Source organism: Schistocerca serialis, chromosome 9, assembly GCF_023864345.2.
Source record: "Schistocerca serialis cubense isolate TAMUIC-IGC-003099 chromosome 9, iqSchSeri2.2, whole genome shotgun sequence".
Classification (NCBI taxonomy): domain Eukaryota; kingdom Metazoa; phylum Arthropoda; class Insecta; order Orthoptera; family Acrididae; genus Schistocerca; species Schistocerca serialis.
The window spans coordinates 347,068,327-348,221,759 of NC_064646.1; the positions used below are offsets into that span (position 1 = coordinate 347,068,327).

A 1,153,433-nucleotide genomic window follows, 5' to 3' on the forward strand; every position below is an offset into this window, starting at 1 on the left:
TGGCACTTTCATTAAATCTAAAAATCTGTTTTAGCTTCTTATTTGTAAAACAGACAATTTGAAATTTACAAATATCAGGACATATATCTTCGTAAATCCAAACAATACTTTTAATGTAATAACTTATACACTTTATATAGCCGTGACACGCGATTGTTTCTCACCATATCATTGGATACGTACAATTTTAAATCAACCTGACTTGCACTTTTATCATTTTCACGTTGATTCTCCACACCATACTGTGAGTTATATGCTATACCTGTACTTCCGTTATACACATACCTTCTTTATCGACTTCTGTTATGTACAATGTTAATATGTCTTTCATACATATGACATTTATCAGAACCATTTCAAAATTATCCACTATAGACGACGAAATCGGTAGCGGATTCAGTAAAGTTCTCAACGGTAACTAGAGCGGATTTTTCATTAATAAACCAAGAAATGGTTAAGGGCAGAAAGTGATTCACACCAACTTCCACTGTAGGGTACACAATGAGGTTGTTATGATAGCAGGAAAAAGTACATTATTCTCTCTGCGAGCCAGAATTTTGCTGACCTCTCTGCAAGAAATACTTCTAGTAACTTTTTAATAAAATATAAACATTGGAATCATAGTTTTCACGAAAATATCTCAACTGACTATATTTTCATACATAACAGAGGTAATACACCGTAAGGGATGAATTGTCTCCCTTAAACTAGCAAGTCCAAAAGAAGTTTGCATTTGAATATATAAAGCTGTTTGTAGCTAAACTGACTAGTTTTGTCTTCGTCTGATAATGTCTGTGGCTCCTTGCTCACAGAGAATTCTTAAATAGATGTGTAATGGGTGTAATTGTCAGCCATAGGTTACGAAGACGGCCGGATATCGCTACGCACAGTTCACAAATATACCCCCACATTTTTCCCAGATTATTTGTTTAATATGCTTGGTAATAGTCGCGATTGTCTAATAGATTTCTTACTATGGTTTTTAAACTGTTACCCATGTGATTTACATTTACATACATACTCTGAAAACCACTTAAGTGCCTAACAGAGTCTACTTCCCATTGTAACAGTTATTAGGGCTTCTTCCCTTTACATTCACCACGGCCTATGGAGCGACGGAAGAATCAATTGTTAAATGCTTCTTTGCTGTAATTGTTAAATGCTTCTTTGCTGTAATTAATCTGATCTTGGCCTCAAGATCGTTATGGGAATGATACGTAGTGACTTGTGGTGTATTGCTACGATCACCACTTAAAGCTGATTTTTGAAACTTTGTAGGTTCTCTTTTTGACGCTATTCTTTTGTAGTAAAGCATATTAACGATTTTTAATTATACTTCATTCCTGCCGCAGTACAGATAACCTTAGTATAACACTTTAGATATCACTTCACTTTATTTCCAAATCCATAATTCTGCCTCAAGAACTGAACGTGTTGCAACTGGCTCATTGTAAATGATGAATGATATAAGCAGTGGGATGTTACGATCCATATTATTGTGTATTAAATCAAACATACCTCGCGTTCATTTCTGCTTGCAAACATGACAAAAATAATTATTTTTACTATTTTTTTAGATTGCTTTATTACACTTACTTATTATTCTCACCCAATAATTTCCTTGTTTAATATATCTGCACAATCATGAGCCTACGGAAGACTCCTGTCATCCCACTATTTCTCCGCCTGCTTTTCACAAATGCTCAAATTTAAAATTGTTTTCAAATTTTTATAGTTCGTAAAACTTGCTTAAAACCTTATCACAGAACAATAAAGTCAGCCAAAGTAGATATTCCCTTCACGAATATAGACATGTGTGACTAGGCATAGAGAAGATTCTACTTCGTCAAATACCCCTTGACCAATACCTGCTGTTACTTCTAATGCTGTTGACAACGCAATAGAAATTGCTTGAAACGTATTCCTTAATGTATATTTTTACACTTAACTGTAATTAAGTAAATAGTTACTTAGCACAATTTATAGATGTTATATTGATTTATTATCTTCTCTTTCTATTGACAGTCTGCAGATTATTCTTGGCTGCAAGAACTCTGTAACGGTACTGCCAAAAGCTATTGTGACTGTGTTGCATAAAATCTAAAAACTAAAATAAAATAATTATTATAACTACTCGCAAATTGTTTTCTCTACCGTCCGCACAATCACTGGTCTCTTCTCTTATTTGTCTTCAACTCTGACAATCCAATGAATAGGATTGCAGCGTCTCTGGACCATTACGTCATACAGCCTTCACCTCAAAATCATTTCCAACCAGACTTTGGAACGATTCACCTCGAAATCTCCAAGAAACTTCATTCCTTTGCAACTCCAACCCATGTGTCATTATTCACCTTCTATCACAATGTAAGTATGTCATTAACATACTTGTTTACAGCTCACTCCATTCACCCTCCACCGATACCCCTGCCAAGTACGTCCCATCCCACACTCTTCTCTTCAGAGTCATTTTGGAAAAATCCGCTCTTCATACTTATTTATTGCTATCACTGTCAGTTCATTTATATTCTTTGTCAATAACATCTCCAGTTTCTGATGCTGTTAAACAAGGTTTCAAAAGTGCTAAAATAATTAATGTAATTCTTATTCTTAACGTCTGCTATTATTAATGTTATTACTATTATTATTCAGTATATTTATTTGTGTTGGTGAACAAAATTTTCCTCATAATAATATCGGAGATGTAGACGTAACTGTGTCACAATTATGCAATGAAACTGTGTTCCTTGGTATACAATGTTAAGTAATAGCTTTTCATCTCTGTCTTCGTCCGATGTAAGGCAGGTTCTGAAGACCCTAAACTGCTTGGATGATGTAAAGCAATAAATAAATATCACCAGTAGGCCGCTTAGTTAACGTATTGTTTTAATCATCACAAATTACATAACAGATTATTAATTTTTTTTAAAAAATATGTTGTCTATATCTGCACTCTGACGAATGTTATGCATAGGGAATGCCTGAGACAACACGGAGTAGATACTGAAATTTCGTGTGCATATCAAATATGTTGAGCTGGAAGTGGTATGTTTCAGAGTAGGATCAACTGAGTCAAAAGATTCCTTGAATTGCAAAACACATTTCTCCATATCGTTTCCCCTGAGGCTGTGCAATAGGACAGCGGATTTGACACTCTAATAGAAATAGCCTCACAGAAATATTTCAGCTCTGTGCGCGTCGTCGGCCACGAAGGTGCTTTCATTAAATTTAACAAACCTGAAGTAAATTAAATAAACATGGATAAACTGCACTATTTTGTATATTCCAAAACACTTGATATTATATAGGCTACATATCGCAAACAGGCAAGAAAAGTGACACAAGTAAAAAACCGGCAATTCTCAGTTTTTTTACTTGAGAATACTTGTGAAGTGCCCCAACCTGCACGAAAAACTGCAAATCTCGCAATCTGTTCACTTCAGGAAAGATGTGCCAGTTTTGTTGTACGCTACTTCATGATTCACCACGGCGAGAACAGTGTTGTTTCAGCGTTGCTACTGACAGGTGTGGATGGCCATTCAAAAAGAGCGATATATTCTGAGTTGTGAAACTTTTCATGTATAGGGTACGGTGAATGTAATTCTTAATATAGTTGATTATATCTATGTCAATACAGTGTATGTATCTTACAATATATATCTGAAGGAACATACACTAAAAAAAATGGAAATTTCTTTCTCGGTGAAAAGTATTCCTACATTATATAAGCCCATTTACGACTCTATGTTTTCGTAAATTGTGTTCCTTAAATTGTACCTAATTGTTGTCCCTTGTTAAATTGTATTAATTTCAATAAATTATAATGCTGAGTTTTGTATTTAGCTACTGAAATTTCAACTTAAGTGTTAATTTTAAGTGATGGAAGCTCGAATGTCGTATTTATATATATATACTACTGGCCATTAAAATTGCTACACCAAGAAGAAATGCAGATGATAAAGGGGTATTCATTCGACAAACATATTATATTAGAACTGACATGTGATTACATTTTAAAGCAATTGGGGTGCATAAATCCTGAGAAATCAGTACCCAGAACAACCACCGCTGGCCGTAATAACGGCCTTGATACGCCTGGGCAGTGAGTCAAACAGAGCTTGGATGGCGTGTACAGTTAAACAAGATACCACAGTTCATCAAGAGTAGTGACTGGCTTATTGTGATGAGCCAGTTGCTCGGCCACCATTCACCAGACTTTTCAATTGGTGAGAGATCTGGAGAATGTGCTGGTCAGGGTAGCAGTCGAACATTTTCTGTATGCAGAAAGGCCCGTACAGGATCTGGATTCATCATTCGTGCACCCGGGTTCGGTGTTGAATACTCCATCGCAGGCGCTCCTGTCTGTGATGCAGCGTCAAGGGTAACGGCAGCCGTGGTCTCCAAGCTGATAGTCAATGCTGGTGCATACGTCGTCGAACTGTTCGTGCAGATGGTTGTTTTCTTGCAAACGTCCCCATCTGTTGACTCAGGAACCGAGACGTGGCTGCACGATCCGTTACAGCCATGCGGATAAGATGGCTGTCATCTCGACTGATAGTGATACGAGGCCGTTGGGAGCCAGCACGGCGTTCCGTATTACCCTCCTGAACCCACCGATTCCATATTCTGCTAACAGTCACAGGATCTCGACCAACGCGAGCAGCAATGTCGCGATACGATAAATCGCAATCGCGATAGGCTACAATCCGACCTTTATCAAAGTCGGAAACGTGATGGTACGTATTTCCCCTCCTTACACGAGGCATCACAACAACGTTTCACCAGGCAACGCCGGTCAACTGCTGTTTGTGTACGAGAAATCTGTGGGATACTTTTCTCATGTCAGCACGTTGTAGGTGTCGCCACCGGCGCCAACCTTGTGTGAATGCTCTGAAAAGCTAATCATTTGCATATCACAGCATCTTCTTCCTGTCGGTTAAATTTCGCGTCTGTAGCACGTCATCATCGTGGTGCAGCAATTTTAATGGCCAGTAGTGTATATGGGGTGGAAAAGTGATAAAAGTATCACATGAACGGCCGCAACAAAAAAACATTTTAGAAAATGAAGAGAAGTTAAACAACTCAAGGAATTAATAATTACCTAAGAACACTTCACATTGAACTAGATATATTGACTATAATGGAATACAGACTGTAATGGAATTTAGCAGCAAAATTACTTGCTTGAAATTTATAGGAAGTTTACAGTATTTAAATCCCGAAGTTTTATTCAATTCCTTAAGTCTATTTTTCTCAAATATTGCATTTTTAAACTGTGTCACTGTTCTTGCTGGAATGCGATATGATATGATGTTTTTTGAAAACAAGTCGTTGAAAGAAACGATAATTATAAATATTATGAAAATGTGATTTTTGCTTTGTTTCTCGAAGTCCGTTTTAACAGAAAGTCTGTAGGTGGCAACGGTACAAATTTAGACAGTTTTTCGACATTTATCGATCAGATCCCGTATGGCAAGGCATTTAAAACATTATACAGTCTGTTTCCTTATATTGATCATGAACTTACGGATTCCTTCGTCTGCTGACGCTTATCTCTGGCAAGAGATTTACTGTACTGCAAGCGTCTAGTGATATTCAATAGATGTCTTCTGACCTCATTATTTGCGATTGATACGCATGCTGGAAATAATATACAGAAATAGGACGCACTGGTGGTCACGGAACCACAGTAGGATGTGGTTCAGGCATTCCTCAGACACGATTATGGATATACTGCCACCTTGCATAATGATCACTAACACGATCTGGGGACTACAGAGAGGCCGATGGCACCAAAAATATACGAAACTGGTGAAGCGCCGGAAGTTCAAAATGTTCCATCAAAATTGTCCTGGGCTCCGCTATTCCAAAGAGAATGATGGTAAGACGCCACTCATTCAGCGGTAAGCACATGTGGTCGTGCACACGTATCACAGACTGGCGCATATTTAACCACGTACAGAAAGAAGCTACCGGAGCCGAAGATCAAATACTTAAAAATAAGTGTAACATGCAGAAACGTTCTAGCTCACGCATACAAACGCCTAATAGGACGTTTCGGCGTTGCCTCCTTTCCCACATCCTTTCGTCTAACGCGTGTGGACAATTTCAGAGTTTTTGCAACAAAAACGATATAGATACGTCGAGTAACGCTAAAATAGTGCTATTTATACTAGACTATATGAACGAAGAAGATCGGAAGAAAGTTTACTTTTGTTTAAAAAGTTCACTTTGTCATCTTTTGATGATGATTTTCTATTTGGCCTCTCTTGTCTTATGCATGCACTTTTATCTGTATTACCATACACGTGCACACACAGGGTGAGGTAAATAAAAGTGGCCCAGGCGAGTGGATACGATTTGAGGTGAATGTACACACATAATCACAGCCAGTGACCAGCGCACCACGTGACCATCACACAACGGTTCATGCCATAGTGCGGGCTGTGTCAGTGTGAGTGAAGCAGTGCAAAGTGACCGAGGGTACTCAATGGAGCAGCAGGTATTCGTTGTGGAAAATTAAGTAACAAAAAATTCGTAGTAACCGTGTGGCCAGTTGTTTGCTCTGACGTTTAATGGTGTCAAAGTCCCAGCAAAGAGTTCCATGCAGCGCAAAGTTCGAAAATGGTGTCACAGGATCTGTGTTGAAAAAGTCAAAAAAACATTCCGAAATGTGCCCGCACACCAGAAAATATGGCTGCAGTTCACCAGAAAATGCTTCATAGTCCTATCAAATCAGTCCGACGTCTGTCGCAAGGGATCAGCTTATCACGTCGATCATGCGAACGAATACTCCACCTGGACCTGCAAATGCGTCCCTACTGAATGTCTGTTGCTCGTGCACTGAAAGCAGCAGATGCTCCTCAGCGCCTCCAGTTTTATGAATGGCTATTCACTGAGATAACAATGAATTTCTTGGACATGGATCTAGTCTTTATGTCTGATGAAGGCTGGTTTCACCTGACTGGTTATGCCAGCTCACAGAATCACAGGATCTTTCTTGGCAGCGCAGAATCCGCATAATTTCCACGAGACACCATTGCATAGTTTGAATGTTGGGGTTTGGTGTGCAGTGTATCCACGCCGCGATATTGGTCCCATTTTCTTTCATCAGACGCTGACTCCGGTTTGTCACATTGCCAACATTTTGAAACTATTTGTGGTAGCACTAACGGAAAAGGAAAAGACCTACAGTAGTTCCAACAATAGGGATCAACTCCCCTTACAGCCAGCCTTGCAGCACATTTGCACAGTATTCACGTCTGACAGAGATGTTAGCAGAGGTCAGTCTGATGGCGGCCCTAGCTGGCCACCGTGATCACCTGTGTGGGGAGCCCTCAAGTCTGTGTATCACAGCAGTCCTCATAGTCTTCAAGGACTGCCGCAGAATATTTCGGATGGGACTCCATCAACTCCAACAATCTAGCTTCGATCCGCCTTCTGCAGCTTGCTGGCCACGGCCCAAAAGTGCTAAGAGATGAATAGTGGTCACTTTCGACATCTGCTATACTCAGGCTAGTGTTGCATTTCCCTTCCCCCGCTATGTTTTTGTGTACCGTGGAACTCTGTTCTCCGAGTCGCTTTTATTTGCCCCGCCCTGTGTTAGGTCTGAACGTGTTAACACTCTTGAGCAGATACAGGGCATTTTTAGTCAGCATGTCGGTTGGTTCTGAGGATGATGGGGTGGATGCTACCCTATATTGGACCGAGGATTAATCATTTGACCGAAAAATCGCTAAAAAACGTCTTGAAACGTAATAGCACCCATTATTTAGGACCAAACAGAGGCCACCCTTGCATCTGCAAATCTGCCCTTGATCACTCGAACAGTAATACTGAGTAAAATACACTCCTGGAAATTGAAATAAGAACACCGTGAATTCATTGTCCCAGGAAGGGGAAACTTTATTGACACATTCCTGGGGTCAGATACAACACATGATCACACTGACAGAACCACAGGCACATAGACACAGGCAACAGAGCATGCACAATGTCGGCACTAGTACAGTGTATATCCACCTTTCGCAGCAATGCAGGCTGCTATTCTCCCATGGAGACGATCGTAGAGATGCTGGATGTAGTCCTGTGGAACGGCTTGCCATGCCATTTCCACCTGGCGCCTCAGTTGGACCAGCGTTCGTGCTGGACGTGCAGACCGCGTGAGACACGCTTCATCCAGTCCCAAACATGCTCAATGGGGGACAGATCCGGAGATCTTGCTGGCCAGGGTAGTTGACTTACACCTTCTAGAGCACGTTGGGTGGCACGGCTTACATGCGGACGTGCATTGTCCTGTTGGAACAGCAAGTTCCCTTGCCGGTCTAGGAATGGTAGAACGATGGGTTCGATGACGGTTTGGGTGTACCGTGCACTATTCAGTGTCCCCTCGACGATCACCAGTGGTGTACGGCCAGTGTAGGAGATCGCTCCCCACACCACGATGCCGGGTGTTGGCCCTGTGTGCCTCAGTCGTATGCAGTCCTGATTGTGACGCTCACCTGCACGGCGCCAAACACGCATACGACCATCATTGGCACCAAGGCAGAAGCGACTCTCATCGCTGAAGACGACACGTCTCCATTCGTCCCTCCATTCACGCCTGTCGCGACACCACTGGAGGCGGGCTGCACGATGTTGGGGCGTGAGCGGAAGACGGCCTAACGGTGTGCGGGACCGTAGCCCAGCTTCATGGAGACGGTTGCGAATGGTCCTCGCCGATACCCCAGGAGCAACAGTGTCCCTAATTTGCTGGGAAGTGGCGGTGCGGTCCCCTACGGCACTGCGTAGAATCCTACGGTCTTGGCGTGCATCCGTGCGTCGCTGCGGTCCGGTCCCAGGTCGACGGGCACGTGCACCTTCCACCGACCACTGGCGACAACATCGATGTACTGTGGAGACCTCACGCCCCACGTGTTGAGCAATTCGGAGGTACGTCCACCCGGCCTCCCGCATGCCCACTATACGCCCTCGCTCAAAGTCCGTCAACTGCACATACGGTTCACGTCCACGCTGTCGCGGCATGCTACCAGTGTTAAAGACTGCGATGGAGCTCCGTATGCCACGGCAAACTGGCTGACACTGACGGCGGCGGTGCACAAATACTGCGCAGCTAGCGCCATTCGACGGCCAACACCGCGGTTCCTAGTGTGTCCGCTGTGCCGTGCGTGTGATCATTGCTTGTACAGCCCTCTCGCAGTGTCCGGAGCAAGTATGGTGGGTCTGACACACCGGTGTCAATGTGTTCTTTTTTCCATTTCCAGGAGTGTATTTCATTCAGCACGAGAAGAATGTTCACTTTCAAGGTTACCTGTGTCATACGGGCAACAAGGTGCAGACAGAAGCTGTTATAAGTGAGTTCCGGGGACAAGGCGTACAACGCCCTACCCGTTGATCTAATGCTTCCTTACGACAGTGTCAGTAGCCATCGCATTTAAACAAAAACAGTCGTTCGTAATTTAAAGGGCAATTTTACGAAAGGTCTTCTGATCGTACACGCAATGCCTCTGTGTAAAGCATCAGAGTTCTGAGAGATACTGACGACTATCAAAACTTTATTTCCAGCCTGAAGACCACCTCCAGTTCCCATACCGTAAGGTGTGTAATAGTTCTTCTAAATATGTGAAAGGGTGAAGCAATTTTAACAGTCAAAAAAAAAATTTTTTTTACAGTAATCTGCATTTACGAAGCTACGTGACATAGACAGTCCTTTTGATTTCGAACGACCCAGTTTCAAAACAGTTCTTTCAACAACCGACGGTTGGTCGTTCGGTCGGTCGTCTCAGTAGACGACGTGTATCTGGTCTTTCCACCGTCTCTGTGTTCTTAGCGTTCATGTCTACTCGCAATTCGTCTTGTTGCTGTATAATGACTGTTTTAGAACTGTTTGACTTGTTTGTGGAACTGTCTTTTGCGGTTCCGTGTACATCTAGTCAGATTGTGAAAGGGGAGTTTGGTCTTAATCCTGTCTGCATACTAGGATTTGGTGCAGCCAACTTGTGTAATAAATGCTTATCATTTGTCGATGTTAAATTTTATTCTATCGTAGTATTGGTTATCGCATCTCAGGTCGATTTTGCGAGTGTGCTGGTCGGCGCTCAAGCTGTCCCTCGTTTGAGTTAACATCCTCTTAAGTGAGCATAACTCTTGGCTGTCTATCTCACCGCTTACGCAGCTGTAGGAACTTTTCTCAGATCGATCCTTGGAGCACTGTCTGTGGATCACTCCTTTTTTTTATTTGGTCTGATTATGTCAGTTGTGTAAAAATAGTATTTTGTTTAAATTATTCCTATTTCTTGTGGCTTTCAGCCAACAAATAATTTGAATTCTTCTTAATAAGGTCTTCAATTGGCAGTGTAGCTTGTGTTACAGTCAATTTTTATATAAAGATTGTTTAAAAAATTATTTTGATATTTTTGACGTGTAATTGTCTTCCTCATTTGTGATTCAGGCTTTCAGCCATTACTTCTTCTGAAGTATTGCTTGTGGCCTTCAGCCGAAAAATAATTTTCAATTCCCTCTTAACAAGGCCTTCAGCAGTCAGTGTAGCTTGTGTTGCAGTCATTTTTTTAAAATTATTGGGTTTAAAAAATTATTTCCTTAAATAAAGTGTATGTGTTTACTGTGCAACCAGCGGTAACTGAAGTCCCACGTCTCACACTCTACGTGCACTTCACACGGCAATATGTTCCCACTTAAAAAATATCGTTAGTGGACTGGATCGTCTGAAAATCCCTGTCCAACAACAGTGTTGGAAACAAGGTTTTCTCTGTTCTTACGAAACGCAGTTCAACATTTTCGTTGGCTTATGTACTATAGAGAGAATATGCTACAAGCATAGCAAACACGTTCAGCACCTAATTGCAATCATTCAGTCTATACGTTCCGTTTACACCCACAAGTTCAGAATAATGACAGTACTGCTAGCGCATTTTACCCGTTTTACAGAAAATTATTTCAATGAAACCTGTTGCAAAATCACAGACAACTGTTATGCAAATATCACGGTCGTGATTCTTAATGAAATCCAAAAAATCAAAAACTTGCTCTACATCGCTTAATGGACACACTACCCGTTATTTAGGAAGGAAATTGGCAATATCGTGTGAAGTCACTCAGCAAAAGTACTGCCCTGACATGACTGGTGCCAAGTTTCCGATTAGCTTGCCGTTCAGCCGCGAAGTTCACAAATTCGACTGCTTCTTCTGTTAATTTCTATGCACAGGATAAAGCTTAAGCAGAATACTAGAAATTTCGTGATTATGCTTAGAACACGATTTTGTACTCAAGAGCTTATCTTCACACATCAAAAAAACTTTTCCATCACCCCGGTTCCCAGGACCCATGAAGACTGACTGTCGATATTGTATCAGAGACACAGTCAATTTGACTGTTCAGAGATCTCACTAAACCCGCCCGAAGGTATAAACAACCATGCATGAGCAGCGCCCATTAGAAGGAGGGAGTTCTACAGCCGATCATTTCCAGTAATTTCACCAGGAAGGAGGAACACGGCTCGTGTTGTCTGTAGTTCAACCATGCCTAGACCGTCAGTACCACGGTTCGATCGCGTCCGCATTGTTACTTTGTGCCAGGAAGAGCTCACAATAAGGGAAGTGTCCAGGCGTCTTGGAGTGAACCAAAGCGATGTTGTTCGGACATGGACGAGATACAGAGAGACAGGAACTGTGGATGACATGCCTCACTCATGCCGCCCAAGGTTTACTACAGCAGTGGATTACCGCTACCTAAGGATTATAGCTCGGAGGAACTCTGATAGCAACGCTACCATGTTGAATAATGCTTTTCATGCAGCCACAGGACGTCCTGTTACAACTCAAACTGTGTGCAATAGGCAGAGTGTTGCCGAACAACATTCCGAATGGACCGCTCAGGATTGGCATCACGTTCTCTTCGCCGGTGAGTGTCGCATACGCCTTCAACCAGACAATCGTCGGAGACGTGTTTGGAGGCAACCCGGTCAGGCTGAACGCCTTAGACACACTGTCCAGCGAGGGCAGCAGGGTGGAGGTTGCCTGCTGTTTTGGGGTGGCATTACGTGGGGCCGACGTACGTCGCTGTTGGTCATGGAAGGCGCCGTAACGGCTGTACGATTCGTGAATACCATCCTCCGATCGATAGTGCAATCATGTCGGCAGCATATTGGCGAGACATTCGTCTTCATGGATGACAATTCGCTCCCCCATCGTGAGCTGCTTGTGAATGACTTCCTCCAGGATAACGACATCGCTCGACTAGAGTCGCCAGCATGTTCTCCAGACATGAACCCTATCGAACATGCCTGCGTTAGATTAAAAAGGGCTATTTATGGACAACATGACCCACCAACCACTCTGAGGATATACGCCGAATCGCCTTTGATGGGTGGGACAATCTCGACCAACAGTGCCTTGATGAACTTGTGGATAGTATGCCACAACGAATGCATCAATGCAAGAAGTCGTGCCACTGGGCATTAGAGGTTCTGGTGTATACGGTAGTCTGGACCACCACCTCTGTATGGTGGTACAACATGCAATGAGGGGTTTTCACGAGCTATAAAAAGGGCGGAAATGATGTTTATGTTGATTATCCCAATTTTCTGTACAGGTTCTGGAACTCTCGGTACCGAGGTGATGCAGACTTTGTTTGGTGTGTGTATGTCTTGGTCGTATGAAATCACAATCCATCTTTCACAATGGGGTCAATAAGAATGCTTCTTAAGCTTTTGCCACTCGGTCGAGATCTTATACCGTGCTTATACTTCAAAATAATTTTTGAATACGCTAGACGATCATTAGTTTCCACATACTTAATACTCAACTACAAAAGATGAAAAGTTCTTTTTTTTTTAAATTAATGCTTCATCACGCAAATCAGAGTTAGAGTTGAACGTACAACTTCAGGAAACGGAAAAGAGGTTTTCGTCAGATTCGTCTGCACCGGTTTCCAGCGCAGAGAGCTAGATGAAGATTTTATGGGTTTACCTACAACAGTAAGCTGAAAAACTCTAAATGCTGTATGAATGGGAGTACCGTCAAGCAAAGCATAATAATCAAAATCAAAAGAAAGAAAAGAAACAGCTCAACACAAACCACTACCTTAGCCAAGCGAAGCAAGCAGAATCATAAGGCAGTAAACACCAACGCCTGATGAAGTCCGGAGGAAAAACGTTGACTTTTCTTCACCCAGAAAGTGCAACTGAGTAGAAATAACGATGTAGTGTTAGTAACAATCGAGTGGAAATAGCAATACAGCTTTGTTTCCGCTGAGTGGAAACAACAGTGTGGCACTATTACCACTTGAGTGGAAATATCGAAGTGCTGCTATTGCCACTCGAATGGCAATATGCGGTCGTGTTCTCGCTTCCCGAGCACGGGGTCCCGGGTTCGATTCCCGGCGGGATCATGGATTTTCACCTGCCTCGAGATGACTGGGTGTTTGTGTTGTCCTCAATATTTCATCATCATTCAGGCAATTGGAGAGATTGGACTGAGCGAAGGTTGGGAATTTGTACGGGCGCTGATAACCGCGCAGTTGAGCGCCCTACAAACCAAACATCATCAGCGAATGGCAATATCCACAGCGGCGCAATAGCTCCACTGTTTCGCACTTCAGTGGAGCCTCCATTGTAAACTATAGGATTCGTCCAGTGGTATTTGTCGCAGTGAGGAGAGCTCTTGTGAAGAACGAAAACTAGTCTTGCACTAATATACCATGGCGAATAACTTTTTGAAAGTGGGACGAGTGTCGTTAATTTTTCGTCAGGCTACATCTTGTGTGCTACGAAATTTGTAACAGCTCCCGTTCTTTCTGAAGGACGCGATGCCTTATTGGATTGCAGGTTGTCCGCCTGCTTAGCTGAGGTTAACGTGCTTGCCTACCATGCAACTGGCCCGGGTTCGATTCCCGGTTAGTTTGGAAATTTTCTCCGCTCGTGGACTCGGTGTTGTGTTGTCCTGTTGTCGACTGAAATAAGATTTGGACTCGGCGGCCGAACTTCCCAGCCAACGTAGCCACACGACCATTTCGTTTTTGCAGGCTGGTGACGTATTCATAATCGACATTTATACAATGTCCCGACTGTACTGGGAGGAACGTAGACGTGCTAAAAAGTGGAATACGCAGTAAGCCTAGGATTGAGTCACAATAATATTTATTACATTGTTCACTGTGAGTCAGCTTTCGCTTTTCGAGACACCTTCAGACCACCTAATACACATACTAAAAATCATTCAACAGCCTAGAGCATATAAAATATTTCTTTATTGAGGACAACCGGTTTCGACAGAGTTAGCTGTCCTCTTTAGGTCTTAAAATTCTTATTGCTGTGAAACGTACTCATTTTACGCTGAACCACACGGAGGCTTGCGAAGTGTTGATGTAGATGAAGATGTAGAATATGGAAGTACTGGGAAATGTAAACTTAAACATTGTGAGAGACAAAGATTGAAAGAAGCTGAATATGCGCGGATACAGCAAGGAACCATGTCGCCAAATCGAATCAGTTTTCATATTTAAAATAATTTAGCAACAGAACTAGTTTCCTCGACTGTAAAGTTGTTCGAAGGTAGTATAAGTGGTTTAAAAGATAATGGAACAACCAGTTAAGTGCGATACTACAATGAAAAGTCACAAAATTACTGCCAAAGAGTTATACATTTATTAATTAAAATTTCGTTCAAACGAATTACATAAACAGAGAGAGAGAACGTTTAAAAAAGCTATCAGTGTTTGTGGCGAAAATGTCTTTTAGCAGCCGGACTATTTAATACAAATTACTTAACTGTCGTAGTCTGGCGTGGTTCCATGTCTGCGAACTGCATATCGCAATGTGGTGGGGCATCCATAATCCGTACTGTAAACTTAGGTACACTTTTGGCAGTTAACAGATCAAGAAACGCAAAAATTCTCGCAATTCTCTTATGGCAGGCAACTAATGTGCTTGGCACGAGTAACAAAATTGTGTGCCAAAGTCATCAAACATTAAATTCCACGTTTAAACACTTTTACATTACATTTTCACTTGGTGCTCTGTGTATCATATTAAACAGGAAATCAGTTTGCTTAATACGTCGTCTTATTTCGCAGTCTGCATGAGGTATACCACAAACCAAGTCAGCTGCGACTTGCAAATAGTAAACAGAGCGCAAAATACATACAAGTGTTTGAACTACAGTTCGTTACACCACGAAAAAGCAGTTCACTTGAATGTTACTTTTAGTTTACGTGCTATGTATGAAGTTGTATACATCAATACAATTGCGAATTCTGAAAGCAACCAAAATACCAAAATATAAAACATTTATCAGCGTCCAATTCACAGTTGACTTTCATTGCAGGAAATAATTCGTTTGAAGAACGTCTTTTAATTCACAGTACGTGGAATTCTACGTAACATTCAAACGCTGAAGTAATATCAACCAGTGTACCAAGTACAAGTAATGGAACCTGTGCATGAAACACATGCGAAAGCATAAGTCGTTGTTCACAGCAACACTGATAACAGATTCCTTAAACGTCTTTCATACTGTACGTGGCACTCCGAATTATCAGTTCATCAGGAACTTGTAAAATAATAACCAAAGCACAAGTCCCGTGTAGGCTTCCAAACCACATTTTGTTGTATGTAATCTGCAGACTTTCGTGGCCGTTGTCACTCAAGTTAAAATCTTCTGGGTTATTAGGCCGCATCATGTTTCTTCTAAAATGTTCAACGCTTCGATCCCTCTGCTGGGATCTTCCTCAGGATCTTTTGGTGTCCACTACTGCTAGAACACTGTCAAAGACGAGTGTCGCGTTCACTTATAAAGGAGGAGTTTTCTGGCGTTCGTGCTGGCGTAGAGATTGTATTGGTTAAAATTCATATGGCTACCATTGGTGGGCCATAGTCATAGGCTAATGCAGAAGAACGGGCGTTGGTAGCTCATCTCCTGTGGATACCATTGGCTGTCATCGTCATTGGACAGAAAGGCTCTATTCCACACATGCTGGAGAAGGGGTATTGGCTGGAATGCCTGGTACCGCCATTGGTTGGTCGTCATCAGTGGCTAGATTCGAACGGACAGAGCAAGACAGAGGGAATGCTTACCCAAAATATTATTGTCCTCCGAGGTGACTTGCAGCGCGTTGTTTACACCGCAGCCGCGTATTTACTTCCTTGATGGCGCGGAGCCACGATGCCGGAAGCCTATAGCCGTCCTCTCTATTGAAATTAGATGCATTCTTAGACATTTCAACCGCTTTCAGACCTCTCTTCTATAAATGTTTGTTTCTTTAGCCAGTACACGTGCGTTATTAAAATCGATGTCAGAGCCACAGTTCTCGTGATGTTCCGCTACTGCCGATTTTACACCTTGTTTTAGCCGCATGTGCCGTTCGTGTTCCTTAATTCCTTTTTTAACAGTTCATCCCGTTTCGCCTATATACACTTTGCCGCAGCCACATGACACTTGATAGACGTCTGCATTGTGTAGGTAATAGGTGCATCCGTTTTCCGTCGGAAAAAGTCTTTTATTTTGTTTTGACTAAAGAAAGATGTCTGAAAACCATTTTTCTTTAAAATTCTGCTTATGCTGTCAGTGACCCCAGAAACGAACGGTAACCTGACGGAGTGAGAAGGCGGTTCCTCGTCATTTTTATTAGCGGTATAAATATTCCGTCTAAAAGCCCTGTCGATTGAATAACTATCATACCCATTTGCTTTCACTGTCCTCTTTAAAAAATTCAACTCCGATTCTAAGTTGTCGTCATCGCTGATACGGAAGGCACGTGAAGACAGAGTGTTGAGTACTGCTTGCTTCTGAGCTGGGTGGTGTTGCGAAACGGCATCTAAATACCTGTTTGTGTTGGTCGGCTTTCTGTACACTCTGTTACCTAGAGTGTTATCAGATCTTCTGTATACCAGCACATCTAGGAACGGGAGACCGACCTCACTCTCAACCTCCAAGGTGAATTTTATTTTGGGGTGAATTCCATTTAAGAAATTGTGGAACGCATGAAGTTCTTCTTCGCCGTGTGGCCATATAACAAATGTATCGTCCACGTAGCGGAGCTAGCAAGAAGGCTTCAAAGGAGCACTACTTAATGCGTGTTGCTCGAAGTGTTCCATAAAAACGTCAGCTGCGATTGGAGAAATGGGTGAACCCATAGCAAGGCCGTCAGCCTGTTCATAGAATTCACCATTTGTATTTAAAATAGCTCGAACGAAGACATAGTTCAATTAAGTTACAAACATCTGGAGCAACATTGTCTCTTATGATCCCCATTGTATCTAGTACTGGGACGTTAGTAAATAACGATGTCTCATCAAAGCTAACAAGAATGTCACCTGCAGATATCCTCAGTGTGCGTATAATTTCTAATAAATGTTTCGAATCTTTTATAAAAGTATTTGTTTTACCAACTAGATGTCACAGTTTGCCAGATAAATGAAGTGCATCGCCGAAAACAGTCCAGTTTTCTTTGCTCTCCAGGTCTGTTCATAAGATTACACACAATAATTTTCCCGAGGGCATGCAGCTTTACTGTATGGTTAAATGATGATGGCGTCCTCTTGGATAACATATTCCGGAGGTAAAATATTCCCCCATTCGGATCTCCGGGCGGGGACTACTCAGGAGGACGTCGTTATCAGGAGAAATTAAAACTGGCGTTCTGCGGATCGGAGCGTGGAATGTCAGATCCCTCAATCGAGCAGGTAGGTTAGAAAATTTAAAAAGGGAAATGGATAGGTTAAGGTTAGATATAGTGGGAATTAGTGAAGTTCGGCGGCAGGAGGAACACGACTTTTGGTCAGGCAAATACAGGGTTATAAATACAAGATAAAATAGGGGTAATGCAGGAGTCGGTTTAATAATCAATAAAAAAATAGGAGGGAGGGTAAACTACTACAAACAGTATAGTGAACGCCTTATTGTGGCCAAGATAGACATGAAGTCCACGCCTACAACAGTAGTACAAGTTCATATGCCAACTAGCTCTGCAGATGACGAAGAAATTGAAGAAATGTATGATGAAATAAAAGAAATTATTCAGATAGTGAAGGGAGACAAAAATTTAATGGTCATGGATGACTGGAATTCGGTAGTAGGAAAAGGGAGAGAAGGAAACGTAGTAGGTGAATATGGATTGGGGCTAAGAAATGAAAGAGGAAGCCGCCTAATAGAATTTTGCACAGAGAACAATTTAATCATAGCTAACACTTGGTTCAAGAATCATAAAAGAAGGTTGTACACATGGAAGAAGCCTGGAGATACTAGAAGGTATCAGATAGATTATATAATGGTAAGACAGAGATTTAGGAACCAGGTTTTAAATTGTAAGACATTTCCAGGGGCAGATGTGGACTCTGACCACAATCTATTGGTTATGAAATGTAGATTAAAACTGAAGAAACTACAAACGGGAGGGAATTTAAGGAGATGGGGCCTGGATAAACTGACTAAACTAGAGGTTGTACAGAGTTTCAGAGAGAGCATAATGGAACAATTGACAGGAATGGGGGAAAGAAATACAGTAGAAGAAGAATGGGTAGCTTTGAGAGATGAAGTAGTGAAGGCAGCAGAGGATCAAGTAGGTAAAAAGTCGAGGGCTAGTACAAATCCTTGGGTAACAGAAGAAATATTGAATTTAATTTATGAATGGAGAAAATATAAAAATGCAGTAAATGAAGCAGGCAAAGAGGAGTACAAACGTCTCAAAAATGAGATCGACAGGAAGTGCAAAATGGCTAAGCAGGGATGGCTAGAGGACAAATGTAAGGATGTAGAGGCTTATCTCACTAGGGGAAAGATAGATACTGCCTACAGGAAAATTAAAGAGACCTTTGCAGAAAAGGGAACCACCTGTATAAATATCAAGAGCTCAGATGGAAACCCAGTTCTAAGCAAAGAAGGGAAAGCAGAAAGGTGGAAGGAGTATATAGAGGGTCTATCAAGGGCGACGTACTTGAGGACAATATTATGGAAATGGAAGAGGATGTAGATGAAGATGAAATGGGAGATAAGAAACTGTGTGAAGAGTTCAGCAGAACACTGAAAGACCTCAGCCGAAACAAGGCCCCGGGTGTAGACAACATTCCATTATAACTACTGACAGCCTTTGGAGAGCCAGTCCTGACGAAACTCTACCATCTGGTGAGAAAGATGTAGGAGACAGGCGAAATACCCTCAGACTTCAAGAAGAATATAATAATTCCAATCCCAAAGAAAGCAGGGGATGACATATATGAAAATTACCGAACTATCAGTTCAATAACTCACGGGTGCAAAATACTAACGCAAATTCTTTACAGACGAATGGAAAAACTGACAGAAGCCGACCTCGGGGAAGATCAGTTTGGATTTCGTAGGAATGTTGGAACACGTGAGGCAATACTGACCCTACGACTTATCTTAGAAGCTAGATTAAGGAAAGGCAAACCTACGTTTCTAGCATTTGTAGACTTAGAGATAGCTTTTGACAATGTTGCCTGGAATACTCTCTTTCAAATTCTGAAGGTGGCAGGGGTAAAATACAGGGAGCGAAAGGCTATTTACAATTTGTACAGAAACCAGATGGCAGTTATAAGAGTAGAGGGGCATGAAAGGGAAGCAGTGGTTGAGAAGGGAGTGAGACAGGGTTGTAGCCTCTCCCCGATGTTATTCAATCTGTATATTGAGCAAGCAGTGAAGGAAACAAAAGAAAAATTGGGAGTAGGTATTAAAATCCATGGAGAAGAAATAAAAACTTTGAGGTTCGCCGATGACATTGTAATTCTGTCAGAGACAGCAAAGGACTTGGAAGAGCAGTTGAACGGAATGGATAGTGTCTTGAAAGGAGGATATAAGATGAACATTAACAAAAGCAAAACAAGGATAATGGAATGTAGTCGAATTCAGTCGGGTGATGCTGAGGGAATTAGATTAGGAAATGGAACACTTAAAGTAGTAAAGGAGTTTTGCTATTTGGGGAGCAAAATAACTGATGATGGTCGAAGTAGAGAGGATATAAAATGTAGACTGGCAATGGCAAGGAAAGCATTTCTGAAGAAGAGAGATTTGTCAACATCGAGTATAGATTTAAGCGTCAGGAAGTCGTTTCTGAAAGTATTTGTATGGAGCGTAGCCATGTATGGAAGTGAAACATGGACGATAACTAGTTTGGACAAGAAGAGAATAGAAGCTTTCGAAATGTAGTGCTACAGAAGAATGCTGAAGATTACATGGGTAGATCACGTAACTAATGAGGAGGTATTGAATAGGATTGGAGAGAAGAGTATTTTGTGGCACTACTTGATTAGAAGAAGGGATCGGTTGGTAGGACATGTTCTGAGGCATCAAGGGATCACCAATTTAGTATTGGAGGGAAGTGTGGAGGGTAAAAATCGTAGAGGGAGACCAAGAGATGAATACACTAAACAGATTCAGAAGGATGTAGGATGCAGTAGGTACTGGGAGATGAAGAAGTTTGCACAGGATAGAGTAGCATGGAGAGCTGCATCAAACCAGTCTCAGGACTGAAGACAACAACAACAATTCAAGAAAGTTTTGCTTATGACAAAACATAAACACACTACTGTACACTTCTCATTCCGTATTTCACAGCAAAAGGTTCTATTTAAGGTTTCCCAGTGGTTTTCCAAAATGACGTTTGGTGAACCCGATATGGTTCTACCATGGCAAGTACCAATCCATTGGTTCTCTAACTGAGCTGGTGCCACATTTCTAATAATTCTACCAACCTTTATTCCTACCCATCGATATGCACATCAGCTTCGACATATTGCTGTAATCCAAATGCTTCCAACATGTCTCATACAGTTTTCCCACAGTCCATATCTGACACCGACATGACTACTCTGCGATTCACAGTCAAGTGTTTGGGAGATGATTCACTGATCCACTTCCAGACTTTTTTCAACTGTTTCACTCTTACTTGGTAGAAAAAACAGCTCACTTGCGACGCCTGAGTTCTCTTATTCTATTACGATGGTCATTTTTCCCTCTGTGTGTGGACCCAACTAAGTTCAAAAATGTGTGCGAAATCTTATGTGACTTAATTGCTAAGGTCATCAGTCCCTAAGCTTACACACTACTTAACCTAAGTTATCCTAAGGACAAACACACACACCAATGCCCGAGGGAGGACTCGAACCTCCGCCGGGACCAGCCGCACAGTCCATGACTGCAGCGTCTAAGGCCGCTCGGCTAATGCCGCGCTGCCCCAACTAAGTACTTCCGCATTCGTAGGAAAAATTTTGTGATTGACATTTCGTGGAACGGTCACACCGGAACGAAAAACGTCTGTTTCACTAATTGACAATCCAACAAGCGTATCATTTCCCTGATACTCTCGCCATTATTTCGCGATAATACGAAACGACCTACCCTTACAAGAACTTTTTCGGTGTCGTCCATCAATCTTATCTGTTAGGGATCTAATACTGGGCAGAAGACTCCTGAAGAGGACGGAGAATAGTAGTGTAAGCAGGCTCTCTAAAAGATTTGTCAAACTATGACTTTCTGAAAGGAGCACCGTTGTAATAGAACACACACACTCTGGAAACATAATTAAAAGGTCTGTGTTCCTCACCTGCGATAATACGTTTACGTTGTACACAATTACACAATACACTGTCATCTCTTTAATAATATACTACAAAAGAGAGTAAAATGAATGTGCCTAGGCACTGCTAGGTCCACTGCTGCGACAAATGTAGAATATTCATGAGTTGTAATCATAGAGCGTAGCTTTTACAGTGGAACGAGAACTTTCGGTGGAATCGCAGACTCACTATTTACATTATTTACATCCGAAATTTCTTCCAGCAGCTATAGTCGCAGGTTCGAATCCTGCCTCGGGCATGGGTGTGTGTGATGTCCTTAGTTAGGTTTAAGTAGTTCTAAGTCTAAAGGTCTGATGACCTCAGATGCTAAGTCTCACAGTGCTTAGAGCCCTTTGAACCATTTGAACCAGCATCAATATCCGTCAGTTTGCCACCTAACTTACCTCAGCTTATACAGATTAAAATGTAACGTAACCAGACATGAAGCTGTCATTAACTTCATTTTTTGTGCCTTTATTACGGAACATTTCGCTATAGGAAAGTAGATACCACTTTTGTAAACTGAAATTCGTGGGTAATAAATGCACAGAGGCAGGTACGTTATAGACCACCGATTTTGTAGCTACGTCGGCGCATTATCGGGAGGCAAGTGCCCTGTAACATAAATGTATGCTCACATTAAACGTGAAGTGGTAATCTGCACCAACTTTTGTATCCATTTCCAGTTATACCAGAACTGCAGATTCATCCTATTCCATTCGTGTGTGGAGTTCAGGACGAATAGGTGCTAAATGCCTCGGTGCGACTATACAACATACATTGCTGTCGCTACAGGTGCGATGCGTAGGAAATGTAGCACATGCCCTGATTATTCGTTTTAAACTGGTTCTAGACACTTTGCACTTTTGCAGTGTGAAATAGGAAGTTCAAATGGTTCAAATGGCTCTCAGCACTATGGGACTTAACATCTGAGGTCATCAGTCCCCTAGAACCTAGAACTACTTAAACCTAACTAACCTAAGGACATCACACACATTCATGCCCTAGGCAGGATTCGAACCTGCGACCGTGGTAGTGGCGCAGTTCCGGACTGAAGCGCCTAGAACAGCTCGGCCACCGCGGCCGGCCTAATAGCAAGTAACTGCAGGAATAAAATTATGTTAGAAACCGACTGAGGTGTCGAGTGGGGAGTGCCTTCCGGCTACGTAGCGGTGTCGTAACCAAATGCATGAAGTGGCCTCAAGTGCAACTAATTTCATCAGATTATGCGGGAGCAGAACACTCTCCTGTAATGAGAATAAATGTAGTAACTTTACCTAGAGATGTCGCAAGAACGCGTTTCAGGATGCAAACTTAGCATAAAGGTATGTTCTGAAACCCTGTAGTTAAACAGTAGAGGAGCCGAGGGCGCTGACAGGCTCAGAAAAGGAGAGCACATTCGGTCAGCAGTGTACGGGCAGATCACATCATAGTCTGCCATAAAATCTCCACCCTCCACAAGCTCATTCTCAGAGTGGGGCCATTCCATTTCCATCAAGGATACCGATGGAAAACCTATTAAGATGCGGGATGCTATGGTGACTTTAACAGGTGTCTACAAACTGCCGCCAACTATTGTGAATGCAAGTTTGGCAGTGGAGGGCATTTCGGACTGTCCTTTGTGCTACTGTCGGATCTTCGGCCTTCACACCATCTCGACAACAGATTACAGGCGTATGCAGTACTCTGGGAACGAGCCTATGTCCAGCTTGACCCATCGAGAGCACTGAGGCTCCAACAAGTCCAGAGCCACACTGGATTGCCGAAGCCCACCACCCTCCTATGGGCTGTGGCACTGACCAAAGACAACTCACAGATAGTTCCTCGCCGGGCACTGACGTGCAACCACTTCCTTTAACAAGGTAAAGAGTCAAATGCTTTTCGGAAGTCAAGAGATATTGCATCTTCATGATTGCCTTAATTAATGGGTCTCAGAAAGTCATTTGAGAAATTAAATTGTTGACTTTCACATGTTGAATGTTTTCGGATTACATGGTGCCCTTAATTACGCCATTGCAATGAACAAGAGAGCTGAGAGAAAAACATATGCGGCGTTATAAATATCCTGACTCTTGGATCGTCACACTCCCCGTAAATTTGTGCAAATCAAAGATCGAAAGATACCTTCACGAGGCAACGCCCAATTTCTGTGTCCTAATAAATACAAACAGGACTGCTGCTCTGTCCGACGTTCTTGATACGGAAGTAATATTGTGCTCTAACTACCATTCTTTTCCCTTTGACTGTCTGTGAGCTAAACAGTCCCCCAAAGTGTGCTCCAGTCTCACTGTGTATAAAACAATTAAAACTATACTCATTTCAATTCACGCTAAACTGTGATGTTACAATCACATCGCTGATTGACTAACAATAAAGCTTTGTTGAAGAGTCAAGAAAGTAATGATGAAAACCACTACGCATTTTTGTAAGAATAATTTTTCCCTCAATGGCGGAAAGTGCGGTGTTTTGAACTCCCTGCCAGATTAAATCTGTCTGACAGAACACAGTTCCCCAGTATATACCAAGTAGTTATAATTAAAGTGCAGCTACTCACAGAGTGTGAAGCGTAATTATCGCATGGCTGCGAAACTTGGTAGATATTCAACTGCGTTAACACGGAACCGATTTATTCCGGATAAAAAATTAGTCCAATTTTGGTCACCAGGTGTAAAACTGGCGCTGTACAGCATCTCGTCGACGTCTCCATTGCTTATGCTGAACAAATTGTATAAGCGACGGTTAATAATATCAAAATTACGCCTTTCACTTGTTTGACGTTTTCTGTCCAATGGGTCAAATGGCTCTGAGCACTATGGGACTTAACATCTGAGGTCATCAGTCCCGTAGAACAGACTACTTAAAACCAACTAACCTAAGTACATCACACACATCCATGCCCGAGGCAGGATTCGAACCTGCGACCGTAGCGGTCTGAAGCGCCTAGAACCGCTGGGCCACTCCGGCCGGCTTTTCTGTCCACGTCCCGTTCTTAATCCTTTAGATACACCACATTTCTATACGTCTTCCTTGCATAGACAGCGCCAGATTTGTACCTGGTTGCCGAAATTGAGACTAATTTTTTTTCAGCGTAAATAGGTTCCGTGATGGCACATTAGAATATCTTCCAAGTTTAACCGCAATAGCTGCACTTTAATTACAATCACCTGCCACATGCAAGTAGTCTTCTGTGATAACACTTACCTGGCTAGCTATAACTGCCCTGCGACTGAAGGCCACGGTAGTTCAGCGTAAGACAGAACCCGACAGCCGCCGGTGTGGCTTTTGCTTTTTATTGTTTGTCATTTTCCTCCTGAAGCGTCATGGAAATTGCCGGTGGTACTCGCTACCTGTGTAATTTCCGACATATTCCGACACAATGTATGTATAAGCCACATTACCAATTGTATGTTATGTTAAGATATTCGTTACTTACGTAACTACTGAAGTTGTATTGTTCTCTTTTTACATAACTGTCTATTATGGGAAGAATGTGTGACATCTTTGAGGTCGGGTTGCGCTGTTGACTATCTGGTCACAATCTGAAACGTATCCAAGGCCATCCTCATTCAGAATAGCGACCACATACGGTCCCTGAAAACTATAATCCTTAATTGAATACCGACATCGTAAATGTTATAACTTTATTACTTTAATGAACAGCGAAAAACAAGGGACAAAATGCTCTCGTGCGGGAACAGAGGGAGCTTACAAAAATTAGAACAGTCAAGCGAAGATGTTGTTAACTCGTCTGTCACGGAGACACAAAGTTATTACACATTTTCATTTAGGCTACTTGTCAACTATTTACGTCGCCACAAGACTTTTGTCTTAATTTGTATCTTCATGCTAATGGAATTGGCTTGGAGTCCAAATTTGTCAAATAAGCGCTTTCATTTTAATACACGTAGCTTATAACGTCAATAAATGTTTATTGAAGACTATGTCATAAATAGTTGCTCTACATTGGCAATTACGGTATTTTGTGGAGGAGATGAAAATTAATGTCTTCGGAAGAACAAATTATAATTTTTTGTATCTGTTGGAAACTGGAAAGGTGTTTCATAGGTCGTGCGGCTAAAAGTTAGTGGATTACTTATATATTTGAAGACAACTTGAAAAAGAACACAAATTTGATTCATTCACATTCGTCATGACTATTCAACGTATCCCATTAACTTTTTCTTCGCTTACTGTACAAAGTCCCAGCTCTCCGAGAATGGAAATTTATATTATCAATTAATGAATAATTTTGGTGGACAGCAGAGAAGCTACGACTCTGACGAGCTTGTTTGCTGTCTGGATCGTTATGTGGTCTTCAACAATGTGAGCTCCAAGTTCACTATGCAGCAAACTACTGGCCATTAAAATTGCTACACCACGAAGATGACGTGCTACAGACGCGAAATGTAACCGACAGGAAACAGTTGCTGTGATATGCAAATGATTAGCTTTTCAGAGCATTCACACAAGCTTGGCGCCGGTGGCGACACCTACAGCGTGCTGACATGAGGAAAGTTTCCAACCGATTTCTCATACACGAACAGCAGTTGAACAGCGTTGCCTGGTGAAACGTTGTTGTGATGCCTCGTGTAAGGAGGAGAAATGCGTACCATCACGTTTCCGACTTTGATAAAAGTCGGATTGTGGCCTATCGCGGTTGCGGTTTATCGTATCGCGACATTGCTGCTCGCGTTGGTCGACATCCAATAACTGTTAGCAGAGTATGGAATCGGTGGGCTCAGGAGGGTAATACGGAACGCCGTGCTGTCTCCCAACGGCCTCGTATCACTAGTAGTCGAGATAACAGGCATCTTATCCGCATGGCAATAACGGATTGTGCAGCCACGTCTCGATCCCTGAGTCAGCAGTTGGGGACGTTTGCAAGACAACAACCATCTGCACGAACAGTTCGACGACGTTTGCAGCAGCACGGACTATCAGCTCGGAGACCATGGCTGCGGTTACCCTTGACGCTGCATCACAGACAGGAACGCCTGCGATGGTGTACTCAACGACGAACCTGGGTGCACGAATGTCGAAACGTCATTTTTTCAGATGAATCCAGGTTCTGTTTACATCATGATGGTCGCATCCGTGTTTGGTGACATCGCGATGAACGCACATTGGACTTGTGTATTCGTCATCGCCATACTGGCGTATCACCCGGCGCGATGGTATGGGGTGGCATTGGTTACACGTCTCGGTCACCTCTTGTTCGCATTGACGGCACTTTGAACAGTGGATGTTACATTTCATGTGTGTTACGACTCGTGGTTCTACCCTTCATTCGATCCCTACGAGACACTACATTTCAGTAGGATAATGCAGGACCGCATGTTGCAGGTCCTGTACGGGCCTTTCTGGATACAGAAAATGTTCGACTGCTGCCCTGGCCAGCACATTGTCCAGATCTTTCACCAATTGAAAACGTCTGGTCAATGGTGGCTGAGCAACTGGCTCGTCACAATACGGCAGTCACTACTCTTGATGAACTGTGGTATCGTGTAGAAGCTGCATGGGCAGCTGTACCTGTACACGCCATCCAAGCTCTGTTTGACTCAATGCCCACGCGTACCAAGGCCGTTGTTACGGCCAGACGTGGTTGTTCTGGATACTGATTTCTCAGGATCTATGCACCCAAATTGCGTGAAAATGTAATGTAAAGGATGAGCCAGACAATAGGAGATTTTACTTTATTATATGAGCCTCCAACCAGTAACTTCATTTTTCCATTGCGGCCAAGCCACGGCCGGCAGCGTTAGCTGCCTGTAAATTCTTTCGTCCCACGGTTTAGTAACAGGAAGTCAGCACCGATGAAGGGCACCTTGTTCACGCGCCTCTCTCATGTGCTGACGAGGTAACGCCGCCCCAGGCGTCGCTTAGCAGGCAACGCTCTGGAAAGTTCCATGCCGCCCGCACGGTTTGCTCGGTCCTGACCAATCAGGGTGGAGGAAGCCGCGTGGTGCGTCGAATATACCCGGCCGCCCGTCGCCGGGCCCGCTCTCTTGTATTCTTGCTCACCCGCGAGTCGCATGCGCGCCCTGTAGCTTTGAACATCCCCCGCTTCTCCCGGTGCTGCGGCACTGTGGACTTAGTTTAGGCAGACAACCACTTTCGGTAGCTTCGCGAACAATGTTCGCCAAATTGTAAGCTCTGGCTCACCCTCACCTCCCTAGGCCTATGTAGCCCCTTTCATCATGCTTTAGCCAATAAATGGCCTTTCTCTAAAAATTATACTATTATTCCATAACGCCCACCGCCTGCCCATACCCGCCATCCTGTACAACTGGTGTCAGAAGTGGGATTACGCGTGACATAAAGCTAGATGAGCTGTTACAGTGGGTCCTGTTTAAAATTACATTATGCATTAGTAAGTTGGTTCGTAACCAAGTTCCTATGAAATCCATTTTAGCCCAAACATAATTGTTATAAAAACATGAAAATATAAAAGTGAAGTACACAAATATCATATTAAATTTACTGCATATTCCATATCGGTAAACAAAGAAAGTTAAGTGCCTCTTTGGGCTGACCCTCTACGTGTAATAACATTCACATTTTGAGAAGAATTTTCTCGTCACTCAATATATTTGCTGCACGCCGTTAAGTGAGACTGACGAAGAAAAGTGACACCAGTTTGGTGCAGGTGGGACATAGATTGTGTCGTAGGATGTCAACGCTGTTGCTAACAAGAGGAGAAAAACAAAACTCGACAAGAATCTAGAGATTTCCATAGTGGGAACAGAAAGTGTAAGGATTTGAATTAGAGAAGACTGAACTGAGCGTAATTTCTGGAGGACTTTCCTTTTATGAAGGTATAGTGCACGGCGCATCGTTGACACGACGTTATCGCCTACTTAACTGTGTACATGACAATGCTGCGACTCCAAGATAGCTACTTCATACTCCTTCTTCTTCTTCAAACTCGACTTCTCTCACCTAAAACAAAACTTTACTGCGCGACAAAATTCACCGTATTCATCCTCTCAACATCTTGCGACTAACTTTACTTTGCGACCAAATTCGCCGTCTTCATCCTCTCAACATTTTGCGACTAAACTCGCCGACTCTGTAACTCCGTAGTGCTGGCCTCCACGGGCCCAGCTGGTTGCTTAAAACTCCGTCTATCCTTGCTTGTATCGCAGTGTCCTGGGACGCGTCATACAGTTAAATGCTACTACTTCAATAGTCGGTATTCCTTCGGAAAATACAATGGGGAAACAAAGAAGGCTCAAGGTTTTGAAGAGAGATTTCCGCTTACTGGCGTTTAGCTGCGGGCTAGACGCGGTTCGCGTCTGACGTTGCCTGATCAGCTGTCGTCAGAGAGCACGGAACACTGTTCTCGTGAACTCTTCTTCAAGATGGAAGATCAAAGTCTGGGCTGAATAGTTTTGTGTCTGTTGAAAGTTGACAGATCAAAGTGGGTAGAACGGACTATGCCGCGAAACGGAAAAGTGAAGGAACGACACAGACAGCTAAGGGACCGCGCGGGTGCCAGCCGCGTCACGTAAGATACGTGCCCTTGCGGGTGGTGCATGACTCTTCATGTATTGTTCAGTTGATAGTAGAAATTGGTTAGGATGGACTATGCCGCGAAGATGAAAAGTGAAGAAACGGCATGTAATCATTTTGTCTTGTCATTTAACGTCTCCAGTAATGTTATCGTAGCAGTCGAGAATTAAAACCACAAACATTCTTTAATCATGGAATTAAGGGGAAAGTTGTCCTTGTCAAAAGAACACGTAGAGAAAGAATCAGTTAATCTTGTATATTTCAAAGGGATTCACATTTCACTTGTTAATTTAGTGAATAGTGCACGAACACAGGTATTAAAGCTTTACCATAAAAACATGATACTAATACGCCTTCGTAACTGCCAGTAGATCAGTGACTACATGCAGCCGTCTGCCTGTACTTTGAAAGACGCCCTATTACATGTATGTTTTGCTAAATGATCACACAACGATAATAAAAAGAATAAATACGTCCAAGTTAAACAACAAATAGGCTACTCTAAAGTTAAAGGAGTCTTCCTGAAGTGCTATTTTATTGTTTTCATGATGCGATGTTGAACAGACAACGAGGTAAGTTTTTTGGTACCACGTATTTCTGTATATTAAATGCCACGGAAGGAATGCGTAAATACCTCCACTGTGGTCTACAGCTGTTCACATGCGCCGAGTCCCGCCACTCCCTATCAGCTGGCGACGCGGCCCCCTTCCCTCCCCACCCACCGGCCTGCCGAGAGAGCGGCCATTGCAGTTCCCCCTTCCCCACCCACCGCCTCTGTCCTTGGTGCGTGCAGCATCTGCACCTCTCCCCTCGCCCCTCCTCACCGCCCAACCATCGCCCTGCAGGCCACGTGCCTCAGCCACGCTACACATTCCTACATTCGTACGTTGCAGTTTAAACAGCAAACCTAAAGGGATGGTTATAAAAATAAAATCTCCAGCTTAATATTGCCCTACAGATTTTATTAGTCTTATCTAAAGACGGGAATCTATGTGTATTGTTTATTTGAATTTTCAGTATGGAACAAAAATCGTGAGAGAGAACTTTTCCTGGTACGCATTGTCTAAACCATCAGGATTAGTAAATGTTGGAATTTCAGATCGATCTCCGGCTATGTTGTATCACCACCACGGTTAATAAACGGATCTATATGGCGTCAAGAAAGCCGGCACTTGCCGCTATATCTGTCCTGTAAACGACCGCTGTGTGGGGAACGCGTTAGCCAAGGAGTTGGGTTTGGAATGCCATTGCAAAATATAGTTTATATAGAAGCCTAACACCTGCCATTTACCTAAATTTTGAATAACGGAGTGTTTAAGTAAAATAGTTGTAACCCGATAGTTTTGTGACCTCTAGCGATTGAAGTTATTAGAGTCCCTTAGAAAAGAACATTCTCCATGCATAACTGTCGTGAACAACATAGGATAACTCTGGAAGGAAAATTTTGTGACTGTACCGAGAGATAAACTCCATGCGTAGCAAGAGGACGGACCCAGCATGAACGCCAGTTATGCTGCCGAGCCAGTGAAACCGGACGCAGCCGTACTGTCAGCTGTGCTGTCAGCAACTTACAATCTCACGAGCGCGACGCGTGTCGCACCTTAGCACCTCAAGCTGCACTGAATCTCAACACAGAAATTCTTAACCATGATATAACGAACCCTATGAATAACTTTATGCACATTTTCAATAGTCAGGAACTTACTTTGCTCCCTACACACTTTTTATATGACAAATGAACTCTAATTTTATTAAAAACCAAAGCACCGACAGGTAAGTCATATCGACGTCTTCGAGATGCAACCAGCTTCGTCGAGCTGCCAATATTGATTATATGGAAGCAGGTAAGTGAGAGAATGAACAAAAAAGGAACAACAAATACTCACCGGAACTATTGGTTGGGTGACTGATGATCGTCAATATTTGCAAATACAAATCAACACAGGAAACGGTTTATCACACGTTTAATAATTATTGGTCTGTTCATTGAAGGAGACATAAAATCATTTTTCATCAGAATCTTGCTAAAGGAAGTATTAACGTGACATTACACTATTCCACAGCATTACACACAACATTGCCATTACTTAATGACAGTTTTCTTGTGGGTAGAAGTACCAAAGATCAGTTGGTATGGAGATGCAAACGAGAGCATAAAGGAATACCAAGGGATACTTACACTCATTTTGCTACGAAATGTAACTGGAGGATTAGGAAGTTTTGTTTGAAAGAAATAATATTTTAAACTTTTGCTTTTGTTGCGGTTTTGCCATGTCTTGTATCACTATGACGAGTTGCCAATTACTTATGTCAAATTACTTATGTCTAATTACTTGAAGTCCATGGATTATCTTATTGTTGTTCATTTTGACTGTTTTATTACTACCTATTTAGAGAATTTTGCTAAAGTTTTGCCAGCACCAGTAATTTAATATTTGTATCAACCTAGTGTTTCCATGTGTCGCTGTGTTACTATATTGATGAGGATAATCATTTTGTAGGATTTCAAGTATGCTAGAGTAAGTTCCCGAGTACTGCCAATTATTTGTTCAATAATAATGATGTCTTAGGTAATAAATTGTTTTAGAAGAGTAGTTTAGGATGTAACCATGCGTTATTTTGATTTGTATTTGAATGTTTATCTGGATGGACATACCACATGCGCCACCCGCAAGGGCACGTACCTTACGTGACGCGGCTGGCACCCGCGCGGTCCCTTAGCTGTCTGTGTCGTTTCTTCACTTTTCCGTTCCGCGACATAGTCTGTTCTACCCACTTTCATCTTTCCACTATCAACAGAACGTGGTGCGTCGAACATACCCGGCCGCCCGTCGCCGGGCTCGCTCTCTTGTATTCTCGCTCACCCGCGAGTCGGATGCGCGCCCTGTAGCTTTGAACATCCCCCGCTTCTCCCGGTGCTGCGGCACTGTGGACTTAGTTTTGGCAGACAACCACTTTCGGTAGCTTCGCGAACAATGTTCGCCAAATTGTAAGCTCTGGCTCACCCTCACCTCCATAGGCCTATGTAGCCCCTTTCATCATGCTTTAGCCAATAAATGGCCTTTCTCTAAAAATTACCCTATTATTCCACAACGCCCACCGCCTGCCCATACCCGCCATCCTGTACAACTGGTGTCAGAAGTGGGATTGAGTTCCCGTAGTGACTTTGTCGCTACACTAAATTTTTCCCGGCGAAACGCCGTACACTTCGCGCATGGAATGCGCCAACCGGCCGCCACGTTTGCTGCACGTGGGCCGTGGCTGCGCCAGTGAACACGGACAGGGCGCGCGCTGCAGCGGGGCAGCCCACGCTAGTCAGCCACGTGAGCCGCACGCCGCCGCGCTGCCCTCTGCCCGCTGCCTGAGTTTGAGGGGCCGGCGCTGCGCTGCGCGACCGGCCGGGCCGCCGTCATCCGCCGCCGTCATCCGCCACGCCGCCGCCGCCCGCCGCTGTCACCGACGTGCCAGGGGCTGCCGCCATCGCCGACCGGCCGAGCCAGCGCCGTCCGCCGCCAACACATTCGCCGCCGCCCGAGGGTCCGGACGCCGCCGCCGCCGTCGCTGCCGTTGCCGCCCGCCGACCGCCGCCGCCGCAGCCACTGCACCACGCCGTCGCCGCCACCACTGCGTCGCACCGCCTCCATCGCCATGTAAGTCGCCGCGATGCTTACAACTATAGTTTCGACGATCTTCCGCCGCTGGATTGAGAATCTTTGTGGCCGTCCTTTTTTTGTAACGATCATTACTTTTTTCTGGTCACTAGCGTCCCATAAAATTGTAAACATGCCGATGGGAACACGAGCGACGGAACGGGGTACCCCCGTAGAGGCACCTGTCTCGCAAGACCCGCTCGAGGCCATAAATGCACAAATGCGCCAGTTATTCGCACAAAATCAGGAGCTACTTGAGCAAAACCGCGTCTTGAAACAGACGCTGGAAGCTAGTGCGCGAACTTCCATACCTGTGGCTAGCTCCACCCCTGTAACAAATGCTCAAACAGAGGCAACTAACACTAATTCTGTCTCTAATACAAACGCCACAATTTCTGCTAACATGGCGACTGTAAGCAATTTTCCTGCGGCTGATTTCATCCCCACGTTTTCTGGGAAGTCCCACGAAAATGTGGCTATGTTTTTACAAAATATTCGTGATGTGGGTCACACGTGTGCCTGGCCGGATGATCTATTGGTCAATGTAGCCAGACTCAAGTTGACAGGGGAAGCCCGAATGTTCATAGAAACGGTGGACGAATTGCGTGACACGCACGAATTTGAAGTATTGGCCCGCGGATTGACTACGCGCTATTCCGATACCAGAGGTACCGCATATTACAGAGATCAATTATCAACCCTTAGGCAGAAGCCTAATGAGGATTTTGATGCCTTTGCAGATCGCATACGAGCAGTGTCTTGTCGTACCTACAAGCTAGGTGAAAATGCCAGTGAAAACAGAATTTTGCGCTCAGAAGCCGAAGCGCGTGCAATTGATGCATTTGTTCGCGGTATTGACCCCCGCATCGGAGGAGAAGTCAAAGCTGCCTCCCCCACTTCTCTGTTTGAAGCTGTTCGTTTGGCAATGCTACGCGAAGAGGTGTTGCGTTTTTGCGCTGCCGCCCCGCGCCCATCGGACCCAGTACCGGTCCCAGCAAAAGAAGTATTTTGTCAGCGTTGTGGGAAGCCCAACCATACGGAAATGCGCTGTCGCGCGCCGTATTGCACTATTTGCCAGACAGTAGGTCATGCTAATAATGTTTGCTCCACAAAGTCACCATTTTCAAATCAGATGCGCGGCCACCGCCGCAACGCGGGGTCGAATCACGGAAACGCTTGGGGGGCAGGTTCCGCCACCCACCCGCGCCCCCGACAAAAATAATACACCCGGTTAGGACCGAAAAATGTAAAGAGGTGGAACACGTTAGTCTATTTGGCGTACTCGGGAACAAATCAGTTAGAATTTTAGTTGATACTGGTGCTCAAGTTAGTGTACTGTTTGTGGAGAAAAATGATCGAAGGGCGTTACAACCACCCCGGTACCATATCAGTGGCCTTGGAGAGGAAGTAATTGTCCCTGCAGGTTCGTGTGTAGTGAATCTGCAAATAGACGAGGGTAAATACAGTCAGAGGATGGAAGTAGTAAGGCTAAAGAAGGGTGAATTTGACATCATACTAGGGAATGACTTCCTGCACCGTTATCAGGGGATAGTGGATTATCGAACGCGAACTGTGCAGTTCGGCGAAGCAATTCACCGATTTGGCACTGCGCACCTCCGTCAGACGCGAGGGAGCTGCGAAAGGCGCCGTCCACAGTCTCCCATAAAACCGCAGATGTGGGCGATAAAAACCACTGACCCTGTGAGGATAAAAGGCGGAAGTGGAAAGATTCTCTGGATAGATGTCAAAAATCAAGAACGCCCCAAGACAGACATTCTCGTTGACCCGCTCACCCAGAATGATGTTTTAGATCGTCAGTCAGTACATATAAAGAGAAGTATCTCGCCGACCGGAGAGGAGACAGAAGGGTTTTGCGATACCAGTAAGTATAGATAATTTTGGTGTAGAAGATGTTGTGATACCGAAGGGTACTATTGTTGCCAGTGGACAGGAAATTTTTGAGGAAATAAGAGGAGCTGAGAAGCAGCGAGATAAAGATGAGAAAGGAAGGAGAAGAAAGAAATCTTCAGTTAGAAAAGTGCGATATGTCGCGTCGACGTTAAAGAGTCAGTTATCAGAGAAGTTAGGTCATTTAAACAGTGAGGAGAAAAGGATGTTGCAGCCAGTATTAGAGGAATTTTCGTGGTTATTTGAAGAGAGGCAGTTTCTACCGGATACGGATTTGGTTCAGCACGAAATTCCGACCGGAGAAGCTCGGCCTATTACGCCAGTAGTTCCACCCAAAAAAGCAAGAAAGAAGGTAATACAACCGCCTAGACAGCAACGTAGATATGCTCTAAGGTCAAACCCCTATGATTTGCGTTCCTGAAAGTAGGTCTGGAATGGTATGTAAACAGTTGGAAAAGTCCTGCATGCAGCAAGAGAATTAATTGACGGAAAACACCGTAGTTACTATACATTTAATTAAATTGTGCATGTTAGATATAAGTAGACATAAGAATTGGCAACTGTTGGTAACTGGTAATAGAATTTATGACGTCACATGTTAATGGAAGTGACTGAAGTTATGTAATTATTTTGTTTGTCATCGGTGAATAAACCATATCGATTACGCATATCTATTTCCCTTTGGGGAGAGTGTAAAATACAGACAGCGCAGTGAACAGCTTCATCGCTCACTCTCGCTCTTACACCTGGCGCATGCTTCCTGCGCCGCGCACGTGCGCACTGCGTGCGCACGTAGCCGCCTAGGCTTCGCTTCTCAGCTGCCACGTGCAGCTCTGACGCGGTGCTGCCCTTGGAAGTTATCTGCCGCGCGCCTTTCTGACGCAGCGCGAGATTCGGCCTTGCAGCCAGCTGCCACTCTGACGTAGGTTCCGCGCAGATCTTCCGCAAATGGTTTCTGCTGGAACACCACTTATAACCTTTTATGCCTCTACGGCTTACTCACTTTGTATTCGCGCCACTTATGTTTTTTATACCTGTAAGCCTATTCATGATTCCTCTGTCAGCTAACTTGCCAGCTTTATCTAATAAATCAAATGATCACCTATCGTCAATTGATGACTTGCTAAAACATGAAAAAGGACAAATTTCTTACGTTCGTCTGTTGGCACTTAAATGAATGGTAAACAGCCACAAACTAAACTCAACAATAAAGAGAAAACAAGAACCTATCAGGCATGTGCCCTCCCTTAGTTTTAAGAGTGCAATTCTAATATCAACTAATGTGGAAAAACTAGTGTAGTGTAGTGAAGTGTTCCCTAAGTGATAACGTCCTTCTCAACTGTGTTTAATGTGTGGACCTCCCCTCATACCCTCCCTGCGCTGAGTTCCAGTGCACGGACCTCCGCCTGCACGCTGCCCGCTGAGGACAACACAACGCAACACCGCCTCGAGCCACTCGCCCCCGCAGTGACTCATCAGTGGTGATATGTTTATATTTTCAACTTATTTAAATAAAAGCAAAAAAAAGACATTTTTACTTCCACTTAGCAACAAGAACACTTGACATGTTTACCTAACTCACACTGTATGTTTTGTTCTAATTTTGTGATGATTTTATGATGTTTTGATGTTTTACGATGTTCTGTTGTTTTATGATGATTCTTGTATACACACAATATTGTTGACATGTGTAAGTCCCCTTGCGACCCTTAGGAGGTCTTTAGAGCCTCTATATCCTCCCATAGATTAAGACCCCTGCCGTCTTCCGTGAGAGCCAATGTTCACTTTCTTTTGCAAGATAAATTTGTTTACGTAAAAATAATAATTACATTGAGCGAATTTACGCACGTTCTCCGCTCCCACGGAAGGGGGAGGAATGTAAAGGATGAGCCAGACAATATGAGATTTTACTTTATTATACACTCCTGGAAATTGAAATAAGAACACCGTGAATTCATTGTCCCAGGAAGGGGAAACTTTATTGACACATTCCTGGGGTCAGATACATCACATGATCACACTGACAGAACCACAGGCACATAGACACAGGCAACAGAGCATGCACAATGTCGGCACTAGTACAGTGTATATCCACCTTTCGCAGCAATGCAGGCTGCTATTCTCCCATGGAGACGATCGTAGAGATGCTGGATGTAGTCCTGTGGAACGGCTAGCCATGCCATTTCCACCTGGCGCCTCAGTTGGACCAGCGTTCGTGCTGGACGTGCAGACCGCGTGAGACGACGCTTCATCCAGTCCCAAACATGCTCAATAGGGGACAGATCCGGAGATCTTGCTGGCCAGGGTAGTTGACTTACACCTTCTAGAGCACGTTGGGTGGCACGGGATACATGCGGACGTGCATTGTCCTTTTGGAACAGCAAGTTCCCTTGCCGGTCTAGGAATGGTAGAACGATGGGTTCGATGATGGTTTGGATCGACCGTGCACTATTCAGTGTCCCCTCGACGATCACCAGTGGTGTACGGCCAGTGTAGGAGATCGCTCCCCACACCATGATGCCGGGTGTCGGCCCTGTGTGCCTCGGTCGTATGCAGTCCTGATTGTGGCGCTCACCTGCACGGCGCCAAACACGCATACGACCATCATTGGCACCAAGGCAGAAGCGACTCTCATTGCTGAAGACGATACGTCTCCATTCGTCCCCCCATTCACGCCTGTCGCGACACCACTGGAGGTGGGCTGCACGATGTTGGGGCGTGAGCGGAAGACGGCCTAACGGTGTGCGGGACCGTAGCCCAGCTTCATGGAGACGGTTGCGAATGGTCCTCGCCGATACCCCAGGAGCAACAGTGTCCCTAATTTGCTGGGAGGTGGCGGTGCGGTCCCCTACGGCACTGCGTAGGATCCTACGGTCTTGGCGTGCATCCGTGCGTCGCTGCGGTCCGGTCCCAGGTCGACGGGCACGTGCACCTTCCGCCGACCACTGGCGACAACATCGATGTACTGTGGAGACCTCACGCCCCACGTGTTGAGCAATTCGGCGGTACGTCCACCCGGCCTCCCGCATGCCCACTATACGCCCTCGCTCAAAGTCCGTCAACTGCACATACGGCTCACGTCCACGCTGTCGCGGCATGCTACCAGTGTTAAAGACTGCGATGGAGCTCCGTATGCCACGGCAAACTGGCTGACACTGACGGCGGCGGTGCACAAATGCTGCGCAGCTAGCGCCATTCGACGGCCAACACCGCAGTTCCTGGTGTGTCCGCTGTGCCGTGCGTGTGATCATTGCTTGTACAGCCCTCTCACAGTGTCCGGAGCAAATATGGTGGGTCTGACACACCGGTGTCAATGTGTTCTTTTTTCCATTTCCAGGAGTGTATGAGCCTCCAACCAGTAACTTCATTTTTCCATTACGGCCAAGCCACGGCCGGCAGCGTTAGCTGCCTGTAAATTCTTTCGTCCCACGGTTTAGTAACAGGAAGTCAGCACCGATGAAGGGCACCTTGTTCACGCGCCTCTCTCATGTGCTGACGAGGTAACGCCGCCCCAGGCGTCGCTTAGCAGGCAACGCTCTGGAAAGTTCCATGCCGCCCGCACGGTTTGCTCGGTCCTGACCAATCACGGTGGAGGAAGCCGCGTGGTGCGTCGAATATACCCGGCTGCCCGTCGCCGGGCCCGCTCTCTTGTATTCTTGCTCACCCGCGAGTCGCATGCGCGCACTGTAGCTTTGAACATCCCCCGCTTCTCCCGGTGCTGCGGCACTGTGGACTTAGTTTTGGCAGACAACCACTTTCGGTAGCTTCGCGAACAATGTTCGCCAAATTGTAAGCTCTGGCTCACCCTCACCTCCCTAGGCCTATGTAGCCCCCTTTCATCATGCTTTAGCCAATAAATGGCCTTTCTCTAAAAATTACACTATTATTCCATAACGCCCACCGCCTGCCCATACCCGCCATCCTGTACAGTAATCACATGTCAATTATAGTATAATATATTTGTCAAATGAATACCCGTTTATCATCTGCATTTCTTCTTGGTGTAACAATTTTAATGGCCAGGAGTGTAGTTTAAGTAGTGCGTATGTCTAGGGACCGATGACCTCAGCAGTTTGGTCCCTTAGGAATTCACACACATGTGAACATTTAGTTCTACCAACTTTCCATGCCGGCCGTTGTTTCCGAGCGTTTCTAGGCGCTTCAGTCTGGAACCGCGCCACCGCTACGGTCGCAGGTTCGAATCCTGCCTCGGGCATGGATGTGTGTGATGTCCTTACGTTAGTTCGGTTTAACTAGTACTAAGTTCTAGGGGACTGATGACCTTAGCTTTTAAGTCCCATGGTGCTCAGAGCCATTTGAACCAGCCAACTTTCCATTACGTCACCGACTCCGTCTTTTCCTTTTTCTTGAAATCTAGTAGACAACTTATTTTATCGTCGATCATCATCCTTTTGGCGAAACATCACGCCGCTCTTCATTTGGTTTTCATTACAGTCGTAATTACGAATTCCGCTCTGCCATGTTGCCTCATCGAACGTTTTCGTTTCCCCCAATACATCTCTTCAGATATCGCTAAGCCATCCTCTATTCTTGGATGGTTTTTCCGGTAAAATGTATGTCTCTTACTCACAAGTCATGACTGCTGATAAACATATTGTAAACTTCCATTTTCAAACACACTGGAAGTTTCGGAAATATCATAACTTTTGTAGATACCTAGTCTACTCGTCAGAACTTACGAGTCTGAAGTATAGAGTGTGGCAACGATGATAACGAATGCAGCGAAACGAGTGAATTTACAGCTTGATCCACAACGTGCGGTGGCCAACACCGACTAATTATGGTATTAATATAAATAAGTCGAACCCTCAGACTTTTAACTGTTCTATGGTTTAGTAAAGAAGTCTGCAATGAACGTGAGAGTTTTTGACTGAATCTTAAGTACGTGAAAGGAATACACTAATTAAAAAATTGAAATGATAAATCATGGACCTTGCCGTTGGCGGTGAGGTTTGTGTGTCTCAGCGATACAGATAGCCGTACCATAGCTGCAACCACAATGGAGAGGTAACTGTTGAGAGGCCAAACAACGTGTGGTTCCTGGAGAGGGGCAGCAGCCATTTCAGTAGTTACAGGGGTAACAGTCTGGATGTTTGACTGATCTGGCCTTTCAACATCAACCAAAGCAGCATTTCTGTGCTGGTACTGCGAACGGCTGAAAGCAAGGGGAAACTACAGCCGCAACTTTTCCCGAGAGCATACGGCTTTACTGTACGATTAAATGATGATGGCGTCCTCTTGGACAAAATACTCCGTAGGTAAAATTGTCCAAATTCGGATGTCTGGTCGGGGACTACTCTGAAGGCCGTCGTTATCAAGAGAAAGAAAACTGGCGTTCTATGGATCGGAGCGTGGAATGTCATATCGCTTAATCGGACAGGTAGGTTAGAAAATTTTTAAAGGGCAGTGGATAAGTTAACGTTAGATATAGTCGGAATTGGTGAAGTTCGGTGGCAGGAGGAACAAGACTTCTGGTCAGGTGAATATAGGGATATAAATACAAAATCAAATAGAGGTAATGCAGGAGTAGGTTTAATAATGAATAAAAAAAATAGGAGCGCGGGTAAGCTACTATGAACAGCATAGTGAGCACATTATTGTATCCAAGATAGACAGGAAGCCCACGCCTACCACAGTAGTACAAGTTTATATGCCAGCTAGCGCCGCAGATGATGAAGAGATTGAAGAAATGTATGATGCGATAGAAGAAATTGCTCAGATAGTTAAGGGAGACGAAAATTTAATAGTCATGGAGGACTGGATTTCTGTAATAGGAACGGAAGAGTAGGAAAAGTAGTAGGTGAATAAGGGCTGGGTATAAAGAATAAAAAAGGAATCCACCTGGTAGAATTTTGCACAGAGCGTAACTTAATCACAGTTAACACTTGGTTTAAGAATCATGAAAGAACATTGTATACGTGGAAGAGGCCTGGAGACATGAAAAGATTTCAAATAGATTATGTAATGGTAAGACAGAGATTTAGAAACCAAGTTTTTAACTGTAAGACATTTCCAAGGGCAGATATGGACTCTGACCACAATTTATTGGTTATGAACTGTAGATTAGGACTGAAGAAACTACAAAAAGGTAGGAATTTAAGGAGATGGGACCTGGATAAACTGATAGAACCAGAGGCTGTAGGGAGTTTCAGAGGAAGCGTTAGGGAACGATTGACAAGAACAGGGGAAAGGAATACCGTAGAGTACAGAACATTAAGTAGACGTCAGCGTTTTCAGCGTCTGAGGTCTACTGACTGTTCTAGACATGGTCAACTTCAGCTGATGGTGCTTGTCTGAAGATGGCCTCAGACTAGGCCGAAACCGGTTATTTTAAATAAAATAACTATTGCGATCCAAACTCTTTTTCACTGATAATAGCTTAAAAGATTTCTATTCACGAAGAATGTTACCAAAAATTTTGATCGACAGTGTTCCTTGGAAGAGGATGTAAATTTGATTTCTACACCTATAATTCTACTGACAGGCTATAAACTTGGGATCATAATCGATATTTTAATTTTGTGGTTACTTCAGGGTGAAAAATGGACACCATCTGAAAGTGATGGGAAATCATCAACTTGTGACTTTTCGTTCACCCTCTCACCGCGCCTGTTTCCTTCAAGTGCGCCATCTTTGCTAGAGACAGTGAGACCAGTTTCTGCCACAGTCTCAACGCCCTATCGATCGAGATCTCCCTACTCCTTCACGTTCATCAGAATTTTTCAGACCACATACGAAGTTGGAAATAATAGCAATATAAAACCGCTTATTTCAGTTTATTTTGATCGGTGTTAACCCTCGAATTAAACTGAAGACAAGAAATACCGATTTACCAGAAAACCAGTTCTTCCAGTGATACCCACCATCCTTAATCAGAGCTCGCACGAAAGATTTAAGTCACCAATGTATTGACTTGTTACTACTGTGGGCCGCAAACCCATCAACTTAATTACGTAAAGCTCGCAAGAAGGGTAAAAAAAGAATTACATAAATATTTCTCATCATTTGTTTCACAAAGATTTAATTTTTTAATAAACATATTTTTCTTCTGACTGGTTTGGTGGGACGCACCACGAATTCCTCTTCTGTGTCAACCTCTTCGTTTTAGAGTAACACTTGCAACCTATATGCTCCATTATTTGCTGGATATATTTCTACCTCTATCTTCCTCTAATACCATGGAAGTTATTCCCTTATGTCTTAACTGATGCCTTACCATCTTGTCCCTTCTGTCGGTCAGCGTTTTCCACACATTCCTTTGTTCACCGATTCTCCTATGGACCACCTCATTCCTTATCAGTCCACCTAATTTTCAACATTCTTCTGTAGCACCGCATCTCCAATGCTTCGAGTCTCTTCTTTTCCGATTTCCCACACTGTTTCACTACCATGCAACGTTGTGCTCCAAATGTGCATTATCAGAAATTTCTTCCTGAGACTGACAGCCTATGTTTGAAATTACACTCCTGGAAATTGAAATAAGAACACCGTGAATTCATTGTCCCAGGAAGGGGAAACTTTATTGACACATTCCTGGGGTCAGATACATCACATGATCACACTGACAGAACCACAGGCACATAGACACAGGCAACAGAGCATGCACAATGTCGGCACTAGTACAGTGTATATCCACCTTTCGCAGCAATGCAGGCTGCTATTCTCCCATGGAGACGATCGTAGAGATGCTGGATGTAGTCCTGTGGAACGGCTTGCCATGCCATTTCCACCTGGCGCCTCAGTTGGACCAGCGTTCGTGCTGGACGTGCAGACCGCGTGAGACGACGCTTCATCCAGTCCCAAACATGCTCAATGGGGGACAGATCCGGAGATCTTGCTGGCCAGGGTAGTTGACTTACACCTTCTAGAGCACGTTGGGTGGCACGGGATACATGCGGACGTGCATTGTCCTGTTGGAACAGCAAGTTCCCTTGCCGGTCTAGGAATGGTAGAACGATGGGTTCGATGACGGTTTGGATGTACCGTGCACTATTCAGTGTCCCCTCGACGATCACCAGTGGTGTACGGCCAGTGTAGGAGATCGCTCCCCACACCATGATGCCGGGTGTTGGCCCTGTGTGCCTCGGTCGTATGCAGTCCTGATTGTGGCGCTCACCTGCACGGCGCCAAACACGCATACGACCATCATTGGCACCAAGGCAGAAGCGACTCTCATCGCTGAAGACGACACGTCTCCATTCGTCCCTCCATTCACGCCTGTCGCGACACCACTGGAGGAGGGCTGCACGATGTTGGGGCGTGAGCGGAAGACGGCCTAACGGTGTGTGAGACCGTAGCCCAGCTTCATGGAGACGGTTGCGAATGGTCCTCGCCGATACCCCAGGAGCAACAGTGTCCCTAATTTGCTGGGAAGTGGCGGTGCGGTCCCCTACGGCACTGCGTACGGTCTTGGCGTGCATCCGTGCGTCGCTGCGGTCCGGTTCCAGGTCGACGGGCACGTGCACCTTCCGCAGACCACTGGCGACAACATCGATGTACTGTGGAGACCTCACGCCCCACGTGTTGAGCAATTCGGCGGTACGTCCACCCGGCCTCCCGCATGCCCACTATACGCCCTCGCTCAAAGTCCGTCAACTGCACATACGGTTCACATCCACGCTGTCGCGGCATGCTACCAGTGTTAAAGACTGCGATGGAGCTCCGTATGCCACGGCAAACTGGCTGACACTGACGGCGGCTTTGCACAAATGCTGCGCAGCTAGCGCCATTCGACGGCCAACACCGCGGTTCCTGGTGTGTCCGCTGTGCCGTGCGTGTGATCATTGCTTGTACAGCCCTCTCGCAGTGTCCGGAGCAAGTATGGTGGGTCTGACACACCGGTGTCAATGTGTTCTTTTTTCCATTTCCAGGAGTGTAGTTGACTTATCTTGGCTAGGTGTTCCCTGTTGCCAGTGCTATTCTGCTGTGATGTCCTACTTGGTTCATCTGTCATGGGTTATTTTGCTGCCTAGGTAGCAGAATTCCTTAACTTCATCTACTCCGTGATCACCAGTCCCGATGTTTAGTTTCACACTGTTCTCACTTCTGCGACTTTTCATTCCTTTCGTCTTTCTTCGATTTACTCTCAGTCCATATTTTTTACTCATTGGACTGTTCATTCCCTTCACCAGAGCCCGTAATTCTTCTTCACTTTCACTCAAGATAGCAATGTCATCAGCGAATCGTGTCATTGGTATCCGTTTACTTTGAATTTTAATTCCAGTCTTGAACCTTTATTTTATTTCCGTTGTTGCTCCATCGATGTATAAAATGAACAGTAGGGGTGAAAGCATCGTTGTCTTACACCTTTAATTCGAAAACCTCGCTCTTCGTCTCCCACTCTTATTAATCACTCTTGGTTCTTGTACATTTTGCGCCGTTTTACATTGTCCAACGCTTTTTCCAGGTCGACAAATTCTGTGAAGGTGTCTTGATTTTTCTTTAGTCTTGCTTCCATTTCTTCAGTCTTGTTTCCATTATCAACTGCAATATCAGAATTGCCTCTCTTGTGCCTTTATCTTTTCTACAGCCAAATTGATACTTCCTGCTCTGTTTTCCATTCTTTTATATATTACTCTTGTCAGCATCTTTAAGGTGACTTTGCGATAATTCTCGCACACTCCACAATGTATTCTCAAGAGAACAGATTTCTACAAGGAACCGCCCTCTCATTTTCGGTAAGGAACGAAAGATAAGTAAAAAGCTAACGGAACGAAGGGCGAGGAATGGACCACAATCAGATCAATAAGGGGCGACATCTAGCTAGCGGCCGGAGATGCGTGCATCTCCTATTTAAGTGTTTGTTTTAATCGCGAGCTTTTCGATGCTGATGCTGAGTAAGTGCTGAAGGAGAGCAAACAGCTAAAGTAATCAGCCTCCTATTCACCTCCCAGGGCAGAAACAGTGTACCCAGTCCGCCTGTGTGTAGAATAAATTCTGTGTGCATGTGTGCGAAAGTGTTCGAAATGTTTGCAAATCTTGTACCTAGGGCGGAACGTGGGAAGAAGACCGGTATTCACCTAGTGGAATGTGGGAAACCGCATAAAATGCGCATCCAGGCTGGCCGGCACACTTAGTCTTTAACTATCTGGATGGATCCGATCTGGGGCCGGTATAACCCCCGCCCCCCTCCTCCCTCTCATACATGCTCGCGCGTTAATACGCGCCGCTACACGGGCGAGTATGACATTCAAGAACGAAACGGTAGAGAAACACGCTGAAGGTGGTTCGATGAACATTCTGCCAACCACGTATGTTTCAGCTACAGAGTATTTATGTAGGTGTAGATGTTCAGTAATAACGCTGTCAGGAAGACTATGGAATACTGATGTACAGGGAAGATGCTGCGAAATTCGTAGTGCAAACAATTCACCATGTCACTTCTTTAACAAATATGCTAAAATAAATTGGCAGTGATTTCGTTTTAAGGAAATAATCTGACTTCCACATCACCTGTTCGAAAGAAACCATGAGAAGGCCAAGGCAATAAGTCTCACGCAGACCTCGGAATACGGCAGTACGAGAACAATGTGTGAGTCCCAGCGTTAATGCGTTCCGAGTGTTTGTGGGCACCACACTTGAACTTAACGAATGCAGCTGTCTTCAAACAGATGACAAGCTTTGAACGGCGTGTTCACTTCCTTCCGCGATTATCGAACAATAGAGAGAGACAAAGTCACTTTGCACATTCAATTAGTTAGGGTGCAGTGCAAGACGACGGCGTATTAACTTGCTGTAGACCAGGTTTTGTCATTTAGGAGGTAAATCTCCTGTTATCCTTCTGTCATATGACCCGGCAATAATTTTATGTTTTCATTACTAATTTCAACATAATGTCTGGTGCCTGTAAATTTATGTATTTTATTCTATTCATAACTACATACAATGAAACCCTGGATTGCTGAAGATATTATTTGTGTTTTTTAGAGTTGAAACTGTTACATTGAATCATAATGACTCTATTGCTTTTAGTATTTATTTGTATACTTCTTTCGTGGAGTTTCATGTTCCACTATATCCAGATCCATGTGCATACAAGAGCACACAATAATGGAGGTCACTACTTGCTTTTGCAACAATAGACACTATGTTGTTGGATATGAAAACGTTGGAAAGTAAGAAGCTAATTACGTCCAACTGACTGTTGAAGGAAGAGGTTATACTTTCAGCTCTTCCAGTAAACAGTGATGTATTTTCATCATGGGAAAATATCTCCTAACTGATAGAAGCAATAGACAATGCATTTGATAAAGGGGTCATTATTCAAGAAGAAAACCATACTAGTGAAGAAAGCATTCATCATACATTAGAAGCAGAAGACTGTGCTTCAGACAATGAGGTTAGTAGTGACAATTTGCAAACTGTAGAAATAATTCAGTCGAAAGACAAAAACACTATGATTGGGCATCCAGTGGAAACAAAATGAAATGAATGAGGTTAGTAGTGACAATTTGCAAACTGTAGAAATAGTTCAGTCGAAAGGCAAAAACACTATGATTGGGCACATGGCCGGCCTTAGCCATCCAGGTGCCCCGGGAGAGTCGTCCAGTTGGCGCCCTTTATTGTATAAATAGCGAACCTGGCAGTGCTTTGCAACACGGTATTTGACTGTTTTCTAGAAATCGTCTTAAGTGGTTAATGGCGTCATCTTATGATCATAACATGGTTTTTTCCATCGTAAATTTGAGTATTTTATTTTTTTAAATGGAAATGAAATCCAAATAATCTGAAAGCCCGCTAAGACGCTCCATGTGAGTCTTGTGTAGCCTGTGACGTCAGTCCAGCATGCTGCTGTCGCTGCCGTAACAGTCAGTATAGCAGTGATATATTGTTTGGGCATTCACGTTTTGGGAAATTGTCTAAAAATATTGCGTAGTACTGCACTGTACATCTACAACAACTCCAGAAAATTGTTTTTGCGTGTTCCAAACAAAGAAAAGATGCGTAAAATGTGGTTGAAACAGCCTCGTATATCCCAAATATTTCTTTTCTTTTCTGAAGCACCCCTGTACTAAACGGAACAAAACAAAACAAAAATTATTCAAATTGGTCAAGCCATTTCTTTGTTTTGGTGAGACTAACACACAGCAATTGATTTTTATATATAAGAGGTAATATGTATAACGAAAAAACACTAATTTTGAATTGGGTACCATATTTTTATTGAATTTAATATAACTGTAAGCCAAAAACCTATATTTTCTGTCAGTCATCTGAACACAAAACATATTACGCCTAATGAAAAACAATTATAAACGACTAAAATTTTACTTTTCTCGCTTTTCTGTCGGCAAAGTCTCTGATCAGATTAGAAAAGTCCAGGTTTTCTGCAACTTCATTTCCAATGGACAGTGAGGCCAAACTGGTCAGTCTTGTTTGAGACATTGTAGACCGCAGGTACGTCTTTATCAACTTCAGTTTGGAAAAACTGCGTTCGCCGCTTGCGACAGTCACTGGTAATGTTAGCAAAATACGTAACGTTATCCAGATGTTGGGATATAACTCTTGAAGATTATGCTTATTTATGAAGTTTAAGGCTTCAATAGGCGTTGCCTGGCTGTCTTCGAGATAGTGTTGCAGGCTTAAAATTTCGTCGCACAGCAAATTTCCATCAATATCTGACTTCATGTTGACAGTTAACTTTTCTTGTAATTTAGAACAGCATTGTATTAGTTCTTCTTTATTTTGATTTTTTTAATGTCAAACAAGAAACTCCACGTCGCAGAAAATTCTTGCATCTGTTCAAATATTTCTTTCATGGATATGTGCACGGTGTCCAACAGTGCATTGAAAAACTCTACTTTAAACTTTTTTTTGGGTCAGTTATTTGATCATCAACAGCCTCTTCACCCGGCCTGCGTTTAATACGTCTTAATAGCATTTGTGGTTTAAATAATGGCTGCGTATCAAGATCCGAAGCCAGTTCAGTTGCTGTTACAATAGCTTGTTCGAAACCTGTTTGTCTATATTTTTCCAAATAAGAGCAACATTTGTCAAGGATTCCCATAAACTCGACAAAGTTGATTGTGGGTGACTGACTTGCTTTACTCACAACGTTAATTTGAAACAGAACATCATACCATGTCACGAGAGAAACAATGAAGCTGAAGTCTTTTAATTGTCCTCCTAGTGTTGTCGCTTCGTGTGACACCGCAGCATCGCTTTGTTCAGTATCATCGGCCAAGGAAACCAAATCGTCATGCATTTCGCATAATTGATAACGAACCGCTTTGACGCTATCAATTCGAGCTTCCCAGCGTGTGTCACTTACATTTTTCAGGGTGTATATCTTCAAATGGTCGGTCAAAATTTTCCATCTATTTACCGATCCAGCAAATAGATTAAACATTTTTTGTAACATTCCGAACAGTGTCACGGATTTTACTGATGATTTTGCCGCATCACACAATACCAAATTATAACTATGGCATCCACATGGCACAAAAAAAGCTAGTGGATTTAACTTCTTAATTCTGTTCTGGACGCCTTTATTTTTCCCCTTCATGTTCGCGCCGTTATCGTAGCCCTGTCCTCTGCAGTCATTAATGTTTAAGTCAAGATCACTCAATGTTTTTAAAATGATTTCTGTGAGGCCTTCACCGGTTGTATCATCTATTTGCAGAAATGAGATGAAATGTTCTTTTACACTTACGCCATCCTCTGTTTTGTCGGCGCATCTTAAAGTTATCGAAAGTTGTTCTTTGTGGCTTATATCTGGAGTACAGTCAGCTATGATTGCATAATACTTTGAACCCTTTATGCGGGATACGATTGTAGACATAACGTGTGATGCCATGAGTTCTATTAATTCATTTTGTATATTTTTGCCGCAATAATGGTCAGCCAAATCACCATTCAATGCCAGTCTGACGTGCTCTTCCATGATTGGATCAAACTTTGCCAATAACTGTACAAGACCTAAGGATTTTCCATTATTTGGGGTAAATAATTTATCTGATAACCTTCTGAATGCCATATTATTTTCAGCCAAATACAAAGTAATGTGCATCAATCTTTGAAGCACATTGCTCCATCGTAAACTTTCTTTAGAAATTAGCTTTTGTTCTTCCTTGTCAATAGTTAATCCAGCTTTAAACCTGATTTCAGCTTCAGTCCATTAAGTAAATGCTTTTTTGTGGTTAGGACTATTTTCATGCAGTTTCAGAGCTTCACTTAAATGTTTCCAATTTCTGAAACCCACAGTGGTAGTCAAATTAGTAGTTGACTTTAAATCAAACAGTCGACAACAAAAGCAAAAGACACTGTCGTTTGATGCAGAATAAACTAGCCACCGTCGTCTGATAGTTTTCTTGTGTAATGAGTTGAAGAGAAATGACGCCCATTTTCATCTTTTGGAAAGTTATTTAGACATACTTGTGAGGGTCCACATATTATAATGCGATCTATATCTCTAGCATTAAGTACTTTTGGCCACGTACCTACATCAGAAACATTGTATTCTTTTATTGCAAGAACGTTGATACTTTCATCGACCACAGATGTCATGTGTTGATTTTGACTTGGAGAAATATCAGAGGATTCATGCAAAGATGTACTGCGCTGGTCAATTTGATCACCTTCAATAGTGATTGTATATTTTTTGTGTATAATTGTTCACAGTCTGAAGAAATATTTGCTGATACATGGACTTTTGATTCAATATCTGAAGTATTTGCCTTAGAATTTCCTTTAAGGTACTTATAAATATTCATGTGCTTTGTAGTTTCTTCAAGAACTTTTTCTTTTTCAGCTTTTCTTTTCCGATTTTCTGAACCAGAAAGCTTTTTTTTAATCATTTCCTTCTCTTCTGGCATGATTTAATAATTAGACAAATTATTGCTTGGACACTGCTCTATTTCGCGACCACAATATTCGATCTATAACAAATAAAGAAAAAACCTGAACTGAAAGATAAAAATGTTTTTCGCACCTACCACAAAATTAAAATGTTGACACAGTCACGACACTCGTTTCACTCACAATTATTCAGCCACGAAAACATGACCGCTGCCTCCGACTCTTACTGACAATTACTGACATGCGGGTGCCAATCGTAGTGCTGCCAACATATGCAGTCTAACAAACATTGTGTGGTGCTGTATTATTTCAGTAAGTTAGGGGAGAGTTCTCTATGAATGCAGTGCACGCATTGCATGATCTATTAATTAAAGTACATGAGTCATTAAGTCATAAATATTCGATATAAATACGTTCGTATTAATTAAATCATAATGTAATGTATATTTCACAGTGTATTTTCTTTTATTTGGAGCGACCGGTAGTTTCTGTTGTAAACGAGAGATGGTGCGGCTGCATGGGCTCTTCCTTGTTGCAGTTCTTGAAACAAATAAGAGAGGCGCTTTGGTAGAGCACGTGCTAGCCCGCGTCAAACATGGATGGTTGCAGACAATACGAAGATTGCATTCAGCATGATTTCTCTTCTGCTACCCCGAATTCATCGCGCATTCGTGAGATTAGCGACGTATGTTGAATGAGACTGAATAATATTTTAGTTTCGCGAAATGGGTGATTGTAAATTGTAATTTTTCTTTTTACATGCGTTTAGTACGTGGCGCCCCACCCTAAAGCCGGCGCTGATTGGGCATCAAGTGGAAACAAAATGAAATGAGCATGTGGTCCAACCAGATATACTACGTGCAGTGTAAATGATATCAAATCTGCTTAGGAGTCAATTTGAGCTGTTTGTTGATGACGCTATCGTTTACTAAACTCATCAGAAGATAGAAAAAAATTGCAAAACGATTTGCCGCGCTAGGTAACCGCGCGGTCTTAGGCGCCTTGCCTCGGTTCGTGCGGCTACCCCCGTCGGAGATTCGAGTCCTCCCACGGGCATGGATGTGTGTGTTGTCCTTAGCGTAAGTTAGTTTAAGTTAGATTAAGTAGTGTGTAAGCCTAGGGATCGATGACCTCAGCAGTTTGGTGTCCCATAGGAACCTACCACTACCACAAAACGAACTAGAAGAGATACCTGAATGGTGCGAGACTTGAGAATTGATACTAAATAATGAAAAGTGTGAAGTAATTCATATGAGTGCTAAAAGGAATCCGTTAAGCATCGGTTACACGATAAATCAGTCAAATATAAAGACTCTAAATTCAACTAAATACCTAGGAGTTACAATTACGTAAGACTGAAATTGGAAAGATCACATAGAAAATGTTGTGGGAACGACAAACCAAAGACGGCGTTTCATTGGCAAAACACTTATAAAATTTAACAGATCTACTGAAAAGACTGCCTTACGCGAACAGCGGGTGAAAGTACTTGTAAAATTGTAGAACGCTGGAGTAAATGTTATTGTTAATGAGAGGTCACTCTCCATTCAAACTATGTATTCCAAGAAAACACGCCACGTATGGAATAAAGATACGGACACTGTACAACAATACTAATTCGTATGCTCTGAAAACATAAACTACATAACAAAACCACCTGACGTAGCACGTGAGAAAAACGATAGTTTGCTTGTTGTCATGGACCTGACATATGAGCTAAGATGACAGAATGACGCCTAAGTTATCATGCGAAGACGGCCACAGTTCAGAATCCTGTTACCCAGAAGATACTATGGTGGATTCCTACAATGTAAACAAAAATAAGAACGTCGTGCTGACGATCACAATGCGAAATAATAATGAAATAACAAAGGAAATAACATGCCAAAAATGATATTAGGCTACAATACCAGGCTCCAACAACTTATTGCCACATACAAGTGCAAGAGGAAAACCAATCATTGGCCTGCAATTGTATTTTACAACATGCTTGACACTGTTGCCTACAATGCTTTTGTACCGTAAAAAGAAATCAATCCAGAGTGGAAAAGGAATTTTCTTCACAAAATAACAATATCTTCGACATATTAGGAAGACTTCTTATTACTTCGTACATTGAAGCCAGGAGGAAACGGTTCCCACGAAATTCAATATCCGTTGCAAATGCGGGAAAGACATAAATACTGGATCCGCCTGTATCAGGATCTACACCAAGCTGTAACAGCTCCAAGCAAATTTACAACTGCGCCAGATGTAAATGTTGTCCTTTAGTTGTGACGACATTGCTATTGTGTGTTCAGATTCTGGGAAATATATTTGTAAAAGTCATGATGCATGTTACTGCACAAGACGTAAAAAGTAATGTGTTCTCAGTGTAGTGTTCTGTGTCCAAAGCTACCATGTCCCCTATTATTTACATGTATTTCGATGAACGATTTGCACTGAACAAACACGTTATGCGCTAGACGTATAACCCTTTCCACTCTGGCCCGCACAATCGTGCGGGTTCGATTATAAATTTTTCGTGTTTTAGCTACATCGCGTTTCTGCGTCACTCCAGACTGCAGCGATGGTGCGAGCTCCGACCTTCCGTTTGGCAGCTGTTTTATTTCATGCTGTGACCACCAGAGTGCAACAGATCATTTAAAACTTTAACGACAAGACAAAGCCATGCGTTACCGAGATAAATGCATTCTGTTTTACTACATTTCATTAGATTAAGGAAATTCCTGCATCATTTTAGACTGAGAATCTTTCACTTAAGTTGTGTAAGGTGTCTAGACACTTTCATGAAGTGCGACTTGCGTTTTATACATGTTTGAATTTTGAGTGGCACGATAATGCTGGTGACTTCTTGAATAAACTATCACTATGCGATTTTTTCAGTATTTTTACCTGATTCTACACGTAATAATGTATGGTAATTGGTAAATATCAGACAACGTTTTAAGAAATTTTCTATCAGGGTGAAAAGGAATAAAGAAACTCCCATGCAAAAACGCACGCATGCAAGCAGACACATAAACACACACGCACCTCTTTCTCTCTTTCTCTCTCTCTTTCTCTCTCTCTCACACACATACACACACACACACACACACACACACACACACACACACACACACAGACAGACGCACACATACGCACAGTTTGTATTCTGAATAGTGTTCGGTGTTCAAAACTAACCTATTCATTATCACTTCCTTGTATTTTGTTCAATGTTTTGTGCTGAAAAGAGGCTTGTGCATTGTTACATTTTTGCATTTTTATCAATAATTTACAACCAGGATATGTTGTGATTTATTTATATTTTGATATTCTTTGTTGAAAATAAATTTATCCAATATTTTTGTTATATTTTGAACCATGCAATAAAGAAAATAATACAATGATATTTACTTATATTTTTACGAAGTTTAACAGAGAATTATCTACGTTTCATTGCTTGAATTATAATTAGTACCAATATTACATTACATAATAATTCTTTACTTGCGTCAAACAAGAATTAAATCATATTAAATTTCATACAATGATATTTCCTTAACGCATCCTCCTATAATTTTGTGCATTGGGTCATTATGATCCGATGTACCAAAACTGTATACTACACACATCAAAAAAGGTTTTGCATCATATGAAGATAGACGTTGACTGTGGATATTTTATCACAGATACAATCCCTTTGACTGTTCAGAGCCGGCCGAAGTGGCCATGCGGTTCTAGTCGCCGCAGTCTGGAGCCGCGAGACCGCTACGGTCGCAGGTTCGAATCCTGTCTCGGGTATGGAAGTGTGTGATGTCCTTAGGTTAGTTAGGTTTAAGTAGTTCTAAGTTCTAGGGGACTAATGACCTCAGAAGTTGAGTCCCATAGTGCTCAGAGCCATTTGAACCATTTTTGACTGTTCAGAGATGTCACTAAACCCGCCCAAAGATGGAAACAACCATGCATGAGAAGCGCCTATTAGACGGAGGGGTCTGACAGCTGATCAGTTCCAGTCATTCCACCAGGAAGGAGGTACACGGCTAGTGTTGTCTGTAATTCAACCATGCCTAGACGGTCAATAGGCGGGTTTGATCGCGCCCGCATTGTGCCAGGAAGCGCACGACCTCTACGCTCGCAGGTTCGAATCCTGCCTCGGGCATGGATGTGTGTGATGTCCTTAGGTTAGTTAGGTTTAAGTAGTTCTAAGTTCTAGGGGACTGATGACCTCAGAAGTTGAGTCACATAGTGCTCAGAGCCATTTCAACCTTTTTTTTTTTTGTGCCAGGAATGGCTCTCAACAAGGGAAGTGTCCAGGCGTCTCAGAGTGAACCAAATCGATGTTGTTCGGACATGGAGGAGGTGCCGAGAGACAGGAACTGTCGATGACATGCCTCGCTCAGGCCGACCAAGGGGTACTACTGCAGTGGATGACCGCTACCTACAGATTATGGCTCGGAGGTACCCTGACAGCAACGCCACCATGTTGAATAATGCATTTTGTGCAGCCACTGGACGTCGTGTTACGACACAAATTGTGCCCATGATGCACAACTTCACTCCCGACGTCCATGGTAGGTCCAGCTTTGCAAAGACGACAACATGCAGCGCGGTGCAGATGGGCCCAACAACATGCCGAATGGACCGCTCAGGATTGGCAGCACGTTCTCTTGCATATGCTTTCAACCAGACAATCGTCGGAGACGTGTTTGGAGGCAACCACGTCAGGCTGAACGCCTTAGGCACACTGTCCAGCGAGTGCAGCAAGATGGAGATTCCCTGATGTTTTGGGGTGGCATTATGTAGAGCCGACGCACACCGCTGGTGGTAATGAAAGGCTCCGTAATGGCTGTATGATACGTGAATGCCATCATCCGACCGATAGTGAAACCATATCGGCAGCATATCTGCGAGGCATTCGTCTACATGGACGTCCCTATCGTGCACATCTTGTGAATGACTTCCTTCAGGATAACGACATCGCTCGACTAGAGTGGCCAGCATGTTGTTCAAACATGAACACTATCGAACATGCCTGGGATAGATTGAAAAGGACTGTTTATGGACGACATGACCCACCAACAACTCTGAGGCATTTACGCCGAATCGCCGTGGAGGAGTGGGACAATCCGGACCAACAGTGCCTTGATGAACTTGTGGATATTATGCCACGACGAATATAGGCATGCATCAATGAAAGAGGGCGTGCTTCTGGGTATTGGAGTTACCGGTGTGTACAGCAATCTGGACTACCACCTCTGAACGTCTCGCTGTACGGTGGTACAACGTGCAATGTGTGGTTTCCATGACCAGTAAAAAGGGCGGAAAAGATGTTTATGTCGATCTCTATTCAAATTTTCAGTACAGGTTCCGGAACTCTCGGAACCGAAGTTATGTAAAACTTTTTTGATGTATGTCTATATCATGTGCCACGTGAGCTGTCGAGATTCAACGTTTTCGTGTACACTCTTTAAGACAGAGGTACTTTCCTGGCATTTATAGATATTTCATTAACATGTTTACAGTGTATGCTTGCTTATTTCCTAATTCATAACAAGATTTTGCAGGGCGCATATGTCAGTGAAACTTTGTAGTGCTTGTTTCTAACACTAGCTTGTTTCACGTGCGGTATGGACATTTTATTCTATTTTCCATATAAATTAACTCGAAGGTTGATGTAAGTACTATAGGTTTAGTTATTTGAGCAATTTTGAAAGTTTGTTTACTTCTGGCTTCCTGTATTGAATAATTACCATTGTTCAGCTTTATTAATCTGTTAGTTGTTTGAACTGTGTGTAAATTTATTCGAATTTGTTGTATAAGGCAAAAGTTATAAATTTGTAAAAATTGTGATAATATTAATAAATGTGCGATGTGTTAATTCAACTGTAATTCAATGCCTCGTTTCCATCCTTTCTTCTCCTACGACCCCAGTAAATGCTACACCAACTGCGACATCAATAGTTATCTCTCACATTATCAACGAGTATAGTGAGAATCTCTTGCAGCAGCAGCGTTTTAATGCGGATTGGTGTTATAAATTCATTTTTACTTTCCAACTTTGCTTTTCAGGATAGGGAGGACAAGTATAATGGCATGTGTAACTTCATTATTCTCACTGAAAGACGTACAGTCACTATTGATGAGTTATGGCTATATTTCGTTAAACCAATTATGCTTGGGAGCTGATGTTACCAAAATTCGATTTCCCTATCTGCTGACTTTGCCAACCGTTGTCTGCTAAATTTCATTGCAATTAATGTCCTCTATCAGGTACCAGATATTTTCATGGGATTTTTTTTTCTTTTTCTTTTGCACGTGAAACTTTATAATTAATTTTGTATTTACGTAAGTCACGTTTTTGATTTCATAGACTGTAACTCCTATCTCAATCAGTGGCTTAGAATCAAAATACGTGAATACCTCCACTCAGGAAACAGCGCTCAGGCCCAAAATTCATTTATAGCGTTAATCAGTCCATTGCATAACTTTCAATTAAGTCCGTCGCGTAACGTTTAATTAAGCACTTAACCCTGAGGAGAAATATCTCTAGTTCCAGAAATTTACGAAATAGATCGCGACAACAGTCAGCTCAGGCGAGGTTTCGCAACTGAAATAAATTGTCCGTATTGAGTTTAGCAGCAACAAGAAAACCGCCAGTTTGACCAAAAACTCCCATTTAAATTACAATCACTGCGATCGTTGGATTCCAGCACACAATGAATACACGGACAGTAGAGGAAAATTGTAGGAAACCACGTAAGTAAAAACGTCATGTGTGTAGCAAAAATTACCAGTCTGTAAATTCAAATGACAAAGTCCAGCTGTAGTTAGCATACAGTACCTTTCACACGCAGTGGGTCTCATGCACTGCTTAATACTGCAGTCTGGAGTCCGAATAAAGAGGGTAAGAGACTACGATCAAGAGTCAATTACGCGAGCAGGTGTCACCTACACTTTGGCATCAGTGATCAGCCAGTCTTCAATGAGGTAGGTCAACAAATGTGTGTGTCAACTGTCATGTCCGCGCGTCGCTGACAAGAATGACGTGCATCAACTCCTACGAGTGTCCGCTGAACCAAAGTATAGGACATTCACATCGTAGTGGAGCAGGCATGCAGGTATGGGCCGTTTATGATCATTCCCATGGACCTCAAACGTCTGCAACTAATGTTCACGCACATCGCTGTGAAAACGTGTTGATGCAGAATCATGCTAGAACCACATCTGTTGTCTTCGCTGGCATGGTACATCCTCCAGCAACCACGCAATACGTTGCTGACAATAGCTGCTGACTAACGATATTTTCATTACAGAGATTGTGAGCGGTGTTGTTTGACAAGTCGCGGATGCTGAGTTTGAAAATTAAATACTTCTTTTAGTTACCAGGCTAAGTATTTCTAATGGCATACTACCTTCTACCTATCGAAATCGGTGGAAACACTGCATATTATTTTGTGATGTAACTGAAATATCTTGCAGATGTAATTGTTGATAAATAATGGAAGTAGGTACAAGGAGCTACCACACATGACCTTCAGTTTGGAAACTTATCTCCAGAAAATGAAGGCTGTATGGCAGTATGGTCAATGAGTCATGCTTGAACACACAACTGCATTTTTTGTTTGTTGCCACTTGCATCTCAGCATTGAGAGTTCGGACAGTTGCTGAAAGTGGCTGTCTTTCCTAGAGGTTTGTGCTTTGTGTTTTACGTTTTCTCTGAAGAAGAAATGCTTTGTAAGTAGAACAAGATTCTTTTGTATCTAGAGAGTTAAATCTGAAACAGCCAATCTGAAACATAATCTTGTTGGAAATATGTGCTACGAACTTTATTTCGAGTATAAGCGTAGCGTTCAGGACGAGAATTGGGACACCAACATTATATTCGTCGTCATGCATTGCTGGCAGGCTGGTTAAAAGAATTTCATGCCCTTTGATGCCCCTTGTTTTGAGGAGTGATGAATATCCGATACCTGTTCCTCCTGGGAACGTGAAAATGAGTAATGTCAAATACCTCAAAGAAAACGCAGAACAAAACAAACGAGATGTGCATGTCAACTCTACGTTTCGAGGCCACGGTGATTTAAATTTGTCGAACCGACAGGCGAAGCCCTTTATTTTCTTAGTAAAAGCATGGTTCTTGTTGCCAATGCGGAAGTGATTGTTTACTGTGAGTGATGCACCGTTTCCTTCTTAATATTTCTGCAAGAAGGAAAACGATTTTTGTAATGGTACCGCATTCCCCGTGATGACCCTTCGCCCCAGTTTCAGTATAAAGGAGTGGCGCTCGCTCATGAATTCCAGGAAAGTTTATCTCAAATTTTTCCAAGGATCAATGAAGCAAAAATTGATGAAGGAATATTTGTACGATCGCCTTAGAAGCGTCTGTAAGAAATCTTTAGTTAAGCATTGTGCACAGAACTATCGCGATATTCTACAAAAACTGCTATGATCATATCACCTTATGGGATGCAACATGTCATTAAAACTACAGTTCTAAAATGATCATTTGGAGTTTCACCTTGTAAAACCTGGCGCCACTACTGACAAATATGGATAACGGTTCCATCAGGGCGCTTCTGCAAGGGAGAGGCAAAGGAAGCACCACAACGTAGTCGTATTACGGTTTGTTCTTACGAAGCAACGTCCATGAGGAAACATCTCGCAGGGAGTACGGATTGAAACATTTGTAGCTATGACTGTTTACATTTCATTACTCGTACGGTATTTATTTCTTTTATTAAGTTGGTGCTGTCAGATTTTTTATTGTTTGTATTTGGAATCCTTATTGTGAGGGCATGTCACATTGCAAGATACATATAATATATACATAAGATGAAATGAGCATTTACAAAAACTATTTTTACATAGGTGCGGAGGCTGGTACAAAAATTTTTAAATAATATCTGCATTTACGAGGGAATTATCTCTCACAAACACTGCATAATGTTCTTATTACCTATCCAAAGTGTGTCATAAAGTGAGGACATATAACACGTTGGTTATCTGTCCTTTGGATGGTAACGTGAAGATTGGTTGCCCCATTCATGACGTTTACGAGAATACGATATCACCTGGCACTAGATTTCGTCCACTCCATTCTCTCATCTTCATCATCATCGTCTTCATCCAACACAAACATAAGACTGTAGGTACAACGAAAAGACTGTGAGACATTGATCTTTTGGCCAAAACCTTCTTCTGACCGGAAACACACAGACATTCACACAAGCTAGCAACTGAGCACAGTTATGGCTTGAGCGGCGGAAGATAAGTCATAAGTGTGTTGGGTGTCTTTGCTTGTGTGAATGTCTGTATTTCCATTCTGAAGAAAGGTTAGACCAAAAGTTCAGTGAGTAGCAGTCTTTGCGTTGTACCTGACTGCAGCTCAACATGTCACTTTTACGTTGAGTAGCAATCTATCCTTTTCTTGACATTGTTGAATTTCCAAGCAGGACTCGGCACTGTTTAAATTTACACTCTACAAATACACATACTACACAATTCTCACATATCCTTAAGGTATGGGTCCAACGTATATGCAGGCAGTTAAGATATAACAGCAACAATGTCGAATGTTTATGATTCTTTTAAAAAGACCACATGCTGATACATTAATTGAATACAGCGCTGACGCTCTCTTTCTCAAGATGAAGATTTACTTCATTCCACACATGCTGATTACTGAAATCCGCAAATTCACCTCTTTTGAGGACTGTGTTGAATGTAAACATAGGACCTGCACCATACATTTGCAATATCCATTGAATGAGCTGTAATCTGCCACTGTGGTCTTGTGGCTACCAACTATCTAGATTACTTTGTTTACCTTTGTGACCTACAGCAATGATGTTGACCTAGATTCTGATCAACTTTGGTTCCATCATGTGACTCAGGTCGTTGACCACTTAATGATGACATCACGAGACACACTACCTTAGCTGTGAGGTCATCAATCCCCATCTCATTTCCCCCTTCCCTCCCTGTCTCATCTCGTTCCCCCTTCCCCCCAGCCAATCACAGCATAATTAAAAAATGGAACAACCAATCAAAATCTAAGACGGTGGCACTAGTCCATTTGTGCTAATACGAAAATCAAAGAAGGAAAATATGCCCCATTCTGCCCTTGCGCCCCACCCCCCTCTCCAGCCAATCACAATACAGTAATAAAATACGCATAAAAATAGAAATTCATGTAAACTGGTAAAGATATTTGCCACCCCTACACGCACACGTATTTTTTAAAATTTTTATGGCTTGTTTAAAAGTACACAGTTATAATGCAGTGTTTCACTTAGTATCAAAAAATTATCTCCCTGCAACTAACACCACCAGCTGTTGTCACCCTCAGTAGCTGACATCCTCAGCAGGTGAGATCGACCACATTAGCTGACACCCATGCACTGTATGCTTAAATGTTTGCACCACGTTGAGAAAAAGTATAAATATTCGTTCTAAACACATACACAAGCACACACAGAGCAGAGATATGGATTACTTCATGTATGTATGAAATGAGGCATGCTGTGCTTTTGAGTACCTAGTTTCAACTACATTTAAAGGTCATCCAACTACCAACTTACAGCTATTTTGCAATAACAACATGCAAGACACACAACACAAAAATTGAATTCACATAGGAATTTTAGCAGGGTAGCAAAAACGAAAACAAATATTGTAAAAAATCTTTATTGAAATTTTCAAATACATTTAGATACAGAGAACAATCATTTCCTCATTTTTGTTCTCTGTAGTTTTAATAACACCCAGCTTACTTTTTAACTTATAATTTGAATGTTCATCTGAATCATCTAATTCATTCCCCGGCCTATAATTTGACAAAAGCACAAAAGGTATGTTCTGATTTCTAATACATATCTAATTTCTTTCATATAAACTATTTGTTTGATGGATTTAACAATTAATTCCCTTGCTTCTTGCAATTCTTCTAGCCGAAATAATTCATGGATTCTAAGTTTCTGTTTTATTCCTGGCATTACACTTTTGTTAATACATTCCACATCATCTTGGATGTATGTTACAGATTCATCTCCTCCACATTCTTGAGCACTTTTCTGTATAGGACTTTAACTTAATAATAATGAGCAAATGGGTGCTCATTAAAAATAGTTATTGTATTGGTTTTAAACTCTGCAAATGGCTTTTCTGTTGCTACATGCACAATTTCCAGTCCTCCACACTTAGATGTAATTTAAATGTCCTTTTTAAGCAGATCAAGAAGAGAATGAAAGTTTATAAACCGAATTTTCGTATATTCTCTAATGTAGTAGACTTCTTTGGATCAATTAATTTCTGAGAATCCTGCAATACATGGCCACTTTCTGTTGGCATTTGCAGTGAATGCTGATATTTTTTATTCTCCAATAGTCTTCAGATTTTTCCAAATGCTATGGTTAAAGCAATATGTAGGACTTGCTTGCGTCTCTTCAATGGCTTCTTCATTTTGCAGTTGTAGTTTACATTCTTCCACTATAGTAGTTTTTTACGTTATATACTCTAGTTTTCGTTTTTTGACTTCATTCTCTGCTACTTCCTGGTTTCTTTTGCACATGAATAACACATTAATTGCACTTAAAGATCTTTAATAGGAAATGGGTTGTGTCTGTGTAACACATTTAATATTTATTGTAAGATTCGTGGAATGAAATTATTTGTAGGAACTAGTCCTAATTTGGCTATGTTTAATTTGGTGAAAATGTGGACAACAGTGTCCTGGATTGAGAAAAATATGTTTCCACACACTTCTGTATGACAGTTGTTGAAGTCTGTCAGTTTTGACATAATTTACAGGTAATTAATTAAAACTATAGGCTGGTAGAACAAACTTTATGTTAGTTTCTGTTTTGATTGTATGGAAGGTCTAATCACAGACTATTCAACTTTTGTCTATTCTTCAACCCCAAGTACATAAACTGCTGAACACTGTTAAACAACCGTTCTGTAAGTTTTCCAATAATTTACATCACACAGATGCAATTGGCACAGAAAAGGAAGGAGCACATTGTAAATACCGTTTGTTGGCATTTCATACACTTGAACAATTTTCCACAAGGTCAGACACACCATACATCTCAAGTTATGGTTCAGCTTCCAGTATGGTAGCACCATGTTCTTTAGCAAACCAAGATGTAAAAGTTTCTGATAGATAAATATTAAGGCCCTTTATAAAATCAGAATCATTGCTAACAACATCTTTGTTCACTTCTAGGCTTATAATTCAACATACTAATTTGTTATATACCTGTATAAATGAAACTCATCTACATTAGCAGTCAATCCTAAATGTCTTATCTTTCCCTACAATAGATATAGAATCAAAATTTATTTGTAAGATGTGCCTACTACATTTCAGTAGCAAGGAAATATTAGATAACCACATTTCAAATTGTTTAGTTAACAAACCATTAAAAGTAGAAATACCAAAAAAAAATCATATATAAATTTTCAAAATTTTTGATTTACACAAAATTTTCCTTTGTTATTTATGCCAATTTGGAGAGTTTCTTATTTAAGATGGATAATTGTCAGCTAGATCCGGAAAACTCGTATGCATAGAAATAACAAGTATATTAATGGACATTATAAAGATCAAGATGTTTATCATGGACCAAATTGCCGTAAGAACTTAACTGAATGTATAAATGAAGAAGTTGACAAAATTGGAGAATTTATTCTGAAATTGAAGTTATGCAACCATTAGCACCCAAAGAAGAATCAAGGAAAGCAAAATCTAAAGTTTGCACATTGTGTAGATGTTATTATACAGCAAACAATAAAAAAGTATATCAGTCCACAATGTAATAATTGTAATTTACAACTACAGTGTCCCAGTTCTGTACCTATTTATTTACATAATTTATCAGATATATTCTCATTTATTTGTGAGAGAACTTGGTTATGATAAAGAAGAACTAGACTTAATACCAAATACTGAAGGAAAATATATCAGTTTTGGTAAGAAAAAAGAAAATCTGAGGATGAGATTTATTGACACATTTAGGTTTATGACTTATTCATTTGGCAAACTTTCATCAGATTTGAAGAGAGATGAAATGAAAAACATTAGAAAGTTTTTCTCAGGATTTATTCAATCCAATGATCAGAAAATGTGTTTATCTATACGGTTACATAGATTCTTGGAAGAAATTTCAAAAGGCACAGTTACCAGCAAAACAAGAATTTAACACTAAACTGAGTGTTGTGAAATAACAAATGAAGATTATAAACATGCAAAAATAGTTTGGGAAAAATTTAAAAATAAAGATCTTGGTGAACATCATGATCTGTATCTTAAAATTGGTGTGCCATAATTGGCTGATGTCTTTAAAAATTGTATAAAAACTTGTATAGAAGCTTATGGTTTAGATCCATCTACGTATTTCACAGGATGCAATGTTCAAAATAACAAAACAACTACTAGAATCACTACATGATTACAATATGATTCCTATAGCTGAAAAAGGAATATGAGGAGTAATATCACGTTACTGTAAAAGACATATCAAGGCAAATAGTAAATATATGAAAGATTTTGATGATAAAAATATGTCAAATTATCTAGTATATTTAGACACAAACAGTCTATTCAGCTATGCTATGAGTCGGTATTTACGGTTTGGGGGATCTGAATGGGATGAACCACAAAATAAGCAAAAATTCTGGCACTTCCCAAGTTGGTTACATTTTTGAAGTTAATTTAAGGTACCCAAAAGAACTACATGCTTTATATAAAGATTTACATTTTGCCCCCAAAAATAGAATTGTACCTGGAACTAAAGAAAGTAAGTTAATGACCTCTTTGAATCACAAATATAATTATATAGTTCACTATAAAAATCTGAAACAGTATTTATCTCTTGGAATAACGCTAACTAAAAAACATATAGTTTTACAATTTAAGCAATATGGTTGAAAAAGTATATAGACTTATGCAGAAATGAGGATGAAATTGAAGAATGATTTTGAAAAGGATTTTGTCAAATTGATGAATAATTCCGTGTTTTGCAAGAGAATGGAAAATATAAGAAACAGATTGGATATAAAATTAGTGTCAGTGGAAAAAAGTGTGATAAACTGGTAGGAAACCAAACATTAAAAGGAGAACAGTATTTAATGAAAATCTAGTTGCCATCCATGTGAACAAGACAAAATACACATTTAATAGACCTATCTACATTGGTATGGGTGTACCTGATTTATCAAAAGAAGTGATGTATGATTTTCACTATGGAATAATGAAACTGAAATATGGAGAAAATACTGAGTCGTGTTATCAAGATATAGACAGTTATATATACAATACACAAACCAAATATTTCAATGGAGACATGAAATTTATTATTTTGATATGAGTGATTACCCAACAGATAATATTTTCGATATTCCTCAAGTAAGCAAGGAAGTTTAAGATAAAATGAAACATGAATCTTATGGGAAAAAAAGGGAAGAGCTCTGTGGTGTAAGAGCATAAATGTATGGTTATAAAGTTGGTGACAAGGAAGAGAAAAGATCTAAAGGAGTTAAAAATGTGTTCTTAAAAAACGAATTAACCTAGATGATTATAGAGCTTGTTTGTTTAACAACAGAGAACAGTACAGAACTATGAATTTAAGATGAAGTTCACATATGGAATTATACAGTTGAGGTATACAGGGAAGCATTGGGTCCTCATTATAATGAAAGATATGTTCTGGAAAATCGGATACCATATAGACAGCATCTTATGTGGTCTGAATAGTTTTCTATTTCTTTTAATGTAAACATAAAATCATCACTAAATGCTTTACTCCAGTGGAATAAATAGGTTATCTCTGTTTTCTAATTTAGGTTGTTTGATTATTGAGTGAGAAACTTTTGAAACTGATCTATAAGCTTTAATATACCTTTTTAATATTTTTGGTAAATTATTTATTGGTATGAAACTTCCTGGCAGATTAAAACTGTGTGCCCGACCGAGACTCGAACTCGGGACCTTTATTGGTAAATTATAATTCGCTATTCCTTTATGGCCAGAAAAGAAGGGAATCTGTGTTTTCCATTTCTTCCCATATTTCGATGTCACTTTCCCCATAACTATCAAATCTCCCTTTGTATTTTTCCTCTGCATAAACTCTTTGATAGATGAATACTCTGTGTTCATTACTTCCCAAATGATCTATAATTAAAGATGGTTGAAAATATTCTCTACAACTGATACATTCAACTTGCTTCTCTCTTGGTTTGTTATTTCTCTCAATAAAAATGTCAAATTTAAATTCGTCCGATGCATTACTCATATTTACATAAAGATTAAAAGAATCTTATTATTTTTCAGGTCTCAAGCCTCAGACTGGTAATTGTTGACAGACGAGGCCTAAAAATACTGGTAATGCATTTCACAGAATCGAATTTTTTATTGGTTTATTATTTCTCTCAACAAAAATGTCAAATTTAAATTCATCCCACACATTACTCGTATTTATAAAGATTAAAAGAATATTATTAGTTTTCAGGTCTCAAGCCTCAGACTGGTAACTGTTGGCAGAAGAGACCCAAAAACAAAGATAATGAATTTCACAATATCCAATTTTTGATTTAATTGATTACCACTGTTTACCTCATTTTCTTCTTGGGTGCACCAAGGTGTTTGTGTTTCTTTGATTTAAAAACTTAAAATTTCAGTAAGCTGAATGCAAAAATAATGAATGGAGTAAAATCCATGCACCGATGTGGCTTGGTTTTTTTGTTTAAAAATCTAGAGTTTCTGTTTGTGTATGTTTTTATAAATAGAAATATCGATTTTTGCAAACTTACACAATAACCCCTTTTGATTATTACTCACATTTGTTCATCCCTGGCCCGACCTATCGTCAGTGCCTCATACCAGTAGTAATAAATACTCAGTCTTGCAAGCCTTTGTGTTCAATTTTTATGTTACAGTACGTCAGCTACGAGGCCGAGCCTGCGACGTGCTTCTACTGTTTGCCAAGATTACATCACCTCTGAGGCTTCTACTTCAGAGGTTTACCATATTCTTACACTTTGTGCACTTTGTGCTGCCGACCTTTCAACCACAGATGAGAAGAGTTGAAGACATCTACCTACGGCTCGCTGAGCTGAACTGAAGGTGCTTGACAGACTGTACACCTGCTGCAATATTTAGGACGGATGATGACTGCTGCTACTGCCCCAATTGCAGCATGAAGGCAGCCATCAATATCCTTTGGTGGAAGGGCTATGCTGTGGACCATCTTCTCCACATGCAGAGCAGCTGAGAGGTTACCCAAGCACAATCCCATTGACGTTGAACGAGAATGCTCTGCCAATTCGCAGTTTTCGTCTTGGTCAGCTTCGCCTGCCGGATCGGCTATGCTGTTTGCCCCTGAGGCCTGCCACCGGAACGTGAGATACGCTCTGACGGCGACGTCCGCCAGAGTTCACTAAGACAGCATCAGCAACTTCAAGGCTCTGATGCAGCACTGCTGCCAGCCTGTACACCGACACAGAAGAGACTCTACTGTTGTAATAGTCAATGAGCAAATTCTTGATCCCTTTATGATATATCATTAGCGAACGCGCCTACTATCCTGCTCCACCACACACCACAAGAGATCTCAGCCCAGGCCACTACTGAGTCCCTCTCAGCTCCATGCTTACTTGCTTTAGAGCAGAGTTAACCAAGGGCTGACCATGACGCCACAGAACTTGCACAAAGACCTCTTTTGCATATTCAGATCTGCCGCTTAAAACCGTATTTTTCATTTGTAGGCAGGCTACTTGTAGCTCCTCCAGTTACCAATACACGATATTCTTTGTTTAAATTCTTACACTTGTTTCCCAAGTTTTCTGTTACATAACTATAACAAGCACTCAGTTTCGTGAACCTAGTGACCTTGTACTCTGCATCTATTTTTTCGTGAAGCTGCTGGCCTACACATGTCCAATGACTAATACCTACTAGGAGAACTCTTATTTTCCTGGAACTTCCTGGCAGATTAAAACTGTGTGCCGGACCGACACTCGAACTCGGGACCTTTACCTTTCGCGGGCAAGTGCTCTGCCGTCTGAGCTACCCATGCACGACACACGACCCGTCCTCACAGCTTTACTTCTGCCTGTATCTCGTCTCCTACCTTTCAAACTTAGGCAAAGGTCCCGAGTGCGAGTCTCGCTCCGGCACCCAGTTTCAATCTGCTGAGAAGTTTCAGTGTATACTCCACTGCAGAGTGAAAATCTCATTCTTCTTTTCCTGTTCTTGGAATTACCAGTGAGTTTCCTAAAAATGTTAGACTGCACCATACATGCCTTTACATCTGTATCAGGCGCCCACTTCTCTAAATCTGCCAGCAAGCGAAATATATTGCTTAGTTGAATTTGGAATTTACTAACAATATTTTGCACTGTCTGCCCTTTGCATACCACTTTTCTCCTAATACCCCTTACCGTTTCTCCACTTCAAGTGTCACATCATAATTCACACTTTATAACTATGGCTGAAGAGCCTCCTGTTCCTTTATTTCCCAGTCTATCTGGTCTAATCAACAATTCCAAAGTAGAACCTCATTGACCACTCCATTCTCTTTCCCACTCCAATCCTACCAGTGAAACCATAACCTACAACTTTTGCAAAACACTCCCCATTTAACTAACCTGCAGCATCATTCATAATTATCACACATAGCTAATCTATTTTATAAAGCAATAACCTTAGATACAATGGAAGGAAAACAGTAGTTGTAATAGTTGTGCATCACAGCAAGCCTAGAGTTACTTCAACAGGAGCCCAAGTCGATTCTGCATCAGAAATAAAATATTAGTTAGCTTCAGTGAAACACTTTAATAGCTATTACTTCACTTCAATGCAGTTCCTGTCCACTTGAATGACAATATATATTTATTACTGGCATAGAGCTCAAGGATAACTGGAACAGTACTGAATGACAGTTACATATCATGGTACATCTGACAGGCAACTATAGCACTGTATTGTGTATAATCTCCTACTTCAAATAGCAGTGGAGATACAGGCAAAACCTGTTTTTCATCCCCTGGCCTATAGGCTGCCCTGCACAACAGGCATGTTTTGTGGGGACAGTATTAGCCTGCCAAAGCAACCAGCCTTACAGACCAGCCTACATTTACAGAAAAGAGACAGTTGTCTAGGTCTCAACATGTTGGCTGGCCTACATAAAAGGCATGTTGTGTTAGAATAATATCAGCCTGCTTTATCAACTTGATTTGCGTGGCGGCCTGTACATCAGGAGTAAATGGACGATTTTTAAGCTCCTGATTTGTAGCCAGTGCTGCATGACAGGTGTGTTGTGGGAGTCGTATGGGACTGGTTTAACGAACTGAACTGCAAGGGCTATGTATGCCAATGAGTGTGGCTGGAGACAGGTTGAGATGGATAGAGGGGGGTATGGACACTGCAAGGGAGAGAAGGACATGGACAGAGGAAGGGGAGGAGGAGGAGACGCATGAGGTAGGTGGAAGGTGCACAGAGGGGTAGAGGGCAGGTCGAAAAGGAAGGGGAGAAGAAAAAACAGATGGGGAGCAGGATATGCTCAGAGGCAGGGGGAAGGAAGATATGGTCAGAGACAGGGGGTGGGGAAATGGACAAGGAGAAAGGGAGGAGGAGACGACGATCCAGAGAGAATGGCGAGGATGAGCGAGGCAGATGGAAGTGGAAGGACGAGCTGGGCAAAATGTGGGAGGGAGAGGTGGACACAGAGAGTGGAAGGGTGAGATGTGTTCAGTAAATTCGTAGAACACATACATGGACAAAGCCAGCCATAGGGAAAGGCTTGTTTAACTATAAATCTTGGTACACTGGAGCACTGCACCCTAACGTAAGTACTCCTGCAGTGGTGACGGCGTTTGAATATCTTGAGGTTGTGTCTTCGCTGACGTCTCTCATTCATGGCTGCATCTGGCAGTAAAGTCTTTAGCTTGTGGTTCTGTCATGAGGTAGCAACTGTAACCTGGGTCCAAACTCTCCAGACGACGCAACAGGAATGGAATAGAAATTTATGTTACTCTTTTCGTAAAAATTTCGTTCGTAAAATTAAACCTAAAATTATGAATTTAGCCACTAGAAAACACATACTATTTACAGCGTTTTACATTACTTAACACTTCATTAAAAGTTCAGTAATGTAAAAACACATATTTATAACAAGATACGCTTAAAATTGATTATAATCTCTGATTTACATAATAATTCGTGGCAGCGCAATTTACGATGTCGCGGACGCAGTGTTTGAGGACAGGAGCGTCATAGACAGCACGCAGACTGATGCTGTGTTTTCCGGAAGGCATTCGTTACTTTGTTGTACAGTAAGCAAAATTTGTGCTTACAGAACTGTAGGACCGGAGATTTGATTGCATTCTGGACTTTCTAGCAGACATAACGCACTGTTCTTAAAGGAAAAAATGTGATATTTAAGGTAATTTGACGAATACCCCAAGGAAGTGTGGTAGGGGCATTATTGTTTACAATATATGTGGACGATCTAGTGGATTTTGTAGACGATACAGTTCGATCGATGATGGTTGCACAGACCGGCAGTTGATCCTGAATGTACACACATATGCGCAAAAATAAACGAAGATATTTGCTATTAATTGGTTAGATTACTGGCGAAAAATGACTGGAAATATTGGAATCACTGGAGCAATCTAAAGTGGGATCACCACATAAAACAAATTGAAGAAAAGACAAGTGTGCCGGCCGCGGTGGCCGAGCGGTTCTAGGCACTTCGGTCCAGAACCGCGCGACTGCTAAGGTCGCTGGTTCGAATCCTGCCTTGGGCATGGATGTGTGTGATGTCCTTAGGTTAGTTAGGTTTAAGTAGTTCTAAGTTCTAGGGGACTGATGACCTCAGATGTTAAATCCCATAGTGCTCAGAGCCATTTTTTGAAAGACAAGTGTTGCACTGAAACTCACTGGAACAGTCTTAAGGAAATGTTATTCAGCCACGAAAGAAGTGGCTCACAAGGCGCTTGTTCGCCCTGTTCTTGTGTAGTTTATATCACTATGGGGCCCTTAACAGGCGTATTGACAGAAGCGATACGGAAGATCCAGAGAAGAGCGATGTATTCCGCCATGTGATTGTTTGGCCGTAACGCTGTTTTCGCGAAATGGACACAACTATAAATCTCATACGGGGGGTCACCGACAGTCTTTCTTCTCAAGCACCATCCGTGAAGGGTGGAAAATGTAGTGGTACTCCCCGCCATAAGCTGTAAAGTGGCTTCCAGGGTATAGATGTAGCTGTAGCAGCACGGTATGAGGTGACGTCGCTTTGCACCATCATTAAGGAACTGTGCGCATATTCTTTCTTGGTAGGCCCTTGTTTTAGCAGTACAGAAAAGTGATTTAGCTGAACAGAGAAAAGGCGAGAAAAGGGTGCGCAGCTGCATTGTAAGCACAGTTGATGACCATACTGAGCTGAGAGCAACATTCACTAAATTTAAGTTTCTGTAGAATACGTGATACATACTGTCCAGTTTTTTGAGGAAGTATAACCGTTTAAAAACAGTTGTGCACTGCAAGGAAGTTATTCAGCCCTTGATAAAGATGCAACGAAAAACGCATGAACTGGATATATTGGTAGGCTTAGTTACAGGAAACGAATATGAATCACATTTCCTGTACAAGAAAGAAGATAAATTGCAGCGAATATAAATCACGTTTCCCATACTAGAAAGAAGGTAAATTGCAGTATTATTAATTAGTGGATTTAGTAATGATTGTGATTATGCAATTCTGAATTAATTCTCTCTGATACGATGCAAGATGTTAACGCTAGAAGAAATCCTTACTAAGTACTAAGGACGACAACTAATAGCAGACACTGTTGAAAATGAGAGTGTATTGTATCATAGAGAAAAACTTCAGTTTCGAAAGAAATTAATTTCATTTTACATGATATCTCTTTAATTGGTGTCAGTGAAATTCACCTGATACGGCAGCAGATGACAATCGATAAATTATGTCGGAAAACGCACGTAATCCTATATCAGCGTTATCGAAGCCTCTTCGCTACAAGCGCCCACTTAAAAACAGGGTCCGAGTTTCTCATGACGCGCATGTTCAGTGACATTGGAATATAAGTTACTTGTTTCAACGTCCTACTGGGAAAGTACGAATCCACCGAGCCTCATCATTATTTTCTAATTCTATGCAGAGAGGACGTATAATCACCATAACGTATTTTTAGTGCGTTTCCATTGTTAGTGCGTTTTCCTCATTGATCTTGAATCATCTGCTAAGAAACTGTGTTGTTAATATCGCTCTCACGCTCTTTACATTTCCTGCTTCTGAGTATTTCAACGTTAAATATGTCATTGTGCATTAGACCGAAATACAGTTGTTAGACACAGAACTGTGTACAAGGAGGAGAATGTTTTGTTCGAACAATTCACGTCTATTGCAACGCCTTTAGGCTAACGAATAAACGTGTACATCTACATCTACATCTACATGAATACTCTGCAAATCACATTGAAGTGCGTGGCAAAGGGTTCATAGAAACCACCTTCACAATTCTCTATTATTCTCGTATAGAGAATATCCTTCCCGAGGCAGGATTCGAACCTGCGACCGCATTGGTCGCGCGGTTCCACTCTGATGCGCCTAGAACCGCTCTGCCACACTGGCCGGCTTTCTCTGTTCAGCAAAATCACTTTTATCCCGTGAGATAAAAGAAATTATTCAGGTAGTGAAGGGAGACGAAAATTTAATAGTCATGGGTGACTGGAATTCGAGAGTAGCAAAAAGGGAGAGAAGGAAACATAGTGGGTGAATATGAATTTGGGGAGAGAAATAAAAGAAGAAGCCGTCTGGTAGAATTTTCCACAGAGCATAACTTAATCATAGCTAACACTTGGTTCAAGAATAATAATAGAAGGTTGTATACATGGAAGAATCCTGGAGATACTAGAAGGTATCAGATAGATTATATAATGGTAAGACAGAGATTTAGGAACCAGGTTTTAAATTGTAAGACATTTCCAGGGGCAGATGTGGACTCTGACCACAATCTATTGGTTGTGAAATGTAGATTAAAACTGAAGAAACTGCAAACGGGAGGGAATTTAAGGAGATGGGACCTGGATAAACTGACTAAACTAGAGGTTGTACAGAGTTTCAGAGAGAGCTTAAGGGAACAATTGACAGGAATGGGGGAAAGAAATACAGTAGAAGAAGAATGGGTAGCTTTGAGAGATGAAGTAGTGAAGGCAGCAGAGGATCAAGTAGGTAAAAAGTCGAGGGCTAGTAGAAATCCTTGGGTAACAGAAGAAATATTGAATTTAATTTATGAATGGAGAAAATATAAAAATGCAGTAAATCAAGCAGGCAAAGAGGAGTACAAACTTCTCAAAAATGAGATCGACAGGAAGTGCAAAATGGCTAAGCAGGGATGGCTAGAGGAAAAATGTAAGGATGTGGAGGCTTATCTCACTAGGGGTAAGATAGATACTGCCTACAGGAAAATTAAAGAGACCTTTGGAGAAAAGAGAACCACATGTATGAATATCAAGAGCTCAGATGGCAACCCAGTTCTAAGCAAAGAAGGGAAAACCAAAAGGGTGGAAGGAGTATATAGAGAGTCTATACAAGGGCGATATACTTGAGGACAATATTATGGAAATGGAAGAGGATGTAGATGAAGATGAAATAGGAGATACGATACTGCGTGAAGAGTTTGACAGAGCACTGAGAGACCTGAGTCGAAACAAGGCCCCAGGAGTAGACAACATTCCATTGGAACTACTGACGGCCTTGGGAGAGCCAGTCCTGACAAAACTCTACCATCTGGTGAGAAAGATGTATGAGACAGGCGAAATACCCTCAGACTTCAAGAAGAATATAATAATTCCAATCCCAAAGAAAGCAGGTGTTGACAGATGTGAAAATTACCGAACTATCAGTTTAATAAGTCACAGCTGCAAAATACTAACGCGAATTCTTTACAGACGAATGAAATAACTGGTAGAAGCCGACCTCGGGGAAGATCAGTTTGGATTCCGCAGAAATGTTGGAACACGTGAGGTAATACTGACCCTACGACTTATCTTAGAAATTAGATTAAGGAAAGGCAAACCTACATTTCCAGCATTTGTAGACTTAGAGAAAGCTTTTGACAATATTGACTGGAAAACTCTCTTTCAAATTCTAAAGGTGGCAGGGGTAAAATACAGGGAGCGATAGGCTATTTACAATTTGTACAAAAACCAGATGGCACTTATAAGAGTCGAGGGGCATGAAAGGGAAGCAGCGGTTGGGAAGGGACGGAGACAGGGTTGTAACCTGACCCCGATGTTATTCAATCTGTATATTGAGCAAGCAGTAAAGGAAACAAAAGAAAAATTTGGAGTAGGTATTAAGTCCATGGAGAAGAAATAAAAACGTTGAGGTTCGCCGATGACATTGTAATTCTGTCAGAGACGGCAAAGGACTTGGAAAGGCAGTTGAACGGAATGGACAGAGTCTTCCAAAGAGGATATAAGATGAACATCAACAAAAGCAAAACAAGGATAATGGAATGTAGTCGAATTAAGCCGGGTGATGCTGAGGGAATTAGATTAGGAAATGAGACACTTAAAGTAGTAAAGGAGATTTGCTATTTGAGGAGCAAAATAACTGATGATGGTCGAAGTAGAGAGGATATAAAATGTAGACTGGCAATGGCAAGGAAAGCGTTTCTGATGAAGAGAAATTTGTTAACATCGAGTATAGATTTAAGTGTCAGGAAGTCGTTTCTGAAAGTATTTTTATCGAGTGCAGCCATGTATGGAATTGAAACATGGACGATAAATAGTTTGGACAGGAAGAGAATAGAAGCTTTAGAAATGTGGTGCTACAGAGGAATGCTGAAGATCATATGGGTAGATCACATAACTAATGAGGAGGTATTGTATAGAATTGGGGAGAAGAGGAGTTTGTGGCACAACTTGACAAGAAGAAGGGACCGGTTGGTAGTACATGTTCTGAGGCATCAAGGGATCACAAATTTAGCATTGGAGGGCAGCGTGGAGGGTAAAAGTCGTAGAGGGAGACCAAGAGATGAATACACTAAGGAGATTCGGAAAGATGTAGGTTGCAGTAAGTACTGGGAGATGAAGAAGCTTTCACAGGATAGAGTAGCATGGAGAGCTGCATTAAACCAGTCTCAGGACTGAAGACAACAACAACAACAACTCGTATAGCGCGCGGAAAGAATGAACACACATATCTTTCCGTACGAGCTCTGATTTCCCTTATTTTATCGTGGTGATCGTTCCTCCCTATGCAAGTCGGTGTCAACAAAATAGTTTCGCATTCGGAGGAGAACGTTGGTGATTGGAATTTCGTAAGAAGATTCCGTCGCAACGAAAAAAGCCTTTCTTTTAATGATGTCCATCCCAAATCCTGTATCATTTCGCTATAATACAAAACGTGCTGCCTTTCTTTGAACTTTGTAGAAGTACACAGTCAGTCCTGTCTGGTAAGGATCCCACACCGCGCAACAGTATTCTAAAAGAGTACGGACAAGCGTAGTGTAGCCAGTCTCCTTAGAGGTCTGTTACATTTTCTAAGTGTCCTGCAAATGAAACGGTCTTTGGTTAGCCTTCCCCAGAACATTTTCTATGTGGTCCTTCCAATTTAAATTGTTCGTAATTGTAATACCTAGGTAGTTAACTGACTTTACGGCTTCTAGATTAGACTGATTCATCGTGTAACCGAAGTTTAACGCGTTCCTTTTAGCACTCACGTGGATGACCTCATACTTCTCGTTATTTAAGGTCAACTGACACTTTTCGCACCATTCCGATATGTCTTCTAAATTTTCTGCAGTTTGTTTTGATCATCTGCAAACAACCGAAGACGTCTGCTGAAATTGTCTCCCAAATCGTTTATATACATAAGGAACAGCAAAGGGCCTATAACACTACCTTGGGGATCTCCAGAAATCACTTCTGTTTTACTCGATGCCTTTCCGTCAATTACAACGAACTGTGACCTATCTGACAGGAAATCACAAAATGGTTCAAATGGCTCTGAGCACTACGGGACTTAACTTCTGAGGTCATTAGTCCCCTAGAACTTAAAACTACTTAAACCTAACTAAGGACATCACACACATCCATGCCCGAGGCAGGATTCGAACCTGCGACCCTAGCGGTCTCGCGGTTCCAGACTGTAGCGCCTAGAACCACGCGGCCACTCTGGCCGGAACAGAAAATCACAGATCCCGTCACATAACTGAGACGATATTCCATAAGCACGCAGTTTCACTACGAGCTGCTTGTGTGGTACAGTGTCAAAAGCCTCCCGAAAATCCAGAAATACGGAATCGATCTGAAATCCTTTGTCAATAGCACTCAGCACTTCATGTGATTAAAGAGCTAGTTGTGTTTCACAGGAACGATGTTTTCTAAACCCATGTTGACTGTGTGTCAATAGGCCGTTTTCTTCGAGGTAATTCATTATGTTCGAACACAACATATGTTGTAAAATCCTGCTGAATATCGACGTTAACGATATGGGCTAGTAATTTAGTGGATTACTCCTACTACCTTTCTTGAATATTTGTGTGACCTGTGCAACTTTTCCAGTCTTTGGGTACGGATCTTTCGTCGAGGTAATGGTTGTATATGATTGTTAAGTATGGAGCCAATGCATCAGCATACTCCGAAAGGAACCTAATTGGTATACAGTCTGGACCTGAAGACTTGCTTTTATGAAATGATTTCAGTTGCTTCACTACTCCGAGAAATTTTGCTTCTACGTTAGTCATGTTGGCAGCTGTTCTCGATTCGAATTCTGGAATATTTACTTCATCTTCTTTTGTGAAGGTATTTCGGAAGGCTGTGTTTAGTAACTCTGCTTTGGCAGCACGGTCTTCGATAGTATCTCCATTGATATCGCGCAGAGAAGGCATTGATTGTTTCTTGCCGCTAACATACTTCACATACGACCAGAATCGCTTTGGATTTTCTGACAGGTTTCGAGACAAAGTTTCGTTGTGGAAACTGTTATAAGCACCTCGCATTGAAGTCCGTGCTAAATTTCGAGCATCTGTAAAAGATCGCCTATCTTGGGGATTTTGCGTCTGTTTGAATTTGGCATGTTTGTTTCGTTGTTTCTGCAACAGTGTTCTATTCGGTTTGCGTACCAAGGAGGACCAACTCCGTCGTTTGTTAATATATTTGGTATCAATCTCTCAATTGCTGCTGATATATTTCTTTGAATTTAAGCCACACCTGGACTACACTTATATTGTTAATTTGGAATGAGTGGAGATTGTCTCTCAGGAAGGCGTCAAGTGATTTTTTATTTGCTTTTTTCAATAGGTATATTTTTCGCTTATTTTTCGAGGATTTGGGGACACAATGTTCAGTCTTGCTACGACAGCCCTGTATTCACTAATCCCTGAATCGGTTTTGATGCTCGTTATTAACTCAGGATTATTTGTTGCTAAGAGGTCAAGTGTGTTTTCACAACCGTTTACTATTCGCGTGGGCTCATGAACTAATTGCTCGAGATAATTTTCAGTCAATGCGTTTAGCACAATTTTGGATGATATTTTATGCGTACCTCCGGAATTAAAGATGTATTTTCGCCAACATATCGAGGGTAAATTAAAGTCACCACCAACTATTATCGTATGATTCGGGTACGTGTTTGAAATCAAACTCAAGTTTTCTTTGAACCTTTCAGCAACTGTATCATATGAATTGGGAGGTAGGGAAAAGGATCCAATTAATATTCTATTCCGGTTGCCAATAGTGACCTCTGCCCATACTCTCACAGGAAGTATCTACTTCAATTTCGCGACAAGTTAAACTACTTCTGACAGCAACAAACACGCCTCCGCCAACCGTGTTTAGCCTATCCTTTCGGAACACCGTTAGGTTCTTCGCAAAAATTTCGGCTGAGTTTATATCCGGCTTCAGCCAGCTTTCAGTGCCTATAACGATTTGAGCATCAGTGCTTTCTATTAGCGCTTGGAGCTCTGGTACTTTCCCAACACAGCTACGACAATTTACAACTGTTATACCATGGTTCCTGTATCTACGTTCTTCCTGTGTCCAGCCTGCACCCTTTGTGTCTGAAGCCCTTCTTGTGTTTTCCTGAGACCCTCTAACCTAAAAAACTGCCCAGTCCACGCCACACAGCCCCTGCTACCCGTGTACCCGCCTCCTGTGTATCGTGGAAACCTGGCCTACTCAGCGGAACTCGAAACCCAACCACCCTGTGGCGCAAGTCGAGGAATCTGCAGCCTACACGGTCGCAGAACCGTCTGAGCCTCTGATTCAGACCCTCCACTCGGCTCTGTACCAGACCTCCGCAATTGGTCCTGTCGACTATGCTGCAAATGGTCAGTTCTGCTTTCATCTTGCAAGCAAGACTGGCAGCCTTTACCACTTCTGTTAGCTTAGCCGCTCGAAACCAGAGAAAATCTCTTCTGATCCAAACAGACACAAATCATTTGTACCGACGTGAGCCACCACCTGCAGTTGGCTGCGCCCTGTGTAAATAATAATAACCATGTTTACAGTCCCACGTTGTTCTAATACTTGCGCTACTATCGTAACGTAACAGACGAACTCTATTCCGAAAACAGCTTCTTCTAAAAAGCGGTATTTGCCTCTTGTTTGTGAATTGCTACCTGTCACCACATAGCACAAAAAGCAAGTCGACTATTTTGAATCCAGTAACAGCATTTGATCCGTTCATCCAAGAGAATATTCTGTTTTCCTCTTTTGACAAGTGAATAATTTATTTCGAATCAAACAATTTCTATATCAAAAGTAATGTCGTTTACAGCTGTTAAATAGAGCGAAGCGCAGATAAAAGTAGTCCTTTTAAGTATAAATGAAATGCAGCGAAATTACAAAAACGAAGAGCTGAAATGGACTTACCATTTACTTACAATGAACAATAAACTTATAGAAGATGTTGAACGTGACCCCCTGTAACATCAGTATACGGCTGTGAACGTCTTAGCATATTCAGATAAACTCGGCGTGAAATTCAGATATCGATGGCGGCAGCTTCACGGCTGACGTTGTCTTTGAGTTCCTGTATTGTGTGTGGATTTGTTTCATAGACCTTGCTCTTCCTCAAGTGTCCCTACAGGAAAAAAAATCACATGCTTTTAGATCCGGCGAACGTGGTGGCCGTAAGTGTTTGCCGACAATTCGTTCCTCAGTGAAGACACCATGGACCACTTGCAGGGTACCTTAGACGTGTGGCATATTGCCCGACATATTGCTGGAATGGGCAGTAATGTCTTTCAATATTCAGTGAGCTGAGCACAAAATCTATCAAAAATTTCCGTATATGAAACAGTTTCGAGGGAAGGGTCAAAGAAACATCAGTCCAAAAATGCGTGTTCCTGTTAAACAGTAGCAAACGCCGATTTTTTTCATATGAAGTGATGTTAGGGTCCTCCGCTACCCAGTACCTTGTGTTCTCTGAATTCAGATGGCCGAGAAGATGAAACCATGCTTCACCACTCATCCACTCATTATGTAATGGAAAGGATCTAACAAACCATCGGTGATGTCTTTCAAAAGTCATGAGCCGTTATCTAAACGTTTCTATCATAATCTCGTATTTGTTGCACAACCGTCACTCGATATGATTTCAGATTGACTTTTCAATATCCACTGGCAACTCCTCGTACTTACACGCGCCTGTTGGGCCAATTTACGTATAGACTTCTTTGGGCTCTGAATATTTCTTCAGCTAACGTCTGCAATAACTTCTGGTGTGCGAACTGAAGGAATTATTTGTCGTTTTACGTTTTGCATAGATCCGTCGGTGCGTCAGTGTTTATACAGACTGTGTATTACTCTCTTTGCTGGTAGTCCTCGATTCGGATACTCGGCGGCGAAAATTTCGCGAATTTCCTTTAGCCAACCTGTTTTCACAAATGCTTTCACAATTTTTATTTCTTTCTTGTATCGGGTGTGGTGTCACCGCCAGACACCACACTTGCTAGGTGGTAGCCTTTAAATCGGCCGCGGTCCATTAGTATACGCCGGACCCGCGTGTCGCCACTGTCAGTGATTGCAGACCGAGCGCCGCCACACGGCAGGTCTAGAGAGACTTACTAGCATTCGCCCCAGTTGTACAGCCGACTTAGCCAGAGATGGATCACTGACAACTACGCTCTCATTTGCCGAGACGATAGTTCGCATAGCCTTCAGCTACGTCATTTGCTACGACCTAGTAAGGCGCCATAGCATTTGATATTATTTTATATTGTGGTTGTAACATGTACCGCCAAGAGAGATGTTCTACAATTGTGGATTAAAGTTAAGTATTATATCAACTACGTACTTTATTTGCTACTATTAATTCCCTTAACTGTTCAGACCTCACGCCAATCTGCGTGAGCTTAACGCGTGCCTTTCGGCTTCCTCTCATTGTGACTTGGCTGTCTTGCCAAGTCACAACATCGGGAAACTCATTTTGCAGTCTGCAAAGACAAACGTCTAACTTCCATTGTTGCAGCTGTTTACTCTATTTCAGATGTCGAGATATTGCATTCACATTCAAAGGGGAAGTTAGTTACTTCAAACTGTGCCACCCTGTATATTTACAAACCAGTCGAGCGATTTTTTTTACTGCTGTGTTAAATAAAGCGCAAAGAAGTATCTGCTCGAAAGTCCCTGAAGAACACTATGGTAGTTACCCAGGTCTTCCACTGCCCAGTAACCGGGCTCTCATTCATGCTGTGGTAGGAAATGATGGTGTGTCCGTTTCTTATATGACGAAGTGGTGCTTTTCCGATAAATAGTGCTCTGAACAAATACCCTGCTCCACATTTTCTTTTCATTTGACTTCCAGAGTTAAAACTCAGCTTATTCACCTAAAACATATTTATGAATGTAGTGTACATAATTGTACAGAGAAAATACACAGAAGCGTATTTACAGAATTGAGACATGAAAATGTCATTTTTCTCTTTACAGAATAAATTTTTAGCAAATAGTATGACAGTAAGTTAGACAAATCAGAATATTGATACCACTGAAACCAAAGATTTTTCCCTATACTCTTAAGAAAATTAGCACTCCGTTTATAAAGGCAAGTGTCTTTAGTGTTCACAAGAGAAGAGGCTGGTTCATGAAGGGGTGACCCATGCGCACCACAGTTCGATCATGAGTCAAGTTTGAGACAGCGAAACAAGATGTAGCTTTCATCAGGTTCTGACTGAGAATCATACTCAAATGCAAGGAAATAATAAATATTGATACTATACAGGGTGTTGTGAAATTCTCAGTACAGACTTCAAGGGGGTGGAGAGGGGAGTGAATACATAATATTTTGAATGGGAACCCATGTGCGGAAACATCATCCAACGACACTACACAGCGTCAAAGTTACAGGCGCCGGCACCTGTAAATGAATGTATACAAGATGAAACTTCCTGGCAGATCAAAACTGTGTGCCGGACCGAGACTCGAACTCGAGACCTTTGCCTATCGCGGGCAAGTGCTCTACCCAAGCACGACTCACGCCCCGTGCTCACAGCTTTACTTCTACCAGTACCTCGCCTCGCCTCCTACCTTCCAAACTTTACAGAAGCTCTCCTGCGAACCTTGCAGAACTAGCACTACAGAACTAGCACTCCTGAAAGAAAGGATATTGCGGAGACATGGCTTCGCCACAGCCTGGGGGATGTTTTCAGAATGAGATTTTCACTCTGCAGCGGAGTGTGCGCTGATATGAAACTTCCTGGCAGATCAAAACTGTGTGCCAGACCGAGACTCGAACTCGGGACCTTTGCCTAGGCGAGGTGAGGTACTGGTAGAAGTAAAGCTGTGAGGACGGGGCGTGAGTCGTGCTTGGGTAGCTCAGTTGGTAGAGCACTTGCCCGCGAAAGGCAAAGGTCCCGAGTTCGAGTCTCGGTCCGGCACACAGTTTTGATCTGCCAGGAAGTTTCATATCAGCGCACACTCCGCTGCAAAGTGAAAATCTCATTCTGGAAACATCCCCCATGCTGTGGCTAAGCCATGTCGCCGCAATATCCTTTCTTTCAGGAGTGCTAGTTCTGCAAGGTTCGCAGGAGAGCTTCTGTAAAGTTTGGAAGGTAGGAGGCGAGGTACTGGTAGAAGTAAAGCTGTGAGGACGGCGCGTGAGTCGTGCTTGGGTAGCTCATTTGGTAGAGCACTTGCCCGCGATAGGCAAAGGTCCCGAGTTCGAGTCTCGATCCGGCACACAGTTTTGATCTGCCAGGAAGTTTAGCCGGCCGAAGTGGCCGTGCGGTTAAAGGCGCTGCAGTCTGGAACCGCAAGGCCGCTACGGTCGCAGGTTCGAATCCTGCCTCGGGCATGGATGTTTGTGATGTCCTTAGGTTAGTTAGGTTTAACTAGTTCTAAGTTCTAGGGGACTAATGACCTCAGCAGTTGAGTCCCATAGTGCTCAGAGCCATTTGAACCATTTTGCCAGGAAGTTTCATATCAGCGCACACTCCGCTGCAGAGTGAAAATCTCATTCTGTATACAAGATGTTCATTTTAACCGAAGACATTGAAATATCTCTAAAACAATACCACGGATCGAAAAAAGCTATAATTCCAATACGTTTGTGTCGCCTGGCGCACAGGCTATACCACATTATACCCACCACCCTACCCCAGGCGAGGGTGGCGGGGATAACTTCTTCAATGGGAGCCACGTTTTTTTATCGCAGATTACGATACTACGGCAAAATTGAGGTATTTTCTTTGTTCCGCCACAGATAGCGCTGTAATCTGTGGAATAGAAATGGGTACACAATGGTAATTTACGACTTGCTACTTAATTGCCCTTCAATGTCCATGTTGCGAGTGTATGTCTGGCCAATATTTCAGAAATCTTAATTGAAAATCCCATTCGCAGCGTTGTACTCCTCCGAATTATCGAACAGGGGCTATTCGATGTGTGGCCATGTAGCGAACTACGACATATCATAACAAGCAGTACACTGCAACCGGAGCACATATATCCTGCAGATGTAGAACAGATAGCGACTCTAAATATTACAATACTTGCGCAGTGTATTGCCTGTCACTTAGGGAACAAACGTTCAAGTGAACGATGAATGTTGCAACCACAGAAGAAAAAAATTAAGTGAACCTTATTTACGGAGAATGTAGGAGAAATGTTGAGGCTGCTGTTACCTTGTATGCCGAGCGTTTTCCTGGGAATACTAGCTTTCGTTTGTTCTTTTACAAGGTTGTGAACGCTTTCATGTCCGATGGCAGCGTGCAGATCGGAAAAAAGAAACGATGCAAACGTATTACAGAAGAAACTGATGAAACAGGTGTACTAGCGGCAGTGCACCACAACCCACAGATACACAACCGGCAGTTACATCGTGATTTCGGTTGTGTCCGTAGATAGTATTGTCACAATACTGCATCGTCCTAATTATCATCCATACTACGTGTCACTGCATTAAGAACTTCATGGCGCTGATTTCCATAACCGGGTAATGTTTTGTGAATGGGCAAGTCAACAAACGCAAACGACCTTACCTTCTTTGCTGAGGCACTATTTTCCGATGAGTCTACGTTCACAATCCATGGTAGCACTAACAGGCACTACTGGAGTGTAGACAATCACCACTGATTACGGCAAGTTGAACATCAGTGTCCTTGGTCCGTTAACGTATGGTGTGGCGCCACGGAAAACAACCTCATTATCCGCAATTTATGGACGTCACGTTGAATGGAACGTTTTTGGCACAGGAACTACCGGTAATACTACAGGGTGTTGCCCTGGACGTTCCACAACATATGTGTTTTCAATATGACGCTTGCCCAGCACATTACGCAATTGAAGCACGGGAGATATTAAACCGTGTTTAGACTAATTGTGCATTGCAGACTGAAGGTGGTGAATTCATTGCCCATCGAGGCGAATCAGTTGCATGAAGGCGTGGTGTCTGTTCTTTCGGACATGTCTGAAAGAACAGATACCATACATTCATATAATAAGATGGTCGCCACCTATCTACTTATATAACTCAGACTACTTGGCAACAACAGCTAAAACTTCGTAATTACAGGAGTAACTGCAAGCATCAATATGCAGCTCGTAGATCCCATTGAAACCCAATGAGACTTTAATTCTTGGACAGTACAAGGCATGTTGTTATCTCGAGGACATATTACCACTCTCTTCTAAGTACCAGTTTTGAACCCCATAGCATAGGTCAAATTCTGTCTAAAACTATGCATGGTGTGTTGTATGTGTTATGCATTTTAATAATAATTAGTACTTTATTAGTATCTTGAGTCATATCCATTTATTCATAGGACACCTGCTCAATCTGTTATATTTCATGAGAACTGCAAAAATTTTTGATTGCTTCAACCCTAAAGGAGCGACTCAGAGCGCCATACCAATATACGCACCAAAACAGGAATAGCAGCACCCCATGATGTACTGCCTCATGTAAAAGACAAAAAGGAATTTATGCCCAAGTGACTACAGCACGAAGTTTCCCAACACTTAACAATCATAACAATGCAGGCAGAGTCAATAACGTTGCGTGCAAGTTTTAACAATAGCTTATTAAGAGGGCGATTCAGAAAGTGGGGAAAGTTTTGGCATTTTAAAAAAATAAGTATAAGAAATACATTTTATTACATACATCTGAAAGAGCGACTGACATACTACTTTTCCACATAGTCATCAAACACATTGAGGCACTTATCGTAACGGTGGGCAAGCTTTGAAAGAACTTTGTCGTAAAATTCTGCCGCCTGATACTTCAGCCAGTGAGTCACGCCCGACTGGATTTCCACGTCGTCATCAAAGCGCTGCGTTTGCAAGCCAGTTCTTCATCTTGGGAAACAAGTGGAAGTAAGTGGAAGTCGTTTGGTGCAAGATCGGGGCTGTAGAGCGGGTGAGGGAAAATTTCCTATTTGAATGAATTAAAGAGTTCATCAGTGTGGTTTGCCGTGTGAGATCGGACGTTGTCGTGCAAAAACAAAATTTTGGACGTCAGCTTTCCTTGGCCTGCTCCACGTTCGAGAAAATCAATAAGCACCACATCTTGCCTATCCCAAAACACTGTCGTCATCAACTTCCTTGCTGACAAGGTTTACAAACATTTTCTTGGTTTTTGGGGGGACGCTGTACGCCCCTACTCCATGGACTGTAATTTTGTCTCGCAATTGACGTGTTTCACACAAGTCTCGTCACCCGTTACGATTCTATCCAGCAATGAATCACCATGTTTGTGGTAAGCCTCCAGAAATGTCCCCATTTGCTGTTCTTTGTGGTGCTCTGTAAGTATTTTGGGGATCCATCGTGCACAAAATTTGTTGTAGCCTAGCTTTTGAGTCACAGTTTCAAACAACGAAGTCCGTGAAACTAGTGGAAAAGAAAGCGAAAGCTTGTGAAGCGATGATTTTCACGAATCGTTTCATTAACTTTAGCGACAAGATCCTCAGTCACAGTGTTCGGGCGTCCACTCTTCTCTTCATCATGAACGTTGGTTCGGCCATTTTTAACCTAATGCGCCATTTCCGGGCGGAACATTCATTCATTACGTAGCTTCCGTAACTTCGTACAGTTCACGATAAATTTCTGTAGGTTTTAGGTTTTTTACCAACAAAAACCGCGTCACAGACTGCATCTCCCAACTGGCGGGATTTTCTATTGCAGCGCACGTTTCAAATTCGGATATCGAAAAAACCAGACGCGCAGAGACGTTCACGCTGTCACGGATGGATGTCGATTGAGCTGCCAAGTACGCCCATACCAAAATATACACGATCGGCGCGCGCCTAGCGACGTCAGATGGAAACGTTCCCTACTTTCTGAATAGCCCTTAGTTTTGTCGACGCGGACGCTCCGCCGAAAATTTGTCGCATAATTTATCTTTGAACTAAGGCGAATCAAAACTACGGAAATTTTAATAGATTTTAAAATTCTTTCCGAATGCAGACTTCAAGGCCCGAGAAGAGGACACATCGGAAAAAATCCTGGCGTTTGGGAGCCCTACAATTAACTATTGTGTAGAGGACCAATTCGTGCAACAGATCTAGCTATAGCATCCATATCCTAAAAAAATAATGGAAAATTTCGTGTCATAAGATACTCTTCATTAAACCTCATATTAGAGTTCCTGCTCCAATAAAGTGCGAAACACAGTTGTATTTTCTCGATTGCCACAAGGTGATGTGTGATATTTCTAGACACCTCTACGAAGCTAAGGCATTGTTTCGAGATGTTTGGCTATATCATAGAGTTTATTCAGAAACCGCCTACGATTTTAGAACTTCCAGTATTTATACGATCATCTCACTATATCTGGAATCCGATAAACATATGACTACTGAAGCGCTTTCCTATTGAATTTACTACAGTAAAAACACTCAGATATTTTAAATGAAAAGTTAACCAGTAAGTCACGGCAAGAACAAAATATGATTATTAAAGCATTGATTATAATGCAACACCGTGACGAACGAGAGAAACGTCCAAAGACGGCAAACGTGATACAAAATCATATATAAATGGATTGCATGATTGCTGTTCAAAGACGCATTCACGTAATATTTCAGGTTGCAGTCTATTGATTTTGTTGAGGCATAATATGTCAGACCAATGGACCGTCTGACGGCGTCATTGTTCGAATGCAATTGATCGATCAACAAACACGATTCTTACGTGACAACCATACGCAAGAAACTAAAAGAAGTGACCGTCAAATTAAATTCAGGGAGGTTCTGCTTAGTGATACAGTATAAATAATGAAGAAACGTAATGTATTCTGTCGTTATACCCTAGAACAAATCGTCACCAATCCTCTCTTTACGGCACCTGAAAAAATTCAAAAATTCGTAGAAAGTTATGGTTATTAATGTGAGAAACAAACAAGTCTAATATTTTGAATTAATTCCACATACACAATTATAACAGGACCTTTTTAAGTCAAAATTACGATACACAGAAATATCAATGCTTACGTTACAACTGCCAGACGATACACAACATGTGTATCGCCTAAACATAGCAAGAATAATTAAAGAAAGCTTTTTCGCTTGTTTTTTAATAAGATTACCTAGATTTTCGTCGTTTCAGCAATTTTGTCTCTCTTGTGAGGTCTGTGGCCCAAAATATATCCTTTGATACTAAAGAAAAAGTATTTCATACACAGAATGAAACGAAAATTCACATTTATTACAGAATCAACACATTATTATCGGTGTAGAATTATTATATGATTTATACTTTCACACAACTTCGTGGGAGGCTGCATACAAATATATCGAGGATAATTTATGTATTGCTATAATATCTGCGCTCTTAGTTTTGTATACATTCAGTGTCATATGGTTGTCCTATGTGATGTGAGTCCAATTCTGATATTGGCCGGGAATAACTCTTACGTTTTATAAGCAGCTCCTTAGGTAGATAAACGAATCGAAGTCAGGCATTTGCTTTACACATGACTGAATGTCACTGATCATCATTCGATTTATCCTCCAGCATTGTCCGTTTCAAGTACTTTTATGACTTTTGGGTATTTTACGACTACCACAACCATTGTTATCTCTGATACCTTTGCCTGTTAGTCACCAGCTGTTCTTTTATCACTGGTTGCATCTACCTCTAACCACCAACAGCAGTCGACCTTCCTCAGTCCACCATGTCAATAGTTTTCTACACTCACCTGTACTCCATTCCTGCAACCAAATTTCTTGCCACATCTGTTATCCCTCTACTGAAGTTTTCCAGCTACCCCCTTAGCGGGGAGGTTCTGCAGTGTAACACTACATATCTCCACAGTCTTCAAGTTCAACAGCTATTTGCTCGACGTTTTCTGCTGTCAACGGAATATACAAATACGCTCATTAAAGAATCTAATACTCTAATTATTCATTTTACAAACATTCCTTAACAAATATTCGCTTTTTTCCACTATGCCACTTGTATAGCTGATCGGTTTTTCTCTTTACTTTAACTTCAGCCTACCGACAGAGAAATGTTACACACCGACCAGCAGAACGACCTCATACTTACAAAGACAAGTCATTCTTGTGCAAAACTCATACGTACAAGCCCAGTGTGACAGCACGTAGATACACTAGGAAAAATTTTAATCGGGGCAAGCCCGGGAGAGTTGGACCACTTTTTCTTTTTTTTTCTGATTTATGGCAGCATGTTTGTATAGAGCGTCATATGAACTTACGTACAGTACATTATTGAGACAGTGACACTTTTAAAACACAAAAGATGTCATAAAATGAAAATATAAATATGTAGTTCATCTCACCCACACCTGAGTATGGGTGAGGTCGACCATTCTACTGGGAGACATGGTCCATATAAAAACAGCTCTATACGAAGAAAAGAGTCAATTAGAATTACATATTTTACTTGGAATATGTTGCAATGAATACAGAACTATGTTATTAAATATCTCATTAGTTTCTTATAAATGTTGACTGAGCATTCGTTTTTGTAATGAATCCTTTGTTTTGTTCAGCCATTTGCCTGTCGTTCACTCACCATAGATATTACACTTGTTAGCAAATGTTGAATGACGATCATGTGACCATCTTGAACAGAAAATACACCCAAAACAAAATTGACATTTTTATTAGTTTCTTAATACACTTCACCACGCCCTACGCATTCATCTTCATCCAATTCAACAGAGTTATTTTCATATTCTTCTATAATGTCTGCATCTGAAGTTTTGCAGTATTTTTTTTATTCTGCAGCCTTTTTGTCTCTTTACTGGTATGTCACTTTAGTGATTTTTTGTGGCTTTCTTTTGTTTCCTTTCTGTTCTTATCCCTCTTTTTCTTTACAGTTTCAGTATCTTCAGCAGAGTTTAACCCTTTGGATACAGTTGCTGCTTTCCTCTTCCAATTCATGGTTTTATAAATAGAAGAAATGGGTGCTATTTCTCTCTAAGTTTAGTATTTTTTTGGCTTAGGAGTAGTCAGTTTTGAGGTGATAATCTTGTCAGTTTTAAGTTTAGTGGTTGAGGTGTCCAAAGTTCTGTCCATGAAGGAATTTGACTTAAGCAGGTAATTTTGCTCTTTTGATACTATCTTTTGGTGAGCTCTGAAGCCGTTAGTTGGCGTTTGTGTGAGATGCTGCCGTTTGTTGGCACTGTCCTATCTGTGCAAATAAGCCTAATTTGGGACTACGCCCATCTTCAGTGGTATTATTCCACGTGCCTTGTAGCTAAATTTAACACTGCTCACTCTATCCCACATTAAAACTAGCGGTCCGTCTCCCCCAAATAACACCGATGCATCTCTCCCGATTGTCTGACAACCTCGACTTGCCTTGCACGTAGCAAACTCAGCGGCCTACATCGTTCTCAAGCTGGTAAAAACAAAACTGCATCAGTATTGCGCAAAATAAGCCTTAATACTGAAATTATGAAGCTACACGATAAAACTTTTTGGCTTACCAGAAAAGAGTATGAGATTTTTCTCCAAAAGTGAAAAGAAAATGATAGAAAGACTAGTGCTCACATTACCGTGTCCATGACATCAAGTATTCAGATGCTTAGCCAGACGAGAAGAAAATGCCATCAGTGCTCCATCGCTCTGAACATACATGTGAAACATGAGTTTTGCTGTTATTTGAGTTAATTGCTACGTTAGGTGGTTTGGTCGAACCCAATATTATGCCTCCAGCACGCGCTGCAGAGACCTTTCATTGTCGTTGTCTGTGACAGAAGTGGCAAGTTCACAAAAGCAGAGCAAACAAGTTTTGTGAGAATATATAGTACGTAACTGAATTGTGCTAAGAATGTGATAACACTGTCTCACGTTTGACTTCATGCAACATCTTCCACTACCGAAATTTCCAATGCATTATATCTATTTACGTCAACTATGGACCAAGCGCTTTTATATCAACAACTTAAGGACCAAAATAGTCTGAGTTATTTTTTATCATGAAGTGGAACAAAGAAAGGAGCTAATGAAGTTTGTAGCATGTTGTTTAAATAAGTAAATCTTTCTTGATCTCGTTAAGCAAATAATCCTTACTTCTTTTTGGTCCTTTGTCCTGGACAAAAATGAAAACACATGATGATTTGATTTTGTCTTTTATAACTGATTTCAACAAGATAATGCAGAATTTTCTCATAAAAAACTTTCCTTGCTTCCGAGTGTACCAGAGCTAGGTTCGATAAAGAAAAACGCAGCGGGATGGAAAGGTGTGCATGTTTGACAATGGTAAACGTGGCCTCGCTACACCATTCTGGTGCAGTAGTCACGCACCAAAAGCTACAGTAACCATAGTATCGTGATCTTTGCCACGAACTCTTCCATTCCGCTGTGATTCAACTACTTAAAAAAAAATCCGAGTTTGTGCTTCGGTAGCAAATAAGAGAATTCCGCATGACACGAAGCTATTAATACTTTGTAAAGCTGACTCTATAGGGAATGCATGTGTTAACATATATTGTTTCAATCAAATGTATATCTTTTACACAAGTATTACCTGTACTTCTGTAGTCTACAGATACGTTAACCTCAATATGTTAATTGTGTACAAACGCAGTTTTACAGGTAAATCCCCTTCATGAATGGTGAAATACACAAACCTGCGTATTTTAAAATTGTCTGTGTTCGATTATAGCCTTTCGAGATGGAACACTGCGACTTTCAGTCCAGCGTTCTTAGCCACAATCTGGCCTTTCCCTAGAAGCAACGCAAGGTCATGGTGATAAGTTTCAAATTTGCGGCAGGCAAGTGTTACAGTCTTATCTAATCTTTCCGCTGGTAAGCACTTCTATTGTTTGTCAACAACTTCTTGCACTTTGTGAAAGGTGCAGACGTACGTGATGAAGCGAGTATGTTCTATACGGGAATACTTTGATTTTTGCCTCTAGCCAGCCCTGTAACTATTAAAAGGCCCACCAATGCAGTTCAGAACCTGTAAGAGATTTCCTTCCACTTGGTGTATAACATATGAAGACATGCAGATAGAAGAGGCTGACAGTGTTAAATTTTTTGGAGTACAACACGAGAATAAATTCAGTTGGGAACGCCATGACACAGAATTACTGAAGCGCGTAAGGAAGTCTGTATTTGTAATGCGAATTATGTCAGATGTAGGACTCAACCTGGTCCAAAACGGGATCCAACATTCAGGGACACACATTTTCAATAAATTACCAGCAGTCATTAAAACTTGGTTTCAGATAAAGCACAGTTTAGAATTTGAAAGTTTTTCTTTTTTTTTTTTACTCTATAGATGAATATCTGAACTGGGACTGTTAGACGAATTTAAGTAAAAATAACTGTTAGTTTCGACAACACTTGGTAGCAACAGCTAAGATTAGGTATTTTGTGTGTCATAAATTTATTAAAAGTGCATAATTTTACTGTAAATATTAGCAGTTCCAGTTTACTGTAACTAATTCACATATCTCGACAATCTCTTGGCAAATGTTCAGGAGTATTATATTCAAATGTACTATGTTCTTTATGTTATACTTTGTGACATGTTCCACATCAACGAGAATCATCTCATTTTCCGGTCTACGGAATGAAAACTGGAGCTAATCTAATATAACGGAAGTTCAGTGTATTTTCTTATTCCCATTTTAAATGAAAAGCATTTTTTTAGTTTATCCAACATCGTCATGCACCAAGGAACAAATATTGTACATAAATTAAAAAGAGTTGCAATCGAGAAAATCTTGTCAAACCTGCATTTAATAATCTATCCGTTACCTTCTTATTCTATTACATGCCAACTATCAGTGAGTTAAATAAAATTAAGTAGGACTACGCACATGAAAAAAGTTCAGAGAGTTCCGGAAACTGTACAGAAAATTGGAATAGAGATCAACATAAACATCATTTCCGCCCTTTTTATTGCTCATGAAAACCACACATTGCATGCTCTACCACCCTACAGCGAGACCTTCAGAGTCGGTACCTCTAATACCCGGTAGCACGTCCTCTTTCATTGAAGCATACTTGTATACGTCGTGGCATACTATCCACAAGTTCATAAAGGCACTCAACGGTGATTCGGCGTAGATCCCTCAGAGTGGTTGGTGGGTCAGGTCGTCCGTAAACAGCCCTTTTCAATCTATCCCAGGCATGTTCGATAGAGTTCATGTCAACTTGCTGGCCACTCTAGTCGAGCGATGTCGTTATCCTGAAGGAAGTCATTCACAATATGTGCACGATGGGGGCCGGATTGTCGTCCATGAAGACGAATGCCTCGCCAATATGCTACTGATATGGCCGCACTATTGGTCGGAGGGTGGCATTCACGTATCGTACAGCCATTACGGCGGCTTCCATGGCCACCAGCGGCATATGCCGGCCCCACATAATGCCAACCCAAAACAGCAGGGAACCTCCACCTTGCTGCACTCGCTGGAAAGTGTGTCTAAGGCGTTCAGCCTGACCAGGTTGCCTTCAAACACGTCTCCAACGATTCTCTCGATGAAGGCATATGCGACACTCATCGGTGAAGAGAACGTGATGGCAATCCTGAGCGGTCCGTTCGGCACGTTGTTGGGCCCATCTGTACCGCACTGCTTGGTGTCATGGTTGCAAAGATGGACTTTGCCATGGACGTCGTTAGTGAAGATGCGCATCATGCAGCCTATTGCGCACAGTTTGAGTCCTAACACGACGTCCTGTGGCTGCCCGAAAAGCATTATTCAACATGGTGGCGTTGCTGTCAGGGTTCCTCCGTGCCATAATCCGTAGGTAGCGGTCATCCGCTTTCAGTAGTAACCCTTAGGCGGCCTGAGTGAGCCATGTCATGGACAGTTCCTGCCTCTCTGTATCCCCTCCATGTGCGAACAACATCCCTTTGGTTCACTCCGAGACGCCTGGGCACTTCCCTTGTTGAGAGCCCTTCCTGATACAGAATAACAGTGCGGACGCCATCGAACCGCAGTATTGACCGTCTAGGCATAGTTGAACTACAGACAACACGAGCCATGTACTTCCTTCCTTGTGGAATAACTGGAACTGATCGGCTGTCGGGCTCCTCCGTGTAATAGGCGTTGCTCGTGCATGGCTGTTTCCATCTTTAGGCAGATTTAGTGACATCTCTGAACAGTCAAAGGGACTGTGTCTGTGACAAAATATTCACAGTTAACGTCTATCTTTAGGAGTTCTGGGAACTGGGGTGATGCAAAACAATTTTTGATATTATTAAAAAACAGTTACAAGTTGATTGCGTTTTGACATAGAAACTATTCGAAAGATTTCCGTTTTCAAGAAACGTAAAATTATTAAGACATCAGAGAAGCTCAGTACATTTGCAAATAACAAATATTCCATGGTAAAAGACTTTCTTCCTGTTAAAGGTACAAAATGCCGCATGACTGATGAAGTATTGCCTAAGTGTCCAAATGTTATGTAACTAGTTTTAAAAATGCATAGAATTTCATTCACCACTAAATTCTGTTACTGTAGAATTAACAATGTCTTTCAAGTAGTTTTAATATATGACACATATCTTAAATATGTAGAAATAAAAATCTTTACAAACGCAGCACAAAACACCTTACGTCTCACAACAACAAACAAAGTAGAAAATGGTGGAGACTGCTTATGGCTATCCCTAGAGCACATTGCTTCAAGTAATTCTAAAATTGTTCACTAAACTGAAACACCTCCCAGGTAACTGTCCTCAGGGCACGATACTGTAACCTACATCCAGAGCGCTACAGTTTCTTATTTTTTCATATTTCACGAGTGCATATGAATGGTGTGGCCTGCAAAGTACTGCATATCGGTACCATCTTTTATGCGCTGTGAGTATGCAAATGTGTCCATCGCTACCTCGAAATCAACACTCCAGTGTTGACCTCATTGCCAGGCAAACTATAATACAACTGCTCTATTAATGTGTGTGAGTGTGTTAATTGAAATTATACCGTTTATGTGAACAATAGTTCCATTTTTGTACTATTTAATATGAGCTTAAGAGGAAATATTAGTGAAACAGTGTGCAGCAGCCAATATTTGTTCTTGAGGCAGCCAATATTTGTTCTTGAGATCTGAATTTTATAGTTTTTATATTCAGCCAGTGTCATAATGTGCTCTGCTTTACCTGCAATATGGTTATCAGCTCATTCTTGTTGGTGATTTATGGAAAGTGTTTAAATGAAAGAAAGAGTCATTCGCTCTGAGTTTTAAATAACTGTCTTCGCTTTCTATGTTAGAATCAACAAATTTATACGAAACTAGTACCAATTTCACAATACAAATTAAACGTGTTTGACATTTTGTCAAACAAAACATTTTCCACTATTTTATTTGCAATACGAGCGTCAATCTTGCGCAGTCAGCATTGCAACGCAAATGTTACTTTTATCAATATTTTTGTGCACAGTCTCACATCGTATGTCATCCATCCCTTGACAGCTGTCTTCTGACCCATACACTGTCACTGCTGAGGCTTAGCTCACGCCGATTGGGTCCAATTGTGTTTTATGCTGTAGTCACATGAATGCCTACAGAATTTGATACCAACAAAGCAATGAAACAAGCTCCACAGACATGACCATGACAGAAGCGAACAATTGTTTCCCTTTATGGTACTCTTATAATCACATCTGCAAATAAGTGGGCATTGAGTCCAATGGCGAATTTAATTCTTAATTTACTTATAAGAATTTTAATTGTTTGTACATTAATGAGAATGGGATGTGACATTCGAAGTCACCAAGTGTGTGGTATCCTTACATACCTTCCCCATAAAACAATAGCAAATTTTTCTTAAAATTCTTTATCAGTATTTATAGTAATTCAGCTTTTAGAGCAAAGGAAATCCTCTGCTGGAACTTCACATAACATGATAAAAGAACACGGAGACTGAATCAAATTACTTGAAAAAATATGTGATTAATACTGTACATTTCCCTAACTCAACCAAGAAAGATTCTAGGGAACCTAACTGTCCTACCTGAACACTTGGTTGACGTTACAGATAATGTCTTTAGCACTGCAAATACAAAAATACTACATCTAAAACTGACTAAATTAAAAATCAATACAAATAATACGAAAATTTAATAAAAATACAAGCATTTAGAGAAGCTTCATGAAAATGCTGTTGACTGATGAAATGTTGGCCTCTTTTGAATTATCCACCCCAGTGCTAATCTTGTTGTTGCCAGGAAGTACTTTGGTCACTTCTCATTCATTACTTGCATGATCATGGGATATGCTTATGTAACTATTACATGTAAAGCAACAAACAAAGGAAATGGAATTGCTAAAAACCTAAGTTTACAAAGTTGATTATGTACAACTCACAATTATTATAAAGATTCAAATTAAACATACACCTATAAAATACACAAAATAGATATTCTTCATGAAAATAAGTCCCACAAAATATCCATATGTCCTAGAATTACGACCAATACAATAAAATTCCCACCACAGTACCAAAACCTATATGTAATGTTCATAAAAGATGTACATATTGTGATCACAGCTCTCTATTCTTAGATAACTGTGTCTATAAACCATGGTCATCGTCTTCTTTAATAAGAGGAACCATTTTAAATTATTCATAAATGTAATGACATTTGAAATGTGGTATTTTCGCTAGATCTTCCTGCTATATAGTGTTTACAATTTCACAATACATGAATACAGAATACCTCCTAGTTGTAAAAGACGTCTAAATATACTCAAGACCTTCTTATATTTATTTCTCTGTTTCCCAGAAAGATAATGAGTTCTCACTAAAACCTTTTATTTCACAAAGAATGTCTTCAGCCTTGTATTCAAATTTTCTCCTTTTTTTTTTTTTTTTTTTTTTAATTCGCTGCTTCCTGTGCATTTCGACTGTGATATCCTCTATATAATGCTTCCTTAACGGTTGTGAATCGGGAAATCTTACTGTATCGCTGATAATGTCAAAAGGTTCCATATTAAAGAGAACTTAAATCTGTTGATGCAAGTAGTATGTTACTTAAACACTTCCAGAAGAAGCATATCTGGAATCCCAAGCATTGGGACATCGATGGCAATATATATAGCACATTTTCCCAATTCTCTTACCACTCATCAAAAAAATGTTTCAAATGGATCTGAGCACTATGGGACTTAACTTCTGAGGTCATCACAGTCTCCTAGAACTTAGAACTACTTAAACCTAACTAACCTAAGGACATCACACACATCCATGCGCGAGGCATGATTCGAACCTTTGACCGTAGCGCTCGCGCGGTTCCAGACTGTAGCGCCCAGAACCGCTCGGCCACCCCAGCTGGCCCACTCATCCCATCAGATTTTATGCAAGATGTTACAGAGTAGTATAAATGGGCTTCACGCCTAACTAAGCCCCCTCACGGTTCTTTCGTGAGTCTGTGCATAGCACACATGGGGCCCCAAGCTATTGCAGCCAATTCTTCCTTCCTTGGCTGCATTTCCTTTACCCTGCCCTCCCTCCCTATCCTCGCCCCTTCCCTTTTGCCCCCTCCTTCCCCAATCTCGGTTTTCTGATTTATGTCGACCTGGCTGTCCACCTGGTTTCCTGTATTGGTTGCATTTTGTTTCCTTTTGCCTGTTCTTCCATCCTTTTTGCCGTTTGGGTCCCCACTTTAGGTTTGATTTGTACTTCAAAATTTCCTGTTTTTAGTGTGAGCCATTTGGAGAATAACTCCGTCCCTAGCATCTACGCTGTGGATTCCTCTGCCCCTTTCCTTCTCCTCTCCTTTCCTTGCTGTAGCCCCCTTCGACCATGTTAGATCACCAGCACGTGTAGCCAGTCCATGTTGTGGGACTGTTATGTACCCATATGTCTGAGCCCCCTGACAACACAGGGATCACAGTACTGTTACCTGTTCCCTCCCCGTGTATGCCTAGGAGTGGTTGCTTATCTTCTTGGAGCATCTGAACTCCCAGCAATGGCTGCCTTGCCAGACACCTCTAGCTGTGGGTGGTAAAAGGGCAGATGCTTGGTGCATGAAGAGTATGAAGCTGCAAAAATCTGGTCATTGTCAAATGTCCATCTCTTCGAAAGGTGAAGGATTACTGAATGCTTCTGCGTATGACCTGGCAACCTTCCCTTCCCTGGCTACACCATGGGAGGAGGGCCAGGCTCGACATCTAGGGATGGAACTCTTTCCCTGTTACCTCGTCTGTACTAGGATGGATGGGGGCACTCCACCGCCAGAAAGCCATTGTTTTTCGTGGAAAATACTGAGAGTTTGGTAAAGTAAGATGCAGTTGGGCTCCCTGTTGATCAAAGCTTCTTCTGCCGCCCAAACCACATCTCTTCATACCTGTGATCATCTTGGCAATGTCCCAGTGTCTATTACTCCTCACCAATCTCTGAATATGGTATAGGGAGTGATTTTTCATAGGGACTTCATCCTGCAAACTGATGAGGAACTCCAGGCTAATCTGGAGTGACATGGTGTTCTTTTTGTTCAATGTGTGCAGAAGGGTCGCAAAGACAATTGCACCGATACTGGCGCTTTCATTCTGGCTTTTGAGGGAGGTACCTTCCCAGAGAAGGTCAAGGTTATGTGCTATAGATGTGCTGTGAAGGCGTGCAGTGCTTTCGGTGCTTGTGGTTTGGGCATCTCTTCCCATTGCACGGCGGACCCTCTGTCTGGAGACTGTGGACATCCACTCCATGAGGGAAGCCCCTGTGTTCCGCCACCTGTGTGTGTCAATTGTGGTGACCGCCACTCCCCTCGCTCGCCAGATTGCCCAGCTTACAAGAGAAAAGAAGATCGAAGAATAGTAGTCCCTAGAACTCCTGTCCTAAACTGAGGCTCGCCAAAAGTATGAGAGACTCTACCCAGTGTCACTATCTTCAAATTTTGTCTCTGTTATTCATTTCCTCCTCCTACCTCTTCCTTATCCCAGCCCCATCCGCCGCTCCCCTCCCCCTCCCATGCAGTTCCCTCGACCTCCTGCCCAGGAGCCACTCCCCCTCAACATCCCTTCTGCCTCCTGAGACCCCTCTCCACGGCGTCTCTCAGGCTGGAAGACTCCTACCATGACTCAGCCATGAGACTCGTCTGGTCTCTTTCGGTTCCAGATCTTGCAGACGCCTGTACTCCTTCTGTACCCTGCCCTCGTCCCCCTTTGAAGGAGAATAAGCAACATAAATCCCTAAGACAAGGCAGCCCCAGATGTGCCATCTGCAACTTGTTGGTGACGACTACTGACTGAGTTACATAATCTCCTCTCGGCTTCTTTATATCGCTCTTGTAGGTCACCATATTATCATCCAGTGGAGTTGCAGTGGATACTATCGTCACCTACCGGAAATGCAACGTCTTGTTTTCTCCTATTCTGCATTCTGTCTCGTTCTTCAAGAAATGCATTTCTGTGATGATCACTCTCCAGTCGCATTCGGGAGGATGACGGTTCAATTCTGTGTCCAACCATCCTGTTTTAGGTATTTCCATGATTTCCCTAAATCGCTTCAGGCAAATGACAGGATGGTTCCTTTGACAGGGCACAGCCGACTTCCTTCCCCATCCTTCCCTAATCCAATGAGACTGATCGGGTGTTCAGTCGGAACTGTGCCAGCCCTGGGATAGTATCTGGTTGGCTTTGCACTTTGGTTCGCTCCAATGTCAGTAGTGACTGGATCCCCCTACGTACCAACTTGGAAGCAATAGTGGTTAAAGTGCAAACGACTCTGGCAATCACCATTTGCAATGTGTGCCTCCCTTCCCTCCACGCAGACCACTTCCTTACACTGAACTGTCTACATTAATCCAGCTACTCCCGCACCTGTTTCTCCTCCCTGAGGCTTCAATGTCCACCACCCACTGTGCGGGGTGTCATTTCAATGGGTAGGGGTCTCCTAGTTGACCAACTTACCATGGACCTCGATTTGTGTCTCCTCAAAAATGTTTCCCCTACACTTTAGTGCTGCTCATGGCACCTTCTCTGCTATGATCTCATGATCTCCTCCCCTGCCCTTGTGGCTTCCCATCCTATGATGACTTTTGTGACAGTGACAACTTTGGTGTTTCTATCGTTCCCCTGCTGCCACCAGACTTACAGACCCCCACATTGGACATTTTGCAGGACCAATTAGCCTTTATATGCATCGACTGCACACTTTGACACTTACCTCGCGAATTCCATTAATGCAGTCGTACAAGGCGTCTCTGCCACTATTCACCATGCTGCTGGAACTGCTGTCCCCCTATCCATAGGTCCCCCTCGTCGTCGACCATTACCGTGGTGGACCAAGTATGTCGCCGTCACTATCCAGGCCCGCCAATGGGCGCTGCAGCTATTTAAGGTACACTCTTCACAGACCAACCTCCTCGCTTTTAAACGTCTCCGTGCTAAGGGTCGTTACCTCATGAAGCACAGTGAAAAGGAATGCTGGGAGCGCTATGTTTCCTCCCCTGGGGACATATGCCTCTTCACCAGAGGTTTGGTCCAAGCCATAGCCTTCTGGGCTGCCACCGACAATCAACTGACCAGAATCTTAACCTTCAAGGTGCTCTGTGCACTGATCCATTGGTCCCCACGGACCACCTCACGACACACTTTGCGATATCATCGGCGTCCTGTTCCTATCCTACTACCTTTCTCTGGCAGAAATCCAGAGTTGAACATCCTCTGTGCAGTCCAGACTTGGCCCCATTCCATTTTCATCTGTTTCCAAAACTTAAAGAACAACTTTAACGACTTCACTTTGATAGTTGTGAAGCGGTGCAAGCAGAGGTGAGGTAGTGACTCCGTCAACAAAGCCAAGCATTCCACGGTGACAGAATCAACAAATTCGTCTCCCGTTGGAAGGTCCCTAGACTTACACACTACTTAAACCAACTTAAATTAACTTATGCTAAGAACAACACACACAACCATGCCCGAGGGAGGACTCGAACCTCCGGCGGGAGGGGCCGCGCAGTCCCTGACATGACGCTTCAAACCGGATTATGTTTAGAAATAAATTAATTATAATGACGTAGAATGTTAATAACGTTTGTTTTATTTGAACAGCCTTTACAGTTTTCACAAAAAAACATTCGGAGGCATTACCTTTCAGGACGATCTCGTGAATGTCGTGTGATTTGCACAATTTCTCTGACTTGCGATTGTTTGTTTGACTTTATTGATGTTCAGCGTTGAGAAGTTTCATTTTACAGGAGAACATTTACATCTCTTTTTGGAACAGTTACACGTTCCGTGGAAGTTGTAATTTTTAGCGATGGCGATAATCTCAATTTCTCTCTACCCTGACATTACAAAGGACTTATTTTCTGTCAATATATAGATTATCGGGGGATTTAAGGTAAGGCTCCTATTTTGTTGCACTTGAGCTACGTCGATGACGGCAACTTAATACATCCATGTTCGTGTAGTCCATTGGTGGACTAGAGAGCAATCACCTAGGATAAGATAGAGCCACATAATAGTAGATTCGCCATAGAATCAGTAAAATGCTGCGACTGAACAAAACAAGATAAACTCTCACGTACAAGTACTTCATGTTCGACCTTATCTAAAGCATATTGACGTCTTTGTTTTTATTCTTATAGTATAAAATTTTCAGAAGTGCTCAGAGCTGCATGAACGTCTGTGATCATTCTGACGTTGCGTTAATTAACTTATTGTTGAAAACCAGAATCTTCCAAATAGGACAAAGTGTATGTACCTGTTTGTTGGTTCGATCGTGACAAGACGCAAAGCTTCCACTGATTTTTGCAGCCCTAGTGATACTATAGCATTCTGCATACAGCGTTTGTCAGCTGAAGACAATAGTGGAAAGGAAACTCAACGTCGGGAGAGAAGTGTTGCCTCTATTAAGAATACTGGTACGAAAGTGACTGCGGAGGTACATATAAATCTGGAGAATCAGTCTCAGTTGAAGCTGTCCTACTAAAACTGCGATCAATGTACTCGTAAAGTTCTTGTCACCTAACAAGCTGAATTCAGAGTAAATGTTTGAGTGGCTCAGGGCGTCACAAAATGTGACTACCTACTAACTAAAACATGTCGTATGGTGCGTAAGACATTCCTGCATGTAATTCAGACCGACATGGATCCATTAGTTTATCGGTGAGGACTCGTCCAGCATAACTGAATTCAGAAAATAAAGATATTGTTTTGTAGTTCTCAAAAAAATTAGGTTCCTGAGGCGATATTTTTTCTTCTCGGTGTATCTTGTGGTTCATCTGGTAGTAGTAGATTAGTGTGCTGAATATGTTTAGTATAGTGCTGTTATTCTACAGATGATCGTTGGCGACAATGCAAATTATAGTCGACACCAATCGAGTTGGCGCAGTGGGTGGCACAGTGGACTCGCATTCGGGATGACGATGGTTCAAACCCGCGTCCGACCATCCTGATTTAGGTTTTCCGTGCTTTCCTTAAATCGCTTCTGACAAATGCCAGGATGCTTCTTTCGAAAGGGCATGGCCGAATTCCTTCCCCATCCTTCCCTAATCCGATGGGACCAATGACGTCACTCTTTTGCCGGCCGGTGTGGCCGAGCGGTTCTAGGAGCTTTAGTATGGAACCGTACGACCACCACATCTGATGACCTCAGATGTTAAGACCCATAGTGTTCAGAGCCATTTGAACCTCGCTCCCCTCCCCCGAATCAACCAACCTCTGTAGTCCAAATTTACTCTACTTGACGTGCTGTGAAAATGATGGTTTTCATAACATTCCCAAAAGGAAACATCTCACTAATAACAGCGTATTACGTCCCCATTCCCACAATTCTCTGGAACCAACTTTATCTGAGAAGTCCGGGAACGAAGATGTCGATAAAATAGAAAGGCATTGTACAGCACTACTTAGACCAGTATGTGCCGAGAAATGTTGTGAGCAGTGGTTCAATAGCCGTACTAGACATTTGCTACGAAGGTAAGAATGCTTCATCAGAAATATTGGAAGCAAGTCGAAGCCCCTGTTGCAAAAAATAGCTGGACTAAGTCAGCATTAGTGTAACGAGAGCAATGCAAGCTTTAAATGAATTCGAAAGCAAAATTTTACCTTCTGATCTGTCTAGAGATCGGAAGAAGTTTCGATCTTACGCAAAGATACTAATCAGATCAAAAACTTCTACATAACTGCTCAGCAATCATACTGACATCCAAACGTAAGATGACAGAGAGAGGGCCGACATACTGAATTGTTTCACTATGTAATACATTGCCTCCTTTTAAACATTCCACATACGTCGAAATGTCAAATATTGGATCATGCAACAGAAAGTTAACTTAAGTCGATAAATTGCGGAAATTAAATCGCATCAGATGAGAAACATGTGATATTCTACACTGATTATGTGGAAAAACCTGCTCCCCTTCTTTGCAGTAGTTTTTCTTAGGTTGCTGCTGTAACGAAAAACACGTAGCTATTGCAACAAGCGCAGGTCTTTCCCATTATCAAGCAGGCTCTTCAAGCAAATGCCGGAACCCTGGTTCGACTTTCTTCGCTCGGGCGCTGGGTGCTCGTGTTGTCATGATCGTTTCTTCTCATCTTCATCGATGCGCAGTCGCCGAAATGCCATCAAATAGAAATACTAGCATCAGACGACGGAACAACTCCAAACATGGCTCTTGGCCAATAATGCCACACGATAGTTTCATTTCTCTAAATAATAGACCTGTATCACTGATGTCAGCCTGTTGAAGAATTACTGAACATGTTTCATGATCAAGCATTATAACGCTACCTGTTAACTCCTGATTCTTTAAAGAATCGGAATCTTACATAAAAAAATAGCATAAAACTTCTGATTACTTTACAAATGAGTTAATGTACTAATTGTTTTAGGCTAATCATGTAAGCGAGAAAAAGTTTAGAAAAGGTCTGAAATTATATTTAATTTTTTTAATGAGATTTTCACTATGCTCTGAGCTACCCAAGCACGACTCACGCCCCGTCCTCACAGCTTTACTTCTGCCAGTACCTCGTCTCCTACGCTCCAAATTTGCCTGCGAAAGGCAAAGGTCCCGAGTTCGAGTCTCGGTCCGGCGCACAGTTTTAATCTGCCAGGAAGTTTCATATCAGCGCACACTCCGCTACAGAGTGAAAATCTCGTTCTGGAAACATCCCCCAGGCTGTGGCTAAGCCATGTTTCCGCTAGTTGTTCAAGGTTCGCAGAAGAGCTTCTGTAAAATTTGGAAGGTAGGAGACGAGGTACTGGCAGAAGTAAAGCTGTGAGGAGGGGGCGTGAGTCGTACTTGGGTAGCTCAGATGGTGGAGCACTTACCTGCGAAAGGCAAAGGTCCCGAGTTCGAGACTCAGTCCGGCACATAATTTTTTTTTCTTTATTGTAATTTCATTCCCCTGCCCCATATGGGCTGGCAGTTGCACAGTCCACCACTCTTCAGGCAATTGGCTTTACAAAAATACAAAAGGGTGATTACATAAAAGGGGACATTAAAAATACGGTAAATGGAGATGATGGGAGTTAAAATATAGACTAAGATCGGGACATGCACTGGGGGACAGTCAAAAAGTTAAAAGAACACAGCTGGCAAATCAAAGTGCACTTAGCCGGCCGCGGTGGTCTAACGGTTCTGGCGCTGCAGTCCGGAACCACTGGACTGCTACGGTCGCAGGTTCGAATCCTGCCTCGGGTATGGGTGTGTGTGATGTCCTTAGGTTAGTTAGGTTTAAGTCGTTCTAAGTTCTAGGGGACTTATGACCTAAGATGTTGAGTCCCATAGTGCTCAGAGCCATTTGAACCATTTGAAAGTGCACTTAAAAACCACTGGAGGCAAACACAATTTAAAAGTCGGCCACAGGAAAAAATCACACAGAGCAAGACACGAAAAAAAAACTGTAAACGAGGGAGAACTCATGAAGAATAAAAAACTGCTGTTAGGGACATGCCAAGGGACTGGAGGCTGAAGAGGAGGGAAAAAGAGAGGATGAAGATTTGGTGGGGGGGGGGGGGCAAGAGGAGGGCGGGTAGGAGGAAGAGGAAAAACAGGGGCAGGAGGCGCACCAGGAAGCTGGAGATGGGCAGGGTGGGAGGGAGTGCAAAGACACTGAAGGGGAGCATGGGCGAGAGGGGGTGTAGGAGGGGAAAGCCGCTCAGGCGAAAGGAGGGGAGGGGGAGGAGAGGGAGCCCTGAGGAGGAGGCAGGAGGAAGGTGGGGTTAGAGTTGGTATGAGGGGTAGACATCAGGGCGAAGCTCGTCATCCGAGAGGGGTAGGTGTTGCAAGTTGCATTGGGAAAGAGATGGAGGGTGTGTAGATGGAGAGACGGCGGGACACAACGCTAAAGGTGCGGTAGCAGGCTGGGGGTGAAGAGAAAGGGGGACACCAGAGGAGGAGGGAGGTTTTTAGAAAACGTTAATTTTTTCATACATCTCAATGTTTATGACGTTATATCTTTCAAACTACACTTCCAGAAAAAATAGAAATGTACACATGGAGACACGATGTCTCTTTTGATCCGAGGCTGTGCGCATAATGGTTTGAAAGATGTCCGCCAACAGATAGTGCAGTGGCACAGCTAACAGAGCGGCATCTGTGTCTATCCTTTAATAGGGAATGCTCACAGCCAGAAGGCTAAGTTGGTGCAGACGTGTGAAGCAGGCAGGGAACCATGCCACGGAGAAGCAATTGTGCTTTCTACAGACGACTGAAAGAGGTCAAATTGTGGCCTTTCGGAGAATTACCACAAGTAGGACGTGCTGCGTCAGCTGTGCAACGATGCTGGTATCAGTTCAAAAAAATGGTTCAAATGGCTCTGAGCACTATGGGACTTAACTTCTGAGGTCATCAGTCCCAAAGAACTTAGCCTAACTAACCTAAGGACATCACACACATCCATGCCCGAGGCAGGATTCGAACCTGCGACCGTAGCGGTCGCGCGGTTCCAGACTGTAGCGACTAGAACCGCTCGGCCACAACGGCCGGCAAACCATAAAACAGCCTGAAACTGGGCTACGAAAGCGACCTAAGTCACAGCGAATGCGTGTCGCGTGCGGTTCTGAAATATACTCACTGCCTCTTAATGCCATCGACTTAGTCGTTCACTTAAAAATCATAAAATTGATGTTTGTGTACATTTTACGTCACAGTTTTGTGAATTTCAACAGTGAAATGCTCGGCAACGCCTATGTAAGACAATAAGTGTCTGGTGCAGTTGATAAATCGGTTACTGCTGGTACAATAGCAGGTTATCAAGATTTAAGTTGGTTTTAACGTGGTGTTATTGTCGGCGCACTAGCGATGGGACATAGTATCTCCGAGGTAGTGATGATTTTAGAGACGACAATTTCATGAGTGTATCGTCAAAATCAGGAATCCGGTAAAACATCAACTCTCAGACATCGCTGCGGCCGACCTCATGAATCCATGAACCCTGCATATCAGCAGGAGACTGTTCGAAGAATGGAACCGACGACGCCTGAAGAGAATCGTTCAACGCGATAGAAGTCCAACCCTTCTGCAAACTGCTGCAGACTTCAATGCTGGGCCATCAACAAGTGTCAGCGTGCGAGCCATTCAACGGAACATCATCGATATGGGCTTTCGGAGCCTAAGGCCCACTCGAGTACCCTTGATGACTGCACGTCACAAAACTTTACGCCTCATCTGGGCCCGTCGACACCGACATTGGACTGTTTATGAGAGGAAGCATGTTGCCTGGTCGGGCGAGTGTCGTTTCAAATTGTATCGAACGGGTGGACGTGTACTGGTATGGAGACAACCTCATGAATTCATGGAATCTGCATGTCAGCAGGGTACTGTTCAAGCTGGTCGAGGTTCTGTAATGGTGTGCGGCGCGTGCAGTTGGAGTTACACCTGATACGCCTAGATACGACTCTGACAGGTGACAGGTACGAAAGCACCCTGTCCGATCATCTCCATCCATTCATGTCCATTGCGCATTCTGACGGACAATACCAGCAGGACAATGCGACACCCCACACGTCTAGAATTGCTACAGAGTGGCTCCTGGAACACGCTTCTGAGTTTAGACATTTCCGTTGCCCACCAATCTCCCACAATGAACAATACTGCGCATATCTGAGATGCCTTGCAACATGCAATTCGAAGCGATCTTCACCCCCTCGTTCTCTTTAGGATTTGTGAACACTGCTTTAGACATTAGTCGAGTCTATGCCAAGTCGTGTTGCAGCACTTCAGCGTGCTCGCGGGGTCCTACACGATATTAGGCAGGTGTACCAGTTTCTTTGGCTCTCCATTGTAGTTTCCGTATTATAACGTGTTAAACAGGGAAATTTAATTATAACCACATGGTATACTGCTCGTAATATGTGAAGTCTAAACGTAGCACAGAGCTTGTTAAGTTGTTGACCGATTTACTTCATACTTTTACACGATATTCCAATAAACATTTGGATAAACAAGCAATAATCTTGAAAAGTGCTTGAATAATTTACTTCAAATTTATACACCATTTTCTAACAAAAAATCGTACCGGCATATGCTATTTATTTTTTCAAACAACAGTTTTTCGGTTTTCTGTTAATGTCGACTGCGAGAAACGAAATGCAGATCTGTGAAAATATTTGGTTTCGCAATTTTTTTCACAATCAGTTTTAACTGTGATACCAGGGCATTTAAACCGTCAATGTTTCTCTCAAGCATTTTCTTCTTCTGTATACATATTCAAATAATGTGCTTCTTTCCTCGCAATGGTTGTATCAGAAAATAGGAAATTAGTTTTTTTGGCTTATTGGCGTATGACTAGTATTCTACTATGGCATCTGAATTAACCGAAACGTTCGCAAATTAAAACTGTGCAAAATACTGTCACTGAGACCACTACCCTCATAAACACAGCAACTTGAGGGGTCTCTTACATATCCCGTATACTAATGATACCAACGATTTTCCCACTCATTTTAAGCGATGACAACACCCAGCTAAGGTTTCCATAAACAAGGCTCCGCTATAGAGTGAGTGTGGAAGAGGGGATGGACAGACAGGGGGAAAGAGAAAACGGACTCGGAGAGGAGGAAGGAGGACATCAGGACGTATATCCAATTCCCATACATATTTATCAATTGCGAAGCACAGCCGTATTTGCTAGCTATTTGCATTTCTACCGATGGTGCATGCGTACAAAGTTACATTGAGATGTATCTTCTGGATGCTTCATTTTTTTGTAATGCAATGTGACTGTTGAGTGGCTGCAAATGAGATGCGAAGTGCACAGAAATAGGGGTAAGATGTAATAACTGTTGCTTAGCTAGGCGGTTCATATAGAGGAAAAGATGCAGGGAAGGGAATCGTGAATGGGAAGGGTCTATCTACATAAATGATCTTTTGGATAGGGTGGATAGCAATGTGCGGCTGTTTGCTGATGATGCTGTGGTGTACGGGAAGGTGTCGTCGAGTGACTGTAGGAGGATACAAGATGACTTGGACAGGATTTGTGATTGGTGTAAAGAATGGCAGCTAACTCTAAACAGAGATAAATATAAATTAATGCAGATGAATAGGAAAAAGAATCCTGTAATGTTTGAATACTCCATTAGTAGTGTAGCGTTTGACACAGTCACGTCGATTAAATATTTGGGCGTAACATTGCAGAGAAATATGAAGTGGGACAACCATGTAATGGCAGTTGTGGGGAAGGTGGATAGTCGCTTCGGTTCATTGGTAGAATTTTGGGAAGATGTGGTTCATCTGTAAATGAGACCGCTTATAAAACACTAATACGACCTATTCTTGAGTACTGCTCGAGCGTTTGGGATCCCTATCAGGTCGGATTGAGGGAGGACATAGAAGCAATTCAGAGGCGGGCTGCTAGATTTGTTACTGGTAGGTTTGATCATCACGAGAGTGTTACGGAAATGCTTCAGGAATTCGGGTGGGAGTCTCTAGAGGAAAGGAGGCGTTCTTTTCGTGAATCGCTACTGAGGAAATTAAGAGAACCAGCGTTTGAGGCTGACTGCAGTACAATTTTACTGCCGCCAACTTACATTTCGCGGAAAGACCACAAAGATAAGAGAGATTAGGACTCGTACAGAGGCATATAGGCAGTCATTTTTCCGTCGTTCTGTTTGGGAGTGGAACAGGGAGAGAAGATGCTAGTTGTGGTACGAGGTACCCTCCTCTACGCACCGTATGGTGGATTGCGGAGTATGTATGTAGACGTAGATGTAGATATAGGGTCTCCTAAGGTGTGGTGGCAGAGGGGGCTGAGAAACTTTTCACGTTGTCAATCCTTGGAAAGTGTTGCCACAAAGAGTAATGCATGCAACTGTTCAGGTAACTGTTTCAAACATTTATTGACCCATTAGGTGCTTGGAAATACCCGACATCCTGGAAAAGTAAATCGTCCTTCATTCAGTCTTCTAGGTCAACACAAACCATTACGGAGGATTGGGTAAAGATACTGTAGAAGCAGATTAACTGGTCACAAAGTTGGTGATAAGTATAATGTACAGCAGAATGTCTGCTTGCCTTTAGAGAGAAAGAGCATCAGAGGGGCCATTCTGACGTTGCGCTTGATAAAGGGACGAACACTTAAGAAAATCAAGACATCTTCATATGATCTGTCGACGTAAAAAAGCTTTCTAGAAAGTAAAGTGGTGGAAGATTCTCGAAGTTTTCAGGAGAACAGTTATAAGATATAGGAAAACATAGTTAATATGCCATATGCATAAGAATCAGCAAGGAACAATAAGAACGGAAGACAAAGCACTAAGTGCTCGGATGGAAAAGAGTGCAAGACGGGCTTGCAGCTTTTCTCGCTTTTCTTTAAACTATCAATCAGCCTCTACACAAAAACAATCAAAATGAGATTTCGACCTTTTTTCAAATCTGTACGTTGCGTACGATTAAGGCGCCTTATTTCCTAATCCGTACCCCCTATAGCCTAAATCGCACTTTGGATAAGAAGTTAGTGACGACATAATAAATCCATGGCATAATGTAACAAGCATCACTTACACGTAATGGAATTACACATAGGAAAGAAAATATAAATTCTTAAGAAATTGAATTGCTTAAATTGCCTTATCGAAGACTTGTTGGTTTGAACACAGGTACCACAAAAATATTCCTCAATTTTAATTTCCACGCCAGCGCATAGGTCATGAACCCCAACTTTAACATTTAACAAGCTGAATCATGTTTTCTTCTGGTTGTTCCTTACACAGTTGACACGAACAATTCACTATGTTCTTTTTTTTATTCTTGTTCAAGTTTTCATTTATCTGTCACATTTTTTAGATTCTTTCATAGGTTTTTTTTCATTTTTTTTTTTTTTTGCCTTTCCTTGGCTTCTATTTCTTTTTTGTAAGAACTTGATGTTAATTCCACTGTTGGTTTAGGTCGTTTCGTATTTTTCTCGATAACTGTTGTTATCCACAGGATGGTAGATAAAGTGTTCAAGCAAGATTTTATTTGTTGACTGTTCATTTCGGTAACTGTAGCAGTATTTTTTTCTGGTCCATATTCTTGAGAAATTGTAGAAGGTCTAGACAAATCACTGACTGGTTTTGCAACATTGGCGGCCGTCCAGGTTCTCGTGTTATTGCTTTCGTTCCATCAGCCGATTCTTGTTCTGGCGATCAATAATATGTACAGTAGTAGCTACAAAGTCCTTTTCTTTGTTATTTCCGTCGTCTGGCCACAAGCCTTTTCCAATAAAAACGTTTAGTGCTATGTTTACACAACGTGATCTGGTATATGCATTACCCCGGAGTTTTGTAATGTTAGCTTGTTTCATGACACTGGCAAGATGTGAAGGTAGCCACGGAGACGTCATTCCACTGTAGCTGTTTTGCAGTGTTTTAAAGAACGATCTCCCCAGTCACTGTAGACGTTGAGTCCTATGGGAAGGAACTGATAGTATGATTATACCATAACCACGCGCCAGCTGAACTGCCTCTAAATTTTTTATTATGTTTGCTGTATCCAACTGGTAAAAGCTACTTGTTTCTGGTCCCTGTTTTCTTTTTTTGTACATTTTATAAAATGTTCGAACCACCAAACAAACAGTTCTAATGTTATCAACACATTTGCCGAGCATCCAAATGCTGTATTTGGTGAAGCTCCCGTTTCTAAGACATCACTCATTCTGCTGCGCTTATATATTAACGTCGGGGGTAGGTATTCGCCTACCACTTCATTACACATATACTTGTCGTTGTTATATATTTAGTCAGCAGTCAACTTACGTTCGTCTAGTATTTCCTCATATTTATCAAAAAACTCATTAACACGCTTTTTATTAAAGCATTTGCTTCACGCCATCGACATTTCTTCGGGAACTTTCAATGACGAAATGGCAAGATCTGTCATAAACCCGTAATAAGATATTTTGCCTGCTATATTTTTTTCGTTATGGAAGCGATGCAGTAGATGATATTTCTCAGTAAGTTCGCAGGAAGTTTCCGTAGTTCAGTAATAGTTGCTCCGAAGAAAATGGACTCTATATGCTGTGTCGATTCATCTTCCATCTCCGCTGTCATATTATTAGGTCTTCCAACTTTTGATGTTTTATTTAAACCCCTCGAATGACGACGCAGTGAACTTTTTGGTATATTATGTCTTCTATCCCCCCCCCATGAACCATGGACCTTGCCGTTGGTGGGGAGGCTTGCGTGCCTCAGCGATACAGATAGCCGTACCGTAGGTGCAACCACAACGGAGGGGTATCTGTTGAGAGGCCAGACAAACGTGTGGTTCCTGAAGAGGGGCAGCAGCCTTTTCAGTAGTTGCAAGGGCAACAGTCTGGATGATTGACTGATCTGGCCTTGTAACAATAACCAAAACGGCATTGCCGTGCCGGTACTGCGAACGGCTGAAAACAAGGGGAAACTACAGCCGTAATTTTTCCCGAGGGCATGCAGCTTTACTGTATGATTACATGATGATGGCGTCCTCTTGGGTAAAATATTCCGGAGGTAAAATAGTCCCCCATTCGGATCTCCGGGCGGGGACTACTCAAGAGGATGTCGTTATCAGGAGAAAGAAAACTGGCGTTCTACGGATCGGAGCGTGGAATGTCAGATCCCTTAATCGGGCAGGTAGGTTAGAAAATTTAAAAAGGGAAATGGATAGGTTGAAGTTAGATATAGTGGGAATTAGTGAAGTTCGGTGGCAGGAGGAACAAGACTTCTGGTCAGGTGACTACAGGGTTATAAACACAAAATCAAATAGGGGTAATGCAGGAGTAGGTTTAATAATGAATAGGAAAATAGGAATGCGGGTAAGCTACTACAAACAGCATAGTGAACGCATTATTGTGGCCAAGATAGATACGAAGCCCACACCTACTACAGTAGTACAAGTTTATATGCCAACTAGCTCTGCAGATGACGAAGAAATTGAAGAAATATATGATGAAATAAAAGAAATTATTCAGATTGTGAAGGGAGACGAAAATTTAATAGTCATGGGTGACTGGAATTCGAGTGTAGGAAAAGGGAGAGAAGGAAACATAGTAGGTGAATATGGATTGGGGGATAGAAATGAAAGAGGAAGCCGCCTGGTAGAATTTTGCACAGAGCACAACATAATCATAACCAACACTTGGTTTAAGAATCATGAAAGAAGGTTGTATACATGGAAGAACCCTGGAGATACTAAAAGGTATCAGATAGATTATATAATGGTAAGACAGAGATTTAGGAACCAGGTTTTAAATTGTAAGACATTTCCAGGGGCAGATGTGGACTCTGACCACAATCTATTGGTTATGACCTGTAGATTAAAACTGAAGAAACTGCAAAAAGGTGGGAATTTAAGGAGATGGGACCTGGATAAACTAAAAGAACCAGAGGTTGTACAGAGATTCAGGGAGAGCATAAGGGAGCAATTGACAGGAATGGGGGAAAGAAATACAGTAGAAGAAGAATGGGTAGCTTTGAGGGATGAAGTAGTGAAGGCAGCAGAGGATCAAGTAGGTAAAAAGACGAGGGCTAGTAGAAATCCTTGGGTAACAGAAGAAATATTGAATTTAATTGATGAAAGGAGAAAATATAAAAATGCAGTAAGTGAAACAGGCAAAAAGGAATACAAACGTCTCAAAAATGAGATCGACAGGAAGTGCAAAATGGCTAAGCAGGGATGGCAAGAGGACAAATGTAAGGATGTAGAGGCCTATCTCACTAGGGGTAAGATAGATACTGCCTACAGGAAAATTAAAGAGGCCTTTGGAGAGAAGAGAACGACTTGTATGAATATCAAGAGCTCAGATGGAAACCCAGTTCTAAGCAAAGAAGGGAAAGCAGAAAGGTGGAAGGAGTATATAGAGGGTCTATACAAGGGCGATGTACTTGAGGACAATATTATGGAAATGGAAGAGGATGTAGATGAAGATGAAATGGGAGATATGATACTGCGTGAAGAGTTTGACAGAGCACTGAAAGACCTGAGTCGAAACAAGGCCCCCGGAGTAGACAATATTCCATTGGAACTACTGATGGCCGTGGGAGAGCCAGTCCTGACAAAACTCTACCATCTGGTGAGGAAGATGTATGAGACAGGCGAAATACCCTCAGACTTCAAGAAGAATATAATAATTCCAATCCCAAAGAAAGCAGGTATTGACAGATGTGAAAATTACCGAACTATCAGCTTAATAAGTCACAGCTGCAAAATACTAACACGAATTCTTTACAGACGAATGGAAAAACTAGTAGAAGCCAACCTCGGGGAAGATCAGTTTGGATTCCGTAGAAACACTGGAACACGTGAGGCAATACTGACCTTACGACTTATCTTAGAAGAAAGATTAAGGAAAGGCAAACCTACGTTTCTAGCATTTGTAGACTTAGAGAAAGCTTTTGACAATGTTGACTGGAATACTCTCTTTCAAATTCTAAAGGTGGCAGGGGTAAAATACAGGGAGCGAAAGGCTATTTACAATTTGTACAGAAACCAGATGGCAGTTATAAGAGTCGAGGGACATGAAAGGGAAGCAGTGGTTGGGAAGGGAGTAAGACAGGGTTGTAGCCTCTCCCCGATGTTGTTCAATCTGTATATTGAGCAAGCAGTAAAGGAAACAAAAGAAAAATTCGGAGTAGGTATTAAAATTTATGGAGAAGAAATAAAAACTTTGAGCTTTGCAGATGACATTGTAATTCTGTCAGAGACAGCAAAGGACTTGGAAGAGCAGTTGAATGGAATGGACAGTGTCTTGAAAGGAGGATATAAGATGAACATCAACAAAAGCAAAACAAGGATAATGGAATGTAGTCTAATTAAATCGGGTGATGCTGAGGGAATTAGATTAGGAAATGAGGCACTTAAAGTAGTAAAGGAGTTTTGCTATTTGGGGAGCAAAATAACTGATGATGGTCGAAGTAGAGAGGATATAAAATGTAGGCTGGCAATGGCAAGGAAAGCGTTTCTGAAGAAGAGAAATTTGTTAACATCCAGTATTGATTTAAGTGTCAGGAAGTCATTTCTGAAAGTATTTGTATGGAGTGTAGCCATGTATGGAAGTGAAACATGGACGATAAATAGTTTGGACAAGAAGAGAATAGAAGCTTTCGAAATGTGGTGCTACAGAGGAATGCTGAAGATTAGATGGGTAGATCACATAACTAATGAGGAAGTATTGAATAGGATTGGGGAGAAGAGAAGTTTGTGGCGCAACTTGACCAGAAGAAGGGATCGGTTGGTAGGACATGTTCTGAGGCATCAAGGGATCACCAATTTAGTATTGGAGGGCAGCGTGGAGGGTAAAAATCGTAGAGGGAGACCAAGAGATGAATACACTAAGCAGATTCAGAAGGATGTAGGTTGCAGTAGGTACTGGGAGATGAAAAAGCTTGCACAGGATAGAGTAGCATGGAGAGCTGCATCAAACCAGTCTCAGGACTGAAGACCACAACAACAACAACATGTCTTCTATATGCTTCATTATATCCAATTTCATCATTCTGATGTTTCAGTATAGCTTCATCTACATCCTCCTACTTCCATCTATTGTAAGCTCTCTTCGACATATCGATTAGCAGAAACAATTTTTAGTTGGTAATTTCCATCAACTCCTAACTTGAACGGTGTTATGCATCAGCTGATCGAGTGCCAAAACTTGATTTCAAGATACTAAAGAAAACGCGAAAGTGTTAACATAAATTCAGCATCTACACCAGATCTAGTTTTTTAAGCAGTAAAATAATGAAACTGAAATGCATTTACACGCCCATGTCTTACAATCATATAAAATGCAGTGAAACTCTGAGTTTATATAGGTATAAGTAACATATTTTAATGAGTTTGTAGATGTAAATGTGTTTTATTAACCTATGAACACAGGTACTAAGATTTATTCTAAACATTTAAATACCTTCTTTGAATTCATCAATCTTTATACCTATTACAACATTACGAAACTATAGCAGACATTTAATTTAATCAACATCAAGCTACTTCTTAAGATGTTATAAATAGCTCAATAATAAAATTATAATAAAAGCTCTTACATCTTACAAAGTCTTTAGACATTGAAACTTTAGACTTGCATAAATGAAAAAGAAAAATTTCTTATTCTGATTTTATACTATCAACGATAAAAATCAAGTTCCGGGCAGTCAAAGGCATGAATATCATCCTCGAAATCAGGATGGCTAAAGAGTTTGCAGTAAAAATCTTGTGCATGATCTGGAATGAGGTCCAATAGGGATGGAATGTCTTTAAGCTTAGCTTCGGAAATTGGTTTCCAGTTGGACATAGAGATGTTAAAAGGGTATGAAAATTAATTTTGTCCCGCGTTTGAAGGGGTCGACCAGTTGATTTCTTCCTAATGTCATCTACAGACGGTTCACCTTTAATTTAGTTTTTAACAATGTATTGAAAGGGTTTCTCTCACCTTCTACCAGTGAATTTTCTTGTTGTTGAAGTTGGTTTTGCAAATTACTCTCTTATTTTCTATATTTGACGTACTCTTGAAATCTACAGTTTTCACTCTATGAACTATAAGAAGACGCATTTACATGACATTCATGTAATCGTCTGCAGTTTGACAGCGCGTTCTATGTCTCTGAAATCAAAAGGAAGGGAACAATGTACAGGCATAAAAGACCTCTGCCTTATTTCCTGCAATGCAGGATTCTGATCTAACACTGATTTTAGTAATAGAACCATCTTAACGTTTCTATTGTGTCAGCACATGAATCAGACTACAAAATTACTTGTTTTGCTGTCGATATCTGTTCCATTAAAAGTTTTAATAAACAGGATGCTACTTCCTGTGCTCCACATTTTACCTTACCTTCTAACCAGAATATTATGAATACCTAAGTTATACAGCCAGAAATAGAGCTTGTAAAACACAACGTTCTTAGGAATTCTTGGAAGAGCCCATGTTTCTTCAAGCTCAAAAGAAAGAACTTCTACATTCTCATCTTTTCTCTGAAAATATGCGGAGATTTCGGATCCTGAACAGCCTCCGCTATATTACAATGAGTGTTTTTGTTGATCTTATCTACCTATAAATCGTCACAATTTTTTATCAGAATCTCATATGTGAAACAATTATGACATGTCTCTTTCTTAACCTTCTTTCTGTGTAAATTAAACTTTAACAAGAAATTCTTCTTGTAATATTCCAGTGTTACAGCATCTGAGTATTCTTCTTTGTACAAGCTGTACCTGGCAGTAAGAGCTATTTCTCGAGCGAGGGCAAGATAAGGAATGAGGAGGTTCTCCGCAGAATCGACGAAACAAGAAGGAGATACAATATGATACGAGGTGTGTGAAGAGGTCAGGGAATTACTTCTAGGGTACTAAAGGGAGCTGCAGAGGCTTAAAACAGGCAACTAAACACGTTGGGTGTAGACAGGAGATCAAGGCGCAGTAGCGGCCGCATGAAACTAGTCAGATGATCCCCTCGCCCGCCCACTGGCAAAGACAGTAGCCACAGAAAGGGCACTGCCAAGAACTGATATCTTACAACTAGACCAAAGGAAGGACAGGTTGATAGGACCCATTGCGAGACATCAACGAATAGTTAATCTGGTAATGGAGAGAAGCGTGGCGCGTAAAAATTTTAGGGAGGGACCAAGTAAGCAGATCCAAGTGGATATAGAGTGCAGCAGTTAAACAGAGGTCAATAGATGTGCACGAAATACCCTACCGAGGAGAGATACGTGTTCTGCACTGCGCAACAGAATTGAAGAATCACTTTTTCGAACCTCTTAACTGTCTTTCATTGCGACACGTAACTTTGAAACTCGTACCAAAGCACCCTCGGACCCGATGACGCTTGAAACAGTGAAAAACGAATCACACGAAAATAAGACAGGGTTCATGTAATGTGTAAAGTAGGTTAACGATATCACATTGGTACCCGATTTTTCCACAATCCTCCCCAACGCTGCTGTGGTCGTGTCACACGATGCAAAGGTCATCACAGTCCCATTGTTTTGACAGCTCTGCGGTGCCCATCGTTTAATCACGCAGGTTTCTTATTGGTAGCAGAGAAAAACATTTCAGACGTACCTCCGTTCACAATCGACACGAAAAGTCCTCAGGAGGCGGCGTGAAGATCGTCGATGAAATCATTCCTCTCCTTGAGACGTTGATTCCCACACATTTCGCGTCTTGGAAACGATAGTTTACAATACGACGTGCAACGGGAATCTTCACATTGGTGCTACTGACATCTCCCTGACGATTCAACCCTACTCTAAGGACATCGTGGGCTAGCAATCTCGTTGAATGTGAGCTCAACCCTTTGGAATGCAGTGCGACCACAATCGCTGCTCTCGTTGACAGGTTGGAATTAGAGACCGTTCAAAACCATTCTACGAAATTTGAACGAGATTCTAAACAGCAAAGGATTCCTATACTTTTTCATTGCTCCTGTTTCAAACCCTCTTGTAGCCCGGTCACGGAGGGGTGCGACATGGGCACATGTGTGAATAAAGCGGCAAAGGATCCTTCTAAAGCCCTTGCTGTTCGGCAATAACTTCGGTTGCACCCGCCCACATTTATTGGTTTCGAACGGTTCCCCGCGGTTCCACCCTGTAGACCAGAGCAAACATTGCAATCGCACTGCACTCCAAGCTGTGCGATCACATTCAATGCGACTGTTAGCCCACGATGTCTTTAGAGAAGGGCTGAAGTGTCACGGAGGGAAGCATCAAAGAGTGTCAAAAACCTCCTCCTATTGCACATCGTATTGAAAATTGTCGTCTTTGACGGCGAAATGCGTGGGAATCAACGTTCCAATGAAAGCGGTGGTTACATTGATGCCCTTTATGCCACACCCTGAGACCATTTCGCGACGATTGCGAGCGGTGGCACGGGTGGTAAAATTTGGTGGCAATGTGACTTCATTAACCCATTTTACAAGTAGCATGAACTTTTGAGCTCTTACATTTTTCTCGTATATATCGACATCCTGCTTTTGTAGCGTCGTCGAGACCGTGGGTGATGTAGCAGGGTCCACACTTTTGTACCGTTATTGAGGAAAGTTTTAGGCTTTGAGTCAAATTTCAGGTTTATGAATTGGAGCGCGAAACAATTACGGAGTTTCGAAAAAGTGATCCTTTAATTCTGTTGGGCAGTGTAGTAATAGGACAGACTCCTGCAATACTATACACGTTTTTCTAGTACAGATCTTCGTATAATATTCTGGCTTTGCAATCTAACATTATTTCTTATTTCCAGTAGCGACTCAGCCGTTCGTAGTGATGAAATGTTTCTGTTTTTCATAATGTTATCACTGCCACACCGCAGTCGATTTCCGACATCGATCGTATCAGTCTGATGCAAGAGGTCAATCATTTGCATCTTACCAGATGTCGGTAGGCTGCAGTGCTATATCTGTTTTGAGACGAGAACTAATCAGTACACGTTTTGTTTACTTGGTTATCTACAACGGAGGCTGTAATTGCATCATACGAAATTCGTTTTTCCTTGTCAACGGAAGTTTTCACGAGTGGAAGATAATCTTTTATCGCAGTTTGAGTGACAAACCAAAGTGCTGGTGCTCTGAAATAACTTCTTTTGCCAGGGTTATAGGCTGTGTCTTTTGTTTTTCACGATCTGCGCAGTACATTGCTGACGGAATAAAAATTGGAATCTAGAATAGAAAATGTCAACTCACTGTGCTCATCTTTGTTACAAAGCTGATTTAATGTGTGGGTACATTAAACCAGGACAAAATGAATGTTTTTATGAGAATGACTTGCTGTTCTACATTTCAGAACAGAGGTAGTACGAGAAGTCTTTAAAACGGAAGTTGGTCTTGTCGTCTCACGCTATGACCTTTGCGCAACAAAAATGGCGCATTGTCAGATGAGAGTAAATGTCGTTAGTGTCTCGCAAACACAGTTCTGCTGCAGAACGGATAACAGTGCATCACAGCGCGAGGATGAGATGACGCACAACTGGAAACGTAGGGGGGGGGGGGGGGTCTTGTACCTTTGAACACTTTTCAGATTTCCACCTCTGGCGAGTCCTGTAGTAGGCGTTTCGTATATTTCCTTATTCCATTTTTAAATGACGGAAGCCATTCTTTATGTGCTGCAGCCTTTTTCTGAAGTTACAAAAACTGTTCCGGAAAATAAAGGTTTTTCCAAGTGTAATTACTTGACCCGAGGTACAACATGGTCATGTACCTAGGAACAAATATTCCATTGAAATTAAAAACCGTTGCAGTCGAAAAAAATTTGGTCAATAATGTATTTAGTCACATATCAGTTACGTTATTTCACTACTAGACACCAAAAATCGGTAAGTGAAATCAAATTAAGCGGAAGTATTATCAGAAACCAGTTACAAGTTAATTACATTATGAAACTGAAGCTATTGGAAACTAACATAGGGCTTAAATGTTCATAACTCTAAATATTTACAAATGCTGCACAAAACACAGTCTCACATCTAACAACAATAAAAACTGTATAAAAACGCGAGAACTGCTTGTGGCCGATTCCTTCAAGTGATTCTAAAATCACTCACTGGACTGAAGTACGGAAGAAGAAAAGACATGTTTCCCTAGGTGTTCTATCCTCTAAGTACAACATTCTACCCTATTCCATAGTTGAAGAACCCGGACAGTGCGATTGTTGTTGGCAACACGTTTAAATTGTATATATATTCACCGTGAAATGATAACAGCATGTGGACCAAATGCAATGTCGCATCCAGCGTCGTGAAATGGTGCCAACAATTTGACTAAGGTCGCACAGAAAAATAGTTCAAATGGCTCTAAGCACTATGGGGCTTAATATCTGAGGTCATCAGTCCCCTAGACTTAGAACTGCTTAAAGCTAACTAACCTAAGGACATCACACACAGCCATGCCCGAGGCAGGATTCAAACCTGCGACCGTAGCAGCAGCGCGGTTCCGGACTGAAGCGCCTAGAACCGCTCGGCCACAAAGGCCGGTCGCACAGAAATAAGTCCAGATGTTGGACCATGCGATGACCACCTTTTAAGCAGGATAAAAGAATATTTGGGAAAATAGATGTTGTAATGACAAAGGCGTTCATACAGTAGTACGCGAATGCATCCGTGGCAAATTAGCGGGTTTCTGTCGTCAAGGAATTGAGCGATTGGTAGAACGCTTTGACTGTTTCTTGCAGATAACTGTGTTGAAAAATAGTGTCTTATATCTGTGTAGTGCTACATTTGTTATGCGATCGTCTCTGACAAAGTTGCCATGTACGGCAATTAAATTCCAATAAAGTAACTAGTCCAGAACTTCTAAGTGAACCTCTAGGTAGAAACGACAATACAAATACGATTAAAGTTGTCAATGATTGCCTGAACGAAATAATGATAGGTAAGCCACTTCCGAAGCGCCACAGAATCTCTTCCAGTCCGAGCTACACCATCCACACACTGCCGGTTGAAAGCTTCACATGGCCTTCTGTGCACTCAGTAGCTTGCACCTTTTGAAAAGAATCGTGTCACTTCAAGTCGCACTACAAGCGTCCAGTCACCTAGTGTTCAGTTTCTGTGTTGTTTGGCTCATTCCAAAAGTGTGGTGTCGTGTACCGGTGTGACAGAAAGCCTGACTCTCAAACTCCGTATCATACAGTCCCTTCGCAATGCTCACCTGTGAACTGGTTTGAAATGGAGCTGCAATCAGTGACAACAGAAATTCTTGCCTGATTTGATTGACAAGAAGTGGCACTCGTCTCGGCTCACTGCCTTTTATTGTTATGACCACTGTTCCTATGCCCTGTCACAGGGATGTGAATGGTAGACCTATCCTTGTAGACACCTTCGACAGTTCGCATGGAACAGCAATAAATAGAACAACTGCATTCACGGTATGGCCATGGTCACGTCCAGAAACAATAGCTTCTTTCTGCCACTGACATTTCTCTACGTCAGCCTCTTTACTCTGTTGATACAAGTGGCAGGTGTGTACACACCACATCACTGCCATTAGTTACATCAACAGTGGAGAGTCACTTGACCACTTTGTGCAAGATCTACATCTACAGCACATCAAACGAACTTAGCCGTGGTGTTAGCTTTTTTTATTAACCTTGTGATGAGTACTCTTACTCATATGCTTTTGATCGACAGATATATCTTCGGTGGTTGTGACTAGGTGGCAGGCGGAACATGGGAGACATAGAGGCGCGCATGCACGGATAGTGCTCTCTGGTGACAGTGTTCTCAGAGCAGTGCTCTGGTCTGCAAGCAGGTTGAGCGCCGAGTTCTCGGAAAGAGTAATCAGCGGTGTTTCCGCGTCTGTCCTAGTGCAGGAGGCCGGTGCATTGCAGCTGAAAGTCGTCAGTATGCAACAGGGCTCCGTCTCCCGTCAAGAGTCGTGGCTCTTCGAGAGGGTTCGTTAGTGAGGGGCATAGCGGACAATCTCTACAATGGTGTGTCTTGAGAGAAGACATTGCCAGGGCAGCAAGGCAGTTGGGCCTTGTATTAAAAGTTGTGTTCCATCTCGCTGCGGTTCCTACTATGGTATTTGGCCAGCGTACGTTCAGCGTACTATATCGCAGTTAGAATGATGAGCATCTGATTATGTTTATCCTTTACAGATATTTTAGAACCGTGACTATATATTGAATGTAAGTTCTAAGGTATACAAAACTGCAACCAGCCACTTCTTTGAACAATTATATTTTGGTCCATGAACCGGTTTTCGAACCTTTTCAGGTTCATCTTCAGATGGTTTCAGGAAGTTACATCACTATTGCTATCATAATGCTGGGTGCTGGCTCTATGACAAAAAGATGGAACACACTTTAATGTATCGCCATGACTATAGCTTATCTGTCCATATGGATGTAAATCTAGTTTTTTACTTACTGCGGCAGTATAGGCGGCTTTTTTCGGTTAGTGTCCATCTGTCTGGCTCCATTTTTATGTCCAGTCGTTATATCACTACACACACTCCCACACAAACTATATTAATTTACACTCTAACAGCGAGACTTTTCCAGCATCCAGCATGCGCTTTAGAACTGTTGCTTGTAACAAAGATCTTTATAGAAAGATATGGCATAGAGATGTAATTTGTTCTTCTTTACATGTATTAAAGTCGATATAAGGGCAAATATTTTAATCAGACTGGCGGTAACATGAGAGCACAAAATAAAATAAATAAATAAATTACTACAAGAACAAACTTCAGGTGAACTGATATCTTATTTCCTTTTGTATATTACGTATAATACAGGCAGTTTATAGCAATTTTATACCATTTTTTTAATTTTTTGATCATGATTGGCATTAACATGAATACCCAGGAGTCAATGATACATTGTATCTGCAGTGAGATGCAGCTTTCTGTATGACTAGGACCTTTATATTTAAATTTAAATTAATAACAAACCTTCAGATGAACTGTTGTCTTATTTCTGTTGTTATGTTAACATGATGTGGGGTATTAGCAAGAGTAGATTCTGTTTATTTTAGCTAAAGATATATGTATAAATTTTATAGTGATTGCAATGGACAAAATCCGTTTGCATGGCTGTACATTTTATATTTATAAAACCATGAACAAAAGTTCTTTAACTGTTCACTTATTTTTATTCTTAGATTAAAGTGATCTGGAATATTGGTACAGGCAGCTTCTGTTTGTTCCAGCTAGAAGTAATAAGTATAAAAGTACTGATTTATGTTAACAGTAGAGGGCTTTAACATTTAGAAATATAGTAGATGTTTTATTCTGTGGTAGGATATTACATTGACACCACTGTAGTTGGGGTGTAAGGAGAGGGAGTGGGGATGTCGTTGGGGGGGGGGGGGGGGAGGCAGTGTAGGGTTCATTGAGTGGTTACTTGTTTTGAACTAGTAGATCTTCAAAGTTCTGAAGGAAAAATTTGTTTCCCAGTTCAATTTGATCATTGAGCAAGTAGTCAGGTGCTGTAATTGTGTAGATAAAATATTTCAATTGCTTCAAGAAGGTCAAGTATTGTGACTTTGTTGGCAAAAAGGAGTATTTGAAGATTCTGTTCTATGTTGTTTGCAGAATGATTGTGTTGGGCAAGATGTGAGGCAAGCTGGACTTATTCAGGTTGTTAAGACGGAGTGCATCTATGGGTCCTTTAAATCTTGTTGTGAAGCTTCTACCAGTTTGTCCAGTGTAGAAGCTTGGACATGAGTTGCAAATGAGGTTGTACACACCTGACTTTTGATACTGTCGTATAGTGGTTTTGGTGCTGTGTATGATTTTATTTTGTATTTTGTTGTTGGTGAAGAAACTTATTTTTATGTTGTGTGTCTTGAAGAGGTTGGCAATTTGGTGAGAGATCTTCCCTAGGAAAGGCAGGCTTCTAAATGTGGTCTTCTTGTTTGTGGGTGGTTGTTCAGCAGTTGGTTGATTTAATTTTGCTGTGTTGGATTAGTTTATCTATTATTACAGGGTTGTACCCATTGCTGGAGGCAATTGATTTAATAATTTCTGTTTCTTTTTGTCTATCACTTGTGTCCATTGGGATTTTAAGCATGTGATTAACCATTGTTCTGAAGAATGCTTTTTTATGTTGGTCTGGACGGCAAGAGGATTTGTGTATGGGAACATTGGTGGTTGTTGGCTTTCTGAAAATTTGAAATTTATGCATTTGATTTTTATTTGAGATTGTTAGAGCAAGATAGTTAATGCCTTCCGGTGTTTCACGTTCTACTGTGAATTAAATTTTATTGTGTATTTTATTAAGTTCTTTGGCTAGATTGTCTATTTCTTCTGTTGTTCCATTGAACAGAGTGAGAGTGTCATCAACATAGTGTTTGTAATAAAGCAGCTTATCGTTTAGTTGGGTATGGGATATAAAAAAGTTGTTTTCAAGGTTATTGATATATATGTCTGCTAGCAAGCCGGCAAGACTACTACCCATTGCCAGTCCATCTTCCTGAATGTAAAATTTGTTGTTCAACAGAAAGTAGTTGTGTGATAGTATAAGCTCCAGGATCTCCATGAGTTCACAGATTTCAGCTCTACACATTGTGCCATGTTTGAGTAAGTTATTTCTTATTAAGCTGTTTCCTTGATAGGTACATTTGTATATAGGTTGACTATGTCAAGAAATGCAAATTTAGCTGTGGCTCTGGATGGGGATATCTTTTATACTATTGATGAGCTCATAATTGTTCTTGATGGACAAGTTATTTTCAAATACATTTGCCTTGCGGATAATATCATTAAGTTTCTTGGTGATTTTATGGCTTAGGCTATTGATGGAGTTCACAATGGGATGTATCGGACATTCTGGTTTGTGGATCTTAAGCTGTAGTCGCTGTTTTGGTGCTGATGGGTTCATTACTATACAGTGCTTTGCTCCTAATGGTGTCAACAAGAAGTTGCAGTTTTTAAGCAACTTTTTAATTTTATCATTGAATTTGGGAGTAGGGTCATATTCTATTTCCTTTATGTTATTGTTTCTGAAGAATTCACACGTTCTGCTAATATAGTCTGATTCATATATGACAACAGCTGTGTTGCCTTTGTCTGCTCTAACAAAGAGGGCATTCTCAGTTGAAAGTTACTTGTTTATGCCACATAATGTCCTACGTTCAGTATTCATCTTATTGTACATCTTGTTCTGGTGAATGCTTCTCATAATGATGTTGTTTTCCTTATGAGCTACAGGATTTTGTTCATTGTGTTTTAGTTTAGCTGCTGTGCATGCAATTTTTGTGCTAACTATTAGGTCTTTAATGTTGCTTTTATTTAGTGAGGGGTAATGTTGTGCTTAAGGCCTTTGTTTAACAGCTTTAATTCATTACTACTGTAGCATATTTCTGCAGTATTTATCACTTTATCAAAATAACTTATGTTCTATTTGGGAAGAGATACTGGGGGACTTCTTTAAAATTAGAGCGTTTATCTTTTTCTCGTGGCTATGTGAGATGAGAATACGTTCCTTTTTTATATATACATTGACATAGTCAATGCCTCATTATGTTGTTTTAAGAACTTACCCGGCTTGCTCCAGGCAGTCTACCAAGCTATATCATCCTGGTTTCCAGTGTATTGTATTCTGGTTTACTACGAGCTTGGTGAGAGTGCAGGGTAATATAAGCCATATTTAGAATAAAATGTAATATCAGTATGTATTCCCTGACTTTACACTAAGAAATCTTTGTCATTTATGAAGAGTTTCTGTGTAATTCTGACCCGAGTGACAGGCAACTGCTGTTTCTGTTCAGTTATAGTAATGGCTAAATAATATCTCTTGATTCTGGCCTGTAAATTTCCTGAGCCATTAGAAAATTCTTTCAAGCAAAGTGCTTTAACACTAGATCACTAAACCCTCGTAACATTTATAGTTGGTACCGATTCTCAGTTCCCGCCAATCTGTTATGTCAGTATAGTGTGTAAAACAGTGTATTCCATACTTATTTTTTGTGTGATATACAAGTGGAGAGTTTATGATTGTAATTAACTAATGCATAAACTGCAAATTATGACTTCCTTTGAATAAAATATGGAGCAGCAAAATATATGACGGTTTAGTAAGAATGTAACAGTAGCTTCCTTTAATGTTCTAGGATTAAAGTTAGTAGCTCATTCAGCTGTCGCCGTTGTGTGGTAATTTAAAAATTAATTTCAAATTTTAAGTACTTTTCGCTGTTGAAGTTTGGAAGGTTTCCTTTATCGTATGTGTACATTAACTGTATTTGAATCACTTATTTGTAAAAGGACATAAGGTATAAAAGTAATGTTTTGGGTAATGAGAAAAAAACTTAGTAAATCTTTTCCGTTCTTAGGGAGCCACACTTTACATTCTTTAGATGATTTTTCCATATATGTAGGCTGGTTTAAAGGTAAGGTTTCGTACCTGAACAATGCTGTATATTTGCAAAGTACCGAGAAGAACTGCTTATGGACCACTGGAGGAGAGGTCTATGAAAGTCTTTACTCTCATCTTGTATGTTTTTCATGGTTTTCGGTAAGTCCATAATTTTATCATGATTTATAGGCAGTTCTTCGTCATAATACGCTCCTACATTTTAAATTACACATGAGACATTCATATGAAACTTGTGCCTTACCACAAAAGTGTGCTTTGTTAAACAGCTATAGGTTGTGAAGCAGTAACTATGCCTTTAGTGGGTTCGCTGTACTCATACTGCATGAAACTAGTGATGATCAAACCTAGTTTTTTTGGGGAGGGAGGGGGGGGGGCGTGTCGTGGGACGGCACTCTATTAAGATTCTTGTGATAAGGACAATCGGTTGTACAATTTCGGCCGCAATGTTTTGAAAGTTCCTATAGCCTCCGACGTAACCACGTGTACATTAAATTTATCAGTAATTGCAGCAGAACAGATGATTTCACTGTATTCTAACAGTAGATAATATCTACCTCTATTCCTGGGTATTTGCTTTACAAGACCAAAATCACAGTCACACGGTAAGAATGACTGACCGTGGATTAGAAAGTGATAAATAATTTTATCAAGTTCTTCACTGTCTACGTGGTCTAGTAAGAATCATTTCATGCATTGGTTCTCGTTTTTCCCACCACAGGGCCCACTAAAAACATAAAATTTTCTAATCTTTGGAGAAGCATTCTCATTCAAATATCTGAAAAGGAATGAACATTTTTCATTTGTGCCTTACTTCCCTTGGCCTTCATGGTAATGTAAATGGGAAAAAGATATCTGCCCTTAATAATACATCTCTTGAATAGGAATGTATGGCAAGGATATCTTGTGACGAGACACACAATGCTGTCATTGTTTTTAGATAGCTGTTCAATCTCTCACACACTACTGTAAAACATTTTAGCTTTACTTGCACGTGCTGCTAATTCAGCAGCTGCCATATGTTTCGCTGTTTCTGTTAACGTAGGTCTCTGTAATTTAACTTTGAGCTGTTCAGTACGGCAAGAAAAAGGAATAAAAGTGAGACAGTGTTAATACTTTCATCCTTCTTTACCTCCTCTGCATTACTGCAGATGACGTGTCACTGAGCACATTTGTACTGTGCATGCAGTACACGTGAGGTGCCTAGTTGTTTCCACTGCCTGTGTGGAATACATAAGTTCTTGTACACTTCACTAACCTGCTGTCTTCAGGATGATGATGTCCCCAGCGCAGAAAATAGCACGCAGGTCGTGGATTCTTTTTCTCGAGGCTGAAATTAACTTCGCAAGGAACTGCTGCTACGAATAAACTGTAACTTATTTGGGATGCCACTCGCGTTTTTATTGATATAGACACGATAAACTATTCTTGATCACAACGTATTAAACATATCTTTCCACAGTCATTATATCTGGCTAAAATAACATGAAATACATCCTGCCACAGACAACATGTCTGTCTACTGGAACTGTCAGAAGTGGAGAATAAAATTACATGTATCAAATACTGCTATTACAGACAATATGTCTGTACCTAGCGACGGTCGGAACTGTAGTAAATAAAATTGCATGAAACAAATACTGCTATAACAGACAACATGTCTGTCTACTGGAACGGTCAGAACTGGAGAGCCGGACTGCCCGAGACACTTCGCGCATCAAGCCAGCAAGGCGTGACCCGAACGCCACCGAAGTGCATCGGCAGTAATATCGTCAGTCTTTTGTTTTAGTAATACTTTGATTTTAATAATTTTGAAATGACTGATCGATAGCTGGCTTTTGAGAGATGTTTATTTAAAAAATGAAGTAATTTGGATGACAGGTTTGATTAATAATAGCAACTAAAGTTTAACGTTTTGGCACCCTACCGCCGAACACAGCAGCCAATCACAGAGCAGCAGCATCATGAAGGCGGTCTTTCTCACGGGAATGGTACCGAATCTAACATCTGTCACCGGTACCTCATCCCACATTGCGTCATCTCCATGCTTCTTGCATCTCCACTGCCCTGGGAATAGCTTTCTGGAGCCTAATATGATGGGTGAATAAGCCAGAAATATTACACATCCCCTTCGTTCGGAGATTTCCAAAAATTGGGGTGTTCTCGAAGACAACACTCAATTTTGGAAATATATGAAAAAATAGAACCAAATTTTGATAAAACTGTGAACCAATAGGTAATCTCTCAAGAGCCAAGCTATCCCTACTTTTAAAAAATCAACTTGTATACAATAAGCTTGCTTTAACCAATCTGCCCTAAAATCATTATTAAAATTCCAAAATCTGAGAAGAAGGAAATGATGTGATGCCTGCCATAAATTCCAAAACAGTAACACTGTACACCGGTAATATTGTCAACATAAAGTTACATCTTCAGCTCCTAACACAATAATGTCAAGAATAAGTAAACATTTTACAAATAGTATTTCATCAAGTAATTACACAAAACATGTGAGAAATAAACGAATTTTCAAAGTAAATCGCATAGTTATCTGAAACACAAGAAAAAATCAGCTTATAGCTGTCTTTTAAATCTACCCAAAAAGATTATGAACTTATCTAAAAAACATTAACAGCACACAAGTGTTCACATTATTATTGGCTCATTGCCGTCCATTGAAACCCAAAAGAAATTACAGCATTACATAAATTGTATTAAAATAGAGACACCTTCTCGGTTCATTGCTGTCTTTTTCAAAATCACTATTCACACTTTCGAAAATAAATGACTGAAAATCACTCTTTTACGTACACTTTCACTATTACAGGAACAAATGCATGTGAGTCACAACAGCAACAGGGCCTTCCGTCGTCCATTAAGTGGTCTTGCAGTGCGTAGTTCATCTCAACTGGTGCTGGGTTTGACAAGTGACTGTCCATTCTCAGTCTCCAACTCCAGCATACAGGACCGGTACATTTCATGCAACAATACAAAATGCCTTACATTAGATGTCTAATAAAACTTAACTAATCCCTGAAATAAACTTTTGATTATACAATACAATGAATATGTACATGAATAGGCCTAAAAAGTAAACTCCATTCTGTTTGAATGCAGTACCACTGTTTATAAACAGTGACTGCTATCATATGGCTAGGGCGTTGCCCGCAGCGCATGATGGGTCGATGTCCATTCACATGTGACGTCCAGTACTCGTACCGTGACTCATTCATACAGACGCTAGCTGTTGCCGTACACTTTAACACTGACAGACAGCTTTGCGCCGTACAACTGTTTCTTTACGCAGACTTATATGACTGCACCTCCAGCTCATTCTCATATGTTATTTCTACATTTTTCAATATAGTATCATTTTAGATATTACGTAAACAGTTTTCTTAATCGTTAACAGGCACACAGTTGCGATTCGCAGATATTGAGAGAACACTTCAGAATAAATCTCTTAATGAAAATTTTGGCTGTCAGAAACTTTGCTCACTCAACAGTAAAAGTTACCATACCTTTCTCTTCTCGTGTAAGCGTTGTTACTATTTCTATAACCAGTGGAACTGTGCTAATGTGTTCATATGTGTACACTTCTGTAATCATTCCTGTGTCAAAAGCCATAGGTAAGTATTATGTGACTTCATGCAGGGGCTGTCTGAACTATTCATTGCTAGCATTGTAGTTTTTATACTTCTTATTATAAACCAGTGAGCAATTCTCCATATCTTATACAATGTGGCCTTATCTTTAAATCGTAATTGTATTGTGTCTGTGTCCCTCGAGATGTTCGTGCTGATGTTGTGTCTTACTCATGTCAATAACAATACGTCTATTCTCTCGTACTTCATAACCAGTTGGTGGAACCACTTCGCAAATAAATACCTCCTTAATAATTGGCCGACTCACACGTCGCCTTGTACCTCCACTTCCTCATATTTCATCAATAATGGGCAGACTTACACGTCGCAAAATAATTCTCATCTCCTCACTTCTTCATTTACAGTTGACCGACTTACCTGTCGCCTAATGATATTTCTCCACAACATAAACCTCTTTGGCAGGACCATCCCTTGCCTATAAATACATACTCTCGTGCCTCAGTGGAAATTGCGTCGCTGGCAATTCATACTTAAGAATATAATATATTTATGTCCACAAAACTTAACACAACTTTTGCACTAATAATCTCCTGACATCGTTTCCTGCCACCAAATCTCATTCTTTCGTCATTTTCACTTACCTCGTTTAGCGTCGTCCTCTTCTTCAGCAACTGCCAGCTTAGGTCTGTAATAAGAGCCTATATTTCACTCATTTGTTACTTTTTCCAGATTTTTCAAACATAATGCGTGATGTGTAGTACTTACTAGTTCTTAAAATTCAAAAATAAATCGATCCACTGTATACTTTGTGATAGATGTAATGTCATTAAAAGCTTATACTGATGTTTCTTAAGGCAATGTAATACTGTGTTCTCTAGCTTGTGTATCTGTGATGCTATACTTTGGTGTTATAAAACTCGCTGTTCACATATTTCCCGTCAATTCCTGTTTTTCGCCCGTGCAATGCAGATGTTTATACTGCTGGGTTACTATGCTGTCATTAATTATGTTTGTTGTCACAAATCGGGTAAAAAATTGTCATAGTCGTGGATAGAGAAGAATGTAAAGATGACAGAATATAACTCAGAATGAAAGAAGAGGAAGAACGAACAGCATGAAAGGAAATGAAGTAATGCTGTTAGTTAACTCGGGTACCTGGTAGTCGTCATCTACCTAGCAATGCAAAAAACGCTATTGCCCCCTGAGGATTACTAATGTTCATAGTATTTTTTGATGTCTACGATATTGTAGAGTCCTTTGCTTACTCCCGTTTTTATGTTAACTACTTCCACAGCATTGGGGTGTGGTATCCTAATTATTTTGTATGGCCCATCATACAATTCACGAAACTTCTTAATTTCTGAATTTATCTTAGAAGACCTGTTTCTTGCCTTGAGCAATACCAATTCGTCAATTTGATACTTCCTTCTCTTAACCTGCTCGTTGTATTTACTCTTTTATCAGCTTTCTCTTTAATCCTGCTTAAAGCTAAGTCCCTTTTTTCATTAATTGGGAAATCATCTCTCGGTGGAAAACTTACCTGTTGTTCAATAATACTGGGTACTTCTTCACCTGTCAATAGTTCTTGTGGAGGTATTTCTGTGGTAGAGTAAGGCAACTCATTTATAACTCTCTCGAACTCTTCCACATAATCTACTCACATGTGATGCTTTTTAGAACAGTATGCCGTAAACAGTCTGTTTATTTCCCTCATCATCCGCTCACTCATATTTGACTGGGGATGGTATTTGGATATGTAAATAGGCTTCATGTCGAGATCACGCAACATATTTTTCCAACACTCTGATGTAAATTGTGAGCCATTATCACTAATTATCCTCTCTGGTTTTCCCACCTTTATTACATAATCGTTCCTGATTTTGTCTGAGACTAACTTACCTGTTGCTCTTCTTAGTGCATACAGTCTTACGTGTTTTGACAACATATCCAACACAACAAATATTTATAACCTCCTTTTGAGGTGAGGAGGGGACCATACAGATCGACACACATTTTTTCTAAGACCTTGATAGGGATCATACTATGCATCTCTGCTTTGTTACTAGAATTTGGTGCTTTAGTTTTCTGACACACACTGCAGGATCTAAGAATTTTGTACACCCTTTTTTCTAAGTTATTAAAGTAACAACTTTCCTTCATTTTGTCAACACATTTCGTAGCGCCAAAATGAGCATACGTAAAATGCATAAACCAAACAAGCCTCTCAATCTCATGCTCTGGCCAATAGATTTTCCACTGTTGTTTCTGTGGATCAGCCCTATACTATAATATTCCCTTGTGTATGGTATAGCATTTCCTCACTTTGTCACTAGTTTTCCTACTGCATTCAGCTTTGATCATTTTTATTATGTCATCTCGATTCTGTTCCCTTCTCAAATTTTTCAGTATATCCTTTATTTTTTCTTCATGTTTACTTTGGTTAGGTACAGTATGGAAACCTCTTTCTGCCCTGAATCATTGAAACTGCATTATCCATACCCAATGGCAATCTGGATAATGCATCCGCTACAGCGTTATTTTCCTCAGTTAGGTATTCTATTGAGAAATCATACTCTTGCAGCGCTAAAGCCCATCGTGTTAGCCGGTTATGACTTAGCCTACAGTCCATCAGAAATGACAATGCCTTATGGTCTGTGAACACTTCAACCTTCCTTCCCAAGACATAATATCTGAATTTCTTAAATTACCATACCACAGCGTGCGCCTCTTTTCCGTTACAGAATACCTTCTTTCCCATTTATTCAGTACACGACTAGCAAATCCAGTAGACCTTCTTTCTATTGTGTCCCCGTTTTCTACAAATTGACAAAGATGAGCCCCGAGTCCATATTCTGAGCTGTCATTGAAAATACAAAAGGGTAAATTTAAATCAGGATGTGACAAAACAATAGCATTACATAACTCATCTTTGATAGCTTGAAATTCTTGCTCACACTCCTTTGTCCAAATCCATGTGGCATTTTACTTAGTTAATTCTAGCAGAGCCTTCGCATTAAGTGCTTGATTCTTCGCAAATTTGCGATAGAATCCGGTGAGACCGAAAAAGGCTTTCATTTGCTTCTTGTCCTTGGGTCTTGGAAAATTTCTGATGGCTTCTTTTTTTTCTGGTTTGATGTCTTCAGCAGATATTACATGCCCTAAAAATTTGATCACCCTCTTGCCGAATTCGGACTTATCCAGGTTTGCACTTTTATTGTTCCTCTCAAATTTCGGTAGAACCTGTTTTAAAAAGTCATTGTGTTCCTTCCAACTTTTTGCAGCAATCAAAATGTCATCAATGTACACCGTAATTTTGTCCAACAACTGCTCACCAAGAACCTTGTCTAACACACATATAAAAGCAGAAGTAGATATCTTCAAACCAAAAGGTAACACTCTAAATTGGTAGCTTCGTCCACCATAAACAAATGCAGTATATTTTCTACAATCCTCCACTAGAGGCACCTGCCAAAAGCAGGTGGGCATGTCAATGCTTGTTAATATCTTGACGACATAAAACTTCTGTACAAGGTCCTCTAGTACCTCAGGCCTATCCATCTGTGGTAAAATAACTTTATTTAGTGCTCTGAAATCTAATGTTATCCGCACCAATTTATCTTTCTTGGGGACAATGACGAGAGGGCTACAATAGTTACTTTAAGAGCGCTCAATAATCTTCCACTCTAACATTTTCTTCATTTCTTTATCTACTGCTTCCCTTTTTGCAAGTGGAATGGAATAAGGCTTAAATCTAAATAGATCATGCGGCGTCACCTTGAAACCATATTCGTAATCCTTCATGCACCCAGGTTTCTTTGAAAAGGCTTTTCTATCCTGCAACAATACATCTTCCAGCTCATTTGCCTCCATTTCATTTAACCCTTCAATATTTGCGAACCTTTCGCGCATTCTGACCTCAATATCTACCTCATCATTTGATGTTACTCCCACAAACAAACATATGCTCTCTTCTGGTTCTATATTCGAATACATCTGTTCCCTTATAATTTGCAGTCTAGCAACATTAGTTACTTTGTGTGGCCTTATTTCCCTCGAACTTAAATTCTTGTTCCTCTTCTTCTTTTTTTTCCTCATCACACCTTTTGCAAAATCTAGCATTACTCTATTAGCAATTAACCAATCTGTTCCCAAAATTAAATTGACACAGAGCCCGGGAACAACCATTGCACTCACCGAAAACTTCCTGCCTTGCATGGTAAACCCTAATAAAATTTGCTTCTTTATAACTTTACTTCTAGACCCACACGCTGTAACTACTTTGACCCCTTGAACTGATAACTCTGGGACATCAGTATTTTTCTTTATCGTTTCATACAAATAACTTGAGACAGCACTGATCTCACTACCAGAATCTAAAATTGCAACTGTTTTCATGCTCTGAATTTCAATTCCTTTAGCTAGTTGGTAAATCTCCTTTATTTCCCGCCTATCTTCGTCCATGAGTGCATTTTTTATCTCATCCCTTTCGTCATAGCCCAAGAACGTTACTAGTGGTCCGTTACATTCAGCCGTTCGCGACTGGATCAGGTCCGAACCACCCACTAGTTTTCCGGCTCCTTCTCATTCCTGTCTCTTTCAGGAGCACGATCCCTTCCATTGTTATGATATTCTCTATTTCTACCATAATATCCTCCTCTGTTCATACCTCTCTGAAAATCCCCTCTCCCTCTTCTTGAAGGACTGCGACTGTAACGAGGCGGCCTATTTTCCTCTCGGTCGCGACGCTCGTCGCTTCTGTTTGTGACCCTGCTTCGTCTTGACTCACGATCATTACGGCGGTCTGCACGCCACCTGTTCCTTCTCCAGCCTTCCTGCACTTGCTTGTTGCCTGACAACGCATCTAACTGCTCGAGGACTTGCAGTAGGTTATTGACATCGCTTTTTTTTACATTGATTAACTTCTCTTGTACAGGTTCAGTTAAGTGTTGATTCTTTTCCCAATAGTGTTGAAAAAACTCTTTGTACCTGTTACAACCACTACTAGCTGAACTCCTTCCCTCAAAAACTTCACTCCTGACGCTATTTTGTGTGCTAGTAGACCAGTATTGATTTAAAAATGCTTGTACAAGTTCCTTGTATGTGGTACATGTGTTAATGACCCCGGTTCCCCATGATATTACGTCTCCCTGAAATCTACTTGCCACAGCTTTTATTTTTTGTTGTTCTGTTAGATTTTCAGGAAGTGTAACCTCGAACTGTTTAATAAAATCAACTGGATGTATGTTACCTCGACTACAGAAAGGATGGTAAACAATAGTGAGATTTGTTACATCACTAGCATGTACACGAACTCTGTCCTTACTTTTGTCAGGAAATTGCTTAATTGCTTGCTCAAATTCCTTCAATTTATCTTGAATCGCATCTGTGGTACCTTTACAATGATCACCTATTTGTGAAACCTTACGACTAAGTACCTGCTCCTCATCTTTGATGTTTTCTAACTCACTTAACAGCTGTTCATGTTTATCATTACATTCTTTAGCAGCCTTGCTTTGCTCGTTTATTACTTGGCTAAGATTACTACTTATTGTTTATATTACACAATCCTGAGCCCCCATATCATCATTCAGCTTTTTAATTTTACAATCAAACTTCTGATTTATCTCAGGCTTATATAATTCTAATTTCTTACCGCATTCTTTTGTTTCTCGATCTATTTTACTGGAACAAGCCTCAGTTTTAGTTTCAAGATTTGATACCTTTTGTTCTAAAGCCTTAAAATTGCTATTGATTTGAGTCATTACTGCATATGCTTTCCTGACATTACCTTTAGTTTCTCTTAACTAGGCTCTTGTCTCTTCTTTAGTGTCATTTTGCCCTTTATCTATTTTATCTATTTTTTCGTTAGTTTCTTTTAAAAGTAATAATAACATAGATAACGTATTTTGCTCCTTGCTGATTTCTACCTCCCCATTATCTACTGTTGGCAATGTTTCAGCTGAAGCAGTGCCATGACTTAATCTGTGTGACTCCACAGTTGGCTCATTTGCAATGGTGACGTCAGATTCAGTGTGTCTGACGTCATCATCCAAACCTACTACGTCGTTGTGGTCAGGAGCGACAGTGTCTACATTTTCAGTACGATCATTTAACACAGAATGAGCATTTTCCGAAACATTTTCAATTTCATTGTCTAAACTTTGCAAATTATCTTAATTACCTGATAGATCATCAACGATGTTATCTATTTGTAGGTTTTGTGGCTGATCTGAAGGATCATTGCCATCAATATCTACTTGTTCCCTTTCCCTACTTCTAAGAGGATATCTTTTTTCACTTCACACTTAATATAATTTACAAATTTTAGCCAAATATGTTTAAAGGGATCAATTTTAGACTTTGAAGTTACAGTATTACTCTACTGTCCGTTACAGAGATTAGCTATTTGCGCCAGAGTAACACTTGCTCTTCGATGCTATTCAGCGTGCTGCCGTCGAGAAGCTCCTTCTCTGCACTGGCTGCTGAAGCTGAAGTGTCGTACTGCTGTGCGGACTGCACCCTGAACACCCTGTTCAGCGGCTGCTACTGATCTCGCCCGCTGCTGGCTGCCGATACTCGCACCCGACGCGGAGAACTGCGGCCGCTGGCTCTGCCTCCCCGCGCTGCGTTGCGTCGCCTCGTAGCACGTCGAAACCTCGATGAAAATTAAACGTGATCCCATGGACCGCGCACAAGTATTTGATTTTCTGTCACTTGCACTTTAACACTTTCAGCATCTACTATACACGGACGTTATGTTCTCGTGAATGAAAAAAACTTGTCTGTGGCACCAAAAATCGAAGTTCAGCTAAAGTTCAAAAGAGTTCAAACACAGTTAAAAAATCATTTGAAACAGTTCCTACACATTTCTATTGTCACGTAGTAGCAGGACAGTCACTGTAGGTGTTATGAATTTTTCCAAGAATTTTTCACAGTTCACAGTCCTCCCTAATAATCAAGCCTCATATCTCCAATAGCTTCCTGGAGCCTAATATGATGGCTGAATAAGCCAGAAATATTACATCAGAAACATCTAAATACACTCCTGGAAATTGAAATAAGAACACCGTGAATTCATTGTCCCAGGAAGGGGAAACTTTATTGACACATTCCTGGGGTCAGATACATCACATGATCACACTGACAGACCCACAGGCACATAGACACAGGCAACAGAGCATACACAATGTCGGCACTAGTACAGTGTATATCCACCTTTCGCAGCAATGCAGGCTGCTATTCTCCCATGGAGACGATCGTAGAGATGCTGGATGTAGTCCTGTGGAACGGCTTGCCATGCCATTTCCACCTGGCGCCTCAGTTGGACCAGCGTTCGTGCTGGACGTGCAGACCGCGTGAGACGACGCTTCATCCAGTCCCAAATATGCTCAATGGGGGACAGATCCGGAGATCTTGCTGGCCAGGGTAGTTGACGTACACCTTCTAGAGCACGTTGGGTGGCACGGGATACATGCGGACGTGCATTGTCCTTTTGGAACAGCAAGTTCCCTTGCCGGTCTAGGAATGGTAGAACGATGGGTTCGATGACGGTTTGGATGTACCGTGCACTATTCTGTGTCCCCTCGACAATCACCAGTGGTGTACGGCCAGTGTAGGAGATCGCTCCCCACACCATGATGCCGGGTGTTGGCCCTGTGTGCCTCGGTCGTATGCAGTCCTGATTGTGGCGCTCACCTGCACGGCGCCAAACACGCATACGACCATCATTGGCACCAAGGCAGAAGCGACTCTCATCGCTGAAGACGACACGTCTCCATTCGTCCCTCCATTCACGCCTGTCGCGACACCACTGGAGGCGGGCTGCACGATGTTGGGGCGTGAGCGGAAGACGGCCTAACGGTGTGCGGGACCGTAGCCCAGCTTCATGGAGACGGTTGCGAATGGTCCTCGCCGATACCCCAGGAGCAACAGTGTCCCTAATTTGCTGGGAATTGGCGGTGCGGTCCCCTACGGCACTGCGTAGGATCCTACGGTCTTGGCGTGCATCCGTGCGTCGCTGCGGTCCGGTCCCAGGTCGACGGGCACGTGCACCTTCCGCCGACCACTGGCGACAACATCGATGTACTGTGGAGACCTCACGCCCCACGTGTTGAGCAATTCGGCGGTACGTCCACCCGGCCTCCCGCATGCCCACTATACGCCCTCGCTCAAAGTCCGTCAACTGCACATACGGTTCACGTCCACGCTGTCGCGGCATGCTACCAGTGTTAAAGACTGCGATGGAGCTCCGTATGCCACGGCAAACTGGCTGACACTGACGGCGGCGGTGCACAAATGCTGTGCAGCTAGCGCCATTCGACGGCCAACACCGCGGTTCCTGGTGTGTCCGCTGTGCCGTGCGTGTGATCATTGCTTGTACAGCCCTCTCGCAGTGTCCGGAGCAAGTATGGTGGGTCTGACACACCGGTGTCAATGTGTTCTTTTTTCCATTTCCAGGAGTGTATATTCTTGTGGTTCACTAAGACACAAATCAGAGCAATCTTCAAATGGAATGAATACTTCACCTGTGAATCCTGAAAATTTTCCTTGGAAAGCGGATATATCTTTGTAATATCTAGAGCTGAATGAAGATATTTAATTTTCCATGAAGCATAATGACTGGTGCTTGCGAGAAATGAATGTATGTGCTCTTTAATTTGTTTCACAACTTATGTTTGGATTGTGCTCCTGTTTTCTTGTTGACCCCGTCTGACCGTTGGTCATTGTCTCACCAATGACAAAGTCTGTAGTCTCCCCACCCTCTTTTCAGTCACAGTATACAACTGAAGAAACGCATTTTTGGGCCCTTTCAGCATGTGGTCTCCGTTCATTACATGGCACATGAAAGATGAACTGTTTTGCTCATTTATGGAGATAAGTCGGGTCACTTAATACATTACACAAATAAACGAAAAAAAGACCAAGCTTGTTTGTTCCATTCTAAGCATCAGATTTAGTTTGGTTCAAATGGCTCTGAGCACTATGGAACTCAACTGCGGTAGTCATAAGTCCCATAGAACTTAGAACTACTTAAACCTAACTAACCTAAGGATAGCACACAACACCCATCACGAGGCAGAGAAAATCCCTGGCACCGCCGGGAATCGAACCCGGGAACCCGGGCAGACTTAGTTTCTTTCATTACCAAATAATGTCTACAATCAAAGAAATGGTTTCCACCAATAACTCATTTTCTTCAAAAATTGGCTTATGTCCTTTGACAAATAAGCGATTCATCCTCGGTTGTATATATTTGGTGTGTTACAAATAACTATTTACTGTATTGCAAAAGCCTTGTAAACATAAGCATTAACGTGGAGGCCGTGGCATACGCTATAGTAAATACAGGTGGTTTGTTGTGACAACACTGCCACTGGGTCTCAACATTGTACATGGAAGCTAACATCACCGCGGGTTCTGTAAATTACCATCATAATCTGTGTTTTTTCCAAGAGTATTTATTTAAGTACTAGCTGACCCGACAGACTTCGTCCTGTCAAAAAGATTTGTAATATGGCAGTTTTTTTGCCTACGTATTTAAAAAAATTCTCCTGAACAGAACCGTCACCCTGGTGATAGTGCGTTGTGAATAAAAAATAATTAAATAAAACATATATAAGGATTTAAAAGTAAGTAATCGCTTTACTGTTAATCATGTGAATCATAATTATTATTATTATCATTGTAGTGCTTTGTGGTATACGATGTTTTTTGTTTGATTACCTGGCGCATAGATAAATAAATCTGATGGTTTTCCAACACGGGAACAGGCAACATACAATTGACCATGTGAGAAACATGGGTTTTCTAGATTAATACCACAAACACTTAATGATTGCCCCTGGGACTTGTTTATAGTCATAGCAAAAGCAAGCCGCACTGGAAACTGTAGTCGTTTAAACTCAAATGGCACATCAGTCGGAATCATTGGGATGCGCGGTATGAGAACATCTTCTCCTTTATACTTTCCTTTGAGTATAGTTGCTTCTATCACATTGTTTAGTAATTTTTTTATCGCTAACCGTGTACCGTTGCAAAGACGCGGTTGGTTGATATTTCGCAACATTATAACCACCGATCCAACCTTTAATTGAAGATTGTGAGGTGGCAATCCTGGCAAATCCAGCGAGTTTAAAAATTCCGGTGGATAGTTGACTACATCATCTTGATTAGTAGCCGAATCAACTGATTTATATATCCTCAATTCGCCTGTAACTTGTTCTTGAATTTTGAAATTTAATTCATTTACATCTACTTTTTTGCAGCCAGTATAGCTCGTTCGCTCAACCAATCATGGTTTCTGTAATTTTGAGAAACATCTGGAAACACCTTCTGAATAAGTTCATCTTTTGATCGAGTTAACTGACAAAAACTTTGAGGAAAGTTAATGCAGCCAGTCAACATGTCTATAGGAAATTTGCCATTACCAATGTCAATGAGTTGTTTAGAGAATATGTTTCCAGATTGGTCATTTCGCAACTCGACACGCATATTCTTGCTTAAATGAAGTACTTTGACATGTTTCCACAAATTGGAGGACTTTAGACATGCATTGAGTTCATCAGCTGGCGTTGATCGTGGAATCACTGGCAATGTTTGACGAAAATCTCCTGCTAATAAAATCATTGCACCACCAAATCGGTTATTATTGCTCCTTAGATCTTTTAAGGTTCTGTCTAAAGCCTCCAAAGATTTTTTATGTGCCATCGTGCATTCATCCCAAACAATCAATTTACATTGCTGCAAAACCTTTGCCATTGCAGAGTTCTTCGAAACGTTGCAGGTTGGAGTTTCATTGCTTTGCATATTTAATGGCAATTTTAGTGCTGAATGGGCTGTTCGACCACCTTCAAGCAAAGTTGCTGCGATTCCTGACGAAGCGAGTGCAAGTGCAATTTTATTTTGTGAGCGAATTGTTGCTAATATTAATGAAATCAAAAAAGTTTTTCCTGTACCACCAGGTGCATCTAAGAAGTAAATCCCTCCAGTTTCATCATTTGTTACTTTCATAAGAGTTTCAAATACATACTTCTGTTGTTCAGTTAACAGTGGAAGATTTGTTTGAATTAATTCTTTCAAAGCGTTGAGATCATACAGTTTTTCTCGATGCAACTCTTGGTTAAAAGCGTCATGCATTGGACGATTGGGCGCGGTCAGGCCTAATTGAATTAATAGTTTGTTTGACATTATCAAGCACATGTCCTCAATTGAAATCAATGCTTCATTGTAAATTTATTCACTGATTTGTATATTTGGATTTCCCATTCTATTCCGTATTTGATACAAAATATCATCACACATATAATCTTTGTACTTGATCCACAAATCAATTGGGTTTGATGGGAAGCATGTAGATATGATTATAGAAAACAATGTTCGTATTTGATGAGCGTGTGATGATATTACAGCATCATTGAGAGTTTGCTCCCAATGAGCGTCATTTTCAAGCAGTTGCAAACATTGACAGGCTTCTCTGTAGGATCCACACAATTCACCATGAACAGTTCGTAACTGTTGGAATGATGTTGGGCCACGTACATTGACTAATAGCAGTCGTAAATAAAAACATTCATCATTGCTTGGATGTACTGAATAAATCCGGCCAATCGCATCGGTGGAATATACATCTGTATATCCTGGAACTGGTTTTCCTTGTTTCCGTCGTATAAATCTCCTTGAGGATTGATTCCAGGTATAATATTTTGGCATTTCAGAATATAGCAATGTTTGTGCGAAATGATCGTTTTGGCATGTCTCAAAAAAACTGGTTAATGTAGTAGATGGTGGCTGAGCAGCTCTTTGTACTGCGTTCTGTGCTGTAAAATACACTCTTTGTCCATTTTCTAAATGCACAGCTAAGTGAACAACAGAAGGGTGTCTCTCATGAATAGGAAAAGAAAATATTCGCCAAACTGCTTCATTACTACTGACATAGCGGCCCATTTGGTATTGGGTAACTTCATCATTGGAATTCTCTGCACCAATTCCAATCACAGCCATATCACTCCCTTTGGTTACATATTTGCAAATGTATTTAATAGATTTCACTGAATGGCAAGATTCAACGTTGATGTGTGCTTTGAATGTCTTTGATAAAATGGGTGAATATGGAACAATCCAACGATTATCTATTTCAATATCTTGTTGATTTAATTTGACAATTGTTGATTTTCCATTGTCTGCTGTCGATCTGCGACGATACAATGGATAACCGTCATAACCAGTAATTGTTTCCGATATTAATGTCCGTGGATATCGTTTTGAACATTTACCATCCATCATACTCGGTGAATTTTGATTAAGAGTTCCACAGGGACCATGTATCATGTTTTTGATAACTACCTCATGCAATCCAGGATCTACTTGTACATTAGGGATTTCAGCTGATATCACTGCATCAACTTCATTTGGCCTTATCTTTTCAACCAACCAAATCAAAATGTGTGCATGTGGCAATCCTCGTTTCTGCCACTCCACAGAATACATCCAGCAGCGTGTCTCACCAAACACATTATGTTTTACGATGAAATCCATTAAAGATTTCAACTTTTGTCTAAAGACTCTGGCTGTAATATCATGACGATCAATGGGTGATTGCCCAGGGAATAACTCCTGCTTGATTTCTATCCATTGCGGATTGCATGTAAATGTGATGAACAAATCTGCTGTACCATAATGACGAACATACGACATGGCATCTTGAGCATATTCGTGCATATGCCGAGGGCTTCCGATGTATGTTGCTGGAAGAATAGACATCCGACCGACATTCTGTGCATTTCCATCAGTATTAATCGCATCTCGAAGGTGAATATACTCTTCAGATCGGAGTTTGGTTTGATTCAACCTGATGAATGTTAATCTCTCCGTTTCAATTTTTACATACATGTCAACAACATATTTGTGATATAATCGCCGACATTTCAATATGTGATTTTCTTCATTTTCCCGAATCATTAGGCGGTATGAATAATAGTTCATTGAACTGACTTTTTTGTTGGTTTCAGAACCTGTAAATAGATTTTCTTTTAATAACATTCAAATATAAAATTAAAATACATAATATAATGACTGAGATATTATCGCCATAGCTAAATTAATATTTTAGTTACCTGTAATGGGATTTATCATTTTTATTGAGAAATCGTAGCCATCTTCACCTTGCCAAAATATAATGGGATATTGCAGTGCATCATATGACCGGTGTGTTTCCTTTATACGTTGTAATTGATCATTCCGACGATGTAAAACAATATCACGGGATTCCAAGTTTTCTCCAACTACAACGATAGCAACTTCATCAATAGTTGGTGCATTAAAACGTCTTGTATGTTGACCTGCAGGTGTTTTATCAGCTCTGATTACAATTTTGTGATTATCGGATGGCATCAGATCCAGGGCAGTTTTAAACAATATAATCAATTGATTGTGTTGATGAAATAAAGATTGTAATTGTTCTACAATAGACCTCTTTACTAAATTGTTATGTGCACAACGCAGATCAATTTCTTGTGGTGAATTGCCCATAAAATAAATTTGCAGGAATTTGTTGTCGCTATCTGACACTGGTAACAGTGAACCTGCTCTGTGATATATTTGCCCTTGTATCTGTAAATAAAATAAAATATTATGGTGTGGTATAAATTAATGGATTGTCAGTGATCAAACTTAAATAATATTTGATCTTAAAAAGTATATATTTAGTTTGAACTAATATCTATCAAATATAAAATATAATAAAAGTGTCACTGAAACTGAATCACCATATAATATGATGACTAAGTGATATATAAGTGATTAAGAAATTGAAGATTAGTGACACATCTTAACTTTTGTGACAGAAAATTTTGTTCACTAAAATAATTATGAGTAACTGCTATAATACATACCTTGAAAGTTGGCATAAAATTTTCCCGAACTACATTTGTTGCCCCAAATGAAGTCATTTGAAAGCAATTGTTATATTGTTGGATATGTGTCAAAAAGTGTATAGAATCTGTTCCTATTCCTGAAACCAATGAGTACAATGGTTCTGGTGGTGGGTCCAATGGTATCAATTTCACTTTACCATTTGCGCAACACAATCCATTGGCTTCGTTTTTGTATTTTAATGCCTTACAGTGTGAGCAAACCGAGTTCATAGAACCAATAACAACACATTGGTAGTTACTGTAGTCAATTGACACATCGTAACTGAAAGCAGCTCGATTCAAACTTGCGCGATTATTAGTTGAATGTCGCGCTCGCGCTTCACGCGTTTGTGATATCCGAATTCTTTCACGTTCATTTCCGTCGTCACGTTCTTGTGCCGTACGATTAGATCGGTAATTAGCTTGGTTTGTAGCATTTCTGGTTCTTCTACCTAAATTGCTTCGTCTTATAGGAGGCATATCAAATATAAATTAGTTTTTCACTAATCACGAACTAAACAAACACTAACTAAGTAAACACTCTGCACAAAACACGAATTTGTTTCGTGTATCAGTTGACAAAAGCAAACTCAGTAGATTAGGTCACAGACAACTTTTTTTTTTTTTAAATTTTATATGACTTGAAGTCAAATCCTTTTAAGCCGTACGAATTGTAACGCGATTTTTGTTTGACTGATGTAATGACGTGGAAACTGATGCATTTTATCTCGCGTGCCGAAACTAATACAAAAGAAACGCGAGTTTCGGAACGCGACATTAAACTTCTCCAACTATGTATTCTGTGCTCCAACGCACACACTCACATTGATTTGATAGATATGATCTTTGACGTTAGGAACACACCTACATTGCTTAGACAACAGTGAGTGCTTGTAATTTAATATGAACTTTATACCATAGCAATAAAGCTCAAATTGACTACGTTTTAGTTACAAATCATTTGTATAGGAAAAAGAAAAGGGCTATTTTTAGGGTTTTTCCAGCAATAATTCTAATTTTTCTCGCCGTAAAAACCATCCTTGAACTTCAACGAACATTTTAAAAAAAGATTTGGCCAAATTGGTCGAGGCGTTGTTGAGTTATGCACTTACCAACACATTTTGCGATTCATTTTTATATTATAGATTGTAGGTTTATTCTTTTTAAATTTCGCGCATTATCATTTGCTGTAGAATGTAACTAAAACAACTTAAAGTTTTCAGTACTGATTTAATTTAATAATTCTTTTTGGTTGGAGTTATTTTTAATAAAATTCATTCTGATCGAGATTATTACTTTTTGTTCAGAGCGAAAGTGTTTTATTATAAAAGAAAATGTGAAATCATATCCACGATCTGAGATTTTAAATTTTGTAGGTAAATTTGTTTGAAGTATTATGGGTTTTATTAAAATCCAGCACCATACCACTCCGCCATCTAGCTCTCAACCGCTTGAGCAACCAGTATCCCCTTTTAAGGGGTTGACTAATATTTCGGTCAGTGAGGTTATCAAAATGGAATAAATGTGAACACCTATCAGTTGAAGCGCAGAAGGAGGGAATTACGTAATGGTCCAAAATGTGCTCTTATACTGCTATCTAGGAAGCCAAAGATCAAAGTTAAATTACTGAAAGCTAGAGTTTAAAATCCGACCGACACCCGAGATGGGGAACGATCAAGAAAAACATCAACATCCTTGTGGAAGGGAACCATCGTAGTATTTGCTTGAAATAATTTACGGAAACCACAGAATACTAAAAGATGTCGTGGAAGTTCTCTGTTTCAGTTACAGCGCTGTATTCACGAGCTGTGCCTGGAACAGATTGGAGATGACGAAGAAACTTTCGTCTTGTAAAAGGGTGTGCTGGCGTCAGATATTGCTAGAGAGTTGGTGAATATTGTTTTTTTACTGAACATTTGTCCCAGTTTAAAACCACTTTCAACCTCATAATAACTGGCGGGACTTTAATAATGCAACGTTGAACCATTCCGGCGTTGCAGGAGCTATCAGCCAAGCAATAACTTTAAAATTCTAAGAAAGACAGATTCACTTTCTGAATGAGTTGTGCTATAACGTAGCAGCTGACCTGGGTAGTCAACTTGCTGAATTATTAAATAGGATGAAATAAGTACCTACACTAGTATAAACGTAGACGTGAACACCACTCACTTTAAATTGACATCATTCCAGACCTCCCTCCCTCACTTAAGTCCGAGGACCGAGGAGGTATATGATATCGAAGGCGGCTTGTTCCACACCGAAGGCAGCGACGCTATGGAGGCGCTCTCTACACTAGTGACTGACCAATAACAGTTGAGAGGGACAGAGGAGTGGGGGTAAAGGAGGTGCCAGCTTCACGTATATTTCATTTGAGGTCAGATGACTTCTGGCAGGTCAGTGCATTCGTTCGCGCCTTTTGTTATGAGGCTGCTACAACAGAAAGATGTTTGCAGAACTCTGCAGGTACGTACACTGATCAGCCAGAATATTCTGGCCACCCATCTAACAGACGGTATGTCCACCTTTAGAGCGGATAACAGCGGCAACGCATCCTGGCGTGGTGGTAATGAGGTATATCAACAACACCTGTCGGCAGCTGAGGGTTTCAATTAATTATCATTTATTCTAGAGATGCTGCTTGGTCATCAATGGTATCTGTTCTTTCGAGAACAGTTACTATCTTCATAAATATAGCATTAAAATAACTGCTCAGGCAAAACCACACAAACTACACACGGTTGCGTGAAAACTCTTCCACAAACAACTGGTCACTGTGGGACAACAAGGACGAATCAGAAGTCGACACACATAGAGAACCTAGCAGTGGTCGGCGACCAAATAAACGTCGTCCGATGAGACGACCGACCGAACGACCAACCAAGGTCGTCCCAAGTCATGTGTATTGGCAATGGTCGGGGAAGCCATGGCTGTCCGGACCTCACTGCTGCTCCGTCCAAACTCAACTCCCGACACACGACGACCCAGAAATACTAGCGGTAGCTCCAAAGATAGTAAGACAGTGCTCTTATCGATAAGCGCTGCTGCTGCCACTCATGGGCAAGCAAGCCAGCCAATAAATCGAAGAAGAAACGGGTCGCCAATACCGCAAAGACAAGATGTCAAGTAATAAAAGGGACGAACGCGAGCCGCGCACGGCTCAGTGTTCTTCGAACCACTCTATCACACTCCTGGTGACATGGTGCATTATCTTTATTCAAAGAAATGTGGTCGTCATGAAGGCTGTACGTGGTCTGCAACCTGGGTACGATACGCCTTGGTAGTCATGGTGTCTTGCAAAAGCTGCACTGGACCCATGGATACCCACCTGAATGTTCCTCAGTACGTAATGGAGCTACTGCCAGCTTGTTTTCGTCCCACAGTACAGGTGTCAGCGAGTTGTTCCCCTGGAAGACGACGGGTTCGAGCCCTCCTATTGGGCTGATGAACAATTAATCGGAATTAATTAGACCATGCAGTGCTCTGCCACAAAGCCAATGTCCAGTGCTGATGGTCATGTGGCCATTTCAGTCATAGTTGTCGATGTTGTGGTTTCACCTTGGTTTCGCCACGTGTCCATCACAGCACTTCTCGAACACCCGACAAGCCGTGCAGTTTCCGAAATGCTCGTGCCGAGCATCCAGGCCATCACAATCAGCCCTCGGTTAAACCAGAATAGGTCGCACACCTTTCCCATCCTCCACACGGACCGCACGCTCACTCATTCAACATGCAACGTGCATGTGACTGCTAACAGTCATTCCTCTCCAGGTGACGCTGCTATCGCCTGGACCAATTTGTATCCATAGTGGGTCAGTGGCTATAACGTTCTGATGATCAGTGTAAGTGCTGTAGCGTGCTAGACTTTTTGGTGCACAACGTTCCTAGAGAGCTGAGTTACGCTGAGTTAGTTTATATTTTTTTAAATGTTGTCTTTATTGTAAATAGTGTTAACGTACGTTTATTTATTTTGCCTGCAGCTTACCGAGAGGAGAGGAGGGAGGACCAGCGTCTGGCCAGTAACGGTCGCGGAAAACCAACCAGCCAATGGCCATCCGACAAGAGAAAACGCCACTGGACCCATCTTTATAAGTTATATTTAATTATTCTATAGTGTTAAGCAAAAATAAATGTGTTATTATAAAAGACGAAACGCTGTGACATTGTAAATAGGTTAGTCTACGGTCATCTGCCAAACTCTGTTCTATCTGCCAAATTGTTAACAGTACTGAAAGTATTATATCTGTTTATGATAACGTTTTCTTACATTTTGCATTTGATTGTTTCTGAAGAATATAATACAGTTGACTCAAAAGTTTTTTATTGTATGGGACGAGGAAGAAGTTGTTGGAAAACTTAAAAATGCATTAGGAAAAAAATTGGGAGACTTTTAATGAACATATCTCATTTTGCAGCGATTAAAGTAGTTTTAGCCAAAGAAAAGAAATGAAGTCAAGCTATTCTTACCTATTTATTTATAAGTAGCCACAAGTAAAGTCTATAGCCAGTAATATAATTCATATGTCAAAATTCAGTAACAACACGGCACTTGGAGTATACGAAGGTTATTCGGCAAGTAAGGAACGATCGGTCGCGAAATAGAAACCACAGTAAAAATCCGATGAAGTTTTGCACAGGTGTGTTGGGCAGTGTCTCTAGTAGGGTCGTCGTTCGCGTTACGTAGTTCTTTTTAGTTCTGAGCACACAGGGAACACATAAAGACACCTAGAACAATAGCGTCTCCCGCCAAGTACGAGGGCCTGGTGTGAAATTTCTCCTGAAGCTATGTAGCCACCATTACATAAATGTCGTGCGTTTTCTTCTTCAAGACAATTTTCAGTCGCATTCTACAGGGGCAATGAAGATGCTACTGCATCGGTTTCAATTGGAAATGTTTGATTACCCACAATACACCCCGTAATTGTCTCCCTCTGAGTTTCATTCTGCTCACATGGACCGCAGACTATGAAGACAACATTTTGGCACAGACAACGAGCTGTAGGCCAGCGTAGAGAATTGGCGGAAAGCACTGTCGGCTGCCTTATATGATGAGGGTATTGGAAAGTTGGTACAACGCTACGACAAACGTATAAGTCGGATCGGCGGCTATGGAGATAAGTAGTTGGATGTTGTAGCTAATTGTTGCAAATAAAACAGTTTTGATTTTCACTGTGGTTTCCATTTCGCGACCTATCGTTCCTTACATTCCGAATAGCCTTCGTATGAACTATGGATTACCTTCGGGACAACAAAGTCCGCCACACACTGTAAGTTTTCATAGCTACAGAAAACTCAATATGAGAAAAAGACAAATTTTAACGAGAGAATGAGATGAAAATGTAACGATGTGTGGCAAGAATAGACCACAAATAGATATTTCAAAAGAGGCTCAGAAAAAGATTCCTCTAAATAGTGACCATGTCTAACAAATTATCGATAGCAATGACGATTTGCAGCCAGTCCCATCGTATTAACCCCCCTATTGCTAGTATGTTGCGGTGGGACATGGTGGCAACCTAGAACACAATCCTAGATGCTAAGCTGTGACAAATCAGTTGATTCAATAACAGCAGCAAGACGGTCTTCACAGTATCTCTTGCACGTTATGGCAAAGGTAAGTCAATCTCTATACTTAATATATTGCTCTTTCTCCAACAACTAGAGCTATGATTCACCGATTTGAACTCATATACTCTTTATCGTAGAGGTACATCGCACGTCAATTAGTCAGGAAGTTCTGTCTGACAAGTTTGCGTCAATCAAATCATCACTATGACAGAAAAACAAATGATGCAGAGAGAGGAGTTTCTCTTACGGTTTCATAACGCAGTGGACAGGCTTCCGGCGGCTTTAGAGACTCGTCAACTTTTGCCATGCTGTCATTGGCCACTAAGAACATTATGGACTAATTACTGTCACTGTATATTCTATAGCTACAAAAAGCTTTCAAAAATGGCTCTAAGCACTATGGGACTGAACTGCTGTGGTCATAAGTCCCCTAGAACTTAGAACTACTTAAACCTAACTAACCTAAGGACATCACACACACCCATGCCCGAGACAGAATTCGAACCTGCGACCGTAGCGGTCGTGCGGTTCCAGACTGGAGCGCCTTTAACCGCCAAAAAGCTTTCGTCTGCTCACATTTCGAGAACTTTCAAAATTCGAGAAATCACCTGACACGATTTAGTCGCCTGTCTTGTCACAAATTTTCCGACGGACTTTAGTGCAAGACAGTTTGATACTCCTCTCTTCCCCAACAACACAATTTCGTCAGGAAAAATAAACTGTCTTCTACTCCATTATTCGCGTCTCGCAGAACGATTAGAAGCCTAGCTACTGGACTACGCAAGACCTGTGATGATACGGTAGTGTTCTTCGGTGACTACCCAAAAGCAATATCATTCTGATTAGATAACGTTACTAGTATCTAATTATACAGCGATAAATGGCATTGCTTTCGAGACTGGAAAATTTTAATTCAAAAATTAATTATTTTGTTTTGGAGGTAGAAGCAATTAATATTCATTAATAGAAATGGATGTTGATACCTTTACGTACAGCCACAATACGGGTCTTATTTTTCATGTACATCTAGACTGCACAAACCACTTAAAGGTACGTGCTGGACGGTACTTGTGACATCGCTAGCACGTCTCGTCCATCCTCGTTTAACTAGCGAGGGCTACACGGGAAGAGCGTGTGCCGCACAAGATCGTAGAGCAACTCCCTAACGCTCTGCTGCTTACTAATCCAAGAGTTCCACACTGAAGAACAATAGTCAACCACCCATCGAACTAATTTCTGAGTCAGTCAACCTGTGGATGAATTAAATTTCCTTTAGGGTCTTTCGATAAATCTCAGTCCGCCGCTTGCTTTCCCTATAACTAGTTTTATGTGGCCATCCCAGTTCAGGTCACTACTAGACACAGGATGACAATTATTGAACTACATGAAAAGAAAACGTAAATCATTTACAAACTACGGTGTGCACACACCTTATTCAACATGTGACCGTCACTACAGATGTTTGGATTTCGGTTAAGACATGTTCGATACGCCTGCCATCAGTGGCGATGATATGGCGCAGACGAATAGCAAAATTCTGAATGATCAGCTGAAGTGTCGGAACGTCGATGCTGTCGATGACTCCTGAATGGCTGGTTTTTGCTCAGCAATGATTTTGGGGTTATTGCTGTACACCTTGTCTTTAATATACACTCCTGGAAATGGAAAAAAGAACACATTGACACCGGTGTGTCAGACCCACCATACTTGCTCCGGACACTGCGAGAGGGCTGTACAAGCAATGATCACACGCACGGCACAGCGGACACACCAGGAACCGCGGTGTCGGCCGTCGAATGGCGCTAGCTGCGCAGCATTTGTGCACCGCCGCCATCAGTGTCAGCCAGTTTGCCGTGGCATACGGAGCTCCATCGCAGTCTTTAACACTGGTAGCATGCCGCGACAGCGTGGACGTGAACCGTATGTGCAGTTGACGGACTTTGAGCGAGGGCGTATAGTGGGCATGCGGGAGGACAGGTGGACGTACCGCCGAATTGCTCAACACATGGGGCGTGAGGTCTCCACAGTACATCGATGTTGTCGCCAGTGGTCGGCGGAAGGTGCACGTGCCCGTCGACCTGGGACCGGACCGCAGCGACGCACGGATGCACGCCAAGACCGTAGGATCCTACACAGTGCCGTAGGGGACCGCACCGCCACTTCCCAGCAAATTAGGGACACTGTTGCTCCTGGGGTATCGGCGAGGACCATTCGCAACCGTCTCCATGAAGCTGGGCTACGGTCCCGCACACCGTTAGGCCGTCTTCCGCTCACGCCCCAACATCGTGCAGCCCGCCTCCAGTGGTGTCGCGACAGGCGTGAATGGAGGGACGAATGGAGACGTGTCGTCTTCAGCGATGAGAGTCGCTTCTGCCTTGGTGCCAATGATGGTCGTATGCGTGTTTGGCGCCGTGCAGGTGAGCGCCACAATCAGGACGGCATACGACCGAGGCACACAGGGCCAACACCCGGCATCATGGTGTGGGGAGCGATCTCCTACACTGGCCGTACACCACTGGTGATTGTCGAGGGGACACTGAATAGTGCACGGTACATCCAAACCGTCATCGAACCCATCGTTCTACCATTCCTAGACCGGCAAGGGAACTTGCTGTTCCAACAGGACAATGCACGTCCGCATGCATCCCGTGCCACCCAACGTGCTCTAGAAGGTGTATGTCAACTACCCTGGCCAGCAAGATCTCCGGATCTGTCCCCCATTGAGCATGTTTGGGACTGGATGAAGCGTCGTCTCACGCGGTCTGCACGTCCAGCACGAACGCTGGTCCAACTGTGGCGCCAGGTGGAAATGGCATGGCAAGCCGTTCCACAGGACTACATCCAGCATCTCTACGATCGTCTCCATGGGAGAATAGCAGCCTGCATTGCTGCGAAAGGTGGATATACACTGTACTAGTGCCGACATTGTGCATGCTCTGTTGCCTGTGTCTATGTGCCTGTGGTTCTGTCAGTGTGATCATGTGATGTATCTGACCCCAGGAATGTGTCAATAAAGTTTCCCCTTCCTGGGACAATGAATTCACGGTGTTCTTATTTCAATTTCCAGGAGTGTAGCACAAAAAAGAGTCGCATGTGTTGAGATCACGAGATTACGGCGGCCAATCGAGGTCCGTGTCCATGGACTCTGAGTATCTCGCAGCCAGAATGCAGTCCCCAAAGTACTCCTCCAGGATATCACCCTCCTGCGTCGATGGGGTAGAGCTCCGGCATCCATGAACCACATCTTGTAGAAATCAGGGTCACTTTGGATAACAGGGAGGATATCATCTTCCAAAACTTTCAGGTACCGTTCGGTAGTCATCGTGTCATCAAGGAATATCGCACCAATTATTGTGTTACTGAACATTGCACACTGTACAGTCACCCGTTGAGGGTGTAGAGACTTCTCGATCGCGATATGCAGATGCGCCAGTTTTGATTATTGACGAACCCATCCAAATGAAAGTGGGTTTCGCGTGTACATGCGCATACTAATTTCCATCATGCCCCACAGCCAACAATGCAGTTTCAACATCCTAAGTACTCCTCCAGGATATCACTCTCCTGCGTCGATGGGGTAGAGCTCCGGCCTCCATGACCACATCTTGTAGAAATCAGGGTCACTTTGGATAACAGGGAGGATATCATCTTCCAAAACTTTCAGGTACCGTTCGGTAGTCATCGTGTCATCAAGGAATATCGCACCAATTATTGTGTTACTGAACATTGCACACTGCACAGTCACCCGTTGAGGGTGTAGAGACTTCTCGATCGCGAAATGCAGATGCGCCAGTTTTGATTATTGACGAACCCATCCAAATGAAAGTGGGTTTCGCGTGTACATGCGCATACTAATTTCCATCATGCCCCACAGCCAACAATGCAGTTTCAACATCCTAAGTACTCCTCCAGGATATCACTCTCCTGCGTCGATGGGGTAGAGCTCCGGCATCCATGACCACATCTTGTAGAAATCAGGGTCACTTTGGATAACAGGGAGGATATCATCTTCCAAAACTTTCAGGTACCGTTCGGTAGTCATCGTGTCATCAAGGAATATCGCACCAATTATTGTGTTACTGAACATTGCACACTGCACAGTCACCCGTTGAGGGTGTAGAGACTTCTCGATCGCGAAATGCAGATGCGCCAGTTTTGATTATTGACGAACCCATCCAAATGAAAGTGGGTTTCGCGTGTACATGCGCATACTAATTTCCATCATGCCCCACAGCCAACAATGCAGTTTCAACATCCTAAGTACTCCTCCAGGATATCACTCTCCTGCGACGATGGGGTAGAGCTCCGGCATCCATGACCACATCTTGTAGAAATCAGGGTCACTTTGGATAACAGGGAGGATATCATCTTCCAAAACTTTCAGGTACCGTTCGGTAGTCATCGTGTCATCAAGGAATATCGCACCAATTATTGTGTTACTGAACATTGCACACTGCACAGTCACCCGTTGAGGGTGTAGAGACTTCTCGATCGCGAAATGCAGATGCGCCACATTTAATTATTGGCGAACCCATCCAAATGAAAGTGGGTTTCGCGTGTACATGCGCATACTAATTTCCATCATGCCCCACAGCCAACAATGCAGTTTCAACATCCTAACGCAAACCGTTCAGAAGTTATTACGATTTTATTTCATATAGCTCAATATGTGTCACCCTGCATTTTACCCACCAGTGATGTTATTGACGTTTCCCGTCAGCAGACAGACCCGTCATCCTGCATTTCGCTAATCTCATCTGGCGTTTAAACTTTCTTCTATGTACAGAAACAGCATCATCTGCAAGCAGCCTCACAAAGTTTCGGACTTTATCCACTAAATCAGTTATATATTTTGTAAACAGTAACGGCCACGTAACACTTCCCTGTGCTATCCTCGGAGCACCATTATCTCTAGATTTTCTGCTAGGAAGTCCTGAATCTAGCCCCCACATCTGATCTAGTACTCTTTAAGTTAGTATTTGGTTCAGTAAATGATGATGTTTGGTTTGTGGGGCGCTCAACTGCGCGGTTATTAGCGCCCGTACAAATGCCCACGCTTTGCTCAGTCAAAGCTCGCCACTTTCATGAATGAAGATGAAATGGTGAGGGCAACACAAACACCCACTCACCTAGAGGCAGGTGAAAATCCCTGACCCCACCGGGAATTGAATCCGGGACCCCGTGCACGGGAAAGGAGAACGCGACCGCGAAACCACGAGTTGCGGACGTTCAGTAAATGAAGGAGAAGTTCCATATCGAATGATTTCTAGAAGTCAATGGAATATTGATGCTGCATCAATCTACACTCAGATGTCAATGGTACTCTAGATTTCATGGAGGAACAGAGCGACCTCAGTTTACGAAATCCAAGGTGATCTTGAGATTTTAATTCATAAAAGAGACACAATACGTGAGCGTAAAACACTTTCCAAAATTTCATAGCTGGACCTCATCTATGAAGGTATACAATTACGTCCACCTGTCCGGTGAATGTTCTTCAAAATTTGGGAAAGTTATTCCTTCTTATAAACCTGGGACAATGACTAAGTAATGGAAATGAAACATCGCAGCCGTATTTTCGAAGTATTTATTATTCAACCGCTTACTTTCAACGCAACATTCGTGTCATCATTAGGTCCTGCTATTAACCAAATAAGTACTTCATCATTGTCTCATGTATGTTAGGATCCGTACAATAACTATGTGCCGTGGACCGATATTCATCAGGAGTGTATATTCCGAACGGGGGAATGAGCAGTGACTATGTGTTCGGAATATGCACACCTCATGAATAGCGGTCCTCGGCACATAGTTACTGTATGGGTCCTAACATATATGAGCCAATGATGAAGTACTTATTTGGTTAATAGTAGAACCTAAAGATGACGCAAATGTGGCGTTGAAAGTAAACGTCTGAATAATAGATACTATAACAACACGCCTTTAGTGTTCCATTTCTATTACACATTGAAAATGGCCTGTACTCTGTCTAGTCACTTGCTACCTTCAGTTGATCCAGCGAGCTGCCATAAACTGCTTCTAGAAAAGTTGCAAGTCTCGTCACTTAGTCGTGTACAATCAGTTGTTTGACATTTATTTGTATTGCATTAATTATATAACAAATTTGGTCTGGTCATTTGATGGCGCTGGTTATACACTTCGTCTCAGTTGCATAAACATCAAACTAACTCAACACATTTAGGCGCTGCATATAAATTGAGTACTGCCCCTACAGATTTAGCCTCTCTTTAACGTGCTTACTATCATTTGTCTTCTCTGCCATTAGTACTCTCTTCTTTGTACCTTCACTCATTCGATTTTTATTATTGGGGTGGGTTTAGACGACTACTGAGTGCTGCGTCAGACATATAGTTACTTCAGTGCGCACCACGAGTGATCACACGTTTGCTAATTTTACAACATTAGAGCACTTTGCATTTGAGCGCTACCAACCACACGTTGTAAAATAAAAAATTTTGTTTTGTAATTTAAACGGCGCAGTGTATGAAACAGTATTTTTGTGCCGTTCTTATCATGCCAGCAATTGCATAGTGTTTTTCAGAAGTAGCTTATCGGTATATCTTCCATGGGGTTATGTCTGATAGCCTACCCTAGGCTTTAGCCAAACGTATCGACCGTCAAATGTCATCACGCACCTTTATTTATCCCCGGTCTTTAAGCAGAAGGTACAGTCGCAACAACTAAATAATGACCTGTGTAGGGAAACAGAGTTCACCCTTTAATAACAGGACACTGTTCATCTCTGGAGATATTAAGTGAAACTCAACAATGAAAAGAGTCAGAAAAAATTTGTCTAAAAACCCAAAATAACGTGTTTAATGAAATCAGCAAAGGTATGGAAGCAAATTTTCTACAGTATACAGAGCGAAACAGACTAGACCACATGCTGGAAGTGCCCAAAAATGCGTTTCTTCAATTGTATACTGTGAAACTTCCTGACAAATTAAAACTGTGTGCCGGGCCGAGACTCGAACTCGGGACCTTTGCCTTTCGCGGGCAAGTTCTGTACCATCTGAGCTACCCAAGCACGACTCACGCCCCGTCCGCACAGCTTTACTTCCGCCAGTACCCCTTCTCCTACCTTACAAACTGCAGCACAACACGTCATTCCTCCCCCCCCCCCACCCCCACCCCCACCCCACCCATAAAAAAAGGGCTACTTAGCGCACGTCAGCGTAGCTCATTGATAGTACATTTATTGAAAGTCTTTAACAAGTGGAAACGTAACAGCGAATTTATCATTAAACAGTTTTATATCACTAATTTGTTTCGTTCCATCATTCATCTTTAGCCACTGAAATACCGTTCTTCTTAGTATATGCGTGACGAGCACCGCTTCACTGCTGTAATCAGTTTGCCCTGATCTATGAGAAGTAGAAAATTACGTGACAATATTCGCCTCGAACACAACAGCATAGATTCCGTAATCTCACTGTTATGCCTCATTAAGACATGCCTTGATGTCCCTAGACGTCTGTCTGAACAGTCTGTAGAGAAAATCCAGCTATATATTGGATACAGCGAAAATATAAGATGGCAGAGTATAAGTACTCGTGTTAAGTAAAAAATAGCACGCAATACAGGTCACTTCGTGTCTTCCAGTTATGTGAATATATCTGAATGTTGAGCGCATATTGAGCTACGGTAGGCCGAAGTGGCCGTGAGGTTCTAGGCGCTGCAGTCTGGAACCCCGAGACCGCTACGGTCGCAGGTTCGAATCCTGCCTCGGGCATGGATGTGTGTGATGTCCTTAGGTTGGTTAGGTTTAACTAGCTCTAAGTTCTAGGGGACTAATGACCTCAGAAGTTGAGTCCCATAGTGCTCAGAGCCATTTGAACCATTTTTGAGTTACGGTAAAAAACTGTGTAACTCGTAGGATCGGCGTAACAGTAGCAACACTAAACAAATATGATCATAAGTTTTAGTCCACAGTGGAGCACACAAAATATATTTCCAGTGCAAGGAAGATGTCATGTTTCAAAATAAATAATTTTAATGTTATTAAATTTATTGACAAATTATTTCCAACTCAAACAATAAAGACTGAATACTCACACATCTTATAAATATAAGAGAACCATATCAAACACGCAAATTTAACGAATTATGGCAGATGAGTTCATAAATGCGAGTTGCCTAACTGAAATAAATTATTCTTATAACGAGATACAAGAACTGTCTTTTTCGCTCCAGATGTATGTTATGATTAGATAACCTCCTAGAGTACTGTGTGCTGATTAATGATTATTATAAGTGGCCCATCTGCGAATCTTCCGATTACAATGTAAGTGACAAACGAAAGTTTTATCTGGAAACGCGTGTTAGTCTACATCAGCATTAGCGAGGCCACTTCAGCACAAGGAGACACTTCAAACTAACCCTCTTGGTGCTATGGACATCTCATCACACTCACAGCTAGTGACGTTTGAGGAAAGATGTTTCGCCATCTTACCGAGTAAGAAGAAATGCGTCTCGTTTTCTGACTGACACTAAGTTTTCTCCTAAGAAGAAGATCGATTCAGTTCTCTACTACGGGTGAAGATAGTTAGGCAATTTCGAAGACTTCACTGGATCTCAGTGATTATCTTGGTTGTCGATTACAATATATTCCTCGTTTCGAGTTTTTTAAGTATTCAGATGTTTTCCAAAGATTGCCGATATTCGATCAACTGGTTTTCCAGTTGTCGTTAAAGTTCTTGGACATATCAGACGATACTCACGCGTTGCTCTTCGACCGAATGGTAGTTCAAAGCGTCTCTCTTCTTCTCCACTTGATAAGTCGACATCGAAAGAAGTGTGGTTATGGAGCCCCTAATACAAGCAGTAATCAGCGAAAAAAATCACCTTATGATCATTGAAAACAACGGATGGAGAAGATGTGCGCTAGGATAATTTAGGAGAGACTCTAACTTCAAAGATCAGCAAGCCGTATCAAGTGATTTATCAGGGCGAAATTCTCTACACATATCTGCAAAGGGAAAAGATTGGAAAAACCGAATTTATAGCTTTGTATCTAGTGAGCTGCCTTCGAAAAGGTGCACCAGCAACCCACACTTCTTTCGAACCAATTGAGACTGGGCGCTATCATTTGGTGTTGTGTGTCGGTTCATTTTCGCTTGGCATTCTGGTTAGTTGTCCCGACTGAGTTCCTGGTTGGTTTTCACCAGTTTGGCATGTAGTGTTTCCTTAGAAGTCAGCATGTGGAGTACTTACATGGTGCAGTAGGGCAGAGCGGATGCTGCTGCGCTCATACATCCTTCCAGTTATTCGTCGAGGCCATGGATAGACGATTTCGTAATAGCTAATAAAAGTTGGCAATATCTGTGAAGAAAGGCAGTCATCAGAAAGTCGTTCGCTGGAATAACATTTCTTTTGACAGTGCGAAGAAGCATCTTCACAAATCAAAAGATGTGAAACGTGATTCTTTCCTAACTGTTCAAACACTGTTCAACACAGTAGTCTACACTAGCACGCCTCCTATCAACTTGTCCGCACACTATTAATGTAGTGCCACTTGTTCATTATAGATATTAATGCTGCATTTCACTGATTCCCATAAGAGTTTGAGCCCGATGTGGTGTGCGTCTGTACTGAAGGGATCGTTGGCTGTCTCGCCTTGATCAAAAGTATCCGGACACCGCCAAAAAATACGTTTTTCATAATAGGTGCATTGTGCTGCCCTTTACTGACAGATAATCCATATCAGCGGCATCAGTAGTCATTAGACATCGTGAGAGAGCAGAATGGGACCCTCCGCGTAACTTATGGGTTTCGAATGTGGTCAGGTGATTGGGTATCACTTGTGTCATACGTCTGTACGCGATATTTCCACACTCCTAAATATCCCTAGGTCCACTGTTTCCGATGTGATGGTGAAGTGGAAACGTGAGGGAACACGTGCAGCACAAAAGCGTACAGTCCGACCTCGTCTGTTGACTGACAGAGACTGCCGACAGTTGAAGAGGGTCGTAATGTGTAATAGGCAGACATCTATCCAGACCATTACACCGGAATTCCAAACTGTATCAGGGTCCACTGCAACTACTATGACAATTAGGCGGGAGGTGAGAAAGCTTGGATTCCATGGTCGAGCGGCTGCTCATAAGCCACACATCATACCGGTAACTGCCAAACGACGCCTATCTTGGTGTAAGGAGCGTAAACATTGGACGATTGAATAGTGGAAAAACTTTGTGTGGGGTAGCGAATCACGGTGTACCATGTGGCGATCCGATGGTAGGGTGTGGTGAACGTCATCTGCCAGCGTGTGTAGTACCAAAAGTAAAATTGAGAGGCGGTGGTGTTGTGGTCGTGTTTTTCATGGAGAGGGCTTGCACCCCTTGTTGTTTTGCGTGGCATTATGACAGCACAGGTCTACATTGACGTTTTAAGCACCTTCTTGCTTCCCACTGTTGAAGAACAATTCGGGGATGGTGATTGCATCTTTCAACACGATCAAGCACCTGTTCATAATGCACGGCCTGTGGCAGAGTGTTACACGACAAAAACATCCCTGTAATAGACTGATCTGAATCCTATAGAACAGCTTTGGGATGTTTCGGAACGCCGACTTCTCAACAGGCCTCACCGACCGACATCGATACCTCTCCTCAGTGCAGCACTCCGCGAAGAATGGGCTGCCATTCTCCAAGAAACCTTTCAGCATCTGATGAGCGTATGCCTGCGAGAGTGGAAGCTGTCATCAACGCTAAGGGATGGCCAACACCATATTGAATTCCAGCATATATATGTTTTATCATTGCATATATTGTTCTTTAGTTCCACGGCAAAGAGATGAAAAATCATTCCAGTCATTTTTTCATTATTTTCCCGGAGATCGTCTTTGCAGTGATTAATAACAGTTAGAAGAGTACCTACCCCTTGCCATTCTTCTTCATACGTCGTAAACAGCAATTTTACCATAGGTGTCCTCTACTATTGATAAGAATACATAGTGGTATTCTATTCAGGACAGTGGACCTGTCACCCAAAGCGTAAGCAGACCTATAGGCCACCGTCCCTATTCGCTGCTCCCCACTGCGACTTCTTAACACTGAACGGCACTACACGACTTACTTGGCAATATTCGAGCAGCCTTCGCTTTCAGTACAGGGCAAGCCGGCCGATCTGCCGCTGTGTTTAACACAGATCAGGCGAATTCGGGCCAGTTTGCCGTGCTCGATGTCACAATAGCCTCTCTGGCAGGTAGCGATGATTCCAGTGGTGTAAAGTACAGAAACGAGGAGGATACATCATTTTGTGAGTCGCTAAGTGTTGTTTCGAACATCTATCGTCAATTTTGATTGACACAGTTCTGTATTGATGTCTGACAGTGCCTAATGTCTTAATCTGATCAAAACTTCTGTAGAGCATGCAACAGTAAATAATGATTAGTGCTACTCTACTCATATTGATAATTGTAGAATTACGTCTACAGTCTGTTGTAAATACACTCCTGGAAATTGAAGTAAGAACACCGTGAATTCATTGTCCCAGGAAGGGGAAACTTTATTGACACATTCCTGGGGTCAGATACATCACATGATCACACTGACAGAACCACAGGCACATAGACACAGGCAACAGAGCATGCACAATGTCGGCACTAGTACAGTGTATATCCACCTTTCGCAGCAATGCAGGCTGCTATTCTCCAATGGAGACGATCGTAGAGATGCTGGATGTAGTCCTGTGGAACGGCTTGCCATCCATTTCCACCTGGCGCCTCAGTTGGACCAGCGTTCGTGCTGGACGTGCAGACCGCGTGAGACGACGCTTCATCCAGTCCCAAACATGCTCAATGGGGGACAGATCCGGAGATCTTGCTGGCCAGGGTAGTTGACTTACACCTTCTAGAGCACGTTGGGTGGCACGGGATACATGCGGACGTGCATTGTCCTGTTGGAACAGCAAGTTCCCTTGCCGGTCTAGGAATGGTAGAACGATGGGTTCGATGACGGTTTGGATGTACCATGCACTATTCAGTGTCCCCTCGACGATCACCAGTGGTGTACGGCCAGTGTAGGAGATCGCTCCCCACACCATGATGCCGGGTGTTGGCCCTGTGTGCCTCGGTCGTATGCAGTCCTGATTGTGGCGCTCACCTGCACGGCGCCAAACACGCATACGACCATCATTGGCACCAAGGCAGAAGCGACTCTCATCGCTGAAGACGACACGTCTCCATTCGTCCCTCCATTCACGCCTGTCGCGACACCACTGGAGGCGGGCTGCACGATGTTGGGGCGTGAGCGGAAGACGGCCTAACGGTGTGCGGGACCGTAGCCCAGCTTCATGGAGACGGTTGCGAATGGTCCTCGCCGATACCCCAGGAGCAACAGTGTCCCTAATTTGCTGGGAAGTGGCGGTGCGGTCCCCTACGGCACTGCGTAGGATCCTACGGTCTTGGCGTGCATCCGTGCGTCGCTGCGGTCCGGTCCCAGGTCGACGGGCACGTGCACCTTCCGCCGACCACTGGCGACAACATCGATGTACTGTGGAGACCTCACGCCCCACGTGTTGAGCAATTCGGCGGTACGTCCACCCGGCCTCCCGCATGCCCACTATACGCCCTCGCTCAAAGTCCGTCAACTGCACATACGGTTCACGTCCACGCTGTCGCGGCATGCTACCAGTGTTAAAGACTGCGATGGAGCTCCGTATGCCACGGCAAACTGGCTGACACTGACGGCGGCGGTGCACAAATGCTGCGCAGCTAGCGCCATTCGACGGCCAACACCGCGGTTCCTGGTGTGTCCGCTGTGCCGTGCGTGTGATCATTGCTTGTACAGCCCTCTCGCAGTGTCCGGAGCAAGTATGGTGGGTCTGACACACCGGTGTCAATATGTTCTTTTTTCCATTTCCAGGAGTGTACCTTGTTGCAGTGCAGAAAGATATATCAGGCAAATGAAATTTTTTTTAGATTTTCCCCATTCAGGCCAAGCCAAACCAAGACAGGCTCAAGTGCAGCTTCACAACCAGAATGCAAACAGGCAGGAGAGCCGATACTTTAATATCATGGCATACTATCGCGATCGTCGCTACACATCTCTCGATGGAAATGTCTGAATTGCCAATTCAGCAATGTGATCTCACTGTGAATTTAACATAAGCTCATTCTGACAGCACTGCAGTGTGCCGTAATAACACACTAATCTTACACAAGAGCGCCCGACAGCCTCCTGTTGTCACAGAATGCGCCAAGCTGAAGCGTTGAAAGCCACAATTCAGCACTGAGGAACGGTGAAGAACACTGATGAACCCCACAAACGAGGCCACGTTCGGTTATCCTCACCGAGACATAACGCCATCGCCTCTCACAGACAGCTACAAATACTCAGGCTCCCAAGCCCTTCTGTATTCCAGCTGCAGTGAGCCAGTTTCGATGTAGGACGGGTGCTGTGCTGACTGCCATTCACCGGGCGACTATGTTCGAGGTTGCAGGCAACCTGATATGCTGGACTCAGTCGTGTGAGCTGCCGAGTTCTCCACTTCTGATGTGAAGCCTCTTCTACCAACTCCCTTGGAGCCAAACTGATGTGACGAACTAGAGTCTTCCAGCACCAGTTCGCTGGGAGCCAAACGATGGTTTCTGACACACTAGCAGTGAACCAAATTGAACACGTGTTAGCTTTCTGCCTATAGCATCCAGCTGTGCGACGATGACGGTTCCTCAGTTTCGGGAGCATTGATGTTGAACAGAAAGGATCTGTACATCATCTGAAAGAACATATAATTTCTAAATATTGTCTTTATTTAACATCATAGAAATCTGCGAAATCCTTCCGCGATATGTACGAAACAGCAATCGGCCAATAATCACCCATCTACCCGCTTGGCTGCAGTTGGGACGTAACAGCATACCGAGAAAATTTGCTTATTACGAGGGCGTGAGGACATGCTGAATCGTAATGCCTCCGAAATTTGTTTGAGAAAACCCTTAAAACTTTTTAAATAAAACAAACGTTATTAACATTCCACATCTTTATTCTTCATCTCTGCATATTTATTTCTCGACATAGTCACCCAGGTGATGAACAAATTCCATTTCTCTCCTTGTACGATTCAAGATTTCTACGGTGATATGCTAAAAATGCATTGCGAATCTGTACGTTCACGTCCTGTAGGTCTCTAACCTTGCTTCACCACACCAGATCCCTTACAAAAGTCTGGTGGTGTGAGGTCAGGAGATTGTGGCAGCCGCTCACTTGCAGCATCTCGTTCAGTCCACCTATCCGGAAACCTTTTGTCTAGACACTGGTGGACATTTAAGTACCATTTAAGTATCCTGCTGGAATATGATTCAAATGGCTCTGAGCACAATGAGACTTAACATCTGAGATCATCAGTCCCCTAGAACTTAGAACTACTTAAACCTAACTAACCGAAGGACATCACACACATCCATGCCCGAGGCAGGATTCGAACCTGCGACCGTAGCAGTCGCGCGGTTCCGGACTGAAGCACCTAGAACCGCTCGGCCACCACGGCCGGCTAAAATATGACATCACGTTCTAGGTGTTCCAACTATGGCACAACAAACTCCTGTAACATGTCCAGGTGATTAACAAGAATGGATCAATGATGCAATCGTGCTTCAGTCCCCAACGAACAGTGACCTTGAGACTGCCTTTTTCCATTTCACGTTCTAACAACCCTACCACAACAAAGGTCAAAATTTAATAATGATTGTGGTGTTGCTCAATCTGCTAAATACTGAATTTTCGGGCAACAACATAGTTATTATGTGGCAGGTGTCATTAGATCACAGTTAATAAAGTCATTTCATGTAATAAAGAATAAACTAGGCACTCTTCTTTTCGTGTTCTAAAATCATGGCTCAATCGTCGAAAATCTAGGTGGTGGTGATTCCAAGCTCGGATGCAAAGAGGCCTAGGTTTTATCCTGCTATATTCAAAAGTTTTGTAGATGCGCTTCACAAACCATTCTTGAAGATTAAACCTTTCAAAGTTAGCACAATGGTGATGTAAAAAAAAAAATCAACACTCCGAATTTAAGTTACACTTCCTTTTAATTGCTGTTATTGCAATATCACGTAACACACAAAACATCACTTCACAATACAAAACATACTTGAAAACATCTTCCTCACTGTTAAAGTTTACATTTTATAAACTGGCTACAATATGCGTCTTTCCAACATGACGTCCAAGACTTGACTTTTTCAAGGTCCGACTCTCTAACAACTAACTAATAATCTCTTACGCGCCCAAAAATCAGAGGTACAAGTACGTCAAAGATCATAGTGACAAAAGAAAGAATACACATAAGAATAATATCATTGCAATATAAACATATCGATGTATCACAAATGAAATCAAATCTAAATGTTGTCTCAGAAATATGTCAACTACTTTACAGAAACACAGTAGAATATTGCTGGTATCGAGAGGTTGAGTTGAGGTGCCGTAATGGTTGCGTAATTCAAGTACCATTACAACGTGTAACCCGAGAATGCTGTGAACCCCACATATGAACGTTATGACGTTTCAATTTGCCAGATAGATAAAACGTTGCCCAATCAGCGAAATAAATATTTTCCAAAAAGTCATTGTTTTAGACAATCTTGCCTATCATATCTTCTGCGAACTGTTCGCGCTGAGATTTCTTCGTAGGTTTTAATGCCTGAAGGAGCTGCATCTTGTAGGGATATAGCCGTCGCCTCCTACGTTAGACATTGAGCACTGTTGAAAGTCTGAAGTTGTAAAGATAATTTATGGATGTATTCTGAAACTCTTCCGTTGATCCATGTTTGCATAAAAACAACAATATGGGGTTGTGGGCCTTCCTTGATGCAAAACACTTTTGTTTGATTTTCTTTCCTGAACTAGATTCAGCGAAAATATCTCGATCATCAGTGGGTTTTCTCTGTTCTAAAACATGCAAAATTAGTGTCGTTATAAACATTATAAAACGTTATTACATCTGAATTGTTTGGTCAAGACAAGAGATTGTGAGAATACTTTTATAAAATCTTATTTCTTTTAACAATGCATAGTTTCTATGCTCGTTGCCTTAGTAACCAACGAACGTGAGTACATAATAGATTACGTAGCAGCGTAGCGCACATCAAAATTACATCCACAATACCATCGCAATTCCCAATAGTATAACACTGATGTACCCAAGGTCACAATTCCATATTTGTTAATTACAGCCGCTGATACAGTTATAGATGACATGTAGTATGTCGAAGAAACGGCAAAAAAGAAATCCACAGAAAATGTGACGTATATCACTGAAACAAAAGTAAAAAACATACTGTGACTGAAAGTAAATGAGGTATTTAAAGCTATTCACACGAAACAGTATTTGGAAGAAAAGAGCACACAAGTCATTACGTTTTGTAACGTTTATTTTGGCGCTAATTCTGCGTGTTTTAGAATAAGTAAAACCCAAGGATGGCGATATTGTCACTGAAACTAGTTTCGAAAATAAAATACAAGTGTTTTGCATGAAGGCGGACCCATAATTCCATATTGATGTAGAATATTAATAACGTTTGTTTCATTTACAATAGTTTTCACAGAACAATCGGAGGCATTATTTTTAGCACGTCCTCGGACCAATTCCTTGTGAGATTTGAATTCAATATTTCATTTGTGATATGATCTGAATATTGATGGATCACGAAGCCCGGCGACAATATTCAACAAGTGCAACGTGGCACTATCTAGTGCCATAATACAAGGATAATAAAGTACACGAAATAAATCCAAAAGAAGTGAATCGATAAACAGTTATCTTGTAACTGAACACAAATTATTTTACAAGATCGCATGAGTACTCAAATCTAAAACGCCAAGTTGCAGACTCACATCAAAAAACTGGAACATCATGTACACATTTCACGGTTTTAAACAATGCAAAAATCAATTTTGTGCTTCAGGAGAAGGTAAAAAATTTGAATTTACGCCATGGCGAATTAAAAAGTAATGTACGGCGTTAAAAAAGGCATCGATTCAACTAAGTATGAGCAGCCTATTAGATTCCGTTTTAAACGGCCCCACTCTTTATTGTGCAGTAATCGTAGTCAAGCACTGTCAGAATAACTCACCACTTTGACTGAGTTTCACCACGGAGAGTAAATTGAAACAGTCACCCAACTCTTTATAGAATCTCAACAACAGCACGGACCTCCCCCAGACAGATGTAGAATTCTTTCCGAACACGATTCCATCAAATAGCATCCTATCAGAATCGGGAACAGAAAATAGACTAGAATGGCGAATACTCTTTCAAACAAGAATGGTCTTATGTGTTGGTCGAAAACGAAGTGACTCCCTAAAAATGTGAAACTGCTTCAGTGACTACGCAAAGAGATTACTGCAGAACTTATATCGATAAATCAAATTGCTTAGAGCAGACCCGCGTAAAGTAATAATCCAGTAAATGTGCAATATAATGGGAAGAAACGAAAGTGCCAACAGTACAGGAAACTTTCACATTCCTTACACGATAATTTCATTTCTTCTTCAGGAGTCTCCTGCCAAGTACAGTTTCAAAGTCTTCCAGTGATTTGATTTCTGTCTTTCCACTGATCAGATTTCGTACGCACTTTGTAATCACAGCTTATTATAAATCTTTTTCTGATCTCAAAATTCAATTAGTAGAAATTTCTTTTTTATAGGAAAACCCTTTAGCTTGCGCAATCCTCTCTCCTACGCCTTTCTTGCGTCATCCTCGTTTACCTATTGTACTTCCGAGGTAGCAAAGTGCGTCACCGTCTTCAAGAGCTACTTGAACAAGTTTAATATTTAACCATACAACGTGTCCTCCTGCTGCGTACACCGTTACCGTACTTGTTTTTCTTTCTCTTATCCATACCGTACTCGTCTGTTGGCATATGATGTACTTCATTAACGAATTCTTGTTCACTTTTGGTGATTACGGCACATCACAGCGAGTGTACTGTCCTGATTTCTTGCCTATAATCTTCGAGTACGTTAACTCAACAAGTGGTAAGTCTGGGAATCTGTTAGCCTATGCGCAGCTGTTCCCAATACAAGAACTGTACACTGCTTGCAACGTACTCTCCAATAAGCAGCTACCAACCAAACATTTTATGCCGCTATTGAAGGAGTGTAGAGCCAGAGCGAATATTGTTCTGCTCTTAGTCGCTCTAGCATTTCTTACCAGTTATTCTAGTTCGGTATTAGTCTCTTCAAAAGTCATTTTGAGAAAATGTCTTCGCAGTCCTTTAGTGCCCACTCTATCATTTATTCCTCTCTCAGCTGCTGACTCACAGTTCGGGTGAGCGTTGGCTATCGCAAGCCACTCCAATCCCTGTGGAAGCTTTCCCCAGATTACGCAGCGCGTCATCCTGACAACACCTCGTTACCGCACAGTGACGATATTTTGATTTGTCACGGGACCCGTGAGAATGGTTTCTACTCCACTTGTTATGAATCTCGTATCTGAAATAACACCAAATTAATGTAATGACACTGCATCCTTTGTTCAAGATAATTACAAAACCAAGAAGTATATAAGTCTCGTCACAAAACAGACAGAACACTATGGGCTTGCAGTAGCCTACAAACATCTTACAGTTGACGTCGTGAACTGTAAGTGTTCCACTACTTTACAAAACTTTAGTTCATAATGGCTGTTTTTTATGTCAATGGTTGGTGCGTTTCTATCTCTCACAATTTCTAAAAGACTCGTGAAGTGTTTCACATTCTAGTAAGTGAGATATTCTTTATGGATAAGTAAAGAACAGCAGTTATAAAAGTAAACCATAATCGTTATTTACGTCTGCTTCGGGGTAGTACCTTCGAGTTATTAAACCTGTTGGATTTATCAAATATATGTTTCTGTCACATGAGTCATAATGCTTTTACGCAGCGTTGTCAATGTTGAGGACAGGTTTACAAGCCACATAATGATAGTTCTCGCGTTTATTTGCCCTTACTATCTTCCGAATTGAGCGGGTGATATTTTTCCGATAGTCTGACGGTACGTCGCCTGGCTCACGAATTCTACTCCCAAACTGAGTAATCGTTTGGTTGCCACTTCCACAGAGATTTTCGAAATTTCGATGAGATATATTCTATCCGTCCTATCTTATAGCTACATCTACATGCATACTCCGAAAGCCACAGTACGGTGCGTGGCGAAGGGTACCTTGTACCACTTCCCTTTTCCACTTGCACACAGAGCGAGGGAAAAACGACCATCTATACGCCTCAGTATGAGCCTTAATTTCTAGTATCTTTTATAATTTGTCTCAATCCGAAATGTTTGTTGGCGTCAGTAGGATACTTCTGCAATCAGCTTCAAATGCCGGTTCTCTAAACTTTCTCAGTAGTGTTCTTCGAAATGAATATCTTCTTCCGTCCAGGGATCCCCAACTGAGCTCCCAAAGCTCATCCGTAACACTTGCACGCTGATCGAACGTACCACCAACAAATCTAGCATCTCGCCCCTGAACTGATTCAACGTGATCTTTCAATCCGACCTAGTACGGATCCCAAACACCCGAGCAGTATTCAAGGACAGGTCGCACTAGCTTTCTATATGCGGTCTCCTTTACAGATGAACAACACTTTCCTAAAATCCTCCCAACAAACCGAAGTCGACTATACGCCTTCTTTACTACAAATTTCACATTCCCGTTCCATTTCATATCACTTCGCAGTGTTACGCCCAGATACCTAAACGACGTTACTGTGTCAAGCAGGTCATAGTTAATGCTGTACCCGCACATTACGTGTTTATTTTTTCCACTCATACGCATTAATTTACAAAAATGGTTCCAACTGGCTCTAAGCACTATGGGACCTAACGTCTGAGGTCATCAGTCCCCTAGAACTTAGAACTACTTGAACCTAACTAACCTAAGGAGGCAGATTCGAACCTGCGACCGTAGCGGTCGCGCGGTTCCAGACTGAAGCGCCTAGAACCGCTCGGCCACACCGGCAGGCCATTAATTTACATTTTTCTACATTAAGAGCCAGCTGCCATTCATCACAGCAACTAGAAATTTTGTCTAGGTCATCCTTTACTGTCACTTATCTTTGACACCTTCCTATACACCACAACATCATGAGCAAACAATCGCAGATTGCTGCCCCTCTCTCTGCCAGATCATTTATGTATATAGGAAATAGCAACGGTCCTATCACACTCTCCTGAGGCACTCCTGATGTTACCCCTGTCTCCGATGAATTCTCGCTGTCGAGGACAACGTACAGGGTCATATTACTTCAGAAGTCTTCGAACCATTCACATATCTGGAAGTCTATTCCATATGCATGTACTTTCATTAACAGTCTGCAGTGAGGTGCCGTATCTAATGCTTTTCGGAAATCAGCTTGTTGCCCTTCATCCATAGTTCGCAGTACATTATGTACGTGAGAAAAGATCAAACTGGGTTTAGCACGAGCGATGCTTTCTAAATCCGTGCTGTTTCGTGGACATGAGCATATCGATCTCAAGGACATTTATTGCATTAGAACTCACAATATGCTCTAGAATTCTGCAGCAGACCGATGTTATGGTTACCTGTCCCTAATTTTGCTGGTCCGTTCTCTTACCGCTCTAATATAAAGGAGTCACCTTCGCGTTTTCCCAGTCGCTTGACACTTTCCGCTGGCCGAGAGATTGGCGATAAACGCAAACTAAGTAAGGGGCCCACTCTTCGTAAAAATGAATTGGGATTCCATTCTGATCTCAAATTTTCCACAGCCCTTTTAAATTCTAATACTGGATCCCCTATCTCTTCCAGATCGACTCCAATTTCTTCTGTCGCTTCATCAGACACCACCTCCCCCTCATAGAAGCCTTCGGTGTACTCCTTTCGCGTACCCGCTCTCTCCGCCTTTAACAGTAGAAACTCCATTGCACTTAATATTACCACCCTTGCTTTTAATTTCACCGTAGGTTGTTTTGACTTTTCTATGTGCTGAGTCAGTCCTCGCAACGATCTTTTTTTTTCATTCGTTTTCTTCACATTTTTTCCTGGAGCCATTTCGCATTGGCTGCCCTGTTTGTTTCTCTCTTAATTGATTTATATTGCTGTATTCCTGTTTTTTTATGGACATTTTTGTACGACCTTCTTTTGTCTAGCAACAGAATTATTTCTTCTGTTACCAAACGCTTCTTCGCAGTTACAATCCTTGTACCCATGTTTGTCTATTCTAGCCCTTTTTAGTGATGTCCACTCTTCTTCAACGGAACTGCCTACTCTGACATTCCTCACCCCAGTATCCACATCATTAGTGAACGAACGCATCACATTGTTACTCAGTACTTGCGTATGCTACTGCTCCCACACTGATTCTTCCGGACGATCCACTTCAACTTCAATCTACTCTTCATCATTACTAAATCGTGATCTGAATCTATATCTGTCCCTGGGAACGCCTTAAATTTCAAAATCTGATTTCTGAATCTTTGTATGGCCATGACGTAATCTAGCTGGAACCGTCCCGTGTTTCCTAGTCTTTTCCTAGTATACCTCCTCCTCTTGTGATTCCTGAACAGAGTATTCGCTATTACCACCTGAAATTACTCTTCTCCACTGTCATTCTTACTGTCAACTCATATTCTTTCATAAATCTTTCTTCTTTCCCTACAACCACCCTCCAATCCTACAAGATTATTAGATATCCATCTACGTTTACATACTGAATCACCAGATCAGTATCTTCATATACAATCTCTATCGACTACGACGTATATACCTGAATTATCGTAGTTGGCATTGGTTGTTTGTCGAATCTGATGAGAAGAACACTATCATTGTTCACAGCAGCTTACTCTCTGCCCCTATTTCCTATTCATTACTCTTTGCTGCTGTTGATATTACCCTATATTCGTCTGACCAGAAATCCTTGCCTTCTTTCTATTTCTCTTTACTAACCCCCACTATATCTAGACTGAGCCTTTACATTTCCCTTTTCCTATTACGTTTAACCTTCTAACATCCAATGCTGTGTCACGTAAAATGTTACTCCTTTGTTGGTTATTCCATCTTTTTCTCATGCTCACCTCCAACTTGGCAGAACCCTCCAGGAGATCCAGATGGGGGACTAATATGGGATGTTCGCCAATGGAGAGGTCATCGTGAGTGTAATTATGTAATATGAAGATCAGTGAATGTGTGATTGAGAGCTAACAGTAACAACTAGGTACTCTGGAGTTAGAAAGAAACGTGTTGCCAATTACCTTACTCGCTGGATGTTGTAAGGTGGTGTCTTGTAACAAAATGGGGCCCTGAAAGACTTACAAATGAATTTCGTTAGTATGACAACCAAGTGTACATTTCCAGTAGAACAAGGCATTGTACTGACACCTGTTATGTGCCTGACTGTTGGCAGAGACATCTGGGGAGGATGCGACTGCTGCTGGTGGTGGCGAGTGTGTGGCTGGTGGCCGCCGTGGGGCGGGCAGGGGCCAAGCCGCCCAACATCCTCTTCATCGTCGCCGACGACATGGTGAGTCGCCATGCACTGAAATCCTTGTTTGTTAAGTTTTCAAGAAGGACTGTAGGACAGATGTGCTCAACTATAGCTATAGCAGTACTTCACTGACATCAGTTGTTAGAATTATGAGACACGTTTTGTGGTAGCATTTTATGACCTCTTTGTATACTGAAAATCTCCAGTTGCTAGTGGCTTTATTAGATGGTGCAAACTGACCACATGCAAGGCAACGTTATGTTGTGTGACATGGAGTACAATGAACTCTGCTCATCATAATCACAATGCCATGACTATGGTCTTCAAAGTTAATAGTTCACTTTACCTTCAGCCAATCTGGGAACCAGGTAGGTCCAAAGCGGTCTGAGTCGTAAAGTTTACGATCTCACTTAATGCCAAGCAAAGTTCGAAAGGTTGTACTGGCAATGGAATAGAAAGTGGAAGTTTTCACTTAGTTTCGATCTCGCAAATTATTTGTCTCGTCTCTAGGTTTGAGTCGTATTACTGGCAAGCGTGATAAATCGATTGAATAATAAAGAGAAGTTATGGTTAAACTACCAACAACCACAACATCTGTAGTTGTAAAATTTAGAAGTAAATGGCTTTTCTACATTGAGTTTATACAGTTGCAGATAACAAACTGTTGAAAGGAAAGCAAATGTAACGTAAAACATAAAAACCAGGAAACAACAGCATGTGTTAATAAGGTGTACCTGTACATCTACAGAAATTCGTTTGTTCTTCAGATTTGTAAATACCCGCTTAAAGACTCAAATTTATATGTGTACGCATACTAAAGAACATTCCTCCTGCTTAGTACAAAGAAAATAGAAGCTCACGGACGACGCTGAAATTCCAGCGAAACGCCTCTAATTTACAGAAGGAAAGAAAAAAAATGGTGTTTTGCCCTCAAGGCAGACCCTCCCCCTCGAAAAGCAAAATTGTAAGTCATTTTTCACAGTGTTCAGTAAGAGGTAATCCTATAGCAGATAGTATCCTTGTAATTTGCTATGGCTAGTCACTTCTTTCCTCATTCGTGCTGGTCTATCTAAGCATTCCTTTCTTTTTTTAATCTGGATGCGAAATGTCATGAAATTCTGATTTGTCCATCGGCCTACATTCCTTAAATGGAAAATCCTGATCAGAATAAACTGGCGCTCTGAACTGACTGAAATCTGCTGCTGAGTAATATCTCCACCACAGTTCATGTGCTAGGCGCAGTCTCACGTCTGATCGCACAAAAAATCTGCATGTGTGAATACCTTAGCCATAAACTCTGTTTATTGTTCAATTGATTTACAAGCCTTGATAATAATACGCAATAGACCTAGGGGCGAAAAGAATAAACTGCGGGACGGAAACTAAGTGAAAAGGTCTTTAGTAATGAATAGAGAACATGAGGAAAAGAAATATTCTAAAGAAGATAGGAAAAATAGCACTCTACTCTGTGGTTTGAACACAGATCAATCCGAGCGTTACAGAGGTCAGTATCGGAACAGCCACAGAAACCGGAATCGGAACATTACGCTCGATTGGAAAGTAATATTGTTCATTTTGAATATTATTGGAAAAAAGTAGATGCTTCAGAGGAAAAAGAGCAGGAAGGTAATTTTTCATGAGAAAGTAGTCCACAACCTAAATACATTGCGTCAAATTTTAAAACAACGATGAAGGATAAAGGTTTGGAGGAAAATTATGTTATAAATTGAACGTGAACAATAGAAGGAAGTGGGAAAGAAGACGGTGATCCCATTTGAAGGGCGGTACTACGTAAGGTTTTAAAAATTTCATGTATCAGAATGTTTACATTTTCGGTACAGGAACTGAAATACGAAATGCTTGGAACGTCTTATGAAACTGAAGACTACCTTTGTTGGATACGCGATGTAACAGCCAAACAGGGAGGAAACAGAGATCTCTTCAGCTTATTCAAACATGTCACACCGAACAGTGGTAAACAGATATAATCAATGACAATTTGTCTTTATATTTCACGGCGCTTCCCTCAGCACCGCTGTATCTTTAATCCATTAATCCATCGTAATACGTGTGTAAAATAGTCCCAAATGATTAATAAGAAAATACGGTAGTCTCATTACAGACGTGTGCTCATGAGCTGAAGAATGCGTGTGACGTAGCAAAACGTGTTGCAGGGCTGGAACGACGTGAGCTTCCACGGCTCGGACCAGGTGCCCACGCCCAACATCGACGCCCTGGCGTACCACGGGGTGATCCTCAACGGCCACTACGTGCAGCCAGTCTGCACGCCGTCCAGGTCGGCCATCATGACTGGGAAGTACCCCGTCCGGCTGGGTGAGTCTGACGTCAGCGACGGTCCGTGCTTAGCACTGCACCAGCGCTTTCTCGTTATAGTGCCATGTGAGGAGATTATACACTGGAAACTCCACTAGTGTCTCTCAAACTTGATGTTTGTGTAAGTTCTCGTTCTGGTTCTCAACTTCTGATACCTCTCCTTCAATTGGAAGTGGGATTGTAACCTTCTTCCTTCCTACGACCTCGTCAGTAATTGATGCAGATGTGTTTTGAAGCCCCTTTCGTTTCCTCAGATAACTGCAGAGAGCAAATGCTGTTGCGTTATCAGCAGATGGATTGCTCCACAGGTTTTCCATCTACGTGTGTGCGCTGTGACATTAGACACATCGTGTTGTTGCAGGCATGCAGGGTCACGTGATCCTGGGGGACGAGGTGCACGCGCTGCCCGAGGGCAAGATCCTGCCGCAGTACCTCAAGGACCTGGGCTACGTCACCAGGGCCATCGGCAAGTGGCACCTGGGCCACTACTCCAAGGTCTACACGCCCACCTACCGCGGGTTCGACTCCCACCTCGGCTACTGGAACGCCGGCGTCGGATACTATGACTACATATTCGAGGACAGGGTAACCAGCCAGCTTCTTTTCTGCACTACAAGTCACCTCACAAAGTCGTATACTATAACGTTAGAGGCCCAAGCGCACATATCACTTAATCCCAATTGTTTCGAGATTGAATTATTAAAAAAAATGAGAGAGAGAGAAGTTAAGCTGATGGTTTTAACACTTTAGGGGTTTTACATAGCCTTCCACCACTTGAGTGCAACGCACGGAGCCTTCATAGAATCATGTGAAATAATTATAAAACTCCTTCTTTGAGATGTTGGTCAACTCACGCGTCACGTTGGCCTCAGTGTCGGTTATGTCGTCTAAGCGTTGTCCCTTCACGCGAATTTCGGCACTTTGTTGTTTTGTGGTAAGTAAGTATTGATAATCATTATTCGTGGCGATTTTTTTCCAGGAAAGGATAGTCCTTGTTTTGCATTTCAGGCAGGCATCCATGCATCGTTGTTTTTGTTTGAAAGGTGTGCTGGACAAACTCTGCACACACTTTCATCTTCTTCAAAGTATTGTGCAGAATGACTTGAACGCTGGATTTAGAGATGTTGCGATGTGAGACACAACAAAGTTGACGCACTACAGCAGCACGTCCACAGCTTAACTCTGTCGGCTCACAATTGACATGCCGAATACACGTCTGTTGTTTACAGTGTTCGGTTGAAGCTACCGCCGTAGTTCAGAATGAGATTTTCACTCTGCAGCGGAGTGTGCGCTGATACGAAACTTCCTGGCAGATTAAAACTGTGTGCCGGACCTAGACTCGAACTCGGGACCTTTGCCTTTCGCGGGCAAGTGCTCTACCATCTGAGCTACCCAAGCACGACTCACGCCCCGTTCTCACAGCTTTATTTCTGCCAGTACCTCGCCTCCTACATTCCAAACTTTACAGTAGCTCTCCACCGTAGTCCTCGAGCTGATGTCTTGTATACGCCAGGAATAAAGTCAGCCTCTTACCTTTCTTTAGAGACGGTGTATTCACTACCACAGCTTAACTACAGTCTCAGACCTTTCTCCTGTTGCGATAACGAGATACTTCTTGATGTCAGTCTGTACTCCGCACTGAACACTTCATCCGACAAATGTTATCAGGTACATACGTGCCTCGTTGGTTTCAGACTTAGGTAATATCTCCACATGGCGGTAAACAAAAAGTTCCACTTTCCTGTCATTGTCTCGGAATAGCCTCTGTTTGATATCCTGAATGGACAAACACCTGTGATGTTATTTCCCGTCCATAAGATGCAAAATGTTCTGCGTATTTTTAGTACATCAGCCAGGTGTGTAATGAATTTGGTGATTTTAGTATCTGAACTCGTCATTTCATAGCGGTCCCTTACATTATAAAGCAATATGAGCATTAGATTTACGTGTGTCATATTACGACGGTGTAGTCGATTACCCGTCGGTAATGGCTTCTTAACCAGAGGTATCTTTTTTCTCGATCATTAATTCATTTTTTGATAGGATTGTCACAAGAAGTATAGCAATTTCTTGTTATTGTGGAGAGTAACATGAGCTTGTTGAGTAAAACCACGTCGCACATGTGGTTGAGTGATATCCTTTCGGTAGATGGTTTCTTGTCTACCAACTGTCCTTGACACGCAGTGTATAAGACGCGGGGAACAACACGAGCTTCTCTGAGACAGTGTCCCATCGGTAGCTGAGTGCTGCGTTTTCCCCGGCAGGGTGCCCACGGGTACGACCTGCGCGAGAACCTGACGACGGCGTGGCAGTACAACGGCAAGTACGCGACGGACGTGTTCACCGAGGAGGCGGAGCGGCTGATCCGGGAGCACGACACGGAGCGGCCGCTGTTCCTCTACTTCGCGCACCTCGCCTGCCACCCCGGGGACCACTCGCAGCTCATCAACGCCCCGCAGGACCTCATCAACAGCTTCTCCTACATCTCGCACCCCGACCGTCGCATACTCGCAGGTGAGCCGTTTCGCAGCTCTGGTTACACTCTCTTACTGCTTTCCGTCCTATGAACACCTTCATCACCAGTGAGGTGTTGCTGGGATGGAACGATAAGTGTCCAGAGTGGTACTTCAGCGTCTTGTTCATAGCTTATGGTATTAATATGACTCAGATATTGTTATATACCACGGTCTGTAAATTATGGTATAATAAGTGGGAGTGTTCTTGTGTTGACAGCGGTGATGGCAAAGATGGACGAGTCTGTGGGGCGTGTGGTGACAGCCCTGCACGAGCGCGACATGCTCAACAACTCCATCATAGTGTTCGTCGCCGACAACGGGGCGGGCAGCGACGTCAACTGGGGCTCCAACTTCCCGTTCAGAGGCGTGAGTCGAGTTCTCCTACACTCTCATAAAGTCCGAATAGTGTTGCGTTATTTTGGACACATTTTCTTAATGAAATGTAGTCCCCATCATAGCCATCCTCCGTAGCTGAGATCGCTAACACACGCCTTTGTCCTGGAGCTTACTCTGAGGCAGGCTGGTTCGAATCCTCGCGGTGGACAACATTTCCACTGATCTTTTAGGTGCTATTCGAGAGAAAAAGGCTATTTTCCGGCACGAGGTTTCACACTCTGTCTCCTCTTTTCACCATAGTACAACATAAACATAACACTAGCTACATAAGCCAAGCTCTATATAGATCCAACTGTCTTGCAGCAGTGGTAATACCGGTTCCCGTCAGGTCACCGAAGTTAAGCGCTATCGGGCTTATATGGGTGACCATCCGGCCTTCCGAACGCTGTTGGCAAACGGGGTGCACTCAGCCCTTGTGAGGCAAACTGAGGAGCTACTTGATTGAGAAGTAGCGGCTCCGGTCTCGTAAACTGACAAAACGGCCGGGGGAGCAGTGTGCTGACCACATGCCCCTCCATATGCGCATCCAGTGACGCCTGTAGGCTGAGGATGACACGGCGGCCGGTCGGTTCTGTTGCGCCTCCATGACCTGTTCGGAAGGTGTTTAGATTCTTAGTTTAATCTCTATATAGCCACATGTGAAACACCTCTCGCATATACGTAAGGAAAGGTGCCAATGAATGAGTGTAGAGGAGGCTAAGCCGAACCAGTGGGATTTCAAAATCAACGTTATCATACACTTACGTTTTTACTACTCTGTAGCGTCAAGTGTCCTAATTACTACGTAGTAGTTGCATTCTTGGTTTTGGAAAGACCACAAAACTCTTACAGAGGGTATAGAAAGATGTCATTGCTCTCTTCCTACTGTTGGTGGTTCCTCTGGAAATATGCAACCCTGTCTATGTTGGTGGGACACGGTAGAAGAGGAATGGGAGAGCTGCAATATTTCACAACTGATTTATTAAACAGCAAAAATTACGAAAGGTAATTACAATATTCACATCAAATAGACATATTTGCTCGAACTTAGTTCAGCCTGTAAGCAAATCAGAATATGAGACTCAAATTTACAATCCCATTCAAAATGGTGAACTCTATTAAACTATAATTATTCGAAAATTATAATCTTATATTTTTTTTATAATTTTCAATGCGATAGGGTCCTCAGCTGCGATGAATTTTTTGAATGATTCCTTGAAGCCTTCAGTTTCCATTTTCTTTATTTCCTGTACGATTGTACAATTTTGGCCTTAGACCATTTTCAAGTATTTTATGGATGAGTTTTTGGTAACAGATTATGTCATCTACGTCTTTGCTCCTATGACATCATGTTATGCTCATAAATTAGTTCGAGGTGTCCACGCTATTTTAGTAGCACGCTACTTTCGACCAGTTGTTGCAAAGCTTACCAAAACTTCATCCATAAAATACTTGAAAATGGCGTAAGGCCGATACAATCGTACAAGAAATAAAGAAATTGGCAACTAAAGGCTTCAAGAAATCATTCAGAAAAAATTATCTTATATTGTTGAAAATAGTGGCTTAGTTCACTGTCTTAAAGTTAAAGATTTGCCTCAGTAACTAGTGCCCCTATTAATAATGTTTTTGATCACAATATAACCTTATATAAAAGGCCAGCTTTAGCAGCCGTTGGATTAGAGATATTACGAAAAAATATCGGCAAAGACACGAACAAAATTCATCCAACAGAATGAAACGCTACTCTCCACAGTAACTGGTGACTGTGGTGACTATGGAAATGACTTACGCAATGATATTACTCCAAACACCAAATGACCCTAAGAGGAAGTAACTGCCATGAGAGGAATACGATAAGATGTTCTATGACTGCTTCGCCAACACGTCGAGTTCCGGCACCAAATCCCTCAGTGTCCCTCGCACCAACAGAATGAAAGCTGAGGTGGACAGGCCGGCTCGCAGGTTGCCGTCCTGTCCAACTCTCAGGGAAGACTCTCCACAGGCGGAATGTACCTGTTTGCCTGAGCCAACGTGAGGACATCAGGGTCCTCTATATGGTCCAGCGGCCTAACTTGGCAACACAGCCGGGAAATCCACCTTGAACGAACCGTGCCGATCGCGCCTCAGTTGGTACTTCTGTAACCGTTCCCGTCGCCGGCATCTCCAGAAGGCCCCAAACACTCTCGTTGGATCTTCTGCTTCTGCAACCTTCTGGTGTTCCCAATTGAACTTTCCATATTAATCGCATTCGTATTGCCTCACCTGCCCCTTGAAAGATGCTGTGTTTCAAATAACATCTGATCACAGTTAGAGAACTGTTTCAAAAGTAATGTATTAAATTTCCTGGTCAACCTGTGTCTTTTCAGTGGTCAGGAAAGATTCGGCGATTCCGTAAGAATGATGGTGGCTCTTCCCAAGTTATGTATTCACTGTAAGCATACTTTTTCGAATGTATTTCTCAGCTATTGTTCTTCTACATAAATTTCTTTCAGAGGAAATGAGGAAAAGAGATTCAGTGAATTAAAAGTACATGTTATATTTCGTCACAGGGTGTTTCAATGTCTTTGCGGCAAACGTCTTTCTGATCAAGTTTCGTTAGAGAAAAAATGTTCACTGATACGACCCACCGACGCCAGCTGTCCGTTAGTATTCGCTGGCTCTATGAGGGCAAAGTTTCACCGAACTAGCAGAGCTTGTTTTCTTTTGTAGTATACTATCTACCCCAGTAAAGTGATAGATTTTCAACAAGAATACGTATGAGTCTCTATAAGCGGAGAACATTGTTTTAGAAGCGAATCAGGAACTTCAATTATACGCGTTCTATCGCCTGTCCCACGGAGCAGATGTCTGGTTGATAGGCAACACACACAGCATACCAGGGCCGCGAGGTGCCTATACCCTGATGCCTATCAAGTGCATAACCTGCCTTAAAAGTGCCTAGCGTAGCGGGGAAGCGTCAGCGAACATTTTGTCTCTAACAGAAGTTTCTCCCCATTGGCGTGATCTATCAGCCGTGACTCTGAAACACCCATTACATGCAATACAACAGTATCAGAAATACTCGCAGAAGCCTACAGCGCCATGGTCAACAAGTACAGAACAAATTTTGAAATACCAGAAGACTCCTTCTGAGAGGCACAATATATTACTTCCAACGATATAGTAACCGTGTAGTGTTCATCATAGGGAGACTGGAGGGAATCCCTTACATGCAAGGATATAAAACAGAGGTTCTTTCTCACAACACTCGAGAGCGTAATGCGGAAGGGGAACCATAGTGCACGTGTACGCACTTCATAGCTTCCTCCGTATACTTTGCGACGGTTTGCGGAGCAGTAATGTAGCTTCAGTACGTGCAGTACATATTCTATCTGTGTCTGCCTGAAGAGCTGTAGATTTGCTGTATTGTGAAACAATTGTTTTCCCTATGTGCTGTGTCCCGAAACGCTGCATTTAATTTCTTAGCTGTAGAACATTATACTCAATTTGTAATACGGTACGTGTCATGCTGTGACGTGTCGTGCTGTTTTGCTTGCAGATAAAGAACAGCCTGTGGGAGGGTGCGGTGCACGGCGTGGCTGCTGTATGGAGCCCGCTGCTGCAGAACACGTCCAGGGTGGACCACGAGCTGATGCATATATCGGACTGGCTGCCCACGCTGTACGCCGCAGCAGGTACGTCCAGGGGATGAACGTGAGGAGGTGATGGGGAGACGTATGTGTGCTCACTTGGGAGGGCACCCAGGGAAACGATCACATCTGGTGCCATTGTCAATACAATTTGCATGTAACGGCAGTATTTCCACACAGGTACGTCGAGAGCAGTGTGGAAGAGGGGCGGAGCTCGATTGTTAGGAGGGCTGGCCACCAGAGCGGTCACGAGAAACGTTGGTCAAACTACGCAGTCCCACCCTTGTTGTTGTTGTTGTTGTTGCTGTTGTTGTTGTCTTCACTTCGAAGTCTGGTTCGATACAGTTCCCTATGCTAGTTACTTCTGTACATGCCCCTTGAGCCCTACCACTAAAACCAACATCCACTTTAACATGCTTGTTGTATTCGTATCACGGTTCGATCTATAATTTTTACCCCACTCTTCCCTCCATACCAAACTGACAATTTATTAACGTCTCACAAGGACTCCCTTCAATGCCAGGTCGAAATTTCAATCTTCAATAAGGTTCGTTAAGTTGATGGTTGGTTTGAAATGTCATGATCTTACGTCTTTCAGTTCTGTAGCACTGTTATGCAACTATCCATTGGTTCCATTGATAATGATTATGTTTCACCAACTGCGACATAGTCGCGTATACAAACAGTGATCCAATATTGTCAAATGATTTTTATTCCAGCCTCTGATCGCAATATGAATTCTTTAGACGATGACCGGTTTCAATCAGTGATGACCATCTTCAGATCTTTTTCACACCATGTCCTTACGGCCTTATCAGTTTAGGACACGGTATAAAAAAGATCTGAAGATGGCCATTACGAACTGAAACCGGTCATCGTCTAAAGAATTCATATTGTGGTCAGACACTGGAATAAAAAAAATTGATGATGCTATTGTTTGGTTTGTGGGGCTCTCAACTGCGTGGTCATCAGCGCCCGTACTCATACCCAATCTGTACACAGTCCAATCGAGCTACATTCATGAATAGTGATGGAATGGTGAGGACAACACAAACACCCCGTCTTCGGGCAGAGAAAATCTCCAACCCGGCCGGTAATTGAACCCGAGACCCCGTGATCCAGATGTAACTAGACCACGAGCTGCGGACCCATTGGATCCATTGAAATCACTATAACCCACGTCGCGAGCGATTTGGTGAGCGTAACGCAGAAGGTCACTATCATACACATCCTGTAAATTGTATCGAGCATACTTGAAACACCAGTTTTGGTAATAAGTGTTCCTTGTCCTCTCTTGACAGTCCGTTGTTTTACTTACACACTACAATGGTGCACTGCTGCAAAATTATTCGACATCTAGTATCTTACTATGCAAAGAATGACCTTGCATGTACGTAATTATTTATAGTACCTTCTCCTTGAACAACAATTGTCCTTTCCTACGTTTCACTGGAGACGGGATTTGTGGCTTCCTGTCTTGTAAACTACATAGCTGTACACCTGTTTCTACATCGCTTTCACTTGTTAAGCACGTATCGTTGTCATTGTACTCCTCATGTACATTGTCCGAGCAGTCGAGCGTATACGACACCACGTACTTTCCACTGACTCATACAGCAGAAACGCTAATATTTCGTCTGTGCCATTTCTTTCTCACTCATCGAAATTCCTTGAGTTCCTGTTCGATGAAATATCAACTACGGTAACTGTTTTTGTAGCTATAATGCAATGTTTGCTTTGTTTATCATTGCTATTGTTCTGCCTGTATCAACTCCACTAGCAGTATAGCACTATTGTGAGTTACTCGTCGACTAAGTAGTTTAGCTACGCTCCGTAGTCTCATGCTGTGGTGCTGTGCTCGCCAGTGGATAATTGCTGTCCCGCCCCTGCTGCCATTGGCAACAAACATTGTGATTTCATGGTAGGCAATGTGTGGAGTGTCAAACGCCGTAAACATCTTTGGTCTTTTGCGATCCTGCACTCAAAGCGTTTCTTGTCAGATGGTAACCTGTCAACCGATTCCATCTTTTAGACAAATTGTGCCATATATATCTTATTCTCCCAGTTCGATTCAGCGCCGCTCATTAGTTGTTCGATCTCCCAATCTAATTTCGAGAATTCTTCTGTAGTTCCCCATTTGGACACCTCCTGTTCCCTTCTTGCCTTAACAATGTATCATCCATGTTTCACTTCGGTACGATGCTACACTTGACAGACAAATACCTCTCTTGTTCGGCCGGCATCAGTTATTTCGCTGCCCAATTGCCCAGATTAATCTGCTACTGTTAGTCTCCCATTTCCCAGCCTAATCCCCTAAGCACTGTATGATTCAATTCAGCCTCACTCAGTTACCCTTGATTTACTTTCTTTGACGTTCTTTTAACTTAGTACAGATTTTTCTGAAATGTGGTGCTTCAGAATAATGCTGAAGATTATATGCTAATAAATACGTACTAAATCAGTGAAGGAATGAAATTTGTGGCACAACTTGATTTAAAAAAGGGGTCGCTTTATAGGACACATTCTGAGGCGTCAAGAAACTGTCGATTTGCTAGTGAAAGGAAGGGGCGGGGGGACGGGAGGGGGGGGGGTTGAAAGTGGAGCGGGATATCAAGGCCTGAAAACAGTAAGCCGGTGCAAATGGATGTTGAATGTAGCAGTCATGTACAGATAGACAGGCTCGCACAGGAGAGATCAGGATGGAGAGCTGCATAAAACCAGTCTTAGAACAGAAGACCACAAACAGCTACTTAAAAGAACAACGTCTGTAACCAAAAACAAATGGTCCTTTGAGTTAAAGTGTGAATGTATCGTAGCAAACTCTTCATTCTGCATTAATATTGAAACGTCCTGAAATTTTATTTTCATTGTAGCTACATCCAGTACAGCTATTCTGGATATACACAAATTCTTCTAGATAAGCTTTATTGTGGTATGAGTGGGACAGTACACAAATGGTTTAATTCATACTTAACTGGAAAGTTGCAAAAGGTTGAAATTAACAGTACAGATAGTCTACAAAAACCAGCAGAGTCCTCTAACTGGGGAAGTATCAACAATGGTGTCCCACAGGGTTCAATCATGGGTCCTTATTGTTCTTAATATATATTAACGACTTGCCACTCTGTATTCACGAAGATGCAAAGTTAGTTCTTTTTGCTGATGATACAAGTATAGTAATCACACCCAAGAAGCAAAAATCAGCTGAGGAAATTGCAAATAATGTCTTTCAGAAAATTATTAAGTGGTTTTCTGCAAATGGACTCACTAAATTTTGAGAAAACACAGTTTATACAATTCTGTACAGTAAATGGCATAACACCATTGATAATTGTGGACTATGAACGGAAGCCTGTTGCTAAGGTAGAATACTCAAAATATCTGGGTGTGTGCATTGATGAGAAATTGAATTGGAAGAAACACATCAACGTTCTGCTGAAACGGTTACGTTCAGCTACTTATGCTATTAGGGTTATTGCAAATTTTGGTGATAAACGTATCAGTAAATTAGCCTACTATGCCTATTTTCATTCACTGCTTTCATATGGCATCATATTTTGGGGCAATTCGTCATTAAGAGAGAAAGTATTCATTGAACAAAAACGTGTAATCAGAATAATAGCTGGAGCCCACCCAAGATCACCTTGCAGACATTTATTTAAGGAACTCGGGGTATTCACAGTACCTTCACAATACATATATTCACTTATCAAATTTGTCATTAATAACTCATCCGAATTCAAAAATAACAGCAAAATGCATAGCGACAACACTAGAAGAAAGGATGAAATCCACTATTCTGGATTAAATCTCACTTTGGCGCAGAAAGGTGTGAATTATGCTGCCACAAAATCTTTGGTCATTTGCAAATAGTATAAAAAGTCTGACAGACCAACATTTAAAAGCAAATTAAAAGAATTTGTAAATCACTAATCCTTCTACTAATAGATGAATTCTTAGATATGAAGTAGTAACTGGAAAAAAGAAAATTAACTATTTTGTGTTAAGAAAACTTATGTTAAAGTGACACGTTCCACATCATTACGAAATGTCGTACTGAAACTTCCTGGCAGATTAAAACTGTGTGCCCGACCGAGACTCGAACTCGGGACCTTTGCCTTTCGCGGGCAAGTGCTCTACCATCTGAGCTACTGAAGCACGATTCACGCCCTGTTCTCACAGCTTTACTTCTGCCAGTATCTCGTCTCCTACCTTCCAAACTTTACAGACGCTCTCCTGCAAACCTTGCAGAACTAGCACTCCTGAAAGAAAGGATATAGCGGAGACATGGCTTAGCCACAGCCTGGGGGATGTTTCCAGAATGAAATTTTCACTCTGCAGCGGAGTGTGCGCTGATATGAAACTTCCTGGCAGATTAAAACTGTGTGCCCGACCGAGACTCGAACTCGGGACCTTTGACTTTCGCGGGCAAGTGCTCTACCATCTGACCTACCGAAGCACGACTCACGCCCGGTACTCACGGCTGTACTTCTGCCAGTATCTTGTCTCCTACCTTCCAAACTTTACAGAAGCTCTCCTGCGAACCTTGAAGAACTAGCACTCCTGAAAGAAAGGATATAGCGGAGACATGGCTTAGCCACAGCCTGGGGGATGTTTCCAGAATGAGATTTTCACTCTGCAGCGGAGTGTGCGTGTAGGAGACGAGATACCGGCAGAAGTAATGCTGTGAGTACCGGACGTGAGTTGTGCTTCGGTAGCTCAGATGGTAGAGCAGTTGCCCGCGAAAGGCATAGGTCCCGAGTTCGAGTCTCGGTCGGGCACACAGTTTTAATCTGCCAGGAAGTTTCATATCAGCGCACACTCCGCTGCAGAGTGAAAATCTCATTCTGGAAATGTCGTATTCATTATTTATGGAACAAGGATTAATGTATGTATGTATGTATGCACACATATGAAGCATAAAAGCAGGCCCATATTACTGCCGCTGACGGAGCTGCCTTTTCCAGGAGGTAATGCGTCAGACCTGCCGGACGACCTGGACGGCGTGAACATGTGGCCGCGGCTGGTCTCTGGAGAGCCCAGCCAGCGCACGGAGATACTCCTTAACTACGACGAGGTGGCCGAGAACGGCGCCGTCCGCGTCGGCGACTGGAAGCTCGTCAAAGGTCAGTAGCATCCCTGTCCGCGCTGGCGTTATCTGGAATACCACTCCACATGTAACAACAGTACTAACGGTGCAAAGGCACAGTAAGTAGACAAGTAGATATGCTGCGCGATCTGTGGGTCCAATGACCATAGAGACCAGAATAGATAACTCTGATGTGTCCATTAGAGATATAACTACTATGTGTTAAGAGCTAGTGATACTTTATTTCGTAGATCGAAGATTAGTTTATAACGAATTGTCTCGGGAACTAAATCCAGCGGTAAATCGGCAGGAACAAGAGGTTTCTAGAGGCAAGTAGTTCTTCAGGTATGTATATATTACTGATATTTTGCTGAAAGAGTTCTGCCATGAAAGATAAGAAAGCTCGTACAGCCAAAAGTCTGGAGAAGAATCGAAGGGGCACTGTAGGATTTAGCTCTAGAAAAGGCAATAGTGAATTCCAATTAATACCAGAAAAACGATTGACATAGGACAGAGAAACATCTATGACTTTCTTTAGCAGTTAGTTAACTGGCAGAGCATTGAGAAAGGGAAGTACGAAACATAGACTGAATAGTTTTTTGACGTTGGTATGGATCTGAAGCTATAGAATGCATACTGTAATGATGTAAGACAAAAACTTTAAGAGCGCAAGAAGCGAGAGTATATAAAGAAGTAATAGCGACGTGAGGTTGGCCAGTTGCATTTAGTGTATACACAATCTGGTCAAAAGTATTCGGACACCCCTTTGTAATGAGAATTTGACGTCACGACAGGCGGATCCTCCAGTATAAAAAGATATGGGCAGTATTGTGGTATCGATGGGTTCGCCAAGAGAGCTCAGAGACTTTGACCGTGGACTAGCCATTGAACATCTCCTGAGAAACAAATCCAATGGGGACATTTCAACCCTTCCAAAGCTGCCCAAGTTGACTTTTTGCAATGTGATCAGGATATGGAAACATCACCGAACAACCACAGGTAAACCAAGATCAGGTAAACCTCATGTACTGATGGAAAGGGACTTTTGTGCGGGCAGTTCATTTCCGTAGTAAGTCTTAAACGAAGTTTGAGGTGGTGCAAGGAACGACACCACTGGATATTGGACGACGAGTCATTCATAGAGATGGATCGTGCTATACCTGTAATAATCCAGTGGAAAGATTTGGATTTGGCTAATGCCTGGAGAACGTTTCATGCCGTCTAGTGCCAACAGTGAAATACAGAGAAGGTGATTGTATGATATAGAAAGTAAAATTCTATGTACCGACTTGACAGAAAATCCTAGGAAGTTCTGGTCTTACGTTAAATCAGCATATCCAGATAATGAAATTGAAACAGAGGATGACACTCGTAAACCTGAAATACTAAACATCTTTTTCCAAAGCTGTTTCACAGAGGAAGACCGCGCTGCAGTTCCTTCTCTAAGTCCTCGCACGAACGAAAAAATCGCTGACATAGAAATATGTGTCCAAGGAATAGAAAAGCAACTGAAATCACTCAACAGAGGAAATTCCGTTGGACCTGACGGAATACCAATTCGATTCTACGCAGAGTACGCGAAAGAACTTGCCCTCCTTCTAACAGACATGTACCGCAAGTCTCTAGAGGAACGGAAGGTTCCAAATGATTGGAAAAGAGCACAGGTAGTTCCAGTTTTCAAGAAGGGTCCTCGAGCAGATGCGTAAAACTATAGGCCTATATCTCTGACATCGATCTGTTATAGAATCTTAGAACATGTTTTTTGCTCGCGTAACATGTCATTTGTGGAAACGCAGAATCTACTCTGTAGAAATCAACATGGGTTCCGGAAACAGCGATCGTGTGAGACCCAACTCGCTTTATTTGTTCATGAGACCCAGAAAATATTAGATACAGGCTCCCAGGTAGATGCTATTTTCCTTGACTTCCGGAAGGCGTTCGATACAGTTCCGCACTGTCGCCTGATAAACAAAGTAAGAGCCTACGGAATATCAGACCAGCTGTGTGGCTGGATTGAAGAGTTTTTAGCAAACAGAACACAGCATGTTGTTCTCAATGGAGAGACGTCTACAGACGTTAAAGCAACCTCGGCCTTGCCACAGGGTAGTGTTATGAGACCATTGCTTTTCACAATATATATAAATGACCTAGTAGATAGTGTCGGAAGTTCCATGCAACTTTTCGCGGATGATGCTGTAGTATACAGAGAAGTTGCAGCAATAGAAAATTGAGGTGAAATGCAGGAAGATCTGCAGCGGATAGGCACTTGGTGCAGTGAGTGTCAACTGGCCCTTAACATAGACAAATGTAATGTGTTGCGAATACATAGAAAGGAGGATCCTTTATTATATGATAGCAGGACAAACACTGGTAGCAGTTACTTCTGTAAAATATCTGGGAGTATGCGTGCGGACGATTTGACGTGGAATGATCATATACAATTAATTGTTGGGAAGGCGGGTACCAGGTTGAGATTCATTGGGAGAGTCCTTGTAGTCCATCAGTGTGGGATCCTTACCAGGTCGGGTTGATAGAGGAGATAGAGAAGATCCAAAGAAGAGCGGCGCGTTTCGTCGCAGTGTTATATGGTAAGAGTGATAGCGTTACGGAGATGTTTTGCAAATTCAAGTGGCAGGCTATGCAAGAGAGGCGCTCTGCATCGCGGTGTAGCTTGCTGTCCAGGTTTCTAGAGGGTGCGTTTCTGGATGCGGTATCGAATATATTGCTTCCCGCTACTTATACCTCCCGTGGATATCAAGAATGTAAAATTAGAGAGATTCGAGAGCGCACTGAGGCTTTCCGGTAGTCGTCTTCCCGCGAACCATACGCGACTGAAACAAATGGTTCAAATGGCTCTGAGCACTATGCGACTTAACTTCTGAGGTCATCAGTCGCCTAGAACTTAGAACTAATTAAGCCTAACGAACCTAAGGACATCACACACACCCATGCCCGAGGCAGGATTCGAACCTGCGACCGTAGCGGTCCCTCGGTTGCAGACTGTAGCGCCTAGAACCGCATGGCCACTTCGGCCGGCACGCGACTGGAACAGGAAAAGAAGGTAATGACAGTGCCACATAAAGTGCCCTCCGCCACACATCGTTGGGTGGCTTGCGGAGTATAAATGTAGATGTAGATAAAGTGTCTTTCGTGGTTAGGGTGTGGCTCCCTTATTGCACTTAAGAAAACGGTAAATGGAGATGGATGTGAACACATTTTCCAGCATTGTGTGTTGTGAACAGTAGGGGACAGAGATGATAATTGATTGTATCAGCACGATATTGCGCACTGTCGTAAAGAAGTATCTGTGAGGCGTAGGCTGGTGAACAATAACATTCTTGAAATCCATTTGCATACTCAGAATCCCAACCTGAACCCAATGGAACAGCTTTAGACAGATTTAGATCACCTACTTCGCTCCAAACCCCAGAATCCAACATCATTACCTTCTCTGTTTTCCGCTCTGGAGGGAGAATGGGCTGCCATTCCTACAAAGACGTTCAGAAACCTCATTGAAGATGTCCCCAGCATAGTTCAAGCCGTCATAAATGTAGAGGTGGACACGCCCCGTATTAATATCCAGTAATATGTGGCAGGATACTTTTAATCAGATAATGTACGTAATACTGTAAGTAGTTTGGACAACGGCAGTAACAGCTGTGTTCGTGTGGCAGGTGTGCAGAACAACGATTATTACGCGGGGGCAAGTGGGGCTGAGGACCCGCTGTTCACGCCAGCCTACGACCCACAGGAGGTGCTGGCCAGCCCAGTGGGGCAGGCGCTCTCCAGCGTGGTCGGTGCTGCCCCGGAGGTGGAGGACGTGCTGCGGCTGCGCGCTGAGGCGACCGTGTCCTGCCCGGAGCGGCCCGCCCACGGGCTGTGCAACATCACGAGCAGCAGCGGCTGGTGCGTCTTCAACATCAGGCAGGACCCGTGCGAGGCAGGCGACGGCTCGCCCGCCGACATGCCGGAGGGCCTGGTGGACACTTTGCTGGAGCGGCTGGAGACGCTGTCGCAGCCGCTGATGCCGCAGCCGGGGGCCAACGTCACGCAGACCGCAGAGGCCGATCCCAAGCGCTGGAACAACACCTGGGTGCCCTGGGTCGACTGCCTCCAAGACGAAACGGATCCCATGTGCAACGTCATCACGTAGATACTTCTCACTCTCCCAACACCTATTTTGTACCAGTACTTTGATGTACCTAGTTGAAATACCAATAAAAGTGTGTCACATATCTTACTTCACGATTTTCTCTGAGTATCAATTCCAGTGGAAAACCAACAAAAGTTGCCTTCATTAAATAGAACAATATAGAGGAATCTTCGGTAGATATCACAGAGGGAAGCCAGCTCCAAAAGCCTATTTATGGTGGCAAAAGGTCAAATCTGTGGCTCAAGACGGTTACCTGACTATCTTCCTCACTTCACTAGACTGGAACCTCTCTATTCCCGAGGCACTGGGAGGGCTAGGGGTGATGGGCGACTAACCCCAGCCGCCTTTTACCACAGGGAGATCTCCAATAGTCATCTTGACAGCAGGCTGAGTGGACCTGAGGCCGTCCTAGAGGGGATGGAACGGGATAAATCCTCGACCTGGTATCTCCTGGGCTGGAGCCTAATGATCTACCTGCTAGACCGTGACGGCCATCGGTTTACGATGGCGTCCTCAAGAAAGCAATTCGTACAAGTAATTGCAGTAAACACATTGTCCAGTAGCATGCAACGTAAGACTAACTCAAAAATATGCCATCATAGATAAGTAACAGGTTTTCAACATTCAGAGTTATCCATCTTGATGTATGTAGAATAAATCCATTAGCTAGCTTGCAGCCGTAAACGAGGGAAACACATGATCTACAGGACTTCAACAAGTACAGAGAAGAGCATCATGAGAGTGATGAGGAATATGCCTTACCAATGTACAGGCTTCAAAGCCAACATCAAAGTACCTACTCCATATTGCCATCCCATTCTCAAGTGAATGAGAATCCTATATAACCTTCCAGACCTTCTATGAACTGTCTATGTCTGTTAGCTTCCACATGACTCCTAGTGACATAAAATTATATAGAGCATTTGTGAGCGAAGTGGAAGAAATGATTGCTAACAGTCCAGAACATTATATGGTTAGCCAGGTGAGAGACTAAGTCGCCCTCACTGGAGAAGAGTGAAAAACATAAAAGCGAATCTATAATGAAACCGCTATCTGACATTACGTGTGAAAGACTCTAAGACTAGTGCAACTTGTGGATATACATTAGTACTGATTATTGCTGCCGTTCATCAGATGGCCACGAGTCACTGTGGTATTGAAAGTGTAGCTGTGGTCGTGTAATATGTCTTGTTCAAAACCGAAGGGAATGTCTATAGTTGAGACCTATATTCGTCCACAGCCATTTGTATTAACACGTCAAGTGATCATAGTAGGAAAAATTCGGAACGTCAGTTACCAGCGAAGAGTAGCATACACGATTTACTGAAAAAATTGGCCAAGTGCGAGTAGGGTTCGCGCACTGAGTGTTCGGTACAAACTTAATCATGTATATAGATAGTTTATTTGCGCCTATAATCAAGAATCTGAAAGATTTTCCTCTTTTATAGACAATGGCAAAATATCGTCCCCGGGAATTCCAAGACCGTATCAAAATCTCTACCTCAGACTAGCCTGAAGATACACATAAAATCGAGCACGGGACTTCAGTTTACATATAAGATATAAAACATTTAATACAACATTTTATTTACTTACTAAAACATGATAACACATTTCATTTTAACATGCAGTAATATTTTTCTGTTATTCTTTTGATGGCGGATAAATGCGGTGTAAGTTCTGATGGTAAAATAATATTTTATATGATATAATTACAATTTTTTTCCTTTACTTGTACTGTGGAACCTTGCTTGTCGCCAAATTTCATGAATCTAGGTCAACGTTTAGTACCATATAGGTTTTGATGAATGAGTTTGCGAGTATCAGAATATGTGCCGTATCTTTTGCCGCCGTTTTGGATGTACTGACTTAGAAGCTAAATGTGTTACACCGCCAAGGGATCGTAGACCTTACCCTAAAAACTGTGTTCAACAGGTTAGGTTTAAAATATAAAACGAAATAGGCAATCTGCCTTTACAAATCCACAGACCACTGCCGGTAATGAAAAGAGACTTACCGGCAGCCCAAAAATATAAGCACACAAGTTATCCATCAACCAGGTGTTAAATACAGAGGGTTTCAGAAAACTGTAGACAATTTTTGATAGTTAATATCTTTGAAATTTTTCGAGGTAGCGCAGTCCATTGTTTTCTCAACAGGTCTCAGCGCGCGTTTTGCAGCAGATGACAGTGCATCAATGAATGATGTATGATTTTCATTTGAGCAACGCACAAGTGGTATTGGAAGTGCGAAATCATGATGGATGTACAACGGCAATGGCATAATGTGTACGAACTCAGCCACGAACACGTACAAAAGTACCGGCTGTTAATGGGTGGTGTGGTCTGCCATCGCGCTGTTTGATTGAGCCACTCCTCTTTGACGGTACTGTAATTGATGAGGTGTACCATTTGGGATAAATCTGAAGCCGACTGTTCAGGATGTGCATAAGGAAAGGTCTGGCGGACCAGAAAAATCAACAAGTCCAGCTTCCAGCGCCACTGTGGTGCAACATTTTACTCGGTCATCTCAAAAATGTATGGAGCAGGGTGCACGTGAAAGCTGGATCAGCCGACGAACCGTACAAAATATTCTGAAGGCTGCAAAGTTGAAAGTGTACATTCCAAGACCATGCGTGATATGAACGAGGACGACCCGGATCGACGGATAGAGTACTGTGGGTGGTCTGAAAGCATTCTTCGCGAGGATGAACGATTTGCATGGTTGGTTATCTGGTATGACAAGGCACAATTCAAACTGAACTGTACTGGGCTCCTAAAAATCCTCAGATTTTTGTGAACAAACATTTTAATCTACCGGGTGTTAATGGGTGGTGTGGTCTGCCATCGCGCTGTTTGATTGTGCCATTCTTCTTTGAAGGTACTGTAATTGATGAGGTGTATCACCATGTGCTGCAAACATCGATTTTACCTGCCATCCGAGAGGTGTGTGGAAGTGCAAGATTTTATCTACAACAAGACTGCATTCGCCCTCACTACCACAGAGGTGTCAGAGGCTACTTGGAACACAAAGTGGACAATGGAGAGCTGTTGAGTACTCACCACGGACTCCAGATCTTACATCTCTTGATTTCTACCTGTGGAGGACCTTGAAAAATGAAGTTTATCAGCAGAAGCCAGCTACACTGAACGAGCTACGGGAAACCATCGAGTCGTCCTGTGCGGCTGCCACACCAGCAACACTGACAGACGTAGTTCGGTCAACAGGTCAGCGGAATCGATGTTGTTAAGCATCCAATGGGGGTCACTTTGAACACAAAAAATAACCTTCCCAACGTGCGACAATTGTAACGGTATGTCATGTTCTTACATTAATATGAACTGTTAAATAGTGTCTACATTTTTCTGTACATATCTTGCCTAAAATTCTTCATGAATTAGAGCTGAAACCATGCCACGTTTCAACTGTGCAACAGCTGTAGCAGACTGCCTTCTGGAAAACATTGTTGGTGGACAGATAAACCTAATGTATTTGATATCAAACGAGGCATGATTTCATTCATCGGGCCATAGTGATTCGGGGAACGCAAGGAATTGGATTGTGGGGAATCCTCGCGAGATATTCGAAAATCCATTCCACGATAAAAAAGTTTGTGTTTTGTGTAGCAGTTTCCGGTAATCGTATAGCGACAACAATATTTTTAGCGGATTATCAACGCCGGAATGAACTTCATAATTTTTGAAGAACTGACAATGAAAATGCCGCGCAGAGTGGCCGCGCGGTTGGAGGCGCCATGTCACTAATCGTGCGGCCCCTCCCGCCGGAGGTTCTAGTCTTCCCTCGGGCATGGGTGTGTGTGTGTTGTTCTTAGCGTAAGCTAGTTTAAGTTGTGTCTAAGTCTAGGGACCGATGACCTTAGCAGTTTGGTCCCTTAGAAATTCACATACATTTTTGACAATGAAAAACAATAAAGCTTCTTCCAACAAAACGAAGCAATGTGCCAGACATCAAACATTTCACTTTTACAAATGAACGAAGAGTCGATAGTGGATAAGGGTTGTTATTTTGTCGTTTGGGGCGACTTAGACGAGAGAGTTAATGTATCTCATCCACACGATATTGATGAAGTGGAGGTGGATATCCAACGAGAAATCAACCGGCAAGAACGTTTTTCGTCAGACGACTCTCAATACGATCAGTCGAGCAAAAAAAGTGCATCGATCCCCACGGTGATGATTTTGAACATCTTTTATAAAAATAATGTTGAGCCGGTGCGGAGCTGTTTGGAGACAAGCTGCTGGGTTAACAAAACTCTATACAGGGTGTTACAAAAAGATACGGCCAAACTTTCAGGAAACATTCCTCACACACAAATAAAGAAAAGATGTTATGTGGACATGTGTCCGGAAACGCTTAATTTCCATGTTAGCGCTCATTTTAGTTTCGTCAGTATGTACTGTACTTCCTCGATTCACCGCCAGTTGGCCCAATTGAAGGAAGGTAATGTTGACTTCGGTGCTTGTGTTGACATGCGACTCATTGCTCTACAGTACTAGCATCAAGCACATCAGTACGTACCATCAACAGGTTAGTGTTCATCACGAACGTGATTTTGCAGTCAGTGCAATGTTTACAACTGCGGAGTTGGCAGACGCCCATTTGATGTATGGATTAGTACGGGGCAATAGCCGTGGCGCGGTACGTTTGTATCGAGACAGATTTCCAGAACGAAGGTGTCCCGACGGGAAGACGTTCGAAGCAATTGATCGGCGTCTTAGGGAGCACGGAACATTCCAACCTATGACTCGCGACTGGGGAAAACCTAGAACGACGAGGATACCTGCAATGGACGAGGCAATTCTTCGTGCAGTTGACGATAACCCTAAAGTCAGCGTGAGAGAAGTTGCTGCTGTACAAGGTAACGTTGACCACGTCACTGTATGGAGAGTGCTACGGGAGAACCAGTTGTTTCCGTACCATGTACAGCGTGTGCAGGCACAATCAGCAGCTGATTGGCCTCCACGGGTACACTTCTGCGAATGGTTCATCCAACACTGTGTCAATCCTCATTTCAGTGCAAATGTTCTCTTTACGGATGAGGCTTCATTCCAATGTGATCAAATTGTAAATTTTCACAATCAACATGTGTGGGCTGACGAGAATCCGCACGCAATTGTGCAATCACGTCATCAACACAGATTTTCTGTGAACGTTTGGTCAGGCACTGTCAGTGATGTCTTAATTGGGCCCCATGTTCTTCCACCTACGCTCAATGGAGCACGTTATCATGATTTCATACGGGATACTCTACCTGTGCTGCTAGAACATGTGCCTTTACAAGTACGACACAACATGTGGTTCATGCACGATGGAGCCCCTGCACATTTCAGTCGAAGTGTTCGTACGCTTCTCAACAACAGACTCGGTGACCGATGGATTGGTAGAGGCGGACCAATTCCATGGCCTCCACGCTCTCCTGACCTCAACCCTCTTGATTTTCATTTATGGGGGCATTTGAAAGCTAGTGTCTACGCAACCCTGGTACCAAATGTAGAGACTCTTCGTGTTCGTATTGTGGACGGCTGTGATACAATACGCCATTCTCCAGGGCTGCGTCAGCGCATCAGGGATTCCATACGACGGAGGGTGGATGCATGTATCCTCGCTAACGGAGGACATTTTGAACATTTCCTGTAACAAAGTGTTTGCAGTCACGTCGGTACGTTCTGTTTCTGTGTGTTTCCATTCCATGATTAATGTGATTTGAAGAGAAGTAATAAAATGAGCTCTAACAAGGAAAATAAGCTTTGCCGGACACATGTCCATATAACATATTTTCTTTCTTTGTGTCTGAGGAATGTTTCCTGAAAGTTTGGCCGTACCTTTTTGTAACACCCTGCATATCGTCTTTAAACAGTAACTTGTTGTCAGTGAGCGACTGTAAAATACGCAATTTAATAGTGAAATCACTCATGATTAGTAAATAAGGCAGTTAAACACAAAGGCTCACCACATCAACAAATATAGTTTTTAAAATGCATTGTTGCAAGATGACAATTTAAAAAAAAAAAAGCAAAGAACGCTGGACGTTTGCTAGAACAGATCAAAATCCCCTTTCTTTTCTTAACAAATAATTTCAAATACTAAGCAGATGCAACAAAAATTATTAATTTCCATATGTCCCTGCTCGTTAACGCACCATTACAGGCCCGGAACTTCAGTTGATCGAACAAATAATTACACTTAGTTAACGCAACAGACGGTCTACCACGGCGAAGCTATTTCAAGTAATTAAATTGCACATACATATTTCCTTAAGGAGTACTACGCCGCGCACTTAAAGGCCACCTTAAGCAGCACTGACCAATCTTAAGTGAACAAATTTCACAACTCAAAAAAAACTTTAAAAACATTAAGACACTTCCAGGACAACAGAATCAACTGCCGGCGACCATGCATGCAAGTTTTACAATGGGCGGCGGTGCTTTAGGAGGAGGAGGAGATTAGTGTTTAACGTCCCGTCGACAACGAGGTCATTAGAGACGGAGCGCAAGCTCGGATGAGGGAAGGATGGGGAAGGAAATCGGCCGTGCCCTTTCAAAGGAACCATCCCGGCATTTGCCTGAAGCGAGGTGCTTTAGGATCTACACGAATTTTGGTTATGAATAATTACCATAAAGGACTTTAAGCTAATTACCAAACATGCCTCCATGGGCAGGTAGACTATCAGGCTCGGTACCACAGTTATATAAACGGAATTTAGAATGAATCAGCTGTAGTAAATCGTAAGGTAAACTAATTATAATTAGATGTAAAAGTCCTCTGATTGTTATCACATACAACTGAAATATATAACCACAAACCAAGACAAAAACTTAATTACATGGTATTACAGGCAAACAAGGTGCCAGAGACAGGGATTCGTGTGGCGTTGTTCTGGATGTCTTGTCCGAAAATTACCTTGAGCACATAGAGAAACAACTCGTGAGGGTAACATCTTAGACCTCCCGGCAACAAACAGATCTGAGCTTTCTGAATCAGTTGACGTAGAGCAAGGTAACAGTAATCATAAATGACGGGTCCTACAAGGAATGTTAAGAACGGTAGGAAAATATATTTGTCAGCATGGGTGACAGGATACGAATTTCAGAATATCTCAACAATCAGTATTAAATATTCGGTGATGAGGACGAAGATGTGGAGATCAAATGGAAAAAATTCAAAGGCATCGTTCAACGTGCCCTAGACAAATATGTTCCGAGTAAGGTTTTAAGGGATGGGAAAGATCCACCATGGCTTAATAGCCGTATTAGAAAAGTGCTACGTAAACAAAGAGCACTATATCTCAGATTCAAGAGAAGTAAAAACCTAGCTGACACACAAAAGATGAACGAAGCGAAAATGAGCGTAAGGAGAGCAATGAGAGAAGCGTTCAATAGTTTTTTAAAGTAAGACGTTGTCAACCGTCCTGAGTAAGAACCCAAAGAGATTTTGGTCGTATGTAAAATCAGTAAGTGGGCCAAAATCATCTATTCATTCTCTCAGCGATCACACCGGCACCGAAACGGAAGATAACAGAGAGAAGGCCGAAATACTGCGAAACTCAGCTCGCTCTGTTCCTCTATGAGATCCACAGCGCAGTGGACAACGGCGCTCGGGTTGTTGCCTTGTTCCATGATTTCAGTAAGCCGTTTGAACCGTCCCGGTAATAAAGAAAATACGAGCTTACAGAGTATCGGAGCAGACTTGCGATTGTATTCAAGACTTTCCTGCCGATAGAATTCAACACGTCGCTCTTAACGGAACAAGATCGACAGATGTAAATTCAAAATCCGGAGTACCTGGAGTTGCTGTTTACAATACATATAAATGATCTAGAGAAAGCGTCGGACGCTCTTCAAGGCTATTCGCAGATGATGCAGTTGTCTATACCAAAGTAGCAACGCCAGAAGATAGTAAGAATCTGCAGAACAACCTGCATTGAACTGATTAATGGTGCAGTCTCTAGCAGTTGACCCTGAACGTAAATCAATGAAACATATTGCCCATATATACGAAAAGAAATCCACTACTGTATAGCTACACTATTGATGACAAAAAGCTGGAGACTCCGTCTGCCATAAAATATCCAGGCGTTACTATCCAGAGGGACCTTAAGTGGAGTGACCACATAAAACAGATAGTGGAAAAAGCAGATACCGGACTCAGATTCATCAGAAGAATCTTAAGGAAATGTAATTCATCCACGAAAGAAGAGGCTTATAAGGCGCTTGTCCGTCCATTCTTGAGTATTGCTCATCTATCTGGGAACCCTGTCAGGTTGGACTGATAGAAGAGATAGAGAGGATCAAACTAAGAACGGGGCCGTTTCGTCTTTTAGCTGGCGAGAGAGCGTTGCGGAGATGCTGAAGAAGCTCCACTGGCAGACGTTACAAGAGAGGCGTTGTGCATCATGGAGAAATTTACTATCGAAATTTCGGGACATCGTATTACTTCCCGCCACATATATCTCGTGTGTTGACCACGAGGAGAAAATTCTAGAAATTAAAGCCATTACAGAGGCTTTCCAACAATCATTTCTCCCACACACTATTCGCGAGCTGAACAGAGCTGGAGGGATCAGATAGTGGTGCCGAAAGTACTCTCCACCACACACCATTAGGTGACTTTCGGAGTACGATGAAGCAAGCAATGGCAGTAGCTCATCACATATACATAAAGAATTAGCAAAGTACAGCGTGCAGGAATGTCAAACAAACAAATCACAACATAATTATTACATAAGTGACTAATCTGTCAAACAAGTAGTAACAAGAGGGAGCTCACACCATGACTCCTGCGCTGTCCTTAAATCCGGAAGAGTAGGAAGCGGTGCAGATCTCTTCTGACCAGCACGTTGCAAGGCATACCAGATTCGCCCAATAATGTTCATGTCAGGGAAGTTAGGCGGCTAGCGGAAGTGTTTAGACAGAAGAGTGTTTCTGGAGTCACTCTGTAACAATTCTGGACGTGTGGGGTGTCGCATTTGAAACGTCCCCTTAGAAAAATTATTGAATTACTGTGATGATAAATCTCTTACATTATTTGATTTTCAAACAGCTGAGCAAAACTGAACGTACTCAGACGTTTCGCTCTTTATCTATTCTGATCAACACTAAACTGACACACAATATTTTTTAGCGCAACGCAACCTGACTTTCAATAGTCCCTACAAAAGAATGGCCCTGACTAACATTAACCTATACCTTTCACAAATCACTTACCTCACAAAAATCTTCGTTACTCGAACTACTGCAATACAGCGAGCGCCACTACTGCCAGCTAAATAAAAGATTCAAACTACGGAAGGCACTAACTACTGATAGGCGTAGTTAGCAAATGAAAGATTTTAATAGAGAACAAACAATGTATTTACCTTAATACTGTTGAAAAATCATAATATACATAGCAGTTCATGACATCCAGTCTTACAAATTTCAAAACTCCGCCATTTCTCTCCCCACATCCACCACTGCTGAAGGCTCACCTCCAATTGCGCAACGCTACGCGCTGTTCGCATCCAGCTGCCCAACACTACAATGGCAGACAACAATGCAAAATAGCCACAGACTGCACACAGCACAGCCGGTGATTTTCATACAGAGCGCTACGTGGCGTTACCAATAAGAATGCCTAAACAGCCTACTTACATAGTCCCCATGCTCCCCACAAAAAATTTTACAAATTGTTTTGAGCAGTGGCCAATACAGATATGAAAAAAATTTTCATAATTACAATAACAAAGAAATCAATTGCACACACTTATCGATACAATGTTGGTCAAAAACTAAAATTTTCTCACAGTCCATAAAGACAGTCCTGATCATTCGTCACAGTAAAATTGCAGTGTTTTTTTTTCTCAAAGTCTGAGCAGTAAAAGAGAATGCACACGGAAGTAGTGGATTTCAATGCAGTCTTGAAGAAGTAGTGTTGTCCTTCCAACGGAAAGACAGTGCTGACTCTTGACATGCAGACAGGTAATGGGCCACAACAGAGCAAACCCACCGCAGAGTCAGTCGAAGTTTTGAAGAATATTGGTAGGTAGGTCATCACACAGCAGACCCACTGTAGTCCTGGTAGAGATTACGGTATTGGTGGGCCACCAGAGGTGCAAATCCAGTGCAGTCCCTATAGAAATAATGGTATTGGCGGGCCATCAAAGGTGCAGACCCACTGTAGTCCTTGTAGAGACGGCCAGCAGCCATCTGTTGCAACTGTGCAGGTGCACAATCACCATCGAAGAGTCTTGCGGACAATATAGCAAGTCCATAAACCACCACTTGTGCACTCACAAATTTTTTGGAATTGTCCTTAGAACCAGCAATGCTGTTATCCAGTCCCTTGCTGAATTATTAACACACGTGCAAACACTATCAGTCCCTACTTCTCACATATTGTCCATATACTATGACCAACAGAAATGTGTGCAGTGAAATGTAACTTACAAGTTACTTAATTTGATGAACTGGTGTCAATTACAATTTTATAACATAAGAATACAATAACAAAGGTACAAAATACATCATTAAAGAACATAACAATACAGATAACATTTGTAGTAATACAGTCTTTACAAAAGAATAGAAATAAACATATACATCAGTGTTTCAGGAATTATGACATGAGTACATACATAACAGATCAGAATAAATTTCGAAAAATCAACTTCACACATGAGCATTAAAACAGAACAGAATAAATAATGTCTAAACATCTTTAGAAAGAAAATAACATATTATCAGAAAAATTCTACAACATAACTCTTATTAGCTAAACACATTAAGACAGGAAAAACACAAATTCACATAGTCTAATAACACACAAATACAGGACAGGGTTTGTTTTCAGTGTAACATTTGGTACTGCAGTCTAATCCAAAACTTCATCCTGTAGATCTTTCCTCTTATTTCAACATTTGCTTCAACCAAAAAAATCCTATCCAAGCATGCTTTCTGTATTATGTTCACATCCTCTTTCAAAAATAGTTTTTCTCCACTGTACACTACTTTTTTTTGGCCAAACCATTTTCTTATAGCTTCTCAATGCATTTCTTCCAATTCATCATGGTCAGTTTCTTATATAGTCTACCCCCTCTTAAGCTAACTTAAATCTACTAAGCTCAGATGCTAAACTAAGGGACGAGGCAATGCAGCAGCACAAAACAGTTAACACAAACAGCAATGACAAAAAAATTCAAATTGGCAAAGCAAGCAGCAATATTATAACTAATATAAGGCAATGACCACCAAACAAGAAAAATAAATCAGTAGTAAAACTGGCTTAACAGAGTAATGTAAAGTGAAATTTAGTAGCACTATGCCTGGCAAACAGCAGCATCAAATGCAATAACTTATATCTAAACATGACATAGCTCAAGCAGAAAAAAATATTACACTACACACAACAATGCAGACAAGGGAAATGTATATTCACATCGTAATGTCTATGTAATTAAAGTGGTGCACCACAAAAACTAATTCTACAAAAAATTACCAAGTACTTGAAAAGAAAATTATATATGCAGTTACTGTTATTAGTCCCTCCTTATTGTTCTTTCCATTCCAAGAGCTCCTTTTTCGAAGATTATTATTTAATAGATCTGTTGACAGAAAGTGTTCACATTAGCAAATGCATTTAATTTTATTTTATGAAACCAATGCTGCAAGACAGCTGGAAACCAGATATCAAATGAAATAAGCAACTATGTACAAAGTAAAGCATAATAACATCATTCAGTAGTCATGAGGCATTTCATAAGTTAGTAGAAATTCTCTCAATTCTCGTCGAAAGACGCTTGTTCTAATCAGGTGTGCAGATGTGCGAATATTTCCCATCAATTCATAAGCATAAGTAGCACAAAGTATGAGTAATCATATGTTTCCAAGTAATGAGCGTGTCGTATTTGCGATGCTTTCTACAAAGGAATGTCAATAGCAAGGATAATGGTCCCTTTTTTTCACCTGTGCCTCTGAAAGGCACACACTAATAGCTTTTTTCCAGGTGACTGTCACGCAGCTGTGTGCCCACAACTCATTACGTGAAGGTGGTCACTTAACTTTCTTACTGAAATATTTACGACACCAGTTTGCATTACAGTGACAGTCTCATATAAACAATTTCACAGGTCGAGAATTTGCATTGCAAATGTGTAGAAACAAAATCCTATGAATATAACCGTGTTCAAAAAGTTTTCGTCGCCATTGTGATACATTCGTGCATTTACACACATTTCATAACTCTTAAAGTACGATTCTTGGCTTCCAACATCCTTTTCCACAAATCAGAGTCCCTAACCACTTCTCATTATTCATATACGTATTCGTTGACACTTCTTCAATATTTCATCAAAATAAATACTTAGCATAATCAAATTCCTCATTTACGGTAGCATCATCTTATTGATCATAAACATACCTCAACAGCATAATACACATCGTCGTCGTAAAAATAACATCATAACACCTCAGTCAAATCTCAAAAACATCATAGCTTTCTGCAATAATGTCAAAACCTAAAAAAAATTCTCTGCTCATTTCTATAGTGTCATCTACCTCAAACGTACTTTAAAATCATGCTCCCTTACCAAATACATCACTCAAAGCTCTCATAGTATCACAATGGTTCCGAAAAAATATGAACAGTTCACAAAGTACAGACAAAATACAATTTCATAAGTGTGAAGTTACCCAACTGTGTAATTGCGTGAACATGTGTCACTGATGTAGTAAAAAAAATGTTTATCTCTCAGTTAAATGATCAGATAGCTGTGTAATTTGTGTGTTAGAGAAATATGGTACCAATGTGTAAAGTTGTATAAGCAAATACCATATTAGCTAGGGCTCCTTGCGCTTGCCAAACACATGGTACACAAGGTAAGCGTGTACCCCCCTGAGGATTAATGTAACTATAACCTCAGGTGTTACAGATTACAGCAATGGAGTGAAATGTATCATGGAAAAACTTTGTGTCATTGTAATTCAAAAATCTTTAATAGTAAATGTTTTAAGTACAAAATTAATCACTCAAATGCGTGTCCTGTAGCGCTAAATGTGCGTCTTGCTGTAAGATAATTCTGTGGAACTGTCGTAGTTATCGTCCTCTGTAAGCAAAGTTTTGCTGAATTCAATGTACTCACCTCCTCATAAACAAAAGTGAAATGCTTTGCTTATAGATATCTTAGTTATTACGCTTATTACCGTGATGAAGAAAGTGCTGTACTGTAACGTATTGTTGTGCTACGTAAGAGGTTGTCTCATTGTAGCTACACCACAAAAGTTACTACTAAAACATGTTTTACTTTCCAGAATAATACATAAAAACTGTGCAGATATAAAACAGATACACTGCAAAAACAACAATGTAAATTGTGTCACACATTAGTAGCGTCGTGATATAATCGTGTAGCTGTCAAAGAAACCAAATACTATCTTTAATCTCACAGAAAGTACTTCAAATAAAGAATGTCTTTTCAAGTAAACCAAAATGTTGCATTAAAGTCTCATTAGCAGTATATGTTCTAAGTACGTAAGCCCTATAGTCGTTACATAATCGTGCAACTAACAAGCAAGAATGTACACACACAATAACACTGTGACATCTGTTCACTATAACAATGCATTCGTAATTTCTGTTTAAATAAGTTCTCTTGGTTCTTGACTGGATATTTAACTTCAAACATTGTTGCATATTAACAGATTCTAAGTCTGACAAAGCATACTAGTAATGTAAAGTGAAAAATTTTACAGCAAAGACTTAGTTAAAAACCAGATTATCTCTCAATAAGCGGTTTTACATGTGAAGTGTGGTGCAATCCTTTACTCTTCATAGTTCTCAGAGTTTGAACTTGAATGTAATTATCATGCGGTATACGTCGGTAAAGAATACTGGAATTTTTCTCAAGGTTAGCGTCAATGTTATTTTTCCCTGAGCCAGCTGCCGCACGTGGCTGCCTGCGGTGCGAGTCATTGTCTATTGTGTCTTTGTTGGCGCGCGTCGTTATTGGGATTTGGAGACCTTACTTTTACAAATTCACCTTGCCGAGAGGGTCCTGCCCTGTTTGAAACCCGCCAGTTCTGATGAAATTCAGGTCTGTCGTTACGATTATATCGTCCGTCGTCATGTCGGTAGTTTCTGTAATAAATTTCTTGTCGATCACGTGGTGGAGAACTTCTCCCTGAGTCGTAACTGCGCGGAGGACCGTTGTGTCTAAAGTTATGGTATCTTCCTTGATAATAATTGTTTTGGTTCCCATATTGTCTGTTTCTATGGTGTTCTCTGTCACATTCATTACTATGGAAATGCGATCTTTCTCTGTAATTATTACTACTCTGACAACGGTTATCATACGAGTGGTGTCTGTTTTGGTCACGATTTGCGTTGTAAGAATAGCCTTGTCGTCTCCAGTTATTATTTCTGTCATCACGGAATTGTGACGGATGTGACCTGTAATTGTTGGGTTCCTGTTTTCGTGTTCCGCGATTGTCAGTGTCAATTTCCAATTCTTGTAAGAGTCCCTGAAAAGCTTCAATGTCGTCTTTGCAACGTCCTGCCAAAATAATATGTCATAAATGTTCAGGTAATTTGATTAAGCAAATGCGGATGAGTTCTGAGGGGCTGTATGGGTTTGTCAGGTACTGATTCTTGTGCAACATGTCTTCAAAATATTTCACAAGACTGGAAAATTTAGATTGTTCGAAATGTTTCATCATTATGATGCTATGTTTTACTCGGTCTTGTGTGGCTTGAGACCAATATGCTGAGGGGAAGGCATGGTAAAATTCTCCTTCACTATGGCAATCGTGAATGACTGATCGCATTCTTACAGCTGGTTCATTCTCTAAGTAGCCACACATAAATTCTAATCTGTGCTCTAATGACCAGTTGGGAGGAAAACAATGAGAGAATTGATGGAGCCATGTGTGTGGATGAATGTCGTTGCCTGAATTCTTAAATGTTTTGAATTTACGTGTAGTAATGAACAGTTTATAGTCAAAATCATTACGTTGGCGAGTCGCATGTCGGTCATTGTTACGTCGTTTCGGCGGTTCCATCTCAAAATTCGGTGTACCTTGCCAATTTCTTTCATAATTTCCGAAGTGTCCTGTGTTATTATTTTGTGGTTGTTCCGTATTTCTATGTCCCTCTTCCCGTGTTGGAGCACGAGTGTCCTCTGAAATACGTAATTCTTGTATTACCTGTGTCAGCTGATCTTGTACTTCCCGGATTTCTCTTTTGTGTGGTGTATTAATTTGATTCTGATTTTGTTTGAATTTCCTAATTTGTTTGTACTCTTCTGTGTCATTAAAGACTACCGGTCTTGCGTCATTCAGATTATCATCTACCTTCGTAGATAAATTATTTAGCTGATCCGAAAGTTCGACTACTTTCTCTGATAGTGAACTAATTTCCTCCATGTGTCTTTCTGAACCAATTTTTAGAGTATCTACTGTGTCCTTCAAGTTTTCCCGAGTTTTTGCAAGTTGCGTAACCGAATCGGTAGATGCAACTGAGTCAATTTTAGCTTGCAAGGTCTCATGATTTTCATGAACAATAGTTTGCAGTTCTTTTATGGCTGCTTCGTGATTCTGTAATGCATTTTCATGACGCGAAAAAATAGGTTGGAAATGCTCACAAATTTGTGTTTTTACGTCATTACAGACTTTTTGACATTTCGATTCAATGTTATGTAACTCAGTAGTTAAATCTTCACGTGTTTGTTCAATCGTGGTGTCTAACTTCCGAAGATTTTGTTCCATTGTGTCTAACTTTTGAAGCTTTTGCTATGTTTGTCTCTGATTTTGTTCCATTGTGTCTAACTTTTGAAGCTTTTGCTGTGTTTGTCTCTGATTTTTTTCCATTGTGTCTAACTTTTGAAGCTTTTGTCCCATTTGTTGCATTAATTGTAATAAAAATGCACTGGTGTCTGAAACATGTTCCTGAGTGCTTTTCGGCAGTGAATTTGCACCGGCAACATTCACATTTTGACAAGCGGAAAATGTATCTTGACTCATTTGATAAAACGGTGAGAACCCAAAACCTGAGTCTACAGTATTTGCAATATTGTGTTCTGTCATTCCCGATTCCTGAGGAGAGCTATTGCCGACCGATCGATCGATAATGCTTCCCTGTTCACTACCTGTTTCACTGTCTACACCATTGTTTGACGCCCGCTCCATTTCCCTACGCACAGTTAACAAATTACTACTTTGAATGTCTGTTAAATCATTACACAGTGGTGTTGGTAAGCTACGCTCGTCGTCACTATTGCAACTACAAAGGAGATTCTCTCTACAATTACGCGCTAGCAATAAAAAAAAGCTACACTAATTACACAAACTGCAAGAAAAAAATCAGAAGATTCCAGTGAGGTATCCTCGGCTAAGGGTCGACATATGAAACGTCCCCGTAGAAAAATTATTGAATTACTGTGCTGATAAATCTCTTACATTATTTGATTTTCAAACAGCTGAGCAAAACTGAACGTACTCAGACATTTCGCTCTTTATCTATTCTGATCAACACTAAACTGACACACAATATTTTTTAGCGCAACGCAATCTGACTTTCAATAGTCCCTACAAAAGAATGGCCCTGACTAACATTAACCTATACCTTTCACAATCACTTACCTCACAAAAATCTTCGTTACTCGAACTACTGCAATACAGCGAGCGCCACTACTGCCAGCTAAATAAAAGATTCAAACTACGGGAGGCACTAACTACTGATAGGCATAGTTAGCAAATGAAAGATTTTAATAGAGAACAAACAATGTATTTACCTTAATAGTGTTGAAAAATCATAATATACATAGCAGTTCATGGCATCCAGTCTTACAAATTTCAAAACTCCGCCACTTCTCTCCCCACATCCACCACTGCTGACGGCTCACCTCCAACTGCGCAACGCTACGCGCTGTTCGCATCCAGCTGCCCAACACTACAATGGCAGACAACAATGCAAACTAGCCACAGACTGCACACAACACAGCCAGTGATTTTCATACAGAGCGCTACCTGGCGTTACCAATAAGAAAACTTAAACAGCCTACTTACACATTGTCCTGCTGGAACTGCCCAATTCTGTCTGAATTCGCAGTAGACGTGAATAAATGCAGGTGATCAGACAGGATGCTTACGTATGTGTCACCTGTCAGAGAGGTATCTAGGCATATCAAGTATCCCGTATCACTCTAACTGCACACGCCCCACACCATTACAGAGTCTCCACTAGTTTGAATGTTCCGCTGCTGACATGCAGGGTCCACGGATTCATGAGGTTGTCTACCACCCGCTCAATACAATTTGAAAGGAGATTCGTCCGACCAGGCCACATGTTTCCAGTCATCAACTGCCCGACATCGGTGTTGACGGCCCAGGTGAGGCGTAAAGCTTTGTGTCGTGCAGTCATCAGGAGTACACGAGTGGGCCTTCGGCTCCGAAAGCCCATATGGATGATGTTTCGCTGAATGGTTCGCACGCTGACACATGTTGATGGCCCAATATCGAAATTTGCAGCAATTTGCGGAAGCACTGCACTTCTGTCGCGTTGAACGATTCTCTTCAGTCGTTGTTGGTCCCGTTTCTGCAGGCTGTTTTTCCGGCCTCACCGATGTTGGAGATTTGATGTTTTGCCGGATTCCCGATATTCACGGTACATCCGTGGAATCGTCGTAGGGGAAAATCCCCCCCACTTCATCGCTACCTCAGAGAAGCTGTGTGCCATCGCTAGTTCGCCTACTATGATACCACGTTCAAACCCATTTAAATCTTGTTAACCTGCCATTGTGGCAGCAGTAACCGATCTAACAAATGCACCAGCCACTTGTTGTCATATAGCCGTTGCCGACAGCAATGCCGTCTTCTGCTTGTTTACATATCTCTTTATTTGAATAAGCATGACTATAACAGTTTGTTTGGCGCTTCATTCTGTGTATTTTAATGAATATGTGGAATTTACGTCTAACAGAAACTTATGACAAGGTGCAGAAGCACTCAATGTGGAAAAAAAGTTGACTTGTCAGAGAAAGAGGGAAAATAGTAGGGTAAGATTAGCAGATGAGATGTAGAGAAGAAAACAGAAAATGAAGGGAATGAGGAAAGTATAGATAAGTTGCTATATGACAAAGATACTAACTACCCGTTGGGCAGAAAGAAAACACGAAAGATTACCGAGAGACAAGCTATGTCGATGATGAAAGATAAAGCTTGAATCTTTTCTTGAATGTGAAGAGGTCTTGGATAAGGCGCAGGTTATAGGCTAATTTGATCCGCAGGCGTAAGCTGAAATGCAGAAGGAGTTGGCGAAAAAAATTTAGAGTTATGCAAACGTACATCCAAGATATTGGACGGATCCGATCCTGGTATTGCATTTGTGTAATGATGGCAGATATTTAATACGTGAGTAGAGGTACTGAGAACGCCAGTGGCTAAGCAACAGATGGGGTAAACAGAGCGTGTGAAAACTCGCGGCCTATCCAGTCGTGTCCGACCTGAACGTCGGAAATAGTGATACAGTCAAACAGCTGGATGGTGCAGACATACCTTATGGCAGCATTCGTCGTTTGCTCGAATCTTATGGAATTTTCACTGTACAGATTCAACTGCCCCATCGATTTCGTTTTGTGTAACTCTCAATGTTATATCCGGCCTTCAAAAACCACGCACCAGTTTTTAATAATCTCTCGCTACCTACGCAGAAACTAGAAGTCCTACGGAGAAAAACGAATAGGGCATTTTTGTAGGAAATTTAACGTAGTTTTAGATGGAGGCCACGACTTTCCAGTTATTAAAAAAACCGTATAAAAGTGACCTTCAAAGACATTCTCATCGCCAACTCATCCCTACTAAGCCTGATTTCTACTATGTTGTTCGTGGCACTCCCTCCTACCACTGAACAAAAATATCCGACAACGTGAACTAACTCTGATATTCGACGTTTTTTGGTCTCTATTGGCTGGGCTATTTCGCCACCAGCATTTTCGGCTATTTCGTTAACATTATTAATTTAAAGGTGCCCGTTATGGTAAGGAAAGAAAACTGAATTTTGTAAGCGTTACGCTAAAACTAATTACGTTGACAATTCTATCCAAACTTCATCCTTACAATCACAGTAGTTTCGTAGTCAGAAGGCCTGGCTAATGCAACACTGTAACCGCCTTTTTTATGCTGTTAAAAGCCTGAAAATTGTTAGATAAAATTTACACAAACGTCAACTTTACAAAACTTCCTGGCAGATTAAAACTGTGTGCCGAACCGAGACTCGAACTCGGGACCTTTGCCTTTCGCGGGCAAGTGCTCTACCAACTGAGCTACTCAAGCAAGACTCACGACCCGTCCTCAAAGCTTTACTTCCGCCAGTACCTCGTCTCCTACCTTCCAAACTTTACAGAAGCTCTCCCGCGAACCATGCAAGACTAGCACTCCTGAAAGAAAGGATACTGCGGAGATACGGCTTAGCCACAGCCTAGGGGATGTTTCCAGAATGAGATTTTCACTCAGCAGCGGAGTGTGCGGTGATATGAAACTTCCTGGCAGATTAAAACTGTGTGCCGGACCGAGACTCGAACTCGGGACGTTTGCCTTTCGCGGGCAAGTGCTCTACCAACTGAGCTACCCAAGCAAGACTCGCGCCCCGTCCTCACAGCTTTACTTCCGCCAGTACCTGACGAGGTACTACCTTCCAAACTTTACAAAAGCTCTCCTGCGAACCATGCAAGACTAGCACTCCTGAAAGAAAGGAGACACGGCTTAGCCACAGCCTACCCACACAGTTTTAATCTGCCAGGAAGTTTCATATCAGCGGACACTCCGCTGCAGAGTGAAAATCTCATTCTGGTCAACTTTCCACTTTGTAAGTGGCGTAATAAGGCCAGTCAATGAAGACCCGAAAAGGCCGAATGCGAAAAGCAATTCATGCAGTCGCTAATTTTTGTACAGTGGTTGGAAGAAGTGCCATAAACAACATACTAGAAATCCTGACCGGTGGGGGCTGAATGTGGTGCGTGTGCGTTTGAAGATCACTTCTGCACACTTTTGTCAAATAAATCGAAAACAACGGCCTCTAAAAAAATGTATCTTAATTCAAAATGTAACAACATTAAATTTCCTACAAAAAGGTCTTGTTCACTTTTCCTGTAGGACTAAGACTTTGCGCGTAGCGAGAGGGAAAATACACTCCTGGAAATGGAAAAAAGAACACATTGACACCGGTGTGTCAGACCCACCATACTTGCTCCGGATACTGCGAGAGGGCTGTACAAGCAATGATCACACGCACGGCACAGCGGACACACCAGGAACCGCGGTGTTGGCCGTCGAATGGCGCTAGCTGCGCAGCATTTGTGCACCGCCGCCGTCAGTGGCAGCCAGTTTGCCGTGGCATACGGAGCTCCATCGCAGTCTTTAACACTGGTAGCATGCCGCGACAGCGTGGACGTGAACCGTATGTGCAGTTGACGGACTTTGAGCAAGGGCGTATAGTGGGCAGGCGGGAGGCCGGGTGGACGTACCGCCGAATTGCTCAACACGTGGGGCGTGAAGTCTCCACAGTACATCGATGTTGTCGCCAGTGGTCGGCGGAAGGTGCACGTGCCCGTCGACCTGGGACCGGACCGCAGCGACGCACGGATGCACGCCAAGACCGTAGGATCCTACGCAGTGCCGTAGGGGACCGCACCGCCACTTCCCAGCAAATTAGGGACACTGTTGCTCCTGGGGTATCGGCGAGGACCATTCGCAACCGTCTCCATGAAGCTGGGCTACGGTCCCGCACACCGTTAGGCCGTCTTCCGCTCACGGCCCAACATCGTGCAGCCCGCCTCCAGTGGTGTCGCGACAGGCGTGAATGGAGGGACGAATGGAGACGTGTCGTCTTCAGCGATGAGAGTCGCTTCTGCCTTGGTGCCAATGATGGTCGTATGCGTGTTTGGCGCCGTGCAGGTGAGCGCCACAATCAGGACTGCATACGACCGAGGCACACAGGGCCAACACCCGGCATCATGGTGTGGGGAGCGATCTCCTACACTGGCCGTACACCACTGGTGATCGTCGAGGGGACACTGAATAGTGCACGGTACATCCAAACCGTCATCGAACCCATCGTTCTACCATTCCTAGACCGGAAAGGGAACTTGCTGTTCCAACAGGACAATGCACGTCCGCATGTATCCCGTGCCACCCAACGTGCTCTAGAAGGTGTAAGTCAACTACCCTGGCCAGCAAGATCTCCGGATCTGTCCCCCATTGAGCATGTTTGGGACTGGATGAAGCGTCGTCTCACGCGGTCTGCACGTCCAGCACGAACGCTGGTCCAACTGAGGCGCCAGGTGGAAATGGCATGGCAAGCCGTTCCACAGGACTACATCCAGCATCTCTACGATCGTCTCCATGGGAGAATAGCAGCCTGCATTGCTGCGAAAGGTGAATATACACTGTACTAGTGCCGACATTGTGCATGCTCTGTTGCCTGTGTCTATGTGCCTGTGGTTCTGTCAGTGTGATCATGTGATGTATCTGACCCCAGGAATGTGTCAATAAAGTTTCCCCTTCCTGGGACAATGAATTCACGGTGTTCTTATTTCAATTTCCAGGAGTGTATGATAATCCCTCATGTGGTTTTTGAAGGCGAGTTATAACATTGCGGGCTGCATAAAATGACATTGGTAGGGGCAGCTAAACCAGTTTGTATGTGCCGCGTTGAACTACAACACATTTTAATACGTGTTTGGCAGTACTATAGACTCGACAAATTCTTGTTTCAATGGAGGTGGAAATATTTTTCTAAATTTTTAGACTGCTTATAACCAAGGGAAAGATTTGCTGACACTCGTAGTTACCGTACATGTGATTACAGATTGTCAATCTTTAACGTCCATTTACTATCCGAAATATGTACAGGACGAAATTTTGTGAGAAACATTTTTGTACTGTCAGTATGTGTGTTGCGATGTTCGAGTGCGTAGATTCCAATTTTGTCTACTAACTATTACTACTTTTCGTTAACTGCACGTCTTATTCGTAAGAAATTTGATTGTGAGAAACTTAAGAAAATTAATGAAAGTTCGAGTGTATAGTTGGCGTCGAATTTCCCAGACCAAACTGTCTGGTTTAGCGGCTTTGGCGATATTTGGGAAGTACTCACGATTTTCTGTAAAATCCTGTCCTGTAACATTAGTGTCTGCTTGTGTATCTAATTTTTCCATATAAGAATATCTAAGGTCGTTCAAGAACACTCGCCAACCGTTAGAAGCAGTATGGACATATCAGGTACTATTATAAGATGTGCGTAGGTATTATGAAGAGAACTTCGGAAAAAGGACAAGTTGACCGTAAAGACAACTGAAGAAGGCATGAAGTGGATACACAAGCTGTTGTGGGAGAGGCATTCCAGAGAGGAAACCACAAGCTTCCGTCTGATAAGACCCATGACCTTGCAAACAGGAGCTGATACTATGAGAGCACATACATACCAGCATAGACAAATGCGAAGCTTAATGTTACCTGGCTCTAGTTAAATGTAAAAAGGTAGTACACCTCTCTTGACGAAAGATCCGCACCTAAAGAGTAGAAAGTTGCATCGGTCACACACAGGAATAATCCACTAAATAGCAAGCCTATATCATTAACGTCAATAAGCAGCAGACTTTTGGAACATATATTGTGTTCGAACATTATGAATTACTTCGAAACGAACGACCTATTGACACACAGTCAATACAGATTTAGAACACATTCTCTTGAAACACAACTGGCTCTTTACAAACACGAAGTATTGAGTCCTACTGACAAGGGATTTCAAATTGATTCCGTATTTTTAGATTTCCAAAAGACTTTTGACATTGTACCACACAAGTGGCTTGCAGTAAAATTGCGTTCTTATGGAACATCATCTCAATTGTATGACAGGATTCGTGATTTCCTTTCAGAGGGTTCAAATGGCTCTGAGCACTATGGGACTTAACATCTGAGGTCATCAGTCCCCTAGAACTTAGAACTACTTAACTAACCTAAGGACATCACACACATCCATGCCCGAGGCAGGATTCGAACCTGCGACCGTAGCGGTCGCGCAGTTCCAGACTGAAGCGCCTAGAACCGCTCGGCCACACCGGCCGGCTCCTCTCAGAGGGGTCACTGTCCTTAGCAACAGACAGAAAGCCATCGCGTAAAGCAGAAGCGATTTCTGACTTTCCCCAAGACAGTGTTACAGGCCCTCTGCTGTTCCTTATATTTATAAACTATTTAGGAGACAATCTGAACAGCCGTCTTAGGTTGTTTGCAGATGATGTTGTCGTTTATCGTCTAGTAAACGCATCAGAAGATGGAAACAAGTCGCAAAACGGTTTAGAAAAGATGTCTGAATGTTGTGAATACTGTAAATTGCCCATAAATAATGAAAAGCGTGAGGTCATCCACATGAGTGCTGTAAGTAATCCGCTAAACTTCGGTTACACGGTAAATGACACTAATCTAAAAGCCGTAAATTCAACCAAGTACCTAGGAATTACAATTAGGAACAATTTAAATTCTAAAGAACACGTAGAAAATGTTGTGGACAAAGACTGCATTTTATTGGCAGAACACTTCGAAAAGTAAGAGAGACTGCTAACGAGACTGCCTGTATTGGAATTCTATTGCGCGGTCTGGTATCTTTACCAGACAGGATTAACGGAGTACACCGATAAAGTTCAAAGAAGAACAACACGTTTTGTATTATCGTGAAACAGGGGAGAGAGTGTCACGGACACGATACAGGATTTGGAATGGACACCATTAAAACAAAGGCGTTTTTCGTTGCGGCGGATTCTTCTCACGAAATTTCGATCACCAACTGTCTCCTACGAATGCGAAAATATTTGGCTGTCGCCGATCTACATAGGACGAAGCGATCATCGTAATAAGATAAATGGAATCAGAGCTCGCACGGAAGGATATAGATTTCTTCTGTGCGCTATTAGAGAGTGGAGTATTAGAGAATTATTGTGAAGATGGTTCGATGTACCCTGTGCCAGGCACTTAAGTGCGATTTGCAGAGTTTTCTAGTACATGTAAATGTAGGGATGTAATGTAGAAACGCCGGCCAAAAGAGGATTCGACACGATATTAGGGGGTATCACATGACTTTTGTCAGCTAAATGTAGTTCCGGCCGCAGGTCGCTAGAATTTGCTGAAGGGCCCCTTCGCCTTCCGAAGTAGCTATCCAGTACAGATTGCGTCGTTTGAGGGAAGTCTAGCTTGCAGGAGTTGCCCGTCACTTTTACAACACACAAAATGGTATTAGAAGTTAGTTTCATACTGATGTCACTGTCATCAGTTACTAAAATGCATACAAAATTCTAGTTTGATCGAGCAATGTGGAATAGAGAATATGTTGATTACAGTTTTCAGCCACAAAGACGCGTCAGTAAACTTAATAATGTTACCAAAGGCATAATAAACTAGAATTAACGGCGTTCAACGACTTTTCATAGCCTCAAGAGATATTCGAAAGTCTTAGAAGACATGCTACGAGCTTCTCTTACTTTTAATATAGATGCCCTTTTTCGTAATGTATTTCCACCAGTAAGGGCCTCAACTGGGTTTACTGATTGGTTTCTCTATTCCATCCACTGAAGTGACACTGAGCATCAACGTCACGGTACAAGACTATGACAACACAGCAGCAAGACTATCAAAAGATAAATATAGGAATGTTCCATAATAACGCAGTAAATTCAGTGCTTGTGCCATGTACTGTCATACACAAAATTATCCGAACAACCTGAATTGCGTTTCGCTTGATTTGTATGCAGCCCACATAGTGCAGCTGTCTTAAAGGTCCTCTAATTTCTTTCTAGTATAGTCTTTTGACTATACAAAATGGATACCACATGTCCAGGTTGTAAACCCTAGGATATGCGTCATTAGAGATGAGGTACTCTTTAACGCTTGTAAACTCAATTTTATTACAGTAAGAGACATTTCAAAATCACTACCACATTCATTAGAATTTGAGTTAACTGTCACATTAGTCATTCCAGCAATCTTTAGGCAAAATTAAATATTTTTATGAACAAGACATTGCGAGATAATACATGGACTCCTTACGTTCTACGACAACTCGAACTATTTTTCTTCTTTAAAAGATTTTCCTACACATATTAAACGTCGTTCCCCATACGAGTGGTTGGTCATGTACTGGATGTTGAACTAACCAGTTAAAAGCAACTTGATTAACAGAGGCAGAAGCTCTACGGAAACTTCGATATTCACATCGTATCACCAGTAATATCTCTGTACTCATAACTGAGCAATTATTCGTGCACATTTTTAAATTTTAACTGACATGATGAACTTATTTGTTCTGGATCTGGACGGAAACAAAGCACCTACAGCCATAGTAACCAGCCAAAATTTTCATGCCTGACCAAAATTCGATAACAGAAACATTCGTCATTGGTGACCAGGCATAAAGAGCATCGAATATCGAATTTTTCACCAGTATCAGTTAGCAAATTTAAACTTGAAAATTTTTGCGCTCTGCCTGTAATCCTGACAAGGTTATTATTTCCTTGTTAACTAACCGCAAAAAACTTTTAATATAATTTCAAGTAACAAAGTTTACACGTGTTTAAAACGAAGTGCCATGATGTAAAATTTTGTGACGAATTCGGGCTCAGCACGTAATCAGATAATTCACTAAGTAAAATCAGATGTTAGATAACGGATTTGTTCACCAGCTGCGAGATGTTTGAATTTGAAATGACGATACAATTCTTTTACTTGACCCGGAATCGAACCCGGACTTACCGCCGGTTATGTCCATGATTTGTTTGCTCACCAGTTGTGAAATGTGTGCATGTTTGATAAGAATTTACTGCACCTATTGCTATTGTTGACAACACACGAAGACACACTAGAAATGAAAATTATTTATCACTAGTACACCGGGTGCATACACTAGGGTTTGAAATGAAACCAAGAATATTTTTGGACAGGACCAGGATTCTAACCAACATACATGCCTTTCGTGGAGTCCTAGAGAAGACTGCAGTCTTGGGGAAAACAACGAAATGATCGAACTGCATCGCTCTGTATAGGTCAAATACCAAGAAAGAGGAGATCCGAATTCGAAACCCATTCCATCACCAAAATTTTCAACGTCTCAAGTTCAAATAAAATAAGAACTCTGCGACCTTAAATAATCATTGATTCATTAAATAAAATCAAGTTTGTACTGTCAGGAAGCTCACTGGCAACAGAGTATCTGTTCACCGCACCTCCCGCCTCTGGTACGTCCCAAACTAAACCGGCTCTGCCCCAGTTCCTAGCCAAGACAAACGATGTTTATAATGCGATAACAGAACTACTGTGCAACCTGATGTTCTTCACTTAGAGTTACAAGAGGTGAGAAAGGCCTGCTCGTGTGTGTTTAAAATACAGGTCCGAAGTGGAAATCGATTCAGACTACTCAGACTCTAAGATCAATCCGCCAGACCACATTATTATCCACATGCTATCTTCAACATTGTGTCGTAAGTTACGGTGCGCTTAGCTTCCAAATTAGACACGGTGAAAAAAACTAAGTTCTCCATTAACTGGTTAATTATCAACAGGCTTCTGACACGGAAATTACTCTAGTCTCTTGTCAGCAGGTTGTGAAGACGCTTTTAGGCATCATAGCCTCGATTCGAAACCATTTACAAATTTTCAAGATTTCAAGAAATTTCTAGACGGAGAAATACCATTGTAGAGTGTGAAGTTACCAAATATTTCGATTATTAACGCCATTATCGCTATTAACTTCTTCCATCTGCTGCTGCTCCACACGTGCTTCTAGGAAGCATTTAATGCTTCTTGGTCATTTTTAGTGGCAGTTGCCCCTCCAACAGGTAAATATTTACACGAAAGCGCCAAAGGAACTGGTATAGGCACTCGTATTCAAATACAGAGATATGTTAACAGGCAGAATACGGCGCTGCGGTCGGCAACGCAAATATAAAACAAGTATCTGCCGCAGTTCTCAGATCTGTTGCTGCTGCTACAGCGGAAGGCTATCAAAATTTAACTGAGTCTGAACGTGGTTTTGTAGTCGGCGCACGAGAGATGGGACGCAGCATCTCCGAGGCACCGATGAAGTAGGAAATTTCCGGTACGACCATTTCATCAGTGTACAGTGAATATCAGGAATCCGGTAGAACATCAAATCTCAGACATGGCTGCGGCCGGAAAAACATCTTGCAAGAACGGGACCAACGAAGACTGAAGAGAATCGTTCAACGTGCCGGAAATTGCTGCAGATATCAATGCTGGGCCATCAACGAGTGTCAGCGTGCGAATCAACGAAACATCATCGATATGGACTTTCGGATCCAAAGGCCCACTCGTGTACCCTTGATGGCTGCACGACACAAAGCCTTACGCCTCGCCTAGACCCGTTTACAACGAGATTGGACTGTTGATGACAGGAATCATGTTGCCTGGTCGGACGAGTCTCGGCTGAAACTGTATCGAGTGGATGGACGTGTACGGGTATGGAGACGACCTCATGAATCCAAAGTCCTTTCATGTCAGCAGGGGACAGTTCCAGCTGGTGGAGGCTCTATAATGGTGTGGGCGTGTGCAGCTGGAGTGGAACCGCTGATACGTCTAGATACGGCTCTGACAGGTGACACGTACGTAAGCATTCTGTCTGATGACCTGCATCCAGTCATATCCATTGTGCATTCCGACGGACTTTGGCAATTCCAACAACACAAAGCGACACCCCACATGTCCAGAATTGCTACAGTGTGGCTCCCGGAACCCACTACTGAGTTTTCCACTGACCACCAAACTCCCCAGGAATGAACATTATTGAACATATCTGGGATGCCCTGCAACTTGCTTTTTAGAAGAGATCCCCTCGTACTCTTACCGGTTTAAGGACAGCTCTGATGGGTTAATGGTGTCAATTCGCTCCAGCACTACTGCAGACTTAGTCGTGTCCATACCACGTCTTGTTGTGGCACTTCTGCGTGCTCGCGGGGGCCCTACACGGGATTAGGCACGTGTACCAGTTTCTTTGGCTCTTCAGCTCGAGTCTGCATCAAATGGTTGCGGCGTTCTGTGTCATCTGGACTTCAACAGGTAGCTATCTAGCTCCAGAATTAAATATTCACTTTGTAGCACAGTATGCGCTGATATCAAACTTCCTGACAGCTTAAAACTGTGTGCTGGACCGATCCTGGAACTCGTGAACTATGCCTTTCGCGGACAAGTGAACTACCTACTGAGATAGCCAAGCGCAACTCACAACTCGTCCTAAAGCTTTAATTCTGACAGTATCTCTTCTCCTCCCTTCCAAACTTCACAGAAGCTCTCGTGCGAAAGTTGCAGATATAGCATTCCTGGAAAAAAATGATATTTGGAGACATGACTTAGTCAAAGCCTGCAGCTGCAGAATGTAATTTCCACTCTGCAGCGAAATGTGCACCATTTCACATCAGGAATCCTCGATAACAGACATATTGGCTGAAGCGTCGTGCGACATTCGCACTCAAAGGCAACGTTCCGAAGACGGGAGCAGGATTACTACGTGCTCCAATCTAAAATAAAAAAGCTCAAACAGCTAACTATTAACGCATTTTTGTTTGATTTTTATTAGTTGGCTTATTGAGAATCTCAATGCAATAATCCTACTTGTGACTAGTTATGATATCTGTACATTATCTTCTTGAGAAAAATTAGTGGCTGACCCCTGAGGAAAGACATATACTTGATCAAAAGGCAGTGTGAAAAAGGTTGTTGTACATTATAAAACCTCCCCATAGGGGAGAATACCGCAACTGTAATTTTTTTGCCACCAACTTAGATACGTATTGGCCGTAGAGTAAGAAAAACGACGCCCGAAACTTTATCACGTGCTGATACAACGCGGTAACGTGCTCTACCGATTTCTCTAACAAAATTATAGAAGAGCTTGAACAGTCATCCCTTGAACGCTTATTGGTTCAAATGACTCTGAGCACTATGCGACTTAACTTCTGAGGTCATCAGTCGCCTAGAACTTAGAACTAATTAAACCTAACTAACCTAAGGACATCACACACATCCATGCCCGAGGCAGGATTCGAACCTGCGACGGTAGCGGTCACGCGGTTCCAGACTGAAGCGCCTAGAACCGCACGGCCACACCGGCCGGCTTGCACGCTTATTCTTCTGATCTTATGGGCGCAAATGTTTATCTTTCAAGCTCCTTATCGAAAAGCAGTCAAGAAAATTCCTCTCTGAATTAAATTTCACCTCAAACATAGTTTGAGAAAATCTTTAACTCAGGTCCAGTAGGTTTCTACAGGAGAAGAATCGGTAAACTACCTTAGCGCTGTCAGACTATTTTAGATAATGCAACAGGCTATACTGTTGACGATCAATTTCTGTCTCATGTTTACTGTTTTGTTCAATAAAATAAAGGACAATGCTGTTAAATTATGCACTTTACTATTCCAATGAAATTCAGATTAACGTGTTATCCTTTTCAAAAAAGTCTGTTTTAATGAAACATGCAGTGTCTGTAGCAGGAGTGTCCTATATCAGCACGAATTAGCATGCTATTTCTTATTCTGGACTTCGAAGCGGTCTTTATTTTCTTGTTACCTGTGTCAAGATGAAGTATTATGGAAATGTGACGTTTCCTGCATATAACGGCTAATAATATATGCTTTAGCGAGACTAGAACCGAAACACCCCCACTCACTTTACACATTACCTCATATTTATCAGAACTCTGCAGCAGTGTGTAGGCTAGGACATGTAAGTTCGCGAAGTAAAAGGAGAGATTGTAAGTAGGCTGTTTATGTTTTCTCTATGTAAGTAGGCTGTTTATGTTTTCTCTATGTAAGTAGGCTGTTTAGGTTTTTTATTGGTAACGCCACCTCTGTATGACAATCACTGGCTTTGCTGTGGGCAGTCTGTGGCTGCTTTGCATTGTTGTAATACTGCCATTGTAGTGTTGGGCAGCGGCAGCTGGATGTGAACAGCGCGTAGCGTTGCGCAGTTGGAGGTGAGCCGCCAGCGGTGGTGGATGTGGGGAGAGAGATGGCGGAGTTTTGTAATTTTTCATGAACTGCTATATTTATATATGATGATATCAAGGTAAATACATTGTTTGTTCTCTATTAATATCTTTCATTTGCTAACTATCCCTATCAGTAGTTAGTGCCTTCAGTAGTTTGAATCTTTTATTTAGCTGGCAGTAGTGACGCTCGCTGTATTGCAGTAGCTTGAGCAGCGAAGATTTTTGTGAGGTAAGTGATTTGTGAAAGGTATAGTTTAATGTTAGTCAGGGCCATTCTTTTGTAGGGAATTTTGAAAGTCAGATTGCGTTGCGCTAACAAAATATTCTGTGTCAGTTTAAGCACAGTCGTATATAAATTGTTCAAAGGGGACGTTTCATATGTCGACCCTTAGCCTAGGATACCTCACTGGAATCTTCTGATTTTTTGTTGTAGTTCGTGTAATTAGTGTAGATTTTGTTTATTGCTAGCGCGTAACTGTAGAGAGAATCTCCTTTGTAGTTGCAGTCTTTCATTGTTGTACAGTAAAACAGTTGTGGCATGCATGTAGATTTGCACCAAGTATTTCGCAGCTGCGCTGGCAATTAAGTAGACATTATTTCCATTGCTATGTTATTTTATTTTTGCTCTTCAAATTGTGTTTTTCTGTGTTGTCGTGTGAACTACTGTAACAATAATGGCGTGTGAAAAACATAATACTAGGCTCCAAAGTAAACTGAGAAATGACAGTGAAAATGAAAGCAGTGTGTTAGCGCCACCGAGTAATGAATTAACTGATGTTCAAAGTAGTAATTTGATAATTGTGCATAGGGAAACGGAGCGGGCGGCAAACAATGGCGTGGACAGTGAAACAATTAGTGAAGAGGGAAGCATTATCGATCGATCGGTCGGCAACAGCTCGCCTCAGGAATCCGAAATGATAGGACACAATTTTGCAAACACTGTAGATTCAGGTTTTGCGTCCTCACCGTTTTCTCAAATGAGTCAAGACACGTTTTCCGCTTGTCAAAATGTGAATGTTGCCGGTGCAAATTCACTGCCGAAAAGCACTGAGGAACATGTTTCAGACACCAGTGCATTGTTATTACAGTTAATGCAACAAATGGGACAAAGGCTACAAAAGTTAGACACAACGCTTGAACAAAATCAGAAACAAACACAGCAACAGTTACACACAATGGAACAAAATCAGAGACAAACACAGCAGAATCTTAAAAAGTTAGACACAGTGGAACAGAATCTTCAAAAGTTAGACTCATTGGAGCAAACTCTTGAACAAACACGTGAGGATTTAACTACTGAGTTACATCACATTGAATCGAAATGTCAAAAAGTCTGTAATGACGTAAAAACACAAATTTGTGAGCATTTCCAACCTATTTTTTCGCGTCATGAAAATGCATTACAGAATCATGAAGCAGCCATAAAAGAACTGCAAACTATTGTTCATGAAAATCACAACACCTTGCAAGCTAAAATTGACTCAGTTGCGTCTACCGATTCGGTTACGCAACTTGCAAAAACTCAGGAAAACTTAAAGGACACAGTAGATACTCTGAAACTTGGTTCAGAAAAACATACAGAGGAAATAATTTCACTATCGGATAAAGTAGCAGAACTTTCAGATCAGTTCACTAACTTATCTACAAAAGTAGATGATGATCTGAATAACACAACACCTGTAGCCTTCACTGACACTGAAGAGTATGTAGAAATTAGAAAATTCAAACAAAATCAAAATCAAATCAATACACAGTACAAAAGAGAAATCCGGGAAGTGCAAGATCAGTTGGCACAAGTAGTACAAGAATTACGTATTTCAGAGGATACTCGCGCCCCAATACGGGAAGAGGGACACAGAAATACGGAACAGCCACAAAATAATAACACAGGGCATTTCGGAAGTTATGAAAGAAATTGGCAATGTGCACCGAATTGTGAGATGGAACGGCCGACACGACCTAACAATGACCGATATGCGACTCGCCGACATGACGATTTTGACTATAAGCTGTTCATTACTACACGTAAATTCAAAACATTTAAGAATTATGGCAACGACATTCATCCACAAGCATGGCTCCATCAATTCTCTCATTGTTTTCCTCCCAACTGGTCGTTAGAACACAGATTAGAATTTATGTGCGGCTACTTAGAGAATGAACCAGCTGTAAGAATGCGATCGGTCATTCACGATTGCCACAGTGAGGGAGAATTTTACCATGCCTTCCTCTCAGCATATTGGTCTCAAGCCACACAAGACCGTGTAAAACATAGCATCATGATGATGAAACACTTTGAACAGTCTGAATTTTCCAGTCTTGTGAAATATTTTGAAGACATGTTGCACAAGAATCAGTACCTGACAAACCCATACAGCCCCTCAGAACTCATCCGCATTTGCTTAATCAAACTGCCTGAACATTTACGACATATTATTTTGGCAGGACGTTGCAAAGACGACATTGAAGCATTTCAGGGACTTTTACAAGAATTAGAAATTGACACTGACAATCGCGGAACGCGAAAGCAGGAACACAACAATTACAGGTCACATCCGTCGCAATTCCGCGATGAAAGAAGTAATAACTTGACACGACAAGGCTATTCTCACAACACAAATCGTGACCAAAACAGACACCACCCGTATGACAACCGTTGGCAGAGTAGTAATAACTACAGGGAAAGATCACCTCTCCGTGGTAATGACTATCACAGAGACAATAAGAGAAACAGACAATATGGGAACCAAAATAAATACTATCAAGGGAGACAGAATAACTTTAGACGCAACGGATCAGCGCGCAGTTACGATTCAAGGAGAAATTCTCCACCATGTGACCGACAAGAAAGAAACTATGGAATCTACCGACATGACGACAGACGATATGATCGTAACGACAGACCTGAATTGCATCAGAACTGGCGGGATTCAAACAGAGCAGGGCCCTCTCGTCACGGTGAATTTGTAGAAGTTAGGTCTCCAAACCCCAATAACAACGCGCGGCAACAAAGAGACAGACAATGACTCGCACAGCAGGCAGCCGCGTGCGCCAGCTGGCTCAGAGAAAAATAACATAGACGCTAACCTTGAGAAAAATTCCAGTATTCTTTACCGACGTATACCGCGTGACAATTGCATTCAAGTTCAAACTCTGAGTACTATGAAGAGTAAAGGTTTACACCAGATTTCACATATAAAACCGTTTATTGAAAGATAATCTGCTTTTTAACTTTGTCATTGCCATAAAACTTTTCACTTTACATTACTAGTATGCTTGTCAGACTTAGAATCTGTTAACATGCAACAATGTTTGAAGTTAAATATCCAGTCAAGAACCAAGAGAACTTATTGAAACAGAAATGACGAATGCATTGTTATAGTGAACAGACGTCACAGTGTTATTGTGTGTGTACATTCTTGCTTGTTAGTTGCACGATTATGGAACGACTATAAGGCTTACATACTTAGAACATTTACCAGTACTGCTAATGAGATTTTAATGCAACATTTTGGTTTACTTGAAAATATATTCTGGATTTAAAGTACTTTCAGTGAGATACCAGATGGCACAGTGGTTAGTTTATGTGACAGCTACACGATTTTATCACGACGCTACTAATGAGTGACAATTTACAATGTTGCTTTTGCGGTGTATCTGTTTTATATCTGCACAGTTTTTCTGAATTCTTCTGGAAATCAAAACATGTTTTATTAGTAACTTTTGTGGTATAGGTACAAGGAGACAGCCTTTTCCATAGCACAACAACACGTTACTGTACAGTACTTTCTTCATCACGCCAATAAGCATAATAACTACGATATCTAGACGCAAAGCATTTCATTTTTGTTTATCATGAGGTAAGTACATTGACTTCTGCAGAACTTAGCTTTCGGAGGAAAATAACTACGACACTTCCACAGAGATTATCTTACAACAAGATGCACATTTAGCGCTACAGGACACGCATTTCAGTGATTAATTTTGTACTTAAAACATTTATTTTTAAAGATTTTTGAATTACAAAGAAAGTTTTCCGTGATATATTTCATTCCATTGGTGTAATCTGTAACACCTGAGGGTATAATTACATTAATCCTCAGGGGGGTGCACGTTTACTTTGTGTACCATGTGTGTGGCAACCACAAGGAACCCTAGCTAATATGGTATTTGCTTATACAACTTTACACATCGGTACCATATTTCTCTAACACAAATTACACAGCTATCTGATCATTTAACTGAGAGACACAAACTTTTTTATTACGTCAGTGACACATGTTTACGTAATTACACCGTTGGATAACTTCACACTTACGAAATTGTATTTTGTCTGTACTGTGTGATCTGTTCATATTTTTTCGGAACCATTGTGATATTATGAGAGCTTTGAATGATATATTTGGTAAGGGAGCATGATTTTAAAGTACGTTTGAGGTAGATGACACTATTGAAATGAGCAGAGAATTTTTTTAGGTTTTGAAATTATTGCAGAAAGCTACGACGTTTTTGAGATTTGACTGAGGTGTTATGATGTTATTTTTACGACGACGATGTGTATTATGCTGTTGAGGTATGTTTATGATAAATAAGCTGATGCTATATGAGGAATCTGATTATGCTATGTAGCTATTATGATGAAATATTGAAGACGTGTTGATGAATATGAATATGTATATGTGTAATAAGGTAAGGAATAAGGAGTAGGGGTTAGGGACTCTGATTTATGAAAAGGTTGTTGGAAACCAAGAATCGTACTTTAAGAGTTATTAAATGTGTGTGTATATGCATGAATGTATTACAATGCAGACGAAAATTTTTTGGACACTGTTATATCAATAGCATTTTGTTTCTACAGATTTGCAACGCTCATTCTTGACCTGTGAAATATTTCTATGTGAGACTGTCACTGTAGCGGAAACTGCTGTCGTAAATATTTCCGTACGAAAGTTAAGTGACCACCTGCACGTAATGCGTTGTGGCGCCCAGCTGGGCCAGCCGCCCGGAGAAAAAGCCATTAGGTGGAGAAAAAAAAAAAAAAAGAGGCCATTAACCTCGCTTCTGACATTCCTTTGTAGAAAACATCGCAAATACGACACGCTAATAATAACTTGGAAACATTCTTACATCTGCAAACCTGATAATGACAAGTGTCTTTCTACGAGAGTTGAGTGCTACTGACTTACGAAATGCCACATGACTATTGAATGATATTTTTATGCTTTGCTTTTCATAGTTGCTTATTTCATTTGACATCTGTTTTCCAGCTGTGTTGCAGCATTGCTTTTATAAAATAAAATGCATTTGCTAATGTGAACACTTTCTGTCAACAGATCTATTAAATAATTATTTTATGATCCACATTCTTTAAAAAAAGGAGCACTTGGAAAGGAAAGAACAATAAGAAGGAACTATAACTGCATTCATAATTTTCTTTTCAAGTAATTGGTAACTTTTTGGTAGAATAACTTCTTGTGGTGCAAAGGAACTAGTAACTGCATTCATAATTTTCTTTTCAAGTAATTGGTAACTTTTTGGTAGAATAACTTCTTGTGGTGCACCACTTTAATTACATAGATATTAAGATGTGAATATACATTTCCCTTATCTGCATTGTTGTTTTTACTGTAATATTTTTTCTGCTTGAGCTATGTCATGTTTAGATATAAGCTGCTGTTTGCCAGGCATAGTGTTACTGAATTTGACTTTGTATTACTCTGTTAAGCTTTTCTTGTTGCTGCATATTGGCTCATATCAGTTGTAATTTATGCTGCTTGCTTTGCCTTTTGTATTTTTTATCATTGCTGTTTGTGTTGATTTGTTATGTGATGCTGCATTGCCTCGTCCCTTAGTTTAGCATCTGAGCTCAGTAGATTTAAGTTAGCTTAAGAGGGGGTAGACTATAGAAGAGAATGAGTTGCGATGAATGGGAAGAAATGCATTGAGAAAACAGGTTTAGGTAGGATTTTCTTGGAAATAAATGTTGAGGTAAGAAATGTATGAACATATAAATACAGAAAGCATGCTTAGATAGAATTTTTTTGGTGGAAACAAAGGATGAAATAAGAGGAAAGATATATGAAGTTTTGGATTGGACTGCAGTACCAAATGTTACACTGAAAACGAACCCTGTCCTTTCCCATTGGTGTTATCCCACTATGTGTTTGTGTACCCTTGTGTATTTGTTTTCTTCCTGTCTCTGTGTACTGTTTCATAGAACTTTTTTCTCTTCTAATACTAAGTTACATTCACTATGATGAGGAATACTGTTATCCTCGAATATAATTGGCATTAATAATATGTTATTTACTTTGTAAAGATGTTAGACATTATTAATTCTGTTCTGTTCAATGCTCATGTGTGAAGTTGATGTTTCAAAAGTTATTGTGATCCTTTATGTATGTACTCATGTCATAATTCCACTGATGTATATGTGTATTTCTATTCTTTTGTAAAGCCTGTGTTACTACAAATGTTATCTGTATTATTATGTTTTTAATGATGTATTTTGTACCTTTATTGTATTCTTATGTTATAAAATTGTCATTGTCACCAGTTCATGATATTATTAACTTGTTAGTTACATTTCACTGCACACGTTTCTGTTGGTCATAGTATATGGACAATATGTGAGAAGTTGGGACTGTTCGTGTTTGCACGTGTGTTACTAATTCAGCAAAGGACTGGATAACAGCATTGCTGGTTCTAAGGACAATTCCAAAAACTTTGTGAGTGCACAAGTGGTGGTTTATGGACTTGCTATGTTCTCCGCAAGACTCTTCGATGGTGAATGTGCACCTGCACAATCGCAACAGATGGCTGCTGGACATCTCTACAAGGACTACAGTGGGTCTGCACCTCTGGTGGCCCACCAATACCATTATCTCTACATGGACTACAGTGGGTCTACATCTTTGATGATCCATCAATACCATTATTTCTACAAGGACTGCAGAGGGTCTGCACCTCTGGTGGCCCACCAATACCGTAATCTCTACCAGGACTACAGTGGGTCTGCTCTGTGATGACCTACCTACCAATATTCTTCCAAACTACGACTGACTCTGCTGTGGGTTTGCTCTGTTGTGGCCCATTACCTGTATGCATGTCAAGAGTCAGCACTGTCTTTCCGTTGGAAGGACAACACTACTTCTTCAAGACTGCATGGAAATCCACTACTTCCGTGTGCATTTTTTTCTACTGCTCAGACTTTGAGAAAACCACTACTATTTTACCATAATGAATGATCAGGACTGTCTTTATGGACTGTGAAAAAATTTTAGCTTTTGACCAACATTGTTTCAATAAGTGTGTGCATTCTATATCTTTGTTACTGTAATTGTGAAAAATTTTTGTCAAATCTGTATTGGCCAGTGCCCAACACCATTTGTAAAAATTTTTGTGGGGAGCCTGGGGGCTATGTAAGTAGGCTGTTTATGTTTTCTCTATGTAAGTAGGCTGTTTATGTTTTCTCTATGTAAGTAGGCTGTTTAGGTTTTTTATTGGTAACGCCACCTCTGTATGACAATCACTGGCTGTGCTGTGGGCAGTCTGTGGCTGCTTTGCATTGTTGTAATACTGCCATTGTAGTGTTGGGCAGCGGCAGCTGGATGTGAACAGCGCGTAGCGTTGCGCAGTTGGAGGTGAGCCGCCAGCAGTGGTGGATGTGGGGAGAGAGATGGCGGAGTTTTGTAATTTTTCATGAACTGCTATATTTATATATGATGATATCAAGGTAAATACATTGTTTGTTCTCTATTAATATCTTTCATTTGCTAACTATCCCTATCAGTAGTTAGTGCCTTCAGTAGTTTGAATCTTTTATTTAGCTGGCAGTAGTGACGCTCGCTGTATTGCAGTAGCTTGAGCAGCGAAGATTTTTGTGAGGTAAGTGATTTGTGAAAGGTATAGTTTAATGTTAGTCAGGGCCATTCTTTTGTAGGGAATTTTGAAAGTCAGATGGCGTTGCGCTAACAAAATATTGTGTGTCAGTTTAAGCACAGTCGTATATAAATTGTTCAAAGGGGACGTTTCAAGATTAACTGCAGTTTCCACGTCGAATGACCTCCCTGGGCTCAAAAATACAAATTGATAATTTTATTTCAAGACTTGTGTGAAAATCACTCAGATTATTTGGTGCAAATGATCCGGTGTTTCAAATGAATTTTGTAAGCTAATTCTTTGTCATGCAGGAGCAGACTAGTCGGTCACAAGGTTGCCAAACATATCCTGCATTGTAGCCAAGATTCGGTTACACTTCTAGCAGGAAGAATACCAGCCTTGAGCGGTCTAGGAAGCGACTATATTTCGTGTGTCAAAGTTGTGGCAGCCGAACGCCGAAATAACATATTATATGTCAATAAGTCTTATTTGCATTTCTGTAACTGGGTTTAGGGACTACAGCCCCGAGTACAAACTAAACAACACAAATCATGAACTGCCATAATTATTTCTGTTTTTTCTGTCTTAAGGGTACTGAAATTCAAAAACTCATTGAAAGATACATTTCGCATTTTTAGAACATCTCCAGTAGCTATACTGTAAGCATTATGAGTAGGCAAACATATTTTTTATGGTAATAGACTCTGAAAATATTTTTCTTTAAATCGATGTCAGTGGCACTATCCATGAAAGACAAGCACACAAATGAAGAGACAACAACACAGCATCGATTTCAATACGTAACATCCACAGGGAGATTTCGTAAGCTACATAACATGAAGTTTCAAATCAAGAAAGGCTACTATGCAGAAAACCATAAGAAATGACAGAAAATGTCGGCTCAAAATTCCGTTGAAAATTTAACTACTGATTGCATGCTGCGCAGCTTCGATACCAGCTTCTACCAGCACGAAAGGAGAAGCAGTTGTCATCAGAAACAAGGAGCACAAAAAGCTTGAATAAAAATGCCATTCAGTTCATAAATACTGAAAGAAAGATAGGTGTCATCTATTTACGATGATTAAAATGTAAAAGCTGCTGATGCTTTGTCAATAAAAGCAAAAGGTCCTATGTTGAAGAGCTTTTCAAAGTGTAACATGTTTAAGACAGAGAGAATCCGAAATAACAGCAGGTTCACCAAGCTGAGCGTGATGCTGAGAGTCTATGCGTCGCTTGTGCAGAGTGTCATTAATTTAGCCCCTGACGTTTTAGTATTAACGATGCCTTTAGGCTACCACAACAGCCATATGAGAATTATCGAGTACTATTGCGGCGGCACAGCTCTAGAATTTGCAGAGACTATCCGTATGCTGCTGAATCACAGCGACAAACTACCACTACATTAGTTATACTCCATACTTAATTTCTGCCTGTAACTGGATTGCTCAACAGGGGGTGAATAGCGTCAATAGCTCTATCCCTCGCTCTACACACTATAAGCGACGGAGAAGCAGCTATGAATTAATTCATAACAATCAATGAAATGTGGCATACTCTATTAGTCATCTGATGTTTATGGAAAACTACTTTTTGACCTACACAGCACTGCAGTACAAGCTTAGGGGTTCTATATGAATCTGGTACTTAAATTTGCTGCGGTACTTATCAATTAAGGTAGGTCGCGAAATGGAAACCACAGTGAAAATCAAAACTGTTTTATTTGCAACAGTTAGCTACAACTTCCAGCTGCTTATCTCCGTAGTCGCCGATCCGACTCAGACGTTTTCCGTAGCGTTGTACCAGCTTTCCAATACCCTCGTTATAGAAGGCAGGCGCCAGTGCTTTCCGTCAGTTCTCTACGCTGGCCTACAGCTCGTTGTCTGTGCCAAAATGTTGTCTCCATAGCCAGCGGTTCAGGTGAGCAGAGATGAAACTCAGAGGGAGACAATTAGGGGCTGTATTGCGGGTAATCAAACATTTCCAACTGAAAACGATGCAGGAGCAGCTTCATTGGCCCTGCAGAATGCGGCTGAGAATTGTCTTGAAGAAGAAAGCGCACGACGGTTATGTAATGTTAGCTGCATAGCTTCAGGCGAAATTTCTCACCAGGCCCCCGTGCTTGGTGGGGGACACTACAGTTTTAGGTATCTTTATGTGCTCCCTGTGTGCTCAGAACTAAAAAGAACGACGTAACGCGATCGACGGGCGTACTAGAAACACTGCCCAACGCACCTGTGCTAAACTTCATCGGAGTTTCACTGTGGTTTTCATTTCACGACTGATCTTCAAAAAATGGTTCAAATGGCTCTGAGCACTATGGGACTCAACATCTTAGGTCATCAGTCCCCTAGAACTTAGAACTACTTAAACCTAACTAACCTAAGGACATCACACACGCCCATGCCCGAGGCAGGATTCGAACCTGCGACCGTAGCAGTCCCGCGGTTCCGGACTGCAGCGCCAGAACCGCTAGACCACCGCGGCCGGCTGACTGATCTTCCTTATTTTCCAAATAACCTTCGTACATACTGAGGCAGAGAAAAAGTTTAATTATGTGTCTTATTTTTAATTTGACGTATTGCAACGTATTTCAAGCATGATTTGCTTATCATCAGGCTCTTACGTACACAGAAAACTGTTACATTAAGATAAATTACGTTAATTTAACAACATAGAACTCTTTTATTCACTGTTCACTAGAGTATTTGCTGGAGGTTTGTCGGAAAGTGTATCAGTGGGTGGCCAGAGATCAACGTCCAGTGGTCTCTTCTGCTGGTGTGGAGCTGAGTTTCGTTGTAATTGACGCCATAGACTGTGTGGGAAACCCATAGTTTTACAGCAAAAATCGAATCGCTCTGAGCACTATGGGACTTAACATCTGAGGTCATCAGTCCCCTAGAACTTAGAACTACTTAAACCTAACTAACCAAAGGACATCACATACATCCATGCCCGAGGCACGATTCGAACCTGCGACCGTAGCAGTCGCGCGGTTCCAGACTGTAGCACCTAGAACCGCTCGGCCACTCCGGCCGAGTTTTACAGCAGTTATTGCGGTGCAGTGTTTTGCGATGCACTTTTTATATCATAAAGAGACAAGCGTTGCTTTATAGATTTTCTTCAACATAAAAGTCCATTACCTTCTAGTCATTTTCTCACAGTTCATGTACTGCTAAGGAACTAAGAATTCTCTCCCAGAATGGATTTCTGAATATGTTGTCGAACAGACATCAGTCGTCTCTATCACTGGACATAATGGCTGTGTGTATGTGTGCGCATATGTTTTTGTGTTCGCGTGTGTTTTGTGTATAAAAGAGAAGAAACAAATGAAATTGCATTCAGTATCTGTGTGCAGTAGTTTAATGCAACATCAAGTTTTAAAATCAATTTTTACTCTGTCTGTTTCCTGTACATTACATCAGTCAAAATATTTGAGGAAATATTTCGTCTGTAATATGCTTAGCATACACAGTTTGCTCTTGCGAGCGTGACTCGCTAAAAGCGCAGCGGCAAACACTGCACAAGTGTTTATGTTGGCTGACCGACACACACTGCGGTAGACGCTAAGACATAAACAGGAAGACACCATCGTGGCTCTGAATGTAGTGAGTCGAAATTATCTGTACGTTCTTCCAGTAGTCAAAGTGAAACTCTGTGAGCCGTGCATGGCTCATGTGCCCGCCATCGTGTATTTTTCAGCCTGTTTTTAACGTACTTCCACCTCACTACGTTAAATTACTACTGTCACTAAGTTGCTGTTTTGCTTGATCGTGAGCAGCGCTAGCAGCGCGTATCGATATATCCCCTCTAGTAGTATGGTTCAAATGGCTGGCCGGCCGGAGTGGCCGAGCGGTTCTAGGCGCTACAGTCTGGAACCGCGCGACCGCTACGGTCGCAGGTTCGAATCCTGCCTCGGGCATGGATGTGTGTGATGTCCTTAGGTTAGTTTGGTTTAAGTAGTTCTAAATTCTAGGGGACTGATGACCTCAGAAGTTAAGTCCTTTAGTGCTCAGAGCAATTTTTTATCAAATGGCTCTGAGCACTATGGGACTTAACTTCTGAGGTCATCAGTCCAATATAACTTAGAACTACTTAAACCTAACTAACCTAAGGACATCACACACATCCATGCCCGAGGCAGGATTCGAACCTGCGACCGTAGCGGTCTCGCGGCTCCAGACTGCAGCTCCTAGAACCGCACGGCCACTACGGCCGGCTGCTGAATGGAACGAAGAAAAAAATGGTTCAAATGGCTCTGAGCACTATGGGACTTAACTGCTGTGGTCATCAGTCCCCTAGAACTTAGAACTACTTAAACCTAACTAACCTAAGGACATCACACACATCCATGCCCGAGGCAGGATTCGAACCTGCGACCGTAGCGGTCACGCGGTTCCAGACTGAAGCGCCTAGAACCGCTCGGCCACCCCAGTCGGCCCTCTAGTAGTATTTTTCCTCTACTGCTATTACTTCCCGCTCGTTGTCTGTTGAAGGGAGTTGGTCACAGTTCGGATGGGAGTTCGTGTCAGGAGTTCGGATAGGGACTTGTGATCCATCAGTCAGTTGGAACGCGTGTGGAGCGCCGTCCGAACCTGCCAGTCGCGGAGTTGCAATGCGGCACTAGTGCAGTCGGGTTGGAGCAGCAGTGTGGTCTGCGTCGATATGGCTCGCCCGACCATTGCCGCCACGCATCACGTGAGCTGGGCCATGGTGTTGCTGGATCGTATGTCGGTCGCCCTGGCAGACGACGCGTTTTGGGCTCGCCGATCGTTTAGGAGCCGGCTGTGTACAATGTGGCGCTAGTGCAGTCGGGTTGGAGTAGCAGCGAGGCCTGCGTCGACATGGCTCGCCCGATCATTGCCGCCACGCATCACCTGAGCCGGGCCACGGTGTTGCTGGATCGTCGGTTGGTCGTCCGACCGGACGACGCGTTTTGGCTCGCCGATCGTCCATGAGTCGGCTGTGTGTGTGCGCGCGCGCATCGACTCCCGATTTGTCTTCGTGTGTGCTTAGTTAATGTTGGGTATCGTTCTGGTCTTCGTGCAAGCGTTTGTCAGGTTGTGTGTGTAGTTGGTGTGTTTTCCTTTGACAAGTTGTTTTAAATGTTGTCGGCATACCGGCTCTGAAAAGTCGGTCGTCTGATCGGGCGACGTGTAATTGGTTCTCTGAGCGCTTCTGGCCCCCTTCAATTATCATCTTGTGGAACTTGGGTCGGTCCTTTCCTGGTGCGGGGATGTCGTTTAGCCAGTGGGCGCGTGTCCTCTGCATGGTTGGGTCCGAGCCAGTATTTCCGCGTCGTGTGTCTGGAAGTGAGTGTGAGACGCACCAGCAGTGCAGTCGCGACGTAGCAGCAGTCGTGGACGGACCAGCAGGCAGTCGGTCGGTCTGTTGGTACGGACCAGGAAAGACATCTGCGTGCGTTGCAGTCGACTGCGTCCGCTGCCGGGCCCTGCGCAGTGTCACAATGTGTGTGGAGCTGCCTGATCGCTACGAGCTTCGTGGTTCACCGACCCAGGACGTCAAGGTTGAGTAGTAGTTTCAACTACCCAAGCCACGTTCATTCATGCTGTGGTGGTTCGTTTCGGTGGTTCGCTGTTGGGGAGATTTGGTGTTCGAATTCTCATGTACCGATTGGTGGCAAGCAAGTCGTTGTGTTGGTCGGTCCGTGGCTGTTCTCTGGTTGGGTTCCGACTGATCTAGTTGGGCTTACCACCTGCCTCGCCTAAGTGAACGAGGGCAGACCGACCCTCCTGGAGGCTTTCTGAGTGCCACCGGTGTTTAATCATCTGTTGTCAGCTACCTTAAATTTTAGGCTTATAGTTATTTGTTTTGTTTTCCTAAAATTTTGCAAAATTTATTTTTAGATTTATTTTTCAAGCTGAAACATTGCGGCCTACTGTCTTTAAAAGATTATGGTAATATATTTTGAAGTTTTGAAATTAATTGTGGCCCTCAGCCATTTATATTGCATTTTGCGTATGTTGTTTGCTGAAATTATTTTATTGCTATCTTAATTGGATTTTTGTCTTGTTGGAGGCTTTCAGCGGTGAAAGAGTTGCTAAATTACAATTAATGACAATTAGAAGCAGAAACTGACCTCAACCCTTCGCCCTTTCCACAATCATATTATCTGTTCTACCCAGCGGGTTTAGCGGACATTTCACTCTGTTCTCATACATGACGGAGCAAGTGGAACCAGTATCATTTTATTAGTCATGAAAAACTTAGCCAGTGATTGTATCCACTCGCATTTGACCCCAAGAAAAAGACAACTTTCTCACAAAGGAAGGTGACGTAAAATTTATTCAACACACAAAAAGAACTAAGGAGCTTTCCTGCACTTGATAGTAGGATAGCCGATCTCTGTGTATGTCTGCATTCATCACCGACAGCTGCCACAACCCTTTACAGAACTGACGCGGCAGGGAGCATCATTATCAGAGCATTTCAAACATCTTTCAATAAGTCGTCAGGAGATGGTCCGAAAGTCAAAGTACCGCCGCTTTCCGAGTCCTACTCAATCCATAATGGAATGTTACTTACGGTAGTTTCATGTTCCAGCAATTACACTTTGACAGTTCCCATGCGAAAATTCTGATGGCCGAAAGGACCGGTTTGTGTGTGAGACTAGCAGGCATTAATTAAGATCAAACTGCTACAACTCGAGGCGTACAGAAAATGGAAATTCACATTCAAAGGCGCTTTTCGCTTTTCTTGGCAAATCATCAGCAGAAATTATACTGTAATCATCGCGAGTAGATGATAGTAATAAGTGTGCGATTAGAACGGTATTGGCGCTCGGAGAATGTGGTGGTGGTGGTACACAATTTACCTGTTCTGAATGACGTTAATGATTGTGCATTGAATGTAACGCTGCCCACCTCAGTAAAGACGGCGTGTTGGCGTTGTCGCTTCTTATGAAAAACAACTCTGATTAAGCTCTACCTATATCATCTTGCTCCTCAAGCTAGCATACACTATGCACGTATGACTATGAACATCTCCCCCTGATATGCCGTCTCATGTTACCCTCAAGAACAAGCAAGTAATAGAACCAAAAACTCCTCACATTACAAAGGAAACACCTTTCAATCTGCTCAGTATAATATATGTAACAGCTATCTCATTAGCACCAAGGAGGCACAGAATTTATTCCTGCGGTAAATATTACTTAAATTCTACAAGAAGGTTATATACAGGAAAATTACAATGCTTCATCAGGTTACCTTCCACTGGGAAAGTTGGTGCACTCAGCGACTGTGGTATTATTTATAAATTATAGAGCACAGCGATCAGTCGTCCTTTTTTGTAGGACTTATTTGGCAAATCCAGATTTCGGCTAGTGCCTAGCCATTATCAATGCACTATTTTCTAGTCTCGACATATGTCAGTTCCCTGTTGTTCGGGAGTCAGTCACAGTTCTTTGAAAACTAGTCTTTGAATACTTGAGTAGTATTCAAAGAACTGTGACTGACGCCCGAACAACAGAGAACTGACATGTTTCGAGACTAAATAATAGTGCATTGATAATGGCTACGCACTAGCCGAAATCTGGATTTGCTAAATAAAACCTACAAAAAAGAGCGACAGATTGCTGCGCTATAGGATTATAAATTTATGAATTACTTTGGGCGAAAGCTGCTTCTATCTTCATTAATTGTTGTTATGCTTGCTAAGTTTAGGAACCAGGATTCTGTAGAACAATATCGTCCAAATCGGTGTCAGACTAAGCATTGCAGCAGTGTAACGTTACAGTACAGTTGCTCCAGAGTACCAATAAATCAAATAAACTTTGGGAAGCTTAAATCGTAAGTGAACAACTGACAGATAAAAAGTCTACCACACGATACTGCACCACAATAACTGCTGTAAAACTGTCTTATTTCCCACAAAGAGATACAGCTCCACACCAGCAGAGGGCACCACTGGACGTTGATTTCTGGCCACCCATTGACACCCCCTCTCCCAAATACTCCAGTAAGCACTCCAGCAGCGATCACTGAACAAAAATTTTCTATGTTAAGTTAGATTTATATTATTTATCTTCATGCAACGGTTTTCTGTATGCATAAGCGCTTGATGATAAGCAAAACATGCTTGAAAATGCCGGCCGTGGTGGCCGAGCGGTTCTAGGCGCTCAGTACGGAACCGCGCGACTGCTACGGTCGCAGGTTCGAATCCTGCCTCGGGCGTGGATGTGTGTGACGTCCTTAGGGTTAGTTCTAGGGGACTGATGACCACAGCTGTTAAGTCCTATAGTGCTCAGAGCCATTTGAACCATTTTTTTGCTTGAAATAAGTTGCAATATGTTAAAATAAACATAAAATCAACAATTACACTATTTCTCCCTGCCTTAGTACGTGCTACACCAATGACAGAATGTTCGCATTCCTGATTCCTCAGTGCTGTTTGCTACTAACGTTGTATAGCCAATAGGCCCATATCACCCTACACGTTGACGAGCTATTCAACATAAGAGCTTTTGCTGTTACTGACAAATCATTAACAGCGGTTACATTTTGATCATAGCAAATAGATGACACTTATCTTTCTTTCAGTATTTATGAACTGAATGGCATTTTTACTCAAGCGTTCTGTGTTCCTCGTTCCACTTTCTGATAACAACTGTTTCTCCCTTCGCGTTAGCAGGAGCTAGAATCGAAGTTGCGCAGCATGCAATCGTTGGTTTAACTTTCAAAGGAATTTTGAGGCCACATTTTCTATCGTTTCTTATGGTTTCCTGAAGGGAGACGAAAATTTAATAGTCATGGGTGACTGGAATTCGAGTGTAGGAAAAGGGAGAGAAGGAAACGTAGTAGGTGAATATGGATTAGGATTAAGAAATGAAAGAGGAAGCCGCCTGATAGAATTTTGCACAGAGCACAACTTAATCATAGCTAACACTTGGTTTAAGAATCATGATAGAAGGTTGTATACATGGAAGAACCCTGGAGATACTAAAAGGTATCAGATAGATTATATAATGGTAAGACAGAGCTTTAGGAACCAGGTTTTAAATTGTAAGACATTTCCAGGGGCAGATGTGGACTCCGAACACAATCTATTGGTTATGACCTGTAGATTAAAACTGAAGAAACTGCAAAAAGGTGGGAATTTAAGGAGATGGGACCTGGATAAACTGAAAGAACCAGAGGTTGTACAGAGTTTCAGGGAGAGCATAAGGGAACAATTGAAAGGAATGGGGGAAAGAAATACAGTAGAAGAAGAATGGGTAGCTCTGAGGGATGAAGTAGTGAAGACAGCAGACGATCAAGTAGGTAAAAAGAAGAAGGTTAGTAGAAATCCTTGGGTAACAGAAGAAATATTGAATTTAATTGATGAAAGGAGAAAATATAAAAATGCAGTAAATGAAGCAGGCAAAAAGGAATACAAACGTCTCAAAAATGAGATCGACAGGAAGTGCAAAATGGCTAAGCAGGGATGGCTAGAGGACAAATGTAAAGATGTAGAGGCTTCTCTCACTAGGGGTAAGATAGATACTGCCTACAGGAAAATTAAAGAGACCTTTGGAGATAAGAGAACCACATGTATGAACATCAAGAGCTCAGATGGAAACCCAGTTCTAAGCAAAGAAGGGAAAGCAGAAAGGTGGAAGGAGTATATAGAGGGTCTATACAAGGGCGATGCACTTGAGGACAATATTATGGAAATGGAAGAGGATGTAGATGAAGATGAAATGGGAGATACGATACTGCGTGAAGAGTTTGACAGAGCACTGAAGGACCTGAGTCGAAACAAGGCCCCCGGAGTAGACAACATTCCATTGGAACTACTGACGGCCTTGGGAGAGACAGTCCTGACAAAACTCTACCATCTGGTGAGCAAGATGTATGAAACAGGCGAAATACCCTCAGACTTCAAGAAGAATATAATAATTCCAATCCCAAAGAAAGCAGGTGTTGACAGATGTGAAAATTACCGAACTATCAGTTTAATAAGTCACAGCTGCAAAATACTAACCCGAATTCTTTACAGACGAATGGAAAAACTAGTAGAAGCCCACCTCGCGGAAGATCAGTTTGGATTCCGTAGAAATACTGGAACACGTGAGGCAATACTGACCTTATGACTTATCTTAGAAGAAAGATTAAGGAAAGGCAAACCTACGTTTCTAGCATTTGTAGACTTAGAGAAAGCTTTTGACAATGTTAACTGGAATACTCTCTTTCAAATTCTAAAGGTGGCAGGGGTAAAATACAGGGAGCGAAAGGCTATTTATAACTTGTACAGAAACCAGATGGCAGTTATAAGAGTTGAGGGCCATGAAAGGGAAGCAGTGGTTGGGAAGGGAATAAGACAGGGTTGTAGCCTCTCCCCGATGTTATTCAATCTCTATATTGAGCAAGCAGTAAAGGAAACAAAAGAAAAATTTGGAGTAGGTATTAAAATCCATGGAGAAGAAATAAAAACTTTGAGGTTCGCCGATGACATTGTAATTCTGTCAGAGACAGCAAAGGACTTGGAAGAGCAGTTGAACGGAATGGATGGTGTCTTGAAGGGAGGATATAAGATGAACATCAACAAAAGCAAAACGAGGATAATGGAATGTAGTCGAGTTAAGTCGGGTGATGCTGAGGGTATTAGATTAGGAAATGAGACACTTAAAGTAGTAAAGGAGTTTTGCTATTTGGGGAGCAAAATAACTGATGATGGACGAAGTAGAGAGCATATAAAATGTAGACTGGCAATGGTAAGGAAAGCGTTTCTGAAGAAGAGAAATTTGTTAACATCGAGTATAGATTTAAGTGTCAGGAAGTTATTTCTGAAAGTATTTGTATGGAGTGTAGCCATGTATGGAAGTGAAACATGGACGGTAAATAGTTTGGACAAGAAGAGAATAGAAGCTTTTGAAATGTGGTGCTACAGAAGAATGCTGAAGATTAGATGGGTAGATCACATAACTAATGAGGAAGTATTGAATAGGATTGGGGAGAAGAGAAGTTTGTGGCACAACTTGACCAGAAGAAGGGATCGGTTGGTAGGACATGTTCTGAGGCATCAAGGGATCACCAATTTAGTATTTGAGGGCAGCGTGGAGGGTAAAAATCATAGGGGGAGACCAAGAGATGAATACACCAAGCAGATTCAGAAGGATGTAGGTTGCAGTAGGTACTGGGAGACGAAGAAGCTTGCACAGGATAGAGTAGCATGGAGAGCTGCATCAAACCAGTCTCAGGACTGAAGACCACAACAACAACAACATGGTTTCCTGCATAGTAGCCTCTCTTGATTTGGAACTTCATGTCATCGTTGCTTACGAAGTCTCTCTGTGGATGTTACGTATCGTAGTTCTTTCATGGATAGTGCCACTTACATCGATTTAAAGCAAAATATTTTCTAAGTCTCTTATCATAAAAATATGTGTTGTCTACTCATAATGCTTACGGTGTAACTACTGGAGATGTTCTAAAAGTGTGAAACATGTTGGCGATGAGTTTCTTAGTTTCAGTTCGCTTAAGACAGGAAACACAAATAATCTGCATCTACATCGACACTCCGCAATCCACCGTATGGCGCGTGGCGGAGGGTACGTCGTACCATTACTGATCGTTTCGTTTCCTGTTCCACTAGCAAATAGAGCGAAGGAAAAACGATTGTCTATATGCCTACATATGTGCTCTAGTTTCTGGTATCTTATCTTCGTGGTCGTTATGAACGTTGTATGTTGGATGCAGCAGAATTGTTCTGTAGTTAGCTTCAAAGGCCGATTCTCTAAATTTTCTCAATAGTGTTTCACGAAAAGAATACCGGCTTCACTCTAGGGATTCCCATCTGGGTATCCAAAACATGTCCGTAATACTTGCGTGTTGTTCGATGTTGCCGATAATAAATATAGCAGCACGCTTGTGAACTGCTTCGATGTCTTCCTTTAATCCGACCTGGTAGGGATCCCGTGCACTTGAGCGGTACTCAAGGGTAGATTGCACCAATGTCCTACGCGCGGTCTCCTTTACAGATACAACATACTTTCTTAGAATTCTCCCAACAAACCGAAGACGACCATTCGCCTTTCCTATCACAATCCTCACATGCTCATTCCATTTCATATTGCTTTGCAACGTACGCCCAGATACTTACATGACTAACCGTGTCAAGCAGGACGCTACTAATGTTGTATCCGAACATTACGGGATTGTTTTTCCTATGCATTAACTTTCATTTTTCTTCATTTAGACCTAGCTGCCATTCATCACACCAACAAGAAATTTTGTTTAAGTCGTCTTGTATCCTCTTGCACTCACTCAACTGCAACACCTTACCCTACAACATAACATCATCAGCAAACAACCGCAGATTGCTGCCCACCCTGTGTGCCAAATTATTTATGTAGACAGGGAACAACAGCGATACTATTACACTTCCCCGGGGCACTCCTGGTGATACCCTTGTCTCTGACAACACACTGGATTCTATTACTTAAGACGCCTTCGAGAAACTCACATATCTGTGAACTTATTCCGTACCTCCGTTAACAGCCTGCAATGGGGCACCGCATGAGACGCTTCCGGGAATAGAAATATGGAACCTACCTGTCGCCCTACATCCACAGTTCGCACTATATCCCTTGAGCGATGCTTTCTAAAACCATGCTAATTCATGAACGTAAGCTTCTCGGTCTCAAGAAAATTTATTATAGTTGAACTGAGAATACGTTCAAGGATTCTGTAGCAAACCGATGTTAGGGATACTGGTCTGTAGTTTTGTGGGTCCGCTCTTTTGTCCTGCTTATACACAGGAATAAGCTGCGCTTTTTTCCAGTCGCGTGGAACTTTGCAATGGGCGAGAAATTCAAGCTAGGTAAGGCTCCAATGCCGCAGAGTACTGTTTGAAAAATCGAACTGGGATTCAATCTGTACCTGGTGACCTACTCTTTTTCAACTCCTTCAGTTGTTTCTCTAAGGCAGGGATGTTTATTACTATGTTGTTCATACGGAAGTCTGTCCAATGGTCAAATGATGGTATGCTTGTACGATTCCACTGCGTGAACGATTTCTTGAAGGTGAAATTTAAAACTTTGGCATTCGTTTTGCTATCTTCAGCTGGCACTCCGGACTGGCTAAGAAGTGACTGGATAGAAGCATTAGGCCCACTTAGCGATTTTACGTGTGACAATTAATGATTTGTGTTGTTTAGTTTGCAGTCGGCGCATCTGAGTATTATGACGACGCAATAATCCTTAAACCCAGTTACCGAAAGGCAAATGAAATTCATTGACGTATAATATTGTATTTCAGTGCTCCGCCGCCACGTCTTTGAGACACGAACAGTGCTCACTTCCTAGACCGCTCAAGGCTGATATTCTTCCTGCTGGAAGTGTAACCAAATCTTGGCAACGATGGAGGACATGTTTGGCAACCCTGTGACCTACAAGTTACTTCCTGGATGACAGAAGGAGCCTACTATAAAAAAAATTCATTTGATACACTCATGTCACATCCATTAAACAATCTGAGTGATTTTCACGTAAGGTATCAAATGAAGTTATCATTTTTGTGTTTTTGATTTCAGTGAAAGCATTCGACGTGAAAAGTGCAGTTAATCTGCCCTTTTCGTTGCGACCTTATATGTCCTAGCCAGCACCGTAGCAATAAGGGAGAGTAGAATGCTGCAGTATTCTGCTTGTGAGGTAACACGTTTGCCTGTAATGTGGGGGCTGCACTGTTTCCCAGTTTCTGTCTGACTAAATCGTACATTTTAGCGTTTCGTGACACAGTTATATGCGGTCAGACCTAAAATTAGTAAGGAAACTTTACTTATGAAACGCCATACTTCCACACTGCTTGCCGGCCGCGGTGGCCGAGCGGTTCTAGGCGCTTCAGTCAGGAACCGCGCGACTGCTACGGTCGCAGGTTCGAATCCTGCCTCGGGCATGGATGTGTCTGATGTCCTTAGGTTAGTTAGGTTTAAGTAGTTCTAAGTTCTAGGGGACTGATGACCTCAAATGTTAAGCCCCATAGTGCTCAGAGCCATTTGAACCATTTTTTAACCACACTGCTTCATCATGACACAGAACAACACATAAACACAAACCGTTTCGAAGTCCAGGATCAGTAACATCTTATCAATTCGTGCTGATACTGGCACACTCCTGTTACAGATACTTCATGTTTCATTACAGTAGACTTCAGTCATAAAGATGATATGTTAATCTGAATTTCATTTGAATTAGTTCAGAGCATATTTTAACGCGTTGTGCATTATTTTATTGAATAAAATAGTAAATATCAGAGCGAAATTAATCATCAACAGCATAATATCTAAAGTAGTCTGTCGATGCTCAGGTAATCAATGAGGAAACTTTATTTATGAAACGCCATATTTCCGAACTATTCCAAGCCCGTAGAAACCTATTGGATCTGAGTTAAATATGCCAGCAGATTCCAAAGAGGAATTTGCTGATTGGTTTTCGGTAAGGAGCTTGAGAGGTAAACATTTGAGGCCATAAAAAAATGTCGTGTGACTAGGGCCTCCCTTCGGGTAGACCCGCCGCCGCGTGCAAGTCTTTCGATATGACGCAACTTCGGCGACTTGCGCGTCGATGGGGACGAAATGATGCTGATTAGGACAAGGCAACAACCAGTCCCTGAGGGAGAGAAAAATCTCCGACCCAGCCGGGAATCGAACCCGTGTCCTTAGAACTAATATTCTGTCGCGTTGATCACTTTTTTTCTTTTTTTTCCTTTGTTGATCCTTGGGTTAACATCCGTTAAAGTTCGTTTGTTGATCCTTCCACTCAGTATTTTATTACAGAAACCAAACAACTCTCTGACCGAACACGCTGAGCTACCGTGCTGGCACCACTCAACTACCGGGGGCGGACATTTGAGGCCATGAGATCAGAAGAATAAGAACGTAAGGGATTACTTTTCAAGCTCCTCAGCAGTTTTGTTAATGAAATCGGCGGAGTGCGTGTTGCATTAACACGTGATTTGAAGTTTTGAATGGCGTTTTTCTTACACTACGACAATTATATGCCTAAGTTGTTGGAAAAAAACACCACCTGCGGTATTATCTCACCTGGGGAAGTTTTCTTAATATACAACATCCTTTTTCAGCACTAGGGGCAAAATAATATATTTACAGTGACCTTTGATCGAGTATATGTCTTTTGTCAGGGCTCAGACATTAATTTATCTTAAGAAATTAATATACAGACATCATAACAGTCATCAGTGGAAATATTGCATTAGAATCTTCAGTAAGCCCACTGATGTCGAGGAAACAAAAATTAGTTAATAGTCTCCTCTTCGACATTTTGTTTTAATTTAGAGCATATTGTACTACTTCTCCCGACTTCTGAATCTTGCTTTAGAACGTAAATGTCGGACGACTCTGAAACGGTCGCACTTCAGTCAATATGTCTATTGTCGAGACCGCCTGAATGTGCAAAATCATTCATGCCAGAACGCTCATTCTTGAAGCAAAAAACTCTTATTCTGACGTGTTTTACCCAAAAGCACTCACGCTACATACAAAACAAAGGTTCAGAGTTGTGTCTGCGTTCTTCACCCCTCTATTAAACCCATATGTCACAAATGTTAGACCTTTTTCCATTGCGACTATTTTTTGTCACACTTGAACAAGCTCATAAGTTTTAGACATGCAAAACTCACTACGCAACTGTGAGATAAATACGAGATCTTCAAATAAGAAAATTACTGTGGAACTTTTTGCTATTGCAGGTCGATTAGGAAATTAAATGAATGATATCTGAGGTTCAACAGGCTGATAACTTTAATGGAGTGGACTCAAACGCACGACTTTATGTTTAGAGAGCAAGAAGCTTACCACTTTTTTTATTATTATTATTATTATTATTATTATTATTATTATTTTTTTTTTTTACTATCGGGCCTCCTACCCCCACTCAAATCGTCCTTACGCTCTCCAATATTCTGCCTTCTCGGCTTTTCTTCATTGCCTTTAATGCCTTCTCTAGAACCGTAAAGTAAGAGGTCAATTTATTCACCCTCGAAATTGAAAATAAATACACAAATAAATTAATTTCCTTTTCTTAATAAATTATCCATTATCATTTAGACAAAATAAATAAACGCCTTCTTGGAAAAGTTTTTTTTCGTTGACTTTACTCTTCCGTGTTGTGGCTTCTGCCGAAATTAGAGATGTCCTAAGGTATTTTTGGAAATTTGTGGTAAGGTCTTATCAGACCAAACTGCTGAGGTCATCAGTCCCTAAGCTTACACACTACTTAATCTAACTTAAACTAACTTGCTAAGTACAACACACATACACACACACACACACACACACACACACACACACACACACACACATACACACTCACACACACACACACACATGCACCTAATAGCAACTCTCTTAACTGAAGTGTGCCAACAAAAATTACCTCTTTTTTACGGTAAAGTGTGAAGTAAAAGCTTTTGAACCAAAGCTTTGTATTTCAGACTGTTCTTTAGATTATGGTGTTCTGCCATTATTCACTGTAAATACTCATCCATACTAGCATTTTTGGTCGTAATTGCAAAATATGCGAACTAGCTTTCTGCAAGAGCAATTGCCACGTGAGTAACTTTGGCAGCACTGTGTCAAAATTTTATGACACTTGCGTTAGCAGTTATTAAGTTCTCACACTCTTCCACAAACGGCATCTTCAAAGCAAGCAGGTCTGATAAAACCTAGCAGAATACCTACTGTGTCACTTTCAGTGAGATTATGTTCTTTATAACCCCGTTTATGGAATTCAAAATCAGATGGACTGTCTGCATTTCCGTCGAAGAAGCACTGCGTCGCTTTCACTCGGTATATCATTTTGTTTTGCGTAGGAGAGGTGTGATATTACAGACCATATCATCCCTTTTCGTAAATACACCGTACGCGCTTGATAGAATAGCGTAGTGAACAAATGTAGAATTTCTGATCTGTAGGTAGGGGGTTTCGAATCCTGTCATTGCCATGAATTTTTGTTCGTAGTAAAAAATAGTAGTTCAGAAGAACAACGATAATTATTAAGTATTGATAATTTTTAAGTATTCAGAAGATTATAGGTGAGGATGAAGAGGAGTCAAACGCTCGACTTTATGACTATGCTGCCGGCTTTGCATCACTTTTTCTCTTTATGTATTGAGATATCTGCTTGCCATTAAGAGAAAATAATACCACCTAAGCTTTTGTCGGTATTGGCGTCCTTTCTGCTTCTACGTAAAGTGATCTCAAAATAATATGACGCTTTTTCTTGGCTTGAAAAAACTAAGTACCTTCTCTTCAGTGTCTTCATCCGTATGTAACCATAAAGTTAGCTTCTTGCATGTCTCAGTTTTTTTAATGAATGGTCGTAAAATAGCTAAATTCATGAGTCTACAGGACGACTGAAAAGAGTGTAATAGACAGCGTGGTTTGAACAGATTTTTTTTTAGAAAAAGTGAAGTAAGAAATACGGATTTTCCTTTTCTTCGGGGGAAAACAAAATGCACATTTGTCGTAAACAAAATTTTCTCGCTAACAACACAATAATTCAGTACCGTGTCTAGTTTGGGTCCGCTTCTACGACTGCATTTAGCCACCGGGGAGTGGAGCAACAAGTTTCCATATGAATCCGTTATTCTGTGACAGCTCATACCATGCGTCATGAACTGCCTCGGACAGCGCTGGCTTGCTTGTCGGTGCTGGTCTTCCACCCCTGATAATTCTCTCCATCGCTGGCCATACGTGCTCTATGGGACTAAGGTGAGAGTAAGATGAGCACCTTCCAACAGCTCAACTTCTCTGTTCATTTGAAATCAGTGTTTTACACAGTGCTCTGTGTGGACAGGAGAACGGTCTTCTTGGAAGATTAATCTGCCTCCTAAAACTCTCTGACGAACAGAAGACAACACTATGTTCTCCAGTATGTCGCAGTAGCAATGGGCAGAAACGGATGGGCCAGTTGCCACAGAACGTCACAACCATTACTGATATCCATTACCATACTGTGACAGCAGTTCGGCCACACCTTTCTCTCTGATGGAGATATTTTCTGTTGAGAGACACTCCTCTTGGTCGATGTACATGAACTGTAGTATTTGGTGCAGTAGGAAACACCTACTTGTCCGTAAATATAACTTGCTCCCAGCGCGAAAGCGGGTTTCCTTCTGTGCGACATTGCGAAGTTTAATCTGGCAGCCTTCTGTTGTTTTCTCAACATTTCCTTCACCGCCGATTTTCGTCCATACATTCCACGAATGTTCGACCAACTAACACTTAGCTGGAGGGTGTTTCTAATTTATGTGCTAACTGGAAACGATGTTCATCATTGCAGTGTATACTTGCCTTGATCGTCCGTGGTGCTCCGTGGACGTCCAGGACGAAGACACGATTGACGCGGTCCTCTTCCATAACCGTATTCAAACGTACGTGTATAGCAGATCTGCTATATCTTAATGCACGGACAATGGTGCTGATACAGTATCCATCTTCATAAGGACAATAATCCGGCCTTTATGAAATTTTTTGAGTTGTGACATTTCACAAATAAGAACCTACTGACAAGGCAGGAAACAACGAAGTGCGATTCAAGATGGAGAGCACTTCCTTCGCCGCAAATGTCAAATTCGTTCCTGATTACATAAAATTAGTTTCTTGTGAGTACTGTTTAGAGTATCGTGTAAATGCATTTTGTTTCTAAACTCCATACGTACTAATAATAATGACACCGTTTTCAGGGATTAAATTCACATTGTGGTGCAGGTCATGTTGTCCGGCTGCTTTATTTCACATATCACACCATAGAAGTCTGTATCATCGCTTCGTGCAAGTGGTAGGGTATTAGATTAGAAAAAGCAGTGAATCCGAAATCTCGTGTTATCGGGTTCGAACTCTGCCGCTTCTACAAATTCTGTTTCGTCGCAAATAAAGAATTGTTAGTTTAGGAGGCCAACGTCAATCGTGCCGTTCACAGTACTCTAAACATTTGTGTATATGACTTACAATGCCCGATGCAGGAAGTTTTCCCTATTATGAGTCCCTATTTTAATTACTCCTCAGTTTGAGGATGAACTCAGACTTCGGTTGTTAATCTTTTGTATTTTTAGCAATACCATACCTTAGATGTCAAACTCGGTTTCAACCAATAATTTTCATACAGGAATACAACATGTGATTCCCCTTACACAAACTATAATACAGTGCTATCAGACGGAAAGATTGACCTGGCTCAGATTGTACAGATTTTGCTTTTAAACTATCTCTTGCTACCTGGACCATCAGCTTCTCTTTTTTGGTAAATTTATGACCGTTACTGATAAATTCCAGCGCCTACGACAACGTTAAAAGACATCTTGTTAACAGCACTAAACAGCTATGTATGAAACAATTAATGGCCGCTTTTTACACATTTCGCCTGTTGGAAGGGAAAAACCTTTTGACCAGAAACCTAATCTCCCAGAAGGAAAGGAGGAACGAAATGAAACTCTCATGTTGGGAGCTCATGTGACTTTTATGTCAGTGATTACAAAATCAAGTGAAACCAACAATGAAGTTGGCAGTACGAGCACACTGCTAGTGTCAGTATGACGTTGCAGTAGCTGGGGCTCGAAATGAAACAGAGACAGGGATATACAGAACTGGAAGCCACGGCGCTATTAACTCTGCAATTCGCATGCATCGCTTGCTCACGAAATCACTGAGAGCCCAATAAGTCCACTGCGTATCTTCTGGTGATAAAAAGCTGTAACGAAGTCTTAGCTACATCAGCTTACTGAAACATGTGTCCCACAAGTTAGAATTTCTGGTTGACGACTAAGTTGGGGTGGTTGGTTTGTGGGGGTTGAAGGGACCAGACGACGACTAAGTGTAAGGCCTCTGAATCGGATATAAGTTTTGCAACGTTGAAATATTTTTCTATATTGTTGAAATGGTTACTACAGTTAAAGTAATTCCGCGAAAATGTGAACTTGGACCACGCAGAATGAGTTTATTGCAATGGAAAACAGTTGACCTTCTGCAATGTTTTCCTCCCTATTGTACTTGAAATAGGTGCCATCGTCCATGTCACCTGGAGAGAATGATAGTGACATTTGCTAGGCGACGCTAACGTTGTCTGGCTTTGAAAGTGGTCTTTACAGCCAATTTTGGAATTTTATAAGCGTCGTTGCTAAGCGCAAGTAAATGAGTAATTCAACGCAATTTTTGTTATGAAGTAACGTCTTCATCAGTTAATATTATTAATGTAATCTACGAATAATTGGAGATGTCCGTTATTAATTTGATGGGCATTTCCTAGACATGGAGAGAACTAAATAATTACTTGTTATGGTCCAGTTGCCACAGAACGCAGAAACCAACTGGTGCGAACTTGGTTTTTGGGCAGCCCCTTCTAAAAACGACCAAGAAGCATAAAACAATTCCTTCAGGTATGCATGTAGCAGCAGCAGTATGAATAATTTAATAGCGATAATGTCAGCAATAATGGAAGTAATTGGTAACTTCGTACTCTGTAATGGTATTTATCGATCTAAAAGATTCCCTGAAATAGTGAAAATTTCAAAATGGCTCCCAATCGAGGCTATGATGGCTAAAAGCCTCTTCACATGCCGCTGACATGAGACTAGAATAATTTCCTTATCAGAAGCCTGCTGATAATTAACCAGTTAATGGAGAACTGAATATTCTTCACCGTGTCTCACTTGTAAGCTAAGCACACAATATAATTATGAAGGTAATATTCGTGGGCTTCAGTGGTCTGGTCAACTGATCCTAGTCTTGCAGTTGCGAGATATTGATTCGATCCCCACTTCCTCCGGGTATTTAAAACACACGCGAACTGATCTCTCTCACCTCTGGTAATGCCAAGCGAAGAACAGCAGATTGGCGTATAGTTCAGAATCCGCATTATAAACATCATTTCTCTTCGCTAGCAACTGGGGCAAAACCGGTTTAGATTCGGCCATATTAGAGGCTCTGTTGCCAATGAACTTCTTTACACGAGAAACTTCATTTTATTTAATGAGCCAATGGTCACTAAAGGTTACAATGTTCTTATCTTATTTGAACTTGAGACGTAAAAAAAATTGGTTCTGGAATGGGTTTCGAATTCGGATCTCCTTCTTCGTGGTATATGACCCACACAGAACGATGTAGCACGATCATTTCGTTATTTTCGTCAAGACTACAAACTCTTCTAGGTCTCCACGAAAAGCACAAAGTATTCATGATTTCATTTGAGGCCCTAGCATATGCATCTTCTTCAGAAGGTTGTGAGCTCGGCAAGATCCATGAGCTATTTTATATTAACGTGACAAACCCTAATTCTAGGCTATATTTTATTTTTGACACATGGATCTATACCGACAATTGTAAAAACGGCGATGGTACATTAGTCCTTACTAAAGTAAAATTGTTACCTTCTGAAGAAGACAAATATATATTTGTCGAAACCTAGGTAAATAATTTCTTTATCCATTGCAACTGGTTTGCTGTTTATAATTTTATTACGTGAAACCGTTGCCGTTGTGCAGCTATGTTTAAAAAATGTTGAGGAATATCTCATCTCTAGTGACGCGTTTCCTAGTGTTTTCAACGTTGTGGTGTTGATTTGCATCTGGACTTATTACCTAAAAAGTACAGTGTTCTCTAGTTTGCTTTTGTGGTATAATTTTATGTAGTGAAAAGACAGTAATTGAAAGAGATCAGAGACAGTTACGTTATGTGAGCTACATGCAAATCAGGCGTAACACAATTCAGGTCAGTCGCTTACTTTAGGGTATGATAGTACGTTAATTCCAAATTTTACTGCGTAATTTGTCAGCACCATTAAAGGCTCACTTTTCCGAAACCCCGTAGTTATCTTCCTTTGTGACATACAAGTTTGAAATTTGACCCTCAGGGGCTTACCTACAACCATCCTATGAAATGGTGCAAAAGCATGGCACCCTCCGGTTCGACGAAGCTTCAAACAGCAATGTACCGATAGGTGAAAAAAAAAGGCCAGACCTCAGTTCATTTGGTGAGTAAGGTGGGTTAATGATGTCACATTTGGCACAAAATTTCAACACAGTTCTTCCCAGAGCCATCGTGGACGTTTCACATGATGAGAATTTCGTCGCACACCTTCCTACCCACGTTTCACCCCCTCTTTCGGCGCATCTGCGATGTAGGTTACATCCGCGGCGCCAAGCGTTTAAATCGCGCGGCTTTCTTATGTGTAGCAAGGAAAAGTTTTCAGATACACCACCTCTCATTATCGATCTGGGAATGCCTCAGAGGGTAGCATATAGAGCGTCAATGGAACCACCACTTCCTTGGGACGATTCATCCCTTCTCTAGGACATCGTGGGGTTGCAAACACGTCGAATGCAAGCGCACCTCTTTGGAGTGTAGCGTGACGCCAGTTTTTGCTCCGGCGTGCAGGATAGAACCACTAGGGATAGTGCAAAACCATTTAAAGAAATCTGAACGTGATCTGAGAAAGCAAAAGGTTTTCATGGATTCACTACGAGAAAAAGATAGCAACGTCACGGAACCAAATAAAAACAATATGGGATATAGTGAAAGAAGAGACTGCTAGAATCACAGTGTAGTTCTAGAAAGATCTGCTAATGATATTTTCATGGATATTAATAAATGGTTTACAGCCAACTCACTGACATTAAACTTCGAAAAGACTCACTATATGCAATTCAGAACCTGTAAGAGGTTTCCACCCAGCATATGCATAAAGTATGAAGAAGAGCAGATAGAAGAGGTTGACAGTCTTAAATTCCTGAGATTACAACTTGATAATAAATTCAGTTGGGAAGAGCACACCACAGAACTGCAGAAATGCCTTAACAAATCTGTATTTGCAATTCGAGTGTTAGAAGACATAGACTACATGAAAATGAAAAAGCTTGCATACTTTGCCTACTTTCATTCCATAATGTCATATGGCATAATATTTTGGGGTAACTCTTCAAGTCAAACAAAAGTTTCCAGAGTCCAAAAGCGTGTAATACGTATTATTTGTGGAGTAAATTCAAGGGCGACCTGCAGAAACTTCTTCAAAGAACTGGGTATACTAACTACTGCCTCTCAGTATATTTACTTCTTAATGAAATTTGTCGTAAATAATATATCTCTTTTTCCAACAAACAACTCAGTTCATACATACAATACCAGGAACAAAAATGATCTGCACAAGGACTTAAAAGCACTTACTTTAGTTCAAAAAGGGATCCACTACTCAGGAACACCCATCTTCAATAATTTGCCAGCAAACATAAAAAATTTACTTACAAATAAAGATCAATTTAAAAGGAGCCTGAAAGACTTACTAGTGGCCAACTCCTTCTACTCCATTGACGAATTTTTTAATAGAAACAAATGATGTATTGTATATATTCATACTATTAGTATTGTTCAAAAAATGGCTCTGAGCACTATGGGACTCAACTGCTGTGGTCATAAGTCCCCTAGAACTTAGAACTACTTAAACCTAACTAACCTAAGGACATCACACACATCCATGCCCGAGGCAGGATTCGAACCTGCGACCGTAGCGGTCGTGCGGTTCCAGACTGTAGCGCCTTTAACCGCTCGGCCACTCCGGCCGGCTTAGTATTGTTATTTCAGCTTTAAAAAAAAAAAAATTGACATCATCCACACCCACGAGGATCTCCTCAGTACGGATCTATGGAACGAAAAACTAATCTAATCTAACAGCCCTCCTGTAGAGTGATCACAGGGTGTAGACGCGAGGGGGGGAGGGGCGGCAGAGGGTGGACAGGGGAGGGGGGGTGGAAGATTCGACATTGACACATGCGTGAATGAGGCGGCAATTGGTTCCTCTAAGTATCCCGTTCCGCAACATCTTCGGTGCAATGACAGGCCGTCTCTGTACAGATAAATTTTTAAAGTTCCCAACAAAGGTTAGAGAGCGGCATCGAGGGTGTTTTATGGGGATCCTTTGCCGTTTCATTCACGCGTATGTCAATAGCACATGCCCGCTATCACGCCACAGAAGGGGACGGAGAAGGAGGACTGTAAAAAGATAAACACCTATATGAGTGCACAGACACCACGCATTCATATAATTGATACGCCTAGGTGGGCAATGGATCCTTTTTCAGTGTGGATGCACAAATAAGTTCGATCTCCTGTGGGAATCGCAGGGTAGCGAACACGGAGTCAACGGACACGGACTGCTGGATACTTGGCGCTCGGTGGTAATGTGGATCGGCCGTGAGGCGTGGCGAGATAGTCAGTGCAGTTGCGATAACGCTGTGTCCCGGATGGTGCAGTGGTTAACGCACCTGCCTCGTAAGCAGGCGATCCCGGTTTCGAATCTCAGTCCGATACACATTTATCCCGTTGCCGCTGATTCCGCATAATGTCCCGCTGCAGCTAACAGCAGTCATCCCCTTCGATTTACTTATGAGGATAAACACCTGCCATGCACACGACGTTCGCCTAAAAGGATCGGAAACTTCTCAGACAATGAAGCATCGTGGTGTTGCGTCTATCACAACAAGGACAGACGGCACGACAAATGCCATCAGAGGTCCACTGTGCCAGGGACCTGTTTTCTCCGTCGTGTCACGTATACGGAACTGGACCGGCGCGAATTTCTCCGCGCCCCGGCTGTGTAGGGCGGTGCAAGCCAACATGTCGGCCGTTCGCGCCACCGAAGCTCTGGGCAAATTCATGAGCCGGCCCTTAGCAGTCCATCAGTCAGCAGCGGGACCTACGACTTGCAGCGATATCCCGTGACGTACCTGTCGGCCAATTACGCCGAATACCCAACCCCCGTCGTTAAGGATTATCAGTTCCGTAGTCATCACGTGTCACTGCGTTTGTTCACTGTGCGGTCAGATGTACGCCTGTTAGTGTCTGAGAAGTTGTATTGTTTTATATTGAGAATAGTTTTTCCTTTATTATTAAATCTCTCTACTGTGGTCGTAATAAACACCTGACCCTTTTTTTCTGGTTGAGATGATGCGGCCCGCCACGAATTCCTCTACTGTGCCAACCTCTTTATCTCACAGTAGTACTTGCAACCTTCGTCTTCAATTATTTGCCCGATGTACTCCAATATCAGTCGTCCTCTAGAGTTTTTGCCTCCTCATGTCTTCACAGATTTTCTGTTATCCTGTCCATTCTCCTTATCAGTGTTTTCTATATATTCCTTTCCTCTCCGATTGTGCGTAGAACCTTCTCGTTCCTTACTTTCTCAGTCCATCTAATTTTCAACATTCGTCTGTAGCACCACACCTCAAATTCTTCGATTCCCTTCCCTTCCGGTTTTCCCACAGTCCACGTTTCATTACCATACAATGCTGTGCTCCAGATGTACACTCTCAGAAATTTCTTCCTCAAGGCCGATATTTGATATTAGTAGACTTCTCTTGGCCAGGAATGCCTTTTTCGCCATAGCTATTCTGCTTTTGATGTCCTCCTTGCTCCGTCCGTCGCTGGTTATTTTACTGCCTAGGTATCAGAATTCCTTAACCTCATCTACTTCGTGACCATCAATCCTGATGTTAAGTTTCTCGCTGTTCTCATTTCTACTGCTTCTCATTACCTTCGTCTTTCTTCGATTTACTCTCACTCCATACTGTGTAATCATTAGACTGTTCAGCAGATCATGTAATTCTTCTTCACTTTCACTCAGGATAGCAATGTCATCAGCGAATCGTAACATTGAACCCTTTCACCTTGAATTTTAATTCCACTCCTGAACTTTTCTGAACTTTTATTTCCATCTCGTCCGCTCCATTAGCTGAATGGTCAGCACGTTGGAATGCCATGCACGGGGGCCCGGGTTCGATTCCCGGCTGGGGTGGGAGAGTTTCTCCCCTCAGGGATTGGGTGTTGTGCTGTCCTCATCATCATTTCATCACCATTGTCGACAAGCAAGTCGCCAAATGTGGCGTTGCACTCAATAAGACTTGCACTTGGCGGCCGAACTTCCCTCCTGGGAGCTCCCGGCCATTGGCGCCACACGCTCATTTCCATTTCCATTATTGCTTCCTCGATGTATAGATTGAACAGTAAGGGCGAAACGCTACATCCTTGTCTTACACCCTTCGTTCTGGGTTGTCCGCCCACCAGAGCGGCCGAACGGTTCTAGTGCTGCAGTCTGGAACCGCGCGACCGCTACAGTCGCAGGTTCGAATCCTGCCTCGGGCATGGATGTGTGTGATATCCTTAGGTTAGTTAGGTTTAAGTAGTTCTAAGTTCTGGGGGGCTCACGACCTCAGAAGTTAAGTCCCATAGTGCTCAGACCCATTTGAACCATTTTTTGGGGATTGTAAAAAATTGTATATGACCCGTCTCTCCCTATAGCTTAACCCTCCTCTTTCAGAATTTTGATCATCTTGCACATTGTGTACAGGTCGACAAAGCCTATGAACGTGTCTTGATTTTTCATCAGTCTTGAGTCCATTATTAACCGCAACGTCAGAATTTCCTCTCTCATGCCTTTACTTTTACCAAAGCGAAACTGATCGTCATCTAGCGCATCCTCAATTTTCTTTTCCATTTTTCTGTTTATTATTCTTGTAAGCAACTTGGATGCATGAGCTGTTAAGCTGATTGTGCGATAATTTTCGCACTTGTCAGCTCTTGCCGTCTTCGGAATTGTGTGGATTATGCCTTTCCGAAAGTCAGGTGGTATGTGGCCAGACTCATACATTCTATACACACCAACGTGAATACTCGTTTTGTTGCCACTTCGCCCAACGATTTTAGAAATTGTGATGGAATGTTATCTCTCCCTTCTGCCTTATTTTATCTTGTCCTCCAAAGCTCTTTTAAATTCTGATTCTAATACTGGATCCCCTATTTCTTCTAAATCGACTCCTGTTTCTTCTTCTGTCACATCAGACAAATCTTCCCCCTCATAGAGACTTTCAATATATTTTTTCCACCTATCCGCTCTCTCCTCTGTATTTAACAGCGGAATTCCCGTTGCACTCTTAACGTTACTACCCTTGCTTTTAATGCCACCGAAGGTTGTTTGACTTTCCTGTATGCTGAGTCTGTCGTTCCGACAATCATTTCTTTTTCGATGTCTTAGCTTCCCTGCACTTCCTATTTATTTCATTCCTCAGCGACTTGTATTTCTGTATTCCTGAGTTCCCCGCAACATTTTTGGAATTCCTCCTTACATCAATCAATTTGCCTATGTCTTATTATTGCTTATTAAGCACCTCCCCGTGGGAGATAGAGCAACACCCTTGCAATCGTGCTACAGTCCAAAGTGGTGCGATCTTGTTAAATGGGGTTGCAGGCCTACGATGTCCGTAAAGAACGTTTAAATCGCCCAGGGAGTGTAACCAGTGTCAAAGATTGTGAAGAACGTCATCATGTTGCTGCTCATCGCACTACGAACTGTGGTATTCGACCGCGAAACGTGTGGGGAATCAATGCACCAAGGTAGGGGTGGTTTCACTGACGCCCTTTATGCCGCCATCTGAGGTCGTTTCGTATCGATGTTCAGCGGTGGTGTGTCTGAAGTGTTTTTTCCTTCGGCCACAAAGAAGAAAACAGCGTTATTTTAACTCTGGGCGTCACTGGTGTGACCTCCATCGCAAAGGCGTCGAAAGAAGCGGCGAAATGTGGTTGCTGTGTACAGATGCGGGCGGAGTTAGCGACTCTTCGCTCACAGCTCCAGGATGCGTTGGCTTCCGTCACACAGCTTGTGGCTGCTGCGAAGGGGCATCACTGTGAGGGGTCGGACGCAGGGATGCAACGGACGTCGAGCACATCCCACGTGTCCCCCGATCGGTCCACTGCTGTGGCTGCCCCGGGTACTGCCTGCACTGAGGTTGACCCCTCGCCCGTGGTTGAGTGGGAGATCATTCCAAAGTCTGGCAGGCAGTGAAAAACTTGAAGAGTACAGGGTGTAGCCAACTGCAGGTGGGGGCTCATGTCGGTACCAATGACGTGTTCCGCTCTGGATCGGAGGAGATTCTCTCTGGTATTGGGTGGTTAGCGGAAATGGTAAAGACTACCATTCTTGCTTGCGAGATTAAGGCGGAGGTCACCATCTGCAGCATCGTCGATAAAACTGACTGTGGTCCTTTGGTGCAGAGCCGAGTAGAGGGTCTGAATCAGAGACTTAGGCGGTTCTGTGATCGTGTAGGCTCAGGTTCCTTGACTGGCGCCATCGGGTGGTGAGTTTCCGGGTTCCGCTCAGTATGTCAGGGGTCCCCTACACACAGGAAGCGGCTACACGGGTAGCGAAGGCTAAGGGATTGTGTGGTTTTTTTAGGTTAGTGTCTCGGGAGCCACAGAAAGGGCGTCCGTCTACAAGACGACAGGTAAAACACAGTAAGTTAGTTGTAGAAACGGTCGGTATTGTAGTTGTAAATTATCGTAGCTGTGGTGGGAAAGAACCCGAGCTCCAACCCCTAATAGAAAGCACTGAACCTCAAATTGTTATAGGTACAGAAAGCTGGCTAAAGCCTAAAATAAGTTCAGGCGATTTTTTTTTTCAAATGATAGTGTTAAGAAAGGATAGATTAAATGCAGTTGGTGGAGGAGTATTTATTGCTGTTAGAAATAGTTTGCCTTGTGGGAGTTTCTACTTGACAATCGGACTAAACTATTAATTGGGTCGTTTTACCGACGCCCGACTCAGAAGATATAGCTGCTGAACAGTTCAAAGAAAACTTGAGTCTCATTTAAAATTGGTACACCACACATACAGTTATAGCCGGTGGTGACTTCAATCTACCCTCGATACGCTGGAAAAATTATACGTTTAAAGCCGGCGGCAGGCATAAAACGTCATCCGAAATGGTACTGAATGCTTTCTCAGAAAATTATTTTGAACAATTAGTTCATGAGCCCACTCGAAGCGTAAATGGTTGCGAAAGCATACTTGACCTCTTAGCAACAAATAATCCTGGGCAAAAACAGTGAGTATCGTGACGAATACAGGGATTAGCGATCAGAAAGTAGTTGCTGCTAGGCTGAATGCCATAACAGCAACAACCACCAAAAAGAAACGCAAAGTATATCTATTTAAGAAAGCTGATAAAAATGCTCTTAACGCCGTTTTAAGAGACAGTCTTCACTCCTTCCGATCTGGTCATGTAAGCATAGAAAAGTTGCGGAATGATTTCAGAGAGATAGTATCGACAGCAATTGAGAGATATATACCACATAAATTAATAAGTGATGGTACTGATCCCCTATGCTACACAATACTGGTCAGATCGCTGATGCAGAAGCAGTGAAAAAAGCATGCCAAATATAAAAGGAAGCTAAATCCACAAGGTTGGCAAAGTTTTAGAGAAGTTAGAAATATAGCGCGTACTTAAATGCGAGATGCTTTTAATAATTTCGATAACGAAACTCTGTCTCGAAATCTGGCAGAAAACCCAAAGAGATTCTGGTCATACATAAATCACACCAGTAGCAAGCCGCAATCAATACCTTCAAGGCGCGATAACAACGCTGAAGTAACTGATGACAGTGCTACTAAAGCTCAGTTATTAAACACAGTTTTCGGGAACACCTTCAACAAAAAAAAATGAGGTAAATATTCCTGAATTCCAGTCAAGAACAACTGCCAAGATGAGAAACATAGATATTCTCGGAGTAACGAAGCAGCTTAAATCACTTAATAAAGGCAAGGCTTCTGGTCCAGACTGTATACAAGTCAGGTTCCTCTCAGAGCATGCTGATACAATACTTCCATATTTAGCAATTATATACTACCGCTCGCTCACAGAAAAATGCGTACCTAAAGACTGGAAAATTGATCAAGTCACACCAGTACCCAAAAAGGGAAGCAGGAGTAATTACAGGCCTATATCACTAACTTCGTTTTGCAGTAGGGTTTTGGAACATATATTACACTCCTGGAAATTGAAATAAGAACACCGTGAATTCATTGTCCCAGGAAGGGGAAACTTTATTGACACATTCCTGGGGTCAGATACATCACATGATCACACTGACAGAACCACAGGCACATAGACACAGGCAACAGAGCATGCACAATGTCGGCACTAGTACAGTGTATATCCACCTTTCGCAGCAATGCAGGCTGCTATTCTCCCATGGAGACGATCGTAGAGATGCTGGATGTAGTCCTGTGGAACGGCTTGCCATGCCATTTCCACCTGGCGCCTCAGTTGGACCAGCGTTCGTGCTGGACGTGCAGACCGCGTGAGACGACGCTTCATCCAGTCCCAAACATGCTCAATGGGGGACAGATCCGGAGATCTTGCTGGCCAGGGTAGTTGACTTACACCTTCTAGAGCACGTTGGGTGGCACGGGATACATGCGGACGTGCATTGTCCTGTTGGAACAGCAAGTTCCCTTGCCGGTCTAGGAATGGTAGAACGATGGGTTCGATGACGGTTTGGATGTACCGTGTACTATTCAGTGTCCCCTCGACGATCACCAGTGGTGTACGGCCAGTGTAGGAGATCGCTCCCCACACCATGATGCCGGGTGTTGGCCCTGTGTGCCTCGGTCGTATGCAGTCTTGATTGTGGCGCTCACCTGTCGCGACACCACTGGCGGCGGGCTGCACGATGTTGGGGCGTGAGCGGAAGACGGCCTAACGGTGTGCGGGACCGTAGCCCAGCTTCATGGAGACGGTTGCGAATGGTCCTCGCCGATACCCCAGGAGCAACAGTGTCCCTAATTTGCTGGGAAGTGGCGGTGCGGTCCCCTACGGCACTGCGTAGGATCCTACGGTCTTGGCGTGCATCCGTGCGTCGCTGCGGTCCGGTCCCAGGTCGACGGGCACGTGCACCTTCCGCCGACCACTGGCGACAACATCGATGTGCTGTGGAGACCTCACGCCCCACGTGTTGAGCAATTTGGCGGTACGTCCACCCGGCCTCCCGCATGCCCACTATACGCCCTCGCTCAAAGTCCGTCAACTGCACATACGGTTCACGTCCACGCTGTCGCGGCATGCTACCAGTGTTAAAGACTGCGATGGAGCTCCGTATGCCACGGCAAACTGGCTGACACTGACGGCGGCGGTGCACAAATGCTGCGCAGCTAGCGCCATTCGACGGCCAACACCGCGGTTCCTGGTGTGTCCGCTGTGCCGTGCGTGTGATCATTGCTTGTACATCCCTCTCGCAGTGTCCGGAGCAAGTATGGTGGGTCTGACACACCGGTGTCAATGTGTTCTTTTTTCCATTTCCAGGAGTGTATATTCGAACATTTTGAAGTACCTCGAAGAAAACGATTTATTGACACATAGCACGGATTCAGAAAATATCGTTCTTGCGAAACACAACTAGCACTTTATACTCATGAAGTAACGAATGCTATCGACAGGGGATGTCAAATTGATTCCATATTTTTAGATTTCCAGAAGGCTTTCGACACTGTTCCTCACAAACGTCTTGTAACCAAACTGCGTGCCCAGTTGTGCGACTGGATTCGTGGTTTCCTGTCAGAAAGGTCACAGTTCGTAGTAATGGACGGAAAGTCACCGAGTGAAACAGAAGTAATATCCGGCGTTCCCCAAAGAAGTGTTATAGGGCCCTCTATTGTTCCTAATCTATATTAACGACATAGGAAACAGTCTCAGTAGCCGTCTTAGATTGTTTCCAGATGATGCTGTCATTCACTGTCTTGTAAAGTCGTCAGATGATCAAAACTACTTGCAAAATGATTTAAATAAGATATCTGTATTGTGCGAAAAGTGGCAATTGACAGTGAATAAAGAAAAGTGTGAAGTTATTCATATGAGTACTAAAAGAAATCAGCTAAATTTCGATTACACGATAAGTCACACAAATCTGGAGGCTGTAAATTCAACTAAATACTTAGGGTTTACAATTACAAATAACCTAAATTGGAACGATCACATAGATAATGTTGTGGGTAGAGCAAACCAAAGACTGCCCTTCATTGGCAGAACACTTAGAAGGTGCAACAGGTCTACTAAAGAGACTGCTTACACCACGCTTGTCCGCCCTATTCTGGAGTATTGCTGTGTGGTGTGGGAACCGCATCAGGTGAGCCTGGCTGATGACATCGAAAACGTACAAAGTAGGGCGGCTCGTTTTGTATTATCGCGAAATGGGGGAGATAGTTCCACAGACATGATACGTGAATTGGAGTGGCAATCATTAAAACAAAAGCGTTTTTCGTTGCGACGGGATCTTCACATGAAATTTCAATCACCAGTTTTCTCCTCCGATTGCGAAAAGATACGGTTAGCACCCACCTACATAGGGAGAAATGATCATCGCGATAAAATAAGAGAAATCAGAGCTCGCACAGAAAAATTTAAGTGCTCGTTTTTCCCGAGCGCAGTTCGAGAGTGAAACGGTAGAGAGACAGCTTGAAGGTGGTTCATTGAACCCTCTGCCAGGCACTTTATTGTGAATAGCAGAGTAATCATGTAGATGTAGAGAGAGAGGAAGAGGGGGGCGGGGGGCGATCTCCCGTCTTGTGACACGTCCACGGCGGCGTTGGGTAGATTTATGGTGAAATTAACCGGTGTGGCCGAGCGGTTCTAGGCGCTTCAGTCTGGAACCGCGCGACCGCTACGCTCGCAGGTTCGAATCCTGCCTCGGGCATGGATGTGTGTGATGTCCTTAGGTTAGTTAGGTTTAAGTAGTTCTAAGTTCTAGGGGACTGATGACCTCAGATGTTAAGTCCCATAGTGCTCAGAGCCATTTAACCGACCTTATACGTCACATGAACTTCTGAGATGTGGCCTTTTTTTCGCGTGGGCCGATACCTTGCTGTTTGAAGCGCGGCAGAAACCCGAGGGCGACGGCGCGTATATCCATTACAGATGAAGGTTGAAGCCATCTTTGAGCCAGATTCGAACTTCTGAGTCGTTACAGGGTTTCTAAAAAGTGTCTATTTCATTGTGTTGCACAGTGTATGTTGTAGTAGTAGTAGCAGAAATAGTACAACTTGTTGTTCACTTTAGTCTGATGACTGGTCTGATGCAGATCGTGTTAGTCTTCATAACTACTACAACCCACAACACCCATTTGGAGATGCCTTGCTCCTCCTCTGTAATTTTTACTGCTCTGCCCCTTTCCCCTCCCCCCCCCCCCCTCACCCCTTCCCTCCACCCTCCCCACCAGCTCTCCTCCCACATACAGCCCTCTACAACAAAATTTAGGATTCCTTGATGCCTCATGATGTCATATCAACTGATTCAGTATTTCTACATCTACATCTACATCTATACTCCGCGAGCCACCTTACGGTGTGTGGCGGAGGGTACTTATTGTACCACTATCTGATCCCCCCTTCCCTGTTCCATTCACGAATTGTGCGTGGGAAGAACGACTGCTTGTAAGTCTCCGTATTTGCTCTAATTTCTCGGATCTTTTCGTTGTGATCATTACGCGAGATATATGTGGGCGGTAGTAATATGTTGCCCATCTCTTCCCGGAATGTGCTCTCTCGTAATTTCGATAATAAACCTCTCCGTATTGCGTAACGCCTTTCTTGAAGTGTCCGCCACTGGAGCTTGTTCAGCATCTCCGTAACGCTCTCGCGCTGACTAAATGTCCCCATGACGAATCGCGCTGCTTTTCGCTGGATCATGTCTATCTCTTCTATTAATCCAACCTGGTAAGGGTCCCATACTGATGAGCAATACTCAAGAATCGGACGAACAAGCGTTTTGTAAGCTACTTCTTTCGTCGATGAGTCACATTTTCTTAGAATTCTTCCCATGAATCTCAACCTGGCGCCTGCTTTTCCCACTATTTGTTTTATGTGATCATTCCACTTCAGATCGCTCCGGATAGTAACTCCTAAGTATTTTACGGTCGTTACCGCTTCCAATGATTTACCACCTATGGCATAATCGTACTGGAATGGATTTCTGCCCCTATGTATGCGCATTATATTACATTTATCTACGTTTAGGGAAAGCTGCCAGCTGTCGCACCATGCATTAATCCTCTGCAGGTCCTCCTGGAGTACGTACGAGTCTTCTGATGTTGCTACTTTCTTGTAGACAACCGTGTCATCTGCAAATAGCCTCACGGAGCTACCGATGTTGTCAACTAAGTCATTTATGTATATTGTAAACAATAAAGGTCCTATCACGCTTCCCTGCGGTACTCCCGAAATTACCTCTACATCTGCAGATTTTGAACCGTTAAGAATGACATGTTGTGTTCTTTCTTCTAGGAAATCCTGAATCCAATCACAAACCTGGTCCGATATTCCGTAAGCTCGTATTTTTTTCACTAAACGTAAGTGCGGAACCGTATCAAATGCCTTCCTGAAGTCCAGGAATACGGCATCAATCTGCTCGCCAGTGTCTACGGCACTGTGAATTTCTTGGGCAAATAGGGCGAGCTGAGTTTCACATGATCTCTGTTTGCGGAATCCATGTTGGTTATGATGAAGGAGTCAGATTGTGTCAAAATGTTCTACCCCACTAATTTTCTATATTGTTCTATAGCACCATACTATCGGTCACGTATCTTACACTATCACATTAACATCTAGGCTACACTCCAGACACGTACCATCAGAAAAAACTTCCTGTCACTGATATACAGACTCGATGCTGACAAATTTCACTTTTTCAGAAATGATTTTTCTGCAATTCTCAATCTGGATGTCATATTCTCCCTACTTTGGCTGCAGCAGTTTATTTGCTACCCAAATAGCAAAATTCTTCAGCTTCCTTATCTAATTCACACAGTATTGCCTAATTTAATTCGACTGCATTCCATTACCCCCGTTTTACTTTTGTCGGTGTTCAACTTATAACCTCTTTTGAAGACACTATCCACTTCGTTCAACTAAAATTCGAACTCCTTAGCTGTCTGTAACAGATTACAGCCTCACTGGGAAACCTCAAAGATTTTACTTCTTCTCCCTGAACTTTAATTTCCTGTCCAAATCTCTACCTGTTTTGCTTTACTCCATGTACAGATTGAATAACATTGACGGGGCGCTAAAACTCGCTCCGTATTCTTCTCAAATACTTCTCCCTATCAAGACCTTCGACACATAATTGCATACCGCTTTCTACACAAGTTGTAGATGATGGATAACATTCTTTATTTTAGCCTAGCTACATTCATGGTTTCGTAATATCTGTTCCAGTCAGAATTGTCAAAAACTTTCTATAAATCTACAAGCGCTACAGGCGTGTGCTTGCCTTTCAGTTGTCTCTATCTTTTAAGATAAGTCGTAGGATTACTATTCGATGGTGTATTCCTACATTTCTCCGGAACCCACACTTGGTTTCCAAGAGTCTTTTAATTCTTCCCTTAATAATTCGTGTCAGTATTTGCGACCATGACTCATTAAACGGATGGTTGTGGTTTATTCATAACTGCAAACACCTGCCTTATTTCGAATTTTGATTGCTCCATACGCGTTGAATTCAGACAGTATTTGCTATATCATACATCTTACATGCCAGGTGAAATAATTTCTGATAGTCATGATTCTGAGTAGAACGTTTTAACATCTCCATGTGTTCAATAATGCATGTTGCAATGAACGGTGATTCCTATTTTCGCAGAGTTTCTCTTTAAAAAGTATGATGTTAATTTTTGCGTACTTAATATTTAGATGTCATCCTTACATTCATGCTGCCTCATACTCTTTGTTCCGATCCTTCTGATTCATAAATATTCATTTTCGTTTTTAGTGTCATCTTGACTCGATATTTTGGCCCCTCTGGTGTTTAGTTCATTTTATTTTATGATGATCATAATATACTTTGTCATGAAGTACATGATGTGCCCAGTATTAGTTCCTAGATTTCTTATCGCAAGCACCGTTTGTTTATGCTCTACCTTGCATTTTACATCGCTTGATAGGTTTTAAAAAGATTTAGTACTTCCTATGTATTTTATATATATATATATATATATTATTGAATGCTACTGAAATTGGCGCTCTGTTTCTTTTATTGAGCGATCTGTATTAGTTTATTTTTCATTTGGTGTATGACAAGGAACAAAGTCCACGTGAGGTTTCCAATCTTTGCTCCTTGGTTCCATGTGTTACTATTTATTTACTTAATCTAAGATGCATATACATGAGGAATATGTTGGTATCCTTATTTGTCCAATAAGGTGTGCCTCAAAATGAAAGTTGATTATATTTGCAGAATTTCTCTCCTTGATAGTATCACTACTTATCCATTTTGGCGAAATATACGGCGGATATAAAGACACGTGTTAGTATTAATAAATTGTTCTCCGCAATGGAATTATGCTGGCCCGACATTGATATTATAATTTCAAAATATTTATGGAATTTGTACTTTTATGGATTATTCTCCTGTAAAAAATGTCGAAGGTTGGTCTCCGTGCGTCTACACGTATCATTCAGGTGCTGATGACCTACCATATAAGGCATTTGTTAAGTCTGGCAGGCCAGACATTCCCCATTTTTTAATATTTCATGTAATTTGTGCTTATTTCATATATTACTTTAATGTACTGTATAAAATATTTTATTACGTCTGTTTGTATGCCCTTAAGTTATTACCTGATGTACCATACACAACTAAGTCTGGCACGCCAGCAATATACTCGATCTAGGCGTGCGAAACGGACGCGAACACAACTCACTAGGTGGACGTCATGTTAGGGCACTGGCGCTGCGTGTAGCAGAGTGGCGCAGTGGAAGCGTGCTGGGCCCATAACCCAGAGGTCCGTGGATCGAAACCACGCTCTGCTAATTTTTTTTTTTTTTCGTCGATCTCGATTATTAAGCATAGAGTGTGGGATGAAGTGCGTATTTATTGCGACTTTTATATTTGCTGTCGACAGTTCTGCAATATTTGGATGCATGTGTATCTTTGACAACATCGTAACAGGTGTTGTTAGTTGTCAAGCTGCGGTACTTGAAGTAATATTACAAATACATCACATGTAGTATTGAAAGTATTGAAACGTTTTTGATGTGTAATTCAATCCTAATGTAATTATGGATTACAATGGCTGGTTTTGTGCTTGTAAAGTAAAATAATATGATAATTATAATATTTAAGTAGGATTTTTGGACTGTAGTGTGGTATATTAATGTGAGTTGTCTAATGTATTATTTATGCAAGGCGAAGTATGTAGACAATGCAGTGCTCTTCCATGTTAGTTTTTGCAGGTGCTGGTAAATGACATATGGTCGAAATTAGTTAACCGCTGTATTTCAATAAACAATGTTCACGTTATACCTATACCGGATCATGTTCTCTTTTGTAAAGCACACCCATCAAAAAAAGTTTTGCATCACCTCGGTTCCGAGAGTTCCGGAATCTGTACAGAAAATTGGAGTAGAGATCAACATAAACATTTCCGCCCTTTTTATTGCTCATGTAAACCACACATTGCGTGTTGTACCACCATACAGCGAGACCTTCAGAGGTGGTGGTCCAGATTATTGTAGACACGGGTACCTCTAATACCCAGTAACACGTCCTCTTGCATTGATGCATACCTGTGTTTGTCGTGGCATACTATCCACATATCCATCAAGGCACTGTTGGTCCAGATTGACCCAATCCTCAGCGGCGATTCGGCGTAGATCCCTCAGAATGATTGGTGGGTCACGTCGTCCATAAACATCCCTTTTCAATCTATCCCAGGCATGTTCGATAGGGTTCATGTCTGGAGAACATGCTGGCTACTCTATGGGAGCGAAGTCGTTATCCTGAAGGAAGTCATTCACAAGATGTGCACGATGGGGGCGCAAATTGTCGTCCATGAAGACGAATGCCTCGCCAATATGCTGCCGGTATGGTTGCACTATAGGTCGGAAGGTATTGTGCAGCCGTTACGGGCCTTCCATGACCACCAGCGGCGTACGTCGGCCCACATAATGCCATCCCAAAACAGCAGGGAACCTCCACCTTGCTGCACACGCTGGACAGTGTGTCTAAGGCGTTCAGCCTGAACAGCCTTTCTCCGACGATTGTCTGGTTGAAGGCATATACGACACTCATCGGTGAAGAGAACGTGATGCCAATTCTGAGGGGCCCTTTCGTCATGTTGTTGGACCCATCTGTAACGCGCTGCATGATGTCGTGGTTACAAAGATGGACCTCGCCATGGACGTCGGAAGTGAAGTTGTGCACCATGCAGCCTATTGCGCACAGTTTTGAGTCGTACCACGACTTCCTGTGGCTGCACGAGTTCCTCCGAGCCATAATCCGTAGATAGCCGTCATCCACTGCAGTAGTAGACCTTGGACGGCCTGAGCGAAGCATCTCATCGACAGTTCCTGTCTCTCTGTATCTCCTCCATGTCCTAACAACATCGCTTTGGTTTATTCCGAGACGTCTGGACACTTGAGCGCCCTTCCTGGCACAAAGTAACAATGCGGGCATGATCAAGCCGCGGTATTGACCGTCTAGGCATGGTTGAACTACAGACAAGACGAGTCGTGTACCTCCTTCCTGGTGGAATGACTGGAACTGATCAGCTGTCGGGTCCCCTCCGTCTAATAGGCGCTGCTCATGCACGGTTGTTTACACCTTTGGGCGGGCTTAGTGACATCTCTAAACAGTCCAAGGGACTGTGTCTGTGATATGATATCCACAGTCAACGTCTACCTTCAGGAGTTCTGGGAACCGGGGTGGTGCAAAACTTTTTTTGATGTGTGTATTTAGAGGCTGTGGATCCGAACAGAAACAAAAAGTTTCGTCGTGGTTTGTTCTCCCACAGATATTAATAATTCTGATGGAGAGTAATAACGTGCTCCAACTGTCTTGTCCATATTAGGTCTTTACGAGGTCTTCTCACGGTCCCGTATCTCCCATATCATCTTCGCCTACTTTCTCTTGACTTCCCGTTCGTTTCCTTTGTATACCCCCTCTATATATTCTTTTCACCTTTGAGGCTTTCCTTCTTTTCTTCGAACTGGTTTGTCAGCTGAACTCTTATTACTTGTACAAGTGCTTCTCTTCTCTCCAAAGCACCTTTCAGTTCTTCTTTTGGCGGAATGTATCTTTCTGATAATCATGCATGCTTCTTCAACCTTTATTCGTCTGATTCCTATTTTTCCCGCTCCACTTTCTGTACGTTTATATTTTCTCCTTTCATCGATTACATTCAATAACTCACGTGTTATCCAAGGGTTTCCATTAAGTATCATCTCTTTGCTGAGTTGTTCCCCACCTGCCTTCATTATACCAGCTTTCCAACTACTCTGTCTTCTTTATTGACTTCTTTTCCTTTGCTTAGCTCAATATTTGCATAATGCTTCCTTAGAAACTCTTAACAAGCTGCGATTCCTTCAAACCATCCGTGTCTCATCCTCATAATTTATTATCACTCTACAGTTTCTACAGTTTTAACCTGCAGTTCATAGCCAATAAATTATGGTCAGAGGCTACGTCTGCTCCTGAAAATGTTTTACAGTTGAAAGTATGATTTCAAAATCTCTCTCTTACCATTAAATAATCAATCTTGAACGTTCGTATCTTCAGGCCTCTTCCATATACACAACATTCTTCCATGTTTCTTCAACGAAGTTTAGCAATGATTGGAATGTGCTCTATGCAAAATTCTAACACACGGTACCCTTTTCCTTCCTTTCCTCCTTCTTCTGCTATTTTTCCTTCTCTTTATTTTCCTATAACCGAATTTCAATCACTCAACACAATTAAGCATTCACCTCCCTTAACAATTTGAATGATTACTTTTATTTCATTATATATTCTTTATGTCTTCATCTGCAGAGCTAGTAGGCGTTTAAACTTGTACCACCAGGCTGGATGTGGACTTCCTGTCTTACCTATGAGATACCAATTCTATCGTGATGAACAAATTTTCGCTGTTACCTCCTGTTTTGGATTGAACTACGAGTCCTTCATCACTGCCACTTCTGATGTCTGCAGTTTCAATTCGATATTTCCAGTTTACAATTGTCAAATTCTTTTCAAATGTCCTATTTCGGGCTCTGTTTTTTTTTCTGCACCCACTTAAAGTCCATCTTTGGCCTTGCTGTGTGAGAGTAAAACGGATACAGGAATTAAAGGAGCACATACAGTGGAAGAAGTAAGTCTTCTTCGCGGTAGTAGCTGATATAAAGCCTAAGACGTTCGAGAAATTATACTTGTTCAAGGGTCTAGCCAGTAACAACAGTTTTACAGCTTTCTAGTTATTTTCGATAGGAAGCCAACATTTTCTTTCCTCACAGCACATGAAGGTTTCATTTTCCAGATGATTTGTATAAAATGAAGACACACTTGTACACTTTATGTTCATCATCCTGGATGATTGTCATCTCATAGGCGAGGAACGGTCAGTTAATGTAACATTTTCGGTTTACAGTAACTCTTGAAGGACTACCAGGCATCACTTGATGTATCCTAAACACACACAAAAAAATCCTCTGACCTTATGACGCATAGTTATATATGCAATAAAGAAAACCCAACACACGGCAGCTAAGTGCATCTAACGAAGCTTCAGGCTGAAATCTGAAACAAAACAAAAATGCGCTCAGTACGCAGTACTTAGGAGATACCTTCGAACTGCACGAAAAGGCGTACTGACATTGTGGTACAACACGTTTGTAGCACTGTCCATCATCTATATAAATATTACTGTTAGAAAGAAATTTTTAGTACAAAGCTAATCTCATACCATTTGTCTTCTGCTTCTCGTTTAAGATCTCATTTGTGCTGTAAGTCTCCATAGGAAATAAGAAGCGGGATTAAGATTTAAGAAGAATAGTGATGTCCATATCTACACAACTAGAGGAAAAACTGATCTTTATTACGCGTTATTAAAACTGTCAGTGGCTTAGGAAAGAATTCAATATCGAGCACCAAAAATTTTCATCATTTATCCAATTGCATTAAGCGTTTGACAGGTAGAAAAACAAGTTTTAAATCTAATCTAAAAGCGTCTCTCCTGGACGACTCTGACTATTCCATGGACGAATTTTTATTTCAAACTGGTAGCCTGAAAAAATCGTACTCTTGAAGTGTAGTTTCATGAACAGGACTACAAAGTTTAACCGCGCGGAGTGGATGCGCGGTTTGAGGCGTCATGTCACGGACTGCGCGGCTCCTCCCGCCGGAGATTCGAGTCCTCCCTTGCGCATGAGTGTGTGTGTTGTTCTTAGCATAAGTTAGTTTAAGTAGTGTGTAAGTCTAGGGACCGATGACCTAAGTAGTTTGGTCCATTAGGAATTCACACACATTTGAACATTTGAACTATAAAGTTATATGTCAATTAATGTTAATACTGATCATGTATACATGTCCTGCAAATAGATTCTTTCCACATCGTTTCAATGAAAGAATTGTTCAGTTGTTCAGAAATTCTATGGGACACGTAACTAACTAAGATTGTGATATTAAACATGACTTACTACAGTTATAATGAAAGTACAAAGGCAGTTTCTTTTAAAAAGATCCTACGAGATATCCTACACATAACATCGAAGGACTATCAAACAGATACAACGCGCGATCTATATCTACATTCACATCTAAGTTTAAAACGGCAAGCTATCTTTCGGAATGTGTCGCAGGCAGCGACGGCTGCCACCACTGCGTCACTTGCCCCTGTCTCTGTTTCATGCGGAAATAGTGTGTCGGAATAATCGCTGTAGGCAAGCGTCAAATTCAAATGGTTCAAATGGCTCTGAGCACTATGGAACTTAACATCTGTGTTCATCCGTCCCCTAGAAAAATGTAGCCACGGTACTTGATTGCTGGCGGCGGTGGTAAGGAAACCGGGCTCCGGACGACCTCGTGGCACTACCGAGGGTGAAGACCATTCAGCAGCAGTTGGCACCACAGTGAGACAACGAACTGTTACAAATCGGTTGCTTGAAGGACAGTTCTGAGCCAGACACCCTGTAGCGTGCACTGCGCTGACCCCATACACCGCAATTTGCGACTTCAGCGGTGTCAAGCGACTGCTCATTGAGGGCAACATGGCAACATGGTGGTCTGTTGTGTTTTCTGATGAAGGCTAGTCCTGCCTCTGTGGCAGTGATGACCGTGTGTTGGTTAGAAGAAGGCCAGTTGAGGGCATGCAGCCAACCTGTCCTCGTTCTAGACACACTGGACCCATACCTGGAGTTATGGTGAGGGATGCGATTTCTAGGGCAGCAGGAGCACTTTCGTGGTTATCTCGCGCATCATGACTGCGAAATTGGACGTGGTTTGGTGTTTCGGCAAGCTATCTTTCGGAATGTGTCGCAGGCAGCGACGGCTGCCACCACTGCGTCACTTGCCCCTGTCTCTGTTTCATGCGGAAATAGTGTGTCGGAATAATCGCTGTAGGCAAGCGTCAAATTCAAATGGTTCAAATGGCTCTGAGCACTATGGAACTTAACATCTGTGTTCATCCGTCCCCTAGAAAAATGTAGCCACGGTACTTGATTGCTGGCGGCGGTGGTAAGGAAACCGGGCTCCGGACGACCTCGTGGCACTACCGAGGGTGAAGACCATTCAGCAGCAGTTGGCACCACAGTGAGACAACGAACTGTTACAAATCGGTTGCTTGAAGGACAGTTCTGAGCCAGACACCCTGTAGCGTGCACTGCGCTGACCCCATACACCGCAATTTGCGACTTCAGCGGTGTCAAGCGACTGCTCATTGAGGGCAACATGGCAACATGGTGGTCTGTTGTGTTTTCTGATGAAGGCTAGTCCTGCCTCTGTGGCAGTGATGACCGTGTGTTGGTTAGAAGAAGGCCAGTTGAGGGCATGCAGCCAACCTGTCCTCGTTCTAGACACACTGGACCCATACCTGGAGTTATGGTGAGGGATGCGATTTCTAGGGCAGCAGGAGCACTTTCGTGGTTATCTCGCGCATCATGACTGCGAAATTGGACGTGGTTTGGTGTTTCGGCAAGCTATCTTTCGGAATGTGTCGCAGGCAGCGACGGCTGCCACCACTGCGTCACTTGCCCCTGTCTCTGTTTCATGCGGAAATAGTGTGTCGGAATAATCGCTGTAGGCAAGCGTCAAATTCAAATGGTTCAAATGGCTCTGAGCACTATGGAACTTAACATCTGTGTTCATCCGTCCCCTAGAAAAATGTAGCCACGGTACTTGATTGCTGGCGGCGGTGGTAAGGAAACCGGGCTCCGGACGACCTCGTGGCACTACCGAGGGTGAAGACCATTCAGCAGCAGTTGGCACCACAGTGAGACAACGAACTGTTACAAATCGGTTGCTTGAAGGACAGTTCTGAGCCAGACACCCTGTAGCGTGCACTGCGCTGACCCCATACACCGCAATTTGCGACTTCAGCGGTGTCAAGCGACTGCTCATTGAGGGCAACATGGCAACATGGTGGTCTGTTGTGTTTTCTGATGAAGGCTAGTCCTGCCTCTGTGGCAGTGATGACCGTGTGTTGGTTAGAAGAAGGCCAGTTGAGGGCATGCAGCCAACCTGTCCTCGTTCTAGACACACTGGACCCATACCTGGAGTTATGGTGAGGGATGCGATTTCTAGGGCAGCAGGAGCACTTTCGTGGTTATCTCGCGCATCATGACTGCGAAATTGGACGTGGTTTGGTGTTTCGATCTGTTGTGCTGTCTTTCACGAAGAGCATTGCATGGGATGTTTTACAAATTGATAACGCTAGCCCACATACCTGTTGTAATCCATCAAGCTGCACAGAGTGTCGATATGTTGCCTTGTCCTGCTCGATCACCAGATCTGTTGCCAGTCGAACAAATGTAGGAAATCATCGGACTACAGCTCCAACGTCGTCCGCAAACAGCATTAACCGTCCATGTACTGAGCGACCAAGTGCAACAGGCATGGAACGACATCCCACGAACTGACATCTAGCACTTGCAAAACGCAGCGCATGCGCGGTTGCACGCTTGTGTTCAACATGCTGGCGGGTACACCGGTTATTAACGTACCAGCATTTCACATTTGCGTTTACACAAACCCTTGAATATGCTACCTAGACCAATGTATTTCATATTTCATTATGCTGCACAGTATGAAGTTAAATTCTAACGATTTCAGCTTACATCACGTTGTGGTTGTCAGTTCTGAGCAACAGCTGTCCCTTTGTTCGCTTATATGCGGCTTCCTTGAATACTATCTCAGTATTGTCGTTAATGTTTCTACTCTGACCTTTCCTTTCCATCACAATGCTCTGGACCAAACTGGACTGAAATGAAGTAAAATATGCTACCATTCTTTGCTTGTAGGAAAGCGAGCGAGAAACAATTTCAGCGTTTCCCATTTCCAGTCTTCAGCTGGCAATATGGCTCTGAGCACTATGGGACTTAACATCTCAGGTCATCAGTCCCCTAGAACTTAGAACTACTTAAACCTAACTAACCTAAGGACATCACCCCCATCCATGCCCAAGCAGGATTCGAACCTGCGACCGTAGCAGTCGCGCGGTTCCAGACTGAAGCGCCTAGAACCGCATGGCCACCGCGGCTGATTGGCGATACTCAGCTTTTTCTCCCTACGCCAAGTTCCCTGTCGCGCTTGCAATGACCCAGGTGGCTATTATGTACTGTTAATAACTTCCATTTACTGCGTATTGGTCAAAGAGGTAAATTTATCGATCTTCAGATCCATAAATAATATTTTTCTTGAGACATTTCCAAAAATCTCACTCAGCTTGTTTCGAAACAACTGAAGAGATTCGAAGTAATGTATCTCTTCCTTCCTGCCTCCATGTCCTAGTAGAGGTCAGATGATAGTAACTGTTCTCGCTCTAAACTGTACGTTAATCATATGCATAGGCTGTGGATCAGCTCTTAATAAACCGGGCTATGTACCAAAACCTTTTATCATATATAACGATCAATGTGAATCAACTTCCTGGACAATTTTCTTCTAGTTTTTTTAAATCTTAACACTATCGCCACCAAAGTTCGACTGTATGTTATCCGCTACGAAGAACTCTTCTTCAATGATACGAGAGGTAAAACTTTAACTAATCCGTAGGTGTAGGCCGATGTCACCACAAGCAATAGGAACACAGACCCAGCAGATATCGATTAGACGTGGCAACTTTCCTACAGATACAAGCATTTGCCGCAAACAGCTCCTCACCGCTTTCGGCGTCAACCATAAAATCATTTATACGTGTGTAAACTGTAACGCCGATGTAGCACTCCGTGACGTAATTCCGAAATTATTTATGCGCCCCTCGATTTCGTCTGTGTTAAGAGCGGCGTGATGAGTTCTACTTGCTAGGGGAGAATGGAGCTTCTTCTGAGAGGCAGAAATAAAGCTTATTCAGACGCCTGACGTAAGATTCACAACGGCTTGCGGTTGCGTGACGCACATAAACAGGAAGCCGACATTTTCCGGGATGAAGTCTGATAAACAGCATCCCATCTCCAGCGAGATGAGGTACGAGATTCTGCAGCAGACTTTAGCTAATTCAGTTGCCGTTTAACGTCCGCGATGCAAGTTGCACGGTTCGTGCTGTGTGTACTGCCCCTTGCCTCTCTTGCTTCGAGCAGACAGGTCGCTCATATCGGGCTCCAACGGCAGAAGAGCATCGATTCCAATGATTTGGAAAATAGAGGAAGCGAGAGTGGGCGACTGAAAGATTACGGGTTTGACGCGGCAGGTGGTCTGGAGAAAACGCCTCGTGGAATTTTCGCAACAAATGGAGTGCAGGAACCGCTTCTGGCGAAAAGTGTCTACGATGGTGGCAAGGACTTCCGGAGACAGGTTGCATCTTCCGATGAGTCTATTGGTAGCGTCGTGGAGTTTCAAGAAGTATACAAAGAAGCCGAACGTAAGCCATTTTCACCACCGATTGGGAGGAATATCTTCTCCTTCGCCAAGCGTCGCTTGGAAGGTGACGCTGAGAGGACAGACGACGAGAGATCCTCAGGAAATAACATCGGAGCTACACCTGGAGAGCACGAACCACAGAGGGAGGACGCTAACTCCGCACACAAAGGTGACAACGGCAACGTCGATCACCCGTCTCCCAAGCAAGACGAAGACTCGTCAACTGGCGGAGGTCTCGTCCGGATCCGGCGTGGTGTCTTCTCCGTGCCGGGCCTGAAGACGATCCCGGAAGTGCTGGACATGGGCCGTGGCAGGTGCAGAAATCCGCACCGCCTGGGCCGCGGCCAGGTTTTCTGCCGCCCAGTGTGGTAGGCAGCTCTCATGTTTTTTAATGTCTCGCACTCGTGTATAGATCGCCTTCCCCTGAACGCCTTCCATTCCTTTGCCCTCCTCTCTGTCTGCCCGAAACAGTAATCCACTAACAGCCTCCCCCTCGCATATTCCTTACCCGAGCCCAAAATCTTGTCCCAGCGATACAAATAAAGTCAGTTCAAAATACTTCATACAAAATCGTATTTTTTCTACATTTAATAAATCTAGCCACGGATAGCTTAAAACCGCATGGGACCCTATTCAGCGAAACGTACTCATATTTTTAACTGTATTATTTTACATCAGTAAAACAGTTGAAAGAAACCTCGAATAAAGTGTTGTTTCATTTATTTCAAAAGTAACTAGCGTCGTGTACCTTGATTTTTGAATCATCATCTCAGTAACAAGTCAACACTTCTCTGACTGCTACATTATTAAAACTATCCTTCACAAATGACTTATTCTTCAGAAGCAAAATAAAAAATACATCAAGCAGATGTCATTTAAATACTATATATACATCGTCAGAAACAATACTTACAATACTTACAATATATATCGTCAGAAACAATACTTACAATTTTGGGTCTGCATAAGCTGCCAGTCTATTGGAGCTTATACTTCTACACAAATATACAATCAATCCATTCCTTACTCTTAAGATTCCTTATACATACGTTTGTTTCAGCAAAATAACCAGATTTTAACCTAAGCGTTTACTACTATCTTGCTTCATAAATTATACACCCACACTGGGAAAAACTACTTTTTTCTTGTTATTCACCCTAATATCGCTTTTATACTATTGACTACCAAAGAAGTCTTTAATAAAAACGTATTCTTACATCCTCAAAAGTTACTTACTGTTCACTGTATGCCTCCGAAGTGTTGTAATTATGAAACAGAATGATAATCTCTTTTCGAGTTTGCTATATATATAAGCAGCTCTATCTTGTAAATGAAACGATTTATTTTTCTTACTGTACATATGTTCAATCAAAGCCTTCTTTCTCTACTAATAAATAAGTATTATGCGAAATAGCTCTTCATATAATAAATATATTTCTTTTGTTTTTTAGAGTAGCGATAACTCGGTGATGTTATACTTTCCTAGTCAGAGATCACTCATTCTGACTCTTGATTATTCCTGGTAAAGAGATTCTTTCAAATCGTTTAAAAGATTCAAAACTAATTATTCTCCCTGCATTTACCAAACTCATTGAATTAGTTTTAATCTGACTGTGATTTCTTGGAGGTGAGTTGAGAATGAGGGTAAAAGGGGTTGTTAATAACTGACGTCATGGCTGCACTGCCGAACCAGTCTGTCGAGTTGAAAGTACTGGAATGTGTTCCAAGCAGTATGCGTTTGGACGGGCACGAGTGAGTAGAAAGAAGGGGGAGGAAGAGATGGAGAGTGAGTGCGAGGAGGACGAGATGGACAGACAGAGGGAGGAGGAGCAGCAGGAGGTGGACAGATGGGTGATGAGGAGGAGATGGATAGGCAAAATGGGGGAAAGGAGATGGATGATGGATAGATAGAGGAGGAAGGAGGAGATGAAGAGACAAAGGGGAGGAGTAGATGGATGGGGAAGAGAGGAGCAGATGGACACAGAGAGGGGTGTGTGGAGATGGACAGAGAGATGGGTGAGGAGGAAGTGGATAGAATGGGGAGAAAGGAGGAAGGAGGAGGTAAAGAGATGTAGGTGGAGGAGAAAATGTAGCCCGCATCTTGTGGTCGTGCGGTAGCGTTCTCGTTTCCCACGCCCGGGTTCTCAGGTTCCATTCCCGGCGGGGTCAGGCATTTTCTCTGCCTCGTGATGGCTGGGTGTTGTGTGATGTCCTTAGGTTAGTTAGGTTTAAGTAGTTCTAAGTTCTAGGGGACTGATGACCATAGATGTTAAGTCCCGTAGTGCTCAGAGCCATTTGAACCATTTTTTTGAGGAAATGGACAGGCAGGGAAGGAGCTGACGGACAGAGAGAGACAGAGAAAGACAGAGAGAGGTGTAGGAGATGAACAGAGAGATGGGTAGGGTGGAGATGGACAGAATGGGGGTAAAGGAGGTGGACAGATAGACGAGGAAAGAATGGGGAGGAGGAGAAGGACAGATAGGGGAGGAGAAGGTGGACAGACATGGGACGAGAGGGGTAAGGAGGAGAGCGACAGAGAAAGGGTGAGGAACAGAAAGAGGGGACAGGAGGAGCTGTGTGCAATACATGTGACATTTGCATACACAGGTGAAGCCACGGGTAAAAAGCCAGTTGATTTTAAGTTGTAACAGTTTTTGTCAATGCGTCACATTTTAGACCTGAACTGTAGACTTAAGGACAGAAAAAATTTTCGTATCACACTCCATAATTCAGCGTCACACAGTAAAACGTCGTGACATTTTAGCTGTGAAAGCCTGATTTGTGTAATCCTTAGTGCAGGAAGCTGAACACCTTACACTGCAACATTCAGTGCAACACAATGGATGGAATATTAAACATGCATGAAACCTGGAGGATAATCATACAGACTGTATACACACAATGTGCTGGAAGACGAAAATTAGTGATAGGGAAATAAAATAGGTTCCCAAAACCAGCACCAATTGTGAGATAGATTAGCACTAACCATATGTCTAACGAATAGATGCCAGGGTTTGACAGTACTCTGTTTGTTCAACTGTGCCGGCCGAAGTGGCCGTGCGGTTGAAGGCGCTGCAGTCTGGAACCGCAAGACCGCTACGGTCGCAGGTTCGAATCCTGCCTCGGGCATGGATGTTTGTGATGTCCTTAGGTTAGTTAGGTTTAACTAGTTCTAAGTTCTAGGGGACTAATGACCTCAGCAGTTGAATCCCATAGTGCTCAGAGCCATTTGAACCATTTGTTCAACTGTGTCGGTCTACGCCATTTGGTGGAAGGTTACGCCAACAAATTACTTTCAGGTGAACAAAAAATCACTGTCGTCAAAATGTGCCGTAGAGAATGGTCAAAATAATGCACAGTATAGAATAGTGGAAGAGAACATGTATATAACTCCATTTGGAAAAATGTTTGCAATACTTAAAAAGGGGGTTAATGACATAGCATGGCGTTGAGTGTGTTCTTGAAATGTTAGAAAATATGATTTCTTATGTAAATGATACTTACTTCTAGTGTTTGAAAAACTGAGCAGTGATGAGCAAATAAGCGTAAACAGTGTTATATTATCGACAAATAACTGCTAATGGTAAATTTTTGACCAAAAATGCACGCCGCACGCAGCATATGCAACAGGTACTGTACTTTATGGGTAAACCGCCATTGAATTGACTCTAGCCTTAAATAGAAACAGTATCGGTTACTCAGGGAGTGAAACCATTTAAACATCCTGAATCTCAAGACATTGTGGATACCAACGAGAAGTTTATTACCCAAAGGAGGTGGTCGCCTAAGCTGACGTTCACATTTGAAGGTAAACAGACGAGGTAAGCTCTCATTTTCACTAACTATCACATAAAATTACATGAGCCGTCAAGACCTAGATAGCTCACAAGATGCCGCGAAACATACGTCTAACGGAGATGCATGTTAGCAGCAAATCCTAACGCCTTAGTATTTTGGCAGTATGTTGCAAGCAAGACTACTTAAACAATTCGTGTTACAACTGCAACAGCATCTATATGAAGTTAAGTGAGTGACCTTAAATTTTTCAGATTTTTCAGTTACATTACTAACAAGTTTGTCGGACAGAACTATCTGCATGATAATTTAAAAGTTTTCCGAATTTTCCATCAGTCCGTCAGTGTAACATATTTTGCTTTTACTGCTATGATTACTTTATTATCAGTCGAATCACACTCTGTGCTGTAGCAGCATTAGACATCGCTGATCCATGTAGGAGCGTAATCTGGAAAGTTTCCCACCTAACAAAAAAGTAACGTATTTTTTCGTCAAATTTATATTTATTTTTCAGCATAATCTCCTTGTAAGTCTATACACTTCTCTCTTTATTCGTCCTAAGGCGAAGGTGATGCTCTCTTCATTCGACGATAATTTCTGTTCTCGAACTTTTACCAGAGGGAACAAAGAAAAGTCGCTTGGAGCTCGATCAGGTGAGTAAGGAGGATGGTTGCCCAGCTGAAACGGCAGTTCGTGGATTTTCGCCACGGCACCCGCTCAGGTGTGAGGCGTCACAGAATGAGCAATTGTGGCACCCAGCGCGCGGTCAGTTTTCTCATTCCTGAATTTACAATCAGTATGTGACAAACACATTCCTCAATTATGCTCATAACCTCTGCTATCTCCCTTGTCTAAATTCGACAGTCATCTAGCACAGTTTGGTGAACTTGAGCAAACGACTGTCAAACAAATCTGAGGGCCCTGAATGGCTGAATGTTTGATGAGTACCTCACTACGTAAGCCCAAACAAATACCCCAACTTTTATTGACAAGTGCTGCTGACAGGCAATTAGATTTAAGATTTGGTCGGCAGTCTGCAGCAATGTATTTCATGCCGCAAGTGTGCGAGCAACATAAAACAATTTTAGACCAGGTACGTTTTTATTTTTTGTTCATCATTGAGTGAAAAGCAAATTTCTCAAATTACTAGATTATTTTGCGTCTCCAGAGAGGTCCAATCGGGGCTGTAATTACAGTATGATAGTGAAACTTGGTAAACATTCTAATGCGTTAATGCGAAATCGATTTATAGTGGAGAAAAGTTAGTTGCGAACTTGGCCACCAGGTGCAAATCTAGTGCTGTGAATGCAAAAAGAACTATTTAAATGTTTCCATATGTAGTAGATCAGGAATGAGACGTAGGCAGAAAAGGTCAATCAAGTGAGAAAAGCCGGCCGGAGTGGCCGAGCGGTTCCAGGCGCTACAGTCTGGAACCGCGTTACCGCTACGGTCGCAGGTTCGAATCCGGCCAATGGATGTGTGTGTTGTCCTTAGGTTAGTTAGGTTTAAGTAGTTCTAAGTTCTAGGGGACTGATGACCTCAGCAGATAAGTCCCATAGTGCTCAGAGCCATTTGAACCATTTTTGAAGTGAGAAAAACACAATGTTAGAGTACAAATGTTCAAATGTGTGTGAATGTCTAAGGGACCAAACTGCTGAGTTCATCGGTCCCTAGAGTTATACACTATTTAAACTAACATAAACTAACTTATACTAAGAACAACACACACACCCATGCCCGAGGGAGGACTCGAACCTTCGGCAGGAGGGGCCGCGCGGCCGGTAGAGTACAAAGAGCAAGGTTCTTGTTACTGATGATATCAAGGACTTTGATAAAAGCCGTTACCGTTGCTAATTTGATGATTTCGTAGCCACTGAGCCAGTGTGATAAAACTAAGCTTAAAGAAGCTCAGATAGTTATCTACAGCAAAATCAGAGTGAGATATCGACTAAAGGCACACAAAGTGACTCGTCATGACCGGCAAGATGTTAAATTCCTTTAGAACAACGTTGCAATCGGAGTTTGTACGTGGACTGTTAGGAATGAGAAAGTTACTGGGAATAATAAGTTCCCTTCGATGCCAATATGCTGTGAAGATACAGCTGTACTACTCCAGCTGAATATGGATGAAAACTCGAGTGGTCTCTCGTAACATTTATCTTGCCAGTGGCTGTTTTCAGCCAGTACATGTACGTTTCGCAGCGTGATCCTACAAAATCTGCCGTTGGCCAGTCTCTTGCCTGCTTCTTGTTCGATAAATGTTAAACGAATTCTTGGGTGGGAATACGGAATTCTTAAATTTCTCCATATGGTACCACGTCACTTTACATTGACTGTAGGATGTGTGAAATATGAAAAGTATTTACATTCAAAGAAAATCGTTGCGGCTCGTTGAAGGGCCTTTGAACAAACTCGTTGTGGAAATGGCACCTACAGAGTTCGGAGGTCTATAATACAAGCAAACTTGTGTACACAGTTTCACGCAACGTGTTCGAACTACACTCCTGGAAATTGAAATAAGAACACCGTGAATTCATTGTCCCAGGAAGGGGAAACTTTATTGACACATCCCTGGGGTCAGATACATCACATGATCACACTGACAGAACCACAGGCACATAGACACAGGCAACAGAGCATGCACAATGTCGACACTAGTACAGTGTATATCCACCTTTCGCAGCAATGCAGGCTGCTATTCTCCCATGGAGATGATCGTAGAGATGCTGGATGTAGTCCTGTGGAACGGCTTGCCATGCCATTTCCACCTGGCGCCTCAGTTGGACCAGCGTTCGTGCTGGACGTGCAGACCGCGTGAGACGACGCTTCATCCAATCCCAAACATGCTCAATGGGGGACAGATCCGGGGATCTTGCTGGCCAGGGTAGTTGACTTACACCTTCTAGAGCACGTTGGGTGGCATGGGATACATGCGGACGTGCATTGTCCTGTTGGAACAGCAAGTTCCCTTGCCGGTCTAGGAATGGTAGAACGATGGGTTCGATGACGGTTTGGATGTACCGTGCACTATTCAGTGTCCCCTCGACGATCACCAGTGGTGTACGGCCAGTGTAGGAGATCGCTCCCCACACCATGATGCCGGGTGTTGGCCCTGTGTGCCTTGGTCGTATGCAGTCCTGATTGTGGCGCTCACCTGCACGGCGCCAAACACGCATACGACCATCATTGGCACCAAGGCAGAAGCGTCTCTCATCGCTGAAGACGACACGTCTCCATTGGTCCCTCCATTCACGCCTGTCGCGACACCACTGGAGGCGGGCTGCACGATGTTGGGGCGTGAGCGGAAGACGGCCTAACGGTGTGCGGGACCGTAGCCCAGCTTCATGGAGACGGTTGCGAATGGTCCTCGCCGATACCCCAGGAGCAACAGTGTCCCTAATTTGCTGGGAAGTGGCGGTGCGGTCCCCTACGGCACTGCGTAGGATCCTACGGTCTTGGCGTGCATCCGTGCGTCGCTGCGGTCCGGTCCCAGGTCGACGGGCACGTGCACCTTCCGCCGACCACTAGCGACAACATCGATGTACTGTGGAGACCTCACGCCCCACGTGTTGAGCAATTCGGCGGTACGTCCACCCGGCCTCCCGCATGCCCACTATACGCCCTCGCTCAAAGTCCGTCAACTGCACATACGGTTCACGTCCACGCTGTCGCGGCATGCTACCAGTGTTAAAGACTGCGATGGAGCTCCGTATGCCACGGCAAACTGGCTGACACTGACGGCGGCGGTGCACAAATGCTGCGCAGCTAGCGCCATTCGACGGCCAACACCGCGGTTCCTGGTGTGTCCGCTGTGCCGTGCGTGTGATCATTGCTTGTACAGCCCTCTCGCAGTGTCCGGAGCAAGTATGGTGGGTCTGACACACCGGTGTCAATGTGTTCTTTTTTCCATTTCCAGGAGTGTATCATCACATCCACAGCAACCAGTCACCATGAATATTGCTGACTTCTAGTAAATGAGTTTTCGTGCCCCAAGTCGCCCGTCGCCGTCGTAAATCAATGTAATATCTCGACGTTTACGATGATCTTCATATGCCACGGCAAAGACTGCTTTATCGACCAACTTAAAAAACGAATATTTTTCCAAATCATTTCTCGTTGTGCTACATTCTGAGGTGCTTAAGTCACTGTATCGCTTTAAAGATGATCTATGGTTGAAGACGATTTTGGTTAGCTACGTCCCCATACTTAGTGCTCAAGGTTTCTGTGATGTTGCAGTTACTTCTTATTATTTCATTAAGTTGTCATCACCCTGGAATGTTTCACTCCTGATAAATTAGACGTTGTAGAAATGCCATCCATAAAAAAGAGGTCAGGTCCGAATGCAACCCTGACAAGACACACATGGCGAAGGAGTACAGTGTTGTAATAACGTTCATTGGTGGGTATACCGTGTTCAAAGATGTGGAGGTCAGTACCCCAACGCAACACTGCCTCCCCACACCATACCACCTGGGCCATCAAAACGATCACATTCGATAACGTTCGTCAGTGCGTTATGTACCCTCATATGTTGAGAGATGGTAACACGTGATGTACCCAGAGCATTCGTGCGTCTTTTCAGTGCTTCACCGGCCCTGAATTCATTTTTATGGATGACAATGCTCGACTTCGTCGACTTGTGCTCGTGGCGGTGCTCTTGAAAGGAGAGGATACTCGGCAAATGGACGAGTCTACCCGTTCCCCCGACTTAAATCCCATCGATCTCGCGTAGGATGCGTTTTAGAGACTTATTGTAGCACCTTCATAGAAGACTTCATAACATTCAAATTTATATCCTATGTTAACAAACTCTGTCATTTTCAAAAATTCTTCACTTACTATTGTTAGTCTGCATTTTATATCCTCTTCAGTTTGACCATCATTAGTTATTCTAATCCCCTAACAGCAAAACTCATCTACTTCCAGTGTCTCATTTCCTAAGGAAATTCCTTAAGTATTCGATTACTTTTCATTGCTGTTGTTTAATTTTTCTTAATGTTCATCTTCTAACCTTTTCCCATGGCATTATCTACAGGGTGTTTCAAAAATGACCGGTATATTTGAAACGGCAATACAAACTAAACGAGCAGAGATAGAAATATGCTTGGGACAACAGTACATTTTCAGGCAGACAAACTTTCGAAATTACAGTAGTTACAATTGTCAACAACAGATGGCGCTGCGGTCTGGGAAACTCTATAGTATGATATTTTCCACATATCCACCATGCGTAGCAATAATATGGCGTAGTCTCTGAATGAAATTACCCGAAACCTTTGACAACGTGTCTAGCGGAATGGCTTCACATGCAGATGAGATGTACTGCTTCAGCTGTTCAATTGTTTCTGGATTCTGGCGGTACACCTGGTCTTTCAAATGTCCCCACAGAAAGAAGTCACAGGGGTTCATGTCTGGCGAATAGGGAGGCCAATCCACGCCGCCTCCTGTATGTTTCGGATAGCCCAAAGCAATCACACGATCATCGAAATATTCATTCAGGAAATTAAAGACGTCGGCCGTGCAATGTGGCCGGGCACCATCTTGCATAAACCACGAGGTGTTCGCAGTGTCGTCTAAGGCAGTTTGTACCGCCACAAATTCACGAAGAATGTCCAGATAGCGTGATGCAGTAATCGTTTCGGATCTGAAAAATGGGCCAATGATTCCTTTGGAAGAAATGGCGGCCCAGACCAGTACTTTTTGAGGATGCAGGGACGATGGGACTGCAACATGGGGCTTTTCGGTTCCCCATATGCGCCAGTTCTCTTTATTGACGAAGCCGTCCAGGTGAAAATAAGCTTCGTCAGTAAACCAAATGTTGCCCACATGCATATCGCCGTCATCAATCCTGTGCACTATATCGTTAGCGAACGTCTCTCGTGCAGCAATGGTAGCGGCGCTGAGGGGTTGCCGCGTTTGAATTTTGTATGGATAGAGGTGTAAACTCTGGCGCATGAGACGATACGTGGACGTTGGCGTCATTTGGACCGCAGCTGCAACACGGTGAACGGAAACCCGAGGCCGCTGTTGGATCACCTGCTGCAATAGCTGCGCGTTGCCCTCTGTGGTTGCCGTACGCGGTCGCCCTACCTTTCCAGCACGTTCATCCGTTACGTTCCCAGTCCGTTGAAATTTTTCAAACAGATCCTTTATTGTATCGCTTATCGGTCCTTTGGTTACATTAAACCTCCGTTGAAAACTTCGTCTTGTTGCAACAACACTGTGTTCTAGGCGGTGGAATTCCAACACCAGAAAAATCCTCTGTTCTAAGGAATAAACCATGTTGTCCACAGCACACTTGCACGTTGTGAACAGCACACGCTTACAGCAGAAAGACGACGTACAGAATGGCGCACCCACAGACTGCGTTGTCGTCTATATCTTTCACATCACTTGCAGCGCCATCTGTTGTTGAAAATTGTAACTACTGTAATTTAGAAAGTTTGTCCGCCTGAAAATGTACTGTTGTCCCAAGCATATTGCAACAAACGGTGTATTTCTATCGCTGCTCGTTTAGTTTTTATTGCCGTTTCAAATATACCGGTCATTTTTTAAACACCCTGTATGTTCTTGAATTGTTCTTTCAAATCCATTGTCATCCCTGAAGGGATTACATTGTCATCAGCAAACTTTAAACTTGTTATTAGTTTTCTCTTTCCACATTCCCCCTTGGTTTCCTTTACTGCCTGCTGAATGTACGAACTGGAAAACATCGGGAATAGCCTACAATCCGATCTCCTTCACTTCTGAACTGATAGTTTTTACAATATAGAGTGTATACATAGCAATACAAATCGAAAATAGCTAAAAGTGACACTAAATTTGTTATTCTTTAATATCCTACGGATCCGGGAGGTACGAAACAGTACATTAAAGGACGGTTTATTTGCGATTCTCTTCTAACACAGAGGAACTTAACGAAGTCTTTTTCCTTTAATAAGAAAAAGTTGCTAGTAAACAGCGATAGACCTGTCTTTTTGCAGAAAGACGTCGTATATCTATCCTGCAAAGCAGAGTTTTGTTCGCTACACTGTGAGCCAAATCAGTGAATGTGGAATCTAGGGAACTTATATGGAATGTAATACCTATATTATTTAACGCACTAAATAAGCCACCATACCAGTAGCTTAAGGGAAAACCGCACAGGTGTGATAACAATAAGTCATCAAAAGTAATAAAACTGTTTCCCAACACAGAAGAACACAATTGCACACTTGTTGCTAAAACTGAGCCGCAAACGGCAAGAATCTACAGCAGATTCGCATCTGAAGCAAAAGTAATTACACTTACAAAAATATTCGTATATTAGGAAATAAAGTGAAATGTAAAAAGTGGCGAATCATTAGACTCCACAAAAATTTTTAAGTATCAAGGAAAGTATATATGATAGAAACAAGAAACAACAGAAATATATTCTTCTCATGAATGAAATACGTGGTTATATTCTCTTGCTGTCAGAGGAGTAAGCTGAAAATACACACATCAAAATAAGTTTTGCATCACCTCGGTTCCGAGAGTTCCGGAACCTTTACAGAAAACTGGAAAAGAGATCAACATAAACATAATTTCCGCCCGTTTTATTACTCATGGAAACCTTACACTCCATGTTGTACCACCATACAGCGAGACCTTCAGAGGTACCTCTAATACCCAGTAGCACGTCATCTTGCATTGATGCATGGCTGTATTCGTCGTGTCATATTATCCACAAGTTTATCAAGGCACTGTTGGTCCAGATTGTCCCACTCCTCAACGGCGATTCGGCGTAGATCCGTCAGAGTGATTGGTGGGTCACGTGGTCCATAAACAGCCGTTTTCAATCTATTCCAGGCATGTTCGATAGTGTTTGGCCACGCTAGTCGAGCGATGTCGTTATCCTGATGGAAGTCATTCCCCAGATGTGCACGATGGGCGCGCGAGTGCCTCGCCAATATGCTGCCGATTTGGTTGCACTGTCGGTCGGAGGATGGCATTCACGTATCGTGCAGCTCTTACGACGCCTTTCATGACCACCGGCGGTGTACGTCGGCTCCACATAATGCCACCCCAAAACAGCAGGGAACCTCCACCTTGCTGCACTCGCTGGACAGTGTGTCTAAGGCGTTCAGCCTGACCGAGCTGCCTCCAAACAGGTCTCCGACGATTGTCTGGTTGAAGGCATATGCGACACTCATCGGTGGAGAGAACGTGATGCCAGTCCTGAGCGGTCCATTCGGCATGTTGTTGGGCCCATCTGTACCGCGCTGCATGGTGTCGTGGTTGCAAAGATGGGTGTCGGGAGTGAAGTTGTGCATGATGCGGCCTATTGCGCATAGTGTGAGCCGTAACACGATGTCGTGTGGCTACACGAAAGGCATTATTCAACATGGTGGCGTTGCTGTCAGGGTTCCTCCGAGCCATAATCCGTAGGTAGCGGTCATCCACTGCAGTAGTAGCCCTTTGGCGGCCTGTGCGAGGCATGTCACAGATAGTTCCTGTCTGTCTGTCTGTATCTCCTCCATGTCCGAACAACATCGCTTTGGTTCACTCCGAGATGCTTGGACAGTTCCCTTGCTGAGAGCCCTTCCTGGCACAAAGCAAAAACGCGGACGCGATTGAACCGCGTTATTGACCGTCTAGGCATGGTTGAGCTACAGACAACACGATCTGGATACCTCCTTCCTGGTGGAATGACTGGAACTGATCGGCTGTCGGATCCCCTCCGTCTAATAGGCGCTGTTCATGCATGGTTGTTTACATCTTTGGGTAGGTTTAGTAATATCTCTGATCAGTCAAAGGGAGTGTGTCTGTGGTACAATATCCAGAGTCAACGTTTATCTTCAGGGGTTCTGGGAACCAGGGTGACAAACTCTTTTTGATGTGTGTATATACGTATTCGAAGGTATTTCTGCGTGGATAAGTTGCCGCTTATGTCATTTTACATTTATTTCAAGATAATTCACGTCTCTTGGTAATTAACGCACAGAAAGCAAAAATATAACAACTATTTCGATAATTAAGTAGAAAATAATTAAGAAAACACATTATGCTTCTGACACATATGACTGTTCGCTTTCTCACAGCTTGGAGCGCTAGTGTCGCTAGAACTGTCAAACGGTAACAATTTACGCATCACAGTGTGTCGCGTAAATGTATGTATTTGGACTGGATTTGAAGTGAGTCATCAATCGATATCGTTATAGTCAAGATCAGATACACAAACTGGCTTTCTTTAATTTTCGAAGGCACAGAAGTTTGTGGAACAGGTGATAAACAAATAATTGAAATTTTGTCTCTATCTACTTCTGAGCCTGCAGAAAGTCCATCTGATTAGTTCACTGAAGTAATTCAAATTCGTTGTTGTGTACACCTCTGGAAAGGAAGTCTGATACGGTCAGGCCGGATTACCATACGTAACTGATTACCGGTGTTGTATGGTAAAAAAAAAATAAACAATAGAAAGATGGTCACGTGGAGCTGCTCGTGGCGGCCGTGACCACGAAACGCAAGAACAGACGTCGATTGATTAACAGTTTGAAGGGAGAGTGAGTGATTCCAGTGAAGGATCACGCTTTCGTCGCGTGGCCAGCGAACAACGGCTACAACGTGCAGTGTCCTGATGCTACCAGCCGGGCGACCGACGTCGCGAGTAACGAACAACAAGACGCAGAGTTCGTGTGGTAAAGTAGCAGCCGAGCGCTGTTGATAGAGAAATTTGGAATTCTGGGTAGCAGCAGCCGGGAAGGACCGCCACCGACTCGTCGCGTCCTGGTGATAACTCCCACGCATCACCAGCATCGAATAACACGTCCTGTTGGGCGCCTTCATCGACCTGACTTCTCTGGCAAAAGTCCTGCGCATCCTAACCAGGCAGTACAAACGAAGGACACTACAGCTACTGGCGGGCTGCAGTCTGCACCACTAGCCAGCACCAGTGGAAACTTACTCGGTGAGTGCAGTTCACATTGACAGACAATACGAGTGTCCAGTGATATGTCGGAGAAACAGACTTAACTTTGCCAGTGTGATAATGATAAAAAGATCCGAGTTTTAAATTAATAGTAGTCCCATCAGAGGACAGTATAATGCAGGGCCGGCCAGAAATTCTGCACGCGTGCGGTGCTCCTGCTCATGTGCAACTTCCGGGTCACAGCGTGCACGCCGCAGCCGTCAGCGTTCATGTAGTGCACGTTTCTACGCACAGATGTCGCTTTATCCACTTGCTGTGATACTCTGCACCGGCGCATTCTAGTGCTCTTACCACAGCTTGCAAGCCAACCGTGGGAAGGTATTTCGCATATTAAACATTTCAAATACTGTCACAGTCTACTCTGAGACGTCTGCTTTTATTGTAACAGTTTAACCCAGTGAGACAAGTGATACAGTTAACAACCGTGGGTTTTTATTAAGGCAGCTTGACTGACTGCACGTAAATACGCGTAACGTTTTTGATCTAGTATTCAAGAAAGAGAGCGCTTTGCGACTTCCAACGAACCTTAATCATGATTTCAAATAACATTAAACTAATGCAAGGTTTCCTATAACTAATTCTCGGTGCCCTCAGTTACACCCACATAATTTCTGTCTCACTGACCTCTGCACAGAATGATAACAACAAAATCAAATGGCTCTGAGCACTATGGGACTTAACTTCTTTGGTCATCAGTCCCCTAGAACTTAGAACTACTTAAACCTAACTAACCTAAGGACATCACACACATCCATGCCCGAGGCAGGATTCGAACCTGCGACCGTAGGGGTCGCGCGGTTCCAGACTGTAGCGCCTAGAACCGCATGGCCACTGCGGCCTGTCCACTGATAACAACAGACCTCTCGATGATCACCTGTTATTTCAATACCATTATTGCTATATCTTTCATCAGTTACGTCTGAAATCTGCATAATAACCGACAATTAGATGAATGTTATGTTTTATCGACTTTAGTTGAGCGTAGCCCTTCACCCATAAAAAAACCCTAAATGTAAGTATACATTGGAACAATCGGTTTAATGACCAACTTTCCTGATAATAATGCAACATGAAGCAGAATGAGGCAATAATGCATAGTTAGTAAACAATAATTTTTAATTATGAAAGGAATAAATCCAAACATGTTTATCACTGGTCATGAGAAATGATAATCGAGTTGACGTGTCGCATCCATTTTCTTAAGGACATTTAATTTTGCTTGTCGATCTGCACCGTTGAGTACACTGCACTCGTCTTTGTGATATGTATTGTAGTGTCTTTCAATTGAAAACTTACGCTGGCCGCCTATTATTCGGCGGCCCAGCAAGCATTGTAAGTTTTCACCAACGGCTACAAAAAAGATTTGCAGTTCCCAGTCATTTTTAAACGACTGAGAACATGGATCTCCCGTCCTTTGCTTTTTCACAGTAACTGCCATTTCTCAGTACTTCTCTGTTAACGATACGGTTACCAGGGGTAAACGAGACTGGGTATGATGCGCTCTTGCTTGTACTACATAAACAGAGAAGTGGAGCCGCCGCCGTTCATTTAGGACAGATGTCTAATAACAGATGTCGCTGTCGCACACGTGCGCACATGTGCAGCACTTCCGCACGTCTGCACACTGTGCAGCGTTTGGCCGGTCCTGGTATAGTGGATACGAAACAATGGCCTTTGTAGGGAAGAGTGATAAACTAGAAATTAGGCACATGAAATGCATTCGCAGTTGCGAATATGGACGACCATCAGCTGTAAATGGAATGACAACAGTAAAAATTTGTGCCTATCCGAGAGTCGAACACGAATTTCCCACTTATCGCGAGGGGTCGCCTTCTTTTTAAACAATATTTCTTGAAAACATTAATAAGTATGATGACTAACTGAAACCCTCAGCTGCCGACAGGTGTTGTTGATATACCTCGATGTGGACACCTGATAATGAGTGCCGATCACCTTCTTACATGGCAGACGCTCTATTCATCTTTTTTTTTTCTTTTTTTTACTCATTTTGTTCGATTTTTGTTCGTTGCATCTGCTCGGGGCGGACGTCGTAAAACATCCGTTGAAGTTCGTTGTTGATCGATTAACTCAGTTTTTTTTTTTTTTTTATTACAGAGGGAGCTAACCCTCTGACCGAACACGCTCAGCTACCGTGCCGGCTAAAAAGGTGAGCACTATGGAACTTAACTTCTAAGGTCATCGGTACCCTAGAACTTAGAACTACTTAAACTTAACTAACCTAAGGACATCACACACATCCATGCCCGAGGCAGGATTCGAACCTGCGACCGCAGCGGTCCCACAGTTCCGGATTGTAGCGCCTAGAACCGCTCGGCCACTCCGGCTGGCATCTGAGCCACCGAGGACACAGATGAATGGCGCGACTGCAGGGATTTATCCCTTGCACGCTTCCCGTGAGACTCACATTCCCAACTGTCCACAATTCTACATATGTAATGTACCTTATAGACATTTGCCCATCCATCAACAACACCGGTAGGCAGCTGATGGTTTCAGTTAGTCATCATTTATTCCAGAGAAAAGCTGCACGGTCATCAACAGTATTCAGTCTTCACATATATAATTAAAGGCTACCCAGTCATTGACCTTCGTCTGTGCGAATGCGCACAGGTTGCCCAAACTCTTACGGGAATCGCCAAAGCGTGCGCGAGTAATGGATGGATGGGCAAATGTCTATACGGTACATTACATATGTAGAATTGTGGACAGTTGGGAATGTGAGTCTCACGGGAAGCTTGCAAGGGATAAGTCCCTGCAGTCGCGCTATTCATCTGTGTCCTCGGTGGCTCAGATGGATAGAGCGGCTGCTATGTAAGCAGGAGATCCCGGGTTCGAGTCCCGCTCGGGGCACACATTTTCAGCTGTTCACATCGAGGTATATCAACAACACCTGTCGGCAGCTGAGGGTTTCAGTTAGTCATCATTTATTCCAGGTAAAAGCTGCACGGTCATCAACAGTATTCTGTTCTTTCGAGAACAGTTGCTGTCTTCATATATATAATTAATAAGTGTATTTCTTCGACATCACTTTTTTTCCAAAGCAGAAATCATATCCCTTTTTTTATTTATTTATATCGCATAGCATGCCCTCCAGGCGAAAAATGATGATGTGCAATTAGCATCAATAACAAACAAAACGAAAGTGGAATTAAAAACACCGCTGGCCGTGGTGGCCGAGTGGTTCTAGGCGCTTCAGTCCGGAAACGCGCGACTGCTAAGGTCGCACGTTCGAATCCTGCCTCGAGCATGGACGTATGTGATGTCCTTAGGTTATTTAGGTTTAAGTAGTTCTAAGTTCTAGGGGACTAGTGACCTCAGATGTTAAGTCCCATAGTGCTCAGAGCCATTTGAACATTTTTTTTTTTTTAATTTAAACACCCTCCTGGTAAAACAAACAAAATGGCATCCGCGCCCCGCCAACTTGTTGGTAGAAGCAGTCTGAATCCTATCAGATACGTTCCACGTCTTCACGAAGAATATTCCATTTTGTCGGTACACTGGACCGAGTCCTGGTATTACACACTCACACTGAAATCATCTTCTCATAGCCGGAGCGCCCCAACTGCAGGGGGGGGGGGGGGGAGTCGAAGAAGGCACCACCCAAAAAGTTGGCACAGTACTCAAGGTACCTCGGATGGTGCATGAGAAAAGTCGATCTTGAGGAATGTCCAAAAATCTAGAACACTCTTATCGTCTTCATGGAACAAATAAGAGATCGAAAGACCTTTTATCCAGTTCACCACGTTGGTCTTCGTACGTGGGAAATAAGTCTCATCTGGGAACATAAGTGCCTTCGGTGTAATGGCATGGGGAGCCGTACGTAGAAGAAGGGCAAGCATTTTCTGAATCAGCTGCCATACTTCTGCAGAAGATCCACACATCAGTCGATGATCGTATCAAGCGTGTGACAACGAGGGCAAAGCGGCGAATCTGCCATGTTAATGGCGTGTAGACGAAGTTGTGTCATGTATTTCCCATTAACAACCAAAAATGGAAATGAGCGTATGGCATCGTTAGCCAGGAGGCCCCATTTGGGGAAGTTCGGCCGGCAAGTGCAAGTCTTATTTCATTTGACGCCACATTGGGCGACTTGCGTGCCAGTGATTAGATTAGATTAGATTAGATTAGATTAATACTAGTTCCATGGATCATGAATACGATATTTCGTAATGATGTGGAACGAGTCAAATTTTCCAATACATGACATAATTAGGTTAATTTAACAACATACTTAATATAACAACTTAATTTTTTTTAATTTTTTTATTTTTTTAAATATTTTTTTCTTTTTTTTTCCTTAATTTATATCTAAAAATTCCTCTATGGAGTAGAAGGAGTTGTCATTCAGAAATTCTTTTAATTTCTTCTTAAATACTTGTTGGTTATCTGTCAGACTTTTGATACTATTTGGTAAGTGACCAAAGACTTTAGTGCCAGTATAATTCACCCCTTTCTGTGCCAAAGTTAGATTTAATCTTGAATAGTGAAGATCATCCTTTCTCCTAGTATTGTAGTTATGCACACTGCTATTACTTTTGAATTGGGTTTGGTTGTTAATAACAAATTTCATAAGAGAATATATATACTGAGAAGCTACTGTGAATATCCCTAGATCCTTAAATAAATGTCTGCAGGATGATCTTGGGTGGACTCCAGCTATTATTCTGATTACACGCTTTTGTGCAATAAATACCTTATTCCTCAGTGATGAATTACCCCAAAATATGATGCCATATGAAAGCAATGAGTGAAAATAGGCGTAGTAAGCTAATTTACTAAGATGTTTATCACCAAAATTTGCAATGACCCTTATTGCATAAGTAGCTGAACTCAAACGTTTCAGCAGATCATCAATGTGTTTCTTCCAATTTAATCTCTCATCAATGGACACACCTAAAAATTTGGAATATTCTACCTTAGCTATATGCTTCTGATTAAGGTCTATATTTATTAATGGCGTCATACCATTCACTGTACGGAACTGTATGTACTGTGTCTTATCAAAATTCAGTGAGAGTCCGTTTACAAGGAACCACTTAGTAATTTTCTGAAAGACAGTATTGACAATTTCATCAGTTAATTCTTGTTTGTCAGGCGTGATTACTATACTTGTATCATCAGCAAAGAGAACTAACTTTGCCTCTTCATGAATATAGAATGGCAAGTCATTAATATATAATAAGAACAACAAAGGACCCAAGACTGACCCTTGTGGAACCCCATTCTTGATAGTTCCCCAGTTTGAGGAATGTGCTGATCTTTGCATGTTACGAGAACTACTTATTTCAACTTTCTGCACTCTTCCAGTTAGGTATGAATTAAACCATTTGTGCACTGTCCCACTCATGCCACAATACTTGAGCTTGTGTAGCAGAATTTCATGATTTACACAATCAAAAGCCTTTGAGAGATCACAAAAAATCCCAATGGGTGGTGTTCGGTTATTCAGATCATTCAAAATTTGACTGGTGAAAGCATATATGGCATTTTCTGTTGAAAAACCTTTCTGGAAACCAAACTGACATTTTGTTAGTACTTCATTTTTACAGATATGTGAAGCTACTCTTGAATACATTACTTTCTCAAAAATTTTGGATAAAGCTGTTAGAAGGGAGATTGGACGGTAATTGTTGACATCAGATCTATCCCCCTTTTTATGCAAAGGTATAACAATAGCATATTTCAGTCTATCAGGGAAAATGCCCTGTTCCAGAGAGCTATTACACAGGTGGCTGAGAATCTTACTTATCTGTTGAGAACAAGCTTTTAGTATTTTGCTGGAAATGCCATCAATTCCATGTGAGTTTTTGCTTTTAAGCAAGTTTATTATTTTCCTAATTTCAGAGGGAGAAGTGGGTGAGATTTCAATTGTACCAAGTTGCATAGGTATGGCCTCTTCCATTAACAGCCTAGCATCTTCTAATGAACACCTGGATCCTACTATATCCACAACATTTAGAAAATGATTATTAAAAATATTTTCAACTTCTGACTTTTTGTTCGTAAAGTTTTCATTCAATTTGATGGTAATACTGTCTTCCTCTGCTCTTGGTTGACCTGTTTCTCTTTTAATAATATTCCAAATTGTTTTAATTTTATTATCAGAGTTGCTGATTTCAGACATGATACACATACTCCTGGATTTTTTAATAACTTTTCTTAATATAACACAGTAGTTTTTATAATTTTTGATAGTTTCCGGGTCACTACTCTTTCTTGCTGTCAGATACATTTCCCTTTTCCGGTTACAAGATATTTTTATACCCTTAGTAAGCCATGGTTTGTTACAAGGTTTCTTACGAGTATATTTAACTATTTTCTTGGGGAAGCAGTTTTCAAATGCATTTACAAAAATGTCATGAAATAAATTATATTTTAAATTGGCATCAGGTTCATGGTACACCTCATCCCAGTCTATCTGCTGTAGGCTTTCCCTGAAATTTGCAATTGTTAAATCGTTGACTGAACGTACTACTTTGGAGGACTGTTTAGTATTGATGAATGGAGCTATGTCATATATTGTAACTAGCTGTGCACCATGATCAGAAAGACCATTCTCAACAGGCTGAGCATTTATCTGGTTAAACTTATCTTGGTCTATAAAGAAGTTATCTATCAGTGAGCTGCTATCCTTTACCACCCGAGTAGGAAAATGAAGATGAAATGACGAGGATAATACAAAACCCAGTCCACGAGCGGAGAAAATCTCCAGCCCGGTCGGGAATCAAACCCGGGCCCGCTTGCATGGGAGGCAAGCATAGTACCACCCACCTAAACAGTCGCACATTAACAACGCGATACCAAGTCACATAAGGGTACGTGTCGAGGTGGACATGGTGCACAGAACGCCAAACCATGGTCCATGCGACAATAGGATGTCGGCTTTCCACAATATTCCGGGTATGATTTCTCATGATTAGGCGATAAATATCACGTGCCATAGGGTTCCTGGCATTGGGGAAGTCGGCATGGAAGCCATTTGGCTGTCCGAGAACGACTCACGGGCAGACCCAAACTTCCATATTTCGTCATCCACGTGCCACGTGCCCACATTCCGTTACACAGCTGATGGTAGTCCATACTCGCAATTGCGAATACATTTCATGCATTTCAGGACGGCTGTAGTCGCCACAGTGCCTGTTCCTTCGTACACGCATACATGTCCAACGGAACTTTACATCGTAATTCGGAATAACACAGGCACTGCAATATCGTAGAAATTGGACAGTACTAATAAACAGTTAATCATTTTAACTTGGCTACCTCGGGCTACTGTTTGTTCCCCAATTTGAAGAAATGGCTGGTGGGACAAAGATTTTATTCAAACGAGGAGGTGATTGCAGGAAATAACAGCTATTTTGCAGACTTGGACAATGCCGCGGTGTGTGAGTGGCATAAACAACGCGCTGCGAGTCACCTCAGCGGCCATTTTTTTTTTTTGGGTAAATAATCCCGCTCTCTTGCTCTGTCCGTTTTGAATCTAACCACTGACGATGACTAACCAATAGCGGAAGCAGGCATTTCAACCAATAACCCTTCTCCAGCATAAGTGTGGAATAGTCCTTTCTATCCAATTGACGATGGACCGCCAATGGTATTCACAGGAGATGTGCTGCCAACGCCCCTTCTTCTGCACCAGAGCGGGAATATTAGCCTATGACTATGGCCCACCAATGGTAGACATATGAATTTTAACCAATACTATCACTTCTCCAGCACGAACGCCAGAAAACTCCCCCTATATAAGTGGACGCGACACTCGTCTCTGACAGTGGTCTAGCAGTAGTGGACACCAAAAGATCCTGCGGAATATCCTAGCAGAGGGATCGAAACGTCGAACATTTTAGAAAAAACACGACGCGGGCTAATAACCCAGAAGAATTTAACTTCAATGCATATTATTTGGAAGGGATCAACAAATTAGAACAGCGTTAGACTAAGTGTATAAGTCTAAAAGGAGACTATGTCGAAAAATAAAGAAGGATTACCCCAACCACATAAGTAGTTTTTATTTTTGCACGGACTTTTCAAACGCCCCTCGTATTCCTACGCCGCCCGGGGCATTTAAGTGCATACAACATCTCACTCCAGGAAAGCTCGTCTTGAACTTCACTACCGCTGATACCGCAGGCATGCAAATGCTTAACGTCTAATATGTAACAAATTAACTCATTTGTAAAGTAATTAGCAGTATGGAACTGCTTTATTCATGAGAATTCAATTCTTTGAGGAATCGGGAGGTTTGCTTTTTGAGTAGATTACGACAGCATTTCAAATTTTTGAATTCAGTCAATAATTCAATACCGTAAATCAAATTTTTGGTGGCTGTCGAAGCCAACCTATAAATGAAATGATCGTATCGCATTGTTGGCCGGGAGGGCCCCATTTGGGGAAGTTCTGCCGCCGCATTGCAAGTCTTTTTAGGTGAGGCCACATCGGAGACTTGCGAGTCAATGATTTATTTATTTAACCTGATCAGATTTGGGCCATCATGCCCTCTCTTACATCGGACCAGTGTTCCACACATGTAGCATTTCACACATAAGAGTTACATCATGACAATAGTTTAAATAAGAAAATTAGATTATTCTTGTGATAATATGAATAAAGAGTAATGACTAAGACCTAATAAAGTAAATGCTGGCTGTATTTTTACATCCGGTGCTATACATACAAATTATGATAAAATCATTAATAATAACAGTAAAAAATCAAATAATAATGATAAACATGAGAAAAATTGGCACTAGTAATGAAGATTTGTGCTGATGTACGGTGTGTAAAGTAGATGTTTACTAGTATAGCGAGTTTTGGGGAAGGGAGATTTAAGGAGGGGGAAAGAGGGGAGTAATGAGGTGAAGTGCATTCATGTACAGAGGAAGACATTAATGTTGCTTAAGTAGATACGTCATTAACTGTTTTTTGAAGCCGGACATGTTTTTAAGTTCTCTAACATAACGAGGGAGGTTATTCCAGAGTCGGGTTCCCGCTACTGTAAAGGACTTGGAGAAGGTGACTGAGCGATGCAGTGGAACAGAGAGGATTTTATTATGATGGGAACGTGTGTTTCTGTCATGTTGTTCCGACATAAGCGTTAAGGACGAGGAGAGATATGAGGGACAGTGTACATTTATAAGGCAGTAGATGAGACAAAGTCTGCACACAGCCAGGACAATTTTGCATATGCTGGTGAAATGTGATCAAAAAGTCGAACGTCACAGATATATCGGACGCAGGCATTCATAACCAGTTCCAAACGTCGCGAATTTTCCTGAGAGAGGCCTTGTAGGATAATATCGCTGTAGTCAATGATTGGGAGTATGAGCGTTTGTAGTAGTTTCTTTTTCAGATCGAAAGGGAAGAGTTTTTTATATTTTTGTAGGATATGAAGGGATGCTGATGACAAAGGATGACAGCCAAAACAGTTGCAGGATAAAAATTTATTAAAATTCTTGAACAAGGTTTGGGTATATATAAATATACCTTCATCAGAAATAAAAAATTTTAAATTACATCATGCAATGGAGATTAATAAAACAATTGTGCCAAAGGCGTCGTCAATAATTAAGACATCTTCTCCATTTGTACAACATGACTATAGGCACAGGGTCAATGCGAACAGTGCCTGCCCTATAGTGATGTTGTACAAATGGAGAAGATGTCTTAATTACTGACGACGCCTTTGGCACAGTTGTTTTATTAATTTCCATTGCATGATGTAATTTTAGATTTTTTACTTCTGATGAAGGTATATTTATATATACCGAAACCTTGGTCAAGACTTTTAATAAATTTTTATCCTGCAACTATTTTTGTTGTCATCCTTTATCGTGAAGAATTTCAACAGTTGCTGTTTCAGTCATGTTTAAAATCTTGGGATGCTGATGCTTTTTTGCACACTGCAGTTACGTGCTCTGTCCAATTTAGATTTTCATCTATTATTACTCCTAAACTCTTTGCTGAGGGAGAGAAGTTAATATTTGTTCCATTTAGGATAAGAGATGGTACGGATTCCCGATGTTTTGGGCTAATGAGCTTAGAGTGACCAACAAGTACTACTTGGATTTTAGATGGGCTTAGTTTTTTGATAGTGCATCGAGGTCAGTATTGAAATTTTCAATAGCTTTCTTATGACTGCTTGGTTTCGCACTAACAAGGGGAGGCCGCCAATAGTGAAATTCAGATTCGATTCAAACTGCGCATAATAAAAGCTCATGGCCAGAGGTGTAATGTGGCAAAGCACCAAGATGCACTTCTCAGCCGTTGTCGAGAAAAATCGACAGTTAAAAGAAGCCGTTGCGGTGAAATACTCTCTACGATTAATAGTTTTCTACAGCGTCGTGGCAAGGCGGTAAGCGCTCGAGTTCGTATTCCGAAGGTCGCCGGATCGAATCTCGCGCCATGCAATTTTTTTTTATTATTTGTTTTTTTGTAATTCAAATGTATATACACACACACACACACACACACACACACACACACACACACACACACACACACACACACACCCGGCAATCAGTTGCAACAATTATGCATATAATAAGTTGTTGAAAGTCGTTTGTCGTGGAAAAATAAAACTTGAAATAAAACACAATATCACAAATAATATTCAAGTGGATACAATTTATTGATAAGTTCGGTATACACTCGCACATAATTAACAATTAGTGACCAGAATTAGCTGGAGTATCGCACGAACCAGAGTGATAGTTATCATAGAAACATGGAGAGCAGAAAACACCACGACATCGAGCACATCTGATAAACGATGCATTTTTACAAGAACAATTGTTTTCTAAATTATCTGTTCGGAAACGCACGTGATTGACATTCTGAAAAATTGCTCTATCGTTCGCCAGGTTTGATGCATACCACGCGTATCGTATCATATCGGCAAAAATCGGAGAAGACAATTGGTGGTGGACGATGGATTGAATTTATTTCGTGTGTGTGTATATACATTTGAATTACAAAAAAAAAACAAATAATAAAAAAACAAATAATAAAAAGAAGTTGCACGTCGCGAGATTCGATCCGGCGACCTTCGGATTACGAATCCGAGCGCTTACCACTGCGCCACGACGCTGTAGAAAACTAATAAGCGTAGAGAGTATTTCACCGAAACGGCTTCTTTTAACTGTCGATTTTCTCGACAACGGCTGAGAAGTGCATCTTGGTGCTTTGCCTCATTACACCTCTGGCCATGAGCTTTTATTATGCACAGTATGAATCGAATCTGAATTTCACAATTGGCGGCCTCCCCTTGTAAGATACAATTGAAGGTCATCAGCATACACATGATATTTGCAGTAGGTCAGAACCGATGACACATCATTGACATACAGAGAGAGAAGGACAGACAACACCCAGTCCCCTGCCGGGAATCGAACCTGGGATCCCTGCGTGGTAGGCGGTAAGCCGGCCTGGGTGGCCGAGGGGTTCTAGGCGCTCCAGTCTGGAACCAAAAGGCTCTGAGTACTATGGGACTTAACATCTGAGGTCATCAGTCCCCTAGAACTTAGAACTACTTAAACCTAACTAAGCTAAAGACATCACACAGATCCATGCCCGAGGCAGGATTCGAACCTGCGACCGTAGCGGTCGCGTCGTTCCAGACTGCCGGCCGGAGTGGCCGAGCGGTTCTAGGTGCTACAGTCTGGAACCGCAAGACCGCTACGGTCGCAGGTTCGAATCCTGCCTCGGGCATGGATGTGTGTGATGTCTTTAGCTTAGTTAGGTTTAAGTAGTTCTAAGTTCTAGGGGACTGATGACCTCCGATGTTAAGTCCCATAGTGCTCAGAGCCATTTGAACCATTTTTTTGGTAGGCGGTAATGGTACCGCTACCCTGCGGAGGCGGACCTGTAACTGGGGCTAGAAATTTAGTTACATGAATTGCCTTTACAAAATAAAATTACCTTTTTTTAATTAACACATTCATATCCTTCATTTACATTGTCCAATATGGAAAATAAGTATTTATTTAAAAAACACAAAGTAAGCCAGTCAACACAGCTCGACTTCAGTTTGAACTCAGTTTTAGACATTTAGTTACATGAATTGCCTTTAGAAAATTAAGTTACCTATTTTTAATTAACATATTCATATCCCTCATTTACATTGTCCAATATGCAAGATAAGTATTTATTTAAAAAAACACAAAGTAAGCCACTCAACACAGTTGGACTTGAGTTTGTACTCAGGAACGTGCCACGAAGGGCTGGAGAGCGGCAGCGGCACGCTAGACTCCAGTAGTGTCCCTGATCCAGGCCCTGGCGCTGGCGACGTTGCCGTAGACGGCGACCGGGCCGAGGCAACTGGAGTTCCCCCAGGAGACGACCCCCAGCTGCGTGCCGGCGTGCACGAGCGCGCTCCCCGAGTCGCCGTGGCAGACGGCGCGGCTGGGGTGTCCGGCGCACAGCATGCTGGCCGTCACGTGGTGGACTTGGCCCAGGCGCGCCTCGCACTCGGACCGGTCCAGCACCTCGAGGTCGGCGCTCTGCAGCTCCACCGCCGCCCCGCCGTCCTGGGTGGCGCCCCAGCCGGTGGCGGTGACGGGCAGCCCTGCCGGGGGGTCGTAGCCCTCAGCGGGCAGGACCACGGGCTGCACTGTGGGGCCCAGCGGGAAGGGCTCAGCAACCTGCACAACGTAAGCGTCGCACACATTTAAATCTGGTTGCTGAAAATGAGGGTCAGATTTGCGTGTACTTTCGTGTTTAACCTACCAACTCAGATACCGTAACTCTCCCAGCCTTATGTACACAATGATCAAAATCTAGGTATGCAATATACACCATTGTGACCGATTGATGTACCGTTTACTATTTGAAGTGAATACAATAGCTGGGCACAGCTGTTTCCCGACTGAATCAAGTCTCACCAACTGCGACATGGTCGCGTATACAACCAGTGATCCAATACTGTCAAATGTTTTTTTTTTTTTTATTTCAGTCTTTGATCACAATATGAATTCTTTAGACGATGACCGGTTTCAGTCCGTAAAGACCATCCTCAGATCTTTTATACACCATGTCCTAAAGTGATTGGGCCATAATGGCAATACTTATATGTTTTGACGATGCCATGATGGCCTAATCACTTCAGGTGTAAAAAAGATCTGAGGATGGTCATTACGGACTGAAAACGGTCATCGTCGAAAGAATTCATATTTTGATCAAAGACTGAAATAAAAAACATTTGAATCAAGTCTGATAATGACAAAAAAACGTAAGTGCTCATATGCTGTATGAAGGACAAGGTACGCGGCGTGTTTATTAAGTAAGTACCGTTTTGAAATCAAAAAAAGACGTTCTAAGATATCTCAATAATTTTTACATGAAAGCCTGTACCTTAATCTACGCACTGACGCCATTACAGTCTGATTCTTCCTTGTTTACGTTGTGTGCTGAGTGTTTAAGATGCCTCCGATAGTCGTGAGTCCCGCCGACTGCGAAGTACGGGCTGTTATAAGATTTCTTAGTGCTAAAGGCCCATAAAAGCGATCGCTATTCATCGTGAGATCTGTACAGTTTACGGAGAAAACATTATCAGTGATGGAATGCTACAAAAGTGGGTGAGAGCATTTAAAGATGGCCGCACAAATGTGCATGATGAACAACGGAGTGGGCGTCCTTCGGTCGTTAATCTACATCTACATTTATACTCCGCAAGCCACCCCACGGTGTGTCGCAGAGGGCACTTTACGTGCCACTGTCATTACCTCCCTTTCCTGTTCCACTCACGTATGGTTCACGGGAAGAACGACTGCCGGAAAGCCTCCGTGCGCGCTCGAAACTATAGAGACTGAAGCAGAAATATTCCACGATGTCCTACAACAAATTCCGCATGGTTTCAACCGAAATTGGCCGAGAAAAAGACGTGTTGCATTACTTATTGACCGCCCCTCGTAGATGGTATACCAATCGTGTAGCATTTTCTCCTTGTTAAGACTCCCAATGGCCTGCCTGAAGTCCACGTAGAGGTTATGAAGCTCAGTTTTACTATCTCATTTCCGTTCATGTACTTGCCTCAGACAAATATGATCTGTTGTTGACCAATAATTCCTGCATCCACACAGTTGTTCTCCCAATAAGTCTTCTGCATATGGAGCTGGCTTGTACGTAATGCTAGACAATTCCTTACACTGTACATTCAGTACAGGGTACTTCGGCAGTAATTAGAACGTCAAGTCTTGACCCTTTTCAAATTCTCACTTGATACCTTATCCGTAGTTGCGTGGCTTCGCTCCCTTCTCCCCATTTTTTTAGGCAGTACCTACAATACTTACTATAAGCTGGATTCTTCTGTCTTTGGATGTACAATATCTACATCTACATTTATACTCCGCAAGCCACCCAACGGTGTGTGGCGGAGGGCACTCTACGTGCCACTGTTGTTACCTCCCTTTCCTGTTCCACTCCCGTATGGTTCGCGGGAAGAACAACTGCCGCAAAGCCTCCGTGCGCGCTCGAATCTTTCTAATTCGTGATCTCCTCGGGACCTATAAGTAGGGGGAAGCAATATGATACCTCATCCAGAAACGCACCCTCTCGAAACATGAACAGCAAAATACACCGCGATGCAGAGCGTCTCTCTTGCAGAGTCTGCCACTTGCGTTTGCTAAACATCTCCGTAACGTTATCACGCTTACCAAATAACCCTGTGACGAAACGCGCCGTTCTTCTTGTTGTGACTTGGCAAGACAGCCAAGTCACTATGAGAGGAAGCCGAAAGGCACGCGCTTAAGGTCACGCAGGCTCGCGCGAGGTCTGGAACAGTTAAGGGAACTAATAGTAGCAAATAAAGTACGTAGTTGATGTAATACTTAACTTTAATCCATAAGTGGTGTACATCGGTCTGACGGTACAGGCATCACAAGTTAAATATCTATTGATAATGGCGCCTTGCTAGGTCGTAGCAAATGACGTAGCTGAAGGCTATGCTAACTATCGTCTCGGCAAATGAGAGCGTATTTGTCAGTGAACCTTTCCTAGCAAAGTCGGCTGTACAACTGGGGCGAGTGCTAGTAAGTCTCTCTACACCTGCCGTGTGGTGGCGCTCGGTCTGCAATCACTGACAGTGGCGACACGCGGGTCCGACGTATACTACCGGACCGCGGCCGATTTAAAGGCTACCACCTAGCAAGTGTGGTGTCTGGCGGTGACATCACACTTCTTGGGTCTTCTCTATCTCCTCTGTCAGCCCGACCTGGTACGGATCCCACACTGATGAGCAATACTCAAGTATAGGTCGAACGAATGTTTTTAAGCCACCTCCTTTGTTGATGGACTACATTTTCTCTCTCCCTACGAATCTCAACCTGCACCCGCCTTAACAACAATTGATTTTATATGATCATTCCACTTCAAATCGTTCCGTACGCATACTCCCAGATATTTTACAGAAGTAACTGCTACCAGTGTTTGTTCCGCTATCATATAATCATACAATAAAGGATCCTTCTCTCTATGTATTCGCAATACATTACATTTGTCTGTGTTAAGGGTGAGTTGCCACTCCCTGCACCAAGTGCCTATCCGCTGCAGATCTTGCTGCATTTCGCTGCAATTTTCTAATGCTGCAACTTCTCTGTATACTACAGCATCATCCGCGAAAAGCCGCATGGAACTTCCGACACTATCTACTAGGTCATATATTGTGAAAAGCAATGGTCCCATAACACTCCCCTGTGGTACGCCACAGGTTACTTTAACGTCTGTAGACGTCTCTCCATTGAGAATAACATGCTGTGTTCTGTTTGCTAAAAACTCTTCAATCGAGCCACACAGCTTGTCTGATATTCCGCAGGCTCTTACTTTGTTTATAAGGCGACAGTGCGGAACTGTATCGAACGCCTTCCGGAAGTCAAGGAAAATGGCATCTACCTGGGAGTCTGTATCTAATATTTTCTGGGTCTCATGAACAAATAAAGCGAGTTGGGTCTCACATGATCGCTGTTTCCGGAATCCATGTTGATTCCTACAGAGTAGATTCTGGGCTTCCACAAATGACATGATACGCGAGCAAAAAACATGTTCTAAAACTCTACAACAGAGATACAGGCCTATAGTTTTGAGCATCTGCTCGACGACCCTTCTTGAAAACTGGGACTACCTGTGCTCTTTTCCAATCATTTGGAACCTTCCGTTTACGTTGTGTACAGAGTGTTTAAGATGCCTCCGATAATCGTGAGTTCCGCCGACTGTGAAAAATGTTCAAATGTATGTGAAATCTTATGGGACTTAACTGCTAAGGTCATCAGTCCCTAAGCTTACACACTACTTAACCTAAATTATCCTGAGGACAAACACACACACCCATGCCCGAGGGAGAACTCGAACCTCCGCCGGGACCAGCCGCACAGTCCATGACTGCAGCGCCTCAGACCGCTCGGCTAATCCCGCGACGCCCGACTGTGAAGTACGGGCTATTACAAGATTCCTTAGTGCTAAAGGCCTATAAAACCGATCGATATTCGTCGTGCGATCTGTGCAGTTTATGGAGAAAACATTATGATTGACAGAATGGTAAGAAAGTGGGTAAGAGCATTTAAAGATGCCCACACAAATGTGCATGATGAACAACGGAGTGGGCGTCCTTCGGTCGTTAATGAAAGTTTAGTGCAGGAATGGGACAATAAGGTGAGAGAAGACAGGCGCTTTACGATTTCCTCCTTGCGGGATGACTTTCCTAATGTTTCTCGTTGGGTTTTGTATGGCATTGTGACCGAGCACTTGAATTACCGAAAATTGTGCGCACGTTGGGTACCGAAAATGATGACGGATGTGCACAAAACGAAACGTTTAGACAGTGCATTGACTTTCCTTGACCGGTACCACAACGACGGTGATGATTTCTTAAGCCAAATTGTTACGGGCTATGAAACATAGGTGGCCTACGTCACACCAGAACCAAAGCAACAGTCCATGGAAGTCGAGTAAGGGCACCGTTTTGCTGCAAGACAATGCCCGCCCACATTTGGCAAATCAGTCCAAAGATCTCATCACATCTTTCCGATGGGAAACTCTAGATCATCCTACGTACAGCCCCGATCTTGCTCCCAGTGACTACCATCTGTTCCTAAACTTGACGAAACACCTGGGCGGTCAGCGTCTTCAAGACGATGACGAGGTCAAAACAGTGGTGATGTAGTGGTCAACAAGTCAGGCGACAGACTTCTGTGAGGAGGGTATTCAAAAACTGGTACAACGTTATGACAAGTGTCTCAATATTGACGGAAATTATGTAGAAAAGTAGATTAAGGTACAGGCTTTCATGTAAAAATAAAATTATTGAGATATCTTGGCACGTCTTTTTTTAATTTCAAAACGGTACTTACTTAAAAAACACGCCTCGTACTTTGTCCTTCACACAGCATATGAGCACTTATGGTTTGTTTTTTTGTCATTATCAGGCTTGATTAAGTCGGGAAACAGCTGTGCCCAGCTATTGTATAGTAAACACTACATCAATCCGTCACATTGGTGTATATTGCATATCTAGATTTTGATCACTGTGTGGGCATCTTCAGTGCTAAAAAACACGTGAAGAACAATTTACAATAAGGTAATATGCATGCCAGTATATTTCCAGAAGGTGGTGCCCCACATCTCTTATATGTTTGAAAAATGTCGTATTACCGCTTTTAACTGCTGAGAAAATACTTCATTTACACAACCAGTTTCAGTCAAAAAAATAGTTCAAATGGCTCTGAGCACTATGGGACTCATTAACTTGAGCCACCATCTTACTCTGTTACTCGCTCCTGTGAACGGGAACGCGTTATGCAGATTTTGGTGCCTCTCGCGTCCATCTAGAAAAGATAACCTGAAGATGCCTAAATAAGGCAGAACGCGTGGTTGAAAAATAAAAAGAAAATTGCAACCAAGACTGTTTTTTAACAAATACTGTTAACCACTGGTTTGCTGTATGCCACATATGGATTGGAAGAATTACTATGGGACTTAACATCTGAGGTCATCAGTCCTCTACACTTAGAACTACTTCAACCTAACCAACCTAAGTACATCACACACATCATGCCCGAGGCAGGATTCGAACCTGCGACCGGACTGAAGCGCATAGAACCGCTCGCCCACAGCGGCCGGCTCCAGTTTCAGTCGTCTGATCGACATAAAATGATACGTGACAAACATTACAGGCTTAAACCGTCACTAATCTGTTAACTGATGTAAATGCTAACACCAACACACACATAACGGAATATCACATACTCACATGACAGTATTCACGGTATCATGTCAGGCGAAATATCAAATCATTATCGTTAGTTGATAAAACTGTGAATAACACTCTGGAAACTAAAGTACACCATAACACAGTGAAGTGACTCTTTAAAAAAAGCGCATACCATAAAGACGTAAATGGTTAACATTTGCACAGTTACCTATCATCATGCTTTAATATGCAGGGTGAATCAGGAAGATATACAAATATTTTAATATGTCATTCTACAAGTAAAACTAAAGAAAAAAGCTCATATAAACATAGGTCCGAAAATTTTTAGTTACGGAGTTACGGCTAATGAAAGATTTTGCCTGAAATTTAGCAACTTCGCTGTACGGGATTAAAGTAAAGCACAATTGCCGTAGTCTTACTTGCAGAATAACATATTAAAATATTTGCATATCTTCGTGAATCACTTTGTATATTATGTCGTCATAATACATATTATGGCATGATGGTATGTACTTTTTGTAATGAGCTATGCTAGGGAATGTACAAATTCGCGCTAAAACTGTAGTCGGCGTTAACGCTGTCAACAGATTCGTACTAAGCAGAGGCAAATGAACAGCTGATCATTGTTTAATGGTAGAGCCAATGATGATGATGGAGGTCTACGCACATTGATAATGACTAGAATCTCACGATTGCTAAGCTGTGTGTCGTCTGCGACGATAAATACATGTGACAGTCATAACAGATGTTCCATATGTTGCATCTAATAGCAATTTGCGCGTGTAACAGTCACAGATGCGGTGACAGAAAACAAAGTGCGTAGGAATAATGGTTTACATGTACTCGTAGGCACTAGTGTGAAACGAGGTATAGTCACATTCATGTGTGTACTGCCTCACTGCGCAGTAGCTTTTATGGGACACGTCGTACAGATACATACAATGCGAAATGTCTACATATATTATACTATAACAGAAATAACGCTGCAGTGGTAACACCGGTTTCCGTAAGATCACCGAAGGTCTGCGCTGTTGGGCTGGGCTAGCACTTGAATGGGTGACCATCCGGTCTGCCGAAAGCTGTTGGCTAGCGGGGTGCTCTCAGCGCTTGTGAGGCAAACTGGGGTGCTACTTGATTGAGAATTAGTGGCCCCGGTCTCGTAAACTGACATAGGGCAGGGAGAGCGGTGTGCTGACCACATGCCCCTCCATATCCGCATCAAGTGACGCCAGTGAGCTCAGGATGACGCGGCGGTCGGTCGGTAACGTTGGGCCTTCCAAAGCCTGGTCGGACGGAGGATAAGTAATATACTCAGTTTCATGGACAAATAGTTATATCAGCACCTCACATAAACACACTAAAGCGGCAGTTGCGTGCAATCTACGACCACATGAAGGTTGTAACAGATACGGAGACGTAAGTTGGCTGAAATCATGTTCCATGAAGTGATCAGCTAATTAAACTCACTAATTGTTCATATTATGACATATAAAAGCTCTTATGTAGACGGACATGACAACTGTTGGACATAATAAGCTTCTAAGCCCAACTATGTTTAACTTGTGAGGTTACTTGGCGTTACAGATACAGCAATTACTTTTATAGATGTAAAAAAAATAGCTGGATAATGTGTACAAGTCAGTCTCATTCTGCCAACGCCCTTGTCAAAGAGGGAGGAGGAGCGAACAGAGGTTAAGGACACTCTCTTGTCCTTTGTATGAGGAAACTGCCCCTAAATGCGGAAGAATCAGCAATGATCAACGGCATGAGGATGCAGAAGGCAACGGAAACCACTGCATTAAAGACATATAACATGTATCCACAGGAAACATGGCCTGTAACTGAAGAAGTGTCAAGATGATTTCTCCATTGGCAAAAGATTCCGAAATAGTCCGCCATTCGGATCTCTTGGAGGGGACTGCCAATGGGAAGGTTACCATGAGAAAAAGATTAATTAATCAACGAAGGACAACGTTCTACGAGTCGGGGAGTGGAATGTCAGACGTTTGAATGTGGTAGGGAAGCTAGAAAATGTAAAAAGGGAAATGAAAAGGCTCAATCTAGATATAGCAGGTGTCAGTGAAGTGAAATGGAAAGAAGTCAAGAATTTCTGGTCAGATGAGTGTAGAGTTATATCAACAGCAGCAGAATATGGTATAACGGGAGTAGGATTCCTTATGAATAGAAAGGTAAAACAAAGTGTGTGTTACAGTGAACAGTTCAGTGACAGAGTTGTTCTTATCAGAATCGATAGAAAACCAACACCGACAATGATAGGTCAGGTATACGTGCCGACAGCGTAAGCTGAAGATGAAGAGATAGATGAGATACATGAGGATATTGAAAGGATAATACAGTACATAAAGGGAGATGAAAATCTGATAGTCACGGGGGACCGGAACGCAGCTGTAGAGGAAGAAGAAAAGGTTACAGGAAAATATGGCCTTGGGACAAGGAATGAGAGGAGAAAGACTGGTTGAGTTCTGTAATAAATTTCAGCTGGTAATAGCGAATACTTTATTCAAGAATCTCTAGACCAGGTGATAAAAATCATATATTGGATTGTAAGGCGTACCCACGAGCAGATATAGACTCAGATCACAATATAGTAGTGATGACGAGGATGCTGAGATTAGTAACGAAGAATCAATATGCAAAGAAGTGAGATACGGAAGTACTAAGGGATGACGAGGCGTACTTCAAGTTCTCCAAAGCTATAGATACGGCGAATAGGAATAGCTCAGTTGGCAGTAGAGTTGAAGAGGAATGAACATCTCTAAAAAGGGCAATCACAGAGGTTGGAACGAAAAACATAGGGTAGAAAGAACGTAACTGCAAAGAAACCAAAGGTAATAGAAGAAAAACTTTAGTTGATCAATGAATGAAGGAAACACAAAAATGTTCAAGGAAATTCAAGAATACAGAAGCACAAGTGCCTGAGGAATGAAATAAATAGAAAGTGCAGGGAAGCTAAGACGAAACGGCTGCTTGAAAAATGTGAAGAAATCGAAAAAGACAAGAGTGTCGGAAGGACAATAGGAAAGTCAAAGCATATAGGAAAGTCAAAACTTCAGTGATATTAAAAGCAAGAGTGTCAGCAGAAAAAATTCAATGGGAATCCCACTGCTGAATGCAGAGAAGAGATGCGATAGTTGGAAAGGGTAAATTGAAGGCCTCAATGAGGGTAAGATTTGTCTGATGTGATACAAGAAGAAACAGAAGTCGATTTAGAAGTGATAGGAGACCCAGTACCAGAATCAGAATTTAAGAGAGCTTTGGAGCACTTAAGCTCAAATAAGGCAGAAGGGAGAGATAACATTCCATCAGAATTTCTAAAATCATTGGGGTAAGTGGCAACAAAACGACTCTTCACGTTGATGTGTAGAATGTATGAGTCTGGCGACATACCATCTGACTTTCGGAAAACTATCATCCATACAATTTCGAAGACTGCAAGAGCTGACAAGTGCGAGAATGATCGCACAACAGCTTAAGAGCTCATACATCCAAGTTGCTAAAAAGGTTAATATACAGAATAATGGAAAATAAAATTGAGGATGTGCTAGATGACGATCAGTTTGGCTTTAGAAAAGGTAAAGATACCCGAGAGGCAATTCTAAATTTGGGGCTCATAATGGAAGCAAGATTAAAGAAAAATCAAGACACTGTCATTGGATTTGTCGACCTGGAAAAAGCTTTCGACAATACAAAATGTTGCAAGATGTTCGAAACTCTGAGAGAAAAAGAGGTAAGCTATAGGGAGAGACAGGTAATATACAATATGTACAAGAGCCAAGAGGGAACAATAAGAATGGACGACTGATTACAAGGAGCGTTTGAAAAGTCCGTGCAGAAATAAAAACTACTTACGTGTTTGGGGTAAACCTTTTTTATTTTTCGACATAGTCTCCTTTTAGACTTATACACTTCGTCCAACGCTGTTCTAATTTGTTGATCCCTTCCGAATAATAGGAATTGTCAAAGTCTGCAAAATAGCTATTAGTTGCTGCAATCACCTCCTCGTTTGAATAAAATCTTTGTCCCGCCAGCCATTTCTTCAAATTGGGAAACAAATAGTAGTCCGAGGGAGCCAAGTCTGGAGAATAGGGTGGATGTGAAACGAGTTGGAATCCTATTTTGCGACCACAACTGCTGAGGTGTGTGCTGGTGAATTGTCGGGATGGAAAAGGACTTTTTTGCGGTCCAATCGCCGGCGTTCTCTTGCATCTCGGTTTTCAAACGGTCCAATAACGAGGAATAATATGCACTTGTAATAGTTTTACCCTTTCCCAGACAGTCGATGAGGATTATCCCTTGCGAATCCCAAAAGACAGTCGCCATAACCTTTCCGGCCGAAGGAATTGTCTCCGACGTTTTTGGTGCTGATTCTCCCTTGGTAACACATTGTTTAGTTTGTTGCTTCGTCTCAGTAGTATAGTTATGTAGCCATGTTTCATCCACAGTGACGAAACGACGCTTAATGTGCTGCGGATTCTTCCTGAACAGCTGCAAACCATCCTTGCAACACTTAACGCGGTTCCGTTTTTGGTCAAGAGTGAGCAATCGCGGAACCCATCTTGCGGATAGCTTTCTCGTGTCCAAATGTTTATGCAAAATATTATATACCCGTTCATTCGCGATGCCCACAGCACTAGCAATCTCACGCACTTCAACTCGTCTGTCATCCATCACCATATCATGGATTTCATTAATGATTTCTGGAGTCTTAACCTCCACAGGGCGTCCAGAACGTTCAGCATCAGTTGTGCCCATATTGCACACTTCGAAAATTTTGAAACCACTTATAAACTCTTTTAATTGAATGTGCAGAGTCTCCGGAATATTTATCACGCTTCTCTTTAGTCGCTTGAGGCGTTTTGCCTTTCATAAAGTAATGTTCAATCGTCACACGAAATCCTTTTTCGTCCATTTTTTGACATTCACTCGACTTCCTCGATTCACACGAATTCCTAACACCAAGAAATAGACCAATATGGCTGAAACTTGGTGTGCGTTCTTTCCAAAGACGCTACTAACTAAACATGACCTCGATACGCGCCAGTGGTGTAAGTACAATTATCTACAGCGATCTCCTTACACGTATGATGCATTGACAACATGTATTAACTTTATTTTTCCTTCACAATTCGTACGTTTTAACATTTTGTTTGTTTTTTATCCTTTTTAAAAACTTATACAGTATATATAAAACAAACGAGGTGGTTTCAACTAAAAGCAGTGAATAATGTTTTGCAGTTGTACATGGTGGTAACTGCGTAAAGTAGCCAGTGGCTAAAATACAAAGCATCTCGTTCATATACTTTATTAACTTAGGTATTATTTTTATGATCAACCGCAGGAGCCTCGTGATATAATACCTAGACACCAAAATAGTCTCTCGAGAGTAGATTGCCGGACTGGCCATGGAAGAGACCTTCAAAAGTATGTATGGTAATGAAATTCTACAGGATGAAGTTAATGATAACGGTCTGACAGTTGCCTACTTTGCTTCATTGAACAACGTCTGCCTTGAGCAGAGGACGTCGTCAAGGAGGCTCAGAAGAAGCGCACTGCTGTTCGCGGAAGCGCGTGCGACAAGATCCTGCCATATGTTTTGGCGACGAATGCGGTTTCCTCCTTAAAGGCAGCTGCCGCTAAGCCACCGCAAGTGCCTGGAATACAATGAGTGTGCGTGCCGAATTCGCCTCTCTGTACACAGGTCCACGACACGGCTGCACGCGGCCACCGTGAGAATATTCATTGTCTGACCCGCCACCGTCTGTAGGCGTGAAGGGCTCGACCAATGAGTCACACATGGTTAGCACCTAGCAGCCAGTACCAATCTGCTACATATTGTATGGATATTGTATGGATATGGTGTCTGTTCTTTCGAAGCATATCCAAGTATAGAGTTCTGGCAACACAAGCCATGACCCTCACATATATTCCCCGAACTCTTACGGGACTTGGTAATAATTTCTTCCACGAGTAATGAGTGTGTTGGTGTGGGACACTACGAATGTACAGTGTGGACATACAAGGTGAGAATGTGGGTCTCGCGGGAGGCGTGAGCGAGATAGTCCCTGCAGTCGCGCTATCCTCTGTGCCCTCGGTGGCTCAGGTGGATAGAGCGTCTGCTATGTAAGCAGGATTCGGGGTTCGAGTCCCGGTCGGGGCACACATTTTCACCTTTCCCCGTTGATATATATCAACGCCCGTTAGCAGCTGAAGGTATTAATATAATTCTAATTCCTACATTTTAATCCTGTAACCGCAGGTGATTTTCCGATTTTTACAACCAAAATCGTGGGACATTTCCATTCGATAATTAGAATAGTTGAAATGACAGAATTATGGAAATGTAACAAGAAAACAAAAAATTTACTTTATTGTTGAATTTCAATTTACATTTAACGTAAATAACGCAGGAAATGTGAAAATAGCTTCAACGTTATAAAAGCAGAATAAACTTATTGACAAAATTTCTGAGGGTTGTCTATCGTAAGGCAGTGCTCCACACGCAAGCTCGGAAATATGGATAAAAAACTGCTGCCAGAAGAAGGTGTCTGTGTAAGAATGTGAGTTATATTGGAAGACCCAAAAAAACGCGATTCCCGATGTTCCAGCGGCGAAAAGAGCAGCCTTCGATGTTCCAGATCAACACAAAATGATTTGACAGGAAAATAGCAGCACACGATGTTGCGGAGCAACAGAAAAGTATTCGACGGGAAAATCGCGACTTCCGACTTACAAAACTGAACTAAAGCTGCATCCGACGCGATTGTCGCTGTCCCTGCAAAGAACTGAACACATATGTCCGCGTCGCCCGCAGCTGGAGGCTCAGGATGCATTCAGTAAGACGAGAATAGGAAATTTCGGCGTGCATCCTCTACACTCACTTAAATAAAGGAAAATTCTTGCTGTCACTGTAACAGTGGCTGGGTGGCGTACCCTACATTTACAGTTTTTTAAAATGTCGACAGTTAGAGGGGAAGAATTTTGGCCACTTGTGACGCAGAAGCCGTTTGGGGCACTCGTGGTCCAGGAGACAGCAGGAGCAGCCTTTTTCTGCCGCCACTCAGCCGACTCTATCCGGTGCTGACTGGCGCCTTCTGGTGCATGTTTGTTGATTTTTGAGTAATTGTTGCGTTTTGCGTCAGCGCTATCCACTTTCTGGGCAGCTGATAGTTTGCAGGACTTGCTACTCAGCTTGAGTTACCCGATTTATTGTATTACTTTGTGGGTCTCGGATTCGTTAACTTTGAATTTGCGAGCCGTCCAGAGTAGGAAAGCTTATAGCGTTTCCCAAGCAGTCTACCACGTAGATGAGCGTCATATCACTGGTAGTGGAACATTCATGATTAAACTGAGCTTTAAAGAGCTTTATGATTAATTATTCTAGACAACTTCGCGATTGTTAAGTTGGAGTTATTTCTCAGTCAACGTCACGAGAGACTATGTTCATTAATAGTAACGGAAAAAAATCGCAACACCGAGAAGGAATTTTGCGACATAAATAAAAGTTGGTAGACGTGTTTCTACACCTGATGTCTACTAAAATTTCGCGCCAATCGCATAATAGTACGCTAATAGCGCCCTAAATAACGAAAACTGTGAGGTCATCCACATGAGTGCTAAAAGGAACTCGTTAAACTTCCGTTACACGATGACCAAAGACTGCGTTATATTGGCAGGACTCTTATAAAATGTAACAGACCTACTAAGCAGACTGCCTACACTATGCTTGTCCGTCCTCTTTTAGAATACTGCTCCGCGATGTGGGATCCTTACCAGATAGGACTGACGCAGTAGATCGAAAAAGTTCAAAGAAAGGCAGCACGTTTTGGATTATCGCGAAATATGGGAGAGAGTGTCACAGAAATGATTCAGGATTTGGGCTGAAAATCATTAAAAGAAAGGCGGTTTTCGTTGCGACGGAATCTTCTCACGAAATTCCAATCACCAACTTTCTCCTCCCAGTGCGAAAACATTTTGTTGACACCCACCTACATAGGGAGGAACGATCACCACGATAAAATAAGGGAAATCAGAGCTCGTACGAAAAGATGTAGGCGTTCATCCTTTCCGCACGCTATACGAGATTGGAACAATAGAGAATTGTGAAGGTGGTTCGATGAACCCTCTGCCAGGAACTTAAATGTGATTTGCAGAGTATCTATGTAGATGTAAATGTAGATATGAGGACGCAAATCAGGTTTGCTTTAAATAAACGCTGTAATGATTCCCTTTGATACCGGATGCGGTGAGACGATGTTAGTCAAGAATGCCTTTAACGCGACAAAAATAACATTATCAACACCTCACTGAGCTTCAACGGGGTCGTGTAATAGGGCTACAAGAAGCTGGATGATCCTTCTGCGACATTACAGAAAAACGTGAAAGGAATGTAGGAAATGTGCATCATTGCTGGCAGTGCTAGTCCCGAGAATGCACGGTCGCAAGAACATCGGGCTCCGAACGATGACGTGGCACTACCGAGTGGGAAGCCCGCCCGGTTAGCCGAGCCGTGTAACGCACGGCTTTCCGGATTGGGAAGGAGCGCCTGGACCCGGCACGAATCCGCCCGGCGGACTTGGGTCGAGGTCCGGTGAGCCGGCTTATATGTGGATGGTTTTTAGGCGGTTTTCCATCTGCCTCGGCGAATGCGGGCTGGTTTCCCTTGTTCCGCCTCAGCTACACTTTGTCGGCGATTGCTGCGCAAACGAGTTATCCAAGTACGCGTACATTACCATTACTCTACCACGCAAACATAGGGGTTACACTCGTCTGGTGTGAGACGTTTCCTGGGGGGGGTCCACCGGGGGCCGAACCGCACAATAACCCTGAAAGAGTGGTTCAGTGTGGGGCGGCGGAGGGGTGAAGTGGACTGTGGACTGCGGTAATCGTCCAGGAGTTGTGGACAGCGCCTCTCCGTCGTTTCTAGACCCACGTTTACCATACAATATAATACAATACCGAGAGGGAAGACCATCGTGTTCGGCGTGTGGCTCTGGCGTATCGTACTGCATTTGCAGCAGCAACATGAACAGCAGTTGCCATCATAGTGGCACAGTGCACTGTTACAAATTGGTTACTTCAAGAACTGCTCCGAGCCAGACGCCCTGCAACGAGCATTCCACAGACTACAAGCCACCACCATTTGCGACTTCAGTGGTGTCAAGCGAGAGCTCATTGGAGGGCAGGGTGGAGGTCTGTTTTTTTTTTTACTGATGAAAGCTGTTTCTGCCTCGTTGCCAGAGATGGCCGTGTGTTGGTTAGAAGTCGGCCAGTTGAGACCTGCAAACAACCTGTCTGCGTGCTAGACACATGTGACCTATATCTAGTCTGTGGAATGCTCGTTGCAGGGCGTCTGGCTCGGAGCAGTTCTTGAAGTAACCAATTTGTAACAGTGCACTGTGCCACTATGATGGCAACTGCTGTTCATGTTGCTGCTGCAAATGCAGTACGATACGCCAGAGCCACACGCCGAACACTATGGTCTTCCCTCTCGGTATTGTATTATATTGTATGGTAAACGTGGGATGCAATTTCGTATGACTGCAGGAGCACTCTTGTGGTTATTCCAAGCATCCTGACTACAAATCTGTAGTCATTCTGGGGATTCGACTTGTGTTGCCATTCATGAACAGCATTCCAGGGGGGTGTTTTCCAACAGGATAATACTCGCCCACATACCGCTGTTGTAATGCAGCATACACTACAGAGATTCGACACATTGCCTCGCTTTAATCGATCAACAGATCTGTTTCCAGTCGAGCATATACGGGACATCGTCAGAAGCCAACTCCAGCGTCATCCACAAACAGCAGCCGCGCGGGGTGGGGACTCGTGGTTTGAGGCGCCATGTCACGGATTGCGCAGCCCCTCCCGCCAAAGGTTCGAGTCCTCGAGTGTGTGTGTGTGTTGTTCTTAGCATTAATTAGTTTAAGTAGTGCGTAACTCTATGGGTCCATGACGTCAGCAGTTTGATCCATTAGGAATTCACCGAGCGAGGTGGCGCAGTGGTTAGACACTGGACTCGCATTCGGGAGGACGACGGTTCAATCCCGCGTCCGGCCATCCTGATTTAGGTTTTCCGTGATTTCCCTAAATCGCTCGAGGCACATGCCGGAATGGTTCCTTTCAAAGGGCACGGCCGATTTCCTTCCCCGTCCTTCCCTAATCCGATGAGACCTATGACCTCGCTGTCTGGTCTCCTTACCCCAAAACCAACCAACCATTAGGAATTCACATCCATTTGCATTTGCGTAAACAGCATTAAACGTCCCTGTATTCACCGACCAAGTGCAACAAGCATGGAACTCCCTCCCGCAAACTGAAGCCGACAGCGGTGGCCGAGCGGTTCTGGGTGTTTCAGTCCGGAACTACGCGACTGCTACGGTCGCGGGTTCAATTCCTGCCTCGGGCATGGATGTGTGTGAGGTCCCTAGGTTAGTTAGGTTTAAGTAGTTCTAAGTCCTAGGGGACAGATGACCTCAGATGTTGAGTCTCATAGTGCTCAGAGCCATTTGAACCGCGCACCTGCACAGCACAATGCATGCACATTTATACGCTTGCATTCAACTTTCTGGCGGTGACACCGGTTATTAATGTACGAGCATTTCGCATTTGCAATGGTTTATCTCGCGCTCAGTATTATGTCAGTGCTAATCACTGAAATATGTTACCTAGACACATGTATTACCGAAATTTGATTACTCTACATTTATTGTATTTTGGTGTTGCGATTTCTTTTGTCAGTGTAGTTGCGGTATTTTTTCTGTCATTTTCATGTAGTATACATCTACATCTACATTTATACTCCGCAAGCCACCCAGCGGTGTGTGGCGGAGGGCACTTTACGTGCCACTGTCATTACCTCCCTTTCCTGTTCCAGTCGCGTATGGTTCGCGGGAAGAACGACTGCCGGAAAGCCTCCGTGCGCGCTCGAATCTCTCTAATTTTACATTCGTGATCTCCTCTGGAAAAGGTGGGGGGAAGCAATATAGTCGATACCTCATCCAGAAACGCACCCTCTCGAAACCTGGACAGCAAGCTACACCGCGATGCAGAGCGCCTCTCTTGCAGAGTCTGCCACTCGAGTTTGCTAAACATCTCCGTAACGCCATCACGCTTACCAAATAACCCTGTGACGAAACGCGCCGCTCTTCTTTGGATTTTCTCTATCTCCTCTGTCAACCCGACCTGGTACGGATCCCACACTGATGAGCAATACTCTAGTAGAGCTCGAACGAGTGTTTTGTAAGCCACCTCCTGTGTTGATGGACTACATTTTCTAAGGACTCTCCCAATGAATCTCAACCTGGCACCCGCCTTACCAACAATTAATTTTTATATGATCATTCCACTTCAAATCGTTCCGCACGCATACTCCCAGATATTTTACTGAAGTAACTGCTACCAGTGTTTGTTCCGCTAGCAGATTTAAAGTAACAAAAAAAGGACTTACTAATTTCAGACTTGATTTGAATCTCAGAACTAAATGCCTGTCCTACAATTGATTGTAGTTCTGTGATACTTTAAAGTAACTGTAACCCCTGCATTCCTAATTTGCTTTCCTCAATGTGATGGTATTCGATTGGAAAGCAGGCCGCAACATTTTTGTTTAAATATTAAATGTGAAAATATTTTGAGGTGTGATTACGATTTATGGTTTAAAAGCATTGCACTGAGCTCATCTTAGAGGTGTTGAAGGCAGGGTAAAGAGAGAAGAAAGTAAAGATTGGCAGCACTGCTTATGTTCAACTGGTATTGAGAAGCTGGGCATCCGATATGTAAAATGTGCACAATTACACGGTGGCTAATTCAGAATCTGACTACTACATAGTAGGAACAAAGGTAAAGCAGAAGTTTGTCACGGGTACTGAGGGAAATAACATCGCAGTAAAGAAAGGTAACACAGAACAAATGACAGATCTACAGTTGGTGATTATCAGAGCATACCGAAACAGGAGCTACAAACAGAGGATGTTGGAAACCAAGAGAACAGTAGCACGAGAACAATAACAGAGGAAAATAAAAATACGTTTTTTATTACCTAAGAGTAGTGGTAATTTGGTTAAGAGGTCCTTCACAACTATGGGATATTTAAGGAATTTGGTTCTAGGTGTAGCAGATGCACTTGTTTGTTGTTTATTACCCAGCAACCTGTTTCGTATCCTGGACCATCTTCAGGTTGTAAAACATGATCAACTGAGTATAATGAAGAAGCTACCCATCACATGCAAAACGTGCCAAAAATCATATGTACATGGTCGCATGTTCTCACAATAGTTGTATAGCATATTTACAACGTTATGAGAACGTTGCGCCAGTAAAAATAATGACTTAATTTTATCGTTTTCATGCCCACTGCTCGTGGTCTTCTGACTAACATCAAGTCCACAATGCCCCCGGTTTGATTCCTGGCTGGATCGATTTTCTTCGCACGGGTCATGGATGTTTGCGTTGTCCTAGCCACTCCATCTCATCGCCAACACAAAGGCCGAACAACCCCATATGGGATCTTCTAGCCAATAATGCCATACTGCAATTTCATTTTCATAATTTTCATTTTTTGTAAGTGCTATGTGCCATGGTCGCATTGTAAGTATGGCTTTTGTGTGATGCTCAACTGATCATGTTTTATGTAGGCTGACGATGATCCAGTATAGACCGAAATCGGTTACTGAATAATTAACAAGAACAACTCTCAGCTGTTGTATACAGAATGAAATTCACAAATAAAACTGGTCATCTTGATATGTTGCTGTTAGGGATACTGTTCCAGTATCATTCGAAATTACTTTCGAAGGGTGCCAATGTGGACTGGTTGTTACAGCCTAACATTTCACGAAGGAGCGGCTGTTGGACGTGTTCGCTTCCTGTACACGTCGCAAAAGTTCTGTCTGTTCACCTAGCGTCCTGTAATAGCTGTGTCTCTCTCTCAGAAGATCTCGCACAGCCGTAGGTTCGCTGATTATACCAATTGTGGCTGTAACGACAATCGAAGATTCTCTAAATCTGCTGAATGAGTTCGCAATTTTTAGTGATGCCGGAATAGTTGCCGTGGTGCAATGTGAGCCACCATACTTCGTCATTATCGCAGTGCAATGACTACACATGAATTAAAAACGCGTTGTCACGCTATGTCCATGCCACAGCCACTGAGATGAAGTGACACCAGAAAGTTGATATCCAGGTGTTCTCCTTTCAGCCAATTAGAGGCCAGGAAAGCCTATGAGAGACGAGAAAACTTATCTCTCTGCTCTTTCACGTGTCACCTTCGCATTTTCTCCGTAATTTCACGTGTCAGCCACCTACCGAGCGTGTGATTACGCCGTATCACAAGGCAATATGCGTTGTTCAGTCGCGTTTAACCGATATATATAGACGGAAACTAACCCGAGAAACTGTACTAACAAAATTTCAAGAGCCGATTTTCAATGATGATTTTAGGAATTATACAATCCCGTACATACATGGACAGTGAAGACAAGATTAGGTGAATTGCAGCCTTCATAGAGGCATTTAAACAATAATTCTTCCAGCGTTCCGTATGTGCCTGGAGCTTTCAGACCAGTTTCCCGTGACATGCGGTGTAAAACAAGGCTGTCTTCTGGCTCCCACACTCTTCTCACTTTATTTCACAGCTGTTATGACAGATGCGACCAAAGCCTGCAGTGGTCAAATGGGTCTTGACTCGAGAACAGACAAAAGTGTCTTCAACATCTCTCGCCTCACAACAAAAAGTCACGTAAATAAAATATCTATCTTAGAAATTCTTTATGTACATGACGTATGTATGATGGCTAATTCTCCTGAATCTCTCCAAACACACATGAACCCGCTAAATGACTCCTGCAGAAGATTTTGTTTAGGCATAAGCATTACCAAGACGCAACTCCTTCAAGACCACGTAAGGGTTCCGATACAGACGACTGCAGTTTCATACTGGACAACAAACATTTGGAAAACGTGTCACACTTTAAATATCTAGGTAGCCAAATTAGAAGCGACAACAGCCTGACAACAGAAATTGCAGCTCGTATAGCCAATGCAGCCTCAGTTTTCGGCAAACTGAATCACATGGAAATCACATGATCTCAGACTACAAACTAAAATTGCGGTCTACAAAGCAATAATATTACCAACTTTGCTCTACGCCTCTGAAACCTGGTGCTGTTATAAAGCTGACATTAGGAAGCTAGACGCCTTTCGTCTTCTCTGTCTGAGACCAATTGTCCACATGAAATGGGAAGACCGTGTTCGAAACACGGAGATTTTGCACTGCGTGAAACTGCCTGGCTTTGAAGCTCTCTTAATGAAACACCAACTGAGATGGAGTGGACATATCATACGCATGGACGACAGTAGACTTCCAAAGCGGCGTTCTACTCAGAGCTCTCGTGCGGAAAGCGGCAGCATGGTGGCCAACACCTGCGATATAAAGACACCAACAAACGCCACCTCACAGCCTGTGGCATTCTGAGCAAACGTTGGGAGGAGCTTGCATTGCACCGATCAGAGTGGCGCTCAACAATACACAAGAGTGTGGAACAATTCGAGCGTATCTGCCTAAAGAACCTGGACGATAAACGAAAGCTCCGCATATCTAAGCCCAAGCCTAATTACATCTATACGTATAACTCAACTGGGCAACTGTATTGCACTTCGTGCAACCGTATCTTCAAAGAAAAGCTCGGTTTCGCAACCCACATTCGAGCCCACCACAATACGGATTAAACGACTGACGGAGTCGCTGTCGCCGGACGCGCCGAGGAGGACATCATGTTGTAAGGTGGTGTAGTCTCTTGACCTTCATTTCTTACATATTCCGTCCTCACAATCGTATTCTGCACATCAAGACACTTCATTTGAACCCAAAGTCGATAAGGTAGAGTCAATTTCGTATGAATTCATGTAAGCAATATGCAAATCTAATAAGTAAATCGCAAGTGTACACCGAGGTTGAGAAACTCGAGGCTGGTGTACACAACATGATGGCCACAGGTATTTTCGTTCAAAAGAGGAAACCAGCCCACTGGTAAGACTATCCCTTTAGAGGGCTGGGTCAACAACATACCTACTTTGGCCGAAGCGGCCGCCCAGAGAGAATACAGCTTTTGCAGACAGCTTTTGCCGGAGCGAAGGGATAACGACCCCCATGTTCGACTTAAAAGCAAATTCCGCTACATTGTGTGGGAGTACCCAGCAGACTGCGTAGTTACAGAGTTCTAACAGGAGGACAGTATACGCCTAATGGAGATGCTACAGATTTCCGTATTGATCGACTTAAACGAAACGTCATTCTCCTGTTTAAAAGAGCAAAACTGATTGGCGGAATATTTCTGATGCAAAGAGTTAGAGGAGTGAAGGAAGGAAGCGAATGATATACCCTTGCAACTTTTCCACAAAATGGGGCCGTTCCGTTGTCGCTCTTGGAATGGAAACACGTAACGAGAGCGAGTGCGCTCGTAAATGTACGCAAATAGTGAGGAACGAAGTCTCTCCTCAGTACTTCACTGGGAGAGCACCTCTGTCGTTAGCGAATCGGAGTGACACTCTATATTGAGTCGCTCTCGATTAAGCTTTGTTCACTGTGTTGGCCATCACACTTATTGTGCGGCAGTCGTCTCAGCTCACGTTATTGTGCGCTACAGTGTATGCGAGCCCCATCTGTCTATAACAGTACACTCCATTACATTTCTCACACGACAGCCTTGACCGTACCTAGAAAAGTTATTCAAGTTGTGTAGGCGGGGCTCTCAGCCATTCTGCTGAGTATATAACATTCTTAAAGAAAAGGGAGAAAAGAACCTTTGCATACTTTGTAAAATAATAGCATTCCTATCCATAAGAGGCAATCTACTGTTCCGAAAAGAGCCAGGAAATTTATTATTTTTTTTATATAAGAAAAAGTTTCATTTGATTACTCAGATTTTTTTACAATAAATAATATTTTTCGTTTGTTTAATGTTTTTCTTACACTAACTACCAATACTCCTGTACCCAAGTATCCCACTAGTTATGTAAGATTATAGAATATTTTTGTGTCTTTTCCTTACAGTGGACGACTCCAGAAGATATTTGTTGCTGAATGTTTTTCAAGCAGTTCTTGTTGGTACATTAGGAGCGTCTGTCTGACTTCTGTAGTAGTGTGAGGTGGAAATTGTTTCTTGCAGGAGCCAAAGAGTACTTGTTGGATCAATCCATTGTGCAACTTGACAGAATAAAAACCACAGACTCTCAGAATGGGACTGCAACGGAGAAAAGCCCTAATAACTGGCATAGTGGAACATACGCTCTGCCATGCACTTCACAATGGTTCCCAAAGTATAGATGTAACTCTTCTGCACTTTGATTATACTGGTGGTATTCAACACGCTTGAGATGGTCAGCTCCGGAAAAAATGTGGAAATGGAATGTGATTGTGAGAACGAAAGTCAAGATGGGATGTAGGCAGAGAGTTGATGGCGGCTTGTGGATTGGAGACAGGATTTGTCATGTGCCATTACGAAGATGCCCCGTCGACAATGAGTTCATTGGAGATGGAACACAAACTCGGATAGAGGAACTATACTGTACGAAATCGTCCGTATATTTTTCAAAGGAAAGATCACAGCATTCGCCTAAAATAGTTCAGGGAACGACAAGAAATCTATATTTGGATGGCCGGATATGGAGATTTGAAATGCCATCCTTCTAAATACGAGTTCAGTGTATTATTGCCTAGCCACTTCGCTCGGCGATTGGGCTAGACAAAATATGTACTTGATGCACGGATTGGCGATGCCGTGCTAGACAAGGTGAGAGTAAGACCAAAGAACGTTCTTTAGATGGAAGAAGGGGCAGTGGAAGTGGTATTGGGAATATGTAGAGGTAGCAGTTAGGGTTAGCTAGCGTAGTTTTTTGAAGCACATGGGGACGCAAAAGGAGGTGGATGTTTAGTATAATGATGGTTAGAAAACGAATTATGTCATCGGTAGTTGGTGTGACTCATAGGGAATTGTTTGGGGGGAATTATGTGTCGATAGTGCGGTTGCGGACGTTTAACTCAGTTTTCGGTGGGCCGGGGGGGGGGGGGGGGGGGAGGGGCGCAGGCTTCACCTGAAGTGCGTATCATATGCATCAAGTTTCGCCAAAGTTTGCCTGTTGGTTAACAGCCACTGGGGCTGCCGGACAGTGTAGGGACTGCTACAAGTTGTTTGGTGGCAAAACTGTTTCACGAGTCGACTTTCAGAAGATATTAACGTTATTAGTTGATTTTCGAGGTTAGGCTAAAGAGCGATGAAAAAGAGCGAAAGAGTTGTCATGGAAAAGAGCAGAAACTCGTGTTATCTACACGTATCACGGAGAATTATTCTCCCTGTTTAACATCCAAGAGTCCAGTGAAATCTGAAACTCGCACTGCAGCCTTAAAACCAGCCATGATTGCGTGAATGAGTGAGACATATTTACGAGGGGCTTTCAATAAATAATACAACACTTTTTTCTGAGAACTGGTTAGTTCTATTCAGGATTCCAATACTCCATATTATTTCTCACTCTTTTGGCTACAAAAGGGTGGCATAATCTCCGTTTAATGCGACAGCCTTATGCCACATTACTGGGTGGACCTGTAGGCGCACGTGTTACGCCACTCCACTGATCGACGTGTAAGCAACGTCTTGCTGCATCAGTAGCTTCCCCTTCATCTACGTACTGCTCTCCGCAAAGTGCATCCTTCATTGGGCCAAACAGATGGAAGTCGAAAGGTGCGAGATTCGGCCTGTAGTGTTGATGAGGAAGAACAGTTCAATGAAGTTTTGTAAGTTCATCTCGGGTGCGCACACTTGTGTAAGGCCTTACGTTATCATACAGAAGGAAAGAATGGCAGCTAACTCTAAATATAGATAAATGTAAATTAATGCAGATGAATAGGCAAAAGAATCCTGTAATGTTTGACTGTTGTTGTTGTTGTTGTTGTGGTCTTCAGTCCTGAGACTGGTTTGATGCAGCTCTCCATGCTACTCTATCCTGTGCAAGCTTTTTCATCTCCCAGTACCTACTGCAACCTACATCCTTCTGAATCTGCTTAGTGTATTCATCTCTTGGTCTCCCTCTACGATTTTTACCCTCCACGCTGCACTCCAATACTAAATTGGTGATCCCTTGATGCCTCAGAACATGTCCTACCAACCGATCCCTTCTTCTGGTCAAATTGTGCCACAAACTTCTCTTCTCCCCAATCCTATTCAATACTTCCTCATTAGTTATGTGATCTACCCATCTAATCTTCAGCATTCTTCTGTAGCACCACATTTCGAAAGCTTCTATTCTCTTCTTGTCCAAACTATTTATCGTCCATGTTTCACTTCCATACATGGCTACACTCCATACAAATACTTTCAGAAACGACTTCCTGACACTTAAATCAATACTGGATGTTAACAAATTTCTCTTCTTCAGAAACGCTTTCCTTGCCATTGCCAGCCTACGTTTTATATCCTCTCTACTTCGACCATCATCAGTTATTTTGCTCCCCAAATAGCAAAACTCCTTTACTACTTTAAGTGCCTCATTTCCTAATCTAATTCCCTCAGCATCACCCGACTTAATTAGACTACATTCCATTATCCTTGTTTTGCTTTTGTTGATGTTCATCTTATATCCTCCATTCAAGACACTGTCCATTCCATTCAACTGCTCTTCCAAGTCCTTTGCTGTCTCTGACAGAATTACAATGTCATCGGCGAACCTCAAAGTTTTTATTTCTTCTCCATGAATTTTAATACCTACTCCGAATTTTTCTTTTGTTTCCTTTACTGCTTGCTCAATATACAGATTGAACAACATCGGGGAGAGGCTACAACCCTGTCTTACTCCCTTCCCAACCACTGCTTCCCTTTCATGTCCCTCGACTCTTATAACTGCCATCTGGTTTCTGTACAAATTGTAAATAGCCTTTCGCTCCCTGTATTTTACCCCTGCCACCTTTAGAATTTGAAAGAGAGTATTCCAGTCAACATTGTCAAAAGCTTTCTCTAAGTCTACAAATGCTAGAAACGTAGGTTTGCCTTTCCTTAATCTTTCTTCTAAGATAAGTCGTAAGGTCAGTATTGCCTCACGTGTTCCAGTGTTTCTACGGAATCCAAACTGATCTTCCCCGAGGTTGGCTTCTACTAGTTTTTCCATTCGTCTGTAAAGAATTCGTGTTAGTATTTTGCAGCTGTGACTTATTAAACTGATAGTTCGGTAATTTTCACATCTGTCAACACCTGCTTTCTTTGGGATTGGAATTATTATATTCTTCTTGAAGTCTGAGGGTATTTCACCTGTCTCATACATCTTGCTCACCAGATGGTAGAGTTTTGTCAGGACTGGCTCTCCCACGGCCGTCAGTAGTTCCAATGGAACATTGTCTACTCCGGGGGCCTTGTTTCGACTCAGGTCTTTCAGTGCTCTGTCAAACTCTTCACGCAGTATCATATCTCCCATTTCATCTTCATCTACATCCTCTTCCATTTCCATAATATTGTCCTCAAGTACATCGCCCTTGTATAGACCCTCTATATACTCCTTCCACCTTTCTGCTTTCCCTTCTTTGCTTAGAACTGGGTTTCCATCTGAGCTCTTGATATTCATACAAGTCGTTCTCTTATCTCCAAAGGTCTCTTTAATTTTCCTGTAGGCGGTATCTATCTTACCTCTAGTGAGATAGGCCTCTACATCCTTACATTTGTCCTCTAGCCATCCCTGCTTAGCCATTTTGCACTTCCTGTCGATCTCATTTTTGAGACGTTTGTATTCCTTTTTGCCTGTTTCACTTACTGCATTTTTATATTTTCTCCTTTCATCAATTAAATTCAATATTTCTTCTGTTACCCAAGGATTTCTACTAGCCCTCGTCTTTTTACCTACTTGGTCCTCTGCTGCCTTCACTACTTCATCCCTCAAAGCTACCCATTCTTCTTCTACTGTATTTATTTCCCCCATTCCTGTCAATTGCTCCCTTATGCTCTCCCTGAATCTCTGTACAACCTCTGGTTCTTTTAGTTTATCCAGGTCCCAACTCCTTAAATTCCTACCTTTTTTGCAGTTTGACTACTCCATTAGTATTGTAGCGCTTGACACAGTCACGTCGATTAAATATTTGGGCGTAACATTGCAGAGCGATATGAAGTGGGACAAGCATGTAATGGCGGTTGGGGGGAAGGCGGATAGTCGTCTTCGGTTCATTGGTAGAATTTTGGGAATATGTGGTTCATCTGTAAAGGAGACCGCTTGTAAAACACTAATACGACCTATTCTTGAGTACTGCTCGAGCGTTTGGGATCCCTATCAGGTCGGATTGAGGGAGGACATAGAAGCAATTCAGAGGCGGGCTGCTAGATTTGTTACTGGTAGGTTTGATCATCACGCGAGTGTTACGAAAATGCTTCAGGAACTCGGGTGGGAGTCTCTAGAGGAAAGGAGGCGTTCTTTTCGTGAATCGCTACTGAGGAAATTTAGAGAACCATCATTTGAGGCTGACTGCAGTACAATTTTACTGCCGCCAACTTACATTTCGCGGAAAGACCACAAAGATAAGATAAGAGAGAATAGAGGCATGTAGGCAGTCATTTTTCCCTCGTTGTTTGGGAGTGGAACAGGGAGAGAAGATGCTAGTAGTGGTACGAGGTACCCTCCGCCACGCACCGTGTGGTGGATTGCGGAGTATGTATGTAGATGTAAATGTAGAGAAGTGCGCCTGCAGTTTTGTGGCCATGAACACGCTGAAGTCGATTATTCAGTTTCTTGAGGGTAGCACAATACATTTCTGAGTTGATCGTCACACCACGAGGGATGACATTAAACAGAATGACTTCTTCAGAGTCCCAGAAGACCATCATCGTGGCTTTACCGACTTATATTTCAACTTTTTATTGGGAGGAGAGGTGGCGTGGCGAGGAACTCCATTGATTGCCGTTTTGTTTCCGGTTCGAAGTAGTGAACCTGAATTTCATCGCCTTTGACGATCTTTGACAAAAATTGTCACGATCAATCTCGTAACGCGGAAGCAGTTCCTCGCAGATGGTCCTTCGTTGCTCTTCATGGTCTTCTGTTGGGCGGCGAGGAACTCAGCAGGAACACACTTTTGAGTATCCCAACTGGTGGACGAATGTGCCAGAACTACCAACTAGCCGTTTGGCTGTGATCCATCGATCATCTCCAATGAGAGTGTCCGCACGTTCCAACATTGCAGGAGTCACAGTTGCTTGCCGCCGGCTGGCAAGCGGGAGAGCGGATGGGTCATCGCGACCTTGTTGCGATGTTGACAGACGTCTCGCCCAGTGATTCCCCGTGCTTTTGTTCACTGCCAGGTCTCTGCAGATATTATACAAACGCCTATGAATATCTGCGATGCTCTGGTTTCCCGCCAAAAGAAACTCAGTGACAGCTCGCTGCTTGGAACACGCCTCCGCTATAGACGCCATTTTGAAGGCTACACATAGAACCTCGACCCATCGGAACTTTATGAAGCTATAGAGACTGAAGCAGAAATATTCCACGATGTCCTACAACAAATTCCACATTTTTTCAATCGAAATTGGCCGAGAAAAAGACATGTTGCATTACTTATTGACCGCCCCTCGTAGATGGTATACCAATCGTGTAGCATTTTCTCCTTGTTAAGACTCCCAATGGCCTGCCTGAAGTCCACGTAGAGGTTATGAAGCTAAGTTTTACTATCTCATTTCTGCTCGTGTATTTGCCTCAGGACAAATATGATCTGTTGTTGACCAATAATTCCTGAATCCACACAGTTGTTCTCCCAATAAGTCTTCTGCGTATAGAGCTGGCTTGTAGATAATACTAGACAATGCCTTACACAGTACATTCAGTGCAGGGTACTTCGGCAGTAATTAGAACGTCAAGTCTTGGCCCTTTTCAAATTCTCTCTTGATACCATGTCCGTAGTTGCGTGGCTTCGCTCCCTTCTCCCCATTTTTTAGGCAATACCTTCAATACTTACTTTAAGCTGGATCCTTCTGTCTTTGGATGTACAATATCTACATCTACATCTTCATTTACACTCCGCAAGCCACCCAACAGTGTGTGGCGGAGGGCACTTTACGTGCCACTGTCATTGCCTCCCTTTCCTGTTCCAGTCGCGTATGGTTCGCGGGAAGAACGACTGCCGGAAAGTCTCCGTGCGCGCTCGAATCTCTGTAATTTTACATTCGTGATCTCCTCGGCAGGTATAAGTGGGGGGAAGCAATATATTCGATACCTCATCCAGAAACGCACCCTCTCGAAACCTGGACAGCAAGCTACACCGCGATGCAGAGCGCCTCTCTTGCAGAGTCTGCCACTTGAGTTTGCTAAACATCTCCGTTACGCTATCACGCTTACCAAATAACCCTGTGACGAAACGCGCCGCTCTTCTTTAATCTTCTCTATCTCCTCTGTCAACCCGAATGTTGGACAGTAGCTGTACATTTATGGTGAGATCGTCTTCTGAATTCCAATAAATTACTCTTTCCATCTATTCAGGATGTCTTATTCATCTGTCAGCTAATTTTTCCCTTACACGCTATTATTTTAAGTCTAGGTTTCCTCAAAGTCTTTGATCCATCAATATTTCGGGTGCCATTATCAGAACAGCAGTATTAAGAGAGTTCCATTCTCTGTCTTCATGCAAAATCTGTGTAGGTTAAGATCAGAAATATAGCTGCTGTAAGGACATTCCAAAAAGGGAATTAAACACAATAAGGGAAACAAAAAGCGATAGTTAACAACATGGCGCCCAGGGGCCCCACTAATAGTTTTGACTTCCCTCACCCTTCCCACCATTCCATCCCTCTTAGTACTTAATCTTTTTCTTCTTCTTGCGGATTATCTATTGATGGCACCGCTTCTGTCCTCAGTCGCCTTCTGTCTTGACTTTCCTCAATATTCCTACACAGGCTGTTCTGAAAATCCCATTACCAACTTCTAGGACTGGTAGCGAATGCAGAATATTTTGAATAGGAACCCATGTCCGGAAACAAACCGATTCCGTTCTATGACGGTTTCAGTTCAGATGGGTAAAGCGTCCACGTCTGACATACCTCCTTCCACTCAAGCTAACTAATCCTGCATATTTGATCTTCCTACAAGACGTACTGGACCCGTTATTGAAAGCTGTGCACGAACTGACCTCTCAATTATGTCTCATAAATGTTGTATCGGATTCATGTCGGGCGATCTGGGTGGCCATATCGTTAGCCCGAATTGTCCAGAATGTTCTCCAAAAACGTCGATAACAAGTGTGGGCCGGTAACGTGTTTGGGAACATGAATTTCATGAATGACAGAATATCGTCTTCATGTAGCCGAACATAAAAATTTCCAATCAATGAACGGTTCATATGGACCAGAAGACCCAGTCTATTCCATGTTAACACAGTGCACACCATTATGGAGCCACCAGCAGCTTGCAAAGCGCCTTGTTGACAATCTGGGTCCAGCCAACCATCAACTGAAATCGGGACTCCTATGACCAAGCCACAATTTTCCCGTCGTCTAGAGTCCAACCGATACGGTCACGAGTCCAGGAGAGTCGCTGCAAGCAAAGGTACTAGCATCGGTGGTCTGCTGTCGCAGCCATTAACGCCAGATTCCACCATACCGTCCTGAAGGATACGTTCGTCGTACGTCCCACATTGATTTCTGCGGTTACTCCACGCGGCGTTGCTTGTCAGTTAGGACTGAAAAGTAGACGCAAAAGCCGCTGCTCTCGGTCCTAAAGTGAAGGCTATCGGCCACTTCGTTGTTCGCCGTGGGAGGCAATGCCTGAGATATTGTATTCTCGGCACACTCTTGACACTGTGGATCTCGGAATATTGAATTCCCTGGCACTTTCCGAGGTGGTATATCCGATGCAGTCTAGCTTCAACTACCATTGTGCTTTCAAAGTCTGTTAATACCCTTCGTACGGCCACAATCGGAAACCTTTTCACACGAATCATCTGAGTACAAACGACAGCTTCGCCAATGCCCTCTCCTTTTATACAGTGTTAATGCGGTGGGGTTGGGTTGTTTGGTGGGAAGAGACCAAACAGCGAGGTCATCGGTCTCATCGGATTAGGGAAGGAAGTCGGCCGTGCCCTTTCAAAGGAACCATGCTGGCATTTGCCTGGAGCGATTCAGGGAAATCACGGAAAACTTAAATCAGGATGGCCGGACGTGGAATTGAACCATCGTCTTCCAGAATGCGAGTGTGCTAACCACTGCGTCACCTCGCTCGGTATATATGCGATGCTATAGCCATTTGCATATGTGTATATTGCTATCGCATGACTTTTGCCACCTCAACGTAATGATGATGATGATGATGATGATGGTTATGATGATGTTTGGCTTGTGGTGCACTCAACTGCGCGGTCATCAGTGCCCGTACAAAGTCCCAGTTTTTACACAGTCCATTATCTTTTCACAATCCAATCTGGTCACTCTCACAAGTGATGATGATCATGAAATGATGAGGACAACACAAACATCCAGTTCCCGGGCAGACAAAATCCCCAACCAGGCCGGGAATCGAACCCGGGTCCCCGTGATCCTGAGGCAGCAATGCTAGCCCCTAAACCAAGAGCTGCGGACATCAGCCTAACGAACAGCGTTGTGTAATCGGTGTACTTTACTGGCCATTAAAATTGCTACACTACGAAGATGACGTGCTACAGACGCGAAATTTAACAGAAACGAAGAAGATGCTGTGATATGCAAATGATTAGCTTTTCAGAGCATTCACACAAGGTTGGCGCCGGTGGCGACATCTACAACGTGCTGACATGAGAAACGTTTCCAACCGATTTCTCATACACAAACAGCAGTTGACCGGCGTTGCCTCGTGAAACGTTGTTGTGATGCCTCGTGTAAGGAAGAGAAATGCGTACCATCGCGTTTCCGACTTTGATAAATGTCGGATTGTAGCCTATCGCGATTGCGGTTTATCGTACCGCGACATTGCTGCTCGCGTTGGTCGAGATCCAAAGACTGTTAGCAGAATATGGAACAGGCGGGCTCATGAGGCTAATAAGGAACGCCGTGCTGGATCCCAACGGCCTCGTATCACTAGCAGTCGAGATGACAGGCGTTTTATCCACATGGCTGTAACGGATCGTGCAGCCACGTCTCGATCCCTGAGTCAACAGATGGGGACGTCTGCAAGACAACAACCATCTGCACGAACAGTTCGACGACGTTTGCAGCAGCATGGACTATCAGCTCGGAGACCATGGCTGCGGTTACCCTTGATCCTGTATCACAGACAGGTGTACTCAACGACGAACCTGGGTGAACGAATGGCAAAACTTCATTTTTGCGGATGAATCCAGGTTCTGTTTACAGGATCATGATGATCGCATCCGTGTTTGGCGACGTCGTGGTGAACACACATTGGAAGCGTGTATTCGTCATCGCCATACTAGCGCATCACCTGGCGTGATGGTATGGGGTGCCATTGGTTGGTGTCTCGGTCACGTGTTGTTCCCATTAACGGCACTTTGAACAGTGGACGTTAGATTTGAGATTTGTTACGACCCGTGGCTCTACGCTTCATTCGATCCCTGCGTAACCCTAAGTTTCAGCAGAATAGTGCATGACCACATGTTGCAAGTCCTGTACGGGCCTTTCTGGATACAGAAAATGTTCGACTGCTGCCCTGGTTAGCACATTCTCCAGATCTCTCACCAACTGAAAACGTCTGGTCAATGGTGGCCGAACAACTGGCTCGTCACAATACGCCAGTCACTACTCTTGATGAACTGTGGTACCGTCTTGAAGCTGCATGGGCAGCTGTACCTGTACACGCCATCCAATCTCTGTTTGACTCAATGCCCAGGCGTATCAAGGCCGTTATTACGGCCAGAGGTGGTTGTTTTGGGTACTGATTTCTCAGGCTCTATGCACCCAAATTGCGTAAAAATGTAATGACATGTCAGTTCTAGTATAATATTTTTGTCCCATGAATACCCGTTGATCACCTGTATTTCTTCATGGTGTAGCAATTTTAATGGGCAGTAGTGTATTATGAAACAGCAGATGTAGTGGCCCACCTGTACAACGGCGATGTCGTATTCGGCAGAAATGATGCTGAACTCGTCGTGGATGACGGCCTGCGAGACGCTGAGGACGACCCCGCCGCTGCCCCGCGTGGACGTGCCCGCCCTCACGCTCATGTCGGCCACCTCGTGCCGGAAGACGCAGTGCGCGGCCGTGAGCGCCCAGCTGTCGCCGATGACGGAGGCGCCGCACCAGTGGTCGCCCGCCAGCTGCAGCGACACCATCCACGGGAAGTCGGCGATGCTGGCGTCGGTGCCGTTGATGATGCGTCCGTGGCCGCTGGCGGACCACGGCGCCCCGCCTGTGGGCGCCGCAAGCGCGCACGCCTGCAGGCAGAGCAAGGCAACCACACCGCGCAGCATGGCGACGACCGGTGAATCCAGCACGCTCCTGTCGGCGCGTGCTCTTATAACGCCGAAATGCAGAAAATGGAGCTGGCCTTCAACCTTGTTTCCTGTGCAGGAATCTGTCAATCGAGCTCGAACAATGGCCGCGAGGAGTTATCAGAGCTGATAATGACTGCTCTCATACACAGAAGCTTACAGATCACAAGATCGTATCTCCAAAAAACCGACCAACCTTAAAGTAGGTGGATGAAAACACAATGAAGTGTTCACTCTTATCTACTAGTCACTGAACCTTCTAATATCAAGGCGTACGTAACACTACGATAAGATAAATCAAAATATCATGAAGATAACTGATATTTTATTTACTGCAGCTCTCCTCTTTAATGTCAAGATATTAACGACTTCATTTATTTAGTAAATGACAACTTAATGAAGGCTTTAATCTTCCACTCCCCGTAAGTTCTCTTTAATGTCAAGGTATCAACTATTTTATAAACGGAAGTTTAATGATGATGGTGGGCAGTTAGGTGGTGGAGTGGTAAGGTTCTGGACGCAATTTAAATACCAATATATCTTCAACGTCAATTTATTTATTTATTTATTTTATTTTGCGTATGGCAATATAGCGACAATATTTTATATAAGTACAACAATATGTAAAAGAAATGTATAAAACAAAACAATGTGTAAATAGTACATGTGCAAAAAACAAGCAATAGCACAAAAGGATAAAGTACAAACACTCAAGACAAAATAACTACACGTTAAAAGCTTGGCAAACCTGGCTAGAAACTCATTCGTATATTTAAAGCTCAATATCTAGATTGCACAGCCATTCCAAAGCAGAGGGTTTCACATATATAACCACAGAGACAGGTCCGGCGTATTTTCTTAAGGGGCATTCCTCAATAATATGGCGGACGTTCTCTTCTGGCGCTCCACAGTCACAGGCTGGTGAGTCGCATAGATCCCGGGCAACGGACTGCAATAGCAGGACGGCAGAAAGTCTACACAAATGGCAGCCTATCATTGATCTCTCACGGCCGCACACAGCGACAAAACCAACGTCAATTTATTCACCATAAATAAATAATAACAACTACTACCGTTTGACAGAACCTCCACAGAGATCAATTAAGAAGGCCTAAAGTTTTAGTTACAGAGGAGTGAAATTTGAATGTTCAATTTAAAAACAAAATCTGTTAAAATTGCCTTTAAGTTTAAGTTCAGAATTACCCAACTTTTAAAACACATAAAATGAATATCATTGATTTAGCAGAACATATAGAATAATAACCTCCTTAAACGGCAAAATAAATTACAACAGTTACAGGCAGCAACTTTGAAAAGCAACGCCCTTCTCATAACGCACTACAGTTTCAACTATTCTAATGCTCAATACAGAAAACCTGTCCGCAACCTGAAACACCCCCGTTTAAATTCCTTTATTAGATTTTGCTTGTGATTTACCGAAGCCGCCAAACAGTTAATTATTATGATTATTGACCGTGTGCTTAATGGATGAAAGGCTACCGGTTTTTCTGCTGTGGTTTCGGGGGTATTTCAGTCAAGTGCGGCTGTTCTGAGACGGAATTGTTAATGACTGAAAGTTTGTCTATTATTAAAGACTATGAAGATTGCGATGTACAAACTGATATGTATTTTCTATAATAACACACAAATTCTGAGGCAGTTGCTACCTTTTCCTTACACGTTTAATTATTGTTATATCTTTTTATTGGTTGCTGATTTTAAGTACTTCGTCACACGTAATGATGATGGTTAACATTTACAACAATCCTCACCGCAATCCATGGTTTTTGCTGGCCGACGCGGTTGACGCTAAACACGTAATTCGGCACTTGTCACTTTTGGTTTCATATGACTCTCGAATCGGTATCGAAGAGGGTCCACCCCACAACGATCAGGGGGACGCGCTCATTTGTCACACTCCGCTGAATTTACCGTTTACTACTCACTCGACCACCATTCTTGCCCGTCTCTCCACCACCACTTGTCACTCAACACTCGCCTCACTGCCTCCTGCAGCGCTCGACAATCGACTCCTGTCTGCTATCGACCTGGGTATCGAATACTAGCATCTATATTCGTGGGTTCACGGATCCCTTACAAACACATCAAAATCTTTAAAGACAAGAGCAATACGTAATAGCTGCGTTAAATAGAACTAAACCTGACACCACTATGAGATCTAATTTTCTCATTAAAAGCTTCGAAAACTGCAATTGATTCGGCCAATATTGGATGTAGCCGCAAAATGATGGCTGCCAAGATAATTAGCTAACGGCCTCAACCTCTTAAGCTATGCTATGACAAAAAAAGTCAAGTTGTGCAACACACGAATACTCACAAAAGTGTGATACTTTGCTCATATACTCCAGTTGAAAAAAAAAGAAAAAAGGAGTCTATAGAACAAGCGATATACTGGTTTATATGGAGGGATGAAATCATTTAGGTTCCTCTCCACACCTCCACCCTCAGCTTAAATAAGGATGAACTGGGACTAAATGGCAGTATTCATCAATAGAACTAAGTGTGTAAGAGAAAAGTGACCACACTCGACAACTGTTGTAATGTTTCACAAATATCGCCCGACATCAGAGCTAGCGCCATTTAATATTATCAGAATCCCACACTCATTGAACTTTGACCGAAATTATTAACTCAATGAAACCTACGACCAACAGATCTCTTAAAACAAGAGAAAGTTCGTTACATGGTCATTGCTGTCAAAGAAATACCAATTCCTAATAAATGGGAGCTGCGACTACCACAAAACGACTGGAAAATCGTGTGGGAAAATTTATGAAAATAATACCAAAAAGCGGCAGATCGACTTGATACAAAATGATAAACCGGACATTAGCGACCAACTGCAAGCTTTACTCCATTCATTTAAAACCGTTATCCGCACGTGGAAATTGCAATTCGGAGGACACGATCGAACACCGTTTTGAGTGTCAGAAATTTGTCGCGATATTGCACACAGCAAGGGGCATGATTCGACTGATTAATAGAATGGACATACGCAATATATTGGTTTCTAACGAAATGATACCCATGTAATGTCCCCACAGAAAATACCCTCTACCACGCACCAATTAATCACTGTCAATCAAACCATCCACATTCATTCACTTTGTAAAAGTATCTGATCTGATTTTCTCGTTATATATGCGGCGACAGCTCGTCGACGCCAAAGTATTTTCTAGTACGTTTATTCTTTGAAATAACAGAGATGCATATATGCATTCTCCATGGTTGTTAGAGTGGTAACTAGGACAGCTTCTGGAGTATCTGTTGAGGGATTGACGTGTTTCTGAGAGATACATATTCTTCTTTTCTTCTCGCTAAAGCGAGCCAATTAACATTTGTGCCGCTAGCGGTTTGTTTGAAGAGAAAGAGACTGTAAACGGAAAATAATTAAGACGTGGAATCACCGGAGATCTGGACATGTATTGGAGATGGATTTAATACACGATTTCCTTCATAAATAAGGTTTGTGACTTTTTTGTTCTGGAGTGAATGAACGAATGAGTTTTTTCTGAACCATTTGATGATCACGTTGGCCCTGTAATTAGTGGGGAAGTTTCGGCTGTGTCGAAGAGAGCCTGCAATCACTGTCTGTGTTAAATCGTCCAAAAAGGCTTCGTACACATCTGGAATTCGCAATCTTTCGTAAAAGGAACAAATTGTCCACACGATTGATTCTCCCCACTGAATGCAGTGTTTAACAGCAATAATAAATGTAAAGATCTCTTACAGCAAGCCAGCCGCTGATTACCAAGACGAAGGACTCCACCAAAGATTCTATTTGGCTGATTTCACGTAATGAAATATTATATTAAAAACTGTACATAGATAAAGGAGACAAAGAGAGAGAGAGCGAATGAAAATAGAGATAATACTAATAATCCTCCATTAGTCTAACTTTTCGCCTGTCTTATCACGGATCAGCCAACAAATGGGAGGCCCTTACTTTACTGTATAGATTTATGTGTGAAGGTGAAGGGATCTTAAAGGCAACAGATACACGTCCATACAGACAAGACATTAGTTAGCGGCTAGCTGCATTCATCAGATGAAGAGACGGCAACTTATTATCCTCAACAATTAAGAAAAAAGTTAAACCAAAATGGAAATGATTTCCAAAATCAGAGCCATAGATCATAGTACATACAATTCATATCATTCTTAGATTTAAGTTAAGGGACAACTTACAGTATCTGGCATACTTCGGGGATGAATACGAGAAAGTAACTGATCATCCTAAATACAGACTTACGTACGCGAATTTTCTCAAGATTCCAATGTGTAAAGCTTACCATAATGTTTTGAGATGCAACCTAACACACACACAAAAAAGAAATATGATGTGAATTCTACAAACGTGTCATCTAAAAAATAACTCAATAGACAATTTCTTGCAGATTTCCGTGCAACAGACTGAAATGTGAATGTGTTATAATGCACACTGAAGCGCCAAAGAAACTGGTGAAGGCATCAGTATTCAAATACAGAGATGTAAGAGCAGACAGAACACTGCGCTGCGGTCGGCAACACCTACATAAGACAACTAGCGCACGGAGCAGTTGTTAGATCGGTTACTACTGCTACAATGAAAGGTTCTCAAGATTTAAGTGAGTTTGAACGTGGTATTATAGACGGCGCACGAGCGATGGAACACAGCATCTCTGAGGTAGCGATGAAGTGGGGATTTTCCAGTACGACCATTCCACGAGTGTACCGTCAATAGGAGGAATCCGGTAAAACATCAAATCTCCGACATCGCTGCGGCCGGGAGAAAGTCCTGCAAGATCAGGACCATCGACGATTAAAGAGAATCGTTCAACGTGACAGAAATGCAACCCTTCCGCAAATTGCTGCAGATTTCAATTCTGGCCATCAACAAATGTCAGCGTGCGAACCATGCAACGATACATCACCGATATGGGCTTTCGGAGCTGAAGGCCCACTCGTGTACCCTTGATGACTGCACTACACAAAGCTTTACACTTCGCCTGGGCCCGTCAACACCGATATTGGACTGTTGATGACTGCAAACATGTTGCCTGGCTGGATGAGTCTCGTTTCAAATTGTATCGAGAGGATACAATTGTCAGCAGGGCACTGTTGAAGATGGTGGAGCCTCTGTGATGGTGTGGGACGCGTGCAGTTGGTGTGATATGGGACCCCTGATACGTCTAGATACGACTCTGACAGGTGACCCGTAAGTAAGGATTCTGTCTGATCATCTGCATCCATTGATGTCCATTATGCATTCCGACGATCTTGGACAATTCCAGCAGGACAATGCTACACCCCACACGTCCAGAATTGTTACAGAGTGGCTCCTGGAACACGCTTCTGAGTTTAGACACTTCCGCCGGCAACCAAACTCCTCAGACACAGGCATTATCGAGCATATCTGGGACGCGTTGCACCTTGCTGTTGAGAAGAGATCTCCATCCCCTTGTACTCTTACAGATTTATCGACGGCCCTGCAGGATTCATGGTGTCAGTTCCCTCCAATACTACTTCAGACATTACGTGAGTCCATGCCATGTCGTGTTGCGGCAACTTTGGCTTTTCAATGTAGGCTATATAATTACTTTTAAAATGAGTTTGTTTTCTCTTGTTTTATGAAACTGTTAAATGTAAATAAATATCCTTGAAAAAAATACTGAATTGCATCTACATCTAAATCCACATCTACATGGTTACTCTGCAATTCACACTTAAGTGCCTGGCAGAAGGTTCATCGAACCATTTTCATACTACTTCTCTACTGTTCTCGAATGGCGCGTGGGAAAAAGGAACACCTAAATCTTCCGTTCGAGCTCTGATTTCTCTTGTTTTATTATGATCATCATTTCTCCCTACGTCGGTGGGTGTCAACAAAATACGCATTCGGAAGAGAAAGTTGGTGATTGAAATTTCGTAAATAGATTTCGCCGCAAAGGAAACCGCCTTTGTTTCAGTGACTGCCACCCCAACTCGCGTATCATATCAGTGACACTGTCACCCCTACTGCGTGATAACACGAAACGAGCTGCCCTTCTTTGCACTTTTTCGATGTCCTCCGTCAATCCTACCTGATAACGATCCCACACCGCACAGCGATATTCCAGCAGAGGATGGACAAGTGTAATGTAGGCTTTTTAGTGAGTTTGTCGCATCTTCTAAGTGTTCTGCCAACGAAGCGCAGTCTTTGTTTCACCATCCCCACAATACTATATATGTGGTCTTTCCAAATTAAGTTGCTCGTAATTGTAATTCCTAGGTATTTAGTCGAATTGACAGCCCTTAGATTTGTGCGATCTATCGTATAGCCAAAATGCATCGGATTTCTTTTATTACCCATGTGGATGACCTCGCACTTTTCTTAGTTTAGTGCCAATTGCCACTTTTCGCACGATACAGAAATTCTCTCTAGATCATTTTGTAATTGGAATTGATCGTCTGATGATTTTACTAGACTGTAAATTACAGCGCGATCTGCAAACAATCTAAGGGGGCTGCTCAGATTATTACTTAGGTCATTTATGTAAATCAGGAACAGCAGAGGACCTATGACACTAATTTGCGGAACGCCAGATATCACTTCTGTTCTACTCGATGATTTACCGCCTATTACTACGAACTGTGACCTCTCAGAGAAAAAAAATCACAAGAATTCAACAGTACTTTAATGCACAGAACTCATAATTCAGCTGCCTGCCAACAACACATTTCTTCTGAATTCCCCTATTCTATCTTACCACCCCAAATATAGAGCATTTTTCAAACATGCATTAAAATGGAAAGTCCTTAATTCAGATTTACAGGTAAACAAGACACAGATAGGTTCAATATATATAAATAGAAAAACAAATTGTAGCACTGGCCCAAGTGAACCACATAATTCCGAAAACAATTTAGCTCTATCAGGGAAGGCTCTTGGGCGTATTCAAGATACGGACGTGGAAAAATGATAAAAGACCTTTTAACAACTGAGCATTGCATCAGTATTAAAACTATTACGTTAAGAACCAAACTTCAGACAGGGAAACCATGGCAGTGGCAAGTACAGCAGGCCAGGTATGAATATCATGGTTTACAATAATGGGCAGTACTGGGTAAATTACGCCCGATTGCTACAAGATAGAAAACATGAGGAATGCCGTACTGAACCGGGAGGCCGTAACGTCTCAGAGGCTACGGTGGAACGGGAAGCGACGCGGACAGGTTGCGCCCGGTGAACCGGCGGATAACCAAAAATACCCCGGACCAGCGCCTCCAAACGCTACGAACAGCTCGTAAGGCCACAGCCGTAGGCAATTTTATAGTCGCTACACCAGTCGGAGAAGCAACAACTTCCAATACAAATCAGACTCAATTTCGATCTCAGTGGTCACTAACACACATGGCGGCCCACAAGAGCAGAGCAGACGGCATCAGAAAATGCACAGCACTCTTACACCCATAACAGCACCTATGCGTCCGTAATGCCGGGTAAATCAGCTGCGTCGACATTAGGCCCAGGTATTGCCGACAACACAACTCTAGCGACAACCGACCTCTTAGAGAACCGTGCGCTCATAAGCTCCGTGAACATTCCGCCATGTGTCACACGTGCCTCTTACCTGTCTCTCGCCCTGACTGCGACCCACTGACTCGGATGTGGTCAACAAGTCGGCCAAGCAACTACAACCAAAGACTCAACTAACAGGCTACCGAAGCGCTACCCGGCGACTAGACAGAGACGGATCGCGCCAGTAGGCAAAGATGTAAAAACAGAACGAGCGATATCTAAAAGGAATGCAGCAGTGGCTTTAGTCACATTCAAGTTACGTGTTAACAGTTTCCGCCAAGCAGGGAAACCATACTGCTCCCCTCGAACCTTGTCTTCTGCTGCAATAAGAGGCTCGAAATGGGGGGTAAATAGACCTTCTCGAACGTTTTGCCCAAGCTGCTAAGAAAACTGACAGGTCGATAGTTGGTAGCAAGCGTCAATACTTCCACGCCTTGGGGAGAGGGACCACCTTAGCAATCTTCCAAGTCGACGGAAAATCCTGTGTGAGAAGAGCCCTTATAAATTCTCACGAGGAGCACCAAGGGTTTAGGAGACAATGCTTCAGGCGTAGGTTGGCAATCTTCTCCACACCAGGCACGTTATTCCCATTCAGTTTTCTCGTAACAGCCCTTACTTCGCTGGGCGGCGTTATACGTGCTTGCAGATGGTCGTCCACCGTGATGATTCAATTGGCTCTGAGCACTATGGGACTTAACATCTATGGTCATCAGTCCCCTAGAACTTAGAACTACTTAAACCTAACTAACCTAAGGACATCACACACGTCCATGCCCGAGGCAGGATTCGAACCTGCGACCGTAGCAGTCGCGCGGCTCCGGACTGAGTGCCTAGAACCGCTTGACACCGCGGCCGGCCCACCGTGATGATCCTGTACACGTTCTTACCCCCCTAGGAGTGAGATCAGCCCGTAAATTCTTGACCCTGGTCTGTATAAGAAAGGAAGACATCATGTCCTCCCACGACTCCATACTCTGTTCCAAAATCATACGCCTGCCTGTCCACTCTATGTAACAGTCAGTGGTAAGCCGAGTTTCTCGTCCATTGCTACAGTTTGCATGACCAAGCTCTTCAAACAAAGGAGGTAGTGTATCGGAGGTCCGGTGGTCCTCCATTACAGTGAAAGAGGATAGCTTGTAAGCTTTCCGAATTTTGCGTGCGAGGTAATCCACAGCGTTATCGATTTGGGGCGGTGTGTGGCACCTCCGAAGCAGGAACAACATTGCTGTTCAACTAACGCTGGAATTGGGTCCTGTTAGTTTCCAGGTAGACATGGCGAGACTGACATCTGACATCTCTTTCGCGATAGCGTTGCCAGGACAGGGCTATAATCCGATGATAATTCGCTGACCGTCTCGAACCGAGGGTCCACACCAAGCCTGTAGGTGATGGCAATATCACCCAGAAGTTGGCGAAATATTGGTCGGCTCTATGGGACCCCAGACTTTCAAATCAATTCCTGTTCCAGTCTACATAGATCAAGGCCATTGGGGTTGGTGGTACGCGAGTGCGTTCTAGAGAACGCATGCTCACGCCGTCATACAACCGACTCGCATGTCGCTGCCCCCTAGCTTCTCAAAGACCATAACTCCACAGAGACAGTAATCGATAGCACCTGTACCACGGCTCACTTGATTTTGAACGTACCTCACTATTCTCCAGTTGAGAGCCAAGGTATTGAAAATGTTATTTACTTTATACTTCAGTTACAACAACATACCTCCGTAACCGAGGTCGCTAATGCACTCGGGTGCAGCAGCGGTCTACATTTCAGGTAGCGAAAACAAACGACATTAAAGTGGTAGTTTCAAAGGTTACATAGCCCGCCGGTTCTAGGCGCTTCAGTCTGGAACCGCACTACCGCTACGGTCGCAGGTTCGAATCCTGCCGGCCGCGGTGGTCTAGCGGTTCTGGCGCTGCAGTCCGGAACCACGGGACTGCTACGGTCGCAGGTTCGAATCCTGCCTCGGGCATGGGTGTGTGTGATGTCCTTAGGTTAGTTAGGTTTAAGTAGTTCTAAGTTCTAGGGGACTTATGACCTAAGATGTTGAGTCCTATAGTGCTCAGAGCCATTTTTGTTCGAATCCTGCCTCGGGCATGGATGTGTGTGATGTCCTTAGGTTAATTAGGTTTAAGTAGTTCTAAATTCTAGGGGACTGATGGCCTCAGATGTTAAGTCCCATAGTGCTCAGAGCCCTTTGAACCATTTGAAAGATGGCTTATTTCCTGCAACGTTCATTCCAGCTTTCTCTCGTAGCAAGTTTTAAGATAAATAAAAATTAGATCTGCAACAGGATGTGGTATTTGGCTGGGAACTGAGACTTTGTTTTGACAGCCTTACTCACATTTCAGACTACGTGTTGGGTACCTCTCTTGTTGATATTAATCGTAACACACTCGACCCAGTCACGTTAGTGTGACCACCTCCTAGGTTCGACGACAACTTGCAATAACCAGACGGCAGGTATCAACACTAGCAGTAGAAGGCATATAAAGCTTGTCGGGGCTGAAGGCGGCCTTTTCAAATGAATCACGCTTCATATTTCATCGGACAGTTGATCTTCGGTGTGAAACGTCTGAAAGCAAACATCCTGCAACAATAGTCGGAAGGAACCAGTCTGGTGCAAGAACGTCATGGTCTAGGGAATGTTTTTGTGGCATTCCGTGTGTGATCTCGTCATTCTGGAAGGCACAATGGGTTAACACAAGTATGATGTATCCTTGGGGATCATATTCAGCCTTGTGACAGGTGTCCACATTAATGCGACTGGGCAGAGTGTAGCGATAACTTACATGTGGCCGACAGATCACTTCCTTTCGAGAACAGTAGGCAACGTACCAGCACCTCTTCCCAGTTCTCTCCCAGTTTTTAACCCTAGCAGTACAAACACAGTAGGACGATTCAAAAGTACTCATCACTGTCATCCGTAATAAACCGCCAGCCGGAGTGGCCGTGCGGTTCTAGGCGCTACAGTCTGGAACCAGGCGACCGCTACGGCCGCAGGTTCGAATCCTGCCTCGGGCATGGATGTGTGTGATGTCCTTAGGTTAGTTAGGTTTAAATAGTTCTAAGTTGTAGGCGACTGATGACCTCAGAAGTTAAGTCCCATAGTGCTCACAGCCATTTAAACCATTTTTTTCGTAATACACGGATACGTCGGCGAGACAATTTAAAAAGTGAGTTACACATTACCATGTCACACTAAGTAACTTTTATTGAACGCTGCAATGCACTTCAAGGCGTGACAGATACAAGACATTATTTTTAAACACAATCATCACCAAGTCAGTGAAAACAAAGAGCGAGGGAGAAAACCGGTCGTTACGTTCTACCAAATGTTTAAATCTTCTTCGACGACAGAATTCCGCTTCTTGCTTACTGTGAAAGTCATCGTTGGGAAATTTCTTTGCACCCCTACCCCTCTCCCCCCCTCTCACCCTCCCCCCTCCCTCAAGTTGAGATGAATTGTGTGTGAATTCCTAAGGCTGCTGAAGTCATCGGTCCCTAGACATACACAGTACTTAAAATAACTTATGCTAAGAACAACACACACACCCATTCCCGAGGGAGGACTCGAACCTCCGGCGGGAGAGGCCGCGCAATCAGTGATATGGCGCCCCTAACTGCGCGACCACTCCGCGCGCTTCCCCCGCAGGAGTTCCTTCAGCTTGCCAAAAAGATCGACTGGACATCGAGGTCCGAGGTCGATGTTGATTGCCTTCCTTCCCCATCAGCGTTCACCCACGTTAGTCCGACCTTTGCCAAACTGCACTGCATTTGGTTCGTATGCCACCAGAATTTCACGTTGAATCTCGTTCGATTTCGATGTATGGCCCACAAGAATCTTACTGTCACGCGTACTTCAATTTTGAAGTACGTTTTCAATTGTGGCGCAATTTCACTCGCAAACTGCGATGCACATCTACATCTACATGATTACTCTGCAGCTCACAGTTCATCGATCAACCTCCAAGCTATTTCGCAACTGTACCAATCTCGAACGACGCACGGGAAAAAGGTGGGTGCCAACAAAATATTTTCGCGTTTGGAGGAGAAAGTCGGTAATTGAAATTTCATGAGAAGATATCGCCGCAATGATAAACGTCTTTGTTTTAACGATTGCCGCACCAAATAGCGTATAAGTGACACCCTTTCCTTCATTTCGTGATAATACAAAACGAGTTCCCTTTCTTTGAACTTTTTCGATGTCCTCCGTCAATCCTGTCTGATGCAGATCCCACACCACACAGTAATACTCCAGAAGAGGGCGGACAAACGTAGTGTAAGCAGTCTGTCTTCTAGACCTGCTTCATTTTTTAATTGTCTTTAGTTTGTTTTCCCCACAACTTTACCTATGTGGTCGTTCCAAATTAAGTTATTTCTTATTGAATTCCCTAAGTATTTAGTTGCATTTACAGCCTTTAGATTTGTGTGATTCATCGTATAACCGAAATTTAGAGGATTCCTTTTAGTACCTCATGCCGATGACTTCACACGTGCTGTCCACACCACCACGGAACTGTTTCTGCAGGAAACCAAGAACATGTACTCTGTCCTGACACTGCATCACTCTTGTTGTGCAATGGTCTTAGCGTGGGACGATGCGCGTAACGTACTTTCTGAAGTCGCTACGTATGTCTGCACTCCGAAAGTCATCTCAGGGTGTATGGCGGAGGATACTTCTGGAGATTCAATCATTTTCCCCTTTTTCTGTCCCATGCACGAACGGTTTTGGCAAAAACGACATTCTATCAGCGTCCGTCCGAAATCTTCTCTCTCTTCTTTCCCGTCATTGTGCTTTCACGTCATGTACATTGCTTGACAAAAAATGCGAAGGACTCAGAGAAGAGGGAGGAGTGGAAATGAAACTTCACTTCACAGGTTATGTCAACTTAGAAAGAACTTCGCAGTATGAGCTAATTATCAGTATGACGTGGCACTCCCTATCTTATCCTGACACAAGCTCGTCCACAACCGTCGTGAATGGTCCTTGATATCCCGAGTACTGGGATGATATTGACGTCCAAGCAGGTCTGTTGCGGTATGAGTTAAGCGAGAATATATAGTACATTGCCGAACAAGATACACTACTGGCCATTAAAATTGCTACACCAAGAGGAAATGCAGATGATAAACAGGTAGTCATTGGACAAATAAATTATACTAGAGCTGACATGTGATTATATTATCACGCAATTTGGGTGCATACATCCTGAGTAATCAGTACCCAGAACAACCACCTCTGGCCGTAATAACGGCCTTGATACGCCTGGGCATTGAGTCAAACAGAGCTTGGATGACGTGTACAGGTACAGCTGCCCATGCAGCTTCAACACGATACCACAGTTCATCAATAGTAGTGACTGGCGCATTGCGACGAGCCAGTTTCTCGGCCACCATTGACCAGACGTTTTCAATTGGTGAGAGATCTGGAGAATGTGCTGGCCAGGGCAGCAGTCGAACATTTTCTGTATTCAGAAAGCCGGCCGAAGTGGCCGAGAGTTTTTAGGCGCTACAGTCTGGAACCGCGCGACCGCTACGGTCGCAGGTTCGAATCCTGCCTCGGGCATGGATGTGTGTAATATCCTTAGGTTAGTTTGGTTTAAGTAGTTTTAAGTTCTAGGGGACTGATGACCTCAGAAGTTAAGTCCCATAGAGCTCAGAGCCATTTGAACAATTTTTTGTATCCAGAAAGGCCCGTACAAGACCTGCTACATGCGATCTTGCATTATCCTGCTGAAATGTAGGGTTTCGCAGGGATCGAATGAAGGGCAGAGGCACGGGTCGTAGCACATCTGAAATGTAACGTCCACTGTTCAAAGTGCCGTCAATGCGAACAAGAGGTGACCGAAACGTGTAACCAATGGCACCCCATACCATCACGCCGGATGATACGCCAGTATGTTGACGACGAATACACGCATCCAATGGGCGTTCACCGCGATATCGCCAAACACGGATGCGGCCAACCAAACCTGGATTCATCCGAAAAAATGACATTTTGCCATTCGTGCACCCAGGTTGGTCGTTGAGTACGTCATCGCAGGTGCTCCTCTCTGTGATGCAGCGTCAAGGGTAACCGCAGCCATGGTCTCAGAGCTGCTGCAAACGCCGTCGAACTGTTCGTGCAGATGGTTGTTGCCTTGCAAACGTCCCCATCTGTTGACTCAGGGATCGAGACATGGCTGCACGATCCGTTACAGCCATGCGGATAAGATCTCTGTCATCTCGAGTGCTAGTGATGCGAGGCCATTGGGATCCAACTCGGTGTTCCGTATTACCCACCCGAACCCACCGAGTCCATATTCTGCTAAGAGTCATTGGATCTCGATCAACGCGAGCGGCAATGTCGCGATACGATAGACCGCAATCGCGATGGGCTCCAATCTAACCTTTATCAAAGTCGGTAACGTGATGGTACGCATTTCTCCTCCTTACACGAGGCATCACACCTTCGCGTCTGTAGCACATGAATTTCGTTGTGATGCAATTTAGATAGCCAGTAATCGTGGGTGGAAGCGTGATGGTGCGTGTTTCTTCTCCTGACACGAGGCATCGCAGCGGCGTTTCGCCGGCCAATCCCAGTCAACTGCCATTTCGCGTTTGTAGCACACGAATTTTATTGTGATGCAATTTAAATTATTTTTTTTTTTTTTTTTTTTTTGTGATATGTTGCAATACAGCATCACCGGTCTATTGCGGTCTAACTGTGTTGGTGAGGCAGTAAATTTCCACAGGGCAGTGACTGGCGTCACTGCAATTCACTTTGGAGGTGTGGCGGTGGGACTTGTAGTCCCGTACCACCCTCTGACGGTGACAGTGCTACATGAGTCAAGCAGAAAAATTTAGCCTAACATGGGCGGGTATGATTGGAAAGTATTGGACGTAGAATGGGGGCTAGTCCCGCCAAAGGATGCGTCCGTGGTGGGCGTGCCAGACCTATCGTTAGCCATGGTCGGAATCCGTTTCCTCTAGGATGGTTAGGGGAACCGGATGTCGATGCCAGCGGCGTGGAAGTGTGGTCCCAACGTGGCGTAACCCATGGACAGTGTCCCGCAAGGCATCCACTTTCTCATAGAGCCGCCGCGCGTTGTTGCGTATGGTCGTCTTTAGGGGGACGATATCCGCTTCCTCGTGGAGAGTGACAATTCTCGTGAGTGGCGGGGCCTGCAGGCTCCACCTGAGCACCCTGTTCTGCAGGCGCTGCAACGTCCGCATCCTGGTGACACTAATCGTGGCCCATGCAGCAGATCCATACGTGAGGGCAGGCAGGATAACTGTTCGGTAAATGCGGAGCTTGGTATGCAGGTTAAGTTCCCTACTGCGAAAGAGCGGGTACAAAGCCCTGGTTAGCTTTTGCCCCTTGTTGGTGACATACTCCGCATGACAGTGGAAGAGCAACTTGTGGTCCATCTGGACCCCGAGATAGGTGGTTGTCGGGGACCAGGGCACCTGCACACCTGCAATCGAGATATTGCGGCGGAGGACTGGGCCCCGTTTCGTGAAGTAAACTGCCGTAGTTTTGACGGCATTGAGAGCTATTTTGTTTGTCCGGCACCAGGTGATAGTGGCGTCCACCTGTCGCTGGAGGCGGGCGACGACGGCGTCAGTAATGCGGCCAGTGGTGTATAGCGCTGTGTCGTCAGCGTATTGTGCAAGGTGGCACTCGGGGATGACCGGCATATCATTGACATAGATATTAAATAGGATGGGAGATAGCACCGATCCTTGCGGAGTGCCTGCCGACAACTGGCGAATGCCAGAACGCATTCCCCGTTGAGCCACTAGGAAAGTCCTACCACGGAGGAAGTCATCCACGATCTTGACATAAATATCCGGTATAGGGGTCTGTGTCAGCATCTTGTGTACGAGGTTGTCTTGCCAGATTTTATCGTAGGCGTTTTGCAAGTCCAAAAAAACGGCAGCTGTCGATTGGCAGTGTTGAAGCCTTTGCTGATGTGTTCAGTGATCCGTAGGACCTGAAGTTCAGCCGAGAGGTGCGAAGTGAATCCAAACTGTTCAGGACGGATCGTCCCAGCTGCTGCAAGAGGTTGGGAAAGTCGGTGAAGGATCACAGATTCAAAGACCTTCGCCATAGTGTTTAGGAGGCTGATGGGCCTGTTGTTGGTGGGGACTGTAGGGTCTTTGAACCTCTTGGGGATCGCAATCAGCTTGGCTTGTTTCCACTGAGGGGGGAAAAGGCCAGATGTGAGACAACAGTTTAAAATCTTTGTGAACAAGATGAGTGGTGTGCGGGGAAGGTGGCAAAGATGTTCATTTAAAATTCCGTCCAATCCAGGGGCCGACCGGCCACGTTTCCGTCGAAGGATGCGCTGAATTTCTGCCATGGACGTAAGAAGGGGAGCAGACTGGGGTGGGCAGTTGCGGAAAGCAGCAACAGCTGTCAGGACTTCATGTTCTTCCTGTAGTTCGTTCGGAGAAAGGTCCTGGACCAGAGGGCGGTTTTGGGCCTCGAACGCATCTGCCAGCGTTTCGACAATTTGCAGGGTATCATATGACAAGCCCGCTGCTGTGCAAATAGGATGGGCAGTCGCTGGCTTCGAACGCCGCAGGGTGCGAATTACAGCCCAGTCAGATTTTTGGTGGAGTAGGAAAGTGGACATCCTGTCCTCCCACTGTTCAGACCTCCATTCGGCGAGCCAGTGGCTGAATTCGCGTTGGAGGCGTCTCATTTGGCGTTTGTCCTGGGGGTCACGAAACTGCTTCCACTTCCGGCGGTAGCGGTTCTTTTGCACCTTCAGCTCTCGTAACAGAGGGGGCAAGTCGTCCAGGGATGTTAAATTTCGAGGTGGAGTGGAGGTGGAGAGTTTCACTGCTTTCTGTATTTTGGTGGTAAGGTAATCCACAGCACGGACTATATTGGCCGGTGTTGTCAAATCGAGGTCGTGTCGAGTGGTGTTATTAAGAACCCTGGTAAACTTATCCCAGTTGGTGAGGGTCGCAGTGGAACGAGCATCAAATGAAAGGGCAGCATTGGTGAGGTGCAATAGTACTGGCTCATGGTCAGAGGCCAATTCGTGGATAACTTCCAGCGAAAACTGAGCAGTGATGTTTTTGAAGATGGCCACATCCAGAACGTCTGGCTGGCAGTTAGTACGGACTGGGATATGGGTAGGTTCGTGGGGGCCATAGACTGATAGTGCTAAAGTATCCTCCAGGTCAAGGAGGAGCCGGCCTTTGGGGTTAGACACGCGAGAATGCCAAGCTGGGTGCTTGGCATTGAGATCTGCCCCAATGATAAGCCTGTCGAAGGATGACAATGTGCGGAGGTCTGCTTCCAGCAGTGGCTTGTTTGGGCTCAAATACGCTGCTGCAAAGGTAATGGCACCAAGGCGTGTGGAGATGGTAACTGCTGTGGCCTCTATGTGTTCCATTGGCTGGAGAATCTCTTGGGTATGGACAAGAGCTTTGTTGAGGAATACAGCTGTGCCTCCACCACGGCGGTCGAGGCGGTCAGAGCGGTAACACACCATATTGCGAAGGCGGAAATCGTCTGCCGGTTTGAGGTGTGTTTCTGTGACCAGTAACACATCCACACGATAGTCATGGAGGAAGGTGTTCAATTCCGTCTTCATACGTTTTATGCCATTGGCATTAAAAATGCAAGTGACAAGATCCTGAGGGGGCTGGTGGTGGTGTGGAGGTCCATTCGCCATTACAACAATATTTGACTAAGCCCCTCAACTAGGGCGATGACCTTGGAGAGCCCGTCCTCCGACTGACGGATTTTTTGTGCAGTGTCACGAATAACAGCCCGGATGTGGGGTTTCGTGAAAAAGGAGATGACCTGGAGGATTTCACGCATATCCGCCCGAAAGGACGCATCAGTCTCCACCACTGGGGCAGGGTCCCGGGTGGTCTGCTTGCCCCTACGGCGCGCAGGAACAGGTGTAGTGGTAGGCAGGGTGGGGGTAGGGGCAGGGGGCTGAGACAGAGCCACAGATGGACTGGAGGGAGCTGCAGCTGGCTCCTGTAGTTGGTGAGCAGTGGGAGCTGTCATGGAAGACAGACAATGAGGAGGAGACCGGGCTGCAGCAGCAAAGGATGTCATGGGAGCTAATCTGGGGTAATAACTACTAAAACACCAACGCCGAAATAGCGGATATCCCAACGCTGTTGTTGTTGTTGTTGTTGTTGTGGTCTTCAGTCCTGAGACTGGTTTGATGCAGCTCTCCATGCTACTCTATCCTGTGCAAGCTTTTTCATCTCCCAGTACCTACTGCAACCTACCTCCTTCTGAATCTGCTTAGTGTATTCATCTCTTGGTCTCCCTCTACGATTTTTACCCTCCACGCTGCCCTCCAATACTAAATTGGTGATCCCTTGATGCCTCAGAACATGTCCTACCAACCGATCCCTTCTTCTGGTCAAGTTGCGCCACAAACTTCTCTTCTCCCCAATCCTATTCAATACTTCCTCATTAGTTATGTGATCTACCCATCTAATCTTCAGCATTCTTCTGTAGCACCACATTTCGAAAGCTTCTATTCTCTTCTTGTCCAAACTATTTATCGTCCATGTTTCACTTCCATACATGGCTACACTCCATACAAATACTTTCAGAAATGACTTCCTGACACTTAAATCAATACTGGATGTTAACAAATTTCTCTTCTTCAGAAACGCTTTCCTTGCCATTGCCAGCCTACATTTTATATCCTCTCTACTTCGACCATCATCAGTTATTTTGCTCCCCAAATAGCAAAACTCCTTTACTACTTTAAGTGCCTCATTTCCTAATCTAATTCCCTCAGCATCACCCGACTTAATTAGACTTCATTCCATTATCCTTGTTTTGCTTTTGTTGATGTTCATCTTATATCCTCCTTTCAAGACACTGTCCATTCCATTCAACTGCTCTTCCAAGTCCTTTGCTGTCTCTGACAGAATTACAATGTCATCGGCGAACCTCAAAGTTTTTATTTCTTCTCCATGAATTTTAATACTTACTCCGAATTTTTCTTTTGTTTCCTTTACTGCTTGCTCAATATACAGATTGAACAACATCGGGGAGAGGCTACAACCCTGTCTTACTCTACTTCGACCATCATCAGTTATTTTGCTCCCCAAATAGCAAAACTCCTTTACTACTTTAAGTGCCTCATTTCCTAATCTAATTCCCTCAGCATCACCCGACTTAATTAGACTACATTCCATTATCCTTGTTTTGCTTTTGTTGATGTTCATCTTATATCCTCCTTTCAAGACACTGTCCATTCCATTCAACTGCTCTTCCAAGTCCTTTGCTGTCTCTGACAGAATTACAATGTCATCGGCGAACCTCAAAGTTTTTATTTCTTCTCCATGAATTTTAATACTTACTCCGAATTTTTCTTTTGTTTCCTTTACTGCTTGCTCAATATACAGATTGAACAACATCGGGGAGAGGCTACAACCCTGTCTTACTCCCTTCCCAACCACTGCTTCCCTTTCATGTCCCTCGACTCTTATAACTGCCATCTGGTTTCTGTACAAATTGTAAATAGCCTTTCGCTCCCTGTATTTTACCCCTGCCACCTTTGGAATTTGAAAGAGAGTATTCCAGTCAACATTGTCAAAAGCTTTCTCTAAGCGGTGCAAAAACTATAACGATACGACACGGTAAAGCACTCGTATAAGTAATAACACTTTCAGGGATCCAACCTGAAGCACGATATGCGCTGGTGCAATTTAAATGGCCAGTAGCGTATTATTTGAAGCTTATTCGTATGCAACTGACTGCGAGAAAGTAGCATTTTGGCTGACGCTCTCTTTATTCATTGAACTAAGAGAGCTTTGCTTCGATGTTAATTATTGTGAAAAAATATAGTCTAGCTTATGATCTTAATGAGTATGGACGAGTATTTTACAGCTTAAGAGAGAAGGCATTGTTGCGAGACAGCCATCTTTAATTGAACGTCATTTTCTGATTTTGTGCGAGAATAATAAACCAATGAACTTAATTTCTCGGCGGCATAAATAAGTTGTGCATTGCGTAAATTATTCTCCATCTTATGGTTTCACATTTTCAAATATTTGTACATGCTTAACACTACGAGACATTTCCTTACACTGAGCAAGCTCGAACCTGCAAACTCTATACGGCCATTAATTTAAAGACTTTTAAACAAATCCACTTCGACGGACAGGCTTCCATAGAAAGGAAATTGCACCGTAGTTAACGTAAGATTTCTACAGATTCAGCACGCAGTTCGACGACCGGCAGAGACATTGGATACAGCTTACAGTCAGCGTACAGCAGCAAATCTCTAGTCTACCATGCACAGTGCCCTGAACATAAACGTCGTCTAGTAAGATCTGTTTAGTTATTTATTCATTCCAAAGACCTATACTCTTTTCTTAGCGAGACTGAATACTAAAGAACTAATTCCTTGAATCAGTAATAATAATAATTATTATTAAATCAAAGCAGTAGTTAAATGATTAATAATAATAATAATGAAAGCAGTTCATCTAAGTTACTTTGTCTCTGAAAGGAAGGTTTCAACACAGATCTCCATACAATAACTGGCTTCAGGGTGAAATAACGACTTCTCTCATGAATCATTACATCTCAGTCAAATTAAAACAACTTACCTTTCACGTGAGAGGCAGTTACAGGTCCCACACATATTGTAGCTGGGACAGATCAGGGGATCTGGCCACAGGATTATCTCAATATCATGCAAGCAGTTGATAGATATGTGCCATGTATGGACGAGGATTGTCCTGCTGAAAAATGGCACCGCGATACTGCCATGCAGACGTGACGCATGAGGAGGCAGCATGTCCGTGATGTACCGTTGCTCCGTCAGAGTTCCCTCAGTCACTACCAGCCGTGACTTAAGGACTCTCCACACAAGACATCAAGAGTAACACCGCTGCGTCACTCCAACATGTTGGAAGAATGGGACCTCTACCCAGGCTGACACATTACTCGCCGACAGTGGTCATCTGTATCAGCGCAGAACTGCCATTCACAGTTGTACACTCATCAGCAAGCCACGATTCCCGGTAATGCAACCACTGAAAGCGCAGCCGCTTGTGAAGTTGCCAGCATCCTACGCATGGAACGGTAATTACCTAGTCCAGCTGTTATTAGTTTGTGGCCAATGATATGGGATGACGCAGAATGTTGCAGGGACTCCAGCACTTATTCTCGAATGACAGCACAGATGTGATGTGATGTGCTTGGTACACAATACGCCAGTCCTTGCTTCTAGTGGTCAGATGTGTTTGACCGGAAACTTGTCGACAGTCATGCCTGCCCTTTTGCTCCCACGCAGTCCAACATCAGGGCACTGTCACGTCCGAAAACCATACAAATCTGGATGTTGCACGATTCGACCCAGCAAGCCAAATGGAGATCCACTGTGAGTTCCCTTTGAAACTTTGTCTGTTGCTGTAATGCTGACTCACACGGGTATGTCTTTTACAGTTATCACTCGACACCTGACGCTGTTCACCCACCCTATATCCCTTAACACACTAAACACGAGCAACACTAATGCATGAGCCGTGGCGGCGGTGCTAGGGTGTTCGACTTGCATCGCTGATATCGATATTCGGATGTCCTGCTATCTTTGACTGCTCCCCCGGCGGGTTTTCCGGGTAAACGTGTGACGAGTGATGGCTCAAATGGTTCAAATGGCTCTGAGCACTGTGGGACTTAACATCTGTGGTCATCAGTCCCCTAGAACTTAGAACTACTTAAACCTAACTAACCTAAGGACATCACACACATCCATGCCAGAGGCAGGATTCGAACCTGCGACCGTAGCGGTCACGCGGTTCCAGACTCAAGCGCCTAGAACCGCACGGCCACACCGGCCGGCCTGTGACGAGTGAGTCTCCGGTCGGCGTTCAACGAGCCAGCTTGTGTTGAAAACAAACCGGCGTCCCTAACCGTGGTGCACGGGCCTCGCCGCGCTCGGCGCCCTTGTCTTTTGTCGCGCCGGATGTACGGTGCTGATCATTGGGCGCCTTGACGTCCAAAACTGCGGTGGGTTCGTCGTCTCACGCTGAACAGCTTCCCAGCTCGTAATTTGCAAGCTCCAAGTTACGTATGACTTTTATTCTGCGTTTAACTAAGAAGATTGTTGAAGCTTATTGTGGCATGGGTAGCTGCCGGAGATAATTCTGAACTTGGTTCCAGTGGCTATTTTAAGGAGGCTGATGTTCCTCATTCCGTTTTTAATCATCCATGGAGTGAGTGTTTTAAGTGGTTTTCGTGCAAATTTTAACTTGTTTTTGGACATATTGTCCGCTCTGGGACTGACTGCGGTTGTGTACGTGCCCACAGCCGTAGAGTTAATGGTTTAATCATTTGTCACGGCAGCATTTTGTATGTTTATATGATGTTGAAAGTGCCTTAAAGGCAACAGGAAGTGATCTCTAAGTTTTCGGCTAATTTACTTGGAGACGGGTAATGTGAGAGTATTGCTCCTTAAGAATTTTGGGGCGTGCTTATTATATATTCCAGTGTGGCTGTGATTTGACGCCGGCCGATGTGGCCGAGCGGTTCTAGGCGCTTTAGTCTGGTACCGCGCGACCGCTGTGGTTGCAGGTTCGCATGCTGACTCGGCCATGGATGTGTGTGATGTCCTTAGTTTAGTTCGGTGTAAGTACACTCCTGAAAATTGAAATAAGAACACCGTGAATTCATTGTCCCAGGAAGGGGAAACTTTATTGACACATTCCTGGGGTCAGATACATCACATGATCACACTGACAGAACCACAGGCACATAGGCACAGGCAACAGAGCATGCACAATGTCGGCACTAGTACAGTGTATATCCACCTTTCGCAGCAATGCAGGCTGCTATTCTCCCATGGAGACGATCGTAGAGATGCTGGATGTACTCCTGTGGAACGGCTTGCCATGCCATTTCCACCTGGCGCCTCAGTTGGACCAGCGTTCGTGCTGGACGTGCAGACCGCGTGAGACGACGCTTCATCCAGTCCCAAACATGCTCAATGGGGGACAGATCCGGAGATCTTGCTGGCCAGGGTAGTTGACTTACACCTTCTAGAGCACGTTGGGTGGCACGGGATACATGCGGACGTGCATTGTCCTGTTGGAACAGCAAGTTCCCTTGCCGGTCTAGGAATGGTAGAACGATGGGTTCGATGACGGTTTGGATGTACCGTGCGCAGTTCAGTGTCCCCTCGACGATCACCAGTGGTGTACGGCCAGTGTAGGAGATCGCTCCCCACACCATGATGCCGGGTGTTGGCCCTGTGTGCCTCGGTCGTATGCAGTCCTGATTGTGGCGCTCACCTGCACGGCGCCAAACACGCATACGACCATCATTGGCACCAAGGCAGAAGCGACTCTCATCGCTGAAGACGACACGTCTCCATTCGTCCCTCCATTCACGCCTGTCGCGACACCACTGGAGGCGGGCTGCACGATGTTGGGGCGTGAGCGGAAGACGGCCTAACGGTGTGCGGGACCGTAGCCCAGCTTCATGGAGACGGTTGCGAATGGTCCTCGCCGATACCCCAGGAGCAACAGTGTCAATAATTTGCTGGGAAGTGGCGGTGCGGTCCCCTACGGCACTGCGTAGGATCCTACGGTCTTGGCGTGCATCCGTGCGTCGCTGCGGTCCGGTCCCAGGTCGACGGGCACGTGCACCTTCCGCCGACCACTGGCGACAACATCGATGTACTGTGGAGACCTCACGCCCCACGTGTTGAGCAATTCGGCGGTACGTCCACCCGGCCTCCCGCATGCCCACTATACGCCCTCGCTCAAAGTCCGTCAACTGCACATACGGTTCACGTCCACGCTGTCGCGGCATGCTACCAGTGTTAAAGACTGCGATTGAGCTCCGTATGCCACGGCAAACTGGCTGACACTGACGGCGGCGGTGCACAAATGCTGCGCAGCTAGCGCCATTCGACGGCCAACACCGCGGTTCCTGGTGTGTCCGCTGTGCCGTGCGTGTGATCATTGCTTGTACAGCCCTCTCGCAGTGTCCGGAGCAAGTATGGTGGGTCTGACACACCGGTGTCAATGTGTTCTTTTTTCCATTTCCAGGAGTGTAGTTCTAAGTTCTAGGGGACTGATGACCTCCGATGTTAAATCCCATAGTGCTCAGAGCCATTTTTGTGATTTGAGTGTTTTCATTGTAATCTATTTGTACTGCAGGCCATTTGTTAAGACTGTTCGTTCCCTTGCGTCGGCGCGGTTATGGATTCTTGTCAGAACCGCTCATTGTGGGGCCTGTCGGATTATATATAAATATACACCGCCTGCTATGTGACCCTATGCACAAGCCGTGGGGAGGGAACGCTCATATTGCCTACCGGCCGTAGCGTTGTTGCTTCCAAACACTGCTGTGGGCCTTAACGCTGTTCTCTTAAGTGCAATTTTGGAATCATTCTGTGTCATTATGTCCGTTAAATGAGGCCACCTTGTTAATATTGGCGTTTCTGTAAGTCTTTTTATTGGTTGAGTTATTACTAGCCCATCTTATTTAACACTTGTGTTAATCATTTGTCTATCTTTAATGAACGTGCAACTTGTTATTATGCCTGTGTGCAAGTTTTGCGACCTTGGTTGGCCCACTTTGTATTTTTAGTATAAGCAAGTTTCACTGTGAACCTTTATGTGGGCACTTCAGTTTCATTAATTTTTAAGATCTCTTTGTTCATTATGACACTGTGGTATTACGTTGCTGTGTAACTTTGGTTGGAAGTCTATAGTGTTATTAGTCTCTTTAGACATGGTTAACCAAGAACGATTGTTTGTGATTGATTATTCATTGTCCCTACTATCAATAATTTTGGTACCGGACGCAAAATAATATGATTCTCACTCGTGTTTCTGTAATTCAATCAAAGTGAAGATTTGTATATTGCATCAGTAAGAGGGCAAATGTCCGAATTGAAGTTTATAATAAAGTCTGTTTTGAGTCAAATTAAAATTGTAAAACAATCACAAGCTTGTCCATCACCAGTGACCCGGACTTCCCATTTCCTTTAAATAACTGTGGTGAGATTTTATTTTTGATTTTCTAAAGAACTGGGTAGTACCACGGTTCAATGCACACTGGTGGCCATTCCACCTGTCACAGAGGACTGCACTTCTAATCAGTTACTCGTAATCCAATGGTATGTACTTGTACAAAGTCGCATTCTCATCCAACCACGTATTCTGGATGCTTCATTTTTTGCTAGGCAGCATGTATGGGGTGAAGTATAAGCATTACGGACAAAAAGTACCACTCAATCACAGGAGACATCATGTTACTACAGTGTAACATCGTCTCTAGTCTTTGTAATGGCCTTAGTTTGGTGAGGAAGAGAGTCCACAAGTTTCTTCAGATATACCGTATTTGACACACTGTAAACACTCATTGATGATTAGATCACACAGAACTACCAAACTAAGCTGACGTTAATTGCTATGTTTCATTTGTTGTTCCAGAATGTCCAAAAGTTTTCAGCGGGATTAAGATCGAGTGACTTAATTGGCTAGCAGAGTTGCTATAGGATGCCTCAGTGTCAAAGCGTGGAATGAATGCATGCAGCGATTGTGAAAACTTTGTTGCTATCTTGGAAGATATATGTGATTTCAGTCTTTCTCGGGGTATTCCACTGATGAATTCTTCTCGGACTGAAACTTCCTGACAGATTAAAACTGTGTGCCGGACCGAGACTCGAACTCGGGACCTTTGCCTTTCGCGGGCAAGTGCTCTACCAACTGAGCTACCCAAGCACGACTCACGCGCCGTCCTCACAAATTTACTTCTGCCAGTACCCCGCCTCCTACCTTCCAAACTTTACAGAAGCTCTCCTGCGAACCTTGCAGAACTAGCACTCCTGAAAGAAAGGATATTGCGGAGACATGGCTTAACCACAGCCTGGGGGATGTTTCTAGAATGAAATTTTCACTCTATAGCGGAGTGTGCGCTTATATGATACTTCCTGGCAGATTAAAACTGTGTGCCGGACCGAGACTCGAACTCGGGACCTTTGCCTTTCGCGGGCAAGTGCTCTACCAACTGAGCTACCCAAGCACGACTCACGTCCCGTCCTCACAAATTTACTTCTGCCAGTACCTCGCCTCCTACCTTCCAAACTTTACAGAAGCTCTCCTGCGAACCTTGCAGAACTGGCACTCCTGAAAGAAAGGATATTGCGGAGACATGGCTTAGCCACAGCCTGGGGGATGTTTCTAGAATGAAATTTTCACGCTATAGAGTGCTTCCCATTGGAACATTCTGAACAGGATACTGGGAGTAAAAGGCAGCCTGGGTGGCTGACTAGTAGGATAAGGATATCATGTAGAACAAAGTGGGAATTATATTAAAATGTTAGAAGTAGTCACAATCAAGTTACAGTAGTCCATTACAAACAGTATTGGAAGGTGCTTAAAAATGTTATTAGGAAGGCAAAGAATATGTGAGTACACAACCAGAATAGCTAAATCACAGGTTAAAATTAAAACCATATGGTAAATTGTGAAGGAAGTGTCTGGTCAGCAGCACAAGGTCGACGATATAAAGTCGGTTTCTGTTACTGATAAATCAGATATAAGCACAGTATTTAACAATCATTTTCTGAGCATTGCTGGTGAATTAAATAAAAATTTAGTTTCTACAGGGAATCATATAACTCTCTTACCAAATGCCTTTCTGAGACTGATGTCTGAAATACTCCTCTGTAATACTGATAAGGAGGAGATTGAGTAAATAATTAAACCACTGAAGACTAAGAGCTCTCATATAACTCTCTTACCAAATGCCTTTCTGAGACTGATGTCTGAAATACTCCTCTGTAATACTGATAAGGGGGAGATTGAGTAAATAATTAAACCACTGAAGACTAAGGGTTCTCATGGATTTGATGGAGTGCCTAGCAGAATATTAAATTACTGTGCTGCACATACTAGTACTGTACTTAGCCATATTCGTAATTTTTCCCTTAAGGAATGGTCAGTTTCCTGAACGATTCTCAGTAGTAAAGCCGCTTAATGAAAAGGGAGAAAGGGCTAATGCAGACAATTTTAGACCTATTTCTATGCCATCAATGTTTGCTAAAGTTATGGAAAAGTCTGTGTACATAAGGATAATTGATCATTTTATTTCAAATAATTTGATATCACACTTACAGTTCAGTTTTAGAAGCGTTCTAATAACTGAAAATGCTATATTATCTTTTCTCTGTGAGGTACTGGATGTATTAAACAAAAGGTTTCGAACGCTACACATCTTTTTTGATTTAGCTAAGGCGTTTGATTGTATTGATCACAAAATATGGCTCCAGAAGTTGTACCATTATCGAATAGAGGGAGTAGCTCACAATTGGTTTACCTCTTACTTTAACAACAGACAGCAAAAGGCCATTCTTCACAGTGTTGAGAATGGCTATGATGTGTGGTCTGAGTGGGCACAGCAAATAGGGGGTGCCCCAGGGATCAGTGCTAGGACCACTTCTGTTCCTTATTTATACGGGGTGGGCCATTGATAGTGGCCGGGCCAAATATATCACGAAATAAGCATCAAACGAAAAAACTACAAAGAACGAAACTTGTCTAGCTTGAAGGGGGAAACCAGATGGCGCTATGGTTGGCCTGCTAGATGGCGCTGCCATAGGTCATCCAAGTACGACATCATCCAAGTGTCCGGACCGTTCGCCGGATAGTTACGTTATTTAAGGAAACAGGAAGTGTTCAGCCACATGTGAAACGTCAACCACGACCTGCAACAAATGATGATGGCCAAGTAGGTGTTTTAGCTGCTGTTGCGGCTAATCCACATCAGTAGCATACAAATTGCGCTAGAATCTGGAATCTCAAAAATGTCGGTGTTGATTGAGAATGCTACATCAACATTGACTGCACCAGTACCATATTTCTATGCACCAGGAATTGCATGGCGACGACTTTGAATGTCGTGTAGTTCTGCCACTGGGCACAAGCGGAATTAAGGGACGATGACAGATTTTTTGTACGCGTTCTATTTAGAGACGAAGCGTCATTCACAAACAGCGGTAACGTAAACCAGCATAATATGCACTATTGGGCAACGGAGAATCCACGATGGCTGCAACAAGTGGAACATTAGCGACCTTGGCGGGTTCATGTATGGTGCAGCGTTATGGGAGGAAGGATAATTGGCCTCCATTTTGTCGATGGCAATCTAAATTGTGCAATGTATGCTGATTTCCTACGTAATGTTCTACCGATGTTACTACAAGATTTTTCACTGCATGACAGAATGGCAATGTACTTCCAACATAATGGATGTCTGGCACATAGCTCGCGTGTGGTTGAAGCGGTATTGAATAGCAAATTTCATGACAGGTGGATTGGTCGTCGAAGCACCATACCATGGCCCGCACGTTCACCGGATCTGACGTCCCCGCATTTCTTTCTGTGGGGAAAGTTGAAGGATATTTGCTATCATGATCCACCAACAACGCCTGACAATATGCGTCAGCGCATTGTCGATGCATGTGCGAACATTACGGAAGGCGAACTACTCGCTGTTGAGAGGAATGTCGTTACACGAACTGCCAAACGCATTGAGGTTGACGGACATAATTTTGAGCATTTATTGCATTAATGTGATATTTACAGGTAATCATGCTGTAATAGCATACGTTCTCAGAAATGGTAAGTTCACAAAGGTACATGTACCACATTGGAACAACCGAAATGAAATGTTCAAACGTACCTGCATTCTGTATTTTAATTTAAAAAACCTACCTGTTACCAACTGTTCGTCTAAAATTGTGAGCCATATGTTTGTGACTATTACAGCGCCATCTATTACAAAGCGAAGAAAGTGGTCCAACTAAAACATTCATATTTCTTTGCGTGCTACACGAATATGTATTAAGAAATGGGGGTTCCTATTTAGAAAAAACGCAGTTGATATCCGTTTGACCTATGGCAGCGCCATCTAGCGGGCCAACCATAGCGCCATCTGGTTTGCCTCTTCAAGCTAGACAAATTTCGTCCTTTGTAGTTTTTTCGTTTGACGCTTATTTCGTGAGATATTTGGCCCGGTCACGATCAATGGACCACCCTGTATAAATGATATGCGCTCTAGTATTACAGGTAACTCGAAAATATGTATGTTTGCTGATGGAACTAGTTTGGTAGTAAAGGATGTTGTGTGCAACACTGACTCTGTTTCAAATAATGCAATTCATGACATACGCTCATGGCTTGTAGAAAATAAACTAACGCTAAGTCACAGTGACACTCAGTTTTACAGTTTCTAACATACAATTCAATAAAACCTGACGTTTTAATTTCAGAGAATGGGCGTATGATTAGTGAAACTGTATAGTTGAAATTTCTAGGTGTTCAGCATACATTCAGGAAAGCATGCATTCAGGATCTTGTTCAAACACATAATGCTGCCATTTTTACTATTTGAATGGTATCTGAAGTAAGTGATCGTTCGATACGAAAATTAGTCTACTTTGCTTTTATTTTCATTCACTTATGACGTACGGTATAATATTTTGGAGTAACTCTTCCCATTCTCAAAGGATATGTTTGGCTCAGAAACGGGTGGTTCGGGAAGTGGTGTAAGTTCACGAACCTCTTGTCGACCTCTGTTTATTAGTCTGGATATTCTGGAATTGACCTCTCAATATATAATATATTCTTCACTTTCGCTTCTTGTTAGCAATATCAGCTTATTCTCAAGAATTAGCAGCTTTTTCTCACTTAATACTAGGTAGAAATCCAATCTGTATTTGGATCGTACTTCCTTGACTCTCGTGCAGAAAGTTGTAGTATATTTCTGCACCCATTTTCAATAAGCTACCACAAGAATTCAAAAATCTTAGCAGTAATCCACGTACTTTCAAATCTAAACTGAAGAATTTCCTCATGGGTCACGCCGCCTATTGTCTTAGACTACCTTGAAAAATTGAGCTGATTACTGTGTTATATTGATGACTGCATTTACATAAACTTACGGCATTCTTTTTTGGGGTACATAAACATTTTATTTTACCTATTATTACTTTTAAATTATAATTTTATGTACTGACACGTTCCATGACCTTGGAGATTTGCTCCTCAATTTGGTCCAACGGAACTAGATGTTTAAAATAAAATAGATAAATAAAGGTAGGCCTACGTTTATAATATCAAGCTAAGGTTTCCCCTAAAGTTCTCGGTTCCATATGGTGGTGTCTTGGCGTCGGTAGAAGAATATTACTGTAAACCTGTGCCCAACTTTGACACTGAGTCTTGCTCAAACAATCTATCATGCAGCTCTAATTTCTGTCTTGACTGCCTTTCGGTATTCGGGACAAATTCGACATATTCTCGCACACAAACATAAAACTTGAAGTTGCCATGCTACTGCTTCGCCATTCACCGCCGAGTGTCAGCCACGTATTGTTACATTCGCGGCTGGGGCGCCTGCTGCAGCGAGACTAGCGCTTGGACCTTCTGCACGGCTGTTGTTGAAACTTCAAGGATCGTAACGCCGCAGCTCAGCACGAGATAGATTCGCAGTTTGGAATTTCATGCAAACAGTCCTAACAGAACTGGGACACACGGCGTAGACAGATGGGAACAGGTGATATCTGGTCATAGGTTACAAGCAGAGTGTCACCATGAAGTGTCTAGCACAACTTAGAACAAGTTGCGAGTTGCTTGTAGACAACACAGACTTGCATGGTGCAGGACCAGAGACAACTGGAACATGGAGTGGCGTTCTGTGGTCTTCAGGGATGAGCATCATTCCTGTTCCTGGGCCTGAGATCGATTCCAACATGTTCACAGACGAACTGTTGAATGGTCACAGGAGGCATTGATTTTCGAGACACATATCTCTCCAACTCCTGGAATCATGTTGTAGGAAGTTAACCGATATAAAAGCGAGACTAATCCGGTAAGCGTTGGAGGAAGGTTGAATGCTCAGTAGTATGTGTAAAGGATGGTAAAACTTGTTGTTATACCCTTCATGGCCAAGGTAGCAAATGGCATATTGCACTAAGATAATGCAAGACCTCAAACTGCAGTTTATCCCACAAAAGTCTTGAAGAATGTACGGATGCTTGACTGTCCTCATGATCCCCTGATTTGCTAACCACGGAGCATGTCTTGGATGTGATGGGAAGACATACTTTCATACCAGCATCCATACAGTAATCTTCGTGAACTGACACAGAATGTGTTTCAAACGTGGGTAGGCAATCTTCGAAGTGACAGTTGGGGCCTGTGTATTTTCATATTACAACAGACACAAGAGCGTATTCATGCCTTTGATGGTCCCACATCATACTGATGCTAAAGATCGATATCAGTTATGAGTGGAATGAAAGTTTAATTATCTCCATAAAGATTGGTCAATATCGGACTAATGCTTCATGATGCAACAGTTTCTGCTCCCTAATAGAAAATGAAGGTGGTGTACTCGTCGCACAACGACGACCCAGCCATTCCCTGATGTCTTGATGAATGTTCTATCATTCAGGTGCTTCTTATCTTCAGTGTTCCCACATGTTAATTTCTTTGCCAGTTTTGCGGAGAACATTCCCATTTCATCAGTAAATCTAATCTTCAACATCCTTCTGTGGCACCACATCTCAAATGATTCGATTCTCTTCTCTTTCGGTTTTTCCAGTACATGATTCTGCAACAAATGCATATTCTCAAAAATTTCTTCAGTCAAACTCCGAGTAGCTCCACTGTTGCTATCTCAGCCATACTCAAAAGTGTTCAAACCACTTGTATTACTTATGAAAATCGGTAAGCTTTACCTAAGTTGCGTAAATTGAGGTCATGTTAAAAACATCTAAAATATAAGAATTTTTTTGCATCATATTCGAAAACGCAAAGATATTGACAACATTCGCGCAATTTACAGTATTTTCATCTCAAAAAATGAGCAAACACACACGCGTATTTCATTAAAAATGTTTACTTCAAATGGTATCTTATCTCATCAGTAAATTCCGTCTCAGATCTTCCGATTTTACTGGAAACTATGTAGCATCATTGTGGAATATGGGAACAAGTATAAAACATAAACAGTCAAAAACCAAAATTCACTTTTGCAATTTAATCAACGAATTAAAAATACATATCCTACAAGACTTCAAAATGCGAAATAAATCAACTGAATCTTCATGTGTGTGTTTCTCATTATCGTCAACACATGGTAGCAAAAAAATGCAATGTTAATGCCAAGTGTCACAGTGTCGAAATGAATCGCTCTCTCTCTCTCTCTCTCTCTCTCTCTCAAACACACACACACACAAATGTCTGTCAAAATGTACGCGAAAACACAACTGTGAATTCTCAAATTATGTCCCTTTGTTATTTCCATGGCTAAATAGTTGCAAAACATCTGTGGCCAAAAAATAACATGCTAAGCAGACAGTTGACATTCCATTTTTAACCCTGTACTTGGTGTAAGCCACAATGTGCACTCAAACATTTATACATCTACATTGTTCTACAAAGGAAATTATGCTTGGCAACTGTTGATATGTTAATTGAGTGCCTAAAATGTCTGCAAAAATACGTCAGCAAGACAAAAATGCAATGTTTACATTTAGTCTCTCTCTCTCTCTCTCTCTCTCTCTCTCTCTCTCACACACACACACACACACACACACACACAAATATCAATCAAAACTGATGCCTAAAATATGACTGTGGAGTCACAAATGAAAATGCCCCCATGCTATTTTCATGTCTAAATCGCTACAAAAACATGAACTTTGCTAAAATACCATGCTAAGTAGATAGATAGCTACTGATATTAGGCCTACGCGCAAAAAACCTAATTTCATGGAAGGCTGTGACATATACCATTCGGAAATATGGTGACAAGCTCTCTAACATGTTTTACCATAATAAATTACTAAATAACACCAAAATCTAATTTTAATCCTTCAAAATATGAGATGTAAAACATACAGCATAGCCAAAGACAAACTAATTGCCCAAGCGTCATTTTAGGAGACGAAGAAAGTGTTTTGATGAAATCATGGTTGCATTTTGTAATACGCAAGGAGACCTTCATAATGCCCGGAATGTGAATGTAGCTTGTCATATAGTCTTCTATACAACACTCTCAGCAGAATTTTAGCTGCATTGACCAAAGACAATGGTGGACAACATCCAACACACAGAGATGAAGATGCTTAGTGGTGGAAGCTAGGAACCCATCACTGCAGCTTTCAGAAATGAGAACATTTTCTGCTGGACTGTTCTTAAATAACAGAATGAATGGCCACCATCAAACTGTATTCCAGGCAGAGTTGAGCACTTAGTGGCCAGACACATTGTTGAACACAACATGCTTGATTTCAGTGGCTGATTTCCCTCTCCCACGGCTTCTCTCAATCATATAAATGTGAGCTGGAAATTGTCATTACAGCACATCCTTCTGAGGTGGATGCTCGGGTCAGTTACACCAAACAACACCTTGTTGTCAGGAGTTCATTTATTCAGCTCTTCACACAAGCAAGGATTACAAAGAACTGGATGGTGGAACTGCACAATGATAATGTTTAGCTTAGTTCAAAGACGATACTCAGATCAATACTGGTGTCGACCTCATCGGTGCCACATAGCCCCCCCCCCCTCCCGCAGTACGGAGTACTCTTGAGAGGCCGGTGGTGGGAGGGGGGGGGTGACTATGGTGTCAGCAGGGGTGGTCCACGGGAGCCGGACCACGGTCAGCTCGACAGCATCGTTGGGTAGCTGTGTGGGTAGATGTTGTGAAGGAAGATCCGGCCACCGAACCTGGAAGTCGCTGAAGCACGCCGGGCGTTGTACTGGGCATGCTGGTCGTGCAGCGACAGGTAGGCCGGCGGTTTGCAGGAGGAATGGAACGACGATGACGATGTTTCCGGAGGGCATGGCAAACACACGAAACATGTCCAGGTCGATGTTGGGCGAGAGGTGGACACATTTCACCAGGTGGCAGGGAATGACGGAGCTTGTGTCATGAGCACTGGATGAAGGGATGGTGGAACTGCACAAAGATAATGTTTAGCTTAGTTCAAAGACAATACTCAGATCGATACTGGTGTCTACCTCATCGGTGCCACACTTCAATCCCACAATGCATCTGGCTTCAATCTGTGCTATCCCATGTCCCATTCCCACCTCCACCCCCAACACTACAACCCTATGCCCCGCACTTCATTCAATCTACACTCACTGTCTCCTCTCCATATAATTATTTCTGCCCCTTCCACTAATTATCACCTTGCTCAGTAATGAATACAACAATTCACTTAGTCTAAGGAGGGACCTATTCTCATTCAGATGGCCATAATTCTGATTTCACTAGAAGTTTGGCCATCAAAGTAAAATAGTGTTTAGTCAACATGTCACCTTACATTATTTTACTCAGACAAGCACTGCAATAGGAAATTCTTAGTAGTGGTAGATCAGATTAAGGATGTCTGACATTGGAACTGACAAGGAGCTTTCTGTGAATGCCATGAGAATTGAAAATTTGTACCACACTGTGATTCAAACCCAGATTTTCTGCTTGCCTCACTCACTGGGTTACATGAGTATGCAACCAAGACTGACTATAACTTCAATTGTCACTGGAATTTTCACCTATGATTTCTGTATTCTTCATTAGTTACAACAAATTTAGTACACTGCAGGAAGTTTGACTGTTTCTCAATGATTTTTGTTAATATTCTTTCCTGTCTTTGCACATTTACTTATTTCTTCTCCCATCAATGCTTTCATTTCATTGGTTTTAACTCGGTTCTACTTGTTAAAAGCAGTCTGGCACAAATTTTCATTAGTGACAACATGTTGAATAGAATGACAATTAACAAAAAATAAAATGTTTGAGCTTAATGCCACTTTAACAACAAGCTCAATACAGATGAACAATGGGTTCATATTGAACAAAGATTGGGTAGGTTTCTGATCATTGACTTTTTGAAAGAACAATTCTGGCATTCATGAGATGTAATTGAAGTTGAACCTAGAAAATCTAAGTATGACATTATGGATAGAGATTTCAACTCTGTTCCTCCTAAATCCAAGTACAGTCTCCTAACTACCTTACATGGTACAAAGAACACTGTTGATGTAATTACACACTTGATTTCTACCTATCCCCAACATTCCCAGTTTTTACCAATGCAACTGTGTTTTAGTCACTGGGAGTACCCCTTTCACTTCTATTCGTTTCCACAGCCCCCATAAGAACATGAACATTCACAGTACATGATACTACACTGCAACAGCTCTAGTCACAGAATCACACTTACATGTGCACACTTGACGTACTATGCTGATGAAGTGTGTTAGTTAGCATACACATACATCAGTAAAAGAATATGTTACCAAATTACACAAACCTATGAAAATCGTAATATTCAGGCACTGACTGATAACTAGCCTCATTAATAGCAAATGCCATAAACATTAATTGGTGTGAGATATGAAGATAATGACTTTTTTAAATTCTTTTGCACGATTATTACTCAATGACTGTAAACTATGTTTTTTTTTTTTTTTTTAATTTCTGTTGAACAAATACTATATCACTGTTTGTATATTATCTCAGAAAAATACACCTAAAAAAAAAGGCCAAAAGTGAAAAACATAACCGGCCGAAGTGGCCGTGCGGTTCTAGGCACTGCAGTCTGGAACCGCGAGACCGCTACAGTCGCAGGTTTGAATCCTGCCTCGGGCATGGATGTGTGTGATGTCCTTAGGTTAGTTAGGTTTAACTAGTTCTAAGTTCTAGGGGACTAATGACCTTAGAAGTTGAGTCCCATAGTGCTCAGAGCCATTTGAACAATTTTTTTGAAAAACATAACATATGCCATTTTTGTTTTCTATTTCTGTTTTTACATCTAAATCTCCATCTGCATCCATAATCTGCAAACCACTGTGAAGTGCATTGCAACAGATACTTCCTACTGTAGGACATGTAATGTTTCTTTCCATTCCATTTTCATGTGGATGGTAGCAAGAATGACTCCTTAAATTCTTGTGTATGCTGTAATTAGTATAATCTAGTCCTCATGGTCCCATAGGGAATGGTATGTAGAGAGGTGCAGTGTATGTTTCGATGTGCCATTTGACTGTTGTTCTTGGAACTGTCCATGTTTGCTTTCCTGGGATAGTCTGTCTTTAGGTTGCTGTCAGTTAGAGTTTATTACCATTTCAGTCACACACGCCTATAAGTCAAGCAAACCTGTCGTCATCTGTACTGCCACTCATTACATACACACACTATCAACAATTATTCCTATTTGGTGTGGGTCCTACATACTTCAGCAATATTCTAGGAAAGATGGAATGAGAGTTTTGGAAGCAATCTTCTTTGTAGACTGACAGCATTTTCTGGAGTACCCTACCAATGAACTGAAGTCCGCCACCTATTTTACTGATGTGATTATTCTATTTCATATCCCTATAAATTGTTGCAACCAGGTATTTGTATATTTGACAGATTCTATTTGTAGCTCATGATACTGTAACCACACGACACTTGACTTTTGCTTTTTGTGAAATGCACACTTTTTATATTAACGAAGAATTAAAGCCACAGTAGTTGTCAATCCTTACACCATTTAGAAATCTTGTTGGGTACTGACTAAATGTATGAGCATCTTTTTTAAGGCATATCTTCATTCTAGATAACTGCACCATCTTGAAAGAGGCTGTATGGTCATTAAAACACAAATTAACAACAAAGGACCTTTTTTCTGCTTCCCTGAGGCATGACAGGTTATTTCTACATCTGTCAATCACTCAGCATCCAAGATAACATACATCACAAATGTCATTGGATATCTCATATAATAGACCTTTCATTAATAAGAGTTTATGTACTATTGTGCCAAATGTTTTTCAAAACAAAACAAAAATACTCTATGCACCAGATTGCCTTGATGCGTACATAGCTTTCAGGATACCTTCTGAGAAAAGCTAGAGTCGTGTTTTGCATTACTGATATTTTTGGAAAAAGCTGGTTGGCATGAAGGACATCATTCTGTTTTAATACATCTTACTATGTTTGAGCTCAGAATATATTCTAAGAAGGGAAACTCCCCCCTCGGATTTAGTGGTAAGAGGGCCAAGTGGACAGCCTGTCAACAACTGAACACAAATAAAGCATGGAGACGGGGAGAAGGTGTAATGAACTATGAAAACAAAAGCAAAATAGAAACAGTGAATGGTCCAAGGACAAGAAGTAAAATATAGTGCAGCCTGAAACAGCAATGGTGTCCTGGTAAAGTGGCACTGTGTTAAACTCCCAAGCATGCCAAGCAGGTAACCCATGTTCAAGCCTCCCTCATGCCCAGTATTATTATTATTATTATTATTATTATTATTATTTTCCACTGTTCGCTTATCTCAAATTTGTGTCTGAGTCATGGTGTAATGTCTGTTTGCAACAGGACGGTGTAACATAGGGACCTATAATGACAGTTGATTCTGCCCAACTAGTCTGTTAGCGGCCAAAAGGAAGTGGCTCATGAATGGGAACCACAAGTGTTTAATAACAAACAACTGAATCCTCCATCAAAAACCATGTCTGATGTGTCATACATGGCATTAGTGGCAGTACGTGTGTCATACGATAGGAATATCTTACTGACACACCTAATTTGTACGCATGGTGAGTCAGAAATGCCTCCTTGCCTGATTTAGGATTTTCCTATGAATGAGAATGTGATCACTCCCAAGGAAATGATGACAACATAGTAGTTTTGTCACATAAGCTGCAACAAATGAATGCAACAGTTCTGCAATCACACAGTCTCTCCGTGCTCTTTCAAAACATAAATTTTTAATGTTGCTTAAGTTGCGTTCCATTTTGGAAGTTTTGACTCTCGAATTCTTTTGTTGTAACATAGTCCATACCCATTTATTTGTTGTTTTCATTTCTGTGAGATGTCTGTGTGGTATCTTGCCTGTTCTCACTATTCATCATGTTTACTTGTGACAGTAACATATTCCTACCACATGACTCATATTTTATAGCAAATGTATAGTCTCGCAGCTGCCAAGACAACAGAAAGAGAACAAACATTTCAATGAGAGGATGGACAGTTCATAATGTTGTGAAAAACAAATAAATGGGAGGAGGGAGTTTTGAACACGGCTTTTCCGCTTTACAATCCAGCACCATGACCACTTAACACGACAATTAATCTTCGTTCGATACTGCACTTCTTACACTTGGACCATTCACTGTTCCTGTTCCCCCCCCCCCCCCCCCCCCCCACACACACACACAGTTCAGTACATTTTCTTCCTGTTTTCATGCTTCAGTTTTTAACAGGCTATCCACTGGGCCACCTTACCACTAAATCTGAGCGGAGTGTGATTGAGAGTTTCCGTTGTGAGATTATACAACAAATTGGTATTACATTATTGGACAACAGCTTTGTTGTCCACTTCTACCACTCTTCTTATATATGGGCATTACCTATGGGTGCAGTTCTTTGTTTGAGGAATATATAATATATTATGGTCGAAAGAAGGGCTCAGTTGCATCTTCTGTACAGAATTTGACAATGGTTACATCAGGTCCTGAGGTCTTGTTCAAGTTTATTGATTTCAGCTGCTTCTGAACACTACTGATGCTAATATCTGTAGCATTCGTCTCTACAGTGATATGAGAATTAAACTGGGCCAGTACTCCTGGATCCTTTGTAAAGGAATATTTTATGTACATTTTAGCATTCCTCTTTCTACTTTGCTACCCTCAATTTCAGGTCCTGTGTCACCCAAGCTCTAAGTTTGGTGCTTTTATATTTTACATTTCTTTGGGTTTTGTCAGAGATCTTTTAACAAGATTTTGCTACGGTAGTTGTTGAAGGTTCCATGCACTGCACTTTTGATGTTATAGATGTAGTGTTCAGTCAATTATTCTCTCCTGTTCTGAGCTAAAAGTTTGAAGTTTTTACTGAAATATGACACTGCTGCTGCTTTATCTAATTTACTGAACATAAAAATATTACTTCCTTTAGTTGACATTTGTACCTTGGAAATCATTGCTGCTGATACTGCCTCATGGTCACTGATTTCCATTATATTTAGTGTATTTTTGTCATAAGTTATCTTCTGAGAAAGCATTTAATATTGTTTCTAAAGATGTTTTCATGCTCAAAACTTACAAAACTGTAATTTTTTTTCCAGTCACTTATTAGAAGATTATACACCCTCCAAAGATGACAATAGGACTGGGAAACAAACGTACTACTGAGGTACCCTTTAAAATTTGTTGACATATGAAGTTTGTAGTTAATAAACTGAAAAAAATTTTCTCTATGGTAAACAAGCTGAGTAGAATTTTTCAATCAGCTTGTCAGTTTGTTTCTGCCCACATTTCATTCATTTTATACATGACCATCAGTATCTATTTTCAAAGTCAATTCGACAGTCTTATTTTGTGCTTTGTTTTACTCCATTATCATATAGGTTACTACACAATTGTGGAGTTACATGTTTTTAACAAACACACTCCAGTTTACTGCAGCCTTATCACTGCATCATGCAGTGCCACTGTATTGGCTATAGTGCATAAAAATAAACAAGTGATTGTGGTCAGTGCACATGTTTCAGTTTCTACATGTTAAAAAATATGAGGGCCGTTTTTCTTTCAACCTCTGATCGTCCATCTAAGCAAGTAAGGGGTAGGGAGGGGCCGGACCTGCGCATCATGCAATTGCGCAGCTCCCCCATCACAACCTCTGCCGTTTTCAGCTGCCATGTGTCAGTCATAGCCGAGCTACGTCCGTGTAAACATGGCTGCTAAGCTCGATGCTCCCGCCAAATGTGAGTTACGAAGTGTAATCCATTTTCTGCAAGCAGAAGGATGTAGTGCTGTGGAAATCCATCGCAGAATGAGCAACGTGTATGGTAATAATGTTATGAGTGATGGTAGTGTTCGGGAATGGTGTCGAAAATTTAAAGAAGGATGAACAGACGTCCATGATGAAGGTGGACAAGGTCACAAGTCTGTTGCCACTGTAGGCTTCGTTGAGCGTGTTGATCAGGCGGTGAGATGCAAACGAAGGTTTACAATTAGCGAACTGTCTGATGAATTTCCAGACATTTCAAGGTCTGCTTTGTACACAATTGTGACTCAAGACGTAGGTTATCGAAAATTGTGTGCATGTTGGATCCCAAAAATGCTGAGTACCGACCACAAAATGCAAAGGATGGCATCAGCATCATCGTTTCTCACACGTTATGCCAATGAGGGAAACGTTTTTTTGAAGTCGATTGTTACTGGCGATGAAACGTGGGTCCTCTATGACAATCCTGAAACAAAGGAACAATCAAAGCAGTGGATGCACACAGCTTCCCCAAGCAAGCCAAAAAAGTTTAAAACATTCACTGACGAAAAGAAAAACAATGGGCACTGTGTTTTGGGACCATAAAGGAGTGCTGCTGGTGGACTTTATGGAGCAAGCTACGACGATAACAAAGGAAGTTTATTGTGAAACTTTATGTCATCTCCGCAGAGCCATTCAAAACAAACACAGAGGAATGCTTTCATCTGGCATTGTTTTGATCCATGACAATGCCCGACCACACAGTGCCAACATGACAAAAGACCTCCTCAGAAAGTTTAAAAGGGAAGTTTTTGAACATCCACCGTACAGCCCGGACCTAGCACCAAGTGATTATCACCTGTTCCAAGAACTGACGTCATGGTTAGGTGGGCAGCACTTCGCTACTAATGAAGAACTTCATGATGCCATCACGACTTAGCTGTCCTCACTGGCGGCAACATCCTTCGAGGAAGGCATCGAAAAGCTTGTGTCACGGTATGACAAGTGCCTCAATCGTTTCGGCGATTATGTAGAAAAATAAGTTCAGAATTTACTGTACTTTTGGTGATAAAATTATTATTTTCTGTGCATTTTTCTTTTATTTACAGCCAATCGGAGGTTGAAAAAAAAAAAAAAAAAGAAAACAGCCCTTGTATGTAGTAAATATCAAGCGCTGCAGTAAAACATCATTTATAATTATAACTGAGGATCAGCTGCACTTCCTTAGTTTCTCCTGGTTTTTCACATGAAAAGTTCAGGTCTAAATCCGACCTCTATCCTGATTAAAACTGAGGTGTTATTGATAAAATAAGAAAGAAATAAGTTTAGTCTCTGTGACTGAAATTTTCAAAACAACAAGATAGCAACAAAACACAAATTTAAAGATACTGCGACACAAATGGGGTATTGAATAGGGAAATGTTAGCTCACACAGGTACGAGCTCTTAGCATGGAGTAAGGATCTATGTTTATGCCACTCGAGAGACCTAATAACTATATTCCATAGGAAGTTATAGTCGTATGACAGAAAGCATGCACCTGTAATGTTTTATGCAGGTTCCACTTCACTTGTGAAAAGCTAATGCAAAATGATCTCAGTATTTACAGGCTGTCAAATGAATTAGGAAGATTAGTAATGTGTTACAGCTAATTTTTCCTACAATTTCTTTAACATTATGGTCTTCATCTTCTACTTATTATTCTGTTTTCAAAAACCCACTGTTCCATCCAACTACCTCCCCTCCCTCCTCCCCCCCTCCCCCTCACACACACTCACACACACACACACACACACACACACACACACACACACACACACACACTTGCTTGTGTATCAGAGTTCAGACAAACATTTCATTTTTTCTTACATCTGTACATTTTTTCTTACATCTGTACATTTTTTCTTCCAGCAAAGAACAGATCAAAAGGTTAAGACTTTAACATCCCATTTATGATGTGACCATTACAGACAGGATCTAATAATGCACTGAAGAAGTATGTGGAGGGAAATCAACATTGATGTTTTTAAATCAGTCAACTTAGCAGTCGCTTTAAAATATGTTTCCAAAACCCAGAAATGATTATTTCTGCAAAAAGCATGGTCACTGCTTTAAACGAAACCCTGTGTCATCTGATCTGGCTCCACATTTGTTCTGGTTACAGCTGTTGGTAAACAGATGTTCTTCTGTGCCACATCTGACTGTCAATGAGTAGCATAATACCAGAGACTGTGCTGTAGAATCTAACTTTGTGTTAGTGCTGACGAAATTACCAATTTAAAAACAAATGTTGCATGACAAAATCCTGAATATGCCTACTTCATGTATAGCATTTACCATTGTATGTTTTTATAGTAACACTAATAATTATTATTACAATTTTGATAATACAAATACGCTTCTTGGGTTTTCTGCTGGATCGTATTGTGTAACTCACACAATATTTCATCGATGTAACTGCTCGACATCATCAGGTGGTGGTAGCTGCTGCTGTCACTGCTGCAGGGCACGACTGACGACAATCGCACAGCGGCCTCGGAATTTATCATGCTGAGTCCAGGTAATACGTGAGTGCAGGAAGACGCTCATAGTTGGAGGAAAGCGTCGCTCCTGGTGCTCCAAGCTCAGAGCCGCAGAAAGGCCATCCATGCATGCACTATGGGCAATGACTGTGCTGCTGGATGCTCCTCCGCTTAAAGTCTGAACTAAATCTCAGTTACGCATTGTGTCACTTGATGAATTGGAAGTTCTTGTTTTCCCTGTTGTATTTAATGGCAGCCAGTTCTGGATTCCAGGTAGTGCTTAGTTGAAAACCTGTATCCCTGTTGATAAGATTGTCCGCCAAACGGATATGTATGGCCTCCTTAACAACACAGTCCCAGAAAGATGACACTGGGGATAAAATTTTCATCTGTTCATAAAGCGTGCAATGTCCCGTGTCCAGGCAATGCTCCACTACTGCTGATTTATCAGGTTGCCCCAGTGTGTATGATGATGATGTTCAACACAACGTTCTTGCACAGTTTGGCATGTCTGTCCAATATAAGATTTTCTGTGTTGGCATGGGATGTTTTACATGCCACATCTTCTAAGGCCAAGGTTGTCTTTGACTGAGCACAAGAAATTCCTCAATTTTGCTCTTGGCTGAAAAACACATTTGATAACGTGCTTTTTGAGGATTCTTTCTATTTTTGAAGACATGCCACCAAAATAGGGCAAGAGCGCAGTTGTAGTGGGTGCCTCTGCATCTTCATTTACATCCCTGCTTCGAGTCTGCTTAGAACAGAATGCATGGTGTATCTGCCTGTCGGAATAGCCATTCTGATGCAGTACCGTTCTCAGGTGTTGTAGCTCACCAGGTAGACTGTCGGCATCTGAGACTATATGTGCTCTATGCACCAAACAGCGTAGGACACTACCACATTGCACAGGATGATGGCAATTTGTGGCCTGCAAATATAGCTCTGTATGAGTTGATTTGTGAGATGGACGCTTTGTCCCAGTATACCATCAGTTTTTCTTCTAAGATGTCCAGGAATGGTAAGATGCCATCCTTTTCCACTAAGATTTTAAACTGTATATTGGGACGGAGTGAGTTCTGATGCCGGAGAAACACAGGTAATGCCTCTATTCTGTGGGGCCACACCACAAATGTATCGTCTACACACTGCCAGACATAATAAGGTTTGAGACTTGCTGACCTCAAAATCTTCCATAAAAGAGTTGGCCACCATGAGAGACAGAGGACTTCCCATGGCGATACCGTCCACTTGTTCAAAATACTGGTCATTGAATAAGAAGTAAACTGAGGTAAGCACATGTTCAAATAATGCCACAATGTCTCTCTCAAACTGGCTGCTGATAAGCTCTAATGATTCCTACAGAGGTAATTGTGTAAATGAAGATATAACATCAAAACTAACCAAAATATCCAACACTTGTAGCTTAAGTGTCTTCAGGCATCCTATGAGTCCTCTGCTTATCAGCAGCCAGTTTGAGAGAGACATTGTGGCACTGTTTAAACATGTGCTTACCTCAACATATTTCATATTCAGTGACAACTATTTTGAACAAGTGGACAGTGTCATCATGGGAAGTCCTCTGTCTCTCATGGTGGCCAACTCTTTTATGGAAGACTTTGAGGAAAAAGCACTGTAGTAGGCAAGTCTCAAACCTTCTTGTTTCTCGCGGTATGTAAACAATACATTTGTGGTGTGGCCCCATGGAATAGAGATATTACCTGTTTTTCTCCAGCATCTGAACTCACTCCATCCCAATATACAGTTCAAAATCTTAGTAGAAAAGGATGGCATCTTAGCATTCCTGGATGTCTTAGTCAGAAGAAAAGCTGATGGTATACCCGGACACAGCGTCTATCATAAATCAACTCATACAGAGCTACATTTGCAGGCCACATATTGCCATCATCCTGTGCAATGCAGTAGTGTCCTACGCTGTTTGGTGCATAGAGCACATATAGTCTCAGATGCTGGCAGTCTACCTGGTGAGCTACAACACCTGAGAACGGTACTGCAACAGAATGGCTATTCCGACAGGCAGATACAACATGCATTCTGTTCTAAGCAGACTCGAAGCAGGGATGTAAATGAAGATGCAGAGGCACCCACTACAACTGCGCTCTTGCCCTATTTTGGTGGCATGTCTTCAAAAATATAAAGTATCCTCAAAAAGCACATTATCAAGTGTGTTTTTCAGCCAACAGCAAAATTGAGGAATTTCTTGTGCTCGGTCAAAGATGACCTTGGCCTTAGGAAATGTGGTGTGTGTAAAATCCCATGCCAATGTGGAAAATCTTATATTGGACAGGCATGCCGAACCGTGTAAGAACATTGTGTCAAACATCATCGTCATACATGCCTGGGGCAACCTCATAAATCAGCGGTAGCGGAGCATTGCCTGGACACGGGACATCCCATACTTTATGAACAGATGGAAATTTTATTCCCAGTGTCATCTTTCTCGGACTGTGTTGTTATGGAGGCCATACATATCTGTAAAGTGGACAATCTTATCAACAGGGATGCAGGTTTTCAACTAAGCACTCACCTGGAATCCAGAACTGGCTGCCATTAAATACAACAGGGAAAACAAGAACTTCTGATTCATCAAGTGATGCAATGCGCAACTGAGGTTTAGTTCAGACTTACTGCAGGAGCGTCCAGCAGCACAGTCATTACCCATAGCGCACGCACGGATGGCCTTTCTTCAACTCCGAGTAGGGGGCAGCAGGAGGGCCGCTTTCCTCAAACTACAAGTGTCTTCCCGTGTATGCATATTGCCTGCTCCCAACATGATACATTCTGACGCCACCACATGATTGTCATCAATCACGCCCTGAAGCAGTGACAGCAGCAGCTACCACCACCTAATGATGTCAAGCAGTTGCATCAATGAAATATTGTGCGAGTTACACAATACGATCCGACGGCAAACCCGAGAAGTGTATTTGCAACAGGACTGTCGGAAAAGCATGAAAAGTCACAATTTTGATAATAATAAAGAAAGTAATAAATACCAATCTCTGTATGAAGTTTTTATGTTTCAGCCATGACTTTTACAACACAAGGTAGTTTCTTTCTTATCTTCTCAAAGCATTGTTCCACAGAGTACATAAAGTACATAAATTACAAAATTGTTATATTTCCTCATGACTTAAATTAGCAGAAATTCAAAAGAAACAGATCAAAATTCAGTAACAAAAATAAACAACTTCAGGAAAAAAGATTTTTCCAACTAATATCAGTAATAATAATAGTAGTAGTAATACATTTGCTGGCAGCTCATATTAATGACAAGAATACAGTAATTATGTATGTAGGCCCCTAAGCATCTCACAAAACATTCAACCTTCATTGAAAATACATTCATATTTTAAAAGTTATTTTCTTTTCTACATGTAATAGTCAATTCTTGATACATTCTTAGACCGATGTTCCAGGAATGTAATTTTTGTTAATCTTCATTATTTACTGTCATACCAATGTTAAACTTCAAAACATTACAAAAAATTATTATTGCCTTCTATTTTGATAGTCTTGTATTTATGTTGTTATTTTACACATGAAAATACAAATGTTTTTTTCTGAAATAACCAGGTTAATTTTACATCGGTTTGAAGCTCCTTTCTTTTAATGCCTTATGGAAAAGGGCTTTAAGGAATATCAAATTTTGGCAAGAGAAAATTACAATAAATAATGTACAATTATTTCATACACATTCAACTGTAGGTGTAACACAATATAATCAGGTATAAGGTTTAATTCTTATAAAAAAATCACCGATGTGGAATATACTTTATATTATGGCTATTTACATCTCTTCATAGTGAAAGTATTTGGCAAATGAAAATTCAATGATACTGGACAATTTCAGTGTCAAAATACATCAGTCTCCAACAGTACAAGAGCGTACTTCCATCAATAAATCAATGGATCTAATAGTCCATGCATTCTTCCAGCACAGTAAGATTTCTATCACCATTTTCACAGCCCAAGCAATTTAGATCCACAGGGTCTAAAACAAACAAAGTTGTCTTGAGTTAATAAATTTGGCCACCAGTGACAGTAAAAGTAAAAATATTGTGATTGCCAGTTTAAATCAGCAAATTAAAATCATGAAAAAGAATTGGTCTTCATATCACAATCCTCCAAACAATGAAATGAGTGCTCTGGTGAAAGTAGATAACTGTTTAAGTTTTCCGAGTTTCACATCTTTTTCAAAAGTTGAGAATGTGAAGAGAGACATATTGGTGAGAATTAGGAAAGGACACACAAAATATAGTATTATGCAATCATACAGAAAGATAATAGTAACCAAAATTATGGCTGCAATACGGAAGGAAGCAAAGTATACAATACAAAAAAAATTAAAATGTGACATCAGTAAGGATGCTAAAATCAGATGAAAGATGACCATCCCCTGAAGCCTCATCTGTAGTCCCATTCACAGATGAACACTACATCCTCCATCTTGTCCAGAAATAAATATCCTCTGCCTCATCATCACATGGCTCACATACCCACTGAGAAGCCAGAAAATTGTGCCCACTTCATTACACAGTTCTACCTACAATTGAAACAACTGAACAACATTAGCTACTAGGGCTTTCTACCCCTCTGAACATGAAATTAGTTCACACACCCGAGCAAAGGTCTTTTCCAAAAAGTCTTAAGACTGAAGTCATTTTATTGTAGTGCAAGTGTTGTGAATTAATATTCTTCACAATACAAAGCTTCCTGCAGCAGTACATCATGGCAAGCATGTTTTCCATCTTTCATACATCCTCTGGAAGTGGGCAGCCACAAGGAACTTCAGGCTGCATTCTGGAGTTACTTGTACTGCTTAAACTGCCCTAAAATCATCTGAATTCTAGCAGATCTCATAGATGATATCCAAGGTCTCTATACTAGATTTAGTCAGTTCAACACAAAATTTGATGAAAATTCTAAGATTCTCTATTTGTCACCCAAAACAGAGAAGGCATTCAGATGGTGGAGAGCAGTGTATACAGCTTTCCTTCTCGTCCCATCCAGTAAGTCTCCTCTGACCCGGGGTTCAGGGTGACTTTTCTGAACTCTCCCCATTTCCTACACCTCACCAACTCTTTCCCTTCATAATTCTTCCTTCCACTTCAATGCTTCTGCCACAAGGAGGAGCCACTGGCTCTGGAAGCTAGCAGATTGCAATAGCTTTATATGTGCATTCTCCTGCTGCCACTTCAAGCGTAGATTATTTTATTTACATTTTGCATGCAGCTTAGGCAACATATGTGTTTTGGATTTTAAAAAGTCACATAATAAACAACATGGAAACATTTACTAATGTATGTTGTTGTTGACAGAAACTTACAGAAAAGAGGATATGGAAAAAGAAATTACAAGAGTCTGTGTCTCATTTAAGTCAACCCTGCACTTTGGCTGCCTGGCTACAAGACCAGTATGTGTCTTTCACAAATCATTGGAGTAAAGCAGATGACAAATGACTGACACTGCATCTCAACACATGTGAAAGTCCATAAGATTGTACAAGGTGTCTCCAGTGGACATTGACACAATGGTCAATGCTTTGAATTCGCATTTGAGAGAATGGGAACCAGAATTCCTGTCCGGTTAATGAGATTTGGGTTCCCCTAAACAGAATATTGCACTGATCCCTCTGAAAAGGCCATGACCAATTTTTCTCCCTATGCCTTGTCCATTCCCTGCTTGTGCCGTATCTTTAATGTCTACCCATTGGCACAACATTAAACCCCAATCCTATTTTCACTCTTTTTGTTAAATTACTAGAAATATCCTCTCCAAGTAGAGTTCCACTTCTGAATTCTACTTGTTCACATGGCTGGGAAGTACACTTCTCATCACGGCTGTGGGAGTGTGTGTCTGGGTGGTTATGCATGTCAATGTGTGTACTTTTGCGAGAAAACAGAGTAAGAGCTTAAAACCTGGTATGAATTTTCTGTTACATGTTTCTAGGCTCCACTTATCAGTCCATTATAGGTGAGTGGTTGCCTTACCCTTATTTTATGTATTGTTCCATTCTGGAATTTCCATCATTGTTCTACACTGAAGAAAGACTGCTTCATGAACTCTGAGGAAGAGAGAGTAAATACAATGAACAAGGTGTATACACTGACAAGGAAAAAAATGCTTGGATTTTTCTTGGATTCCCAGTTAAAAATGCACTTTTTCTGTGTTAAGTGAGAGGATACTTTCCCTCAGAACTGTGAGGCATACAAATCCTTTGAATGGTTAAGGTTTTGTACGTTGGTGTATAACTTCTTCCTGGCACTTTAGAAAAGGAAACTTAAGAGAAAAAAAAGAACAACACATTGTTGGAAGGATCTTTGATGTGCAGCAACATGTACACTGCATATTTTTGTATTATGAAAGTATAAATTTGAATTCCACCAAACACAGCACCTTAGGCTCTGAAGCATTGAAATCGATACTGTGATATGCTTTTGTGAGCCAATCATAGTTCATGTCACGTGATCTCACCGCCAGATGACAGCAGATATTCAGAGCATAGGACATGTGATGTAGTCAACCGTTAAGTAGCACAAGCACACAAATAGAAAATGTTAAGGTTTAAATTAATATACACAGAGTAGCTATAAGAAGAGACAAGCTTGCACATATACTACTGGTATTTCTTTGCATGTGTTACACGTTAAGATACATCACACCAATGTTCCAGTAAAATTTTAAATAATGTCATAAATGTCCAGTCTTCTGGGCACAAAATTCTTCTAAGAGGCTGGTCCTCAAAGTGTCAAGTTTTAAATGAGAGTCAAATGCTCTGTGATATAAGAAATTCATTGCCCATCTCACACGTAACATAATTCATCATGCGTAAAAGAAAATTTACTTTGAAAGTAAGGCTTTCCAAGCCACCCTTCACAATATTTTCTCATGACCTGTTAGAAATAAGTTTATTCAGCAGTTGCCAGAGAGCACCAGAAAACAGGTGTTATCACACATGCAGAGCTACGATGAGGCAGGAAGCCCATATGTTATACATATCCACAGAGAAACACTTAACAACATCAGAGGACACTGCAAGAGCATTGGAATTTCATAAATCATACTAAAACGCATAATTCAGATTAAAGTGCACATTTGTATGTTCAGATTCAGATTCATGACTTTTTAATTGACATAAAAATGTTAAAGATTATCATTATAAGAGTGATGCAGAACTCTCACTTGATGATTACTGATCTTGTATATTAAGCCCACTATTTATTTTATCAGCCCAATAAGGACTCACTACTTAACAGAGTACGTGAATAAGACACACTGCAAAAGGCACCTAGATAGCACTCCAAAACACTTTCACATGGCCTATCACATATTAACAGATGCATACTATTTCACTGTTACAGCACTGAGAATGCATCTGCTAGTTATGAAAAAAATATGATGAATGCTGGCATTATGTGTCCAGCATGGCGCCATGTAGATGCACAGACATGTGTGGATGAGGGTACGTGCACATGTGTTTTCTGTATGTATCTGTACTCTAGCTCAAGAAAGGATTATTCCCAAAGCTAACAAGTTTTCTTTCTTTTTTGTGTGAGCCTGTCCACGACTCAATGCTTTTGCTTTTCAGTGAGTATTCTCCTCCACTCCTAAAGTATAAACAATGGCATATCATATCACATAAATTTGAGTTTACCAAAATAGTGAGGGTACTGCGATGTGTCACTGGTAACTTAGCTAGGCAAGGATTAGATAATGAACTCCCAATGGTCTTGAAAGCATCACACTGGCACTCACTTGAAATGATTTCACAAAACTGCAAACAACCTAACATTTAGATATCCCTTTCTAGATATGACTAACAAAAAATGGTTCAAATGGCTCTGAGCACTATGGGACTTAATATCTATGGTCATCAGTCCCCTAGAACTTAGAACTACTTAAACCTAACTAACCTAAGGACATCACACAACACCCAGTCATCACGAGGCAGAGAAAATCCCTGACCCCGCCGGGAATCGAACCCGGGCGCGGGAAGCGAGAACACTACCGTGCGACCACGAGCTGCGGACTATGACTAACAATGTGGAACTTTGCTTACTAACTGATCACTGTGCACATGTGTGTTCTAGTGTAATTACCATCAACTGTAATCAACACTGATATCAATGAAAGATAAATTTCTAACCTATTAAACAGGAAATAAAAAATATTAAGTCTGCCCAAAGGTAGATGTTCCTTTAAGCCTACATATAATTCAGTAAAATATAACTTTATACTTACAAAGCTTAGTTGGGCTCTAGCTTCCAACAGCATCTCAAGCTGCGAAAATTGTGCAAGAAGCTGTCCAATTTTTCTGAATGTTTTCTCCACAGTGAGTCATCTCTTTATACAAAATTTCTTTTACTGACTTCCATTTGACATTAATTACTGGAGCTTTAGATGGTTCCTCAGATTCTAGTAATGCTTGAGAAGAATACATGTATTTTATAGCTTCTTAAATGGCACTTCAGCACTTTTTAATCACAATGTCAGCAGTGTTCCTTGATATAAAGAACATGTATTTCTATAAAAGAATGAGATCAATTGTATATTCAACCACAAATAAATAAGATGTGCTTAACATTTATGTTTTTCAATTACATTTGGCTTTCTCAAATATATGCAACACTATCAATTATACACTGTGCTAACAATAGTCTATATATAGTTTTTTTACACAACTCCTTTAATCGTCTCTGAAAATTTAAAGTAAATAACAGTTCTAATTCTTAACAGATATTTGTCTTTTAAATTCTATACATGTATACTAAACTTTATCACATGGTATCTGGATTAGGTGTAACATCTACTAACACCAAATAAGAGCTGAAAACATTTATCACAATTCCAGGAAAATGAAAATTAGCAAAGAAGGACCGACATCAAATACGCAGACATAAAAGGCATTTAAAACATTATTTGTACAATAAATAACACGAAACACAAAATCACTGTCATTATTAGATGTCTATTTACAGTGGCAAACTACAAGCTAATTTAGGAAATCATTCTCCTGATTTCAATTATGAAACTGCACTTGGATCACTGAGATTATATACATATTCAACTGATGTCAGTGGTCCAATGAAAAATGAAGAGTGGGGTAAATATTAACTGACCATCAGCTCAGACACTTAGGAACCTATGAGACTGTGTTATATATTAGACCAATGAGTATTCATACCCATTTACTTCTAAAAAAAAAATGCCCAGTCAACACCAAGATCTGCAAGTTTCTTACTCTCAGATTGCTCCTTACATACTGAAGTTCATGTGGCAAAGCTTATTTCACACTAAACCCAGTTTTAAGTCTTCTAAACACAGCTTAAAAACTACGCTTGCAAAACGACATCTAGAAAATAATGACTATTGTGCTGTACAAATAAGAAACACTCTTAAAGAGAGCTCACAACAGATTTGATTTTACTTAAACATAGACCAGTTTAAATTACTCTTGATAAAAATACAAAACAAAGGTTTGCTGTTATTTACATTCACACTCTAGATAAACACTTCCCTGTCTACAAAGAATATGGCAGTTGTATTGACAAGAGGTCACATATTATGTATTTTATATATCCTCTTCTTTCACAGAAAGCTGGGATCACCAATCATCTGCAAAAGATTGAAAAAGTCATTAATAATTGCATACTACATACGACATCACAGCATCATTATTAAAGTAAAATTTAAATAGATGGGAAACTACTAACACTTGTTCAGAGTTCTCAGTGTATACCAATGTTCAATTAATTTTGTATCTTGAAATATTATTTTACACCTGAGTATCAATATATAATATTCTCCGAATCTATGGAAAAGCCAAGTTGATTTGCCATGAAATCCATCACAGAATCTACCTCAAAAAAGCAAACATTGCATTCTTCATTGCTTGATACTCTATGGACATCTGTGGGGAATACTATCCTTAAATCAAAGAAACAAGCAACTGAGGAAATTCAGGAAAAGTAAAGTAATATTACTCAACGCAGAGATAATAACATAGCTGTGCCATACAAAAAGGCTCTTTTATATCAGCTAAATCATTGTGAAAAGGATAGGACATTACAGAACACTTTACAGGTAAATTATGAAGGAGAATGCATTTTCAGCAACATTAAAGGATAATTTTTTGAAAGATTTCATGATGCCTTCAGCTGCCATTCTCTTTATTTCATGTATAATTGTATAATTTTGGCCTTAGGCCATTTCCAAGTATCTAAAACCAAAGCATTATACATCAGAGACAGTTACACTTGTGATTTTGATGTAGGAACAGAGACATTAGTTACACTTGTGATTTTGATATAGGAACAAGTCATATCTGTAGATATACTAGGCACATTATAATTTACTTTATGGATGAGTTTTTAGTAGTAAATTATGCCATTATGTCGTTGTTCCTATGATTCCATGTTATGCTCATAAAATAAATCTGAGTTGTTTTATATTATTTTAGAAGCACGTTACTTTCGAGCAGTTGTTGCAAAGGTCTTTGATATAAGGAAGTTTATAATTATTTTACGGAAATTTGTTAATTAACCTGCATATGCTTTTGTTGTCAAATATATTTAACTATCATTCATCATTGGTGTAAATATGTCTGTAAGCAATTTCTTTAAAATAAATTGCAAAAATTTATTGTTTTATTGTGGTAGCATGTAATTTTCATTTTTGAATAGTTGGTACAAAGGTCTTATATATGAAAATTACAAGATGCTGCAAGTTTTCCATTATGGGACCTGGAAATAATTGTTATGTTCATGGCAAAAGGCCTTGGTTGATATGCTACAGATAATATAAAGAAACACGAAAAAAAAAAAAAAAAAAAAAGACACACTTGCAAATTATTACATTTTGAGAACCATAGATATCAATGTTAAATCCCACATTCTAACCTGTGAAATGTTTAAGGAAATGTTACAAATATATCAGAAGACTACAGACCAACAGAAGACTCAATACTGTACACGGAGAGTTCTATAACTTTGAATACAACAGAACTCTTGATACAATGTCCAATACTGATAAAGTGCAAACCATAGCATTCATTCATGTCGTACTGCCTGGCACAGAATATTGACGAAATAGCACTGATCTCAAAACTGCCTGACAAATACAAACTTTTGGAAGTGCTTGGGACTCATTAGTAAGGAGGAGTAAGCATTGGGAAACCTGAAATAAAGACTTCAAGAAGAAGAAAAAGATAAAATGAATAAAAATAAAGAAGAAATATGTTTTCCATTCAAAGCCACAGATTACAAGAAGAAAGGTCAAAATAAGAAAAACGATAAATCTGCGAAGTGCTTTGGATGTGGAAGTTCAGGTCACCATGCAAGCAACTGTAAAAAGAAGCATTGTTGTGACATGAACAAAATACAGTGTTCTACATGTGGAAAATATCATCTGGGAGAGTGTTGGGCAACAAACAAACTACCCCTATCTAAGTAAAAAAAAAAAAAAAAACCTTCAACTGAAAAATGTTACTAAAAAGGGGAACGTGAGAAGATGAAGAAATCATCAAAGACATTTTTTCTTTTAGAAGTATTTGTGACAGTAAAAGAAGAGAGTAAGACTCATAAAACAGATACAAAGTTTGTTGTTGACAGTGGAAGTAATGAGCACATGTCACAGAAAAGGAAAATTATATCAAATGTCAAGAGCTGCAAAGATACTATAAATTAAGATTGCAAATAGAAAGTTCATGTGTTTTAATCTTGCTGGTGAGTTTGTATCACGACAGCTGTTGTTTAAAAATGTGTCCCATCTCCATGAATTGTCAAAAATTTTGCTGCCAGCAAATGCCATTTCCGAAAAAGGGGGAGTGGCAATATTTGACAAGGAAAAGATGAAGATTGTGAAAGATGGAGAGGTTATTTTGGAGGGCAACAAATCAGAAAATGGACTGCACATACTGACATAAGAAGTGACCATAAAAATAACCACCAATGATACAAAAGAAGAAAACCATTCAGCAGCACAAAAAACTATGACGCCTGAATTTCAATTACCTGAAGAAAATATCAGAACTGTTAAAAGGTGTAGACAAAATTGTGTTGGAAGAGGACATGCCTTGTAAATGTGTGTCACGGCAAAGCAAGTAATAAAATAATTCAACACTGTGCATTGCAGAGAAACAAGCAAGATCTCTTGAGATTATTCACACTGATGAATGTGGTAAGGTAAACCCAACAACATATCTCAATGAAGGATATTTTTTAACGTGTCCATTATACACATTTCTTAAAAGTTTATCTTCTGCACACAAAAGATGAATTGGAAGACCACATCAGAAAAGATGTAAATGAGAGTTAAGCTCATTTCAATCTGAAGACATAAAAAATAAAATGTGACAGAGGAGGAGAGTACAGAAGCACTTACTTCAAAGAAAGGTGTAAAAAGAAAGGTATAATGATTGACTACATTATTAAATAATTTCCTCAACTCTATGGTAAGGAAGAAAGAATAAACCTTAATATCACAAATAAAGTAAGGGCCATATTGTTTGATTCAAAAATTTGAAACAAAATGTGGGGTTTTGCTGTTTTTCCTGCGGCTTATCTCATGAACAGAAGTTCTTCTACAGCTGTTGATGTGACTCCAGCTCACATGTGGTAGAGTAGAAGATCAAATTTGTAAAGACTGGATATTTTTGGATCTCTGGTGTTCACAAAATAACTTGGGTATTTAAAAGAACTGAGTGTAAGAGGTGAATGAGGTGTTCTTGTAGGATGGGTACGTCATATGGCGTCCTAAGATTGGAAAATTTTCTGAAGCAAGCGATGCTGAGTGTATTCACCAATATGAAGAGAAAAATGAGGAAACAAAAGAAGAAGAAACAAATGTAGCTGCAGAAATCCAAATTTTTGAAGAACATATGAAAGAAGAAAAGAACCACAAGAACAAAGAGAAAAACCAGGAGAAAGAAGAGGCCATGTGACCTCAGCAGCCAGAGACTGCGAGCATGTGAGTCTGAGTTGTGCTTGCGTAGATGTGTGTGCATGTTCTACATCCAATGAAGGCCTTGTTGGCTAAAAGCTCATTTTCTGACAGTCTTTTTGTTGTACCTATCTGTGACTCAGCATCTCCACTATATGGTGAGTATCAACTATCCTTTTTGCCCCTCCTTTTTCATAATATTGTTGGTAAGTCAAACTGCAACCATGGACAGTGTTTTGATATTTGAACTCACTACTGTTGAGTTTATGATGGAAAAAGAAGAGCAGGAATGAAAATCAGAATATCCAGAATGGATTACAGACCTCAGATATTTTGACGAGCACAGTTCAGTTTCCTATGCTCATGCTGGCCGTTTGCCATTCCAGTGGAAAGCACCTCTGAGCATATGCAGATGTAACTGACTGACCTGCAAGGGAATTCCCATTTTAATGGCAAGTTCTTTTACGTAAAAAGTGTCCATGACATCTCCATTGCTTTCCTCAGGTAGTTTTTCCAAAGTCTCCTTAATGAGGTTGCAAACGTGATACAATATTTTGATCAACAAATTTCTGTGAAAGACTTTATTTCAACTATGAAACTACGAGGGCTAATCAGAAAGTCTTTGCCCCTCCTTTTTAGCCAAATTATGGCTGTATATGTAAAGTCAATATATTCATTCCCAGCTTTGAATCCTTCTTGGTTTGTGCAAGCCTTATCAGCTGGTAACTCCACTGCATGGAACTGCTGTCAGTTGTTAAAGATGATGGTTGTGCTTCACGTATCCACAGCATTAGAGCAATGAAGTTTGATTCATTTTCTATGAAGCAAGGTATGAACACACTTTGAGATCTAAGGGAAATTCAGCCCACATATGGGGAAAACTGTCTGACTGAGAACTATGAGATCATGGTGTTGTAAGTTCGACACAGTCCGTAAAGTCTTCAATGACAATGATGGGTCCACGAGCTCGTGTTCGTCACTGACTGATGACAACACTTCAATTGTAAATGCAATGGTGACAGAAGATCAGCATGTGCACATCACGGACATTTCCTGGGAGTTCAGCATATCGTATGGGAGTGCTTACTTCATCGTTCATGGCCCTTAGGGTACCAGAAAGTTTCATCTCGGTGGGTGCCTCAGCTGTTGGATGACATGATGAAAGGCAAATGAATGATGTCTTCACTGAATCATCTGGAATGGTATTCCAAGGAAGGTGAAGATTTCCTGGACTGCACTGCTATTGATGATGAAACATGGATACTGCACTACATGCCAGAATCCAAGCAGCAGAGCACAGTATGTAAACATCTGGATTCACCTGTGACAAAGAAATTTCTATACGATGCCATCTTTTGGGAAAGTGATGTTAATAGCCTCCTGGTATAATTGTGGGCAACTCCAGCTGGGTTTCATACCACAAAATGCAACAATCAATGTTGACAGTTATCGTTCCACACTGTCATGTCTGAGAGCTGCTATCAGACGAAGGCACTGATGGATTCTCGATGTGGACAATGTGATTCTGCTCCACGAGAATGCGAGACAACATATGGCAATCAGAACTGCTGAAAATCTCTGAGCATTTCACTGGGAGATTCTGGACCACCCACCACACAGCCCAGACCTCGCCACTAGTAATTAATCATACTTTTGAGAAGTTCCTGGCAGGACAGTGATCCACAAGTAATGATGAACCCAAGACATAAGTCCAACAATGGTTTCATAGTCAGCTGGATAAATTTTACCACAGGGGCCCTCAAATTTAGTGCTGTGATGGAACAAATACGTAAACTAATGCGGGGACTATGTGAAAAAATAATGTAATGTACATGGAATAGGATGTGTATTTGCCATTACCTGCATGTACCTTACTTTGGCTCATAAAAAATAGGGGCAAAGACTTTCTGATTTGCCCTCATAAATGAGTCGTGATTACATGTCAACTTGAGTGTGAAAACCTGTGAAACTGTTCACATGTCAACAGTTTGTACTATATAAAAATCATGTATTCAATGCACCAAAAATAATTAAATAATATTGAAAATTTATTTTGTATGTGATCTATGTTGTTGAGAAATGTGGAATATAAAACCAAGTGGTATGCAGTGTGATTCCTCTGCCATTTAAAAGCATCACATTCACAGTTTCCCCGTCTTCCCCCTCCTCATGCTCAGACACTCTATCATGGCGTTAGGGTAGATGTGGATTAAAGCTGAGTGCTATGACACCTTTATCAGGTATTGCCCACAAGCTGAAATCCTGACTGCTCTTGATGCAAAAGAAAAGTCTTCGTGGGATTTCCAGAAGGATACAAGGCACCTGAGAAAATTAGCCTGCTCAAGAAGGCACTTTATGGTTTGAATTAAGTTTCTCTGAATAAGAAACTGAATTAGTTTCTTAAGAATGAAAAACCCATCCAACTGAAATCCAACTATTGTGCTTACAAATCAGATACTGAGAAGAAACTACACATTGACAATGGGTTTCTATTTGGAGAAGACATCTGTCAAACGCAAAAGTGGAGAAAATTTTTGACATTAGAGCTGATGAAGAACCGACAATTTATCTTGGCCTTGAGATAAAAAGAATGAAAGAAAGTACTTATATTCACCAAGAAAAATATGCTAAAGAAGTGATGAAAATGTATATAATAAATATTCAAAAACTATGACAACTCCAATTTCATGGCAAGGAAAAACTGAAGAAATCAGGACAGCAAAGTCAAATGTTCCATATTGTAAAGTGATAAGCAGTTTTTTGTATTTAGCATGTAAAACCAGATTAGACTTGGCATATATAGCAAACTATGAAAGCAGATCGATGAGTAATCCAAATCATTCAGATATCCAAAATCAGATGAGTACTTTAAGGTACCTAAATTCAGAGACAGGGGTTGAAATATGCACATTTCACAGGTGACAGGGAAGATAGAAAAAACACTACAAGTTACATATCTCTGAACAATAATGTTCCAATCACTTGGTGCTGCAAGAAACAGTGTGTTGTTGCACTATCTACTAGTGAAGCAGAATATGTATCTGCAGCACAAATGTCAAGAGATGAAAGTTCTGAAGTGTTTCATGGAACAACTACTGAATAAAAACAGGAAAATTACACTCTGTGTGGACAACCAATGCGCAACAGCAATGATGAAATATAGTCAAACGTCAAGAAGAAGTAAACACATTGATGTGAAGTATCATTTCAGCAGTGATGAACTAAATCACAGCTTGTTTAACTTACAATACTGCCAAACTTGAGAACAACTTGCTGATATTCTAACTAAATTTCTCCAGGGTAGTGCTGTTAAAAGACTGAAAGAAAAGTTGATGTTTAATTGAAATTAAAATCTTTTGTTTGCTTTTATTAATTCAGAGACTATGGGCAGAACTGTTTTGTGAAATATCATACACTTCTGTTTAAGGGAATGTGTTGGATTTACAAAGATCCTACTAAAGAAAACAATCTGTATGTATTAATGTAAGATCTCTGTTGGTTGCTATTTACAATAATGGATGAAGACTCATTTCTTTTTAGTCTTGTGGCTTTCTGTACTCTCTTAAAATAAAATAAGAATCTCCCCAGAATTTTCTGTGTTATCCTGAGTCATAGATTTCATAATGAGAAAAACTAAGGACAAATCCAACATGGGCATAAACTGGAATGAGTAATCTAGGCTTACCACATCTGTATTTTTCTGATAATACTGTCCTTCTGGTGGAAAATTAAAAAAATAATGATTACCAAGCTGGGTGGAATGGCCAGTTCTGTTGAGCCAAAAGTAAATGACTATAACTCAAACACAAAGTGCACAAAAGGTGGATATCTATTTACTCAAATTATAGCGGAACAGAAAGTACAAGATGCTAACTGATCTGCGTATCTCAGCAATATTATCTGTAATGGTGGGTATATAGAAGCCAATTTTAGCAGCAGAAATGAGTAAGCTTTCGCAGTCTTCCAATGAATATCATCCATATGGCTAATAAACTCTTCAAGTATGTCCACAAAACTCTGGTTGCACTCCTCCACCATCCTACCAATGGCCACAAACATATGTGGGGCCTCGAAAATGTCAGTAAATTCAACACACACAGTCTCAATGTTTTCCACCAATGTTGTTTGTTAATAATTTTGAAAGTCAGTTATTATAACCACATTTCATATGATGTAGTGCTGAGAATAAGTGGTCTATACAGCCTGCACAAAATCATTGCTGAAAGAATACTGAAGCTTGCTGGGCATGCTCACTACATGAAAGATGGAAGAATCTCCAAATAAGCATTGTTGTGGAAACCAACAGATGGATACAGAAGCAGAACACCACCTTGTAACATTGGAAATGAACTATTGCAAAAGATCTCCAATCCATGGACACAAAATGAGAGGAAGCTGAAAATGCAGCAGCTGATTGAGTTTGCAGGAGGAAACTTTTCATCTGATGTGCTACTTGGCATTAGAGGAACTAATTCTTAGTAAGCACTCAGTTACATGTTCAATTATTTGGCAAGTAACAACATAGTAAGATCGCAACAGTTGAGGTGAAATTAGGTCAAGGGCACTTCAGTCAAAGCTACTAAACAGTTGTGTTTGGTGCTTGTAAAACATGCTGATGGATGAGAACCGGGTGTAAAGATAAACTTAAACTTGCAACATTTCTCCAATAAATTATAATGGTACACAATTTAAAATACACCCTTAATTAAGCACAAAGAAGAGAACTATTCATATAGACTTATACAAGCATGACACTTACAGGTGGAATGTTGACAGCTACAAGTGAAAACAGTCTGAAACACAATCCTTAAATTCTGACACTAGAATTTCTGTTTTTAACAGAGGATTCATTTGGGGATGTCTTTGCTTACAACTACTTTAAAAACAGTATACGGTTATATAAAAGTATATGGTTATATAACTTTCCAGAGTTTCTTAACCACAAACCTCTTCGTCATTCCTAAAGTCCCTCAACATGCAAGCTAGCCTTTCACCTGCAGAAAGAACCACGAACGTCGTTTACAACTGTTTTGAAAACATCACCTCTGAATGACAAGATGAGCAGTATATGGTTGTATAAAAATAATCTCTTCCTGTTAACTTTCCAGAATTTCTTAACCTCAAACCTCATTGTCATTCCTCAAAACCCTCAACATGCAAGCTAACCTTACATTTGCAGAAAGAACCACAATCCACCTACTAAAACTGATCCCAACCTTATAATCCTACCTGCTGACACAGGCTCTACTAGTGTTGCTTGGAACCACAAGGATTACTTGGTGGAAGGATTTGTAGGTGTCAGATTCATTCACATCCAAACACTGCCACAGTGACCCCAGTCCAGAAATCCAACAGGATCTCCAGTCTCTCCTCAAATCCCTATGTCGATCCCAGAACCTCTCCCTGGATTACACCTCTCTCCTCAGATCTACAGTTCCCCACACTCCTATCTTCTACATGATTCCTAAAGTCCATAAACCCAACCACCTAGAGTGCCCCATTGTGGCCAGTTACTATGCCCATACCGAGAGAATCTCTGCTCTCATAGATCAACACCTTCAGCCTATTACCCACAACCTACCCTCCTATATAAAAGATACAAACCATTTCCTCCACAGACTCCCCACAGTTCCTGTTCCTTTACCACAAGATGCCCTGCTTGTCACTACTTACAACACCTCTCTTTACACTATCATCCCTAATGCCCATGGCCTTTGCCACTATCTAACACTACCTGTACCAACGCTCGATGGATTCCAAACCAACAACCTGCTTCCTGGTCACCATGGCCAACTATATCCTCAACCACAAATGAAGGTATCACCTACAAATAAACCCAGAGAGTGGCACTGGTTGGCCGCATGGCACCACCCTATGCCAGTCTCTCTGCAGGTCATCTAGAGGAATCCTTCCCATTCACTCAGAATTCCAAACTCTTCACCTGTTTCAGATTCACTGATGACATCTTTGTGGTCTGGGCCAAGGATGAGGACAGACAGATTATCCACTTTCCTCCAGAACCTCAAAACCCCATTTGCTTAACCTGGTCCTCCTCAACCCAACAAGCCACCTTATCCTTCCCACACCTCTCACAGTGATATTCCAGCACCCACCAAACCTACACAATATCCTTGTCCATCCCTATTCAACCACTGCTCCCAACCCCTTGCCTCATAGCTCAGATCCCTGTAATAGACCTCGATGTAAGACCTGTTCCATATACCCTCCCAACACCATCTACTCCGGTCCAGTCACAACTATCACCTATCACATCAACAGCAGGTCTACCTGTGAAACCAGTCCTGCGATCTACAAGCTATGCTGCAACTATTATTCTGCATTCCAAATGGGCATTGCCTCAAACAAGCTGCCTGTCTGCATGAATGGACACTGACAAACTGTGGCCAAGAAACAGCTCGACCATCCAGTTGTTGAGCACACTGCCCGGCACAATGTTCTTCATTTCAATGACTGCTTCACAACCTGTACCATCTGGATCCTTCTCATCACCAAACTGCCCAGGTGGGAACTATCCCTGCAATATAGGCTACATTCCTGTAACCCTCCTTGCCTCAATCTTCGTTAGTCACTGTACTTCACCCAGCTATCCCCTTCCTTGTTCCCACTCCAGCACTGCACAGCCTTCTATTCCACCAACACACCCACAGTCTTTTTACTTCTCTCCTTTTCCGCTCCTGCCCCTGTCTAACCTCCCGACTGCACCTAGCAACCCAAGCGCGTTACTGGCCACTCCCACAAGCAGCATTACACCCTCCCCACCCCAAACCCTGCTATCCCCCAACCCCCACCCCACCCCAGCCTCTTGCTTACTCCCATCATGCGTTGTTGCTCGTAGTCTGGCCTCAGCAGCCACAGACACTGGTCGTGTGTGTGTGTGTGTGTGTGTGTGTGTGTGTGTGTGTGTGTGTGTATGTGTGTGTGTAGTCTAATTCAGAAGAAGGTCTTTTGGCCAAAACCTTACTTGTTTAGCAGTCTGTGTGTTGTGCCTGTCTGTGACTCGGCATCTCTACTATGTGGTGAGTAGCAGTCTATCCCAGATTTTCCATCGCTTAGTTATATCATCAGTAGGGTTCAGCTAAACATGCGGTAAAAAATGACAAAATGTGTACTTATAATATGGGCTTAAAAATATAAAATATGGAAAAATTATGGAGACAAAAAACTACAATTTTCAAATAAACCACGCTTTATGACACCAAAAACAAACAATTTTATGCTTCTCCAGTTTCATGCGCTTTTTTTTAATTTCAAAATTAAAACTATTTCTGTTTGAACAGAAGAATTGTATTGACAAAGATCTTTGAAACTGCAGGATGTGACTGGAGCAAACTGAAATTTGGACAATTCTGGAACTGAGTATGGGACATGAAGTTCATCATCTATTCTTCCATACAGCATACTGTTAATTTTGTCAGCAGATTAAGACCTTTATTTTTCTCAAGTGCCTAGTTCAATTTTTCCTTTACCAACTCAGCAATGGATCCTTCTGCTTTGCTAATTTTCATTTTTATGCTTTCGATAATCTTTACATTATGTCCATTATAATTATCCGGGCTGTTATGCTGTTGTCGGTTGATGAATTCTGTGTCCATTCCCAACGTTTTGTCTCCGACTGCAGGAGACATCTTCAAGGGGGCCCGTAGCTCGATGGAAGGTCCAACACACTCACTGGCTCACTACTGACAGTAGTCATGGACATGACATTTCCGGCCGTGAAAATCTACATTTTAGTATCAATCTTTACATTGTCTTTCAATTATGTTCAAGGGTTTTCCAGTCCCTTAATATGATGCAACAAAAAACAATAATTGTTTTTTATGTGCACTAAATCACTCTGTAGAGTATCATTTTCAGAAAGTTCTTTCGTATTCAAAATACAAGCAGACTCATCTTCAAACTGAAAAATAATTGTTTTAATGTCACAGAAATCCTGAACATAGTATTCAACTTGTCAGCATTGGTTCTGGTGGCAAAATAATATCGGGATACACCTCTTTAAATTTCGAGAGCCTACTGGTAGCTTTCAAAAATATTTTCTTCATATTTGATATTAAACTATCAACTTCCTTTTTTTTTTTTTTTTTTTTTGCAATTTATCCTTATGCTTTCAGCTAATCTATTTCTTCTGCATTCCAAACACACTACATAGAGCATTTTAATGTATAAAACATTCAGGAATGCTGCAGCTTTAACCATATATGGAGCAGCATTGGTACAATGTTTGTTGGTTACATTTAGGAAGTTCTTCAAATGCCAACAGAAAGGATTTGCTTGATTTATCTTCAGATAGTCATCCAATTACTACAATGCTAATGCACCGCCTTGGGTGGCCATAGTCTCATTGATTGTGACCCATATAGGACCATCCTGAATTACGTCTTGAATCGACACCGTACAATCCTTGTAAATGCTGCCGACATAGTTTTTTTTAAATTAGATTCGTCAGGAATATGTTTGCCTGAATATCTCTCTAGGATGCTTTTTTAAAAAATGGGTTGTTTAATTTCCATACAGGTATATCTGCACATATAATGGCATAACACATATCTTTCGAGAAGGTAGAACTTTGGGACCCACTGGCTGTTGCATCATCAAAAAACTGTTGTTTGAATTGATTCTCTTTTTAATTTCTACCTGCGTTTTAAGGTAGATAGGCACTGTGATATTAAAAAAGTTGCTCAGTTGACACAATTTTTCACAAGTATTACAAAACAGTACTTTGCCGTCTGTACTCAAAGACTGCTTTGGAAATCTTCACTCTATTTTTGCAATTTCAAACACAATGGTTGCTTGTACATGAAAGAACATAGATGTCTAAAAAATACAATGATGCACAGCAGCAAACATCATTGTTATCAACAGTAAATGACATGGATGTGAAGTTATACATAAGGCTAGCAAAATACTTTTGGAGGTGTGCATCAGATGTTGCGCATTGACTGAAACACTCGAGTATAACAGTGAGGGAACATTTAATGCTGAAGCCTTATTGTGCACGTTGGTGGCATGAACTATCCAACCTGATTGTAAGGTCTAACTGGAGTTCCACATGAAAGATAATTGAATGACAAAACAGAAAATATGTAGAAACAGAAATCACGTAACATATCTATAACAAAAACAGCATATGAGGCACTGTCTCTAAACTTCTTAGTAAGCCCTTGTACTCTAGTTTCAACTGACAGGTTTCACAGATGTCAAAGAGTACCGACAACCTTAGTCATTGAAAGAAATTGTGTTTTAGCTGCCTTAATTTAATATCACATTCATTACTACAAACAAGTGTCACATTTTATAACAGTGTGTTTATAAATATGCTTTCATGAAATCTTATAACTTTGGTGAGACAGTTTCACTACAGGAGACGACTGGTAGGGAAGGGCATGTTCACAGCAGTGGAAAACCATGTCAAAAACTGTCCAAAAACATCATTTCTGTGCTTCGCTATCCTGAAGAGATTTTGCTTATTTCCCTCTTCCCACAACATTAACAGGGTTGTAGGCTATCTGAAAGACTAGGCTGCTTCAGATGGTGCGATTTGTGCTTTCGGCTCGTCCATTCCGAGACCAAGAATCTCACTTTGAAGTGTCATTTAACGAATTTTTTAATGCTATTACACTTTAAAAAGATCAGTTTTATATAATGTTGTGTTGAAAATATGGACTTTTGCAATTCTGATACAAAAATATGGAAAATGAAAGTTACATTTTCAGACTTCAAATGTCATGATTTATGTAAAAAACTACTAAAAGAGTGAAAATTATCAAAACAAAAAAATAATTAGTTATTTGCAAAATAATTTAAACAGATAGATATAAATTCTACTCATCAAGCGGTGGTGGCAGGAGAACACACAAAAATTGAAGCAAATGTCTCCGCCTTCTGTCAGAAGAGTTCAAGGGGACAGAAGAGTTCAAGGGGACAGAAGAGACCTGAGGGGAAAGGGATGGAAAGGTTTAGGTACAGTGCAGAGAAGTCAACCAGAACCCTGGGTCTGGGGAGATTTACCAAATGGGATGAGAAGGAAAGACTCCCTCTCATCCCATCCAGTAAGTCTCGTCTGACCCGGGGTTCACTGTACCCCTTTCCCTAAACCTCTGCATTGCTTTTCTTTCACCCCTCTTCCTTCCACTTTAACTCTCCTGTGAGAAGAAGGAGCCACTGGCTTCAAAAGCTTGTAAAAGTAAAAAAAAAAAATTGTGTGTGTTTTCTACTGCCACTGCTTGGTGAGTAAAGTTTTTATCCAAACATTTGCATTAAAATGAAAATATGTAGTTACATATTAATCTGGGCCATAATCATCAGCTAGACTAATTACCAGTAAACCCTATTCTTAAAGAATCAAACTCCAGCATATAAAACAGATTGAAACATCTGATCATTTTGCAAATGAGTTAACATGTTAAATATTTGACATAAAGCATGTAAGTGAGAAAAAGTTACAAAAGATTTGAAATTACATGTAGAGTTTACTGGAAGTTGCTAAATACTCCCATTCTCAAATACTGGATAAATAAAGTTTGGGTATTAGTGCGCTATCAGTTATGCTGCCTCAATACAAACAAGCAATTTCTAACTGTAACACTTGTCTTATTGTGTTAAACTATTAAGATAAGATTATAACTCTTAATGAGTAGATTATGAGGCCATTTTAAATTTTTAAATTAGGTCAATAATCATGCTAAATACTGAAAATCAGTTTCTGTTGCCCTTAGAAACCATTAGATCAGCAACCTGCAACTGGTATTGCATTCTGGGATAGTCACTCAGTAATAGCATGCTTTAATGTATGTCACTGTAATGGCATGTATTGTTTCAAGTAAATTCATATCTTGTTTGATGCAGACTGAAAAATGTATGAAATTTTTACTGTATCACACCTCAGAGGGGAGTTTCCTTACGCCACTGAAAGCCATTGTTCTTCGGTTGTTGCAAACGGCTTGCTGCTGTGGTATGTTTCCGCCCTGCTGCAGCATCCAGTCCATTCTTCACACCTGCCACAATTCGCAGGGCAGGATTTGTCACAATGCCATTTCGCCGTGGCTTCAGTAGTCCTCTGCAACAAATGTACACCACCTCCTTTTAAAATTTTACATTTGAAAACTGCATAATAAAACAATAATACAATACTGGACAATCACGGATGGAACGCAATGCCTATTAAACACACCTCATGTGTCACAGACATACAAGGTGGAGCATATCAAATATCAAAATTTATTCCAAGTGATAGCATTATTTAATTCTACCAATTTCACTAACATAATGTCATAAAGTTGTCAGTCTAACTTTAAGTGCAAAGGAACTTTCCTGTATAAGCTGATTTTGGACAAGATGATTCCTATGGGGGGGAAAAAAAGAACATATGATGTGGAGAAAACTGACCTTCACTTTGTTTTATCTATACTTAAATGAAAATGGTACATTCTACTGCCACAAAACTATTCACACAAAGTAGATAAATACTGTTCAAAGTTTTGTTTGTCTGTGGTTTAACTTCATTGTGGTCATTTCTTTCCACTCTTCCCTGTTTTCTTAAGTTTTCATGAGTGACTCTTCTTTATTGCTCAGTACAAGAAAATGTTTACTTACCTGGACTTTCTCCTTCCTTCCTGAAAGGAAAGTAGCTGAAGGCAGTTACATAACTACACAAAAAAACCAACTTCAAAGAAAAGAAAGAAACTTATCTTACTTACAACTGCCTTTCTTTATTGTTTTTCTCTTATTTTGTTGCCTGTACATTACTCATATTTTTTATTATTTCAGTAAAACATGCAATGAGGGCATTTAAGGAAACAAGAATGAATGAAGTGCCAATGGCTTGAGCAAGGAACCATTGTTGTTGTTGTTGTTGTGGTCTTCAGTCCTGAGACTGGTTTGATGCAGCTCTCCATGCTACTCTATCCTGTGCAAGCTTTTTCATCTCCCAGTACCTACTGCAACCTACATCCTTCTGAATCTGCTTAGTGTATTCATCTCTTGGTCTCCCTCTACGATTTTTACCCTCCACGCTCCCCTCCAATACTAAATTGGTGATCCCTTGATGCCTCAGAACATGTCCTACCAACCGATCCCTTCTTCTGGTCAAGTTGTGCCACAAACTTCTCTTCTCCCCAATCCTATTCAATACTTCCTCATTAGTTATGTGATCTACCCATCTAATCTTCAGCATTCTTCTGTAGCACCACATTTCGAAAGCTTCTATTCTCTTCTTGTCCAAACTATTTATCGTCCATGTTTCACTTCCATACATGGCTACACTCCATACGAATACTTTCAGAAATGACTTCCTGACACTTAAATCAATACTGGATGTTAACAAATTTCTCTTCTTCAGAAACGCTTTCCTTGCCATTGCCAGCCTACATTTTATATCCTCTCTACTTCGACCATCATCAGTTATTTTGCTCCCCAAATAGCAAAACTCCTTTACTACTTTAAGTGCCTCATTTCCTAATCTAATTCCCTCAGCATCACCTGACTTAATTAGACTACATTCCATTATCCTTGTTTTGCTTTTGTTGATGTTCATCTTATATCCTCCTTTCAAGACACTGTCCATTCCATTCAACTGCTCTTCCAAGTCCTTTGCTGTCTCTGACAGAATTACAATGTCATCGGCGAACCTCAAAGTTTTTATTTCTACTCCATGAATTTTAATACCTACTCCGAATTTTTCTTTTGTTTCCTTTACTGCTTGTTCAATATACAGATTGAACAACATCGGGGAGAGGCTACAACCCTGTCTTACTCCCTTCCCAACCACTGCTTCCCTTTCATGTCCCTCGACTCTTATAACTGCCATCTGGTTTCTGTACAAATTGTAAATAGCCTTTCGCTCCCTGTATTTTACCCCTGCCACCTTTAGAATTTGAAAGAGAGTATTCCAGTCAACATTGTCAAAAGCTTTCTCTAAGTCTACAAATGCTAGAAACGTAGGTTTGCCTTTCCTTAATCTTTCTTCTAAGATAAGTCGTAAGGTCAGTATTGCCTCACGTGTTCCCGTGTTTCTACGGAATCCAAACTGATCTTCCCCGAGGTTGGCTTCTACTAGTTTTTCCATTCGTCTGTAAAGAATTCGTGTTAGTATTTTGCAGCTGTGACTTATTAAGCTGATAGTTCGGTAATTTTCACATCTGTCAACACCTGCTTTCTTTGGGATTGGAATTATTATATTCTTCTTGAAGTCTGTGGGTATTTCGCCTGTTTCATACATCTTGCTCACCAGATGGTAGAGTTTTGTCAGGACTGGCTCTCCCATGGCCGTCAGTAGTTCCAATGGAATATTGTCTACTCCGGGGGCCTTGTTTCGACTCAGGTCTTTCAGTGCTCTGTCAAACTCTTCACGCAGTATCATATCTCCCATTTCATCTTCATCTACATCCTCTTCCATTTCCATAATATTGTCCTCAAGTACATTGCCCTTGTATAGACCCTCTATATACTCCTTCCACCTTTCTGCTTTCCCGTCTTTGCTTAGAACTGGATTTCCATCTGAGCTCTTGATATTCATACAAGTCGTTCTCTTATCTCCAAAGGTCTCTATAATTTTCCTGTAGGCGGTATCTATCTTACCCCTAGTGAGATAGGCCTCTACATCCTTACATTTGTCCTCTAGCCATCCCTGCTTAGCCATTTTGCACTTCCTGTCGATCTCATTTTTGAGCCATTTGTATTCCTTTTTGCCTGTTTCACTTACTGCATTTTTATATTTTCTCCTTTCATCAATTAAATTCAATATTTCTTCTGTTACCCAAGGATTTCTACTAGCCCTCGTCTTTTTACCTACTTGATCCACTGCTGCCTTCACTACTTCATCCCTCAAAGTTACCCATTCTTCTTCTACTGTATTTATTTCCCCCATTCATGTCAATTGCTCCCTTATGCTCTCCCTGAATCTCTGTACAACCTCTGGTTCTTTTAGTTTATCCAGGTCCCATCTCCTTAAATTCCCACCTTTTTGCAGTTTCTTCAGTTTTAATCTACAGGTCATAACCAATAGATTGTGGTCAGAGTCCACATCTGCCCCTGGAAATGTCTTACAATTTAAAACCTGGTTCCTAAATCTCTGTCTTACCATTATATAATCTATCTGATACCTTTTAGTATCTCCAGGATTCTTCCATGTATACAACCTTCTTTCATGATTCTTAAACCAAGTGTTAGTTATGATTATGTTGTGCTCTGTGCAAAATTCTACCAGGCGGCTTCCTCTTTAATTTCTGTCCCCCAATCCATATTCACCTACTATGTTTCCTTCTCTCCCTTTTCCTACACTCGAATTCCAGTCACCCATGACTATTAAATTTTCGTCTCCCTTCACAATCTGAATAATTTCTTTTATTTCATCATACATTTCTTCAATTTCTTCGTCATCTGCAGAGCTAGTTGGCATATAAACTTGTACTACTGTAGTAGGTGTGGGCTCCGTATCTATCTTGGCCACAATAATGCGTTCACTATGCTGTTTGTAGTAGCTTACCCGCATTCCTATTTTCCTATTCATTATTAAACCTACTCCTGCATTACCCCTATTTGATTTTGTGTTTATAAGCCTGTAGTCACCTGACCAGAAGTCTTGTTCCTCCTGCCACCGAACTTCACTAATTCCCACTATATCTAACTTCAACCTATCCATTTCCCTTTTTAAATTTTCTAACCTACCTGCCCGATTAAGGGATCTGACATTCCACGCTCCGATCCGTAGAACGCCGGTTTTCTTTCTCCTGATAACGACATTCTCTTGAGTAGTCCCCGCCCGGAGATCCGAATGGGGGACTATTTTACCTCCGGAATATTTTACCCAAGAGGACGCCATCATCATGTAATCATACAGTAAAGCTGCATGCCCTCGGGAAAAATTACGGCTGTAGTTTCCCCTTGCTTTCAGCCGTTCGCAGTACCAGCACAGCAAGGCCATTTTGGTTAATGTTACAAGGCCAGATCAGTCAATCATCCAGACTGTTGCCCTTGCAACTACTGAAAAGGCTGCTGCCCCTCTTCAGGAACCACACGTTTGTCTGGCCTCTCAACAGATACCCCTCCGTTGTGGTTGCACCTACGGTACGGCTATCTGTATTGCTGAGGCACGCAAGCCTCCCCACCAACGGCAAGGTCCATGGTTCATGGGGGGGAAGGAACCATTACACGGCTTAAATAAACCAAAATCACTATGATCTGATCAAGATTTTAGCCCCACCTATCATAACCAAAGAATACAGTAGTTTAACTTCAACTGCTAATAAAATGGAGTTGCTTTGCTTTCTTATGCAATAACAAGAATAAAATTTAGTTTTGCAACACATTCTTTAATGCAAATGGCAGTAAATAATTTATATTAATGAACATAGAGGTTGGACAAAATTATATGAATGCGTACTGAAGCATCCAAAACAATCTCTGAAGCATATTTAAATCCTGAATGGTGCTCAATGGAATTTTATAACCAAAAAAGCTGTCTCAGTTCAATGAGAGGTCTCATTAGATAGCAACAGTGTCTTTATAAATACAACGGCAGTGGCTTAATGATAAACAGATTGTGGACAGCAAAGGAGATGTTTTATTCCATTCTCGTATTTGTTGAACATACTTAGTGAATTTGAAGTTATACCACTGGCAATTTTATAGTCTACGAACAGGCATTCCATGCTAGAAACGGGGCTTGGATCACTGCACATGATCACATACAATGTTTTTTTTAAACCTTACAACATACAGACAAGCATTATTTGGTTATATTTTGACTAAAGTTCAGTCTTGATCACACTATTTATGTTTTAATGATATAGGTAACCAGTTTCGGTTCTTTTTACAAAACCATCATCAGACCCATGGCCCCCTTAGGATGGTAGGCGGAGCTCTCCTCGCTGCTATGCAGTTGACTGCGTAGCAGCGAGGAGAGCTCCGCCTACCATCCTAAGGGAGCCATGGGTCTGATGATGGTTTTGTAAAAAGAACCGAAACCGGTTACCTATATCATTAAAACATAAATAGTGTGATCAAGACTGAACTTTAGTCAAAATATAATAATTAATTGATCACTGTTTTCCAAAAATGTTTACCAAAATTGTACATTATTTGGTTGTCAAAATCTTTATAACAACTCCACTTCTTTCACAGTTGAAGGCAATCTGTGTAATGTGTTTGCAAGATGTCTGCCAATAGCAGCTACACCTCAAATGTTTAGTTTATCATTCCTGTTGAAAGACTCTTGTTAACCCTTGAGCTCTTTAAGTGTGTATTAAGCTCAGCAGATACTTTCACGGCAGTGGTCTTTTAGGTATCATAAATAATAATCTGATATATCTACCAGCATGTTTACTTTTTACTCTGTGATATCAGATGTATTACTGTATATGCAACCGATATTGTGGATGCAGCAATTAAGTGAATACTATCAGCTGAAGGATGAAATAGTAAGCAATGGACAATAAACATTATATGATAATTAGGGTCTTTAGCACTGGACTTGGCCAATTGCATTTTCTCAATTTTTAAAGTTTTTAAAGAGAGAAAGAGAGAGAGAGAGAGAGAGAGAGAGAGAGAGAGAGAGAGAGAGAGAAGTGGCCAGTTGCGAGTGAGATTTACATACTGAGGGCTCTGTACAAATTTAATTATGTATAATATAAATGGCCATATTTGATTGCATTGGCTTAGAAGCTTACATTTATTGTGCTCCTGAGAAACCTTAGTGTGTGGCATAAATTTCAGCTTGATACCTCTATCCATGCCTGAGATAAAGGTTTAACAGCTGGACGGACAGACAGACAGAGAACAAAGCGATCATATAACGCTTTAGTTTTAACAGACAGAGATACGGAACCCCAAAAAGTGTCTGAATGTGTGTGACTGTATGTGGATTGGTGAAAATGAGAAAAGAATATGGATGCAAGAGTAAAGCAAAAATAATATGATGACCAGGGGTGGATCCTCTTGAAGCTCTGTAATAGGTATTGTGGAACAAACCACCAAAATCTAAAAACAGACAATGTGGTATGTAGAAATAAAAATGATAAGAGGTGAGAGACAATGGAGGAAAGTCAAATAATGAAGATACACAGAGAAAACAGCATAATTGTGAAAGTAATGAAGTAGACAATATGGAAATTAGTAAGTGAGAAGTTAAATAAATCGTAATATAGAGGTTATTTACAATCAGATTTGTTTTCATACAAGAACTATAATTCACTTCTAAACCAGCACTGCCTAAATCTCTTACACTTTGCACAGGCTATCATTAGTGAATAGTTGCTAAAAGATTCTTGATCATTACTGACAAGTACCACCAAATCATCATTACGTGTCCAGCTTCTAGAACCAGTCTAACATATGTAGTCAAGACTGTGGAAGTTGTTATCATCTGACAGTTGGAGCAACACTAGCTACCCTAGCAGCAAGTAAGCTAGCCATAAGATTAATGCCTTTTAATTATATTTCTACCTAATTAACACAATGGTTGTTGTATTTTTTCATTCCATGCATTAGCAAATTTTCAAGAGACATGAACAATAATGAAATAATTGTAAAAGCAACTGAATCTCACTGATTCAGTTACGTAAGCTAGAAGTTACGGATGAAGAAATACTTTCGAATATGTGTATAACTGCAGCTTGCTACACTGAAAGCAAGAGGATGTAAACACACATTTCAGGCATGAGAAGCATATATTTCTGTTTTTGTCTGTTGTTTTTACAATAGGTATTTTCCATGATACGTAACAATTTTGTATGTAGTCTAATAATTCATACAGTCGTACACTTCCCCTGACTTTCTGACATCTTAACATTTTTGTAAATTTTGTTACTTTTGCTTCAAATGCACATGTGTGTAAGATTCTTGCCATTTGTGGCTCTGTTGTAGCAACAATGTGGAACTGGTTTCTTTGGTAGTTTGATACAGTGTTATTGCTTTTGACACACTATTACTACATCTGTGCAGTTTTCTCTTGAGTTACAGTCATGTTGACTTATTTGGTATGTTCAATAATATAGATATTGGATTCCAGTCAAGGTTCCTACATTCAACATTCACTGATTTGACTGGAAACTGAGTGAACAACATTTCACATTGTTGAGCAGATATACATCTTTCTGCAAAAGTTCAGGTCTTCTGCAGTTTACCATCCATTTTTTTCTGCAAAAGTTCAGGTCTTCTGCAGTTTACCATCCATTTTTTTCTTAAAAGAAAATGATGTTCTTCAGTAGATATCTGTAGGTTATAATTATAAGTAAACTGTCCTGTAATGTATGATTTCATATCTCCCGGGCAAGGGCGCAAATACTGCTTTTCCTTCTATATTCTCTGATGGCAATTTTAAATCTCCATTTCCTAGATAAATAACTTACATCACCCATTTCTCATTGCAAGCTTTCAGAATCTTTGTTTATAACCTCTTCTCCCTCAACAGTTTTACTAACTATTCTTTCTTCATCAATTACCACTTCCAGGTTTGGAGGATCGGGTCGTGAAGTGGAAAATCTTTATCATTCTTTTAGCAATTTAGATACTGGACCAACAACACTATAAAATTACTTACATTTTAGAAAAATTTTTCATCATTTTTGTCTGTCTTGCAAGAGTTAACTTTGTATCATCTTTCTTATGACACCGTAAATCAAAATGTCAACAAAAACTCATGTTTTACAGCCATAAAGTCATCAAACTGTGAACTTGTTCTTCCTCATTTTTGGACTCAGTAGGCACAGCACTAACAGTAGCACTCAAAATATGCCATGCTATCTATACTCCACTAAAACCTCTGTACACTGTAAATGCGAAAACATAAGGGTGAACTTATCGAAATATATTCTCTGTAATGTCATATACAATGGAATAACACATGTGAGGAGGATGTGAACAAACACTGAAGCACATTCTGCATCACATTCCATTGTTCTTGATTAGTGCCATGACTAAAAAAAAATTTTTAATGACAGCACTCTTATTTGAATGTACAGTATTTCACCACCAAATCCCACATTCTTCCGGGATAATTCTCACCTCCCCCCTCCAGTTTTTACTCTTGCTAACAGTCAGATATAAATTATAACTCCTTCATGAGCCCTAACATTACTTACTTAAAGCATGTCACTGACAAATAAAAACTGTTGTGTGAGAGAATGAAAGTGCACATACCACCCACTCATTCTCTTATGACCACCTGTTTTCAACACAATATTTTATGGAAAGAAATTCTCCACCAGAACAAGTATATACCATCTATAGTTAAGTTGTGGATACAGTGTTCTTGTGCACTCCATATCTACATTTACATTTGCACACTATAAAGCATAATATGGCACATGTCAGAAGACATTAATTGCATCACCATTCCAGTTTCAAAAACAGGTAGTGTGTGGGAAAAACAACTGTAGGTGATTTAACCAACAGTCACAATGAAAGGTTCACATATGAAGAAATAACAAGATTTTTACCTTACCTGTCTTGCACAACATCTAACTGGAGATTGTGAGAGTTTCTGTGACTAATGTTGACCTGACAAGCTTGTGGTAAATCGCAAAGCTCTTATTTAAATCTTTTCTAGTGTTTCCTTTAATCCAACTCTTTAGGATTCCCAGATGGGTGAAGAAATCCTAAGATTAGTCAGATGAGAAATTTTATAAGGGATTCACTTGATGGATGAACTAAACTTACGCAATCTTCAACTGAATCTTCATCAAGCAACTTAATTTTCTGAAGATGAATAACTCTACAGTTTTGATCTTTTTGTATGTTCCCAATTTTTCACCATTTCATGTATGTTTTATTAAATTTTCTTCATGGGGTAGCCACAGACAAGTTAGCTAACTAATCATCCACATGCCTTATTTCACATTTGCTATCTCTGCAAAAGAAAGAATTTATGTTCTCATATGGAAAAGAGTGATGGGGAGTATCTCAGCTATTAATTTCAGTTTTGTGTGTGAAGAATATTTATTACAGATTACTAGCAACCCAGTTTGGCTTTACACAGATGGTACTAAATATCTAAGACCAGACAATCTGACTGATGTAGCAGTAATTTCGTTTATGGGGTACTGCATAGAGGTATTGGGGAATAATGTTATGTACTGAATATCATCACTTTCATATAAACTTAAAAATTAATGCAGCACACACTACTTGGTGGCATACTGCAGCACATAAAGGCTTTAATGGACTGCCTGACTGCAACCCCCTAACAGTGTAAACTGTGTCTCTGTGGTCACTCATATGTTGGTGAGATGATCTGCCACAAGTATCAAAACCCTACAGCAGCTGCTCCACAGATGAGTAAGAATAATAATAATAATAATAATAATAATAATAATAATAATAATAATAATAATAATAATAATAACAATAATAACCCCTGTGGAGGCCCGGGAAAAGAATAGGCCTCCGGTATGTTCTGCCAGTCGTAAAAGGCGACGAAAAGAACAAACCACTAATAGGGCTAACCCCCCTTTTAGTGTGATTAGTTGGTTCAGGACAGAACTAAAGAAGCCTCGGACAAGCACCGTCATGGTCTGGGACGACGCTTGAACCCTATGCCTGCCCACAATGGTAACGACACTGCTAGCCAACTGGAAAATGATTTAAATCCAAATAGAGGTGTTTTGCAGGATATGCTCCCTGCAACCACCCTAGAAGGAAAACAAAGACAGAGGATGAGATGGTCAGATGAAGTTAATCGACACCTCATGTTCTGTTATTACCAAGCAACAAACCTAGGAACCAACACAACTGGATACAGATCACAAGTATACACAACATTTATTACCAGATACCCAGAATTAAAATTTTTAACAGAACAAAGACTAGCTGATCAGATCCGTGTAATAATAAAAAATAACAGGATACCCCAGTCAGAATTAGATAACATCAAACAACAAGTACAACAAATACTGGAACAAAATAATGTGCAATCAGAAGAAGAAGAAAATACAGTAATGGACTCAAACATCCCAGAGCAAACAAACAAAGAACAACACGCACCAATTAAACAATCAGAGGAAAACGAAATCTTAAGGCAGCCACCAGAACAAGCACAAATAGAACACAAAGTGACACAGATATTACATATAGAAGAAAAATTTCAGCTAACATATATAGAATACAAAGACACAAATACAGACATTAGACCATTCTTGCATAGACCACCAAATAACCCACAAGTCGAAACAACAATAAAAACTATCAACACAATCATACACAACAAAATAAATGAAAACACAACTATGGAAGAGTTACAACTACTGGTATATATAGGAGCACTCACTACACTAAATATACACACTAGGCAGAGATCAGAACCAACCAACACACAGAAGAAACCCACAAAACCAGCATGGCAACACAGGCTACAGATCAAAATAGAGAAACTGATAAAAGACATCGGACAGCTAACACAATTTATAAGAAATGAAATCTCGGAAAAAAAACGAAAAAGGTTAGGTAAAATCTCACAACAAGAAGCGACAGAGCAATTAGACGAAAAGAAGCAGAAATTACAAGCATTCGCCAAACGACTCAGAAGATACAAAAAAAGTGAAAATAGAAGGAAACAAAACCAAACATTCAACACAAACCAAAAGAAATTTTACCAGACAATAGATAACACACACATTGAAATAAACAATCCACCAAACATAACAGACATGGAACACTTCTGGAGCAACATATGGCCAAACCCAGTACAACATAACAGGCATGCACGGTGGATACAAGCAGAAACAGACACATACAAGATGATACCACAAATGCCTGAAGTGACAATTTTGCAACATGAAGTCACCCAAGCAATTAATTCTACTCACAATTGGAAAGCCCCTGGAAATGATAAAATAGCAAATTTCTGGTTAAAGAAGTTCACCTCAACACATTCACATCTAACTAAATTATTTAACAGTTACATTGCAGACCCATACACATTCCCTGATACACTTACACATGGAATAACTTATCTGAAACCTAAAGATCAAGCAGACACAGCGAACCCAGCTAAATATCGCCCCATAACATGCCTACCAACAATATACAAAATATTAACTTCAGTCATTAAACAGAAACTAGTGACACATACAACACAGAACAAAATTATAAATGAAGAACAAAAAGGCTGTTGCAAAGGAGCACGAGGATGTAAAGAGCAACTGATAATAGATGCAGAGGTGACATATCAAGCTAAAACTAAACAAAGGTCGCTACACTGCGCATACATCGATTACCAAAAAGCTTTTGATAGTGTACCCCACTCATGGTTACTACAAATATTGGAAATATATAAAGTAGATCCTAAATTGATACAGTTCCTAAACATAGTAATGAAAAACTGGAAAACCACACTTAATATCCAAACAAATTCAAATAATATCACATCACAGCCAATACAGATTAAGCGTGGAATATACCAAGGAGATTCATTAAGTCCTTTCTGGTTCTGCCTTGCTCTGAACCCACTATCCAACATGCTAAATAATACAAATTATGGTTACAATATTACTGGAACATACCCACACAAAATCACACATTTGCTATACATGGATGATCTAAAACTACTGGCAGCAACAAATCAACAACTCAACCAATTACTAAAGATAACAGAAGTATTTAGCAATGATATAAATATGGCTTTTGGAACAGACAAATGTAAGAAAAATAGCATAGTCAAGGGAAAACACACTAAACAAGAAGATTACATATTGGATAACCACAGCGACTGCATAGAAGCGATGGAAAAAACAGATGCCTATAAATATCTAGGATACAGACAAAAAATAGGAATAGATGATAGAAATATTAACGAAGAGCTAAAAGAAAAATATAGACAAAGACTAACAAAAATACTGAAAACAGAATCGACAGCAAGAAACAAGACAAAAGCTATAAATACCTATGCTATACCAATATTGACCTACTCATTTGGAGTAGTGAAATGGAGTAACACAGACCTAGAAGCACTCAATACACTTACACGATCACAATGCCACAAATATAGAATACATCACATACATTCAGCAACAGAAAGATTCACATTAAGCAGAAAGGAAGGAGGAAGGGGATTTATCGACATAAAAAACCTACATTATGGACAGGTAGACAATTTAAGAAAATTCTTTCTAGAACGAGCAGAAACTAGCAAAATACACAAAGCAATCACCCACATAAATACATCGGCTACACCACTACAATTTCATAACCACCTCTACAACCCTTTAGATCACATAACATCAACAGATACAAAGAAAGTAAATTGGAAAAAGAAAACACTACATGGCAAGCACCCGTATCATCTAACACAGCCACACATCGATCAAGACGCATCCAACACATGGCTAAGAAGAGGCAATATATACAGTGAGACAGAAGGATTCATGATTGCAATACAGGATCAAACAATAAACACCAGATATTACAGCAAGCATATTATTAAAGATCCCAATACCACAACAGATAAATGCAGACTTTGCAAACAACAAATAGAAACAGTAGATCACATCACAAGCGGATGTACAACACTAGCAAATACAGAATACCCCAGAAGACATGACAACGTCGCAAAAATAATACATCAACAGCTTGCCTTACAACATAAACTTTTAAAAACAACACGTTCCTACATACAAGTATACACCACAAAATGTACTGGAGAATGATGAATACAAATTATACTGGAACAGAACCATTATAACAGATAAAACAACGCCACATAACAAACCTGACATCATACTCACCAATAAAAAGAAGAAATTAACACAACTAATTGAAATATCCATACCCAATACAGCAAATATACAGAAGAAAACAGGAGAAAAAATTGAAAAATACATCCAACTGGCTGAGGAAGTCAAGGACATATGGCATCAGGATAAAGTTGACATCATACCAATTATACTTTCAACTACAGGAGTCATACCACGCAATATCCACCAGTACATCAATGCAATACAGCTACATCCAAACTTATATATACAACTTCAGAAATCCGTAATTATTGATACATGTTCAATTACCCGAAAGTTCCTAAACGCAATGTAACATATACCGTACAGTTAAAAGGAAGTGACGCTTGATCACTTTCATTCCGAACCAAACCTAAGGTCTGAGAAAGGAAAGACAATAATAATAATTTCATTTCCCTCAATGTCCCGATGCAAATCTTTCTAACTGGACATCACTTCACTGCTTTTTGTCTCCCCAATCAATTATTTAACTGGGAAAGGTGACCTACAGTTTAACATGGAAGCCAAACCACATTTCACATATGGCAATGTCCACATCATTGACAGGTGAATGCTATGTTCAAAGACTGAGTTTTCAGACAGACTCTAGACCACCAGGCCTGACTCAAATTCTCCTGGTGTCTGTACCACTGGCTGGTACCACAAGATGGCAATACATCCATTTTTTGCAGTGACAGTGGATTTTAATTAATCACAGTTCAGCCAATTTCCATGAAACATTTATAAATTATATACATTAACATTCCTCACCAATCAAACAATATATTAGTCAAAATCCTGAGATTAGCCCATACATACAAACAGAAGCGAACGGGAAACTTCAATTTATGAATACAAAGACTATTGCCTCTACCGAAACTATCTTCATTCATTTTGCTCTTTCTTTTTTAATTTAGTTGTCACATATTGTTTTCATCCTAAAGCACTTACACCTCAATCAAATCTGTAACAAAGTCCACTTGGTTCTCAACATTATCATACATTTCTGGACCTTACTGCAATTGGCACATTTATGTAAATAATTTTTTTCTTATTAATTTCTTGATAACTGTAGATATCGGCATTCCATACCTTTATTTGCATTATGTAAATTCTTATTTTTCTTACCCATCAATCGTTTATCCTGTCATTACATCCCATGCTTGTCAAATCACTTATGACCACTATGTAACACTGTGCAGTATAACACCATCTCCACTGATGAACAGGTCCTGGTAAATATTTTTTTTTATTTTTTTTTTATTTCATCTCATTTTCAGCAGAAATTGCGATTCAGTAACTAAACACATAATAAAAACTAGTGTTTCCTTTCAATGTTTGTTGTTTCATGTTTAAAGGAGTAATATGTATTTGATATTCTGATACTCATATTATGTTGCAATCACAGTATATCTCACAAATTTACTGGTTGTGGTTATCATACCCACATCATTACTCAAAACATAAATCTTATTGAAACAGTAAAAGCTATTTACTGTGATGACACATTTAATATATTTTTTATATATCTGGGAGATTAAATTTTTCATTAACAGATTTCCACCTTTTGTTATAAAACAAACATTTCCATTTGAAAATTGACAAACCTCAGGACTGAATTGGTAGGAACTATCTGTATCAAATGGGGGAGACGAAAATGTGTTTCGATAGGTATTTTACCTTTTTCTGTGTTTCAGCCAGACTTTTGCTGTTGCCTTCATAAGTGATGATCTTGTGCCTATCTTGACATGTTTTTGAAGCATCCCAGCATTCCATATTTTGTACCTGGCAATATTGAAAATGTACCTCAAATTAAACTTCCACCAACCGATATTGTATAGGAATTTTGACTGCTTATAAAAGCATTAGTGTGGTAAATTCATGTATGAAAACTGAATTAGTGCTTCAGCACTTTGTATAGGTAAAAGTAAAATTGTTCCCAATATAAGTATGATCATTACATTTCCTTAGTTATGTAACTTTTCTACTCAGAACTAGTACAAAAAAAAAAAAATTTTAAGAAAGGAAACCTAGGAAAAGTAGCACAAAAATAAGAGGGAACAATCTTCTCTTTACCTAAATACTCATTGGTTGAATGAAATCTGGTGCCTCATGGCAGCAAAGAATACATATATTTGTAAGTTTCAATGATGGATTATTTATATTTACAATTAGTAGAAATGACTTTTAGACTGGTGCAAGGTAATGGAGCCAACAGACAGTATTTTACTGCCTTTGAGACATATGTATGACTGGAATATTTTGAATTTTTATACAGAATATTTCCTTTTTATGTTTTATTCCTTTCCGTTCATTAAAAAATGACAAATCTCATCCAAACAGCTGTTTGATAACACCAGATCTTGACACTTCATATTTCATTCTGTCACCCTCTCCTCCTAAGCAGACGTGACCGAGCCAGATTGTAGCCTTTTCACCATAACGCAAAATCTACATGTTGTAAACTCCTTGTGAAGACAATCCAGTAAAAGAAATTTAAGTTATTAATAATGAAATAAAAGCGCATGCATGACGTGAAGGCCAATGTATCTTTTTCTGCTTCACTCCCTGAGCAACGGTTAAATTTATGACACTGTTTCATCCAGAGTGATAGCATCCTCATGTTTCTTATTTAGGGTCACTATAGTGTGGACCAGAACATTTTTCATAGCATAAATGCCTACCTAACTGGAGTATTATTAATGATGAATATTCCTCTTGATTTCAGACCTACAACAGATTGTGTAAGTTCCACTGTCAGTAGCCAGTTATTATCTAACAATATTTTTCATTCATTCATCATGCTCCATACAACCCATTAGGAAGGTGACTCTTCAAGGATGTAAAATGACTCAAGGTATTTATAAACAAAAGACAAGAAAATTTATACTTAAAACTGTTTTCCCCAAATATCTAGACTCCTGAAACTAAAACCTCTCAGAAACTACATCTGCAATTCTTAACATATTTACCTTCACTGCTTATTTATCAGCAAAGTCCAAGAGGCCTTCCACAGAGAGTAGCTGTGTATTAAAACTATCTTCATACTATACATATATTTCAGTTAATGTATTGAATATCAAATATTCAGTTGAATATTTGCCTCGAGTTTAATAGCTATGAAATAAAGTAATTACTATTCCCCAATACTACAGCAAGAAAAATAAAGCTGCAGCCTTAGCATGATACTGAAAAGTCCTGGATGGAATAGAAAGAATGAATATGATCTATCAACAAATAGTTACGATGCTGAGCAGTAGATGCACACAGACATGGTTGAGCTTGTGGCTAAGCTTTCTCAGGAATATCAGTCCCTTAGAAATCATACACAGAGGCACTTCAGCAGTCATTTTTCCCACACTCCATACACAAATGTAACTAGAAGTACAATGGTGTACACTCTACCATGCACTACACAATGGTTCAGAGCACAGATGCAGATGTAGATGGTACAGGTGCAGACGTAAATGTAGATGAAGACCTAACAAGCAAACAGAACACGCAGCACTGGAAAAATGCCACTGTTTGTTTATTAGCTCTGAGAAAGGGTACTGTCCAAAAGCTTAGCTATAAGTGTGGTGTCACCGCCAGACACCACACTTGCTAGGTGGTAGCTTAAATCGGCCGCGGTCCATTTAGTACATGTCGGACCCGCGTGTCGCCACTGTGTGATCGCAGACCGAGCGCCACCACAAGGCAGGTCTCGAGATACGGACTAGCACTCGCCCCAGTTGTACGACGATTTTGCTAGCGACTATACTGACGAAGCCTTTCTCTCATTTGCCGAGAGACAGTTAGATAGCCTTCAGCTAAGTCCATGGCTACGACCTAGCAAGGCGCCATTAGCCTTACATAGTTTGATAGTTATCGTATGAAATGTCTCATCAAGAACGATGTATATAACAAGGATTAAAAGTTAAGTATAATAGCAGCTACGTACTTTTCTTGCTACCATTTATTACGTATCCTGTTTCAGACCTTTCTCTAGCCTAAGTGAGATTACGCGTGCCTTTCGGCTACTTCAGTGTGGTGTAGCTGTCTTGTTACGCCACAACAGTTGGCGACGAGGCAACGGAAAGGGTCTTGTTCTTTCTAACTGCTTACATTTACTTGTGTCATGGCTTCGCCAAATGTACTGTCCGAATTTTATCGTTTGCAGAATCAGCAGACGCAGGCGTTATTGGATGCCCTTGGACAGCTCGTCCAGGGTCAACGTGCCATTCAAACCGATGCGGCAGCCGCCGCTTCATCGCTACCGCAGCCATAACATGCAGTTGCACCGCCGTTTCGCAGTTTTGACGCGGCGCTAGAATCCTGGACGGAATGGTCACGCCAGTTTGGATTTCATCTCGCCGCCTACAGAATTCAAGGTAACGAGCGGCAGCCTCATTTATTGGCGTGTGTAGGGGTGCAAACGTACCGTGTGATAGTGAAATTATTTCCCCTATGCGACATAGCAACACTGTCCTACGATGAAATTTTGTCGGCATTGGACGCCTATTTCAAAGAAACAGTTATGTTGTTGCAAAAAGGTATACGTTCTTCCGTACAAAACATACGGCCGGTCAAACTAATAGGGAGTGGGTTGCCACTTTGCAAGGCCTTACAAGGGATTGTGCTTTTGAGTGTGAATGTGGACTCCCTTATTCAGATACAATGGTACGTGATGCAATTGCACAGAACGTTTCTGATGTTCGTATATGGGAGCAAATTTTGAAACTAGTTAATCCCTCCTTTCAGCATGTGATAGACATATTGGATAGACAAGACACGCTTGACTTTGCTCAGGAATCATTTGAAACTTCGCCGGCCGTGTGTCACATTAACCGGCCCGCCGGGCGCACTGCGCGGCCCGGTAAACTGCCCTCGCGCACGTCCGCGCAGCTGCCGCCACGCTCTAAACCAGGTGTGCCGCGCCAGCGTACAACTGCAGTGAAATCATGCCCGCAGTGTGCTACTAGACATTCGCGTGACAATTGCCCGTCACGCCAAGGTATTTGCTTTTTCTGTCTTAAGAAAGGACATGTTCAAAGTGTTTGCCAGAAAAAGCTCCGATCCGACAATCATAATCATTCCAGGCCTTTTGCTTCGCACCGGAATCGAACCAAGAATACTCCGGCTCGTGAACCTTCGCCCATGGACATTCATGTAGTTAATTCCACTTCGTCCAGTGCCACTTTCTCTAACAGTGACTGTGTTCGTCCCACAAAAAGTGTGCGTCGACGTCGCTGGAAATCACGTCAATTAGCAAGTGATGCTGTGCCTGTGTCAGTTCAAATTGCACGAGACAGTCGCTCTTGTCGTCAGCAGGACAATAAACTTTTTGTAGATTTGGACTTTAATGGCAAGGTCATACCATTCCAGCTCGATACCGGAGCTGCAGTTTCATTGCTCAATCACGACACGTACAAACAACTGGGCAAACCTCCGTTGCGTGCCGCAACTGTTAAGCTCACTACATATTCAGGACAGCAGATCCCTGTGTTAGGACAGTGCACTCTTCTTGCAACATACAAGGGACAAACAAAACTTGTGTCATTTTACGTTCTTCGTTCTTCTACTGCAGTCAACTTGTTTGGTTTAGATTTATTTCAGTTGTTTAACATGTCTATATTAAATCAGGTCCTATCAGTGAATCAGACTGTGCCTTCAGACAGTGTTTTTCGTCTGTGTGAAGAATTTGCAGACATTTTTGCACCGGGCCTTGGTTGCGCTAAGAACTATGAAGCACATTAGGAACTGAAAGTCAACGCGCAACCGAAATTTTTCAGAGCGCGCAATGTTCCCCACGCATTACGTGATGAGGTCGCAAGAACATTACATGATTTAGAATCACAAGGTGTGAGTGAATGTGCGCAATGCCTCTTCCCTTTCAGCTCCGCTTCATCGCTTACGCCGTACAAGTGTTCCGTTCGTCTGGACGACGGCATGCGAACGCGCCTTTCGCCAGTTGAAATTGGCGTTGCTTTCAAATACTTGCCTTACGCCATTCGATCCCCAGAAACCCCTTTTGTTGATGGTAGATACATCGGATTTCGGGATCGGTGCTGTGCTTGCGCACAAAGATGGGTCGCATGATCGCCCTATTGCCTTTGCGTCCAAATTGCTCTCGTCTGCGCAAAGAAATTATTCGCAGATAGAGAAAGAAGCTTTGGCTCTCATATTTGGTGTTACTAAGTTTCATGATTTCTTGTATGGTCGTCACGTTACCATCATCACAGACCACAAACCTTTGACGTCGCTTTTTCATCCGAACAAGCCTGTACCTCCGCGTACAGCGCAGAAATTCATTCGCTGGTCTATTTTCCTCTCGCAGTACCATTACGATATCTTGTATCGGTCCACTGCTAAGCACGGCAACGCTGATGCGTTGTCCCGTTTGCCTGTTGCGGAGGATAAAACATTCGATTCTTCCGAACTTGCTTGCATGTTCTTTGATGCGGAAACCGATGAAGTGGTCGAATCGTTTCCGATTGATTTTCGTCGTGTAGCTACAGCCACAGCTGCTGACCCGGTCCTCGCTACGGTTTTGCGTTTTGTTGCTACGCAATAGCCTTTGTCAAAGTCTCGGATAGAGGATCCGTTGCTGATTTTTTGCTCACAAGGAGAGACTTTTTGTACGATGTGGTGTTTTGTTGTTGCGTTCTGATAATGATCAGTCCAGAGTCGTGGTCCCACATTCGTTAGTCCTCTGTCTTACGGCTTCTTCACCAAGGACATTGGGGTATAGTGCGAACGAAACAACTTGCTCGTCAGCACTGTACTTGGTTCGGAATCGATGCTGTGATTACGAATATGTGTTCTTCTTGCATTGCGTGTGCCGAACAACAATCCGCACCGCCGTGGAAAGTCTTTGCATGGCCAAAAGCCACTTCCCCTTGGCAACGCTTGCACATCGATTTTGCTGGTCCATTCTGGAATGCTAGATGGTTGGTTCTGGTAGATGCCTTCAGTAATTTTCCTTTTGTTGTCCGGATGTCTTCCACGACGTCCTCTGCCACCATCCAAGCGTTGTCTGCTATCTTTTGCATTGAAGGTCTTCTGCAGACTATTGTTTCTGACAATGGCCCACAATTCATGTCCGCGGAATTTCAGTCATTCTGCAAGGCCAATGGTATTCAACATCTGACATCCGCGCCGTTTTCGCCTCAGTCAAACGGTGCCGCTGAACGATTGGCCCGGACTTTCAAGTCACAGATGTTGAAGTTGAAAGAGTCACATTCTCGGGAGGACGCGTTGTTGCTCTTTTTGTCATCATATCGCTCTCAGCCCCGAGATGGTCGCTCGCCGGCTGAGTTGCTCCACGGTCGTCCTCATCGAACCTTGATGTCTCTGCTGCATCCGCCGCATCAGGTTCCAGTGCAGCGGCAGACTTCTGCTTTTGCTCCAGGCGACATTGTATTCTACCGCAACTCTCGCGGTTCACGGCGTTGGCTCGCAGGGTGCATTCTTCGCTGCCTTGGCCGCGCGATGTATTTGGTTTTGGGGGCCTCTGGTGAGGTGCGTCGGCATCTCAATCAGCTGCGCCTCTGTCGTCGCACGGGTTCTGCCGCTCCCCGTCTGCTTTCAGCGACGGTGCCGTCCGGTCAGCGCCCTGGGGACCCATCTACTGGCTCGCCTCATCCCCAGGTGTTACCGACGATGCCTTCCATATTGCCCCATGGCGACGCGCCGCCGCCTCCGCTGCCGCCGCCGCCGCCGCCTCCGCCGCCGCCGCCTGTCCTCCAGCCGGCGCCGCCCGCATTGGATGCTTCGCTGCAGCCACCAAGCGCCTCCCTGGGTCACGCGCTGCCGATCGCGTCCCGTGACCAGCTGTCCTCCGCCATGGAACTCTTGCCCGCTCCGGACCACATGATGTCATTGCGCGTCGGGTATCCCGACGCAATGGAGGTCAACCCTTCGGCCCCTCCTGTCTCATTACGGGCGCATACACTGCATGTTGAAGTGCACCCTGGACTAGGTTTTCAGGCGTTTCCTAGCTCCCCTCGGACCGAATGGCTGGGTGCGGGTGGCACAGCCTCGCCTGTTGTTAGGCTCCCCACCTCATCGCATACGTCAACATGGGGTCCTCCCCACGGCGGGCGGAAGCCTTATAACACGACCGTTCGCCGATTTGCGGGGGAGGAATGTGGTGTCACCGCCAGACACCACACTTGCTAGGTGGTAGCTTAAATCGGCCGCGGTCCATTTAGTACATGTCGGACCCGCGTGTCGCCACTGTGTGATCGCAGACCGAGCGCCACCACAAGGCAGGTCTCGAGATACGGACTAGCACTCGCCCCAGTTGTACGACGATTTTGCTAGCGACTACACTGACGAAGCCTTTCTCTCATTTGCCGAGAGACAGTTAGAATAGCCTTCAGCTAAGTCCATGGCTACGACCTAGCACGGCGCCATTAGCCTTACATAGTTTGATAGTTATCGTATGAAATGTCTCATCAAGAACGATGTATACAACAAGGATTAAAAGTTAAGTATAATAGCAGCTACGTACTTTTCTTGCTACCATTTATTACGTATCCTGTTTCAGACCTTTCTCTAGCCTAAGTGAGATTACGCGTGCCTTTCGGCTACTTCAGTGTGGCGTAGCTGTCTTGTTACGCCACAACAATAAGCTTAATCTACATTACGTGCCTGGTTACTGCTTTAAGCATCAACCTTATGGCAGGTGATTCTCTTTATTCTTCCAACAACTTCATAGAGTGTATTGGGAAGTTTGACTGAAAATGAATTATAATGACACTAAAAATACAATGAACACAACGAAAAGGAAAATAATATGAATATTAAGTTTTGAAACTAGCATATCAGAAGTCAAAGACAGAAACTGGCAGATAAATATAAGAGTGAAAAATGCATGGAAAGAATTTGGAAAAATGAACACGGTTTTTGAATTAAGTAATGTCTGAACTGGAGAATTTATAATAAAAATCAATTACCCAGTTTTGGCTTATGATAGTGGAACGGACTTTTAAAGCAAAAGACATTTAAAAAAGGATTGCTCAAAGAGCAATGGAATGAAGAAAGACAGTAAAACAATCAAACTGATCAGGAAACAGTCTGGAGTGGAAGACAATTATGATTATAATGGAGATGGATGAAACATGTAACCAGATGAACAGATGCTAAATGAAGGAAGAGAGGTGCCCAGATTAAAGGTGAATAGATGACATAGAAAAACATGCACAGTTGCACATAGCTGAAGATTCTAATGCATGGAAAAGTTTAGTGGAGGCCTCTTTACAAGAAATATTATATAGGGTGGTCAGAAAGTCTGAAAAGCCTGTAAGGATGTTGGACGGTAGGCTGTGCCGCGAAATAATTTTTAAGAAAAAAATTCAATATGTTCTGTCACCTCCGAGTTAATTATCACAGCTATTCAGGCTATTGTGTGTGAAAATTCAAGTGGCCTGCCAATTAACTCTAACTCAATAACGGTTCTCAAATCTTTTTCTTAAAAAATATTTCTCACCACAACCTATCCTGTAACACCCAAACTACCTTTTCAGATTGTTTCTGACAACACGTAAAGAAATAAAAAAATTCAAATGTGATTATCTGACATTTCCACACACCATGACCCTCAAACAACTGTAAATTACAAGTATTTCATTCTCTTTTAGTTAGCGTCTGTAAATTCATCTATTCACATCACAATAATTAAGCTCTTACTTTCCAAAGTATCTGAGTGTAAATCATTTGTGTACTAAAGATTAAGACAAATCAAACACAGTGTGTCCTCTGATCTTCATGACATAAAAATACTATGTATAATCATTTACTACATATAACTCTTTAACTGAAATTAACATTTTTAGAGGAGACCTGATGACTGACATTCAGTTGTTTTTCTAAATCAAGGTTCTGAGAAGGGTACAAATGATTTGAACTCCAACATGTCATTAAAAAATATATTTTAGTACTACAGTCTGGGCACGATTCAGTTACTATAAATGAAATATTAAAAATCAGCATATGTGGAATCAAAAACCCACAGTTAAACATAACCAAAAATATTTTAAAACATTGAATTAAACACTCATTAATAATAATGACATACACAAACTCTAAATACCTTGATAAAGTCAAATAGCTGCAAGGAAGAAAGTCCTTTAGCCATATAGCACTACAGAACTAATTACATTCAAAAAACTAGCTATACAGATCTGTACTGTAAAATGAATCATCCTTAAGTCCTCAAATTTTGCTCACTATTTGACTTTACAAACTGAAAATTTGACAAACAAAAGCAAATATGACTACTTGCTCCACCATTACATGCAACTTACCCGCCACCAGAGTTGGCATTTGTGTATTCAGATGCACCCTGAGATGACAGAAGACCAGGAGGCCCTCGACCCACAGCACTCGCACTGTTACCGAGAATTATCCTCATGTGTGTGTCACGTGCAAAGTGGGGGTCTGCCATTAGGGATGCGTTCCTATAAAAGGAAAGTGGTGTCAGTGTGTAGTGTATGGCAGAGTCTGAACTGTATATACAATCAAGAGTACATGTGAAACCAATGATCATGATGAAAAAGGCCACTTCAGATATATGATAAATCTTTATTTCTGGTGCAACTAGTTTCATAAAGCTGAAGCGGTCTTACTCATCATGGTTCAATTCTACAGAGGTGGACGACCACAGTACAAAATTTTCTGCAATGCTGATCAAACACTACACTGCTAAGTATCTGTAATTATAAAACACAGCATTATCTTTGAAACAACTGTGCTGTAATGATGTTGACATAGCTGAACACAATTTTAAAAAAGTTTTTAAATGCATGTCTATGTGTGTGTTATCAAGTAATTTCTCTCTCTCTCTCTCTCTCTCTCTCTCTCTCTCTCTCTCTCTCTCTCTCACACACACACACACACACACACACACACACACACACACACACACACACACACACAGAGAGAGAGAGAGAGAGAGAGAGAGAGAGAGAGAGAATCAGTGAGCTCACTCTGAATTGGACAGAGATCCCATTATTGCCAGACATGTTTTGCAAGAAATCTGAAAAATTCATCGTGTAGAGCAAAGACAACCAAATATAACAAATGCCACAATTCATTATGATGTACCCAAAAAGCTGCATTTCTAAAGTTAAACTTCAATGGCTTCACATTATTCCACAAATAACAACCAATGACAACTGGTTCCTATGCTTATGCTGCAGGGTTGTCAGATTGACTTACCTACATAGACAAGGCTAAATATCATGTTTTTGTAAAGTGAACACACATGGATCCAAAATTGGGACTGCATCATTATTCACTATGAACTCAGTAGCTGAAAAACGGATGGACGTTGACATTGTGGTAGGTTGATACTGTAAAGTTACAAAAGTGAAGATAAGGATGGTTGGTTGGTTGGTTTGTGGGATTAAAGGGACCAGACTGCGATGGTCATCGGTCCCGAAGATAAAGATGGGGCAGGAATTTCAACTAGGCTTTAGAAAGAAAAATCCTGACATTTGCCTACAAATAATGCAGGAAAACCTAAATCTGAATGGTGGAAAGCTATCCTTAGTTAGAAAACAAGAGGCACATGTTAGTCTTGCTACAGCCCATCAACAGTAGCCAACTCTCATGGAAGCACAACAACTACGTACCAAAGAAGCTACAGCTAGGAACAAGATCTTACTTATTTTGTAACACACTGTGCTGAAGTTTCAGTGATATGTTCTTGAATGGAGTTGTTGATGTGTATGACCAATATATCCTAACTTTATTTGATGGATATTCTACACATCATTTCTCTTGCAGAAAGGAGAATCTTTATTATCAGAGTTCTCACAAAACAGCAAAGAAACTTTTTAACTTATGGAGGGATCGGAGCTCACTGCAGCTTACAATACCACCATTTCATATTCATTAAATTTAGTGATCTGTAAATGACAATTCTGAAAGATCACACAATCACATACCTATATAAGATGACTGAGAAGGAAAAAACGAGTTTCAGAGTATCAATGGCCAACTACTTTTTTATAGACACTTGATTGACATTACATCACACGCCTAGAAATGTAAGGAATTAAGCCATTTTACAGGTATCACCAGGAACCATTTATTAATGTAACTGTCTCCCTTCCCATTATATCAACACAATTCCCTCTATTCAGGAGACATTTTCTGATAGCTGTAATATTTACAGGAGTCATTTTGTTGGGGCTTGACCACAATTATATATTTTTTCCTGAGACTGTCTGTTAAAGAATGAAGACATAGTCCCTCCTACATGTGGTGTTCATGTAGAGATGTACTAAAACTAATCTTTCCTCATCTAAATACATTCAGATTGGAATATTTATCATAAGAATAGGTTAGTTACCAATGCCGGCAGCATATTTACTGCTCTGGCAACAGAGTATTTAATGCTCTGAAGAATTCAGTAATATCTAGTGAGGTTATCACGGATCCCGAATGTCATTTAATCTGGGTGAAGTTAAGCATCAAAGATGGGTCAGAATGGTAATCACATGCTTTTATACACCTGTGTCTGGCTCTGTAGTGGTAGAGTGTTTCAGAGAGTACTTGCAGAATTTGGTAAATAAGTTTCCTGATCATGTTTTTGTAATAGGAGTGACTTCAACCTGCCAGGTATTGATTGGGAGAGTCAAGCTATCAAAGCTGGTACCAGAGCCAGAGGCAGGGATTCATGTAACATGATTTTTAATGTCTTGTCTGAAAGTTAACACAAGCAGGTAGTTAGAGAACCAATTGGTGAAGGTAACATCTTAGATCCCACAGTAATAAACAGATCTGGAAGATTCTTGAATCAGTTAATGTAGAGGAGGTATCTATGACTACCAGTGCTGCAAAGAATGTTAACAATGATAAGAAAATATTTTTACTTAGTAAGAGTGACAGCAAACAAATTGCAAGGTATATGAATAGACAAAATCAAACATTTCAGTACCAAGGATGAAAGTGTGGAGCACAAATAGAAAAAATACAAAAGCATCATTCAATATACCTTAGACAAATGTGTTGCGAGCAAGGTGTTAGGGGATGGGAAAGACCCACCATGGTTTATGAGCCATGTTACAAAACTGGTATGTAAACAAAGAGAGATTTGTCACAGATTCAAGAGAAATCAAAACCTAACTGCCAAACAAAAGCTCAACAAAGCAAAAATGATCCTAATGAGAGCAATGAAAGAAGCATTTAATGTCTTAGAGAGTAAAATATTGTTAAAAGGGAGAATGACAGCCACAAGGCTGAAATAATGAATTTGATCTTCCAAAATTATTTCACTGGAGGAGATCATTATATGGATCCACCATGCAACTATCATACAAATTTTGATATGGCAATATTGAAATTGGACATTAAAAAAAAAAAAAAAAAGTATTAGGTGGTACAAAATACTCTCTATTACAACTAATACATTTACCCCACTGGTGCTTCCACTGTTTGAAACATTTTGGTAGTCATCTTTAGAAATGGGTGACAGCTCCTCCATTGTTTTTTTTTCTTGACTTCTTAAATGTTAAACATTAAAACACTTTCTTAAATGTTGTCAAATTGGTGCCCTTTCATGCCCACTTTCACGCACTGAAATATGAAAAAGCCACACAGAGCCAGGTCAAGCAAATAAGGTGCATGGGGCAACAAAACCATGACATTTTTAGCCAAAAACTGGCTAACAGAGATGGCTGTTTGTGTACATGTGTAGTCATAGTGGAAGAACCAGTCTCCTGAGTGGAACCAGTCTCCTGAGTGCCACAAATTGGGTCGTCTTAAACGAGCACTGTCGTGCAATTTCTGACAGTTGATCAGTTGTCAGTCGATGGTCTGTGAACACAGGCCCTGGATGTTTTTCAATATTTCCATCAATTCAGGCCGTTTATGGAAGTCTAGAACAACGTTTGTCATCGATCAACATGTCACCATTTTTAAATTGGGCAAATCACTCTCTTACACTCGAGTTTTTCCCATAGTATCATCATGGAAAGCTGTTTACAACATTAAAACAGTTTCAGCTGCATGTTGTTCACTTAAACTCACCATCATAAAGAACAAAACAGTGCTTGCAAAAACAATCATAATTAGCAATGAGTTGCGCTATACACATCTAGTGGCGGAAATGCATACTACACAAGCTCCGCCCAAGGTGAAGGGTTTTTTTTACACCCTTGTACAGTTGCTTTGCAGTGGAATGGTGTCAGGGCCAGATAACATACCTACAAGATTCTACAGAGATCAAGAGAAAGAACATGCTCCCCTTCTATCTGAAGTTTATCATTGGTCACTGGAGCAACAAAGGGTACATAGGGACAGGAAAAGAAGAAAGCACCTCAGTCCTGTTTTCAAAAAGAGTTGTAGGAGATGCACATAATTGTAGGCTTCTATCATTGATGTCAATCTGTTATAGTATTATAGAACTTGTTTCATGCAAATGTGTTATGACAAACTTTAAGAACAACAGTTTTCTCTGTAAAATTCAACACGGATTCCACAGAAAGACACCTTGCAAAACTCAGCTCATGCTGGTCCTCCACAAGATCAAAACACAGCAGACGTCAGCACTCAAGTTAATGATATGTTCTTCAACTTCAATAAAACACCCGACAGTGCCCTGCTCGCCGTTTAGTGAAAAAATAAAAGCTTACTGAGTATCGGACCAGATTTGTAATTGGATTCTAGACTTCCTTGCAAATAGTGTGGACCATTACTGTTTACAATGTATATAAATGATCTAGTAGAATCAAACAATGGAAAATCCAGGATGGAATGTAACACTACGAGAGAAGGGAAGTTGCTACTCACCATATAGCGCAGATGCTGAGCCGTGATAGGCACAAGAAAAGATTCACACAATCATAGCTTTCGGCCATTAAGGCCTTTGCCAGCAGTACACACACACACACACACACACACACACACACACACACACACACACACACACACACACACTAATGCAAGCGCAACTTACACACACATCTGCAGTCTCAGAGAGCTGAAACTGATCTAGTAGAATGCGTTAGAAGCTCTTTTGAGCTGTTTGCAGATGATACAGCTGTCTATAAGAAGGTACCAATGGCAGAAGACAGCAGAATGACCTACAGAGGTTTGATGAACAGTCCACAGACTTTGACGCTGCATTTAAAGAAATATAACACATTGTGTATTCATAGGAAAATAAGTCCACTAATGTATAACTACTCTATTGATGACAAATTGCTGGAAATAGTAACCATCACAAAATATCTATGAGCATTTATATAGAGCGACTTTAAGTGCAATGGCTGCATAAAACTAATAGTAGGAAAATCAGGTACCAGACAGATTCCCAGAAAGAATCTTAAGGCAATTTAATTCAACCACTAAAGAAGTGGCTTTCAAGGTGCTTGTTTGACTGCTTTTTGAGTAGTGTTCATCAGTCTGAGACCCTTACTAGGTAAAACTGATGGAAGAGACAGATTATATAGGGTGGGGGAATGGAGGGAGTACTCTCCGAGAAGCTTTGGATAACATATTACTTTCTCCTACATATGTTTCATGAGATGACCATAATAAGAAAATTCAAAAAATGGAACCAGTGTAGAGGCTTACCAACACTCATTCTTCCCACGAGCCATTCGCAAGTGGAAAAGGAACAAAAGGGATCGGTCAGTGATACCAGAAGTACCCTCTGTCACATACTGTCAGGTGGCGTGCAGAGTGGAGATGTAGATAAACACAAATGTGCAGAATTTTGGCTACTAGCAACATGGCTGTGCCACCTTCTCCACAAGGAAGAAGAAACGCAGTGTCCACACCTCCACTCCAATATGACTGCAACTGCAGCACACCCATGTGGGGTGGGTGGCCTGGCCTCAAGCATTGTACACTTTCTACTCAGGCATCTACAGGCCAGCTACGACCACAACAGTCCTGAGTTGTATCTCCATCATTACATGCAACTTACCCACCACCAAACTTGGAATTTGTGCATTCAGATGCAATCTGAGATGACAGAAGACTTGGAGGTCCTCGTCCCTCAGTGCTTGAGCTTTTACCAAGAATTATCCTCATGTGCGTGTCACTTTGCGAGTCTGCCATTGGGGATGCAGTCCTGTAACGCAAAGTTATGCTGCTGTATAGGATACGAGTGTACAGCACACAGTTAACTGCAGATACAATCAAGAGTACATGCGAAACCAGTGCTGATCAAACATTACACTGCTAAGTACACTAGTCAACAGCCATTTTGCATCTGGGATATGATATATTTACTAGTATGTATTTTGGTGTATAGAACCCGAATATACCTTTCAAAATGTTCTAGAACATACCATTTTTGAGTGTTTAAAGATTTTTTATTTTTCGTATTCAGCATTTCGCTTTTTGCTGTTCTTCTGTTTTGATGTTCAATTGTTTGTTTTTGATTTGCAGAGGGGAGCTAGAAAGATCTACAAATCGTCAGTAAGTGGTTGGAGTGGTAGTCCAGTGGTGTGAAAGAGATCCTCAGTGAGCATTTCCTGTGAAAGATAGTGTAAACTTTCTGTGTTTAAAACTTACACTAAGAAAAATGGCAATTAGTGAGTCTCGTTGCGGCCTAAACCACCCCGACAACTTTTGTATGTATGTGGGAAATTCACTCCAAAAGCCCAAAGAAAACCATACATTGATTTGGTTAAGAAGGCATATAAATTGTATTTTGATTGTGCTGTTGATCAAGGTAAAAATTTTGTACCTCATATTGCCTGCATAAATTGTACTACAACCTTAACCAAGTGGATGAAAGGAAAACTCCGAGCCACGCCATTCGCTGCTCCGATGGTGTAGTGTGAGCCTATAGACCATTATTCAGACTGTTACTTCTGTCTTACAAATATTCTGGGACATTCAAGCAAAACTAAAAATAAAGTATCCAAATGTATCTTCAGTGCATTTGCCCGTGCCCCATGATGAGGGGTTGCCTGTTCCTGTCTGTAACTTGAAAGCCACCGAACCAGACACCATGTCAAGTGAATCAGAAAGTATTGAACATACAGAAGAGTACTGCCCTCAATATCATGACACTTCGCCTCAGCTCTTTAATCAAAAGGAACTGAACGATTTGGTTCATAATCTAAAACTTTAAAAACAGCAAGCTGAACTCTTGGTGTTCTGACTGTGACAACGGAACCTTCTAGCTCCAGGGACAAAAATTTCCTGTTTCAGATCAAGAGGTGCTTCCTTTGCTCAGTATTTTGATATGCAGAATTCAATGTGTGTATGCAGAAATGTCAATGGTCTGATGATGCAGCTAGGTGTACAACATAATCCACCGAAGTGGCGACTATCTATTGACTCCAGTAAAACCACCTTGAAAACAGTACTACTGCATAATGGCAATGCATTTCCGTCGGTACCTTTGGCTTACACAGAAGACATGAAAGAAACTTATGAAACCATGGCTTTGCTGCTGAAGGCAATCAAATAGAAGGATCATGAATGGCAGCTTTGCTGCGATTTAAAAGTTGCACTCCTTACAGGTTTACAGGCTGGATACACGAAATACTGCTGCTTTTTATGCCTTTGGGACAGCCGTGGCACCAAGAACCACTATACAGTCAAGGAATGGCCTATAAGGAAGTCACATAATCCTGGAAAAGTAAATGTGAACAATACCCCATTTGTGGAGCCCGATAAAATCATTTTTCCTCCCCTTCATATCAAATTGGGCCTTATCAAAGACTTTGTAAAAGCTCTGGATAAAGAAGGTGAGGCCTTCAATCACTTAAAGGGAAAGTTTCCCAAATTAAGTGAGGCAAAGCTGAAAGAGGGTGTATTTGTTGGACCACAAATAAGAAAATTACTGAAAGATCCAACCTTCGATACCAAACTCACAGATATCCAATTAGCTGAACGGTCTTCTTTTAAAGCAATTGTAAAAGGCTTTTTGGGTAACAGAAAAGACAAAAACTATGTTATCATTGCGAATGATCTGTTGGACAACTATAAGAACATGGGGTGTAGAATGTCGCTTAAAATTCACTTCTTACATCCTCACCTTGATTTCTTCCCAGAAAATTTGGGAGCCGTAAGTGATGAACATGGTGAACACTTTCACCAAGACATTTTTACCATGGAACACCATTACCAAAGGCAATGGAACCCTTCAATGGTGAGTGTCTACTGCTGGGGTCTTGTTTGGGAGAGCAATGAAACGGCAAACAAAAGAAGAGCTCAATCATCGCATTTTTCAAAAATCAAAGTCGATTAAAGGTGAAAATATCTTCTGAACTAATTTGGGCCTTTTATAGGCATCATGCCCATATATACATACGAAATAGTATTGATTTCAAAAGTTCTGAATGTGTATTTTTGTTTGTCTTAATTGTGTCAATTTTCGCTATTAGCATTTTTTATTCTGCTGTGTATCTAGGCAACGTGACATCATACAAAAAACTGATTTTACCAGTGTATTCAGCACCCCAAAATTACATAAATCCACCCATTTACAAACCAGATGCAGAAAAAAAGTTTAAATTTGTTAACTAGTAGTATCTGTCATTGTAACATGCAGTGTAATCTTTGAAACCATAGTGCAGTAAGGAGGTTTACATAGCTGGAAATCTACAACATATAACATATTTTTAAACATAGGTCTGTATGTTTTATCAAAACACACACACACACACACACACACACACACACACACACACACTGAAGGCAGTCAGGTCAGAGATATCTGCTGAAATATAAGCTTACTAACTGGAGTTCTTATGATCATTAGCTTTTTTTGTAAAAAATCCAAAAAATTAAGTCATGCAGAGGGAAGACAGATTAATACAATAAAAATCCTAATTCATTATAATGAACACAAGAACTTGCATTTCTATTGTTAAACTTCAACCATGACACATTATTCCCCACATGTCATGGCTATACTGCATGGTTCTGAGACTGACTTACCTACTTAGAGAAGGCTACACGTCATGGTTACGGTAAAGTGAACATAAACAGCTTCAAGATTGGCGCTGCATCATTATTCACTACAAATGCAATGGCTGAAACATGAATGTGTGGTGATGTTGGAGAAGGCGTAAACTGTAAAGGTACAAAAGGGCATATTTTTAAGATAGTATGAAGAAAAAGAGTGCACAGAAATTATTAGATGGAAAGTAAATGTCTATAGATACAATTCTGATGTTGTTTCTGTGGTGTCACCGCCAGACACCACACTTGCTAGGTGGTAGCTTAAATCGGCCGCGGTCCATTTAGTACATGTCGGACCCGCGTGTCGCCACTGTGTGATCGCAGACCTAGCGCCACCACAAGGCAGGTCTCGAGAGACGATATAGCACTCGCCCCAGTTGTACGAGGAGATTGCTAGCGACCATACGGACGAAGCCTTCCTCTCATTTGCCGAGAGCCAGTTAGAATAGCCTTCTGCTAAGTCCATGGCTACGACCTAGCAAGGCGCCATTAGCCTTACCTACTTTGAGAGTTATAGTATAAATGTCTCAAGAAGAATGCTGTAGTCATCAAATAATAAAGTTAAGTATACTGCAGCTACGTACTTTTCTTGCTACCATTCAATAGTTATCCTGTTCCAGAATTCACGCCCGTCGGCGTGTGTGTGTACGCGTGCCTTCCTTTCTTTCGGCTACCCGTCACTGTGGACTTGCTGCCTTGTCAGTCCACTTCATTGGCGACGAGTCTACAAAGGATCTTGTGTTTTGCTTTGCCCTAATTTATTTGTGTCATGGCTTCGCCAGATGTACTGTCCGAATTTTATCGCTTGCAGAATCAGCAGACGCAGGCGTTATTGGATGCCCCTGGACAGCTCGTCCAGGGTCAACGTGCGCTGCACACCGATGCGGCCGCCGCCGCTTCACCGCTACCGCAGCCACAACCTGCCGTTGCACCGCCTTTTAGGCACTACGAGCCGAACCAAGAGACCTGGCCAGAGTGGTCCCGACAGTTCGCCTTCCACCTCGCTGCCTACAGAATTCAAGGTAATGAGCAGCAGCCGTTTTTGCTTTCTTGTGTCGGTGTGTCCACATACCGTGTGATAGTGAAATTGTTTCCCCGACGCGACGTAGCAACTCTGTCCTACGAGGAAATTTTGTCTGCATTAGATGTCTATTTCAAAGAAACAGTTAATGTGGTTGCAAAACGGTATACGTTTTTTCGTACAAAACGTACGGCCGGTCAAACTAATAGGGAGTGGGTAGCAACATTGCAAGGACTTACTAGGGACTGTGCCTTTGACTGTGACTGTGGTCTTTCTTATTCAGATACAATGGTGCGTGATGCAATTGCACAGAACGTTTCTGATGTTCGCATACGGGAGCAAATATTGAAACTAGTTAATCCCTCCCTTCAACAAGTGATAGACATATTGGATAGACAGGACACACTTGACTGTGCTCAGGAATCTTTTGAAACTTCGCCAGCTGTGTGTAATATTAACCGGCCCGCCGGGCGCTCTCGAGCTGCGCGGCCCAGTCAACTGCCCTCGCATACGTCCGCACAGCTGCCGCCGCGCGCTAAGCCAGGAGTGCCGCGCCAGCACACAAATGCAGTGAAATCATGCCCGCGGTGTGCTATTAGACATTCGCGTGACCATTGCCCGTCACGCCAAGCTATTTGCTTTTTCTGTAATAGGAAAGGACATGTTCAAAGTGTTTGCCAGAAAAAGCTCCGATCCGACAATCACAATCATTCCAGGCCCTTTGCTTCGCGCCGGAATCGAACCAAGGACACTCAGGCTCGTGGACCTTCGCCCATGGACATTCATGTCGTTAGTTCCACTTCGTCCAGTGACACTTTCTCTAACAGTGACTGTGTTCGTCCCACAAAAACTGTGCGTCGACGTCGCCGGAAATCACGTCAATTAGCAAGTGATTCTGTACCAGTGTCTGTTCAAATTGCACAAAACAGTCGCTCTTGTCGTCAGCAGAACAATAAACTTTTTGCGGACTTAGACTTTGAAGGCAAAGTGATACCATTCCAGCTCGATACCGGAGCTGCAGTTTCATTGCTCAATCATGACACGTACAAACAACTGGGCGCACCTCCGTTGCGTGCCGCAAATGTTCAGTTAAAAAGTTATTCCGGACAGACACTTCCTGTGTTAGGACAGTGCACTCTTTTTGCAACATATAAAGGACAAACAAAACTTGTGTCATTTTATGTTCTTCGTTCTTCTTCTGCAGTGAACTTGTTTGGCTTAGATTTATTTCAGTTGTTTAACATGTCTATTGTAAATCAGGTCCTCTCAGTGAATCAGACTGTGCCTTCAGACAGTGTTTCTCGCTTATGTGACGAATTTGCAGACATTTTTGCACCAGGCTTAGGTTGCGCTAAAAACTATGAAGCACATTTGGAACTGAAAGTAAACGCGCAACCGAAATTTTTCAGAGCGCGCAATGTTCCCCACGCCTTGCGTGATGAGGTCGCAAGAACATTAAACGATCTAGAATCACAGGGTGTAATTGAACGTGTGCAAGCTTCTCTCTGGGCCTCACCCTTAGTAATTTTGCCAAAACCTTCCGGCAAATTGAGACTTTGCGTGGACTTCAAGGCCACAGTGAATCCCCAACTAGTGACTGCTACTTTTCCTTTGCCCCGCCCGGAAGATCTTTTTGCTAAACTGTGCCCGGGAAAATATTTTTCGAAGTTGGATCTCGCCGATGCGTACTTGCAAATACCTGTGGACGCCGAATCCCAGCGCGTATTGGTGGTTAACACGCATCTTGGATTGTACAGGTTCAAAAGACTGCCGTTCGGGTGTGCATCAGCCCCTGCCTTGTTTCAGCAATATTTGCAAACTATTTGTGCGTCGGTCCCTACTGCCGCCAACTATCTGGACGATATAGTTATCTCTGGACAGACAGAAGAAGATCATCTTGCGAACCTCCGAACGTTATTTCAGGTCTTGCGACAAAATGGTCTTCGCTTGAGGAAGGACAAATGTGTGTTTTTTGCTCGTGACTTACCATACCTGGGCCATGTCATCAATGCCCAAGGCATACATCCGAGTCCAGAGCACCTCCGTGCCATACAAGATTTACCTTCCCCTCGCAATGTGAAACAGCTACAGAGTGTGTTGGGTAAAATTACCTACTATCACAAATATATGCGCAATGCCTCTTCCATTTCAGCTCCGCTTCATCGCTTACGCCGTAAAGGTGTTCCGTTCGTCTGGACGACGGAATGCGAACGCGCCTTTCGCCAGTTGAAATCGGCGTTGCTTTCTAATACGTGCCTTACGCCATTCGATCCCCAGAAACCCCTTTTGTTGATGGTAGATGCATCGGATTTCGGGATCGGTGCTGTGCTTGCGCACAAAGTTGCCTCCCATGATCGCCCTATTGCCTTTGCGTCCAAATTGCTCTCGTCTGCGCAAAGAAATTATTCACAGATAGAGAAAGAAGCTTTGGCTCTCGTGTTTGGTGTTACTAAGTTCCATGATTTCTTGTATGGTCGTCACTTCACCATCATCACAGACCACAAACCTTTGACATCGCTTTTTCATCCGACCAAGCCTGTACCTCCAAATACAGCGCAGAAATTCATTCGCTGGTCTATTTTCCTCTCGCAGTACCGCTACGATATCTTGTATCGGTCCACTGCTAAGCACGGAAACGCCGATGCGTTGTCCCATTTGCCTGTTGCTGAGGATCAAGCATTCGATTCTTCCGAACTTGCTTGCATGTTCATTGATTCGGAAACCGGTGAAGTGGTCGAATCGTTTCCGATTGATTTTCGTCGTGTAGCTACAGCCACAGCTGCTGACCCTGTCCTTGCTACTGTTTTACGTTTTGTTGCTACGCAATGGCCTTTGTCAAAGTCTCGGATCGAGGATCCGTTGGTTCGCCGATTTTTTGCTCACAAGGAGAGACTTTTTGTTCGATGTGGTGTTTTGTTGTTGCGTTCTGATAATGATCAGTCCAGAGTCGTGGTCCCACGTTCGTTACAGTCCTCTGTTTTACGGCTTCTTCACCAAGGACATTGGGGTATAGTGCGAACAAAACAACTTGCTCGTCAGCACTGTACTTGGTTCGGAATCGATGCTGCGATTACGAATATGTGTTCTTCTTGCATGGCGTGTGCCGAGCAACAATCCGCACCGCCGCGGAAAGTCTTTGCATGGCCAAAAGCCACTTCCCCTTGGCAACGCTTGCACATTGATTTTGCTGGTCCATTCTGGAATGCTCGATGGTTGGTTCTGGTCGATGCCTTCAGTAATTTTCCTTTTGTTGTCCGGATGTCTTCCACGACGTCCTCCGCCACCATCCAAGCGTTGTCTGCTATCTTTTGCATTGAAGGTCTTCCGCAGACTATTGTTTCCGACAATGGCCCACAATTCATGTCCGCAGAATTTCAGTCATTCTGCCAGGCCAATGGTATTCAACATCTGACATCCGCGCCGTTTTCGCCTCAGTCAAACGGTGCCGCTGAACGATTGGTCCGGACTTTCAAGTCACAGATGTTGAAATTGAAAGAGTCGCATTCTCGGGAGGACGCATTGTTCCTCTTTTTGTCTTCGTATCGCTCTCAGCCCCGAGATGGTCGCTCGCCGGCTGAGTTGCTCCACGGTCGTCCTCATCGCACCTTGATGTCTTTGCTGCATCCGCCGCCTCAGGTTCCTTTGCAGCGGCAGACTCCTGCTTTTGCTCCAGGCGACGTTGTATTTTATCGCAACTATCGAGGTTCACGGCGTTGGCTCGCAGGGCGCATTCTTCGCTGCCTCGGCCGCGCGATGTATTTGGTTTTGGGGGCCTCTGGTGAGGTGCGTCGGCATCTCAATCAGCTGCGCCTCTGTCGTCGCACGGGTTCTGCCGCTCCCCGTCTGCTTTCAGCAACGGTGCCGTCCGGTCAGCGCCCTGGGGACCCATCTACTGGCTCGCCTCATCCCCAGGTGTTACCGACGATGCCTTCCCATTTGCCCCATGGCGACGCGCCGCCGCAGCCGCAGCCGCCGCCTGTCCTCCCGCCGGCGCCGCCCGCATTCGACGCTTCGTTGCAGCCGCCACGCGCCTCCCAGGGTCACGCGCAGCCGATCGCTTCCCGTGACCAGCTGTCCTCCGCCATGGAACTCCCGACCGCTCCGGACCACATGACGTCATCGCGCGTCGGCTACCCCGACGCAATGGAGTTAGACACTTCGGCCCCTCATGTTTCTTTACGGGCGCATACACCGCATGTTGACGTGCACCCTGGACTAGCTTTTCAGGTGTTTCCTAGCTCCCCTCGGACCGAATGGCCGGGTGCGGGTGGCACAGCCTCGCCTGTTGTTAGGCTCCCCACCTCGTCGCATACGTCAACATGGGGTCCTCCCCACGGCGGGCGGAAGCCTTATCTCACGACCGTTCGCCGATTTGCGGGGGAGGAATGTGGTGTCACCGCCAGACACCACACTTGCTAGGTGGTAGCTTAAATCGGCCGCGGTCCATTTAGTACATGTCGGACCCGCGTGTCGCCACTGTGTGATCGCAGACCTAGCGCCACCACAAGGCAGGTCTCGAGAGACGATATAGCACTCGCCCCAGTTGTACGAGGAGATTGCTAGCGACCATACGGACGAAGCCTTCCTCTCATTTGCCGAGAGCCAGTTAGAATAGCCTTCTGCTAAGTCCATGGCTACGACCTAGCAAGGCGCCATTAGCCTTACCTACTTTGAGAGTTATAGTATAAATGTCTCAAGAAGAATGCTGTAGTCATCAAATAATAAAGTTAAGTATACTGCAGCTACGTACTTTTCTTGCTACCATTCAATAGTTATCCTGTTCCAGAATTCACGCCCGTCGGCGTGTGTGTGTACGCGTGCCTTCCTTTCTTTCAGCTACCCGTCACTGTGGACTGGCTGCCTTGTCAGTCCACTTCAGTTTCAGTGACTCACTCGTCAAAAATGAAATCCAAGTAAGAACTGAATAAGGATGGGGCAGAAATTTCAACTAGACTTTTGAAAGGAAAATCCTGACATCTGCCTACAAATAATGCACGCAAAACTAAATCTGGATGGCTGCGCAGAGGTCCTTAGTTATAAAATGGGAGATACGTGTTAGATTTGGTATAGGCAATCAGCAGTCATAGAATGAACAGTAGCCAATTCACATGGAACCACAACAATCACATACCAAAGAAGCTACAGCTAGCCACAAGACCTAACTTATTTTTTAATACATTGTTCCAAATTTTCAATGATAATATTCTTGAATGGAGTTGTTGTCGTGTATGATAGGCAAGTCCTAACTTTACTGGATGTACATCGTACACATCATTTCTCATGTAGAAAGGAGAATCTTTATTATCTGAATTTTAACAAAGTAGCAAAGAAACTTTTTAACTTATAGAGGGATCGGAGCTCACTGCAGCTTACAATATCACCATTTCATATGCATTAAATTTAGTGATGTGTAAACTACAAATCTGAATGATCCCACAATCATATACATATACAGGGTGGTCCATCTCATGAAATAAGCATCAAATGAAAAAACTACAAAGAATGAAACCCGTCTAGCTTGAAGGGGAAAACCAGATGGCGCTATGGTTGGCCCGCTAGATGGTGCTGCCACAGGTCAAACGGATATCAACCTTGTTTTTTAAAATAGGAACCCCCATTTGTAATTACTACTTGTGTAGTACGTAAAGTAGTTGAACCATTTTTTTTGCTTTGTGATAGATGGCACTGTGATAGTCACAAACGTATAAGTACATGGTATCACGTAACATTCCTCCAGTGCGGACGGTATTTTCTTCGTGATACATTACCCGTGTTAAAATGGACCATTTACCAACTGCGGAAAAGGTCGATATCGTGTTGATGTATGGCTATTGTGATCAAAATGCCCAACGGGCGTGTGCTATGTATGCTGCTTGGTATCCTGGACAACATCATCCAAGTGTCCGGACTGTTCACTGGATATTACATTATTTTGAGGAAACAGGAAGTGTTCAGCCTCTTGTGAAACATCAACCATGCCCTGCAACATATGATGATGCCCAAGTAGGTGTGTTAGCTGCTGTCGCAGCTAATCTGCCCATCAGTAGCAGACAAATTGTGCGAGAATCGTGAATCTCAAAAACGTCGGTGTTAAGAATGCTACTTCAACATCGACTGCACCCGTATCATATTTCTATGCACCAGGAATTGCATGGCGATGACTTTGAATGTCGTGTACAGTTATGCCACTGGGAACAAGAGGAATTATGGGACGATGACAGATTTTTTGCACGATTTAGCGACGAAGCATCATTCACCAACAGTGGTAACATAAACCGGCATAATATGCACTACTGGGCGATGGAAAAATCAACGATGGCTGCAACAAGTGGAACATCAGCAACCTTGGCGGGTTAATGTATGGTGCGGCATTATGGGAGGAAGGATAATTGGCCCCCATTTTATCGATGGCAATCTAAATGGTACAATGTATGCTGATTTCCTACGTAATGTTCTACTGATGTTACAACAAGATGTTTCACTGCATGACAGAATGGTGATGTACTTCCAACATGATGGATGTCCAGCACATAGCTCGCGTGTGGTTGAAGTGGTATTGAATAGCATATTTTATGACAGGTGGATTGGTCATCGAAGCACCATACCATGGCCCACACGTTCACTGGTTCTGACGTCCCCGGATTTCTTTCTGTGGGGAAAGTTGAAGGATATTGGTATCGTGTTCCTCCGACAATGCCTGACAACATGCATCAGCGCATTGTCAATGCATGTGCGAATATTATGGAAGGTGAACTACTCGCTGTTTAGAGGAATGTCGTTACACGTATTGCCAAATGCATTGAGGCTGACGGACATCATTTTGAGTATTTATTGCATTAATGTGGTATTTACAGGTAATCACGCTGTAACAGCATGCGTTCTCAGAAATGACAAGTTCACAAAGGTACATGTATCACATTGGAACAACCAAAATAAAATGTTCAAATGTACCTACGTTCTGTATTTTAATTTAAAAAATCTACATATTACCAAAAGTTCGTCTAAAATTGTGAGCCATTTGTTTGTGACTATTACAGCGCCTTCTATCACAAAGTGAAAAAGGTGGTCCAACTAAAACATTCATATTTCTTTATGTACTACACGAATATGTAATAAAAAATGGGGTTCCTATTTTAAAAAAACGCCGTTGATATCTGTTTGACCTATGGCAGCGCCATCTAGCGGGCCAACCATAGCCCCATCTGGTTTCCCCCTTCAAGCTAGACATGTTTCGTTCTTTGTAGTTTTTTCGTTTGACATTTCGTGAGATGTTTTGTCCAGTCACAATCAATGGACCACCCTGTATAAGATGACTGAAAAAGGAAAAAATGGGGTTCAGAGTATCAATGGCCTATTATTTCACAGAGAATTGACTGACATCACATCAGGTGCCTAGAAACAAAAGAAATTAAGAGATTTTACAGTTATCATCAGGAACCAACTATTAATGTAACTGTCTCCCATCTCGTTATATCAACACAAGTCCCCTTATTGAGGAGACATTTCCTAATTGCTGTAATATTTAGGAGGAGTCATTTTGTTGAGACTTGACCACAATTATATATTTTTCCCTGTGATTGTTTGTTAAAGGATGAAAACATAGTCCCTAATACATGTGATGTTCACGTAGAGATGTATTAAAACTAATCTTTCCTCATCTAGATACATTCAGATTGGAATATTTATCATAAGAATAGGTTAGTTACCAATCACCACAGCATATTTACTGATTTAAGGAATTCATTAATATGTAGTGAAGTTATCATGGATCTCGAATGTCATTTAATCTTGGTGAAATTAAGCATCAAATGTGAGTCAAGATGGTAATCACATGCTTTTACAGACCTCCTGTGTCTGGCTCTGTAGTGGTAGAGTGTTTCAAAGAGAACTTGCAGAATTTTATCAATAAGTTTCCTGATCGTGCTTTTAAAATAGGGGCGACTTCTACCTGTCAGGTATTGATTGGGAGAGTCAAGCTGTCAAAGCTGGTGCCAGAGACAGGGACTCATGTAACATGATTCTAATGTCCTGTCTGAAAATTACTACAAGGAGGAAGTTAGAGAACCAATTGGTGAAGGTAACGTCTTGGATCCCATAGCAACAAACAGACCTGGAAAATTCTCAAATCAGTTAATATCGAGGAGGGTCTTAGTGTTCATACAGCATCTATGACTACAGGTGTTACAAGGAATGTTAACAAAGGAAGGGAAATATTATTGCTTAGCAACAATGACAGGATACAAATTGCAGGGTATCTGAGTAGGCAAAATCAAATACTTCAGTACCAAGGATGAAACTGTGGAGGACAAATGGAAAAAATACAAAAGCTTCATTCAAAACACCTTAGACAAATGTGTTGCAAGCAATGTGTTAAGGGATGGGAAGACCCACCATGGTTCATGAGCCATGTTACAAAACTGCTATGTAAACAAAGAGAGATTCATCACAGATTCAAGAGAAATCAAAATTTAGTTGCCAAACAAAAGCCCAGCAAAGCGAAAATGATCATAAGGAGAGCAATGAAAGATGCATTTTACGACTTTGAGAGTAAAATATTGTCAAACGATCTGTCTCAAAACCTTGAGAAATATTTGTCATATGTAAAATAAGTAAGCAATTTGAAATCATCTGATCAGCCACTCAGTGAACATAATAGAACTGAAAGGGAAAATGACAGCCATAAGGCTGAACTACTGAATTTGGTTTTCCAAAATTATTTCACTGGAGGAGATCGTAATACAGACCCACCTTTCAACTATCATACGAACTTCAAAATGGTAGGTATTGAGATAGCAGATCATGGAATAGAAAAACAGCTACAGTTGCTTTGGAGTGGAAAGACATCAGGACTGGACCTGTTACAGCAGCAGTTTACCATTGGTCACTTGAGCAACAAAGGGTACTTAGCGACTGAAAAAAAAAATAGTTTTAGAATTGTGGAACTTGTTTCACGCACATGTCTTATGATGATCCTTAAGAACAACAATTTCCTCAATAAAATTCAACACATATTCTGCTGACAGACATCTCAGCTCATGCAGTTCCTCCACGAGATCCACAACACAGCAGATGTCGGCCGTCAAGTTGGTGACATGTCCTCAACTTCAAGCAGACAGTTGACAGGGTCCAGCACCGTCATTTATTGAAAAAAATAAATCTGACTGAATATCGGACCAGATTTGTAATTCGCTTCAAGACTTCTTTGCAGATAAAACTCAACATGTCTTAATGGAGCAAAATCAACAGATGTAAAGACAATTTCTGGAATCCTCAAGGATATGTGACAGTACCATTACTGTTTACATTGTATATAAATGATCTAATAGAGGGCATTAGAAGCTCTTTTGAACTGTTCGCAAATGACACAGTTATCTATACGAAGTTACCAATGCCAGAAGACAGTAATGACTTGCAGAAGGACCTACAGAGGATTGATTGTACAGTCAATGGACTGGCAGTTGACCCTGAATGTAAATAAATGTAACACATTGTGCATTCATAAGAAAATAAGTCCACTAATGTATAACTACTCTATTGATGACAAATTGCTGGAAATAGTAACCATCACAAAAATCTAGGAGCATGTATTAAGAGCGACTTTAAGTGCAATGGCTGCATAAATCTAATTGTAGGAAAAGCATGTGCCAGACAGATTCACAGGAAGAATCTTAAGGAAATTTAATTCCACCACTAAAGAGTGTCTTACAAGGTGCTTGTTCGACCACTTCTTGAGTACTGTTAGACAGTCTGAGACACTTACCAGGTAACACTGATAGAAGAAAGAGATAAATCCAAGAAAGAGAGGAGAGTTTCATCATAGGGTCATTTAACCAGCACAAGAGCATTACTGAGATGCTCAAAAAACTCCAAGGGTAGATGCTACAAGAGAGCAATTGTTCATTGTGCAGAGGTTTACTACTTAAATTTAGAGAGAATACCTTTCAGAAAGCTTCGAACACATTACTTACTCCCACATACATCTGCTGTGTTGGGGATCTGATGGAAGAACAGAGTGAATCCACGTTGAATTTTATAAAGAGAATTGTTGTTCTTAAAGATCGTCATAATACATGAGCTTGGAATGAGTTCCATAATTCTATAACAGATTGAAGTCAACGATAGTGGTGGCGTACAATTATATGCATCTCCTATGACCCTTAGACAAAAAAGGGAATGAATTGCTATTTTTTTTTTCCTGTCACTATGTACCCTTTGTTGCTTCAGTGACCAATGATAAATTGCTGCTAGAAGGGTAGCATGTTCTTTCTCATGATCTCTATAAAATCTTACAGGTATGTTGTCTGGTCCTGACGCCTTTCCACTGCAAAGCAGCTGTAGTTGTTTTTTCATTCCATTATCTGCTATCTCAGTATCTGCCATTTCGAGGCTTCCCAACAGTCATTGTTACCACGAGCCATTCACAAGTGGAAAATAAAATGAGAATGAGAGGGAGGGGAGGGGAGGGGAGGGGAGGGGAGGGGATGGGGGCGGGGGTGGGGTGGAGATTAGTCAGTCTGTCAGTGATACCAGAAGTACCCTCTGTCACATACTGTCAGGTGGCGTACAGAGTGGAGATGTAGATAAACACAAATGTGCAGAATTTATGGCTACTAGCAACATGGTTGTGCCACCTTCTCCACAAGGAAGAAGAGATGCAGTGTCCACACCTCCACTCCAATATGACAGCAACTGCAGCACACCCACGTGGGGTGGACGGCTCAGGCTCAAGCATTGTACACTTCCTACTCAGGCATCTACAGGCCAGCTACGACCACAACAGTCCTGAGTAGTAGCTCCATCATTACATGCAACTTACCCACCACCAAACTTGGAATTTGTGCATTCAGATGCAACCTGAGGTGACAGAAGACCTGGAGGTCCTCGTCCCTCAGTGCCTGAGCTGTTACCAAGAATTATCCTCATGTGCGTGTCACGTGCAAAGTGCGAATCTGCCATTAGGGATGCAGTCCTGTAAAGCAAAGTTGTGTTGCTGTGTAGGATATGAGCGTACAGCACACACTGAATTGCAGATACAATCAAGAGTACATATGAAACTAATGCTGATCAAACTACACTGCTAAGTATCTGTCATCATAACACACAGTGTTATCTGTGAAACTGTTGTGCTGTAAGGAGGGCGATATAGCTGAAAAACTATAACTAAAAACATTTTTAAACATATGTCTGCGTGTTTTATCAAATATAGTCTTCAGTTTGATTTTTTTACACACACACACACACACACACACACACACACACACAGATATATGCGAGTGTGCACGCACACGCAGTGAAGTCAGTCAGCGCAATCTGAAAATGACAGATGTATCGATCAAAATACCAGCATAATAACTGAAGTTCCTATGACATTAGGCTTGTTTTGTAAGAAATTCGAAAAAACAAGTCCTGCTTAGGGAAGACAAACTTCAAACACAGCACAATATTCCACAAATCACCAACACTGACTACAGGTTCCTATGCTTACCCTGCATGGTTCTGAGACTGATTTACCTACTTAGAGGAGCCTACGCATCATGGTTTTGGCAAAGTGAATATACACAGTTCCAAGACTGGGGCTACATCATTATTCACAATGAATGTAATAGCTGAATCATAAATGTATGGTGATGTTGGGGGAGGTTGATATCATAAACGTACAAAAGAAAAGATTTTTATAATGTAAACAGAAAGAGTATATACAGGGTGAAGCGAAATTCACGCACTCGGGCTTTGCAGTGAGTCTCCTCACATGCCAGCGACAAAAAAATGTCGCTCACAAAATTTCATTAAGCGAGTGCATCTGGCAGAAAAAGGATGTTACAGAGTGGCAATCTGGCAACATTGTAATCACATGTATGGTAACTAGCTTCATCAGCGCATCGTAGTTGTGCTGCACAGTTGGTGCAGAGGATAGAGTTTTGGATCAGCATGCAGGAGGTCGTGGGTTCGATCCTGGATTAGGGCGCAATTCTTTTATTTTCTAATTTCATTCCGACATTTCATACTGTAATATACGCCGTTTCTTACGTCACATGTATCCTAAATTTACAACATTTTGTAACTCTGAACATAAAAAATATGTGGTTAGACAAATAAGAAATATAGCTGAAGCAAATGACCTGTCTTAGGACAGAATAACTACAAAAACAATATCAATTTCGAGATGCTAAAGATGCACCTGTTCCATGTAATGCACATTACCCCTCTAACAGACATTGTTCTGCATGATTCATACGGACATCGCTAATTATGAAATGTTCTGTTTTGAATTACACTGTGTCCCTAATGGTAATAGACATGATGTTTCCACAATCCCATCGATATAATAATAATAATAATAATAATCATAATAATAATAACAACAATGCATTGAAATATGTACTGACAGAGGTAGTTACCATACAAGTGACTACAGTGTTGCCAGATTGCCACTCTTTAACGTTCTTTTTCTGCTGGATGTATTAGCCAGCAGAAATTTTGTTAGAGACCTTTTATTATCGCTGGCAAGTGAGTTGTGCTTCAAAGCCCGAGTGCGTGAATTTCGCTTCACCCTGTACATAGGAAAATATATATATGGGAAAATACATATATAGGAAAATACATATATTGGAAAAGATCAAACAATGGAAAATCCCGGATGGAATGTAAGAATGGCAGTGTGGTTTCAGTTGCCTGAGACTGCAGTCGTGTGTGAGAATTTCTTTTGTGTGTGCACGTGTGTGTGTATGTGTGTGTGTGTGCGTGTGTGTTAGGGGGTGGGAGGGGTGCACACGCACATTTGTGTGTCTATTGTTGACGAAGGCCAATGGCCGAAAGCTTTAACTATGACAGTCGTTTTGTTGTGCCTCTCTGCTACTCAGCATCTCCGCAATATTGGAAGGAAAAGAAATTACTTATGTTGAATTTTAATGGCGGTCAGTGATTCACACATTAGAAACGAAATCCAATTTAGGATTGCATAAGGATGGGGAAGGAATTTCTACCAGACTTTTGAAAGGAGAATCCTGACATCTGCCTACAAATAATGTGGGAAAACCTAAATCTGGATGGTTGGGCAGAAGTCCTTAGTTATAAAATGACAGGTACATGTTAGTCTCTGCATGGCCAATCAACAGCCATAGAATAAACAGTGGCCAATTCATATGGATGCACACCAGTTTTTAAAGAAGCTACTAGCCACAAGATCTTACTTATTTCTTAATACACTGTACCAAATTTTCAATGATAATGTTGGAGTTGTTATCATGTATGACAGGCATGTCCTAACTTTACTGGATGGATATTGTACGCATCATTTCTCATTTAGGAAGGAGAATCTTTACTATCTTAATTTTCACAAAGCAGAAGGGAAATGTTTTAACTTGTGGAGGGATCAGAGCTCACTACAGCTTACAATATTACCATTTCATATGGATTTAATTTAGTGATGTGTAAATTCCAGTTTAGAAGAGCACACAATCAGAATCTATGCAAGGTGACTGAAAAGGAAAAAAATAGTTTTATAGTATCAATGGCCTATTATTTCATAGGAAATAGATCCACATCACATCAGATGCCTAGAACCTTAGAGAATTAAGCCATTTCACAGCTATCACCAAGAACAAATTATCAGCATAACTGTGTACATTCCCATTATATCAGTACAAGTCCATTTAGTGAGGAGACATTTCCTGATAGCCATAATATTTACAGGAATCATTTTATTGAGTCTTGACCACAATTATACATTTTTCTCTATGACTATTTGTTGAAGAATGAAGACATAGTTCCTCTAACATATAGTGCTCACATAGAGATCTACTAAAACTCTATCTAGATAAATTCAGATTGGAATATTTGTCATAAGAATAGGTTAGTCACCAATGACAGTGGCATACTTATTGCTGTAAAGAATTTTGTAATTTTTATTGATATGATCACAGATCCCACCTATCATTTAATCTGGGTGAAGTTAAGCATCAAAGGTGGGTTAAAATTGGTACTCAGATGCTTTTGCAGACCTCCTGTGTCTGGCACTGTAGTGGCAGAGCGCTTCAGAAAGAACTTGCGGATTTTTGTAGATAAGTTTCCTGATTGTGCTATTGATATAGAGGTAACGTCAACCTGCCAGGTATAGATTGGGAGAGTCATGCTATCAAAGCTGGTGCCAGAGACATGCACGATTCTTAATGTCTTGTTCAAAAATTACTTCAAGCAGCTAGTTAGAGAATCAATTTTTGAAGGTTGCCCCTAGCAACAAGCAGGCCTGAATGTTCTCAAATCAGTTAATGCAGAGGAAGGTGTCAGTGTTCATAAGGCTCTGATATCATCTATGACTACAGCTGTGACAAGCAATGTTAAGAAAGATAGAACAATGATTTTAACCATTATTTTTATATTCCTTCCTGGATTTTCGATTGAGAAAAATAATTTTCTTTAACAAGAGTGACAGGATACAAACTGCAGGGTGTCTGAGTACACAATGTCAAATATTCAGTGCTGAGGATAAGGAAGTGCAGCACAAATACAAAAAATTCAAAAGTATCATTCAATACACCTTATAAAAGTGTAAACCAAGTTCATGCCATTTTCATGGACTTTAGGAAGGTACTGGGCACTGTCTTGCACTGCCATTTAACTGAAAAAATAAAAGCTTACCAAATATCGCACCATATTTGTGAAACTTCCTGGCAGATTAAAACCTTGTGCCGGACCGAGACTCGAACTCGGGACCTTTGCCTTTTGCGGGCAAGTGCTCTACCATCTGAGCTACCCAAGCACGACTCACGCCCTATCATCGTAGCTTTACTTCCATCAGTACCTTGTCTCATACTTTCCAGACTTCACAGAAGCTCTCCTGCTAACCTTGCAGAACTAGCACTCCTGCAAGGTTCACAGGAGAGCTTCTGTGAAATTTGGAAAGTAGGAGACAAGGTACTGGTGGAAGTAAAGTTGTGAGGACGGGGCGTGAGTTATGCTTGGGTAGCTCAGATGGTAGAGCACTTGCCCGCAAAAGGCAAATGCCCTGAGTTCGAGTCTTGGTCCGGCACACAGTTTTACTCTGCCAGGAAGTTTCTTATCAGTGCACACTCTGCTGCAGAGTGAAAATGTCATTCTGACACCATATTTGTGACTGGATTCCAGACTTCCTTTTAGAGAGAATTCAACATGTCACTCTTAACAGAAAAAAATCGACAGATCTAAAAGCAATTACCGGAATTCCCCAAGGATGTGTGATGGGATCATTACTGTTAACAACATATATAAATGATCTAGTAGAATGGGTCGTAAGCTCTTTTAGACTGTTCGCAGATGATACTGTTGTCTATAAGAAGGTACCAATGCCAGAAGGCAGTAATGATTTGCAGAAGGACCTACACAGGATTGATGAACAGTCCATAGACTGACAGTTGACGCTAAATAAGTATAAAATGTTGTGCATTCATAGGAAAAGAAATGCACTACTGTATAACTACTTTATTGATGACAACATGCTGGAAACAGTAACAGTCACAAAATATTTAGGAGTATTTATCCAAAGTGACTTAAAAGTGCAAAGACCCTATAAAACTAATAGCAAGAAAAGCAGGTCCCAGAAAGATTCACAGGAAGAATCTTAAGGGAATTCAATGCAACCCCTAAAGAAGTGGCTTAACAGGTGCTTGTTCGTCCACTTCTTTAGTACTGTTCATCAGTCAGAGATCCTTACTAGGTAGAACTGTAGGAAGAGAGAGAGATAATATCCAAGAAAGAGAGAAAAGTTTCACCACTGGATCGTTTAGTCCCGGGGTGTCGAACCTTTTATCTTATCTGGGGCACACTGCAAGAAGACTAGTATTTTTGGGCTGCACATAGTGAACTTAACACTAATGATAACTACTGCTGAGAGAGAGAGAAAGAGAGAGAGAGAGAATCATCATGTGGTGAGAGTTTCAAATTGAAAATATTCAATCTGTTGTAACTTTATATAAATAGAATTTTTTTAATTTTTTTACCATTCATGTGGATGCTCACTTCTTGGGGCACACTGAAACTTGCTCTGGGCTGCATGTTGCCCACAGGTCATGAGTTAAATGCCTCTGGTGTAGCCCATGTGAGAGCATTACGGAGATGCTCAACAAACTCCAGTTGTGACACTACCAAGAGAGGCACTGTGCTCCATGGAGAGGTTTGCTATTGAAGTTTTAAGAGAATACTTTCTGAGAAGATTTGGACAACATATTACTTCCTCCCACATACATCTCGTAAGATGCTGACAGTAAAAAAATTCAAGAAACAGAACTACTGCAGAGGCCTACCAATCATCATTCTTCCCAAGCAATGTTAACAAATGGAACAAGGAAGGGGGGGGATCAGTTAGTGGGGAGGTAAACACCAATGTGCAGGATTTTTGGCTACAAGCTAGATGGCTTCACTATCTTCTCCACAAGGAAAAAAGGATGTGGTGTCTACATCTCTACTCCAATATGACTAACTGCAACCCACCCATGCATGGTGGGTGGTCCAGTGTCAGACATTGTCCACTTTCTGCTCAGGCATCTACAGGCGATCCACAACCTCAACAAGCAAGCTATAACCTCAACAGTCGAGAGCAGCAAGGAAGCAACAACAATGAATACAACACAGCTAGATATCAAAAGGAACTTGGGACGCCACCAGTGCAGTCACTGCTCTCACTATCTGTCAACATTCCCAGCCAGTGTGGGACTATCCCCCATCACACTGTACACCTCTGCCATGGCAGTACTTTGGCCAGTGCACAGCCTCTGATATGCCACTCATCATTAGGAATTATGCCAAGCAATTACGCGGACTGCTCCATGGACCCTCAGTCAGTGGACACTCCTGATCAGGCTAAACCTCCACCAACCTGAGAAGTAATCTCTCGACGGATCCTGACTCGCAGACCTAAGCTTCATTCTATGTCTCAATGTGCTACAGTTTTACCTTGCACCTTCCACACAGTGACTTGATAGGATTAGCTCATCCTGTAAATCATATCAGAGCTGTACCATTAGCTGTAGTATTATTTCTTCTTCTAATCGCATCAAGAACGAATGAGTTGTTATTTCCAATCTACTGGGCTGCCATTATTTCTGTGTGCACTTTCACAACTCAATCACACAGATACTTCACAATGCAACACAGAGAATGAATTCAGAAAACAATGTCTGTTTTGTTTATCATTTCACTACCAGACATGCTGTGCTTACAAAAAATGTTACACTGAAGCTGAAAGAGTGAGCTATTTGCCAGCTCTTGTGCTTCTATTATTACATATACATATCCTACAAATTAAATTGAAGTTTGAGAATCAGCAAAGACAACATAACAGTATATATTTAAAAATGCACAGTGCTTACGTCGTGAGCAGGCCTCCCTTGTGCAGCCCTGTCTGCTGCTGCTGAAGCGGCAGCTGCTGGTGCTGTGGTGCAAGAGCTGCAGGGTTCAGGGCAAGGGGAGAGCTAGGCACCGCCACGTCACTCAGAGGCGAATGGGGCGGTGAAGCGTAGATTGGGCTCTGGGGCTCCGACTGCAGTGGTGACAGCAGCCGGCTCAGTGGGCGGGTTCTCGTACCCCTCGAACACTGTTGTAGTTGTTGTGTGAATGACAGTACAGCCTGCAAGGATGACCATGCACCATTGTAAGTGATTACATTCTTGATCACACTATGTTGCTTTTTAAAATATATTAAGACAGTTGATAATAACAACAGCGTTTAATACGAAGGCTAAATCTTTCTGCCACATGTTGTTGTGGTCTTCAGTCCTGAGACTGTTTTGATGCAGCTCTCCATGCTACTATCCTGTGCCAGCTTCTTCATCTCCCAGTACCTACTGCAACCTACATCCTTCTCAATCTGCTTAGTGTATTCATCTCTTGGTCTCCTCTTAGATTTTTACCCTCCACGCTGCCCTACAATACTAAATTGGTGATCCCTTGATGCCTCAGAACATTTGTGCTACAAACTTCTCTTCTCCCCAATCCTATTCAACACCTCCTCATTAGTTATGTGATCTACCCATCTAATCTTCAGCATTCTTCTGTAGCACCACATTTCAAAAGCTTCTATTCTCTTCTTGTCCAAACTATTTATCGTCCATGTTTCACTTCCATACATGGCTACACTCCATACAAATACGTTCAGAAATAACTTCCTGACACTTAAATCTATACTCGATGTTAACAAATTTCTCTTCTTCAGAAACGCTTTCCTTGCCATTGCCAGTCTACATTTTATATCCTCTCTACTTCGACCATCATCAGTTATTTTGCTCCCCAAATAGCAAAACTCCTTTACTACTTTGTCTCATTTCCTAATCTAATTCCCTCAGCATCACCCGACTTAATTCGACTACATTCCATTATCCTCGTTTTGCTTTTGTTGATGTTCATCTTATATCCTCCTTTCAAGACACTATCCATTCCATTCAACTGCTCTTCCAAGTCCTTTGCTGTCTCTGACAGAATTACAACGTCATCGGCGAACCTCAAAGTTTTTATTTCTTCTCCATGGATTTTAATACCTACTCCGAATTTTTCTTTTGTTTCCTTTACTGCTTGCTCAATATACAGATTGAATAACATCGGGGAGAGGCTACAACCCTGTCTTACTCCCTTCCCAACAACTGCTTCCCTTTCATGTCCCCTGACTCTTATAACTGCCACCTGGTTTCTGTACAAATTGTAAATAGCCTTCCGCTCCCTGTATTTTACCCTTGCCATCTTTAGAATTTGAAAGAGAGTATTCCAGTCAACATTGTCAAAAGCTTTCTCTAAGTCTACACTTGCTAGAAACGTAGGTTTGCCTTTCCTTAATCTTTCTTCTAAGATAAGTCGTAAGGTCAGTATTGCCTCACGTGTTCCAGTATTTCTACAGAATCCAAACTGATCTTCCCCGAGGTCAGCTTCTACTAGTTTTTCCATTCGTCTGTAAAGAATTCGTGTTAGTATTTTGCAGCTGTGGCTTATTAAACTGATTGTTCGGTAATTTTCACATCTGTCAACACCTGCTTTCTTTGGGATTGGAATTATTATATTCTTCTTGAAGTCTGAGGGCATTTCGCCTGTTTCGTACATCTTGCTCACCAGATGGTAGATGTCAGGACTGGCTCTCCCAAGGCCGTCAGTAGTTCCAATGGAATGTTGTCTACTCCTGGGGCCTTGTTTCGACTCAGGTCTTTCAGTTCTCTGTCAAACTCTTCATGCTGTATCATATCTCCCATTTCATCTTCATCTACATCCTCTTCCATTTCCATAATATTGTCCTCAAGTACATTGCCCCCGAAATAGACCCTCTATATACTCCTTCCTCATTTCTGCTTTCCCTTCTTTGCTTAGAACTGGGTTTCCATCTGAGCTCTTTATGTTCATACAGGTGCTTCTCTTATCTCCAAAGGTCTCTTTAATTTTCCTGTAGGCAGTATCTATCTTACCCCTAGTGAGATAAGCCTCTACATCCTTACATTTGTCCCCTAGCCATGCCTGCTTAGCCATTTTGCACTTCCTGTCGATCTCATTTTTGAGACGTTTGTATTCCTTTTTGCCTGCTTCATTTATTGCATTTTTATATTTTCTCCTTTCATCAATTAAATTCAATATTTCTTCTGTTACCCAAGGATTTCTACTAGCCCTCGTCTTTTTACCTACTTGATCCTCTGCTGCCTTCACTACTTCATCCCTCAAAGCTACCCATTCTTCTACTGTATTTCTTTCCCCCCATTCCTGTCAATTGTTCCCTTACGTTCTCCCTGAAACTCTGTACAACCTCTGGTTCTTTCAGTTTATCCAGGTCCCATCTCCTTACGTTCCCACCTTTTTTCAGTTTCTTCAGTTTTAATCCACAGTTCATAACCAATAAATTGTGGTCAGAGTCCACATCTGCCCCTGGAAATGTCTTACAATTTAAAACCTGGTTCCTAAATCTCTGCCTAAATCTTCTGCCACATATGGTAACAATATTTATTTTGAGATGGGCTTTAAGGTTTTTGAGGCAATCCTTGGGTGGCAACTAAAATAATTGTATATAAATTATGCAAAACACAAAGAAGCATAGTAGATAAAATAGAAGTTGTTGGTCAGCACTGTCATAATTATGTAATTTACATAAATGCATGCATATATTAAACAATGGAGACTCCATGTAGGAATATCAACATGTAGGAAATTACAGATTGCTACTTCCTGCAAAGAAGACGCGTCAAGTGCCTTAATAGCGCCTGTCTGTAATTTGGTTCAGTAGCAATCTGCCTTTTCCAACAATTAAGTTAAGATCCTAGAACATCTAATTTTTTATCATTAGTGTGGCTTTCCATAAGATCATCATCAATAAATTTTAAATTAGTTTTTTGTAAACTATAGGTTCTCACTCATTCAGGAAACCCAACTGCCACTAGTTGACAACCTATGGGCGCCGATCAACAAAGACTGAGACTCATTTCTTCCTGTTACCTCCATGATAGTTTTCTGTCAGTACTGTGAATATTTCAAAAGAGATGATTTTTATGTATAAATGTCCATAGGTGCTGCAGCACTCTTATCAGTACATTGGTAGTAAAGTGCTAATTTGTAGACACATTTTGCATTTCACATACCAAACATTGGAGGTGACACAAGATGAACAGTACGGCGCAGTAAAATTGTGTGTTCATTTAAAGTTTGCAGCCACTGATACTTACAGAAAGCTGCAGCAAGCATCTGCGGAGATGCACTACGTTGTGCAACGGTGTTTAGGTGGTTCAAGGACTTCAAAGAAGGCTGACTTGTCTGTGTTAATTAATGTGGGCCTGGTGCTTTGGCTTTTGCTTTGACTGAAGTCCCCATCAACACAGTTGCTGTGACTGTCTGTGAGGATCAGCGAACAACATTATGTAACATCAGTGAAGTATTGAGAAGTGTCTTTACAATTCTCCATGATCATCTCTGTATGACCCCTATTTGTGCCCATTGGCTGCCACCCCTGTTGACTCAGGAACAGAAGGCTATGTGAATGGAGACAAGCCATGTGGTGCTGTGCCTCTGGAACATCTCTTTTATGCATTTCTGGAATCAGTTATCACAGGTGACACTCATGACTGCATCATTATGATCTGAAGGAAAACAAACCGGCACAGTGTGGAAATCATCACGTATTCCAACACAAAAGAAAGGTGAAAGTTGTTCCATCTCTACAGAGAGTGATGATAACCACATTTTTTGACAGTCATGGAATGATTTAGCAGCATGCAGTTCCCCTCACAATACTATTACAGCTGCATACTACACATTAGTACAGGCTGTGTGACAACTATCATAGTCGTATACAAAGTGACTTTTTCCACTGTGTACGAGCTCTAGGGATTGATCAATGAGAAGATATGGAACAAAAAAGGTCTGATTAACTAATGTCTGGAAATGCACCCTCTCCTGCCATAGTAATTGGTAATGTTATGTCCAATTCACTTCTCTTACTGACTCAGCTTGTAGTGGACGTAATACGGCATTGTGCATAATGGTTCCATATTCAAATCAAGAGCTTGCTGACACGCTGTTTACTTATGGAAAGGCAGATGGGAACTGGCAGTGGGCAGCAAGGTTGGTTTGGGAGACCTATCTCCACCAACAACCACCACAGCATTCAAAGTTTGCAACAGTGTTTCGTCATTTGTCTGAGAGGTATCTTCAACTTTCATAACTCATCTGTGAGATAGTATGCAGAACCCCCATGATATGGTGACAGCGAATCATCAGCATCGGTGAAGCCGAAATACGTGGGCCTGAATAATTGGCGATCACAGTTTGGGACCAGTCTTCCTTCCATGTTGCCTAACAGGCCGGAACTACTGGCATTTCTTGCAGAGGACTTTGCCATCCCCTACTGCAAGAAGTATCACTGATGATTTGAAGGGTCATGTGGCTGCTACATGTTAGTGCTACAGCCCACTTCACCATTAACATTCAGATGCATTTCAGTTGTCTTCTCTGGTTGATGGATCAGACAAGGGGGTCCAGCTGCTTGGCCTGCTCATTCACCAGATCTCAACCAGTGCGATTTCTAGTTATGCAGAGCCCATTTCAGAAGTGGAGACACTGGAGCAGAGTATTCATGCTGCCATTGACACAGTTCGGATGCAGCCTGGCTGATGTGAATGTGTGAGACAGAGCATGCTATGGCATGAACATGCATGCACTGAGGCACATGGAAACCATTGTCAGCTCCTACTGTAACTGTGGCTGTGGCTGCATGGTGCAGTGTGTATTAGACTGCAGTCTCTGTAATACTGTATTATTGAATGAATGGTCTCTAGCATGGAAACCATGCATTTCCGAACATAAGATCATTAAACCTTTTTTATTCCATATCCTCTCATCTATCAGTCCCTAGAGGTTGTACACAGTGAAAAAAATCACACTGTATAAATTATGCAGCACACAAACAAATATAGTAGCTAAAATAGAAGTTGTTGATCAATACTCTCATAATTATGTAAGCACATTCCAAGGAAATGATCAGATCTTTCTCAGATGGGGTTGTGACTCATCACAGCAATGCATAGTCTCACACCACAAATCAAATCATGCAGTTTCTGGCTCAATTCAACATTATCTGAGTCTGCATACACCTCATGGCCCTGATCTTGCAGCCTGTGATTTCTTTTTATTCCCATCGCTGAAGACAAAGCTTCAGGCCATTCGATTTGAGAATTCCTGAAGTGATCAAGAAAAGTGAGAAGATTTTCACGTACCGGACAAAAATGGGCTGCATAATGTGTCTGAGGACTGGCAGAGCTGCTACAAAAAGTACATTCAAGTAGGAGGTGAGTACTTTGAAAAATATCATGTAAACTTTGTATTGGAGTAATAAACATCTTTGAAAAAAATCAGTCTCAGTCTTTGTTGATCAGCTCTCATACATATAATTTTACACAGAGCTGACAACTGATTTTAGACTCCCATGAATGGCTAGATTAACGGCTAACTAATATTTTATCTACATTGTTGCAGTTCATGTTGTTATTAATGTTACACAAATGACTGTATTTGTGGAATTTTTATTTCTTTGTGTGCTTCCCTGTAACTATTTTCACATTCTGTTATGCACCAGCACAGAATTCTATTAATGTTGACAACATATGGTGTGTATGAGGAACAAGGTAAGGTCAGAAGACTGGATTGTTTTTTATAAGTACTATATTGCAAACTGACTCAAAAGAAGGGTAGTGCTGAAAGGACACATGATGAAGCATCAAGGAATAGTTCATGTGGTAATGGAGAGAAATGAGAGGGTGGAAATCACAGAGGGAAACCTAGGCTTGAATAAAGTAAGTAGGTTCATATGGATAGAGGCTGCAGTAACTGTCTACAGTAGTTGCACAGGATAGATTAGTGTGGAGAACAGCAGTGAACCAATCTTCAGAAAAAAAGTTTGCAGTACTCTGCATAGGTGACAGTTGTTATACAGTGGCTAAGCCAATGAATGATGAAATCATTGCTAATTGGATGCATAAGAGACTGCTCCTTGGTATCCTCTCTATACTCTTATAAATTTTGAAATTTTTTGTTCACATTTCTAAGTTCCAATACTTTACATTAGACTATCAATTTGCTTCTCTCACTTAGTTTTCATACCAGAGCTGTAGGTGCCAATCCCATTGTTTGCAAGATAACACACAGGACACAAAGAGGGGCAAGCAACAATCATGAGAGCATCTCCAAATTCACCTATGTACACACTCTTCACAGCTATAAGACTCATGCCAAACTTTTGACGGTGCAATGATGTGAGAAGTATCTAAAATTTAAATTGAATCTGTGTGCTGCCTCCCTGCACTTGTCTCAGGATCTTTGGCTGACTTGTGTAATTGCTAGTCTTACTTTTGCTGGCACAAGTCATTAGCTCTTCCATTTCTTGTAGGTGAAATGCCAACAAAAGAACTAAACAACCATTGCACAAAGAAGACCCCAAAAATAACAATGGGAGAAGATGTATCAGGAAATGGTTGTCAAAGCCCCACAGATAAAAATTAAAATTTCATGTCCTAATGTCTCTGAATATAATGGGCCATCAGCCACCCAAAACCAAGTCACATTCTGCCTAGTGTGTTTATCAACAGCAGTAATGGGAAGACAGGTGTTCACAAGACTACCCTCATGATAGCTGATGTAGACAATCCAAAGCATATCTCCTCAATAATTCTCACAAGGCTGGGTCTAACCAAGGTAAATTTCTGCACCTTACCAAGAACTGAACCTGTGCCTCTCATGTGGCAGTTGGCCACCCTGCTCTCACAGCTGCCACAGAAGTAGACTTGGTGACATAATCATAAACTAAACTGAATCACAATGGCAACAATGATCTGTGACTATTGATCTGGCACAGAAATATTGTGTACTGTAAAAAATATGTACACATATTACGAAAGCATGCCTCATTTGCTTGTAACTATTATATCTTTTTCATTTTCTCTTTCTAAGAAAATCAGCCCTCCAAACTAGTATGCAAGCAGACCTTCCATGCCATGTCCACACTTTGGCCTAATCCACCATCTGTCCTAATGAATCAGTTGCAAAGAAGTACACATCATTACCCAACACTTCCCTGGACTGGAGCAACTTAGCCACATCCTTCACAAGGACTTTACTAGAAATGAGGAATGTCCTTCCCATAATACTTCTCACCTCTCTCAAAGTTGTATTCTGCTGTCCACAAAAGCTATGAAATAGCCTGGTCCATCCTTAATGCCTGTGGAGCCATCCAAAACCCTTTTCCTGTGGAAGACCTAGTTTTTACACCTGCCTTGTTCAACCCTTCCCCCTCCCCATCAGGAAATCCTCTTCCAGTCGCAACTCAGGCACGTCCTAAACTATCAGAGGAATGACTGTCTGTGAAAGCTGTCATGTTATACACCAATTGTGCTGAAACTTTTACACAGCTTTTTACACAGGCATGACCACCAACCAGCTGTCCCTCAAATGAATGTCCAATACCAAACTGTGGGATAAAACACAGATAAGCACAACAAGAATGCATTCATTGGTTGCACCACCACCTAGACCATCTGGATCCTCCACATCCAATACCAGTATCTCTGAAATAGGGTGGTTGGACAAAAATGTGTAAACACAGTGGAAAATGCATGTTTCAACATGTATGCAGATGCTAATCAAGTCTGCTGGTTGTGCAGTTGTATTTGACCATAAACGGCACCTGTGCAGTGTCCTCAATACGTTACAACTGTCAGTTATGGTCAGAAGAATGTTATGTGTAGTTGTGAGTGCATTATGCTGGAGTTAAGTGATTTCAAATGTGGGCAAGTTGATGGTGCTTGTACAGTGGCTGCTTCTATAACAATGGTAGCTGAAGTGTTTGGTGTTTCAACAGGCACCATATTGAAAATTCATACCACATACCGAACTAAAACTAAACTCTGTCCAAAGAAACCTTGGACGGCTCTGTGGTACTGACCAACTGCCGTGTTATCCTCAGCCTACTGACCACTGGATGCGGATGAGGAGGCGCATGTGGTTATCACACCGCTCTCCCAGCCGTTGTCAGTTTTCATGACCAGAGTCACTACTTCTCAATCAAGCATCTCCTCAATTTGCCTCACAAGGGCTGAGTGCACTCCATTGCCAACAGTGCTCGGCAGACCAGACTGTCGCCCATTCAAGTGCTAGCCAAGCCCAACAGCACTGAACTTTGGTGATCTGGCATGGACTGATGTTTCCACTGTGGCCAGGGTGTTAGCTATACTACATACAGGAAAAGCAGAAAAACATCATCTGGGAAGTCACAACAAGGACAAAAGTGTGCATTGGGTGGCCATTACAGATAGTCACTGAAGAGGATTGTGACAAAAAATAAGGGAACAAGAGCTTGAAAAGGCATTGCATAACTGAATGTCACATTCATGAAGCCTGTCAGCATTAAAACAACATGAAGGAAGTTTCATAAACAGGGAACTGCAGGATGAGCTGAAACTCCAAAATAACTCATGTGAGACGCAAATGCCTGTAAAAGGAAAATGTGCAGCCGAAGCCATAAAAACTGGGGTATGGAGCAATGGAAGAATGTCATTTGGTCAGACGATTCTTGTTTCACACTGTTTCCAGCTTCTAACTGAGTTTGCATCCCAAGAGCGAAACATGGAAGGGGCTTGGTGAAGATATGGATAGCGGTATCATAGTATTCTATGATCCCATTGATACTATGCAAAATACATTACTGGATTAGGCAACCATTTTGGTTGATCAGGTCCATCCTATGGTACAATGTTCATTCTGAAATGGTGATGCTGTATTCCAAGACAGTAGGGCCCCATTTCAGACAGCTCACATTGTTTTCTTGTGTGCATGAGAGGGAATTGTTGCATCTCCCCTGGCAACCAGACTCACCAGATCTCAATGTTATTCAGCCTTTGTGGTTTATACTTCGGAGAGAAAGGTGCACGATTGCCATCCACCTCCATTGTCCTTAAATGAACCAGCCACTGTCCTGCAGGAAGAAGGGTATAAGATACCCTTAAAAACCATACAGCACATGAATTTATCCATTTCGAGATGACTGAAAGCTGTATTAAATGCCAACACATTCCCTACATTTTATTAAGCATGGTCATGTTTTGTGCATCTTTGGTGCTTCAATATTTTTCTCCATTCCATGTGTGTAAAAGGGCATTTTCTTCACGATATATCTTTTGGTTACTCAATCCTCCTTGTGTGAATTCTGCTAAAGCTTGTCCCACTTCCATTTCTATTCCTGTCACATCACATCATTAATCTACACTTATACTTACCCCTCTCTCTCTTTTCCTGTGCTCTACGTATCACCACCCCCACAACTCTTCCACTCCAATCCTACATATCACTGTGTGCCACACACAACTCCTTGTGCCTGCACCAGACTCAGCTCACCACTGCAACATTCCTAAAACATTCCCTTGCTGCCTCTCGCTCCCAGCCATCAGCCACTCTTCTCACCACCCCTTCCACCTCCTCCCCATGTCCTTAATCCTAAGGTCCCATTCCACCTTAGAACCATTCACACAAGTTAGGCTGCAGTACCGGAATAATGTTGTTAGCTTGGATATTGGAGCCACACTTTTGTGCATAGTTGTGCCTGTTGAGTGTTTGACACTTCATCTACATGAGGGTTATATTTACCCTTCCACTATTTGTATTCTACCCAGTACTTCCCCATACTGCATTATAATCAGCTGCATGTATAGTAGTTCATCACAGTTTGTGGTTGTAATCTGCCATCCAGAACAAAATGCATTCAAAAGACAGTGTTATAACCTAAAGACTGCAGAAGTGAAATACAAGCTTTCGATATGTACTGAGATTACTGTCACAATAATGTAATTTAAATGGTAATGGCTCATTATCCAGGAAACTAGTTCACTGTTCTAGTGGCTACACAATTACCTGATGTTGAGGATGCTGCATCGGTGTAGACGGAGCTCCTAAAGCAGTACTAGCAGTGCTCGTACCACCAGCAGTCCCGGGCTCCTGGGATCTCTGCGAGCTCTTTGTAGAGCCAGTGAAGTTGCTGCTGGACTTGCTGTTGCTGGAGTTGTTACCAAGTGACACAAAGGAGCGCCGCTTGCCAGAGTCCGGAGACTCGACAGGTGAGCAACTTCGGCAAGGCCCCGGCCCCGGAGGGCACAGCACTGCCGAGGAAGGTTTCGTCTCTGCTGTTGAACCCGAAGTCAGCGATGTTGCACTGCTGCTGCCACCTGCCACATTAACAAAGATAGTAACGTCATTGTCTACGTAAGTAGTTTCTTGAAGATGGAATCTACACTGAAAAATCATCATACTCTGATTGAAACTATTTGTTAATTCACATTTGCCACATGCCACTACTGTGCTTCATGGCTGTGGGTGGTAATGCATGCTGTTATGTAAATCTGTGTGTCTCCCAGATCTATGTTGTGATCACCAGAAGTAAGGTATGAGAACAGATGTCTTTTGTTGACACTGTTTGTAAGGGCCAACAAGACAACAGGAGGCTGGCGGGTCTCATGTACCAACCACCCACAACTTCAAAATATGCAATTATTTAAGAAAATGAAGGTCATCAGTATGTGGCAGTGACTGCTAAACTGTTCATCATGGTCACTATCTGAGTCACAAACTTAAGTCACCCCCTTTCTCTCCTCATCCTGACAACAGCCTGACAATGTGTTGTATATTACTTAAAATCCAAATCATATACTCATTTTGTGTATAAAATCAAGACTCGGTGACAGTTCACCGTTTCCAAATGGTTAAGATTCATGCAATACGGTAAAAACTTACATAAAATGGATGCTTTCTACAATTACGATAATAATTGTATAAATCACGGGGAATCACATTTGCTATGCATTTCTGAACATTCCTCCTCTTATCTCATGTATCAAGACATGAAAGTCCTGTTTCATTGACATTGTTCTCTTATTTTTCCTTGATAGTAAAACACACAACCATTCTACTTGCACATGTCAAGCTGACTGTTTGTACGAATACTTTGGGAACTGATATGAGAGGTCTCCCATTTTCCATTTCTCTCTCAAAGTATTATCACACACTGGACACAAATTGACACTATCTTCTTTTAAGTGAAATTCCTTGTTCAGCCTCCTTTGCTGTTGTGTTTCAATCATGAGCCCAGGGACTGTGCCTTTTATTTCGTATTTACCCCACTAAAGATGACAAAAGTCATGGGATACCTCCTGACATCATGTCAAACCACCTCCTGCAAAGTGTACCACAGCAGTTCGACGTGGCACAGACTCAACTGGAAATATCGAGCAACGTTACCTCTACAGCTGCCCGTAATTGCGAAAGTAGTGTTGGTGCAGGACTTTGTTCATGAACTGACCTCTTGATTATGTCCCATAAATGATTGATTGGATTCATGTTGGGCAATTTGGTTGGCCAAGTCATTTGCTCAAATTGCCCAGAGTGTTATCCAAACCAACTGCGAAGACTTGTGGCATGGTGACATGGCACACTGTCATCCATAAAAAGTCCAGCACTGAATGGCTGCAAATTGTCTCCATGCAGCCAAATATAACCAGTTTCAGTCAATGATCTGTTCATTTGGACCAGAGGACCTAGTCCATTCCATGTAAACATAGCCCACACAATTATGGAGCCACCACCAGTTTGCACTGTGCCTTGTTGACAACTTGGGTCGATGGCTTCGTGAAGTCTGCGTCACACTCGAACCCTATCATCAGCTCTTACCATCTGAAATCGTGACTCATGTGACCAGATCATGGTTTTACAGCCCTCTCAGATCCAACTGATGTAGTCATGAACATAGGAGAGGTGCTGCAGTTGATGATGTGTTGTTAGCAAAGGCATTCGCATTGGTCATCTGCTGCCATAACCCGTTAACACCAAATTTCACCGCACTAGCTTAACAGACACATTTGTCGTACATTCCACATTGATTTCTGCCATTACATCACACAGTGTTGCTTGTCTGTTAGCACCGATAACTCTATACAAATGCCACTGCTCTTGGTCATTAAGTGCAGGCTGCCAGCCACTGCATTGTCCACGATTAGAGGTAATGCATGACATGTGGTATTCTCAGCACATTCTTGACACTGGATCTCAGAATGTTTAATTCCCTAACAATATCCAAACTGGAATGTCCCATGCATCTAGCTCCAGCTACCATTCCACATTCAAAGTTTGTTAGTTCCCATTGTGCAGCTATAATCACATCCAAAACCTTTTCACATGAATCACCTGAGTACAAATGACAGTTCCGCCAATGCACTGACCTCTTAAACCGTGTGTATGTGATACTACTGCCATCTGTATATGTGCATATCGCTATCCCATGACTTTTGTCACCTCAGGGTACAATATTGGTGACAGAATGTGTGTGTTTTCTACACCCCAACATTTATTGGCAAGTGAACCTGTGAGTTCTAATGAGAGGAAAACAGTTCCAATGAGTGAAGTGTCTAATAACAAATAATTTGAATCTGAATATTATATTCTCAATGCTTACTCTCCTCAACTAATAGAATTATTTTTCATTTCACACAGCTAAGGTTAAAAGATGATTATTCTAAACCAGCATAGTAATAAAATTTCTTTGGCATGCAAGGAAACTGTCCGTGATAGACAAAAGATTAAAATAATGAACAAAATAACTTCTACTTGACAGAAGAAAACTATGTGATCTATTTTTATACAAATTTGGGAAAAAAGTGCAATCAGTTACAGGGTAATTATTTAATTTTTCATTTGAGATGAATGGTTTGATTGCATTCAACAAGGAAATCGGGTAGATTTTTTACTGTTTAAATATTCCAGAATATGATAAAAACAGTAAATGAAATCAAATATTGAGTAAGCAGAGAGACGTAAGATTCAATATGACGATGTCTGATGAAGATACAAGAATAATGATACGAAATTACAGTAAGGTATCTATTCATTTCATGGCTGGAATACAAATGGGATACTGTGTGTGGTATTACTGCATTTTATCACTGTCTTCTTCAAGTGCATATAATGGTAATTTCTGGATAGGCACTTCAGATCAGTGTTGTAAGACTAACAAGCTAGCCTCAAATGTTACACAGTTATATTCATTAGCAAAATGCAATAATATTGTTAAATTCACACAATTTTTGCACATAGTTAACCTTGATGCTTTTTCTGATAATGTTATGAGATTGTGGAACTACAGATAGAGAGTGATGGAGATGAACACAGGGAGGAGGAAGAGGAGTAGAGGCACTGGGGAGAGCACACATTTTTTTCCCCAAAAGGCCTTTTACCTCCACTAGTACTTCTGGCTTGTGATGTCCTGTGTGAAATAGAAAACTCCTCAAGGAGTCTCACGACACCCTCATGACCGCTCTTGGCAGCGACGCGTAGAGCGTTGCGGCCACAGCGATCAGAGTGATTAGGATCTGCACCATGCTCTAGGAGTGCACGGACACAGCCTTCATGTCCCTCCTGAGCAGCTATACCTGGAATTTTGTGGATGGGTATGATACAGGTTTAGTTTACAAATATAGGAAGGCAATGAAATTAGTTGATAAACATATAAAACACCTTTAATAATACAACAAATATAATTGCACCGAAATTTAAAGTGAGCTGTTTACAAATAATTTAGTTTGTTTCAGGGTAATTTTTTCCTAATCACACTAAGGTATGGTATCTTCATACATATGAAATTCACTGATTTTAGAAATGTTTGTTTCTACTTTTTTTCAAATCAAATTTAAGATAAGAAAAATATATTCCCTGAAATTTACAGAAATACTGTTCAATGAAAAGCCCAATATTTCTTGTTCTTCATTTTTCTCACTTTCACTGAAAAATAACACCACCTGTAAGCCTGCACATCTGTCCCAAAACAGGCATCTGATCCCATACTTCGACAAGTCATACATCCTCTGGTAGTGATGTCTTTTTATTAAGAAAGCCCGGTGGTCTCCCATTCCATTTCTGAGATAAGAAGCCACCAATCAACTGTCTCACAAGTCCCAGCAGAAAGCTCAGTCGATGGTTGCCTTGATATTCTCTACTTAAAACACTGAAGCATCAGTAACTGTCATGTCAATTAGGAAATAATTCCAGCATTTGAGAGTATGTTAGCTGACTGCACACAGCATTCTCATTCTCATAGGTGATCAAAGTTATCAGCAGCTTTCATGATCTCACTGCATGTGACAATAGGTGGTAAGCTTAGTATCCTTTTAGTTTGTGTTCATTTTCCTAAATAGTGTTGAGTTGTCTTTGGGGCTGTCCTATGTTGTGACTATGGCCACATGTTTTCTGTCCTTTCACTACATGACAACAATACCATCTCTGTACTGAAACTGTAAACCCTTTGGATAAGAGTGAAGACAGCTTATTCTTTTAAAGATATATTGCATATTTAGTATCAATGAATACATCTTCTGCAAGTTCTGAAAGCTTATGCTGGATATTAAATGAGATCAGAACTGGTAATGTTTACCAAGAACATAGAAAATCATTATGTCATTGGGAAGTATACTTCCCATGGAGTTGGAAAGGTTTAACACCAAAGTTTATAAATATGACTAGTTTATTCCAGTGCTTACAGAAGAGCGCTTAATCATAATTACATCAGCTTAATCATAATTACATCAGCTTACCTAGTGCAGTGGCCCCCTGATTACACGTGTGGTCAGGTCTTGCACCATGTTCCAGAAGCAGCTGCACAATGGCCGCATGTCCCTGCCATGAAGCCGAGTGCAGTGCTGTACGGTTCTCATTGTCTGTGGCATCAACATCTGCACCTCCAACAGTCAGCAGTAGTGCCACCATTTCTGCATGTCCCTGCCATGCACTTACGTGCAACGGGGTACGACCCTGTTTGAAATGTAAATCCAACCATCAATAATTGTTTACTTACGAAAACTCATGAAATAATATTCATTTAAAATATGATCACAAACAGGCATTTACCTCAGAATCTCTTGTTTCAACATCTGCATTCCCCTCCTCTAATAACAGCCTTGCCATGGCCAATCTGTTCTCAAGAGCAAGAACATAGAGAGTGCTCCGTCCGTCTGCATCTAATACGTTAACATCAGCACCGTGGGCCAGAAGGCTGATCACAACATCACTGTGACCTTCCACTGCTGCTAACCTAGGAGAAAATTATAATGTTACAGTGTATATGGTGTAAATATACTATCTGCAGGCATTTTATTTGTCTCTGGCACGAATAATACGTCATAAAAGAAATAGATTATCTGACAGTCTTTGTGCTCAGACAACAGGATAGCACAGCATCATCCACAGTGCCAGTGTTTAATGAAGTGTGTCAGTCATCACACTGTATTTCAAGAATTTTTTGTGTTAAAACAAGTGATGAAAAATATTTTGTATCATCACATTTTCTGTTCACTAGGACCTATCACATACAGCTTCCGTTGGATACGCAGGTCAATTTAAACCTTGTTATAGACTCTACAACTATACCTACTCTCTGCAAAACACTGCACATAGCATGGCAGAGGACATGTCCCACTCTGCCAATTATTAGGGCTTTCTCCCATTCCCTTCATATACGGATCGCACAAGGAATGATTGCTTAAATGCCTATCTGCATGCTGCAATTAGTCTAAGATTGACTTTGTGATCCCTATTGAAGTAATGTGTAGATCAATCATTTAAAGTCAGTTCTAGAAACTTTCTAAGCAGGTTCTCATTACATAGCCTGTTTTTATCTTCAATTGTCTGTCAGCTCAGTTTTTTCAGCGTCTCTGTGACACTCTCCCATGGGTCAAACAAACATGTGACTGCTTGTGCTGTGTCCATTCAAAATACTTACTAGTCCTATCTCGTATGGGTCCCACACACTTTAACAACAATCTAGGATGGGCTACATGAGTCTTATTTGAAGTCTCCTGTGTAGACTGATAGCATTTCTTTAGTATTCTACCTATGAATCACAGTCTGCCAACTGTTTTAGCTATGATTACGACTATGCAATCATTCCACTTCATATTCCTACAACTTGTTACATCAATGCATTTGTATGAATTGACCGATTCCAACAGCAACTCAATGATTTTATTACAGTCATAGGATACCTTCCTCTCCCCCATTCTGTGGAGTGCACAGTTTCACATTCATGAACATTTACAGCAAGCTGCCAATCTTTGCACTATTTTTCAATATTATCAAGATCTCACTGTATGTTTGCACAGCTTCTTTTAGACATTACTTCATTATAGAGGACTGCATGGTGTGCAAAAAGTCTGAGATTACTATTAATGTTGTCTGCAAGATCATTAATACACAACATGAAGAGCAAGGATCCTGACATTCTTCCTTGGGGTATACACAAAGTTTCTTCTACATCTGTCAACGACTCTCCATCCAAGATAGTTTGCAGTGCCCTCTCTACCAAAAAATCCTGGGTCCAGTTAAAAATTTTGCTTGATATACCATATGGGCTAAGGTGGTACTAAGTCAAATGCTTGTTGGAAATCAAGGAATACCCACGGCAAAGCACAAACAAAAGGGACATTTATGTGTAAAATCAGTACAGCCTACTTCATATATCCCCAACTCTTCACTATCTCTTTCTGAAATAGAACATAAGCAGCATGACAGTAGTACACAGATGAATGATACATTGAAACCATTTGTTCTCATGAGCATTCTTCAGTATCTTGTTCATTAACCATACAATAGTTTCGTCTGTCAAATGAACATCTGTCTGTTCTAATTCTTTGAATAGTAAATTGTATGTCATCATACCCATTTTAGATGTTCATATACCATGAGTTAAGGCAATAGAGGTGTCACTAAAATGCACTACAATAAGATCAGTCCATGAGAAATCTGTAAATTACATGAAAATACTATGGGGAGGTAAGTGTGGAAAAAGGATCATGTAAACTAGACAGTAGAGAAACCATGGCTATTCTGTATATAGAAACAAATCCTACAAAAGAAAATACTGAAAGTAAGTAAACTGTACTGTGATCGGGTCTTAGCACCCGTAGACAACAGTGGCCATGTGTGTGTGAGTTGTGCTTGTGTGAATAAGTGTGAGTTTTCCATGTCTGATGAGAGACTTAGTCCAAAAGCTGAATATATCTTGCATTCTTTTTCAATGTGCTTGTCAGCAACTCAGCACCACTTCTATGTGGTGAGTAGTGTTCTATCCTCTTCATATTACAAATAGTTGGGAAATAAAGAATTCTTGCTTTTAAGTGTGATGTATCTCTTACATGAAACAATGTTCTATTTTCTTTTCTTGGTGAAGATGAAAGCACAAAATGCTGAAAGCTATGCTGGATGATTAGTTTTAGACACATGGTGTTTTAAATTACTCTTGCAATATCTGTTTTGTTTATTATAAACACAAAGTCTTCTGTGAGGGATTTGTTGTTCTGTATTAATTATTCTTCATTTATTGATTCAAGGAAGAGTAGTCAGAGGACTATAAACCCATTAAATCTATACAAAAGTTTCACTCGCCAGCTACTGTATGACTCACACCAAAAAGGAAGATGGATATCAACATTTCACCATGAAAGGCTACTTCAACCGCAGAGAGAGATAAAGGAAGAAAGCTCTCACATAAGATTTCAATTTATTTCAGTACCATGCAAAACAGCTGCTTTACTGATTTGTGCCTCTTTTTTAGTTGTATGTTGAACTATGACAAGAAGACTTTGGAACACTGTATCACCGTTAGTTCAAAGTGTACGTGACCAGTACCTGAGGGCAGTTTTCCCATCGTGTGCACGCTGGTCAGGAGGGGCAGCATGCTCTGAGAGCAGCATCTCCACTAGCAGCGAGTGCCCTTCCTGGGCGGCCAGCAGCAGCGGGCCTTTCCCGTCATTGTCCGCTTCATCCACCCTCGCTCCTGCCTCCAGGAGAGCTTCACACACATCCTTATGACCTTCAAATGCTGCATAATGCAATGGAGTCCATCCAGAATTATCTCGATGCTGTTCATCTAACCCTGCAATGTTGAAAAATTCAATTTGCTACAGAAAAATCTGGAAATAATTCATCAAGCACTACAAACTGAGATTTTACATTTAAAAAAAGAAATCTGCAACAAAGCTGTTCTCAACCCTAGCATTGGTTTGAACTCTGCAACTGACGATATCAGTACTGCCATCATCCAGGTGAATGATGATATTCTTCAATGTTCAGATGTGCGCGACACCTAGGACTTAAAGTATGTGTAAAAATTTCCCAAGTAGTTTTAGTATCCGCTCAGAAATTAATTAATTCATGAAGTCTGTGAACAACTGCCTCTTATTCTTCTCAACAGTTTCCCAATACTGTATCAAAAAATAATGCAGTGCTTGCCCTCAAATGGACATAAAATACTGTGTGAGGATTGATGGTGCCACCTTCAGTCGTGTTTTTAAAATTCCTTTATTCACTGTATGAGGCTTTGGTGCTACACTGACTGTCATCAAGCCTTCAGTTGGCAATAATTGGCTCTGCATCTACATATATAAAGGGCTTGCTATGCACATAAAAAAGTTAGAGTATTTATTTGACATGTGTTGTGAGCCCTTCAAACATGAACTGAACTGCAGACACTGATTTAATTTTATCCCTCGTAATGGTAGGATGTATAGTTGGTTTTAAGCCAATCATCGCCAATTGAGGTCCTGACAATGGTCCAGTGTAGTGCCAAAACGAGTCACACTGAATGAAGGAATTTTAAAGCACCAGCTGTAGGTGGTACCATCAATGCTCACATCTTTCCAGTTGCCAAATACAGATAGATATACAAAAACTAAAATACTGATGTCACATGCTAGACGACTCCTGCTATCCTCTATGCCCTCCAGAAGATTCGGAACATATTTCCACAGGATTTCAAACATAAACTTGTTTTATGACACACACTATGAAACAACCACTATTGTGGTGTAATTCAACACATCATATGATTAGTGAAAACTCTAGAACTAAATGTGAATTGTTGTGTATGTTACATCGGCAGCAGCCATCTCTTTGCTTCATATGCTCAGCTACAATAGTTGCGACCAGGCAAATTATATGACCACTATACACTACGTCTACTCCATCAGCTCCTCAGTACACATGCATTCTAGTACCTCACATCAGAGATCACATATTTGTCCTCTCATAATAAAGCCTCCAGAACAAGCAAGCCTGCACAATGTGCACAATTCAATGCCATGTTGCTTTTAAGAAGCCGAAGCACTTGCTTCTGCCAATCTTGTAATGTTTCTCCAAAAATCAATGTAAATGGCCTGCCACACAGTAAAGCAAATGCTTCCATCTTCTCCCAGTCTTCAGTAACACCATTTGATTTTCCCCCACCTACACTCTCTCTCTCTCTCTCTCTCTCTCTCTCTCTCTCTCTCTCTCTCTCTCTCTCACCCCTTCTGTCCACTGTTCCTAGCACTTGCAGTAATAAACTCTATGTCATAGTAAATGTAACTCATAACACACTTGTAGTGTAATATTTATATAGAACACCTGGTTAAATGCATGAGGAGGTAGACCTAGTCTTGCCAGGTTAAATAAATAAATAATAAACTACAACTGAAACTTGGATTACAAACCCCTGTCGAGCAGCTGCCGGACAACATCGGTTCCACCTTGTGCAGCAGCAACACTCAGCACAGTACGCCCTTCAGGGTCAATGCTATCAACATAACAGCCCCAGAACAGAAGCAGCTCCACTACCGATGAATGCCCCATGGATGACGCAGCCCACAGTGGAGTGCGACCTGCTCGATCTGCGTGGTCAACATCAGCCTCGTACTCCAGAAGTAATTCACAAACATCCCTGGCAACATAAAGACGTTTTTAGAATGGTTCAGTTGTCTCAGTTATTCAGAGATGCATTACACAATTACAGCAATGACATCCACTGCAACTGGAGCATCAAAAGAAATACTGTTCCTTGACAAGCACAATATTTGAGCCATTAACAAGAATTTTCAATTGAGCACAAAAATATAATAATTGTAAATTAAGCAAAAGAGTATCTACAACTTTTAAAGAAACCAGCCTGCAATTATAAGACTCTTAAGCACATGAATGTGAAGGATTAGTGGAGAAGAGAGTAACACACGGTTGATGGGTGCATTGAATGGCTAATTATGGGGTACTGAATTGAACGAGAGGGAGAAGAAATTTATAGCACAATTAAATAATTAAAAGAAGGTCTGTTGATAGGATATACCCCGAGACATCAATAATCATCAGTTTGGTAATGGACAGAAGTGTGGAGGGTAAGAACTGACAGGGCAACCAAAGCTTCAATACAATAATCAAGTTCAAATGGATGCACGTATTATTTAAATATTTAAAATCATAAAGAAAGAACCATTGCTAGACCTCACACTGGTCATTTTGATACCACATATCTCTGCCTCCAACTATTTGTCTGGCTATGAAAATCTGGATAAAAATCCATTGTACAGTTTACAGGGAGTCTTTGTTTTCACTCTGCTGAAGCATTTGACCAAAAGTTATGCCAAATAAAAAGAAAGCTGATTCAACTGATTTTATTATATGAGTAATTAGTACTGTTCCTTAAGTTTTTATTATTTTGTTTATACAAAGCAAACGAATTCTATGACAAGTAATGCATTACATACCTGTGACCTTCAAAGGCAGCAACCAGCAGTGGGGTCATTCCATCTTTGTCCTGGTGGTCCACAGCAGCTCCACGTTCAAGGAGGATATTTACTACCTGAAGTGCAAATACAATCATTGGAGATTCACCATATTGTGTAATCATAAACTGGCAAGTGTAATAACAACAAATATCAGGATAATATGAACACAGCTCAGAAATTCTGTAAATATCTGGACATAGTTAAACTGCTGCTGTGTATGTGACTGCTAATAATTTGAGAAGCCACACCATTTGGGAGGCAGATAGGTGGAAGAATATTACAATTATAATCCAACTGTTATAACATATCTTTAATAATATGTATTATTGGATGGGGGCGAGAGTACTTCACTCCCACTCTAAAAAAAAAAAAAAATAATAATAATAATAATTAAAAAAGCACAATTTGTAATTGTAGTTGACTTATATTAACAACATACTTTTTAAAGAGGTATCGATGACAGTAGTGTCCAGAACTTGATAACATCTTTAGCACACTCTTTGCAATACCAGTGCATTTTCAGTAATGTGTACTACCAAGAGCATGTGGTGTTGGGGCATTGGAGGGGGAGGGGGTGGCAGTACTTCATGACCCACCAGAAAAAATTTCTTTAAATATTAATTTTGTTAAGTATTGTTGACTTTTACTCAGAACATACTTTTTTAAGACATATGCATGTTAATGAGCATCCTGAACATGAAAATTTTGAATGTGACATTCAATGTGAAATTATGGGTTAAGTTTAAACAAAAAATTTAAAACATTTAGAGATTCTGGTATAAGATTTCATTAAGAGCAAGAAATATTTTTTCAAATTTTTAAAATACAGCACCTGACTAGATTACAGTATTTTCAAAAGGTGAGCACAAAGTACACCCCCTGCTCCATAAAAACTGGTATTGCAATGATTAAGGGGGGATGTAACAGATTTTTGTCCAAAAAAATCGAGTTTTCAAAAATATTACTTTCTTGATATACACAGTTTAATCCATGTTGTGTGTGCATTTTATCACAACAGCAGCTTTAGAAATGCCTTTAAATTGTTAAACTGATTAACTCTGCACTAGCAGCCGCTCCCACCTTTCCGACATTTGGGAAACTGCTTGCTTCATCAGAATTTTTGTCAGTGTGAAGGCTATTTTTTTTTCAATATCTTTGGCTGACATCTATATCTCTGGCTGACTTCTATATCTTTGCCTGTAAACTTTCTTGCATGTGGTTTATTTACATTTTGACAATAGTAACACATATTAGTAGGTGGAAGGTTGGATTCAGAAACCTTTACGTGGAAGTCAAGATTTATGCATAATGGGTGGTGGAAAAACTATGTTTAGGAAATGGAGGTTTCATGGAAATCAGTTTACCAACAAAAAAGAGGAAGCAGCACTAAATAAAGAACATAAGCTCTCAGCTTCAGCGTCAAAACTTGAGACAGGAGAATTGTACAGGTGCATGAATGATGTTGATATGGATTCCACTTATTGATTTAAAGCTTCTCATCAAATAGAATTTGTTGAGATCTGCTGGACCACAATGAAGCTGAAGGTGACAATTTTCTGGATAGCACTGTCACTGAAGATGAGACATGGTGTCACCACTATGATCTGGAATCCAAAAGACAGTCCATGGAATGACGGCATGTGTATTCTCCATCAAAGAAGAAATTCAAGAGTCAAGTGGTGTGTACAGTCTTCTGGGATGGCCAGGGTATGGTTCTTTTGGATGTCCTGGAGCCTGGAGAAACTGTCAATTCAGCAAGCTGTGAGATGACACTGACTAAGCTGAAAGCTTGAATTTCCAGGGCAAGGCCAGAGAAGGAGGCCAACTTTCACCTGCAACATGATAATGCCAGGCCCTACACCAGTTCTGTGACCACAAAACTCATTGCAAAATTCAGCTTGGCTGTTTCACCACATCCACCATACAGTCCCGATTTTCAGACTTCCATCTCTTTGAGTCTCTGAAAGATGGACTACATGGCGAACATTTTAAAGACTCAGATGCTGTTGTCAAAGCTGTATGGAAGTGGTTAGCCTCAGCTGGTTCTGATTTTTACAAGCATGGGATGCAGGCTCTGGTTCATCATTGGCAGAAGTGGATAATGAATGGTGGTGACTATGTGGAAAGATGACAAATCTGTAGCTGAAATATTGCTCTATTTAGCTGTGCTGTTGTGATTTATGTATCTCCTGTAGTTTCCATTAATCAAAATAGGAGGCATTACTTTCGGAACAACCCTCGTATGTCATGAATAAACTGAATTGGCACAGAAAAAGTTTCATGTTAATTAAATTTTCAGTTTTGTGCTTTCATAATAAACACTGTGCTGCACCTGCTTGTACAGTAAACAAACAGTGTCCTAGCATGCAAGTCACGGTGGTCAGTCAAACCATGATCAAATTCACACTGTGGATCGATAACGTAGGCTGGTACTCCACCCAGTCTGAGTGTGGTTTCTAGATGGTTTCCCATCCATGTTTAGGCAAATGCTGAGCTGCTCTCCAAATTCTGCCTCAGAGAATATGCTACACAACCAGTTAAAACATAACAACACACAGAACAATGTTTACATCATTCACAGGCAGATGCTGCACATGAATTTCTTCCCTTAGATTACCATGACAACTGTGATATCAGAAAAAGCATCTGGCCACAAAGTTTAATGAAATAAAATTTGTCAAATCCTTATGAAATGGACCCCACACCGGACAGGTAAACTCTGCAGAAAAGAAGAAGAAGAAGATGATGATGATTATAAACACTGTATTCCAATACTCTGCTTATGTCAGTGTCACAACATTCAAGCTTATCCAACGTCGTCATTCTTTTTAAAGCCACTATGTGACATACTGTGGTTACAAAGAAATTACAAAATCTGTGGTGGAGCAAGAGTTGATAATATTATAACACTGAGAATGGATGAGTGCTGTGAATACATCATCACCAAAGTGTTGCAATTCAATTTTTGTAGTTTGACCACAAGCACTGAAACTTAATTGTGGTGTGACAATTGCTGTGCAACTATTCATGAGACACTGGTTCCCCAGAACAATAATAAGATTAAAAATATAAATCAAGCTCCATCTAATCAGTGGAGTACTCAACTACAGAAACCACATCAAAAATAATATACATCACTCTAACATAAATATCAGCATCTCAGCACTTTCCACACACTCCGTAAGTTTTCAAACTAAATTTCTTCTGACACATCTTATAAATTTTAACAATAACTCCATCACTATTTAGCTCCTCGCAAAAACATCTTTACACAGTTATAAACATTACCCCATCCAGAATTGCACTCCTCGTCCATTCAGAGCATTGCAACAGCAATTTTGGAAAAAATATACATAGCATATTTTTGAAGTATTTTAAAATTTAAACAAATATTCACTTAACAATAAATATTTGCATAACTATAAACTACAGCACACAGGTCAATGACTTGATTTTATTTCTTAGTGAAAGATACTTTGAAATGAAGAACGTTTACTGATATAGTGCCTAGGTGTATGGGACCGTACCAAATAGAACTAACAGGGAATATTGAACATGTACAAAGAAGGGCACCATGAATAGTCATAGGTCTGTTTGAGCCTTGGAAGAGCATCACAGAGATACTGAACGAACTGAACTGGCAGACTCTTGAAGATAGGCATAAGCTATCCTGAGAAAGTCTGTTACTAAAGTTTCAAGAACCAGCGTTAAATGAATATACTACAACACTCTGTGTGTCGCTCATATAGGGATTCTGAGTATAAGATTAGACTAATTAAGGCATGCACAGAGGCATTAAAAAATCATTTTCCCCACACTCCATACATGAATGGAATGGGAAGAAACCCTAATAGCTGGTACAATGGGACGTGCTCTATGCCATGCACTTCACAGTCATTTGTACACTGTAGATGTAGATGCAGACATAGTTGTGAGTGAGTTAGTCACTACCTTGGAGAGGACCATAACTAGGGACATCATTTTTACCTTTTATCTTAAGAAGTCACACAGTTTTCCTAAGTAATTATTTTCTGTCAAAACAATAACACCAATGAGTTCCAAAGTGGGGTAAAAAAGCATCATGTTTTCTCTTCAAATCGGTAGTTTGAAATGTTCCAATTTTTATTCCATAACTGCACAAACAATGGAATATTACCACGTATCAAAGATATTTGTGTGTCAGTTATGAAGAGTTATTCTGATTGCAAAAGTGTCTTACATTTCAAACTTGTGCGCTCAGGGAATCTCAACTATTTGTGTAAGTACTAGCCACATTACAATTTACATTAAAGATCACCAATAGCCTGTACTCTAGTTATTGTAAAATATTTGACTGATAGTATTTCAATATTTCTTCATAGAGTTGTCCTAAAATAAGCAACAGATTACCTAAGCTTTTGATTTTTCAACAATCATTGGTGTATAGTAACACGTTTATCTTTTGGATGGAAACATGTTTTAGTAAGAAAAATATAAAAATACATCCTGCCAATGGAACAGATCTATTTATGGTACACTTTTCCACTGCATAGTGTGAAAACTGGCAACTGACCCTGAATGATGAAAAGTACCAGGCCCTCCACATGAATGTTAAAAAAAAATTCAATAAACTTTGATTACACAATAAATCATACAAATTTAAAGTTGTCAGTTTAGATAAGTACCTGGGGATTATTATTACAAACAACTTAAATGTGAACCATCATAAAGAAAATATTGTAGAAAAGACATACTGAAGACTATACCGAACAAGATGGTGCAGTGGTTCGTAAGGACAATAGTTCAACCTATGTCCGGCCATCCTGATTTGAGTTTCCCATGACTTCCCTAAATTGCTTCAAGCAAATGGCAGGATGTTTCTTTGAAACGGCATGGCTGACTTCCTTCCCTAATCTGATGGAACCGATGACCCCTCTGTTTGATCCCTCTCCAAAACACCAACAACCAACCAACTACTGAATACTACATTTTATTGCCAGTATACTTAGAAGACACAACAAATATACTAAAGAGACTGTCTACAATACAATGGTCCATCCTCTTCTGGAATATTGTTGTGCATTATGGAATCTTTATCAAACAGGTTGACAGAGGACACCAAAGAAGTTCAAAGGACATGTTTTGTACTACTGCAAAATATGGGGGAAGAGTGCCACGAATATGATATGCAAGTTAGAGTAGCAAAACTTAAAGCAAAGGCATTTCTCCATTGTGGCCAGATCTTTTCATGAAATTTCAATAACCAACTTTGTCTTCCAAACGCAAAAATATTTTGTTTGGAAGAAAGACCATGATGATAAAGTAAAAGAAATCGGAGCTCACATGGAAAGATTTAGGTCCTCAGTTTTCCCATGTGACTATTTGAGGGAGAAACAGTTGAGAAATAGTCTAATAGTGGTTCTATCAATTCTCTGTCAAACACATAAGAGTGAACTGCATGTTAGTCATGCAGATGTATACAAAAATGTGACTACTTTTATGCTCCTTACAAATACCATGCAGAAAAGTTGCATGAATAAAGGTTATGCTTATGTTTAGTTACCTTCACATATCCTTCATTTGCAGGCACACAGAGGGCTGCTACAGACAGTGCTGTTCGACCATCAGCATCTTCATGGTTGATCTCTGCTCCAAAGTCGAGCAAATGCTCAACTATCTCAGAATGACCCATATATGCTGCAGCAATCAAGGCCGTTCGCCCCTCATCATCTGTTCGATTTACGTCAGCACCGTGTCGAAGCAGGGCCAGGACGATGTCCTCATGTCCTCCCCACGCGGCAGCTCGCAGTGCTGTCCTCTGGTCAGAGTCTGCACAGTCAACAGCTGCACCGTGCGCCAGAAGTGCTTCCACAACCTAAGAAACAGTTCTTTGTCTTCACAACATACTACACAGCGACAGCACAGAGTAACAAATGTGACATCATTTTTGCCCACAACAGACAAACTGAATACTGGAACTATTATGTCCTTTTGGATAAATCTCAAAGCATCTGTGGGTTACATTCGGGGACACAGCTGCCTTCGATGACAATATTCCTTACAGCAGTAAACACTATGCAAAACTCAGAATACAAAGGACGGATTCGCTCTGAACATTTAACATGAATAGCAACACCATTCTAACAATTCACAGCAGGTCCAGACACTGCTGCCAGTAGAATTTTTACATATTTTTCTACATCTACATCTACATCTATACTCCGCGAGCCACCTTACGGTGTGTGGCGGAGGGTACTTATTGTACCACTATCTGATCCCCCCTTCCCTGTTCCATTCACGAATTGTGCGTGGAAAGAACGACTGCTTGTAAGTCTCCGTATTTGCTCTAATTTCTCGGATCTTTTCGTTGTGATCATTACGCGAGATATATGTGGGCGGTAGTAATATGTTGCCCATCTCTTCCCGGAATGTGCTCTCTCGTAATTTCGATAATAAACCTCTCCGTATTGCGTAACGCCTTTCTTGAAGTGTCCGCCACTGGAGCTTGTTCAGCATCTCCGTAACGCTCTCGCGCTGACTAAATGTCCCCATGACGAATCGCGCTGCTTTTCGCTGGATCATGTCTATCTCTTCTATTAATCCAACCTGGTAAGGGTCCCATACTGATGAGCAATACTCAAGAATCGGACGAACAAGCGTTTTGTAAGCTACTTCTTTCGTCGATGAGTCACATTTTCTTAGAATTCTTCCTATGAATCTCAACCTGGCGCCTGCTTTTCCCACTATTTGTTTTATGTGATCATTCCACTTCAGATCGCTCCGGATAGTAACTCCTAAGTATTTTACGGTCGTTACCGCTTCCAATGATTTACCACCTATGGCATAATCGTACTGGAATGGATTTCTGCCCCTATGTATGCGCATTATATTACATTTATCTACGTTTAGGGAAAGCTGCCAGGTGTCGCACCATGCATTAATCCTCTGCAGGTCCTCCTGGAGTACGTACGAGTCTTCTGATGTTGCTACTTTCTTGTAGACAACCGTGTCATCCGCAAATAGCCTCACGGAGCTACCGATGTTGTCAACTAAGTCATTTATGTATATTGTAAACAATAAAGGTCCTATCACGCTTCCCTGCGGTACCCCCGAAATTACCTCTACATCTGCAGATTTTGAACCGTTAAGAATGACATGTTGTGTTCTTTCTTCTAGGAAATCCTGAATCCAATCACAAACCCGGTCCGATATTCCGTAAGCTCGTATTTTTTTCACTAAACGTAAGTGCGGAACCGTATCAAATGCCTTCCTGAAGTCCAGGAATACGGCATCAATCTGCTCGCCAGTGTCTACGGCACTGTGAATTTCTTGGGCAAATAGGGCGAGCTGAGTTTCACATGATCTCTGTTTGCAGAATCCATGTTGGTTATGATGAAGGAGATTTGTATTATCTAAGAACGTCATAATGCGAGAACACAAAACATGTTCCATTATTCTACAACAGATTGACGTAAGCGAAATAGGCCTATAATTATTCGCATCTGATTTATGACCCTTCTTGAAAATGGGAACGACCTGCGCTTTCTTCCAGTCGCTAGGTACTTTACGTTCTTCCAGCGATCTACGATAAATTGCTGATAGAAAGGGGGCAAGTTCTTTAGCATAATCACTGTAGAATCTTAAGGGTATCTCGTCTGGTCCGGATGCTTTTCCGCTACTAAGTGATAGCAGTTGTTTTTCAATTCCGATATCGTTTATTTCAATATTTTCCATTTTGGCGTCCGTGCGACGGCTGAAGTCAGGGACCGTGTTACGATTTTCCGCAGTGAAACAGTTTCGGAACACTGAATTCAGTATTTCTGCCTTTCTTCGGTCATCCTCTGTTTCGGTGCCATCGTGGTCAACGAGTGACTGAATAGGGGATTTAGATCCGCTTACCGATTTTACATATGACCAAAACTTTTTAGGGTTCTTGTTTAGATTGTTTGCCAATGTTTTATGTTCGAATTCGTTGAATGCTTCTCTCATTGCTCTCTTTACGCTCTTTTTCGCTTCGTTCAGCTTTTCCTTATCAGCTATGATTCGACTACTCTTAAACCTATGATGAAGCTTTCTTTGTTTCCGTAGTACCTTTCGTACATGATTGTTATACCACGGTGGATCTTTCCCCTCGCTTTGGACCTTAGTCGGTACGAACTTATCTAAGGCGTACTGGACGATGTTTCTGAATTTTTTCCATTTTTGTTCCACATCCTCTTCCTCAGAAATGAACGTTTGATGGTGGTCACTCAGATATTCTGCGATTTGTGCCCTATCACTCTTGTTAAGCAAATATATTTTCCTTCCTTTCTTGGCATTTCTTATTACACTTGTAGTCATTGATGCAACCACTGACTTATGATCACTGATACCCTCTTCTACATTCACGGAGTCGAAAACTTCCGGTCTATTTGTTGCTATGAGGTCTAAAACGTTAGCTTCACGAGTTGGTTCTCTAACTATCTGCTCGAAGTAATTCTCGGACAAGGCAGTCAGGATAATGTCACAAGAGTCTCTGTCCCTGGCTCCAGTTCTGATTGTGTGACTATCCCATTCTATACCTGGTAGATTGAAGTCTCCCCCTATTACAATAGTATGATCACGAAACTTCTTCACGACGTTCTGCAGGTTCTCTCTGAGGCGCTCAACTACTACGGTTGCTGATGCAGGTGGTCTATAGAAGCATCCGACTATCATATCTGACCCACCTTTGATACTTAACTTAACCCAGATTATTTCACATTCGCATTCGCTAATAACTTCACTGGATATTATTGAATTCTTTACTGCTATAAATACTCCTCCACCATTGGCGTTTATCCTATCCTTGCGGTATATATTCCATTCTGTGTCTAGGATTTCGTTACTGTTCACTTCCGGTTTTAACCAACTTTCCGTTCCTAATACTATGTGCGCACTATTTCCTTCAATAAGAGATACTAATTCAGGAACCTTGCCCTGGATACTCCTGCAGTTTACCAATATTACGTTAACTTTTCCTGTTTTTGGTCTCTGAGGACGGACGTTCTTTATCAACGATGATAATGTCCTCTCTGGTAAGCCGTCAGGTATTTTATCGTTTCGCCCAAGGGGGGGTCCCTCTAACCTAAAAAACCCCCGTGTGCACGCCACACGTACTCTGCTACCCTAGTAGCTGCTTCCGGTGTGTAGTGCACGCCTGACCTGTCTAGGGGGGCCCTACAGTTCTCCACCCAATAACGGAGGTCGATGAATTTGCAACCATTATAGTCGCAGAGTCGTCTGAGCCTCTGGTTTAGACCCTCCACACGGCTCCAAACCAGAGGACCGCGATCGACTCTGGGCACTATGCTGCAGATATTAAGCTCAGCTTGCACTCCGCGTGCGATGCTGGTTGTCTTCACCAAATCAGCCAGCCGCCGGAAGGAACCAAGGATGGCCTCAGAACCCAAGCGGCAGGCGTCATTCATTCCGACATGTGCTACTATCTGCAGCCGGTCACACCCAGTGCGTTCAATAGCTGCCGGAAGGGCCTCCTCCACATTACGGACGAGACCCCCCGGCAAGCACACCGAGTGCACACTGGCATTCTTCCCCGACCTACCCGCTATTTTCCTGAGGGGCTCCATAACCCGCCTAACGTTGGAGCTCCCTATAACTAATAGGCCCGCCCTCTGTGACTGTCGGGACCTTGCCGGAGAATCGGCCACTGGCCCAACAGGCGAGGCACCCTGTGGTGGCTCGGAAACGATGTCATCACCACTAGGAAGCACCCCGTACCTGTTGGAAAGGGGTAAGGCAGCTGCCACGCGGCCAGATCCCACCTTTGCCTTTCGGCCAGGCACGCGCGAGCCCACCACTGTCCGCCATTCACCCTGGAGTGATGGCTGACCGGTAAGATGCTCACTCCCGGAAGACGCAGCGACATCAGGGGTTCCATGTGATTCCAAGGCCACCGAAGTAGGCATAGGTCTCACCACAGTTGCCCCAACGCCACTACGAGCCGACGCCTGCGCCTCGAGCTCGATGAGCCTAACAGACAAAGCCTCCACCTGCCCCCGAAGAGTGGCCAATTCTCCTTGCGTCCGCTCACAACAACCACAGTCCCTACACATGACTATGTTTACCCTACTCTATACGGTGACAAATTCCCAAGATAATCTTCTGATGAGCTACTCTGATAATCAAGAAACACTCACTGAAATACGAGACGCGAAAACTACGCTAGGTTTTCCCAGAAAAACTATTTAAAAGCTAAGCGCAGCAAATAAGTACAAAAACGCTTTATACAAACAGTACTCGCTGCTGCTGGTGCTCTCGCTCTGGCTGTCACAAGACAACTGCTGATTCAAGTGACTAGTGGCTAACGGCCGCGAAACAAACAAAAGACGGTTTTAGGGCGCTTTCTGTTCTAAACGATCAAGAAAACACTAAGAAATCTAACACGAAGACTACGTAAAGTTTTATCAAGAACTGTTAGTTACTATGCAGAGCAGATAAACACAAATAGAACCCCTTCCTTAGTGGAAGGTCGTAAACAAAACGCAAAATAAACGCTTTATACAAACAGTACTCGCTGCTGCTGGTGCTGTCGCTCTGGCTGTCACAAGACAACTGCTGATTCAGGTGACTAGTGGCTAACGGCCGCGAAACAAACAAAAGACGGTTTTAGGGCGCTTTCTGTTCTAAACGATCAAGAAAACACTAAGAAATCTAACACGAAAACTACGTAAACTTTTATCAAGAACTGTTAGTTACTATGCAGAGCAGATAAACACAAATAGAATCCCTTCCTTAGTGGAAGGTCGTAAACAAAATGCAAAATAAACGCTTTATACAAACAGTACTCGCTGCTGCTGGTGCTGTCGCTCTGGCTGTCACAAGACAACTGCTGATTCAGGTGACTAGTGGCTAATGGCCGCGAAACAAACAAAAGACGGTTTTAGGGCGCTTTCTGTTCTAAACGATCAAGAAAACACTAAGAAATCTAACACGAAAACTACGTAAAGTTTTATCAAGAACTGTTAGTTACTATGCAGAGCAGATAAACACAAATAGAATCCCTTCCTTAGTGGAAGGTCGTAAACAAAATGCAAAATAAACGCTTTATACAAACAGTACTCGCTGCTGCTGGTGCTGTCGCTCTGGCTGTCACAAGACAACTCTTTGCAAATTAACTCTTACAGAAACATCTTGTTTTCATACTGCACTAAGATGTGCAATGTTTACAAAAGATTACATCATCTGCTTCAATAGCCAGAATTAAGCTAATCAACAGGCATTTGCTTTCAATTTTTGGGCTGTTATTGTAAAAGAACTATTGATTGGCTGTATAGAAACATCTAAAACACCAAGTATCTCTTGTAAAACATCCCATAGTAATTAACAGCCAGTTTCAACATGACAGGGCAACAACACATCTTGTGCGCAACATTAGTGGCCAACTTATTGTCTAGTTTGGATAATGATTTATTGGTCACAGATAGTCTTATGAAGTCTTGTGAACCACATAGTTTGTGGTATGACTGTGAGGTTTGTAGTAGCCACTGAAGTTTTGTACCAATTTCCTGGTATGCTAGAACACGTAAACTGTGTTGTACTACTAGCAGTCAACATTTTAAGCAGTTAAAATGAAAACATTATGTATTGTAAAAGAACAAGTAGTAAAGAGCACAGTAATTAGTGTACATGTTTTACTTGAAGACTGTAGGCTTATACTCATATAATTTTGGTTATCTGTTCTTGCATGCATTTTACAGTAAAGAGACAGTGAAATTTATTTATTCAACCCAATCTGATTAGGATCGTCAAGACCATCTCTTACAGCAGACCAGGATACACACATACCTTTTTTACATCATAAGTACCTAACAAATAACAGTTTCAATATGACAAGTAACATTAAAATGAAACTTCCTGGCAGATCAAAATTGTGTGCAGAACCAAGACTCAAACTCTGAACTGTTGCCTTTCGCAGGCAAATGCTCTACTATCTGAGCTACCCAAGCACAACTCAAGACCCATTCTCACGGATTTAATTCCAAACTTCACAGAAGCTCTCCTGCAGAACTTGCAGAACTAGCACTCCTGCAAGAAAAGATATTGTGGAGAATGGCTTAGCCACAGCCTTGGGGATTTTTCCAGAATGAAATTTTCATTCTGCAGCAGAGTGGGCATTTATATGAAACTTTCTGGCAGATTAAAACTGTGTGCCGGACCGAGCACTTGCCCGTGAAAGGCAATGGTCCCGAGTTTGAGTCTTGATCTAGCACACAGTTTTAATCTGCCATGAAGTTTCATACCAGTGCACACTCCGCTGCAGAGTGAAAATTTCATTCTGGAATATTAAAATGATTACAGTGTCTGAATTGAAATGCGAGTAACTAATATTGCAAAAATTGGCAGTTGACCCTAAATAGCGGAAAATGTGAGGTCATCCACATGAGTGCTAAAAGGAGTTACATGATAAATCAGTCTAATCTAAAGGCTGTAAATTCAACTGAATACCTAGGTACTACAGTTACAAACAACTTAAATTGGAAGGAACACACAGAAAATGTTGTGGGGAAGGTTAACCAAAGACTGTATTTTATTGGCAGGACACTTACAAAATGTAACAGTTCTACTAAGGAGACTGCCTACACTATGCTTGTCTGTCTTCTTTTAGTATACAGCTGCACAGTGTGGGGTCCTTACCAGATAGGACTGATGGAGTACATCGAAAAAGTTCGTAGGACAGCACGTTTTGTATTATCGTGAAATATAGGAGAGAGTGTCACAGAAATGATACAGGATTTGGGATGGACTTCATTAAAAAAAAGACGTTTTTTGTTGTAATGGAATCTTCTCACGAAATTCCAATCACCAACTTTCTCCTCCAAATGCGAAAATACTTTGTTGACACCGATCTACGTACGGAGAAATGATCACCACGATAAAATAAGGGAAATCAGAGCTCGTATGGAAAGATAGAGGTGTTCATTCTTTCCGCACGCTATATGAGATAACAGAGAATTGTTAAGGTGGTTCGATGAACCCTCTGCCAGGCATTTAAATGTGATTTGCAGAGTATCCATGCAGAGGTAGATGTAGATGTACTATATCAAAAGCCGTACACGATCCTAGATGATTATAAATCTAGTATGTCAGTCCCAAATTGCTCAATAACAATGAACTGTGAAGAGTGTGTTCCCCATGCCAAAGCACTAGGTGAACATTTCCAAATAAACTATAACACTATATCAACAATGTAAGGAAAAGACAGATTGCTACTTACTGTAAAGATGACTTGTTAGGCTGCAGACAGGCACAATTAAGAGATTTACAATGCTTTTGGCCACAGCTTTCATCAGCAAAAGAAAAAAACACACAATTTCTACACACAAGCAAGCACACATCATGCGCACATGACTGCCAACTTCAACATCTCAAGTCAGAATACAACTATCACGTGGGATGATGGGATGCACACAGGAACCTGGATGGGGACCATTGCTGATTGCATCCATATGACAGCTGCATCCCAGCCCAAGATACTGGAGTTAGTGGTCATGTGTGCCTGAGATATGCTTGCTTGTGTGTAGGAATGGTGTGTTTCTCCCTTGCTGACAAATCTTTGTGCGAGTGCCTTTTAACTGTGCCTGTCTGCAACTTAATGTGACTTCTTTATGGTAAGTAGCAATCTATATTTCCAACACAATTAAAAGACACTTACACACTAGCTTTCGGCCACAGCCTTCATCAGAAAAAGAAACACACACACATTCATTCACACAAGCAAGTGCACCTAATGCACACACGACCAAAACCTCAGGCCAGGCATTCTGGTCCGAGCTGCCAGAGACGGTGACCATGTCCGCACGAGGTGTGATTGCTTGTATGAATGGATGTGTGTGTGTTTCTTTTTCTTTCTCTGGTGAAGGCTATGGCCGAAAGCTAGCGTTAAGTGTTTTTTAATTGTGCCTGTCTGCAACTTAACACATCATCTTTATGGTAAGTAACAATCTACCTTTTCCATGCATTTTTGATATTCCAACCTGGAGTTTCCATTGTTTGATAATACTATGTCATTAAGGATGCATTTATGTCTCGAATATATTGTTTTGGAGCATACACACCATTTTCATACTAATTTCCGTTCAGTTGTGTTTGTTGTTTTCTTTATTTGCAATTGATTTCAAAGCCTTTATGGCTTCACCTTCAGGCACACAGGCACAGCTGTTTAACATTGTTTACCTGTGGGTGTATTTCAGTTGTACCCAAGCATCTGAAGATGAAGTAATAGAAGACTTTGAAACCAATTGCAAATAAAACAAGCTACAAGCAGGGCTGTGTGGGAAATTACCACAGCATATAACACGTATAGTTAAAAACAAAATAATTTATAGCTGAAGTTCCCATTATCAAGTGTCATGGAAGCAACAAGATTACCTTGAATATTTCTTTACTGAAAATGTCAGCAGTTCAAAATCTTATTTAGTTTCACGTCAACATCTGTTTACGAGATAATTAATCTTTGCCAAAGTACAGCACAGTAACAAATTCATACTTCCGTTCAATATGCAATCATCAGAATAATATGCAACAATAAGAATAAAAATCAACCACTAAAAATCTGGCAAGCCAGTAATTACCTGAGTGTGACCACCCCAGGCTGCAGCCCTGAGTGCGGTCCAGCCATCGCAGTCTGCATGATCCGCGCGCGCCCCTGCCGCCAACAGGGCTGCCACAACTGCAGCATGCCCATGCCTCGCAGCCAGATTCAGAGGTGTCTGGCCATGTCTGTGGAACAGAAGAAACTTCATAACCTGGGTTGTGAGTAACTGAATCCACTTTCCCTTCTTCCCTTTTCCCCCCTCTCTCCTCCCTGATGAAGGAACAAAGTTCCGAAAGCTAGGAATGTAAATTTTCAGTTCTGTTTTGTGTGTATCTATCGGCTGTACTGAGCTGAGGTCAGTACTGGCCAGCCCCTCTATCTCTTTGTTAGTATTTGTTTCACATCTTATATGAGATTTTCCATTAATCATTTAGAACAGAAGAAATAGAAAGTAAACAGAATCTATACAGCGGGCGTGAGAAACTAAAAGACACAGAATCTTGTGGCTATATATAAAGTGGTATATTTACTGTCCTCTTTATTTGTGAGATGAGTAGAAGGGAGAAAGGTAGATTTCAATGTCTCATTGTTGTGCAGATAATTACACATTAGAACTACATCAGCTAATTGGATATGAGAGGAAACTGCAATGGTTTTCTTGAAGCAATCATCCCAATGTTCATTTGACATCACTTAAGTGATTTCTGGCATTCCCCAAGATAGTGTTATAGACCCTCTGCTGTTCCTTATCTATACAAACAATTTAGGAGACAATCTGAACAGTCATCTTAGGTTGTTCGCAGATAATGCTGCCATTTATCGTCTATTAAAGTCATCAGAAGAACAAAACAAATTGCAAAATGATTTAGAAAAGATATCTGTATGGTGCAAAAATTGGCAACTGACCCTAAATAACAAAAAGTTTGAAGTCATCCACACGAGTGCTAAAAGGAATCAGTTAAACTTCAGGTACATGATATTTCAGTCAAATATGAAGGCCTTAAATGCAACTAAATACTTAGGAATTACAATTACGAACAACTTAAATTGGAAAGAACACACAGAAAACATTGTGGGGAAGGCTAACCAAAAATTGCATTGTTTTATTGGCAAAACACTAAGAAAATATAACAGATCTACTAAAATGACTGCCTACACTATGCTTGTCCATCCTCTTTTGGAGTACTGCTGTGCAGCCTGGGATCCTTACCAGATAGTAGTAACAGAGCACATTGAGAAAGTTTAAAGAAGAGTATCACATTTTGTATTATCGTGAAATACGGGAGAGAGTGTCACTGACATGATACAGGATTTAGGGTGGACATAATTAAAACAAAGATGTTCTTCACTGTGGCAGAATCTTATGAAATATTTATCACCAACTTTCTCATCTGAAAATATTTTGTTGATGCGAACCAAATGAAATGATCATCATAATAAAATAAGGGACATCAGAGCTCGCACAGAAAGATACAGATGTTGGTTTTTTCCGTGCGCTGTCTGAGATTGGAATAACAGAGAATTATTATGAAGGTGGTTCGATGAACCCTCTGTCAGGTGCTTAAGTATGATATGCAGAACATCCATGTAGATGCAAAAGGAAAATGGGGCAAACCTAAATCTGTGTCAGTGGATAGAGGATTGAAAATTGTAAACATAAGCCCTGTGTGTCAAAAAGTCAATCATTATTTTGCTCACTTTTAAAGAAGGTGTCATCAAAACTTTCAAGTTTTTCAAGCATGAGCATCAAGTTTGTCCATTAGAGCCTGGATAGAATTTTTCTTTTCAAAGACTGCTTGCCACATACACATATTAATAATTTTAGAACACTGTTATTGGGGATTTTTTACTCAAGCCCTTCACTGACCTTGCTGGCACACATATAGAGGGATTTCTGGGACAATTCAAGGGCAATCAACTCAATGAATGGATGATACTGATTTCAGAATTATGGTCTCCACTAAAAATAAATACGGTAATTTCTCTGCTGATGATTCATGATTCTCATTGTTTTCTTGCATAAGATGAGCATGAGAAAGGAAGAGGAGGAGGAGGAGGAGGAGGAGGAGAAACAATTTATGTTAATTTTTAGATTTCTTACTCTTCATTAACACTGTTGTTTAAAGGCAAAATTAGTCTGCTGATTTCACAGTGCAGAAAATACATTTTCAAATTTAAAGGTTAGCAGATGGCACTAAATATATAATTTTCTTTTTCAGTTCACTATCATGTAACAATAGCATAACATGGCAGAGAAATCTACAGTGCATATAATATGCAGTACAGCACACTAGTTTTATGTCATAGAACCAGCTAACATTACAATCCATGTTTTCACACCAGCATCTGCCATTTCATGTAATGATTGCGTGATGCACATTTTCTTCATAAATTTTGTATGGATAGCATGCTGGAACATAAACAACTGCTAAGACTCTGAGGAAGTCTTAAAAATTTTAAAACTAGACATTAAAACAAGAAAATATAATTAAGAGAACATTTCACAATGCTATTTGGGAAAACATATAAACAAATTCATGTGAAATGGAAACCAGAAACAGCTGCATATTAAGATCCTTTACTTGAAACCACAACCGGTTTCATAGCTTAAAGCCTCATCTTCAGGTGAGATCAATTACATCATGTGATACCCAAAAGTAGGGATGGATATAACACCTAACATTCACTATCCAAATAATAGTAATCTGCCAAGTGAACATACTGTTACATAATAACTAGACAAAATTCAAGAGCAAGATCTTGCACTATATGGGCTCCAAGCACCAACACGTTAGCCCTAAGCCTGGAGGAGCAGATGGCAAGTACACTATGTACACTCACTTGGCGAATTACTATTATTGGGGCAGCAGATGTTGGGCCTTCTATACAATCCCACATTTGGGTCTCATGTGATGTCATTTATATATCCACCTGAACATGTGGTTCTAAACTATGAAACCAATTGTGTTTACAAATAAAGGACCTTACACACAACTGTTAGTGGTTTTCATCCCACAAGATGTACGTCTACAGCAATGGTTTCCTGAACACAAAGGAGATTGCAATACAAACAGATGAAATGGATACTTGTAAAACAAAGAACAAACATTCAAAGGAAACCATACAATTTTGTCATAAAATGTTTAGACATACCAAGTGACATGATATATCATGACATTCAGTTACAAAAAACAATGAATTAAGACTTTTAATAAAAGGAATATATTGATATGTTTGCAAAATTAGTTGACAACAAATGTAAGAATTCTTCAATTGAAAACTCTACAATATTGATTATGCGAGGCAGATCTCTGTTTTCTACATACTGCCATAGACATTCCCACATAATAATCTCTATCACATACACTACCCACATTGTATTGCAGCATTCTATAGAACTTTCTTGCTGTGCAGTGTGAGTGTGGACATAGTCTCATTACTGTGAAAGATTGGAATGTCCACCAGTTTCCTTTCTGTTTAAGCTTGCAGTGACTCAATTTTCTGACCTATCCAGTTAAAATTTAACTCTTGCATTCCAAGGCTGATCTTCTTCTTTTCCATAGCAATTTAACCCATTTAGTATGGGACCCCCTCCTTCAGGATATGGAAAATTTTATTTTGGTATTTAGTTCTGTTGCCAGATGCCCTTCAAGGAGGTTGTGGGGGGCATCTGTGTGTTTATTGTGTCAACTTTTTTCTGTGTGTTACCATATTTCAACTGTTTGTATATAATATTCTCCAAGTCAGAAATTTCAGACCAGCCCAGAACTTGCCTAAATGAGTGTAGGAAAATGCCTAAAACCACACCCAGCCCACAGTCATTACTCCACCACATGGCTACAGCTTTATATGAAAAAAATGCACTACATGCTGGGCTGAAGCTAGCCAATGCCCTACCAAAAAGTCTTACAACCCTTCCTACTAACAAATTAAAAGATCAGCTAAAAAGAATTCTAATTGAAAACCCTTTTTATTCCCTAGACGAGTATTGTATCTGTATGAAAAGTGCTTCATAAGTATGTCAAGCTCATAGTTTTAAGTAACCTACAACTAATATAATGTTGATAAAAACAATATTTGTAATATTGTGATTGTATACTACCAAACGTAAAATCCACCAAAATGTAAAATTTATTAATACAACCAAATCTTTAGTTTGTAATTTATAAACTGACGTATTCAGAAGAATAATCTGTATGATGTCCTGAAACTGTATTATTTCTAGGGATTGTATTTGATTATTCGATGTTGAATAAATATTATTATTATTATTATTATTACAATCTGGGTCTCACATACCTTCCTGCCTCACAAGCTAGGATTCTGCTTATTGTGCTATAGGAGCAGGTGATTTACTAAGATTGATAACACAGGTATTTCTTATTGTTTGAATTTTCGCGTCAGGTACACAAGCATTAGAGGTAAAATTAGTGAAGTATTTTCAGCATTAATTTATTAGATGTTACAAAAATCACAAAGCAATTTTCCTCAGTGGCAACACAGGGTAAAGTACTGGCTTCAATAAATATTTGTGGACTGTTGAGTCCATCAAAGACAGTACCTGTCAGTCGCCTCCAGACAAGCGCCAGGCCTGGCGGCTGCCAGCGCCAGTAGAGCTGCATCTCCCTCGGCAGCGAGGGCGTGCAGCAGCGTCCTGCCACCAGAGTCGGCTCGGTTCACATCTCCGTCTGCCCCCAGTAGTTCCAGCAATGGATCTACGGGGGAGATAGGGCGTAGAGGGCTGGCGTTGCCATCTACGGATATCTGCATTGTGAAACAAAAGAATCACTTCAGCTGACCTATCAAATTCTCCTACGTGGAAAATATCGCTACCTATTCTTGTATAGGTATAACAGCCCTGGCAGTCAGTAGCTTTTTACTTGGGGTGACGATGGCAGAGAGAGCTGTTGGAAACTGAAGTACTTTATTCAAAATTACATGGCTTGAAGACTGAGAAGTTTTACTCAGACATGACACCATTAATGACTCCAGGGACGAATCGTCAGGACTGACAGCATACCAAAACTAATAACAGTAGTTCAGGTACACACACCGACACCACAAGAAGTAGATAAAGGGAGTATATTTGTGGACCGGGTGTGTAAATAAGTATGTAATGGAAGACAAAAAATATAATAATCATAGTGGACTGGAATGTTGTGGTAAGAGAAGGAATGGCAAAGAGAGTTATAGAAAAATATGGGTTCAGTGTTAAGGATGACAGAGAAGGAACTCTATAGGTTCTGCAGTAAAGTTTAGCTATTAATAATAAACACACTACTCAACAATCACAAGAGGAGGAGGTGTACTTGGAAAAGTCCTATACACACAGAAAGACGCCAGATGTATTATATCATAGTGAGACAGAAATTCCAAAACCAGATGTTCGATTGTATGGCATATCCGTAAGCAGATATAATCTCAGCTCAAAAGTTAAAAATTATGGGGAGAAGACTAAAATTTAATAATGTGGTCAGGAAGAATAACTGTGCCAGTAAGTGAGATAATGAAGTACTGAGGAAGATAACGTGTGTTTCAAATTCTCTGAGGCTGTAAATATTATGATAATGAAAACTTATGAATCCTTATTAGCAGTTCAGTTGAAGAGAAACTGTCTTCCTAAAAAGGTCAGTCACAGGAGTTGGGCAGATGAATATGGGCACAAGGAAACTAACTGCAAAGAAACCTTGAGTAATAGAAGAAATAATTCAACTGCTCCATGAAGGAAAGAGATACAAAAATGTCAAGAAAAGGAAGGTATACAGCAGTGTCAGTCACTTAGGAATTAAATTCACACTAAATGCATGGTATCTCAAACAAAATGGTTATTATATGAATGTAATAGAGGGAAACATTCCACGTGGGAAAAATATATCTAAAAACAAAGATTCTGTAACTTACCAAACGAAAGTGTTGGTACGTTGATAGAGACAATAACAAACATGTTATTGTCTCTATCAACGTACCAACGCTTTCATTTGGTAAGTTACAGAATCTTTGTTTTTAGATATAAAATGGTTATTATAGATATAGAAAGTAAGCAAAATGGAAACTGTTGTTGGTAGAACAGATTCAGTATGCAGAAAATTCAAAATAACTTCTGGTGAAATTAAAATCAAAGTTATCGACATTAAGAGTGCAAAAGGAATTCCAGTGTTAAACATAGAGGAGAGAGGAAATAGGTGGATAGAGTAAACTGTGGACTGTACGAAGAAGAGGAAATGTCTGCTGAAATCAACCAGGATGACGGTGAGACAGGGTACCCAGTACTAAAGTTACAGCCCTGACAGAACTTTGGAAGGCTTGTAATCACACAAGGCAGAACAGAGAGAGGACTTTCCTTTGGAATTCCTAAATTTGTTGAGTCAACTGTCAACGAAATTATTATTTAGGTTAATGCATAGGTTCTATGAACTGGACACATACAATATGTACAAAAATCAAGGAGGAGCAATAAGAATGGAAGAACAATGAAAAATTGCTCAGATTAAAAGAAAGAGTGTAAGAGGGGGATACAGTCTTTCTCATTTACTGTTCAAACTGTACATTGAAGAAGCAATGGTGGAATTAAAAGAAAGGTTCCAAACTGAGATTAAAGTTCAGGGTGAAAGGCCTGTCAATGATTTACTGATAACATTCCTCTCCTCAATGAATTATAGAAGAATACAATACCTGTTGCATTGAATGAAGCCTACTGAACGCAGAGCAAGGATTGACAGTAAACCAAGGAAAGACACAAAATTTACACGACAAAACCATGAAGATACCAGCTAAAGGTAAAGGTAAGGGCACAGGTAAATTCTGTGGCACAAGCCTGTGACGGGGCTATTGCACTGGCTGCAGAAGGAGTGCAGGCCTCCTTCACTTAAGCACTAGGAGGGGGAGAGCAGCAAGCACATCACCCCAGTTCCCTTTCACCCTTGGGAAGGATCCGTGACATTCATGTGACAGCAGGCTTAATGGAGCTGGTGCCACCCTGGAAGGATAGGAACAAGGAAAATTTCCCCACCCTTCCACAACTCGGGATTGAACCGGAGACATCCATAGCCAGGATCTCGTGCTCTTCACACAAGCACATGAAGACACCAATTAATACTTATCTGTGTTACAGCCTTATAGTCATAAATTTTGTTTTCTCAATTTACAACTAACAAAAAGCATGAAATCAAGTCTGCATATTAGAACAAGGTGAAAATTTCTCAACTTAATGCTGGGGTGGTATTGATATCAATTAAATTCTGTTTTAGTTAAAATGTTTTTGTCATAATACATTCAAATGTCAAGCTGACATACAGAACAAGTGAATTGGTTCAAATGGCTCTACTATGGGACTTAACATCTGAGGCCATCAATCCCATAGACTTAGAACTACTTAAACCTAACTAACCTAAGGACATCACACACATCCATGCCCAAGGCAGGATTCGAACCTGTGACCATAAACAAGTGTATTATATATTTTTATACCAGCCATGTTGCACAATTCACTGACATGGACAAACCTGATTACTATGCCTTCTTGTTTTCCTTTGAAAGTTTATCACTAATAAACATTCATGTACAGCTGGTGTAGTCCTATTGGGAGCCTGTTCCTGATATCCAGTAGTGGGCCAACAATGTTGAGGTGAATGTGTGTGAACCAGTGTTGTGTGGGTGAAGGTGGCCACAGGGGGGTGAACATGCTACCCGACCTTGGTGTGTTGGCATGGAACACAGGATGGGGCCCAGTTGCTGCAGTCACACTGAATGCCCAGCCAGATAAAGTACTGTTTCATGAGGATGGCAGAAGTATGGATACCTGGATGAGTGAGGCCATGGACACAGTCAAATGCCAGTTTTCAGAAGGTGTGTGTGTGGGGTGGGGGATATCACATCAGATCTTATGGTCAGAGTCTGCTGTGGATCTTAGCTGGAGGTTGAGGCCACAGTTAGCATTCTGAAGGGTGTGGGCTAGGTCCACATCCCCCTCTTGAGCAGCAGCTAGGACACTGTCACCTATGGCTTGCGCGATGGTGCATGAACGGCTGAGGCAACCTGCCATAAGGTTGTTGATGCCAGCAATATGCCGGACATCAGTAGTGAATTGTGCAATCTACTCCTGTAGCATAAGCTGTCACTGTGAGATCTGGTTTATGTATTTTTTGCAAAAACAAGAGGAGGGGGGCAGTAGTTTGTGAAGATTATAAAGATGCTTACCTCAACTGAAGATCACAAATAGCAGATGGCTTCATGAACTATGAGCAGCTCACGGTCATATGCGCAAGGCATGGCTGGAGGTGCGAGCAGGATGCGTTCGACTGACCCAATGGGGACAGATTTTGGAATAATAATAAAAAAGAAAAACCAGCATGTTTAGGTAATGAGACTCTGCACTTTGGTTCAGAGTGGACCATCAGTGAAGGAACGATTTAGGTTCCTTTCTATGTTCCTAAGGGGCATCACTAAGGAAGGTAACAATAAATAATTGGGCATGCTGGAAGAAGTGCACAAACCGATTCAAAGATGATATTCCTAAAAGCTAACAACTACAGCAGAATTTAATGAGTTACTGCCTCTTAATCTAGGAGGGCACTTGTTTGTAGTCGAGTCTTTGGATAGGGAGGACCATTAACGGCTTACAGCCTTTGTTCAGCATCATCTGGCAGCATGGGAAAATCCACTTCAGTGGCAGGATTGGCAGCAAAGGGGTGCCAAAATGGTGAGGTACGGAATAGTAATAAACCCACCTGATCCTCTTGGTGCACACTGCACTTCAGTTCACTATTTACACTGCACGCAGTATTTCAGGTGCTGATACCAGGGGGACAAACCAGGCATCCAGCATCAGGCTTTGTACATCCGCAATCAAGGGAAGCACCTCAGGGGAAAACAGTTCAGGAAGGTGGTGCAGAAAATGTGGTAACACTCCTATTGTTAAGTGAACTGTGACTAAACACAGGCACTGGATGAGGAGTAAGACTTCTGCTGTTTGTGTGTACCATGGCAAAGAGTGGAACATGACGACGCGAGCCACATTGCTTTGCATGGGCGAGCTGCTAGAGGCCTCCCGGGAGATGATTCTCATCAAAGGGGAAAAAGAGATTGCCTGAGTGATGGTTAGGTGGCCATTGCATCCAGAAAGCATGGCCATCTAAGCTCTACCTCCAGCAGAAGTGACCGGCGAGCATGTTGGGAGGGATGTGGTGATACCTCAGCTGGCAGGTGCTTCACTGATCGCTGGTTTTCAGTCTGCGCAGGCCACTGTCTGTTGCTACAGGTGGAGGTGATGGAAGGAGTAGCCACAAGGAGAAATGATCGCCTAAGAGAAATCGGAGCTTGAACAGAAAGATCTAAGTGCGTGTTTTTCAAGTACACTGTTTGAAAGTGTAATAGTAGAGAAAGCACGTGAAAATAGTTCAACGAACCATCTGCCAGGAACTTGATTGTGAACTGCAGAGCAGTCATGCAGATGTAGATGCAGACATAGTTGTATACATATCCATGATAATGTGTTGGAAATGAGATACCAGAAAGTTTAGAAACTACAAATTTCTGGAATATTCTCCATTCTCACACTACATCTGGTGTGCTCCAACTTCCACTTGTCCTATATCTCAAGAGATTTGTGGCTGAAAACAGGTTTTGAGTCCAAAGAAGACATTGTAGCAGCAGCAGATGAGTACCTTGCAGAGTTTCCACAATGACTCTTCAAGGATGGTATTTACAAACTAGAAAAATATTCATTCCTACCTTGTGTACAACAATTTTTATTTTAAATAAATGAAAAAATTCTTAGCTATAAAATGTAGACTACTGGATGTATGCAACTGGTATCTCCACTGTTGCTGACCTGACTAGAAAGTGCTACATCTTCCGTGCTATCTATGATAGCTAAGGTACTAATGTCTAAGGCTGTTGATAAGGCCGCATCACTATGGACTTGCTCCTCTGTAGGCACCCTGGCCCCTGCATCTGCCAGGAGCCTCAGCACCCTGTTGTCCTTCGGCAGTGGCAGCGTCCTCCATGCATTTGCTGTTGTGTAGTCTCCGTCATCAACCTGAATGTGCAAGAAGTACACAATAAGTGATTTATCCAATGGAAGAAGCTGCAGAAATCATTTTTAATAGTAAATAAATACTTTGTGCTACTCTCAACCAAGAACATTCCATTTGATATGATGCAACTTGGTGATTTGTGACTCAGTATTTTTTAATCAGGCAACTTCTCCTTGGCATCTCTGGAGCAGAACCCCTTACACACAGCAGGAAAGAGGGAAGTGGTCACCAGGAATCAAAAGTGAGATCTCTGCATTAGTAGCCAATGAAATCAGAGATTATTACTGGTGTGTGTAGTAGTCTGCGAGTTTTGCTAAATGGGCAGTGAAATAACTAATCATGGTCACAGTAGACAGAACGTAAAATACAGGCTGGTTGCAGCAGAAAAGCGTTTCTGAAAAATTGAAATTTTTTGACACAGAATATAAATTTAAGTGTTAGGAAGTCTTTTCTGAAGGCATTTGCTTTCTGAGTAACAGTGTATAGATGTGAAATGTGAGCAATAATCAGTTCAGACAAAAAGAAGTACAAGCTTCTGAAATGAGGTGCTACAGAAGAATGCTGAAAATTAGCTTGGTAGTACTAACTGTACTGGGGAAAATTAAAATTATGGTACAAGTTGACTAAAAGAAGGGATCTCTCGACAGCACACATCTGAGGCACTAAGGAATTGCCAATCTGGTAGTGGACAGTAGTGGAGGGTGTGTGTGTGTGTGTGTGTGTGTGTGTGTGTGGAGTGGTAAATATTTTAGAGGGAAATCAAGGCTTGAATACAACAAACAAATTCAAATAAACATAGGTTACAACAGCTACGTAGTGGTAAGATGCCTGTACAGGATAGATTAGTGCAGAGAGCTACATCAAATGAATATTTACAATGAAGACCAAAGTAACAACACATCTCATAAAATGACTTTGACTGGTTGGATGCAGCTTGCTACAATTTCCTGTCTTCATCTCAGAGTACCATTCACACCCAACATTCTCCATTATTTGTAAGATTTACTCCCCTGTATTGCTTTCCCTCTAAAGCTCCATTCTGGAACCATGGGAATCGTTCCATGACATCTTAATACATCTCCTGTCACTCCATCCCTTCTTCTAGCCAGTATTATTCACATATTCCTTCCCTTGCAATTCAGTGGAGATCCTGCTGATTTCTTATCATATCAAGCCACTTAATTTTCAGCACTCTTCTGTAACACCAACTCTGTTCTTTCCTGTACTCCCACAATCCCTGATTCATTTCCATACTATACTGTGTTGCAAAGTTACATCCTCAGAGACTTTGTTACCAAATTAAGACTTGTTTGATACTAGTTTACTTCTTTTGGTAAAGAAACTACTCTCTGTCTCTGATATTCTGCTTCTTATGTCTTCATTGCACTGTCTGTCAGGGACTATCTTCCTTTCAAGGTAGCATAAATCCTTTAATTATTCTAATAACTGGCCACCAATTTTGACACTTATTTCATTACTACTGCTCTTCATTTTCATCTTTATTTGTTTTATCCTCAATGTATATTTTGAATTCTATATCCTTTTCATTCCTTTGAACAGATCACGTAATTCTTCCTCACTTTCACAGAGGAAAGTAATTTCACCAGTGAACCTTGACATCGATATCCTTTCAACCTGAATTTTAATCCCACTTCTAAACCCTTCTTTTATTTCCTTCACTGCTTTGACACACAGACTGTACAGCAGAGGAGAAAGTCTGCCAATCCTGCCTCATGCCCTTTTTAATTCAAGCACTTCTCTCCTGGTCTTTCAATCTTAATGTTCTTTTTGGCCCATATAACATGTTGTGTATACATACCTATGCTGTGTGTTTCCCACCTACTCCAATAGCGGAGTGTCATTGCGGTTTTCAGTTTGAGGACTGGATTGATGCAGCTCACCATGCTAGTCTAACTGCATGCTCCTCTTCATAACTGCTGGAATCTACCTCCACTCGAGTGTGTTTACTACACCTCCACTCGAGTGTGTTTACTACCACAAGCCTTAGTGTCCCTTTATTATTTGCCACTTTTTGAAAGTATCTATTCTCCTCATGCCTTATCCATGTTTCACTTCCATGTATGGGTACACTCTAGATAAAAGCTTTTTGGAAATACTTCCTAACACAGAAATTTGATGATAGCAATTTCTTGATATTGTCATTCTACATTTTAAATTCTCTTTACTTTGGCAACCATCAGTTGTTTTTCTGTGCAAACAGCAAAGTTCATCTATTAGTTTTAACCTATCATTTCCTAATCTAATTCCCACAGCATCACTTGATTTAATTCATGACTACTCTCCATTTCTTTGTTTCTCTTTTGTTCAATGTTCATCTTATAACCTCTTTTCTAGATATTATCCATTCCCCTGAACTGATCTTCCAAGTTCTGACAGAATTACAGTTTACCCAGCAAATCACCAAGATTTCATTTTGTCTCCTTGAAATTTAATTTCCTTTCCTAATCTCTCCTTCATTTCCTTTACAGCTTGTTCAATGTACACATTGAATAATAATGGTAATAAGCTACATACTTGTCTCACTCGTCCTCAACTACTGCTCCCTTTCATGTTATTTGAGTCTTACAGCTGCTGTTTAGGCTCTCTCTGCAAGTTGTAGATAATCTTTTGCTCACTGTATTTTAATAATTCTGTCTTCAGAATGTCAAAGAATGTATTCCAGTCAGCAATGTCAAAAGTCTTCTCTACATCTATAAAGACATAAATAGTCATTTGTATTTCTTAAACCTATATTCCAAATTAAGCATCAGTACTGAGTCATAAGTTTCTATATTTCTCCTGAACTCTACATGAGGTCAGCTTCTACCAGTTTTTCCATGTTCCTGTAGATAACTTATGTTTATATTCTGCAGCCATGACTTATTAAATTGACAGCTTGAAAATCGTAAAAGCTTAGACAACACGTGACAAATAACTAATTAAAGTGTTGTTTGTTTGCAAATAATTCTAAATAACAAATACAAATCCTGCAACCATATTTTTTGAGTGTGCCAAAAATAACATACCTCTAACAGACAGTCTTCAACAGGTGCCCCACTGTCAATGAGCCACAGCACGAGCACAGTGTGCGGGTCAAGGCCAGCAGGCAGGGCCTGCACCTGTGCTGCCGGCTGTGGCTGCGGTGGCGGCCACTGTGACCGGACCATGTGCATGGCCAATGACGGGACCTCCTCCACGGGGAGCTGCCGCCCAAACTGGGAGAGCGACACGGCCAGCATGCCGTGACCCGCCGCAGCAGAGCACAAGTACTTCTGCGTGCAGTGCTTCACGTCGAGCAGCCACTCGGCAAAACTGTGGTGGAAGAGCTGTGGTGGGCTCCCGCTGCTGCCACCCTGCGGTCAAAGAGGAGTGTACTGTTAATGACAGCATGGACTCACTTATATTGAACAACACAATTAATCAACAGGTGTTATCGCAAATCACTGCATTTCTCGTATTCAAAAAATACAGGCCATTTGCTCATATTTAATCGTTGGTGCTAAGTTTGTCATGGAGCAGTTCTCCTGGAAGTAAATCTTTTGTGCCATTACAGTCTAAGCCTCCTAGATGCTGTGACTGAATAGGGTCCAAGTAAATCTCCAACAGATGGCCTCTATGGACTCGGGGTAGTGTAATCTCCAACAGATGGCCTCTATGGACTCGGGGTAGTGTCACGTCCTCAAATCCCACATGCAAGGTGAGTAACCTACTTCACTTCTGAAATTTTTTTAATACACTACATATGTTCTTAATCTATTCTCAGTTTGACGAACAGTCACTACAGCCTTATATCATAGGCAACAGGGTGTTACTGTAATCTAATTAACCACCACCATTTACGTATCAAACACATTTTTTCAGATGAAATTATGTGGCTTTATGATTCCATAACAGTAATTCAAGTTGAGTTCTGCTGCTTGTTATCTATTCTCCTTAAGTACATATACCCTCAGCTAATTCTTCATTACGGAAAATCAGTGCATATCTAAAACACATGTACAAATTAATAAAGCTACACTACTAAATATATACTACTATACAAGGGCGATGTACTTGAGGACAATATTATGGAAATGGAAGAGGATGTAGATGAAGACGAAATGGGAGATAAGATACTGCGTGAAGAGTTTGACAGAGCACTGAAAAACCTGAGTCGAAACAAGGCCCCGGGAGTAGGCAACATTCCATTAGAACTACTGATGACCTTAGGAGAGCCAGTCCTGACAAAACTCTACCATCTGGTGAGCAAGATGTATGAGACAGGCGAAATACCCTCGGACTTCAAGAAGAATATAATAATTCCAATCCCAAAGAAAGCAGGTGTTGACAGATGTGAAAATTACCGAACTATCAGTTTAATAAGTCACAGCTGCAAAATACTAACGCGAATTCTTTACAGACGAATGGAAAAACTGGTAGAAGCGGACCTCGGGGAAGATCAGTTTGGATTCCGTAGAAATGTTGGAACACGTGAGGCAATACTAACCTTACGACTTATCTTAGAAGAAAGATTAAGGAAAGGCAAACCTACGTTTCTAGCATTTGTAGACTTAGAGAAAGCTTTTGACAATGTTAACTGGAATACTCTCTTTCAAATTCTGAAGGTGGCAGGTATAAAATACAGGGAGCGAAAGGCTATTTACAATTTGTACAGAAATCAGATGGCAGTTATAAGAGTCGAGGGGCATGAAAGGGAAGCAGTGGTTGGGGAAGGAGTGAGACAGGGTTGTAGCCTCTCCCCGATGTTATTCAATTTGTATATTGAGCAAGCAGTAAAGGAAACAAAAGAAAAATTCGGAGTAGGTATTAAAATTCATGGAGAAGAAGTAAAAACTTTGAGGTTCGCCGATGACATTGTAATTCTGTCAGAGACAGCAAAGGACTTGGAAGAGCAGTTGAACGGAATGGACAGTGTCTTGAAAGGAGGATATAAGATGAACATCAACAAAAGCAAAACGAGGATAATGGAATGTAGTCAAATTAAATCGGGTGATGCTGAGGGAATTAGATTAGGAAATGAGACACTTAAAGTAGTAAAGGAGTTTTGCTATTTAGGGTGTAAAATAACTGATGATGGTCGAAGTAGAGAGGATATAAAATGTAGACTGGCAATGGCAAGGAAATCGTTTCTGAAGAAGAGAAATTTGTTAACATCAAGTATAGATTTAAGTGTCAGGAAGTCGTTTCTGAAAGTATTTGTATGGAGTGTAGCCATGTATGGAAGTGAAACATGGATGATAACTAGTTTGGACAAGAAGAGAACAGAAGCTTTCGAAATGTGGTGCTACAGAAGAATGCTGAAGATAAGGTGGGTAGATCACGTAACTAATGAGGAGGTATTGAATAGGATTGGGGAGGAGAGAAGTTTGTGGCACAACTTGACTAGAAGAAGGGATCGGTTGGTAGGACATGTTTTGAGGCATCAAGGGATCACAAATCTAGCATTGGAGGGCAGCATGGTGGGTAAAAATCGTAGAGGGAGACCGAGAGATGAATACACTAAGCAGATTCAGAAGGATGTAGGTTGCAGTAGGTACTGGGAGATGAAGAAGCTTGCACAGGATAGAGTAGCATGGAGAGCTGCATCAAACCAGTCTCAGGACTGAAGACCACAACAACAAGAACTAAATATTTTATGAGAGGCACAAATTAAATGGGCTTCAGCATTTTTTCTACTACACCTGATCTACGAACACTTTCAATTCCACTGTACATCATTCACAATTAATCAACTATCTCCTAGCTTGTCGAAGTATTTTATTATTAACAGAAGCATAAAATTCTGATTAGTCTTTATTCAATAAAACAAAAGAATATCAGATAAATCTAGTATGTACTTCAAGACATCGTCTCTTTTTTTTTTTTTTTTTGACCCTTCATCATAATTATCTACATCTACATCTACACTCTGCAAACCACTGTGATGTGAATGGCAGAGAGTACATCCCATTGTACCAGGGTTTCTCCCTGTTCCATTCATGTAAGATGTGCAGGAAGAGTGATTGTTTGAATGCCTCTGTCCATTCAGTAATTATTGTAATCTTATCCTCTTGATCCTTATGTGAGTAATATATAAGGGATTGTAGTATATTCCTACAGTAATAATTTAAAGCTGGTTCTTGAAACTTTGCTAATACATTTCCTCAGGATAGTTTACACCTATCTTCAAGAGTCTTCCAGTTCAATACCTTCAGTATCCCTGTGACACTTTCCCACAGATTAAGCAAACCTGTGGCCATTCATTCTGCCCTTCTCTGCTTATGTTCAGTATTCCTTTGTTAGTCCTATCAGGTACAGATCCCACACACTTGAGCAATATTCTAGAACTGGACGCACAAGTGATTTGTAAGCACTCTCCTTTGTAGATTGATTACACTTACCCAGTATTCTATCAATAAACTGAAGTCCACCGCGTGCTTTACCCATGACTGAACCAGTGTTGACCATTCCATTTCATATCCCTATGAATTGTTATACCCAGGTATTTTGTATGTGTTCTAGAGTGACTCATTGATATTATAGTTATAGGATAGTACATTTTTTTGATGTGTGAAGCACACAATTTTACATTTCTGAACATTTAGAGCAAGTTGCCAATCTCTGCGCCACACTGAAATCTTATTAAAATCTGACTGAATACTTATGATGTTTCTTTCAGATAGAATTCATTATAGATAACTGCATCATCTGCAAAAAATAAACTGGTTTTACTGTTAATACTGTCTGCAAAACCATTAATACGCAACATGAACAGCAAGGGTTCTAACAGACTTCCCTGGGACACACCCACAGTTACTTCAATGTCTGATGATGACTCTCCATCCTAAGTAACATGATGTGTCCTCCCTACCAAAAAGTCCTCAACCCAGTCACAAATTTCACTTGATACCCCCAGATGTTGAACTTTTGACAATAAATGCAGGTGTGACACTGAGTCAACTTGCTTTCCAGAAATTGAGAAATACTGCATCTACCTGGTTGACGTGATCGAAAGTTTTCAGTACGTTGTATGAGGAAACTGCAAGTTAGGTTTCACAAATCCATGCTGGTTGGTATTGAGGAGGCCTTCTGTTCAAGAGATCTCATTGTGTTTGGGGTCAGAGTAGGTTCCAAAATCTTACAACAAATCGACGTATAGGATACTGAACAGTAGTTTTGTGTCTGTCTGTCTATCTATAGCCCTACGCTAATGTTTATGGCACAATTTTAAGTTACTATGGAGATTAGGTGCTGCTCCAACTGTGGCAATGGACTGCCCACACAAGCATACTTGCAAGACAAACCTTTGATCTACATAAACTACAACAGATATGCTTCTCTGTATGACACAAAGTATACAGGAATACACTGTGGCAATGTATATCCACAACCTTTCATCAAATGACCACCTCATCCACTTCCTCATCTTCCCTAAGACATCACTGTAGATAAACCCAGGGAAAACACACTAAGTGATGGTCTGGTTTACTCATATGTTGACCAGACTAAATATCTGTTTATACTTTTGATCAGATGCCTGAACACCTGTTGGCTCCAGTTGGGCTACAATTTTCTTTGGCAGCTAAGATAGTATTGGAGGTAATTGGTGTACACTACTCAGAACTCTTGAGTTGCTCATCAGTTCACAGGGCCTACTGAGCAGCTTTAGGTGGCAGTTCAGAATGAAGTTTCACGATGCAGCATCATTTGTGGATTGTTTATGCAGTCACAAAAATCATTGCTTAGAATCAATAGTTGTTCAACAGAATCAAAACAACCAATGAAAAATTGTTGCTTCCCCATTTGCGAAGTGTGTGCTGAAATATTTTTTTATTTTATTTTATTTTATTTTATTTTTTTTTTTTTTTTTTTTTTTGCAAAAGGATCTTAAGCATCATCTCAAACTCATGAGGATGTGTGCCTACAGTAATGAGTGGAGGAAAGTTTACACAATGATTTTGATACTTTAAAAGGAACTTTTAAAATGCTGGTGATGTGATGATTTGCAGAGTGACTGCCCCCAGGTATGTAGACCACTGGAATCTTATAACTAGTGGGCCACAAACTGGGACTGATCCACAATTGATGCCCTGGTTGAAAAAGTTATTTGTGTTGGATGCACCATTGTTTACACAATTGACACTGAGAAGATCAAATAACAAAACTGTGTGCAAGGTGCATACTGAAAATGCTTATCGAACAACACAAAAACAGAAAAGAATATCAAACAGCTGAGTATTTTTTACTGTTGTCAACAAGATGGAGATGATTTGTTTTCTGGCATGGTTATGAGTGACAAGACACTAGTATCTTATATAAATGCAGAATAACAATGACATCCAATGCAGAGGTGCCATTCAACTTCACCAGAACCAAAAGAATTCAGGCAATCTCATTATTGAGTTTTAAAATGTTGGCTACCATTTTCTACGATGAAAAGTGTGTTCTTTCCTTGACTTCATGGAATTTGGGTCAACTATTACAGCTGATGTGTACTGTGAAACACTCAGCAAACTAAGATGTACCATTTAAAACTGAAAGTCTAGACAACATTCAGCATTTCTGTTAGGAGCTTTTCAATCGTTTGCTCTATAGTTCCAACCACACACCCAGTGACTCTTGCCTCTCAAATAAATTTTCACTCTATGGAGTAGTGCACACGGACCTGAAACTTCCCGGCAGGTGAAAACTGCGAGCCTACCCAGAACAACATCTGGATATATCCATCAGCAGAGCATTTCCGAACACGAAAGATGAAGGTTCAAAGTTTGAGTCCCTGTCTGGTACACAATTTTGATCTGGTAGGAAGTTTCACTATTATTTCATTTTGCATTTGAAACAACAGGTTGTTCAAAGAACACAAGACTCATAGTCAGTTGGTTTAATTAATTTGCAGAGTTCTTCCTTGCAGATGAACTGAAGGTGTTAGTGTGACTCACAAAAAGGTGCTTGGAAGTGGATGGCAATTACGTGGGAAAGAGGATTACATTTTCAGGGAAAAACTGCCAATAAAACCTTTTCTAATGAATACAGAGTGAACATCAATAAAACTGACAAACTACAAGGATGGGTTTCCAACTGGAAATGGAAGAAAAAGGTCCTACGAACATATGTCTGGAAACAGACGGTGTATGTGGAACGACAACAAATTGTCTTGGAAGACAAAACAGAACTGCACTGCAGTCATGTCACAACAGATGTCCAAAGTGGCCTCCACCAGATGCAGTGCATTCAGTTGTCATGCATGATACACAATCATACTTTGGCTTACACCATGTTGGCAGGCCACTTGCACTAAGCTTGTACTAGGGTTTTTCTCAGTATCGTGTAGAACAAGGTCTTTCAATCTGATGTACGCACAGTCTGCCACCTTCCTATACATTCATCTGTCTGAAAGGACCCCTGATCACACAAATGTTCAAAAAAAGACTTGAAATATTGCGTGATGTATTAGGTGTCTTTGGGTGGTTTTGTTTTGTTATAGCCATGCTGCCTATCCATCTGCTTGGCGGTACACAAACACCATCTCAACTTGTTCCCAACATGAGTACCAGACCATTATGCTGCTTACAGTATGCCACGTCAATCACAAAGCCTGCAACACACATGGAGCACACATCACATGGTCAGAGGAACTTTCATTCATCAGCACCGTCTACTGTGCTAACAATGCATTTGCAGGCATACGTTTTTCCTCCATTTTCTGTTATGAATCTGTTCCTGCAGTTTGTCGGTTTTATTAATGTTCACCTTGTATTTTTACTATGGTAGAACAGCTCTTACCTTTTGAATACACCTCATATGTTTACGAACACAGACTCTTTCCCAAACATGCCAATGGCGTAATTAATGTGGCTCATAGTGCACTTTAGGAACAGAACCTGGTTTGTGGACTCTTTATTTTTCACAGCAGCTACAGAAATTATTATTCCTTTTTATAATGAGCAAATTGCCTTTCTTCTCAAAACTTCTCCACATTGTACAGGGTAATTCAAGAAGAATACCGAAACTTTGAAAATCTGTATTTAACCAAATAAACATGATGGGACCTTGGGTAATTAATCAATGTGAAAAGTGCTTGAAGTTTTTTTTTTCATTAGAACACAAGTTCCTTAATGTTCAATATGACTGCCTTTAGACCCTCGAGCGACATCCCCCTGATACTCGAACTCATTCCACACTCTGTAGCATCTCCGGCATAACAGTTTGGATAGCTACAGTTGTTCCTTCTTTTAGTTTCTCAGTGTTAGCTGGTAGATGTAGTTGAAACACCATATATTTAACATACCCTCATAGAAAAAAATTACAGAGGCTGAGGTCATGGTTTATTGGAGGCCAGTGATAAAGGGCTGTCATGAGCTGCCTAGCAGCCAGTCCATTGCCATGTATATCTTTCATTCAAATAGGCACGGTCAGATAAGTGCCAATGAGGTGGGGGCCCATCCTGCTGGAATATGAGTGGACATACCACTTCTTCAAGTTGAGGGGACAGCCAATACTGCAACATAACCAGATAGGTTTGCCCAATTACAGTTGCACCTTTGAAGAAAAAGGGAACAAAAACTTTATTGGCTGAAATGGCACAGAAAACATTCACCTTAGGTGAATCACTTTCATGTTGAAATTTTTCCCAAAGATTTTCAGTGCCCCATATATGGACACTGTGCAGATTCACTTTCCATGTTATGTGAAATGTTGCTTCAGCGCTAAAACTAGCTTTGAAATAAACCAGTCATCTGTTCCCATTTTCTCAAAGACAGACTAGCAGAACTCTATTCTTTTCATCTTATCACCTTTGTAAAGTACTTGAACCAATTGCGGATGATAAGGTTTCATTACTAACCTTTTCCTTAGGACTCAGCAAATGGACAGATGCAGAATTTGCAGCTCTATGCTAGCTCGGTGGGTTGATTTTCTTGGACTGCAAGCCAATGCTTCCTGAATGCAGCCAACTTTTACTTCACTCATGCATGGCTGTTCGGAACTTTCTTTGGTTGATTGGTTAGTTGATTTGGAGGAGAAACCAAACAGTGAGGTCATTGGTTCCATCAGATTAGGGAAGGATGGGGAAGGAAATCGACCATGTCCTTTCAAAGAAACCATCCTGGCAATTGCCTGAAGTGATTTAGGAAATCACAGAAAAACTATATCAGGATGGCCAGATGCGGGTTTGAATCGTCATCCTCCTGAATGTGAGTCTAGTGTGCTAACCACTGCACCATCTCACTCATTCACCCTTACTTTGTGAACTGTTTATATCAAAGTACATTTGCTGTACTCAATAACACAAAATGCTTCTTGATGAGTCATCCCCATCATTGTACTGACAATGGAAATGAAGGTTACATGTTCAACAGCGCTCCTAGTGACCAAATGAAACTTCAGAGATTCCTTCAATCAGCAACAGAAAGAGTGTAGCTCTTTTTTTCTTCTTTGCAGAGTTCTTGATTTTCAAAGTTGTGGTATTCATTTTTGAGCCTTTGATTGTGGCACCATACACAATCATTAAACCGGCTCCAGGGAGGTAGGGTCCCCTTCCTTATTCCTCCACTAGGGAAATTCCTGTATGGCGCATCCACACATTGCGGGGGTGGGCATCCTACACTTCCATTGGCGGGGTGCTATGATGGCTGAGTTCAGGCAGGGACCCAATCCCGTGGGGTATAACATGGAACCCATGCCCAGGGTTACGGGTGAAGAACTTAATGGCAGCGATGGCAGAGAAGAAAAACTTAGGAGTAGCGTAGCTGGCAGATGGGGCAACCCTCCTTTCTGGGGATTAAATGAAAAGGGAACCACTGCCTTGTGGTGGAGGAGAAACTACAAAGGCTAAGGGAGACAACTCCAACAGAAAATTCTTGCGTTAGGCCTAGCAAGCCTGTAGGAAAGTCTTCATATATTGCTTTCAAAACACAGACAAGCCTCAGAATGAACCACTCAGTATTTGACCACACTGCTTCTTCTTTAAGTACTGGTGTGAATGATGGGAGACCTGATGATATTCATCAGTACAAGGAAAGGAAACCAAATGGACTAAAAAATAACCTACATATTGACACTATTAATATATTAACCCTCAATGGAAAAATGGAAGAAATGACAGATGTACTAACAGAGAGAAAGTTAGATATTTTGGGATTAAGCGAAATGAAGTGGAAGGGAAAAGCTGAGAAGAATTTGAGAGGAGGAGGAAAACTGTACTGGAGTGGGAATAACAGGTTTGGAAGAAATGGTGTGGCAGTGATGGTGAATAAGAATGTACAAAGCTGTATTGAAAGTGTGAGATGTATATCAAACAGGATCATAATCTTAAACCTGAGATTACAAAAAGAAACACTAAAAGTTATCCAGATTTATGCACCTCATGCACGATGTAGCAAAGAAAAGAAGATGGACTTTGAAAATGAGTTAGAGAATCATATAGAGAGTGCTAATATGGTGATGGGAGATTTTAATGCACAGGTAGGCAAAGACAGAAAGGGATTTGAGCATGTATTGGGATGTTTTGGATATGGAGGCAGAAATGAAGAAAGGGAAAGACTCCTGGCTTTGTGCCATAGGAATGGAATGAAAATAGCAAACAGCTGGTTTATGAAGAGAGAAAGTCATGTTATCACCAGATACAGATGGAATGGAAGAACCAAGAGTAACTGATTATATTCTAGTAGATAGTGAATGGGGAGAGGAAGTAACAAATGTGAAGGTAATTCCAAGTATGAGTGCAGATGGAGACCATATATTACTGTTGGGACAATGGGAAATGGATCAATGTGTGACAAATAGAAAACACAAGAAAGTGATGAGGATACAGGATTGGGAACTGAAGGAGAGTGAAAGTGCTGAGAAGCATAGAGAATTAATCACACAAAAATTTCCAAAAGAAGTTTTCTGTGATGTAGAAAAAGAATGGAGTTTATTCACAGGCACTTTAGTCAAAGCAGCACAAAAAGTATGTGTTAGAACATCTGGAAAGGAAAAAGTAAGACAGACACGTTGGTGGGATGATATCACAATCCAAGCAGTTAGAAGAAAAAATGGAGCATGAAGAAAGTGGTGGAAAACTAAAAATGACGAGGACCATAAAATATATAGAGAGGAAAAGAATGCGTGCAAAGAAATAGTGTAAACAGCAAAGAAAAAGGCATGGGAAGAGTTTACACACACACACACACACACACACACAAACCACTTGAAGATGTGAAGAGCAATAAGAAAATGTTCTATAAAATGATGAAAAATAAAAGGAAGGCTTCTGAAGATGGAAACAGAGGATGGTACTGTGACTGAACATCCAGGGAATAAAAAAGATCTCTGGAGAGCACATTTTAAGAAACTGTTAAATGCTGAGGAGCGCGTACACAAGGAAACAACAAATAATGCAGAAATTGAGAGAAGTTGGGAAGTAGAATTAGGACAAATTACACAGGAAGAAATAGAAATAGCTGTGAAGAAGATGAATTGGGGGGGGGGGGGGGGGGGGAGCCCCAGGACCTGGTGAAGTATCAGTGGACATGATAAGAGCAACAGGTCCAGTGGGACTGCTGTGGCCGTATAGAGTACTACCAAGTGTGTGCAGAAATAGTACAATACCTGATGATTGGAGAAGAGGAGACATTGTTCCCTTCTTCAAAAAAGGCAATAAAAGACTTTGTAAAAACTACAGAGGAATAACCCTTATGAGTCATACAGCCAAGATTTTTTTTTAACTTACTAAATCGAATAAGTGAAAAGAGAGAGAAAGAGCCGAGTGAAGAACAGCATGGGTTTAGGAAAGGAAAAAGCACGATTGACCTGATATTTTCTACCTGTCCACTGTTGGAGCATAACAAAAGGGTTTTTATAGACCTAGAAAAGGGAAAGACTCTGGGAAGAAATGAAGAAGATAGATACAGAAGATGGATGCATAGGACACAATTGTAGAATTAGAATACCATTGGCGAACTCTGAATACTTCAAAATAAGACAAGGACTTAAGCAAGGAAGTATCCTATCTCCTGCACTTTTTAATATTGTGGTGGAGGGAATGAATAGGACAGTTAAAGATATAGTAAAAGAAAAAGCAAAAAGATTATTTTTGCAGATGATGTGGTAATATGGGGTGATAAAGAGGTAGATGTACAGTTACAACGTGGTGCGTGGAAGGAAATAATGAAAAGGCATCAATTAAAAATAAATAAAGATAAGAGTGAAGTAATGGTATTTGGAAGAGACAAAGGGATCAATGGAAATATTACTGTGGATGGAGAACCCCTAAAAGTGGTGGACAGTTTCACTTACTTAGGGAGTGAAATATCTAGTGATGGAAGAATAACCAACAAAATTAATAGGAGGTACAGAAGGGAGGCAATTTCTACCAAACAATAAAACACCTGATTTGAAATAAGGAAGTTTCAGAAAAAGCAAAACTCCTTATGTATAAGAGTTATTACTTCCCTATTGTCACCTGTGGAGGAGAAACATGGACAATGACAAAAAGGGACTGGAGCAGACTGCAATCAGGGGAAATGAAATTTCTCAAAGCAGTTAAGGTAAAAACAAGAATGAGAGTAGTAAGGAATGTAAATATTAGAAAAGGCCTTAAACAAGAAAGTATGAGAGAAGAAATTGAAAAAGAGAGATTAAGCTGGTATGGGCATGTTAAGAAGATGTGTGGGCAGAGACTCCCCAAAATTATGGGAGAACTAAAGATGGATGGAAAAAGACATACAGGGTACCCAAGAACATGGTGAAATATGGGAGTGAGAATATCTGTTGAAAGGAGAGGTGTGACCTGGCAACAAGTGGAGGAAGATAAGTGGTGGGAGGACCGAGCCAAATGGAGAGGACTCATCAGCACCCAGCAGAGAGAAAGAGAGAGAGAGAGAGAGAGAGAGAGAGAGAGAGAGAGAGAGAGAGAGAGAGAGAGAGTGTGTGTGTTTTAGTTATCCCTATTGCCCAAAACCTCGAAAACATTACTAGTTTTGTTTATAACTGTGCCGCTCACTTAACCAAATAGTGATTGCTCTCATTATTTGCATTTCACACCAGTGACTAATTCATCAAATTATTATTTGTTGATATTAAATGCCCTTAATCTCAGCCCATCACAGATTTAGTTTTAAGTAATTGCAATTGAAAGCCTCTGTTATCCATGCACACCTCAATAAATTTCTATCAGACATCTAACAAGCTTCTTTATTTTTTTTTAAGGTGTGCTAAGTCGGACTGCAAAGTTTTAATTTTGATAAAATGTGGGAACAGTAATAGTGGCTTCTAAATAAAATTATTTACCATCAAATTGTGGTTAATTGTTGTTTTACCTTCTAAAATATTCAGTAATACAAATTTTAAGTGGAAAGCTGTCTCTTCCAGAAGGTAATAACAGCTCAGAACCCTCCATTAAACAAGAGAGGAAAAAAATAGAATGTATAGTAAGCTACAACAACAGGTTGTCTGGCACATATAAGGCAAGAATTGCACACTATTGTATAATCTGAAGCTCTAGACACATTAAAATATACCTGTGCGAGTACTCTCCTCAAGAGGTGCAGTCTTCTGGCAAAGTCTTCTCTCGTGATCTGGCAGTTGTGCACCCTCACACACCGGAAGAGCGCGTCGTGCGACAGAGGCCGCCTCGCAGCTAGCATTGCGTTGAGCAGTGGCTGAACCTTGGCGAACTGTTTCCTGCTGAACAGCCGCTGGCACAGCCACAGGTACAGGCCATTCAGAGTTCCCGGTATTTCGCGAACCTGAGGATGTCGTATACAGACACATTTTAAAAAGGCACATTTATCTAAAATTACATTACAGTAATCATATTCTATACGAATATTTAGAGGCGTGTCCAAGATATGAAAAGAAGTCAGAGATACATGTGCTATATGACTGAGGACCTATTTTAAACTGCAGGCTTTCTCAGTGAATTCCACTGATGAAATCTTGAATTATCAGTTGAGTATAGTATCTCAATAAGTTTCCTACTCATCATCATCATCCAGTGAAGTTCACAAGGAGATTAAAAACAGGAAACATGTCAACCCTTTGCTTCAAGACGATGATGATATTGACAACACACAACAATAAGTAACACATCTGAATATGAACATCCCTATAATATGTCTTCACAAACATAACTTCAGTGTGCCATTTGTGTGCTGATTGTTCACTGGTGCAAGTGCAGTGGAAGATTAGTTACATTGCGAATTAACATAAGTGCTATTTTAAATCTCTGGTACTGATTTGTTCTGGCCAAAATTAAGCCCTGCCTATGGTAGCAGTAGCATTGGGGATTTTAGTACCTTCTAGATTTCTCACTTAATAGAGATTCTTGAACCTATAGAAGCAGGCTTTCATAGCACTGCTGGTGTCTCTATTCAAATGTAACCAGTTCAGCTTTTTTAGCACTCCCTTCACATTAAACTGTGTGTCTAATCAACATGCAACCACTCATAATGTCTTCCTTTGCATATGTTCAGTACCCCTATAGTATTTGGCATGGAGCCTACACACATTAGCAGTGTTTATTTATTTATTTGGCAGTCATGCCATTGTAGAAATGATCTTGTCATACGCAGAAATTAAGAATATGGAATGTGCAAAATGAAACTGCCTACTACATGTATCAGTAAATTTAAAATTTCTTTACATAAGAATAGTGTATAATAATTTCTTTCCCATCAATAACTACATAGGCCTATAGAATAAATAGTAATACATTGGGTTGGAGCATAAATTCACAGCATTTCTCCATACTTTTAATAAACACAACGGATACACATATGTTGTTGTGGTCTTCATACCGGAGACCATAATCACCAACAATATATTCTCCCTCACTATTTACAACAGTCTGCCAATACTGCAGTAACTTTCCGAACCTGTGACTGTAGAAATCACATGGTTTTGAAGCAACGAACTTGTCGAGCCATCTTTGGAGCGCATTTTAATCTGGAGAGAAAGTTCCTTTAAGGTTGTTCAACAGAGAGCAGAAAAGATGAAAATCTGGGGGCACTAAATCAGGTGAATAAGGTGCATACAATTGCTCTTGGACTGCGCCTACAAGACATCTCAGTTGCTGACAATAAATGTCAGCAGTGTCAGTTACACCCCACGGAAGCAATCTGTAGTACACCCATTGTCGCTGGTCCATCAGATGCATAATGTTATCTTTTATGGATGTGCATGTTTGTACTGGGACCTGCTGCTTATGTTAGCGTAGGTGCACCATTCCTCATTACCAGTAACAATACAGGATAGGAATGATTGGTGTTGTCCACGAGCCAATTTATTAATGGCAAGCAGAGATGCACACATGGCCACCTGCTGATTTTTTTTATTTTGGTTTAAGGCATGTGGAACCCGTATGCCTGATTTTTGAACCTTGCCCAATGCATGAAAATGTTGCATGATGGTGGAATGATCACTGCTCAAAAAGAGAAAACAATTTTCTTGTCATGTTCTGTCCACTGGGATTATCCACGTACATGTTACAAATGTTTTTGGCTGCATAAGCTGCTTTCAGCCCTCTACTGAACTCAATTAGAAGAATATTTTGGGAATGTTCTGATTACTCCACTGGGCTCTCCATTTTCTAGCATCCACAGCTCCACTCACTATCCCTAAATGACAAATCAACATTATGTAAACACAAACAGCAACACTGAACTACAAATAAAAAATGACAGTAGATAAATAAACCCATTGCAAGCAGAATACCAACATAAAAAACAAAAATGCTATGAACTGATGCACCAAACTAATAGATAGTAAAGTGGTACAATATAAAGTGAAATACACAAAAATATGAACTTCTCATACAAGTTATCACACAACTGCATTATATATATATATATATATATATATATATATATATATATATATATATATATATATATATATATATATATATATATATATATATTGGAGATTAACTTATAAAATAAGCTTCTTGCCCTTAAAAATGTTGATTTACTAAAGAGCAACATTTATCAATTAAAAATTTTCTACGTATTAATTTAAAATTTATATTATCCTGTAAGTCTTTAATGAACTGCGCCAATGTATTATAGAGTTTAATATCCATATGGCTTAAATGTTTCTGAGTTCGTGATGTTTTGATTTCTTCTATGTGGATACCATTCCCCTTGACAGCATTTGTGTGGAGACTGCTTAGATTTGCTTTGCTTAAGAGTTCAAAAAGAATCACCCAATTTTTTTAAAAAAGTAACAATTTTGTTGTGTGAGATACGCATGTGAACAAAGCGCTGTTGGACAGAGCAAACTCTTGAGCTCTGCATGGTTCCCACTAGGTAACCACACTGGCATCTGGAATTATGGGAATTTTTAAATCAAAGGATTACTGAATGATGGATCGGTCACACTGGACCAAATGATTCAGCCTTATGTTACTGGCCTCCAAGGTCATCAGACCTTGCTGTATGTGATTTTTTTCTTGTGGGGGTTAATAAAAGACACTGTTTATATGCCACCACTACCAACAACAATGAATGAACTGAGACATCGCATAACAGCAGCTGTGAAAGCTATAACTAAAGACATGTTTGCTGCAGTGTGGGAACAATTTGAATACCACATTGACATATGCCATGCATCTCAAGGCATATTGAACGCCTATGAAAATGTGTAAAAAAATCATTGTATATGTTTATTAGTTTCAGAAATACAGACGTGCCAAATCGGATGATTCTTTCTGATACACCTAGTATAAAGTGATGCAGAGTAAGTATTCCCAGTTTCCTGAAAAGAGGTCTGCAGTGAGCTCATGTAGGCCTACGGGTAATTAAACGAACAGTCCACTTTTGCAAAATCAAAATTTATTTTAAATTAGATTTTGAACTGATCCAGAATGCTGTTCCACATGAAGCAACAGAATGAAAATATATCATTCTGATGCCTTTTAAAGTGCAAACATTTTCAGTAACTCTCAGTGCAAAGAAAGCTAATTTAAGTCTGTGTGTAAGGAAACTTAGTGTGTCATCCAGTTCTAGGTTGATGTCTTTGTCGCGAGTCGTTTTACCAAACTGTATACACTTTGTTTTCTTTGCATTCAGTGTAGGTCTAAGCTTATTTGCACAGAACCAAGTCTCAATACTTATTAGGATGTTATCAGTGATGGAATGTCAAGAGTTTTTAAAGTTGCTCACTATTAGACTTGTTTCATCTGCGTATAATACAATTTAGGCAGTATCCTATTGTAACTTGAAATCACTCACATATATGTGAGAAAGGGTAGTGGTCCTAAGATGCTGCCTTAGCGTACTTCTCAAGGAACTCCTTTCTAGGAGAGGTTGTGTTAGTGAAAACTTAATTGAGTCATTGGAGGTATGTAAATCTGAAGTACGACAGATGGCATATGGGTGGAGGGCGGGGTTCTAATACAGTTAAACCAATGTGACCTCTGTAAACAATGAAGTAATAAGCCAAAGTAGTCAACAGTTTACAAATATCTTGTGGTCACCAAGGGTTTCATGAAAGAATGTAATGGAACTTTCCAAAATCCGATGCAGCACGATGGCTATGAGGCACTCGCAGCTTGTGGTTTGGCCGTATTGGGGAAGGCTACGAATGTGTTACCCGTGTGGTCAAATTCTTGAGCGTAAGTGAGGCCTACAGATTTTTCTCTATTTCCTTCAATAATTTCTACAAATATGACCTTAAGACACATACTTGTAAGGGATACGAAAACCGTAAAAACCCACCTTAACAAACAAAAAGAAACTTTCAAATAGCAACCGCCGTTAGAAAGCAACGGACTTGATTGCAACTGAGAGTAATGACAGATTTTGAATCTTCATTTCATCTAATCGTTCGTGAAACTCGCGCTCGGTGGTGAAATTTACATTACTGTATTGTAGTGCAAGTAGCGTGCCTTTGAGACAGTGGATAAAATTTTTGATGGGAAAAAAAAAAACTTGAACCGTATCACAAAATTCATATTAAACGTCGATTAATGGCGTGTTAACACACACACACACACACACACACACACACACACACACACGCTAGACTTGGCCACTGTTTCTATGTTTCGATACAGTGTATCGATACGTAGAACTGTTTCAGTGTTTCGGAACGGCTGTGGTTCACTGTTTCGAAACAGTGGTGTTTCATTCCGCTCCTGTCTCGGATAACCGCACCATATTCGATCTCGAGCCAGACACAGAAACTGTATCATTGTTTCAAAATAAGGCTGTTTCAGTCCACTTGCGCTTGGAACGGACTAACTGTATCGAGACAGTGATGTTTCATTCCGTTCTGTGTCGTACGAGATTCGGGCTCGGCACAGATACTGAAACACAACATAACACTTAATGAAACACTTTCAAGAGTGGCGAAATATTTTTGACAAGCAATAGAATGAAGCTTAAGATATCCGAAAATAAAGCTTCGTTTCTAGCTGACTGTCCTATTACGAAATGGCGTAACATCTGCTTTATAAACACTAACCAAACAATGAAACAATGCATACTATTCACATTCAAAATAATAAATATGTGAAAATCATTAGATTAAATTACACTTTTTTTTCAAAACATACGCTTCCCTTTTCATGTACAGTAATCGTATTAAGAAACGCAAGTAAGCCTACAACATTTTGAATAAAAGAAGGCGTAGAGTGACAGTTATTAGACATATACATAAATTTGATCTTGGTATAATTGCAAGCAATCTGTTTGACATATCACTGATAGTGTAGTGGTGAACGGGAAGGGCTGGGAAACGTGGTGACTTTATAGTAACGGTTCGAAACACCTTGCAAGACAAAATTTTTTCTGTTATATTTAGTTATTTATTCGAATTATTTGGCGTTATTTGTGAGTCTATAGTCACTGTGCCTATTATCCACAATGATTCCCTTTGTGTGCATGGAAATTAGCAGGATGGGTAAATTACCCATACTAACGGAATGTGGGAATCCCAGTAGCATATCTGTTGTTTCTGCAGTTTGCTCCTACCTCCAGTTCCGTTTGCGGTGGTTCTTCTGTCTTCAGCTATGGCTTTACTCAGCCAATTGGAAAGTATGTAAGTCACACAGCACGAAAGCAGCGCATTTGCTGCAGGAAATACGAAACTGCCAAGACGCCCAAGTGATAGTTTCATACTTTCTGTGAAATTATTAGTGCTCTCGCACCTCATTTGTATTTATATGGACATACTTATACAGTAGACATTCAAGATGATAAAATGTGTATGTTTATTAGATTACAAAACACAAAGTGTTTCACTGTATCGAAACAGCGTATCGAAACATTACAGTGTACTGTTTCATTTGTTTCGAAACAGTTAAATGTTTCAGTTTGCCCATCTCTAACACACACACACACACACACACACACACACACACACACACGCGCGCGCAGTGAAGGATTCGATAGTGAAGATTTGGCCACTGTTGATTACCTGTAAGCACAGGAACCTGAAAATTGTGTAGAAATTGTTATGACTCCTCTTACGCTCAACTCGTTGATTGTTCTGCTACAGCCACAGCCCAACCTCTACCACATGGAGCTAACCGGCATTTCAGGTCACAGCCTTCAGCCTAGCTATTAGTCGTTTTAAAGACAACAATCAGTATCAACAGTTTCAAAAGGTTGACTATAATTGGTTAAAACCACTTAGAAAACGCACAATTGCTTTCTGATAATTCAAATGCTGCAATATGTCACTTACAAATATGTTTTCCTACCAGAATTCCATACTGCCTTATATTTAACTTTTTGTAAACATTCAAGTCGCGCCGTTTGGTTCATCACTGGAGTTGCAAGTAATGTACTTAATTCTAGCTGTAGATGGCAGCACAATCTCAAGGAGTGTAATGCCTGCATAGTACTCCTCAATTTTCTAACTACTGTCATCACAAGAGCAGACAACATAAAGTGTGATCATGAAGCACAGCACTGGGTGACTTGTTTTCTGTGGGAACAGATGTAGACATTGCGGATGTTTAACGACGATTGGTAGCAAGCAGTATGTGAATAGAGTTCGTTGTCGCACCCACTGCAGGACAGCTCCTCGCAGATTCCTAAGTCTGCGAAAAGACGTCTGCTCAGAGGTTTCTTCATAGCCCCGAGTGGGTGGTAATCACAAGGGGTAAAGTCGGGAAGATGGTTCAAATGGCTCTGAGCACTATGGGACTTAACGTCTAAGGTCATCAGTCCCCTATAACTTAGAACTACTTAAACCTAACTAACCTAAGGACATCACACACATCCATGCCCGAGGCAGGATTCAAACCTGCGACCGTAGGGGTCACGCGGTTCCAGACTGTAGCGCCTATAACCGCACGGCCACCCAGGCCGGCAAAGTCAGGAAGACACAGTGGGTGTGGCAGTATTTGGAACCCCATTTCAGCGATGGTTGCTGTGGTTTCCCGACTCATGTGGGGATGGGCGTGGTGTTGCAAGAGCACATTTCATGGCGGTGCACGCTCTCCACACACTGTAACCACTCGACTGTGTGCATACGCAGCGCTTACGCGCTCCTTCCACATAAAACACGTCGTCCAGCGTTGTCCTTGATTATCACACTTCATGTCGTCCGATGGTGTAATGACAGGATTTGGAAAATAGCGGTATACTGTGGAGGGATTACAGTTTCGTGATTGTGCTGCCACCTGCATTTAGACAAAAGTACTACATACTTGCAACTGTAATGAGCAGTCAACCGAATAAATGACAGGAAAATGTACACGCGCAAACAAACTTGACACCGGCGCCGTGGCTGATGGGAGCGACCGTAAGGCATTTCCCATGTATAGTCGCTCCCGTCAGCCACCGCGCTCAGTGTCAACTGTGTTCGCACGTGTAAATAAATCAAACGGAAAGCCCTTCGCAATATACAGGATGCCATAAAACTTGTGCATCTATTTGAAATGCAAATAAAACGTTTCATATATTAACTATAAACTTTTTGTTTGTTTGCTGCAGATTGTTGCTGTGACTTTGGAGATTAAGCACGAATACTCGGAGTAATAAAGTACATTTTTCTACAATTGTATTGTACTTCGTGCAGGGACAACGAAGTGTTGAGCGAGCCCAGCGGGCATACGACAGAAAACTCCGTACTGCAGCATAAAACATGTCATAAAGAAGAGATGTCTGTCATTCTAGTGTAACTGGCAATGTTGCAGACTGAGTCAGTGGTGGCTGTCCAAAATCCCCGCGGGACGCAGGGAATATTGGCAACGCCCGCGCATCAATGGCAAGCATTCTCTCAAAGTCAGTTCACCGTTGGTCTCAAGAAGTTGGCATGCCAAAATCTTCATTATGAAGAATTTTAACAGCTTACTACTACACATTCCCCTACAAAATTTAAATTTCCAAAAGGATATTGCCTGCAAAAATATTGAAATTTGCAAATGAATTTCTTTTACTGGCAGAAGAACACAGTTTCCACATGAAACTTGTGATAAGCGATTAAGCTCATTGCCACTTCAGCAGCCTTGTCAATAAATAAAACGGTCGCATTTGGGGCACAGAACAGCCATAACTTATCCGCAAAACCGCAAAAGATCTCTCCACAACTAACGTGTTGTGAGAGATCGTGTTGCATTGTACGTTCTGTACATTCTTTTTTTTTCGAAAATGCAGAAAAATGATCATTACTATGAATGTTGGACATTACCTTGACACGTTAAACACTTTTCCAAGGCCATTAATGGCTGTGAAAAAAGACTGTGTTTTCAGCAAGACGGCGTAACCTGCCGTATGGCATGTCAGACCACAGCACTTCATCGATAAATGTTTCCTGGTCGAGTTGTGCCTTGTAATGGAAACATCAGCTGGCCACCGCAATAGCCGGATCTCTCGAATCCTGAGATTATTTATTTAGGGTTTTCTCCGGAATTTCGAGGATCGCATGATATTCTATAGCAGACATTGGCAACCTTACATGACCCACGAGCCTGATCCACACTGAAGCTTACGGGCCACTTGGTCACGTGACACAACAGCAGAGCACCTAGCGCATACTGTCAAAACTATGGCGTCAGTGACAATGTTTCTGTGGTAACGCACTGATGTGCAAGACACCCCTTTGCCGACACGCCACGGCAAGAAATTATGCCTCAGTACACGCGTTTTTGAGAGTGCATTCAATTCATAACAACCCCATCTTCAGATATTTACATTTATTTATGCATCGTGAGCATTGTTTACATACACTGTTTGACAATAGCTACGTATCTTAAAAACTTCGGCAGCAAAATTTTGCAACGCAGTTAGTAAAGAAATAATGTTCATAACATGTAAGTAAGTGTAAACATCTGTTCAGATGGGAAGCCAGGCATCTTGAAATGAGATCATGGAAAAATAAACGGCCCTTTAGGCAACTGGCTGCATCTATTTTATAACGAATTACTTTCAGTTTCAACAGTTGCTTTCCAAAACGCCTATAATGATGAATAATTATTTATTAATGTTTATATGAGAAAGAACAGGAAAACAAAATATGGCAATGAGATAAGAAATGGCAGTCGACAAGCCATTTGGAGTAACAATGGTTTTTTTTAAGCTCAACACAGTGCTACACAAGGTATATAGAACTCCCAGACACCCTTGCGCGCCTTGACGCCACGGAGAGGACGATGCAGTGCTGTGCATTCAGTGGAACACGGAAGTGGTAGTGTACATCCAATAAAAGTAATTTTTTTGAGACAGTCATGAGCAATGGTCACCGTAACTGTGCCGTGGCACATTGCATTAATACTCCTCGAACGACGACGGACGTTATTTATCACGTTTTTCCCAAGGATGAGCACTTGCAACGTGAGTGGATAGTTCGATGCAAACGCAAGGACAAAGTGAATGTGAAAACTGCACATGTGTGATCAGCTCATTTTCGGCTTGAAGATTATGAACGGGATCTAAGAAATGAGCGTCTAGGGTTACCTTCAAGAAAGAAGTTATTACCAACAACAATCCCCTACATAAAAAATGAAAATTGAAATTTGTGTGAAATCTTATGGGACTTAACTGCTAAGGTCATCCAGTCCCTAAGCCGCACAGTCCACGATTGCAGCACCTGAGACCGCTCGGCTAATCTCGCGCGGCAATCCCCTACATAAATATTCCGAACTGACATGGGGAAGAAATTGCGGAAAGTGGTGTTGCAAACGAAAGGGTAAGACGTCTGCACATACATAACACTTTAAATAATTGAAACTGAAAAATTACCGTAATACAAACGAATTCACATAAATGCAACGCTTTTTGACGCATTACTGTATTGCTTTACGGGAGTGAATGACCCGCTATATTGTACAGGCAATAAATAATGTTGCTCAGGTGTATTTCCTTTTCCTCCTGGATATAATAGCTTCATTTGTCGTAGAAATAGCCGTTAGTTTTACGTATTCTCGATATGTTAACTATTTTAAAGCTAGTATATAGTTCAAATGACAAAATCAGCATATTTCGCGTAATTTGTTTAGATTTAGTTGTGTAAGAATAGCCGACCCTGACCAGTTGATTTCGTAGCGTAGTGGTATGGTTTCTGTCTCTTATGTTGGAGGTCATGGGTTCGTATACCTGTATTTCCTTCAACAATTTTATTTTTACATTTTATCAAATTAAGCTATTGTAGCCGCTTATGCCACTGATATTTAATCGCTTTTGTCAATTTATCTGATTTTTGGTGAGAAATTAATGCAGTTGTACAGTACTTAGTAAAAACTTTTAGGAATAGTAGGCCTACTCGGTAAATAATTTTAGGAAGAATAAAATTAAATTCATTCTTTAGGGATCCGGAAGTCGTGCACAACGCTGTGGAGCAAGAAGTTTCCAAATGGCGAGCTTTGACGACTTTAAAAACTGTCACCGAAGAAAAAGAAAGTCGACCGAACCACATGTACAGATTGCGTTCATGAACCCACTGAAGTAGTGAATAAGGATTTGGAAATTAGGGAACTGAGGGCCGAGCTTGAACTTTTTAAAAAACTGAATGCACAGAAAGAAGCGGCACCAAAAAAAATGTTTTACAAAGTAAAACGAACGTTCTCCGACGTGTTCTTTCGTTGAAGCGGGCAGAAAAGTCATCTGACGCGAAAGAAAAAGTCAAATTGCACAAAATAGTGTGTTGTCAAAGTGTTTTACACCGGCGCAAATAAGATGCCTATTAAACGAAAATAAAAGGGTAAGTATAATTCAGAGGACATTGCCCATGCATTGACTTTAAGAGCTCTGTCACTTAAAGCGCCGGCCGGTGTCGCCGAGAGGTTCTAGGCGCTTCAGTCTGGAACCGCGCGACCGATACGGTCGCAGGTTCGAATCCTGCCTCGGGCATGGATGTGTGTGGTGCCCTTAGGTTAGTTAGGTTTAATTAGTTCTAAGTTCTAGGGGACTGATGACCTCAGATGTTAAGTCCCATCGTGCTCAGAGCCATTTGAACTATTTTCACCTAAAGCATAGATTTATTTGCGAAAGCGAAAAATTCCTTTGCCGTGCAAGGCAGCCTTTCAGAAATGAATTTAAATGCAGCCCGGATATTCTTGAAGATATCCCGTGTTTATTGAAAGCCAAGTCACACACTTTTACTACTCAAGGGAGACTAGCAGTTCTGACATTTGACGAAATGAATGTTGATGGCCGCATATGTTACGATTCGTCTGAAGACGTAGTAGTCGGATCACATTCCAATGTACAAGTCTGCATGATACGTGGGTTGTGTAAGCAGTGGAAACAACCAGTTTACTATGATTTCAACACTGTGATGACCAGTAATTTGCTTCAGAGCATCATTAAGGCAGTTGAGGAATCAGGAATGAGTGTTGTTGCTGTGACGTGTGATATAAAAGTCTGGAAGGAACTGTCTGTCGATACAGGGAGAACTTATTTCGTAAATCCAGCAGACGACACCAGGAATGTATGGGTTTTCTTCGATGTACCACATCTGTTAAAGTTATTACGGAACCATTTTTTGGATACAGGCATTACGCTACCTGATGGATCCAAAATATCTAAGGCAGCTATACAGGAACTTTTAAAGCATCGAAAGAGTGACTTAACGATAAACACCACATTACTGAAGCGCACTTAAACGTAACTGGACGAGCAAGGCAGAATGTACGGATGGCAGCGCGCCTATTTTCACGACGAACAGCCCAGGCTTTGAAGTATGTTCTTCATTAAGACGTTGAAAGTAATTTTATTGAACTCGTTAACGACGTCTTTGATGTCCTGAACTCTAGAGTTCCAAAAGATGAACGCTCACCCCTGCGTATTGGGTTTGGAATGAATCTCACAATTCAAGAAAATACTTTGAAGAGATTCTTAGATATCTGTTTAGTAATGCACGTTGGTGACAAAGAAAGAATGTTGCCTTTCCAAAAAGGTTTCATAACTTCAATAAAATCTCTGTTTGGTCTTTTCGAAAGTCTGAAAAGTATGGAAGTTAGCTATATATTAACTTGTAGACTGTATCAAGATTGCCTGGAAAACTTTTTTTCTAGGGTACGAGGATTAGGTATATTTCATAACAATCCTACACCTTTTGAAGTATGGAACAGTATACGTTTCCTTATCTGACGGGTAATGCAAGTGATATTTCTTTCTCTGGGAACACGCCATTTACTAAAGAATTAAACACAGAGTCTTCCCAGTGTGACGTCGGACCGGATTCTGCATCCCTAAGTTTCATTACCAGTGAGCTCTGTAGATGTTGCTGACAAAGCGCAGCTACGAGAAATCCCAGAAACTGTGAATGTGGAAGAAAATTTACTGACAGATGTGGTAACAATGGGGGATGACTCTGTAATTTCAGATGTTCTTCCAGATGCGGTAAAATGCATTGCAGGCTATATTGCATTTAAATGCCACAACATTGATAAATCACTAGGCTTTCCAGGAGCAAAAAATGAAGGAGATAATGCTGCAGACTGGATATCAATTATATCTCGTGGTGGTCTTTACACTCCAACGTCAGCATGGGAAAACAGAATGTTGCAGGTTGAAGAAGAATTTGCTGCTTTTCACGGAAATGGAGTGTGTAAACAAAAAAATGTCGTTAAGTTCTGTGCTCTGTTTTAAAACAAAAGTTTCCTGAGGTTCATGAAGCAGTTATTGCTCTTTACGTAAAAACGAGAAAATTTATAAGGAGTAGGCATCTCAATCAAGAAGCAAAGTTGGAAGCAATGAAGAAATGTGCCACAAAGAGGAAGCAGTTATGGATTGCATCGTCGTCTGGTAAACGACAGTAGAAACAGACTACTTTAACATTTGCTTCTTCATCAAACGAGTGAGTTATTTTTCATCTTAATTATCATTTATTTACTTTTAATGTGTACAAAACCTGTCATGCCCCTTGTTTTGACTTGTACAGATGCGTATCGAACGAAACCGAAAGTAAAATGAACGAGTGTCATGGCACTGAGTCTGTGGTACAGCGCATTTGCCGTGTAAGCATACAGCTGCGCTGCGCTAGGGTCCTCGTCGTGACGTCACGGCGCTCCACCCAATAGTAAGCGTTTTCGCCTGAGTGCGCCCCCCCCCCCCCCCCCCCAGAGTCCTGGATACGTGGCCTCCAAGATCGCCAGGCATTACCCCAAGCGATTTCTTCTTATGGGGTATGTGAAGGAAAGTGTGTTCATCTCTCCGTTACCTCATGACGTCTAGATGTTGTTCGTGCTGCTGATGGACATTTAAAGGATGTGTAATAACATAGCAAAAACTTTTAAGATTTTGCGAGTATTTTTTAGTTCATTCCATGTTGGTAGTATATTTTTTTCGATAAATATGAGTTTTGAAATCATGTCATTCTTTTTGAACCACCCTGTACTATACAGAAGCCAAACTGGAAACGGGCGAACAACACAACGACGAGTTGTCAAACCGAAAATACTCGCCCTCTCACGCTCAATACGTAATGGTCATACGGAGAATATTTTCGTCGGAATCAATACTGTTCTTCAATATTTCTAACTAAACTTCCGCCGGATCATCCTCTGCCGATAGGCGTCACGGCAAGCAGATATGGAGGGACATGTTGTCAGCATTCCACGCTTTCAGCCGTTGTCAGTTTTCGTGACCAGTGCCGCTACTTCCCAATCAAGGAGATCATCAATTGGCCTGACAAAGGCTGACTGCAGCCCTCCTCCAAACAGCGTTCGGCAGAGTCGGACGCTCACCCATCCAAGTACTAGCCAAGCCCAACTGCGTTTAATTTCAGTGATCTGACGAGAACCGATGTTATCACTGCAGCAGGGCCTTTGGCTATCAATATTTCTCGTACTGACAATACAACACTCGCCATCAGAATGTTATTACGAGGGTAATCCTATTTTTTTATAAGTACATAGACCTGTTTATTTCTACAATGGTTTACATCAGTTTACAGCTTGAACATTTAGATATTTTTCGACGTAATCACCATTTCTGTCGATACATTTTTGTAGACGCTGTGGTAGTTTTTGTATGCCCATGTCACATCAGCTCGCCGCCATCCTGTTCAGAAAGTTATGAACCTCTTCTTTCACCTCGTCGTCGGAGCTGAATCGCAAGGTTTCGTCACCTGTGACGATTGGGTCCAGAAAGTTGTCCTGTTCGGCTGCAAGACGTTGAAGAAATGCGCGGGAAGCATCAACTCGTACCGAGCGAGGTGGCGCAGTGGCTAGTACACTGGACTCGCATTCGGGAGGACGACGGTTCAATCCCGCGTCCGGCCATCCTGATTTAGGTTTTCTACATCTACATCTACATTGATACTCCGCAAGCCACCCAACGGTGTGTGGCGGAGGGCACTTTACGTGCCACTGTCATTACCTCCCTTTCCTGTTCCAGTCGCGTATGGTTCGCGGGAAGAACGACTGTCTGAAAGCCTCCGTGCGCGCTCTAATCTCTCTAATTTTACTTTCGTGATCTCCTCGGGAGGTATAAGTAGGGGGAAGCAATATATTCGATACCTCATCCAGAAACGCACCCTCTCGAAACCTGGCGAGCAAGCTACACCGCGATGCAGAGCGCCTCTCTTGCAGAGTCTGCCACTTGAGTTTATTAAACATCTCCGTAACGCTATCACGGTTCCCAAATAACCCGGTGACGAAACGCGCCGCTCTTCTTTGGATCTTCTCTATCTCCTCCGTCAACCCGACCTGGTACGGATCCCACACTGATGAGCAATACTCAAGTATAGGTCGAACGAGTGTTTTGTAAGCCACCTCCTTTGTTGATGGACTACATTTTCTAAGGACTCTCCCAATGAATCTCAACCTGGTACCCGCCTTACCAACAATTAATTTTATATGATCATTCCACTTCAAATCGTTCCGTACGCACACTCCCAGATATTTTACAGAAGTAACTGCTACCAGTGTTTGTCCCGCTATCATATAATCATACAATAAAGGATCCTTCTTTCTATGTATTCGCAATACATTACATTTGTCTATGTTAAGGGTCAGTTGCCACTCCCTGCACCAAGTGCCTATCCGCTGCAGATCTTCCTGTATTTCGCTACAATTTTCTAATGCAGCAACTTCTCTGTATACTACAGCATCATCCGCGAAAAGCCGCATGGAACTTCCGACACTATCTACTAGGTCATTTATATATATTGTGAAAAGCAATGGTCCCATAACACTCCCCTGTGGCACGCCAGAGGTTACTTTAACGTCTGTAGACGTCTCTCCATTGATAACAACATGCTGTGTTCTGTTTGCTATAAACTCTTCAATCCAGCCACACAGCTGGTCTGATATTCCGTAGGCTCTTACTTTGTTTATCAGGCGACAGTGCGGGACTGTATCGAACGCCTTCCGGAAGTCAAGAAAAATAGCATCTACCTGGGAGCCTGTATCTAATATTTTCTGGGTCTCATGAACAAATAAGGCGAGTTGGGTCTCACACGATCGCTGTTTCCGGAATCCATGTTGATTCCTACATAGTAGATTCTGGGTTTCCAGAAATGACATGATACGCGAGCAAAAAACATGTTCTAAAATTCTACAAGAGATCGACGTAAGAGATATAGGTCTATAGTTTTGCGCATCTGCTCGACGACCCTTCTTGAAGACTGGGACTATCTGTGCTCTTTTCCAATCATTTGGAACCCTCCGTTCCTCTAGAGACTTGCGGTACACGGCTGTTAGAAGGGGGGCAAGTTCTTTCGCGTACTCTGTGTAGAATCGAATTGGTATCCCGTCAGGTCCAGTGGACTTTCCTCTATTGAGTGATTCCAGTTGCTTTTCTATTCCTTGGACACTTATTTCGATGTCAGCCATTTTTTCGTTTGTGCGAGGATTTAGAGAAGGAACTGCAGTGCGGTCTTCCTCTGTGAAACAGCTTTGGAAAAAGGTGTTTAGTATTTCAGCTTTACGCGTGTTATCCTCTGTTTCAATGCCATCATCATCCCGTAGTGTCTGGATATGCTGTTTCGAGCCACTTACTGATTTAACGTAAGACCAGAACTTCCTAGGATTTTCTGTCAAGTCGGTACATAGAATTTTACTTTCGAATTCAATGAACGCTTCACGCATAGCCCTCCTTACGCTAACTTTGACATCGTTTAGCTTCTGTTTGTCTGAGAGGTTTTGGCTGCGTTTAAACTTGGAGTGAATCGCTTCAGGCAAACGCCGGGACGGTTCCTTTGAACGAGCACGGCCGACTTCCTTCCCCGTCCTTCCCTAATCCGATGAGACCGATGACCTAACTGTCTGGTCTCCTACCCCAAACAACCCAACCCATCAACTTGTTGCCGAATGTGGTCCTCAGTCAACATGCGTGGCACCCATCTTACGCACACCTTCCGGTAGTTCAATGTTTCCGTTAAAATTCTGTGAGCGGTGCTTCGGGAAACCTCCGGAACCAACATGCAGAGATCATCCAGGGTGGTCCGCCGATCTTCACGCATGCTTTGCTCAACATTCAACACTGTCTCCTCAGAAATTGACCGTCTCCCGCTCCGTTGTTCGTGGCGAATTTCGGTCCGACCAGCTGCAGACACTCTACACCACTTCGAGCATTTTTGACATCCATGCACGACTCAACATACATTTCCTTCAATTGGCGATGGATTTCAATTGGCGCAGTGCCCTTTGCGTTCAAAAACCGAATGACCGCGCAATTCGCACTTGGCGGTAACATGCAGCGGGAGCTCCATTCTCAACGGCTGCCAAGCCAGGATTGAGCGCCTCAGCGCAGCGTGCGCATGTTTACACACAGCGCGTGAAGCACTCTTCATAACAGTGTGACCAACTGCCACACAGGCAGAGTTCTGCACTTATATAAAAAAAAGGAGACCTTATTTTTGGGATTACCCTCGTATAATGACGTACTGACAATGACATTCAAACAGTGCGGCCTCCCTCCTTTCCGTTGGTTGGTTGGTTGGTTGGTTGGTTGGGGACCAAACAGCGAAGTCATCGGTCCCATCGGATTAGAGAAGAATGGGGAACGAAGCCGGCCGTGCCCTTTTAAAGGAACCTAAATCTGGATGGCCGAACACCGGTTTCAACCGTCGTGCACGTGAATGCGAGTTCAGTGTGCTAACCATCGCGCCATCTCGTTCGGTCTTTCCTTCCTTGTGACATTTGTTCTATGCTTGGGATTCCTGACAACAATACATCGATATATCTGAATCAGTTACGCGATATTTTTAATCGATACTAATCCAGTCGTTATACCGGTAACATCAATATTTTGTGGCGATATAATCAGAAAACAATATTTCGGTCATCTACTCGTAACAGAGAAAATTTAACTTTTACTTCATTTTTTAATACTGAAATAATTACAGAACAAGAACGGTAGCTATAGTTTTTCCTTTAAAGGTCTTAGAGAAATTTTGACTTGTCAATTGTGTAGATTGGTAGCCTTCTATCATTTGAAAGTAACTGTGGTAGAACAGTTTGAAATGTAATTCTCGAAACGTGGAAGGTAAAAAGAGAGGAACTCTAGACATTGAAGACATTTCTCCAGAATTATTAGTATATTTATAGAATCAATAATCCTTGCACAACCTGGATAGAAATATCTCAGTCGAGTTCCAGTCTTTATTTCATAGCTACGCAATATTCATCAGCTGAGGGAACTTCAGTTGCAGCAGGAAGACTATTATAAAAAGCTGGTGAAGAAATTTCTGGTCAGAGAAGTAGATAAAAAGCAGAATATGCCAACAAATTACTTTTTTAAATTTCGTAGACAGTAAATTTCATTCATATTATCCGTATTTTGAGTCTTTTTGTGTCTATTATTTCATATGCTGTAGTATAACTTTTTTTCGTAAGACTTTTCTGATGATATCTAAAATAATGTATTATTAAATTTGGTTTTTCCTTAATTTTTTTATCAATCCAGAAAACCGACTCCTCACAGTTTTAAATAACACGTGATATTATTAAGTTATTGTTCGATTAATCACCGTTATCGGTTTTTTTAGCGGTGATATCCGATTCTAGCGAATATCGATATTCATCATTCGAAGTCCCATCCCTAAATGTTCCATTACAGACGATAGGCACGAATCTTATGTTGTTAGCACCGTACGAAATGGCCGGAACTGCTCAAACCAATGACAGCAGAACTTATTGAAACCTTTACAGGCTGTACGGCCAATAAGAAAGCATTACTCATGTAGCGAGCTGAGCGTTGGCGGAAATTTCCGAAAATGTATCCCAGGCGAAGTGCAACTGGATAATTTCACTCTCTCTTGCACTAAATTTCCTCTGCGGACCGGTTTGAAACAAATGGCTGGCAGGATCTGGGTCGTGGCCGCCAGTTGCCGATCAGCTGTGCTACAGATTCCTTTCTGTCAAAACGTGAAAAGTGGACATACCTGGCCCTGGTCTTTCACAAATGAATTCCAGACTTTCTTTTGCTACCGCCTTTATCCCGCATTGTGCGCAGGGTCGGCATGGTTAAGTACGGAATTGGCTTGGTTAATTTTAAGGGGTGGCCAGATGCCCTTCCTGCCACCACCCCATACCCCCCGGGACGGAAGTAGTCTAACCCACCTGTCTGCGTCTAGCGTAAATCGTGAAATAGTGTGAATGTGCTTCAAATGTCTGCGAGTCGTGTAACTGAGGCGGGACGTGGGGATAGGCCCAGTATTCACCTAGTAGTATGTGGAAAACCGCCTAAAAACCACATCCAGGCTGGCCGGCACACCCGTTGTCGTCGGTAATCCGCCGGGCGGATTCGATCCGGGGCCGGCGCGCCTACCCGAGTCCAGGAAGCAGCGCGTTAGTGCTCTCGGCTAGCCTGGCGGGCCAAATGAATTCCAGACTATAGGCTGTAAATAGCTATGAACATTTCAGTCGTAACGAAACAAATTATCTGCTTTTGGGAAACCCTGTATATTTTAGCGCGGCTCCGCCTCCGAGCTTGGTACTATGAACCGTTCTTGTTATGAGCTATCCTCATGCCAAGACATCTTGACAATGGCGGCAGGAGGCCTAGACAAGTAGGTCAGAGCAGCGTAGAGCAGCGCAGCGAGAGACTCACCTCCCTGAGCACGATGAAGTTCTCAGCGACGCCGTCGAGCACCTTCTCGAGGTAGAGGAAGCAGCCGTTGCTCTTGATGTGCAGCTGGTTGAGCATCTCGGCGGTGTCGCGGCTGATGTGCTGCCGCAGCGCGTCCTCCTGGTCGAGCCGCGCCAGGATGTACTGCTGGACGTCGCGCACCACCTGCGACTTGCGCAGGTCGTCCAGCGCGATGCGCCGGAAGCCCGCGAACAGGCGCGCCACCGCGCGGCTGTGCCTGCCACCACAACAAACCCTCCTGTAATCCTTCACTCTCCCGACAGCCTCACATTCCTCATGCGAGGTCGGTCTAAACTGTTTTGAACGATATCGGTTACAGTTTCACTGGGTATCAGTCTCTTGGTATCGGTCATTTCTTTATTTTTGTATGTTCAGTTTTATTTTCTGTGCAAATAACAGTTGTGTACGTTGTTCTGTTATATCTAGATAATTAACCAAAATGGTTCAGTCCCCTAGAACTTAGAACTACTTAAACCTAACTAACCTAAGGACATCACAAACATCCATGCCCGAGGCAGGATTCGAACCTGCGACCGTAGCGATCGCGCGGTTCCAGACTGTAGCGCCTAGAGCCGCTCGGCCACCCCGGCCGGCGATAATTAACCAGCTCAATGTGTAACTGACACTTCGTGAATAACCAAAGAACATGGATAATCCAAAAACACAAGTTTTTATCAGAAAATGCTATTTACGAGGGTGAGTCAAATGAAAATCTTAAATATTTTTTTAAGTTCTATTTATTGTGCAGAAGTGGTACGAAGCTGTATCACTTATCAACATAATCTCCCCCACGCTCAATACAAGTCCTCCAGCGCTTACAAAGTGCATAAATTCCTTTAGAAAAAAATTCTTTTGGTAGTCCGCGCAACCACTCATGCACCGGGTGGCGTACCTCTTCATCAGAACGGAACTTCTTTCCTTCCATTGCGTCTTTGAGTTGTCCAAATATATGGAAATCTCTTGGGGCAAGGTCTGATGAGTATGGTGGATGAGGAATACACTCAAAATGCTGGTCTGTGATTGTTGCGACTGTTGTACGGGCAGTGTGGGGACTTGCATTGTCATGTTGCAAAAGGACACCTGCTGACAGCAATCCACGTCGCTTTGCTTTGACTGCAGGCCGCAGATGATTCTTTAGGAGAGCTGTGTATGACGTACTGGTGACAGTCGTCCCTCTAGGCATGTAATGCTCCAAAATAACGCCTTTTTCGTCCCAAAAGAGTGTCAGCACAACTTTCCCTGCTGATGGTTCTGTTCGAAACTTGTTTGGCTTTGGTGATGAGGAATGGCGCTATTCCTTGCTCGCTCTCTTCGTTTCCGGTTGGTGGAAGTGAACCCAGGTTTCGTCCCCAGTAACGATTCTTGCAAGGAAGCCATCACCTTCTCGTGCAAAGCGCCGAAGAAGTTCTTCACTAGCATCAACACATGGTTCTCTCATTTCAGGAGTCAGCTGCCGTGGCACCCATCTTGCAGACTCTTTGTGAAACTGGACCACATCATGCACAATGTGGTGTGCTGACCCATGACTAATCTGTAAACATGCTGCAATGTCATTTAGTGTCACTCGGCGGTTTTCCTTCACCATGGCTTCAACTGCTGCAATGTTCTGTACAGTCACAACTCGTTGTGTCTGACCTAGACGAGGAGCATCTTCCACTGAAGTCACACCATTTGCGAACTTCCTACTCCTTTCGTGGACTTGCTGCTGTGACAAACACGCATCACCGTACTGAACCTTCATTCGTCGATGAATTTCAATAGGTTTCACGCCATCATTACGCAAAAACCGAATAACAGAACGCTGTTCTTCCCTGGTGCAAGTCGCAAGTGGGGCGGCCATCTTTATACTGATACTGCAACGGTATGTGTGCATCTACACTATGCTGCCACCTACAGGCCATTCTGCACGCTATTTGTAGCACGCTTACCAACTTACAGGATAACGGCGCTAAATTTCGATTTGTTATTACAAATTTAAAGTTTTCATTTGACTCACCCTCGTACAAGATACAAAGGGCGTTCAAAAAGTTTTGCACAGTCGTTTCTATTTTTTTTATTTTTTGCAGAAGGAGAATGAAATTTTTTGTGAAGACACTTGGAAAATTTACCTATATGTTGAAATATAAAAGTATTTTCTTTTATTTACAGGTGAACCATAATGTACCATGAAGTAGATGTCAGTTGCGACAACGGTCGGTAATGGAGTTCCTCTTCAAGACCAGCGATGACTCTGCCACACCGATTCACAGGAAGTTGCCCCCTGTTTATGGGAGGACACAGTGGACCGCAGCAGTATCCAGCGGTGGTTGTAGAGGTTTGAAGATGGTGATTTCTGTCTATTGGACAATCCGCAATGCGGTAGGCCATCCACGACAGTGAGTGACGTTAGTAAGGACACCATTGATCAAATCATTAAAAATGACAGATGTTTGGCGACACGACAGCTTGCTGAAATGACTCGTTTGTCATTGGGTAGTGTGGTATCACTGGTAGAGTCACCAGGGTACAGAACAATCTGTGCAAGTTGGGTGCCTCGATTATTGACAAGAGAAATGAAAACGATGAGGAAGAATGTGTGCGAGAGTCTCATGAAGACCTTTACTGAAGAGTGGAAACAGTGTTTTGACGGCGTCGTTACCCAGGATGAAACATGGTTGTTTTTGTCCGAACCAGAGAGCAAAGCCAGAGCATGGAGTGGCGTCATCCAGGTACACCTCGGAAGAAGAAACTAAGACTTTCACGAACAGCAGGCCGAAAGATGATGGTCTCCTTCTTCTGGGATCCGTGTGGTGTCATATTCATCGAATTTTTGGAACCTGGCTCCACAATTAACCGGGACCGTGACTGTTTGTTATTGGACAAGCTGCGACGTGCCATCAAGACCCACAGCTTCAGGGCCAGCTGCTCATCAGACTACACCATGACAACGCCAAACCACATACAGCCCTTATGACGCAGAAGAAAATCAGGAAATTGGGTTCGAAAATTGTTCCTCATCCTCCCTACAGTCCGGGGTTGTCTCCGTCTGATTTTTAGCTCTTTGGTCGTCTGAAGGCCCACCTGCGCGGTAAAACATTTGATAGTGAGAAAGACCTTATTTCCTGTGTCAAGCGATGGTGTAGAAGTCAATCCCCAGAATTTTACCAAAGTGCATTTACGTCATGGAAAGAACGTTGGGCCAGATGCGTCACAGCTGAAGGAGGCTGCATTTAGTACATCTACATCTACATGGATACTCTGCAAATCACATTTAGGTGCCTGGCACAGGGTTCATAGAACCGCCTTCACAATTCTCTATTATACCAATCTCGTATAGCGCGCGGAAAGAATGAACACCTATATCTTTCCGTACTAGTTCTGATTTCCCTTGTTGTATCGTGGTGATCGTTCCTCCCTACGTAGATCGGTGCCAACAAAATATTTTCGAATTCGGAGGAGAAAGTTGGTGATTGGAATTTCGTGAGAAGTTTCCGTTGCAACGAAAAACGCCTTCCTTTTAATGATTTCCAACCCAAATCCTGTATCATTTCTGTGACACTCTCTCCCATATTTTGCGATAATTCAAAACGTTCTGCCTTTCTTTGAACTTTTTCGATATACTCCGTCAGTCCTATCTGGAAAGGATCCCACACCGCGTAGCAGTATTCTAAAAGAGGACGGACAGACAAGTGTAGTGTAGGCAGTCTCCTTAGGAGGTCTGTTACATTTTACAAGTGTCCTGCCAATAAAACGCAGTCTTTGGTTAGCCTTCCCCACAACATTTTCTGTGTGTCCCTTCCAATTTCAATTGTTCGTAATTGTAATACCTAGGTATTTAGTTCAATTTACGACTTTTAGATTAGACTGATTTATCTTGTAACCGAAGTTTTACGAGCTCCTTCTAGCACTCGTGTGGATGACCTCACACTTTTCGTGCCATTCAGATAGCTTTTAAGTAGCTAAATGTTCCAAATATGTTCAGAAAAAATTTCATTCTTTTCCTACAAAAAACAAAAAAATTAGAGACGACTGTGCAAAACTTTTTGAGCGCCCTCTGTACAGTGTCCCAGGTTCGTTGTGACTGCTTGTGTGAAAATCCAAACTGCAATGCTATCTCGTGGTGAGTTCCAGCGTTATGATTGTTCTTGTTTCAACAACAGCCGTGTAGATCAAAGCGCTGACATCGCTGCAACAGGCGTTCCGGCCGCGAACGGAACACTGTGTCTGACGCTCGTCGGAAAATGGCGTGGAGTAGCGAGGCAACATCAAGTTTTTTGAGCCCCCATCGTTTATGACTGAGGAGTTTTTGGATCACAGTGCTGGATCACCCACGGTATTCTCCGGATTTGGCTCCAGCCGATTTTGGTTGTTCCGCAAATTGAAATAGGCTATGAAAAGACGACGTCAACGACGCAGTTACGGGCACCCAAGAAAACTGTACTGCAACACTAAACCCAGTTCCGAAAAAGTACTACAATGACTCTTTAAAAACCCTTTTCAACGATTTCACCTGTGTACTGATTCAGTGGGAGACCACTGTGAGTAAATAAAGTAATTTTGTAAACATAATGCACGACTTATTTTTCATAGCCACAGTCACAATGGAACTGGAACAGAGTGCATTCGCAAAACAAACTAAATGTCAAATTTAAAAGCATTACTTTGGCGTTACATGCCGCAAAATGACAACTGATTTACAAAATTATTTTTAAATACACCGAATTTTGTTGTATTTCAGTTCAGCTTCGGGAAATAATTGGTCATTCTTTTCCGGAGAGTCTAAACATCACTATACGCAAATGAATTTATTCCTGCATACTATAACAACATATCAGCGCATTTCAGTGGTTAGTTATGCTAGATGACAGACTTCTAGGTACCCTCATCTTTGCTGTTCTCCTCTAACGAGCACAATTAGTTTTCTACATCCGTTTCACTAAGCAGTTCAAATCGCGGTTCATAAGTGTCGCTGTTTAACTACTGGTGGATGTCTCCGTCGTCTACGCCTTCACAGACAGAAATTTAGATTCACTCTAATCGCAACAGAATACTTCAGGCTTCATTTTTTAATTTTTTTTCTAAAATCACCATACCATGCAAACAAGCTAAATTATCTCCTCACACATGCTGTAATTGGGAGTTTGCTGTATTTTTTAATACAATATAAAATTTCGATATTTTTAAAAGTTATTTTATTTTATAAAGTTTATTTATGTACAATTAAGTACATGCTATTATCAGTTTAAGACCCAAAATATTAGTTAAAAATATTGTATGTAACTCTTAGAACTACATACGTATTTCGCAGCCATGTTTAGTATTCATGACAGCATGTTTATTACCATATGGGTTTCGCTTCTTTTATTAATGAAGCATTATCTTCAGTGGTTTTTAACACTATGCAACAATGAAATTACTACTGGGTGAAATTAATGTGAGTGCTGTGTAGTAGTGTGCGCTGATACCGATTTTGCAATCAGGAATGTTGTATGACGTCTGGATTTAGAGTTATAGCTGAAAGTCATGTGATCTTAAAAGCCTGTTGATGGACTAATATGTAGCTTCCTCACCAACCAGTGTTCGATGTACAAGTGTGTGTGTGTGTGTGTGTGTGTGTGTGTGTGTGTGTGTGTGTGTGTGTGTTCTCAAGGTTACTCTGCTTTATGCGTTTGTGGAAAGGTAAGTGTGCAGTAGTAAAAACGAACAGGCAGACTTGCACAAGTTCTAACTAGTTCGCGACAAGTTTTAACTTGTCCGTGAGCTTCAGCATGCAGGCAGGTTTCAACATCTTTTGTAACAATTTCTTCTCTTTATCCATCGGTCTGATTCAGAGGTGACCAGAGAATAGTTCGTGCTAGTGTAGTTCTGCGTTTTAGTAGTCAAACAGTCGCAGTAACATGCATTTAATCCTAGGACGCCTAACGGAGGGGGGGGGGGGGGGGGGAGGTTGTTGAACCCACAATTTTTTTATGTCCCCTGCTTTTGCACAAGTAACTTTCATACTACATATTCCCTTTGAGTTATTGTTTGTTGGCTATTTTATGAAATGTTAGTGTCAATATATTTTATAGAAAATTCCTGCTTTGAAAGAAAAAATAAATAAACTTATTATGGGTCCAACAAACCCTCCCTCCCCCCATCCCCTTTAGGCTTCCATGCTATAGAAAATTTCCCTTAGTAGGATTTCGTATTTCTCATCTCTACAACAATGCAAGTTAGTTTCTTGTTGGTTGGTGTTCTTGATATTCACAAAAATCGGTTTATTTCCAGAGGAAGTGCTTGTTGATGTCAGTCAGCTGTTATTTATCTTGTAAAATGGCTCTGAGGACTATGCGACTCAACTTCTGAGGTCATCAGTCGCCTAGAACTTAGAACTAATTAAACCTAACCAACCTAAGGACATCACACACATCCATGCCCGAGGCAGGATTCGAATCTGCGACCGTAGCGGTCGCTCGGTTCCAGACTGTAGCGCCCAGAATAGCACGGCCACTCCGGCCGGCTATCTTGTAAACTTGCAGTGAGTTAGTGCAGTTCCCCACTGTTCACACCCAGACTTAGAAATGACTAAAAGAATACGTGACTCGTCTTTAGAAAGAGTTCTGAATGAAATTTTAGATGGAGATTCTGACTCAGGGAGTGAAAGTGAATATGAGGATGGTGTTATGGGCTATGATTCAGATCGGGAAGGTGATGTGGATGTTAGAGAAGATGAAGATAGCGCAGCTTCAGGCAGTGACCATCAGGATGTTATTGTGGCCAAGTCTGGAAGAAGGTACGTAACCACACAGCCTAGAATTCCTCGGAGGTCTGTTGCTAATATAGTAAGAGAGCAGGCTGGAGTAACTCCAGCTGGTGTTTGCCATTCACCTGGAGAAGCTTTGAAGTTACTTCTTACGCCTGACATCATGGATGTTATATATAACATTCAAATGAACTATGTTACTTTGACTAGTGAGAAAGAATTGTATACTTTTATAGGAATCCTGATACTTATGGGGGCAAATAACGACAATTCTGTCAGTGTACACGATCTCTAGTCAGACTTAATGGGTCGGCCAGTTTACAATGGTATTATGGCAAGAGAAGGTTTCAAGGAACTTATTGCAATCATAAGGGATCTAATGAAGGGTAGAGCCCACGGGTCGTAACACATCTGAAATATAACGTCCACTGTTCAAAGTGCCGTCAAAGCGAACAAGAGGTGACCGCGACGTGTAACCAATGGCACACCATACAATCACGCCGGGTGATACGCCAGTACGGCGATGACGAATACACGCTTCCAATGTGCGTTCACCGCGATGTCGCCAAAAACGGATGCGACCATCATTATGCTGTAAACAGAACCTAGATTCATCCGAAAAAATGACGTTTTGCCATTCGTGCACCCAGGTTCGTCGTTGAGTACACCATCGCAGGCGCTCCTGTCTGTGATGCAGCGTCAAGGGTAACCGCAGCCACGGTCTCCGAGCTGATAGTCCATGCTGCTGCAAACGTCGTCGAACTGTTCGTGAAGATGGTTGTTGTCTTGCAAGCGTCCCCATCTGTTGACTCAGGGATCGAGACGTGGCTGCACGATCCGTTACAGCCTTGCGGATAAGATGCCTGTCATCTCGTCTGCTAGTGACACGAGGTCGTTGGGATCCAGCACGGCGTTCCGTATTACCCTGCTCAACCCAGCGATTCCATATTCTGCTAACAGTCATTGGATCTCGACCAACGCGAGCAGCAACGTCGCGATACGATAAACCGCAATCGCCATAGGCTACGATCCGACCTTTGTCAAAGTCGGAAACGTGATGGTACGCATTTCTCCTCCTTACACGAGGCACCACAACAACGCTTCACCAGGCAACGTCGGTCAACTGCTGTTTGTGTATGAGAAATCGGTTGGAAACTTTCCTCATGTCAGCACGTTGTAGGTGTCGCTACCGGCGCAAACCTTGTGTGAATGCTGTGAGAAGCTAATCATTTGTGTATTACAGCATCTTCTTCCTGTCGGTCAAATTTCGCGTCTGTAGCACGTCATCTTCGTGGTGTAGCAATTTTAATGGCCAGTAGTGTATGTACATAGAGAAGAGGAGAGACATGTTTCTCAAAACTCACCAGCAAGGTTGCAGCCGCAATGTGAAAGTAGCGTGGGACTGACCTGCGAGCGGTGCAGACGAGAGCGAGCCAGTGCGGGAAGAGGTGGTGCGTGGCGGCGAGCAGTTCTGCCACGGTGCGCGACGGCCCCCCGCCCGCGCTGCCGCGGCGCGCGCTGCTGCTGTTGCTGCCGCCCCCGCCGCCCGAGGCCAGCGAGGAGCCGCCGGCGGAGGAGGTCTGCGCCTCGTCGATGGAGTCGACGAGCAGGAAGAGCGCGTGCCGCGGCGGCTCCAGCTCCAGCAGCGGGAACAGCACGGCGCGCTTCAGGGCCTCGTCAGGGTCGCGCTCAACGCTTTCCGGCCGCAGCGCCGCCACGATCTCGGGGTCCGTGCGCACCTGCGGGCACGCCGGCGCACGTCCGCCCATCAGAACACCTTTCTGGGGAGGCAGCAGTCTTAGGCTCGAGAAGGGAACAGGCTATGTCGAAAGACTGTACACACTGAGGTGACGGAAGTCGTGGGCCACCTCCTAATGTGATATCCTTTCGCCGGACGTAGTATACCAACTCGACATGCAGAAACCTTGAACCATGTTGCCTCTACAGGTGCCCATGATTGCGAAAGTCATACCGGTGCAGGATTTTGTGCAACGAACTGACCTCTCGATTATGTCCCATAGATGTTCAGTGGGATTCATGTGGGGTCATCTGGGTCACCGAATCATTCGCCCAAACCGTCCAGAACGTTCTTCAACCAGTCGCGAACAATTGTGGCCCGGCGACATGGCGCATTGTCATCCATAGACGTTCCATCGTTGTGTGGGAACGTGCTGTCCATGAAGGGCTGCAGATGGAGCAATAGGACCGGGTACATTCCATGTAAACACAGAGCACAACATACTGAGTCACCAGCAGCTTGCACAGTGCTTTGTTGACGTCTTGGGTCCATGGCTACGTGAAGCCTGCTCCAGACTCGAACTCTACCATCAGCTCTTACCAACCGAAATCGAGACTCATCTGACCAGGTCACGGTTTCCGATCGTCTAGGGTTCAACCGGTATGGTTACGTACCCAGGAGAGGTGCTTCAGGCGATGTTGTGCTATTAGCAAAGGCCGTCTGCTGCCATAGACCATTAACGCCAAATTTCGCCTTCCTAACGCATGCGTTCGTCGTACGTCCCACGTTGATTTCTGTGGTTATTTCACGCAGTGTTGCCTATCTGTTAGCACTCACAACTCTGCCCAAACTCCGCTGTGTTGCCCGTGGCGAGCTCTCGATCTTTAAGTGAAGGTCGTCGGCCTCTGCGTTCTCCGTTGTGGGAGGTAATGCCTCAAATTTGTTATTCTCGGCACACTCCTGGCACTGTGGATGTCCAAATATTGAATTTCCTGGTTTCCTAAAGAGAAAGTCCCATGCCTCTAGCTACAACTACCATTCAGCGTTCATTGCCTGTCAGTTCCCGTCAACTGGCCATGATCTCGTCGGGCACCTATTCACACGAATGACATGAGTACAGACGACAGCTCCGCCAATTCACTGTTCTTTTATTTATCTACGTATATACTCCGACAGCCACCAAGCGGTGTGTGGCGGAGGTCACAATTCACGCCAAAGTCACATTCCCCTACCCCCCCCCCCCTCCCCCCCCCCCCTCACCCGTCGCCCTCTGTTCCACTTGCGGATCGCGCGAGGGAAAAAAGACTGTCTGAACGCTTCAGTACGAACTCTAATTTCCCTTATCTTTGAATGTTGATCATTCTGCGATTTGAAAGTTGGTGGTAATAATATATGCTCTACGTCCTCGGTGAAGATCGGATTTCGGAATTTAGTGAGCAGCCCCTTCCGTTTAGCGCGCCATCTATCTGCAAGTGTTTTCCACTTCAAACTTTCTATGAGATCTGTAACGCTCTCGCGATGGCAGTCACGAATCTTGTCGCTCTTCTTTGGACCTTCTCAAGCTCTTGAATCAGACCCAACTGGTAAGGGTCCCATACAGACGAACAATACTCCAAGACTGGACGAACTAACCTTTTGTAAGCTATTTCCTTTGTTGAAGGACTGCATCGCTTCAGGATTCTACCAATAAACCGCAATCTAGAGTTCGCCTTACCCGTTACTTGTGTAATCTGATCATTCCATTTGAGATCATTTCGAATAGTCACACCCAGATACTTGACTGATGTTACCGCGTCCAAAGACTGATCATTTATTTTGTACTCATATATTAATTGTGATTTTCGCCTTGTTATACGCAGAAGGTTACACTTACTAATATTGCAAGATAACTGCCAGTCATTACACCATGCATTTATTTTCTGCAAATCCTCATTGATTTGTTCACAAATTTCGTGTGATACTACTTTCCTGTAGACTACAGCATCATCGGCAAACAATCTACGGCCGCTGTCAATACCATCAACCAGATCGTTTAAGGAAATCGTAAAAAGCAGGGGACCTACTACGCTGCCCTGGGGCACACCTGAAGTTACTCTTGTTTCTGTTGAAGTTACCCCTTTCAGGTTAGAAAACTTCATATCCAACCGCAAATATCATCGGATAGACCGTAATCGCGCACTTTTTATAGCAAGCGACAGTGTGGAACTGAGTCGAGCGCCTTTCGAAAGTCGAGAAATATGGCATTAACATGAGAGCCGGTATCTAGAGCCTGTTGCATATCATGCACAAAAAGGGCCAGCTGTGTCTCGCATGACCGCTGTTTCCTAAAAGCGTGCTGGTTTCTGCAGATGAGCTTCTCAGAGTCTAGAAAGGTCATTATGTCTGAACACAAAATATGATCCATGATTCTACAACAAATCGATGTCAGTGAAATTGGCCGGTAATTATGTGCATCCGATTTTCTACCCTTTTTATAGATTGCTATGACCTGGGCCTTCTTCCAGTCCCGTGGAACTTTCCGCCGTTCCAATGATCTTTGATAGATGACGGATAAGAATGGTGCTTAAGGATCTTAACTGTTTTACAATCCCAGATACACTAAACACTATGTCAGCCATCCTTTCGTTTGTTCGATAATTGAAAGGGGGAATGGTGCTGCAGTCCTCTATCGTAAACGAGTTTTTGAAAGCTATGTGGGTAGCCAAATCATTCGTTCGAAGTGTTCAAAATATTCTTCAAACAACTTTATTCCGGTGACATTGCGCATCGTCGTGCGGAAACATGTAGTCCATGTTGTTGTTGTTGTGGTCTTCAGTCCTGAGACTGGTTTGATGCAGCTCTCCATGCTACTCTATCCTGTGCAAGCTTCTTCATCTCCCAGTACCTACTGCAACCTACATCCTTCTGAATCTGCTTAGTGTATTCATCTCTTGGTCTCCCTCTACTATTTTTACCCTCCACGCTGCCCTCCAATACTAAATTGGTGATCCCTTGATGCCTCACAACATGTCCTACCAACCGATCCCTTCTTCTGGTCAAGTTGTGCCACAAACTTCTCTTCTCCCCAATCCTATTCAATACTTCCTCATTAGTTATGTGATCTACCCATCTAATCTTCAGCATTCTTCTGTAGCACCACATTTCGAAAGCTTCTATTCTCTTCTTGTCCAAACTATTTATCGTCCATGTTTCACTTCCATACATGGCTACACTCCATACGAATACTTTCAGAAATGACTTCCTGACACTTAAATCTATACTGGATGTTAACAAATTTCTCTTCTTCAGAAACGCTTTCCTTGCCATTGCCAGCCTACATTTTATATCCTCTCTACTTCGACCATCATCAGTTATTTTGCTCCCCAAATAGAAAAACTCCCTTTCTCCTGATAACGACATCCTCTTGAGTAGTCCCCGCCCGGAGATCCGAATGGGGGACTATTTTACCTCCGGAATATTTTACCCAAGAGGACGCCATCATCATGTAATCATACAGTAAAGCTGCATGCCCTCGGGAAAAATTACGGCTGTAGTTTCCCCTTGCTTTCAGCCGTTCGCAGTACCAGCACAGCAATGCCGTTTTGGTTATTGTTACAAGGCCAGATCAGTCAATCATCCAGACTGTTGCCCTTGCAACTACTGAAAAGGCTGCTGCCCCTCTTCAGGAACCACACGTTTGTCTGGCCTCTCAACAGATACCCCTCCGTTGTGGTTGCACCTACGGTACGGCTATCTGTATCGCTGAGGCACGCAAGCCTCCCCACCAACGGCAAGGTCCATGGTTCATGTAGTCCATAAATTGCTGCAAATGGTCTCCAAGCAGTCGACCGCAATTCCAGTCAGTATTAGGCTCAATTGGACCAAAGGAGCCAGGCCATTCAAAAATGGTTCAAATGGCTCTAAGCACTATGGCACTTAACATCTGAGGTCGTCGTCATTCCCCTAGACTTAAAACTACCTAAACCTAACTAACATAAGGACATCACACACATCCGTGCCTGAGGCAGGATTCGAACCTGCGACCGCAGCAGCCGGGTGGTTCTGGACCGAAGCGCCAGGCCATTCGTTGTAAACATAACCCACAGTGTTATGGAGGCACCACCAGCTTGCACAGTGACTTGTGGACAAGTTTGGTCCATGGCTTCGTGGGGTTTGCGCCATACTTTAACCCCTCCATCAGCTCTTACCAGCTCATGATTTTTCATTAGTCTGATGCCCAACCAATATGGTCATGAGCCCAGAAGAGGCGCTGTCGTGTTATTAACAAAGCCTCTCTCGTCGGTCGTTTGCTGCCATGGCCCATTAATGACAAATTTTGCCGCACTGTCCTAACGGAAACATTAGTCATACGTCTCACAGTGATTTTTGGCGTTGTTTCATGCAGTGTTGCTTGTCTCTTAGTATTGACAACTCCGCGCAAACGCCGCTATTCTCGGTCGTTAAGTGAAGGCTGTCGGTCTCTGCGTTCTCAGTGGTGACAGGTGATGCCTGAAATTTAGTATTCTCGGCACACTCGTGACATTGTGGATCTCGGAATATTTAATTCCCTAACGATTTCCGAAATGGAATATACCATGAGTCTAGCTCCCACTACCATTACGCGTTCAAAGTAGGTTAATTCCTGTCGTGCGGCCATAATCACGCCAGAAAAATATTCACATGTATCGCCTGAGTACAAATGTCAGCTCCGCTAATGCACTGTGCTTTTATACCTTCTGTACGCGATACTGCATCCATCTGTGTATGTGCATATCCCTATTTCATGAATTTTGTTATATACATTTTGGTACCTATTTTGATTCCACCTGTTTTTGTAGTTCAGCACCGATGGTGACCATGTTATAGTGGAAATCTAGAAAATATTTTGCGACTGGCTGCTGTTGATTTTTTAATTTGAATACTCAACACTCTCCGTGGATTCCGATTCAGTTAATCTGACAGAACGTTTTGCAAAGACACCACATGGCTCTGAGCAGTATGGGACTTAACATCTGAGGTCATCAGTCCCCTAGAAATTAAAACTACTTAAACCTAACTAACCTAAGGACATCACACACATCCATGCCCGAGGCAGGTTGGTTGGTTGGTTTGGGGGGGGGGGGGGCGGGGGGGATTACAGGGACCACACTGCTATTGTCATCGGTCCCTTGTTCCAGAACGTAAAAACACCCACACAGAAGAAAAGCGAACAAAGAAAAGAAGACAGATGACACAGGACAAGAGAAACGTACACAAAAACCAGACAAAACTAATTAAAATCACACAGTGTGACGGTTGTTGGCCGACCATGCAGAAAAAAAAGGAAAAAACGGAGCCGCAGCGACACAGAGGTGGGTCCTCACGGCGCAATAAGTGGCCGTGCGTCAGCCAAGTGTGCCCAATGCGCAGCCGGCAGAGGACAACAGACTCCTTCCGAGAGACCCGCATGGATGACCCCCACACAGTCGTCGTCTCCTTGATAGGACGGCGTTTGTTTGGCACGGGCAGGTTGCGCCATTCAGTGTCCCATAGATCGAAAATTTTGCGGCGTAAGATTGCCCGCAAATCAGTCGCCGGGAGGCCAATCTCCACAGATGGATTACTGGTGGCCTCTTTCGCCAGGCGGTCAACATTTTCATTGCCAGGTATCCCAACATGGCCAGGGGTCCACATAATGACCACAGATCGGCCGCAACGGGCAAGAGTATGCAGGGACTCCTGGACAGCCATCACCAGACGAGAGCGAGGGAAGCACTGGTCGATAGCTCGTTAACTGCTCAGAGAGTCGCTACAGATAACGAAGGACTCACCTGAGCAGGAGCGGATATACTCTAGGGCACGAAAGATGGCGACCAACTCAGCAGTGAAAACGCTGCAGCCAGCCGGCAATGAACGTTGTTCGGAATAGTCCCCTAGAGTTAGAGCATAACCAACACGAACAGCAACCATCAAACCGTCAGTGTAAACAACGCCAGAGCCCTGATACGTGGCGAGGATGGAATAAAAGCGGCGGCAGAAGGCCTCCGGAGGGACTGAGTCCTTCGGGGCCTGTGCCAAATCGAGCCGAAGGCAAGGGCGGGGCACACACCACGGGGGTGTACGCAGAGGGGCCCGGAAAGGAGGTGGAACACGGAAAACCCCAAGCCCAGAGAGAAGCTCTCGGACGCGGACCGCAATCGTACAACCCGATTGGGGCCGACGTTCTGGGAGATGGACGACTGACTGTGGGAACAGGAGACGATAATTTGGATGCCCAGGGAAGCTACAAACATGAGCAGCATAAACGGCCAGTAAATGTTGGCGTCTTAACCGCAGTGGAGGGACACCTGCCTCCATAAGTATGCTGTCCATAGGGCTGGTCTGGAAGGCACCAGTGGCAAGTCGTTTGGGTCCAGCACCCGCAACGCAGATGGGGATGCTGAGCCATAAGCCAGGCTCCCATAATCCAGACGCGACCGGATTAATGCCTGGTAGAGTCGTAAGAGGGTAGATCGGTCGGCGCCCCAGCTGGTGTGGCTCAAGCATCGCAGAGCATTTAGATGCTGCCAACACATCTGTTTAAGCTGCCGAATATAAGGCAGCCAAGTCAACCGGGTATCAAAAACCACACCCAAAAACCTATGTGACTCCACCACAGCAATAAGTTCGCCATCAAGGTAAAGCCGCGGCTCCGGATGAACAGTGCGTCGCAGGCAGAAATGCATAACGCAGGTCTTGGCAGCCGAAAACTGAAAGCCACGCGCTACAGCCCAAGACTGCGCCTTGCGGATAGCGCCCTGCAGCTGACGTTCAGCAGATGCAATGCCAATGGAGCTATAGTAGAGGCAGAAGTCGTCAGCGTACAAGGACGCTGAGACAGACGTTTCCACCTCCGCAGTGAGGCCGTTAATTGTTATTAAAAATAGGCAGACACTTAAAACAGATCCCTGTGGCACCCCGTTCTCTTGAACGCGGGATGAACTATGAGAGGCCGCGACTTGCACGCGGAAGGTACGATGCGCCAGAAAATTGCGCATGAAAATCAGCAGCGGACCCCGAAGACCCCAATCAATAAGTGTAGAGAGGATGTGATGGCGCCATGTAGTATCATACGCCTTCCGCATGTCGAGAAAGACAGCGACCAGGTGCTGACGGCGGGCAAAGGCCGTACGAATGGCTGACTCCAGGCTCACCAGATTGTCGGGGGCAGAGCGGCCTTTACGGAACCCATCTTGAGACGGAGCCAGGAGGCCCCGTGACTCGAGTACCCAACTCAATCGCCGACTCACCATCCGTTCAAGCAACTTGCAAAGAACGTCGGTGAGGCTAATGGGGCGGTAGCTGCCCACCTCCAAAGGGTTCTTGCTAGGTTTCAAAACGGGGATAACAATACTTTCCCGCCATTGCGACGGAAACTCACCCTCGACCCAGAGACGGTTGTAAAGGTCGAGGAGCCGTCGTTGGCAGTCCACTGAAAGGTGTTTCAGCATCTGACAGTGGATGCGATCTGGCCCAGGAGCGGTATCAGGGCAAGCGGCTAGGGCACTGTGAAATTCCCACTCACTGAATGGAACATTGTAGGATTCAGGATGATGGGTGCGAAAGGAAAGGCTCCGACGTTCCATCCGCACTTTAATGGAGAGGAAGGCCAGTGGGTAATTCGCAGAAGCTGAACTCAGAGCAAAATGCTCTGCCAAGCGGTTGGCAATTACGTCGGCGTCAGTACAAACTGCTCCATTCAGTGAGAGCGCAGAGACGCTGACAGGGGTCCGATAGCCATAGAGGCGTCTAATCTTTGCCCAGACCTGCGATGGAGTGACATGGAGGCCAACGGTGGACACATACCGCTCCCAGCCCTCCTGTTTGCGTTGGAGGATAAGGCGGCGGGCTCGCGCACGCAGCCGTCTGAAGGTGATGAGGTGTTCTATGGAGGGATGTAGCTTGTGATGCAGGAGCGCCCGTCGGCGATCTTTAATCGCTTCAGCGATCTCAGGCGACCACCAAGGCATAGTCCTCCGCCGAGGGGACCCAGAAGAACGGGGAATGGCAGATTCTGCGGCAGTAACGATGCCGGTGGTGACCGAGTGAACCACCGCATCAATGGCGCCATTAGAAAGAGGCTCAATAGCGGCAATGGTGGAGAACAAGTCCCAGTCTGCCTTATTCATAGCCCATCTGCTAGGGCGCCCAGAAGAGTGAGGCTGTGACAGTGACAGAAAGATCGGAAAGTGGTCACTACCACACAGGTCGTCATGCACACGCCATTTGACAGAAGGTAAGAGGCTATGGCTGCAGATCGAAAGGTCGATGGTGGAGTACGTGCCATGCGCCACACTAAAATGTGTGAAGACACCATCATGCGCCACACTAAAATGTGTGAAGACACCATCATTTAAAATGGAAAGATCGAGCTGTGCCAATACATGCTCAACGGTGGCGCCTCGACCTGTCGCCACTGACCCACCCCACAGAGGGTTATGGGCGTTGAAGTCGCCCAGTAACAAGAAAGGTGGCTGCAATTGAGCTATCAGCGCAGCCAGGACATGCTGCGCGACATCACCATCTGGTTGAAGGTAAAGACTGCAGACGCTAAGAGCCTGTGGCGTCCACACCCGAACAGCGACACCCTCTAAAGGTGTTTGTAGAAGGACAGACTCGCTGTGAAGAGAGTGAAGGACATAGATGCAGACGCCACCAGACACCCATTCATAAGCTGCCCGGTTCTTATAATAACCCCGATAACCACGGAGGGCGGGGATTCGCAATGCTGGAAACCAAGTTTCCTGAAGAGCAATGCGTAAGAAAGGGTGAAGGCTGATAAGTTGTCGGAGCTCAGCTAGATGTTGGAAAAAACCGCTGCAGTTCCACTAAAGTATGATATTGTCCATGGCTAAGAAAGGCTTGAAGGGACTTGGAAGGCAGATTACGCCGCTGGGTCACCTGCTGCCTCCGATTGAGCACCTGTGCTAGTGCTATCCATAGTGTCTGAGGGACCGGCGAGATCGAGGTCCTCAACAGACGCCAGAATCTCCACCTCGTCCCCAGACGCAGAGCTGGAAGTTTGCGGTGGTGTGGGTGCCACCGCAAGTTCCCTGGGCTTAGAGCTCTTCTTCTTGGATTTCTCACGCTGCTCCTTGTGTTTTTTCCCTGGCTGGGAGGGCTTCACCGATTCAGTCTCCGGGACGGAGGAGGATCGCGAAGCCCTAAGACCAGCTGATTGTGGGCACTTACGCCACTGTCGGTCGTCAGCCTTCCCGCTTGTGGAAACCTGGGAAGGGAGGGACCCAAGGGACCCCTTGCGAGCGTGAGAAGCCGAAGAAGTTGGACACTTCTCCGGCTTAGAAGCGGGGACGGACGTCCTCGATGGGTGGGATGGTGTTGCTCCTGAGGTAGGTGGCACAGGGGCAACCCGGTGGGTAGAGACCCCCACTGTCAAGGGGGCAGGAGGAGTTGTACCACTCGTCGCTCCGGCCGGAAGTCGCGAAACTGATGGGGCGAGCTCAGGTGTTGTAGCAGCGGCGTTGGAAGATGTCATTGTCACAGGATGTAGTCGGTCGTATTTCCTTTTGGCCTCAGTATAGGTCAGTCGGTCCAGGGTCTTATATTCCATGATTTTGCGCTCTTTCTGCAAGATGAATGATGCTCTCCACAGTTGACACAGATGGGAGGCGGGGCACATGGAGTATTGGGATGTGATGGGCGTCCGCAATCTCGACATGTGAGGCTGGAAGTGCAGCGTGAAGACATATGGCCGAACTTCCAGCACTTAAAGCACCGCATCGGGGGAGGGATATAGGGCTTGACGTCACATCGGTAGACCATCACCTTGACCTTCTCCGGTAATGTATCACCCTCGAAGGTCAAGATGAAGGCACCGGTAGCAATCTGATTTTCCTTCGGACCCCGATGAACGTGCCGGACGAAATGTACACCTCGGCGCTCTAAATTGGTGCGCAGCTCGTCATCAGACTGCAAAAGAAGGTCCTTATGGTAAATAACTCCCTGGACCATATTTAAACTCTTATGGGGTGTGATCGTAACGGAAACATCCCCCAACTGGTCACAAGCAAGTAACCGTCGTGACTGGGCAGAGGATGCCGTTTGTATCAGGACTGACCCAGAGCGCATTTTGGACAAGCCCTCCACCTCCCCAAACTTGTCCTCCAAATGCTCGACGAAGAACTGAGGCTTTGTGGAGAGAAAAGACTCCCCATCAGCTCTCGTACAAACTAAGAATCGGGGCGAATAACTGCTACTGCCATCCTGAGACTTACGTTCCTCCCACGGTGTGGCCAGGGAGGGGAACGTTTTCGGATTGTACTTCTGAGCATTAAATTGAGCCCGAGAACGCTTAGAGACTGCTGGCGGCTGGCCACCAGCGAGAGACGATGTACCACGCTTCATTGCGGGTCATCCGCCCTGATGCCACCTACTCCGGCCAAGGGCCCTCCCCACGGGCGCCACCCAGCCTCAACAAGGGCCACCTGGCAGGATGGCCGTTGCCGGGAGTCCCGATACCCCAGGAGGATAGGCATCTACTCCTTGGCATACGTGGGGAGTTAACGGCGCAGGCATCAGTAGAGCGATCCCTGTGTTGTCAGGGGGCTACAACCAACAGGGTGGCGGCCCCGCCACAACGGACTGGCTACCGTGCTGGATGTTAGGTAACATGTGGTCTATGGTCGCCGTCAGTGCAGAAAGAGGCACTGCACAGCGCCAGGTGAAAAGTGCACACAGGAACGTATCCATGCCAAAGAGATGGAGAGCGGGCAGGACTGCAATGCAACGACGAATAAGCTGGCGAAAGGTCTGATCGCAAGATGGACACAATACACAAGTAAGGCGCCTTCCCCAATCGGCTGGCTCTTCAGAAGAATTTTGAGATATGGAGGTCAAACCCGACAGGGGACCATCACATAAGGCCGAAACGTTTGAGACTCCTTTTAGTCGCCTCTTACGACAGTCAGGAATACCGCGGGCCTATTCTTACCCCCGAACCCGCACGGGGTCCCGAGGCAGGATTCGAACCTGCGACCGTAGCGGTCGCGCGGTTCCAGACTGAAGCGCCTAGAACCGCTCGGCCACAACGGCCGGCAAAGACACCATAAGAATGTCTGTAAGCGGAGAACGATATTTTAGAAGCTCATTTTGCTCAGCTCAGTCCGGAGCAGAGGACTGGCTTGTAGGCAACACACACTGCATACGTATGCACACACTGCCATCTCTCAGTGGCATAACCAATACGAAATGAAGACTGGCTCTTGGCTCTGAGCACTATGGGACTCAACTGCTGAGGTTATTAGTCCCCTAAATCTTAGAACTAGTTAAACCTAACTAACCTAAGGACATCACAAACATCCATGCCCGAGGCAGGATTCGAACCTGCGACCGTAGCGGTCTTGCGGTTCCAGACTGCAGCGCCTTTAACCGCACGGCCACTTCGGCCGGCTGAAGACTGGCAACGCCGCGGAGTGTCAGTGAAGTTTTTGCCCCTAACAAAAATCGTACCCCATGATGTGAGTTATCACCACTAAATGTGATGCAAAGACTCTGAAACATCCTTTATGTGAAACAAGTGGACGAAACACGATCGTCGTTGTTCGTCAGTAGCTTCCGAAACGCGAAAAATAATTTGAACAGTTGTAGAAAATGCAGTCCGAAAACAAAGGAAGAAGGTTACCGTACACTTGTTCGCCCACTGCTTGAATATTGCTCACCAGTGTGGGATCCGTACCAGATAGAGTTGATAGAAGAGAGAAAGAAGATCCAACGGAGAACAAGGCGCTTTGTTACAGGATCATTTAGTAATCGCGAAAGCGATACGGAGACGACAGAAATTCCAGTGGAAGACTTGCAGGAGAGACGCTCAGTAGCTCGGTACGGGCTTTTGTTGAAGTTTCGAGAACATACCTTCACCGAGGAGGCAAGCAGTATATTGCTCCCTCCTACGTATATCTCACGAAGAGACCATGAGGATAATATCAGAGAGATTAGAGCCCACACAGAGGCATACCGACAATCCTTCTTTCCACGAACAATACGAGAATGGAATAGAAGGGAGAACCGATAGAGGTACTCAAGGTACCCTCCGCCACACACCGTCAGGTGGCTTGCGGAGTATGGATGTAGATGTAGAATAACTGCTTGCAGAAGGGGCAGAAATGGACCAATGCGTTTTTGACTTGCTCAAATTGTGAAGCTCTTTCTCTTTAAACACGTTCAATTTTTCTGCAATTGTTATCATTTGTTTCTATATGTACATCACATCTACCGACTTCCGTCCCATTAGGATAATTCCTTCGTGGTGAATCGTTTTTTTTGTCAGAGCGTATTTCGTCGGCCAGCATCTAAAATTCTACACCACGATGCGGAGAAGACATTGCAACTGACTGACAACACCAGGATCAACATATCGATAGTTATATATATTGAAAGAAGCTTTTTTTGAGCGCAGTCTTCTTGGTTGCGGTATTTCAAATATCCTTTGAACATTAGTGGAATGTGATTAAGAAATCACAAGGAGGCATTGCAATGGAGGTAACTGAACACACCAAAAGAAGACAGGCATTTCATACAAACAGAGATGACCATATCAAGACTCTACAATTAGTCTACGGTTAATATCAATGTGTATTTTTCAAATTGTCTTGCCGTTGTACCCTGCATATGAGATTTATACCTTTTAACATGATACTTTGTGACTCGTAGGAGTCTCTGAAAAATCTTTTCATAGGCTGTAACAGTAACTCGAAGGGACAGGAAAGTTTCGAGAAAACGACAACCACAACTGAGGGTTTCTTTAACGAAACAACTCGAAATCGGTGAGTTGACGAGATATCACAAAACTGATAATTTTGCTACATGAAAATAAATCTGATAGTTACTGATTGTTTTAATTGCATTTTGACTTACAATCTCAAGGCTGAGGTACGTGTATAGTCTTAAAATAACAGTTCACTTCCTGCGTATTGAACATTGATTTGGCTACGAACATGGGACCGAAACTGGCTAAATGTGACACCAGAGTCCTCCCCGATAGCTAAATGGTCAGTGCGACAGAATGCCGTGCAAAGGGGCCCGGTTTCAATTCCCAGCTGGGTCTGAGATTTTCTAAGCTCAGGGACTAGGTGTTGTAATCATCATCATCTTCTGATCCATATCGCCGCGTAAGTCGCCGAAATGGCGTCAACTAAAAAGACTTGCACCAAGCGATCGGTCTTCTCGACAGGAGGCCCTACCCACACGACATTTCCATTTCCAACACCAGATTTTGCGAAACCAACAACGAGTTGTAGAAAAATATCACCAAATGTGTAAAACACAAAATTTTGCAAAAATAACAGCGAATTTAACAAACAATAATATAGAATTTGGAAAAGGACCAAATTTTGGAAACACATAATTTGGCCAAAAATAACACCTGACTGGGAATAACACTGAATTTGTCAAATGCAGCCCGCAGCTCTTGGTCGTGTGATAGCGTTCTCGCTTCCCGCGCCCGGGTTCCAGGGTTCGATTCCCGGCGGGGTCAGGGATTTTCTCTGCCTCGTGATGGCTGGGTGTTGTGTGATGTCCTTAGGTTAGTTAGGTTTAAGTAGTTCTAAGTTCTAGGGGACTGATGACCATAGATGTTAAGTCCCATAGTGCTCAGAGCCATTTGAACCATTTTTTTTTTGTCAAATGCAACACCGAATTTGGCAAAAATTACACCGAATTCAGCAAAAACAATCCCGAATTTGGCAAAAACAACGCAGAATTTGGCAAAAACAACGCAGAATTTGGCAAAAACAACGCAGAATTTGGCAAAAACAACACAGTATAGGGCAAAAAACACAGAATATGACAAAAAACACAGAATATGGCAAAAAACACAGAATACGGCAAAAAACACAGAATACGGCAAAAAACACAGAATACGGCAAAAAACACAGAATATTGTAAGAAAACAAGCACATATGTGGCAAAAAATATCGAACTTGGAAGAAGACTGAATTTGGCATGAAAGTAATAGCCAATTCGGAGGAAATAATTGAACATTTCAAAAAAAGGGACCCAATTTTCAAAAAGTACCACTGAATTTGGCAAAAATAGCACAAAATATGGCAAAATGGTTCAAATGGCTAGGAGCACTATGGAACTTAACATCTGAGGTCATCAGTCCCCTAGAACTTAGAACCACTTAAACCTAACTAACCTAAGGACATCACACACATCCATGCCCGAGGCAGGATTCGAACCTGCGACCGTAGCGGTCGCGCGGTTTCGGACTGAAGCGCCTAGAACCGCTCGGCCACAACGGCCCGCAAGTATGGCCAAAAAAATAACTGAATTTGGAAAATTGTAACTAGAATTTCACGAACAATAACACTGAATTTGGAAAAAAAACACCAAATTCGGAAAAAAATTACTTTAGTTGGCAAAAATATTACCGAATAATGCAATAATATTTCACGGAAACAGTCAAGAAATCTATGAATGTAGGTAAAAAGTAACAATGAATTTGTCCAAAAAAACATCAATGAATATGGCACTGAAAGTGCCAAAAGTGATATGGAATTCTTGAAAAAATAAAACCAAATTTGGTAAAAGATAAGACTGAATTTGGCAGAAAATAAGACCGATTAAGGCCATAAGAATCAAACGATTTTTTCCTTTCCTTAGTTCGGAGATGAAGATAGGGATAGAGCAGCGTGCGGAGGTGCACGAAACCAGTCTTGGGACTGACGACCACAACAGACGGCGGCACGCACGCGCGCACGGCAGCCAGCGGCGCCGTACTCACCTTCTCTGCGTATCCGTCGGCGGTGGCGCCGAACGCCTTGGGCAGGTGCGGCGACGAGGGCGAGGTGGCGGCGTCGGCGGGCGCGGGCGGCGGCGGCTGCGAGCGCGCCAGCAGCTGCGCGACGAGCGCGCGCACGAAGTTGGCGGGCGCCAGCGTCGCCTCGTCGGCCGCCTGGCAGAAGTGGAAGGCGAGCAGCCGGCGCCGCAGCGCGCGCTGCTGCCGCCCGGAGGGGCCCGCGCGCGGCCACACCAGCTCCCGGCACAGCGCCGTCTTGCCCGTGCCCGGACCTGCGCACCCAGCACACACGCCGCTGCTTCACCTCGCCCGAACGCTGCCGCTTTAAGGCGCGAGGCCCGTTGCAATTGAGACGCGTATAGCACGTGTGAAGTGACACCATATTACGATGCGTTGCACGCGTTCAACTCGTGCGGTGCGGTCCTGCACATATTGAGACACGTGCGAGGAGTGTGTCCTTCAGGCGGAGACACGCGCACATGTCAGAAGCTAGTTACTCGCTTATGGCTTGCCAAACTGAGAACGTGTGATTCGCGAATGAATTGTGCTTATTAAGTTACAATTGGGTTCCGAGGAGGAGGGGATTAGTGTTTAACGTCCCGTCGACAACGAGGTATTAGAGACGGAGCACATGCTTGGGTGAGGGAAGGACGGGGAAGGAAATCGACCGTGCCCTTTCAAAGGAACAATCCCGGCACTTGCCTGAAGAGATTTAGGAAAATCACGGAAAACCTAAATCAGGATGGCAGGAGATGGGATTGAACCGTTGTCCTCCCGAATTCGAGTCCAGTGTGCTAACCACTGACTGGGTTCCGAATCTGCTTCAGAAATTAATACTGAAAATGAAGTGTTGCTTTATTCAATAACGAATTAAAATTCAAATCACCATATACACTGAAGAGGCAACGGCCTTGCAGCAGTGGAGACACCGGTTCCCGTCAGATCAGCGAAGTTAACCGCTATCGGGCGTGGCCGGCACTTGGATGGGTGACCATCCGGGCCGCCATGCGCTGTTGCCATTTTTCGTGGTGCACTCAGCCTCGTCATGCCAAGTGAGGCGTTACTCGACCGAATAGCAGTGGCTCCGGTCAAAGAAAACCATCATAACGACCGGGAGTGCGGTGTGCTGACCACACGCCCCTCTTTTCTGCATCCTCATCTACGGATGACACGGCGGTCGGATGGTCCCGATGGGCCACTTGTAGCCTGAAGACGGAGTGCGTATATACACTGAAGAGCCAAAGAAACTGGTACACCTGCCTAATATCGTGCAGGGCCCCCGTGAACACGCAGAAGTGCCGCAAAACGACTTGGTATGGATTTGGCTAATGTCTGAAGTGGGCCTGGAGGGAATCGCCACCACTAATCCTGCAGGGCTGTCCATAAGTCCCTAAGAGTACGAGGGGGTGGAGATCTCTTCTGAACAGCCCGTTGGAAGACATCTCTCAGATATGCTCAATAATGTCCATGTCTGGGGAGTTTGGTGGTCAGGGGAAGTGTTTAAACTCAGAGTAGTGTTCCTGGAGCCACTCTGTAGCAATTCTGGATGTGCGGGGTGTCGCATTGTCCTGCTGGAATTGCCCGTCGGAATGCACAATGGACATTAATGGATGCAGGTGATCAGAGAGAATGCTTACCTATGTCGTATGTAGACGTATCAGGAGTCCCTTATCACTCCAACTGCACACACCCCGCACCTTTACAGAGCCTCCACCAGCTTGAACAGTTCCGTGTTGACATGCTGGATCCATTGATTCATAAGGTTGTCTCCATACACGTACTCGCCCATCCGCTCGAGACAATTTGAAACGAGACTCGTCCGACCGGGTAACATGCTTCCAATCATCAACAGTCCAACATCGGTGTTGACGGGCTCAAGCGAGGCGTAAACCTTTGTGTCGTGCATTTATCAAGGGTAAACGAGTGGGCCTTCGGCTCCGAAAGCCCACGTCGATGACGTTTCGTTGAATGTTTCCCACACTGACACTCGTTGATGGCCCAACATTGAAATCTGCAGCAATTTGCGTAAGGATTGCACTTCTGTTCCGTTGAACGATTCTCTTCAGTCGTCGTTGGTCCCGTTCTTGCAGGATGTTTTTCCAGCCGCAGCGATGTCGCAGATTTGATGTTTCACCGGATTCCTGATATTCACGATACACTCGTGAAATGGTCGTTCCGGAAAATCTCCACTTCACCGCTACCTCGAAGATGCTATGTCCCGTCGCTCGTACGCCGACTATAACACGAAGTCCAAACTCGCTTAAATCTTGATAACCTGCCACTGTAGCAGCAGTAACCGATCTAACAACCTGCGCCAGACACTTGTTGTCTTATATAAGCGTTGCCGACCGCAGCGCCGTATTCTGCATGTTTACATATCTCTGTATTTGAATACGCAAGCCTGTACCAGTTTCTTTGTCGCTTCAGTGGAATTATACAGACCCTTTCAAAAAGAATATACACGTTACGAAGTAGTATGTGTTCAAAACTATGGATAGCTGCACCTCGACTTGGTTACTGGAGGAACGAATACATTCTCTATTTTATATTCATTCGCGCTAGATGTAGGGTGTCTTCTGTTTGCATGATTACCGTCACATGTTGCAAAATGACTACTCCATACCAGACATCATGTTGTATTCTCGAGTTTGCGAAGTGTAATTCCGTGATTACAGTGCAAACACGATTCGGGTTCAAGTAGCAAACTGATCCTTCAAATGGATGGAATTCGCAGGTGTTATCGACAGTTTGTAGACACACAGCATATGTATGTAAAGGAAACAGTTCTCGTCGCCCTTTTGTTTCCGACGCAAATGTGGCACGAGTTCAAACCGCTTTCCAACATATTCCTATAAAATCTGCTAGTCGGGAGTTACAACTGTCAGCAACAACAATTTGGCATGTTCTGAGACGTCGGTAGGTTATGAAGCTGTACAAGTTACAGATGCTGCAGGCCCTACGTTATGACGACAAATGCAAAAGTGTGGCATTTTCTGACAAGCTTCAGAATGCTACTGACAATGGTAACACTTTTGTGCAATGCATCTTGCTCACTGATGATGCGCCTTTCTGTCCGCCTCGATAGCTGAGCGGTCAGCGCGACGGAATGCCATGCATAGGGGGCCCGGACTCGATTCTCGGCTGGGTCGGAGATTTTCTCCGCTCAGGGACTGGGTGTTGTGTTCCCTTCACTATCATCTCATCCCCATCGACTCGTTAGTCGCCGAAGTGGCGTCATCTAAAAATACTTGCACCAGGCTCCCGGCCTACGGAAGGCCCTAGTCACACGACATTTCATTCCATGCGACTTTTGACCTTAGAGGGAAAGTAAACACAACGTTCGAATTGGGAGCGTACAGTACCCACATGCACACACTGAACATGAATGAGGTTCATCCAACGTCAATGTGTTTTATACGATATCTCACTGATCTGTTTACGGTCCATTCTCCTTTGATGGGAGAACTATTAACGGTCAGATCTATGTTGCTACGTTACAAAACTGGTTGTTTCCGAGGCTGACCGAGGACATCTTCACTTTTCAAAAAGACGTATACCCCTGACGCGAGTCCTCAAGTCCATGAATATCTGAATGAAGCCCTACCGAGCCCTTCGGTTCGTCGTCAAAACGTCAACGACTTAGCACGCTTCATCTGGCCTCCACGGTCACCTGATTTGACGATCTGTGACTTCGTCCTGTGGGGTCCATTAAGGATAAAGTTTACGCACCAAAACTACCACAGCATCTACAGCAGTTCAAGAACCGGGTCCGTACTACCGTAACGTCAGTGACTATGGACACGCTTACCCGAGTATCGGAGGTATTCGAGTATTGAAGTGATACTGTTCGTGTCGCCGGTGGAGGACATATTGAAGATCTGTAATCTAAACTTGAAAGATTCATAAATACATGTCCCAAGTTTCATAGTTGCACGTCTTACAGTTTAATAACTATATGCGTTCGAAATAGGCACTGCATATTCTTTTTTGAAACACCCTGTATTTTGTCTGAAAGGAAAAGCTGTGGACGATTTCAAACTACGGCAAAAATGAGTAATGCTGATTTTACAAATTACTTCAGAAAGAGTAGAAAGCACTTCCCCGAATTATATGGCATCATACAGCACGCCATTGACTCAAATGAATGTAACGCACAGGAGCCGATTGCAACTGAACAAAAACTGAGTATATTTGAGGCAGGTGATGGACACTGACATTGATTCTTTTCTTGAGATCTGAAGACACTGTGGAGGCAGCAGATACAATCCCAGTGGCTAATGGTTCACCAGTAATTGGACTGTGCACAGTTCTTGACAAAATAAAAACAAAACTCAAAACTATATGAGCCGTGCTGCGGATCGCGTTGGTTGGCATCGTTTAGTTGGTATAGTTACGGTTGTCTTCTTCTTCTTATGTTCATTGGCGCCACTCCGTTTGCAAGCGTTGTCTGTCCGCTAGTTGCAGCAGCGGCGGTTATCGATATCTAGTGACGGTGGTACTATCTTTGGGGCGACGTTGTGGTGTTTCCGTCTCGTGAGAATAGGCAGTTCGGTTGATGACGGACGAGCAGCCAGGTCCGCGCAGCACGCGAACACGCCGGGACCACTGGCGGCATTCATGCACTGCCGGATGGAAGGGCTGTAGTCACGAGGGGTACAACCTCATTGTCAACCAGAGTTGATCGGGCCTTAATTCAAGTAGTCAAACCCCCACCATTTTGAGATCTCGCTATTTGCTTGCGTGTTGCTGCTCGCAGTGTCACCGAGACGAAGAGCAGCGAGTGGAGCGTCTGGGAAAGGCGAACCCAATTAGCCTTCCTCCACTTCTTATTATGAATTGTTGCATTCTGTATGTTATTATTTGTGAAGTTCAACTAGTATTTTTCCTGCCTTGTGGCCACTAACACTACAGATACATGCCCTGGAGCTAAGTGTATGTTACGGCAGTGTACTTTTCCTCGCCTTGCCACTGCTGTCCGGTAAGGCGTGTAGTTCGACAGCTTCCTTAATTTGTGGGCTGGGGGTGCTTTTTTCCCCTACTCTGGTAGTAGTGGTTCCTTTCTGCTTCTGGACGCTCTAAAGACTGGAGTCTTAAGACGTAGTGCAGACTGCCGGTTCCGGCTTGGGTGTGTTATTCCATCGTTGCATTGGTCATCGCACGTTAGGTAGATTCGGCAAATGATTATTGGTCATCCAGAATGAGATTTTCGCTCTGCAGCGGAATGTACAGTGATATGAAACTTCCTGGCAGATTAAAAATGTGTGCCGGACCGAGACTCAAACTCGGGACCTTTGGCTTTCGCGGGAAAGTGCTCTACCATCTTCACAGAAGCTCTTCTCTTCGCAGAAGGTAGGAGACGGGGCACTGGCAGAATTGAAGCTGTGAGGACGGGTCGTGAGTCGTGCTTGGGTAGCTCAGTTGGTAGAGCACTTGCCCGCGAAAGGCAAAGGTCCCGAGTTCGAGTCTCGGTCGGGCACTCAGTTCTAATCTGCCAGGAAGTTTCATATCAGCGCACACTCCGCTGCAGAGTGAAAATCTCGTTCTGGAAACATCCCCCACGCTGTGGCTAAGCCACGTCTCTGCAGTATCCTTTCTTTCAGGAGTGCTAGTTCTACAAGGTTCGCAGGAGAGCTTCTGTAAAGTTTGGAAGGTAGGAGACGAGATACTGGCAGAAGTAAAGCTGTGAGTACCGGGCGTGAGTCGTGCTTCGGTAGCTCAGATGGTAGAGCACTTGGCCGCGAAAGGCAAAGGTCCCGAGTTCGAGTCTCGGTCCGGCACACAGTTTTAATCTGCCAGGAAGTTTCATATCAGCGCACAATCCGCTGCAGAGTGAAAATATCATTCTGGAAACATCCCCCAGGCTGTGGCTAAGCCATGTCTCCGCAACATCCTTTCTTTTAGGAGTGCTAGTTCTGCAAGGTTCACAGGAGAGCTTCTGTTAAGTTTGGAAGGTAGGAGACGAGGTACTGGCAGAAGTAAAGCTGTGAGGACGGGGCGTGAGTCGTGCTTGGGTAGCTCAGTTGGTAGAGCACTTGCCCGCGAAAGAAAAAGGTCCCGAGTTCGAGTCTCGGTCGGGCACACAGTTTTAATCTGCCAGGAAGTTTCATTATTGGTTATGCGTTTAAACTGCCACTAGTCTGAGTCAGCATCTCGTGAAGTGAACGCAACTCTTGGCTGCCTGTCTCATTGCTTGGGAAGTTTGGACGGTACTTTCCCAGGTCGATCCTTGGAGCAGCGTCTGCGGACCCCCTCCTCCCCCCCCCCCCCCTTTCCCACTTGGCTTGGTTAGATTTGATGATTGTTTAAAAATATATATATTTTAAAGACTGTAATTTCAAGTTTGAAGATGTTTAACTGGTTCATAAGAGGATTGCTGGTCAGGCCTTCAGCAATGAAACAGTTTTAAATTATCACTATTGGGGCCTTCAGCCGAGAAATAATTGAATTTGTTGTCATTAAGGCCTTCAGCTATGGAACACTTATTAATTTATTGTTACCTTTTATCTGTTGTTGTTTCCAAATAAAGTGTATGTGATTGATTACGGCCCCGTCCACAACAGGAACCCAGTCCTGTCCTCCTTGGTACCAAGTCTCACTATATGTTTGTAAATAACTGAAAAGTATAATGTACTAATGAAAAAAGATCGACAGCTACAGTGGCGAAAACGAAATGCTACTCAGTGAGAGTGAAGTTCAGAAATAGTGCAGTATTTTTCGCACGGCCAATACTGCCGTTGCTCATATGCACTGTGCCGAAGGGAGGGCGATGGGGGAGGACCGCTTTGCCGCTCCCCGCTTCACCTCTCCCACGGCGTCGCGCGGTGCGACAAACTGTGCCACAACCACACCACCACGCGATATGGCACAGGCGCGAGTCGCGCCACTGAAGTGTCGCGGACCAATCTGGGCGGTCCCACTTGAACCAGTTAAGTAACAAAAATGCGCGTTGCCCCGTGCCGCGCCACACACGCTATGCGCGTCTCAGTTTGCGTCTTGGGGAATGGACTACCGGCCTCTATTCAGCAGCAAAGGGGCCCGTGTAATTCTAAAAGGACAGTTACTAAAATTGGAAGGAAGGTCAGCGTTGGCCGTAATTTTGATGATTTATTAACAGCAAAATCGATTTATTGTGATCGTTTCATAGCTTCTGTTACCGCTAATAACTAGACACCAGTGCCTACGAGCCTTAATTTGTACGCTAAAGTACTGAAGGTGATCATTATGTGATCGAAAATCGATTTTGCTGTTAATAAATCATTAAAATTACGGCCGACGCTGACCTTCCTTCTAATTTTACGTATCATATTGTCGTTGAGTATACAGCACTCTATGGAGTCGCCAATCAAGGACAGTTACTGTTTACAGTATATACACTATCAGATCAAAAGTATGCGGACACCTATTAGTGAACATTAACACGCGGTGTGTGCACCCTTCGCCTACATAATAGCTTGAACTCTGCTGGGGACACTTTCAGTCCGGTGTCTCAATGTCTGTGGAGGAATGGCAGCCCATTCTTCCTCAGGAGCCAAAACTAGGAAAAAATGGTGACTTGGGACGCTGTGGCCTGGAGCGAAGTCGATGTTCTAAGTGAAAAGTGTTCCATTGTGCTCATATGGGGACTCGGGACAGGAGAGTCCGTTTGAAGAATATTGTTGTCCACAAACCATTGCCTCACAGATGCTGCTTTATGACAGGGTGCATTGTCATCCTGATACAACCAGTCACCGTCTCCGAACTGTTCCTCTATTTATATGAAGATAGCATCTGTTCTTTCAGAGATGGTCGAAAGAACAGATACCATCGGTGACCGTGCAGCTCGTTAGAATGAAATTACAATTAAATCAATACAATGAAACAAATACCCTTAGCTGCATACAGGCGTTGATATACAGATACCCCATCTTGCATATACACTCCTGGAAATGGAAAAAAGAACACATTGACACCGGTGTGTCAGACCCACCATACTTGCTCCGGACACTGCGAGAGGGCTGTACAAGCAATGATCACACGCACGACACAGCGGACACACCAGGAACCGCGGTGTTGGCCGTCGAATGGCGCTAGCTGCGCAGCATTTGTACACCGCCGCCGGCAGTGTCAGCCAGTTTGCCGTGGCATACGGAGCTCCATCGCAGTCTTTAACACTGGTAGCATGCCGCGACAGCGTGGACGTGAACCGTATGTGCAGTTGACGGACTTTGAGCGAGGGCGTATAGTGGGCATGCGGGAGGCCGGATGGACGTACCGCCGAATTGCTCAACACGTGGGGCGTGAGGTCTCCACAGTACATCGATGTTGTCGCCAGTGGTCGGCGGAAGGTGCACGTGCCCGTCGACCTGGGACCGGACCGCAGCGACGCACGGATGCACGCCAAGACCGTAGGATCCTACGCAGTGCCGTAGGGGACCGCACCGCCACTTCCCAGCAAATTAGGGACACTGTTGCTCCTGGGGTATCGGCGAGGACCATTCGCAACCGTCTCCATGAAGCTGGGCTACGGTCCCGCACACCGTCACGCCGTCTTCCGCTCACGCCCCAACATCGTGCAGCCCGCCTCCAGTGGTGTCGCGACAGGCGTGAATGGAGGGACGAATGGAGACGTGTCGTCTTCAGCGATGAGAGTCGCTTCTGCCTTGGTGCCAATGATGGTCGTATGCGTGTTTGGCGCCGTGCAGGTGAGCGCCACAATCAGGACTGCATACGACCGAGGCACACAGGGCCAACACCCGGCATCATGGTGTGGGGAGCGATCTCCTACACTGGCCGTACACCACTGGTGATCGTCGAGGGGACACTGAATAGTGCACGGTACATCCAACCCGTCATCGAACCCATCGTTCTACCATTCCTAGACCGGCAAGGGAACTTGCTGTTCCAACAGGACAATGCACGTCCGCATGTATCCCGTGCCACCCAACGTGCTCTAGAAGGTGTAAGTCAACTACCCTGGCCAGCAAGATCTCCGGATCTGTCCCCCATTGAGAATGTTTGGGACTGGATGAAGCGTCGTCTCACGCGGTCTGCACGTCCAGCACGAACGCTGGTCCAACTGAGGCGCCAGGTGGAAATGGCATGGCAAGCCGTTCCACAGGACTACATCCAGCATCTCTACGATCGTCTCCATGGGAGAATAGCAGCCTGCATTGCTGCGAAAGGTGGATATACACTGTACTAGTGCCGACATTGTGCATGCTCTGTTGCCTGTGTCTATGTGCCTGTGGTTCTGTCAGTGTGATCATGTGATGTATCTGACCGCAGGAATGTGTCAATAAAGTTTCCCCTTCCTGGGACAATGAATTCACGGTGTTCTTATTTCAATTTCCAGGAGTATATATATATATATATATATATATATATATATATAGTTAAGGCTCACCGGCCATTTGACCATCTTCTGTGTGGATGCACAAACAGTGCCCGAACTCTTACGGGAATCGGTAAAGCCGCGAGTAACGAGTGTAATGGGCAGGGGCACTACTAATATAGTGCGGGACAGTAAGTTGGGAAAGTGGGTCTCACGGGAAGCGTGGCAGAGATAAGTACCTGCAGTCGCACTATCCTCTGTGCCCTCGGTGGCTCAGATGGATAGAGCTTCTGCCATGTAAGCAGGAGATCCCAGGTTTGAGCCCCCATTGACGTATATCAACGCCTGTATGCATCGAAGGGTATTCATTTCATTGTATTGATTTAACTGTAATTTTGTTCTTCGATTGTGCGCAGAACACAATGTTGTTAAACGTGTTCATATCCTTCGGCATTTAAGCATTTCTTGATCGCAATAAGAGAACTACGCCCTTACCACGAGAAACACCCCCACGCCACAAAACTACCGCCCCGCCGGCCGGGGTGGCCGAGCGGTTATAGGCGCCACAGTCTGGAACCGCGCGACAGCTACGGTCGCAGGTTCGAATCCTGCCTCGGGCATGGATGTGTGTGATGTCCTTAGGTTAGTTAGGTTTAAGTAGTTCTAACTTCTAGGGGACTGATGACCTGAAGTCCCATAGTGCTCAGAGCCATTTGAACCATTTTGAACTACCGCCCCCGTACTTCAAATGTGGCCAAATAACGTTTTGCAACCATTAGCCAAATCCAAACCCTACCAGTGGATTTGCATAGGGTACAGTGTGATTCATCAATGCAAATCCCTCGTTTCCAGTCATCCTCAGTTTATTAGCGTCGGACTTAAGCGTCGTTTAGCAATCACTACAGAAATTTGTGGCTTACTGGGAGATACTCGACCATCGTACCCTATTCTTTTTAACTTGGTACGTGCAATCATTGCAGCTGGACTGTCGATGTCACTTTTTAACTCATCTGTGATTCCTTACGCTGATTTCATGCACTTTTTTCAGCCACTCTCCGCAACGCTCGACCGTCCCCTGTCTGTCGGTACCGAGGAGAGTTCAAAAAATAATGCAACACATTTTTTCTCCGCCAATTTCGGTTGAAAGACTGCGGAAATTGTTATGGCAAATGATGGAATATTCCCACTTCAGACCCTACACTTCCATGAAGTTCCGATAGGTCGCAGCGCTGTATGTAGCCTTCAAAATGACGTCTGTAACGGAGGTGGGTTCCAGGCAGAGAACTGTCATTCAGTTTCTTTTGGAGGAAAGTCGGAGAGTCGAAAGATATTCATAGTTGCTTGCGGAATGTCGATGCAGACCTGGCAGTGAACAAAAGCACGGTGAGTCGCTTGGCGAGGCGACTATCATCATCACAAAAAGTTCACGCAAAACTGTAAAATCTCTCGCGTACTGCCTGGTAGTAGACAGCTGTGGCTCTTGCAGTGCTATCCTGAGGAAACGACTTGAGGGTGTTCGTCATCACGAAAATGCAAACTAACTTCTCCTTCTCCGTTACAAAGCAAGCCATCATCCAAGTCTGCGCATCCGAGAGGAGCTCACAAGACTTCACTGGACTGTTCTTCCTCATCCACCCTACAGTCCGGATCTCGCTCCATCTGAATTCCGTCTGTTTGGCCCGACGAGAGATGCACTCCGCTGTAAACTGTAGATGATGGGGACTTTATTTTATTGTTGCAGGACGACGTAGGCTCCGACGTCGACCAGTTGAGTGGTAAAAAAAAAAAAAAATATGCGGGCTCACTCACTCACTCTCATCTTATACTGCCCCTCTTTGGGGAAGCGTGTGGGGGAGTTCGTAGCCTTTCGGGTTTTACTCCTCTGTGTACTTGTGTGTGTGATTTTATCTGTGATTTTCTGGTGTCTGTGAAATGTGATGAATGTTCTGTATGTGTCTGGTACTTGCCTGAGGTTGGCGTGATGTTTGGCAGTATGTGGGAGGGAGCAGGATTAGGGACTGGATATTGGGATTTTCTCTTCGACTTAGTCGTCGAACATCGTCATTGGGCGTTTGCGCTTATCGCTAGGGAGTGGATGAGAACGTTTCCGGATCTGGAAGAGCCCTCATAGAAGGCCCTTGCCAGATCTTGGAAACGCTCTCTAAGGACTGGGATTTTAGCTGGGGCGTGCAGATCATAGGTAGGGAATCCGAGAGGTAGATGCAGTGCCCCCCTGAGGGCGCGGTTCTGCGGCCTCTGGAGTTTGTCCAGGTGCTGCTTTGCCGCGTATCCCCAGACATTCTGGCGCAGACTTTCCTGTGGACTTCCTCTATGTGGGGTTTCCCCGTAAGACGAGAGTCCAAGGTTACGCCAAGGTACTTGGCGGTTCTGCGCCAGGGGAGTTGGTTTCCGTTTACGTGAAGGTGGAAGGGGGGTGGGGGGAGGGGCGTTGAGGAGATTCGCGCCTTCAGAGCCTCCGGGTAATCAGCGTAGCCTGCGTCTTTTCAGAGTTGATGGTGATGTGCCAGTGACGGGCCCAAGTTTCTGTGCCACCCTTTGTAGCCTACGGATGACCAGTTCCTTGTTCGCATTTCTCGTACAAAAGGCTGTTTCGTCTGCGTACTGTTCGGTGTGCACCAGGGGGGCCGTTGGTGTATCCGACGTGTACAGGCTGAACAAAACGGTTCCCAGGACCGATCCCTGTGGTACCCCAGCATGAATAAGCCTTTTGGTGGAGGTGGCAGTTTCTACTTTACCAGAGACAGTTATGCCCGTGAGACAGCTTTTGATCTGGTTAACTATGCTCCTGGGAAACCCTTGTGTGTATAACTTGTAGAGTAGCCCTCAATGCCGTACTGAGACGAAGGCTTTGGCTACGTCTAGTAGCACTACCCGTAGTAGCCTCTGTGGTCGAAGCCCTCTGTGGCTGCTTCAACCACTCTCATGATCTGTTGTGGGGCAGAGTGGTTCTGCCGGAATCCGAATTGGAAATCCGGCAGAAGTTGCTCTCTGGTGATATGTTCCTGTGTGGGTATTAGCTGGAGGCGCTCATAGATCTTGCTGAGAATTGGCAAGAGGCTAATCGGCCTGTAGTGCTGCGGGAATAGAGGGTCTTTCCCTGGTTTGTGTAACGACAATGCGGGCATGCAGCCCATCCAATCAGGTGGTGTAAGGCGATGACGTTGAACGCAAAATATGTTCAAAAATAGAGTTTTCTAGTTTAAAGATTGGAGAAAAATACGGGGTATTATAATCCTGAATAAAACCAACCTGCTTTCAGAAAAAAGAGTTTTGCGTTACTCGTCGAACCCCCCCCCCCCCCCCCCTCCTCCCTCCGTAAGTGAAGTCTGCCTGGCTTGGTTTAGCAGTGGTTGTTCCTTCACGTTTCCGCTTCACAGTCACATCACTAACAGTCGACCCGGACACCTTTAGGATGATTGAAATGCCCCTGATGAGTTGTTCAATGACTAGTCCACGTTCTAAGTCTCTGAGCCCTCTTAAATAATCCATTCTGTTGTTACTCCATCTCTGCTGACAACACAATAGTCCCCGACTCCGTCCTTATCACAATGGGGTGTCGCGATACTTCAGATCAGACAGTGTTTTAGGTGGGGAGACAGAGGGGATCAGATCAGACAGTGGGAGAGAGAAGGGGGGAGAGAGAGAGAGGGGGAGAGGGAGGGAGGGAGGGAGGGAGGGAGGGAGGGAGGGAGGGAGGGAGAGAGGGAGAGAGAGAGAGAGAGAGAGAGAGAGACGGCGGGCCGTACTCACCGCCCACGATTACGGTGCCTCCAGAGCCCGCGCCCTTGCCACCTGCGGAGGCCCTCTGGTGCTGCTCCAGCGAGTGCGCCAGCTTGGCGAACGCCCACTCCCTGCAGAAGAAGCGCTTGCTGCCCCCGGCCGGCGGCGCGTCGCCCACGCCGCCCGCAGGCGCCGCCCCCACAGCCGCAGTCGCCACCGCAGCAGCCGTGTTGCCCTCGGGGGACGACATCTCACTGGTCGGCAGCCGGCGCCATGGCAAAACAGGTACCCTCGCGTGTCAACACAGCTCCCCAACTGGAAGATTTCTAGATTCTCCCCCTCCTCGTAACCACCTTAAAAGAATAACACAAAAAACACGCCTCTCTCGGTAGCAAAAAAGTGGTGTGTTATTAACTGGCGCTTGAGTTACTCTACACAGCTCTTGAGACGGATCGAAGTATAAATATACTGTGGACGACAATTTGCGGTGAACAGGTATATTCCCTATGGTAGTCTTCAACGACGCTAATTACTATCACTTAGATATAAACGAGGAACTTTTCTTGCTGTGTCTTTCCCACTGATCACGACAGTCTGCAAATAACCGTGACTGAGAACTCAGGGAACGCTCCTCTCACGTCCAGTTATTTGAGGATCCTGTCCACACTAAGGCCACTAATTACTCTAAGACTCACAGCACCTGAAGTGAATGGTAGGCCATTCGGTAATACTGCCTGACACTTGGGAACTTATCTCGACTACTGCTTTGGCTATAAACAGGTAACTGCGGGAGCGTCAAAACAAATGTTTCTGTCTCTCGATCAGCCTTGACACTTCCCTAAATAGGTAAACGCTTTGGTATTGTGGGTAACTCGCGAAGCACTCCGCCTAGAATCGTGTTGTCACGAAAGACGCGAGAGTCCACGCTCACAAGGCTCGGCCAGACACCTCGCCGCTCGGTGAGGTTCCGGACAGGTGTCGACCAGTTGGCCGCCTCTGAGGCTACGTCCCGCAGAAGAGCCCGGGTGGACCCAGCGCCGGGTCCGTGGAGCAGAGACACGGCAGAGGAGACGGCATGCCCCTATCTGGGGACGCGGCAGCATCGGGCGGCGGGCGAACTGCCGCCGCTGCAGCGATGTGTTGTCAGGGCACAGGCGTTGCTGGTCGCGGCTCGCATCAGTTCGGCATCCATCTTCGGCAAAGTAGTCTTCAGTGGCACGACGTCATCACGCCCAGTCTGAAAAGAAGGAAGATTCCACTAAAAACACGCGCTGACAGCAAGGTTCTCTACTCCAACATTACCTTTCACAATAAAAATAAACTCTGAGCTGTAACCTGTCATGTACTCAAGCAAATGCTACCTTAGGAATTCTGCGATACCAGGGGAGATCGGTATCTTCATTTACAATAAATAAATTCATATTGCACGTATTTAAAACAATGTTGAATTATTTTAAATAATCTTTGTAAATTCATTTCTATTAATTTTGCTAAACGTGTACCAGTGATTATCTCCGTCGTTCATATTGAGGGGGGTAGGACGTCTACATCTACATCTACATGTACATCTACATTTATACTCCGCAAGCCACCCAACGGTGTGTGGCGGAGGGCACTTTAAGTGCGCTGTCATTATATCCCTTTTCTGTTCCAGTCGCGTATGGTTCGTGGGAAGAACGACTGTCTGAAAGCCTCCGTGCGCGCTCGAATCTCTCTAATTTTACTTTCGTGATCTCCTCGGGAGGTATAAGTAGGGGGAAGCAATATATTCGATACATCATCCAGAAACGCACCCTCTCGAAACCTGGCGAGCAAGCTACACCGCGATGCAGAGCGCCTCTCTTGCAGAGTCTGCCACTTGAGTTTATTAAACATCTCCGTAACGCTATCACGGTTACCAAATAACCCTGTGACGAAACGAGCCGCTCTTCTTTGGATCTTCTCTATCTCCTCCGTCAACCCGATCTGGTACGGATCCCACACTGATGAGCAATACTCAAGTATAGGTCGAACGAGTGTTTTGTAAGCAACCTCCTTTGTTGATGGACTACATTTTCTAAGCACTCTCCCAATGAATCTCAACCTGGTACCCGCCTTACCAACAATTAATTTTATGTAATCATTCCACTTCAAATCGTTCCGCACTCATACTCCCAGATATTTTACAGAAGTAACTGCTACCAGTGTTTGTTCCGCTATCATATAATCATACAATAAAGGATCCTTCTTTCTATGTATTCGCAATACATTACATTTGTCTATATTAAGCGTCAGTTGCCACTCCCTGCACCAAGTGCCTATCCGCTGCAGATCTTCCTGAATTTCGCTACAATTTTCTAATGCTGCAACTTCTCTGTATACTACAGCATCATCCGCGAAAAGCCGCATGGAACTTCCGACACTATCTACTAGGTCATTTATATATAGTGTGAAAAGCAATGGTCCCATAACACTCCCCCTGTGCCACGCCAGAGGTTACCTTAACGTCTGTAGACGTCTCTCCATTGATAACAACATGCTGTGTTCTGTTTGCTAAAAACTCTTCAGCCACACAGCTGGTCTGATATGCCGTAGGCTGTTACTTTGTTTATCAGGCGACAGTGCGGAACTGTATCGAACGCCTTCCGGAAGTCAAGGAAAATAGCATCTACCTGGGAGCCTGTATCTAATATTTTCTGGGTCTCATCAACAAATAAAGCGAGTTGGGTCTCACACGATCGCTGTTTCCGGAATCCATGTTGATTCCTACAGAGTAGATTCTCGGTTTCCAAAAACGACATGATACTCGAGCAAAAAACATGTTCTAAAATTGTACAACAGATCGACGTCAGAGATATAGGTCTATAGTTTTGCGCATCTACTCGACGACTCTTCTTGAAGACTGGGATTACCTGTGCTCTATTCCAATCGTTTGGAACCTTCCGTTCCTCTAGAGACTTGCGGTACACGGCTGTTAGAAGGGGGGCAAGTTCTTTCGCGTACTCTGTGTAGAATCGAATTGGTATCCCGTCAGGTCCAGTCAACCGGGACGATTTGGAGCAGGAGAGGTACGAGAGGAAATTTTATTTCCATTGTCTATACTTTTACGAATAACTTCATAAAACTTTGTCAGAATGGCCAGAAAGGATTCAGGATTTACACTCATAGCAGTGGAAGTTCAAAAATATAAGAAAATAATTTTTTTTTTACATTTAAAAGTTGACATTTTTTCACTTACCATTGGCTGCACTTGTTGCTATAGGTACACTTTCCTTCATAAGTAAGGGAGATTCTTCGATGAATTTTGCACAGCATACAAACCATACTTACAGGTGTATGAAACTCTAGAATTTTCCAAATCTATTGAAAACTGTGGTAATAATTGAGATAATTAACTATAAAATTTGAGTTTTTTCTAAACACGAAGTTTAAAATGTAACAGCACATTCATTTTTCCATAAATTAAATAATTTCTAGAGTTTCATACACCTGTAAGTATGGTTTGTATGCTGTACAAAATTCATCGAAGAATCTCTCTTACTTATGAAGGAACGTGTACCTGTAGCAACAAACGCAGCCAAAAGTAAGTGAAAAAAATTATGTAAGTTCACATGCAAAAAATAATTCTTTTTAATGTTTTTGAACTTCCACTGCTATGAGTGTGAATCCTGAATCCTTCCTGGTCATGCTGACAAAGTTTTATGAATTTATTCGTAAATGTATAGACAGTGGGAATTAAAATGTCCTGTGGTGTCTCTCCCGCTCCAAGACGGCCCGTTTAACGTCCTACCCCCCTTAACTCTCTGCTTTTTACAGTATCTCTGTTCTTCGCTGTGTATGGACTTGGCGGAAAGTGGTTGTAGATGGGAGTCGAGTAGTTTCTGATGCTACATAAAGCAAATGTAATGTACGCTGCGTTCGTTCATATTGTGTCGTCATAACATGCGAAATGTTGCAGAATACAGAAGTTTAAAAGTTCAAATACTCTACAGCATTCAGTATATCGAGAATTTCTTTCCGTGTCTGAAGAGGATCATCGGACATTATTCTGCCTCTACGGAAGACAACGAAGCCATCTTCAAAATAATCAACTAAGTAAAATTTCATCTTTTCATGTGTGGATCTGTCCTTCGATGCAGTTAACTTAAAAATAATGACAACGCGTAGTTTGAGTGTAAGTAATTGAATGTACAACATTGAGTAAGGACATTACAACCATTAGATACACTCTCCTTTACATTATATATGTAGGAAGCTAGCAGGAGCACGTGAGGTAGAAAACTTGATACTGCAATTAAAAGTGGTTTTACTATGTACTTGGCTTGTATGGTCTTTCTTGCTTTGAAGACAAGTGATTGAGTATACAGCACTGAAGAGGCACAACATAACCCTAAGATATCCTTTCCTCTACATTAGATAGGTATGGTGTCTGCTCTTCCAGTCATATCGATCTTTCGGTGCAAAATGCACAATAATGTCCGACGTCTCGCGGGAATACATTAGGGCTGCGAGCGAAGAGGAATAACAGATAGGGGACACTGCTCTGTGGTGTGCAGCGTATGGAGATTTTCGTCGGGTGGCAGACGTCAACGGATAGCCAAACGGTTAAGACGCTCGATCGCGTGAAGCAGGAAATTTTGGTTCGACTCGCAGTCCGGTACAAAGTTTTACTTGTCGCCAACGAGTTATTTCAATGCAGCAAAAATAGTAAAATTTATTTCTTGACACGTTGTTCTAGAGGCACAACATTCCAACCGACATGTACACATATGAGTAAAGAGATCATGATGACCGAGCGAGGTGGCGCAGTGGTTAGCACACTGGACTCACATTCGGGAGGACGACGGTTCAATCCCGCATCCGCCCATCCTGATTAGGTTTTCCCTAAATCGCCTCCGGCAAATGCCGGGATGGTTCCTTCGAAAGGGCACGGCCGACTTCCTTCCCCATCCTTCCCTACCCGATGACCTCGCAGTTTGGTCTCCTCCCCCCAAATCAACCCAACCCCAACGTCATGATGATTGCCCACCGCCAGACTAATGCCGCCTGGTCAAGTTGCGTGGACGTGACGCAGTAAGGAAAGTGTATAAACGGAGTACAGACATATAGGGAATCATTCCAGCAATGATACGTTGCACAAAACGGGGAAATCGGCTGACATTAGCTACTCTGTTCTGGGTACGAGCATCTCATAAACGGCGGAGCTGGTCGGCTGTTCGCGTGCTACTTTTCGCGAGTGTCTGAGGAAAGTGGTTGGAGGATGGTGAAACCACAAACGAGAGACAAGGTCTTGGACATACACGAATCAACAAACACAGTCTGAAAAGCAGGACAGGAGGCGTTCTGTGGGACATCTGATGAGAGGCTACACTGCTGGTGAAGAAACAACTGTTTTGGAGCTCGGCGTTCAGAACACTACAGTCGAATATGGGACTCTGCAACAGGTGACCCCTATGTTGACCCAACAACGCCGTCATTTACGATTGCAGTGGGAACGTGATCGTCCAAATTGAACGATGGATTAATGGAAACGTCTCCGCTCCGTAGGTGGTGTGAGGCGAGTATTGGTTAAAAAGAGACAGGGAGCAGGCGAAAGATAGCGGATAATGGACACAGGAGAGCTAGTAATAGGTGGAAGGATGTGAGTAACAAAAATAAGTACGAGATGGAGAGAGATGCCTATGGTAGCTGACGAGGAGAAGGCGTGAGAGAGAGCTGAGTGTTTTGGAATAAGTGGTTCGTCAGGAAAGAGAGAGAGATAGGGAGTGAGTAATATGGGAGTTTACTATTTTTGTTAAATCCAGCAGAAATTGCTAATAAATACACATCATTAACTTCCCATTTCACTGACGCTCTTTACTCATTTATGCAAATCTTAATTTATACAAAATAGTACTCGGTGGAGCTGAACTGCTCCCAATAGTGCAACACACCAACGTATCTCCCATCGCCAGAATATGCGACTACAATTTTTTTTCCTTTATTGTACAGGTAATGTCATAATTGCTGCTGCTATGTAGCTAGCAGATGAATGAAATGACATCAGGCTTAAACAACTAAACGAGATGAAACCTTGTTGGTCGGGTGATGAAAGAGTAGTGTTGTTATGAACAGCATCGCGCCTGGCTGGTTGTACATGCCGCGTGACAGAACCGCTGTGCGGGTTGCCGCTCGATGCAGCGCCAGGCGTCAACCCCACGCGACATTGTCTGGCTCGATACGACTGCCCCGTACACGGTAGTGTCTCGCGTCACACAGCGCACACGTGTGTCTCTGCGCGGCAGCCACCGGTCGGGACGGAATACAGCACTACAGGACTTACCCGATGCTCTGTCATAACTCCTTAATAAACAGACTAGGAGGTACCATTCTGTCATCACACGTCATCCACGATTTCGTTTGCAATTTGTGGAACGAAGTGAGGAAGTTGATTACAGTTTGCTACATGTCTTACCCATGGCTAGATTAACGTGGCTGTTTCGCCTAATAACGTTCCTGACAGATACTACTAGTGATTTCTGGCTTATGACCAATTCCATTGACTGGTCGCCGATCCCTCCACAGAATTATCTGAATGATAACTCTTTCGCCATTTGATTGATTATTAATTTCCTTCTAGATACACTTCTAGAACTTCCATTTTGGAGCCTTTTTCAAGTGATTCATTATTGTATTTCAGAAATTAGTTACATTTCATGTCATAGTACATCACGGCTACAGCCAATTTTTCGTCACTTGTATTATAGTATAATTACCATTCCCCTTGTCCTGTTCCTTTCATCTGTGATTCAGCATATTTGTTATTCGACCTTACAGAAATCATCTTGTTAACGCCACTTACATGGTTTGTTAGAGAACCAAGTGCAAGCATCATGTAGGCTGTCAAAAATTTGTACTGAAACCCTCCCTCAAATTCTGCTGAAATTCTGTGAAGTTGAGAAAGTAAACATTGAAGCTGTGAAGCTACATCATGAACAGTGCCCGAATGAATCGACGGCTTTCGGTGTTCAACTGAGTTGGTGAATCCATTTTTATGCACAATGTTTCGGATGCCGACATCGCCGCGTTCTTGAGGTTGTGCGGTCTGTGTTATGTGTATTCCAACCTGACGGTGAAGTCTTGTTGCTGGTGAGCCGCTGTTTATGGGCGAGTTCGACTCCCAGTGCCCGCTACGCTCTTTGATTCTTATTTGTTTTTCACAGATTGCACTGTTATTTCGTGACGCACCCACGCTCTTACCGTTTCCCGGTTCTAGTGGATGAAATGCCCTGCGATATCTTAATAAATTGAGTGCTGGTCCCCAAGTATTGTTCAAATTGAAAACTCCGCCACTCTTCATTAAGTTTTCGGTTATCTAGGCCACTAGTACCTATAACAAAACAGCTCAAAACACCTGAGAAGACGACTGGACCAGTCCTCGAAATACCGCAAAGAAAACGGAACCTATAACTCGGCTGAACACCCTAAAGCACCCTATTAATCAAACGCGACGAAAAACATGACAGATCCCAATTTGTTTGACAACACTACCGTCCACGAAAAGGAGGTTTTTAGGTTAGAGTCTCGGTGGGGTACACGGTTCAAATAGCCTAGAAATATGAAAACATGGAAAATTCCGCAGAAAGGTGTATAAGAAACTGAGATACATAGCAACCTACGACGCCAACCGAAGTTTGCGATTTCACTTTATTTTCGGTTTCCGTAGTCCGACCAGGACTCGATCCGCTACCTGTTACCAGGCACGCAGTTTACCGCTAGGCCATCAGGATTGACATGAAAACGCAACAGTATGTACAGCATCAAATTATTAGCGAGTGCTGTCGAGAAATCCCGCGCCATGTGTAATTCCTTGGAATGAGTTGGTGATTTCGGAAGCACGGCCACTAGGATGTGTAGATTACTAGTGTACTGGAGTGGACTGTGATCTTGCCAGTGTCGGCATATTCTACATTCAGAACAGAAAATAAATTATGTACAACAGTAAGTTGTATTTATATATGAACAAATGTTATACACTGAAGAACCCGGACAATATTTACAGTAAGCAATAATTGCCTAGCCAACGACAGAAGAAAATTTCTAACCGAAGATGAACATATATACATAGTATTTTGTAATTCGTTTCCAATTGTCCAATACTGCACGCAATCTTGCGGCCAATCGATAGGAAAACGCTGAATATTTCAGTCTCTTGATGTGAGAACGAAGACAAATACCTAAATTTATCTTTACAGTTTTTATTTTTCATTTGTGTAGCGGACTGTATATCGTTGCAGCAGTCGAGCGGTCTTTTAGAAGTCTCACATCAACTGCACGTGAGCTCAACTGTCTCTTACGTAATGCACAGTGAAGCATATAGACAGCCATCTGCTTATGACACAACCAGTACTTCATGCATTTTATGTAACATTGGTTATGAAATGTGGTTTAACACCTGCGGGCGGCAGAACGGGCATACGGCCTTTTTTTTTCTTTTTCTCTCCTCTCATTTCCTTGCTTCAGTAACCACAGGATTTTTACGCACATACGGTAACGTAACTCTATTGCTCGGCAAAGCAATCTGTAGATCTAGCTGTTGTGGGAAGTGACTTGCTCACGTGACAAGGTATAGCAACGTTCCTGTTGAAGGCAGTGCAGTGCAGCTACACAAAGAAATCCCAAAGCCACAGCACAGCAGCACGCCGCTAGAGGAACCAAAGAAATGGCGCAGCCCACTAATAAAACGGAGACGAGCTGCGCCATCTTTTTTAGGGTCCTGTAACGGCGTGCTACGGTACTCTCCTGCTGGGACTTCTTTGCTTATCGGGACTGCAAACACGTACCTAGAACCAATAAAAATTAATTACTTTACTTTTTTTGCAGGTAATCATTAAAAGTTTATGATTACGCTCGTAACGGGACGAAATGGTAAGAGTCGAGCGGGATTAGCCGAGCGGTCTAGGGCGCTGCGGTCATGGGCTGTGCGGCTGATCTCGGCGGAGGTTCGAGTCCTCCCTCGGGCACGGGTGCATGTGTTAGTATAATTTAGGTTAAGTGGTGTGTAGGCTTAGGGACTGATGACCTTAGCAGTTAAGTCCCATAAGATTTCACACACATTTGAACATTTGAAATGGTAAGGTGTAAAAGTTACTGCAGCAAGATAACAAGGCAGTGTGTTGCGCTGTTAGAAATTGCTGCAGCAGGATCACAAGGCAGCGTGTTGCGCTGTTAGAAGTTGCTGCAGCAGGATCACAAGGCAGTGTGTTGCGCTGTTAGACAACCCGCACACGAAGGGGCATAAATGAAGCCCTTTGCCTACTCGAGTTGGTAACCGGTCGAATGTGTATCTCTTCCTGTGCGGATAAACAGGGCTTCAAGACTGCGTGACTGCAAAAGTGGCTCTCCAGTAAATCGCTTGCAGTGCGTTGCCAGTCAGTTGCCAGCGACTCGGCGCCCGCGTTGGCAAGCGAACTGAGTTGGATCGTCACCTCGAACAAAGCTATGTGTATGTTTAATTCAAAGAAAAACGAGAAAATTGTGACGACTGGCTTTCAACGGGAAGCGGAAAGACATCCCATTTTATATAACTACAAGCTCCCAGTCTATTACAGGAAGGATTTGCCAGAGAAAGCGCGGTCTGAAGCATGGAAAGAATTTCATGTGAACTGTATGTTTATTGTTCACAATAAAGTTACTGGTGCATCAACGGGAATACATGTACAAATAATGGAAATCATGCCGGGAGTGGTCTTTTGTGTCACTAGCTGGCTGTGTCGTATAAAATCACATTGTCAAGCGCAAACGAACAGTGGAAACAACGGGAAACGACTACAAATCTCCGATACGCGTAAAAGCATTGGTGTCCACATATAAATGATAAAGTGCACAAACCTCAATCACATTACCCTATTTATACAGGGTGTTACAAAAAGGTACGGCCAAACTTTCAGGAAACATTCCTCACACACAAATAAAGAAAAGATGTTATGTGGACATGTGTCCGGAAACGCTTAATTTCCATGTTAGAGATCATTTTAGTTTCGTCAGTATGTACTGTACTTCCTCGATTCACCGCCAGTTGGCCCAATTGGAGGAAGGTAATGTTGACTTCGGTGCTTGTGTTGACATGCGAGTCATTGCTCTACAGTACTAGCATCAAGCACATCAGTACGTACCATCAACAGGTTAGTGTTCATCACGAACGTGATTTTGCAGTCAGTACAATGTTTACAAATGCGGAGTTGGCAGATGCCCATTGGATGTATGGATTAGCACGGGGCAATAGCCGTGGCGCGGTACGTTTGTATCGAGACAGATTTCCAGAACGAAGGTGTCCCGACAGGAAGACGTTCGAAGCAATTGATTGGCGTCTTAGGGAGCACGGAACATTCCAGCCTATGACTCGCGACTGGGGAAGACCTAGAACGACGAGGACACCTGCAATGGACGAGGCAATTCTTCGTGCAGTTGACGATAACCCTAATGTCAGCGTCAGAGAAGTTGCTGCTGTCAAGGTAACGTTGACCACGTCACTGTATGGAGAGTGCTACGGGAGAACCAGTTGTTTCCGTATCGTGTACAGCGTGTGCAGGCACTATCAGCAGCTGATTGCCCTCCACGGGTACACTTCTGCGAATGGTTCATCCAACACTGTGTCAATCCTCATTTCAGTGCAAATGTTCTCTTTACGGATGAGGCTTCATTCCAACGTGATCAAATTGTAAATTTTCACAATCAACATGTGTGGGCTGAAGAGAAGCCGCACGCAATTGTGCAATCACGTCATCAACACAGATTTTCTGTGAACGTTTGGGCAGGCATTGTTGGTGATGTCTTCATTGGGCCCCATGTTCTTCCACCTACGCTCAATGGAACACGTTATCATGATTTCATACGAGATACTCTACCTGTGCTGCTAGAACATGTGCCTTTACAGGTACCACACAACATGTGGTTCATGTGAACTGTATGGGGCTCCTGCACATTTCAGTCGAAGTGTTCGTACGCTTCCCAACAACAGATTCGGTGACCGATGGATTGGTAGAGGCGGACCAATTCCATGGCCTCCACGCTCTCCTGACCTCAACCCTCTTGACTTTCATTTATGGGGGCATTTGAAAGCTCTTGTCTACACAACCCTGGTACCAAATGTAGAGACTCTTCGTGCTCGTATTGTGGACGGCTGTGATACAATACGCCATTCTCCAGGGCTGCATCAGCGCATCAGGGATTCCGTGCGACGGAGTGTGGATGCATGTATCCTCGCTAACGGAGGACATTTTGAACATTTCCTGTAACAAGGTGTTTGAAGTCACGCTGGTACGTTCTGTTGCTGTGTGTTTCCATTCCATGATTGTGATTTGAAGAGAAGTAATAAAATGAGCTCTAACATGGAAAGTAAGCGTTTCCGGACACATGTCCACATAACATATTTTCTTTCTTTGTGTGTGAGGAATGTTTCCTGAAAGTTTGGCCGTACCTTTTTGTAACACCCTGTAAATCTCAAAATTTTTCAAAGTAAAAGTAACGATGTGTTAAGGCGGAAGAAATCAACTGAGCCAAATCACTGTAGTACTGTTCAGTCGTTCTATGAAAAGCTGTGGCCTTCGTCTCTATCTTTCCAGCAACTTGGACGCTACATAAAGTCTTCGGTTTACGTTCCTTCTACGGATGAGTCCTTTATTTTCTTCGGTTTCTCACTGCAACAACATCTTCCTCTGTGCTCGACATGCCGAGTATAACCAGAAGATGTTGATGCTACGAAGAATACTCGCCCTCTCCCTCGCCCGCACGCGGCGACTGCAGTTGCTCACTTCAGAGTTTCGCCGTGTGCAGAACTGCGCTGCCAACCAATCGGCAACCAGCTGCCAATAAACAGGGTGGAGCGAATAACAGTGGCCCGGGAGAGAGGGTTACGACTGGACGTGATTGTACGAGATGCTATCCAAAATTTTCGAGACTGATGCTGTCATCTGTTGAAAACCTTAACCTTGGGCTAATGGTCACCATCACCCTAGAAGTAGTTCCCATACGCACATACACACTGGTCCCAGCCCCTCTGTCACTGGTCAAACGTTTTCTGGAAGTCCTGTTCTTTGAGGTTGTTTATCACCGCCAATGATTCTTCTTGAATCCTCTCTAGAGTGTCGAACCGACGGCCTTTCAACCTGAGTTTCAGTTTTGAGAATAGCGCGAAGTCGCATGGTGCCAAATCTGGTGTGTACTGTGGGTGGCGTACAACCGCGATGTTGTTTTTTGCCGAAAAGGTCCTGGTGAGCAAGGACGTATGACAGGGCGCGTTGTCGTGATGCAGCAGCCTGTTCCCTTGACGTCAAAGTTCGGGCCGTCGTCGCCGCACGTTTTCACGGAGACGTCGCGAAACGTCACAGTAGTACGCGGAATTCACTGTTTGGTTGGGTGGGACGATGTCTTTGTGCACAATTCCACTGGTATCAAAGTAAACGGTGATATTACTCTTCACTTTGCTCTTCACCTGTCTCGCTTTTTTGGGTCTTGGAGAGCCGGAGCTCTTCCACTCAAACACACGCGTACGGCTCATGCTCTGTCCCCCAAACACTTGTTCAATCATTGCAAGGGTCTCCGTGTTTGTGTCTCTCGTCACGGAAATGGAACTGCATAATATTGCGAAACGGTATGCCATTTCTTTTTGCGTTAAATTGTGTGAAAACGCGACGAAAACTTACGGTCAGATTCAGAAGGCTTCTGGAGAGGAGGTTGTGTCAAGAGCTCAAGTTTTTCGTTGCCATAAAATGTTTAGTGAAGGCAAAACTAATGTTGAAGATGAAGACCGCAGTGGACGACCATCAACCTCACGGACGGGTGTCAACTTGGCCAGGGTGAGTGAACTCGTACAATCTGATCGAAGATTATCCGTGAAAATGATTGCAGAACAACTGAACATCAATCGAGAAACGGTTCGTCTAATAATAACTGAAGATCTTGGTATGAGAAATATTTGTGTAAAAATGGTCCCCAAAAATCTCACACCACAACAGCGAGAAACACAGAAAAATGTGGCAGCCGATCTGTTAGAGCAAACGGAAATCAATCCAGAGTTGTTCAATCGTGTTATCACTGGTGATGAAAGTTGTTTTTTTCAGTACGATCCAGAGACAAAACGCCAAAGATAGCAAAGGTGCTCAAAGGGATCACCCAGACCAAAAAAAGCTGGCATGTCAAAGTCAAAAGTGAAATGCTTGCTTGTGTGCTTCTTTCATTCCAAGGGAATTGTTCATAAAGAGTGGGTGCCTCCTGGACAAACAGTTAACCAATATTACTACAAAGAAATTTAAGAAGGACTTCGTAAAAGAGTTCCTCGTATCCGTACCAACATTGCTGATAATTGGATTCTGCATCACGATAATGCGCCATCCCATACTGATCTGTCAGTACAGCAATTTTTAACCTCAAAACAAATTTCAGTACGATCACGGCCACCTTATTCACCAGATATCGCCCCGTGTGACTTTTTTCTATTTCCAAGAGTCAAAACGGCAGTCAAGGGACACCATTTTCAAACAACACAAGATGTCCGAAAAGCTGTGACGAGGGTCTTGAAGGATATTACAGAAGATGAGTTCCAGAAATGTTACCATCAATGGCAGAAGCGCTGGAAAAAGTGTGTGCAATCAGAAGGGAACTACTTTGAAGGAGACAACACTAAACTTGACTAAAACGGTAAACAACATTTTTTTCACATCAGTCTATTTATTGTCGCACCTCGTATTTGATCGCTAACAACTTCCATCATCGTTACCTGAACTCGCCTCGATTCTGCAGGTAGAGTAGTATAATATTCTCTTTAAAACTATACAGGGCCTTCAGTTATCTATTCAGAGACGACCGAAACGAGTGTCCTACACCGTATTAGGCTCGGCAGTGTGTTGTGGTTTTGGTGTTTCCATGCTTTTGTTCAATCCCAGTACGTACAGCGAGATTGGACTGAGAAAAGTTTGGGACTTGTACGGGCACTGATAACCAGGCAGTTGAGCACCCCACAAACCAAACATCATCATCATCATCATCATCATCATCATCATGTGGATTTTCTCATTTTCGGCCCGTATTGCCGGTGGAATAAATCCCCAATCGTCTCTGCTCAGATAATGATATACTTTCCTTATCGTGTAACATTCCAGCAATACCACAATGCGGCATTCGTCGCACGGTGGATAGTGTTCATAATTTTTTGACCCATCGGTGCAAAATTGGGACTCAAATTATCCTGGTTAGACTATACTGCACAGTATTTCGCACATGTCAACAGCATTACACACACACCATTACATCAAAGCTCACGTCTGGTGAAATTTTCATCGTTCTAGAAAAGACTGTGGATATCTACATATCGTGAGAGAAGTTCTTCTTTTAAAGGTCACCTGCTATTAACGCGGACTGTGAGCGTCGTGTTGTGACGTGAAAAACCGAGCCCTAATACCAACGCCGGTTTCACTCACACTACCGAAGTAACGCCAACGACACACAAACAGCGGGCTATACTATTAGCGGAACAGCAGTTGGGACCATGTTACGCAGTTGGCAACATTTTCTTTTTTTTTCTGGCCCATCAGGGAAAAATTTAAAGCAGTTTCCGCGCAGCAACACCCGTTTCCATGAAAACGGCGTACGCAATTACGAAGGGCAGTTTGTGTTGTGCGCAATATGCACGCACATCGCGGCTCTGTGAATATGCGACACACTGCAATTTCGCAACTAACACCGGTCACTGTAAAACGCCTCAGCCTTTCTTCAAAGCAGCCTGTAGTATTTTCGCTATGTCCTCCAGCTTACAGACAACGTTTTTCTAACAGTTACAACCACTCTGAATTAATGTTACATAGCACATACACAACTGGCCATTAAAATTGCTACACCAAGAAGAAATGCAGATGATAAACGGGTATTCATTGGACAAATATATTATACTAGAACTGACATGTGATTACATTTTCACGCAATTTGGGTGCATAGATCCTGAGAAATCAGTACCCAGAACAACCACCTCTGGCCGTAATAACGGCTTTGATACACCTGGACATTGAGTCAAACAGAGCTTGGATGGCGTGTACAGGTACAGCTGCCCTTGCAGCTACAACACGATACCACAGTTCATCAAGAGTAGTGACTGGCGTATTGCGACGAGCCAGTTGTTCGGCCACCATTGACCAGAAGTTTTCAATTGGTGAGAGATCTGGAGAGGGCAGCAGTCGAAGTTTTCTATATTAATAAAGGCCCTGCAACATGCGGTCGTGCATTATCCTGCTGAAATGTACGGTTTCCCTGTTGACTCAGGGATCAAGACGTGGCTGCACGATGAAGGGTAGAGCCACGGGTCGTAACACATCTGAAATGTAACGTGCCGTCAATGTGAACAAGAGGTGACCGAGACGTGTAACCAATGGCACCCCATACCATCACGCCGGGTGATACGCCAGTATGGTGATGACGAATACACGCTTCCAATGTGCGTTCACCGCGATGTCGCCAAACACGGATGCGACCATCACGAAGCTGTAAACAGAACCTGGATTCATCCGAAAAAAATGACGTTTTTCCATTCGTGCACCGAGGTTCGTCGTTGAGTACACCATCGTAGGCGCTCGTGTCTGTGGTAAACGCAGCCATGGTCTCCGAGCTGATAGTCCATGCTGCTGCAAACATCGTCAAACTGTTCGTGAAGATGGTTGTTGTCTTGCGAACGTCCCCATCTGTTGACTCAGGGATCAAGACGTGGCTGCACGATCCGTTACAGCCATACGGATGCCTGTCATCTCGACTGCTAGTGATACGAGGCCGTTGGGATCCAGCACAGCGTTCTGTATTACCCTCCTGAACCCACCGATTCCATATTCTCCTAACAGTCGTTGGACCTCGACCAACGATAAACCGCAATCGCGATAGGCTACAATCGGACCTTTATCAAAGTCGGAAACGTGATGGTACGCATTTCTCCTCCTTACACGAGGCATCACAACAACGTTTCACCAGGCAACGCCGGTCAACTGCTGTTTGTGTATGAGAAATCGGTCGGAAACTTTCCTCATGTCAGCACGTTGTAGCTGTCGCCACCGGCGCCAACCTTGTGTGAATGGTCTGAAAAACTAATCATTTGCATATCACAGCATCTTCTTCCTGTCGGTTAAATTTCGCGTCTGTAGCACGTCATCTTCGTGGTGTAGCAATTTTAATGGCAAGTAGCGTACATTAATGTTACGTAGTACTTACCTCTACCTCTATATGATTACTCTGCAATTCATACATCAGCAGTACAAGAAACATAATCGCAGTTGCGAATACAATTAGACTTCAACTGCACAATTTATTAGCTACATGAAAATTTGTGCCGGGATTCGAACCCGGATTTCCTGCTTCACGCGAGTATTCGCCTAAAACCCTTCGACTATCCGACACGCCTCTCGGACCGATCAGGCCCACATATGCCACTGCGTCCACGTCCTGCTGTTTGTTGGCGTTCCCGCACACGGAATACTTTATTATCGTTGTACGGACTGTGTGGACATGTAATACTATTTTGCAGAGTTTGTGTTTTATGATGTACTATGCAGGAATGTCTGAAGGGCATTGCATACTACACCGTAAGACACACAGATTGCAAAATAGTGTCACACTTAAGTGCCTGAACCACTTTAAAATTATTTCTCTGCCGTCTGACTCTCGAATTGATTCGATTAATTAACATTTAAATCTTTCCGTGCGACCACTGATTTGTCTTTTAGCGCGGTGGTCATTTCTCGGTGGGAGTCAACAAAATGTTTAGGCATTAGGATAAAGTTGGTGGTGATTGAAGTTCCGTGAAAAGATGTTTCACAACGAAAAATTACTGTTTTAATGATCGGCACCTCAACTCCCTTATCATATCGTGACACTCTCTCCCCTCTTTCGCAATAGTATACAACGAGCTGCCGCGCGGGATTAGCCGAGCTGTCTAGGGTGCTGCAGTCCTGGACTGTGCGGCTGGTCCCGGCGGAGGTTCGAGTCCTCCCTCGGGCATGGATGTGTGTGTTTGTCCTTAGGATAATTTATGTTAAATAGTGTGTAAGCTTAGGGACTGATGACCTTAGCAGTTAAATCCCTTATCTGGAAAATGCTCCCGTCTCGCTATCAGCTTTGTTTCCCGTTTTTCGCACCAACAGCACTGCAGTGCCAAGTCGTGTAATCTGAGCGGTGAAAAAATATTAGAAAGTTGGCACGAACATAGAAGCATCCGAGAGAACCATGTGTTTCATAGATGTGATACGTGCATCTACGGCCACAGGTATGAACGTCCAAATGAATATACACACTGAAAATGGACGTTCTCACTGCCATCGTTGTGGTATATGGCGTACGTATTCTACATACACTGATCAGCAAGAACATTATGACAACCTATCTAACAGCCTGTATTCAACCTTTAGCACGGATAACAGCGGCACACGTCGTGGTATGGAAACAACGATGCTTTGGTAGGTCGCTGTAGGGAGTTGGTACCACATATGCACACAAAAGTCACCAAATTCTTGTAAATTCCGGAGAGAGGGAGAGAGAGAGAGAGAGAGGGGATGAGCTCTAACGCCACATTCCGTCACATCCCAGATTTGTGCGATTGGATGATTTAGGGGGCCAGCGCATCAATTGGAACTCGCCAGTGTGTTCCTCTAACCACTCCGGCCGGCCGGAGAGGCCGAGCGGTTAAAGGCGCTACAGTCTGGAACCGCACGACCGCTACGGTCGCAGGTTCGAATCCTGCCTCGGGCATGGATGTGTGTGATGTCCTTAGGTTAGTTAGGTTTAAGTAGTTCTAAGTTCTAGGGGACTGATGACCACAGCAGTTGAGTCCCATAGTGCTCAGAGCCATTTTTTTCTAACCACTCCATCACACTCCTGGCCTTGTGACGTGGCGTATTATCATGTTGAAAAATGGCACTACCATCGGGAAACATGGTCTTCATGAAGAGGTGTACGTGGTATGTAACCAGTGCACGATACACCTTGGCCGTCATGGTGTCTTGCAGAAGCACCGCTGGACCCACAGATGCCTACTTGTACGTTCCCCAGAGCATATGGAGCCACCGTCAGCTTTACTCCATCCCACAGCACAGATGTCAAGGAGCTGTCCCCTGGAAGACGATGGATTTGCGCCCTCCCATCGGCATGATGAAGAAGGTATCAAGATTCATGAGACCGTACAACGCTCTGCCACTGCGCCAGCGTCCAGTACCCTCGGCCACGTGCCCATTTCCGTCGTAGTTGACGATGGCGTGGTGTTAACGTTGGCACATGCATGAGTTGTTGGCTGGAGAGACCCACCGGTTGGAGTGTTCGGTGTACTGTCTGTTAAGACACACTTATACTCTGCCCACCATTAAATTCAGATGTTAATTCAGTCACAGTTCGCCGCCTGTTCTCTTTTACCTGACTGCCCAGCTACGAGACCGCCAAATCCCACGACGTCTGGACGTGGTTACACCACATGTTGAAGACACTCACCACGCACTCCTCGAACACACGACAAGTCGAGCAGTTTCCGTGCCGAGCCTCCGGGTCATCACAATTTGCCCTCGGTCTATCTCAGATAGATAGCGCGCCTTTCCCAGTCTACATACGGACAGCAGGCTCACTGATGCTACACGCACCTTGCATCGCCAGGTGACGCTGCTATCGCCTGAACGGTTTTATATCGTCAGTAGCGGGCCTATGGGGTATCGTCTCAGTTGTGCGACTGGATGCGTGATTTCCTGTCAGCAAGGTCGCAGTTCGTAGTAATAGACGGCAAATCATCGAGTAAAACTGAAGTATATCAGGTGTTCCCCAGGGAAGCGTCCTGGGACCTCTGCTGTTCCTGATCTATATAAATGACCTGGGTGACAATCTGAGCAGTTCTCTTAGGTTGTTCGCAGATGATGCTGTAATTTACCGTCTAGTAAGGTCATTCGAAGACCAGTATCAGTTGCAAAGCGATTTTGAAAATATTGCTGTATGGTGTGGCAGGTGGCAGTTGACGCTAAATAACGAAAAGTGTGAGGTGATCCACATGAGTTCCAAAAGAAATCCGTTGGAATTCGATTACTCGATAAATAGTACAATTCTCAAGGCTGTCAATTCAACTAAGTACCTGGGTGTAAAAATTACGAACAACTTCAGTTGGAAAGACCACATAGATAATATTGTGGGGAAGGCGAGCCAAAGGTTGCGTTTCATTGGCAGGACACTTAGAAGATGCAACAAGTCTACTAAAGAGACAGCTTACACTACACTCGTTCGTCCTCTGTTAGAATATTGCTGCGCGGTGTGGGATCCTTACCAGGTGGGACTGACGGACGACATCGAAAGGGCCGAAAAAAGGGCAGGTCGTTTTGTATTATCACGTAATAGGGGAGAGAGTGTGGCAGATATGATACGCGAGTTGGGATGGAAGTCATTAAAGCGAAGACGTTTTTCGTCGCGGCGAGATCTATTTACGAAATTTCAGTCACCAACTTTCTCTTCCGAATGCGAAAATATTTTGTTGAGCCCAACCTACATAGGTAGGAATGATCATCAAAATAAAATAAGAGAAATAAGAGCTCGAACAGAAAGATTTAGGTGTTCGTTCCTCCCGCGCGCTGTCCGGGAGTGGAATGGTAGAGAGATAGTATGATTGTGGTTCGATGAACCCTCTGCCAAGCACTTAAATGTGAATTGCAGAGTAATCATGTAGATGTAGATGGTGGTCGGTGGTCATAATGATCTGGTTGATCAGCGTAGGTTATGAACTCTAAACCTTTCTCAAGCTTCAGCACCTGTGTTTTCATTTTCAAGGGCAGAAACTTGTCAACTACCCGCAGGCAAAAACGGAAGTGTGATCACAAATCCGGATGAAAATCGATACGTAGTTGATATTAGTCTCGTGAATTCTCGGACGGGCCACATTTATGATATATTCAAAAAACCTTAAAAATTAAGAAATCTTTTTTTCAAAAATCTTTTTTCGAAAATCTTTTTTTCAAAAATCCTTTTTTTCAAAAATATTTTTTTTTCAAAAATCTTTGAACTGCCTGGATGGCGTGCATAGATAATGTAGACTAGTTTCAACTGTGAATGCAACCATTCTCCGATCATGCTTGTACGAGACGTAATCTGAACAAAAACTGGATGTATCATGCAGTATCTTGCAGGCAAGTTCAATGAACAATTTTTTGGTTGTGACAGCACAACAAAAATAGGGCTGATTCTACGCCATGGGTAATACAATCAGAGTTAGACGTAAAACATAAAAAGGTCGTCGTTACACCACGTAGTATGTTAACTTTGCTGTCGCATAGCATAATAGCATAACGGCGAACTTTTTATATTCCACGACTGTGGTGCGTCCAACGGCGATAGTAGAAACAGGAGTGTCTCAAAAAGCGTTTTCACAGTGTCAGTGTAGATACAGGACTTGCTGAGTATAAGCCCACCTCGTGCGTCATTGTATGTGATATAGCTGTACGATCAGGCGAACAATACGTCACTCTTCTCGGGCGCTAGTCGCGCGGGGCTATTGAGATCCTGCATGGTGTTGAGCGTCGCCTTTCCGAATCCGCCCTCATCCGCCCCAGTACTGCATCATTCACAGAAGACAGTCTTGCGATTCCGGTTGGTGCGAGACGCAGTATTGCAGAATAATGAATTGCAGTCTCGATAGGCCATGATGGTGCCTCTGTAGAATTCTGGTAGTTATTGCCAGATGCTTCTCCTTGTTTCATCAGTCACCGCTTGTGCAAAATTTCACCAGTGTGCAACAGTATGGTAGCCTTTTGACTTATAAGGCTAGTAATCGTAACTAAATTTAGTATATTAATTTTATATATATATATATATATATAAATAAATAAACTGATTTGTATAAATGTATTTAAATTTTATAATTAATCGTTTAACATTGCACGGAATAAAAGGAACTGAAAAAAAAATTATGGTGGCAGCCCGAATCGAAATCCAGCAGACGAATTGCCAGTCAGTGTGCTTGACCACTGTGTTACAGAGCCAATGCATAAACTGCTGCTCAAAAACCACTTGTACTCAGCATGTAAATCTTTAAAGAGCGGTTTACCTCTTCCTACATCCTACTCAGGAGAAATATACTAGAAATTTGAAAGGGGCGTCTATTAACATAGTTCGAGCCGAATCAGTAAGTCTCGGCCACACCCTTCTGTTATTGGATCTTCACTTGGAGCAAATCTTCTTAACTCAAAACTGCTCTTTCTCCTTCAGAGATGCACTCTAAGACAGCCTTTTCATAGATCATTTTCAGAAAACACTTTCATAATAAATTTCCTCATGTAAGTGCGTGCCGGCCGCTGTGCCCGAGCTGTTCTAGGCACTACAGTCTGGAAACGCGCGACCGCTACTGTCGCAGGTTCGAATCCTGCCTCGGGCATGGATGTGTGTGATGTCCTTAGGTCAGGTAGCTTTAAGTAGTTCTAAGTTCTAGGGGGCTGATGACCTCAGATGTTTAGTCCCACAATGCTCAGAGCCATTTGAACCATGTAAGTGCTTTGTTTACCATCAATAATCTTCTGACTTGGAACGGTGGTAATTGAAAATAAACTGAATACATTAATTTTATGTATATAAATGAACCGTTCAAATGTATTTAAATTTTATAACTGATAGTATAACATTTCGAAGAATAAAATAAAATGAAACAAGAGATTATGATAGTAGCAGGAATCGAGCCCGAGCTAATGAATTGCCAGTCAGTGCGCATAATCACTCCGCCACAGTGCCATTATATAAACTAGACTTCAAGAATCGTTCACACTCTATGCTTCCACAGTAGGTTACACGCACTTTCAAAGATAAACACTGCTCTAGTGCTGTGAGCAACATAGCACTCACAGTGCCGGAAGCGATGATGTCACGTGCGAACTTGCGAACTAAAAAGAAACAGCTGCGACACCTCACCGAGTTGATCACAGCGCGGCTGTTTACCATATCAGCACTCAACACTAGTTTCTAGTTATCGCAGAGACAAAAATAGCTTCTCGTCCGCTTTATTTGCATATCAGCATGCATTTGAAGAGAAATGGCGTAATTTCAATCCCATTTCCGGCACGCATTCGAAGAGAAACAGCGTAATTTTAGTACAACATCTACACTGCGCTATAGCACATTAGCACATGATAGCCGGCCGGTGCTGGTCATAACACGATCTTCTCGCAAACAAACAACATTAAAAGAAGGAGTTGTGCGACATAAACGAAAGTTGGTTGACGCGTTTCTACGTCTGAATAATGAAGTCTACTCAAATTTCGCGACAATTGCATAATGGCACCGCTATGAGGATGCACATCAGGTTTGCTTTATAAACACACTGTAACGGTCGTGAAAGTTAGTTGCCTTTGAGCTTGGAAGTAGTGACTTTAGGTTAGCCTACAATTCCTTTAAAGCAACAAAAACGCCATCATTAGTACCTCACCGAATTTGAAAGAGGTCGTGTAATAGGGCTACGAGAAGTTGGATGTTCCTTCTGCGATATTGCAGAAGGACTTCACAGGAATATAGCCTCTGTATGTGATAGCTGGCAGCGGTAGTCACAGAAATGTTCGGTCGCAAGAAGACCGGACTCCGGACGGCCACGTGGCACTACCGATAGGTAAGAATGGTTCAAATGGCTCTAAGCACTGTGGGAGTTAACATCTGAGGTCATTAGTCCCCTAGAACTTAGCACTACTTAAACCTAACTAACTTAAGGACATCACATACATCCATGCCCGAGGCATGGATGCGACCGTAGCAGCAGCGCGGTTCCGGAATGAAGCGCCTAGAGCCGCTCGGCTACAGCGGCCGGCTCGTTGCGCATCATGCAGACTATTGCGCACAGTTTGAGTCGTAACACGACGTCCTGTGGCTGCACGAAAAGCATTATTCAACATGGTGGCGTTGCTGTCAGGGTTCCTCCGCGCCATAATCCGTAGGTAGCGGTCTTCCACTGCAGTAGTAGTCCTTGGGCCACCTGAGCGAGACATGTAATCGACAATTCCTGTCTCTCTGTGTATCCTCCATGTCAGAACAACATCCCTTTGCTTCACTCCGAGACGCTTGGACACATCCCTTGTTGAGAGTCCTTCCTGGCACAAAGTAACAATGCGGACGTGATCGAACTTCGGTATTGACCGTCTAGACATGGTTCACTACAGGCAACACCTTCCTGGTGGAATGGCCGGCCGCGGTGGCCGTGCGGTTCTGGCGCTGCAGTCCGGAACTGCGGGACCGCTACGGTCGCAGGTTCGAATCCTGCCTCGGGCATGGGTGTGTGTGATGTCCTTAGGTTAGTTAGGTTTAAGTAGTTCTAAGTTCTAGGGGACTTATGACCTAAGATGTTGAGTCCCATAGTGCTCAGAGCCATTTGAACCATTTGAACCTGGTGGAATGACTGGAACTGATCGGCTGTCGGTACCCCTTCGTCTACTAGGCGCTGCTCATGCATGGTTGTTTACATCTTTGGCCGGATTTAGTGACATCTCTGTACAGTCAGAGGGACTGTGTCTGTGATACACTACCCACAGTCAACGTCTATCTTCAGGAGTTCTGGGAACCGTGGTGATGCAAAACTATTTTTGATGTGTGTATATTCCTGAAATTTCATTACTCTGCATTAATTATTTTTTGATATCACTATTTTTTTCCGTCTGTGTAATATGCATGTCCGAGCATGTAGTCCACTTCAAGGCAGTGTGACGCCACCTTCATGGTGTTGCACGTTTAATAACCACTAGCGTACAAACGTGACGCGCCACTTCAGATGTAGGCTTGGGGCCTTTTTGGAGGGACCACCGCTCGTCCTCCGCCGCCGAGCGCTGCAGCAGGTGCCGTGTTCTTCTGGGGGCTGTTTCGCCGAGATCTGGGGAGATGCCGGATGGCGCTGATTAGCGGAGACTTAATTACGGCAGAGCGTGGGCGGTGCGCGGGGCGGGGGCGGCACCTGGCTTGAGTAATGGCGGCAGACGCGCTGTGACCGCCTGCCCCCGGGCTGGCCGCTTCATTACTCCGGAGGCGGCGTAATTAGCCGCGCCCACGACTCGTCCTCCGACGCCACTGCAGGTGCTCGCGCAGAAGACCACCACTCCAGCGAAATTTCCTTCTTTCCTTCTCAGCCCGCCGAGATTGCCAGGGTTGTCCCACGACGTGCGACTGTCGGTCGGTTTGAGCCAGAAGGCAGAGTATGATTTAACTCGTATGTATCTTGTTTGTTAATGGTGCTGTTTCTGTCGTTACAAGTACGTATCATAACTAATGATTTGGAGATTGTGCATGGTAAATTACGCCAAAGAAGAACGACTAAACATAGTGCAATTTAATTTTAAAAACAACAGTGTTATATCTGATGCAAAGAGCTTATCGCAACCATTTTCAAGTCAGACACGGACCGTCAGCGACGATGATTCATCAACTAATGGTACGCTCAGAGGAAAAGGGTTCTGTGATGAGCCTTCCGCCTACTGGCAGACCATATTCGGCTCGCAAAGAAGAGAACGTTGAAAAAGTTAGGTCCAGTGTCGAAGAAGAACCAGAAACACCAAAGAGAAGACGTTCGAGGGAATTTGACAGGTCCTGAACATCCTTAAGGAGGATTTTAAAACACGATTAACCGAGGATTCCATACAAAATAAAGTTAGTGCAGCAACTGATACCCGGGGACCACGAACTTCGCCGAAATTTTGCGATTCGCATCCAAGAATTAGCCAGAGAAAACAATGAATTTATTCATCAAACTTATCATGTCAGAGGAAGCTCATTTCCATCTGAACGGCTTCGTCAATAAACAGAACCGTTGGTTCTGGTGTACTGCGAATTAAAGGATAGTTCATCAGCGCCAACTGCACCCTATCAAGCATACGGTTTGGTGTAGGGTGACCTCGCAGGAAGTTATCGTGTCTTGCTTCTTTGAAGCTGATAACAGTGACAAATTGCCAATTATTAGTGAGAGATATCGGGACATGAGTGATAATTTTTGCGTCCTGCAGTAGAAAATCGTCCCGAAATGTGTGTTTCAGTAGTATGGGTCAGCCACCCCCACCCCCACCCCCCACCCCCCCCACTCCCACCCATACAACCAGAGCCATAATGAACCTCCTGACGCAACTGTTCGGTGAGAGGAAAATTTCAAGGAATTCCATGTTAATTGGCCACCACAATACCCCGACCTTACGGGCACCAATTGCTACCTCTGGGGATAGCTTAAGGAAAAAATTTGGAAATTTGTGGCAAGGTCCTACGGGACCAAACTGCTGCGGTTATCGGTCCCTAGGCTTACACACTACTTAATCTAACTTAAGCTAAGGACGAGACGCACACACCCATGCCAGAGAGAGGTCTCGAATCTCCGACGGTGGGAAGCCGTGCGAACCGTGGCAAGATGCCTTAGAACGCGCGGCTATCTTAAGGAACGTGTGTACGGGAACAATGCTGAGGTGTATACTTCATCCAAGACAAACAGGTACTTGAGTGCTGATTTTCCTATTTTGTACTCTAACCATGCCATACTGGCATGTCGCCAGCATTATCTTACAAGTCTTTTGAGATCTGACCTTACAAATGTTTATATAACAGCTACCTGTATGTGGCTACGTGTTTCTGTGGCTCCCAAAGAATCACACGCGGGTTTAAACAAACGATTTTGATGAAACTTGGCGAGTATGTACAGGGGTCAAAATAATCCAATATGTATGTTTTTGTTTTTTCCCCAATTTCGCTTTTAAGGGCTAAAATATGCTCCGAAAGGTAATTTGGTATCTTGGCTTAGAGGGAATATCTTCGAAACCATGGTACATAAATAATGTGTTTCGTATAAAAGTTGAAATGTAATGAACGTTCTTGAAAAATGTGCAATCTATCTTCGTAATAATCGGAAATCTCCAACAGACTCTACCACAATTAATTAATTTTTAAAAATGAAATTTTTTATACAACATAAACTAAAGGGGCTATCACGCCTCAACTACCTGTGTGTAATAGTGCTAGTTTCTCAAATACCAGTTTTGGGGAAAAAGCTGTACGTAATGTTCTATCAGAGAATTTTCAATATATCTAACTACCATGTGAGTATCTAAATCTGTTAGGTACAGTCGCCCTTCCTCTGTTGAGCGAATTTAGTCGATTTCCTATCCCGTGGTCACTTATTTCGATATCTTGCACGATTCCATTTCTTTTGCAAGAAATGAACGACGGCGTTCAACGAGAGAAACACAGTTGGTGACGGAACTTTTTTGTTTTCCATTTTTCATGTAGCCCTCGACTGCCTTTCCCTCGGTATAAGAAACGTGGGCCCAAGTTGAAAAATGCAGTAAGGGCAACAGTCAGAGCAGTGGGCACAGGCGGTGGACCAGCACCATCCGAAGTGACGCCGAGGTGACAGCAAGTAATTCGTATTCGGGAGGAACGTTTGAGATCCGTGTTTCCACAAACATTTAGGTGCTTCCCTGCATGGCTACTAGAAAACAGCATTCTGCAACAAGGGGGGTCCGCTATCTGCAGGTGCTCTGAGGGCTGCGGGAATTTCTCGGATTACAAGACCACACAAACTAGAGAGCTATTTGGAAAGGGGAGCTGCAGTGTAGTGAAGTGTGTACGTATATGTCAAGAATAGCACACCCTAGACAGTTATGTTATGTTAACCGGGGACCTGGAAACGACGGAGAGGCTCCGCCCCGCCGCAGCTGCAGTGGTCCGCAACCCCACGACGACTACCGCAGTCCACTTCATCCCTCCGCCGCCCCACACCGAACCCAGGGTTATTGTGCTAGTTTCCCCCCAGGGAACGTCTCACACCAGACGAGTGTAACCCCTATGTTTGCGTGGTAGAGTAATGGTGGTGTACGCATACTTGGAGAACTTGTTTGCGCAGCAGTCGCCGACATAGTGTAGCTGAGGCGGAATAAAGGGAACTAGCCCGCATTTGCCGAGGCAGATGCAAAACTGCCTAAAAACCATCCACAGACTGGCCGGCTCACCGGACCTCGACACAAATCCGCCGGCTGGATTCGTGCCGGAGACCGGCGCTCCTTCCCGCCCGGAAAGCCGTGGGTTAGACCGCACGGACAACCGGACGGGCTACCCTAGACAGTACGATTATGTAAAATACAATACTATTAGGACTCATATGTGAGAACTATCATCATCATCATCATCATCATCATCATCATCATCATCATGTCTGTTGGGTGGTTGTCAGTTCTCCACTTGGATCTGTTAGAAGCCAATCCATTTATTACTGCACACTTAAAAAATGGTTCAAATGGCTCTGAGCACTATGGGACTTAACTTCTGAGGTCATCAGTTCCCTAGAATTAGAACTACTTAAACCTAACTAACCTAAGGACATCACACACATCCATGTCCAAGGCAGGATTCGAACCTGCGACCGTAGCGGTCGCGCGGTTCCAGACTGTAGCGTCTAGAACCGCTCGGCCACCCCGGCCGGCGCACACTTAAAGATTCCTGTATTATGTAGGCCTATAGGTTCAAATGGCTCTGAGCACTATGCGACTTAACTTCTGAGGTCATCAGTCGCCTAGAACTTAGAACTAATTAAACCCAACTAACCTAAGGACAATACACATATCCATGCCCGAGGCAGGATTCGAACCTGCGACCGTAGCGGTCACTCAGTTCCAGATTGTAGCACCTAGAACCGCACGGCCGGCGTAGGCCTATAGCTTGTTTTAAAACTGCCAGTCACGGTCTTTCTCAAGCTATATTTCCTTGTGATGTTCCTTCAAGAACATTTACAGGGAAGTGCTTGTGTTATGTGAGCAATCCACCTGTGGTTTCGCCGCTCTATTATCCTCCAAAATCACCTTTCTTCGTCAATAATTTGCAGGATGGCCTGTATATTTCCACAAAAGGTATTGTTACCGATATACGACTGATGGCACGAAGGACGTGTTTTGTGTTATGAACCGCTTCACAGGGATGTGTCCTTCGCACTAGATATCTGCTGCGAACAAATGAGATTCCTTGCAGTCGCAGAGTAGTAAATGCGACCTGGAAGACAGCACCGCGGAGCTTGTTTGGCAAACACGCCTACTGCATGTCTTCTATTCTCGCATCCACATATGTTCACCTTTCTCACCCCTTATCGATCAACCACAAAGAAAGTTGTTTTGTTTTGCCGACTGCGCTTTAAACGGGGCTTAACTCAGAATTAGCAGTCGCTCCACGCGTGGGATCGAAAAACTACTTGCGCATCATTAAACAGTTTTCAGTAATAAGGTGAAATATATTGTTTACAATTTCTCTGATATTTGTATACATTTTGTACAATAACCTAACGAGAAACGCTATTAATATGCACTACACTAATACAACTGATGTCTCATCATAATACAGGGTGAAAGCTATTGAACTGTATGAAATAAAATCGTCATAACTTTGGAAAAGTTTGCGTTAGGACGTAGAAACTGCACGATTGGCCGCGGGGCATGATGGGAATTACTATGCGCTGTATGGTTTGGTTTCGCGACGAAGCCCACTTTCATTTAGATGGGTTCGTCAATAAGCAAAACTGACGCATTTGGGGGACTGAGAAACCGCATTTCTCGATCGAGAAGACTCTTCACCCTCAACGGGTGACAATGTGGTGTGCAATGTCCGGTTACGGAATAATCGGTGCGATATTCCTTGATGGTGCAGTGACTACCGAAAGGTACATGAAGGTTTTGGAAGATGATTTCATCTTCATTATCCAAAGAGACCATGATTTCGACAAGATGTGGTTCAAGCAAGATTGAGTTCGACCCCATCGAAGCAGGAGAGTGTTTGATGTCCTGGGGACCGCATTCTGGCTCTGGGGTACCAAGGACACTGGCATGGGCCTCAATTGGTCGCCATGTTCTCCGGATGTGAACACATGTGACTCCTTTATGTAAAGCTATATTAAAGACAAGGTGTACAGCAATAACCCAAAAACCATTTCTGAACTGGAAACAGTCATTCAGAAGGTCGTCGACAGCATCGATATTCCAACACTTCAGTGGGTCATGCATATTTCGCTATTCGTCTGCGCCGCATCATCGCCAATGATGAAAGGCATATCGAACACGTCATAGGCCCGCATCTCGTGGTCGTGCGGTAGCGTTCTCGCTTCCCACGCCCGGGTTCCCTGGTTCGATTCCCGGCGGGGTCAGGGATTTTCTCTGCCTCGTGGTGGCTGGGTGTTGTGTGCTGTCTTTAGGTTAGTTAGGTTTAAGTAGTTCTAAGTTCTAGGGGACTTATGACCACAGCAGTTGAGTCCCATAGTGCTCAGAGCCATTTGAACACGTCATAACGCAAATACGAATATCTGTAGTGACGTTTACTAATTTAATAAAGTGTGTGCACGCCGTAGTTTATGACTAATTTGCGTTTTTCATATTTTTAAATAACTGTCTCTCTGTACCAACAACGAATGGCCATCTTAATTAAGTGCGAAGGCCTTTGTCACATTCAAGTAGCTTTACCAGATTACAATGTAAATATGACAATGAGCCTATGACAATAGTTGCTGAATGAAACACAGTTAACAGAGCATTCAGTGATACGATTTTATTAACAGATTTCTGTATTTTCGGTAGCGGTTCCGCAGTATTTTATGTTTCTTCCCTCTAGACCTGCTCCTTACTGGATGTAGCGAGACGTCTTGTGATGACAAAATTTCCAGAGATATCGTTCTGAGTTCAATATAGCCGTTTCTGAGTTCAATATAGCCGTTTGTAGCTGTCACAAAGGAGGTAAAATGTTACTCTCGCTCCAGTTTAGAATTAAGAGCTACTGCTTCTTACTCTTTACAGTGAATCGACATTTTCATGGAGCAAGTGACCAACTGCAGCATTCATCGCCTCCCCATTGCCCTCGTGATGGCTGATACAGACAATTCGCAATGCAGGCAACGAGATTTGTTGTAGTTGCTGTGCTAAAGTAATCTCCCCTGTCTGTAAACATAATCGATGACACACCAAAGTGGAATTCATTCAGAATCTTTGACTGGTATACTGTCCGCCCCCGGTAGCTGCGTGGCACGCCAGCACGGTAGCTCAGCGTGTTCGGTCAGAGGGTTAGCTGTCCTCTGTAATAAAAAAAAAAAAAACTGAGTTAATGGATCAACGACGAACTGAAACGGGTGTCTTGCGACGTCCGCCACGAGCAGATAAAAAAATAAAAAAATAAATAAAAACTGGTCAGCCCGGGTTCGATTCCCAGCTGGGTCGGAGATTTCCTTCGCTCAGAGACGGGGTGTTGTGTTATCCTAATGATCATCATTTTATCCCCATCGACGCGCAAGTCGCCGAAGAGGCGCCAAATCGAAAGACTTGCACCCGGCGAACGGTCTACCCGACGGGAGGCCATAGTCACACGACATTTACCTTTTTATTGGTATACCACGAATACATAAAGTGAATCTTGCAAGATAATTCACTGACATTCCAGAAAGTAACAAAACTATCACAGCGTCAACAGACATATTCCACTTTCATAGTCGTAGCTGGATACTTATGTTTCTACAGGCAATGTCGTTGTTGAGTGGGCTAACAATTTAGGACTGCACCTTGTGCATCAACGGTGCAGCAGCTTAATTACTTCTCTGACGACGTCGTGAGGAGTATTCTAGTATGTATGATGAGGGCGAAGAATTGAAAGTTGCACAAACTACTGCAATACATACGAAAGAAAATAAACGTAATCCGCTGAGTTAGAGATCCATTTCATTGACATCGACATGTAGCACGACGGGTATACAAATACTTCGTTTCAACGTCATGAAATACCCGGAACTATATTACGTATTGACATCAAACCAGTACGGTATTGGAAAGTATCACTCTTGTGAGACACAGCTGGCTCTTTATTCGGACGACGTACTGCGTATAGGGGGATCTGAAATCGATTCCATATTTATAGAGTTCCGAAAAGGCTTTTGATATCATCCGTCATAGGCGGCTTCCAACCACACTGCTTTCCTGTATCGTCTCAGTTGCGCACCTGGTTCGTGATTGCCTGCCCGAAAGGTCACAGTTCGCAGTAACTGACGGGACGTCACCTAGTGAAACAGAAGTGATAAGTCTGATCCCGCAAGTAGAGTGATGTAGACCTTCTGCTAACTATTTAGCAGACAATCAGAACATGTCTCTTAGATTTGTGGCAGGTAATCCTGCGCGTAGTGAACTCCTCAGAAGAGCAAAGCGAATTGCAAAATGGTGTTGTTAATATATTTTCGCGGTGAAAAACGTAGCAATTGATCCTAAACAAGAATATGTGTAATTTTCTCCACATGATTACTAAGAAGGTTTCGTCAAGCTTCGAGAAAGTGAAACAAATTTGAGATAATGTTTGTTATGACTTATCCACTATTTCCGCCTTATGAAGTTACCATATGATACTTCAAATCGCCATCAGTCCACATTGACGTAGGTTTATGGTGACAACCCTAAATCTATTACGGCAAATGCCAGGATCAGTCCTTTGAAAGGACACAGACTACTTCCTTCCCCATCCTTCCCAGTTCGAGATTCTGCTTCACGTCTAATCTCATTTTCAAGGAGACGTTTTACAGTAATTCTCCACCCTTTCTTTTAGCCTTAATTGTCGCACGAAGATTAATTAGTCGTCTCACTTGCCAATTATCGGATACACTGCCATTGGCCATAGTAGGCGCAGAAGCGTCCTCCATCAACGCCTGTGTCGCCTTTCTGAATGTGATGATTAATTTATCTCAAAACTATCGTACTTGAAACGATACAACTTGATTTTTTCGATAGCACTCACTCCATACAGTGCACAGGTGTTTCGAAGTGGGTCAACTGCTTTCACCCTTTTAATAAAACCAGAGAAAAAGATGTCACAAATGTTAGAAAAAAAAATGGTTCAAATGGCTCTGAGCACTATGGGACTCAACTGCTGTGGTCATTAGTCCCCTAGAACTTAGAACTACTTAAACCTAACTAACCTAAGGACATCACACACATCCATGCCCGAGGCAGGATTCGAACCTGCGACCGTAGCAGTCCCACGGTTCCGGACTGCGCGCCTGGAACCGCGAGACCGCCGCGGCCGGCAAATGTTAGATTTTACTGCGTTTTAGACTCCGTTTTCTAATGCATAAACGACGTTCCTCATAACGTTTAAAATGAGAAATATTCAAGTTGTCATGGCACTTGCTGTAGAACAAATTTGAAGAAAATAAGACCGTAAATAAATACGCTTAAAGCAACATGCCACACAAAGTCTTCCGGAGGATGCTGAAACATGGTATTATATCATACGCAACATTACATAATGCTATACTTGCTAATTCGAGCTCAGATAAGTCCGCTCTAGATCACAGGCTCTATGCCCAATGCGTCGCGATCACTTGGGAGCAAGTAGATCTGTATCAAGTGGCCGCTGGCTGATGGCTCTGAAATTACTCTTATCTTGACAGAAACTCAAGAGCCCTTTTACAAACATGTTCCCGCAACGTTTTTCTATTACTGGCTGGTTAGAAAATCAACGAGACTGTCTCTGACCTACTGTCAGACTGACCTCTTAGCAGACAGAATCAATACGGCTTAAAAAAGAAAGGAAAATGTTGGGATTGACATCACGGCTTTCCGTCCGCACTGCGGAACACGTTATTCACAACAGCAGCTCAATTGGAAGTCAATAATTCACGTGCCATGTGCTGCGTACCCCATTATGACAAAAACGTGATGCAAACACATGTGAAATTCCGTGGTTGGTTGGGCTGAGGCTAGCTTTTTAAATGAACACATTTTGGTATATTAGTTCTATTTATTTATTTCACAAGAATTGCGTCAAGTGAAATGGTTCAAATGGCTCTGAGCACTATTGGACTTAACATCTATGGTCATCAGTCCCCTAGAACTTAGAACTACTTAAACATAACTAACCTAAGGACAGCACACAACACCCAGTCATCACGAGGCAGAGAAAATCACTGACCCCGCCGGAAATCGAACCCGGGAACCCGGGCGTCAAGTAAAATATTTCAAGTGAAATATTTCAACCTAAAGCAATTACTATACTACAACTTTCACAATATGAATCTTCGTTATATCAGCAATTTGACTGTATTGTTGTTTATTTAATTACGACCTAGGTTTCGGCCTTTTATGCCATTTTCAAGTGTTTGAGTTTATGTCATTAACATATATTGCAGGACATTAAATAAACAATAATACAGTCAAATAGCGGTTTGTTCATTTACAAGTTATAGTATAGCTGTTGCTCAAACATAAAAAACTGAGGCTAGCTTTTAACGGCTAAGGTGTAGGTTTGATTCTCGCTGGAGGGGTATCAGTTTTTAACAGCCACAAACAAACACACACACACACACACACTCTATATCCCGTAACGCCAAATAAAAAACGCAGGACTGTGCCGTGGTTCAAACTCAACATTAAACATGTCGATTCTCTACTGACTGAAACAGAGTTGGATTAGTTTTGGCTGACAGAGGCAGAAGTCGCTGCATGCTGTCTCTGGTAAGCTTTCTTACAGTAGTAATGTTATTTTAGTTCATGAACCAATCCTCACTGAAGGTCGTAGGACCTTAATTTCTTAGTTTAAGTGACCTTGAGAGTTTGAAAATATTGGCACTGGACTGGAACTCGAGTTCCGATTCCAATATTTCTCTGGATTTGGTACCCTTAGAGAGGATACTATCCCATCATTCCGTTGTTTCCTCACGACGCCAAACTCCTCCAGGTCTCTACGAAGAGCACGATCCTAACTACTAGTGAAAGGGAATTCGATAGCTGATAAATCTACGTGTGGGGTGAACAATGATTATATGCGCGGGGTTGGAGTCCCAGGCAGCACAGAACTATTCGTTGCGTTGCTTCTAGCCGAATATGAGCTCACCTCGCTATTGCTGAAGAAAGAATGAATATTTTATGTCTATACGCAGCTATACGACAATAGCGAAATGTGCCGGGTTCGAATCCCTGCCAGGCAAAACTCATTGGTATCGTCGTTTCAGATTCCAATATGACGCTATCAATTCATATAGGTACTGGGTTCTACTCCCCGTCCATCACCACAGCTTTACTTCATGGCGTTTCACATTTGTGTGCTGCACGTTATTAAATACCTTTCGTGGTTGTTTCTCAGGAGCAATGAAAGCTTCATGGGACTCCCGCCACAGTGGTAAATGTATCGTCATTTATTTACAGGTTCGGACATTCGGCCTTGTAAACTGATACTGGTGAAAACTTTGATATTTTACGTCTCTTCATGCCTAGTCGCGTCTCTATCAACACGCTAGTTTCATTTGGGTAACGGTGGGTTCAAATTCAGATCACGAACAAAAACTAGTCATGTCATTTAATGGGTATGAAAGGATTTCTGAAGTGTACTTATTATAATGAAGTTTAATTTAGAAGCGTTAGGGACGGTCTCATCTCTTATAACGTGTTTTCTAATATTTGTTGTATTGCGATATTAATTCACATCTGGACTGACTGCCATAATGAGCAGTGTTCTCTCGCGGTAACCGTTGTGCATAGTCAAACGACTGTACCCCACACTTTTTCAGCGTTTAGAGGACCTGCGACACAGCTACGTCATGTTGGCTGCATTCAGCAGTGCCCCCCCCCCTTTTTTTTTTGTCAAGTGTACCTGGTGCGCCAATGTCCAAGGGCTTTTACGTGGTCATTTCCGGTTGGTTTTCCCCTTGCTACCTGCAACCGTCATTCGCTGCAGCACCGGGAATCCAGGATCCCTTCACCTTGAAACTTTCTTCTTTCTTATTGAAGCTGAGCAGGCGGGTTAGATAGCTCTTCTTTAGAGCCACAACTTCCGTGTCGGCTAATTTTACTAACTGGTCGGTATCACACAGCGCTTTTTTCCTTTGCCGATCACGGGCTCTCTTTGATCTTATTTGTCAGTTTATAAATAGTCTTACGCAATGTGTTGCATCTCGCGCTTGCGGTGCTGCGGCTCACATATCCGTCTTGCTTGCGTAATTAGTGTATTAATCATGCCTCTTTTCTAGCTCGGGTGGCGATTTGACAGTTTGTGTAAGTATCGGTCCGTATGTGTCGGTTTTCGACACACGGTGTCCCATGTTTTCACCATCCCTTGTGATCAGAACATCTAGAATTGGTAGCTGCTTCACTTTTCTAACTCTATGGTAAATTTATGTCGGCATGGAGGCTGTTCAAGTGTCTTAGGAAGTAACCTAACTGCTTCTCGCCATGGCTCCACATAGCGAATGTATCATCAGTGTATCTGTACAACAGCTTAGGTTTACAAGTAGCCAAGCGCAGTGACTGTGCTTCGAAATGTTCCATGAAGAAGCTGGCCAACAATGGACTAAGAGGACTACGCATGGTGACGCCTTCCAGCTATTCGTAGAAGTTGCCATACCGCGTGAAATGAATGAATGTCGTGTGACTAGGGTCTCCCGTCGGGTAGACCGTTCGCCGGGTGCAAGTCTTTCGATTGGACGCCACTTCCGCGACTTGCGCGTCGATGGGGACGAAATTATGAAGACTAGGGCAACACAACACCCAGTCCCTGAGCGGAGAAAATCTCCGACCGGGAATCAAACCCAGGCCCTTAGGACTGACATTCTGTCGCGCTGACCACTCAGCTACCGGGGGCGGACCAGCGTGAAATAGTTCGCGCTGAGACATGCATGAAAGAGCTTGTTGATGTTTTGAGGGAAAAGAGAACCGATGCGCTCCAGAGAGTCACTGAGTGACACTTTAGTACACAAAGAAAGAACATCAACGCTTACCAGGATGTCGTTTGATCCAAGTTTTAGTTTCTTCAGCTTCTCAATGAAATGTCGTGAGTCCTTTACGAGTGTGTCAGTCTTCACCACGTGCGGCTGGAGCAGAGAGACCATGTGTTGCACTAGTTTATAATTCAGTCAGCTAGGAGTGTTAAAATCGGTGTGTGGTTACTAGACACTTCTTGTAGAAAACAATGAAAATAGCACTACCTGTCTCTGGACTGTATTCAAAACAAACAATAGCACTAGTGGCATTATGGCTGACTAAAGAGATTCTCTCCGACTGTATTCAAAACAAATACGAAAACTATGGAACACTATTACTAGCACTCGACAATTAAAGCTTCCTAAAAGCAAAAACACACGTCGCTCAGTTGTAGAATTTTGGAACACTTATTATGTTCGAGTATAATGACTTTTCTGGAGACTAGAAATCTACTCTGTAGGAATCACCATGGGTTTCGAAAAAGACGATCGTGTGAAACCCAGCTCGCGCTATTCGTCCACGAGACTCAGAGAGCCATAGACGCGAGTTCCCAGGTAGATGCCGTGTTTATTGACTTCTGCAAGGCGTTCGAAACAATTCGCCACAGTCGCTTAATGAACAAAGTAAGAGCATATGGACTATCATACCAATTGTGTGATTGGATTGAAGAGTTCCTAGATAACAGAGCGCAGCATGCCATTCTCAATGGAGAGGAGTCTTCCGAAGTAAGAGTGATTTCAGGTGTACCGCAGGGGAGTGTCGTAGGACCGTTGCTATTCACAATATACATAAATGACCTTGTGGATGACATCGGAAGTTCACTGAGGCTTTTTGTGGATGATGCTGTGGTATATCGAGAGGTTGTAACGATGCAAAATTGTACTGAAATGCAGGAGGATCTGCAGCTAATTGACGCATGGTGCAGGGAATGGCAATTGAATCTCAATGTAGACAAGTGTAATGTGCTGCGAATACATAGAAAGAAAGATCCCTTATCATTTAGCTACAATATAGCAGGTCAGTAACTGGAAGCAGTTAATTCCATAAATTATCTCGGAGTTCGGATTAGGAGTGATTTAAAATGGAATGATGATATAAAGTTGATCGTCGGTAAAGCAGATGCCAGACTGAGATTCATTGGAAGAATCCTAAGGAAATGCAATCCGAAAACAAAGGAAGTAGGATACAGCACGCTTGTTCGCCCACTGCTTGAATACTGCTCAGCAGTGTGGCATCCGTACCAGATAGGATGACAGAAGAGATAGAGAAGATCCAACGGAGAGCAGCGCGCTTCGTTACAGGATCATTTAGTAATCGCGAAAGCGTTACAGAGATGATAGATAAACTCCAGTGGAAGACTTGCAGGAGAGACGCTCAGGAGCTCGGTACGGGCTTTTGTTGAAGTTTCGAGAACATACCTTCACCGAGGAGGCAAGCAGTATATTGCTCCGTCCTACGTATATCTTGCGAAGAGACCATGAGGATAAAATCAGAGAGATTAGAGCCCACACAGAAGCATACTGACAATCCTTCTTTCCACGAACAATACGAGACTGGAATAGAAGGGAGAACCGATAGAGGTACTCAGGGTACCCTCCGCCACACACTGTCAGGTGGCTTGCGGAGTATGGTTGTAGATGTAGATGTAGGTCTTAATGCAACATTATTCTTATGGACCTTTGGTAATTCACACGACCGAGGTGGTACAGATTACCAAGGATCCATAAGAACAATGTTCCGTTACGGCCTGCGTGGACGTGCGCGTATGACCAGCGTTCCCACGCAGGCTCGCGTGCACGGCGGGAACAAAAAGCTAAGTATGCGGTCGCTTCCTGCTGTTGCGACGCATTAACTAGACCCGCTTCCAGTGACGTCACCGACAAGTGCTGCCTCTCCGACCTCAGGCGCTCCTTGTGGCCTCCGTATTGTGGCCGCTTCCTCGCGTCCGCCTACATCACCGTCTCCATACATTCTCCGGAAAACACTGAAGTGCATGACAGAGGGTACTTAGCATGGGTGAAAAGTATTTAAACCGACAAACTCTGGGAGGTTGTAGGGGACATCAAAACAAATATTTTTCCCCAATGTCATTTTTTCCTATGAGGATTATTTAAACCGGTGGAGGCCGTATTACGCTCTTCAGTTGTTAGAGGCCGTATTACGATCTTCAGTTGTTAGAGGGCGTATTACGCTCTTCAGTTGCAGGCAACTGCTGTCCACCAGTGTATTAGTGCTTTGTCTCTGTTTACTAATGGAGCGATACACCTGGAGTGAGTACACCGATATGCTTGGTGTGTACTACGTAGCGCACCACAACGGACGAGCTGCACAGCGAGTTTATCAACAACACTATCCTAATCTCCGTACCCCGCATCATACGACCTTTGCTGCTGTGTACCAATGTCTGCGTGAGACCGGGCCATTTAGCAGATTACCTGGACATGGAGGCCGTCGCACGGTAAGAAAGCTGCAATTTGAGGAAGCGGTCTTGCAGCATGTGGGGCGGGATCCTTCAGTCAGCACTCGTGTAATTGCACATAACATGGGGACGAATGAGACGAATGTAAAAATAGTCCTTCGAGAGCAATTGTTACGTCCACTTCACTTACAGCATGCCCACAACCTGGAATCAGTTGATTATCCACACAAAGCACAAAGTTCGCAGTGGTACCTGGAACAGTGTGAAATGCATCCTACATTTGCATCCTCTGTGTTGTTTACCGATGAAGCAACTTTCGGGTGTGATGGAGTCTTAACCATGCACAATTCGCATGTTTGGAGTGAGGATAAACCGCATGCCACAGTTACTAGCGCTCATCAAGTGCGGTTCTTCGTTAATGTGTGGGTCGGTGCTGTTGGGGACTGTATCTGCTACCTAGGACATTAAATAGCAGGCAATATTACAAAAATTCTCGCCAGAGGATTGCCAGATTTGCTGGAAGACGTCCCGCTCCCTACAAGACAACATATCTGGTTCCAACATGACGGGGCGCCAGTACATTTCAGTCATCATGTGCGTCGATTCCTGGACCGACGGTTCCCAGAAACGTGGATTGGCAGAGGTGGTCCTGTACCGTGGCCTGCTCGATCCCCAGATATGTCCCCTCTGGACTTTTTGTGTGGGGAGAGATGCGCAACCTTGTTTACGCAACTCCTGTTGCATCAGAACAGGATCTGGTTGCCCGGATAGTAGCAACAGCAGGAACAATTCAGAATACTCCTGGGGTTTTTGCCCGTGTCAGACAGAACATGATCCGAAAGTGTAACCTTTGTTTATGTGTCAATGGAGGCATTTTTGAAAATCTACTGTAATTTAAATTGGGTTTTGTTAATGTGTTGTCTCCTGGTCATAAAAAAATGGAAAAGTGTTTGTTGGTTTAATTAATTTGCCGCCAGAGAAATCTTCCTCTGTCGGTTTAAATACTCCTCATAGGAAAAAATGACATTAGGGAAAAATATTTGTTTTGATGTCCCCTACAACCTCCCAGAGTTTGTCGGTTTAAATACTTTTCACCCTGTAATCAGGATTTCTTCCGGTTAAAATTGCGTACGAAGGGAGGGGAGAATTCTTAAATGCCTCTGCGCGCGCCGTAATTAGTCCAAATCTTGTCTGCATCTCTAAGGAAGCGACGCGTTTGGGCTGTATTATACTTCTGTATTTGTCACATAATACTGGTTTTTGAGACTCTGTAATTGGGCTTTGCGTCTGTCTTGAAGAGTGAGCCAGTTCAAGTTTTTCATTTCCGTGATCTTCTCCGATGAATCAATCAAGCCTGTAACCATGGCGATGACGTTCTTTGTATACGTTCAACATCGCCGTTAGCCCCATTTGGTACGGGTCCCGTACACTTAAGGCGGAATTACACGTCATACATAAGGCGTACAAGTCAGGTAATGACGGCCTGCCAACTAGCGGCAGAGCGGATGAAGCTACGATTTTGGCAGACGGTTTATCCGCCGGCAAGTAATAGGAGTCGTTCTACTCTGCAGTGGATTCGCGCATGCACAGTAGAGCCGATGTATACACGCATGCGCAGAACACAGCAATTCGAGTTGGCGTTCTGCTTTTTAATGTTTTTGACCTGCAATCAACAGACTTGTTCGCTATTGCGCGAAATATTTCCACTTGTTTCAGTTATTTTTTATAAATGCATAAATAAAACAAATGAGAATTCTGTTTTTTTACAGCCATTGAAAAGAGCTGTATACCTAACGACAGCTTCTGATTCTATAAATGAAATGGAACAAAAGTAAGCGTCCTTATTGAGGCTTATAGGAAGGAAAGGTACGTATGTGATTCTCTAGATACGCTGTACTATAACAACTACATGTACAAAAAATTCTGAGGTTATACAGGGTGTTACAAAAAGGTACGGCCAAACTTTCAGGAAACATTCCTCACACACAAATAAAGAAAAGATGTCCGGAAACGCTTAATTTCCATGTTAGAGCTCATTTTAGTTTCGTCACTACGTACTGTAAATTTTCACAATCAACATGTGTGGGCTGACGAGAATCCGCACGTAATTGTGCAATCACGTCATCAACACAGATTTTCTGTGAACGTTTGGGCAGGCATTGTTGGTAATGTCTTGATTGGGCCCCATGTTCTTCCACCTACGCTCAATGGAGCACGTTATCATGATTTCATACGGGATACTCTACCGGGCGCTGCTAGAACATGTGCCTTTACAAGTACCGCACAACATGTGGTTCATGCACGATGGAGCTCCTGCACATTTCGGTCGAAGTGTTCGTACGCTTCTCAACAACAGATTCGGTGAGCGATGGATTGGTAGAGGCGAACCAATTCCATGGCCTCCACGCTCTCCTGACCTCAACCCTCTTGACTTTCATTTATGGGGGCATTTGAGAGCTCTTGTGTAGGCAACCCCGGTACCAAATGTAGAGACTTTTCGTGCTCGTATTGTGGACGACTGTGATACAATACGCCATTCTCCAACAGGGCTGCATCAGCGCATCAGGGATTCCATGCGACGGAGGGTGGATGCATGTATCCTCGCTAACGGAGGACATTTTGAACATTTCCTGTAACAAAGTGTTTGGAGTCACGCTGGTACGTTCTGTTGCTGTGTGTTTCCATTCCATGATTAATGTGATTTGAAGAGAAGTAATAAAATGAGCTCTAACATGGAAAGTAAGCGTTTCCGGACACATGTCCACATAACATACTTTCTTTCTTTGTGTGTAATGAATGTTTCCCGAAAGTTTGGCCGTACCTTTTTGTAAACCGTGTATGTTTTACGCGAAGGAGCATATACTTTTACTTTCGGTATGTGCACATATCACCACAATTGCTGAACGTACCGAAGTGTTTGTTTTGACTGTATCTTTTCTATTATTTCAGCATGACAGGAAGGATGTGACTCCTTTTCGTGAGGCTATATTAAAGACAAGGTGTACAGCAATAACCTCAAAACCATTGCTAAGCTAAAAACAGCCTTTCAGGAGGTATTGACAGCTTCGATGTTCCGATACTTCGGTGGCTCAACCAGAATTTCGCTATTCGTCCGCACCACATCATCGCCAATGATGAGAGGCATAACGAATATGTCATAACCCAAATCCGAATATCTGTAGTGACGTACATGTTTAATAATGTGTGTGCACGCCGAAGTTTGTAACTAATTTACGTTTTTTCTTCATATAGTTAAATAATGGACACCCTGTACATTTTGTATTCAGCCGTTTCGTTAAGGGCGCCCGTAGTAGCGGGACATTATTTAAATGTACTCAGACGCTAAATTTAGTGTCTCAATGACGTTATTTATGCTGGTAACTGAAATTTTCCAGGGGACTTATTCTGTCAGGCCCCTTATTACGATGGTTCACTCGAGACAAGCTGTAAGGACTAAATTATTACAAAACTTTGCGCTCGAGATTGAATGACATTTAATGAAATTCAAACCTCATTTTATGAAAGATAGCCGCCACAGCGTGTGGCTGAGGGCACTGTGTGTACCACTGTCCTGTTCTTCGAGCGGGGTGGCGCAGTGGTTAGCACATTGGATGCGCCGGCGGGAGGACTGCGGTTCAAACCCGCGTCCACCCGTCCGGATTTAGGTTTTCCGTGATTTCCCTAAATCACTCCAGACATACGCCGCGATGGATCCTTTGAAAGAACACGGCCGATTTCCTTCCCCATCTTTGGCACAATCCGAGCTTGTGCTCCGTCTCTAATGACCTCGATGTCGACGGGAAGCTAAGCCCAACCCTCCTTCCTTTCCCGTTCCAACCGCGAGTGGTGTGCAGGAACGCGTGAACTCAGCTTAATTTTACCTTCATGGTCTTCTCAGTCTCAATAGCCATCCACGTTAAGAACATTGGACACCCATTCAGTGTGTTAAAAAAAACTCCGGTATGTACTGTGTAAAATGGACAAAGGATCCCAAATGGATTTATACGAAGAACTTGAGATCTTCATAGAAACCACAATACATTGTAACCATGTCGCTGAATAACAGATTAGAATGTTACAATGTAAATTTCTTTAAAAAAATTCCCGTGCTGAATGTTTATTCCAATTATAGCGAAGAGCTTTCGGTAATATTTATCCAACAACACTAGACGTAATTATGTACTGGTTTTTCAACAGAAAAACAAACAAACTGAACAACACTGAATAAGTAATTGAATACTGAATAATCACACCGTATAACTTCTGCCATGATGTAAATATGCTCGTGTAAATAATGACTGTATTCTTAGTGTCTGTATTATCTTAGCAGTTGAAGCATGGAGACATTATAAAGGTTCGCTATCATTTCAAGAAATCGTAAATTGGATACTTTTAGAAAGAGATAATCGTGGTTTGTTCGAAAGCGTTTAGCAGCTCGTAAAGTTATTTTCCTTTGTCCTTTGGTGCAGATTTGACTTGGAGAGCATCAAAATGGCGACAGACCATGAGAAGGCAGAATCCAGATCTGAGACAACGGAGCTGCGAAATTATAGACGCCAGCATGGGAGAGCATCACGGCAGGAAACCAAGCATGATGGTTATGGTTCAAAAACTTAAGAGAGGCAGGCAGGTTCAAATATCTTGCTCTAAATGAAGTTCATCTTCTGTCTCATACAAGCCATTAGATTTCTTTTTGTGCGGTTACGCCAGAGATCGCGCATACACGCAGCCAATCAGTGACATTACTAGACTTCTTGCATGAACCAGTGAATAAAGTGAAGCCGATGGTGCCGCTATGCTAACCCGTACATGGGAATAACTTTAGTATCGCCTTGACCTTCTACGAGAGACGAGGGTACACACAAATTCTCGCATATGGGAAAAAAGAGATACTTTCTGGCTGCTGAACGTGTTACAACGAACTGCATCCTCTATGTCTAACAGTTTCAATAGTTATGATTTTCTGAAATGATAGCGGGACTTTATCGACACCCTGTAGGTGTTACCTTAGCAGATGGAGAATCAAGGTGCAGTCCATAGGAGTTTGAGTTGAAGAATCGTCAGCATGCTCTAGCTATTCCACTGTAAACAACCGAATGAGAAATTGGAAATGACTCGTCCATCCTTATGCTCCATGTCCCACATAAGGATACATTCTTACTGCATGCATTTAAGAAATTCCTTGAGATTATTTAAAAATACAGCACACGGAAACGCATGCACTGCAGAAATTAATTTTTCATTGGTGGTCAACAGTATTTAGAAACATAACAAAAACGGAACACCCAGCAGTAAATCTTACCGCTCTTAAAAGGAATGTGTAATTAACAAGTGACGTTCAAGTAACGGTTAGGCACACAATGATGGCAGCACGCTGCGGCAACGAATATGTAAGTAAATACTGAATAACAAAAGCGACTCAAGCCCAGAAGTGTTGTTTTACAAGCTACATTAGGCACACAATGATGTCAGCATGCTGCGGCAACGAATATGTAAGTAAATACTGAATAACAAAAGTGACTCAAGCCTAGAAGTGTTGTTTTACAAGCTACGTTTTAATAGTAAACGATGTGCGCAAGCAATTCTGCCAATGATTTTAAAACCGAGGAGGAGGATATTAGTGTTTAACGTCCCGTCGACAACGAGGTCATTAGAGACGGAGCGCAAGCTCGGGTGAGGGAAGGATGGGGAAGGAAATCGGCCGTGCCCTTTCAAAGGAACCATCCCGGCATTTGCCTGAAGCGATTTAGGGAAATCACGGAAAACCTAAATCAGGATGGCCGGAGACGGGATTGAACCGTCGTCCTCCCGAATGCGAGTCCAGTGTGCTAACCACTGCGCCACCTCGCTCGGTTTTAAAACCGAAGTTCGGTTATGTCAACGGCTTACTTTACATTTTCTAATCGATAGGAGAGAAAGTAGTTACTGTAAATTCTAAACTGTTTACACCGATAAGAAGCTAAATATCCTTTTCTGATCTTTAGTTTCTCATCACAAAGCATCCAGTCTACGATCCTCAAATCTCTTTATAATTTTTGCTCTAAAAGTTTGTGACACACTTCAGGTATAGCACCAGATGGTGCGTGTCCCAAAAGAAACTATTCATTTTCATGAAAACTATGTAATCAGCTCCTCCTTCATGGGTATTTGGCATGCTCTCTATGTAAAAGACATAATAGCGATTGTTTCCCGATAAATTGGCGGTAAAACATTCCAGGAGGTGCGTGAGCTGCACTGCCACAGATATAGAAAAGAGCCAGCAACAAGGATCATTGTCAAACAACGACCATCAGCATCTAATGACGTAGTTCTGAGCGTTGATGAGGCACTGAAAGGAGTCCTTGGGCGTTCTTTCGCCGTATGAGCCGCGAGTTGGAACATTTCACGACCCGGTGTCCTAGAGTACTCATCCTTTTAGGCCTAGGAAGAGGGTGCAACGCGACATCTGGAGGAACAAAATTATGCCGCCGGTATGGAAATGGGTGCCGACATTTTGCAGGCCGTGGAAAATGAAAACCTGATAGATAACATACTCTGCTCATATACAATCGTTCGCTCGACGATAGATCCGTATCCAAAGGCTGGAAAGTTGCACAGGTCACACCAATATTCAAGAAAGGTAGTAGGAGTAATCCACTAAATTACAGGTCCATATCGTTAACGTCGATATGCAGCAGGATTTTTGAGCATATATTGTGTTCGAACATTATGAATTACCTCGAAGGAAACGGTATATTGACACACAGTCAACATGGGTTTAGAAAACATCGTTCCTGTGAAACACAACTAGCTCTTTATTCACATGAAGTTTTGAGTGCTATTAACAAGGGATTTCAGATCGATTCCGTATTCCTGGATTTCCGGAAGGCTTTTGATACTGTACCACACAAGCGGCTCGTTGTGAAATTGCGTGCTTATGAAATATCGTCTCAGTTAAGTGACTGAATTTGCGATTTCCTGCCAGAGAGGTCACAGTTCGTTCCCCAAAGTAATGCTATAGGCCGATTGGTGTTCCTTATCTATATAAACGATTTGGGAGACCATCTGAGCAGCCGTCTTAGGTTGTTTGCAGATGACGCTGTCTTTTATCGACTAATAAAGTCATCAGAAGATCAAAACAAACTGCAAAACTATTTGGAAAAATATCTGAATGGTGCGAAAAGTGGCAGCTGACCCTAAATAACGAAAAGTGTGAGGTCATCCACATGAGTACTAAAAGGAACTCGTTAAACTTCGGTTACACGATAAATCAGTCTAATCTAAAAGCCGTAAATTCAACTAAATATCTAGGTATTACAATTACGAACAACTTAAATTGGAAGGAACACATACAAAATGTTGTGGGGAAGATTAACCACAGGCTGCGTTTTATTGGTAGGATACTTAGAAAATGTAACAGGCCTACTAAGGAGACTGCCTACACTACGCTTGTCCGTCCTCTTTTAGAATACTGTTGCGCGGTGTGGGATTCTTACCAGATAGGACTGACGGAGTACATCGAAAAAGTTCAAAGAAAGGCAGCACGTTTTGAATTATCGCGAAATATGGGAGAGAGTGTCACAGAAAGATACAGGATTTGGCATGGAAATCATTAAAAGAATGGCGATATTCGTTGCGACGGAATCTTCTCCCGAAATTCCAATCACCAACTTTCTCCTCCGAATGCGAAAATATTTTGTTGACACCGACCTACACACGAAGGAAAGATCACCAAGATAAAGTAAGAGCTCGTACGGAAAGATATAGGTGTTCATTCTTTCCGCGCGCTATTCGAGATTGGAATAACAGAGAATTGTGAAGGTGGTTCGATGAACCCTCTGCCACGCACTTCAATGTGATTTGCACAGTATCCATGTAGACGCAGATGTAGATTTCACACATGTGGTTTCGTGATCCGTCTCAACTGCCGGATATTCGTCGAGAACAATCCTCATAAGGAGCTATAATCGGAAACAAACATTTCGAAACTGAACTTCCGCCTTTTTTTCCAGAGCAAAAGTTGTCATGTCCAGTTACCTTTACATCCTTGAGTATTTCCTGGAAGAGCAACTGGATCTGAATTCCGTTGTGCAATAGCAGGACGGGGCTCCTCCCCATTTTGTTTTCATTATTTGAGATTACCGCAACCGCATTTTCCCTGGACCCTGGATCGTTAGATGTTCACCGCGTTTGGCGGCTCCGAAGGCATCTCCGCATGAGGATACACTAACTTCCACGTGTAAAGGGATAAAACTCAGTAGGTTTCCCCTGATCAGATTGCGGAGACGGATAATAGCACGACACTCGATCAACTAAGGAACGTGGTCTAGTTTATGGCGAAAATGTGGTCTTTGTGTTGACATGCAGGTTGGCCATTTTGAACTTTAATGGTTTCTACAGCCTCGTATGTGCCCTTGTTGTATGTAGTATGATTCAGTGATGATATTACGCATTGACGATGGAGAGGGGTAAATATACCAGTTTCAGGTACGGGATTCCAATTCGAAAACGACCCTGGGAAAGGTATAAGCGAAACTCTACTCGAGTTCCCCTTTAGCCTCGCGCAGCGCTCAAACTAACAGCCCCAACTTTCGAAACCTGATAGTGACGTACAGTCCTCTGAGTGCTCCCCAACAACCTCACGCAATTTTCCCTATCGATACACCAGTAACGGCGTCCCTGTCTGCATGTCAGAGTGGCTGAAAATCCTAAATCTACGGTACAGTAATAATGAATTCCGAAACTTCCTGGCAGATTAAAACTGTGTGCCGAACCGAGACTAGAACTCGGGACCTTTGCCTTTCGCGGGCAAGTGCTCTACCAACTAAGCTACCCAAGCATGACTCACGCCCCGTCTTCACAGCTTTACTTCTGGCAGTACCTCGTCTCCAACCCTCCAAACTTAACAGAAGATCTCCTGCGAACCTGCAGAACTTGCCCGCGAAAGGCAAAGGTCCCGAGTTCGAGTCTCGGTCCGGCACACAGTTTTAATCTGCCAGCAAGTTTCATAACAGCGCGCACTCCGCTGCAGAGTGAAAATCTCATTCTGGAATAATGAATTCCATTTACCTGCACAAGTCTGACAAGCTGGTACATTTACAACAGTTGCTCACAATGGCGTTCCCCAGAGTCAATAGAAGCATAGCATCGTCGCACAAAGTTGTGCCTTACCCGTTATAATATCCCGGCATCGCTTGCATACCATCACATGCAGCGAAAATTCTTGCCAGGAGATCCTTTTCAGTCTCGACAGGCATAGCGAACACAAGACTTGTCCATTATAATTATCCGGGCTGTTATGGCGTGGTCGGTTGAATTCTGTGGTGATTCCCAACGTTTTGTCTCCGACTGCGGGAGACATCTTCAAGGGGGTCCGTAGCTTGATGGAAGGTCCAACACACACACTGGCTCGCTACTGACTACCGCTAAATTCCGTGTCCGCGCGCCCCCGCGCCGCGGCGTGACGTCACGTGTTTTGAAAACGTCAGTGCAATTGGCCGCTGTCCGTCGCCGTCGATCGCCGTTGCCATCACCCAGTAGTGGACGAGTGGTACACATCTTCTTTAACACCGGCATCCATATACCGTTTAATTTGACGCCCTCCTCCTTTCGGTTGAAATTATTTGGGTGTTTAGCGATTTTGATTGCCTCCCTGTAGAGCCTTTCGTAGTATCCGCTCGTGGCCGCTAGTACTTGCGTCTCCTCGAAACGAATATTGTGGTTTCCTGGCTGGAAAGCATGCTCCGCAACAGCTGATCGTTCCGTTTCTCCTCTTCTACAATTTCCATTGTGCTCTTCCTAACGTTTAGAAACAGTTCTTTTGGTGGTGCCCACATAAACATCACCACAGCTGCATGGGATCCTATACACTCCAGATTTTTCCAACGGTTTGCGAGCGTCCTTGGCAGGCCTAAGGTATTCCTGTATCTTCCTGGTGGGCTTGTAAATTACGGTAATATTCCGCTTCGTCAAGATCCTCCCTATTCTTTCCGTTACATTTTTAACAAACGGCAGGAAAACCTTAGATTTTGCAGTAGCCTGTACGTCAGTATGATTTCTGCGTGGCTGCCTCAACGCACGTTTTATTTCGGCGGACGAATATCCGTTCTTCGTTAGTGCATTGTGGAGATGTTCCATCTCAGCGTCGAGCAACTCAGGTTCACAAATATTTCTAGCTCTGTCCGCTAACGTCTTGATAACACCCCGCTTCTGTTGTGGGTGGTGGTTCGAATCCCGGTGCAAATAACGGTCCGTGTGCGTGGGTTTGCGGTACACTGAGTGGCCCAAACTACCATTCTCGTTTCTAAACACAAGCACATCGAGGAAATGTAGTTTGCCGTCTACCTCCACCTCCATTGTAAACTGCTTGAGTTTATACTGTTCAGATGTTCGTGGAACCGGCTTAGTTCCTCCCTACCATGTCTCCACAACACAAACGTGTCATCCACGTATCGGAACCATACATTTGGTTTCTTGCTGGCAGTACTTAAGGCCTGTTCTTCGAATTTCTCCATAAAGAAGTTTGCAATTACGGGACTTAGGGGGCTTCCCATAGCCACGCCATCCGTTTGCTCATAAAACTGTTCATTCCACTTGAAGTATGCGGTCGTCAAACAACACTTAAACAGCTCTAAAATATCGGCAGGAAAAATTCGATCCAGCTGTTCCAATACATCATTAAATGGAACCATGGTAAACAGCGATACCACATCGAAGCTGACCAATATGTCCTCCGGCTGGACCACTATGCCATTCAATCTGCTGATGAAATGTGTCGAATTCTTTATATACGAGTCCGAACGGCCCACATGTGGTTTTAACAGCGTAGTCAAAAACTTGGCTAACGAGTAGGTGGGCGAACCAATGGCACTTAGTATCGGTCTTAAAGGAACATTTCGCCCCACAAGAAGACATAAAATGCGATGAGATCAGATGAATGTTCCCTCTGCCTATCCATTTTTCACGTACTGTGTGAGCCAGGTGTTCTCGAAGCCTCACTGTAAACTGAGGTGGGACTCCATGTTGCAACCACGTCCGTTGACGAATAACAAGTGAGATAGGTTCCAGGAACCTGGGTATTGCCCTGTCAGAAGTAAAAGAACGATTTTTGCTTATAACTTTCCACTCAGTCGTTACCGCACCAGCGTCACTCACGTCGAATTGATACATTTACCCTTGTCGGTCATCGATGAAAGTTTGTAGCTTAATCACGGAATCATCCTATACATTCTAAAATTAGTGCCGAGTCGATGCAACCATACTCATCTGTCACTGCCTGTTCGTTTCAGTTCCATACAGTTGTCACGTCCTATCTTCTTTTCTATGTCTTCTCATAAATAAACTACTGGCCATTAAAATCTCTACACCACGAAGATGACGTGCTTCAGACGCGAAATTTAACCGACAGGAAGAAGATGCTGTGATATGCAAATGATTAGCTTTTCAGATCATTCACACAAGGTTGGCGCCAGTGGAGACACCTACAACGTGCTGACATGAGGAAAGTTTAAAACCGATTTCTCAGACAAAAACAGCAATTGACCGGCGTTGCCTGGTGAAACGTTGTTGTGATGCCTCGTGTAAGGAGGATAAATGTGTACCATCACGTTTCCGACTTTGATAAAGGTCGGATTGTAGCCTATCGCGATTGTGGTTTATCGTATCGCGACATTGCTGCTCGTGTTGGTCGAGATCCAATGACTGTTAGCAGAATACGGAATCGGTGGGTTCAGGAGGGTAATACGGGACGCCGTGCTGGATCCCAACGGCCTCGTATCACTAGCAGTCGAGATGACAGGCATCTTATCCGCATGGCTGTAACGGATCTTGCAGCCACGTCTCGATCCCTGAGTCAACAGATGGGGACGTTTGCAAGACAACAACCATCTGCACGAACAGTTGGACGACGTTTACAGCAGCATGGACTATCAGCTCGGAGACCATGGCTGCAGTTACCCTTGACGCTGCATCACAGACAGGAGCGCCTGCGATGGTGTACTCAACGACGAACCTGGGTGTACGAATGACGAAACGTCATTTTTTCGGACGTGAACGCACATTGGAAGCGTGTATTCATCATCGCCATACTGGCTTATCACCCGGCGTGATGGTATGGGGTGCCATTGGTTACATGTCTCGGTCACCTCTTGTTCGCATTGACGGCACTTTGAACAGTGGACGTTACATTTCAGATGTGTTACGACCCGTGGCTCTACCCTTCATTTGATCCCTGCGAAACACTACATTTCAGCAGGGTAATGCACGATCACATGTTGCAGGTCCTGTACGGGCCTTTCTGGATACAGAAAATGTTCGCCTGCTGCCCTGGCCAGCGCATTCTCCAGATCTCTCACAAACTGAAAACGTCTGGTCAATGCTGGCCGAGCAATTGGCTCGTCACAATACGCCAGTCACTACTCTTGATGAACTGTGGTATCGTGTTGAAGATGCATGGGCAGCTGTACCTGTACACGTCATCCAAGCTCTGTTTGACTCAATGCCCAGGCGTATTAAGGCCGTTATTACGGCCAGAGGTGGTTGTTCTGGGTACTGATTTCTCAGGATGTATGCACCCAAATTGCGTAAAAATGTAATCGCATGTCGGTTCTAGTATAATGTATTTGTCCAATGCATACAAGTTTATCATCTGCATTTCTTCTTGGTGTAGCAATTTTAATGGCCAGTAATTTACTTCACCCTACGCCGTGCTGTCCCTTTATTTCCTAGCACTTGCCCTTCAAGAATATTAATGATGTGTTGTGTCTGATGGCATGTCCAATTTTTTTTTTCCATTTCGTTTAATATAGAGAAATATGTCTTTACTATTAAACATTAGTTTCATGAAAACGATCGTTACTTTTGAGGCACCCTGTAATGTCTTCCCTCGTCTTGTGACACTTCTCTGCCATGAAAGAAGAATCACTCGACGCTTTCGCGAACCTGACCTTGGACTGTTCAGCAGAATAGCAAACACTTGTTCAGCCAGACGGCCACCAGCCGCAAGTACGCATATCTGTTTAGCTGACGGCTCAAAGTGGAACGGAAACGAAAGCAGGCACATTGTCGCGTGACGCACAATGCAGCTTGTTTACAGCCTTGGACGGCTGCCAAGTGGGCATAAAGCAGCCCGACCGCAAATGCTAACAAATCGTTTAGAGTCATAAGCGGGACTTGCGTTTCACACGCGCTCCGTATCTCTCCTCTTGGGCGCTGGCCAACGTACCAAACACGTACTCGCGGAAAGAATGTTACCCGTGGGCACGCCGTTTTAACGTGGCCAAGTTCGCTACAGTATTTCGAGGACTCTGAGAAAGTTATTAAGAGGGGCATTCAATAAGTAATGCAACATTTTTTTCTGAAAGGTGTTTTTATTCAGGAGTCCAGTACACGATATTATTACTCACTCTTTTTGCTACAAAAACGTATTTTTCAACATAAACTCCGTTCAATGCGAAGGCATTACACCATCTCTCATGGTACCACTCTACTGGTCGACGTCGGAGACAACGTCTTACTGTATTCATAACCTCCCAATCATCCGCTTTCCGCGGAAAGCATCCTTCATTGGGCAAACAGATGGAAGTCTGAAGGAGCAAGATATGCGATGTAGAAGGGATGAGCAAGAACAGTCCACTGAAGTTTTTTTTAAGTTTTCTCTGGTGCCAAAACTTATGTTTAGCCTTGCTTTGTCATGGAGAAGTTCGTTTTCATTTATGTGCGTGAAGTCGTTTCTTCAATTTCCTGAGTGTCGCACAATAAACTTCAGAGTTGCACCAGGAGGGAAGTCATCAAGCAGGAAAACCGCTTCAGAGTCCCAGAAGGCCATCGTCATGACTTCACAGGCTGACGGTACGGTTTTGCACTTTTTCTTCGGAGGAGAGATGGTGTCGCGTCACTGTATGGATTGCCGTTTTATTTCCGGCTTCCGATTGCCGTTTTATTTCCCGTTTCCGATTGTCATTTTATTAGTTTGCGATCCGTCAATCACCTCGAATGAGTGTATCCGCACGTTCCAAAATTATAAGAGTCGCAGCAGTGTACGGGCGGTCAGCTCACGGGATATCGGATACGTCTGATCGACGCAGTTGCGATAATGACCGACGCCTGTCCCAACGACTCGTCGTGCTTTTGTTCACTGCCCGGTCTCCGAAGACATTCTGCAAGCGCCTATGTTGCTTGTGACGATGTTCGACAAAAATTTGTCACGATCAGTCTCGTAACGCGCTAGCAATCCCGCACAGATGGGCCTTCGTTGCTTTTTATGGTTTTCTGTTAGGCGGTGAGGAATCAAATGGGCCACGCACCTTTGAGTACCCCCGCTGGTAGACGAGTATGTCAGCACTACCAGCTGAAATGTCCAGTTGAGCAGCGATGTATTAGTTTGTGATCCGTCGATCACCTCGAATGAGTGTGTCCGCACGTTCCAAAATTGCAAGAGTCACAGCACTGTACGGGCGGTCAGCACACGGGATATCGGACACGTTTATTCGATGCTGTTGCGATAATGACAGACACCTCGCCCAACGACTCATCGTGCTTTTGTTCACTGCCAGGTTTCCGAAGACAATTTGCAAGCGCCTATGAATATCTGCGATGACCTGTTTTTCGCCAAAAGGAACTCAATGACAGCTGGCAGCTTGGAACGCACCGCCGTCATTGCCGCCAGTTTAAAGGCTAAGTGTAGCTCCGCCAACTTTAGGAACTTCATTAAAAACTAAAGGGTCTGAAGCGGGAATAATGCACGATGGCCCACAAAAATTCCGCATTTTTCAGAAACTGGCGAAGAAAAAGACGTGTTGTATTATTGCACGCCTCTCGCAGATGCAGTCTCTTTGGTTATCTGTGCTAGTAGGTGGCTAGTGCTACAGACGAGATCTAAACTGAAACATCCTAGCATTTAAAACTGTGTGCTGGGTCGTTACTCGAATCTGAGGTATCCAAGGAGGACGGACTCGCCATCACAGATTGCCTTCCGCCAGTACCTCATTCTGGAGACCTAAACCGATGGGGGTCAGGAACGAATTCAAAAGGAAGGAAGGGGCCATGGGATATATAAAATAACATTTTACTAGACGTTCTAATTCTTTTTACATGTATCAGATTCGAAATCACTCAGCTAATTTCCGAATGATAAAATAGCGTGAAACGGAGTTTCTCGTACATGGCTGGAAATTTTAGGAAATTGGGAGTTATGTTTAACACAGAGTACACGTCAGTAGCTTACCCAACCAGCAAAAACAAAAAAAAAAAAAACAAAAAAAAACCAGTGCAACAAAGGCGCTTTTATACTTCTTAAATCAATTGCATGAGATACGTAAGTCTCAAACTTTAGAAACATTTGAAGAGTATGTATGCCCAGGTCGGCTACTAGGTACGGTAACGTCGCAGTTTCTGAAATTTTATCGATTATTTTCAGGTTCACCCTGTATAGATTACTCACATTCTTGCGCTTGTGCCTTTGCCCCGCAGGTACGCAGGGTCAGTATGGTTAATAGGCCGGATGCCCTTCCCGCTGCCACTCCGTACCCCCCAGGATGGAATTAGTGTACCCCAACTGTCTGTGGCGAGTGTAATCCATGGAATAATGCGAAAGTGTACAGATGTCTGCGAGCCATGTACCTGAGGCGGGAAGTGGGGACCAGCCCGGCAGTCACCTAGGGAGATGTGGGAAACCGCCTAAAAACCACATCCAGGCTGGCCGGGACACCGACTGTCGTCGTTAATCCGCCGGGCGGCTTCGATCCGGGGCCGGCGCGACTACCCGAGTCCACGAAGCAGCGCGTTAGTGCTCTCGGCTTTATTTCATGAAATAAAAAATTAAAATATTCAGCAACCCATTTTCCAGCGCGTAGAAGAGACGGCCGATGCGTTGTTCCCTCTTCGACAAAAGTTAGGACATCTGTTCCAGAACACGCAACGTCGTATTTCTATATTTCTTCCTTTAATTCTGTGATTACTTTGTCAGCACAAGTTTTTTTTTCCGCGTTCTTCTTTGTTGCCCAATTAAAAACTCTAGCTAGATGCATGTAGCAGTTGTTTTCTCCTTGTTGGAAATAATGCTGCCGAGGGATTGGCTAACAGGGCGCCAAAGGAGAGACAGTAGCGGTGCGTAGAACGGCCATCATATTTGGGGAAGAGTTGCCAGCTAATTTAAGGACAAAAGCTACCTAAACAGCTTCATAGATGAGAGTGGCGGCGCGTGATGGAGCAATTTGGGTGATGGGCTGTCTGGCTGGTGCCTGGTGCGTGCCTGGCGGCCGTAAGTCCGTCCTTAAAGGGGCGCGGGGGAGGGGTTGAGGGGGGGGGGGGGAGGGGGGGCAGGGGCTCCGAACCGACACAGGCGGCCCTACTGCCCTTACTGCCTACCGACTACTCGACCGCCTGCCCTGGAACTTGGCACTGGCGCTTCCACTGCGTTCGTACCATAGTTCATTCTGGGAGTCCGGTGGTAATGGTTGGTGGTTTCCAGAATAAGATTTTCACTCTGCAGCGGAGTGTGCGGTGATATGAAGCTTCCTGGCAGATTAAAACTGTGTGCCGGACCGAGACTCGAACTCGGGACCTTTGCCTATCGTGGGCAAGTGCTCTACGAACTGACCTACCCAAGCACGACTCACGCCCCGCCCTCACAGGTTTACTTCCGCCAGTACCTCGTCTCCTACTATCCAAACTTCACAGAAGCTCTCCCGCGAACCTTGCAGAACTAGCACTCCTGGAAGAAAGGATATTGCGGAGACATGGGTTAGCCACAGCCTCTGGGATGTTTCCAGAATGAGATTTTCACTCTGCAGCGGAGTGTGCGCTCATATGAAACTTCCTGGCAGATTAAAACTGTGTGCCGGACCGAGACTCGAACTCAGGTCCCGTTTCATGGTTGGTGGTGTTTGCTTGTCCACCCTAGTGCCTTCCTCACACGGACAGTTTTAACGTGAAGCACGCCAAACATTATTTCCAACGTGACTGGTGTACGCTCAGAAACGAGCTGGTACGTCATACAGAGCGTGCATCTCAACGCGATCTGCTGCGCTATCCAGCGGCAGTTGTAGTTACATCTTAGGAGCAAGCCACAGTATTTGTTTGCGGAAGAGCACGCGCGTAAAGTAGGTACGTTACCTGTGCTAGCGGTCGGCGAATATCAGCAGAGGGTATTGCGAAGCAGGTGATGGACTGCACAACGAATTGTCACTCATATTTAACACTTTGCCTGACGTGCCTTTGGAGTCATTAACTCCACCCTTAGGCATTTTACTTTTCAAAATACACGGGAGAGCGTCTCACCTCGGCAGCGTTTATTGTGCTAATTGTCACTTTTAACTGTTTATCTTTCAGCGTGTCTAATAAGGGCGGTAGAACGTCATACGGGCCGACCTGGGGCAGGATGGCACCACAGGACATTTAAATTCCACTGTCTATACTTTCACAAATAAATTCATAGAACTTTGTCAGCGTGACCAGAAAGGATTGAGGTTTCACACTCGTAGCAGTGGAAGATCAAACACATAACAAAAACTTTTCTTACGTGTGAAATTTCATCATTTTTTTCACTTACTATTGGCTACATTTGTTGCTGTAGGTACACTTTTCTTCATAAGTAAGACATATTCTTCGATGAATTTTGCACAGCACACAAACCATGGTTACTGGTGTATGAAACTCTATAAATTATTTAATTTATGAAAAAATGAATGAGCTGTTACATTTTAAACTTCATGTTTAGAAAAAACTCTAATTTTATAGTTAATTATCTCAATTTTTTCACAGTTTTTAATATGTATGGAAAATTCTACAGTTTCATACACCTGTAAGTATGGTTTGTATGCTGTACAAAATTCATCGAAGAATATCTCTTACCTGTGAAGAAAAATATGCATAAGCCGGGCGCCTGCTGCGGAGCCCCATACGCAACAATGGTCACTTAACGGTTGTTGAGAAGACACTGTTGACAGCCCCTTGGTTCCTCTGGGCGGTCCATTGCTCAACAGTTCCACATATATTCGCTCGTACACATCTTCGCAGCCGTCGTTTACCCGTCACCTGTAGTCCGTAGTGCACCACAGTTTCCTCGGTCCGATTTTGGATAGCGCCATTGTACCACACACTGTGTATTTTAACCACGGCGGCATGCGGACAGTTTACAAACTTTGCCGTTTCAGAAAGGGTTCCAGCTTTGGCAGAACTCAATGATTATGTCCTTTTGCACTTTAGATAAATTGCTTCGTTCCCAAATTACGACAGAAACAGCACTGTCCCCCCCTCCCCCCACCAACCCTCCGACACGCTTTGTATCCCCTCTACTGCTAGTGCTGCCACCTATCACCTGTGCATGGTTACTGCATATTGGCGTCGAACGTGGCCGAGCGGTTCTAGGCGCTTCAGTCCGGAACCGCGCTGCTGCTACGGTCGCAGGTTCAAATTCTGCCTCGTCCATGATGTGTGTAATGTCCTTAGATTAGTTAGGTTTAAATAGTTCTAGGGGACTGATGACCTCAGATGTTATGTCCCGTAGTGGTTAGAGCCATTTGAACCATTTTTTGACGTCGACCACATTAATGTGACTGCATCTCACTGGCAACGTGTCTCTCCTCGAAGCAAATTCTGACGAGCCACATTCAGTCGTTCATGCTGGGACATGCGCAGCAACGTGAAATTCCACGTTGTGACCTCAAAAAACTCGACCACCGTGGCTTTCACGTCCCATGTGAGGACAGCTCAAGGCATTAGCTTCACAAACGGAAGGAGCGAGGTTCAAATCCGCCTAAGGCCATACTGATTTAAATTTTCTGTGAATTCCCTAAGGCGATATGGGAAAATACCAGGATGATTCCTCTGTAAAGGTTACGGGCGATTTATCCTTCCCCAATCTGAACTTGGGCTGCGTCTTTAATGACCTCATCGTCGACGGGATATTACGTACCAATCTTCAGGTTGCTAATATTTAAAATTACGAGACCGTCACGTTCATAGAAGAGCCACGACAATTATTACTTTTCCTCACATTTCCACATTTCAACAAATAAAACTTAATCTTTTCAACTTCCGTTACAACATGCACAGAGTAGTACGAAATGGAATAAAATGGTACAAAGAATGGCACTGGATGGGTAACAAAGTGCTACCCACAGGTCCAGCGAAGATGCAAATAAAAATATTTGGAGTACTTACTGCTGTACCGTAACGGAAGAGAGCTCTGCGAACTTACCTGAAACAGAAACATGACACGGTCATTGCACAGGTAAATTTAACAGTCACAGTGTGGTGAATTACACGATGGGACCTTAAATCTATTGTGAGACAAAGGGTATTGCTTGCAAATTGCTTGGTGTGCTACAAGACGACTGCCTAGCTCTAGCAGGATTCCGCTGTAGCCTTCCTTTCCCTCCTCACACCTCAGCCAGCCCCCCCCCCCCCCCCCCCCCCTCCGCTGAGCTCGGAGCGCTACGCAGTAGCATTCGTGCTTACAGAGCGCTGGATGGCCAAGTCTGGCGTAGAGTTGGAATTAAAATTCAGAGAACAGGGTTATCTAAATGAATATTAACTCCAAATTCATTAATTTAAACGATTTAAGGAGGGAACGCCAGGAAAGTTCTGAGGGCACGACTTCGTCGACAAACACCATCATAGTTCAGCCAGTTTGTCAGTATTTGTATCATCTAAAGTGAGTCAAAATCCCTACAGTTGTTTCTGAGATTAGCCTTCATATATGGACAGAAAATCTCGGCAGGGTGCTTTAAGTTATAATACATGGTGATTCCCACTACGCTTTTCTAAGGCTAGCACCCTCATCTTCAGAGAGCTGAATATCTATTGTGTTTCCTTTAAATTTCCTTTGTGTATAAAATAATTACTGCGTGCATTGATTTATTGTAAAACGCCGCCGCGCGGGATTAGCCGTGCGGCTGGTCCCGGCGGAGGTTCGAGTCCTCCCTCGGGCGTGTGTGTGTGTGTGTGTGTGTGTGTGTGTGTGTGTGTGTTTGTCCTTAGGATAATTTAGGTTAAGTAGTGTGTAAGCTTAGAGACTGATGACCTTAGCAGTTAAGTCCCATAAGATTTCACACACATTTGAACATTCTTTTGTAAAACGCCATATAAGTCAAACAATGTAAACAGGAGTGAAGTCGATTACAAAGTAAGCTGCACACAGCACAGAGCTGTCATATACACGCGTTTATAGCCGTGAAATGTATCCATTATCGAAATCAGTCCTTGAATCATTTATCACTTCAGTGACATTTAAGGATAAGGTGAAGCACTTACTAATCCACACATATTATAAAATTCGATGTGTGTGTGTGTGTGTGTGTGTGTGTGTGTGTGTGTGTGTGTGAGTGTTTTCCTAAACCACACAAGCGATTTCAACCAAACTTGGTACAAATACCCTTTACTGTCAGGTAACAATCTTTGTGGGGATAAGAACTACTTACCTAACATATTTCAGGAAATATAACATCATACAATGAGATACGTGAGAAACTGCCACACTGTGCATAGATTTTAAATGTTTTACATCTTTGCTATCAACTGTATTCGCAATAAATATCGCAGAAAAAGTCCATCTATGCCGCTAAGTACACCTACAAAAGTATATCGCGGTACCACATATAATGCAGGAAATATGACGTCATAAACACTGAGATGCGTGGAAAACTCTCGCATTGTGCATGACGTTTAACCTCACTAGTTCTTTGCTAGGAACTCTATTCGCAACATGTTTTGCAGACAGTATCCACATATGCCGCTGGATGTACCTACAAAATTATATCATTGTATGGCACGCAGATCAGGAGATATTACGTCATAAACACTGAGATACATGAAAAATTGCTGCATCATGGATGAAGCTTTAATACATGTATTCTTTGGTACTAAGACACTCGTACAGGCAAGTCAAATTAAGGAAATCCCTTATATCTGGCAGCGCTTTTGACAGCTTTCAACTGGGAAGCGCAAACGGCTACAGGCGAAAACCGTAGCCGTTTATCGAGCTATGAAGAGGCGTCGCCATATAGAGTTTACAAAATCGTGTTGTACACACGCGCAGCAGCCGCGCCCAGCCTACGGAAATTGCCCGGGATCATGTACCTTGATGTAGATATTCTACTTATACATTTGAACATTGCCCACTTTTCTTTGTAAGATTGTTTCATAATTTCAAAAGTGTTTTCAGGGACACATGAAAATGAAATTTTTTCGGTATTCACTAACAATACAGTGCATTTATTGTTTTCGTTTTTAACAGAGAAGTGTAAAAATTAATACCCGGGAAATACCGGGTTAGTCAGTTATTTTCATTGGATGTTAAAGAAATGTGAATTTAGCTGTGTCTGAGCATGTAGCCCACCAGCATAACAGAATAGTGGCGCGGGTAGCCGAAGCAGTAACTCGTAGGGGCCAAGGCACCGACAGCAAAAACAACATGATTTCGCCATCACAATAACAACCACATCTTGTTGTCAAGGTAAGTTAGGACGATCCTGCTGCGAAACAGGGCCAAGGGCCGCTTATGGCCGTCGGCAAAGTCGTTGTGGCATCCGAGGCGACGGATCAAAAGGTTTTGGAAAGGTCTCGTCTTGTCGTAAAACTTCGTCGCGTGCTCTTTAAATGTGTCAAGTACAAGTTCCTCATCTGCTGCGTAGTAAATGTACCCCGCTGGGAAGTTCCTCAGGGCATCATATATCCGTCGTAGAGCTTTGTTTTGGAGGCGTTGGGGATTGATGAGATGAGTCTTCGCAGTTGCTGCCGAGACGGTGCAGGCGTAGTCCATTATTAGCCGGATGTAAAACCTATAAAGCTGAAGGCCACATGCAGTGCCCAGAGGTGAACGCCGATTGTTCAGCAGATAAAGAACGTCCAGGGTGTTGGTCGTGTTCTTCTGGACTTCATCGACGTGGTGCTTCCAGAGGCGCTGGCGGTCCAAAGTCACACCGAAGTACTTCACGGCTGGTGTCCATGAACTGCCAAGTCGAAGAGCGTAATGTGGGGGGATGTTTGGCGGTCGCCTCCTAGTCAGCAGCAGAGCTTGACTATTCGCGGCGTTACGCAGCGACCACGAGCATTCGCCTCGCCGACGCAGGTGACTGCCGCAACGCCCATAGAACACGCAGCAAACGCCGGCCTAATTTCTCCGCATTGTCGCGTGATCGCAAACAGCCGACACCAAATCCTTTCTCCAGTACAGTACTTTAAGCATTGCACGACCAATGTCCGTCAGTTCGAAGCCTACCGCTAGCCTGGTAATGCCGCCAGCGGAGTCAACCACGAACTGCTAGCATTCAACGTCTCCGACACAAATTAGACTTGTCTCACAAGGTCCCCCCCCCCGCAATATGGTTCAAATCTGCGTACGGCCATCCTGATTTAGGTTTTCCGTGATTTCCCTAAACCGATTCCGGCAAATCCGGGATGGTTCCTTTGAAGGGGGACAGCCGACTTCATGCCCCATCCCTCCCCATATAAACCAACCCCTCCCTCCCCCCCCCCCCCAATGTGGTATATCACGGCTTACTACTACTTTGTTATGTTCTCGAACAACCGCTATAAACTGTGGTGCTTCTGGACATAGAACTTTGGCACTCAGAATCAGCATGCCTGCCTATCTCGGCAAACAGTATTAAACTAAATAGAGGCGATAAAAGTCATGGGATACCTCCTAATAGCGTGTCGGACCTCATTTTGCCCGGTACAGTGCAGTAACTCGATGTGGCTGGAACTCCTCCGCAGAAATTTTGAGTAATACTGCCTCATAGCCGTCCATAATTGCGAAGATCTCTCGATTATGTCCTATAAATGTTCGATCGGATTTATGTCGGACGATTTGGGTGGTCAAATGATTCGCTCGAATTGTGCAGAATGTTCTTCAAATCAGTCGCGAACAACTGTGGCGAGGTGACATGGCGCAAAGTCATCCACAAATATTCCAACGTTGTTTGAGAACATGAATGGTTGAAAATGGTGTCCAAGTACAGGAACATAACTATTCCCAGTCACTTATCGGTTATCTGGGCCAAAGGACCCAATCCAGTCCATCTAAACACAGCCCATACCATTATGGAGCCACCACCAGCTTGCACAGTACTATGTTCACAACCTGGGTCCATAGTTTCGTAGAGTCTGCCCCACACTCGAATCCTACCATCAGCTCTTACCAACTGAAATTGGGACTCATCTGTCCATGCTGCGGTTTTCCAGTCGTCTAACGTCCAACCTATATGGTCACGAGCCCAGGAGAGGCACTACAAGCGATGTGTGTTAGCAATGGTAGCACTAACAACTCTACACAAACGACGCTGCTCTTGGTCTTTAAATGAAGGACGTCGGGTATGTATTTATTATTTATTCGAATCTTCTGACTGTCTGTCCCTCTCCTACCCCCTCCCCCGCCCCCCCCTCTCTCTCTCTCTCTCTCTCTCTCTCTCTCTCTCTCTCTCTCTCTGTCTGTCCCCACTTACACCCTTCCCTCTCCACACTATCATACCTACCCCAGGAGGAGGTTGCTGTCTCCTACCCTCAGAGAATCTCTCTCTAAACAGTAAATAGCATGTGTACCAAGTTTGGCTGAAATCAATACAGAGGTTTAGGAGGATCTTTTTCCCCGTGGCTTCGAATATATTTACGAAACACTTGGGGAAAAAAATTAATTCCCCCCCCTTAGAGCTTTCAACTCACTCAAGATTTATTGTTGCAACAGTGCATATGGAGAACACATTAAATGAGTACATTTACAGATCAGTAGCACACGCGGTTCTGAAGTACAAGGCATCGATCCATGCTGAAGCATCCACATTAGTACGTGGTGTGCCTCCACATGCGACAAAGCAGGTGTTGACTGTGGCATCCAGTCCATGGTATATATGGCGAATACTGTCGTGGGATACGTTATCCCACGTCTGCTCGACCTGGTCATGTAGTTCCGTGAGAGTCGTTGGTTGATGAGTCTCGCCCCACATACCGCACACATTCTGGGGTGGACATAAGTCCAGAGATCGTGCTGGTCAGGGAGCTGCTGCACGCCTTGCAGAGCACGTTGAGTTTCATGGGCATGGTGTGGGCGAGCATTGTCCAGTTGGAACAACACATCACCTTTCTGTTGCAAGAACGGCAAAAGAACAGCCTAACATGCATCACGTGTCGAGCGCTAGCCAGCGTCCCCTACACAACCACCAAAAGTGAACGATAGTTGTAGCTTGTCGCACCCCAAACCATAAGGCCTCGTGTGGGGCCAGTGAATCTTGGACAAATGCACTCTATGAGAAAGCCCTCACCAGGTCTACGTCGTGTGTACATACGACCATCACTTTCGCACAGGCATAATCTGCTTTGAAGAATGAGATTTTCACTCTGCAGCGGAGTGTGCGCTGATATGAAACTTCCTGGCAGATTAAAACTGTGTGCCCGACCGAGACTCGAACTCGGGGCCTTTGCCTTTCGCGGGCAAGTGCTCTACCATCTGAGCTACCGAAGCACGACTCACGCCCGGTCTCACAGCTTTACTTCTGCCAGTATCTCGTCTCCTACCTTCCAAACTTTACAGAAGCTCTCCTGCGAACCTTGCAGAACTAGCACTCCTGAAAGAAAGGATATTGCGGAGACATGGCTTAGCCACAGCCTGGGGGATGTTTCCAGAATGAGATTTTCACTCTGCAGCGGAGTGTGCGCTGATATGAAACTTCCTGGCAGATTAAAACTGTGTGCCCGACCGAGACTCGAACTCGGGGCCTTTGCCTTTCGCGGGCAAGTGCTCTACCATCTGAGCTACCGAAGCACGACTCACGCCCGGTCTCACAGCTTTACTTCTGCCAGTATCTCGTCTCCTACCTTCCAAACTTTACAGAAGCTCTCCTGCGAACCTTGCAGAACTAGCACTCCTGAAAGAAAGGATATTGCGGAGACATGGCTTAGCCACAGCCTGGGGGATGTTTCCAGAATGAGATTTTCACTCTGCAGCGGAGTGTGCGCTGATATGAAACTTCCTGGCAGATTAAAACTGTGTGCCCGACCGAGACTCGAACTCGGGGCCTTTGCTTCGGTAGCTCAGATGGTAGAGCACTTGCCCGCGAAAGGCAAAGGTCCCGAGTTCGAGTCTCGGTCGGGCACACAGTTTTAATCTGCCAGGAAGTTTCATAATCTGCTTTCACTGCTGAAGACCACGTGCGCCATTCTGTTCCAAGTGATCCTCTGACGCCACAGCAACGACGTGCACGACGCGTCTGGTGCCGTCAGAGGATCACTTGGAACAGAATGGCGCACGTGGTCTTCAGCAGTGAAAGCAGATTATGAAACTTCCTGGCAGATTAAAACTGTGTGCCCGACCGAGACTCGAACTCGGGGCCTTTGCTTCGGTAGCTCAGATGGTAGAGCACTTGCCCGCGAAAGGCAAAGGTCCCGAGTTCGAGTCTCGGTCGGGCACACAGTTTTAATCTGCCAGGAAGTTTCATAATCTGCTTTCACTGCTGAAGACCACGTGCGCCATTCTGTTCCAAGTGATCCTCTGACGCCACAGCAACGACGTGCACGACGCGTCTGGTGCCGTCAGAGGATCACTTGGAACAGAATGGCGCACGTGGTCTTCAGCAGTGAAAGCAGATTATGAAACTTCCTGGCAGATTAAAACTGTGTGCCCGACCGAGACTCGAACTCGGGGCCTTTGCATCGGTAGCTCAGATGGTAGAGCACTTGCCCGCGAAAGGCAAAGATCCCGAGTTCGAGTCTCGGTCGGGCACACAGTTTTAATCTGCCAGGAAGTTTCATAATCTGCTTTCACTGCTGAAGACCACGTGCGCCATTCTGTTCCAAGTGATCCTCTGACGGCACCAGACGAGTCGTGCACGTCGTTGCTGTGGCGTCAGTGGAAAACGGCTAGAGATGCGCATACCCATAGCTCCACAGCTAATAACCGGTTCGCAACAGTTCGCGTTGACACGTGTGGTCTCACAAGGCCTCTTATGTGCGCAGTGGTACACTACTGACCATTAAAACAGCTACACCAAGACGAAATGCAGATGATAAACGGGTATTCATTGGACAAATATATTATTCTAGAACTGACATGTGATTACATTTTCACGCAATTTGGGTGCATACATCCTGAGAAATCAGTACCCAGAACGACCACCTCTGGCCGTAATAACGGCCTTGATACGCCTGGGCTTTGAGTCAGACAGAGCTTGGATGGCGTCTACAGGTACAGCTGCCCTTGCAGCGTCAACACGATACCACAGTCCATCAAGGGTAGCGACTGGCGTATTGTGACGAGCCAGTTGCTCGACCACCACTGACCAGGCGTTTTGAATCGGTGAGAGATCTGGAGAATGTGCTGGCCAGGGCAGCAGTCGAACATTTTCTGTATCCAGAAAGGCCCGCACAGGACCTGCAACATGCGGTCGTGCATTATCCTGCTGAAATGTAGGGTTTCGCAGGGATCAAATGAAGGGTAGAGCCACGGGTCGTAACACATCTGAAATGTAACGTCCACTGTTCAAAGTGCCGTCAATGCGAATAAGAGGTGACCGAGACGTGTAACAAATGGCACCCAGTACCATCACGCCGGGTGATACGCCACTATGACGATGACGAATACATGTTTCCACTGTGCGTTCCGTGATGTCGCCAAACACGGATGCGACCATCATGATGCTGTAAACAGAACCTGGATTCATTCGAAAAAATGAGTTTTTGCCATTCGTACACCCAGGTTCGTCGATGAGTACACCATCGCAGGCGCTTCTGTCTGTGATGCAGCGTCAAGGGTAACCGTAGCCATGGTCTCCGAGCTGATAGTCCATTCTACTGCAAACGTCGTCGAACTGTTCGTGCAGATGGTTGTTGGAAACGTCCCCATCTGTTGACTCAGCGATCGAGACGTGGCTGCACCATCCGTTACAGCCATGCGGATAAGATGCCTATCGCCTCGAGTGTTAGTAATACGAGGCCGTTGGGATCCAGCACGGCGTCCGTATTACCCTCCTGAACCCACCGATTACATATTCTGCTAACAGTCATTGGATATCGACCAACGCGAGCAACAATGTCGCGATACGATAAACCGCAATCGCGATAGGCTACAATCCGACCTTTATCAAACTCGGAAACGTGATGGTACGCATTTCTCCTCCTTACACGAGCCATCACAACAACGTTTCACCAGGCAACGCCGGTCAACTGCTGTTTGTGTATGAGAAATCGGTTGGAAACTTTCCTCATGTCAGCACGTTGTAGGTGTCGCTACTGGTGCCAACCTCGTGTGAATGCTCTGAAAAGCTAATCATTTGCATATCACAGCATCTTCTTCCTGTCGGTTAAATTTCGCGTCTGTAGCACTTCATCTTCGTAGTGTAGCAATTTTAATGGCCAGTAGTGTAACTGTACGATCTGCTACTGCTGCTCTTGCAGTACTACGATCCTGGCAAGCGTCTGCGCTGTGTGGACGTCCAGAGCTGTCTACAGATGTAGGAATGTTCACGTCACCACTGATACCAGCATCGTTGCACAACCGACGCGTCATGTCCAGCTTGTGTACCAATACTCAAAAGTACCATCCCGCCACTAGGAAGGTCACAGTTTGTCCCCTTTCAAACTCGCTCAGTTGGCTGTAGGAAGCACGAGTGTGTCTCTGTAGCATGGTTGCCTGCTTGTTTCACACTTTCGCACCACATGGAGCCTTCTGGCTGTGAGCGTTCCCTATTAAAGCGTACACACGGTTGGCGCTCTTGTAGCTATGCCACTACGCTATCTGTTGGCGGACGACGTTGAAACCATTATCAGTACATCTACTACCCCAGGTGGCACATGCAGTCATCGGATCAAAATCGACCTCGTCTTTACAAGAGAATAATTATTTTTTTTCCAGCGGTGTATTTCACTCATATTCACTTAGTTCACCTCAATTTCTAGCGAATTTCGTACGCAGTTTCGTTTTCATGCAGCTCAATATTTACGACCTCATATCTCCTGAATTATGAGTCGTCCACTGACACAATTTCGTAGGAATATCCAGCAGCATATATAGATACTGCCTGCGAAATCTGTCGCAAATTATGTAGGTAGTAAAGAAGTAATAAACTGAAAGTCATACCTGATGCGACACGTTATTACACGTACAGCAGAAATGTAGAAAGCGGTGAACATTTTTCATTTCATCATTTTGTGGGTGTTGTCAGCGACAAGTAGCTTCGTAAAGGTTTGAAGTTACTTGCAAAGTTTGTTGCAAGTCATTATGTGCTCTCATCCTCAAATACTGGGTGACTAAATTCGGGGAATTTGGACGTCTTCAGCTACGTTTGTTTTGCAGCCCCAGCCCCTCCCCGTTGATAGGTTCGTGGTTCTTACCCCCACAGCTATTCTTTCCAGACAGTAGGTGATAAATGTACTAAGTCTAGTTGAAATCGGTCCAGTGGTTTATGGGGAGATGTGGAAGATACACGCATACATACAAACATGGTACATTTTTATAACATGTATTGATATACTCATCTTCCGGCGAGTAAATTCTTGCATACAAGCCCAGTATGGGTCACTTCAACTTACACATAACCGTTTTATAGGTAACAAGCAAAGTGTCGCATTAAATAATAACTAGGTAGTACAGAACAACAACTGCTCATAATACAGGATGTTTCAAAATGAACATATCGGTTGCTAGTTAATGAGCATTTCGCTCTCGTTGAAGTATATGGCCGAAAGAGTCAGCCTACAGGAATGTGAAACGACCATGTCGTCCAGGACCGCGTGCCACAAAGGTCGCAGATTCACCACGAGATGGGGAAACTCACAGGCGTCTATTTTCTATTGAGGCCCAAGCGCTGTAGTGTGCGAGTGAGACAGACGAGAACCTACGCCATAGTGAAACCCAGTAGAAGCCTTTTGTGGCCAAGGAGACGTAGCAGTGTTAAATATGGTGGACCTAAGACCGGGTGTAAAGGTAAACATTTATGAAAACTATTTAATTCTGTAGTAATGCAGGGAATCAAGCCACGGTAATTTTGCCGGCCGGAGTGGCCGAGCGGTTCTAGGCTCTACAGTCTGGGACCGCGCGACCGCTACTGTCGCAGGTTCGAATCCTGCCTCGGGCGTGGATGTGTGTGTGATGTCCTTAGGTTAGTTAGGTTTAAGTAGTTCTAAGTTCTAGGGGACTGATGACCTCAGCAGTTAAGTCCCATAGTGCTCAGAGCCATTTGAACCACGGTAATTTTAATCTGCTATCCTCCATAAAATCTCATGGTGACCCCAATAAAACTTGAATATTCATCATATCATAATAGTTTAGGATTTACTGTTAAACTGAAATTAACAATTTTTGTAGCAAAGACCTGAATGCTAAAATCTGAACGCTTTGGTCGATCTTAACGATCGACATTTGATATAGAAGCGTATCATTAAAATGACAAACGTTGTAAATATCAACTCTGCAACTATTTGTTTAAAATATACTGTAAATTTAAACTATCAGTATTTTCAATTAAGCATCAGATCATCATTTGCTCCACACAAAACACATTGAACGATGACAGCATGACACCTTATTGGTTCATTAGGTAATTGAATATTTGACGTGAAGTTTAGTGCATAATAGTTACCTTTGTTCTTTATTCATTTAACAGAAAGCACATTGGTGCAAGGCTACTGGCCGTGACATTCAAAGTTAAGAAGGAAACTGTATTGGTTTTATGTACAAGAATTTACCGTTTATTATGTAATGGATATTATTGTTACTTTATTTAGAACGTGAGAGTGGTCAAGCTTTGCTTACTTAAATATATTAAAATGTAAAAAATGTAGAATAAGCCATAGCCAATCAGGTGGACGGCTTCAGGAAAGGGAACTGCCGTAGTCAGTTGAGCGACGATGTTCGGCACGCGGGGGACGCGGCCGGAGACGGGCAGAGGGACAGTGCGGCTGGAGGCACCAAAGTGGACAGTTCGGATGCGGACGCGAAAGCGGACGGTCGGTCCTTAGGCAGCTAGGAAGTGAAACGACTTAGATAATTTCGCGTTGTGTGGTATCACGGGACTTAAGCTTTGAGCGGTGAGCAGCAGCGTGCCTGGTGTGAACTCTTAACTTTTCGCATAGTTAACGAGGTGGAGTAATGGACTTTTAATTCGCGATGAGATTGTGAATGATCGAACTCTGTCAAAAGGATATGAGCTCGAGTGTAATAGCAATTCTAAATGCGACTACTTTCGCTATTAGTTTGCTTTCTGAATAAACATTATTTTAACCAAATGACAACTGTGTGGCCTGCACAATTTATGGCTCGTTAATTTTGCTCCCGATATTATTATTATTACTATTATTATATGTTATGTTAACTTCGTATTTCCCAAACTTGCCATCAGCCAGGCAATTTAACCAAAGGGTCACAAGTGTCTAATTTAGGGTGTGTAATGCGAAAGGTGCGGTGCAACCACTAAACGAGTTTGAGCCAAGAAATTTCGACGAAGAGGAACAGCATGTGAGCCAGAACATCTTTGGGATGTTAGCTCCCGCGGTTTTAAGGCATTGTAGTATTTATTACGTTCAACTTACAACTGTAAATAATACATCAGACGAAAAAGCAACTCAAACTGTTTTCTTTGTATACCTGTGCGCAATGGGAAGAGTATGGAATGACAAAGAGGGGCTGAAAAACGTGTTGAACGATTGCGAGTCTTTCACGCTTAGCCCCTAGAAATATCCCCGCGGAAAGTTTGTGGGCCTTTCTTTTTTGCCGAATCAATTGTAACTGATGTTTCTTATCTTCATAAGCTACAACTATGGCCCGAGCGTCAATGGGAAGAAGGTGAACAGCACATCTTTATTCGGGAGCAAGATGGTGCGCCGCCTCACTGGCATAACTCTGTGCGCGATTGGTTAAACGACATTGTATCTGATCGGTGGATTGGGCGAAGGGGCCGGTTGACACAGCATTTTATGCGTGACCTCCACGTTCACACACGATCTGGAGCGAGCATGTGCACGTGCCTCCGATAGCAGCTGATCTGTCCGGCTTTAGAAACAGCGTTACTGCAACAGTTACTCCTGACACATTGATCAAGGTTTCGGAGCAACCCGCCTATCGACTCGATGTGTGATCGGTGTTCACACTGAATAATTGTAGGAAAAACTGTGTTTTTCTTTCATTTGGTGTATTATTTATAAGTTTAAGGTGAATGTAATGTATTCCATATATTCATTTTGAAACACCCTATATTATATGTGGCCGAACACACAGTCTGAGTCTGTCAGTATAATTTGCTGTAAGACATAAAAGTTTGCAAGTAGACTCATTAAAATCCTTCTGAATGTACTCTCTTTTATTTTTTATTTGCTTCTGTATGCATCTGAACTGTCACCTAGTGACTATGATAAGTTGTGTTTCCACTGTACATCTACGTAAAATGGAATTGCTTAAAACTGACAATTTTTGTGTTAAGGAAATAGGACAACAGGAAGTTAGGAAAGAGTCTAGATTTACTGAGTGCCATCACCGTTACTTTCGACGATGGAGTCCCTCAGAGAGCCACTGGGCCTCTCGCTCCTGGGCAGGCACCATCCCATATACCGCTTCATGCCACCCGAGAGTGAGGACCTCACAGTCCAATCTCCATTATTTTTTCATAACATTCCCGTAACAATGACCAGACACATTTAGTCATAGCTCATTTATTACTCTACACCTTTTTTTAGAATTCTGCTGTGTGTGAATACATATGTATGTTGCGTCATGTATACTCTAGTGATCAGTACTGTTCTATCGCTTGGACATTTGAGCTGGTTGCATTAAAGTTAGCATTTCTAGTGCACCAGATAGCCTCTGTTAGTATCTAGCATTTAGTGCTGTGTTGGTCCATCTTCGCCTCCGCTGCTATCATCTGATCACTATCACTACTACTGCCGCGTGTCTCGCTAATATTGTACTGTATTCGCCACATGCATTTTGTATCAAACGTATATTGTGGCAGGAAGAGACACCACCATCGAAGCCGTTGCTGTTATGAAATGGCTTGCTTGCACGCACCATCTACACGAAATTGCCTCAGGGCTAAATAGAGTTAGGCAACAGCTAGATGGTAATACAGATTAGCCACAATTTATAATGATTTATTGATAGAAGTTTAGCAATACTTACCTGGAGTATGAAAGTATGAAGACTGTGCATGGCAACATAGTTCAGTGTTTACCTAATCTGACCTGTTTCTAAACAATAGTACAACCCTAAACCCCATTAATGACGACTAGCATCTTTTGTACTGTATAATGCCCATTTGGACCTTTTTTTGCAGCGCTGTATGTAAGACCAGATACCGTCTGACGATTGTCTTGAGGTACTGCCTGTTACATGGAGCTGTGCATTGCTTATATTCAGATTTGACGGGTCGATGTCCAGTTGACAGCTATTAGTATCAAGTGAGAGCAGATGCAGAACATAGTTCTTGTAGCGTGCGCCCTCCCTTGAGTCCAACTGCAACTAAGTTGCCCCTGAGTGATAGGCAGTGTCCCGCATCTCTCGGAGAACACAGCATGTTGTTTGTGGAGTCTTTCGTCGCCTGCGCTCGTTGGTACCTGAACTCTCTTCATTGCAGGTACTCTGCAGGTAGCGTTCCAGATAATGAGTGTATTGAAGCGTTAGGTTATAAAATACTAAAGCGGTAAAATAGTAGCTTGCCTTCACTCTGAGTAAGGCCGCTACTCCACTGTTGAAAAGTCTCCCATATTACTTTTTTTTTTTTTTTTTTTTTTTTTTTTTTTTAGTACGAGGATTGTTTCAAAACTCCTGTTCACGGCTCATGCGCTACCGTTACAGTGGCGAGAGCAAGTTGAAATTCATGTGAGTTGTGAGCGAGACTTTCGGCGTGACGGTCGTATATGTGTTTGTTGGTTCGTGTGGCTGCGTCGTGTGTAATTCAATTTGAAACTGGAAGCTGAAAAAGAAGTGGAAGTCCATCAACTGCAACAGACTACACCCCTCAGCTTATTGGTAATGACATTTTGAAAGAGGATCGACGTAATAAACATGTGAGAAAATTCCATATGAGGCCAGACTATCTGTCACTTCGGTTTACAGAGACATAACTGAAAAGTCAAAGATGAGAACAGCTGCAGTCAGATGGGTTCAGCACGATCTGAATGAAGAGGAGAAAGCCAAAGAATCGCAGAGGAATAGGTTCAACGTTATCGAACAGACGTAAAATAGTTTCTGATATGGACTGTTTCACTTGAGTACAGGATATGAGATAGAACGGAAATCTCAGGCGTCACATTGAGAAAGTTTTGAATCTCCATACCCGAAAAAATTCCGTCACCGACAGTTAAAGATAAAACTTATGATGATCTTTGTGTATGACATGAATGGAATCAGAGCTACAAATAGACTGCCCTACAAGTGACAGAATCGCTCGACAAATACGGATAGGAAATACTTCCTTCCCCACCACACAATCCTGATTGAGGCCACTAGACTTTGATTTGTTTCGCAAATTGAAGTAATAACTCAGTGGAAAAGTTTTGATACAATCATCAAAACTTCCACTGAAGTGACCCGACAAGTCACACACATCAGCAATGAAGGTGCCCTATCCGGAATACAGAAGTTGCGAAAACGTTGGAAATCTCTCTTATATTGAAAGTCTGCAAAATTACTTTGTAAAATAAATTATTTTCTTCAATTCTATCCTACAATGTGCAGAAATTTTGAAATGAACCTCGTATTTTTACAAAATTCCGCGGCATTAAAAACACAGGAATTGTAATGAGTGATAAAGGCCGGGGAAGCCTAGGTATTTACATCTAGGTGGAGGTGCTCTCTCATACTGTGAACTATCTTCAGGGAGACAAAAGTGAATCGATTAGTGCACAGATTTGGGACCGGGGAGAGAGTGGGGGGTGGGCGGGGGCATGACGGCGACGACTTAGTGCAGTACATTTTATACGCGAAAATAATTTGAGATGTACTGACGGAATTTCTTTTGCGATCAATGCGCACGTGATAAATCTAGGATATTTTCCAGCAGAGCATCATGCAAAACCGCCTCGCATGGGGGAGAAAGATATGAGTCTCTATTCGCTCGTCGGCGCTGGAAATGACAAAAAGAAACGGGCAGTGAATGTGCGTGTTGCGTGTTTATGTGTGTGTGGGGTCACGGGGAGTGGGAAGCAGGCAAGAGCAAAATGGGAAACAACTCGGGGGATGCCATTTAAAAGTTGTGCTTACGCAGTCGTCGCCGGCGTATTTCGGCTCCTTAAATTGCGTCCGCGTTGTGTGGGGGATAGCGACCGGAGAACGGCAGTGTGATGCAGATAAGGGGGAGCGGCGGCCAGCTAGCGTGCGGATTGTGCACTCTCTCTCTCTTCGTGTGTGAGTGTGTGGGGGGTGGGGGTGGAGGTGGAGGGGGCGTGGTTGGGGGGGGGGGGGAGGGGGGCGGACGCCACTTTATGGACGCGTCGCGTCCTTCCGGCGCCGGCCGTCCTCCATGCCAGACGCCAGACTCTCTCTGCTTCGTCTAGCGACGCCGGTTCCTCCTTCTGAAGCCTTATCTGACGCTGGAGCAATGGCCATCTCAGTTCCGTTTAGTTGGGTGGTTATCTACTGCCAGCATGTTTTCTCTCGATGTCTTGATATACCGGGTGATAAAAAAGTCAGTATAAATTTGAAAACTTAATAAACCACGGAATAATGTAGATAGAGAGGTAAAAATTGACACTCATGCTTGGAATGACATGGTGTTTTATTAGAACCAAAAAAAAAACAAAGTTCACAAAATGTCCGACAGATGCGCGTCGTTTGGTGATGATCGTGTGTTCAGCCTCCCAGGTCCCCAGACCTCAGCCCGTGCGATTATTGGCGTTGGGGTTATCTGAAGTCGCAAGTGTATCGTGATCGACCGACATCACTAGGGATGGTGAAACACAACATCCGACGCCAATGCCTCACAGTAACTCCGGACATGCTTTACAGTGCTGTTCGCAACATTATTCCTCTACTACAGCTATTGGTGAGAAATAATGGTGGACATATTGAGCATTTCCTGTAAAGAACATCATCTTTGCTTTGTCTTACTTTGTTATGCTAATTACTGCTATTCTGATCAGATGAGGCGCCATCTGTCGGACATTTTTTGAACGTTTGTAATTTTTTTTTTGTTCTAATAAAACCCCATGTCACTCCAAGCATGTGTGTCAATTTGTACCTCTCTATCTACATTATTCCGTGATTTATTCAGTTTTCAAATTTATACTGACTTTTTGATCACCCGGTGGTACGGCCGGTTGTATAAAGCAGGTTATCACAAAAAAATCAGCTCCGATCAAGCTTGAGAGCGTACTTCGTCCTCGGAGCTCCATGTCACTCACTGTTGAACCGGACGAAAATACTCTCGTCTGTACCAAGGTGGCTTCCTCTGTTGCTCCGGGAGGAGAACGATTGGATACTACAACACAGAAAATACACTGAAGAAATGGTTCAAATGGCTCTGAGCACTATGGGACTCAACATCTTAAGTCATAAGTCCCCTAGAACTTAGAACTACTGAAACCTAACTAACCGAAGGACATCACACACACCCATGCCCGAGGCAGGATTCGAACCTGCGACCGTAGCGGTCCCGCGGTTCCGGACTGCAGCGCCAGAACCGCACGGCCACCGCGGCCGGCTACACTGAAGAGCCAAATAAACTGGCAAACCTGCCTAATACATGTATGGATCCCGCGAGCACGCAGAAGGGCCGTAATATGACGTGGCATGGACTAATGTCTGAAGTAGTGCTACAGGGCATTGCACCATGAATCCTGCAGGCCTGTCCATAAATCCGTAGAGTACGAGGGGGTGGAGATCTCTTCTGAACAGCACGTTGCAAGGCATAACAGACAATGTTCATGTCTGGGAGTTGGGTTGCCAGCGGAAGTGTTTAAGCTCAGAAGAGTGTTCCTGGAGCCACTCTGTAGAAATTCTGGACGTGTCCTAGTGGAATTGTCCAAGTCCGTCGGAATGCACAATGGACATGAATCGATGCAGGTAATCAGACAGGATGTTTACGTAAGAATCACCTGTCAGGGTCGTATCTAGACGCATCAGGGGTACCGTATCACTCCAACAGCATACGCTCCACACCATTACAGAGCCTCCACCAGCTTGAACAGTTCCCTGCTGACATGCAGCGTCCATGGATTCATGACATTGACCCCATACCAGTACATGTCCAGCGTTCGATACAATTTGAAACGAGACTCGTCCGACCAGGCAACATGATTCCAGTCGTCAACAGTCCAGTGTCGGTATTGACGGGCCTAGGCGAGGTGTGAAGCTTTGTGTCGTGCAGCCATCAAGTGTGCATGATGTTTCGTTAAATGGTTCGTACGCTGACACTTATTGGTTGCCCAGAATTGAAATCCGCAGCAATTTGCGGGAGGGCTGCGCTTCTGTCACGCTGAATGATTCTCTTCAGTCGTCGCGCGTCCCGTTCTTGTAGGATCTTCTTGAGGCCGCAACGATGTCGGAGATCTGATGTTTTACCGTATTCCTGATATTCACGGCACACTCGTGAAATGGTCCTATAGGAAAATCTCTACTTTATCGTTACCTCGGAGATGCTGTGTCCCATCGCTCGTGTGCCACTATAACACCACGTTGAAATTCAAATCTTCATAACCGGCCATTGTAGCAGCAGTAACCGACCTAACAACTGCGCCAGCCACTTGTTGTCTTATATAGGCGTTGCCGACCGCAGCGCGTTATTCTGACTGTTTACATATCTCTGTAAATGGCCCTGAGCACTATGGGACTCAACATCGATGGTCATCAGTCCTCTAGAACATAGAACTACTTAAACCTAACTAACCTAAGGACATCACACAACACGCAGTCAACATCTCTGTATTTGAATACGCATGCCTATACCAGTTCAGTGTATTAGTCCATTATATTACATCACAGATAAGAACAATTACTTAATTTCGTGCAATCTATTTCCACAACTACGCCGTGAGTGTTAACAACTGCCTTATAACATAAACGTAACACTTGATATAGACAAAATAGAAGTATCTCATACACAGTACAGTTAACAGTAAGTTTCACGTAGCGTTGTGCATAATATATGAATCATACAGCTGGAGGTAACGCTGTCGTCTTAGTCGATGACCGTGGACTGTGCTGAGGGGTCCTGTGATTGTTCCGTCGTTAGTAAAAGAGTGGTTGGGCGGCGTAGAGAAACGTGGCAGCCAGCCGGTGTGGCCATGCGGTTCAAGGCGCTTCAGTCTGGAACCGCGTGACCGCTACGGTCGCAGGTTCGAATCCTGCCTCTGGCATGGTTGTGTGTGATGTCCTTAGGTTAGTTAGGTTTAAGTAGTTCTAAGTTCTAGGGGACTGATGACCACAGATGTTAAGTCCCATTGTCCTCAGAGCCATTTGAACCAAGAAACGTGGCTACCTCTGGTATCTACAAACACATGACTACTCTGCAATTCACTCTTACGAGTTTGGCCGAGACTTTCAGAATATTTTTCGATCATTCCAATGTGAAAGAGCGCGCGAGGAAAAGAACACCTTTATTTTTTCGCGCGAGCTCCTGTTTATTTTATTAGGATGGTCATTTCTCCCTAAGTAGATCGGAGTCAACAAAATATTTTTGGATTGTGAGGACGACGTCGGTGATTAAAATTTCGTGAAAATATCTCACCTTCAACGAAAACCGCCCTTGTCCTAATCATTGCCACGTCAACTCGCGTGACGCTTCTATTTTGCAATACTACAAAATGAGCTGCCCTTTTCTGACTTTTGCAGCACTCTCGTATTGGGTTACAGAGAGATCACAATCATTCGCTGGTCTGTAATGCTCTTAGACAGACGTACTTTCGGAATTACTGAGATTTGTCTTCGAAAACACAGAATATTCTCTTAATTTCGTTGCTAAAGCACATCTGTGGCATCGTCAGTAGGTATTCAATAATATTGCATATCTTCATTGCTCGTTTTTTGGTATCGAAGGATGGTCATGTACTTTGTTCGAGTGTGCTGACGTATAGAAGTGGGCCCCGTCTGTTTGTACAATAAATAATTGCGTTAGAGCCCATCATAATTGAGTGACACTAACAAACGAGTCGCCGTGTTTCATGTTACTTTTTTCGTCAGTAAGTAGTTTATACATTACTTGACATTTGATTTTGATACAAAAAAATAAATAATTAGAAGGTAACTAAATCATATATACAGCCGTATTATAAGTGATCGGTTTAGCTGGCAAAAGAGTCGTATGTTGTATTCAATGATTTTTTAATGTACATGTACGTAAATAAACAAACACTCTAAAAAGCTCTTTCTGCATTATATTCGGGTTTTCCCACTAATACGTCTGCTTTACGTGTAAACGAAACGCTGAGCTCTGGGAAACAGAATTTGAGTGTAAGATTTAAGTAAGATGCATTATCTTCTGATTGTGTGAATTAGAATAACAGAGGTGTTCATTATACACTTATCTAAATTTCTACCAAACCCTACTCGGTGTTCTGTAAATAATTTTTGGCAGGACAGTATTTATTATTTAAGAAGTACTCTTTAACGCACTTTTTAAAATATCTGCTTCAACTTTCAAATTCAAATGGCTCTAAGCACTATGGGAATCAACATCGGAGGTCATCAGTCCCCTAAACTTAGAACTACGTAAACCTAACTAACGTAAAGACATCACACACATCCATACCCGAGGCAGGATTCGAACCTGTGACCGCAGCAGCCGCGTGGTTCCGAACTGAAGCGCCTAGAACCGCTCGGTCACCGAGGCCGGCCTTCAGGTTTCAAATGAAGATAATGTGCATGAGAATAGCAGCATAGAAATATTAAACAGACTGCTCATACAAACAGATGAGTGGTCTGAAAACCAAACTAAGTAGCAAATAAGAATACTAACAGCAGGAACCCAACAATGATAGAAAATATTTAAGCAATGAATTTTTAGAAAAGTATTTTCCGAAAGCAGGCGAAACTCAGTTCTACATACGGTAATATCACGTTAGTTATGGAAATACCTACTTTGCAGCTGTAGTTCCAGGAAAAAAACACCATTCTGTGGACTTTAGACAGTAACAATAATGGAGATGAGTTTTTTTTTTCAGCGCGTGTGCCTCTGCGTCATACCGAGTCAGTAATGGACAACTGTAGTTCCGGGAAGACTCGTTGGAAAATAAACGTTGACGAGCCGGCGGCGCGTGGTTAATAGAGCGCCGTTTGGCGTCTCTTTATGGCAGTGACATAAAACAAGGCGGCAGAACGACCTGAGATACGGCGAAACGCAGCAGCAGCAGCTGCAGCAGCGCAGTAGTGATTTGATGTTCAAGGAAAAAGCTGTTATATGGGTAAAACTGCTCCGATCGATCGGTGCAATTCTACTATTTTGTATATTTAGAAAGGACAGGCTGCAGACACCGAATCATAAACATCTTGAATACCTGAAGCGATGTGGGATATACGAGATCATCCAATACGTAAGTTTCCCTATTTTATTTCTCTTCAAACTAAACTGCGCCCGTGACTTGTGAGGGTTGGTGAGTTCAGCTGGGCTGTGTAGACAGCGCTCACATCGGCTTACGGTGCGTACTGCAGCATCTTCCCTGTACAATGCCAGTTAGCCTGAAGTAACCACTAGAAACTGTGGCCTCTCGAGAGCTGCGCCCGGCCATTCGTTTTTTTCGCACCAAAACAACTATCCGCCATCGATATTCATCGAGAGTTTGTCTTTGGCGAAGGCTGAATGATCATTCAAATAGTTCGTTTGTGTGTGGATGTTAATGGTGACCATTTCGAACACCTACAGTGATATCTTTAAGTTGGACTATAAGCTACACTTTCACCAAAAATGAGACAACCCGTTCTAGGCGCGCAGTCCGGAACCGCGCGACTGCTACGGTCGCAGGTTCGAATCCTGCCTCGGGCATGGATGTGTGTGATGTCCTTAGGTTAGTTAGGTTTAAGTAGTTCTAAGTTCTAGGGGACTGATGACCACAGATGTTAAGTCCCATAGTGCTCAGAGCCATTTGCACCATTTTTTTTTTTAGACAACCCCGTCAATTGGTTTGCAAGTTATGGACTTTTAAACAGTGGATACATTTTTTTGGACCCCTTTGTATTTTTAATAATTGTTGGGTAAGAATTGTTTGTTAATAAATTTGTTTTAAAGGATGTATGTATTAATGTTAGCCCGGCACCTCTCAACTCCTCAACATCTCCTACCATACCACATCTGCTGATTTAACTTACTTCCATAGCGAAGATCCCAACGGCTACTTTCAACTAACACAACCGGATTATCGAGCCTACGCACAACTTCAGCTGCACCGACGGGGAAGAAAAAAGAATGGTAAGTACTGTGAAACACGGCCTTAAGCCTCAGTGAATGGAGGGCGGGGTTTGTGTTAGACGTACGCATCCCATCGATGGCATATTTCTCCGCTCGTTAGCCGCTCTCATTCTGAAGCCTTCGTCGCAAATTCGTTTCGCAGGATTACTACACTCTATAGACCGGTTGTCTCGCAACCTTGCGCCTTAGGAGCTCAGCGCGAGGCGTCTGCTTCTATTAGCAGCTAGCTGCGACCTCCCGCCGGTCTCGCGAGGTCGCCCCCCCCCCCTCCTATCTACCCCCTGCCCACCACACACACCAGCATCACAGGTCATAGCTGCCAACTGCGTGCGCTCATATCCTTTCCTCTGCATTGAACGTCCTCTGGCTGGATGGCTTACAACTCAAGATTAGGAGCACTTTACACCAACTGCGCCTGTCGCACGAAACATGGGACAGAACTGACAGTAACAGCAAAGCAAGTCATTCTCCGTACCACAATGTTGCAGTTAAGCACACAGTCACGAAAACTCTTTGCTGTACTCCTGTATTTATGAATCATTACATCCTCTTATGGCTAGCTCGAAGCAGCCACTGAAATTCGATTCGGTTATGCGCTGCCAATTAGAGCCTGCACAGCGCACACTTAAAAACGAGGTACACTTAGTCATTTGGATTTGCTGCTCTTGCCTTCACCGTGTTTGCAGATAAAAGTTACTGGATGTAAGGTTCGCCTGTTATCCAATGCACCGTTTTTTTCATACGTTTCAGCGCCTTTGTGCCATCGTTAGTTGGTTTTTTTTATTTAAAAAAAATGTGAACGCATTTCAAGTGGTAAATAATCTACAAAAATTAGGCCTTGAGAGAGTTTGTTTTTTATCATTATATTCATTTTACATTATACGGTTATGCAGAACCCTATCTGCATTATCACGTACGAGTTATGCTTTACGTAAAAATGAAAGAAGTATACTAATTTGGGCTACGTAAGTAACGTTACACGCCATAGCTGTGTTTGCCGCTTGGATATTCTAATGCTAAGTGCCAGGCTACAAATTCAGGAAATGTGGGACTTTTCCTGTCACTGATCGCTTCTTTCACATCTAGCAATCATACAAACATGTGAAAAATTCCGAGTAGCATTGTGGTTCGTGGTCCGCGTTAAATGGTACGCCCTCATATACTTGTTTGGGCAAGCCAGTTTAAAGGTTGCAGGAAGCGACATACAACACCAAGTAGGTTCATGCCTGGTAAAGAAGTGTTGTGTGGAAGGTAACCTTCACGTAGAGAACGGATCCAGCTTTTGAATCGTTTTCATTACCACTGGGGCGTGTGTGTGCCACTTTAGTGCCATCTAAATGACATGCGGAGAACCGACGCGTCTGACAAAGAAAACGAAGCAAGCGCCAGAACCCAATTTAAAGTAACTTCGCTCAAAGAAAGAGGCGTCACAATAAACGAAAACGTCTCTCGGCTTATCGATAGTTTCCGAGAAAACGACGATCAAACTTTTCGAATAATTTTTGTGCCTTTTAGCGCGTAAAAAGTCCTCAAAAGTGGTTGGCGTCGCGGGTTCAAACTTTTGCACCTCCTGTTCGAAAACTAATTTTTTCTTTTTTTCTCTCCGTTTATCCATCCATGCCCTTAGGAGATAAATACATGAATGTTTTCTAAAGTATTCTGTAATAACATTGTACTTATTCGTCTACTAATTGTAGATGTGGTGAATGAATTTAAAATAAATGAATAAATAAATAAACAATAAATGAGTGGAAAAATTATTTTATATTTTTTCTGTGGAATTCCTGTAGTATATCTTGATTCATAATCAGCTGAAAATGCTAGTTTTCGGAAAAATAATCCGATATGAGTGATTTGCCGCGAAATTATTGCCAACGCGTGAAATCTACAGCATCGTTAACGATGTTGCTTTCCCAAGTGAGGTTCATACGAAGAAATGTCACTATAGGAAATAGGGCTTCGCATGACGCACATGGTGTTCGGAATTTCTATGTTTCGAATGGTTCTACGATAGGCATTATCCAAGGAAATACACCAAATCTTCTATAAGAATAAGTGTAAGAATAAAAAAATGGGTTCAAATGGCTCTGAGCACTATGGGACTTAACATCTGAGGTCATCAGTCCCCTAGAACTTAGAACTACTGAAACCTAACTAAGGACATCACACACATCCATGCCTAGGCTGAAGCGCCTAGAACCGCTCGGCCACTCCGGCCGGCTGTCTCTGGTTACAAGAAATGTGTCCGACGCCAGGGTGACTATGTTGAGAAATAAATGTGTATACATCGAGAATACAGATGCAGAATGTCAATAATGTCTGTTTTATTTTAAAAGTTTTTTGAGTTTTCAAATAAAAAATTCGGTCTCACTACTTTTCAGCATGCCCTTGTTGAAGAAAACAACGTGTGTAGTAAGTGGACTGTGGGAAGATGATGATGTTCATACATTCGTTTTACAAGCTGTAATATCCACCATATTGCGTCACAATCACACTGTGTCACTCGTTAACACTGGTATTCGAAAAAATGTGATCACTGGCCTTTTATGTAATCTGTATTACAGCCTTACGAAATAGTGATAATAGTAATGGTCTTTTAAAATACTTTAGTTTTATGACCGAAACACAATTGAGCCCTTAATTTTATCCTTCAGATAATTACACGTTTCCCTCCTGAGGGTAATTATCTCCAGGCTGGGAACCATTACTGTAGTGCCTCTCATAATTCTCCAGTCTTTCATTTATGTTTGAGTCCGCCCCCCGTAGCTGAGTGGGCAGCGCGACAATGTCAGTCCTAATGGCCCGGGTTCGATTCCCGGCTGGGTCGGAGATTCTCTCCGCTCAGGGACTGGGTGTTGTGTTGTCCTAATCATCATCATTTCATCCCCATCGACGCGCAAGTAGCCGAAGTGGCGAACAGTCTACTCGTCGGGAGGACCTAGTCACACGACATTTACATTTTTTAGTTATGCTCGAAATTTCCCTGACTTTTCCAGTAAATCTAATTTTCCAGATAATTTTCGAGTTTCCATGTTTGACAGACGCGTTGAAAGGTGTGTTGATTGAGAACCGTCCATTTCGATTATGTATTTTTGCACATCGATTTCCCGGGAGTTATTGCTAATATTTTCCGACCGTTCGCTGGTCGATCCTTGGAGTGAACATCTCAGACAATGAATGCCTAAGGCGTGGTGGTGCCAAGGGAGCGTGTAACATTTGTAGAAGGAAGGGAGGAAGTTATATTTTAGCTGTTGTAAAGAGTCAGTTGCGTGGAAGCGTCTGTACTGAGGCAGTCAGACTGTTGCACTCAGATGTGCCACTTAGTGCAGAGCATGTTGTTGCGTTAGTCGATGCTGAGTTCTGCGCGTGATCTGCGTGTTATTTTGACTTTGCGCGAGCAGCCAGTGCTAAGCCGGAAGAGGCCGGTTGGAAATTGTTTGTACCAGGCAAACTGGGATCTGACAATCCTGTTGCCGCTCAGTCGAAAATAAGGCGTGCATGATGTTGGTGTTGGTATTGAGAGTGGCTGCAACATTGGTTTTGAGAGAGCAAGCTATGTTTTTTTGAACCTATTTTGGAAAGCACGCATTGTTCCTCTCTATTCATTCTGCTCAGCGATCCGAGGTAAAGTGTTGCTGCTTTCCTTTTTCTTACGGTTTGGCGTGTATCTGGCGGCACTGTGACTAATGAGGTTTTCTGACGAAGCACATACCACAGTGACGACTAGGCTAAGCTCGTTGTTCAGCATTGTTTACTTTCGTATCCGATATTTATCGCACGATCTGGAGTTAGTAAATCACTGTTTCCATTCACCAAAACAGATGGGAAATATTTCTGTACTTTTCTTGATTGTGTGATTCAGGAATGGAGCCAAATGTAACTGTAATAAGTGTAGCATATCCTATCTGTTGTATTAATGTATCTAGGATTTGTTGCAGTAATTAGTTTAATAAAGCGGAAGTTTATTTGAGTTTTCGTATATCTCTGCTTTGGTCGGGCTGCTCCCATCTCATGCTTTTTATAAAGCAATAATCAATAAATATTTTGTCATTAATGTTAGTGTGGATTATTAACTTTTGCTGCCTCAGTACGAAGACTGAGGAGTCGTAGTTTTATATTTTGGTCATTTTTCTAGTAGTCACGCTGTCCAACGACGAAGCTGCTCTCGCTCAAGTCCTCATCTTATTCTTTTCGTGTTGTGTGGCGTTATTTTATTATTATTTTGCGTATGGCAGTACAGCGACAATATTTTATATAAGTACAACAATATGTAAACGAAATGTATAAAACAAAACAATGTGTAAATAGTACATGTGTAAAAAACAAGCACTAGCACAAAAAGATAAGGTACAAACACTCAAGACTAAATAAGTACTTTTAAAAGCTTGGCAAGCCTGACTAGAAACTCATTCATACATTTAAAGCTCAATGTCTAGATTGCACAGCCAATCCAAAGCAGAGGGTTTCACATATATAACCTCAGAGACACGTCCGGCGTATCTTCTTAAGGGGCATTCCTCAACGATATGGCGGACGTTTTGTTGTGGTGCTCCACAGTCACAGGCTGGTGAGTCGCATAGACCCCACTTGTACTTACATGAATTGCATCTTGCATAGCCCATTCTGATACGGTTTAATTTAGTCCAGGTACATCTCTTCAGGTCAAAGTGCGGTAATTCCAGAGTAGGATCTTGGATACCTGGTTTATTAATTCCAGAATCATTCCAAAAGTGCCACCATTGCTCCTTGATGTCAGGTTGATGTTTTTGTGTATTAACCCATATAGGCTTCCGTGACTTCAAGCGGGTCGATGGTATTTCGTTCAAAACATTATCGATTGGTAGATTCTGTGGGTAATCTGAGTCATTAATTTTTGACCACTCTCTTGCTGCTGCTTCTTCTTGCCTTCTCAATAGTGCTGGTGGGATATTGCTTAGAGTATGCAGCCAAGGGACTGGGGTGGATTTAATAGTACCCATTATTATCCTCATACACTCGTTCAACTGGGGTGTGACGTGTAGACAACCTCGAAGATGGTGCACACCGGGCAACGGACTGCGATAGAAGGACCGCAGAAAGTCTACACAAATGGCGGCCGAACTAGATCATTGATCTCTCACGGCCACACACAGCTACAAAACAAGAAAAATAAGAATGCTATCATCGAGAAAGGCTCTTCTGAGAGCCAACAGACTAAAGATATTGGACCCATCGTCCATGTTCTGCAAATTAATGTAATATGTGGCGTTGTCAGTTCATATACGAGTAGCTGTATGTGTCAGTTTTTATTCTCATGTCTAAGGTTAGGTACTGACCGGTAGTAGCCTACAGAGGTTGTACATTAAACGAGCCTCCAACAGGATCTATAAAATACCGACAGACTGTAACATTGCGCAGTGAATGTATTGGTGTCGGTCGAACCGTGCTTCGATTTAGTTAGACGCTCATCATCGAAACAGGTATCACCTTTTAATAGACGTCATACAACGCCGCCACCAAGCTCCGTCTCTGTTACGGAGATAAATTACGTAACGTCGGAGGTACGTACCTGCAGACGCCTCTAGTGTGGCACAACGGGACTGAGTTTGCACAGTCGGCATAACGCGATCGCTGAAACAACGCGACGCCGCTTTCGTCGTCGCGAGCCCGCGCAGAACAATGATGGGCAGACGGTGCCTTTGTGGGCCGCGGCGCCTGCCCGCCAGCCGGTAACAAGGCGCTACTTTCGCTAACAAGCCTCCGGTTGCCTTTGTGCCTTTGCCTGGCCTGTTACGGGGCCGCGCCTCCTCCCTAGCAGCCATTACGGCTTCCAGTGGCGGCCCCACGCGCTCGTTGATGTGACACGTTCGACCTCGCTCCCACGCGGAACACAACGACCGGCTGCAGACGCTTCGATTGCCGTGCGGAGAAGTGCTCTCTAAATGGTGACAGACGCGCCGCCCGTACGACTTGTCTACGGGCTGCCTTGCCGGCGAGGGCGAATGTCTGGAGTGGAAAGGCGCCGAAAGAAACTGGCCTGTGATTCTGGGAGAGACGATAGCCCACTCCGTAAAAGAAGACAAAAGAGGAAGGGCACTGTAGTGCAGTGCGAGATACTGTGGTGACGATCAGCTGCCGTATTTAACGAAGAATGAAGTCGCAAACTGAGATTACGGTTCCGCATCGGCTGTAGAATATTTCAGAACAAATATAACTTGTGCCGAACCGGGTCCCCAACCTGGATTTCCCGTTTGGCGCGAGCGAACGTCTTAACCACTTCCGCTAGCCGAGCACGCATCCAGGAGTGGCCCAAATCTCCATTTGTCCTAGTTTATTCGCTCCCTTGTGCTGGCACTATATTACCGTAATTCTGCTTTCTCACTTTCTCCTCACTGTCCTGCTATGGTTGGAAATACCGTACTGCAAAACACTTGGGTTACCTTCGTTACGAAAACACCCACCATACATGCACCAACAATTTTCCACAGTTCGAATTCACTTACACTATGTGACCAAAAGTGTCCGGACACCTGGCTGAAAATGACTAACAAGTTCGTGCCGCCCTCCATCGGCAATGCTGGAATTCAATATGGTGTTGGCCTTGATGGCAGCTTCCACTCCCGCAGCCATACGTTCAGAAGTGCTGGAAGGCTGGGAAATGGCAGCCCATTCTTCGCCGACTGCTGTACTGAGGAGAGGCGTTCCAAAACATCCCAAACGTATTGTATAGGATTCAGGTCAGGACTCTGTGCAGGCCAGCCCATTACAGGATCTTATCGTCGTGTAACCACTCCGCCACAGGCCGTGCATTATGAACAGGTGCTCGATCCTGTTAAAAGATGCAATAGCCATCTCCGAATTGCTCTTCAACAGTGGGAAGCAAGAACGTACTTAAAACGTCAGTGTTGGGCTGTGGTGTGACAGTGCCACGCAAAATAACAAGTGGTGCAAGCCCCCTCCATGAAAAACACACCGTAACAACACCGCCTCCGAATTTTACTGTTGGCACTACACACGCTGGCAGATGACCTTCACCGGGCATTCCCCATACCCACGACCTGCCATCGGATCGCCACATTCTGTACCGTGATTCGTCACTCCACACAACGTTTTTCCACTGTTAAATCGTCCATTGTTTACGCTCCTTACACCAAACCGGGCGTCGTTTGGCATTTAACGGCATGATGTGTGGCTTATGAGCAGCTGCTCGACCATGAAATCCAAGTTTTGTCATCTCCCGCGTAACTGTCATAGTACTTTTAGTGGATCCTGATGCAGTCTGGAATCCCAGTGTAATGGTCTGGATAGATGTCTGCCTATGACACATTACGACCCTCTTCAACTGTCGGCGGTCTCTGTCAGTCATCAGACGAGGTCGGCCTGTACGCTTTTGTGCTGTACGTGTCCCTTCACGTTTCCACTCCACTATCACATTTGAAACAGTGGACCTAGGGATGTTTAGGAGTGTGGAAATCTCGCGTACAGACGTATGACACAAGCGACACCCAATCACCTGACCACGTTCGAAGTCAGTGAGTTCCGTGGAGCACCCCATTCTGCTCTCTGACGATTTCTAATGACTACTGTGGTCGCTTATATGGAAAACCTGGCAGGACGTGGCAGCACGATGCACCTAATATGAAAAACTTCTGTTTTGGGGGGGTATCCGGATACTTTTGATCACATAGTGTAGCTCCGACATAAAGCACCAGTGAATCGCAAATGGCGGTGGTTTGGGGTTAGCGGAATCTTTGCTACTGGACGTGTGGCTCGGAACCGTCCTTGAAGTAACCGATTTGTAACAGTTCGTTGTGTCACAGTGGTGCCGACTGCTGCTCAGATTGCTCAGACACAGTAGGATGCGCGACAGCCATACGCCGATCACGATGGCTTCCCTCTCGGTAGAGCCATGTGGCCGTCCGGCGCCCGGTCTTCTTCAGACCGTAAATTCTTGTGACCACCGCTGTACAGTGGCTACATTCCCGCCAAATCGTTCTACAGTATCGCAGAAGGAACACTCAGCTTCTCGTGGCCCTATTACAGGACCTCGTTCAAATTCAGTGAGGTGTTGAAACTTCTTGGCAGATTAAAACTGTGTTAAAAGAACTTCTGTGAAGTTTTGAATTCAAGCTGTGGGGACTGGTCGTAATACCTCGGTTCCGAGAGTTCCGGAAACTGTACAGAAAATTGGAATAAAAATCAACGTAGCCGTCCGGTGTGGCCGTGCGGTTCCAGGCGCTTCAGTCTGGAACCGCGTGACCGCTACGGTCGCAGGTTCGAATCCTGCCTCGGGCATGGATGCGTGTGATGTCCTTAGGTTAGTTAGGTTTAAGTAGTTCTAAGTTCTAGGGGACTGATGATCACAGATGTTAAGTCCCATAGTGCTCAGAGCCATTTGAACCATTTTTAGATCAACGTAAACATCATTTCCACCGTTTTTATTGCTCATGAAAACAAACATTACATGACGATTAGAGCAAGCATTATTCTTCAGCAATTTAAGCTGTCAAATTGGATGAGATACAAATAAAGATCTTGGAACGAAGATGGCCAGTTTGGAACGTATAGACATAACACGTCCAAGAACAGAGCTCGGAAAGATACGATAGTCAAGTTCTGTGAAACTATGACGCTTCCATTGAAAAGGAAGACAGGACGATTAGGGTTTAACGTTCTGTAGACAGCTAGGTCATTAGAGACAGTGCACAAGCATAGATCAGTGAAGGACAGGGAAAGAAATCGGCAGTGTCCTTTTCGGAGGAACCATCCCCGTATTTACCTGAAGAGATTTATGGGAATTACAGAAAACCTACATCTGGATGGCCGGACGAGGATTTGAACCATCGTCCTCCCGAATACTCATCCAGTGCAGTAATCACTGCGCCACTTCGTCCCTTATATGGCAGTGAAAGCTGGATGCCAAAGAAAAGAAAGGAAAAAGCACAGAAAAGAGCACCTGAGTGATATTTTTAAGAACAGCATGTGGTCACGATAGTATAGATCATATAAGGAATTAAACGTTGTGGCAAGATCTTGAGGTGGAAGTAGTCCAGGAAAAAAGTTCCACAACAACTGGTATGAACACATACGAAGGAAGGACAGTAAAACACTTCCAAAATTAGTTTCAGTTTGTTAAACCACGTTGGAAGAGAAACCTCGGAAGACGTACGAAGAGATGCAAGAAATATGAGAAGCAAATGCAATGGAGTGAAGAAGTAAAAGCAATGAGGTAAAGACGATGAAACGACGAAACAAATAGCACGGTCGCGTATAGTCAAACCGCAACGTCCTACGCGAGTGAAGGGAAGGAGTAGGCTTCACGTACATCTTTAAAAAAATCCGTTACGATCGATATGAGTAATTATTGTCTGCGTCCAGTGCGACGTCAGAAAGACCTCGTAGGAAAATTCCATGAGCAAAGTCAGACGGAACGTTCTCTGTGGACAGAGCTCCACCATCGTTACACAGCTGCGCCTCTAGACAGAGGAAGGCCTGCCATAGGAAGCGTGGATTAGTTGGCTAGTGAAGTGGCGAGTGGTAGGGGAGGGGAGGGATTAATCCCAGAGCAGGCAGATGCAGAGCGACAGGAAGTGACGACGGCGTAAGCGCGTGTTGTGTGTGTGTGTGTGTGTGTGTGTGTGTGTGTGTGGTAGGGAGGGGGAGAAGGAGGGGCGGTGAGTGGGTTGTGTCCTGCGAGACACCCACGCATCGGGGACAGTGGCTTCGCTGGCGGCACCGGAAACCAAACGCTCTGTCCGGCGGCGCCGACACTGAACTCGCCAGCAGTTTATCCCCGTCACACTCACATACACGCTTCACTCCACAGACTCACAGAGGAGCAGCCGTCGTTTGCACTGTTTCAAAAAGTGTTAGAGTTTATGCCAAGAATGAGTATGATGAGAAATTTGGACACCATAAGCAGGAAACAGATAATTCTTTTAGGCCAATGATTCGAAACCTTTTTGAGATAACGGGCGTCAAAAGCTCTTCCTCGCAACACTCTTATTCGGGAGTTTTTTTCATATAACGAGACTTTATTTTTATTATTTACTAAAAATTTATTTACCTACCTATTTATTATTCTGTGTTGAGTTACTTATTATCTCTCATGCTACAACCAATTTCGAAACAGAAAAAACCAATTGCGTAGTCCTACTGGACTTATTCGCAAATGATAATACACTGATAGGCAAAACGTAACGACGCAAGTAACTTTCGCGTGTTGCGTCTCTGCCAAGTACCACAGCTCGAGGAAACTTGGACATACATAGAAAGAACTGTTAACTGAAAGAAATACGCAATGAGAGGAGGAGAAATGACTCTTCTATTCAAAGTCAGTAATTACACTGAAGCCTGCACGACTTATGATGGTCCCCCGGACATGAAACACATTGCCGTCCGCACGCCTCGTACAAATTTATTCACTTGGCGCCTGCAGCGCTAATTCGGATTACTTGGCTTTTCGCCGGCCGCTTGTCACCTTTCAGTTGATGACAAGCTTCAAATACACTGACTTTTGTTCACTTTAATTATTCCGGAAGTCCTCTATTTTGCCGTATTGTTCCACAAAGGTGAATTATCTCTTTAAGTAACTTCTCTGCAAGTTCTACACTGTTATAATAATTATCCATGTAGAGGTGATGCCATTTTCCATATGAAGGTGTCAGAGTTCCATCACTGTTTTTGCTAAAGGTTGTCCATCGCCGGAATATATCTTGAATGAGGAAATGTATCCCGTACCCGAATCACACAGCATCCGATGAGTATGCCGTATATCGTAATTTTCGGCGGATTGTAAACTTTGGAATTTAACTGTCCACGCGACGGTATCATTCCTTCATCAATTGAGATGTTTTGACTTAGATTAAACGTTTCTTTAAACTGTTTGGAAAAATAATCAATTACAAATTGAAATTGGACAAGCTGGTCGGCAGTATCCAGTTTATTGTTGTTGTCGGAAAAATATAAAAATGATAATATTTGTCTGTATCGGTTGCGGGACACCGTTTTGCGAAATGTCGATGTGTCTGTCAACGGATTCGTTGATCAGTAATCATCGATTTTTTTTTTTTTTTTTTTCAAACAGCTCAAACTATTTTCTAAGTTCGGGTCTCGTAACGTCGACAAATTTGTCATTTTTTTATCCAGTTTCCTTCTATTGCAATTTTGACTGTAATACTTGTTGGTTTCATTGCTAATATATTCAAATAGATCGTTCCCAATATACTGGGTGGTCCACTGATAGTAACCGGGCCAAATATCTCACGAAATAAACATCAAACGAAAAAACTACGAAGAACGAAACTCGTCTAGCTTGATGGGGAAAACCAGATGGCCCTATGGTTGACCCGCTAGATGGCGCTGCCATAGGTCAAACGGATATCAACTGCGTTTTTTTTTAAAATAGGAACCTCCATTCTTTATTACATATTCGTGTAGTACGTAAAGAAATATGAATGTTTTAGTTGTACCACTTTTTTCGCTTTGTGATAGATGGCGCTGTAATAGTCACAAACATATGGCTCACAATTTTAGGCGAACGGTTGGTAACAGGTAGCTTTTTAAATTAAAAAAGAAAATGTAGGTACGTTTGAACATTTTATATCGGTTGTTCCAATGTGATACATGTACCTTTGTGAACTTATCATTTCTGAGAACGGATGCTGTTACAGCGTGATTACCTGTAAATACCACATTAATTAATGCAATAAATGCTCAAAACGATATCCGTCAACCTCAATGCATTTGGCAATATGTGTAACGACGTTCCTCTCAACAGCGAGTAGTTCGACTTCCGTAATGTTCGCACATGCATTGACAATGTTGTCAGGCGATGTCGGTGTATCACGATAGCACATATCGTTCAACCTTTACCACAGAAAGAAACCCGGGGACGTCAGATCCGGTGAACGTGCGGGCCATGGTATGGTGCTTCGACGACCAATCCGCCAATTTAGCATGTCTGACAGTCAAATTGAGACATATGCATCACACATGTCTAAATATCTTATGAAAAGTGCCGTGTCCGAGTATCAGATAGTTCATGAAATAGACAAGAAATTGTTTGATTTCAGAACATAAGCGAAAGGATTGACAGAACAACCCAACTGTAACACTGTTGTGTGGTATATGCTGTATTATTATTATTGTTGTTCTTAAGGGTAGTGGTCAGACATAATACTTTGGTAGCCTGAAGTCTCCCAATTTCGCCGGCCGAAGTGGCCGTGCGGTTAAAGGCGCTGCAGTCTGGAACCGCAAGACCGTTACGGTCGCAGGTTCGAATCCTGCCTCGGGCATGGATGTTTGTGATGTCCTTAGGTTAGTTAGGTTTAACTAGTTCTAAGTTCTAGGGGACTAATGACCTCAGAAGTTGAGTCCCATAGTGCTCAGAGCCATTTGACTACTGTCAGTAGCGAGCCAGTGTGTGTGTTGGACCTTCCATCAAGCTACGGACCCCCTTGAAGATGTCTCCCGCAGTCGGAGACGAAACGTTGGGAATCACCACAGAATTCATCAACCGACCACGGCATAACAGCCCGGATAATTATAATGGACATTCATTATATGCTCTTGGTACCACAAGTATATTTCCTTCGACAGTTCATAACACAAGTACCAACCATCTTGTTGTTCGAAAGATGTGGAAGAATCGTGAAAGAGCCTTTGTAAAGTGGCCAGGCTTAAATTTTTAATTCTGTACTAATCCAATACGTTTGATAAATTTATTTCTCTACCTTGTTATTATTCATTTACTTATCTTGTTAACGCTCATATTCCTTCCAATTTCGAAATGAAAAACGTAAAATAATGCACTTGGGTCTCTAACACGGGTTCTGTGTTCCCCAACCTGACGCCTGTGGCGCTTTCGCATCATATGGGTACGAAAGCGGCGGTCGTAGAGGTTTCTTTCCCCGATTTGTAGGGAAGTGTGCGATTGTGGCCCCCATGTATGGTGAAGGAAAATGCTTAAGTTTCAATTATCTGTATCAATTATAAGTGGATTGCGAGTGTTGAACCTTCGGGGTGGTTTTCTCAAATACGAGGGGTAGGGGTGGGTGGGGTTGGGGAGAGGTGGAGCGAAGGCCCTGTTGAGCCAAAATACCTTAGAGTTTTTCCTCTTTTGATTGTACACAAGGGATCTACCAAACATGAGCAGAATCGATTGGCCTTGTCCGAGGCTTTCTCCTTCTGAGTCGATATTGTTCGTTTCAATGTCTGTATTCTTGTTCAAAATTAGTGTTTTTGATCCACAGGGGGTATCTGGTTTAATTATTGTGTTATAATGTCTTAGTTTTGTATGCTTGGAGATACATTTCTTGTAGTACATATTTTGTGCAAGTCGGTATGCAGTTTCCATATTTTGGCACGTAATTTCGTATGCTTTTCTTTCGATTCCATTTCCCTGAAGGGTTTCACAGAGATATTTAAACTGTGGAACTCTTTTCATTATGCCACATTTTGGGTCCATGAATTTTAGCGCTTGTTTATTGCAGGCCACGTGTCCCGTTTTTTCAGAAGCTGTCTGGAAATCGACTCTTTCTGCAGTTCCCTTCACGAGTCCAATCTAATTGTGGGCTGATGAAACGACGCTCGTTAAGATTTCCTAATCACCTGCAAATTCTAGACAATCTATAGATAACTAGCTTCTGCCTAAAATCATTGGCTGGTAAATTTTGAGGATTCATTTCTGTCTGCGCCATTCTTGTGTCACTTGGTCAAGGACGGAGTTGGAAAGTAATGGAAACAGCCTGTTTCCCTATCTTGCTTCCGCTTTGATTTCGAAAGGAGCCGAGGTTTCCCTGGCAAATTTAATCTTGGACTTGGTGGCTATCAGTGGCTGTTTTATGATTGCAAATGTTTTCAGATCTGTTACTATTATCATTGAAACATTATATATATTTTATTGCTATTATCATTAAAATATGAGGCATCTCAGCCGTTAAAGATTATTGGGGTGAGAGAGCGGGAGAGACTGTAACAAACTATGATTCCCTCACCTGCCCTCCTCAAGATCAGAACCCCGCATCTGTGCCTGCCCTTGTACGAGTGACACAAGGTCACACCACGCCGTCTGCCTACTACAAACTGTGACGAGGCTTGCAGAGTATAGACGCAGATATACACTACTGACCATTAAAATTGCTACACCGCGAAGATGATGTGCTACAGACGCGAAATTTAGCCGACAGGAAGAAGATGCTGTGATATCCAAATGATTAGCTTTTCAGAGCATTCACACAAGGTTGGCGCCGGTGGCGACACCTACAACGTGCTGACATGAGGAAAGCTTCCAGCCGATTTCTCATACACAAACAGCATTTGACCGGCGCTGCCTGGTGAAAAGTTGTTGTGATGCCTCGTGTAAGGAGGAGAAATGCGTACCATCACGTTTCCGACTTTGATAAAGCTCGGATTGTAGCCTATCGCGATTGCAGTTTATCTTATCGCGACATTGCTGCTCGCGTTGGTCGAGATCCAATTACTGTTAGCAGAATTTGGAATAGGTGGGTTCAGGAGGGAATACAGAACGCCGTGCTGAATCTCAACGGCCTCGTATCACTAGCAGTCGAGATGACAGGCATCTTATCCGCATGGCTGTAACTGATCGTGCAGCCACGTCTCGATCCCTGAGTCAACAGATGGGGACGTTTGCAAGACAGCAACCATCTGCACCAACAGTTCGACGACGTCTGCAGCAGCATGGACTATCAGCTCTGAGACCATGGCTGCGGTTTCCCTTGACGCTGCATCACAGACAGGAGCGCCCGCGATGGTGTACTCAACGACGAACCTGGGTGCACGAATGGCGAAACGTCATTTTTTCGGATCAATCCAGGTTCTGTTTACAGCATCATGATGGTCGCATCCGTGTTTGGCGACATCGCGGTGAACGCACATTGGAAGCGTGTATTCCTCATCGCCATACTGGCGTATCACCCGGCGTGATGGTATGGGGTGCCATCGGTTACACGTCTCGGTCACCTCTTGTTCACACTGACGGCACTTTGAACAGTGGACGTTACATTGCGGATGTGTTACGACCCGTGGCTCTACCCTTAATTCGATCGCTGCGAAACCCTACATTTCAGCAGGATTATGCACGACCGCATGTTGCAAGTCCTGTACGGGCCTTTCTGGATACAGACAATGTTCGACTGCTGCCCTGGCCAGCATATTCTCCAAATCTCTCACCAATTGAAAACGTCTAGTCAATGGTAGCCGAGCAACTGGCTCGTCACAATACGCCAGTCACTACTCTTGATGAACTGTGGTATCGTGTTGAAGCTGCATGGGTGGCTGTACCTGTATACACCATCCAAGCTCTGTTTGACTCAAGGCCCAGGCGTATCAAGGCCGTTATTACGGCCAGCGGTGGTTGTTTCGGGTACTGATTTCTCAGCACCTATGCACCCAAATCGCGTGAAAATGTAATCGTATGTCAGTTCTAGTATAATATATTTGTCCAATGAATACCCGTTTATCATCTGCATTTCTTCTTGGTGTAGCAGCTTTAATGGCCAGTAGTGTAGATGTGGACGAGACGACTTTGCCCAGTCCTACGTAGAACACCGGTGTGAGGCCGGGCTTAGGTTGCCCTCGGCCTGCAGGAAGCGGCAACCTGTCACGCAGACGGACTACACGGAACCTCGCCCCGCGACCCCAACCAGCTACCGGAATTAGGGATTGGCGCCTCTGCCGTAGCAACCAGCCGGAGGACATCCCAGGGTGACAGCGTGACAGGGTTACCAACTGCCAGTGGCACGCGACTAGTTCCTTCTTCCCGCTGTCGCAGAGTTTACTTCGTGGGTTCGCTGTGTCGTGGATTCGATACGTTGGTTGTAAGCGCTGCGGAAGATAACGGTGGCACTATGAACAGCATATTCAATTCCATCAGAGTGCTAGAAATAACGATAACTGCCCTGCAAAAGGCGGGGAACTGGAAGAAACGTTTGGTCACGACGAGATGCTCTCGCTTTTTTTTTTCTTTCTTTTTTGTCATCAGTCCTGTAACTGGTTTGATGCGACCCGAAACGAACTCCTCTCCTGTGCCAATCCTTTCATCTTACAAGGGAACCTCCCCATCGCACCCCCCTCAGATTTATTTATAATCTGGCACAGGGATTGGCCTTGAAAAACTGAACACAGATCAATCGAGAAAATAGGAAGAAGTTGTGTGGAACTATGAAAAAAATAAGCAAAATATACAAACTGGGTAGTCCATGCGCAAGCTAGGCAACATCAAGAAAAGTGTCAGCTTACGATCGCCGTGGTCCCGTGGTTAGCGTGAGCAGCTGCGGAACGAGAGGTCGTTGGTTCAAATCTTCCCTCAGGTGAAAAGTTTAATTTTTTATTTTCAGATAATTATCAAAGTTCAGGCACTCACACATAATCAACTTCGCTCTCCAAAATTCCAGGACATGTTCAGATTTGCTTGGACATATGCAGAATTTGACGGTCTACGCACGGAAACATTTGAAAACGTAAAAAACATATATTTTGACAGAGCACAGGGAAAACTGTGCGACTGTGAAACTGTTACATTCATTTGTTGCAGTTTATGTGACAAACTCTTATGTTTTCATCACTTTTTTGGGAGTGATTATCACACCCACAAGAAAACCTAAATCGGGCAAGGTAGAAGAATCTTTTTACCCATTCGCCAAGTGTGCAAGTTAGGTGGGTCGACGACATATTCCTGTCATGTGACGCACATGCCGTCACCAGTGTCGTAAAGAATATATCAGACGTGTTTTCCTGTGGAGGAATCGGTTGACCTATGACCTTGCGATCAAATGTTTTCGGTTCCTATTGGAGAGGCACGTCCTTTCGTCTACTAATCGCATGGTTTTGCGGTGCGGTCGCAAAACACTGACACTAAACTTATTACAGTGAACAGAGACGTCAATGAATGAACGGACAGATCGTAACTTTGCGAAAATAAAGAAAGTAAAATTTTCACTCGAGGGAGGACGCGAACCAAAGACCTCTCGTTCTGCAGGTGCTCACTCTAACCACTGGACCACGGCGCTCCTCAGCTTATCTTGTCCTTGATGTTGCCTATCTTGCACATGGACTACTCAGTTTGTATATTTTGCTTATTTTTTCATAGTTCCACACAACTTCTTCCGGTTTTCTCGATTGATCTGTGTTTAGTTTTTCAAGGCCTATCCACTGAGTCAATTTATAACTACATCTGAGGGGGGTGCGATGGGGAGGTTCCCTTGTTAGAGTAGCACTTCACTCAACCTCGTGATGCCAATTGAGAAGCTACTCGACCGAATCGTAGCGGCTCCGATCAAAGAAAACCATCGTAACGACCGGGACAGCGGTGTGCTGACCACACGCATCCTCAAATGAGGGTTACACGGCGGTCGGATGGTCCCGATGGGCCACTTGTGGCCTGAAGACAGAGTGCTTTAGAGTTACACTTGCAGGCTACGAACTGGATGTATTCCAGTCCCTACCTTCCTCTACGGTTTTTATACTCTACACATCCCTCTAGTACGATGGAAGTTATTCCTTGATGTTTTAGCACATGTCCTATCATCCTGTCCCTTCTTCTTGTCAGTGTTTTCCATATACTCCTTCCCTCTCCGATTATGCCGATAACCTCCCCATTCCCTACCTTATCAGTCCACCTAATTTCCTACGTTCTCCTGTATCACCACATCTCACTCGCTTCGATTCTGTTCTGTTCCATGTCTCACTGCCCTACAATTCTGTACTTCGAACGTACATTTTCAGAAATTTCTTCCTCAGGTTAAGACCTATGTTTGATATCAGTTGACGTCTCTTGGCCAGGAATGCCCTTTTTACCAATGCTAGTCTGCTTTTTAAGTCATCCTTGCTCTATCTGTCATGGGTTATCTTGTTGCCTAGGTAGCAAATTTCCTTCATTTCCTCTATTTCGTGAACACCAATTCTATGTTAAGTTTCTTGTTGCTCTCATTACTTTCGACTTTCTTCAATTTACTCTCAGTCCATACTCTGTACTCAGTAGACTGTTCATTCCCTTCAACAGATCCTGTAATTCTTCTTCACTTTCACTAACGATAGCAATGTCATCAGCGAATTTTCATATTGCAATTCTTTCACTTTGAATTTCAATCAGTCTACAATACAACAAAGACGGATTACAGACGTTAATACAGTGCATATTCTGCGTAAACCCCAAATACCATAAAAAATGTGGTACGTTGGACATCTAATCCCTGTGTAGAACATATAACTAAAAAAATAATGGCTGTAATAGGCTCGTATATATGGAGGTGTGAAATCTTGAAGGTACGGATAAACGTCATAACCCTCAAAAATCAAATGGCTCTGAGAACTATGGGACTTAAGTTCTGACGTCATCAGTCCCCTAGAACTTAGAACTACTTAAACCTAACTAACTTAAAGACATCACACACATCCATGGCCGAGGCAGGATTCGAACCTGCGACCGTAGCGGGCGCGCGGTTCCAGACTGTAGCGCCTAGAACCGCTCGGCCAATAACCCTCCCAAGGGGCCTGGGCTAATAATCTCTTTCTCTTCTTCTTCTTCTTCTTCTTTACTTCAAGGCGCATGACTACAGCCTATTTCGTCTTCACAAAGCCACCTTTTCCTTGGTCTGCCTATATCTCTCTTCCTTACACGTCCACACACTATTCTTCCTGTCACCATTCTTTCAATATGGTTCTTCCATTCCGTTATCTCGTTTTCTGTTCTTTCAATCATGCAGAATATATTTAATTCTTATTTCAAAATTCTTTAAAATGGTTCAAATGGCTCTGAGCACTATGGGACTCAACTGGTATGGTCATCAGTCCCCTAGAACTTAGAACTACTTAAACCTACCTAACCCAAGGACATCACACACATCCATGCCCGAGGCAGGATTCGAACCTGCGAGCGTAGCAGCAGCGCGGCTCCGGACTGGAGCGCCTAGAAAAGCACGGCCACCGCGGCCGGCAAAATTCTTTATTTAATCTCTCAGAGCAATCTGGAAGTATTTTACGAAGAGCTGTATCAATTAAGTACATTGCTTCATTTGCTTTAAAAGATTTTAAAAGAGGAAGGTGGAGCCACAAAAAAACTTAATAGTTTACGATAAAAACAGAAAGTAGCTTTTCTACTGCTTTTGTCTACTTAATATGCGTTTTCTGCTTGTATGCCTTGAAAACGGACAAATTAGCATGCAAAAAGAGAGTTCTTCAATATCAGTTTTCACCCTTCAGCACTGACTATTCGTAATGCCCAAATAATGGTATGATCCTCGATTAGAACATAATTTTTTGAGCAGAGTTTCAGAATTTTGAATCAATAGGAAGACACTGTTGATTTTTTTTTTTTAAGTATTCAGCCACTTATCACTTATCGAGAAAAGCAGCGAACGATGGACGGAGTTTTCTTTTATTAGCGTATTTACTATTTTGATTCTATGCATCTTGAAACGGAGGAATAAAAGATCAAATAACGGCTACTTCAGAAACCCTTTATTCTGAGGGATTTTAACCACCAGGTCAAACTGGCGTAAAAAGAATCACGATATAACCGAAAAACGGTTGTTTCAGCAATAACAGCCATCCCTACGTGCCAGCCATTCTGAAGGGGCTATGACGAAATATTTGATGACCGTGTATGTCCCTTTTAGTGCCACGTCTAAGATCTCAAAGAAATATGAATCTTTCATCCTAAGGCAGAGAGATTCCCTGGTAGGGGGTACTTTACTAACGGACTTGGATGCAAGCATTCAGCTACAGTTAGGTCACACAGTACTTTGGTTCTGAGGACAATGAGAGACTCACAGGCTGTAGACGCTGGCCTACGAGCAGCTCTGGCCACAACCGCAAACCCACAACCTCCACGCAGCGGAAATGGCAGCCGCCTCCTATACGCAGTCAGCTGCATCACCAGCGCACCGATCAACTCTGCTAACACCACAGACTCCCGCCAAACGATGCCTGCCAATCGGGGCTGTACGAATTTGAAAACTGTACACCTCTAGGCTCAACCTGTGGTGAGTATCGAACCAGGGGAAATTTTCTATTAGACCAGTTTTCGAAATAAAAGTCTATGCAACTTCCTTGTCTCAATTTATTATCGTGTCAGAAATAAAAAGCATATAATCAACAAAAATAAATCGGTCGCTGACATTAGTTTATACATTGGGTGAGCAGAAATTTGCTACGTCAAATGCATTCAGCGACGTCCTCGTCGGATCTCTCGTGGTGCATGCGCGTGGAAATAAAGATCACTGTAATAGATGATTGTTGGTCTGTACGGTACCACTCTTGCAGAAATCTGACTAAACAGCAAGACGCAACTTCTGCAGGTTAAGCGAGTGGATGCTGCTGAACTCCGTGACTGTTCCTTTAAAGAGGGTAGAAAAATTTCCGCTACCTGTCACAATAATAGATTATTTATTCGTCACACGACCGCTTTCGGGCTCGTGAACATCCTCAGGTGGTTATACGTTCATGTACATCTACATCTACATCTACATCTCCGCAAGCCACCTGACGGTGTGTGGCGGAGGGTACCTTGGTACCTCTATCGGTTCTCCCTTCTATTCCAGTCTCGTATTGTTCGTGGAAAGAAAGATTGTCGGTATGCCTCTGTGTGGGCTCCAATCTCTCTGATTTTATTCTCATGGTCTCTTCGCGAGATATACGTAGGATGGAGCGATATACTGCTTGACTCCTCGGCGAAGGTATGTTCTCGAAACTTCAACAAAAGCCCGTACCGAGGTAGAGCGCCTCTCCTGCAGTGTCTTCCACTGGAGTTTATCTATCATCTCCGCTTTCGCGATTACTAAATGATCCTGTAACGAAGCGCGCTGCTCTCCGTTGGATCTTCTCTCTCTCTTCTATCAATCCTATCTGGTACGGATCCCACACTGGTGAGCAATATTCAAGCAGTGGGCGAACAAGTGTACTGTAACCTACTTCCTTTGTATTCGGATTGCATTTCCTTAGGATGCCTCCAATGAATCTCAGTCTGGCATCTGCTTTACCGACGATCAACTTTATATGGTCATTCCATTTTAAAGCACTCCTAATGCCTACTCCCACATAATTTACGGAATTAACTTTTTCCAGTTGCTGACCTGCTATATTGTAGCTAAGTGATAAAGGATCTTTCTTTCTATGTATTCACAGCATATTACACTTGTCTACCTTGAGATTCAATTGCCATTCCCTGCACCATGCGTCCATTCGCTGCGGATCCTCCCGCATTTCAGTACAATTTACCACTGTTACAACCTCTCGACATACCACATCATCATCTGCAAAAAGCCTCAGTGAACTTCAGATGTTATCCACAAGGTCATTTACGTATATTGAGAATAGCAACGGTCCTACGACACTCCCTTGCGGCACACCTGAAATCATTCTTACTTCGGAAGACTTCTCTCCATTGAGAATGACATGGTGCGTTCTGTTATCTAGGAACTCTTCAATCCAGTCACACAATTGGTCTGATAGTCCATATGCTCTTACTTTGTTCATTAAACGACTGTGGGGAACTGTACCGAACGACTTGCGAAAGTCAAGAAACACGGCATCAACCTGGGAATCCGTGTCTATGGCCCCCTGAGTCTCGTGGACGAATAGCGCGAGCTGGGTTTCACACGATCGTCTTTTTCGAAACCCATGCTGATTCCTACAGAGTAGATTTCTAGTCTCCAGAAAAGTCATTATACTCGAACATAATACGTGTTCCAAAAACCTACAATTGATCGACGTTACAGATATAGGTCTATAGTTCTGCACATCTGTTCGACGTCCCTTCTTGAAAACGGGGATGACCTGTGCCCTTTTCCAATCCTTTGGAACGCTACGCTCTTCTAGAGACCTACGGTACACCACTGCAAGAAGGGGGGCAAGTTCCTTCGTGTACTCTGTGTAAAATCGAACTGGTATCCCATCAGGTCCAGCGGCCTTTCCTCTTTTGATCGATTTTAATTGTTTTTCTATCACTATATCATTTATTTCGATATCTACCATTTTGTCATCTGTGCGACAATCTAGAGAAGGAACTACAGTGCGCTCTTCCTCTGTGAAACAGCTTTGGAAAAAGACATGTTTATATTGCTGGAGATCACAGTATAAATACAAAAATATTATTTGCTGGTGACTAAACAGATACAAGTGGAACAATCGTAGGTGGCAAGGCAGCATTTGTCGAAAATATATCTGTACTTACATAAAGATGAAGCATCACTATTATAATTACGCTGTCTTGCATCTCGTGATACTGGAGCGTAGCCTGTGGAGAGCCTTCCGTGTTGTCCACTTCTCTGAATGACCAGAAGGAACTCTTCCTTCGGAACCATCCGTTTCTCAAAATGTCGACATTTCAACCGCAACTCTGCGATCGCTGCTTGCTGCGGTGCTCCTGTAAGAGCTTCACTAGTTGCCAGGAAGTTCTCTTCTGATTTCAGCCGAGGATGTGCTGGCTGACTGCCATGTAAAGCATGGGCTCCCGTGGACGTAGTCTTGCTTTTCTCGCATCTAACAGTTATCTCGCGTCAATTCAGGAGGGGCTAGCCCAGCGAGACAGTGGAGTTTACCTAAACGTGTAGACCTTTAACGAAATGGTTCAAATGGCTCTGAGCACTATGGGACTTAACTTCTGAGGTCATCAGTCCCCTAGAACTTAGAACTACTTTAACCTATCTAACCTAAGGACACCACCCACATCCATGCCCGAGGCAGGATTCGAACCTGCGACCGTAGCGGTCGCGCGGTTCCAGACTGTTGCGCCTAGAACCGCTCGGCCACTGCGGCCGGCGGTCTTTAACAACCCGTGATAATGCGCCAGGTCTCATTAAGCGCTACATCTATTTTTCTGGTATTGCTGCACGTGTTGTATCCGGACGGCGCGGAACAACAAATACTGGAGGCGAGAGTGGAAAAAAAACGGTGAATCCAAACACTCAGCGAGACTGTAGCCTAACTTCGCACTGCCCTCCGTGGCGGGGCGTGCGTTAACTACTCCGGGCGCGCAGGAGTAAACAGACCGGCGGTGACCACGCGGTGGCGCGCATGGCGTGATTGGCCCGTAGTCGGTAGGTTGCTGTTTACCGTATGTACGCCGGCTGTCGTTGCTGGGGTTACAGTGGCAGCGGCTTAAGCCGTCGGCACACGGACCGTGCTGTCGAACGTTAACGTTGAGCGTGCCAAGGTCAACGCGCTGCTGAACGCTCAGGAACGATGCGACTTGTGCATACGGTACGTGGGCCCCAACGTGGTATACGCGATCGCAACGCACTCCAGCGGCAGTTGAGGGATGTTTCTAGTTTGTAAATCACTCTGTTTACTCAACGGGCGCGCGTAAAATCCCACGCTAGCTCTATTAAAACGCACGTTTCCTCCATTGTCCATGAAAAGGAAAGTACCATGTCCAATCAATAAGGACACAGGCTTATGAAAGTTCCATTACAAACAGTGCGGTACAAATTTGGAATCCTTCTCCGCATAAGATAAACATTATTTCATCATTCCCACATTTTAGTACAACCCCAAGGCCAGTCTTCCTTAATCACTGTTCCTACCTAGTAGCAGAATCTTTGCAACATGTGAATTACGAAGCGTAAAAGAAAAAGGAGCAAAATATCTTTATAGTCTACAAGTAGCGCAAGCTGTTTTGTAGATTAAGCCAATCGAACAAAGTAACCCCTCAAAAAAAGGTGAACTTATATTTATATAACATCAAATATTATACTATATACTTATATGAAGTATCAGAACCTAATAAAAACGCGAATGTTAGGAAATAAAATGTAGTAGTGTGAAGACGAGAACCACCGCCCCAACCAACAAGCAATACAAGACAATGACGCTACTCGTTACGCTTTTTTTTTTTTTTACTCGTTTTGTTCGATATGGTTCGTTGTGTTTGGTCTGGGCGGACGTCACAAGACATCCATTCAAATTGATCGTCGGTTCCTTGACTCAGTTTTTTTTTATTACAGAGAGCACGCAGCCCTCTGACCGAACACGCTGAGCTACCGTGCCGGCAAAATAAAGGAAGTAAACGTCTCACACGAGGGAAGACTTGAACCAAGGACCTCTCGTTCCGCAGTTGCTCACGCTAACCACGGGACCAAAATTACGCTAAACCAACAACAGACCAATAGCAGGCAATCATAGTATCTTACCCCTTGCAGAATACCTTATCGTAGATATGTTACTAATTAAAATTTAATTATAAGAAATTTAACCAAGAATAATGCCTTTGGGTGGATCGTCAGTGTGTCGCTGTCTTCAAATAGCCTGCTCTCATAATACGCAAGTTGCAATAATTCTTTTGCCACGAATATCATGTTTCTCATTATTTTATTGGAACGAATCGCACAGTCAACAACGGTTTTTCCAGTGATTCTCAATTTTCTAGTACTCAGAAACGGCATATATACATATAAGCTTGGAATGAATGCCAATATGGCGCCTCACAAACTGTGTACCGAAGAGAGACGGCGTGCGTGTGACGTAGGTGGCGTTGTGGCATCTCATTGGTCAGCGCTCAGACGCACACTCAGAATATCTGACATGCCAGATATTGCTCTGCACGTTGGGAAACACTCCCGCACGTGCTATTCCACGCTATGGCGTCAGAAACGCGGCACGCTCAATGTTCGGATGCACGGTCCGTGTGCTGACGGCTTTAGGTTTGATAGCACCTGAGCTGTTCAGCGGCGGTGGTGCTGTCCCCTGTCGGCCGTTAGCTGAACGCCATCTGACCCCTGGCCACGGAAAGCTATGCGCCGCTGTACGGTCATTCATGATACTGCACAGAACCATGCCGAACCTGCATATTCAGCACTGGAGTAACACAGCGCTAGCGCAGCTAGTTCTCACGGTGCATGGATGAGATTTCTGTTTCATGTTTTGGCAGTGTTTCCTTTCTTTATGTAAGTCCACTGTCACTAGCAGATATTTCTGAGTCCTTCCCAGATTATCTGAAGGGTTTTAGTTGCTTGTTTGTTCCTGAGGTAGATCACGCAGGTCTGAGTTTTGTCGGAATTCGGCTCCAGGTGATAGCAAATTCTTGCAGGGCTTTAGACAAGGTCTGTTCCATCTTTTAAAAACAGTCGGTCTCACAAGTGATTGCACAGTAAGCAGCATAAACAAAACTAGGGGTTCTTAGTGTTTTAGCTGATCGTTAGTGTAGGTATTGAATAATGATAGTGCGAGCACATTGCTTTGCGGTGCCAGATTCTTCTGTGCTCTCCAGTGCTTCTTTGTCCCTGAATTTCCATAAAGGATCTCCGGTTCTGGAGGAGGTTTCTGATGTTGCACACGAGATTGAAGTCTGTGGTCACGTTATAAACCTCTGTTAAAAGAAGCTGACGACTGACTGTGACGTAAGCTGGACACACAAAACATCACACTGCTTCTCGCAAGAGAATTCGTGCAAAAGCTGTTCCTTGAACGATCACATACCTTGGGTGTTAACAGAAATTACAGTCAACTGACTACTCGAGACAAGTGAGTCTACTACAATGCCCCTGGCGATTTTCCCCGTACTAAGTAATATCTCCCGTGAGTGATCGTATTTGTTTACACGTCGGCGCCAAAACTGCGTATCTTGTGTGAGGTGTTTTCCTTGGAATTTGGCATCGGAATAGTGACAGTGTGGATACGAATGGCTACCTTTTTTTTTAAAAAAATCTAAATCTAGTAACACAATGTAGGAACATGAGGGTATGAATACAATTTTTACAAAAAATCTAAATCTAGTAACAGAATGTAGGAACAAGCAATGACAATATAATTAATTTTTGACCAAATCAAAATTCATACTGAATAATCTTGATAAAGGTCGTGCGGTTATCCTCAAAACTGAAAAAATAGGAAATGTGGAGTCTAAACATTTAAGCAAACCTACACTTCCCTGCTTAAGAATATATTCGGGGTGCAACGAGTGTAACTGCAGATACTTCTATAGGTGACTGAGGACTGTGTACTAAAGAACATTACGTCAGTATTTACGTTATATGTAGACTAATAATTATAGCTATTAAAAGTAGTACATTTTTAGGTTGATTAGTGCCTTGAAGTGCAAGTGGCAAGAGCACTCCATTAATGCTCGTTTCTGCTGGGCAACAGGTCATATATTGAAGTGCGGGAGCGTGGAGGCAAAACTGTTACGATGGTACTGCCAGGCGTAGTCCACTTAATGATGCAGTTACGATCGTGCAGAAAATGTCAGATCATTAAGGTTGTAATGTGTTCGTGGGAATACTGTTCGGTGCAGAGAGAAAACAGCCAACACACTGATACGTGTACATATTAAGGTACCACATGTAAAAATATCTCCACTTATATTCATTACTCCCTTTATATTTACAATCATGTCAAACAATATTTACAACGCAGTAAACAGCAGCTTTTTACTTTTGCCTGTTACTCTTTTTTTACTCCTGTAGATTCCAAATAACACCGAAAATCATTTCTTTCGTAAAATAGTTCTATTTCTCCGTTGAAACTATCTTCTACAAAATACGTTTATATGTTTATATTCTTATTTGTATGTAATTTAGGCTGCCACTGTGTCCAGCTGTGTCTCCACCAGCTTGAACAGCTCCTGCTGACATGCAGAGTCCATGGATTCATGAGGTTGTCTCCATACCAGTTTCTGTCCATCCACTCGATACAATTTGAAACAAAACTCGTCCGACTAGACAACATGTTTCCAGTCATCAACAGTCCAATGTCGGTGTTGACGGGCCCCGGTGAGGCGTAAAGCTTTGTGTCGTGCAGTCATCAAGAGTACACGAGTGGGCCTTCGGCTCCGAAAGCCCATATCGACCATGTTTCGTTGAGTGGTTCGCATATTGACACTAGTTGATGGTCCAGCACTGAAATCTGCTGTAATTTGCGGAAGGGTTGCACTTCTGTCAGGTTGAACGTTCTCTGCAGTTGTCGTTGATCCCGTTCTTGCAGCATCTTTTTCCGGCCGCAACGATGTCGGAGATTTGATGTTTTACTTGATTCCTGATATTCAAGGTACACTCGTAAAATGGTCGTTCGACAAAATCCCCACTCCATCTCTACCTCGGAGATGCTGTGTCCCATTACTCGTGCGCCGGCTATAACACCATGTTAAAACTTACTTAAATCTTGGTAATATATCATTGTAGCAGCAGTAACCGATCTAACAACTGCGCCAAACACTTGTTGTCTTATATAGGCGTTGCCGACCGTAGCGCCGCATTCTGTCTGTTTACATATGTCTGTATTTGAATACGCATGCCCATAACTGTTTCACTGGCGCTTCAGTGTAATACTGCCATATCCTCCACTATAAAGCAACATACGCCACGGCGCATGGCGGCCGCACCTGCGTGAGGGGCAAGGGCACGGCGGAGCTACGAGGGGGCGCTGCGATTATTTGTAAACGCGGCGCGCCAGAATTACTCCCCAACCGGGAGCGAGCAGCAGCGACCCGCCCGCCTCCAGGTTCCACAATAATTCAGACGCCGCCGCCCGGTCTGTAAACAAACACCGGAAGCGCGAGGCGCTCGGCGTATTTCTGGCGCCTCGCCACGGGGAGCACAGGTAGCGCACGCCGATAGGTGACCTGGGACCGGGACTCGGCGCTAGAGATGGGTAGTTCGCGAACGAAAGGGTGCAAAGGAACGGTTCACCAAGATGAACGAAAGGACCGAGAAACGAATTCCAAGGAACGATCGGTTCATAGTTCACTTCGGTCGCGGCGGTCTACTTATAGTTCCCGGGAACGAAGAACGATCGGTTCATAGTTCACTTCGGTCGCGGCGGTCTACTTATAGTTCCCGGGAACGAGGAACGATCGGTTCATAGTTCACTTGTTCACTTCGGTCGCGGCGGTCACTTCGGCAGTTCTCGTTCCGGCCTCGGTCGCATGCTCGTCTCAGTCTCGGTCTCCCTCGGCCGCACTCGTCGTTCTTCGCATGACCACCTGTCTCAGTTCCACTGCCGACTGCTCCTAGTTAGTTCAGCACCCAGTTGTTCGTTTCGTTCACTGCGCTCGCCTGTTTTATTTATTTATTTATTTATTTATGCATGTGTTCCAAACTGTACTTTTACTTGGTTCTGGCTATGCAGCGTCCACGACCGGTAATCAAAAAGTATTTTATAGTTACGTAAATTAAATGAAAATTACGTTGTATGTAATAGGTACGTCTTTTCAGGTCACAAAAGGGCTATCAGCTCACTTCATTATATCGATGAACAGCAGAAGACATACTTACAACAAGGGAAGTTTTTTTGTTATTCATGTATTTTTTGGTTTCATCGGCTTGATTTAGCAGCTAACTTTCAATAATTTGCTTAATTTTTAGTGTAAGAAAATTCTTATAAAACGATTTTCGTGTATCTTTCATATACAAAACATTACATTTTGGAAGGCTCTAATTATTTTTAAGTTTGGTTGTTTCCAATTTGCATTACCTGCTAGTTTGGTTTCTTTGAAAAAAAAGTGGGTTGTGGGTCATTTTGGCTCAGTAGGAAAAGCGGTGCCTCTCCATCTGAAAAGACATAGATAGCCATAAAATCGTATTTACTTATTATCTCAAGAACAGTCCGCCCCCGGTAGCTGAGTGGTCAGCGCGAAAGACTGCCAATCCAAAGGGCCCGGGTTCGATTCCCGGCTGGGTCGGAGGTTTTCTCCGCTCAGGGACTGGGTGTTGTGTTGTCTTAATCATCATTATTTCATCCCCATCGATGCGCAAGTCGCCGAAGTGGCGTCAAATCGAAAGACCTGCACCAGACGAACGGTCTACCCGACGGGAGGCCCTCGTCACACGACATTTCATTTCATCTCAAAAACATTTGTTCAGAAGGAGCTTTCAAACCAAAAACTTTACTACTGCGAACTTTATTATTATTATTATTATTGCTAGATTAACTTTAATAATGCAACATAAAAACCTAATTTTTACTAAGCGTGTAACGCAAGTATGAGAAAACCACATTTTATTTTATGCTTCTATAAAGTCTCTACTTCGCCTACGAACTCAGAGACAACGTGGAGTATATATAGGTTGTAAACGATTATTGTTTACAACGTAGCATAACTATGTAGTGGAAGTCGAAACGAAGAATTTTATACAAGACACTTGTGGTCTTAAGTTGGGAAACAGCTACCAACAGGTTTACAGGATTACATGAGCTATAGCCCATGCGCATCGCGTGAGATTTTCATGTTATCTTCTCCAGCTCTCTACACATTGTCATCGATTGTTTCGCAATTGCATTAGCTTGTTATTTCTTCACTGCCTAATTATTACATGTTTGTCTGTTTGTTGTATCTGCTCGTAACGGGCAACACATCGTCCGTAATTGGCGAGCAGTCTGTACTCGGGGCCGATTTTCCGTGCGTCACCCTATATTATTTCCCTGCGATCAGCCACACAAGGCTACAATTGGCTGAACGAGAGGTTCTGCAGAATCACAGAAATTACTTCTAAAAGTGTTGAAGAATTCAGCAACGAATAAAAACTCTATACTCCAGGGGGAGGCAAGTGCCCCCTCTTGGTGCCATCCATCCTTCAGTCACCTACACTACTAGTTTTCAGTTTTTCATAAGAACCATACACCAAGCACAAACGAACGGTGAACGAGTAAAAATGAACGGTTCCCAAAAAAGAACAATCAGCAGTGAACTAGTTCCCAAGGATAAACGAGTTTGCCCATCTCTACTCGACGCTACACATCAGAATGTCGGCGAATGGAACGTCAGTCACTCACCTTAAAACAGCGCACTGTCCGTTCTGGAGCGCTCAAGATGGTCGTCAACTGGTAGCAAGTAGGCAGGTGATCATACATCGATGACGTAAGCCACGACCGTGAAGTGGTGCCTATGTGCCAGTCGATCCAAGAAACTTGTCAACTACTTGAAAAATGGTCTGCAAATAGAAGGGGGTTTCTTTTAAGCCGCCGACAACTACGCTGTGATTCTGACAAGGCGGGCAACCTGGAAATCTTCAGAGATCCAATGAATTGGACCAGAACGTCGAAATATCTGGGTGTCCACTTGGACTAGAAGTTTACATGGAAGGAGAATATCCTTTACCTGCACAAACAAACGACCCAGAGCCTTGGCGCGCTCTACCATATTCTGAATGCAAAGTCCTCATTCTTCGTAAATTGTGATCTCTACATCTACCAGATGAGGGTACGGTCGGCCGTGGATTATGCCTGTGAGACCTGGAGGATGCAGCTCTAGGCATATCAAGTCTACAAGTCTCTAAGTCTACAAATCCAAACTGATCTTCCCCGAGGATGGCTTCTACCAGTTTTTCCATTCGTCTGTAAAGAATTCGTGTTAGTATTTTGCACCCGTGATTTATTAAATTGATAGTTCGGTCATTTTCACACCTGTCAACACCTGCGTTCTTTCGGATTGGAATTATTATATTCTTCTTGATGTCTGAGGGTATTTCGCCTGTATCATACAAATTGCTCACCAAATGGTAGAGTTTTGTCAGGACTGGCTCTCCCAAGGCTGTCAGTAGTTCTAATGGAATGTTGTGTACTCCCGGGGCCTTGTTTCGATTTAGGTCTTTCAGTGCTCTGTCAAACTCTTCACGCAGTATCATATCTCCCATTTCATTTTCATCTACGTCCTCTTCCATTTCCATAATATTGTCCTCAATTACATCGCCCTTGTATATATCATCTGTATACTCCTTCCACCTTTCTGCCTTCCCTCCCTTGCTCAGGACTGGTTTTCCATCTGAGCTCTTGATAGTCAAACTGATGGTTCTCTTTCCTTAATATTTATCTATAATTTTCTTGTAAGCAGTATCTATCTTACACCTAGTGACATATGCCTCTACATCCTTACATTTGTCCTCTAGCCATTCCTGCTTAGCCATTTTGCACTTCCTGTCGATTTCATTTTTGAGACGTTTGTACTTCTTTCGCCTTTTTCATTTACTGCATTTTTATATTTTCTCCTTTGATAAAATAAATTCAATATCTCTTCTATTAACCAAAGACTCTCTTTACTACTCCGAAGTCTATTGGAGAATGTAATCCAGAAAACTGCTAAATGACATTTTTTAAATAAATTAGTGATTGCATTACAACACATCTTTGTAATATTGCCAATGCACCCTAGAGGTAACTATCTGCCACAACGATTAGTTTAGTTTATACATTCATCACAAGATCGAAGCTCTGTTACTTTGCTGACCTGTTTCACCCAGAAATCTCGTAAGTACCAAAAGCTGATTTGAATAAAACAGCATGATGATCTACCTTCTTGTTTATCTAGTGACACTTGGAGTCTCTGACTTCAGTGAACAAAAGTTCTTAGTATCCGGCCATAGCTACTTGCCATGCGATAGGGACTTCGAGAAAAGGAAGAGGCTTTCTAAAGCTTTTGTACCTGAGGACCTGGGTGATACTGTAACATCAGCTACATTACTTGAGTGAAGAAATTTTTATCAATATACAGTCTGGAGCCAAGTCTTTGGTTACAAAGAAAAGTTGCAGATCCTGTCTTTTTACCTACTTGATCCTCTGCTGCCTTAACTATTTCATCACTCAAAGCTACCCATTCTTCTATTACTGCATTTCTTTTTGCAGTTCTTGTCAATCGTTCCCTAATGCTCTCTCTCAAACTCTACAACCCCTGGTTCTTTCAGTTTATCCAGGGCCCATCTCCTTAAATTCCTACCTTTTTTGCAGTTTCTTCAGTTTGAAACCAAGAGAAAACTGCACAGCGGAAAGGAATTACGGAGTCGACTGGACGAGACAATGAAGTCGACGGCGGCCAACATGCGGCTCGGCCTGGTAGCTACCAACCAGTCCCCCGCCCCCCCGCCATCACACCATCCCACGCCACTTGCAGCCCTTCGACCAGACGAAGCCAGGCGAGCGCTACGCTGGTAACAAGATTTGCTCTCGCTTCAAACGCCAGCGGCCCGTATCGGCGGCGCTTTGACGAGCCCTGTGTTCCGTGCCCTACCGGTCTGTTCCGTCGGCGGGGCGCGCTTTACTGCTACACAAACGCCGCCCACGCTCGCCTCTTCCCGCCCGCGTCACGTCCCACTAACCTCCAGCCATCACGCGCAGTGGGCCCTCTGCTCTCTTCGCTACTGCGCCGTGTCCCCTTGTTTACACCTCCTGTTTACGTTCTTCGCGAAAGAAGTTGATTGGGTTCAGAAAGAGCAGCGAGAAGAGAGGAATGTCACAGCAAACACGTTTATCTCCAGGCACAGCCCTCTCATCCTGTTTCCTTCATATCTCGTTTCCCTTCTTATTTTTCAAAAAGCAGGCGACAATTAGTTCAGTACATTTTGCCAAAGCCTTTTTGAAAAAACTACCCTCAATCCAAAGATTGGTTTGAAAACAACGGAGGTTACTACAGTGGCCGTCACGAAACTGTGGTCAAAGTAACCCAACCTTCTTAAAGCATTGCCAGTTAGTGATAATTTCAAATGTTAGTAAAATTCCGAAAAAAAAATTAGACATATCTGTTTTTAGTCTAGAATATCCTGCGGTACTTCCCAAAAGAAAATTCTTACCGTTCAGAAAAAAATTAAAAAAAATAAAAGCTAACGTTTCAAGAAATATATATATATATATATATATATATATATATATATATATATTTTTCAATGAGAACCTATTGGTTATGAACTGTAGATTAAAACTGAAGAAACTGCAAAAAGGTGGGAATTTAAGGAGATGGGACCTGGATAAACTGACAGAACCAGATGTTGTAGAGAGTTTGAGAGAGAGTATTAGAGAACGATTGACAAGAACGGGGGTAAGAAATACAGTAGAAGAAGAATGGGTAGCTTTGAAAGACGAAATTGTAAAGGCAGCAAAGCATCATGTAGGTAAAAAGACGAGGGCTAGTAGAAATCCTTGGGTAACAGAAGAAATATTGAATTTAACTGATGAAAGGAGAAAATATAAAAATGCACTAAATGAAGGGGACAAAAAAGAATACAGACGTCTCAAAAATGAGATCGACAGGAAGTACAAAATGGCTAAGCAGGGATGGCTAGAAGACAAATGTAAGGATGTAGAGGCGTATATTACTAGGGGTGAGATAGATACTGCCTACAGGAAAATTAAAGAGACCTTTGGAGGAAAGAGAACCACTTGTATGAATATCAAGAGCTCAGATGGACACCCAGTTCTAAGCAAAGAAGGGAAAGCAGAAAGGAGGAAGGAGTATATAGAGGGTCTATGCCGGGGGGCGATGTACTTGAGGGCAATATTAGGGAAATGGAAGAGGATGTAGATGAAGATGAAATGGGAGATATGATACAGCATGAAGAGTTTGACAAAGCACTGAAAGACCAGAGTCGAAACTAGGTCCCGGGAGTGGACCACATTCCATTAGAACTACTGACAGTCTTGGGAGAGCCAGCCCTGACAAAACTCTACCATCTGGTGAGCAAGATGTATGAGACAGGCGAAATGCTCTCAGACTTCAAGAATTATATAATAATACCAATCCCAAAGGAAGCAGCTATTGAAAGAAGTGAAAATTAGCGAACTATCAGTTTAATAAGCCACGGCTGCAAAATATTTACACGAATTCTTTACAGACGAATGGGAAGACTGGTAGAAGCCGACCTCGGGGAAGATCAGTTTGGATTCCGTAGAAATGATGGAACACGTGAGGCAATACTGACCCTACGACTTATCTTAGAAATTAGATTAAGGAAAGGCAAACGGAAATCACAAAATTAATTTTGGTATCATCTGAGAGACTATTATTGCACCGTGCCACCTATGAACGCAATTTTTTACGAGGCACTCCGTGCGTGGCAGCCCGCGAGTACTTGTTGGCAGCCGCTTGGATTTTTGTTCTGACGAGTTGCCTCATTAGGACCCAGAATATTTCCTGCCTTCGGATTTTGTTTCTATTTTCTCCTGTTACAGACCATTCATCACTGTATTCATCAGCCAAAACGCTGATATACGCAATACAAAAGAAGATGTAGGTACGAGCGGCGTTTGAAAAGTCCGTCCAAAAAAAAAATTTATGTGTTTGGGGTAAACCTTTTCTTATTTTTCGACATAGTCTCCTTTTAGATTTATACACTTCCTCCAACGCTGTTCTAATTTGTTGATCTCTTCCGAATAATAGGAATTGTGCAAGTCTGCAAAATAGCTATTAGTTGCTGCAATCACCTCCTCGTTTGAATCACATCTTTGTCCCGCCAACCATTTCTTCAAACAGGGGAACAAATAGTAATCCGAGGGAGCCAAGTCTGGAGAATAGGGGGGATGTGAAACAAGTTGGAATCCTATTTCCATTAATTTTGCAACCACGACTGCTGAGGTGTGTGCTGGTGAACTGTCGTGATGGAAAAGGACTTTTTGCGATCCAATCGCCGGCGTTTTTCTTGCAGCTCGGTTTTCAAACGGTCCAATAACGATGAATATGCACCTTCAATAGTTTTGCCCTTTTCCAGATAGTCGATGAAGATTATCCCTTGCGAATCCCAAACGACAGTCGCCATAACCTTTCCATCCGAAGGAATGGTCTTCGCCTGTTTTGGTGCAGATCCTCCCTTGGTAACCCATTGTTTAGATTGTAGTTTGATCTCAGGAGTATAGTAATGTATCCATGTTTCATCCGCAGTGACGAAACGACGATTAAAGTGCTGCGGATTCTTCCTGAACAGCTGCAAACCATCCTTGCAACAAGCGTGAGCAATCGCGGAACCCATCTTGCGGATACCTTTCTCATGTCCAAATGTTTATGCAAAATATAATGTACCCATTCATTCGAGATGCCCACAGCACTAGCAATCTCACGCACCTTAACTCTTGTGTCATCCATCACCACATCACGGATGTTATCAATGATTTCTGGAGTCGTAACCTCCACAGGGTGTCCAGAACGTTCAGCATCACTTGTGCCCATATGGCCACTCCGAAAATTTTGAAACCACTTATTAACTGATCTAATCGAAGGTTCAGAGTCACCATAATGTTTATCAAGCTTCTCTTTAGTCTCCTGAGGCGTTTTACCTTTTATAAAGTAATGTTTAATCACCACATTAAATACTTCTTCGTCCATTTTTTGACAATCACCCGACATCCTTGATTCACATGAATGCCAAACACAAAGAAATAGACTAATATGGCTGAAACTTGGTGTGCGTTCTTTCCAAAGATGCTGGTAACTAAACATGACCTTGATACGCGCCGGTGGTGCCATCTGTCGGACTTTGCACGGACTTTTCAAACGCCCCTCGTACTTTCAGGCTATTTCCGTAGACGAGCAAAATAGTTGTTCATATGGTTTTGTGAAGCGCTGATAACTTCGTCTTTGAGCACCCCTAACCTACACACACGATTTTGTGAAATTCAAGTCTTATGGAATTATACTAACAGGCCATTGTCCTCAGCGCGCAGTAAGTGTATTGTGCACAAAAACTTCGCCCTGCTGCAGTGTCTTTGCATGCTATAAACAACTTGCTTCAGTCATCACACTTTCTGAATCGGAAACCAAGTGAGCAGAGAAGGCGAAGAACGGAGGTGTCTGATCCACAGTAATTAATTTTTTCTCGGAGATCGTTATGTTTTTCTAGCAATCGAATACTGTCCTCTGCCGTAGTAACACGCACATATTTTTTTTTATTTTTTTATTTTTTAAATCGTCAAATTCCGTAGAGCCGCGCGGGATTAGCCGAGCGGTCTCGGGCGCTGCAGTCATGGACTGTGCTGCTGGTCCCGGCGGAGGTTCGAGTCCTCCCTCGGGCATGGGCGTGTGTGTTTGTCCTTAGGATAATTTAGGTTAAGTAGTGTGTAAGCTTAGGGACTGAGATTTCACACACATTTTCAGATTCCGTAGATTTCCGTTCTCATTTACGTCCCTTTCTTGGTGTGGTATCACGCCGCGAAGTTGGTAACGGCATGCAAGTTTCTGTCCAATGTAGCCGTGCAGGATCTGGAGAAACCAATGGTGCGCACCCGCTGAGCCACTCCTCCATCACCTCCATACCACGAGCGCTCTCTGCCGTCGCGACATAGGACGGCCGGCAGCAGCCGCTGAACCCACCTGCAATTTGAGCCTCTTCTCTATGACACCATCGTTAGTGTTTTGTTCAGCGAGACTCATCCCTGGTGACACAGTGATAGCTGGACTCTGTTTCTTGCTGCATTATTTGTAATGAGTCTTTGAATGCTTGAAGAAATACAAGTTAAGTAAATCTTCTGTTTCTCTTATTAATTTGTTCACTAATCATTTCTGCTCCTGTCCAGCTTTCATACGACAGTTTCCGTGCCACTCTGTATCCCATCACGCTTTACCATTGGGTACGGTGTCATACACAACACATGGAGATTATGTCGATGTTTCGGTGCACTGTTAATACGGGAAACAGTTGATTCGGAAAAACCACAAGCTTTTGCTGCCAGTTTACGAATTTGTGCAAAATTTATACTCTTCCTGACTTCTTGACTGTTGGCCAACATGACAACTTTAGTTTGTTTTCGAATGTCTTGCCGCCCTTTAAGCACACCGACCGGAGTGCGCTACACATGGGACCATGCTCCTGCATTTTTCTCACTGCAGATGCTGTTGTCCGGTCGCTCGTGCGTCGACTGTAACACCACGTCCAAACTCCCTTAAATCTTGATAAAGCGCCAGTGCAGCAGCAGTAACCCATCTAACAACTGCGTCACACACTTGTCTTATACGAGGCGTGACAATAAAGTAATGAGACTGATGTGAAAAAAAATGTTGTTTACCGCTTTAGTCAAGTTTAGTGTGTCTCCTTCAAAGTAGTTCCCTACTGATTGCACACATTTCTGGAACTCATCTTCTGTAATATCCTCCAAGACCCTCATCACAGTTTTTTGGACATCTTGTGTTGTTTGAAAATGGTGTCCCTTGATCGCCGTTTTGACTCTTGGAAATAGTAAAACGTCGCACGGAGCGATATCTAGTGAATAAGGTGGCTGTGGCAGTACTGAAATTTATTTTTAGGTTAAAAATTGCTGTACTGACAGCAGTATGGGATGGCACATTATGGTGATGCAGAATCCAATTATCAGCAATGTTGGCACGGACACGAAGAACTCTTTTAGGAAGTCTTTCTAAAATTTCTTTGTAGTAATATTGGTTAACTGTTTGTCCAGGAGGCACCCACTCTTTATGAACAAAAAAATGGCTCTGAGAACTATGGGACTTAACATCTTAGGTCATCAGTCCCCTAGAACTTAGAACTACTTAAACCTAACTAACATAAGGACATACACACATCCATGCCCGAGGCAGGATTCGAACCTGCGACCGTAGCAGTCCCGCGGTTCCGGACTGCAGCGCCTAGAACCGCAATACCACCGCGGCCGGCTTTATGAACAGTTCCCTTGGAATCAAAGAAGCACACAAGCATGCATTTCATTTTTGACTTCGACATTCGTTCTGCCTTCACTAAACATTTTATGCCAACGAAAAACATGAGCTCTTGACACAACCTCTCCAAAAGCCTTCTGAAGCTTACCGTAAGTTGTCGTCGCGTTTTCACCCAATTTAACGCTAAAGGAAATGGCATACCGTTGCGCAATTATGTGGTTCTATTTCTATGACGAGAGACACAAACACGTGTTAACTTATTACAGCACAACTCACGACTGAGCAGTTGCATCGATGTGCCGCTTGGACTAGAAGCAGCTTATAGACCAAGGTCAAAGATATTGTGCCTGCCGGAGCCCGCAGGGTTGCCACATGTTGCAAAGAAAATCAGTCCCATTACTTTATTGTCGCACCTCGTATAGATGTTGCCGACCGCAACGCCGTATTCTGTCTTCATATATATCTCTGTATTCGAACACGCATTCCTATACCAGTTATTTTGGGGCTTCATTGTATGACTACTTTGAGCCGTGCGTAGCCCAAGCAACATCATGTAATGTCGCAAGTGGTCTGCATGTGGGGTGCTGTTTAGGGTGCATGTACTTAGCAGAAAACCCGTAGGTAGCGTCACAAGCGAGAGGATGCCTTTAGCATGGGACAGTAGCGGGAGAAGAACGCTTTGTTCGCGGTCCCACAGCAGTGCTTCCGTCAGGCGGGTATCGGGCTATCAGCGAGAGCCGTGTGTGTCTCAGGCGACCGTATCGAGGAGACCGACAGGCGGCGGCCGGTGGTCCGCCATAAAAAGTAATTCCGGCGGCGGCGGCGGCGGCGGCGGCGGCGGGCTTTGATAAGATGGGGGCGGCAGCCCCGGAGTGACTGACAGGGCAGACACCGCCCGGACTCATCAATCTCGCGCTATCGGCTCAGCTCGGCAGCGGGGACCGTGGCCGTCCAAAGCGCGTCCACCCCCGCCGATAACCGGGACACACACGTCGACACGCGAAGACACGCACCTATGTTCCCCCGTACTACAGGGCACGCGATCCAGGCGCGCCCAGATAGGGTGGGAAATGGTTGGACGGGATTTCCCATTTCAAACCATTGTTCGGTCTGAAAGGGGCGCCTGCTGGTAAAAGAGGGTAAGCTACGAGGCTAATCCCAAAAGTAACGTCTCCATTTTTTTTTACAGGTACATAGACCTGTTTATTTCTACAATGGTTTACATCAGTTTACTGCTTGAATATTTAGCTATTTTTCGACATAGTCACCATTTCTGTCGATGCTTTTTTGTAGACGCTGCGGTAGTGTTTGTATGTCCATGTCATACCAGCTCGCTGCCATGCTGCTCAGAAAGTTATGAACCTTTTCTTTCACCTCGTCGTCGGAGCGGAATCGCTTTCCGGCCAAATGTTCTTTTAACCTAGGGAACAGGTGACAGTCAATGGGCGTCAAGTTAGGACTATAGGGTGGGTGGGTGATTATCTTTCACTCAAAACTGTTGCAGGAGAGCAACGGTTTGCCAAGCGATGTGTGGGCGAGCGTTGTCATGGAGAATGTGTACGCCCTTACTGAACATTCCTCTTCTCAGGTTCTGAATTGCCCGTTTGAGTTTTTTCAGAGTCTCACAGTACCTGTCAGCGTTAATTGTGGTCCCAGCGATTCAGCTCCGACGACGAGGTGAAAGAAGAGGTTCATAACTTTCTGAGCAGCATGGCGGCGAGCTGGTATGACATGGAAACTGGCACAGCGTCTACAAAAATGCATCAACAGAAACGGTGATTATGTCGAAAAATAACTGAATGTTCAAGCTGTAAACTGATGTAAACCATAAACAGGTCTATGTACTTATAAAAAAATAGGAGACCTTCCTTTTGGGATTACCCTCGTAAAACATTCTACAATTTCATCCTTCGTTTCTCCACATTCAAGCTGATCTGATAAAAGTCGTTGGAGAACGATATGCACGTATACAGATGGCAGTAGTACCGCGTATACGAGGTATAAAAGAACAGTGCATTGGCGGAGCTGTCATCTGTACTCATGTTATTCATCTGCATCTACATTTATACTCCGCAAGCCACCCAACGGTGTGTGGCGGAGGGCACTTTACATGCCACTGTCATTACCTCCCTTTCCTGTTCCAGTCGCGTATGGTTCGCGGGAAGAACGACTGTCTGAAAGCCTCCGTGCGCGCTCTAATCTCTCTAATTTTACATTCGTGATCTCCTCGGGAGGTATAAGTAGGGGGAAGCAATATATTCGATACCTCATCCAGAAACGCACCCTCTCGAAACCTGGCGAGCAAGCTACACCGCGATGCAGAGCGCCTCTCTTGCAGAGTCTGCCACTTGAGTTTGTTAAACATCTCCGTAACGCTATCACGGTTACCAAATAACCCTGTGACGAAACGCGCCGCTCTTCTTTGGATCTTCTCTATCTCCTCCGTCAACCCGATCTGGTACGGATCCTACACTGATGAGCAATACTCAAGTATAGGTCGAACGAGTGTTTTGTAAGCCACGTCCTTTGTTGATGGACTACATTTTCTAAGGACTCTCCCAATGAATCTCAACCTGGTACTCGCCTTACCAACAATTTTATATGATCATTACACTTCAAATCGTTCCGCACGCATACTCCCAAATATTTTACAGAAGTAACTGCTACCAGTGTTTGTTCCGCTATCATATAATCATACAATAAAGGATCCTTCTTTCTATGTATTCGCAATACATTACATTTGTCTATGTTATTCGTGTGAAAAGGTGCCCGACGAGATCATGGCCACTCGACGGGAAGTGACAGCGGAATGGTAGTTGTAGCTAGAGGCATGGGACTTTCTCTTTAGGAAATCACCAGGAAATTTAATATTTGGACATCCAAAATACATGTATACAGATGGCAGTAGTACCGCGTATACGAGGTATAAAAGAACAGTGCATTGGCGGTGTGCCGAGAATACCAAATTTGAGGCCGTACCTCCCACAACGGACCACGCAGAGGCCGACGACCTTCACTTACAGATCGAGAGCTCACCACGGGCAACACAGCGGAGTTTGGGCAGGGTTGTCACTGCTAACAGACAGGCAACACTGCGTGAAATAACCACAGAAATCAAAGTGAGACGTACGACGAACGCATCCGTTAGGATGGCGAAATTCGGCGTTAATGGTCTATGGCAGTAGACGGACTTTGCTAATAGCACAACATCGCCTGAAGCACCTCTCCTGGGTACGTAACCACACCGGTTGAACCCTAGACGATCGGAAACCGTGACCTGGTCAGATGAGTCCGATTTCGGTTGGTAAGAGCTGATGGTAGAGTTCGAGTTTGGAGCAAGCTCCACAAAGCCATGGACCCAAGATGTCAACAAAGCACTGTGCAAGCTGGTGGTGACCCATTATGATGTGCGCTGTGTTTACATGGAATGTACCCAGTCCAATTGCTCCACCCGCATCCATTCGTGGACTTCATGTTTCCACACAACGATGGAACGTCTATGGATGACAATGCGCCATGTCGCCGGGCCACAATTGTTCGCGACTGGTTGAAGAACGTTCTGGACTGTTCGAGCGAATGATTAGGCCACCCAGATCATCCGACATGGATCCCACTGAACATTTATGGGACAAAATCTAAAACTCAGTTCGTGCACAAAATCCCGCACCGGCAACGCTTTCTCAATTATGGACGTCTATTGAGACAACACGGCTCAGTATTTCTGCAGAGGACTTACAACGACTTGCTGAGTCCATGGCACGAGTTGCTGCACCACGCCGACCAAAAGGAGATCCGACACGATATTACGAGGGAATCCACGACTTTTGTCACCCTTAACGTATTTCTCAGCATAGTCACCTTGTCGACGAAAGCATTTCTCCCACCGAGAGAAAAATTTATTCATACTGTCGTTGTAGAATGATTGACTTTGTTGACAAAGCCACAACCTCACCTCTCCTTGAATCGCTCCATCTCTACCACAGTGAAGTCTTCGAAGGTGCTCTTTAAGTTTTGGAATCAGATGAAAATCCACGTATGCTCCGTGTCTGGACGAACTCTGAATTAGAAATTCGACTACAGCACGCTGTTTCTGAGGAACCGATATAGTTACGTTACACACAGGCATGTTGCACGCTACAATTCGCAGCCCTTTAGCGGTAGAGGGCTGCAAATATGTAGAGAAGAAGGAAAAGATGTTGAATGTGAATAACGATTTTTTTATTTAAGAAAATTTATAAGTTTTCGCACAAGAAATTCAGCGGCATTACTTTCCAGTACGTCCTCGTACCAAACATAAACCCGAGTTACTTCACGTACATGAGCTGGACTACAGGTCCGTAAGAGTCCAAGGACGTGAAAGGGACGGCGTAGCCGAGAAGAGACATGGAAGGAAGATTAGATTTTAACATCCTGTCAAAAACGAGGTCACTAGGGACAGAGCACAAGCTCGGATTACTTCAAGGTTGGGGACGGAAATCGGTCGGGCACTTTAAAAGAACCATCCATCCAGGCTTTTGCCTCAAGTGATCACGGAAAATCTAAATGTGAATGGCCGGACGGAGATTTGAACCGTCGTCCTCTCCAACGCGAGCCCAGTTTTCTGACCACTACGTCACCTCGCTCGGCTTAGGAAGGCAGTGAGACAGGGTTGTAGCTCCTCCCGTGTATGTAATCATAACTTTAAACAGACCAATAGAGGAATAAATCCAAGGAGTGATTTGGAATGGCAAGATGAGCGAGACGAAATTAAAAATTTGAGATTTTCCAATGGTGTTGTAATTGGTTGGGAAAGAATTTGGAAGATCAGTTGAACAAAATAAATAGTGTTGAAGAAAGATTATATGATGACTAACAATATAACAAAGAAAATGGACTGTCGTCGAAATTGTCATTGCCACTGATAAAATGGAGATATAATGAAATTACGAAACCGACAGAGTTGCGCAGAAGATTTTTTTATTTAAATGGCGACCAGTTTGGAACCTTAGTCTATTACCAAGTCATCGTGTAGAGCACAGTGTAACGTGTTACAGTTAACATACACAATAAATAAGGTCAATCACAGTACAAGCTCATTTCACAAGATGGCCACATACCACATAGGTACTGTGATAATGTCTGTACGCTGGCCACGCTGTTTGTGTTAGTTGCTAAGTGCAGGGTACATTTTGCATACGACAGTCCAGTGCTGCCTACAGCAGAATAACGTTAGGTGAGCATTGAATATCCTTACATAATCCGAGGTATGGGGCGCCGAAGGAAGTGCGCCATGGGGAGGTTATTTCCTTTATTTTTCGAAATTGTAAAATAATAGTTTCATATTGCCAAAAACACAATCACAAAAAAAAAAAATTCCTTGACTTTTCGCGACTGCAACCGGATGAAGTAGACTTCTTGCCACTGAACACTCAGCTGAAGATGGCTGAACTGTTGTCAGCTGAAATATCATGGCAAGAAGTCGACGTCATCCGGCTGCAGTCACGAAAGTTCATGGAAAATTTCTTTTGTATACATCTTTTATATTGTGACTGTGTTTGACATTCGCCTAAATTGGATATTATATACGGACAGATGTAGCAGTAATTTTCTAAAATAAAAGCAAAATCCTCTCCAGGGCGCACTCCCTTCAGCGGCCCTTCCTTTAGTTTACCTAACGATGTTCTATGCTTACGTAACATTGATTTGTTGCAAGCAGTACTGAACTGTATGCAAAATGTACCTTGCTCTTAGCCACTCACAGAAGCTATGTGAGCAGCCTACACACATTATGGTAGCACTTGTGGGATGTGCAATCATCTTGGCCGGCCGGTGTGGCCGTGCGGTTCTAGGCACTTCAGTTTGGAACCGCGTGACTGCTACGGTCGCAGGTTCGAATCCTGCCTCGGGCATGGATGTGTGTGATGTTCTTAGGTTAGTTAGGTTTAAGTAGTTCTAAGTTCTAGGGGACTGATGACCACAGATGTTTAGTCCCATAGTGCTCAGAGCCATTTGAACCATTTTTTGCAATCATCTTGTCAAACGTGCTTGTACTATGATTGATGATTGACCTACCGAGAGAGAGAGAGGGGGGGGGGTGTCTACTACATCTATTTCGTACTCCGCAAGCCATGTGATGGTGTGTGGCAAATGGTACAACTGTTCCACTAAATCAGCCCTCCAGTACTGTTCCATTCGCGAATAGCGCGTGGGAAGGATGATTGTCGGTAAGCCTCCGTATTGGCTTCAATTTCTCTGATTTTCTCCTCGTGGTCATTACGCGAGACGTATGTGGGGGGGGAAGCAGTATGTTGCCCGACTCTTCGCGGGAAGTGCTCTCGAAATTTCAAAAAATGTTCAAATTTGTGTGAATTCCTAAGGGACCAAAATGCTTAGGCCATCGGTCACTAGACATACACACTACTTAGACTAACTTAAACTAACTTATACTACGAACTTTAACTTATACTAAGAACAACATACATACCCATGGCCGAGGGAGGACTCGGACCTACGGCGGGAGGGGCCGCGCAGTCAGTGACATGACGCCTCAAACCACGCGACTACTCCGCGCGGCCGAAATTTCAATAGTAAATCTCTCCGTGATGCACAACACCTCGCACCCTTGTAACGTCTTCCAATGGAGTTTGTTGAGCATCTCCGTAACGTTCTCGCGCCGACAACTTAAGATTCTTCCTTTGAATCAGAGTCTGGCACTATTTGTTTTATGTGGTCATTCCGCTTAAGGTCGCTCTGGATAGTCACTTCTAGATATTTAAGGCGATACTGTTTCCAGTGGTTTCTCATCAATAGTGTAGCTGTACAGTAGTGGATCTATTTTCCTATGTATGCGCAATATGTTACATTTATTTGTTTAGGGTCAGCTGCCGGAACCTGCACCGTTCTTCATTTTTCTGGAGGTCATTCTGCAAATCGTTACAATTTTCTGGCGTTGCTGTTTTGTTACAGACAACTGCATCATCTGCGAACAGCCTTTGAGAGTATCCGACGGTCTACTATATCTTTATACTCACTTTAAACAGTAACGATCCCATCACACTTCCCTGGGGTACACCGGAAGTTACGTTTACAAAAAATGGCTCTGAGCACTATAGGACTTAACTTGTGAGGTCATCAGTCCCTTAGAACTTAGAACTACTTAAACCTACCTAACCTAAAGACATCACACACATCCATGCCCAAGGCAGGATTCGAACCTGCGACCGTAGCGGTCGCGCGGTTCCAGTCTATAGCGCCTAGAACCGCTCGGCCACTCCGGCCGGCGTTACGTTTACATCTGTCAATATACCGAGAGGAAATTGTGTGTGAATGATAAAACCCTATCCTCGAAAATTTCGTCCTCTCATACTTCCTCTGTGTTAACGCATGTGACGTGTCACAGATCTCATTTGTACTAGGACTACAGTACACGTGAGGTGCCCAGTTGCTTCCACCGCCCAGAGTGGAATGCGTAAGTTCTGAATAATGTTCACCAACCTGCAGTCTTCCACAGTAGTTGCCCCCTGTACAGAAACTAGCACGTAGATCGTGAGTCCATTATCTTGAGGCTGTAACAAACTGCTTGCGAGGAACTGGTATTGTAAAAATAACTAAATTCTGAACTGACTTGTTCAAACGGGATGCCACTAGTTCTTTTATTAACAGAATACCAGAAATTGCACCATTACTGACCACTTTACGAATCACAAATAATTTCCATTCTTCAGACTTTCACAGGGAATAAAGTAAATAATGAAATGCAGGTTTGCATAATTACTATCAAACTATTTCTCTTTACGCGTTAAAAAGAAAGAGATTGCTACTTAACTGATACCGACCACGGAAGACAACATGTCTGTTCCCCGACACTACCGATAGAGCTCTGATGTGGCAGCCTAGGATCTCCAAAGTACGTGGTCTGCCTTGTCGTTTAGCAACTGTTTATTATTCCGCATGTAATTAACACTTTTGCCATAATGGAACGATAGCCTTCTAGTGAGAGATGTTTTTATATGAAATGCAAATACGTTCACTGTTTAGTTTTTATAATATCAATAACAGAAGTTTATCATTTTGGCGTGCTGAACACAGTAGCAAGTCGTGGAGAAGTATCGCAATCTAGGCGGCCTTTCTCACGATAAACGTTGCGAATAAATTACCTGTCACCGGTACCTCACGCCACATTACGTCATCTTCCCACTGCTGCCTTTTCCACTGCTTTGAGAAGAGCTTCTAGTAGCTGAATCTGATAGCTGTAAACCCAGAAACATTACCTGAGGTCCGAAATTGATCGCCATTTCAATAAAAACACACGTCTGTGCAACTCTTACGTAATTTCATTGGTTCATAGTAAGTCGCTGCCTACTGCCATCGGGCATGCTAGAAGTGAGTACAAATGGAGGCAGGCTGCGCTTTTTTGTGGTGCGGCAACACAATTCTCTCAATGTGTACCACGACTATGGACAAGTACTCGCAAACAAACAAAAATTACACTACTGGCCATTGAAATTGCTACACCACGAAGATGAGGTGCAACGGACGCGAAATTTAACCGACGGGAAGAAGATGCTGTGATATGCAAATGATTAACTTTTCAGATCATTCACACAAGGTTGGCGCCGGTGGCGACACCTACAACGTGCTGACATGAGGAAAGTTTCCAACCGATATCTCATGCACAAACAGCCGTTGACCGACATTGCCTGGTAAAACGTTGTTGGGATGCCTCGTGTAAGGAGGAGAAATGCGTACCATCACGTTTCCGACTTTGATAAAGGTCGGATTGTAGCCTATCGCAATTGCGGTTTATCGTTTCACGACATTGTTGCTCGCGTTGGTCGAGATCCAATGACTGTTAGCAGAATATGGAATCGGTGGGTTCAGGAGGATAATACGGAACGCCGTGCTGGATCCCAACGGCCTCGTATCACTAGCAGTCGAGATGACAGGCATCTTATCCGCATGGCTGTAACGGATCGTGCAGCCACGTCTCGATCCCTGAGTCAACAGATGGGGACGTTTGCTAGACAACAACCATCTGCACGAACAGTTCGACGACGTTTGCAGCAGCATGGACTATCAGCTCGGAGACCATGGCTGCGGTTTCCCTTGACGCTGCATCACAGACAGGAGCGCCCGCGATGGTGTACTCAACGACGAACCTGGGTGCACGAATGGCGAAACGTCATCTTTTCGGATGAATCCAGGTTCTGTTTTCAGCATCATGATGGTCGCATCCGTGTTTGGCGTCATCGCGGTGAACGCATATTGGAAGCGTGTATTCGTCATCGCCATACTGGCGTATCATCCGGCGTGATGGTATGGGGTGCCATTGGTTACACGACTCGGTCACCTCTTGTTCGCATTGACGTCACTTTGAACAGTGAACGTTACATTTTAGATGTGTTACGACCCGTGGCTGTACCCTTCATTCGATCCCTGCGAAACCCTACATTTCAGCAGGATAATGCTCGACAGCATGTTGCAGGTCCTGTACGGGCTTTTCTGGATACAGAAAATGTTCGACTACTGCCCTGGTCAGCACATTCTTCAGATCTCTCACCGATTGAAAACGTCTGGTCGATGGTGGCCGAGCAATTGGCTTGTCACAATACGCCAGTCACTACTCTTGATGAACCGTGGTATCGTGTTGAAGCTGCATGGACAACTGTACCTGTAGAAGCCATCCAAGCTCTGTTTGACTCAATGCCGAGGCGTATCAAGGCCGTTATTACGGCCAGAGGTGGTTGTTCTGGGTACTGATTTCTCAAGATCTATGCGCCCAAATTGCGTGAAAATGTAATCACATGTCAGTTCTGGTATAATATGTTAATGAATACCCGTTTATCATCTGCATTTCTTCTTGGTGTAGCAATTTTAATGACCAGTAGTGTAATTACGTAACTTAACTTTGCCTGTGTGGTAGTTAAAACTTTATGACTAACCGTCGTATTAAGAAGAGCATGTTTTTTTAGTCTTTTACTGTTGCACCATCCGTACGGCAAAATCTCGCTGAAGGTAAAGATGCAATCCATAAGGTGCGCACTCGAGGGAAATTGTGTGAGCGGAGCTAAGATGGTGGAAGGCGCGGGATTGGCAATACACAGCAAGACGGCGCTTCCTCTACTTCCCGGGCGGAGCGCCCGCGTTGCCATGGCGACCAACTTCGTTTTCGCCCCCTCCCGGCAGCCCGCATATCTGCCCGCCTTGTGCGCGCCTGATCGCATTTGTAACCCTCGAAATACCGCCAACTGCTTCTCCCACTTTCATTCCCAGCATTATTTGTAGTAAAAAAACCCCGGCGAACGCGAGATATCACAGAATAACGAAGCGGTCTGGAGAACTACCGGCAGTCACGCCGTGGATGTAATTACAGTTTCTGATGGGGAAATGGGAAATGCAATCGAGTTTCAAGATAGTATTAGCAATAAAAGATAGACAAAATATCAACAATCGAAAATACGGATTTCGCCGATACCAGCAGTCAGCTTCGATCCATGTGACTGTGCATTCGCACAACCAAACTGACTCGTCCCAACCTAACCTAACAGCCTGCTATACTAAGCATCAGTCCACTAACAAACCTACATTCCAAGAAAAATATTGAAAAAAAAATCTCAGAGCTCTGTTTGCACACTAAGTCACACGGAACTGCATACTCCATGTCACTGCATTAGGACAACTCGTTGCTATAAGGTTGTTACCAAATATCTCGAAAAGTTCTTGGCAGGTTTACTTCAAATTTTTGCATGATACTCTAATAAACATTCAGATTGACTTCAGCTATACATTTTTTTTAAACATTAGTGTACAGGTTTTCTGTTAAAACCTATTGCAAGAAAGAAAGGGCTGTGTTGTGAAAATCAGAACGAAAATAGTGATAGATCAGAAGATTTTAAAGACAAGACTTAAAAACACAGCTGAAGCAGTACTGCATGAGGAACAAATGGGTTTTAGGAAAGGACGCTCCACAACAGATGCAGTTTCTATTCTACAGCAAATAATAGAAAAACGGAGAGAGTAAAATAAAGAAACACACATTGCTTTTATTGACTTTAAAAAAGCTTTTGACAACGTCAATAGACAGACACTTTAGGAAATAACGACGAATTGTGGATATCCAAAACATTTAGTAAATGCGATAAAAAGTTATATCAAGACACAAATATCATTCTAGATCTCAATGGTAAAACAGCTAATGAGATACCAACTAACAGAGGGGTACGACAAGGCTGCTGCATTTCTCCAACTTTGTTCAACTTCTACATTAATGAAATAATACATAATTATATGGAAATCAGAATTTCAGAAAGGCATCTACCTAGACAGAAACATTCTTTTAAATAATTTACTATACGCCGATGACGCAGTGATCCTAGCAGACAAGGAAGATGATCTTCGCAAAGGAATCTACTTGCTAAAGCAAATAAGTGCAAAATTAAATAAGTGCAAAATTTAACATGGAAATCTCAAAAGAAAAAAACTAAGACAATAGCCTTCATCGGGAAAGAACCAATCAGAACCAAAACAGTGACAGATCAGAAGATTTTAGAGCAAGTAAACCATTTGAATTATCTCGAATGTGAAATGACATATGGCTACAGCAGAGATATTGAAATTAAGCTTAGTAAATTCACCCGAGTGTGTGCAACAATTAACAGAAACTTAAAAAACAAAACCACGAAAGACACTCAAATTAAATTTTACAAAACTGTTGCAGTTCCCATACTGCTCTATGGAAGTGAGACATGGGTGATTACCAAGAAGCAAACAGCCGGATTCAGGTACAAGAAATAAAATTCCTTAGAGGTGTTAAAGATTGCACAAGAGAAAACGGGCTAAGATATCTAAGATATTAAAGAAGAACTGCAAATCTGTAGCCTAAATGATAAAATTCGAGGTTGGAAAATGGAGAGTGAGATACTTCCCTTAAAGGCAAGAAATTATAAGTGCCATGGGACAAGAGACAGACGAATACCCCGACAGAGATGGGTACTGTAACAGGCAATTCCTGCCTAATACCGAAGAGAAGATGAAGACCTATTGCGAGAAAGAAAGGGCTGTGTTGTGAAAATGTGCGGTTTAGTTTTCTTTCCTACAGGCAGTTTTAACTATAAGGACCGATTAAAAAGTTAGCGTTCGAACTCAACACTAATCCCTTGCCTATGCATCGGAGTCGAGCCAGGTTGCATACAAGTATGCGCTACAGCAACACCCTTGAAAGGAAACTTTTTAATCGCCCTCTTATACGATATCAGGGCAATTATAACATTTGGCAGACCGTTTTTCTCAGATATACTCTTTCTCCTTAGATATAATTTTAAACGGAAATTGCATACACAACTGCGTACTGTTTCGTTTTCTTCATCGCAAAGAGTTTTAACAGAAAACTTGTATTTACAGCTTATTGGTTTACGATTAGAAAACTACTGCGGTATCTGAATCGTACGAAATTATGTAATCCTACCCGTTTGCAGATTAAAACTAAGCGAAAAATATCACTGAAACTGCTATCTTTGCAGACCCAGCAGCAGAGCGGTCCTCATACCCAGCAAATCTATGATCCCAATCGATTTACGCGTTTACTTTCAGCGACTTTAGTTCCCAATCAAGGTTTCACTGGTAATAACAATAAATAAGGCTCAAGGTCAGAAAGAGGGGGGGGGGATGATGAGATGGACAGGAAAAGAGGTAGGGAGGGGGCAAAAGGATGTGGAGGGAGAGATGGACAAAGCGACGAGAGGAGAAGATGGACAGAGACATTCGCACTGAAATTAAGAGCCGTCGCGCTCTTTAATTGAATTTGGATCAGATGGGAAGCGTGCCAGGATTGCCGCGGCGTTCAAGGCGACCGCTCGCGTTAGATCCAGGTTTGAGTCCCGACACAAATTTTCACCTGTCTTCTTTGGATGTAGTTCAAAGCCCGAATGTGACTGATCTCGATCGTTTCTCTTTACTCATATAAGTAACACCCGCTGTTTCATGTAGGGGTGTCTGTCCTGTCGAATATTTCCGACAGAATAGAAACCACGCATATGAAGGGTGAATCAAATGAAACTTGCACCGCAAGTGTTGCGGGAATAGAAAGTGATATTGGTGCGCAATTTTCACAGAATGGACTGGTAGTCAGGGGCTCGTATTGCTAGCCAGGAGCCGGCCGCTGTGGCCGAGCAGTTTTAGGCGTTTCAGTCCGGAACCACGCTGCTGCTACGGTCGCAGGTTCGAATCTTGCCTCGGGCATTGATGCGTGTGATGTCCTTAGCTTAGTTAGGTATAAGTAGTCCTAAGTCTAGGGGACTGATGACCTCAGATGTTAAGTCCCATAGTGCTTAGAGCAATTTTTTGTTAGCCAGTAAACATATTGTGATAATACAGAGAAAGTGTATCTTTTGTACAAAATATGACAATTGAAATTAACAAACTAAATGCAAGGTAAACTGGAATGTCAGTGCTGTCTGTTGCTGAATCCTTATACGAACCGTATCGTATTTTGAAAAGTTTCCACAACACTTGTTTGTGCCATTCAGCCCGCGTAGTTGCTAGGTACGATATTATTATGTTTGCTTACAGGGTGCGTGTGTGTTCCTTGAATGGATTGCGACTTGATAGTCAGTGTGTGTGAGTCCAAGCAGTAGATCGTGAGTGGACGACGGGATTTATCAATGCAGTGAAAGCCGACAGGCTCATCGTGTATGGGGAGTGTAGGAAGTAAGCAGTTCGTTCTTGTTAGGTGTACGCGGCAAGATATCCCAATAGAATTCAACCACATCGGCAATTATTTATCATCCTTCTCAACCAATTCCGTGAAGGTGGTAGTTTAATCGAAGAGGGGGAAATTAATGTTCTTGCTGCTGTTCCAGTCGATCGGCACGTTAGTTCCCGCGCAGTCGTACGAGGAAGCCCCATGAGTCAGGCAAGTGACCTACGCATTCTCCATCGATATTGGTGCCATCTCTATCACATCTCTCTCCGTCAAGAACTGCATGGAAACGGTTATGAGAATCGTGTTATCTTCTGTACACGGGCATTAAGACAGGACAGTCCAGATATATCATGTACCGTGTTGTCCGCCCCGATAGCTGAATGGTCGTCCGTCTGCTTAGCTGAGTGGTAGCCATCACGGTAGCTCAGCGTGTTCGGTCAGGGGGTTAGCAGCCCTCTGTAATAAAATTTAGAAAAAATTGAGTTAATGGATAAACGACGAACTGAAGCGGGTGCCTTGCGACGTCCGCCTCGAGCAGATGCAACGAACTACAAACGAACAAAATGAGATTAATAATAAAGAAAAAAAGTGGTACCGTTTTTGCCTCCCATGTCAGCGGGCCCGGGTTCGATTCCCGCCCGGGTTGGATATTTTCCCCGCTCGTGGACTGGGTGTTGTGTTGTCCTCATCATCATTTCATGCTCATCATCGGCGAGCAAGTCGCCCTATGTGGCATCGAATGAAATAAGACTTGCATTTGGCAGCCGAGCTTCCCCCAGATGGGGCCTCCCGGCCAACGATGCTATATGCTCGTTTGCATTTTATAAGGTAGCCGGCACGGTAGCTCAGCGTGTTCGGTCAGAGGGCTGCGTGCTCTCTGTAATAAGAAAACTCAGTCAAGGAACCAACAATCAATTTGATCTTGTGACGTCCGCCCAGACCAAAAGCAACGAACTATACAAAAAAAAACCTGCACCAAGGCGGCAGGACCTGCCCCGTCAGGGGCCTCCCTGCCAATGACGCCAAACGCTCATTTCCATTTCCCATGAATCGTGTTTAGTGATAAAGCCGCATTTACGAATCATGGCTCGCCGGAACATGCATTACTGGGATCCCCATTGGCTTCGTCAGGTGGAACATCAGCGTTCATGGAGTACAAACGTATGGTATGGAATAGTGAACCATTATCTCATGGGACCATTTTTCATAGGCGGAACGCTCAACGCACACGAGTATCGCAGCCTCCTAGCAGACCATCTTCCACATGTACTAGACGACGTTGGTCTGCAGACTATGAGGAGCCTGTGGTGTAAATTGATGGCTGTCCAGCCCACAGTGCACGAAGTACTACAGCATGTCTTCGCCAACTGCTTCCAAATCGTTGGACGGAGAGGACCTGTGTCTCAGCCGGCTCGTTCCAACGATATGACGCATGTAGACTTTTTTTTCCTTGGGCAAAGCTGAAAGACGCTGTCTACAAAAAAATGGCACTGAGCACTATGGGGCTTAACTTCTGATGTCATCAGTCCCCTAGAACTTAGAACTACTTAAACCTAACTAACCTAAGGACATCACACACATCCATGCCCGAGGCAGGATTCGAACCTGCGACCGTAGCGGTGGCACGGTTCCAGACTGTAGCGCCTAGAACCGCTCGGCCACTCCAGCCGGCCCGCTGTCTACAATCTGCTGAAATGCTCGCACGTGTGCAACAGTCATTACATATCAGACTGAAAACATGTATTGCTGCTGCCCTTGGTCATTTCGAACACAATCTGTGATGGTCAGTTGTCTCTTTACTGGTCAGAAGTGTGCGCTTGTATTGTTCTTTAGTGTGTGCTACCACAGGTATTATACAAATATCGGTGTATTACTTACTTATGTTGAACGTAACAGTGCACTGGCACTAACTCGAGTCCGCACAACGGCAACTCTACCTATGTTAAGGAATCATGAAGTATCGTCCCCAAACGGCCAGTGTGGCTATTACAAGGCACGAGTGCTTCTGACTCGAGGCTATCCTGGGCGCCACGTGGCAGCAAAGTGAATTCCGGACAGAGAGGCTAGTGATAGACGGTAGCCGGCGAGGTGCCTCTACAGGGAGTGGTCCGCTACGGTCCTGGCTGATGGCCGCTAACGGGGTTCCCCGCAGCGCGTAATTGCGTTAGCCGCCGCGGCGACGGCGATGGCGCTGCTAATGAAATGGATGGCGAGTGGACCTTGGAGGCGGCTCGTGTCATTTGTGCACCAAACTGCCCCACCCGCCTGTGTGTGCCACGGCCGTCGGCATCATGCGCAACTGCTGCCGCATGGAGGAATCGTCCGAAGTGTTCCACAACATCCAGTCACACAACCAAAAATATTTTTGCAATCTTTAAACTTGAGAAAGGCCTTGCGGGAGCTGTGCAAGTCACTAGTGGGACGTGGGAGAAACTGCAGTCTGATTTAAATTAGTGTATTTCTCCAATCAGACGACTGCAACAACAAATGCTCAGAATGAAATTTTCACTCTACAGCGGAGTGTGCGCTGATATGAAACTTCCTGGCAGATTAAGACTGTGTGCCGGACCGAGACTCGAACTCGGGACCTTTGCCTTTCGCGGGCAAGTGCTCTACCGACTGATCTACCCAAGCACGACTCACGCCCCGTCCCCGCAGCTTTAATTCCGCCAATACCTCGTCTCCTACCTTACAAACTTCACAGAAGCTCTCGCAGGAGTCGTGCTTAGGTAGCTCAGTCGGTAGAGCACTTGCCCGCGAAACGCAAAGGTCCCGAGTTCGAGTCTCGGTCCGGCACACAGTTTTAATCTGCCAGGAAGTTTCAACAAATGGTCACTTCATTTCCAATTTCTTGTCTGGCTTCCTTTCTTGATGTGCTGCGTCCCGAATCCTGGATCCGACCATTTTATTTCACAGTCTGTCAATCATGATAACGACCAAAAACACACATGTCATGCATACTACTCGATCGACTTCCCCGTTTCGCCGACGCCAGTTCTAACCCTCTACTGCTAGAGGACTCCTAATTGTAGCATGTAACATGGCGGTGTGTAACGTAGCTACGTCGAAGCGTGAGAAATAGCGTTTCGTAATCGAGTTTCTAACAGCGCAAAACACGCCTCCAACTGAAATCCATAGAATAATGAAAGCTGCGTTCGGCGTTGATTCTATCGACATCGGTAATGTGCGACATCGGAATCTATGTGGTCGTAATGAAGGAAATGGTGGTTCTAACCTCAACGTGTGTGAACGAGCGCCGAGTATTTCCAAAACTTAAACAACAGCTTCGAGAACTTCACTTTGATAGCGATAAAGCGCACAAGCAGTGAGGTTGAGCCCCGTCAACAAAGTCAAACATTCTACAGTGACGGTATCAACAAACTGGTCTCTCGTTGGGAGAAATGTGATCGTCGCCACGGTGACTATGTGCAGAAATAAATATGTAGACATACAGAATAAAGATGTATAATATTAATAAAATTTGTTTTATTTACAAAGCTTTAAGGGTTTTCAAATAAGAAATTCGGAAGTATTACTTTTAAGCACGCTCTCAAAAATGGTTCAAATGGCTCTAAGCGCTGTGGGACTTAACATCTGCGGTCATTAGTCCCCTAGACTTAGAACTACTTTAACCTAACTAACCGAAGGACATCACTCATATCCATGCCCGCGGCAGGATTCGAATCTGCGGCCGCAGCAGCAGCGCGGTTCCGGACTGAAGCGCCTCGAACCGCTCTGTCACATCTGCCGGCTCAGCACGCTCTCATGGATTCATTTGTGCAGACATTCAGTCGGATTATTAATTAGAAAGAACCCGTAAACTTCGGATCAAAAAAGTTATCCACGATCGGGCAGCGGGAAGTTGTTATAATTTTGAGCGCAGAAAGCTAATTCACTACATCGTACAACTACGCTTGCGCTAATTACACAAGTCGTATGATTTTCATTTCCTCTGCCGATTTGGCTCTGTGACAAGAGTGTGTAGTTGTTGCATGCAAGAAAGTCACTTTTTAACATCAACTGCTTTCATTGATAGTGGGTTCTCTTCCTATCACACTTAGACAGTCTTTTTCAGGAGGAACGGTCAGTATTTAGAGATGGGGCAGGAATGATTATTTGAAGAAAAAAATCTTCATATGTACATATGCACTATTCCGAATGATTCCTGGGATAGAATACATTTAACGTCCATTTGTTTTTGGGCTAGCAGTACGCACGTGTGTCTCTTACCCACCCAACCTCTTTGATGTTTTATTCTAGCCAAACCAACCTCGCTGCTTTCAATCACTTTACTCGGGATGTCTTTCTGCCACTAAACTAACTCGTCGAACGCGCAGTTGTCCATGGTGTGGCGTGAGTGAAGTAGTGGAATGGACTGACAGTGTCTCAAAGAGAAGTACCGGTTAACTGCCTGCGTACACGCGCAGGCTAAAATGCCAAACTTCTGCAGTGAAGAACATTCAGATATGGTGTACGTTTACAGCTTCTGCGATGGTATTCCTCATGCCGCTGTCTAAGAATACCATCGGCGCTTTTCGACACCTCGAATTCGTGTTCGTAGAGTCTTTACCGGAGTTTTCAGTACATTGCGTGAAACAAGTATTCTCCAGGTTCCCATTTTTGCTCTGAACATGTAGTTCAACAACCTGTGCAGGAACAGCAAAACATTGTTGAAATGGGGTAGCGTAGTCCTACTACCAGTACATGGCGTGATGTGTACGATAATACTGAGGGTTTTTCATTTGTATATCAGGCAATTTATTGAATAATACAGAAAATAACGTAAATTAAATGTGTTCTCTCTCGGAAACTTTTTGGAATAGGGCATATGTGCATATGAAGTTTTTTGCTTTAAATGATCGTTCCTGTCATTTGCCTGATATTGACCATTCCTTTATTCATTTGTATTATCTGCTACCAGACACTTGCTTTTTATGTTTGATTTAACATACTGCAACGGGTTTCGAACATGTTCTGTCGATCTTCCGGAGTTTATGCATCCAGGCAATTGTTCTTAAAAGTAAGTTGTTTTGAACTAAACTGAAAGAACGGTTTCAGTACTGTTCGCTGCTGGAGTGGCTGTTGGGGTATTTGGAGGGAGGGGGGCTAGTGGTTGGCCAGCAATCTATGTCCAGTGACGTCTTCAGCTGGTGTGGAGTTGTGTCTCATGGGTTGTTATGACTGACACCACACTGTGTGGAATGCAGATAGTTCTGCATTAGTAATTATGGTCCGAAAATCGTGTGGTAAACTTTTTTATATGACAGTTGTTCACTCACGATTTTGGCGTCTCAAACTTACGTTTTTTATCCTTGCTACACAGGTGGAGCTGTTGTGTAACATTAAATTATTGTACTTTTTATTTTGTCACTGTTTCTTGAACGTCTCACCGTACCGATCTTCCTACATATATGTAAACACCACATACTTAATACAGCTCTGTCTGAATACTGAGGATAAATAACACAGCTTTGGGACGTCAAAATCGTGCGTGGAAAGCTGTCGTATATGAATGTGTACACACTATTTTCGCAATATAATAACTGATACAAAACTGTCTGCATCTCACACAGGTTCTGATGTCTGTCATAACAAACAACGAGAGACAGAAACTTCCTGGCAGATTAAGACTGTGTGCCGAACCGAGACTCGAACTCGGGGCCTTTGCCTTTCGCGGGCAAGTGCTCTAGCAACTGAGCTACCCAAGCACGACTCACGCCCCGTCCTCACAGCTTTAATTTCATTCTAGAAACGTCCCCGAGGCTGTGGCTAAGCCATGTCTCCGCAATATCCTTTCTTCCAGGAGTGCTGGTTCTGCAAGGTTCGCAGGAGAGCTTCTGTGCAGTTTGGAAGGTGGGAGACGAGGTACTGGCGGAATTAAAGCTGTGAGGGCAGGTCGTGAGTAGTGCTTGGGTAGCTGAGTTGGTAGGGCAGTTGCCCGCGAAAGGCAGAGGTCCCGAGTTCGAGTCTCGGTCGGCACACAGTTTTAATCTGCCATTAAGTTTCATATCAGTACACACTCCTCTGTAGAGTGAAAATTTCATTCCCGTAACGAGAGACAGCTCCACACTAACGGAAGACAACACTGGACATCAATATGAGGCCAACCACTGTATACATCAATGCCTGAAGATGGGGAGCAAGTGCTCGAAATACGTTGCAGTATCTTAAACACAAAATAAATAAGAGTGACTGGTAGCAGAAAATAGAAATAAACAATTATGTAACACAGTCACAGTTCCCAGCATAGCAAAAATTAATTGATAATTTTACCTGAGACACTTTGTATGTCTGACATCGGCTGTATATGGTGAATATAATAGTGAAAAGGCTGTACCTGTACCACTGAGGCAGACTTTGGGAACCGCCACAGCAGCTTTCTCGGCCTTCGGAGTCGCAGGATGCTTCCTGCCTGCCGCACTTTCACCAAATGGCTGAAATGGCTCTGACAAGGGAACCTCCCCATCGCACCCCCCTCAGATTTAGTTATAAGTTGGCACAGTGAATAGGCCTTGAAAAACTGAACACAGATAAATTGAGAAAACAGGAAGAAATTGTGTGGAACTGTGAAAAAATAAGCAAAATATACAAACTGAGTAGTCCATGGGAAGATAGGCAACATCAAGGACAATGGGAACGCAGGAGTGCCGTGGTCTCGTGGTAACGTGAGCAGCTGCGGAACGAAAGGTCCTTGGTTCAAATCTTCCATCGAGTGAAAGTTTAATTTTTTATTTTCAGTTTATGTGACAAACTCTTATGTTTTAATCACTTTTTTGGGAGTGATTATCACATCTACAAGAAAACCTAAATCGGGCAAGGTAGAAGAATCTTTTTACCCATTCGCCAAGTGTACAAGTTAGGTGGGTCGACAACATATTCCTGTCATGTGACGCACATGCCGTCACCAGTGTCGTATAGAATATATCAGATGTGTTTTCCTGTGGAGGAATCGGTTGACCTATGACCTTGCGATCAAATGTTTTCGGTTCCCATTGGAGAGGCACGTCCTTTCGTCTACTAATCGCACGGTTTTGCGATGCGGCCGCAAAACACAGACACTAATCTTATTACAGTGAACAAAGACGTCAATGAACGAACGGACAGATAATAACTATGCAAAAATAAAGAAAATAAAATTTTCACTTGAGGGAAGACTTGAACCAAGGACCTCTCGCTCAGCAGCTGCTCACGCTACCACGGGACCACGACGCTCCTAAGCTCATTTTGTCCATGATGTTGCCTATGCGACCCGTGGACTACTCAGTTTGTATATTTTGCTTATTTTTTCACAGTTCCACACAATTTCTTCCTGTTTTCTCAGTTGATCTGTGTTCAGTTTATCAAGGCCTATCCACTGTGCCAACTTATAACTAAATCTGAGGGGGGTGCGATGGGGAGGTTCCCTTGTGAGCACTATGGGACTTAAGATCTGAGGTCATCAGTCCCCTACAACTTAGAACTACTTAAACCTAACTAACGTAAGGACATTACACACATCAATGCCTGAGACAGGATTCCAACCTGCGACCGTAGCAGCAGCGCAGTTCTGGACAGAAGCGCCTAGAACCAACACCGACTCAAAGGTAGGCTTCGGCGCTTGTTCGTGACGTCACGTCAGCTAGGCACGGCGAACGCCAGGTCTGTTGCAGGCATACTTACAATGGTGGTGTCTCCCTCCCTGACACAGGAAAATGTGAAACTATTGGCGGTAGTTGACCAACACACATTGTTCTGAGAGATTTCTGCAATCAATTAATTGTGCAATTCATTTCACTTCTTAACAAATAGTGTACTACTGAACTTAAATTTCCACCTGTTTTAAGGATTGACATACATAAACAACTGCATGGTCCAGCAGCAACATAATTCGTGCTTCTTTACCTAATTTGTAAATCTGAGGAAGTTACGTTTGTACTGGGTTGCTTTTACAAGAAATTGTGAACATATTGTTGCTCTTCTTTAGGTATCTTGGTTGACTATGGGGTGAGGAGCACTGAATGTTAATGAAATATATTGCAATTGTACACTTTGGGGGAGAGGGTGGGGGACAGAAGGAGAGGCAAAAGAGAGATACTTGTTTTATCAAATAAAATTTTTTTATGTTATAAAGTTTCTGCTTTCAGTTGCAATGTGCATGTTTAAAAAAGTATTTTCGATGTATGAAGCTATTTTGTTTCCTGTTTAGAATTCCTTTCGTTGAAAACGACTGTAATCTAATGACTGGCAACAGTTGGACATTTACACATGTAAATTAGTTCACATTTCCAGTGACGATGTCAAACGAAAATAAATAAATAAATAAAAGAAACGAGTTCATTGTAAGGGGGTTGGGGTAACTTTCGATAACAAAATGGATCAAGTAAATATAGTTACTTGAATGTAAAATTTCCGAAGCTTGCAATGGGGCAAAGCATCTTCTCATATTGATCTACGTTTGTTTCGACAGGATTCAGTAATACAGAACTATGATCTTCATTTGCAGCTTTACGAGAGTAAGAAAATCTTTCATCTAAATAAAACAGCAGAATCCAAAACAATACCAAACAGTTTGTCCAAAATTAAGAGATTTATAGCGATAAGCACTCCCAGGCGTTTCTGCCTGCAACAGACCTGGCGTTGGCCGTGCCTAGCTGACGTGACGTCACCAACAAGCGCCGAGGCCTTCCTCTGAGCCGGTGTTGCTAGAACCGCTCGGCCACAGAGGCCGGCACACCGTACCCAGGCTGAGCAATTTGTGCACGACGAGTGCTCGCGCCCTGTCAACTGACAGCTGGTCTTGCGCCAGGTTCTGCTCGACAGCAGCTCAGGCGTCCGCCCTTACTGGACCCGTGGTGAAGTGTGGACAAACGAGTCGCGCTACTGCGACGTCCACCAGCCGGCGCAGAGATTTCGATTGACTCTGGAGGACGAGCAGCCTCGCTAACAGCGCGCTGTTTACAAAAGGTAGCGTCATGAGGCCTCGCCTGTGCTGTGCCGTGAGACGAGTCTATTCCGGTAGCTCGCTCACGTCCATTACGGCGCGGCCCCTACACACCACGGCGCGGGACCGACCGCAGCACGTGCCGCTTGTTTGGAGAAGACTGCCTCGCCCCCTCCGTCTGGACTCCCACACTACAACACGCCGTGCTGAGATTCACCACGTTTCCCTTACTTCATTGTAGCACTATCGCGACGTAAAAGAAATAACACTTCTAGTAGTACTATTCTCCTTGTTATTGTTTCGTTGTTGTTGTCATAATTAGTCCGAAGACGTACCTCTCCATGCCAGTCTATCGCGTGCAAACCTCTTCGTTTCTGCATAACTACTGCAGCCTACAAGCAACGGAACCTGCTTACCGTAGTTATGCTTTTGTCTCCTTCTACAAGTTTTACCATTTCCCCCGCCACCACTCCTTCCCACTTGGCTGCATTACCATAACGACTCCTTGATACCTCAGGATGTACCCTATCAACCGATCCCTTCTTTTAGTCAGACAAGGACGCAAATTCCTTGTTACCCCAATTCCATTCAGGATTTCCATAACAGTTATTCGAGCTAGCAGTCTTGTCTTCGCATACTTACCTGTTATCCAAGCATATTATAAAAATGGACTCATAAATGAAACTTCCTGGCAGATTAAAACTGTGTGCCAGACCGAGACTCGAGCTCGGGACCTTTGCCTTTCGCGGGAAAGTGCTCCACTGACTGAGCTACCCAAGCACGACTCACGCCCCATCCTCCCAGCTGATATGAAACTTTCTTTTAGGAGTGCCAGTTCTGCAAGGTTCGCAGGAGAGCTTCTGTAAAGTTTGGAAGGTAGGAGACGAGATAATGGCAGAAGTAAAGCTGTGAGGATGGGGCGTGAGTCGTGCTTGGGTAGCTCAGTCGGTGGAGCACTTGCCCGCGAAAGGCAAAGGTCCCGAGTTCGAGTCTCGGTCCGGCACACAGTTTTAATCTGCCAGGAAGTTTCATATCAGCGCACACTCCGCTGCAGAGTGAAAATCTCATTCTGGGCTCATAAATGTTTGTATGTTCCATATCTCCTTCTAAACCACTTGACCGATTTCAACCATACTTGGTATACATATCTCTTACTGTCAGGTAACAATCGCTGCTGGGATAAGAAACACCTACCTATCACAGTTCAGGAGATATGACGTCATAAACACTGAGATGCGTCAATAAATGCTGTCCAAACATGAAGTTTTAATACATTTATTCTTTACTGCTAAAACACTCATACAGTCGAGTTAACTTAAATAATCCCTCACATACACAGGACTTTTGACAGCTTTCAGCTGCAATGCACGAACAGCTGCATATGAAAACGATAGCTGTCTGTACAGCTATGAAGAGGCCTTGCTGTAGAGACGTTCACAAAATTGCATTGCAGACACATGAAACAGCTGTCGCCAGCAAGCAGAAACCGTCCAAGATAGTGTACTTACTACATGTGTACATTATGCATATTTCTTTGTACAATTAATTCATAATTTATAAAGTGTTTTCACGAATAGATGGAAATGAATTTTTTCCGATGTTACACTATGAACACAGTTCATATTTTGTTTTAATTTCTAATATGAAATTCGCAGAATGAATACTTGGGCACTGCTGGGTTTCACATATATAAAGTAGCGTGTATGTGAGTATGTCTGGGATCTCCTCCCAAACTACAGGATCGATTTCTACCAAATTTTGCACAAAAACAGCACACCTCATGAGTACTAATACTGTGGGTTTTATAGCCTCTTAGCTCCAATAGGAGTGGAGATATCGGCAAAAATGTGTCTTTCTCATCCCATGGTTTATAGGCTGCCCTGTGTGACATGAATGTTGTGTGGGAACAGTATCAGCCACATGAACTTGATTTGCAGGGCATCCTGATGTGAAGGGAAAGAAACAGTTTTCCAGGCCCTGACATGTAGGCTGCCTTGCATATGAGGTATGTTGTGTTGGAGTAGTATCGAACTGCTTTAGATGATGGCCTGTACATCAGGGACAAAGCCGCGGATGTGTAATGTGTCCTGCATAACAGGCATGTTGTGGGGCTACACGTGCCGATGAGCATGGCTGGGGACAGGTTGAGTTGGATAGAAGAGAGAATGGAGAGAATGAGGGCGAGGAGGAATGGACAGAGAGAGGGGAGGGGGGGGGGGGGCGAGATACATGAGGCAAGTGGACGGTGTAGACGAGTAGTGGGCAGATGGAAAAGGAAAAGGGAGAGGTGGAACTAGAAAGAGAGAGGGGAAGGGGGTATGTTCAGAGGGAGGGATGGAGGAAACAAACAAAGAGATGGAGACAAGGATGTCATCAGAGATAGGGATGGAGGAGTTGAAGAGACACAGAGAATGGGGAGTAGAAGGTAGACAGATAGACGAGGGAGGATGAGGTCGGCAGACAGAGAGAAGAAGAGGTGGACACAGAGAGGGGGATGAGAAGGAAGTGTATTCAATATGTGTCAAAGGCATATGTGGGCAAAGGCTGCAGGGGAAAGGCTAGCATTAAATGTTAGCACATAGGTACTTCAGAAAGTAATTTAGACATGTTGGCCTAGACCAAGACTACTGCTAAATAAAGGCAGCGCACTGTCAGATGAAAGTGCACGGCTCAGGTCTCCTGAGGACACAGTTTCGCTGATGTACAGGTAACAGATACATCACAACTTGCGAGGGAAATGATACAGCAACTAAAACATACTTCATAGTTGAAGTAAGCTGGACAATACGATTCTTTTGGGCAAAACGTCTAAACTGCACATAAATTAGACGTGAAATTCTGACGGTATATGGACCAATTGTTTCATCGTGTCTGGCATTAGAGATACGGTGCCAACAGTTTGACTACGGCCACACAGATGTGGCTTTTGCTGATCGGGAACGACGGCCAATGACATCGAACATAGATGATAAGTGCCCAGGCAGTCGAGGAACTGATTCACAGCAGTCACAGATTCTCTGAAAATGAAGACGTCCACACAGAAGTTCTCGAATGGCTCCGTGATCAAGGACTGGATTTCTTTCGTCGAGGAATTGACAGACTGCTTGAACGTCCCGGCAGTTGTTTACAAACATTTCGTGACTATGTTGGAAAATAATGTATCTGTGGGACTTTTAAGTCTAGTGCAGCATTCAATAAAAATAGGTATGCAATAATACTGTATAACTTACGTTTTTAAGTCCTCTGGTATATTCTTTATTCTCAGGAACACTTTCCGTGCTATTGCTAGGCTGCATTTTGTATCCTCTTTACTTCGCCCGTCGTCTGTTACTTTCCTTCGCAAACAGGAAACCTGATCTACTAATTTGTGTGTCTCATTAATTAATCTAAGCCCCTCAGCATCGCCTGACTTTATTCGGCTATATTTCAGTACTCTCGTTACACTACTGTTGATGTTAATCTTGTAACCTCTTTTCAAGACACTATTCATTCAACTCAACTGATTCCTCAACTTCGTTAGTGTCTCTGAAAGAGTGACAATGTAATTAGCAAACCTTAAAGTTTTGACTTATGTTCCCTGAACTTCAACTTCCATTTCCATCTTGTTCTTCAATTTCTTTGTTTCTTGCTCACTGAACACACTGAATGTCACCAAGGATAGGCTAAAACAGTCTCACTTCATTCTCAACTACTGTTTCCCTTTCATGTCCTTCGAATATTCTAACTGTAGTCTGGTTTCTGTAAGTTGTAAATACACGTTACCTAGTTGTATTTTATCCCTGCTGCCTTCGGAATTTCAGAGCGTATTCCAGTCAATATTCCGAAATGTTACCTCTATAGAAATGCTGTAAATGTAGGTTCCCCTTTCTTTAACCTATCTTCTAAGATAGCAGTAGTGTCAGCACTACCTAGCGTGTTCCTACATTTCTCAGAAACCCAAATTGATTTTCCAGTAGGCATGCATTAATAAAAATAAATAAAAAACTCAGAAATAACGAAATGATCGAGCACAGCAATCAAATTCGTCGAAAGAGTGGTGATGTACAGAAGAAGAATTAAGGAAGAAGAAAAAGAAGAAGAGAGCGAAAAATCTTACGTAGTACACTGGGCACAAATTATAAAGACGGGGTCTAACAAGGAATCCCTCGAGTGCGAGGTTGCAAAAGGCCAATGATGTTTACGGCATTCGACGCTCCACGTATTGTCTTCCATGCAGTCCCGATATTGACTGCTAATGGCGACAGCGGGTGGTACTGGAGGTTTCGAATGGTGAGCACAGCACGAGACTAAGGAGCGTAGTTGAACTACTTGGTCCACGAGTAGTTCACAACAGTGCAACAGCGCTAGTGGTGTTGAGACAAAGCAGAGCAGTGGCAACAGGAAACAAAGAAAACCCTGCATTGCATCTACAAGAACAGATGCCGAAGCTGACATTTTGCCAGAAAGAAACCCAAGGAGTTTCGCAGAGTAAGAAAGAAGTGGCACATGATATGTTAGCGTTTCTGCATGATGAGTCTGTGGAATGTGGGGTGTATACGCTCGATTGTGAGGACAACGTACTTGAGGAGTTTAGTGATGACGATACGTGCTTAACAAGTGAAAGTGATATCGAAATAGGTGTCCAGCCACATAATTCATCATCCTTGCCGGACAGGGAGCCACAATTTCCGACTCCAGTGAAAGGTAGTAAGACACATTTGTTGTCCAAGGAGCGGGCATTAAACATAATTACATACATGGAAGATCACCTGCGGCATACTAATTACGAACAGATTTCGAAGACAACCTTGTGGGTGGTGCACCACAGCCGTGAGTATTCTTCTTGGGTATTAATAATCGCTTCCGCTGTATTTTGGTCCTTTATCACTGCACCACTACCACTTTCGTGGCGTTAAAGCCACATCTTCAGGTGACAAATTATTAAAACATTACAGCGGGAAAGCTCGGAATCTTCTTTCCCCAACATTCATTGTCTATCATACACGAAACACCGCTAAAAGACGGTATGTCATAGATTAAAGACTGCCAAATTCCAATACAGTGGATGGGTCCAAAACAAATCGTATGAAAGTGATCGCTTCTCCGATCTATATGGAACCACGTACAGGAGACGCGGCCGCAACCATTTTTTTTTTTTTTCCCACCCATCCACTATATTGGAATTTGGCAGTTTTTAATCCATGACATATCGTCTTTTAGCGGTGTTTTTTTTGTATCTGAGAGACAATGAATGTTGGGAAAAAAAATTCCAAGCTTTTCCGCTCTAATGTTTTAATCATATGTCACCTGAAGATGTGGCTTTAACGCCACGAAACTGGTAGTGGTACAGTAATGAAGGATCAAAATACAGCTGAAACGATTATTAATATGCAAGAAGATTTCAAATAAGTGTGCAACAAAATGACCGTGTAGTGCATAAGGAAGACTACTGATATTCAAGGGAGGACAAGGCGCGTGTTTGCGCGTTTCAAGGGTGCTCGATGCAATTAACAGGATGTTTTTAATGGCTCTAAGCATTATGGGACTTAACATCTGATGTCATCAGTCCCCTCGACTTAGAACTACTTAAACCTAACTAACCTAAGGACATCACACACATCCATGCCCGAGGCACGATTCGAACCTGTGACCGTAGCAGCAGCGCGGTTCCGGACTGAAGCGCCTAGAACCGCTCGGCCACAGCGGCCGGCTAACAGGATGTGCATGTTAGTGACCTACTACGTTATATACATCAAACTGCACGCAACATAGATTACAATGATTTCAAGGGAACCAGTGGATGGCTACATAGTCCCAAAACGTGCTACAGAATTGGAAGACGTGAATAACGAAATTTCAAACAAAGCATTGTCTTGACGAAGCACAGTAAACTGGGGAATCGGCCAGAAAATTTATAGATGGGATAAACAAACTTCTCCCATCGTTTAGTCAGGAACTTGCTTTCAACTCCAATCAGTCGGGGTTTGAGGGGGATACGTATATGAAGGGAACACTGGGAATTAGAGGTGCCAAGAGAGTCGGGTCAAGATCAACTAACGTCAATGCCGCAATGTATTCGCATACAGTTATTCCGACTGTGAATCTGGGTGGTACACTGGCTGGAAAAAAGTTATGTATTGTGCTGCGAGAAGTTGGAGAGGCTCTGCCCCCTACGGCTCTTTCTAGTATGCGTGATGGTCTAAGGGCAACAGGGGATATTTACATCACAGTAAGCAAGAGTGGGAAAATGGATTCAAGAGAACTGCAACTACAGCTTGAACACTGCTTTTGGCCAATAGCTGCTCGAAGTAATTTTGTTTTTCATGATTCCTGATCGGGGTATAAAAATCATATTCCTTTGGAGCAAACTATCCCTCCTGGAAATTGTGTGACATTGCAGTTATTACCAACTGGAACAACTGGACAAATTCAGCTCCTTGAGGCTTGTTTTTTTCCGTGACTATAAAATATATTACCGTGCTGGCTACAGCTACGCCTCAGAGGAGAGCCAATTTCACAGTAAGCTCCACGACTGTTTCCAATTCGGTTGTATGCCAACACATTCCATCAACTGTCATCACTCCGTTACACCAATATGATTCTATATGCATTCTTTGGAAGTGGATACCCAGCTGGACATCCTGCACGGTTTGTAACTCCCAAGGAGTTCGCCTTCGATCTTGGTGACAACCTTCGTAACCACTGTGGCGCGCCATTTTTCATTCGGTGTTCATGGTGCAAGTTCATGGTTTGTTTTAAACATTTATTGAATGTCGACGATGTCCATTTTGTGCAGTGAAATACATACTTCCATAGGAGGGTGATCTCTGCACCTCCCGGACACTTATTTTCTGTCGCCCTCCTGACGTATATGGCGAGTCATTAGCAGCTAAAATTTTTCCCGTCGCAACTGTTAACACAACACTTTCAAATTAGCCTTACTAAAAATTGAACTTGCGACTTCGCACTCCAGCTGTTTCTAGGAAGCAAAATCTGAACAATGAAGGTTTCTAAAATATAAAAAATTACGGACACAATCACAAACGCAGATTTCGGTTAAGAAGAATGACTGGTTCCAAATAGACGAAATGCTTCTTCAATATTTTTAAGTCAAACCCCACCAGAGTGTCGTGGTACAACAACGGAAAGACCTGCAAAACTGAGACATCCTCAGAACAGCTGCAGCACAACGTTTATGTTCGCAGAAGCGAAAGGACAGAACACACTTTCGGCGCTCGTAACTTGTGCAGTTAATAGACGATAATACGACCGTTCCACTGTGCTCTCAAAATATCCATGACACTGAAACTGGCCTTTTGGAATTAACTACAGTTTTCACTTGCTGGACACGCAGCGTGTATTACACAAGGAACTGGGTCAACAATTTGTACGTGTCTCTGTACCTTCCGACACTGCGTTGGTATGACTTAACAAAATAAACTGCACTTTACAATTTTTCTAGCTGTCATGTACTTCTGTTGCACCTTTGAATGTGTCTAAATACTTCACAAGTTCTTTTAGAGTGTTCTTATCATTACTAATACATTTTTCAGAGACAGTTTTCTTCTCAAGCATTTCATACTGTCTAACTACAGACCGTAGCATTTAAAACAAGCTGTTCCACCTAGCCTCTGTTGGAGGCTGCACAGTATAGCTATGGTGTGGTAAAAAATGGCTCTGAGCACTATGGGTCTCAACTGCTGCGGTCATTAGTCCCCTAGAACTTAGAACTAGTTAAACCTAACTAACCTAAGGACATCACAAACATCCATGCCCGAGGCGGGATTCGAACCTGCGACCGTAGCGGTCTTGCGGTTCCAGACTGCAGCGCCTTTAACCGCACGGCCACTTCGGCCGGCTATGGTGTGGTAGCTTATAATTGTAATTCGTATGCGGATAACTGTTTCGTTCGTGGCAGTAGTCCCGTGTTGATCGGAAGTACAATAAATAAGGTCGCGTGATGACCATGAATTCTCATAAAAGTACTTTGAATTTCACGGAATTTGTGTAATGAATGTACAATTACCAAACTGCAGAATACTGAGCGTCAACAGTACACTAACATTTACCAAATTCTTTTTCTTTTCATTTATGGGCATACCAACGTCTCCGAGAGTGTTATCGTCTTACAGTAGTTCATCGTCAGGGCCCATACGTTGGAGCGCAACGCATTAGCGACAGCAGTACAGGTGAGGGCAGGTAAGCCGAACAGAATGAGGATGGGCGGATGGACTTTGAAGACGCAGTGCCAACTGACTCACGCACTCCTGTTAGGCTACCGCTTCTACATCTACATGGAAACTCAGCAAATCACATTTAAGTGCCTGGCAGAGGGTTCAGCGAACCACCTTCACAGTTCTCTATTATTCCAATCCCGTATAGCGCGCGGAAAGAACGAACGCCTGTATCTTTCCATTCGAGCTGTGATTTCCCTTATTTTATCACGGTGATCGTTTCTTGCTAGGTGACTGGAATTTCGTGAGAAGATTCCGTCGCAACGAAAAACGCCTTTATTTTAATGATTTCCACCCCAAATCCTGTATCATGTCAGTGACACTCTCTCCCATATTTCGCGATAATACAAAACTTGCTGCCCTTCTTTGAACTTTTTCGGTGTACTCCATCAGTTTCATCTGGTAAGGATCCCACACCGCGCAGCAGTATTCTAAAAGAGGACGGACAAGCGTAGTGTAGGCAGCCTCCTTAGTGGATCTCTAATATATTTTCTAAGTGTCCTGCCAATTAAACGCAGTCTTTCGTTAGCCTTCTCCACAACATTTTCTATATGTTCCTTCCAACTTAAGTTGTTCGTAATTGTAATTACTAGATATTTAGTTGAATTTACGCCCTTTAGATTTGACACTTATCGTGTAACCGAAGTTTAACGGATCCCTTTTAGCAATCATGTGAATGACCTCACACTTTTCGTTATTTAGGGTCAATTGCCACTTTTCGCACCATACAGAAATCTTTTCTAAATCATTCTGCTATTTCTTTTCATGTTCTGATCACTTTATTAGTCGATAAAAGACAGCGTCATCTGCAAACAACCTAAGACGGCTGCTCAAATTGTCTCCCAAACCGTTTATATAGATAAGGAACAGCAAAGAGCCTGTAACACTACCTTGGGGAACGCCAGAAATCACTTCTGTTTTACTCGATGACTGTCCGTCAGTTGCTACGAACTGTGACCTCTCTCACAGGAAATCACGAATCCAGTGATATAACTGAGACGATATTCCATAAGCACGCAATTTCACTACAAGTCGCTTGTGTGGTGCAGTGTCAAAAGCCTTACGGATGTTCAGTATTTCGGAATCAATCTGAAATCCCTTGTCACCAGCACTCAAGACTTCACGCGAGTAAAGAGCTAGAAGAGTTTCACAAGAACGATGTTTTCCAAATCAATGTTGACTGTGTGTCAATAGACAGTTTTCTTCGAGGTAATTCATAATGTTCGAACACAACACATGTTCCAAAATCCTGCTGCATATCGACGTTAATGATATGGGCCTGTAATTTAGTGGATTACTCCTACTACCTTTCTTCAATATTGGTGTGGCCTGTGCAAATTTCCAGTCTTTGCGTAGGGATCTTTCGTAGAGCGAAAGGTTGTATATGATTTTAAGTATGGAGCTATTGCATCAGCATAATCTGAAAGGAACCTAACTGGTACACAGTCTGGAACAGAAGATATGCTTTTATTAATTGATTTAAGTTGCTTCACTACTCCAAGGATATTTACTTCTACATTACTGCTACAGGCAGTTTGTTCCATAGTGCAATGCTGATTACGGTTTGTGCAGTTATTTTCTTTTGAAATAAACGTATTTTGTTTCCATCACCATCAAAAATGCTAAAATCTAATAGCTTCAAACATGAAAGGGATTAGCCAATGTTGTAACTTGACCGTATTCAACAATGTAAACTCAGCTGTGAGAAACAGAGATAATAATAATAGTAACGATAATAATAACATGATGCAGAGAATGCAACCATATCGTTTGTCTACTTCACGTTACCGAAATGAATACGAAAACTGCAGCAGTTTTCTAGTTCCACATTCGAAGAAGGAAGGAGGAACCGGCAAGACTTCTAGAAGATAGAGCAAAGAAATAAGAATTTCCTTACAGAGGCGGAATAAATAAGGCATGAACTTCTCCCCGGAGGGACGTCAGAAGCACTCGCCAGCGCTGGATCTCTCCGTCAACAACTGCCTTCATTTCCGCTATAAACACGCCTTTGAAAATAAGCGGCGCATTGAAACAGAGCTGGCGAATGTAGCGGGACAGTAAATTATTTTAACGTTCTTTTCTCGGCGCTCCCAGCAGACCCGCGAGAATTAAAGAATTAATGAGGACGGAAAGACGGGAAGCGCCAGAAGCCCGACGAGGGCTCGTGGGATGCGCGGAAAATTGCCAGCTTTCACAACGCGCTGTCTTCCTAGGCAATACAAGAGCGGAGGAAAAATTCAAGACGTTCCGGTCATTCGCGTGCTCCTGCCCGATTACAGCAGATCAAAAGGCCACGCTCATGAAGTTTTTATGTATCTCTGTGCATAGGTGCCAGACTAAAATTCCACAGATGTCCAGTTCAGTCCCAGGTCGGTCCTTAAGGAAGTTCCACTACCACCAATACCACATTGGATACGATATTTGGGGTCAAAATCAGTACATTAACCTGTATGTTGTATAACATCAAAACAGAAGTATCGATACCGGGAGTATCGCAAAATATCGATTTATTACGTCGTTTATAGAATTTCTTGACCATAAAAGGTCTTGTTTAGAATGCAAGGCGAATTATGAAAATTACACTGTGCTTTTATGAAAAAACTTGAGTGTCAAATCAGTTATCGACGTAAGCATTAAAAGAAAAGTATTCCAACCGCAGACAAATTACAAGCCATCATATAAACTGTCCTATTACAGTGCTTTAGTACAACTTCTTCTTTGATAAAGATGCACTCATTCACAACGAGCTTTTTTTTAAAAAAAACAAACGCACTCAATGCAAGATATAAGAATTATTCTAGGTTTTCATTGACTAATAGGCAACGGTCTTGCCGCAGCGAATACACCGGTTCCCGTCAGATCACCGAAATTAAGCGCTGTTGGGTGTGGCCAACACTTGGATGGGTGACCATCCGGGCCGTCATGCGCTGTTGCCATTTTTCGGGGTGCACTCAGCCTCGTGATACCAACTGAGGAGCTACTCGACCGAATAGTAGCGGCTCCGGTCAAAGAAAACCATCATGACGACTGGGAGAGCGGTGTGCTGACCACACGCCCCTCCTATCCGCATCCTCATCTGAGGATTACACGGCGGTCGGATGGTCCCGATGGGCCACTTGTGGCCTGAAGACGGAGTGTGCATTGACTAATACATGTATAAAATCAATAAAGTAACCACTTTTTCGAAGTAAATATGTAAGTGGTTAATGATGTTGAAATTCACTCTAAAACAAAAGGAGGAGCACCACGAAGGAGTAGTACGAATGGGACGCAAATCTGTAGATGAGATGTGCATGTAGAGACAAAAAAATAATTACAATTTCAGAAAAATTGGATGATTTATTCACGAGAAAGAGTTTCACAAAAAAATGTTCAAATGTGCGAGAAATCTTATGGAACTTAACTGCTAAGGTCATCGGTCCCTAAGCTTACACACAACCTAAATTATCCTAAGGACAAACACACACACCCATGCCCGAGGGAGGACTCGAACCTCCGCCGGGACCAGCCGCACAGTCCATGACTGCAGCGCCTGAGACCGCTCGGCTAATACCGCGCGGCAGAGTTTCACAAATTGAGCCATTCAAAAACGTGTTGGTCCACCTAAACCCCTTACGCATGCAATTATTCGACTTGACACTGATTGATAGAGCTGTTGTATGTCCTACTGAGGGATAGTGTGCCGAATTCTGCCTAGTTTGCGTGCTTGATCGTCAAAATCCCGAAATGGGTGGACACCTCAATTGGGGAGAAATCCGTCTACCTTGTTGGCCAAGTTAAATAAGGTCTGGTAAGTACGAAAAAAAGCTGTAAAAAGCCCAGGATGGTTTGCCGTGTACGGCAACATAACGGGGCTTAGAATATTGTCAACGTACCGCCGTGCTGCTAGGGAGCGGCGGATCGGTGAATGGCAACCAGACGCGTGCTCCTATGAAAAGAAATGACAACCCAGGCCACCACTTCTGGTTACCAGGTCATATGGCGGGCGGCAGATTGGCTGATGTCCCACGGCTGTCCCGGGTGTCCCCAGACACGTCTTCGGCCTGGAATCGCATTGACTAGCGTAGAATTGTCTTCAGTGATGAGTTCTGCTTCGAACTGAGCCTCGATAACCAACGAAGATGTGTCTGGAGGCGCCCCCAACAGCGTTGCGATACCAATCTGAGCAGTGCGCGGCTCGTGTTCATGCCGTTTCTTGCTCGACAGCTTCTCTTTACCGAACTGTCGCCTCGTTTCTTATTCGATTTACTGGCGTCACTAAGTTACTGGCTTGCCTGCCCGTGCGTGGCAGCAGCAGCACGTATCGATAAACGTACTGTCGTATTATATTTGAAGCGACCGCTAGTACGAGGGCAGTTCAATAAGTAATGCAACACATTTTTTTCTGAAGCAGGGGTTGTTTTATTCAGCATTGAAATACACCAGGTTATTCCCCAATCTTTTAGCTACACAACACTATTTTTCAACGTAATCTCCATTCAATGCTACGGCCTTACGCCACCTTGAAATGAGGGCCTGTATGCCTGCACGGTACCATTCCACTGGTCGATGTCGGAGCCAACGTCGTACTGCATCAATAACTACTTCATCATCCGCGTAGTGCCTCCCACGGATTGCGTCCTTCATTGGGCCAAACATATGGAAATCCGACGGTGCGAGATCGGGGCTGTAGGGTGCATGAGGAAGAACAGTCCACTGAAGTTTTGTGAGCTCCTCTCGGGTGCGAAGACTTGTGTGAGGTCTTGCGTTGTCATGAAGAAGGAGAAGTTCGTTCAGATTTTTGTGCCTACGAACACGCTGAAGTCGTTTCTTCAATTTCTGAAGAGTAGCACAATACACTTCAGAGTTGATCGTTTGACCATGGGGAAGGACATCGAACAGAATAAACCCTTCAGCGTCCCAGAAGACTGTAACCATGACTTTACCGGCTGAGGGTATGGCTTTAAACTTTTTCTTGGTAGGGGAGTGGGTGTGGCGCCACTCCATTGATTGCCGTTTTGTTTCAGGTTCGAAGTGATGAACCCATGTTTCATCGCCTGTAACAATCTTTGACAAGAAATTGTCACCCTCAGCCACATGACGAGCAAGCAATTCCGCACAGATGGTTCTCCTTTGCTCTTTATGGTGGTGAACAATTGTGACAGCACTACCAACAGAGATGTCAAGTTGAACACTGAGTTGTTTGATGGTGATCCGTCGATCATCTCGAACGAGTGTGTTCGCACACTCCGCCATTGCAGGAGTCACAGATGTGCACGGCCGGCCCGCACGCGGGAGATCAGACAGTCTTGCTTGACCTTGCGGCGATGATGACACACGCTTTGCCCAACGACTCACCGTGCTTTTGTCCACTGCCAGATCACTGTAGACATTCTGCAAGCGCCTGTGAATATCTGAGATGCCCTGGTTTTCCGCCAAAAGAAACTCGATCACTGCCCGTTGTTTGCAACGCACATCCGTTACAGACGCCATTTTAACAGCTCTGTACAGCGCTGCCACCTGTCGGAAGTCAATGAAACTATGCGAGACGAAGCGGGAATGTTTGAAAATATTCCACAAGAAATTTCCGGTTTTTTCAACCAAAATTGGCCGAGAAAAAAAATGTGTTGCATTACTTATTGAACTGCCCTCGTATTTCCGGCTCGTCGTGTGTCGGGGGTTCAGTCGAGACGGAGTGCCTGTGAGATCCGGACAGCCAGTACTCGCCGACCGCTGGCGAAACACATGCACTGTCCGACGGGAGGAGACTGGAGCAGGAACAACCGTTGGTTGGTCGTTAGGTAGGTCGTCTCATCGGGAGACGTGTATTTGGTCTTTTGACCGTTCCTGGACCTCGTCAGTTGGTCATCTTGTCAGACGTGGGTCGGTTCCTTCCTTGTGCAGAGATGTCGGGTGTCCAATGGGCAAGTGTTCCCTCTGCATGGTTGGGTCCGAGTCAGTGTGCCCGGTCGCCGTGTTTCCGAGTTCCGAACGCACATCGAGGGAGTCGGGTTGGAGCTGCAGTGAGCTCTGGACAGCCATGACTTGCCCGACCGTTACCGACACACGTAACTTGAATGAGGACGACCTTGGTTAGTCGTTCGGTCGGTTGTCTCATCGGACAACGTGTATGGTCGCCGACCGCTTACGGACACAATGTGTGTGTCGACTTGTGGTTTCTCCTTGCTGTTCTACAGGATTGTCGAAGTTCTTAGTGCAAGTGTTTACGTGGAACTGTGTGTAGCTTGTCTGATTTCCACTGAGGAGTTATGAATGCTGTCTGCGTACTGGAGTAGGCAGTCGGTCGGTTGGAACAGAACAGCGAGTGTGCGTTTTCTCACCGTGCTGATGCTGTCCGGCACGGCGTGTAGTTCGACAGTCTTTGGTGCTTGTTTATACATTTTTGAGGGGTTATTGTGCCTTGGCTGTTTTTAGTCGCCAATTTTGAAGACGTAGTGCTGCTGGTGTCTTCGTCCTCGGCTGATATTTTCCGTTGTCGTGCCATTGGTCGGCGGAAGGGAATTGATTAGGTTGTTGGTCGGTCCTTCAGCCGTCCCTGGGCCGGGTTGCCATCTGATTACTTAATCTTATTCTTGGCTGCCTGTCTCACCTAAATTAGAGTTACCTCCTCAGGCCAACCCTTGGAACCCTTCTGAGCACCACTGTAGTGTTGTTTTTAGATTGTGATTTTTGTCTCAAGTACTGTGCGGCCTTCAGCCGCCTATTAATTTAGATTTGATTTTAAAATAAGGCCTTCAGCCGTCTTAAATTAAAATTTGAAAGGTCATTTGTTTAAAACCTTTTAAAATTTTCTTACTGAAATTTATGTTATCCAGGCCTTAAGCCCTCAGATCTTCTATTTTGTAACTAAGGCCTTCAGCCGTGGGTATTCCTTAAGGCAATTTTAATAAATTGTGTTATGGCCTTCAGCCATATTGTTTAGGAATTCTCTTCAGGGTATGTGTCTTTAAGTGTTTTAGCAAAATGAAGTTTGTATGTTTGTGCAACTAACAGCAACTGATTTGGCCCCCTTTCCACAATCTGATCCGCTCTGTCCTGCGAACCCAGATTTTACAATCTGACCTGACTGTTGCCCAATATATGGTCCGACAGGTAGGAATGATGGTCTAGGTTATCATTTCTTTTCGTAGCAGAAGATGCCTGGTTGTCGTTGGTGGCACCCTTACACCGCAGCAGTTCATCGACGATATGCTGCGCACCCTTTCGTTGCCCTTCATGGCAAACTATGGCTCTGAGCACTATGGGACTTCATCAGTCCCCTAGAACTTAGAACTACTTAAACCTAACTAACCTAAGGACATCACACACATCCATGTCCGAGGCAGAATTCGAACCTGCGACCGTAGCGGTCACGCGGTTTCAGACTGAAGCGCCTAGAACCGCTCGGCCACACCGGCGGGCCATGGCAAACTACTAGGTTGGAAAACGTCAAGTTGCACTACAGCCCGAGATTTACGTGAAACTGTAGGACTCCCTATAACTGACTGTGTGAGCAACCTAAAATGTCGAAACAAAGGCAAAGGCATGTTTGCTGGAATACGACTACGTCTAGTTAGGCACTGTGGTGTACAAACCAACCCAAGCGGTTGAGAGCAGTGTTACACGCTGTAGCATGTTCTATTGAAGAGCAAAGATGATTTGAGTGTCGCGCGACCAGGTGCTTTGTTTGGAAATTCCGTTACATAAGAAAACTTAGCAACATTCACTGGACAATAATATGGCAAGGTAGACCGCACAAGCTCGCTAATGGGTTTCCCCCTTTTTGCTTCGTTCCTTTTGACAGGGTAGATTGGACAAAATCGTTAACGTTTTTTGACTTCGTCCTTCGCTTATTTCTTTAGATTGTCCTACATTATTGGTGATATTACCTTATTTTGCACGATCGCCTTCAGCACTTTCCACGGTGTACACGTTGCTCGTCCAGCGAGACGACCCACAATGCACAATGTTTCTCACGCGCGAATATAAAAAAAAAATACGGTTCATATGGCTCTGAGCACTATGGGGCTTAACTTCGGAGGTCATCAGTCCCCTATAACTCAGAACTACTTAAACATAACCAACCTAAGGACATCACACACATCTATGCCCGAGGCAGGATTCGAACCTGCGACCGCAGCGGTCGCGCGGTTCCAGACTGTAGCGCCCAGAACCGCTCGGCCACTCCGGCCTGCCACGAACATCCAAACAGCTACTTATTAACCTAATGGATATGGTTTACTAACTGTAAGGAAGCTCGCTTTGTGTTTGGTCACCTTCCCTCTATTTTGGCCGGTAAAAGGAAATGTCAAGCGATAGCTACATTTTTTTAACCCAATACTGCTTTTACACGATCTAGTCACATTAATGTGAACATCGCCTACGTTCAATCTCCCATACTCACATGTGGCTGGAGGCAGTACTAGCAGTGGAGGGTATATAAAACTTGTCGGCGGGTGGCGGGAAACAGTACAATCGTTGTCGCAATTCGAAAACGGTTTATCTGACACCGAAATGACCATGATCATTGCCTTTCGGGCAAAGCGTAGGAGCATTTCCGAAAAGCCTAATCGTACTGCTGTGGTTGAACTATTGCAAAATGGCGCTACACAGAACCGGCGCCGAGGCAACGACAGGGGTACCACGAAAGAGGAGAGGAATGAACGACAGCTGCGGAGACGCATTTCGGAGAATACATGTGCAACTACCGAGTAACTGAATCAAGGGTCTAACAACAGTATCTCCTCAACGGCCGTTCAGCAAAGGTCGGTGCAGCGGGCGTCTGGTTCATGCACCCACGCTGATCATCACTGACGAGGACCGGACTTTGCACGCCAGTACCACAACCGGAGTCCACTGGGTAGTGTAACGTGACGTTTCAGATGAATCACGTTTTATGCCCCATAGAGGAGACTCGTTGGTGTGAACGGCGTGAAACGGCTGAAAGCAAAGGGTCCAGGCCACAGGAGGGAGCGTTATGGCATGGGAAATGTTTTCGTGGCATTCCCTGGGTGATCTCGCCGTTCTAGAAGGCACAATGGAACAACAGAAGTATGCAACTGTCCTTGGGTACCATGTCCATCCTTACATGAAATTTCTTTTCCCTCGGCACGGTGGTATCTACACTCATGCTCATAAATTAAGGGTAATTGCAGAATGTGGTGCCACACAACGTGACATTACCCAAAACTGGCGTTAATAGCATAGGCACATAGGGAACACACACGACATAGATCTGTAAGTCCACGGTATTGGCGATAAGTTGAGAAAACCATCCCGAAACACATGTGCTACAAAACACCACTGTTTCCTGGGCAAGTACCCCGACATCAGTATGGGATATGATCACCATGCACACGTACACAGACCGCACAACGGGCTGGCATACTCTGGATCAGGTGGTCGAGCAGCTGCTGGAGTATAGCCTTCCCAAGACGTGTAGCGATACGTCGACCGAGAGCACCTCAGACGTGCTCGATGGGGTTTAGGTCTGGAGAACAGTCAGGCCACTCCATTCGCCTGATAGCTTCTGTTTCGAGGTACTCCTCCACGATGGCAGCTCGGTGGGGCCGTGTGTTATCAGGAGGAAGGTGGAACCCACTGCACCCCTGAAAAGGCCGACATACTGGTGCAAAATGACGTCCCGATACACCTGATCTGTCACAGTTCCTCTGTCAAAGACATGCAGGGGTATACGTGCACTAATCAGAATCCCACCCCACCCCATCAAACCACGACCTCCATACAGGTCCCTTTCAAGGACATTAAGGGGACGGTATCTGGTACCAGGCGAGAATCACTGTTCAGACTATATCTGGACTCGCCCGTGAACATAACCTAGGACCACTGTTCCAATGACATTGTACTGCGTTCTTGACACCAGGCTTTACGGGCTCTCCTGTCACCAGGGGTCAGTGGAATGCACCTTGCAGGTCGCCGGGCGAATAAACCATGTCTGTTCAGTGGTCTGTAAACTGTGTGTCTGCAAACAGCTGTTCCAGTGGCTGCGGTAAGGTCCCGAGCAAGGCTACCTGCAGTATTCCGTGGCCATCTGCGGGCACTGATGGTGAGATATCGGCCTTCTTGTGGTGTTGTACACTGTGGACGTCCCGTACTGTAGCACCTGGACACGTTTTCTGTCTGCTGGAATCGTTGCCATAATCTTGAGATGACCCTGTGGTACACGGAGGGCCCGTGCTACGACCTGCTGTGTTTGACCAGCCTCCAGTCGCCCTAGTATTCTACTCCTCACTACGTCATCAATGTGTGTTCTCTGAGCCATTTTCAACACACAGTCACCATTAGCACGTCTGAAAACGTCTGCACACCTACTCGCTGCACCGCACTCTGACATGCACCAATACACCTCTGTATATGTGGACTGCTGCCAGCGCCACCGTGCGACGACCGCAGGTCAGATGCACCGCATGGTCATACCCTGAGGTGATTTAAACCCGCAAACCGCCCACCCGACCGTTGTTTCACCATGTGTCAGCATTATCCTTAGTTTGTGAGCATGAGTGTACATACTGGACAATGCACCGTGTCACACAGTTCGCAGTGTACGTGCGTGGTTCGAAGAGCACCAGGATGAGCTTACCGTACTCCTCTTGCCACCAAACTCCCTGGACTTAAACCCAATAGAGAATCTCTGCGACCATCTGTGGCAGTTCGCGCCATGGATTCTCAATAGAAAAACCTAGCGCAGCCGGCCACGGCACTGGAGTCGACACGGCTCCACATCCCTGTAGGTACCTTCCAGAACCTCACTGACACTCTTTCTGCACGTCTCGCAGCGGTCCATGTTGCTAAAAGCGATTATTCAGGCTTCTGACAGGTGCTCAAATCAACATGACTGGGCACTGTATTTCGAGTTTAAACCTCTATGGAGTTAAAGTGTACTGTCTCTCAACGAACAGAGGATGCAACATTTTTATTTTCGCGTAGTCTATTTCACCATTTTATATTTCTTTAATTGCTGCTCATACGAACAAAATAAAATTGTGGGCGAAAACACCGGGACTACTATCCACAGCGATATCGAATCCTGCCTGGTGGGGCTGCAGGCACATGACGCGAAAAGAAAGGTTTATATGCGGAGCAGACGAATGGGGAATCGATCTAGCGTCGATACGCGCCGAAAATGGGGAAATGTTCTGACCTAAGCGACTTTGACAAAGGCCAAACTGTTATGGCACGTCGCCTGGCAACCAGCGTGTTGGAAACGGCGAAGCTTGTAGACTTTTTGTGTGCCTGCCGTGAGCATCTGTGGGAAGACTGTGACACGGCGAGTACGTGACAAGTTGGAATACATCCGCGACTCGTCACAGAAAGTGGGTGCCAGATGTCTGCCAGTTCTGTAAGAGGGATGTGTGGTGGTATCTAGTAGAGCACAACGCTGCTTTATTGTTTCGGTGCAGGTTGTTCAGTGCACATTAATGAACGTGGTGCTCTGCAGTAGGCGACCTCTTACTGTTCCCACCTTGACCCAATGCCATCGTTATTTGCAGTTGCAATGAGCGCGTGATATTCAGATTGGAGCGTGGATCAATGGAAACGCGTTGCCTGGGACGGTTGAAAGATGGACCATACCATGGACGCACACTGGTGGGAGGGGGGGGGGGGGGAGGGGGGGCGGCAGTGTTGCCTATGGGAAACATTCACCTGGGTTTCTATGGGACCTGTGGTAGTAATACAAGTCACTACGACAGCTCTGGACTGCCTGAACATTATTGTAGACAGCATGCATCACTCCTTGTTTGATGACTTCCGTGATGGCTTGATCTGAACCCAAAAAACACATATGTGGCGCTATAGGGCGCCAGCTCCAAGCCCACAAACCACCAATCCGTAATTTAAGGGAACTGATCTGTGCATTGATATATAGTGCCACGTTACTTCCGGAACCTACCAAAGACTTGAGGCGTCCATGCTGCTACATAGTGTTCCAAAGGTGGACCAATACGCTCCTGAGCATGTGGTCATAATATTCTGGTTCATCAGCGCAGTACATCACCTTCTGATATAGAGTCATACGAGGAAGCTGAAGTGTGTGTGACACCTATCGTGTGCCGGTAATAGGAGAAGTATCCACGATGGAAGAGCACGTTCAAGCTGCCTTCTGCACATCCAATCCGTAGACCACAATCCACTCAGGAATGCCGATTGGTGATTATAGTACAGTACTGACGGGCTGTATGTCGTAATGCGTCTATCTACTCTTCTTTCTACGGATTATATCCCAGAGCTCTAGGTTCAGGGATGTGATCTGATGAACTGAGATGGAAGTTAAGCAAGGGCATATTGTATGTTACGTCCCTGGCAAGAAGATCGACACACTACTCTTGTCACATGCCTTGGTGAGCTAGAATCCTAAGAAAGTTCACCAAAGTTCCATACAACTATAGTTCACAGACCTTCAAATTGTAATCGTTTCTGTCTGTCCATATTACTTGGAAGTTGATGGCAGACACTGTGCACAAGAACATAAGATGTGATTCAGTCTAAATTTAATTAAAAGTCAGATCAAAAAGAAAATACTTATGGATGGAGTAAGTGCCTTGCCTCGCTGGAGTACACGACAAATAGGACAGCTAACAGTATATTTGGAGAATATAACACCACTTTAAATTGGAGACCATTCGTCATTTATACAGACACTAGAGAAAGCGCCAAGACAGTGAGAGGACAAGATCAATAAGACGGAGGAACTATTCCACTGACGCACATAATGTAAGAAAACAGAATTAATCTAACATTAAGGCACATGTACATGTAATTCTCCCAAAGAGAGAGCCCACCCAGGCAATAAAGCATCAATGCACGTCACGGAAAATTTCTTAGTGGATTAAACCAGGCAATATTGAGGTCACATGGGAAGGCCATATGCAACCAAACTAATTAATACGGCTATAAAACGGGCCGTTATCGGCAGAGAGGTTCAAAATGGTTCAAATGGCTCTGAGCACTATGGGACGTCTGACGTCATCAGTCCCCTAGAACTTAGAACTACTTAAACCTAACTAACCTAAGGACATCACACACATCCATGCCCGAGGCAGAATTCGAACCTGCGACCGTAGTAACACCGCGGTTCCGGACTGAAGCGCCTAGAACCGTTCGGCCACTACGGCCGGCGGCAGAGATGTGGTCCATTAATCATATGTTGTACGGAGTAGTCAGCGTACGTAGCAGCAGATGAAGACATAGTTTATTCAGCCAAGAGAAGAGGATGGGAAGATTCTGGGGACATATAACTTCGAGGTAAGTAGTTATTGTACATTTTTTGGAACAGCATTGAACAGAGAATACCTGTCCCTGGCTCAACGAATAATACTTCGGAATTTCAGTAAATAACAGGATCAACTTATAGCTGACGACTTGTTTCCTGTACTGCAAAGAGAAGTGGCCATACATTAATACTGAAATAGGCCCAGGGGGCCAATAATTGGCGGAACGTGTGTGACTTAGAACACTCGACTCTGAATCATTTCGATAGTTTACTGACTGCAGAGTAAAGGGTAAGAGATCTGGCATCTCACCTACTCTAATTCTATATAATCTCAATTGTATCTAACAGCTCAATGAAAGTGTGATATCAAAGCAATAACTTACAGCTTCTGGAGAATCTATCTGCAACATTGCTTCTTTATAGTTATAATACTGACATTATCAAATTTCCAATCAAACAAGGAAATTCTTTCTCTCTCTCATTTCTGTTATAAAGGTTGTGAAGGCTGAATCCTTTTCAGAAAAGCACCCCAATGTCGCCAACGTCCTTATTGCACCATGCAAGTAACACCAACTCCACACTGGTGAATGGCAACACCTATGCTGGGACGCAACAAATCCAAGCACCCTGATGCACTGTGATTACTAAGCAGTCGCTGCCTCTTCCATTAACACTCACTGCTCTGGAGTGTGACCACAATGTTCGAGATCAGGACAAGAGAAGAAGCTGTCGATGCATGGTTGATTAGTTATCTGTGAATATTGTGCCCTACTTCTCAATGTTATTCATTGCAAGTCGCGCAAAGGTGCAAGTCGTGCAAAGATGGAAATCCTGAAACTGTTCAAAGCTGCAAATGCAGGCACAGCAAGAAAGCCCTCAGGATGGCATTTGGAGGGTGTTTCTTCCATGTTACAAAGAAGACAAGAGTGTATTCATGCCAGTGCGTATCACACATCAGTACTGAGTGGATTGAAAGTTTAATCATTTATTACCATTTATCTCATGGATAAAATACCGGACTTGTTTCGAAAACAGTCTACTTCCAGTACAATTGCACACAATTTCAATAAGAAATTACGGTTTCAGTCGTCACCAGGCATCTTCATCTCGTAAGGCAGATACAACAGTTCACATCATCCACTGAGAAAACAACATTGGCAATGATGCCTCCAGTACGACCATAATTTCGCTCTTTCCAAAATATCGGACTGTTGCTTGAAGGTGTGACACTATTTCCGTCACTGAAATAAAACAATGAAATGCAGAAGAAATGGTACTGGACGCCAAAATGTAGGAATCTAAATGGCACCTGCATGTTGTTAGGAAGCCAGAAAACAGGTTTTTCATGTGAAGTTCCCCAATAGCAGCATTAAGGAAGGAGAGATGTAGGAGGATCTACAACTACATCCATAAACCACAAACCACCATATAGAACATCATGTAGCGTACTTTAATCGTTCCCTTTCCGGCTCCTCTAGTGAATGGAGTGAGGGGAAAACGACTATCTATATGCCTCTGTACAAGCCCTTATTTCTTTTTTCTTGTCTTCGTGTTGCTTACGCGAAATGTTCGCTAACAGCAATAGAACTTAAATATTGGTGCTCAAAATTTTTAACGACGTTCCGAGAAAAGACTGTCGTCTTCCCTACAGGGATTTCCATTAAAAGTTCACAGAGCGTTGCCGTAATACAGGCTGTCACATGCTGATCAAACCTTCCGGTACAAATACAGCAGCAAGCCTCTGAATTGTTTCGATTACTAACTTTAATGCGACCTGGTGGGGATCCCAAGCACTCGACCAGTAATCAAGATGAGTCGCACTAGTGTTCTATATGTGGTCTCCTTTACATAGGATGTCCGATGTTGCAACAAACTTCCAGGGGGTTATAGAGGGTATCTTGAGGAATAAATCCACGGCAGGAACCTGTATCCAGAACCGGTATCCAAAGATCCTCTAAAATCTCCAATGCCTTTGGGTATGTAGGAGACATATAGATTATAGCTATGGTAAATGGTGTCAGAAACCGCCATCGACCAAGGCAACAAGAGCATCACATTCATAGGAGAGAACGCCTGTCTTCGCAGCAACTAACTACACCTTCTGCATTGGCGATTGTGGCAATCAGTTGCGACCACTGAATAACAAACAACATTGCTAGACGTTTCGCCTACAGTTCGTCAGTGTACACAGTCATGTTTCCTGCCGAAAGGTTGGTGCAGTGGCAGCGCTAGCATCTGTAACTTCGAGGCTATGCAGAGTAGTTCGATGACGTTTCCGAACACGGTTAATATTCTCCATCTGATCCTCAAGACAACCCCTCGAAGTTTGTCGCAACATTTCAGGGCACCCTGTATGAAACCTACGCTTATCTAAAATTCTCGCCACAAACGGAAGTCAACCATGCGCCATCCCTGCTACTATCCACACGAATTCGTTCTATTTCATATCGCTTTTAAACGAATTTAAAAGACGTGACTGTCTCAGGCAGCCTACTACTAATGCTGTATTCTAACACTACAAGATTGTTTTTCTACCCATCTGCGTGAGCTCAGCCGGCCGCTGTGGCCGAGCTGTTCTAGGCGCTTCAGTCCGGAGCCACGCGGCTGCTAGGGCCGCAGGTTCGAATCCTGCATCGGGCATGGATGTGTGTGATGTCCATAGGTTAGTTAGGTCAAATGGTTCAAATGGCTCTAACCACTACGGGTCTTAACTTCTGAGGTCATCAGTTCCCTAGAACTTAGAATTACTTAAACCAAACTAACCTAAGGACATCACACACATCCATGCCCGAGGCAGGATTCGAACCTGCGACTTTAGCGGTCGCGCAGTTCCAACAAACATTGTAAGTAGGCTGTTTAGGTTTTTATGTCAGTAACGTCACGTAGCGCTCTGTATGAAAATCACTGGCTGTGCTGTGTGCAGTCTGTGGTTGGTTAGCATTGTTGGAATATTCGCTATTGTAGTGTTGGGCTGTTGTGAGCAGCGCGTGGCGTTGCGCAGTTTGAGGTGAGCCGCCAGCAGTGCTGGGTGTGGGGAGAGAGATGGCAGAATTTTAAGAGTGGACGATCTGGACGTGCGTCCGCCAGAAAGAGTAAAGTTGTAATACTGGATATCATGATAATGCCTTGTGAACATTATTAAGGTAAATACATTGTTTGTTCTCTATCAAAATCTTTCATTTGCTAACTATGGCTGTCAGTAGTAGTACCTTCAGTAACTAGAACCTTTTATTTAGCTGGCAGTATTGGCGCTCGCTGTATTGCAGTACTTCGAGTAACGAAGATTTTTGTGAGGTAAGTGATTCATGAAAGGTACAGGTTATTGTTAGCCAGGACCATTATTTTGTAGGCGTTTTTGAAAGTCAGATTGCGTTGCGCTAAATATTGTGTGTCAGTTTAGTGTTGATCAGAATAAGAGAGTAATGTCTGGGTACGTTCAGTTTTGCTCAGCTGCCTGTCTCGGGCATGGATGTGTGTGATGTCCTTAGGTTAGTTAGATTTAATTAGTTCTAAGTTCTAGGCGACTGATGACAGAAGTTAAGTCGCATGGTGCTCAGAGCCATTTTGCTCAGCTGTTTGAAAATAAAATAACGTAGAGGTTTACCAGCACTATTTCTAAATTTTTCTAAGGGGATGTTTCAACAGTAGCAAACTGTTGTTCCCCTTATCCGTTAGATCGTTTATGTGCGTAGAGAACAAGAGTGGAACTACCACAATTCTCTGCGGCACTTCTGACGATACCCTGTCTCTGGTAGTGTCGATAGACTGATTTGTGTAGGCACAACAATTTGCTAATGGATGATGATAATGGTGAGCCGTCAAACAGTACGAAACGAGCCAAACAAGGCTGACAGCTCGTCTTGGAGAGAGTGGAGGAGACGCCCGCTGGGTATTGCGGCCGTCGCTTCCCTCTGGGCCACGGAGAGAGACAGACAGGCACGAAAGGACGGACAGACGGTTCCGCGGCGGCGACTGTTTTTCCAGCCGATTGAGACCAATTACCGGCCCGGGGGGAGAGAAGACGGCAAGCAGAGCCGGTGCCATAATTAAGGAGCGCGGCTGGCGGCAGATATCGGTCGCGGCCGGAGGGGCGCAGAATTGGATATCTGGCGGAGCAGCCGCGCAGAAATACCTCATTTCCGGCGGCATTCTTCCGCAGATGGCAACTGCGCTGGCGGAAGGGGCGGGGAGACGGGGACGAGGAATAAGCGGGCGGAGCCGCGGATAAAAATTCACGGTTAATTCGCGTCCGGAAACGGGAGGTACGCGGCAACCCGGTCCTCGATTCCAGGGGCCCGTCTTCTCCTTAGCAACTCAAGGCAGATTCTTTTCAGTGTAGTTACGCTTCTAAGCATAAAAAATAATAAATGTAGTGTAGTAAAATTTCGGAAAGACATTTTACTAGGTACCATATATACGTGGTTAACATTCCAAGATCACAGGTTCACGTAAGCACGAGATAAGCCATGGCAAATATTAAATGCTTGTACATTAACAACCGGTGTAACCGCCAGAATGTTGACTGCAACCGCACAAACGTGCGTGCACTGTGTTGTACAGGTGCCGGATGTCAGTTTGCGGGGTGGAGTTTCATGCCTTTCCCACTTGGTCATGCACTATAGGGATGGTTAATGCTACACTACATGTCCATTAAAATTGCTACACCACGAAGATGACGTACTACAGACGCGAAATTTAGTCGACAGGAAGAAGATGCTGTGATATGCAAATGATTAAGCTTTTCAGAGCTTTCACACAAGGTTGCCGCCGGTGGCGACACCTACAACGTGCTGACATGAGGAAAGTTTCCAGCCGATTTCTCATACACAAACAGCAGGAGACCGGCGTTGCCTGGTGAAACATTGTTGTGATGCCTCGTCTAAGGAGGACAAATGCGTACCATCACGTTTCCGACTTTGATAAAGGTCGGATGTAGCCTATCGCGATTGCGGTTTATCGTATCGCGACATTGCTGCTCAAAATGGTTCAAATGGCTCTGAGCACTATGGGACTTAACTGCTGTGGTCATCAGTCCCCTAGAACTTAGAACTACTTAAGCCTAACTAAACTCAGGACATCACACACATCCATGCCCGAGGCAGGATACGAACCTGCGACCGCAGCAGTCGCGCGGCTCCGGACTCAGCGCCTAGAACCGCTAGACCACCGCGGCCGGCCATTGCTGCTCGCGTTGGTAGAAATCCAATGACTGTTAGCAGAATACGGAATCGGTGGGTTCAGGAGGGTAATACGGAACGCCGTGCTGGATCTCAACGGCCTCGTATCACTAACAGTCGAGATGACTTGAAGCTGTCAACAGTTTTATAAACTGTCATCCTACTCCTCCTTGAGTATCTTCGACTTCTGTACGGCATCTGTCAAGGCATCTTATCCGCATGGCTGTAACGGATCGTGCAGCCACGTCTCGATCCCTGAGTCAACAGATGGGGACGTTTGCAAGACAACAACCATCTGCACGAACAGTTCGACGACATTTGCAGCAGCATGGACTATCAGCTCTGAGACCGTGGCTGCGGTTACCCTTGACGCTGCATCACAGACAGGAGCGCCTGCGATGGTGTCCTCAACGACGAACCTGGGTGCACGAATGGCAAAACGTCATTTTTTCGGATGAATCCAGGCTATGTTTACTACATCTACATCTACATGATTACTCTGCAATTCACATTTAAGTGCTTGGCAGAGGGTTCATCGAACCACAATCATACTATCTCTCTACCATTCCACTCCCGAACAGCGCGAAGGAAAAACGAACACTTAAACCTTTCTGTTCGTGCTCTGATTACTCTTATTTTATTTTGATGATCATTCCTACCTATGTAGGTTGGATTCAACAAAATATTTTTGCATTCGGAAGAGAAAGTTGGTGACTGAAATTTTGTAAACAGATTTCGCCGCGACGAGAAACGTCTTTGCTTTAATGACTTCCATCCCAACTCGCGTATCACATCTGCCACACTCTCTCCCCTATTACGTGATAATACAACACGAGCTGCCCTTTTTGCACCCTTTCGATGTCCTCCGTCAAGCCTACCTTTGGCTCGCCTTCCCCACAATATTAAAAATGGTTCAAATGGCTCTGAGTACTATGGGACTCAACTGCTGAGGTCATTAGTCCCCTAGAACTTAGAACTAGTTAAACCTAACTAACCTAAGGACATCACAAACATCCATGCCCGAGGCAGGATTCGAACCTGCGACCGTAGCGGTCTTGCGGTTCCAGACTGCAGCGCCTCTAACCGCACGGCCACTTCGGCCGGCCCCCACAATATTATCTATGTGGTCTTTCCAACTGAAGTTGTTCGTCATTTTAACACCCAGGTACTTGTTGAATTGACAGCCTTGAGAATTGTACTATTTATCGAGTAATCGAATTCCAACGGATTTCTTTTGGAACTCATGTGGATCACCTCACACTTTTCGTTATTTAGCGTCAACTGCCACCTGCCACACCATACAGCAATCTTTTCTAAATCGCTTTGCAACTGATACTGGTCTTCGGATGACCTTACCAGACGGTAAATTACAGCATCATCTGCGAACAACCTAAGAGAACTGCTCAGATTGTAACCCAGGTCATTTATATAGATCAGGAACAGCAGAGGTCCCAGGACGCTTCCCTGGGGAACGCCTGATATCACTTCAGTTTTACTCGATGATTTGCCGTCTATTACTACGAACTGCGACCTTCCTGACAGGAAATCACGAATCCAGTCTCTAGTATGATAAAAAAAATTATTACTATTATTAGGTTAAATATATTTCAATTCTATCAATTTAAATCTGTGTTTCATACTAGAATGTCGTGTTCCCAGTTTGGCACAGCTTTGCCACAGGACACACGAAAGCGGTCGAAGACGTCCGTCTTCTGGTCGGCTCCTGATCGTTGTCAGAAGGAGGATAAGTAATTATCTAACTCTATGGTGCGATCACATTTCAGCTCCTATGTTCGCGTTTTTGTCACAAGTTACAGTCACTTTTCTCCTTCGTTAAAGACAATTCTTGCACTGTCCAACACCTCCGATAACAATAACTTGCTGAATTACAGTCTCGAACATAAATTACTTTAATGTTATTAATTAATAATGTTGTCTGCACGCTGGCAAGACCGCTCACTTTTTTAGCTTAAAGTCGACCTTCTCCTTTACGCTTTCACACCACAAGCAGAAGTACATTAAAATCTGAAGATCTACAAACGTTTTCTACCGTCATCTTTAATTTAGATCGAAGCGGAACGACAGTTCAGCTTCTGTTAAAATGTTTCTTTGACTGCGCAATCGATGTATTAGCGTCCGCGCTAGATGCGCATCTTTACAGTTACGTAAATTATACAAAACAAATGTCTTTCAAAGAATACTCAAAGCTTTCGTAGTACGGAAATACCAATAATATTACAAGTCGCACAACTGAGACGATACCCCATACGCCCGCAGCTTGATTAGAAGTCGCTTGTGAGGAACGGTGTCAAAAGCTTTCCGGAAACCTAGAAATACGGAATCAACTTGAGATCCCCTGTCGATAGCGGCCATTACTTCGTGCGAATAAAGAGCTAGCTGCGTTGCACAAGAACGATGTTTTCTGAAACCATGCTGATTACGTATCAATATATCGTTCCCTTCGAGGTGATTCATAATGTTTGAATACAGTATATGCTCCAAAATCTTACTGCAAACCGACGTCAATGATATAGGTCTGTAGTTCCTCCTACTAACCTTCTTAAACACTGGTGCGACCTGCGCAATTTTCCAATCTGTAGGTACAGATCTATCGGTGAGCGAGCGGTTGTATATGATTGCTAAGTAGGGAGCTATTGTATCAGCGTAATCTGAAAGGAACCTAATCGGTATACAATCTGGACCTGAAGACTTGCCCGTATCAAGCGTTTTGAGTTGCTTCGCAACCCATAAGGTATCTACTTCTAAGAAACTCATTCTAGCAGCTGTTCGTGTTTCAAATTCTGAAATATTCCATTCGTCTTCCCTGGTGAAGGAATTTCGGAAAACTTCGTTCAATAACTCCGCTTTTGCGGCACAGTCGTCGGTAACAGTACCATCGGCTCTGCGCAGCGAAGGTATTGACAGCGTCTTGCCGCTTGTGTACTTTACATACAACCAGAATTTCTCCAGATTTTCTACCAAATTTGGAGACAATGTTTCGTTGTGAAGCCTATTACAGACATCTCGCATTGAAGTCCGTGCCAAATTTTGCGCGTCTGTAAATCATGATGGTCGCATCCGTGTTTGGCGACATCGCGGGGAACGCACATTGGGAGCGTGTATTCGTAATCGCCACACTGGCGTATCATCCGGCGTGATGGTATGGGGTGCCACTGGTTATACGTCTCTGTCACCTCTTGTTCGCATTGATGGCACTTTGAACATTGAACGTTACATTTCAGATGTATTATGACCTGTGGCTCTACCCTTCATTCGTTCCCTGCGAAACCCTACATTTCAGCAGGATAATGCACGACCGCATGCTGCAGGTCCTGTACGGGCCTTTCTGGATACAGAAAATGTTCGATTGCTGCCCTGGCCAGCACATTCTCCATATCTCTCACCAACTGAATACGTCTGGTCAATGGTGGCCGAGCAACAGACTCGTCACAATACGCCAGTCACTACTCTCGATGAACTGTGGTATCGTGTTGAAGCTGCAAGGGCAGCTATACTTGTACACGCCATCCAAGCTCTGTTTGACTCAATGCCCAGGCGTATCAGGGCCGTTATTACGGCCATAGGTGGTTGTTCTGGGTACTGATTTCTCGGGATTTATGCACCCAAATTTCGTGAAAATGTAATCACATGTCAGTTCTAGTACAATATACTCGTCCAATGATTACCTGTTTATCATCTACATTTCTTGTTGGTGTACCAATTTTTATGGCCAGTAGTGTCGTTGTGGATGACGCTGGAATTGTCGTCCGATGATAGACCCGTTCGTGCTCGAGTGGAGACAGATCTTATGGTCAGCCAGGCCAAGGAAACATGCCGACACTCCTGAGAGCATATTGGGTATGTGGACGAGCGTTATCCTTTTGGAAAACACCTCCTGGAATGCTGTTCATGAAGGGCAGAACAACAGGTCAAACCACCAAGTGGAAGTAAAAATATACGGTCAGGGTGCGTGAGATAACCACGAGAGTGCTCCTGCCGTCATGTGAATTCGCACCCCAGACCATAACTCCAGATGCAGATCCAGTGTGTCTAGCACGCAAGCCGGCCGAAATGGCCGAGCGGTTCTAAGTCTGGAACCGCGCAACCGCTACGGTCGCAGGTTCGAAACCTGCCTCGGGCATGGATGCGTGTGATGTCCTTAGGTTAGTTAGGTCTAAGTAGTTCTAAGTGCTGTTGGACTGATGACCCCAGAAGTTAAGTCCCACAGTGCTCAGAGCCATTTGAACCAATCTAGCACGCAAATCAGTTTGGTTGCAGGCGCTCACCTGGCCTAACCAACACACGGCCATCATTGTTACCGAGGCAGAATCAGCTATCATCAGAAAAAGCAACAGACCTCCACTCCACCCTCCAGTGAGCTCTCGCTTACCACCACTGTAGTCGCAAACGGCGGTTCTTTGCACTCAATTGAACGCACGCTAAAGGGCGTCTGGGGTGGAGCTGTCCTTGAAGTAACCCATTTGTAATAGTTCGTCGTGTCACTGTAGTGCCAACTGCTGGTCAAAGAGCTGCTGCAGATCCCACTACGATGCGCCAGAGCCATACATCGATCAGGACGGTCTTCACTCTCGGTAGTGCCACTTGGCCGTCCGGAGCTCGGTCTTCTTGCGACCGTACATTCTCATGAACACCGCTGCCAACTATCGGGTACAGTGGCTACATTCCTGCCAAATGTTTCTGCAGTATCGCAGGAGGAACATGCAGCTTCTCGTAACCTTATTACACGACCCCTTTAAAACTCCGTGAGCTGTTGATAATGGCGTCTTTGTCGCCTTAAAGGCATTCCTGAATAACATCAACTCACCACGTACAGTCTCGAAGGAACTAACACTCATGACCGTTACAGCGTGTAATTAAAACAAACCTGATATGCGTTCTCATAATGCGCTACTAGCGCCACTCTTAGGCGACTGGTGCAAAATTTGAATAGACACCATTTTGCAGATGTTAAGACACGCCTACCAACTTTCGTTTATGTCGCTCAGCTCCTTGGTGTTTCCGTCAATGTAGTTACAGCTCAAGGATAATGACCGCAAAATGACGGACTTTATTTTAAAGTGCATCGTTATCTAGAGTAAAAGAAAGGTGACCGAGAAACTAGTCACCAGCAGGAGATGATATGCAAATAGCGAATTACATAGCCTCTATCGTTGAATATGGAATCAAGATTCTTCAGGAATGCAATGTCCAACTGAACCCATTTATTGATGATTAAAAAGTACTGAGACCCAGATTTGTTACGAATAAATAAGCCGGTCATTTAAGGAAAGTATTGGTGGCAACAGTATTATAATTTCCATATAGCTCGACATTGCAGTCAGTTCAAAAGGCAAACATTCGTTACTTGGCCGATGTTAGGTTCTGAGAGCAACGTAATCCCGTAGCTGCATGTACGAAGTCTGGGGCTGCCAGCACAAACGCCGACTAGCTCTGACTACACTACACTACTCTATAATTCACTACACTTAAGTGTAGACGTCGAGACTCACCAAATAAATCAGCTTTCATCGCAGCCTAACACCCACGCGCACAATCTGGAACAGAACAGGAAAATATTTTAGTAACAACGTACTATAACAATGTCTACAACAATTTCATTACTCAAAGTGACATTATGCTTCCTTACAGGGAGGGTATTGCAGTTTTGACAGCTTATCTAGAGTAAATTAAAAAAAAGAAAGATGTAGCTGCAGCAAGAGCTGAAGGAATTTTGGACATAAATGATTTATTTTTTCTATACCCATAAATGCTGCAAAATTTTATGTCTTAACGTCAGTAGTTTTTCATTGCTATCATTCTGCCTCAGAAACAGCTAGTAGTTATATTGTACATGAGGTGTCACATGAAGCATACTTAACAGAGTTTGTCATAGTTTCTGGTTCTGTCGTCTTATTTGTTATTGTGCTAGATGTGTTAAAGAACTTATTTTCTCCACTACCGCTTCTGTAACAATTAAACTTGCATACCAATGTTTTCATTTTATTTTACCGCGAAACCACAAAGTCCCTGCAATCCGCTGCAACGTTAAACAAGGCGACAGCAGCGGAAACTATGACGAGCTCGGGTGTTCACGGTTTGGAAGTGTTCGGTTGCCGGCAGAGCTCTGATTTTCATCGCATACTATTGCAGCTCCTGGTTGCGAGTTAAAATGATTCGGTTTAAAGACACGCAGCGTCAAGGTACGGGAGTCACATACAAGGCGTACGAATTTACTTCGCTTTGAAGACAATTATAAAAGAGACTGCATTGTTCGGAGAGAAACATAACACGTCTTTGCTATTGTATAGTATACGTGTGGACACTCAAAGAATAAAAACCACACCAATGTAAATAAAAAATGTAGGACCTCAAGATGAGAGCTATGGCTGCTATTTCTCCACCGTATTTTCAGACATTTGCTTCTCATATAGTTGTCTAAAAATTGTCACTAACCGCTTCTGGCTGCAAAATCTTTAATTCAATGTGCTACTTGCCATTTCCGGTAAACACACTGTTTCCAAGCGAGCTTCTTGCAAAGCGCTGTGCATGGCCGTCTCACACATGTCAGACAACTTGTTAACGATGAAATGAAATGAAATGTCGTGTGGCTAAGGCCCCCCGTCGGGTAGACCGTTCGCCTGGTGCAGGCCTTCCGATTTGACGCCACTTCGGCGACCTGCGCGTCGATGGGGATGAAATGATGATGATTAGGACAACACAACACCCAGTCCCTGAGCGGAGAAAATCTCCGACCCAGCCGGGCATCGAACCCGGGACCTTAGGCTTGACATTCCGTCACGCTCACCACTCAGCTACCGGGGCCGGACCTTGTTAACGAAACTGTTGAATGCCGGTTGTTGCTCGTAATGCGCGAGCACCATCCTAAGTAAAGCTCTGTACCCAATGTGACCGGTACGGAAGACGTATACCGTTTTTAGGTTCTGAACATTCTAGATAATTTTAAAATTGGGGCAACCACAGCTAAAAGTAGTTCTACATTATTACTTCACAGTTCCTACACTGAACAGCTTTTTTTTTAATACGCGTGTTGAAACTATTAAAATGAAACTGAATGAAATGTCCAGTGGTCCGCTGTAGCTGTATTTGTTCAGGTCCCTTTTGAACCCCCACACCCGGTTTCGAAATTTTGAGTTCCATCTTCTGGTGTTGCCCGTATTAGTTCAGTTTCCGTCACCATCTCTGTACCCAGACAGCAGACACAGCACCCACTCGCTCGTAGCTCATGTAGTCATCTGGTATGTTGGTGGCAAACGCACATGAGCGTGTCAGCTGTTGTCACTACAGGGCCTAGTACTTCCCTGAATAACGTCTATGAGGGGCATTTTGTGGCTTGTCATAAACCGACAAGAGCATATTTTAATGAGAACGTGTAGGGTTCGCGACTTAACTCAGACATGATTTTCATCATTGACGATGTTTTTTTTTCTCATTAGACGGTAGTTTTTTATCAGCTGAAGAATGCTGAAATCTTATAACATTTATATTTACACCAACTGGTAGAGTGGGTTTATACTGACCTGAACAAATACAGCTAAAGCGGACCACCGGACATTTCGTTCAGTTCCATTTTAATAGTTTCAACACTTGTATTCAAAAAAGCAAAAAAAGGAAAAATGTTGACTGGATGAACTGTCAAGCAATCATGTCTGAATTTTCCGAAAAAAAAAAAAAAAATTGTTTGGCGCACATACTGTAGCTAATATCTGCATTTAAAATTAATTAGTCTAGCATAAAACAGGAATAAAAAGTCAACTATACTGTACAAATTACATTTGTATGTCTTTTTCGTTTTTCTTGACGTATTGTATTCCTTTGTTCGTTGTAACTATCCACTAAAAGCAATTAAACGAGTAAGAAAAGATGGAGTACTCTTCAAGAATTTAACTACGAAATGAAATATAATCAGACGTGTTGGTTCGGTTATACGTCACCTTTATTTGAGTATTTCAACCCTCTGCAGACAAATAAAAACTTTGATACATCAACAGTTCAGCATTACAATATTACACAAGAACTTGGCTCAAGAATTTGTTGAAATTAAAAAAAAAAGGTTCAAATGGCTCTAAGCTCTATGGGACTTAACATCTGAGGTCATCAGTCCCCTCTACTTAGAACTGCTTAAACCGAACTAACCTAAGGACATCACACACATCTTTGGCCGAGGCAGGATTCGAACCGGCGAGCGTAGCAGCAGCGCGCTTCCGATCTGAAGCGCCTAGAACCGCTCGTCCACAGCGGCCGGCTTTGAAATTAAAACATATAGCTCTTTACTACATGATAAATTCATTGGTGAATCTCAAATCTTAAGATGATTTACAGTGATGACAAATTGTTCTTGTTCCATTTCTCCCTACAACAGAAAGCCATCCATCTCTTGCGGCTTGTAAAAGTTCTGCCGAAAGCACAGCACTGTGGTATTATTTGTATGAAAATAGAACATGTCCTACGTATGGACGTCGACAGAAATTTATCAAAGAGAGAATCATGACTCCAAATGTGCCGTTTTGACCTAACCGACTAGTTGAGTTAGAGAACGTGTTGTGCCACAAGTAATAAATTTTACAGGAAGTACACCAAGCCCGTTGTAACTTTTGATAGTTATACAGTCATTTTTTTAACGCAGATAAATGTTATACCTTGAAGATAAGCATATTTCATTAAGTCATTCGAAGTACATCTTTTATATAATTAATTAGAACATGGAAGTAGGAAACCTTCAAATAACCACCAAACTGATTGGTAGAACCAACTCTAAACAGCCTAGAACCGAGCCAAAAGCGTTCTCTACTCCCTGGTACGGCGTGTTGTGATGTTGCCATGACAACTGGTCTAGAGAACTCGTATCCATACTGCTAGATGCCGCACCCATGTAGTGTAAGAACCATATAGGTAGTTTAAAAAGGTCGAAACATATTTTAGACATTGATATTTCACTATTTTTTCCTCTCTTTCAAGGCATATATTTGTATTTCTTCTGGATTTGGGCTCACTATCTACAATATAACACATGATCGTGATCTTCACACTCTACTACAATCGCCCTACCATGTAAAACTGGATGAAGTCCCAGCAAGCTTTGGTTGAAATGGCTCTGAGCACTATGGGACTTAACATCAGAGATCATCAGTCCCCTAGAACTTAGAACTACTTAAACTTAACTAACCTAAGGACATCACACACATCCATGCCCGAGGCAGGATTCGAACCTGCGACCGTAGCGGTCGCGCGGTTCCAGACTGAAGGGCCTAGAACCGCTCGGCCACACCGGCCGGCCAGCAAGCCTTGATGGGTCAAATGCAAACCTATTGTAAGACTGAGCCGTACTGCAGCTGAAGCGGCAACGCTTGTGGTTAGTGCGGATGGATGGCGGCAGGTAAACTTAAGCCATTTTGAACTCTTCTGGATGCTGGAACCGACGCTTCCTGTAGCTCATTAAGGGCTGTACAAGGAAGCGACAACAAAAAGATCGGATATTCTATATCGACAACGTTCTGTAAAGGTTCACATCCCTCAGAATAATAAAACACCGAAACCGCCACCACGGCACGAAAAACAGTATAATTTTCCGCGGACAATCTGACAACTAAATATTGTGGCGCTTACTAAAACCATAGTGTTTCCCCTTGCATGCTAAATACGATGTTGAGTGGAATCAGAGACAATCATTTCTAGAAATGCATGGAAATTCCAAAGTTAATCTACTGCAGATTTAATTTTTCACTTTGCAGAATAGTGTGAGTTGCTATGAAACTTCCTGGCAGATTAGAAATGTATGCAGCACCGGTATTCGAACCCGGGACCTTGGCCTTTCGCGGCTCAATTGCATTACCGACTGAGCTACCCATGCACGACTCACGGCTTTACTTCCTCCAGTATCTCATACCTACCTTCCAAACTCCACAGAATTTCTCCTGCAAAACTTGCAGGACCAGCACTCCTGGAAGAAAATCTGTCAGGAAGTTACATTATCAGCGCACATTCTGCTGCAGAGTGAATAATTCAACCTTCAGACATCACTCAGACTGCGGGTAAGCCACGTCTCCGCAATATCCTTTCCTCTGAGAGAGCTCTGCTGTCCACTCACATTTATGTGACCACCTGTCAAATGCCTGAATAACCGGCTTGCAGCGCAGACCGCTAGGAGAAGTGTAGGAAGAAAATCGATGTTATTGGAAGTATCGATAGGGATCTGGAGCCACTTCGGCTCCACTGCCGTGGCCAGCTGCGCTAGGATACTTGGTTGAGAATCCATGGCGCGAACAGCCCGATCGAGGTAGTCCCACAGAATTTCGATTGGGTTTAAATCCAAGTAGTTTGATGGCTAAGGGAGTACAGTACACTCAAGCGTGTACTCTTCGAAACGCGGACCTATACCGCAAGCTATGTGATTTGCAATGTCCTGCTGGTAGAAGCCATTGTGCCGAGGAAAAACAAACTGTATGTGGGGTGAACATGGTCCCCAAGGAGGGATGCGTAATCTTGTTGATCCATTGTGTCTTCAATAATGATGAAGACACCCAGGGAATGCCATGCAAACGCTCCCCAGACCATACGCTCCCTCCACCGGCCTGGACCCTTACGACGATCGTTGCAGGGTATTTGCTTTAAGATGTTTCACGTCTATGGAGCATAAAACGCGATTCATCTGAAAAGGCCATGTGTCGGTACTCGGGGATCTCCAGTTAAGATACTACTGTGGAAATTCCAGCGTTCGTCGTCGATGAAAAGCAGTCAGTATAAGTGCAAGAACCTGTCGCCCGCTGCTGAGGACCGATCGCCGAACGATCTTTGGAGAGACACTGTTGGTGGCGCCTTCGTTTATATGGCCAGTCAATTGCTCAGTAGTTCTGTTCGCCCGTACACATCTTCGCAACAGCCGTTCATCCTTGTTAACTATTAACCACGGTGCACCACAGTTGCCTTGGGACCGGTATTCGATAGCATCATATTGCTCAAAAATGGTTCGAATGGCTCTGAGCACTATGAGCGTTAACAGCTGAGGTCATCAGCCCCCTGGAACTTAGAACTACTTAAACCTAACTAACCCAAAGACATCACACACACCCATGCCCGAGGCAGGATTCGAACCTGCGACCGTAGCGGTCGCGCGGTTCCAGGCTGAAGCCTTGCGAGGTATACTTGAACGCTGGCAGCAGGCGATCAGTTTACAAACATACCCGGCTCTGGAATGCTTCCAACCTTGGCCCGAAAGACTGATGTCCTAAGGGATGTAAGATAAATCGCTCTGTTTCCGCATTACGACAACTACTGCAATGTTCTCCGGACTCGGTTTATATTCCATCCACTGTTAGTCCTGTTGGTTCTGTGAGTACGTATTGCACGTTACCGTCGAACGTGGGTGGTGGACACATGTGACTCGACTGTGTAGTACCTCAGTTATGCTGGAGAACTGCGAAATTTGGAAGGTACGAGGTGAGATATTGCGGGAAGTGAAGCTTCACGAGGACGGGCCGTGGGTTATGCTAAGTCGGTAAGGATTTCCCCGCGAAAGGGAAAGCTCTGGTGTTCGAGAACCGGTCTGACACCCAGTTTTAATATGCCAGGAAGTAACCTACCGGAGATTCCAGGAGGGACAGTTACCCATCTTCCCCTCTGACAGCCCCAGCCCCCACACCCTTGCGGACGCCTATGGGTCTATGTTATGTAACAGGAGGCTCCAATACGACCGGAAGTCCCACGTGATCATTTCAGCCAATCACGAGCTGCAGACGCCGGCAAGAGGAGGGGAAAGGGATGGCCGTACTTTCCCTGCACAAAGGTTAACGCCTTAAGTCTCCTGATTACTGACGACTAAAAAAATGTTCAAATGTGTGTGAAATCTTATGGGACTTAACTGCTAAGGTCATCAGTCCCTACGAGTGGGAATAGCGTACAAGAAAAGTGGATGTGTTACATCCCATACTTGCCCCTCCATCCCGTCAATTTCCCTGCTCCGTAATTTTTTTTTTTTTTTCCATGGCAAAGATTTGGAGGGTGTCGCGAGGCAGTACGCGAGGTCGCATACTAACGAACCGCGAACGTTTCGATCCCCTCATCAAGGGGAGCAGGTCGACGCGTGCAGTGACGGCGCGGCGCAGCCCGACTCGCCGCCAGGCCGAGTTAACTCATCGGAGCCTGTAATTGGTTCCCCGCGACCGATCCCGCAACGCACTTCTCGCGCGCTCGCCGCTCATAATGAACGCCATCGATCGGCCAGCCGAGCCCCTGGAGACGCCGCCGCCGGCAACCGCGACTTCCGGCGCGCCTTCCGGTGCCCGCCGCTCCGCCAATTACGGCGCCGCGGTCCCATCTGGCGTCCGGACACTGCCCCGCAAGGCGGGCCCAGCCATTAATGCGGCGCCACGTCTTCCACCGCACCCCGAGACCCGCATGGGCAATCGCAGCTCCGGTGGATTTCTCTATTGCTACTGCAATGTTCTCGGGTTTCGCAAAAAGAAAGCACATACACGGTTCCAAGTCGAGCCTCCAACTACTGTTTATGTCAGAGGTTGAAAATAACGCTGCAGTTGTATGTTGTTGTTGTTGTTGTTGTTGTGGTCTTCAGTCCTGGGTCTGATTTGATGCAGCACTCCATGCTACTCTATACTGTGCAAGCTTCTTCATCTCCCAGTATTTACTGCTACCTACATCCTTCTGAATCTGCTTAGTGTATTCATCTCTTGGTCTCCCTCTACGATTTTTACCCTCCACGCTGCCCTCCAATGCCAAATTTGTGATCCCCTGATGCCTCAGAACATGTCCTACCAACCGGTCCCTTCTTCTGGTCAAGTTGTGCCACAAACTCCTCTTCTCCCCAATTCTATTCAATACCTCCTCATTAGTTATGTGATCTACCCAACTAATCTTCAGCATTCTTCTGTAGCACCACATCCTTTATTGTATGATTATATGATAGCGGAACAAACACTGGTAGCAGTTACTTCTGTAAAATATCTGGGAATATGCGTACGGAACGATTTGAAATGGAATGATCATATAAAATTAATTGCTGGTAAGGCGGGTACCAGGTTCAGATTCATTGGGAGAGTCCTTGGAAAATGTAGTCCATCAACGAAGGAGGTGGCTTACAAAACACTCGTTCGACCTATGCTTGAGTATTGCTCATCAGTGTGGGATCCGTACCAGGTCGGGTTGACGGAGGAGATAGAGAAGATCCAAAGAAGAGCGGGACGTTTCGTCACAAGGTTATTTGGTTAGCGTGATAGCGTTACGGAGATGTTTAGCAAACTCAAGTGGCAGACTCTGCAAGAGAGGCGCTCTGCATCGCAGTGTAGCTTGCTGTCCAGGTTTCAAGAGGGTGCGTTTCTGGATGAGATATCGAATATATTGCTTCCCCCTACTTATACCTCCCGAGGAGATCACGAATGTAAAATTAGAGAGATTTGAGCGCGAACGGAGGCTTTCCGGCAGTCGTTCATCCCGCGAACCATACGCGACTGGAACAGGAAAGGGAGGTAATGACAGTGGCACGTGAAGTGCCCTCCGCCACACACCATTGGGTGGCTTGCGGAGTATAAATGTAGATGTAGACTTCTAAAGCTTCTATTCTTTTCTTGTTCAAACTATTTATCGTCCATGTTTCACTTCCATACATGGCTACACTCCATACAAATACTTTCAGAAACGACTTCCTGACACTTAAATCTATACTCGATGTTAACAAATTTATCTTCTTCAGAAACGCTTTCCTTGCCATTGCCAGTCTACATTATATATCCTCTCTACTTTGGCCATCATCAGTTATTTTGCTCCCCAAATAGCAAAACTCCTTTATTACTTTAAGTCTCTCATTTCCTAATCTAATTCCCTCAGCATCACCCGATTTAATTCGACTACATTCCATTATCCTCGTTTTGCTTTTGTTGATGTTCATCTTATACCCTCCTTTCAAGACAATGTCCATTCCGTTCAACTGCTCTTCCAAGTCCTTTGCTGTCTCTGACAGAATTACTATGTCATCGGCGAACCTCAAAGCTTTTATTTCTTCTCCATGGATTTTAATTCCTACTCCGAATTCTTCTTTTGTTTCCTTTACTGCTTGCTCAATACACAGATTGAATAACATCGGGGATGGGCTGCAAGCCTGTCTCACTCCCACCACTGCTTCCCTTTCGCGCCCCTCGACAATTATAACTGCCTTCTGGTTTCTGTACAAATTGTAAACAGCCTTTCGCTCCCTGTATTTTACCACTGCAGTTGTAAGGTTCTTTTATTTAGGACACGACCGGTTTCGGGCTCTTATACGCCTGTCTACAGGTGTCGTACCTTCGTGCTGTGACTCCGAGCGCCGACGTGGACGAGTACAAGACGCGGTGGACTCCATGCTCTGCGCTCGCCGGTAGCACATCGTGTCTTGTACTCGTCGACGGCGCCGCTCGGTGTCACAGCACCAAGTTATGACACCAGAAGATACGCGTATAAGAGGCCGAAACCGGTCATGTCCTAAATAAAAGAACCTTACAACTGCAGCGGTATTTTCAACCTCTAGTACGAGTGTCACTCCAAAAGAAATGCACACTACTTTTTTTTTTAAATCCATCTTTTATTCTACATGTTTGAAAGTTATACAGTATGTAAATACATCCTTTAGGAACAATATTTTCATTTCTCCACATAATGTCCATCCCTCTCAGCTGCCTTACGCCATCTTGGAACCAGCATCTGTATACCCGCACCGTAAAATTCTGGACCAACCTGTTGGAGCCACTCTTTGGCAGCGTGCGCAAGGTATCCAACATCTTCAAACCTTGTTCCACGAAGAGAGTCTTTCAGTTTCCCAAAGAGATGATAGTCAGGGCAGTAAGGCGTGTGCTTCAGTGTTGTCCATTCGAGTTTTGTGATCGCTTCCATGGTTTTTTTGACTGACATGTGGCCGTGCATTGTCGTGCAACAGCAAAACATCCTCCTTTTGCCGATGTGGTCGAACACCACTCAGTCGAGCTTGAAGTCATCAGAATTTATGGTGGTTCCACTTGACTTGATGTCCACAAGCAAGAGTCCTTCGGAATCGAAAAACACCGTAGCCATAACTTTTCCAGCAGAAGGTGTGGTTTTGAATTTTTTTTTCTTTGGTGAATTTGCATGATGCCACTCCACTGATTACCTCTTTGTCTCTGGTGAAATATGATGGAGCCATGTTTCATCACCTCTCACAATTCTTCCAAGAAATTCATCTCCACCATTCTCTTACTGTCCGCCCTTGGTAGCTGAGTGGTCAGAGCGACACACTGTCAATCCTAAGGGCTCGGGTCCGATTCCCGGCTGGGTCGGAGGTTTTCTTCGCTCAGGGGCTGGGTGTTGTGTTGTCCTAATCATCATCATTTCATCGCCATCGACGCTCAAGTCGCCGAAGTGGTGTCATATCGAAAGACTTGCACCAGGCGAGCGGTCTACCCGACGGGAGGCCCTCGTCACACGACGTTATTATATATTCTCTTACTGTTCCAAAAGTTCGCTGCAAACCGCTTTTCTTGTTTCTTTGTGAGCCACTGCCAACATCCTGGGAACCCACCTAGCACAAACCTTTTTTAACGCCAACACTTTCAGTATTCTGCAAACTCTTCCTTCCCCTATCCCAACGTATCGTGACAATTAGTTCACTGCGATGCGTCTGTCAGCAGTCACCAATTCGTTAACTCTCTGCACATTGTTTGGACTGTGTGCAGTACGAGGCCTGCTGCTGCGAGGACAATCCTCAATACTGCCGTGCCCGCTTTCATCACGTAACCTGCTGTCCACCGACTAACTGTACTGCGATCGACAGCAGCATCTCCATACACCTTTTCCAACCTCTTGTGGATGTTTCCCACTGTCTCGTTTTCACAGCACAGGAATTCTGTGACAGCACGTTGCTTCTGACGAACGTCAAGTGTAGCAGCCCTCTCGACGACATGCTGTGACGGCGCCACTCACGGGAACAGGTTGAACTAAGTTTGAAAACAAGCGGGAAGGACGTATCTACACACTGTAAAACTTTCACACATGCAGAATGAAAACTGTATTTTTACAAAAATAGTGTGCATTTCTTTTGGAGTGACCCTCGTATAATGCTCAGTTGCGGATGATCCTGCGACAGGGTGGTTTATTGTTTCTGTCACATATGATACACTACCTTATCAAAACTACACGCACATGCCGATGGAGTGCGTAATTCGGCCAATAAGGTCACTAAAGGCGAATTCGACAACATGAGGCGCGGGGTATTGTGTTGTCAGTAAAGGTGCAGTAATAGCAGAGTGTGTGTCTCAAGACAGCTCAGTGACTTCGAACGGTGAGTAGTCATTGGCTATCACCTGATTTAGTGAAAAAGCGAAGGAACAACCATACCTAAACCAAGACTAGGCAGATATCACGTACTTATGGATGAACAGAGACGGGAAGGACTCACACGTAATTTCCGAAGTGTTACCAGTCCTCCAGCTAGCACAATGAATGTTCATAGGGAGCTAAAACTTGGGCGGTGTAATGCTGAGCAGCACCTTATCAGCCACACATTTCTGAAGTGAATGCTATGCGATACTTGGGTTGCTGTAAAGAGCGACGCCACCGGACATTGGGCGACTGGAAACGAGTGATTTGCGGTGACGAATCACATTATAGTCTGTAGCAATCAGGTAGAAGCGTTTGAGTTTGGCAGAGCTTTGGAAAACGTTACCTACCATCATATGCTGTGATATCAGTGAAGAACAGAGGTGGTGCTGTTCCGGTGTGGGGGTGTTTTTAGTGGTTAGGGTGTGGTCCTCTTATTGAGGTTAACACAGGGCCAAATGTAGAAGGGTACGAACACATCTTTTAGCATTTTGTACTGCGTACAGTGCACGAAGGGTTCGGAGATGATGACTGGTTGTATCAGCTTGATAATGTCTGCTGTCATGAAGGAGTATCTGTGAGGCAATGTTTTGTGGACAATAGCATTTCTGAAATGGTCTGGCGTTCTCAGAATCCCGACCTGAACACAATGGAACAGGTACGAGATGAGTTAGAACGTCGTCTTAGTTCCAGATCCCGGCGTTCAATATCATTACCTTCTCAGGTTTCGGTCTTGAAGCGAGAATGGGCTGCACTTCTTCCACAGGCATTCAGACACCTCACTGAAAGCGTCCCCAGCAGAATTCAGGTGAATGATTGACACGCACCAGCTGTCTAGATTTTTATGACCAGAGAGTCTATAGCATTTAAAATATCGATCGTTCGCAAGGTGTGCTGTATTTCATACATACACAGACGGTACCTTATTCGAAACACTCTGCAGGACGATAACGTCAACTACGACCCCTTTCACACAGGAGGTTGTGCAATTGGACGCAGTGGGCCGCTCTGTCCGCCGCACACACCCAAATCTCTCTCTTCATATAAGTCTACAATCTGCAAGCCACCTTATGCTGCACGGCCTAGGGCCCCTTCTACACCACTGTCGCTTCCCCTCTTTCCTGTCCCAGTCACGTACAGCGAGCAGGAAGAATAATTGTTGGTAAGCCTCCGTGTAGTCTCAAATCTCTCTAATTTTATAGGTCATGTTTTTTTGGTAAAATATACATAGGACGAAATAATTGGTCAGCTTCAAGCAAACTGGATGAGTACCTCTCTGACTCTTCCCCGCTTACTAGACGAACATGTGACGAAACGCGCTGTTCTTCTTTGTAAGCCAGCTCCTCAGCGAGCGGACAACACTGCCCACATATTTTCCACTGCGTGTCAGCATCATATCTGCCTTTCTCGCGATGAATGTTATGAGGTCGCCCCACTTTAAATCTCTCCGTCCATATTCTCCCAGATATTTTATGGATGTGACTGCAGCACTACAATAATGGGTCTTTCTGCATATTTACGTGCAGCAGTTCACATCTAGTAATGTTGAGAGCCCACTACATATAAAGTGTCGACCCTCTGTAGGTCTTCCTGCATTCCTTTCCTTCCTGGGTACCCCGTGCAATGTTCTACACTGATCGGCCGAAACGTTATGATCAAATCTGCTTAAAACATTTGGACTGCAACATTGCAGTGTTTCTTTTCCGTAGCGCAGCGGTAGCGTTACCGCCTACCACGCAAGGGGGGTCCGGCTTCGATTTCCGGCGGGGGACTGGGTGTTGCGTGTCCATCATCATTTTCATCACCATTGACACGCAAGTCGCCGAAGTGGCGTCAACTAAAAAGACTTGCAATACGTCGGCCGAACCCCGAAGGGGAAATCCCGGCCAATAAATGCTGTACCATCGTTTCATTTCATTTGCGTGACATACGCTCCACATGTTACTGGTAGGTTTCCAGAAATAGCCAGCACATGTCAGGCTAGTCTGGTAAATTAGGGTCCGCTAGTTCGTGTTCTCGGAGCTAGCGCCCAACAGCGTCCAAATTGTGGTCCATCGGGTTCAGATGAGGCAAATTTGGCGGTAAAGAGATCAATTCACTATCATATAGCAATACTCTAGCCTTGTGAGACGAGGACAGTCATGCATCTAGAAGATGCCACAGCTAAAGAGGATGCATCTACCATGAGGTGATGCAAATGGTTCAAATGGCTCTGCGCACTATGGGACTCAACTGCTGAGGTCATTAGTCCCCTAGAACTTAGAACTAGTTAAACCTAACTAACCTAAGGACATCACAAACATCCATGCCCGAGGCAGGATTCGAACCTGCGACCGTAGCGTGAGGTGATGCAGGTGTCTGCAATAATGTTGTCGTAGTCCATAGTCCCCAGGCCCCAAGGAAGCCCAGGTTAATGACAGCCACGGCGTAATACTAACCCCTTCGTGGCGTGGCACATCTTTCCGACCCTGTTACCCTGGATGAAGGCATATCTGGACACGACTGTCGACCTGGCGTAAAACGAAAAGTGACTCATTCGACCGGGCGACATGTTTCCATTGAGCCACGGTTCAGTCTCGATGACCCCGAGCGCACTGCATCGTAACTGACGACTGACGTTAGGTCAACGGGGAACACGTAGGGGTCGTCTGCATCAAAGCCCCCAAGATGCTTCGAAACACTTCTGTCTGTACAAACTTTGTACTCTGTCAGATCTGACACAGAGCACCACCTATCCTGGTTCTCTGAGAGAGAAAACTTCCGATATCCACTTTCTGGGACGAGGCATGGTCATTCATCACCTCGTCGCGTACTCGCGGTTTTATCATTCTTAACAACTTCCCATAGAGGCTCACGACTATAGCACGCGAACGACCAACAGCTTCGCAGTTTCCGAAATGCTTCGTGGAAGGCACCGAGCCACAACAGTTTCTGCTTTGTCGGGCCGCAACAACCGCCGCTTTATCGAAGCAGCTTACAAGGGCTGGACAAAAATATGCAAACGCCACAAGAAGTGCACGCTTCAACATAACTACAGATGCTAACGAAGCCCGCACGTTGCACTGCTGTATTTGACCGTAAACGGAACCGCTGCAATGTCCTCAATATATTAAAAGTGTCAGTCCTGGTCAAGACAGTGCTCTGTGTAGATGTGAGTCGTTTACGGAGGAGCTAAGCGATTTCGAAATTGGGCAAACTGCTGGTGCTCTTAGGTGAGTGCTTACGTAAGCAAGGGAGCGGAGGTCTTTGGCGTATCGAAGATTTGTACAGCATACAGGGAAAGCGGAAAAGCATGGTCCGCTAAGTCACAACGCGAACGGAAGTGTGTGTTGAATGATCGGTCATTGAAGTGGACTGTGAAAAAAATGAGAGGGAGACAGCTGCAAAAGTCATTGCAGAGCTGAATGCCGCACACGCGAGCTCTGTCAGCGCGAGCAGCAATTCCAAAACTACATATATGTGTGGCAAATACTCGTAACAGGAAACCTGGTCCTGAAGCTATAAAAACTGTACTACGGACCAATGGAAGGAACTCACTTTGCCTGGTGAGCCTTGTTTCACACCGCATCCATCTTCTGGTTGAATTCATATCCCCAGAGAGAAACATGGCGGGAGTTCGGCGGTGATCTGGACAGGCAAGTGATGGTATTCCAAGGGCGCCATGGTTTCTCCGCAGCGTCGCATACCTGCCTTGGACTGTGTGACCATTGTGGCTGATCAGGCTATCCCATGGTACAATGTTCGTGTCACAGAGGTGATGGCCCAAGACGACAAGACTTCTGTTCACACAGGACTGGTTTTGTGAGCACGAGGATGAACTGTCACGTCTTCTATGGCCACCACGGCCACCAGATTCCAATACTATTCAGCCTTTGTGGTCTGCTTTGGAGAGAAGGCTGCATGATCGCTGTTCACCTCCATCATGCTTACTGGACTTGCACTTTTTTGCAGGAACAATTGTATATTATTCCCTCGATAACGATACAGGTTCTGTATTTATCCATTACGAGGCGATTGGAAGTTTCTGATGTCAACGGGTTCGCTACACCTGATTGGGCAGAGTAATATGTTGTGTTTGTGGTGTTTCCATATTTTTGCGCAACCCCTTTAGGCCAGAGGATTTCTCCATTTGGGGCCCGCGTTGTCGTTAGAATGATTCCGGACTCGTCTTTGCTCCGCTTACATACTTTCCTCACTGCGGCATTTTCCCGCAATGCCACCAGGTGCATTATATTAAAAAACTAGAAACCCGCCTCGATTGCAAAAAAGCACCCAGTGTTAACCTAGGTTTCGGCGTAGATAACTACACCTTTTTCAGAACAATAAGACCCACAAGTGCCTAAGAAGACCTTTGTCAATGATTAAAAGAACACTATAGCTATACATTGTATATCTGTATATTGAGCAAGCAGTAAAGGAAACAAAAGAAAAATTCGGAGTAGGTATTAAAATCCATGGAGAAGAAGTAAAAACTTTGAGGTTTGCCGATGACATTGTAATTCTGTCAGAGACAGCAAAGGACTTGGAAGAGCAGTTGAACGGAATGGACAGTGTCTTGAAAGGAGGGTATAAGATGAACATCAACAAAAGCAAAACGAGGATAATGGAATGTAGTCAAATTAAATCGGGTGATGCTGAGGGGATTAGATTAGGAAATGAGACACTTAAAGTAGTAAAGGAGTTTTGCTATTTAGGGAGTAAAATAACTGATGATGGTCGAAGTAGAGAGGATATAAAATGTAGACTGGCAATGGCAAGGAAATCGTTTCTGAAGAAGAGAAATTTGTTAACATCGAGTATAGATTTAAGTGTCAGGAAGTCGTTTCTGAAAGTATTTGTGTGGAGTGTAGCCACGTATGGAAGTGAAACATGGGCGATAACCAGTTTGGACAAGAAGAGAATAGAAGCTTTCGAAATGTGGTGCTACAGAAGAATGCTGAAGATAAGGTGGGTAGATCACGTAACTAATGAGGAGGTATTGAATAGGATTGGGGAGAAGAGAAGTTTGTGGCACAACTTGACTAGAAGAAGGGATCGGTTGGTAGGACATGTTTTGAGGCATCAAGGGATCACAAATTTAGCATTGGAGGGCAGCGTGGAGGGTAAAAATCGTAGAGGGAGACCAAGAGATGAATACACAAAGCAGATTCAGAAGGATGTAGGTTGCAGTAGGTACTGGGAGATGAAGAAGCTTGCACAGGATAGAGTAGCATGGAGAGCTGCATCAAACCAGTCTCAGGACTGAAGACCACAACAACAACAACAACAATAGCTATACATTTATAAACGAAAAAAAGGAAAACACAAACAGTACATATGTACAAAGTCTAAACCGTTACTTAACTTTTAATCATTGACAAAGGTCTTCTTAGGCACGTGTGGGTTTTATTGTTCTGAAGAAGGTGTAGTTATCTACGCCGAAACGTAGGTTAACACTAGGTGCTTTTTTGCAATCGAGGCGGGTTTCTAGTTTTTTAATATACTAACCAACGATTGCTGACGCGCTGCGATGTTGAAGGTTCTTAAATTCGTACCAGCAACCAGGTGCTACTGAATCTCTCACATGGGGGCTTGCTTTGCGTGGCCTCCACGTTCACCCGACCTAACGCCATGCGATTTTTTCCTTTGGGGCTTCATCAAGGGTCATGTGTACGTGCCTCCGCTACCAGCAGACCTCCCAGAATTAATAATCCGGATTGAAGCAGCTGTTGCTACAGTCACTGAAGACACACTTATCAATGTTTGGGAAGAACTCGGCTATAGACTTGATGTGTGCCGCGTGACAAATGGTGCTCACACTGAACATTTATAAGGTTCTTGGTAAAACTGTTTGAGTTGCTCTTTCATTTGACATATGATCTATAACGGTAAGTTTAATATAATAAATATTATAAAGCGTTAAAACCCCGATATTCATTTATAAACAGCCTGTATTTGGGGTCGTCAGTATATTTGCTTCTTACAGTTATTTATGACTTCATCACTGAATAAAAAAAAAATGGTTCAAATGGCTCTGAGCACTATGGGACTTACCATCTGAGGTCATCAGTCCCCTAGAACTTAGAACTACTTAAACCTAACTAACTGAAGGGCATCACACACATCCATGCCTGAGGCAGTATTCGAACCTACGACCGTCGCGGTCGCGCGGTTCCAGACTGAAACGCCTGAACCGCTCGGCCACCCCGGCCGGCTCACCACTGAATAAAAAGTGACCACGAGGAACTTCTACTGATCTGTGAGAGAGAAATTTCGCGTTATGCAGAAGCTACACCATTCGATAGATGATTTCTGCACTGGTCTGTTTCTTCAGTTATTTCGGCTTCCTGGAAGTAGGACTTATAATTTGGCCTCGCCATTGTCTCTTGATGGTGTCCTCCAGCAAGCACGAGAACTTTGCGAGTAAGTTCTGTAGCCCGCTGTACCTTTCATACGTTTTTACGTCGGCCTACATCGCGCCATTTCGCTGGCGAGAATTAACTTAACCCGCTGCCAAGTTTCACTTTCACGCGATGGCCGTCAGAATGTCGGCTGCTGCCAATAACCGTCATGTTTAAAGGGCCGCCAGAACTTGGTCTGCTGAGAAGTGCTCCTGCGGCGGATTAACTTGCTCCGTACCAGGAAATTCCGTTCGCCGTCTTCTTTCCCCCTTTTTGTAGCCGTTGCCTTTACAACTATAGTACGTTAATCCCACCATTGAAATGAAATTTAAAGGAGTGTCGCGTAGAATAAATTTACGTAGTGAAAACTCTAAAAACAAAATCTGCCATCTATTTTACCGTTGGAAATGTAAGAGGAGGAGGAGGAGGAGGAGGAGGAGGAGGAGGCATCAATATACATCTACAGAGAAACCGCGCAAGCCACTGCACATTGCATGGAGGAAAGTACTTCTCAGTCCTAATCAATATGCGTATGGAGCGACGGAACGTGAGTTTACCCTCTTCCGAGCCCTTATCTCTCCTTCATATCGTTTTGTAGCATTCCTACCAAATATTTAAAGACGTGACTAGAGTTTACCACCGGTATTGTTATCGGTTTTCCAATAATTCTGCGTAAATAAGGGCCGAACACACGGATGCTCAACAGCAGCGAGTTTATTTAAAATATACTTAGAAGAAATTCTACAAAACTGGAAGAGGAAACGTCACAAAGAATGGTGTTTGACAATAACCAAACAAAAAAGACCCAGTAGTGGGTGAAGATAAACGAGAAGCCTTGGATGTATGCAAACTCAGAAACGCCTGTACATTTAAATACTTGTGCGTCACTTTTACAACAAACGGAAGAAGCAGACAAGACTTCTGCATAAATAAAAGTGGAAATGTTCAAAATCTGAAATCTCCGTAAGTTATCCGCCGATTCCTTTATAATTTGACCGAACATTGCATTCGGATGCACGCGAGTTTTTATATAACAACTGGAGCGCCATAAGGCATATAAATCTTTGTATTACATACATAATAAATACAAATTTTCACCAGTGAGTATATAAAAACACATTGCATTTATTCGCAGTTGCGAATACAGACAACCATCAGGTGTGAAACTTCCTGGCAGATTAAAACTGTGTGCCCGACCGAGACTCGAACTCGGGACCTTTGCCTTTCGCGGGCAAGTGCTCTACCAACTGAGCTACCGAGCCGGCCGCGGTGGCCTAGTGGTTCTAGGCGCGCAGTCCGGAACCGCGGGACTGCTACGGTCGCAGGTTCGAATCCTGCCTCGGGCATGGATGTGTGTGATGTCTTTAGGTTAGTTAGGTTTAAGTAGTTCTAAGTTCTAGGGGACTGATGACCACAGAAGTTAAGTCCCATAGTGCTCAGAGCCATTTGAGCTACCGAAGCACGACTCACGCCCGGTACTCACAGCTTTACTTCTGCCAGTATCTCGTCTCCTACCTTCCAAACTTTACAGAAGCTCTCCTGCGAACCTTGCAGAACTAGCACTCCTGAAAGAAAGGATATAGCGGAGACATGGCTTAGCCACAGCCTGGGGGACGCTTCCAGAATGAGATTTTCACTCTGCAGCGGAGGTGTGTACTAGAATGAAGACAATGAGAATTTTGGCGGACGGGGCCTCGAACCCGGGGTTTTGCGCTTTACGATAGCGGTCTCCTTAGCATTGGCTATCCATGCACTGTCCACGACCTACCCCAAACTTCCATATGTTGTCGCTTCTCTTTCACAACCTGTACTCTTACGCATATTATGTAATTCCTGTACGGAGGAGGACATTTTAACTGAAAGTCACTGCTTGATATCGGCAGATAAATTCGATATTGTAGTGCCGGCTGTTGTTAAAGAGACGATGCCATGTTCCTTCGGACATACCGTGTATCGTTATCGTGGACAGTATAGCAATTTAGCGGAGTGGCATTTCTTTTTAAATATGTATAAATCCACGGTAATGTCCTTAAAACAAAGAAATAATACGATAACGATGTACGGTATGTCCGAAAGAACATGACATCGTTCTTCTTAACAACATCCGGCACTACAATATCGAATTTATCTGCCGATATCAGGCAGCGACTTTCATTTAAAATGTCCTCCTCTGTATGGGAATTACATAATATGCGTAAGAGTACAGGTTGTGAAAGAGAAGCGACAACATATGGAAGTTTGGGATAGGTCGTGGACAGTGCATGGATAGCCAATGCTAAGGAGACCGCCAGCGTAAAGCGGAAAACCCCGGGTTCGAGGCCCCGTCCGTCAAAAATTTTCATTGTCTTCATTCTAGTACACACATCATGGTTGTCTGTATTCGCAATTGCGAATAAATGCCATGTGTTTTTATATACCTACTGGTATATATAAACAAAAACGGTGTGTAATATTTTTGTTTATTATGTATATAATACAAAAATTGGATCAAGTTATGAGCACTTGTTCATTAGAAGAGTTGTGTTTCAAAATAGCGAACATGAACAAGTGCGCATAGCTCTTAAGTTATGCGTTTTCGGACATATGTTTACTGGGCATTTTTCCCATGTTTTAGTCCATACTACCACTTCCCAAAATATGGAAAGCAAAGAGCTTGCAGTGGAAGAGATTTGTTTCACAGTATAGAAGATCAAGAATTGCTCATAGATCTTAAGGTATGCGTTTTAGACCCCATGTTTACTTGACTTTTTTTGTTTCGAATGATTATTCCTCTCAAATCCTTGAATATCTCCAAACTGTTCCTCTACTGTACGTATTGCATAGTGCTGTAAAATATGTCCACATCCTTCGGCATTTAGCGTTTTCTTAAGTGCAATGTGGGGACTATACTGTGGTCAAGAAAAAGACCCCCCATACCTAACAGCACCACCCACATAGTTTCCTGTTGGCACTGCACAGGATGGCAGGTAACTTTCTCCAGGCATTCACCAAACCCAAACCTGTCCATCGGACTGCCACAGGGTGTAGTGTGATTCATCACTCCAAATCAGCCACTGTACAGTGATGTCTCTTTGCACTTCATGAAGCGTCGCTTGACATTGACTACAGAAAAGTGTGGAATATGAGGAGTTGCTCTACCACTGTACCCCGTTCTTTTTATCTCCTTACATACAGCCGCTGTGACAGCTGGACTACTGCTAACGCTTTTGAACTCACGAGTATTCCTTATACTTTTTTCCTGCATTTCTTTTATAACCACCCTCCACAATGTTCGACGGTCCCTGTCCGTGAGTACATGAGGTCTGCATGGTCTTTGTTTAGCTGTGTGAGCCGTGCATGGCTCGTGTTCATCCCATTAATTGTTTGTCATCTTCTATTACGGTAGTGCCGCCTCGTTTTCTTATTCCATTTACTGGCGTCACTAACTTCCTGCCTTGCTTGCCCGTGAGAGGCAGCAGCAGCGCGTATCGATAAGCGCACTGTCGTAACATCTCTGGAGTGACCGATAGTATTTCCGGGTCGTCGTGTGCCGGGTAGTCAGTGAGTGGGAGACGCACCAGCAGTACAGTCGCGACGGAGCAGCAGTCGCGGACGGACTAGCAGTCCAGTTGGTCGGTTGGCGTAGAGCACGAAGCAAGCCTCCGTCGCGCATAGTCGGGCTGGAGCCGCTGGCGGCGTGCACGCGCGGTTGGAGTGTGAGGTGCTGCTTGCTAGTGCTACGCCCACCGATCTTGGACATGAAAGTTCAGTCGTCACTTAACTTTCTGTCGAGCCTCAACTGTTTACATTTCTTCGTTTGATCCTGGTTGTCGCTTTTAGGACGCTCCCGCAAGCAACAACGTGTGTGTATTTAAGTCGACTGAGATTTCAGCCATCTTCCTGTGAAATTTAACTTAATTTATTCCCTATTATGGAAGTTCGCCAGCGGTATCTTCTGCATTGTGGCCGTTGACGTTTCGGTCACCTGCCCTGGTCGTTGACATAATTTTAGGCAGTGTATTTTGCTCGTCGTGTTGTTACTGTCCAGTGCAGCATGAAGTTCGACAGCTGAGGTGGTGTTGTTGGTCGCTGTGGGCGCCAATAGTCTGTGTGTCGTGTACTGTGGTCATTTTGCAGGTTGCGTGGAGCGGAACTGATTTGGTTGATTGGTCGGTCGGCTGTCTGTCGGTTTGGTTGCTTCCAGATTAAGAAGTTGTTGGACAGGCTGCCTGTCTCACCTAAACGCGCAATAGTGTTACAATCCCAGGCCAACCCTTGGAAACGTCTGAGCGCCGTTCCTTGTGTGTTATGTAGTAATTTCCCTGTTTGGAGTTTTGTTATTTGGTTGATGTGTGGCTTTCAGCCAAGTATCAATATCTCTTAAATTAATGTTCTTGTCTTGCCCTTAAGGCATGAGATTGTTATTCTTTATCTTATATGAAATATTTTAAGATACTGCCTTCTGCCCTTTAAAATGGAAAATCTTCTTCTAGGGCTTAAGCCGTTAAATTATTTGTTGGTGAGCGGCATTCAGGCGAGTTTTAATATCTCTTAAATTAATATTCTTCTCTTGCCCTTAAGGCATACGATTGATATGCTTTTGAATGGGGCCTTCATCCCAATTTGCATGAAATGTTTTAAGATAAGCCCTTCTGCCTTTTGATTGAAACTCCTCTTATTGCTTAATGTGAGACCTCCAGTCTAGTTAGTTCCATTAAAATTAAATTGCTAAGCCTTCAGCCGATTAGATTGAAAATTTAGAAAATATTCTTGGGTGAAACCTCCAGAAGAACCTTTTATTTCAATTTTGTTTAAGCCTTGTGTCTTGGATTTTGAATGTGGCCTTCAGCCGATCTAAAGTTAATCAAAGGAGGTCGATTAAAGTTTTGAGTGGTTTGCATCCTTGTTGTAATATTGTATGTTGATAGATAAAGTTTTATGTTGAGTGCAACTGACAGGAACTCATTTTGGCCCCTTTCCACAACCTAATCCGTTCTGTCCTGCTAGCCCAGGCATTTCACTGTGGTTATTCCTTCGCGTTTCCACTTCACGATCACATCACTAACAGTCAATTTAGGTAGCTTTAGAAGGCGCGAAATGTCCTTAATGGGTTTATTCAAATGGCTCTGAGCACTATGGGACTCAACTGCTGTGGTCATTAGTCCCCTAGAACTTAGAACTACTTAAACCTAACTAACCTAAGGACATCACACACATCCATGCCCGAGGCAGGATTCGAACCTGCGACCGTAGCAGTCGCACGGTTCCGGACTGCGCGCCTAGAACCGCGAGACCACCGCGGCCGGCAATGGGTTTATTACTCTGGCGTCATTCGATAACTAGTTCAATTTCAAAGTCACGAAACTCTTCTGACCGTCCCATCCTACCGTTACTGAACCTCTAGTGAGAACACGATACTCCTCGTGTTGGTTTATACTGACAGGTCGGCATCTCATGACATCCAGTGGTCAGTTCGGCATAGCATTGTGGTGCAGTAACGTGTGCGTATTTCCTCATCAGAATCCGACTCTGATTTAAGGTTCACGATAAGCAGCAGCGAGGCAGTGCGTGCCATGTGAGAAGGAGCAGGGAGGAGGCTGCGCGCGTCGCCAGCCTTGGCGTGCGTATTTTTTGCGCGGCGGCCGCGTGTAGTATTGGCAGGCCGCCGGCGGTTATTGGCAGCGTCTGTCAGGCCACACGCTGACGGCTCTCTCCACCCCAGATCCTGGAGCAGCGCCGGCTGGCTTCACGGCATGGCGGCACGTCACGTCACGTCTGCACCACGTCGAGTAGTCTCCCGTTACCGTAAAATGCAGTTCGAGAAAAACTTGGCATAAAGCAGCCGAGATTGCCATGTGCACCGCTCTTCTAAATTAAACATGTCTTAACAACCAGCTTGAGTCGACTGAAAGCACAGGGGGGAACCTGCCGCTTAAAATGAAGCAACGGCCCGTTTTCGATTGCTCGTCACTTACTGGTCGGCGTCCACAACTTTAATTTTTCCAAGCCTGGCTTTGCGCACTTAAAAAAAATCGGTGACTTTTACTACCTCATGATTTAAAACTGCACCATCGGGATAGATGGCAAATAACCAACTTTATTTTTTGAGCGCATGCACCGTGTAGCAGGAATAATACACCATTAAATTTTTTGAATGTTTTTGTGAGGTCTTCAGCTGCCATTCTCCGTATTTCATATACAATTCAACCGTTTCGGGCATAGGCCATTTTCAAGTACTTTGTGGACGGTTCTTTAGTGGTATTTTCCCATGTAGGTCTTAACTCCCATGACTGCATGTGATGGTCATAAAATAAATTGGAAAAGATTTTTCCCTATTTTAGGAGTACGTCACTTCCGACCAATTGTTGCAAAGCTCTTGTATATAAACCTTTTCTAATTTATTTTATGACTATTACATGCAGCCCTAGGAGCAATTATGTACATGCCCTAATATACCACTAAAGAGCCGTCAACAATATACTTGAAAATGTCCTAAGGCCGAAATTGTACACTCGCACATGAAATAAAGAGAATGACAGCTAAAGTATCATGAAATCATTCAAAAAATTCATCCCAGCTGCAGACCCTATTGCAAAGAATTATGAAATTCGTTGGTTATTTGGTGGTTCAGGATGGGAAATTTAGTACATGAACTTGCACGTCTGGCAGCGAAAATGACAGTCTAGCTGGGCATCGAGTCAAACTGTGTTTCGGTAACACATACGGATAGTTCTGCTGTACCAACGCTTAACACCTGTAGTGTTCGCCACTAACATCACATTAAAGCTTCGAATATGCCTAATACACAGGGGACAATTTTCCGGAAGACAGACTGCCATGCTCCGTCCGTCCAACGCAATAACCGCTGGAGACGGAGACCTATTCTCTTCCGCAAGACACGCTTCATCCCAGCGCCTGGGCCAGACCATACGTGTTCACTCCAGTGAGTTTCCACGGCCAGTCGCCGAATTTGTAAGGATTCCATCATTCTCACTCGAGACCAGTCTCCGCAACGTCGCTGCCGTTCACGTCTGACTTCGCGAATCCGTGAGCACAAAGCAGTGGACTTATGAGTGTCTTGACCTACCCGCCAAAGAAGACGGGAACTTTGTCGACGTGGTAGACATGTGGACCTGCTTAACTTTCAAACGGCTGCAAACCGGACTTAGACAGTTTTCCTTCCTACGGGACTTCAGTTTCGTTCATTCAGTTTATACTTTAACATTAACCGTCCTATGGAGTTCTGACTGCTGTGGAGTGTGTGTTTAATGAACATAGACTCAGTGACAATTTAGCCGACCTTCACTGCCGGAAGTATTATTTTACTCTTTCAAGAAGTGACTCATTTTATGTTTTGTTTCAATCCACATCGGAGTATGGGTGCTATTAATTTTTGATAACTTGACCAATCAATGCTGCCTGCTTTTTTTCTTTTTTCGTTTTAACTTCATTTCATACTGATTCAACTCTATGTAAATCGGGGCTGGCGACTGTCGGCGCGCCAATCCCTCAGCAACACAATGACCAGATGTTTTCACTTGCTGAGACAGCTGAAGAGTGTGTTGCACCGGCGATATCTTGGTAAAAGACAAAGTCACGAGGATCTCGAAGACAGGGTACAACTACCGGCCTGAACACGTTAGAAATTTAATGCCTGTTGCGGAAATTAGCGGCTATGCAAACCAGAAGTGATAGCGTTGTTTTCCCCACGGTACTTCGTACCATCACGCAGAAGGCTGCTCCAGTATGACGAATACGTGCGCAACCTGCTTACGTTCAGTCTCCTCGGAACCTCCACACAGGAATGCGTTATCATAATGCTGTATCTAGAGCAGATACTAGTCTGCAGAGACGCCGAGCTACCACTTATCTGTCCAGTGTTTGCGATGCGCCCACCACTGTGGGTGCGTCTCTGAGCTGTCCCAACAAACGAAGCCGCAACAGTTGTCATTGTCTTGACAGTCCGCGATGCTTCAGACGCCGTTGGTGCTGTCCGCGTGGTACCTGTCTTGCTGAAATCGAGCCTACTTTCTGGCTCAAGATGCATGACGTGGTTGTATCACACTGCACGGCCGAGCGATCAATAGATCTGTCCTCTCGGGCTTTTTTTTAATTACTGAGGGAATAAATTCTCTTTCTCATCCTATTGTGTATTTTATTTGAATCAGCAGAATTGAAAATGCGATTCACGTGCGGTCGCTCCTATTCTGCAATATTTGTGTTGAACAACTCAAGCAGTGTCGGAAGAGGAGAAGATTTTAGTGACTGGGGAGAAACCACAAATGGCGTCCCACAGGGTTCAATTCTGGGTACACTTTATATATGTGAATGACCTTCCACATAACATGCAACGAGCAAAACTGGTATCTTCTGCAGACGATACTAATGGTATAATAAATTGCATTAGAGAGAAAAGAACAGAAGAGTTGGTAAATGATATTTTCCAAGGAATTATTAAGTAGTTTTATGAAAACTGACTGTCCCAAAATTTTGAAAAAAAAACGCACTGCAATCACTAATGTACAATAAATAGTGCTATAGCAACATCTGCTGTATCACATGGGCTGGAGTCAGTAAACAGGGCAGAATGTACCAAATTTTTGGGTGTACATATTGATGACAACTTTAACTGAAAGAAGCATAATACTGTACTTCTCAAGCAAATTCAGTTCAGCCAGTTTTGCTCTTTGTATAGTTGCTGATCTTGGAAACAAATGCACCAATCTCCTGACATATTTTGCATATTTCTACTCAGTAAAGTCGTACGTAATCATTTTCTGGGGTAACGACTGCACAAAACCGAGCAGTAAGAATAATATGTATATTCACCCAAGGACGGCATGTACGTACCTCTTCAAAAAGCTAGAAATTTTAACTGCGCCGTCACAGAACATAAATTCGCTAATGAAAGTCGTCATAAATAGCCCATCACAATTTGAGCCCAACAGTGAAGTAGATACCAACAACAATAGCGGGAAAAATGACCTTTATTACTTATGGTTAAGCTGTCAGTAGCTCACAAAGGAGCTCAATATGCAGAAACAAAAATTTTTGATCATTTTCCCAACAACACATAATGTCTGACAGGTAGCGAAGCAAGTTTTAAATCAAATTCAAAATCATTTCTTCTGGAAACTCCTTCATTCCACTGACGAAATTCTACTTAAAAACTGGTAGCTAGTAAAAAAAAATTAAGTTTAGTTGCATGAGTAGGACTAAAAATAATAACGTGATCATGAATGTTAACGTAAATCACGTGCATATGCCCTGTAAAATGACTCGTTCCACACCATTTCGATACAAGAATCGTTCAGATGATCTGTGGAACATCTTACTAACAAACCCATTGATTCCATACTATCGTGACAGTCGTGGCATCCCGACCAACAATACCGTATAACGGTAAACCACAGTCTCGGTAAGCTACGAAGTGTCCGAATATGTGTTGGTAGACGATTAACTCAAGCAGCTAATACTGGAATGCAATTTCTGAATGAGAAATACATATTGTGAAGATCGTGTTACTCCTACCGTTTGTTGTGGTTGTGCTGAAATGCTAATCATTTGACATGTCAATTTGATTTTGTTGACGCTGCTTCTATGGCGACTTAGTGACTAGCTTTATACTATTACTAGTAAACTACCGTACGATCTTTGCTGAACATACGTGGTGTTACCAAAAAGTAACAGGAATTTTTGTTTTCTTAAAGAATTTTTATTTATTCATCAAAATCAACTTTGTCTCTTTCAAAGTAATCCTCCTAAGATGTAACACACTTGTGTTAGCGCTTCTTCCAATCTTGGAAGCACTTCTAGAATTCACTTTTCGATTTGATGTTCAGCTCCTTCAGCGATTATGTTTTTATGTCATCAATAGTGGCGTCACGACGTCCTTTCATAGTTATTTCCAGCCTCGGGGTCCATGTACAGCGAGCTTAACTTACGGGTACTATTCGTTACTGACCGTACGACCATAAGGCAGGAACTCATGGTGCATTATAATCGAAGAAAACAGTGAGAAGAACTCTCACACGTCATCGATCTTGTCGAATTTTTTACATTCTTGGCTCTTCATGCAGTTTCCACTAGGGCGTTTGACCCTCAGTTTCGACGTCATAATCGTATACTCACATGTCGTCACCTGTTATAACCTCCTTTAGTAGTTCTGGATCGTTGTCTACTTCATTTAGCAATTCCTGATCGATGTCTACGCGGCGTCGTTTTTGGGCGTAATTCAACATTGTCGGAACAAACTTAGCTGTTACACGTTTCATGCCCAAAACATATGAAAATATTGCTTTGCATGAGACAAAGCAAATGTCGACAACATCAGCAACCTCTCTGATGGCGACTCGGCGATTTTCCAAAGCCATTTTTTTCCTTTTTCCACATTCTCGTCTGTTATTGGTGTGCTAGAGCGTCCAGGGCGGTTCTTGTCTTCAACGTCCTCTCGGCCTTCTGTGAAACGTTTATCTCTCTCAAACTCTTGTTTTACTTAAAGCCACAGTGAACATTTCGAATGCTGTGCTGCATTTTTATTCCTTTTTTTAAAGTAAAACTTAATGCAAATTCTTTGCTCCATCTTTTCACAAAGCAAGAGGCCCCGAGCACTCGAAAACACGTACAACTTTTTCGACTTTCAACAACAGACTAAACATTCAGAATCGCTGAAAATGCAAATATACATCAGGAAGATCTGTACCAACAAGACAATTTTTTTTCTTTTTTGTTTTGACAATCGGATGAATGGAGCTCGCAAAAATTAAAAAAGTATCCCTTTACTTTTTTATCGCACCTCGTACATGAAGATTTATGAGATATTATTCACTGTATAAGTCACAATAGTTTTAGATACTAGTAAAATAATAACGTTTCCATATATATATGTGGCACCGTCAATGAACAGAGTATCCATGAGATCTGTCTTTTATTGCTATCGGCTTTATTTAATAATTACGAATTAATATCAACGGTTTGGCTCAGATTTCAACTCGATGGAATGTATATAACGTTTCATAAAATACGCTTCACACAAAGCTCTCGAGATGTGGTCAAAGATTTAATTATTACGGGTAAACGTTCGTACCCATGATTCTCTAAGAATCAAACTCGCATCCTTAAATCTCTTCCATTTTAAGAAAAACTAGTTTTTAACGTTAAAGGCTATCAATTCAACTAAATACCTAAGGATTAGTATACCAAATGAGTTAAACTGGAACGACCACGCAGATAATGCTCTGGGGAAGGCGAACGAAATACTGCGTTTTACTGGCAGAACACTCAGATGATGCTACAGGCCTACTAAACAGACTGCTTACAACACGCTTGTCCGCCCTTTTCTGGAGTATTGCTTGGCAGTATGGAATACGTACCGGATAGGATTAACAGAGGGCATTGAAAAAATTCAAAAAAGGACAGCTAGTTTTGTGTAATCGCGAAATAAGGGAGAGAGAGTGACATGTGATATCCAGTTTGGGGTGGTAATCATTGAAACAAAGGCGTTGTTCATTGCGACGCGATATTTTCAAGAAATCTGAATCACCAACCATCTCCCCCGAACGTGAAAAGTTCTTTTGACGCCCACCTGAAAAGGAAGAAATTAAGATAGTATAAGCGACATTAGGGTTCAGACGGAGAGATATGTGTTCGTTCCGACGGCGTGCTGTTTGTGAGTGGAACTGTAGAGAAATAGACGGAAGTTGGTTCAAAAAACTTGGTGTTGTGTGATGTCCTTAGGTTAGTTAGGTTTAAGTAGTTCTAAGTTCTAGGGGACTGATGACCATCGATGTTAAGTCCCATAGTGCTCAGAGCCATTTGAACCATTTTTTGGTTCAAAAATGGCTCTGAGCACTATGGGACTTAACTTCTGTCATCAGTCCCCTAGAACTTAGAACTACTTAAACCTAACTAAACCTAAGGACATCACACACATCCATGCCCGAGGCAGGATTCGAATCTGCGACCGTAGCGGAGGCGCGGTTCCAGACTCTAGCGCCTAGAACAGCTCGACCATCCCGGCCGGCGAAGTTGGTTCGATGAACCCTCTCACGGGGAGTGAATTGCAGAATGGTCGTGCAGATGTAAATGATCATAACGTTTTTTCTCTGATGAAGAAAGTGATTCTAATGATGGCGTCTTAGTCTTACAGCGAAACACCAGCGAAATACGAGAAAACGCCCTATTTCTCGTCGTCCTCCGGCGCACACCTGAATGTTTTGATACAAATCTTCAAGCAACTTCGCATTTGATTACTGGCGTTAGGAACATCTGCTCCCACGCGCGAAATGAATGGCGCGTGACAGATTGTGAGATCGAGAACAAGTACACGGCATCCTCTTCCGAACAAGGAAAGGCAGAGCTGACGGATGGGACGAGATTTTAACTCGGACCACCTAAGGAGTTCGCCTGACGTGCGTCGGTATTAGCATGCGAATACCCTCCTCTCCTACTGAGCCGCGCCTCGGAATGTAATCCGAGACGATGGCAAGGAGCGACAGCCCGATCCGCAGACGAAGATGGCCGGCTACACCGACAGGCTGAATGTAAGCCGCCTCCCGCGACACGTGCCTCATGAATTTCGCCCACTGCCCGACGGCCGCTGTTGGGAAGGTCAAACATACCGCGGCCTTTAACACGCGCAGTTACAGCACCACAGGCGCGCCTCTACATGTTCGCCAGTCAGGTCCAGCTGACACTCGCTGTGCTTGCGCGCCAATCACGTCAATGTGACCACCTGTCAAAAGCCTAAATAACCGTGTTTTTGTAACGCTGACCGCTGCGAGACGCGGAAGAAGAGAGTCGATGAGGTTCTGGAAGGCATCCGCAGAAATGTGGAGCCGTGCGGTCTCCATTGTCGTGAACAGCTGCGCTACGGTCCTCGGTTGAGGATCCATGACGCTAACAGCCCGATCGAGGTGGTTCAAACATTCTTGATTGGTCTGTTTTTCTGTTTTCCGTCGTTCCTTAGTTGCTTCAAAATTCGTGGAGGTATATTCCGTCTATGCAGCTAATTGAATATAGTTTGTTTATTGCCATACCTAAGGACATCACACATCCTGTCTCGGGCGTGGATGTGTTTGATGTCCTTAGGTTAGTTAGGTTTAAGTATTTCGAAGTTCTAGGGGACTGATGACCTGAGAAGTTAAGTCCTATGGTGCTCAGAGCCATTTGAACCATTTGACATCACACAAATCCATGCCCGAGGCAGGATTCGAATCTGCGACCATAGCAGCTGCGCGGTTCCGGACTGATGCGCCTAGAACCGCTCGCCCACAGCGGCCAGCAGTAAATAAGTGTTCCGCGAAAAATAACACGCTGTTTTTTCTTTATATTTTGACAATACTAATTATTTTTTAAATTTTATTATTAGTTACGATTTAAAATTGAAGTAATCACCGAATAAAAAAGTTTTTCTCATTTAAAAAAAAAAAATTATTGAGCTATAAAATAAACGAAGTGTTCCATCAAAGAACCAGGATTCTCAAAGTGTTCCATCAGAAGAAAACTTCGACAGTGTATTCCACGCTGCAATGTGTAAACCTTTCCTACATCTACGAATACGACAGACCTACTCGTCCAGTGTGACGGGAGCTCGCAGCCCGTGACTCCGGCCGCTGTGTGGAAACCAAGTGGCTGCGGGCCGGCACGTCACGTCCCCCCCCCCCCCCACCCCGCCCCTTCAGGCGGCGGCCAGCGCGCTCGGGCAGTCTGGAGCGGGTCGCGCGTCCAGATAACGTCCGCCGCAGCCTCCGGCCGGCTTATCTGCTCCGCTGCCGTCTCTCTCTCTCTCTCTCTCTCTCTCTCTCTCTCTCTCTTTCTCTCTCTCTCTGTAGTACCTCCCCCCTCCCCCTACTCCCCTACCCAACCACCACCACTGCTCCACGGCCGTTGCTCGGCTACAGCCGAGGTCCGCCAGGCGCCATTCCCACGCCGTAACGCGTATTCCTTTGTTTCTGGACTGTGTCCTATCGTACGTACCCCACACTGGGTTTCTTCTTCCATTTTCAGTGCCCTGGGGCCAAACATTTCTCGCAAGCATACCACTACCCGCCCCGCTAGGACGACACGGGCGCGGTTCTCAGCAATCCACTGCATCAGGCAGCAGAATTGGATTAAAATCTGTTCATTATACATATCCCACAGACGATCATACACAGCCAATGTTTGAGCACTTTTCCAGTGTATGGTGAAACGTTAGCTCGCCAGGTAATGGCACTCCTTGTCTCAAGAGAGCATATCACGTTAGCGTTCTACATTGTTTTATGCTATTTTATTGCTAGCGTTCGCTGCTTAGGGAAAAATTGCTGCCTATGAACGCTGGGTCATCCCATTCTCTTTTCTGATCAGAACATGACTTGATTTCATTGCACCTGATGATGCAGCTAAAATGTGGCGAAACCGGCCGTAATCATAAATAAAGTACTTACAGCTGAGGCGGTTTCATCTTAAAAACAATTAAAAATCAGTCAACTCCTATAAAAGAACTGTAGGTATCAATCTGTGTGGACGTGAAATGGAACGATCATAGAGGCTCACTCGTAGCTGAGGAAGCTGATTGGTTTTAGTTTGATTGGCTGGATGGTGGGGGAATGCGGCTAGGCCACAAAGAGACTGCTTACAAATCACTTCTGCATCCAAACTAACAACACTGCTCAAGCGTGTGTAAGAAGACGAACAGGGGATAATGAATGTACACAAAAGAGAGCGAAAAATTTGGTGAAAGGTGTATTTCACGCACCGAAGAGCGTCACGGAAATGACGGAGGAAAAACTGAAAGCCCCGAACTAGTGGACGTCTCAAGATAGACGCTAATTATCACGCAAAACCAACTGACAAGTTTCGGGTACCGGTATTAACTCAAGAATCTAGAGATATTTTTGACCCTTCGCAATTTCCCGTAAGGACATTGAACCCAAGATTAGAATAATTTCAGCATGCAGAGATACATTTAAGCAGTCATCCTTTTAGCGTTCCATACGCGAATGGAACGAGAAGATGCCCTAACGTGTGGTTCCGTGTTAAGCAACCCTACTTACGCAGCTGATAGAGGTTTGCCATCTGTGTGTGAAGACGTAGACGTATCGGCAGGTCCTGAAGGAATCCCAGTTCGGTTTTACAAAGAGGAAATGGTTCAAATGGCTCTGAGCACTATGGGACTTAACATCTGAGGTCATCAGTCCCCTGTCCGCCCCCGGTAGCTGCGTGGTCAGCGCGACGGAATGTCAATCCTAAGGGCCCGGGTTCGATTCCCGGATGGGTCGAAGATTTTCTCCACTCAGAGACTGTGTGTTGTGTAGTCCTAATCATCATCATTTCATCCCCAGACTTGCACCCGGCGAACGGTCTTCTCGGCGGGAGGCCCTAGTCACACGACATTTTTATCAGTCCCCTAGACTGAGAACTACTTAAATCTAACTAACCTAAGGACATTACACACATCCATGCCCGAGGCAGGATTCGAACCTGCGACCGTAGCAGCAGCGCGGTACCGGACTGAAGCGCCTAGAACCGCTCGGCCACAGCGGCCGGCTACAAAGAGGACTCTACGACACTGGTCTCTTACTTAGCTTGTAGCTTGCATTTATCGCGAATCTCTCAGCCAACGAAAAGGAAAAGAAAAGGACGGACCCGCAAAATTACAGACCAATATAATTAAAGATCGGTTTGCTGTACAATTCTTCAACATATCTCAGTACAAATATAATAAATTTCCTTGAGGGGGGGAAAAGCTTCTATTCAGAAATCAGCACGGTTTTAGAAAGCATCATTCGTGCGAAAGTCAGCTTGTCCTTTTCTCACATGAGATCCTGCGAACGACGGAGGAAAAGCACCCAGGTGGATTCTATATTTCTAGATTTCCGTGCCACATTGCCGACTGTTAACGAAGCTACAAGCATACGTAATAGCTTTCCAGGTTTGAATGTGGCTTGAAGACTTCTTAAGAAACGGAACCCAGTACATTGTCCTCGACAGGGAGTATTCATCACGGACAAAAATATCATTAGAAGTGCCCCAGCGAAGTGTGACAGGATCGTTGTTGATCAGGCCAACAGGGTAAGCAGCAGTCTGCGATAGTGCTGCAGTGTACGGGAAGCTGTTGTTATTGAGCGACTGTAAGACGTTGCGAGATGACAGACAGAATTTGTAGTAGTTGTGATCACTGGCACCTAGCTCTTAATGTAGAAGACCGTAAGCTGCTGCAGATGAGTAGGAAAAACAAACCCACAATATTCTAGCCTAGCATTAGTTGTGTCCTGTTTGACACAGTCAAGTCGTCTACATATCTGGGCGTAACGTTGCAGGGCGATATGAAATGGAAGGAGTATGTGTAGGGAAGGAGAATTGTCGAACTGCAGTTTATTTTGGTATAAATATGCTTCATCTGTAAAGGAGACAGCATAATGGACGCTAGAGCAACCTATTCGTGAGACCATTCGGCTGTTTGGGATTCGCATCAGATCGGATTAAAGGAAAACATCGAAGCACTTCAGAGCCGCGCTGCTAGATTTGTTACCGGTGGGTTTAATCAACAGGTAAATATTACAGAGATCCTTCGGCAACTGACATGGGAATCACTAGAGAGAAGGCCACGTTTTTTTTCGATGAACGCTATTGAGAAAATTAAGAGAACCGGTATTTGAGGCTGCCTGCAGAACGATTCTACCACCGCCAACGCACATTTCGCGTAAGGACCATGAAAATGAGGTTAGAGAGACTAGCCCTCATACGGAGGCGTGTAGACAGTCGTTTTTTCCTCGCTCTGTTTACAAGTGAAACAGGAAAGCAGGTGACTAGTAATGGTACAGGGTATCCTCCGTCAAACCCCATACTGTGGCTTGTGGAGTATGTGTGTAGATCAAAATGTGTCAATAACAAAAACGTCAATATAAGGCAAATGCAAGAAGTATGGCCGTCCGCACAGCGCGAGAAGCTCGCATTTCACGGTAGACCCATCAACTGGTCAAGAGCTTGTTATTTATTGCGACATATCGTCTTTCCATTAGCTGATTCCACCTTGACACAATGACCACTTCCAACGTTTGCTGTATATACCGTGCTAGAATCCAGCACGTAACCCACAACTGAAGGGCAATGATGCTAAGGGAGTTAAGCGCCAGTTTTGTACAAACTGTGTTTTCTACTTCGTCAGGTATCCGCCTCGGTAGTTGCGTGGTCAGTGCGGCAGACTGCTAACATAAGGGACCGGGGTTCGAGACCCGGCCGGTTCGGAAATTTTCTTCCGCTCGTAGACGGGGTGTCGTGTTGTCCTTATGTTCGTACCGTCGCAGCTGACATTCCACTATTGAGATGAATGTATGGTCACGTCTCGAAAGACAATAAATAAGGAAAAAACCTTCGTAAGGTTGTATGTGAACAGGAAGAGTTATCTCCAGTTACGACTGATGCATTTACTACGTAGGCCAATAGATAACATGGGAGTAACTCGTACGAGTTGTGCATACTAATTGTGGAAGTGCAGAATGTGTTACACAAGTTGGCTATACTGGACATAGAGGTTATGCACATCTGCCTGCTCTGGTCGTTTTGTAGTCTGCCTCTTTTGTGTCTTCATTGGCAGTAGAATGGACAGAGAAATAAATACGAAAGCGAAGAAACAGAAAACAATGGTAAAAGAGGTCAGTTCTGGAAAAGCGAAGAAACATTTTCTTCTTGATGTAGCAATGAACACCATAGCTACAGACGAAAGGAATTTATTTTGTGGGCTTTTAGCAAGCAGCTGAATGATGATTAACACAACTACGATTATTAGAAGTATTGCCTCATGGATTAAAATCACCACGACTGAGGTAATTCAGGTAAAGGCATCTGGTGAAACAGGGGAACGGTAAATGATCAGAGTGTTGAAAAAAGAGTGGCAAAGTGAAAATTTCAAAACGTTAACATTCAGTGAGGTCACTGGAGAAAAAATATTGTCTTCTGAGAAGAAAGAGAGACAGCAAAAGTATGATGGAATACCTACCTGACGTGCACGAACAGTTTTAAATTGAACTGTGCCATGACTGTACACTAAAATGTTCACTGGAGGTAGAAATACATTTCTGAGGTGATTGGATAATTTTACTTGTTCCGTCTCAGTTGCATTACTATATAATTTTTACTGCAGTGATTACTGGTTTCGGGTCGACACGCCCATTCTCAAAGCACAAACCCTGTTATTAACCGCAACTAGTCATAAAACATTGTGTCAAAGGCACGAATAGCTTCTGTACAGAAAATCAGATCGTGGAACAAGTATTCTCACTGCTATTAGCCTACGTGTCTACTGTTGCACTTCACTGACAAAACCAATATATTTCGTATTACAAGACTTGTTTAATGGACTTAACCTATTTATTTTTTCAGTGCAAATCTGTTTAGAAAGGCCAGTGTTTAGTCAGTATTTTTGGATCATACTAAGTGATAACTTGCTCTCCTACAGTCAATGAACAAGTGTTAATGTGGAGTTAGTGCACATTTATTTTCACGTTGTTTGAATAAAGTTTAATGTGAATAACCTAGAAAGTACATTTTATTTCAAAAATGGCTCTGAGCACTATGGGACTTAACATCTGAGGTCATCAGTTCCCTAGAACTTAGAACTACTTAAACCTAACTAACCTAAGAACATCACACACATCCATGCCAGAGGCAGGTTTCGAACCTGCTACCGCAGCGGTTTCGCGGTTCCAGACTGAAGCGCGTAGAACCGCTCGGCCACTCTGGCCGGCGAATCCCAGAATGGATCAACTGTCTACATACATGATTGAGTTTGTACAGAATCCTCAACGTGCGAGTACTACTCACATGTGGTCTCTTTTTACTTCTTTTATTCCTTTGCGATCGCCGTTAGTGTGCATAGAATACTCAAAACTGTTACAGAAGAAGGAAAAGAAGAAACAATTCAGACCTTGTCACACCACGGCTCGTTTCGTCGAGACGGCGTGTAGCTGCTTCTCGTCACTGACCGATGAGACGGCTTCACACGTGTACAACAAACGCAACTTGTAACTTGGACACCGTGTTCTGACAAGCCACGCGGCAGCTACGACTGCGGCTGCATGCAGTTTGAGCGGGGGCGCCGCACGTTGCATGCAGGTGCTGGGTGCCGGCGCTGGAGAAATCCACGGCGGCTGACTCAGCAGTGATGTCACCTGCCCCGCGTAATGACACGGGAGAACCGCTACGCCACGCTAGCCGCCGCCGCCGCAGCCGACCCGGGCTGACGTGAGTAGCTTCGTTCAGCTTAATTGGCTTTCACAGCATGTGGGTGCCGGAAGTTCATATTTCGTTATAGAATTCAAATACCACCAACCGGTGACTCATCGTCTCTGTCTTAATTCGAGTGTAGTTCTCAATGCAAAGAAATGAATGGAGTTCCACAAGGGTCAGTTTTGGGTCCAATACTGTTTAGTAAACGATAATCTTTGTTAGGTATACGCGTAATTACTTTCCATTTAACGAACAATACCAAAATGGAACGCAAATTTCATCACATTCTATACACGCAGCAACAAAGAAAAATTGTGAAGAACGTCTTCAAAAGGCTTATAAATTGGTTTACTGCAAATGGTCTCTTCCTTAATTAGAAAAGAATACACTCCCATACATCTATGGTCACAACATAAATGATATTTACTGAAAGGACGTGAGTTAGCAACTACGGTATAATCGTTAGGAAGTAAATCAGTTTGTTTCATGTTCTACGAATTATTTTCACGTCAAATCGCAATAATGTCATTATACACTCTCATCGAAAGTTAATTTGTAAATAAGCTTATATGTTGGACATTTATAAGTTTCTACACACTACAATAATAGAAATTCTTCTGTGCAATAGAATGAGTTGTCAAGGCGAAACTGTTTCAATCGGTTTTCAAACTTTACTTTGCTTTCTGGGTCAGTTATCAAAAATTTTTTTTGCAGCATTGTGCACGCCTGTTTGCGCTAAAGACATCCTTAATATGGAAACAATAAATGTCTTTTTTTTCATTTCGTATTTTCCTTGGGTACATCATTATTCCTTTTGAACTGCAGTGGATTTTGTAAAACAAATTCCATGAAGGAACAAAAATACTCAGAAGTCCTTAAACAGATGACAACAAGATGATCTTGCGTGAGCGCCACATATTATTCTTACAGCACATTTTTGAGCAATGAAGACTTTCTTTCTTAAAGATGAGTTACCCCAGAACGTTATTCGACAGGACATTATTAAACGAAAATATGCAACATATATCGTCCGCAGCTCGTGGTCGTGCGGTAGCGTTCTCGCTTCGCGCGCCCGGGTTCCCGGGTTCGATTCCCGGCGGGGTCAGTAAAGCTGTCACCAAGCCGAAGGTTGATTTCAATACAACAGTGCTTTAATAGGCTCTGTCATGTTAGAAATGGTATGGCGTTGCCCTCTTCCGGCCTCTGAACTGAATTAGCCACGCAGTTATACACGGAACCTGCAATTTAATATCGATTTTGAACAATGGTACAGCGCAGCATTTATCACGTTAGCAAACGTTTTACCAAGAGGTAAAAGAAGTTCAATGTGAGAGATAAAAGTTCTAGGACTGACTGACAGAATCAGACCAGAGTCCTCTAGATCCATAGCCGAACTGATTATCACAATTTTTTTTATCCACCGACCACTAGAGAGCATCAATGCTCAACAACAACTATCTAATATCAGTTTATCCTATGTACGTGGGTTGTGGTGTGGGAATTTTATGACACTATGAAACAAAGAGAAAAGGGTTATAGAAAAGTATTTATTGTTGGTGGTACAAGAGGTGTTCAAATGAAACGGTACGAAGCGTCGTAAGGACCAAACAGGTTGAAATCTGAATATGCCGCCTTGATATAGTGAAACACGCATGCAACGGCAGCATGCGCCGACACTTCCTAGTGAAACACTCAAAGCTGTGCGCTCATCAGACAAGGTGATGCTCACCGTCTTTTTCAGTGTCTGATGTCTGATACTAACGGAATTCCCCGACCACGGATAAACGATTAACCCTGACGCGTACTGTGAGACATTCCGTATCCTGCGCATATCTATCAAGACCAAACAGCCTAGGCTGCTCACGGGGAGAGTAATTCTCCTCCTCCACACGCCTCCAAGGTCACACACAGTGTACAGGCCAAGTTCAAGTGGCAGCAGCTTGAGCATCCGCCCTACAGGCTGGCCTGCGACTTCCACGCGTTTGGTCCGCTAAAAAAACAACTCAACGGGAAGAGCTTCAACTCGAACGACGATCTGAAGGACACAATGGGGGGACTGGTTCCTGTCACAGTCACATGACGTCTGGGAACAGGGAATCCTTCGGCTCGTGGAACAGTGGGATATTTGTGGTCAGGCCTCTGGTGATTTTGAATAAAGAGTTCAATTATATCCTCAGTGCTCAAATGGCTCTGAGCACTATGGGACTCAACATCTGTGGTCATCAGTCCCCTAGAACTTAGAACTACTTAAACCTAACCAACCTAAGGACATAACACACATCCATCCCCGAGGCTGGATTCGAACCTGCGACCGTAGCGGTCCCGCGGTTCCGGACTGAAGTGGCTAGAACCGCAAGGCCACCGCGGTCGGCTATCCTCAGTGCTGTTTCATACCATACAGAAAAAGGAGAAAAAGTGGAGGAATTCCTTTTATTAATGTAATCAAACAATATGTTTCGTACTACTGACTGGTACAGAACATCTGAGCCGACACTCAATATTGCGTACTGGGTGACTGAGTAGCAGTAAACTGATGCGGAGTGAGAAATCACGAAGACTGAGCTAGGGATACGTTCAGGCAACTTCCACACCTAGCTGTTCTATGAAAATAGCTATAATTAACAATGTACTCTTATAAAATGAGTCACTGCTTTGTATCTGAACTGCACTGGCGAACTTCGGTTGCGGCAGACTAGGGACTAAGGAGGCAAGTCATGCCTCAGGACATGCTCGTTAAGCAGATACGTTAATCACTATGTCACTTTGGCGTAGTGGCTCTGCACAACTGCGCTAGAGCACATCCCTCATTTTCATTCGCCGCATACGTACATCGTAGATGTTTGAGACTTGCGGCCAGTGTGGCCGAGCGGTTCTAGGCGCTTCAGTCTGGAACCGCGCGACCGCTACGGTCGCAGGCTAGAATCCTGCCTCGGGCATGGATGTGTGTGATGTCCTTAGGTTAGTTAGGTGTACGTAGTTCTAAGTTCTAGGGGACTGATGACCTCAGATGTTAAGTCCCATAGTGCTCAGAGCCATTTGTTTGAGACTTGAGCAGGTCACTGGGACCATGCAGTTTCGTTTGATTAAAGCACCTATGCCTGCGTTTCAGGCAGGATCCCCCATTTCATTCGATGTTGAGGTGCTGTTCCAATACAGTTGGAAAGCCTCTGTAATGCTGTTTGAGTTTTTGGGATTATATCAAGTGGGCTGGGGCGCAAATGGAAATTTGGATTGAGGACGGAGGCGTGCAGTTGTGCAAAGCCACTGTGCCAGGGTGGCGAAGTGAGCAGGAGGCATGGTTTCGAACCCTGGCCTTGGTACAAACTTTCATTTGTCACTTCGATCTTCACATATAGGCCCTACTCCAGGCAATATTCGGCCGTCCCTGTGCGTCAGTACATGAGGTGTACCTGGTCTATTTCGTGGTTGTTCTTTCGTATTTCCATGCCACAATCACACCACCGAGCGAGGTGGCGCAGTGGTCACACACTGGACTCGCATTCGGGAGGACGACGGTTCAATCCCGCGTCCGGCCATCCTGATTTAGGTTTTCCGTGATTTCCCTAAATCGCTCCAGGCAAATGCCGGGATGGTTCCTTTCAAAAGACGCGACCGACTTCCTTCCCTAATCCGATGAGACCGATGACCTCGCTGTCTGGTCTCCTTCCCCAAACAACCCAATCCCCCACAATCACACCATCAACAGTCAACTTGGGCAGCTTTAGAAGGACTGAAATTTCCCTGATTGATTTGTTACTCAGGAGACATCCAGCGACCAGTTCACGTTCGAAGTCAATGATCTCCCCAGACCGACCCATTCTGTTGTTATTCGCTCTCTGCAGAGACCACAATACTGCCAGCGTCCTTTTATACTGACGGGTCCGACTCATGACATCTATTGGTCGATTTCCCATTACAAACCTGTGTCCCGATACTTACCATCAGATATTATAGTGTATTGTACTGTATGGAACTGGGGACCGAGAAAGGGCGGAGGGGCTTCGTCCCCGCCGTAGCCCTCAGTGGTTCACAACGCCACAATAGGCTACAGCAGTCCACTCACCCCACCGCCGCCCCGTACCGAACCTAGGGTTACTGTGCGGTTCGGCACTCAGTGGACCCGCGGGAACGTCTCACATCAGACGAGTGTAACCCCAATTACTGCGTGCTATAGTAATTATGGTGTACGCGTACGTGGAGAAAGTGTCTGCGCAGCAATCACCGACATAGTGTTCAAATGGCTCTGAGCACTATGCGACTTAACTTCTGAGGTCATCAGTCCGGACATAGTGTAACTGAGGCGGAATAAGGGGAACCAGCCCACATTCGCCGAGGCAGATGGAAAACCGCCTTAAAAACCATACACAGACTGGCCGGCACACCGCAGCTCGACACTAATTCGAAGGGCGGATTCGTGCTGGGGAACGACACGCCTTCCCGCCCGGAAAGCAGTGTGTTAGACCGCACGGCTAACCCGGCGGGCATCAGATAGTGTACATGACTGTAGCGAAAGAAATGAATGACTATTAGGAAAAGCAACCAGTCTGTGTATTACAGTTACTCTCGAGGGCCGAGTCGCCTGGGAAGAGACAAGTTGATTTTTCTTGGTTTCCAATGCGCTTCCGGTGTGTGTGTGTGTGTGTGTGTGTGTGTGTGTGTGTGTGTGTGTGTGTGTGCGCGCGCGCGCGCGCGCGCGCGTGTGTGTGTTGGCCACTAACCTCGCGACGTGCGTGCGGCGAGGTGATAAGGGAAGCAGAGGCCCCGCTGTTTGCCCAGAGGTTGTCCTCTCTCCACACGACCTTACGGGAGAAAGCTCTCGCAGGTGGAAGCCGGCCCCTCAATAAAGGAATTTATGGAGGTGGGGCTAGTGCGGGCGGCGGAGTGCTCCGGAAGAGGCTACGTGGAGTCCAAGGCAGGACAACTCCGTGAGGTTACGGGGCTTCACACTCGGAGAAACCTTGACGCCCCGAGAGATGTGGGTCACGCGTTACAGATACACCTGCGGTGTGAATCGGCGGCTACTTGTTGGGTGATCTTCTCACATCGTAAGTGAATGTAAAGCACTAATTTTTCAGTTACAAGTCACTTTTTTTAGAGCCCCTTCATCTTGTGAGTGCTCCATGTAACATTAATACGACCCGAAGTGTTCGAAAAATTGTCAATAAAATCCGTTTTTCTGTTCTGTAGCATTTTGACTATGCCAAAGTCCAATTTGACGTATTGTTGCAGTTGCTGTGTAATCTTCAACACGATGTCGACACGCCAGTAATGCTCATACAGGGCGATTCAGCTGCCCCTAACGATGCTGCTTTATGCAATCCCCAGTGTTATATTTGGCTTTCAAAAACAACGCGCGGGATTTTCTTATTCTCTCACTCCGTATGCGCGAACAGGACCACTTTGAAGGAAATTTAACGTAGCTAAATTTTGTACTGGGATACATTTTCGCTAGAGGTCTTAGTTTCAGAGTTATTAAAGAAAAACGTATGAAAGTGATATTCAAACGCACCGTCATTCCCATGCTCAGACCCCACTGGTCAGAATTTCTAGTATGTTGTTCGTGGCACTCTTTCCTGCCACTGTACAAAAATTTGTGGCTGCACTAACTCTTTGTCTTCACTGACAGGCCTTATTAAGCCACCAACTTTTTCGAGTACTTACAAATTGTAAAATAGATGTTTGTGTGTATTTTACTTAATAATTCTGTGAATTTTAACAGCAAGAAGGGAACAACGACATCGTTATATAAGTCAGGCCTTCTGACTACGAAATAGTGTGCTTGTATCGGTTCTAGGCGTTTCAGTCTGGAACCGCGAGACCGCTACGATCGCAAGTTGGAATCCTGCCTCGGGCATCGATGTGTGTGATGTCCTTAGGTTAGTTAGGTATAAGTAGTTCTAAGTTCTAGGGGACTGATGACCTCAGATGTTAAGTCCGATACTGCTCAGAGCCATTTCAACCATTTTTTGAGCTTGTATGGGTTAAGTTTGGATCGAACTGTGGACATAACTAGTTTTGGCGTAACATTTACGAAAGTCGTTTTTCTTCTATTACCCTCACGGGCACGTTTAAATTAATAACGTTAACCAGATAACCGAATATGCTGGTGGCGTAATAGCGGAATCAATAGAGACCATAAAAGGTCGAATATCGGAAATAGTTCGTGTATTCGGAAATATTTACACAGTTGTGGTAGTGTGTACCACGAACAACATACTAGAAATCCTGACGGGTGAGAGATGAATGTAAGTATGGAACACTGGCCTCCAGCGAAAACATTTCGCTGATCAGTTGTTCTGCAGGACCAATAGTTTGCGCGTAGCGAGCGAGAGAATATGAAAATCTCGCTGGTCGTTTCTAAAGACCCGATGTAACATTTCGGGTTGCGTAAAACGATATCGGTAGGAATAGCAGAATTGCCTTATATGTTGGAGTTACAGTGTATTCTTGATTGCAGTTTGCCACATTGCTGTGCAATATATAAAAAATATCAGAAGTTACCTAAATTTCGTCTTTGCGACTGCTAAAAAAATGTTATATTTTTACCATACACGTTTCGTTTTTATTCATTTAAAACATCGACAGTGGCGGCATTTTTGTTCGGCATTCGCTTATATCGGGAAGTGTCGTCTGCTTACGCTATTTTCAGGGTTTCTCTTTTCCTTGCTAACTTTTTTCCATGTGGGATGTAAATGCAAGACAGCCCCACTAACTTCCGCTGTACCTCATTCGTGCGTTTCGCGGTCATGGTGTAGCTACTTGCGACCACACTGACCTAACATTCACCACAAATGTTACCGGGAAATTTTATCATACAAACGAATGCAACTGATCTTCGGGCAACATTGACGGGCTATATTGTCGGCAGCTTTTATGGGGTGCGTGTAGATCTCTTTAGATAACAACTAGGACCAACATGGCTGAGTAAGGCTATGGTCCATCATGTACGTAGAAGGCGCAGGAAATCCCTGTCTCACTGTGAACGCCAAAAGTAAGATTTTTTATTCGATTTGGAGCTCCTATGGACCACGTAAATAAATGTTACTAGTTTAATTTTCGGTTTTTCCAATAATCATTCATTCGATTAGAATGCTGTTGTTTCCAAACAGCTGATCACTTTGCACCAGCTTTCATTATCTGTTTTATTTCGCAGTAGAAATCCACAACCTTCCTCCTAAATGAATTTCTGTTCAGAATTTCAAAATGTCTAGGGTACATCTTGCTGCAAAAATTTTTCTAATGATCTTTCTCTCTTCTCTTTTGAATTTTTCAAGATAGCGTTTCCGGTTAGGTGTCAGTATTTCGCTTGCGTAGAGGTATGTTGGCTTTACGACTGTTGTGGCGCTGAATTCTTGTCTCTATTATTATTATTATTATTATTATTATTATTATTACTCTCTCTAGTTTTATACAAAGGGCAATATTACATTTCAGTAACGCAACTGTGAATGTCTTTTGCGACGACGCGTACTACGACAAAACTTCCTTCTTCTCAAGTCGCAGGAAGCAAGTGGTCTCGCCGAAGCCAACGCGATCCGTTAACGTGGTCTCTTCTCCCCCACCACCCATCTACTTCCCACACCCTTCTAGACTGCTGGTGAGCAAAGCAATTACCGGCTCCCCTGGCTCCTTCCTCCCCCCCCGCCCCCCCCCCCCCCTCGGTCACTATCACCAAATTATCGGCCGGACAGCAGCCAGCAGGCTATCCGGAGAAGCGATTAGCCGCTGCTAATTCGGCACCCTTGTTATCCTCGTCCCAGCCTTCCAGCTCCACCCGCCGCAGTCACCTGGAACGCAGCGATCACCCCGTAGCCAACGGCACGTTCAAGGACACGCCGGCCTTCTCCATCTCTCTGCATCTTCTCCATACTTCTCCAACACATGGAAAAGCCTTTTCTTTTTTTTTTTATGAAGTAACTCGGTGGTTTCTAATCTGGGTATAATAACCCCTTGAGTGTCGCGGGATGTAAAACGATATTCAATTAGGGGTATATATGAAAATAATTCACTTATAGCTTGGCGGACAGGGGTGTACCCAGAATCCGATTCTCCAAGGAGTTTCAGTTCGTTACTGTCTCTCTCTCTCTCTCTCTCTCTCTCTCTCTCTCTCTCTCTCCCCCCCCCCTCCCTCTATCCCTCCCTCCCTCCCGCCCCCTCCCCCAACCCGAAAATTGTTAATGGATCGCAAATGCCTACTAGAATTACTGGCCATTAAAATTGCTACACCACGAACATGACGTGCTACAGACGCGAAATTTAACACGCAGGAAGAAGATGCTGTGATATGCAAATGATTAGCTTTTCAGAGCATTGACACAATGTTGGCGCCGATGGCGACACCTACAACGCGCTGACGTGAGGAAAGTTACCAACCGATTTCTCATACACAAACAGCAGTTGACCGGCGTTGCCTGGTGAAACGTTGTTGTGATGCCTCGTGTAAGGAGGAGAAATACGTACCATCACGTTTCCGACTTTGATAAAGGTCGGATTGTAGCCTATCGCGATTGCGGTTTATCGTATCGCGACATTGCTGCTCGCGTTGGTCGATATCCAATGACTGTTAGCAGAATATGGAATCGGTGGGTTCAGGAGGGTAATACGGAACGTCGTGCTGGGTCCCAACGACCTCGTATCACTAGCAGTCGAGATGACAGGCATCTTATCCGCATGGCTGTAACGGATCGTGCAGCCACGTCTCGATCCCTGAGTCAACAGATGGGGACGTTTCCAGGACAACAACCATCTGCACGAACAGTTCGACGACGATTGCAGCAGCATGGACTAGCAGCTCGGAGATCATGGCTGCGGTTGCCCTTGACGCTGCATCACAGACAGAAGCGCCTGCGATGGTGTACTGAACAACGATCCTTGGTACACGAATGGCAAAATGTCGTTTTTTCGGATGAATCCGGGTTCTGTTTACAACATCTTGATGGTCGCATCCTTGTTTGGCGTCATCGCGGTGAACGCACATTGGAAGCGTGTATTCGTCATCGCCATACTGGCATATCACCCGGCGTGATGGTATGGGGTGCCACTGGTTACACGTCTCGATCACCTCTTGTTCGCACTGACGGCACTTTGAACAGTGGACGTTACGTTTCAGATGTGTTACGACCCGTGGCTCTACCCTTCATTCGATCCCTGCGAAACCCTACATTTCAGCAGGATAATGCATGACCGCATGTTGCAGGTCCTGTACGGGCCTTTCTGGATACAGAAAATGTTCGACTGCTGCCCTGGCCAGCAAATTCTCCAGATCTCTCACCAATTGAAAACGTCTGGTCAATGGTGGCCGAGCAACTGGCTCGTCACAATACGCCTGTCACTACTCTTGGTGAACTGTGGTATCGTGTTGAAGCTGCATGGGCAGCTGTACCTGTGCACGCCATCCAAGCTCTGTTTCAGTTCTGACGACGAGGTGAAAGAAGAGGTTCATAACTTTCTGAACAGAATGGCGGCGAGCTTGTATGACATCGGCATACAAAAACTGCCACAACGTCTACAAAAATGCATCGACAGAAATGGTGATTATGTCGAAAAATAGCTAAATGTTCAAGCTGTAAACTGATGTAAACCATTGTAGAAATAAACAGGGCTATGTACTTATAAAAAAATAGGAGACCTTACTTTTGGGATTACCGTCGTTTAGGGGCCCATAGCGGATCCTGTACCTGCTAGGTAACTGGAATACATGCTGAACCGAGGTGACAAATGTTAATCATTTTTGCAGAACATACTAATGTACGTATGATGTGAATATGAACGTCCTATCTCTAGTCGTTCACGGTGTTCCGTTTTTTTTTTTTTCGCTTACCTTTGCAGTGCAGCTAGAAGTAAATGGAGTAGTATTTCTGTATCTCCCTTGGTAAAGGTACGTTTGAAAACGGAACTCAGCACTACTTCTTTTGCTTTACAACCGCCAATGTCGGTTCCCGTATCAATCTGGTCATTGCCTTTGGTGCAACTGAAACCTTGTGAAACGGCCATAATTTATTTGGGTTTTGTGACAGATCTTTCTGTATGACGCTGCTACGGTACTCACTGAAGGTTTCACACATTGCCCTCTTGACAGCCAAACGCGTTTCATTCGGCATCTCTCTACCCGTAGCCCTACAATTTGTATTAACCTATTCCGCAGTAGTCACATGAGAGCATGCTCATGCTTCAAATCTTGCAAACCACACTTTGCCAATGTATAGACCGATACCGAGCGGGGTAGCGCAGTGGTTAGCACACTGGACTCGCATTCGGGAGGACGACGGTTCAATCCCGTGTCCGGCCATTCTGATTTAGATTTTCTGTGATTTCCTTAAATCGCTCAAGGCAAATGCCGGGATCGTTCCTATGAAGTGCACGGCCGACGTCCTTCCTCGTCCTTCCCTAATCCGATGAGACCGATGACCTCGGAGTTTGATCTCTTCCCCAAAACAACCGAACCCCATAGACCGATAGCTACATGAACAACAAGCTGGATTTCGTAAATGAAGAGGGACCAAAAGTCAGATTCCCAACATACGATGAATTATGCAGAAGGCAAGGTAGTTCCTGGATGATCTGCATCTCTACTTCATTGATCAGCAAGTGCCTTTGACTGTATCGACCACAATAAACTACGGGAGTGGGAGTATCATATCAGCTCATTTGCCTCAAACGGAGTTTATACTATGACTATGAAGCCGCAATGAAATCCTGTATGAAGGAATTAATGATTTAAAATTCAGAAAGGAGTACGGCTGTTTGTAGGGCACGTTACGAGGAATGGCAGGATAGATGAAGGACAAACTGGAATTAGAACAGGTGGGATAAATACAAATAACCTTAGACTTGCAGGTGATAGCATCCTGGTTTTAAAAGTCAAGAAGAGTTCAAGATCATCTTATTGAAGGTGAAAGAAGCGAGCGCGAAGACTGGACTAATGTCGAATGTCAAGAAAACGACTATTATGTCAGCTACACCTATGATTTCATGGCGTCTATGAGGAGAAACGATGGAGGTAGTTTCTTTTCGGCTATCTCGGCCCCCAGGTTTCTGCTGGTGGTGACTGCACCCAGGAAATCTAAGAGACGCTTCTTACTTTGTAGAAAGGCAATGTCCTACCTTGACAATGTTTTAAGGAGTCGAGAGATAACTTTAATGACAAAGATGCGTACAATAAGGGGTGTGCTTTTCCAATTTGTGATGTACGTATGTGAGGCCCGGATCACAAGGAAGGCAGAACGTCGTGGAAAAGATTCTTTTGAATTGGGGTGTTGGAGGAAACCTTTTACGAGCTCCATGGACTGCAAAGAGAACGAATAGGTCGATATTAGAACAAATAAATTGCTCATTGGAACGTCTGATACAGAAACAAAAACTGGCCTACTTTGGGAACACCGTGAGATGGATATGGCGGTTATTACTGGAACAACCGGTGTTCGGTTATAAAGGTTTTTCCATCTCCCGTTTAACCTGACTCTTAAAACCGCTCATAGTAACTGAATTGTTAAACAATCGATTCTAGTTTTTTTTGCTATTATTTCTAACAATAAACGTAGACATCGGACAAAGGTAGAAGAATTCTAATACGTCTTCAGCCTTTAGCATTACATGTTTTAAGATAAACAGAAACAAAATATCAAATGATATCTTCCCTACTTTTTTCGAAAAGTAATGAAGGGCTGAATACTACAAAAAAAAAAATCACCAGTCTTCCACTACCGACCTCCTTTTCTAAATCTCTGCTCAAAAATATCTTTGTAATTTGGGATCATATCACTATTTGGGCATTACAAATATGCAGTGGTAAAAGGTGAAAACTTAGGTTGGAAAACTATTCCGTATTAAGTTGCCCATTTCCATGGGATAGAAGCAGACAGAACCATATTATGTAGATGCAGGCAGCAGATCGGCTACTATCTATTTTTATGTTAAACTATGAACCATGGACCTTGCCGTTGGTGGGGAGGCTTGCGTGCCTCAGCGATACAGATGGCCGTACCGTAGGTGCAACCACAACGAAGGGGTATCTGTTGAGAGGCCAGAAAAACGTGTGGTTCCTGAAGAGGGGCAGCAACCTTTTCAGTAGTTGCAGGGGCAACAGTCAGGATGATTGACTGATCTGGCCTTGTAACGGTAACCAAAACGGCCTTGCTGTGCTGGTACTGCGAACGGCTGAAAGCAAGGGGAAACTACGGTCGTAATTTTTCCCGAGGGCATGCAGCTTTACTGTATGGATAAATGATGATGGCGTCCTCTTGGGTAAAATATTCCGGAAGTAAAATGGTCCCCCATTCGGATCTCCGGGCGGGGACTACTCAAGAGGACGTCGTTAACAGGAAAAAGAAAACTGGCGTTCTACGGATCGGAGCGTGGAATGTCAGATCCCTTAACCGGGCAGGTAGGTTAGAAAATTCAAAAAGGGAAATGGATAGGTTAAAGTTAGATATAGTGGGAATTAGTGAAGTTCGGTGGTAGGAGGAACAAGACTTTTGGTCAGGTGAATACATGGTTATAAACACAACATCAAATAGGGGTAATGCAGGAGTAGGTTTAATAATGAATAAAAAAAATAGGAGTGCGGGTAAGCTACTACAAACAGCATAGTGAACGCATTATTGTGGCCAAGATAGACACGAAGCCCATGCCTACTACAGTAGTACAAGTTTATATGCCAACTAGCTCTGCAGATGATGAAGAAATTGAAGAAATGTATGATGAGATAAAAGAAATTGCTCAGATAGTGAGGGGAGACGAAAATTTAATAGTCATGGGTGACTGGAATTCGAGAGTAGGAAAAGGGAGAGAAGGAAATATAGTAGGTGAATATGGATTGAGGCTAAGAAACGAAAGAGGAAGCCGCCTGGTAGAGTTTTGCACAGAGCATAACTTAATCAACTTGGTTCAAGAATCATGAAAGAAGGTTGTATACATGGAAGAACCCTGGAGATACTAAAAGGTATCAGATAGATTATATAATGGTAAGACAGAGATTTAGGAACCAGGTTTTAAATTGTAAGACATTTCCAGGGGCAGATGTGGACTCTGACCACAATCTATTGGTTATGAACTGTAGATTAAAACTGAAGAAACTGCAGAAAGGTGGGAACTTAAGGAGATGGGACCTGGATAAACTGACTAAACCAGAGGTTGTACAAAGTTTCAGGGAGAGCATTAGGGAGCAATTGACAGGAATGGGGGAAAGAAGAACACTAGAAGAAGAATGGGTAGCTTTGAGGGATAAAGTAGTGAAGGCAGCAGAGGGTCAAGTAGGTAAAAAGACGAGGGCTAGTAGAAATCCTTGGGTAACAGAAGAAATGTTGAACTAAATTGATGAAAGGAGAAAATATAAAAATGCAGTAAATGAAGCAGGCAAAAAGGAATACAAACGTCTCAAAAATGAGATCGACAGAAAGTGCAAAATGGCTAAGCAGGGATGGCTAGAGGACAAATGTAAGGAAGTAGAGGCTTATCTCACTTGGGGTAAGATAGATACTGCCTACAGGAAAATTAAAGAGACTTTTGGAGAAAAGAGAACCACTTGCATGAATATCAAGAGCTTAGATGGAAACCCAGTTCTAAGCAAAGAAGGGAAAGCAGAAAGGTGGAAGGAGTATATAAAGGGTCTATACAGGGGCGATGTTCTTGAGGACAATATTATGGAAATGGAAGAAGAGGTAGATGAAGATGAAATGGGAGATATGATACTGCGTGAAGAGTTTGACAGAGCACTGAAAGACCTGAGTCGAAGCAAGGCCCCCGGAGTAGACAACATTCCATTAGTACTAGTGACAGCCTTGGGAGAGCCAGTCCTGACAAAACTCTACCATCTGGTGAGCAAAATGTATGAGACAGGCGAAATACCCTCAGACTTCAAGAAGAATATAATAATTCCAATCCCAAAGAAAGCAGGTGTTGACAGATGTGAAAATTACCGAACTATCAGTTTAATAAGTCACAGCTGCAAAATACTAACGCGAATTCTTTACAGACGAATGGAAAAACTGGTAGAAGCCGACCTCGGGGAAGATCAGTTTGGATTCCGTAGAAATATTGGAACACGTGAGGCAATACTGACCTTACGACTTATCTTAGAAGAAAGATTAAGGAAAGGCAAACCTACGTTTCTAGCATTTGTAGACTTAGAGAAAGCTTTTGACAATGTTGACTGGAATACTCTCTTTCAAATTCTAAAGGTGGCAGGGATAAAATACAGGGAGCGAAAGGCTATTTACAATTTGTACAGAAACCAGATGGCAGTTATAAGAGTCGAGGGGCATGAAAGGGAAGCACTGGTTGGGAAGGGAGTGAGACAGGGTTGTAGCCTCTCCCCAACGTTATTCAATCTGTATATTCAGCAAGCAGTAAAGGAAACAAAAGAAAGATTCGGAGCAGGTATTAAAATCCACGGAGAAGAAATAAAAACATTGAGGTTCGCCGATGACATTGTAACTCTGTCAGAGACAGCAAAGGATTTGGAAGAGCAGTTAAACGGAATGGACAGTGAAAGAAGGATATAAGATGAACATCAAGAAAAGCAAAACGAAGGTAATGGAATGTAGTTGAATTAAGTCGGGTGATGCTGAGGGAATTAGATTAGGAAATGAGACACTTAAAGTAGTAAAGGAGTTTTGCTATTTAGGGAGCAAAATAACTGATAATGGTCGAAGTGGAGAAGATACAAACTGTAGACTGGCAATGGCAAGGAAAGCGTTTCTGAAGAAGAGAAATTTGTTAACATCGAGTATAGATTTAAGTGACAGGAAGTCGTTTCTGAAAGTATTTGTATGGAGTGTAGCCATGTATGGAAGTGAAACATGGAAGATAAATAGTTTGGACAAGAAGAGAATAGAAGCTTTCGAAATGTGGTGCTACAGAAGAATGCTGAAGATTAGATGGGTAGATCACATTACTAATGATGAAGTATTGAATAGAATTGGGGAGAAGAGGAGAATTGGGGACAACTTGACAAAAAGAAGGGACCGGTTAGTAGGACATGTTCTGAGGCATCAAGGGATCACAAATTTTGCATTGGAGGGCAGCGTGGAGGGTAAAAATCGTAGAGGGAGACCAAGAGATGAATACACTAAGCACATTCAGAAGGATGTGGGTTGCAGTAAGTACTGGGAGATGAAGGTGCTTGCGCAGGATAGGGTAGCATGGAGAGCTGCATCAAACCAGTCTCAGGACTGAAGACCACAACAACAACAACATGAATGGATTACGAAGGTTATAATTTTTTGTTGACGCCATTTCTTTCTTTCTTTCTTCTTTGTAATTTTATACAAATGATACACAAATACTAAGCTTTTGTGTAAAATTTGTATTTTCTTTTTCTTTAACTATTTCAAACGAGAAATCGTCTTTTAGTGAAACATTCATTTTTAATATAAATTTGACTTTTTTAACTGACAAAACCGAAAAATGCTCTTTCAAAAATTCAAATGAACTCGTTAGATAGCACGCAAAATACGATATTTACCGAAAGCAGTTACATGACAATAGTTAAAATTTTAGTAATGAATTTATTTACTCATTGGTCAATATTCACCGTCCAATTTGTTCACAAATACTGTAAGTTGATTCCTTTCATGAGAAACAACGTTATTAAAAGACGATGCCAATCTTTCAGAAGCCACAGAACTTACTCGTACTACTAAACTCGTTTTTAAAATGTTTTACTTAAAAGCCAAAAAAATCGGACGACTGTTATGCTAAATTGATATATCAGTGCTATACTTGGTTATCAGTAAAAATAAAAATACCTGTTATAACCGAGACCAAAAATAATACCGAACAACACTGGTTGTTCACAACTAAAATACCGGTATCGGTTTTAATGGCCTGGTTTTTCCCATCCCTCCTACGCGAGAACACTATGCGCTGACAAGTCCCCTGATGTACGGATAGCGGTTATTACTGAAACAACCGGTTTTCTGTTATGCCAGTTTCTTTCATCTCCAGTTTAACCTGACTGTTAAAAACGAACAAAACACAGGTTTCTGAAATAGTCGACTTTCGGTTTTCAATTGCTATTATTTTAGGTAATAAACGTAGATACCAAATAAAGATTGAAAAAAAAAATGAGACTCCCTAACACTTTTGCATCATACATTTCAAGATACGTAGAAGCAAACTACATACAAAATTAAACAGGTAAATGACAGAAAATTTATGCCGCCCACGCCGGCCGCTGAGACCAAGCGGTTTAGGCGCTTCAGTCCGGAACCGCACTGCTGCTACGGTCGCAGGTTCGAATCCTGCTTCGGGCATAACTATGTGTGATGTCCTTAGGTTAGTTAGGTTTAAGTAGTTGTAAGTTCTAGGGGACTGATAACCTCAGATGTTAAGTCCCATAGTGCTTAGAGCCATTTGAACCATTATTCTAATACTACAAAAAATCGCCGGTATTCCATTTTTTGATCTCTGTTCAAATTTACGTTGTATTCGATGACGGCACCACTACTTGGTAATTGCGAGTAGCCAGTGCTAAAGGTTGAAAACTGGGATTGGAGATCTCTATTTTTCATGTGAAGTGCTACGAACATCGTCTAATAGGCCAGCAATACTGTATCGATTCTCGTGTGTTTGTCAACCATTTCTGTCAGGTTTGTTGCTAAAGCATCACTTATAGGTTTTTCCATTGTCTATAATTACACAATATTTCAAAGCAACGGAAATTTTACTAATAAACACTCGTTTTTGAAACAAGTTTTATTTGAAGTCCAAAAATTTTAACACCACTGCTGCGGTAAGCTGACGAAACGGCTTTTTACCAGGTTATTAGTAAAAAATAGAAAAAAAGTGTTATAACCGAGATCACACACAGATCGTAAATATCGGTTGTTTAAAGCTTCCATCTCAGTGTCCGTTTGTCCCATCCCTACCCTGATGCTGCGGAACATCGAAGGAGAGGAGGGCGGCAAAGAATGAGATAGATGAACAATGGCATCACAAAAGTTACGGATTCCAACCTGGAGACAGGGAGGAAGAGGAAGAGAGAGAGAGAGAGAGAGAGAGAGAGAGAGAGAGAGAGAGAGACAGTAGTAACCGTTACTTTACTGTTAATGTTAACCTTCTTTATCGCTTATGGATTATTTTTCGTCTCGGTTTCCTGTCAAACAGTCTCGACGAGCGGTGCGTAAGAAAACTCTCCGCGAACCAGGTACAGCGACAATGCCGCAGAATAAAAGCAAGGGCACAACCAGGGGGAAAAGATGCCATATTGAAAGCGGGGGGGCGGTGGAGTGGTCCGCTTCTGGTTGTGGCGGTGACGCGACGCCTCGCTGACGTAACGGCGGCGCGAATCAGATCTGCTGGCGGGAGGCGCTGACGCGAGAATTAAAACGCAGGCGTGTCGAGACCTCCGCTGTGGCCCAGGCGTCGGCAGGCGCACACACAAGCAGCGTGCGTTGGCACAGCGAAAAAGAAAGGCTGTGGAGGGAAGGTAGGAGAGTGGGGTGGGGGGGGGGAGGGGGGAGTGAGGCAGAGGGGAAGACTTGAGGAGTGGGGAGGAGGGGGCAGCCGCCCGCAGCAGTAATTACCGGCGCGGCGCGCAGGAGTGCCACTACACAAAATACACGCGGCGCCCGCGCGCGTGACCGGCCTTAACAAGCTGCGCTGCCGCTGCGTCTGCCGCCCCCGCAAAGTAAGAGCCTGCGCCGTCTCCACCTGGCCTTTCCCCACACTCGCTCGCTCGCAAGACGCACTTTGCGGAGCCGCGCCGCGTCACGGCAGGTATCTCGGCTGTCATCTCACATCGCACGATTCTAAACAGGCAGTCAGTCTTAAGCCTGATCTGCACGCAACCTTTTGCCTTCACTCTTGCATGATCGTGACACACTTGTCAAATAAAACGTTATGTGTGGACAGAAGTTTGACAGTCTTGCATGAGCTGATTCAAGTTGGTCAAAGTCGAAAAAAAAAAAGACTGATGGACTGGAGCTTTGTGTACACGCACCACTACCGACAAGTGTGCACATGTAGATAAACGCCAGTCTTAACCGCTCAAACTCAGTTTCGCTGCTAATCTACTCTAGGTGTCGCTAGAGCTTCCGACTGCAGTTGTAGCGCATGCAGTGATGAAATAAAATGGCAGACTTGCGACAGGGGCCTCCTGAATTTTTTTGAAGCTGAAACTTACAAACCTTCTTTGTGGTACTTTGATTTACTTTCCTTTTTAATGTCGAAGATTGTAGTAACCAACAACATCACGGTCAAACACGGAAGATCAATGGAGCAATGAAGGATATATAGCGAACGGAAAAAAGCGCAGATCATTCCTGTTTTCAAGACGGGTCGTAGGACAGATTGTAGAACGCCGGCCGGAGTGGCCGAGCGGTTCTAGGCGCTTCAGTCTGGAACCGCGCGACGCTACGGTCGCAAGTTCGAATCCTGCCTCGGGCGTGGATGTGTGTGATGTCCTTAGGTTAGTTAGGTTTAAGCAGTTTTAAGTTCTAGGGGACTGATGATCTCAGATGTTAAGTCCCATAGTGCTCAGAGCCATTTGAAGCCATTAATTGTAGACCTATATCGTTAACGTCAATCAGTTATAGAATTATGGAATGTGTTTTAGTTTCAAGAATTATACCATTTTTGGAGAACGAAAATCTCCTCTTTCGCAAACAAAGATGTTGTGCAACTCAGATCGCTCCACGAGATCCATACCGTTGTAACCAACGACGGTCCGATTGGTGCCGTGTACCTTCATTCTGAAAGGCCTCTGACGAGGCCCCGCACTTTTGTTTAGTGGAAAAAGAAAATAAAATGAGCTTTCCGTGTATCGGACCAGATTTGCGAGAGGATTCAAGGCTTCCTTGCAGATATAGCTCAACACGTCGCTGTGCACTGATCAAAATCGACAGATATAAAGGTAAGGTAATTCCCATAGTACCACAAGTAAGTGTGAGAGGACCGTTACTGTTTACAATGAATGTAACCGATCTGGTAGGAAGCAACGGATGCTTTTTAAGACTGTTCGCAGATGATGCGGTTCTCTGTAAGAAAGTAGGAACACTTGAAGACATTAACTGTTTCCAGAATGACCTACAGACGATTGATGAATGGTGCAGGCTCTGGTATTCGACCCTGAACGTAAATAAATGTAACATATTCCGCATGCAGAGGAAAAGTAATCCACTATTGAACTACTCCACTACTGATGACAAACTGCTCGAAACAGAGTATTCGGTAAAATATCTATGAATAATTATCCAGAGCAACCTTAAGTGGAATTATCACAAAAAACATAGTGTAGAAAGCAGATGCCAGACAGATTCATATGAAGAATCTCAAGGAAATGTAACTCATACATGAAAGAAATGGCTTGTAAGGCGCTTGTTCGATCGATTATTCAATGTTTTTTTATTCCAGTCTTTGATCACAATATCAATTCCTTTGACGATGACCGGTTTCAGTCAATAATGACCATCTTCAGATCTGTTCTACATCATGTCCTAATGTGATAAGAACCGGTCATCGCCAAAGGAATTGATATTGTGATCAAAGACTGGAATAACAAACATTTGACAGTATTGAATCACTGTTCATATTCGCAACTACGTCGCAGCTGGCGATTATCGAATGTTGCTCATCGCTATACGATCTTTACCAAGTGGTACTGATAGAAGAGAGAGCGAAGATCAAGCAGTGTTGCTTGTCTGTTAGCACTTACAATCCTACGCAAACGCCGCTGCTCTCGGTCGTTAAGTAAAGGCGTCGGCCACTGCGTTGTCCGTGGTGAGAGGTAATGCCTGAAATTTGGTGCTGTCGGCACACTCTTGACACTGTGGATCTAGGAATATTGAATTCCTAACGATTTCCGATATGGAATGTCCCATACGCCGAGCTCCAGCTACCATCCCGTGTGCAAAGTCTGTTAACTCCCGCCGGATACCTTTTCACATGAATCACCTGGGTACAAATGACAGCTCCGCCAAGCACTGCCCTTTTATAGCTTCTGTACGCGATACCACCGCCATCTGCATGTGTGAATATCGCTATCCCACGACTTTTGTTGAGGCAACAGCAGCAAGCTAGGTCTCCACAATCGGCAGACCGACATTAGACGCCAATTCGTCGCACATATCACGGCCAAGCGTCAGCAGGTAAATATCTTAATTCCCACAAGAAATCTTTCAAAAGGTGGAGTAACAATTCGATGCCGATACAGAACACATGGTTGCTGTCGGACGTTTAGTGACGTGTGGAAAAGTACCCTGCAACTCTCACCCCGGTGTCCCGGTATAAAAGGGGTCCCAAGTAGCACCCAGAGCAGTTGACGTCCTGCATCCAAATTGACTTCGCCGTACAGCTGAGTCCTCGCCTGCAGCCTCGGGTAGGATTACGCACCTCTCCTATTAAAGCCTAATATGTAAGACTTGTAGCACTTTGTGTCTGGTGGCACTTGTAACATATTTGTGTACAGAGGCTTGGTGGTTTCTACAAAGAGTTCGTAACACAGTTATACACGGAGATTTGATGGTCTCTGTTAAATTTGGTAAACACTTATTTGCTGAGACTTGGTGATCTCTTTGTTACCACTGAGAAGCTACATTTCAGTTCTGAACTGGTTCATGGTCCTAGAACGACTGACAGATTTGTGTGTGAACTCTCATCTGTCCTGATTCACGTTATCAGGTAGAGCTTCTAGCCTTAGTTTAACTAAACGACAGTACGGACTTCAGTGTAACCTTCTCTCAGATGTTGTATTGAACTATAACATAAAACTCGATTTATGACTTGGGTTCTACCCCTGAAATCTTCTCGTATCCCAGCCGAGTTCCAGCTCAGCTCAAAACATTATAGCTTTCAGTTTAAAGTTTCTCTGTAGCTGACAGTCGGACGAACCCATCTCTGCCAAGAAAATACTGAAGCCACTCGCAGAATTCCAGAGGTAAGTCATTTAGTCCTGTTAAGCCTTTCCCACAGCGACGCGACAAGCTTTTAAGTGATAACGAAAAGGAATTTTGTGAAGGCTGATGGTGGAAAACTTCCGCAAGTTCACGCGTTAATGGTCTCTTCGTTTTTCAAAAACAACGCAAATTTTTTTCCATTATAATTATCCGGGCTGTTATGCCGTGGTCGGTTGATGAATTCTGTGTCGCTTCCCAACGTTTCGTCTCCGACTGCGGGAGACATCTTCAAGGGGGTCCGTAGCTCAATGGAAGGTCCAAGTGGGGCTCCTGACACATCTAGATACGACTCTGACAGGTGACAGGTACGTAAGCATTCTCTCTGATCATCTACATCTACATCCATACTCCGCAAGCCACCTGACCTTCATCCATTAATGTCCACTGTGCATTCCAGTGGGCCTGGACAATTCCTGCAGCTCAATGCGACACCCCACACGTCGAGAATTGGTACACAGAACCTCCAGGAACACTCTTCTGAGTTTAAACACTTCCGTTGGCCACTAAACTCCCCAGACATGAACATTATTGAGGATACCCGGAATGCCTTGCAGCGTGCTGTTCAGAAGATATCTCTACCCCCTTGTACTCTTACGGATTTATGGACAGCCCTGCAGGATTCACTCCAGCACTACTTCAGACGTTAGTCGAGTCCATGGCACGTCGTGTTGCGGCACTTCTGCGTGCTCGCAGGGGCCCTACACAATATTAGGAAGGTTTACTAATTTCTTTGGCTCTACAGTGTATATACATATATGCACACTTTTCGATGGTATGTAGCGATGAATGGCCTTATACTTTTAAAATATGCAAATCAGCTACGTATATCTTTACACTGTGGATAGATTTCACTCATTTCCTATCTGACCTAAGACTGAGAAATAATCAGCTAGCAACAAACATAAACAATTGATTGTAAAAATATTTTAATTTATTTTTAGCAAGACAGATACTGTAATACTCTTGTGCACTTGCGGACGGCCTCTTGTAAAGTTTTATTTATTTACTGATTTATTTATTCCTACTCGGAGACTCGTGATCTATAAATAAATTTCAAGTTCAGTGGCAGCAGGGCACGATTTGTGTGTGTAGTAGAGCAGATCACGGTCTGGCCCCAGAGTCAACAGCGGAGGTCGGCCGTTAGCACGTACTTAATGCGGCTGAGAATAGCACTGAGCGAAGCCGGGCTGACCGCGGCGCTGGCGGCCAAAACAACCGAGCCGCTGTTCCTCACGTCCAGATCAGCGCAGACACGCTGGTCCACGGCATCGGACAAGTGGTGAGCGGACTCGAGGGAATCCTCCCACGACGCCTTACTACCTCTGAACATCTTTCTTTGCTCGGGAGCGGATGCAGCTGGAGTACATAGCGTCCCCAGTCAAGTAATACGAAAAGACTTAAAAAACAGTATTTATAAAGAAGAGGCATCTTAAAATTGGATAAAATATATTTTTATCATGTACCCGTAAAATAATAATTTCCCTGTGTAAGTTTCGAGTGCAAAGAAATATAACAAAATGATCTAAAGAGACGACAAGATACGCTCTTTTGTTAATTTTTTAGTCGTCTTCACTTCTTCTCTTGTCTTGGTTGCGTGCAGACGGACATCTTGCGAATGCTGGCAAATGTAAGCATATTTGTACTAATTAAGCAGATAATATATTGATTTAATATTATTGTGCACTTTTAATTTGTAAGAGGTGATCCCGATTTCATGTCCTCCTTCCTTGAATTAACCTGCATTCGAGTAATTTACAGTGCAACAATCGCAGCGGCCGATGCAGCCAACGACGCCATTACGTGGCGACATTAACTTATAAAAAATTAGCGGAAGCGAAAAAGTCGCCCGCTATTAACGTAATATTCATTTTTCTCCACAGCCGCCCGACGTTGCAGAAAATATGTAGCTTTAAGATTCTTATTTTCAGTACCATAGCCGAGAACCAGAGCCAGGACTCAGACTACAAAGCAATGGTTAACGGAGGTAAGAAAAAATACTCTCGCGCGTGTGTGGGCCGTAATTGTAATTAATAAATATAGATTTTTTGCTTTAAAGTGAACTGACTAGCCGAGGAAATTAATATGAAAAGTTTATTCCATTGTTCAACTTATATGCTCATGTTTTAAGATTCAGCCAGTCTAACATTCATTAACGTAACAAATAATTTTAGATTAATATTGTTAAAAAGCAGAACTTCACGAAAGCATTTAATTGTAAATCAAGATTGAATGAAATATTTTGAGTAAGGCCACCACGTAAGTCGGCAAAATCAAAATAATAATAATAATATATTAAATTACGACGGCCGACGGACACGAGAAGAACTGAATACTGAAAACATCTATTTGCATTTCCTCTGCCGATTGGCCAATACACTCTACTTTGTAATCACCCGGTCATGATCATTTGCGTGTTTAAAACATTCCCATCTGGGCATTCTGGCGAGAAATGTCTCAGTATTGTAACTAACTTTGGCATATAATGTATAAAGACTACATCTACAATGTCATTATTTCGTATTTAATATGCAGACTGTACGAAAGAGACGTGATTTTGACAGATCGTCATTGTGTCGTAGCACTGAAGCTGTAAACAAACAAGTTATAATATTAAAAAGTCAACGACAGGAAGCATTTACCTGCCGATATGCAGTTTCCTGTCATTTAATTTTAACAAATCGCACGTAAAACGACGCGTTTTTGAGAGATCCTCAATCTGCTGATTATTTGAAAGAGATTATATTCATACCACTAAATATGACGTTTAACGCCATACAATATGTCCGCTGCTATGATCTGCCGGTAACGTAAAACACTGTCGCTTCTCATTGGCCGCGTTCATCCCCAAGAGGCAAAAATCTAACATGCCATATTCTTTGTTTCACGCTTCAAAGTATAGTGGTGGGAGGAATTCCACGCTGTGACGTCACCAAGTCCTCGTCCACCTGCCTTTTTACGTCCCACGAGAGCACGGCTTCACAGCTTTGGCGATAACATCTTAGTCTGAAAATGTTGGGCACGTACTCCATATTTCTTGAGATCAAAGCGATACAACATGAGTTTCCGGATGAAGCGGCAGGACAGTTTAGCCAAATTTGGCAATCAGTTGCCGGCCGCAGTGGCCGTGCTGTTAAAGGCGCTGCAGTCTGGAACCGCAAGACCGCTACGGTCGCAGGTTCGAATCCTGCCTCGGGCATGGATGTTTGTGATGTTCTTAGGTTAGTTAGGTTTAACTAGTTCTAAGTTCTAGGGGACTAATGACCTCAGCAGTTGAGTCCCATAGTGCTCAGAGCCATTTGAACCATTTTGGCAATCAGTTCCATCGTAAAACTGTTGCTGGGCCTAGTGTTATTGCGCTGCAAACGGAAACTGGTCTTATTTTGTGACCTGACTTTAAATTCGGGATCTCGTCCCCGTCAGTTTCGTAGCATTTTGAGTTCACCATTGCCTTGGGCTTCAAGACATTCACAACAATCAAGCCCTGCCTACACGATAAGATTGTGCGATCACTTTGCAGTTGTCCATGTGTTGATCTTCTCATTTGTCGGATAACTCGCAAGTTGTCAGTGAATGGACTGTCTCCTGGATTCCGACTTGTAGTGGTCACACCATGTCTCATCTCCGTGGATGATGGTGATGAGAAAATTGTCAGCTACTGCCTCGTATTGCTTTAGCAGTTTCGAAAAATTTCTCTTCAACCATTTTTTTGGTGTCTGGCGAAAAACATCGAAGAGTACGTCAGTCTTCAGAAAGTCGCAGTATTTTAGCATTGCCACATGGCTAGAAACCCGAGAGCTTTCCATCAATAGTATACGCTGGGTAGGTCTATATTCACACATAAAATTAATTTTATTTGACGTCCGCAGTGCGTTCGCCTTCATTACACTACCACATTTAGCTCGGTAAACAAAATACGTGACAGTTCTTAATGCGACAGCTCTACATCTACATCGATACTCTGTAAATCATACTTAAGTGTCTGGCAGAGGGTTCTGCGAACCACTTTCACAATAATTCTCAATTATTTCACTCTTGAAAAGAGCGCGAAAAGAACGAACAGCTACATCTTTCCCTTATTTTATTGTGATGATACTTTCTCCCTATGTAGGTCGGCGTCAACCAAATATTTTCGCATTCCGAGGAGAAAGTTGGCGATTGAAATTTTATGAGAAGATTTCCGCAACGAAAAACTCCTTTGTTTTAATGGTATCCATCCCAGAGCCTGTATCATGTCTGTGACACACCTTCCCCTGTTTCGCTATAACACAAAACGTGCTTTCCTTCTTTGAAACTTTCCCGATGTACTCCGTTAATCCTATCTGGCAAGGATCCCAGACCGCGCAGCAGTCCTCCAAAACCAAAAGAGGACGGACAAGCGTAGTGTAAGCATTAGATGTTACATTTTCCACGTGTTCTGCCTATAAAACGCAGTGTTTGGTTTGTCTTCCCCACAACATTTTCTGTGTTTTCTTTCCAATTTAAATTTCTCGTAATTTTAACTCCTACGTATTTAGTGGAGTTTATGGCCTTTAGACTAGACTGATTTATCGTGTAACCGAAGTTCAACGGATTCCTTTTAGTACTTATGTGGATGACATCACACTTTTCATTATCTGGGGTCAATTGCCAATTTTCGTGTAAGTAAGGGATTACACTGTAGACTATCTAGCAAACAGTATGAAGTTTTTTTTTTTTTTTTCCTAAGTGGAAGCGAAAGTAACCACCAGTGTGGATATAGAAAACTGCGCAGTGAAATTTGCGTCCCTACAAGAATATGTGAAATTTGTATGCAGTATTTCTGGAAAGTACCTGCTCAGAAAGTCACGGGCAGATAAGTGCGAGAACTATCGCACAATCAGCTTAACAGCTGATGCATACAAATTGCTGGTTTTGTGGGATACAGATAAGAATGGAAAAGAAAATTGAGGATTTGTTCGATGGCGATCGGTTTGGCTTTAGGAAAGGTAAAGACACCAGAGAGGAAGTCCTGATGTCGCCCACGATAATGGAAGCAACCCTTAAAAATCAAGACACAGGATTTACAGACCTCAAAAAAAAAAATAGTTCGACAATAGAAAATATTGCAAGATATTCCAAATTATCAGAAAAATAAGAGTAAGCTACAAGGGAAGGACGGGTAATATCATGTACAAGAAACAAGAGATAATACTAAGAATGGAAGACCGAGAACGAAGCACACGGATTAAATAGGGCGTAGGAGAGGGAAGTAGTCTTTCGCCTCAACTATTCAATCTGTACGCCGAAAGACCATTGGCGTAAATATAAGAAAGGCTCAAGAGTGAGATAAATATTCAGAGTAGAAGGGTACTAATGATAAGATTCGCTGATGACATTGCTACGCTCAGTGGAATTAAAGGAGGATTACAGGATCTCTTGAATGGAAAGAACAGACTAGTGAGTACAGAATATGGATTTAGAGTAAACAGAAGAAAGACCAAAGTAATGAGAAGTAGCAGAAATGAGAATAGTGAGAAGCTTACCATGAAAACTGATGATCACGAAACAGACTAAGTTAACTAATTCTGCCACGTAGGCAGCAAAATAAGCATTGAACGAACGAGAGGACATACAAAGCGAACTAGCAAAGGCGAAGAGGGCATTGCTGGCCGAAGGAAGTCTACTAGTACCTAAGACAGGCTTTAACTTGAGGAAGACGTTTTTGCGAATAGTTATTTGGACAGTAGAATTGTTTGGTAGGGTATCATGGTCTGCGGGAAAACGGAAGAGAAGAGAATCGAAGCATTTGCGATGTAGTGCTACAGAAAAATGTTGAAAATTGAGTGGAATGATTAGGTAAGGAGGTTCTCTGCAGAATCGACGAAGGAATGTATGGAAAACACTGACGAGAAAAAGGGATAGTATGATAGGAGATGTGATAAGACTTCAGGGAATAAATTGCGCACTACTAGAGGGAGCTGTAAGGGTACAAACTATTGAGAAAGCCAGAGATTGGAATACATCCAACAAATAAGTAGGGACTTAGGGTTTGGATGGGATCGGATTGTTTTGGGGAAGGAGACCAGACAGCAAGGTCATCGGTCTCATCGGATTAGGAAAGGACGGGGAAGGAAGTCGGCCGTGCCCTTTCAAAGGAACCATCCCGGCGTTTGCCTTAAGTGATTTAGGGAAATCACGGAAAACTTAAATCAGGATGGCCTGACGCGGGATTGAACCGTCGTCCTCCCGAATGCACGTAGGGTTTAAGTGCTACTTTGACATGTAGATGTTGGAAGAGGAGAGGAATTTGTGGCGGGCCCAATAAAACCAGTCACAAGATTGATGACCCATAAAATATAATTATAAAAAGTAATAAAACAATTGCTCATCCCTGGATACGGACGATGTTTTCTTCTATGTTTATTTTTAAAGAATGCTCTGTCATGTGCATGAGATACGATTTTCAAATTCCGTGTGTGTAATTTCGTTTTTATGTTGTTCCTTGCAATTTCCGAAGATCCAGTTATAAGTAAAAGTTGTGTATTTGCGTTCGACAGGAAATAAGTTACGGTAACTTGTGATCGTAAAAATTTTTTCATTACAGTTCTCCAGCCCAATTCCTCGGGACACCACGTAGGAGCCCTCGGCTCTTCTAATTTCCGGGCGGAGTTCGGACCGGGGGATTAGTGTGGGCCTCTCCTCGACCTTTCGTGGGCTAAAACTTCACTGGGCGCGGTGTAGAGTTCACCAGCTTCCTTGTCAGTTGTGACGACCGCATCGAGCGCTCGGCACGGAGTGAGGGACAAAGCGATAATAAATGCGAGCACCGCGATCGATGTAGAGGCGCGGCTGTAGAGTGGGAGGTAATTAAAACCGCCATTAACAAGTGCACACGCCTGCGGGCTGCGAATGCTTGGAAATCTGGCAGCGGCGCACAGGTATAGCGGCGCGAAGTCTGAATGAGAAGCACGAATCTGTAGGCTACTGGCTCTCTACCGACAAACACGCCGCGCCACCTGCCTCGCCGATACATCCTCATCCGTCATCTCGCTGTAAAGTCACCTAACTACAGAGCAAGGAGTTATACACACATACACACACACACACACACACACACACACACACACACACACACAATTTTAAAAAGAAAATAGTCGTAGACTATTTGCATAATCTGTCGATTTACGAAACTAAAAGTAACAAGGTAAGCCGCAAGAATTCTGTTATAATGACTGAGCCGTGGTAAAAAATTGCTGTTTTGAAGAGCGCGCCGCAGCGCATTGTGTCCGTTTCTGGCGGTGGCGCCGCTGTGGTAATCGCAGCTTTTGGTGTCTCCCTCTGGTGGGAAAGCGGAAAGGTTGCCTGTTCACGTGCATTTAAGGGGCGCTATCAGCTCGGCAGCCCCCGCCCCCCCCCCCCCCTCATATTCTGTAAGTCCCTCCAGATCCTTGAGCGTCATGCACTTTGCCTCGCCTTCTGTATACGCCTCCCGTCCCCCACGCGAATCTTCTATGACCTCATTCCTTTCCCCCATCTGCTCCTGTTCCTCGAACATATCTGCATACTCTATACCTCCCACCGCCTTGATTCCCCTCACCCCCTGGTTGCTCCTCTCATCTCCCATCCCCACCCCCCTGCCACTTCACTGTTGTGTCCCCCCTACCCTCCATTTCTACAACCTTCATCTCCTTTCCCAAGGTGGCTTCCGTCGACTCCCCCTCCTGGATGATGCCCTCTCTCCCTCCATTTATCCCTCCTATCAACTCTGATCACCCACCCTCCTTTTCTCCACCCTTTTCTTGGGCTCCCTCTCCGCCCCCTTCCATCCTCTTTTTCCCCACCTACCCTCTCTCTGCCCCCCTTCTCTCCCCCTGAGTCCTTTTGCATTTCCCTCCTCTGCCTTTTCCCATTCCCTCTTGCATCTACCCTGCCCGTCCCCCCTTATGAGTCCTCTCCCTCCTTTGGTTCCCCCCCCCCTTTCGGTTTTCCTCTCCTCCCTCCTTGTTTTGCCCCTCATCTGTCCAGGTCCACCACCCCATCTGCTCTAGGCTATGGTGCGTCCTCTTTGTGCCGACATTTTAGTGCAGTGTTTACAGTGAGTGTTTACAGTGAGTGTTCAGTGTTGTGTGTCTTTTCCGAAGTGTTGCGAATGGCCATCATACTGTCGCTTTGTGTGATTTTATATCTCTTGCGAACCGAAACCAAACTGTCGCCATGTTTTTAATTGTCTGTGTACTATGATACCTGTCTGCACCCTGTGTATTTTATTCGCTTTGCCAACCCTGTGCTTTATGTTTTAACTTTCCCCAATTTTCCGCCGTTTTACAATTTAAGTCCCCGTTTTATCGCCTGCTTTTATTGTTTCTTAACTTCTCCTTACATTTTGAAAAGTCTGTAGGCTGCACAGCAGTGTAATAAGCTGCTGCTAGCCCGCCCCCTTCGGGGCGAATCGAAATACAATAAAGGAAAAAAAAGAAAAAAAACTCGGCAGGGGGTCAGTCGGAGTGAGGCTAGGTCAGTCTCGCGTCACCAGTTGCTGGTATGTCTCTCGTTTGTATTTGTGCGGCAGTTAGTGTCTGTCTGTCGTCGGAGTGCTAGTATGTCTATCCTTTGCATCAACTTTAAAGCCAGAACATAAGAGTCTTGCCACTCCGCCAGTAACAGAACTCAGCTAGTGGTCGCCCGATCGGGGCTGAGTTCCTGCATCTGAGTCTGCGCGTAAGGCCGCCAGTATGCTCGAGTTGGCGGTTGGATCGGTCGGTTGGTCGGTCGCGCACAGAGACACGAGATGACGTGTCCGCCTTGAGCGTTGGCGCATGTGAGGTCCCCACGTGAGTCCAGTGGGCAGCGCCGTATAGAAAGGAGTAGTGGCTTCGCGGTTCATACGAAAGCAACAGGAGCGAAACCACGACATCGAGCTGGCCGGGCCGAGCTCCGACGCCGTGAGACGGGAGATCGGCGCACCTTCCTGCGTCCGTTGAAGCGGCTGGCAGCGGACGGTTCGGGAGAGCGTTGGGGGTGATGCGCCAGGTCTTCACCAGAAATCGCAGTTTATTAGAACTCATGTGGTTGGAGATATGTTGTTTCATCTACTTGTTAAATTCTACTTGTTTTCATGGTGAGGTCACCAGCCGCTTTCTTTTGGGGCCGTCCCACCATTCTTCTCCGTTTGCCCACACGCAGGAAGGTGGTTATTTGTGAATTGGGTGTCCGTTTTCCGCTTGTGGAATTCGGGAGTTTTAGAGCAATCTGCCGTTCGGGATGTTTAGTAACCCCCCCCTCCCCCCCCCCCCCCCCCCCCCCGCCAATCTGCAGTACATTAATAGCTGCCTCTGTCATGTTTGTCGGATTCGGTGTTAACGAATTTATAGAATTAAGGTGACGGCCGAATTCCTGAAATGTTTTTATCTTGTCTATCATCTTGCGAGGCGGTACAGTGTAATGTAGAGCATGTTGTAAACTTTATGTAAGTCTGAATTTCATGGGTTTTATTTAAATAGTCATTTTTATAAAGTTGCCACCCTTCCACCGTAAGAGCCCTTTTAAAAACAAATTGCAATTTTGGTGGCAAATAATTTCTTAGTGTGAGTGTTTGTACCATTTCCATCCCTCTTATGGGGTGTGAGAGTTGTTAAAATTTTTAGTTTTAAAGTAATCTGGTGTGTTGCAAATTTGCACCAGTGTAGTTTTTCAGAGGTCGTTGTGAGCGGTTGTGACTACGGCCGTGTTGAAAGGGAGCAGAAGCTTCTCAGACCGAAGGCTCCTACTGTAAAAAAATTGTTATTCTGAAACTGAATAATTGTAACTTGATATTTAGAGCGTGCTTCCTGATTGTAATTTTAAATCTGATTTGAAAAGGGTTTTAGGGATAAAATTCACATTTATTAAAGGTAATTTTACTTTCCATCAGTTACTTCCTGGCAACTACTTCCACGCTCACCTAGTGCGATTAAATGTGCTAATGTTCTTCGTGAATCGCTAGTAAATAAAGTAAATTATTGAAGAAAAGGTTTTGAAAGTCTAAATCTACGGTTCAGACAACATACACTGAGGCGACAGAAGTCATGCGATACCTCTTCATATGTCAGACCACCTCCTGCCAGGCGTACAACAGCAATTCGACGTGGCATGGAGTCAATACGTCGTTTGAAGCCGCCTGCAGCAGTCCGTAACTCTGAAGCGTTGCCAGTGCAGGATTTTGTACACGAACTGGTATCAAGATTAATTCCCATAAATTTTCAATGGGTGGTCAGATCATTCGGTCAAATGGTCCAGAATGTTCTTCAAACCAGTCGCGAACAATTGTGACTCGGCGACATGGCGCAGTGTCATCCGTAAAATTACATCATTCTATGGGAACATGAGGTCAATGAACGGCTAAAAATGGTCTCCAAGTAGCCAAACACAATCATTTTCAGTCACTGATCGGTTCAGTTGGAGCAGAGGACCCAGTCCATTCCATGTAAGCACAGTCCACACCATAACGGCGTCACCGCCAGCTTGCACAGCGCCTTGTTGACAACTCGAACCCTACCATCAGCTCTTACCAATTGTAATGGGGACTCATCTGACCAGGCTACTGTTTTGCAGTCGTCTAGGGTCCAATTGGCATGGTCAAGAGCCCAGCAGAGGCGCTGCAGGCGATGTCATTCTGTTAGCAAAGACACTCGAGTCGTTCGTCTGTTGTCATAGCCCATTAATTACGATATTAATTATTGATAGAATAGTGGGAAGTGCAGTCAGTGTACAAATGAGACTGGAGAAGAGACTGCTTACAACACTCGTGAGTCCGGTTCTAAAATATTGCTCAATTGTGTGGTATCTGTGGTGTCACCGCCAGACACCACACTTGCTAGGTGGTAGCCTTTAAATCGGCAGCGGTCCGTTAGTATACGTCGGACCCGCGTGTCGCCACTATCAATGATTGCAGACCGAGCGCAGGTATAGAGAGAGACTTCCTAGCACTCGCCCCAGTTGTAAAACCGACTTTGCTAGCGATGGTTCACTGACAAAATACGCTCTCATTTGCCGACACGATAGTTAGCATAGCCTTCAGCTACGTCATTTGCTACGACCTAGCAAGGCGCCATGTTCAGTTACTATTGATATTGTGAACAATGTACAGTCAAGAGCGACGTTCACCATTTATGGATTAAAGTTAAGTATTCCACCAGCTACGTCCGTTTTTCTAAATTCTAATTTCCTTGACCTGTTCCAGACCTCACGCCAGCCTGCGTGAGCTAAAACGCGTGCCTTTCGGCTTCCTCTAATATCACAGTGTTGGCTCTCCTGCCAACTCACAACAGTATCCATACCAGATAGAACTAACAGGGGATACTGAACATACACAGCGAACGACAGCACAAATGATCACAGGTTTGTTTAATCTGGGCGAGTGTTACAGAGATAATGAAGGACGTAAACTGGCAGACTCTTGAAGACTATCCCAAAAATGTCTATTAACAAAGTTTCAAGAACTGGCTTTAAATGATTGCTCTGCGGATATACTTCAACTCCCTACATATTGCTCACATAGGAATCGTGAAGATAAGATTTGAATAAGTACTGCACACACAGATATAATCAAATAATAATTCTTCATGTGCTCCATATGTGAATCGAAGAGGAAGAAATACTAATAACTAGTACAATGGGATGTACCCTCTGCCATGCACCTAACAGTGGTTTGCAGAGTATAGATGTAGATGTAATGCCACATTTTGCCGCACTGTCCTAACGGATGCGTCCCACACAGATTTCTGCGGTTACTTCACGCAGTGCTGCTTGTCTGTTAGTACTGAGAACTACACGCAAACGCCTCTTCTCTCGGTCGCTTGGTGAAGGCCGTCGGCCACAGCGGTGTCCGTGGTGTGATGTTATCCTGAAATTTGGTGTTCTCTACAAACTCTTGACAATGAGTGTCTCGGTATATTAAGTTTCTTAACAACTTCCGTAGTGGAATGTCTCATGCATCTAGCTCTAGCTACAATTCCACGTTCGAAGTGTGTTTATTCCCATCGCGTGGCTACTATCACGCGGGAAATCTTCTCACATAAATTACCCGAGTACAAATGGCACTTCCACCAATTAACTGTTCTTTTTTAACTTGTCGTACGCAATAATGCCCCCATCTGTAAATGTGCTTATCGGTATCGCTCGACTTTTGTCACCGCAGTGTATATTTTCGTTTAGAGTACAAATTTCTGTTCGTCAATAGGTCAGTGACAAAACAACCCACGAATGGTTAAATAACGACACGCACAAACCAGGATCTGAGCTGCTAAGTGTCGTGTTTTTCTTTTGAATTTTAGATTAGAAACAACTTTTGTAGAACAAATTTCGTGTTGTTAAATTATCGTAAGTACTACATAGCACATTTACTATACGTATAGAAAGAAACATGTATTACAAGCCACTGGAGAAGATTCATTACAAAAGAAGCGAAACGCATACGGCAAAAACAAACTGCCATCCAGAGGCAGACTGAACTCACCTCCATGGACAAATTAAATCTTTAAAGGTGAGAATAGAGCGTTTTTTAACGGGACTCTTAAATTAAAATTCTTCATTCAACGTTTTGTGCTCCACTAATACTGATGGTTATTCATGGTTTTGCTACAGCTGATGTGGTGCGTGTTGTGTGTTTAATTCCTTTGTACTTCACATCATAGCGTCTGCAATTCACTGTTCGTTTTGTTATTTGCGGAACTATACCTCTCTGAACAAGGTCGCAAGCCAACAACTGTAACCGTACCGTGGCTGTTGATTACAGTTGTTGCCACTACTCGCTTCATGTCCTCCGCCTGCAGTTAAACCAGTCTCCCTCCTGGAAACGTCGGCAGCCGTTGCCTCGAAGACATCTCACGTTGCGGGAGACCATCTTTCAAGTTTTGTTATTACTTAAGGAGTCCTTTGTACTAGGTTCCCCACCTGTTCCCATTCGTCCTCACTCTGTTAATTTATATCCTTACTTTGTTTTCCGCTTTCTCACCGTATAAAATCAGACACCTTTTTTCTCGGACACTACAGTTCCAGTGCTGTGGAGTTCTCTCTATCTATATATCTATCTATCTCTGTATCTATCTCTGGATCTTTCTCTGGATCTTTCTATCTCTGTATCTATCTATCTCTGCATCTATCTCTTTGTGTATTTATGTATCTCTCTCTCTCTCTCTCTCTCTCTCTCTCTCTCTCTCTCTCTCTCTCTCTCTCTGTGTGTGTGTGTGTGTGTGTGTGTGTGTGTGTGTGTGTGTATATATATATATATCTCTCTCTCTCTCTCTCTCTCTCTCTCTCTCTCTCTCTCTCTCTCTCTCTCTCTCTGTGTGTGTGTGTGTGTGTGTGTGTGTGTGTGTGTGTGTGTGTGTGTGTATCTCTATCTCTATGTACACATCTCTATCTCTCTATGTATACATCTCTATCTGTGGACAGGTATCAGCCATCGCAAGTTGCAATACCTGTACGAATGGACCTAAGTGTTTCGTTCTTTTTTATATTACGGTAGACTGGTGTCCATTATTGGCTTGATCTACGCCATTGTTAACACTACCTGGCAAGCTTAACGCTTTCACTACCACTGGAACGCATGTGTCCAACGAAGGACGTACTAAGAGGAAGAAGGAAACTAGAACAAACATTTTATGAACCAACTGTCAAATTACTTTATGCAAGAACTGTTTCACACCGTATCCCAAAGAGAAGGGTGGATGTGACTGTCACACGAGACACTCGAATTTGCACGTAATGATTAAGAGCTTGTCATTTTGGTCTAACGAAATGACAAATATTTGTAATAAATACGATTCAAGCATGATAATATAAATCATAAATGAAAATACACGATGATCATTCAGTTACATGGTGACCATCGGGTATGTTCGACGCCAGTGTGCAATAACCACTTATCGAGGGCAGGTGGCAGCATTAGCAGCGGACGGTGTATAAAGAGAGTACGGGAAACAGGCAGTCGTTGTCCTAATGTGGAAACGGAGCGATTTATCTAACATCCGAAAGGGCACGATCATTGGCTTCCGGGTCAAGAGTTGAAACATTTCCAAAACGGTTAAGTCTGTAAATTGTTCGTGTGCCGCCGTGGTTAACGTATATCGTGCATACCAAAATGGTGCTATCCAAAACAGGCTCCGACGCAACTGTGTTAGACAGCGGGCCATAGATGACAGAGGTCAGTGACGGTTGCGGAGATGTGTACCGGCAAATAGACTTTAAGCTGTTGAGCAACTGATGAACCAAGGCGTCTCCTCAACGAAAGCTTAACGGGCGCCTCGCTTATGCACCCACGCTGACTACTGTTTTTCGGCGGCGAAGGCTGGAATTTGCACGCCAATCCTGCAATCAGGAGTGAGCGTTACGGTTTGAGGAATGTTTTCACTGGTATTCCCTGAGTAGTCTTCTCATTCTGGAAGGCACAATTGATCAAAACAGGACTGCATCTATTCTTGAGGACCATGTCCACCCCTACATGCAGTTTGCTTTTCCTCGGCACGATGGCACCTACCAGCAGGATAACGCAACGCGTCACACAGCTCCCAGGGTTCGTGCGTGGTTCGAAGAGCACCAGGCTGAGGTTACCGTACTACCCTGCCCACCAGACTCCCAGGATTTAAACCCAGTCGAGTATCTGTGGTACCACTCGATCAACGTGTCCGCGCCGAGGTTCCCCAACCGAGAAACCTAGCACAGTTGACCATAACTCTGGAATCCGCACGGCTCCACATCCCTCTTGGTACCTTCCGGAACCTGAATGACTCTCCTCCTACAAGTCTCTGTCTGTTTTCTGTGTCTTCTAGTTCCTTCAGTGTCATCTTCCGAAATCCGGAAATACTTTTTTATAACTCTTTATGTCACCCCTTTGCCCGCACTGGAAAACGAAACAGCGGGAAATATTTTATCGTATTGTTACCTCTGACTACGGCATTAATTAAAATGACCAGATATTGTCTTTCACACCGAAAACAAAAATGGTAGTGGAAGACACGCTGAAAAAAAAAAAAAAATTACACACGAGAGGGAGTCAATAATGCTACAAGCTCCCACGGCACTCGAAAATACAGAACATGTAAACGCGTAATGTGCTACACATGAGAGAACGTAACCGGTTCTGTACTTAAGGGGGTACACACTGGCCGTGTGGCCACATGTTTCGCAGAGTCTGCCGCCTCGGAGTCTCGGACCGTGCCAGACATACACTTCGCATTACCGAGCTGTTCTGTTCTCTGCTGTATCTGAGTCCAACACGCATAGTCGACAGTCACTGCTGTGAAAGTTGTTAGTGTCTGATAGCTGAAGACGCAACAGCGTCCCTAGCAGCAAGAAAGCCATTAGTCACTTAAGATTATATGTGCCGGGAGATTAATGTTCGTTTTTCTTTTTCTATGTAATTTACGAAACAGTTCTATACTTTTATTTCCCAAGCGTCAGCAAATATGTAGAGACCTGAAGAATGGTAAAATAATGAAAATAGAGCCAAAACTCATGAATGGAACTACAAAGGCTATGACGCCGTTATAACGATATACTTTCCAAACTGTATAAACTGCAACTTATCCCACCGACACCACGAAGGTACATACACAGTATTTCATCCACAGGATGTGTATATTTGTGTTGCTGACGCTTCTTATCACTGACACTTTCTTTGGCACATAACATTCTTGCACCAAGTCGAGTCTAACTATTTCGTCATTATTGCAATTCACTCGACTTTCCAATTCACGAATATTTGTTTAATATAATTAGTACTTCTTCAAAAGACGAGCGTGACGAAAAATCTTGACGTTTATAGCCCTCATATACTACCGGCTGTGGAATTGGTTTCTTTTTTGTAGGGAAACAATTTGATTGCTTTTATCGTTTTATTATCACGCCTGAGCGGTAGTTTTCTCTTCAGCTACAGTTAGGCTGCTTATCGGGTACGTTAGATAATGCAGGTATTGCATTCCAAACCATTTTCCTATTTTACTCACTTATAAACTCGTTTCTGTGGAAGTCACTCAACAAAACTTCGCGTTATTTCGTAGATACGCGATGTCTTTTTCTCAACTCATGTCTTCTGCTGTTTGCTATACACGGTCCAATCACATTAATGTGACCGCCTGCGGAAAGCCTGAACAACTACCTTTTGCAGCGCGGACGTGCATGAACAGAGTCAACAAGGTCCTGAAAGGCGCCGCAGGGATGTGGAAGCAGTGCGGTGGCCAGCTGGGCTAGGTTTCTCACTTCAGAATGCCCTCCTCCAACTACAACGACTGGGGAAGGAGGTGGTTTTCTGCTGGGTTCCAGGGCACGTCGGCAGTGCTGGGAACGAAAGGCCAGATCTCGCAGCCAAGGAGGCGTGTCTCGATCCGCAAGTATTTCAGTGTGTCATCCCCCTGCACGCACTCACGAGTCATGCGTCGGTGGGAGGATGAGTGGCTGGAAACGACTGACAATAAGTTCCGTTTAGTCAAGCCCACAACGCGTGTGTGGTGTACTTCTTTCCAGCCCCGTAGACGGGACGAGGTTCTCCTCACTCGGCTTCGGATAGGCCACAGCCCTATGACGCATGGCTTCCTGCTCCGGTAAGAGGGCCCTCCAATGTATGGTGCCTGTGGCGTCCAGGTCAATGTGCGCCACGTTTTATTGGATTGCGTTTCTTTTCTGACCAACGGGCCGCGGCTGACTTGCCGGCGGATCTGCCATCTCTTTTAGGAAATACTCAAACGAGTGTGGTTAAAGTTCTGAGACTTGCCCAATGTTTTTATCAAGATTTTAGGGAGAGAGTCTTAATTTGTTCACAGGATGACTGGCTCGCCCATATTTTACGTAAATGGCCAGCCAGTGACAATTTCCTGTGGCATCCTTGACGCTCCTTTCTCGTTTACCTTACGTTTTATTTTCTTATACAGCATTTTTGCATCTTTTCCCGCTTTCTTTGCGTGTAAGCTTCTATTTTACTAAATTTGTCCACATTCGTTTCTTTTAATGTGTGTCAGGGCGCTGATGACCTCGACGTTGAGCGCCCGTAAGCCCCAACACACACACACACACACACACACACACACACACACACACACACACACACACACACACACACAACGTTTCTCACTTGAGGATCCATGGCGCAAACAGCCCAATATAGGTGGTCCCACAGATTCCCAATTGGGTTTACATCCGGGGAGTTTGATAGCCAAGGGAGTACGGTTAGCTCATCCTGGTGCTCTCGAACCACGTACATACACTGCGAGCTGTGTGACACATTCCATTGTCCTGCTGGCTGATGGAATCGCGCAGAGAAAACAACAAACTGAATATCACAGTGGACATGGTCTCCAAGGATAGATGCATACTTGTGTTGATCCACTGCGCCTTCTAGAACGAGGAGCTCACCCAGGTACTGCCATGAAAACATTCCGCAGACCATAAGTTTGTTTATAAATAACTCATCTCCTACCAGTCACGATTTTCTTTATTTTATTTTTCGCACGACGCGTTTCGGGAAATGATTCGCATTTTCAAGTGCGTTTGAAAATGGGAATCATTTCCCGAAACGCGTCGTTTGAAAAATAAAGAAAATTGTGAATGGTAGAAAATGAGTTATTTATAAACAAACCTATTGTTTTCACAATCGCAGGCTTTCAGAACCATTTATAATGGATCAAATCATATTCCGCAGACCATAAAACTCCCTCTCCGGCGTTGACTCCTCCAACGATCGTTCCATGACCGTACACGCCAAAGGCCATCAGTCCCATGAAACACAAAACGTGATTCATCTAAAGAGACCACTTGTTGACACTTACTGGAAGTCGAGTTGCAATACTGGCGTGTAAAATCCAGCCTTCGTGTTCGAAGAACAGAAGGCAATACGGTGCATGAAGCAGGCATCTGCTGCGGAGTTCCATATGGAGCACAGTTTGATGAACGAGGAGACACTGTTGGTAGCCCCTCGGTTCGATTCGGTCAGTTGCTCAACAGTTGTGTGTCTACTCGCGCTTACACATCTACGCAGCCATCGTTCAACCCTGTCATCTATGGCCCGCGTTGCACGACAGTTGCCTCGGCACCGATTTCCAATAGCGCCATCTCCTTTAACCAAGGAGAAATGCGAACAGTTTACGAACTTGGCTGTTTCGGAAACGCTTCTACTCTTGGCCCGAAAGCTAATGATGATGCCCCGTTTCTGCACTATAACAACTACTGTACAATTTTCTGCATCCGCGAAACTCTTTATATACCCTCCACTGCAAGTGCAGTTACCTGCTGTCTGTGATTGGTTATTGCACATTGACGTCGAACATAGGCAGTGGTCAAATTAATAGGACTAGACCTAATATTTCATGTTCCTGAAAATAAACATTACTCCTCAATAAATGACCGTAGGTTACGAGGAAATCGTAACCAAACAGTCTTACACGAGGGTTGGAACTTCAATAGTGGCAACTATTTATTTACAGCTCGTAAAAGATAAATAAGCGTTTCAAAGTTATACTGACCTTCAAAGTAGCCAGCAGTATTGTGCATAACCCGTTGCCAGCGATGTGGAAGTCGTAGGATACTCGTAGCAGTGCCAGTTGTGTTGACAGATCGAGCGGCGCGGTCTATTGCCCGACGAATTTGTAGCAGTTCTGAAGTGAATGCCGTGAATGGTTTCCTTCAGTTTAGAAATCGAGTTGAATTTACGAGGGCTTAGGTCAGGGGAGTGCAGTAGGTGGTATAGCACTTAGCAGCCCCATCAGTCAAACAAATCAATAACAGCTTGCACTGTAAATGCTTTAACATTGTCCTGCAAAATAATGGCCAGGTCCTGCAGAAAGTGTCGTAACTTCTCTCTCTAAGCTGGTCGTAGGTTGTGTTCCAAAAATGAACAGCACAGAGACAGAAGTGATAAAACTTTATGCAGGACCTGTCCATCATTTTGCAGGACAATGCTCAAGCACGTACAGTGCAGCTGAAACTGATTTCTTTGACTGACGGAGCTGCTAAGTGCTATACCACCTACTGCACTCCCCTGGCACTGAGTTCTAAACTCTATAAATTCGCTTCAGAACTGCTACAAATTCATAGAGCAATAGACCGCGCCGCTCGATCTGTCAACACAACTGGCACTGGGACTTTAAAGGTCAGTAAAACTTTGAAACGCTTATTTATTTTTTACGAGCTGTAAATAAATAGTTGCCACTATTAAAGTTACAACCCTCGTATGTACTGTTTATATACCTCTTGTGGCCTTGGGAAACCTAAGGAATGACGAATTTGATGTCTTCTCTTTGTTCCTGCAACACTACGTACAGTCCATTTCGTACAAACCATGTTACTTATCAATACAAACAATATTATCCACATCCGTCGAGTACCTTATTCAACAGAACAGCAGACTGTGCGCTGGGCGCCAGTAGACAGAGCGCAGCAGAAGTCTGGCTAGTGGCTACAGTGTGTGTCGGACTGTGACTGTGTACACTGCTGTGGCAGAGTCCCCTCCCCTCACAACCCCTGTTTCCACCACTCCCCCCCCCCCCCTTCGCCACGCCTCCAAGCGACGTCAGCAGGCCTGCCGGCAGAGTTGGTGTTCTGGCAGAGGCGGCTCTCTGGGGAGAAGCGCAGCTCAGAGCCGAACAGGGCAGCCAGCAAAGCTCCCACCGGGAAGCCAAGGGACGGCCTGACCCTCTGCTGGCTTGCGTTCTGCTGTCACCTCCTGATCCCCACTCCGTGAACCAGGCCAGCCGCTGGGGCTCTGCAGTGCGCACGCCGCTAGCACGCCCCATAGTGTGTTCAAAATCACTGACAGGCGTCCTCTACATCCACATCTACATGGTTACTCTGCAATTCACACTTAAGTGCCTGGCAGAGCGTTCATCGAACCATTATCATACTACTTCTCTACCATTCCACTCTCCTCTTATTTTATTATGATGACCATTTCTCCTACGTTGGTGGGTGTCAACAAAATATTCTCGCATTCGGAAGAAAAAGTTGGTGACTGAAATTTCGTAAATAGATCTCGCCGCAAAGAAAACCGCCTTTGTTTCAGTGACTGCCACCCCAACTCGCGTATCATATCAGTGACACTTTCACCCCTACTGCGCGATAACACGAAACGAGCTGCGCTTCTTTGCACTTTTTCGATGTTCTCCGTCAATCCTATCTGGTAAGGATCCCATACCGCGCAGCAGAATTCCAGCAGAGGACGGACAAGTGTACTGTAGGCCGTCTGTTTAGTGGGTTTGTCGCATCTTCCAAGTGTTCTGCCAACAAAGGGCAGTTTTTTTTTCGTCTTCCCCACAATATTTTCTGTGTGGTCTTTCCAATTTAAGTTGCTCGTAACTGTAATTTCTAGGTATTTAGTCGAATTGACAGACCTCAGATTTGTGCGACTTATCGTATACCCAAAAGTTATCGGATTTCTTTTAGTACCCAAGTGGATGACCTCGCACTATTCTTTGTTTAGTGCCAATTGCCAATTTTCGCACCATACAGAAATTCTCTCTACATCATTCTGTAACTGGAATTGATCGTCTGATGATTTTACTAGACGGTGAATTACAGCGTCATCTGCAAACAGTCCAAGGGGGCTGCTCAGATTATCATGTAGAGCATTTATGTAAATCAGGAACAACAGAGGGCCTACGACACTACCTTGCGGAACGCCAGATATCACACGTGTTCTGCTCGTTAATTTACCGTCTATCACTACGAACTGTGACCTCTCAGAGGAAATCACGAATCCACTCACACTACTGAGACGATACTCCATATGCAAGCAATTTGATTAACAGTCTCTTGTGAGGAACGGTATCAAAAGCCTTCTGAAAATCTAGGAACGTGGAATCGATCTGAGATCCGTTGTCGACAGCTCATTACTTCATGGGAATAAAGAGCTAGCTGTGTTGCACAAGAACGATATTTTCTGAATCCGTGTTGGTTATGTATCAATAAGTCATTTTCTTCAAGGTGATTCATAATGTTCGAGTAAAGTATATGCTACAAAATTCTACCGCAAATTGAGGTCAGTGATATGGGTCTGTAATTCAATGGGTTACTCCTATTTCCTCTCTTGAATATTGGTGTGACCTGTGTTACTTTCCAGTCCTCACACTGGACGTGATGAACTTTCAGTACCGACACCTAAGTTAAAATCCATCCCAAGTAACCATCTTCACTCGTGTAGAAAGTAATTGTAGTCTTCCATAATGTTCACGTTGCGATATTTAACAATCGGAACTACGGTGCGAAACGTCACAATTTTTTTTTCCTTCTTAGCCTGTATCCAGAGATCCTTTATTCAACGGAAAACAATACTTCCACGACGAGAAAAGAACTCGCGAAGTGTAATAATCGTAATAACACTCATTTATTTTTCATCTCTTTTTTCACTCGTTCCGTTCTTCTTTTCTTGGTCCACTTGGTCCACTTCTAGCTTGTATCTGTACGGACATATTGTCCATGTAAGTCTTCTTAGATAATAAGTAACGATAAATGAAATTAATTGTCATTGTAATGTCGCCAACGACCTCGCCACGTTGGTAACAACGGCTCCTGCCCAATCACGGAAGTTAAGCAATGTTGGGCCTGGCTATTACATGGATGGGTCATCATCCAGGAAAACCAGGTGCCGTTGGTCTTCAACGACTCGTAAGTCGTCTGGGTGGCGCCCAGCTGAAATACTTGCACCAGGCAGTGATGCCACACGACATTTATTTTATTTTAATGCCAACATTACGTCTAACAGCTCATCTTTTGAATCAAGAGGTGAGTTTTCGTTATCAGAATTAGCCGGCTTGGTCCCGATCAGATCAGCCGCCATTGTGGCCATATCATTAAGATAATTACTATTTATATTTAGTACATAGAAGCTGCTTGTTTTATCTTGACGAAATCCGATATGCCAGGGCTAACAGAAATTGGCGAACTTATAATTTGAAACTTCGCTGTCACAGAATTTTAACAGACAGTTATTTTCAAAAGTATACTGAGTGTTCTCACTGCTCGGTTACAGCGTGAGAGAAAGATATTTTATCCTAAAATATTTGTTATGAAAATTTTGATATATTTTTCTCTCTCACCGATGTGACGGACGTTTCATGTTATCTGAAACCACGGTTCTCTAATGAATCAGTACAAATTTGAATATAATTTACTCTGAAAGGTTTTTCGTATTTCCTTCTCTCCTCACATCGCGTGTAACGTGCGTTACCGGTGCCATGACCCACTAAAAAGTTGACGGATCGTTTCTGACATTTTTCTACTGTTTCATTAACTTTTTACTAATATTTAACTTGCATGACGCGTTTCGGCGTCAGGCTGCCATTGTCAGATACAATCCAGTTACATGTACGTCACACTAATCTGAAGCGTGATTAGTTTCATTAGCTGTGTTTGTCAATGAGGTTATGTATCGAAATACAACCATGCATAGAAAGACACACACGTTATTTGTATGATTACATCATTTCATCGGCGCGTTTACTTACATTTTTGTTGGACATTTAGTTGTCTGCAACACAGAGCATAGTGACAAACACATCACAGTTCAGCACTTTCATATACAGTTGTTTACATCATTTCAGAGAGTCTTAACTACAAAGCTAAACTAGTCTAACTGCTAAGATAGTAATACACAGTAAAGATGAAACGTTACTATCTTAGCAATTTAAACTAGTTTCTCTTTGGAGTTAAGACTATTTGGCATGATGTTAACAACTGTATGTGACAATGTTACGCTCTTATGTGCTTGTCAGTGTGCTGTGTGTGCCAGTCAACTAAATCTACTACACAAATGGAAGTAAATGCACTAATGAAATGATCTCAACATGCATATCGCTTAATGTATACACAAGAGTATATGTGTATCTTTCTATCCTGATTGTATCTGAAGATAACCTCACTGGCACACATAGTAACTGAACCTAATCACACTTCAGACTAAGGTAATGCACATGTAACTGGAATGCACCTGTTGAGGTAGCATACTGCCGAAACGTCTCTTGCAAGTTAAATATTTGTAAAAAAGGACTGAAGTAGTTGAAATTATTTCTTAAACTTACAATACAGTCGCAGTCCGCAGAACAATCCATATAACATCGATAAATTCAAGTTTCACAAGACCGTATCTCATCTCCTTTTGACAATCAGCTACTAAATACTGCCAAAAGGCAACACCAAGATAAGATCTATAGGTAGCGTATTCAGCTGTCGACGTCACATTTCCAGACACTTTATCACAATACATCATATTAAGAATGACATGATTTGGACAGATCTTTAATGCGCTGCATGCTTAATGTTTTTAGTGTTTTCAGTTCTGAGCTTGACCCAGTTTATGTTTTTCTTGTGTGTTCAATCCGCGAAATTTACGAGTTCGCGTGATATCACGAGTCCTGTGCCGGGACCAGCGAGTTATAAGGGCCCTGCAACGAACTTGTGACGTCACACTAGTAGGCTTGCCCGCCGCACTTTGGAAACGCTCGCCTCCGTGCAGGAAATCAATATTTAATTGAAAAGGTACCAAGTAAAGATCTTAATTTTGTCGTGTACTATCGAGAATTTGCATGCACGTAAAAGCGCAGTTAAGAATTATGAAACTCTTCTGAAACGCCGGCCGCGGTGCTCTTGCGGTTCTAGGCGCTTCAGTCCGGAACCACCCGACTGCTACGGTCGCAGGTTCGAATCCTGCCTCGGGCATGGATGTGTGTGATGTCCTTTGGTTAGTTAGGTTTAAGTAGTTCTAAGTTCTAGGGGACTGATGACCTTAGATGTTAAGTCCCATAGTGCTCAGAGCCATTTGAACCATCTTCTGAAACAGTTACTCGCTCCCCACTGGAGATGATTGCTGGCACTCTTAAGACCTGCAGTGTCACGTGCTGTGACGTACGTGACACGGCATGCCTTTCTCGTGGGCCTCGTCCTGAGCTGTAATTGCCAGACGGCAGCAAATCGAGCAGCCTCCATGCTGATTTAAGTATTTGCGAAATTAACTTGCCATATTTGTTGGCTCCATACACTGAGCTGTGGATGGCTCATGCTATGCGTTGGATTAAACCTTGGTTGCTATTCTGTGTTTAGTCTTCCGTGGTTATCGGAATTACGCTGTTATCCTCTCTTTCTGCGGGTGGCAGCAGCGGTGTGTATCGATATTCACACCTTGGACTATCTTTGGCATGACGCTTATAGTTTCCGGCTGTGTGTGGGCAGTTGGCCGGTTGGCGTGGAGCTGCGAGGAAATCTCCGCGTTGCGTAGTTTGGCCGGGCCCGCTGGCGGCCTCTATGCGGTGTCGGAGTGTGTGGTGCTGTTCCCATTGCTACGAGGTTCGTGACTCACCATGAAAGTTGTCACGATTGTTCACATTGTGTCGTTTGGAGTTCGTTGTCGGCTGTTGGGATAGTCACGCGACCAGCAACATGTGTTTTCAAGTCGGCAAATTTTAGCCGTGGTACGCTGGAGTTTAACTGTACTTGGTTATTTGAATTGAAGTGCACCAGCGGAATTTTCTGCTTTGTGCCCTTTAACGTTCCGGTTACCTGCCCTAGTCGTTGACGTAAATTCAGGCAGTGTATTTTCCTCATCGTGTTGTCACACTGTCCAGCACGGTGTGTAGTTTAACAGCTCAATGTATAATTGGTTGTGAGTGCCGATACCTTCTACGTTGTTCCATTGAACTCCCTGTTGTGTGCTGGTCGAGTGAAGCAGAGGTTATCTTGTCTGTGTGTCTGTTGACTGTCTGTCGGTTGGGTTGTCATCGGATCGACAGTGGTTGGGCCGACTGCCTGTCTCACCTAAGCGAGCATTTGTGTTTGAATTCCAGGCCAACCGTCGGAACTTCTGAGCACCCTTGGGTGTACTGCCTTTTCTTGTTTGTTCTTGATTTTTAGATTAAGGTTGTTTTGTTCTTAAGGCGTCAGATGGTTTGGGCCTTCAGCCTAATTTAAGAACTGTTTTACGTAAAGCCTTTGGCATTTTTAAAATTAATGTTATTGAGTCTTAAATGTTGGGCCTTAAGCTGAATTTGAATTTAAGTTGTTTTTCTCTTAAAGTGTCAGTTTCTTAGGTTCAAATGGCTCTGAGCACTATGGGACTTAACAGCTATGGTCATCAGTCCCCTAGAACTTAGAACTACTTAAACCTAACTAAACTAAGGACAGCACACAACACCCAGCCATCACGAGGCAGAGAAAATCCCTGACCCCGCCGGGAATCGAACCCGGGAACCCGGGCGTGGGAAGCGAGAACGCTACCGCACGACCACGAGATGCGGGCTCAGATTCTTAGGGCCTTCAGCCTAATTAAGTAACTGTGGTAAGATAAGGCTTTGCCTTTTAAATTTCTGATTTTGGTTGAGCTTTAAGTTATCGGTTTTCAGCCGTTTTTAAATGAAAGTGGTCTTGCCCTTAAGGCACGAGATTGTACGGCGCATTCAGCCACTAATTAAGTTCCAAATCTAAAGTTGTGCTTTTTTTAAATTTTCTTGGCTCTTGTAATGTTTGATCAAATAAAAGATTGTATGTTTGAGTGTAAATGACAGCTGCTTCTTTTTGGCCCCTTTCTACAACTCAAACAACCTGTCCTGTCCTGCGGGTTTAGCAGGGCGTCTCATACACATCCTTGCGTATTACGAATGTACGTAGTTTAAGTAATACTCAACATTGAAGATCTCTCCAAAACGCGTGATTTTTAGCACAATTTATTCTGAGAAGGTTCCGGGAAGTGTCACATCGATGGCTAAATATGCTGTCGCACATATCTCCGTTGATGTGAACATCTTTACCTGGATTTGCGCTTGTTTTGTTCATAGTTGGTTCTTAGAGCGGATATGGGCGCACAAAGTTCCTTCACGTTTATCCTAAGCTGATGTTATAAATTTCTGACTAATAAACTGCACACTAGACTCACATTGGCTGTTTCCAGAGTCTTAATGTGCTATAACTATGCGCAAGAAAATAAAACGCACAAGAACTGAGGCACAACACACCACAAAAAGAAAGTTGCTAATAACACACTTTAACGCGCAGACGTCGTCTCCGAGAATAGAAATTCTTAGCAACTAATGTTAACAGGACATGTTTCGCGCGTTGATTCCCTCTTCTCATTCGTGAAAGGCTCGCTAGGTAATGCCACTTGGGTTCCGTATTTTTGTGCAGTATCACAAACCATTTACAAACTTAGCATACATCTACAACAGCAGACGGTTTTTTATTTCTTTTTTGCATTGCCAATTCTATCTTCAACATTATCAAAACAATATTTCACGTCGATTAATGACGCATCAGCGCATAACAGAAATATACAGAAAGAGGGATTCTGTGGTGAAGGTTCAGCCACTCTGTCACCTCCTCGTTGCAAGCAGCGGAACGAGAAAATTATCTGGAAGTTGGTAGCAAGCCCATCAGCCGTCCTCACTCGGAATGTGTTTCTCATCGGAAAGCACGCGCTGAACTATCTGCAACATCTCACAGAACGTGGTCCTCTTCGCGATTTGCAACCGCTCCGCTCCCAAGCAGTAACTGTCAGCCGCACCTGGACGCAAATCACGAAGTTAGTTAACGAAAACGGTCGTTCATAAAACAGCTGTGTTAACTCTCTTAGTGATCGTCAGAGGGGAGTGGAGAAGATTGCGAAGAAGATTCTGGACTCGTCGATGGCCTGCACAACGAATTACTCGTAGAGGAACACAACATACGATGCAGCTGACAAAGAAAATGTACAAAAAAATATCACTTATGGCAAAAATATAATATAAAACACACTAATAATACAAAAGTGCTAGACCCTCAGCCCCTGCTCCACTGCTCCTGCTCTTGCGTATTTTCCTGCTTTCTACAGCCGCGCGGATTGGCCGCGAGGTTTGAGGCGCCATGTCACGGATTGCGCGGCCCCTCCCGCCGGAGGTTCGAATCCTTCCTCGGGCATGGGTCTGTGTGTTGTTTTTAGCATAAGTTAGTTTAAGCAGTGTGTAATCTAGGGACCGATGACCTCATCAGTTTGGTCCCTTAGGAATTCACACACACACACACACACACACACACACACACACACACACGTGCTTTCTACATTGTCACATATTACAAACGTCCCTCGTGTACGCACGCCGCTTGGTTCGCGCGGAGAGTACGACCGTCTCGGGCACACGGTTAGATTCCACGGCGACGTCCCCCTTTCATCGTCTGGATCAGTGTCTTATGCTTCACTGTGGCGTAAACGAATTGCCGCTAACATTCTCCATCTAGCACGGCACCGCCCTTTCAACAGCTAAAGTAAGTCTGTATCGAGTCCTATAGTTCCTATGTACTTTAGCTACGTTTCCTATTCATATACAAAAGAAAGGAAATAGAAGTATTCCTCAGAATTACAGATCCGTTTCACTGACGTCGATTTGTAGTAGGATTTCGGGACGTATACTGTGTTCAAATATAATTACGCCGAAGAAAACGTAGCATGAGTTCAGAAAATATTCTTGGAAACACGAAATAATGAGAGCTAACCACAGGGAATCAAACTCCTTACACACTTCTGGGTTTCAGTTTCTCACCAGCGGCTTTTATTCAGAGTGTACGGAGTACCGTCTCGGCTGTGCGACTGGATTCTTGGTTCCCCGTCAGTAAGGTCATAGTGAATCAAAGTGATGCACTAAAACAGAAATGATATTTGGAGTTCCCCAAGAAAGAGTTAAAGGCCCTCTAATGTTCCCAATGTATATTAATCGATATGAACTATTTAGCTGACAATCTGCGCAGCCCTCACAGATTGTTTGCAGATGATGCTGCCATTTTCTGTCTAGTACAGTTGTCACAGAAGATCAAATCCGACTACAAAGTGATTACGAGAGGATGTCTGTGTGGAGCAAAACGTGGCAATAACTATAAAGAATAAAAAGTGTGAGGTCATCCACGCGAGTACTAAAAGGAATACCTACGTTAAATTTCGAGTACACGATAAATCAGACAAATTTTAAGGCTCTCAGTTCAACTAAATGCTTATGGATAACAATTAGGAAGAACTTAAACTGGATCCATCACATACAAAATATTGTGAAGAAGGTGAGCCTAAGACTGTGTTTTATTGGCAGAACACTTAAGTGGACGCAACAGATCTACTAAGGACTCTGCCCACATCACGCTTGACAGTCCTCTTCTGGGGTAATTCTGCGCGGTATGTGATCCTTACCAGATAGGATTGACGGAAAGCATCAAAAAAGTTCAAAGGAGGACAATTCGTTTCGTATTATACCGCGGAATAGGGTAGAGAATGTCAGGGGGTGTGATACGGAAGTTGGGATGACAATCGTTAATACAAAAGAGTTTCTCGTTAAGGCAAGACCTAGTCACGAAAATTCAATAACCAATTTTCTAGTACGAATGCGAAAATATTTTGTCAACTTCCACCTGCATAGGGAGAAGTTACCATCGTAAGAAAATAAGAGAAATGAGAGGTACAACGCAAAGAGTTAGGTGTTTATTTTTCACACGTGCTTTACGAGAAACAGTCTGAAAGTGGTCCGATGGCCCTCGGCCAAGCAGTTAAATGTGAACCACAGAGCAGCCATGTAGCTGTAGATGTACTCTTGTTTAGCACTGCTTAATGTTACTGAATGGTGCCCTCAGCTGGCTGAATACTGTGACCCTACAATCTCAGAGCACACAATTTTTTTTCTTTTAAACGAACTATTGGACTTCTTCAGTTCTGACCTCTTCCCCCCTCACCCCTCTTACTAACTGAGGCTCTGAGAACCATTATGGCCTGAACTATACCATCATCGACTTCGAGACTGTAGCAAGTATGCATGCTCCTGAAATCTGTTGATCTTTTGCTGACCCAGATTTATATTTATCTGTAGGCCCACACTGTATATATGAACTTTCAAGAATAGCTGTCTTGCTGTTTTCTCGGGTATTCACTTCCATATGGGCCTAAAACACAAAGCACAATCTTGTTACTCTGCGCTGCTGAATTGTTATCTAGGGTAGGCAACATAATTTACTGTCTACATCGTCTACGTAGTGGTAATACTTCATAATCGATGTGTATCTTCAGTTTTATCTGAACCTCAAGAAACAGTATGTGCTTTATAGGAATGATGATAACCAGGACCATGAAGTGTTGGAATAGGTCATAATCATATGTATGGTGCATTTCGTATTTTTCTTTATGTTTTGATTCCACTTTCACATTAATTACAAACCTTACAACAGTTGTAAGGTTGGTGGTTGGTTGTTTTTGGGGAAGGAGACCAGACATCGAGGTCATCGGTCTCATCGGATTAGGGAAGGATGGGGAAGGAAGTCGGCCGTGCCCTTTGAAAGAAACCATCCCGGCATTTGCCTGGAGCGAATTAGGGAAATCGCGGAAAACCTAAATCAGGATGGCCGGACGCGGGATTGAACCCTCGTCCTCCCGAATGCGAGTCCAGTGTGTAACCACTGCGCCATCTGTTGTAAGGCACTACTGTCTCTCGCCTATACGGGGTGATTCAAGAAGATATGCAAATATCTAAATACGTTATTCTAAAAGTAAAACTAAAGAAAAAAGTTCATATAAACATAGGTCTGCAAATGTTTGGTTACAGAGTTACGGCTAATAAAAGATTTTGCCTGAAATTTAGCAACTTCGCTAATATGAAGCCATCGCAAAACTGTATGTGGTTAAACTAAAGCACGATTTCCACGTCCCAGACGTGTATCTTCAGTTGTTTTCCAGAACATCCAGAGAAGCAAAGATCATTATACAAGTAAATTTGTTTACTTTCCATTAAGAGTGTAGAAACGTGTGCGTCATTGTTGACAACCGTTAGTGAGGTGTTTCATTCGTTTCCTAACCTTGAAACGAGTAAGTTTTCTTTACTGTTCAGTGAAAGACCATAATAAGAACAGCGTATTTAAGCGAAACTGTATAGTATCTGTTGTAGTTCGTAGATTATTTATGAAATAGGGATGTCGTTCAAATTTACGACCGAGGAATAACCCGATATGGTGTTTATTTGTGGCAAATGTGATGGTAAGTCTATATTTCGAAAGTTACGGGTGACAGGTTCTCTACCAAGCGTTCATAGTAAGTATGAGCGCTCGATACGTGAAGACGATGATGAAGGTATTATGGTACTGCCTAATATCGTGTAAAGCTCCCGCGAGCACGCAGAAGTGACGCAGCACGACGTGGCACGGACTCAACTCATGTCTGAAGTAGTTTTGGAGGGAACTGACACCATGACATTTGCACTGCTATCCATAAATCATTAAGAGTACAAGGGCGTGGAGATCTCTTCACACTGCAAGGCATCCCCGATAACTCAGTAATGTTAATGTCTGTTTGGTGGCCAAAGGAAGTGTTTAAGATCAGAAGAGTGTTCACGGAGCCACTCTGTAGCAATTCTACGCATGTGGGGAGTCGCCTTGTTCTGCTGGAATTGCCCAAGTCCGTTGGAATGCACAGTGGACATGAATGGACGCAGGTGATGAGACAGAATTCTTAGTACGTGTCACCTGTCGGAGGGAGGTCCCATATCACTCCAGCTGCACACGCCCCACACCATTACAGAGCATCCACCAGTTTCAACAGTCCCCTGATGAGATGCACGGTGCATGGATTCATGAGGTTGTCTCCATGCCCGTACACGTCCATGATCTCAATGCAATTGGAAATGAGACTCGTCCGACCAGGCAACATGTTTCCAGTCATCAACAGTCCAATGCCGGTGTTGACAGGAAGAATAGAGGCATAAGGGTTTGTGTGGATCAGTCCGTTACGGGTACACAATTAGGACTTCGGGTCAGAAAGCCCATCTCGATGATATTTCGTTGAATGGTTCGCACGCTGACACTTGTTGATGGCCCAGCACTGAAATCTGCAGGGTTGCACTTCTGTCACATTGAACGATTTTCTACAGTCGTCGTTGGTTCCGTTCTTGCAGGATCTTTTTCCGGCCGCAGAGATGTCGAAGATTTGATGTTTTACCGGATTCCTGGTATTCACAGTACACTCGTGAAATGGTCGCAGCGGAAAATCCCCATTTCATCGCTACCTCGGAGATGCTGTGTCCCATCGCTCGTGCGCCGTGTTTGGACTTGGTTAAAAACAATTCAGACCAATGAGACTGGTGGTTTGTCCATAAATTTTATTTTCACAAAGGTTTATTTTTATCAAAACTTTGTGTCTGTGCTTTGAGCCTTTATAGTTCTCAATGCCTCAACAACGCACTGCAGGTAGTAACGTTCCGACGCCTTACACGAGAGAGTCCTTAGAAAATGTAGTCCATCAACAAAGGAGGTGGCTTACAAAACACTCTTTCGACATATACTTGAGTATTGCTCATCAGTGTGGGATCCGTACCAGGTCGGATTGATAGAGGAGATAGGGAAGATCCAAAGAAGAGTGACGCGTTTCGTCACAGGGTTATTTGGTAAGCGTGATAGCGGTACGGAGATGTTCAGCAAACTCAAGTGGCAGACTCTGCAGGAGAGGCGCTCTGCCTCGCGGTGTAGCTTGCTGTCCAGGTTTCGAGAGGGTGAGTTTCTGGATGAGGTATCGAATCATTGCTTCCCCCAACTTATACCTCCCGAGGAGATCACGAATGTAAAATTAGAGAGATTCGAGGCACGCTTTCCGACAGTCGTTCTTCCCGCGAACCATACGCGACTGGAACAGGAAAGGGAGGTAATGAAAGTACCGTTGGGTGGCTTGCGGAGTATAAATGTAGATGTAGATGGTCGGACACTGAATAGAGAATCATATAAATCCTGACGGTCTGTGTATCTTTACCACCTTTGTAAAATGGGGCTTCATGTTAGCCGCCAGGGGTGGGAGTGCTGTTGACAGCCAGTGAGAGGAGCAATATCCAGTGTCTCCCTCTGCCGCTGAAGAGCCGCATAAGAACGCTACTGGCATGCCGCCCGCCAGGCTGCACTCTGAACGACACGTTCCAGAGACAGCGCCACTCATTCAGTTGCTTTCCCAGCGCAAGCCGAAGCTGGACCAGCTAGCAGCAGCAGGCAGCCCACCCAAGAACGGCCGCGTCGGCTCGCCAGGCACTCGCGACGCGCGCACGTCGCCGCCCGCGGAATGCGCGCTATGCGGCCAGCGCTTCATTTCTCGCCCGCCCCGTCATCTTTCTCCGCGTCGCTTACGCGAGCAGCGTGTGTCATCGCGTCGCCTACTCCCACTCGTCTTCGATTAGCCGCTGCAAGTCTCCGTCAATGAACGGCAATGTACTGCTGTGCCCGGCCCGGCACTAGACTTCATACATAATATGGTGCCACAGGGTGAAACAGGAAAACCACCAATACTTCAAGAATGTCACCTACACTAATAACAAACCTGTAAAACTGTTGTGTGTCTGAACACACTTCTCTAACACTACTAGATGATTTTTTAATGGGGTTTTCACAGATAATTTGAGCATAATTTCAGACACCGCACAGCGTTCATTTCATCCATAGCGGATCACGGTTCTAGGCGCTTCAGTCCGTAAGCGCGCGACTGCTACGGTCGCAGTTTCGAATCCTGCCTCGGGCATGGATGTGTGTGATGTCCTGAGGTTAGTTAGGTTTAAGTAGTTCTAAGTTCTAGGGGACTGATGACCTCAGATGTTAAGTCCCATAGTGCTCAGAGCCATTTGAACAGTCACATTCATAGATGCAAAAAAAAAAAAAAAAAATGGTTCAAACGGCTCTGAACACTATGGGGCATAACTTCTGAGATCATCAGCCCCCTAGAACTTAGAACTGGTTAAATCTAACTAACCTAAGGACATCACACACATCCATGCCCGAATGTGATTAGGTTCAATTACTCTGCGTGCCAGTGAGGTTATATTCAGATACAATCACTATAGAAAGATAGACATATACTCCTGTGTATACATTAAGCATTATGCATGTTGATTAGTGCATTTACTTCCATCTGGGACACACAGCACGCCGGCCGGTGTGACCGAGCGGTTCTAGGCGCTACAGTATGGAGCAGCGCGATTGCTACGGTGGGAGGTTCGAACCCTGCCTCGGCCATGGATGTGTGTGATCTCCTTAGGTTAGTTAGGTTTAAGTAGTTCTAAGTTCTAGGGGACTGATGACCTCAGCAGTTAAGTCGCATAGCGCTCAGAGCCATTTGATCCATTTTTCGGATCACGGAACAAAAAGGTATCCAAACATATTACAGAGAGGTGACAAAGGTCATGAGCTCTACGTCCTAATATCCTGCCGAACTTCCTTTTGCTCGGCGTAGTGTAGTAGTTCGACGTGGCACGGACTCAAAAAGCGTTCCAAGCCCCTGCAGAAATATTGAGCCGTCTTACCTCTATAGCCTTCCACAATTGCAGAAGTGTTGTCGGTGCACGGTTGTGTATACGAACTGACCTTTCAGTTATGTCCCATAACTGTTTGATAGGTGGCCAAATCATTAGCTCGAACTGTTCAGAATATTCTTCAAACTAAACGCGAACAGTTGTTGCACACTGACATGGCGCAGTGTCGTCCACAAAAATTCCATGGTTGTTCATGATCATAAAGTCCATGAAGGACTGAAAATGGTCTCTAAGTACTCGAACATAACCATTTCCAGTCAATGATCGGTTCAGTTGGACTTGGTCAAGTCCACACCAGCTTCAAAAGTGTCTTGTTTACAACTTGGGTCCATGGCTTCGAGTGGTCTGCGCCACAGTCGCACCCTACCATCAGCTCTTACCAAACGAAATCTGGCGTCATCTAACCAGTCCACAGTTCTCCAGTCGTCTAGAATCCAACAGATATGGTCACGAGCCCAAGAGAGGTGCCGTGGACGGTGTTGTGCTGTTAGCAATAGCATTCGCGTCGCTCGTCTGCTGCCATAATCTATTAACACAAAATTTCGCCGCACTGCCCAAACGGACACAATCGTCGTATCTTCCACATTGAATTCTGCGGCTATTTTGCGGAGTGTTGCTAGTTTCCTAGCACTGACAACTCTGCGCAAACATTGTTGCTCTCGGCTGTTAAGTTAAAGCCGTCGGCCACTGCGTTGTCCGTGGTGAGAGAGAATCACTGAAATTTGGTATTCTTGACACACACTCACCACTGTGGATCTCGGGATGTTGAAATTCCCTACCGATTTCCGAAATGGAATGTCCCAAGCGTCTAGCTCCATTCCAAGTCTGTTAATTCTCGTCGTTCTGTCATGATCACTTTGTAAACCTTCTCACATAAATTACGTACGTTCAAATAACAGTTCCGCCAATTAACTGCCTCTTTGTACCTTGTGTAGGCGATACTACAGCCATCTATATACATGCATATAGCTGTGTTTCAAATGGCTCTAAGCACTATGGAACATAACATCTGTGGTCATCAGTCCCCAAAACTTAGAACTACCCAAACCTAACTAACCTAAGGACATCACACACATCCATTCCCGAGGCAGTGGCCGTGCGGTTCTAGGCGCTGCAGTCTGGAACCGCGAGACCGCTACGGTCGCAGGTTCGAATCCTGCCTCGGGCATGGATGTGTATGATGTCCTTAGGTTAGTTAGGTTTAACTAGTTCTGAGTTCTAGGGGACTAATGACCTCAGCAGTTGAGTCCCATGGTGGTCAGAGCCATTTGAACCATTCCCGAGGCAGGATTCGAACCTGCGACCGTAACACCAGCGCGGGTCCGAATTGAAGCGCCTAGAACCGTTCGGCCACAGCGACAGGCGCTTGTAGCTATCCCATGACTTTCTTCACTTGAGAGTGTAAAAAAGTATGTAGATCCACATTTCCTCCGAAACCATTGGGCCGATTCAAAGCAAATTTACTACACATATCAGTTTCTGTCCACTTGCCCCCATCGCTGTGCCTGTCAAAGGGGGGTGGTTGAAGGACGTGTACGGCACGACACGCGAACACACAGATTTTGAGGACGTGGGCACTTAGTGACTTGCAACAGACTTTACACTCAACATATAATTTCAAACCCTTACGAAACTTTTTCTCGCTTACAACTCTCACAAAATGTTGAAAGGAAAAAAGTTTACTACGTTTCCGCAGTTCAGACAGGAGAACTGCTGCGTCAGGCGTGACGTTTTAATTTATTACTCTTCACTACTAATTCTATTAGCAACGCATTTCGTACATAGTATTCACGTATACTACGGAATGCACCTGAAAAAGTATATCATTGTATGACACATGATTCAGGATATATGACATCATAAAACATAAATGTGATAAACTGCAGCGTCGTGTATGACATTTAAGTCTAATGATGAAAATTAAAATGTAATGTTCTGCCAGAAAAGCGTCTGTTGGCAGTTTTTTTAGCGAGGCATTTTAATAATCAAATTAAGTCTCTCTCGTCAGAACAGCACTGGAACACGTAAGAAATCCTCAGCAGAAGTACAGAGATATCTCGGGTAGGAGAGAAACAAAATACGAGGATATTTAATTTTGAGGCTTTAAAACTGCAGGAAGATTAGCTAAGCATATTTTATGGAAATTCTCATAGCTCATATGAAATCTTAAAGAAGCTAAATGGAAGTTTTATGACAGTAAAAGTTATCGCACTATGTGTGTGCTCGGAAGTGGAAATAATATATCTGACAGTTAATAGTCAAAAAACTACCACATGAATACGCAGTCACGTACTGAACTTTAAGAAGAGGTTGAGGAACTGCTGAGGCTCAATTATCTATGATTAATAGTGGTACTTGTTAAAAGGGGCCGGCCGAAGTGGCCGTGCGGTTAAAGGCGCTGCAGTCTGGAACCGCAAGACCGCTACGGTCGCAGGTTCGAATCCTGCCTCGGGCATGGATGTTTGTGATGTCCTTAGGTTAGTTAGGTTTAACTAGTTCTAAGTTCTAGGGGACTAATGACCTCAGCAGTTGAGTCCCATAGTGCTCAGAGCCATTTGAACCATTTTTGTTAAAAGGGACCAAAAAAACTGCATTACTGAAATCACGAATTCGGTGCAAGTAAGTGATGCCGAGTGATCTGAACTTATTAACGGCAATTCGGCTTTCGTAAAGAATTTATACGACCGAAGTAAACTGTTTTAGATGTTTGCTGTTATCTTTCAAGCCTACTGTAACAAATGTCGAGGTGATAGTTTAGCATGCATATCACGATTTTTAATGAGAGTGTTATCTCTGACTTAGATTCATATCTGAAGTGAACATAGATATTTAACTTTTATTAACGAGTTCAGATGGTAATATCTAATTGTAGGCAGTTATTTAGACGCTTATTGGTGATGAAAGGGCTTATCGGAAGAAAATTGTATTCTATATGTACATGAAAGAAGACATTACCACCAGAAATTAACGACGTTTGTGAACGTCGATTGAATGATACGTCGATTGTTTCACGAAAGTTGCAAACGTTCCCCCGCGAACAGAATTCAACATTCTACGCCCAAAACTATCCCTTGGTCTCCTTCGGATCAGCGAAAAGAATCTGCTATTGAAGAATAGTATTTAATAGAAGTAGATTTTAATTGGATGAAGACTGATGCGGATTCGTCTACTTCCTGGTCAGATAACGATTCACATCAGTATCTGGACGAAACACAGTCTCAGCAACGGCTACACAAGAAATAAAAGCCTTTATCTACTGAATAATTCGTCGCAGACAGCCTGTACGTAACATCAGGAGAGACGGAACGACCCAACCTCCATCAGGTGCAATATTTCAGACTGTCACAAGCGTATAACTTTGTGGCTATTATGTACCTTTATTACGCCAGGCCGTTTATTTACTTTTCAACCTGATGTGCTTGCTCACTGTGCACCTCCGACGTACTACGTCTGCCTCGCCTACGAATAAATATTCAATTTCCACAGCAGAAATAAACAGTATATCAGCAGGATGCCGACACTTGGTGACAACATATCGATTAGCAGCTTCCTTGACGGCAACTCGAGACCGCAAATGAGGACGTATGAGAAGGCAGCGTCGACGCGAAGGGCTTCCGTTTTACCACTCGTTTCTTAATTGACCGTGGAAGAATGTCGCTAATTGTTCTAAGTGAACACGCGCAATTGTGGCTGGGCCGTCTCACGTAACAGATAGTGACCTGGTTGTCCGTGCGCGGTAAACATTACAACTGCGACTACTGCTTCGTTATTACTCGCACGTAATAAATATCAAGGAATTCACATTAACTGTCCTCAAATTAGCGACGGCAGAATGTTCTTGAATGTCACTTTCTCTTCGTGACCCTTTCGGGTATACTAACTGCAGCATCCAACGTATTACAACGATGTTCACTCTCGTGACAACTAACACACGTGCGTTCTCGATACATGCAGTGTTCCTCACACTTTTCAACTTTTTATGGTCTTCACTGATGTCGTGTAACTCCAAATATGGGAACGTTTTAGCCATTAATACAATGTATACCTTCAAATACCGCCATACATCAGATGTAACTCATCCTGCTTTCCTTAATTGCTTACGGCGAATGCTAGCATGTTTCCTTTCAAAAGGACACGATTAATTTCCTTACGTATCCTTGTCCAGTGCCACCTGCACTCCGTATCTATAACAACGAGATATAAGGGGTCTGGAACAGAATGAATCCCCTCCTTCATGTCAAACAGTGGCGATTCCGAACGCTTCGGTGATTCGAAATACAACTTGCGTTCGTCTCACACGACACCCTGAAAGCCATGCATTAAGGAGATCTGGTGGATCCAGTATTTTACTAACCTAAGATTGCTCGGTCCTCACTTTCTGCCGTCTTTCTACGTCGTCCGCCTCCTTCTTGAAGCAGTGTTCGTAATCTAATAGTAGCATCGCTCCTATTCTAATATCGAATGATTCGCCGTTTACTCCAACCTGTTTCTTTGAGCGCAACTGCACGTCCTCTCTCAAATGCTAATATCTGCGTATACCGTACAGCCGCCTGTTTACGAGGCAAAGCTACTGTTGACCTTAGTACACGGAATCAAAGTCGCAAAGCCCTGGTATCGAATATCCCTTATATACTGTCGTTGCCAACTGCGCGGTGGAATTGCGCTGCAGCGACACACATTCAGCCATCGGTCGCGAAAGTTTACAATTTTTCATCTTCCTTCGACACCCGTATGAATATCAATTTATGGCCAATTCTCACGACTCCTTCGTGGCGCGTCTTTTTCCAATCGAATATATTACAACTCTGTGATCACCGAGGGCATGTTGTTGTTGTGGTCTTCAGTCCTGAGACTGGTTTGATGCAGCTCTCCATGCTACTCTATCCTGTGCAAGCTTCTTCATCTCCCAGTACTTACTGCAGCCTACATACTTCTGAATCTGCTTAGTGTATTCATCTCTTGGTCTCCCTCTACGATTTTTACCATCCATGCTGCCTCAGAACATGTCCTACCAACCGGTCCCTTCTTCTTATCAAGTTGTGCCATAAACTCCTCTTCTCCCCAATTCTGTTCAATACCTCCTCATTGGTTATGTGATCTACCCATCTAATCTTCAGCATTCTTCTGTAGCACCACATTTCGAGGGCATAATAATGTAAATATTAAGTGATTCATTTCTGCTTAGTGATTCAGTCATACGAGTTAGTTGCAAAACATTAGTACAAATCTCTCCTGGCTACGAGTATTTAATTCATTAACGATATTGATATGCACGTTATCCATTACTGAAACTGTTTGCTCTCTGGCAGCATACAGTACCGCAAGATGGGCACACAGAGCTCGAGGCGCATCGCATGTAAACAGAGCAGCAATTACAGCTGCAGAAGGAGGTGCCCTTCAGTTTGGCGCCACTACGGCATTGCAACAGCTCCAATAAGGAATGGAAAAAAAGTAAGGACCACACACTTTACACCTGATAATACGTCGGGGGAAGGGCAGAAGATCAGGGTTAACGTCTCTTCGATGTCTCCTTAAAGACGGACCATATGCTCGGATGGAAGAAGGATGAGAAGGAAGTCGAGTGTATCCTTTTCAAAGTAACCATCAACCATCTACATCTATATCTAGTGGACATCTACATCTACGTGATTACTCTGCTATTCACAATAATTCAATGAACCACCATCAAGCTGTCTCTCTACCGTTCCACTCTCGAACGGCACGCAGGAAAAAAAAAAAAAAGGTTCAAATGGCTCTGAGCACTATGGGACTTAACATCTGAGGTCATCAGTCTCCTAGAACTTAGAACTATTTAAACCGAACTAACCTAAGGACATCACACACATCCATGCCCGAGGCAGGATTCGAACCTGCGACCGTAACGATCGCGCGGTTCCAGACTGAAGCGTCTAGAACCGCTCGGCCACACCGGCTGGCGCACGCGGGAAAAACGAGCACTTCAATTTTTCTGTGCGAGCCCTGATTTATCGTATTTTATCGTGATGATCATTTCTCCCTTTGTAGGTGGGTGCCAACAGAATGTTTTCACAGTCAGAGGAGAAAACTGGTGATTGAAATTTTATGAGAAGATCCCGTCGAAATGAAAAACGCCTTTGTTTTACTGATTGCCACTCCAATTCACGTATCATGTTTGTGACACTATCTCCCCTATTTCGCGTTAATACAAAACGAGTTGCCCTTCTTTGTACTTTTTCGAGGTCATCCGTCGGTCCAACCTGATGCGGATCCCACACCGCCCAGCAATACTCCAGAATAGGGCGGACAAGCGTGGTGTAAGCAGTCTCTTTACTAGACCTTTTGCACCTTCTAAGTTTTCTGCCAATGAATCGCAGTCTCTGGTTTGCTCTACCCACAATATTATCTATGTGATCGTTCCAATTTAGGTTATTTTTAATTGTAATCCCTAAGTATTTAGTTGAATTTACAGCATTCAGATTTATGTGACTTATCGCGTAATCGAAATCTAGCTGATTTCTTTTAGTACTTACGTGAATAACGTCACACTTTTCCTTATTCAGGGTCAATTGTCTCTTTTTCGCACCATACAGATATCTTATCTAAATCATTTTGCAAGTAGTTTTGATCATCTGATGACTTTACAAGACGGTAAATGATATCATCTGCAAACAATCTACATCGGTATTCCGCAACCCACCGTAAGCTGCGTGGAAGTAGGTACCCTGTACCACCACTTTTCATTCCCCTCCTGTTTCACTCGCAAAAAGAGCTCTCTGTACGTATTAGTATGAACCTAATTTCTCGAATCTTATCTTCGTGGTCCTTACGCGGGATGTATATTCCCGGCAGTAGAATCGTTCGGCAGTCAGCTCCAAATACCGGTTCTCGAAATTTTGTTAATAGTGTTTCGCGAAAAGAACGCCACCTTCCTTCCAGGGATTCGCATTTGAGTTCCCGAAGCCCTCCTCTGAATTGCTTCGATGTCTTCCTTCAGTCCGACCTGGTATGGATCCCAAACACCCGGGCAGTACTCAAGAATAGGTCGCACCAGCGTCCTATATGCTGTTTCCTTTATGGGTGAACTAGTCTTTCCTAGAATTCTCCCAATAAACTGATGTCGAGCATATGCTTTCCTACCTGTTTTCACATGTTCGCTCCACCTCATATCGCTCTGCAACGTTACGCCTAGATATTTAAAAGACTTGACTGTGTCAAGCTGGACAGTTGTAATACTGTAACCGAAAATTACAGGTTTGTTCGTCCTACTCATTCCAATTAACTTTCATTTTTCCACATTTTGGGCTAGCTGCCATTCATCACACCAACTGGAAATTTTGTCTAAGCCGTCTTGCAGCCTCCTACCGCCACCCAACTTCGACACCTTACCGTACACCACGGCATCATCACCAAACAACCGCAGACTGCTGCCAACCCTGTCAGCCAAATCACTTATGTATGTATGTAAAGAACAACAGCGGTCCTATCACACTTCTCTGGGGCACTCCTGACGATACCCTTGTGTCTTATGAACACTTGCTATCGAGGACACCATACTGGGTTCTATTATTTAAGAAATCTTCGAGCTACTCAAATATCTGTGAACTTATTCCATATGCTCGTGCCTTCGTTAACAGCCTGCAATGGGGCATCGTGTCAAATGTTTGCCGTAAATCTAGAAATATGGAATCTAGCCTGATTCCCTTGAACCCAGTATATCATGTGACAAAAGGGCAAGCTGAGTTTCGCACGTCAGATGCTTTCTAAAAACCATGCTGATTCGCGGACACAAGCTGCTTAGCCTCAATAAAGGTTATTATATTCGAACTGAGAATGTGTTCAAGGATTCCGCAGCAAACAGGAGTTAGGGATATTGGTGTGTAATTTTGCTGGTCCGTTCTTTTACCTTTCTTATGTACTGGAGTCACCTGCGCTTTTTCCCAGTCGCTTGGGACTTCGTGCTGGGCCAGAGACTCACGATAAATGCAAGCTAGGCACGGGGCCACTGCCCTAGAGTACTCTTTGTAAATTCGAACTGGGATTCCATCCGGACCTGGCGATCTATTTGTTTTCAAATCTTTAAGTTGCTGCTCTACGCCAGGCATGCATATACAGGGTGTTACAAAAAGGTACGGCCAAACTTTCAGGAAACATTCCTCACACACAAATAAAGAAAAGATGTTATGTGGACATGTGTCCGGAAACGCTTAATTTCGATGTTAGAGCTAATTTTAGTTTCGTCAGTATGTACTGTACTTCCTCGATTCACCGCCAGTTGGTCCAATTGAAGGAAGGTAATGTTGACTTTGGTGCTTGTGTTGACATGCGACTCATTGCTCTACAGTACTAGCATCAAGCACATCAGTACGTAGCATCAACAGGTTAGCGTTCATCACGAACGTGGTTTTGCAGTCAGTGCAATGTTTACAAATACGGAGTTGGCAGATTCCCATTTGATGTATGGATTAGCACGGGGCAATAGCCGTGGCGCGGTACGTTTGTATCGGGCCAGATTTCCAGAACGAAGGTGTCCCGACAGGAAGACGTTCGAACCAATTGATCGGCGTCTTAGGGAGCACGGAACATTCCAGCCTATGACTCGCGACTGGGGAAGACCTAGAACGACGAGGACACGTGCAATGGACGATGCAATTCTTCGTGCAGTTGACGATAACCCTAATGTCAGCGTCAGAGAAGTTGCTGCTGTACAAGGGAGGTAACGTTGATCACGTCACTGTATGGAGAGTGCTACGGGAGAACCAGTTGTTTCCGCACCATGTACAGCGTGTGCAGGCACTATCAGCAGCTGATTGGCCTCCACGGGTACACTTCTGCGAATGGTTCATCCAACAATGTGTCAATCCTCATTTCAGTGCAAATGTTCTCTTTACGGATGAAGCTTCATTCCAACGTGATCAAATTGTAAATTTGAAGAGAGGTAATAAAATGAGCTCTAACATGGAAAGTAAGCCTTCACATAACATATTTTCTTTCTTTGTGTGTCAGGAATGTTTCCTGAAAGTTTGGCCGTACCTTTTTGTAACACCCTGTATATAAGGCTCACCGGCCATTTGACCATCTTCTTCTTTGCGGATGCACAAACAGTGCCCGAACTCTTACGGGAATCGGCAGTAATGCCGCGAGTAATGAGTATGATGGGCAGGGGCACTGTGCATATAGTGCGGGACAATAAGTTCGGAATGTGGGTCTCACGGAAGGCGTGCCAGAGATAAACGAAGTTTACCGGATGTCATGTGATGTTCGCAAAGAATAAATACAATGATTAAAAAAAAGTGAGATGGACAGAGCGTCTGCCATGTAAGCAGAAGATCCCGGGTTCGAGTCCCGGTCAGGTCACACATTTTCAACTGTCCCCGTTGACTTATATCAACGCCTGTATGCAGCTAAGGGTATTCATTTCATTGTAAATGACGGTATATTTGCACGGTTCTCCTATGTGAACGATTTCTTGAATGAAATTTAATACTTCGGCTTTCGTTTTGCTAGTTTCAACTGCCATACCAGACTGGTCAACAAGGGACTGAATGGAAGCCTTAGATGCGCTTACCGATTTTACATACGACCAAAATTTCCTCCAGTTTTCTGCCAGATCTTTTGCTAAGGCATGACGGTGGTAATTGTATGCTTCGCGCAGAGATCTTTTCACAGACGCACGAATGTCGACAAACCTTCGCTTGTCGTCGTGCGTGCGTCCCCTTTTGAACCTAGAGTGCAACAGTCGCAGATTTCTCAGCATCTTACGAATTTCGTTATTAAACGGTGGTGGGACTTTTCAATTCACTATCTAGGCACGTAACTCTTTAGACCGCGGTCTACAATCTGCTTAAACTTTGCCCACAATTCCTCTACATCTATCTTACTCGCGCTAAGAGATGCCAATTCACTGTTTAAGTAAGATGTTAATAACTGCTTATCTAGTCTATCCAGCAGAAACACCCTCCTAGCCTTCTTGATTGATCTATTAACTTTCGTAATCGTAGTTGCTATAATGACATCATGATCGCTAAGCCCCGTTTCTATACTGACGTTGTCGATAAGACCGGGCCTACTTGTAGCTACAAGGTCTAAGATATTTCCATTGCGTATGATCTGACGAGTTAGCTGCTCGACACAGTTTTCAGAAAACATATTCAAAAGTATTTCGCATGACTGTCTGTCTGTACCCATCCTGATTGTCGGCTCAGTTTATTTAGGGTAACCACGGAAAACTAGCACGCCGATCCTCCCGAATGTCAATTCATTGCCCATCCTGCTTGATGTCCGATAAGGTGCACCGGTGGAGACCAAGGTGCAAATGCTGTCGGGGCAATAACAACGAGGGCGCCAGGGCAGAATAAGCGAACAATGCGCGGATTTCCGGCGGATGTGCGATCACCAGATACGCTAACTGGGGAACCGACTGTGGCATCAGTCGATGAGCGGAGGGCGACATCAGATGGCGCACAAAGTAGAGATACTTCGGATGTCACGATTTTAACAGTAAACTGCCGAATCATTACTCCGAATGAACCGGACTTAACGCGATCGTACATAATGCGGGAAGCAACAGTTATGCTGAAATGAATAACAAAAATTAAGCATACGGCAGGAAAGGGAGAGCCGTATCAAACTAACGATAAGTCAGTTTCCCACCGACAAGGGGCTGCACCTTCTCGTCATCATCGATTTCATCCGACTTTGTGCTATATGGCGAGGCTTCCCCGGGAACGAAAGTGGTGGAAGAGGGAGCTCCAATTGCCAAGTATTTAGAAAAAGTTCCATTTTTGGCCCGGGTCGGGTGATGGTTCAAATGGCTCTAAGCACTATGGGATTTAACATCTGAGGTCATCAGTCCCCTAGACTGCCGGCCGCGGTGGTCTAGCGGTTCTAGGCGCTCAGTCCGGAACCGCGCGACTGCTACGGTAGCAGGCTCGAATCATGCCTCGGGCATGGATGTGTGTGATGTCCTTAGGTTAGTTAGGTTTAAGTAGTTCTAAGTTCTAGGGGACCACAGATGTTAAGTCCCATAGTGCTCAGAGCCATTTGAACCATTTTTTTCCCTAGACTTAGAACTACTTAAACCTAATTAACCTAAGGACATCACACACATCCACACCCGATGCAGGATTCGAAGCTGCGACCGTAGCAACAGCGCAGTTCCGGACTGAAGCGCTTAGAACCGCTCGGCCACAACGGCCGGCGCGGGTCGGGTGAAGCTTGAGCCATTTATGTTAGGGTACATGCGAGATGTGGCGCAAAGGAAGAAGCACAGAACGGTAATCCGAGGGTCGTGGGATCGAGTCCTATGCGAGTTTTCTTTTCCTTTACAAATTCTACGTTACTTATACTGCAAATAAAGCAAAATGATGTTCAGTATATCGTATTTATTAATATTTTCACAAAAGGGGAGGACAAACAAGTCCACAATTATACGACGAGATTTTTCAAGATCAAGAAGGACTGCCATCGTCCAGAATTAAAGTTATTTCTCCCCTTCCCCCACCCTCTCCCAAATGCACTCTGCTGCACAACCCTGTGGCGTCTATTTTTATCGTCAGGTAAAGAATTGATGAATAAACTTCAAAACTGCTTTGAGTTCATTGGAAATAAAAAGACAACACATCCCGCAAAGACTGCATGAAAATACATTCCGCTGTACATCACCAGCTGCCTTCGCCAATATTTGGCGAAATCATGCGTTTCTCGTGGTTTGTTGCCTGCTACAGTAACTGAGTGGCCAGCGCAGTTGACTGCCATGTGAAGGATCCGGGTTCGTTACCCACTACTGCTGGGGACTTTCCCCGAGAGACGACTGGAGCGAGGTGCACTCAGCCCCGTGGCGCCGCCTGGGCTACGTGACCGAGTAGCAGCTGTTCAACGTCGCGAAAACTGACAACGGCCGGGAAAGCGGTGTACTGACGCCACGCTTCCCCATACTACATCCAATGACGCCACTGGCGGAGGATGACCGGGCGGTCGGTCGATACCGATGTGACCGAAGGGTCTGCGGACAGACCAGCTTCTGTGTCATGTCTTGTTTTTAAGTTCTGACAAGTGCTAAAGGCTCACGATCGAACTTACAATATTGGGTTTTACCAATTATTAATTTTCTAGTCAAAATGCGACGACGACGTCATCTACAAAATTTAATGTGAGTAGGAGAAGTTAATTTCACTTTTTGATTGAGATTTCTCGAATACATTACTTTGCAACGTCACATGAACACTTGCAGGCACGCACATTACTACTAGCCAATGAGGCCTACCCATAAACAATAAATAAATATTGTCATCTAATACTGTTCCGTGTTTGACAGAAATTTTTGATTGACAGGAAATGAGTTAAGATGGCGGACACCAACTCTGTTTCCATAGGGAACCGTCGTGCACAGCGGCTTTATATTATTATAAGGTAGAACAGAAAAACAGCAATCCGTTGAAATCCCATTGGTTTATTATTATTATTCTTTCATATCCAGCTTTCAGCTACAAATAGCCATTTTCAGCGCAAATATGGAATAATAATAATAATAATAATAATAAAATGGTTCAAATGGCTCTGGGACTTAACTTCTGAGGCCATCAGTCCCCTAGAACTTAGAACTACTTAAACCTAACTAACCTAAGGACATCACACACATCCATGCCCGAGGCAGGATTCGAACCTGCGACCGTATCGGTCGCGCGGTTCCAGACTTTAGCGCCTAGAACCGCTTGGCCACCCCGGCCGGATAAAAAAACACTGGGACTGCGACTGATTGCTGTATTCTTATCTGTGTCTATAAGCCCGCAGATGTCATTTATGTTGAAGTTCCCCGGGAATATTTAGTGCAAAAATAGCTTTGAATGTGTTTAATGTAACGAACGGATTTCCAAAAACAGTGAAACATGATTTTTTTTTGTTTCTAACAAAGTCAAATACCAGTTCTCAAGGATGTAGCTGTAAAAATATTTTATTAATTCTTTAATAATAATTGATATTAAAAAACTTCCGCCAACGGCCTTGCCGCAGTGGTAGCACCGGTTCCCGTCAGATCACCGAAGTTAAGCGCTGTCGGGCTAGTCTAGCTCTTGGATGGGTGACCATCCGGTCTACCGAGCGCTGTTGGCAAACAGTGTGCACTCAGGCCTTGTAAGGCAAACGGAGGAGCTACTTCATTGAGAAGTAGCGGCTCCGGTCTCGGAAACTGACATACGGCCGGGAGAGCGGTGTGCTGACCACATGCCCCTCCATATCCGCATCCAGTGACGCCTGTGGTCTGAGGATGACACGGAGGCCGGTCGGTACCATTTGGCCTTCATGGCCTGTTCGGGAGGAGTTGAGTCTTTTTTCTTAAAAAAAAAAAAAAACTTCCTCAGTATTTCACCCCCATAGGATCTAGTTTTCCAATTTTCGTAGGCGTAGCTTCAAAATTGCTTTAATAACGACATATTTTTAAAGAACCTTTCAGCCGCTATTTCACCCCCTTAGGCGTAGATTTTTGAAAAACCCCTTCTTAAACGACGCCTACAGTATAAAACCAACCCCCTTTGCAAATTTCAAGTTTCTCTCCGTAGTGATTTGGAGTCGGTGATGATGGGTCAGTGAATGTGTCACTCAGTTGCCACACTGTCTTTTATACATAGAGATTATAAAATAACGCTTTCTTTGCCCCACTGTGGGGATGTGTTCCAGCCCGAGCTGCCTGGAGTGGCAGCGCTTGCGACGAGACCCCCGTCTGTAAGCGTGGCCAACGATAAACACAGGCCTAAACACACGTCTGCAAGACGTCTGCGGTGTGGTGTTAACAGTCGGCCGACACCGAGGAAATTAGAATCTCTCTTGTACTCAACAAAGGTAGAGCTAACTGCCCTTATTTTAACCTTCTTGGCCGACAGAAACTCTTGCTTTGTTGAAGATTTCGTCAAACTTCTTTGACCAATCTACTTTATTTAAACTATTACATGGCCGTACAATTTATCGACGTAGTTGCTTGGGAATGGATGCTGAACAGCTCTGTTTATGTTGGTGGCAAGTGCACAGCTTGAAAAGAAAGAGAAATGGGAACTATGGTGGGTGGACAGCGAGAGGAGAAGCTTGAAGTGTTCACCAGAAGGAGCTACCGTGTGAGAACATAAAGAACAACTAAAATTATTTGAGAACAGGCGAACGAACATTTCAGTCTGCCCTGGTGCGACTGGTCCGTCATACTTGCATAAACGAAACTCATTTAAGAAATGCCATTTCGTAATATCATTCATTATAATCGATGTTGCAACCGTTTTATTCACAATTTAAATAATGAAACACTGCACTAGTTACATAATATTTCGCCGCGCGGGATTAGCCGAGCGGTCTAGGGCGCTGCTGTAATGGACTGTGCGGCTGGTCCCGGCGGAGGTTCGAATCCTCCCTCGGGTATGGGTGTGTGTGTTTGTCCTTAGGATAATTTAGGTTAAGTAGTGTGTAAGCTTAGGGACTGATGACCTTAGCCGTTAAGTCGCATAAGATTTCACACACATTTGAACATTTGAACATAATATTTCATGCTTAATATCACGTTTTTCGAGAATTTATTCTGACTACAAAAAGAAATGTTCACATAGGTATTTTATAACGTGTTTGTATGTGTGTTTGGAAAATTGGAGATTTGTGGTAAGTTCCTATGGAACCAAACTGCTGAGGTCATCGGTCCCTAGGCTTACACACTACTTAATCTAACTGAAACTAACCTATGCTAAGGATAACACAACAACTGTCCGAGGGAGCACTCGAACCTCTGGGGGAGGGGGGGGGGGAGAGAGCCGCGCGAACCGTGGCAAGGCCCCTAAGACAACGCGGCTGCCCCGTGCAGCTGTATGTGTGTTGTTCTGCCTATCTTGCCCTGCAGTTAAGTTATTATTGTTAACTGATGTCGGACACATTTATTTTGGGTAATTTTCCGAAACGTCAAATAAAATACCTATGTACGTCTTTGTACTTGATCCTGAGAATAAATTCTCATTAAGCGTTGTGCATATCGTCAAAAATACGTAATTAGTGCAGTATTTCATGCTTTAAATGATGAATGCTGTTTCTGCTAAAGATGGCATCGTGGCTAATTTAAGATTTGTAGCAACAGCGAAAGCTATTCCAGCTTTCAATATATAACTCGACTCTCACAATGTGCTATTTAACGTATTATTCCAGAAACATGCAAACCAATATATAAATCACGCAACGACGCAACTATGAAGGTTGTGTTAGGTTATTTGGAGTACAGATCAACATATTTCATTTATGTATACTTTGAACACATTGAGCTTTTCACACCTCCATCTCCTTCCGTATCCTTCTTCTTACATTTACGGTGGAGCAACTGCGAATGCAGCTGATTGCTGCAACTATTTCTTTGTAACACGGCAACCGGTTGTTTCGGTTTTTGTACTCAGCGTTCTTTGTGGTATGAAAAATCTTGTATTTTTGATACTTTACGACGACCACTGTGGTGATAGCCACGCTACAAATGGGTCAAATGGCTCTGAGCACTATGGGACTTAACATCTGTAGTCATCAGTCCCCTAGAACTTAGAACTACTTAAACCTAACTAACCTAAGGACATCACACACACCCATGCCCGAGGCAGTATTCGAACCTGCGACCGTAACGGTCACGCGGTTCCAGACTGAAGCGCCTAGAACCGCACGGCCACACCGGCCGGCGCCACTCTACAAAAATGCTTCGTCATTTTATAGCTTAAATGCACTAAAGGAAGCGCTGTGACACGTAAACGATGGCCTCATGCTAAATTTGGTCAAAGATCGTTGCTAGAAGCTTCCCTACTACACTGTCAATGATATGATCAAAGGGCTTTGATACAGACACAAAAATGTCCGTGGGTTTCGGTAAGTATATATCGTTGGCCACGAACACTACACTGCTGACGTCACACAGCCGAGCGCTCAGGCCTGTATTTATCGTAGGCCACGGTCCGTAAGGCTGTGACGTCATAAGCGAAACAGGGCTCCCGATTGGTCAGCGCAGATGACATTCTGGAGCAGTCGCGCGAGCCTGCTAGTAAACGCACACCGAGTATACTCCGTGTGAAACTGACTTCAAGGTTGACGAGCGAAACAAGAGCGTAGCAAAGAAAGGAGGCCGGGTGGAGGAAGAGCGTTCCCTGCGAGACCGTCGGCGGCTCGGAAGTCTGTGGTGTGCGGCAGGAGATTGAGGGGAACAGTTCGGGCCGGGCAATTACGCGTGACCCTGGCTGGCTGGCTGGCTGACTGCCTGCCTGCGCGGCACACTGCAGCTCAGCGATTGGAGGGAAGCAGCGCCCCGGGGCATTCCGTGGCCTACTTTCCGGCGGTTCACGGCCCCGTCTGGTCGTTACTATCGACACGACCAGCGCCACCTGCCCCGCACCACCACGACCGCCGGAGATGGCGCCGAGCGGACATACCGAATGTCAGGAGGCATCTGCGAGCAGGTAAGTGAATGCCTAGCGCAGCCAAGATGTGCTGTCATAGATGTGGCGGAGGAAAATACAGTAACCTTTAAGGCCCTCGTAAATAATCAAATTTGTTTGTCAAATACGGTCTTATCTAGCCACGGTTTTGTCAAACAAGCCCGTAAAACGTAAACTCCGTCCACAGGCCCTGACGAGCCCAGCGGTGCCGATCGGCCGCCATGTCATCCTCAGCCAAGAGGCGTCACCAGATGCAGATATGGAGGGGCATGTGGTCAGCACACCGCTCTCACGCCCATATCTACACTACTGGCCATTAAAATTGCTACTCCACGAAGATGACGTGCTGCAGACGCGAAATTTAACAGACAGGAAGAAGATGCTGTGATATGCAAATGATTTGCTTTTCAGAGCATTCACACAAGATTGGCGCCGGTGGCGACACCTACAACGTGTTGACATGAGGAAAGTTTCAAACCGATTTCTCATACGCAAACAGCGGTTCACCGGCGTTGTCTGGTGAAACGTTGTTGTGGTGCCTCGTGTAAGGAGGAGAAATGCGTACCACCACGTTTCTGACTTTGATAAAGGACGGATTGTAGCCTATCGCGATTGCGGTTTATCGTATCGCGACATTGCGACATTGGTCGAGATCCAATGACTGTTAGCAGAATATGGAATCGGTGGGTTCAGGAGGGTAATACGAAACGCCGTGCTGGATCCCAACGGCCTCGTATCACTAGCAGTCGAGATGACAGGCATCTTATCCGCAAGGGTGTAACGGATCGTGCAGCCACGTCTCGACCCCAGAGTGAACAGATGGGGACGTTTGCAAGAACAGTTCGACGACGTTTGCAGCAGCATGGACTATCAGCTCGGAGACCATGGCTGCGGTTACCCTTCACGCTGCATCACAGACAGGAGCGCCCGCGATGGCGTACTCAACGACGAACCTGGGTGCACGAATGGCAAAACGTCATTTTTTCAGATAAATCCAGGTTCTGTTTACAGCATCATGATGGTCCCATCCGTGTTTGGCGACATCGCGGTGAACGCACACTGGAAGCGTGTATTCGTCCTCGCCATACTGGCGTATCACCCGGCGTGATGGTATGGAGTGCCATTGGTTACACGCCTCGGTCACCTCTTGTTTGCTTTGAACGGTGGACGTTACATTTCAGATGTGTTACGATCCGTGACTCTACCCTTCATTCGATCCCTGCGAAACCCTACATTTCAGCAGGATAATGCACGACCGCATCTTGCAGGTCCTGTACGGGCCATTCTGGATACAGAAAATGTTCGACTGCTGCCCTGGCTAGTACATTCTCCAGATCTCTCACCAATTGAAAACGTCTGGTCAATGGTGGCCGAGCAACTGGCTCGTCACAATGCGCCAGTCACTACTCTTGATAAACTGTGGTATCGTGTTGCAGCTGCATGGGCAGCTGTACCTGTACACGCCACCTAAGCTCTGTTTTACTCAATGCCCAGGCGTATTAAAGCCAGAGGTGGTTGTTCTGGGTGCTGATTTCTCAGCATCTATGCACCTAAATTGCGTGAAAATGTAATCACATGTCCTAGTATAATATATTTGTCCAATGAATACCCGTTTATCATCTGCATTTCTTCTTGTTGTAGCAATTTTAATGGCCAGTAGTGTAAGTTTCTGAGACCGGAGGCGCTACTTCTCAATCAAGTAGCTCCTCCGTTTGCCTCACAAGGGCTGAGTACATCCCGCTTGCTAACAGCGGTCGGTAGACCGGATGGTCAGCCATCTAAGCGCTAGCCCAGCCCGACAGCGCTTAACTTCGGTGATCTGACGGGAACCGGCTTTACCACTGTGGCAAGGCCGTTGGCAAACAAGCCCATACGCGTACCTTCATCTACATGATTACTGTGCAACTGAAAGTTAAGTGTCTGGCAGAGGGTTCCTCGAGCCACCTTCAAGCTATTACTCTGTCGTTCTACTCTCAATCGAGGTGCTGGAAAAACGAACATTCTGTGAAAGCTCTTACTTTATTATGATGATCATTTCTCCCTACACAGGGAGAAATCATACTTTTTTCGCACTCTGAGGACAAAGTTGGTGACTGAAATTTCACGAGAAGAGCATGCCGCAACGAATACGACTTGCTTTAATAACTGTCCCCCGAATTCACGTATCATGTCCGAGGCTTCTGCCTCCCCAATTTCGCGATAATCAGTACGAGCTGCTCTTCTAAACTTTTTCCATGTCTTCCGTCAACCCTACCTGATGTGGATACCACAGCGTACAGCAATACACCGTAAGAGGGTGGACAACCGTGGTGTACACAGTCTTTAGTAGACCTGTTGCACTTTCTGTTCTGCAAATAAATCGCAGTTTGGGTTTGCTTTCCACTCAACATTATGTATGTGACTTTTCCAATTTAAGTTATTCGTTATTGTAATCCCAAAAAATTTACTTGAACTTACAGCCTTTAGATTTGTTTGCTTTATCGTGTAACTGAAATTTAGCAGATTTCTTTTAGTAAAATGGTTCAAATGGCTCTGAGCACAATGGGACTCAACATCTTAGGTCATAAGTCCCCTAGAACTTAGAATTACTTAAACCTAACTAACCTAAGGACATCACACACACCCATGCCCGAGGCAGGATTCGAACCTGCGACCGTAGCGGTCCCGTTTCTTTTAGTACTCACACTTTAATACTTCACACTTTTCATTATTTACAGTCAACTGCCACGTTTCTCTTCGTACAGATATCTTCTATAAACCACATTGCAATTAGTTTTGATCATCTGATGACTACCATGAATCCTGCAGGGCTGTCCATAAATCAGTGAGAGTACCAGGCGGTGGAGATGTCTTCTGAACAGCACGTTGCAAGGGTGTACCGTATGCTCAGTAATGTCCATGTCTGGGGAGTTTAGTAGCCAGCGGAATTGTTTAAACTCAGAAGAGTGTTACTGGAGCCACTCTGTTGCAATTCTGGACATGTGGGGCGTCGCACTGTCCTGCTGCAATTCCCCAAGTCCGTCGGAATGCACAATGGATATGAATTAATACAGGTGGTCAGACAGGATGCTTACGTACGTGTCACCTGTCAGAGTCATATCCAGACGTATCAAGGGTCTCACAGCACTCCAACTGCTCACGATAAACGCCATTACAGAGCCTCTACGAATTTGAACAGTCCATGGATTCGTGTTGTTGTCTCCACACCAGTACACGTCCATCTACTCGATACAATTTGAAGCAAGACTCGTCTGACCAGGCAACACGTTTCCAGTCATCAACAGTCCAATGTCGGTGTTGACGGGCCCAGGCGAGGCGTAAAGCTTTGTGTCGTGCAGTCATCAAGGGTACTTGAGTGGGCCTTCGGCTCCGAAAGCCCATATCGACGATGTTTCTTTGAATGGTTCGCACGCTGACACTTGTTGATGGCCCAGCACTGAAATCTGCAGCAGTTTGCGAAAGGGTTGCACTTCTGTCACGTTGAACGATTCTCTTCAGTCGTCGTCGGTCCTGTTGTTTCAGAACCTTTTTCCGGCCGCAGCGATGTCGGAGATTCGATGTTTTACCGGATTCTCGATATTCACGGTACACTCGTGAAATGGTCGCAGCGGAAAATCCCCACTTCATCGCTACCTCGGAGATGCTGTGTCCCAACGCTCGTGCACCGACTGTAACACCACGCTCAAATTAACTTACGCCTTGATAACCCTCCCATTGAAGCAGCACTAACCAATCTAACAACTGCGCTACACACTTGTCTTATATAAGCGTTACCGACCGCTGCGCCGTATTCTGCCTGTATACATATCTCTATATTTAAGTGCGCTTGCATAAACCAGTTTCTTTGGCGCTTCAGTGTATTTGTGACACAGAAAATTTCTTGTAGCATTCACATGCGAGAAACGATTTGTAGCTACAGTCTGGAACCGCGTGACCGCCACGGGTGCAGGTTCGAATCCTGCCTCGGGCATGGATGTGTGTGATGTCCTTAGGTTGGTTAGGTTTAAGTAGTTCTAAGTTCTAGGGGACTGATGACCTTAGAAGTTAAGTCCCATAGTGCTCAGAGCCATTTGAGCCAAACTGTTTGTAAGGAACGCGTGTGAAACTTGGTCGCTGGTTATATAAAGATAACACATTGAAAAGAACAAATGCAAATGTTTAGATTCTACTGACTTAAGCTGGAAAGGGACGGGCATATTCGAACGCGCAGATTTTTTTTTCCTTTTTTCAAAAAAAAGGATAGCTCCTGAGAAAAAAGTCTGACAAAATATTTTTTCCAATATTCACTTATGAAATATTAATGGCGGCGGTGCACATTCACAGGCCAAATTATCATATTTAGCCGGGGCGATTTTTACAGCCCCGTAAATCAGGGGAGCGACTTATCGCCGGCGCTATCTGCTACTGCTGAATTCTCCGCGGCGCGGTTGGCCGGCGCGGCGGCCGCATGCAACGCCAACTTCTGAGCCGGCGAGAGGGCGCCACACAGACCACACCGCTGAGTCCGCGCCTACGTGCGCCGACTCCTCAACTTCCCGGGCCGTTATTCGGCTCAAATCTCACCTAGAAGTCCGCTGCGAGGCTTATGAGCTTGAGAATGTGAGTTATCTAAACGGACACGAAATAAATTTCTTCAAATTACATGGCCTTATAAAGAAACTGCACTGCCGCAGTCAGTTTATCAGGGCGAACTTCTAGATGCTACGTGTACAGAAAGTATCTCATTCGTGGTGTATATCGTGCGATATACACTGGCGAAGCACGAGTGTAAAGACATTAACAGGCTTTCTGCAGCTATCCCTTCTTGTCTCCTTATATCACGCACGACCCGTTTCCCTCGCCGCCCCCCTCCCCACCCCCACCCCCACCCCACACCACCACCACCACCACCACCACCACCACCACCGATGCACACTTTGTAGCCGGCCGAAGTGGCCGTGCGGTTCTAGGCGCTACAATCTGGAACCGCGCGACGACTACGGTCGCAGGTTCGAATCCTGCTTCGGGCATGGATGTGTGTGATGTCCTTAGGTTAGTTAGGTTTAAGTAGTTTTAAGTTCTAGGGGACTGATGACCACAGCAGTTAAGTCCCATAGTGCTCAGTGCCATTCGAACCACACTTTGTACATTCCACATGCTCTTCATATCAATGAAAACGTCTGCATAAGAGGTTACATATCTTTGAACAAACCTTTGAAACCTGTTACACAGAGTCCAAAATGTTGACTCGCTCCAAATCCTCTTCAGCCCATCGAAACACACCAATATAACTGCTTAGCTTTCTTTACCTAACCTCTCTGTACCTGCAAGAAAACATATTTGGCTACTCCACATTCTCTTCAACCCACTGAAATGGACCCACATACTTTCTTGCGTGATCTCTCTCCGCCTTTAGCACAAACTCCTCCTCGGGTTAGAAAAAATATATGGAAACGCATGATTGATCATAAATGCAGATGCTAACCAAGTCTGCAGTTTGCTATGCTGTATTTGACCACCAACGACACGTGTGCAATGTCTTCAATACGTTGCAAGCGTCACTCGTGGTTAGAATAGCGTTCTGTGTAATTGTTAGTGCTTTATGTCGGAACTAAGTGAATTCGAAAGTGGGAAAATTCTCGGCGCTCTTAGGGCGGGTGGTTCCGTAATCAAAGCAGCCGAACTGCTTGATGTTTCAAAGAGGTACCGTGCCGAACATTTGCATCGCATACAGCAGAATCGTATGATCAGGATCCGCTAAGCCACAAATCAGACGAAAGTGTGTGCTGAGTGATATTGACGGACGGTCACTGAAGAGGATTGTGACGAAAAATAAGAGGACGACAACTGCGAGAGTCAGTGGAGAACCGAATGTCGCACTACCGAACGCTGTCAGCAGCAAAACTACCCGAAGATAGGACCATAAGCAGGATAGCAGGGCAAGCTGGTATTCCAAAACCATCTTACCAAAGATGGAAATGTTCGTAATACGAAAGCGTGGTGGGCAGTGCGTAAGGCCTGGATAATGGAGCAGTTGAGGAAATCATTTGGTCGGATGAGTCTTGTTTCACACTGTTTCCAACTACAGGCCGAGTTTACGTCTGGTGAACTCCGTCCCAAAACCTACGATGGAGACTTGTTGCTGCCAAGAGTGGAACATGGCGGTGGTTCGGTGATAATTTTGGCAGCCATATTGTGATATTCCATGGGCCCAATGACTACTCTGCAAGGTCACATTATTATGTGACTATTTTGCCAGATCTGGTCCATCCACTAAAGAATGTTTGTTTCCCAATGGTGATGCTGTGTCCCAACACAACAGGGTCCCTCTTCACAAAGCTCACGTCGTCCAGGACTGGTTTTTTTGAGCACAAGGATGAACTGTCGAATCTACCGTGGCCACCACAATCACCAGATCTCTATAGTATTGAGATTTTATGGTCTACTTTGGAGAAAAGGCTACGTGATCGCTATCCACTTCCCTCCGTTACCTAACTTGCAATTATTTTGCAGAAAGAATGGTATAGAATTCCCTTGAAAAGTATACAGGACATGTATTCATCTGTTCCGGAACAACTAGAAACTATTGTGAATGCCAACGGGTTTCTATAGGGTTTCCACATTTTTTCATCCCCTGTAACTGCTCATGTTTCTTTGTCTAACCTCACCCCACATGTAACGCAAGACGCGACATCCTCGGTCACGTCAAATTCTGCTCAACGCAATGAAATGTATCCGCATAACTGCTTACCTATATTTACTCACTCAGTCTGTAATGCAACATCCTAGCCGGCCGTTGTGGCCGAGCGGTTCTAGGCGCGTCAGTCCGGAACCGCGCTGCCGCTACGGTCGCAGGTTCGAATCCTGCCTCGGGCATGGATGCGTGTGATGTCCTTAGGTTAGTTAGGTTTACGTAGTCCTAGGTCTATGGGACTGATGACCTCAGATATTAAGTCCCATAGTGCTCAGAGCCATTTGAACCATTTGAGCAACATCCAAGAGCTTCGCATATTGCATGCCCTCTTCCATCATGTGCCGTGAATTTTTTTTTTTTTTTCGTCGGGACTGTATTCCTGCCTGTCCTGCTTGGTCGCACCAGTGCAGGTTAGGTAAACTAGTCTCGCCAGAGGACGCGGGTGGCGACATGTTCAGAAAGGAACAACGCCAGTTTCATGCTTGGTCTGGGAACGTGACAGCGAGTCGGGGTATATGGTGGAAGCGGCGAGGTAGGCTTGAACCTGCGCCAGATGTCGCTATTAGCAGCTGCAGACAGGTTTTCGGGTGCAAGCGGGTCTTGTATGGCCGACTGACCACAATTATTTTGCATCGGCATGGCTGGCCCAAGGAATCGCTCCAGAGTCAGAGCGGGTAGAAGATAGTTAATGGCCAACGAGAAAGCAGACCCTGGAAAATAGAGTGCGGTGGAGCCGCGAGTAGCGTGGAAACGGCAGCAGTGAACAGCAACTGTCACAGTGGACAAGTGGCCAGCTGTCACATGGACGTCTTCGAACTGGGGTAGCAGATGGTGTCTGCCTGCTGGCGCCCATAAGACGACGGCAGCTCTAGTGAGGAAGGAAATACGGAGGAAAATCTGAGTACGGAGGGACAAAGCAGAGCATAAAGTGACGTGTTCAAAAAGGTGCCGCATTTCTTGTAGTTAAGATTTGGTAGTTTCCAGATTTCGGCCGACTAGATTAGTGTACGGCGGTGTACGCCGGGGTAAGCGAAATAGGCGTGGTTTAACTTGGGTGTAATTAAGCACAGCGAGGCTACGAGGTATTTGATTTTGCCAACATTTTTTAAGAGTATTTGCAGGGCGGGGCCATTGTGTCATCGTGTGTCATTTTGACTTCAACTTGTAAAACGACAAGGCTGTTAAAAAATAACTGTGTATCAGTGATACCTAAGTTATCGTATTTTTGATTGTTTCCATTTTTCTTGTGGTTGGTAAAGTAATGGAGTGTTCTGTGGGCGTGTTGTCTTCTCGGGGTTTGTCTCAGATATGGTGAAGGTTCGCACTAGTGGACTGTAATTAATTATACGAAACCTCTCTATGTGTCCTGTTTTATTTTGGTGCTCCCTTGTTATTTACGAGCAGAAGGAAGTTGTCATCTTATGAAGCTACCCTCTTTCAGAGTCCTTGTGGGCACAAGCAATATTACTTTTATTTATCTGTCTGATTTGTGCATGTAATTTAGAGTCAGTTCTGAGGTGTACGCTCTAAGAAAACAAATAGCGATTCACCACGAAAGAATATGCAAATTGGTCACAAATAGATATTCAGGCAGATATTGACGGAAAAGGCAAAATTGTAAAAGTGACGGCCCACGGATGAATATATGAAGCTGCAGCGCCATTTCACAGAGCAGCCGGCTAGTATAGCAAACAGAGGACATCCCGATAACAGCGCCTGAAGTCCCTACAAATTTCATTCCGCGTACTCAGTTGGACAGTAATTATGCCTCACAGACAGGGGCGTGAAAGACATCTGCAGATGTCAGCGTTTGAGAGAGGATGTGCAGTTGGGCTCAGAGAAGTCGGCTGGAGTAATCGGCGAGTCGCTCGACATTCGAATACGAACGATGTCGATATTCGACGACGCTGGCAGGAATGGGTGAACAATGGCCAAACACGACGTCAAGAAGGAAGCGGTCGACCTAGAGAAGACAGGACGTAAGGAGTGAGGCACTCACAGCCCCGGATTCAGTATTATCATCGATCCTACGTGCAACTGGTGCATCAGTGACCACAGGGACCATTAATATCGACTCACAGGAAGAGGGGAGACTCGCAGCACCCCTGTCGTTGACCTCTGTACACCAACTACCCAATTTGCAGCGGTGTCGGGCACATTCGGCCTGTAATCGCATTGAACAGAGTAGAACTATCTTCAGTGATGAGTGCCGTTTCGAATTGAGTTGAGCCCAAACGACAAGCGAATAAGTGTGTGGAGAAGCCACATACAGCAATGCGATATCAATCTGACTGTCGCTCGCCATATAGCCTGAGAATCAGGAGTGATGGTCTGGGATGCCATTTCTTTTCGTAGCAGGACCCCTTTGGTTTGTCGTCGACGGCAGCACAGCGGTATGTCGACGATATTCTACTCTGTTTTGTTGTCCTTCATGGCAAGCTATTCTGGGCTTACATTTGAGCAAGATCGTGCCCGCCCGCACATGGTGAGAGTTTCTATGCTTGTCTTTGCGCTTGCCAAATCCAGCCTTGGCCAGCAGGGTTCCCGGCTCTCCCCCCAGATGAGAACGTTTGGAGCATTATCGGCAGGACCCTCCAACCAACTCGGGATCTGGACGATCTAATGCGCCAGTTGGACATAATTTGGAACGACATCCCTTAGGAGGGCATCCAACAATTCCATCAATCAATGGCAAGCCGAGGAGGTGATTGCATGAGCGCCATAGGTGGATCAACACGTTATTGACTTGCTCAACTTGTGAAGCTTTTTCTGTTAAGTAAATCCTTCAATTATCTGTCACATTGGTAATCATTTGCTTGTCTGTACATGTATTGTCGATTTCCGTCCCACTCGGACATTTCCTTCGGGATGTGTCGTTTTTTGCTATTAAAGTGTACTCTGGTTGACAATTTTTGAGATACTGGTGAGGCGAAATATTGTTTTCAGTTCTTGTTTCATCAGATTATTGAATTGTTCATTCGCAGCGGTTGAGGGCAAAGACTTCGGTATTCGCATATGCTCTACTGTTGTAATTTATTAAACAATAAATTACAGATTCATTGTAAGTTCACGCATGCACAACCTCCAGCCTAACGAACTCCGATCCAAATCTTGCGCCACAGCCTCCAAGAAACCCGTTCACAAAATAGCTTACCTATGATTACCTAAACTATCTCCATCTACTGAACTATATCCAACAGATATGGACGCATAGGATAGAACAGTAGGTTTCTGTATAGATCGCCGGTGGAGGATGATTGTACAAGGGATCCCATTTCATTCAATGTGAACGTCACCCATACGAGAACAGCTACATCGTCTGCCTAAATGGTGTCTTAGAGGGTTGCGGGATGTATCGCCCCACGTGGCTATCGACATAACCGTAACCTCCATTGGCGTGCAGCATCGTGCATTGTGACCCATGAGTTCAGGCGAGGTTTCCCGTACTCCGGGCATTCAACAGCGCAGCTGCTGCACTAATGATGATCGGACGTAGACATGAGGAGGATGTGAGTTGTGTACTACATAGCGAGAAGGTCGCCGTGAAAGATATGGCTGCTCGCCAGTTGGTGTCTTCAACCTTTCAATTGGATTTTGCCCAGTGTAGTTAACACGTATGGCAGCAGTCTTCCATGAAACGGAAAGCTCACGATATCTTTGACAAGTAGCACTTGATATACCCAATGCCTCCTCGACCTCGCACGATTTCAGTTTAACATCTCGGCAACGACGAAGATATTATATAAACAGTACAAACATGAACAGGATAAGCATGAGGAATGAAATCAGACGTATTTCTTTCAACGGAGCTATCGCGGGTTTGGCCTGAATCTACATATAGAAAACAGAGAGAACCTTAACCCGGCTGGTGAAATAGGCATTTGGACACTTGTTCTCCGGACTGCAAATCCAGTGCGCATTACTCAGAAGGAAGGCGCGATCACATACCCTGACACATCGCAACTTGCCTAAGCTCGTTCAAATGAAATACAGACGGCCAGTCTGATATCATGCAACTAGAGTCAATTTTCTGTTCCTTGGCCGGCCGCGGTGGCCGTGCGGTTCTAGGCGCTCCAGTCCGGAGCCGCGCTGCTGCTACGGTCGCAGGTTCGAATCCTGCCTCGGGCATGGGTGTGTGTGATGTCCTTAGGTTAGTTAGGTTTAAGTAGTTCTAAGTTCTAGGGAACTGATGACCACAGCAGTTGAGTCCCATAGTGCTCAGAGCCATTTGAACCATTTTTTCTGTTCCTTGTGAAGAATGTCGACATTTTGCCTGCCCCTATCACGTTTTTTATTTTATTTTTTTCTCCAACGTAACGTGACCTAACTTATGTTTGCTAATACTTTGTACAGATGAAACCTTTTAAATTATAAATCCTCTATAACTGTTGAGTGATTCTTCATTCCAGCTCAAACAGGGCTACTCCCAGTGAAGCACCGACGTTCAAGTCAACCTGCAGGGCGCCTCGATTTTACGATGTGCAAAGGACTGCTGACGAAAAGCAGGTGATCACTGTATGTAACTTAAGGGAGTATTGCGTTACATGTATTTTAATACTAATATTTTCACAAAACATGCTAGATGCGATAAACGTTCTTTCTCTATCTGCCACCCTCTCTCCTTAACCTTCCCCCCCCGCAACTTTCATCTCTGTCCACTACCTGTTAGGCACCTGTGAAACACACTATTAATCCTCTCTAAAGCATTATCCGCTTCGTTTGTGTACAGTCGCTTGTTTAGTTGTTATATGACGGGAGAGGTGCTTACAGATATTTAGCACAATGTAATTTAGCTGTAATGCCGCGGGAAAAAAGGGAGCGGCAAGAGGAACGTTATGAGGGAAGAAAAAAAATCTTTATTGCCCATGTTAATGTTGGAGCAACCTGATACGAGAAATTCAACAGTACTTTTTTTCATGCGTGCCTGTACGGCAGGGGAGGGAGGGGTGTAGAGGGTAGGGGGGGAGGTGGGGGTAGGGAGAGAGAGAGAGAGAGAGAGAGAGAGAGAGAGAGAGAGAGAGAGAGAGAGGATGTTCATATTTTAGCAAGAGTAGTTTATACGAAAGGTTCGCCGCAAGACAAAGCTCACCGGACGAAATGTTCGTTACTCCTTTTAGAGCACATTTGTCACTCCGGAGTCCTGCAGATGATGCAGAAACAGGTGGTAACGTGACCTCTTTCCGCTGACATGGCTCACAGCAGTGAAGTAGTGTGTTACATTCCAGTCCGTTGTATGCCATTACCACAGTAGGACTGGTCGATTTGGGGACATGACAGAATATAAGAAAGAAGCTATGTTGTGCATTTTCAACTTCTCGCGGCGTAATGAATAATCCATTAAATTTCGGGCATGCAGCCGCGCAAATAAAATTTCTTCTACTGATATTTCGGCCGTGTATCGTCCGGCCATCTTCAGTCTTGGAACTCGCTCTGAAGATGGCCGGACGATACACGGCCGAAATATCAGTAGAAGAAATTTTATTTGCGCGGCTGCATGCCCGAAATTTAATGGATTAAGAAGCTATGTTGTTTGGACGTGCTACCCGTCACCACAACGTCAAAGAAGCTTTATTCATCGTAAACGAGGTAAACAAACAGTGAGAGTGATGTTGATTTCTGCAGAAAGAAGGGGAGACAGTACCTATAATTACGTACAAGAAATTACTTAAGATAATCATTTACTGTTCCTTCTCAGTTGCATATTTTTTATTAGAATACATGTTTGGATCACTCTGGGTGATCTTCGAATTTAAGTTTACTACTGGCAAAAAAAAATTAAATAAATAAATAAAAAAATTAAACCACCTGAAAAAACGAAGTAGAGTTTGCTCCGATGACGGCGTATGCCACCTTAGATGTAATGATAATGGTTTAAACGTCTTCCGCTAACAGAGAGCGTAGAGGCCTAGCTACCAGAGCGTAAGCTTTGTCCACTCTTTACTAGCTAATGCTCAAAGCCAAAAGGTGCAAACGTGTGAAGCAAGCAGGCAACCATGCCACGGGGTCGCACTCGTGCATCTTACAGCAACTGAGTTTAAAAAGGGGTCAAAGTGTGAAATTCCTGGTGGAGGAATGGTAATTTCAGAGTATTGGTACACAAGTTGGACAGGTTGCGTCAGTTGTGGAACGACACTGGCATCAGTGGTCACGTGGACATTCTCACACCCGTAGACGAGGTTCTGGACGTGCACACAGCACAGCCGCTCTCCAGGATCTTCGAGCTGTCTGCCAGTCAAGCCACAACAGTGACGTGCAGGACTCGACTGGTACCGTCAGAGGATCACTTGGAACGTGGAATGGGGCAACGTGGTCTTCAGCGAAGAAAGCAGATTACGCCGGCATGGAAGTGATGATTGCTCCTACGACAAAGACCTGGCGAGCGCTGTCTCGCAGAGTGTATACATCCACGCTTTGTCCGCCCCATAGCTGAGTGGTCAGCGTGACGGATTGCCGTCCTACAGTCCCAGGTTCGATTCCCGGCTGGGTAGGAGATTGTCTCCGCTCAGGGACTGGGTGCTGTGTTGTCTTCATCATCATTTCATATCCCCATTCGGCGCACATGTCGTCCAATGTGGCGTCGAATGTAATAAGACCTGCACCAGCCGGCCGGTGCGCCCGAACGGTTCTAGGCGCTACAGTCTGGAACCGCGCGACCGCTACGGTCGCAGGTTCGAATCCTGCCTCTGGCATGGATGTGTGTGATGTCCTTAGGTTAGTTAGGTTCAAGTAGTTCTAAGTTCTAGGGGACTGATGACCTCAGAAGTTAAGTTCCATAGTGCTCAGAGCCATTTGAACCATTTTTTGAACCTGCACCAAGGCGGCCGGACCTGCGCCGCCAGGGGCCTACCTGCCAATGACGCCAAACGCCCATTTCCATACCCCACGCTCTATGGTCAGGGGTGCGATGAGCTACAGCAGTCCTTTACCTTTGGTGTTTTCGAGGAGACGCTAACCAGGTTCAGTACTTGAAAAATGTTGTTAGACTCGTTCTTTTGCAGTTTTTGAAAGTGATATGTTATTCCAACAGGATAATGCTCGTCCACACGCTACCCGTGAGACTCAACGTGCTCTACAAAATATACATTAACTTCCTTGGCCAGCACGATCTCCGGACTGGTCTCCAATCGAACAAGCATGGTATATGGTGCGATGAGAAGTGACTCGTGCCACTCGTGAGCTAACAAGTCTTACAGAACTACGTGAACAGATCGAGCAGGCGTGGCATAACGTATCACGGGACAGTATTCGCCGTGTGTACGATCGACTGGATGCCAGAGTCAGCACCTGAATTTCCACCGGTGGAGGCGACACCGCGTACTAATACGGGTGTTTCAGTATGGGTCGATTCCTGGTACCTCAGAAGCGCTTGTGCCATTGATCTGATTTGATGTACTCCATATGCCCTGCTACAACAATAAATCTTGAGTGAATTGGAAACTTCTCAAAGGGTGAACTAATTTTTTTCCGGCAGTGTAGATGCGTAAGCAATCCGCCTTGACACTCGGAACCACGTATCAGAGTACTCTTATATGTAGTTCTGATTAGACAAGTTGCTGATACAACTTCTGGGATCTGAAGATGATCCAGACTGATCGAAACACGTAACCTAATTAAATTGCGCTACTGAGAAGGAACAAAATTTTGATATAACTTAAATGTCAATGCAGTTGCTGAGTCTCTGAAGACGATTACGTCAGCTATAATAAAAGTTACTGTTCTCTCATATCAACAAGATTTATATTTTCTGATTTCAGATAGCGGTAAAACAGCAAAAAAACGAGATCAAGGCAAGAGAGGCAGAACAATACACACGAACACATCACACAAAACTACCAGCAATACTTGATAATTGGGATAAAATCCTGAAACGCGTTGTGCTATGCATGAGTAAAAAATGTAACTGGTGTAGTGTCTTATTAACAAATCATCAACGAAAGTTGCTTGAGTTATTGATGTATCAACACGAACTGTCCAGTGCGTCTACAAGGAACGGTGTACCATGCACAGCCATATTACCTGGCGCAAGGGCGGCTGTTGTAACAAGATTCTAACCGACAGGGGCCGGTGAGTAGCTTCACTAATTGTCAGTGTGACTAGTGCCTCCCGTCGAGTAGGCCGTTCGCGGGTGCAAGTCTTTTGATTGGACGCCACTTCAGCGCCTTGCGCGTCGATGGGGATGAAATGATGACGATTAGGAAAACACAACACCCAGCCCCTGAGCGGAGAAAATCTCTAACCCAGCCTGGAATAGAACCCGGGCCCTTAGGATTGACATTCTGTCGCGCTGACCACTCAGCTACCGGAGGCGGACACTAATTGTCAGTAACAAGCGGTAACAAACCCGACAGGAATTGCTGCTGACAGTGAATGTAGATCCTCCTCAATCAGTTATCGAGCGAACATTGCAAAAGGAATTGCATGCAAAGGGTCTTTACAGTCGGTTACCTCGCAGAAGACTCCCGGCAGCATGTACAGCTTCAAGTCTTCAGTGGCCACATTATTATAACAGCATCTGGATAGTAGCTGACTAGATGGGTGTAGAACAGTTCAAAGAGTCCGGATTTTGCCTCTTTCCAAATTATACAGTGCGTCAAGTGCATCGGCGGCCCACTGAGCCGTTTGACCTGGAGTCTAACGAGGTTTTACAGGGACTGGACAAGAGTATGGGAACACTGCAGGAAATACTTGCTTGGGCACAAATGCAGATGCTACCCAAACCTGCCGGTTGAACTGCTGTTTCTGACTACGAACGGCGACTGTGGAATGTCCTCAGTACGTCGCAAGTGTCAGTCGCGGTCAGTACAGTGTTCGGTGTATTTATGAGTGTGTTATGTAGAAGCTAAGTGAAATCGTAAGTGCTCGTGCAGTGAGTCCTTCCGTAATGGGGGAAGACGAAGTGTTTGTTGTTTTATGAGACACATTATTTAAGATTTAGACTGCATGCAGGGGGAGTGGGAAAACATCTTAAGCTAAGTCACAACTAGGACGTAAGTGTGTACTGAGTGATCGTGATGGACGCTCATTGACGAGGATTGTGATGTTAAATAAGAGGACGGCAGCTGCAAAATTCACTGCAGAGCTGAGAGTCGCGCTCGCGAACCTTCTCGCAACAAAACAACACGAAGGACAGGTTTTGAGAGCACGAGGGTGAAATGTCGCGTAAGTTGGGAACTGCAGGGCGAGTTAGAATTTCAAAACAACTCAGCAGTGACGCAAACGCACGTAACGGGATAAGGTGGTGCCGAAGCCATAAAACATGCACTAGAGAGCAATAAAAGAAAGTCGTTTCATCGGATGAGTCTCGGTTCTCACTGTTTCCAACTTGTAGCCGAGTTTACGTTCGAACAGTGAAAGGTGGTGGGGGTTCGGTGATGAATTTGGCAGCCGTACTATAGTATTCCTTGGGGTCGATAGTTGCTCTGCAAGGTCGCACTACTATCAAGAGTTACGTGGCCATTCTGGCAGATCGAGTCCGTCCCATGGTACAATGTTTGTCTCCCAGTCGTGATGATGTGTTGCAAGACGACAGAGCCCCTGTTCACACAGCTCCCGTCATCCACGCTGGTTCTGTCAGCATAGGGGTGGAATCTCCCTGGCTACAACATATATCGATTCTTTGTAGTCTACTTTGGGGAGAAACTTGTGTGGCCGCTATCCACCTCTATCGTCATTACCTGAGCTTGCCGCTATTTCGCGGGAACAATGGTATAAGATTCGCTTGCGACGCGTCCAGGATCTGTTTTTGTCCGTTCCTAGACGGCTGGAAGCTGTAGCGAATGCCAGCTAGTCTCCTACATAGTATTAGGCACGGTAATGTGTTCTGTTTGTGGTGTTCCCATTTTTTTTTATCCAAGCCATGTCGTCAAACCAGATGGGGTCGTCTGAGTATTGGGGATGGTTTTGGTGCCATCAAGTGAGCCCACGCATACAAGTTACCGTGAACACGAACCAGGACGTTTACTTCTACAGACCGAAGAGATATACTGGTACGACGTTATTAAGGTCTCTGCGCGATCGATTCGAAGCGTGCTTCAATTTATCACAGAACCATTTCATGGTCTTTTAAAATGTTGGAGAAAGAAAGAAAAGGTCTCCGACGAGTGCCTCGGTATAGCACAGCAGTTTTACTATTTTTAACATGCTGTAAAAGGTAAATTTTAAGATGTCCCACGAAGGCGAAACGTGTTACTAATAAAAGAATAAGTTGAAACCAAGACTGTTTTTAATTCATACATTCAACTTACGGTTTCTGTACCAGACGGCCTAATGAAGAGATTTGACGACAAATAAGAGTTACACTTTCAGGAAAAAACTAACTTTGAGTAGCAGAGTAAAGACTGTAAAGCACAATTTAGTTTAGACGCAGAAATCTAAAGATCTTCATTGATTTCTCAGCTGGTTTTCCGTAAAGTATATCTTAATTTTGACCAAATAAACCTGTAGGTGGAAAAGATTCTCTCAATGGATGCAGCGCTGGCATGCAGGAAATAAGGCACTAATGAAGTACTTGTAAGAATGATGAATAAATTGATCATAGGAATTTAAACTGAACTGCTTAATCGTCAGTACGAAATAAGTCCCAAAAACCCAAAAAATCCCAATCTCACCCACTGTGCTTTTTAATTCCCTAGTTTTTCTCAACCCTCATCTTGGCAGGCCAGTAGGAATATGATACCTTACATTAATTAACAGGAACTAAATACAGGGTGTCCCAGGAGGAATGGTCAACATTAAGAGATATGAAGGAACGCTCATTGGACATATGCTCTACTCCGAATGGTTTCCGAGATAGTACACAGTTAATGTATTGTTTGTTTTTGTGCAAGTGGTGCTAACATACAGTCGTGATGTATTTCTGCCATTCAACTAACCTGTCGAACACGCAGTTGTCCATGATATGTTATGAGTAAAGTAGTGCAAGAGATCAGAGTGTATCAAAGAGAGGCATCGGCTAAATGTGTTTGTACATCCACTGGCTAAAATGCAACACATTTCCACTAATGGTGAATATGCAGATATGGTGTATGTTTACGACTTCTGCGATGGTAGTGCTCCTACTGCTGTCTAAGAATACCGTCGGCGCTTTCCGACACGTCGAATTCCTGATCGTAGAGTGTCACAACACTTTTCAGCACACTGAGTGAAACAGGTATTCTTACAAGTTCCTAATTTTCTGCTGAACATGTAGTTCAACCACCTGTTCAGAAACAGCAACGCATTGTTGAAATAGTACAGCTTAGTCCTACTATCAGTACAGGACGACTTTCTGAACGTATTTATGTCCCACGAACAAAAAAAATGGTTCCAATGGCTCTGAGCACTATGGGACTTAACTTCTCAGGTCATCAGTCCCCTAGAACTTAGAACTACTTAAACCGAACTAACCTAAGGACATCACACACATCCATGCCCGAGGCAGGATTCGAACCTGCGACCGTAGCGACCGCGCGGTTCCAGACTGAAGCGTCTAGAACCGCTCGGCCACCTTGGCCGGCTCCCACGAACACATGTATGGAGAACATTATGTGTGGAAAGTTTGTACCCATTTCAGATACAACATATGCGCTATTTTCACATTGCCGACAATGCCACACGATTAGAATTTTGTCACTGGTTAAACGACAATCGTCATTTGCTTTCATTACTAATATTCACTGAAGAAGCCACGTTTACAAGGAAATGAATCAACAACATTGATAGCGACCATCGATGATCGCAGGAAAATCTACACGCAACGGTTGAAACCAATTTTTACGTTCGCTTTTCCATCAATATCTGGTGCGTGACGGTCGGTAACATGTTGATAGGTCCAGGCATTTTAGAAGAGCGAATGACGACAAGGAATTATTTGCAATTTTGAGAAGGTTCGTTCCTTTGGTCACGAGGACTACAATGTGCGAGTATTTCCAGTAAGACGGAGCCGCTCCACATTTTACCTGACGTGTCAGGGAACATCTCCAACCACACTTACCCTAATCGTTGGATTAGTCGTTATGCCATTACATTTTTTGTTTACGGGGTTGGATGAAGCCTGAGGCGCACAAACGAAAATTGAATACGCGAGCTGAACTGCTCGGTCGCATCAAGGACGCTGCTGCCCTCATTAGGAAATGTACAGAGGCACCCAGACAAGCAACAGATATGTTCTCCCAAGAGTGCAGAAATGCAATGAAGTTGGCAGTGGGTTATTCCAACATTTATTGTGAACTATACAGTAGCTGTAATGTGGCGTGTAATATAACATATAGGGGTGAATGTGTTAAAGAGACCCGTTTTTCAGCCGGCCGGAGTGGCCGTGCGGTTCTAGGCACTACAGTCTGGAACCGAGCGACCGCTACGGTCGCAGGTTCGAATCTTCCCTTGGGCATGGATGTGTGTCACGTCCTTACGTTAGTTAGGTTTAATTAGTTCTAAGTTCTAGGCGACTGATGACCTCAGAAGTTAAATCGCATAGTGCTCAGAGCCATTTGAACCATTTGAACCCATTTTTCAGTTGCTACTTTGTAAAAAACACGTCTGAGTGTTTACTGTTGTACGTATCTAAATGTGTAAATCTGACAATGCTTTAGCCAACGGCCTTGCCGCAGTGGTAACACCTGTTTCCGTCAAATCACCTAAGTTAAGCGCTGTCGGGCTGGGCTAGCACTTGGATGGGTGACCATCCAGTCTGCAGAGTGCTGTTGGCAAGTGGGGTGCACTCAGCCCTTGTGAGGCAATCTGAGGAGCTCCTTGATTGAGGAGTAGCGGCTCGGGTCTCGTAAACTGACATACGGCCGGGAGAGCGGTGTGCTGACCACATGCCCCTCCATATCCGCATCCACTGACGCCTGTGGGCTGAGGACGACACGGCGCCCGGTCGGTACCGTTTCAAATGACCGTCTCTGTCGTATCACTGACTACTGACCATCCCCCTGGGACACCCCGTATACGCCTGCTGAGGAAGTCACTCTCAACAACTTTGGACAGTTAATATTTTGTGAGAGCTGAGCAGTTTAAATATTTGAGATCGATAGTCACCCACTCAGATGACAGCTTTTTATGAAATTAGAAATTAATAACAGTCATAAGGGTCTATTTTGCGTCCAGATAACTATTCTGTTCAACATTATTAATGCGTAGCAACAAATTAAGCATTTATGAAACTATATGATTATATAGACCTCCACAAGTCTCACACATCTGTGACGCATATATGCACACTGAAGCTGGAATTCGAACCTGTGTCTCCTTCTCACTAGGCAGATGCACTGAGCAACCCTGGCACATCGGCTTTTGCACAGCTGCACGGACTATTCTAGCACGCTGTCTTACTCCATCCAAATTCCCATCCACGCTGCAGCCCACTTGGTATGTGTAAATGGTACAAATTTTGATTACTCGCTTCAGTCTGCATGTGCACATCATTTATACAACACTTACAAGAGCAGCTGTACACTGTATACAGGGTGTTTCCGTAAAAGCGTGCAAAAATGTAACAGGGCACAGAGAATGCTCCACCGAATAATTTGAGATAGGGAATCTGGGGTCGGAGAAGCCAGCGTAAGAAGATACGAAAAAAACTCGTATACCGCTTTGTCTAGCATTACTGTTTTCCAGCTTATTTATAACAAACATGTGTACAAGCTTACACGGACTTTGCTGTTTATTTACATGTACATTCATTATTTCCTGCAAGTAAACAAGGACGACAAGCCTGATTACCAGGAAGTCGTCATCCAGGTTCTTTTTACTTTACTTTTTCATAAGGTGCCTCTGTTGTATCACATTTACATTGTCCCATGACAGAACGTGCTACGGATCAACGACGGACCCAGTCATTCAGAGACATACAGTACAATACGATGGAGCAGTGCCGTTACAGTATTTCTTCGTCGCTGGATTGGAAGGGGAGATCGTATTCCATGGCCAGCGAGGTCACCTGACCTGAATCCCTTTGATTATTTCCTATGGGGATATCTAAAGTCCCTTGATTGTGATATACCAATGGATATGTAGATGAAATTAGTTGCCTGAATTGTAGCTGCCTGTGATGTGATTCGAAACACACCAGGCTGCGTCAGAAACCTTTTCGCCGATGTCATGCTTGCATTGAGGTTGCTGGGAATCAGTTTCAGCACATTTTGTAAGATACAGTACAAATTGTACGTTCATTGTATCAATGATGGTATTTGCAATAAACAAATGTAAATAATGTAAGTAATGTGATTTTATTCCTATTATCTCTTTAAGCTGGCTTCTCCGACCGCAGGTGTAACCTCATATTCTTCAATGGACCATCCTCTACGTCAAACTTTTGCACGCTCTTACGGAAACATCCTGCTTAGAGATGCATCAGTTATAATATGGAACTCTGGCAGAGTAAGATGGGCGAGGCACGTAGCACAGATAAGTGATATAGGAGTAGCTAAAAGGATATCAGATCTAAGAGGACGGGCTCAAACGAGAACCAAAATAGCTAGCTGTATGGAGTCGTGGAGGAAGAAAGGGAACAGTGGGGAATAGTTGGATCGTTATAACTGGCGGAGAACTGTTGAAACCAGGGTTCACACTGAACTGTAGACCCAGAGAAGAAAGAGCTTATAAAAAGACTGCTGAAATTATCCTCAGTCAGAGCACCTTGTGTATCGTCTCTCGCGATGTGGTGTAATCCAGTTCCGTACTGCATCACAGTTGCGAGAGTGCAGTCTCGCGTCAGAGAAATGCAAGTCCTCACAGTTGCGCAGCGCAGAGGTGGCGCGAATTTCCCGCGCGTAGCTGGGAACGGGAGAGAAAGTTGGGGCGGCAGCCGTACCGGCGCCTATACAGCGGCGCATTGCAGGCGGCGGTGGAAGAAAGGGGCAGTGATGCGGCGAGCCAGCGCAGTTGCGAGGTCATTAACCCCAATTTCTGTTCTGCTTCCCGGAGCGCGTGCGAATGAGGATCCGCCGGCTGCTTCGGGAGCCCGCAAACTTTTTGTTCTGCTCTCCTCGTTACGACGGCGACACAGATACGTGCGAGATAGCGGCCAACTCCTCGCGCTGCACTGCGGGCCGGGTTATGACAGCGGAAACAGGTACACAGCTTTCCACACCCATTGTCCGCCGCCCTGTGGAAATCGCGAGAGTTGCAAATTCGTTTCCTGCCTCCCCGACACATCCTCCTGCTCATCTCACTATCTCTCGTTTCTTCATCACACGTTTTTTACAGCACTTCGTCCCGGGAAATGTCGCGAGATGAGTACCAAGAACAAATACACCGAGACATTCACTGAGGTGACAAAAGTCATGCGTACCTCCTAACACCGTGCTGGACATCTTCCTGCTCGGCGTAGTGCAGCAACTCAACGTGGCATGGACTCAGCAAATCGTTGGAAGTCCCTTCCACAAACACAGAGCCATACTGCCCCTACAGCCGTCCATAATTGCGGAACTCTTGCCAGCGCAGGGTTTTGTGCACGAACTCACCTCTTGATTACGTCCCATAAATGTTCGATGGGATTTATGTCAGGCGATCTGTGGCCATCTCGTTCGCTCGAATTGTTCACAACGTTCTTCAAACCAATCGCTAGCAATTGTGGCCAGGTGACATCGTCATCTACACTACTGGCCATTAAAATTGCTACACCAAGTAGAAATGCAGATGATAAACGGGTATTCATTGGACAAATATATTATACTAGAACTGACAAAAAATGGTTCAAATAGCTCTGAGCACTATGGGACTTAACATCTGAGGTCATCAGTCCCCTAGAACTTAGAACTACTTAAACTAACCTAAGGACATCACACACACCCATGCCCGAGGCAGGATTCGAACCTGCGACCGTAGCGGTCGTGCGGTTCCAGACTGAGGCGCCTAGAACCGCTCGGCCACAACGGTAGAACTGACATGTGATTACATTCTCACGCGATTTGCGTCCATAGATCCTGAGAAATCAGTACCCAGAATAACCACCTCTGGCCGTAATAACGGCCTTTATACGCCTGGGCATTGAGTCAAACAGAACTTGGATGGCGTGTACAGGTACTGCCCATGCAGCTTCAACACAATACCACAGTTCATCAAGAGTAGTGACTGGCGTATCGTGACGAGCCAATTGCTCGGCCACCACTGACCAGACGTTTTCAACTGGTGAGAGATCTGGGGAATGTGCCGGCCAGGACAGCAGTCGAACATTTTCTGTATGCAGAAAGGCCCGTACAGGACATGCAACATGCGGTCGTGCATTATCCTGCTGAAATGTAGGGTTTATCATGGATCGAGTGAAGGGTAGAGCCACGGGTAGTAACACATCTGAAATGTAACGTCCATTGTTCAAAGTGCCGTCAATGCAAACAAGAGGTGACCGAGACGTGTTACCAATGGCACCCCCATACCGTCACGCCGGGCGATACGCCAGTACGGCGATGACGAATACACGCTTCCAATGTGTGTTCACCGCGATGACGCCAAACATGGGTACGACCATCATGATGCTGTAAACAGAACCTGGATTTATCTGAAAAAAATGACGTTTTGCCATTCGTGCACCCAGGTTCGTCGTTGAGTACACCATCGCAGGCGCTCCTGTCTGTGATGCAGCGTCAAGGGTAACCGCAGCCATGGTCTCCGAGCTGATAGTCCATGCTGCAGCAAACGTCGTCGAACTGTTCGTGCCGATGGTTGTTGTCTTGCAAACGTCCCCATCTGTTGACTCAGGGATCGAGACGTGGCTGCACGATCCGTTACAGCCATACGGATAAGATGCCTGTCATCTCGACTGCTAGTGATACGAGGGCGTTGGTAACCAGCACGGCGTTCCGTGTGACCTTCCTGAACCCACCGATTCCATATTCAGCTATCAGTCATTGGATCTCTACCAACGCAAGCAGCAATGTCGCGATACGATAAACCGCAATCGCGATAGGCTATAGTCCGACCTTTATCAAAGTCGGAAACGTGATAGTACGCATTTCTCCTCCTTACACGTGGCATCACCACAACGTTTCACCAGACAACGCCGGTCAACTGCTGTTTGTGTATGAGAAATCGGTTGGAAACTTTCCTCATGTCAGCACGTTGTAGGTGTCGCCACCGGCGCCAACCGTGTGTGAATGCTCTGAAAAGCATTTGCATATCACAGCATCTTCTTCCTGTTGGTTAAATTTCACGTCTGTAGCACGTCATCTTCGTAGTGCAGCAATTTTAATGGCCAGTAGTGTATAAAAATTCCATCGTGCTTTGGGAACAAATTGGCTCCAAGGACCAGGAGATAACCATTTACAGTCAATGATAGGTTCAGAGGACGCAGTCCATTCCACGTAAACATAATCCACACCATTATGGATCCAGCACCACGTTGCACAGTGCCTTATTGACAACTTGGGTCCATGGCTTCGTGAGGTCTGATTCCCACTCGAACGCTACCATCAGCTCTTATCGACTGACACCGGGACTCATCTCACCAGCCACGATTTTCCAGTCGTCTACGGTACAACGGATATGGTCACGAGCCCAGGACAGTTTGCAGGCGATGTCGTTCTGTTAGCCAAGGCACTCGCGTCGGTCGTCTGTTGCCATAGCTCATTAACGGCGAAATTCACCGCTCTTTCCTAACGGATACGCTCATCGTACGTCCCACATTGATTTTTGCAGTTACTTCACGCATCGTCGCTCGTCTATTAGCATTGACAGCTCTACGCAAACGCCGCTGCTCTCTGTCGTTAAGTGAAGGTCGTCGGCCAGTGCATCGTCCGTGGTGAGAGGCAATACCTGACATTTGGTATTCTTGGATTTCGAAATATGAATTCCCTAATGATTTCCGAAATTTAATGTCTGATGCATCTAGCTCCAACCACAATTCCTCGTTCAAAGTCTGTCAGTTCCCGTGGTGCGGCCATGATCACGTCGGAGACCTTATCACAAGAGTCCCCTGAGTATAAATGACAGCTCCGCCAATGCACTGTCCTTTTATACCTTGTATATGCGATACTAACACTATCTGTATATGCGCGTATCGTTGTCCCACAACATGTCGGATGCTACTTCGCTTATACAAAGTGTTTCAAAAATGACCGGTATACTTGAAACGGCAATAAAAACTAAACGAGCAGCGATAGAAATACACCGTTTGTTGCAATATGCTTGGGACAACAGTACATTTTCAGGCGGACAAACTTTCGAAATTACAGTAGTTACAATTTTCAACAACAGATGGCGCTGCAAGTGATGTGAAAGATATAGAAGACAACGCAGTCTGTGGGTGCGCCATTCTGTACGTCGTCTTTCTCCTGTAAGCGTGTGCTGTTCACAACGTGCAAGTGTGCTGTAGACAACATGGTTTATTCCTTACAACAGAGGATTTTTCTGGTGTTGGAACTCCACCGCCTAGAACACAGTGTTGTTGCAACAAGACGAAGTTTTCAACGGAGGTTTAATGTAACCGAAGGACCGAAAAGCGATACAATAAAGGATCTGTTTGAAAAATTTCAACGGACTGGGAACGTGACGGATGAACGTGCTGGAAAGGTAGGGCGACCGCGTACGGCAACCACAGAGGGCAACGCGCAGCTAGTGCAGCAGGTGATCCAACAGCGGCCTCGGGTTTCCGTTCGCCGTGTTGCAGCTGCGGTCCAAATGACGCCAACGTCCACGTATCGTCTCATGCGCCAGAGTTTACACCTCTATCCATACAAAATTCAAACGCGGCAACCCCTCAGCGCCGCTACCATTGCTGCACGAGAGACATTCGCTAACGATATAGTGCACAGGATTGATGACGGCGATATGCATGTGGGCAGCATTTGGTTTACTGACGAAGCTTATTTTTACCTGGACGGCTTCGTCAATAAACAGAACTGGCGCATATGGGGAACCGAAAAGCCCCATGTTGCAGTCTCATCGTCCCTGCATCCTCAACAAGTACTGGTCTGGGCCGCCATTTCTTCCAAAGGAATCATTGGCCCATTTTTCAGATCCGAAACCATTACTGCATCACGCTATCTGGACATTCTTCGTGAATTTGTGGCGGTACAAACTGCCTTAGACGACACTGCGAACACCTCGTGGTTTATGCAAGATGGTGCCCGGCCACATCGCACGGCCGACGTCTTTAATTTCCTGAATGAATATTTCGATGATCGTGTGATTGCTTTGGGCTATCCGAAACATACAGGAGGCGGCGTGGATTGGCCTCCCTATTCGCCAGACATGAACCCCTGTGACTTCTTTCTGTGGGGACACTTGAAAGACCAGGTGTACCGCCAGAATCCAGAAACAATTGAACAGCTGAAGCAGTACATCTCATCTGCATGTGAAGCCATTCCGCCAGACACGTTGTCAAAGGTTTCGGGTAATTTCATTCAGAGACTACGCCATATTATTGCTACGCATGGTGGATATGTGGAAAATATCGTACTATAGAGTTTCCCAGACCGCAGCGCCATCTGTTGTTGAAAATTGTAACTACTGTAATTTCGAAAGTTTGTCTGCCTGAAAATGTACTGTTGTCCCAAGCATATTGCAACAAACGGTGTATTTCTATCGCTGCTCGTTTAGTTTTTATTGCCGTTTCAAATATACCGGTCATTTTTGAAACACCCTGTATCAGTGGTTTGCATAGGAGCATCACCTGGCGCGCTGTTCTGAAACTTTCTGACAAACTCTGAACCTGACCAGGACTGTAACCAGAAATCTCGCCTTTCTTCAGCGTTTGCTAGTCCAGTAAGGTGTGCAGGAGAGCTCTGCCAAGATTGGGAGGTAGGGGAGGAGCTTCTCGCAAACTGAAGGTGGAAAGGCGGGTTATGGATAATATCTGGGTAGTTCAGTGGCAGAAAATACTGAAACTGCTTTCGTCCTCAGAAATCTCAATCACTTGTCGGACTTTCCTTTTAAAGAGATTACATGCTTTGGCTAGTACCCGTAAGTTGTAGAAATCCATATCCTTGCCACAGTTCTCCTGATGTTCTGCTGGTGCAAGTTACACACAGTGTTTTAAACTCGTTTGGCGTTCCTGCTCTTTCTTTCACTGCCCTCTCAGTTTCGCCTATGTTCTCTTTGCCACAGCCAATAGTCACTTCATACGGTCTCGCAGTGTAGAATTAACTAGGTGCGCCCGCTTTGCATCGTAACAAGCCTAATTGTGTTATGCCTGAAAAATGTGGTCTTTATGCTAACTCTCCGAAAAATTTTTCTTGCACGATCAGTAGCTTTAGAAATGAACGGTAGCCGTACGGAGTGAGTGGGCGGTTCCTAGTCCTCCTTATTCCCATAATTAATTCTACTTCGTTTGAAGGCTCCATCCATGAGAAAACCGTCATAGACCTTGGCCTTCAGTGTCTACTTTAAGACATTCAGCACCGATGCCAAACCGTTATTGTCACGGACACGGAAGGCACGTGAAAAAACAGTGTTGGGCACTGCTTGATTCTGGTCTGGGTGGTGGTGTAAAGTGGCGTCGCCGGCCGGATTGGCCGAGCGGTTCTAGGCGCTACAGTCTGGAACGGCGCGACTGCTACGGTCGCAGGTTCGAATCCTGCCTCGGGCATGGATGTGTGTGATGTCGTTAGGTTAGTTAGGTTTAAGTAGTCCTAAGTTCTAGGGGACTGATGACCTCAGAAGTTAAGTCCCATAGTGCTCAGAGCCATTTGAACCATTTTAAAACTGGCGTCTAAACACCTGTTTGTGTTTGTAGGCTCCCTATACACCTATGGTAGCCAACATTCCTAAGACCATTAACCCTGAGTGCAATCAGATATTAACTAGTACCCCCTCTCTCCACCCACCCCACCTCCCTCACGCCACCATCATCGGTATTACCCCGAGTGCAATCAGATATTAGCTACTAACCGTCATCTATCATCAGGATTAGCACGTAATTACGAGGGTCGTTGAATATGTAATGCCCCTCATTTTTTAAAAAGCCATTAATATACATAGACAAACGTCCTTGTTGGTGTTTCACGTCTGATGTTTGTTCCGTGCGCAGGTGAAGTTTCGAACCGTTCTGGCAGATGACAGAGTCGTAGTATAGCGTCAAAATGGCGTCTACATACGACTCACGTTATAAGCAGCGTGCTCTTATTGAATTCCTGTGTGCAGAAAAAGAAACCGTGGTGAACATTCATAAACATTTGTGTGCAGTGTGTGGCGACGCAGCAGTTGATAGTACAGTTGGGCGATGGGTAAAGAAAGTTACAGCCACAGAAAATGCAGAAAAAGAGCTCCATGATCAACCACGCTCGCGACGTCCTGTCACAGCCACTGCTCCAGACATGCTGCATCGTGCGGATGCCATTATTGGTGCCGATCGGCGCATCACAACTCGACAATTAACTCTACAGTTGTCGGTCAGCATTGGCAGTGCGTCTGCAATGATCGAGGCTCTCGGGTATTCAAAGACGTGCTCACGATGGTTTTACAAATGCTCACAGCGGACCACAAGATTCAAAGAAAGGCCATTTCATCTGAATTGTCCGAGCGTTTTGAGTCCGACGGAGAGACTTTTCTGTCACGGATCGTTACGGAGAACGAAAGCTGGGTGCACCACTTTGCCCCGAAACAAAGGCAGTCAACGGAGTGGCATCATCCTCATTCACCACAAAAGAAGAAATTCAAGGCAACCCCTCTGTCGGAAAAGTCGTGGTGCCAGTCTCCTGGGATTTTGATGATGTCATTCTCGTGGATGTGATGCCAAGAGGGTCAACCATCAATATAAAGCGCACGTGAAGACTGTGTTCGATCGGACAAGAATCCAGCATAAATCTAGCTCCAACACGATAATGCACGGCCACACACAAGTATGAGAACCCGGGAACACAGCGCCAAATTGTGTTGGACACCATTGCCTCATCCACCTTACAGTCCAGACCCGGCGTCCTCGGACTTCCACCTCTTTGGGTTGCATAAAGATTCTGTAAGGGGGACACACTTTGAAGATAACGAGAGCGTCAGTCACGCAGTGAAAACATGGCTTCGCCTACAGGAAAGACCAGCAAGGAACACATGCTCTTTCATAACGTTGGCGTACGGCCACAGAACATGATGGAGACTATGTAGAAAAATAGGACACGGCCAAGACTTGTTGATGTATATTGCCACCAAGTTCTGACTCTTAACAATAAATATGTTCTGAGAAAAACATGTGGGGCATTACTTAGTGAAAGACCCTCGTAGAATTAAAAAAAAAAAGCATTTTCTTTGAACATCTCATTTTTAAAATGACGAACGATAAACGATATTTATTTTTTGTGGGTGTTTCATTAACTGTCGAAGTAATGAGTCAATGAGACAACTGGTAAGCTTATTTCTAACAACATTTTTTATAGAATGATGAAGAAATCATAAGTGCGACCTAGAATTCCTTCTCAGAAAATAAAGCGAACTATCCATATTTAGGACAGAGACTAGGTACAAAAGATGCTGCCTCTGCACCAATTCTCTCCTTGGCGAGACTAACACCACCCACACCCAGCACCTCCACTTAAAATAAAGCCAGTTAAAATGTGTGGCCTACACTTGGTACTTGGTACTTGCTCAGTTCCATACTGCTAAATTTGCGGAAATTGGAATATTTCAGGCTGCCAATACTTTATCACCACTGCCGCTAATAGTAACAACAGAAACAACAATAATAATAATTTGTGGGCCCTAAAGCAATTCAGTGGCTATGACATAGTTACTATTGCAGTGTGCTGCTCATTATTTCCTTTATTTGTTGCGAAGGGCAAAAGAAGAAAAAAAATGGTTCAAATGGCTCTGAGCACTATGGGACTCAACATCTTAGGTCATAAGTCCCCTAAAACTTAGAACTACTTAAACCTGACTAACCTAAGGACATCACACGCTCCCATGCCCGAGGCAGGATTCGAACCTGCGACCGTAGCAGCCTCGCGGTTCCGGACTGCAGCGCCAGAACCGCACGGCCACCGCGGCCGACGGCAAAAGAAGAAATTTTTGGTCCATTGCGAGAACTACCTATATAATTCGGAGAATGTATTTTCATGAGTTATTTGTGCATATGTGACGCAAACAGTGGTTGGACAAACATATGGAAACACTGCGAGCAATGCATGGTTGAACGCAAATGCAGACGCTTGCCAAGACTGCAGTTTACACTGTTGTATCTTCTGGTAAACCTTCCGGGATGTAAGGTCATGGTCCATGAAACTCTTCAGCTCCTAACGTTTCGTCCAGAGCTGCGCTGGACATCTTCAGAGGGGTGTTTCTCCTCCGGTGAGTCTTGCCGACTCGGCAAGACTCACCGGAGGAGAAACACCCCTCTGAAGATGTCCAGCGCAGCTCTGGACGAAACGTTAGGAGCTGAAGAGTTTCATGGACCATGACCTTACATCCCGGAAGGTTTACCAGAAGATATGTCATCCGGTCGTGAAAGCCTACATACTATGATTACACTGTAGTGTTTGACTACGAGCAGCATCTGCGCGGTACCCTCAATACGTTGCAAGTATCTGTCGTGAGAAGAACAGTGTTCTGTGTAGTTGTGCATGCGCACGTTGGTGCTCGTATGGTCACACCTTTACATCTTAAGACTTCTCTCCGCCGAGGATGACACGTTGTGTTCCGTTTGTTAGAAATTCAGCAATCCAATCACAGTTTTTCTGATATTAAATTCACTCGTATTTTTTTTTAGTAGGCGGCAACGTGGAGCTATATACACTGAAGCATCAAAGAAATTGGTATAGGCATGCGTATTCAAATACAGATATATGTAAACAGGCAGAATACGCCGCTGCGGTCGCCAACGCCTATATAACGCAACAAGTATCCGGCGCAGTTGTTAGATCGGTTACTGCTCCTACAATGGCAAGTTGTCAAGATTTAAGTGAGTTTGAAGGGGGTGTTATACTTGGCGCATAAGCGATGGGGGACAGCTTCTCCGAGGTAGTGATGAAGTGGGGATTTTCCCGTACGATCATTTCACGAGTGTAGCGTGAATGTCAGGAAACCGGTGAAACATCAAATCTCCGACATAGCTGCGGCCGGAAAGAAGACCAACGACGACTGAAGAGAATCGTTCAACGTGACAGAAATGCAACCGTTTCGCAAACTGCTGCGGATTTCAATGCTAGGCCATCAACAAGTGTCAGTGAGCGAACCATTCAACGAACCACCATCGATATAGGCTTTTAGAGCCTAAGGCCCACCCGTGTACCCTTGGTGACTGCACGACAAAGCTTAACACCTAGCCTGGGCCCGTCAATACCGACATTGGACTGTTGACGACTGAAAACATGTTGCCTGGTCGGACGAGCCTCGTTTCAAATTGTATCGGGCGGATGGACGTGTACGGGTATGAAGACAATCTCATGACTCCATGGACCCTGCATGTCAGCAGGGGACTATTCAAGCTGGTGGGGGATCTGTAATGGTGTGGGGCGTGTGCAGTTGGAGTGATGTGGGACCCCTGATACGTCTAGGTACGACTCTGACAGGTGACACGTACGTAAGCATTCTGTCTTATCACCTGCAACCATTCATGTCCGCTGTGCATTCCGACGTACTTGGTAAATTCCAGGAGGACAGTGCAACATCCCACACGTCCAGTATTGCTACACAGTGGCTGAAGTAACATTCTTCTGAGTTTAAACACTTCCGCTGTCCACCAAACTCCTCAGACATCAACATTATGAGCATATCTGGAGTGCCTTGCAACGCGCTGTTCAGAAGAGATCTCCATCCCCTCGTACTCTTATGGATTTATGGACAGCCCTGCAGGATTCATGGTGTCAAATCCCGCCAGCACTACTTCAGACATTAGTCGAGTCCATGCCGCATCGTGTTGCGGCAGTTCCGCGTGCTCGCGGGGCCCTACACGATATTAGGCAGATGTACCAGTTTCTTTGGCTTTTCAGTGTAGTTACCGTACAGCATCAAATTAAGTAAACCATAGCACGAAATTTTAAAGAGTTTACAGATGCAAAAAATGCATTGCATAAATTTTGCGGATGGTTAGTTGTAGTCAATATATTGTTGTGTATGGAATGTAGATAAGATATCGAAATTAATTTTAAACTTAGAGCAGATCGATATCACATTTTGTTCTTGAGATATTGGTTTTTATATCTGTAGGACGATCGCATACAATGCGCCCATTCCTGTCCCTGCGCATCGGAAATCATATCCTCATATCAATCGTCATATTTTTTTGAACTGTTCAAGATATCGAAACGAGATATTTTGCAAATGATAACACGCAAAGAGGCATTTATATTTATGATAAATACTCAAAAAATTTTATTCACCAAGATGTGGAAGTAATTCGTCCGCAGAAGTGAGAGGGTTAGCAAAACAGGACGCGTAAAGAAGCCCATAGCGCATAAGTTGTCTAAGCATAGATTATGAGGAGTTTTCGAGCAGTAGTTCACATATCAGCTTTGTAGCCTACTGGTTAAGCACATGGACTGGCCATCTGTCGACGGGGGTTCGATTCCCAATGCTGTCATCATTTCATTTTTACATTTTATTTCATTCTTCGAAATATTAAACAATTAATTATGAAATTTAAATATATCTAAATAGTTCAATTTATATATGTAAAATTAATACAATCGATTTAGTTAAGATTACTACCTTGTAAGTCCAAAAGCTATAGGCCATTACATTGTTGGCTTCTGGTAAAATATTGCAGGAGCCGCCGCTAGAACAGAGCGAGCTGGGTTTCAATGAGTCGTCGTTTTTGGAATCTATGTTGGTTCCTACAGAGAAGATTTTCTGACTCCAGAAATGTCGTAATACCCGAGCATGAAACACATTCCAATATCTACAACTGACAAATGTCAGGGAGATGGACCTATTGCTGTATGTGCGCGTTCAACGATCGTTCTTGGAAAGAAAAATGACCTGAGCTTTTTTCCAATCTTTACGAACACTTCGCTTCTTCAGTGGCCTTCGGTGTACCGGTACACCGCTGTCAGAAGATTGGAATGTTCTTTCGCATACTATAAGTTTAATGAAGCAAATGTAGCTTTTTTCTTTCAGCTCTAAGAAATGAGTCTATTACCACTGTGTGCGCTAAAAAACTTACTTTAGGGATCCAACGGAATAAGCAGGGTGTCTCGAAATGTACACTACCACTTCAGTGTCATGTAACTCGACTTGTAATTAACTTGCAGAAAAAACGAAGTTTGATGCACCACTTCAAAATGTTATTTTATGTAAGGTAATGAATAAATGTTTTGACACTCCAACTGACAAGAGCAACACGGCTGAAAAAAAGTATTTCTTTGTTGTTGCAGGGGACTAGGAGCACTATAGATAAATTTAAGAATGGTGTGTTGCTTTGTATATTGAAACGAAGTCAGATAAATTTCAGAGTGCGATATGGAAAACCACCACCCTCTCGGCCATTCACAAGATAATTGCACAGTATGTTCATGGAAACAGGGAGAGAATTCGACAGATATTTCCATTGTTCACCAACGAAGTCTGTTTGTAAGGCATCAAAAGAACTGCACTGCTCGTACGACAGTTCACTGGGTACTGGTAAAGCGTCTTTGTTGACTACATACCGTACGTGCTACATGGCGAGCGCATGTAGAACTTTATGAAAGGACCAGAATCAAACTTAGAGTTCGTGCATCAGTCGAACTTTTTTCTCTACGTTAATTTACAGACGAGTTATGTGACACTGAAGTTGTAGCGTACCTTTTGAGACACCTTGTATAATGAATAAATACACGTAGTACCATTCCGACTGAACATTTGGATACCTATGTCTGCGATACTCTTCTTTCCTTGGTTCACTTGTCGATGACACCAGCTCCACAAAGTTCCGCATTCTTCCGGAAGTTCCAACTACACGTACCTGCAGTTCAAGTGGGACGCAGTTGTTAGGAATAAGGAGACCACGTCATCACAGACAGAAAAGAAGTCCGGGGTAGTGGATCAATAGCACAGAAGGGAAAGGACAAGTAGAAACTCACAGCAGCTCTTTACGTCACTGACGCAGTAACACTGTTTGAACTTTCTGGTGGCCAAATGGTCTCAAAGTAACTGTCGATGACTGCCCTGCGTACTTTTTCACGCCAACCGTGCAACAAAATAGAATCGCGGGAAGCTCAGCGCTCGCAACAATAACAATTTACTATACCAATGGAGAGTTTTAATCACATTTTCTTTTGTTCCGCCGTTTACAAAACGAAGGAAGCGAAAACGCTCGATTTGCTAATGAACTATTTTCCTGATCCTTTGTCGTAGAAATCAAAAGATTCCGGGTTGAATCCTCAGTCGGGACGAGGATCTTTTTTTATCACTTTCGATGCCTTTCGCCTCTGGTGATGATTTGAACATGTGAAAGGTACGAAGATGCACAGCGATTAGGAATCCACGTTAAAATGTTCGTGCAAATCAGATCACAGGTCTGAAGAAGGCATCGATAGATCAACTCTACTTGCCTAAATTGATTGTTCACACTTCGGAGAGAAATCATTACAAATGAAAGTAACGTTCATTGTCACTTAAGAACGCGCGATTGAAGCATTACCGGTCACGATAAATTAAACTGTAAACAACTCATTAAACAACGTTTCATTTCACACGTCCCACGTCATAACGTTTATCGTGAATGTGAACAATGTAACACGAAACTAACTAATCAACTAACGTTTCTAACTGTCTATGGCTACTCGCATGATTGCCAGCTGATCTTCCACATAAATAAATGTAATATAATGAGACACACACGTCAGAGAGCTCGCAATATCTGTCTGGAGCGATTTAGGGTGGAACGGCCAGATAAATCTGGACATGGGGATGGGTGATGCTGTGCCGAGAGTTGTCGAAGGATTCCTAAAGAAATGTGTTTCACCCACGAAGCGGTCGCTCAGGAAACACCCGCCACTTCCGGAGCGACGATCGGCGGTATAGGTCAGTTATCAAGATGGATTAATGTGAGGGGAAGAGATTAAATGGTGCAAATGGCTCTGAGCACTATGGGGCTTAACTTCTGAGGTCATCAGTCCCCTAGAACTTAGAACTACTTAAACCTAACTAAGGACATTACACACATCCATGCTCGAGGCAGGATTCGAACCTGCGAGCGAAGGGGAAGAGAGATAGACGATTTTGTTGTTGTTGCTGCTGTTGCGGTCTTCAATTGGGAGATTGGTTTGATGTAGCTCTCAACGCTAGTGTACGACGTGTGTGAGAAATGCAATGACAATGACTTTTTATCTACCAAAGTTTTTTCTTTCTAACAATAGTGTTGTTCCCCCCGGCAGCTATACATCGACGAAGCCGTTGTTCCCATTCTTGGTAGCAGCGCTGAAAGGCCTCAATTGGTAGGGCCTTTAACATGCCTGTCACATTCTTTTGAATGTACTCCAGTCCCAAAATGACGTCCTTTTAAAGACAGTTTTCAATTTTGGGAAAAGAAAAAAGGTCACAAGGACTCAATTCAGGTAAACAGGGAGACAGGAAAAACAGGAATGCCTTTTTAGGTCACACATTTCGTAATGGGAGAGCCCCTGTGATATAAAGCGTTGTCATGACGCAGCATCCATTTGCCTGGAATGTCCCATCTCACTCGGTTCACCAATTTCTTGCGCCTTTCAAGGCCATCTTTGCAAAACACTTGGTTGACAGTTTATCCCGGCGGAACAACCTCGAAAGAGCACGCACATGTTTGACGTTCTCGTTGGTTTTTGAAGTTGGTCTCCCTGAGAGAGGTTCATCTCCAACGTGTTCTCAGCCTTGCAAACTTGATTTGTGCCATAGAAAAACTTGTGCTCTTCATAAGGAACGTCCCCCATAGGCCTGTTTCAACTTTTCAAGGATAACACTTGCGGATTCCCCAAATTTAACACAAAACTTGATGACATAACGTTGCTCTAAATTTCGCTGCTTCCATTTTTGTAACAACCAACAAAAACACAACTTCACCGATGGTGCTCTCAAAAATCACGTGATGGCTCCAGGGAGCTGAAACACTGAGCATCTGGAAGGCATGAACACATCGGGCTACATGAGTAGACCAATCTCTGCATAACTACCGCAACTTACATCCATTTCAATCGGCTTACTGTATTCGAGCCTTGGTCTCACTCCACAATTCTCTCCAGCCCCCCCCCCCCCCCTCCCCCACCCTACCACCACCCATTCCATTATCAAACTGATCAAACTGGCGATTCACTGATGGCTCAAGATGTGTCCTGTCAGCCGATACCATCTTTTAGTCAAGTTCTCTATATCCAAATCACTCTCCGCAGCCCACCTAACGGTGTCGGAGGGAAGCTCTGGTACCGCTAACTGATACCCTCTTCCCTGTTGACTGTCGGTTAGTCTCTGTATTAGCTCTAACTTCTCTAATTTTCTCTTCGTTGTCATTTCGCAAGCTGTATGTGGGAGAAAGTAATATCTTGTCCGACTCTTCCCCAAAAGTTCTCAATCGAAATTTCAATAGCAAATTTCTCCGTCATGCGCAACGCCATTCTTGAAACGTCTGCCAATGGAGTGTGCTGAGCATCTCTGCAACGCTATCGCGCCGACTTTAACGATCCCATGACGAAACGCGCCGGTTTTCGTTGGATCTTCTATATCTCATATCAGTCTTACGTGGAAAGGATCCCACATTGATGAACAATACAGGCGAACAAGTGCCTTGTAAGCCACTGCCTTTGTGTATGAGTCGTATTTCCTTAAGATTATCCTATGAATCTGAGTCTGGCATAACCTTTTCTTACTATTTGCTTTACGTAGTCATTCCATTTAAGGTCATTCTGGATAGTTACCCGTACATGTTTTACAGTAGACACTGTTTCCACCATTTATCATCAACAGTGTATATGTGCAGTAGTGGATTTCTTTTCTTATGTATGCGCAAAACACTGAGGTGACAAGTCATGAGATACCTCGTACTATCGTGCCGGACCCCCTTTTGCAACTGGACGTGGCACAGACTCAACAAGTCGTTGGAAGTCCCCTGCAGAAACACTGAGCCATACTGCCTTTATAGCTGTCCATAAGTGCGAAATTGTTGCCGGAGCAGTATTTTGTACATAAATTGGCCTCTTGATCATGGCCCATAAATGTTCGATGGAATTCATGTCGGGCGATTTGGGTGGTCAAATCATTCGCTCGAAATGTCCACAACATTCTTCAAACCAATCACGAACAAACTGTGGCCCGATGACATGTTTTGGAACACGAAATCCACGGATGGCTGCAAATGATCTCCTATTAGCTGGATAGAAACATGTCTAGTCAATGATCGGTTCAGATGGACCAGAGCATCCAGTCCAGCCACGTAAACACAGCCCACACCATTATGGAGCCACCACCAGCTTGCAGAGCCCCTTGTTGACAACTTAAATCTATGGCTTCGTGGTGCCTGCATCACACTAGAACTCTTAGCATCAGCTCTTACCAACTGAAATTGGGACTCATCTGAACACGTCACGGTTTTTCAGTCGTCTAGGATCCAACCGGCATGGTCACGAGCCTAGGAGAGGTGCTGCAGGCGATGTTTTTAGCAAAGGCCCTCGGGTTGGTCGTCTGTCGCCAAAGCCCATTAACGCCAAATTTCATCACTGTCCAAACGGATACGTTCGTCGTACGTCCCACTTCTGCGGATGTTTCACACACTGTTGCCTGTCTGTTAGCAATGACAACACTACGAAAACACCGCCGCTCTTCGTCGTTACGTGAAGGCCGTCGGCCACTGCGTTGTACTTGGTGAGACGTACTGCTTGAAATTTTGTATTCTCGGCAGATTCTTGACATTGTGAATGTCGGGATATCGAATTCCCTAACAATTTCGGAACTGGACTGTCCTGTGCGTCTAGCTCCAAGCACCATTCCGCGTCCCGCACCTGCATATCGCTGTCACGTGACTTTTGTCACATTAGTGTACGGTACAGTGGCAATAGATGTAAAGGTTAAAGTTAAAGGTAGTTGTGGAACCGCTACGTTACGTACAGAATTTGCAGTGGCTGAAGGTACAAGAGCAACATAATTAAAATCAAGAGTAAATCGGGGGTATACAGCAATATTTTGACAGTCTTCCTTGAGTGCACCAACCGCGAACAGAATAGAAAAACGGGGGAGGGAGGAGTGAGATTGTGCTACCTCAAATACCTCCATCATACGATGTCTTTAGAATTGAAGGTATAGAAATTTCAACGAACAGTCGCGGTCGAAATATAGTCACTACGGTATAGGCAACAGAAATTGGCCTCATCAGTTTTTTCAGCCTGGCGTCACAGAAAGCGAAGTAGGAGGGGCAAAAATCAATAGCTTGAATTTGCCCTGCTCTCCTCGCGCCAAACGGGCGTTAAATTTACGCCTCCGTTTTTATGAACTGCGACAGCTAGAAGTGTAATTATTTCGGCTGAATACGCAGTAAACCACGGTCTATTTGACTTTCAGGTCACGTCTCTCAGAACATTACGTAATGCGGCGAGGTGGTGAGCGACCTTTAAACTCTAAGGCAGTCCACAATATTGAAGATACTTCGAACACGGTGGAGACTAAAGGTGATCACATACGTAACTAAATGCTAGACAAGTGTGCATGATCAAGTAGTTTGTGCAAACGTGCATGCTTGATACTGAAGATATACAAAGAAGAGCAGCACAAATGGTCACAGGTTTGTTTTACCTGTGCGAGAGCGTCATAGCGATGCTGAAGAAACTGAACTTGCCGATCCCTGGAGATAAACGCCAAACTATTCTACGCTAAACGTACTTACAAAGTTCCAAAAAGCAGCGAGGGGTCTTTTTATATATAATGGTCCAGCCAGGAAAAAGCACCGTAAGCACTGAGGCAGTCATCCCACCTACGTACTAAGTAGGAGATACCTGCATAGTATGACACCGTGTCCTGCTGCATAAGTCTGTAACTGCCTGCTGCACATTCTCGTCCGATTAGAAATGTCGATCCTTCAAGGCCTTTTTTTAAGGGTCCGAAGGCGTGATAATTGCATGGGGAGAGATCAGAACTATAGGGTTGGTCTTAGAGTGTTGCCCACTTGAGTTGGCATAACTTCTGCCTAATCCTTATGATATTTGCGATATTGGGACGTGCGTTATCATGCAGCAGGAGCACCCCTCGTAGTTCAACAGCTGTGGTTCCCGACAGACATGCTGCGCCGTACACATTCTTCATTTTCCGACAGATGTTGTAACAAATTAAATTTTGTCGTGGAATTAAGTAGCTTGCTAAGAAATATGTATATCGTTGGACTCATTCCGCTAGGGTCGATGCAATTACTACGTTGTTCTACTGTATAAAACAGAGGAGGCTGTCTTAGAGTGCTCCTTGCTACCCACTTCTTCTTCTATCTCTATAAACGCAAGTTCACTATTTTTACACCTGTAAGGTAATTGTGAAAAATAATGTTAATATTGGGTTATAATGAGTTGTTATCTTACTGAACTTGTATCTTAACCATCTCTAATTACCTGTACAGATTTATTTTATCTCTTAGCAGTTTAATTCCACAGGCAAGCAGAAGTACTGTGACGCGTCAATTATGATCCATCAGTGTGCTATCACACTCATATTTGGATCCTTTCTATTAGAACCAGCAGTCTACGTTATTTTATATATGAAGTCCGATTATTCTTGTTGTACACTGCGACATATTTCGTCGCATTGTAATGCATATCAACACGGTTCTCCATCGCCCAACTTATCGCTCTCCCACGGCGATCCCTGCGAGTGGTTTCATCATAACAGGAAATTTAGCAGGTAACAAAGCGTAGATTCAGGTCCATTGTGGAGTTATTTTTACTCTCTCTGTACCCTTTGAGATTCATCGCACCTCCGAACAATTAGCATTTTGAGGTAAAATTAGATCTGGCATTCCATTTTTATTCCGACCTTTTTACGGGATATATAACACAATGTCTACCGGTGTTGTCCTTCGATAGCCAAGAAATGCTATGGGAAATAATTTTAAGAAATTTTTAACTAATGACTGTGCATGCTATAATTTAATTATCACATTGGTGACACTGGTTTAATATGCGCTCTAGCTAAAGTGCCCTCTGCTGGAATTAGTCTCTTGTATAAATACCAGACGCAGTCTGAGTATTAGCAGTACGTACCATGTACCCACATGTTTAACTTTACGACGATTTACATCAGGATACCTGAATCTTGTGTATGGCTGCTATACGTGGTTATATACATTTTATATTTTATGTATCACTAAGACTTGTTAGATTTAGCGTTAACTTATTGAACCTGCCGCTTACACAATGCTTATCCTTGTAACAGATCTGATGATGGTAGTATGCCGAAACCGGTAATAAAGTGTAAGTAGTCTGTATGACCAAGGCGGACTTGTGAAAATAAAGTGCCAAAAATGATTGCGGACTCATTTACAGACTTTATGTCTTCAATTAATAAATGCGTAACAGCACGCTGGTCCTGTTGGACGCATTTAGCAGTTCACGTTTCTGCATTTACCGCAGCCACAGCCAAGCACTAATCGCTTGCATACCTGTCAGCACTTATACACTGGTATAGGGATGCGTATTCAAATGCTGAGATATGTAGACAGATAGAATACGGCGTTGAAGTCGTCAACGCCTATATAAGACAAATGACTGGTGCAGTTGATCGGTTACTGCTGGTACAATGGCATGTTATCAACGTTTAATTGAGTTTGAACGCGTGCGCAAGTGTGTGTGTGTGTGTGTGTGTGTGTGTGTGTGTGTGTGTGTGTGTGTGTGTGTGTGTGTGGGTGTGTGTGTGTGTGTGTGGGGGGGGGGGTCATCGGTCCCTAGACTTACACACTATTTAAACTAACTTATGCTCCTAACAACACACACACCCATGCCCGAGGGAGGACTCGAACCTCCGGCGGGAGGGGCAGCGCAATCCTTGACAGGGCGCCTCAAACCGCGCGGCTTGAACGCGATGTTATAGTCGGCGTACGTCCGGCCCCGGTAGCTGAGTGGTCAGCGTGACGGAATGTCAAGCGTAAGGTCCCGGGTTCGATTCCCGGCTGGGTCGGAGATTTTCTCCGCTCAGGGACTGGGTGTTGTGTTGTCCTAATCATCATCATTTCATCCCCATCGACGCGCAGGTCGCCGAAGTGGCGTCAAATCGAAAGACCTGCACCAGGCGAACGGTCTACCCGACGGGGGGCCTTAGCCACAAGACATTTCATTTCATAGTCGGCGCACGAGCGATTGGACACAGTATCTCTCAGGTAGTTATGAACTGAGTACTTTGCCGTACGACCATTTCACGAGTGTACCGTGAATATCAGGCATCCAGTAAAACATCAAATCTCCGACATCACTGCTGCCGGAAAAACATCCTGCAAGAACGGGACCGGCTGCGGATTTCAATGCTGGGCCATCAACAAGTGTCAGCGTGCAAATGATTCAACGAAACATCATCGATATGTGCTTTCGCAGCAGAAGGCTCACTCGTGTGCCCTTGATGACTACATGACAAAAAGCTTTACCCATCGCCTGGGCCCAACAGCGATATTTGACTGTTCATGTCTGGAAACATGTTGCTTGGTCGGATGAGTGTCGTTTCAAATTGTATCGAGCTGATGGGAGTGTATGGACTCTGCATTTCAGCAAGAGAGTGTTCAAGCTAGTGGAAGCTCTGTAATGGTGTGGGAAGAGGAGGATATTGGTGTTTAACGTCCCGTCGACAACGGGGTCATTAGACACGGAGCACAAGCTCGGATTAGGGAAGGAAGTCGGCCGTGCCCTTTCAAAGGAACCATCCCGGCATTTACGTAATGGTGTGGTTCGCGTTCAGTTGGAGTGATATGGAAATCCTGATACGTCTAGATACGACTCTTGACAGGTGACACGTAAGTAAGCATCCTGTCTGATCAGCTGCATCCATTCATGTCCATTGTGCATTCCGACGCACTTTGGCAATTCCAGCAGGACAATGCGACAACCCAAATGTCCAGAATTGCTTCACAATGGCTCCTGGAACGCTCTTCTGAGTTTAAATAATTCAGTTGCCAACCAACCTCCCCAGACATTACTGAGCATATCTAGGATGCCTTGCAACGTGCTGTTCTCTCTAGAACTACTACAAACACTAGTCGAGTGCATGCCACGTTTTGTTGTGACCCTTCTGCAAGCTCGCGGGGGCCCTACACGATACTACGTAGGTGTACAAGTTTCTTTGGCTCTTCAGTGTATGTAGCCGCGCTACGTTGCATATACGCTGCAGCAACGCCCTCAGACGCAAACATTTTGATCGCCCCCTACATTTCAGTCACTTAAAGCATCGCTTCCTTACAATCCGCAATGACAATTTACAACGCGAACAGGCGCCTTTAAGCACACATTCTTATCGCGATCCATACGCTAATCGAACAGGAAGTTTCAAAATGGTTAAAATGGCTCTGAGCACTATGGTACTTAACTTCTGAGGTCATCAGTCCCCTAGAACTTAGAGCTACTTAAACCTAACTAACCTAAGGACATCACACACATCCACGCCCGAGGCAGGATTCGAACCTGCGACCGTAGCAGTCGCGCGGATCCAGTCTGTAGCGCCTAGAACCGCTCGGCCACTCCGGCCGACGAACAGGAAGGAGCCCTCTGCCACACTCCGGCCGACGAACAGGAAGGAGCCCTCTGCCATGTATTTCACAGTGGTTTGCTGAGTACAGACACAGACGTGCAAGAAAATAAAACACTTCCTATCAACAGCGAGTGATCACTCGTTTATAAAACGTGATTGTCAAATTGTTGCTGGTGAGAAAAAGCTGGCCTTGCTTTCACTTAGAGCCCAACGTTGCTCGAAACGTATGTGGAATCTTTGAAGCATACATTATCACATAACATTTTATTTAACTATTTACGAGGGCAGTTCAATAAGTAATGCAACACATTTTTTTTCTCGGCCAATTTTGGTTGAAAAAACCGGAAATTTCTTGTGGAATATTTTCAAACATTCCCGCTTCGTCTCGTATAGTTTCATTTACTTCCGACAGGTGGCAGCGCTGTACGGAGCTGTTAAAATGGTGTCTGTAACGGATGTGCGTTGCAAACAACGGGCAGTGATCGAGTTTCTTTTGGCGGAAAACCAGGGCATCTCAGATATTCGTAGGCGCTTGCAGAATGTCTACGGCGATCTGGCAGTGGACAAAAGCACGGTGAGTCGTTGGGCAAAGCGTGTGTCATCATCGCCGCAAGGTCAAGCAAGACTGTCTGATCTCCCGCGTGCGGGCCGGCCGTGCACAGCTGTGACTCCTGCAATGGCGGAGCGTGCGAACACACTCGTTCGAGATGATCGACGGATCACCATCAAACAACTCAGTGCTCAACTTGACATCTCTGTTGGTAGTGCTGTCACAATTGTTCACCAGTTGGGATATTCAAAGGTTTGTTCCCGCTGGGTTCCTCGTTGTCTAACCGAACACCATAAAGAGCAAAGGAGAACCATCTGTGCGGAATTACTTGCTCGTCATGTGGCTGAGGGTGACAATTTCTTGTCAAAGATTGTTACAGGCGATGAAACATGGGTTCATCACTTCGAACCTGAAACAAAACGGCAATCAATGGAGTGGCGCCACACCCACTCCCCTACCAAGAAAAAGTTTAAAGCCATACCCTCAACCGGTAAAGTCATGGTTACAGTCTTCTGGGACGCTGAAGGGGTTATTCTGTTCGATGTCCTTCCCCATGGTCAAACGATCAACTCTGAAGTGTATTGTGCTACTCTTCAGAAATTGAAGAAACGACTTCAGCGTGTTCGTAGGCACAAAAATCTGAACGAACTTCTCCTTCTTCATGACAACGCAAGACCTCACACAAGTCTTCGCACCCGAGAGGAGCTCACAAAACTTCAGTGGACTGTTCTTCCTCAACGTCGGATTTCCATATGTTTGGCCCAATGAAGGACGCAATCCGTGGGAGGCACTACGCGGATGATGAAGTTATTGATGCAGTACGACGTTGGCTCCGACATCGACCAGTGGAATGGTACCGTGCAGGCATACAGGCCCTCATTTCAAGGTGGCGTAAGGCCGTAGCATTGAATGGCGATTACGTTGAAAAATAGTGTTGTGTAGCTAAAAGATTGGGGAATAACCTGGTGTATTTCAATGCTGAATGAAACAAACCCTGTTTCAGAAAAAAAATGTGTTGCATTACTTATTGAACTGCCCTCGTAGTTGTGTAGAGCCAAGAATTTTTCGTATGGAACGGAGGAAAAATGGTTTCACGCCCTCTCTATAGAGAGACAATTACAGGCGACACAGAAGCGCAAATAAAAATGGAACTGGTCCAGCAATGCCCTTGCTAAATAACCATGTACTGGCATTCGCCGTAAGTGATTGAGGCAAAAAATACAAAGATACTCTGGTCGTATGTAAAGTATGCTAGCGGCAAGACACATTCAATGCCTTCTCTGCGCAATACCAATGGAAATACTATCGATAATAGTGCTGCTGAAGCAAAGTTACTAAACACAGCCTTCCGTTAATCCTTCACCAAAGAAGATGAATCAAATATTCCAGAATTCGAGACAAGAACAGCTGCCAACAATAGTAACTTAGAAGCAGATGTCCTCGCAGTAGTGAAGTAGCTCGAATCATGTAATAAAAGCCAGTCTTTAGGTCCAGGTTGTATACCAAATACATTCCTTTCTGAGAATGCTGATGCAATAGCTCCGTACTTAATCATCTACAACCGCTCGCTCGAGATAGATCCGTACCCAACGACTGGAAAGTTGCACAACTCACACCGATATTTAAGAAAGGCAATAGGAGTAATCAAGTAAAATTAGAGGCCCAAATCATTAACGTCGATATTTTTGTGTTTGAACGGTCTACTGACACAATCAACACGAATACAGAAAACATCGTTCTTGTGAAACACAACTAGCTCATTACTAACACGAAGTGTCGAGTGCTATCGACAAAGGATTTCAAACTGATTCCCCATTTCTAGATTTCCAGAAGGCCTTTGACACCGTACCTCATAAGCAATTTGTAATCAAATTGCGTGCTTATGCAATATCGTCTCAGTTATGCGATTAGATTCATGATTTCATATTAGAGAGGTCACGGTTCGTAGTAACTGACGGAAAGTCTTCGATTAACACAGAAGTGATTTTCGGCTTTCCCCAAGGCAGTGTTATAGGTCTTCTGTTGTCCCTTATCTATATCAACGATTTAGGAGATAATCTGAGCAACCGTCTTATGTTGTTTGCAGATGACCTTAGGAAGATCAAAAGGAATTGCAAAATGATTTAGATAAGATATCTGCATGGTACGAAAACGGGCAATTGGAATCCGTTAAACATTGGTTACACGATAAATCAATCAAAAGTAAAGCCGGGAAATGTAACTAAGAATCTAAAAAACACAATGACGAACAACTGGAAAAAACACAAAGAAAGTATTGTGGTGAAGATGAACCAAAGACTGAGCTTTATTCGCAGAGCTCTTAGAAGACTCAACAGATCTACTAAAAAGACCGCCTATACAACGCTTGTCCGTCCTGTTTTGGAGCACTGCTGCATGTTGTGGGGTGCTTACCAGATAGGATTAACAGAGTGTACCGAGGAAGTTCAAAGAAGGGCAACACGTTTCCTATTTCATATTAAAACGCAGTCTTTGGCATAAAGGCAGTCGGCTCTGGGCGATTTTAGTGTCTGTGTATGTGCCTTTACGGCAAATAGGAAACAGACACCATTAGTGACAGTCTACGTAGTGTAGATAAACCACGACTGTGACGATGCCACTGGGAGAACAGTTATCGTATGATGAAGAAGCAAAAATCAGTGCGTACATGGAAATAGGACACTAATCGTCAAATCGCCAAGAGGTTGAACCTTCCAAGTACAGTGATTGATAATTTCGTTATATTGGGCGTATGAAATGGACATACTGGGAGATATGGGCAGAGTATAAAATTATTTGAGGAGTCAAAAAGGTTCTTTTCCGCAAATCAAGCACTACAAACCGCAGTTATTCTCAGCTTGTTGCTCATTTACAGTTTCCAGCAACTGACAAAAATTTTGCTTTCAAGAAACGATTGTAGAAATCTGTTCTAACACCGAAACTTAAAAAGGCTGATTAGGAGTTTGCTGAAGAACATATGTTATAGACTTAAGAATAGTATAAAATGATCATCAATGATGAGAAGAAATTTAGATCAGATGAGCTGCGTGGATTTCAGTATTATTGGCAAGATCTGAGAGCAGAGCAGCAGGTAAGAATAAGCAAAAATTCCGGTTATGATTTGGGCAGCCTTCTGCGCTAAATGGTTGAACGTCCAGTAGTCTTCACAGAACGTAAAGTTCGGAGGCTTGTCTGCTCTGTGAAGTGGGTTCGATGATTATCTGTGGCATTTCTGCCGAAAGAGCACAATGCTGGTGCACGCACAAGTGTTTCCGAGCACACCGTTCATCGTACATTGTTGAATACGGAGCTCCGCAATCTACCACCCCCACGTGTTCACATGTTTACCCAATGACATCGTCAATTACGATTGCAGTGGGCGCAGGATCATCGGGATTCGACAGTCGATCAATGCACACGTGTCGGTTCTTCGGGTGAATGACATTTTTGCTACAATAGGTCGATGGTCGTCTCCACGGACGCCGTCATGGGGGCGAACAGCGACTCGAAACGTGCAACGCGCCACGGGCGTAGGCCAGTGGAAGCTATATTGTGCTATGGGAGACATCCTCCAGTGCTTGCATCGGACCTGCGGTAGTAACCGGACACGCTGACAGCTGCGAACCACCTGCATCCCTTCATGCTTGACGTCTTGACCGACGGCGATGTCATCTTTCAGCAATATAATGGTCTGTGTTTCGGTGCCAGAACCGTGCTACAGTCGTCTGAAGAGCATTATATTGAACTAACGTTATGTCACGGTGACCAAATTCGCTTTACCTAAATCCTAAGGAACCCATCTGGGTCGCTATCGGGTGCCATCACCACGTACGCAAATCAGCGGCTTGTTATTTGCGCGAATTACATGATCTGTGCTTAGACATGTAGCGCTACACACCTCTGCAAACCTACCAACGAACTGTCTGATCCCTGATACGCTGAATCAGTGATGTATTTAGCTCCAAAGACGGACAAACAAGCTATTGAGCAGATGGTTATAATGTTTTGGCTCATCAGTGTTATGAGGCTCAAGATTTAGTAGCGATCAGGTCGCACGGGGCTCGAAGACTTCTGATAATAAAAGTCAATAAAAGTGCGAATTCATCGTGGCAAAAGTAACGAAAAAGAAAAGTAAGATATGGTAACCATTCAGCGTCATAATGTAACACAACTTCATTTCAAGCAGCAGCACACGCAATTTAAGACGCAGTGCTATAAAGTCCAAGAAAGATACCTGGAACTTCGTACTTAGCAGCTGCAGGTATAATATATATTCGCATCACATAGGTAACGATTACGTCGACCATTAGCATCACCAAACCAAGCGAGTGATACTTGGCACACTTACGGTTATGGCCGGTGACGTCACTTTCCAAGCCGCATGCGCCACCTGTGTTCACACTGTATACATCGCACGTTACCATTGAAATACGGCATTCCTGGAGCGCACTAAAATTTCTGTAAGCATATTCTGTGGGGACTTCACAGCGCTGAATCCACGAGGATCACTTGAGTATATGGTAGCAATGCGAGCCTGAAGATGTTAACAGGAACATTCAAAGTTATTACTTTTCTCCGGACAGATGCCGCAATCGTACAACATTTGAGCCTATCTTGCTGCACACGTACGAAGCAGAGAACGACAGATTTTTATTTTATCGACTGCCAACGTTGAACCTGGGTTTGTGGTTAAACCGTAAGAGCAGGATGGAGAGCGCTTAGCGTACTGCGCGTATCATTAGCATCAAACCGGAACCGTTACGTGAGTTAATGCATAACGCTTTTCCTCACATTTCGTGCTAAGGTCGGAACTTTTTCAGCAAAAGTATTGTTTCCGTTTTAACACATTCATTTATTAGTGCAGGAATGGTGAATAATTGCTAGTGTTACGAAATCAGATCTATGTTCGTAAAAGAAGAAAAACTTTAAAAAATTAAAAAAAGGCAAATAAGTCACGTGACTTTGAAGGCAGTATACGTTGGCGATAAACATTCTATTTGCGCATCTGAATCGTTACTCCTTACATATTCCGACTGTATGGTTTAACTGGTGAATGGCTCGTATTCAAACTGCAACCAAGAGGCCACATATTGGTGTATTTTTTGACAGGTGAAGCGAACGCGTCAAAGATCGTGATGCGGCGAACTGTCAACTCCAAACGTAGCGCGTGAATTGAATATTTCTTTATCTTTACTTTAGTGTGTGTGTTTTGTTGTTGGCTCATACGAGCTTAAGAAGATGCATTCAAAACCAGCATGGAAAATAGAGAACTATATTCCACATTCATGTACAATGGATTTTTTTTAATAGGCTACTGAAGACTTTCGGATTACATGAGGTGTAAGTAACGAAATATCTTCCACGTCTGCTAATTATATGCGTAACTCATCAGCATCAATATAAATCCCATTATTTTCACCCGCACTGCTGTAGCTGCACATTACAATACATTAAGTGCATCTAAACAGCCATTATGTGATGTTAGCCTGCAGTGTCTCGAAAGTTTGCTAGTGCAAAAATAAAAACATAAAACAATGTATGGAACTTTAATGCGACAAGTGCACCGAGAACGGTTAATTCAGTAAAGCGTGTGGTCGTAGTTTCAATACAACGAGCAACAGATCCTAAATATGATACTGCAGAGCTGCTAAAACACTAAGGTTGAGTGTAACACTTCAGAGTCTGAGTGCTTGCTTAAAGCAATTCGAGAATCACAAGTTGTACTTCGAGTATTAATTGCTTTACTCACTAAAAGAAAATAAAACGATGCTTTACTCACTGTTTTAACTGCGTACTGATGATGATGCTAAAGTGATGAGGACTACATGCAGAAAACTATCCACTGTAGTCCACCGCTGAAAATCTTTGTCGTCTCCCGCACGGATGATATTAATGGCCTCCAAATTGTGGAACGACACAAAATTCTGCGACACACACGTGCCTAACACGATGACGGCACCCAAGACGCGGGGCAATTGTCTTTGTCGGCGGAGCACTAGCACAGAGAACACAGCCTTAACGGAAAGCACGAAGGACGCACAACAGGTACCTGGAACACTTGAATGTTCCACCTCCCACAGCGTCGGCTTCGGCGGTTTGCGAGAATAGCGAGCGGTGTCGCGGCAGAGTTGGCGCCCCTGGCGCACAGCAGGAGGCTCACAGGGCACTGGCGAAAGCGAGCGGGTCGGGAAGACAGGCAGAGCGGCGATGCTACCGGCCCCGCCGGAAGTGAGCACTTCCTCCGCTAGCTTTTTTCTTGGTGGCCGGCGCGGGTGGCTGCAGTGGAAGCGAGCGACGGCAGGCACGTGCGCGCCACGTGACGGTGCCTCGGGGTCCTCGCCTGCGCAGCGTCAAAGGCGGACTGCCGGCGCGCAGCCGCCGCCGCAGACACCGCAGCGGTCAAAATATTTAACACCGGCGTGGGGCGCACGTCTGCCAACTGCACGCACGCACTAGCCAGCAGCAGGCAACGCGGCGGCCTCGCTCCCCTCCACAGCACACAACGGTCCCCACTCAGCTGAGCCGCTTACTTCTCTCCCTTCCCCCCCCCCCCCCACTCCCACCACTAGACACCGCCCCGCCAACGCAGACAAAACGCCAAAGCCTTCTCGTTGTACAGGGCCTCCCTGCGCGAGTAAGTTCCTCGTTCCTCCCCTGTAGTGACAGCAGAGGTTATGTACGCGCTCTGATAACTGGTTTGAGCAAACTCAGGTCTTTAAGCAGTCGTGGCCGAGTGGTTAAGGCGTCTGACTAGAAATCAGATTCCCTCTGGGAGCGTAGGTTCGAGTCCTACCGACTGCGAACATTTTTATTCGTAATAATGCTCGTCACACGCGTGCGTCATACTAATAATCAAGATAATACAAGGTTAAACACTTGGAGGACATCTTAAGCAGGAATACCACAGACCCAAGCACTGCTGACAAAGATATGAAAAAAATTAGAATCAGTAAAAACCGGCATCTCCTCCGTTTCTAAGAGAACTATAAACGGAGATATCAATAATAATTGATTTCAATAGCTCCTGCGGAAGATTGAAATGCAAACACTATAAAAAATAATTGAAGAAAACGCATAAAAAACCCGATTTCATTTCACTTGCTGCCCCTCACTTTTTTCCTCCAACTCACTCTCCATCACACTACTATGCACTTACTATCCACTCATCTTTGCTTAAGAAAAATTAACACGAACAGTTGCTCAGCAAACAAATAAAACTTGGAAACGAAATAAAATTAGTTATTACTGGCTTCTTCGTCTTGAGCATATTGCGACAAGAATTTTACACCAGACGCGTTTGCTTTTATCGTTCTGCAAATTGGATGCGTATGTTTTTACATGCATACATGTTTTACATTAAAAACAGCAACTTGTTTATGAAGTTGGTGTGCAGTTTGTTTACGGTGTTCCTGCCTTTTGTTTATATATTCTCCAAACCACTGCTTCCTCTCTGTAGCAGAGGCTGATATCCAAGAAGGTTTGGAGAATATGTAAACAAGAGGCAGAAACAGCGTATGTAAACTGCACGCCAACTGCTGTTTTTTTTTTTAATCTAAAACAGCCAAAAATGTATAAACGTAACGATCAAGTTTGCAGAATGACACCAGAAGATGTTTCATAAACATAATTGGAAGCCTATGGTGTAAAATTCTCGTCAATTACTTGCAGTAAGCTTAAGACGGAGAAACCAATAATAATTGATTTCAATAGCTGCTGCAAAAAATGGAAATGCAAACACTATATAAAATAATTGAAGAAAACGCATAAAAAGAAGGGCCTTTTCCATCCTTCACCATCTGTCACTCAACCCCACTTCATTTCACTTGTTGCCCCTCACTTTTTTTCCTCCAACTCACTCTCCATCACACTACTATGCACTTAGTATTCACTCATCTTTGCTTCTATCCCCCTCCTTCAGCACGCCCCCCCCCCCTCCCAACCTACTTATCACACCAATTTTAAACTTCATCACTACTCCTCCATTTCTCTTACACAGTATATAAATAAACAGTAACATAATTAACTAGAGTAACATACGCATAACGAATTACAGAGCGGGAAACATATATAGACCAAGAGAAACTAGTGGCAATGTGGACAAGACTACAAAACAAGATATACACTTAAAAGTATGCAAATAAACAGTGAACAATGGTATACGAAATTGAGCTGTATTAAATGTCAAGAAAGCATAGTTCTGCAAAGCAGCGTTAAATTAAACCATAATTCTCATTGCCTAACGGAGAGAAGAACCAAAACCGTCCTAGCAGACGTCATTTCCTGATGCAGGCGAAAAACCAAGCAGATATTACCGCAAGTAAAAACTAACAATTTGTTAACGAACTGTTTTTCGATCTAGAAAACAAATGAATTGTAAATACCTTTAATTAGATACCAATGTTGATGCTTTGCTCCAATAAAGCGAAACTCGTCTGCTGAGAAAAATACGCATTTTCACGTAGTTGTAATGAAAGTAAAAAGACCCTCAGAAATTACTCGTATTACATACAATTGAAGAGATTTCGTAAATTTCCCGTAGCTACGTTAACTGATACATTCTCACACAGTTGAACACTCATACACAACTCCAAAAGTTTTTTTTATTGTTGCAGCCGCACTTCAGATTTGTGCCACGAGAGCGCAGCAGTGAGCAGTTAAGGCAAGATGGCGACAGGCACCGAGGAAATGTACGTTGAGCTTGAGCTACATTCACATTAGTTCCTCGTTACAGTGCAACGAAACTTCAGAAAAAACTTCAAAGAAGATCCATTTACTGACATCTCCATTCGGTGACGGTATGTTCGGTTTGGAGCTTCAGGATGCCTCTGCAAGATGAAATCAACGGGTCGGTCTGCAGTGACTGAGGAAACGGTTGACTGCTTGCGAGCGAGTTTCGTAAGTAGCCCCAGAAGTCGACAAATAGAGCAAGCAAACAGCTGAACACACCGCAATCAACCGTTTGGACGATCGTAAGGAGACGACTGAAGCTGAAGACTTGCCGCTAGCAATTGCTCCAAGCCCTGGCTCTGTGACGACGTCAGACGCTTTGAATTTTCGGCACAGTTGCAACAGTTCGTCGAACTCAATGAACCAACTTTTTTTTGCGAATGGCATAAAGTACAGGCACAATGTGACGAATCTGGGGGACAGAGAATCCCCACAATATCATGCAGCACACTTGAGATTCACCAAAAGTTAATGTGCTCTATGCACTCTCACAGTTTAAAAGTTTACAGTCCCTTTTCATTCTGAGAGAATACCACTATAGAATATGTGTTTGAACGTGCTGGAAACTGATAGTGTGGACTTTATCCACCAGTGGGATGCTGCTGCGGACCACTTCCAATATGATGATCGTGGCTTTTTTAAACAGGAAATGGAGAAACCGGTGGATCGGTTGTGGTGAGGTTGATGATCAGCAATTCATGTCATGGCCTCCACTCTCTTCTGACCAATGCCCATTCGATTTTTTTTGTGTGTGGGGGGGGGGGGGTTATTTTTTAATTGTTTACTCTTCCTCTACCAACAAACCCGCCAGAAGTGCGAGCACGCATCGACAGACATGCTGCACTGAACCCGGAAATAACTTGATTATCTACATGATATCTGCAAATCAGTACGGTGCACATATGGTGCAAATGTAATATGTCAAAAAACTTTTAAAGTTTTCCTATCTGTGTGGAAAGCCTTGTGACAACGTGTCAAAGCGAGTAATATTACTACTTCAGTCATATTTTAATAACTTTGTATTTATCACTTGAAATGGCTGCTCTTACATTGGCAGTGGTTGCAGACAAAATTACTGGATAAAAGGTTCGCCTGTTATGCAAAACACTGTTTCTTCAAGTAGGTCCAGACATGTTTCTACACTTTTATGCCATCGTCAGTGGGTTTTCTTTATTCAAATCTGTGAAGCGTAAAAATGTTTTAAGAATAACTAATTTACGAAATATTATGCCTAAAAACCGTTTTTGTTTGTTGCTCTCATTATCTTAATTTTACATTATAGTCTTATGCAGAACTTCCTGTACACCATCATATATTGGTAACTTGCCGTTTGCAACTAAACATAATTTTGTTTTGTGAAGTTATTTCGCGGCTATATTTACGATTTCTCACATCGATCTTTGGCAAAATCCTTTTCCGTCAGAGTGTGGATCTCAGCAACTCACGTGAACGCATCCGATAAAGGATTTGCCAAAGTTCTACGTAAGTAATCGCACATACAGGGGCGAAATATATTCACACAACAAAATTACGTTTCGATATAAAGAGTGAGTCAACTCATCAACTAAATTCACACCAGCTTCATTTAATTGCAGATGACACGCCACTGGTACGTGATAATGTACAAAGCCCCCCCCCCCCCCCTGCATAACCCTATAATATAAAATTAAGGTATTGACAACAACTAACATAAACTGTTTTTAGGCCCAATTTTCGTAGAATGGTTATCACTTAATATATTTTAAGATATCACAGATTTCAATAAAGAAAACCCACTGACAAAGGTACTGAAGTGTCTTTGGATCCATAAGGAAAAACAGTGTTTTGCGTAACAGGCGGACCTCATTTCCAACAACCATGATGACTTGCATGTTGGGAAGTTTATCTATACAATTAATGAGAGTGTAAAGACAAGTCGTTGTTTAAAGTCTTACCAGAATTCGTGAAAAGTGAACGATTTACTTCATATTTTTACTCGATACTGTACTGAACATTCAGACGGGCGTTAGCAAAAATTCGAAAACTTCCTGACCGATTTACTTCAAATTTTTACATGTCACTGTAATGAACATTCGGGTTTATATGTGATACATAAATATATACGTCATAAAGTGGAAAAGTTTCCACCAAACATCTCGAAAAGTTCTTGACCGCTTTACTTCAAATTTTATACACGTTACTCTAATAAACTATCAAACAGACATAGGGGAGGAGGAGATGGACAGAGACAGGGTGAACAGGAGATCAGATCAAATATTCAGTTCCCATACAGACATAGCAGTTTCGAAGCATTTCCAGGATTGCTAGTGTATTACACAGGGTGTTAGGAATTTAAGTCTAGATATTTCTATGGGTGACTGAGGAAGCGTACTGAACAAGGTTACATAAGTATTTACTTTATTGCAATGTAATAATTATAGCTATTACGAGTAGTATGTTTTCAGGCTGTTTAGTACTGACCAACTACGAGCGACACAAGCAAGCCATTAATGATTATTTTCCCTGGGCAGAAGTGGGTGTGTGGGCTCAAAAATGATAGTCTATAACGACAAGCGTAGTCCAACTCGTGGAGCAGTTGTAACCACGCAGAAAACATCGGGTTGTAAAATATGTTACATGCAGTGAAAAAACAGCTAACACACTGAAGTGGGTACATATTAACATACCAGTTGTCAAGATATCTGTACTAAAACCCGTAACACCCTGTATACGAAACAGAAAGCTCGTCGGAGACATGTCTAACGTAGATATTCTGAATTCACAATTTAGTTTCGATACCGAAAACTGCGTTAAACATGACACAGTACGATAAATCTACGTCTACAGACATACTCCGCAAGCCCCATCTCGAGCATGGCGGAGAGTATCTTGTACCACTGCTCGTCTTTCCCCTTCCTGTTCCATTCGCAAATGGAGCGAGGGAGAAACTACTATCTTTATACTTCTGTAATGGTCCTGATTTCTCTTACCTTGTCTTCGCGGTTCTTACGCGAGATGTAGACTGGTGGCAGTAGATTAGTTCTGCAATCTGTCGCATACGCTGGAAATACAAACATCAAAAGAAGTTTTGCATCCCGGTTCCCAAAAGTCCTGAAGATAGACGTTGACTGTGTATATTGTATCACAGACACAGTCCCTTTCACTGTTCAGAGATGTCACTAAACCAGCACAAAGATGTGAACAACCCCGCATGAGCAGCGCCTATTAGACGGAGGGGGTCCGACAGCCGATTAGTTACAGTCGTTCCACCAGGAATGACGTACACGGCTCGTGTTGTCTGTAGTTCAGTCATGCCTACACGGTCAATACTGGGGATCGATCGCATCCGCGTTGTTACTTTGTGCCAGCAACGGCTCTCAACAACGGAGGTGTCCAGGCGTCTGGGAGTGAACCAAATCGATGTTGTTCGGACATGGAGGAGATACAGAGAGACGGGAACTGCCGATGTTTGCCTCGCTCATGCCGCTCAAGGGCTACTACTGCAGTGGATGACCGCTACCTAAGGACTATGGCTCGGAGGAACCCTGACAGAAACGCCACCATGTTGAATAATGCTTTTCGTGCAGCCACAGGACGTCGTATTACGACAGACTGTGCGAAATAGGCTGCATGATGCCCAACACGTCCAATGGACCGCTCGGGATTGGCATCACGTTCTCTTCACCGATGAGTGTCACTTATGTCTTCAACGAGACAATCGTCGGAGACGTGTTTGGAGGCAACCCGGTCAGGCTGAACGCCTGTCCGGCGAGTACAGCAAGGTGGAGGTTCCCTGATGTTTTGGGGTCGCTTTATGTGGGGACGACGTAAGCCGCTGGTGGTCATGGAAGGCGCCGTAACGGCTATACGATACATGAATGCCATCCTCCGACCGATAGTGCAACCATATCGGCAGCATATAGACGAGGCATTTGTCTTCATGGAAGACAATTCGTGCCCCCATCGTGCAAATCTTGTGAATGACTTCCTTCAGGATAACGACATCGCTCGACTAGAGTGGCCACCATATTCTCCAGACATGAACTCTATCGAATATGCCTGGGATAGATTGAAAAGGGCTGTTTATGAACGACGTGACCCACCAACTACTCTGAGAGATCTACGCCGAATCGCCGTTGAGGAGTGGGACACTCTGTACCAACAGTGCCTTGATGAACTTGTGGATAGTACGCCACGACGAATACAGGCATGCTTCAATGCAAGAGGGCACGCTGCTGTGTATTAGAAGTGCCGGTGTGTACAGCTATCTGGACCACCAGCTCTGAAGGTCTCGCTGTATGGTGGTACAACATGCAATGTGTGGTTTTCATGAGCAATAAAAAGGGCGGAAATGATGTTTATGTTGATCTCTATTCCAATTTTCTCTACAGGTTACGGAACTTTCGCAACCGAGGTGATGCAAAACTTTTTTTGATGTGTGTATAGACTTCCTGAATCCTGCTTCGCACCAGGTATTCCCATTTCTGTTCATGGGACATTTTCGTTGTTTGATCAAAGCTACCGGTAGTAAATCTTGCAGCGCGCCTCTGAATTGATTCCATGGCTTCCTTTACTCCAACCGGTTGGGGATTCAAGAATGTGTCGCACAAGCGTCGTAAACGCCGTGTGCTTTATAGGTTCAAATGGTTCAAATGGCTCTGATCACTATGGGACTTAACTTCTGAGGTCATCAATCCCCTAGAACTTAGAACTACTTAAACCTAACTAACCTAAGAACATCACACACATCCATGCCCGAGGCAGGATTCGAACCTGCAGCGCCTAGAACCGCTTGGCCACTCCGGCCGGCTGCTTTATAGGAAGTTTCGCTTATATAGAATTGTTCCAATAAACCGAAGTCGACCATTCGTCTACCCTTCTACCGACCTAACGCGTTCGTCCCATTTCATATCGTTACACCTGTTGCGAAACTTAGCTTGTCCTTTTCTCACATGATATGCTGCGAACTGTGAATGAAGGGCAACAGGCAGATTCCAAATTATTAGTTTTTTTGGAAAGCGTTTGATACAATGCCCCATTGCAGCCTATTAAAGAAGGTACGAGCATATGGAATAGGTTCACAGATATGTCAGTGCCTCGAAGATCTCTTCAGTTACAAAACCATGAATGTTGTCCTGGACGGCGAGCGTTCATCAGAGACAAGGGTATCGTCAGAAGCGCCCCAGGGAAGTGTGACAGGACTGATATTATTCTCTAAATACATGAAAGATGTGGGGTGGGGGGGGGGGCAGAGTGGGCAGCAATATGCGGTAATTTGCTGACGATGCTATGCTGTACGGTAAGGTATCGAGGTTGACTGACTGAAGGAGGATACAAGATGACTTAGACAAAATTTCCAAGTTGGTGTGACGAATGGCAGCTACCACTAAATGTAGAAAAACGTAAGTTAACGCGGATGAGTAGGAAAAACAAACCCATAATGCTCAGATACTACATCATTAGTATCCCGCTTTAGACAGTAAAGTAATTTAAATATCTGCACGTAACGTCGCAAAGCGATATAAAATTGAACTAGCATGTGAGTAGTGTGGTAGAAATGGTGACTGATCGACTTCTGTTTATTTGGAGAATTCTAGGAAACGTAGTTCATCTGTAAAGGAGATTGCCTGTAGGACGCTAGTGTGACCTATTCTTGAGTACTGCTCGAGTGTTTGGGATCCGTAACAGGGAGACACCGAAGCATTTCAGAACAGGGCTGCTGGATTTGTTACTGGTGGGTACGAATCATTTGCAAGTGTTACGGAAATGCTTCGGAAATCAAATGGGAATCCGTGGAAGGAAGGTGACATTCTTTTCGAGGAACACTATTGAAAAAATTTAGAGAATCGGCATTTGACGCTGACTGCTGCCGTCCCCTACCCATCAGATCATTTGTGTTTATGGAGAACAAGACCAGCTTTATTACACTTCACTTCACTAACGCACTCCTGACAGTACCATTGTCTCCGACGAACACTCCCCGTCCACATTCTGGCTTAGACAGTATTATTTAAGAAGTTCTCGGTATACTCTTGCATATAAGAAGCTATTCCGTATGCAGGAACCTTCGCTAACAGTCTGCAGTGTGGTATTGTGAGAAACACTTTCCAGAAATGTAGGAATATGTAACCTGCCTGTTGCCATCCACTCGAAGTTCGAAAGATACCATGCTAGAAAAGGCCACGCTGAGTTTCGCACGACCGATTTTTATAAATCCGTGCTGATTTGTACACTAAAGCTTTTCTGCCCCAAGGAAATTTTTCTTCGAGCATAGTATGTCCTCAAGAATTATGCATCAAACCGACGTTAAAGATATTGGTCTGCAATTTTGCGGGCTCGTTTTCTATCCTTCCAGTATTCGGGAGTCACCTGCACTTTTTTTGCAGTTGTTTTAGACTTTTCTGTTGGGCAAGAGATTTACGAGAAACGTCAGCTAAGTGTGGGGTCAGTGCTGAGAAGAACAATCTGTTTACACCGAATTGGGATCCCATCTGGTCCTGGGGACTTATTATTATTTCTTTTTTCAATTCTTTCAGCTGCTTTTCGATGAGAGGCGTGACTATTTCTGTGTTCTCCACACGGGCGTTTGTGTGACGGTCAAACGAAGTCACACTAGACTGGTCGACGAGTTATTGGATAGAAGCTATTCATTCGCTTAGTAATTCTACATAGGATGAGAATGTTCTAGTATTCTCGGCAAGTCCTTTCGCTAACGTATTAGTGTGAAAGTAGTATGTTTTGCGCGTCGATATTTTTATAAATGCATAAATTTCTACTACCTTTCACTTGTCGACATTTTGGCGTTCTTTTTTGAACCAAAAATAAACTATCTTATTCAGCATTCTCTGAACTGTCTTATTACACCATGGTGGATCTTTTCCGTTCTTCATTCCCTCACTCGGCACATACTTCTCCAGAGCGCGATTTACTAAACTTCTCCCATAATTTCTTTAAGCCCATCGTATTGGAACTAAATAACGCCCGTTTGTTGTCTAAATAGGTTGTTAACAACCGCTTTTCTGCTCTTTCCGGCGGATAAGCTCTCCTAGCTTTGTTGATAGATTTATTAAGTGTAGTAACCATGATATCGTGATCGCTAATTCCCTATCTTTACAGACAGTGTCAATAAAGTTAGGCCTGTCTGTAACAACAAGATCTAAAATATTTCCATCAGACCTGTGCATTAAATATTCAGTGGAACGACGTAAGGCACTGGGGTCTCTCTGCTACTCATCTCTGGACGTCAGAGCATCTGACGCTGCGTGCACTACACCGCACGAAACAAAACGAATACCTCAGAGAGAAATAACAACACACAAGCAGAAACGTAATCTAATTCCTATTACATAAATATATGACTGGTTATCAATATATACTATTTAATGGTTATTCGTATTCCTACAAAGTTACAAAAGGGAACGTTTACTCATACATGTTTAATGTCGAGAGTACAGAAATTTTAAATCAAACAAGACATTCATGAGAATCTTCCCAAATTAACTTCGAAATTTCTGTACCCTCACAGTTTGATTCAATGAAACAAGAAAAAATTGTGACCGAAGGCGTTATTATTATACTTCCTGTGTACTGGATACAGTCACATTAATAGATGCAAAACATGGATAAAACTAGAATACATACTACACACAAAAAATAAATCCATCGCATAAATAAAATGTATAGAATTTGCATGTAGTATAAAAGCTTTTGTAACCGACGAACACTATTGCACTTTTTACACTATAGGACGAGAAATCCTTATTTCCATCTGATGGTGCGCCTGGACCTGAAACTAACTGCCGACAAATAAATTACTCATTCAAAAATTGTGCATTGTTTTCTTCCTCACTGACACTCTTTGAAACCACCCTTCTGCAACTCTTCTGCAACACTTATCTGCTATATACTTGAAAGTTTTCTTCCGTGTTACACAGGCGCTGTGACAAAGGACCACAGACTGGCGTGGAATAAATGATACACTCCAAAAAATACAAGAACAGCCAGTGAGTAGTGAAGTGTAGAGCAGCCGCCCACGCTCATGAATTACGCGAGATTGCAAAGCAGCTTCGGCAGAAGCGCTTACTGCGGCGGGTTTGTCAACGCGTCATCACTTGCGTTCGCCGAAATAGGTTTCTTCTCACTCAGCGAGTCACGTTGACGCGTCAAGTGTGGGTGGAACTGCATGATAAAGGTTCCACTTTTACTCGAGTTACGTAGCTCCTTAACATACGGATAGCAGCAGCTGTTTCTCGTTTGGTGACACGTTAATCGCTAGATAACATTCCGCCGAGTACAGCGCCCATTCCCGGAAACTGAAACAACATCTAAGCGCAGCTGAGTACCTTACGGTGTGTGTTACTTCTGGAAACAGTTATCATTTCCCTCTTCCCTGTTGCATTAGTGAAAGGCGCGTAGGAAGAAATTAGGGCCCATAAGCCTCCGTATGGGCGGTAATTTCGTTGATTCAGTCGTCGTCACAATTTCTAGAAACGTATGTGGCAAGAAACAAATTGTTGTCCGACTCTTCTTGGAACATACGCTGTCGAAATACATTATGATGGACAACGCCTTTGTTGTAGCGACTGCCGTTGGAGTTTGTTGAGCATCTCCGTAAAATTCTCGCCGGCCGCTGTGGCCGAGCAGTTCTAGGCGCTAAGTCCGGAATCGCGCTGCTGCTACGGTCGCAGGTTCGAATCCTGCCTCGGCCATGGGTGTGTGTGATGTCCTTAGGTTAGTTAGGTTTAAGTAATTCTAAGTCTAGGGGACTGATGACCTCATATATTAAGTCCCATAGTGCTTAGAGCCATTTGAACCATTTTAAAATTCTCGCGCCGACTGAACAATCCCGTGACGAAACGCGTCGATCTTCGTGCGATCTTCCTTACTTCTTCTATTAATCCTACTTGTAAGTGTCTCAGACGCATAAAAAAAACTCAAGAATCTGTGGAGTAAGTATTTTGTAATCGACTCCTAGCCATCTTACTGTAGTTACTGTTGCCAGTCAAGTGTCGCCAACAGTCTAATCGCACAGTAGTTGATAATTTCGCTTCCAGACGCGCAATACGTTACATCTGTTCACATTCAAGGTCAAAAACTCGAGAAGTTCTTGACCCATTTATTTCATTTTTCTACACTATACTCCAACAAACGTTCGGACGTAAATAGGCAAAACTGTTAGCAAAATTCCGAGAAGTCCTGCATCAATTTACTTCAAAATTTTTCACGATATTCCGATAAATATTAGGAAATAGGATTTATATTTTTAATATATATATAATACGAGTTCACATTCTAAGACAAAAAAGTGCACCATGAAGGAATTATGCGAATGGGACGGGAATCGGTGGATGTGACGTACATGTACATATAAAGAGATCATTAAAATTTCAGAAAAATTGATCATTTATCAAAGAGAAACCGCTTCACAAATTCCTCCAGAACAGGCCATGAAGGCCCAAAGGTACCGACCGGCTGCCGCGTCATCCTCAGCCCACAGGCGTCACTGGATGCGGATATGGAGGGGCATCTGGTCAGCACACCGCTCTCCCGCCCGTATGTCAGTTTCTGAGACCGGAGTCGCTACTTGTCAATCAAGTAGCTCCTCAGTTTGCCTCACAACGGCTGAGTGCACCACGCTTGCCAAAAGCACTTGGCAGACCGGATGGTCACCCATCCCAGTGATAGCCCATCCCGACAACGCTTAACTTCGGTGATCCGACGGGAACCGGTGTTACCACTGCGACAAGGCCGTTGGCTCCTTCACAAATTGAGCAAGTCAATAATTAGTTGACCCGCCTGTGGTCCTTATGCAAGCAGCTTTTCGACTTGGCATTGATTCATAGAGTTGTTAGTTATCCTCCTGAGGAATGTCGTGCCGAATTCTGCCCAATTGGCGCATTACATCGACAAAATCGAGCAGGTTGCTGGGCCCTGCCCGCAATGTTCCCAAAGTTCTCAATTGGAGAGAGATCCGGAGACCTTGCTGGCCAAGGCAGGGTTCAAATGATTCAAATGGCTCTGAGCACTTTGGGACTTAACAGCTGAGGTCATCAGTCCCCTAGAATTAGAATCTATAAACCTAACTAATGTTTGTGAAATCTTATGGGACTTAACTGCTAAGGTCATCAGCCCCTAAGCTTACACACTACTTAACCTAAATTATCCTAAGGACAAACACACACACCCATGCCAGAGGGAGGACTCGAACCTCCGCCGGGACCAGCCGCACAGTCCATGACTGCAGCGCCTGAGACCGCTCGGTTAATACCGCGCGGCTTAAACCTAACTAATCTAAGGATATCACACACATTCATGCCCGAGGCAGAATTCGAACCTGCGACCGTAGCGGTCGCGCGGTCCCGGACTGAAGCGCCTAGAGCCGCTCGGCCACACCGGCCGGCCTAAGGCAGGGTTTGGCAAGCACAAAGACAAGCAGTAGAATCTCTCGCCGTGTGCGGGCGGGCATTATCTTGCTGAAATGGAACCCTAGGATGGCTTGACATGAAGGGCAACAAAACGGGGCGTAAAATATCGTCGCTGAGGATGACAATCAAAGGGCAATGGACAGAAGTGGTATCCCTCCCTCACCATCCTCCCTAGATGTCGGGCCGTAGGCGGGGGAAAGTCTGGTTGGTGTCCCACTGCTGTCCAGGGCGTCTCGAGACACATCATCGGGGCTCGATTCGAAACGGGACTCATCACTGAAGACAATTCCACTCCAGTCAAAGAGATTCCAGGCCGAATGGGCCGGCACCACTGCAAACAGAATAAAATTTCAAGGGATGAGATGGTGTGTGAAGTTATTGTAGTGATTACAAAATCGAGTAAAATTTACGAAGAACTGGGCAGTTTGAGCCATGTACATGTGCACTGATTCGGTTTGGAAGGATGTAATCAATCCGTTTCACCCTCTCCTGAAGCAATCTGGCCAATAAACATTGTAATTGATCCTTGATAGTCTGAATACTGTCGATGGGACAGACTTGACCCTGCACATGTTCTACGAATACCTCAACATCACACAGACGGCGAATAAAGACACGTACCGTGTGTGGACGAGAATTGTCCTGTTGAAAACTGGTACCCCAGTACTGTCCCATGAGAGAAAACACATGAGGACGCTGGATGTATGCACGTTGTGCCGTTAGAGTTCCCTCGATCATTACCAGCAGTAACATGACGTCATACACAATGGCTCGCCACACCATGATGTCAGGTGTAAGAAGGCTGAGCACCATCAAAAGTTTGGAGGAATGATTCCTCTGCTCAGGTCGGCGCCATAGTCGCTGACGATGGTCATCCGTGGTAATGCAGAACCGCGATTCATTTCTGAAAAAGAACAGAAGCCATTCACCTGCAGCCCATGCTTTCCGCTCACCGTATCTGTCCAAGTGCCATTCTTTGCGTTATGGTGTCCACGACAGTCTACGCATGGGTCGGTAATTCTCTAGACCGGCTGCTGCTAACAACCGCCCAATGGTGCGAGGAGGCACAGAATGTTTCAGGGAGTCCACTGTTTATGCACAGATGGCCTATGCGTAAGTGAAGGGGTTGCTATGTGCTTAGTATTCAATACGGTGAATCTCGCTTGTGGTGGTCAAAAGTGGCCGACCAGAAGATTCACGACGAGTATAGTATTCGTCACACACCGATGTACTGCAACATCGCGCCACTGCCACATCCGATTGTTCCATAAATCTGGATACTGCACTATTCGACCAGGCGGCCAAAAGAAGATCGACAGTGAGGCACGATCTAAATTCTATCAGGTGCTGATAATGCTGCCTTCTACCAATACGGGCATCTCCGTGTCCTTCACAGTGACCATTCGACCACTGACGCTTTTCACGCCCTTATGTACCCTAGAAGATCTGGTAACAACACTAAGGAGGAACAACGCTACTGTACGAAGTTAACTCTTACATTCGAGCATGCCTTCTGGATGCTTCACTTTTATTGTCAGACAGTGTATGTGACTTTCAGAAATTTTGCGTGTGTTTTGTTCGAATTAACAGTCATCAAATTTCATGCTTTTACGAGTCACGTTGACAAGAAATGCCGTTTTCCGAACCAGATAGAGACTTGAAAGTAATCTTCCATGGTCACAGAGTGCAGTGCGCTCGGATAGCTGCCTGTAGATACTACCGGTCGCGAACACGTCACAAGTTTGGACAAAAAACATCAGATGCTAATTAAAATCTTACTCTAATTTAACACATCTGTGGGAGTGGTTATAAGTAAAGTGCAGCACTCACAGAGGTCCAGTGTGGGCTGTAATTACCATATGGCAACGAAACTTGGTAAATATGCTGTCTTAATGCGGAACCGGATACACTGGAAAAAGTTAGTTCCTATTTTGGCCACCAGGTACAGATATGGCAATGTGAATGCAAGAAAGACGTATATAAATATTTTCATATCTAATGGATTAGAAACGGGATGTGGGCAGAAAAGGACAAACAAGCAAGAAAGGCGCAACGTTGATTTCATTACTAACCGCTGATTACACAGTTTGTTCAATATGAGCACCGGATACATCGACTAGATGCTGTACTGCATCAATTTGCACATGGTGGCCAAAATTTGAACTATTTTTTTTTCGAGCGTAGGCGTAAATCGGCCCCGCTGTAACGCATTAGCGCATTTACCAGGTTTCGCTGCCGTACTATAAATAGAGCACACACTAGACCTCCGTGAGTAGTTGCAATTAATTATCGCCAACCGCTATAAGTTCTCGGTATAAGGAAAACTGTGGAAGATGCGTTACATCAAACGCTTAAAACCAAGGTTCGTCGGAGTAAAAAATTTGTGAACATGAAACATCTTTACAACAATATGTTTCTGTGTAAATCAAAGACACTTAAGATCCTTTCTTTTAAGCGTTTGCTGTAGCTTCCAAAGAATTCAAACATCCTGTCAACAACATAACAATTCGATATCCTGTGACAGACACTAATTAATCGTTACTCTCGCAAACACGTGAACACAGAGAGAAAATGACTAATGATTATATACAGAAGAGCTGGTACACCTGCCTAATATCGTGTAGGGACCCCGCGAGTACGCAAAAGTGCCGCAACACGACGTGGCATGGACTCAACTAATGACTGAAGTAGTGTTGGAGATAACTGACACCATGAATCCTGCAGGGCTGCCCATAAATAGGTAAGAATACGAGGGATGAAGATCACTTCTGAACAGCACGTTGCAAGACATCCCAGATATGCCCAGTAATGTTCATGTCTGGGGAGTTTGGTGGCCAACGGAAGTGTTTAAACTCAGAAGAGTGTTGATGGAGCCAGTCTGTAGCAATTCTGGACGTGTGGGGTGTCGCATTGTCCTGCTGCAAGTACCGAAGTCCGTCAGAATGTACAATGGACATGAATGGATACAGGTAATCCGACAGGATGCTTAAGTACGTGTCACCTGTCAGAGTCGTATATAGACGTATCAGGGGTCCCTTATCACTCCACGCCCCACACCATTACAGAGCCTCCACCAGCTTGAATAGTCCCCTGCAGACATGCAGGGTCCATGGATTCATGAGGTTGTCTCCATACCTGTACACGTCCATCCGCTCGATACAATTTGAAACGAAACTTGTCCGACCAACAGGCGAGGCGTAAAGCTTTGTGTAGTGCAGTCATCAGGGGTACAAAAGTGGGTATTCGGCTCCGAAAGCACATATCGATGATGTTTTGTTGAATGATTCGCACACTGACACTTGTTGGTGGCCCAGCATTGAAATCTGCAGCCATTTGGGAAAGGGTTGCACTTCTTTCATGTTGAACGATTCTCTTTAGTCGTCGTTTTTACAGTCGGATCTTTTCCCGCCGCAGCGATGTCGGAGATTTTATGTTGTAGTACCGGATTCCTGATATTCACGGTTCATTCATTAAATGGTCGTACGCGAAAATCCTCACTTCTTCCTTACCTCTGACATGCTGCGTCCCATCGCTCGTGCATCGACTGAAACATAGCGTTTAAACTCACTTAAATCTTGATAACCTGTCATTGTAGCAACAGTAACCAACCAATCAACTGCCCCAGCCATTTGTCGTCTTATATATGCGTTGCCGAACGCAGCGCCGTCTTCTGGCTGTTTACATATCTCTGTATTTGCATACGCAAGTCTTTACCAGTTTCTTTGGCGCTTCAGTGTAGCAGCTATATTCCGAGAAGTTAGATGCAAAGTCATTGGAAGAAAGGCGTTGTTTAAAGAAGAATTCGAGTTAGATAATGTGGTGTCACCGCCAGACACCACACTTGCTAGGTGGTAGCCCTTAAATCGGCCGCGGTCCGGTAGTATACGTCGGACCCGCGTGTCGCCACTATCAGTGATTGCAGACCGAGCGCCGCCACACGGAAGGTCTAGAGAGACTTCCTAGCACTCGCCCCAGTTGTACAGCCGACTTTGCTAGCGATGGTTCACTGACAAATTACGCTCTCATTAGCCGAGACGATAGTTAGCATAGCCTTCAGCTACGTCATTTGCTACGACCTAGCAAGGCGCCATTATCAATTGCTATTTATCTTGTGATGCATGTACCGTCAGACCGATGTTCACCAATTATGGATTAAAGTTAAGTATTCCAGAAGCTACGTACTATTTTTGCTACTATAAGACCTTGACCTGTTCCAGACCTCACGCCAGCCTGCGTGAGCTAAACGCGTGCCTTTCGGCTACCTCCTAGTGGCTTGGTTGTCTTGCCAAGTCACAACAGATAACACAATAAATCTATGGCCACCGTCGTGTATGATGAGCGGGGACTAAGGGTATAAAATTAGAGAGACTAGTTGGCGAAGGTACCTACACATTAATATGGAGTGTGTCCACGCTTCACCTCCATGCAGGCTTCATTTGTGCTGAGGACGCTTTCCATGAGGTCTCTGAACGTCTATTGAGGAATGACACCCCATTTTCCCTCTAGAGCCGAAACAGGGGTGATAGTGATGTTGGACGCTCGGGTCTATAGCGACATCTCGACGATGTCCCATTGAGTTTAGGTCGGATTTCTGGCCAGGCCAGCCCGTTTCAGGAATGATACTGTCCACAAACGCCAGCTCTGTCCCCCACAGAACATATGTGGGACCAGCTAAGACGTCTGCTTCATTGTAGTATCAGTAAGCAGGATATCAAGTCTCGGGTATAACAAGTGTGAGCCATCTTGCCTCAGGACAGGATATAACGGCTTTATGATACCCTTGCGAACCGAATCAGTGCATACATGGGTTGTGTTGTGTTGGGGGAAGAGACAGGGAGGTCATCGGTCTCATCGGATCAGGGAAGGACGGGGAAGGAAAGCGGCCCTGCTCTTTCAAAGGAACCATCCCAGCATTTGCCTGGAGCGATTTAGGGAAACCACGGAAAACCTAAATCTAGATGGTCGGACGCGGGATAGTGCATACATCGAGACTGAATCAGTGCATGTGGAATGTCACGGTGATAAGTGTTTTCCAGCTGGCAGGTTCTTCGTAAATCTGGCTCGATTTCGTTATCATTGAAACAGCATGATATATCCTGTCAATTCATAAAATTACATTTCGTTGTCTCCTCTCCTTCTGCGTGCTTAACTTTTTCTGACAGGCACTCTGTCAAATTGTCTCAACTCTTTAGCGCACGGATACTTCCCTAGGCTGCAGACACGTATCTTCAAAGAAACAGAAAACTGATTAAACCAAACTCCGTTCGAACAGGCCTCGGAAGTCCCAACAGTACCGATCGACCGCCGTGTCATCCTTGAGCCGTTCACGGCTCGCGTTTATCCCATTTATTGTTTGTCATCTTCTATTACGGTACTGCCGCCTCGGTTTCTTATTCCATTTATTGGCGTCACTAACTTCCTGCCTTACTTGCCCGTGAGCGGCAGCAGAAGCAGCGCGTATCGATAAGTGTACTGTCGTACCATCTCTGGAGCGACCGATAGTATTTCCGGGTCGTCGTGTGTCTGGCAGTCAGTTTGGAGACGGACCAGCATTGCAGTCGGGACGCAGCAGCAGTGAAGTGGGGGACGGAGTGCCGGTGAGGCGCCGACAGCCAGTGCTCGCCGACCGCTGGCGACACACATGAACTGTCCGACGGAGGGAGATTGGAGCGGGACGACCGTTGATTGGTCGTTCGGTTGGTCGTCTCATCGGCCGACGTATAGTTGGTCCTTTTACCGTTTCCGGGCTGGGCAGTTGGTCGGTTGGCGTGGAGCAGCGTGGAGATCTCCGCGGCGGGTAGTTTGGCCGGGGCTGGTGGCGGTGTCTAAGCGCAGTCGGAGTGTGTGGAGCCGTTCCCATTGCTACAAGGTCTGTGGCTCACCGATCCTGGACACGAAAGCTGAGTTTCGACTTAATCCACCACCAAGTCACGACTGTTCACATTGGATTTCGTTGTCGGCTGTTGGGACATTACTGCGAGCAACAATGTGTTTTCAAGTTGGTAAATTTTAGCCACCCTCTGGTGGAGTTTAACTGTACTTGGCTATTTTGAACTGAAGTGTACAAGCGGAATCTTCTGACTTGTGGCCGTTAACGTTCCGGTTACCTGCCATGGCCGTTGACGTAAATTCAGGCAGTGTATTTTCCTCACCGTGTTGTCGCTGTCCAGCACGGTGTGCAGTTTGACAGCTCAATGTATAGTTGGTTGTGGGCGCCAATACCTTCTACGTTGTTCCATTGAACTCCGTGTTTTGTGTTGGCTGGGTGGAGCGGAAGTTATCTTGTCGGTAAGTCCGTTGACTGTCTGTCGGTTGGGATGTCGTCGGATTGAGAATGGCTGGGCCGACTGCCTGTCTCACCTAAGTGAGCGTTACTGTTTGAATTCCAGGTAGACTCTCGGAAACTTCTGAGCGCCGTTGGGTGTACTGCCTTTCTTATTTGGTCTTGTTGTTTGTAATTGTAAGGCTTCTAGCCGATTTTTAAATTAAGGTTGTTTTGCCCTTAAGGCGTAAGATTGTTTGGGCCTTCAGTCTAAGTTAAAGAACTTTTTTAAGTAAGGTCTTTTGCCTTTTTAAAAATTTAATTTTGTTGAGTCTTAAGTGATGGGCCTTCAGGCGATTTTGAATTAAAATTGTTTTGCTCTTAAGGTGTCAGATTGTTTGAGCCTTCAGTCTAATTAAAGAATTGTTTTAAGATAAGGCCTTTTGCCTTTTAAAAATTTAATTTGGGTCTGAGCCTTAAGAGATGGACCTTCAGCCGATTTTAAAAAAAATTAAGGTTGTTTTGCTCTTAAGGTGTGAGATCGTTCGGGCCTTCAGCCTAAGTGAAAGAACTGATTTAAGATAAGGCCTTCTGCCTTTTAAAATTCTGATTTAGGTTTCAATTTTAAGTTATTGGCTTTCAGCCGATTTTTAATTAAAGTGGTCTTGCCCTTAAGTCATGAGACTGTATGGCGTATTCAGCCTGTTATTAAGTTCCGAAAATTAATGCTGTGTGTGTGTGTGTGTGTGCTTTTTTTTTTAATTTTGTTGGCTCTTGTAATGTTTGGTCAAACAAATAAAGTTGTATGTTCGAGTGTAACTGACAGCCGCTTATTTTGGCCCCTTTCCACAATTTAAACTACCTGTCCTGTCCTGCGAGGTTAGCGCGGCGTCTGAATCCTCAACCGACAGACATCACTGGATGCGGATATGGAGGGGCATACGGTCAGCGCACAGTTCTCCTGACCGTTGTCAGTCTTCGTGACCAGAGCCGACACTTCTACATTAAGTAGCTCCTCAGTTCGCTTCACAAGAGCTGAATGCACCCCGCTTGCCAAAAGCGGTCAGCAGACCCGGATGATCGCCATTCAGGTGCTAGCCGAGCTCGACTTCGGTAACTTGTGTTACCACTGCGAACGGACCGTTGACAGAAAAATAACGGCGTACTTTATTTTTTCGAGATGACAGTTGATACTTCATGAGGACCTCACGTACTATATTCACAACCTTCGAACTAATCTGTTCGGTCGAGCTGAAAGCGCGAGGCTTATCGATTTCGATTCAGAAGTGCAGTTGACGGAACAATAAAAAGTGTATGCACTCGGCAGGTCAAAAATAGACGGCTGCCCCCTCAAACACTGGAGGCTTTCCACGAATTCGTGTCAGCCAGCTCAGCGTGTAACTCGCACACGAACTATGGCGTCTTATTCACGCCGGCAGAAGGCATGTCAAACATTTGAGCTGTAAAGCATTTCCTCCCCCGCGGTGCAGCGTTCAGCAAACGCGCAACACCGGAAATAACAATGAGTGGTGTTTACGCAAGCGCGGCACGCTCTGGCTACGTCACAACCGATACGCGAGAAGCGTAGGACGCCAGCCGTTCGCGGTATAACGTTACAGCGTGATGCAGTATGTTTCATTGTCCAGTCGAAGGCTGTCGCCTGGAAATAGTGATGCCCGGAGGAATATCAATCAAAAGAACGACGGTTAATGCATGAGAAAATCTTGAAAATGCCGTTGCTAAACTTCTTGAAAATGTCGTTGTCACCGCCAGTACGTTATGTAGGTATGGGCGCGTCCAGTATTTTCAGGAAAACCACACACAATAAACCACAGGGACGTGACCTACTGTGCACGTTCCACAAAATAAACTCACCAAACAAAATGTTAGCCACTCGCCTAAAAGAAAACACATGTTGCTTTCAAGTGCTTTAGATGGTGCAAAGTGCAGGGTGATACCAGCCGGTCATGAGACGCTCCACCGCTCAATTTTTCTTCCACTTTTGAATTTCAAGTATTATTCAGAAAGCATGATCTTACTGACTCCTCGTTTGCCTTCCTAACGTACTTGATTCGAAGGGAGCCTTTTTGACATTTAAATACCGCTCAAATGTATCTTTTTACGTGCAAAATAGCTAGGTCCTGAACAGATGACGTTTTTGAAACTTCCTTTACAGCAGCTTTGCGTGAAATATTTCCATTTTTCCACAGCTTATTAATTAAGTTTTCATTCATTACTCTGATTACTTTCAAGCAGTTAAATATTTTCGAGCCGAACTATACCTCATGCTGGTCACTTTGATACCCCGTTTACCTGTTTCTCTCCCTTTGTTTGGATATGAAAATTTGGACAAGGCCTCATGGTGTAAGTTACAGGGAGTCTTGTTTTCGCTCTGCTCACACGTTTACAAAAACGTATCAAGTGGTAATCATATGATAAAATAGTCCTTTCTGCGTGCTGTCATTTCCAAAACTTGTCTTTTCGATGTCTTGAACCCTTTATGAGATACAACGAGTTTTACGACCACTTGATTCCCGAAGCGCAGGAAAGGTTCGGACGCGCCGCGAACGACCCGTCCGCGGATATAACAACCAATATCTCAAGAACGAAAAGAGATGTCATTCCGGTCTGAACTTTAAATACAATTTAGATATATTGGTTACATTTTATACGCAGTAATGTATGGCCTTAAATGAACTATACAGAAAATCTATACACTGTGATTTTACCTCTGGAAATTCTTAAAAATTTCGTGCAACCATGTACTCAATTTCACGCAGCACAGTAACGATGACAAATAACGAAAATACACTCCTGGAAATGGAAAAAAGAACACATTGACACCGGTGTGTCAGACCCACCATACTTGCTCCGGACACTGCGAGAGGGCTGTACAAGCAATGATCACACGCACGGCACAGCGGACACACCAGGAACCGCGGTGTTGGCCGTCGAATGGCGCTAGCTGCGCAGCATTTGTGCACCGCCGCCGTCAGTGTCAGCCAGTTTGCCGTGGCATACGGAGCTCCATCGCAGTCTTTAACACTGGTAGCATGCCGCGACAGCGTGGACGTGAACCGTATGTGCAGTTGACGGACTTTGATCGAGGGCGTATAGCGGGCATGCGGGAGGCCGGGTGGACGTACCGCCGAATTGCTCAACACGTGGGGCGTGAGGTCTCCACAGTACACCGATGTTGTCGCCAGTGGTCGGCGGAAGGTGCACGTGCCCGTCGACCTGGGACCGGACCGCAGCGACGCACGGATGCACACCTAGACCGTAGGATCCTACGCAGTGCCGTAGGGGACCGCACCGCCACTTCCCAGCAAATTAGGGACACTGTTGCTCCTGGGGTATCGGCGAGGACCATTCGCAACCGTCTCCATGAAGCTGGGCTACGGTCCCGCACACCGTTAGGCCGTCTTCCGCTCACGCCCCAACATCGTGCAGCCCGCCTCCAGTGGTGTCGCGACAGGCGTGAATGGAGGGACGAATGGAGACGTGTCGTCTTCAGCGATGAGAGTCGCTTCTGCCTTGGTGCCAATGATGGTCGTATGCGTGTTTGGCGCCGTGCAGGTGAGCGCCACAATCAGGACTGCATACGACCGAGGCACACAGGGCCAACACCCGGCATCATGGTGTGGGGAGCGATCTCCTACACTGGCCGTACACCACTGGTGATCGTCGAGGGGACACTGAATAGTGCACGGTACATCCAAACCGTCATCGAACCCATCGTTCTACCATTCCTAGACCGGCAAGGGAACTTGCTGTTCCAACAGGACAATGCACGTCCGCATGTATCCCGTGCCACCCAACGTGCTCTAGAAGGTGTAAGTCAACTACCCTGGCCAGAAAGATCTCCGGATCTGTCCCCCATTGAGCATGTTTGGGACTGGATGAAGCGTCGTCTCACGCGGTCTGCACGTCCAGCACGAACGCTGGTCCAACTGAGGCGCCAGGTGGAAATGGCATGGCAAGCCGTTCCACAGGACTACATCCAGCATCTCTACGATCGTCTCCATGGGAGAATAGCAGCCTGCATTGCTGCGAAAGGTGGATATACACTGTACTAGTGCCGACATTGTGCATGCTCTGTTGCCTGTGTCTATGTGCCTGTGGTTCTGTCAGTGTGATCATGTGATGTATCTGACCCCAGGAATGTGTCAATAAAGATTCCCCTTCCTGGGACAATGAATTCAAGGTGTTCTTATTTCAATTTCCAGGAGTGTAGATTCTGACCTTTATCATTTAAGGCTATCAAGCTATAGGTTGCGGAAGAATCAAATTTTTTCACCGAATAGTTTTCTTAAAATCGGATGTTAAGTAATTCATAGCTGCCATCGCGTCCGTTCCACTACTTTGCCAAGAAGACACGTGGCTGTCGGTCTGTGTCGCGCGTGCTGTAGCGACAAGATTCAAACACGTCTGAATTCAAACGTCGCCAGTTGCAGCGGGGGACAGGCAGCGACATAGATGTCGCTCGTGTAACTACACGAGCGGTTGTGTTTTGTCGCTCGCTTCTGTCGCTCACGTAGGACACGGCCTAAAATTTAACCATCCAGGATATCCATCTGCTGCGCACACCATTGCCAGTGTTTGCTTTACGTTTATGTGCACATTATAGCTACCAGCTAGCACACGTTCCATTCCGTTAAGCAACTGACAACGTACCTTGTTAATTTGACGCTAATCGGTATTCACCTCGTGGTCTAGTGGCGGGCGTTGCAGCCTTTAGACCCTTGTCTAGGTGACAAGTTCGATTCCTGGCCGCGTCGGAGATTTTCTCTGTTCTGGGACTGCTGTCTGTGTAGTCCTCATAATTTCATATCATGACCAACAACGCGCAAGTCACCATAGCGGCGTAACATGCACGGTCCATTCACATCTATGTCACCACTGCCTACGTTCGACATCAACGTGTAATAACCACTCACAGACTACAGGTGACAGTATCAGCAGTGCAGGTTATGCGATGCTTATCGGGAAGAAGCGGAATACAATGCAGTCGTCGTAATGCGGAAACGGAGCGATTTACAGGGTGTTTCAAAAATGACCAGTATATTTGAAACGGCAATAAAAACTAAACGAGCAGCGATAGAAATACACCGTTTGTTGCAATATGCTTGGGACAACAGTACATTTTCAGGCGGACAAACTTTCGAAATTACAGTAGTTACAATTTTCAACAACAGATGGCGCTGCAAGTGATGTGAAAGATATATAAGACAACGCAGTCTGTGGGTGCGCCATTCTGTATGTCGTCTTTCTGCTGTAAGCGTGTGCTGTTCACAACGTGCAAGTGTGCTGTGGACAACATGGATTATTCCTTAGAACAGAGGATTTTTCTGGTGTTGGAATTCCACCGCCTAGAACACAGTGTTGTTGCAACAAGACGAAGTTTTCAACGGAGGTTTAATGTAACCAAAGGACCGAAAAGCGATACAATAAAGGATCTGTTTGAAAAATTTCAACGGACTGGGAACGTGACGGATGAACGTGCTGGAAAGGTAGGGCGACCGCGTACGGCAACCACAGGGGGCAACGCGCAGCTAGTGCAGCAGGTGATCCAACAGCGGCCTCGGGTTTCCGTTCGCCGTGTTGCAGCTGCGGTCCAAATGACGCCAACGTCCACGTATCGTCTCATGCGCCAGAGTTTACACCTCTACCCTTACAAAATTCAAACGCGGCAACCCCTCAGCGCCGCTACCATTGCTGCATGAGAGACATTCGCTAACGATATAGTGCACAGGATTGATGACGGCGATATGCATGTGGGCAGCATTTGGTTTACTGACGAAGCTTATTTTTACCTGGACGGCTTCGTCAATAAACAGAACTGGCGCATATGGGGAACCGAAAAGCCCCATGTTGCAGTCCCATAGTCCCTGCATCCTCAAAAAGTACTGGTCTGGGCCGCCATTTCTTCCAAAGGAATCATTGGCCCATTTTTCAGATCCGAAACGATTACTGCATCACGCTATCTGGACATTCTTCGTGAATTTGTGGCGGTACAAACTGCCTTAGACGACACTGCGAACACCTCGTGGTTTATGCAAGATGGTGCCCGGCCACATCGCACGGCCGACGTCTTTAATTTCCTGAATGAATATTTCGATGATCGTGTGATTGCTTTGGGCTTTCCGAAACATACAGGAGGGGGCGTGGATTGGCCTCCCTATTCGCCAGACATGAACCCCTCTGACTTCTTTCTGTGGGGACACGTGAAAGACCAGGTGTACCGCCAGAATCCAGAAACAATTGAACAGCTGAAGCAGTACATCTCATCTGCATGTGAAGCCATTCCGCCAGACACGTTGTCAAAGGTTTCGGGTAATTTCATTCAGAGACTACGCCATATTATTGCTACGCATGGTGGATATGTGGAAAATATCGTACTATAGAGTTTCCCAGACCGCTGCGCCATCTGTTGTTGACAATTGTAACTACTGTAATTTCGAAAGTTTGTCTGCCTGAAAATGTACTGTTGTCCCAAGCATATTGCAACAAACGGTGTATTTCTATCGCTGCTCGTTTAGTTTGTATTGCCGTTTCAAATATACCGGTCATTTTTGAAACACCCTGTATCTGACGTGCAAAAGGGCATGATCACTGGCTTTTGGGACAAAAGAAGAAAAATTACGGCTAAGCTGGTCGAGTGTCGCCGTGGTTAAAGTACACCGTGCATGACAAAATGGAGCCGAGACAACCGTGGAGCACCACGGGCCGTAGATGACGGGGGTGAACGATGCCTGCAGAGATGTGTACGCGTGAATAGAAGTACCACTGCCGAGCAGCTGGCCATCCAGATGAAACAAGGGGCCACCAGCAACGGCTCCTCAACGACCGTTCAGTTTCAGCTCCATCGGATAGATGGCCGTTGGCGCTTACTATGAGTAAGGTTTGGAAGGTAGCATCCCGTAACAATCGAGGGAGCGTTATGGTCTGGGGAATGCGTTCGTGGCATTCCTTGGGTGATATTTCATTCTGGAAGGCACAATGGACCAACGCAAGTATCCATCTATCCTTGGGGACCATGTCCATCCTTATATACAGTTGGTTTTTTTCTCGGCACGATGGCGCCCACCAGTAGGACAATGCAATGTGTTACACATTACACAGTTTATGTGCATGGTTCGAAGAGCACCTGGATGAGTTTACAATACTTTACAATACTCCTCTGAGCACCAGACTCTTCGCATTTCAACAGAATCGAGAAACTGTAGGACCCCCTCGATGGTGCCGTTCGCACCATGGATCCTCAGCTGAGAAAACTAACACAGATTGCCACGCCACTGGTTTGACAAGTGGTCAGATTAATGTGACTGGACCGTGTAGAAAGACTGTGTCGAACTACCCCTGAAGGGGTCTCCTGGCAAATAATGCAACACGGTCATTTCATCGTACCTGACGTTCTTTCCGTCACAAACAAGTCCCAAATCATGATAGGTTTTCACTTCTTCATTGTCTCTACTACGTATAAAATGAACAGCAGTGGTGACAATGAGCAACCCGGCCTCATACCTGTCCCGATTCTTGACTCCTGTACCATTAAGCCAGAGCAGACTTTTTCACACTGTGGCACATCGAGAGTCTGGATTATCCTTTTTCCCTGCGATTTATACCACACTACCTATGAATAAAAACATTTTATTCCATTCTACTTTAGCAAAAGCGAGTGCAGAAATTTGCCTGCAAGGGACCAGCGACCATTAGAAATTAAAACTGTAGGGCATCCTCAAGTCGCATGTAACCTTTTCTTTACACGTTTCACTCGACCAACGCGAGCACCTTCGGAACCGTGGAAGTACAGTGTGTTACCGCATTATACAATGAAATAAATTCACGGATTCAACTTACAAAGAGATAACTTACATTACGTAGCTCACGCTACAAATATTGGGCTATGTATAGCGCCGCCGTCATACATAAAATGTAGTAAAAAATGGTTCAAATGGCTCTAAGCACTATGGGACTTAACATCTGAGGCCATCAGTCCCCTAGAATTAGAACTACTTAAACCTAAGTAACCTAAGGACATCGCATACATCCATGCCCGAGGCAGGATTCGAACCTGCGACCGCAGCAGCAGGGCGGTTCCGGACTGAAGCGCCTAGAAGCGCTCGGCCACAGCGGCAGGCAAAATGTAGTAAGTTGGTTGTGTAGTGTTACAGTAAGCTCTCTGGTCAGATATATTGTTTAACATTAAACAATAGGACGTATCATTTCTTATTGAGCAAGTCCAAGTCCTATCGATATGCGCTTTGGTTGAAACTACATGCCGGCCGGTGTGGCCGCGCGGTTAAAGGCGCTTCAGTCTGGAACCGCGTGACCGCTACGGTCGCAGGTTCGGATCCTGCCTCGGGCATGGATGTGTGTGATGTCCTTAGGTTAGTTAGGTTTAATTAGTTCTAAGTTCTAGGCGACTGATGACCTCAGAAGTTAAGTCGCATAGTGTTCAGAGCCATTTGAACCATTTTTTGAAACTACATCAGGAAGACCAATTTAAAATAATGTAATACAAAAAACACTAAACTATGGCAAATATCTCCGGGTTTATCGGGCGTTCACATAAGAGTCTAAAAAAATACCTGGTTATTAAATACGAGGGTTGGAACTTAAATAGTTCAAATGGCTCTGAGCACTATGGGACTTAACTGCTGTGGTCATCAGCCCCCTAGAACTTAGAACTACTTAAACCTAACTAACCTAAGGACATCACACACATCCATGCCCGAGGCAGGATTCGAACCTGCGACCGTAGCAGTCGCGCGGTTCCAGACTGTAGCGCCTAGAACCGCTCGGTCACAGCGGCCGACGAACTTAAATAGTGGCAACTATTTATTCACAACCGATAGAAAAGAGTTACATGTTTGCCCCCGCTACTGTCCTTCAAAGTAGTCACCAGCGTTGTGTGGAACCCGTTGTCAGCGATGTGGAAGGTATGGTGTACCGTTAGCAGAGCCTGTTCTGTTGATGGTGCGAATGGAGCGGCCTACTGGCTGTCGAATCTCTGGAACAGTTCTGAAGCGAATGCCACGAAGTCGTTCCTTCATCTTCGGAATCAAATGAAAGTCACAATGAGTTAAGTCTGGGCAGTATGGTGGATGGCACAGTACTTCCCAGTACCATCGACCGAACAGAGCAGTCACTGATTGCGTTGTATGCGCCAGCGCATTGTCGTGCAAAATGATGGGTGGGTTGCGCAAAAAGTGTCGCCGCTTCTTTCGCAAAGCTGGTCGCAGGTGATGCTCCAAAAACGAACAGTAATATTGTGCATTGACGGTCTGCCTTGGAGGAACGTAATGCATTAGGATAACACCATCACAGTCATACACGAGAATCACTGGAGACCGCTCCATTCGCACCATCAACAGAACAGGCTCTGCTAACGGTGTACTACACCTTCCACATCGCTGGCAACGGGTTCTACACTACGCTGGTGACTACTCTGAAGAACAGTAACAGATGCAAACTTGTAACTTTTTTGTATCGGTTGTGAATAAATAGTTGCCACTATTTAAGTTCCAACCCTCGTAAATTTTAGTAAGACTTAGTAAAACTACAGACTAAAATTATAATTGCTTATTTCACACGTATTAACACACACATGTCATCTACATAACAGGTTATTAATGCCATTAAGACTGACCTATATTAACGTAGATTAAGCATTCCATTCAGACAGGGTGGGATGTTTCCTCTTACATCTGCAACTATTAGAGTACGATATATGGATCGGAAGGTATTTGAAATATACAGGGTGTTTCAAAAATGACCGGTATATTTGAAACGGCAATAAAAACTAAACGAGCAGCGATAGAAATACACCGTTTGTTGCAATATGCTTGGGACAACAGTACATTTTCAGGCGGACAAACTTTCGAAATTACAGTAGTTACAATTTTCAACAACAGATGGCGCTGCATGTGATGTGAAATATATAGAAGACAACGCAGTCTGTGGGTGCGCCATTCTGTACGTCGTCTTTCTGCTGTAAGCGTGTGCTGTTCACAACGTGCAAGTGTGCTGTAGACAACATGGTTTATACCTTAGAACAGAGGATTTTTCTGGTGTTGAAATTCCACCGCCTAGAAGACAGTGTTGTTGCAACAAGACGAAGTTTTCAACGGAGGTTTAATGTAACCAAAGGACCGAAAAGCGATACAATAAAGGATCTGTTTGAAAAATTTCAATGGACTGGGAACGTGACGGATGAACGTGCTGGAAAGGTAGGGCGACCGCGTACGGCAACCACAGAGGGCAAAGCGCAGCTAGTGCAGCAGGTGATCCAACAGCGGCCTCGGGTTTCCGTTCGCCGTATTGCAGCTGCGGTCCAAATGACGCCAAAGTCCACGTATCGTCTCATGCGCCAGAGTTTACACCTCTATCCATACAAAATTCAAACGCGGCAACCCCTCAGCGCCGCTACCATTGCTGCACGAGAGACATTCGCTAACGATATAGTGCACAGGATTGATGACGGCGATATGCATGTGGGCAGCATTTGGTTTACTGACGAAGCTTATTTTTACCTGGACGGCTTCGTCAATAAACAGAACTGGCGCATATGGGGAACCGAAAAGCCCCATGTTGCAGTCCCATCGTCCCTGCATCCTCAAAAAGTACTGGTCTGGGCCGCCATTTCTTCCAAAGGAATCATTGGCCCATTTTTCAGATCCGAAACGATTACTGCATCACGCTATCTGGACATTCTTCGTGAATTTGTGGCGGTACAAACTGCCTTAGACGACACTGCGAACATCTCGTGGTTTATGCAACATGGTGCCCGGCCACATCGCACGGCCGACGTCTTTAATTTCCTGAATGAATATTTCGATGATCGTGTGATTGCTTTGGGCTATCCGAAACATACAGGAGGCGGCGTGGATTGGCCTCCCTATTCGCCAGACATGAACCCCTGTGACTTCTTTCTGTGGGGACACTTGAAAGACCAGGTGTACCGCCAGAATCCAGAAACAATTGAACAGCTGAAGCAGTACATCTCATCTGCATGTGAAGCCATTCCGCCAGACACGTTGTCAAAGGTTTCGGGTAATTTCATTCAGACACTACGCCATATTATTGCTACGCATGGTGGATATGTGGAAAATATCGTACTATAGAGTTTCCCAGACCGCAGCGCCATCTGTTGTTGAAAATTGTAACTACTGTAATTTCGAAAGTTTGTCCGCCTGAAAATGTACTGTTGTCCCAAGCATATTGCAACAAACGGTGTATTTCTATCGCTGCTCGTTTAGTTTTTATTGCCGTTTCAAATATACCGGTCATTTTTGAAACACCCTGTATGAGTTATATTTTTTATTGGGAGGTTAGTCACGTTATTATTGCAAAGTTACGGAATAGTATTCTGTTGGGAAGTTACAACTGATAGTGTGGTAATGTTCACTTCTATACTTTTTGCTCTCTTCGGAAACGTAAAAATGATATTGTTTTCAAAATCTAATCCAACTTCTCCAGAAAAAGTTTGTATTTAATGTAATAATTAAGATAAAATGAAATAGAGTTAAATAAAATCTAATAAGACAAAATTTGTATAAACCTATAACAACGTAAAGAAAGGACACTGAACAGCATGTACAGTGAGTTCCACACGCCATAATTTTAAATGTATCGTCCGCAACGATATCTCTGATAGTGGCCTCGAACCTGTAATCAGTGCGATTTTGCACAGTGTATAGGTAAACAGTGTGGGAGTTGAATGTTTTGTTTTGTCGGTTGCAATTTAAAATGAGTGCAAAATATCCGAAACGTCACGAGGTAGTGTTCCTTGTAAATCAACGAAAGGGACCAAAGCTTTCATATGGACCTAGTGCTAAAATTCTAGGAAAGTCAAAGATATTAGCTGCGAAGCGGGTCAAACGATATAGAGAGGTTGGAAACGTGAATGATTTACCGGAGAGACAGCTAAGATACCAGTCTATAAGCGATAATGCCGGCGATTGGATTAACTATTACACTACTGCCCATTAAAATTACTCGACACCAAGAAGAAATGCAGATGGTAAACGGGTTTTCGTTGGACAAATATATTATACTATAACTGACATTTTCACGCAATTTGGGTGCATAGATCCTGAGAAATCAGTGCCCTGAACAACCACCTCTGGCCGTAATAACGGCCTGATACGCCTGGGCATTGAGTCAAACAGAGCTTGGATGGCGTGTACAGGTAGAGCTGCCCATGCAGTTTCAACACGATACCACAGTAGTGACTGGCGTATTGTGACGAGCCAGTTGCTCGGCCACCATTGACCAGACGTTTTCAGTTGGTGAGAGATATGGAGAATGTGCTGGCCAGGGCAGCAGTCGAACATTTTCTGTATCCAGAACCTGTAACATGCGGTCGTGTATTATCCTGCTGAAATGTTTCGCAGGGATCGAATGAAGGGTAGAGCCACGGGTAGTAACACATCTGAATTGTAACATCCACTGTTCAAAGTACCGTGAATGCGAACAATAGGTGACCGAGACGTGTAACCAATGGCACCTCATACCATAACGCCGGGTGATATGCTAGTATGGCGAGGACGAATACACGCTTCCAATGTGCGTTCACCGCGATGTCGCCAAACACGGATGCGACTATCATGATGCTGTAAACAGATCCTGTATTCATCCGGAAAAAAGACGTTTTGCCATTCGTGCACCCAGGTTCGTCGTCGAGTACACCGTCGCAGGCGCTCCTGGCTGTGATGCAGCGTCAAGGGTAATCGCAGCCATGGTCTCCGAGCTGATAGTCCATGCTGCTGCAAACGTCGTCGAACTGTTCGTGCAGATGGTTGTTGTCTTGCAAACGTTCCCATCTGTTGACTAAGGGATCGAGACGTGGCTGCACGATCCGTTACAGCCATGCGGATAAGATGCCTATCATCTCGACTGCTAGTGGTACGAGGCCGTTGGGATCCAGCACGGCGTTCCGTATTACCCTCCCGAACCCACCGATTCTATATTCTGCTAACAGTCATTGGAACTCAACCAACGCGAGCAGCAATGTCGAGATACGATAAACCGCAATCGCGATAGGCTACATCCCGACCTTTATCAAAGTCGGAAACGCGATGGTACGCATTTCTCCTCTTTACACGAGGCATCGCAACAACGTTTCATCAGGCAACGCCGGTCAACTGCTGTTTGTGTATGAGAAATCGGTTGGAAACTTTCCTCATGTCAGCACGTTGTAGGTGTCGCCACCGGCGCCAACCTTGTGTGAATGCTCTGAAAAGCTAATCATTTGCATATCACAGCATCTTCTTCCTATCGGTTAATTTTCGCGTCTGTAGCACGTCATCTTCGTGGTGTAGCAATTTTAATGGCCAGTAGTGTATTTATAATAGTATCTTTTATTTCATACAGATGACGGCGTACGCTTTCTTGTGGAACTCACTGTATTTACCGTAAATTTATTTCAATTCTACATACTTGCTTGGTTTGGTGGTAGTCTCGGAAAGATTTCAAGTACATTCAGTCCACTGCGGACCATTCTAACCAAGCTGAGTTCAGGTACTCTCCAGATGTGATATGTCTCTGCACTACTCTAATCTTTGTTAGTGCAGGTTGACGCTACTCTGATTCTAATAAAAAACTTCCACTAACCATCTAAACGCAGACAGCCTTAACCACACGCAGTGACTGCGCACTGTAGCACCACCTCGTGTCGTAAAACTGATGTAACGCCAGGGAACCACTCGCGAGCGATTTCTGCCCGCTCCCCCCCCCCCCCCCCCCCCCCTCTGTCAAGTAAATACTTCGCATAGAACGAGACCGCAATCGACGAACAGAGTGCGCCCAGGCTGTACAGGGAAACATAAATTCCGCGGGCGCGGCCTGCGGCGATAATTCACTTCTGGGCTTGAATAAAGCGAGGGGCGAAAAAGGAACGTCGCTCCCCACCTTTTGTGGATGATGGAGTGCGCAGACCCTCTCCCCGCAAGAGGGCGCTGAATGATGAAGACGTGCCGAAGGAAAGAGAACGTCGAGGAGCTGCGAGGGCTCTCCAGCGGCCAGCCTTCCAAAAACTGAGTTTTCTGGCGCGTCGCGACAGTCGATTTTACAGTGCTGGCGCCTTTCTGCTCCAACAGAATGAGCTGTCACGCTTTATTCACAATCGTGAAATTGTAAGCAGACAGAGAGGATGGCGAGGACAACCTCGAGAGGCGACAACCGTGTACCACCGACGAACACATAAAAAAGTAGAACAATCACTTACCCACCTTGTCCTTATACTACGTGACCAAGAAACTGAGGTACCCAGAAACGGAGAAGGGTACCAATGAAACTTTACATGTTGAGAGAGTACCTGATGTTATTTCGCTGAGTACGAAATAAATTACAAAGAACTTGGCAGTATAAGCCCATTTACCATTGTAACGTTGCGTCCCCTCTAGCCTGGATGCATGCACTTCATTCGGTTGAGAAAGCCGTTGTTTCTATTCCTGAGGCTAGCTGGCCTCCAACTGTTGTAATTGGGCCTTTATATCCTGGTTCAAAATGGTTCAAATGGCTCTGAGCACTATGGGACTTCACAGGTCATCAGTCCCCTAGTACTTAGAACTACTTAAACCTAACTAACATAAGGACAACACTTCCATGCCCGAGGCAGGATTCGAACCTGCAACCGTAGCGGTCCCTCGGTTCCAGACTGTAGCGCCTACAACCGCTCGGCCACATCGGCCGGCTTATAACCTGGACACTGTCACCACGACTGATTTGATTAGATTAGACTACTACTTGTTCCGCAGATAATGAATACGACACTTCGTAATGATGTGGAACGTGTCAGGTTAATAAAAGGTGTCTATCCAATATACTACATTACACAAAATATGACATGACACTTTTTCTTTTTTTTTTTTTTGATGGGGGGATGGGGAAATTACCCAATTACTATGTTCAAAAATTCATCTTATGAGTAGAAGGAGTAGCCAGTCAGAAATTCTTTTACTTTCCTTTTAAATACTATATGGCTATCTGTCAGACTTTTAATGCTATTAGGTAAGTGACCAAAGACTTTTGTGGCAGCATTATTTAGCCCCTTCTGAGCCAAAGTTAGGTTTAACCTTGAGTAGTTTGCAGTAGGTACTGGGAGATGAAGAAGCTTGCACAGGATAGAGTAGCATGGAGAGCTTCATCAAACCAGTCTCAGGACTGAAGACCACAACACTACAGTCTGGAGTTGCGCGACCGCTACGGTCGCAGGTTCGAATCCTGCCTCGGGCATGGACGTGTGTGATGTCCTTAGGTAGGTTTAAGTAGTTCTAAGTTCTAGGGGACTGATGACCACAGCAGTTAAGTCCCATAGTGCTCAGAGCCATTTGAACCATTTTGAACCACAACAACAACAACAACAACAACAACATAGTGAAGATCATCATTTCTCCCAGTGTTGTAGCCATGTACACTGCTATTACTTTTGAATTCGTTCAATAAGAATTTTCATATATATATATATATATATATATATATTGTGAGGCTACAGTGAAGATCCCTAGCTCTTTAAATAAGTGTCTGCAGGATAATATAGGATGAGCTCCAGCAATTATTTTGATTACACGCTTTTGTTCAATGAACTCTTTTACTGAACGATGAGTTACCCCAAAATATGATGCCGTACGAAAGCAGAGGATGAAAATAAGCGTGGTAAGCTAATGTACTGAGGTGTATATCGCCAAAATTTGCAATGACCCTAATAGCATAAGTAGCTGAACTCAAACGCTTCAGCAGATCTTCAGTATGCTTTTTCCATTTCAACCCCTCATCATTGCATACACCTAGAAATTATGAATATTCTACGTTAGCTACCGATTTCTGATCGAAGTCTGTGTGGAACTGTATATACTGTGTTTTGTCAAAGTTTAATGAAAGCTCATTTGCAGAAAACCACTTAATGATTTTCTGAAAAACATCGTTTACAATTTCATAAGTTAAAAATGGGTCAAATGGCTCTGAGCACTATGGGACTTAACATCTGAGGTCATCAGTCCCCTGGAACTTAGAACTACTTAAACCTAACTAACCTTAGGACATCACACACATCCATGCCCGAGGCAGGATTCGAACCTGCGACCGTAGCGGTTGTGCGGTTCCAGACTGAAGCGCCTAGAACCGCTCGGCCACAGCGGCCGGCTCATAAGTTAATTCTCGTCTGTTGGGTGTGACAGCTATACTTGTATCGTCAGCAGAAAGTACCAGCTTTGCATCTTCGTGAATATAGAATGGCAAGTCATTAATATATATTAAGAACAGCATAGGAATCAAGACCGAACCTTGCAGCACCCCATTCTTGATTGTTCCCCAGTTTGAGATATCACTAGTTTTTTGCATATTATGTGAACTGCTTGTTTCAACTTTCTGCACACCTCCAGTTAGGTATGATTTAAACCATTTGAGCACTGTCCCATTCATACCACAGTACTTGAGCTTATCTAGACGTACTCCATGATTTACACAATCAAAAGTCTTTGAGAGAACACAAAAATCCCAACGGGTGACTTCCGGTTACTCAGAGCATTTAATATTTCATTAGTAGAAGTATATATAGCATTTTCCGTTGAAAAACCTTTGTGGAAACCAAACTGACATTTTGTTAAAACTTTATTTTTACAAAGGTGTGAAGCTACTGTACAACACATTACTTTTTCAAGAATTTTGGATGTCCGTGCTGGTCCCACACACGTTCTATCAGGGACATACCTTGGTATCTTGCTGGCTATTGGAGTACCTCGACATCACGCAGAAAGTTGGCATGAAGTTCCTGATCACCAGTCTGTGAACCAATGTCCTGGATTAAATTCCAAACTCCTGCGGAGTGTCTCATGAAATGAGGGCATGGGACACTGTTATTGATCTGTCTGTCGGATGGGGACATTAAGCTTGGCAGTCCTCTTCGTGCTCTTCAACAGGAGTAGGCTACATTCCAGCGCCAGATTTCATCCTCTCCCTTCTCTCATCGTCTCCAACGTGAAAACGACACTGCACTACAGAATCACCCACTACGGTGACCTGCACTTAACAGTTACACTTATGCACACATCTCTCATACGAGGCGTGTTTTTTAAGTAAGAACCGTTTTGAAATTAAAAAATACGTTCTAAGATATCTCAATAATTTGTACATGAAAGCCTGTACCTTAATCTACGCACTGACGCCATTACAGTCTGATTCTTCCTTGTTTACGTTGTGTACTGGGTGTTTAAGATGCCTCCGATAATCGTGAGTCCTGCCGACTGTGAAGTACGGGCTGTTGTAAGATTTCTTAGTGCTAAAGGCCTAAAAGCGATCGATATTCATCGTGAGACCTGTGCAGTTTAAGGAGAAAATATTATGAGTGATGGAATGGTAAGAAAGTGGGTGAGAGCATTTAAAGATGGCCGCACAAATGTGCATGATGAACAACGGAGTGGGTGTCCTTCGGTCGTTAATGAATGTTTGTGGACAATAAAGTGGGAGACAACAGACGCTTTACGATTTCCTCCTTGCGGGATGACGTTCCTAATGTTCCTCGTAGTGTTTTGTATGGCACTGTGGCCGAGTGCTTGAATTACCGAAAATTGGGCGCACGTTGGGTACCGAAAGTGTTGACGGATGTGCACAAAACGAAACATTTAGACAGTGCATTGACTTTCCTTGAGCGGTACCACAACGACGATGATGATATCTTAAGCCAAATCGCTACGGGCGATGAAACATGGGTGGCCTACGTCACATCAGAATCAAAGGAACAGTCCACGCAAGTTGAGCAAGGGCATCGTTTTGCTGCAAGATAATGCTCGTCCGCATGTGGCGAATCAGACCAAAGATTTCATCAGATCTTTTCGATGGGAAACTCTAGATCATCCTCTGTACAGCCCCGATCTTGTGCCCAGTGGCTACCATCTGCTCCTGCACTTGAAGAAACACCTGGGCGGTCAGCGTCTCCAAGACGATGACGAAGGGAAAACAGTGGTGATGCAGTGGTTGACAAGTCAGGCGGCAGACTTCTATGAGGAGGGTATTCAAAAACTGGTACAACGTTATGACAAGTGCCTCAGTATTGACGGAAATTATGTAGAAAAGTAGATTAAGGTACAGGCTTTCATGTAAGAATAAAATTATTGAGATATCTTAGCACGTCTTTTTTTAATGTCAAAACGGTACTTACTTAAAAAACACGACTCGTAGTTTGCAAAGTAAAGGTGCAGGCGCAAATTATAGGGAAATCCTTTCCAATTAGGTGGCTGAGCCTGCGCATCAACATCTCCCAGCTATTCATCCCATACAACTGTACTTTAGGAACAATTTGTGGGCTGGAATTGTATGTGGCTGCCAGCTCCTTATGCCCACTCAGTACAACTTGCAAGGAGTTTAAGACAGTTCAAAGAGTGACGCCTATGCACAGGTGGAATGTATTGACACTCAGGTGATTTTCTGCTTTCATATTCTTTGGCTTCAGCAACTCTCAACCACACTGTCAACTTCTAACCAAGTCTACAACACGTGTTAAGCTACAGACCAGTCTGTCACCATTAACAGGTTTTTGCTTTCACTTTCGTTGGGTTCGCCAGCCCACAAACAGAGTGAATACGAAAAGCTGCTTGTTCCTGCAGGAACACCAGGCTTCGCAGAACCGCGTCTGCACACAAGTGTTCCAATCCCTGACAGATGCTGTCTACAAAGACAACCAAACTAGCTACAACGTGTGCCCGCGTAAATAAGAGGAAGTGTGTGGTTTATTCATGATTAGCTGTTAACCCACTAGCTTTGTTGTGAGGAGTGGTGGTGGGTAAGTAAGCTACTACTCGAAATAACGTCAGCTAAAATGGTTCAAATGGCTCTGAGCACTATGGGACTTAACATCTATGGTCATCAGTCCCCTAGAACTTAGAACTACTTAAACCTAACTAACCTAAGGACAGCATACAACACCCAGCCAGAGGCAGAGAAAATCCCTGACCCCGCCGGGAATCGAACCCGGGAACCCGGGCGTGGGAAGCGAGAACGCTACCACACGACCACGAGATGCGGGCAACGTCAGCTACCCTCGCATGTCTGCTTGTTCGGGTAAGCAGAGTTCTCCCTTGAGCTATCCCAACTCATGATACGTCGTCAGGCACAGTGTTCCTGATGAACAGTGCGTGCAGAGGGGATTGAACTGGAGTGTGCATCTATGCATTGTGCTATTGAAGTAGCTATGCCTTATACAATGTGTACATTATATGAAGGGATTATTTCAATAGTGGTACAAGTCCATTACCTCCACTTTTCTGTCTGTAATGCTTCTGACATTAATGGTCCAAACAAATAGAAAGGGTCATCTCTAGCAAGAAGCCATATGAAACTTCCTGGCAGATTAAAACTGTGTGCACCGACTGAGACTCGAACTCGGGACTTTTGCCTTTCGCGGGCAAGTGCTCTACCATCTGAGCTACCGAAGCACGACTCACGCCCGGCCCTCACAGCTTCACTTCTGCCAGTCTCTCGTCTCCTACCTTCCAAACTTTACAGAAGCTCTCCTGCGAATCTTGCAGGAGGGCCGGGCGTGAGTCGTGCTTCGGTAGCTCAGATGGTAGAGGTACTTGCCCGCGAAAGGCAAAAGTCCCGAGTTCGAGTCTCGGTCGGTGCACACAGTTTTAATCTGCCAGGAAGTTTCATATCAGCGCACACTCCGCTGCAGAGTCAAAATCTCATTCTGGAAGAAGCCATATGCTTGAATATTTCTCGTATCTTAACTGCAGATTTTTCAGCGCTCATTTAACTTTAGGACTCTGTATCTCAGAATGAACAAAAGTGGACTTCTACTACTATTAAAATAAGCCCTTCATATAACTAATGGAACTGAAGTATTGACTAAACATATTGAAGATGGTATAAGCATTGTATTCAGTACTCTGAGGTATATCATATAGCACATATCAACCAATAAAAGCATTTTCACAAATGTGATAAACATCAAAAGGCAAAGACTAAAAAGCTTTTTCAGAGAGTAAATATTTTTTCCTGCTTCGCGTGATATTATTCATATTAGTAAGTATCTTGTACTAACACTTCCTAAAGCACTAACACTTCCTAAAGCAGCCTGTTTTTCCCGAGGGTTCAACCCATCTCGTTAGCAATTTTGATCGAAATCGTTTCAGAAGGTTAGAAGCGATAACCTAACAAAGTTACTTTCACATTTATAACAGTAGTTGTGCTGGCGTACGCCTTAGCCAGCACACCGGCCGGCCCTAGGAAACGCTGAATAGCAGGCGCCGAACTAAGCGCGCCTATGACAAGAGAAGGCCAAGACACGCCCCCAGGCTACGCGCCGATAACGCCTGAGGGGCAGCGTGCCTATAGGCCGCCGCCCCCGACTGAGCTAGCTCAATCTCTCAGTCAGCACCTCAGTACGTCGCATCGGGACTCAGTTTGCATTGCACCTCAATTCGTCGCACTGTGCTCTATACCTCCACAGTGATAGTCGTCGCCTAGCACCTTAGCCAACTGTGAGGGAAAGTTCGTCATTGTATACAGGGTGGTTCATTGATAGTGACCGGGCCAAATATCTCACGAAATAAGCGTCAAACGAAAAAACTACAAAGAAAGAAACTTGTCTAGCTTGAAGGGGGAAACCAGATGGTGCTATTGTTGGCCCGATAGATGACGCTGCCATTGGTCAAACGGATATCAGCTGCGTTTTTTTGAAACAGGAACCCCATTTTTTATTACATATTCGTGTAGTACGTAAAGAAATATGAATGTTTTACTTGGACCACTTTTAGCGCTTTGTGATAGATGGCGCTGTAATAGTCACAAATATGGCCCACAATTTTAGACGAACAGTTGGTAACAGGTAGGTTTTTTAAAATTAATATACAGAACGTAGGTATGTTTGAACATTTTATTTCGGTTGTTCCAATGTGACACATGTACCTTTGTGAACTTATCAATTCTGAGAACGCATGCTGTTACAGCGTGATTACCTGTAAATACCACATTTATGCAATAAATGCTCAAAATGATGTCCATCAACCACAATGCATTCCTCTCAACAGCGAGTAGTTCGCCTTCCGTAATGTTCGCACATACATTGACAATGCGCTGGCGCTTGTTGTCAGGCGTTGTCGGTGGATCACGATAGCAAATATCCTTCAACTTTCCTCACAGAAAGAAATCCGGGGACGTCAGATCCCGTGAACGTGCGGGCCGTGGTATGGTGCTTCGACGACCAGTCCATCGGTCATGAAATATGCTATTCAATACCGCTTCAACCGCACGCGAGCTATGTGCCGGACATCCATCATGTTGGAAGTACATCGCCATTCTGTCATGCAGTGAAACATCTTGTAGTAACATCGGTAGAACATTACGTAGGAAATCAGCATAAATTGCACCATTTAGATTGCCATCGATAAAACGGGGGCCAGTTATCCTTCCTCCCATAATGCCGCACCATACATTAACCCCTCAGGGTCGCTGAAGTTTCAATTGTCGCAGCCATCGTGGATTTTCAGTTGCCCAATAGTGCATATTATGCCGGTTTACGTTACCGCTGCTGGTGAATGACGATTCGTCGCTAAATAGAACGCGTGCAAAAAATCTGTCATCGTCCCGTAATTTCTCTTGTGCCCAGTGGCAGAACTGTACACGGCGTTCAAAGTCGTCGCCATGCAATTCCTGGTGCACAGAAATATGGTACGGGTGCAATCGATGTTGATGTAGAATTCTAAACACTGATGTTTTTGAGATTCCCGATTCTCGCGCAATTTGTCTGCTACTGATGTGCGTATTAGCCGTGACAGCAGCTAAAACACCTACTTGGGCATCATCATTTGTTGCAGGTCGTGGATGACGTTTCACGTGTGGCTAAACACTTCCTGTTTCCTTAAATAACGTAACTATCCGGCGAACGGTCCGGACACTTGGATCATGTCGCCTAGGATACCGAGCAGCACACATAGCACACGCCCGTTGGGCATTTTGATCACAATAGCCATACATCAACACGATATCGACCTTTTCCGCAATTGGTAAACGGACCGTTTTAACACGGGTGATGTACCACGAAGCAAATACCTTCCGCACTGGCGGAATGTTACGTGATACCACGTACTTATGCGTTTGTGACTATTACAGCGCCATCTATCACAAAGCGAAAAAAGTGGTCCAACTAAAACATTCATATTTCTTTACGTACTACACGAATATGTAATAAAAAATGGCGTTCCTATAAAAAAACGCCCCCCCATGAACCATGGACCTTGCCGTTGGTGGGGAGGCTTGCGTGCCTCAGCGATACAGATAGCCGTACCGTAGGTGCAACCACAACGGAGGGGTATCTGTTGAGAGGCCAGACAAACGTGTGGTTCCTGAAGAGGGGCAGCAGCCTTTTCAGTAGTTGCAAGGGCAACAGTCTGGATGATTGACTGATCTGGCCTTGTAACAATAACCAAAACGGCCTTGCTGTGCTGGTACTGCGAACGGCTGAAAGCAAGGGGAAACTACAGCCGTAATTTTTCCCGAGGGCATGCAGCTTTACTGTATGATTACATGATGATGGCGTCCTCTTGGGTAAAATATTCCGGAGGTAAAATAGTCCCCCATTCGGATCTCCGGGCGGGGACTACTCAAGAGGATGTCGTTATCAGGAAAAAGAAAACTGGCGTTCTACGGATCGGAGCGTGGAATGTCAGATCCCTTAATCGGGCAGGTAGGTTAGAAAATTTAAAAAGGGAAATGGATAGGTTGAAGTTAGATATAGTGGGAATTAGTGAAGTTCGGTGGCAGGAGGAACAAGACTTCTGGTCAGGTGACTACAGGGTTATAAACACAAAATCAAATAGGGGTAATGCAGGAGTAGGTTTAATAATGAATAGGAAAATAGGCATGCGGGTAAGCTACTACAAACAGCATAGTGAACGCATTATTGTGGCCAAGATAGATACGAAGCCCACGCCTACTACAGTAGTACAAGTTTATATGCCAACTAGCTCTGCAGATGACGAAGAAATTGAAGAAATGTATGATGAAATAAAAGAAATTATTCAGATTGTGAAGGGAGACGAAAATTTAATAGTCATGGGTGACTGGAATTCGAGTGTAGGAAATGGGAGGGAAGGAAACATAGTAGGTGAATATGGATTGGGGGACAGAAATGAAAGAGGAAGCCGCCTGGTCGAATTTTGCACAGAGCACAACATAATCATAACTAACACTTGGTTTAAGAATCATGAAAGAAGGTTGTATACATGGAAGAACCCTGGAGATACTAAAAGGTATCAGATAGATTATATAATGGTAAGACAGAGATTTAGGAACCAGGTTTTAAATTGTAAGACATTTCCAGGGGCAGATGTGGACTCTGACCACAATCTATTGGTTATGACCTGTAGATTAAAACTGAAGAAACTGCAAAAAGGTGGGAATTTAAGGAGATGGGACCTGGATAAACTAAAAGAACCAGAGGTTGTACAGAGATTCAGGGAGAGCATAAGGGAGCAATTGACAGGAATGGGGGAAATAAATACAGTAGAAGAAGAATGGGTAGCTTTGAGGGATGAAGTAGTAAAGGCAGCAGAGGATCAAGTAGGTAAAAAGACGAGGGCTAGTAGAAATCCTTGGGTAACAGAAGAAATATTGAATTTACTTGATGAAAGGAGAAAATATAAAAATGCAGTAAGTGAAACAGGTAAAAAGGAATACAAACGTCTCAAAAATGAGATCGACAGGAAGTGCAAAATGTCTAAGCAGGGATGGCTAGAGGACAAATGTAAGGATGTAGAGGCCTATCTCACTAGGGGTAAGATAGATACCGCCTATAGGAAAATTAAAGAGACCTTTGGAGATAAGAGAACGACTTGTATGAATATCAAGAGCTCAGATGGAAACCCAGTTCTAAGCAAAGAAGGGAAAGCAGAAAGGTGGAAGGAGTATATAGAGGGTTTATACAAGGGCGATGTACTTGAGGACAATATTATGGAAATGGAAGAGGATGTAGATGAAGATGAAATGGGAGATATGATACTGCGTGAAGAGTTTGACAGAGCACTGAAAGACCTGAGTCGAAACAAGGCCCCCGGAGTAGACAATATTCCATTGGAACTACTGACGGCCGTGGGAGAGCCAGTCCTGACAAAACTCTACCATCTGGTGAGCAAGATGTATGAAACAGGCGAAATACCCTCAGACTTCAAGAAGAATATAATAATTCCAATCCCAAAGAAAGCAGGTGTTGACAGATGTGAAAATTACCGAACTATCAGCTTAATAAGTCACAGCTGCAAAATACTAACACGAATTCTTTACAGACGAATGGAAAAACTAGTAGAAGCCAACCTCGGGGAAGATCAGTTTGGATTCCGTAGAAACACTGGAACACGTGAGGCAATACTGACCTTACGACTTATCTTAGAAGAAAGATTAAGGAAAGGCAAACCTACGTTTCTAGCATTTGTAGACTTAGAGAAAGCTTTTGACAATGTTGACTGGAATACTCTCTTTAAAATTCTAAAGGTGGCAGGGGTAAAATACAGGGAGCGAAAGGCTATTTACAATTTGTACAGAAACCAGATGGCAGTTATAAGAGTCGAGGGACATGAAAGGGAAGCAGTGGTTGGGAAGGGAGTAAGACAGGGTTGTAGCCTCTCCCCGATGTTGTTCAATCTGTATGTTGAGCAAGCAGTAAAGGAAACAAAAGAAAAATTCGGAGTAGGTATTAAAATTCATGGAGAAGAAATAAAAACTTTGAGGTTCACCGATGACATTGTAATTCTGTCAGAGACAGCAAAGGACTTGGAAGAGCAGTTGAATGGAATGGACAGTGTCTTGAAAGGAGGATATAAGATGAACATCAACAAAAGCAAAACAAGGATAATGGAATGTAGTCTAATTAAGTCGGGTGATGCTGAGGGAATTAGATTAGGAAATGAGGCACTTAAAGTAGTAAAGGAGTTTTGCTATTTGGGGAGCAAAATAACTGATGATGGTCGAAGTAGAGAGGATATAAAATGTAGGCTGGCAATGGCAAGGAAAGCGTTTCTGAAGAAGAGAAATTTGTTAACATCAAGTATTGATTTAAGTGTCAGGAAGTCATTTCTGAAAGTATTTGTATGGAGTGTAGCCATGTATGGAAGTGAAACATGGACGATAAATAGTTTGGACAAGAAGAGAATAGAAGCTTTCGAAATGTGGTGCTACAGAAGAATGCTGAAGATTAGATGGGTAGATCACGTAACTAATGAGGAAGTATTGAATAGGATTGGGGAGAAGAGAAGTTTGTGGCACAACTTGACCAGAAGAAGGGATCGGTTGGTAGGACATGTTCTGAGGCATCAAGGGATCACCAATTTAGTATTGGAGGGCAGCGTGGAGGGTAAAAATCGTAGAGGGAGACCAAGAGATGAATACACTAAGCAGATTCAGAAGGATGTAGGTTGCAGTAGGTACTGGGAGATGAAAAAGCTTGCACAGGATAGAGTAGCATGGAGAGCTGCATCAAACCAGTCTCAGGACTGAAGACCACAACAAACAACAACATAAAAAAACGCAGCTGATGTCCGTTTGACCTATGGCAGCGCCATCTAACGGGCCAACCATAGCGCCATCTGGTTTCCCCCTTCACGCTAGGCAAGTTTCGTTCTTTATAGTCTTTTCTTTTGATGCTTATTTCGTGAGATATTTGGCCCGGTCACTATCAATGGACCACGCTGTATAGTTGTGATATGGACACGGACAAGATTCAAGAATTAGTACATGTTAGTGATTGCCGTTAACCACAAAACTTCTGATTTGACAACATCGAAGTTAAGTACGCAACTGCTTCCAGTAATAAAGTGTATTTTAATCGCGAGCGCATTTCGTGTTGTTTTGAGAGGACACCGGCCAACCAACTATCATATCACCCTCTCCTCATCCAGCCAGAAAACAAAAAACATTACAAGAGGGCGCATCCAAAACAGTAGTACGTATAAAACTTTCAGTTACGATATCTTTTTTCAACGTAACCTGATTTAGATGAAATAAGTAAAATGAAAGAGAGACATACCATAGATATATTGCAGCCACCATGCGCAGCAGTGCGTCGATTCGTCCACCCAGCTTCCTGCAGGCCCACAAAGCGACGCCGTTCAAATGGCTGAATCTGTTCAACAGGACTACGTACTCATCGGTGTGGCATGGCTGTCCCCTGCAATGAATGTCGCTTATACAGTTCGCCTCTGAATTCAGCGCAATTGCTGCCCGCAAAGTAAAAACACGGGCCTCGTCAGCGTCATGCTCAGTCCGCCAGTGTGCGAATATTATATATACCCTAACGCTACTGAGCACAATTCTTGAAGGTGCTGCCTTTTTTTTCCGACAGTGTAATTTTAAAACAGTCCAAACTGCAGATTTTAACCACTCGTGTTAACACGAATGTCCACGTACAGAATTCCTTAGCTCTAAAACCTCCCTACCAGTCTCACAGGTTCACAACATTAACCTCTGATAGCCAGGAAGAAAAAAAAACTCATACTAACATGACAAAAAGTCGAATTCCTATATCACACCCTTCGGAATCAGTGCAATGCTATACAAGACATCCCTGTTGGCTAAGCTTTCGTTCACGAATACTGTGTAACGGCAGATGATGATGGCAGCTCAGTCGGTGGCAGAATTAAACAGAATAACCCTTTAACTGAAACAATATACTTACAGTCCTTATATTCTGATTAAATTGTTAACTATATCGAATTTCGGTATTTTTAAGATGAAGTTTCACTCTGTAATTAATTTACCTACACTGTACATAAAATTTTACTTACTTTTCATGCTACTGGCGCGCGACGCCACCTGGAACAATAGAAAAACAGAGTTAGGGGAAAGGAGTAAATATACTATTTATATAAATGTGTGTGGTTTTCAGTTTCTTAGTTTAAATTTGTTTAGCTGCTAACTAGTTTAGAAATGTATTGTTATTGACCTTTGTAAACTCCATTTTTTGAGCGCCTGACGCGTCTGTTGCAAGGTCGACTGCACTTGGAATTTTTTTCTACGGCTGAAAGTACACTTGTTACAACGTCTTTATGCTTCAAATGACTGCATGTTGTATTTATAAGGGAAACCTTGGCAGTATACGCACAGATATCGCCTGTATCTACTCCTACATCTACACGATTAATCTGCAATTGCGTTGCCACGGGTCTTGCGGCTCCCCCCGCCGGAGGTTCGAGTCCTCCCTTAGGCATGGGTGTTTATGTGTTGTCCTTAGCCTAAGTTACTTTAAGCAGTGTGTGAGCCTAGGGACCGATGACCTCAGCAGTTTGGTCCCATAGGAATTTACCACAAATTTAGAACAAAAAGAAAAGAAGAACAAATTCTACCACCACTCTGCAATTCACAGTTAAGTTTTTGGCCAAGGGTTAATACAAACACGCTCATACTATTTTTCGACCGTTCCACTCTCGAGTAGCACGTGTGAAAAATGAGCACCTATATCCCTCCGTGCGAATGATGATTTCTATTATTTTATTACTATGATCATTTTGCCTGTGTAGACGGGAGTTAGAAAAATACACACACACACACACAAAAGACGCACCGGGAAGGATTTATACGAATGTGATGGAAACTGGTAGATGTGATGTGCAGACAGACAAACGATTACAATTTCAGAAAAAATGGACGTTTTATTCACGAGAGAGAGCTGCAAAAATTGAGCAAGTCAGTAAGCGCTGGTCTATCTCTGGCCATTATGCAAGCAGTTGTTCGGCCTGGCACTGACTGATACAGTTGTTGCACGTCATTCTGAGGGACACCGTGCCAAATTCTGTCCAACTGGCGCGTTATATTGTCAAAATCCCGAGCTGGTTGGAGGGCAGAGCCAATAAGGCTCCAAACATTCTCAATTGGGGAGAGATCCGGGAACTTGAAGGCCAAGGTAGGGTTTGGCAAGCACAATGACAAGCACTAGAACCTCTCGCCCTGTGCAGGAGGGTATTATCTTGCTAAAATGTAAGACAGATTGGCTTACCATGAAGGGCAACAAATTGGGGCTACGTACTGCTGTGATGTACGGGTCCCGCGGACGACAACCAACGGGGTCCTGTTATGAAATGAAATGATACCCCAGACCATCTGTCCCGGCAACGGCCTTGCCGCAGTGGATACACCGGTTCCCGTGAGATCACCGAAGTTAAGCGCTGTCGGGCGTGGTCGGCACTTGGATGGGTGACCATCCAGGCCTCCATGCGCTGTTGCCATTTTTCGGAGTTCACGTAGCCTCGTGATGCCATTTGAGGAGCTACTCGACCGAATAGTAGCGGCTTCGGTTTAGAATATCATCATAATGACCAGGAGAGCGGTGTGCTGACCCCACGCCCCTCCTATCCGCATCCTCTACTGAGGATGGCACGGCGGTCGGATGGTCCCCGTAGGGCAATCGTGGCCTGAAGACGGAGTTTTTTTTCTTTTTTTGTGTCCTGTTGACAGTGAGGTTGGTATCCCATCGCTGACAGGGGCATCTCGACACATCTTCGCTGTCCACCAGAGCTCAGTTTAAAGCGCAACTCATTTCTGAAGATAACTCTACTCCATTTAATAAGATACCAGGTCAAATGTGCCCGACACCACTACAAAAGCGCTTATTTGTATACAGACGTCAACGGTAGTCGGCGCAAGGGGCGCCGTGAGCTCGGCCCCTTTTGTGGGCCGCCCATTAATAGTCCTTGTGGTCACTGAAGCATCAGTTGCACTTACTGGTGATTTCTGATTACCTCTGACGAATCCTTTGTCCTCCTCTGTCGCCTCTGTAGATCGACCTCTTCCTTCCTGACACTGTGTTCGGCCAGAGTTCATCTATTACTCCGAATAATGGCATCGCTCCTATTCAAGTATCGTGTGATTTGCCGATTTTACCAATTGGATTGTTTGAGCCAAACTAAATGTCCTATATCAAATGCTGACATCTTCGTATATTGCTCACGAGTCCGTCTGCGAAGTCCAACTGAGTACACGGAATGAATTTCGAAAATACTTTCCGCCATGGTATCGACATACACTGTGTGATCAAAAGTATCCGGACACCCCTAAACACATACGTTTTTCATATTAGGTGTATTGTGCTGCCACCTACTGTCAGGTACTGCATATTAGCGACTTCAGTAGTCATTAGAAATCGTGAAGAGCAGAATTGGGCGCTCCGCGGAACTCACGGACTTCGAACGTGGTCAGGTGATTGGGTGTCACATGTGTCATACGTCTGTAGCAAGATTTCCACACTCCTAAACATCCATAGGTCCACAGTTTACGATGTGAAAGTGAAGCGGAAACGTGAAGGGACACGTACAGCACAAAAGCGTACAGGCCGACCTCGTCCGTTGACAGACAGAGACCGCCGACAATTGAAAGGGTCGTAATGCGTAATAGGCAGGCATCTATCCAGACCATCACACAGGAATTCCAAATTGCATCATGATCCACTGCAAATACTATGACAGTTAGGCAGCAGGTGGGAAAACTTGGATTTCAAGGGCGAGCGGCTGCTCATGAGCCACACATCACGTCGGTAAATGCTAAACGACGCCTCGCTTGGTGTAAGGAGCGTAAACATCGGACGATTGAACAGTGGAAAAACGTTGTGTGCAGTGACGAATCACGCTATACAATGTGGCGATCCGATGGCAGGGTGTGGGTATGGCAAATGCCCGGTGAACGTCATCTGCCAGCGTGTGCAGTCCCAACAGTAAAATTCGGAGGCGGTGGTGTTATGGTGTGGTCGTGTTTTGTTATTTTGCGTGGCACTATCACAGCACAGCGCCTTCTTGCTTCACACTGTTGAAGAGCAATTCGGGGCTGGCGATTGCATCTTTCAACACGATCGAGCACCTGTTCATAATGCGCGGCCTGTGGCGGAGGGGTTACACGACAGTAACATGCCTGTAATGGACTGGCCTGCACAGAGTTCTGACCTGAATCCTGTAGAACGCCTTTGGAATGGCGACTTCGTGCCAGGCCGCACCGATCGACATCGATACCTCTCCTCAGTGCAGCACTCCATGAAGAATGGGCTGCCATTCCCAGAGAAACCTTCTAGCACGTGATTAAACGTATGCCTGCGAGAGTGGAGGCTGTCATCGAGGCTAAGGGTGGGCCAACACCATATTGAATTCCAGCGTTACCAATGGAGGGTGCCACGAACTTGTAAGTCATTTTCAGCCAGGTGTCCGGATACTTTTAATCACACAGTGTATCCTGTTTTTAACATACTTGTCAGCTGCGCGTTGAAATTGCGCTACAGTGTCACACATTCATCAATCGGCCGCCAATGTTTACAATTTTGGATTTTCTGTTGACACCTGTATGAATATCAAATTGTGAAAAAATTGCGTAACACCTTCGTGGAGTCTCGCTTTTTTCTTCTCTTTGAGTTTATTTTTTGATTCGGAGGAGGAATTCTGTGATTTAAATGGCCGCGCCGAAATGGCTGCCACTGCCATTTGCTTAGATATCCGTGAAACTCTCTTCTTCAGTATCGTGTACAGAATTTTAACGTAAATTTTCTAGTATTAATGTGTAGAACCTCTCAGTTTAATTGTTTTCGATCAATTGCCACTTTTCGCACGATGCAGATATCTTGTCTAAATCATTTTGCAAATCGTTTGTGTGTACTGAGCGGTGCACTTTGACAAGACACACTGTAACCAGATTTTTATGTCTCGACATCATCGATCACTTGTTACTGATGATGGTGATGCTTATTGGTTTAAAGGAGCTAATTAATCATCTGCTCCTCGACTCACAGGAAAATAAAGTAAAAAGCCATGAAACGAGAAAAGGACAATTGTTGTCTCCAGGGTCTGGGGCCATGTCATCGTGGTTGAAAATGTACGCGACAGTAGCTTTAGCCAGATAGTCAAAATTGAGATCAAACCCAGGATGCTAAAACTGAACCTGGTCACTCTAGGATACACCAGGAAGGGTCATCACAGTCAGTACAACTAAAGTGGGTCGAAATACTAAAATTGGGTGAGAAAATGTGGACCACTAGAGAGCTGTTAAGTAAATCGTAAGATAAATATAAAAGACATACACAAAAATTTCAAAATTCACGGCGACAGTACGGAAGGGGAAAATTGGTTGAGGTCACTCCGTGTACATATCGCAGCGAGAGGTACTCCCACTCCCCCCTTCTCCCCCCCCCCCCCCCTTACCACGACTCCTGACACCGAACGTGGAGGTACCGGGTGGTTATAATTAAAGTGCAGCAATTCACAGAGGTCCAGTATGGGTGAAACTGTCATTTGGCAGCGAAACTAGGTACATATTCTAATGCGTTAATGCAGAATCAACTTACGCTGGAAACAAAATTAGTTCCAATTTTGGCCGCCATATCCAAATTTGGTGCTGTGGATGCAAGACGTATAGAAGTGTTCCATATGTAGTGAATTAGTAACGGGACGTAGGCAGAAAGGATGAAACAAATGAAAAAGGCATGATATTGATTTTTTTTATTAACTGTCGCTTGCACAATTTGTTCAGTATGAGCACCCGAGACGTCGACGAGATGCTGCATCCGTTAAACGACGTAATCAACAGCTGCTCGCACCAGTTCCATTGCAATCTCAGCAACTTATTCCTCTATATGGCCTTCAGATCAGATAGAGACAGAATGTGTCCCTGGTTCAAATGGTTCAAATGGCTCTGAGCACTATGGGACTCAACTGCTGAGGTCATTAGTCCCCTAGAACTTAGAACTAGTTAAACCTAACTAACCTAAGGACATCACACACATCCATGCCCGAGGCAGGATTCGAACCTGCGACCGTAGCGGTCTCGCGGATCCAGACGGCAGCGCCAGAACCGCGCGGCCACTTCGGCCGGCAATGTGTCCCTGGTAAATAGGTTGTTTTAGATACCACCAGAGGTAAAAGTCACATGGATTCAGATCAGGTGATCTTGCAGAACATGCATCTGAAGAACCTCTGTAGATAACACGTTCGTATAAGGTTTCATTAAGCAGATCTTTCACTGGACGAGCGACCCGAGATGTAGCTCCATCTTGCACGAAAACAGTGGTTTTCACGAAGTTGCGCTCTTCCAAAGTAGAAATCGCTCCCTGTACACGGAGGTCTCGATAACGTGGAGATGTCACGGTACACCTGACACGCCCTCTGGGTGTATTCTTGACAAATAAGAACGGACCAGAAATAAAGGTGCTTCTGTACCCGCACCATGCAGTTACACATATGGCGGGTCCAATGGCTCTTCGTAGACAACACGCCGTTTAACAGTGCCCCAAATTCGGGAATTATCTGTGTTCACTGCAACCTGTAAGGTAAAATACGCCTCTTCACTTCATAGAATATTACCCGGCCACATGACGTCAATATCGATCCGTGCCAGAAAGTAAAGAGCAAATTCTGAACTTTGCTGCGGATCATGAAGTTTCAGTTACCGCACCATCTGGTTCTTCTACGGGTACCAGTGTAAAAGAGAATGCAAACCTGTCCGTACCTTTGACCATGGGATGAAGTGTTCTCGTGTCACTGCAGGAGCACTAGCATTGTCCGGGGCACGTGCTGCATGGTCAGTCATAGCAACAGCCACGTCGTCAATAACTTCTTCCGGTGGTAGGTCGCCTTCCTCTTCCAGGTGCCTCACCAAGCCCACCCGTCTTTTCGAATTTCATTATCAACCTCCTTAAACCATTTAATGACACCAGGCATCTCCTCAGATCTTTCAGGCGGCGAAACTCTCTCGGTGCGGCACAGTAACTGCTGCTGTTCACATAAATCAGTTTCGCTAACTCTTTTCGAAAGATATGCTATTCACTTACGTTATGTCTTGTCAAACGACAGCATAGATACCGTACTGAAATACATTACCGGCCATTAAAATTGCTACAACACGAAGATGACGTCCTACAGACGCGAAATTTAACCGACAGCAAGAAGATGCTGTGATGTGCAAATGATTAGCTTTTCAGGCATTCACACAAGGTTGGCGCCGGTGGCGACACCTACAACGTGCTGACATGAGGAAAGTTTCCAGCCGATTTCTCATACACAAACAGCAGTTGACCGGCGTTGCCTGGTTAAACGTTGTTGTGATGCCTCGTGTAAGGAACAGAAATGCGTACCATCACGTTTCCGACTTTGATAAAGGTCGGATTGTAGCCTATCGGATTGCGGTTTATCGTATCGCGACATTGTTGCTTGCTTTGGTCGAGATCCAATGACTGTTAGCAGAATATGGAATCGGTGGGTTCAGGAGGGTAATACGGAACGCCGTGCTGGATCCCAACGGCCTCGTATCACTAGCAGTCGAGATGACAGGCATCTTATCCGAATGGCTGTAACGGATCGTGCAGCCACGTCTCGATTCCTGAGTCAACAGATGGGGACGTTTGCAAGACAACAACCATCTGCACGAACAGTTCGACGACGTTTGCAACAGCATGGACTATCAGCTCGGAGACCACGGCTGCGGTTACCCTTGACGCTGCATCACAGACTGGAGCGCCTGCGATGGTGTACTCAACGACGAACCTGGGTGCACGAATGGCAAGAGGTCATTTTTTTCTAATGAATCCAGGTTCTGTTTACAGCATCATCATGGTCGCATCCGTGTTTGGCGACATCGCGGTGAACGCACATTGGAACCGTGTATTCGTCATCCCCATACTGGCGTATCACCCAGTGTGATGATTACACGTCTCGGTCACCTATTGTTCGCATTGACGGCACTTTGAACAATGGACGTTACATTTCAGATGTGTTACGACCCGTGGTTCTATCTTTCATTCGATCCCTGTGAAACCCTACATTTCAGCAGGATAATGCACGACCGCATGTTGCAGGTCCTGTACCGGCCTTTCTGGATACAGAAAATGTTCGACTGCTGCCCTGGCCAGCACATTCTCCATATGTCTCACCAACTGAAAACGTCTGGTCAATGGTGGCCGAGCTACTGGCTCGTCACAATACGCCAGTCACTACTCTTGATGAACTATGGTATCGTGTTGAAGCTGCGTGGGCAGCTGTACCTGTACACGCCATCCAAGCTTTGTTTGACTCAATTCCCAGCCATATCAAGGCCGTTATTACGGCCAGAGGTGGTTGTTCTGGGTACTGATTTCTGAGGATGTATGCACCCAAATTTCGTGAAAATGTAATCATATGTCAGTTCTAGTATAATATATTCGTCCAATGAAGACCCGTTTACCATCTGCATTTCTTCTTGGTGTAGCAATTTTAATGGCCAGTAGTGTACAAGCACCATGCAGCGCCTGATTTGCACGTGGTGACCATAATTTGAACTAATTTTTTTTCCAGTGTAAATCGGTTCTGCATTAACGCATTTGCGTATCTACCAAGTTCCGCTGCCATACGATTGTTAAAGCCCGCACTGAGCTTCCGTAAGTAGAGGCACTTTAATTAAAACCACTCAGAACACTTAAGTTCGTTATAAAATTCTGTTTCAATCAGGAAACGTAGGATTTTGGTAGCTGCTGACCGATGACATCGAAACGCCTCAAAAGGAAACTGTAAAATAAATAACTGCCATGAGAACAAAACTTCGTGTGTTAAAAGTGCTGAAAATGACCGCTGAGTTCTTACTGATTGTATATCCCGTGTTGTGTATATACTAGGTCGTTTATCCAACGAATCACACCCCCGAGGCCTTTGAAAACAGTGCAACCCATCGTAACAGCGCCTCCCCCCCTCCCGGTCTCTTCGTCACGCAGCAGTAAGAGTGGCAAAACTGTGCCGCGCACGGCCTCACGTGCTGGGGTGACGAGCAGCGCGTAAAATGGAACATCGTAAATACTGACGGCGGCGTGTGTGTGTCGGCCGCGGCTGAAGCGAAGAAGAGACGAGGAGAGCTTATGACGGCCACTCCTCTGCGCGGCCGCCGCCGTGGACGCGAGCGCAGAGATTTATGGGAGGGGCCAAAAACGCCGGGCGACTCGCCTCCAGGGCGTCACGCGCCGCCAATGATGTACGGCACGGCGGCCCGGCGAGTCCGCGGCGCCAGGGTGCGCTCTGGAGGCGCTGCGGCAACTGCCGGAGTAGTCGGCGGCAACAGCTGGCTGCTGTGCACTCTGGAGTGTGTCACTCTGGACTACGACTGTCGATATTTTTAAAAATATCGGAAACACTATATATCGATATTTAAAAGATATCGTTATCGGCGACCAACGCTTCGAAACATAATTGATATATCGAAGGAAGAAGTTTTGACGCATCAGTATACAGGGTGATCCATAGATAGTGACCGGGCCAAATATGCATCAAACGAAAAAACTACAAAGAACGAAACTCGTCTAGCTTGAAGGGGGAAACCAGATGGCGCCATGGTTGGCCCGCTAGATGGCGCTGCCATAGGTCAAACGGATATCAACTGCGTTTTTTTGAAACAGGAACCCACATTTTTATTACATATTCGTGTAGTATGTAAAGAAATATGAATGTTTTAGTTGGACCACTTCTTTCGTTTTGTGATAGATGGCGCTGTAATAGTCACAAATATGGCTCACAATTTTAGACGAACAGTTGGTAACAGGTAGGTTTTTTTACATTAAAGCACAGAACGTGGGTATGTCTCAACATTTTATTTCGGTTGTTCCAATGTGACACATGTAACTTTGTCGACTTATCATTTCTGAGAACGCATGCTATTACAGCGTGATTACCTGTAAATACCACATTAATGCAATAAATGCTCAAAATGATGTCCGTCAACCTCAATGCATTTGGCAATACGTGTAACGACATTCCTCTCAACAGCGAGTAGTTCGCCTTCCGTAATGTTCGCACATGCATTGACAATGCGCTGTTACCAACTGTTCGTCTAAAATTGTGAGCCATTTGTTTGTGACTATTGCAGCGCCATCCATCACAAAGCGAAAAAAGTGGTCCAACTAAAACATTCATATTTCTTTACGTACTACACTAATATGTAATAAAAATGGGCGTTCGTATTTTAAAAAAACGCTGTTGATATCCGTTTGACCTATGGCAGCGCCCACTAGCGGGCCAACCATAGCGCCATTGCTTTCCCCATTCATGCTAGACAAGTTTCGTTCTTTGTAGTGTTTTCGTTTGACGCTTATTTCTTGAGATATTTGGCCCGGTCACGATCAGTGGACCACACTGTGTGAAAATATCGTCTGAACATTGTAAATATACTGCCGGTTTTAGACCTGTATATTTAACTATTGATATATAATGGAATAGAAGGAGTTGTCCAAAAGAAATAATTTTAAGCTAGATGTAAAACTTCATCTGCTACCTGCCACACGCTTTATGTTGTTGGGCAAATGATCAAAGATTTTTGTCGCTGGATAGTGTACTCACTTTTGAGCAACTGACAGCTCAAATAACGGATAGGAAAGGTCATTTTTCCCTCTAGTGTTGTACGTATGAACATCACTGTTCTTCGCGAATTGAGATGGATTATTTATAACGAATTTCATTAGCGAATGCAGTTAAAATACCTAACTCCTTGAATAGGTGCCTACATGTGGTGAGTTACCCCAGAAAACTATTCCATAAGACATTATTGAGTGGAAATATGCAAAGTACGTTAGGAGGCTGATCTGTTTATCACCAAGATTAGCGATTATACGAAGAGCGAAAGAAGCTGAACTTAATTGTTTGAGAAGCTCACTAGTATGCTTCTTCCAGTTCAAGTTGTCATGCATGTGAACACCCAAAAATTTGGAGACATCTACCCTGTTAACTGAATCCTGTTCATATGCTACATCAATTGTCGGTATAACTCTATTCGGTGTACAGAACTGGATATAGTGAGTTTTTTCAAAATTAAGGGAGAGTACATTTTCTCAGAACCACTAAATAATTCTTTGAAAGACGTCCTCAACAATATCTTCAGCTGCTTTTTTTGGAATCGGGTTTATTATAACACTTGTGTCATCTGCAAAAAGTACTAGCTCTGCTTGCTGAACGTTAAGTGAGAGTTCATTCACATGAATAAGGAACAGCAGAGAACCCAAAATTGAAAACTAGTTAGACTCCTTCACACAATGAAAGTAAAATTTTATTCAACTACAGTTTCAAAGGAACATTTTCAAATATGTACCGAAAACCGCGAAAGTAATATAAAATAAAAATGTCAGAGTTCGATATTACCGTTTCAGTATCGATATATCGCGGACGAAATGTCGTCCATTTTAACTGATCTTTACTGAAAGAAATATCGATATTTTAGACCCCTAGTTAGACACCCCTCACATAATGAAAGTAAAATTATATTCAACTACAGTTTCAAAAACACAGTTTCAAATATTTACCGATAACCGCGAAAATAATATAAAATAAAAATGTTAGCGTTCGGTATTACTGTTTCAGTATCGATAGATCGTGGACAAAATATCGTCCATTTAAACTGATGTTAACTGGAAGAAATATCGATATTTTATAAACAGCTCTAGTCTTGACACAACCAGGCTCCTGAAAAAGCAGCAGCAGCAGCAGCAGCAGCAGTAGCAGTAGTAAGCTCACCTACCAAAAAATTAGTGTTCCAGGGGCGCAGGCTTACTTAGCGCAACGATGGAGTCACGTGCTCAACTGCTCGGTACTGCCTCTACGTGAGCATAAGGCAGTAGCGATCAGTGGAGTAGACTGAGAAAAAAAACCGGAACACCAAAAAATAATTGATGTACAGTAATAAAATCTCGGGGACTACATTTGTCTAGGCAACATATCTAAGTGATTAACATTGCAACATCACAGGTTAATGCAGACGCGAGATAAGCTATCACAAATCTGAAATGCTGGTACATTAATGACCGGCGTAACCGCGAGAGTGTTCAATGCAACCGTGCAGACGTGCATGAATGATGTTGTACATGTGCCGGATGTCAGTTTTTGGGATGGAGTTCCATGCCTGTTGGTCGGTCAACAAGGGACGCTGGAGTTGTCGTTCGAAGATGTACCATATGTGCTCAGTTGTAGACATATCTGGTGATCGAGCAGGCAAAGGCGACTTGTTGACACTCGGCATAACATGTTGAGTTACAACAGCGGTACGCGGGCGAGCGTTATCCTGTTGCAAAACACCATCTGGAATGCTGTTCATTAATGGAAGGAGACCAGCTCGAATCACCACACTGGCATACAAATTGCAGTCAGGCGAAATCACACTCAGGACCATAACCTCAAGTGCAGAAAAAAAATTGGAAATTTGTGGTAAGGTCTTATGGGACCAAACTGCTGAGGTCATCGGTCCCTAAGCTTACACACTACTTAATCTCACTTAAACTAACTTACGCTAAGGACAACTCACACACTCATGCCCGAGGGAGGCCTCGAACCTCCGACGGGGTAAGCCACGCGAACAGTGACAAGACGCCCTAGACCGCAAGGCTACTCCGCGCGGCTCATGTGTAGGTCCAGTGTGTACAGCACGTAGACAGGTTCATTGCAGGATCTCAACTGGTCTCCTTCTAACCAACACATCGCCATTATTGGCACCAAGGAAGAACTAGCTTTCATCAGAAAACACAACAGACCTTCATCCTGCCCTCCAATGGCCTCTCGCTTGACATCACGGAAGTCACAAATGGCGGTGGTTTGGAATTAATGGAACGCATGCTACAGGACTTCTCACTCGGAGATGTCCTTGAAGTAACAAGAAACACTCGTTCGGCTTATACTTGAGTATTGCTCATCAGTGTGGGATCCGTACCAGGTCGGGTTGACAGAGGAGATAGAGAAGATCCAAAGAAGAGCGGCGCGTTTCGTCACAGGGTTATTTGGTAAGCGTGATAGCGTTACGGAGATGTTAAGCAAACTCAAGTGGCAGGCTCTTCAAGAGAAGCGCTCTGCATCGCGGTGTAGCTTGCTGTCCAGGTTTCGAGAGGGTGCGTTTCTGGATGAGGTATCGAATATATTGCTTCCCCCTACTTATACATCCCGAGGAGATCATGAATGTAAAATTAGAGAGATTCGAGCGCGCACGGAAGCTTTCTGGCAGCCATTCTTCCCGGGAACCATACGCGACTGGAACAGGAAAGGGACGTAGTGACAGTGGCACGTAAAGTGCCCTCCGCCACACACCTTTGGGTAGTTTGCGGAATATAAATGTAGATGTAGATGTAGAAAAGAGTTCGTAGTGGTGCTCAAATTGCTGCTGCATATGCAGTGTGATAAGCCAGAACCTTACGCCAAACACGATGGTCTTCCCTCTCAAAAGTGCCACGTGGCTATCTGCTGCCCGGTATTCTTTCGATCGTACTGTCCCTTGACTACTGCTGCCAGCAATCATATACAGTAAACACATTTCTGCCATGTCTTTCTACAGGCATCGCACAAGAAACATTCAATGTCTTGTAGCCATATTACACGACATCGTTCAAACTCAGTGAGGTGTTGAAAATGGCGTCTTTGTCCCCTTAAACAACAGCCAGGGTCAATACTTCTAACATACAGGTACTGGTTTCTGTAATTATGCCTCCGGCTGGTTTCTTTTTGAACGCTCCTTGTATTATACTTGCCTGATTATAGACACACAACTCGGGCATGGATGTGTGTGATGTCCTTAGGTTAGTTAGGTTTAAGTAGTTCTAAGTTCTAGGGGACTGGTGACCACAGAAGTTAAGTCCCATAGTGCTCAGAGCCATTTGAACCATATAGGCACACAAATAACCCTTGCAAATAACCCTTGATGAAATCGGGGTGAAGCTGACCATCTTTGCTCGAGGGGTTCTTGTATGAATAATCACTCTTGAACGCGACAAGAAAGTGACCTAATGAACGCAGCAACAATGTGACACAGTGGAGGCAACGACAGCAGTCTATAACAGACTAGTGGTGGAGTGAGGAAGACACTGTTGCAAGTGTCTGCATTTGTCACATAGGTAGCAGTTCTATTCGTTGCAGCATATAGTTAAGAGGGTAAGAGTTGTCAGAGTGAAAATGTCGCGTGGGAGCAAGTGTAATCCGGGTTAATTGAAGAGATATAGACTCAATGGTTTTGGAACTTTAAAAATTTTAAATGGAAAAATTAGCATTAACAAGACTAGCCAGCCTAGGGTATAAAATTCCTAAAGCAACTATAATAAACAGTATTCATGGCCTTCATGGTAAAATACAAGATGGGTCGCCAGCTTCTAGTGCTAAAGAAGAAGAGACTGCGTTCTTTCGGAAACTGAAAAATATAATCTGTGGTCGCACTTTTTTTGGACTTAAGACTATCTTTGTATGTTACTATGAAATTCGTATTAAAATGTAATTATTATGCTAATTTATTTACCAATTATTGGTAAAGTTTCAGAATAATTAAACTTTCCCTAAAGTGATAAACAGTCCACAATTGAAACTTCCTGGCAGATTAAAACTGTGTGCGGGACAGAGACTCGAACTCGGGACCTTTGCCTTTCGCAGGCAAGAGCTCTACCATCTGAGCTACCCAAGCACGACTCACGCCCCGTCCTCACAGCCTTACTTCCGCCAGTACCTCGTCTCCTACCTTCCAAACTTCACAGGAGCTCTCCTGCGAACCTTGCAGAACTAGGACTCCTGGAAGAAAGGAAATTGCGAAAACATAGCTTAGCCACAGCCTGGTGGATGTTTCCAGAATGAGATTTTCACTCTGCAGCGGAGTGTGCGCTGAAATGAAACTTCCTGGCAGATTAAAACTGTGTGCCGGACCGAGACTAGAACTCGGGACCTTTGCCATTCGCGGGCAAGTGCTCTATCATCTTTTTTTTATCGGTATTGTTCGTTGCGTTTGGTCGGGGCGGACGTCACAAGACATCCTTTCAAGTTGATCGTTGATTCCTTTACTCAGTTTTTTTTATTACAGACGGCGCACAGCCCTCTGACCGAACACGCTGAGCTACCGTGCCGGCTCCATCTGAGCTACCCAAGCACGACTCACGCCCCGTCCTCACAGCTTTACTTCCGCCAGTACCTCGTTTCCTACTTTCCAATTACAGTTATCACATAAAAGATAATCGGACGATTTCACCCATAGGTCAGCTTACACAGAATATATATTTTATTACTGCGGTCATAGCTCTGAAACAAAAACCAATACATTAATTTTATTGGTTACAGAAATTTTTGAATTTTAAATCCAAATCCGCATCTTCGCTTTGTTTGAAGGTATTCACGAAGTTCGTATTCGACCTAACGATTTTGCTCAGTCTATCGTGCGAAACTCGATCCTTCATGCTAATTTACATTCCAAACGTCCACTTTGCCGTACGTGATAATGGAAACTGCAGTCGGCGTCTACTTTTCTATCTGCTAATCGATACGAGCTGATTCATCGTCGCTTCCCCTCCTCCCCCCTCGTTTGTTGTGACAGTACCTTTGGCAGAGCGAAAAAATAAACAGATTAAAATTATAAACAGGTGGCGAGGGCAGGCGAGGCTCGGAGCGACAGCTCGCGCGCATGCCGGCAGCTGGTGGGCTGCAGGTGAGTGATGAATGGCGACGAAGCGGCGGCAGTCCGCCGGCCGGCTCCCTGATTGGTCGTTGCGGCCGGCCGTAATTGCGGGCTTTGTGGAAACGGACGCCGTCCCCCGGGTCCACGCGCTGCTCTTCTCTGGTCAGCTAACGATCGGCGCTGCTTCCACGCTTCGCGGCTCCCACTGTCGCACACCGCATCAGCCCAAATGAGCTACCGGATTCGTCCCAGGTGGCCAAGCTCACCAGCAGTAGCAGCACTGCCCCAGTCTAGCCGAACTATCATTAGATTAGGCAAACTTTTCGTTCCAACCATCTACAAAAAAAATGTTCAAATGTGTGTGAAGTCTTATGGTACCTAACTGCTAAGGTCATCAGTCCCTAAGCTTACACACTACTTAACCTAAATTATCCTAAGGACAAACACACACACCCATGCCCGAGGGAGGACTCGAAACTCCGCCCGGACCAGCCGCACAGTCCATGACTGCAGCGCCTGAGACCGCTCGGCTAATCCCGCGCGGCTACATCTATAGTATGTAGAATATTGTCGATAACAAAGATGCACTACTGGCCATTAAAATTGCTACACCAAGAAGAAATGCAGATAATAAACGGGTATTCATTGGACAAATATATTATACGAGAACTGACATGTGATTACGTTTTCACGTAGTTTGGATGCATAGATCCTGAGAAATCAGTACCCAGAACAACCACCTCTGGCCGTAATAATGGCCTTGATACCCCTGGGCGTTGAGTCAAACGGAGCTTGTATGGTGTGTACAGGTACAGTTGCCCATGCAGCTTCAACACGATACCACAGTTCATCAAGAGTAGTGACTGGCGTATTGTAACGAGCCAGTTCTTGGCCACCATTGACCAGACGTTTTCAGTTGGTGAGAGATCGAAGAATGTGCTGGCCAGGGCAACAGTCTAAGATTTTCTGTATCCAGAAAGGCCCGTACAGGACCTGCAACATGCGGTCGTTCATTATCCTGCTGAAATGTAGGGTTTCGCAGGGATCGAATGAAGGGTAGAGCCACGGGTCGTAACACATCTGAAATGTAACGTCCACTGTTCAAAGTGCCGTCAATGCGAACAAGAGATGACCAAGACGTGTCACCAATGGCACCCCATACCATCACGCCGGGTGATACGCCAGTATGGCGATGACGAATAAACGCTTTCAGTGTGCGTTCACTGCGATGTCGCCAAACACAATTGCGATCATCATGTAAACAGAACCTGGTTTCATCCAAAAAATGATGTTTTGCCATTCGTGCGCCCAGGTTCGTCGTTGAGTACACCATCGCAGGCACTCCTGTCTGTGATGCAGCGTCAAGGGTAACCGCAGCCACGGTCTCCGAGCTGATAGTCCATACTGCTGCAAACGTCGTCGAACTGTTGGTGCAGATGTTTGTTGTCTTGCAAACGTCCCCATCTGTTGACCGAGACGTGGCTGCACGATCCGTTGCAGCCATGCGGATAAGATGCCTGCCATCTCGACTGCTAGTGATACGGGGCCGTTGGGATCCAGCACGGCGTTCCGTATTACCTTCCTTAACCCACCGATTCCATATTCTGCTAACAGTCATTGGATCTCGACCAACGCGAGCAGCAATGTCACGATACGATAAACCGCAATCGCTATAGGCTACAATCCGACCTTTATCAAAGTTGGAAACGTGACGGTACGCATTTCTCCTCCTTACAAGAGGCATCACAACAACGTTTCACCAGGCAACGCCGGTCAACTGCTGTTTGTGTATGAGAAATCGGTTAGAAACTTTCCTCATGCCAGCACGTTGTAGGTGTCGCCACCGGCGCCAACCTTGTGTGAATACTCTGAAAAGCTAATTATTTGCATAGCACAGCATCTTCTTCCTGTTGGTTAAACTTCGCGTCTGTAGCACGTCATCTTCGTGGTGTAGCAATTTTAATGGCCAGTAGTGTAAATAAACTTTTCGTTCCATACATCTACAGTATGTAGAATATCGCGGAAAACAAAGATACATAGCCGCGAGGAGTGGCCGCGTGGTTGGAGGCGCAATGTCACGCATTGCGTGGCCCCTCCCACCGGGCATGGGTGTGTGTGTTGTTAGTCTTAGTCTTAGTCTTAGTTTAATTAGCATGTAAGTGTAGGGACCGATGACCTCAGCAGTTTGGTCCCTTAGGAATTCACACACATTTCAACATTTTTGAACAGAGATACATAATAAATTCACTGTGTGATCACAAGTACCCTGACACCCCTATGTAACCCGAAATTGGCCAGAAAATGTCACGAGACGCGGACCCTCTCTACATCTACATCTACATCCATACACCGCAAGCCACCTGACGGTGTGTGGCGGAGGGTACCTTGAGTACCTCTATCGGTTCTCCCTTCTATTCCAGTCTCGTATTGTTCGTGGAAAGAAGGATTGTCGGTATGCCTCTGTGTGGGCTCTAATCTCTCTGATTTTATCCTCATGGTCTCTTCGCGAGATATACGTAGGAGGGAGCAATATACTGCTTTATTCCTCGGTGAAGATATGTTCTCGAAACTTCAACAAAAGCCCGTACCGAGCTACTAAGCGTCTCTCTTGCAGAGTCTTCTGCTGGAGTTTATCTATCATCTCCGTAACGCTATCGCAATTACTAAATGATCCTGTAACGAAGCGTGCTGCTTTCCGTTGGATCTTCTCTCTTCTATCAACCCTATCTGGTACGGATTCCACACCGGTGAGCAGTATTCAAGGAGTGGGCGAACAAGTGTACTGAAACCTAATTCGTTTGTTTCCGGACTGCATTTCCTTAGGATTCTTCCAACGAATCTCAGTCTGGCATCTGCTTTAGCGACGATTAATTTTATATGGTCATTCCATTTTAAGTCACTCCTGATGCCTACTCCCAGATAATTTACGGAATTAACTGCTTCCAGTTGCTGACCTGCTATATTGCAGATAAATGATAAGGGATCTTTCTTTCTACGTATTCGCAGCACATTACACTTGTCTACATTGAGATTCAATTGCCATTCCCTGCACCATGCGTCAATTCGCTGCAGATCCTCCTGCATTTCAGTACAATTTTCCATTGTTACAACCTCTCTATATACCACAGCATCATCCGCAAAAAGCCTCTGTGAACTTCCGATGTCATCCACAAGGTCATTTACGAATATTGTGAATAGCAACTGTCCTACAACACTCCCCTGCGGCACACGTAAAATCACTCTTACTTCGGAAGGCTTCTCTCCATTGAGAATGACAAGCTGCGTTCTGTTATCTAGGAACTCTTCAATCCAATCACACAATTGGTCTGATAGTCCATATGCTCTTACTTTGTTCATTAAACGACTGTGGGGAACTGTATCGAACGCCTTGGGAAGTCAAGAAACACGGCATCTACCTGGGAACCCGTGTCTATGGCCCTCTGAGTCTCGTGGACGAATAGCGCGAGCTGGGTTTCACACGATCGTCTTTTTCGAAACCCATACTGATTCCTACAGAGTAGATTTCTAGTCTCCAGAAAAGTCATTATACTCGAACATAATACGTGTTCCAAAATTCTACAGCTGATAAACGTTAGAGATATAGGTCTGCAATTCTGCACATCTGTTAGACTTCCCTTCTTGAAAACGGAGATGACCTGTGCCCTTTCCCAATCCTTTGGAACGCTACCCTCTTCTGGAGACCTACGGTACACCGCTGCAAGAAGGGGGGCAAGTTCCTTCGAGTACTCTGTGTAAAATCGAACTGGTATCCCATCAGGTACAGCGAGCCTCCTGCATAAAAGGAGGCTGCGTGTATTGCGATGGCTGCAGAGAAGCAGTAACAGGAGAGCGTGCCGGTCACCTGAGCTGAGTGCCTTCAAAAGTGGACTGGTCACTGGATGTCACCTGCGTAACAAATCCATTAGAGGCGTTTCAGCATTTCTAAAGCCGCCGAGTCAACAACTGGTGGTGTGGCCGTGTATTGGAAACGCGAAAGAACAACCACAGTTAAAACTAGACCAGACAGACCTCACGTGCTGACGGGCAGGGACTGTCGAGCATTGCGGAGGGTGGTTGTAAAAATTCGCATGAAATCAGTGGAAGCAACCACTCGTGAATTCCAAATTACTACCAGTAGTCCAACTAACGCACTGACTGTGCGTTGGGAGTTAGACGGAGTGAAGTACAACTGTTGGAAAGCTCCTCATAAGCGACACATTTATGCAGTCAGTGTCATCGAATCTCGGGGTCAATGATCGGTATATATTTTCCTTATGTTTACATTTGTTTAGTGTCAACTCCAGCTAGTGGACGAGTTAAGTTAACCCGGATTAATTGGTGTTACAGGAGAGTTACATTCAGTTTTTAATAACACCTTATCTATGTAAATGGTATGCCATGATGACGTTTATGAACAATTCTTGAAGGAGAATTGTATTACCAAATAAGAAAAAAAGACGCTGTTCGTGTCTTCGCAACGAACTAAGTTACAAGAAAGGCCGTCATGCTGGTTAATGTCCCCCTTGTAACTAAACAACATTTCTTTGATACATTTTTTACTTTGCTTCTGTCCAAATAGTTATTGGGTGTGGTCAAATAAATGGGGAACCCTCTATATCAATAGGATACATGCAACGCCAGAAAACTGTATCGAATGTCTGGAAGGTCTGCAGAATGTCGATGCCTCGTGCAAAGACTGGTGGCCGATCCCCGAAGTAAACAGATTTCGCATATTGCGAATTAATGGTTGGAAATACCAAGTATCATTCGGCAACACTTAACACCCGCCCGTGTAGCATAGTGCGCACTGCAGCACGAGTCAGACCGGCGTTAACGACCGTGGTCGGTGCACCGGCCAATCTGAGTGTGGCTTTTAGGCGACTTCACACGCTATTTTAAGCAAATGCTGAACTGGTCCCCAGTATCCATCTCAGAAAATAAGATACACGAACACTTAAAATACGATCATAATCAGAATAATGCTTACATAATTCAGAGACAGATTGCCTAAGGTAACTGACGACTGCGATGACGGGAAGGTCAAAGTTTTATAAAATAAATTTGCCGGATCTTGAGTACAGTGGACCCCTTACTAAACAGTATTAACGGCAAGTTAAAGAAGTATAAGAGGAAGGAGGAGGAAGCGATGGAGAAGGAAAAATCAATTATATTTATTGACTACTAGCCTTTTTCCTGCAGTTTAGCCCGAGTATGCATTCAACACATATATGGAATGCACCTCTCTCTCCCCATCTTAGCATCCAGATCTTCCTCCTTATGTCTATCAACCTCATACTCCCACCTTTATCTTTCATTTCTCCTTCTCACTCATTTTGTCTCTCCATCTCCATGTCCACTTCCTCATCTCCCTTTTCGACCTGTCCACTACTCCTCTACATCTTCCACCTGCCATTTGCATCTCCCCCTCCTCTCTTGCCTCTATCTACTTCCTCCTCCTTATCATTCTCATCATCCATGCTCATAGACGCGTGTAGGCCCTACAATACAGTTCAATAGAGCAGACTGATGCTACTCCCACAACATGCATTTCATGCAGGGGCTTGAAAATAATTTATCTACTCCTGACATAAAGGCTGCCGTGAAAAGTCTGTCAACAGAACTTGCCTGTCATGCAGAGCATTCTACATGTCAGAGCCTGGGAAACTGTTCCTTGCCCCTGACATTTATGCTGCCCTGCAAAGCAGGTTGCTTTGGCAGGCCAATGCTGTTACATAACAACATGCCTGTTGTGCAGGGGTTTGGGAGGCAATCCCAGCTATACATATATACTCACATACACTCCACTTAATGTATATAACAGATGTATAGCTGGAAACAGATAAAAATGTGAAGTATGTGGAAGTATATATTTGGAGGGATCTAAGACGGAATGCCCATATAAAAAAGGTAGGAAAAGTAGATGCCAGACTGATATTCATAGGAGAAGCAACTCATCCACAAAATGAGTGTCACACAAAAGACTCATTAGCCAGTTCTTATATATGGATAGTCAGTCCAGATTCTTAACAAGTAGGATTAATAAAAGAGACAGAAATGTCCAAAGATGAGTGGCACATGCTATAACAGGCTTGCTTTGTGAGTGTGAGATCGTTGGAGAGATGTTCATAAACCTCCACTGTTAGACACTATACGAGAGGAATTGTTTATCATTAAGAAACTTACTGTTAAAATTCTGTGAGAATATGGACCAAGAAGGGCCAGGCAACATATAACTTCCTGCCACATATGTCTTGCGAGACATATGCCATGACGAAAATATCGGAGATATCTGAGCTCCCACGCAAGTTTGTAGACAGTCATTCTTCCCACGTCCTTCTTGCGAATGGAGCAGGAAAGGGTGAAATGGCAGTTGTATCACAAATAGCTTACGCCATACACCGTCAAATGGTTTGCTGTGTATAAATGTAGATGTACATGTTGAGCTCCAAGTATCAGCCAAAATATATGGCGTCAGCATTAAGCTTCAACATCATGGATACTGGTCACAAAACAAGCAAAATTTTAAGTTATGCTCATATCATTACCAGATAAAACACGTCGCTACAGGCTTCGAACCTCCGGTCATAGTCAAGCGAACATTTATAACTATTTACGTGCATTTAGTTACACTTTAAGTGTGACATCCTGTAGATTATTGCTATATTTCGCTCTTGGTATTCAAGGGATGAAGGCTGCCTAATGGACTGATGGTCAAAGTGAAATTTGTGGAAACTGGCGTCCAGGGTATGATCTTCATACTGTTCTTCATCACTCTTGCCACCCGCACAAGTTGTATGACAACGTTTCAGTGGTCTGAAGTTGTCTGTTAAGGAGCAGACAACGTTTGTGTTATAAGTTTCGATACAACCACTTACTAACAACAGCCTTACAGCATACATATTTCCTTGATGTAACAGTCAATTACGGTTTAAAACAACAGCAAAATTCATAAACATAACAGACCTGTAGAAATGAAGTGGTAGTAGCACACAAGAGTGTATTTTGAAATACTGTGAGGTACACTCCTGGAAATGGAAAAAAGAACACATTGACACCGGTGTGTCAGACCCACCATACTTGCTCCGGACACTGCGAGAGGGCTGTACAAGCAATGATCACACACACGGCACAGCGGACACACCAGGAACCGCGGTGTTGGCCGTCGAATGGCGCTAGCTGCGCAGCATTTGTGCACCGCCGCCGTCAGTGTCAGCCAGTTTGCCGTGGCATACGGAGCTCCATCGCAGTCTTTAACACTGGTAGCATGCCGCGACAGCGTGGACGTGAACCGTATGTGCAGTTGACGGACTTTGAGCGAGGGCGTATAGTGGGCATGCGGGAGGCCGGGTGGGCGTACCGCCGAAGTGCTCAACACGTGGGGCGTGAGGTCTCCACAGTACATCGATGTTGTCGCCAGTGGTCGGCGGAAGGTGTACGTGCCCGGCGACCGGGGACCGGACCGCAGCGACGCACGGATGCACGCCAAGACCGTAGGATCTTACGCAGTGCCGTAGGGGACCGCACCGCCACTTCCCAGCAAATTAGGGACACTGTTGCTCCTGGGGTATCGGCGAGGACCATTCGCAACCGTCTTCATGCAGCTGGGCTACGGTTCTGCACACCGTTAGGCCGTCTTCCGCTCACGCCCCAACATCGTGCAGCCCGCCTCCGGTGGTGTCGCGACAGGCGTGAATGGAGGGACGAATGGAGACGTGTCGTCTTCAGCGATGAGAGTCGCTTCTGCCTTGGTGCCAATGATGGTCTTATGCGTGTTTGGCGCCGTGCAGGTGAGCGCCACAATCAGGACTGCATACGACCGAGCCACACAGGGCCAACACCCGGCATCATGGTGTGGGGAGCGATCTCCTACACTGGCCGTACACCACTGGTGATCGTCGAGGGGACACTGAATAGTGCACGGTACATCCAAACTGTCATCGAACCCATCGTTCTACCATTGCTAGACCGGCAAGGGAACTTGCTGTTCCAACAGGACAATGCACGTCCGCATGTATCCCGTGCCACCCAACGTGCTCTAGAAGGTGTAAGTCAACTACCCTGGCCAGCAAGATCTCCGGATCTGTCCCCCATTGAGCATGTTTGGGACTGGATGAAACGTCGTCTCACGCGGTCTGCACGTCCAGCACGAACGCTGGTCCAACTGAGGCGCCAGGTGGAAATGGCATGGCAAGCCGTTCCACAGGACTACATCCAGCATCTCTACGATCGTCTCCATGGGAGAATAGCAGCCTGCATTGCTGCGAAAGGTGGATATACACTGTACTAGTGCCGACATTGTGCATGCTCTGTTGCCTGTGTCTATGTGCCTGTGGTTCTGTCAGTGTGATCATCTGATGTATCTGACCCCAGGAATGTGTCAATAAAGTTTCCCCTTTCTGGGACAATGAATTCACGGTGTTCTTATTTCAATTTCCAGGAGTGTATTTGTTTGGTTAAATTCAAAGATGAGAACAATAAAGAAAAATTATATAGAAGCCAGAAATGTAACTACCGATAAATCAGTAGGTGACGGATTCGAAAACACTACAGACAACGTGATCAAGCCTAATTTTGATTAAATTGGGTTATGACTTTCTTCAGTGCGCCACCTCAAACTGACTCATACTGTATTTCACTCAGCCTTAGTGTGGCACAGAAAAGACTGAGGTGTTTAGCCACAAAACATAAAAATCTTGTGACACTTACTCAGTGAAGTGAACAGTTTAATGGATTATAAAATTAGCTTGCAAAACAAACCGAAATCATGTTTGCTTAAAAACTAGTGTGTGTGTGTGTGTGTGTGTGTGTGTGTGTGTGTGTGTGTGTGTGTCACAGAGGTCATTGACAGTGAAACTAAGTATATGTAAAGTTATCATAACATAAATTTGAGTTTTTGAGTTTCTATTACTATTTGTCTCAGTGATTTCGAAATGACACAGTTGAGTAGTATTTAGTTTTTAAACATAATAATTTTCATAAATTATAATCTGTTTTAGACATTATTATTTCATGGAGTTTAGAGATGTGGGATTTTGTCTAGGAAAAATGCGAATTTTCTTTCAAATAAATTGAACGCGAAATGATATATGGTTGAAAACGGTATGCCTCAGAGGTTCCAAACTGAAACCACCTCCTTAAAACGATTTATTGTCTACAATTTGCCAGTTACTTCTTGTATTCGTTGTTTACAATGATAATAAGTATTAACTTTATAAAAAATTAGAATATTTTTTCATATTGTGGGGGCTCAACGCATTAATAAAATGAACTATAATTCTAAAACCGTTTCGTCACATATTTCAGCGAGAAATTTCAAGTTTGATCCATGAAGCATGCAGATAACTGAACTAGACATGTCTGAAAATGAAGATACAATTTTGGCCCACTGACAGATGCCTTATTATTTGGGGACATGAAGTCAACCAATGGCTGTAAATGATCTCCAAGTAACCAAACACAACCATTCCCAATCAGTGATCGGTTCAGCTGGACCAGAGGACACAGTCCATTACACGTAAATACAGCCCACACCATTATGGAGCCAGCGCCATCTTGCACAGTGTCTTGTTGACAACTTGGATTCGTGGCTTCGTGGGGCCTGCGCCACACTCAAACCCTACCACCAGTTCCTACCAACTGAAATCGGGACTCATCTTACCAGGACACGGTCTTCCAGTTGTCTAGGGTCCACCCGATGAAGTTATGTGCTCAGCTGAGGCATTGCAGGAGATGTCGTGCAAGTAAGAAAGGCACAGGTGTCAGTTGTCAGCTGCCATAGCCCATTAACGACAAATTTCGCCTCACTGACCTAACGGATACGTTCACCGAACGTGCCACATTGATTTCTGCGGTTATTTAATGCAATGTTGCTTGTCTGGTATCACCGACAACTCTACGCACACGCCGCTGCTCTCGATCGTTAAGTGAAGGCGGTCGTTCACTGCGTTGTCCGTGGTGGGAGGTAATGCCTGAAATTTGGTACTCCTGGCACACTCTTGACACAATGGACCTAGGACTATTGAATTCGCTAACGATTTCCGAAATGGAATGTCCCATGCGCCTAGCTCCAACCATCATTCTGCATTAAAAGTCTGTTAATTTCCGTTTTGTGGCCGTAATCACGTCAGAAACCTTTCCATATGAATCACCTAAGTGGAAATGAGAGCTCCGCCAATGCACTGCCCTTTTATACCTAGTGTACGGGATATTACCACACCACTATATGTGCATATTGCTATCCCATGAATTTTGTCACCTCAGTGAATATCCGTCAGAGGGCAGCGCCGAATCTCGGGGAATACTGACAAGGGAACCTCCCCATCGCACCCCCCTCAGATTTAGTTATAAGTTGGCACAGTGGATAGGCCTTGAAAAACTGAACACAGATCAATCGAGAAAACAGGAAGAAGTTGTGTGGATCTATGAAAAAAAAGCAAAATATACAAACTGAGTAGTCCATGTGCAACATAAGCAACATCAAGGATAATTTTTGGCGCAGGAGCGCCGTGGTCCCGTGGTTAGTGAGAGCACCTGCGGAACGAGAGGTCCTTAGTTCAAGTCTTCCCTCAAGTGAAAATTTTAATTCTCTATTTTCGTAAAGTTATGATCTGTCCGTTCGTTCATTGACGTCTCTGTTCACTGTAATAAGTTTAGTGTCTGTGTTTTCGCGACCGCACCGCAAAACCGTGCGATTAGTAGACGAAAGGACGTGCCTCTCCAGTGGGAACCGAAAAGATTTGATCGCAAGGTCATGGGTCAAACGATTCCTCCACAGGAAAACACGTCTGATATATTCTATACGACAATGGTGACGGCATGTGCTTCAAATGACAGGAATATGTTGTCGACCCACGTAACTTGTACACTTGGCGAATGGGTAAAAAGATTCTTCTACCTTGCCCGATTTAGGTTTTCTTGTGGATGTGATAATCACTCCAAAATGTGATGAAAACATAAGAGTTTGTTACATAAACTGCAACAAATGAATGCAACAGTTTCACAATCGCAGTTTTCCCTGTACTCTGTCAAAACATATGTTTTTAACGTTTTCAAATTTTTCCGTATGTAGACCGTCAAATCCTGCATATGTGCAAGCAAATCTGAACATGTCCTGGAATTTTGGAGAGCGAAGTTGATTATGTGTGAGTGCCTGAACTTTGATAATTATCTGAAAACAGAAAATTAAACTTTTTACTCGAGGGTAGACTTGAACCAAGTACCTCTCGTTCCGCAGGTGCTCACGCTAACCACGGGACCACGGCGCTCCTACGCTCAGATTATCCTTGATGTTGCCTATCTTCCGCATGGACTACTCAGTTTGTATATTTTGCTTCTTTTTTTTCATAGTTCCATACAACTTCTTCCTGTTTTCTCGACTGATCTGTGTTCAGTTTTTCAAGGCCTATCCACTGTGCCAACTTATAACTAAATCTGAGGGGGGTGCGATGGGGAGGTTCCCTTGTGAGAGCAATTCGTCTCGCACATAGTGACTGTGAGGATAACGATTCGGCGAGACAGTGGCCTTCAGGCAGTGCAGTACGCTATCTCTCACTCCCAGACAGTGTTCATCGCGATGACACAATCATGACCACGCCACTTCATAGCTATGTCGCTGCGTGTAGGGCACAGCACACACTGATACCATATGAATCACGCAGATCTCCTTGGCTGTCGCATCTGACAACTGGCTGATAATACACCAGGGTTACTGCACACATCCAGCTACTGATTACTAGATACCTCGGTAATTTGCTGTTACCCACCTTTAGAAGGCAATCACGCCAAGGATCCGCGCTGCTGAAGTGCACGTGACGTATAAATTCCTGGCGTTCATCACTGTACTGGCTTAACAGTCCCTCTATTACATTTTTCTTCTGATGGGCGGGGTTTTGCGGTGCACGGAGTGGTTATAATTAAACTATCGCTACTTGAGAAGCCTCCATGAAAAACGAGTGATCGTAGCACAAAGACACTTTCTGCAAACATTTGTAAGGACACGCAGGAGCGATATAACGAATAAACCACTGACAGAAACACATTTTAATTTCCACGTGAGAGGGTAACATTTGTTAATTTGGTACCATGTTTCGGTTATATGTTAAAAACGTTCCTCGCCGGCAGCGGTGGCGGTGCGGTTCTAGGCGCTCCAGTCCGGAGCCGCGCTGCTGCTACGGTCGCAGGTTCGAATCCTGCCTCGGGCATGGATGTGTGTGATGTCCTTAGGTTAGTTAGGTTTAAGTAGTTCTAAGTTCTGGGGGACTGATGACCACAGCAGTTGAGTCCCATAGTGCTCAGAGCCATTTGAACCAGCCAAAAACGTTCCTCAGTGAGACGAAAATCTGCATCCACGACGGCCTGGAACCGCACAAGCGATTACTCTACTGTTACCAGAGACAACAGTGAACTATAGAACGTTCAGTTGTCGTGACACAGCTGGTGCACTTCTTGAAGATCCCACACTGCATTCCAGCATTCTCAGCCACGGCAACAGAAACTTATTCAACAATTTGTGGCGCAATTTGCCGTCAGCCACTCCCAGAAGCAATTCCTAAATCGCCACTTGATTCGAACCTCCGATTCATGTCCTTCGACCTCTCCATATTCCTTTAATGAGTCGACACTCGGGAACAGCAACCAGCAGCTCTGTAATTGTCGTTTTAATAAAACAGCTTTACGAGTAAAACCCTTCTCGTCTTATCTAGACGCCGGCTGTTGTGCCCGAGCGGTTCTAGGCGCTTCAGTCGGGAACGGCGCTGCTTCTACGGTCGCAGGTTCGAATCCTGTCTCGGGCATGGATGTGTGTGATGTCCTTAGGTTAGTTAGGTTTAAGTAGTTCTAAGTCTAGGGGACTGATGACCTCAGATGTTAAGCTCCACAGTGCTTCGAGCCATTTCTTATCCAGACTCATGTTGACTGTACGCAACTTGTGTTTCTACTATACGTCGCCGTACCAGTACCGGCGCCTAACGGCAAGGCATGACACAAGAAGCGAACCATTCTGAAAATGTAGCCGTAATAATGCGTGAATAATGACACATAAAATCCTTTATTGAAAGTCCTGATACCACAACCTCACTTACTTTTTCAGCTTGCATAATTAAGCTACTACCTATACTGGAAATTACAGTTGCAACGTCGTGAAGAAGGCATGCAAAAGACGCCAGATCGCCATAAAGCGCGCTACGTGCTTGGATATGAAGATCATAGCGTGTCAGCGTAACAGCATAAACACACATAAAAATTATGTATATATGTTCCACATCTCACGGTAAACCACTCGACCGATTTTGACGAAAGTTAATACACATATCACTTACTGTCTGAAAAGAATCGTTGCGGCATAAGAATCACCTTGCTATCAAAAAGGGTAGGCTGAAAAAGAAGTGCAGCCCACGCATCCTTTATCTGAGAATGAGAGCACTTAGTAACTTGCAACAAACTTTACACATGATTTCAAACCTTTAACAAACTTTTGTCGCTCACAACCTATACAAAACTGTGAATGGAAAAAGTTTATCGCTTAATGCATTTTCGTTGTTCATGCAATAAAACTGGCACATCAGGTATGACGTTTTAACTTACTAGTGACTGTACTGCCAACATATTTTGCAGTTAGTATTCACATGCACCACTGGATGATTCTGCAAAATTACATCATTGTACGACACATACTTCAGGTGATATGATTTCGTAAACATTGAGTATGTAACACTTTAAGCCGGGCATCTGTCAGTAAACTAAGTGGCCGCGTTGTTGTCGAGCACCGAGTAACCAGTTGTGGGATATCGATCTATTCAGTTGACTTTTTACACTCTCGATTGGCGAATAATACGTAAAACTGAAATGACAACCTTCTATATGCCATCTGCTATAATTATATTTACTTAATGTCATAGTAGTTAACTTGTATTAATCCCAATTAGCAACGAAACATGACATGCCATATTTACTGACATGTTCGAAAGTATGCAATAATCTAAAACTGATTCAACCTAGTGCGATATTGATCCCAACTCGTAAATTACCAACTCAGTTACAATATAATAGAAGCAGAACTGAAACTGACGTTACATAATTTGCGAAGATACTTGTTACAAAAGTAACTATCTTTTTAAGAATTCATATTTCATCGGTAAGCCTAGGTGACCCAGAATCCGCGATGCATGTCATATTTTGTGAAACTAGAGGGACTGAGGTTTTGTTGTGACATAGAATACTCAAATTGCGTCGTAATTCAAGACTCAACTGATTTGTGGTCTTGTTAACACCAAAATTCTTTTTAGATTTCTACATCGTTAAATTAATGAACAACAATGATAATGTGAGAATGAACTAACACTCTGAAGAAACTGACTTTAAATCGGACGGGTGTATCTGTCGAATATGTTTTCAAAACAACTTCTTGGCCAAACTTGTACTATAGACAACAGGAACTGAGAAATTACATTTTCATAAGTAATCGCGACTACAACAATATGTACTTTCTTCAAGAAAATCGGTAGGATCTGAATAATTTTTAACGAATGCTGTTTTCTGTTAATCACCTGCGTAAGAAGATCGTATTGTAGTAGATAAATTGAAACTAGCAATACTGCTACGACTCCAACGCTTTGACACAGAAAGTCACTTACTATTAGGATGAGTTAATGACCAAGCGTGAATGTAGTGTATTCTGTATATCGAAGTATTCTTAATAGAATGCACAATGTATCATCGGACTGTAATTTACCAGTGAATAAATGAATATTCGCAACAAAATTTACGGTCAGTGTTTTTATACAAGAGACAGCAGAGAATATTAAAAATTTTCTACACAGCAAAACAGATGATCCTAGGATAACTCACAACACAATTTCAGTTTGGAGAAGATCAACAACACGCGAGATATGTGAAGTTTTATTTTGAACCCTCCGATCAAGAATTTTTGATGTTGTAGCGCTTATCTCAAGTGAAATGTGAGCGCATGTACAGATTTGTGGCAGGAGTGTCTAAGGATGTTTCAAGCAGCCGAACTTAACCTAGTAATCTAGAAGATTTCTTTGAATTGAAAGGGACAGCCATTTAGAGGACTGAAAATTTAGATGGTTCAAATGGCTCTGAGCACTATGGGATTTAACATCTGAGGTCATCAGTCCCCTAGACGTTGAACTACTTTAACCTAAATAACCTAAGGACATCACACACATCCACGCCCGCGGCAGGATTCGAACCTGTGACCGTAGCACCAGCGCGGTTCCGGACTGAAGGGCCTAGAACCGCTCGACCACAGCGACCGGCTGTAGATTTATTATTTTAGTCCTATTTATACAGCTCACAGGTCCCATTTATGCACCTCAGTTTGGATTGCTATGCGCTAAATAAAATAAAGAACCCACAAATTCAATCATGTATTCTTCCGACTACGCTGTATACGCTCAGAGACTACAGAAACTAAAATTCCGTTATTTTCTATCTTTTCTGGTGTTGCAGTTTTAAAGGCCAGCGGTGGCAACACAAACAAATCTACAAAACGTGTCCGGTGTGGCCAGCAGCGTCACAAGGTCGCGATCTCTGTGAAGTACGAAACGTAATGTATATATAGCAGATAGTTTTCTTCGGTACTGGCTCTGAGATTAAGAGCCAGCTGTGGTAACGAGCTGGACACACAACAGGCCGCAGCTGTCGTCCGGCGTGTGGTGCGGGCTGCGGGCTCTCGCGTGTTTATATTCCGGCCTGCGGACGGCGCGGCGGCGGCTGCGACAAAGCGGCTGTCAGCTGCGACTGACAGCGGCCCGCTTACGCCGAGGTACAGTCGCGCCAAACACCTGCCACCCTCTCTCCCACTACAGTGGCGCGGCCGCTAACTGTCTGCTGCAGGGGTGTGCAGACCATCGTGAACACCCTGCTAGCAGCGGTAGTCACGAAAATTTAATTGTAGGGTTACCGTAAAGATGTTCAGGATCTGCAACCAAATGAGCCCACTGAGCATTGTCTCCACACTTCCATACTTTTGTGAACTTGGACACCACGCCACAGTGTGCGTACACCGATACAAAAAGGTCTATATCTACATGTACATACATACTCTGCAATCCACCATACGGTGCGTGGCTCAGGGTACCCTGTACCACAACTAGCATCTTCTCTCCCTGTTCCACTCCCAAACAGAACGAGGAAAAAATGACTGCCTATCTGCCTCTGTACGAGCCCTACTCCCTCTTATCTTTGTGGTCTTTCCGCGAAATATAAGTTGGCGGCAGTAAAATTGTACTGCAGTCAGCCTCAAATGCTGGTTCTCTAAATTTCCTCAGTAGCGATTCACGAAAAGAACGCCTCCTTTCCTCCAGAAACTCCCACCCGAGTTCCTGAAGCATTTCCGTAACACTCGCGTGATGATCAAACCTACCAGTAACAAATCTAGCAGCCCGCTTCTGAATTGTTTCTATGTCCACCCTCAATCCGACCTGATAGGGATCCCAAGCGCTCGAACAGTACTCAAAAATAGGTCGTATTAGTGTTTTATAAGCGGTCTCCTTTACAGATGAACCACATCTTCCCAAAATTCTACCAACGAACCGAAGACGACCATCCGCCTTCCCACAACTGCCATTACATGCTTGTCCCACTTGATATCGCTCTGCAATGTTACGCCCAGATATGTAATCGACATGACTGTGTCAAGCGCTACACTGCTAATGGAGTAGTCAAACATTACGGGATTCTTTTTCCTATTAATCTGCATTAATTAACATATATCTATATTTAGAGTTAGCTGACATTCTTTACACCAACCAAAATCCCATCCAAGTCATCTTGTATCCTCCTACAGTCACTCAACGACGACAGCTTCCCGTACACCACAGCATCATCAGCAAACAGCCGCACATTGCTATCCACCCTATCCAAAAGATCATTTATGTAGATAGAAAACAACAGCGGACCTACCACACTTCCCTGGGGCACTCGAGATGATACCCTCACCCCCGATGAACACTCACCATCGAGGGCAACGAACTGGGTTCTATCACTTAAGAAGTCTTCGAGCCACTCACATACTTGGGAACCAATCCCATATGCTCGTACCTTAGTTAGGAGTCTGTAGTGGGGCACCGAGTCAAACGCTTTCCGGAAGTATAGGAATATGGCATCCGTCTGATACCCTTCATCCATGGTACGCAAGATATCATGTGAGAAAAGGGCGAGTTGCGTTTCGCAGGAGCGATGCTTTCTAAAGCCGTGCTGATGCATTGACTGCAACATGATACGGGATGGAGATCAGTGGTGGCGTAGCGAGGGCATGGGGGCGGTAGGGGGGCCCAAAGGTGTCTGTCATGCTCTGAATGCCACTTTCAGAGGGACGCAAAATGGCCTCCAAGACACACAAGATTTTCCGGAAAATATGTTATCATTATTACAGTAAATTTTATATATTATATTATGTGTTATGTGTTTCTGGAGGGGGAGGGGATGCCAATGAAGTGTAGTGTCGTACCGTGGGCGCCATTGGTGGGGAGGGTACCGAAGTGTCGTACCCCGGGCAGCGTTATGTTCGCTACGTCACTGGTGGTGATGGAACTGTTATTGCTGCTTCAGACTGTTGGCGCAGCACAGCCTCTTGGTGCAGAAGTTGGGAGACCTGTCTTGGTGCCAATTCTCCGAACAAGGGAGGAATTAGTGCCCCTCCATTTCGCTGTGGCTCCAACACAAAATTCAAAAGTAACGGCCACATTATGGATTTGCGCCATCTTGTGTACTTTTAATTAAATAGTTAACGTGAATATTACTTCGCCACAGTCATTCGACAGCCCTCCCATTTGGTGATATCCATTGGCCACAGAAAATTAATCTTCTTATATAAAATGATTGATTTATTTTAGTAACCAGCGGCAGCTGGTTATCGTGTGCTGATGTGCTACACAACACTGTAAATATCACTCTGAAACTATACCATTTCTCTTCGAATATAAGCCAGAAATCGCACTAAAATTACACCATTTCTCTTCAAATATGAGCTGGAAACTGCACTAACATGCGCATAAAATGGAGGAAAGCTTGTGTAGCGCTCCCTTCGCGGCAACTAGAAACCCGTGTCGACTGCTGAATGATGGTCAACTGCACTATGATCAACTCAGAGAAGGGACGAAGCAGTCTGTTTTCGCCTGTGCATGCTGTGATATGACGTTATCCTTTCGAACACTGTGGGTACTATGCTGCTCACAGCACCAGGTCGGTATTTTTCCTTCAAATTATGTGGAGCATACCGTGTAAACGTAGAGTATGGGGGATTTTTGAGGAGCCGTTGTTGTAACACCGTCGTGGCTGAGAACACTGACTTGCAGTTTGTCGACTCCAGTTCGATTCTCACTATTACCAATACTTTTTCCATTTTATTTCATTCCTCACAATTTTGAATAATGAATTATAAAATTTAAACATATTTAAAGAGTTCAGTTTGTATACGGAGCCGGCCGCAGTGACCGAGCTGTTCTAGGCGCTTGTCTGGAACCGTGCGACCACTACGGTCGCAGGTTCGAATCCTTCTCGGCATGGATGTGTGTGAAGTCTTTAGGTTAGTTAGGTTTAAGTAGTTCTAAGTTCTAGGGGACTGATGACCTCAGATGTTAAGTCCAATAGTGATCAGAGCCATTTAAACCATTTTTTGTATACGTAAAATTAACATGTTCAATTTAGTTATTATTAGTACCTTTCTAAGGCAAAAGCCTATAGGCCATCACATTGCAGCACATGGTAAAATATTGCACGTGCCACCACTACGAATGACTTTTTAATCAGTTTTAATTTTAAAATCAACAGCCTCAGTTGCACAGATTACCTAGATTTACCTAGCTTTCAGTCGGGATAACCCAACCTTCTTCAGAATAAAAATAGCTACCGTTTGTCCATAGTGGACATCGTCAAGCTAAAACTACAAATCCGTAAATTATCGTCAGACTGTAAAAACTTATCTGAAACAGCCTCAGCCCCACTTCGCCACCGCGATGCGGCAGCCACGAGTACTGTACTCCAACTGAGGCTTGTGATTTTAAAATTAAAATTAATATTTATACAGTTGCTGACAGGGCCACGAAATGTTGAAAATATTTAAGTTCTTACCTGCCGACTTTTTAATCAACTAGCAGTCAGTTCCACGATTACTATCAATTAACTCGACATTTTGCAATCAACTCGAATCTGCAATTGAAATTAAGAAGTAATTCAGCTCTCTTTCTTCGTGACCGGAAATGGGCATGGCAGCAGTCATGGCTTCGCCAGGTGCACTGTACGCCTCTGAAAAGTCTCTGCATCACACCAGAGGACTGGAATCCCACACACCCGCAACCTGTCACGAGACCAGCTAGACGCAGGCTGTTCCAACCGAGCTCCAGGGAGCCGGAGCGCTCCGGAGCGCCCACTGCGGCAGCTCGGAGCCCGCGTGGAGGGGGAAAGCGAACTCACTGCCCCCTGGCCGCATGCAGCCGCAACTGACGCAATAATCCGTGTTCAGTGACAGCTATGACTAGCCGCGGGAGCCCTGTACCTCTATTGGAGGATACCTTTCTATTCATTGAGAGGTATGGTCGTCCGCAATGTCTTGTATGTCATAAAGTATTTAATTCTGCAAAGAGGTACAATATACAACGACATAATACCCGTCTTCACGCAGCGCACTACGATCAGGTAGAAGGCGTTGCACGCAGAGAACTGGTAGCCAGGCTTAAGAACGACATACTAGGAGACGTAAGTTCAAAAACGGTTTCGTAATACGGAGGGTATCAAAACATGCAACATAGTTCGTGATCTGTAATGCGTTTACAATTTTCGGGTGAATGAGAGCCGAGAAAACACTACTGAATCTGCAAATCGAGCAAGCTACAGGGTCGCTCACATCATTGCGACAAGTGGTAAGCCGTTTTCGGTGGGACCACTCGTAAAATCGTGCATGGTAGCAGTTGCAGAATGTCTGTTTCCAAGGGAGGTGCAGGCAATTGAAGGGGTTTTCCTCTCGAAGCAAACAATGTCTCGTCGAATACTGTACATGGCAGCGGATTTAGACACACAGCTCTGGAAAAAGGCGGAGAACTTTGTTGCATATTCGCTAGCGCTTGACCAAAGCACCGACATATCGGACTGTGCTCAGCTTGCAGTCTTTGTTCGTGGCATCGACATGGAGCTGCAAGTAACTGAAGAACTCTTGGATGTGGTACCACTGGATTACACCGCAACAGGACGTGACGTTTTTGAAGCTGTTTGTGAATCAGTGGACAATATGAATTTGCCGTGGGATAAGCTCCATTCTGTAGCGACGGAGGGTGCACCACAAATGATCGGGCGTCACCAAGGTTTTGCTTTTCGTTTGAAAAATAAACTCAGGGACGGATTCGGGAAAGACATTTTGACTCTTCATTGTTTTATTCACCAAGAGGCACTGTGTGCTGAAACAGTAGAGCTAGGTGGCGTAATGAAATGTGTGAATTTTTTGCGGCGTCACGGTATGAATCATCGCCAATTCAAAGCATTCCTGAAAGATATGGAAGCGGGGTATGGGGATATACCTTACCACAGTACAGTTCGTTGGCTGAGTCGCGGAAAAATTCTTGATGTTTTCTTTGCCATTCTTGAGGAAATATCCCTTTTTCTCGAAATGAAAGGGGAAGAAATGCGCCGGCCGCGGTGGTCTCGCGGTTAAGGCGCTCAGTCCGGAACCGCGCGACTGCTACGGTCGCAGGTTCGAATCCTGCCTCGGGCATGGATGTGTGTGATGTCCTTAGGTTAGTTAGGTTTAAGTAGTTCCAAGTTCTAGCGGACTGATGACCACAGAAGTTAAGTCGCATAATGCTCAGAGCCATTTGAACCATTTTGAAGAAATGCGTTGTCTGAAAGTTATAAAATGGATATCAGGCCTGGCGTTCCTAGCTGACATAACTATGCATCTGAATAATTTAAATCTGTCACTGCATGGCAAAGGGCAGCTAATCGTTGACATGCACGACCAGATCAAAGCGTTCATGGAAAAGTTACGTTTATTTGACAGGCAGATGAGTTATGGACATTTAACGTTCTTCAATCGCCTTGCTTCTTTAAAACTACCTGAAGGTACTAATTTCGGCGATTACCAAGCAAAATTAAAGCAGCTCACCACGTCGTTTGAAACACGATTCCGAGACCTCACTAGTTTGGAAATGGAACTCAAGGTGTTCAGCACTCCTTTTCCAGTTTCCCCCGATGACTTGTCACTGTCACTTCAATTGGAGATTACTGATGTGTAAAATTCAACTTTGTTGAAAGAGAAGTACTACAACACGTTGGATGTGTCACGATGGTATCGTTCATTACAGCAAAAAACATTTCCCAAGCTTCACAACAATGGCGCTCAGATGATGTGCATGTTTGGATCTATGTATTGTTGTGAGCAGCTTTTCTCAGCAATGAAAAGAGTAAAAAGTAAGGAACGATCGTTTCTTCAGGATGCAACAATGAAGGCCATCCTCCGCATTAACGCTGCGAACGCTTTGACGCCTGATATTTCCGATCTTGTAATGGAAAGAAAATGTCAAGATACAGAGGCCCAATAAATTTAGTATGCAATTTCTTGTAAAACAGTTGTTTCTTATTTATTTCCTGAACATGGTATTTCCTGGTGTAGCACGTCACCACGTCACCACGTCAGCAGCTAAGAGTATGAGGTTGTCGATCTTGTAAGACGCAGCTGGCACATCAAAACGCTTGTCTTGCCGCCTGCCTCAGCTAGCCGTGCCACGTGCCTGCGTGCTGGCCCACTTGACGTCACAGCGAGCGACGCGGCTCCCTGGAGCAGGGAGCGCTCCGCGGCCCACAACGGAGCCCACGAGCTGGAACAGCCTGCTAGAGCGTTCCCTAGTGCTAAGTTGACAGGCGCCACGTCGTTCCTCGTCGTTGGCTGACTTCGACACGCCGCAGCCGCCGCAGCCTGTTGCTGTCGTCACCGCCACACTGCCCGGACACCTCCGCTATCGTCCCTTGTCAACTGTGAGACACTTCGTCGCTGGCCGCTTGCTTATCGCCTGCAAGTCTAGCGCAGCCCATCGTCGGCGCGGCTTCGGCGCACGACCCCGAACCCACACCACTCAATATGAAGATGGTATCTGTTCTTTCGGACATGTACGCAAGAACAGATACCATCTTCATATACACTACTGACCATTAAAATTGCTACCCCACGAAGATGACGTGCTACAGACGCGAAATCTAACCGACAGGAAGAAGATGCTGTGATATGCAAATGATAAGCTTTTCAGAGCATTCACTTTGAGAAAGGTCGGATTGTAGTCTATCGAGATTACGGTTTATCGTATCCCGACATTGCTGCTCGCGTTGGCAGAGATCCAATGACTGTTAGCAGAATATGGAATCGGTGGGTTCAGGAGGGTAATACGGAACGCCGTGCTGGATCCCAACGGCCTTGTATCACTAGCAGTCGAGATGACAGGCATCTTATCCGCACGGCTGTAACGGATCGTGCAGCCACGTCTCGATCCCTGAGTCAACAGATGGTGACGTTTTCAAGACAACAACCATCTGCACGAAAAGTTGGACAACGTTTGCAGCAGCATGGAGACCGTGGCTGCGGTTACCCTTGACGCCGCATCACAGACAGGAGCGCCTGCGATGGTGTACTCAACGACGAACCTGGGTGCACGAATGGCAAAACGTCATTTTTTCGGATGAATCCAGGTTCCGCTAACAGCATCATGATGCTCGCATCCGTGTTTGGCGACATCACGGTGCACGCACATTGGAAGCGTGTATTCGTCATTGCCATACTGGTGTATCACCCAGCGTGATGGTATGGGGTGCCATTGGTTACACGTCTCGGTCACCTCTTGTTCGCATTGACGGCACTTTGTACGTTACATTTCAGATGTGTTGCGACCCGTGGCTCTACTCTTCATTCGATCCTTGCGAAACCCTACAGTGCACCAGGATAATGCACGACCGCATGTTGCAGCTCCTGTACAGGCCTTTCTGGATACAGAAAATGTTCGACTGCTGCCCTGGCCAGCACATTCTCCATATCTCTCACCAACTGAGTACGTCTGGTCAATGGTGGCCGAGCAACAGACTCGTCACAATACGCCAGTCACTACTCTTGATGAACTGTGGTATCGTGTTGAAGCTTCAAGGGCATCTATACTTGTACACGCCATCCAAGCTCTGTTTGACTCAATGCCCAGGCGTATCAAGGCCGTTATTACGGCCGGAGGTGGTTGTTCTGGGTACTGATTTCTCAAGATCTGTGCACCCAAATTGCGTGTAAATGTAATCACATGTCAGTTCTAGTATAATATATTTGTCCAATGAATGCCCGTTTATCATTTGCATTTCTTCTTGGTGTAGCAATTTTAATGACTAGTAGTGTAGTTAATGCTAAGCGACCATTGACCTCCTTCTTCTGTGCTGGATGCACACGCATTGCCCGAACTCTTACGGAACTCAGTAAGATTGTATGCCGCGAGTAATGAGTGTAATGCGCAGGGGCATTACGAATGTAGTGTGTGGACATTAAGTTGGAAATGTGGGTCTCACAGGGAGCTTGCAAGGGATAAATCCCTGCAGTCGCACTATCCTCTGTGCCTTCGGTGGCTCAGATGGACAGAGCAACTGCCACGCAAGCAGAAGATCCCTGGTGCGAGTCCCGGTCGGGGCACACATTTTCAACTGTCCCCGTTGATGTATATCAACGCCTGTCCACAGCTCAGGGCCTTCATTTAATTATCATTTCACACCACTCAACGCCGCTCACCCCCATCTGTCACCAGAAGCTTCTCACCATTTCCTTTCCTCAAGACCTGTTCCGAAACCTGACACAGTGTACCATTCACTTGAAGAGTTCTGCCTTCTCTTCGTTGGTGCACATTACACACAAGCCTTCGGTAGAATATTTTTTCATTCTTCTGACTCGTTAGATGCGGAACGCCACGAATTCCTCTCCTGCATCAGCTTTTTCATCTGAGAGCAGTACTTGCAGCCTACGTCCCCAATTATTTGTTGGATGTAATTCAATCTGTGCCATTCTATAAAGTTTTTACCCTCTACACCTGTACCATTAAAGTTATGCTAACAGATGTATTATGATGTCTTATCATCCTGTCCCTTCTTCTTGTCAGTGTTTTCCATATATGAGAGTCACTCCAAAAGAAATGCACACTATTTTTGTAAAAATACAATTTTCATATTGCATGCGTGAAAGTTTTACAGTGTGTAGATACATTGAAAGGGTGCTGTAGCCACCTTTCATTAGTTCGGTAGCCCATTTTCACTAGTATTTCTCTTTCTTTTCTTGTTTATCTTTTCTTATAACTCATAGTGGTGTGATTGAATGAATGTCGTTGTGTGTCACGTTGCTAGACGGTGGCGTAGTCTGCTGCAGAAAGTCTGCGATAGTCATACAGATTCAGCAGCAGTTGTACAGAATAGCCAACTCTCGTAGTGGTCAAATGGGCAAAGAGGTTTGCGCTACTTGTGAGAAATCCACCTGCGTTAGGTTGGTAGCAGAAATGGCATCTTTGGGTTTTCCGGTGCACGCGGAGCGTGGAGGAGGCTGGAGAGGAAAAAGGGTGGCAGTCTGCCGCCGGTACGGGAAGCGTCCACAGCTGTGCTCCAGTCGAAGAAGGGTGAGTTAGACTGACCGCGTGGCGCGCTGTTACTTGGCGAGAGGAGAGCTGTTAGCTTTTGGACTCGCTTTTCAAATCTGAAAGATTGCTTTGCCTTGTCGCAGCAAGGAATGCAAAACTTTCGTAGATTTTTCTTTTAGTAAATTTCTGTAGTAGACTTGGATCCGCCGGAAGAGCGCCACACAAAGGTGTCGATAAGAAGTGAGCACTCGCTTCTGTATGAATGCCTGTGCCTGTATAAGCTTTCATCTTTCTAAATATTTATAGCTTTGCCTTCTCGTAAATTTTCCTTGCTTTATGTGTCTTTCGACCGTGGGGAGCCAACCACGTGGTAGAACATTATAGTTTGTTGGGCTACCGGAATCACTAACTGTCCGATCGCATGATTGTTTTAGATAATGTTAACATGATTTTGTGATGTGATATTGTTGCAATTTGGGCACTATACCTAGAAATTGTGTCTCCACAAACCACGTGGACACGCGGGTGTACTGCGAAAGGAGTACCGTTTCACGAGTTACTGCGATCAGTTATCAGGCAACAGCAGTTGTATGAATGATTCACACCAATGATTTTAGGTGTAGATTATAGCGGTGAACGTATCGACGCTCTTCTTCAATGTTATCAGGAATTGTGCACATGCTTCACATCCATGTCTTACAAATAAATGATTTTATCCACAATTTCCTCTTGTATTCCGAGGTTACGTTTTTGCACCTAAGCCACTTACCTCGTAGCTTTCCTGTTAGCACATCCAACGCGTTTCCTTACGCACAGGTCCAGTGATTTGTTTCCCTTTATATTAAGACAAATGCCTTAGATTAAGTCTTATTTTCAGGTGTGTTGCTGGGAGCTGATCTTCTGCACAGTGTTCTTGCATGTGATATTTTATTTTAAATGTTTGATTGTCGTGAACAGTGCACGGGGAATACTATTAATTACATCGTATCCCCTATGAGCGACATCACAACGTATGCATTTTTGTGAGTTTTTGGTCTGTGATCAAATTAATTTATTTTCCGACTCGACCAAACCTTTGATTAGTTGTATGGTTAGAGCCGGTGGCGACCCTAATCTTCTCACGTTAATTTCATAAACAATAAGTATTTCCATTCCAAATAATAACGTAATAACCCGTAGTAACAGGTTAGTTACAACATCCTTCCCGCTTGTTTTCAAACTTAGTTCAACCTGTTCCCGTGAGTGGCGCCGTCACAGCATGTCTTCAAGATGGCTGCTACACTTGACGTTCGCCAGAAGCAACGTGCTGTCATAGAATTCCTGTTCTGTGAAAACGAGACAGTGGGAAACATCCACAAGAGATTGAAAAAATTGCATGGAGATGCTGCTGTCGATCGCAGTACAGTTAGTCGGTGGGCAAGCAGGTTACGTAATGAAAGTGGGCACGGCAATATTGAGAATTGTCCTCTCAGCGGCAGCCGTCGTACTGCACACACTCCAGACATGTGCAGAGAGTTAACGAATTGGTGACTGCTAACAGACGCATCACAGTGAACGAATTGTCACGCGACGTTGCGGTAGAGGAAGGAAGTGTTTGCAGAATACTGAAAATGTTGGCGTTAAAAAAGGTTTGTGCCAGGTGGGTTCCCAGGATGTTGACAGTGACTCACAAAGAAACAAGAAAAACGGTATGCAGCGAACTTTTGGAACAGTACGAGAATGGTGGAGATGAACTTCTTGGACGAATTGTGACAGGTGATGAAACATGGCTCCATCATTTTTCACCAGAGACGAAGAGGCAATCAATGGACTGGCGTCATGCAAATTCACCTAAGAAAAAAAATTTCAAAACCACACCTTCTGCTGGAAAAGTTATGGCTACGGTGTTTTCCGATTGCGAAGGACTCTTGCTTGTGGATATCATGCCAAGTGGAACCATCATCAATTCTGATGCATATGTGACGACACTGAGGAAACTTCAAGCTCGACTGAATCGTGTTCGACCATATCGGCAAAAGCAGGATGTTTTGCTGTTGCACGACAATGCACGACCACATGTCAGTCAAAAAACCATGGAAGCGATCACAAAACTCGCATGGACAACACTGAAACACCCGCCTTACAGTCCTGACCTGGGAAACTGAAAGACTCTCTTCGTGGAACAAGGTTTGAAGATGATGACTCCCTTGTGCACGCCGCCAAAGAGTGGCTCCAACAGGTTGGTCCAGAATTTTACCGTCCGGGTATACAGGCGCCTGTTCCAAGATGGCGTAAGGCAGTTGAGAGGGATGGAAATTATGTGGAGAAATGAAAATATTGTTCCTAAAGGATGTATCTACACACTGTAAAACTTTCAAACATGTAGAATATTAGATGGATTTTTCATAAAATAGTGTACATTTATTTTGGAGTGACCCTGGTATTCCATTCCTCACTGGTTCTGTGGAGAACCTCCTCATTCCTTACCTTATCAATCCAACAAATTTTCAACATTCTTCTGTAGAACCACATCTCAAATGGTCCATACTAACACCTCTCACAATAAGGAAAGCAAAGAGCTTGCAGTAGAAGAGATTCCTTTCGCAGTATAGAAGATGAAGAAGTGTTCATAGTTATTAAAGTATGGATTTTAGAGCACATGTTCACTAGACTTTTTTGCTTCGAATGATCGTTCTTGTCATGAATATTGACCATTCCTCCTGGGACACCTTGTACAATTTTCCTCCCCGCCTACCTCGTCACACACTTGACTACAACGAACAAAACATCATACAACCACGTTAAACTATCAGTCCTTCTTTGGGACGTTGTTCAACTCGCCTGTCACAATGTCTTGATTGTAGATTACTTGGTCAAAGTGTTGACCCTTCATACAAATATCTGCACCTTGTCGTTTTATGGTATATTTAAATTGGTGACACCGAGTTTCGTCACCCTTGATGATTTGTTTCCAAAAAAGAATTGCCCATGTTTTGCGTTTAGAACAAGTCGCGGCAGGCTTCCAAGCGTTTTGTTTTTATCCGGAACTCATGGTGTGCAGGACAAACTTTTCACGTGCTGAGTGGTCGAATGAATATGTGTTGTTTACAGTTGTTAGCTCAAGCTGCTACCGTAATCACTGCGGCGACGGTGCTTACCAGCCAATAATAAAATCAGTCTTGGAACTCTTTCGACAGACGGCGTACTTAATATAACATCAGAAATTTCCCAAAATTACAAACACCGCGTTTACAACCAGGGCTAAAATGGAAAATGCATTTAGCAACGAACCTCTTTACTGGACTAAATGCTACTCTAAGAGAAACATAATCATTTTTTCAAATATTATAGTGCGTAATTGTTATTGAGTGATTGCATTTATCACAGTGTATTAGAATAAATGCAATGTCGATAAGGCTGTAATCACAGTTGGAGGGGGTATTATTTTTAACAAATGTCTCGTTTTATCAGTGTTGATATCAACTGTTCTTAGTCTGTTAGTAATAACAGTGTTTTTTCTTGTGAGCTCCAAGCTGTGAAACCAAAGATGGCGTGGATTCTGTTCCTGAATCGCCAAATACCAAATGCATTTGACGTTACAGTTCATGTCCACTGACACTGTCCATCCCGTTTCCTCTCTGTTAGCGACAGCACTACGCAAATCACCATTTTCGCCAGCTAGTGATCCCGATTATTGCGCCTTATACTTACAAGTTCCACTACCCGTTGTGGATGAGTCATTTGACACAGCTCCTTAGCTCTGTTGTGAATCGTGAGTGTAAGTTATTATTTCTGAGTTTGCAATACTAAAAAGGAATATATGTTGTTTTTAACTCAACTGGTATGTGTACGTCCTTGAAACGACCTTGGCCATGTTTCCGGGCAAACTGACAAGTGGCAGGGCTGAGCTAAGCTACACACTGTTTGGGTACTAAGCGCATTTGTTACAGTGACACAATGGGCGCTAATTGTGAGCAAAGACTGAGCATTAAATTCTGCGTTAAGCTCGGTAAAACCACTAGTGAAATGCGGACAAAGATTAAGCAATTATATGCAGGCGTGGCACTTTCGGGAAGTTGTGTTTTCGAGTGGCAAAAAGGCTTCGCGAGGGCAGAAATTCAATACAAGACGATCCCAGAGCTGATCGCCCGTCTACAACACATACCAATTCAAATTTGGAACGTGTAAGACAGTTATTTCAAGAAGACCGTCATGTAACTGTTCGTGCGGTACCAGAAGAGCTTAATTTGAATCGTGATGGGTGTCATAAGATTTCACGCGAAGATGAAGGAAAATGGGAACTTAATGTAAAACTCGTCCCTCACACACTAACAGAGGAACAGGAAGAGGAAAGAGGGAGAATTTCTGCTGAATTATTGGATAGCGCCAGGCGTGATCCCACATTTCTCTCAAAGATTATTGTTGGGGCTGAAAGGTGATCTACCAGTATGACCCTCACACGAAGCGTCGAAGTGCTGAATGGCAGAGTCCTGGATCACCCGACTCGAAAAGAGGCAAACGACAATCTTCGATAACAAAGACAGTTTTGGCCGCATTCTTTGATAGTAAAGTACAGGGTGTTTATAAATGAATATCGGGGCTTTCACGCTTTATAATATTTATTACATTGAACTTACAGTTATAAATGATATGTCAAATGAAAGAGCAACTCAAACTGTTTTACCAAGAACCTTGTAAATGTTCAATGTGAGCACCATTTGTCGCACGGCACACATAAAGTCTATAGCCGAGTTCTTGCCTAACGTTGATAAGTGTGGTTTGCAAGGCCTCCACGTTCACCCGACCTAACGCCATGCGATTTTTTCCTTCGGGGCTTCATCAAGGATCGTGTGTACGTGCCTCCGCTACCAGCAGACCTCCCTGAATTAAGAAACCGGATTGAAGCAGCTGTTGCTACAACCACTGAAGACACACTTATCAACGTTTGGGAAGAACTCGGCTATAGACTTTATGTGTGCCATGTGACAAATGGTGCTCACATCGAACATTTAGAAGGTTCTTGGTTAAACTTTTTGAGTTGCTCTCTCATTTGACATATCATTTATAACTTTAAGATTAATATAATAAATATTATAAGGTGGTTAAACCCCGATATCCAGCCGGCCGGTGTGGCCGAGCGCTTCTAGGCGCTTCAGTCTGGAACCCGCGACCGCTACGGTTGCAGGTTCGAATCCTGCCCCGGGCATGAATTTGTGTGATGTCCTTAGGTTAGTTAGGTTTAAGTAGTTCTAAGTTCTAGGGGATTGATGGCCTCAGATGTTAAATCCCATAGTGCTCAGAGCCATTTGAACCATTTTTGAACCCGATATTCATTTATAAGCACCCTGTATTAGTTCATCATGAGTATGCTGCTCCAAGTCAAGCAGTGAACAAAATCCTGTACATCCAAGTCTTGAAACGTATGCGATAAGCAATACAACGTCGCCGCCGTGATTTGTGCCATTGTCAGGACTGGTTCCTACTGTATGACAGTGCAAAACTCCATACCGCTTTATCTGTTACCGAGTATCTGTCCAGACATGATTATTGCCATCCGACATCCGCCATATTCGCCCGACCTCTCGCCTTGCGGTATTTTCTTGTTTCCGCCATGAAAAGGTGACTCAATGGAAAGCTTCGTGAAAACATCGCAAACACCAACGGGTTGTGACGAATAAGCCTACAAGCATCACAGTTGAAAATCTCCCTACTTGCTTCCGAAACTTCCAGAAACACTGGCAGCTGTGTATAGATAACCAAGGAGACTATTCCGATAGGAGCTAGGATCTTCACTTGGTATTTTTTTAAAAACCTGTCCTGGAACTTTTCTAACAAAGAGAGTATTATTCTAGTTAGCAACTTGGATGCATGAGCTGTTAAGCAGCTTGTGCTCCTCAGCTACCGGAAGCCAAAGTGCCACCACGAGGCTGTTCTACTGGCCGCGTGATAAAAATAAAAGAATGTCGGCGATGCGCTCTCCGTGCCTGCGTGCAGTCCTTTGTGCACGCAGAAGGAGGAGGAGTCTGAATGGCGAGCTAGGGCCGTGTTATCAGCGACCGGCCGGCCCATGAAGTGCGAGCGGCCGCCGCCGCTACCCATTGTGCAGCGCTAGCGATTATCAACCGGCGGCAAAGGCCCGGCCAAAGTTAGCGCGAGGCGAGCTTTTGTTTCCGACTTTTTTTATTCACCTCCGCGGAGAAGCGAGCGTAAATATTTACACTGGAAACTCGGCGAGTCAGGCGCTCGTCAACTTTTGGTAACTCCGGCGGCAGGTGTAATGAGGTTATGATAAAGTCGGCCTGCGCGGCGAAGTTTTTAACTCAGTCCGGAGAAAGATCACGCCGCATTATCATGTTCACAATGTGTCTCCGAGGGAATTCTGCCTACTGCGAAAACTCTGAACACCACACAGTCAATCTTGTGGTATGTCTCTGTAACTTACAAAATCATAAATGAAAGGATTTTCTTTACTTCAGTTTTTCGTGACCGGAGCTGTCATTTTTTCGTTCTGTACTGGACTAAGTCAGTACCTTCGGGCTTTCTTAGCCAGAGGTCGTCTAGGAAGCAACGTAGAGGACTATTTCAACAGTTAATGCCCCATGTTTTGTATTTCTACACAGTCACACTTATTGTCATCAGGTTTCAATAGGCTCCATTTTATCATACTGGTTTTGACAGGGGCTACACCAGTTTTAATACAGTTTATCGTTTTCCATCACCTGTAGTTCATTTCATCACCACTTCATGGATGTTCTAAAGTAGGGTAGCCGGCGCAGGGTTCATCCACGGTGCAATTGAGGAACTGATATGTTGATTTTACTCTTTTTAATTCCTAAGTGCTACCGTACAGTGGATGGTGCTCGTCAAATGTCATTTTGAAGCCGGCCGGAGTGCGGTTCTAGGCGCTGCAGTCTGGAGCCGAGTGAGCGCTACGGTCGCAGGTTCCAATCCTGCCTCGGGCATGGATGTGTGTAATGTCCTTAGGTTAGTTAGGTTTAATTAGTTCTAAGTTCTAGGCGACTGATGACCTCAGAAGTTAAGTCGCATAGTGCTCAGAGCCATTTGAACCATCTTTTTGAAGTGCTCTTTATGTTCATTAGAACTTGGAACTGCTGAAACATGAGGCTTGGGAGAGCTTTTCCAGTGGAGTGGGCTTCACACATCCTGTGACTAGCCTACAAGTTTCTTTAAGGCTTTCATCTATCTTCTTTGCATGCGCCAATCTACACCAGTTAGGATACGTGTACTCAGCTGAGGAAAAGCAAAGTGCTAAAGCGCTGGTTTTAAGCACAATAGGTTTGATGCCCACTTACTGGCAGTTAGCTTTCTAACGATATTTTTCCTTTCAGCTGCCTTATTTTGGGGCGTTTCGTAGCCCCGTTTCTATGTGAGGGACCAGTCAAGCATCACTCTGAGGTATGTCAGCTGGTCTGTGTGCTCAGGTCGAGTCATTCCAGTTAATGTGCAGCTTTCGACGCATATGTGTGGTGGAAGGCGCAAAAGGGAGCACAAAAGAAACCTCCCAGTGTGCATTTTCACTAGAAGCCACCACGTGACTAGAAGATGCTGGCGCTTCCTGGAAACAATGTCCATAAGAGCATCCACCAACCCTTCCACCAAAAAATTAAAATAAAAGGCACTTCTCAGGGCCATCCCTGACAGGTTCACAGATATCCATAAAATTGTTACTTACCTTCATTGAAAAATGTTCAGCGCACTAATGAGTAGGCTGATGAAACTCACTGACGCAAGGTACATAGGTATTGCAGTTTACCCGAATCACTATGACTAAGCATTGTCGTTCCCTGCAGACCCATGTGCAGCTCTTGTGCCGCGAATACTTTGTTGCGCACGTGCACAACTTCAAAAAAACGTTCCGTGAGACAAGTTATGGATTGGTCTTGGGATCCCCCTGCCTCAGTGCCAGCTAGACTGGACTGCTCAAAAGAACTAAGTTCTACAAGGGCCCACCCTCTCGTTCTCGGGAGGGAATGAAAGATAAGTAAGAAAATAACATAAAAAATTTACAAGAGAGTAACGGTGAGGGGCAGGCCGTCAGATCGATGGCGGCTAGCATGCGCCCCGCCGGCTGCAGTCTGTACATCTCTGTCCTTGCTAAACACGTTTCCACGCTACACTGATTTTTGGGTGTTTCAAAATGAACACCGGATCTGAAAAATCAGTTATTTTTATTTATTTTTGGCGCCAACGTTGTTTTTACATGTTTTGTTATTAGTGATCTTTTTGATACTGAGCTTTTGACTTCCAGGTCAATGTTTGAGGATGTACTGTTTCTACTGGGTGGACTTTGGTTACAAAAATGTAAACTAAATATTACGATACATTTTCAAAATAATGGACAAGTACGCCAAAGAAGAAGAGATAGAACTACAATGGACATGTTATTCCATGGACTCTTGCGCTTATATGCATGAACTATCTTTCCTTTGTCTTTCACTTATCTTATCTGCTTGGATTCGGACCTAAGAGGACGTTCTTGTGTGAAGCTCATCTTGCTGTTTTTTTTTTTTTCGTCATCACTCTACTGACTGGTTTGATGCGTCCCGCCACGAATTCCTTTCCTGTGCTAACCTCTTCATCTCAGAGTAGCACTTGCAACCTACGTCCTCAATTATTTGCTTGACGTATTCCAATCTCTGTCTTCCTCTACAGTTTTTGCCCTCTACAGATCCCTCTAGTACCATGGAAGTCATTCCCTCATGTCTTAGCAGATGTCCTATCATCCTGTCCCTTCTCCTTATCAGTGTTTTCCACATATTCCTTTCCTCTCCGATTCTGCGTAGAACCTCCTCATTCCTTACCTTATGAGTCCACCTAATTTTCAACATTCGTCTATAGCACCACATCTCAAATGCTTCGATTCTCTTCTGTTCCGGTTTTCCCACAGTCCATGTTTCACTACCATACAATGCTGTACTCCAGACGTACATCCTCAGAAATTTCTTCCTCAAATTAAGGCCGGTATTTGATATTAGTAGACTTCTCTTGGCCAGAAATGCCTTTTTTGCCATAGCGAGTCTGCTTTTGATGTCCTCCTTGCTCCGTCCGTCATTGGTTATTTTACTGCCTAGGTAGCAGAATTCCTTAACTTCACTGACTTCGTGACCATCAATCCTGATGTTAAGTTTCTCGCTGTTCTCATTTCTACTACTTCTCATTACCTTCGTCTTTCTCCGATTTACTCTCAAACCATACTGTATACTCACTAGACTGTTCATTCCGTTCAGCAGATCATTTAATTCTTCTTCACTTTCACTCAGGATAGCAATGTCATCAGCGAATCGTATCGTTGATATCCTTTTTCCTTGTATTTTAATTCCACTCCTGAACCTTTCTTTTATTTCCATCATTGCTTCCTCGATGTACAGATTGAAGAGTAGGGGCGAAAGGCTACAGCCTTGTCTTACACCCTTCTTAATACGAGCACTTCGTTCTTGATCGTCCACTCTTATTATTCCCTCTTGGTTGTTGTACATATTGTATATGACCCGTCTCTCCATATAGCTTACCCCTACTTTTTTCAGAATCGCGGACAGCTTGCACCATTTTATATTGTCGAACGCTTTTTCCAGGTCGACAAATCCTATGAAAGTGTCTTGATTTTTCTTTAGCTTTGCTTCCATTATTAGCCGTAACGTCAGAATTGCCTCTCTCGTCCCTTTACTTTTCCTAAAGCCAAACTGATCGTCACCTAGCGCATTCTCAATTTTCTTTTCCATTCTTCTGTATATTATTCTTGTAAGCAGCTTCGATGCATGAGCTGTTAAGCTGATTGTGCGATAATTCTCGCACTTGTCAGCTCTTGCCGTCTTCGGAATTGTGTGGGTGATGCTTTTCCGAAAGTCAAATAGTATATCGCCAGACTCATATATTCTACACACCAACTTGAATAGTCGTTTTGTTGCCAATTCCCCCAATGATTTTAGAAATTCTGGTGGAATGTTACCTATCCCTTCTGCCTTATTTGACCGTAAGTCCAAAGCTCTTTTCAATTCCGATTCTAATACTGGATCCCCTATCTCTTCTAAATCGACTTCTGTTTCTTCTTCTATCACATCAGACAAATCTTCACCCTCATAGAGGCTTTCAATGTATTATTTCCACCTATCTGCTGTCTCCTCTGCATTTAACAGTGGAATTCCCGTTGCACTCTTAAAGTTACCACCGTTGCTTTTAATGTCACCAAAGGTTGTTTTGACTTTCCTGTATGCTGAGTCTGTCCTTCAGACAATCATATCCTTTTCGATGTCTTCACATTTTTCCTGCAGCCATTTCGTCTTAGCTTCCCTGCACTTCCTATTTATTTCATTCCTCAGCGACTTGTATTTCTGTATCCCTGATTTTCCCGGAACATGTTTGTACTTCCTCCTTTCATCAATCAACTGAAGTATTTCTTCTGTTACCCATGATTTCTTCGCAGCTACCTTCTTTGTACCTATGTTTTCCTTCCCAACTTCTGTGATGGCCCTTTTTAGAGATGTCCATTCCTCTTCAGCTGTACTGCCTACTGCGCTATTCCTTATTGCTGTATCTATAGCGTTAGAGAACTTCAAACGTATCTCGTCATTCCTTAGTACTTCCGTATCCCACTTCTTTGCGTACTGATTCTTCCTGACTAATGTCTTGAACTTCAGCCTACTCTTCATCACTACTATATTGTGATCTGAGTCTATATCTGCTCCTGGGTACGCCTTACAATCCAGTATCTGATTTCAGAATCTCTGTCTGACTATATGTAATCTAACTGAAATCTTCCCGTATATCCCGGCCTTTTCCAAGTATACCTCCTCCTCTCGTGATTCTTGAACAGGGTATTCGCTATTACTAGCTGAAACTTGTTACAGAACTCAATTAGTCTTTCTCCTCTTTCATTCCTTGTCCCAAGCCCATATTCTCCTGTAACCTTTTCTTCTACTCCTTCCCCTACAACTGCATTCCAGTCGCCCATGACTATTAGATTTTCGTCCCCCTTTACATACTGAATTACCCTTTCAATATCCTCATACACTTTCTCTATCTGTTCATCTTCAGCTTGCGACGTCGGCATGTATACCTGAACTATCGTTGTCGGTGTTGGTCTGCTGTCGATTCTGATTAGAACAACCCGGTCACTGAACTGTTCACAGTAACACACCCTCTGCCCTACCTATCTATTCATAACGAATCCTACAACTGTTACACCATTTTCTGCTGCTGTTGATACTACCCGATACTCATCAGACCAGAAATCCTTGTCTTCCTTCCAGTTCACTTCACTGACCCCTTCTATATCTAGATTGAGCCTTTGCATTTCCCTTTTCAGATTTTCTACTTTCCCTACCACGTTCAAGCTTCTGACATTCCACGCCCCGACTCGTAGAACGTTATCCTTTCGTAGATTATTCAATCTTTTTCTCATGGTAACCTCCCCATTGGCAGTCCCCTCCCGGAGATCCGAATGGGCGACTATTCCGGAATCTTTTGCCAGTGGAGAGATCATCATGACACTTCTTCAATTACAGGCCACATGTCCTGTGGATACACGTTACGTGTCTTTAATGCAGTGGTTTCCATTGCCTTCTGCATCCTCATGTCGTTGATCATTGCTGATTCTTCCACCTTTAGGACCAATTTCCCACCCCTAGGACAAGAGAGTGCCCCGAACCTCTATCCGCTCCTCCGCCCTCTTTTACAAGGCCGTTGGCAGAATGAGGCTGACATCTTATGCCGGAAGTCTTCGGCCGCCAATGCTGATTATTTATCGAAATTTAGGCAGTGGCGGGGATCGAACTCGGGAGCGAAGAAGTTTTGATTATGAGTCAAAGACGCTTCCCCTAGACCACGGGAAACTAGGTTAAGGAAAGGCAAACCTACGTTTCTAGCATTTGTAGACTTAGAGAAAGCTTTTGACAATGTTGACTGGAATACTCTCTTTCAAATTCTGAAGGTAGCAGGGGTAAAATACAGGAAACGACAGGCTATTTACAATTTGTACAGAAACCAAATGGCAGTTATAAGAGTTGAGGGGCATGAAGGGGAAGCAGTGGTTGGGAAGGGAGTGAGACAGGGTTGTAGCCTCTCCCCGATGTTATTCAATCTGTATATTGAACAAGCAGTAAAGGAAACAAAAGAAAAATTCAGAGTAGGTATTAAAATCCGTGGAGAAGAAATAAAAACCTTAAGTTTCGTGATGACATTGTAATTCTGTCAGAGACAGGAAAGGACTTGGAAGAGCAGTTGAACGGAATGGATAGCATCTTGAAAGGAGGATATAAGATGAACATCAACAAAAGCAAAACGAGGATAATGATATGTAATCGAATTAAGTCGGGAGATGCTGAGGGTATAAGATTAGGAAATGACACACTTAAAGTAGTAAAGGAGTTTTGCTATTTGGGGAGCAAAATAACTGATGATGGTCGAAGTAGAGAGGATATAAAATGTAGACTGGCAATGGCAAGGAAAGCGTTTCCGAAGAAGAGAAATTTGTTAATATCGAGTATAGATTTAAGTGTCAGTAAGACATTTCTGAAAGTATTTGTATGGAGTGTAGCCATGTATGGAAGTGAAACATGGACGATAAATAGTTTGGACAAGAAGAGAATAGAAGCTTTCGAAATGTGGTGCTACAGAAGAATGCTGAAGATTAGATGGGTAGATCACATTACTAATGATGAGGTATTGAACAGAATTGGGGAGAAGAGAAGTTTGTGGCACAATTTGACTAGAAGAAGGGATCGATTGGTAGGACATGTTCTGAGGCATCAAGGGATCACCAATTTAGCATTGGAGGGCAGCGTGGAGGGTAAAAATCGTAGAGGGAGACCAAGAGATGAATACACCAAGTAGATTCAAAAGGATGTAGGTTGCAGTAGGTACTGGCAGATGAAGAAGCTTGCACAGGATAGAGTAGCATGGAGAGCTGCATCAAACCAGTCTCAGGACTGAAGACCACAACAACATTGTGTAAGCTTAGGGACTAATGACCTTAGCAGTTAAGTCGTATAAGATTTCACACACATTTGAACAATTTTTTTTTTTTTTGTAGCGCCTAGAACCACTCTGCCACTCCGGCCGGCTCATTTGATTGGTTCTTTCAAATAAATAAATTCGATCTATAGTATCTTCAACACCCTTTATAACTTTACTAGATGAGAAGCTGTCGTTGCTCTGGTATGTATATGTTCCAATCTTATATCAATCAATCGCCTCCTGCCCACTCTCTTTGTCCATCCCCTCCTCTTTCCTCTCTCCGTTCATGTGCTCCTCCCACATCTCTCTCTCTTTTCCTTTATCCTCCGTCCATCTCTTCCTCCCCCTCTATCTCTTTCTCACCCCCTCCAAGTTCAAGTCCTACTTCTCCCCATCTCTGTCCATCTCTCTCTCCCCTCCTCCTCTCCACCTCTTTCCTTTTTCTGTCCACCTCCTCCTCTCACCCATCTCAGTGCATCTACTCTCCTATCCGTGTCAATCTCCTCCTTTGCCCTCTCTGTCTTTCCGTCTCCTCCTGTCGCCCTCTTGATCACATTGTCACCACTTCCCCAGAATGAGGCTGCTGATTCTTACCACCCTAGTACTTCTTTCCAGATGGTAAGTAGTGTGTGCACCAAGTTTTGTTGAAATCGATCGAGGCGTTTAGGAGAAGCATTTTACCGGTGGTCTTGTCTACATACGCACATGTCACGATATTTAACGTATTTCACAAATATCCGGACACATAGTTCACCTGTACACATAGTTCATCTATATGTCTAGAGAATTTCGCCCTGCAGTTTCGCTTTCAAATCTGAATGTTTATGACGCCATATCTCTTAACCATGTGTCGTACAATGTCATAATTTTACAGCTACATTCAGTGGTATATCTAAATAATGTCTGCAAAGGGTTCTGCGGATATAGTTGGCAGTAAGAAGTAATAAATTAAAACTACATGCATGATCCGGCAGTTTTTCTCGAATCTCTGTGTTTATGACGTCATATGTTCTGAACAACCTGTCGCACAGTGATATAACTTAGAAGGTACATTCAGCGATATGTGTGAATACTATCTGCAAAATGTGTCACGAACACAGTGAGTAGCAAAGAAGTAATAAATTAAAATGTCACGTACGATGCGCCAGTTTTACTGCATGAACAGCGAATGTGTAGTGAGCGATACACTGATTTCCTTCCATCATTTTGTGGTGGAGAAAAAGTTTCGTAATGGTTTGAAATTGTGTGTAAATTTGTCGCAAGGCACTAAATGCTCTCATTCTAAAATACTGGTTGAATAAAGTCTGATTATCCGAGTGTACTGGACTACATTCCTTTTTCACCCCTACCCGTTTGATAGGCAGGATGTTCTCTCTAAACAATAAGCGATATGTGTATGAAGTTTGGTTGAAATCGGTCCAGTGGTTCCGGAGGAGATGTGGAACATACAAACACACAGTGTCACAATATGTATGGATAGAACGCTAATTCGTAACACTCGTGTGCTTGCGCCTACACTAGTATGTTGGGGTTACAGGAAAAACACGTACAGGTATTACGATGTATCCCGGGCTCGATATTTATTTTTGCATTATTAGTTTCGTTGTTATTAGCGGTCCAAATCTGACGGTATTTTGTCACAGAAGAAAATTCACCGACAAGCAAGCAGAAGTTTTTACGTTAACCCTTTCGCTGCTGTGGGCTTGTATACATGTTGCTATGCCGTTACCCAGGTGTTCTGGACACGTATACGCGCACCGCCTTGATGCTCCTACAGTGCTATGGACGTTTGAATGCGTCCTGAGCCGCCGTCCTCTCACTGCTGCGGACGAGTTACTCCCAAATCTCAGTAAATAAAGATTTTTGGAGTATTTATCATACAACATATATGCCTCATTACGCACTATCATTTGCAGGAAACCTCGTTTCGATACCTTGAATCGTTCATGAACTGTAACGATTGTTAGGACGACACAATTCACAATGCGCAAGGACGTGAACAGGCGCATCCTTCGGATATAAAACCCAACAACTCGACAACGAAATATAATTCTGCTCTCAATTTTAAATAAAGTATCTTATCTACGTTTCATTCTCCGCAATGTATGAGCCAAAATCAACGACACGCAAAGTTTACGCAATTCGTTTTTACCTTTGTGAACACATTAAAATTTTGTGAAATGTTTTACTTAGTCTGATGGAAGACAGTACGTAATGCCGATAACGAAACGAAATTCAGTTATTTATCGAGTCAACATATCAGACTGTAATAGTTTCGAAAATTCGCACGATAAGTACACTGAAGAGCCGAAGGAAATGGTACACCTGCCTCATATCGCATAGGGCCCCCGCGAGCATGCAGAAGTGGCGCAACACGACGTGGCATGGACTCGACTAATGTCCGAAGTAGTACAGGTCGGAAGTGACACCATGAATCCTGCAGGGCTGTCCATAAATTCATAGACTACGAGGGGGTGGAGATCTCTTGTGAACAGCACGCTGGCGGGCATCCCAGATATGCTCAATAATGTTCATGTCTGGTATGGTGGCCAGCGGAAGTGTTTAAACTCAGAAGAGTGTTCCTGGAGCCACTCTTTAGTAATTCTGGACGTCTGGGGTGTCGAACAGTCCTGCTGGAATTGCCAAAGTTCATCGGAACGCACAATGGACATGAATGTAGGCAGGTGATCAGACAGGATGCTTACGTACGTGTCACCCGTCATAGTCATACCTACGCGTATCAGGGGTCCCATATCACTCCAACTGCTCACGATCCACACCATCACAGACCCTCCACCAATCTGAACAGTCCTTGGGTTCGTGTGGTTGTCTCCATACCAGTGCACGTCCATCTACTCGATACAATTTGAAACGAGGCTCGTCCGACGAGGCAACGTGTTTCCAGTCATTAACAGTCCAATGTCGGTGTTGACAGGCCCAGGTGAGGCGTAAAGCCTTGTGTCGTGCAGTCATCAAGGGTACTCGAGTGGGCCTTCGGTTCCGAAAGCCCATATCGATGACAGTTCGTTGAATGGTTCTCACGCTGATACTTGTCGATGGTCGAGCATTGAAATCTGCAGCAATCTGCTGAAGGGTTGCACTTCTGTCACGTTGAACGATTCTCTTCAGTTGTCGTTGGTCGGAAGTAATATCTGGCGTTCCTCAAGGAAGTGTTATAGGCCCTCTAATGTTCCTGATCTATATTAACGACAGAGGAGCAAACTGAGTAGCCGTCTTAGATTGTTTACAGATGACGCTGTCATTTACCGTCTTGTAAAGTCATCAGATGATGAAAACGACTTGCAAAATGATTTAGATAAGGTATCTGTATGGTGCGAAAAGTGGAAATCGACCCTGAATAAAGAAAAGTGTCAAGTTATTCACATGATTACTAAAAGAAATCAGCTAAATTTGGATTACGCAATAAGTCACACAAATCTGAGGGCTGTAAATTCAACTAAATACTTAGGGATTACAATCACGAATAACCTACATTGGAACGATCACATAGATAATATTGTGAGTAGAGCAAACCAAAGGCTGCAATTCATTGGCAGAACACTTAGAAGGTGCAACAGGTCTACTAAAGAGACTGCTTACACCACTCTTGTCCGCCCTATTCTGGAGTACTGCTGTGCGGTGTGGGATCCGCATCAGGTGGGAGTGACGGAACATCGATAAAAAGTACAAAGAAGGGCAGCTCGCTTTGTATTATCGCGAAATAGGGGAGATAGTGTCACAGACATGATACGTGAATTGGAGTGGCAATCAATAAAACAAAGGCGTTCTTCGTTGCAACGGCATCTTCTCAAGAAATTTCAATCAGCAGTTTTCTCCTCCGATTGCGAAAACATTCTGTTGGCACCCACCTACATAGGGAGAAATGATGATCACTATAAAATAAGAGAAATCAGGGCTGGAAAAATTTAAGTGCTCGTTTTTCCCGCGTGCCGTTCGGAAGTGAAACGACAGGGAGACAGCTTGAAGGTGGTTCATTGAACCCTCTGCCAAGCACTGTATTGTGAATAGCAGAGTAATCACGTAGGTGTAGATGTTCTTGCAGAATCTTTTTCCGGAGATCTGGTGTTTTACCGGATTCCTGATATTCACGGTACACTCGTGAAATGGTCGTACGGGAAAATCTTCACCGCTATCTCGGAGATGCTGTGTCGCATCGCTCGTGCGCCGATTATAACACCAAGTTCAAACTCACTAGAATCTTGATAACCTGCCACTGTAGCAGCAGTAACTGATTTAACTACTGCACCAGACACTTGTTGTCTTATACAGTCTTTGCCGACCGCAGCGCCGTATTCTACCTGTTTACATATCTCTGTATTTGAATACGCCTATACCAGTTTCTTTGGCACTTCAGTGTATTTCGTATGGGACGGAGTGCCGTCTCTCAGCATGGACAGCAGCATTTGGAGTACGGTACGGCCATAACAAAAGCAGGCTAAGCAAGGTATGTGAAGTTCTCCCCTGTAGCAACGAAAGAGTTAATAGGTCGAGCGACTCGTTTTACACTACTGGCCATTAAAATTGCTACACCAAGAAGAAATGCAGATGATAAACGGGTATTCATTAGACAAGTATATTATACTAGAACTGACATGTGATTGCATTTTCAAGCAATTTGGTGCATAGATCCTGAGAAATCAGTACCTAGAACAACCGCCTCGGACATTGAGTCAAGAGTAGTCACTGGCGTATTGTGGCGAGACAGTTGTTCGGCCACAATTAACCAGACGTTTTGAATTGGTGAGAGATTTGGAGAATGTGCTGGCCATCGCGGCAGTCGAACATTTTCTGTATCCAGAAAGGCCCATACAGGACCTGCAACCTGCGGTCGTGCATTATCCTGCTGAAATGTAGGGTTTCGCAGGGACCGAATGAAGCGTATTGCCACGGGTCGTAACACATCTGAAATGTAACGTCCACTGTTCAAAGTGCCGTCAATGTGAACAAGAGGTGACCGAGACGTGTAAACAATGGCACCCCATACCGTCACGACGGGTGATACGCCAGTATGGCGATGACGCATACACGATTCCATTGTGCGTTCACCGCGATGTTGCAAAACACGGATGCGACCATCATGATGCTGTAAAGAGAACCTGGATTCATCCGAAAAAATGACATTTTGCCATTCGTGCACCCAGGTTCGTGGTTGAGTACACCATCGCAGGCGCTCCTGTCTGTGATGCAGCGTCGAGGGTAACCGCAGCCACGGTCTCCGAGCTGGTAGTTCATGCTGCTGCAAACGTCGTCGAACTGTTCGTGTAGATGGTTGTTGACTCAGGGATCGAGACTTGGCTGCACGATCCGTTACAGCCATGCGGATAAAATGCCTGTCATCTCGACTGCTAGTGATACGAGGCCGTTGGGATCCAGAACGGCGTTCCGTATTACCATCCTGAACCCACCGATTCCATATTCTGCTAACAGTCACTGGATGTCGACCAACGCGAGCAGCAATATCGCGATACGATAAACGGCAATCGCGATAGGCTACAATCCGACCCTTATCAAAGTCGGAAACGTGATGGTACGCATTTCTCCTCCTTACACGAGGCATGACAACAATATTTCACCAGGCAACGCCGGTCAACCGTTGTTTGTGTATAAGAAAGCGGTTGGAAACTTTCCTCATGTCAGCACGTTGTAGGCGTCGCCATCGGCGCCAACCTTGTGTGAATGCTCTTAGAAGGTAAATATTTGCATATCACAGCATCTTCTTCCTGTCGGTTAAATTTCGCGTTGAAGCACGTCATCTTCGTGGTGTAGCAATTCTAATGGCCAGTAGTGTATAATGACACCCCAGCGACGGCCTGATTTCTCGTGCCACCACGCTGGCCGTAGTCTCCAGTGGATTACTGGCGTGGACGGGTGCGAAGTACTCCCGCGTGACACGCCGGTCGGTAGCTGCTATGTGGGTCACGCCCTTTGCCCTGTCGCGGCTGCCTGGCCCAGACGGCAAATGTGTTTCTCGGCTGCCCCGCGCCCCACGGAGTGACAGGACAGAAGGGAAGCGCCGACGGAGAAGAGGCGCTTATTAAAAGCGATCCGTCACGAGCCCAGCCACGGCCTCGCCGTAAATCGCAAGGCGGCCGCGCGCCGCCGCGCTGGTGCCCCTGTGTGATTTGTGCGCCGCGGCGCTGATATCTGCGTCACAAGCGCCGGCCACCTCGTTACGGCCGCGAGAGGCCGCCGTCTGCCGTCTCCGTAAAATACGGCCTGCCGGCACAATGCCGACACTGAGCCGCCCGCCGTGGGACCAATGCCGCTGTGCCCCGACAGCGCCAGTAAAACTGCGACGCTACGCAGTAACTGCTCACACGTCCCCCATGGGTCGGGTATTGGCTCGATACTGCTTCAGTTGTTCCGCTCCTGTTATCCCAAACTCTTCCTCCAGATTACGAGTATTGATTGATATGATCTGGAACAAGGGGTATTAAAATAATTTTGCTCTATAAAGCCTCTCCCCGATGTTATTCAATCTGTTTATTGAGCAAGCAGTAAAGGAAACAAAAGAAAAATTCGGAGTAGGTATTAAAATCCAGGGGGAAGAAATAAAAACTTTGAGGTTCGCCAATGACATTCTAATTCTGTCAGAAACAGCAAATGACTTGGAAGAGCAGTTGAAAGGAATAGACAGTGTCTTGAAAGGAGGATATAAGATGAACATCAACAAAAGCAAAACGAGGATATTGGAATGTAGTCAAATTAAGTCGGGTGATGCTGACGGAATTAGATTAGGAAATGAGATACCTTAAGTAGTATAGGAGTTTTGCTATTTGGGGAGCAAAATAACTGATGATGGTCGAAGTAGAGAGGATATAAAATGTAGACTGGCAATGGCAAGGAAATCATTTCTGAAGAAGAGAAATTTGTTAACATCGAGTGTACATTTAAGTGTGAGGAAGTCGTTTCTGAAAGTATTTGGAGTGTAGCCATGTATGGAAGTGAAACATGGACGATAAATAGTTTGGACAAGAAGAGAATAGAAGCTTTCGAAATGTGGTGCTACAGAAGAATGCTGAAGATTAGATGGGTAGATCACATAACTAATGATGAAGTATTGAATAGAATTGGGGAGAAGAGGAGTTTGTGGCATAACTTGACAAAAAGAATGGACTGGTTAGTAAAACATGTTCTGAGGCATCAAGAGATCACAAATTTAGCATTGGAGGGCAGCGTAGAGGGAGACCAAGAGATGAAGACACTAAGCAGATTCAGAAGGATGTAGGTTGCAGTAAGTACTGGGAGATGAAGAAACTTGCACAGGATAGGGTAGCATGGAGAGCTGCATCAAACCAGTCTCAGGACTGAAGACCACAACAACAACAACTATAAAGGCGTCTAGACTTCTTAAAACCGAATGTAATATGCAGGGTGTTTCCTTAATAGCGTACAAATATTTAACAGGACATAGAGGATGCTCCACTGAACAATGTGAGGTATTGAACCTGGGGCCAGAGAAGCAAGCTTTTTATTTACGTTAGTTAACTGCAAATACTACACTACTGACCATTAAAATTGCTACACCACGAAGATGACATGCTACAGACGCGAAATTTAACCGACAGGAAGAAGATGCTGTGATATGCAAATGATTAGCTTTTCAGAGCACTCACACAAGGTTGGCGCCGGTGGCGACACCTACTGACATGAGGTAAGTTTCCAACCGATTTCTCATACACAAACAACAATTGACCGGCGTTGCCTTGTGAAACGTTGTTGAGATGCCTCGTGTAAGGTGGAGAAATGCGTACCATCACGTTTCCGACTTTGACAAAGGTCGGATTGTAGCCTATCGCGATTGCGGTTTATCGTATCGCGACATTGCTGCTCCAATGACTGTTAGCAGAATATTGATAAAGGTCGGATTGTAGCCTATCTCGATTGCGGTTTATCGTATCGCGACATTGCTGCTCGCGTCGGTCGAGATCCAATGACTGTTAGCAAAATATGGAATCGGTGGGTTCAGGAGAGTAATACGGAACGCCGTGCTGGATCCCAACGGCCTCGTATCACTAGCAGTCGAGATGACAGGCATTTTATCCGCATGGCTGTAACGGATCGTACAGCCACGTCTCGATCCTTGAGTCAACAGATGGGGACGTTTGCAAGACAACAACCATCTGCACGAACAGTTCGACGACGTTTGCAACATCATGGACTATCAGCTCGAAGACCATGGCTGCGGTTACCCTTGACGCTTCAGCACAGACAGGAGCGCCTGCGATGGTGTACTCAACCACGAACCTGGGTGCACGAGTGGCAAAACGTCATTTTTTCGGATGAATCCAGGTTCTGTTTACAGCATCATGATGGTCACATCCGTGTTTGGCGACATCGCGGAGAACGCACATTGGAAACGTGTATTCATCATCGCCATACTGCCGTATCACCCAGCGTGATGGTATGGGGTGCCATTGGTTACACGTCTCGGTCACCTCTTGTTCACATTGACGGCACTTTGAACAGTGGACGTTACATTTCAGATGTGTTACGACCCGTGGCTCTACTTCTCATTCGATCCTTGCGAAACCCTACATTTCAGCAGGATAATGCACGAGCGCATGTTGCAGGTCCTGTACGGGCATTTCTGGATACAGAAAATGTTCGACTGCTGCCCTGGCCAGCACATTCTCCAGATCTCTCACCAATTGAAAACGTGTGGTCAATGGTGGCCGAGCAACTGGCTCGTCACACTACGCCAATCACTACTCTTGATGAACTGTGGTATCGTGTTGAAGCTGCATGGGCAGCTGTACCTGTACACGCCATCCAAGCTCTGTTTGACTCAATGCCCAGGCGTATCAAGGCCGTTATTACGGCCAGAGGTGGTTGTTCTGGGTACTGATTTCTCAGGATCTATGCACCCAAATTGCGTGAAAATGTAATCATATGTCAGTTCTAGTGTAATATATTTGTCCAATGAATACCCGTTTATCATCTGCATTTCTTCTTGGTGTAGCAATTTTAATGGCCAGTAGTGTATAATTGACACAATGGACGGACCGTTTGTACTGTATCTTACAAAATGTGCTGAAACTGACGTCCATCAACCTCTATGCTAGCAAAGACACAGGCGAACAAGAATCTGACGCACCATGACAAATATCCCTGGTGTATTTCGAATCACATCACAGGCAGCCACAATTCTGCCAACTAACATCATCTCGAAATCAATTGGGGCCTCATACCCAAGGCATTTTAGATATCCCCAAAGAAAACAATCAAGAGTATTCAGGACAGGTGACCTCTCACACCATGGAATAGGACCTCCCCGTCCAATCCAGCGACCAGGGAGTGCTGTACTGATATTACCCTATCGTATTGTACTGTAAGTCTCTGAATAGCACTGAATAATGAATGGGTCTGTCATTGATTCATAGCATATTCTGTCATGGGACAATGCGAATGCGATTCAAAAGAGCCACCTTACGCACAAGTAAGTAAAACTTGCATCATGATTTCCTGATAACCAGGCTCGTCCTCCTTGTTCCCTTGCAGCAAATAATGAATGCACATGAAAATAAACTGCACAGTACGCATAAACTTGTACGCATCTTAATTAACCGGCCGCTGTGGACGAGCGTTTCTAGACCCTTCAGTCCGGAACCGCGCTGCTGCTGCTACTGTCGCAGGTTCGAATCCTGCCTCGGGCATTGATGTGTGTGGTGTCCTTAGGTTAGTTAGGTTTAATTAGTTTAAGTCTAGGGAACTGATGGCCTCAGATGTTAAGTCCCGTAGCACTTAGAACCATTTGAGCATCTTAGTTGTAAATAAGCTGGATAACAGTAATGCTAGACGAAGGGTAGACAAGTTTACTTCCATATCTCCTTAAGCTGGCTTCCCAACCCCAGGCTCAGTACCTTTAATTGTTCAGAGGAGCATTCTCTATGTACTGTTACATTTTTGCATGCTCTTACGGAAATGCCATGGGTGTGTTGTCATGTATCAATACTAACCCATGACTGACTTCAAGTTGGCAATGAAACTGCAAGTTCTCCATCAGATGCCGACTACAGTCGTATGGGATTCAGTGGACCCAATGGTGCACGACCGCTGAGCCACGAGTCTGGCGGCTCGGTACCACAATGATCACACGCACGGCACAGCGGACACACCAGGAACCGCGGTGTTGGCCGTCGAATGGCGCTAGCTGCGCAGCATTTGTGCACCGCCGCCGTCAGTGTGAGCCAGTTTGCCGTGGCATACGGAGCTCCATCGCAGTCTTTAACACTGGTAGCATGCCGCGACAGCGTGGACGTGAACCGTATGTGCAGCTGACGGACTTTGAGCGAGGGCGTATAGTGGGCATGCGGGAGGCCGGGTGGACGTACCGCCGAATTGCTCAACACGTGGGGCGTGAGGTCTCCACAGTACATCGATGTTGTCGCCAGTTGTCGGCGGAAGGTGCACGTGCCCGTCGACCTGGGACCGGACCGCAGCGACGCACGGATGCACGCCAAGACCGTAGGATCCTACGCAGTGCCGTAGGGGACCGCACCGCCACTTCCCAGCAAATTAGGGACACTGTTGCTCCTGGGGTATCGGCGAGGACCATTCGCAACCGTCTCCATGGAGCTGGGCTACGGTCCCGCACACCGTTAGGCCGTCTTCCGCTCACGCCCCAACATCGTGCAGCCCGCCTCCAGTGGTGTCGCGACAGGCGTGAATGGAGTGACGAATGGAGACGTGTCGTCTTCAGCGATGAGAGTCGCTTCTGCCTTGGTGCCAATGATGGTCGTATGCGTGTTTGGCGCCGTGCAGGTGAGCGCCACAATCAGGACTGCATACGACCGAGGCACACAGGGCCAACACCCGGCATCATGGTGTGGGGAGCGATCTCCTACACTGGCCGTACACCACTGGTGATCGTCGAGGGGACACTGAATAGTGCACGGTACATCCAAACCGTCATCGAACCCATCGTTCTACCATTCCTAGACCGGCAAGGGAACTTGCTGTTCCAACAGGACAATGCACGTCCGCATGTATCCCGTGCCACCCAACGTGCTCTAGAAGGTGTAAGTCAACTACCCTGGCCAGCAAGATCTCCGGATCTGTCCCCCATTGAGCATGTTTGGGACTGGATGAAGCGTCGTCTCACGCGGTCTGCACGTCCAGCACGAACGCTGGTCCAACTGAGGCGCCAGGTGGAAATGGCATGGCAAGCCGTTCCACAGGACTACATCCAGCATCTCTACGATCGTCTCCACCGGAGAATAGCAGCCTGCATTGCTGCGAAAGGTGGATATACACTGTACTAGTGCCGACATTGTGCATGCTCTGTTGCCTGTGTCTATGTGCCTGTGGTTCTGTCAGTGTGATCATGTGATGTATCTGACCCCAGGAATGTGTCAATAAAGTTTCCCCTTCCTGGGACAATGAATTCACGGTGTTCTTATTTCAATTTCCAGGAGTGTAGGACGGCTGGCGGCAACCAGAAAGCCACTCGAACTCCAACCCTCTTAGCTACATGCCACTACGCAAACGCCGCCTAGCAGCGACTCTGACAACATCGCCCGTGCATTAGTTCAGAGAGTCACATTCTGTTGACATTCTGACACAGGGACTCTGTTTCTTGTTGCAATATTTGTAATGATCCTTCCTATACTTGGGTAAATAGAAGTTAAGTAAATCTCCTGTTTACTGTGTTGTTCGCTAAACATTTCTGCTGCTGTCCAGCGTTTCTACGACAGTTGCCACACTATTCTGTATCCCATCTCTCCCTACTGTTGTGTAGAAAACTGTACACTACAATACCTACGTTTAAAACTGTGTTAAAATCAAATGTAGTAACTATAGAAGTATAAGCCTCCTAGATTCAGCCTATAAATTATATCAAACGAAGACAAAGTTCGTAAATGAGTCCAGAATCATGTTATGGCACTTTGTTTGTAAAGGTCCATCTTGATCAAATAAGTTGTACAATTCATAATTACTGTTTTCGGTCACTGCCATTTTAAGATGTGCTACAGATAGAAAAATAGTAGTGTGGTAAACTAAGTTCACTTAGCTGAAGCTAATTCTGCAACAGGCCTGGTAATGCACGAATAACAAATAAAAAATATTAATATTGTTAACAGCCATGAATAGCAGCCATCCATGCCATAAAAGTATTCTGATACACGAGTTGCGCTCTGTATTTATACAAACAAGTGAGGCTGGTAGATGTCACTAATACTATGATACATGAGTAACAGGCAAATTGCTTTGTCATGCTGAACGATTGCAATTAACACATGTGATATTACTTTTATTCTTTTTATTCAGACTTTTACGCAGTTAGGTTATTTACTTTGCCACTCTAGGAGCTTCCTATTATTGCTCTTTGCACGTTTTATGTGGATTTTATTGATTTTATTTCCACATATTGTATGTCAATTCATGTTTTCTTGTCAGACGCTCATTCTGCTACATGAAATAATTTTAATTAATGAGCATGCACATTCCATTTTAATCAATGAATTTACTCATTTACCGTAGCATTAGTGCCCACTACTCGCCTTAGTTATTTGTATAAATACGAGTACAGGACGCACCCAGGCCATCGGCAACACTTATTATGTAACTACATATAAATATTAGAACACTTTTATCGTATGTATGGCTGGCATGCATGGCTGTTAATCATGTTGATATTGTATTACTAGGCCCATTACAGAATTAGCATCAGCTAATTGAACTTACAAATTATATGCTAAAATCCTGAATGCAAGACTGAATAGTATTAAGGGATATCTAATGCCTGAAGAACAATCAGAATTTAGAAAGGAACGATCAACTATTGACAATGCTTTTACACTACAACAAATTAGAGAGTAGAGACAAGAATTCAATGTGGAAACCCATCTTGCCTTCACAGATTTTGGAAAGGCGTTTGATAATGTGAACAGAAAAATGCTATGCCTGAACGAGGTTACCCATCTCATTTCATAAATGCTATCAAGAGTCTACACACAAACAACGAAACTGTTATAAATGTGGGAAATATAATCTCAACGTCATTGAACACAAACAACGGGGTACGAGAAGGATGCTGTATTTCTCTGACACTCTTCAGTATGGACGTAGACGAAGTAATCTCTAAACGGAATGTACTGAATAAAATGGGAATATGTTTAGATTGTGACACTAAACCTAAATGTAATTTTATATGCAGATGACCTAATTATAATTGCAGAGAATGAAGATGACATTCAGAGGAGCGTCCATAAAATGCAGTAGATAGCCTCAGACCGCAAGCGAACTTCGTCTATAAAGAAAACGAAAGTGGCGGCATTTCTGAGCATACGACCAGTAAAATCTAAAACAGCCTCCAATAATAAAATCTTGAAGCAAAATTAAGCATTTTGATGTGACATCACTTACGAGTACACCCATGACGTGGACCATAAATTAAATAATGTCACTTTCACCTGTTGAACGATCGTAAAACGTTTGAAGAATAAACCAAGGAAAGAAACTCAGCTGATGTTTTACAAAACCATAGCAGTACCAAAAGTTATTTATGGAAGCGAAACATATGCAACAAAAAAGACAGCAAGAAAAGAGAATGTAAAGTCAGGAAAGGAGGTTCCTAATACGAGTAGGATGTACAAGGAAAGATCGTAAAAGAAATGATACAAGGAAAGATTTAGGAATGTATAACCTAAATGAAAAAATACAGGACAATATGAGAAAATAAAAGAAACAAGTAGACCGTATTAATGACGTACGACTGCTGGTAAAGGCTCTCAATTAAAAATACAATGGAAGAGGCAATCTAGGAACACCACACAAAAGATGGAGAAGCGTACAGGTAATTTGACTAAGACATGAAGAGAAGAAGAAATCAAAAACTTTTTCATATTTATGTGGATGAGGTCATAGCTAGATGAGAACAGTTTTTCTCGAGTCTATAATTTTCTCACTGCATTATACGTTAAGTAGCATTTTTAATAAGAGTGGTTGGATGTACAAGGAAAGATTGTTAAAGAAATGACGATACAAGGAAAGATTGAGGAATACATAACCTAAATGAAAAAACAAAGGAAAATAGGAGAAAATGGAAGAAACAAGTAGACTGTATGAGTGGAGTAAGACTCTTGGTAAAGCTTCTCAATTACAAAAGGCCAGTAAGAAGAAATGTAAGAACACCATACAAGAGATGGAGAACCGTAACAGGCAATCTGCCTAAGACATGAAGAGAAGAAGAAGAAGAAGAAGAAAAACTTTTTGATATTTATGTGAATGAGGTCATAATAATATGAGAACAATTTTTCTCACCGCAGTATACATTAAGTACTATTTTATACGCAGACAATGTTATTGTACAACAGACAAGATAATTTACAAAGTGGACAACAGATCTTAAAAAAAAAAAGAAGGACGGTATGACCTGGTATCTCAACATAAATTAGAAATAGTGATGTTTCTACACAAAAACACGGTAAGATCCAAGTATTGAGATAACTAACAAAATATTGGAGCAGGTATCCAGCTTTAATTATCTTGGATGTGAAATATTCCCAAAAATAGATCGTAACATACAAAAAAAACTTTCCAAATTTAAACATACATATTGAATAATTCATAGAAATCTCAAATACACAGCCTAAAACGACACTAAGCTGAGCCGTTCCGGTAGTATTATATGGAAGTTATACGTGCGGATTCTTGAAGTTAGACAGGAAAGAAAAATACGACAGCTGAGATGATAATTCTCCAGACAGTGAAAGGCTGCACACTAATGGACAAAATACGAAACACACAAATAAGACAAGAGCTACAGATTTTCAATTTGGAAGCCAACATTTTTAAAAAGAAGTCATCTAGTGCAAACATTTATAAAGAATGCAGCAAGATCATCTGCCTGGAGTCGTTATGAACTACAAGCTCACTGGACAGCTAACAAACAAGTGTCGGACGTCCGAGCACAAGATTTCCAGAACAGGCTGTGCTGCCTACTACATGAAATGAGGATGATGATGGTGACGAAAAACTATATTAATACACTAAGAAAGGAAGAATAAAGGAAAGAAAACTGATATTTTGTGGTCATCCGTACAGGAAGAATGACAGTAGGCTGGAACAGTGGTTGGACGTAGATATAGAAACACAATACATTACTACAACTAATGCAGTGCAGAAAACCCACTTGCATTCAAAACAGCTTCCAGTCGTTTCGGAATGGGTAAAGACAGGTACTTCATGGTTTTCGAAGTAAGCATATGCTATTCCTCCTGCAAAATAGTGACAAATTCAGGTAACGATGACGGAGGTGCATATTGACCACTCAGTCTCCTCTCCGAGGTAGACCTCAAAGGCTCAATAACAGTGAGATCTGGTGGTGGTAACTGTAGTGGTCACGGGAGAGCCCATATCGACGAAGCAGATTGCGAGCTCGATGTTGGATTAAGAAAAATTTTGGGTGCAGGAGCCCAGTGATAATGTCTGTTCGACCTTTAAATTCTTACATGATCTGAGTTCAGACCGGCGCCCCTTTGTTCAAGAAACCAGTCCAGGACGATGCAAGCTGTATGAACGGGAGATCTATCTTCTTGGAACACAGTATCTCCACTGAGGAACAAACAATGTACCAGGAGGTGGACCTTATCAGCCAAAATAGTCACACAGTCCTTGGCAGTAACGCAACCTCGCACAGTAACCATGGGGCCTACGGAAATGGAAATGAGCGTTTGGCGTCATTGGCCGGGAGGACCCTTGCGGGGCAGGTCCGGCCGCCTTGATGTAGGTCTTATTACATTCGACGCCACATTGGGCGACCTTCGCGTCGGATGGGGATGAAATGATAATGAAGACAGCGCAACACCCAGTCCCTGAGCGGAGAAAATCCCCAACCCAGCCGGGAATCGAACCCTGGCCCGTAGGACGGCAATCCGTCACGCTGACCACTCAGCTATCGGGGCGGACGCCATGGGGCCTATGGAATATCACGATATGGCTGCCCGAATGATCACTGAATCCCTGCCGTGTTTCACTCTTGTGACGTAAACTCGGCAAGAAGTTGGAACAGCGTGAAACAAGACTCATACAAGCAAATTACTTTCCTTCATTGCCCCACAGTTAAGGTTTTATGGCTTCGGCACCACGTTCTCCAGTTACGGGCATTTTCGTTACTGAGGGAGGGCTTTGGAATCCCAACTCGAACTGAAACTTTGCGCTTAATGAGCTCTTTTCGTGTTCTTTTGGTGCTGACAGGATTCATAAGTGCGACATCCATTTCTGCATTGTCTTCTGCAGCTATAGTCGTTTTATTTTTCGTCACAATCCTCTTCAAAGATTGCCTGTCACGATCACTCAACACGCACTTTTGTCCGCATTCTCACTAAGCGTGTAATGTCGCGAGTCAATACGAGATAATTTTATTGCAGTAAGCTACTTTGCAGAACAAATGGCTCTGAGCACTATGGAACTTAACGTCTAAGGTCATCAGTCCCCTAGAACTTAGAACTACATAAACCTAACTAACCTAAGGACATTACACACATCCATGCCCGAGGCAGGATTAGAACCTGCGACCGTAGCAGTCGCGCGGTTCCGGACTGAAGTGCCTAGAATCGCTCGGTCACCGCGGCCGGCTTTGCAGAACAGCCCGTAGTATTGGGGCCGTTGGCAGTGAAGGAGATAGCCAGTTGTGTCTTAGCAATGAGCACCTGTCGCTATGCTAGCCGTGAGAAGTAGTGTCCGTGTCACTTCGAGCAACTGTATATTCAAACCCCTAAGAATCTAAATAAACTATATTAAATATAATTCAATCTAGTTAAAAATCGGTACACTACCTTCCCTTATTCAAGAAAATATTGCACAAAAATTTCAGTTTTCTATCTGACACCTATAAGATTAAATTCAGTTAGAATCTATATTAGTTTATCTTTTGGTATCATTAGAAAACATTTCCCGGACTCTCAATGGAAAGCACTATTTAATCAGGATTTTCACATTTAAAAACTTTAACTACTTGTCATTTTTGTAAGATAAAAATTCAAGAAAAAATTAATAACTATTTGTTTTGTTGTTGTGGTATAAGTGAGAATGAGTGAGAGTTGTATGTGAGGCATACGTAAAATTTCAATATTATATTATATACAACATTACGTAACTGTGTCGTGGGAAAGTTGCGTTTTACCCACATTGCTGATGACATATGTCTAAGTGTACTTGCTTCTGTAAGGAGGCAGCCAGAAAATCCGTTTGCAGAGTAGTAAGTTTCTAAATTTATTTCAAGATTAGTTTTGTTTTCGTTTGGTTTTGTTAAAGATTATATTAATATTTGCATATTGAAATGACGTAAATGCATCTGGGAATAGTGATTGTCGTACGACAGTTTTGGCGCGAGAATAATCTCGAAGGATAGTTCTGATGGGCTGGTCATTTTGATCAACCAATCAGAGTTAAGCAGTTCCCGCACACTGATCGGTAGTTATATTGAGAGAGAAGCAGACTGAAGAGGAGTCGCGGGTAACTATCGGACGTGCAGGTCATGTTGGACGTCTCCGTCTACGTTATGACTAAAATAAAGAAGTTACTGGTTTCTCGCGTCCAGATTGTATTGCAATGAAAGCAGTTGCATTTACGGACAGATTGTGAAAATTTGAGCTTCGTGAAGTGTTCAAAAAATGGCTCTGAGCACTATGGTACTTAACATCTGAGGTTATCAGTCCTCTAGAACTTAGAACTACTTACACCTAACTAACCTAAGGACATCACACACATCCATGCCCGAGGCAGGATTCGAGCCTGCGACCGTATCGGTCGCGCGGTTCCAGACTGAAGCTCCTAGAACCGCTCGGCCACCACGGCCGGCTTCGTGAAGTGTTTTGTTGAAAAGATAAACGCGTGTGAACTTTCGGACTTTGTAAAATTTCGGGTGGCATATTTCGTATCCGTCTATGAAATATTTGGCGAGCAGTTTCTTTATTAGAAATCCACGGAGCAGGACCGAATGTGAAACTCATATATTGTAGCAGAGTAATGGCTGTAAATCGCACAATAATTCGGGTCGAACTTAAGTACATCCCTGGCTGCCTTGCGTGTGTGTACTGGGTTGTATGAACTGTGAGCTGAGGACAATGGTATTATTCGTAAATTAAATACGGGCTGATGGCAAGTGTTTATTCTGAACCTAAAGAAATAAAAGAACTCCTTGCAGAATTTTGACATTTTCCTAAAGAGATGAAGCAATGGCCCTCCACCCGAAAACTGTTATAAGATATTACAGGATAGCTTGCTACCAGAGTACACGCGGACTTTGCAAAAGTAAGTATTGACGGTGTTTTTCTTTAACGCTGCTTTTAACGCCATCTGAACAGTATCTACGTATGCAGAGAAACGGGCTGGTGATCTGACGCAGTGCCGCAGAAGGTGGAACTTTTGTAGTGCACAGTACGACGAGAGACAGTGATCAAACATACTACGCCGCATTTCAAAGTCGTCCCGCCGCAAGCGGATATGGTTTTTCCGCTTTCCCCGTATGCGATTTAACTCTTTGATACAATGCCTCTCGAAACACCAAACATTTCGGCTATCTCAGCTACAGAAACACCCACTATACGAACACCAACAATTTTTCCACGTTCGAACTCACTTAACTGCGACATAATGCGCTCACAGGAACACAGAACACTGCTCTGATCACGACCGAAGCTTGTAAAGTATCGGGGGGGGGGGGGGGGGGAGGAGGATGGTTTGGTGTTGCTGGGGTCGTTTACGGGAGGAGACCAGACACTGAAGTCATCGGTCTCATCGGAGTAGGGAAGGATGGGAAAGGAAGTCGGCCGTGCCCTTTGAAAGGTACCATCCCGGCATTTTCCTGGAGCAATTTAGGGAAATCGCGGTAAACTTAAGTCAGGATGGCCGGACGTGGGATTGAACCGTCGTCCTCCCGAATGCGAGTTCAGTGTGCCAACTACTGCGCCACCTCGCTCGGTGTAAAGCATCGAGTATATTGCACAGGCTCCGTTTGTAATCAAACAACAGCTCCACACGTACGCTTGGATAGCATCTGTATTTATGCCCAAGCAAGCATTTCAAGCGCTGTTTCATATATTTGTTCATCCCCTATATATGTTGTTGGTATTATTGCACTTTGTTCCATTACAGTAAGAGTAAACATAAAGCTCTGCCCTTTACTGCCCGCGCCGTAAGCGCAAACTGCGCGCCTTTTTAAAGCAGGCGATATCCTCACTCGCGTAGCTGTCGTGGGCGTCCGTCATCTCCACACAACGCTTAAGGAAAGTAAAGGTCGCGCAAAGTGAACGCCGGCAGCTGCTATTGCTGCTCTCTGACGTACTGGCGGTCGCGCCTGCGTTAAAACGGCTCTGAAGACATTGCTGTCATCGCCGACGGTTTCGGCTCGTAGCACCAAAAGCGCAGACGCGCAACGGCAAAACATGGACAGTTCCTAATGGATCAGACCAGAAAGGAGCGCGACTTTTACGTGGCAACTTATAGCGGACGGTTGCGAAATTTAAGTCTCCAGACTGGCATGACGTTGTCACGCCTGCTAAGTGAATTCCAGGAGTGCCAGTTCTGCAAGATTCGCGGAAGAGCTTCTGTGAAGTTTGGAAGGTAGGAGACGAGGTACTGCCAGAATTGTGAGGACGGGTCGTGAGTCGTGCTTGGGTAGCTCAGATGGCAGAGCACTTGCCCGCGAAAGGCAAAGGTCCCGAGTTCGAGTCTCGGTGCAGCACACAGTTTTAATCTGCGCACACTCCGCTGCAGAGTCAAAATCTCATTCTTAGCTCTCCACAAAGACCTGCAACGTATGTGTAAACCTTTCTGCTCCTGGAAGCTTACCACTCAGCTTCCTCCTGTTTCATTTACTTCGAATTTACAAGTGGTGTTCAGTGAGTAATGTAACCGCTTTTTTTCACGGCAAAGTTCGGTTGAAAAAAAGTGGAATTTGTTGTGGGACATCTTGGAATATTCCCTCTTCAGCCCCTATAGTTTCATGAAGTTCCGATAGGTGGCGCCACTATACGTAGTCTTCAAAATGGCTTCTGTAATGGAGGTGCGTTCCAAGCAAGGAGCTGTTACTGAGTTACTTATGGCGGAAAACCAGAGCATAACAGATAATCATAGGCGCCTTTAGAATGTCTACGGAGACGTGGCAGTGAACAAAAGCACGGTGAGTCGGTGGGCTTGGTTCAAATGGCTCTGAGACTTAAAATTTGAGGTCATCAGTCCCCTAGAACTTAGAACTACTTAAACCTAACTAACCTAAGGACATCACACATGTGCATGCCCGAGGCATGATTCGAAACTCCGACCGTATCGGTCGCGCGGTTCCAGACTGTAGCGCCTAGCACCGCTCGGCCACTCCGGCCGGCGCCATGTTGCAAGCTAGAATTCGGAGCCATCTAGCAGCAGAGGGCTGCAAATATAGAGACACAAACAATAAACGAGCACAGTGTTAATAACGTTCGTTTTATTTAAAAAGCTTCGGAAGTTTTGCCATAAAAAATTCGGAGGCGTTGCTTTTCTGCACGCCCTCGTAGGACAATTGAGAAAGACGGATCAGAAAAACTGAAACAGCACACCAACTAACCGAAAGTGTTCTCAACCGTGTACTCTACACACGTAGACAAAGATTACATACACCATTCGTTGGGGAAGGATTGTTTACGATGGTAGTATTTGCCATATGAAAAAATGTTCAAACGTATGTGAAATCTTATGGGACTTAACTGCTAAGGTCATCAGTCCCTAAGCTTACACACTGCTTAACCTAAATTGTCCTAAGGACAAACACACACACCCATGCCCGAGGGAGGACTCGAACCTCCGCCGAGCCAGCCCCACAGTCCACGACTGCAGCGGCCTAGACCGCTCGGCTAATCCCGCGCGGCTTGCCATATGAGTTCTACAAGACAGAGTAATCAGATCTTCATGCAAATAACGAGGGCGTAGTTCGCCGAGGTAGGAAAAGGCTTGTAAGAAGTGGGGATTAGAGTGGAGGATATCCATAAATGTATTCTGCTCAAAAACAGACTCAAAGGCGCCTTCGTTTCCGAGAAAAGCCGGAACTAAAAACTGACAATAAATCGGCTGAACGCGGAAATACTAGGTTAAAGTTAAGGAAAAGAGTAACTGAAACAGCTTCGTCCGGAGACAGCCGATACAACAATAAGAGAGATATCAAGACACAAAGAACTGAAGACATTAGTTGCCAGTGGGCATTGATTTATAACAATGGCGCAAATTGGAAATTTGTGCCGGAGTGCGATTCAGACCTTTGTCTCCTGCTTACTAGGCCTCATAAGGAGAAGACCTGAGTTCAAATTACGATCTGCCACAAATTTTAAACTTGTCCCATTGATAGAAATCAGTGCCCACTCGTAGCTAACGTCTTTAATTCCTTCAGAAATTTTTCCTGTTCATGGCGGTATGGCCCAGCAACTAGCGAGAAATGTTTTGAAGAGATAAACAGTATTTCCAGTCAAGATTATTTATCTCTTCAAAAACATTCAATACGTTATTTATTTTGATTCGTAGTGACTGCAGGAAACAAAATGGTGCCTGTTCTTTCGGACGTGTCCAAGAAGAGAGATATAGCATTGAATATACTGAATTTAAGAGATGTTAGTCTTACTGAATTAAGCAATTTACTCTTTACGTTCTTGCAGAATGTGAGTAGCTGCAAGTAATAGAAATGTATGGTAGCCGTACACAAAGAATCAGATGTGGAGAACAAGCTAACTGCTCGAAGATGCGCGAGATACAATAGGATTCGCACCAAGTCTGTCAAATTACCAACTACTTTTAAGTTCACTGGTACAGGAGATTAACATTTTCGGCAGTAGATATACATTTGCCCACCGAGTTTCTGCTTCGCATCGTAGCCTATTGCTCGATTTCCGAACAGCTAGGCTTACGGTCACGCGGTCAAGGTGATGAAACCCATCGGGCTGTGGGAGTGCTACAGTTCGTTCGCCATCTAACACCGGAAGAACGATTGTCGGCACCTCTCTGTCAGTGTGTTCGCATCCGCTTTTCCGCAAACCGCCTTTACAACACTGCTTCTGGTTGGCCAACATCGATTCTGGAAATGCGGTTCTGATTGCCGGATATCAGCTCCCACAATCGGGCTCCGGTCCGAATAAACGCTCTAGCGCATTTGAATCGTGGTTGGGTTGCGAGGTTCTACTTTGTTTTTAAAATTTTGTTTTTAAATGTTGGTGAATGTGCACGAACTGAGTTTATGTGGAGTGAAGGAAAAGGAGTCTTCGATTTATAAGGAAGTTACTAGACGAAAAGCACGCTATATATATATATATATATATATATATATATATATATATATCAACGTTTAGGTAAGTTTTTCTTTGTAATAATCATATAACGTGCTTTTCGTCTAGTGACTTCCTTATAAATCGAAGACTCCTTTTCCTTCACTCCACATAAACTCAGTTCGTGCACATTCACCAACATATGATGATGATGAAGTCCCATACTCCGTGACGGAGCGTAGGGGAACGATGCGGGAGACCTGCACCGCCGTACTAGGCAAGGTCCTGGTGGAGGTGGTTTGCCATTGCCTTCCTCCGACCGTAATGGGGATGAATGATGATGAAGACAACACCCAGTCATCTCGAGGCAGGAAAAATCCCTGACCAACATATATATATATGAATCAGCACAGTTTAAGCTGAAAAAATGCGGAATTTGTTGTGATACATCGGGGAATATATTCGCTTCAGCCCCTACAGTTTCATGAAGTTCCGGCAGGTGGCGACACTATATGTAGCCTTCAAAATGGCGTCTATAGCGGAAGTGTGTTCCAAGCAGAGAGCTGAAAACCAGAACTGCCAAAAACGCGGTGTCGCTCCGACGTGTGTTATGGAGCTTGCGGTGGGGAAGAGTTGGCTCTGTTTTATTTAGCACTATGGTCCAAAACTTTTCTAATTTCAGTCCTTCATCCTTTCTGTGAAAGCTATTTTTGTACTTCTGAATATATATGGGCTATCTTTATATCCTATCACAGTAATTATTTGACGTTGATAAAAGCAATAGAATTTGGTATTTTCCTGGTTCCAGGGCATGATCCGCTACTCTCGATTTAACCTTGTTGCTTAGACGACAATTGCTCTTGTTTTCCTTAAGCCAATTGTTAATACATCTTTAAGTAGTTCCTATTTGCACTTGAGCGAATGAGCAAAGGATTTCGTGTACTACTGCTGTGGTTCATACGGTAAATCCGTCGCCTGATCGTGTTTTCTGTCCGCAGGTCGCTTGTGTGGACAAAGCAGAGATTTCTGTGATCGATCGCTTATCGTTTGTAATTACGAAGGACGCTGATAAATCGGGCGCGAAGTGTGGCAATATGTCTAACTTTACGTTATAGCTTATAGTAATACAGGCAGTACAAACCACTATAGAAGGCGAAGCTGATTCCAGGATTGGCGCTTATATTAAGGAGAAAAACAAATATAAACACACTGACATTCTCAGATTTTGCCGTAATCACCATTTTGAAGCTTGTGCAATAGAAATAGAAACTCACGAAAACTTCATGCTAAAAGCGATGATACACTGGTCTCCATCTGGTCATTCATTTCATTTCCGTGTTCGGTAAGCATTTCCAAAAAATAGCAGCTGCGATAGCTTTGTCATTTCCTTCGTAAACATTTTGTATTGTGCACGGATTGTCCAGGAGGAGGCATACAAGTAGGTGGCTTGGATCTTCTTCAGCCCCGCAGTCGCGAAAGGTGTCAGCGCTAGGTGGAAGGATTCCCCATTTCTTCAGGTTGGTCTTGCATCGGGGGACGCCCACTCTTACAAGGGAACCTCCCCATCGCACCCCCCTCAGATTTAGTTATAACTTGGCACAGTGGATAGGCCTTGATAAACTGAACACAGATCAATTGAGGAAACAGGAAGAAGTTGTGTGGAACTGTGAAAAAATAAGCAAAATATACAAACTGAGTAGTCCATTGGCCACATAGGTAACATCAAGGAGAACGTGAGCTCAGGAGCGCCGTGGTCCCGTGGTAGCGTGAGCATCTGCAGAAGGAGGGGTCCTTGGTTCAAGTCTTCCCTCGAGTGAAAATTTTACTTTCTTTATTTTTGCATAGTTATTATCTGTCCGTTCGTTCATTGACGTCTCTGTTCACTGTAATAAGTTAAGTGTCTGTGTTTTGCGACCGCATCGCAAAACCGTGCGATTAGTAGACGAAAGGACGTGCCTCTCCAATCGGAACCGAAAACATTTGATCGCAAGGTCGTAGGTCAACCGATTCCTCCACAGGAAAACACATCTGATATATTTTATACGACACTGCTGACGGCATGTGCGTCACATGACAGGAATATGTTGTCGACCCACCTAACTTGTACACTTGGCGAATGGGTAAAAAGATTCTTCTACCATGTCCGGTTTAGGTTTTCTTGTGGATGTGATAATCACTCCAAAAAAAGTGATGAAAACGTAAGAGTTTGTCACATAAACTGAAAATAAAAATTTAAACTCTTCACTCGATGGGAGATTTGAACCAAGAACCTTTCGTTCGGCAGCTGCTCACGTTACCACGAGACCACGGCGCTCCTGCGTTGCCTGTGTCCTTGATGTTGCATATCTTGCCATGAAGTACTCAGTTTGTATATTTTGCTTATTTTTTCACAGTTCCACACAACTTCTTCCTGTTTTCTCAATTGATCTGTGTTCAGTTTTTCAAGGCCTATCCACTGTGCCAACTTATAACTAAATCTGAGGGGGGTGCGATGGGGAGGTTCCCTTGTTAGGTGGTTGAGGGACCTCCATACAGGGTATTGTAGGTTTTCAGCAGGAGCTAGTTCTTCTTTTTGTGATACGTCTACGGCAGTGAGCTCTTCCATGTTGCAAGACGAATTGCCTCTGGTGCTCCCTCCAGTGGTGCAGACCTAGCAAGGAAACTCTAGCGGGATTTAAGGCGGGACTTGCTGCCTGATAACCGTACAGAGGTGGTTATTCTCCTGCTTTGTTCTCTCATGGTCTGCAGCAGTGGCCCTCCGGATGTTGGGTGGGCCTATTCTAACAATCGGATACAATTTCTGCAATTTCAAGCATCCTGAGATGATCCTTGCAGTATCGTTGACCGTAATATCCTTTCACAACCGGTCTTCATCTGGTGATTTCGAATTATTTACTAAGCAACTACTCGCATTATTGAACTTCTTACCCTCCAAACAGAATGAGGTAAAACTAAATGAAAAAGTTAATTTAAATGTCTATGGCGTACCAAGCCTACAGCCCTACTAAAGGCCCCTGTCATCTCATATGATATAACTCTCCCTCCTACAATTTACAGCAAGACTTTTGGAATCCAGCAGTGGTGTTAACGATATTTCTGTAGACACGTGGCGATTGTAAAACCATTTTGTAAACTGCAAGAGTAATTGATGAAAAACGAATTGAGGGCATTTAAAATGCACCTATTTGTGAAATACATACTGAAAATAACTACACAACACTCCTGGGATCAATGAAGAGTGTATACTGTTCTATAAAATTGCCGATGGTTCCCAGAAAAAGTTTAATAAAATAAAATTCCAGTTTTTTCTCCTTATTTTACAATTATCAGTCGAGGTACACAGTTCAACTGCCACTGATGCCAAACATCACAGTTCATCTTTCATAGCAGAGCTATAGGTCACAGTGGCGTTCGTGGTAATAATTGCTCAATTGCTCGCGTGAACGGACACGGTATCGAACGTGAAGTATCGATACTCTGATCACGACTAAATCTTTAAGGAAAGTATCGTACTGAGAAGGTATCGAATGAAAACTATCAGTACCTTGATATATCGGTGCTCCATCTTTCTCTTGCGTCTTCGTCCCGCATCGGCGCAGAGTCGACATAGTTATCAACGGATCTGGCTTGGCTGGTCTAGAGGGTGGTCGGACACCCTTCATATCGCCCCGGCACGGAATGTGAATACATGAACTTCCGATTCTTCCTCCGTACTGTCACTCAAGAACAATATTGTGCCCAATTGCTTCACTGATAATTGATGATATTGCGAAGATGCTGCCCGTCTTTTGAAAATAAATGCTTGGAGGACACAAAGGTTGCTGATACTCGTTCACTATCTTATGCAACTGAAGGGGGAATAGAGTCTTTACGGCTTCCCAATGCGCTAAAGGATTAGTCCACAGTGGTGACACACAGGTATTGCTAAATAAAGGCTCGTTCCAGCTTTTCAATCAGTCAGATTAGGTGTAATGTTGCGGTGGTAGAGGGATCTGCCGTTGTGATTAATCCCAGCATTGCCCAGGGTACGCCCGATCGCTTATAATGACATGCCGTCTCGTGCGTATTTCTCTGTGTTGCGATCTTCCAGTTTTTGATTGTGTTTGGTTTGTGGAGCTCTCAACTGCGCGGTCATCAGCGTCGTACAAAGTCCCAATTTTTACCCACTCCAATTTTTCACGCAATCCAATTGAGCCACTGTCACGAATGATGATGATGATGAAATGATAAGAACAACACAAACAACCCAGTCCCCGGGCAGAGAAAATCCCCAACTCGGCCGGGAAGAGGTCTCTTCCGTGTGTTACTCCCATTAATATAACATCTATACTAATGGTCAGCCAATTAATCCTACCATAAGATCTTTCATTTACGTCGATGATATAGCAGCTGCTGGCCAAGGGAGAACTTTTGAGGAGGTGGCAGAAAAACTAACAACAGATCTTAAGACCCTATATTACTGTTATGACAGTAACTATCTGAAGCCAACCCCTTCAAAGACACAAGTGTGTGCATTCAACTTACGGAACACAAAGGAAACTGAGCATAGCATGGAGAGGTCAACAAATAACACACTGCGATACTCCAAAATATCTGGGAGTAAAGTTGCACCGTTCCCTCACCTTCAAAGACCACTGCACACATACTAAAATGAAAGTCTGTGCTGCCGGCCGGAGTGGCCGAGCGGTTCTAGGCGTTACAGTCTGGAACCGCGCGGCCGCTACGGTCGCAGGTTCGAATCCTGCCTTGGGCATGGATGTGTGTGATGTCCTTAGGTAAGTTACGTTTAAGTAGTTCTAAGTTATAAGGGACTGATGACCTCAGAAGTTAAGGCCCATAGTGCTCAGACCCAAAGTCTGTGCTAGGAACAATATTATTCGAAAACTGACAGGCAACAAGTGGGGAGGACATCTGGATGTTCTCCGCACATCTGTCCTTTCTTTGTGCTTCTCCGCTGCAAAAGATGAAGCATCTCCTTGGAAGAACTCCAACCACGCGAAACAGAAAAATATTGCCCTAAATGAAACAGGTCGCATTGTGACAGACTGCCTGCGAGCAACCCCGGTTAACAGAATCTACTATCTCTTGGGCATAGTACTTCCAGATATCCGAAAGAGAACTGCAACTGAAATGTAAAGAAAGAAGTTGGAGACAGACCCAAACATTCCCTGCCTGAGCACAAGCATCAATAACCAAGACTGAAACCGAGAAAAAGGTTCCTGCAGACCACATAACCAATTCCGACACCAACTGCAATGCTTAAAATGCAACTCAGGCACAATTCAACGTCAGAGGAGTATTGGGATGACTCCAAAGAGGAACTAGCTGCAGATCACCACCGCCCGTACAAGACATGAAAGATCCTCTATAGACTGAGAACTGAGGTCTTTCGGTCAAAGGTAAACATGAAGAAACGGGGATACACCTCAGAGGAGTGAGTGTGGTGAATCTTAAGACCACCAGCAGCTGCTCAACTGCAGGGAATTAGCAGAACCTGTCTCGATGGGCGATTTGGTTGTCCCTAACGATAAGGCAATTCGTACAGCGGAATTCTGGGCACCACTTGGAATATAATCATGTGCAAATATTTGTGAGTGCGTGTGTGTGTGTGTGTGTGTGTGTGTGTGTGTGTGTGTGTGTGTGTGTGTGTGTGTGCGACCGCGCGTACGTGAATGATTCAACAATATACAGGGTGGTCTATTGATCGTGACCGGGACAAATATCTCACGAAATAAGCGTCAAACAAAAAAACTACAAAGAACGAAACTTGTCTAGCTTGAAGGGGGAGCCGGCCGAGGTGGCCGAGCGGTTGTAGGCGCTACAGTCTGGAACCGCGTGAACGCTACGGTCGCAAGTTCGAATCCTGCCTCGAGCATGGACGTGTGTGATATCCTTAGGTTAGTTAGGTTTAAGTAGTTCTAAGTTCTAGGGGACTGATGACTTCAGAAGTTAAGTCCTATAGTGCTCAGAGCCATTTGAAATATTTTTGAAGGGGGAAACCAGATGACGCTATGGTTGGCCCGCTGGATGGCGCTGCCATAGGTCAAACTGATGGCAACTGTGTTTTTTTTAAAATAGGAACCCCCATTCTTTATTACACATTCGTGTAGTACGTAAAGAAATATGAATGCTTTAGTTGGACCACTTTTTTCGATTTGTAATAGATGGCGCTGTAATAGTCACAAACATATGGCCCACAACAGTTGGTAACAGGTGCGTTTTTTTAAATTAAAATACAGAACGTAGGTACGTTAGAACATTTTATTTCGGTTGTTCCAATGTGATACATGTACTTTTGTCAACTTATCATATCTGAGAACGCATGCTGCTACAACGTGTTTACCTGTAAATATCACATTAATGCAATAAATGCTCAAAATGATGTCCGTCAACCTCAACGCATTTGGCAATACGTGTAACGACATTCCTCTCAACAGCGAGTAGTTCACCTTCCGCAATCTTCGCACATGCATTGACGATGCGCTGACTCATGTTGTCAGGCGTTGTCGGTGGATCACGACGGCAAATATCCTTCAACTTTCCCCACAGAAAGAAATCCGGGGACGTCAGATGCGGCCCATTGTATGGTGCTTCGACGACCAATCCATCTATCATGAAATATGCTATTCAATAGCGCTTCAACCGCACGCGAGCTATGGCCGGACATACATCATCTTGGAATACATCGCCATTCTGTCATGCAGTGAAACATCTTGTAGTAACATCGGTAGAACATTACGTAGGAAATCACCATACATTGCACCATTTAGATTGCCATCCATAAAATGGGGGCCAATTATTCTTCCTCCCATAACGCCGCACCATATATTAACCTGCCAAGATAGCTGATGTTCCACTTGTCGCAGCCATCGTGGATTTTCCGTTGCCCAATAGTGCATATTATGCCGGTTTACGTTACCGCTGTTGGTGAATGACGCTTCGTCGCTAAATAGAACGCGTGCAAAAAATCTATCATCGTCCTGCAATTTCTCTTGTGCTCAGTGGCAGAACTGTACACGGCGTTCAAATTCCTCGCCATGCAATTCCTGGTGCATGGAAATATGGTACGGGTGCAGTCGATGTTGATGTAGCATTCTCAACACCGACGTTTCTGAGATTCCCGATTCTGGTGCAATTTGTCTGCTACTGATATGCGGATTAGCCGCGACAGCAGCTAAAACACGTACTTGGGCTTCATCATTTGTTGCAGGTTGTGGTTGACGTTCCACATGTGGCTGAACACTTCCTGTTTCCTTAAATAACGTAACTATCCGGCGAGCGGTCCGGACACTTGGATGATGTCGTCCAGGATACCGAACAGCATACACAGCACACGCCCGTTGGGAATTTTGATCACAATAGCCATACATCAACACGATATTGACCTTTTCCGCAATTGATAAACGGTCCATTTTAACACGGGCAATATATCACGAAGTAAATACCGTCCGCACTGGCGGAATATTACGTGATACCACGTACTTATACGTTTGTGACTATCACAGTGCCATCTATCACAAAGCGAAGAAAGTGGTCCAACTAAAACATTCCTATTTCTTTACGTACTACACGAATATGTAATAAAAATGTGGGTTCCTATTTAAAAAAACGAAGTTTATATGCGTTTGACTTATGGCAGCGCCATCTAGCGGGCCAACCGTAGCGCCATCTGGTTTCCCCCTTCAAGCTGGACAAGTTTCGTTCTTTGTAGTTTTTTCGTTTGAGAAGCTTATTTCGTGAGATATTTGGCCCGGTCACGATCAATGGACCACCTTATATGTAGGGGACATCAAAACAAATATTTTTCGCTAATGTCATTTTTTCCTACGAGGATTATTTAAACCGTTGGAGGCCGTATTACGATTTTCAGTAGTTAGAGGGCGTATTACGCTCTTCGGCTGTAGGCAACTGCTGTCCCCCAGTGTAGTAGTGCATTGTCTCTGTTTACTAATGGAGCGATACACCTGGAGTGAGTACACTGATATGGTTGGTGCGTGCAACGTAGCGCACCACAACGGACGAGCTGCACAGCGGGTTTATCAGCAACACTGTCCTAATCGCCGTATCCCGCATCATACGACCTTTGCTGCTGTGTACCAACGTCTGCGTGAGACCGGGTCATTTAGCAGATTACCTGGACAGGGATGCCGTCGCACGGTAAGAAGGCTGCAATTTGAGGAAGCTGTCTTGCAGCATGTGGAGCGGGATCTTACAATCAGAACACGTGCAACTGCACGTCACATGGGGACGAATCAGACGAATGTAAGAACAGTCCTTCGAGAGCAATTGTTACGTCCATTTCACATACAGCGTGTCCACAACCTGGAACCAGTTGATTATCCACCCAGAGCACAGTTTTCGCAGTGGTACCTGGAACAGTGTGAAATACATCTTACATTTCCACCCTCTTTGTTGTTTACCGATGAAGCAACGTTCGGGCGTGATGGAGTCTTCAAGATGCAGAGTTCGCATGTTTTGAGTGAGGATAACCCACATGGCACAGTTACTAGCGCTCATCAAGTGCGGTTCTTCGTTAATGTGTGGGTCAGTGTTGGTGAAGACTGTTTAATTGGCCCGTATCTGGTACCTAGTTGTTGTCTCTTGGTCATAAAAAAATGGAAAAGTGTTTGTTGGTTTAATTAACTTGCCGCCAGAGAAATCTTCCTCTAACGGTTTAAATATTCCTCATAGGAAAAAATGACATTAGGGAAAAATTTTTTTTTTTTGATGTCCCCTACAACCTCCCAGAGTTTGTCGGTTTAAATAGTTTTCACCCTATATATATATACTCCTGGAAAAGGAAAAAAGAACACATTGACACCGGTGTGTCAGACCCACCATACTTGCTCCGGACACTGCGAGAGGGCTGTACAAGCAATGATCACACGCACGGCACAGCGGACACACCAGGAACCGCGGTGTTGGCCGTCGAATGGCGCTAGCTGAGCAGCATTTGTGCACCGCCGCCGTCAGTGTCAGCCAGTTTGCCGTGGCATACGGAGCTCCATCGCAGTCTTTAACACTGGTAGCATGCCGCGACAGCGTGGACGTGAACCGTATGTGCAGTTGACGGACTTTGAGCGAGGGCGTATAGTGGGCATGCGGGAGGCCGGGTGGACGTACCGCCGAATTGCTCAACACGTGGGGCGTGAGGTCTCCACAGTACATCGATGTTGTCGCCAGTGGTCGGCGGAAGGTGCACGTGCCCGTCAACCTGGGACCGGACCGCAGCGACGCACGGATGCACGCCAAGACCTTAGGATCCTACGCAGTGCCTTAGGGGACCGCACCGCCACTTCCCAGCAAATTAGGGACACTGTTGCTCCTGGGGTATCGGCGAGGACCATTCGCAACCGTCTCCATGAAGCTGGGCTACGGTCCCGCACACCGTTAGGCCGTCTTCCGCTCACGCCCCAACATCGTGCAGCCCGCCTCCAGTGGTGTCGCGACAGGCGTGAATGGAGGGACGAATGGAGACGTGTCGTCTTCAGCGATGAGAGTCGCTTCTGCCTTGGTGCCAATGATGGTCGTATGCGTGTTTGGCGCCGTGCAGGTGAGCGCCACAATCAGGACGGCATACGACCGAGGCACACAGGGCCAACACCTGGCATCATGGTGTGGGGAGCGATCTCCTACACTGGCCGTACACCACTGGTGATCGTCGAGGGGACACTGAATAGTGCACAGTACATCCAAACCGTCATCGAACCCATCGTTCTACCATTCCTAGACCGGCAAGGGAACTTGCTGTTCCAACAGGACAATGCACGTCCGCATGTATCCCGTGCCACCCAACGTGCTCTAGAAGGTGTAAGTCAACTACCCTGGCCAGCAAGATCTCCGGATCTGTCCCCCATTGAGCATGTTTGGGACTGGATGAAGCGTCGTCTCACGCGGTCTGCACGTCCAGCACGAACGCTGGTCCAACTGAGGCGCCAGGTGGAAATGGCATGGCAAGCCGTTCCACAGGACTACATCCAGCATCTCTACGATTGTCTCCATGGGAGAATAGCAGCCTGCATTGCTGCGAAAGGTGGATATACACTGTACTAGCGCCGACATTGTGCATGCTCTGTTGCCTGTGTCTATGTGCCTGTGGTTCTGTCAGTGTGATCATGTGATGTATCTGACCCCAGGAATGTGTCAATAAAGTTTCCCCTTCCTGGGACAATGAATTCACGGTGTTCTTATTTCAATTTCCAGGAGTATATATATATATATATATATATATATATATATATATATATATATATGTGTGTGTGTGTGTGTGTGTGTGTGTGTGTGCGTGTGTGTGTGTGATTGAACAATATATGTATCGCATGTTATGCTCTGGACTAGTATAAATAAATAAAACAGCCAGAGCAGTTTTCCGTGTCCCTACTCGTATATGGTGGGGTCGAAGAGAGCGACCGAATGTGGGTGATACCGCTGCCTTCGGCAGATGCAGCAGTCGCTCGCTGTTGCTGTTGTGTTACGCGCTGTTGTGCAGGGTCGCGTTTCCCCATCGGCGAGTAACTGCCCGGAGAACCGCCCCGGCCGCGCCCGAAATAGTGCGAGTGGTTTAGGCGTGGCAACCTTTTGTTGTCGTCCCTAAGCGAGTGTGTGCGTCGAGCTGAGCCGATCCGAGGCGGGCCCAGAGCGCTAAGGAGGCGGCAGCGGAACACCGCACTCCGCGGCGGGCTGCGTAATTTTCTTCCCTCGGCGGCGAACCCTCCCCCTCCCCCGTCGCGCCTAGCTGTCCGCCCCGCATTCACACGATCCTTTTCAGAAACGAGCCCTCAAGGCTGAGGGGGTAACGCCTGTGAAACACTTGACGGGAAACGGTCCCGCTGTCTTTGTCGAAGTTAATTCCGCGCGAAGGGGAGAAAATTACTGGAGGCGAGGGGGATCGATGAGGGTTTGCGGGGTGCCGGAGTGCCGGGGCGGCAATGGCGGCGAGACGTCACCAGCGAGTAGGCACCCGAGGGCCGCGGCCAGCACTTGCTGATTGGGCGGCCGCTGCGCGCGTCACCGACGATGTGGGCCTGTTTTTCTCCTGCTGGAGGACACTGACGGTTATTGGGTCTTTGTGTCACTGCGGAAACACGCATTGACAGGACCGGCGACATGCATCGAGATTGACAGGGAGAGGGAGGGGGGGGGCGATTAGAAGAGAGCGAGATAGGGAAGAAGAGAGTGAGAGGGAGAGAACAAAGTCTGAGACTGCATGAGGAGGAATGAGCGGGAAGAACGTGGGAAGACGAAGAGAGACTGAGGAAAAGAATGAGCCTGAGATGTCAATAAACATTTGAGAGGTCGCGTTAGCCCCCTCTTATATTTCTATCTTACTTTGAGTAATTCGATTTCCCTCTTTAATTGCATGCGGTGAAAAGTTGCTATTCCTTCACACGCAGACTTCCCACGCAGTGTCTCTCGTCGCCCGGGTGGTCTGGTGACAGGCAGGTTCTGCTGATCTTGAAAGGGTTATACCGACGGGTGTGAGGGAGTCGAGTGGATGCTGTCCAGACGCCGACATTGTCATAAGAGCGGGGGCGACACGCCCACAGGGGCCTGATGGAGCAGCTGGGCTAGAGATTCCGTTACTTCGCAGAAAGTTAGTGAAAACACTTTCTGGCGGGCTACCAGCGAGGCGTGGGAATGACTTGTGTTCCCAGGCAGTCTTGGCAGGCAAATTCCCGCGTTTTCTGCAAAATCGTAACTGTGATTGGCTTGCTCAGGGGATAGCTCCGTGACGTAGCAAAATCGGTGCAGAAATTGGCGCCAGGTATCTCCATTGGTGGAATAGTAGTGCGTCGGCAATAGAGTGGGGTTGGGAATGTTCTGTGTTCGGCTTGTATGGGTGCTCTTGTGGGAGTCGGCTCTCGCCTTTCGGTCGGAGTAGGTTACAAGACTGAACTCTCGCTGCTCTGGACAGCCTGCCTTCCGTTGGCTGTCTAATATACTTTCATCTAATTGTAACTGTTTGACGAAGTTGCTGAAGTTTCGACTTCAACATAACTTTCCGAGTACAGTTGGCAATTGAGCGTTCTGCGTACAAGCGGCCTATGTTGTCCGTCTTGAGCAGTTTTGGCTAAAGTTGACTGTATCGGAGTTACTGCGTGACTTCGCTTGTTAAAATCCCTCACTGTACCGTCAGTGATTGTAGTGATTGTGTGGCGAGCCTTCTTCGTCTCCCTCAGAGGCGCATTTGTGTTGCTAGGAAGTCTTTAGTCTGGAATAACCAGACCAGGAGAATTTGTTTCGGGCTATGCTCGCGACATTATCATCACCACGACGGGACGTCGAAGCAACCAGCCATCGCCTCCTGTATGCCAGATGGTGTCCTTGAAGTTAAGAAGATAGCTTGGCAATGTATGTCCGCAGCACCGGCAAATCAGGGAATTTCGCAATGTGACCATTAGAGCTCAGCAGAGCGCGCCTGTTCCCGTCTTTTCTAACGTGGTTCTGTCTTGGGTGTTCATTGTCTGAGTTCTCACTACTGTAGCAGCAATTAATATTGGGTTGGCTGGGTGTTTCTCTTAAGATCTGAGTTGCAAGGAATTGGCTCCACATACCACTTGGTGATAAATGTCACAATCTAGTTTATGGACAACCTCACCTTCACCGCATTTATTTGGGTATCCAGTTTGACATATTGTAAATGTTTCATGTGTTTTGTTTATTATTTTGAATTTAGTCATATTAAATCAAATTGTTATTTTGGACAGCTTTCATTCTGTGGATCGGTAAAACAACCTTTTCATTTCTAACTACGTTAATGAAACTTTCCTTTATCAAATTAATTTATATCAAATTAAATTATTGCAGGTGCCAAACTTTTTTTCTACTCCACTTGCAGGGTCGATTAGAGTCAGTTCGCGTTCTTCTTAATCCATGTGCAACAGCGAAAGTCAGAGTTAGAAAAGGGGGGGGGGGGCCTTAGAGCATAATTTCCATATGAAGATTCTAGAAGAATTTAGTGTTAAATACACTGCTAGCCACGTCACCTCGCACACTGAGAAAAAAAAAAAAAAAAAAAAAAACCGCAAGACCAAGAATGAATTGTGCGGCATAAACGAAAGTTGGTAGGCGTGTTTCTACATCTGAAAGATGTCGTCTATTCAAATTTAGTCTCATACGCTTGTGAGCGTTGCCTACCTTTGGGACTGGACGCGGTGAGTTGATGTCAGTCATTAATGCCTTTACGGCGAAAAAGACACCATTATCAACACCTCACTGAGTTTGAACGAGGTCGTGTAATACGGCTACAAGAAGCTGGACGTTTCTTCTGGGATACTGCACAAAGGCTTGGCAGGAATGTAGCCACAGTACGTGAATGCTGGCAGTGGTGATCAAGAGAATGTACAGTCGCAAGAAGACCCGGGTCCTGACGGCCACTTGGCACCACCGAGAGGGAAAACGATTGTGTTCGGTGTACGACTCTGGCGCATCGTACTGCATCTGCAGCAGCAATCTGAGCAGCAGTTGGCACCACAGTTACACAACAAATTGTTACAAATACACTCCTGGAAATTGAAATAAGAACACCGTGAATTCATTGTCCCAGGAAGGGGAAACTTTATTGACACATTCCTGGGGTCAGATACATCACATGATCACACTGACAGGACCACAGGCACATAGACACAGGCAACAGAGCATGCACAATGTCGGCACTAGTACAGTGTATATCCACCTTTCGCAGCAATGCAGGCTGCTATTCTCCCATGGAGACGATCGTAGAGATGCTGGATGTAGTCCTGTGGAACGGCTTGCCATGCCATTTCCACCTGGCGCCTCAGTTGGACCAGCGTTCGTGCTGGACGTGCAGACCGCGTGAGACGACGCTTCATCCAGTCCCAAACATGCTCAATGGGGGACAGATCCGGAGATCTTGCTGGCCAGGGTAGTTGACTTACACGTTCTAGAGCACGTTGGGTGGCACGGGATACATGCGGACGTGCACTGTCCTGTCGGAACAGCAAGTTCCCTTGCCGGTCTAGGAATGGTAGAACGATGGGTTCGATGACGGTTTGGATGTACCGTGCACTATTCAGTGTCCCCTCGACGATCACCAGTGGTGTACGGCCAGTGTAGGAGATCGCTCCCCACACCATGATGCCGGGTGTTGGCCCTGTGTGCCTCGGTCGTATGCAGTCCTGATTGTGGCGCTCACCTGCACGGCGCCAAACACGCATACGACCATCATTGGCACCAAGCCAGAAGCGACTCTCATCGCTGAAGACGACACGTCTCCATTCGTCCCTCTGCAGGGACAGCTCCGAACCAGACATCCCGCAGCGTTCATTCCACTGACACCGCCGTCAATTTGAGACTTCAGTGGTGTCAAGCGAGAGCCAATTGGAGGGCAGGGTGAGGATCTGTTGTGTTTTCTGATGAAATCTTGGTCTGCCTCGGTCCAGTGATGGCTGTGTGTTGATTAGGAGCAGGCCAGTTGAGGGCCTGCAGCCAACCTGTCTGGGTGCTAGACACACTGGACTACGGCTTTAGTTAGAGTCTAGAGTGCGATTTCGTATCACGGCAAGAGCGCTCTCGTGATTATCACAGACACCCTGACTCCCAGTTTGTACGACAGTCTGGTGATTAGACCTGTTGTGCTACCGTTCAACGACGATTCAACTCCGCATCCAGCATCCTTCCCTAATCAACCGACCAATGCTACAATTCAACTGCATTACAGGGAGTGTTTTCAACGGGATAACGCTCGCCCAGATACCGCTGTTGTAGCGCAAGACGCTAGGCGCTTCAGTCCGGAACTACGCGGCTGCTACGGTCGCAGGTTCGAATCCTGCCTCGTGCATGGATGTGTGTGATGTCCTTAGGTTAGTTACGTTTAAGCAGTTCTAAGTCTAGGGGACTGATGACCTCGGATATTAAGTCCCACAGTGCTTAGAGCCATTTGAACCATCTTTAATCCCAAAACACGTGTTGCCGTGGCCTGCTCGATCACTAAATCTGTCTCTAATCGAGCACATATGGGACATCATCGAACGACAACTCCAGCGTCATCCACAAACAGAATTCACCGTCTCTGTATTGACAGACCAATTGCAAAAGGCATGGAACTCCGTCCCATAAACTGACATCCGGCACCTGTACAACGCAATGCATACACATTTGCCAGCTTCCATTCAACATTCTGGCGGTTACACTGGTTATTAATGTACTACCATTTCACATTTGAATTGGTTTGTCTCGCGCTTATATTAAGATGTGATCTTGCAATGTTAATTCCTTAAATGTGTTACTTACGCAACTGTATTCCCGAAACTTCATTAATCTACCTTGATTTGTTTTGGTATCGCGATTTTTCTCCGTCAGTATAATACGAAGGACGTTCCGAAAGTAAGTTTCGTTACGGTTTTTCACTCGGAAACTTGATTGCCAAAAACAACTGCACCTTGGCATCAAAACACTACACCTTGCACTATTTTTCGACGCAGTAGCCACCGACATTGAGACATTTGTCGCAGTGTACAATCAGTACCCTGCGATTCAAGGAATTATCGCACAGCCTGCCCCATTTCAGCACTGGTTTGAAAGTGACGCCCCGCCGAGAATACGGCTTTCAACGCAGGGGACATATGAAAGTCCATTGCGTCTAGATTGGAGCTGTAGGTCGGGTGATCCAGTCTCTCCCATCCGAAGCAACTAATTTGATCCTGTGTGAGACTTGCCGTGTGTTATTTTGCGTTGTCGTCCAAGTGTACAACACCTTCACTCAAGAGCCCTGGTCTCTTTCACAGAATGGTTAACTCGAATTTGGTGAGGCTGTCACAATAGCGTGTCCCTTTGATGGTTCCTTGCTGGACGAAATCAAGGATAATTACACTTTTTGCGTCCCGAAACACTGTGGCCATAACCTTTACTGCGGAAGGTGACACAATTTCTTCCCCAACTGAGATGCTTCCACGTCATTGACGCGGCCTTCGATACTACGGTAAAGTGATGAAGCCATGTCTTATTCCCTATGATGATTCTCAGCAGGAACTAATTTCGATCTCACGTATACATCAAGTGAACGAAGCTGATTCCAATTCTTGCATTGTTATCCGGGTTCTTGATTTTCGGCACCCACCTTGCAGACACTTTTCGGTAACACGACATGGAGCACGTGACGGGCTTGAACAGGGCCATTACGCAGTGTGGACGCCACGTCTGACACCATTACGCGCCTGTCCAGTAACACCATATCCTGTGCTCTAGTAATGTTGTTTTCATTCCTTGATGTGGAGAGACGCCCACGTCTACCTTCATCCTCAACACTCTGCCGCCCTTCTTTGAACATGTAACACCAGCGACCTACCATTTGAAGAGACATGGCCTCTACATCGTACACTGTCGTAGGCGTTAATGGATGACGGACACATTATTCCCTCATGCCCATTCACAACGGATAAAAGCGCACACATCCGTTGGCGACCGCATTGTCAGAATTTTCTCTTCTTCGGCGCTCTACGCATACGTCATTCTTCTTCCGCTGACGCCCCTTCCGTCGTTTAACCAGCAACAGGTGTCTATTGATGAGGTGTTTCTTTTGTCACCTGGTGTACCGTCTTCTCTTTCAAAAGCAATGATGAGACTTATTTTAGGAACGTCTCTCACAGAACAGAGCATGGAGACAGGCACAAGTAAAGAGGATATTTGCATGAAGCAACTTGATAGATGTTTCCTCATCGGCTTGTATACTGCACACGCCATTTTAGGTATGTACCGGAGGGTTCAAAATGTACCATTGTTGACCACCGCCCCTTTCCTTATTCTAACTGTGAATGGCGTGCGGGGAAAGCGACTGTAGTAAGCTTTGTACCAGCTCCAATATCTCTAAGGTTATTTAGGTGGTCTTTCTTTGACATCCACTATCTGATCAAAACTACCCAGAAATATATTAGTGGACGTTAATTTGGTGCGACCCCACCCTTCGCCCTCAGACAATTTCACTGATATGTCTAAATGTCTATGGAGAAATGGCAGCCCATTCTTCCTCAAGAGCCGAAATCAGAGGAGATAGTGATGTTGGGCGTTAGGGTCTGGATCGAAGTCGATGCTCTTACTCTTTCCAAAAGTATCCCATTTGGTTCAGGTTGGAGCTCCGAGTCCATTTCAGAAATATGATACTCTACAAAGCGTTGCCTCAGAGACGCTGCTTTACGACAGGGTACACTGTGATGCTGGCGCAATCATCGTGTCCGAACTGTCCCTCTGCTGTACGCAGTACATAATGATGTGTAAAATTTGATCACATTCTTCCACACGGACCGTTTCTTAATCTCAATAATAATATATAATGATAGGTACCGTTCTCCAGGTATTTGCCAAACTAGAACCAATCCATTAGTTTACCACAGGGTATACTGTGATTCTTTACTCCAAATCACTCGTTTCCAGTCATCCAGTGTCCGGTGGGGTCACTATTTACACCTCCTGAAGAGTCACTTTACACTCGACGATTGTACCCCATACTTTTTAACTTCGTACGCACAGTCACTGTGCTAGCTGGGCTTCTGGTAACACTTTGCAACTCATAAGAGATTGTTTATGCTGTTTTCATGCGATTTTTACGACTGCCCTCCGCAATGGTCGACTGTCCCTGTCCGTCAGTACGTGATGTTTGCCTTGCCTTTGTTTAGATGTCATTGTTCCTTTACGTTTCCATTTCACAAACACATCACCACAGCTGCTTTAGAAGAAATGAAACGTCCCTGACGGATTTGTTACTAAGGTCCAGTACACAATCGAAGTCACTGAGGTCTGAACAACCATCTCGGCTGTTACTCCTTCTCTACTGACGACACAGTACTGTTCGCCTCCTTTTATACGGGCGCGTTCGCCTCTTGTGACATCTAATGGTGAATTCGCATTGCATAGGGGTCGCCGGATCCTTCTAATCGTATCTGCACAATGGTGGAAAAGTAGACGGTACGCTGTGTGTGTTTTGTTCCGAAACAAACGTGTCCACTCACTCACGATATTTGCTCTTGCCTACATAATGTCTACATTATTGATTGTCCTGAAGCTTGCGTTGAGTACTGCTAGGTTCTGTCTCGTGTTTGCTTTAAAAATTTGGAGATTTGTGGTAAGATCTTATGGGACCAAACTGCTGAGATCATCGGTCCCTAAGCTTACACACTACTTAAGGGGAGATTTACTATCTTTTGGTTCAAAAAATCGATTTTTTTAAATTGCATTTTTGGATCCATAAAAGTTTTTAGAATCCACCCCTGAAACGGTTTTTCCGAATACGGAACGGAAATGTTTGTTATTCACGGTTGAACAAAAAAATGCACCTGCCTGAAATCGGCCTTTTTCACGCACCAGTTTTTTTCTTTCGGAGGACGAGTTATTGTACCGTTGCTAGGGAGGAAACACACAAAACTCAAATGAAAGTTTGAAAGCGTGTGTTTGTAAGTTAGCCCCCAAGCATTTGCATTCTGGTGCGAAGACTGTGGAGATTGCGACTTTCCTGGCAGTGAGCAGCTTCAACGAAGGGTATTCAGCAATTCTGAAGACCATGACAACGATGGACGTCACCCTGGGACTCTATTCGACGCACGTCGCCAAGCATTCGGAAGACCACAGGATTCAAGCGGTCGAAAACCGCTTGTCACCGGCCGTACGAGCGGCTCTGGAACAGTGCAAGATGGCCCAGATCGAGAAGAACGCCCTCTATGAGGAAGAAGAAGGACTATTTTATGGACCCGGAATAGCAGATTGAACGTAAGTTGCATAATATTGCATTTATATGTGGTCAAAACTTCCAACACGTTTTTCTCTAAATGACTTTTTGTATCGCGCGGTACGGTAACTTCAAATCTACTGAACCGATTGGCATGATTCTTTGTTTCCGACGAAGCTAACTAAATTGTATAGCGGTTGTACCACTTTTATTCCGATCCATCAACTACAAATATTTTTACTTGGCCGACGAAGTCGAAAAATCTATGAAAAAACCCTATTTTTCTTCAAATGGCCACCATTTTGTTTCATATGGTCCAAATAGCTTAAGCGAGGTACAATTCCTAAAGAATCTTATATACTTAGCTAACGTCAACTCAATTTTGATTTCAGACGAGCCGGCTGACCTGTGACAGACCGCGCGTGCAGGTCTACATCGAAATTTTGTTTCGTTCCGACGGCACTTCCGCCTTTGCTCTTCGACATTTCTGGTCGAAAAAATTCCAGTTTGCTGAGGAAATATCAATAAACATTTTGACCAAATTTGACATTGATATCTATAACACATACCGAGAAAAAATTCTCAAAGGACAAGCTTTTTTCGGGCCAAAGATAGTAAACCTCCCCTTAATCTAACTTAAACTAACTTATACTAAGGACACCACCCACACCCATGCCCGAGGGAGGACTCGAAACTCTAACGGGAGGAGCCGCGCGAACCGTGCAAGACGTGTGTTTGTTTTACCGGTGTGTTTGTTATACATTAACAGTGTGGATACGTTAGCTGCTGAGGACGTGCCCGATATGTACTCCGGGTATGGACTCAACTGAATGAAATGAAAGAGCGGCAAAACTGCTCTGTGTTGATTTGTGACGACAACTTCGTCATCACAATCGTTTTGCATCTGAAGACTGCTGTTGTATTTCTCTATTTTGTGTTATATGTTTTGGTTATTGTATGTTACAGTCCTTTATCACGGTTGTGAAACTATCTGCACAGTAATAAAGATAATTTGGGTAGAAAACTGAATAAATCATAATTACACTATTACTCTGCAACGAGCCGTCAGAGACCACAGCCCGCTTATACCAAAATACTCGGAAAATATCCCTGAACAACCTCCGTAATTTTCTCTGTGGATTTCTGCATCACGCTGTACATTGTGAACAGTAATATTCTTGTAACATTCTCTTGGGATACGCCTGAAACTAGTTTTACGTCTGGGAATATCTCTTCTTTCTCTCGCCTCCTTCCCACCCCCCACCCCCCACCCCTTCCACCCATATTAGCCAGTTTAGCGTCCTGTGGCCACTGTGCTCGTTATAAACGAATTAAGATAGCTGTGTACATCGTCCACCTTTCTAATGGTGGGCTTACGGATGCAAATGCTCAAATAATGTTAGGCCTTCAATTACGAGTTCAGCGTTTTCTCTTTGCTTTTACAAGCGGTGCGCTCATTATTTTGTGGGACTTCTGTTTGGGGCAACCTTCTCCGAATGTGCCCGATACTTCTTTTTGCTGCTTTCCTGAATTTATGCCGTCAGTTGCGGGAGCCAGAATTCTGAAACTCCCGCAGCCACGTTCTGATTCCGCATACAAAACATTAAAGGTTCTACAACACGATGTTCCTAACGTGTGTACATCTGGATCAGCACCCCAAGCCTGTGTTCGGAACTGCAGACCGTTTAATGTCGCTCGATTACACGCGGGATGTTCATGGCAATAACTGACCGCACGGTTCCGCACAAAGTCGACATCATGGAATTAAACAGACCAGAAAAAAAAACGCTGTACCCCCACAGTAAGCAAAATGTGTCATTTCGATTTTAAGTGATACCGCTGCTTATATTATCAACCATCATCACACAAGACATGAAGAATACTGTGCATCTATGGAATGCGAAAAGCAAAGATGGCGAAGAGGTTACGTTGACACGTATGGTAACATGTTGAAACTTATGGTGCAGATGTGAATCAGTTTGTGTAAGTCACTACTTAGTACAAAACAACGTATCACAAGAACATGGAAAACCAGCAAAACTTACAGAATTATCCTACGTTAATATCATTATTATTTCTTATATTTTCTTTTTGGCAAGGACCCAATTTTAGTTTCTACAAGAAGACATTTTAAATCATCAAGAGATTATTTACATCTACCTGAAGACATATATCACTTACCATACTAACGTGACACTATTTTTTTAGTTATGGAAAACGTTAAGAAAAATACAATAAGATGGAAAAGAAAATTTCTCTATCACAACTATCCAGAACAAAGCTATTCTGTGAGCAATAGCAGGGTATTGCTTGAAATTTTATAGCTCCTGTCTCTACCATTACAAATATCAACACCCTATACTTATATGCAAGACTAACATAACTTTCAACAAGAATATTTTCAAGATTTGAAAACTAACCAGCCCATTGTGGATTAGGGCATTGATGTGAGGAATATTAAAGATTCTAAAAGACTATTTCCTACGATCCATGTATTGCCATCTATACACAGGTGATTAATTTATCCTGTGGTTCAATGATGGAAATGGAACAGTTTACTACATGAAAATACCGTGATGGTTCCTTTCAAAGGGCACGGTCGACTTCCTTCCCCATTCTTCCCTAATCCTCTGGACAGATAACCTCGCTATTTGATGCCCTCAACCAAATCAACGATCCAACCAATGACGTGTTTTTATAAATCTCCGGTACACTTGCTTGAAATCTTATGAGAGGCCTGCATCGAATGTTAACGAAAGTCGACAGTTGTTTCTCCGGTCGTCGATATCGTGCGTGACGTGTGCGTCAAAATGACGTCACGTATGCGCGAAGTGTTGTGAAACGAGTGTTACCCGTCAGTGTTGTACAAAACTAAGTCAAAGAAACTAAATAATCGGAATATCGAATACGAGTTACGTGGCGGACAGTAACGAGGTTTTCAAGCGCTTATCTTACAGATAAGGAATGAATGAAGATTGCGTTTAATGTTCCGTCCACATCGAAGTCATTAGCAACGGAGCACAGCTCGGAGTGTGTCAAGGATGGGGAAGGAAATGGCCGTGACCTTTTCAAAGGAACCATCCTTGCATTTGCCTGGAGCGATTTAGGGAAATTACGAAAACCTAAATCAAGTCGGCCGGACGAGGGTTTGAACAGTCTTCTCTCGAATGCGATTCCATTGTGCTCACCACTGCGCCACATCGCTCGTTACCATAATGTCCATGTGACGTGAAAAGTGCCGTCTAAGTTTGCGCACACCTTTGTCTCGCTGGTTAATGCGCCATCACGGTGCTCGTAAACAGACACACGGCTACTGCTGCAGCCGCTTCACTGCATGTGAGCAGAGGAACTCTCCCACGAGAGGACAACGCCGCAGACGGCCATGGTTTAGCCTTTTATCGTCTCGCCTCGCTGTTTGACGCTTCATGCGGGGCGAACGCCATATTCACGACGTTGACGTCATCCGACGCATATTCGTCTTGTAACCGTGGCAGCGGCTAACAGCATGCGATCCGAGAGTGTGGCTGAGACAAATGACACTGCACTTCACACGCAACTTAGCATTTTACAGTTTTATGACATGTACACGCGACGAACTGTGTACCGCAGAATCGACTTCATTATCCACACTAATATTATAGATGCGAAAGTAAGATCGCCTGTTACGTTTCTACTAGTAAACTGCTGATTTCGATGAAATTTGGTATGCAGATAGCCTGGACACTGAGGAAGAATATAGCCCACTTTAGAAAGTGTGGCCGGCCGGGGTGGCCGAACGGTTCTAGGCGCTTCAGTCCGGAACCGCGCTGCTGCTATGGTCGCAGGTTCGAATCCTGCCTCGGGCATGGATGTGTGTGATGTCCTTAGGTTAGTTAGGTTTAAGTAGTTCTAAGTTGTAGAGGACTGATGATGGGTTCAAATGGCTCTGAGCACTATGGGACTTAACATCTGTGGTCACCAGTCCCCTAGAACTTTGAACTACTTAAACCTAATTAACCTAAGGACATCACACACGTCCATGCCCGAGGCAGGATTCGAACCTGCGACCGTAGCAGTCGCGCGGTTCCAAACTGAAGCGCCTAGAGCCTCTCGGCTACATCGGCCGGCAGGACTGATGACCTGAGATAAGTCCCATAGTGTTCAGAGCCATTTGAACCATTTTTGGGGCGTGCGTAGCTGGGAATGATTTGGGACCCCTGATACGTCTGGATACGACTCTGGCAGTTGACAAGTACGTAAGCATCCTGTCTGATCACCTGCATCCATTCATGTCCACTGTGCATTCCGACAGGCTTGGGGAATTCCAGCAGGACAATGCGACACCCCACACGTCCAGAATTACTACAGAGTGGTTCCACGAACACTCCTCTGAGTTTAAACACTCCCGTTGGCCACCAAACGCCCCAGACGTGAACACTATTCAGCATATTTGGATGCTTCGCAACGTGCTGTTCAGAAAAGATCTCCATCCCCTCGTACTCTTACGGATCTATGGACAGCCTTGTAGGATTCAAGGTGTCAGTTCCCTCCAGCACTACTTCAGACATTTTTCTAGTCCATGTCACGCCGTGTTGCGGCACTTATGCGTGCTCGCGGGGACCCTACACGGTATTAGGCACGTGTATCAGTTTCTTTGGTCCTTAAGTGTACATAATTACAGAAACGAGAGAAGCCTTATAATAATAATCCCCAACGCACAGAGGAGCCGAAATCTGTAAACAGATCTTGGCTGCCGCCATTTTGAGAGGAATTAATAAATTGTTCAAAGTGGTTAAAAGATTCAAGTTTAAACGAAGCGTCTTCTTCGTCTTGAGGCGCGCACTAACACCGGACATCCCGCCGTCCCAGCGGTCGATTCTGCGCCAGGTTAGGAAACTCCTGAGGCAAAAGGAAGCGGTCACTTCTATGGCCCAGCAGGTGACAGTTAGCAGCTTGACCACCGAGCAAGTTGGCACCGGAACTACTTTCTTCAGCCGCACACACAACAGTGTGAAGTGCCGACCAGCTCACAAAAGGCCTGAACGTCGCCGCTACAGCCCATTCTCGAACGTCTTCTCGTAAGGTCCATCAGCTGTCTTCTCGCCCACAGATACGTTCCGCCATACGACGGTAAAGCTTAACGGTTCGTGACTTCGGGCACTGTCTAATAATGATGGTCGCATTCGATCGCCGTTTCCGTCGTATGGCGATTGCGAGTACTTCGCGATACTACAGCAGCGCCACATAATTCTACCTCCCCCCCCCCCCCCCTTCCCCGGTCAGCGCTTTTGTTGCCGAAACTTAGTTCTCATGGTTCAGGATTCTCTCCCAGAAGTGTTCTCAGCTGAAGTTGTGTAGGTATTGGTAAATGCTATTTGTATACAGGGTGGAGCAGAGGAAACGCATGTTTTTCACTGTTGAATGACTGGGACACAGTTTGATAAAAATAATAAAAACAAGCATTAAGTGATGGATTTTTTAATGCGGTTTTGAAATATACATACTTTAATTAGGTTCGAAAAACAATGTCTTGGAGATGACGTCCTTCTTGCTGAATATAAATTTGGATCATCTCCCGAAAGTTACGCATGGCTCTCTCCAACATTTCATTCGGCACGACTTCAATTTCCTGATGAACGGAATTCTTCAAGTCATCGACTGTGCCGAGGATTGTTCATGTGGACTTTTGATTTTAAATATCCCCACAAAAAGAAGTCGCATATCGACAAATCAGGTGAGAGAGGGGGCCAGTAAACATCACCATATCTCGAAATAACATGTCCTGCGAACATTTGTCGAACCACTTCTATGGATGCTCTCGCCGTGTGAACTATGGCACCGTCCTGCTGAAACCACATTTCTCTCATTTTCACGAAGAAAGCTGTTTAACATTTTAACGCACGCTGTCACAGTAACTGTAGTTCATTCCTCTTCAAAGAAATAGGATCCAACAATCCCCATCTCTGCTATGCAGCACCACACTGTTACTTTTAAACTGTGGAGAGGTCTTTGGTGTAATTCATGAGGGCGCCCAATACCAACAATTTTGAACAATGACATAACCGTCTACATGAAAATTTGCTTCATCACTCATGAAGACTGTAGCATCTGCATCTTCCGTAAAAATTTCGTCCATTACACGACTAAACATTCTGCGTTGCATAAAATGCCCTTCACTAAGCTGCTGGACGATCATTATCTTGTACGGGTGAAGCTTAAGATCATTATTTAAGATGCGGTGAAGCGAACCACGTGACATACCCAGTGCTACAGCCTGTCGTCTAGCCGATCGTTTCGGACTGTCCGCGCGGGATTAGCCGAGCGGTCTAGGGCGCTGCAGTCATGGACTCTGCGGCTGGTCCCAGCGGAGGTTCGAGGCCTCCCTCGGGCATGGGTGTGTGTGTTTGTCCTTAGGATAGTTTAGGTTCAGTAGTGTGTAAGCTTGGGGACTGATGACCTTAGCAGTTAAGTCCCATAAGATTACACACACATTTGAACATTCTTTTTTTTTTGTTTCGTACTAGCAAGAACTGCCGTTCTCACTCGGTCTACATTTTCCGAAGAACGAACTGAACGGGGAAGACCAGGTGGTTTCTTTTCCATCACATATCCATTACTTCTAAACGCTGCAACCCATCGGAGTACAATATTTCGATCAGGCATTGCACCACGACGTCCAACTTTAAACTTGTGACGGAAAAGACGTTGCACTGTGACTACGGAATCACTGTACTGCTCGACAACGAACACATGATGCTCTACGCTCCAACGCTCCGTAGCTACTGAAACTGCATTGTATGGACAGTCTGCCAACATTCATTCAAGGTCAATACCCCCTCTAGTCGCTGTTTGCTAGCGGTTCAAAAAACATGCGTTTCCTTTGCTCCACCCTGTATGTCTCGCTGTGTGTGTGTGACTACGTCAGTGGAGGCTGCCCTCGCTTAAGGGTGCATTATTCCGTGTAGTTTCAGAATATATCTCTCTGTGCTACTTTCTAAATCATTTATTCGTGTTGCGATTTCTACCACCTTCCCCTAGTATCGATTCAAATCAGTGGCTCCCTGCAAGCAGGATTGTAATCCATACCTTCCCACGGTCATGTCTTCCCACGGTCTGATACTGGCTGGAATAATAACATGAGATCCCGATGGACTACAAGTATCAATATTTATCTCGCCCGATAACTGGTGCAAGCTCTTTTCATTCAGGTCGCCTGTGATACGTAAACTGTCGCATTCAGTTTACGTGTGGTGGTGCACGGCAGGATATATTTAACAAAGATGTCCTTTACCAAATACTGCACACAAAATTTCCATAGCCTCGTATAACTCACCCACTGCTACTTGTTGCCTGACGTCAGACTATTAATGCAGTCGACCAGAGCGACGTCCTTGTGCCAACAGAGGCTCTGCAAACGGCTTGAGAGAAAATTAGCCCCCAGCCACTCGACATTGCCCGGAGCTACCAGTGTGTGTGTGTGTGTGTGTGTGTGTGTGTGTGTGTGTGTGTGTGTGTGTGTGGGTGGGTGGGTGGGTGTGGGTGTGTGGCCTTCTGCAAGCTCCTGGGACCCAGGACGACCGCCGTGGGTCGGCGACCTGTTGCTAGTCCGCGTGCATTATTGAAGCCGTGCACTTCACCCTCTGCGGACACCCGCGGGGGCGGACTGCTCCTTAGCGACACCTCCCGCCGCCGACAGTCCACTTGCTGGCCACTGCGTGCTGGATGGCTCGTGAAGGTAGATCCACTTGACAAGATGGGTGTGATCAACATTTCAGTGGAAGCTCACAGCGACACAGCCGTCACCCGCATCGCATCAGACTTACGAAATGCAATAGCAATTACTCATATGCAGTTTAATCTGCAAAAATGCAGTCTGGCAGTGGATGAAGCAGAAATTAGCTTTCATTACCAGAATGACCCCTCAGCCGTAGAGAAGCAACTACAAGAATTTTTAACATGTTGCAGCCCTGTCAGGAACTGTGATAAATTAATACGTCAAAGGTCCGCCTCAGTTGCGAAAAGTAACTGGTCTTTACCCAGGTTTCAGCTAGAGTAATCTAGCCTTCTCCAGAAGCATAAAATAAACTAATACATGCCAGAATAAGACACGGTGAAACATAAAAAGCTAAAGTACCGTAGTACCACGTCAAACTACGTTACTTAGCTAAGGAACAGCCTCGGCTCCACTTCAAGGAAAGCTGTCAGTTAGCCGCGGACGCTACGTTGGAACTGACTGTGGCACAGATGATGACCTAAGCGTAACACACCCAGTCAAACATAAATGTGTAGTTATGTAGTGCCATAACATAACGTTAGTCAAATTTCGCGTTAACAAATCGACTTATTACTCCATGTATAATGGAAATTATTTTATTTCCACTTTCTCCTAACCCTGAGAGGTTCTCGCGTTACGGACATATAACCTCGTTTATCACCCACATCAGATCGTGCAGAACCATATAACTTAGAGGTGATCATTTGGGGCTTTTAATCTAACAAGCTGAACTTAACGTCTAAGTAAATTTTCTTGTCAGTTAATAAGGTCTCGGTTTATAGTTAACGCTCATCCGAATTCTATCTACTTAGTGCCTTGTTGTCTAACAAATTTATGGTTTAACATTATAGGTAATTTCCCAGTACATAACATAAAGACAGCCAATAGTAGGCCCTCTTGACTTTCCGTGCGCGCATGCGCCTGATCCGCCGTTAAGCTCAGTACATATACGCGTGCCACAGTCAGTTCCGACGCAGCGTCCGCGGCTAACCGACCGCTTTCCATGAAGTGGGGGCGGGGCTGTTCATCAGCTAAGTAACGTAGCTTGCCATGGTACCACGGTATGTTTGACCGAGCCTTATTCTGGCATGTATTAGTTTATTTTATGCTTCTGAAGAAGGCTAGATTACTCTAGCTGAAACCTGGGTAAAGACCAGTAACATTTCGCAACTGAGGCGGATCTTGGACGTATTAGAAAACAAATATGTCGCCAGGTTTTGCAAAGAGTGCTGTACGGAATTGGCCCCGTACTTAGCTTGCATTTAACGCGATTCTCTTGCTGCGTGCAAAGTCCCAAGCGACTGCGAAAAGCGCCGGTAACTCCTGTATATAACATGCGTAAGAGAATGGACCCGCAAAATTATAGACTAATACCATTAACATGGCTATGCTGCAGAATTATTGAGTATATTCCCAGTTCGAATATAATGAAGTTCCTTGAGACGGAAAAGCTTCTCTATACAAATCACCTTGGTTTAGAAAGGATCGCTCGTGCGAAACTCAGTTTGCCCTTTTTTCACTTGATATCCTGAAGATCAATAGACAGATTCCATATTCCTTGATTTCCGAAAAGCCTTTGACACGATGTCGCACTGCTGACTGTTAACGACAGTACGAGCGTACAGAATATGTTCCCGTATATGTGAGTGGCTCGAAGTGTTCTTAACCCAGTGATTTGGCACAGTAGTTAGCACACTGGATTCGCAGTCGGCAGGACGAGGGTTCAAAACTGCGGCTGACCATCCAGATTTAGATTTTTCCGTCATTTCCCCAAATCGCACCAGGTAAATGCCGGTTCCTTTGAAAGTGCGGCCGCGCGGGGCAGCCGATTGGTCTTAGGCACCTTGTCACGGTTCGCGCGGCTCCCCCCGTCGAAGGTTCGAGTCCTCCCTCGGTCATAGGTGTGTGTGTTATCCTTAGTGTAAGTTAAAGTTAGATTAAGTAGTGTGTAAACCTAGGAACCCATGATCTCGGCAGTTTGGTCTCATAGGAACTACCACAAATTTCCGAAATTTTCCTTTGAAAGTGCACAACCCATTTCTTTCCCCATCGTTGACACAATCCGACCTAGCGTTCCGTCTCTACTGACCACGATGTCACGGGACGTTAAACCCAGTCTTTCTTCCTTCCTTTTCGAAGGCTCCTTAAGTAATAGCACCCAGTAAGTTGTCGACGGCTAGTGTTCGTAAGAGACAAGGGTATCTTCAGGAGCGCCCCAGGAAAGCGCAATAGGACCGCTCTTTCTCTCTCTCTCTCTCTCTCTCTCTCTCTCTCATATAAATGATCTGACGGACAGGGTGAGAAGCAGTCTGCGGCTGTCTGCTGCTGATGATGATGATGTTTGGTTGGTGGGGTGCTCAACTGCGCGGTCATCAGCGCCCGTACAAAGTCCCAATTTTTACACAGTCCAGTTTTTTTACACAGACCAATATAACCACTATCACGAACGATGATGATGATGATGATGGAATGATGAGGACAACACAAGCACCCAGTCCCCGGTCAGAGAAAATCCACAACCCATCTGGGCTGTTTGCTGATGATGCTGTGGTGTACGGGAGGGTGACGTCGTTGAGTCACTTAGAAAAAAAATTATAGTTGGTATGTTGAATGGCAGCCAGCTATAAATGTAGAAAAATGTAAGATAATGCAGATGAGTAGGAAAAACAATCTCATAATGTTCAAATATAGCATTAGTAGTATACTACTTGACAGAGTAAGGCCGATTAAACATCTACGCTTATTGTTGCAAAACGATATGAAATGGAAAGAGCTTGTAAGGATTGTAATGGGAAAAGCGAATGGTCGACTTCTATTTGTTGGGAGAATTTTGGAAAAATGTGGTTCACGTGTAATAGAGACAGCATATAGAACACTAAAAAAATGGTTCAAATGGCTCTGAGCACTATGGGACTCAACTGCTGAGGTCATTAGTCCCCTAGAACTTAGAACTAGTTAAACCTAACTAACCTAAGGACATCACAAACATCCATGCCCGAGGCAGGATTCGAACCTGCGACCGTAGCGGTCTTGCGGTTCCAGACTGCAGCGCCTTTAACCGCACGGCCACTTCGGCCGGCTAGAACACTAGTGCAACCCATTTTTGAGTACTGGTCGAATGTTTGTGATGCCCACCACGTCGGATTAAAGGAAGACACGGAAGAAATTAATAGGTAGGCTAAAATCAAACAATGGAAAATCTAGGATGGAATGTAACAAAATTATGAAAAGGATTGTTGCTATTCAGCGGAGATGCTGAGCCGCAGATAGGCACTATCAAAAGACCGTCACAAGACAAGCTTTCGACCATCAAGGCCCTTGTCTAAATAGACGACACACACACACACACACACACACACACACACACACACACACACAAACGCAAACGCCACTCTCACACACGACCGCAGTGTCTGGCAGCTGTAGCCACACTCAAGAGTGTGCGTAATTCCTTCGTGGTGCGTCTTTTTTAGTGCACTGCCGATTCGTAAAATGTACGATAAGTTTTGAAGTGGGCACGAAATTTCCTTCAAAGTCGTTTGAAATTTCCTAAAAAAAAATCCATTTTATTTTGCTGGGTTGGCGAACACGGTTGTAAAAAGTAATAGTGGATTCAAGTATGGTTGCTAATACATTAGTATACATTCATAGTGATTTAATATGCAACCAAAAAGCTATTTTAAGTTATTAATATTGTACATTAAAATAGCGCTAGTTTTCAGGCAGCTTAATGTTGATATTTGAAATATGTTTTAACATTGTTTTTGTTACCTCACGTCCTGTATACTGGTGGGGAGACGGTTATCTTTAAATAGGTTTTAGAGAGACGCCAAACGGCAATTCAGAGTGAATTAATGTCGTGGTACTTCGTGTACGCTTGCAATACTTGTAATTCCTGTCAAATGGCTCTGAGCACTACGGGACTCAACATCTATGGTCATCAGTCCCCTAGAGCTTAGAACTACTTAAACCTAACTAACCTAAGGACATCACACAACACCCAGTCATCACGAGGCAGAGAAAATCCCTGACCCCGCCGGGAATCGAAATTCCTGTCAATACCACCAAAATGTAATAATGCATAGACATGTCCCATATCAGTTGTTACCTTGACGTCTGTTGTAAGTTGTATACTAAATAAACATTGTGCCATGAAAAATGTTTGGGTTATGAACATTTTGCCAGTATCCCGCCCTCGGATTCGGAAGGACGACGGTTCAAACCCGCGTCCGTCCATCCTGATTTAGGTTTTTCGTGATTTCCCTAAATCGCTTCAGGCAAATGCCGGGATGGTTCCTTTGAAAGGGCACGGCCGACTTCCTTCTCCATCCTTCCCTAATCCGACGGGACCGAAAATAATTAGCATGACTTTGATATTCCATTTTGACTGACACGCCTTCTTAGGATGAGGAGATTTACTGGTTTTCCATTGGAAATATCCATAGACCAAAGTTTTTATCTCCAGTGACAATTTTGGACATGAAGTGCGGATCTGAACGAGGACGATTCTTCAACTCCGTGCGAAATGACTTATGATTTTCGTTCTGTTCATCATTCAAAAGTCTGGGAACATATATTGCACTGACTACTCTCATTCACAAATTATGGATTAAAATGCTTTGCACCGGCCCTTGCGACATGTTAATTTCTTCGGTAACCTCTCGAATAGTTATTCGTCGATTTGAACAAACAATTTTTTCCACTTTTTCACGTTTTCTTCTAACATTAATGGACTTCCCGAACGTTGCTCGTCTTCTACGACACATTCCCGCTTTTAAACCGCTCATACCACTAGTAAACAGTCTTCAGAGTTACATCAGTATCAACTATACACCAACTTCAACATTTCGTGAGTTACTTTAGCACGTTTTTGCAACTTCAAATAGAACTTAATGTTCGGGCATTGTTCGAAATGCATGATACGCGACAGACGGTGAACACAGTCCCACTCTAGCGTCTCTGGACACTGACTGTCAAGTCAGAACGTATTCCCAACTTGACGCTGCCTGCCTCAGCGGTTCAAGTTATATGGAAATGGCTGTAGCATGAGCAGTTGCCGCTAAAATATGTATTCACGTATTTTTTGATCACACCTCGTACTTCTCAACTCAGTCAACCTGGCGACAAACACATCTCTCCCAACGAGAGACCACTTTAGCGATGGCGTCACTGTAGAATTTTTGGCTCTGTTGACGGAGCGACAACCTCACATCTGCCTGCACCGCTTCATCACTATCAAAGTGAAATCTTCGAAGGTGTCATTTAAAGGTTGGAAACAGATGGAAATCATTTGGCGCCATCTCGGGACTCTATGCGGGATGATCGATGGCAGGGAATCCAAGGCGTCGGACTGATGCGGATGTGGCAGCGCTCGTGTGTGGTCCGGAATTGTCATGCTGAAAGAGGGGGTGCTCCACGTGTAGACAAACTCTTCGAATTCGAAACTCGATGACAGCACGCTGCAACTCACGGAGTTACGCTACAAATCGCCATGTTACACGCTAGCATTCAGAGTCCTCTAGCAACAGAGGGTTACAAATATGCAGAAATGAAGAATACAGATGTAGAATGTTAATAACGTTTGTTTTATTTAGAACGCTTCTAAAAGTGTCCACATAAAAAATTGGGAGGCACTACTTTTCAGAACGCCCTCGTATATGCTGCAGTGGTGGTAGGCTACTGTGTGTTTTGTTTTGTTAAACGCACAATTTACATTTTTCTACATTTAAAGCAAGATGCTAACCTTCGCACCAGTAAGTGACGTGATCAAGTCTGTTTTCGCTACGGTCGGGAGATAGTTTCACTTTGTAGGGTAACAGCTCACGAGGAGAACATGGTAAATGACTGAAACTTCGCTCAGTGGAAGGGGGACCAAGTGAATGTGTGTCTCGACTTATCCGTATATACCCGACCGTTTCTGAAACAATGACGGTCAAAGTTTTCGAAGTATTTTCAATGTACTTTTATGCGCATTTTGCCGCTATTTGACGTCACGTGAAGTGGTGGGTTAGTGGTTAGCGCTGCGGCTTGTTAATCGTGCGCACCGAGTTCGAAAAACGATTATTGTTTCTATTTTTGTTTTTCATTTGTCTCTAGGAGATTACTACACAAATGTTTTCCAGTGTACACTGATATAACGTTGTCCTTATTCGTGTGCTAATTATATGTCAGATGAATGAGTCAAAAATGGGAAAATTATTTGGAACTGTTTTCGATGGAATTTCTGTCGTATACGTTGGTTCATAATCAATCTAAAGCGCCCATTTTCGGAAAAGTGATCCGTTATACATAGTTCGGGGCGAAATTATTGCCACTGTGTTGGCAACGCGCAAAATCTTCACCAATGTTAAAGACGTTTCTTTCGCGAGTGAAACTCATACGAAGAAATCTCACTTCGCGCGATATCCGTGGTGATTGGAATATCTGTGTTGCGAATGTTTCTACGATCAGTATCATCCAAGAGCAGACACCAAATGTTTCTGAAGAATAAACATATGAACAAAATATAAGAATTAACATAATAATTGATGTGACAATGAAATATCAGGATAAGAGAATTTAAAAAAGTCTGTAGCTCTTCAGCGTACCACACACACACACACACACACACACACACGCACACACACACACATTATACATTGAAGCGCTAAAGAAACTGGTATAAGCACGCGTATACAAATACAGAGATATGTAAAAAGGCAGAATACAGCGGCGCGGTCGGCAACTCCTTTATAAGACAAGTGTCTGGCGCAGTGCCGGCCCTGGTGGCCGAGCGGTTCTAGGCGCTTCAGTCTGGAACCGCGCGACCTCTACGGTCGCAGGTTCGAATCATGCCTCGGGCATGGATATGTGTGATGTCCTTAGGTTAGTTAGGTTTAAGTAGTTCTAAGTTCTAGGGGACTGATGACTTCAGATGTTAAGTTCCATAGTGCTTAGAGCCAGTATTCAAATACAGAGATATGTAAACAGGCAGAATACGGCGCTGTGGTCGCTAATGCCTACGTTATACGACAAGTGTCTGGTGCAGTTGTTAGGTCTATTAATGCTGCTACAATAGCAACTTATCAAGATTTAAATAAGTTTGAACGTGGTGTTATAGTCGGCGCACGGACGATGGGACACAGCATCTCCGAGATAGCGAAGGAGTGGGGATTTTGTCGAACGCCCATTTCACGAGTGTACCGTGAATATCAGAAATCCAGTAAAACATCAAATCTCCGACATCGCTGCGGCAGGAGAAATGTCCTGCAAGAACGAGAACAACGACGACTGAAGAGAATCGTTCAACGCGGCAGAAGTGCAACCCTTCTACAAACTGCTCCAGATTTCAATGCTGGGGCATAAACAAGTGTCAGGGTGCGAACCATTCAACGAAACACCATCGATAAGGGCCCCCGGAAGCGAAGGCCCGCTCGATTACCCTCGATAACACAAAGCTCACGCCTTGCCTGGGCCCGCCAACATCGACATTGGACTGTTGATGACTGGACACATGTTTCCTCTTCGGACGAGTCTCGTTTCAAATTGTATCGTGCGGATGGGCGTGTACGGGTATGGAGACAACCTCATGAGTCCACGGACCCTACATGTCAACAGGGGACTGTTCAAGCTGCTGGAGGCTCTATAATGGTGTGGGGCGTGTGCAGTGAGTGATATGGGATACATCTAGATACGTCTCTGACAGGTGACACATACGTAAGCATCCTGTCTGATTACCTGGATCCATTCATGCGCCGGCCGCGGTGGTCTAGCAGTTCTAGGCGCTCAGTCCGGAACCGCGCGACTGCTACGGTCGCAGGTTCGAATCCTGCCTCGGGCATGGATGTGTGTGATGTCCTTAGGTTAGTTAGGTTTAAGTAGTTCTAAGTTCTAGGGGACTGATGACCACAGATGTTAAGTCCCATAGTGCTCAGAGCCATTTGAACCATTTTCCATTCATGCCCATTGTGCATTCCTACGGACTTGGGGTGTTCCAGCACGTCCAGAATTGCTACCGAGTGACTTCAGGAGCTCCCTTCCACTGGTCACCAAACTTCCCAGACACGAACGTAATTGAGCATATCTGGTTTTGTATCCCGCCTGGTTCAAAAATGGCTCTGAGCACTATGGGACTCAACATCTGAGGTCATCAGTGCCCTAGAACTTAGAACTACTTAACCGTAACTAACCTAAGGACATCACACATATTCATGCCCGAGACAAGATTCGAACCTGTGACCGTAGCGACCCCGTGTGGAAGGCGGCGTGTGGGTCTGCTCCTGTAAACTGAATGGGTAAGCCGAATGAAGGAAGTGCGCAGTAGCAGCTGAGGTCAGATTCTCGGTACAGCTTTTTACGTGAAAGTACATTTAATAGAGAATATTAGTCAATGACATACGTAAGTTTGCAACTGAAGAGCCCGTAGGTGCGACACCGTATTCCCGTCGTAAGTTAGTACAAAGTCTCAACAGCAAGCCAACACCCTCTGCCGTCGAAGCGATGTTTCCAGGTCGTCTGTTCTTGATGAAATGGGCAGAATCTGCAGCGGCGCTCGTAGAGCTGGACAGCGCCGGCTAGAGAGCGCTGTCGTCGGTGTCGGTGTCGTAGTGCCAACCTAAGTACTTGCACCTACGCCGTGGCACCGTAGCTATCGATACCACATCTGTGACGCCTTGCAGCGCGCCATCCAGAAGAGATCTCCACCCCCTCGTACTCTTACGGATTTATGGACAGCCCTGCAGGATTCACGGTGTCAGTCCCCTCCAGCACTACTTCAGACACTAATCGAGTCCATGCCACATCGTGTTGCGGCACTTCTGCGTGCTCGTGGGGGCCCTATGTTGTGTTGGCAGAAGAGCCGAACCCGTGTTACTAGAGGAGGCCGAAATGCACGCGTTTTAGCTCACGCAGGCTGGTGTGAGGAGGGAAGAACTATACTGACGTGAGGTCTCGAACATCGCAAGGAAATTAGAATTCAGAAAGCGGACGTAGCTGGTTTGATACTTTAATTCATTAATGATGAACGTTGCTCTTGACGGTACATGATTCACAATATTATCTGTTCAGAGTAATAACTAAATATGGCACCTTGCTAGGTCGTAGCAAATAACGTAGCTGAAGGCTATGCTAAACTGTCGTCTCGGCAAATGAGAGCGTATGTAGGCAGTGAACCATCGCTAGCAAAGTCGGCTGTACAACTAGGCGACTGCTAGGGAGTCTCTCTAGTCTAGACCTGCCGTGTGGCGGCGGTCGGTCTGCAATCACTGATAGTGGCGACACGCGGGTCCGACGTAAACTAACGGACCGCGGCCGATTTAAAGGCTACCACCTAGCAAGTGTGGTGTCTGGCGGTGACACCACAATGACCTTAGCAGTTAAGTCCCATAAGATTTCACACACACATCCATTGTTCATTCCGACGTCCAGAGTGGCTCTAGGAGCTCTCTTCCGCTGGCCATCAAACTTCCCAGACATGAACGGTATTGAGCATATCTGGGATCCCCTGCAACGCGCCATTCAGAAGAGATCTCCACCCACTCGTACTCTTACGGATTTACGGACAGCCGTGCAGGATTCACGGTGTCAATTCCCTCCAGCACTACTTCAGACGCTAGTCGAGTCCATGCCACATCGTCTTGCGGCACTTCTGCGTTCTCGTGGGGGCTCTACGCCATATTAGGCTGGTTTATCAGATCCTTTGGTCTTCAGTGTATAATGGAAATGAGCGTTTGGCGTCATTGGCCGGATGTCCCGTACGGGGCAGGTCCGGCCGCCTTGGTGCAGGTCTTATTACACTCGACTCCACATTGGGCGACCCGCGCGCCGGATGGGGCTGAAATGATGATGAAGACAACACAACACCCAGTCCCTGAGCGGAGAAAATCCCCGACCAGCCAGGAATCGAACCCGGGCCCGTAGGACGTCAATTCGTCACGCTGACCACTCGGCTATCGGGGCGGACAGTGTATAATAAATGTATGACACTTATTGTGAAATCCAGTTGTAATTTTACAATTTAAAAAAATGTTCAAATGTATGTGAAATCTTATGGGACTTAACTGCTAAGGTCATCAGTCCCTAAGCTTACACACTACTTAACCTAAATTATCCAAAGGACAAACACACACATCCATGCCCGAGGGAGGACTCGAACCTCCGCCGGGACCAGCCGCACAGTCCCTGACTGCAGCGCCTTAGACCGCTCGGAATTTTTCGATTAATATAACGCATTTGTATCCCTTAGTTTGATACGAAACGTTCGTGTAGTAACCATCTACTGACATGGGTAGATAAATGAAAAAAAATAAAAGCAAATTAAATAAATACAACAATCGTGTTTCGAACACGTGGCGCAAAATTAAGAAGCCACTGTGCTAACACCGTAACAGGCACACTGTCTGAAGATACCGCGCGGCGAAAGACACATAAAGGACCTCGGAAACTCTGATCGTTTTCTCAGAAAAGTATCTGCGGATAAGGCGAGACTCATGTTCGCCTATTTTGATCCCTCTTCTACCGGGCGAAGAGAAATCGCGAGGTGGCACTTATCGTGCTCTCCTCGTTTGTTACTCCACAGCCAGAGCAGCAGTAGCGTTTGACTATGCTCTCGCCAGTTTTGCTGGCAGCTCTTGCACGGCGCGTACGTAGCAGGCGAGCAAGCAGAGCTGTTGTGAGGAAGCGACGGCGCCAGCGTGGGTGCCGTGTGCGCCGCGCTGTGCTGTGCTCAGGAAGCGGGGCACGTGCAGGAAGCGAAGCGACATCCTGCCGCCGCCGCCAGGGGGCCAGCGCCGCCGCGGTCAAGGACCGACACACCACACCACGCAGGCAGGCACTGAAACTGCGCGGCCAGACCCGCACTCTGGGTGAAGGCCACGCCAACAGGCGCGCACGGTCTTACGGCTGGCTGCAGGCGCTGCTCCGTTTAAGAGTGCACAACTAAAGTCACGGCCAAGCAATAAACACTGCATTCACACTAGTGAGCCAATTACAGTATCCGACAGTAAAAGTGATGCACCTAAAAGACTGAATTTTCTCGGTTTGAAAAGACAGAAAGAGCGATCTGTTTTACTTGCTAAAAATATTCTATAGCCGAGATGGCATAAATATTTCCTTATTTAAAACTTCTGGTATTGGCAGAATTTGCTGCTGATCGTAGGTTGTGTTCCAAAAATGAACAGCATAGAGACAGAAGTGATGACACCTTCTGCAGGACCTGACCATCATTTTGCAGTACAATGCTCAAGCACGTACAGTGCAACAATTTGTCTAGTCTACATCTACATCTACGTACATACTCCGCAGTCCACCATACGGTGCGTACCAAAACTAGCATCTTCTCTCCTTGTTCCACTCCCAAACAGAACGAAAGAAAAATGACTGCCTATATGCCTCTGTACGAGCCCTAACCTCTCTTATCTTATCTTTGTGGTCTTACCGCGAAATGTAAGTTGGCGGCAGTAAAATTGTACTGCAGTCAGCCTCAAATGCTGGTTCTCTAAATTTCCTCAGCAGCGATTCACGAAAAGAATGTCTCCTTTCCTCTAGAGACTCCCACCCGAGTTCCTGAAGCATTTCCGTAACACTCGCGTGATGATCAAACCTACCAGTAACAAATCTAGCAGCCCGCATCTGAATTGCTTTTATGTCCTCCCTCAATCCGACCTGATAGGGATCACAAACGCTCGAACAGTACTCAAGAATAGGTCGTATTAGTGTTTTATAAGCGGTCTCCTTTACAGATGAACCACATCTTCCCAAAACTCTACCAATGAACCGAAGACGACTATCCGCTTTCCCCACAACTGCCATTACATGCTTGTCCCACCTCAAATCGCTCTGCAATGTTACGGCCAAATATTTAATCGACGTGACTGTGTCAAGTGCTACACTACTGACGGGTTGCAATTGAGAGTGGATGGTACTGTAAGCCGCCACTCCTGAAATTCCTCACTATTGCCCTTGGCCAGTGCCAGCGGTTGGGTGTCGTGAAAGGATCAGCTGGTTGATCCAAGGACCTTCCAGTCGTTATTCGGTCCAAGTTAATATTTATTCCTTGACCTAGTGTTGTTCCATGGCGAGCGAAGAAATGTAAGAAAATCGATATGTGACCGGACTTTGCTGCGAGACAGGATAAGCTGTTACTGGTTTGTTTGACTGATGGGGCTGCTAAATGCTATACCACCTACTGCAGTCCCCTGACTTAAGCCCTCGTAAGTTCAACTCGGTTTCTAAACTGAAGGAAACACTTCACGGCATTCGCTTCAGAACTGCTGCAAATTGGTCAGGCAACAGACCGCGTCTCTCGAACTGTCAACACAAGTAGCACTGCTAAGAGTATCCTAGGACTTCCACATCGCTGGCAACGGGTTGTAAACAATGCTGGTGACTACTTTGAAGGTCAGTAAAACTTGGAAACACGTATCTATTTTGTACAAGCTGTAAATAAATAGTTAGCACTATTAAAGTTCCAACCCTCGTATTACGATCTTCCACGGTGAAACAATTTCGGAAGACCAAATTAAGTATCTCGGCCTTCTGCCTGTAGTATTATGTTTCGGTGCTTGTACGGTCACTGACCAACCAGGTACTCGTAGGTACCGAAGATGCTGTGGCCAACGGTCTGTTAGACGGGATATATGCTATTGCAGCTGTTGTCGCATACACAGACGAAATCCTGGTAGTTCTGTCTGCAGACTCCAGGGCGAGTTTTAAGGAAAAGGAGAAAGATGTGCTTGCTCAGCTGTTCATAAAACCACGTACATACTTCTGAAGGGAAGTCGTTCTCTTAACAGAAATCCTTCCCTGAGGCTTGACGGAATACCTGTAAAACGTAGCACAGTTTGTGGATATTTAGGCATTGTCCTAGGCGAGAAAAGAGACTTTTTAGAAGATGTAAAATCTTTTACTCAGAAAGCGGTCAAGATTATGCATAAGATTGCCCGTGCTGGCGCTGCAGACTATAAATTACCGTTGCATATGGTGCGGTCATATCACGAAGCTATCTGCAACGCCATTGCGGGCTTCGCTGCCAGCTTCTGGGCGCATTGCCTTAGACCACGCAGCTACAAAACGATACTGCGACGAATTCAGCGGAGCGTACTTCTGAGGCTCACCGGTGCCTTACACACCAAACCTGTCGAGAGAATACTGGTAATTCTCGGGTTATGTCCGATGGGTATCGTGTCAGTACACAAGGTCTATTGGTTGGGGCATGAGCGATGTGATCATGTGTACGAGATCACACGAACGCATGTTATTGATAAAAGACATTTAGGAGTCTGGAAGTTAGAAGAATGGCAGTCCGACTCGGACACCAGGACCACTGCAAGGCGTGTTTACATCATATTGCCAAGCATCAGTAACAGACTCAAACTGCGTGACATTGCCCCGACTCGAGGTGTGGTGCACCTACTAACAGGCCACGGTCCGTATCCCAAACATCTGCATCGAGTGGGACGCAGTAACACATCAATCTGTGAATGTGGAGAGGAAGGTTCCGTTCATCATGTCTTTCTCAGATGCCTCCTTTTTTCATGTAGAGAGAGACTGCAGACAATTAGACTGCGATCTGCAAACAGTTGTAAGTGACCAAAACCTGTGGACCAAAATCAGTATAATAGCACATCGAATATCTAAAATGCAACTGCTTAACTTTCGATCTATAAGATCAAGTGAACGCTCTGAGTATGAGACTAACGTCAACAGGTCACAAGAAGCGTTTCATCAGTTACAGATAACTATAGGCACCATTTATTAAGGGAAAGTTCATATATATAACCAAAAATACAATAAAAAGAAAGGAAAGAATGCTATGGCCACCCACGAGGATTTCCTAGGCAGGCACGTATCAGTGTGAATGAAGTAGAATAGTGTAGCGATAATAGATTTAAAAGCAGGTGTAGTTCTAATTAGTTGGCAAACCTCGAATTCTTCCGAGGCTGCCTGTGACATGTCTAGTAATGTAAGGCGAAATTTATTCAATTGGAACTTGAGTTAATTCCCTTTGTCTCATGTTACTTTTTTTTACAATTGATTCTTAATTTTCGACTGTTCTGCTTTATTTCTACAGTAATATTATCAATGGTTGCTGTTAACACGATTTCCTCTACATACATAATATGAAACATTGTATGTCACCATGATTAACCGCCGGCCGCTGTGGCCGAGCGGTTCTAGGCGCTTCAGTCCGGAACCGCGCTGCTGCTACGGTCGCAGGTTCGAATCCTGCCTCGGGCATGGATGTGTGTGATGTCCTTAGGTTTAAGTAGTTTTAAGTCTAGGGGACTGATGACCTCAGATGTTAAGTCCCATAGTGCTCAGAGCCATTTGAACCTTTTTTGAACCATGATTAACGAATATGTACGACCTGTTTAGAGTTTCCTGATAACAGGTCAAAAATTTGTAGCAACAAATTGAACTGAACTGAACAGAATTGAATTGTTACAACACAAAAATAACACGGAGATTTCCGTTGAGAAACTTTTCTGCCGTCCACCTTACAATCTCGATTTCGCACCCTCCAGCTACGGTAACTGACCACAAGCGTCTGGACACCTCTGTGTAGTCTAGGATTGACAACTAGTCGTCACGAGAGATGGGACCGGCCAGAATAAGAGTGTGACTAGGGCCTCCCGTCGGGTAGACCGTTCGCCGGGTGCAAGTCTTTCGATTTGACTCCACTTCGGCGACTTGTGAGTCGATTGGGATGAAATGATGATGATCAGGACAACACAACACCCATTCCCTGAGCGGAGAAATCTGCGACCCAGCAAGGAATCGACCCCAGGTCCTTAGGATTGACATTCTGTCGCGCTGACCACTCAGCTACCGGGGGCGGACGTTTTGTTAGTTGAGAAGCAATAACAGCAGAATGGGTCGATTAGGAGAGCCTGGTGAGTTCGGACGTGGACAACTGATTGGGGCCGGCCGCGGTGGCCGTGCGGTTCTAGGCGCTGCAGTCCGAAACCGCGGGACTGCTACGGTCGCAGGTTCGAATCCTGCCTCGGGCATGGATGTGTGTGATGTCCTTGGGTTAGTTAGGTTTAAGTAGTTCTAAGTTCTAGGGGACTGGTTGAGTCCCATAGTGTTCAGATCCATTTGAGCCATTTTTTACTGCTTGGATATCATCTGAGTAACAAATTCATGAGGGGCATTCCAATCCTCCTAAAGGTTTCCAAGCCGACAGTTGATGAAGTGACTGTAAAGCAGAAACGCGAAGCAACAACCACAGCTAAGCTACAGGAAGATCTCATCCACTGACGAACAGGGACTGTCGAACGCCAACAGAGGGTGCTTGCAAAATACGAAAAAGCGCAGAAATCAGCGGACGGGTCTGCCACCGTAGCTGAGTGGACAGCCCGCCGGCTTATCTTGTGGGAGGGGGGCGGGGGCGAGTTCGATTCCCGGCTGGGTTGGAAATTTACTCCGCTCAGGGACTGGGTACTTGTTCGTCTTGATCATCATCATTTGAACCTCATCGATGCGCAAGTCGCCGATGTGGCGTCACCTCAAAAAACTAGCACCCGGCGATCATGTCTACCCGCCGGGAGGCCCCCTCCACACATTTCATTTTCAGAGGAAGTAGTAACTCACGAGTTCCATAGCACTACCAGTAGTGCAGCTAACACAATGACTGTGCGTTGGGAGTTAAAAAGAATGGCGCACAATGGCGGAGGACCTATCCAGAAAGACACATTTCTGCAGTCGCTGCTAAACGACACCTGAGATGCTGTAAAGAGCGACACCACGAGACAGTGCAAGGCTTGAAACGAGCGATATGGAGTGATGAATGACGCTGTACCCTGTGGTAATACAATGGAAGGATTTACCTTTCGGCGAATGCCTGGAGCACTATTCCTCCGATCAGGATTACGTTGGGTTGGGTTGTTTGGAGGAGGAGACCAGACAGCGAGGTCATCGGTCTCATCGGATTAGGGGAGGACGGGGAATGAAGTCGGCCGTGCCCTTTCAAAGGAACCATCCCGATATTTGCCTGGAGCGATTTAGGGAAATCACGGAAAACCTAAATCAGGATGGCCGGACGCGGGATTGAACCGTCGCCCTCCCGAATGCCAGTCCATTGTGTTAGCTACTGCGCCACCTCGCTCGGTGTAGTACCAAGAGTGAAGTACAGAGGAAGTGGTGTTACGGTATGGGGGTGTTTTTCGTGGTCAGGTTATGGTCCCCTTACTGCGCTTAAGAAAACGCTAAATGTTGAAGGGTGTGAACGGAACACTGTGTACTGCGTGCAGCAGACAACTCTTCGTAGACTGAAACTGTTTTGGTGCGGGTTAGATCGTCGACCTCTCGACCCCTGCTTCCGACATCACTACCGTATCTGTTTTCTGCTCTTGGGGAAGTATGGGCTGCCATTCCTCCATAGACATTCAGACACCTTATTGAAGGTGTTCCCAGCAGAGTTCAAGCTAAAAGGTGTCCGACTGCTTTTGATCAGAAACTCTGTTACCTCCTGTTGCTCGCGAAACAATGCATTAACGGACAGCGGTTGAATAGGGCAGTGTCAACTGTTTGTAATCCCAAGTGGAAGGAGCTAGTGTAACGTTGCAAAAAGTCATCAGAAGATTACGGTGACTCTGTGGAAAAGGGAGTAGATTTCTGGCAGTAGAAGCCTTTTTCTTTTTAGGATTCCGCCCCTCAGTCGGTAGAAATAGAACCCTTATACGATCACTTTGCTGTCCCTCAGTCCGTCCGTCTGTGAAGACCCCTTTTGGTAGGCAACGTGTAGAAGTAGCAAGTTGAACTTCATGACAAATACCAAGGCCTACGATCCCTTCGCGGTGTAAAAACTTCAGCTTCTAAGTTAATGTAGTCAAAAGATATAGTCGTTTATGTCACATATTTTGATACTCGCAAACTCACTCATCAAGTTCGCAGCTCCTGGTCCAGTGGCTAGCGTTGCTGCATCTGGAACACGGGGTTCTGGGTTCGATTCCCGGCCAGGTCGGGGATTTTCTCCACTACAGGACTGGCTGTTTGTGTCGTCCTCATCATTTCATCACCGTCCGTGAAAGTGACGAGACTGGACATTGAGAAGATCGGGAATTTGTATGGGCCCTGATAACCTCGCAGTTGATGATGATGATATCGGGGCGCTCATCACTCATCAAAACCTACGGATGAACCCTCAGGATGCGAGTCCTGCTAGCACTTCTCCGGTTTTGTTAATGCCTAAGCGGCCTTTACTTACCGAATACGCCTCGCATTTGCCTATTTTGTACTAGAACGTAGTCTCTCAGACGCGCTACGAAAAAACACGCTGTTCGGGCGAAGAAGTGACAGGAACAGCAGCGCGCAACCATCCACGAAACAGAACAAAAAAAAGGATTTTCCAAGAAATTAAACGGGCTGTTCTAAATTTGGATTTCCAGAAGTGAACGCAAAGGAAGAGGCGGGAATTACAGACGGAAGGGAAAAAGCGAGGTGGACTTCATTCCTCTGGGAGCGACCGAGCGCGTTGAGAGGCGAAATTCAAAACAAGCGAGCATCATCAGAGAGAGCTGCGGCGCGCGCATGCGCACAAGCGCCTCCTCGCGGAGAGCCATTAGTGGGATGCACTCCGCTCCCTTCCGCCCCTCTCCGGATTGCGCGCACTGTGTCGCGTCGACGTCTGCGTCTGCGTCGGCGAGCAGCATGTCGCCTCGCCTCGCCAGAGAGAGATTCCTTTTTTTTTATCCTCTCACTCGCCTTTTCATGCTCGTTCGACCGACAAATGTCGGGTAGGTCGCATTTCGCCACCTTCTTTCTTTTTCATGGCTGCCGACTCACTTTTTTTTATCTTTCCGGTGAGAGATCCTTTTCCTCCCCGAGGATTTCATCGCCCAATAAATGCCGTTAGGGGAGTTTGACCGCGCCGCCGCCACAGGCGACAAATCAAATATTCTCAGAGCAAGTAAGCACGTCAAAACGAGTCGTTGACCACTTCATCTCGCAATTTGCTGTGTTATGGATCATAAAAAGGCAAATCAAACATTACCCGGAGTCTTTTTTAAAGATTATTTATATGGAAGCAGGAGTGCCGGTGTGTGGCGTAAATAAGTACATCTCTACGAGGTGCAGTTCAATTATAAGACGGGTGTTCAATAAGTAATGCAACACTTTTTTTTCTCAACCAGTTTCGGCTGAAATAATGCGGTATTCGCTGTGGAACTTGGTGAAATTTCCCGCTGCAGCTCCTATAGTCTCATGAAGCTCTTATAAGTGGCAGCGCTATACCTAGCCTCCAAAGTGGAGTCTGTAACGCAGGTCCGTTCCTAGGACAGAGCTGTCACTGAATTCTTTTGGCGAAAAACCAGAGCATCGCAGACATTCATGAGCGCTTGCAGAATGTCAAAGGAGACCTGAAAGTCATCAAAAGCACGGTGAGTCGTTGAACGAGGCGTTTGTCATTGTCGCAACTAGGTCGCGCAAGCCTGTACGATCTCCTGTGTCCCGGCCGGCCGCACGCAGCAGTGATTTCTGAAATATTGGAACGTGCGGACACTCTCATTCGAGGTGATCGGCGGGTAACAATGAAACACCTCGCTTCTAAACTGGAAGACTCCGTCGGTAGTGCTGTCACACTCATCCACGAGTTGGGGTAGTCAAAGGTGTGTGCCTGACAACTCTACGAAACGCCGCTGCTCTCGGCAGTTGAGTGAAGGCCGTCGGCCACTGCGTTGTACGTGACGAGAGGTAATGCCAAAATTTTGTATTCTCGGCACAGTCTTGACGCTGTGGATCTCGGAATATTGAATTTCCTAACGACTTCCGAAATTGAACGTCCCTTGCATCCAGCTCCAGCTACCATTCCGCGTTGAAACCTTTGGCACGAATCACCTGAGTACAAATGACAGCTCCGCGAATGCGCTGCCTTTTTATATCTTGCGTACACGATATTACCGCCATCTGTATATGTACACATCGCCGTCTCACGGCTTTTGTCACCTCAGTGCGGAGTATTTGCGGGGAGGTTTTGTCATGAAAATCTTTCGATTTATCAAGTATACCAAAACACGTTGGATTTCATCGATTTACCGAAGTTTTCTAAAGGAAGTTGACAAGAAATTTGATTGTTGTTGGGTTGTTTTGAGGGAAGAGACCAAACAGCTAGGTCATCGGTCTCATTGGATTAGGGAAGGACGGGGAAGGAAGTCGGCCGTGCCCTTTGAAAGGAACCATCCCGGCATTTGCCTGGAGCTATTTAGGGATATCACGGAAAACCAAAATCAGGATGGCCGGACGCGGGATTGAACCGTCGTCCTCCCGAATGCGAGTCCAGTGGGCTAACCACTGCGCCACCTCGCTCGGTAAGAAATTCGAGTTATGGAGAAATTCAATTTATCGAATTTCGAATTAGCTGCAGCTGACGGTATTTTAACGTGCTAGAAAACATTTAAACACGACAGTCAAAAACGGTTTCCAAAATTTGGTTTCCGTCTCCCCGAAGTTGTATACCATGTCAACACAGTGAGAGAGAGAACGTTTGGTTGTGTGAGTGTGTTCTCGGTACCGCACGAAAAACGCTCAGGGAGAAAGTGCCCATTTCTGCAGTCAAAACGCAATTTTGGGCAGAAGGGCGGAGACCGGTTGTGCGACTATATTGAATCGACAGCGGCGGCGGCCTCGCGGGAGGTTTATGAGGGGTGCGGGACAGGGGATGATCGCCCCCGGGAGCGCTAATGGAGGGTGGAAGAGAGGGTTGGGGTGGGCGCACCGCCTAACGATCCCCGCCGTACCTCGGCCTTTGTCCACACCCCCTCCGTCCCGTTCCGCTGGGGGATGGGATCGACTCTTTCTACGTGAGACGACGCAGCGACTCAGACGGGGTAATTTATTTCCTTATTTAGTACATAAAGAGCGCTTTCATGTCCGGACCCTCCGCCACGCGTGCTGCTGTGATGAAATAAGATAGCCCTCCACTCGTTCTTGTCTAGTTATACCTAATTCCGTCTCATAAAAAGACGCCGGGCTCTGGCAAGTCAGTTCCTCTGTGACGGGTTTCTGTCAGATCACCTCCGGAGCCGGACTTGAAAGAGCTGCTCCCGCCCGTTATTAAAACAACCTCGCCTGCGTCGTGGGAAGGGTGGATTCTTACTACACGTTTCCTCTGTTTTCATCCCCCGCCATCTCCAACACGTTGGCTAAAAAGTTTTACTCCGCCTGTTGTCTTCACTGTGCCACGCTGTCCGCATAATACATACGCTGCATGATCGAAAATGTCAAGACACCAGAACACTATGCAACAATGAAAATGTAAATCGAATGAAAATAGCCAATTCCTATCAATTCTAATGTGCTGAACGCGAATATCACAAAGACAACTCAAAATTAGCTCTAGTCTTCATTTTGCACCGTCTTATTATGGTGAGATAATTATATACGGATTTTTATGTTTAGTTTAAAATCAAATATTATAATGGATTGTCAGAGTCAGAATAACTGGTAACAATGGATTATATTATTGTCCTTGGTCTTATGTGCAATATTTTGGATATAAACATTTTGATACCAATTTTAGTGATCTTTTTGTCTCCCTCCTCTTCAACTTCAGTGACTTTATTAATGCATGTAATAATTTTTACACATTTCTTTCCAGATTAACTACCAGTTGTTCAAGTTGACTGCTATTGAAGTGAACACATTTTCCTATGAGTGTGGAGAAGTGATATTCATTTCACAAAAACAGCAAATAACTCCACTGCTTAAAAAAGCTGTAAGGTGGCTATAATTTTGCACCTTACAATCACTCATCTACATATTTTGACGTGAGTTACAACCGCAATTAGGTATCATTTGATATGTTGTACATCGTATATATGGATATTTAAAGAAGACTGACATTGTCACGTACACCTTGTAAATAGTTGTTAACGCTTGTTCCATGAAAGGTGATGGAGTGTTTTTATTATCAAAACGGCGTAATGAATGATTGCCTATACTAGTTGAGGTGTGGAAATGAAACGGCAGGCGTAGCTCAGGCCCTGGGTGGAAAAGCCCGCACAGGCGGGTTGGTCCTGCTTAGCAGTGGAAGTAACCCTAGCCGGACGGTCGGGGCACCTGAGCGCTGAAGCACAATAGAGTGGCGGCTGGCCGTGTTGCAGCTAGGCAGGAAGGATAACTGGAAACTCTGAAAATTTTGGACGCAGCAGAGAATAACAAGGAAGCGTTACTTCGGAAATCACGCAGGCTGGGTTATTTCCGAAGATTTTTACTCTGAGAAGCGTACCATTGTATGAATTCCTAATTAATGGATACAGGTATTTCCTCGCAAACTTTCCGCGCTGGATAACAAAAGTCTAAAATATGGTTGGTCGGCGTTCGGAAGAATCCGTAGAGAGGGAGAATATTCCGTGGTTTCGAGAATATGATTCACCTTCTTTAGTTAGAAGGGAGGGGAACCAAGCTTTGCAGGGCAGCCTGCAGTGGAGAGAAAGGGTCTTCCGTTTAGAGTACCCGTGTTTGACGGGCGCTCAGTATCAGCTTTTGTCGGAACAAAGGGACTTGCTGTCTTTGGTCTCTGGAGATTTTATAGTTAGAACGGTTAGGCACTGTACTGTTGTGAAGTTATATGATTCTGGACTCCGCCTCTGGGTAGGGAGTCTTCGTTGAGTATGCAGCGTTCAGTGATTGAGAGCACTACTTGTGTCTATACTCACGTAGAGACGTTATCTGAATTGCGTCCTTGTGGCTGGGAGTTCGTATTTCTTGTCTGTAGGACAGAGAGAGGAGAAAACAGTATTATACTAGTCAGAGGACCGCCTTCTACCGTCCAAGTGTTTGAAAGAGTTTATTTTGTGGCTGGAGTTCTTCCATCGTCCCAGACGTATAAAATCACCATTCCGGCGCACCGGACGCAGTACATACGGTCATAGTGCTAACTGTTTCGGTTTATTAGGGCTATAAGGCTAAACGGCTGTGATGACGTAAGTTTTATTTCCACTGTGGTTGCACACCACTGAAGATCATCTTTGAAAGTAGTGTCTTCTAGTGTTTGCTACGTAGATGATGTCAGTCATTTCGCGTTATTTACATTAGATGCCGTAGCAAAAAAAAGGGGGCAGATTTGTGCAATTGATCAGTAATTTTAGTTAGGAAATATAAACATTTGTAATATAAAGGGTTTTCTAATCTACAATAAATGTATAAGCAGAAACAACATTTATTATTTAGTACTTACTAGTTCCCTTAATCATTCATTTATGTTTAGGTTGTAATTTATATGTTAAACAGCAATAAGGAGGAAATAATATCACAATTAAGAGATCCTAAGATTTGCTTCAGGGGGTAGTGAAACAGGGCCAAATCTTGATTTTCGCGTTCAGTATTTTCTGTTGTGCTCATTCATTTTACACCTGCCTGGAGTAATATCTTAGAAAGCTTATAGTTGTTATTTTGGGTGCAAAATACGCCGGCCGGAGTGACCGAGAGGTTCTAGGCGCTACAGTCTGGAGCCGCTCGACTGCTACGTTAGGGAACCCCGGGCTCCACATGTGATCTGCAACACTTGTACTAGCAACCTCAGGAGCTGGATGCATGGGAAAGGACGTTCAATGCCCTTTGCAGTGCCCATGATCTTGTGTGAGCCAACTAACCACTGCCACTTTTGTGTGGTTCCTCCTATCAAGAGCCGGCCGCGGTGGTCTAGCGGTTCTAGGAGCGCAGTCCGGAACCACGCGAATGCTACGGTCGCAGGTTCGAATCCTGCCTCGGGCATGGATGTGTGTGATGTCCTTAGGTTAGTTAGGTTTAAGTAGTTCTAAGTTCTAGGGGACTGATGACCACAGATGTTAAGTCCCATAGTGCTCAGAACCATTTGAACCAACCTCCTATCAAGAAGGGAATATCTAAGAAGAAGAAGCAGACAGTGTTCTGACCTAACATTCCATCCGCCATCTGATGCCCAGTTCAACATGAGGAAGGATTGCCAATACCTGAACCACCGACAGATACGAGATTACTTCTGATGGGGATCCTGAATGTCCTGAACCATGTACATCACAAGATCCCAAGTTTCTTCCAAATATATCATCAACTGATGATCCTCAAAAATTGTTTCAAAATGAGTTAAGTGATATCATTAGAGATTTGGAGTTTTCTAAAGTTAAGACTGAGATTTTAGCACCAAGATGCAGCAGCGCAGTTTTCTGGAAAACAATGTGAAAGAGCGTCATTTGGGACTCGGGAGAACATTCAAAAGAGTGTGAGCGACATGTTAAAGGTTCTACCAGTTGAAGTCTTTCATCACTGCTGCCAAGACTAGAACATCTCCGCCGGTGTGTAGCTGCCGAAGGAAACTACTTTAAGCACTCAGTCTTCAGGCAACGAGTGGCCTACCGGGACCATCCGACCGCCGTGTCATCCTCGGTGGAGGATGCGGATAGGAGGGACATGGGGTCAGCACACCGCTCTCCCGGTCGCAAGATGGTATTCTTGACCGAAACCGCTACTTTTCGGTCGAGTAGCTCCTCAATTGGCATCACGAGGCTGAGTGCACCCCGAAAAATGGCAACAGCGCATGGCGGCCTGGATTGTCACCCATCCAAGTGCCGACCACTCCCGACAGCGCTTAACTTCGGTGATCTTACGGGAACCGGTGTATCCACTGCGGCAAGGCCGTTGCCAGGAAACTACATTAAAGGAGGATAATATTGTTGTTTGGAAAAAAAATAAAATCTTTGATAGATCAAATATCAGTTTCATTACTTTTCTCACACACCTCGTATACTGGACGGAATATCATTTACATACATGAGTAACAATAGTAGACCTAAAAATTGAGCCTTCAGGAAACTCATACATGAATTATCTCCAGTCAGGATCACATCCGCGAACTATATTGGTTGAATTGCTAAGTACACTTTCCTGCCTTTTTTAGGTTGGCTATGCCATTAATCGCATAAAAATTCCATTTATCTAGGAGAATAAAATGATTCACATTGTCAAATGCCTTAGATAAGTACCAGAAAATACCCACTGGCATCATTTTACTATTTATTTGTCGTAAAATTTGATGAGTGAACATGTATAAAAAAAAAAAAGATCATGTAAACAGCATTGCCGGCCGGAGCGGCCGAGCGGTTCTAAGCGTTACAGTCCGGAACCGCGCTGCTGCTAACGTCGCAGGTTCGGATCCTGCCTCGGGTATGGATGTCTGTGATGTCCTTAGGTTAGTTAGGTTTAAGTAGTTTTAAGTTCTAGAGGACTGATGACCTCAGAAGTTAAGTCCCATAGTGCTCAGAGCCATTTGAATCATTTTATACAGCATTCTCAGCAACCCTACTGAAACGCAAAGTGTGAGTTGCTAGTGATACTATTGTTGATTAGGTGAGATATGATGATGATGATGTTTTTGTTTGTGGTGCGCTCAACTGTGCAGTCATCAGCGCCCATACAAAGTCCCAATTTGTACACAGTCTAATTTTTTTTTTACTCAGTCCAATCTAACCACTGTCACGAAAGATGATGGTGTTAAAATGATGAGGACAACACAAACACCCAGTCCCCGGGCAGAGTAAATCCTCAACCCCGTCGGGAATCGAATCCCGGACCCGGTGATCCAGAGGCAGCAACGCTAGCCACTATATCACGATCTGCGGCCTTAGGTGAGATAGTATTCTAGAACACTCGTACATTGATCTCGATTACTTGGGTCAATGTAAACGCCGGTTGCTTCTACTGTCGTTACCATTAGTCTATCAATCAGTACGGCGGCACAAATATAAAGAAAGGTCTCCTCGTACTTTGTGTGTCACCGGACGGCGGATGTCGCTTATTCCTGGGAATAAGAAGAAGGTTTAACATTCCTGTCCGTTTTTTAACGACCCGCGCGGCGGCTACCGACGCACAGGCGGTCCACCTGGAGACGCACCCTTTCCCCCGCCCTGTCGGGCCTGAAACAGCAGCTGGACAGCAGCGGATGTCCACCCTCCAGAGCTGTGCTTCGTTACAAATGCGGCGGCTCCCGGGAAAGGGAATGAGCGGACATCAGCGGTGGGGTCGCAGACGTCTACCCTATCCTACGCTACCCTACCCGCCCAGTCGCAGCGCCAGCACGCCGTGACGGATGTGCGGCTCAAATCACGGGAGCGCCCCTCCCCCACGCAGACGTCAGCAGGCGCGATTTATGCTACCACTCCCCGCGGTCACTCCTGCTACCCCTACACAGGACTCAGAGGTGAACGCACTCCGGTTGCTTGTGGTCGCCCTCTGGGGCAGACCTGTCAGCGTCAAATCGCCGGTAATGGTGGAAAATGAAAAACAAAAACCGCTACAGACGTTCACGACACACACAGCCACACACCCATGACGTTACACTGCCGTGACCAGCCCTGGCTCCTGCCGGCGAAGTTAAAAATACGACCTACAGGGGATGGACAAAAATTCGGAAATACCAAAGATACATCACACTACCCAGCCTAATATGATGCAGGAAACCCGTTGGCATTCAAAACGGCTCCCAGTCGTCTCGGAATTGATAAATATAGGTCCTACACGTGAGCAAGATGTATGACACAGGCGAAATACCCTCAGACTTCAAGAAGAATATAATAATTCCAATCCCAAAGAAAGCAGGCGTTGACAGATGTGAAAATTACCGAACTATCAGTTTAATAAGTCACAGCTGCAAAATACTAACGCGAATTCTTTATAGACGAATGGAAAAACTGGTAGAAGCCGACCTCGGGAAAGATCAGTTTGGATTCCGTAGAAATGTTGGAACACGTGATGCAATACTGACCCTACGACTTATCTTAGAAGAAAGATTAAGGAAAGGGAAACCTACATTTCTAGCATTTGTAGACTTAGAGAAAGCTTTTGACAATGTTGACTGGAATACTCTATTTCAAATTCTAAAGGTGGCAGGGCTAAAATACAGGGAGCGAAAGGCTATTTACAATTTGTACAGAAACCAGATGGCAGTTATAAGAGTCGAGGGACATGAAAGGGAAGCAGTGGTTGGGAAGGGAGTGAGACAAGGGTTGTAGCATCTCCCCGATGCTATTCAAAAAAATGGTTCAAATGGCTCTGAGCACTATGGGACTCAACTGCTGAGGTCATTAGTCCCCTAGAACTTAGAACGAGTTAAACCTAACTAACCTAAGGACATCACAAACATCCATGCCCGAGGCAGGATTCGAACCTGCGACCGTAGCGGTCTTGCGGTTCCAGACTGCAGCGCCTTTAACCGCACGGCCACTTCGGCCGGCCCCGATGCTATTCAATCTGTATATTGAGCAAGCAGTAAAGGAAAGAAAAGAAAAATTCGGAGTAGGAATTAAAATCCGTGGAGAAGAAATAAAAAGTTTGAGGTTCGTCGATGACATTGTAATTCTGTCAGAGACAGCAAAGGACCTGGAAGAGCAGCTGAACGGAATGGACAGTGTCGTGAAAGGAGGATATAAGATGAACATCAACAAAAGCAAAACGAGGATAATGGAATGTAGTCGAATTAAATCGGATGGTGCTGCGGGAATTAGATTAGGAAATGAGACGCTTAAAGTAGTAAATGACTTTTGCTATTTGGGGAGCAAAATAACTGATGATGGTCGAAGTAGAGAGGATATAAAATGTAGACTGGCAATGGCAAGGAAAGCGTTTCTGAAGAAGAGCAATTTGGTAACATCGAGTATAGATATAAGTGTTAGGAAGTCGTTTCTGAAAGTATTTGTATGGAATGTAGCCATCTACGGAAGTGAAACGTGGACGATAAATAGTTTAGACAAGAAGAGAATAGAAGCCTTCGAAATGTGGTGCTACAGAAGAATGCTGAAGATTAGATAGGTAGAGCACATAACTAATGAGGAGGTATTGAACGTAGTTGGGGAGAAGAGGAATTTGTGGCACAACTTGGCAAGAAGAAGGAAACGGTTGGTAGGACATGTTCTGAAGCATCGAGGGATCACAAATTTAGAATTGGAGGGCAGTGTGGAGGGTAAAAACTGTAGAGGGATACCAAGAGATGAATACACCAAGCAGATTCAGAAGGATGTAGGTTGCAATAAGTACGGAGAGATGAAGAAGCTTGCACAGGATGGAGTAGCATGGAGAGCTGCATCAAACCAGTCCCAGGACTGAAGACCACAACAACAACAACGGTTTTTAAGGGACTCTTATGCCATTTCTCCTGCAAAATAGTGGCAAGTTCAGGTGGTGATGACAAAAGTATACAGCGATCACCAAAGTAGACCACAAAGACCCAATAATATTGAGATGTGGTGACTGTGGCGGCCAGAGACACGCGACAATTCATCCTGATGCTCGCCAAACCAATCTCGGGGCGGTGTGAACAGGGCTGCTGTCGCTTAAGAACACATCATCAGCACTGGGGAACAGAAATTGTACCATGAGATGGAGCTGATCAGCCAAAATAATCCTTGGCAGTAGTATGGCCTAGCAGAGTAACCATGGGGCCCATGGAACACCACGACATTGCTGCCCAGATCATCCCAAACCCATGCTTCGTTTGCACCTTGGGGAATAGAGTCGGTTAGAAGTTGGAAACAGTGCGAAACAAAACTCGTCCGGCCAAAATGACTTTCTTGTATTGCTCCATACCTCAGGTTCTATGGCTCCCGCACCACGGTTTCCTGTTAGTAGCATTTCTGTTACAGAGGGGCAGCAACGGCGTTGTCGCAGTGGTTACACCGGTTCCCGTCAGATCGTCGAAGTTAAGCGCTGTCGGGCGTTGCCGGCTCTTGATGGGTGACCATCCAGGCCGCCATGCGCTGTTGCCATTTATCGGGGTGCACTCAGCCTCTTGATGCCAATTGAGGAGCTACTCGACCGAATAGTAGCGGCTCCGGTCAAAGAAAACCATCATAACGACCGGGAGAGCGGTGTGCTGACCACACTCCCCTCCTATCTGCATCCTCATCTGAGGATGACACGGCGGTCGGATGGTCCCGATGGGCCACTTGTGGCCTGACGACGGAGTGCTTGTTTATCACTGATGAGTAGTTTTGGAATTCCAACTCGCCCGGCAACACTCTGCTTATGGAGTTCCCTCCGTTTTGTTTCGTTGTTGACAGCGTTCGCGAGTGCGACATTCAGTCATGCAGTGACTTTCGTAGCTGTCGTCGTCTTACTTTTCGTCACAATCCTGCTCAATGACCGTCCGTCATCGTTACTCCTTCGGAGTTCTGACTTACCTGCTGAAGTTTTTCTCCTTTCACGGTGTAAGGTATAAATCTTCCATCGGTGCCTCTTGATACATTAAAAACTACGGCTACCTTTGTTACGGAAGCACCAATCATATGAGCATCAACAATTTCGCCACGTTCTAAGCCACTTAGTTCTGACACAATGCTTTCGCAACTACTCAAAACACTGCTCTGACCACGATTCACACTTGTACGGGAGCCGTTCGTCGTCGAATTCAACAACGCAAACTCCGGGCTTGGTTAGCATCTGTACTTACGTTCAAGCATGCATTTCTCGCGCTATTCTCGGATTTTTGTCCAACTGCTGTACTTGTAGAGTGTGACGTTATATTTGCATTCACCTCTCCGCACGCGCAGCGCTAAGTTTCTACAGTCGTATGACTTGTCTGGCATAGCGGTAATTTTGTCTAGGGGCCACTGCGTAGAGTTACGATTAAAATTCAAACAACAATGTCAGGTAATTGAATATTAAGTGAGAATACCAGTAACTTAATAGATTTAGAAAGGACAGGCCAGGTAAATTCTCAGTAGGCAGGACTTAATCCAAAAACATCGTAGCTGAGCCAATTTGCACGAATAAAAAAAATGTTCAAATGGGACTTAACTGCTAAGGTCATCAGTCCCTAAGCTTACACACTGCTTAATCTAAATTATCCTAAGGACACACACACACCCAAGCCCTAGAGAGGACTCGAACCTCCGCCGGGACCAGCCGCACAGTCCATGACTGCAGCGCCTGAGACCGCTCGGTCTCACGAATATTTGTAAATTATACACACAAACCTACCTCGTGAATCAGTAGCTATATTAGCGAAAATCATATCAAAATCCGTGAAGTAGTTCCTGAGATTATTCCTCACACACTGAAGCAAAGACCAGACGGCGGACTTCTATTTATAATATGTAGTGATCAGCGGCCTTTAGTGAACATACCAGAATTCAGAAAAATTAGCAGTAACACAAATTATACAGAGTGGTCAGAATCAGTCTGAAAAGGTTGTAAGGGTGTTGAGTGGTAAGCTGTCCTGAGAAGTAATTATTAAGAAAAAAATTCGATACGGTGCGCCGTTTCCGAATTATTCTGCATTGAAGACAATCAGGCGCGCAAATACAAACGGCCAGCCAGAGACGGTGACGCTAAATGAGTTCTTCGTTTGATTTCCTAAAACCGAGGAAGAGGACGATACAAAAATTGGACATGGGACGATAGTAAGGATCAGACCCGAGCGAAAGGCTGAGCAATCTACTATGCCGTCATGTGCCCAATGAGAACAACTGAAACTAATTGTATCCGGCGGGTCTCTTGAATCCGCGAGTGCAACTGCGTCAATCCTAATTAACTTGGAAACATAATGTATTTGTTGACTATTATTTCTCAGCACAATCTACCCTGCAACACACCTACAAGTCTACCCATTACATCAACTAACTAAAAAGTGGTTCTACTTCTCATTTTATACTCTAGTTGGTTCAGGAAAACATAGCTTGGTTTCCATACTTTCCCTCGTATTCAAAATGAGTGTTTCGATCTTAAAAATTTTAAATGAGTCTTTTTCTTAAAGTTTTGAAATGATGCACTATGATAATTAAATGTTTGAATAGTATGAATAAGTCTATATTTTCTTTGAGATCAGAATATTTGTCCCCTATTCTTTACCTCTGATGACAGTCCCAAGTTACTTCATCAAAACATAGCATAATTTCCATATTTCAGCTTACATCCCAAATACATCTTTTTATGTTTAAGGAAAATTAGAGTCCGTGAGGGCCTTTATTACTTAAAAATGTCTTACACAGTATCCTTTCAAGGAAAGATTTTCTAAGTGTTTCTGAACGAACAACAGTGTTTCGTAAATGGCGCCCACTGACGTGACAGCAGTGGTGAAACGGTTGCTTCTTACAGAGGCTGAAAAGTTTCCCCGGCGGATAATTTCTGCCGAGATGAAACAGCGGAAAGGGACGGAAACGTGTGCAACTGTTCGGAAAATGGAGTAAAAGCGGGACAGGGGCGCGCATGTTAAGGGTCGAAGGGCCCTCAGCCCTCTGCCCTCCACAACCGACTGGCCTTCCATCTCATCTCCTCTGAAGCCAAGGAATGGGGAGGGTGATGGACGAGCTCTTTCGCTGTTATGGCCGCAGACTGATCGTGAAAAAAAAGGAAGTACATGTCAAAAGCATCGGCACTAAAACAGTACATGAAATATACTATCTCTCGAGAAAATGATAGGGATATTCCGAGAAGTATCTCTGGCGACCTTGACGGAATGGAATGGGTCCGTTTCGATTAATCTGCGAGGATATAGCGGAAATAATTCTCATGGAGGAACGGGCTGACATTAAGTTCCGAATCTTTCATTCGACAACAGCCAGCGGCACAATCCTTGCCACATCATGTCACGTAGGTGCACAGACGAAAACTGAATACATAAGGGGCAGCCAGAAAGATTCCATTTGAGTTTGTTGCTGCAGCGTAGCGCGACTTCGATGCGGATATATGATATACAGTGTGGTCGGAAATTCCCGTTACAATTTTCTAGGACAAGTAGAAGGTAGTCAGTACAAAACATTTTGAATAGGAACCCATCTCCGGAAACTTATCGTTTCCGTTCTACGACAGTTTCAATGCAGATGATTATCTCATCCACACCCACATGAGGAATGTACTTAGGCGTGACCCAGTACAATTGTTGCAATCCATTTGAAAAGAAAACCGACTCGTTCCGTTATTACGCATTTGTATTACAACTTACACCTCATGGTTTACATTAGTCGACAGCAACAAGAACCCAGCATCTACGGCACCAGCCGCAACGTACCGGTGCATTACAACAGCGGCTCGATGTGGCGACCACCGACTTTGTTACACACATTGTACCTCCGAAGGATGTACTGGTACACTCTCTCCATCCCACCTGGTGTCTCTTCAATGTCTTGTGCAGTGGTCAGAACTCCTGCCAGCAGATCTTCCTCTGTCTCTACAGGTGACCCATAAATTAGGCTCTTCATACGACCCCACAAGTAGTAGTCCATAGGGGTTAGATCCGGCGATCGTGGCGGCCACGCGGTTGGACCGCCACGGTCTATCCATCTTTCACCATACCGTCTGTTGAGATGTCTCCGGACAACCAGTGAAAAGTGAGGTGGTGCTCCATGATGCTGAAACCACATTCCCTGACGGACATTCAAAGGCAAAGCTTCCAAGAACGGGTCCAGTACGTGTCGTACGAAGACTAAGTATACGGGACCCGTGAGTTTGGTTGGAAGGAGGTATGGTCCAGTCACATGACCGTCCAGAACACCTGCCCATACGTTAATTCCAAACCTGTCTTGAAATCTCTGAACATGCGTGGCATGAGGGTTTTCGTCCGCCCAGACATGGTTATTTCGAGCATTCAGAACACAATCTCTCGTGAACCTACATTCATCTGTGAACTCGACGTGGAAACAGGGACGCGTCGATGCAACGGTGCAGGAACCATGCACAGAAGGCGACGCGTTGTGCAAAAAGTCTGCTGGACCCATAGCGTGTACCCTTTGTAAGTGGTACGGATGTAATTGTTGCTCATGCAGGACGTCCAAGATGGTACTGTGACTAAGAGCCACTGCACGCGCAATTGTTCGCGAACTCGTTGACGGGCTATCTTCAATGCGACGAAGTACACCTCCTTCAAATTCGGGAGTGCGGCGTCGCCGTGGACCACCACAGTCCTGCCTCCTCACGGTGAAGGTACCAGTTTCTCGCAGCCGTTGTGTAACTGGGGCAAACAGTTTGCGTGACGGAGTGTGACGGTGTGGAAAACGTTCGTGAAACAGCCGACTAGCAGCTCTTCCGTTACCTCCAGCTTCGCCATACACAAGGAGCATGTCTGTGTATTCCGCAAATGTGTACTGCAACACGTTTCCTCTATCGGTGATGCACAGGTACTGACTCGGTCTCACAGCAAAGCGGACAATAAGTGACATCTGGGGATCGTTTAACGTAGTACACGTCATCGTGTCTACCTTGTTGTATACCAGGACAGGATAGGGAACTCTGAGACGTTTCTCTTGCCCTAAGCAGACGTTGACGACGTACACATCTGAATTGAAACTGTCGTAGATCGGAAACGATACGGTTCCGGACATGGATTCCTATTCAAGATGTTTTGTACTCAGTACCCTCTGCATGTCCTAGAAGTTTGTAACGGGAATTTCCGACCGCCTTGTATGTAGGCAATGGATTAGTGTGGCACTCGACTCTTCCCGACGCGCGTGCGGTAAATACAGAAACGTGAATTATGGTGACAGTATTACCAAATGTGTTCGAACAGGAACAACGTGCTGGTATCTTTTCTTGGCGACCGGAAGACAAACACCAGTAAACATCCATCGGAGAATGAAAACTGTATATGGGACAGCATGTCTGTCGGAAACCACTTCCAGGAAAACTGCGACAATGAGCGCTGCTGCTTTGGCATATCGCACGTCCACACATGGCAAATGTCGTAAAGCGGAAGTTACGCCATCTGAAGTGAGAGACACTCCAGCATCCGCCCTACAGTCCTCATAGTCGACAATTCCAGTCGGACGAAGGTGTGTAGTACGCTGTTACGGACTTCTCCACAAAGCATGACACGGTGTTTTACCTGAAGGGTTATGTTCAGCGTCGGTGAAATGATTGCCTCAGTCTTCACGGAGATTTTGCCTGATTCGCATACAGATTCCAGACTACGGCCTCAGAACAAACTTTGTGATCACCTCATACACAACCATTCCTCTTAAACATTTACATCTACATCCATACTCCGCAAGCCACCTGATGGTGTGTGGCGGAGGGTATTTTGAGTACCTCTATCGGTTCTCCCTTCTATGCTAGTCTCGTATTGTTCGTGGAAAGAAAGATTTCGGTATGCCTCTGTGTGGGCTCTAATCTCTCCGATTTTATCCTCATGGTCTCTTCGCGAGATATACGTAGGAAGGAGCAATATACTGCTTGACTCCTCGGTGAAGGTATGTTCTCGAAACTTCAACAAAAGCCCGTACCGAGCTACTGAGCGTCTCTCTTGCAGAGTCTTCCACTGGAGTTTATCTATCATCTCCGTAACCCTTTCGCGATTACTAAATGATCCCGTAACGAAGCGCGCTGCTCTCCGTTGGATCTTCTCTATCTCTTCTATCAACCCTATCTGGTACGGATCCCACACCGGTGAGCAGTACTCAAACAGTGGGCGAACAAGTGTACTGTGACCTACTTCCTTTGTTTTCGGATTGCATTTCCTTAGGATTCTTCCAATGAATCTCAGTCTGGCATCTGCTTTACCGACGATCAACTTTATATGATCATTCCATTTTAAAATCACTCCTAATGCCTACTCCCAGATAATTTATCGAATTAACTGCTTCTAGTTGCTGACCTGCTATATTGTAGCTAAATCGTAAAGGATCTTTCGCAGTACATTACACATGTCTACGTTGAGATTCAATTGCCATTCCCTGCACCATGCGTCAATTCGTTGCAGATCCTCCTGCATTTCAGTACAATTCTCCATTGTTACAACCTCTCGATATACTACAGCATCATCCGCAAAGAGCCTCAGTGAACTTCTGATGTTATCCACAAGGTCATTTATATATATTGTGAATAGCAACGGTGCTACGACACTCCGCTGCGGAACACCTGAAATCACTCTTACTTCGGAAGACTTCTCTCCATTGAGAATGACATGGTGCATTCTGTTATCTAGGAACTCTTCAATCCAATCGCACAATTGGTCTGATAGTCCATATGCTCTTACTTTGTTCATTAAACGACTGCGAGGAACTGTATCAAACGCCTTGCGGAAGTCAAGAAACACGACATCTACCTGGGAACCCGTGTATATGGCCCTCTGAGTCTTGTGAACGAATAGCGTGAGCTGGGTTTCACACGATCGTCTTTTTCGAAACCCATGGTGATTCCTACAGAGTCGATTTCTAGTCTCCAGAAAAGACATTATACTCGAACACAATACGTGTTCCAAAATTCTACAACTGATCGACGTTAGAGATATTCTCCTCTTAACGAGGAGATTAGGGGCTAGGAGGGTGTCTCACAAGTAACGGCAGTATTCAGGGAAATGACAGGAAAGATTATTCGAAGCAAAAATTCCAGTAAACATGGTCTCTGAACTACTTGCATTAATAGCTTCCTGAAGCTTTAAATCCTACAGCGAAAGTAGATACTCACCAGAAGTTCAGGATCGGGAGGAGCTGCACAACCTGAAACGGAAAAGAGAATTGCATTAATAATTCAATGAAGCTAAATAATATAGTTTCTGTCACTGTTGTGCACCTTCGCAGTTTATTTATTTATTTTTTTGTGTTGCAACAGTACAATTATTAAGAAGGAATCAAGGAACATTAGGGTTTATCGTTATTTTGAGGGCGACATGATTAGAGACTACCTTTTTTTATTTTTTATTTTATTTTATTCTTTTGTTTATTGCCCTGTGACATCAACCATTTAGCCACAGAAGTGAGTAACTACAAACTTGCTATATTATATATGTACAGCAAAGGCATTAGTAATTAAATTAATACCAGTTAAAGTTCATGGTACACTTTGAAGATTCACACATTGAACAGTCCACATATCATAACTTCTAACGCTGAATTCTTTGTGTCTGCCTCATAACTCGATATCCGCTTCTTACAGAAACCGATTAATACTATCCGTTGTGGATAGCTGCTGAAACAGGTCCGTCACAGAGGTATGTTGGGGATTCCTGCACTGCTCAAGGCCTTGAGAATTTTTTGGCGTCGTCTGTCATAGTCTGAACATCATAGTCTCTCATGGTTGAGGTCTTCAATCTCAGTTTGGTGGGCTTCGCAGTACGGAGATGGTTGATCTTTCATCCTATAAGGATGTGTAGAGACGAAGTTATTCGGAGATCATGAGGCATACTCGTCTACTAGCATTACATGAATCAGCTTGCTACAGACGTCATTTATTGGTTTACGTATTCGAGTGAAAACTGAGAGTTAAACTCAGTGTGAGGTCATTCACATGAGTGCTAAAAGGAACGCGTTAAACTTCGGTTACACGATAAATTAGTCTAATCTAAAAGCCGTAAATTCAACTAAATACCTAGCTATTACAATTACGAACAACTTAAATTGGAAGGAACACATAGAAAATGTTGTGCGGAAGGCTAATCAAAGACTGCGTTTTATTGTCAGGACACTTAGAAAAGGTAACAGACCTACTAAGGAGACTGCCTACACTACGCTTGTCCGTCCTCTTTAAGAATACTGGTGCGCGGTGTGGGATCCTTACCAGATAGGACTGACGGAGTACATCGAAAAAGTTCAAAGAAAGGCAGCACGTTTTGTATTATCGCGAAATATGGGAGAGAGTGTCACAGAAATGGTACAGGATTTGCGATGGACATCATTAAAAGAAAGGCGTTTTTCGTTGGGAGGGAATCTTCTCACGAAATTCCAATCGCCAACTTTCTCCTCCGAATGCGAAAATATTTTGTTGATACCGATCTACATAGGGAGGAACGATCACCACGATAAAATAAAGGAAGTAAGAGCTCGTACGGGAAGATACAGGTGTTCATTATTTCCGCGCGCTATACGAGATTGGAATAACAGAGGATTGTGAAGGTGGTTCGATGAACCCTGTGACAGGTACTTAAATGTGATTTGCAGAGTATCCATATAGGTGTAGAAATGGGCCAAAATAGCGCTAAGCAAGATATCTCAACATATACACCGAGAGATAACGAAACTGCGGAAAAAAATCACTTGTGATGGCAGCGAAAGGGGGTAAAAATTCTGGGTGAAAAGATGCCAAGGTTTCTCTTTCCTGAAAGAAAGTGAGGATGAATTACAGGACATGCTGAATGGGTCCAAATGTTCCAAATGGCTCTGAGCACTATGGGACTCAACTTCTGAGGTCATAAGTCCCCTAGAACTAAGAACTAGGTAAACCTAACTAACCTAAGGACATCACACACATCCATGCCCGAGGCAGGATTCGAACCTGCGACTGTAGCGGTCTCGCGGCTCCAGACTGCAGCTCCTAGAACCGCACGGCCACTTCGACCGGCTGCTGAATGGGACGAAGAGTCTACCGACCAAAGGATATTGATTCAGAGGAAACCAAAGAGTGACCAAAGTATTGAGGAACAGCAGCGATGATTGAGTGGCAAACGTAGCATGAAAATAGGAGACATCTATTACACGAAGTCTAGTGGGCGAAGTGAAGGGATCCCACTATCTTCGAAGCAAAATTACGTGTGACGGAGAAAAGAGGAAGTACGAGGGTAATCTCAAAAGTAAGGTATCCTGTTTTTTTTATAAGTGCAGAACTCTGTTTGTGTGGCAGTTGGTCACACTGTTATGAAGAGTGCTTCACGCGCTGTGTGTAAACATGCGCACGCCGCGCTGAGGCGCTCAGTCTTGGCTTGACAGCCGTTGAGAATGGAGCTCCCGTTGGATGTTACAGCCAAGCGAATTGCGCGCAGTTATTCGGTTTTTGAACGCAAAGGGCACTGCTCCGATTGAAATCCATCGGCAATTGACGGAAGTGTATGGTGAGTCGTGCATGGATGTCAAAAATGTTCGTAAATGGTGTAAAGAGTTTGCAGTTGGTCGGACCGAAATTCACGACGAACAAAGGAGGAGGAGACGGTCAATTTCTGAGGAGACAGTGTGGAAGGTTGAGCAAAGCATGCGTGAAGATCGGCGGCTCACCCTGGATGATCTCTGCACGTTGGTTTCTGAGGTTTCCCGAAGCACCGCTCACAGAATTTTAACGGAAAGATTGAACTACCGGAAGGTTTGCGCAAGATGGATGCCACGCATGCTGACTGAGGACCACATGCGGCAACGGGTCGATGCTTCCCGCGCATTTCTTCACCGCCTTGCAGCCGAACAGGACAACTTTCTGGACTCAGTTGTCACGGGCGACGAAACGTGGGCATACCACTTTACACCTGAGACCAAGCAACAATCACGCCAGTGGCGGCATCCTTCTTCGCCAAAGCCGCGGAAATTAAAACAAACACAGTCTGCCGGTAAAGTCATGACAACCGTTTATTGGGATCGGAAAGGGGTATTGTTGGTCAATTTCATGCCCACTGGGACCACAGTTAACGCTGACAGATACTGTGAGACTCTGAAAAAACTGAAACGGGTAATTCAGAACTGGAGAAGAGAAATGTTGAGCAAGGGCGTACACATTCTCCATGACAACGCTCGCCCACACATCGATCGGCAAACCGTTGCTCTCCTGCAACGCTTTCAGTGGGTCATAATCAACCATACACCCTATAGTCCTGAATTGGCGCCCAGTGACTATCACCTGTTCCCTAAGTCAAAAGAACATTTGGCCGGAAAGCGATTCAGCGCCGACGACGAGGTGAAAGAAGAGGTTCATAACTTTCTGAACAGCATGGCGGCGAGCTGGTATGAGATGGGCATACAAAAACTGCCACAGCGTCTACAAAAATGCATCGACAGAAATGGTGATTATGTCGAAAAATAGCTAAATGTTCAAGCTGTAAACTGATGTAAGCCACTGTAGAAATAAACAGGTCTATGTACTTATAAAAAATAGGAGAGCTTACTTTTGGGATTACCCTCTTATATAAGAAGCAGATTAGTACAGGCATAGAGGGCCTTGTCAACCAAAAAAACTCTGCGAGAATCAAACATCGGCTTTAATTTGAGGTACAGATTTTAAGGGTGGACGCCTGGACTACAGAAGTGTCTGGAATGCAGTCATGGACTGTGGAAAACAAAAAGAAAGAGAGTCCAACCGTTGCGAGATGCAGTGTTATACACTGTCATTCATATGGTCACCAATCAAAAGCCCGGATAAGCACCTTTTAGAGCTCGGATCGCTGCGACGCGTGCAGGAAGAGAGTCAGTGAGGTGCTGGAAGGTACCGACAGGGATCCTGAGCAATGACGACTCCAGTTCCATGACCAGCTGGGTTTCTCGACTGAGGGTCCATGGCGCGCACAGACCGATTGAAGTAATCCCACATAATCTCGATTGGGTGTAAATCCGGGGAGTTCAGTGGTCATGGTAGTACAGTTACTCATCCTGGTGCTCTGTCAACCACGCACGTACTCTGCGAGTTATGGTACACATTGCATTGACCTGCTGGTAGATGGCACCGTGCCGAGGGGTACATGTAGGGATGAACACGGTCCCCAAGCATAGATCCATGCTTATGTTGATCCATTGTGTCCTCCAAATTGACGAGATCATCAAAAGAGTGCCACAAAAACATTCCTCAGACCATAACGATCTTTCCTCCGACCTGAACCCTTGCATGGTGTTTGCTTTCTGGCGATTTACGCCGTACACGCCAGTGGCCAATTGTCCGATGGAATAGGTCACCTCTCGCCACTCAGTGGACGTCCAGTTGTTGCACTGGCGTGCAAATTCCAGGCTTCATCGCCGATGAACAGCAATCAGCATGAGTGCATGAATCAAGGACCTGCTACGGGGTCCATACGCAGCAACGTTCCCTGAACGATCGTTCCGGAGACGTTGTTGGTAGCCTCTTGGTTCATCTGGCGGTCAGTTGCTCAACAGTTGCTCGTCTACTCGCCCGTTCACATCTCTGAAGCCATTGTTCACTCCAGTCATCCATGGCCCGTAATGGACCAAAGCTGCCTCGGCGCTGGTGTCGGGTGCACCATTTTGAAATGCACGGTATACTTTAACCACGGCGGTGAACTGTTTACAAACTTACCCGTTTCGGAAATGCTCCCACCGTTGACCTGAAAGCCAACGATACATAGCTTCGTTTCCGCATTACCACAGCGACTGTACTGTTTTTCCGTATACCTGCAACACACTTCATATACAATGAAATGTACCTGCATACAGGCGTTGATATAAGTCAACGGGGACAGTTGAAAATATGTGCCTCGACCGGGATCTTCTGCTTGCATGGTAGTCGCTCTATCCATCTGAGCCACCGAGGACACAGAGGATAGCGCGACTGCAGGGACTTACCTTTGGCACACCTCCCGTGAGACCCACATTCCCAACTTATTATCCCGCACTATATTCGTAGTGCCCCTGCCATCATATTCATTACTCGCGGTTTTACTGCAGATTCCTGTAAGAGCTCGGGCACTGTTTGTGCATCCGCACAGCATAAGATGGTCAAATGGCCAGTGAGCCTTAACTTTATATATATGAAGGCATTTTCAACTGTCTCCGTTGGCTTATACCAACGCCTGCATGGAGCTAAGGGTATTCATTTCATTGTAATTTCATTCTAACGAGCTGCATGGTCACCGATCGTATCTGTTCTTTCGAACATGTCCGAAAGAACAGGTACCATCTTCATATACACTCCTGGAAATGGAAAAAAGAACACATTGACACCGGTGTGTCAGACCCACCATACTTGCTCCGGACACTGCGAGAGGGCTGTACAAGCAATGATCACACGCACGGCACAGCGGACACACCAGGAACCGCGGTGTTGGCCGTCGAATGGCGCTAGCTGCGCAGCATTTGTGCACCGCCGCCGTCAGTGTCAGCCAGTTTGCCGTGGCATACGGAGCTCCATCGCAGTCTTTAACACTGGTAGCATGCCGCGACAGCGTGGACGTGAACCTTATGTGCAGTTGACGGACTTTGAGCGAGGGCGTATAGTGGGCATGCGGGAGGCCGGGTGGACGTACCGCCGAATTGCTCAACACGTGGGGCGTGAGGTCTCCACAGTACATCGATGTGGTCGCCAGTGGTCGGCGGAAGGTGCACGTGCCCGTCGACCAGGGACCGGACCGCAGCGACGCACGGATGCACGCCAAGACCGTAGGATCCTACGCAGTGCCGTAGGGGACCGCACCGCCACTTCCCAGCAAATTAGGGACACTGTTGCTCCTGGGGTATCGGCGAGGACCATTCGCAACCGTCTCCATGAAGCTGGGCTACGGTCCCGCACACCGTTAGGCCGTCTTCCGCTCACGCCCCAACATCGTGCAGCCCGCCTCCAGTGGTGTCGCGACAGACGTGAATGGAGGGACGAATGGAGACGTGTCGTCTTCAGCGATGAGAGTCGCTTCTGCCTTGGTGCCAATGATGGTCGTATGCGTGTTTGGCGCCGTGCAGGTGAGCGCCACAATCAGGACTGCATACGACCGAGGCACACAGGGCCAACACCCGACATCATGGTGTGGGGAGCGATCTCCTACACTGGCCGTACACCACTGGTGATCGTCGAGGGGACACTGAATAGTGCACGGTACATCCAAACCGTCATCGAACCCATCGTTCTACCATTCCTAGACCGGCAAGGGAACTTGCTGTTCCAACAGGACAATGCACGTCCGCATGTATCCCATGCCACCCAACGTGCTCTAGAAGGTGTAAGTCAACTACCCTGGCCAGCAAGATCTCCGGATCTGTCCCTCATTGAGCATGTTTGGGACTGGATGAAGCGTCGTCTCACGCGGTCTGCACGTCCAGCACGAACGCTGGTCCAACTGAGGCGCCAGGTGGAAATGGCATGGCAAGCCGTTCCACAGGACTACATCCAGCATCTCTACGATCGTCTCCATGGGAGAATAGCAGCCTGCATTGCTGCGAAAGGTGGATATACACTGTACTAGTGCCGACATTGTGCATGCTCTGTTGCCTGTGTCTATGTGCCTGTGGTTCCGTCAGTGTGATCATGTGATGTATCTGACCCCAGGAATGTGTCAATAAAGTTTCCCCTTCCTGGGACAATGAATTCACGGTGTTCTTATTTCAATTTCCAGGAGTGTATATATAGTGAAGGCTCACGGGCCACATGACCATCTTCTTTTGTGCGGATGCACAAACAGTGCCCGAACTCTTACGGGAATCGGCAGTAAAGCCGCGAGTAATGAGTATGATGGGCGGGGGCACTATGAATATAGTGCGGGACAATAAGTTGCGAATGTGGGTCTCACGGGAGGCGTGCCAGAGATAAGTCCCTGCAGTCGCACTATCCTCTGTGTCTTCGGTGGCTGAGATGAATAGAGCGTCTGCCATGCAAGCAGGAGATCCCGGGTTCGAGCCCCGGGCGGAGCACACATTTTCAACTGTCCCCGTTGACTTATATCAACTCCTGTATGCAGCTAACGGTTTCACAAGCTGCGACATCGTCGCGAAAAAACACAGTGACCCGTATATGTAATAAGTTTCCTTTAATTTACGTCTATGGTCATAATCTTCTTTGTTTAACAGATTACCGGTTTCGGTCTTTAATGACCATCATCAGCTCTGTTAGGACTTTGTTGTTATGAAACAGATCTGATGATGGTTATTAAAGACCGAAACTGGTAATCTGTTAAACAAAAAGGATTGTGACCATAGACGTAAATTAAAGGAAAATTATTCCAGCTAACGGTATTCATTTCATTGTAATTTCATTCTAACGAGCTGCATGGTCACCGATGGCATCTATTCTTTCGAACATGTCCGAAAGAACAGATACCATTTTCATATACAATTCATATAGCCTCCAATACTAGTGCTGCCATCTGTCGTCTTTGAGTGTTTGTTGCACGTTGGTGTAGAACATAGACGATGGCCACATTAGTCTAAGTAGAGCGATAAGATAAGAAATCAAGAGGTTTTCCGTAGTCCGTGAGGGTAGCAATACAAAACATTATCGAGAAGAAGGGTAGGATGATAGAAAATATGTTAATACGTCGTTGAATATGTTTCACGGTACAAGAGGGCAAAAGTGTGAGGGAAGACAGACAAAAATTATGGAGGAAGACAGGCAAAAATTGTAGGGTGGGAGCCAGATAGCGAAATATGTAACAACAACAAATAATTGGGGACACTGAATGTAGGTGCTACTCTGAGATGATGAGATAATCGGAAAAGATGAAATCCTAGCGGGCCGTATCGAAGTCAGAAGACTGACGAAAAAGATAGAAACGCGGAATTACAACAGCGCAGCGCTAAATTAGCAACCTACAATTTTTACCTCTGCGATATCTCGATCCGAAGATTACATCTCGAGTTCCTCTACTCAGGACAACAATGGAGCGAAGCCAGAGAGCGTGTCCGTCACACGGTCGCGCCTCTGCTAATGACTCCACGTTCAGGGCGCTCATTAAAATCGTTAATTGCACCACGTGCAGCGCGAAAATTGCTGCCTCAGAAGTAACGTCGTACAAACAAAGCGTTCACCTCGTGAAAGTTATGGTTCTATTTCGTTCAAACAGCAACCAAATTGAAATCCAGTGCAGATAAGTCGCGTTTCGGGAGGGTTGTAATTACTGTTTCTGCGATAGATTACTCGTATTCAGCAAGGCATGGATGCGAAGCCTCAGGCGAATGACTAACGAAGTAGTATCCCCACCCACACTGTAACTGTCCGATTACCTCCGCCACCGAAGGACTCCATAAAGTATTTTGTTCTAGAATAACACCGAACCATACAGTTTCGTACGGAATGTACTCTATATCTCTAATTGAATACAAAAATACAATAAATGGTTTCCAGGATTCGTATGACATGCGACAGTACAATTAGTGCAGCTAAGAAGGCCACTGGTAGTCATTAGTTTGTGCAACAAACTTGTTAAGCAATCTAAAAAATGGTTCAAATGGCTCTGAGCACTATGGGACTCAACTGCTGAGGTCATTAGTCCCCTAGAACTTAGAACTAGTTAAACCTAACTAACCTAAGGACATCACAAACATCCATGCCCGAGACAGGATTCGAACCTGCGACCGTAGCGGTCTCGCGGTTCCAGACTGCAGCGCCTTTAACCGCACGGCCACTTCGGCCGGCTAAGCAATCTATATTCGGGAAATTTTTGATGATTCTATCCTGCCAACATCTTATATGGTTGAGAAACCTGCGTTTGTATTGAGAGACTAAAATCAAAATAAAATCTGCAATCTAATGTAATATTTCAGGCCCCTCCTAAGTGATATGAGTCAGCATCGATATTTAAGTTTCGATAGCTAGGGTATCAGTATTAATATCAATTTCTTAACATTGTAAGAATAATAGTAGCGTTTGGTTACTAGCGTAATGAGAATTAAATTGTATATATGTAGCATAGAAGAAGACCTACCAGGTTAGCCGAGAGCGCTAATGCGCTGCTTCCTGGACTCGGGTAGGCGCGCCAGCCACGGATCGAATCCGCTCGCCGGATTAACGACGAGGGCAGGTGTGCCACCCAGCCCGGATGTGGTTTTTACGTGGTTTTCCACCCCTCTAGGTGAATACCGGGCTGGTCACCACGTCCCACCTCAGTTACACGACTCACAGACATTTGAAACACATCCGCACCTTTCCATGATTTACACTAGACGCAGACAGATGGGGTACTCTGATTCCGTCCGAGGGGGTACGGGGTGGCGGCAGGAAGGGCATCCGGCCACCCCTTCAAACTAACATGCCAAATCCGATTTAACCACGCCAACCTCGCGCAAGCGATAGATAGATATGTAGCATAGAAGAAACACAAATGCAACAGAAAAAAATTAAAAATCATACATAGTCCATAATAAATGTATACGTTTTCAGCAATATACAGGTTGTTAGAGGTATAGGTATGGATATTGTGGTAACTGGTATCTTAATATGACGCATTTCGATACGCTAGTTGTCTTTTCTCTGCATGTACAAGTCTTACCACAAACATATCACATAATTTACTTCCTGATGTTTTCTGCAGAGTCGCAACTGTGCCAGAAGTGGACTACGCCTATCAGGACAGACTACCAGTTTTGCGCACGCTCACCCACACTTCAATACTTGACCTGCTACCCAGGAGAGAATAAACATTAATGGGTTGTTTGTGGAACTAGTAATTTGAGGCAATAAGCAACCTGAAAACATACTACATGTAATAACTGTAAATATTAGTCTCCAAATGAAGTAAATATTGATATAATGTTGTTCACTACACTGTCCTTGGTCATCAGCAGAAATAATGCACATACGTCTCTAACACCCTGTCCATCAGTAATATTAAGTAGTGAGACATAATTTGCAAAAATTGTTTGAGTATTGATTTTATACTCGAGTTAGTTCACTGTAAACGTGGCACAATTGTCTTTTAAATTAACTTATTGCAGATGAGTCATTTTGCCTCAAAAAATGGTTCAAATGGCTCTGAGTACTATGGAACTTAACATCTGAGGTCATTAGTCTCCTAGAACTTAGAACTACTTAAACCTAACTAACCGAAGGACATCACATACATCCATGCCCGAGGCAGGATTCGAACCTGCGACCGTAGAGGTAGCGCGGTTCCAGACAGTAGTGCCTCGGCCACACCAGCCGGCCATTTTGCCTCAACGAAAAACTCATAATTATGCACGTGTGGGCAGTATAAAATTTATGTTGAGACCTGTATTTTGTTCACCGTTGCAACATGTTCTTCCTGTCCTTATCTTTGGATTGGGTTGTACAGTGTGTTCCGAAACTATTAGTTTAAATTAATGCAGGAGGTAGAGAACATCAAAACAAATATATTTCGATAAGGAACATAATTATGGACACTGAAGTCAACTTGTAACGTCAAGGAACATTTTGTTAGTGATGCTCACGTAAGCTGTTGTGTCGGTATTGCTGACTGGAAATGTGTACTGAAATTCAAAACCTCTCTGTGTACAGATGGTTGGCTGTTCTGGTTGGATGTTCCACTGAATGTTGAATAAAAAACATACTTCCAGTACGATGGGGCGCCAGCGCATTTAAGCACTGCTGTGAGGAATTCATCTCATAGCTCCCTCAGAAATAGATGGATTGATCGAGGTGGTCCTGGGCGGGCCACTCAGGTCACGTGACCTCACGTCTCCGGATTTCTTCCTCTGGGGGGATGCGAAGCAGTTGACGTATGAAATCGTTGTGGAAGCAGAAGAAGACCTCATCGCTATAATTTCCATCACTGTTGATACCATTGTGGACACGTCAGGTATCTTCAGACAGACACAATAATAAACGGTGCGACGGTGTACTGCGTGCACAGACGCCAATTGTCACGGTTTCGAGCCGCTCCTGCGAATACCACTGCTGTAATTAGCATGCTAAGCCACCTTCTGTATAAATCGTCCCTAGCGTCAGAAATTGCTGTCAGAGATCTTATGTAACTTATGTACCTGACTAACCTCCTGTATTTTGTTTTTCAACGAATAGTTTCGGAACACACTGTATACTCACGTTGGTCTATGGCAGGACAGCATCCATATTTTCCCATGTATTCTAAGTATGTCCTTTTGTGTTCAAGAAAGCCTTAAAATAGTAATAAATATCGTGCGATGTCGTAAGTATTGATACTTTTGTTCCGATATTATTGAGGTATCGATACAGCTTTAGGTATTGGTATCGATATCAAATGGTAGTCTAGTCCTCAATCTGTGCCTCAGAAAACACAAACAGTTAAGTTATATCATACACAACAAACACCATACGATTTACCAGCAGATGGTACACATGACTCCCCTCAACTGGATTAGCTGACGACTGTGAGGACAAGCTAAAAAGTTAACCGTTCCATTACCACTTTTTTCGGAGTGAAAGACATTAATGTGGTAGTCGGAAGTAACAATGTGAAAAAACAAATCCTGATGTCTCATTTTCCAACGCATAGAAGAGCTGGTCATACAGTGTTATACACGAGCACCATCGGGATTTCAGAAGACAACTGCGCAAAAACTACAAGAAATAAGGAAATAGATACCCATCAATGACCTAGAGAGTCTATAAAAGTTTGTAACTCACATTTCAGATGCTCAATATGGGCACCGTTTGTGACGCGGAGGACGAATAGGCCAGGGAGGCCCGACAGCAGCTCACTTTGCAAACCTCATGGAGTTGCCTACCTGCAGGCGCGAACTAATTCGATGTGACAACATACAGCGGATCAGGTAGTTTCAATGAAACCTGAAGACAGCGCAACCTACGGGTGCAAGCTGTAATTATAAGAGTTCTGCAAACCATTAGCAGGTTTCTTTTTACCAGTGGGACAGAGGTACATAGCAATAATAAGTAGCAAATTCCCTCCGGTTGTCTGATAAACTAACTACATTTACATCATACACCGCAAGGCACCCAACGGTATGTGGCGGAGGGTACTTCTGTTACCACTAAAATGATCTCCCCTACCATATTCCACTCGAAATGGTGTGTAGAAGAATGTGTGGTAGCACCAAGAATCGATACCACACAAGGGGCGTCATTCTGCTATGCCAAGCTGGCAGCACCGGCTAAGCAAGTTACCTAGAGAGCTAGCCACGGGCGACCGTTTCCCCCAAACACCTTTGCCTGAGGCGGACGCCCCCTTGCATCGGCGCCGCCAGCACTAAACCCCACGCCGATAAGAGGCCGCTGCAAGCCTCCAGTCTCCAGTGTTCTGGCTCCAGCACGCTGGCTACAGCTATAGACTACACCAGTCTGAAATCTTGTCAAGGTCTGACAAAATTTACACTCCTTCGTTCAGATTGTACTTCGTTGTAGGTAACTGCATCACCTGCGAAAATTCTAGTGTTACTACTGTCGAGATGACAGGCATCTTATCCGCATGGCTGTAACGGATGGTGCAGCCACGTCTTCATCCCTGAGTCAGCAGATGGGGACGTTTGCAAGACAACGACCATCTGCACGAACAGTTCGACGACGTTTACAGCAGCACGGACTATCAGCTCGGAGACCTTGGCTGCGATTGCGGCTGCGATGGTGTACTCAACGACGAACCTGGGCGCAAGAATGGCAAAACATTTTTTCGGATGAATTCAGGTTCTGTTTACAGAATCATGATGGTCGAATCCGTATTTGGCGACATCGCGGTGAATGCACATTAGAAGCGTGTATTCGTCATCGCCATACTGGCATATCACGTGGCGTGATGGTATGGGGTGCCATTGGTTACACGTCTCGGTCACCTCTTGTTCGCACTGACGGCACTTTGAACAGTGGACGTTAAATTTCAGATGTGTTACGAGCCGTGGCTCTACCCGTCATTCGATCCCTGCGAAACCCTGCATTTCAGCAGGATAATGCACGACCGCATGTTGCAGGTCCTGTACGGGCCTTTCTGGATACAGACAATGTTCGACTGCTGCCCTGGCCAGCACATTCTCCAGATATCTTGCCAATTGAAAACATCTGTTCAATGGTGGCCGAGCAACTGGCTCGTCACAATACAGCAGTCACTACTGTTGATGAACTGTGGAATCGTGTTGAAGCTTCATGGGCAGCTGTACCTGTACACGCCATCCAAGCTCTGTTTGACTCAATGCCCAGGCGTATCAAGGCCGCTTTCGGCCAGAGGTGATTGTTCTGGGTACCTATTTCTCAGGGTCTATGCATCCAAATTGCGAGAAAATGTAATCACATGTCAGTTCTAGTATAATATATTTTTCCAATGAATACCCGTTTATCATCTGCATTTATTCTTGGTGTAGCAATTTTAATAGCCAGTAGTGTAAAACAACGACGGTCAAAGTTTCTGAAGTATTTTCAATGCGCAGAGTGTTTCGTACTGTTTGAACGTAATGGGGAAGTAACCTTCGTTAGAGAGAAAATTAATGTTCGCCGACGCTTCCAGGTGACCAATGAGCAGCAAAGGACTCAACTCTGGGGTACGCCCGAATGTACTTCTCCAGCTGTGGATTACTCTCTATACATAACAACATGCTGCATCCTCCCTACCAAGAAATCCTCAATCCAGTGACGTATTTCGTCCGATGCCCCAAATGTTCGTACTTTTGATAATAAACGCAGATGTGACGCTGAATCAAGTGCTTTTCGGAAACCAAGAAATACCGCATCTACCCGATTGCCTTGATCATTTGCTTTCACGATGTCATGTAAGAAAAGCGCGAGTTGATCATTGCACTTTGGGTCGCTCCGTCTTTCATCCAAGCTGCTGTTTCCAGTGAGTTGTCGCCAATAGCGGAATCGAAATATTTCAGACGTCATCAGTTTCTCCCATTCCGCTCCTCTCTAGTTAAATACTCGTGCAAAAGGTAATTAGTGCAACTTTTGTTTCCTGCTTCCGATCATATTTCAATGATAACTTTAATCAGTAAGACCAAAAAGAGACTGGATGATCCTGTAACTCGGAGAATTGGATTGGATTTTTTTGGGGGAAGAGACCAAACAGCGAGGTCATCGGTCTCATCGGATTAGGGAAGGACGGGGAAGGAAGTCGGGCGTGCCCTTTCAAAGGAAAACGCGGAGAATCATCAACAAGAAAACATGTACTGTTTTACTGGCTCGACTCGAAGAGAAAGTCAGCGCCGTAATGGCGGCTGTAAATGGTGATACAGACGCACCCTGCCACTGACGTTTAGCCACTAGGGGCACACTCCAAAGTCGGAACGGCTGTGGCGCTGCTAAGAACTCCGACAGACGGCCGTCGCTGACGCCAGTCCACACTCCTAGCAGACAGTCGTCAGAGGCCTCGAGAATCTCTGTTTACGACATCGTTAACTGCCACTCCTGCTGCCTCCGTGAAAGACAGTCTACGTATACGACTGAGATCTGGGCCCGCGTTATTTCTCAAATGGCGACGCAGTTTCTTACAGTCCGCAACGAGTCTATTTCGACTGTCATGGCTCTGTGCACTACGATAATGTAAAACCCGTTCTGGAAGAGCAAAGCTTTGTAGATACGCCAACCAAGGCCTCGAATAATCTGGGAAAGGAGCCTGGAGATAATTTTACAGATTTTGTTGCTGTTGTTGTTGCAGGTAAAATGTTCCAAAGGGAAGTTTCCGACTTGCCTTATACAGAGTTTTTCGGTGTCTTTGCCAAACACGTCTAGACATAATAGATCACGTCATGGAGAACAACGTTCTTTTGAGACAAAGTGCTCGCTGACATTTTCGAGCAATGATATGCGCTCTTTAATATTCGACAACCCTGGGAGGGCGAGTTTTCACCGAACTAAAGGGCTCAAGAAACAGCTGTATTGCATACTGTCCACCCCACTAAATTAACAGAGTGATTTTAGACAGTAGGAATGGTTGACTCTAGGCCGAAAAATATATCTCAGAAGAGAATGAAGGACTTCAATTTTGTTCAGCCTAGCACCTTTCACTAGGAGTAGATGACTGTATGATAGGCAACACACGTTGCGCGGGAGCGCAGCAGGTTGCCTATTCCCTGCCGCGTCTCAGGGACATAGCCAATACAAAAGGACCCCTATGGTCACCTGGAAGCGTCGGCGAACATTAATTTTCTCTCTAACGAAGGTTACTTCCCCATTACGTTCAAACAGTACGAAACACTCTGCATAAAACGTCATAGACAGGCCTAGATTTTCAGAACAAAGATAAGCACATTAGGCAAAAATTAGTACGTGGCGAACTCCACATCTGCGTGAATATCACTGAAGTCGCTGACAACAATTGCACGGCAAGGCGTGACAGCACTTCCCTTTGGAAATCTGTTCGTTTGGTTGCCCATCTGCAGAAACGAACTAATTCGTACGGAGTGGATGAGTAATCTAAATGTTCTGACACCTGCTGTCTAACGTAACTACACCAATGGGAGTATTATGAATCGAAACTTGTAGAGATGCTCTTTCCACCTCATCATCTCTGCATAACTATTGAAACCTACACTGAAGCGCTAAAGAAGCTGATGTAGGCATGCGTATTCAAATACAGAGATATATAAGCAGGCAGAGTACGGCAACGCATATAAGACAACAAGTGTCTGGCGCCATTGTTAGATCGGTTACTACTGCTACAATGGCAAGTTATCAATATTTAAGTGAGTACGAACGTGGTGCACAGGCGATGAGACACAGCATCCCAGAGGTAGCGAAGAAATGGGGATTTTCCCATACGACCATTTCATGAGTGTACTGTGAATATCAGAAATTTGGTAAACATCGAATCTGTGACATCGCTGCGACTGGAAAGAGATCCTGCAAGATTGGGACCAACAATGGCTGAAGAGAATCGTTCAACGTGACAGAAGTGCAACCCTACCGCAAATTGTTGCAGATTTCAATCAATAAGTGTCAGCGAGCGAACCATTCAACTAAACTTCATCGATATGGGCTTTCGGAGCCGAAGGCCCACTCGTGTAACTTGATGAATGCACGACACAAAGCTTTACGCCTCGCCTGGGCCCTTCAACCCGACATTGGACTGTTGATGACTGGAAACATGTTGCCTGGTCGAACGAGTTTCGATTCAGGTTGCATCGAGCGGATGGACGTGCACGGGTATGGAGACAACCTCATGAATCCATGGTCCCTGCACGTCAGCAGGGGACTGTTCAAGCTGATGGAGGCTCTGTAATGTATTTCGACGGACTTGGGCAATTCTAGGAGAACAATGCGACATTTTTGCTACAGAGTGGCTCCAGCAACACACTTCTGAGTTTACACACTTCCGCTGCCCAGCAGATTCCCTTGACATGAACATTATTGAACTTATCTGGGATGCCTTGCAACGTGCTGTTGAGAAGAGATCTTCACCCCCTCGTACTCTTACGGATTTATGGACAGCCCTTCAGGATTCATGGAGTCAGTTCCCTGCAGCACTACTTCAGACATTAGTCGTGTCCATGCCACGTCGTGTTGCGGCACTTCTGCATGCTCGCGGGGGCCCAATGCGATATGAGGCAGGGGTACCATTTTCTTTGGCTCTTCAGTGTATATCGCTTTTAACCTATTTGCTGTACCAGTTTAGCTCTGGACAATCTCTGTAATTTCTATCCTCCAATCTTGCCTCCAATAGCAAGCTAAATATTGTAGATATTCACTGATGCCTTCGGATGCGTTCTGTCAAAAGGTCTTTTCTGTTAGTCTGATTGTGCTATTAATTTATTCTTCCGCAACTGATTTCAGTAGCTCCTCACAATAGCTATTAGATTTGCCCATGTAATCGTCAGATTGTTTTGTTCACCGCATTTCAAAAGGCACTATTCTCTTCCTGTATGAACCGGTTATGGTCTACTATTCCCTCCCATACAAGGTTTCACTCCACCTGACATTCATATTCAGCGTTAAGAAAATCTGCCAAAACAGTATGAGCGATCTACTATTTTTAATGTTCTTTATACTTTTGACAAAATTAGCTGGTAATTGTTTATATCTTGTTGATTACCTAAGTTCACGACAAGCTTGTTTCGGCTATTTGGCATTATCAAGCGTTCTTGTTGGCATTGCTTCTCTATATAATTTTATTCCACATCGGTGTGACATTACGATAAGATTTTATCTCGAGTTATACTTACGTCTAGATGGAGTGACATAAACAAATTATCTTAGCGTGTAAGTTTTTTACGTACTATGTTGTAAACAAAGGTTACGTATTTATTCCTTATAGAAGAATAATAGTGAAAGTTTGTGTTATTTTTTGACAGTTCTAAAATGGTAGATAGTTCCAACGATGCTTTATGTTTACAAGTAAATTATGTCCTAGACAATCAGATTCGTCTTTGGATAGAGATGTTGTGCATTATGTAGATGTGAGACCTAAACGTTCTCTTTTGTTTTTTGTGTATCGTGTTGTGTTTATCCCTCTTATTTTTCTGTTACGTCAATAAAGTTTTAGAGAGAAATATATGTTTGAGTTGCGTCTGTTCGTTTAGGATGTCATTCGGATATATTTTTGTGTGTGCATAAATTTCCAGTTCTTTCAAAATGTTCGTGGTTTGATCTTTTGGTATCTTATGCAGAATTTTCAGAGCGTCTTTGATTATGTTCAATGTATGATTTTTATTTTTTAACTGTAGGTAAAAACCTATTTGGCAGCTTTAACATTCTCTCGTGTGTTCTTTAAATCCGATACTAAAACTTAGTCCTGTATGCTCGACGTAAAAACTATTGCAGTCGCCGCAGGAAATTTTGTATACACCTGTGTTAGAAAAGATAGAGACGTCGCTTTTCTCTGCTCGCAACTTTGTAAGTTATTGGCAGTCCCAAATGTTAGTCGTATTTTCACATTTCTTAACAAGTTGTTTATTTTGTGTAATACGTCACCTATATTCTCAATTTTCTCATCAACGCCTGATTTAATTAGAGTACACTCCATTAACATTGTTTTACTTTTGTTGATTCTTTACGAGGTGCGACAAGAAAAGCAATGAGACTGACGTGAAAAAAAATGTTGGTTACAGTTTCAGTCAAGTTTAGTGTTGTCTCCTACAAAGTAGTTACCTTCTGATTGCACTCACGTTTTCCAACGCTTCTGCCATTGATGGTAACATTTATGGAACTCATCTTCTGTAATATCCTCGTCACAGTTTTACTCACATCTTGTGTTGTTTGAAAATGGTGTCCCTTGACCGCCGATTTGACTCTTGGAAATAGAAAAAAGTCGCACGGAGCGGTATCTGGTGAATAAGGTGGCTGTGGTAGTACTGAAATTTGTTTTGAGGTTAAAAATTGCTGTCCTGGTTCAAGTGGCTCTGAGCACTATGGGACTTAACTTCTAAGGTCATCAGTCCCCTAGAACTTAGAACTACTTAAACCTAACTAACCTAAGGACATCACACACATCCATGCCCGAGGCAGGATTCGAACCTGCGGCCGTAGCGGTCGCGTGGTTCCAGACTGTAGCGCCTAGAACCGCTCGGCCACCCCGGCCGGCCAATTGCTGTACTGACGGAGCAGTATGGGACACCGCATTATCGTGATGCAGAATCCAATCATCAGCAATGTTGGCACGGACACGAAGAACTCTTTTACGAAGTCTTTCTAAAATTTCTTTGTAGTAATATTGGTTAACTGTTTGTCCAGGAGACACCCATTCGTTATGAACAATTTCCTTGGTATCGAAGAAGCACAAAAGCACGCATTTCACTTTTGACTTTGACATGCGAGCTTTTTATGGTCTGGGTGATCCCTTGGAGCACCATTGCTAACTTTGGCATTTTGTCTCTGGATCGTACTGAAAAAACCAACTTTCATCACCAGTGATAACAAGGCTCAACAATTCTGGATTGTTTTCCGTGTTTCTCGCTGTTGTGGTTTGAGATTTTTGGAGACAATTTTTGCATAAATCTTTCTCATACGAATATCTTGGGTTATTATTAGACGAAACGTTTCTTGATTGATGTTCAGTTCTTCTGCAATCATTTTCACAGATAATCAGACCGTACAAGTTCACACACCCTGGCCAAGTTGACATCCGTCTGTGAGGTTGACGGTCGTGCACTGCGGATTTCATCTTCAACATTCGTTCTGCCTTCACTAAACATTTTGTGTTAACGAAAAACTTGAGCTCTTGACATAGCCTCCTCTCCAAAAGCCTTCTGAAGCTTACTGTAAGTTGAAGTTGCGTTTTCACCCAATTAAGCGCAAAAAGAAATGGCATACCGTTGTGCAATATTATGCGGTTCCATTTCCGTGACGAGAGACACAACTCACGACAGAGCAGTTGCATCGATGTGCCGCTTCGACTAAAAGCAGCTTACAGACCAAGGTCAAAGATGTTGTGCCTACGCAAACCTGCAGAGTTGCCACATCTTGCAAAGAAAATCAGTCTCAATACTTTATTGTTGCACCTCGTATTACAAACAATTTCGAAGACATTATCCTTTCTGTTCAACAGCAAGTCCTTTGCTGACTTGGTTTCCTACACTGCTTGCTGAATATATAGACAGAGTAACATCGGAGCACAGTCTTTCTCTCTTCTCGACTACTACTGCCCTTTCGTGTCCTTAGAATCTTACAGCCGCAGCTTGGTTCCTGCACAAGTTGTAGATAACCTTTTGCAGACGGAGGAAACTCCCCGCTGGTGTCTCCCTGTAGAGCTGGTCTTTTACCCTCGGCCAGGACGGCTCCTCGTTATTGGCCCGGCAGACTATAAAGAGACCTCTCGGCTTGGTGGAGGGTTGCTTTCCGAAGTAAGGTGGGCGGCCGCGAGGAAACGTCCCCGCGTCTCGTCGCCGGCACTTTTAGTGTCCCAGCGTCCCCGAGTGTAAAGGAGCCGCAATGGCGCGATAAAGCGGTGCAGTGTCTGGCGAGCAGTGGTCGCCCGTAATCTGGCCAGCTGGTGGGTGGCGCCCTGGGAGTCCCTAGCTATCTGATGGCTGCCCACCGCCAGGGAGAGGTGGCCGCGGGGACAGCTTCGCTTTGCATGCAGCCATGCCGCACCACCTGCCACTTGCTACCTGTGCTGCGGCGTCTGAAAAGGCAGACCGACGCGGACAGAGCACGCTGTCAGAGACAGGCTGTGGACCTTGCACAGCCGAAGGCGGCGATAGACTTCTCTGAAATCTGGGTATCGTTAGAGAGCTCGTACCTTTATACAGGCTGATAAGGAATGACACTGTAAACATTTGGGAGACCCTGGATCAGGGATCGCGTAGAATTCTGCACGTGTGGTCTCGCGCATGTGCGGACCTCTCTCGCCTGCCTACGCCCTTCCCCCACTACCACGCCACGCTGCTGAGCGTGAGGTGGAGGAAGAGGGAAACTGCAAAAGCGCCGGATTTAAATGGCAATGCACTCGTGCTAGGAACAATCAATGGCCTGCATGAGGCTTGGGTTGTATTTCATACTAGCGTACAAACATACCGCCGTTTGAGTCTCGTACAGATTCCCGTATGGGGGACATAGTGATAGACATCCCTGGAGTTGTGAAGCAGCTGAATGGGTTGAAAATAAATAAATCGCCAGGTCCTGATGGGATTCCAATTCGGTTTTACAGAGAGTACTCTACTGCATTGGCTCCTTACTTAGCTTGCATTTATCGCGAATCTCTTGCCCAAAGTAAAGTCCCGAGCGACTGGAAAAAAGCGCAGGTGACGCCTGTATATAAGAAGGGTAGAACGACGGATCCTCAAAATTACAGACCAATATCTTTAACATCGGTTTGTTGCAGGATTCTCGAACATATTCTGAGATCGAATATAAAGAATTTCCTTGAGACAGAGAAGTTGCTGTCCATGCATCGGCACGGCTTTAGAAAGCATCGCTCCTGCGAAACGCAACTCGCTCTTATTTCACATGATATCTTGCGAACCATGGATGAAGAGTATCAGACGGATGCTATATTCCTTGACTTCCGGAAAGCGTTTGACTCGGTACCCCACTGCAGACTCCTAACTAAGGTACGAGCATATGGGATTAGTTCCCAAATATGTGAGTGGCTCGAAGACTTCTTAAGTAATAGAACTCAGTACGTTGTCCTCGATGGTGAGTGTTCATCGGAGGTGAGGGTATCATCTGGAGTGCCCCAGGAAAGTGTGGTACGTCCGCTGTTGCTTTCTATCTACATAAATGATCTTTTGGATAGGGTGGATAGCAATGTGCGGCTGTTTGCTGATGATGCGGTGCTGTACGGGAAGGTGTCGTCGTTGAGTGACTGTAGGGGGATACAAGATGACTTGGACAGGATTTGTGATTGGTGTAAAGAATGGCAGCTAACTCTAAATATAGATAAATGTAAATTAATGCAGATGAATAGGAAAAAGAATCCCGTAATGTTTGAATACTCCATTAGTAGCGTAGCGCTTGACACAGTCACGTCGATTAAATGTTTGGGCGTAACATTGCAGAGCGATATGAAGTGGGACAAGCATGTAATGGCAGTTGTGGGGAGGGCGGATAGTCGTCTTCGGTTCATTGGTAGAATTGTGGGAAGATGTGGTTCATCTGTAAAGGAGACCGCTTATAAAACACTAATACGACCTATTCTTGAGTACTGCTCGAGCGTTTGGGATCCCTATCAGGTCGGATTGAGGGAGGACATAGAAGCAATTCAGAGGCGGGCTGCTAGATTTGTTGCTGGTAGGTTTGATCATCACGCGAGTGTTACGGAAATGCTTCAGGAACTCGGGTGGGAGTCTCTGGAGCAAAGGAGGCGTTCTTTTCGTGAATCGGTACTGAGGAAATTTAGAGAACCAGCATTTGAGGCTGACTGCAGTACAGTTTTACTGCCGCCAACTTACATTTCGCGGTAAGACCACAAATATAAGATAAGAGAGATTAGGACTCGTACAGAGGCATATAGGCAGTCATTTTTCCCTCGTTCTGTTTGTGAATGGAACAGGGAGAGAAGATGCTAGTTGTGGTACAAGGTACCCTCCGCCACGCACCGTATGGTGGATTGCGGAATATGTATGTAGATGTAGAAACCCACCCTCGCCCAAGTACGTACGAAGGTGGGTCAAATGAAAACCTTAAATTTGTAATGACAAATTGAAATTTCGCGCCGTTATCCTGTAAGTTGGTAAGCGTGTACAAACAGCGTGCAGAATGGCCTGTAGGTGGCAGCATATTGCAGATGCACACATACCGTTGCAGTATCAGTATAAAGATGGCCGCCCCAAATGCGACTTGCACCAGGGAAGAACAGCGTTCTGTTATTCGGTTTTTGCGTAGTGAAGGTGTTAAAACTATTGAAATGAAGGTTCAGTACGGTGATGCCTGTTTATCACAGCACCAAGTCTACGAATGGTGTAGGAAGTTCGCAAATGGTGTGACTTCAGTGGAAGATGCTCCTCGACCAGGTCAGGCACAACAAGTTGTGACTCCACAGTACATTGCAGCAGTTCAAGCCATAGTGAAGGAAAACCGCAGAGTGACACTGAATGACACTGAAGATTAGTCATGGGTCAGCACACCACATTGTGCATGATGTGCTCCTGTTTCACAAAGTGTCTGCAAGATGGGTGCCACGGCAGCTGACTCCTGAAATGAGAGAACGACGTGTTGATGCTTGTGAAGAACTTCTTCGGAGCTTTGAACGAGAAGGTGATGGCTTCCTTGCAAGAATCATGACTGGGGACGAAACCTGGGTTCACTTCCACCAACCGAAAACGAAGAGAGCGACCAACGAATGGCGCCATCCCTCATCACCAAAACCGAAGATGTTTCGAACAGAACGATCAGCAGAGAAGATTATGCTGACTCTCTTTTGGGACGAGAAAGGCGTCATTTTGGAGCATTACATGCCTAGAGGGACCACTGTCACCAGTGCATCATACACAGATCTCCTAAAAAATCATCTGCGGTCTGCAATCAAATCAAAGCGACGTGGATTGCTGTCAGCAGGTGTCCTTTTGCAACATGACAATGCAAAAGCCTCACACTGCCCGTTCAACAGTTGCAACAATCACAGACCTGCATTTTGAGTGTCTTCCTCATCCATCATACTCACCAGACTTTGCCCCAAGTGATTTCCATATGTTTGGACCACTCAAAGACACAATGGGAGGAAAGAAGTTCCGTTTTGATGAAGAGGTACGGCACGCGGTGCATGAGTGGTTACGCGGACTACCAAAAGAATTTTTTTCTAAAGGAATTTATGCACTTTGTAAGCGCTGGAGGACTTGCATCGAGCGTGGGGTAGATTATGTTGAAAAGTGATACAGCTTTGTACCACTTCTGCACAATATCGCGAAGATTTGAAATTACTTCTAAAATTTATAGCAAGTCGCTAAAAAGCTTTCCTTCTCAATCACTGGATGAATAAAATCTGAGAATTCACGCGTCATGAGCTACGCATCTTTTTCATCTCCACCGCCTGGCAGTGAGGTATATGCGGAGCAAGTTTGGTTGAAATCTGTCCAATGGAATTATATTCCACCCATACTGGACGGTAGTTTTGTGGATCAATTTGGCTCTGAGCACTATGGAACTTAACATCTGAGATCATCAGTCCCTTAGAACGTAGAACTAATTAAACCTAACTAACGTAAGGACAGCACACACATCCATGCCCCAGGCAGGATTCGAATCTGCGACCGTAGCGGTCGCGCGGTTCCAGACTGAAGCGCTTAGATCCGCTCGGCCACACCGACCGGCTTTTGTGGATCTATTCTACTTCTTGTAATCTGGAGTGACCTTTTCTTCCAATTACTGTGCACAGCTGTTTGTTCGAGGGATCTACAATAGATTACAGTTAAAAGAGGGAGTCGCAAATTCAGTATACAATCTGATAGTGATCCCATCAGTTCCCGGGAATTTGTTTAATTTCAAGGATTTCAGCTGTCCCTCAACGCCACTAACACTAACAGCTCTTCCTCTAATCTTCTCAGCGGTACGAGAATTAAATTGGAGCAAGTATTCTGGATTTTCCTTTATAAAGGAACATTAATTTTGAAAACGGAGTTACGCATATCTGCTGTTACTCTGCTACCCTCCGTGTCCGTGTCATGCACGAGTGACTGGACGATAACTTTGGTGCCACAAACAATCTTTACATACGACAAGAATTTCTGTGGGACTTCGTTTCACAGCTGGTTCCTTTGGTGTCATCCGTGGCATCCTTACAGCACAGCGGTACAATGATGAAATTCTACGCCCTTCCTGAAAAGCCATCCTGTGCTTACATTTCAGCAAGGTAACTACCGTCCACACACCGCGAGAGTTTCTACTGCTTGTCTTCGTCCTTGCCAACCCCAACCTTGACCAGCAAGGTCGCCGGATCTCTCCCCAGTTGAGAACGTTTGGAGCTTTATGAGCAGGGCCCTCCAACCATCTCGGAATTTTGACGATCTAACGCGCTTATTGGACAGTATTTGGCATAATATTCCACAGGAGAACATCCAGTAACTCAATGCCGAGTAACTGGTTGCATAAGGACCAGAGGTGAACTAACCCCTTATTGATTTAAGAACTTCCAGCATTGCAGCGCGTCAGTAATCGTAAGTATCGAAATAATTACGAAAAATCCGCCTCGACTGCACAAACTGCCTGGTGTTTACCTAGGTTTCAGCGTGGATAACCACGCCTTCTTCAGAACAAATATAAAACAGCTTGCCTAAATAGGCATAGTCAAAGGCTAAAATCAACACCTATAGCGGCAAGACCCCATAATTTTTTTTTTTTTTTTTTTTTGCAAATACACGGTACATATGTTCCAAGTCAATGTTACTTATCTCAACCCTGTGTGTGGTGCCTCGCCCCAGCCAACGTACGTTGGTCACAGGCTCTCCACCGAACTGACTGCTCAGTTTGTGAAGCCCTTTCTCTTGAGTGAAACATCCGCTTTTCTGAAATTGTAGTCATTTGTTCGTCGGTGCATCCCATTCGGATAATTCCTTCGTGGTACCTCTTCTTTCGTCCTAGAGTGTACCTTAGATAATAGAAAGTATTAAGAAGCAAACTGTCGTGGCACACGGCAAAGCTGAGGCTCTTGTGCAGGGACGTTTCATTTCTGCCGCAAGGTGAAAGCTGGGATTAAGTAATAAGAATAGGAATACCTTCGTCCCTTCAACTTACGTAATAAACTTCATCGTACCCAAACAAGTACCTTAATTAATAATGAGCGCTAAATCAGCACGAAAAACTACTGGCTAAAAAGCTGTCCGTGCTACTGCAGCCCGGCATCTCCTTCAGAGATCGATTGAAAAAATAAAATGAGAGAGGCCAACGCCCTACACGAAAGGCAGTGCCACAGCGCTGAACCTTCTGTGTATTCGGACAGTGGGAACTGCCGTGGTTCCTGCTGATAACGCTATCGACGACGGCCGAGTCCCCAGCTGTCTCCTCGGTGACACAGCAGCGCATCCGGACAGAGATAGAGGCCTCCGGCCGATAGCAGACGCCTCCACATCCAGTGAGAACGGATCTCTTCCCGTCTCCAACGCAATCTGCATATACGTTTATAGTCCGCAAACCACTGTGCGGTGAAAGAGGAGGATATTTAGTGGCTTTGCTAGCGTTTGTCTTTTGCGCTCCATTCGCAAATGGAACAGGAAATGACTACCTGCATGTAGTATTGCGTCTACCAAAACTACAATCGTTTTGGTACAATACATAAATGACGTACTAAATCGTAGGATTAGCGGCACTATGGTAGCATTGGCAGGGAAATAAACATTAAGTGAATGTATAAGAGAAAAGACGACTTATCCCTGTTTGTCTGTCTGTCTGTATATTTGTTTGTTTGCATAAAATTAGAACCACAGATTATTTAATATTAGTCCATTGTGTATTTTATATCCTTGCGGAATATGCATTGCATTTTATGAACAATAAAACTTAATTGATCCCGTAACTTCTACGCCTTTACATAACCAAGGTAATTGCTTTTGATGCAAGTACAGTTTACAAGCACAAAAATAAAAAATCTGCACGATTATTGTTATTATGTTGTACTCAGTAGAACGTACTTCTTCATGATCAAAGACAAGAATTTCCTGTTCTTACTGATGAATGAGAAAGTTGTTCCTGAGTAACAGAAACATGTTTTACATAAACTCGACGAAGTATTGAAGCGATGTTTGGAGTATACTTCCTGTGTTTTTTTTTTTCTCAATTTGTCTCTTTTCCAGAAAACTGTTTTTCTAGCGCTACAAGACAAATATGTGTTGTTGTTTTTACTTTTATTATAAAATCAGGAATAACAGAAACATGTTTTACACAAACTCGACGAAGTATTGACGCGATGTTTGAGGTATACTTTCTGCGGTTTTTTTTTTTTCAATTTGACCCTTTTTCCAGAAAAATGCGTTTTCTAGCAATACAAGACAAAGCTGTGTTGTTGTATTTATTTTTATTATAAAATCAGCAATTTTCTAATAAATCCTGAATCAAACGCTGACAATTTCAATTTTGCTATAAACGCTCTTCATTTTTAAGTAAGAGACAGGAGAATAACTATGTAGAACCAAAATATTCCACATGTTACACAGCCATTTGTAAATCCTAACTCAGTTTCTAGACAAATCATCGCTTCCGATTTCTTGGGGAATCTGGTAAGACATTCATGGCATATGTAAAGAAAACTATCTATTTGATGTAACGCCCCTCAGTTATGCAACACACCTAACGTACAGGTAACGCAGGTACGATCTTAAGTGACCAACACTATAGGGAAAACTACCATACTCTATACTTACTTACGGTAGTCTAGGTCGACTACGGTAGTATTACAACTCTATCTGAATAACTCTGCACGTACCCTAGATCCATTATTTTATTCTTACGGCGATTACGCGATGCAAGCAGTGAATGCGTTCTGCAGTCCGTTGCAAATGCTGTTCTCTAAAGTTGGTAAATAGCGTTTATCAGTTAGGTCGTATTTTTCTTTCCAAGAATTGCCACCTCTGCTAGCGGAGCATAGATTGCTGACTTGTGCATTGCCTATATAACTAACGCTGTTATATGAGCTAGGTTTTCTAGCGGTTGTGCCTGTTTGCTAAAACTGTTGGGAATCGGCAGTTGGATTCGTTTCTTTCTTTCAAGCGTGGGGTCTCGTTCCAACATATGATCATGGCTGGAATAACTGCTCGGTAGAAAATAAGGGAGCACCAGGATAGCAGGTTCAACAAAATACCATAATAATAATAATAATCCAGAAATGTAAAAACCAGCGCGATTATAGCATTCCATATCGATGAGATTGATACAGGAAGGAAATGACCGAAAAATTACAGTGCTAATCACTGTACAGAACAGGTACTGTCTCTTAATGATTCATGGGAACCGTTAAGACAAATTTATATCAGCAATTTAAGATACAATCTCTCCCTATTGCAGGCAAGCTAATGAGCATAACAAAACATTGCTTGCGACCTTTGTTTGCTAATGCCCTGAACACACTTTGATGCACTGTGATATTAACACCCTAGGTCCAAGTATTGATAAGCGGTTGGAAAAAGCATGAAGGCATGGCAAGAATGAGTACTGTGGAGAACTGAACTAGCGACATACACGGTTCTAGACAAGGACCTGAAAGCACAGCAAGAAATGCACGCTTGAGCATAAATGCACATGCTAGTCAGGGCTGCAGGTATTTGGCAACGAACGCTACCTGTGCAAAGTCCTCAATACGTCGCACGTGTCACTCGTGGCCAGAACAGTGTTTTGTGTTATGAGCGAATTCTGTCGGAGCTCAGTTCACATTCGAACGTGGGTAAATTGTTGGTTCTCGTATGGTGGGTACTTTCGTAATCAAGGTAGCCGAAGTGTTTGGTATTCCAAGAAAAAATTGGAAATTTGTGGTAAGGACTAAGGGACCAAACTCTGAGGCCACCGGTCCTTAGGCTTACGCACTACTTCCTCTAACAGACACTGACTTACGCTAAGGAAAACACACACAGCCATGCCCGAGGGAGAACACTCGGACCTCCGACGGGGGAACCGTGACAAGACGCCAAAGACCGCACGGCTGCTCCGCGCGGCGGTCATCCAAGGGCACCGTTTCGAAAAAAAAAAAGTTCAAATGTGTGTGAAATCTTATGGGACTTAACTGCTAAGGTCGTTAGTCCCTAAGCTTACACACAACTTAACCTAAATTATTCTAAGGACAAACACACACACCCATGCCCGAGGGAGGACTCGAACCTCCGCCGGGACCAACCGCACAGTCCATGACTACAGCGCCCCAGACCGCTCAGCTAATCCCGCGCGGCACTGTTTCGAAAATTTATACCGCATACCAGGGAAGCAAAACATAGCAACCCCTAAGGCACAACGAGAACGAAAGTGTATACTGAGCGACGTTGACAGACGGTCACTGAAGACGATTGCGACAGAAAACAAGAGGACGACAGCTGCGAAAGTCACTTCAAACCGGAATGTTGCACTTGCAAAACCTGGGAGTACCGTAGAAACACCAAGGGAACCCCATAGAGGAAATTTATGGGCGAGCTGTTACTGGAGCGTCGACACAGAGTGAGAGTTAGGAGAGATGCGCTCGCTGTTTTACCATCGCAGCTTCGGAAAAAACAGGAGACTACCTACGTCTGGGTAATAAAAACTCTAGTGACACTGGCGCCAGCTCCTGCAGTCATCGCCTGTACGTGGGAAGGACTTTTGTAAAGGCATGCAGTTGGCACAAACTGTGCACCATGGAGGGGAGCTTCTAACGAAGTAGCCCCATTCAAACTTTGCTGCTTCTCATTGGCCCGTTATATTGTGGATTTCAAATTAATAATTAACAGGTAATATAAATTACGTAATATTGTGTTGTATAACATATATACTTCTGTACCATTTCCGTATAAACTGGTTTATTTAATTATTTTAATTGTAGCCAACGCTACTACACTGTAAATTGGACGCAACGAAATATCTACGTATTTGTAAATTTTCTGCTGTCACGTCATTGTATATATAGTACACAACTGGCCATTAAAATTACTACACCACGAAGATGACGTGCTACAGACGCGAAATTTAACCGACAGGAAGAAGATGCTGTGATATGCAAATGATTAGCTTTTCAGAGCATTCACACAGGGTTGGGGCCGGTGGTGACACCTACAACGTGCTGACATGAGGAATGTTTCCAACCGATTTCTCATACACAAACAGCAGTTGACCGGCGTTGCCTGGTGAAACGTTGTTGTGATGCCTCGTGTAAGGAGGAGAAATGCGTACCATCACGTTTCCGACTTTGATAAAGGTCGGATTGTAGCCTATCGCGACATTGCTGCTCGCCTTGGTCGAGATCCAATGATTCTTACCAGAATATGGAATCGGTGGGTTCAGGAGGGTAATACGGAACACCGTGCTGGATCCCAACGGCCTCGTATCACTAGCAGTCGAGATGACAGGCATCTTATCCGCACGGCTGTAATGGATCGTGCAGCCACGTATCGATCCCTGAGTCAACAGATGGGGACATTTGCAAGACGACACCCATCTGCACGAACAGTTCGACGACGTTTGCAGCAGCATGGACTATCAGTTCGGAGAACATGGCTGCGGTTACCCTTGACGCTGCATCACAGACAGGAGCGCCTGCGATGGTGTACTCAACGACGAACCTGGGTGCAAGAATGGCAAAACGTCATTTTTTTCGGATGAATCCAGGTTCTGTTTACAGCATCATGATGGTCGCATCTATGTTTGGCGACATCGCGGTGAACGCACATTGGAAGCGTGTATTCGTCATCGCCATACTGGCGTATCACCCGGCGTCATGGTATGGGGTGCCATTGGTTACACGTATCGGTCACCTCTTGTTCGCATTGACGGCACTCTGAACAGTGGACGTTACATTTCAGATGTGTTACGACCAGTGGTTCTACCCTTCATTCGATCCCTGCTAAACCCTACATTTCAGCAGGATAATGCACGACCGCATGTTGCAGGTCCTGTACGGGCCTTTCTGGATACAGAAAATGTTCGACTGCAGCCCTGGCCAGCACATTCTCCAGATCTCTCGCCAATTGAAAACGTCTGGTAATGGTGGCCGAGCAACTGGCTCGTCACAATACGCCAGTCACTACTCTTGATGAAATGTGGTAACGTGTTGAAGCTGCATGGGCAGCTGTACCTGTACACGTCATCCAAGCTCTGTTTGACTCAATTCCCAGGCGTATCAAGGCCATTATTACGGCCAGAGGTGGTTGTTCTAGGTACTGATTTCTCACGATGCACCCAAATTGCGTGAAAATGTAATCACATGTCAGTTCTAGTTGAAAGGTCTCTGTTGGATTCCTTTCATGTTAATTTCTTAAATCTGTTGCCATTTACGGCATAAATTCCTCTTCTAAATTTACTGTGGTGTTTCTGACTCTATCTGGGAGGAGACTGAGCAGTGGAACGTGTTACTTTTGCACATAAACAAGAACGATTTGTCACACTACTACACTTTAAAACACAGTTTATATGTAATTCATGTCACTAAGTCTCATACGGAACCCACATCCCCTTTTTTTATATACTGTATATGATAAGATGCTGTCAACGCCCTTCCCTTCTGTGTGAAAGGATGAATGAGCAAACGTATTTCTAGTTGCATGCTTGATGGTAGCAGACAAGCCTGTCTGCCAGAGAACAGTAGGACCAACGTCAGAACAGATAGCTACACTTTCTAAAAGCAAAGAGGTTTCTAATCTTGGTATGGTCCTGTCTGTCCCTTGTCATGTTGGTATAGGAAGCTGCCTCTCTGGTCACTCCGTTTGTATCTGTGAAGCACCCTCGGTAGGGGCCCACGGCAGTCGGTCCACGGCGAGCGTCTGAAGTGGTAAGATGTTCGCGTCTCTGCTAATTCTGTAGGACAATGGATTTCTTAAGTTCAGCCTAACTGAAAATTTAATTACCTTTATTTCACGTATAGATCTAAAATATCTAATGTTATCTTAATTTGCAACGCCATGTAATTCGAGTGTGAAGTTCAGAATATCTTCCAGTAGTTGCCTCGGGGAAGATCAGTTTGGATTCCGTAGAAACACTGGAACACATGAGGCAATAATGACCTTACGACTTATCTTAGAAGAAAGATTAAGGAAAGGCAAACCTACGTTTCTAGCATTTGTAGACTTAGAGAAAGGTTTTGACAATGTTGACTGGAATACTCTCTTTCAAACTCCAAAGGTGGCAGGGGTAAAATACAGGGAGCGAAAGGCTATTTACAATTTGTACAGAAACCAGATGGCAGTTATAAGAGTCGAGGGACATGAAAGGGAAGCTGTGGTTGGGAAGGGAGTAAGACAGGGTTGTAGCCTCTCCCCGATGTTATTCAATCTGTATATTGAGCAAGCAGTAAAGGAAACAAAAGAAAAATTCGGAGTAGGTATTAAAATCCATGGAGAAGAAATAAAAATTTTGAGGTTCGCCGATGACATCGTAATTCTGTCAGAGACAGCAAAGGACTTGGAAGAGCAGATGAATGGAATGGACAGTGTCTTGAAAGGAGGATATAAGATGAACATCAACAAAAGCAAAACGAGGATAATGGAATGTAGTCGAATTAAGTCGGGTGATGCTGAGGGAATTAGATTAGGAAATGAGACACTTAAAGTAGTAAAGGAGTTTTGCAATTTGGGGAGCAAAAAACTGATGATGGTCGAAGTAGAGAGGATATAAAATGTAGACTGGCAATGGCAAGGAAAGCGTTTCTGAAGAAGAGAAATTTGTTAACATCGAGTATAGATTTAAGTGTCAGGAAGTCATTTCTGAAAGTATTTGTATGGAGTGTAGCCATGTATGGAAGTGAAACATGGACGATAAATAGTTTAGACAAGAAGAGAATAGAAGCTTTCGAAATGTGGTGCTACAGAAGAATGCTGAAGATTAGATGGGTAGACCACATAACTAATGAGGAAGTATTGAATAGGATTGGGGAGAAGAGAAGTTTGTGGCACAACTTGACCGGAAGAAGGGATCGGTTGGTAGGACATGTTCTCAGGCATCAAGGGATCACAAATTTAGTATTGGAGGGCAGCGTGGAGGGTAAAAATCGTATAGGGAGACCAAGAGACGAATACACTAAGCAGATTCAGAAGGATGTAGGTTGCAGTAGGTACTGGGAGATGAAGAGGCTTGCACAGGATAGAGTAGCATGGAGAGCTGCATCAAACCAGTCTCAGGACTGAAGACCACAACAACAACAACAACAACAGTTGCTTTGTCACTACTTTGTGAGTAAAGTGGAAGCACGTGTTGATGAACCGTAACTCTAACTAAGATCATCAATCTTAGACGTGAATGTGCGTGATATTATAACGTCTCGTCTTGACAATGTTTTTCAATATAGCAACCTTTCTTTATGTTCAACCCATGTGGGGTGTACTTTGTGAGACCAGTACCACGTGCTTATACAATTGTTTGACCAGTCAGGTTAATAGTAAGACGATAGTAACCAGTTTGAGGTTTTTCTTTTGTAAATTGCGTTTCGATGTAATTTATTTTAACTATCAAAATTATTGTGGAGTTACACTCTTTGTGTAAACCAAGTTGACCACGTGAAGCATGTGATGTAATTATCAGAGTAGCCCTCAGTTATTCTTTTCGGGAAGATTTTACAGAGAGTTAGTATGAATTTAGCATACCAGTGTGCGATAATTTCATGACGGACAGGATTGCTCTACGAACGTAACTTCTTTGGGTGAAAATTGAATCGGTTGGTTGTGGTTAATTTCCTCTTGAATATGTTTCAACGTTCTTCGTGTGTTATTTTATGAATGCAGTGCTGTATGCAGTCTCCCAATCTTGGCTCCATATTTGATGTGTTCCGTAAGATTACAAAGTCACATTTTCACAATCCTAAATAAGGCACCAGTTTAGTTATGAATCATGTTTAATATGCTGAAGGTTTAATGGAACAATGATCAATGTTAGAATAAATGTCCAAATGTAAACTGATTTATTTATTTTTATTTAAATTCTCTTATATATATATATATATATATATATATATATATATATATATATATATATAAAATCACCGGTTGTCGTAAGATGGCTATTAAAAGATTATAATTAATGTTAGTCTGGTTGGGAATTTGGTAAGCTAGGCTGGATACCTGGTGAAACAGTTGCTCAGTAATGTAAGGTTAACTTCCCCAGATAGCTCACAGCTTTTAACCCCGCTTTTATTGTCCTGAATATCAGCACCGCCTTCAGAACAAATTAATGCATCAACGTTACATAGTATAATATATTTGTCCAATGAATACCCGTTTATCATCTGCATTTCTTCTTTGTGTAGCAATTTTAATGGCCAGTAGTGTATTTCTGGGTGAAAAATTCCTTGGCACTGATTTATCTTTGAAGAGCACTATTTGTGTAAAGAAGTAGCATTATGAACAGTGGCTGGTCGCTGTTTTCTCCGTTTCAAGAATCAACTTGTGAAGCAAGCCTGCTACCGTGGCAAGGGGCGACCGGGCAGGCTGTTAATAACACGCGCGTCCCTCGGTCTCCAGTGCTTTCGTTAGCTGATACCGCCGGAGCGCCTGGGTTATTACTAGCGAAGCAGAGGATCTGGGCCGGCACACTGGAGCTCCTCCACAGGGGGCCCACAAGGTCGCTCACAGCGTAGAAGCGGCGTCTTTGAGCGCCGCCGGGCCAGACCGCGGCGCGGAATGCGGCCAGCCTAATGCCGCGGGATGACTTGCAGCCTGCCACGGATTAAACGAGGGCGTAAGCCACGGCTTCCTGGCCTACACGGGCTGCACCCAGCCCAGGCACCATCCGCGTCCACCACTCGCTGACTCACTGCCAGCGGGGCCAAATTCGCTGCTCGCCCCGAATGCACTGGAGCCCGGAATTTGATGGGAGTACCAAAATCTGTAACCCTTCCCCAAATTGAACGTGTCTCTTACCGCGAAGCACGCCGGACGAGTTATCTGTCGTGGCTGCTGCACGTTCTGAATCGACTTGTCACGTCTCAAGGAACGTGATATCCGACCGCAGTGCTCTCCGTCGACAATTGTCGGCTGCATCTGGAGGCAAATTACACAGTTTATGAAAATGAGTGCGCGCATAGCCCCTTTTTACATTTTTGACTTAGCCTAGTTGTCTCAACTGACTATTCGAGACAAGCGAGTCTACTACAGCTGTGTTACTCCTGCACTGAGTCTCCTGTGTTTCTGGTGTTGACATCTGGCGTTCCGCAAGGTAGCTTCATAGGCTAACTGCTGTTCCTGATTTATGTAAACGATCTAGTCGATAATCTGAGCATCCCCCTTAGATTGTTTGCAGATGACGCTGCAATTGACCGTCTAGTAAAATCATCAGATGATCAATTGCAATTACAAAATGATGTAGAGAAAATTCCTGTATGGTGCGAAAAGTAGCAATTGGCACTAAATAAAGAAATTGCGAGGTAATCCACATGGGTACTAAGAAATATCCGATAAATTTTGGTACATTATAAATTTCACAAAGCTAAGTGCTGTCAATTCGACTAAATACCTAGGAATTACAATTACGAGCAACTTAAATTCGAAAGACGACCTAGAGAATATTGCGGGGAAGGCGAAACAAAGCCTGCGCTTTGTTGGCAGAACGCTTAGATGATGCGACAAACTCACTAAAGAGACAGCCTATATTACACCTGTCCGTCCTCTGCTGAAATATTGCTGCGCCATATTCTGGAGTATTACTGCGCGATATATTCTTACCAGATGGGACTGAAGAAGGACATCGAAAAATTTCAAAGAATGACAGCTCGTTTTGTATTATTGCGACATTGGGGAGAGTGTGTCACGGAAGTGATAACGCGATTTCGTGTGATAATTATTAAAACAAAGGCGTTTTTCGCTAGAACTTAAGCTGTTCACGAAATTTCAATCACCACATCGATCGCCAAAATATTTTGTTGACTTCCAGTTACTCAGGAAGAAATTACCATCGTAATAAGGGAAGAGAAATCTTAGATCACAGGGAAAGATATAGGTGTTCATTTGACTCACCTGCTATTCAAGATGAAGGGGATAAATAAATAGTCTGAAAATGTTTCTAGGAACCCTCTGTCAAGTGCTTGTGTGAACTTCAGTAACTGTAATTACTGAACGTGTTTCTTCCGTGTCGTTTTCATTATCGCACACGTGTGACAGTTCTCTTCACCGACAGCAGTGTTGACTTATTTTGTATGTTAACTGATGCACGAACTACATTACTCATGAGTTTTCCACGTATATATACTGTGTTCTCTCAAAACGCAGCGAACGAAATTACAAGTCCGTGTGCAGGTATACAAAGCTTTTTTGCAAAACACGACGCATTCTACTGTTTACTCCCAATTCCATGTTCGTAAATAGAAACGTTATCTTCAGTGAGTGTCTGTAGGTTTCAAGAGAACGACGGAACTCTAGTTGCAGACGCTTCAGGAGAGGCGATGTGCATCATGGTGTATTAAAATTTCGAGAGCATACGTTGCTAGAAGAGTCAACTAATATAGTTGCCAGCGCCACCCTGCGGCGAGCGCAGGTCAAATGCAACGCATGGTCATACCTCGAGGTATATCGGAAACCGCCCACCAGAGCGTTGTTTCACCATGTATCAGCATTATCCTTAATTTATGAGCATGAGTGTATAACTTAGACACCATTCACATGTTTAAACCGTTGTGTAGTTGATAGAGTCATAAGCCACGAGCGCAAGGAATTCAGGTTGAGGTCCGGCTACGTCCGTAAGACTTTTTATGTTTTCGAAAAGATTCTGAGAGTTTCTTATTAATGTAATAGAAATATGATGTGCAATACTCGATTTTACGTATTGTCAATATTAGCTCTCTCCCGCCAAGACTTAAGTTGCTCGAGTTTGTGAATGTGACAAGGAACAGGAACCAATCAGCTGCAAGATTCCCTTCTACGTCACCGGCTGATTCCTTCGCAGTTCAGTTCAGTTTGTAGTACAACGATGACATGAAGGCTAGCAAATGGTCACTGGAATAAATGTGAATCTTAATAGACTCAATCAAGGAAGAGCAGTGCTTATACGCCGTGAAACAAAAAGACGTGACCATACTTTCCGGAAACATTTCTTATACATAGAAGAATAAAATGTGCTTTATGGACATGGATCTGGAAACGCTTTATTTTCGTGTTTCCTACATTCTTCATAATTACATTAATCATGGGAAACATACAGAAAGAGGACGTCTCATTATTACATGAAATGTTTTCTTATGTAAAATGTTCAAAATGCCTTCTTGTTCCCGTTTGGTTAGAATGTACAGTAAGTAGTAAATCTTAGGTTCGCCATCAGTGTCTGTTGTTCCAATAGAACGAAAGCAACATTTACACGTGGCTCTCTTCAGTGCTTGTGTTCACATGCAACTAACTTCATTGTTGTACTATCATCAGCCACGTACGATGAAATGCTTAACGTCCATCAGGGACAATGCTTGCACATGGCATCGGCTCTGTAGTACTCGTCACGGACTTCGTGGTTTGCGGTACAGACCAGTGACAGAGTTCTCAAATGCGGAGTTGGCAGATGCCCATTTGTCGTAAGGTTCAGCAGACGGCAATCGCGGTGTCGTTCAACGTTTGTGTCTGGAGAGATTAACAGAACGACGGTGCCCCGACAGGAGGACGTTTGAAGCAGTTCTCCATGGATATATCAGAGGATGAAGGACTCAAACTGAGATCAACTTGATGCATGTATCCTTGCTAGTGAAGAGCGTTTTGAACATTTAATTTAGGAAAGTATGTCATACTATGCTGATACGTTCTTTTTCTGTGTGTTTTCGTTGATTAATGTGTTGAAGAATTCTAGAAACTCAGCTCTAACACGGAAAGAAAGCATTTCCGGACCTATGTCCACATAACATTTTCGTCCTCTTCGTGTAAGGAATGTTTCCTTAAAGTTCGGTTGTATCTTTTTGTTACGCCCTGTATAACGTTAAAAGAAGGAATTATCACGAGCATTGTTATATTCATAACACGTTCGCTATAACATAACGCCTTTATTTTAGTAATTGCCACACCAAATCGCGTTATCACATCCGTGACACACACTCCCCAATGTCGCAATAATACAAAACGAGCTGCCATTCTCTAAAATTTTTCGATGTCCTCCTTCGATCCTATCTGGTAAGGATACAATACCGCGCAATAATAGTCCAGAAGAGGGAGAACAAGCGTATTGTAGACAGTCTCGTTAACAGATTTATTCCATTTTCTAAGTGTCTGTCAATAAAACGCAGTCTTTGATTAACCTTCCTCACAACAATTTCTATGTGATGCTTCCAGTTTAAGCACTTTCTGATAGTAATTCCTTCATACTTTCTTGAGCCTATACTCTGTCAGTTACTGCGAACTGTGAAGTTCGTGTCAGGTAATCACGAATTCAGTCGCACAACTGAGACGATGGCTCACAGCCACGCAACTTCACTGTAAGCTGCATGTAAGAAACGGTTTCAAAAGCGTTCTAGAAATCTATAAATATGGAATCAGTTTGCGGTCCCCTGGTGATAGCATCATTAATTCATGGGCATCAAGAGCCAATTGTGTTTCACAAGGGCATTTTCGAAATCCGTGTTCGTTATGTGTCAAAAGAACGTTTTATTCGAGGTATTTCATAGTGCTGAAACACAGTACAGGATCCAAAATCCTGCTACAAGTAGATGTGAGCGATGAAGGTCTACAATTAAGCGCATTACTTCACTTTCCTTTATTGTGCATTGGTTTGACCTCTGATAACTTCCAGTCTTTAGGTGTCGAGTTTTCGTAAAGCGAGCGGTTTATATTATTGCACAAAATGGGGTATTTCCACAGCATACACCAAAAGGAACGTAAATGGTGTACAGTCTAGACCGGAAAACGTGCCTATATTAAGTGACCCAATTTGCTGTACTACACCGAGAGTACCTATATTCAAATTACTCGCGTTGGCGGCTGTTCTCAGTTCGAATTCTGGGTTGCTTACTGCGTTTTCTTTTACTAAGGAATATCGGAAAACTGTGTTTAGTAACAGCGCTTTAATGCCGCCGTCGTCGGTAACAGTGCTGGTAACATTGCCATCACGCAGTGAAAATACTGATTGTGTCTTTGCGCTGGCATACTTTACGACCAGAATCTCTTTGGATGTTGTGTCAGATTCCCAGACAGAATTTCGTTGTGGAAAATATTAAAAGCACCTCGCATTAAAGTTCAAATGGTGAAATGGCTCTGCGCACTATGGGACTTAACTTCTGAGGTCATCAGTCCCCTAGAACTTAGAACTACCTAAACCTAACTAACCTAAGGACATCACACACATCCATGCCTGAGGCAGAATTCGAACCTGCGACGTAGCGGTCGCGCGGTTACAGATTGTAGTGCCTAGAACAGCTCTGCCACCCCGGCAGGCTGCATTGAAGTTCGTGCTAAGTTTCGAACATTTCAAACCGTTGTCAGTCTTGGAAATTTTCCGTTCTTTTTTAAAATATGGAATCCTCATTTCGTTGCCTCTGTAGCAGTATGCTGACATTTTTTGTATAGCATAGGGGATTTTTTCCGCCCATGTTTACTGGCCTTTTTTTTGGTTTGGTCCACACTAACACCTGTCAAAATTTGGGATACTTTTTTAACACCCTGTACTTGTATAAATAGCACTCAACGCTATTTACAACAGGAAGCGAGCGCTCCGCCCCAATAAGTTTCGCCGCCCGCCCTGTGCGGGAGGACGGCATTGGCTTGGCGCCGCGATAGTTTAATTAATTTGTCCTATCGGAAAGGCAATCGCAGAACGCGGCACATAAATCACAGGGGAGGCCCGTTATGACGGCTATTAATCACCGCAGCATCCCCCGGTCCCGTCTCCACCAGCTTCCCAGTGTCTAGAGAAAACCACAGGGCCCACGAGAAGCCTCCGCCTCTGCAAGTTCTTCAGGACTGCAGAAGAAGAAAAAGAGAAGACGAGAGGACAGCAGTAGCAGCGCTTAGTCATCCACGCTTCCCGGCTTTCGCCAAACGCTTTAGAAGCCGGCAAAGTAGTTGTTATTTTTCCGTCAGGCTGCTCAATACGACAAATATGATTACCTACATTACGCGCACGCGTGACAAATTCATGCGAAACGCTTATGGTAGCCCTCCAAATCCGTGTGCTACGCATATAGCTTTTCTCCATTCCCTGCTCATGGCGGATAGCGGAAGAACTTCATTATCTTTTTGCCGGCCGCTGTGGCCGAGCGGTTCTAGGCGCCTCAATCCGGAACCGCGCTGCTGCTACGGTCGCAGGTTCGAATCCGCCTCGGGCATGGATGTGTGTGATGTCCTTAGGTTAGTTAGGTTTAAGTAGTTCTAAGTCTAGGGGACTGATGACCTCAGATGTTAAGTCCCATAGTGCTCAGAGCCATTTGAATCATTTTTGATTATCTTTTTAGCCGATTCGCAGAAAGACGTATAGTTCAGAAAATGTACAACGTAATGACGAATCATGAAGGGTTGCCAGAAAAAAAAGAAAAATCATCTTAGGTAGAGGCGTACAGTGCAAGACGCTTTCGTCAGTCCATTATGATTTCTCACACATTGAGATACCGCTAATTTCATGATCACTGTTTGCGAATTGGAGGTAAAAAGGGACGTAGTTACACACCATCTGTCAGCAAATAGCCTCAAAGGCCATATGTAGAGGCTCTCAAAGATCAAGCAGCGCTGAATTCCAGCAAACAGAGGAGTTCCAGAGCGAGAAGAGTTCCAGCGCGCAGAAGTTTCAGATAGAGTAGCCTCGGATGAACAACAGACTATAGTAGATACTATGTGTGTGACCATTATACTCAGTTAAGCTTTTATATTAAGAAGTACTTGCAAATCTTGTTGGTATGTACCTCTGGACTAGGGTTACTGGTTTCCATTGTACATTTCTCTACATGTACCTATATCTGTATGGCACTTTCATTCTGCCGAGTAATTTATCCTTAGAGTTCGATTACAGCAACGGAATCTGGAGCTTACACGTTTCGTGGCCTGTAGTACGATCGCTTCTGTGTATACCCGAATCTGTAGTAGTCCGAAGTGCCTTTTTAGTCAGGTAACTGATTGGAGAATCTAATAAGCTTCATCTATGTTTTACATTTACTGATGTTATGGACAAGTGTCACTGCCTTTCTGCGTGTTCATTGCAAACACGTGAAGAAGCAATAAAAAGCAGATCACTAGGGCAAACCCAGAGCCTCATTTCCTTATCAACACCGTATCTATCTCCTTAGCCTAACATCTGAGTCATCCTGCACTGTCTTCAGTCACAGAGATGTGGAAAATCTAAGCTAGACCCCGTCCCCGTCTCAGTCCTGTACGTAGCCGATCGTGTACCAAGAAACGATTTACATAAACGATCTGGTTGATAGTATTGACAGCGGCATTAGATTGCCGATGATGCTGTGGTCTACAGGAACGTAGTATGACACGAAAGTTGTGAACAAATCAATGAGAATTTGCAGAAAATAAATGTGTGGTCTAATGACTGGCAGTTGTCTCTCAATATTAGTAAGTGTAACATACTGCGTATAACAAAGCGAAAATCCCAATAACGTACGAGTACAAAATAAATGCCCAGTCTTTGAAAGCGGTAACATCAGTCAAGTATCTGGGTGTGACTATTCGAAATGATCTCAAATGGAATGATCAGGTTTCACAAGTAACGGGCAAGGCGAACTCTAGATTGCGGTTTATTGGTAGAATCCTGAAGCGATGCAGTCCTTCGACAAAGGAAATTGCTTACAATACGTTAGTTCGTCCAGTCTTAGAGTATTGTTCCTCTGTTTGGGACCCTTACCAGTTGGGTCTGATTCAAGAGATTGAGAAGGTCCAAAGAAGAGCGGCAAGATTCGTGACTGGTACATTTAGCCATCGCGACAGCGTTGTAAATCTCATAGAAAGTTTGAAGTGGGACATACTTGCAGGTAGACGGCGCGCTAAGCGGAAGGGGCTGCTCACTTAATTCCGAAATCCGATCTTCGCTGAGGATGTAGAGCATATATTATTACCACCAACTTTCAAATCGCGCAATGATCACGATTCAAAGATAAGGGAAATTACAGCTCGTACTGAGGCGTTCAGACAGTCGTTTTTCCCCCGCGCGATCCGCGAGTGGAACAGCCGGGGGGAAATATGACTCTGGCGCGAATTATGCCCTCCGTCACACACCGCTTGGTGGCTAGCGGAGTATATATGTAGATGTAGATGTAGAAACTGGTGACCAATAATCCCTCGTCGCCTCTGATAGGAGCGTGAGCTTCTGTGTAAGTATGTTGCAAACCACGTTGGGTTACCACAACAGCAGTCAGTCGCAAATTATTATTATTTTCATTGTATGTTTGCTGCAGACCTACCCACATGTTCAGAAAAACAGAAAACCTTGAACGGCTAGAGATAGCACGTCCATATTCAAAGGACATTTACATTAGTGCGTTCTGCAGAAATTATTAGCATTTCGGTCGCCTCAGTTCAGCATATGTCGTGTCGTCCAGTAGGCACAGGGTCCGCTATGGGCCCTGATAGCTTGTTCCATGTGTGATGGCATCGACGTGTAAAAGGCGCCAATGGCGTCCTGTGATATAGCCATCCATGCAGCATTCACCTGGTTCCATGCAGTATTCACCTGGTTCCAAAGTTCATCTGTGGAGGTAGGCATTGGGTGACAGCGCTGCACCAGTCGTTTCACCATGTCCCACACATGTTCGACTCTCGAGAGGCTGACATCCTGTGGCACCAAGAAGGCACGTGTTCGTGCAGCAACATGTGGTCGTGCATTGTGTTGCTGAAAAATGGCGTCTGGGCTGTTGTGCAGAAAGGGTGCAGCTACGGGTCGCAGGATTTCATTCACGTAGGTCTCACTGGTCTCAGTGTGGTTGTACCCTATAACACCGCAGGCCGCAAGACCTTGAGTTGGCACTGTATGCCTTGTGCGAATGCAGTCACTGTGTGATGCCGCTCCCCCTTCTGCGGCAAACCAAAATGCGGCCATCATTTTCAAACAAACAGAACCTCGATTCGCCCGAAAATACCATCTGATACCATTCCTGTCGCTAGTTTAGTTGTTCCATACACCGTTGCTCTCTAGCACGTTTCTGCACTTTCGTGAAAGGTAGGCGGAGAACTGGACGACGCGCACGTAACCCATGCCGTAATAAACGGCTACAGACTGTCACCCATGATAAGTGTACAATGTGTCATACTGTTCCACTGTTGCATCAGAGCCGACGAGTACGCAGATGTGTCCCGCAACGCCATTCGGTTGAGGTGTCGATTTTCTCGGTGGGTGATCTGGTTGGTACAACCTGACCCATCTCGTCGTCTTCTACGGCCTTCCGTGAACCATTCTGCTCATACCCGTTGCGCTACCGAGACACTTCGTCCCACACGAGCAGCAATTTTCCGAATGGGTGTATCACATTCTTTCATGCCAATAATGCGCTCTCTTTCAAACTCTCCGATTTGACGGTATGGTTCATGCATACGTCTGCGAGGTATCCTGCATGTCTGCTCAAGTCACACTTATCCATTACCTTCATTTATAATGAAATGAGAGCCTCAGGCAAATTTTATCGGTAGGCGCTGCGATGACGAAGTTGACCTCGAACCCGCGGGTCGATATGGTTCAACCGCTAACCATTTCTGCAGAACATACTGATGCACATGTCCAGTGAATATGGACGTCATATCTCTAGTCGTTCAAGGTGTCCTGTTTTTTCCTACGAACATGAGTTAGATTTTAACCAGTGCGTGGCTATAATCACTGTGATAAGATGCAAGTCAAATTACCATTATCGAATGCATTTGAAAATAGCCGCTACCAGTCTATCCATGTCAGTATTTCAGATCACACTTTAAATAAACACAGTCGCTGAGCACATGTGTTCCATATGGAATACAAACTGACCTACAAAGACGTGATGCGTAGCATGCTGTATACACGAGGAAGCTTGTGGCACTACAAGGGGTCAGCCTTCACAATTAATTATTGTATCGAAAAAATATTTTGATTTTTTGCAGCTGCATACTTGCGGCCCTGGTACGTATTAAAATCCGCACGCCGCTAGACAATCCAAAACAAAATGATGTAGCTTAGCATCGTGTGGTACTTTGTTTTCTTATTTGGAAGGGGAAAAGCGATTCAGCAATCAACGGTGAGTTGGTGGAAGACTACTGCAAAAGTGCACCGTCAAACGAAGATTAGAAATGGAAAATCTTCTAAAAGCCTAATCTGAGATTTGTGAGAAGAATGAAAAAAAAGTGTATTTTTCCACAGTCCACTGTTGAAAGCAGCGACACACCAACAATACGCTGCGCACAACGTAACGCAGGTATCCATCGATATTCCCATCCAGGTTCCTGCGGGCCCACAATGCGGCCGCGTTCAGATGGGTGAAGCTACCCAATGTGAGAACGTACTCATTGGTTGGCCATAGTTACACCCTAGAATGAATGTCACATACACTGTTCACTCCTAAGCTAAGCACATTATTGCCTACGGATTCAAAACAGAGAGTACACAAACAGGTCTAATCGCCGATACCCGTGACGCTTTAATCATGATCACTACAACAGCTTAACATGCACGTATTATATCCTTGTGCAAGCGAACACAGTCCTTGAGGATGTTGAATTTGTTTCTATTTTTTTTTCTTTTTGTTTTTCTGCAGTGTACTCGAGGCAGTGTTCAAATGCGTGTGAATTTCTAAGGGACCAAACTGCTGAGGTCATCGCCTACTCCGCGCAGGCAGTGCTCGACGGTATCTGACTTGCTTGATTCTTTTTTTTTTTCTTTTTTTTTGTCAGGTGTGTCGATGATGTTCTTTGCACTTCTGTTCGATTCTTCTAATAGCACTCAACGTAAATGGAACGAAGACCTGAAACCATATTTTTAATCAGTTAAGCATAGAGAACCTGAGATATCACTCCATTCACTTCGAAACAACAATAAGCATTCTGGTGCGGTTTTCCTCGGTTTTTGTCACATTACTAATATGTTTTCTCAATTGCCGCTCACTTAATAATAACTGATTATACACTTCACTGTGTACTACTGAGGATAAAAACAGGATCGCTTTGAAACCATGAAGAGCAATTAAATATTCACATCAAGTGCCCCTTCATTTGCGCGCTTTGTAGAAACACATTTGAAACGAAATTAATTTCAGTTTTATTACTCCCAATCAATTATGTAATTACACTTATTATGTGATCAAAGTAATCGTAACTCTGAATAATTTGTCAGACAGCGATAAGAGATATTGTTTCTGTAAATTACTTCCCACAGAATAACCAACTTTGGCTTCCAATGTATTCAATTAACATGGACAATTGTCAATCATATACTACATATACTGAACAGCTTTTATCGTTTTGGATTCTTGTCAATCTTTAATATTCGTACACTTTCATTTACACATGGTGATTCCGTGATGATGTTACAAATTTTCACGGATGATGGAGAAGGGTAAGTGTATCAATTTCATATAAGAAATCCTGGTCCGAAAACGACCAAAACTGTTCGACTTTGAGCAACAACCTCCCCACTGATAGCAAAGAAGCTAAAAAATTTATTTCCATTCCTTTCTTGGGTAATATATCGTATAGGATTAAACGTCTTCTAAGGAAAAAATATAACTGTATCATCTCCTTCTCTACAGATAACAGTTTAAAAAGAAATCTTGTATATTCAGTAGAGATTGCCAGCGATTGGTTTTCCAATTCAGGTGTTTACAAACTAACCTGTAATAACTGTCCTTCATATTATATTGGTCAAACAGGCCTTTTTACCTATTAGGTAAAAAAGGAGCGAATATACACAGCTCTACTTTTGCTGAACACCTCTTGATAGCCGGCCATACGCCTAAACAGTTAGAAGACACTGTTATCCTACACAGAGAAGTCAAAGGGCGTAGACTAGATCTGTGGGAAGAGTTACACATTTTTAAACATCTAGAGCTCAAGGATGGTAATATACTGAACGACCAGTTCAACCTTGCTTGTAGACAATGTTTCTAAGGCTTCAAACCTGTACTGTTTATGGTATAACATTAATGCTGGTAACCTTAGTGGTCTATTTTCTCAGGAAGCTATGATGCACTTTCAATGCTTTAAGCTCACTACCCTTTATGTAATGTGGTTTTCTCACGATGTATGGCTGCCACTACATCGACCCTTATGTGATTTTGTCTGGCTCTAAAACGTTGGTTCCCTGCGAATGTGTATTAACTGGATTGTGGACCAGGGTTCGTAATTCTGTCTTAAGAGCCATTATTGTCAATTTTAAAGTTCTGACATATATACCGTTTGTGGGCTTCACTAATATAGTAATGTAATTTTTATATTTTGGCTGTATATGCCACTGTGCGTAACTCTCGGCGTAAGCACCACCAGCCTTTTTGATGTATAACTAGATTAATTGTACCAAGGCTCCCATACTGTTATAACGGGAGTGTTAAACGCTTTCCTTCTTTTTATTGTTACTTTATCTAAGGACATTATTAATACTGATAATTTACACGGTGCTTTTGTACGCCAATTGGCACATGGTTCGCGCCATGAGCGCCACCTACCCTGGTAGTAGAGTAACTACGCTGGCCGATTACACTCAGCCGGTTGTGAGCTCTGCAAGATCCATGTACTAATTTATATTTCCGTGACAAAGCCTATTTCTAGGGCTATATTTTAATTTTGACAAATGGATCTATGCCGACGTTTGTAAAAACGGCGATGGTACATTAGTCCTTACTAATGTAAAATTGTAAGTACCAGTCGTCATTCTCATATTTCTGTAATGCAAGAGCTCTCTAATTTATGTTAAAATCTATTCTTGACTTAAGTTTCATACCTTTCTAATGTAAGCTATGATGTTCATTGTCCTTAGGCCACCTTCTGAAGAAGACAAATTTAAATTTGTTGAAACCTAGGTAAAGAATTCTTTATCCATTGCAACTGGTCGGCTGTTTATAATTTTATTATAAGCGAAAATCGTTCCGATACACCTGACAGTGGACATCTTCTAATGGAATCTCTTTGCCTTCCACAGTTTGGCAGGTGGTAGTATGGACCATCACAAGAGAAAAATGTCCACCAAACGTGGGCTCTAGAACGCATACCTGAAGAGCTATGACCACTTATTCATTGGAGGAGATGTTTTTCCCAACAGCAAAGACGAACAAGTGCTTATAGCTCTTAACGTATGCGTTTTAGAGCCCATGTTTGCTGCACTTTTTTTTTTCCTGTTTGGTCTCTACTACTGCTCCCAAAATATGTTAAGCAAAGAGCTTGCAGAAGAAGAGGTCCCCTGTCAGAAGTATCAGAACGATTTGCGCTTATAACTTTCGACTCGGTCGTTTTCGGACCAGGATTTCTTGCATGAAATTGACGCATTTACCCTTCTCCATCATCCGTGGAAGTTTCTAACATTATCACAGAATCACCCTGTACGTATATATAAAGCAAACGAGGGCGTGCGGGCTTGTGTGTGTGTGTGTGTGTGTGTGTGTGTGTGTGTGTGTGTGTCAGAGACAGAGAGAGAGGGCGGGAGGGAGGGAGAGACGGAGACAGAAAGGGAGAGTGAGGGAGGGAGGGATGGATGGAGGGAGGGAGGGAGGCAGCATAATTGCAGATCGCCTGGAACAGCTTCCACTTAGAAGACATATGTTTTATTATCTGGTAGATGAAAATAGGGCGAAAATCGATAGATCGGAATTCATTTCGAAGTGGAAGGCTTCACCGAAGACGGTTCTGCTCCAGTCAATGAGAGTCCAGGCCCAAGACGTGTCTGGAGACGCCTCGTACAGAAGATGTGCTTCAGAATAGCAAAGATGACTGTCGCCAACTACACGGCCCGACAACCAAGAGTGATGGTCTGGGGTGCTATTTATTTTCATGGCAGGACCCATTTGGCTGTCATCCACCGCACCCCTACAGCACAGCAGTACGTTGACGGTATTCTACACCCCCTTTTTTTTCCTCCTTTATTTACATTTCAGTAAGATGATGCCTGCCCGCTAACGGCGAGAGTTTCTAGTGCTTCCGTCGAGCTTGCCAAACCCTATCTCGGTCGGCAAGGTAGCCGGATCTCTCCCAAATTGAGGACATTTGGAACATTATGAGCATGGCCCTCCAGTCATGACGATTTAAGACGCCAGTTGGACAGAAGTTGGCACGATACCCCCAGGAGGACATCAAACAGCTCTGTGAACCAATGCCAAGCCGAATAACTGCTTGCTTAAGGGTCAGAGGTGGATCGATGTATTATTGACTTGCCCAATTAGTGAAGCTCTTTCTTTTGAATATACCATTCAATTGTAATCATTTGTTTGCCTCTACATGTACATCAAATCTACCTATTTCCGTCCCATTCGGATAATTCTTTCGTGGTGCGTCGTTTCTTTTTGTGTATGTGTTAGTGTATAAATGTAATCCTCAAGAGAGCATACTTGTCGCTTTGGAGTCCTGTAGGCGTCGTAGAACTGGTACCATGCGGTGACGTGACCCACCGCTAATGTAAGCCACAGCATTGTAGTAGTTGTTACGTGCCAATCGGTTGTACGAAATCAGTGCAATTACAGGTATCGACATGGAGACGTCACAGAAAGTCGGAGAGGAGTTATCGTGTTTACACGAGCCTATGACCACTCCGAAAATGAAGATCCCCGATTCGTTTTTGTATGAACGAAGAGTGTACAACGTGTCTACAAAGAATGATGTACCATCGCAGCCGTGAACACAGTGTCTGTAGAAATATCCTGTACGTCAGCGACCGAAGAAGAACGATGGGCTTTACCAATGATAATCGGTTTTAAAGCCGGCAGAAGTATCTGCAGTCAGCCAATGCAGATCTAGCTCAACTACACTCATAAATAAAGGATAATTGCAGAATCTGGTGCCACACAACGTGGCACTACACAAAATTGGCGCTAATAGCATAGGCATATAGGGAACAGACACGACCCAGATCTGTAAGTCCACGGTATTGGCGATAAGTTGAGAAAACCGTCCCGAAACACATGTGCTGCAAAACGCCACTGTTTCCTGCGCATGTACCCCGACATCAATATGGGATATGATCACCATGCACAGGTACACATTCCCCACAACGGGTTAGCATACTCTGGATTAGGTAGTCGAGCAGCTGATGGGGTACAGCCTCCCATTCTTGCGCCAATCCCTGTCGGAGCTCCTGAAGTGTCGTAGGAGTTTGAAGACCTGTAGCGATACGTCGGCCGAAATCATCCCAGACGTGCTCGATGGGGTTTAGGTCTGGAGAACAGGCAGGCCACTCCATTCGGCTGATATCTTCTGTTTCAAGGTACTCCTCCACGATGGCAGCTCCGTGGGGCGTTATCATCCATCAGGAGGAAGGTGGGAACCACTACACCCCTGAAAAGGCAAAATGACGTCCCGACACACCTGACCTGCTACAGTTTCTTTGTCAAAGACATGCAGGGGTGTACGTGCACCAATCATAATCCCACCCCACACCATCAAACCACGACCTTCATACAGGTCCATTTCCAAGACATTAAGGGGTTGGTATCTGGTTCCTGGTTCACGTCAGATGAAACCCGGCGAGAATCGCTGTTCATACTATACCTGGACTCATCTGTGAACATAAACTGGGACCACTGTTCCAATGACAGTGTACTGTGTTTTTGACACCATGTTTTACGGGCTCTCCTGTGACCACGAGTCAGTGGAATTCACCTTGCAGGTCTGCAGGCGGTTAAACCATGTCTGTTCAGTCGTCTGTAGACTGTGTGTCTGAAGACAACTGTTCCAGTGGCTGTGGTAAGGTCCCTAGCAAGGCTACCTGCAGTACTCCGTAGCCGTCTGCGGGCACTGATGGAGAGATATTGCTCTTCTTGTTGTGTTTTACATTGTGGACGTCCCGTGCTGTAGCGCCTGGACACGTTCCCTGTCTACTGGAATCGTTGCCATAATCGTGAGATCACACCTTGTGGCACACGGAGGGCCCATGCCATTAGTTGCTGTGTTTGACGAGCCTCCAGTCGCCCTAATATTCTACCCCTCATAACGTCATCAATATGTGAGCCATTTTCAACGCATAGTCACCATTAGCACGTCTGAAAACGTCTGCACACTTATCGCTGCACCGTACTCTGAAATGCACCAACACACCTCTGCATATGTGGACTGGTGCCAGCGCCACCGTGCGACGACCGCAGGTCAAATGCGCCGCATGGTCATACCCTAAGGTGATTTAAACCCGCAAACCGCCCACCAAAGCGTTGTTTCACCATGTATCAGCATTATCCTTATTTATGAGCATGAGTGTAGTTTCCGAGGGAATACTACAAAGGAAACAACAAACAATTGACATTTGGAGTCAGGTGCCTCGCAAGAGGTCGTTCATCACAGCTGTACATATAGATGCACGTCTTCAGTGGGCCAAACAACGCAGAAACTGCATGGAAGCTGACTGCATACTCGCAGTGCAGTGTGGCGAGTCGCGACTTTGGCTCTTTTCGAATGATGCACGGAGCGGAATGCACCGTGCGTCCCGTGATGCGTTTAACCCTCAGTACGTGGAGGGTTAGATCACGCTGGATGTGGTTCTAAGACGTTTTAGGGGTGTTTCTCGTACTACGACTTGGGCCCACTCGTTCAGGTTATCACGAACATGACCCAGGACCTTCATTTCAACATTCTCGGTGACCACATGTAACCCTATTTTCTACATATTCACGATGAGTGTGCTGTGGACGCTCCAGTGTTCACACAGCTGCGAGACTACGCTGCTCGTCTGGCAGACACCCAGGAAACCTATCGCTCTTCGCCTACCCCGCTATATTTGCCAGTCTTAATGTTACAGAGTCCGCCCCGATAGCTCAGTGGTCAGCGTGACGGATTGCCGTGCTACGAGCCCGTGTTCGATTCCCGGCTGGGTCGGAGATTTTCTCCGCTCAGGCACTGGGTGTTGTCTTCATCTTTTCATCCCCATCCGGCGCGCAGGTCGCCCAATTTGGCGTCGAATGTAATAAGACCTGCACCAAGGCGGCCGGACCTGCCCCGCAAGGGACCTCCCGGTCAATGACGCGAAACGCTCGTTTCCATTTCCAAATTTACAGAAAATGTCTCAGTTTCGAACAGCGGGTGAACACCTCCGCAGTTTGGTAGCTGAACAGTGTACAGGGTCTATTCGTCACTGAATGGCTTCAGCTGGACATGTCATCCCTACAGAAACCTGTCCTCTCTCTCTCTCTCTCTCTCTCTCTCTCTCTCTCCAGTAGAACGGACTGCCTAAGGAGACTGAGGCGACTATCGAGATATTTTCTTTGCAATGGACATGGCTGATTACATTCCTCGTCCTCCTAATCTGATTTTGTAATCTGTCCCAGATCATCTCGTCGTCAGTGGGAGGTTAAACCCAAATCTTGCTCGTCCCATTCTTTCCAGTGGTCGGTGGTATCAGTGCTCGTAAATTAGGAGATCTGTGGGCACGCCGCTTTATTAGGCGCCCGGCAGCGGGGAAAGAGGTATCTTCGGGAGAGGGATGTCCCGCGATATGAGAGAGTAAGAAGGAGCGCTGCAGCGGCGGCATTAGCATTTAGAGTAGGCCGCAGCAGCCGGCCGTGTACAGACAGCCGGCTCCGCCTCCATATGGATGAGATGAGAGGCTGCAGATACCGCGGTGTGCATCGCGGCAGTGTGCGTAGCCGGGCTTGTGGACGGAGCACGTGACCCTCACGACTCGGCACAGGTTGCCCAGGGCACAGTCCGCCCGCTTGCAAAGCTGATGGCAGGGCTCAGACAGCTGGCCGTCTCCTGAAACTCACTGGGCCATCTCTCTCACCAAACGGCTGCTAACTGGCCTCCTATCCAGCTCCTCTCAATTTGAGACAATTGTATGAAGTGGCACTTGTGGGTAGAAGGATTGAGTTGATATTTCTGCGGAGCCCTATGCTCTACAGGTAGTTCCACAAAATTTCGGGCGAACTGCCGGATGTTTGCAACTTCCTGCCACAATATTTCAGCGCAGACACTGAGAGGTGGCATGATCCCCCTCTCATATTTCTATCTTCCTCTGAGTAATTCGATTTTCCTCTCTAATTGTATGTGGTGAAAAGTTGCTAGTCCTTCACATGCGGACATCCCACGCAGCGTCTCTCGTCACCCGGGTGGTCTGGTGACAGGGGGGGGGTCTGCTGATCTTGAAAGGGTTAAGCCAACGGGTGTGAGGGAGTCGAGTGGATGCTTTTCAGATGCCAACATTGTCATAAGAGCAGGGGCGACACGCCCACAGGGGCCTGACGGAGCGGCTGGGCTAGAGATTCTGTTACTTCGCAGAAACAGTGGAAACACTTTCTGGCGGGCTACGAGCGAGGCGTGGGAATGACTTGTGTCCCCAAGCGGTCTTGGCGGGCAAATTCCCGCGTTTTCTGCAAAATCGTAACTGTGATTGGCTGGCTCAGGGGATAGCTCTGTGACGTAGCAAAATCGCCGCAGAAATTGGCGCCAAGTATCTCCATTGGTGGAATAGTAGTGAGCCGGCAATAGAGTGGAATTTTCCGCCAGTTTTCGAGTTGCTGATTAGAACGTTTAACCACGGCCACTGTCGGGGGACGGGAATGTTCTGTGTTCGGCTTGTACGGGTGCTCTTGAGAGAGTGGGCTCTCGCCTTTCGGTCGGAGTAGGTTACAGGACAGAACTCTCGCTGCCCTGGACAACTTGCCTTCCGTTGGGTGTCTAATATACTTTTATTTAATTGTAACTGTTTGACGAAGTTGCTGAAGTTTCGACTTCAACGTAACTTTCCAAGTACAGTTGGCAATTGAGTGTTCTGCGTACAAGTGGCCTATGTTGTCCGTCTTGAGCAGTTTTGGCTAAAGTGGACTGTATCGGAGTTACTGTGTGACTTTCCTCGTTAAAATCACTCACTGTACCGTCAGTGATTGTGTCGCGAGCCTTCTTCGTCTCCCTCAGAGGCGCATTAGTGTTGCTAGGAAGTCTTTAGTCTGGAACAACCAGACTAGGATAATTTGTTTCGGGCTATACTCGCGGCATTATCATCACCATGACGGGACATCGAAACAACCAGCCATCACCTCCAGTATGCCAGATTGTGTCCTTTTTAGTTTAGTCATAATAAACCAAATTGTTATTTTGGACAAAACTTTCATTCTGTAGACCGGTAGAGCACCCTTTCATTTCTCACCACGTTAATGAAACTTTCCTTTATCAAATTAATTTCTGTCAAATTAAATTATTGCAGGTGCCAAACTCCTTTCTACTCCACTTGCAGGGTCGATTACAGTCAGTTCACGTTTCTCCTTAATCCATGTGCAATAGTAAAAGTCGGAGTTAGAAAAGGGGGGGCGTAGAGCATCATTTCCGTGTGAAGATTCTAGAAGAATTTAGTGTTAAATACACTGCTAGCCCCGGCACCTCGCAACACTTCTGGCCATCTTCAGGTGATGAAACTTCCTGGCACATTAAAACTGAGTGCTGGACCGAGACTCGAACTCGGGATCTTTGCCTTGCGCGGGCAAGTGCTCTACCAAGCACGACTCACGACCCGTCTTCACAGATTCAATTCTGCCAGTGCCTCCTCTCCTATCAGTGCACACTGCGCTGCAGAGTGAAAATCTCATTCTGGAAACATCCCCCAGGCTGTGGCTAAGCCATGTCTCCGCAATATCCTTTTTTTCAGTTGTGCTAGTCCTGCAAGGTTCGCAGAAGAGCTTCAATAAAGTTTGGAAGGTAGGAGACAAGGTACTGGCAGAAGTAAAGCTGTGAGGAGGGGGCGTGAGTCGTGCTTGGGTAGCGCAGTTGGTAGAGTACTTGCTCGCGAAAGGCATAGGTCCCGAGTTCGAGTCTCGGTCCTACACACAGTTTTAATGTGCCAGGAAGTTTCATATCAGCGCACACTCCGCTGCAGAGTGAAAAACTCATTCTGGAAACATCTTCAGGTGATACTGGCGAAAGCTCTCTGAGCTCTGGTATTTAACGCCCTCCGGCACATGCGTGTTGGATTCACTCGGCGTTGTGTGTGCGCTACTCGAGCGCGTTCGATTCTGCTGCGCCGCGCGCCCTCCGTGGTGAAAACTCGCCGCATCGATATCAGTTGGATTGTCTTTCCGCGGTTCCATCACAGAACTACCCCGGCTCACCTCTACAGGTAGTTTTCTACTTTCACTGGTGGGTACCGACTGCTCGCAAAATGGTTGGCTAGTTTTCCAACTGCATGCGATCAGTTTCAGCATACTTCCGCAATACAGATCGACTGCGCGAGAGTGTTTTATTTCCTACTTGGAAATGTTTGCACTGAACTATCGCTAGCACTGCTACCATTAGTCGCTTTCTCCGTGCCCTGCGCTGTGCTCTGGGTCCCAGTTCCGACTCCTGGTATGAGACAACTTAAGTCAGAAATGGGTTGTATCGCTCCTGTGGAGCATGTGACAAGTAAAAGAAGCCATAAGTTCCTGGAGTAGATTCGAGTAGATAGAGAAACACGCCGCTAAATACCATGGAGGTGTACAGTAAAAGCATCTTAAGTTACACATTTATAAGTAATTAAGTAAAGTTATAATATAAGCAAACGATTTTTCAACCCACATTTTGTTTTCTAATGAAGTCATAAACAATCATGAAACCACTGACTACTTAAACAGACAAATAGCTTACAATATTGTATAACGGAAGGCTATTGCTGAGTTATATGAGCGACCTTCAAAATTAATTTGTAAAGAAGTTTCCTCCAACGGACTCGGTATTTCCAGTCAAGATGTTACTAACATTATAAATATATTTATCGGCCCAGAAGGTCTGTTACTGCGCCATTACCGAAAAAGTTAAATAAACTTCACATAATTTTGCAGGGAATGTCTAACTTAGGCGCGATAAAAGAGAATCTGATTTTCATCAACGACTCTTAACTTTAATGTCCTGTGCTTTTTCACTAAAAGTAATTTACGACAGCTTTGTGATTGTGACAAAATCTGTGTTCACGGTACCTCCGACCACTGCTGCAAAAATCTTTATGAGCTATTTAAAGTTCATGTATCAATCAACGGTCAGTACATCCCCTTAGCATTTTGTTTGTTGCCTAAAAAACAGCAGTTACACACGGAAGTGTATGAACTTAAATCGTAAATTCTTGTGACGATATGATATGAACATTAAGTTCCAATCGTGTGTTTTCCTGCGTGCACAGTTTACTTGACTCAAACATTAAGCAACACGGGCCGCTGACCTGTATCGAAAAGTGGCGCACGCCGTTGACCACTCCAACAGCAGGTAAACTTCGGATCTGCGCGCAGTGGAGATAACCCGCCTTTCATATTCTTTGCGTTCATCGACTCATATTCCAGTCCAACCTATATCTTGCGTAGAAAAGTTCACGATTTACTTGCCGCATCAGGTTCGGATAAAATCCAAAGTCTTCGATGGCTGCCTCCACCGTCGTCGTTAGGGTGCTAAGCCTGACTGACGTGAAACTGTCGAGGCTCCCACCCCTATACCTAGAAGTAGAGCTGTATTTGAACACGCCACAGTTCGCGAAATATCGGGTGCTGTTCGATCTTTTGATCGGCCTGAGATTTAGTGACTTTTTGTTCTTTTTTGTACCATCACAAAGACCTGTCTTAGCATTTTTAATGCACTATTAATTTTAATAACAAAAATAACTGTGAAAGACGGACTGAAACGTCTTCCAGGATGTGGGTCACACGTAACAACGGCAAGTAATAAATAAATAGAAGATTGGAATCATGATTCTGTCTATATCTCGAGGTTTCGTTCGTCCCCCACTCTAGTGACGTCTGATGATACTATCTCCAACACTGGTCTTGCCGTTGTAATCCATTCTCGCGATAAAAATTACGGTCACTTTATTACGACACATTTAGTTTGTTCAGTATTCAGTTCTTAGTTAATTGCCTTGATTGTTTCATCTGAATGTTGCCGTCTTGTTTTCAGACTGATTAAAATCTTCAAATGTTTTTATCTGTTATTCTAATATGTGAACAGAGACTGAATTGCTCATTTGCAACCGATTTCGCAAATCATTACCATCTCTCATAAACAAGTAAAATATTATACTGGGTTCAATCAATTAGTATGTTTTGAACGACACCACTCCTATCTTTGCCTGCTGCATTTACTTAAAAATGAGCATAAATGTTTATGTATCCATACGTGCCGGTAGTGTATGAGAACTCCTATTGTAAATTTGTTCAAACACTAGTTTGTGCACTAGTAGGATTTAATGCTATTTTCTGCAGTGTTTCCATTAATTGTCAAATTTTGAGCAGTGCCCTAGCTCACAGTTGTTCTCACATAGTCTGATTTTAATTGCTGATCACTGAGTCCCAATAGTTCAATGCGTGAACAAATTTGAAGAAACGAGGGTACCTCTAACCCCCCCTCCCCCCTCTCGGGCTCCTATGATCATCACCACATACTACTCGTCGTGCATCTAAACACCAACTAACTCCAAACATTTCATACGACGTGAGCTTTCACATCACTCAGTAATAATTTCATGTTTTACAACCGTTAGTTTTCATACAAAGTTCTTACGACAACAAATGGTAAGTACGCTTGTTTTGACTTGGATGGCCTTAGTAAGAACATATAAAGAGAAATATTTTTACTATAAAAATTTACTGATTTTGTTTGGAACTAGAAACAGTCGTAACAGCTTCCTCTATGTAAAATGCAACAGCTGTAGTGTTATTTCACATTTATTTTTAATAACAGCTTTTTTCGAAGTGTAGTAGAAATTGATGGTAGCAGCTAATTTTTTAATCAGAAAAAAGCTTATATACAAAATATTGGGCAAATGCGATTACGACATAAGACGATAATTAATATATTTAGATCCAAATGGCCTCAGCATTTGGAAGACGATAATTAACTTATTTAGATTGAAATGGCCTCACCACTTGCTGGAAATATTAACTATCTTGAAAAAAGTTATGATCGATGTATTATGAGAACATTGTTTGCACGGAATAATTATTACATAAATCAAAGGGAAGCGTCTATTTGGAATAATTTTAGCATTAAATGAATAGTCTACAGGAGTTGGACAAGAATTTGAAAACTCTAAAATCTCAACTCATTACGACGCCCAGTACCATGTAGGGAAATCGTTATCGTTCAGTACCGAGCGAGGTGGCGCAGTGGTTAGCACACTGGACTCGCATTCGGGAGGACGACGGTTCAATCCCGCGTCCGGCCATCCTGATTTAGGTTTTCCGTGATTTCCCTACATCGCTTCAGGCAAATGCCGGGATGGTTCCTTAGAAAGGGCACGGCCGATTTCCTTCCCCATCCTTCCCTAATCCGAGCTTGTGCCACGTCTCTAATGACCTCGTTGTCGACGGGACGTTAAACAGTAATATCCGTTAGCGTTCAAAATAGCTTCCAGCCGTCTCAGATTGGACAAATACATGTCCTGTATGATTTTATGGTTTTTCAGGAAAATCTTACGCCATTCTTCCTGCAAACTAGTGTTAAGTTCAGCTAACAGTGATCGAGGTGGATCGCGATCAGGCACCCTTCTCTCCAAAGCAGATCACAGATGCTCAATAATATCAAGTCTGGTGAGTGTGGCGACCACGGGAGACGTGACAATCCATCCTCGTGCTCACAGAGCCAGTTCCAGGCGATGAAAGCTTTGTGGGCAGTTTCACTCTTGGGACGTAAACTCTACCAGAAGTTGGAAATGGTATGGAGCAACATTCATCTCACCTCCTTCCGTTGCTCCATAATCTAGGTTTTACAGCTTGTGCAGTTGCATCTCCATTGTGTGGTTTTCGAATTCCACCTCGGCCTCAAATTTCCTGCTTCTGGAGCCCCCTCCGTTTCGTTTCGTTCTTGACAGGGTTCGCGAGTCGCGACATTCAGTTATGCACTGACTTTTGTAGCTGTCGTCGTCTTACTTTTCGTCACAATCCTCTTCAATGACCGTCGGTCGTGGTCACTCAACTAATACTTTCGTCGTCGTACGCAGTATAAATCTTCGATACGGTGCTTCTTGATATACCAAACACTATGTCTTGAGCACTAGCAGTTTTCCCATGCTCCGACATAGGGCACTCACAAACACACGAAACACTGTCCTGCAGCCGGCCTTTGTGGCCGAGCGGTTCTAGGCGCTTCAGTCCGGAACTGCGGTGCTGCTACGGTCGCATGTTCGAATCCTGCCTCGGGCATGGATGTGTGTGACGTTCTTAGGTTAGTTAGGTTTAAGTAGTTCTAAGTCTAGGGGACTGACGACCTCAGATGTTAAGTCCCACAGTGCTTAGACCCATTTCAACCATTTTGAACACTGTCCTGACCATGACGGGCACTCACAGCGTGTGAAAGACAACGCACTTGCACCATTCGTGGTCAAATATAATAGAGCAACCTGCGAGTTTGGCTAATATGTGCATCTACAGGGTGTTCGGAAATTCCCATTACAGACTTCAAGATTTCGGAGGGTGGAGTGAGCATATAATATCTTCTATAGCAACCTTTGTCCGCAGATGAGTAATGCGCACTCGTCTGCTGAGGGAAAGAGAAAACTACAATGAAATGAATACCCCTAGCTGCATACAGGCGTTGATATAAGTCAACGGGAACAGTTGAAAATGTGTGCCCCCACCGGGACTCGAAGCCGGGATCTCCTGCTTACAAGGCAGACGCTCTATCCATCTTTTTTTTATTAATCTCATTTTGTTCGTTTTCGCTCGTATCTGCTTGGGGCGGACGTCGCAAGACATCCGTTTCAGTTCGTCGTTGATCCATTAACTCAGTTTTTTTATTACAGAGGGCAGCTAACCCTCTGGCCGAACACACTGAGTTACCGTGCCGGCACCATCTGAGCCACCGAGGACACAGAGGATAGTGCGACTGCAGGGACTCATATCTGGCACGCCTCCCGTGAGACCCACATTCGCAACTTATTGTCCCGCACTATACTCATCGTGCTTCTGCCCATTATACTCATTACTCGCGGCTTTTTGCCGATTCCCGTAAGAGTTCGGGCACTGTTTGTGCATCCGCACAGAAGAAGAAGATGGTCAAGTGGCCGGTGAGCCTTAACTAAATATATAAAGATACCATGTTCATACATATATATAAAGAGAAAGCTCTCAGAGATGATTGTCCTGGTATGCAATAGGATGACGTGTACTACGTCAGTCATCTAATGTCATCTGACTACTGTTTTGCTGCAAGACTTATTCATTTTACTGTACGTACAGTATGCTGGATTCTTTATTTGTTTCGGAATAATGTAAACACGTAATATTTGAGTGTTAATACAAACAAATGTGTTTAGGTGATAAATGGATGTTTCATTAAGTTCCCTTCCGAACGGTCACCTAATAATTGTACTTCGTCACGCCTACTTAAATTCCTGAAGGACAAGTGGTTGAGTTAAACATCTGAGTCGAAACCGTCGTGTAACGGAAACGATACCTTACCGGATACGAATCCTATTCAAAATATTACGTACTCACTCCCCTCTACAAGTTCTAGAAGTCTGTTAAGGGGATTTCCGAACACACTGTTTGTTGAAGCAACAATTTCTCGCGGCACTTCCATATCTGTGTGCAACTCCTGCACGTTTGAATAAATGACAGAAGTGAAACAACGTATCTACGTAGAAGGTGTTACAGTAATCAAAAATTGCAGGCACGGGAACCAAAAACGACGAAGTGAATCGTGTTCTTTATTAAAGTGGTGGGCCGCATTACTCATTAGAACAAGATATCCAGTTTCATTACAGCCATTAATAAAGATGGGCGGATAAAGGGACGTCTTCTCACAGTAGGAGCGGAGAAGTGCAATGCTGCCTACGTGTGGTGGGGCACAGCTGGAAAACAGACAAGGTGCAATCTCCAGGGAGAAGCGTGTGTGTCAAGGACTGGGGCACGCGCCACTTGAGCCCATCTCGCTGCGTACTGAGGTCGGCCCTGCTCAATCGAGCGCTCCGGTAACCCTAGCGTAACTCAAGTCACAGCACGGCGTCACATCGATTGCCGAGTTGTCGCACTGGATTCCAGGTCAACGAGGCCAGCTCCACTTCACAAGCCTACTGTTTGATTTTGATCTGTGAGCACTGACGCAACCGACTGTTACGCAGCTCTGGATGTAACGAGTGCATGAGTGTCTTGTTTGCTGGTCTAATACGGTAAACAATACGATACTGCATTCCGTCTTGTTGTTGTTGTTGTGGTCCTCAGTACTGAGACTGGTTTGATGCAGCTCTCGATGCTACCCTATCCTGTGCAAGCTTCTTCATCTCCCAGTACCTACTGCAGCCTACATCCTTCTGAATCTGTTTAGTGTATTCATCTCTTGGTCTCCCTCTACGATTTTTACCCTCCACGCTGCCCTCCAATACTAAATTGGTGATCCCTTGATGCCTCAGAACATGTCCTACCAACCGATCCCTTCTCCTAGTCAAGTTGTACCACAAACTTCTCTTCTCCCCAATCCTATTCAATACTTCCTCATTAGTTATGTAATCTACCCATCTAATCTTCAGCATTCTTCTGTAGTACCACATTTCGAAACCTTCTATTCTCTTCTTGTCTAAACTATTTATCGTCCATGTTTCACTTCCATACATGGCTACACTCCATACAAATACTTTCAGAAACGACTTCCTGACACTTAAATCTATACTCGATGTTAAGAAATTTCTCTTTTTCAGAAACGCTTTCCTTGCCATTGCCAGTCTACATTTTATATCCTCTCTACTTCGACCATCATCAGTTATTTTGCTCCCCAAATAGCAAAACTCCTTTACTACTTTAAGTGTCTCATTTACTAATCTAATTCCCTCAGCATCACCCGACTTAATTCGGCTACATTCCATTATCCTCGTTTTGCTTTTGTTGATGTTCATCTTATATACTCCTCTCAAGACACTGTCCATTCCATTCAACTGCTCTTCCAAGTCCTTTGCTGTCTCTGACAGAATTACAATGTCATCGGCGAACCTCAAAGTTTTTATTTCTTCTCCATTCCGTCTTAGGTGAAACGTTTACGCGGGGTTGTCCCCGAATAGATCTCTGCAATAACGTTTGCGGACAAACTAAAGCTTACGGTGTTTACAGAGAATTGTAATCATAATACCTAACACATGTATACGGACAGAATACACTGAGGTGGTAAAAGTCATGGGAGAGTGATATGCACATATACAGACGGCGGTCATGTTGCATACACAAGGTACAAAAGGGTAGTGCGTTGGCGGACCTGTCATTTGTACTCCGGTAGTACATATGAAAAGGTTTCCCACGTGATTGTGGCTGCATGACGGGAATTAACATACTTTGAATGTGGAATGGTAGTGGGAGCTAGATGCATCGGACGCTCAGTTTCGGAAATTGTCAGGGAACTAAGTATTCCGAGATCCACAGTGTCAATTCTGTGCCGAGAATACCAAATTTCAGACATTATTTCTCACCGTGGACAACGCAGTGGCCGACAGCCTTCACTTAACGACCGAGAGCAACGGCGTTTGCGTTGAGTTTTCAGCGCCAACAGGCAAGCAACACTGCGTGAAATAACGGCCGAAATCAATGTGGGACGTACGACGGATGTATCCGTTAGCACAGTGCGGCGAGATCTGACGTAAGACGACTAACGCAATGCCTTTGCTCGAAGCATGAAACCGCCTGCAGCCACTCTTCTAGGCTCAAGTCCATGTCTGTTGGACCCTAGAGGAGTGGAAGACAGTGGCCTGGTCAGATCAGATTTCAGTTGGTAAGAGCTTATGGTACGGTTCGAGTGTGTGGCGCAGACGCTACGATGCCACGGATCCAAGTTGTCAACAAGGCACTGTGCAAGCTGGTCGTGGCTCCGTAACGGTATGCTGTGTCTTTACGTGGATCGTTGACTGGAAATGGTTACGTTCGGCTACCTGGAGACCAATCAAGGACTCCATCGTCCCAACAGTGGTGCACCACGTTACCGGGCCACAATCACTCCCGATTGGTTTGAAGAAGATTATGGACAGTTCGAGCGAATGATCTCGCCACCCAGTTCGCACGACGTGAATCGCATCGAACATTCGTTGGGCATAATGGTGAGGTCATTTCGCACACAAAAGCATGCAGCGGCAACACTTTCTCAATCACGGACGGCTACAGAGGCAGTACGGCTCAATATGTCTGCAGGAGTCTTCCAAAGACCTGATTGAGTCCACGGCGCGTCGAGATGTTGCACTATGCTAGGCAAAAGAAGGTCCGACACCTCAGTGCAGTGCGTCCAGATTATTTCACGTCATATTTATTCCATAAATATGTACACTTCTGGCCATTAAACTTGCTACACCACGAAGATGACGTGCTACAGACGTGAAATTTAACAGACAGGAAGAAGATGCTGTGATATGCAGATGATTAGCTTTTCAGAGCATTCACACGAGGTTGGCGCCGGTGGCGACACCTACAACGTGCTGACATGAGGAAAGATTCCAACCGATTTCTCATACCCAAACAGCAGTTGACCGGCGTTGCCTGGTGAAATGTTGTTGTGATGCCTCGGGTAAGGAGGAGAAATGCGTACCATCACGTTTCCGACTTTGATAAAAATCGGATTGTAGCCTATCGCGATTGCGGCTTATCGTATCGCGACATTGCTGCTCGCGTTGGTCGAGATCCAATGACTGTTAGCAGAATATGGAATCGGTGGGTTCAGGAGGGTAATACGGAACGCCGTGCTGGATCCCAACGGCCTCGTATCACTAGCAGTCGAGATGACAGGCATCTTATCCGCATAGCTGTAACGGATCGTGCAGCCACGTCTCGATCCCTGAGTCAACAGATGGGGACGTTTGCAAGACAACAACCATCTGCACGAACAGTTCGACGACGTTTGCAGCAGAATGGACTATCAGCTCAGAGACCATGGCTGCGGTTACCCTTGACGCTGCATCACAGACAGGTACTCAAGGACAAACCTGGGTGCACGAATGGTAAAACGTCATTTTTTTCGGATAAATCCAGGTTCTGTTTACAGCATCATGATGGTCGCATCCGTGTTTGGCGACATCGTGGTGAACGCACATTAGAAGCGTGTATTCGTCATCGCCATATTGGCGTATCACCCGGCGTGATGGTATGGGGTGTCATTGGTTACACGTCTCGGTCTCCTCTTGTTCGCATTGACGGCACTTTGAACAGTGGACGTTACAGTTCAGATGTATTACGACCCGTGGCTCTACCCTTCATTCGATCCCTGCGAAACCGTACATTTCAGCAGGATAATGCACGACCCCATGTTGCAGGTCCTGTACGGGCCTTTCTGGATACAGAAAATGTTCGACTGCTGCCCTGGCCAGTACATTCTCCAGATTTCTCACCAATTGAAAACGTCTGGTCAATTGTGGGCGATCAACTGGCTCATCACAATACGTCAGGCACTACTCTTGATGAACTGTGATATCGTGTTGAAGCTGCATGGGCAGCTGTACCTGTACACGCCATCCAAGCTCTGTTTGCCTCAATGCCCAGGCGTATCAAGGCAGTTATTACGGACAGAGGTGGTTGTTCTGGGTACTGATTTCTCAGCATCTATGGACTCAAATTGCTTGAAAATGTAATCACATGTCAGTTCTTGTATAATATATTTGTCCAATGATTACTCGTTTATCATCTGCATTTCTTCTTGGTGTAGCAATTTTAATGGCCAGTAGTGTAGATTTTATGTTGGTTAGGATATTTGTACACATATTTCATCTGTACCTGTAGTGCATTTCGCCTCCAGTAAAATCTGTATCCTGAGGAAACTTGAACTCTGGCTATGTAAGAAGTACGCGAAAAGCCCTGCTGGAGGTGCTGTGCCGTTTCCTTCCTCCGACCTCTGAATTGAACTGACTTGATCAACCAATTATAGGCGGTCCTAGAGATTAACGTGCATTAAGAATCACGGTGAAACTAGGCATTTTTCACATCAACAAAGACTGCTAGACCTGAAAGATGTGGTAAGCGACATATAAAAGTGGTGGTACTGACCGGGTATCGAATCTGAGGCAATTTAATTTGGAATTTCACCACTGAGCCACTTGAACCGTACAACCTTTTTGAACTAAAAAGTAACATATTCGGCCACAAAACAATAATGAAAAACGATAATGCACTCTTTCTATTAATGTTAATCTCATGACGACTTTACTGGATTTTGTTTAGTTGGAGTACATGAAACGCCTGAAATAGTAGTAATTTGCACTCTAAGAAAAAAAAGAAACGACCCACCACGAAGAAATTATGCAAATGGGACGGAAATCGGTAGACCTGATGTGTATGTAAAGACAAAGAGATGATACAGTTTCAAAAAAATTGAATGAAGGGGAAGAGCTTCAGATATAGAGCAAATCAATAATGTGTTGGTCCCCCTCTAGGTCTTATACAAGCAGTCATTCGACGCTGATTGACACAGTTGTTGAATGTTCTCCTGAGGGGTATTGGGCCAAATTCTGTTCGAAAACGGTTCATATGGCTCTGAATACTATGAGACTTAACATCTGAAGTCATCAGTCCCCTAGAACTTAGAACTACTTACCCCTAACTAACCTAAGGACATCACACACATCCATGCCCGAGGCAGGATTCGAGCTTGCGACGGTAGCAGTCGCGCGGTTCCGGACTGAAGCGCCTAGAACCGCTCAGCCTCAGCGGCCGGCCAAATTCTGTACAACTGGCGTGTTAGATCGGCAAAATCCCAAGCTTTTCACAGGAGGACCCTTTGGTTGTCATCCGCCGCACCCGTACAGCGCAGCAGAAATTCGAAGATATTCTACGCCTCGTTTTGTTACCCATCATGGCAAGCCATCTTGGGCTTAACTTCAGCAAGATAATGCCAGCCCGCACACAGCGAGAGCTTCTACTGTTTATGTTCGTGCCTGCCAAACCATACCTTGCCCAGCAAGGTCGGCAGATCTCTCCCCAGCGGAGTACGTCTGGAGCATTATGAGCAGGAGCCTCCAACCAGCTCGAGATTTTGAGCCTGAAAGTTGTAAATGAGTTTTTCTATATGGGGAGCAAATTAAAAGACAATAGTAGAAATAAACAGGACATAAAATACAGACTGACAACTGCAAGGAAAATTTTTTATGGGAAAGACAAATATGTCATCACAGCATATGAATTTAACTGTTAGGAAGCATTTAATGTAAGACTTCTCTGCATTGTAGGTTTATATGGACGCGAAAAGTGGGAGATAAACAGTACACAGAATAATAGGAGCTTTCGAAATCGGGAACTACAGAAAACTGCTTAGGATTATATGGGAAAATGCTACAAGTAATGAAGAGGTACTGAATAAAAATGGAAAGAAAAGACGTTTATGTGTCAATCTGACCAAAAGACGGGACCGATTGGTAAGACACCTCTTGGGTCATCAAGGAATAGTTAATTTGCTAATGGAGGGAAGTGGGTGGAGTAGAAATTATAAGAGTGTGAACAAGGATTGACTACTACTGTAACCAAGTTCAAATGGATGTAGATTGCAGTGGTCACACATACATGAAGAGATTTGCACAGGATGGAAGCAGCAAGGGTACGAAACTAATAACTCAATTGTGGCTAAAACTGATTCCGGAAGCTGCTCTGCGAAAGCCAATTCACATTTCCAGAATAAACTGCCAGACAAGAAAACTGAAGCATCCAGAATACGTGGTCGGATGTCAAGCCAACTTGGTACACATGCACACAATCTGCGGATATTTAATAATTAGACTTACAACTCTGTGACGGGTACTACGGCCACCAGATTTCCTTGGTTTCCCTCATATATAGTGCTGTTACCACGCCTTGCAGGATATATAACGGGCGTGAAGAGGGTGAGATTTTGAAGCGGGACCGTGAAGGACACGAAAATGCGGAGACAGTGTTATCAGCACCTGACAGAGTCTGAAAGCGTCCCCACTGTGCGACTTCATGTGGCCGGTTGGTCGAATCGTGCAATATCCAGATTTGTGGGGCGTTCGGACGTGACAGCGGACCCCTGTTGGAGTGCATGGGAACGTCAAGACAAGCTTATTCGCCGTCAAGGTTCAGGTCGACCACGTCTAACCAACACTCGGGATGATCGCCATATGGAGCACGAAGCACGCCTCAACTGCTTCACATCCGCGCCTGCCATTCAGGAACAAGTAATGGGAATCCTTCTAACATTCTCTGTCGTTCCGGACCGCTACAAGTAGCGGTCGGGCTAGGAAATTACTGTACCACAGGTAGCATGTCTGCCGTTAACAGAGCAACACAAACGGCTGCGTCTGGAGTCATGTTGTAACCTAGAAGCATGCGGCTGGTAATGATTGAGGGAACTCTGGTAGCACAATAGTACGTAACGAACAGTCTGCGTCGTCATGAGTTACCTCTCATGAGAAACTACCGTGGAGCCATTATTCTTGAGATACTCTCGTAGCCAGCAAGACACTCAGATTTTCCCCTTACAGAACTTGCGGTATACGATCTCGGACATCAACTGCATGCCAGTGCCACTATCAAGTACATCAGAACAACTGTGTGCCAGCTAGCCTCAGGTGAGGATACAACAGCTTGCACACCCTTGGCAACCAAATCATTCCATGGATTCAGGTCAAATGGCAGATATTAATTAGAGGGCTTATACTGCGGAGATGTTTGTGAATTTGACTGTTTTGCGGTCACCGAAGCAATATCGCATATCTTCTCATTCCGAGAAGTTTCATTTCGTTTTCTCTCCCTTTCTGGGTGCTTCACTTGTTTGTCGGGCAGTTTAGGTATTGGGGTATTTACACATCAACCAGATGGTGCAAATGGATCTAAGCACTATGGGACTAAAAATCTGAGGTCATCAGTCCGCTGGACTTAGAACTACTTAAACCTAACTAACCTAAGGACATCACACGCATCCATGCCCGAGGCAGGATTCGAACCAGCGACCGGGCCAGCAGCGCGGTTCCGGACTGAAGCGCATAGAACCGCTCGGCCACAGAGGCCGGCATCAATCAGAAAACCAGAAGCGGTATTGGGAAATTCGTTGACGGGAAGCGACGTAACGTGTGGTAGATGAGACAACGAATCAGGACCACTGGCCAGAGCTTTGTATCACAGGGAGGGGCGACGACAACGCAGGAAGTCACTGTGGAAGGGTTACTGAGATTTGAGACAACTCTCGGCGAGGGTCAGGAACACGCCATTCCATCTGCGGCGCAGTAATTGTCCCGGCTCCCCCCAGAGAGACGGATCGGGCCCCGGCAGCGGGGCGATGTTTGCACAGCGCGACTGCGGGATCGGATGTCCCCTTTGTGGGGCACGGACTCGTTTAATGGTTCCGTCCGCGGACGCTAATTGTTTCCGTAGAGAAGCGGAGGCTCTGGTCTCCTCCGTCTGCCCACGGGCCCGATCTGCTCCCAGTGTTTCTCGCTCTGTGCTACACCTAGAGCGACACACCGCTGCTCTCCCTGCTACTCTCAGAACGTGAAACCAACGATCGCCCGCACTCTCCAGCACGGTAACAGCTGTGCATACAGGAAGGAACCGACCAATGGGGTAGACTATTACGACGGCATGCCAACAGCGACACCAGTATACACAATGGTTAAAAGGTATTTTTCATACACTACAGCACTACACGTCCAGTCACATTAACTGCCCATGTTCGACGTCAACGGCCGAGCGGTTCTAGGCGCTTCAGTCCGGAACTACGCGACTGCTACGGTCGCAGGTTCGAATCCTGCCTCGGGCATGGATGTGTGTGATGTCCTTAGGATTATGTAGTTCTAAGTTTAGGGGACTGATGACCTCAGATGTTAAGTCCCATAGTGCTTAGAGCCATTTGAACCATTATTGCAATAACAGGGTGTATACGTGGACAAGGAAAAAAAATTCCCGGATTTTTCCCACATTTGCCGGTTAAAAATACACTTTCTCCCGGGTGAAGATACACTTTTTCCGTGTTAAGTGACAGTATACATTTATTCGGCACTGTAAAACTAGCCGGCCGGTGTGGCCGTGCGGTTTAGACGCTTCAGTCTGGAACCGCGTGACCGCTACGGTCGCAGGTTCGAATCCTGCCTCGGGCATGGATGTGTGTGATGTCTTTAGGTCTTTTTTTTTTCACTAGCTGCTTATATTTTATGACCCACCGTCTAATTTCTTATGGTGGGTCGTATATTGCCACTTAGCCGCTGTGACTGGGTCCGGTGTCCGCAGTGACTGAAAGTAACACCACACCGGCTCCCGTCCCCACTCACACCGTTGCCCGTGTCCCGCCACGTGGAGGCGGGCTCTGTTTAGATCCATTTGATATCTTTTTTTTTGTGCAACATTAGAAAAACTTATAACTAATACAAAATCAAGTAAGATATTAATAAACAAAACGAAATTAAATATTTAGAAAGAAGGAAGGAAGAGAACTGAATAGAGAAGTTATAGGTATAATATCGCCCGTCACCTGGTTGTGGGCGGCGGCCCGGGTCTTGGAATGACCCTCAAGACGCTGGCCGTTGCTCACCATGCCTTTAACATCTACCATCCTAAAAACTACCTTAACTAGAAGAGATTAGGGTACGTTAAAGCTAGAAACTAAGACTAAGACCTCCATGTCCAGCCTGCTAAACTATTTACGATATACAATAGAGAGGTGACTGATTTTGTGCTTGGCTCAAAGTTGCTAATGAAAGGGTACTCGTGGTAAAAGTAATAAGGTAATGACGCTAACGGTTTGTGTTGAGCCTACAAGGCTCCTAGTAGAGTACATCAGGCGCAAGCACCTCCCGGCCCCGCCGACAACACGACCTGAACGGTGGTTTTCCCCGATCTACCATAGGTATCCGTCGGGTTGGGCTCAAAAGAGAGGAACCACAATTAAGATCCTTCCATCCAGGACGTGCGCCGCCTCTTACCAGGGGGGCGTAGGTCCCTTGAAGAGGTGCCCAACTTTAAGCTTCAGATGAGAAGTTCTTAGTATAGTGGAGGTTGAGGTATAGGCTGTGTAGGTTGGTTGTACAAACAGTTCACACTGAGCCAATGAGACTTACAATGATACGTGGTGTGGCAGGTAGCACCTTCCGGCCCCGCCAGCAACACAGCCTGAGCGGTGGTTTTCCCCGATCTACCATAGGTATCCGTCGGGTTGGGCTCAAAAGAGAGGGACCACAATTAAGATCCTTCCATACAGACTGTGCGCTGCCTCTTAACGGAAGGCGTAGGTCCCTTGAAGAGGTACCTAGCTTTAAGCTCTTATTGGACATGGAGATGCTGTTAACTATTTATATATAAGGTGCAATCTGTTTTTAGGATTGTGTGTGACTTGTGCACCTCTTGTCGGTTGTTCCACTCTGTTCTTTGAATTTGACTTGGTTGACACTATGGATCATCCGCGCTGGTCTTCTTCATCACCCGTGGTGCTAATCATATCTGTGTCCCCCTGGGCATCGTGACGTCTGTTTGGACCGACTTGCCTTCGGTAGGGTCTGTTGCGCAAGTATTCTGTTTGTTGGATCTTCGAGATTTCGTCCGTTAGTTTGTTGAGTTCAGTCCACCTTTCCGGGTCGCGTATTATGGCACGTAGTTCGTTCTGTGTGTTCAGGCGATTTATGTGCACTGTGTGTCTTATGTTCGTGCGTTGTCCGCAGAAGAAGACAGTATGTTCAGGGGAACCTTCTTCCCCGCATGTGCATCTATTAGTCTGCTGCAGACTCATGCGGTACAGGTGCGTGGGATAAGGGCCATGTCCTGTGATGAAATGTACCATACCGCGGCTGGGATCAATATGTTTTAGTTTTAGTCTTTCCCGGATGTGAGGGAAGAAAAAAAAAAGAAAAAAAAAGTGTCCTTAGGTTAGTTAGGTTTAATTAGTTCTAAGTTCTAGGCGACTGATGACCTCAGAAGTTAAGTCGCATAGTGCTCAGAACCATTTGAACCACTGTAAAACTCATCAATCCTTTGAATGTTTAAGGTTTTATATACTGGAGTAGAATTTCCCGGCACTTTAGAAAACGAAACTTGGGGGGGGGGGGGGGGACGACACGTTTTGGAAGACCTTTGATGTGCAGCAACATGTACGCTGCATATTTTCGTATTACTAAGGTATAAATTCGAATTCATCAAACACTGCATGTCACTTTCCGAATCATTGAAATCGATATTGCGACGCGGTTTTGTAAGCCCGTCATAGCTAATGTCACGTGATCTCCCCAGCTGATGACAGCATAGGACACGTGATGTAGTCAGAAAAAGATCACTCTTAAGTAGCGCGAACACACAAATAAGAAAAGTTAATGGTTTAAATTAATATACATAGCATTCACATATAATATTGGTCTCGAAGATTAATAAGCTGGAAGAGAAGAAGCTAAGCTTCTACATATAATGTTGTTTTTTTTTTGCGCTTGTTACACTTTAAAGATACATCACACAAATGTGCCAGTAAAATTTTTAATAACGACGTTAATGTCTGATCTTCTGGGCTCGAAATTCTTCTAAATGGTCGTCCTCAAAGAGTTGATTTTTAAATGAGAGTCAAATGCTATGTGATTTAAGAAATTCATGGTACATTCTCGCACATAGCTCATCTTAAGTAAAAGGAAATCTGCTTTGAATGTAACGCTTTTCAAACCACCATTTGTAATATTTTCCAGCGACCTGTTAGAAATAGGTTCGTTTCTGCAGTTACAAGAGAGCGCCAGATGACAAGCGTCACCGCGCTTGCGCAGCTACGATGACGTAGGAAGCCCGTATGTTCGTACGTGTAAAACATTAAAAGATCTTATATTATGTCATAAAAGAAACAAGACACCAGAGGATACTTGAAGAGCGTCGGAATTTCGTGAACCATACTAAAACGCATAATTAGGCTTAAAATGCACATTCGTATGTAAATTTTCTTGGAGTGCCAGTACTGTATTATCTCATGTTTAGTTCTTTATTATGGCATAATACCATACGTGCACTTGAAATGCAGTGAACAGTTGAAACTACCCAATAGTGTGAAATTAAACACTTAGTTTCAAATAAATTGACTGCCTCAACAGACGCCCGCAACTGCTCAAACGAATGTAATTTAAACAGTTGTCACGCCACGCTCATCGGAGGCGGTTTGTTGTTACAAAGCATTGCACAGTCTTTCTAAAGCCTTTGACACACTTTGCTGTTGGCAGACGCTTGTATGAGCACTGTTTTGTTGTTGTATACGGCGCATTTCCTTTGAAACTCAAGTTTTATTTTATTTTATTTTCTCTCGTCCATGTTTTGTTGCTGCAGTATTATTCTGCAGTAGCGGGACACAGTAATATCCTTTGTTACAGTATTGGTTCTTACCAGTCAAAAATCACAAAAATTTAACTGAAAACTAAAACTATGGAAACTTCCCGGAATTCTAAACAATTCCCGGGTTTTTCCCGGTTTTCTCCCGGATGAAAAAATTCCCGGCTTTTTCCCGGATCTTCCGGTTGTCCCGGGTCGTATACACCCTGAATAACCACTTACAGGTGGCAAGTGGTAGCAGTAACTGTGGAGACTACATAAAGCGTGTCGGGGGAATGCGAAAAACAGTACAGTCGTTGTCGTATTGCGGAAAATGAGCGATTTAATTGATACGCAAAACGGCATGATGGTTGGTTTTCGGTGCATGACCACTGGCTTTCGGGCTAAGGCTGGGTTCCGCTTAATAGGTCAGGTGCCCTCTGCTTTGACACATAGTCAGCACGGATTCAGCCGAGCGGTTCTAGGCGCTACAGTCTGGATCCGCGCGACCGCTACGGTCGCAGGTTCGAATCCTGCCTCGGGCATGGATGTGTGTGATGTCCTTAGGTTAGTTAGGTTTAAGTAGTTCTAAGTTCTAGGGGACTGATGACCTCAGAAGTTAAGTCTCATAGTGCTCAGAGCCATTTTTTTTAGCACGGATTCAGAAAATATCGTTCTTGTGACACACAACGAGCTCTTTATACTCATGAAGTAATGAGTGGTATCAACAGAGGATATGAAAAAGATTCCATATTTTTAGATTTCCAGGAGCCTTTCGACACCGTTCCTCACAAACGCCTTCTAATCAAACTGCGTGCCTATGGAATATCACCGCAATTTTGCAACTGGATTCGTGATTTCTTGTCAGAAAGGCCACAGTTCGTAGTAATAGACGGAAAGACATCGAGTAAAACAGAAGTAATATCCGGCGTTCCCCAGTGAAGTGTTATAGGCCCTCTATTGTTCCTAATCTATTTAAACGACATAGGAGACAATCTGAGTAGCCCTCTAATACTGGCAACAGCAGGAGAGGAATATTTAAAAAGCAGAAATTTGTTAACATCTAGTACAAATTTAAATGTTAGAAGGTTTTATTTGTCTGCAGTCTTGTCTCGTAGTGAGTCATGGAAGGTGAAAACTGGAGACAAGAAAAGACTATAAAATTTTGATATTTACTTGAAATGTACTAGCAGTCTGCAAATACGAAGTACATCAACTGTATCATTTACTAGAAATACAGGAAAATTTGTGCCAGACCAGGACTTGAAGCCGGATTTCCCGCTAATTGCGTGCGGTCGCCTTAACCACTTTGTCTATCCGAGTATACCTCCAGGACCAATTCTAACTTCCATTTATCTTAGTGTCTCGTACATACTGCTCGCACATTACCTGATTACAGCACAAGGTGAAACAATGTTTCGTTCGTCAGTTTTCCTTTTCTTCGGCATGAAATGCAGTTATTGCAGTGTCTGTCTCTTACAGTGTATGTGCGGACACGTATGAACACAGACATTATAACCATAAATGATGTACCCATGCCTCGACAGGATAAAATGACAACATATTTGTGTCTCTGTGCGGAGATTACGAATTGTGCGGGCATACGGGTTTGACTACGTGATATTGGAACTTCGGATTGGTTCTGGAGGTGTGCTCAGGTAGCCACGAAAATACAGGTTCGCGTCCCCCTCTGGCACGAATTTTCATATGTTTACTAGTAAATGGTAGAGTTAATGTACGACAGTATTCGCAAACTGCAAATACATTTCATGTGTTTAATATGGCCGTAGATTGTCAGCAGTCGAACTACACAGACACTGTAAAACACACTGAAAGTGTAAAACACAGGGTGCAGTAATTGTACTTTTGGAATATGTTGATATAGAAGAGTGTTGAAGCATAGGTAGGTGGATAGAATAACTCGTGAGGAGGTTCTGAATCACTTTGGTGAAAAAAGTAAACTAATGCAGTTTCGGCTAAAAGAGGGGACCGACGGATGGGGCACATCCATCGTCAATTTGATACGATGGGAAGAAGTGTTGGCGGGTGAAAACTGTAGGAGGAGATCAAAGTCGAAAACAGCAAGCACGTTCAAACGGATGTAAGGTGCCGTAGTTACGCAGAGATGAAGAGCCTTGCACAGGATAGACTAGGGTGGGCAGCAGTATCAAACCAGCCTGCAAACAGAAGACAACAACACTACACATTATTATACGAGATAAGAGTTGGCAAAACTAGGGGAAAAAACCGCTTGAAATCTATTTTCGGAAACAAACATTTGTTGAGATTGGGGTCATTCTACCCCGGGATGTCCTGGCCCTGAAGTTATTCATCACATCCAGCAGCGATGACAGTGTGATAAATATCACTAATTGTCCGATCTGTTTCTCCAGGACTTCAGTACCCTCATGTAAACCAGCATCTTGAAAATGGCTCCATCCAAAGCAATAATGGATATATGGAAACCACAGGTAACAAACGATCTTCATTGGTCTCGACCGTCCGAAAATCTCTCTCCTGGTCATCTAGAGCAGTGAACTAAATGGCGTTCTTTCAATCGCCAACGCTTTGGGGTCTGAAGATTCATATTTAATCTCCAAAAATGGGGGATTTGCAGTCGGGGACCACTTGTTCTCCTGCCGGCTATGTGCCGTGTCGTATTCCGAGGAACGTCTGCTTCGGAATGCTCGAAACATCTTTTAAAACCTTCACTTACCGTTCGGTAGTCACTGTGCCATCAAGGAATATCGTACCCATTATTCCGTGACTGGACATTGCACACCACACAGCGACCTGTTGAAGGTTGAAGAGACTTCTCGATCGCAAAATGCATTTTCTCAGTCCCCCAAATGTACCAATTTTGCTTATTGACGAACCCATCCAAATGAAAGTGGGCTTCGTCGTGTAAGGGGTCCGTAGGCCCTTACTATAAGTTTTGCGACAGCACAGGTCAACAGGACAGACAATCGATAGTGTGTGTCGGGTTGCGAGAGCGAGAGCGAGTGTTGAGATAGTAGTGTGGTACGCGCTGCGGGCCGAGCCGGGTGGAGGTCTGTTGCTGGAATGCAAGACCGTACCGACAAAGGGAGTGGCCATCGCCGTGGTTTAACCCCTTTGTGTTAGAAATATACGGGAAAGTGCAAAAGTATAGTTACTAGTGTGATTCAGTGATATTTTGTGCCGATATTTGTAATTACGCGTCTACCGCGCCGGCATCATTTGGATTGCAGTGTTGGATTGCAGTGTTGGATTGTAGTGGTGAATTACAATGATTGAAATTGCGTGTGACGATAATGAATAACGAAAGGGCCTGTGTTGAGATTAGCCGTTATTAATTCTGTACGACGAAGGCAGTGGCTGTCTCCTTACTATGTGTTTTTGTGATGAATATAGGTTGTTGATTAATGAAGCTGTGTTGTCGTTCTTCTTGCCACCAGACATTTTATTATTACAGCATTCGAGAAGGACAAAATGGAATGTAACAACTCCGTAGCAGTCCAATCCGATTGCCAGCCCCATTAGGTACACGGTCACATTAATTAATACCTGTTTTGGGCTGCTATCAGATCTCGATCGAGCGGGATAAGTCAAGCAGAATAAACCGGAGTGTTACAGTCGCTAAACCAAATCATGCATGCGCATACTAATTCCCATCATACTCCGCGGCCAAACGTGCAATTTGAACGCCCTAACGCAATTCGTTCAGACGTTATGACGATTTTATTCCACGTAACTGTGTCCCTGTACATTCCTCACTGAAGGATATCGACGTTAACAGCAAACAGAGAAGAATATTTGAATCGCTACAGGAACGACAGATACGAGCGAGTGATGCGTTTCTCTACGTCTAGGTGAAAAGAAAAAAACGTGGTAGGCCGGAACCCGTCTGGCTTCAGGTAAGAGCAGGGCAGATGGTCTGCCACACGATGCGAATATAGCGGCTCCGTTCCAGTCGGCTGCACGTGAGTCCGCAGCTCCCGCGGGTGCCATTCTGCTGCTACATGGTTGGCGAACTGCCGACGGAACTTAACATGTCTCACATGCGTTCGAAACTGAGTGGTGCCACCGTGTCACACCCGATATAATTAACAATGTTTGGGACGCGTGTCAGTCAAGAGAGCTCCCGCAGGGAGACAGGGAAAGATGTCGGAGAAGCCAAGCGGATCTCTGAAGCATACTCTTCCGCAAAAGGAAAGCACACTAACTTACATAAATCATGGACCATTTGCCAATCTCAAACTTCCCTGAACCACAGAACATGGCTGTATACAGGTATGATATACCTTTATGCCAAATTCAGAAGAACGCAAAATCCCCAAGACTGGCTACGTTTCACGGAAGCTCGAAATTTAGCACGGACGTCAATGCGAAACACTTTTGATAGTTTCCACAATGAAATATTGTCTCAAAATATGGCAGAAAACCCAAAGAGATTCTGGTCGTATGTAAAGTACACCAGTGGCAAAAAACAGTCAATACCGGCACTGCGCGATGGCGATGGAAATGTTACCGATGATGGTGTCACTAAAGCGGAGTTACTAAACATAGATTTCCGTACTTCCATCAAGAAAGAAGGCGAAGTAAATATTCCAGAATTCGAAACCAGAACAGCTCTTACCACGAGTGACATAAAAGTTGATATCTTAGGTGTTCCGAAACAACTCAAATCACTTAAGAAAGGCAAGTCTTCCGGTCCAGATGGTATACTAATCAGGTTCTTTCAGAGTATGCAGACACAATAGCGCCTTTCTTAGCAATCATATACAGCCGCTCACTTGACGAAAGATCTGTTCCTAAACACTGGAAAGTAGCAAGGTCTCACCAATGTTCAAGAAAGGAAATAGGAGTAACCCATTGAATTGCAGACTCATATCACTGACCTCAATTTGCAGTAAGATTTTGGAGCATATACTGTACTTGAACATTATGAACCACCTTGAAAAAAAATGTCTTATTGATACATAACCAACACGGATTCAGAAAATATTGTTCTTGTGCAACACAGCTTGCTCTTTATTCCCATGAAGTAATGAGTGCTATCGACAAGGTATCTCAGATCGATTCCATATTCCTAGATTTCCAGAAGGCTTTTGATACCGTTCCTCACAAGCGACTATTAACCAAATTGCGTGCATAAGGAGTATCGTCTCAGTTGTGTGACTGGATTCGTTCGTAGTGATAAACGGTAAATCATCGAGTAGAACAGAAGTGATATCTGGCGTTCCGCAAAGTAGTGTCATAGGACCTCTGCTGTTCCTGATTTACATAAATTATTTAATCTGAGCAGCCCCCTTATATTGTTTGCAGATGACGCTGTAGTTTACCGGCTAGTAAAATCATCAGACGATCAGTTCCAACCACAAAATGATCTAGAGAGAAATTCTGTGTGGTGCGAAAAGTGGCAATTGGCAATAAACAAAGAAAAGTGTGAGGTCATCCACATGGGTTCTAAAAGAAATCCGCCGGCCGGAGTGGCCAAGCGGGTCTAGGCGCTACAGTCTGGAACCGCGCGACCGCTACGGTCGCAGGTTCGAATCCTGCCTCGGGCATGGATGTATGTGATGTCCTTAGGTTAGTTACGTTTCATTAGTTCAATGTTCTAGGGGACTGATGACCTCAGAAGTTAAGTCCCATAGTGCTCAGAGCCATTTGAACCATTTTTTCTAAAAGAAATCCGATAAATTTTGGACTGTGCGGCTGGTCACGGTGGAAGTTCGAGTCCTCCCACGGGTATGGGTGTGTGTGTTTGTCCTTATGATAAGCCGGCCGCGGTGGTCTAGCGGATCTAGGCGCGCAGTCCGGAACCGCGCGACTGCTACGGTCGCAGGTTCGAATCCTGCCTCGGGCATGGATGTGTGTGATGTCCTTAGGTTAGTTAGGTTTAAGTAGTTCTAAGTTCTAGGGGACTGATGACCGCAGTAGTTAAGTCCCATAGTGCTCAGAGCCATTTTTGAACCTTATGATAATTTAAGTTAAGTAGTGTGTAAGCTTAGGGACTGATGACCTTAGCAGTTAAGTTCCATAAGATTTCACATACATTTGAACATTTGTTTGATAAATTTTGGGTATACGATAAATCGCACAAATCTAAGGGCTGTCAGTTCGACTAAATACACTCCTGGAAATGGAAAAAAGAACACATTGACACCGGTGTGTCAGACCCACCATACTTGCTCCGGACACTGCGAGAGAGCTGTACAAGCAATGATCACACGCACGGCACAGCGGACACACCAGGAACCGCGGTGTTGGCCGTCGAATGGCGCTAGCTGCGCAGCATTTGTGCACCGCCGCCGTCAGTGTCAGCCAGTTTGCCGTGGCATACGGAGCTCCATCGCAGTCTTTAACACTGGTAGCATGCCGCGACAGCGTGGACGTGAACCGTATGTGCAGTTGACGGACTTTGAGCGAGGGCGTATAGTGGGCATGCGGGAGGCCGGGTGGACGTACTGCCGAATTGCTCAACACGTGGGGCGTGAGGTCTCCACAGTACATCGATATTGTCACCAGTGGTCGGCGGAAGGTGCACGTGCCCGTCGACCTGGGACCGGACCGCAGCGACGCACGGATGCACGCCAAGACCGTAGGATCCTACGCAGTGCCTTAGGGGACCGCACCGCCACTTCCCAGCAAATTAGGGACACTGTTGCTCCTGGCGTATCGGCGAGGACCATTCGCAACCGTCTCCATGAAGCTGGGCTACGGTCCCGCACACTGTTAGGCCGTCTTCCGCTCACGCCCCAACATCGTGCAGCCCGCCTCCAGTGGTGTCGCGACAGGTGTGAATGGAGGGACGAATGGAGACGTGTCGTCTTCAGCGATGAGAGTCGCTTCTGCCTTGGTGCCAATGATGGTCGTATGCGTGTTTGGCGCTGTGCAGGTGAGCGCCACAATCAGGACTGCATACGACCGAGGCACACAGGGCCAACACCCGGCATCATGGTGTGGGGAGCGATCTCCTACACTGGCCGTACACCACTGGTGATCGTCGAGGGGACACTGAATAGTGCACGGTACATCCAAACCGTCATCGAACCCATCGTTCTACCATTCCTAGACCGGCAAGGGAACTTGCTGTTCCAACAGGACAATGCACGTCCGCATGTATCCCGTGCCACCCAACGTGCTCTAGAAGGTGTAAGTCAACTACCCTGGCCAGCAAGATCTCCGGATCTGTCCCCCATTGAGCATGTTTGGGACTGGATGAAGCGTCGTCTCACGCGGTCTGCACGTCCAGCACGAACGCTGGTCCAACTGAGGCGCCAGGTGGAAATGGCATGGCAAGCCCTTCCACAGGACTACATCCAGCATCTCTACGATCGTCTCCATGGGAGAATAGCAGCCTGCATTGCTGCGAAAGTTGGATATACACTGTACTAGTGCCGACATTGTGCATGCTCTGTTGCCTGTGTCTATGTGCCTGTGGTTCTGTCAGTGTGATCATGTGATGTATCTGACCCCAGGAATGTGTCAATAAAGTTTCCCCTTCCTGGGACAATGAATTCACGGTGTTCTTATTTCAATTTCCAGGAGTGTACCTAGTAATTACAATCACAAGCAACTTAAATTGGAAAGACCACATAGATAATATTGTGGGGAAGATGCACTTTGTTGGCAGAACACTTAGAAGATGCGACAAACCCACTAATGAGACAGCCTACATTACACTTGTCCGTCCTCTGATGGAATATTGGTCCGCGGTGTGGGATCCTTACCAGGTAGGATTGACGAAGGACATCGAAAAAGTGCAAAGAAGGGCAGCTCGTTTCGTGTTATAGCGCAATAGGAGTGAGAGTGTCACTGATATGATACGCGAGTTGGGGTGGCAGTCACTGAAAAAAAGGCGGTTTTCTTTGCGGCGAGATCTGTATACGAAAATTCGATCACCAACGAATTTTGTGGGGAGAAATGATCATCCTAATAAAATAAGAGAAATCAGAGTTCGAACGGAAAGATTTACGTGTTCCTTTTTCCCAAACGCCAATCGAGAGTGGAACGGTAGAGAAGAAATATGAAAATGGTTCGATGAACCCTCTGTCAGGCACTTAAGTGTGAATTGCAGAGTAACGATGTAGATGTAGATAATGATGGAATAGGAGGTTAGTCCAACAAATAACTTTCTCAGATACACTGCACAACACAATTAAAGGGTCGCTTTTTCGAGTCTCTTTAACAGTCCCTCATTGCGACCAGAAGTTTGAAATTTGGCTCAAAGAGCCTACAATCTTCCTCTGTAACGGCAGAAAAGCCCGGCGCTTTGCGATGTCACCCCCGAGCTCGGCGATGCTCCAAACAGCAACGTGTCGACACATGCGAAAAAAAGCCTCCAAATTTCGCCACAGTTGTGCCCAACGCCACAATGGACGTGTCACACGACGAGGAGGAGTCACACCGCTTCCTACCCTTCTTTTCTTGGAGGTCAGAACCGCGACGCCCAGCTTTGAAATCACGCGGTTGTCTTGTGTGTGGCCGACGAAAACATTTCAGAGACATTGCCACTCAGAATCGAGACGAAAAGGCCTCTGGACGTGTCATAAAGGGCGACAGTGTCATCACCCCTTCCCTTGTGACGTTGATTCCCACACATTTCATGGTCGAAATGGGCAGGCCGCAGTGCGATGAGCAACAGGACGACCTGTTGACGCCACCCTTCTTTCAGGACATCGTGGATCTGCAACGCCACTGAACGTGATTGCGCCACTTTGGAGTGTAGCGCTACCGTAATTTTTGCTCTGGTGTTCGGGGCTGAACCATTAAGGACCGTTGAAAACCATCATCACCACCACCTTGGACAGTTTCCAGCCTCTGCCCTGGTCTGTTTGGAACATAAGCCTCCCCATCGTCTTCTGTGTTGCCACCATCTCTCCGCCTTCACCTTGGTCCAGTCTTCTTTCTTCTGGACGCATTCCTCCACTCCTTTCAGCCATCTGTCTCTCGGTTTTCCTCTTGGTCTCTTTCCATCCAGTTTCATCTCGTGTACCCTCCTGGGTATCCTCTTCACCTCCATTAGCTTAACATGCGAAAACCATCTCAGCCTCGATTTCTCTATTTCCTCCTGTAATGATTCCACCTTCATTGACTCTCTGCCCCTCTCATTTCTTAAGCTGTCTGTCTTTGTCACTCCAATACTGTTCCTCAAGAATTTTATCTCACCAGTTTGTAATTTGGTTTTCTCTCTTCCTTTCATAACTGAGGTTTCAGATGCATGTGTCAGGATCGGGTCATAGTATGACCGGTATATAACCTTCCTACTGATTTGGAGTACATCCTTGCTTCATATCAGGCTTTTGACAATCTTCCGAAATGCTTCTGCTTTTCTCCTCCGCTCGTTTATATCTCTGTCGTATTTTCCATCTTCCTGTATCATGCTTTCTAGGCACTTGAAACTCTCCACTCTCCTCAGTCGTTCCCACCAATTGTTATTTCAGCTGTTCCTCTCTCCCTCGTTCTTGTTGTGATAATCATCTCACTCTTACTTATACTAAATTTCATCCCATATTCTTGTACTGTTCATTCCCATACGTCCAACTGCTCTTCTACTTCCTCCTCCTTATTCCCCCAAATCATCAGATCATCTGCAAACACCATAGCTTTCATCTCACCTTCATCAGTTACTTGTGCTATTGTACTCATTATATCATCCATCACTACAATCAACAGTATTGTTAAAAGTGCACTTCCCTGCCTCAAGCCATTCTTCTGTTCAGTCCAAGCTGATCTCTCTCGTCCCACTTTCACACAGCTCACACTTCCATGGTACATTTCCCTTATCTTCCAAATAATCTGTTTTGCTACTCCTCTTTTCTCTACGGCTTTCCACACTTTGCTTCTACTTACAATGTCATAAACTTTTTCAATGTCCAGGAAGGTCATTATTAGATCTATTCCATATTCATAATGCTGTTCCTGCTGTTGTCTTACAGTAAAAATTACATCCATCGTGGACCTTCCTCTTCTGAAGCCATGTTGCTCTTCTCTCATCCCTCCTTCTACTTTTGGCCGAATTCGTGCTTCCAAAATTTTTTTCAAAAATCTTTGCACAATGACTCATCAATGTTATCCCCCAATAGTTCTTGCACTCTTTTCTATTTCCCTTCTTAAAGATAGTGGCAATTATTCCCTTCTTCCAGTCTTCTGGGATCATCTTCTGTCACCACCCAATTTTAATTACTCGATATAGCCATTGTATTCCTTCCTTTCCTGCTTAGCTCATCAAGACCTGGTGACTTCCGTCCCTTCATCTAGCCCAATGCCACTTCTTCCCATGTAAGACCTTTTTCTATTTGCTGTTCCTCCTTTTTTTTCTCCTCAGCTTGTTCCTCCTCATCCACGTCTCCATTCGGGTTCAGGAGTTCTTCAAAATACTCCTTCCACATATTCTTGAGTTCCTCCTTATTCTCTACATCTTGGGCAATTTTGTTCACTATTCGGACATAATCTGTCGTACCGTTCTTCCTCTTACTTTTAATCATCCCACATAACAACTTTTTTGAACCTTCACTATCGTCCTCCATCATTCTGTTTGTTCCACCCACTTTATTCTCTCCACCACACTTTTTGCTTCTTTCTTTCTTGCTTGATACTCTTCCCTTGTCTCTACTGTTCCCTTCTGGAACCTTACCCTAAAGGCCCTATTCTTCTTCTGTACTATATCCTTTGTTTTATCATTCCGCCAGGATGTTTCTTTCCATCTCTTTTTGTTGCTTGTCCTCCCACATATTGCTTCCGCCGCTGTTACTAATGCTCCCTTGAGTTCAACGGATGTCACGTGACATCCGCTACGACCAAATACAACGAACAATAACGAACAACGTTGACACGGTGTTGAATTGCTAAGCGGGCGAGCCGTGTTCACACCTACCTCGTGCCAGTTTATTTATTTTTCTTCGCATGTTCGCCGTACTCAAATTTGTGTCTGTTTCGTGGTATAACGTCTGTTTGCAACAGTGAGGTTTAAGAAAGGAACCTATAATGAGAGTTGATTCTGCGTAACTACACCGTTAGCAGTCGAAAGAAAGTGGCTTTCCAATGGGAACCGCAAACGTTTGATGACAAGGTGACAAGTCAACCGAATCCCCCAAAGGAAAACACTTTTGGTGTGTCATACACGGAATTAGTGACAGTACGTTTGTCATATGACAGGAGTCTCTTGTCGACGCACCGAATTTGTACGCCTGGTAAGTGAGGGAGATATGCCTCCATGCCCGATTTAGGAGTTGCTATGAATGTGTGATCACTCCTAAGGAAATGATGAAAACATAATACTTTGTCACATGAGCTGCAACAAATGAATGCAACAATTTCACAATCACGCAGTTTCTTTGTGCTCAGCCAGAACATACACTACCACCATTAAAATGCTACACCAAGAAGAAATGCAGATGATAATCGGGTATTCATTGGACAAATATATTATACTAGAACTGAAATGTATTTACATTTTCACGCAATTTGGGTGCATAGGTCCTGAGAAATCAGTACCCAGAACAACCACCTCTGGCCGTAATAACGGCCTTGATACGCCTGGGCATTGAGTCAAACAGAGCTTGGATGGCGTGTACAGGTACAGCTGCCCATGCAGCTTCAACACGATACCACAGTTCATCAAGAGTAGTGACTGCCGTATTGTGATAAGACAGTTGCTCGGTCACCATTGACCAGACGTTTTCAGTTGGTGAGAGATCTGGAGAAGTAGTGGCCAGGGCAGCAGTCCAACATTTGCTGTATCCAGAAAGGTCGTGCATTATCCTGCTGAAATGTAGGGTTTCGCAGGGATCGAATGAAGGGTAGAGCCACGGGTCTTAACACATCTGAAATGTAATGTCCACTGTTCAAAGTGCCGTCAATGAGAACAAGAGGTGACCGAGACGTGTAATCAATGGCACCTCATACCATCACGCCGGGTTATACGCCAGTATGGCGATGACGAATACACGGTTCCAATGTGCTTTCGCCGCGATGTTGCCAAACACTGATGCGACCATCATGATGCTGTAAACAGAACCTGAATTCATCCGAAAAAGTGACGTTTTGCCATTCGTGCACCCAGGTTCGTCGGTGAGTACACCACCGCAAGGGCTCCTATCTGTGATGCAGCGTCAAGGGTAACCGCAGCCATGGGTCTCCGAGCTGATAGTCCACGCTGCTGCACACGTCGTCGAACTGTTCGTGCAGATAGTTGTTGTCTTGCAAACGTCCCCATCTGTTGACTCAGGGATCGAGACGTGGCTGCACGATCCGTTACAGGCATGCGGATAAGATGTCTGTCATCTCGACTGCTAGTGATAAGAGGCCGTTGGGATCCAGCACAGCGTTCCGTATTACCCTCCTGAACCCACCGATTCCATATTCTGCTAACAGTCATTGGATTTCGACCAACACGAGCGGCAATGTCGCAATACGGTAAACCGCAATCGCGATAAGCTACAATCCGACCTTTATCAAAGTCGGAAACGTGATGGTACGCATTCTCCCTCTTACACGAGGCATCACAACAACGTTTCATCAGGCAACGCCAGTCAACTGCTGTTTGTGTATGAGATATCGGTTGGAAACTTTCCTCTCGTCAGCACGTTGTAGGTGTCGCAACCGGTGCGAACCTTGTGTGACTGCTCTGGAACGCTATTCATTTGCATAGCACAGCATCTTCTTCCTGTCGGTTAAATTACGAGTCTGTAGCACATCATCCTCGTGGTGTAGCTATTTTAATGGCCAGTAGTGTATATTTTTGACATTTTTGTAGTTCCGTTCCGTTTTGGAAATTTTGACTCTTGAATTCCTCGCCGGCCGGTGTGACCGAGCGGTTATAGGCGCTTCAGTCTGGAACTGCGCGACCGCTACGGTCGCCGGTTCGAATCGTGCCTCGGGCATGGATGTGTGTGATGTCCTTAGGTTAGTTAGATTTAAATAGTTCTAAGCTCTAGCGGACTGATGACCTCAAATGTTAAGTCCCATAGTGCTAAGAGCGATCTGAATTTTGAATTCCTTTGTTATAACATAGTTCACACCCGTTTTTTTTGCTTTGTTTTTTTTTGTTTTCATTTCTGTGAGATGTCAATGCGGTATCTCGCGGTTTCATCACTTTTACTTGCGACGGTAAAGTACTCTTACCACAAGACTCATATTCTGTAACCAATGTATAGTATGACAACTTTCAACACTACAGAAAGAGCACAAACATTTCAATGACCGGACGGACAGTTCATAATGTTGTGAAAAAAAGTAAATAAATGGCACGAGGAAGTTTTGAACACGGCTCATCCCATGACAGTCCAATACCATAACTACTACACCATGACGCCGTGGCTACTGAACTTTCCTCATTATTACTCTCGTTAACCTTGGACCGTTCACTGTTTCGCACTACTTGGTCTTGGACCGTTCACTGTTTCTACTTTACTTTTTTTTTTTTTCACAGCTCAGTACACCAGCTTCCTGTTTTCATGCTTGATCTGTGTTCAGTTTTTAACAGGCTATCCACTGGGCTATCCTATCATTAAATCTGAGGGAGGATGGGGGCGGGGAGGGGGGGTGCGATGGAGAGTTTCCCTTGTGAGAAAAATCCGCAACACTGGCAAAACCCCAGATATAGCATGGCTTACTTTGCAGTATCTCTTGTCTACATTACTGGGTAGGCCCTCTGCAGCACAAATCCTGAAGGGGAAATTTCAACACCGGCGTTGCTATGAACAATAAGCGCCCCGTAGAAGCAACTTTGATTGCGCCTCTGCAAGCTGGAGCTGAAACGACGCCAGCTGCAGGTGTAGCCAGGCCAGAGGCGTTACCAGCACTGCCGTCCTTTATTACGGACCACCTTGTAATTGCCCCACCTCCATAGCGCTCGGTAAACGCCGCCTCGCAGAACAAACGACGAGCGCGCAGCGCACCTGCAGTCGGAAGCGGGCGTTCCCCGCCGCAGCTACGCGGCACTGTTTTCAACGTACAACGCCCGGCAACCGCGGAAGTGAGCGCTAAAACCGCTGTCCCAGAAGGTCGCGATTTCCCGGTCGACCGAACAACTCCACTGCAAGACCCGTGGCTTCACAGATCACCGCCAGGAGAAAGCAGGACTGTTTCGGGGACAGCGACTACAACCAGAGCACCGAGAAGCTAAGCTCCATTTTGGAAACCACGGTCCGCAAAGATTAATGAAGAAGGACTGATATCGATGATGAATGCTCTTCTCCTCCCCCCAGAACCCCTCCACCCATTCATTTCCTCTACCACCGCAAAGATGATAAGCTGCGTGATCCTCCTAAGTTGTTAACTTCAGTTATTTCATAAACTACTGGAGACATCAAAACAACTGCTTCGACAGTGAAAGTCATTACGCGTTGCGGGCTGTGAATGCTGTATGGCCCTATTAACTGTCCGACGAATCTTGACTGCTGGAACAGGGCGCATAAAAACGGAAGTAGCAGATAGTAAAAACTTATAATTCTTATTTGTTGTTCCGTCTCAAATGGTTCAAATGGCTATGAGCACTATGGGACTTAACTTCTGAGGTTATCAGTGCCCTAGAACTTAGGCCTACTTAAACCTAACTAACCTAAGGACATCACACACATCCATGCCCGAGGCAGGATTCGAACCTGCGATAGTAGCGGTCGCGCGGTTCCAGACTGAAGCGCCTATAACCGCTCGGCCACCACGGCCGGCTGTTCCGTCTCAGCTGCACATTTTTAATCAGATTATGTCCCTGCTTTACGTAAAATCATAACATGATAGTACAACTGTACTGCGGCAGTATTGCTTCTCAAAGACTTTGGTTACAGTCAGAGGTTTTCTGTTGCAGTGGATTACATTTGTATTTGTATTAAACTGTCGGTTACAACTGCTTTCACCGCCCGCTGTGGCCCAGCGCTTCTAGGCGCTCCAGTCCGAAACCGCGCTGCTGCTACAGTCGCAGGTTCGAATCCTGCCTCGGGCATGGATCTGTGTGATGTCTTTAGGTTAGTTGGGTTTAAGTAGTTCTAAGTCTAGGGGGCTGA

General features: G+C 43.7%; 3 protein-coding genes, 3 non-coding genes and 3 pseudogenes across 6 annotated transcripts; 6 read left to right on the plus strand and 3 right to left on the minus strand.

The window, feature by feature from the left end:
* Window positions 1–168,478: 168,478 nt before the first annotated feature.
* LOC126419611 (arylsulfatase I-like) lies at window positions 168,479–187,182 on the plus strand (the record flags this gene model as incomplete). Its single annotated transcript, XM_050086800.1, has 9 exons — window positions 168,479–168,503; window positions 169,079–169,122; window positions 171,261–171,420; window positions 171,782–172,005; window positions 173,685–173,934; window positions 174,154–174,302; window positions 177,850–177,985; window positions 182,908–183,066; window positions 186,704–187,182. Coding segments are annotated over 9 exons (1,626 nt in total), but the record flags the coding sequence as incomplete, so codon positions are not given.
* A 74,473-nt stretch (window positions 187,183–261,655) lies between these two features.
* Window positions 261,656–261,727, plus strand: Trnam-cau (transfer RNA methionine (anticodon CAU)). The gene has a single exon. It is a non-coding gene; the product is annotated as a tRNA-Met (tRNA).
* Window positions 261,728–296,747: 35,020 nt separating this feature from the next.
* Window positions 296,748–338,306, minus strand: LOC126419612 (uncharacterized). Its single transcript, XM_050086801.1, has 4 exons — window positions 338,264–338,306; window positions 336,901–337,040; window positions 328,770–329,102; window positions 296,748–297,185 (listed from the first exon to the last, which is right to left on the minus strand). The coding sequence occupies exons 1-4, from the start codon at window positions 338,304–338,306 to the stop codon at window positions 296,748–296,750; spliced, it is 954 nt and encodes a 317-aa protein (XP_049942758.1).
* Window positions 338,307–374,079: 35,773 nt separating this feature from the next.
* On the minus strand, window positions 374,080–887,364 carry LOC126419875 (ankyrin repeat domain-containing protein 50). The gene is made up of 26 exons (XM_050087125.1): window positions 886,900–887,364; window positions 731,467–731,511; window positions 561,079–562,285; window positions 547,983–548,269; window positions 532,912–533,243; window positions 524,742–524,997; window positions 505,812–506,039; window positions 493,359–493,685; window positions 490,128–490,334; window positions 484,860–485,062; window positions 480,336–480,483; window positions 471,287–471,598; window positions 465,724–465,818; window positions 464,680–464,906; window positions 462,839–463,085; window positions 460,064–460,247; window positions 459,751–459,967; window positions 458,398–458,592; window positions 455,030–455,340; window positions 444,988–445,244; window positions 438,462–438,614; window positions 423,626–423,772; window positions 417,993–418,145; window positions 394,882–395,057; window positions 379,283–380,656; window positions 374,080–375,032 (listed from the first exon to the last, which is right to left on the minus strand). Exons 3-24 carry the CDS (start codon window positions 561,296–561,298, stop codon window positions 394,883–394,885), a joined length of 4,881 nt encoding a protein of 1,626 aa, XP_049943082.1. The 5' UTR covers window positions 561,299–562,285; window positions 731,467–731,511; window positions 886,900–887,364; the 3' UTR covers window positions 374,080–375,032; window positions 379,283–380,656; window position 394,882.
* On the plus strand, window positions 710,388–710,505 carry LOC126420102 (5S ribosomal RNA; annotated as a pseudogene).
* Window positions 749,874–749,948, minus strand: Trnas-cga (transfer RNA serine (anticodon CGA)). Its single transcript has one exon. It is a non-coding gene; the product is annotated as a tRNA-Ser (tRNA).
* On the plus strand, window positions 834,976–835,093 carry LOC126420307 (5S ribosomal RNA; annotated as a pseudogene).
* Window positions 887,365–887,839: 475 nt separating the features above from the next.
* Window positions 887,840–887,921, plus strand: Trnas-aga (transfer RNA serine (anticodon AGA)). Its single transcript has one exon. It is a non-coding gene; the product is annotated as a tRNA-Ser (tRNA).
* Window positions 887,922–934,605: 46,684 nt separating this feature from the next.
* LOC126420302 (5S ribosomal RNA) lies at window positions 934,606–934,723 on the plus strand (annotated as a pseudogene).
* Window positions 934,724–1,153,433: the final 218,710 nt, after the last annotated feature.

Excerpts from the sequence above, each read along its gene's own strand:
- LOC126419875 (XM_050087125.1), bottom strand. The coding sequence starts at position 561,298 with ATGTCGTCCCCCGAGGGCAACACGGCTGCTGCGGTGGCGACTGCGGCT. Across the intron at positions 524,998-532,911 it reads CTCGTCTGCACCGCTCGCAG|GCACAGCCGCGCGGTGGCGC; the intron begins GTCAGTCCCACG and ends TTGTGGTGGCAG. Across the intron at positions 464,907-465,723 it reads GCTGCCTTTGAAGGTCACAG|GGATGTTTGTGAATTACTTC; the intron begins GTATGTAATGCA and ends TTATGTTGCCAG.
- LOC126419612 (XM_050086801.1), bottom strand. The coding sequence starts at position 338,306 with ATGGTCTTTGAGAAGCTAGGGGGCAGCGACATGCGAGTCGGTT. Across the intron at positions 329,103-336,900 it reads TTACATCTTTGCCTACTGGC|GCGTGCGCGCTTGCGGCGCC; the intron begins GCGATCCGTCTC and ends CTCTGCCTGCAG. Across the intron at positions 297,186-328,769 it reads ACGACATCGCCGTTGTACAG|CAACCAGATTTAAATGTGTG; the intron begins GTGGGCCACTAC and ends CCTCATTTTCAG.